Here is a 1,153,433-nt window from a genome sequence, read left to right as displayed (position 1 = left end):
TAAATACAGAGGTATTCATGTCGGGGTATGTAGATATATTGAGAAAGTGCATCACTTCATTGGGGAAATATCTTGCCTGATGACAAACCCCATTATCTACATATTACAAATTTTCCGGTATCCCCTCCCCATTTCCATCCTGTAGGCATATTTACTACTGCTCGCAACACAGATAAAAAATAACATTTCCAACTTTACCCAATGTTATAATGCACTTTATAAATGTTTGGGACCCTACAGGGTGTTTGCTCAAAGTATCCCCAAACTGGAACACCCACTATACTGTATATCCCTTCGAGAAAATGTACTTAAATGGTTAGTTGTCAGCATGTAGACTCATTGTGAAGCTCGAAATTTAATCGGGTGATCCCAATCAGATGAATGGAGAATGACCTGGGTTTTGGAAAGTGGCATCGGTTTTTAAAAAGGTTTCTATGGGAAATTTTGTGTGTGGGTGAATAGGAATTAAATGAGGGCGACACCCAGTGCTTAATTAGTGCCTGTGTTTGCCGATGCTCAGCACCAGCACCTAATCCTTAACACCGGCACTTGTTTATGACAGTCCAACACATGCTGGCAATGTCTGACTATTTTTTAACACATGGCATGAGCACAGCCTTTATAAAATTAATATTTTTGCTGCCTTAGGCGACCTATAATCGTCCAAATGGTAACGTGTGAAGTGTGATGATATTTGGCTGCGCTGACAGGGACATTGATAGTGCAATCTGCAGTGGCCTTCTGTAAAACACCCTGGGCCATGGCATTTATTTTTCTACAAATCAAGCACTGGTGAAACAAGACAAATGCAGGCGAGTTGACACGTATGTATATGTAAAGATACAGCATACTGATGTAAGCTTACATAGGAGTAAATTCATTTCCAAATGTGAATTTGCGCTTTTTGTACCCTAAAGCTGATTTTATACAACAGTGTACGAATATCATTGAGAATCGTGCCCATTTAATAGGGAAATGTGGGACCAAAATTGCACCAACACCAGCTGTCTTAGTTCGCATATTATAATTAATTAAATAATGATTTTTTTCTCCAGATGGTGTCTATCGTGGTACCATGTTCCCTTTAACCCAGAAACCAAATAAATAATTTGACTGCGAGTTTTAATGCATCCACAAAGTTGAGTAGCTAATATGTGTGGCCCTATTAAGCCGCAATCCATTCCCAGTTTCAATGTGTGCTTTTTCCTTAATATAAAGTGGTTGGTTGCGTGAGAAGCATGGGCTCATTAAACATGATGTCAGTCTAAGTAACAATCAAACGACAAAGAATTTTACCTCCAGGTCACATTTAAGGAAGAGTGAATCAGATAAAATGTTGAGGTTCTAACATCTAAAGCAAATGTTTTTTTTGGACAATGCTTGACACACAATTGAAACAAATCCATTGATAGAAACGCCAGAATTTGACGAATTAGATATGCATTTTTTCCAACTTGTGATAAAACATTATACTCAGATCGTCATTACCATCAAACCTATTGATTACACTGATTTAAAAACAAAATTAACGTTCCATAATAAGACAGCGCTCACTGTGTGTCAACAGCACTGAAATTAATTTGATTTTAACACATCTGCAAACACGAAAAATGCCATAAAGAAGCTTTCTAAGTCGACGGAGGTTCTGTGCATTTGAGCAGCTTCGATGTACATTTTAGGTTAATGTAACAAGCTGTGTTTGCTTGTTAAATCAAGCTTGTTAAAAGCTTGCTCACCAGTTGGACTCCTAAGTAAAAGTCAATATAATTGGAATTGTGTTTCACCACAAAGATATGTTAATTGTGAAAGTAACAGATGAAAATATTCATGTAGGAAAGTACCATCTTGCCTGGCATGTTACCCACATGTTTTACTTGTATGTATATTTGTTTTGGCCAGTGTCACTGGGATCCTGCTAGCCAGGACCCCAGTGCTCATAAAGTGTGCCTTGTATGTGTTCCCTGTGTGGTGCCTAACTGTATCACTGAGGCTCTGCTAACCAGAACCTCAGTGTTTATGCTCTCTCTGCTTTTAAAATTGTCACTGCAGGCTAGTGACTAATTTTACCAATTCTGATTGGCACACTGGAACATCCTTATAATTCCCTAGTATATGGTACCTAGGTACCCAGGATATTGGGGTTCCAGGAGCTCCCTATGGGCTGCAGCATTTCTTTTGCCACCCATAGGGAGCGCAGACAATTCTTACACAAGACTGCCACTGAAGCCTGAGTGAAATAACGCCCATGTTATTTCACAGCCATTTTACACTGCACTTAAGTAACTTATAAGTCGCCTATATGTCTAATCCTCACTTAATGAAGGTTAGGTGCAAAGTTACTAAGTGTGAGGGCACCCTGGCACTAGCCAAGGTGCCCCCACATTGTTCAGGGCAATTTCCCCGGACTTTGTGAGTGAGGAGACACCATTACACGAGTGAACTACATATAGGTCAATACCTATGTGTAGCTTCACAATGGTAACTCTGAACATGGCCATGTAACATGTCTAAGATCATGGAATTGTCCCCCCAATACCATTCTGGTATTGGGGTGCCAATCCCATGCATCCCCGGGGCACCAGCATGGACCCCGGGTAATGCCAAACTAGATCTCTGGGGTTTTCTCAGCAGCTACCGCTGCTGCCAACCCTCAGACAGGTTTCTGCCCTCCTGGGGTCTGGGCAGCCCAGTCCCAGGAAGGCAGAACAAAGGATTTCCTCTGAGAGAGGGTGTTACACCCTCTCCCTATGGAAATAGGTCTTAAGGGCTGGGGAGGAGTAGCCTCCCCCAGCCTCTGGAAATGCTTTGAAGGGCATAGATGGTGCCCTCCTTGCATAAGCCAGTCTACACCGGTTTAGGGATCCCTCAGCCCTGCTCTGGTGGGAAACTGGACAAAGGAAAGGGGAGTGACCACTCCCCTGACCTGCACCTCCCAGGGGAGGTGCCCAGAGCTCCCCAAGTGGGCCCCAGACCTCTGCCATCTTGGAAACAGAGGTGTTGCTGGCACACTGGACTGCTCTGAGTGTCCAGTGCCATCAGGTGACGTCAGAGACTCCTTCTGATAGGCTCTTACCTTTCTTACTAGCCTATCCTCCTTCCTAGGTAGCCAAACCTCCTTTTCTGGCTATTTAGGGTCTCTGCTTTGGGGAATTCTTCAGATACCGAATGCAAGAGCTCACCAGAGTTCCTCTGCATCTCCCTCTTCACCTTCTGCCAAAGGATCGACCGCTGACTGCTCAGGACGCCTACAAAACCGCAACAAAGTAGCAAAGACAACTACTGCAACCTTGTATCGCTTCATCCTGCCGGCTTTCTCGCCTGTTTCCTGGCGGTGGATGCTCTGGGGGTAGCCTGACTCCTCTCTGCACCAGGAGCTCTGAAGAAATCTCCTGTGGGTCGACGGAATCTTCCCCCTGCAACCGCAGGCAACAAGAGACTGCATCACCAGTCCTCTGGGTCCCCTCTCAGCACGACAAGCATGGTCCCTGGAACTCAGCAACTCTGTCCAAGTGATTCCCACAGTCCAGTGACTCTTCAGTCCAAGTTTGGTGGAGGTAAGTCCTTGCCTCCCCACGCTAGACTGCATTGCTGGGTACCGCGTGATTTGCAGCTGGTCCGGCTCCTTTGCACTCTTCCAGGATTTCCTTCATGCACAGCCAAGCCTGGGTCCCCGAACCTTCTGAGTTGTCCTCCAGCATCGTCGGACTCCCTTTTGTGACTTCGGGTGGACTCCGGTTCACTCCTCTTCTAAGTGCCTGTTCCGGTACTTCTGTGGGTGCTGCCTGCTTCTGAGGGCTCCCTGACTTGCTGGGCGCCCCCTCTGTCTCCTCATCCAAGTGGCGACATCCTGGTCCCTCCTGGGCTACAGCAGCATCCAAAAACCCTAACCTTAACCCTTGCAGCTAGCAAGGCTTGTTTGCGGTCTTTCTGCGTGGGAACACCTCTGCAAGCTTCTTCACAACGTTGGGACATCCATCCTCCAAAGTTGAAGTTACTAGTCCTCTCCGTTCTTGCAAAACACCAAGCTTCTTCCATCCGGTGGCAGCTTCCTTGCACCCTCAGCTGGCATTTCCTGGGCTCCTGCCCACTCTTGACACTGTTGCGACTCTTGGACTTGGTCCCCTTGTCTTACAGGTACTCAGGTCCGGAAATCCACTGTTGTTGCTTTGCTGGTGTTGGTTTTCCTTGCAGAATCCCCCTATCACGACTTCTGTGCTCTCTGGGGGTTGTAGGTGCACTTTACACCTACCTTACAGGGTCTTGGGGTGGGCTATTTTTCTAACCCTCACTGTTTTCTTACAGTCCCAGCGACCCTCTACAAGCTCACATAGGTTTGGGGTCCTTTCGTGGTTCGCATTCCACTTTTGGAGTATATGGTTTGTGATGCCCCTATACCTATGTGCGCCTATTGCAATCTATTGTAAATTTACACTGCTTGCATTACTTCCTTTTGCTATTACTGCATATTTTTGGTATTGTGTAGAGATATCTTGTGCATATTTGGCATCCTCATACTGAGGGTACTCACTGAGATACTTTTGGCATATTGTCATAAAAATAAAGTACCTTTATTTTTAGTATATCTGTGTATTGTGTTTTCTTATGATATTGTGCATATGACACCAGTCGTATAGTAGGAGCTTTGCATGTCTCCTAGTTCAGCCTAAGCTGCTCCGCTATAGCTACCTTCTATCAGCCTAAGCTGCTAGAAACACCTCTTCTACACTAATAAGGGATAACTGGACCTGGGACAAGGTGTAAGTACCTCTGGTACCCACTACAAGCCAGGCCAGCCTCCTACAATAGGGATCTCCTGGAACCCCAATACCCTGGGTACCTAAGTACCATGTACGAGGGAATTATATGGGTGTACCAGTGTGCCAATGAGAATTGGTAAATTTAGTCACAAGCATGCAGTGACAAATTTAGAAAGCAGAGAGAGCATAAACACTGAGGTTCTGGTTAGCAGAGCCTCAGTGATACAGTTAGGCACCACACAGGGAACACATACAGGGCACATATTATGAGCACTGGGGTCCTGCCTAGCAGGATCCCAGTGACACAGGGGCTAAAACATACATACATACAGTGAAAATGGGGGTAACATGCCAGGCAAGATGGTACTTTCCTACACAACCCCCCACCCCCCCAAACGAAGGAAAGTAAGACTAGCCTTGTCCAGATGAGTCTTCATTGTCTAAGTGGAAATATCTGGAGAGTCCATCTGCATTGGAGTCAGTACTCCCAGGTCTATGTTCCACTGTATAGTCCATTCCCTGTAGAGATATGGACCACCTCAACAATTTAGGGTTTTTACTTTTCATTTGTTTTAGCCAAAGTAGAGGTTTGTTGTCTGCCTGAACAATAAAGTGAGTACAAAACAGGTATGGTCTCAACTTTTTCAGTGCCCAGACCACAGCAAAGGCCTCCCTCTCTATGGCAGACCAACGCTTTTCTCTAAGGGTTAACCTTCTGCTGATAAAAGCAACTGGTTGATCCTGGCCCTCAGAATTCAGTTGTGATAGTACTGTCCCTACCCCTAATTCAGATGCATCAGTTTGAACAATGAATTTCTTGGAGTAACATGGGCTTTTTAGGACAGGTGCAGAGCACATGGCCTGTTTGAGCTCCTCAAAAGCTTTCTGACCGCTAGCTGTCCATAACACCTTCTTAGGCATTTTCTTGCTTGTGAGATCATTAAGAGGGGCTGCTATGGAGCAACAATTATTAATTAATCTCCTGTAGTACCCTGTGACGCCTAAAAAGGCTGGGTCTGAGTTGTAGGGGGAACCCAAATCATGATTGTTTGGATTTTCTACTGTAGTGGTGCAATCTGTTCTCCACGAACCAGGTGGCCCAGATAAACCACTTTCCCCTGCCCTATCTGGCACTTTGAGGCCTTGATAGTGAGGCCTGCCTTTTGCAGGGCCACCAAAACTTTCCAAAGGTGGACCAGGTGATCATCCCAGGTTGACCTAAGGACAGCAATATCATCTAGATATGCTGCACTGAAAGCTTACAACTCTTGCAGGACTGTGTTCACCAACCTCTGAAAAGCGTCAGGTGCATTTTTCAAACCAAAGGGCATTACTGTGAATTGGTAGTGCCCTCCTATGGTAGAAAATGCAGTCTTTGGTTTAGCATCTTCTGCCAATCTAATCTGCCAATAACCTGCAGTTAGATCAAAAGTGCTAAGATACTAGGCAGAAGCCAGTGTATCAATGAGCTCATCTGCCCTGGGTATAGGGTGAGCATCAGTTTTGGTTATCTGATTGAGCCCTCTGTAATCTACACAAAACGTCATCTCTCTCTTTCCATCTTTGGTGTGAGGTTTTGGTACAAGCACCACTGGGCTAGCCCATGGGCTTTCACAAGGTTCAATCACCCCTAAATCCAACATTTTCTGCACCTCTTGTTTGATGTAGTCTCTGACATGGTCAGGCTGCCTTTAAATTGTACTTTTGACAGGCAGGTTGTCTCCCGTGTCAATTGTGTGTTCACACCAGGATGTTGTACCTGGTACAAGTGAAAAGAGGTCTGACAATTGGCTTAGGAGATTGATGCAGTTGTCTTTCTGTTCTGCAGTCAGACAATCTGCTAAGACTACTCCCTCCACTAAGGCATCTCCTTCAGTGGTGGAAAAGAGATCAGGGAGAGGGTCACTCTCTTCTTCATGTCCTTCATCTGTTGCCATAAGCAGGGTGAGATCAGCCCTGTCATAGTAGGGTTTCAGGTGGTTGACATGAATAACCCTAAGGGGACTCCTGGCAGTGCCTAGGTCTACCAAATAGATAACCTCACCCTTCTTCTCAACAATTAGATGGGGTCCACTCCATTTGTCTTGGAGTGCTCTTGGGGCCACAGGCTCTAATACCCACACCTTCTGTCCTGGTTGGTACTGAATCAGGACAGCCTTCTGATCATGCCATTGCTTCTGTAGCTCTTGGCTGGTCTGAAGGTTTTTACTGACCTTTTTCATGTACTCAGCCATTCTGGATCTTAGGCCAAGTACATAGTCTACTAGGTCCTGTTTGGGAGCTTTTAAAGGTTGTTCCCAACCCTCCTTTACAAGAGTAAGTGGACCTCTTACAGGGTGTCCAATGTGGAGTTCAAAGGGGCTGAAGCCCACTCCTTTATGGGGTACCTCCCTGTAAGCAAAAAAGAGGCAAGGTAACAGGACATCCCATCTCCTCCTGAGTTTTTCAGAGAATCCCATTATCATACCTTTGAGAGTTTTATTAAACCTCTCAACCAGACCATTTGTTTGTGGATGGTAAGGAGTGGTGAACTTATAGGTAACACCATACTCCTTCCACATTGCTTTTAGGTATGCAGACATGAAGTTGCTACCTCTGTCTGACACCACCTCTTTTTGAAAACCCACCCTGGAAAAGATTCCCAGGAGGGCTTTTGCCACTGCAGGAGCTGTAGTGGTCCTTAGAGGTATGGCTTCAGGATATCTTGTGGCATGGTCCACTACCACTAAGATAAATCTATTGCCTGAATCAGAAGGAGGGTCAAGGGGGCCAACTTTGTCAACCCCTACCATTTTAAAGGGCACCCCAACCACTGGAAGTGGAATTAGAGGGGCCTTTGGAGTGCCGCCAGTCTTGCCACTAGCTTGGCAGGTCACACAGGACTTACAAAAGTCTTTGGTGTCCTCTGACATATGAGGCCAGTGAAACAAGGGGACAAGTGTTTCCCAAGTTTTCGTCTGGCCCAAATGCCCAGCCAAAGGAATGTCATGTGCTAGAGTGAGAAGAAACTCTCTGTACTGCAGGGGAATGACCAATCTCCTGGCTGCTCCAGGTTTTGGGTCCCTTGATTCTGTGTACAAGAGGTTGTCTTCCCAGTATACTCTATGACTGTCACTGACATCCCCATTTTGCTGTTTGACAGCTTGCTATCTGAGACCCTCTAATGTGGGACAGGTTTGCAGTGCCACACTCAGCTCTTCACTGGCAGTCCCCCCTCCACCCAAAAGCTCAGCAGTGTCTGATGCCAGATCCTCTGGTATAGGTTCTGCACAGGGAGGAAATTCCTCTTCTTCAGAAGGGGAATCATCTGTAGAGGGAGGGATAATGGGTAGGGATTTACCCCTTTTACCCCTAGCTTTAGGGAGCACTTGGTCCATTGTTCCAGGATCCAAGTTACCCTGTCCTTTTTGCTTTTTGGCCTGAGCCCTAGTTAAAGCACAAATATGCCCAGGAATGCCCAGCATTGCTGCATGGGCTTCCAACTCCACTTCTGCCCAAGCTGATGTCTCCAAATAATTTCCTAGTAGACAGTCTACAGGTAATTCTGTGGCTGACACAACTTCCTTTGGACCAGTAACACCCCCCAGTTGAGATTCACAACAGCCATAGGGTTGCTAAGAGTGTTGTTATGAGCATCTATCACTTGGTACTGCTGACCAAGTAGGTGTTGATCAGGCTGGACCAGTTTTTCTATCACCATAGTTACACTGGCTCCTGTGTCCCTGTAGGCCTCAACCTCAACACCATTGATTAGGGGAAGTTGCTTGTACTTACCCATATTAAGGGGGCAAGCAACCATAGTGGCAACATCAATGCCACCATCAGAGACTAAAACAGTCACTGTAGTCTCCCTAACAAGACCAACCCCAACTACATTGCCAATAGTGAGCCCAGCTACACCCTTGGATTGGCTATTAGTAGTAGATTTCCCACCACCCCTGCTGTTACTAGGGGCACTAGAATTTGAAGCAGGGGTTGTGGTGGTGGGAGGTTTGGTGTTTTTCTTTGGACAAGTGGAATCACTTGCCCAATGGCCTTTGACTTTACACAAATAACACCAAGGCTTTTTAGGTTGAATATTAGAAGAGGATTTGGACCCACCACCCCCAGAGGAGTTTGGTGGGCCTGATGAATACTCAGAAAGTTTACTTTTGTCCCCACCCTTCTCAGAAGACTTACCATCCTTCTTCTTGCCATCCTTGTCATCCCCTGTATGAACTTTTCTGTTCACCCTTGTTCTGACCCATTTGTCTGCCTTCTTTTCCAATTCTTGGGGAGAGGTCATATCAGAGTCCACTAGGTATTGGTGCAACAAGTCAGACACACAGTTGTTAAGAATATGCTCGCTCAGTATACGATTGTACAGGCTTTCATAGTCAGAAAATTTACTGCCATGCAATCACCCTTCCAAGGTCTTCACTGAACAGTCCAGAAAATCTGTCCAGTCTTGAGAAGACTCTTTTCTGGTGTCTCTGAACTTAATTCTGTATTGTTCAGTGGTTAAGCCAAATACATCCAAAAGTGCATCCTTCAAAACTTTGTAGTTACTGGCTTCACTTTCTCTAACAGTAAGGAGCCTATCCCTACCCTTTCCAGTGAACGATAGCCACAAAATAGCAGCCCACTGCCTTTGAGGCACCAACTGTACCATACAGGCCCTCTCAAGTGCAGCAAACCACTTGTTAATGTCATCCCCCTCCTTGTAAGGGGGGACTATCTTGTGCAGATTCCTGGAATCTTGATATTTTACAGGATTGCTATCAGAAATACTGCTGCTGCCACCATGGGGGAACTAACCCCAACCTCTGTCTTTCCCTCTCTATGTCTAGGGATTCCCTATCTAAGGCCAGCTGCTGCTGTTTAAGCGTCAGTCTGGTCTCTTCAACCCTCAACTTTTTGAGTTCCCTTTCTAACATGTTATCCTCAGGGTGGGTGGGTTTGGAATGCTTTGACACAGAGGAAATGTGGGAATTTTCAGAGGGGGACCTGTCCCTAACTGTCTGGACTCTAGTAACCTGGCCTCTAGGGATAAAAGATGCCCTACTGTTGTGGGAGCCTCTATCACTACCAGCTTCACTAGGTGTCCTGCTAGGGGGCAGGCCCTTGTGAGAACCCTCCCCAGCTTCTCCAGGGAACTTCTCCGAATCTGACTGGGAAGGATCTCCTTTTTCTAACCTCTCATGTGATGGTCCAGACTGGTACTTGTCATCTACAACAAGCATGTTAAAGAGAAACTCTTTTGTAGGGTTCTTTCCTATACTCAAACCTCTATCCAGGCAGAGACCCTTAAGCTTTTGTAGTTTAAACTCTCATATGTTGTATTAACAGTTTTGGAAGTGGGCTCTACAACAGACATGATAGTATAGGTTTAAGGATAGTGAGAAAGAAAAAGTTTTAGAACTTTAGAAAGCACAGAAAAAAACTTTTTCAAACTTTGCAAAACTTTTTAGAAGTTTTAAGAAACTTTTCAGAACTTTTTAAAACGTTTTAGAATAGAAAAGTAAACTTTTTTGGTGAAGTGTACATATACTGAACTGTTTGGCATATGATTCTCTTATGAAAAGTACAAGATGACAAAGTGGTAAAGTGGTAAAGCAGTTGCAAGTGCTTATCCCACCGCTGCACCACCAATGTAGGAGGCTGGCCTTGCTTATAGTGGGTACCTTGTGGTACTTACACCCTCTGCCGGGTCCAGTTATCCCTTATTAGTAGAATAGAGGTGTTTCTAGCAGTTTAGGCTGATAGAAGGTAGCTATGGCAAAGCTTAGGCTGAACTAGGAGACATGCAAAGCTCCTACTATACCACTTATATCATATGCACAATATCTTAAGAAAACACAATACTCAGAGTTACTAAAAATAAAGGTACTTTATTTTTATGACAATATGCCACAAGTATCTCATTGAGTACCCTCAGTAAGAAGGTAAGTAATATACACAAGTTATATGTACACAAACCCAAAACAGGTAATTAAGAGTTAGAAAAGTAATGCAAACAGTGTAGAATTACAATAGGATGCAATAGGCAAACATGGGTCATGGGGCAACACAAACCATATACTCCAAAAGTGGAATGCGAATCACGAATGGACCCCAGACCTATGGGAGCTTGTAGAGGGTAGCAGGGACTGTAAGAAAACAGTCAGGGTGTCCAAGATACCCCACACCAAGACCCTGAAAAGTAGGAGTAAAGTACACCTCCTACCCCAAAAAGACACAATAGTCGCGATAGGGGCATTCTGCGAAAACCACAAACACCAGCAAAGCACTGAAGGCGGATTCCTGGACCTGAGGACCTGCAAGGCAAGGGGAGCAAGTCCAAGAGTCGTGATAGTGTCCGGGGGGCAGGAGCCAAGGAAACCCCGGAAGAAGGTGCAAGGAAGCTGCCTCCAGATGGAAGAAGCTTAGAATTCTGCAACAACGAAGAGAGCTAGGAACTTCTCCTTCGGATGGAAGATGTCCCACGGCATGCTGAAGGTTGCAGATGTGCTCACACGCAGAAATACCACAAACAAGCATTTCTAGCTGCAACAGGCGCGGTAGAGGTTTTTGTGTGCTGCTGGGGACCAGGAAGGACCAGGATGTCGCCCTTTGGAGGAGGTGACAGAGGGGGTGCTCAGCAACTCAAAGAGCCCCCACAGAAGCAGGCAGCACCCACAGAAGTACCAGAGCAGGCACTTAGAAGATTTGTGACTCAGAGCTGGCTCACAGTCACAAAGGAGGGTCCCAGGGCGTTGGAGTCCAACTCAGAGGGTTGAGCACTGCAGGGCGGAGTGCTAGGGACCCAGGCTAGGCTGTGCATGAAGGAAATCTTGGAGGAGTGCACAGGTAATTAAGAGTTAGAAAAGTAATGCAAACAGTGTAGAATTACAATAGGATGCAATAGGCAAACATGGGTCTAGAGGCAACACAAACCATATACTCCAAAAGTGGAATGCGAATCACGAATGGACCCCAGACCTATGGGAGCTTGTAGAGGGTAGCAGGGACTGTAAGAAAACAGTCAGGGTGTCCAAGATACCCCACACCAAGACCCTGAAAAGTAGGAGTAAAGTACACCTCCTACCCCAAAAAGACACAATAGTCGCGATAGGGGCATTCTGCAAGAACCACAAACACCAGCAAAGCACTGAAGGCGGATTCCTGGACCTGAGGACCTGCAAGGCAAGGGGAGCAAGTCCAAGAGTCGTGATAGTGTCCGGGGGGCAGGAGCCAAGGAAACCCCGGAAGAAGGTGCAAGGAAGCTGCCTCCAGATGGAAGAAGCTTAGAATTCTGCAACAACGAAGAGAGCTAGGAACTTCTCCTTCGGATGGAAGATGTCCCACGGCATGCTGAAGGTTGCAGATGTGCTCGCACGCAGAAATACCACAAACAAGCATTTCTAGCTGCAACAGGCGCGATAGAGGTTTTTGTGTGCTGCTGGGGACCAGGAAGGACCAGGATGTCGCCCCTTGGAGGAGGTGACAGAGGGGGTGCTCAGCAACTCAGAGAGCCCCCAAAGAAGCAGGCAGCACCCACAGAAGTACCAGAGCAGGCACTTAGAAGATTTGTGAACCGGAGCTGGCTCACAGTCACAAAGGAGGGTCCCAGGGCGTTGGAGTCCAACTCAGAGGGTTGAGCACTGCAGGGCGGAGTGCTGGGGACCCAGGCTAGGCTGTGCATGAAGGAAATCTTGGAGGAGTGCACAGGAGCCGGAGCAGCTGCAAATCACGCAGTACACCGGTTTGCAGTCTAGCGTGGGGAGGCAAGGACTTACCTCCACCAAACCTGCACTGAATGATCACGGGACTGTGAGAGTCACTTGGATAGAGTTTCTGTGTTCCAGGGACCATGCTCGTCAGGATGAGAGGGGACCCAGAAGCATGGTGATGCAGTCTTTTGGTGCCTTCGTTAGCAGGGGGAAGATTCCGTCGACCCACAGGAGATTTCTTCTTGGCTTCCAGTGTAGGGTGAAGGCAGATGACCCCCAGAGCCTGCACCACCAGGAAACAGCCGAGACAGCCAGCAGTATGAGGCGCTACAATGTTGCTGGTAGTCATCTTGCTACTTTGTTGCGGTTTTGCAGGTGTCCTGGAGCAGTCAGCGGTCGATCCTTGGCAGAAGTCGAAGAGGGAAGTGCAGAGGAACTCCGGTGAGCTCTTGCATTCATTATCTAAAGAATTCCCCAGAGGAGAGCCCCTAAATAGCCAGAAAAGGAGGTTTGGCTACCAAGAAAGGAGGATTGGCTACCAAGAGAGGTAAGAGCCTTTCAGAGGGTGTCTCTGACGTCACCTGCTGGCACTGGCCACTCAGAGCAGTCCAGTGTGCCCCCAACACCTCTGTTTCCAAGATGGCAGAGGTCTGGGACACACTGGAGGAGCTCTGGGCACCTCCCGTGGGAGGTACTGGTCAGAGGAGAGGTCACTCCCCTTTCCTTTGTCCAGTTTCGCGCCAGAGCAGGGCTGGGGGATCCCTGACCCGGTGTAGACTGGCTTATGCAGAGATGGGCTCCATCTGTGCCCATCAAAGCATTTCCAGAGGCTGGGGGAGGCTACTCCTCCCAGCCCTTCACACCTATTTCCAAAGGGAGAGGGTGTAACACCCTCTCTCAAAGGAAATCCTTTGTTCTGCCTTCCTGGGCTGGGGCTGCCCAGACCCCAGGAGGGCAGAACCCTGTCTGAGGGGTTGGCAGCAGCTGCAGTGGAAACCCCGGAACGGCAGTTTGGCAGTACCCGGGTTCTAAGCTAGAGACCCAGGGGATCATGGAATTGTCTCTCCAATACCAGTATGGTATTAGGGTGACAATTCCATGATCTTAGACATGTTTCATGGCCATGTTCGGAGTTACCATTGTGACGCTATACATAGGTAGTGACCTATGTATAGTGCACGTGTGTAATGTGTCCCCGCACTCACAAAGTCTGGGATATTGCCCTGAACAATGTGGGGGCACCTTGGCTAGTGCCAGGGTGCCCACACACTAAGTAACTTGGCACCCAACCTTCACCAGGTGGAAGTTAGATATATAGGTGACTTATAAGTTACTTATGTGCAGTGAAAAATGGCTGTGAAATAACGTGGACATTATTTCACTCAGGCTGCACTGGCAGGCCTGTGTAAGAATTGTCTGAGCTCCCTATGGGTGGCAAAAGACATGCTGCAGCCCATAGGGATCTCCTGTAAGCCCAATACCCTAGATACCTAAGTACCATGTACGAGAGAATTATATGGGTGTACCAGTGTGCCAATGAGAATTGGTAAATTTAGTCACTAGCCTGTTAGTGACAAATTTAGAAAGCAGAGAGAGCATAAACACTGAGGTTCTGGTTAGCAGAGCCTCAGTGATACAGTTAGGCACCACAGAGGGAGCACATACAGGGCACATATTATGAGCACTGGGGTCCTGCCTAGCAGGATCCCAGTGACACAGGGGCTAAAACATACATACATACATATAGTGAAAATGGGGATAACAAGCCAGGCAAGATGGTACTTACCTACAAGTGACAAACTGCCAAAAGTATCTCAGAGGATATACTCCCTTAAGAGGTAAGTAACATACACAAATTATGTGCACACAAACCAAAATCAGGTAAGTAACAAGCCTTGCTAGGTGCAAGAGTTACGATTGAGGATTTTGGGTGCTGCTGGGGCCCAGGAAGGACCAGGAGGTCGCCCCTTGGAGGAGGAGACAGAGGGGGTGCTCAGTAACTGAGAGAGCCCACGCAGAAGCAGGCAGCACCCGCAGAAGCACCTGAACAGGCACTTAGAAGATCTGCAGACAGCGGTCGACTCAGAGTCACAAAGGAGGGTCCCGCGACATCGGAGTTCAACTCAGCGAGTTGGGCAATGCAGGACGGAGTGCTGGGGACCCGGGCTAGGCTGTGCATGAAGAAAGTCTTGCAAAAGTGCACAGAAGCCCGAGCAGCTGCAGTTCACGCAGTATACAAGATTACTGTCTGGTGTGGGAAGGCAAGGAATTACCTCCACCAAATTTGGACAGAAGGGCCACTGGACTGTCGAAGATACTTGGACCCAGCTCCTGTGTTCCAGGGATCACGCTCGTCAGGATGAGAGGGGACCCAGAGGACCGGTGATGCAGACGTTTGGTGCCTGCGTTGGCAGGGGAAAGATTCCGTCGGCCCACAGGAGATTTCTTCTTGGCTTCCAGTGCGGGGCGAAGGCAGACAGCCCTCAGAGCATGCACCACCAGGAAACAGTCGAGAAAGCCGGAGGATGCTGCGCTACAATGTTACTGGTAGTCTTCTTGCTACTTTGTTTTGGTTATGCAGGCGTCCTGGAGCAGTCAGCGGTCGATTCTTGGCAGAAGTCGAAGAGGGAAGTGCAGAGGAACTCTGGTGAGCTCTAGCATTCGTTATCTGGTGAGATGCCAAACAGGAGAGACCCTAAATATCCCACAGAGGAGGATTGGCTACAGAGAAAGGTAAGCACCTATCAGGAGGGGTCTCTGACGTCACATGCTGGCACTGGCCACTCAGAGGTGTCCATTGTGCCCTCACACCTCTGCATCCAAGATGGCAGAGGTCTGGGACACAGTGGAGGAGCTCTGTGCACCTCCCCTAGGAGGTGCTGGTCAGGGGAGTGGTCAGTCCACCTTTCCTTTCTCCAGTTTCACACCAGAGCAGGGCTTGGGGGATCCCTGAACCAGTGTAGACTGGCTTATGCAAGGAGTGCACCATCTGTGCCCTTCAAATCATTTCTAGAGGCCAGGGGAGGCTACTCCTCCCAGGCCCTTCACACCTATTTCCAACGGGAAAGGGTGTAACACCCTCTCTCAGCGGAAATCCTTTGTTCTGCCTTCTTGGGACTGGGCTGCCCAGGCCCCAGGGGGGCAGAAACCTGTCTGAGGGGTTGGCAGCAACGGTAGCTGCAGAGGAGACCCCGGAAAGTTAGTTTGGCAGTACCCGGGCTGTATGCTGGAGACCTGGGGATGCATGGAATTGTCCCCCCAATACCAGAATGGTATTGGGGTGACAATTCCATGATCCTAGACATGTTACATGGCCATGTTCGGAGTTACCATGGTGACACTACATATAGGTGTTGACCTACATGTAGTGCACATGTGTAATGGTGTCCCCGCACTCACAAAGTTCAGTGAATTGGCTCTGAACAATGTGGGGGCACCTTGGCTAGTGCCAGGGTGCCCACACACTAAGTAACTTGGGACCTAACCTTCACTAAGTGAGGGTTGGGCATATAGGTGACTTTTAAGTTACTTAAGTGCAGTATAAAATGGTTGTGAAATAACGTGGACGTTATTTCACTCAGGCTGCAGTGGCAGCTCTGTGTAAGAATTGTCTGAGCTCCCTATGGGTGGCAAAAGAAATGCTGGGTATCTAGGCACCATATACAAGGGATTTATAAGAGTGTTCCAGTGTGCCAATCAGAATTGGTCAAATTAGTCACTAGCCTGCAGTGACAATTTTAAAAGCAGAGGTTCTGGTTAGCAGAGCCTCAGTGAGACAGTTAGGTACCACACAGGGAACACATATAGGCCACAAACTTAGGAGCACTGGGGTCCTGGCTAGCAGGATCCCAGTGACACATATCAAACACACTGACAACATAGGGTTTCCATTATGAGCACTGGGGCCTTGGCTAGCAGGATCCCAGTGAGACAGTAAAAACACCCTGACAAATACTCACAAACAGGCCAAAAGTGGGAGTAACAAGGCTAGAAAGAAACTACCTTCCTACAACCAGGAGACTGGTCATCCACCTTCAGTACAGAGAATTCCTCCTAGTTCTGGCTCATGACATCCCATTAGCTGGGCATTGAGGCCAGAGTAAAACATGGGACAGACTTGTTACACATTTTCAATGGCCCCATATGTCAGAAGACACAAAGGAGTTTTGTCACTCCTGTGTCACCTGCCAAACCAGTGGCAAGACTAGTGGCACCCCAAAGGCCCCTTAATACCACTACCAGTGGTTGGGGTGCCGTTTGAAAGGATAGGGGTTGATATTGTTGGTCCCCTGAACCCTCCAACAGCTTCTGGCAATAGGTTTATCCTTGTGGTGGTGGACCATGCCATAAGGTACCCAGAAGCTATCCCCTTAAGGACCACTACAGCTCCTGCAGTGGCAAAGGCCCTCCTGGGAATCTTTTCCAGAGTGGGCTTCCCTAAGGAAGTGGTGTCAGACAGAGGTAGTAACTTCATGTCGGCATACCTAAAAGCAATGTGGAAGGAGTGTGGTGTTACATACAAGTTCACCACCCCTTATCATCCACAAACTTATGGACTGGTTGAGAGGTTTAATAAAACTCTCAAAGGTATGATTATGGGACTCTCTGAAAAACTCAGAAGGAGATGGGATGTCCTATTACCATGCCTCATTTTCACCTACAGGTAGATACCCCAAAAAGGAGTGGGGTACAGCCACTTTGAATTCCCCTTTGGTCACCCAGTGAGGGGTCCACTTGCTCTTGTTAAGGAGGGTTGGGAACAACCCTTAAAAGCTACAAAACAGGACATAGTGGACTATGTACTTGGCCTGAGTAGTAGGAAGGCAGAGTACATGAAAAAGGCCAGCAAAAACCTTCAGGCCAGCCAAGAACTCCAAAAGCAATGGTTTGACCAGAAGGCTGTCCTGACAGAGTACCACACAGAACAGAAGGTGTGGGTATTGGAGCCTGTGGCCTCAAGAGCACTCCAGGAAAAATGGAGTGGACCCCATCTAACTGTAGAGAAAAAAGGTGAGGTCACCTACTTGGTGGACAGATGCACTGCCAGAAGCCCCCTTAGGGTCCTTCATGCCAATCGCCTAAAGCCTTACTATGACAGGGCTGACTTAACCCTGCTCATGGCTACAGATGAGGGACAGGAAGAAGAGAGTGACCCTCTCCCTGATCTCTTCTCCACCACTGAAACTGATGGTTTAGTGAAGGGAGTGGTTCTGGCAGATTGCCTTACTGCTGAGCAGAAGGAGGACTTTAAAAATCTCCTTGATCAGTTTTCTGAACTCTTCTCACTCACACCTGGTACAACTACTTGGTGTGAACATGCAATTGACACTGGAGACAGTTTACCTGTCAAAACTAACATTTACAGGCAAACTGACCATGTCAGAGATTGCATAAAAGCTGAAGTTCATAAAATGTTAGACCTTGGAGTTCTTGAGCCTTCTGATAGCCCCTGGGCTAGCCCAGTGGTGCTTGTCCCCAAACCTCAAAACAAAAAAGGAAAGAGAGAAATGTGGTTTTGTGTGGACTATAGGGGTCTCAATATAGTAACCAAAACAGATGCTCACCCTATGCCCAGGGCAGATGAGCTAAAAGGAACACTGGCATCTGCCAAGTATCTAAGCATTTTTGAGTTGACTGCAGGGTATTGGCAGATCAAAATGTCAGAAGATGCTAAAGCAAAAACTGCATTTTCTACCATAGGAGGGCATTATCACTTCACAGTGATGCCCTTTTGTTTGAAAAATTCACCTGCCACTTTTCAGAGGTTGGTGAATACAGTCCTCCAAGGATTGGAAGCTTTTATTGCAGCATATTTGGACAATATTACTGTCTTTAGCTCCACCTGGGAGGATCACCTGGTCCACCTCTGAAATGTTTTGGAGGCCCTGCAAAAGGCAGGCCTAACTATTGAGGCTTCAAAGTGCCAGATAGGGAAGGGGAAGTGGTTTGTCTGGGCCACCTGGTAGGTGGGGAACAGATTACACTACTTCAGGGGAAGATTCAGACCATTATGGACTGGGCTCCCCCTACAGCTCAGACCCAGGTCAGAGCCTTCTTAGGTCACATTGGGTATTATAGGAGGTTCATTAAGAACTATGGCTCCATTGCAGCATCTCTAAATGACCTCACCAGTAAGAAAATGCCTAAAAAGGTATTATGGACAGCAAGCTGTCAAAAAGCTTTTGAGGAGTTGAAGCAGGCAATGTGCTCTGCACCTGCCTTGAAGAGCCCAAACTACTCCCAAAAAATTGTTTTCCAAACAGATGCTTCTGAATTAGTGGTAGGTGCTGTACTATCACAACTTAACTCAGAGGGCTAGGATCAACCTGTTTCTTTTATTAGCAGGAGGTTGACCTCTAGAGCAAAGCGTTGGTCTGCCATAGAGAGGGAGGCCTTTCTGTGGTCTGGGCACTGAAAAACCTGAGCCCCTACTTGTTTGGGCCTCACTTTATTGTTCAGACAGACCACAAACCTCTATTATGGCTTAAACAAATGAAAGGTGAAAACCCTAAATTATTGAGGTGGTCCATCTCCCTACAGGGAAAGGACTATGCAGTGGAACATAGCCCTGGGAGTACCCACTTCAATGCAGATGGACTCTCCAGATATTTCCACTTAGACAATGAAGACTCATCTGGGCAAGGTTAGCCGTATTGTCCCTCGTTTGGGGGGGGGGGAGTTGTGTAGGAAAGTACCATCTTCCTTGGCATGTTACCCCCATTTTTCACATGTATGTCAGAATGTTTTTGCCTGTCTCACTGGCATCCTGCTGGTCAGGACCCCAGTGCTCATAGTTTGTGGCCTAATGTGTATGCCTATGTAGTGCCTAACTGTGTCACTGAGGCTCTGCTAACCAGAACCTCAGTGCTTATGCTCTCTCTGCTTTTTTATTTTTTCACTGTAGGCCAATGACTTCAGTGACCAATTTCAATTGGCATACTGGACCCCCCTTTTAAGTCCCTAGTATATGGTACCTAGGTACACAGGGGATTGGGATTCCAGGAGATCCATATGGGCTGCAGCATTTCTTTTGCCACCCATAGGGAGCTCAGACAAACCCTTACACAGGACTGCCACTGCAGCCTGCGTAAAATAGTGCACACACTATTTCACAGCCATTTTTACTGCACTTAAGTAACTTACACGTCCCCTATATGTCTAACCTTCAATTGCTGAAGGTTAGGTGCAAATTTACTAAGTGTGAGGGCACCCTTGCACCAGCAAACGTGCCCCCACATAGTCAGGGCCATGTCCCTGGACATTCTGAGTGCGGGGACGCCATTACACATGTTCAATACATATAGGTCAATACCTATATGTAGCTTCACAATGGTAACTCTGAATATGGCCATGTAACACGTCTAAGATCATGGAACTGTCCCCCCATTCCAAATCTGGTATTGGGTAGCCAATTCCATGCTTCCTGGGGGCTCCACCATGGACCCTCAGTACTGCCAAACCAGCTCTCTGAGGCTTGCACTGCAGCTACAGCTGTTGTCACATCACAGACAGGGTTCTGCCCTCCTGGGGTCTGGGCAGCTCAGTCCCATGAAGGCAGAACAAAGCATTTCCTCTGAGAGGACGGTGTTACACCCTCTCCCTTTGGAAATAGGTGTTACAGGCTGGGGAGAGGTAGCCTCCCCCAGCCTCTGGAAATGATATGAAGGGCACAGATGGTGCCCTCCTTGCTTAAGCCATCTTGCTTTGCAAGGTGTGGGGGTACTCTGGAGGGCTCTGAGTGTCCTGTGCCAGCAGGTGATGTCAGACACCCCTCCTGATAGGTCCATACCTGATAAGGTAGCCAATTCCCTTTTCAGGGCTATTTAGGGTCTCTCCTGTGGGTTCTGTTCAGATTCTGCTTTCAAGTTTCCTTCAGGAATCCTCTGCAGCAACTTCAGCATCCTTTGACCTCGGATCAACAGCAGCCTGCTCCAAGAAATGCTGTAACTGCAACAAAGTGTCTATAGGAGAACAGGAGCTCCTGCTAACCCGGATGAAGGTGCAAAAGAAGAACCACAGGTGAAGAACAGCAGTCATGACTGCAACCAAGAAGACAGATGCGGGTTCCTGGTTAGTGCAGATGATGTCCCACACCGGATTGATGATTGCAGTTTGGTTTTGCGTCACTGGATTCCTCCAACAAGCCTTGGCATAAGCAAAGCTTGCGGTTAGCAGAAAATGGTGCTCCCAGGACCAGTAGGGACCTGGTGGACTCTATCCAGGAGGAGAGTTAGAGGGGGCTCTCAGCAACTTTGAGAGCCCTCAGAAGACAAGGTAATGTGCACAGGACGCCCACAGCATGGGGACAAAGATGGTGCAAGAGGAGGCCCACGCAGCACTGCAACAAAGGTCCCACGCCGCTAGAGAACCACTCAGGAAGCTGTGCATCTCCGGATAGAGTGCTGGGGGCCAGAGCTGCAAGGTGCTATGGTAGGCCCTCTCAGACCAAAGTGCAGGGTACAGGTACCTGTGTGTGAGGGCACCCCTGCACTAGCAGAGGTGCCCCACAAACTCCAGATCCACGTTCCTGGACTTTGTGAGTGCGGGGATGCCATTTTACACATGTACTGGACATAAGTTACTACCTATGTCCAGCTACATAATGGTAACTCCGAATCTGGCCATGTTTGGTACCAAACATGTCAGAATCATACCCCAATACTGCTGCAAGTATTGGAAGTATGATTCCATGTACTCTGGTAGCATTGCTACCACCAATCTTAAAGGGTTTTCTGGGCAGCCCAGCTGCTGCCACCCCTCAGACAGGTTTCTGCCCTTGTGCTGCTTGATCTGATCAAGCCCAAGAAGGCAGAACAAAGGATTTCCTACGGGAGACGGAGGTAACACCCTCTCCCTTTGGAAATAGGTGTGACTGGCTTTGGAAGGGTAGTCTTCCCAAGCCACTGGTTTGCTTTGAGAGGCACAGATGGTGCCCTCCGTGCATCAACTAGTCCACACAGGTTCAGGGACCCCCAGTACCCTGCTCTGGTATGAAACTGGGCAATGGAAAGGGGAGTGACTACTCCCCTGTCCATCACCACCCCAGGGGTGGTGCCCAGAGCTCCTCCAGAGGGTCCCTGAGTTCTGCCATCTTGTTTCCAAGGTTGGCAGGGAACTCTGGTAGCATCTGAGTGGCCGGGTGTCAAATCACAATTTGCCAGAAAGAGAAATAACAGTCACACAGTCATGGTGATGAAGAGAAGCAAACGTTTATTTGCTTAAACCCAAGGCCCACTGTGGAGTACTTCAAGCTTATCAAGTTGGGAGGAACCTTTAATAGGTTTCAACATGCATTGGTCTGCATTAGAAGCACTATTTCATCATCTATGAGCATCTGCAAGGCCTATCATTGACAGAAAAATAATTACATTTTAAAGAAAATACAAGCATATCAGTAGCATAAATTAGGACAGTGACATCTTATCTCAATTTCAAGGCGCCTGTTTGGGACAAATTGCATTTCATATGTATCAACCCAGCCTCCCTAAAGGTCATATTCCGGTTACATGGTGTACAAAGCTGTAATTTTGGAACACGTCACTTTTATCCTAGCTAAAAAATGTTTTTCTCACAAGTGAGTGCTCTTGCATGATGTTAATTGCAAATGACCCAATTATTTTCTCAGGTTTCACAGAGTTCATGGTTGCAAAGCATACACAGAGTTGAGATAAGATGCCCTTGTGTGCCTACACTCTTGTAGCTGCATTTTATAAATAATTCAGAAAGACTAAAGCTTTGCATCTTATCTTATGAGGTCATGTTTACAGAAATATGAGTATGTCTTTGAAAACTATTCTAAAAGCACAAATTAAAGTTGAGAATCTATTGCTAATGTTTGAATAATGGTTGAAATCTATAGGTCTATATTTTTTCTTCTTTCACACAGGCCAGGCAGGTGACGTCAGAGCCCCCTCCTGATAGGTGCTTACCTGCTTAGGTGACTAGTCCCCCTTTCAGGGCTATTTAGGGTCTCTCTCTTGGGGCGGAGGGCTCAGATTTGGCTTGCAAGATTCCAGCAGGACTCCTCTGCAACCTCTGTTTAGACTTCTGTTCGGTTACTGGAACTGCGACTAGACCGTTCAGGAACCAAAAAACGCTGCTACAATGAAGAAGACTGTTTAGAAACTTTGTTTCCATGTCTCCTGAAGCTATGCAACATTTCCCCAGCCGTGCATCCTCAGAAGACTGCAACTCTTTAGCCTGCACAAGAGGAAGAAGGAATCTCCCTTGGAGTGAAGGAATCACTTCCCTACAATCGCAGGTACCTACAGCAATCGACGACTGGCTGGGCAGACCCCCTCTCCTGCTGAGCTGCGTGGATCATGCATCATGGGTCGTTGTCCGGAGTAGTCCTCTTGGTCTTCTCTGCCAGCTGTCCAACTTTGGTGAAGGTAAGCCCTTGCCTTTCCACGCTTGTTTGCATCTCCTCCAATGGATCTTCCGACGACATGTAGCTCCAGCTCCCAGCACTCCATCCTGCAAAGCACAGCCTTCTCCTGTAGTGTGGGATCCCTTTTTGTAGTGCTGCGGGAGCTTCTTCTGTGACTTCTGTGTCCCCCATCCTGTGGGACTCCTGTGGGTGCGTCCTCTGCTCTTGTGGACTCTCTGCTATGCTAAGGGTCCCCTGTGACTTCCCATTCTGGTTTGAGTCCTCCTGGACCTTGCTGGTCCCTGGCAGGACCTCTTTTCCACTAAACGCTTTTCCACTAACGGCTTGTTGGTGGAATTCATGTGCCGACACCCGTCTGCAATCTTCCTTCCAGTGTGGGGCTTTATCTGTATCCATCAGGAACTCTTCTCCGGCTCCAGGGGTGTAGTGCTGACCTGATCTTCATCACCGTTGACCAACTCCTGCATCCACAGCTGGGTGGGTAGTAGCTTCTACTTCTCCTGGACTCCACTGTGACTCTTGGACTTGGTCCCCTCTTTCCACAGGTCTTCTTTCTTCAGGAATTCACCACTGATTTTCTTGCAGTCTTGTCTGGGTGTCTTCTTTCTCTTCTTTTCCTCCTTTTGGGTGGTTTGGGGAAAATCCAGTGTTTTTCTCTTGCATTCCTGGTTGCTGGAAAGTACTGTGTTACTTACCTCTGTGGTTTTCTAGCACTCCGAGCTCCCCTCTTCACATTGTACTTACCTAGGTGTGGGTGCCTTATTCGCATTCCATTTTTTTAGTATATGGTTTGTGCTCCTCCTAGGGTCACTATTGGTTATTGCTATTTGCACTGTTTTCTAACCTTTTCTATACCTGTTTCTGATTACTAGTGTATATATTTAGGCCCTCATTCCGACCCTGGCGGTTTCAAACCGCCAGGGCCGGGTTACACGGAAGCACCGCCAACAGGCTGGCGGTGCTTCCTGGGCTATTCGGTCAGAAAAGGGGAACCGGCGATTTCCCGCCGGTTTTCCCCTGGCCCAGGGAATCCTCCATGGCGGCGCTGCTTGCAGCGCCGCCATGGGGATTCCGACCCCCTTCCCGCCAGCCTGTTCCTGGCGGTTTACACCGCCAGGAAGAGGCTGACGAGAACGGGTGTCATGGAGCCCCTGGGGGCCCCTGCACTGCCCATGCCACTGGCATGGGCAGTGCAGGGGCCCCCTAACAGGGCCCCACAAAGATTTTCACTGTCTGCTTAGCAGACAGTGAAAACCGCGACGGGTGCTACTGCACCCGTCGCACCCCTTCAAATCCGCCGGCTCCATACGGAGCCGGCTTCCTCTTTGCAGGGGCTTTCCCGCTGGGCCGGCGGGCGATCTTTTGGAGATCGCCCGCCGGCCCAGCGGGGAAGTTAAAATGACCCCCGGGGTCATTTGACCGCAGTGCGGTCTTTGGGCGGTTTCCGCCCGGCGGGCAGCGCCCGCCGGGGTCGGAATGACCCCCTTAGTGTATTACTTACCTAAGGGTGGGTTACCTTTCTAGTATTTTGTGGTGATTTGTTCCAAAAATAAAGTACCATTATTTTTGTACAAATGTGTGTTTTCTTTCATGTGTGTAAGTGCTGTATGACTACAGTGGTATTGCATGAGCTTTGCATGTCTCCTAGATAAGCCTTGGCTGCTCATCCACAGCTACCTCTAGAAAGACTGGCTTCTAGAAACTGCTTACACTTCACTAAGGGGGGATACCTGGACCTAGTATTAGGTGTAAGTACCTTAGGTACAAAGTACACACCAGGCCAGCTTCCTACAGGTTATAACCTTTATGTGGGTAATTTCTGTACAGTACTAGAGATGTTCAGTTAGCTCTACAATGCTGGCACTGTGGCCTGTGGTACAGTTTGTTGTCGCCGCAAAAGATTACCACAGGAGCTTATTTGCAAGAAGCTCCAGAAATCCCAGACCACTGCATTGCATTCCAACAAGCTGCTCACAGTCAAGTTCTCCAATAGGCGTGATGTGTATGTTCTCACTACAATTCATGATGAGAGCACTTCCCCTGTCACGGTTTGGGGTCAGATGGCACAAGTTCATAAGCCCACCTGTATACTTAATTACAACAAGTACATAGGCGGATTGGACAAGAACGGCCAGGTTCTTCTGCCATACAGTGTGAGTAGTGAAACTCGCACTTGGTACAAGAAACTATTTGCCCACCTGTAGGAAAGTGCCCCTCTTTGGGAATTGGTTACCCCCACAAACACACGTTTTGCCTGATATTGTTGCTGACTTGACTAAGAGTGTGCTGGGATCCTGCTAACCAGGCTCCAGCACCAGTGCTCTTTCCCAAAACGGTACCATTGTTCCCACAATTGTCACACCCTTGGCACACAGCTAAGTCCCTTGTAGAGGTACCCATGGTACCAAGGACCCTGTGGCCAGGGAAGTTCCCTAAGGGCTGCAGTGTTTATTATGCCTGAAGGAAATTACCATCTTTCTTGGCATATTACCCCCAAACTCTGCCTGTTTGTCAGTGTGTTTTGCCTGTCTCACTGCAATCCTTCTAGCCAGGACCCCCGTGCCCCAGTGGGCTATGTGTGTTGTCAGTATGCTCAACTGTGTCACTGAAGTTCTGCTAACCAAAACTCCAGTGCTTATGCTCTCTCTACTTACCACATTTGTCACTACACTTTAGTGACTCCATATTCCAATTCTGATTGGCACACTGGACCCCCTAATAAGTCCCTAGTATATGGTGCCTAGTATATATTGCCACCCACAAGGAGCTCATACAATCCTTTCATCAGGACTGCCACTGCAGCCTGAGTGAAATAGTGCACACACTATTTCACAACCATGTTCACTGCACTAAAGTAACTTATAAGTCACCTATATGTCTAACCTTCATTTACTAAAGGCTAGGTGCAAAGTTACTGTGTGTGAGGGCACCCTTGCACTAGCAAAGGTGCTCCCACGTTTTCCAGGGACAATTCCCCAGACTTCGTGAGTGCGGGGTTACCATAAAAGCGTGCACTACATATATGTCAATAAATATATGTAGTTTCACAATGGTAACTCTGAATATGGCTATATGAGGTGTCTAAGGTCATAGAATTGTCCCCCCAATCCAAATCTGTTATTGGGGGGCAAATCCAATGCACCCTGGGGGCTCCACTGTGAACCCCAGTACTGCCAAACCAGCTCTCTGAGGTTTCCACTGCAGCCCCAGCTTCTGCCACCTCACTGACAGGTTTCTGCCCTTCTGAGCACTGAGCAGCTCAATCCCAGGAAGGCAAAACAATGCATTTCCTTTAGGAGAAAGGTGCTACACTCCCTCCCATTGAAAATAGGTGTTCGAGGCATGGGAGGGGTAGCCTCCCAGAGCCTCTGGAAATGCTTTGAAGGGCACAAACAGTGCCCTCCTTGCATAATCCAGTCTACACCAGTTCAGGGACCCCCGGCTCCTGCTCTGGCGCGACACTGGACAAAGGAAAGGGGACTGACCACTCCCCTGTCCATCACCACCCCAGGGTGGTGCCCAGAGCTCCTCCAGAGTGGCCCTGGTGTTAGCTATCTTGGATTCCAAGGTGTGGGGACCTCTGGAGACCTCTGAGTGGCCAGTACCAACAGGTGACATCAGAGACCCCTCCTGATAGGTGCATACCTGGTTAGGTAGCTGTGAGAAAGTAGCCTCTTTCTAGCCTTGTTACCCCCACTTTTGGCCTGTTCGTGAGTATATGTCAGGGTGTTTTCACTGTCTCACTGGGATCGTGCTAGCCAGGGCCCAGTGCTCATAGTGAAAACCCTATGTTTTCAGTATGTTTGTTATGTGTCACTGGGACCCTGCTAGTCAGGACCCCAGTGCTCATAAGTTTGTGGCCTATATGTATGTGTTACCTGTGTGATGCCTAACTGTCTCACTGAGGCTCTGCTAACCAGAACCTCAGTGGTTATGCTCTCTCTTTACAAATTGTCACTAACAGGCTAGTGACCAATTTCACCAATTCACATTGGCATACTGGAACACCCTTATAATTCCCTAGTATATGGTACTGAGGTACCCAGGGTATTGGGGTTCCAGGAGATCCCTATGAGCTGCAGCATTTCTTTCGCCACCCATAGGGTGCTCTGACAATTCTTACACAGGCCTGCCACTGCAGCCTGAGTGAAATAATGCCCACATTATTTCACACCCATTTACCACTGCACTTAAGTAACTTATAAGTCACCTATATGTCTAACCTTCACCTAGTGAAGGTTGGGTGCTAAGTTACTTAGTGTGTGGGCACCCTGGCACTAGCCCAGGTGCCCCCACATCATTCAGGGCAAATTCCCCGGACTTTGTGAGTGCGGGGACACCATTTCACGCGTGCACTATACATAGGTCACTACCTATGTATAGCGTCACAATGGTAACTCTGAACATGGCCATGTAACATGTCTAAGATCATGGAATTGTCACCCCAATGCCATTCTGGCATTGGGGAGACAATTCCATGATCCCCTGAGTCTCTAGCACAGACCCGGGTACTGTCAAACTGCCTTTCCCGGAGTTTCACTGCAGCTGCTGCTGCTGCCAACCCATAAGACAGGTTTCTGCCCTGCTGGGGTCCAGCCAGGCCTGGCCAAAGGAAGGCAGAACAAAGGACTTCCTCAGAGAGAGGGTGTTACACCCTCTCCCTTTGGAAAAAGGTGTCAGGGCTGGGGAGGAGTAGCCTCCCCCAGCCTCTGGAAATGCTTTGATGGGCACAGATGGTGCCCATCTCTGCATAAGCCAGTCTACACCAGTTCAGGGATCCCCCAGCCCTGCTCTGGCACGAAACTGGACAAAGGAAAGGGGAGTGATGACTCCCCTGACCTGCACCTCCCAGGGGAGATGCCCAAAGCTCCTCCAGTGTGTCCCAGACCTCTGCCATCTTGGATTCAGAGGTGTTGGGGGCACACGGGACCGCTCTGAGTGGCCAGTGTCAGCAGGTGACGTCAGAGACCCCTCCTGATAGGTGCTTACCTCTTTCAGTAGCTAAGCCTCCTTTCTTAGTAGCCAAACCTCCTCTTCTGGCTATTTAGGGTCTCTCTTCTGGGCTATTCCTCAGATAACTAATGCAAAAGCTCACCAGAGTTCCTCTGCACTTCTCTCTTTGACTTCTGCCAAGGATCGACCGCTGACTGCTCCGGGATGCCTGCAAAATCGCAACAAAGTAGCAAGACGTCTACCAGCAACATTGTAGCGCCTCATCCTGCCGGCTTTCTCAACTGTTTCCTGGTGGTGCATGCTCTGAGGGCTGTCTGCCTTCATCCTGCACTGGAAGCCAAGAAGAAATCTCCTGTGGGTCGACGGAATCTTCCCCCTGCTAGCGCAGGCACCAAAAGACTGCATCACCAGTCCTCTGGGTCCGCTCTCATCCTGACGAGCGTGGTCCCTGGAACACAGGAGCTGGGTCCAAGTGTCTCCACAGTCCAGTGGCACTACTGTCCAAATTTGGTGGAGGTAAGTCCTTGCCTCCCCACTCCAGACAGCAAACCTGTGTACTTCGTGATTTGCAGCTGCTCCGTTTTCTGTGCACTTCTCCAAGAAATCCTTTGTGCTCAGCCTAGCCTGGGTCCCCAGCACTCCGTACTGCAGTGCTCAACCCGCTGAGTTGGACTGCGACGTCGTAGGACCCTCCTTTTGTGACTCCGGTTTCACAAATCATCTGAGTGCCTGCTTCGGTACTTCTGCGGGTGCTGCCTGCTTGTCTGGGGCTCTGTGAGTTGCTGAGCGCCCCCTTGGTCTCCTCCTCCAAGCGGCAACATCCTGGTCCTTCCTGGTCCCCAGCAGCACCCAAAAACCTCTACCGCAACCCTTACAGCTAGCAAGGCTTGTTTGCAGTATTTCTGCGTAGAAACACTTCTGCAACATCCAGCACGCCGTGGGACATTATCCATCCGAAGGAGAAGTTCCTAGCCCTTTTCGTTGTTGCAGAATCTTTTGCTTCTTCCACCCAGAGGCAGCCCTTTTGCACCTTCATCCGGGGTTTCCTGGGCTCCTGCCCCCCCCGGACACTATCGCAACTCTTGGACTAGGTCCCCTTCCTTTTCAGGTCCTCAGGTCCAGGAATCCGTCTTCTGTGTTTTGCTGGTGTTTGTGGTTCTTGCAGAATACCCCTATCACAACTATTGTGTCTTTCTTGGGTAGTAGGGTAACTTTACTCCTACTTTCTAGGGTCTTGGGGTGGGGTATTTTGGACACCCTTACTGTTTTCTCACAGTCCCTGTGACCCTCTACAATCTCCCATAGGTCTGGGGTCCAGTCGCGATTCGCATTCCACTTTTGGAGTATATGGTTTGTGTTGCCCCTTGACCTATGTTCACCTATTGCATCCTATTGTGATTCTACATTGTTTGCACTACTTTTCTTACTGTTACTTACCTGTTTTGGGTTTGTGTACATATAACTTGTGTATATTACTTACCTTCTAAGTGAGGGTATTCTCTGAGATACGTTTGGCATATTGTCATAAAAATAAAGTACCTTTATTTTTAGTAACTCTGAGTATTGTGTTTTCTTATGATATTGTGCTATGTGATATAAGTGGTATAGTAGGAGCTTTGCATGTCTCCTAGTTCAGCCTAAGCTGCTTTGCCATAGCTACCTTCTATCAGCCTAAGATGCTAGAAACACCTATATTCTACTAATAAGGGATAACTGGACCTGGCACAGAGTGTAAGTACCACAAGGTACCCACTATAAGCCAGGCCAGTCTCCTACAACCTGGCGGCCACGTGCTGCTGATGGTGGGTGTTTGGGGTTAACTTGAACCCCAACCTGTGGACATCCTAACCCCAAGAGACTGGAACTGTAAGTCTTGTACTTACCTCATGTAGGAAAGTACCTTCTTTCTTGGCATGGTGACCCCCATTTTCCACCTGTTGTCAGTGTGTTTGACTGTGTTTACTGGGATCCTGCTAACCAGGACCCCAGTAGTTTTGCTCTCTCCTGTAAATTGTACCCTTTTCTCCCCACAATTGGCACATTGGTCCCCCCATGCAAGTCCCTAGATTATGGTACCTAGGTACCCAGGGCATTGGGGTCCCAGGGGATCCTTATGGGCTGCAGCAGTTAATCTGCCACCCATAGGGAGCCCATGCAAAGAGTTCTGCAGGCCTGCCATTGCAGCCTACGTGAAACTGGTGCATGCAGAGTTCACCAGAGTTCCTCTGCACCTCCCTCTTCGACTTCTGCTAAGGATCGACCGCTTACTGCTGCAGGACGCCTGCAAAACTGCAACAAAGTAGCAAGAAGACTGCCAGCAACATTGTAGCGCCTAATCCTGCCGGCTTTCTCGACTGTTTCCTGGTGGTGCATGCTCTGAGGGCTGTCTGCCTTCACCCTGCACTGGAAGCCAAGAAGAAATCTCCTGTGTGTCGACTGAATCTTCCCCCTGCTACTGCAAGCACCAAACTTCTGTATCACCAGTCCTCTGGGTCCCCTCTCATCTTGACGAGTGTGGTCCCTGGAACACAGGAGCTGGATCCAAGTGACTCCGACAGTCCAGTGGTCCTTCTGTCCAAATATGGTGGAGGTAAGTCCTTGCCTCCCCAAGCCAGACAGTAATCTTGTGTACTGCGTGAACTGCAGCTGCTAGGGCTTCTGTCCACTTTTGCAAGGATTCCTTTGTGCACAGCCTATCCCAGGTCCCCAGCACTCCGCCCTGCATTGCTCAACTCGCTGAGTTGACCTCCGACTTCGTGGGACCCTCTTTTGTTGTGCTGAGATGACCGCCATGCTCAGATCTTCTGAATGCCTGTTCAGGTGCTTCTGCATGTGCTGCCTGCTTCTGCGTGGGTTCTCTATTTTGCTGAGTGCCCCCTCTGTCTCCTCCTCCAAAGGGCAACCTCCTGGTCCTTCCTGGGCCCTGGCAGCACCCAAAACTTTTAACCACAACTCTTGCAGCGAGCAAGCCTTGTTTGCGGTCTTTCTGCGTGGAAACAACTCTGCGTCCTCCAGCACGCCGTGGGACATCTCCAGACCAAAGGAGAAGTTCCTGGCACCTTCCGTTGTTGCAGAATCTTTGGCTTCTTCCACCCAGAGGCAGCCCTTTTGCACCTTCATCCGGGGATTAGTGGGCTCCTGTCCCCCCTGGACATTTGCGTGACTCTTGGACTTGGTCCCCTTCCTTTACTGGTCCTCAGGTCCAGGAATCGGGCGTCTTCATTGTTTTGCAGTCAGTTGTTGTCTTTGCAGAATCCCCTATCTCGACTTTACTGTCTTTCTTGGGTAGTAGGGTAAATTTACTCCTACTTTTCAGGGTCTTGAGGTGGGGTATCTTGGACACCCTTAGTATTTTCCTACACTCCCAGCGACCCTTTGCACACTACACTAGGCCTGGGGTCCATTCTTGGTTTGCATTCCACTTTTGGAGTATATGGTTTGTGTTGCCCCTAGGCCTATTTTCTCCTATTGCATTCTATTGTGTTCTACAGTGTTTGCACTACTTTTCTAAGTGTTTTACTTACCTGATTTTGGTTTGTGTGTATATTTTGTACACGACTCCTGCCAGCATTGCAACATTTTCCCAGCTGTGCATCGTTAGAAGACAGCAACTCTTCCCCCAGCACAAGAAGAAGAAGGAATCTCCTTTGGAGTGAAGGAGTCATTCCCATGCAACCGCAGGCATCTACAGCAAGCGACGACTGGCTGCGTGGATCTCCCCTCATCTTGACCTGTGTGGATCCTGCATCATGGGTGGTGGTCCAGAGTAGTACTCTTGGTCCTCTCTGCTAGGTGTCCAGCTTTGGTGAAGGTAAGACCTTGCCTTTCCATGTAGGACAGTACCCCGTGCACTGCATCTCATGCAGATGTCAAGGCTTGTTTGCATCCCCTCCAAGGGATCTTCAGGCGACGTGTAGCTCCAGCCCCCAGCTCTCCTTCCTGCAAAGCACAGCCTCCTGCGTGGTTCTCTGGAGGCGTGGGATCCTCTTCTGTAGTGCCGTGTGGGCTTCTTCTGTGACTCCTTTGTCCCCGTCCTGTGGGACTCCTGCGGGTGCAGCTTCTACTCCTGTGGACTCTCTGTGACACTGAGGGTCCCTTGTGACACCCCTTCCTGGGTTGAGTCCTCCTGGGCCTTGCTGGTCCCCTGCAGCACCGCTTTTCCACTAACCACAAGTTTGACTTCGCCAAGGCTTGTTAGTTGAATTCCTGCACCGCCCCCCTTCTGCAATCTTCAATTCAGCGTGGGACATAACCTGCATCCATCAGGACCTCTTCTCTGACTCCAAGGCTACAGTGCTGACCTGTTCTTCATCACCGTCGACCAACTCCTGCAAGTACAGCTGGGCGGGTAGTAGCTCCTACTCCTCCTGGACTCCACTATGACTCTTGGACTTGGTCCCCTCTGTACAAGTCTTCTTTCTTCAGGAATCCCAGCTGATTTCTTTGCAGTCTTGTCTGGGTGTCTTCTTTTTCTTCTTTTCCTCCTTTTGGGTGGTTTGGGGAAAATCCAGTGAATTACTCCTGCATTACTCGTCGTTGGGAGTACTGTGTTACTTACCTCTGTGGTTTTCTGGTACTCCCTGCTCCCCTCTACACAGTCTACCTACCTAGGTTGGGTTCCTGTGTTTGCATTCTATTTTTCAGTTTATGGTTTGTGCTCCCCCTAAGGTCCCTATTGGTTATTTCTATTTGCACTGTTTTCTAACCCTTTCTATATGTATTTCTGATTACTAGTGTATATATTTAGTGTATTACTTACCTCCTATTGGAGGGTTGACCTTCTAGTAATTTGTGGTATTGTGTTCCAAAAATAAAGTACCTTTTGTACAACCAAGTGTTTTGTTTCATGTGTGTAAGTGCTGTATGACTATAGTGGTATTGCATGAGCTTTGCTTTATCCTAGATAAGACTTGGCGGCTCATCCACAGCTACCTCTAGAGAGCCTGGATTCTAGACACTGCCTACACTTCACTAAGAGGGGATACCTGGACCTGGTATAAGTTGTAAGTACCTTGGATACCCACCACACACCAGGCCAGCTTCCTACACCTCAAAACTGTACTAACATTTCTTCCCACCTAGAACTGTTTGAAAATTGCAGTGTCAACTTTTAAAACAGATTATTGCTATTTATTTGAAAACTGTTTAACTTGCCTAATTGAAACAAAGCAGTGTTGATCAAAGGCTTGCTACTTACTTGAAAATGTACTTACATGCAATCAGAATCTTGTGGTTCTAGAAATATAGTAACAAAATATATTTTTGCTATATAAAAACAATTGGCCTGGAGTTAGTCATTTAATGGGTGCTTCAATTATTGCCAGTGTGTGTAGAACAAATGCTATGCACTACCCTCTGATAAGCCTACCTGCTCAACCACACTACCACAAAAGAGAGCATTAGTATTATCTACTTTAGTCTCTGTTACGCCTCTGAGAACACCTGGGACTCCGTATCCACTATGGCCCTCATTACAACCCTGGCGGTCGGTGTTAAAGCGGCAGTAAGACCGCCAACAGGCCGGTGGTAAAAAAAATGGAATCACGACCATGACGGAAACCACCAACATAGACAGCCACTTTAACACTCCGACCGCCACGGCGGTACAAACAAACAGCATGGCGGTCACTGCTAGCAGACAGGCGGAAGACAATGTACTGCCCACACTATTATGAGAGGCCAATCCGCCACCTTTTCCGGGGCGGATTCAACGCGAACAAAAACAAGGTGGAAATAGGACTTGGAAGGGGAAACACTCACCTCCACACAACCCACGAGGAACCAGGCTGCCATGGAGCCAGAACCCCAAATACTCCCTGTGATAGTCTTCCTGCTCCTCTACCAGGAGCACGGAAGACGCCGGCGACGACCACGGTGAGTACTGCACTTACAACACAGGGAAGGGGAGAGGGAAAAGACAGTGACACAAACACACGCTCAACACGCAACACCCCCACCCCCACCCACAACAACACACACACACCAATACATGCTGCAACATTACATTTACACCCCCCAACCCCCGCTGGAAGAACGCAATAACAAAAGGAAATGATTGTAACGATTGTAATCAATAAAAATCCATTAGTCAAAACTTTAAATACAGGATAAACAATTATGTACACCAACAATTCAAGTCCGGGTACTGCACCATTCATAGTCCGTGGATCACTGGGCCCAAAATGAATGGGCGAGGCCCACACTCCATATCCGACTCGAAACGGAGAGAACACTGCTGGGGCATCAGATCGAAATGAAACAGGCACCTCAGGGGGAAGGGAAGGGGGGGCACCTCAGCCGGATGAGTGCACGACGCCAGCTCCACGAGGGGGCTCCATGCCCATTGATGTATCCTGGGGAGTGCAAAGCCACAATCTCTCAAGTCTCTCCAGTGGGTGGTTTGCCTACTGCTTTATCCTGGGGAGTGCAAAACCACAGTCTCTCAAGTCTCTCCAGTGGGTGGTTTGCCCACTGCTGCAACCTGGGGAGTGCAAAGCCACAGTCTCCCAAGTCTCTCCAGTGGGTGGATTGCCCACTGCTTTATCCTGGGGGAGTGCAAAGCCACAGTCTCTCAAGTCTCTCCAGTGGGTGGTTTGCCCACTGCTTTATCCTGGGGAGTGCAAAGCCACATTCTCTCAAGTCTCTCCAGTGGGTGGTTTGCCCACTGCTTTATCCTGGGGAGTGCAAAGCCACAGTCTCTCAAGTGGATGCCTTTCTCCACTGGTTATGGAGGGGGCTTTGTACCCAGAGTGCTTCATCCTGGCAAGGACTGAGGTAGTGGATGGCTTTCTCCACTGGTTCTGGAGGGGGCTTGGTGCCCAGAGTGCTTCATCCTGCCAAGGACTGAGGTAGTGGATGGCTTTCTCCACTGGTTCTGGAGGGGGCTTGGTGCCCAGAGTACTTCATCCTACCAAGGACTGAGGTAGTGGATGCCTTTCTCCACTGGTTCTGGAGGGGGCTTGGTGCCCTGAGTGCTTCATCCTGCCAAGGACTGAGGTAGTGGATGCCTTTCTCCACTGGTTCTGGAGGGGGCTTGGTGCCCAGAGGGCTTCATCCTGCCAAGGACTGAGGTAGTGGATGGTTTTCTCCACTGGTTCTGGAGGGGGCTTTGTGCCCAGAGTGCTTCATCCTGCCAAGGACTGAGGTAGTGGATGCCTTTCTCGACTGGTTCTGGAAGGGGCTTGGTGCCCAGAGTGCTTCATCCTGCCAAGGACTGAGGTAGTGGATGGCTTTCTCCACTGGTTCTGGAGGGGGCTTGGTGCCCAGAGTACTTCATCCTACCAAGGACTGAGGTAGTGGATGGCTTTCTCCACTGGTTCTGGAGGGGGCTTGGTGCCCTGAGTGCTTCATCCTGCCAAGGACTGAGGTAGTGGATGCCTTTCTCCACTGGTTCTGGAGGGGGCTTGGTGCCCAGAGGGCTTCATCCTGCCAAGGACTGAGGTAGTGGATGGTTTTCTCCACTGGTTCTGGAGGGGGCTTTGTGCCCAGAGGGCTTCATCCTGCCAAGGACTGAGGTAGTGGATGCCTTTCTCGACTGGTTCTGGAAGGGGCTTGGTGCCCAGAGTGCTTCATCCTGCCAAGGACTGAGGTAGTGGATGGCTTTCTCCACTGGTTCTGGAGGGGGCTTGGTGCCCAGAGTACTTCATCCTACCAAGGACTGAGGTAGTGGATGGCTTTCTCCACTGGTTCTGGAGGGGGCTTGGTGCCCTGAGTGCTTCATCCTGCCAAGGACTGAGGTAGTGGATGCCTTTCTCCACTGGTTCTGGAGGGGGCTTGGTGCCCAGAGGGCTTCATCCTGCCAAGGACTGAGGTAGTGGATGGTTTTCTCCACTGGTTCTGGAGGGGGCTTTGTGCCCAGAGGGCTTCATCCTGCCAAGGACTGAGGTAGTGGATGCCTTTCTCGACTGGTTCTGGAAGGGGCTTGGTGCCCAGAGTGCTTCATCCTGCCAAGGACTGAGGTAGTGGATGTGACACTCCACTGACGGTGGTGCAACATGCAAGTTGACCAGGCTCCTGGAACTGACCACCAGCCTCGTACGACTGACCACTGGGGATGCCAGCCATGTCTGTGGTGGTGCCACTGGCTCAGGATGTCGCGGGGCCACTGACAGTGCTGGCGGCAGGGTCAGTAGCGGTGGTGCTTGCGGCGGACTCTGTGGCATCGGTGCTTGCAGCGGACTCTGTGGCATCGGTGCTGGCGCCGGCCTTTGTGGCGGCGGTGCTGGTGGCAGCCACACTGACTGCGGTGCTGGTGGTGGCCTCACTGACTGCGGTGCTGGTGGTGGTGGCCTCACTGACTGCAGTGCTGGTGGTGGCCTCACTGACTGTGGTCCTGGTGGTGGCTTTACTGACTGCAGTCCTGGCAGCAGTGTCAGTAGCGGCGGTGCTGCTGGTCGGCTCTCTGACTGCGGTGCTGGTGGCAGTGTCAGTAGCAGCGGTGCTGGTGGCAGGCTCACCGACTGCAGTGCTGGTGGTGATGTCAGTAGCGGCGGTGCTGGTGGCGGCCTCACTGACTGCGGTGCTGGTGAAGGGCACAGTGTCTGCGGTGCTGGCGGCGGTGTCTGTGGAGGCGGTGCAGGTGGCGGTCTTGTCCGCTGTGCAGGTTGGCATCGACGTGGACCTGCCTTTGTTTTTTTGGCCCTTCCCCACCTTGGATGGTGGCACAGATGTCTTGCCACTTTCAACTTTTGTTTTTCCTGAGCCCTTGGTGGCAGGTGTTTTCGCCTTCTCCCTCCGGGATGTGGGCAACTTTTTCAGTTTTGGAGGTGGGGGAATGTCCTTGCCCTCGCTCCTTGGGAAACTGGCAGCCCTGTTCCTTGGCGCACTCCAAAATCCTGCTATTGCTGGCACCACTGTGCCCAGTGATGTCGTGGCTGAGGTGCTGGGTTGGGACCTGGAAAGACGGGCCCTAGGGGACGGACGGGGGGGTGTAGGGAAGAGGTCAACGTTTGAAAGGAATAGCTTTTTAGACACACTGGGACGGGTAGATGGGGGGGATTTGGGAGTGGAGGAAGAGGTAGTGGATGTAGGAGGTGTAAGTTTGCTGACTTTGGGTGAAGGTGCATGGGCTGGAGGCTGTTGTGAGGTGGATGGCTGTTGGGTGGGTGTGTGACTGATTTGTGTACTTTGGGAGGAGGGCTCACAGACACACTGAGAGAGGACACTGGGGATGTGTGAATGGTAGTGGGGGTGGTGAGTGCACGTGAGCGGTGTGTGGTGATGGGTGTGCTGGTGATGGAGGTAGTGGCTGAAGATGTAGTACATGCAGGTGTGAGTGGAGACGAGACTGGGAGGGAGGAGGGAGACGTGGAGGAGGGGGACACAGTGGAGGCAGTGGATGTTGGTATGGCTGCATGGGTATGATGCTTGTGTGAGTGCCTGTGGGATGTGTGGTGCTTATTTGCCTGAGCCACCCTTGTGTGATGAGGTGTGTGCATGCTGGTCTGCTAGTGTGCTTGGGATAGGCTGAGGTACAGGGGACTGGGTCTGGGTGGAGGAGGTTGGAGGGGGAGGCTGGACACAGGAACAATGGCTGCCATCAGTGCTGAGGCCAGAGTCTGAAATGCTCGCTGTTGGGCTGCCTGGCCAGAATGAATGCCCTCCAGGTATGCATTTGTTTGTTGCAACTGCCTCTCTACACCCTGGATGGCATTCAGAATGGTAGACTGCCCAACAGTGAGGGATCTCAGGAGGTCAATAGCCTCCTCACTGAGGGCAGCAGGGCTTACTGGGGCAGGGCCTGAGGTGCCTGGGGTGAAGGAGATGCCCATCCTCCTGGGTGAGCGGCCACGGGACACATGCTGAGGGGCTGCTGGGAGGGCAGTGCTGGTGCGGAGGGTGGCGGCTGTACCTGTAGATGCGGTGGGCACAGAGGGGCCCGCCACCGCAAGGAAGCTCCCATCAGAGGAGGAATCAGTGTCGCTGGTCTCTGCTCCTGTCCCCGCCTTGGAGCTCCTCCCGCCCTCCGTCCCACTGGTGGCTTCAGACTCCGTTGCCTCATCCTCCAGGGCCATGTGGGATACAGCTCCCTCCTGCTCCGGTGGCACTGCTCCTCCACCTGATGATGCTAATGCACACAAGAACAGGGAGACCACTAAAAGGGGGGGGAAGAAGAAAGACATGTTTAGTGCATGCAATACCGTTACCGTTGGCGGACACAAGAGACACAGCAGCCCTCTGCACTACGCCATGCACTTAGAGTTCCCTAATTAATCACAGGGACATGGGGTACAAGGCCTATGCCCAATTGCTGCACACATGGAAGTCACAGGAGCCTAACTAGGTGTTGATAGCTCTTACCACTGGTGGGGTTGGGATGCCACATAGTCTGCCTCACAAAGGGTCCTTGCCTACAAAGCTCACCCTGGCCTAGGATAACCCACTGCCCACCTCCCCCACCCAGACACCTCCTAAGGCGGGCAGAGTCAGATGGATGTGACTGTACTCACCCCCTTGTCCAATGTTAGCCAATGCAGGATTGCGCCGCGGTCTTCGACCACCTACCGAGACGATAAAGAAAGCCAGCGCTGTTACCGCATATCCCCTTGTCCCACCTTACAGGTGAGGCAGCCACCATTTCAGGTGGCCACATGGCATTATTTGTAAATGCGTCACACATATCTAGGCCTTGCATACACACAGATATAGGCACATAGCGGATTGACAAATGTGTGCAATAAAATCTTATTTTACTACCTCAGTGTTGGCTGACTCTGTGCTCGCTGTTCTCGTCCATAGAGCACGTCCGCTGGGGCAGGTGAGGAGATGGCGGCATCCTCCGGTGTACAGACCGCTGGTGGACCTGTCGACAATGGAAGAGAGACATGTAATAATCACCTACTGGCTTGATAGTGCCACAATCCAGGAACTGTGTGCCCAGTGGGAGCCAGACCTGATTTCAGCTATCCGCCATCCCACAGGAATCCCCCCTCTAGTGCAGGTCCTGTCAGTACTCCATTTCCTGGCAAGTGGGTCTTTTCAAACAACAGTGGCCATTGCATCAGGGATGTCCCAGCCTACGTTCTCAAACGTGTTGTCCAGAGTGTTGTCTGCCCTGCTGAAACACATGCGCAGCTACCTCGTTTTCCCTCAGGTGGAGGATTTGCCCACAGTAAAAGGTGACTTCTATGCCCTGGGACATATCCCCAACATCATAGGTGCCATTGATGGGACACATGTGGCCTTGGTACCCCACCGCAGGAGTGAACAGGTGTACAGAAACCGGAAGAGCTACCATTCAATGAATGTGCAGATGGTGTGTTTGGCCGACCAGTACATCTCCTATGTGAACGCCAAGTTTCCTGGCTCAGTGCATGACGCTTACATTCTGAGGAATAGCAGCATCCCTTATGTGATGGAGCAACTCCAGAGGCACCATGTGTGGCTAATAGGTGAGGACAAGGACTCTTTACCGTGTGAATAGTTGTCTGGGTCTGGGGTTGTCTCTATGGGTTAGTGTGTGTCTAACAGTTGTCCCTCGACATTTGCAGGTGACTCTGGCTACCCCAACCTGTCATGGCTACTAACCCCAGTGAGAAATCCCAGGACAAGGGCAGAGGAACGGTACAATGAGGCACATGGGCGAACTAGGAGAGTGATAGAAAGGACCTTCAGTCTCCTGAAGGCCAGGTTCCGGTACCTCCATATGACAGGTGGTTCTCTCTACTACTCACCAAAGAAGGTGTGCCAGATCATCGTGGCCTGCTGTATGCTGCACAACCTGGTTTTGCAATGACAGGTGCCTTTTGTGCAGAAGGATGGTCCAGAAGGAGGTCTTGTGGCAGCTGTGGAGCCTGTGGACAGTGAAGAAGAGGAGGCAGAAGAAGAGGATATCGACAACAGAAATAACGTGATCCACCAATACTTTCAGTGAAACACAGGTAAGAAGACGTCACAGACTCCTACATCTCATGCAATTGTTTTACCTATCATATGTCTGTCACTTTCACCCAGTGTATGGACCCTGACCTGTCACTTTGCCTTTCCATTTCACAGATGTGGGTCCCACTGTGTGACCTCTGCTATGTCACCTCATGGACTAGAGCTGTGTGACATAGGTATGTTGACAATACAATGGACATTGCTATTTTCCTCAGTTATTGCAAATACACATTAGTGAAAGCACAGACTGACTCCAGATTGTTTTGTGATTCAAGGGTGTTTATTTAAGTGCAAATTAGTGGAGGGGGTTCTAAAATGGGCAGGGGTGATGGTGGAGGAATGTCCATGGCAGAGTCCAGTCTATTTGTCTCACAGGTGCATTGTCCAAAGGGGCATAGGATGTTGAGCTAGGGCAGTTTAACGATGGACAGGGTGACAAAGTGGGACAGAAGGATGACATTCGAGGGGGTCTCATTTCTTGGCGGGGGTCTTGACATTGTTCTCTGTCTTTGTCATGGATCTCAGGGACAGTTTGCGGGGTGGTTCTCCATCTGCAAGGGGTGGGGTGCTGGTGTCGGGGTCCTGTAGCAGTGCCTCCTGTCCACTAGCGCCGGTGGAGGTGGTGGGCTGTTCATCATCGAGGCCAGTGTCAGGGTCCCCTTGTTGTGCCACAGTGTCACTCCTGGTGTTCACAAGGTCCTTCAGCACCCCTACAAAGGTGACCAGAGTGGTGTTGATGGACTTGAGTTCCTCCATGATCCCTAAATACTGTTCCTCCTGCAGCCGCTGGGTCTCCTGAAAATTGGCCAGTACCGTTGCCATTGTCTCCTGGGAATGATGGTACGCTCCCATGATGTTGGAGAGGGCCTGGTGGAGAGTGGGTTCCCTGGGCCTGTCCTCCCCCTGTCACACAGCAGTCCTCCCAGTTCCCCTGTTTTCCTGTTCCTCTGTCCCCTGAACCGTGTGCCCACTGCCACTGACCCCAGGTCCCTGTTGTTCTTGGGTTTGTGGATTTGCCTGGGTTCCCTGTAGTTGTGGACACACTGCTGCTTGACGTGTCCTGGGGACAGAGGGATGGGCCCGCTGGGTGGGTGCTGTGCTGGTGTTTCCTGAGGGGGGAGGCTCTGTGGTGGCATGTGCCAGTGTGTGGGGAACCGATTGTCCGGGGGTCCCAGATGGGCCGGGCTGGTCATCTAGATCCAGTTGGACAGAGCTGCTGTCATCACTGTGGGCCTCTTCTGTGGGGGGGGGTGGACATGTCTGGGACCTCCTGTCTGGTGACGTTGGGTAGGGGTTCTGCAGGGGTGTAAAGGCATGATTATTGCATCTGTGTGTGCCATGGTGTGCAATGGGTGGGTGACTCTGTACCCCAGTGCTTACATTCTTGTCTAGGACCTTGTGTGATATTTGGTTTGGGGATCTGTGTGGGTATCTGTAGTGGACATGCTTTGGTGATGGGTGTCCATGCTTTGGTGTTGCATGCAGGGCTTGGTGTTGGGATGTGTGGTTTGTGATAGTGGGACATATGTGAGGTGTTGGAGTGATGGGGGTGAGGGTGGGGGTATGTGATAGCATGCAGGTAGGGTGAGGGATGTAATAGTTAAGAGTTGACTTACCAGAGTCCATTCCTCCTGCTACTCCTGCGAGGCCCTCAGGATGCAGTATAGCCAAGACCTGCTCCTCCCATGTTGTTAGTTGTGGGGGAGGAGGTGGGGGTCCGCCGCCAGTCCTCTGAACTGCAATCTGGTATCTTGAGACAACAGAATGCACCTTCCCCCGTAGGTCGTTCCACCTCTTCCTGATGTCATCCCTAGTTCTTGGATGCTGTCCCACTGCGTTGACCCTGTCGACGATTCTGCGCCATAGCTCCATCTTCCTAGCAATGGAGGTGTGCTGCACCTGTGAACCAAATAGCTGTGGCTCTACCCGGACGATTTCCTCCACCATGACCCTGAGCTCCTCCTCAGAGAACCTGGGGTGTCTTTGCGGTGCCATGGTGTGGTGTGGGTGATGTGTGAGGTGGTGTGTGTTGTGATGTGTGAGGGGATGTGTTTGTGTGTGTTGTGTGAGGTGCGTGGATGTTGTGTGAGTGATGGTATTGTGTGCCTGTGGATGTTAGTTTGTTGATGGTGGTGTCTCTCTCTGTGCTTCATTCTCAAATTTTGTCGTAGGGATTTTGTGGGTGATGTGGGTGTGTGTTATATATTGTATTGAGTGTGTGGGAGTAGTGTGTGTATGTGTATCAGATGTGTGTATTTTGAATTGTCCAATGTGGTGGTGTTTTGCAAATGTGTGTGTATTTTGAGCGTGGCGGTGTGTACCGCCAATGGAATACCGTGGTTGAAAGACCGCTGCGTGGATTCGTGGGTCGAGATAGTGTGGGCGTATTCCTGTTGGCATGACGGTGGAGGTTTTGTTATCGCCAGTTTATCACTTACCTTTGGTGTGGCGGACTTGTGTGGGTGTCTAGATTTTGGCAGATTCGGGCCTATGAGTCGTAATAGCTGTGGCGGATTTCCGCGGCCGCAGCGGTGTGTTGGCGGTCTTCTGCACGGCGGTAAGCGGGATTTACCACCAATGTTGTAATGAGGGCCTATATCTCATTTTGATATACTATATACAGCACCAGCTTCCTTCACCACCTGATCCAGATGGCAATATACAATGCATATGTCTTGCAGACTTTTACCTTTTACCTTTGTCATCAGACAAACACAGGAAGACTCATGCCTTTCACTGACTTTCAGTAGTCTGTGATTGAAAGCCTCACTGCTCGGGAAGCAACAGCCTCCACTCCATATCATCTAGAGGACAAGGTAAGGCTGCAGGAGCGATACTTTTTTGATCGCATTCCTAAAACACCCAAAAAGGATTGACCATGTCATTGCTGTAGAGTGTGCTTGAAGAAGGAGAGTTTTTTTACTGTCCCCAGGGCCATCTAAGCCACGCCTGTGTTTCCCTACTTGCTTTATGTTGTATCATACGCAAGCAAAATTCTGGGAAACTGACTGAGGTGGAACTGCCTTTAAGTAAACTTTTCAATGACTGTGCATGGATATCTACTGTCCATGGGCCACTACTTCGCTACACAAGCAGCCACAGAATTTCAGTTCCTCTACTTCAGGAAATCATGGACTTTCTTATGGCCCACTCTACACCTTCATCTACCGTCAAAATGTAGTAGGTGTTCTGGTAGGTGTTCTTTTCTGTGGTAGGTGTAGGTGTTCTAGTCCCCACACTGCATGTTAAATTTGGGGTCTCTAGTTGGCAGTCGGTTTGCACCCTGTCCAAGTATGGCCTCTCACTCTAGTCAGGATAAGGGAGATACTCAGCTCAGATAACCCCTGCACACACCCTTGGTAGCTTGGCATGAGTAGTAAGGCTTATGTCAGAAGTAATGTGTAACACATTTGCACATAACACACAGTAATACAGTGAAAACACTACAAAAGGACAGTACACCCTTTTCAGAAAAATAAGCAATATTTATCTGTGTAAAACAAGACCAAAACAAGAAAAATCCAACATACAGTAATAATATGACTTTTGCAAGAATTGACTAAAAAATACAGTTCTATGAAGTCCATAGCAACGTCAGGGTCTATCACGATGTTGTGAACAACAAATCCAACAGTTCAGGCCAGCCGCAGCGTTTCGGGACAGCTATAGTGTTGAGAAGACCTGCAAACAGAACCTTGGAAATGCAGCGTGTTGTGATCCTTGCAATGAGATCCAGAGTGCGGCTTCACTGGTGTCCCAGGCATCGGTTCCGGAGGTCGGTGCGGGGGTCGTCAGGCCCTTGAAGTCACACGTGTTGCAGATCGAACTCCGGGCTGTTGAGGAAGTCAGGAACACTGTCGTTGATGGTGGTGGGGCTGCGGTGCAAAGCTAGATGATGCGACATGTGATGCCCACAGGTCACAGTGCAGGCAGCGGCTTGGTGACACCATTTTACGGCATGAGACCAGGGCTGCGGTGTGCAGCAGGGGGTGGCGACATGAAGTGTCTCAACGTTGCGGTGCAGGCAGCTGCATCTTCGTTACTGAAGTGCTGTTGTTGGCAGGCCCAAGGCAGCTTATGATATGGGGCGGGCTCTGGGCAGTGCCCACAGGTCACGGTTCAGACAGGGGCGTCTGTTACCACACTGGAGTCAATGGCGCTGGTGTCAGTGGACCTAGGCTGCGGTGAGGGACGGGACCATGCTTTGTGTACCTCATGAGCGGTGACATCAGGCCACAGTGCAGGCAGCGGCATCGGTGTCAGCGTGGAGTGTCATCGTCGGGGATGCCAAGGCTTTGTGTGAGGAAGGCGGTGCAGAGTGCGTGGCCCACAGGTCACAGTGCAAGCAGTGGCTCAGTGACAACATCAGGTGGTGGCATCGTTGAGACCAGGGTTGGAGTGCGACATGGGACACAGCTCAGTGTGGCGTCATCATGTCACAGTGCAGGCAGTGGCACCGTTAATGGTGTTGTGGTGGTTTTTCTTCTGCTGCAGCAAAAACACACAGTTCCAGTGCTGTAGGTAGATGAAGCTGAAGTCGTTGATGTCCCTGACACTTCGACCAGGAGGCCAGCTCTACTCCAAGCCCTTGGAGAAACTTCACAAGCAGGATACACAGCAAAGTACTCCTCCTCCAGCTCTTTGGCTCTTCTCCTTGGCAGAGGTCCCTCTTGATCAATCAATCAATCAATCATGGATTTGTGAAGAGTGGCTAATCACCCCATAGGCTCTCAAGGCACTGAATGTAGGCGTGCTGCTCAGTCAAAGATCCAGGTCTTGAGGTTTTTCCTGAACTACTTCAGTGATGAGTTCTGCCTGAGGTTGAAGGGAAGTGTGTTTCATGTCCAGGCTGCTAGGTAGGAGAAGGATCTTCCTCCTGCTGTACTTTTTCGCATGTTGGGGACGCCTGCAAGGGTGAGCTTGGAGGAACTGAGACGTCTGTTGTGTACGTAGAAGGTGAGGCGGTGGTTGAGGTATGCTGGTCTTATGTTGTGCAGTGCCTTGACGGTGTGGATCAGGAGTTTGTATGTGATGAGCTTGTTGACTGGGAGCCAATGTAGGTATCTGAGATGGGAGGAGATTTGGCTGTGTCGGAGGATGTCCAGGATGAGTCTGGCTGCTGCATTCTGGACTCTTTGTAGTCTTGATTGAAGTTTCTTGGTAATGCCGGCATCGAGTGCATTGCCATAGTCCAGTTTGCTGGTGATGAGTGCGTGAATGACTGTCTTCCTCATGTCGGGGGGGAATCCATTAGAAAATCTTCTGCAGGAAACAGAGGGTGTGGAAGCTTGATGAGGAGGGGGCGTTAACTTGGCAGGTCATCGATACAGAGGAGTCCAGGATAATGCCAAGGTTGTGTGCATAGTCAGTGGGGGCGGGCGTTACCCAGAGCACTGGGCCACCAGGAGTCGTCCCAGGCAGGAGGAGAGAAGCCGATCACGAGGATCTCTGTCTTGTCCAAGTTGAGCTTGAGGCAGCTGGCCTCCATCCAGGTGGCGATGCTCTCATCCTGTTGTAGAAATTCCTCTTGGCTTGTGTAGTCCTCAGACAGGGAGAGGATCAGTTGTGGGTCATTGGCTTAGGAGAATATGTTTAGCTTGTGTTGTTTGGTGATCTTAGCGTGAGGGACCATGTAGATGTTGAAAAGCGTTGGGATGAGTGAGGATCCTTGGGGCACTCCATAGCAAGTGTCTTTAAGTTCTAATGTGAACGGTGGTAGTCTGACCCTCAGTGTTCTTCCAGTGATGAAGGACCTGATCCAGTTCAGGGCTTTGTCTCGGATGCCAGTGTAGTCAGTCTGTTGTAGAGGGTGAAGTGGGAGACTGTGCCAAATGCAGCAGAGAGGTCGAGGAGGATGATTGCAGCAGTGCCTCCCGGGTCTGGTATGATGCGTATGTCGTCAGTGGCTGCTGAGAGTGTGGTTTCGGTGCTGTGGTTGCTTCTGAATCCAGACTTGGAAGAGTCTAGGATACGGTGTCTCTTGAGGAACTCAGTGAGCTGTTGGCTGATATCTTTCTCCATTACCATGGCAGGGAAAGGGAGCAGAGGGGTGGGTCTGTAGTTCTTCAGCTCCCTAGGGTCGGCAGTAGGTTTACTTGAGTAGTGGGCTGATTTTGGTGTGTTTCCAGTCTGAGGGGAATGTGGCGGTCTTGAAGGATAGGCTGATGGTTCAGCAGAGCTCTGGTGCTATGGAGGCACTGGCCAAGTTGAGGATGTGAAGAGGGCATGGATCCAAGGATGCTCCAGAGTGGATGGAGTTCATCAGTCTTTGGGTGTTCTCTATGGTGATGGGGGTCCAGGAGTTCAGTATCTGGGGGGTGTTAGGTTCGTGGTGGTGAGGGGTACTGGCGGGCTTCAGTTCCTGAAGCCTTTGTAGATGTCCCGGACCTTATGGTGAAAGAAGGTGGCAAGGTTGTTGCAGAGATCTTGAGAGGGAGGGATGGATGAGCTGTCTGCCCCGGGGTTCACAAATTCTTTGATGATGGTGAAGAGCTCTTTGCTGTTGTGAGTGCTGGTGTTGAGGCATGCTTGAAAGGTGGCCTTTTTGGAGGCTCTAATGTTCTGGTGGTGCGTAGTGACTGCATTTTTGTAGGCTGTGCTGTCTTTGGTGGATTTGCTGAGCCTCCATTTACATTCCAGTCATCTGCAGGTGCACTTTGATTCCTGTAAGTCTGGCAAAAATCACTTGGGTGTTTCGCTCTGATGATTCCCTGCTGATTTCCTGTCGGCGCAGTCCGAGAGCCAGCGATGTAGGGTGCTTGCAGCTTCTTAGCACCCGTTGCGTTCGGTTGAAGGGAGTGGTTGAGAGTGTTAGTGAGCTGGTATTCTGTGACTTTGCCCCAGTGTCTGCCAGGGGGATAGGGGGTGTGGTGGCGTACAGTGTTTTCTGTGTAGGTAAAGTGGATGCACTTGTGGTCGGTCCAATAGTGTTGGGAGGTATAGGAGATGGTGATGTTGTCCAGTACTGAGAAGACGGGATTGAGAATGTGACCAGCTTTGCGGTGGGAAAGTTAACGAGTTGTTGGGGCCGAGAGTTGTGAGGTTGTCGAGGAGGATTGAGGTTTTGAGGTCATCAAGGGTATGAAGGTGGAAACTGAGGTTGCTAAGTATGATGTAGTTGAAGGATGTGAGCACTTTTAGGAGCGACGAGGTCGGCGATATCTTCGCAGAACTGGGGGCGAGGTCCGGGTTGCCTGTAGATGAGGATGCCATGCAGGGAGGTGTTTGCGTTGTTCTGGATCTGGAAGTGTAGGTGCTCATTGTGATGCTATTAATTGTGTTTGACCAATGCCTTTGTGTTTCACCACTGCGCATATTAGTTGCTCAATGTTCACCAGTAGCACATTATGGGGGTCATTACGACCCTGGCGGTCGGAGACTGCCAGGGGTATTGTAGCGTCCGTACCGCCAACAGGCTGGCGGTACGGAGGACCTTATTACGACCGCGGCGGTAGCGCCGCGGTCACACCGCCGGGGCCGGCGGTTTCCCACCGTTTTAGCCCCGGCGGTGATAATCCGCCAGGGCTGGGGATTATGACACCCCTACCGCCAGCCTGTTTCTGGCGGTTTGCACCACCAGGAAGAGGCTGGCGGTAAGGGGTGTCCTGGGGCCCCTGCACTGCCCATGCCTCTGGCGTGGGCAGTGCAGGGGCCCCCTAACAGGGCCCCGGCCAGCTTTTCACTGTCTGCATAGCAGGCAGTGAAAAGAGCGACGGGTGCTACTGCACCCGTCACACGGCCGCAACACCGCCGGCTCCATTAGGAGCTGGCTCCTATGTTGTGGCCTCATCCCCGCTGGCCCGGCAGGCGCAAACTAGGTTTGCACCCACCGGGCCAGCGGGGATTTCGTAATGGGGTCCGCGGGAGTGCGGCTGCATTGGCGGCCGCACAGCGGTTACCGTTTGGCGGGCGGCGTTAGCCGCCCGCCAAGGTCGTAATGACCCCCTATATGTTTTATTCAGTTTAGCCGCCTATTGGCTTTGACATGGCATTAGCCATTACATTCTGTATTCTGCCTGTGGGCTTTGACATGCTGTGTTCAGTTTAGCTGCCTATTGGCTTTGACATATTAGACATTACATTTTGTATTCAGTTCAGCTGCCTATTGGCTTTGACATGATATTAGACATTACATTTTGTATCCAGCTCAGCTGCCTATTGGCTTTGACATGGTATTAGACATTACATTTGATATTTAGGTTAGCTGCCTATTGGCTTTGACATGACATTAGACATTACATTTGATATTTAGGTTAGCTGCCTATTGGCTTTAACGTGGAGTTAGACATTGCAATTGAAAGATCGCAGATGTCTGTATTCTTCCAAGCTGTGTTTTTCCACAAGATGGACCAAGCTGTTTTCTTCACACCAGACTAGACCTGATAAGAGAGAGTACATTTGGTGTTTTCCTTTCTGCTCAGCCTTGGGAATAGGAGAAGTCTAGGAGATCTGGCCAGTCTCCAAAGGCTTGCGTAGTTTCTCCTGAAAGGAGGGGGCATGCTTTTGTAAGGATGACTCTGGCCTACAGTGAGTTAGATTAGAATCTGCTTGACTTCAGGCTGGAGCTAGACGTCAGTTGCCAGTCTCCCGTGTGGGTAGATAATCTCTTTCTCGCAGTTGACCGGAGTCATCAACTTGCAGACCCCAGAAAGATGAAGCTGAAGATAGGTCCTACTTGCTCATACGGTGATGAATTTAGATTTTTATGCTTTGCTACTGTAATCATATAATATATATCTGCTGTGTACATTGCAACTGAGAAGTACTGTGATATATTTTGTTTTCTTGCTGCGACTACTTTGTGCTTGAAATCTATTAATTTGTCTCTCAAGAACTTGTGGGTGAGGAGAATTAACAACAATAAAGGTCTTCTTTGAACTCAGAAGTGCATTTCAGAGAGGTTCTGTAAGCTCTGATATGAGATATGTAGGAAAGCAGAACATTTTGGCATAGCCGTCAGTCTTGAAAGTCGAATTATAGATTTCTACGTGCACAATTTAAAAGTGTAATTGTTTTTTGTTGTTTAGAGAATTACAGAAGCACGGCAGACCATGTTTGAAAATGCATGTGTAGTTAAGCTGCCTGATGGTGCTGTGAGAAACATGTTTTCTTGCTGTGAAAAAGCATATTTAGAAAATGTGCCTTTTGGAAGCAATGATGTTCCTTTTGTTTTTGACAGAAGGGTTTGGATACTTTTAGCTGCTCACAGAAAAATGCAGGAGAGATGTAGGCAGTTAGAAAATGAAAAAATAATTTACGTGAGCAAATTAGCCAGAACTCATTAATGCAAGATAATGCTGAAAGTTATAAAACTGCTGTTTTAGAAGAATCTGTCTTTTCCCATTCCACTAATGAGGGGGTTAAGACAGCTGTGAGCCAGTCTGAGCCTCCGTGTGAGCCAGGGTTTTTGGCAGTCGAAGTGCATTCCTTAACTGATAACACAGAGAACAGAGCTCAGAATGTGATTTACGAGGTACCGTCGCAAAATGTGCAAGTAAAACGAAACATTTTAGAGTTTCTTACTGTTTGCACTAAGCAAGAGACACCGAGTTTCATTAGCTTGTTTGATTTTTGGAAACAGAATAGCCCTCATCTGAGTGAAATCCTAACACTTTGGTATATAGTCCCTAGGAAAAAATATAAGCAGCTGCGCGCTTGTGATTTGGCAAATGAAATAATTCAGACTTTAGGTTTCTGCGCAGTGCAAGAGGAAAACACTGATTTACATGTAAATCAGGAACAGGGGAAGAATGAACAGGTGCCACAAGCCCCTTTTCAGGGCGTGGAGAGGGTGCTGGGAGTACCACAGGTAAAAGAGTCACCAGTGAAATTGAGTGCACCATTTGAATTCGTGTCCCCTGAGGATAAAAAGCATGTTTGCTTGACTAATGATTCATTGACTGAAATGTTGTTTTCTAGCACAGTAGAAGGAACAGTGCTGTACAATGTGTGTCAGACTTTAAAGCAAGAGCTGTGTGAGATGTGTAATTTTTACACTGATTCTTGGTTCACTGCCAGTGGTTTAGCAGTTTGGTTTTCCACATGGCTTGTACATAACTGGTTCAATTCCCTTGCAGATGTTAAAGAGAAAAATTCAGAGTCTGAAGTGTTCACCCAGAATTCTGACTTATTGGGGATGGCTAAGTGGGTGCACCAGAAATGTGAACAGCTGGGAGAAAAAGTCACTTACAGGTGGGCAGAGATGAGAGAGATGCACATTCCCATAGATTTGATAAACACTGTGCAGCACGCACAACAGCAATCTGTCCCACAAGCAGTCACAGAGCAGTTGGAGAGAGGAAAGTTACCAGGACAGATATGGCAAATTGATCAGGTTTTAGGGGGAGTGATTGCTGCAGATTACCAAGGAAAAATCAAAATTATGCTGGCAACTAGAAAAGAATCTGATTCATTCACACAAATTGGAGACAGAATAGCCCAACTTGTCAAAAGTGCAGTGAATGGAGGTTTGGTAAAGAAGGAGACTGCCCCAGCCCTTCTGACAGTGCAAGAAAAGGGAAGCTGTGGTGCAGCAGATAAAAACCTCAGTGCTGAGGTGTGGGTTGAAGCCCCAAGTGACCCTCCAGAACCTGCAAAAATCATAACAAAGGGCCCCAAAAACGTCCTGCTGATTATAAAACAGGGAAAAGAGGAAGGGTACATTTCAAATGACAAATGTTATTTGCAAGAAAAGTCATACTTTTTTTTTGTGCAGATCCTACCACGTTTCGCCACTGTCCCTGAGTGTGCTGTGTGGTCTCCCTTCGGGTGTGTGCGTGTGGGCTCGGGGAAGGGACCGAACCCCCAACCTGAACCTAACTGAGTAAAGTGCAAGCACCATGGATCCATTTTGCGCAACTGGCGCCTTCAGTTCAAGTTCAACTTGTTTGATTACATTCTTCCACTGGAACTAAGCATCCTTAACAGTTAACTGTCTGTGTTTCTTCGTGTGGAACTCTGACTTTCACTTACCTTCCAGCAAACCTTTCAGGTGGACCGTGCACCTTTACATGAGTAGTACTCATACTACATCAAATTGCTATTTTAGAGACACTATTATCTCAATCAGAGTATACAAGTTTCAGTCTTTTCTGTGTAGATGTATCTGATGTGAAAGGTTATGAGATCAATATGTTAATCCACTTTCATTGCTTTACAGTGATTGCTTTGATCATTCAAATCTGACTTGCTGATAATGTTTTTTTGTGTTGATGTTTTTTTTTTTTTTAAACAAGAGATATGTGAAACAAAAATTAATTGGTCATAGGGTGGAATATGATGCTATTAATTGTGTTTGACCAATGACTTTGTGTTTCACCACTGCGCATATTAGTTGCTCAATGTTCACCAGTAGCACATTATGGGGGTCATTCCAACCCTGGAGGTCGGTGTTAAAGCGGCGGCAAAACCGCCAACAGGCTGGTGGTAAAAAAAATGCAATTCCGACCCTGGCGGAAACCGCCAACAGAGACCGCCACTTTAACACACCGCCCGCCACGGCGGGACAAACAAACAGTGTGGCGGTCACCGCCAACAGACAGGCAGGAGACAATGTACCGCCCACCCTATCACAACCCACCAATCCGCCACCTTTTCCGGGGCGGTAGCCCCACCGATAAAAACACGGCGGAAACAGCCATTTCAAACAGAAAACGCTCACCTCCATACACCCCACGAGGAATCTGGACAGCATGGAACCCGAACTCCACATCCTACCAGCCATTGTCTTCCTGCTCCTCTACCAGGAGCACGAACGCCGGCGCAGAAGACAATGGTGAGTACTGCACCTACGACACAGGGGAGGGGGGAGGCAAAAAATTACGGGGACACACATATGCGACACACCCACCCTCACCCTCACCCACTACAACACACACATCAATGCATAGCAACACATCACAGTTACCCCCCCCAAACCTCCCGGAAGAATGCAAAGACAAAAGGAAATGATTATAAATTTAGAATTATATTGTAAGACTGAGTATAAAATATATCAAACATCTATAACTTTATATACATAAATTGTCCAGTCCGATATGTGTATCAGCCATTGTTCGTGGGCCACTGGGCCAAAACACATGGGCAAAGCCCACACAGGATACCTGCCTCCAATGGAGAGAACACTGCAGGGGCATCAGATAGGAAAACTACAGGCACCTCAGGGGGAAGGGAAGGGGGGGCACCTCAGCCAGATGAGTCCACGACGCCGGATCCACGAGGGGCCTCCATGGCCACGGTGCCATCCTGGGGAGTGCAAAGCCACAGTCTCTCAAGTCTCTACAGTGGGTGGGTTGCCCACTGTGCCATCCTGGGGAGTGCAAAGCCACAGTCTCTCAAGTCTCTACAGTGGGTGGGTTGCCCACTGTGCCATCCTGGGGAGTGCAAAGCCACAGTCTCTCAAGTCTCTACAGTGGGTGGGTTTCCCACTGTGCTATCCTGGGGAGTGCAAAGCCACAGTCTCACAAGTCTCTACAGTGGGTGGGTTGCCCACTGTTCAACCCCGGGGAGTGCAAAGCCACAGTCTCTCAAGTCTATACAGTGGGTGGGTTGCCCACTGTGCCATCCTGGGGAGTGCAAAGCCACAGTCTCTCAAGTGGATGACAGTCTCCACTGGTACTGGAGGGGGACTAGTGCCCAGAGTGCTTCGTGCAGCCCTGCCCGACGCAGATGCGGGCCTGCCCCTTCCGCCAATGGGCCAGCGGTTCTTGAGATGAAGGGCCCAGTTCAGCGGTGCTTGAGACGGCGGTGCCCAGCGGAGCGGTGCTTGAGATGAAGGGCCCAGTTCAGCGGTTCTTGAGACGGCGGTGCCCAGCGGAGCGGTGCTTGAGACGGCGGTGCCCAGCGGAGCGGTGCTTGAGATGAAGGGCCCAGCGGAGCAGTGCTTGAGATGAAGGGCCCAGCGGAGCGGTGCTTGAGACGGCGGTGCCCAGCGGAGCGGTGCTTGAGATGAAGGGCCCAGCGGAGCAGTGCTTGAGATGAAGGGCACAGCGGAGCAGTGCTTGAGATGAAGGGCCCAGCGGAGCAGTGCTTGAGATGAAGGGCCCAGTTCAGCGGTGCTTGAGACGGCGGTGCCCAGTTCAGCGGTGCTTGAGATGAAGGGCCCAGTTCAGCGGTGCTTGAGACGGCGGTGCCCAGTTCAGCGGTGCTTGAGACGGCGGTGCCCAGTTCAGCGGTGCTTGAGATGAAGGGCCCAGTTCAGCGGTGCTTGAGACGGCGGTGCCCAGTTCAGCGGTGCTTGAGACGGCGGTGCCCAGTTCAGCGGTGCTTGAGATGAAGGGCCCTGTTCAGCGGTGCTTGAGACGGCGGTGCCCAGTTCAGCGGTGCTTGAGACGGCGGTGCCCAGTTCAGCGGTGCTTGAGATGAAGGGCCCAGTTCAGCGGTGCTTGAGACGGCGGTGCCCAGTTCAGCGGTGCTTGAGACGGCGGTGCCCAGTTCAGCGCTGCTTGAGATGAAGGGCCCAGGTCAGCGGTGCTTGAGACGGCGGTGCCCAGTTCAGCGGTGCTTGAGATGAAGGGCCCTGTTCAGCGGTGCTTGAGATGGCGGTGCCCAGTTCAGCGGTGCTTGAGACGACGGTGCCCAGTTCAGCGGTGCTTGAGATGAAGGGCCCAGTTCAGCGGTGCTTGAGATGAAGGGCTCTGTTCAGCGGTGCTTGAGACGGCGGTGCCCTGTTCAGCGGTGCTTGAGATGAGTGTCCAGGTCAGCGGTGCTTGAGATGAGTGTCCAGGTCAGCGGATCTGGCCATGGCATGGATGTCACTCACCACCTGACATGTGGCTGGCGGGGCCTTCCTGCCCATCTGTCTGGTGGCTTGCGGGGCCCTCTTGGGCTGCAGTACCCAGCCTGTGGGTGTCCTCCTGCCCACCTGGGACGTGGCTTGCGGGCCCTCCTGGGCTGCAGTACCGGGCCTGTGGGTGTCCTCCTGCACACCTGGGATGGGGCTGGTGGGGCCCTCCTGGCCAGCTGGCCTGCTGCCGGACTTGTCGGGCGTGCTGCCCTTCCCACCCTTCCCTGTACGCCTGTGGCCCTTTCCCACCTTTGGCGGTGTGCCAGGTGGCACCCGACTTCCTACCGGAGCCAATGTAGGGATTTTGGTCCCTGGTGTCTTTGGTCTCTCATGCCGGGCACTGGCAATCTTCGGATGCTTTTCCGGGGGTGGGCTGGCCGTGCCTTGGCTCCTAGCTGAACTGGATGCCCTTGAGGGTGGGGGACTCCACAGTCCATGGCAAACAGTCTTTACAGGTCCCGGTTTTGTGGTGGCTGAGGTGCTGATTGGAGTCTTATGAGATGGACGGGGTGGGGGAGTTGTAGGAAAGAGGTTAAGTTTGGAAAGGAAAAGCAATTTCGAAAGAGAGGGACGGGTAGGTGTAGTGGGTATGGGAGTGGAGGAAGAGGATGTGGTTGTAGGAGTGTGAAGTCTGGTGTCTTTGGGTGCAGGTGCTTGGGCTGGAGGCTGTTGTGAGGTGGATGGCTGTTGGGTGGGTGGGTGGCTGTCTGTGTTTGTGTAGTTTGGAAGAGGGGGTGACAGACGCACTGGGAGAGGACACAGGGGACGTGTAAATGGTAGTGGGGGTGGTGACTGCACGTGTGCGGAGTGTTCTGGTGGGGGTGCTGGTGATGGACGTAGTGGCTGAAGATGTGCATGCAAGTGTGAGTGGAGACGTGACAGGGAGGGAGGAGGGAGACGAGGAGGAGGGGGACACAGTGGAGGCAGTGGGTGTTGGTATGTCTGCATGTGGATGTTACTTGTGTGAATGCTTGTGTGATGTGTGGTGCTTATGTCTGGATGAGCTTCCCTTGGGTGTTGAGGTGTGTGCAGGCTGGTCTGATGGTGTGTCTGGGATAGGCAGACGTACAGGTGATAGGGTCTGGGTGTAGGAAGTTGGAGGGGGGAGGCTAGAGACAGGGACATGGGCTGCCGTCAGTGCTGAGGCCAGAGCGTTGAACGATCGCTGATGGGCAGCCTGACCAGAATGAATGCCCTCCAGGTATGCATTACTCTGGTGCACCTCCCTTTCTACACCCTGGATGGCATTCAAAAGGGTAGACTGCCCAACAATGATGGTCCTCAGGAGGTCAATGACCTCCTCACTGAGGGCAGTAGGGGTGACAGGGGCAGGGCCTGAGGTGCCTGGGGCGAAGGAGATGCCCACCTTCCTGGGTGAGCAGGCACGGGGCAAACGCTGAGGGGCTGCTGGGAGGGCGGTGCTGGTGCGCTGGGTGGCGGCTGTACCTGTTGTTGCAGGGGGCACGGATGTTGCCGCCACCACAAGGGAGCTCCCTTCAGAGGTCGAGTCGCTGTCACTGACATCAGCACGAGTCCCCGCTGTGGACCTCCCCTCGCCCTCCGTCCCACTGGTGTATTCAGACTCTGTTGCATGGCCCTCCAGGGCCATGTGGGATGCAGCTCCCTCGTGCTCTGATGCCACTTCTCCTCCGCCTGATGATGCTAATGCACACATGAACAGGAAGACCACAAAAAAGGGGGGGAGAAATAAAGACATGTTGAGTGCATGCCGACACCGTTGGCGGAGAGGACAGACACAGAAGCCCCCTGCACTACGCCGCGCACTTGGGGTCCACTACGCAATCCGTGGGACATGGCCTACAAGCCTATGGACGACAACTGCACACATAGATGACACAGGGCCATGGATACCTGTACTTGGCACCCTACAGAGGTGGGGGGGCGGGGGCACAAGGCAATGCCATACGGAGGGGCCTAGCCTTCAGAAATCGCCCTGGCCTAGGGATACCCACAGCCCTCCTCCCCCACCCAGACACCTCGACTGCGCGCAAAGTCAGCATAATGTATTTGTACTCACCCCCTTGTGTCTGCTGTGATGTCCTCACGCGCCCATCCAAATCGGGGTAGGCCACCGCCAGGATCCGGGACATTAGGGGGGTCAAAGTACGACTGGCACCCCTCCTACGTTGGGAGGCCATCCCCAGCTGAGCCTCCGCCGTCTTCCTGCTCCAGCGTCGGATGTCCTCCCACCTCTTCCGGCAGTGGGTGCCCCGTCTGTTGTGGACCCCCAGGGTCCGGACGTCCTTGGCGATGGCATGCCAAATAGCAACTTTCTGGTAGGCGCTGACCTATGTGACATGTACAGGGAGAGAAAAATTGTCATCACCTTCTGCATGCTCGATGTGAGTGGCCCCCCATCCCCACCCTTGCCATGTGGCACATGCTCTCATCTGTCGTTTGATGCATGCCTCATTCGCTCCCCTCCCCACCATCTTTCATCCACCCCACTCAACCCAGGCATTGCCCACTAAGCATGGTCCCTGTGTACTTACCTGTTGGTCTGGAGGACCGTAGAGTAGCGCATACTGGGGGAGGACCCCATCCACGAGTTTCTCCAACTCTTCCGCAGTGAAGGCAGGGGCCCTTTCTCCAGTCGCATGAGCCATTGTCTCTTCCAGACCGAGGTAACAGCAGCACTTGCAGTGTAGGTCCTCTCCTGTGGAAGATCAGGTATCGAGTGATTAAGCAGATAGAAAATGGCGGTCACGCCCGCGGCGGTGCGTACCGCGACCGCCGGCGCACATCGTCATTGGCTCCTGAAACCCATAGGGTTCAATGTTAACCAATGCGGCTTTGCGCCGCGGTCTTCGACCGCCTACCGCCACGGTGTGCCACGCCAGCGCATTGACCTCACATCCCACTGTCGCACTTCACAGGTCAGGCAGCCGCCATTTCAAGGGCCCACATGGCTTAATTTCTACTGCGTCACACATACCTAGGCCTTGCATCAACACTCATACAAACCTTTCAATGCATTGGGAATCGTGTTATGTGCAAGCTGTGGTTACGTACCTGTGGGTAGATTGACTCTGTGCTCGCTGTTGTCCTTCATAGGCACCGTCCGCTGGGACATGCGAGGAGATGGAAGAATCTTCCTGTGTAGAGACCGCTGGTGGACCTGTCGACAATGGAGGAACGACATGTCATACTGACAAACATGCTTGACCGAGCCACTATACAGGAACTGTGTGCCCAGCTGGAGCCAGACCTGATGTCACCCATCCGCCAACCCACAGGGATCCCCCCTCTAGTGCAGGTGATGTCAGTACTCCATTTCTTAGCAAGTGAGTCATTTCAAACAGCAGTGGCCATATCATCAGGGATGTCCCAGCCCATGTTTTCCAAGGTGTTGTCCAGAGTGTTGTCTGCCCTGCTCAAACACATGCAGAGCTACATCATTTTCCCTGAGGTGGGGGATTTGGTTACAGTGAAAGGAGACTTCTATGCCCTTGGACATATTCCCAACATCATTGGTGCCATTGATGGGACACATGTTGCTTTGGTCCCCCCCAGCAGGAGTGAACAGGTGTACAGGAACCGGAAGAGTTATCATTCCATGAATGTACAGATGGTGTGTTTGGCTGACCAGTACATCTCCCATGTTAATGCCAAGTTCCCTGGCTCAGTGCATGACGCCTACATCCTGCGGAATAGCAGCATCCCGTATGTGATGGGTCAACTCCAGAGGCACCGGGTGTGGCTATTAGGGGACTCTGGTTACCCCAGCCTATCATGGCTACTGACCCCAGTGAGGAATCCCAGGACAAGGGCAGAGGAACGCTACAATGAGGCCCATGGGCGGACTAGGAGGGTGATCGAGCGAACCTTTGGCCTCCTGAAGGCCAGGTTCAGGTGCCTCCTTATGACAGGTGGATCCCTAATGTACTCACCAAAGAAGGTGTGCCAGATCATCGTGGCCTGCTGTATGCTTCACAACCTAGCTTTGCGACGCCAGGTGCCTTTTCTGCAGGAGGATGGTCCAGATGGTGGTGTTGTAGCAGCTGTGGAGCCTGTGGAGAGTGAAGAGGAGGAAGCCGAAGAGGACGACATAGAGAACAGGAACACAGTAATACAGCAGTATTTTCAATGACACACAGGTAAGAGTACACACCGGCATATTACATTTACTTAAAGACTCCTACCTCTCTACTGTCTGACTTTTTCCCCCAGTGTATGGTGACTGTGTTGTGACTTTCCCTTCCGTTTTCAGAGATGTGGGCCCCACTGCGTGACATCTGCTTTGTTTCCCCATGGACTACAGCTGTGTGACAGCGGTTTGTTGGCATCACAATGTGAATGAACATTTTGGCACGTTCATGTCTAATACATTTGTTCTAAATCACAGCCAGACTACAGATTGTTTTGTGCAATAAGTGTTTTTATTCAAGTGCTCTAAATTGGATGGGTGGTTGCAAATCGGTGAGGGGTGATGGTGGAGGATTGTCCATGGCAGAGTCCAGACTATCAGTATCACAGGTGCATTGTCCAAATGCCTGTGGGAAGTGGAGCATGGGCAGTTTAAGGTTGGACAGGGTGACAATGTGGGACAGTGGGATGACAATCAGGGCAGTATCCTTTGCTGGCAGGGGTCTTGACATCTTACTCTGTCTTCTTCCAGGATCTCAGGGCCCGCTTGCGGGGTGGTTCTCCTTCTGCAGGGGGTGGGGTTCTGGTGGCCTGTTGGTCTTATGTCGGGGCCTCCTGTCCACTAGCGCCGGCGGAGGTTGTAGGCAGTTCATGGTCCATGCTAGTGTCAGGGGCCCTTTGAGCTGCCACAGTGTCCCGCAATGTGGTGACTACTTCATTCAGGGCCACTGCGATGGTACCCATGGCGGAACTGATGTTTCTTAGTTCCTCCCTGAACCCCATATACTGTTGCTCCTGCAGAAGCTGGATCTCCTGAAACCTGGCCAGGACCGTCGCCATCGTCTCCTGGGAGTGGTGGTATGCTCCCATGATGGAGGAGAGGGCCTCGTGGAGAGTGGGTTCCCTGGGCCTGTCCCCCCCAGTCGCACAGCAGCCCTCCAAGTTCCCCTGTTTCCATGGGCCTCTGTCCCCTGGACCATGTGCCCACTACCACTGCCCCCAGGTCCCTGTTGTTGTTGGGGTGTTGGGTTAGCCTGGGTTCACTGTAGTGGTGGACACACCGCTGATTGACGTGTCCTGGGGACAGAGGTATGGGCCCGCTGGGTGGATGCTGTGCTGGTGTTCCCAGATGGGGGAAGGTCTGCTGTGGCCTGTGGCTGTCTGAGGGGAACCGACTGTCCCGAGGTCCCCGATGGACCGGGCTGGTCATCTAGATCCAGGGAGACAGAGCTGCTGTCCTCACTGTGGGCCTCTTCTGGGGGTGGAGTGGACATTTGTGGACCCTCCTGCGCGGTGACCTGGCGTTCGGGTCCTGCATGGGTATAAAAGTATGGTTATTGCATCTGTGTGTGCCATAGCGTGCAATGGGTGGGTGCCCGTTTACCCCAGTGCTGGCATTCCTTTGTGGGGGCTGTTGTGACGGTGGTTTGGGGGGGGGTTGTATGTGTATGTGCAGTGGGCCTGCTTTGGTGATGGGTGTCCATGCTTTGTGGACGCATGCAGGGCTAGGTGTTGGGATGGGTGGGTTGTGATGGTGAGACATTTTCAAGGAGTAGGTGTGATGGGAGTGGGGGTGAGGGTGGGGGTATGAGTTGGCATGCAGGTGGGGTGGGGGGGATGAAGTAGTGAAGATGAGACTTACCAGAGTCCATTCCTCCAGCTACTCCTGCGAGGCCCTCAGGATGCAGGACGTTCAAGACCTGCTCCTCCCATGTTGTAAATTCTGGGGGAGGAGGTGGGGGTCCGCCGCCAGTCCGCTGCACCGCGATGTTGTGCCTGGATACCATGGAACGCACCTTCCCCCGTAGGTCGTTCCACCCCTTCCTGATATCGTCCCTATTTCTTGGGTGCTGTCCCACAGCGTTGACCCTGTCCACTATTCTGCTCCATAGCTCCATCTTCCTGGCAATGGTGGTGTGCTGCACCTGTGTCCCGAACAGCTGTGGCTCTACTCGTACAATTTCCTCCACCATGACCCTGAGTTCATCATCAGAGAACCTAGGGTGTCTTTGCGGTGCCATGGGGTGGTGTGGGTGATGTGTAGGGTGGATTGTGTGGTGCTAAGTGTGGTGATGTGTATTGTTGTGTTGTGTGAAGTGCGTGCAAATATTGCTGGGTGACAGTGAATTGGGCGTCTGGGTGCTCAGATGTCTTTTCTCGGTGCGTGTTCACGAATCTCTAGGAGTGGAGGTTTGTGGGTGATGTGGGTGTGTGTTTTATATTGTATTGGGTGTGTGGGAGTGGTGTGTGTATGTGTATCAGGTGTGTGTATTTCGAATTGTCCAATGTGGTAGTGTTTTGTAAGAGTGTGTGTATTTCAAGCGCGGCGGTGTGTACCGCCAATGGAATACCGCGGTTGAAAGACCGCCGCGTGGATTCGTGTGTCGTGATAGTGTGGGCGTATTTCTGTTGGCGTGTCGGTGGAGGTTTGGTCATCGCCAGTTTCTCGCTGCCCTTTGGTGTGACGGACTTTTGTGGATGTCTGTATTTTGGCGGTTTGCCTGTTGTGGGTCAGAATGACTGTGGCGGTTTGCCGCAGCGGTGTTATGGCGGTCGTCTGAATGGCGGTAAGCGACTTTTACCGCCGAGGTTGGAATGACCACCTATATGTTTTATTCAGTTTAGCCTCCTATTGGCTTTGACATGGCATTAGCCATTACATTCTGTATTCTGCCTGTGGGCTTTGACATGCTGTATTCAGTTTAGCTGCCTATTGGCTTTGACATATTAGACATCACATTTTGTATTCAGTTCAGCTGCCTATTGGCTTTGACATGATATTAGACATTACATTTTGTATTCAGCTCAGCTGCCTATTGGCTTTGACATGATATTAGACATTACATTTGATATTTAGGTTAGCTGCCTATTGGCTTTGACATGACATTAGACATTACATTTGATATTTAGGTTAGCTGCCTATTGGCTTTAACCTGGAGTTAGACATTGCAGTTGTAACATCGCAGATGTCTGTATTCTTCCAAGCTGTGTTTTTCCACAAGATGGACCAAGCTGTTTTCTTCACACCAGACTAGACCTGATAAGAGAGAGTACATTTGGTGTTTTCCTTGCTGCTCAGCCTTGGGAATAGGAGAAGTCTAGGAGATCTGGCCAGTCTCCAAAGGCTTGCGTAGTTTTCCCGAGTCTGAGAGGAGGGGGCACGCTTTTATAAGTATGACTCTGGCCTACAGTGAGTTAGATTGGAATCTGCTTGACTTCAGGCTGGAGCTAGACGTCAGTTGCCAGTCTCCCGTGTGGGTAGATAATCTCTTTCTCGCAGTTGACCGGAGTCATCAACTTGCAGACCCCAGAAAGATGAAGCTGAAGATAGGTCCTACTTGCTCATATGGTGATGAATTTTGATTTGTATGCTTTGCTACTGTAATCATATAATATATATCTGCTGTGTACATTGCAACTGAGAAGTACTGTGATATATTTTGTTTTCTTGCTGCGACTACTTTGTGCTTGAAATCTATTAATTTGTCTCTCAAGAACTTGTGGGTGGGGAGAATTAACAACAATAAAGGTCTTCTTTGAACTCAGAAGTGCATTCCAGAGAGGTTCTGTAAGTTCTGATATGAGATATGTAGGAAAGCAGAACACTCATGCGTTGACTGAGACTGTGACTTAATGGTGGTAGTCAGGCGGAGATTGTTCTTGTAGATTATGGCAATGCCTCCTCCAGGCCGGTTGGCTCTGTCCTTGTGGATGATTTTATAGTTGTCCGGGATGGCCATGGCGATGTCTAGAGCAGCAGTGGGGGTAATCCAAATCTCTGTGAAGAAGGCGATGTCCGGAGCTGTTGAGTTGAGGAGGTCCCAGACTTCTACTGTGTGGTTGATGAGGGAGCCTATGTTAAGGAGTATGCACTTGAGGTGGCTGTCCGTGCTTGGTGCAGGATCATGGGGTAGTCTTTGGAGCATGCTGGAGTAGGAGCAGAAAGAAAAAGGTCCATGGGTTTTCCTGGGGTACGCTTGGTGGCAGGCTGATGATCTTCCCGGGTTGAGGGTGTTTAGAGCGCTGGTGTCGAACCGGCGGACGTGGCGAAAACCAGGGTCTGTGGTGCTGTGTGTGGTCCAGGCTTGGAGGGGCACAGACGGGCTTGCCTTTGCCGTACCTTTGGTGTGCCAGCAGCACACCCGCTGCGCGTGCCCATCATTAAGAAGGGGAGGGAGGTGGGGGGCCAGTTAGCTGAGCTGCGGGAGTGCGTGAAAAGCATTTCGCGGGGAAGAGAGGGAGACGGGGCAGCAGCGGCGCAGATAGAACAGGCAAGAGGGAAAAACGAAAAAGAGACAGAAAAATAAAAATAAAGTAAAAACAGATGAAAGGCAGTAATAATGAGAGACAGAAGATACTTACTTGCAGATGGCCATAGGCCACCAGGAATAAGGGAAGGCAGCAGCCTGCAGGTGGAGGAGGGCCTAGAACTGAGAGTCAGACAGGCTCTCAGTTCGTGCAAAGCAGAGCCGCAGCAGCAGCAGGAGGAGCTGCACTGGGGAAGACAACAGACGCTGACCAGGTCAGAGGAGTCGCCCTCTCACAGTGCTGCAGCTGCAATGAAGAAGGAGAACTAAGAGGGGGGTCCTGTCAGCTGGGAGGGCAGGAAAAGCGCTTCGCAAAGGGGAGGGGGCGGGGCTGCAGGGGCAGCAGTGGCATGGGGAGAACATGGGAGGGCCGTGAACTGAGAGTCAGGCAGGCTCTCAGTTCGTCCATGTAGGAGGCTGGCCTGGCTTATAGTGGGTACCGGATGGTACTTACACCATATGCCAGGTCCAGTTATCCCTTATTAGTAGTTCAGTAGTGATATAGCAGCTTAGGTTGATAGAGGTAGCTATAGCAGAGCAGCTTAGGCTGAACTAGGAGACATGCAAAGCTCCTTCTATACCACTTATATCATATAGGTACTATATCACAAGAAAGACAATACTCATAGTTACTAAAAATAAAGGTACTTTATTTTAGTGACAATGTGCCAAAAGTATCTCAGAGGATATACTCCCTTAGGAGATAAGTAAAATACACAGAACATACACACAAACCAAAATCAGGTAAGTAAACAGTTAGACAAGTAGTGCAAACACTGTAGAATACAATAGGAGGCAACAGGCCTAGGGGCAACACAAACCATATACTAATAAAGTGGAATGCGAACCACTTAGGGACCCCAGGCCTAGTGTAGTGTGAGGAGTGTCGCTGGGAGTGTAAGAAAACACTAAGGGTGTCCAAGATACCCCACCCCAAGACCCTTAAAAGTAGGAGTAAAGTGACCCTACTTCCCCAGAAACACACTAAAGTCGTGATAGGAGGTTCTGTAAAGACCACAACTGACTGCAAAGCACTGAAGACGGATTCCTTGACCTGAGAACCTGTAAAGGAAGGGACCAAGTCCAAGAGTCATGAAAGTGTCCAGGGGGGACAGGAGCCCACTAAACCCCTGATGAAGGTGCAAAGTAGATGCCTCCAGGTGGAAGAGGCTGAAGATTCTGCAACAACGGAAGGCGCCAGGAACTTCTCCTTTGCACAGAAGATGTTCCACGGTATGCTGGAGGATGCAGAGTTGTTTCTTTGGAGAAAGACCACAAACAAGCCTTGCTAGTTGCAAAGGTTGCGGTTGAAGAAAATGGGTGCTGCCCGGGCACAGGAGGTCGCCACTTGGAAGAGGAGACAGAGGGGGCCCTCATGCAGAAGAAGGCAACACCCGCAGAAGTACTTGAACACGGGTTCAAGAAAACTGAGCACGGCAGTCGTCTCAACACTACAAAAGAGGGTCCCACGAAGCCGGTGATCAACTCAGCGAGTTGAGCAAAGCAGGACGGAGTGCTGGGGACCTGGGCTGAGGTGTGCATGAAGGATTCCTTGCAAAAGTGCACAGAAGCCCAAGCAGATGCAGTTCACGCAGTACATATGATTACTGTCTGTCGAGGGCAGGCAAGGACTTACCTCTACCAAATTTGGACAGATGGACCACTGGACTGTCGGGGTAACTTGGATCCAGCACCTGTGTTCCAGGGACCATGCTCGTCATGATGAGAGGGGACCCAGAGGACCGGTGAAGCAGAAGTTTGGTGCCTGCGTTAGCAGGGGGAAGATTCAGTCGACCCACTGGAAATTTCTTCTTGGCTTCCAGTGCAGGGTGAAGGCAGACAGGCCCCAGAGCATGCACCACCAGGAAACAGCCGAGAAAGCCGGCAGGATTAGGCGCTACAATGTCGCTGGTAGTCTTCTTGCTTCTTTGTTGCAGTTTTGCAGGCTTCCTGGCAGATGTCGAAGAGGGAGATGCAGAGGAACTTTGGTTAGCTCTTGCATTTGTTATCAGAGGAAAAGCCCACAGGAGAGACCCTAAATAGCCCTCAGAGGAGGATTGGCCATCTAGTCAGGTAAGCACCTATCAGCAGGGGTCTCCAACGTCACCTGCTGGCACTGGCCACTCAGAGACCTACATTGTGCCCTCACACCTCTGGATTCAAGATGGCAGAGGTCTGGGACACACTGGAGGAGCTCTGGGCAACATCCCTTGGGTGGTGATGGACAGGGGAGTGGTCACTCCCCTTTCCTTTGTCCAGTTTCGCGCCAGAGGAGGGCTGGGGTTTCCCTGAACTGGTGTAGACTGGTTTTTGCAAGGACGGCACCATCTGTGCCCTTCCAAGCATTTCCAGAGGCCTGGAGAGGCTACTCCTCTCAGGCCCTTAACACTTATTTTCAAAGGGAGGGGGTGTAACACCGTCTCTCAGAGGTAATCCTTTCTTCTGCCTTCCTGGGACTGGCCTGCCCAGACCCCAGGAGGGCAGAAGCCTGTCTGTGGGTTGGCATCAGCGGTAGCTGCAGTGAAAACCCTAGAGAGCTGGTTTGGCTGTACCCGGGGTCCATGCTGGAACCCCGGGGATGCATGGGATTGGCACCCCAATACCAGATTTGGCATGGGGGGACAATTCCATGGTCTTAGACATGTTACATGGCTATATTTGGATGTTACCATTGTGAAGCTATATAGGTATTGACCTATATGTAGTGCACACGTGTAATGGTGTCCCCGCACTCACAAAGTCTGGGGAAATTGCCCTGAACTATGTGGGGAACCTTGGCTAGTGCCAGGGTGCCCTCACACTTAGGGGGTCATTCTGATCCCGGCGGGCGGCGGTCGCCGCCCGCCTGGCGGGAACCGCCATTTGTCCGCACCGCGGTCAAAAGACCGCTGATGCTATTCCTACTTTCCCGCTGGGCCGGCGGGCGCTACCTAAGGTAGCGCCCGCCGGCCCAGCGGGAAAGGGGCCTGCAACACAGAAGCCGGCTCTGAATGGAGCCGGCGGTGTTGCAGGTGTGCGACGGGTGCAGTTGCACCCGTCGCGCTTTTCACAGACAGTGAAAAGCAGGCTGGTGCCCTGTTAGGGGGGCCCTGCACTGCCCATGCCAGTGGCATGGGCAGTGCAGGGGCCCCCAGGGGCCCCAGGACACCCGTTCCCGCCATCCTGTTCCTGGCGGTAAAAACCGCCAGAAACAGGGTGGCGGGAAGGGGGTCAGAATCCCCATGGCAGCGCTGCTTGCAGCGCCGCCATGGCGGATTTGGGCAACCGGGGGAAATTCAACGGGAAACCGCCGGAACCGGTTTTCTGACCGCGGCTTTACCGCCGCGGTCAGAATGGCCCAGGAAGCACCGCCAGCCTGTTGGCAGTGCTTCTGTTGCCCGCGGTCCTGGCGGTCAAAGACCACCAGGGTCGGAATGAGGGCCTTAGTAACTTTGCACCTTACCTTCCCTAAGTGAGGGTTAGACATATAGGTGACTTATAAGTTACTTAAGTGCAGTGTAAAATGGCTGTGAAATAACGTGGATGTTATTTCACTCAGGCTGCAGTGGCAGTCCTGTGTAAGATTTGTCTGAGCTCCCTATGGGTGGCAAAAGAAATGCGGCAGCCCAAAGGGACCTCCTGGAAACCCAATACCTAGGTACCATATACTAGGGAATTATAAGGGTGTTCCAGTGTGCCAATTAGAATTGGTGAAAATGGTCACTAGCCTATAGTGACAATTTTAAAGGCAGAGAGAGCATAAGCACTGAGGTTCTGATTAGCAGAGCCTCAGTGACACAGTTAGTCACAACACAGGGAAACACATTCAGGCCACAAACTATGAGCACTGGGGTCCTGGCTAGCAGGATCCCAGTGAGACAGGCAAAAACAAACTGGCACACAAGTAAAAATGGGGGTAACATGCAGGCAAGATGGTACTTTCCTACAATCCAAAGCAGAGGCAGCAGCGGCAGCAGGAGGAGCTGCAGTGGGGAGGGCAGCAGACACTGACCAGGAGCTCAGAGGAGTCGCCCATCACAGTGCTGCGGCCGCCAGTAAGAAGGGGAGGGAGGCGGTGGGACAGGTCAGCTGGGAGGCAGAAGAGTGGGAAAAGTGCTTTACGAGGGGGGGTTGCAGGTTCGCAGGGGCAGCAGCAGCATGGGGAGAACCCGGAAGGAAGAAGAGGCAAGAGGGAAAAAAGAAAAAGAAAAATGAAGTAAAACAGAAAAAAGGCAGAAGTTAAAAGCAGGAGTAAAGAAGGACAGAGAGAGACATAAGATACTTACTTGTGCATGGACACTAGGCCACCATTGATGAGGTGCAGGAAGGAGCCTGCGGTTGGAGGAGGACCTCTGCGTGAGGGTCAGACAGGTTCCCAGTTTTCACAAAGCAGAGGCAGCAGCAGGACAAGCTGTACTGAGGAGGGCAACAGACGCTGGCCAGGAGGTCAGTGGAGTCACCCTCTCACAGCGCTGCAGCCACCATTAAGAAGGGGAGGGAGGCAGGGGGTCCGGTCAGCTGCGAGGCGGAAGGGTGGGAAAAGTGATTCACAGGGGGAGAGGGGCAAGGATGCAGGGGCAGCAGCAGTGCAGGGAGAACACAGGAGGGAGAAGAGGCAATAGGAAAAAAAAAGAAAGAGACAAAAATAAAAACAAAGTAAAAACAGGAGAAAGGAACAAGTAAAAGGCAGGAGTAAAGAGAGACAAAGAGAGACAGAAGGTACTTACTTACAGATGCCCACCAGCCCACCAGGGATGAGGCGCAGGCAGGAGCCTGCGGGTGGAGGAGGGCCTTGAACTGAGAGTCAGGTAGGCTCTCAGTTCGTCCAAAGCAGAGGCAGCACTATCAGCAGCAGGAGGAGCTGCACTGGGGAGGGCAACAGACGCTGACCAGGAGGTCAGAGGAGTCACCCTCTCACCGCACTGGGGTTGCCATTAAGAAGAGGAGGGAAGCAGGGGAACCGGTCAGCTGGCAGGATGGGAAAAGTGATTCATAGGGGAGAGGGAATGGGAGCCTCAGGGGCAACAGGGAGGATGTCTGAGGGAGAAGAGGCAAGAGGGAAAAAAAGAAAAAGAGGCAGAAAAATAAAAACAAATTAAAAACAGAAGAAAGGCAGAAATAAAAGATAGGAGTAAAGAGAGACAAAGAGAGACAGAAGGTACTTACTTGTAGATGGCCACTAGGCAACCAGAGGTGAGACGCAGGCAGGAACCTGCAGGTGGAGGAGGGCCTCAAACTGAGGGTCTGGAAGGCTCTCACTTTGCCCAAACCAGAAGCAGCAGCAGGAGGAGCTGCACTGGGGTGGCGGGGCAACAGACACTGACCAGGAAGTCAGAGGACTCACCCTCTCATAGCGCTGCGGCCACCATTAAGGAGGGGAGGGAGCCGGGGGGGGCACTGGTCAGCTGGGAGGTGGGAAGGCAGGAAAAGGGCTTCACAGGAGGAGAGGTTTCAGGGGCAGCAGCAGCACAGGGTGAACACTGGAGGTAGAAGAGGCAAGAGGAAAAAAAGGAAAACAGACAGAAAAATAAAAATGAGGTAGAAACAGAAGAAAGACAGGAGTAAAGAGAGACAGAGAGAGACAGAAGATACTTACTTGCAGATGACCACTAGTCCACCAGGGATGAGGTGAAGGCAGAAGACTGCAGGTTGAGGAAAGCCTTGAAATGAGAGTAAGATAGGCTCTCAGTTCAGCCAAAGAAGAGGCAGCAGTAGCAGCAGGAGGAGCTGCACTGGGGAGGGAAACAGACGCTGACCAGAAGGTCGGAGGAGTCCAGAAGTATTCTTAAAGTCTGAGGTTCTGGATCCACCACTTATTCTCTTTTCTGCCTTTGAAGAAGGCAAACTTCAAAGGAAAGTCCCTGTTTTTCACAAGATCCTGCCTTCTCCAGGCCTGACCCCAGTCACACTCCAGGGGGTCGGAGACTGCATTGTGTGAGGAAAGACGCAGCCCTTTCATGTATAAGTGTCAGCTCCTCCCTCCCGACTCTAGCCCAGGAGACTCATCAGGATATGCAGAATACACCCCAGCTCCCTTTGTGTCACTGTTTAGAGGGAATTCACAACAGCCCAACTGTCAGTCTGACCCAGATGAGGGATATACGAGCAGGCAGAGGCAGAGAATGGTTTAAGCAAGAAAATACCCTCTTTCTATAAGTGGCATTTTCAAACTGACAATCTAAAAACCAACTTTATCAAAAGGTGTATTTTTAAGTTGTGAATTCAGAGACTCCAAACTCCAATTCTTTATCTGCTCCCATTGGGAAACTGCAGTTAAAAGATATTTAAAAGCAGCCCCCAGGTTAACTAATGAGAGAGACAGGCCTTGCAACAGTGAAAAACAAATATGGCAGTATTTTACGGTCAGGACATGTAGAACACATCAGTACATGTCCTACCTTTAACATACACTGCACACTGCCCATGGGGCTACCTAAGGCCTACCGTAGGGTTGCCTTACATATAGTAAAAGGGAAGGTCTGGGCCTGGCAAGTGAGTACTCTTGCCAGGTCGAATTGGCAGTAAAAGCCTGCACAAACAGACACTGCAGTGGCAGGTCTGAGATATGTTTACAGTGCTACTCATGTAGGTGGCACAATCAGTGCTGCAGGCCCACTAGTAGCATTTGATTTACAGGCCCTGAGCACACACAGTGCATTTACAAGGGACGTATTAGTAAATTAAATATGCTAATCATGGATAAACAAATCACCAATACAGAGGGAGCACTTGCACTTTAGCACTGATCAGAAGTGGTAATGTGGCAGAGACATTGAACCAGCAAAAACAGAGCCCAGCATACCATAAAAACAGGAGGTCGGAAGGCAAAAGGACAGGGAAAACAACCCAAAAGATGCATGGTCTAACACATGTCCCCTCCAGCTGATATTAGGGAGAACTACCCAACCCTTTGGGAGTTCTCCTCACTAAGGCAGAAGAACTTGGACAGACCATCAGCGTTGGCGTGTTCTGTGCCAGGACGGTGTACAACCATAAAGTCCATCCGCTGTAGAGAAATGGACCACCTCAATAGTTTTGGGTTCTCATCCTTCATCTGTATTAACCATCTGAGGGGCTTGTGGTCATTCTGAACCCAGACGTGAGGCCCAAACAAGTAGGGTCTTAGCTTCTTCAGTGCCCAGACCACAGCAAAAGCTTCCCTTTCAACTGCACTCCACAACTGTTCCCTGGGGAGTACTCTCCTGCTAAGGAAGACTACAAGCTGGTCTAGGCCCTCTTCGTTTTGCGGTGAAAGTATCGCTCCCGCACTATGCTCTGAAGCATCTGTCTGTACCACAAACTCCTTGGAAAAGTCAGGGGCCAGCAGCATGGGTGCCGTGCACATGGCCTCCATGAGGATGTCGAACGCAGTTTGGCATGCCTCAGTTCAGATAACCTGTCTAGGCTGCTTCTTGGAAGTCAGCTCTGTCAAGGGGGCAACAACAGTGCCATACCCCTTGACAAATCTTCTGTAGTCCCCGGTGAGGCCTAAGCATCAATCTTGGGTTGTGGGGCGCCCCCTGGCTGCTTCCTACCTGGTGTCCCAAGTACACCACTGACCCCTGCCTTCTCTGCCACTTAGTGGCCTGGATAGTGAGGCCTGCGGCTTGCAGCACCTTCAACACTTCCCAGAGGCGTTGCAAGTGGTCCTCCCAACTGGAGCTGAAAACAGCAATGACGTCAAAGTAGGCGGCACTGAACTTTTGAAGCCCAGTCAGGACCTTATTGGGCAAGGCAGTAGGGGCGTTCTTCAACCCGAAGGGCCTGACCTGGAACTGGAAGTGCCCCTCTACCGTTGAGAACGCTGACCTCTCCTTGGCCCCATCAGTCAAGGCAATCTGCCAGTACCCAGATGTTAAATCAAAGGTGCTGAGGAACTTGGCAGCCCCCAACTGATCAATGAGCTCATCAGCTCTGGAGATGGGGGTAGTGTCTGTCTTGAGCCCACGGTAGTCCACACAGAACCAAAGTTCTGGTGTTACACCAGGTGCAATAACCATAGCTACCAAAATCACTGGGTTTGACCAAGGGTTGCTGGAGTTCTGAACCACCTCTAAAACCAAAATTTTGGATTCTTCATCCTTGATGCTGGCCTTCACTCTGGCAGATAACCTGTAAACTTTGTGTTTTACAGGCAGGCTGGCCCTAGTGTCCACATCAAGCGTGCATGGATGGGTGACACCTGGAGTGATTGAGAACAGAGTTGAAAATTGTCCGAGTAACTGGTGACAGTCCCTCTGCTGCTCTAGAGCTAGAGAAGGGAAGAGGACAACATCTTCTACTGACCCATCCTGCTCCCTGGTAGCCAGGAGGTCAGGCAGAGGTTTACTCTCCTCTTACACCCCATCATCTGTAGCTAGAAGCATGGTTAACTCAGACCTCTCAAAGTGGGCTTTGAGGGGGTTCACATGCAGGACCCGCAGGGGGTACCTTGGAGTCTGCAAGTCCACCAAGTAGGTGACACTACTCTGGGGCTCCTTTACCTCAAATGACCCTGTCAACTTTTCCTTTAGAGCTCGAGGCTCTACTGGGTCCATGGCCCACACTTTCTTGCTAGGCTGAAACTCACCCAGAGTGGTATTCTGGCATACCAGGGTTTTGTGTCCTCCTGGCTTGCCTCTAGGTTCTCTTGAGTGAGCTTCCTGAAGCAGACAGTCCGGTTTCTGAAGGCCAGCATGTAACTAAATGCATCCTGGGGGAAACTTCCTAGGAACTTGCTCCCAGCCCTCTTTCACCAGACTTAGAAGACCTCTGACCGGGTGCCCATACAACAGCTCAAAGGGGGTAAAGCCAACCCCCTTTTGTGGTACTTCCCGGTAGGTAAAAGGAGACATGGCAAGAGGACGTCCCACTTACACCTCATGGTGTCTGACAACTCCCAATCATGCCTTTCACGGTCCAGTTGAATCTCTCAACCAACCTGTTACTTTGGGGGTGGTAAGCATGTAGGAGGCTGGCCTAGCTTATAGTGGGTACCCTGTGGTACTTACACCCTGTGCCAGGTCCAGTTATCCCTTATTAGTAGAACAGAGGTGTTTCTAGCAGCTTGGGCTGATAGAAGGTAGCTGATCAGTAAAGGGAAAGGTGCAGAAGACATTGTGACGCGAAAGGTTAATTAGCTTGGGCAGTGCAGATGAGCGTGATGCCTGCTGAAACCCCCGAACAACGTGGAAAAGTTCATGATGTTATTTTCAAGCTTGTTTGTGTAGGAGACGGACTCCGTCTCAACCTTGAGAACGAGAGTACAGGGAGAAGATGGAATGAAAACAAAGGCTGGGGAAGGGCAGAGCAGCCAAGAGACAAGTGCTGATAACATAGCTAGAAAATGCCAGAAGGAGATAGAATCCAAGCTTCGAGTTATTTAAGCACTGAAGTGCGGGTGAGGGATTTGAAGCTCGCAGATGGGGTTGTGAAAGCTGCCATCTCCAGACCCAGTGCTGTCTCCCTGTTTGCTGTTCAGAGACCGTGATGCTTGAGAGGGGGAGAGGTCCAAGCTTGCGGTAGAGGGCTTCCCAGCATTTCGTGACCTAAGTTAAGTTCCACACAGGGATGAAAGGCCTTTGTTTCTCTGCTCTATTATTATGATTGATTATTATGCTTGCACTGGGTTTATAATCTGAAGTGTTCAGCTCATTTATATTTTTGCTTTCTGAACATCGTAGTGTGAGGTTGCTGCAGTAATTAAAACATACATTTTGGTATGCAGCTAATCAAAGCTAATCTGAAGTATTCAGCTTGTTTATATTTTGCTTTCTGAACATCGTAGTGTGAGCCTGCTGCAGTAATTGAAACATGCATTTTGATGTGCAGTAAATCAAAGCTTATCTGAAGTATTCAACTCATTTATATTTTGCTTCCTGAACATCATAGTGTGATGCATTTTGGTATACAGTTAATCAAAGCTTATATCTGTCAATGAACTCTTTGCTTATATCTATGCATAGATGCTCTTTGTAGTGTACATATATATAAATAGATGCTTTTCATTGCTATTCTTATTCCACTATTGTTGATGTGCTAAAATGCATACATTTACCTGAAATTCTAGTAAAGCTAAATTGTAGTCATAATTGGCGTGTGGTCCTTCATTGAGCGTCCTTATTGACTTATACCGAACAAGTGTCAACCAGTCACCTGGATAAGAAATTTTGGTACCAGAAGTGGGGTATAAGTCAATAATGCCTCTTTGGGGACATAAGAAAAATGGGGCAGAGAGCGGAAGGCAGCATGGGGCAGAAGCCAGATCCATTCCCGGGTGGTTAGCAACTGACCCGTTTTCTGGTGTGGCAGGACTCCTGAACCGGTGGGCAGCGCCGGTTTTATGAGAAGCACTAGATGAGAAAGTGACTCCTCTCTTAGTGGAAGATGCGGTCGAGAGTTTGAAACTAAGAGGGGCGAAGCTGGAGCTCAAAGCGGCAGGGCAAGTGGGATGGCTTTTCCTGTCTGCGCTCCGTATGGTATACAGGAAGACAAAACTGCGGGATGAGGTTGCAGCCTTGCAAGAAAGGCAGTTACTTATGAAAGAGACCATAGAAAGTGCAGTGACTCGGGGTGATCAAATGGAGGCAAGGTGCACCGCATTAGCAGTACGAGTAGCAAAACAGAAGAGTAAGCAGAAGCCTAAAATGCCCTCAACTGTGCAAGTGAGGGCACTGGCACGCAAACAGAAGAGTAGGCAGAAGCCTAAAATGCCCTCGGCTGTGCAAGTGAGGGCACTGGTACGCAAACAGAAGAGTAGGCAGAAGCCTAAAATACCCTCAACTGTGCATGTGAGGGCATTGGTACGCAAAGAAAATCGGGGTCCATATACTTGGGATGGAACAGTCTCAGATAATGATGACTGGAACTGGGAGGCTGAGGTGGAAGTACATGTAACAGAATTAGGTGGAGTTGAAAGTGGAGAAGGAAGTGTAGGTGAAGTGGAAGGTGGAAGAGGAAGTGTAATGGAGGTTCGCCCACTCATGCAAAACAAATCAAAGGGAGTGAATGGTGGGCAAATACAGAATTCTCGTTTGGTGAGAGATTATACGCAGAGTGAGTTGTTGGAGATAACCCGTATGTTTAGGCAGATGCCTGCAGAGCCTTTGTTTATATGGTTGGTGAGATTGTGGGACACTGGAGCAAAAGATGCATTACAGAATCCTTTTACGTTAGGTCCCATCACAGAAGGAGACCCGTTTGAGCTGTAAATGATAGTACAGGAGGGTGTATATGATGTAGTGATGTGGAGCCTATGGCAGAGGCAGGGAAAAAAGAGGGCCCCCTTACTAGGTTGGACAAGAGAAGGAGGGGTTGGCACTAAAGTAGGCAGAGTGCAGGAGTTCGCCATCGTGAAGTGGAAATGGTCTCTGCAGCAGAGGGCAAAACCGGGACCAGCAGGAGTGTCAAAGTTACAAGAAGATACGCTAGGGGCAGTGGACTTGCAGGCAATGGCCACTGCGCCAGAGCCCTCTGTAATGGAATCCTCACCATTTAAGACAGCCCCACCCTTTGAACGACTCACTGAAGAAGAACAGCAAAATGCATGGTTCACAGATGGTATCGCCCGGTACCATCAAGGAAAAAGACAATGGCAAACAGTCGCATTCCAGCCTGCTACAGAAACGATGTTGCTGCGAGGAGGGGATAATGAATCAAGCCAGGTTGCAGAAGTGCAGGGGGTAGCAGCAGTGATCGAACAAGCCCCCATCGGAGAGAAAACATTTGTGTACACTGACAGTTGGGCCACTTACCAAGGACTAGTAAGCTGGGCCCCAACTTGGCGCAAGGATGGATGAAAAATTAAAGGCACCCCCATTCCGCGAGGCGAGCAGCTATGGGAAGAGATGTGGGAGAAAGGACAAAAATGTCAAATCTATGCGGGACATGTGGATGCCCATTGCCCATCGGATACCTCACTTGCATCTCTTTTCAACAACACCGCAGATCAAATGGCCAAAACACGAACAGTGGTTATCAAGGAGGAAGCTGAAGCTGCTTTAGCAAACAGGGCCCATGCAACATCCGGACATCTAGGAGAGAATGGCACTTATGCATGGGCACAGAAACTACAAATTCCAGTTACTAAAGAACAAGTGCAACAAGCAGTAAAGGACCACATGCAACCAGATTAGACAAATGCCCCTGCAAAAGAAGTCTAGCGGCCATATCAGAAGAGGATCTGCAGCTGCTACGGTGTGGCAATTGGACTATATCAGGCCGCTACCAAAAGAAGGAGGAAAAAGCTACGTATTGACCATGGTGGACACATACTCTGGGCTTATGTTGGGTATGCCCTGTAAGTCTGCAGGTCAAAAGTCCACTTTGTGAGGGCTAAACTACCTGATAAAACATTATGGGGTACCTGATGAGATCCAAACAGATAGGGGCACACACTTTTCAGGGAAAACAGTGCAGGGCTGGACGCAGGAACAGGGAATTTGGTGGATTTTGCACCTTAGTTCTTATCCACAAGCTGCAGGTATGATTAAGAGATATAACGGATTGGTGAAAAAACAGCAAAAAAAGTTATCAGCACATGACAGACTTGCACAATTGATTTGTGAACAAGCGTACACCCCCCACATTGAAGAAAGATCTGCCCCCCCCGATAACACCCAGAGAGGTGAGGGAGGATTTGGAAGCACAGGAAGAAAAGTATGGGTGGACTATAAAGGGAAAAAGCCAGAGGCGGGAAAGATATTGGGGGTCATTCTGACCCCGGCGGGCGGCGGATGGAGTCGGCGGTGTTGCAGGTGTGCAACGGGTGCAGTTGCACCCGTCGCGCTTTTCACTGTCTGCATAGCAGACAGTGAAACGCAGGCTGGGGCCCTGTTAGGGGGCCCCTGCACTGCCCATGCCAGTGGCATGGGCAGTGCAGGGGCCCCCAGGGGCCCCAGGACACCCGTTCCCGCCATCCTGTTCCTGTCGGTAAAAACAGCGCCGCCATGGCGGATTTGGGCAACCGGGGGAAATCCGGCGGGAAACCGCCGGACCCGGTTTTCTGACCGCGGCTTTACCGCCGCGGTCAGAATGGCCCAGGAAGCACTGCCAGCCTGTTGGCGGTGCTTCCTTTGTCCCCGGCCCTGGCGGTCTTTGACCGCCAGGGTCGGAATGAAGGCCATTGAGTCAAGGGGTGGGGAGTACGTATATTGTACTTTTAAAGAACTCTAATGTACCTGTATTTGTACCTGCAGTGAGACTTACCCCACGGTCATAAACGATGACAACTGCGCGAATGACGTGGCTCCTGTTTGCGGTCATTGGGTCCGACCGAATGTAGCAGAGAATGTTGTTACGGACCTTCATGTCACTTGTGCACCTCAAGCCGCTAACGTAACTGATGACCATGGAAATGTTTCACTTTGCAACGTGAAGGTACCTGGAGGCAAGTGGATGGCTGGCAAAGCTGTGACCTGGAAGGTAACTGGACAGCAAATCCAACATGCCAACGGACTGAACGAGTTGCAGGGGACGCCAGCAACAGTACAGGCTTTGAGTTATATGCTAAACATGATATTTAAATAATGTGATACCATTGTACCTTTTACACCAGCACAGGCATACCCGTGTAAACCTTATGATTGCTCTGACAAACAAATTATTTTACCAGGACATATGGTGGTTGTTACAATGAACAATGGAACCAAAGGAGTTCGATACTCCAAACCACCAGCCTTCATGTTTTATGTAACCGAAAGACGCATGGTCAGCAACTTAGGCAACGTTTCCATAGTTCGATATAGAATAGGATGTAAGCAAGCTCTGCATGCAAGCATAATTAATCGTGTTGTGTTACAGATAAATATTGCCAAGGGGAATGTCTCAAAGTATGATCCATTATGTGCACCATAGACACCACAGTTATGGCCCTTGCCAAAGTTACACCTTAGAAGAGATCTAGGGTCCTTGATAGCTGTGGCCACCGGAATCGGGGTAGGGGCCCTGAATTCTTTTGATGTTGAAGTCATTTGGAATAAGCTATCTTCTACAGGATATAGTACAGGAGAGGCCATAAAAGTAATTTCTCAATGGGGGCCCACACACTCACAAGAAGTATGGAAAGTCCTGCGTGGGTTGTACCGCGATTGGCAATGGCATAATTTCACTTATGAACAATTCAGAAAAAGCTTTCAAAACACACAAACAGTGTCCAAAGGCATTCAGTGCATACTATGGCAAAGCACTGTTAATCAACAGTATGTAGACTTCAAAGCGGAATGGGGACAGCTTCAGGGTGAATATTGGAGACAACAATTGCATTTGCCTGAGGAAATATGGGTAAAGCCCATACAGTTTCATTGTGAGGGAGAAATGTGTTATGCTCATTTTGATATAGCTAGAAGTGATCTTCCTCCTGAAATATGTTGCCCCTTTATATTGCTCCCTGTAGTGATAGGTATACAATGGTGGATACCTCACATTGACAAAAAGTGGATTGATCAAACAAATCACACCGTAGATCCCACTAGATGTGCAGATTGGTCTAAGGGGTGGGTATGTACCCACACTGGACGGGTGCTAGATCCATGCTTTCACCCACTACCAGGAGAATGTGAATGGTTACCTTATCCTATTAATGGCACAGACTTATATCAGATAGGAACAGAGAGTATATGTTACGTTACTAATCATCCCTTACTTATTAACGGATTTGTACAAACCACCGGAGAGCCGGTAATGTGTATGTGCAATATTACCAGCATTATTGACATAAGCACTCACATCTTGTACCGATCGACTAAGTTCACCATAACCACATTACAGACGCAAATGCGAGCGCAGTTAGAGTGGAACATCTCGCTTGTTGTTAAGCTACCCAGATTAGAGTCAATCAGGCACTACGCACAAGTTACCTTTGCTAAATTTGATATGGCAGCTAAATACACCAAGGATACAGCCATACAGATGACCATAAACGCTAAACAGATTATGCACACTGCTTCACGCATCCAGCAAATAACTGAGCATCATTGGTATGACATCTTCTTGGGCTGGGCACTAGGAGCTATGAAGACGCTAAATATAGTGTTACATCCGCTAATTTTGTTATTGATTGTTTGTGTTACGCTAATGACTATACTATGTAGACTATATGTATGCACAAAACAGCTTTATACTAAGATGCAGGCGCTTAGAATAACGCGGACAAGTATTCGTAGCAACCTAGCTAGCAGAATGTTAAAGTAAATGATATCTGTTTTGCATGCATCGCGCTCATCTAAGGGGTGGAGTGATCAGTATAGGGAAAGGTGCGGAAGACATTGTGACGCAAAGGGTTAATTAGCTTGAGCAGTGTAGATGAGCGTGATGCCTGCTGAAACCCCTGAACAACGTGGAAAAGTTCATGATGTTATTTTAAGCTTGTTTGTGTAGGAGACGGACTCCGTCTCAACCTTGAGAACGAGAGAACAGGGAGAAGATGGAATGAAAACAAAGGCTGGGGAAGGGCAGAGCAGCCAAGAGACAAGTGCTGATAACATAGCTAGAAAATGTCAGAAAGAGATAGAATCCAAGCTTCGAGTTATTTAAGCACTGAAGTGCGGGTGAGGGATTAGAAGCTTGCAGATGGGGTTGAGAAAGCTGCCATCTCCAGACCCAGTGCTGCCTCCCTGTTTGCTGTTCAGAGACTGTGATGCTTGAGAGGGGTAGAGGTCCAAGCGGGTGGTAGAGGGCTTCCCAGCATTTCGTGAACTAAGTTAAGTTCCACACAGGGATGAAAGGCCTTTGTTTCTCAGCTCTATTATTATGAATGATTATTATGCGTGCACTGTGTTTATAATCTGAAGTGTTCAGCTCGTTTATATTTTTGCTTTCTGAACATCATAGTGTGAGCTTGCTGCAGTAATTCAAACATACATTTTGGTATGCAGTTAATCAAAGCTAATCTGAAGTATTCAGCTCGTTTATATTTTGCTTTCTGAACATCGTAGTGTGAGCCTGCTGCAGTAATTGAAACATGCATTTTGGTGTGCAGTAAATCAAAGCTTATCTGAAGTATTCAACACATTTATATTTTGCTTCCTGAACATCGTAGTGTAATGCATTTTGGTATACAGTTAATCAAAGCTTATATCTGTCAATGAACTCTTTGCTTATATATATGCAGAGATGCTCTTTGTAGTCTACTTATATATAAATAGATGCTTTTCATTGCTATTCTTATTCTACTATTGTTGATGTGCTAAAATGCATAAATTTACCTGAAATTCTAGTAAAGCTAATTTGTATTCATAATTGGCGTGTGGTCCTTCATTGAGCGTCCTTATTGACTTATACCAAACAGGTGTCAACCAGTCACCTGGATAAGACAGTAGCTATGGCAAAGCAGCTTAGGCTGAACTAGGAGACATGCAAAGCTCCAACTACACCACTTATATCATATGCACAATATCATAAGAAAAAACAATACTCAGAGTTACTAAAAATAAAGGTACTTTATTTTTATGGCAATATGCCACAAGTATCTCAGTGAGTACCCTCAGTAAGAAGGTAAGTCATATAAACAAGTTATATGTACACAAACCCAAAACAGGTAAGTAAGAGTCAGAAAAGTAATGCAAACAGTGGAGGATTACAATAGGTTGCAATAGGTGAACATAGGTCTAGGGGCAACACAAACCATATACTCCAAAAGTGGAATGCGAATCACGAATGGACCCCAGACCTATGGGAGCTTGTAGAGGGTCGCTGGGACTGTAAGAAAACAGTCATGGTGTCCAAGATACCTGTAGGAGGATGGCCTGGCTTGTAGTGGGTACCAAGGGGTACTTACACTTTGTACCAGGTCCAGTTATCCCTTATTAGTGTAGAAGAGGTGTTTCTAGTAGCTTAGGCTGATAGAAGGTAGCTATAGCAGAGCAGCTTAGGCTGAACTAGGAGACATGCAAAGCTCCTACTATACCACTGGTGTCATATGCACAATATCATAAGAAACCACAATACACAGATATACTAAAAATAAAGGTACTTTATTTTTATGACAATATGCCAAAAGTATCTCAGTGAGTACCCTCAGTATGAGGATGACAAATATACACAAGATATATGTACACAATACCAAAAATATGCAGTAATAGCAAAAGGAAGTAATGCAAGCAATGTAAAGTTACAGTAGATTGCAATAGGAGCACATAGGTATAGGGGCAACACAAAACATATACTCCAAAAGTGGAATGCGAACCACGAATGGACCCCAAACCTATGTGAGCTTGTAGAGGGTCGCTGGGACTGTACGAAAACAGTGAGGGTTAGAAAAATAGCCCACCCCAAGACCCTGAAAAGTAGGTGTAAAATGCACCTACATTCCCCAGAGAGCACAGAAGTCGTGATAGGGGAATTCTGCAAGGAAGACCAACACCAGCAAAGCAACCAAAGTGGATTTCCGGATGAGGGTACCTGTGGAACAAGGGGACCAAGTCTAAGAGTCACGACAAAGTCGAGAGTGGGCAGATGCCCAGAAAATGCCAGCTGAGGGTGCAAAGGAGCTGCCACCGGATGGTAGAAGCTGTGGATTCTGCAAGAACGAAGAGGGCTAGAAACTTCCCCTTTGGAGGATGGATGTCCCACGTCGTGTAGAAGCTTGCAGAGGTGTTCTCACGCAGAAAGACCGCAAACAAGCATTGCTAGCTGCAAGGGTTGCAGTTAGGGTTTTTGGGTGTTGCTGTGGCCCAGGAGGGACCAGGATGTCGCCACTTGGATGAGGAGACAGAGGGGGCGCCCAGCAAGTCAGGGAGCCCTCACAGAAGCAGGCAGCACCCACAGAAGTACCGGAACAGGCACTTGGAAGAGGAGTGAACTGGAGCTCACCCAAAGACACAAAAGGGAGTCCCACGACGCTGGAAGACAACTCAGAAGGCTGTGCACTGCAGGTTAGAGTGTCAGGGACCCAGGTTTGGCTGTGCACGAAGGAAATCCTGGAAGAGTGCACAGGAGCCGGAGCAGCTGTAAATCACGCGGTACCCGGCAATGCAGTCTAGCGTGGGGAGGCAAGGACTTACCTCCACCAAACTTGGACTGAGGAGTCACTGGACTGTGGGAGTCACTTGGACAGAGTTGCTGAGTTCCAGGGACCACGCTCGTCGTGCTGAGAGGGGACCCAGAGGACCGGTGATGCAGTCTTTTGTTGCCTGCGGTTGCAGGGGGAAGATTCCGTCGTCCCACAGGAGATTTCTTCAATGCTCCTGGTGCAAGAAGGAGGCAGGCTACCCCCAGAGCATGCACCACCAGGAAACAGGCGAGAAAGCGGCAGGATCAGCGATACAAGGTTGCAGTAGTCATCTTTGCTACTTTGTTGCGGTTTTGTAGGCGTCCTGAGCAGTCAGCGGTCGATCCTTTGGCAGAAGGTGAAGAGAGAGATGCAGAGGAACTCTGATGAGCACTTGCATTCGTTATCTGAAGAATTCCCCAAAGCAGAGACCCTAAATAGCCAGAAAAGGAGGTTTGGCTACCTAGGAAGGAGGATAGGCTAGTAACACAGGTAAGAGCCTATCAGAAGGAGTCTCTGACGTCACCTGCTGGCACTGGTCACTCAGAGCAGTCCAATGTGCCAGCAGCACCTCTGTTTCCAAGATGGCAGAGGTCTGGAGCACACTGGAGGAGCTCTTGGCACCACCCCTGGGGTGGTGATGGACAGGGGAGTGGTCACTCCCCTTTCCTTTGTCCAGTTTCACCCCAGAGCAGGTTCCCTAAACCGGTGTAGACTGGCTTATGCAAGGAGGGCACCATCTGTGCCCTTCATAGCATTTCCAGAAGCTGGGGAGGTTACCTCTTCCCAGCCTTTAAAACCTACTTCCAAAGGGAGAGGGTGTATCACCCTCTCTCAGAGGAAATGCTTTGTTCTGCCTTCCTGAGACTGGGCTGCCCAGACCCCAGAAGGGCAGAACCCTGTCTGTGGGGTGGCAGCAGCGGTAGCTGCAGAGGAAACCCCAGTGAGCTGGTTTGGCAGTACCATGGCTCCATAGTGGAGCCCCGGGGATGCATGGAATTGGCACCCCAATACCAGATTTGGAATGGGGGGACAATTCCATGATCTTATACATGTTACATGGCCATATTCGGAGTTACCATTGTGAAGCTACGTATAGGTATTGACCTATATGTAGTGCACGCGTGTAATGGTGTCCCCGCATTCACAAAGTCCTGGGAAATGGCCCTGAACTATGTGGGGGCACATCTGCTAGTGCAAGGGTGCCCTAACACTTAGTAACTTTGCACCAAACCTTCAGCAAGTGAAGATTAGACAAATAGGTGACTTATAAGTTACTTAAGTGCAGTGAAAATGGCTGTGAAATAACGTGGACATTATTTCACGCAGGCTGCAGTGGCAGGCCTGTGTAAGAATTGTCAGAGCTCCCTATGGGTGGCAAAATAAATGCTGCAGCCCATAGGGATCTCCTGGAACCCCAATGCCCTGGGTACCTAGGTACCATATACTAGGGAATTATAAGGGTGTTCCAATGTGCCAACTGAAATTGGTAAACGTGGTCACTAGCATATAGTGACAAATTTAAAGGCAGAGAGAGCATAAGCACTGAGGTTCTGGTTAGCAGATCCTCAGTGACACAGTTTTGTCCCTACATAGGTATACTCATTCAGGCCACAAGCTATGAGCACTGGGGTCCTGGCTAGCAAAATTCCAGTGAGACCAGCAAAAACAAACTGAAATACATGTAAAAATGGGGGTAACATGCAAGGCAAGATGGTACTTTCCTACAACCAGGTTACCCCTAAAATGCCCACTAAATTCAGTATTTAGTGGACACTCCTAGACCATGAAATCAGATTTGAAAGGACAAAGAAGAAGACAGTCCCAAAGAAGACCACAGCAAGAACTGAGGACCTGCTGCATCAGAAGAGGAGCCAAGACCCTGCCTGCTGCATCTGTGTCCCGAAAATCACTGCTGCCGTGGAACTGACCACTGGACTGACCTCAAAAGACCCCAGGGACCTCCAGGCTTCGCAAATAGCCCGAGATCTCCCTCCTGAGTGGAGGCACCACTCAAGAAAGCAGCAAGTACCAACTAGCCGGTGATAGTCACTTCACTAACCGGCTGATATCTCTGCAACAGGATGTGTCAGCCGGAGCCGACGACAACTCAGACGAGACCCGCAAGTGTGCCAAGTTTGGTGGCACTGCACCCTCCAGTGGCCGAGGTGTGCAAATACCCCAGGTACTGGTCAGTTGATGTCGGAAACCAAGTAAAACAGCTCCCCATGAGCTGCAAATGGACCAGGAGGAAGCCCTAGCCGAGGGGCTTCAGGAACAACCTGGGCCTCCTGCCAGAGGGCCACCGTTGTCTTGTGAGCCATCCTCAAAAAACCTTACCTCCAGCTCCAAAGGGCTCTATTGCGCACAGCTCCTGGATCACCAACTCCCCCAGCATCCGGCTGCCCTGCGCCTTGCAACGAGGAACCAGCTGTGTTCCACAGGTCCCTAAACACTTGCAACCTCGACAGCCCAAGGGGACCCCAAGGCACCACCTTTAAATCTGCAAAGCATCTAATTTTCCAGGTGACCTCTCCAAGTGACCCTGTGCCTGTGTCAAGAGACTTTCCAGCTCCGCTTCCGCCGGAACCAGGAGCCGCCTGAGGCTCTCCAGCTGGCATAGCGTGCCCACCGACTGCTTTAACCATCCTGCAAAAGAAGAGACTGGTAACCCAAATGTACGATTTTTAATACATTTTTAAAAGTGACTGCCTATTGATTGCTAAGAGGCGGAATTGTGCACAGAAAGACTACCTTTTTCAATTAACTTTAAAAAATCATAACGCAAAAGTACTTAACATACCTTTACCATCTTGGTATTAAAAATTATATAAAAATCTGAAGTATTTTTATAAAATTGGTCTTGAGTTATTCCTTTAGTGTTTGTGGTGCATGATTGATGCTGTGAGTACTACAAATGCTCAGCACTCCTACTAGATTGGCCTAACTGCTCGACCAAGCTACCTTAAAAATTTAAGCATTAGGTGATCTGATCTGCACACTGTAGGAAAGTACCATCTTGCCTGGCATGTTACCCCCATATTTCACTGTATATATGTTGTTTTAGTCGATGTGTCACTGGGACCCTGCCAGACAGGGCCCCAGTTCTCATAAGTATGTGCCCTGTATGTGTTCTCTGTATGAGGCCTAACTGTCTCACTGAGGCTCTGCTAACCAGAACCTCAGTGGTTATGCTCTCTCTGCTTTCCAAATTTGTCACTAACAGGCTAGTGACTAAATTAACCAATTCACATTGGCATACTGGTACACCCATATAATTCCCATGTATATGGTACTGAGGTACCCAGGGTATTGAGGTTCCAGGAGATGCCTATGGGCTGCAGCATGTCTTTTGCCACCCATAGGGAGCTCTGACAATTCTTACACAGGCCAGCCACTGCAGCCTTAGTGAAATAACGTCCACGTTATTTCACAGCCATTTACCACTGCACATAAGTAACCTATATGTCTAATCTTCACTGCCAAGTTACTTAGTGTGTGGGTACCCTGGCACTAGCCAAGGTGCCCCCACATCTTTCGGGGCAAATTCCCCGGACTTTGTGAGTGCGGGGACACCATTACACGCTTGCACTATACATAGGTCACTACCTATGTATAGCGTCACAATGGTAACTCCGAACATGGCCATGTAACATGTCTAAGATCATGGAATTGTCACCCCAATACCATTCTGGTATTGGGGGGACAATTCCATGATCCCCCGGGTCTCTAGCACAGAACCCGGGTACTGCCAAACTGCCTTTCCGTGGTTTCCACTGCAGCTGCTGCTGCTGCCAACCCCTCAGACAGGTTTCTGCCCGCCTGGGGTCCAGGCAGCCCTGGCCCAGGAAGGCAGAACAAAGGATTTCCTCTGAGAGAGGGTGTTACACCCTCTCCCTTTGGAAATAGGTGTGAAGGTCTGGGGAGGAGTAGCCGCCCCCAGCCTCTGGAAATGCTTTGATGGGCACAGATGGTGGCCATCTCTGCATAAGCCAGTCTACACCGGTCCAGGGATCCCCAGCCCCGTTCTGGCGTGAAACTGGACAAAGGAAAGGGGAGTGACCACTCCCTTGACCAGTACCTCCCAGAAGAGGTGCCCAGAGCTCCTCCAGTGTGTCCCAGACCTCTGCCATCTTGATAACAGAGGTGTTGGGGGCACACTGGACTGCTCTGAGTGGCCAGTGCCAGCAGGTGACGTCAGAGGCTCCTTCTGATAGGCTCTTACCTCTCTTGGTAGCCAATCCTCCTAACCTGGTAGCCAAACCTCCTTTTCTGGCTATTTAGGGTCTCTGCTTTAGGGAATTCTTCAGAGAACGAATGCAAGAGCTCACCAGAGTTCCTCTGCATCTCCCTCTTCACCTTCTACCAAGGATCGACTGCTGACTGCTCCAGGATGCCTGCAAAAACGCAAAAAAGTAGCAAGACGACTACCAGCAACATTGTAGCGCCTAATCCTGCCGGCTTTCTCGACTGTTTCCTGGTGGTGCATGCTCTGGGGTAGCCTGCCTTCACCCTGCACCAGAAGCTCCAAAGAAATCTCCTGTGGGACGATGGAATCTTCCCACTGCTAACGCAGGCACCAAAAGACTGCATCACTGGTCCTCTGGGTCCCCTCTTATCCTGACGAGCGTGGGCCCTGGAACACAGCAACTCTGTCTAAGTGACTCCCACAGTCCAGTGACTCTTCAGTCCAAGTTTGGCAGAGGTAAGTCCTTGCCTCCCCACACTAGACTGCAAAGCTGTGTACCGCGTGATTTGCAGCTGCTCCGGCTCCTGTGCACTCTTCCAGGATTTCCTTTGTGCACAGCCAAGCCTGGGTCCCCAGCACTCCGTCCTGCAGTGCACAACCTTCTAAGTTGACCTCCAGCGTCGTGGGACTCACTTTTGTAACCTCGTGTGGATTCCGGACAATGGGAAGGGGGGTGACCACTCCCCTGTCCATCACCACCCCAGGGGTGGTGCCCAGAGCTTCTCCAGTGGGTACCTGGGTTCTGCCATCTTGAATCCATGGTTAGCAGGGACCTCAGGGAGCATTTGAGTGGCCAGGCCGGGCAGGTTACATCAGCGCTGGCTAGGTGACCAAATCCCCTTACAGGGCTATTTAGGGTCTCCCTCTTGGGTGGGTCCTCAATTTCGGCTTGCAATATATCAGCAGGACTCCTCTGCAACCTTACTTCGACTGCTAGTCACTGGAACTGAGACTGGATCCTCCAGGAACCAACAATCTGCATCCACGATGAAGACTCTGCTTGCAATACTGCAACACAGCTCCAGCACTCCCTCCTGCAAAGCACATCCCTCTGTGAGCTTCTCCTGCGGCGTGGGACCCTTCTTCAGTCGTGGTGCGTGGGCTTCTTTATCACTCCTGGTTCCTCGTCCAGTGGGTCTCCTGTGGTGGTTGCCTCTCCTTCTGTGGACTCTCTGCCTTGCTGAGGGTCCCCCTAGGACTTCCCCCGTAGGTTGAGCCCTCCTTGCTGGTCCCTGCAGCTCCACTTTTGCTTCACCGCGACTTCTGCCCTTGCCAAGGCTTGTTCGTGGCTTTTCCAAACCTCTGACCGACCGCAATCTTCCATCTGGCGTGGGACTTCGGCTTCATCCTCTAGGAACTCTTCACCTGCTCCAGGGCTGCATTCCTGACCGTCTTCATCTCACCATTGACCAACTTCTGCATCCACAGTTGGATGGGTAGTAGATCCTTCTCCTAATGGACTCTTCTACAACTTCTGGACTTGGTCGCCTTCTTCCACAGGTCTTCCTCTTCAGTAATCCACCTCTGGTTTCTTGCAGTCTTGTCTGCGTGTTGCAATTTCTTATTTTCCTTCCTTTTGGGTGGTTTGGGGAAATCTAATCATTTACTCCTTTCCTCCTGGTAGCTAGGGGGCACTGTGGTACTTACCTTTGGGGTTTCTTAGTACCCCCAACCCCCTTTTGCACATTCCACTTACTTAGGTGGGGGTCCTGTGTTTACATCCATTTTTAGTATATGGTTTGGGCTCCCCCTAGGGCCACTATTGTCTAACTGCATTTGCACTGTTTTCTATTACTTCCTATGCCTATTGCTGATAACTAGTGTACATATTTAGTGTGTTACTTACCTCCTATTGGAAGGTTGCCTCTCTAGTACTTTTTAGCATTGTGTCACTGAAATAAAGTGCCCTTACTTTTGTTTTCCTTCATGTGTGTCAGTGCTGTGTGACTACAGTGTATTGCATGAGTTTGCATGACTCCTAGATAAGCCTTGGCTGCTCATCCACAGCTATCTCTAGAGAGTCTGGCTTCAAGACACTGCCTACACTACACTAATTGGGGATACCTGGACTTGATATAAGGTGTAAGTACCTTAGGTACCCGTAACACACCAGGTCAGCTTCCTACAAGACTCATCTGGGCTGCTCTTCTGTTGTTGCCCTGCTACCTGCTGCTGCTGGGTGGCATAAAGGACTCACTGGATTGGTTTTCTACTTGTTGCCCTGCTGCCAGCTGCTCCCTGACTTTGGCTTCACAACGCACAGGGGTATTCTCAGGAGAAACCACCCTTTGAGTTGCCTGCTTCATTAAGTCAAGTGTGCGAGCGCTCTGACGTGTTGCAATCTATCTGTGGGCTTTTAACCACACCCTCCGCACGCCCATCACTATCACTCGTTCATGGACTTGCATTTCAAAATTCCTTTACCATCACTGGTAAATGCTTTACGTTTGTCCCTCCTTTGGGCAGCTTTCTTACCGCTTTGGCCTTCCACTGTGTTACGTGGATAATTGCATGATTGCAAATACATTTGACTGCGCGCTAACTTCTTTTTCCTTTCATGTCTCTCCTTCGTGCTCATGGTGGCCAGAGCACTTTGAATTGGCTTGCTTATGTCAACTTTTTACTTTTCATTTTCAGGGCAAGAAAAGTCCAGTTAGAAATTTACAACACTAATAGCTCTAACTTGAGCAAACGTGAGACCCATTGCATTGCTAATGCTTGTTTTTTTCGTCCTGGCCTGGCTACCCAATGGTGCACTCGAGGGTTTTCCCAGCGGCTTAGCACGTTGGGAGCACTGTGTCAGTAAGCGTTGAAACCCATTCATGGCACGTGACACGTGTTACGCTCGTGTGTGGCATATGTCACAACTCATGTAACACGTGCCACAGCATGTCACAGATTTCTGACAAGCTGCTTTATGACTAACTGCAAATAGTGCTTTTGGGTGATGCAAATATTGCTTGGGGTGATTTCCAAAGGATACTCTTTCGTTTGGATAAAAGAAAAACAAAAGAAATAGAAAAACATTGCCAGTAAAAAACCTGGAAGGGGGGGGTTTGAACCTTTGCTATTGGAAAAAAAAGCATATAATGGCACTACCCTCTAGCCTAATCATTATGAGAAGAGTAAATGGTTTGCTAAAAGGCTTTTTATCATGGACACACCTGCTTTCCACACTTAAATAAATAAATAACCCTTCCTCTCTTTCACGCTGGCACTGACCCCATGCATTTATTTTTATTATACAAGCTTCCTCTTTCTCTCATTCCACAAATTAAGGGATTTCTTTCACTGGAACCCTTGCTCCACCTTCCACATGGCATGGCATGTCACTGCCACAAATTTCTAGCATGAACAGCCATGACTAAATAGGCCACAAATTGTCCAGACAGTGCCAAGGGGTAATTTACAATGGGACCTCATTTATTTGGCTAACATTAAAAAAAAAACAATTTTTCTCTAGGTGAGGTTTGAAGCCTGGTCAAAAGCAATGCTAATCCAAGCAGATATCCACTAAACCAAGGACTATTACAATAGCTGGATATGGCAGAAAGGTTTGTAATCAGAGAGACAGTGAGAACGTCTTTCTTTTATGTCCATAGCGATTTTTAGGTTACATGCCACAAATTCTCAGTTGCTTTTCACACTTAATAAACAAATACCCTTTACTTTCTTTCAGCTGGTACTGGACCCAGGCATTTATTTTTAGTATACAAATTTCCTCTATCTCTCATTCAACAGATTAAGGGATTTCTTTCATTGTAAACATTGCTCCCTCTTCCACATGCCACACCATGTCACAAATGTCTAGCATGCACTGCCATGACTAAATAGGCCACAAACCGTCCAGGCAGTGCCAGGGGGTAATTTGCAATGGGACCTCTTTCGTTTGGCTAACATTTAAGAAAAATGAAAAACAACTTCAAAAACGACATTCTTCCCTGGTGAGAACTGAACGCTGGTCAAGAGCAATACCCAAGCAGACAACCACTAAACCAAGAACTGCTACAATGATTAGAGCTGGCAAAATTCCTTGTAATCAGAGAGACAGTCCTTCTTTTATGTCTATGTCGATTTTTATGTTACACACCACAAATTCATAGTTGCTTTTCACACTTAAAGAACAAATAACCCGTACTCTCTTTCACCCTGGTACTGGCCCTATGCATTTATTTTTAGTATACAAGCTTCCTCTGTCTCTCATTCCACAAATTAAGGGATTTATTTCATTGTAAATCTTGTTCCTCCTTCCACATGCCACAGAATGTCACAAACGTCTAGCATGCACTGCCATGGCTAAATAGGCCACAAATCGTCCAGACAGTGCCAGGGTGTAATTTGCAACAGGACCTCTTTCGTTTGACTAACATTTTTAAAAAAACAATTTTTCTCCAGGTGAAGTTTGAACCCTGGTCAAAAATCAATGTTAAGCGAAGCAGCTAACCACTAAACAAAGCGCTGATATAATAATTCAAAATGGTGAATTTGAATTGGCAAAAGGCCTTGTAATCAGAGAGACAGTGATGAAGTCCTTCTGTTATTTCCATGGTGATTTTTAGGTGACATGCCACAAATTCACAGTTGCTTTTCACACTTAATAAACAAATAACCCTTCCTCTATTTCACCCAGGCACTGGCCCCATGCATTTCTTTTTATTATACAAGCCTCCTCTCTATCTCATTCCACAAACTAAAGGATTTTTTTCACAGTAAACTAGCCCCCCTTCCACATGCCACAGCATGTCACCAATTTATTGACATGCACTGCCATGAGTAAATAGGCCACAAATCTCTCAGACAGTGCTAGGGGTTGATTTACAATGGGACTTCTTTCATTTGGGCAAAATACAAAATAAAAGAAAGACAACATCAACATGAATTTCTCCAGGTGGGGTCTGAACTCTGGTCAAAGGGAATATGTACCCACATACTTAACCACTATACCAACAAAAGGATTGATAACATGTTGTGGCAAAATGCCTTGCAATCATAGAACAGGTATGGAGGTCCTTATTTAATGAACATTATGATTTTATGTTGGATGCCACAAATTGAGATTTTCCTAGCCAAGGAGTCTGAAAGGTTATATTTTATTAAAGACGCAGAGCTGCATATTGTGCTTTCTTTTCTTGCTTTAATAAACACGGGAGTCAAGAAAAAACTTCATTACCCAGAAAACACTGGGAAAGAACTACTAATTTGTTCCATGATCCCCTGGATCTCTACCACAGAACCTGGGTACTGCCAAACTGCCTTTCCGGGGTTTCCACTGCAGCTGCTGCTGCTGCCAACCCCTCAGACAGGATTCAGCCCTCCTGGGGTCTGGGCAGCCCCGGCCCAGGAAGGCAGAACAAAGGATTTCCTCTGAGAGAGGGTGTTACACCCTCTCCCTTTGGAAATAGGTGTGAAGGGCTGGGGAGGAGTAACCTCCCCCAGCCACTGGAAATGCTTTGATGGGCACAGATGGTTCCCATCTCTGCAGAAGCCAGTCTACACCGGTTCAGGGATCCCCCAGCCCTGCTCTGGGGCGAAACTGGACAAAGGAAAGGGAAGTGAGCACTCCCCTGACCAGTACCTCCCAGTGGAGTTGCTCAGAGCTCCCCCAGTGTGTCCCAGACCTCTGCAATCTTGGATTCAGAGGTGTTGGGGGCACACTGGACTGCTCTGAGTGGCCAGTGCCAGCAGGTGACGTCAGAGACCCCTTCTGATAGGCTCTTACCTCTCTTGGTATCCAAACCTCCTTTCTTGGTAGCCAAACCTCCTTTTCTGGCTATTTAGTGTCTCTCCTCTGTGGTGTTCTTCAGATAATGAATGCAAGAGCTCACCAGAGTTCCTCTGCACTTCCCTCTTCGACTTCTGCCAAGGATCAACCACTGACTGCTCAAGCACGCCTGCAAAACCGCAACAAAGTAGCAAGACGACTACCAGCAACATTGTAGTGCCTCATCCTGCCGGCTTTCTCAACTGTATCCTGGTGGTGCATGCTCTGAGGGCTGTCTGCCTTCACCCTGCACTGGAAGCCAAGAAGAAATCTCCCGTGGGTCGACTGAATCTTCCCCCTGCTAACGCAGGCACCAAAAGACGGCATCACCGGTCCTCTGGGTCCCCTCTCATCCTGACGAGCGTCGTCCCTGGAACACAAGAGCTGGGTCCAAGTGACTCCCACAGTCCAGTGGCCCTTCTGTCCAAATTTAGTGGGGGTAAGTCCTTGCCTCCCCAAGCCAGACAGCAAACTTGTGTACTGTGTGATTTGCAGCTGCTCCGGCCTCTGTGCACTTCTCCAAGGATTCCTTTGTGCACAGCCTAGCCTGGGTCCCCAGCACTCCATCCTGCAGTGCTCAACCCGCTGAGTTGGACTCTAACGTCGTGGGTCCCTCCTTTTGTGACTCTGAGTTCACATCACTTCCAAGTGCCTGCTCCGGTACTTCTGCGCAGTGCTGCCTGCTTGTGCGGGGGCTCTCTGAGTTGGTGAGTGCCCCTCTGTCGCCTCCTCCAAGGGGCGACATCCTGGTCCTTCCTGGTCCACAGCAGCACCCAAAAACCTCTACCGTGACCCTTGCAGCTAGCAAGGCTTGTTTGTGGTATTTCTGCGTGGAAACACTTCTGCAACATCCATCACGCTGTGGGACATCATCCATCCAAAGCAGAAGTTCCTAGCCTTTTTCGTTGCTGCAGAATCTTCAGCTTCTTCCAGCCGGAGGCAGCCCTTTTGCACCTTCATCCAGGGTTTCCTGGTCTCCTGCCCCCCCTGGACACTATCGCGACTCTTGGACTTGGTCCCCTTCCATTTCAGGTCCGTAGGTCCAGGAATCCATCTTCAGTGTTTTGCTGGTGCTTGTGGTTCTTGCAGAATCCCCCTATTACGACTATTGTGTCTTTCTGGGGTAGTAAGGTAAATTTGCTCCTACTTTCTAGGGTCTTGGGGTGGGGTATTTTGGACACACTTACGGTTTTCTCACAGTCCCAGCGACCCTCTACAATCTCCCATAGGTCTGGGGTCCATTCATGATTCGCATTCCACTTTTGGAGTATAAGGTTTGTGTTGCCCCTAGACCTATGTTCACCTATTGCATCCTATTGTGATTCTACATTGTTTGCACTACTTTTCTTACTGTTACTTACCTGTTTTGGGTTTGTGTGCATATAACTTGTGTATATTACTTACCTCCTAAGTGAGGGTATTCTCTGAGATACTTTTGGCATATTGTCACTAAAATAAAGTACCTTTATTTTTAGTAACTCTGAGTATTGTGTTTTCTTATGATATTGTGATCTATGATATAAGTGGTATAGTAGGAGCTTTGCATGTCTCCTAGTTCAGCCTAAGCTGCTTTGCCATAGCTACCTTCTATCAGCCTAAGCTGCTAGAAACACCTCTATTCTACTAATATGGGATAACTGGACCTGGCACAAGGTGTAAGTACCACAAGGTACCCACTACAAACCAGGCCAGACTCCTACAATGGCCAACAAAGACTTCACCTCTTCAAGAAACTCCTTGTTCGTCGAACAACTGATGCAATGTCTGCATTGCAGCTGAGAAATCGCTGTACAGCAAACCGGAACAATGCAGCACCGACTTCCCGACTTGAAATTTGATGTAGCGCCTGCCTTGCAATGGAAAATTTGACACATCACCTACTGGATCTACGCAGTGCCTGCTCATTCTTCCAGTGCATCAAGGATTTTCAACTCATCGTCTCTGGGTGTCAAAATATTCCCACTTCACAGTGAGGAACCAAGACTGCACACCGAAAAACTATGCAAGCTCTTTGCAGCGTGGAAAGAAATGATGCATTGTTTGTGCCACATCAGAAAATCTAATGCAACACCTTATTTTTCCACGCTTCTCCTCCTCACTGTGCGTCGTTATTTTTCACACATTCCAGGCACTGTGTATAACATCAAAAGAACTGCTTATTTCTAAAGATTGAGACTTTTTTAAACCTTTTGAAAGTGATATTTCAACTTGTGCTTGTTGGATTTTTGTTGTTTTTACCTTCTTTTATTCAGAAAAATATTATCTATTTTTCTAAACATGTGTGGTATATTTTGTGGTGTTTTTACTGTGTTACTGTATGATTTATTGCACAAATATTTTACACATTGCCTTCTAGGTTAAGCCTGACTGCTCAGTGCCAAGCTACCAGAGGGTGGGTACAGGATAATTTGAATTTTGTTGGGCCTTACCCAGACTAAGATTGTGGTCCCTACTTGGACTTGGGTGTATACTTCTGCCAACTAGAGACTCAATTTTTAACAATAGTGAATTTAGCCGATAAATGCTTGAGAGATAAGGCAACATTGTCTGAACATGAAATAAAGAAATGTAGTACCAAGTTAACATTCCACATAGCAGTACACTTGGTAACAGGATGTTTAGCAAAACATACTCCCTTTAACATGTGACAAACCAGCAGGTATTCACAGATAGGTTTTCCATCCACTCTGATATGTTCTGCAGATATTGTTGATCTGTAAATGTTAATGGTCTGCTATACTTTCCCTGGAAATGCCAGGGAAGCTAGAAAATTCACTCTCAGGGTTACATGTGCTGAAATGAGATCTGAATCCCTGTCCAAACACCAGCTACATCAGAGCAACCTGGCTGAACTGCAAACTTTTGCTGTGCCTGGGGCCCAGGATTGTTGCTAAATTGAACCGCCTCCTCCGAATATCCTGTGGTTCTCCAGGATGCCTCAAAATACTCCATGCTATGAGGTAAAAGGAGCCCTGTAGAATGAAATTGGGATGAAGACCCTAAGGATTGAGGAGCAAGTTGGGAAATGGAGGAATTTACAATGGATGGTCTGGTGATAGTTCCAATAATGTAAGGTACCATGGTTGGGATTGCCAATATGGGGTTATTAGAACAAGAGATGATTGTGGTCTGTAGGCTTGAGAAAGGACTCAGGCAATGAAAAGGGACAGAGGGGAGGCATAAAGGTGGTACTGATGCCAAGACTGAAGGGACGCATCTGTAGCAAAAGCTAGAGGATCTGGTCTACAATGGAAAAACAGAAGGGAGTTGAGAATTGGTATGGGAATCGAAGAGGTCTATTTACATGGCTCCAAAGATCAAAGAAAGATGATTGAATACTGAAGGATGAAGCCTCCAGTTGCTTAAATTGCAAAGATGTCTGGAATACCAGTCAGCCACCGTGTTCAATTTGCCTGGAAGATACTCTGCTTTGACGGAGATGCTCCCTTAAAGGCAAAATTCCCAAAGACTCTTGCCGAGGATTGCCCGAGGTTTGTACCTTGTACCTTCAAGACTGTTTATGTACCTGACCACTGACAGATTGTCCATGTGTAAGCGGACTGTGCATTTTACTATGTCTTTTATAAACGACTAGATGGCAGAGTAACCTGCAAGCATTTCTAAACAATTGATGTGCAATGAATACTCCTGAAGAGACCAGGTACCTCCAGTCGAGAGTTTACCATATCTTGCGCCCCAACCTGTCCGACTTGCATCTGACTCTAACACAAGTTCTGGTGTGGCAGAGAAAATTGTTCTCCCATTCCAAGTGTCTAAACACTCAGCCACCAGAGGAGGTCTTCCCTGGATTTTGAATCCAAACTTACCGGATCCAAATAGGGCAAACTTTTGAGCAGATGTCTAATCTTCAATCTTTACAGGACTCTGTAATGAAGAGGGCTTGGATAAAGGGCTTGAATTAAGGAAGTCAGAAGAAAAGGCGTGTCACATCTCCTTCTTTATTAAATACACCTTTTTTTTTAGAACACTGTAGCATTGACCAAGAAGTGTCTATGATGACACCTTAAAATTCCAGATATTGGGATAGGATCAGAGAAGACCTTTGAACATTTATTAGGAATCCTAATCTTAATTAAAGATCTTGACATAGATTTAGATTGGCTAGAAGGCAAGGCTGGTCCTGGGCCATGCTTAAGAAATTGTCTACGTAGACAATGAGTCTTACACCTTGACTTCTGAGGAAGGATACCACGAGTTTCAGAATCTTGGTGAAACACCAAGGGGTTGAAGAGAGATCGAAAGGAAGAGTTCTGAAATTGAAAAAGGATTGACCCCACTGAAATTAAAGACATTTCTTGTAGGAAGTATGAACAAGAACTGTCAAGTAAGCGTCTTGAAGATCCAGACGTACCAACCAAGCATCCTGAAACAGAAGGTCTTTGAGATGAAGAATGGCTTCCATTTTGAATGATGGTAAACCACAAAGTTGTGGAACAGTTTTAAGTTGTTGAGTGGACAATGCTTCTTATTCTTTTTGAGAACTAGAAAAATGGTGCTGATGAAACCAGATGGGTCAAAAGGAGTCTGTTCTATAACATGTTTTGAAAGAAGACATTGCACTTCCTTTTGAAAAAGGCGGAACTGTTCCTGTGAGAACTGTAGAGTTTGGGGTAGACGACTCTGGTATTGGAATCTGGTATAGCTCTATCCAATAACCCTGAATATTCTGAATCACCCAAGGATCTGACATTAGAGACAACCAAGCATCCATACAATACGCCAAACTGCCTCCTATAGGAGGAAGGCCAAAATTTGAAGTTCTTACCTGAGGATTGGTCGCCTTTGGCAATGTATCCCCTGTTCTAGAATCCACAGGGTTTATACTCTTGATAATAGTCTTGTTGGAGCCTTGATTGTAGAAGTCCCTGAGGGGATGACCCCTTGAGGAATAACAGCCAGCAAAGTGACCATTTCCTTTGCCAGTCCTGCCAAAATTTGAGAAGAGAAAATCTTTTTCATGCAAAATTGGTCTTTGTATATGGTTGCAAATGTGAAGACATATTTGTCCATTTCTTTTATAAAAGAAACTTCAGACAAGAGCCCATTAGCCTGAGGTCCCTCCTCCTTAGTTGCCATTCTACTGAGCTTCCTGTCTATTTTTAATAAAAGGCTCTTACGACTTTCTCACGAAATGTAGGCATTTTTTTCCTCAACATACAAATCGCATGTTGTGTCCAATTAGAACGGGTTTCAAGGTCTACTTGTTCCACTTCCATCTTTGCCTCCTCTGCCAGATCTATTATCTTGGTCAGTGGACCCAACACGTTCAAAATTCTATCCTGGCAGTTAGACCAGGCTCTATCTACTCCTTTTTTGGGGTCCTTCCAAAATTTTGCAGAAAACAGTTACATGTTTGGAACAAATCAAATCAAAATCAGCTTTATTCAATTTTATGTTAAATCATAAAAGCGCATGATAAAGGACTGTAATAAATAGTTTTTTTTAAACGTCTTTATTTATTCTTTTCAACACAAGTTAATACAGAAAGCAATTACACCATCGTGCAACATAATATCCGCATAGCCCACGCAGTCGAATATTGTATTCCATAGCCTTCACTTATTTTCGCACTAAATACAACACATGGCAGTCCCATTCAACTTGGACCCTCTCCCGTCTCTCCCCCCACACCTTCCCACCTGGGCAAATAATATGTTGCAGCTTCCTACGGTCCCCCAGGAACCAGAAAACTGTAACAGCATGTATTTAGGGGTTATTGTTCATCCCATCTTCAAGCCCCTCTCTCTCCGGCTCACCCGTTTCTTTGCCAATCAGGTATTTTTTATAAACTTCCCAATATTGTGCAGGCCTGTTGGTTGGGGAGCTCTTAACTCTTAAACTTTACTTTATTTCGGCTGGAAGCCATAAAAGTAGACAATACAAAAACATAACAAGATTGTACAACATGTCAGTTATAAGAAAGAGGAAAATGACAAATAGATGACACAATTTACTTTGGGAGTCCTGAATAATTCACGGTTGTGGAAAATGGAGCAAGGCTAGCATTATTCTTAAAATCTTGACATCCCAGAAAGTATAAAAGAGCTAATTCGTTATAGGCGTCAGTTTGTGTGTTGCAATACACCATATCCTTGTGCCACTCCTCTATTGTTGGCACCGGACCCCGATCCCAGCGCATTGCTTTGTGACCCTTTGCAAGCAGCAGCCCAATAGCTATCAAACACCGACCGACTTCTCTACTCCCCTGTCCCAGCCAAGCAGCGCCACAAGTGGCTTGCGTTCCAGCTGATGCCCTCCTATGCCTTCGAGTACTGCCAATACTTTTCCCCAGACCAGCTGAATGTCTAGACAGGACCATGACATATGGAAAAAACCCACCTGATCTTCCCCACATCTTAGACAAGTGGTCTCTGTACTCAACCCATATCTACAGAGTTTGGGGGTGTATAATATACACTATTTATGTATTTAAAGTGTATCAAGCGCTGTCTGCCATTCAAAGAGACTGCACAGGTTATCGAACAGCAGTATTGCCACTGTTCATCCGTTAACTGCAACTCCAAATCTCTCTGCCATTCAACTCTGGCCTTTATCAGCTCATGTACACACGCCTTCTGTACCTGTACATAGAGTTTAGACACCAAACGCCAGGGTTGCGCAACTGTAATAATCATAGAGAGGGACTGAATGTCCAGTGGTTCCTGCAACTCCTCACTCAGAAGGACACCCATTGAATGCCTGGCTCTATAAAACAGATATTGCAGAAGCATAGTGTAGGAGGCTGGCCTGGTTTGTAGTGGGTATCTTGGGTACTTACACCTTATACGAGGTCCAGTTATCCCTTATTAGTGAAATGTAGTAGTGTTCTAGCAGCTTAGGCTGATAGAGGTAGCTTAGGCTGAACTAGGAGACATGCAAAGCTCATGCAATACCACTTATAGTTACACAGTACTTATACACAAGTAAAGACAATGCTCAGGGTTCCCAAAAATAAAAGTTTTTATTTGCAGAAATGCACCCTAGGAAGATGTCAGTGGGTTCCTGCATGATGCAAAAGATGTCCCACGGCATGAAGATTGTTGCAGACGAGATTTCGTGTTGGAAGGTGCCAACAAGCCTTGGCTACAACAAAAGTGTGTTTTTCATCAAAATGGCGCTGGATGGACCCAGGAGGGACCTGGGGCCTCAACTCTGTGTGAGGAGGACTATAGAAAGCCCTCAGGATTCCAAAAAGCGGCCACAGAAGTCACAGGATCTGGGTTCAAAGGAGGTGCAAAACACAGTTGATGCAGCACAACAGAAGTAGGTCCCACGTCGCCAGAGAACAACTCAGCGAGTTGAACGTCGCAGGGTGAAGTGCTGGGGACCTGGGCCAGGCTGTGCACAAAGGAATTTTGCAAAGAGTGCACAGAAGCCTCAAAAGGTGAAGATCACGCAATACACAGGGGTACCATTATTCTAGGGGAAGGCAAGGTCTTACCTCCTCCAAATTGCATCAGCAGGACCTCAAGACAGTCTATTTTGACGATGTCCACCCTCTGTGTCCTAAGGAGCATGCTCAGCACCGTTAAAGGAGTCCAAGAGAACCAGTCGTCGCCTTGGAAGGTGCCTGCTTGGAGCAGGGGAGCGACTCCGTCACTCCACGGGAGATTTCTTCGGTCCTTCTGGTGCAGAATGACGATAGGGAGTCCCCAGAACATGCACACCATGGAAACTGTTGCAGTTGCTGACTTGGAGCTGAGGTTGCTGAAGAAAAGTGTCTCTTGTAGAGGCTTTGTTGCAGTTACAGCGTTTCTTGGAGCAGGCTGTGGTTGATCTGAGGTCAGGAGAGTCTGAAGTTGTTGCAGAGGATTCCTGAAGGAAACTTGCAAGCAGAATCTGAAGAGAACCCACAGGAGAGGCCTTAAATAGCCCTGAGAGGGGAATTGGCTACCTTATCAGGTATGGACCTATCAGGAGGGGTCTCTGACGTCACCTGTTGGCACTGGCCACTCAGAGCCCTCCAGAGTGCCCCCACACCAGGCAAAAGATGGCTGAAGTCTGGGACACACTGGAGGAGCTCTGTGCACCACCTCTGGGTGGTGATGGACAGGGGAGTGGTCACTCCCCTTTCCTTTATCCAGTTTCGCACCAGATCAGGGGAGAAAGGGTCCCTGAACCAGTGTAGACTGGCCTATGCAAGGAGGGCACTATCTGTGCCCTTCAAACCATTTCCAAAGGCTGGGGGAAGCTACCCCTCCCCAGCCTGTAACACCTATTTCCAAAGGGAGAGGGTGTAACACCCTGCTATCAGAGGAAATGCTTTGTTCTGCCTTCCTGGGACTGGGCTGCCCAGACTCCAGGAGGACAGAACCTTGCCTGTGAGGTGGTAGCAGCTGTAGCTGCAGTGCAAGCCTCAGAGAGCTGGTTTGGCAGTACTGTGGGACCATGGAGGAACCCCCAGGATGCATGGAATTGGCTCCCTAATACCAGATTTGGAATGGGGGGACAATTCCATGATCTTAGACATGTTACGTGGCCATATTCGGAGTTACCATTGTGAAGTTACATATAGGTATTGACCTCTATGTAGTGCACACGTGTAATGGCGTCCCCGCACTCACAAAGTCCCGGGAAATGGCTCTGAACCATGTGGGGGCACCTTTGCTAGTGCAAGGGTGCCCTCACACTTAGTAACTTTGTACCTAACCTTCAGCAAGTGAAGGTTAGACATATAGGTGACTTATAAGTTACTTAAGTGCAGTGCAAATGGCTGTGAAATAGTGTGTGCACTATTTCACACAGGCTGCAATGGCAGTCCTGTCTAAGGGTTTGTCTGAACTCTTATGGGTGGCAAAAGAAATGCTGCAGCCCATAATGATCTCCTGGAACCCCAATGCTCTGGGTACCTAGGTACAAAATACTAGGGACTTATAAGGGGGGTCCAGTATGCCAATTGAAGTTGGTAAATGAAGTCCCTGGCCTACAGTGACAAATTTACAAGCAGAGAGAGTAAAAGCACTGAGGTTCTGATTAGCAGAGCCTCAGTGACAGAGTTAGGCACTACACAGGCATACACATTAGGCCACAAACTATGACCACTGGGGTCATGGCTAGCAGGATCCCAGTGAGACAGGCAGAACACACTGACATACAGGTTTTTATCTATGAGCACTGGGGTTCTGGCTAGCAGGATCTCAATGACACAGTAAAAACACACTGACACACACTGACAAACAGGCCAAAAGTGGGGGTAACCATGCTAGAAAGAGGCTACTTTCTCACACAACCCCCACCCCAAACGAAGGACAATAAGGCTAACCTTGGCCAGTTGAGACTTTATTGTCTAAGTGGAGAATAGATATGCAGTAGAGTGGTTACTCCCTTTATCCTCCACTATATAGTTACTTCCCTGTGGGGATGTAAACCGCTCTGTTTGGAGAATTTAACCTAACCAACAGTGTGAGTGTAAATTCTCAGAGTTCCTATGAGTATGTTTTAAAGTTGGGCAGTGGGATTGGTCCACTGGGCCTATGTCAAATGCAGTAATGCTAGACAGGGAGGCTGTCTCAATTAAGCCATAGCTGGGCAAAAACTTTGCCCATACGGCTGTGAGAGAGAACAGAGTTGCTGTTTCTCTTGAGTTGGAGCAGGACAGGGCTGCTTGTCCTATAAGCTCCACACCAGGACAGGGCTGATGTCCTAAGTGTTTAGAGGCAGTGCACGGTTGCTGCACTAAAGTTTCTCTAGGAGGGCTGGAGGGATGCTACATAGTTACTAAAATGGTGCAGTTTTGTACACCTGGATTTTTAGTTCTACAGAAAGGTACTTTTACCTCTGGGAGTTCAGCTGTGGTAGCTGTTGGCTCCTTTGGTACAGTTTCCACCCCAGGAGAGGTTCCTCCCACCACAGGAATGGTATCCTTAGTGGCAGGGTGGGGAAGGGATACTTTGATACTCTTCTTACCTGTTGGTGGAGAGGGATCCTAAGATTTCAGGCCTTTTTCTCTCCTTTGATTTTTCATTTCACCAGAAATTAGAGGAAGCAATTACTCAGGGATACCCAGCATGGATGCATGGGTATTAAACTCTACCTCAACCCAACCTGAGGCCTCTAGGTCATTCCCTAAGAGACAATCTACAGGTAAGCTAGGTGATACCATTACCTGCTTAGGGCCAGTAACTCCACCCCAACTAAGTTGAACGAGAGCTAAGGGGAGAGACTGAGTGGAGTTACTGACATCAGTAACTTGGTACTTCTGTCCAAGAAGGTGTTGTGCAGTTGACACTAGGTTTTCAGTCACCAAAGTGATACTGGCACCTGTGTCCCTATAGGCCTGGGCCTCAACACCATTTATTAAGATTGACTGCCTGTACTTATCCATGTTAAGGGGACAGGCAGCCATGGTGGCAAGGCCAATGCCACCAGGTGTGTCTTGGGACTGTCTACCCTAGTTTCTATTATGGTCCCAAAAGTGAACCCAACTACACCTTTAGTTTGACTATTGCCAGTAGTCCCACCAGTATTACCACTACTGCTAGGGGCACTAGAGTCTGATGTATTAGTGGTGGTAGGCTCAGGGGCTTTACTTGTGCAGGACTCATCCCCTGGTCAATGGCCTTTATTTCTACACACATAACACCAAGACATTTTCTGATTGTGTGAAGAGTTTGAAGAACATGAAGAGGTTTTATCCCCACCCCCAGAGGAGTGTTTTTGACCTGAAGAAGGATCTTTGTGTTTACTTTTCTCCCCATGCTTGTCCTGAGATTTTTCACCATCTTTCTTCTTGCCATCCTTGTCACCCCCTGTATGAGCTTTTCTACTCAGCCCTGTTCTGACCCATTTGTCTGCCTTCTTTCCCAATTCTTGGGGAGAGGTCAGATCTGAGTCCACAAGATACTAATGTAACAAGTCAGACACACAATTATTTAAGATATGCTCTCTCAGAATCAAGTTATATAGGCTTTCACAATCAGTCACATTACTGCCATGTAACCAACCTTCTAGGACCTTCACAGAACAGTCCACAAAGTCTGTCCAGTCCTGTGATGACTCCTTTCTGGTCTCTCTTAACTTAAGTCTGTACTGTTCAGTGGTTAAGCCCAGACCATCCAATAGTGCATTTTTAAGAATCTGGTTATCATCTCAATCATCTTCTCTGACAATAAGAAGTCTGTCTCTACCTTTGCCAGAGAAGGATAACCAAAGGATAGCAGCCCACTGTACATGAGGGACCATCTGAACCTTACAGGCCCTCTCAAGTGCAGCAAACCACTTGTTGATGTTATCACCATCCTTGTAAGGAGGGACAACTTTGTGCAGATTTCTAGAACCAAATGAAGGTTCCCTAGCATTTGTTTTCCTAAAACTGCTGCTGCCACCATGGGGAACTAAGCCCAAACCCTGTCTCTCTTTCTCCACAGCCAGGGATTCCCTTTCTAAGGCCAACTGCTGCTGCATTAGCTTCAGTCTGGCCTCCTCTAACCTCAGCTCTCTGAGTTCCTGATCTAGGGACTGGTCCTCAGGGTTAGAATTATGTGAAGCCTCTGAAACAGAGGTCACATGAGAGTTTGCAGAGGCAGACCTATCTCTAAAAAGCGCCACTCTAGTTACCTGGCCTCTAGGGGTGAAGGGACCCCTACTTGTGTGTGAACCCTTCCCACTACCAGTTATACTAGGGGGCTTGTTGACAGATAAGTCTGTGGAAAGACCCTCCCCAGGATTGTCATTCTGCTCCTCTGAGATTTTCTGGTTGGAGTTATCCTCTACCTCTTCCTCAGTGCTGATTCCCTGGTCATCCTGGAGGAGATTTAAGAGGTTCTTCTTATTGGGGTTCTTCCCAATTCCTATATTTCTTTCAATGCAGAGCCTCTTCAGCTTTTATAGTTTAAATTGTCATAGGTAGTCTTGACAGCTCTAGAGGTGGCTTTTACAGAAGACATTTTGAAAGATAAAAGTTTGGGAAAGTGAGTAAAACAATAGTAGAATAACAGAGCTAACTTTTTAGAGAAAAGAAGAAAACTTTGCAGAACTTTGTAAAAATGTTTGCAAAGTTAAAAGAACTTTAAAGAAAGTTAGAAAATAGTTTCTAGGTATATATTATATATGCTCTAAGCATTGGAGCAAGCTTTTCTTGTGAAAAGCACAGGTAACAAAGTGGTAAAGCAATTGCAAGTACTTATCCCACCACTGCACCACCAATGTAGGAGGCTGGCCTGGTTTGTAGGGGGTACCTTGGGTACTTACATCTTATACCAGGTCCAGTTATCCCTTATTAGTGAAATGTAGTACTGTTATAGCAACTTTGGCTAATAGAGATAGCTATAGCAGAGCAGCTTAGGCTGAACTAGGAGACATGCAAAGCTCATGCAATACCACTTATAGTTACACAGTACTTATACACAAGTAAAGACAATACTCAGTGTTACCAAAAATAAAGTTATTTATTTGGGTGACACAGTACCAAAAATATCTTAGAGACAATACTTCTTCTGGAGGTAAATATTATACACAATATATACACTAGACACCAAAATTAGACAAGTAAATAGTCATAGAACCATGCAAACAGTAGGAAATCCTATAGAATGCAATGGGAGAAAATAGGTCTAGGGGCAACACAAACCATATGCTAAAAAAGTGGAATGTGAATCACGAATTCCCCCCTAGACAAGTGTAGTGTGTGCAGAATCGCTGGCAGAGTAAGAATATAGTAAAGGTAAGTAAATTGCCCCACCCCAGAGCCCAGAAACGCATGAGTAAAGTACTGCAAGTTTCCTTAGGACACACTACACCTCGTTTTTGGGATTTTGCAGCAGCCAACCAAGTCTGCAAAGAACAACTGCTGGATTATTGGACCTGATGACCTGCAAAGGAAGGGGACCAAATCCAGCAGTCAAAAGACGTTCCAGGAAGGACAGGAGCCCCTGCCAACCCAGAAGAGGGTGCAAAAGAAGAGTCTCCGGTTAGTAGAAGACTATAGAAATGCACCCTAGGAAGATCCCAGCGGGTTCCTGCATGATGCAAAAGATGTCCCACGGCATGAAGATTTTTGCAGCCGAGATTTTGTGTTGGAAGGCGCCAACAAGCCTTGGCCATGACAAAAGTGTGTTCTTCATCAAAATGGCGCTGGATGGACCCAGGAGGGACCTGGGGGCCTCAACTCTGTGTGAGGAGGAAGAGGGAGATCTCAGCACTATAGAAAGCCCTCAGGATCCCTAACCCTGAGTGCCAGTCCCTAGATCAGGAACGCAGTCAGCAGCCCCAGAAGTCGCAGGATCTGGGTTCAAAGGAGGTGCAAAACACAGTTGATGCAGCATTACAAAAGAAGGTCCCACATGCTGGAGAACAACTCCACGAGTTGTGCGTTGCAGGGTGAAGTGCTGGGGACCTGGGCCAGGCTGTGTACAAAGGAATTTTGCAAAGAGTGCACAGAGGCCTCAGGAGGCAAAGAAGACACAATACACAGGGGTACTGTTGTTCTCAGGGAAGGCAAGGTCTTACCTCCTCCAAATTGCGTCATGTCCACCCTCTGCGTCCTTAAGAGCATGCTTGTTGCCGTGAGAGGAGTCCCAGAGTACCAGTCATCCCCTTGGAAGGTGCCTGCTTGGAGCAGGGGAGTGACTCCGTCACTGCACAGGAGATTTCTTTGGTCCGTCTGGTGCAGGATGAAGACAGGGAGTCCCCAGAGCATGCACACCATGGAAACTGTTGAAGTTGCTGACTTGGAGCTGAAGTTGCTGAAGAAAAGTGTCTCTTGTAAACACTTTGTTGCAGTTACAGCATTTCTTGGAGCAGGCTGTGGTTGATCCAAGGTCAGAAGAGTCTGAAGTTGTTGCAGAGGATTCTTGAAGGAAACCTGCAAGCAGAATCTGAAGAGAACCCACAGGAGAGACACTAAATAGCCCTGAGAGGGGGATTGGCTACCTTATCAGGTAAGGACCTAACGGAACTGAGACAAAGCTTGACTCACATAGACAGTAAAATAGACTCCCTCTCCTTCAGAATGGACAGAATGATGGAGCAGATTGATATGCACTCGGAACGGCTAGACCAGTCGGAGAGGCATATTTCAGAGGTGGTGGACAGCCAGTCAACTATGTCCTCCGGACAGGCTAAGGTGAGCAAAGAGCGGGTGGCCCTGCACGTGAAAGTGGATGACTTGGAGGCCAGATCCCACAGGAATAACCTACGTGCAGTGGATGCAGCTGAATCTACTGCTCTGGATAACATGGAGGGTGACATAGAACGCCTGCTCATCCAGCTGCTGGGTTGCAACACGTTTTCCAGTCTTTGTGATCGAGAGAGCGCATTGCTCGCTGGGGGCACAGCCCCCTCCGGGTGCCCCGCCACGCCCCATTATTGCCAGATTACTAAACTATAGAGACTGTGATGCTGCCCTGCAATGAGCTAGAGAACTCAAAACCCTTCAGCATGAGGGAATGATGATTTTGCTTTACCCAGATTTCAGACAACAAGTGCAAAAGGCTAAACAGCAATTTATTGCAGGGAAACAGCAGTTGCGGGATCTACGTTTGGAATACCGCATGTTATAGGCTGCGAGTGATGGTGGATGGCAATCCGCTCCTCTTTCCAGACCGTAAAAACCTTGCCCTATTCCTGAAGCGAAGGATGGCTGAGGGGAGAGGACGCAAAACGGTGGAAACCCTCTCACGAGATGGCTGTGACTAGAATTTGTGTAACCACAGGTGCCAGTAGGAGAGCTGTCCTGTGGACGCTGGACAAGGGTGATACAGGGCTGGAGACAAGGCATCAGAGATGGATACCGTCGGGGAGTGGAATGTTTTTAGTGGGGCACTGGCTGTCGGCAGTGGCGCTGCATAGTATGCTACAAAACAGATGGCCAGGGTTCTTATCTTGTAAGATTCAAGTACTTAGCTAATTGACCACTACAACACAGCCGGTGGCCAGCACAAGAGGGATGATGAGCATAGCTGGGCAACATCCACCAAGCGTGTAGAACACTTGTTGGCTTCAGAGAGGGTCACTTTGGTCCATGGAAGGGTGGGGGGGTGGGATGTATACCTGCAGACAGGCGGGTTGGGGAAATGCCTGTTATGGGTGTGGGGGTGGATTCCCAGGGAGTTATATGTTCCAACGTTCTTCTTTAGCAAAGCGATTGCAGACTTACATGCGCTGCTTGGCTGTCACAGGGTTCTACACATTTTGTGGCTAATGGTAAATAGCAATGCAGCAACAAATACCAATAAGGGTCTGAATACGATACACATGGTCACGTGGAATGTGCGAGGTTTAAATGATGCCAGAAAGGTGTGTAAGGTATTGGCCTATTGTGAGAAAGTAGCCTCTTTCTAGCCTTGTTACCCCCACTTTTGGCCTGTTTGTGAGTATATGTCAGGGTGTTTTCACTGTCTCACTGGGATACTGCTATCCAGGACCCAGTGCTCATAGTGAAAACCCTATGTTTACAGTATGTTTGTTATGTGTCACTGGGACCCTGCTAGCCAGGACCCCAGTGCTCATAAGTTTGTGCCCTATATGTATGTGTTCCCTGTCTGATGCCTAACTGTCTCACTGAGGCTCTGCTAACCAGAACCTCAGAGGTTATACTCTCTCTGCTTTCCAAATTGTCACTAACAGGCTAGTGACCAATTTCACCAATTCACATTGGCATATTGGAACCCCCTTATAATTCCCTAGTATATGGTACAGAGGTACCCAGGGTATTGGGGTTCCAGGAGATCCCTATGGGCTGCAGCATTTCTTTTGCCATCCATAGGGAGCTCTGACAATTCTTACACAGGCCTGCCACTGCAGCCTGAGTGAAATAACATCCACGTTATTTCACAGCCATTTACCACTGCACTTAAGTAACTTATAAGTCACCTATATGTCTAACCTTCACCTGGTGAAGGTTGGGTGCTAAGTTATTTAGTGTGTGGGCACCCTGGCACTAGCCAAGGTGCCCCCACATCGTTCAGGGCAAATTCCCCAGACTTTGTGAGTGCGGGGACACCATTTCACGCGTGCACTATACATAGGTCACTACCTATGTATAGCGTCACAATGGTAACTCCGAACATGGCCATGTAACATGTCTAAGATCATGGAATTGTCACCCCAATGCCATTCTGGCATTGGGGAGACAATTCCATGATCCCCTGAGTCTCTAGCACAGACCCGGGTACTGCCAAACTACCTTTCCCGGGGTTTCACTGCAGCTGCTGCCAAGCTCTCAGACAGGTTTCTGCCCTCCTGGGGTCCAGCCAGGCTTGGCCCAGGAAGGCAGAACAAAGGACTTCCTCAGGGACAGGGTGTTACACCCTCTCCCTTTGGAAAAAGGTGTCAGGGCTGGGGAGGAGTAGCCTCCCCCAGCCTCTGGAAATGCTTTGATGGGCACTGATGGTGCCCATCTCTGCATAAGCCAGTCTACACCAGTTCAGGGATCCCCCAGCCCTGCTCTGGCGCGAAACTGGACAAAGAAAAGGGGAGTGACCACTCCCCTGACCTGCACCTGCCAGGGGAGGTGCCCAGAGCTCCTCCAGCGTGACCAAGACCTCTGCCATCTTGGATTCAGAGGTGTGCTGGCACACTGGACTGCTCTGAGTGACCAAGGCCAGCAGGTGACGTCAGAGACTCCTTCTGATAGGCTCTTACCTGTGTTACTAGCCTATCCTCCTTCCTAGGTAGCCAAACCTCCTTTTCTGGCTATTTAGGGTCTCTGCTTTGGGGAATTCTTCAGATACCGAAGGCAAGAGCTCACCAGAGTTCCTCTGCACTTCTCTCTTCACCTTCTGCCAAAGGATTGACCGCTGACTGCTCAGGACACCTGCAAAACCACAAAAAAGTAGCAAAGACGACTACTGCAACCTTGTATCGCTTCATCCTGCTGGCTTACTCGCCTGTTTCCAGGTGGTGCATGCTCTGGGGGTAGCCTGCCTCCTTCTTGCACCAGGAGCTCTGAAGAAATCTCCAGTGGCTCGACGGAATCTTCCCCCTGCAACCGCAGGCAACAAAAGACTGCATCACCGGTCCTCTGGGTCCCCTCTCAGCACGACGAGCGTGGTCCCTGGAACTCAGCAACTCTGTCCAAGTGACTCCCACAGTCCAGTGACTCTTCAGTCCAAGTTTGGTGGAGGTAAGTCCTTGCCTCCCCATGCTAGACTGCATTGCTGGGTACCGCGTGATTTACAGCTGCTCCGGCTCCTGTGCACTCTTTCAGGATTTCCTTCATGCACAGCCAAGCCTGGGTCCCTGACACTCTAACCTGCAGTGCACAACCTTCTGGGTTGTCCTCCGGTGTCGTGGGACTCCCTTTTGTGACTTTGGGTGGACTCCGGTTCACTCCTCTTCTAAGTGCCTGTTCTGGTACTTCTGCGGGTGCTGCCTGCTTAAGTGAGGGCTCCCTGACTTGCTGGGTGCCCCCTCTGTCTCCTCATCCAAGTGGCGAAATCCTGGTCCCTCCTGGGCCACAGCAGCATCCAAAAACCCTAACCGTGACCCTTGCAGCTAGCAAGGCTTGTTTGCAGTCTTTCTGCGTGGGAACACCTCTACAATCTTCTTCACGACGTGGGATATCCATCCCCCAAAGGGGAAGTTCCTATTTTTCTTCATTCTTGCAGAAACCAATGCTTCTTTCATCCGGTGGCAGCTTCTTTGCACCCTCAGCTAACATTTCCTGGGCATCTGCCCACTCTCGACATTGTCGCGACTCTTGGACTTGGTCCCCTTGTTTCACAGGTACTCAGGTCTGGAAATCCACTGTTGTTGCATTGCTGGTGTTGGTCTTCTTGCAGAAACCCCCTATCACGACTTCTGTGCTCTCTGGGGGTTATAGGCGCACTTTACACCTACTTTTCAGGGTCTTGGGGAGGGCTATTTTTCTAACCCTCACTGTTTTCTTACAGTCCCAGCAACCCTCTACAAGCTCACATAGGTTTGGGGTCCATTCGTGGTTCGCATTCCACTTTTGGAGTATATGGTTTGTGTTACCCCTATACCTATGTGCTCCTATTGCAATCTACTATAACTTTACATTGCTTGCATTACTTCCTTTTGCTATTATTGCATATTTTTGGTATTGTGTACATATATCTTGTGTATATTTGTCATCCTCATACTGAGGGTACTCACTGAGATACTTTTGGCATATTGTCATAAAAATAAAGTACCTTTATTTTTAGTATATCTGTGTATTGTGTTTTCTTATGATATTGTGCATATGACACCAGTGGTATAGTAGGAGCTTTACATGTCTCCTAGTTCAGCCTAAGCTGCTTTGCCATAGCTACCTTCTATCAGCCTAAGCTGCTAGAAACACCTCTTCTACACTAATAAGGGATACCTGGACCTGGCACAAGGTGTAAGTACCTCTGGTACCCACTACAATCCAGGCCAGCCTCCTACAAAGACACCATTTTGGTGGTGCAGGCCGAGGATGGCAGTGATATCACAGATCCAGAACACATAGCAAATAGGTTCCACAAGTATTATGGGGCACTCTACACCTCCAAGATTACCTGCTACATACAGAATTGCCATGGCTGACAGCAGCAGACAGAGAGTCCCTTATGGAGCCTTTGTCCCTAGAAGAGATGAGCAGGGCCCTGTGGGTGGAGTATGTCTGAGAGAAAGGCCTCAGGCCTGACTGGATGACAGTAAAGTTCTAAAAGGCTTTTAAGGACATATTATTCCCACTTCTGAGGGTAGTCTACGCAGAGATGGCAGAGGCTGTGTTATGCTGCCCTCCATGTGATACGAGAGGCGATGTTGATTGCGCTTCTGAAGCCTGGCAAACTTCCAACGCAGTGCTCGTTCTACCGCCCGTTGTCATTAATAAATGTTGACACCAAAATCTATGCTAAGATCCTGGCAGACCGACTTGCCATACTCCTACCAAAACTGATTAAGCCGGAGCAATCAGGGCTTAGGGCTATACAGAATATGAATCCAAAGACAAAAGCTGTGGCTGTTTTCTTGGATGCGGAGAAGGCCTTTGATTCGGTGGAGTGGAATTTTATGACGTCAGTTCTGCGGTGGTTGGGAGTGGGGGATGTCTTTCTACAACTAGTGACAACATTGTACTAGAAGCCTTTGGCCAGACTCAGAGTTAATTGGATGGTTTCAGACGATTATTGTGGAGCCGCTGGCATGTGCGTTGCGAGAATATCATAGTCATCGGGGTCTCCCTTTCCAGAACTATAATTGGTGATCTCTGCATCTGCGGACGACACCTTGCTATATATCTGAGACCCACACCGTAACATAGCACCAATATTAAGAGAGATTATACAATAAGGCGCCCTTTCAGGCATAAGGATTAACTGGGATAAGTCCATAATGTTCCCCCTGACGCCGGCCACGACTCCAGTGGATGTGGATTTCCCCCTTAAGTGGAAAACGGGATTGGGTCGGTATCTAGGCATCCGAGTCCATACAGACCCTAAGATAGTAATGGCGGATAACTATGAGGTCGCGATTAAAGCACTGGCAAGAGATGTGGAGAGATGAGTCAGGCTGCCGCTCTTGCTGGTGGGTAGAAAGGCCCTCTTGAAAATGGTGGTGCTTCCGAGATTTTTGTTCTTTTTTCAGAATCTCCCTATGTCTTTACCTAGGGCATTTTTTGCGACCTTGAGGGCTCTGCTTGTTAAGCTAGCCTGGGCAGGAAAGTAGCTGAGAGTCAAATGGCAGGCCCTGACCCTTCCGTACGAGGTGGGTGGGCTTAACGCGCCTGATCTGGAGCTGTATTACAGAGCCGCCCATGCAATGTTTGGCCACACCTGGACACATGGCTCTCAAGACTTGCCATTTCTAAAAATAGAACGTGACCTGGCAGCCCCAGATCTGTTGCCGAGTAGGGCCTTTCATTCCCCGTCTCGAAGATATGGGGAATTCGCTCCTTGAACACTACCACACAGGTCTGGCATAGGCTGATGGGGCGGCAGTGGTATGCGTGGTACGCGTAGTGGCGAGATAAAAGTGCGGTGGAGGCCATGCATAAGCTAAATATTACGCGACTGGGGGATTTTTTCCAAGATGGTAGCATGTGTACATGGGACATGGCAATGGAGCGGGTGAGTGAGACGACTAAGTGTGAGAAAGTAGCCTCTTTCTAGCATGGTTACCACCACTTTTGGCCTGTTTGTGAGCGTGTGTTAGTGTGTTTTTACTGTGTCACTGAGATCCTGCTAGCTAGAACCCCTGTGCTCAAAGATAAAAAACCTAGATGTCAGTGTGTTTTGCCTGTCTCACTGGAATCCTGCTAGCCAGGACCCGAGTGCTCATAGTTTGTGGCCTAATGTGTATGCATGTGTAGTGCCTAACTGTGTCACTGAGGCTCTGCTATTCAGACCCTCTGTGCTTATGCTCTCTCTGCTTGTAAATTTGTCACTGTAGGCCAGTGACTTCATATACCAACTTCAATTGGCATACTGGACCCCCCTTATAAGTCTCTAGTATAGGGTACCTAGGTACCCAGGGCATTGGGGTTCCAGGAGATCCATATGGGCTGCAGCATTTCTTTTGCCACCCATGAGGAGCTCAGACAAACCTTTACACAGGACTGCCATTGCAGCCTGCGTGAAATAGTGCACACACTACTTCACAGCCATTTTCACTGCACTTAAGTAACTTATAAGTCACCTATATGTCTAACCTTCACTTGCTGAAGGTTAGGTGCAAAGTTACTAAGTGTGAGGGCACCCTTGCACTAGCAAAGGTGCCCCCACATAGTACAGGGCCATTTCCCGGTACTTTGTGAGTGTGGGGACGCCATTACAGGAGTGCACTTCATATAGGTAAATACCTATATGTAACTTCACAATGGTAACACCAAATATGGCCATGTAACATGACTAAGATCATAGAATTGTCCCCCCATTCCAAATCTGGTATTGGGGAGCCAATTCCATGCATCCTGGGGGCTCCACCATGGACTCCCAGAACTGCCAAACCAGCTCTCTGAGGCTTGCACTGCAGCTACAGCTTCTGCCACCTCACAGACAGAGTTCTGCCCTCCTGGGGTGGTCAGCCCAGTCGCAAGAAGGCAGAACAAAGCATTTCCTTTGAGAGCAGGGTGCTACACCCTCTCCCTTTGGAAATAGGTATGCAGGCTGGAGAGGGGTAGTCTCCCCCAGCCTCTGGAAATGCTTTGAAGGGCACAGATGGTGCCCTCCTTGCATAATCCAGTCTACAGCAGTTCAGGAGCCCCCAGTCCCTGCTTTGGTACGAAACTGGACAAAGGAAAGGGGAGTGACCACTCCTCTGTCCATCACCACCCCAGGGTTGGTGCTCAGAGCTCCTTTAGAAGGTCCCTGGGTTCAGCCATCTTGCTTTGCAAGGTATGGGGGAGCTCTGGGAGCACCTGAGTGGCCAGTGCCAGCAGGTGACTACAGAGCCCTCCCCTGATAGGTGCTTATCTGTGTAGCTGACCAGTCCCCCTTTCAGGGCCATTTAGGGTCTTGCTCTTGTGTGGTTCTTCAGATTCGGATTGCAAGACTCCAGCAAGAATCTTCTGCATCCTTTACTTCACCTTCTTAAAGAAGAAACTGCATCTGGGCCCTCCAGGAACTCTACAACTGCAACGGGAAGCAAAGACAACTTCTGCAACATTGTATCTTTAGCTCCTGCCAGCAACTGCAACTGTTTCCCAGTAGTGCATCCTCAGAGGACAGCCAGTCTTCAGCCTGCACCAGAAGAATGAAGGAATCTCCCTTGAAGTGAAGGAGTCACTTCCCTGCTTCAGCAGGCACCCCTCTGCAGCGACAACCAGTGGTTTGAGACCCCTCTCCTGACGAAGTGCGTGCATCCAGCATCGCTGGTGGTAGACTGAAGTGGTCCCAATGGTTCTGATGTCCAACTGTCCAACTTTGGTGGAGGTAAGAACTTGCCTCCCCACACAAGACAGTACCTCCTTGCACCACATGTTTTTCAGTTGCCAAGGCTTTTTGGCATCTTTCCACAAACCTCTTTGTGGACTGTGTAGCTCCAGACCTCAGCACTCCTTCCTGCAACGCACAGCTTCCTGCGTGGTTCTCTGGCGGCGTGGGATCCCTTTGTGTAGTGCTGCATAGGCCTCCTTTTGCACCTTCTTTGTCCCCGTGCTGTGGGACTCCTGTGCATGTTGCCTGTTCTGTGGGCTCTCTGAGTTGATGAGAGCCCCCTCTGACTTCCCCTCCTGGGTAGAGTCCACCAGGTCCCTCCTTGTCCCGGGCAGCGCCATTTTCCGCTAACCGCAAGCTTTGCTTGTGCCGAGGCTTGTTGGCATAATCCAGCGACGCAAACCAGACTGCAATCATCGATCCGGAGTGGGACATCTTCTGTACCAACCAGGAACCCGCTGTCTTCTTGGGTGCAATACTGACTTGTTCTTCACAGGTGGTTCTCCTTTGGCACCTTCATCTGGGTTAGCAGGGTCTCCAGTTCTCCCTGGACTCTTCAGTGCTACTTGGACTTGGTCCCCATCTTCTACAGGTCTTCAGGCCCAGGAATCCATCACTGGTGTCTTGCAGTCTCTTCTTCTTCTTGCATAATCGTCTTTCTCGTGTTCTTGTGTGTTTTAGGAAAATTACTGTGATTTGCTCCTGCTATCCTGGACTCTGAGGTGGGTTCTATTACTTACCTTCAGTGTTTTCCAATACTCCCAGCGCCCCTCTACACACTACACTTGCCTAGGTGGGAATCCAACTTTTGCATTCCATTTTCTTAATATATGGTTTGTGTTCCCCCAGACCCATTTCTAGCCATTGTGATTTCCACTATTTCCACTGTTTTCTAACTGTTTTTACAGCTTTTTTGCATACTAGTGTATATATCTTGTGTATTACTTACTTCCTAAGGGAGTATAGTCTCTATGGTATTTTTTGCATTTGTGGCACCAAAACAAAGTACCTTTATTTTTGTAACACTGAGTATTTTCTTTCATGTGTGTGAGTACTGTATGACTACAGTGGTATTGCATGAGCTTTGCATGTCTCCTAGTTAGGACTTGGCAGCTCATCCACACTACCCCTAGAGAGCCTGGCTTCTAGACACTGTCTACATTTCAGTAATAAGGGATAACTGGCCCCGGTATAAGGTGTAAGTCGCTTAGGTACCCACTACAAACCAGACCAGCCTCCTAAATGAAGATATCTCTAAAAAATAAAATGTGTGATTTAACTTCAAGAAATATTTTTTTTTTGCTTTATTTAAACCCTGATTCTTGCCATATCTGTTTTTACTGGCTGTAGAAGTCTGCATATGTTACAGGCGGTAGATAGTGGTGCAGTGCCTGTGTTCCTCCTTTAAAAATGATGAAATTTCTATACTCCTAGGTGGCATGTTTAACCTTACCTCTAAGCCGCTAGTATATAAACCCAGGACATGCAAGTAAAATTTCACTATTGGTCTGTAATCCACTAAACTAATGATGTAAAACATGAATTCAGACTAACCATTAAACCGTGTAGCAGTTTAAATATTGAAATTCAGACTATCAAATTAACCCATTTTCACTGTCATAGCTTTCCTTTAAAATATTAACATGTCACCACTATGTAGGACTTTCGGACTTTCTGCCCATAGAGCATGATGCATGTATTTAAATGAAGAACATGTCAAAATATAGGGGCAGAATTTAAAAAGGGACACACAACATATTACAGCAAGACAAATTGCAGTGATATGTGAATGAAAGAGAGCACAACAGTGCCATATTACAAACACATAGCACAGTTCAGTTCTCTACCTACTTTTGTGCACTTGTGGCTGGTTTGCTTGCTCAAGAGAGGGTAAACCAGCAACACTAGCAGAACTAGCAAGATCAGAAATTTCAGCAGAACATCTTTTGTTATACTGACTGTTAAAGGGAGTAAAAATGTTCTAATCCTCCTTTCCCGAAATACATATAGTAATATGTGCAATGTTAATTTTATTCTCAATTTGTTTTTGAGTTGGGCAGAAAATACCGCATCTCTCTCATCATTTCTGCAAAACTGACTGCTAGTCTTTGTCTGGTCTTGTTGAAATATCTTTGTTATGTTAAAGCTTTGGATGTCTTTACTTTTCAGTATAGCCCATCTGTGATTTGTTTTCAATTTTGCTGAAGAACTAAAGCAAATTTGCCTATTTTCTATCCATATTTCACTGTTCAGCCTAAACTTTGTGTGGGTAATTGTCTAAGAGAGAAAATATAGCAAACATCAAATATTTGAGAATGTCCTCCTCTTCTCAACTCCTCAGATCGTCTAGGTTCCCTCACAAGGCAGCGTCTTCTTCTACCCTAGCAGGTTGTATCAGATAGGCAAAGCATTTGACAGGTATCCACTCCTCTGTCTGTCAAATATGGGCTATACAGACTGTGCAATATCATTCATATGCTGCAGCATTTCTAGCTATTGGTCACTGTATAAACTAGATAGTTAATCATGATTTAACTATTTACTACCAACTATCGTGAAGATTTCTTGTGGACTATATAGTTTAACCAATACTTGCAGTAAACGAAAAAAATCTCTCTTTTCTATTTGACTTACTTTGAAAACAGGACACCTTACCAGTCAGTTAAAGCCCTGAAGAAGTGTTTGTGACTCAAAAGATGTGTTGGCTTTGGCTGTTATATTTTGTTGGTAGCTCTGCCATAATAAGAAAAGTAATTCCTGATAGGATAGAAAATAAAAGAATTGGGAAATTTTTGACTTTTTCAGTAGTGATGTTCACAGATCAATTGAATTGATATTCTATATGAATTTGTGACATGTAAAATAAAATCACCATGGGAAGGAAAGCAAGAACACATCATCATGTCTCTGATTCTAAGGCATTTAGCAACGACAAATTGTCAATAGTAGGCTTGGCAAAGTAGTTAATTGCATGGGTAGTATTGTCTCTGACCAGGATTCAAACCCCACCTGGTGAAGTTTTTTTTAATGTTGTTTTTCACTTTTTTTTATTTTACCCAAATGAAAGAGGTCCCTTTGTAAATCACCCCCAGCACTGTCTGGGAGATTTGTGGCCTATTTAGTCATGGCAGTGCATGTCAGAAATTCATGACATGCTGGAGCATGTAGAAGGAGGGACATGGTTTGCAGTGACAGAAATCCCTTAATTTGTGGAATGAGAGAAACAGGAGGCTTTTATAAGATAAGGGCGTGCATGGGGCCACTGCCAGGATAAAAGAGAGAAAGGGCTATTTGTTTATAAAGCATGAAAAGCAACTGTGAATTTTATTACAAGACTCAGAGGCTCATATTTTGCTTTCCGTTCTTGCTTTAATAAACACAGCAGCCAAGAAAAAACTTAATTACCCAGAAAACCCTGGGAAAGAACTACTGCGTTGCATCACAATAGAACAACCAATTGTATATCGAGTACAACAATAACTATCTTGACTGAGAGCAACAAGCCCTCTTTTCTTGCTGCTCACAGTCAAGATAAATATAATGCTTGCAAAATTATTTCTGTCTTATAAAAGTGAACTTTTATTTACTATAGTAAAATCATATTGTCCATTTGTCATTGTTAAAAACATTCTGTTGTAGCTCGAGCATGATCGGCACTCATTTGGAATGTTGGTTTCATGTTCTTTTCCCCAAAGACACATAAGTGCTTCTTTCATTACTGCTCTTTTATCACATAGTGTTTGCCGTTGGGAGCGCAGACGTTTTGGAGATAGTCTCTGCTTCATCACTTCTGTCAGAACGCTTTCCTCAAGCTGATAAGCTTGGAACATTTGCTCTGTGCTACTTCATGTCTCTGCATTAGTGAGGCTTCCAATTCAGACTGCCCATTGACACACCTATTCCCCTTTAGGCCCTCCTGTGTAATCTTGAAGTTAATTTGTAACCCTTCATTTGTTATTTTAGTTTTCAAATGCCTGAAGCTTCGTTTTCAATAGGGTACCTCTTAGTTTTTGCTTAGTGCTGTATCCAATTTTGTATAAATGTTTATAAATGTAAATTTTCTTGGGTTTCTGTTACTACTCATATATTTATATAATAATGTCTGAGGACGAAGAAGCTCAAGCCATGCAGGAAAATTTGAAATTCTTCCTTAAGGATTCTGATCAGCATGTGGTGTCTGTGTCCATTTTAGACACTTAAAAAAATTGAGAGGCTTCTATTTCAAAAATGTTACAAGCCCTTAATAAAATTCCTTCAAAAAAAGAAAAGAAATGTACGGCATCTCATGGCATGCTTTCAAAAGGTGTTTTCATCAAAATTTGTCCTCCCACCCAAGATGTTGGATTGTCGGGTCACCCTTCCTCACCCCTCAACATTACTAACATACAGGACACTCACTGTGATAGTGACAGTGGTGAACACTTGTCAATGAAGGTGGTGGGGGGTATTTTAAAAAAAACGGAAAAAAAACGTACTTTATGTTGGGAGAGACGGTTCCGTCTCTCCTTCCTCCTCAGACTCTGGGAAGCATAAGGCTTCCAGACTCCCCTCCAATCACAACGCTGCTGTTAACAGCATGACAGCAGCATCATGATGGGTCTGAGTGCCCTGCTTCGGCGCTCAGACAGGGAGCAGGGCCCTGTGCATTTTCTCCTACCATATGTTCAACACAGCAGGGTGGAGAAATGCAAAGGGTGCATGACTGTTTGGCCGGCCAAACACCGCTGGCCAAAGCGTCATGCGCACTTATGTGCACTCACCACTCTGCCTGAAGCCCACCTTCTCCTCCAGCCCAGCCCAGCCCCACCCCGTCCTAACCTGGCTCCCCTAGAAAAAATGAAATGATAATAACATCACGTTAGTATCATTTAATTTTTCCCTTTCGTCGACTGCATAAAGCAGTGTGGCGACGCTCTTCCATCTTAGCAGAGGAGCAGCCAGTGGATAATGATGGCATTGTGAATTATGACATGGCTAATTGTAATGTCAACAATGATACCTCTAATAATGGGCCTCTGGAAAAAAGGCGCAAAATTTCTCCTTCAGATTCAGTGTCCTATGATTTTGTAGATCATTTAGGGGAACCCATGTTTGACCCCATGTTAATCCATCATTCACATTCTTCCGAATAGCTCCCTTCTGATCATGTGTCATATTATGTTTCATTTTATTTAAGACACTCACTCCCTAGTCCTCCAGAAATAAATTAAAATCAGAGTGTCCTTGTCTGTCCCTTCATACTAGGGTGGCTGATACCCCCATGATTGATCCAAACATTAACTTGTATAAGACACAAAGAAAGACACTGCTGCTAGCATTGTTGAGATCCATGGATTTTGTACAATGTCGCCCAGCCTATGTGTTTTTATAATCTTTGCCAACTAGTTTGTAATGTTATGTCTAAGTTTGTATGGGCTATTTGAAGGCATAGAAAGATGATACGTTTTTAGGAGAGAGAGAGTTAGCTTATATTCTAGTTGCAAATGAATTGTTGTTTTTTTTTCTTAACTATTTATTACAGTCAGGGGCGGAGCTTGCCCGGCTGCAAGATGGCTGCGCCTTAGTGGAGCTCTGCCGGCCACCTTCTGATCCGTGCTTCAATCCTGTGGGCATACTGAATTACAACCCCCAATAATCCAAGCCGCTAACGGTTGATATGTCCCGGAACCAGTAATTTCTATCAGCTGGTGCTGTGTAGGTGATCGGGAGATACGGGCCTGGTGTGAGTCTGGAGCAGCCCGGAAATCAACGCAGCATGGGAGGTGGCCGGTGCCAGTAGTGGCACCGGCCGGGGGACCACAGAGAGATTGTGGCGATGGAGAGGCTTCACCTTAGCTGGCGAGACTAGAAGGGAGGACCAATGGGTGAAGTTGACCGGAGAGGTCCGGAAGTGAGCAGGCCCTGGAGGGAGGGCTGCAGCGGCCTGCGAAGTGCACAGCGCAGAGTGAGAACAAAAAGGGCGCGACGCTGGTGCTAAGCACTGTGGCTGAATAGGGCTATCCTGCAATGTGCAGCGCCACAGCTGGCGAGAGATGGAGGATGGGCCTGGAGGCTTATTGAAGTGGCCGGGCTGGTGAGAGCAGGGTGAGGCTCGCGTGACTTGGGGTTGGAGGCGAAGTGAGACCGCCCCTGGCTGTGGGACAAAGGCCTGAGCACATGTGACTGTGCACGCTCCTCGCTAAGGTGAGGTGGGAGCCATCGTGGTCCAGTGCTGGCTGAGGAGGGCCTCTAGGTACTGAAAAGGTGGAATGATTGGCCCTGGAACCTGGTCAAGTTGTGGAGCGTCTTGGGGTGTCCCAGCAGGCATCGGTGGGGACAGGAGGAGAACTACAGACAGTGTCAGCAGGACAGTGAGCTGCACGGAACGGGGTCTATCCCGGGTGGTGAGTTGCAGTGATGGTGGCTACGAATACGGCTGTTTGTTGATGGCGGGAGCCCTGTCCCAGGGTAGTGGTGCAGAGGCCTTGGCATGCAACCTGATATATATTGGAACAAAGGAGGCATTCTGAAGTGGTGCCTCTTGGGAGAGTATAACCTGTGCACTAACTGACGGCTTGAAACATGGGCAAGATGGACAAAAACCAAACCAAACTACAGTTTGACCAGCGCAAATCAGACCTCCACAGGGGACCATGCGGTGGCTCCTCCTCCACCAGCTTCTGGAGAAGGTGATATGCTATCGGGGGAGGAACCGGAACCACAATCTGTGACCTTCAAAGCATTTCCAGAGGCTCTGGGAGGCTACCTCTCCCATGCCTGTAACACCTATTTCCCTCTCCCAAAGGAAATCCTTTGTTCTGCCTTCAAGGGTTTGAGCTGCTCAAGCAACAGGAGGACAGAAACCTGTCTGTGAGGTGGCAGCAGGTGGGGCTGCCTGGAAAACCTCAGAAGGCTGTAATGACGCTACTGGGGGTCCTCTAAGGAGCCCCAGAGTCTCAGATTGCATGGAATCATACAACCAATGCTCACAAAAGCCTTGGGGTTTGATTCCAACATGTTTCATACAACAGATGGCCATATTTGATATTCCAACATGTTTCATACAACAGATGGCCATATTTGAAGTTACCATTGTGAAGCTGTACATAGGTGGTGACCTATGTCCAGTGTACTTGTAAAATGGCGTCCCTGCATTCACAACGTCTGGGAAATTGGTCCTGGAGGTCATGGGGGACCTCTGTTAGTGCAGGGTGCCCTCACACACAGGTACTCTGCACCCAGCCTTCAGGGTTGGAAGGCCTGCAATATGAGTGACTTATAAGTGACCTGGTGCAGTGTAAATGGCAGTGAAAGTGTGCATGCACCCATTTCACACAGGCTGCAATAGCAGTCCTGTAGAAGCCTTTGCACTGGCTCCCTATGGGTGGTAAAAGCAATGCTTCAGCCCATAGGGATCCCCTAGAACCCCAATGGCCTGGGTACCTAGGTACCACATACTAGGGACTTATAAGGGGGGACCAGTGTGCCAATTTTGGGTGAAATACTGGGTTACCAGTATGCAGTGACAAATCTAGAGGAGAGAGAACATAATCACTGGGGTCTTGGTTAGCAGGATCCCAGTGAACACAGACAAACACACTGATATCAGGCAGAAATTGGGGGTAACATGCCACAAAAGGGTACTTTCCTACACTTCAATTTTACTCACTTAAATTTTTCTGATCATTTACGAATACACAGCAATTAAGTGCTATTAGAAATTGCTTTACTGGTTGACTGGGGTCTCAGCCCTAGTCAAGTAGCATCTACAATCCTTGTCAGGGTAAGGCACAAGCAAACTCCAAATTAATCTGTGCTCAAACCCCTACTAGCCTGGCACAGAGCACTGAGACTTAATTTTGAGGCAATCTGTAAAGTATCCGTGCAACACTTTAAACAGTAAAAACACCACAAACGAGTTCCAGGTTAGAAAAATAGAGCTAAATGTAATAAATATAACTAGATCAAGATGACAGAAATCCAATCAGTAGAACCAGAGTTATGAATTTGTAAAAAATAAACTGCAATTTAGCGCCTAAAAGCATAGAACGCAATATGCGGCCATCTGGTCACGCTTGATCGGGTCAAAGTCAAAATTTCAAGCCAACTGTGATAGAGCAAGGGTCAAATACAGCCCCAAATTAGTTTCTCAGAAGTTTCACCCTCTAAAGTTTGATAGCAAGTGTTCTGTTTCGCGAGGAAGATGTTCTTCAGGAGCAAGGAAAGCATCACTGCTGATGGTCGACAGGGCATGAAGAGCAGGCTAGGCGTTGCAGATGGATGGGCTGGATCCTCACTCACTATGGCAATCTACACAGCCAGACAATGCTTGCTATGTGAAGAGAGGAACTGGAGGTGCCTCCTGCTGATTTATTTGTGCGTGGCATGGTTCCTGTGCAAATTTGCCAGTTTGCAGTTGTGAAAAGCCCAAATGCTTGACTTTATAAGCCCAAGAACCACACCAAGGGCCCAGGATCGGAGATGCTCCACCTTAGAGATCAGAAACTTGTTTAAGATGGGTCGTGGAACGGTGAGGAGCCTGTTATGTCCCTGAGGCTCAGATCACAATGCCAGCTTACTAGCCCTTTGAGTCTGGGTCCTGGGTTTCTACTGGGTTCCAGGTCTAGTTATTCCTCCCCAGGCAAGAGGGCAGCAGGCAAACCCATCAAGGCAGCAGCTCCTTCTTAGTGGCAGTGCAGCAGAATAGCAGTCCTTTCAGCAGCACAGCAATCCTTCCTGGCAGAACATCCATAGGTCCACAAGTTTACTGAAGCATTGGTGTCTGAGGTGCTGTCTTTGCAGTGGGGAACACTTGTGAAAACCTGCCTTAAAAGTGCACAGATGTCCTACCTTCCCTGCCTCCAGACTAAATACAAGGGGTATGCAGCCCATTGCGTAGAGACAGGACATAACCTATTCTGGAACAAGTGAGGCTGTGCTCAGCTCTTCCTCTTGCTAGTGATGGCCCACATTGACACACCTAAGCTCCCATTGTGTGTTGCTGTCTATGAGGAATACACAAATCTCAGTCCTAACTACACCCAGTCAGGTGATCAGACGCAGCTGCAGGCACCAAATTGCTAACACAAAAAATGCAAACTTGCTAAAAGTGTCATTTTCAGGTTTGCAATTTAACATCCAACTTCACCATAAGTTTGAGTTTTAAATTGTGATTCCACAAACACCAGACTTGAAGGTATTATCTCTTCTTAATCGGAAATTACACTTTAAATGTAATGAAGCAACTCCAATATTATCCTATGGGAGAGATGGCCCTACAGTAGTAAAAACACCTTTAAGAGATTTTCACTACCAGTAGATGTAAAACTTAAAAGCAAATGCCCAACATTTTACATACAGTGCATCCTGCCTTTGGTCTGTCCAGGGCCTACCCTAGGGGTCACGTATCTGTAGTTTTGGCCTGTTAAAAGCTTTACTTTGCCATGTCAACATGGCAGTTTAAAATTACATATACACGGGCTGCAATGGCAGGCATGTGGCATGTTTAAAGTTCTACTTCAGTGGGTGGAACAATCATTGCAATCAGTGCTGCAAGCCACTAGTCCCATTTTCATTAATAGGCCTAAGTCACATGTAGTGCACCTTGCTTGGGGCTTATAAGCAAATTAAATATGCCAGCTGTAGCCATGCCAATCTCACCCTGTTTTAAGCAGGAAGAACAAGCACTTTAGCGCTGGTCAGCAGTGTAAAGCGCACAGAGTCCTAAAGCCAACAAAAACGTATTCAGCAAAAATGTAGGAGTGAACTTAAAAAGTTTAGGGATGACCCTGCAGAGAGGGCCATTTCCAACAAGTGCCTTCTATATTAACACAGTTTCAGTTAGTAATAACATGAAAGCCTAGTTGATTTAGCACCCCATCTTAACTTAAATATTGCACTATATGGTAATCATTTTGATATTTAAGTACCCCAAACCAATAAGTGATGTACAATATCATTGTGATTGCTTTTGACAAGATATTCTTTTGTTTGGAAAAGATTAGATATGAAGGAGAATCAATAAAGGCATGAAAAACAACATATTTGTGGTACATTCTTCCCATTTACTAGTACAACTACCACCATTTGTTTGGTTTTATAATTTAAAAAAAACACAAAAACATTTATTCATATTTCCTTTTAGCCAAAAATAGTTTATTAACAGTTTTTTACTTAAATCACGTGTAACACTTTACAAGAGTTGACTAAATGTACTAAATAATAGTTCAATGTACTGAACAAGGCAAAACAGAAGTCCTATTTTAGAGCATCTCTTTTGACTTTTTTCATTGTTTGAACTTCATCAAGTTCATCCTCATCAGAGGGCAGAAGGTATCCTCTCATTAGCACTAGTTCTGCTTTATATGTATTTAGGCCTTCTATTTTTAGGAGAAGTTTGATTGTTATCAGCAATAGAAAAACAAAAAAACATAAAAAATCTCCATACTTTTTACTTTTAGCATTAAAGGTTACATAGAAAGTAAAGATACTATTTGACATGCCTAATATATATATAAGCAACAATGTTTACTATGCATTTTTCCCCAAGCTTGTCATGGACTGAGAAGGTCAAGGTGCTTTACAGTACCTGTAGAATCCATCTTCTAAACATATTTTCAGCACACTGGATCTTATCAGCCCTCATGTATCCCTATACATCACAGCCACATAGAACCTTGGAGATACACTTGGCCTGATATAGCTCAACTAAAATGCTTGGACACCAAGAGCTTGGTTAAACTGGCTACTGCTCGTGTGGCCTTCTCAAGCTTGCATCTCCTTTCTTCAGTCTGGAGCTTCCAATTGTTATTCCCATCAAATAGCACCCTAGGTAAGAAAAAGCCAATACTTTGGCCAATGTGTGATTGCCCACCTAAAAGTTTTGAAACTGGTGTATCAGGGACCTGACATATGATTTTGTGAAGTTTACCTCAAGGTCAAAGCTGTCCATAAATGCAACAAACGTGTGCAGTAGTGACTTCAAGCCCACCATAGTTCATGCCATGAGGCATACAATAAAACAGGTAGCGGTCTAGTATCAACCCTTGGGCAGTCAGCCAGCACTGAGAGGAGAGCCTGTTCAAGTCCATAAATGTAAAGGGTGAGCAAGAAAGGGGAGGAAATACATCTCTGGTGGACATCCCCACTGGTGCCAAAGTGCTGGGTGAAATCCGCATACCGCACCAAAGCTGAGGTGTTGGTATACAGGTTTGATATAAGATGCACAATGGGGGTCATTCTGACCCCGGCGGTCTAAGACCGCCGGGGCCAGGGTCGGCGGGAGCACCGCCGACAGGCCGGCGGTGCCCCGCAGGGCATTCTGACCGCGGCGGTTCGGCCGCGGTCAGAAGAGGCAAACCGGCGGTCTCCCGCCGGTTTACCGCTGCCCTTAGAATCCCCCATGGCGGCGCAGCATGGGGGATTCTGACACCCCCTACCGCCATCCTGTTCCTGGCGGTTCGCCCGCCAGGAACAGGATGGCGGTAGGGGGTGCCGCGGGGCCCCTGGGGGCCCCTGCCGTGCCCATGCCACTGGCATGGGCACGGCAGGGGCCCCCGTAAGAGGGCCCCACAAAGTATTTCAGTTTCTGCCTAGCAGACACTGAAATACGCGACGGGTGCAACTGCACCCGTCGCACCTTCCCACTCCGCCGGCTCAATTCAGAGCCGGCATCCTAGTGGGAAGGTTGATTTGCCCTGGGCTGGCGGGCGGCCTTTTGGCGGCCGCCCGCCAGCCCAGGGCAAATCTCAGAATCACCGCCGCGGTCTTTCGACCGCGGTGCGGTGTTCTGACGGCGGAACCTTGGCGGACGGCCTCCGCCGTCCGCCAAGGTTAGAATCAGCCCCAATGTCTGGATCCATCCACATCACAAGAAGTAGGCCCCACAGTTTCCTGAGGTTGACCCTGTCAAAGGTGGACATGAGGTCCATAAATACCAGGTGAAGTGATCCAGGCCGGGAAACGGTATACTTACTTATGATTAAATATAAATGTAAGTATTGATCCATTGTTTATTTGCCTGGCTGAAAGCCAGATTGGACCTAAAAAAAATATTATTTGTGTCTGCTTTCAACATCAGTCTATTTAAGAGTTCCCTCCCAAGGACCTTCACTTCTGAGTCAATTAGTGATATCGGCTGATTGCAATGTGAGCTGTTTGTGTCCCATACTTAAATATCAGTACAATTACAGCAATAGACCATGAGTCCGGCCACCCTCCCTCACTGCGGCATTCAGAGCCATTGTCAAGCCTGGCCACCAGATCAATGTTGTCCACAAACAAGTCAGAGGGTATACCATTCGGTCGTGGGGCCTTATTGTGAGATAACACCTGAATAATCTGAGAAACTTTATCTAAAGTAAAGAAAATATTAGCTCTGCCCACCAGTAAACCACCCTGGCCCTCCGCACCTTTACTGAGGCCAAAGCTGTTAAGCCCTTTTAAAATGTTCCACTCATTGTTGCTCCAAAATGTGGTGACATAAAAAAGTATAGTTACGTTGGCAAAACAAGGCCTATTTATTGTCCACCAAACCAGAGAGCTCTTTCTAGTTTCACAGGCCAGAGCTAAATCCCCCCTTGGGGTGTCACTGAAGATTAACTTGCAGTTTGCTAAGGCCTTATCATATTTCTTCCAACATGTATGTACCTTGACAATATATATATATATATATATATATATATATATATATTTATATATGTATATGTATATATATATATATATATATATATATATATATATATATATATATATATTGGGTTTTTTTCAAGGTACATGGATGTGGAGTTAACAATAGTAAATCTATACATACCTATTTGCACTTACCGTCTCAATATTTTGCTCTCCAAAATATTTGACTTAACATTCTGTCAACACAATATTTTCCACTTTGATATTCTACCAGATACTGTTTATATTTCTCTCATACACTTTGATACACTATGACTTGACTTAGTATACTATGTATAAAAGCAGGCTGAGACATTGTCTTTTATGGAGGGACATGTCACCAACCACAAAAACTATACATACTTAAAATCACGGATATGTGCACGTATGTACAGAAAAACACACAGACATACACCACTGTTATAGTTGATAACAAACAAGGCCAGTACCTGTCTCCACTCTCAATCTAGTCTCTCCTGTTGTTGGCGAGACGGCTATTAATGCCTGGTCATCACATACTTTCACTCTAGTCCCATAGTGTAGTTACTTGATTCTGGTTATTGATGACATTGCTCTTCTGGCTCAATTTTCACAGGTAGTGTATGATCAATAGAGTAGTCTTTGCAAACTGACTCACTTCTATGTCACTTTTCTAAATTGCGAGAGGAGACAGGTGGTCATTTTGCATGTAAAATTGTTTATCACATTGTGTGTTTGTGTGTCAGTGTGTGGCCCTGCTGTTTTTTTGACTCACATAAATTCCAAAGCTACGGAGATGTGTAACACTGCTATCTTTAAAATTGCTAGACCCTCTGAATTCTATACTATGCTGGACTACACTTCAGAGAGATACTTCCATGGTACCGAATAGCTACAGGCACGTCTTGGGCTACTTGTTGGAGAGCTTTTAATCACTAAGGGGGTCATTCTGACTTTGGCGGTCCATGACCGCCATGGCGGAGGGCAGCGGAAGCACCGCCAACAGGCTGGCGGTGCTTCCTGGGCGATTCTGACCGCGGCGGTAAAGCCGCGGTCAAAAAAGGGGAGCCGGCGGTTTCCCGCCGGTTTCCCGCTGGCCCAGGGAATCCGCCATGGCGGCGCTGCTTGCAGCACCGCCATGGGGATTCCGAGCACCTTCCCGCCAGCCTGTTTCTGGCGGTGTCCACCGCCGGAACCAGGATGGCGGGAACGGCTGCTGTGGGGCCCCTGGGGGCCCCTGCACTGCCCATGCCACTGGCATGGGCAGTGCAGGGGCCCCCTAACAGGGCCCCACAAAGATTTTCACTGTGTGCTGTGCAGACAGTGAAAATAGCGACGGGTGCCACTGCACCCGTCGCACCCCTTCAACTCCGCCGGCTCCATTCCGAGCCGGCTTCATTGTTGAAGGGGCTGTCCCGCTGGGCCGGCCGGCGGTCTTCTGGCGGTCGCCCGCAGGCCCAGCGGGAAAGCCGGAATGGCCGGAGCGGTCTTTCGGCGGGAACCGCTTGGCGGGCGCCGACCGCCGCGGTCAGAATGACAGCGTAAGTAGTTACGAGCCTCATAAAAAGAGCCAGGGTGTGGGGCTTCCATTATGTTACCCAATATGAGCAGTACTCTACATAACGTTAATTCTGGAAGGGGTGCTGATTTAATGGAAATTGTTTGTTGAACCCTGGCAATCTCTTGTTTAAAGAGGATTTACTAGGTAATATGCCATTATGGATTTGATTATTCACTTAATTCCTCATTTCCCCAGCAGTTTTTGTGCATATTATATCCCCTTTTAGCATCCAAAATCTTGTGCTGAAAGTAAACAGACACTCAGGGCCTCATTTACAAGAAAGTGGGGCATCAGCTCTGATGCACCACTTTTCTTGTGTCGCCCTGTCCCCCCCTAATGTCACCATGTTAGCGCTGTACTTATTATACAGTGCACCATGGCACAGGTTAGCACAATAGCGCCAACATTTATGACGCGATTGTGGCGCATTGCTGGAATGGCACCATAAATTATGGTGCTAGTCCACCAAAGTACAGGGGGGCCCATTAGATACAATGGGGACGTCAGTTTAACACGTGCCCTAAAATACCCTTGAAATGCGTTACAAATGATGGGAAAATGAGTGCTGTGAAATCTTGTAGATTTCACTGCACCTTTTTTCTGGGCCTTCCTGTTCGGGAATGCCCCCTTGCATAAATTATACCTGGCACAGGTATAATGTGGAGCAAGAGGTTACAAAGTGACACAATGCAACCATTGCTTCATTTTGTAAATATGGCAGCCTCCTTAAAGCCGCCTTAACGTAAAAAGGAATTATGCTAGGGTTCCGCAAGAAGGCACAAGGGGCTTGTAAGTGAGCCCCTCAATGTTTCCAAGTAGCTCATAATTCAAATTGGACCTATAAATGGTGTTACTAGCCACATTTGAATTAGAAGCTATAGTTTTTTCTAGGAGAGTCCTCAGGGCTCTGTATGAACCATGCTGTGACATGCTAACATGTGTGAAAGGGCTAGGCTGTTAAAGTAATCTATGCTCAGACTAATATGTCTCATATATATGGTGATGCCAAACTTTAGCTGATGTCTAACTGGTCAGTTTAGTTCAGGTTTTGTACGACTTTATGTCAGACACACTGCCTTTATTCCATCAGCTACATTTAGAGATGTTCAGACGCCCCAAAACATTTCTATAGATTGGCACGAACGGCTGTCATGGTGATTCCTATTAATGTAGGGAAGGTTTGAAGGATGGCTCTCTTGAACAAGGGCCATTTGTCAAAATCTCACAAAGTGTTGTCATTTTCATAATAACATTCTCAAAGAGGCTGTTTGTTTTTGAAAAATAAAATGACGTAATGATCCCCGTAGTGTGGGAGTCATTTTTTTACTGCCCCACACCAGCAAGATATACCTGATGGTGACAAAAGCCTTGCAACCACCTGCTCAAATTTGGGCCATTGGTCCGTTGGAGACAGGTTTACACCAATGGAGTTAATTTTCATTTTTCACTGTAAAGCTGCCATTCCATTCACATGCAAAATGGGCAAGTGGACCAAAAGCTTGGAGGAGAGGTTACTCTGTAGCTATTGCATCAGAATACCTTCTGTGCCTAAACCTAAATCAGCTCCTCTAAATCAAGCAATGCAGCATGCTGTATGTAGGTATGTTTCACTAAAGTGGTATTGGTGTGAGTCAGGTCCATTTTAAGCTGTTGGTTTTGGGAAGAAAGGCTCAGAGCGGGAAAGTTCAAATTGCCCGCCCACAGAAGTCATCATGTTGGCCACCTGCGTTTGGCATCGTACCCTGGTCCTAAATTCTATGGTGGGACGTATGGCCTAATTTAGAGTTATGTGGAAGGGTACACCATCCAAAACAAGCTGCTTATTCCTTCCACCCTCTTACAAGTTTATAATATCCTAATCCACGTTTAAAAAGGTGGACAGGGTATTTGTTGCATTTGTAACAAAGTACCAGTCAGTCAAAGTCTAAATTAGGCACTTGCTCAATTTTTAGGAGCTTGGATTCCTCTAGCGGGGAAAGGTGGCAGGTTACATGTGAATAGCACTACAGGAGACAAGATACCTTTTCTCCAAAGTTCTGCTGAAACAGATTTATTGCTCTAAAGAAGTTCCAAGGAGGACAAGCCTGTTTCTGGAGACCAAGAAGGTTGCTCATCCACTAGATTAACTCTGGTGGTAGGTCTCAGTCTTTTGGAGCTCTGGCAATCCAAAAATATTATTTTTTTCAGAGTTAATTCCTTCTCTTTCACCCTCACCTAAGTCTTCCAGATATTAAAGGAAGGTTTTTGTAATTTTAGAGCTTGATCCTGTCAAGGCTGTCCAGGAACAAAGGCAGGTAAATTTTCTGATTTGTTGTGTCACTGTAGATTCACAAGAGGACAGTCCAATGATCCTTGGAGTCCACTTCTTGTTGCTGAGTCCACTTCTTGTTGCTGAGTCCAAGATTGAGCAGGTATCAGATCACAGAAAGCAATGTTTAAGTCCTAACATGTTCTGATCTGTTCTACCACAAGTCCGGAAAGTGAGTTAAAAGAGTAGGTTGTGGGTACAAGACCTGTGGATACCAGCTAGTAAGTGAAATCAATACATGGCTCCTCCCTAACAGATGTAGTTAAAGTTTCAATGGCAATGGCAATGGAGTACAAAAGTGGGGCAATGGCAATGGGGTACAAAAGTGGGAAACTGAATATTTAGGCAATGGATCACTAAAGTTGGAAACGGAATATACAAGTTGGACAGACCCAAAGTCAGAGCACGATACTCGGACCATTTTGAAAGATCAGACAGCTTTTTGTTGAAGTGCTGTCCTCATGAACCAAAAATGATTGGATTGTGAAAGATCCTTACAATAAGTCTTGTATGGAGGGCTTGTGATATATATTGACCTTGGTGGCTAACAGATGCAAAATTGCCATACATAAAGTGAAACATTTTGAGGAAGAATTACCTCTTTTTGTGATGTATTTGATCATACTGATTAGTTTATTCTATATAATGCATTATAGGTTTGATTGATTGTTGTTAGTACCAGTCTGTGTTGTGTTTATGTTATTTGTTTGTTTGTGGTATGTTTATTTGTCACGTTATATGTATGATTAGATGGTTAGGTTTTTGATTTTTAGAATGGTAATTATTTTATATGTAATTTGTTACTTTGTAATAAACAAAGAATGTTTTTTTTGTTTTTTGATAAATCAGAAAGGAGAGTATTTTTCCTTGCTGTTTTTGGTAAAGTTTAATGGGACAACCTTATACATTTTTGCACCAGTTTCTTTTTGCCCAATTGAAAACAATCTCACTGTGTATTTTATCCCCAAAATTCAAGATGGAGAATCCATCCTCCCTTGTGCAGATATTGTCTGCCCACACCGGTCGGTGGTCAAGGAAATGATCAGTCCTCTTTGGGGTCAATCAGAACTAGTCCTGGGGTAGATTCCCTCCCACTGGGGTTGGTGCAAACCTGGCTTTTAGCCAGCTTACTTCTCGAGGCCTCACTGTACATTTACTTGTTCTTAGTTCAACCCTGCTAGTCTTCCTGTAAGGGTAAAAAAAAACACACACACATACCAAGGACATTCCACTTGCTCTGGAGGCAATGTTCATGCTTCTTTAAGGCCAATAATTCTCTGTGCATCTGCTATACAGTTCATGCAAATTAGCATACAGGAGTTTCAGCCAGGCAACAGATAACTTTGTAAAAAAATGCTTTTAATAAATATGTTTTAAAAATCTATCCTTATCAATGTATTGGAATTTTAATAAATGCAAAAATGTCTTTAAATGAATTGTGTAGATATTAACTGTCAATAGTTACAGATTAAATTTTATATAATGTAGTTTGATATTTTCTATGATTTCACTAGAGACGCGTTAGTTGAAATAACAGTTGCGGTCCACTGATGATGATCATGATAAATATTTATAAAGCACAACAAATACCCAGAAAAGACTATCCTGGCACTAGAGACACACCTAATTGTTTTAACAGACTTAAAAAACGTAATGTGATTGGGCTCGGCCGGCAGCTGTAAGGCTATTCTAAAACTTATAGTTGAGAAATTAAAAAGATCTTCTCCACTTACAAGCATCATTATGTTGAGGAATGTAAAGTAGAATGGCATCAGCAGATCATAAAAGTTTGGAATGTATCTATGAAGCTGAGAGTAAATAATCACCAGGCAGGGCCGACAGAAGGCGCTGTGGGCATTGCTTATGAATTTAAACATTACTCTCTTATTTACTTAAAGCCATTGTAAACTATGGAATATGTGTCTGTGTGACTGAGTTGTTGTAATTCATGGATGTCAGAATTGTTATGCCTGTTTCTGAACAGAATGTAAGTGGGTCAAGGTTTTAGAAGGAAGGACAAAATATTGTGCATTGCAGTATTCCAGTCGGGAGACATTGACAGGACTACATTTTACACTTAGATTGACAAGAGAGGGAGCCGTTTATAGGGCATTCAAAGGGCACTGAATATGCATTAACATGCACCACCATGTGTGCGCTAGCACAGAGTAGAGGGCAATAGTATCAAAAGTTTTGATGGTATTGATGTACTGTTAAGGTTTAGTGCCAAAATTTTGAAAAAAGTGAAAGGTGCGGCAGCATTGTTGCTGGCTCATAATAGACCCATGGACAATGCTGCTGCTCTCAGACAGTGCACATTTTGAGGGTGCTGAGCAGGGGGACCCCTGCACTTGTTTTCTGCCAGCCTTTTCATGGTGAGGAAAGCACCATGAAAAGGGTGCCGGAAAACAAGGTTGTATTCAGCACAGTAGTGCTGAGTTGAGCGCTCCCATGGGTGAGTACAACCAAGACATCCGTCAGCCCATTGGGAACCATTTTCCTGGCAGGGCTAGCAGTCCTGTGGCTGCTCCGGCTGCCACTGTCATAATGTGGCAGTTGGACCTCTACCTTGAGTCTGGAGGTTCGAGGACCGCTAGAGTTATAATGATGCCCTGAGTCTGGAGTGATGCAAGAATACTCCACACATACCCATAGCATAGCTTTTGAGTATATTGGAAACTATGAAAATATGTGACTATTCCAATTGTTGACGTGTACTTTTCAGTTATGTATGATCCCCTGTTAGATTTTTAGATGAAAGTTGTTAAAACTCACATAAGATTATACATGCTCTTCTAAACTTTGCTGGACAATTAGCAGTGCCTTTGCACCAAGCACCTTGATACTAATCCTACCCTAATAATTATGGCATCTATTGACATTCTGCTGGGTATGTTACTTTATTAATATTTTTGTAATTTACATAAATCTTTCACTAATATCCCAAAGTACTTTATATTTATTCTGTATGACATATGATGTGCTCTACAATTTATAGAGTACTACATGGTGAATGTCATAAAAAGCAATAGTCCTACAAAAGTTTAAGCTGGGACACTATTAATTTTCTGACCTTCATGACTTTGTGTTTAATACATCCAATTTCTGTGCTGTAAGTATTTTATTATACAGCAGATAACTGAATTTTCTTTTACTATACAACAATGATGAAAATCATAATCAGCTTACTATACAAATGCCACAGATGTATCTGGTATAAAAATAGGATCCAAATCAACAAATTAAAACTTTACTTTTCAAGGAGCATTATACACTAAAGATTTAATGATACTAGCTATCCATCACCTATCCATCCTAATAATATGCTTTTTGGGTGCACCTGCTCAGTTCAATGATTCTCTTCCCTAATGTACATTTTTTACTACTTTCTCCCCTGCTATTGCTTTCTAAACGTATGCAGACATTGCCCCTTTCACCTCTAGTCTCAGGTTGAATTACTGATTCACCCTATTTCATGTGTCATGCCTTCATATTCAATTCCTATACTTGTAGGTTTACTGCTCTTTGTAATCGGCCCTCTCCTGGTATTCACTGCCAGTACTGCCTTGCCAGTGTGATCTTACTATTATTTTTATTCAAAATGCTACATAGCTAGGCCCATATTTTAGATCCTTGTGGTGCAGCGCAGCAGTTCACCTTCCTGCACCACCCTGTGTCACTGGCAAAATGCTGAAATACACAGGATTTATCCACTACGGCACACTCCTGTCCTTCTCCTGAGCTGGTGCTCTTGTGGCATCCTAGCGCTAAGGCAGGCAGCCTTGCACCATGGTGCAAGAGTGCCTCTGTTGCAGGTAGGATTGTTTTTGTGCAGGAAGGTATACCTTTCTGCCCAAAAATAATCTTGAGAGACATTTCACTCTTCTTTGTGTCCTGCAGAGTGCAACATCCAGAGAGAGGAAAATCAAGGAGAAATAAACACATTTCTTCTCTTTGCACCTCTCCTGGGTAGTCATAAGATTTTGGTGCATTCCCCAATTTACAAGTCGTTGTAAATATGGTAATGTGTCAAAATCCATGGGAGTTGCGTGGGAACACCCACAACACTGTATAGGGAACTCCTACGCAGGGAAGAGTAAGACATCTCAACGATTTGCACTGCATTGCCTTACTCTATATCTCTGAAGCCATTCAAAGCCATGCAACGTGGCTTTGCATGGGTTCAAAAACATGACTTAGTGGTTTGTGCCATACATGTACCACATTACGTGTTGTAAGCATGGCAAAACCCACTCGTAAAAATGCCCAGTAGCGCCATGTTACGGCCATGTTACGGTCATATATTTGCTTCATTCTCATAGATTCTTACCCTGACAGGTTTTAATCTCTCTCATTTTCATACTTAGGGTAATTATGGTGCCGGCTCTCCTATCTGCTCTGTTTACAACTTCACCTGATGAGGACCATTCAGACCTTCCTTCCGCCATGGTCTCTAAACTTCCAAATCTGCCTATTAAGTTCTTATAAGCCACCGCTATTTTGCTTCTATTCTCACTGTATCTGCCTCTCTCATCTTGTTTGAAAAACTTTGAACTTCATCTAAGTCTGTAGTAGGGCTGCTAGTTTAATTGTTACTCTTTCTGTCTAGGCTGACCCTTGCACATGTCCTTGCCCTACCATCTTTTATTTTTGAACCCTTATTTCTCTCACACTCGCTCTGAAGACCCAATTCTAACATTTCTTGCATATTTGCACCTCAAAGTGGCTATACCAACTATATTCCCTTTCCTACAGCCTATAAAAACATTTTTGTAACACACCTACTGAATGATGGCCATGTGTTATTTTTCTCACCTCGTGTAATGGCTTTCTTTAAAAAGGGGCCTCTTGACAATGACCTCTTCTTTGCCTTTAGGTAAAGGTAAGCCAGCTTTCCACACATGACTCCACCCACAAAGTAATCCAGCATTATACAATGCTATGTAATAAAAAAAAAATCTGTTTGCAATAGGCATATCTTATCAATGCCTCTGGTATGTGTGGTTCCCTTCACTCATGAAAAAAGAAAGAGAAAGAGATTGACAATCTGTTTCAATAGCTTAAAATCCTCCCACTGATGATCCTGGCAGTTAAAGAGCAGCAGAGCATAGCAGAATCACATACTTTGTATGTGTTTGACTTCAATGCTACCACAATATTGCATGCTCTTTATCTATTTGCACAAGGCACCAGTGAAGACTGGATGGTGATGCTGATAAGGAATATTGGGCCATATGTATGAAAGCTTTTTCCCATAGACACAGAATGGGTAAAATCCTTTCGTACATCTGGCCCATTGTACCATAACTCACTCTAATGACAGATATGTGCTTAGTTGAGTCCTCCAGTTCTATTCTCCTGTTATTTGCGGGCTTTTAGAGGCAAGCGCAAAAAGCTCCGTCCCCTGTAGTAATCTCTCTTTGAGCTTCCAACCACACCCATGCCACGTCAGTCACTTTCATTGGTTCGTGGGCTTGCCTTTTAAAATCCGCTTTCTTTCATTTGCGAACGGCATGCATACGTCATGCCTTTTCCTGCGTTTAGCCCACCTACATAGCACCGGTAAACTACTGAAAACATATGAGGCTCGATGTTTTCAGCATGGTTTCCGGAGTACTTTATCTGTTTATTTTCCACGCAGTGCGATCGCGCTGGGGTTTACATAGCGCAATGGTGCTCGGTTTTTCCGTTTTCAATTTCAGCACAATCGTGCTGCATTTTACATAGTACGATCGTGCTGTGGTTTTTTTCTTTTAATTTGTGTGGCAAGAAAAGTTTGGTTATGAGTTTACAATATTAATAGCTCTAACTTGAGCAAATGCGAGACCCATTGCATTGAAAATGCTTGTTTTATACTGTCAGAACCAGGATTGCAGTGACGTTGTCTGTGAAGGTATCCAAAACACAAAGTCAATAGTCTATCGAGATCCCTCAATCCTAAAGTGCATGAGCTAAACAGGGATTATGTCAGAGACTTTTAGAGACAGTTTTTTTACAATATATTAGAGGTACTCTGATTTCCACACACGCTTGGAGTTGCTATACTTGGGTATTTTTTAATTACTTAATTTGAGTGCCAAAGTAGAATAGATTTGGAATTTCTAGGTTTTGATAAATTGCCACAGAGCCGATTTTACATATAAGCAAGAAACATGTTCATCACATTCTTAGAAAGAAGGAAATTTAATTTCCTTCATGCTCCACTTTGTTTTTATTTCTTTCACAAGGATCACAACAATAATAAACAAGTGAGGTGGGAGTACCTTGTTAATTTTAAACACTCACAAACGTACACCATTAGAAATAACTTTCATCCTCATTAGACACCCTTGAGGGACCTGATGGGCATTGCAGTGCTGGCCCAATGAGGAACTGTCCAATGATGAAGCATGCTACTAATCTCAGTGGATGAGGGATTTTTGTCCAAAATACAAACATTTCCCCCAATCTTAACTCTCTGGAGGATTAACAGGACCAGTATACTTATTATTTCACCAGTTAACAGGGAGTGTTTATGCTGGACCTTTATTACTCCCCATCCCTCTAACTGTTCATGATTATCTTTAAATTGTCAGCCAGTGACTTGAGCATCTGGGAGGGCAAAGTTCGGGGGTCCTACTGATGTCTGTTTATTCCTACTGATGTCTGCGTACTCCTGTACTCACTACTGCCAGAATCCTTCCTCTATAATCACAAGTTTAGATGTCTTTTGATATTTCAGGGGCCCAGTCTCAGTCCATGGCTCTCCAATTCCAAGTCACCACAACTCTGGCACCTCCTTGAGCTTCACTTGACTCACTGTTCATTGTCCATGTTCATCTTCAGTAGGGCTTAGGAGATAGAGACCTGCAGTTCTTTTGAGCCCTTCTGCAGATAAGCACAATGTGGTTGATCTCTCAAGTCTCACAGCATTCTGATCTAGTCACATGTTGCCTTTGCAGCATGCAACAGGGGATGTCCGAAGGTTGAAACTGTACAGAAGGAAGGAAAAGTAGAACCACTCTCAGGAAGCCAGAGCTTACTACTTTTGCACAGGAGGTAGTATTACACGGCTGAGGTAGAGCCTCACATTTCTACATGTATCTGCACCTGTAATAAGTGCAAGTCAGCATGTATGTTATTGAGTGTGTCCTTTTAATTTGTTTGTCTGCTTGTTCATATATGTGCCGCAGCCTATGGCCCTCATTATGACATTGGCGGTAAATCCCACTTACCGCCATGCTGACTGCCGCCAACATACCAGCCCTGCGGCAGATGTCCGTTCACCATATTATGACACACACACACCAATCCATCACTATTCAGCTACACACACAAGTCCGCCACACCAAAGGTCAGTGAAAACTGGTGGTATCCAAACCCACACCGTCACGCCAACAGAACAACGCCCACAACATTATGACCCACGAATCACCATGGTAGACATTCAATGGCAGTAAACCATTGGCGGTACATACCGCTGCGCTCAAACTACACACACACATACAAAACACCACCACATTGGACAATTCAAACAACACACACCTGACACCCATACACACACCACGCCTATACCACTATAAAACACACACCCACATTACCCACAACCCTTTACGAATACAAACCATTACCAACAGATAGAGACAGCAAGAGCACTCAAACAACCAGAGCCACATACCACCATCACCTATACACCACCCACGTACCTTACATCACACACCCTAACACATCACCCTACACACCCTCACCCACACCACTCACACTACACCCATGGCACCACAACGACACCCCAGATTCTCTGTGGAGGAGCTAAGGGTCATGGTGAAAGAAATCATCCGGGTAGAGCCACAGCTATTTGGATCACAGGTGCAGCAGATATCCATTGCTAGGAAGATGGAGCTGTGGCGGAAGATCGTGGACAGGGTCAATGCCGTGGGACAGCACCCCAGAACAAGGGATGACTGGGGGAAGGTGCGTTCCATTGCAGCACGACACCAGCTCGCAGTATAGAGGACTGGAACCCCACCTCCTCCCCCACAACTAACAACATGGGAGGAGCAAGTCTTGGCAATCATGCATCCTGAGGGCCTGGCAGAAATAGGAGGAGGACTGGACTCTGGTAGGTCAACTCTTTACTACTTTCACCCCCCTACCTGCATGCCATCACATACCCCGACCCCACCCTCACTCCCTTCACTCCACTACCTCCCACACACCCCACCATCACAACCCACTCATCCAAATGCCAAGCCCAGTATACACCACCAATGCATGGAGACCACTCACAGCCCTGCATGGACACCTACCACTAAGCATGCACAATAGAGGATCACCTAGCCCACCACATAACAACTCACACAAGTAAAAGCTGCCAGGGCAATAACAACCATAGAGGGCAACCCACCCATGCACAATATGTCACACACAGAAATAATAACACTGCATATACATCCCTACAGGTATCCCAGCCAATGTCACCAAAGAAGAGGTGCCCGCAACATCCAGTCCTCCCACAGAAGAGGCCCACTGTGATGACAGTGACTCTGCTCGCCTGAATCTGGGTGACCAACCTGGCCCATCAGGGACCGCTGAACAGCCGGTTACCCAGGCACAGTCCCACACCGCCACAGAGTCTCCCCCTCAGGAAACACCACCACAGCACCCACCCTGCGTGCCCATACCTCTGTCCCCAGGACACGTAAATCAGAAGTGTGTCCACCACTACAGGGACCCACGGGCACACTACAAACCCAAGACAATCAGGGACCTGGGGTCAGTGGCAGTGGGCACACAGTTCAGGTGTCAGAGGCACAAGACAACAAGACAACAGGGAAGCTGGGAGGACTGCTGTGTGCCAGGGGGAGGACAGGCCCAGGGAACCGACTCTCCAGGAGGCACTCACCGCGATCCTGGGAGCATACCACCATTCCCAGGACACGCTGGGCCAGATCCTGGACAAGTTGATGGAGAACATGCGGCAGTAGGAGGGACAGTACCTGGGGATCAGGGAGGACTTGAAGTCCATTAACACCACTCTGGTCTCCATTGCAGGGGTGCTGGCAGACATGGCCAACATTATGATGGAGACAGTGTCACACCAGCGGGCCCCTGCCACTTCCCAGACTACTCAACAGCCCTCCACCTCCGCTGCCGCTAGTGGACAGGAGGCACTGCCACAGGCCTAAAAGGCCACCAGCACTCCTCCCCCTGCAGAAGGAGAACCGCCCCGCAAATGTTCCCTGCGATCCAGGTAGAAGCCAGAGACTATTGACAAACCCCCCTCCAGGAAATAAGACTCTCCTTATTTTCACCTTTGTGTCCCACTCTGTCACCTTGTTCACCGAGCACTGCCATTGCTCCCCTTCCCATGCCCCCTTGGACAATGCACCTGTGCTACAAATAGACTAGCCTCTATCCTGGACTTTCCTCCATCATCACCCCGACCCATTGCACTTCCCACTTTTCTTCAGAGCACTGCAATAAACACACTTTGAAAAAATGGAGTATGTCAAATGATTTAAGTATGTATTCGTTTAACAAGGTTTAAACATTGCAATTCAACTGTACAGTAATGTATACATAGGAAAGACCTGTAGTTGGCTGCAGTGAACACTCCAGGAGCGATAGTGGGGCACCAACATCTGCAAAAAGAGTTGCCAAAGGGTACAGTGAGTGGGCATAGAAGTGGGAATTCACAGCCTGCCAGTGACAATGTCAAACACAAAACTGTCAATGAAATGTGAAGTTACACTGTCCTACCTGTGTGTCATTGGAAGTATTGACGTATCACTGCAGTTCTGTTGTCCTCATCCTCTGCCTCCTCATCTTCACTGTCCACAGGGTCCACAGCTGTCACACGGCCATCTCCAGCCTCTTCCTCCTGCAGAAAAAGCACCTGGCATCTCAAGGCAAGGTTGTGCAACATGCAGCATGCCACGATTATCTGGCTGACCTTCTTGGGTGAGTAGCACAGGGATCCACCTGTTAGATGGAGGCACCGAAACCTGGCCTTCAGGAGGCCGAAGGTACATTCTATTCTACTTCTTGTTCACCCATGTGGCTCATTGTAACATTCCTCTGCCCTTATCCTGGCATTCCTCAAAGGGGTCAATAGCCATGAGAGGTTGGGGTAACCAGAGTCACCTGCAAATATCAAGGGACAACTGTTAGCCACACAGTGTGCCATATGGCCCCTACCATACCCATACACCAACATCCACTGTGTGGGAACCAGGGCTCACCTATTAACCACACCCTGTGCCTCTGTAGTTGGGCCATCACATTTGAGATGCTGCTATTCCTCAGGATAAAAGCATCATGCACCGACCCAGGATACTTAGCATTGACATGGGAGATGTACTGGTCCGCCAAACACACCATCTGCACATTCATCGAGTGAAAACTTTTTCGATTTCTGAAGACCTGTTCATTTTGCCCGGGGGGGACAAATGCAATATGTGTTCCATTGGTCACCCCAATGATGTTGGGGATATGTCCCATTGCATAGAAGTCAGCCTTCACTGTGGCGAAATCCTCCACTTGGGGGAAAACAATGTAGCTGCACATGTGTTTAATCAGGGCAGACAACACTCTGGTCAGCACTATTGAGAACATTGGCTGTGACATTCCTGCTGCCAAGCCAACTGTCACTTGGAAAGAACCAGTTGCCAGGAAATGGAGCACTGATAGCACTTATACAAGAGGGGGGATCCCTGTGGGGTGACAGACAGCAGATGTCATGTCAGGCTCCAGTTGGGCACACAGCTCTGTGATTGTGGCCCTGTCAAGTCTGTAGGTGAGGATAATGTACCTGTCCTCCATTGTTGCCAAATCCACAAGGGATCTGTACACGGGGGGATATCTCCATCTCCTATTCATCCTCAGCGGTTCTGTGATGCAGTTATGATCCATGGTCTACCCCCTCCTGAAATGGCGTCCGCCTGTCCTGTATGTGGGGACAGGTTGAAGTGAGGTAAGTCCGCTGACGTTGTGCGCCGTTGCGGGAGGCAGTCAGGAACCGCAGTGCAACTCCTCATTGGTTATTATTGGGCCCTATTGGGTACAGTGGCCAATGGTGATGTATGCCAGTGATGACAGTATGCACCGTCGCAGACATCACCGCCATTTTCAATCTTTTCACTCACTTGCTACCCAACCTTCAACAGGAGAGGACCTACACTGCATGTGCTGCTGTGACCTGTATCTGGAACCTGACCCGTGTGACTAGGGAAAGGGCCCTGCCTTCACCTCAGTGGAGTTGGAGAGACTAGTGGATGGGGTTCTACCCCAGTACGGACTGCTGTATGGGCCTCCAGACCAACAGGTGAGTACACTGTGAGCACGATGCATGGGGCATGAATGGATGGAGTGGTGTGTGTGATGGCCTCGTGTAGGGGGGGTTGATGGATGGGCCCTGGGCAGCGTGCAGCATGTATGCTGGGCCATGTCTGAGTGTAAGGGAATGGGAGGGCTATGGTGGGTCATGAGTGTAACAGGCAGGACGGTCTAAATAATACCTTTCCCTGTGTATATTTCCTCTGCAGGTCAGCACCCATCAAAAGAAGGGTATACGGCGTGCCATCCCAAGGACGTGCGGACCCTGGGGGTCTACGGCAGGCAGAGCACCCACTGTCTAAACAGTGGGAGGACCTGAGACGCTGGGCACAGAAGATGGCAGAGGCCCAGCTGGGGATGGTCTTCCAACGAGGAAGGGGTGCCTGTTGAACCCTGACCCCCCTGATGGCAGACATACAGGCGGTGGCCTATCTGGAGCTGGATGGGTACTTGGGGGCATCACAGCAGCAACAAGGGTGAGAGTACAGTGCCCATTCATTACTACTTACGCCTACTGGGGTGGTATCCGGGTGGGGGGAGTGTGCCTGTGGGTGCCCCTAGGCCAGGGCTGACATTGCAGTGTAGGTCCCATGTTGGGCAGGGTTCTGATGTGATATTCCTCCAACCTAGCTAGTAGGCATCCACTACTGGGCAGGGGTGTGTGGGTCCCAGGAATGCTGCAGTGGGCGGTATGTGTCCCTCCCCTTGCCTTGGTGACTAACATTGTTACCGGTAGTGCATTACATAGTACGTAGGGCTGTTCCCTGTGTGTGAGGGTGCTGTGTACGCCAACGGTGGTGTTGGTGCAGCCATTGACCAAGTGTATCCTTTGTCTATTCCCCCATTTTTGTTTTGTCATCCTGTCCTTATGTGCATTAGCATCATCTGGCGGAGGACCAGAGGCACCGGAGATGGAGGGAGCTGCATCTCACAGGACCCAGGAGGCAGAGTCCACCAATGCTGAGGGCACCAGTGGGACAGAGGGTGAGGGGAGCACCACTGCGGAGACTCGAGGGGACAGTTCGGACATGGATACCTTGTCTGATGGAAGCTCCCTGGTGGTGGTGGACGCCTCTTTACCCATCCCGGCTACAGGTACAACCGCCACCCACCCGTACCAGCACCGCCCTCCCAGCAGCCCCTCAGCAAGTTGCCCGTGCATGATCACCCAGGAGGGTGGGCAACCCCTTTGCCCCAGGCACCTCAGGCCTGCCCCAGTTAGCCCTGCTGCCCTGAGTGAGGAGGCTATTGACCTCCTGCGATTCATTTCTGTTGGGCAGTCAGCCATAGTGAATGCCATCCAGGGGCTGGAAGCTCAAATGCAACAGTCCAATGCATTTCTGGAGGGCATTCACACTGGCTTGGCAGCCCAACAGAGATCAATCCGGGCTCTGGCCTCCTCTCTGATGGCAGCCATTGGCCCTGTTTCCACCCACCCCCTCCAACCTCCTCTAATCAATCCCATTCTCTTCAACCCCTGTAGGAAAGTACCATCTTGCCTGTCATGTTACCCCCATATTTCACTGTATATATGTTGTTTTAGTCTGTGTGTCACTGGGACCCTGCCAGGCAGGGCCCCAGTGCTCATACGTATGTGCCCTGTATGTGTTCCCTATGGGATGCCTAACTGTCTCACTGAGGCTCTGCTAACCAGAACTTCAGTGGTTATGCTCTCTCTGCTTTCCAAATTTGTCACTAACAGGCTAGTGACTAAATTTACCAATTCACATTGTCATACTGGTACACCCATATAATTCCCTAGTATATTGTACTGAGGTACCCAGGGTATTGGGGTTCCAGGAGATCCCTATGGGCTGCAGCATTTCTTTTGCCACCCATAGGGAGCTCTGGCAATTCTTACTCAGGCCTGCCACTGCAGCCTGAGTGAAATAACGTCCACGTTATTTCACAGCCATTTACTACTGCACATAAGTAACTTAAAAGTCACCTATATGTCTAACCTTCACTTAGTGAAGGTTGGGTGCAAAGTTACTTAGTGTGTGGGCACCCTGGCACTAGCCAAGGTGCCCCCACATCGTTCAGGGCAAATTCCCTGGACTTTGTGAGTGCGGGGACACCATTACATGCGTGCACTATACATAGGTCACTACCTATGTATAGCGTCACAATGGTAACTCCGAACATGGCCATGTAACATGTCTAAGATCATGGAATTTTCACCCCAATACCATTCTGGTATTTGGGGGAGAATTCCATGATCCTCCGGGTCTCTAGCACAGAACCCGGGTACTGCCAAACTGCCTTTCCGGGGTCTCCACAGCAGCTGCTGCTGCTGCCAACCTCTCAGACAGGTTTCTGCCCTCCTGGGGTCCAGGCAGCCCTGGCCCAGGAAGGCAGAACAAAGGATTTCCTCTGAGAAAGGGTGTTACACCCTCTCCCTTTGGAAATAGGTGTGAAGGGCTGGGGAGGAGTAGCCTCCCCCAGCCTCTGGAAATGCTTTGATGGGCACAGATGGTGGCCATCTCTGCATAAGCCAGTCTACACCAGTTCAGGGATCCCCCAGCCCTGCTCTGGCGTGAAACTGGACAAAGGAAATGGGAGTGACCACTCCCCTGACCTCCACCTCCCGGGGAGGTGCCTAGAGATCCTCCAGTTTGTCCCAGACCTCTGCCATCTTGGAAACAGAGGTGCTGGGGCACACTGGACTGCTCTGAGTGGCCAGTGCCAGCAGGTGACGCCAGAGGCTCCTTCTGATAGGCTCTTACCTCTCTTGGTAGCCAATCCTCCTTTGTTGGTAGCCAAACCTCCTTTTCTGGCTATTTAGGGTCTCTGCTTTGGGGAATTCTTCAGATAACGAATGCAAGAGCTCACCAGAGTTCCTCTGCATCTCCCTCTTCACCTTCTACCAATGATCGACCGCTGACTGCTCCAGGACGCCTGCAAAACCGCAACAAAGTAGCAAGACGACTACCAGCAACATTGTAGCGCCAAATCCTGCCGGCTTTCTCAACTGTTTCCAGGTGGTGCATGCTCTGGGGGTAGCCTGCCTTCACCCTGCACCAAAAGCTCCGAAGATTTCTCCCGTGGGTCGACGGAATCTTCCCCCTGCTAACGCAGGCACCAAAAGACTACATCACTGGTCCTCTCGGTCCCCTCTCATCCTGACGAGCATGGTCCCTGGAACAAAGCAACTCTGTCCAAGTGACTCCCACAGTCCAGTGACTCTTTAGTCCAAGTTTGGTGGAGATAGGTCCTTGCCTCCCCACGCTAGACTGCAAAGCTGTGTACCGCATGATTTGCACCTGCTCCGGCTCCTGTGCACTCTTCCAGGATTTCCTTTGTGAACATCCAAGCCTGGGTCCCCAGCACGCCATCCTGCAGTGCACAACCTTCTGAGTTGTCCGCCGGCATCGTGGGACTCCCTTTTGTAACTTTACGTGGACTCCAGTTAACTCTTCTTCCAAGTGCCTGTTGGGGTACTCCTGCGGGTGCTGCCTGCTTCTGTGAGGGCTCTCTGAGTTGCAGAGCACCCCCTCTGTCTCCTCCTGCAAAAGGCGACATCCTGGTCCTTCCTGGTACTCAGCAGAATCCAAAAACCTTCACCGCAACCTTGCAGCTAGCAAGGCTTGTTTGCGGTCTTTCTGCGTGGGAACAATTGTGCAAGCTTCATCGCGACATGGGACATCTGTCTTCTAAAGGAGAAGTTCCTAGTCCTCCTCTTTCTTGCAGAACTCTAAGCTTCTTCCAACTGGTGGCAGTTTCCTTGCACCTTCAGCTGGCATTTCCTGGGCTCCTGCCCCCCCTCAACACTGTCGCGACTATTGGACTTGGTCCCCTTGTCTTTCAGGTACTCAGGTCCGGAAATCCATTGTCAGTGCACTGCTGGTGTTTGTTCTTCCTGCAGAATCCCCCATCACGACTTCTGTGCTCTCTGGGGGTAGTAGGTGTACTTTACTCATACTTTTCAGGGTCTTGGTGTGGGGTATTTTTCTAATCCTCACTGTTTTCTTACAGTCCCAGCGACCCTCTACAAGCTCACATAGGTCTGGGGTCCATTCGTGGTTCACATTCCACTTTTGGAGTATATGGTTTGTGTTGCCCCATTCCTATGTGCTCCTATTGCAACCTATTGTAATTCTACACTATTTGCATTACTTTTCTTGCTCTTACTTACCTAATTTTGGTTTGTGTACATATAATTTGTGTATAGTGCTTACCTTCTTACTGAGGGTACTCACTAAGATACTTTTGGCATATTGTCATAAAATTAAAGTACCTTTATTTTTAGTAACTCTGTTTATTGTGTTTTCTTATGATTTTGTGCATATGATATAAGTGGTATAGAAGGAACTTTGCATGTCTCCTAGTTCAGCCTAAGCTGCTTTGCCATAGCTACCTTCTATCAGTCTAAGCTGCTAGAAACACTTCTTCTACACTAATAAGGGATAACTGGACCTGGCACAAGGTTTAAGTACCTCTGGTACCCACTACAAGCCAGGCCAGCCTCCTACATTGGGTGTGCAGCGGTGGGATGAGTACTTGTAACTACTTACCACTTTGTCATTGTGTACTTTTCATAAGAGAATCAAATACAAAACAGTTCAGTGTATGTACACTTAACCAAAAAGTTTTGCTTTTCTCCTCTAAAACTTTTTACAAAGTTCTGAAAAGTTTCCTAAAACTTCTAAAGGTTTTCTAAAAGTTAGAAAAAACTTTTTCTCTGTTCTTTAAAAAGTTCTGAAACTGTTTCTTCCTTCTCACTATCTCTAAACCTTTTGCTATCATGTCTGTGGTAGATTCAGCTCTTAAAACTGTCAATACAACTTATGACAATATGAATTACAAGAGCCGAAGGAGTCTCTGCTTAGAGAGAGGTTTAGTTATAGGAAAGAACCCTACAAAAGAGTTTCTGTTTAACATGCTTATTGTAAATGATGAGTCACAAGCAGGCCCATCAGATGAGGGGTTAATAGAGGGTTCCCAATCTGACTCAGAGGAACACCTTGAGGAGGGTGGGGAGGGTTCTGAACAGGGTGGCCCTTAGCAGGACACCCAGTAATGTTGGTAGTAATGGAGGTTCCCATCACAGTAGGGCAGCCTTTATTCCTAGAGGCCAAGTTTATACGGTCCAGTCAGTTAGGGACAGATCCCCCTCTGTAATTTCCAACTTGTCTTCTGTGTCAAAGCATTCCCAACCCACCCACCCTGAGGATAACTTGTTAGAAAGGGAACTCAAAACGTTGAGGGTTGTTGAGGGTTGAAGAGACCAGACTGAAGCTTCAACAGCAACAGCTGGCCTTAGATAGGGAATCCCTAGACATTGAGAAGGAAAGACAGAGGTTGGGGTTAGGACCCCATGGGGGCAGCAGCAGTATTCCTGAAAGTAATCCTGTTAGAGAGCATGATTCCAGGAATCTGCACCAGATAGCCCCCTTACAAGGAGGGGGATGACATCAACAAGTGGTTTGCTGCACTTGAGAGGGCCTGTATGGTACAGGGGTCCCTCAAAGGCAGTGGGCTGCTGTTTTGTGGCTATCTTTCACTGGAAAGGGTAGGGATAGGCTCCTTACTGTGAAAGAAAGTGATGCCAATAATTTTACAGTTCTTAAGAATGCACTCCTGGATGATTATGGCTTAACCACTGAACAGTACAGGATAAAGTTCAGAGAGACCAAAAAGGAGTCTTCACAAGACTGGGTTGATTTCATTGACCATTCAGTGAAGGCCTTGGAGGGGTGGTTACATGGCAGTAAAGTTACTGATTATGACAGCCTGTATAACTTGATCCTGGGAGAGCATATTCTTAATAATTGTGTGTCTGATTTGTTGCACCAGTACTTGGTGGACTCTGATCTGACCTCTCCCCAAGAATTGGGAAAGAAGGCAGACAAATGGGTCAGAACAAGGGTGAACAGAAAGGTTCATACAGGGGGTGACATAGATGGCAACAAGAAGAAGGATGGTAAGTCTTCTGACAAGGGTGGGGACAAATCTAAAAATGAGTCTTCATCAGGCCCCAAAAACACTCTGGTGGGGGTGGTGGGCCCAAATCCTCTTCTAATCAAAACAAAGAAAAGAAACCATGGTGCTATTTATGTAAAATAAAAGGCCATTGGACAACAGATCCCAGTTGTCCAAAGAAAAGCACCAAGCCTCCTACCACTACAACCCCTACTGCTACACCTAGTGTCCCTACTAATAGCAGTGGTGGTGGGAGCAAACCTACTAATAGCCAATCCAAGGGAGTAGCTGGGCTCACTTTTGGTAACTTAGTTGGGGTTGGTCTGATTAAGGAGACCACAGAGGCTGTGTTAGTCTCTGAGGGGGCTATTGATTTAGCCACCTTGGTTGCTTGTCCCCTTAACATGGATAAGTACAAGAAACTACCCCTAATAAATGGTGTTGAGGTTCAGGCCTACAGGGACACTGCTGCCAGTGTGACTATGGTTATTGAGAAACTGGTCCACCCTGAACAACACCTACTTGGTCACCAGTACCAAGTAACCGATGCTCACAACAACACACTTAGCCACCCCATGGCTGTTGTAAATCTCAACTGGGGGGGGGGGTTACTGGTCCAAAGAAAGTTGTGGTAGCCTCAGATTTACCTGTAGACTGTCTACTAGGAAATGATTTGGAGACATCAGCTTGGTCAGATGTGGAGTTGGAGGCGCATGCAGCAATGCTGGGCATCCCAGGGCATATTTTTGCTTTAACAAGGGCTCAGGCCAAAAAGCAAAAAGGACAGGGTGACTTGGATCCTGGAACAATGGACCAAGCGCTCCCTAAAGCAAGGGCTAGTAGAAGTAAAGCACTTCCTACTATCCCTCCCTCTACAGTGGATTCTACTTCTGAGGAAGAAGAATTTCCACCCTGTGCAGAACCTACACCAGAGGAGCTGGAAGCAGACACTGCTGAGCTTTTGGGTGAAGGGGGGCCTGCCAGGGAGGAGCTGAGTGTGGCACAGCAGACCTGTCCCACACTAGAGGGTCTAAGACAGCAAGCTGTCAAACAAGCTAATGGGGATGTCAGTGACTCTCACAGAGTTTACTGGGAGGACAACCTCTTGTACACTGAAGCAAGGGATCCTAAACCTGGAACTGCCAGGAGGTTAGTGATTCCTCAGGAGTACAGAAAGTTCCTCCTAACTCTAGCACACGACATTCCCCTAGCTGGACATCTGGGACAAATGAAAACTTGGGACAGGCTTGTTCCCTTGTTTCATTGGCCTAGAATGTCTGAGGACACAAAATAATTTTGTAAGTCCTGTGAAACCTGTCAAGCCAGTGGCAAGACAGGTGGCACCCCAAAGGCACCCCTTATTCCACTGCCTGTGGTTGGGGTTCCCTTTGAAAGGGTAGGGGTTGACATAGTTGGCCCCCTTGACCCTCCTACTGCTTCAGGCAATAGGTTTATCTTGGTGGTAGTGGACCATGCCACAAGATATCCTGAAGCAATTCCTTTAAGGACCACTACAGCACCTGAAGTGGCAAAGGCCCTCCTGGGAATATTTTCTAGGGTGGGCTTCCCAAAGGAAGTAGTATCAGACAGGGGAAGCAATTTCATGTCTGCTTACTTAAAGGCCATGTGGAAGGAGTGTGGTGTGACTTACAAGTTCACTACACCCTATCATCCACAAACAAATGGACTGGTGGAGAGATTTAACAAAACTCTCAAAGGCATGATTATGGGACTCCCTGAAAAACTCTGCAGGAGATGGGATATCCTTTTACCATGCCTCCTTTTTGCCTACAGGGAGGTACCCCAGAAAGGAGTGGGCTTCAGCCCCTTTGAACTCCTCTTTGGACACCCTGTTAGGGGTCCACTAACACTTGTCAAGGAGGGTTGGGAACAACCTTTAAAAGCTCCAAAGCAAGATATTGTGGATTATGTACTTGGCCTCAGATCAAGGATGGCTGAGTATATGAAAAAGGCCAGTAAACACCTTCAGGCCAGCCAAGAGCTCCAGAAGCAATGGCATGATCAGAAGGCTGTTTTGGTTCAGTACCAACCAGGGCAGAAAGTGTGGGTCTTGGAGCCTGTGGCCCCAAGAGCACTCCAAGATAAATGAAGTGGACCCCACATAATTGTTGAAAAGAAGGGTGAAGTCACCTACTTAGTTGACTTAGGCACTGCCAGGAGTCCCCTTAGGGTGCTCCATGTCAATCACCTGAAACCCTACTATGACAGGGCTGATCTCACCCTGCTCATGGCAACTGATGAGGGACAGGAAGAAGACAGTGATCCTCTACCTGATCTCTTCTCTTCCACAGAACAAGATGCTCTAGTGGGAGGTGTAGTTTTGGCAGATTGTCTTACTGCTGAGCAGAAAGACCATTGCATAAATCTCCTGGGTCAGTTTTCTGAACTCTTCTCTACTGTGCCAGGTACCACTTCTTGGTGTGAGCACACTATAGATACTGGAGACAGCTTGCCTGTCAAAAGTAAGATCTATAGGCAGGCTGACCATGTCAGAGACTGAATAAAGCAAGAGGTGCAGAAAATGTTAGAACTGGGAGTGGTTGAACACTCTGAAAGTCCATGGGCTTCTCCTGTGGTGCTTGTACCAAAACCTCATTCCAAGGATGGAAAGAAGGAAATGCGGTTTTGTGTAGATTACAGAGGTCTCAACCAGGTAACCAAAACTGATGCTCACCCTATACCCAGGGCAGATGAGCTCATAGATACACTGGCATCTGCCAAGTATCTAAGCACTTTTGATTTGACTGCAGGGTATTGGCAGATCAAATTATCAGAAGATGCTAAACCTAAAACTGCATTTTCAACCATTGGAGGCCATTACCAATTCACAGTAATGCCTTTTGGATTGAACAATGCACCTGCCACTTTTCAGAGGTTGGTGAACACAGTCCTGCAAGGGCTGGAAGCTTTTAGTGCAGCATATCTGGACGATATAGCTGTCTTTAGCTCCAGTTGGGATGATCACCTGGTCCACCTATGGAAAGTTTTAGAAGCCCTGCAAAAGGCAGGCCTCACTATCAAGGCTTCAAAATGCCAGATAGGGAAGGGTAAGGTGGTTTATCTGGGACATCTTGTTGGTGGGGAACAGATTGCACCACTTCAGGGGAAAATCCAAACTATTATAGATTGGGTTCCCCCCTACTACTCAGACTCAGGTGAGAGCCTTCCTAGGCCTCACTGGGTATTACAGGAGGTTCATTAAGAACTATGGCTCCATTGCAGCCCCTCTTAATGACCTCACATCCAAGAAAATGCCTAAAAAGGTATTGTGGACAGCTAGCTGTCAGAAAGCTTTTGAGGAGCTGAAGCAGGCCATGTGCTCTGCACCTGTCCTGAAAAGCCCTTGTTACTCTAAAAAATTCTATGTCCAAACTGATGCATCTGAATTAGGAGTAGGGGCAGTCCTATCACAACTTAATTCTGAGGGCCAGGATCAACCTGTTGCTTTTATTAGTAGGAAGTTGACCCCTAGAGAAAAGCGTTGGTCTGCCATTGAGAGGGAGGCCTTTGCTGTGGTCTGGGCACTGAAGAAGTTGAGGCCATACTTGTTTGGCACTCACTTCATTGTTCAGACAGACCACAAACCTCTACTTTGGCTAAAACAAATGAAAGGTGAAAATCCTAAATTAATGAGGTCGTCCATATCCCTACAGGGAATGGACTATACAGTGGAACATAGACCTGGGAGTAGCCACTCCAATGCAGATGGACTCTCCAGATATTTCCACTTAGACAATGAAGACTCATCAGGTCATGGCTAGTCTTATTGTCCTTCGTTTGGGGGGGGGTTGTGTAGGAAAGTACCATCTTGCCTGGCATGTTACCCCCCATTTTTCACTGCATATATGTTGTTTTAGTTGTATGTGTCACTGGGACCCTGCTAGTCAGGGCCCCAGTGCTCATAAGTGTGCCTGAATGTGTTACCTGTGTTATGACTTACTGTCTCACTGAGGCTCTGCTAATCAGAACCTCAGTGGTTATGCTCTCTCATTTCTTTCAAATTGTCACTAACAGGCTAGTGACCAATTTTACCAATTTACATTGGCTTACTGGAACACCCTTATAATTCCCTAGTATATGGTACTGAGGTACCCAGGGTATTGGGGTTCCAGGAGATCCCTATGGGCTGCAGCATTTCTTTTGCCACCCATAGGGAGCTCTGACAATTCTTACACAGGCCTGCCACTGCAGCCTGAGTGAAATAACGTCCACGTTATTTCACAGCCATTTTACACTGCACTTAAGTAACTTATAAGTCACCTACATGTCTAACCTTTACCTGGTAAAGGTTGGGTGCTAAGTTACTTAGTATGAGGGCACCCTGGCACTAGCCAAGGTGCCCCCACATTGTTCAGGGCCAATTCCCCGGACTTTGTGAGTGCGGGGACACCATTACACGTGTGCACTACATATAGGTCACTACCTATATGTGGCTTCACAATGGTAACTCCGAATATGGCCATGTAATATGTCTATGATCATGGAAGTGCCCCCTCTATGCCATCCTGGCATAGTTGGCACAATCCCATGATCCCAGTGGTGGTGTAGCACAGACCCTGGTACTGCCAAACTGCCTTTCCCGGGGTTTCACTGCAGCTGCTGCCAACCCCTCAGACAGGCTTCTGCCCTCTTGGGGTCCAGCCAGGCCTGGTCCAAGATGGCAGAACAAAGGACTTCCTCTGAGAGAGGGTGTTACACCCTCTCCCTTTGGAAAATGGTGTGAAGGCAGGGGAGGAGTAGCCTCCCCCAGCCTCTGGAAATGCTTTCATGGGCACACATGGTACCCATTTCTGCATAAGCCAGTCTACACCGGTTCAGGGACCCCTTAGCCCTGCTCTGGCGCGAAACTGGAATAAGGAAAGGGGAGTGACCACTCCCCTGACCTGTACCTCCCCTGGGAGGTGCCCAGAGCTCCTCCAGTGTGCTCCAGACCTCTGCCATCTTGGAAACAGAGGTGCTGCTGGCACACTGGACTGCTCTGAGTGGCCAGTGCCACCAGGTGACGTCAGAGACTCCTTCTGATAGGCTCCTTCAGGTGTTGCTAGCCTATCTTCTCTCCTAAGTAGCCAAACCCTCTTTGGGGATTCTTTAGATAACGAATGCAAGAGCTCATCCGAGTTCCTCTGCATCTCTCTCTTCACCTTCTGCCAAGGAATCGACTGCTGACCGCGCTGGAAGCCTGCAAAACTGCAACATAGTAGCGAAGACGACTACTGCAACTCTGTAACGCTGACCCTGCCGCCTTCTCGACTGTTTTCCTGGTGGTGCATGCTGTGGGGGTAGTCTGCCTCCTCTCTGCACTAGAAGCTCCGAAGAAATCTCCCGTGGGTCGACGGAATCGTCCCCCTGCAACCGCAGGCACCAAAGAACTGCATCACCGGTACCCTGGGTCTCCTCTCAGCACGACGAGCGAGGTCCCTTGAATCCAGCAACTCTGTCCAAGTGACTCCCACAGTCCAGTGACTCTTCAGTCCAAGTTTGGTGGAGGTAAGTCCTTGCCTCCCCATGCCAGACTGCATTGCTGGGAACCGCGACTTTTGCAGCTACTCCGGCCTCCGTGCACTTCCGGCGGAAATCCTTTGTGCACAGTCCAGCCTGGGTCCACGGCACTCTAACCTGCATTGCACGACCTCCTAAGTTGTTCTCTGGCGACGTGGGACTCCTTTGTGCGACTTCGGGTGAGCACCGTTTCACGCATCCTCGTAGTGCCTGTTTCTGGCACTTCTGCGGGTGCTGCCTGCTTCTGAGAGGGCTCCTTGTCTTGCTCGACGCCCCCTCTGTAGGAGGTTGGACTGGCTTGTAGTGAGTACCTAGGGGTACTTGCACCTTGCACCAGGCCCAGTTATCCCTTATTAGTGTATAGGGTGTCTAGCAGCTTAGGCTGATAGATAATGGTAGCTTAGCAGAGCAGCTTAGGCTGAACTAGGAGACGTGTGAAGCTACTACAGTACCACTTAGTGTCATATGCACAATATCATAAGAAAACACAATACACAGTTATACTAAAAATAAAGGTACTTTATTTTTATGACAATATGCCAAAGTATCTCAGAGTGTACCCTCAGTGAGAGGATAAGAAATATACACAAGATATATATACACAATAGCAAAAATATGCAGTATAGTCTTAGAAAACAGTGCAAACAATGTATAGTTACATTAGGATGCAATGGGGACACATAGGGATAGGGGCAACACAAACCATATACTCCAAAAGTGGAATGCGAACCACGAATGGACCCCAAACCTATGTGACCTTGTAGAGGGTCGCTGGGACTATTAGAAAATAGTGAGGGTTAGAAAAATAGCCCACCCCAAGACCCTGAAAAGTGAGTGCAAAGTGCACTAAAGTTCCCCAAAGGACAAAGAAGTCGTGATAGGGGAATAAGGCAGGAAAGACACAAACCAACAATGCAACAACACTGGATTTCCAATCTGGGGTACCTGTGGAACAAGGGGACCAAGTCCAAAAGTCACAAGCAAGTCGGAGATGGGCAGATGCCCAGGAAATGCCAGCTGCGGGTGCAAAGAAGCTTCTACTGGACAGAAGAAGCTGCGGTTTCTGCAGGAACGCAAAGGGCTAGAGACTTCCCCTTTGGAGGACAGATCCCTCTCGCCTTGGAAAGTCGTGCACAAGTGTTTTCCCGCCGAAAGAACGCCAACAAGCCTTGCTAGCTGCAAATCGTGCGGTTAGCGTTTTTGGATGCTGCTGTGGCCCAGGAGGGACCAGGAGGTCGCAAATTGGACCAGGAGGTAGAGGGGACGTCGAGGAAGACAAGGAGCCCTCGTAGCAGCAGGTAGCACCCAGAGAAGTGCCAGAAACAGGCACTACGAGGATGCGTGAAACAGTGCTCACGTGAAGTTACACAAAGGAGTCCCACGTCGCCGGAGACCAACTTAGAAAGTCGTGCAATGCAGGTTAGAGTGCCGTGGACCCAGGCTTGGCTGTGCACGAAGGATTTCCACCGGAAGTGCACAGGGGCCGGGGTAGTTGCAAAAGTCGCGGTTCCCAGCAATGCAGTCTAGCGAGGTGAGGCAAGGACTTACCTCCACCAAACTTGCACTGAAGAGTCACTGGACTGTGGGAGTCACTTGGACAGAGTTGCTGGATTCGAGGGACCTCACTCGTCATGCTGAGAGGAGACCCAAGGGACCGGTAATGCAGCTTTTTGGTGCCTGCGGTTGCAGGGGGACGATTCCGTCGACCCACGGGAGATTTCTTCGGAGCTTCTAGTGCAGAGAGGAGGCAGACTACCCCCACAGCATGCACCACCAGGAAAACAGTCGAGAAGGCGGCAGGATCAGCGTTACAGAGTTGCAGTAGTCGTCTTAGCTACTATGTTGCAGTTTTGCAGGCTTCCAGCGCGGTCAGCAGTCGATTCCTTGGCAGAAGGTGAAGAGAGAGATGCAGAGGAACTCGGATGAGCTCTTGCATTCGTTATCTAAGGAATCCCAAGAGACAGAGACCCTAAATAGCCAGAAAAGAGGGTTTGGCTACTTAGGAGAGAGGATAGGCTAGCTACACCTGAAGGAGCCTATCACAAGGAGTCTCTGACGTCACCTGTTGGCACTGGCCACTCAGAGCAGTCCAGTGTGCCAGCAGCACCTCTGTTTCCAAGATGGCAGAGGTCTGGAGCACACTGGAGGAGCTCTGGACACCTCCCAGGGGAGGTACAGGTCAGGGGAGTGGTCACTCCCCTTTCCTTTGTCCAGTTTCGCGCCAGAGCAGGGCTAAGGGGTCCCCTGAACCGGTGTATACTGGCTTATGCAGAATTGGGCACATCTGTGCCCAAGAAAGCATTTCCAGAGGCTGGGGGAGGCTACTCCTCCCCTGCCTTCACACCATTTTCCAAAGGGAGAGGGTGTCACACCCTCTCTCAGAGGAAGTCCTTTGTTCTGCCATCCTGGGCCAGGCCTGGCTGGACCCCAGGAGGGCAGATGCCTGTCTGAGGGGTTGGCAGCAGCAGCAGCTGCAGTGAAACCCCGGGAAAGGCAGTTTGGCAGTACCAGGGTCTGTGCTACAGACCACTGGGATCATGGGATTGTGCCAACTATGCCAGGATGGTATAGAGGGGGCAATTCCATGATCATAGACATATTACATGGCCATATTCGGAGTTACCATTGTGAAGCTACATATAGGTAGTGACCTATATGTAGTGCACGCGTGTAATGGTGTCCCCGCACTCACAAAGTCCGGGGATTTGGCCCTGAACAATGTGGGGGCACCTTGGCTAGTGCCAGGGTGCCCTCACACTAAGTAACTTTGCACCTAACCTTTACCAGGTAAAGGTTAGACATATAGGTGACTTATAAGTTACTTAAGTGCAGTGTAAAATGGCTGTGAAATAACGTGGACGTTATTTCACTCAGGCTGCAGTGGCAGGCCTGTGTAAGGATTGTCAGAGCTCCCTATGGGTGGCAAAAGAAATGCTGCAGCCCATAGGGATCTCCTGGAACCCCAATACCCAGGGTACCTCAGTACCATATACAGTTCTAAGTTCCTGTTCTGGTACTTCTGCGGGTGCTGCCTGCTTCTGTGTGGGCTCTCTGAGTTGCTGAGCACCCTCTCTGTCTCCTCCTCCAAGGGGCGATATCCTGGTCCTTCCTGTTCCCCAGAAGCACCCAAAATCCTCAAACATGACTCTTGCAGCTAGCAAGGCTTGTTTGCGGTATTTCTGTGTGAAAACACTTCTGCACCCTCTAGCATGCTGTGGGACATTTTCTGACCAAAGGAGAAGTTCCTGGCACCTTCCGTTGTTGCAGAATCTTTGGCTTCTTCCACCCAGAGGCAGCCCTTTTGCACCTTCATCCGGGGTTTGGGGGGCTCCTGCCCCCCCTGGACACTTGCGTGACTCTTGGACTTGGTCCCCTCCCTTTACAGGTCCTCAGGTCCAGGAATCCGTCTTCAGTGTTTTGCTGATGCTTGTGGTTCTTGCAGAATCCCCTATCACAACTATTCTGTCTGTCTGGAGTAGTAGGGTAACTTTACTCCTACTTTATAGGGTCTTGGGGTGGGGTATCTTGGACACCCTTATTCTTTTCTTACAGTCAGAGCGACCCTCTACAACCTCCCATAGGTCTGGGGTCCATTTGTGATTCGCATTCCACTTTTGGAGTATATGATTTGTGTTGCCCCTAGACCTATGTCTACCTATTGCATCCTATTGTGATTCTACATTGTTTGCACTACTTTTCTCACTGTTACTTAACTGTTTTGGGTTTGTGTACATATAATTTGTGTATATTACTTACCTCCTAAGTGAGAGTATCCTCTGAGATACTTTTGGGTGTATTTTCTAACGTTTAGTGTATGTTGCCATACCTCTTACATTCCAGGTCAGGACTCTGTACTGTGGAGCCTGGGACGACAGTGGTGCGTGAGACATCATTCCTTAACGTTGAAGCAAGGTACAACAGACAATACAGCACAACGGTGTATTATGCTTTCGGAGACGTGCACATGCAAGGACGGCTGAGGCAATATGACCCAGTATTTCAAACATCAATGGTATTCAAAGCTGCATATTAAGAAGCATGGTGAATCATATAAAAAATCAATAAGAAAAAACCCCAACAGTAAAAACAGTCCATCCCGTGCCGCAACTGTATATTGTGCCGCCCAATATACACTAACCGATAACAAATAACAGGTATCTCTATGTCTCAATGAACAACGCGTCCAAAGGTACATCTTGGTGGGGTAGTGACGAGGTGTAGTGGAAGTATACCCCGCTACGGGGCCCCTGATTATTGATGCAGCAAAGGAGAAAATAACAAATTAGATGACGTTTGCAAGGATATCCTGGTATTCTGTAGTGAAATATATATATATATGGCGGTAAAGTACCATGTCCGCATATCCTGCTATGAACTGTCAAATAATGTCATCCACCGAGCCGGGGGTAATGTGTGGGGCTTTATTGCTGCCAGTCTCTGAGATCTCAGAAGCAGTGTCAGATCCTGACCTTTGTATGTGCTCTGAGCGAAGTGTGTTAAAGGAATTCTTACAGCAGCGTGTAGCTGCCGCTACTGCTCAGTCTCTTTCTACTGCTGCTTGTTCCTGGTATTTGGCGGGTGCGAGCTGGCCCTCCGCGACGGCGTCTCGACTTCGGGGTGATCCACATGTCCACCTCCTTCTCGTCCTCTGTTACCACAGCCAGACCCTTGTCATGGAGCCAAGTCCATACATCCTCTGGTGATTGGAAAATATGTGTTGTCTCTTGGTCTATGATCTTAAGTTTTGCTGGATAAAGAAGGGCATATTTGATTTGTAGAGCACGAAGGCGTTGTTTAACAGTCATGAATGACCCCCTTTTCCGTTGCACCTGCATTGTGTAATCTGGATATGTTGCTATTTAAGTGTCTTCAAGCGCCAAGGACCTTTGGTGAGGAACAATTGCAGAATCAAGTCACGGTCACGAAAATTCAGGTGGCGAGCTATGAGAGGGCGTGGAGGGGCACCAGCTTTGGAAGGTCGCCCGGTATTCGATGGGCCAAGGTTGGGGCGCCGTTGTGGAACACCGTGGATCTGAGACATTTTTCCAGAAACAATTCTGCGTGAGGTAGTTCAGAGCGCTCAGGAAATCCAATAAACCGGATGTTGTTTTGTCTCGAGCGGCCATCTGCGTCTTCAGCTCTACGGTGGAGGGCATTGAGTTCCTTTTGCATGGATGCTATTTGTGTTTGAAGTGATTGAAAGGTTGGTGGTAAAGTCTGTGTGATTGCTTCTGCCTGAGTAACACGCTCTGCGAGTTTACGATGATCCGCCCTCAACAGGTTTACTTCCAATGAGACCGTGTCTATCTTGGTTTCCAGTGAAGTTTTGGTGTCTAATATTGCATGCAATATTTTTTCAAACTTTGCAGAGTTACTTCGCAGAGTGGTTTCCAATCGACGGAACTGTTCAGTTTGTGATAGTGGATCCAAGGAATCATTGTCAGTTGTGGCCATAGTATCACTTGTTGATTTATTGGGCCGCGGTTGCCCCATAATGACAGAGGGCAGGTAGACTATGTCAACGAGCTGTAACCCCGGTTATTAATTCACTATATATGGTAGTCCCAGTACAGCACTAAATCATATGTGGTGCAATGAGTAACACTTTTCGAGACAAAGCAGCCGTGTCACAGACTCCGTGGGTGCGGTGTCGTATGGATTGGAGCACACAGCAGCTCACGCATGAGGGAACATCCGAATGTTGCGTACTGACAGTGCCAAGTTTGAGGTAATGCTGGAGGTATATGTCAACGTGACTTGTGTGGAGGCATGAGAGCACAGGTCCCTGTGTTTATAGTGTATCTATAAGGGGGTCCGTTAGTGTGGCTATAGCGCTACATTTGCTTGTTTGCCCCTTGCCTTGCGGTTCTCGGTTGTCCTGGGCAGCAGCTCGGCTTGTCCCCCTCTCTCAGGCTCGGTAGATCAATGGGCATGCACTCGGCACTCATGTGTACAACCGGTTGAAAGGAGAAAAGAACAGCGAGCAAACTGTCCATATGGTGATTATGCTGAGCGGAGGTGCCCTGCGGTATGCGCACCTCCATTCCCGCAGTCGCAGTGCACTTACCGCCTTATTGCTGTCTCGGTCTTCACAGCGGTGTGTGCTCCCTTCGACAACCTGAAAGCATCAAGCGCCGCCGACCGATGCCGTCTCGGCCAGTCTCATCGCCCTCCGGCGTCCTTCCGGGCTGCTACAGTCCATCCTCTCAGTCGAAACGGGCTGCTGTGATGTTGTCAAAAGCCCAGCCGCAGGCTTGGCGCATGAAGATCAGCAGCCCCGTGAATCAGGCAGCCATTTTCACCCTCTCAGTATCCGGCCTCATTCGACGTGCGAGAACCACCACGTCGTGTCACGCCACCACAGGAACCGCCGGTTCTCACCACTGCACATAACAGGGCCACAGGGTCTATTCTGCGTGTATAAGGCTCCCATGGTAGTTGTTTATGCAGGATAGTTATCGGATCCCGCGCGGAGCTCGTTGAATAGCGTCCTATACGGCCGCCATCTTGGCCACGCCCCATGTTTGATATCTATTTAACGTCTTTCAGATGTTAGAGCTTTGGATATTTCCTGCAGACAATTTACACCATCATGGACGTACTAAAACAAATATTTCCACTGTGTTCTATCACTACTTTCACAATCAGCTCAAGCTTTGTGTAGGTCAATCGCTTAAAAGTTTAAGAACAAAGGACTGATGATCTAAGCACTTTCCCAACTACACAACTTTTGATCTCATTCAGAAAACCATAGAAACCTGTTTCCTACCTTAACCTGGCGCGTTGGGTTAAAATGATTATGCCCTTAGCTGGAATAGATACTTCCGTCTATGGAGCTCATTCCTCCAGAGTGTGCCATGTCTTCTAAGGCCCTTTGGGCGGGTTCACGTCTTGAGGACATTCTAAGATCAGCAGATTGGTCAAACAATGTGTTTAAAGTGTTTTATTGCAAATCTGTACTTAATGTTTCTTCTACTGTTATTAATTAGCTTTGAACAAGCATAATAGGAGCCTCTGCTCTTGTCATAAAATGTAGATTTTCCTAGTAAATTATGAAGGAAAGTGTTAATTTTATGAAAGACACGGAGGTCAGTATTATCCTACCTCCACATTTATTAATTTCATATTTTTTCTCCCTTCCTTTCAAGCAACTTCTACGTCTACATCTTTCTCCACCTATTTTGTCATCACATGCTTCGTTTTCCTGGACGGCTACTACACAGTCTATGGATCACAAGGACATTCCAGGCTATACAATTTCTCTACATCCCATTGGTTCTACATTTATGAACTTTTGCAAGAACTTTTGTCTTTTGTTATGGCTCTTGCAATAATTTTTTACAATGTTTCCGCTGTTCGATTCTGTTTGACACCTCGCACAAGAAAAAAGGGCTGTTCTCAGTCAAGTTAAGATATTATTAGGGGTGTATAGTCGTGAATGGTTATCATATGTTCTGAGACTACCCTTTCAATCCCATTTGCTGCTGTTCTCCCACTCATGGGGTATTTAGTTTTTTCTTTGTTTAAACTTGACTGCTAAAATTCAAATTTGCAAGATTTGAGAAAGCATACTACTCGCCTCCATGTCTTTAATAAAATTAAGACTTTCCTTTATAACTTACTAGGAAAATCTACATTTTCAACAGGGGCAGCCGGTCAGTTGATTCCCTTGTGTTCTACTGCAGCCTCCTAAAGAATAGCTAGAGCACTAAGGGCCATATGTACAAACACTTTTTCCCATAGACACAGAATGGGTAAAAACCTTTGCTACATCTGGCCCTAAAAGTCTTAATTATGACAAAATTGTGGCACGCCTCAAACCATCTTGATTGAATCCAACAGATCACACAGATTGAAACAGGGGGTTCATTCTGGCATGGAAATTATGGTTAGTGCTGTAGAAGTTAAAATTAGGACATGTTTTAAGTGAGTTCTCAAATGTCTTCTTCTTCTATTTCATTTAAACATTCAGACATTCAGACTGAAACATGCACTTTCATCATCAGCTGCAGACTGCCAGGTAACTCCCTGGTGATCAGCAGCTTTACTGGAGTGTTCTAATGAGCAACCTGAGTGCTAAATTTCTGAAATTATGCCAAAAGAGTGTAACATCTGAACGCCATCTTGAGGGAATCTAAATGGAAAACTAAAAGCATTTTCTATTGATGATACTGCCCTAATTGACGAAATTAGAGAGCTACATAACAAACATGTCTCCCAAGATGACCACCAGAAAATAAAGAGCCCAAATGTAGCAGAAATGTCATCTATATGTAGCACAAGTAGAGGCAAATGACAAAAGTGTGCAAAATAGTTTTTTAAAATTTTTGGGCAGTTTTAAAAAGCGCAAACCTGACCTGGCAGTGCTGGAGTGCTTTACAGAAGCATCAGTTACATTACACACAGATACATTCATTTTGGTTTTAGGCATGGGGAGATTAAAGCCCATATTTATACTTTTTAATGCAAAACTGCGCAAACAGAGTTTTGCGGCAAAAAGTATAGCATCAGCTTGCATCATTCCAAAGAGCCAGCCGGGCGCCAAATTTATGGAAGGCCGCAAGACAGTGCTCAGGTTGGGATACCGTCAGAAAAAATGACGTTAGCCGGGTGGGGCTGGCAGTACGGATGAAGGGGGTTTTGCCTCAAAAATTAATGCTAGGCTGGTTAGAGGAAAGAAAAATGCAATTAACCAGCCTAGTGTCATTTCATGACACAAAGCCATCCATACCACATGACTCCTGTCTTATAAAAGACAGGAGACATGCCCACCACCATTCACAGCACAGCAGGGTCCCCTGGGCATGGCCATTGCACCCAGTGCCATGCAGGGGGGGCCATGTCAGGGTCCTCAATGGCACTTAATTTTTTTTAAATACTTACATATACTTACTCTACTTACCTGAGATGTGGTCCCCCATCTTCTGGTGTCCGTCTGGTGAGGGTGTTCCTGAGGCTTGTGGTGGGCACCTGTGGGCCTATTCAATGGTGTTTCACCATGGAAATGGGTCCCCAGGTCCCCTAACGTCTGGTCTAACATAGGCATAAAATAATGTTGCAAAGCAAGCATAGCACCATTATTTAGCCCATCCTCCCACCCGTGTGTCATTTTAGCATGGGGGATATATTTGGGGCTGTGGGGATAGCACCATTTTTTAGATAGAAATGCCCACCTTGCATCTCATTGACACAAGGTAGGTGCACGCATCCAAAAAATGGTGCAAACCCCAATATTTTGACGTTAGAAGTGACTAGCATCAAATATAAATATGGAGTTAAGCTTGCGCTGAATTTGCATTAAAAAAAAATGATGCAAATTCGGCGCAAACATAGTATAAATATGCTCCTCAGTGATGTGTCCATAATCACAGGATGTTGACCTGACAACAAAACTCTGACCTGGTTCCCTACTTGTAAAGACTGCAGCTTAGGACAGAACACCATATCCTACACCATAAAATAAAACATATAATCAGTGATCAACTGGATAAAAAATATAAAGATAGCAAAAAATTTAAAAGTGTTTTCTCTCGATTTGAGAACTCCAAAAATAAGCCCTCATTTAAGTTTTTTAGAGCATTAACCATAATTTCTATGTGAATACAATCCTCTCAGTTTTAGATTTTTGAAAGGAAGTGCTTTAGGTATTACAGTTTTGATTACATCAAGGTGAAATCCGGTGCGCCACACTTTTGTAACTAATGTAGAATGTTAGCAATCTAGTTGTTCATTGGAATACTGTGGGGAGGCAGAGGTCAAGGGCACAGACTCGGATAATTGAGGGCATGGAGGAGGGTGCAGAGGCAACAAGTTGACCACGCTGGGCTGACGGGAGGGGCAGTGACAGCACAACAGATCATGGAGGGCAGGTGAAAAGGGGGCAGGGGCATTTAACAAACCATGCAAGACATGCAAGAGAGGCTGTGGCAATACAACCGACCATTGAGGCCAGAAGGAAGAAGCAGTGGCAATACAACCATACATGCCGACAGACCTGATTCAGGCAGAAGACTCACAATATTTTAAAGGCAACAAAGGGCTTTATTTTATCTGTCTCCTGCCTCAAATCTCCTCTTTTTCAAGCTAAATCAATGGGGAAAATTAATTTCCCTTTTTTTTTCAAAATCGCCCTCTTACAAACTTCAAAATGTTGGCAAGAATGGTACATTGGATCACAGAGGGCAGGAGGAATGGAGTAGGGACATGGATTTGGATAACAGAGGGTAGTAGGGAGATGGTTAGGGGTACCAAACTAATAGGGCAGGTGTCAGTGGTTGCAGCAGTACAATACACCACACAGGGCAAACGGGACAGCAGTGCACTACAACGGACCATGGAAAGCACTAGGGAGGGGGCAGGGCAATGCACATAGACAATAGAGAACTAGGGGAAAGAGGCAAGGGCAGCAAGCTGGCTATACTGGAGAGACAGGAGGGACAATTACAGCACAACGCCCCATGTGGGGCAGGAGTGAGGGTGCAGGGACATGACAACGGACCACGCAAGACAGGATGAAAGGGAGAGGGGCATCCACATTCAAAATGGAAGGCAGGGGGCAAGGGAGCAGGGCAGGAGCAGCAACGTGACCATGGAGGGCAGGTAGGATGGGCACTGAAAGCACAACACACCATGGAGGCTACAATGGTATACACACAGGCAATAGAGGGATGATCGGAGGGGTCAGGAGCAGCAAGCTGACCACACAGGGCAGGTGTGAGGGGATGTGGCAGCCATGGTGTGCAGGAGGGAGCGGGCAGGAGCATGCACAAAGGACCATGGAGGACAGAAGGGATGGGTAGGATCTAGACACAGACATGAGAGGGCACTGGGAAAAAGCTTCACAACAGACCATAAAGGGTAGACAGGGCAATATAAAATTGTAAAGACTATAAAGATTGAAGGCAAAATTTTGCCAAAAAGGCCACAGCACTAATGGTAGCCTATGACTGCAATAGACTGGGAACCAGTTGCGATTTCAGGTGGGCCACAATGGAGCACACATCGGAAATGCCAACCAGGATTCACCTGGGTAGAGGTTTGGGCATGAAAAGCTCCAAGTGGTCAAATTAAATACACCCACTAAAGTTCTTTTGTTGGCAGATTATTTGGCAACTTTACCCTGTCATTATTTCTACCTTTTTGACTTAAGGTCTGATTAAGAGTTTGGCAGATATGTTACTCTATCACAAATTTCACGGATATCCTGTCTGCCATATTATATCCAATGGTACTTGTAATAGGGCGTATGGGATATTAGTTACGTTTGTGATAGGGTAATCCATCCGGCTAACTCCAATGCAGTCCCATAATCCCTTTCTCAGAGCTCAGACTCCTTCATCGGAGCAAGACATCATATTTGAACTGATGATGCATTCCACAAGGATAGATACCTTCTCGCTGAGGGCCCAATAAATTGTATTTGTAGCTGCGGAGACGTTCAGAGTGGGAGAAATCTGACTCTTTTGCCTAGCATGGTTGTGCTGTGTGCTGATAGGCTTGGGTGGTTTTGTCCCAGTCCTCCGGCAGTTTTGAAGTCCAAAAGATTTCTAAGCCACAATTTTAGGTGTGGTAGGAGAAGGTCAGTTTAATGCAGAAAAGGGTCCAATGACCTTAGGAAGAGCACTTGGAGGTCAAGACTCACTCAAGCAGAGGCCACAGGCAGGGTCCATGTCAGGTGATGCTGCTACTGGTCATCTAGACATTTCATAGAAAAGGGCACTTGCAGCTTGTGTCCCTGTAGTCACACAGGAGGTCAGTCAACTGACTTTGTGGACTCCACTTCTTTGTCCTGGGTGCAGGAGGAAACCTGATCTAGTCAATCAGTTCTCCTCATGTCACAAACAGCAGGCCCAGTCTTCTTTTTCTTGCCTTTCAGCAGACTTTACAAGGTGGTGACCGACAGTGAAAACTTGGCCTTTTGCTGCCCACTTTAAGTCAGACAGATGGATAAATGGCAACATTTCCAATGTCCATGTTAGGCTATCAGATGTGTATGTCAGCATCGGAGACGAGTAGTCCTGGCATCAACATACTAAGGTTTTGCCTGAACATAAGGAAATGGGCAGAAGTAGAGCTCAAAGTCTCCCAGGACTGTAGCGTTTTCACTCAGAGCAACTTACCTCTCAGGGCTCAGTGGCCTAGCACTCAGTTTTACCTACTTTTGCTGTAGTTGGGTTTCGCCAGGTCTGGGCATGTATCAGTGGCCCGGTCATGAGCAGAAGTCTGGGTGCTGCAAGCCAGGTAGCAGATGTCAAGGATGCTCCTTCCATCATGTGGCAAGTCTCCTTGAGTCTGGTGAGCATTATTAAATCATGTTGGGCAGCACCGCAATTGTAGGGTCATTCCAAGTATGGTAATTGTTAAGCATGTAGGTTCGCAATGAACATAAAATCATTTGAGACCACTTTCAAACAATTTCTTTTTGGGTCGTTCTCCAATGATAGTACAAAGAATGGAAGATATGTAATTTATTATCCTTTCTGTATGTTAGATATTGGACAAAGTCCACAGATGGTAGGGTAATGAAATAGTCAACACTGCAGCATGATCAAGTGCAAAGTTGATGGTGCCCCGCAGGTGAGACACTGAATCTTAGGGCTGTCAGAGATTGACTTTGGCCAAGAAAATGTTGGTGTGTCATTACACCCTGCATGTAGGTTCACATGAACGCGACTATCCCCTTGCTTGGATTTTAGCTCTATTGAATGATGTGGAGAGTTTTATAAGGACGGAGCATGACAGATAAGAACACCCTAATGACAGACCATTTCTTTTCTTCAGAGTGTTTTTCATTTATTAACAACAGTATTTTGTTGGCCCAGGATTCTCTGTTGAAAGTGATAGATTATTTACCCACATCCTGGTGCAAGACGGTACAGGCTGCCCGATTTATAAGTGCCTATAGCTTTTGGAGCTACATATATATTATCCTGTCCCTGGACCTTGCTGGTAGCTGCTGATGGACTGAATCTTGACCCCAAGTGATTTTCCTGAGGTCCTGGAAACCTTGTCTGTGTCTCACTGAACGTCTCCTACCAGCACTGAAAACCTGGGACTTAGAAACCTTTTGAACTTGTAGAGCTCTGGAGGACTGGGACAAACCTGCCAAGCCGCTTCATCAAAGGTAGGCTGCTGTTGTGTTGAAGAAACAGATTTCTCTTATTCAGAGTTTTTCCCCAGCATTAAATGTGATTCAGAGTGATCTTGTGGAGAACTGCTCTGTGGAGCTGTTGTCAGATAGAGTCCACAGCCTTACTCCACTGAAATATTCTAAACTCTGAAAATATGACTGAGTATGAATGCAGAAATTTTGAATTTGAGAAGGCATCAACCAATTTTACAATCAGAGTACTTCTCCAGTTGCAATTTTTTTTTCTACTCTGAGCCTTACCTGCCTAAACCAATGGCTTCATGAGGACCCCCTCTAAAGTATATCCAACCTGGTGGAAACCTCTTCAGCTATAGCCTGCTGTCTTGCCCCACTGAATTATTTTGACTTATACGTTTGAGACTAGGTCCCAAGATTACAATTTGTTACTGGTCGCACCTGGTTTCTACATTCAACTACCCACCATCTTTGACATGCTTAGGTGCCAGTCTACCACTACCAGTTGTTCCATATTGGTGCTTAGTGCTTGTTGGATATATTTTAGTCCTATAAATTAAAAAATTCATTTCTAAAGGTCCACTCATTGAATTGTTGTAATTTATTCAAGTAATTTTATTAATCAGAATTTACTCTATTTTTCTGATTCAGATATTTATTGTGATTTATTTTAACTTCATTACTCTTTTTGTGATGATAGATGCTTTACACATTGATCCAAGTTAAGTCTGCCAGCTCTGTGTCATAAGAACCAATGGATTCAGCTCTAATTACTTTAGGTAACGGTAAAGTTCTACCCTAACAAGTGTTTTAATTTTTACAAAGGGTGGCAAGTCATCCACCTCAACTAATTATCACTTTTCCTACAGACGTATTCCCAAACAAATGTTGTCTTATTATATCAGAAAACGTGTTTTTTAGCAAAGCATATTTCCTGACTCAGTCAATGTTAGTAAATCATACCTGCCACACAGTATCAAACATCATGAATTGAAAATACTACTTTTGCATTTCTATTCACCTCAGAGCTTGAAATGATTGGAAAAAGAAAACCTGTGACTCACATTCTCTTTTAATGTTTCTTTGTGTGTTAGCTCTTGCTTAGCTTCAGTTTTAATGCACTCCTTGGATTTTCTTCTTTGTTTCTCCTTTACACCTGCCAAGTAAAAGTCGTTTATATCATTGTATGTTACAGAGTGCTGCAGTTAAATTATCATCTTCTCAAGTCAATGAAAAGTAGTTGTATGAATTGATAATTGCATTAATGAGTGTTGTAATGTTGACCTGTACAATTATAGTTCATATTTTATTTGTTGGAAATAGTTTTAAATATAAATCATGTTTAAAAATTGAATGTTTATAAAATTCTGTTACCTGCGCCTTCAAGTGCAATCCTTCCATCAGCAAGTAAAGTAAAATTGGCTGATGTAATGTTTTTAATTTGCTTTTCAAATGTTCTATACATTTTTTCATTGTTTAAATGAAATAGAAGACAAACTGAAAATAAGAAATGCAAATCTTTCATATCGCAAACAAAGTAACAGTTTGATGCAAGAGCATGATTCACTTGCTCAGCCTCAGCAATGTTTATGTATCCAAGCAAGTCTGGAGTTAAAGCCATGCGTTTTAATTTCTCTTCTGCTCTTTTCTGGTTCTTTTCATGAAATCAATCATACAAAGACAATCGTTCGTGTGTGCCAGATATGGGATGCTTTTTCCTTGTCAGACATTTAATGTATTCCATCGGATCATTAGAAATTATGGCCCTCATTACAACCCTGGCGGTCAAAGACCGCCAGGGTTGAAGTGGCGATCGTACCTTCAACAGGCTGGCAGTACAACTCTCCATATTTTGACCGCGTCGGTAGCGTTGCGGTCACACTGCTGGGACTGGCGGTTTTCCGCCATGGTTGTCCTGTCGGTTATAATCCGCCGCCCTGGGGATTATGACTCCCCTTCCCGCCAGCCTGTCGATGGCAGTAGAGACCACCATGGAAAGGCTGGCGGGAAGGGGAGTCGGGGGCCCCAGGGGGCCCCTTCACTGCCCATGCAATTAGCATGGCAGTGCAGGGGCCCCCAGGCACATCCCCGTCGCGATTTTCACTGTCTGCCTGGCAGACAGTGAAGAGCGCGACAAGTGCTGCTGCACCCGCCAAACCGTCACATTGCCGCCGGATCCATTTGGAGCCGGCTGCAATGTTACGGCCCACATCCCCGCCGGCCCAGCAGGGATGTCCAAATGCGGCCGGCGGGTTTCGGCCGCATGGGCAGCTGTCTGGTGGTACAACCTTGGTGGTCGGACTCGTCCGACCGCCAAGGTTGTAATGAGGGCATATATTTTTCAGCCAAGGAATTTTAATCCTCAGAGTCTTCTCTGTGGCTTTCTGTATATGTTCCTCAGTTGCTGCACATAGTCGCCCTTCAATGGGTTGGAAGAACTGTTTGTGTGTTCGATTGTTGGTGTGTCTAGCAACCTGACTAGCAATATCAGATATATAGCTAGAAGGTGGGTATAAAAAACTTAGCAACCCATCTGCATGATCACTTGCTGATTCTTGCCACCACAGTGGTGAGCTGTAATAAATGACTGAATGAGTGCAGCTCATGTGTAGAACACCTCCTGCAAAATATGAATCATATTTTAAAATCTGTATTTATTCATGACTCTATCAACATTAAGAAAACACAATATATTTGAGGGCTGCTCTAAAAATGTAATTATAAAATGATAATTTAATATGTAAGTCAATTATTGATTCTATAAATTACTATTTTAAAACTTTTATAATGGAGATTTGTATTAAACCAATCAGCCATGGATTGTAAATGTTTATTTCAAAATAACATATTTTAATTATTTCTGTCCAATTAAATACAACATGTTTTTTATGGTGTTGGATTAACTTAAAAAGTTTATACCTGCATCACATAATCCAGAGTAAGATAGTTCCCGCAAATGTGGAGTTACATTGTGTATTCTATTAGTTGCCTGCGCCCTACAGCCTGATTTACAATCTCATTTATCATAAAAGTCCTTGCTTGAGTTTGAGAAAACGTATTTATTTACACACGTAGAATAATTATTGGTGTTCAGAAAATATGATTAAACACTAACACATTAATTTACGCATACAGAAAATGTCATCATTGTGGTTTCTGAAACTATGGGGGTCAGTACAACCCTGGCGGTCTTTGACCGCCAGGGTTGTTTTGATGGATTTCACCACCAACAGGCTGGCGGTGAAATCCTGGGGATTACGACCGCGACGGAAGCGCCGCGGTAGCACTGCCGGGACCGGCGGTTTCCCACCACTTTTGTCCCAGCAGGAGTAATCCTCCAGGGCAGCGCTGCCCAGGGGATTACGAGTCCCCCTCCTGCCAGCCTTTTCATGGAGGTTTGCACCGCCATGAAAAGGCTGGCGGAAAGGGGAGTCACGGGGCTCCTGGGGGCCCCTGCATTGCCGTGCAGCTTTTCACTGTCTGCTATGCAGACAGTGAAAAGCACGACGGGTGCAGCTGCACTCGTCGCACAGCCGCAACACCGCCTGCTCCATTTGGATCCGGCTCCTGTGTTGCGGCCGAGATCCCCGCTGGGCCGGCAGGGATCTCATAATGGCCGTGGCACGAGTGCGGCCGCATTGGCGGCCGCCCCGCCAAGGTTGTAATGACCCCCTATGTTTTGAAAAATGTCCTCATTGGGGAAGGTAGGGGACTCTCCAGTGTGAGAACACTTTGTAATTAAGTTTTGTTGCTTGAGGTGCAGGAGTAAATTCATATTATAGCAACAGTGGGCAAACACCCCAAAAATTAAATGTGGAACAAAAGAAGGTTTTTCTCCTTAGGGAAAAACAATTTCTATTGGTAGAAAAAACACAAAGTGCAATTATATTTTTGTAAGTATTAATGCAGAAGTAGATGTAGATTTACAACATGTACTGTGTCTAAATGAGTTCTCCAAATCCTTACTCGGAGACAAAGGGTAAAAGTAGATCTATCTATCTATCTATCTATCTATCTATCTATCTATCTATCTATCTATCTATCTCTCTCTCTATATATATATATTTATATATATGTATGCAAATAAAAGCAGACGTATGCCACTTTGTTGTTGAATCAGACCTTGTGTTACTAATGTTTAAAGAAGAAAAATGTGTATTGCATATCCTCTCAAATTTGCCAGATGCCAAATCATGGCTGGTGTTTACAAACAGAATGTGCATTACGGCCACACCACACTGTAGCCATATGAGACTCAATGAAATATTGATGTTTTATCACTCATTCATATTGTAGAACCTATGCTGGATGGGCGAATACTATTTGTTCTGAGAGTTTGAATTTGTGAAGTTTTGGCTTATCAAAATATAAGTGGTTTCTCATTTGTATGAGTGTAAAAATACTTCTGCAAGTCATATCTATTATATGTGTACGGTTAAGCTTTTCCCTTTTTCATACTTTTAGTTACCAAAATCAAAGAGTTGTAAGTGCTTATAATTAGTAAGAATAATAGTTTTTTCTTTAAACAGGAAGCTTAGACACTCCTGAAATTGAAAGAAGGCATTAGAAAACAAGATGAATTTAACAATCATGATTGCATTGTTTAAAATAGTACATAATAAACATACAAAGCAATTGCACTCATTGAAAGTGTAAAAGTGAAAAATGCTGATATTGGCACAGGTTGACAATATTTCCAGAAACTCACCAATACAATGCTTACTAGAATATTGTATAATTTTATGCGCTCAAAATAAAATTCCCAGAACTCTCATATTGTATACTATTCATTTGTTTTCTAATATTTATGGTATATCACACAATTACAATATAGATATTATATCCAGGTATCATACCTCCAGTTCTCTGTTGTTTTGAAAACATCTTAGGGTAAATTTCTTTGTAGAGGACAAGCTCTTGTAGCTGGTTTATAAGGTCTGATTGTGATCCAGTGCCAGAAACACCCAAAGTTTGGCATGCCTTAATCAACTCATCATTTGTGGCCTCTAAAAATATTTTGTGTTAAGACTGTTTAGCATAATTAAAGTCCATTCCATCTACAATAATATAACATCTGATTTTAGGTAAAATATGTTTAGGACTCATGTGGTTGTTGGTTTTTTAGCATGTCACATTCACATATTACATATAATATATTTTACTTATATTTATCCTCTTCAGCTATTAATTTATTTGTGCAGATAAGATGCATTGTTCCAAAATGCAAAAAAAGAGAAAGAATCATTATTTGAACAAAGATTTATGTCCTTGTGAGAAAGTAGCCTCTTTCTAGCCTTGTTACCCCCACTTTTGGCCTGTTTGTGAGTGTATGTCAGGGTGTTTTCACTGTCTCACTGGGATCCTGCTAGCCAGGGCCCAGTGCTCATAGTGAAAACCCTATGTTTTCAGTATGTTTGTTATGTGTCACTGGGACCCTGCTAGTCAGGACCACAGTGCTCATAAGTTTGTGGCCTATATGTATGTGTTCCCTGTGTGGTGCCTAACTGTCTCACTGAGGCTCTGCTAACCAGAACCTCAGTGGTTATGCTCTCTCAATTCTTTCAAATTGTCACTAACAGGCTAGTGACCAATTTTACCAATTTACATTGGCTTACTGGAACACCCTTATAATTCCCTAGTATATGGTACTGAGGTACCCAGGGTATTGGGGTTCCAGGAGATCCCTATGGGCTGCAGCATTTCTTTTGCCACCCATAGGGAGCTCTCACAATTCTTACACAGGCCTGCCACTGCAGCCTGAGTGAAATAACGTCCACGTTATTTCACAGCCATTTTACACTGCACTTAAGTAACTTATAAGTCACCTATATGTCTAACCTTTACCTGGTAAAGGTTAGGTGCAAAGTTATTTAGTGTGAGGGCACCCTGGCACTAGCCAAGGTGCCCCCACATTGTTCAGAGCCAATTCCCTGAACTTTGTGAGTGCGGGGACACCATTACACGCGTGCACTACATATAGGTCACTACCTATATGTAGCTTCACAATGGTAACTCCGAATATGGCCATGTAACATGTCTATGATCATGGAATTGCCCCCTCTATGCCATCCTGGCATAGTTGGCACAATCCCATGATCCCAGTGGTCTGTAGCACAGACCCTGGTACTGCCAAACTGCCCTTCCTGGGGTTTCACTGCAGCTGCTGCTGCTGCCAACCCCTCAGACAGGCATCTGCCCTCCTGGGGTCCAGCCAGGCCTGGCCCAGGATGGCAGAACAAAGAACTTCCTCTGAGAGAGGGTGTGACACCCTCTCCCTTTGGAAAATGGTGTGAAGGCAGGGGAGGAGTAGCCTCCCCCAGCCTCTGGAAATGCTTTGTTGGGCACAGAGGTGCCCAATTCTGCATAAGCCAGTCTACACCGGTTCAGGGGACCCCTTAGCCCTGCTCTGGCGCTAAACTGGACAAAGGAAAGGGGAGTGACCACTCCCCTGACCTGCACCTCCCCTGGGAGGTGTCCAGAGCTCCTCCAGTGTGCTCCAGACCTCTGCCATCTTGGAAACAGAGGTGCTGCTGGCACACTGGACTGCTCTGAGTGGCCAGTGCCACCAGGTGACGTCAGAGACTCCTTGTGATAGGCTCCTTCAGGTGTTGCTAGCCTATCCTCTCTCCTAAGTAGCCAAACCCTCTTTTCTGGCTATTTAGGGTCTCTGTCTCTGGGGAAACTTGAGATAACGAATGCAAGAGCTCATCCGAGTTCCTCTGCATCTCTCTCTTCACCTTCTGCCAAGGAATCGACTGCTGACCGCGCTGGAAGCCTGCAAAACTGCAACAAAGTAGCTAAGACGACTACTGCAACTCTGTAACGCTGATCCTGCCGCCTTCTCGACTGTTTTCCTGTTTGTGCATGCTGTGGGGGTAGTCTGCCTCCTCTCTGCACCAGAAGCTCCGAAGAAATCTCCCGTGGGTCGACGGAATCTTCCCCCTGCAACCGCAGGCACCAAAAAGCTGCATTACCGGTCCCTTGGGTCTCCTCTCAGCACGACGAGCGAGGTCCCTCGAATCCAGCGACTCTGTCCAAGTGACCCCCACAGTCCAGTGACTCTTCAGTCCAAGTTTGGTGGAGGTAAATCCTTGCCTCACCTCGCTGGGCTGCATTGCTGGGAACCGCGACTTTTGCAGGTACTCCGGCCCCTGTGCACTTCCGGCGGAAATCCTTTGTGCACAGCCAAGCCTGGGTCCACGGCACTCTAACCTGCATTGCACGACGTTCTAAGTTGGTCTCCGGCGACGTGGGACTCCTTTGTGCGACTTTGGGTGAGCACCGTTTCACGCATCCTCGTAGTGCCTGTTTCTGGCACTTCTCCGGGTGCTACCTGCTGCTGAGAGGGCTCCTTGTCTTGCTCGACGTCCCCTCTCTCTCCTGGTCCAATTTGCGACCTCCTTGTCCCTCCAGGGCCACAGCAGCGTCCAAAAACGCTAACCGCACGATTTGCAGCTAGCAAGGCTTGTTGGCGTTCTTTCTACGGGAAAACACTTCTGCACGACTCTCCACGGCGAGAGGGATATGTCCACCAAAGGAGAAGTCTCTAGCCCTTTTCGTTCCTGCAGAAACCACAGCTTCTTCTGTCCAGTAGAAGCTTCTTTGCACCCGCAGCTGGCATTTCCTGGGCATCTGCCCATCTCCGACTTGCTTGTGACTTTTGGACTTGGTCCCCTTGTTCCACAGGTACCCTAGATTGGAAATCCACAGTTGTTGCATTGTTGGTTTGTGTCTTTCCTGCATTATTCCTCTAACACGACTTCTTTGTCCTTAGGGGAACTTTGGTGCACTTTGCACTCACTTTTCAGGGTCTTGGGGAGGGTTATTTTTCTAACTCTCACTATTTTCTAATAGTCCCAGCGACCCTCTACAAGGTCACATAGGTTTGGGGTCCATTCGTGGTTCGCATTCCACTTTTGGAGTATATGGTTTGTGTTGCCCCTATCCCTATGTTTCCCCATTGCATCCTCTTGTAACTATACATTGTTTGCACTGTTTTCTAAGACTATACTGCATATTTTTGCTATTGTGTATATATATCTTGTGTATATTTCCTATCCTCTCACTGAGGGTACACTCTAAGATACTTTGGCATATTGTCATAAAAATAAAGTACCTTTATTTTTAGTATAACTGTGTATTGTGTTTTCTTATGATATTGTGCATATGACACTAAGTGGTACTGTAGTAGCTTCACACATCTCCTAGTTCAGCCTAAGCTGCTCTGCTAAGCTACCATTATCTATCAGCCTAAGCTGCTAGACACCCTATACACTAATAAGGGATAACTGGGCCTGGTGCAAGGTGCGAGTACCCCTTGGTACTCACTACAAGCCAGTCCAGCCTCCTACATTGGTTGTGCAGCGGTGGGACAAGTGATTTGAGACTACTTACCACTCTTGTCATTGTACTTTTCATAAGAGAAAAATATACAAAACAAGGTCAGTGTATGTACACATAGCCAAAAAGTTTTGCATTTCCTCTTTTCACTCTTTTCTAAGTGCTGAAAAGTACTTCTAAACTTTCAAAAAGTTCTAAAAAGTTTTTAAAGTTTTTTTCTCTGTCTTTCTAAAAGCTCTGACAAACTTTTTTCACTTTTTCTATCACTTTAACACTCTCTAAAAATGTCTGGCACAGGCCAAAATGTTGACCTGTCTAAGATTGCATATGACCACCTTAGCTGGAAAGGAGCAAGGAGTCTCTGTATAGAGAGAGGTTTGAGTGTAGGGAAGAATCCTTCCTTGGAATTGTTACTTAACATGCTTAGAGAACAAGATAAGGCAAGAAGTGCCCCATCTGTTGAAAAAGTAGCTAATGGTTCTCAATCTGATCCAGGGACTCCCCCAGGTAAAGGTTCAGGAAAGAAACTTCCTAGCCTGCCCATTACAAGACAGTCTAGCATAGTTGGTAATGATGAAGAGCCACACCATACAAATAGTGTTGTCTCACATCATAGCAAAAGCATTTACTCACACCACAGTGGTACTGATGTTTCTGTTAGCCAAGCTGTTAGGGTGCCCTCTGTAAGGGACAGGTCTCCTTCTGTTCATTCCCATCATACCTCTATATCTAGAAATGTCCCTCCCACCCACCCTGATGACAGATTGTTAGAAAGGGAGCTCAATAGATTGAGATTGGAACAAACCAGACTGAAGCTTAAAAAGCAACAGCTGGATTTGGATAGACAGTCTTTAGAATTAGAGAAGGAAAGACAGAAGTTGGGTTTAGAAACCCATGGTGGCAGCAGCAGTATTCCCCATAGTCATCCTGCAAAAGAGCATGATTCAAGGAATCTGCACAAGATAGTTCCCCCTTATAAGGAGGGGGATGACATTAACAAGTGGTTTGCTGCACTTGAGAGGGCCTGTGTTGTACAGGATGTCCCTCCAAGGCAGTGGGCTGCTATCCTATGGCTATCATTTAGTGGAAAAGGTAGGGATAGGCTCCTTACTGTGAAAGAAAGTGATGCCAATAATGTTACAGTACTTAAGAATGCACTCCTGGATCGTTATGGCTTAACCACTGAACAATACAGGATAAAGTTCAGAGAGACCAAAAAAGAGTCTTCACAAGACTGGGTTGATTTCATTGACCATTCAGTGAAGGCCTTGGAGGGGTGGTTACATGGCAGTAAAGTTACTGATTATGACAGCCTGTATAACACAATCCTGAGAGAGCATATACTTAATAATTGTGTGTCTGATTTGTTGCACCAGTACCTGGTAGACTCTGATCTGACCTCTCCCCAAGAATTGGGAAAGAAGGCAGACAAATGGGTCAGAACAAGGGTGAACAGAAAAGTTCATACAGGGGGTGACAAAGATGGCAATAAGAAGAAAGATGGTGAAAAATCTCAAGATAAGCAAGGGGATAAGGGTAAAACCAAAGATCCCACTTCAAATCTTAAACACTCTTCAGAGGGTGGGGATAAAACTAATTCTTCCTCTTCTTCTCAACCTGCACACATTAAAAAGCCTTGGTGCTTTGTGTGTAAAAACAGAGGCCATAGGCCATGGGATAAGTTCTGTCCAGGTAAACCCCCTGAGCCTACCACCACTAATACATCAAGCTCTAGTGCCCCTAGCAGTAGTGGTACTAGTGGTGGGACTGCTGGCAACAGTCAAGCAAAGGGTGTAGTTGGGTTCACTTATGGGTCCATCATAGAAACTGGGGTAGTCAGTCCCAAGACAGTTTCTGTCACACCTAGTGGCATTGGCCTTGCCACACTGGCTGCTTGTCCCCTTACAATGGATAAGTACAGGCAGACAGTTTCAATAAATGGTGTTGAGGCCTTGGCCTACAGGGACACAGGTGCCAGTATCACTTTGGTGACTGAAAACCTAGTGGCTCCTGAACAACACATCATTGGACAACAGTATAAAATTATTGATGTCCATAACTCCACTAAGTTTCTTCCCTTAGCTATAATTCAGTTTAGTTGGGGTGGAGTTACTGGCCCTAAGGCAGGTGGTGGTATCACCTAGCTTACCTGTAGACTGTCTCTTAGGTAATGACCTAGAGGCCTCAGGTTGGGCTGATGTAGAGTTTTATGCCCATGCAGCATGCTGGGCATCCCTGAGGAATTGTTCCCTCTCATTTCTACTGAAATGAAAAAGCAAAGGAGAGAAGGCCTGAAAACTCAGGATCCCTCTCCATCAACAGGTAAAAAGGGTATCACAGTATCCCCTAACCACCCTGCCATTCAGGATACCATTCCTGTGGTGGGAGAAACCTCTCCTGGGGTGGCACCTGTTCCAAGGGAATCATCAGCTGGCAAAGTGTACTCCCTGAGGTAGAAGTACCTCTCTGTGGGATAACTAACATTGGTGACAAAAAGAGCACCATTTTAGTTAACATGGAGCATCCCTCCAACCCTCCCAGAGAAACTTTAGTGCAGAAACCCTGCACTGCCTCACAACACTTAGGACAGTGTCCCTGCCCTAGTGTGGAGCTCATAGGACAGCATCCCTGCCCTGCTCCAACTCAAGAGAAACAGCATCCCTGTTCTCTCTTCCAGCCATATGGACAAAGTTTTTGCCCAGCCATGGCTTTTCTGAGACAGCATCCCTGTCTGGCATTTCCATCACTACAAATAGGTTCAGTGTACTATTCCCACTGCGCTAAACTAAAACTTACTGATAGAAACTCTGAAAATACATCTTCACATTGTTGCTTAGCTAAAAAACTTCAAACAGGGTGGTTTACATCCCCACAGGGAAGTAACCATATAGTGGATGATAAAGGGAGTAACCAGTCTATTGCAGAGCTACTCTCTACTTATCACCACTTAGACAATAAAGTCTCAACTGGCCAAGGTTAGCCTTATTGTCCTTCGTTTGGGGGGGGTTGTGTGAGAAAGTAGCCTCTTTCTAGCCTTGTTACCCCCACTTTTGGCCTGTTTGTGAGTGTATGTCAGGGTGTTTTCACTGTCTCACTGGGATCCTGCTAGCCAGGGCCCAGTGCTCATAGTGAAAACCCTATGTTTTCAGTATGTTTGTTATGTGTCACTGGGACCCTGCTAGTCAGGACCCCAGTGCTCATAAGTTTGTGGCCTATATGTATGTGTTCCCTGTGTGGTGCCTAACTGTCTCACTGAGGCTCTGCTAACCAGAACCTCAGTGTTTATGCTCTCTCATTTCTTTCAAATTGTCACTAACAGGCTAGTGACCAATTTTACCAATTTACATTGGCTTACTGGAACACCCTTATAATTCCCTAGTATATGGTACTGAGGTACCCAGGGTATTGGGGTTCCAGGAGATCCCTATGGGCTGCAGCATTTCTTTTGCCACCCAGAGGGAGCTCTCACAATTCTTACACAGGCCTGCCACTGCAGCCTGAGTGAAATAACGTCCACGATATTTCACAGCCATTTTACACTGCACTTAAGTAACTTATAAGTCACCTATATGTCTAACCTTTACCTGGTAAAGGTTAGGTGCAAAGTTACTTAGTGTGAGGGCACCCTGGCACTAGCCAAGGTGCCCCCACATTGTTCAGAGCCAATTCCCTGAACTTTGTGAGTGCGGGGACACCATTACAAGCGTGCACTACATATAGGTCACTACCTATATGTAGCTTCACAATGGTAACTCCGAATATGGCCATGTAACATGTCTATGATCATGGAATTGCCCCCTCTATGCCATCCTGGCATAGTTGGCACAATCCCATGATCCCAGTGGTCTGTAGCACAGACCCTGGTACTGCCAAACTGCCCTTCCTGGGGTTTCACTGCAGCTGCTGCTGCTGCCAACCCCTCAGACAGGCATCTGCCCTCCTGGGGTCCAGCCAGGCCTGGCCCAGGATGGCAGAACAAAGAACTTCCTCTGAGAGAGAGTGTGACACCCTCTCCCTTTGGAAAATGGTGTGAAGGCAGGGGAGGAGTAGCCTCCCCCAGCCTCTGGAAATGCTTTGTTGGGCACAGAGGTGCCCAATTCTGCATAAGCCAGTCTACACCGGTTCAGGGGACCCCTTAGCCCTGCTCTGGCGCGAAACTGGACAAAGGAAAGGGGAGTGACCACTCCCCTGACCTGCACCTCCCCTGGGAGGTGCCCAGAGCTCCTCCAGTGTGCTCCAGACCTCTGCCATCATGGAAACAGAGGTGCTGCTGGCACACTGGACTGCTCTGAGTGGCCAGTGCCACCAGGTGACGTCAGAGACTCCTTGTGATAGGCTCCTTCAGGTGTTGCTAGCCTATCCTCTCTCCTAAGTAGCCAAACCCTCTTTTCTGGCTATTTAGGGTCTCTGTCTCTGGGGAAACTTGAGATAACGAATGCAAGAGCTCACCCGAGTTCCTCTGCATCTCTCTCTTCACCTTCTGCCAAGGAATCGACTGCTGACCGCGCTGGAAGCCTGCAAAACTGCAACAAAGTAGCTAAGACGACTACTGCAACTCTGTAACGCTGATCCTGCCGCCTTCTCGACTGTTTTCCTGTTTGTGCATGCTGTGGGGGTAGTCTGCCTCCTCTCTGCACCAGAAGCTCCGAAGAAATCTCCCGTGGGTCGACGGAATCTTCCCCCTGCAACCGCAGGCACCAAAAAGCTGCATTACTGGTCCCTTGGGTCTCCTCTCAGCACGACGAGCGAGGTCCCTCGAATCCAGCGACTCTGTCCAAGTGACCCCCACAGTCCAGTGACTCTTCAGTCCAAGTTTGGTGGAGGTAAGTCCTTGCCTCACCTCGCTGGGCTGCATTGCTGGGAACCGTGACTTTTGCAGCTACTCCGGCCCCTGTGCACTTCCGGCGGAAATCCTTTGTGCACAGCCAAGCCTGGGTCCACGGCACTCTAACCTGCATTGCACGACTTTCTAAGTTGGTCTCCGGCGACGTGGGACTCCTTTGTGCGACTTCGGGTGAGCACCGTTTCACTCATCCTCGTAGTGCCTGTTTCTGGCACTTCTCCGGGTGCTACTTGCTGCTGAGAGGGCTCCTTGTCTTGCTCGACGTCCCCTCTCTATCCTGGTCCAATTTGCGACCTCCTTGTCCCTCCAGGGCCACAGCAGTGTCCAAAAACGCTAACCGCACGATTTGCAGCTAGCAAGGCTTGTTGGCGTTCTTTCTGCGGGAAAACACTTTTGCACGACTCTCCACGGCGAGAAAAATCCGTCCACGAAAGGGGAAGTCTCTAGCCCTTTTCGTTCCTGCAGAAACCACAGCTTCTTCTGTCCAGTAGAAGCTTCTTTGCACCCGCAGCTGGCATTTCCTGGGCATCTGCCCATCTCCGACTTGCTTGTGACTTTTGGACTTGGTCCCCTTGTTCCACAGGTACCCTAGATTGGAAATCCACAGTTGTTGCATTGTTGGTTTGTGTCTTTCCTGCATTATTCCTCTAACACGACTTCTTTGTCCTCAGGGGAACTTTGGTGCACTTTGCACTCACTTTTCAGGGTCTTGGGGAGGGTTATTTTTCTAACTCTCACTATTTTCTAATAGTCCCAGCGACCCTCTACAAGGTCACATAGGTTTGGGGTCCATTCGTGGTTCGCATTCCACTTTTGGAGTATATGGTTTGTGTTGCCCCTATCCCTATGTTTCCCCATTGCATCCTATTGTAACTATACATTGTTTGCACTGTTTTCTAAGACTATACTGCATATTTTTGCTATTGTGTATATATATCTTGTGTATATTTCCTATCCTCTCACTGAGGGTACACTCTAAGATACTTTGGCATATTGTCATAAAAATAAAGTACCTTTATTTTTAGTATAACTGTGTATTGTGTTTTCTTATGATATTGTGCATATGACACTAAGTGGTACTGTAGTAGCTTCACACATCTCCTAGTTCAGCCTAAGCTGCTCTGCTAAGCTACCATTATCTATCAGCCTAAGCTGCTAGACACCCTATACACTAATAAGGGATAACTGGGCCTGGTGCAAGGTGCAAGTACCCCTTGGTACTCACTACAAGCCAGTCCAGCCTCCTACAGTCCTGAAATGCAAAATTCTTTTTCAAGTATTGCATGCATGCATACATGCAGTTTGGAGATAAACACATTTAGCTTAAAAGATAATTCATGTACAGAACTGTCAATGCACCAAGGTTAGCATATAATCATATAAGTACTGTGCAAGCCACATCTCCTTGTGAATTGGACCTTTACAGTGGGATGCACATATAGTTCTAGTCTTTCATATAGCTTCCATTTATATTACACATTTGTAACCTGTCTCACAACATATGGCAAGGGCACAATACAGAACGCAGATGATGAACAAAACTATTTCAAATTAGTCTACATAATTAAATTGTTGGAAAATGGATTATTGGTAAGGGCAGGTGAGTACCTACACTTAGCAATTGGCCTCTAACGTCCACTTAGGTCCAGTTAGGTCTCAATAAATTAAACCCAGCTGAACAACTTGGTAGCTTGGTAGCTTGGCAACGAGCGACAAGGCTTAACTTAGGAGACAAATGTTTAAAGCATTTAAAAATCACAAAACAGCAAATAAGTAAAACACAAAACACAAAACACAATACAAATCCAACACCAATTTATAAAAATAGATTACATTTATATCTTTAACATGACACCAAAACAATTAAAATCGGATAAGGGGACACTGGGAAGACTGCTGTGTGCCAGGGGGAGGACAGAAGCAGGGAACGGACTCTCCAGGAGGCACTCTCTGAGATCCTGGGACTCTACCAACATTTCCATGACACGATGGGCCAGATCCTAGATAACGTGCAGGAGAACAGGCGGGTGCAGGAGGGACAATATCAGGTGATCAGGGAGGACATGCAGGCAATCAACAACACCCTGATTGTAGGAGGCTGGCATGGCTTATAGTGGGTACCTAATGGTACTTACACCTGCCAGGTCCAGTTATCCCTTATTAGTAGCGTTCTAGCAGCTTAGTCTGATAGAGGTAGCTATAGCAGAGCAGCTTAGGCTGAACTAGGAGACATGCAAAGCTCCTACTATACCACTTATATCATATAGCACTATATCATAAGAAAACACAATACTCAGAGTTACTAAAAATAAAGGTACTTTATTTTAGTGACAATATGCCAAAAGTATCTCAGAGGATATACTCCCTTAGGAGGTAAGTAATATACACAAAATATACACACAAACCAAAATCAGGTAAGTAAAAAAGGTACAGTAAAAGTAGTGCAAACACTGTAGGACACAACAGAATACAATAGGAGAAAATAGGCCTAGGGGCAACACAAACCATAAACTCCAAAAGTGGAATGCGAACCACGAATGGACCCCAGGCCTAGTGTAGTGTGTAGACGGCCGCTGGGAGTGTAAGAAAACACTAAGGGTGTCCAAGACACCCCACCCCAAGACCCTGAAAAGTAGGAGTAAAGTTACCCTACTCCCCAGAAAGACATTAAAGTCAAGATAGTGGATTCTGCAAAGACAACAACTGACTGCAAAGCACTGAAGATGGATTCCTGGACCTGAGGACCTGCAAAGGAAGGGGACCAAGTCCAAGAGTCACGCAAGTGTTCAGGGGGGGCAGGAGCCCACTAAACCCCGGATAAAGGTGCAAAAGGGCTGCCTCTGGGTGGAAGAAGGCGAAGATTCTGCAACAATGAAAGATGCCAGGAACTTCTTCTTTGGTCAGATGTCCCACGGTGTGCTGGAGGATGCAGAGTTGTTTCCATGCAGAAAGACCGCAAACAAGCCTTGCTAGCTGCAAGAGTCGCGGTTGAGGAGTTTGGGTGCTGCCAGGGCCCAGGAAGGACTAGGAGGTCACCCCTCGGAGGAGGAGACAGAGGGGGCGCTCAGCAACACACAGAGCCCACACAGAAGCAGGCAGCAACCGCAGAAGCACCTGAGCAGGCGTTCAGAAGATCTGAGCATGGCAGTCGTCTCAGCACAACAAAAGAAGTCGGAGGTCAACTCAGCGAGTTGGGCAATGCAGGACGGAGTGCTGGGGACCTGGGCTGTGCATGAAGGAAGTCTTGCAAAAGTGCATAGGAGCCCTAGCAGCTACAGTTCACGCAGTACACAGGATTACTGTCTGGCATGGGGAGGCAAGGACTTACCTCCACCAAATATGTACAGATGGACCACTGGACTGTCGGGGTCATTTGGATCCAGTTCCTGTGTTCCAGAGACCACGCTCGTCAAGATGAGAGGGGACCCAGAGGACCGGTGATGCAGATGTTTGGTGCCTGCATTGGCAGGGGAAAGATTCCATTGACACACTGGAGATTTCTTCTTGACTTCCAGTGCAGGGTGAAGGCAGACAACCCACAGAGCATGCACCACCAGTAAACAGTCGAGAAAGCCGGCAGGATGAGGCGCTACAATGTTGCTGGTCGCCTTCTTGCTACTTTGTTGCAGTTTTGCAGGCGTCCTAGGGCAATCAGCGGTCGATCCTTGGCAGACATCGAAGAGAGAAGTGCAGACAAACTCTGGTGAGCTCTTGCATTGTTATCTGAAGAGAAACACACAGGAGAGACCCTAAATAGCCCTCGGAGGAGGATTGGCAGCAGTGGGAGCCTCGGGGAAGCATGGAATTGTCCCCTGAATACCAGAATGGTATTGGGGGACAATTCCATGATCCTAGACATGTTATGGGCCATGTTCGGCGTTACCATTGTGAAGCTACATATAGGTATTGACCTATATGTAGTTCACAAGTGTAATGGTGTCCCCGCACTCACAAAGTCCGGGGAATTTGCCCTGAACAATGTGGGGGCACCTTGGCTAGTGCCAGGGTGCCCTCACACTAAGTACCTTTGCATATAACCTTCACTAAGTGAGGGTTAGACATATAAGTGACTTATAATTTACTTAAGTGCAGTGTAAAATGGCTGTGAAATAACATGGACGTTATTTCCCTCAGGCTGCAGTGGCAGTCCTGTGTAAGAATTGTCTGAGCTCCCTATGGGTGGCAAAAGAAATGCTGCAGCCCATAGGGATCTCCTGAACCCCGATACACTGGGTACCTAGGTACCATATACTAGGTAATTATAAGGGTGTTCCATTGTGCCAACCAGAATTGGTAAAATTGGTCACTAGCCTGCAGTGACAATTTTAAAAGCAGGGAGAGCATAAATACTGAGGTTCTGGTAAGCAGAGTCTCAGTGATACAGTTAGGCACCACACAGGGAACACATACAGGGCATACTTTATGAGCACTGGGGTCCTGGCCAGCAGGATCCCAGTGACACAGGCAAAAACAAACATACATACAAATGAAAATGGGGGTAACATGCCAGGCAATATGGTACTTTCCTACACAACCCCCCCCCAAACGAGGGGCAATAAGGGTAACTTGCCCAGATGAGTCTTCATTGTCTAAGTGGAAATATCTGGAGAGTCCATCTGCATTGGGGTGGGTACTCCCAGGTCTATGTTCCACTGTATAATCCATTCCCTGTAGGGATATGGACCACCTCAACAATTTAGGGTTTTCACATTTCATTTGTTTTAGCCAAAGTAGAGGTTTGTGGTCTGTCTGAAAAATAAAGTGAGTACCAAACAGGTATGGTCTCAACATTTTCAGTGCCCAGACCACAGCAAAGGCCTCCCTCTCTATAGCAGACCAATGCTTTTCTCTAGGGGTCAACCTCCTGTTGATGAAAGCAACAGGTTGATCCTGGCCCTCAGTATTAAGCTGTGATAGCACAGCCCCAAACCCAAATTCAGAAGCATCAGTATGGACTATGAACTTTTTGGAGTAGCAAGGGCTTTTTAGGACAGGTGCAGAGCACATGGCCTGTTTGAGCTCATCATAAGCTTTTTGACAGCTAGCTGTCCACAATACCCTTTTAGGCATCTTTTTACCAGTGAGGTAATTAAGAGGAGCTGCAATGGAGCCATAATTCTTAATAAGCCTCCTATAGTACACTGTGAGTTCTAAAAAGGCTCTCACCTGGGTTTGGTTTGTGGATGGAGCCCATTCCATAATGGTCTGGATCTTCCCCTGCAATGGTGCAATCTGTTCCCCACCCACCTGGTAGCCCAGATAAACCACTTTTCCCTGCCTTATCTGGCACTTTGAGGCCTTGATAGTGAGGCCTGCCTTTTGCAGGGCCTCCAAAACTTTCCACAGACAGCTATATCATCCAGATATGCTGCACCAAAAGCTTCCAACCCTTGCAGGACTGTGTTCACCAACCTTTGAAAAATGGCAGGTGCATTGTTCAGACCAAAGGGCATCACAGAGAATTGATAGTGCCCTCCAATGGTTGAAAATGCAGTTTTGGGTTTAGCATCTTCTGATAGTTTAATCTGCCAATACCCAGCAGTTAAATCAAAAGTGCTTAGATACTTGGCAGAAGCTAGTGTATCTATCAGCTCATCTGCTCTGGGTATAGGGTTAGCATCTATCTTGGTTACTTGGTTGAGGCCTCTATAGTCAACACAAAACCTCATCTCTCTTTTTCCATCCTTACTGTGAGGTTTTGGAACCAGCACCACTGGGCTAGCCCATGGGCTTTCCGAAGGCTCAATCACTCCTAAGTCTAACATTTTCTGACTGTCTTGTTTAATGCAGTCCCTGACATGGTCAGGCTGCCTATAAATCTTACTTTTGGCAGGTAAACTGTCTCCCGTATTGATTTTATGATCACACCAAGTAGTGGTTCCTGGTATCAGTGAGAAGAGTTCAGAAAACTGACTAAAAAGATTTACACAGTTATCTTTCTGCTCAGGAGTAAGAGAATCTGCCAGTGCTACCTCTCCACTACGCCATCAGCTTCTGTGGTGGAGAAGAAATCAGGGAGAGGGTCACTCTCTTCTTCCTGTCCCTCATCAGTTGCCATGAGCAGGGTGAGATCAGCCCTGTCATCGAAGGGTTTTAGGCGGTTGACATGGAGCACCCTAAGGGGACTCCTGGCAGTGCCCAGGTCTACCAAGTAGGTAACCTCACCATTTTTCTCTACAACTAGATGGAGTCCACTCCATTTGTCCTGGAGTGCTCTTGGGGCCACAGGCTCCAATACCCACACCTTTTGTCCTGGGTGGCACTGGGTCAGGACAGCCTTCTGCTCATGCCATTGCTTTTGAAGCTCCTGGCTGGCCTGAAGGTTTTTACTGGCCTTTTTCATGTACTCAGCCTTTCTTGATCTTAGGCCAAGCCCATAGTCCACAATGTCCTGTTTAGGAGCTTTTGAAGGTTGTTCCCAACCCTCCTTAACAAGTGCAAGGGGACCTCTCACAGGGTGTCCAAAGAGGAGTTTGAAGTGGCTAAAGCCCACTCCTTTTTGGGATACCTCCCTGTAAGCAAAAAGGAGGCAAGACAACAGGACATCCCATCTCCTTCTGAGTTTTTTAGGGAGTCCCATTATCATACCTTTGAGAGTTTTATTAAACCTCTCAACCAGACCATTTGTTTGTGGATGATAAGGAGTAGTGAACTTGTATGTTACACCACACTCCTTCCACATTGCCTTGAGGTATGGAGACATGAAGTTACTACCTCTGTCTGACACCACTTCCTTAGGGAAGCCCACTCTGGAAAAGATTCCCAGGAGGGCCTTTGCCACTGCAGGAGCGGTAGTGGTCCTTAAGGGATTTGCTTCAGGGTACCTAGTGGCATGGTCCACTATCACCAGGATAAACCTATTGCCTGAAGCTGTTGGAGGGTCAAGGGGGCCAACTATGTCAACCCCTACCCTTTCAAAGGGTACCCCAACCACAGGAAGTGGAATTAAGGGGGCCTTTGGAGTGCCACCAGCCCTGCCACTGGCTTGGCAGGTCACACAAGAGCGACAAAACTCTTTGGTGTCCTCTGACATATGAGGCCATTGAAACAGGGGAACACGCCTGTCCCAAGTTTTACTTTGGCCCAAATGCCAAGCCAAAGGAATGTCATGTGCCAAGGTAAGAAGAAACTCTCTGTATTGTAAAGAGATAACCAATCTCCTGGAAGCTCCAGGTTTTAAGGTCCCTTGATTCAGTATACAGGAGGTTGTCTTCCCAATACACCTTATGGCTATCACTGACATCCCCATTCTGCTGTTTGACAGCTTGCTGTCTCAAACCCTCTAGTGTGGGACAGGTCTGCTGTGCCACACTCAGCTCTTCCCTAGCAGGCCCCCCTGCACCCAAAAGCTCAGCAGTGTCTGCTGGCAGCTCATCTGGTATAGGTTCTGCACAGGAAGAGGATTCCTCCTCCTCAAAAGGGGAATCTTCTGGTTCGGGAGAGATAGTGGGCAAGGATTTACCCTACCTACCCCTCGCTTTTGGGAGCACTTGGTCCATTGTTCCAGGATCCAAGTTTCCCTGTCCTTTTTGCTTCTTGGCCTGAGCCCTTGTCAAAGCAAAAATATGCACAGGAATGCCCAGCATTGCTGCATGAGCCTCCAACTCCACTTCAGCCCAAGCTGATGTCTCCAAATCATTGCCTAGTAAGCAATCTACAGGTAATTCAGTGGCTACCACAACTTTCTTTGGACCAGTACCTCCCCCGCGTTGAGATTCACAATAGCCATGGGGTGGCTAAGTGTGTCATTGTGAGTATCAGTCACTTAGTACTGCTGACCAAGTAGGTGTTGATCAGGGTGAACCAGTTTCTCTATAACCATAGTTACACTGGCTCCTGTGTCCCTGTAGGGCTCAACCTCAACACAATTGATTAGGGGTAGTTGCTTGTACTTACCCATATTAAGGGGACAAGCAACCAAGGTGGCAAAGTCAATGCCACCATCAGCGATTAAAACAGCCTCTGTGGTCTCCCTAACAAGACCAACCCCAACTACACTGCCAATAGTGAGCCCAGCTACACCCTTGGATGGCTATTTGTAGTAGACTTCCCACCACCACAGCTATTACTAGCGGCACTAGAGGTTGCAGTTGGGGTTGTGGTAGTAGGAGCCTTAGTGTTTTTCTTTGGACAAGTGGCATCACTTGCCCAATGGCCTTTTACTTTACATAAATAACACCATGGCTTTTTCTGATTGTGAAAAGAGGATTTGGACCCACCACCCCCAGAGGATTTTTGTGGGCCTGATGAAGACTCAGAATGTTTTTTATCTTTGTCCCCACCCTTGTCAGAAGACCTACCATCCTTCTTCTTACCATCCTTGTCACCCCATGTATAAACTTTTCTGTTCACTCTTGTTCTGACCCATTTGGCTGCCTTCTTTCCCAATTCTTGGGAGAGGTCAGATCTGAGTCTACCAAGTACCGGTGCAACAAATCAGACACACAATTGTTCAAAATATGCTCTCTCAGGATTAGATTATACAGGCTTTCATAGTCAGTCACCTTACTGCCATGTAACCAACCCTCCAAGGCCTTCACTGAACACTCTACAAAGTCTGTCCAGTCTTGAGAGGACTCTTTTCTGGTGTCTCTGAACTTAATCCTGTATTGTTCAGTGGTTAAGCCAAATCAACCCAAGAATGCATCCTTCAAAACTTTGTAATTGTTAGCAACACTTTCTCTGACAGTAAGGAGCCTATCCCTACCCTTACCAGTGAAGGATAGCCACAGGATAGCAGCCCACTGCCTCTGAGGGACCAACTCTACCATACAGGCCCTCTCAAGTGCAGCAAACCACTTGTAAATGTCATCCCCCTCCTTTTAAGGGGGGACTATCTTATGCAGGTTTCTGGAATCTTGCTCTCTAACAGGATTGCTATAAAAAAACACTGCTGCAGCCACCATGGGGAACTAACCCAACCTCTGCCTTTCCCTTTCCACATCCAGAGATTCCCTGTCTAAGGCCAGCTGCTGCTGTTTAAGCTTCAGCCTGGCCTCCTCCAACCTCAGCTTTCTGAGTTCCCTTTCCATTAAGTTATCCTCAGGGTGGGAGGCTTTGGAATTGTGAGACACAGAAGAAATGTGGGAATTGACAGAGTTGGACCTGCCCCTAACTGGCTGGACCCTAGTAACCTTGCCTTTAGGAGTGAAAGGTTGTAGGAAAGTACCAAGTTGCCTGGCATGTTACCCCCATTGTTTACCTGTATGTATGTTGTTTTTGCCTGTGTCACTGGGATCCTGCTAGCCAGGACCCCAGTGCTCATAAAGTGTGCCCTGTATGTGTTCCATATGTGTTGCCTAACAGTATCACTGAGGCTCTGCTAATCAGAACCTCAGTGTTTATGCTCTCTCTGCTTTTAAAAATGTCACTGCAGGCTAGTGACTAAATTTACCAATTCTGATTGGCACACTGAAATACCCTTATAATTCCATAGTATATGGTACGTACGTACCCAGGGTATTGGGGTTCCAGGAGATCCCTATGGGCTGCAACATTTCTTTTGCCACCCATAGGGAGCTCAGACAATTCTTTCACAGGACTGCCACTGCAGCCTGAGTGAAATAACGTCCACGTTCTTTCACAGCCATTTTACACTGCACTTAAGTAACTCATAAGTCACCTTTATGTCTAACCCTCACTTAGTGAAGGTTAGGTGCAAAGGTACTTAGTGTGAGGGCACCCTGGCACTAGACAAGGTGCCCCCACATTGTTCAGGGCAAATTCCCCGGGCTTTGTGAGTGCGGGGACAGCATTACACGCATGCACTACATATAGGTCAATACCTATATGTAGCGTCACAGTGGTAATTCCGAACATGGCCATGTAACATCTCTAGGAACATGGAATTGTCACCCTAATACCATTCTGGTATTGGGGGGACAATTCCATGCATCCCCGGGGCTCCCGCTGGTGCCAACCCTCAGAAAGGTTTCTGTCCCACTGGGGCCTAGGCAGCCCAGTCCCAGGAAGGCAGAACAAAGGATTTCTTCAGAGAGAGGGTGTTACACCCTCTCCCTTTGGAAATAGGTGTGAAGTGTAGGAGGCTAGCCTGGCTTGTAGTGGGTACCAGAGATACTTACACCTTGTGCCAGGTCCAGTTATCCCTTATTAGTGTAGAAGAGGTGTTTCTACCAGCTTAGGCTGATAGAAGATAGCTATGGCAAAGCAGCTTAGGCTGAACTAGGAGACATGTAAAGCTCCTACTATACCACTTGTATCATATGCACAATATAATAAGAGAACACAATACACAGAGTTACTAAAAATAAAGGTACTTTATTTTTATGACAATGGGGGTCATTACAACATTGGCGGTAAAAGACGCTTACCGCCGTGCAGAACACCGCCAACACACCGCCGCAGCTGCGGAATTCCGCCACAGCTATTATGACCCACATCTCGAAATCCGACAAAATTCAGACACTCACACAAGTCCGCCACATGAAAGGTCAGTGATAAACTGGTGAAAACAAAACCTCCACCATCACGCCAACAGGAATACGCCCACGCTATCACGACCCACGAATCCACGCGGCGGTCTTTCAACTGCAGTATTCCATTGGCAGTACACACCGCCGTGCTCAAAATACACACACATATACAAAACACAGCCACATTGGACAATTCGAAATACATACACCTGATACACATACCCACACCACTCCCACACACCCATTACAATATAAAACACACACCCACATCACCCACAAAACCCTACTACCAACAATTCCGAAAGAAGGACAGAGAGAGACACCACCATCCACAAACTAGCAGCTACAGGCACTCAACACCATCACCCACACAACTTCCATGCACAAAACACCACACACCACTACATATCACCACACTTATCACCACACACACCACCCCACACATCACCCACACCACCCCATGGCACGGCAAAGACACCCCAGGTTCTCTGAGGAGGAGCTCAGGGTCATGGTGGAGGAAATCGTCCGGGTAGAGCCACAGCTATTTGGATCCCAGGTGCAGCACACCTCCATAGCTAGGAAGATGGAGCTATGGCAAAGAATAGTCGACAGGTTTAACGCAGTGGGACAGCACCCAAGAAATCGGGACGACATCAGGAAGAGGTGGAACGACCTACGGGGGAAGGTGCGTTCCGTGGTCTCAAGACACCACATCGCGGTACAGCGGACTGGCGGCGGACCCCCACCTCCTCACCCACAACTAACAACATGGGAGGAGTAGGTCTTGGCGATTCTGCATCCTGAGGGCCTCGCAGGAGTCGGTCGAGGAATGGACTCGGGTAAGTCAAACCTTTAACTATCATATCCCCCACCCTACCTGCATGCTATCACAGACCCCCACTGTCGCCCCTCCCCTATCACTCCAACTCCTCATAAATGTACTAATAATACAAACCACACATCCCAACACCAAGCCCTGCATGACACAACAAAGCATGGACACCCATCAATAAAGCATGCCCACTGCACATACCCATAACACCACCCTCAACCATCATCACCCAAGCCCCCACACAGGAATGCTAGCACTGGGGTACACGGTCACCCACCCATTGCACACCATGACACACACAGATGCAGTAATCATGCTTTTACACACCTGCAGGACCACTACCCAACGTCACCACACAGGAGGGTCCAGACATCTCCACCCCACCAACAGAAGAGGCCCACAGTGATGACAGCAGCTCTGTCCAACTGGATCTAGATGACCAGCCCGGACCATCTGGGACCTCGGGACAGTCGGTTCCCCTCACACAGGCACAGCCCACCACAGACCTTCCACCCTCTGGTAACACCAGCACAGCACCCACCCAGCGGGCCCATACCTCCGTCCCCAAGACACGTCAAACAGCTGTGTGTCCACCACTACAGGGAACCCAGGATAACCCACCATCCTAACAACAACAGGGACCTGGGGGCAGTGGCAGTGGGCACACGGTCCAGGGGACGGAGGCACAGGAACACAGGGGAACTGGGAGGGCTGCCGTGCGACAGGGGGCGGACAGGCCAAGGGAACTCACTCTCCACAAGGCCCTCTCCTCCATCATGGGAGCATACCACCACTCCCAGGAGACGATGGCAACGGTCCTGGCCAAGTTTCAAGAGACCCAGCGCTAGCAGGAGGAACAGTATTTGGGGTTCAGGGAGGAACTCAGAACCATCAGCTCCGCCCTGGGCACCATCGTAGGGGTGCTGAAGGAAATACTTAACATCAGGAGGGACACTGTGGCACTACAAGGGGCCCCTGACACTAGCATGGACGATGAACTACCCACCACCTCCGCCGGCGCTAGTGGACAGGAGGCACCGCCACAGGACCAGCACACCAGCACCCCACCCCCTGCAGACGGAGAACCACCCCGCAAGCGGTCCCTGAGATCCAGGAACAAGACAGAGCACAATGCCAAGACCCCCGCCAAGAAATTAGACCACCCTGATTGTCAAACCACTGTACCACTTTGTAACCCTGTCTATACTGCAACTGCCCCAGCTCCACTTCCTATGCCCATATGGGCAATGCACCTGTGAGGCTAATAGACTGGACTCTGCCATGGACATTCCTCCACCATCCCCCCTCACCATTTTACTACCCCCTCCAATTTTGAGCACTTCAATAAACACCCTTGAAGCACAAAACAATCTGGAGTCAGTCTGTGATTTCGAAATTGTGTATTAGCAATGACAGTGACAAAATGCTTTTTCAAATGTAATGTCAACATACCTATGTCACACATCTCAAGTCCATGAGGAATCTAAGCAGATGACACACATTGGAAACCACACCTGTGAAACCGTAAGGGAAAATGAAAACTCAGTAACCATACTCTGGTTGAAATCGACAGACAGGATAGAGGTAGAAGTGTAAAAGTACTTGTAGTAGGCAGGAATGTTTTCTCACCTGTGTGTCACTGGAAATATTGCTGGGTGACTGAGTCCCTGTTGTCAATGTCTTCTTCCTCTGCTTCCTCCTCATCACTGTCCACAGGCTCCACAGCTGCCACAACACCGCCATCTGGACCATCCTCCTGCAGCAAGGGCACCTGTCGTCGCAAAGCCAAGTTGTGAAGCATACAGCAGGCCACGATGATCTGGCACACCTTCTTTGGTGAGTAGAATAGGGATCCACCTGTCATATGGAGGCACCTGAACCTGGCCTTCAGGAGGCCGAAGGTGCGTTCGATCACCCTCCTAGTCCGCCCATGGGCCTCATTGTAGCGTTCCTCTGCCCTGGTACTGGGATTCCTCACTGGGGTCAGTAGCCATGACAGGTTGGGGTAACCAGAGTCCCCCAATAGCCACACCTGCTGCCTCTGGAGTTGACCCATCACATAAGGGATTCTGCTATTCCGCAGGATGTAGGCGTCATGCACTGAGCCAGGGAACATAGCATTTACCTGGGAGATGTCCTGGTCTGCCAAACATACCATCTGTACATTCATGGAATGATAACTCTTCCGGTTCCTGTACACCTGTTCACTCCTGTGGGGGGGGGGACCAAAGCTACATGGGTCCCATCAATGGCACCTATGATGTTGGGGATATGTCCAAGGGCATAGAAGTCACCTTTCACTGTAGGCAAGTTCTCCACCTGAGGGAAAACGATATAGCTCTGCATGTGTTTCAGATGGGCAGACAACACTCTGGACAACACGTTGGAAAACATAGGCTGGTACATCCCTGATGCCATGGCCACTGTTGTTTGAAATGACCCACTTGCAAAGAAATGGAGCACTGATAACACCTGCACTTGAGGGGGGATTCCTGTGGGATGGCGGATTGCTGACATCAGGTCAGGCTCCAACTGGGTACACAGTTCCTGGATTGTGGCACGGTCAAACCTGTAGGTGATGATCAAACTTCTTTCCTCCATTGTCGACAGGTCCACCAGCGGTCGGTACACCGGAGGATGCCGCCATCTCCTCACATGTCCCGGCGGACGGTGCCTATGAAGGACATCAGCGACCACAAACAACTCAGAGGTATGTACCCACAGTCTACCCAGAACACCATTCATACACAAAATGTGGCCTGTATTTGTGTTGTGAGACAAGGCCTAGGTATGTGTGACGCAGTTGGTAATTAGGCCATGTGGGCTTCTGAAATGGCGGCTGCCTGACCTCTAAAGCGGGACAATGGGATGTGAGGTAACTGTGCTGGCGTTGTACACCGCCGCGGTAGGCGGTCGAAAACCGCGGCGCAATGCTGCATTGGTTAACATTGGATTCTATGGGTCCCAGGAGCCAATGACGATGTACGCCGGCGCTGATTGTACGCACTGCTGCGGACGTGACCGCCGCGGACGTGACCGCCATTTTCTAGCTGTTGAATCACTCGATACCTGATCTTCGACAGGAGAGGACCTACACTGCAAGTGCTGCTGTGACCTCGGTCTGGAAGAGACAATGGCTTGTGCGTCTGGGGAAAGGGCCCCTGCCTTCACTGCAGAGGAGTTGGAGAAGCTCGTCAACGGGGTACTCCCCCAGTACACGCTACTCTACGGTCCTCCAGACCCACAGGTAAGTACACAGGGAGCGTGTTGTATGGGCTATGCCTGTGTGGAGAGGGCTTGTTGTAAGAAGGAAGGGGGCATAGTTCTGTGTGCATGAAGGACTGTGAATGCATGTGCCACATGGCAAGGGTAGGGATGTGGGCCACTCACTTTGACGGTGCAGTTGGTAATGACTTCTCTTCTTCCCCTGTACATGTCATGTAGGTCAGCGCCTGTAGGAGGCTGGACTGGCTTGTAGTGAGTACCAAGGGGTACTTACACCTTGCACCAGGCCCAGGTATCCCTTATTAGTGTATAGGGTGTCTAGCAGCTTAGGCTGATAGATAATGGTAGCTTAGCAGAGCAGCTTAGGCTGAACTAGGAGACGAGTGAAGCTCCTACAGTACCACTAATGTCATATGCACAATATCATAAGAAAACACAATACACAGATATACTAAAAATAAAGGTACTTTATTTTTATGACAATATGCCAAAAGTATCTCAGTGAGTACCCTCAGTATGAGGATAGCAAATATACACAAGATATATGTACACAATACCAAAAATATGCAGTATAGCAATAGAAAACAGTGCAAACAATGTATAGTTACAATAGGATGCAATGGGAGCACATAGGGATAGGGGCAACACAAACCATATACTCCAAAAGTGGAATGCGAACCACGAATGGACCCCAAACCTATGTGACCTTGTAGAAGGTCGCTGGGACTGTAAGAAAACAGTGAGGGTTAGAAAAATAGCCCACCCCAAGACCCTGAAAAGTGAGTGCAAAGTGCACTAAAGTTCCCCAAAGAGCACAGAAGTCGTGATAGGGGAATTCTGCAGGAAAGACCAACACCAGCAATGCAACAATGATGGATTTCCAGACGAGAGTACCTGTGGAACAAGGGGACCAAGTCCAAAAGTCACGATCAAGTCGAGAGTGGGCAGATGCCCAGGAAATGCCAGCTGTGGGTGCAAAGAAGCTGCTACTAGGAAGGAGAAGCTGAGGATTCTGCAGGAACGACAAGGGCTAGAAACTTCCCCTTTGGACAATGGATGTCCCACGTCGTGAAGAGTCGTGCAGAAGTGTTTTCCTGAAGAAAGACCGCAAACAAGCCTTGCTAGCTGCAAGTTGTGCGGTTAGGGTTTTTGGATGCTGCTGTGGCCCAGGAGGGACCAGGATGTCGCCAATTGCGTCAGGGGACAGAGGGATTGTCCAGCAAGACAAGGAGCCCTCTCAGAAGCAAGCAGCACCTGCAGAAGTGCCAGAACAGGCACTACGAAGTGGAGTGAAACGGTGCTCACCCGAAGTTGCACAAGAGAGTCCCACGTCGCCGGAGGACAACTCAGGAGGTCGTGCAATGCAGGTTAGGGTGCCGTGGACCCAGGCTTGGCTGTGCACAAAGGATTCCCTCGGAAAGTGCACAGGAGCCGGAGTAGCTGCAAAAGACGCTGTTCCCAGCAATGCAGTCTGGCGTGGGGAGGCAAGGACTTACCTCCACCAAACTTGGACTGAAGAGTCACTGGACTGTGGGAGTCACTTGGACAGAGTTGCTGGATTCAAGGGACCACGCTTGTTGTGCTGAGAGGAGACCCAGGGGACCGGTGATGCAGTTCTTTGGTGCCTGCGGTTGCAGGGGTACGATTCCGTCGACCCACGGGAGATTTCTTCAGAGTTTCTGGTGCAGGGTGAAGGCAGGCTACCCCCAGAGCATGCACCACCTGGAAACAGTTGAGAAAGCCGGCAGGATTTGGCGCTACAATGTTGCTGGTAGTCGTCTTGCTACTTTGTTGCGGTTTTGCAGGCGTCCTGAGCAGTCAGCATTCGATCCTTTGGGAGGTACTGGTGAGGGGAGTGGTCACTCCCCTTTCCTTTGTACAGTTTCGCGCCAGAGCAGGGCTGGGGGATCCCTGAACCTGTGTAGACTGGCTTATGCAGAGAGGGGCACCATCTGTGCCCATCAAAGCATTTCCAGAGGCTGTGGGAGGCTACTCCTCCCCAGCCCTTCACACCTATTTCCAAAGGGAGAGGGTGTAACACCCTCTCTCAGAGGAAATCCTTTGTTCTGCCTTCCTGGGTCAGGGCTGCCTGGACCCCAGGAGGGCAGAAACCTGTCTGAGGGGTTGGCAGCATTAGCAGCTGCAGTGCAGACCCCAGAAAAGCAGTTTGGCAGTACAGGGGTTCTGTGCTACAGACCCGGGGGATCATGGAATTGTCCCCCCAGTACCAGAATGGTATTGGGGAGACAATCCCATGATCTTAGATATGTTACATGGCCATGTTCGGAGTTACAATTGTGACGCTATATATAGGTAGTGACCTGTGTATAGTGCACGCGTGTAATGGTGTCCCCGCACTCACAAAGTCCAGGGAATTTGCCCTGAACAATGATGGGGCACCTTGGCTAGTCCCAGGGTGCCCACACACTAAGTAACTTTGCATCCAACCTTCACCAGGTGAAGGTTAGACATGTAGGTGACTTATAAGTTACTTATGTGCAGTGGTAAATGGCTGTGAAATAACGTGGGCGTTATTTCACGCAGGCTGCAGTGGCAGGCATGTGTAAGAATTGTCAGAGCTCCCTATTGGTGGCAAAAGAAATGCTGCAGCCCATAGGGATCTCCTGGAACCCCAATACCCGGGGTACCTCAATACCATATACAAGGGAATTATACAGGTGTAGCAGTATGCCAATGTGAATTGGTAAATTTAGTCACTAGCTTGTAGTGACAAATTTGGAAAGCAGAGAGAGCATAACCACTGAGGTTCTGGTTAGCAGAGCCTCAGTGAGACAGTTAGGCATCACACAGGGAACACATATAGGCCACAAAATTATGAGCACTGGGGTCCTGGCTAGCAGGATCCCAGTGACACATAACAAACATACTGACAACATAGGGTTTTCACTATGAGCACTGCGCCCTGGCTAGCAGGATCCCAGTGAGACAGTGAAAACACCCTGACATATACTCACAAACAGGCCAAAAGTGGGGGTACCAAGGCTAGAAAGAGGCTACTTTCCTATATGAACGGCCTGAGAGGAGTAGCCTCTCCTGGCCTCTGGAAATGCTTTGAAGGGCACAGATGGTGCCCACCTTGCATAAGCCAGTCTACACCGGTTCAGGGATCCCCCCAGCCCTGCTCTGATGCAAAACTGGACAAAGGAAAGGGGAGTGACCACTCCCCTGACCAGCACCTCCACAGGGGAGGTGCCGAGAGCTCCTCCAGTGTGTCCCAGACCTCTGCCATCTTGAATGCAGAGGTGTGAGGGCACAATGGAGACCTCTGAGTGGCCAGTGCCAGCAGGTGCCGTCAGAGACCCCTCCTGATAGGTGCTTACCTCTCTCTGTAGCCAATCCTCCTCTGAGTGCTATTTAGGGTCTCTCCTGTGGGTTTCTCATCAGATAACGAATGCAAGAGCTCACCAGAGTTCCTCTGCACTTTTCTCTTCGAATTCTGCCAAGGATCGACTGCTGACTGCTCCAGGACGCCTGCAAAACCGCAACAAAGTAGCAGGAAGACTACCAGAAACATTGTAGTGTCTAAAACTGTTTCCTGGTGGTGCATGCTCTGAGGGTTGTCTGCTTTCACCCTGCACTGGAAGCCAAGAAGGAATCTCCTGTAGGTCGACGGAATCTTCCCTTTGCTTACGCAGGCACCAAACTTCTGCATCACCGGTCCTCTGGGTCCCCTCTCATCTTGACGAGCATGGTCCCTGAAACACAGGAGCTGATCCAAGTGTCCCCGCCAGTTCAGTCGCCCTTCTGTCCGAATTTGGTGGAGGTAAGTCCTTGCCTCCCCACGCCAGACAGTAATCCTGTGTACTGCATGAATTGCAGCTGCTAGGGTTTCTGTGCACTTGTGCAAGACTTCCTTTGTGCACAGTATGGCCCAGGTCCCTAGCACTCTGTCCTGCATTGCTCAACTCGCTGAGTTGAACTCCGACTTTATGGGACCCTCTTTTGTTGTGCTGAGACGGCCCCCGTGCTCAGATCTTCTGAACACCTGTTCAGGTGCTTCTGCGGGTGGTGCCTGCTTCTGCGTGGGTTCTCTCTGTTTCTGACCGCCCCCTCTGTCTCCTCCTCCAAGGGGCAACTTCCTGGTCCTTCCTGGGCCCTGGCAGCATCCAAAACCTTCAACCGCGACTCTTGCAGCCAGCAAGGCTTGTTTGTTGTCTTTCTGCGTGGAAACAACTCTGCATCCTGCAGCCCTCCGTGGGACATCTTCTGACCAAAGGAGAAGTTCCTGGCACCTTCCGTTGTTGCAGAATCTTTGGCTTCTTCCACCCGGAGGCAGCCCTTTTGCACCTTTTTCTGGGGTTTAGTGGGCTCCTGCCCCCCAGACACTTGCGTGACTCTTGGACTTGGTCCCCTTCCTTTGCAGGTCCTCAGGTCCAGGAATCCATCTTCAGTGCTTTGCAGTCAGTTGTTGTCTTTGCAGAATCCCCTATCTCGACTTTACTGTCCTTCTGGGGTAGTAGGGTAACCTTACTCCTACTTTTCAGGGTCTTGGGGTGGGGTATCTTGGACACCCTTAGGCCTTCATTACAACCCTGGCGGTCGGTGTTAAAGCGGCGGTAATACCGCAAACATACCAGCAGAAAAAAAAATGGGATTATGACCCTGGCGGTAGAAACAAACAGCGCAGCGGTCACTGCCAACAGACAGACGGGAGACAAAGTACCGCCCACCCTATTACAAGAGGCCTATCCACCACCTTTTCCCGGGCAGAACCAACACTATCAAAAGCACTGCGGAAACAGTACACCGAAGGGAAAACACTCACCTCTCAACACCCAACGAGGAACCAGGACGCCATGGAGCCCGAACTGCACGTACTGCCCATGTTGGTTTACCTCCTCTTCTACCTGGAGTACGAACGGCGGCGGCGGCGGCGGCAACCACGGTGAGTACTGCACCTACAACACAGGGGAGGAGGGAGGAAAGAGAGTGACACACACACGCAACACGCAACACCCCCAACCTCACCCTCACACTCAACAACATACACACAAATACATGCAGCAACATTACATATACACCCCACCACCCCCTAGAAGAACGCAAGGACAAAAGGAAATGATTGTAACCATTGTAATCATGAAAAATCCATTAGTCAAAACTCCAAATTCAGTATATACAAATATGTACACCAACTACACAAGTCCGGATAATGTTCCAATCAATGTCCGTGGACCACTGGGCCGGAAATGCACGGGCGAAGCCCACAAATGATACCTGACTGGAAACGGAGAGAACACTGCAGGGCCAATAGTTCGAAAATATACAGGCACCTCAGGGGGAAGGGGAGGGGGCAACTTAGCATGATGAACGCACAATGCCACTGCTGCATGAGGGGGTTCCATGCCCATTGATGTATCCTGTGGAGTGCAAAACCACAGTCTCTCAAGTCTCTCCAGTGTGTGCTTTGCCCACTGCTTTATCATGGGGAGTGCAAAGCCACAGTCTCTCAAGTGGGTGGTTTTCCCACTGCTTTTATCCTGGGGAGTGCAAAGCCACAGTCTCTCAAGTCTGTCCAGTGAGTGGTTTGCCCACTGCTTTATCCTGGGGAGTGCAAAGCCACAGTCTCTCAAGTCTCTCCAGTGGGTGGTTTGCCCACTGCTTTATCCTGGGAGTGTAAAGCCACAGTCTCTCAAGTCTCTCAAGTGGGTGGTTTGCCCACTGCTTTATCCTGGGGAGTGCAAAGCCACAGTCTCTCAAGTGGATAACAGTCTCCACTGGTTCCTGAGGGGGCCTTGTGCCCAGAGTGCTTCATCCTGCCAAGGACTGAGGTAGTGGATGTATCTCTCCCTGGCTCTGGAGGGGGCCTTGTGCCCAGAGTGCTTCATCCTGCCAAGGACTGAGGTAGTGGATGTATCTCCCCACTGGTTCTGGAGGGGGCCTTGTGCCCAGAGTGCTTCATCCTGCCAAGGACTAAGGTAGTGAATGTCATTCTCCACTGGTTCTGGAGGGGCCCTTGTGCCTAGAGTGCTTCATCCTGCCAAGGACTGTGGTAGTGGATGTAATTTTCCACTGGTTCTGGAGGGGGCCTTGTGCCCAGAGTGCTTCATCCTGCCAAGGACTGAGGTAGTGGATGTCATTCTCCACTGGTTCTGGAGGGGGCATGGTGCCCAGAGTACTTCATCCTGCCAAGGACTAAGGTAGTGGATGTATCTCTCCACTGGTTCTGGAGGGGGCATGGTGCCCAGAGTGCTCCACGTGCAGTCAGGCCGGTACAATTCCCTCACCTGGGTGTGCGTGCCACAAGATTGGTGAGGTTCAGGTAGCATGATACGCCATGGAGGCAGCAACATACCCCACACTGCTGCGGCTGCGCCTTCCACCTGCAGCTGTAAACAGTGATGGAAGAAATGCCTCATGGAAGCTGCCCAGGGTCCAGGAACTCTCCTCCAGCCTCAGACGACTGACCACTGGGGATGGTAGCCATGTCATCGGTGGTGCCAGTATCGGAGGACGCCGCGGGGCCGGTGGCGGTGCTTGCGGCGGTGTGGGTCTGCACCTGCAGAGGGACACAGCAGGACGTTTCCTGCAGCCTTGGATGGCTGCCCACTGGGGAAGAGGCTGGGGACTTTCGCTGAGGCTGTAGACGTGCCGGGGGCGGTGCAGTGGCAGTGCTTGCGGCGGTGTCTGTCGTGGCGGTGCTTGCAGCGGTGTCTGTTGCAGCGGTACTTTCGGCAGTGCTGGTGATGGTGCATGGGTCAGCAACTGCAGAGGGACACAGCAGGACGTTTCCTGCAGCCTCGGACGGCTGCCCAATGGGGAAGAGGCTGGGGACTGTTGCTGAGGCTGTAGACGTGCCAGGGGCGGTACAGGTGGCAGTGCAGGTGGCGGTTGTGGTGGCGGGGCAGCCAACGGTGTTCGCCGCCATACAGGTTGGGTGGTCGTGGACAGAAAGTGTGACACTGGTCCCTCAGTCGGTGCCACCATGCTCTCTCCTGACCTGCTCTTCAGCTTTTGGCCCTTCCCCAGCTTTGATGGTGCCGCAGTTGTCTTGCCACTATCCCCTTTGGTTTGTGCTGAGCCCTTGGTGGCAGGTACTTTCACTTTCTCCCTCCGGGATGTGGGCACCTTTTTCACCTTGGCAGGTGGCGGAATGTCCTTGCCCTCTCTACGTGGCACACTGGCAGCCCTGATGTGTGGCACACTCGATGACCCCGCAGTTGCTGGCACCACTGTGCCTGGGGATTTGGTGGCTGAGGTGGTGGGCTGGGACCTGGAAAGCCTGGCCCTATGCGAAGGACGGGGGGGAGGTGAAGGGAAAAGGTCAAGGTTTGCCAGGAACAATTTTTTAGACACACTGGGACGGGAAGATGGAGGGGGTTTGGGAGTGGAGGTAGAGGTAGTGGTTGTAAGAGGTGTACGTCTGCTGAATTTGGGTGAAGGTGCATAGGCCGGAGGCTGTTGTGAGGTGGATGGCTGTTGGGTGGGTGTATGCCTGCGTTTGTGTACTTTGGGAGGAGGGCTCACTGACACACTGGTAGGGGACACAGGGGATGTGTGAATGGTAGTGGGGGTGGTGAGTGCACGTGAGAGGTGTGTGGTGATGGGTGTGCTGGTGATGAGGCAGTCACTGAGGATGTAGTGCATGCAGGTGTGAGCGGAGACGAGACAGGGAGGGAGGAGGAGGACGTGGAGGAGAGGAACACAGTGGAGGAAGTGGATGTTGCTGTGTTTGCACGGGGATGGTGCTTGTGTGAGTGTCTGTGGGATGTGTGGTTCTTATGTTTGCCTGAGCCACTCTTGTGTGTTGATGAGTGTGCATGCTGGTCTGATGGTGTGTTTGGGATAGGCTGAGGTACAGGGGATTGGGTCTGGGTGGAGAAACTTGGAGGGGGGAGGCTGGACACAGGGACAATGGCTGCCATCAGTGCTGAGGCCAGAGCCTGAAATGCTCTCAGTTGGGCTGCCTGCCCAGAATGAATGCCCTCCAGGTATGCATTTGTTTGTTGCAAATGCCTCTCTACACCCTAGATGGCATTCACAATGGTAGATTGCCCAACAGTGAGGGATCTCAGGAGGTTAATAGCCTCCTCACTGAGGGCAGCAGGGCTGACTGGGGTAGGGCCTGAGGTGCCTGGGGTGAAGGAGATGCCCACCCTCCTGGGTGAGCGGGCACGGGACACACACTGAGGGGCTGCTGGGAGGGCGGTGCTGGTAGGGGGGACAGTGGCTGTACCTGGTGATGCGGTGGGCACAGAGGTGCCCGCAACAGCAAGTGAGCTCTCATCAGAGGAGGAATCGCTGTCACTGCTGTCTGCTCCTGTCCCTGCGGTGGAGCTCCCCTCGCCCTCCGTCCCTCTGGTGGCTTCAGACTCCGTTGTTTCACCCTCCAGGGCCAAGTGGGTTGCAGCTCCCTCGTGCTCCGGTGCCAGTGCTCCTCCGCCTGATGATGCTATTGCACACAAGAACAGGGAGACCACAAAAAGGGGGGAAAGACAGAAGAAAGACATGTTCAGTGCATGCAACACCACTACCGTTGGCGGACACAACACACAGGGAGCAGCCCTCTGCACTACGCCATGCACTGACAGTTTCTAGAAATTTCAGCTGACCATGGGGTACGAGGCCTAAGGCCAATTGCTGCACACCTGGAAGTCACTAGGTGTTGATGGCTATTACCACTGGTGGGTTTCGGGTGCTACAGGCCTGCCTCACAAGGGGCCTTGCCTACCAAGTTGGCCCTGGCCTAGGGGAACCCACTCCCCACCTCCCCCACCCAGACACCTCGTAATGCGCGCAGACTCAGCTGAATGAGAGTGTACTCTCCCCCTTGTGGCTGCTGTGATGCCCTCAAGCGCCCATCCAACTCCAGATACGCCACCACCAGGATCCGGAACATCAGGGGGGTATGGTGCGATGGGCGCCCCTCCCACGTTGGGAGGCCATCCCCAGCTGGGCCTCTGCCGTCTTCTTGCTCCAGCGGTGCAGGTCCTCCCATCTTTTGAGGCAGTGGGTGCTCCGTCTGTAGTAGACCCGCAGGGTCCGAACGTCCTTGGCGATGGCACGCCAAATACCCTTTTTCTGGTGGGCGCTGACCTAGAGGAATGGTACAGGGGGAAAGGAAATTACTTACCCGTCCGGACCGTCATACTCATTGCCGCCCAGTTCCCACCCTTGCCCTGACGCACATACACTCCCCATCCGCACATGCAGGCCTCAGCACCCCGCCCATGTATCTTCCATCCACACCACTCCACACAGGCATTGCCCATGCAGCATGCTCAAGTGTACTCACCTGTTTGTGGAGGACCGTACAATTGCGTGTACTAGGGGAGGACCCCATCGACTAGTTTCTCCAACTCCTCCGAAGTGAAGGCAGGGGCCCTTTCCCCAGACACATGAGCCATCGTTGCTTCCAGACACAGGTCACAGCAGCACTTACAGTGTAGGTCCTTGTAGGAGGCTGGCCAGGCTTATAGGGGGTACCTTGTGGTACTTACACCCTGTGCCAGGTCCAGTTATCCCTTATTAATTGATAAGAGGTGTTTCTAGCAGCTTAGGCTGATGGAAGGTAGCTATGGCAAACCTTAGGATGAACTAGGAGACATGCAAAGCTCCTACTATACCACTTATATCACATGCACAATATCATAAGAAAGCACAATACTCAGAGTTACTACAAATAAAGGTACTTTATTTTTATGACAATATGCTACAAGTATCTCAGTGAGTACCCTCAGTAAGAAGGTAAGTAATATACACAAGTTACATGTACACAAACCCAAAACAGGTAAGTAAGAGTAAGAAAAGTAATGCAAACAGTGTAGAATTACAATAGGTTGCAATAGGCAAACATAGGTCTAGGGGCAACACAAACCATATACTCCAAAAGTGGAATGCGAATCACGAATGGACCCCAGACCTATGGGAGCTTGTAGGGGGTCGCTGGGACTGTAAGAAAACAGTCAGGGTGTCCAAGATACCCCACCCCAAGACCCTGAAAAGTAGGAGTAAAGTACACCTACTACCCCAAAAGGACACAATAGTCGTGATAGGGGGATTCTGCAAGAACCACAAACACCAGTAAAGCACTAAAGACGGATTCCTGGAACTGAGGACCTGGAAGGCAAAGGGACCAAGTCCAAGAGTCGTGATAGTGTCCAGGAGCCCAGGAAACCCTGGATGAAGGTGCAAGGAAGCTGCCTCTGGATGGAAGAAGCTTGGAATTTTGCAACAACGAAGAGGACTAGGAACTTCTCCTTTGGATGGAAGATGTCCCACGTCGTGATGAAGGTTGCAGATGTGCTCCCACGCAGAAATACCACAAACAAGCCTTGCTAGCTGCAAGGGTCGCGGTAGAGGTTTTTGGGTGCTGCTGGGGACCAGGAAGGACCAGGATGTAGCCCCTTGGAGGAGGAGGGGGTGCTCAGCAACTCAGAGAGCCCCCACAGAAGCAGGCAGCAACCGCAGAAGTACCCGAACAGGCACTTAGAAGATTTGTGAACCGGAGCTGGCTCAGAGTCACAAAGGAGGGTCCCACGATGCCAGAGGCCAACTCAGAGGGTTGAGCACTGCAGGACAGAGTGCTGGGGACCCAGGCTAGGCTGTGCACAAAGGAAATCCTGTTAGAGTTCACAGGAGCCGGAGCAGCTGCAAATCACGTCGTACAGAGGTTTGCAGTCTAGCATGGGGAGGCAAGGACTTACCTAAACCAAACTTGGCCTGAAGGATCACTGGACTGTGGGAGTCACTTGGATAGAGTTCCTGTGTTCCAAGGACCACGCTAGTCAGGATGAGAGGGGACCCAGAGGACCGGTGATGCAGTCTTTTGGTGCCTGTGTTAGCAGGGGGAAGATTCCGTCAACCCACAGGAGACTTCTTCTTGGCTTCCAGTGCAGGGTGAAGGCAGATGACCCCCAGAGCATGCACCACCAGGAAACAGTTGAGAAAGCCGGCAGGATTAGGTGCTACAATGTTTCTGGTAGTCGTCTTGCTACTTTGTTGTGGTTTTGCAGGCGTCTTGGAGCAGTCAGTGGTCGATCCTTGGCAGAAGTCGAAGAGGGAAGTGCAGAGGAACTCTGGTGAGCTCTTGCATTCGTTATCTGAAGAATTCCCCAAGGCAGAGACCCTAAATAGCCAGAAAAGGAGGTTTGGCTACCAAGAAAGGAGGATTGGCTACCAAGCAAGGTAAGACCCTATCAGATGGGGTCTCTCACGTCACCTGCTGGCACTGGCCACTCCGAGCAGTCCAGTGTGCCCCCAACACCTCTGTTTCAAAGATGGCAGAGGTCTGGGACACACTGGAGGAGTACCCCTGGGAGGTACTGGTCAGAGGAGTGGTCACTCCCCTTTCCTTAGTCCAGTTTCGCGCCAGAGCAGGGCTGGGGGATCCCTGAACCGGTGTAGACTGGCTTATGCAGAGATGGGCACCATCTGTGCCCATCAAAGCATTTCCAGAGGCTGGGGGAGACTACTCCTCCCCAGCCCTTCACACCTATTTCCAAAGGGAGAGGGTGTAACACCCTCTCTCAGAGGAAATCCTTTGTTCTGCCTTCCTGGGCCAGGGCTGCCTGGACACCAGGAGGGCAGAATCCTGTCTGAGGGGTTGGCAGCAGCTGCAGTGGAAACCCCGTAAAGGCAGTTTGGCAGTACCCAGGTTCTGTGCTAGAGACCCAGGGGATCATGGAATTGTCCCCCCAATACCATTCTGGTATTGGGGGGACAATTCCATGATCTTAGACATGTTACATGGCCATGTTCGGAGTTACCATTGTAACGCTATACATAGGTAATGACCTATGTATAGTGCACGCGTGTAATGGTGTCCCCGCACTCACAAAGTCCGGGGAATTTGCCCTAGTTTTGGCTAGTGCCAGGGCTAGTGCCAGGGTGCCCACAAACTAAGTAACTTGGCACCCAACCTTCACCAAGTGAGGGTTAGACATATAGGTGACTTATAAGTTACTTATGTGCAGTGAAAAACGGCTGTGAAATAACGTGGACGTTATTTCACGCAGGCTGCACTGGCAGGCCTGTGTAAGAATTGTCTGAGCTCCCTATGGGTGGCAAAATAAATGCTGCAGCCCATAGGGATCTCCTGGAACCCCAATACCCTGGGTACCTAGGTACCATTTACAAGGGAATTATGTGGGTGTACCAGTGTGCCAATGAGAATTGGTAAATTTGGTCACTAGCCTGCAGTGACAAATTTAGAAAGCAGAGAGAGCATAAACACTGAGGTACTGGTTAGCAGAGCCTCAGTGATACAGTTAGGCACCACACAGGGAACACATATAGGCCACAAACATATGAGCACTGGGGTTCTGGCTAGCAGGATCCCAGTGATACATATCAAACACACTGACAACATAGGGTTTTCACTATGAGCACTGGGCCCTGGCTAGCAGGATCCCAGTGAGACAGTAAAAACACCCTGCCGTATATTCACGAACAGGCCAAAAGTGGGGGTAACAAGGCTAGAAAGAGGCTACCTTCCTACAGTCCTCTCCTGTTGAAAGTCAGGTATCAAAGTGAGTGAAGAGACAGAAAATTATGGTCACGTCCTCGGTGGTGCGTACCGTCACCGCCGGCGTACATCGTCATTGGCTCCTGCCACCCATAGGGCCCAATGTTAACCAATGCAGAATTGTGCTGCGGTCTTCGACCGCCCACCGCGACGGTGTACAACGCCAGCGCAGTCACCTCATATCCCCTTGTCCCACATTACAGGTCAGGCAGCCGCCATTTCAGGAGGCCACATGGGATGGATGCTAACTGCGTCACACCTATCTAGGCCGGGAATATAGACAGATACTGGCGCATTGCAGATTAATAACGTTTCTGAAAATAGGAAATTGTGATACCTCAGTGTTGGATGACTCTCTGCTCGCTGTTCTCCTCCATAGGGCACGTCCGCTGCGGCAGGTGATGAGATGGCGGCATCCTCTGGGGTAGAGACCCCTGGTGGACCTGTCGACAATGGAAGAGAGACACATCCTAGTCACATACAGACTTGATTGTGCAACAATCCAGGAACTGTATGCCCAGTTGGAGCCGGACCTGATGTCAGCTGTCCGCCACCCCACAGGAATCCCCCCTCTGGTGCAGGTCTTGTCTGTACTCCATTTCCTGGCAAGTGGGTCTTTTCAAACAACAGTGGCCATGGCATCAGGGATGTCCCAGCCAATGTTCTCTAACGTGTTGTCCAGAGTGTTGTCTGCCCTGCTGAAACACATGCGCAGCTACATCGTTTTCCATCAGGTGGAGGATTTGCCCACAGTGAAAGGTGACTTCTATGCCCTGGCACATACCCCCAACATAATTGGTGCCATTGATGGTACACATGTGGTATTTGTATCCCCCCGCAGAAATGAACTGGTGTACAGAAACCGGAAGAGCTACCATTCTATGAATGTGCAGATGGTGTGTTTGGCAGACCAGTGCATCTCCCATGTAAATGCCAAGTATCCTGGCTCTGTGCATGAATCTTACATTTTGAGGAATAGCAGCATACCTTATGTGATGAGCCAACTCCAGAGGCACTGTGTGTGGCTAACAGGTGAGGCCAAGGTCCCAATACAGTTGACATAGGTGTCTGAGTATGGGGCTGTCCCTAAGGGTTAGTGTGTGTCTAACAGTTGTCCCTCGATATTTGCAGGTTACCCCAACCTGTCATGGCTACTGACCCCAGTGAGGAATCCCAGGACAAAGGCAGAGGAACGCTACAATGAGGCACATGGGCGAACTAGGATGGTGATCGAACGCACCTTTGGCCTCCTGAAGGCCAGATTCCGGTGCCTCCATCTGACAGGTGGTTCCCTATACTACTCACCGAAGAAGGTGCACCAGATAATCGTGGCCTGCTGTATGCCGAACAACCTGGCTTTGCGACGCCAGGTGCCTTTTCTGCAGGAGGATGGGCCAGATGGTGGTCTTGTGGCAGCTGTGGAGCCTGTGGACAGTGAAGAAGAGGGGGCAGAAGAAGAGGATATCGACAACCGATCAACATCATCATGCTAAACTTCCACTAAGAGACAGGTAAGAAGATGCCACTGCTTCCCACATCTCATTCTATTGCTAGAACTAGCATAAGTGTGTCATTTTCATTTAGTTTATGGGCCCTGACTTGTCACTTTGACTTTCCATTTCACAGATCTGGGTCCCACTTTGTGCCATCTGCTATGTTTACTGCTGGCCTACAGCTGTGTTACATTGGTATGTGAACAAGTAAATTGACATTGCTATATTCCATAGTTATTGCAATTACACATTTGTGAAAGCACAGACTGACTCCAGATTGTTTTGTGATTGAAGTGTGTTTATTTCTGTGCTAATTAGTGGAGGGGGTTATAAAATGGACTGGGGTGATGGTGGAGGAATATCCATGGCAGAGTCCAGTCTATTTGTTTCACATGTGCATTGTCCAAAGGGGCATAGGAAGTGGAGCAATGGCAGTTTAAAGATGGACAGGGTGACATAGTGGGACAGAAGGGTGCATTCAGGGAGGTCTCATTTCCTGGCGGGGGTCTTGGCAATGTTCTCTATCTTGTTCCTGGATCTCAGGGACCGTTTGCGGGGGAGGTTCTCCCTCTGCAGGGGGTGGGGTGCTGGTGCCCTGTTGTTCCAGTGGTGGTGCCTCCTGTCCACTAGCGCCGGCGGAAGTGGAGGGCTGTTCATCATCCAGGCTAGTGTCAGGGGCCCCTTGTTGTGCCACTGTGTCCCTCCTGGTGTTGACAAGGTCTGCCAGCACCCCTGCAATGGTGACCTGGGTGGTGTTGATGGACTTCAAGTCCTCCCTGATCCCAAGGTAGTGTTACTCCTGCAGCCGCTGGGTCTCCTGAAACTTGGCCAGTACCATTGCCATCGTCTCCTGGGAATGATGGCAAGCTCCCATGATGTTGGAGAGTGCCTCGTGGAGAGTGGGTTCCCTGGGCCTGTCCTCCCCCGTCGCACAGCAGTCCTCCCAGTTTCCCTGTTAACCTGTGCCTCTGTCCCCTGAACCGTGTGCCCACTGCCACTGCCCCCAGGTCCATGATTTTCTTGGGTTGGTGGGTTTGCCTGGGTTCCCTGTAGTGGTGGACACACTGCTGATTGACGTGTCCTGGGGACAGAGGGATGGGCCCGCTGGGTGGGTGCTGTGCTGGTGTTTCCTGAGGGGGGAGGCTCTGTGGTGGCTTGTGACAGTGTCAGGGGAACTGACTGTCCCGAGGTCCCAGATGGGCCGGGCTGGTCATCTTGATCCAGTTGTGCAGAGCTGCTGTCATCACTGTGGGCCTCTTCTGTGGGGGGACTGGATATGTCTGGCACCTCCTGTCCGGTGAGGTTTGATAGGGGTCCTGTTGGGGTGTAAACTCAAAATTATTGTATCTGTGTGTGACATTGTGTGCAATGGGTGGTTGACTCTCTACTCCAGTGCTTGCATTATTGGCTTGGTCCTTGTGTGATTGGTGATTTTGGGGCAAGAGTGAGTCTCTGTACTGGACATGCTTTGGTGATGGGTGTCCATGCATTGGTGTTACATGCAGGGCTTGGTTTTAGAATGTGTGGGTTGTGTTAGAGGGGTATCTGTGGGTTGTTGGGTTGATGGGGTGAAGGTGAGGGTGGAAGTATGTGATGGCATGCAGGTGGGGTGGGGGGGATAAGGTAGTAAAGATTTGCCTTACCAGAGTCCAGTTCTCCTGTTACTCCTGCGAGTCCCTCAGGATGCAGTATTGCTGAGTCCTGCTCCTCCCATGTTGTTAGTTGAGGGGGAGGAGGTGGGGGTGTCTTGAGACCACGGAACGCACCTTCCTCCGTAGGTTGTTCTACCTCTTCCTGATGTCATCCATAGTTCTTGGATGCTGTCCCACTGCGTTGACCCTGTCGACAATTCTGCACCATAGCTCCATCTTCCTTGCAATGGATGTCTGCTGCACCTGTGATCCAAATAGCTGTGGCTCTACCCGGATGATTTCCCCCACCATGACCCTGAGCTCCTCCTCAGAAAACCTAGGGTGTCGTTGAGGTGCCATGATGTGGTGAGGGTGATGTGTGAGGTGGTGTCTGTTGTGATGTGTGAGAGGGTGTGTTGGTGTGTGTTGTTTGAGGTGAGTGGATGTTGTGTGAGTGATGGTGTTGTGTGTCTGTGGATGCTGGTGTTGTTTTAGGTGGTGGCTCTCTCTGGCGTGCTTTCACAATTCTGGTAGTAAGGGTTTGTGGGTGATGTGGGTGTGTGCTTTATATTGGATTGGGTGTGTGGGTGTGGTGTGTGTATGTGTATCAAGTGTGTGTATTTCGAATTGTCCAATGTGGTTGTGTTTTGTAAGTGTGTGGGTATTTTGAGCGCAGCGGTATGTACCGCCAATGGATTACCGCGGTTGAAAGACTGATGCGTTGATTCGTGGGTCGTGATAGTGTGGGCGTATTCCTGTTGGTGTGACGGTGTCAGTTTTGTTATTGCCAGTTTATCACTGACCTTTGGTGTGGCAGACTTGTGTGGGTGTCTGTATTGTGGCGGATTCTGGGCTGTGGTTCGTAATACCTGTAGCGGAATTCCGCGGCAGCAGCGGTATGTTGGCAGTCTTCTGCACAGCGGTAAGCGGGATTTACAGTCAGGGTTGTAATGAGGGCCTTAGTGTTTTCTTACACTCCCAGCAACCCTCTACACACTACACTAGGCCTGGGGTCCATTTGTGGTTCGCATTCCAATTTTGGAGTATATGGTTTGTGTTGCCCCTAGGCCTATTGCCTCCTATTGCATTCTATTGTGTTCTACAGTGTTTGCACTAATTTTCTAACTATTTACTTACCTGATTTTTGGTTTGTGTGTATATTTTGTGTATTTTACTTACCTCCTAAGGGAGTATATCCTCTGAGATGCTTTTGGCATATTGTCACTAAATTAAAGTACCTTTATTATTAGTAACTCTGAGTATTGTGTTTCTTATGTTATAGTGCTATATGATATAAGTGGTATAGAAGGAGCTTTGCATGTCTCCTAGTTCAGCCTAAACTGCTCTGCTATAGCTACCTCTATCAGCCTAAGCTGCTAGAACACTGCTAATCTACTAATAAGGGATAACTGGACCTGGCACAAGGTGTAAGTACCATTAGGTACCCACTATATATGGCCATGTTTGGAGTTACCATTGTGACGCTACATATAGGTATTGACCTATATGTAGTACACACGTGTGATGGTGTTTCCGCGCTCACAAAGGCCTGGGAATTTGCCCTGAACAATGTGGGGGCACCTTGGCTAGTGCCAGGGTGCCCTTACACTAAGTAACCTTGCACCTAACCTTCACTAAGTGAGGGTTAGACATATAGGTGACTTATAAGTCTTTCAAAAGTGCACAGGAGCCCTAGCAGCTGCAGTGCACGCAGTACACAGGATTACTGTCTGGCGTGGGGAGGCAAGGACTTACCTCCACCAAATTTGTACAGAAGGACCACTGGACTGTCGGGGTCACTTGGATCCAGTTCCTGTGTTCCAGGGACCACGCTCGTCAAGATGAGAGGGGACCCAGAGGACCGGTAATGCAGATGTTTGGTGCCTGCGTTGTCAGGGGGAAGATTCTGACGACCCACGGGAGATTTCTTCTTGGCTTCCACTGCAGGGTGAAGGCAGACAGCCCTAAGAGCATGCACCACCAGGAAACAGTCGAGAAAGCCGGCAGGATGAGGCGCTACAATGTTGCTGGTAACCTTTTCGCTACTTTGTTGCGGTTTTGCAGGCGGCCTGGGGCATTCAGCGGTCAATCCTTGGCAGAAGTCGAAGAGAGAAGTGCAGAGGAACTCTGGTGAGCTTTTGCATTCGTTATCTGAAGAGAAACCCACAGGAGAGACCCTAAATTGCCTTCAGAGGAGGATTGGCTACCTACCCAGTTAAGAGCCTATCAGGAGGGGTATTTGACGTCACCTGCTGGCACTGGCCACTCAGAGGTCTCCATTGTGCCCTCACACCTCTGCATTCAAGATGGCAGAGGTCTGGGACACACTGGAGGAGCTCTGGGCACCACCCCTGGGGTGGTGATGGACAGGGGAGTTCTGGTTAGCAGAGCCTCAGTGATACAGTTAGGCACCACACAGGGAAAACATATAGGCTACAGACTATGAGCCCTGGGGTCCTGGCTAGCAGGGTCCCAGTGACACATATCAAACACACTGACAAATAGGGTTTCCACTAGGAGCACTGGGGCCCTGGCTAGCAAGATCCCAATGAGACAGTAAAAACACCCTGACATATACTCACAAACAGGCCAAAAGTGGGGGTAACAAGGCTAGAAAGAGGCTACCTTCCTACAACCCCCCCAAACGAAGTACAATAAGGCTAACTTTGACCAGTTGAGTCATTATTGTCTAAGTGGTGATAAGTGGAGAGTAGCTCTGCAATAGATTGGTTACTCCCTTTATCATCCACTATACGGTTACTTTCCTGTGGGGATGTGAACCACCCTGTTTGAAGTTTTTTAGCTAGCCAACAATGTAAAGTTAAATTCTCAGAGTTCCTATTAGTATGTTTTAGTTTAGAGCAGTGGGAATTGTCCATTGGACCTATATCAAGTGATGAGAAAGCCAGACAGGGATGCTGTCTCAGTAAAGCCATAGCTGGGCAAAAACTTTGTCCATATGGCTGTAAGAGAGAACAGGGTTGCTGTATCTCTTGAGTTGGAGCAGGGCAGGGATGCTGTCCTATAAGCTCCACATTAGGGCAGGGTTGCTGTCCTAAGTGTTGTGAGGCAGTGCAGGGTTGCTGCATTAAAGTTTCTCTGTGAGGGTTGGAAGGATGCTCCTTGTTAACTAAAGTGGTGCACTTTTTCTCACCAATATTAGTTATCCCACAGAGAGGTACTTCCACCTCAGGGAGTACAGCTGTGCTAGCTGGTGGTTCCCTTGGTAAAGGTGCCACCCTAGGAGAGGTTTCTCCTACCACAGAAATGTTATCCTGAATGGCAGGGTGGGTAGGGGATACTTTGATGCCCTTTTCACCTGTTGTTGAAGGATCCTGAGTTTTCAGGCCTTCTTCCCTCCTTTGCTTTTTCATTTCAGCTGAAAGGAGAGGAAGCAATTCCTCAGGGATACCCAGCATGGCTGCATGGGTATTAAACTCTACCTCAGCCCAACCTGAGGTCTCTAGGTCATTACCTAAGAGACAGTCTACAGGTAAGCTAGGTGATACTACCACCTGCTTAGGGCCAGTAACCCCAATTAAACTGAATTATAGCTAAGGGGAGGAACTTAGTGGAGTTATGGACATCAATAATCTTGTACTGTTGTCCAATGATGTGTTGCGCAGGAGACACTAGGTTTTCAGTCACCAAAGTGATACTGGCACCTGTGTCCCTATAGGCCTGAGCCTCAACACCATTTATGGAAACTGTCTGCCTGTTCTTATTCATTGTAAGGGGACAAGCAGCCAGTGTGGCAAGGCCAATGCCACAGGTGTGACAGAAACTGTCTTGGGACTGACTACCCCAGTTTCTATTATGGTCCCAAAAGTAAATCCAACTACACCCTTATTTTGACTGTTGCCAGCAGTCCCACCACTATTATTAGTACTGTTAGGGGCACTAGAGTTTGATGTATTAGTGGTGGTAGGCTCAGGGGGTTTACCTGGGTAGGACTTATCCCCTGGTCTATGGCCTTTATTTTTACACACATAGCACCAAGGCTTTTTAATGTGTGTGGGTTGTGAAGAAGAGGAAGAAGATGATTTATCACCACCCCCTGAAGAGTGTTTAGGATTTGAAGAAGGATCTTTAGTTTTACCTTTATCCCCATGCTTATCCTGAGATTTCTCACCATCTTTCTTCTTGCCATCCTTGTCACCCCCGTATGAACCTTTCTGTTCACTCTTGTTCTGACCCATTTGTCTGCCTTCTTTCCCAATTATTGGGGAGAGGTCAGATCTGAGTCTACCAAGTACTGGTGCAACAAATCAGACACACAGTTGTTCAAAATATGTTCTCTCAGGATTAGATTATACAGGCTTTCATAGTCAGTCACCTTACTGCCATGTAACCAACCCTCGAAGACCTTCACTGGACAGTCTACAAAGTCTGTCCAGTCTTGAGAGGACTCTTTTCTGGTGTCTCTGAACTTAATCCTGTATTGTTCAGTGGTTAAGCCAAATCCATCCAAGAGTGCATATTTCAAAACTTTATAGTTATTAGCATCACTTTCTCTGACAGTAAGGAGCCTATCCCTACCCTTACCAGTGAAAGATAGCCACAAGATAGCGGCCCACTGCCTTTGAGGGACCAACTGTACCATACAAGCCCTCTCAAGTGCAGCAAACCACTTGTTAATGTCATCCCCCTCCTTGTAAGGGGGACTATCTTATGCAGGTTTCTGGAATTTTGCTCTCTAACAGGATTTCTATCAAAAACACTGCTGCTACCACCATGGGGAACTAACCCCAACCTCTTCCTTTCCCTTTCCACATCCAGAGATTCCCTGTCTAAGGCCAGCTGCTGTTTAAGCTTCAGCCTGGCCTCTTCCAACCTCAGCTTTCTGAGTTCCCTTTCTATTACGTTATTCTCAGGGTGGGAGGCTTGGGAATTGTGAGACACAGAAGAAATGTGGGAATTGGCAGAGTTAGACCCGTCCCTAACTGGCTGGACCCTAGTAACCTGGCCTTTAGGAGTGAAAGGTGTCCTACTAGTGTGTGACCCCCTCTCTCTACCAGTGTCACAAGGTGGCCTGTTAGCTGACAGGTCCTTGGAAGAACCCTCCTCAGCATCCTCAGGGGACTCCTCTGAGTCTTGCTGGGTACCCTCCTCCCCTATCTCCTGATCCTGGGATGGGCCAGACTGGTTCTGGTCACTTTCTAGGAGAAGGCTAAGGAAAAGATCTTTGGTAGGGTTCTTACCAATTGCTAAACCTCTTTCAATGCAGAGACCCCTCAAACTTTTAAAGTCTAGATTCCCATATATTGCCTGGACAACTGTGGGAGTAAGTTCTACTGCAGACATGATAGAAAGAGTTTAGGACAGAGAGAGAGAAAAAAAGTTTTGGAACTTTTTAAAGAAATGAGAAAACTTTTTCAAAATTTTGAAAACTTTAAAAACTTTTCAGAAACTTTTTAGAAAGTTTTAGAGAAGGAAAGTTAAAAACCGTTTAGGTTACTGTGTCTATTCTGAAGTATTTGGTATATGTTTTTCTTATGAAAAGCACCAATGACAAAGTGGTAAAGCAGTTACAAGTACTTATCCCACTGCTGCACCACAAATGTAGGAGGCAGGCCTGGCTTATAGTGGGTACCTAGTGGTACTTACACCTTGTGCCCGGTCCAGTTATTCCTTATTAGTAGATTAGTATTGTTCGAGCACCTTAGGCTGATAGAGGTAGCTATAGCAGAGCAGCTTAGGATGAACTAGGAGACATGCAAAGCTCCTACTATACCACTTACATCATATAGCACTATATCATAAGAAAACACAATCCTCAAAGTTCCTAAAAATAAAGGTACTTTATTTTAGTGACAATATTCCAAAAGTATCTCAGAGGATATACTGCCTTAGGAGGTAAGTAATATACACAAAATGTACACACAAACCAAAATTAGGTAAGTAAACAGTAAGGAAAATAGTACAAACACTATAGTACACAATAGGATGCAATAGGATTAGTGGCAACACAAACCATACACTCCAAAAGTGGAATGCGAACCACGGATGGACCCCAGGCCTAGTGTAGTGTGTAGAGGGTCGGTGGGAGTATAAGAAAACACTAAGGGTGTCCAAGATACTCCACACCAAGACCCTGAAAAGTAGGAGTAAAGTTGCCCTACTACCCCAAAAAGACAATAAATTCGAGATAGGGGATTCTGCAAAGGCAACAACTGACTGCAAAGCACTGAAGATGGATTCCTGGACCTGAGGACCTGTAAAGGAAGGGGACTAAGTCCAAGAGTCACGCAAGTGTCCGGGGGGGGCAGAAGCCTACTAAACCCCGGATGAAGGTGCAAAAGGGCTGCCTCCAGGTGGAAGAAGCTGAAGATTCTGCAACAACGGAAGGCGCCAGGAACTTCTCCTTTGGTCAGAAGATGCCCCACAGCGTGCTGGAGGGTGCAGAATTGTTTCCACGCAGAAAGACTGCCAACAAGCCTTGCTAGCTGCAAGAGTCGTAGTTGAAAATAATGGGTGCTGCCAGGGCCCAGGAAGGACCAGGAGGTCGCCCCTTGGAGGAGGAGACAGAGGGGGCGCTCAGCAACAGAGAGAGCCCACGCAGAAGCAGGCAGCACCCGCAGAAGCACTTGAACAGGCGTTCAAGAAATGTGAGCACGGCGGTCGTCTCAGCACAACAAAAGAGGGTCCCACAAAGCTGGTGGTCAACTCAGCGGGTTGAGCAATGTAGGATGGAGTGCTGGGGACCTGGGCTGTGCACAAAGGAATCATTGCAAAAGTGCACAGAAGCCCTAGCAGCTGCAGTTCATGCAGTACACAGGATTACTGTCTGGCATGGGGAGGCAAGGACTTACCTCCACGAAATTTGGACAGAAGGACCACTGGACTGTCGGGGTCACTTGGATCCAGCTCCTAGCAGGATCCCAGTGAGACAGTAAAAACACACTGACTTATACTCACAAACAGGCCAAAAGTGGGGGGTAACAAGGCTAGAAAGAGGCTACCTTCCTACACACAGGCAAACACAAGTACCACATCTCATCCCACACTTCATCCCACAGGCATTCACACAAACACCATTCAGTTGCAGACACGACTTCATCCACTGTCTCCACTGTCTCCCCCTCCCCCTTCTCCTCCTCTTCCTCCTCCACATCCCACCCAATTACATCCACACTCACACCTGCATGCATTACATCAATATCCACTACCAGCATCATTGCCACACCAAGCGGAACACACACCTCACTGGCAGACACCTCCACAACATCCATGCACCCGTCCTCTCCCAATGTGTCTGTCCACCCCCCTCCTAAAGGACACAAACGTAAGCACTCAGACACCCAACAGCCATCCACCTCACAACAGCATACAGCCCATGTACCTGCACCCAAATCCAGCAGACATACACCTCTGACAACCACTCCCTCATCCTCCACTCCCATTACTCCTCCCTTCTCCGGCCCTAACGTCCCTAAAAAGCTTTTCCTTTCCTAGATTAAACTATTCTCTACCCCTCCCCCTGTCCTGCACGTATGGGCAGGGTAGCAAGGACACAGCCCAGCACCTCAGCCAAACAGTCCACGGGGCCAGTGGTAGCACCACCTATTAGTGGTGGTAGAGATACCAGAACAACAACACTGAAGGGGAAGGAGGCAGCACAACCTGGAATGAAAGGGAAGAGTCCAGCACCAGCTGTGAGGAAGGGGAAGGAGCCTGCACCAGTTGTGAAAAAGGGGAAGGAGCCTGCACCAGCTGGGAAGAAGGGGAAGGAGCCTGCACCAGCTGGAAAGAAGGGGAAGGAGCCTGTACCAGCAGGCAGAAAGGGGAAGAGTCCATCCACCCCTGCCAGGAAGGTTAAGGGATCCCCAACCCATGACCAGGAGGAGAAAAGGAACTCTACGCCAGTGGAAGCTGTCAGGCAAACACCAACACCACCTGCAGCTGTCACAGAACCCCCACCTCCAGCCTTGGATGTGCTGCCATCAGTGAGTGCAGGGGCTGCCCAGGAGCCTCCCCCAACTACCACCAGCATGCAGCCATCACAGAGTGCAGGGGCTGCCCAGGAGCCTCCCCCAACCACCACCACCATGCAGCCATCACTGCCGGTGAACACCATTTAGTCCACACTCCAGGGGCTACTGTGCGGGCTGCCCCCCTCCAGAAGCAGTGGGCAAGTCACTCACTCAAGAGGCTTGGCCTTGCACTCCCCAAGACAAAGCAATGGGCATGTTGCCCCCCCCAGAACCAGTGGGCAAGTCACCCACTTGAGAGACTGTGGCCTTGCACTCCCCAGGAAAAAGCAATGGGCATGTTGCCACATACAGAAGCAGTGGTCTTGTTCCCACATCTGGCTAAGGTGCCCCCACTGAGGTGCCTGCCTACTTGCAAACTGATGCCCCTGCAGTGTTCTATCCAGATGTGGTCAGGTTTCGAGTCGGCCCTTTGACTGTGCCTTGGGTCCATGTGGGCCATTTAAAATTTGGACTGGACAGTGTCTATTTTCTATACAAGTGTACATATCTGTTTCATGGCCAAATCAGATTGTTAATTTTGATGTTGAAATGATTACAATCACGTTCGTCAAGTCCTGTTGTCCTTGCTTTATTCAGCTGACTTTTTAGGTCAAGTTGTTTTTGTATTGCAGCTGGTTGTGTGTATGGTGTGTGAGTGTCAGGGGAGTGTTGTGCGTGTGTGTCACTGACTTTTTTTTCTCCCACCCTCCCTTGTGTGCTAGGCGGATGTACTCACCGTCGTCGTCTTCATTGGTGTTCCAGGTGGAGCATGACGTTGAAGATCATAGGGAAGACTTGCAGTTCGGGTTCCATGGCGCGTGGTTCTTCCCTGTGTCTCCAATGGTAAGTCCTTTCACTTCTGAGCTCTGTTTCTTCCAGGCTTTTGATGACATTGGTACCGCCCCGGAAAAGGTGGCAGTTTGCAGGGTCTTAATATGTTGGGCGGAACTTTGGCTTCCGCCGTACTACAGAGAATTCTCGTTCCTGATTGGTTCCCTTCTGGACCAAGCAGGGGGGTATTTTATCACTCCAAAATGATTGACTTTTATATCACCAAGCGCATTTGGTAATGCGCTTCTACTGCGGACCAGAAGGAGACCCCTGTCCGTTATGTTTAGTTCAATTACATTAAGATCAGGATATGCGCGATTTTGTACGCGTTATTACTGCGGACCAAATAGAGAACATGTCCCTCTCCACTACCAGCGCCGCACCACAGAGAATTCTCGCCCCTGAGTGGTTCCCTTCAGTGGGGCGTTTTATCGCTCCAAAATGGTTGACTTTTATTTAAGCCGATTCGACAGCCAGACGTGCGGCTTACAATAAACGAAGACCCCCGGTCACACGAGTCAACGTGCGTCGCCAGTAGAAAGGCTCTGGCGACTTTACTATATTCCTTAAATTGAACTCACGAGTAAGTGCTGCTTTAAACAATTGCTTATGCTGCTCCATTCCTTACACCCATGTTTAGGACTTTGCTCACCATTCTTATAATTCTAATTTTAGATATCGTGAGCCCCTGCCCACATTATTGAAGGGCTCCCAGTGATTGTACTGTCTTGAATACATCACACAGTACACTGCATCAATAGGATTGACACCCTTAGACCATAGTTCAATACCTCATCGAACTACTCGACATGTAAGTAGTCACTGGTTACCCTTTGACCATGTTTTCTACCCTATATTTTCTACATTGAGTACTACATTGGATGTCATTTTCCCGACAGGAAGATGCATCAGACTTCAAGATCCCAATTTAAAATCTGGAATCCTTAGGTGAGTGCTCGCGCCCCACCCTTTTAAAGAAACCATTGACATTGAATAAGGCCTTTATTAATTTGGATATTTTACACTACCCCTAGGTGCTATGTACCAGACTTGACTCCCAGTCCTGATGATGACCCACCTCTAATTTATCTCTGTATTTTGGGTTGAAACGTCGACATAATTTTTGAATGTGGAATACAAATTGTAAAGAAATTGTATGTAACTTCAGGGCCTCCTGGATTGACGGAGCCGATAGAAGTCCATATTGTTCTTAAACCACCTTCTGTATTTATTGTATATATCACCTTCACTTCCCTGCACAATATTCCCTTTCACTGTGTTTTGAATTAGGAGCACCTACCAGAATATGTTTAACTTCTTCCTGTGATAATATGTTAAGAAGAAGCACAATAATGTAATAAATCACTATTGATGCTACATGAATTGTATATTCATAATTATTTTAGTTACTAGAACACAGTGGACGTTTAGGTGTACTTCCCCCTTGCTTTGACCATTAATTTATTTTCATCCACCTGGCTGTAGGCGGCTACCGCCGTGGTGGCTGTTTGTAGGAGGCTGGCCTGGTTTGTAGGGGGTACCTTGGGTCCTTACACCTTATACCAGGTCCAGTTATCCCTTATTAGTGAAGCAGTAGTGTTCTAGCAGCTTAGGCTGATAGAGGGAACTATAGCAGAGCAGCTTAGGCTGAACTAGGAGACATGCAAAGCTCATGCAATACCACTTATAGGTACACAGTACAAATATACAAGTCAAGACAATACTCAGTATTACCAAAAATAAAGTTAGTTTATTTGGGTGACACAGTACCAAAAATATCTAAGAGGCAATACTCCTTCTGGAGGTAAGTATTATACACAATATATACACTAGACACCAAAATAAGGTAAGCAATTAGACACAGGATAGTGCAAACAGTAGGAAATGCTATAGAATGCAATGGGAGAAAATAGGACTAGGGGCAACACAAACCATATACTAACAAAGTGAAATGCGAATCACAAATTCCTCCCTAGACAAGTGTAGTGTGTGCAGAATTGCTGGAAGAGTAAGAATACAGTAAAAACCAAATTACCCCACCCAAGAGCTCAGAAAAGCAGGAGTAAGGTACAGCAAGTTTCCTTAGGACACACTACACCTATTACAATAACCAACCAAGTCTGCAAACAACAACTGCTGGATTCCTGGACCTGAAGACCTGCAAAAGAAGGGGACTGAGTCCAGAAGTCGAAAGAAGTTCCAGGAAGGGCAGGAGCCCCTGCCAACCCAGAAGAGGGTGCAAATGAAGAGTCCTTGGTTGGACGAAGACTGCAGGAATGCACCTTAGGAAGATGCCAGCGGGTTACTGCATGATGCAGAAGATGTCCCACAACGTGAAGATGGATGCAGATATGATTTTGTGTTGGAAGTCGCCAACAAGCCTTGGTTACGACAAATATGCATTTTGCATCCAAATGGCGCTGGCGGACCCAGGAGGGACCTGGGGGCCTCCACTCTGTTTGAGGAGCAAGAGGGGGCTCTCAGCACCTTAGAGAGCCCTCAGGATGCCAGCCAGCACCCACGGAGGTCCCAGGACACGGGGACAAAGGAGGTGCAAAACGCGGCTGATGAAGCACAACAAAGGAAGGTCCCACGCCACCGGAGAACAACTCAGCGAGTTGAACACCGCAGGATGGATTGCTGGGGGCCTGGGCCAGGCAGTGCACAAAGGAATTTTGCAAATAGTGCTCAGAGGCCTCAGGAGGTGAAGAAGACGCAGTACACAGGGGTACCTTCGCTCTCAGGGAAGGCAAGGTCTTACCTCCTTCAAATTGCGTCAGCAGGACCTCAGGACAGTCTATGTCGATGGGGTCCACCCTCTGTGTCCTTAGGAGCACGCTTGTCGCTGTGAGAGGAGTCCAAGGGTACCGGTCGTTGTCTTAGAAGGTGCCTGCGTGAGCAGGGGAGTGACTCCGTCACCCCACAGGAGATTTCTTCGGTCCTTCTGGTGCAGGATGAAGACAGGGAGTCCCCAGAGCTTACACACCGTGGAAACTGTTGCAGTTGCTGGCTGGAGCTGAAGTTGCAGAAGAAAAGTATCCCTTGTGGATACTTTGTTGCTGTTACAGCGGTTCCTGGAGCAGGCTGCGATTGATCCGAGGTCAGAGGATGAAGTAATAGTTGCAGAGGATTCCTGAAGGAAACTTGCAAGCAGAATCTGAAGAGAACCCACAGGAGCGACTCTAAATAGCCATGAGAGGGGGACTGGCTACCTTATCAGGTAAGGACCTATCAGGAGAGGTCTCTGACATCACCTGCTGGCACTGGCCACTCAGAGTCCTCCAGAGGGCCCCCACACCTTGCAAAGCAAGATGGCTGAAGTCTGGGACACACTGGAGGAGCTCTGGGCACCACCCCTAGGATAGTGATTGATAGGGGAGTGGTCACTCCCCTTTCCTTTGTCCACTTTCGCGCCAGAGCAGGGGACAAGGGGTCCCTGAACCGGTGTAGACTGGCTTATGCAAGGAGGGCACCATCTGTGCCCTTCAAAGCATTTCCAAAGGCTGGGAGAGGCTACCCCTCCCCAGCCTGTAACACCTATTTCCAAAGGGAGAGGGTGTAACACCCTGCACTCAGAGGAAATGCTTTGTTCTGGCTTCCTGGGACTGAGCTGCTCAGACCCCAGGAAGGCAGAACCCTGTCTGTGATGTGGCAGCAGCTGTAGCTGCAGTGCAAGCCTCAGAGATCTGGTTTGGCAGTACTGGGGGTCCATAGTGGAGCCCCCAGGATGCATGGAATTGGCTCCCCGATACCAGATTTGGAATGGGGGGACAATTCCATAATCCTAGACATGTTACATGGCCATATTCGGAGTCACCATTGTGAAGCTACATATGGGCATTGACCTATATGTAGTGCACACGTGTAATGGTGACCCCCACACTCACAAAGTCCAGGGAAATGGCCCTGAACTATGTGGGGGCACCATTGCTAGTGCAAGGGTGCCCTCACACTTAGTAACTTTGCACCTAACCTTCAGGAAGGGAAGGTTAGACATGTAGGTGACTTATAAGTTACTTAAGTGCAGTGAAAATGGCTGTGAAATAACATGTGCGTTATTTCACAGAGGCTGCAATGCAAGACCTGTGGAAGGGTTTGTCTGAGCTCCCTATGGGTGGCAAAAGAAATGCTGCAGCCCTTCTGGATCTCCTGGAACCCCAATGCCCTGGGTACCTAGGTACCATATACTAGGGACTTATAAGGTGGGGTCTAGTGTGCCAATTGAAATTGGTGAATGAAGTCGCTAGCCTACAGTGACAAATGTAAAAGCAGAGAGAGCATAAGCACTGAGGTTCTGATTAGCAGAGCCTCAGTGACACAGTCAAGCATTACTGACAACAAACACATTAGGCCACAAACTATGAGCAGTAGGGGCCTGGCTAGCAGGATCCCAGTGAGACAGGCAAAACACACTGACATATAGGTTTTTATCTATGAGCACTGGGGTCCTGGCTAGCAGGATCCCAGTGACACAGTAGAACGCACTGACACACACTCACAAACAGGCCAAAAGTGGGGGTAACCATGCTAGAAAGAGGCTACTTTCTCACACTGTTGTTTCCGCCCTGGCGGTTGGTGTGGTACATTGGCTGTCTATTGGAGATATGACCTCCAAGGTCATAATTTGGTGGTACTTACCGCCAGCCTGTTGGCGGTGTTACCGCCACTTTATCACCCACCGTCAGGGTCGTAATGAGGGCCAATGTCTCCCCTATTTTTCCAAATAGCAGATGGTAGTCATGTTGTCTGTGTGGTTCAAGACAACTTTGCCGATTAGGTGATGAGTTAATGCTTTCAACGCTAGGTGAACAGCTAGAAGCTCCAGGTAGTTGATGTGGAGACCCTGGTGTTTAGTATCCCAGAGACCCTGGACTGTGAAATCCTGAAGGTGAGCACCCCAGCCGGTCTGTGATGCTTCTGTTGTCCGTATGGTTTGAGGAGTATGGTTGAGGAAAGACCGCCCCTTTAACAAGTTATTTTTATCCCACCACTGCAGAAAGCGATAAGTGTGGCTATCTACGAACACCAGATCCTCCATCTGACCCTCTGACTGAGACCATGGTTGTGTCAAGAATTACTGTAATGGACATGTGTAGACATGCATTCGGCGATGCACAAAGTCATCGTACTCAGAAGTCTCATGATTGTTCTGACTGTGACTTCTTGATTGGCCTGGAAGCTTGATATTTGGGTTTCAAAGTTGTGTAATAATGCTTTATTGGGATTAGCTAATCCCAACTGTGTGTTTAGAACAGCTCCTAGATATGGTTGAGTCTGTGGAAGCTGAAGGTGAGATTTTTGAAAACTGATGTTGAAGTCCAGTTGATCTAGCAAGTCTATGGTAGGTTTGGTGTGATGGAGACAGAGTGCTAGATTTGATGAGCCAGTCATCCAGATGTGGAAAGACTTGGATGTTTTGACTGCGTAAATGTGCTGCTACTACCACCACGCACTTTGTGAATACTTAAGGTGCAGTAGTAACCCCAAATGGAAAGACTTTGAACTGGTAATGGTTGCCTGCTATCACAAATTTGAGATATTTGCAATGTGCAGGGTTTATGGAAATGTGAAATTAGGTGTCCTTTAAGTCTTGTGCTAAGAGGAAATCGTCTTGTTGGAGAAGTGGAATCGTATGTAAAAGCTATGATAGGATGTAACGATTAAATGGCCACAGATCTAAGACTGGCCATAGGGAACCAACCTTTTGGGGGATTATGAAGTACAGGCAGTATACTCCTGACCCTTGATGTTGTGTAGGAATGGGTTCTATAGCTTTTTCGATAACACAGCCTGAACCTCCTGCATCAGCAGTGTTATGTATTCCAGAGAAAGTCTGTGAGTGCGAGGTAGAAGGTTTAGAGGGGTGGAAATGAGCACCAGTCAGTAACTGCATTGGATAGTATCCAACACCCACTAACCCAATGTTATGGACTGCCAACTGGGGAGGAACTGTTGCAGTAATGACCTAACAGGTGTGGAATGATCGGGGGAAGAAGGGAGTCATTGCTTTGTGGCAGGTGTAGCATCACGTGGGGAAGCACTCTTGCCTCTTCCATTTGTGTTATTGCCTCTGTATGTGCTCCCCTAGTAGCCTCGGGGAAAGGATTGATGACTGTCCGTGGTATGAAGACGAGGCATCTGAAGAGGTTGTTTTGGAGCCTGGTTTACAGGGTGGGTGATGAAAAAAGCTATGGGGGCTTGGTGTTTAAAGTGAACCCATGGACTTTGCAATCTCTGTATCCTTTTTAGTTTTCTCCAGGGCTTGGTCAACCTTGGGGGACATTTAAAAGGCTGTGTTATACCTCTGGCTTAAAGCCTGATATGCGCAGCAAGTAAAAAAAAAATAAAAAAAAATTAAAAAGAACAGATGACGGACGGAATGCCGAACAATGCAAATATTCACCCCCAGTCACAAAGATCTGTGTTTAATCCATCATTTTTTTGCCCACCATGCCACCCTAGTTTGGACCCAGTCATATGCAAATCAGTCTTGACCCTGCTCCCCATGGGAACAGTCCAGTCTGAACTTCCAAGCCAGGCCCTCCCTGGACCAGAAACAAGCATCCTTGGACTGGTTTTGGTGTATCACCCCTCATCAGCCAGGATAGCTTGAATTCAGTTGCGCAGCATGCATGGGGCTCGCGTCTGGGCATACCGTTGCCACTTGTGATGGTGCTATGTGTGCCCTAAGTACCCACTAAATCACATGCTAGTACAGGTACCCACATATTCAGAGATGTACATATAACCACTTCTCCTAAGTTCCACATATTGTGCCCATTCCAGAAATGCATAGTTTTTTTCCTTTTCACTCATTTCTTACTCTACATATTTTACCATATGAATTGGTCTGTACTTGGGACACAATAAAAAAACATTGTAGAGTGCAGCTCAATTGGTGGCTCTGGGTACCTTGGGGTCTTGGAGAGCCCACAAGCCCCATATCCCCACAACCAAAAGGCTCTAGAGGACGTGATAGTATAATGGCTTTGTAAATCTGTTGCTGTAACAAAAAGTTACAGATAAAAACTTTCTCATAAATGGGTGTTTTTTACTACTCATTTCAGAATTTCTTTATTTTAACAGTTTTTTTTGGGGGGGGGACCCTTGAGGGATCTACATGTATGAACTCTTGCAAAATTTGGAATTTAGTCTACTAGCTTTCCTGGATCACCCATGGTTTTCACACTGGTTTCCACCAGAAACTGGAAGTAGCTCGAGAGCACAAAACAAATAGGAAAAACGGGATACCTCTTTGAATAATGCCAAAACTGCTGTACAAAATTTGTTTTTGGGGTTTGGCTCAGCTTGTTCCTGAAAGCTGGGAAGATTGTGAGTTTAGAACTGCACACCATTTGTGGATGCCATTTTAGGGAGAAAAGCAGGCAATTTTACCCAGGACGTTATCCCAAATCTCTAAATTTAGCTATATTTTGCTTGTTTTCTCAGTGTTATCCAGGGGTATCCACAAACCCTGGGTACCTTTAGAATTCCCAGGATGTTGGAATTAAAGCATGCAAACTTGGCGTAGATACCTTATGTAGAAAGTAAGTTATGCAGACCTAAGCAGGAACTACCTAAATAGCCAAAAAAGGGCTTAACACTGGGGAGGGATTTGGAAAGGCCCAGCGCTTGAGGGTTTAAAAACAGGCAAACAACACAGGCGATGCTTGATTTATGACCAGTTTTTATTTATTTATACACCTTAACCTAATGGTTTAATATGCAGTAACAGCTTGTTATGTCAAATTCAAGAAAATCCACGGTTGTTCCGGTTCATAATCATGGATATGTTCTCTAGATGGACGATTATTAAAATTGTGGAGAAGGTGGACACAAATGAGATCTTATTATTCTTAGACCAGAAGTTTCAGCGGGAAGGCATACCTGCATGCTTGTTGAGTGACAATGGGGTACAATTCACGTCACGCAAAGCCAATGAGTATTTTGAAAGATTAGGAGTCACGCATAGAACTACTGCATTGTAGAATCCCAATAGCAATGGTACGATTGAACGCTTTAACCGTGTCATAAAGAATACTATACACAGGGCCGTTCGTAACTTACGAGAATTGGGAAGTACAATTAGAAAAAATGGTGTGGGCATATAGAGTTACAAAATGTGAGGCAACTGGGCATTCTCCTTTTGTTTTAATGAGAGGTAGAAATCATAGAACCAAATTAACAACAGGTTGGTTTTTCAAATCTGGCATTGTGGAATGGTCAAAGAGTTCTGTAAAAGAGAAACTTGAATCTATGCAACATAAAGGAAAAAACAGGTATGATAGTAAATATGCTACTAGGAAATGTGTTAGTACAGTCAGACAGTGTGTGAGAGTAAAGAAGCCATTCAAAGTACCCAAAGGAGAGAGCAAATGTTATGAACCTTTGGAGGTAATTGAGATAATGAAAAATGCAGTAAGGCTGGATTCCTTTATTTCATGTACATCCTTAGATTTCACTTCATAAGTATCCTCAACAACATCACCTGCTTGTAAATCCATGTTATCAACTTATACAGTATCTCTCATCTCCGCGCCATTAGTTTGAAAATGATTTTGTGCATTGACCATGATTTCATCATCAGACAGGTACGGCGCGAATGGCGTCTTCTCCCCCTTTCTCCTCAAGCTGTTACCCTTAGCATTCTACATGCTACCTGTAGGAAAGTACCATCTTGCCTGGCATGTTACCCCCATTTTTCACTGTATATATGTTGTTTTAGTTGTATGTGTCACTGGGACCCTGGTAACCCAGGGCCCCAGTGCTCATAAGTGTGCCTGAATGTGTTACCTGTGTAGTGACTAACTGTCTCACTGAGGCTCTGCTAATCAGAACCTCAGTGGTTATGCTCTCTCATTTCTTTCCAAATTGTCACTGACAGGCTAGTGACCATTTTTACCAATTTACATTGGCTTACTGGAACACCCTTATAATTCCCTAGTATATGGTACTGAGGTACCCAGGGTATTGGGGTTCCAGGAGATCCCTATGGGCTGCAGCATTTCTTTTGCCACCCATAGGGAGCTCTGACAATTCTTACACAGGCCTGCCACTGCAGCCTGAGTGAAATAACGTCCACGTTATTTCACAGCCATTTTACACTGCACTTAAGTAACTTATAAGTCACCTATATGTCTAACCTTTACCTGGTAAAGGTTAGGTGCAAAGTTACTTAGTGTGAGGGCACCCTGGCACTAGCCAAGGTGCCCCCACATTGTTCAGAGCCAATTCCCTGAACTTTGTGAGTGCGGGGACACCATTACACGCGTGCACTACATATAGGTCACTACCTATATGTAGCTTCACCATGGTAACTCCGAATATGGCCATGTAACATGTCTATGATCATGGAATTGCCCCCTCTATGCCATCCTGGCATAGTTGGCACAATCCCATGATCCCAGTGGTCTGTAGCACAGACCCTGGTACTGCCAAACTGCCCTTCCTGGGGTTTCACTGCAGCTGCTGCTGCTGCCAACCCCTCAGACAGGCAGCTGCCCTCCTGGGGTCCAGCCAGGCCTGGCCCAGGATGGCAGAACAAAGAACTTCCTCTGAGAGAGGGTGTGACACCCTCTCCCTTTGGAAAATGGTGTGAAGGCAGGGGAGGAGTAGCCTCCCCCAGCCTCTGGAAATGCTTTGTTGGGCACAGAGGTGCCCAATTCTGCATAAGCCAGTCTACACCGGTTCAGGGACCCCTTAGCCCCTGCTCTGGCGCGAAACTGGACAAAGGAAAGGGGAGTGACCACTCCCCTGACCTGCACCTCCCCTGGGAGGTGTCCAGAGCTCCTCCAGTGTGCTCCAGACCTCTGCCATCTTGGAAACAGAGGGGCTGCTGGCACACTGGACTGCTCTGAGTGGCCAGTGCCACCAGGTGACGTCAGAGACTCCTGCTGATAGGCTCCTTCAGGTGTTAGTAGCCTATCCTCTCTCCTAAGTAGCCAAACCCTCTTTTCTGGCTATTTAGGGTCTCTGTCTCTGGGGAAACTTTAGATAACGAATGCAAGAGCTCATCCGAGTTCCTCTGCATCTCTCACTTCACCTTCTGATAAGGAAACGACCGCTGACCGCGCTGGAAGCCTGCAAACCTGCAACATAGTAGCAAAGACGACTACTGCAACTCTGTAACGCTGATCCTGCCGCCTTCTCGACTGTTTTCCTGCTTGTGCATGCTGTGGGGGTAGCCTGCCTCCTCTCTGCACCAGAAGCTCCGAAGAAATCTCCCGTGGGTCGACGGAATCTTCCCCCTGCAACCGCAGGCACCAAAAAGCTGCATCACCGGTCCCTTGGGTCTCCTCTCAGCACGACGAGCGAGGTCCCTCGAATCCAGCGACTCTGTCCAAGTGACCCCCACAGTCCAGTGACTCTTCAGCCCAAGTTTGGTGGAGGAAAGTCCTTGCCTCACCTCGCTGGGCTGCATTGCTGGGAACCACGACTTTGCAGCTACTCCGGCCCCTGTGCACTTCCGGCGGAAATCCTTTGTGCACAGCCAAGCCTGGGTCCACGGCACTCTAACCTGCATTGCACGACTTTCTAAGTTGGTCTCCGGCGACGTGGGACTCCTTTGTGCAACTTCGGCGAGCACCGTTTCATGCATCCTTGTAGTGCCTGTTTCTGGCACTTTTCCGGGTGCTACCTGCTTCAGTGAGGGCTCTTTGTCTTGCTCGACGTCCCCTCTCTCTTCAGGTCCAATTTGCGACCTCCTGGTCCCTCCTGGGCCCCAGCAGCGTCCAAAAACGCCAAACGCACGGTTTGCGCCTAGCAAGGCTTGTTGGCGTCCTTTCGGCGGGAAAACACTTCTGCACGACTCTCCAAGGCGAGAGGGATCCGTCCACCAAAGGGGAAGTCTCTAGCCCTTTTCGTTCCTGCAGAAACCTCAGCTTCTTCTGTCCAGTCGAAGCTTCTTTGCACCCGCAGCTGGCATTTCCTGGGCATCTGCCCATCTCCGACTTGCTTGTGACTTTTGGACTTGGTCCCCTTGTTCCACAGGTACCCTAGATTGGAAATCCACAGTTGTTGCATTGCTGGTTTGTGTCTTTCCTGCATTATTCCTCTAACACGACTATTTTGTCCTTAGGGGAACTTTAGTGCACTTTGCACTCACTTTTCAGGGTCTTGGGGAGGGTTATTTTTCTAACTTTCACTATTTTCTAATAGTCCCAGCGACCCTCTACAAGGTCACATAGGTTTGGGGTCCATTTGTGGTTCGCATTCCACTTTTGGAGTATATGGTTTGTGTTGCCCCTATCCCTATGTTTCCCCATTGCATCCTATTGTAACTATACATTGTTTGCACTGTTTTCTAAGACTATACTGCATATTTTTGCTATTGTGTATATATATCTTGTGTATATTTCCTATCCTCTCACTGAGGGTACACTCTAAGATACTTTGGCATATTGTCATAAAAATAAAGTACCTTTATTTTTAGTATAACTGTGTATTGTGTTTTCTTATGATATTGTGCATATGACACTAAGTGGTACTGTAGTAGCTTCACACGTCTCCTAGTTCAGCCTAAGCTGCTCTGCTAAGCTACCATTATCTATAAGCCTAAGCTGCTAGACACCCTATACACTAATAAGGGATAAATGGGCCTGGTGCAAGGTGCAAGTACCCCTTGGTACTCACTACAAGCCAGTCCAGCCTCCTACATTGGTTGTGCAGTGGTGGGATAAGTGCTTGAGACTACTTACCACTCTTGTCATTGTACTTTTCATAAGAGAAAAATATACAAAACAAGGTCAGTGTATATACACATAGCCAAAAAGTTTTGCATTTCCTCTTTTCACTCTTTTCTAAGTGCTGAAAAGTACTTCTAAACTTTCAAAAAGTTCTTAAAAGTTTAAAAAGTTTTTTTCTGTCTTTCCAAAAAAGTTCTGAAAACTTTTTTCTCTTTTTCTATCACTTTAACTCTCTCTAAAAAATGTCTGGCACAGGCCAAAGTGTGGATCTGTCCAAACTTGCATATGACAACCTTAGCTGGAAAAGAGCAAGGAGTCTCTGTATAGAGAGAGGTTTGAGTGTAGGGAAGAATCCTTCCTTGGAACTGTTACTTAACATGCTTAGAGAACAGGATAAGGCCATAGGTGCCCCATCTGTTGAAAAAGTACCTAATAGTTCCCAATCTGATTCGGGGACTCCCCCAGGAAAAGATTCAGGAAAGAAACTTCCTAGCCTGCCCATTACTAGACAATCTAGCATAGATGGTAATGATGATGAGCCACACCAAATAAATAGTGTTGTCTCACATCATAGCAAAAGCATATATTCTCACCATACTGGTAGTAATGTTTCTGTAAACCAAGCTGTTAGGGTGCCTTCTGTAAGGGACAGGTCTCCTTCTGTTCATTCCCATCATAGCTCTGTTTCTAGAAATGTCCCTCCCACCAACCCTGATGACAGAATGTTAGAGAGGGAACTCAATAAGTTGAGGGTGGAACAAACCAGACTGAAGCTTAAAAAGCAACAGCTGGATTTGGATAGACAGTCTTTTGAATTAGAGAAGGAAAGACAGAAGTTGGGTTTAGAAACCCATGGTGGCAGCAGCAGTATTCCCCATAGTCATCCTGCAAAAGAGCATGATTCCAGGAATCTGCACAAGATAGTTCCCCCTTATAAGGAGGGGGATGACATTAACAAGTGGTTTGCTGCACTTGAGAGGGCCTGTGTTGTACAGGATGTCCCTCAAAGGCAGTGGGCTGCTATCCTATGGCTATCATTTAGTGGAAAAGGTAGGGATAGGCTCCTTACTGTGAAAGAAAATGATGCTAATAATTTCCAAGTTCTTAAGAATGCACTCCTGGATGGTTATGGCTTAACCACTGAACAGTACAGGATAAAGTTCAGAGAGACCAAAAAGGAGTCTTCACAAGACTGGGTTGATTTCATTGACCATTCAGTGAAGGCCTTGGAGGGGTGGTTACATGGCAGTAAAGTTACTGATTATGACAGCCTGTATAACTTGATCCTGAGAGAGCATATTCTTAATAATTGTGTGTCTAATTTGTTGCACCAGTACTTGGTGGACTCTGATCTGACCTCTCCCCAAGAATTGGGAAAGAAGGCAGACAAATGGGTCAGAACAAGAGTGAACAGAAAAGTTCATACAGGGGGTGACAAAGATGGCAACAAAAAGAAGGATGGTAAGTCTTCTGACAAGGGTGGGGACAAATCTAAAAATGAGTCTTCATCAGGCCCACAAAAACACTCTGGTGGGGGTGGTGGGTCCAAATCCTCCTTTAATCAGAACAAGGAAAAGAAACCATGGTGCTATTTATGTAAAATAGAAGGCCATTGGACAACAGATCCCAGTTGTCCAAAGAAAGGCACCACAGCTCCTACCACTACAACCCCTACTGCTACACCTAGTGTCCCTACTAATAGCAGTGGTGGTGGGAGCAAACCTACTAATAGCCAATCCAAGGGAGTAGCTGGGCTCACTTTTGGTAATTTAGTTGGGGTTGGTCTGATTAGGGAGACCACAGAGGCTACTTTAGTCTCTGAAGGGGCTATTGATTTAGCCACTTTGGTTGCTTGCCCCCATAACTTGGAGAAGTACAAGCAACTAACCCTAATAAATGGTGTTGAGGTCCAGGCCTACAGGGACACAGGTGCCAGTGTCACAATGGTGATTGAGAAACTGGTGCACCCTGAACAACACATACTTGGACACCAGTACCAAGTAACCGATGCTCACAACATAACACAAAGCCACCCCATGGCTGTTGTAAATCTCAACTGGGGGGGGTAACTGGTCCAAAGAAAGTGGTGGTAGCTTCAGATTTACCTGTAGACTGTCTATTAGGGAATGATTTGGAGACATCAGCTTGGTCAGATGTGGAGTTGGAGGCCCATGCAGCAATGCTGGGCATCCCAGGGCATATTTTTGCTTTGACAAGGGCTCAGGCCAAAAAGCAAAAAGGACAGGGAAGCTTGGATCCTGGAACAATGGACCAAGTGCTCCCTAAAGCTAGGGCTAGTAGAAGCAAACCACTTCCTACTATCCCTCCCTCTACAGTGGATTCTAATTCTGAGGAAGAAGAATTCCCTCCCTGTGCAGAACCTACACCAGAGGAGCTGGAAGCAGACACTGCTGAGCTTTTGGGTGAAGGGGGGCCTGCCAGAGAGGAGCTGAGTGTGGCACAGCAAACCTGTCCCACATTAGAGGGTCTCAGACAGCAAGCTGTCAAACAGGCTAATGGGGATGTTAGTGACTCTCACAGAGTTTACTGGGAGGACAACCTCTTGTACACTGAGCATAGGGATCCTAAACCTGGAGCTGCCAGGAGATTAGTGATTCCTCAGGAGTACAGAAAGTTCCTCCTAACACTGGCACATGACATTCCCTTAGCTGGGCATCGAGGACAAATGAAAACTTGGGACAGGCTTGTGCCCCTGTTTCATTGGCCTAGGATGTCTGAGGACACAAATAAATTTTGTAAGTCCTGTGAAACCTGTCAAGCCAGTGGCAAGACAGATGGCACCCCAAAGGCACCCCTTATCCCACTGCCTGTGGTTGGGGTTCCCTTTGAAAGGGTAGGGGTTGACATAGTTGGCCCCCTTGACCCTCCTACTGCTTCAGGCAATAGGTTTATCTTAGTGGTAGTGGACCATGCCACAAGATATCCTGAAGCTATTCCTTTAAGGACCACTACAGCACCTGCAGTGGCAAAGGCCCTCCTGGGAATATTTTCCAGGGTGGGCTTCCCAAAGGAAGTAGTATCAGACAGAGGAAGCAATTTCATGTCTGCATACTTAAAGGCCATGTGGAAGGAGTGTGGTGTAACGTACAAGTTCACAACACCCTATCATCCACAAACAAATGGACTGGTGGAGAGATTTAATAAAACTCTCAAAGGCATGATTATGGGTCTCCCTGAAAAACTCCGCAGGAGATGGGATATCCTTCTACCATGCCTCCTTTTTGCCTACAGGGAGGTACCCCAGAAAGGAGTGGGCTTCAGCCCCTTTGAACTTCTTTTTGGACATCCTGTTAGGGGTCCACTCACACTTGTAAAGGAGGGTTGGGAACAACCTTTAAAAGCTCCTAAGCAGGATATTGTGGATTATGTACTTGGCCTCAGATCAAGGATGGCTGAGTACATGAAAAAGGCCAGTAAAAACCTTCAGGCCAGCCAAGAGCTCCAGAAGCAATGGCATGATCAGAAGGCTGTTTTGGTTCAGTACCAACCAGGGCAGAAAGTGTGGGTCTTGGAGCCTGTGGCCCCAAGAGCACTCCAAGATAAATGGAGTGGACCCCACACAATTGTTGAAAAGAAGGGTGAAGTCACCTACTTGGTTGACTTAGGCACTGCCAGGAGTCCCCTTAGGGTGCTCCAAGTCAACCGCCTGAAACCCTACTATGACAGGGCTGATCTCACCCTGCTCATGGCAACAGATGAGGGACAGGAAGAAGATAGTGATCCTCTACCTGATCTCTTCTCTTCCACAGATCAAGATGCTCTTGTGGAAGGTGTAGTTTTGGCTGATTGTCTTACTGCTGAGCAGAAAGACAATTGCATAAATCTCCTAGGACAATTTTCAGAACTCTTCTCTACTGTGCCAGGCACCACTTCTTGGTGTGAGCACACTATAGATACTGGAGACAGTTTACCTGTCAAAAGTAAGATCTATAGGCAGCCTGACCATGTCAGGGACTGCATAAAACAAGAAGTTCAGAAAATGTTGGAACTAGGAGTGGTTGAGCACTCTGACAGTCCATGGGCTTCTCCTGTGGTACTGGTACCAAAACCCAATTCTAAAGATGGAAAGAAAGAAATGCGGTTTTGTGTAGACTATAGAGGTCTCAACTTGGTAACCAAAACTGATGCTCACCCTATACCCAGGGCAGATGAGCTTATAGATACACTGGCATCTGCCAAATATCTAAGCACTTTTGATTTGACTGCAGGGTATTGGCAGATCAAATTAGCAGAAGATGCTAAACCTAAGACTGCATTTTCTCCCATTGGAGGACATTACCAGTTTACTGTAATGCCTTTTGGTTTGAAAAATGCACCTGCCACTTTTCAGAGGTTGGTGAACACAGTCCTGCAAGGGCTGGAAGCTTTCAGTGCAGCATATTTGGACGATATAGCTGTCTTTAGCTCCAGCTGGGATGATCACCTGGTCCACCTATGGAAAGTTTTGGAGGCCCTGCAAAAGGCAGGCCTCACTATCAAGGCTTCAAAGTGCCAGATAGGGCAGGGTAAGGTGGTTTATCTGGGACACCTTGTTGGTGGGGAACAGATTGCACCACTTCAGGGGAAAATCCAAACTATTATTGATTGGGTTCCCCCTACCACTCAGACTCAGGTGAGAGCCTTCCTAGGCCTCACTGGGTATTACAGGAGGTTCATTAAGAACTATGGCTCCATTGCAGCCCCTCTTAATGACCTCACATCCAAGAAAATGCCTAAAAAGGTATTATGGACAGCAAACTGTCAGAAAGCTGTTGAGGAGCTGAAGCAGGCCATGTGCTCTGCACCTGTCCTGAAAAGCCCTTGTTACTCTAAAAAATTATATGTCCAAACTGATGCATCTGAATTAGGAGTAGGGGCAGTCCTATCACAACTTAATTCTGAGGGCCAGGATCAACCTGTTGCTTTTATTAGTAGGAGGTTGACCCCTAGAGAAAAGCGTTGGTCTGCCATTGAGAGGGAGGCCTTTGCTGTGGTCTGGGCTCTGAAGAAGTTGAGGCCATACCTGTTTGGCACTCACTTCATTGTTCAGACAGACCACAAACCTCTACTTTGGCTAAAACAAATGAAAGGTGAAAATCCTAAATTGTTGAGGTGGTCCATATCCCTACAGGGAATGGACTATACAGTGGAACATAGACCTGGGAGTAGCCACTCCAATGCAGATGGACTCTCCAGATATTTCCACTTAGACAATGAAGACTCATCAGGTCATGGCTAGTCTTATTGTCCTTCGTTTGGGGGGGGGTTGTGTAGGAAAGTACCATCTTGCCTGGCATGTTACCCCCATTTTTCACTGTATATATGTTGTTTTAGTTGTATGTGTCACTGGGACCCTGGTAACCCAGGGCCCCAGTGCTCATAAGTGTGCCTGAATGTGTTACCTGTGTAGTGACTAACTGTCTCACTGAGGCTCTGCTAATCAGAACCTCAGTGGTTATGCTCTCTCATTTCTTTCCAAATTGTCACTGACAGGCTAGTGACCATTTTTACCAATTTACATTGGCTTACTGGAACACCCTTATAATTCCCTAGTATATGGTACTGAGGTACCCAGGGTATTGGGGTTCCAGGAGATCCCTATGGGCTGCAGCATTTCTTTTGCCACCCATAGGGAGCTCTGACAATTCTTACACAGGCCTGCCACTGCAGCCTGAGTGAAATAACGTCCACGTTATTTCACAGCCATTTTACACTGCACTTAAGTAACTTATAAGTCACCTATATGTCTAACCTTTACCTGGTAAAGGTTAGGTGCAAAGTTACTTAGTGTGAGGGCACCCTGGCACTAGCCAAGGTGCCCACACATTGTTCAGAGCCAATTCCCTGAACTTTGTGAGTGCGGGGACACCATTACACGCGTGCACTACATATAGGTCACTACCTATATGTAGCTTCACCATGGTAACTCCGAATATGGCCATGTAACATGTCTATGATCATGGAATTGCCCCCTCTATGCCATCCTGGCATAGTTGGCACAATCCCATGATCCCAGTGGTCTGTAGCACAGACCCTGGTACTGCCAAACTGCCCTTCCTGGGGTTTCACTGCAGCTGCTGCTGCTGCCAACCCCTCAGACAGGCAGCTGCCCTCCTGGGGTCCAGCCAGGCCTGGCCCAGGATGGCAGAACAAAGAACTTCCTCTGAGAGAGGGTGTGACACCCTCTCCCTTTGGAAAATGGTGTGAAGGCAGGGGAGGAGTAGCCTCCCCCAGCCTCTGGAAATGCTTTGTTGGGCACAGAGGTGCCCAATTCTGCATAAGCCAGTCTACACCGGTTCAGGGACCCCTTAGCCCCTGCTCTGGCGCGAAACTGGACAAAGGAAAGGGGAGTGACCACTCCCCTGACCTGCACCTCCCCTGGGAGGTGTCCAGAGCTCCTCCAGTGTGCTCCAGACCTCTGCCATCTTGGAAACAGAGGGGCTGCTGGCACACTGGACTGCTCTGAGTGGCCAGTGCCACCAGGTGACGTCAGAGACTCCTGCTGATAGGCTCCTTCAGGTGTTAGTAGCCTATCCTCTCTCCTAAGTAGCCAAACCCTCTTTTCTGGCTATTTAGGGTCTCTGTCTCTGGGGAAACTTTAGATAACGAATGCAAGAGCTCATCCGAGTTCCTCTGCATCTCTCACTTCACCTTCTGATAAGGAAACGACCGCTGACCGCGCTGGAAGCCTGCAAACCTGCAACATAGTAGCAAAGACGACTACTGCAACTCTGTAACGCTGATCCTGCCGCCTTCTCGACTGTTTTCCTGCTTGTGCATGCTGTGGGGGTAGCCTGCCTCCTCTCTGCACCAGAAGCTCCGAAGAAATCTCCCGTGGGTCGACGGAATCTTCCCCCTGCAACCGCAGGCACCAAAAAGCTGCATCACCGGTCCCTTGGGTCTCCTCTCAGCACGACGAGCGAGGTCCCTCGAATCCAGCGACTCTGTCCAAGTGACCCCCACAGTCCAGTGACTCTTCAGCCCAAGTTTGATGGAGGTAAGTCCTTGCCTCACCTCGCTGGGCTGCATTGCTGGGAACCACGACTTTGCAGCTACTCCGGCCCCTGTGCACTTCCGGCGGAAATCCTTTGTGCACAGCCAAGCCTGGGTCCACGGCACTCTAACCTGCATTGCACGACTTTCTAAGTTGGTCTCCGGCGACGTGGGACTCCTTTGTGCAACTTCGGCGAGCACCGTTTCACGCATCCTCGTAGTGCCTGTTTCTAGCACTTCTCCGGGTGCTACCTGCTTCAGTGAAGGCTCTTTGTCTTGCTCGACGTCCCCTCTCTCTTCAGGTCCAATTTGCGACCTCCTGGTCCCTCCTGGGCCCCAGCAGCGTCCAAAAACGCCAAACGCACGGTTTGCGCCTAGCAAGGCTTGTTGGCGTCCTTTCGGCGGGAAAACACTTCTGCACGACTCTCCAAGGCGAGAGGGATCCGTCCACCAAAGGGGAAGTCTCTAGCCCTTTTCGTTCCTGCAGAAACCTCAGCTTCTTCTGTCCAGTCGAAGCTTCTTTGCACCCGCAGCTGGCATTTCCTGGGCATCTGCCCATCTCCGACTTGCTTGTGACTTTTGGACTTGGTCCCCTTGTTCCACAGGTACCCTAGATTGGAAATCCACAGTTGTTGCATTGCTGGTTTGTGTCTTTCCTGCATTATTCCTCTAACACGACTATTTTGTCCTTAGGGGAACTTTAGTGCACTTTGCACTCACTTTTCAGGGTCTTGGGGAGGGTTATTTTTCTAACTCTCACTATTTTCTAATAGTCCCAGCGACCCTCTACAAGGTCACATAGGTTTGGGGTCCATTCGTGGTTCGCATTCCACTTTTGGAGTATATGGTTTGTGTTGCCCCTATCCCTATGTTTCCCCATTGCATCCTATTGTAACTATACATTGTTTGCACTGTTTTCTAAGACTATACTGCATATTTTTGCTATTATGTATATATATCTTGTGTATATTTCCTATCCTCTCACTGAGGGTACACTCTAAGATACTTTGGCATATTGTCATAAAAATAAAGTACCTTTATTTTTAGTATAACTGTGTATTGTGTTTTCTTATGATATTGTGCATATGACACTAAGTGGTACTGTAGTAGCTTCACACGTCTCCTAGTTCAGCCTAAGCTGCTCTGCTAAGATACCATTATCTATCAGCCTAAGCTGCTAGACACCCTATACACTAATAAGGGATAACTGGGCCTGGTGCAAGGTGCAAGTACCCCTTGGTACTCACTACAAGCCAGTCCAGCCTCCTACACTACCTAACAACTTGTAACAACTAAACAACATGTGTTCTACAATAACACAGCTGTAAGTAACTACTCTTCTGCCTAAACGGACTCAGATTATTCGGTATATACTCCTCACTTAATCTACAACACTTTGGTGCCACAGAGATCCCGAAGAGGCGGATAAAACACGCGACACGAAGTAAACCCAAGGGGCATTTTTTCAGTCGAAGAAAGTGTGAACAAACGTTACGTTTTTGAGAAAAATATGCAACCTTGAACACAGGGTGTGCCTCTCTCTGTAACATTTGACGCTCTCTAATCTTTCTGCCTGATCAAAAATAATGGAAGCAGAAAGTGTATAAAAACACATATACTGCGCACTGTAGCCCTAGCAAAATACAATTAATATAAAGTCATATTGTAGAAACCCTACGAATAACCCAATCAAAATTATCAACTGCTCCCCAGCGTAATAGGTTTAGTTTACACAGGAAAGAAACAGTCCGTGACGGTGTCAGCATATCCGGAAGTGATTGCGTACTAAACACCACCGGGTCAGAAGCAAACGTCACCGGCTGCCACTAGAAGCCATTTTGCGTGACCGGCAGCTGCTTGGAGTGCTGCGAAGGGTAGGGCTTTGGAGATTTTGACCATTTTTTGAGGTGTTAAGTAGTCTGTTACAGAGATGTTTTCCTTCTGCGCCACGGTTCAACCACAGGTAAGTGATCTTCCCTCTTTACACTTTTATAATACTGTCTCTTACAAAACTGATGGAAATACTTAGAAGCCGGAACGATCTTGTTGTATATCTCATGGCATAGTCGTGGTTGTTGAATCTTTAGTATGACGTCACAGTGCTCGCCCTTTACATTTCTGACTTTTCTCAGGTCCTTGGAGCTCGTAAACACTAGTCTTTGGCGGTTTAATACGGGTTTAAGTGTCGAGCAGCGGTGGACACATTAAGGGTATTCAAATACATCTGTGTTATTTTGCTGAAGGGGCGTTGCTTGCCCCCGCCCCATCAACCTCCATCGTTTATGGCATTGGATGGTTTACGCATGTGTTATACCTTCGCTGGTGCTCATTACAACTCTCAGAATGCACTCATAAATTAAAAACTCGGACCTGGAGAAGTTGTGTATCCGTCACTGGCACCCTCAACAGTCTGAACAGGTGCAGCACAAAGGCTGGGAGTGCACACCGCCTAATTCACGCGCATTCAACATCTTTTCGAGTTTGACATCTGTGTGCCAGACTATATAGCACAACTACTGATTACGTTAAAAAATAATGCACTACAAGTTTACTGGAATTTCTTTATAGATGGAAAGACAAATAATTAATAAACCCAGCAGCCCTGCAAAGTACCACGCATCAGACAATAGACACGCATTTCAATGTTATGCTCTGCATCACCGCATTAAAATGCATTAAGCATTTTTACTGCCTTGACCACTTGCGCTCTGTGAGGGGTGAAACGGGTGGCAGCGACCGTCGGAGCTGATTTTAATTTCAGCAGCGTTGCCTTGGTGTGGTGAATGATGGGCAGCTGTGCCTGGATGGGCTGTCCTGCGGCAGGGACCCTCGCAAGGGATGCGGAGCATAGTGAGACCCGGGCATGCCCGCCGGACTCGCAAAGGGCGCTTCCAGCTTTTAACCCACTGCCGCAAATATAGGGATTATAATTAGGATTTCCGGTTTTATGGTATTTTTTTTTTTTTTTACCATTCCCGTATGTGTGTGTGTATGTATATATATATATATATATATATATATATATATATATTTTTATTTTTTGTCTTTTTATCTGTATAATCCACATTTATTTTTGTTGCGAGCAAAGGACGACGCTGCAGCTAGTATTTTTTTGCATTTAATTAAACATGCAGTGCACACTTGCAGTTGTTTGTTATAGGTTTAGATATATCTATGTATACGGCAAATTAAGTAAACACAATGCATTAATCTGTGTTTTTTGTCCATCTTTGATTATCGTAATTTTGCTAAAAAGGGTCTTTTTGGGTAGAAATAAATAGTTATTAGTAAAGTCAAGAATCCTTGGTTTTTGTTTCCCAGACCAAGAACTCTTAAAAAATGCCTACCAGTGTGGATGACGTGAATCCTGCATCTGCACCCTTTGTCTTCTATAACACTGATTTAAACATGTGTGATTTATTGTCTCTGTATGTGAAGTGCTCCAACACCCTATGCTGGTAAGAGAGGCGCTATAAAACAAATGATGTACATGCGAGAGAGAGGCTATGGAGAGATTTTAAAGACTGCACACACTTAAAAAGTTACCAAACAAAACTGAAAACTCAGAAAGACTGAAGGTTCTATTTTAAACAAAAAGTGTGTAATTATTGTACAGACATGGCTGGGCACAGTGAGCATGTTACATTAAGCAGCACGTTCTAGGAGGGGTTGATGGGGGATGCAGCCCCTCTTTTAGCTATGTCAGTAGTTTCCCCGTTTCTATTTTATAAATACAGACAAAGGAAAAATAGTTTTCTGTGGGTATTTATATATAAAAATCAGTTTAAATGGAAAACCGGGAGCCTTTATAATAATAAAGAGGAGCTGAGGGGGCCCGGAGACCTGATATTTCAAGATGGCACGCATCCACTCCACGACCGGCTTCCACAGCATTGCACTTACACCTTGCCACTCTGTCTCCTCCGCTACTGCTTGTGTCTGGCTCACTGCAGAGACGGTGCACTGCTGCAAGACAACTAGTGAACACGAGTCAGGTCTGCACTTAATACTGTATTTAATAACTAATGTAAATACTGTCACTCAGGCTGACACATAATGATGTACGCACATTAATAATATAATTTAATTTTAGCAGTCTGCAATTGCTCACACCGGCGTTGTCCTCTGACTTGTGCCACTGAGGGCTGGACTGAGCTGACTGCATAGCAACTGACATGTGTCAGCAACTGACACCTGCCTCAGTCTATTACGTGGCCCGAGGTTCCCTGATAATGCTGCTGTAGAAGGATGAATGGCACGGGTACTGGCATTCACACATTCTGTCTTCCGCCTCCAGCACCAGAATGAAGCCACTGATGTCTCTGAGGCTCTCGGGTCAGGTCCTACGTGGACTGTCAGACAAGACTCTGTCTTACTTAATTTATATTCATGACGACAGGGAAGCTTCGTATGGCGCAGGCTGTGACAGGATTGTTTTAAATCGCAAATTCCTGCCCACCCTGCTGGGCCCCCAGGAACTGCTGCTGCCTGCCATATTTAATTAATTACAGGATAAGAGGAGGGTGTTCGACCTCCTGATTTTGATACATGCTGCTGCGCAGCCCCGTGACGTAGGGGACCCCAGGAGTTGTATCTGGTAACAGGCAGGTGTGAGACTTAGAGCAGGTGCTGACTATCTTTAAAAGGCATAGGCACAAACTTGCCAGGCCCAAACCTCAAGCAAAAGTGGTGCCACCCAGGAGTGTGGAATTTATTAAAAGATTTACTTGTCCATGGGACAGGTTGCTTCTTAAATCTACTTGTCCTGTTAAAAAAAAAAAAAATCTTTGTCCCTTTGGTGCCATGTATTGCGGCGACAAATTATGACGGCAATCTCTTTATGTAAGGGCTCTGATAATAGCCTTTCTCATTATGCCAGGGCAACTACTATTGTAGGGATTGAATGCTTGCAATTTCAATCCCTACTATAGCAATTTTCTTATTTTGCCACCTTTGCGCATATCTACATTATGGGGCTGGAGGAAGCAGTAAGCAATAGTTCCAAGGCTGGAATGCCTTTAAGTCCGCAAACCTACTAACTTGGATGTTTTAAGGATTTTCACCAGCTCTTCTCTAATCTTTTCCCATAATGAGAACGGTTGGAAATTTACTCTTGACAATGGCAGAAGTAGAAGTTCTCACAGGGTTGGGGAAAAACATGGTTGGAGGGAAAGTGAACTTGTAAGCTCAATAGATTTTTACATGAGCAGATTGACACATGGATATTTGCTGGTGCTAAAATACAGTTAACAAATATTTTCTAGGGGTCCGATTTCCTGGTCTCCTTCTGTAATTTCTTGTGAATTCATGAAAGCCACTAATTCAAAGACATATATCATAGGTGCACTTTTGTGACTTTCTGTCAGAATTGGGTCCCTAATTAGGTCAGGGGTTAACAAAGACATTTTTTTTTACTAAACTTCTGTTTATCTATTATCTGGCTTTACTGTCAGTGATCACATTCGCTCTTCCACAAGGAGCAAATACACCCACACAAATTAGTTTTTTTCAGTGCCAGAAACTACTGTGGCAATCAGTGGCGTAATGTAACTGCAGTGGGCCCTCTGCAAAGAACATGGAGCCACCCCACCAGACTCACTCAGGGTATGTGCTGTGCTGAGGGGGTCCCTTTGAGGGGAGCTGCGGGGCCTTTGTTACACCACTGGTGACAATGTGTGCTTTGCTTTTTGAGACCAAAAACTTTTTATTTTTGCCACTGTTTTACAATGGTGAGGACCTGGCAGCTCCCTCAACAATAAAGTGTTACGAAAGCTGTGTCAAAACAAGACACGCATTGACAAAACCAAAAGACTCACAAAAAATGTTGGATCAGCTGATTTTGCCAGTGCTTGGTTATTCTCATTTCTTCCATAATCTTGTTGAAAATAGTTACACTGATTTTTTCCATTGGGAATATTTTGGGGAAATGCTAGCATGGATCAACACATTTTACAAAGTGATGCTTCAAAGAAATAGCACCTAACATTTCCCACTTGCATTTATTTCTGAACATTTAATTTTGAAAGCAAAGAATCATAACTCTTGCTTACAAGCTTCTGCAAACATATGCATCTAATCAGAGAGCATCCTGGGAACATTATACTTAGTCTCATATTGTTTAACTTTTCAAACGTTTTTTTTTTTTTTTTCTTTATTGGAATCACTGCCAGTAGCTCTCACCCTAATTATGAAGGCTTTTCATTAATGAACCATAAGTACAAGTTTGAAAAGCATTAACAAATGGACACGCACATTACCTCAACTGCAGACAGTTCCCTTCTCTGTAAACCGACGGCCAAAGCGTTTCTGCTGCAGGGGGTTGGGCCTACTTGCCCCAAGAACAAAAACATGAAAACTTGTTGCCCTTGATCCCAAACAACATGCCCTGGGCGTCAGGCGATAGGAATTCCACATCCCTGTGCCACCCCACATAAGTTCCTATCACTGTCTGCACTACTCAAACTGGTGAGCATTTCCACCACCTGTCTGCAGCCGTGGAGCGTGACCGACTTAGATAGACACTTCAGCGACCCATTGGCAGCAGGTTGGTTTTAATTTCCCAGCTGCACCCACTGACTCTGACACAGACGTGGTATGTGTCAGCCAGACCCTACTGATTATAAATGTTCCCGTTAAGGTTGGATTTTTGTCTCCTAGCAATTTTGACTCACTGTGATTTACTACCACAAGGGTTAATGTAGTGTCACTCTAAGTGGCACACATTTGGTCGTTGATGTCACTTATAACTACACTAAAACTGTGAAAATGTCACACATAGCAATCTGAAACCTTGGCAACTAAGACCAGTGGCATAACAAAAGTCCAGTGGTTGGTAGGGGTGCTGCACGCTCAAGGGGTGCCCCTTGCATAGTACACTCAATGATTGGGTCTAGGAACAGTTAGCTTTATAGTTGGCTTGCGCACACACATGCAGGCACGGCTGCACGTTCACATGGTGCATGCTGCGCAACTGTGATATTCTGTGTTATGTATCAGTATTTAGTTGATGTATTGAATGTCGTGTTGTTGGTCTTGTTTGCCGACATTGCTTTGAGGAAGTCGGTTTAGGATGGTATGGCTATTTAAGGGACTCAGTTCAAATTGCAAGTGCAGTAGCGATAGTTTTAAAGGGAAATGATTACCAACATTGCTTTAATGGAGTTGGGTAAAGTAATTTTAATAAAGTTGGTGAACCACAGATGTAGGGGCTGCTGGCTCCCACAATTTCTACAAATCAAACTGTTTACCTTTGAGGACGTGCGGAGTGCCATCATTTCACACGCATTCTCTTGCTCATCTTTCGTTATGTAAGTGTCCTTCAGTAAAGTCCTTCAGAAGGGAGGTGAGTCCAGTGCGTCAGCATAAACCTAAAACAGGAAGCACTTCTTGTTTCAGAAGAGCTGCCACATTGAATTGGGATGGGTTTTAGTTTCCAGCAATGAACTCCAGTGATGCGCGCACCATTTATCCAAAAGAAGCATGTTACTTATAGTATGTGTCTTTAATGGTGATACACATCTGGAACTTATTGAAGCGTGTTTCTGGATTCTGATTCATTCATTGTACAATTTTTATGAAATTGTTGAAGCGTGTTACTTCATTCTTGTGCGTTCTCACCGGTGACTTAAATATAATTTTTTGAGGTGATTTGTTTAAAGAAATATACAAACTCTTTTTCTGATTTTTTTTTTTTTTTTTTTTTTTTGTCTTTCCCTTCTTTGTTTTCTTTCGTTTTGTTACATAGGCTTGTTCTCAGCATGCCTTGTGGTGACTCATTCAATTTGATATAACATTATAGTGGACAGACATAAACAGTAAAGGTTAGGAGGTCATAGCCTCACAACAGTTCATAGGTCATCCTCAACCATTTCAACAGTGTTAAGGTGAGCCTGTGGTTAAATGGTTAACTTTAGCCACTGATGCCAGAAATTTTCATCTGGAGGGGTAAAAATACAATTATATTGAGTTCTTTAGGTGCCGCTGCTCAAATTATTTTTTTCATAAATTACCAGTGGTCAGCTGGCTTTACTGTGACTGGTGGCACACTCCTCTTCCAATAGGAGTATATTGGTACACAAAATAGTTTTGTTCAGTGCCAGGAAGTACTTTGGTATTGTGTGCTTTTTGAGATCAAATTATTATTATTTTTGAGTGCTTTTTGCCAGTGTTTGTTACAATGGCGAGGGTCTGGCAACTCTCTCAGCAGTAAATTGTTACAAAAGCCATGTCAAAACAAGACACGCATTGACAAAACCAAATGACTGACGCCCGATGTCGGATCGGTTGTCTTTGCCAGTGCTTATTTTCACGTTTCCGATAATCTTGTTGAATATGTTTATACTGGTTTTCCACAGTTAATATTTTTGGAAAATACTAGCATGCATCAACACGTTTTACAAAATGAATTGTTCAAGGAATAGTATATAAAATTTCAAAGTAATTTAGCAAATTGTTATTTTTTTTCCTACTTGCATTTGTTTCTGAACATTTTATTTTGAACTCAAAGAATCATCAGTCTTGCTTACATGCTTCTGCAAACAGTGGCTTCTAAACAGAAAGCATTCTGGGAGCATTATACATAGCCTCAGATTGTTAAACTTCAGAATCGTGAAGGAAGGAGGACGTTGCTGAAGAAAGGCGTGAGTTTTTGCCAATCTCCCAATAAGTACAGACTCTAAAAATATTTTTCTGGTTTTACAAAGTTGAAAAAAAGTAATAATATCAAAGATGTCATACAAGATCTCATCAATGATATGAGTATTCTTTGTTGGTGCGTGAATGATAGTCGTGGAGCTTTCAACCAGAGAGAATGTAGAGACACAGGAGGGCAGAGCCTGTGGCAGCAGCAGAAGCAGCGAACACTGAGCCGCGGGGAGAGGAGAGGGCCCAGCGTTGTTTCTCCTGAGCCGCCCCACCCCCTGATGATCAGGGAAGAGGGCGGGGGGATCTGGCTGGTCAGACATTGGAGCCAGCTGAGCCGTGGCCCGGGAGAGAGTTCTGCAAACTCCATGTGACCAGGATCGTGGAAGATTGTCGGTGAGTCATTCCGGAGATTGGTGCACGCCCGGCTCTGCTTGAAAGTTGCCTTATTGAATGCAGAATGTGCTGAAACTGCGCCTGGGTGATTCCTACCGATTTCTCCTCCCTCCCCCCTTGAAGCCCACCGAAAACCCCACAAAACCTGGCACACCTACTGGGTCTGTCGATCTGCTACTGTGCCTTGTGGCACATAAGATTAGAAGGAGTGCCAAAGAGGGGCCTGGTGGCGAAATAGTGGAACGCCGTGATCAGACTTAGCTGTACACTCCCTGCAGCTTGTTAGTCACACAATAGATTTAAACTGCAATCATAAGAGTCCTAAGCCAAACTATATATGCAGTTTACAAGAGCCACAAGCTAAAGAGCCAAGAGCTAAAAAACTACTGGAGCTATAAGAGGGCTCTCAAAGCACTCCTCAGAGCTGCAACACTGTATGGTACTGCAAGCAGTCAATTGCGACTGCAGCTGAACTCTGAGCGTTCCTTTGAGCGTGCTCGTGCCCCCCTCCCCTGCGGTGTTCAAATGAAACTGAGGGGCAGAGGGGCAGGGGGTGAGGCTGGCGCTCAACTGTGCTGAGGCAAGTGGCTAACTCAAATTGACCAGCATTTTCTTTATTTCTTTTCTATATTGTGAAAACTACGCAACCGCTCAAGAAAGCAAGTAAGCAATTATCTAAACAAATATTCAACGTGTTACTGAAAGACAATCAACAATAATAGTTCACCTTCGACACACTATCCCACCGCTCAGGACGCCCAGGGTCACCAGCCACCACACCGGACAAACAACTTGAGTGAATCCTGTGCTAAGCTGGCCTAGGCCTCCCCTAGAAGGGGGGGCAGGACCAGGAGCAGGTGCTGGAGCCAAGTAAACAACTACCTACTCACCAGAACCAACACTAAATTTGCTTGGAATCTCAAATCCTCTGAGGATGGCACCTAGGGCACAGAAAGACTGGAAAGAAGATAGAGCTCTCAAAATATTTGTGGGTTGTTGGAAACCGGCTCATAGGATCTTTTCCATTCGTAGGGCTCGTGGCAAGTTGAGGAGACAACCCAAAACAGCACAATAGCCTCACACCGGGTACACAGGACTGGGGCCGTCCGACCACTCGAATGGGAGCAGAGGAAGAAGATGAAGGAGGGTGCCCTACTTGCCCCGTAAGCCCTACAAACTCTATGAGGACTACTGTAATCGTTATAGAACCTATAGACATGAATTGTCATGATGGAGATGACAATGAACCGGACGCCTAGGTAGGTAATTGCCGGCAGACAGGCCTAAAGCCCAGAAGGATCACAAGACAGGTCTTAAGCAAAATGTTCCAAATACTGGGAAACATACATACATAACTACTTCACAAGAGCGAGGAGTGGAGTAGGAGAACCCACCAAACTTATGGATAACCAAGTCACACAGACTTCAACTGTTCCTCCTACTCTGATATTGGAGATTGATCCTTTACTTAGGCCCACACAAACTGAGCAAGCACAAGGTAGCTGTGCTACAAGCTTCAGCCTGGATGCTTCAATAATTGGAGAATTGCTAGAACTGGCAGATATTGCATTGGGAGAAAGCAGGAACAGTCATAATAACAATGATAGAACAACTATCATAATTTGCCCAGTGGGCCTTGACTGCGGACCCGAGGTAACTAGAATAGCTCCAATGGTAGTGACATCCAGCCAGCCGAAAAAGGGGCAGGCTGTATCTCCAATCAACAACAAACGGCAAACAGTGGCAGAGATTCATCAGTCAGCACATCACGTGAAATCTCCAGCAGCAGCCGATCCTGCTCTACCACCCTGCAAGGCAAAAAGGAAGTTCCCCAGGCGTTGCTCACTGTAACAGGACAGGATGCCTGGACATTGCAAGAAACTAGTGCGGAAGCACCAGGCCACGAAAATTAGATTGGGGGGATGTATGAGGGGGTCATGGGAAAGGAAAACTCGCCCAACGAGGAACCAGGAGAAGTGAACAGATCAGACTATATTATAAATACCATTAATGCCTCTCTCCTAGCTGCAGTTAAAGCACTTATTTGGCAGTCATACAAGTTGGAGATCCATCTAGAACTAACCCACATGCAGGCTCAAAGTGTACTTACGCTAGATAATAAATTGAACTCATTAAATGGAAAGCTAGATAAGTGGCGTAACAGAAAGATGACAATACGGTGGAAGGGACCACAACAATGAAATTAAATAAACTATCGACCCTGCCAGACCGGCTAACAAGCCTCATCCCTCATGTAAAGCAGCCAATGAATATAATAACTCCTTAAACGACTGCAACGTATACAAAACGCCTCTGCACGCCTGATCCTTGACGTACCCCTCCACAGCCACATCACTCCTCACCTGAGAGACCTACACTGGCTCCCCGTCAACAAAAGGATAACCTTCAAGCTCCTCACCCACGCACACAAGGCACTCCACAACACCGGTCCAGCCTACCTCAACAGATGACTCACCTTTTACACCCCAAGCCGCCAGCTCCGCTCAGCCGACCTCACCCTCACCACTGTCCCTTGCATCCGAAGAGCGACCACCGGAGGCAGATCCTTCTCCCGCTTCACCAACCAAGACCTGGAACACCCTCCAATTGCTCCTACGACAGACCAAAGACCTGCTGACATTCAGGAGGCTTCTCAAAACTTGGCTGTTCGAGCAGTAGCAACACCCCCTCCTCTCAGCTCCTTGAGACCCTCACGCATGTGTAGCGATCTCTACAAGTGTACTGATTGATTGAATATTAATATAATATTTAAAAAATGAACAGCGGGGCGCCAGTGGAAAAGCAGCAGGGCACACTGCCTAACAAAATAACCCGTAAAGGGGGGTTTTCCGCATCCATAGAAGGTGAGGAAGGAAGTAGGGAGATGAAATCAAGCAATAGGCAATCAGTTATGGCACACTCAACGCTGTTGGCCTCTCCAGATACTAATGCAGCTGAAAATAGCACAGAAGAGCAATTCCCGGAAGTAACTTCCAAGTCACCGCTTAAGTTTGTTACCAGGAATAATCAACAATTACAACTAACAAGACAGAAGAAGAAGTTAAAAAAAAAAAAAAAAAACACTCAAAGCCACAAAAAAACTAATAGACTGAACTGCATTGGAAAAGCATCAGGGAATATGCCAGTACAGCTCGAGACCTACCCAATTTTCCAGCATACGCCGCTACCTATTTTGGCACCTGAAATCTACTTCCACGCGCACCTCACCCCAGTAACTGGGCAAGACTCGGGCGGAAAAGGAAAATATAATTCTCAAACGGTCAAAAATTTGGAAGGCAGTCATATCACTCGGTTGGCAGGGTCCACAGCAAACTTCGACCAGGCGCACCCCAAAGGTAAAGTTTGCAAAAAGGAAATAGATGACTCCATTTCAACACAAAAAAAACAAGCATCCTCGCAGACTGGCTAAACAGTATCTGCGAAGATCTGGAGAAACTCCTCGTGGTTTAGGGGAATATGACCGTACGCGAGGGGCTATCCCCAAGAAGAAACCCTCGACTTATCAGCTAGATCAGGAGGGGAAGGAGGAGCTCCAAAGGGGCCAAGGTAGCAGGGACACCCCTAGACACAAATAATGGAGATCCAAATCTAAAAAAAAGTATGCAACAGAGAGGTTATGATGATCCCTGCAACCTGACAACAACCTCAGGAAGAATCCACACAAGGATCCAATAATCGACTAATCAGAACAGGATGTGGGAACCAAGTCCCCCAGTATCAAGACAGGCGAAATAGAAATGTGACTATCTGGATCACAAACCCACGCAAGAAATAATCCCACTCACAGAGGCAACATAGATGGCTCAGGAGCATGCCTCGAGTAGAGAACGAAGCCACTGATCACCTGTTCATACAACTACTCAAGAATATTCCATTGTACATAGATCAGAGAATGAGCAGGAGTACAATGGGGCATTTAATACAAACACTGCAAACTTGCATTAAACCAATGAACAGCTTACCATAATATTTACCCCTTTATATACATCACCGAGACCTTGGGATTTAATAGGTCAAATATCCTGCGGCTGTTTTATCACATACCATCCCTTGGGAATCTCACAACAGGAGACCTCTCAACAGTAAACTTTAACACATATGCATGGATCAGTAAAAGAGAATCTACATTAACGAGATAGGCTGACCAAGGCACGGTTGAGAGAATATTTGAATATGAGAGATGGGTGGAAAATTGGGGCATAAAAATCAGCAAACCAGAGAAAGAACGCTACCCTGGAGTGTTGTCAGAGGAAAATCAATCAACATCGATGGAAAATCAATCAACATGCCCAACTAAAAAAACATTCAGTGCCTTGGGTGGGAATCACAGTGTAAAACCGCTGATGGTAATAAGAGGTATTATGATAACAACCAATCTTGCGTCTTAAATACTAATTTACATTTAGATTAGCAGAGATGAAAGTCAATTGCTATTTTGATTGATTCTACTCGGGCATTCATTTTGCTGATAGGCTGAATAGTAATGATATGAGCCAGGTGTATTGTGCTGCCACATCTGATTTGCAAAATAATTCTTGTGATCAGTCAGTTCCTACTGACTCTTTTCAGAAGTGTGGCAATAAACAAATAGTGATGAACATATCAGCTGATACTGTGCTGAAAGGTCAAGTTGATGAAAAACTTTCTATTGAACAAAAACAAGGATAGAAGGAATGGGGGTATCCTTGTCAGATCTGGTAGGAAAAGTTTGATACTAAAAAAGTTTAAATAATGTGTAATGGAATTACTCGTGTTTTAATTGTTGTGGGTATAGGGGGTATTGTATTCTGTTATTTATCAGTATTTAGTTGATGTGTTGTTTATAATGTTGTTGGTCTTTGCCAGTTTGCATTACTGCATCAGTCTGTCTCGGGAAGTCCTGTGGTTTGGAATGTGTAGAGGGAATGGTGCGAGGATTCTACAAGAGATGGTTTACAAGCAGACTGCGCCGCGGATGCAGCGTTGGTATTGGGCCTCTTCATATGAAATAAACGTCACAAGCTTAAATGATAGGATTGTGTCTGGTGTTGTGCCGCTGTGTGGCAGTCTTCATGGAGGTGCATAGAGTATGCCAGTATTGTGTCATGCGCAGTGTAAACTGCCCGTGCGTAGTGAGGGACATAATTTTCCAGCTGTCTGCACCTGCCACCGAAGCTGCAGGTAACAGAACCAGACGAGTGCAACTGACAAGCAGTCGCTATGTCACAATCACATGTTTTGCGGTGGAGGCTTCTGTATTCAGTGACCCTGGGGTTGCGAGACTTGAGTCATTACGATATTGCGACTGCAAGCCTGCGGCCCCAAGATCGCCTTATTGTTAATGCCCGCGCTTGTCGGTATGGACGGCTCTCTGCAGACTCCGCTACTGGTGTCCACTTTAAAATCTTGTCTACTACCGGTAAAAGAACACGTTAAAAGTCGCACCATAGCAGCAACCCCTGCTCGTGTTTAGCACCAATTACTCTGCCGAGTTTCGGGTGTTTACTTTAACTTCCAAAGGAGGTGTGGAAACCCACCCTGTAAATCGGTCTCCGGGCGAACAAAGGGTGTTTTTTCTGTTGTAAAGGGAAATCTCAGTTCTGTTTAATGTTTCCTAAAGCGTTTCAGAACTTGCATAAGATAACCTTGGCTCGCAAGACCGAGCGAATGAAAAACGTGTATTTTGAAAGAAAGTGTTTTGTGTGAAAATAAATATCTGCAAGTGGAACACATTCGTCTAAGTTTTTCCATGAGCTTAATGGCGCTGCAAAATTTCTAAGTTTTTTTTTTTTTTTTTTTTTTTTTTTTTAAAGTGGAATTGTTTATCATCTTGCCTTATTAAAATAAAATAATGAATGTTTGTTTCCTTTTGCTTCTGTTTATGTAATCTCCCCCGATTTCCTGTGCCTTTGTTGATCTGAATTATTTCCCTGGCAATAATAATGTCAATGGAAACTGATCTGTATGAGTTTGAAGGTGTATAAATGATCGCTACGATCAGTGCGACGATAAGATAGATTGATCCTGTCCTTTTAAGAATCACTGGTAGCTAAGAGTTTTTATCAGCCCCCTCCTCCTTTGCCCTTTGTTTTGACTTGCCTATTTTCCATCCCTCTAATACCATGGCTGAAAAAAATTGTATTTAGAGCAATTGTACTAATAAACATACTTTCATGCATATTAGTACTGTGCAAATCAAGTTCGAGTCGCTTACCACAGAACAGCGAAAGTAGCATGAGAACCAGTTTTTTCTTCCTCGCAGATCGCATGCAGCATTAACTTTACACATGGAAATAACTCCTAACCGTCTCAATAGTGCATGAGTGTGATTTTACCCTGCTACGCAAATTTAACCCCCTGACATCCGGATTTTGGTTTAATATATTTAAAGAGATGCAGGCATGAAAAAGGTCATACCATAAACCATATATGTGGACTATCAGAGTATAATATGCTATTTATTATTGTTGTTGAGGGAGGAGACAGGCATCATGGCGCTCAGGATGCGCCTCTCATGAGTCATGGACCCCACCCTTCTATTCATCTGCATATAATACACATATAAGCACAAGCTTGGGGTGGGTTAATTTGGGAATCTAATGAATATGCTACCAATTATAATTTCTTTTAGCTATGTGTTTTAGTAAGCAAGAAAAGGGTATACAATTTTTTTATTTTTTTAAAAACAGGGAAATGTTTACCGACGAGTTAGTTGAATTAGGCTGTATAGTAACTTGTTGTCTTTACTAAAAATAATTGAAAAATAATGTTCATTCATATTAGGCAGTAGGTGGGTTTCTGGTGTAAACATTTTTTAACAGTTTCATAGGTACACAAAGTCTTAAGTACAAATAATTGAAATAAGGACGTATTTAATTATTCACTGTTACTTTCAAGTCAACAGAGTAAGAATGTAATGAGCGTTGCAGGGTGGTCGTGTGTGTGAGGGAGCATTGTTACTGGAAAATTCATTGTACATGAAAATGTTAACAATGTGTGACAAATGAAAATGATAAACTGGACACTGGGGTGATATAAGACAAAACACATAAATGCATTAGCCCCTTCGCTGCCAGGCCTTTTCCCCCTCAGGTGCCAAGCCTTTTTTTGGCTATTTGGGGCAGTTCACGCTTAGGCCCTCAACTTTTTGTTCACATAAGCTACCCACGCCAAATTTGCGCAACATTTCTGAAAAGTAGACAAAATTCTGAATTCAGCAAGGGGTAATTTGTGTAGGTCCTACAAGGGTTTCCTACAGAAAATAACAACTGAAAAAATAAAATATTGAGGTGAAAAATCTGCAATTTTTCTCTACGTTTTACTCTGTAACTTTTTCCTGCAATGTCCGATTTTTGAAAGCAATATACTGGACTCTTCTAGTTGCGGGGATATATAGGGCTTGTAGGTTCATCAAGAACCCTAGGTACCCTGAGCCAATAAATGAGCTGCACCCTGCAGTGCGTTTTCATTCTAGACTGGGTATACAGAAATTCATTTGCTGAAATATAAAGAGTGAAAAATAGCTATCAAGAAAACCTTTGTATTTCCAAAAAGGGCACAAGATAAGGTGTTGAGGTGCAGTGGTTATTTGCACATCTCTGAATTCCGGGGTGACCATACTAGCATGTGAATTACAGGGCATTTCTCAAATAGATGTCTTTTTTACACACTCTCTTATATTTGGAAGGAAAAAATGTAGAGAAAGACAAGGGGCAATAACACTTGTTTTGCTAATCTATGTTCCCCCAAGTCTCCCGATAAAAATGATACCTCACTTGTGTGGGTAGGCCTAGCGCCCGCGACAGGAAACGCCCCAAAACGCAACGTGGACACATCACATTTTTTGAAAGAAAGCAGAGGTGTTTTTTGCAAAGTGCATGCCTGTAGATTTTGGCCTCTAGCTCATCCGCCACCTAGGGAAACCTACCAAACCTGTGCATTTTTTAAAACTAGAGACCTAGGGGAATCCAAGATGGGGTGACTTGTGGGGCTCTGACCAGGTTCTATTACCCAGAATCCTTTGCAAACCTCTAAATTTGGCTAAAAAAACCCACATTTTCCTCATATTTTGGTGACAGAAAGTTCTGGAATCTGAGAGGAGCCACAAATTTCCTTCCACCCAGCGTTCCCCCAAGTCTCCCGATAAAAATGATACCTCACTTGTGTGGATAGGCTTAGCGCCCGCGACAGGAAATGGCCCAAAACACAATGTGGACACATCACATTTTTTCATAGAAAACAGTGCCTACCTGTGGATTTTGGCCTCTAGCTCAGCCGGCCCGGGGGGGGGGGGGGCAGAAATGGCCTAAAATAAATTTGTCCCCAATCCCCCCCCCTCCCCCCCTGGGAGCGACCCTTGCCTACGGGGTCGCTCCCCCTTCGTGACATTGGCGCCAACAAAAAAAATCCCCGGACCTAAAATCGGCCGATCTGCCCCCAAAGCAGGCAGAAATGGTCTAAATACAATTTGCCTCTCCAGGGGAGCGACCCTTGCCTAAGGGGTCGCTCCCCACACCTAAAACACAAAACGAAAAACAAACAAAAAAAAAAAGTATCCCTGGTGTCTAGAGGGGGGCAGAAAAGGCCTTAAAAAAGAAATGCCCCCCTGGGAGCGACCCTTGCCCAAGGGGTCGCTCCCTTATGTCACTTTAAAAAAAAACAAAAAACATCCCTGGTGTCTAGTGGGGTTTCAAAGGGAAGGAAATACATTTCCTTCCCTTTGAAGCCTCTCCTTGCCTCCCCCCACGTGATCGAAAGAGAAATGCTGAGCATGGGGGAGGCTCAGTGATTGTCAGCGCGCGCTGACGTCACGGGGGGGGGTCGGGGGTTGAAGGGGAAGGGATTCCCCTTTCAGCCCTGACCTGGGGGGGTGGCCCTCGGGGGGAGTGCTAGCGCTTCCCCCGAGGCCGGTAGCAGGACGTAATGGTTACGTCCATGGCGTCACATGGGCGCTGCCGGTTACGTCCATGGCGGGGAAGGGGTTAAAAGTGAACAATTCTATTAGTGAAGTGCAGGAGCCAAAACATGACAAAGTAAAAAAAAATATGCAAGGTTATGCAGAAAACGATGTGCATTGGCCAACGCTGAGCACTAGGCAGAGATGGCCAAAATGCACCATTTTTAAAACCATCAATAAAAAGTACAAGCCATTACTAACGATGGGGGCAATAGAGGTATTTGAGCCATTAGACGGCTTCTCAATAGATTCTGTGAAATTGCAGGTTTAGGTTTGTCTTTCAAAGTTTTCGGTTATTTACCATCAGTGTAAATTCTTATTCAGACCCTACATAGCTATTCTTTGGTTGATGGGCAGTTCCTGAGACTATAGGACCACTCCCTGGCATTGTTCTGATTGCTGTCTTTTGAATACACTGCTCTTGAAAATAATATTACAAACAGTGTAGTTTATATGTTGAGTGTTTCTCACTTCCGTATTAGAACTTTGAGCATTTCATTTAATGTTGGAGGTTTCAATCCAAAATTCCTGATATTTGGGCGGTGGAGTAAATTTGTGGGGTGAGGGCCTCCATGTACTTTGCAGGGGGCCCCATCAAGTTTCGTTAAGCCACTGAATAGAAGATGTTAGAGTGACAGTAGCAGGATATTGCGTGGTGCCGACGTGAAATATCACCTAAGTGAGAAAGGTGTCAGAAATTGATTATTCACCTACTCGTCCACTTATACCATAGGTCTTCAAACTTTTTTTGCTTTGAGCTCCCTTAAGGAAAATGTTTTGAAGCCTGGCCCCTCTCCAAAATATTATGGCAGGACTTGGAAGAAGTAGAGTGGTAAGGCTGAGCACAGGGAGCTGGGAGTATGGATAATTTCATGGGTATCTTTCTGTACCTCAAATTCTGCACTAAATCTGAGCATTATAACATAGCAAATATGTCTCCCAGAACCAAAAATTGACCTCAATTCTCTACCCCACATAATTGGGGTGTTGTGAAGCCGCCGGCACTCCTGGGCCTCAGTGCTGCTGCACCTGCTGCCCGAATCATAGCAGTAGCCTTGAGTAGCAGGCTGCTTCTCTGCCTTTCCTGGTCATCGCTCCAGTCCTGAAACAGACTCCCTGTCCCTTTCAGAGACAAATTAACTCCCACATGTTGCCTCCACTTTGCAACAACGGTTTCCTCAGCTGTAATGCTAGCAAGGCCCATTCCTCGTTAAGAAAGCTAGGCAGTCATGATTCTGATGTAGTGGGCAGCTAAACTCCCTGGGATTCAGCACCACTTTGCCTGCTTCACTAATGATAGCTACTGCCTTTGCTAAAAACATGGGTCACGGTCTTGCGACATAGCACTTCTTTCATCTCTTTGAGCCCAAGTTAAGCTGTCTCCTCCGCTTCAAAGTTCACCCTATCTGGCCATTGGTATAAGGCCTAATGCAACACTAATACAGGGCAGGGGTGTGTTGGGGGCCCTAATACAAACAAGGAAGGATAGTAAAAAAATCACATTTGTGGTTTAGTTGGCCCCTCACACCACTGGGCCTCAGTGCCACTACACCTGCAGTACCCATGATACCTACAGCCCTATGAAACAGGCTTCGTCCTCTGGCCACTATATAGAGCTATAACTCCTAGGCCTCAGGTTCAAAGTAGGCTGTCTGCCTTTTTGCGTAATATTTTTTTTTAAAAAAGGTCAAAGCTCCCATCTCGTCCCACGCCCCCAACCCCATTCTTGGGCCCTGTTCCCTCTGCAGCAAGGGTGACCTTGGCCCTAATAGTAGCAAGGAAAATGGGCCTCTACTCCACTTTGTGCTAGTACAACAGACATAATTGGGGAACAGTGGCACCCTTACATCCTTGGTCCCAGTGTCACTACATCTGCTACTTTAATGGTAGCACTGGCCCTATATGTTGCCACATTCCTCAGGTCATCTCTCTAAGAAAGAGGTGTGCCTGTCAGTTTGTATGTGGAAAAAATAGCTCCCAGATAGCACTACTCCTTTTGGCCATGTCTTTGATATTATCCATGGATCTTGCTGTTTTCCTCTGATCAAGGCCCTGTTTCTGATTGTGACCCTGCTGGGTGCCCTTCAAAGTACCTGAAAGGATATCTACATGTCAAAGTGGATAGGATCTGTGGGGACTGATGCACTTGTTTTTTTTTCTTTTGAAGTTCACAAAACCAGTTCTCATACTTTTTGTTAAACAAAAAAGAAACAACCATCCCTGAATAGTTCATGTGGGCTTTGTGATATCTCTCACCTAGGTAGCTGCTACCCAAAAGACATGTAAATGGTTCAGTTGGTTAATGTAAGGGCTGCTTGGGGCCCAGTATAAGCCTTACTTGATGGACTCACTTGAAGTTTCATGATGACAACTTTCATGAGGTTAAGTGTCCTTCTGATGGATACTTAAAAAATGCTTGCATAAGGTACAATCTGGTTACCTATAATTAAATATATGCTTTGAAAGCACTGGCTTCATATTAAACACTGAACCCATAGCTACTGGAATTATGCAATTATGTAGATTTTTTCGGTTTATTATAGATCTGTCACATGATCCATAATCTGGTGCATACACTGCAGCAAAAAAAAATGTTTCTAGCTCAAAAGGATCAACAGTTACAAAAACGTGTTCCCACACAGAAGAAAGCCTTTTACAAAGGTTAACTGGGTACATTTCATTTGCTTATTTGTGTATATGGTTGTCAAACTGGTCTAATGAGGTGAAATCCTTGTCCAAAACGTTCCACTCCACATAAGAAAAAACAATCCACATTCCCAATGAGTGTTTTAATGCCCAATTTGAGTAAGAGGTTGAACCCTTACAAAATATGTGAGCAGAGTTTACTTTTTGTTTTACATGCGAGACAAGTATTTATTTATTTTTAAATGAAGAAGGCGACTTTCTAAAATTTTAAGATAGCTGACAAGTGGCTCCATGTCACGTATAACACCTTCAACTAATTTTGGTATTTTAGCCCACAGTACTTTGCATGCTGGGGTTTTGATCTGATAATGAAACTGTTAAAACAAACTTGGACCCTCAGTACCCAAATAACTACAGATGGTTTACAAATGGACTTCCCCCAGCAAACTAATAGAAAGAGCAGCATTCACCGCAATCTCTCAGTTTATTGAGAATTACTCAGACTTTTCGATTTCCAAAAAGGATTCAGTCCAGGAAGAGGCACAGAATCTGCCCTAATTGCCAATTGGGATGAACTGAACAGCAGAGAAGACCACAAGGGGTTGCTGTGCCACTTCTCTTGGACCTTTCAGCTGCCTTTGACACAGTTGATCATGCCACTCTAATCCAAAGACTCCTCAAAGCTGACATAGCAGGGACTGCTCTCGACTGGATCGCATCCTATTTTCAAAACAGAACAGATGTCATCTATAGTACTCCTTTCGCAACCAAATCCTACATCATAAAAGCAGGGGTCCCACAAGGCTCTATCATCTCACACATGCTTTTGTACTTCGACATGAAGTCATTACCGGCAATAATGAATGAATTTCTGCTCACATGGTATAACTGTGCAGATGACTCAAAAATACTTCTTAAACGGAAAAGCCCCAAGGCTTTGGAAACTCAAAATTCTATATTTGCCTCTGAGCTGTTGATCAGAGGATGGCATGGAGTCATCTCAAATTAAGTGTGTCCAGAACTGAAATACTCACCTGTGGTAATTGGGAAAATTATGACCCTGTCTCTCTGCCTGGTCTGACAGTCTGGGACCAGATCCTAAAGTATCCAGGGAAGTAGGAAACCTCAGTATTACCATGAAATCAAAGCTATCAATGAATGCTCAAGTGGATAAGTTAGCAAGATCAAACTTCATTACTATGAAAACTCTGCAACAGATTTTCCTCACACAGGGTTTCCACACAAGGTCCAAGCTAATAGCTCTCCGTTATGCCTGTACTCTCTGAACTTGATTATGCCAATGGCCTCCACCATGGATCACCTCTATCAACTATAAAAAAAATCAAAATTCAGCTGCCAGACTACTCCTACATATAAAGCCACAAGCCCACATCTCCTCCGCCTTAAAGGCCCTACATTAGAGGACCCACTTTCAAGCTGCTTTGTATGTCCCACAAAGGAATACATGTAACAGGACCTCTTTTTATCAGGAAGAAAATCATAAAAAACATACAAAAACAAAAACTTCTGCTCCAGATTGGAGCCCTGCTGCAAAATTCCACACAAGGTAAAACCGTGGGTGGAACACCCTGTCTCTGTTCAAGCAGCCAAACTGTGAAATTACTTTCCTCCAAACTAAGGATCCCCGGATAACCATCTTATCTTCAGAAAGTTACTCAGGAGCTAGCTTTTCCCTACATGACTACCATATTCAAAATACAAATGTACAGCAATAGTAAGCACAAGACACCAATGGTGCATATACATGTTTATAAACATGTATACTTTGATTATTTGTGTTTATTCAGATGTGTGCATTTCTTTTTACAAATGCATATATTACTTATGATTAAAATATAAATACTTATATTTATACTTAACAAATGTGTATACATCACTTGTGATTAAAATATATACATTCTTACTTATATTTTTTCTTAACCCCTTCGCTGCCAGGCAATTGCCCCCTCCAGTGCCAGCACTTTATAACCTTTTGTCCACATAAGCTACCCACACTAAATTTGCGTCCTTTTTTTTCCCCAACAACCTAGGGATTTTAGAGGTTCCCAGAGTTTGTGGGTTCCCCTGAAGGAGACCAAGAAATTAGCCAAAATACAGTAATTTTTTTTTTTTTTTTTTAAATGGGGGGGAAAAAGGGCTGCAGAAGAAGGCTTGTGGGTTTTCCCCCCCTGAAAATGGCATCAACAAAGGGTTTGAGTTACTAAAATCACCATCTTCTCAGCTTTCAGGAACAGGCAGACTTGAATCAGAAAACCACATTTTGCAACACAATTTTGGCATTTTACTGGGACATGCCCCATTTTTACATTTTTTTGTGTGTGCTTTTAGCGTCCTTCCAGTTAGTGGCAGAAATGGGTGTAATGCCAATGCTGGATCCTGGGCAGCTAAACATTTCTGAAAAGTAGACAGAATTCTTAATTCAGCAAGGGATCATTTGTGTAGATCTTACAAAGTTTTCCTACAGATAATAACAGCTGAAATAAAAAAATATTTGAAATTGATGTGAAAAAAACAGCCATTTTACTCCACATTTTACTCTGTAACTTTTTCCTGCGATGTCAGATTTTCAAAAGCAATATACCGTTATGTCTGCTGAACCCTTCTGCTTGCGGGGACATATAGGGCTCTTAGGTTCATCAAGAACCTTAAGTACACAGAGCCAATTTATTTGGTGAAATATAAAGAGTGACAAATAGGTATCAAGGAAACCTTTTGTATTTCCAAAATTGGCACAAGATAAGGTGTTGAGAAGCAGTGGTTATTTACACATCTCTCAATTCTGGGGTCCCCATTCTAGCTTGTGAATTACAGGGCATTTCACAAATAGACGTGTTTTTTACACACTGTGTTACATTTGAAAGGAAAAAATGTAGAGAAAGACAAGGGGCAATAACTCTTCTTCTGATAAAAATGGTACCTCACTTGTGTGGTAGGCCTAGTGCCCGCAGCAGGAAATGTCCCAAAACACAATGTGGACACATCAAAATTATCAAATACAAAACTACCTGTTTTTGCAGGGGTGGGAGCACCTGGGTTTTTGGTCCTGGGCTCAGCAGCCATCTAGAGAAGTTTTATAGGTATAGGTATAGGTACGACAATGCTGGGTGGTAGGAATTTTGTGGATTCTTGCAAATTCTGGAAGGTTCCATTCTAAAATTTGGGAAAAATGTTTGATTTCAAGCAAAGTTGGAGGTTTGCATGGCATTGTGGAAAAGAAAACGGTGCAGGGTGTATGTGAAGCACACCACCCTGGACTCACCCAGATGTTTAGTTTTCAGATATGTCTAGGTTTTGTAGATTTTTCTAGATGACAGGGTCCCAAAGTCCATAAAGTGTAGCCTTCCCCATTCCAAGTGGGAAGTTAGACAAGCTTTCATGGCCTAAATGTAAAACCAGAACCCAAAATAATCAAATGTCCTCTTGCTTGCCGTGGGATAAGATGTTTTAGTGTGCAGGGGGAGAGCTGAAAGACTGTCGCCCCTTAAGTTGGGGTGGGAGCATAACCATGTGCATACTGGTTGGTAGCCACCACCCCACTATTTTTTTATTTTAATTCCCTGGTATCTAGTAGGCTTTCTGCTTCCTATGCGGGGTAGATCAGGGGTAATAGCCCCATCTGCCCACTGGTGGGTATCGGTTGTGGAAGGGAAAGTGATTCCCCTTCCATCCCTGATGCTTCCCCGAGGGCCGGGTACAGGACCAGCAGGTCTCGTTCTCGGCATATGGGAACCATTGCAGAAGACAAGACCAGCTCATACTAGAGTTGAATGTCCTGCACCTTTTTAACAAAGAAAAGGGCCATATTTACACACTGACGCTGGGACAATATAGGGGAGGGTGCAAATTATTAGAGTCTGAGAGTTCTTGCACCACCCTAAAAAGTGTCTTGGGACATTTTTCAGCTGAGGTGATTTAGTTATAGTAAAAGGTGGCTCGAGTGGCTCTGCAGAGCCCATGGTAATTTTACAATGCTCTTTTCTATGTGTTTAGTGTCTTCTTCATACGTGAGCTTCCAGGCTCTCTCTAGAGCAGAGGTCTTCAAACTTTTTGATGCCGGGACCCTCTCTGAAATATTTTTAGGTCTAAGGACCCCCTCCTGACAAACATTTCTAGAACCTGGTACTCCTCATCATCGTCAATAATAAATGTCCCCATTTCCCACAGCAAATCATTTTTACGGTGAGGAAATAATATTAATATTAAACAGTGTTTAGCAGACCAAAGGTCAGTGAGTGTGGGTGCGTGTCCAAAGGTGTAGCTAAAAACAAAGGTCCTCATTTATGAGGATTTGGTGTAGGACAGTGACAGGTCTTCTTGCTACACTGCCCTACACCAATACAAAAGGGCAGGAATGGACCGTATTTATGAAATTCAGTGCATTACTGTCCTTTCCTTCTGCGCTGGCGCACACATTGCTGCCTAGCACCAACGTAGCCAGGATTGTTTTTGTGCAGGAAGGGGCACCTTGCTGCACAAAAACAATCCATAGAGGCAGTGTACCTCTTTCTATATGTGCGGCAGATAGCAACCCACATGGAAATAGGTAAAACAAGGAGAAATTAAAACATGTCTCCTCATTATGCCTGCTCGGGGAAGGCCTAAGGTTTTGGCACTGCTCCAGTTTACATGATTTTGTAAATCTGGGGCAGTGTCAAAATCCATGGATGTTGCGTGGGAACACCCACCACGAAGCCCACGGAACCTCTCCTTGACGCAAAGTAAGGCAATGCAGTGGCTTGCACTGCCTTGCCTTACTCCATATCTATGAGGCCATTCAAAGCCACTTAGGGTGGCTTTGTGTCACCTCATACGTATGATTGAAAGGCTTGTGCCGCAGGAACGTAAAAAAAGTGATGCTCAAGCCTCTCGTAAATAAACCACAAAATATTCTAAGTTGTTTTTAAGTCTTTCACCGTCAGGTAGCTACATATAGTATAACAGCCAGCTTTAATGAAAAATAAACAAAAGAAAGTTGTTACTTATTGAAAAATGCACTGTAGTGCATTAGGAAACTTCTATTAGTTAATGCACACGCCGTATAAGATAGGCCAATACAAAGAGGTTTAAGATAAAACTGTGCTTCCAAAATGTAGATTTAAGTAATACCAGAGCATATGCAAAACCTTTTTATTTTTAATAGCTGTCCCTTCAACACCTCCAGGTGAAGTAATTGCTGTGTAACTACAATTAAAAGCACACACACTTCTTAACTCTTTGCACTACCCCTAAAAAAAGAATAAATGTTTGTCATCACAAAGCTGTGAGTGATTTGATCAGCTCGCTCGCCAGCATCCTTTACAGTTGCAGATTACCCTTTAAGTTTTCAGATCAGCTCGTTGAGCACATTTGCATTTAATTCAGGAAGCAGGCGCACTGGTGTTAAGGCCTCCTTAGCTGTCTGTGGCTTTCACAGCACAGGAGACTCAATACATCAAAGTTCACCTCAGGCATTTTAACAATCAGTTGGGGGAATGCGGGACCCCCTTTCCAGGACTCCATGGCCCCCCTGGGGGTCGTGACCCCCAGATTGAAGATCTCTGCTCTAGAGCCTTTATCTGAATTTCTCAGCATGAAGAGCTTCAGTGAACCACGGGACAGGAGAATGAGTCCTAGCTGGGTGGGTAAGTTCAGAAAGCAGTACAATGTTCAGTGAGTCCTACAGCTAGGCATCGATCCTAGGCTGATAAAGCTCGGCCATCTGAGCTAAGATGAGCATCGTATTCCCCAGTTGGTGGTTGAGAGCTGAAGTATCCAGCCTCTACCGGGCCCTAGTCTTGAGCTATGGTCTTACCTTCTCTCTATATGGCGCCAGACTGGTCATAACAGAGAAAGGCAGAGCATGGTGATCCGATTACAGTAGTGGCACTTTGGGAGCAGAAGCAAGATTTTTTAAATTCGAAAAGATCAGATCCAGGGGTTGGCCTGCTTTATGGATTGGAGCGAAGTTAATAAGATTCAGGTTCAGGGCTCTAAGGTCCTCAGTCAAGGACTCGCTGTGCTTGCAAAGACTGTTCTCTAGATAGATATTAAAATCTCCTAAAAGAGTAAAATGAGTAGATTTAAGAATAAGGGGAGCCAGTAAATCTCATTGCAGCATACACCAATTACGTGCATATCACAGAGCATGGTATATTAAGGCTCCAGATATAGTGAGTTTGGAAGTAAGTTCCATTGAAAAGGAGACTGCTTCACAGGCTTGTATAGATAGTTCCTGGATTTTGCATTTGTAAATGTTTTTAAACATAATAGCGTAAATCTTGTCCGTACCTTATCACATTTGCTGGGCATTAAAAGACTGAAGTCAAATGTCAAGCTGTCTCTTTAAGGGAGCCTCATCCTTTTTTTTAGACATACCTTCTGAGATGGCTATCTCATTCTTCAGCTGCGCAAAACGTTTGCCTTTAATTTATCGGGCATGAAGTTCACAATTGACATTGTCAGGGTAGGTGGGAGCATGATACTAATACTACTAAGATGAAACAGTTTCGCACAATACTTTCTTTTTCATATTTAGCATGTTTTTTGCAAAATGCATATACAAATAAAGGTTTCCCCGAAAGTTAAGTGTGCAGGACACCCTTGTTACTTGCTTCCTTTCACATCGATTAACTTGTTGTAATGCTATCTGTATTTAATCACTGATTCTATCTTGGCTACTGACTCCATTTTGTGTTTAGCTTTGTGGCAAATGCCGTCACATTGGTGGCACATGTTTTTTTTCCATGCACAGCTGGTTAACGTGTTTTCGATGTTTTGGCCATCTCTTTGCGTGTTTTTCAACACTGACCCAGTACAGCCAGCGCTTGAATTTCACAATTTACCCGAAGGGAGTGGGTTACTAGAACCTTCCTCTTAAGTTTGTTTAAAGTATATAAAGTGGGGAAACTTGGCCCCATGGCAGAAGGAACTCAGTTGTGCGGGTGGGCGCATTGCTCAGAACAATCCCATTGGTGAAATTCCTCCTATCTCTGCTGCTTCCACAGCTTGACGTTGGCAGGCAAGGATGATGTTGAATTTGATTCCCATGGTGATGCATTTTTAACTCTTAATATCTATCTTTACTGTATGCATGCATAAAAATACATATTCACAGTGTGTGGATATATATATACATATATTCATTGATGTATTGCATTTTCTCTGATTATTATCCAACTGTAGTAATTAGTTTTGTAGCTGCACGTGTGTTGCTGCATTAAATTAAGTACTCGTTATTATTTTCGTACATTTGTGTTTGAGATCTGGGAAGTGCCCGAATAAATTCATTTCTCAGACTAAGAGCGCTGTATTCTTTAGCTTCATTTCCTCTGAGTCTGAAGCAAAGCAGAACCCTTGCAAATAAATGCTTGCACATTTTCAGCGAGGGGCTGCATGCAAAGTTCAGTAGGGCATTTGCGTACTATACTGATTTATTCTGATGTACTAGAACTACTAAGATGAAACAGTTCTGCATGTGAATGAGATACATTTTTGGAAGTTTTGCTGAGACTTTTTCACATTTAACATGTTTTTGCAAAATTCCTCCTGTTTGGTGAGTCCATTTTAATTTGTGAAACTGCATTTTTAGGAACCAGGTACAGAACCGCAATTTAGTCTCCGCCCCAGCCTAATGTGGTCACTTGGGCACTTTACACTGTTTATGGCCCATTCACTCTCTAGCACAGGATAAGATCCTTTTATAGGAAAGAGCCAGCCACATTGTAACACAATTTAACAATGCTTGGTTTTCACTTTGATTTGTAAAGAATATGCTTTATTTATAACATCTGTGGCAGTTCGTTTTAGAGCATTGGATACGTTTAAAGGCGCTTTTTTTCCGTCTGCAACTGTGCCTTTTTCGGAACACATATTACTGGTTAGAAATTATTTCCTAATTTGTCCTTGCAGGCACTAGGACCACCAGTAGTTCAGCAGGTGTAGTAGCACAGGGCCAAAAGGTCTAGGAAACCCACTGAACACCAATTATTGCTATATTTTACTACTAAACAAGCAATTACAAGTGCAGTCCCCTTGCAGGCGCTAGGTTCATAATTTGAAAGATGCAGCTGGTGCAGTGGCACAAGGGCCAAAAGCTCTAAGAAACCCACTGAACACAAATGATTGCTATATTTTACTACTAAACAAGCAGTCACAAGTGCAATTACCTTACAGGCACTAGGGTCATGATTGAATGGTGCATCAGGTGAAGTGGCACAGGGGCCAAATGGTCTAGGAAACCCATTTAACACAGATTATTGCTATATTTTACTAATACTACTTGCAACTCACAACCATCTATGGACCATATGCCCCTATACCCCGTCTACCATCTGCTGTCCCAGTGCTCCCTGTGGTGCAGTGTGTGCGCTTCCGCCTCCACTACTGTGCTTCCTGACCCTCCCTCTCTTTCCTCACAGTCTTCCTCCCTTGCAGGCTTCCTTTTCTGACCTAGGATACTGGCAGACCTTAAAAGTGTATGGATCACCTATTTTTGACAGTATGGGCAGCTTTTATAAATAGTACTTAAAATTTCTATAAAGTATTTCAGCGTTTTATAAGAGCATCAGTTATATTGCACAAAAACAATTTTTGTGGCACTGGGGAGATTACGTGGTGTGGCCAGGATCACAGGATGTTGAGTCGATGCGGAGGCGCAAACCTGGTTCCCCAAGTCAGCAGCTCTTTCTGTTACTTCACATCTTTATTATAGTCATCTGCAACATACAATCATTTGCATATGTGAAACCTATTGGCTTTGCCAATGCTTGTTTGTTATATTACATATAATACCATCTTGAAATGCATGCTTTGAGGATGTGCGCTGTACGAAAACCTCCAGCATTTGATTTACTTCACATCTTTATTATAGTCATCTGCAACATGCAATCATTGACAAAGACAATAGATTTCGCATAGGCGAAACCTATTGGCTTTGCCAATGCTTGTTCGTTATTATTACATCTTATACAATCTTGAAATGCATGTTTTCAGGGTGTGCACAGTATGAAAACCTCTCCAACGTTTGATTTTACTAAAATGTCCATGTAGAATAGCAACTCAAGCCATCTAAAGGGTGGTCATAACCAACTTGTCTCTTAGTTCACTGTTGGCATTGTACGGGTGGGTGAAAGCTTGAACGTTTCAAAATTCATGTTTAAAAACTATTCCTTAAAAAAATACTTGCACTGATTTCGTCTGATATACTACTATGATGGAACAGTTTTACATGTGAATAAAATACATTTTGGCATTGTTGAAGATACTTTTTCATATTTTATTTATTTGTTGCAGAATGTCTTTAAATATCAAGGTGGGCCAAAAGTTAACTGTGCAGGACACCCTAGTTACTTAATTTCCTTCACTTTGATTAACTTGTAAATAAATGCAAAGGTCTGGAGTGTGCTTGTGGTCTCAGACTATAGTTCCACGAGGATGATATTATATAGCTTATACAGCTTCACTATTTTCAGTGCGGCATAGCTGCAAATACAAAAAACCTCTAGAATGCAGTCAACACTGGCTGTGTCAAAATCGGTTTATCTTTACTTTCAGCCATTTTCAACATGGCTAAGAAACATTGGCAAAGCCAATAGATCTCTGATAGGCACGGCCTATTGGCTTTGCCAGTGCTTATTTCTGGTAGTGAACCCTGCTTTTTGGAAGTCCCCTTGATATGCTCCTTGTTTTTAGCTTTGTTTACCAGAAGAGGATTTGCCAGAAATGAATCCCCTCACCCACCGTCGAAGGAAGCTTTTAATCCCCCCACAGAGATCGTATTAACTCATGATTTTGCTTTTTTGCCCCGTTTAGCTTTCCCATCGTAATTGTTAAGCATTGCTATTGGCACCTGTCGATATCACCGTTTTATTTGTTCAGAGGGCAGCAGGCAAGAAAGGCTATAATATTACATATCTCCTCTGCTGTTAACAATTACATGTTCACCACAATCAGCTGCTGTTTTCTGTTTTTTTTTGTTTTTGTTTGGTACAACGCCTTGATGATGCTTTTGAATTCTTCCACCTGTATTAAAAAAAAAAAAAATACAGCGTGAAGTTAAAATTCAATTTGAAGTAACTCACATTACACTTATAAGTTCAGTTTATTTCAGACACAGGAACATAAAACATTGTTTCTGTTATATATGTTTTAATCTGTTTTATGGAGAACTGGTATGGTATACAGAAGTGAGTCATGCTCCAATAGACTAGGGTAACTAACCCTTTCCCTTTTAAAGGTATTACTGTGCAACACTCAATAGAACTACAATTTAACACTTATTTGCGATTGAGAAAGAAAGTTTGAATTCTCTTGAGGCGAGTATTATGCTTCTCTTTTATTTTATTCACTCAGCAGCCTTTTACAACTACACTTAAATTCGAAGACTACATACCCATGAGTCTTTGCTGTAAACTCAGTACAATAACCATAGAGTAAGTTACATATATGAAACATTAAAGGAAGCACTTCCACTTTCTTTTTGTGAAACATCCTTATCCAAATGTTTCTTTCAGAATTCTTGCTTTTGTTCTAAGCCTAAGGAAAAATAGGACAAGGAGTAATCATCAATCAAAGTATCCATCACTGTTACAGGCCTCGAGAAGTCTATACGCCTTCTCGCTAGGGCGAGTCAGATGTTATTTTTAGGGACTAGTAGCTCAGTTTGGCAAGAGACTCCACCTGACAAAGAACAGGTTTTCTCATAATTAAGAGAGTGAAAGAACAATAAATATACCTTTAAATCTTATTATAATTGATGTGCTTTCGAAGAAAGGTCGATGTGAGTTTATATCTTTTTATATATTGCCCCTTATTTATCCTTGTGATCATCTTTACAAAATCTACTAACTTTGAAGTCGGAGAAAGAAAAGAAAAATGAACTGCCTGACAGTGTTGCTGTGTGCAATGAAAGGCGATAGGATGTACATTTTGTTTCAAAAACATTTAAATACCATGTACATGAACTGCCCAAATATTTCAGAACATATTACAGTAGTTGGGAAAGCACGTTTCTAATTCTGATGTGTGATGGAAACAAATATTTGAATAGGGTCAAAACAAATCAGAACACTTCACTTGTTGATGTGCAAATGATAATTATTTGCTAAAACCTATTTTCCACATTATTGCTTGTAAGCTATATAGTTTTATCAGTAAAACTGCATGCCAGTGGGAATGCTAATGGTCATTTCAGTGCAAATGTGCTGTTTTTTTTAAATGACAGCGCAGTACCACATCATGTGTTAGTCATAGGTCTATTAAAAGTGTGAGTTTTTAAGTGTGAACTTAGAAACGTTCCTGCCTCCTCCCTGATGGCAATGCTATTGTCGAACCAAAAGGCAAGTGAAGAGTCATGTGTACCTTTTATGCAGGCTAGATGTTTATTATACACGGTGCAAGTATTTAGTCTATTGAATCAAACATGGGAGTTTTGTATAGCAGACACACTGAACTCACATATTTGAAAGTGCACTCATATTTAATAATCATGAAGAAGAAAAAGGCGACTCAATGAAATTAAATATTTGCATTGGATCACATAATGTGGACCAGTTTATGGGTGAAGTGTATTACAGTTAGGTCGTGTGGAGTATTCAAGTCACTAGGCCTGCAGGTCTAGTAACATTTTTATGATTTTTCGAGGCCTGTGTTAATAATTCATTGCAAGAAATCAAAGTATCCATCAATATTCTCAATACATTGCAATAGAATTATGAACCTTTTAAAATCACTGTATCATCGGTAAATATACTTATCCACAATGCCGTAGGCATCATAGAATTAAAGGAGGGTGATAATACGAAGCAAACCAGGAGGGGTAATCCTCTCCTCTCTCCTTAGTAGACTTTAAACTTTCTTTCACAATACAGGGAGTGCAGAATTATTAGGCAAGTTGTATTTTTGAGGATTAATTTTATTATTGAACAACAACCATGTTCTCAATGAACCCAAAAAACTCATTAATATCAAAGCTGAATATTTTTGGAAGTAGTTTTTAGTTTGTTTTTAGTTTTAGCTATGTTAGGGGGATATCTGTGTGTGCAGGTGACTATTACTGTGCATAATTATTAGGCAACTCAACAAAAAAAAATATATACCCATTTCAATTATTTATTATTACCAGTGAAACCAATATAACATCTCAACATTCACAAATATACATTTCTGACATTCAAAAACAAAACAAAAAAAAATCAGTGACCAATATAGCCACCTTTCTTTGCAAGGACACTCAAAAGCCTGCCATCCATGGATTCTGTCAGTGTTTTGATCTGTTCACCATCAACATTGCGTGCAGCAGCAACCACAGCCTCCCAGACACTGTTCAGAGAGGTGTACTGTTTTCCCTCCTTGTAAATCTCACATTTGATGATGGACCACAGGTTCTCAATGGGGTTCAGATCAGGTGAACAAGGAGGCCATGTCATTAGATTTCCTTCTTTTATACCCTTTCTTGCCAGCCACTCTGTGGAGTACTTGGACGCGTGTGATGGAGCATTGTCCTGCATGAAAATCATGTTTTTCTTGAAGGATGCAGACTTCTTCCTGTACCACTGCTTGAAGAAGGTGTCTTCCAGGAACTGGCAGTAGGACTGGGAGTTGAGCTTGACTCCATCCTCAACCCGAAAAGGCCCCACAAGCTCATCTTTGATGATACCAGCCCAAACCAGTACTCCACCTCCAGCTTGCTGGCGTCTGAGTCGGACTGGAGCTCTCTGCCCTTTACCAATCCAGCCACGGGCCCATCCATCTGGCCCATCAAGACTCACTCTCATTTCATCAGTCCATAAAACCTTAGAAAAATCAGTCTTGAGATATTTCTTGGCCCAGTCTTGACGTTTCAGCTTGTGTGTCTTGTTCAGTGGTGGTCATCTTTCAGCCTTTCTTACCTTGGCCATGTCTCTGAGTATTGCACACCTTGTGCTTTTGGGCACTCCAGTGATGTTGCAGCTCTGAAATATGGCCAAACTGGTGGCAAGTGGCATCGTGGCAGCTGCACGCTTGACTTTTCTCAGTTCATGGGCAGTTATTTTGCGCCTTGGTTTTTCCACACGCTTCTTGCGACCCTGTTGACTATTTTGAATGAAACTCTTGATTGTTCGATGATCACGCTTCAGAAGCTTTGCAATTTTAAGAGTGCTGCATCCCTCTGCAAGATATCTCACTATTTTTGACTTTTCTGAGCCTGTCAAGTCCTTCTTTTGACCCATTTTGCCAAAGGAAAGGAAGTTGCCTAATAATTATGCACACCTGATATAGGGTGTTGATGTCATTAGACCACACCCCTTCTCATTACAGAGATGAACATCACCTAATATGCTTAATTGGTAGTAGGCTTTCGAGCCTATACAGCTTGGAGTAAGACAACATGCATAAAGAGGATGATGTGGTCAAAATACTCATTTGCCTAATAATTCTGCACTCCCTGTAGGAAGGAAAATGTATAGTTCGATGGCATCTGTCGCTGTAGATACGCATGTTTTGCAATAGCTCGCCATCTGGTGTTGGGCCGGAGTGTTACAAGTTGTTTTTCTTCGAAGAAGTCTTTCGAGTCACGGGACCAAGTGACTCCTCCTTTTGTCTCCATTGCGCATGGGCGTCGCCTCCATCTTCGATTGTTTTTTTTCCGCCATCGGGTTCGGACGTGTTCCTGTCGCTCCGAGTTTCGGAACGGAATGATAGCTAATTTCGGAAGATTTTCGTCGGTATTGTTGCGTTCGGGATCGGCGTAGTTAGATTCAACACCGCATCGAAGATCGAAGAGCTCCGGTGCCCTTCGGGGTAGTTTTTCGATCCCCCGTCGGGGCCTGGTCGGCCCGACCGCGTGCTGAAGAACGCCGATGGAACGGACCCCGTTCCGTTTCTGCCCCAAATGCCACAATAAATACCCCTATACAGACCAACACTTGGTCTGTAACCTGTGCCTGTCACCTGAGCACAGTGAAGACACCTGTGAGGCCTGTCGTGCGTTCCGGTCCCGAAAAACACTCCGAGACCGTCGAGCCAGAAGACTTCAGATGGCGTCCGCGCCGACAGCCCACCGAGAGTTCGAGGAACAAGAAGAGGAAGGTACCTTCTCGATCCAAGACTCAGATTCCGAAGGATTCGACGATACACAAACCGTGAGTAAGACGTCGAAAACCACACAGAGGAAGATTTACAAGGCCCAGGGGACGCCACTGCCATCAGGCCATGGCTCCACCCATAAATTCGGTGATCGACCGTCGGCACCGAAAAAGGACCAAACATTGCCGAGATCGTCCGACTCCGGTCGAGACACCGGCACGCAGCCTTCTCGGGACCGAGAAAGTGCTGGAGACAAGCCTCGACACAGAGATGCCGGTGTGGACACGGCTCGACGCCGAGACAGCGGCACTGAAGAAGATCGACGCCGAGAGGTTTCGGCCCCGAAAAAGAAAAAAGTCACCTCGGAGCCGAAAAAACACGCAGACAGGGTTTCGGTGCCGAAACAAACTGCAAGCCACCCAGCTTCAGGCTCTTATACAGAAGAGCACTCGCTAACCTCCCAAATGCAAAAGCATAGGTTTGAGGAAGAGCTACAATCAACTGATGTGGACCATACGCAAAAGCGTATTTTCATACAGCAGGGGACAGGAAAAATAAGCACCCTTCCCCCCCATTAGAAGAAAGAGAAGGTTGGAGTTCCAAACTGAACAGACACCACAACCAAAAGTGGTGAAAAGAGTTACCCCACCACCCTCTCCTCCGCCCGTGATTAACGTCTCACCAGCACAAACTCCATCACACTCCCCAGCTCACACCACCATAAGCCAGGGTGACCAAGATCAAGACGCATGGGACCTATACGACGCCCCAGTGTCGGATAACAGTCCGGAGGCATACCCTACGAAGCCATCTCCACCAGAGGACAGCACCGCGTATTCTCAAGTGGTGGCTAGAGCAGCACAATTTCACAACGTAAGCCTCCACTCAGAACAGGTCGAGGATGATTTTTTATTCAACAAACTCTCCTCCACCCACAGCTCATACCAAAGCCTGCCTATGCTCCCTGGTATGCTCCGGCACGCAAAAGAAATCTTTAAGGAGCCGGTCAAAAGTAGGGCAATCACACCAAGGGTGGAAAAAAAGTATAAGGCGCCTCCTACAGACCCGGTTTTCATCACTACACAGCTGCCACCAGACTCTGTCGTTGTAGGAGCAGCTAGGAAAAGGGCCAACTCCCACACATCTGGAGATGCACCACCCCCAGATAAAGAAAGCCGCAAGTTCGATGCAGCTGGTAAGAGAGTCGCAGCACAAGCTGCAAACCAGTGGCGCATCGCGAACTCCCAGGCACTACTTGCGCGCTATGACAGAGCCCACTGGGACGAGATGCAACATCTCATTGAACATCTGCCCAAGGACTTACAAAATAGGGCAAAACAAGTGGTTGAGGAGGGACAGACCATTTCCAACAACCAGATCCGCTCCTCCATGGACACTGCAGATACAGCTGCACGGACAATTCATACATCTGTAACTATCAGACGGCATGCATGGCTCCGAACGTCTGGATTTAAACCAGAGATTCAACAAGCAGTTCTCAATATGCCTTTTAACGAAAAAGAACTGTTCGGTCCAGAAGTGGACACAGCGATTGAGAAACTCAAAAAAGATACGGACACTGCCAAAGCCATGGGCGCACTCTACTCCCCGCAGAGCAGAGGGAATTACAGCACATTCCGTAAAACACCCTTTCGAGGGGGGTTTCGGGGTCAGAGCACACAAGCCAGCACCTCACAAGCAACACCGTCCAGTTACCAGGGACAGTATAGAGGAGGTTTTCGGGGACAATATAGAGCAGGGCAATTCCCTAGGAATAGAGGAAGATTTCAGAGCCCCAAAACCCCTACTACTAAACAGTGACTCACATGTCACTTACCCCCTCCACACAACACCAGTGGGGGGAAGAATAAGTCATTATTACAAAGCATGGGAGGAAATCACTACAGACACTTGGGTTCTAGCAATTATCCAACATGGTTATTGCATAGAATTTCTACAATTCCCTCCAAACATACCACCAAAAGCACAAAATTTGACAACACACCATTCCAATCTCCTGGAGATAGAAGTGCAGGCACTATTGCAAAAGAATGCAATCGAATTAGTGCCAAACACACAAATAAACACAGGAGTTTACTCACTGTACTTTCTGATACCAAAGAAGGACAAAACGCTGAGACCAATCCTAGACCTCAGGGTAGTGAACACTTTCATCAAATCAGACCACTTTCACATGGTCACACTACAAGAAGTATTGCCATTGCTAAAACTACACGACTACATGGCAACTTTAGACCTCAAGGATGCTTATTTCCATATACCAATACACCCATCGCACAGGAAATACCTAAGGTTTGTATTCAAGGGAATACATTACCAATTCAAGGTACTGCCTTTCGGATTAACAACCGCACCAAGAGTCTTTACCAAATGTCTAGCGGTAGTCGCTGCACACATAAGAAGGCAGCAAATACATGTGTTCCCATATCTAGACGACTGGCTAATCAAGGCCCATTCGTTAATAGAGTGCTCAAATCACACAAATCATATCATACAAACCCTCTTCAAACTAGGGTTCACAGTCAATTTCACAAAATCCAAAATTCTGCCGCGCAAGGTACAACAATACCTGGGAGCCATAATGGACACATCAAGAGGAGTAGCCACTCCAAGTCCACAAAGAATTCAAAATTTCAACACCATCATACAACGCATGTATCCAACACAAAGAATACAAGCAAGGATGATATTACAACTCCTAGGCATGATGTCTTCATGCATAGCCATTGTCCCAAACGCAAGACTGCACATGAGGCCCTTACAACAGTGCCTAGCATCACAATGGTCACAAGCACAGGGTCACCTTCTAGATCTGGTTTTAATAGACCGCCAAACTTACCTCTCGCTTCTGTGGTGGAACAACATAAATTTAAACAAAGGGCGGCCTTTCCAAGACCCAGTGCCACAATACGTAATAACAGATGCTTCCATGTCAGGGTGGGGAGCACACCTCGATCAACACAGCATACAAGGACAATGGAACGTTCATCAAACAAAACTGCATATAAATCACCTAGAACTTCTAGCAGTTTTTCAAGCACTAAAAGCTTTCCAACCAATAATAGTTCACAAATACATTCTCGTCAAAACAGACAACATGACAACAATGTATTATCTAAACAAGCAAGGGGGGACGCACTCCACGCAGTTAAGCCTGCTAGCACAAAAGATTTGGCGTTGGGCAATTCACAACCAAATTTGCCTAATAGCACAATTTATACCAGGGATCCAAAATCAACTCGCAGACAATCTCTCTCGATATCACCAACAGGTCCACGAATGGAAAATTCACCCCCAAATTCTGAACACTTATTTCAAACTCTGGGGAACACCTCAGATAGACTTGTTTGCGACAAAGGAGAACGCAAAATGCCAAAACTTCGCATCCAGATACCCACACAAACAGTCCCAAGGCAATGCCCTATGGATGAACTGGTCAGGGATATTTGCTTACGCTTTTCCTCCTCTCCCTCTCCTTCCTTACCTGGTAAACAAACTCAGTCAACACAAACTCAAACTCAAACTCATATTAATAGCACCAACTTGGGCAAGGCAACCCTGGTACACAACGCTGCTAGACCTATCAGTAGTACCCTGCATCAAATTGCCCAACAGGCCAGATCTGTTGACACAGCACAACCAAAAGATCAGACACCCAGATCCAGCATCGCTGAATCTAGCAATCTGGCTCCTGAAATCCTAGAATTCGGGCACTTACAACTTACCCAAGAATGTATGGAAGTCATAAAACAAGCCAGAAGGCCATCCACCAGGCACTGCTATGCAAGTAAATGGAAGAGGTTTGTTTGCTACTGCCATATTAATCAAATACAACCATTACACACAACTCCAGAACATGTAGTGGGTTACTTGCTTCACTTACAAAAATCTAACCTGGCTTTCTCTTCCATTAAAATAGACCTTGCAGCAATATCTGCATACCTGCAGACTACCTATTCAACTTCCCTATATAAGATACCAGTCATTAAAGCATTCATGGAGGGCCTTAGGAGAATTATACCACCAAGAACACTACCTGTTCCTTCATGGAACCTAAATGTTGTCCTAACTAGACTTATGGGTCCACCTTTTGAACCTATGCACTCCTGCGAAATACAGTTCCTAACCTGGAAGGTGGCATTTCTCATCGCCATTACTTCCCTAAGAAGAGTAAGCGAGATTCAGGCGTTTACAATACAGGAACCTTTTATACAACTACACAAGAATAAGGTCGTCCTAAGGACCAATCCTAAATTTTTGCCAAAGGTTATTTCACCGTTCCATCTAAATCAAACAGTGGAACTTCCAGTGTTCTTTCCACAGCCAGATACCGTAGCTGAAAGGGCACTACATACATTAGATGTCAAAAGAGCATTGATGTATTACATTAACAGAACAAAAAACATCAGAAAGACTAAACAACTATTTATTGCATTTCAAAAACCTCATGCAGGGAACCCAATATCAAAACAAGGTATAGCCAGATGGATAGTTAAATGCATCCAAATCTGCTACCTTAAAGCTAAACGACAGCTGCCCATTACACCAAGGGCACACTCAACCAGAAAGAAAGGTGCTACCATGGCCTTTCTAGGAAACATCCCAATGCAAGAAATATGTAAGGCAGCCACATGGTCTACGCCTCACACATTCACCAAGCACTACTGTGTAGACGTGTTATCCGCACAACAAGCCACAGTAGGTCAAGCCGTATTAAGAACATTATTTCAGACTACTTCCACTCCTACAGGCTGATCCACCGCTTTTGGGGAGATAACTGCTTACTAGTCTATGCAAAACATGCGTATCTACAGCGACAGATGCCATCGAACTGAAAATGTCACTTACCCAGTGTACATCTGTTCGTGGCATCAGTCGCAGTAGATTCGCATGTGCCCACCCGCCTCCCCGGGAGCCTGTAGCAGTTTGGAAGTTACCTTCAACTATTTATATATGTATCATCTCAACCTTAAATAGGTGCATACTTAGTCACTCCATTGCATGGGCACTATTACTACAATTCAACTCCTACCTCACCCTCTGCGGGGAAAAACAATCGAAGATGGAGTCGACGCCCATGCGCAATGGAGACAAAAGGAGGAGTCACTCGGTCCCGTGACTCGAAAGACTTCTTCGAAGAAAAACAACTTGTAACACTCCGGCCCAACACCAGATGGCGAGCTATTGCAAAACATGCGAATCTACTGCGACTGATGCCACGAACAGATGTACACTGGGTAAGTGACATTTTCATTCTGTGGCAGGACTGGAGGCTTAGATTATGTTAGTTTGAAGCTGGTTGACAACCAGTGATGCCATGCCTGTGATAGCTTAAAGTAAAAGGTCTTAAACATAGAGTCCGAAGACCAATCCTATGCCCTAAGAATAGCACCCCCACCCTCCTGGAGAAGGCCTTCAAAGCCATAGCTCCCCTTGTGGAGTGTGCCCCAAAGGCAGATATGTCAACACCCGCTTCTTGTAGAACCCTTCTCACCCAATGGGCGGTAGTGATTGCCGAAACTAGTTTGAAAGGTTTCTTAGGGATGTAAATGGTTGGGGCCGTCCCAGGAGGACTATACTCTTCAGCCATGACTTTGTATGCTCGCAAGCAGCATACCACATTCAATTTGGGGTTGCAAGGAAAAGCAGGATAAGGAACTACCCTGATATTGAGCTTAGCGCGTCTAGAAATTGTGAATGATACCCATCCAGGGTAGACAGACACGCTGTAATATCCAGTGCCCTAACCTCAGACACCCTCTTACAAGAAATAACTTAACATGACCGACAATTCACCTGTAAGTACTTTACGTGACAAGTATTGGTTATCTCGCCAGGATCAAAGAATTCACAGCACTACACTGATGTTCCAGAGAGAGGAATACCCCAGTTCAGGTGAAAAAGATAATAGGATACCCCTCAAGAGTTGACAGACTAGAGGATGTTCTCATACCCGTATGTCATAAAAAGACATGTGGCCCTCTGAAATTGCTGATCTACATGCATTAATTGTGCGCTACCCCAGCCTCTTGTCAGCTAGTTCATACAAGACATTTACAGTATGCACTACATCTGTCCCTGGGTAATCAAGGTCCCTTTGCAGACACCAGCACGGCCATCAACTCAAGGCCGAGCCATATCTCTTGACTGTAGAGTCTGCCCGCGCTCTTCTGATGAGAGGCAGTCTGTGTTGACAGGCCTGGGATTTCCCAATGTTTCCTGTGATCTTGCAAACCATCAGAGCAGAATAGTTCTGCCCTCAAACAACTGGTGTAAGTTGCCATGAGGATCCCTTAGCAGATGAGAAGTCTGGGAAAGTGGAATTGGAAAATCCATTGAAAGTTCCAGAAGAACTGGGTACCAAACTTGGGATTTCCATAGCGGTGTCACCAGGATCACCTCTGCCTTCTGGTATCTTACCAGCGCCGTGAGTCTTGATGCGAAGAGATCCACTTGACATGGACCCCACTGATCCATAGCCCTCTGAAATGAAGGAATCTAGTTTCCATGCCCTGTTATCTCTCAGATGTCTGGATTGCCACTTCGCTGCCTGGTGGAGCTTACCTGGTAGATATTCCACTGTCACTGACAACTTGTGCTGCAGGCAGTGATTCCAAAAATCTCTGGCCTAATCCGCCTGTAGCTTGGACTTGGTGCCCACCAAGCGGTTTATATACTGCACAGCTGAGATGTTGTCCGTCTTTAAGAGAATGGAGCAGGACAGTTTGTTGGACACTTAACTCTGCACCATGAAATATCCTGCAAGGAGTTCCAGACAATTGATATATAGAGCCTCCTCGTGTTATGACCACTGTCCTCCTGTGGTAACATTCTCACAATGGGCTCCCCCTTCTTTGCAATTAACATCTGATTCGATAACCAGATCCGGGGCTGACCCGAAGATAGCCTTGCCATTCCATGCCTGCTTATAGTTGAGCCACCAACGAAGTTCTGTCCTGACCTCTGGTGAGAGACAGATCTCATGGGCGTATGTCAGACCGTCTTGAGATGATGTATTTTCAACTGTTGAAGCGCTAGGTAGTGCAGTACGCCTGGGAAAATCACCTGGATGGATGAAGACAGCAGTCCTTCAGTCCTGGACAGATGTCTGAGTGAGAACTTCCCCCAGCGTTTTGTGCAACTCCCTACCTATGCGAAGCATCTTCTTCTGGGGTAGTCTGAGTGACTGTCACAAAATATGCATATTTTAAGCCCAAGAAAGGCATTTGTTGGGCCGGGACAAATTCTGATTTTTGAACTTTCACATTGAACCACAGATCCTGAAGAAAGGATCTTGTCATTTGGAGTTAGGTGACTGAAGTCGATCTGCCCTGATGCATCAAGATGATGTCATCCAGGAAACACCACCACCACCCTCACCGTGCACATAACCATGGCAGAATATAGGACCCTGGTGAAACACGAGTGAATTTGAGGACCTGCCCGCCCCATTCGAACTCAGAAATTGTCTGTGAGGATAAATAATCGGGGCAATGAGGTATGCATCCTTCAGATCAAGCTTTATCAACCAAATGTTGGACAACAGAATATCTCTGAGGAGGTTGATGCCCTCCATTTTGAAATGGCGAAACACAACTCATCTGTTGAAGTCTTTCATATTTATTACTGGCCATTAACCCTCCCTTTTTTTTTTTTTTTTTTTTTCCTACCTGGAAGATATTACTTGGGGCCCTCCTAGGGTGAAGAATGGAATGGGTAATTGCTTCTTTCTGCAGAGTCTCCGACACCTCTTGGTCTGCCACCTGCAACCCACCCTGAGAGGGTCTGGGATGGGAGTGCTGGCGGAGAGTACCTTAAAACTCCTTTGTGGAATCCCTTCACTGTTTGGAGCACCTGTGCGTCCCCTGTTATGGATGCCCATTTGCGACTGAACCACTGCAACTAGCCCCCTCCACCTTCTGTGGAAAAAGGGATATTGCTGAGCAGTGGTGCCACCTGGCCCATTGCTGCTCCTCTGAAGGCTCCTTTGCCTCCCCAAGCTCTGCGCTGACCACAGGAAGGGTAATCCTTCCCCACTCCCCAACAAACTCTCTCTGGTCGCGCCTTTGCATGTATGGGGTGCCTGGTTCGAGGCTTGTGGGGGCTGGAATAGTGTGCCCAGCAGGAGGTGTGCCCCCTACCTCTTCTGCCCGCTCCAAAAATCTTCTGGCTGAAGACTTTGCAAATGGATTGCTGCGCCTTGTCAAGTGATAAGAATGTGTTGACAAACCGTGAAAGCTCTGTAATGAAAGATTCTCTGAAGGGACCCCCCCATTTGACACCGGATCAGCCGGCGTGGTGGCCAGCTCACCCAACCTGGGCTTGATCTTGATTAGGAGTGAGCAGCTACGCTTGGTTGATAAGACACAAGTGGTGTTGCCTAATAAACACAGGGCCCATTGAGCCCAACCTGATAGAAAAGTCAGATCAGTTGTGTGGCCCGACTCTTTGGCGTCCTAGACTATATAATTTTTTTTTTTTTTTGTAAGAGGCCTCAATGTCTTTAACTTGTCAGGACCACCAAGAAAGGGCAAGGCCCTCTTTGGGTCCTTTAACAAATTTGGTGATGAACGTCGCTATCTTAGTATTAATTTTAGGGGTACAAGCCACCTTATTGGCATAAGTTGGTCTAGGACACTCAGCCCTCAGACGACCCCTTACCTCCTGGTCCTTGAGTTTCCTAATGTGGCTTGCCACATTTAGCACCATATTAGAGGCGGGGACCCAGTCAGCGGAATGAGGGTGATTAAATACCTTCCTGATTAAGCACTCTCTGTATTCCCACAGAGTCCTGATCATCCTTATCTTCCAACTGTTTTTTTTGTTTTTTTTTGCTGCTCTCCTGTCGCTAGTCTGCTCGGGCCTGACTCATCACCTGAATTTCCAACAGAGGTCTCTGAATCCTCCCTGGCATGGTCATCTGTCACCAGGTGGAAACAGGAATGATCATTGGGTAGGGGGGTGCATACCCGTGTTGGGAGTCATTCTGTACATCCAGGGCGTCAAGATGCCTTTTTAGGAAAGCCTGGCATAGCCTTTCAAAGATGTCGGGGAGGGTGTAGGGGGTAGACCGCCCTAACTATGGTTTTGCCGTTAGGTGCACCCAAGTGTCAATAGGAGGCGCAAGCCTCAGTCCTTCCCCATCCGGGGATAAGATACTGAGACTTTCCATTGTAACTGTCACATGGGAGGGTTGTGGTATTGTATTGGGCAGAAAACGTCATTTGAGCTTCCACTTTAGATGTGATAGCTCTTTATCAGTTGAAATTACTTAGTAACCCCAGAAGAAGTATCTCCCAGTAGCTATTCTTAGTTCCTGCAGTACAAAATGCATTTTTAAACCCTGCTCCTTATTCCAGGCTATGGGTGACAGGACGCTTGAAGGCAGCTGAATAGAGTGCCGGGGCCATAGTCTTTTTCTCTTTGGTGGTAGACAAAGGCTACCGGTATTCCTCTAGTAAAATTTCTTCATCTCCTCATAAGTGGTGTCCTTGCTTGCACAACTGCGTGCATTGGGTACTCTGCGTGACATGTTACATAAGTTGTGTGGCCGTTATAGCAGGCATAGCCTGAATGAAGTCCTACGAATAACACAGCAAGACCTTGAAAATGTATTGGTTCACCTTTTGTTTTGTGTAAATAGATTCTGCCTCAAAACAGGATCCAGGCTACCGTTTCCTTCCCATTTATCTGGCAGAACATCGCTGCACAACTAGAAGTACATGGCCATTGGAGTTTTGTAGCATTTGATTTTTTTTTTCTTTTTCTTTCATTGACCATTTGATGCCAGCCACTTGTCACAGGTCTGCAAAAGCTTTGGAGGACGGAGGACAGAAGACAGCCTGACAATATGCATTGTGTCCTGACTACAAGTGTTTATAATTTTATGTAAGATTGAGATCATGGCTTCCCAACAGTGTTCCCGGCCCCTAACAGAAGTACTATTTGCTTCATCTTTTCAGCAGAGAGTGATTCTACATCTGGACGTTCGGCAGACACTCAGTGCACTAGTTTACCAGGCACTCTCCTCTTCCTCAAGTTCCGAAGCTGTTCTGGAAGCTTGAGAAGCAGAACTGTTTACCTCCTGCCTAATAAAAAGGATAGCGGTGCTTTACACAATTTTAGAAGTAACCAGTGGGAAGCTTCCAGATATCATAAACCGCATTCCACTTCTTCCACCTGCTGGGACTGCTTCCTTTAGACTTGCCTCCTGTTGCCATCTGTCTTCACCCCACTCTAGAGGCCTTCAAGACTTCTCTAAAACCCTGTTTCCTGTCAGCGAAATCAACAAGTGTTGACAGAACTTGGTTTTCAACCACAAAGTGTAAACATGTAAATATATTCCTAACCATGTGTATAAATGCAGTCTGTGCAGTATCTTTGTTCTCTCATTTGTTGTTCATTTGTGCTGTTAATGACACAAGTGCCACACTGCTCATATCTACATTGGTTTATGTAAACTCTAAATCCATATTTACTGAAAGAATAGCCTCTTCTGCAACATTTGGTATCAGTTTTTTTCTTCTTCTGCTATAAATAAATAACTAAATGTTGCCCTCAATGGGCAACTTACCGCTCTTGACACAACTTGTGATTGTTTACCAACTCTGTGTTACTCCTTTTCTCCACCACTTTACGATGAAAGGCTTAGTGGACTTGCTGAGATTTTAATGTGTGGAGTTGAGGTCAAACTCAGATTTCTGTACTGGATGCTTCTGTCTGCTGAGTCCGGCTCCCACAACCCCGCCGGACCGGTTGACTGCAAAAATAGGGTATTTCACTCCCAGGGTGAGCTCTCCTCCCTTCTGTAGTCACCTATGGCCACTGTAGGAAGTTGTCTCTGTATATATTATCTCAAAGTGAGAGATAGTGTGCAGAGTCCAAGTGTTCCCCTTAGAGGTTGATAGTGTAAAATTTGATTATACTAATGCTCTATTTTGTGATAATGCGGTCGAGCAGTAGGCTTATCAGATGTTAGTGTTAAGCATTTGTTGTACATACACAGGCAAGAAATGAGGAACACACACTTAAAGACTTAAATCCAGGCCAATAGTTTTTATATAGAAAAATATATTTTTTTAATCTATGTTAGTACCACAAGATTTGAGGTAAGTACATAAAATGCAAGGTACTTCACACAGGTAAGTATGGAACTTTGAATTAAAGCAGTAGTACACACACTTTAGGTTAAAAGGGAAATAAGCTATTTTAAGAGTGGACACAGTGCAAAAATCAACAGTTCCTGGGGAGGTAAATATTGTTTGCTTTCTCAAGTAAGTAAAGCACTTACACAGTCACTCTCCTGGGCATAGGCAGCCCACCTTTGGGGGTTCAAGGGAACCCCAAATCCACAGCACCAGCAGCACAGGGCCGGTCAGTTGCAGAGGTCAAAGGAGGGCCCAAAACACCCTCTTTGTGCCTCCTCCCTGAGGGGAGGGGGGCACAGCCCTAATCCTATTGGGGGAATCCTCCATCTGCAAGTCTAAAAGTCAGAGTCACCTCAGCTCAGGACACCTTAGGGGCTGTCCTGACTGGCCAGTGACTCCTCCTTGTTTTTCTCATTATCTTCTCCGGCCTTGCCGCCAAAAGTGGGGCCGTGGCCAGAGGGGGCGGGCAACTCCACTAGCTGGAGTGCCCTGGGGTGCTGTAACAAAGGGAGTGAGCCTTTGAGGCTCACCGCCAGGTGTTAAACTGCCTGCAGGGGGAGGTCATAAGCACCTCCACCCAGTACAGGCTTTGTTACTAGCCACAGAGTGACAAAGGCACTCTCCCCATGTGGCTAGCAACATGTCTGGTGTGTGGCAGGCTGCTAAAACTAGTCAGCCCACACTGGAAGTAGTGTATGGTTTCAGGGGGCATCCCTGAGATGCCCTCTGGGGTGAATTTCACAATAAAATGTACACTGGCATCAGTGTGCATTTATTTTGCTGAGAAGTTTGATACCAAACTTCCCAGTTTTCAGTGTAGCCATTATGGTGCTGTGGAGTTCGTGTATGACAGACTCCCAGACCATATACTCTTATGGCTACCCTGCACTTACAATGTCTAAGGTTTTGCTTAGACACTGTAGGGGCATAGTGCTCATTCACTTATGCCCTCACCTATGGTATAGTGCACCCTGCCTTAGTTTGCTAGAGGGGTGACTTATGCCATAGGCAGTGTGAGGTTGGCATGGCACCCTGAGGGGAGTGCCATGTCGACTTCGTCATTTTCTCCCCACCAGCACACACAAGCTGGCAAGCAGTGTGTCTGTGCTGAGTGAGGGGTCCCCAGGGTGGCATAAGACAGGTTGCAGCCCTTAGAGACCTTCCCTGGCATCAGGGCCCTTGGTACCAGGGGTACCAGTTACAAGGGACTTAACCGGGTGCCAGGGTGTGCCAATTGTGGAAACAAAGGTACAGGTTTAGGGAAAGAACACTGGTGCTGGGGCCTGGTTAGCAGGCCTCAGCACACTTTCAAATCATAACTTGGCATCAGCAAAGGCAAAATGTCAGGGGGTAACCATGCCAAGGAGGCATTTCCTTACACCTGTGGTATAGTGCACCCTGCCATAGTGTGCAGGAGCCCATCTTCCCAATAGACCCTATGTGTTCCAGTTTTCTTGCCATTGGACTCTTCAGCAGCTTGCTGACAAAGGCCTTCAAGAGAGGGACAGGTTTCTTGCCCCTTACACAACTGCTCCCTTGAGGGTCCCCCTGGGCCTAAGAGCTCAACCTGATAAGGTTCTAACTCCATGGGCTCAGTTCCCTCAGAGGGCAGAACTTCTTCCTGGGAAGAGAGGTTCTCTTTCTCTTGTTGTGTTGAAGCTGGTTCCCCAGTCTTCTTTCCTTTTCTCTTGTAGGGTTGGGCCCTTTTTCCAGGCTCCAACACCACTTTTTCACCCTGAGCCTTGCACTGTGCCCTTGTCTTGACACACACCAGTTCAGGGATACCCAGCATGGCTGCATGGGTTTTGAGTTCTGCCTCAGCCCATGCTGAGGACTCCAGGTCATTTCCAAGCAAACCGTCTACAGGGATATTTGAGGAGACCACCACCTGTTTCAGGCCATTGACCCCTCCCCACTCTAAAGTTATCATAGCCATGGGATGTACTTTAGTCTGATTGTCAGCGTTGGTGACTGGATAAGTTTGTCCAGCCAGGTATTGACCAGGGGAAACCAGTTTCTCTGTCACCATGGTGACACTGGCACCTGTATCCCTCAGGCCTTCTACACTTGTCCCATTAATTAAGAGTTGCTGCCTGTATTTTTGCATAGTAGGGGGCCAGGCAGCCAGTGTGGCTAAATCCACCCCACCCTCAGAGACTAATGTAGCTTCAGTGTTGACCCTGATTTGCTCTGGGCACACTGTTGATCCCACTTGGAGACTGGCCATTCCAGTTTTAGCTGGATGGGAGTTAGAAGTGGTATCTTTCTTGGGACAGGCCTTGTCTCCAGTTTGGTGTCCAGACTGACTACAGCTACGACACCAGGCCTTTTTGGGATCCAAGTTTTTACCCTTGTACCCAGAATTGGATTGTGAAGAGGCTCTGGACCCTCCCTCCTGAGCAGGTTTTTGGGGCCCTATAGAAGACTCTTTACTTTTCCCTTTGGATGTCTCAACACTCTTCCCCTGGGGAGTCTTTGTGACCCCTTTCTTTTGGTCACCCCTGTGGAAGTCTTGGCCACCCTAGTCTTGACCCAATGGTCTGCCTTCTTTCCCAATTCTTGTGGAGAAATTGGTCATAGGTCTACCAGATGCTGATGCAGTTTATCATTTGAAACAATTACTTAACAGGTGTTCTTTCACAAATAAATTGTACAGCCCATCATAATCATTTACACCACTGCCATGAATCCAACCATCCAGTGTTTTAACTGAGTAGTCAACAAAATCAACCCATGTCTGTCTCGAGGATTTTTGAGCCCCCCTGAACCTAATCCTGTACTCAGTTGAGAATCCAAAGCCCACAATCAGGGTAGCCTTCATGAGGTCATAGGATTCTGCATCTTTTCCAGAGAGTGTGAGGAGTCTATCCCTACACTTTCCAGTGAACATTTCCCAAAGGAGAGCACCCCAGTGAGATCTGTTTACTTTTCTGGTTGCACAAGCCCTCTCAAAAGCTGTGAACCATTTGGTGATGTCATCACCATCTTCATATTTAGGTACAATCCCTTTTGGGATTTTCAACATGTCTGGAGAATCTCTGACCCTATTTATGTTGCTGCCACCATTGATGGGATCTAGGCCCATCTCTTGTCTTTCCCTTTCTATGGCTAGGAGCTGTCTCTCTAAAGCCAATCTTTTGACCATCCTGGCTAACTGGAGGTCATCTTCATTGAGGCTGCCCTCAATGCTTCCAGAGTTGCTGGACCCTCCTGTGAGAGAAGCAGCATCTCTGACTATCACTTGTGGAGACAGGGTTTGAGAGACCCTGGGCTCCCTATCTAGGACTGGAGGTGGGAAATCCTCCACATCACTAGGGTCACCCTCTGTGAGGGCATCATCAGAGGGGTTGTTTTTAGCAAACTCTGCCAAAAGCTCCTAGAGCTGTACTTTGGTAGGGTTTGAACCAGTTTTAATCTTTTTGATTTTGCAGAGAGACCTTAACTCAGACATCCTAAGATGCAGGTAAGGGGTGAGGTTGAGTTCCATCACAATCTCTTCTGCAGCAGACATTATGTTTCTAAAAGTTGGAATACTTTTTAAGAATCTAAAACTATCTCTAAAACTTAATTAAAACTTTTACAGAACTTTTAAACTCTAAAAGAAATGCTAACAGGGACTAACACAAGGCCCTAGCAGGACTTTTTAAAAATTTAGAAAAATAGCTCAAATTTCCAAAATCAGTTTCTAATGACAATTTTTGGAATTTATTAGTGTGATCAGGTATTGGCCGAGTAGTCCAGCAAACGCAAAGTCTTGTACTCCACCGCCGATCCACCAATGTAGGAAGTTTGCTCTGTATGTACTATTTCAAAGTAATAAATAGCATGCACAGAGTCCAAGGGTTCTCCTTAGAGGTAAGATAGTGGCAAAAAGAGATAATTCTAATGCTCTATTTTGTGGTAGTGTGGTCGAGCAGTAGGCTTATCAGAGGGTAGTGTTAAACATTTGTTGTACACACACAGGCAATAAATGAGGAACACACACTCAATGACAATTCCAGGCCAATAGGTTTTTGTATAGAAAAATATATTTTCTTAGTTTATTTTAAGAACCACAGGTTCAAGATTTACAAGTAATACTTCAAATGAAAGGTATTTCATTTAGGAAATTTAAGAACTTTGAATTAGCAAAATAGCATGTACAGTTTTCGCAAAAATGGCAATAAGCTATTTTTAAACTAGACAGTGCAATTTTCAACAGTTCCTGGGGGAGGTAAGTGTTTGTTAGTTTTGCAGGTAAGTAAAGCACCTACAGGGTTCAAAGTTGGGTCCAAGGTAGCCCACTGTCGGGGGTTCAGGGCAACCCTAAAGTTACCACACCAGCAGCTCAGGGCCGGTCAGGTGCAGAGGTCAAAGTGGTGCCCACAACACATAGGCTTCAATGGAGAAGGGGGTGCCCCGGTTCCAGTCTGCCAGCAGGTAAGTACCCGCGTCTTCGGAGGGCAGACCAGGGGGGTTTTGTAGGGCACCGGGGGGTACACAAGTCAGCACAAAAAGTACACCCTCAGCGGCACGGCGGCCGCCGGGTGCAGTGTGCAAACAGGCATCGGGTTTGCAATAGGTTTCAATGGGAGACCCAGGGGTCTCTTCAGCGAAGCAGGCAGGCAAGTGGGGGGGGGGGGGGGGGGGCTCCTCGGGGTAGCCACCACCTGGGCAAGGGAGAGGCCCACCTGGGGGTTGCTTCTGCACTGAGGTCGGATCCTTCAGGTCCTGGGGGCTGCGGGTGCAGTGTCTTTACCAGGCGTCGGGTTCTTAGAAACAGGCAGTCGCGGTCAGGGGGAGCCTCTGGATTCCCTCTGCAGGCGTCGGTGTGGGGGCTCAGGGGGGTCAACTCTGGCTACTCACGGGCTTGCAGTCGCCGGGGAGTCCTCCCTGTAGTGTTGTTTCTCCGCAGGCCGAGCCGGGGGCGTTGGATGCAGAGTGCAAAGTCTCACGCTTCCGGCGGGAAACGTGTTGTCTTTAAAAGTTGCTTCTTTGTTGCAAAGATGTTTCTTCTTTGGAGGAGAGCCGCTGTCCTCTGGAGTTCTTGGTCCTTTTAGATGCAGGGTAGTCCTCTGAGGCTTCAGAGGTCGCTGGACCCTGTGGAACGCATCGCTGTTGCAGTTTTTGAAGTGGGGAGACAGGCCGGTAGAGCTGGGGCCAAAGCAGTTGGTGTCTCCGTCTTCTCTGCAGGGCTTTCAGGTCAGCAGTCCTTCTTCGTCTTAGGTTGCAGGAATCTATCTTGCTAGGTTCTGGTAGCCCCTAAATACTCAATGTAGGGGTGTGTTTAGGTCTGGGGGGTTAGTAGCCAATGGCTACTAGCCCTGAGGGTGGCTACACCCTCTTTGTGCCTCCTCCCTGTGGGGAGGGGGGCACATCCCTAATCCTATTGGGGGAATCCTCCATCTGCAAGATGGAGGATTTCTAAAAGTCCGTCACCTCAGCTCAGGACACCTTAGGGGCTGTCCTGACTGGCCAGTGACGACTCCTTGTTTTTCTCATTATCTCCTCTGGCCTTGCCGCCAAAAGTGGGGCCGTGGCCAGAGGGGGCGGGCAACTCCACTAGCTGGAGTGCTGTAACAAAGGGGGTGAGCATTTGAGGCTCACCGCCAGGTGTTACAGTGCCTGCAGGGGGAGGTGAGAAGCACCTCCACCCAGTACAGGCTTTGTTACTAGCCACAGAGTGACGAAGGCACTCTCCCCATGTGGCCAGCAACATGTCTGGTGTGTGGCAGGCTGCTAAAACCAGTCAGCCCACACTGGAAGTCAGGTATGGTTTCAGGGGGCATCTCTAAGATGCCCTCTGAGGTGTATTTCACAATAAAATGTACACTGGCATCAGTGTGCATTTATTGTGCTGAGAAGTTTGATACCAAACTTCCCAGTTTTCAGTTTAGCCATTAGGGTGCTGTGGAGTTCGTGTTTGACAGACTCCCAGACCATATACTCTTATGGCTACCCTGCACTTACAATGTCAAAGGTTTTGCTTAGACACTGTAGGGGCATAGTGCTCATGCACATATGCCCTCACCTATGGTATAGTGCACCCTGCCTTAGGGCTGTAAGGCCTGCTAGAGGGGTGACTTATCTATGACATAGGCAGTGTGAGGTTGGCATGGCACCCTGAGGGGAGTGCCTTATCGACTGAGTCATTTTCTCCCCACCAGCACACACAAGCTGGCAAGCAGTGTGTCTGTGCTGAGTGAGGGGTCCCCAGGGTGGCATAAGACATGCTGCAGCCCTTAGAGACCTTCCCTGGCATCAGGGCCCTTGGTACCAGGGGTACCAGTTACAAGGGACTTACCTGGGTGCCAGGGTGTGCCAATTGTGGAAACAAAGGTACAGGTTTAGGGAAAGAACACTGGTGCTGGGGCCTGGTTAGCAGGCCTCAGCACACTTTCAAATCATAACTTGGCATCAGCAAAGGCAAAATGTCAGGGGGTAACCATGCCAAGGAGGCATTTCCTTACACCTGTGGTATAGTGCACCCTGCCTTAGGGCTGTAAGGCCTGCTAGAGGGGTGACTTACCTATGCCATAGGCAGTGAGAGGTGGGTATGGCACTTTGAGGGGAGTGCCATGTCGACTGAGTCATTTTCTCCCCACCAGCACACACAAGCTGTGAGGCAGTGTGCATGTGCTAAGTGAGGGGTCCCCATGGTGGCATAAGACATGCTGCAGCCCTTAGAAACCTTCCCTGGCAACAGGGCCCTTGGTACCAGGGGTACCATTTACAAGGGACTTATCTGTGTGCCAGGGCTGTGCCAATTGTGTGTACAGAGGTACAGTTTACGGAATGAACACTGGTGCTGGGGCCTGGTTAGCAGGGTCCCAGCACACTTTCAGTCATAACTGGCATCAACAAAAGGCAAAAACTTAGGGGTTAACCATGTCAAAAAAGGCATTTCCTTATTGTACGAAAGTACCATCTTGCCTGGCATGTTACCACCATTTTTCACTGTATATATGTTGTTTTAGTTGTATGTGTCACTGGGACCCTGCTAGTCAGGGCCCCAGTGCTCATAAGTGTGCCTGAATGTGTTACCTGTGTTATGACTGTCTCACTGAGGCTCTGCTATCCAGAACCTCAGTGGTTATGCTCTCTCATTTCTTTCAAATTGTCACTAATAGGCTAGTGACCAATTTTACCAATTTACATTGGCTTACTGGAACACCCTTATAATTCCCTAGTATATGGTACTGAGGTACCCAGGGTATTGGGGTTCCAGGAGATCCCTATGGGCTGCAGCATTTCTTTTGCCACCCATAGGGAGCTCTGACAATTCTTACACAGGCCTGCCACTGCAGCCTGAGTGAAATAACGTCCACGTTATTTCACAGCCATTTTACACTGCACTTAAGTAACTTATAAGTCACCTATATGTTTAACCTTTACCTGGTAAAGGTTGGGTGCTAAGTTACTTAGTGTGTGGGCACCCTGGCACTAGCCAAGGTGCCCCCACATTGTTCAGGGCCAATTCCCCAGACTTTGTGAGTGCAGGGACACCATTACACGCGGTCACTACATATAGGTCACTACCTATGTGGAGCTTCACAATGGTAACTCCGAATATGGCCATGTAACATGTCTAAGATCATGGAATTGCCCCCTCTGTGCCATCCTGGCATTGTTGGTGCAATCCCATGATCCCACGGGTCTCTAGCACAGACCCTGGCACTGCCAAACTGCCTTTCCAGGGGTTTCACTGCAGCTGCTGCTGCTGCCAACCCCTCAGACAGGTTTCTGCCCTCCTGGGGTCCAGCCAGGCTTGGCCCAGGATGGCAGAACAAAGGACTTCCTCTGAGAGAGGGTGTTACACCCTCTCCCTTTGGAAAATGGTGTGAAGGCAGGGGAGGAGTAGCCTCCCCCAGCCTCTGGAAATGCTTTCATGGGCACACATGGTGCCCATTTCTGCATAAGCCAGTCTACACCGGTTCAGGGACCCCTCAGCCCTGCTCTGGCGCGAAACTGGACAAAGGGAAGGGGAGTGACTACTCCCCTGACCTGCACCTCTCCTGGGAGGTGCCCAGAGCTCCTCCAGTGTGCTCCAGACCTCTGCCATCTTGGAAACAGAGGTGCTGCTGGCACACTGGACTGCTCTGAGTGGCCAGGGCCAGCAGGTGATGTCAGAGACTCCTTCTGATAGGCTAGCAACACCTGGAGGAGCCTATCTTCTCTCCTAAGTAGCCAAACCCTCTTTTCTGGCTGTTTAGGGTCTCTGTTTTGGGTATTTCCTTAGATAACGAATGCAAGAGCTCATCTGAGTTCCTCTGCATCTCTCTCTTCACCTTCTGCCAAGGAATCGACTGCTGACCGCGCTGGAAGCCTGCAAAACTGCAACAAAGTAGCAAAGACGACTACTGCAACTCTGTAACGCTGATCCTGCCACCTTCTCAACTGCTTTCCTGGTGGTGCATGCTGTGGGGGTAGTCTGCCTCCTCTCTGCACTAGAAGCTCAGAAGAAATCTCCCGTGGGTCGACGGAATCGTCCCCTTGCTACCGCAGGCACCAAAGAACTGCATCACCGGTACCCTGGGTCTCCTCTCAGCACGACGAGCGAGGTCCCTTGAATCCAGCAACTCTGTCCAAGTGACTCCCACAGTCCAGTGACTCTTCAGTCCAAGTTTGGTGGAGGTAAGTCCTTGCCTCCCCACGCCAGACTGCATTGCTGGGAACAGCGACTTTTGCAGCTACTCCGGCCTCTGTGCACTTCCGGCGGAAATCCTTTGTGCACAGCCAAGCCTGGGTCCACGGCACTCTAACCTGCATTGCGCGACTTTCTAAGTTGTCCTCCGGCGACGTGGGACTCCTTTGTGCGACTTCGGGTGAGCACCGTTTCACTCCTCTTCGTAGTGCCTGTTCCGGCACTTCTGCGGGTGCTGCCTGCTTCTGAGAGGGCTCCTTCTCTTGCTCGACACCCCCTCTGTCCCCAGACGCATTTGGCGACATCCTGGTCCCTCCTGGGCCACAGCAGCATCCAAAAACGCTAACTGCACGATTTGCAGCTAGCAAGGCTTGTTGGCGGTCTTTCTTCAGGAAAACACTTCTGCACGACTCTCCACGACGTGAGGGATCCGTCCTCCAAAGGGCAAGTTCCTAGCCCTTGTCTTTCTTGCAGAAACCTCAGCTTCTACTGTCCAGTAGCAGCTTCTTTGCACCCACAGCTGGCATTTCCTGGGCATCTGCCCGTCTCCGACTTGCTTGTGACTTTTGGACTTGGTCCCCTTGTTCCACAGGTACCCTCGGCTGGAAATCCATTGTTGTTGCATTGCTGGTTTGTGTCTTTCCTGCAGAATTCCCCTATCACGACTTCTATGTCCTTTGGGGAACTTTAGTGCACTTTTCTCCTACTTTTCAGGGTCTTGGGGTGGGCTATTTTTCTAACCCTCACTGTTTTCTTACAGTCCCAGCGACCCTCTACAAGGTCACATAGGTTTGGGGTCCATTCGTGGTTCGCATTCCACTTTTGGAGTAAATGGTTTGTGTTGCCCCTATCCCTATGTGTCCCCATTGCATCCTATTGTAACTATACATTGTTTGCACTGTTTTCTAATACTATACTGCATATTTTTGGTATTGTGTACATATATCTTGTGTATATTTGCTATCCTCATACTGAGGGTACTCACTGAGATACTTTTGGCATATTGTCATAAAAATAAAGTACCTTTATTTTTAGTATATCTGTGTATTGTGTTTTCTTATGATATTGTGCATATGACACTAGTGGTACTGTATGAGCTTCACACGTCTCCTAGTTCAGCCTAAGCTGCTCTGCTAAGCTACCATTATCTATCAGCCTAAGCTGCTAGACACCCTATACACTAATAAGGGATAACTGGGCCTGGTGCAAGGTGTAAGTACCCCTAGGTACTCACTACAAGCCAGTCCAGCCTCCTACACTTATAGCCACCATGCCCCCAGAACAGATTTTATTATTTCTGCTTTGTTTGCAAACCAGCCAGGGGGCTTTGATGTAACAAAATGACGACTGAGGCAAAATGTTCAACTCTGAATCGCTAAACAGATTCCAGGTTCAGATTTGAAATTTGAAAGTCCCTGGATCTCATGAAGTTTCCCAGCTGCTGTATGAAATGGCTGTACTGACCCACTTCCACTGAAACCATGGTGGACTCGAGCTCAGGGGAGCGCGAGGGATGTAGTTGACATGGGTCCACGTCAACTCGGGCTGGCGGCAAATGGTGCAGTGGTTGCTTTGGGTATCTGGTTCGTTAACTGTAGTAGCTGCAATTGAGAGGGGCCTGCAAGCTGAGGCTGCAGGTAGACTTCAGGGAGCCCAGGAGGGGTGAAACCATGATGGATTAAGACTCTGGACATGTGGGGGACCTTGCTGGCACTAGAGGTCCACTCCCACTCGGGTTGGTGCTGGCAGGTGCAGTGGTAACTTGAGGTGTTGGCTCCTTGCTGTTCCGGAGGCTGCAGAGTCTTTTCTTTGGAGTTGGTTAGAGAGCAGGTTCTTGTTTGAAAGAAGGCAGTCCTCCCAGGTTTCTGGAGTTACAGCTGCAGGACGAGGCATCTTTTGGTGCTGAGTCAGGAGTGTAGACAGACCAATGGGGATGGTATTGAGTCAGCTACTCTTCTCTTTTGCTGGTGCGTCTCTTCTTTGTCCTTTTCTTCTTAGGTCATCAGGACCTGCGTTTTAGGTTTCAGCAGTGCCACTTAAATTCTCAATTTAGGGGTGTTACAGGGACTGCCAGGTGGTAGCCAATGGGCTGATCCCATTTAGAGGCGACTACACTCTTTCTATGACCACTTCCGATGGGAAGTGGGCATAACCCTAATCCTAGTGGCCTAATTCCTTCCAAACAAATATGGAGGAATTTAAAAAGTGGTGTCCACTTCACTTCAGCTTGTCCACTTTAGGGGTGGGACTGGCATGAAGTGGGCACTCCTCCAAATCTGCCTAATTTTCACACCTGTTCTTCCACCATAAGTGGAGTCAGGACAGGGTGTCGATTGTTTCCGCCATCTGGAGAGACCTGGGTCGCATTACAAAGGCAGCTAGGCTTTTGAAGCTTCCTGTCCTGGAATGTCCATCCTTCCTGGGTGAGGTGCTAACACCTCCACCCAGTGCAGACTTTTGTCTCTGGCCCTCAAGAGCACTGTCTCTCATCTTGTGGGGTCAAAAACATGGCTGAGGTGGCTGAACTGTATAGGATCAGTGAGTCAGCACACTAGTAGCTGGTAGGTTTTCAGGGGGGGACTTCTAAGGTGCCCTTTGGATTAATTTCTTATTAAATACCTCACTGGAATCATTGAGGGTTTATTAATCTGAGATGTTTGGTACCAACCATCCCTGGGTTCAGAGAAGCCATCATGTAGGTGGGAAACTCGTAGTGACCAGTGTCCAGCATATGTACCTAAAATGGCTTCCCTGTTCACTTATGTCTGTTGACGGAGACATAGCAGGGGCATATCTGCTCATGAATATATCCTCTCACATGTGTCCTGATGCACCCTGCTTTAGGGGGTGACTTCAACCTGTCCGTTGCAGTAGTAGGGGACCTGAAACACAAGGATGTGTGACAGGTCGTGTTTTTAATTTTACCTGCACCAACACATGCATCCTCAGTTGCTGCATTATGTGAGTTTCGTGAGAGTTACATGGGTGTGGCACAAGTAGTGCTGCAGCCCTCAGGGGCCTGCCTTAGAACTCTAGGCACCAGGGTACCATTTATTAGGGACTTACAGAGGGTGCTAAAGAGTGTGCCTGCTGTGGAGAACAACTGTGCAGTTTTGGGAAGAGCTCTGGCACTGGGGTCCTACTTAGCTGGGACCCAGTGCACTTTGTCTAAATCACATCAGGTACCAGGCAAAAAGTGGGGGCTAACCATGCCAAAAATGGTGCTTTTCTACAGCGGGGGAAAGAAACACATGAGGCAGGGAGCTGTAAAACATGCATTCTTGTAGAGTGCATAACCAACAAAACAAAAACAAAAAACTAGTTCCCAATGGATGGATAAGAGCCAGCTAATCAGAGATAGCAAACAGGCCATGCAGCTGGGTGTAACAAACACAAGATCAACATACTGGGACAAAGGAAGTTATTGAATAAGAGGCGAGCAAAGGAATGACTATGAAGGCAACAAATGCTAATGATGCGCCCCCCCAAAAAAAGTGTTTTTTTTTTAGAACCCATAATAGGTTTTTTACAGCCAAACAGCTTGCACTCTCTGGTAGGCTCAGCCTAATGTTACTCTACAAAGACTGTTTCATTGCTCCTTTGACATGAAGTTGAAGTAAACAAAAAAATAAAAAAACAAAATGGTCAAATATCTTTTAACTAGCTAATATGAGGGATTTAATAAGAACCTCCAAGATGAATGTGTTAAAAGCAGATGGTAGCAGTTAGTGTGCTTATTTGTGTGTGCAAATAAATTGCTCTTTTGTTCCTTCCTTAACTGCTGTGAATAAGCCTGTTTCTGGCAATGCTAGTGCACACCTAGTACCGTAGGACAAATTAAAGACATGCTTAGATTACATATCATTGTATTTATTGCCTTTGTAGAGGTCTCAAGAATGACAGTGGGAAGGTACTGCATTTGCCATTGGGGACATATTACGTCTTAAAGATGTACTGCAATCATCAAAGCACAAACAGTTGTGTTCAGTTCTGTGACCTTCTTGTAATGGTTTGTATTTCTTTTTCATTGATATTCTTACTCTTTCTTTTCTCTCGGAGTTTAATTTGTGTCTTAAAAGCATTATTATTCTTACATTAATTTTAATTTTGTTGCAGGTAACTGTCCCCCTAAGTCATCTCATCAATGCCTTCCACTCTTTAAAGAGCTCTGCTACTTCGGTCAGTACAGCTTCTCTTTCAAGCTTACAAAGAGATGTGTCTGAGATCGAAGCTCCAAGCAGTGAGGTTAGTTAAAGCTCCTCTGTTTTGTAAATCAGAACCACTTTCTTGATTATGATTACTGATAATACATTTTTGTGTAAAAATTTTACCCATGTTTATTTTCAGCCTGTACTTAATCTTAGAGACCTGGGGTTGTTGGAGTTGAAAACTGACCAGCTAAATGACCTCGTTGACAGACTGCTTCCTGGCATTTGTACAAAGACTAAAGAGAGCTCTTCCCGGTGGCACACATCTCACAGCTCTGCAGAGTCCTTCTTCGAAAATAAGCATGGTATGTAAGATATGCAGGTCTCGGCCTAGCATAGAAAGACCGAAAGCAGTATTGCGGGACCATCTATTGGTAACACATGCTAGAATTGCACGGCACACATCATGAACATTCTGCACATGCTACTGGAATGTTTTGATGCAGTGGCCACAAAGCGAGCATAGGAACCTGTAAAGGGTCAGACTCACCTTGGGAAAACATGCATTACTGCAGAGGACTCTCACTGCTACCCACCAAATCATATGGGTTTGTTTGCATTTGGTCTTTGTGTTGTACCACTGCCCCAGCACACACAAATGTGCAGATCAATGGCATTTCAATATGTACATAATTGCTAGTCTTCTTTTCTGTCTGAGGATGTCAGAGTCCCTTGCTATATACAAAAAGCTACAATGTGGCAGTGGAACTGGACATAATTGGTAGGGGGAGCGGGTAGGGCCCCTCTTTCATTTAACTAGGCTTATTCTCCCTGTGCTTGAGATATTTTATTCTTTATTTGTTGAGGTTCATCACACTTTCCGTCTTCAGTTTAAGTCAAATTTAAATGCCTTTAAGTGAGCTCTTAAGACTGAAACCCAAATATCTTGTAGATTCCACAATCAACTGAAGCAGAGTACGCAATTTCAGATTTTCAGTTTGGGCATGATAATCATGTATTTTTAAGATGTTAGACCTGCTGAGATTTCTTTGAAAACCCAGTGCCAGCTCTAAGTTTCTGAGTTCACTTATTGGGGATCTGAGTGAATCTTCACCTGTGTTAAGAGAACCTTATCTGCTAAGCGGCACATCTGTTGAGCCGTTTCTTCCGATGTTGTGCCATGTATGCATCAAGTTTGCCCAGATGTTTGCAGCTAGTAGTTCTGTAAGCAGGGCAAAACATGTGACGGTAAATTAATAGGCGCATGACCTAATCCAAACTATGGGAGAGCACCTTGCTGAATAGCTCAGCATCTGTCTTTAATAAAGTTATGGGTCTATGTGGTTTACAATTATTTTGGCTTTTTCCTGGGTTTTGGATTAACTACCTCTGTCACTATATTAGTTGTGCCCTTCTCACTTGTAAAGGAGTTAAGCCCTTCAGAACTTAAAAAATTGTGGCTCCAGCACATGCACAATTTGTCTCGCCACAGGTTGCTGTGAACACCACATAAAATGCACAAGTTTTGCTTACTTCCGACATCATCATGCTGACATCATCGAGCAGAATGGAAAATTTCCTAGCTATCACAACAGAAAGTTTCAATTCTATTAAGGACGCAGAGGAGATTAGTCAGATCTTTCTTCACTTTATTTTCAACCTTTAGCCATTAAACTTTGTAAATTGAATTAGTATTTAACTACATTTCCCAATCTGGGTATCCTTTATGAAACAGGAAGCCATCAATAAGTGATTATATACATGTAACGTATTAACCGTGTATTACTAAGCTTATTATATATCTTCTGCAGCAAGGGTAAGCATAAAGATACAATGCTGAAGGGTGTGACTTATCCTTGGCTTTGTGTCCTTAATAGGATTAAAACCTTCTGTTACGATACCTAGGACATTTTTTTTTTTGTGTCGGGACCAAAGGTGAGGATTAGGCTAGTTTAACGCTACTCCACCACAAATGATGCTGAATTAGGGATTGGTTTAAAGTAGAAACTCTTAAAGGTAGAATCCAAGGACCAGTCTGCTGTATTAAAAATGTTCTCTAAGCGGGTTCTCAAAGAAAAAGCCTTGGAGGCCATAACTCCTCTAACGTAGTGTGCCCTGAAACAGGAAGTTTCAATATTCGCTTCTTTCATGATCCATCTGACCTCCCTGGCAATGGGCAGCTCTATGAGATTTGGTGAGGGTGATGAGCTATTGCTTTTCACCCTGAAGACGGAGCTCCACCGTCATGGATTCGTAAGCATTAAATGCTCTTACCGCACACAATTTTAGAACATGTGGAAACAAAGAACAGGATACTAGTCTGGAATTATATTTCGTTTTTGGAAATATGAAAGGTCGCCCTCTCTGGAGTGAATACTCTACCTGTTATGTGCTGGGTTCTCACATCTGAGACTCTGCAGCAAGACACTACAAACAACAGTGTAGCTAATTTCTCTGACATTTGCTTTCCTGACAGGTACTTTTTTTTCGAAGCCCATGATTTGAATAGGTGTAAAACTTTATGGAATGTCAATAAAGTAGAGTATCTAGGTTCCAGAGGAAAAGACAGTCTAATGCCTCTCAGCTTGCTAACGAGAATATTTCCCTATCAGATGCCCATCAATTGGAGAGAGACCTGCTGAAATAGCCAACCTAAATTTGTTAATGGATCTGTACACCAAGCTGCTTGACACTAAAGAAGCAAGAAAATGTAGGATGTGGACAACAACCGCCCCCACAGGATCCAGCTGCCATTGAAGAACCCAACCATCGGGACCAGGCCGAGCGGTATCTCTTCTTCGTGCTGTCCACCCATGCTATGGCGAGCAATGAAAAAGCTTCCTGTGAAATGCCCAGGCCTTTTCAACATTCCAGGTAATCCTCCATCCCATGAGATGAAGGGACCCTGCTTGAACCAGGTGATGAGGATTCCACTGGGGATCTCAGAGAAGATCTGGATATAGGGGTAGAGGGATTGGAAGATCCCAAAAAAGTTTCAAATCTGGGTGGTCACTACTAGGTCTGTTGGCTGTCTCCTACCCAGGGTGGATCTTCACCAGGGTAGGAAACGCATACCCCTTCTCCCTGCTTCAGTCCTGGGGGAATACATTGGTTGCCACTGCATTGTGATCTGGCCTCTAACTGCAGTATCTGTCCAGTTCATGATCCAACTTAGAGGCAAAGAGATCCATTGAGAAAGGACCCCATTTGGAATATATATCCTGAAACACCTGTGGGTGTTACTGACAGACTGGCATCCTGCAAATTTTGGAAGTACCAGACCGCTACCAGATTGGATTCCACCCCGAAGATGTTCAGCTGATACCAGACTCTGGTTGGCTAGGCAAGGAATACTATACTCCACTTTGACAGCTTTCACCCAAGATGCCAAGGCATCCAGTTTAGCCAGTTTTTACATATACGGATACATTTATACCAATCTACAGGAATTCAATAAGAATGCAGAAGTCCTACAACAGAAACTACTGGCATGGGGATACCCGAGACGCCTCATAAGGGGCTCTTATAAACGAGCCAAATATTATAATAGAGAGAGAGTGTATTTGAGGTTCAGAGGAGAGGTTGAAAAACTTGTTTGTGCGGTCCAGCACTCAAATTTAAAGCACAAAATCCGGTAGATAGTGAAGGCAAATTGGCATATCCTTAATACGGATAATGATATGCCACAGTTGGAAAATCCATGTTTGCCTTCAAGCAGAACCAAAATCTACGGAGTCTCCTAGTGAAATCGGCTGTATCAAATAGAAATAAATTTAGTAAAAGATCCCTCACTGGACAGAATCTGAAATGGGGCAATCACAAATGTGGGTCTTGTCAGCCCTGTTCTGGAGCAATTGTGTCAAGCATGCTGCAGTGGAGGAAAAGGAGTATTGTGCTGTCAGACATGACCAATTGTACGACAGCGAATGTAGTGTACCTGATCTGTGGCCCATGTAGATTGTGTTGTGTAGAAGATATAGGCCGTGAATTTAGAATACGATTCGGGGAACATAAATCAGCTATTTCTAACAACAGAGTGCGAGCACCATTGGTTGAACATTGGAAACTTAAGGAGCATACAGGTCTGACTTGGGCCATTCTGGGTGTTTATCTTGGACACAGGCAGACATGGGCTGAATAAGGTTATCTCTTGGGAAAATGATATTATTTGAATTGGGATGCAGGACGGATCTCGTGTGGTATTTAGTGAGGTTCCATCCTGCCTTGTCTCTCTCTTTCCTTCCACTTGTTTATTCTTTCGAATAGCAGTAACTCTGGGCCATTGACTCTTTTCTTCAAATTGTTTATTCTTGACCGTAAAAGTTCCTGTGATCCGCCACCGATTGCTAGTGAGTTATTTTGTGTAAGGGATTAGAGTTTGAGAATACTACCGATAAAATGCCTAGATTATTATAGTATTCTTTGGCATCAGTGTAGTACAGCCCTTGATTGGTATTGTCCAGAAAGACCGAAGATATGAGTCTCCCCATAGTTCTGTTTACCTGTGTGTTTTAGCTTCTTGTCAGGCAGCCAAAGTCAGTATTAGGATAATTTTTTGCCTTGCCTCCTTTTGGGTAACTAACTCTTCCTTAGGGGGAATTAGCCCTTTTTTACTGTTGCATGTATTAGCAGATTAGCAGTTATCCTCTAACTTTCCATTGTTGGATTGGTGGCCTGGTCTCCGCAGTAGTTTGAGTTTGATTGTTTTGGGAATTTCAAGACTGGTAGTAATATTGCAATTCCAGTTCTGTGATCCCTTCCAGCGCATCACATGTTAGGAGGATTTGGTTAGGCATTGATATCCCGTAAGTCCAAATAGGCAGGATGTTCGCTTCTTGGGGCATTGCATTCCAGATGGATAGTTAGGACAAATTCCCTCTAAAGGTGAAAAGCAATCAGGGTGCTTTCCATATCGCCATCTATATTTTGTTCTGGTTGTTTTCGATGTGTTTTTTTTTTTTTTTTTTTTTATGTACCTATTCCAAGATGGCGCCTATGGTTTGGCTTATTATTGTTTTGTATTTCGTGTAACTGAAGGACACGTCCCTTCAGGCCTCATTCTGGGGTCGGATTTATATTTATTGGCGGGTTCTCGCAGGCGTTTTATCTTTCATACCTCTTGTCTGTGGGATGTTCACTTTTGAGAAAGCAGAGATCTGGACCCTTCTATCCTATCATCCGGTAAGGTATCGGGAGGTAGGGTGTATCTTAGGGGGAGCCATGCCCTATCAACTTGGTGGTCTTAGCCTCTATCTAAGTGGAGGTCGGGTGGCAGCCCTGTGAGCTGGGCATATAGCAAAAGCGGGAGAGCTTCATTCCAGATGATTAGATTTCCATCTTCTTTTTAAGGCACATTTAAAGACTTTTTTGTACACATTTTCTTCTCTAGGATCTGGCCTTGTAGAAGTATGGCAGGATTTGGTATGAGCGCCATATGTGAGTTGGAGGATGTGATCATTTTATATTACTGACAGCCTTGTGACTACATACGTGTTTTGAAATTCATGCTAGATAGTGCCCTTTGTGTGCCTGTACGGTGGGCGTATTATTTCTTCCCCCTGGTTGTGTAGAATGGTGGCGGTGTTTGTTACCATTTATTCAATGTAAGTTTGTGTTGGAGGATGTGATTATCCTGCCTCATGCTGACAGTTTTTTCACTATAATTTACCAGACATCTGCATCAGACAGTCCCTCATATGTGCCAATGTGATGGGCTTAACTTTTCTCCCTTCAGCTCTTCTTTTGTAGGTTTCTATATAGTGGGATCGTTCCTGTATGTGGGCAATATAAAAGTGAGATCTCTTTGTTAATATCGCCTCCTCTGCTGTAACAAGGACTCATGGAGGGATTTGGAAGTAAGTATTTGAGGAGTATATTAAGGGGAGACATTCATTAGCCCATGGATGGACGATGTTTGATCAGTCTATGTATTCCTGTTTTTGAATGATTGTAGGGGAGGACCTATATATACTGGACCTTCATACTTTGGACAGAGCCTGAAAGGATCCGTTACTTGGAGTGTGTGTGCTCCGTCATCGCTTTAACATCTGAACCACATACATCTTTTGAGTATATTATCAGTGCCTAGGATCAGCAAGTACTCCTTTTATGGTGCTTCAGAGATGCCCATCTCTACCCATGGTTTTGGAGATGGCTGATCAGTTTTTGTTTTGTTTCTCTCTTACTTTCTTACAGGAGGATCAGTAGTTATTGGGCCACTTTGGAAAGTAATTGTTACTTTGGTCCCTGGGTCTCAACAACATCTCATTCACGGTTCACCCTGACAGTTGAAAGTATTTACTAAAATGGAAATTGAAGATATTTGGTTTAGCTTGCAGTCTTGTAGATAGGCCAGCTATCTACTTGCAACTTACTGTGGGTTGAATTAGGCATATTAAGCATCCTCTTATTATCATCACTTTAATATATTTCTTTTTACCAGAGTTGGATGGGTGAATTTGTCTATGTGGCGACTTTGGTGGTAACTTTTGTGGTGATACTAGGTATCATTATTTTTTCAGTCTTCTTTCTTTAACATCTGTCGCACACAATTTATTGGTGCATGCTCACATTTTTCGGTAATGGTGGTTGTTGGAATAATCTACTTGCAAAACCTATGGCTTTTTACATAAAAAATACAGCTTTTCTAATCTGAGCCCTGTTTTTATACTTATTAGAACAGAAGTATCTGAGGTGCAATAACCTGACCCTGGCAAATATGTTGTAACCATAATGATTGTATTTAAAGTGATTCAACAGGTGGGAATGCTGTACCTATAGATTGCTAAAATATTTTACCTATTTTGTGCTATTGTGGGGGATCAGCCTGAAGCAGTGAGAGTTGTGTGTTTGATTCAGTATGAGTATGGCTGAAGGGGCACAAGCGGTAGTTGAGTGAAATGGAGGATATGAATGTTGATCGGTTGTATTAGGGGGCTTAAATGGTCTTTGTTATAATTTAATTATTTTGCTTTAGTGTAAGTATATCGTTTGATATTCAAAAATAAATGTTGTGTAATTGTACAGATATTTGGATGCAAATCAATATATAATAAAGATATGTAATTGATCTTATTAGTGGGCTCTAAATGCATTCTGTGTAAATACTGTACTGTTTAGTTATTAGTGTGGTGGCCTTGTGTATTGATATTGTTGTTCTCTTAGATAGGGTTGCCCAATCCTCTTCCAGGGGCCCTCTTCTGTACTCTGGCTAGGCAGTAGGTACAAAAACTCAGAGCTAAATCAGAGAGCTTCGATTTGGTTGCCACCCGGTTGATTGATATAGCAGATCGCGGTTATATTGTACATTTTGAGAAGAACACCGCATTGAGCTATGTCTTTGGTTCAGCATTTCACTGCTAAGGAACCTGCCATCAACTCTAGACCATTTTTGTGCATGGTTTCCTCTGCGGAAGGCAAGACAGTTTTCTCTTGTGGAGAACTCCCCACAGCGAGCGCCCCAATCTGAGACGCTGGCACCCGAACCCACCACTAGATCTGGAAAGGAGCTGAAAATGACACTCCCGTTCCAGGCCTCCCTATTGGGCGATCCACCATTGTAGCTCCTGTTTGGCCTCTTCTAAGAGGACATGGACAGGGAATAAGTGAGACCTCTCTGAAGGTAAATGTTTTTGAGGCGTTGCAAAACATGATATAATGCAGGGGGCCGGGAAATGTGGCATGAATAGAAGTTGACAAAAGACCCATGATACAGGCCAGTTTTTGTGGGAAGTGGATGATTTGGACAAGGTTCTCCTGAGCTCACGTTTTATTTTGGTAAGCTTCTGAGATGGAAGGCTGTGGGTGGCTTTGACTGAGTCCACCACAAATCCCAGGAACTGCAAGGTTTGGTCGGAATTAGGGCAAACTTCTTCTCGTTTATCACAAACCTGAGACTCCAGATGTTCGATAGACAACTGCAGATGGTTTGATACCCGCTGTGGACACTGGTCCATGGTAAGAATATTGTGCAGATAGATGATTTGTCTGCTACCTCGTGCTCTCAAGTGTTTCACCACCGGTTTCAAGACCTTGGTGAAGCTCCAAGGAGCGGACGATAGTCCGAAAGGGAGGAAAGTGAACTCGAAGATCTGATACTTCCATTGACATTGCAGGAAGTGTCTGTGAGGGGGAAAAATCGGAATGGCGAGATAGGTGTCCTTCAAGTCCAGATGCACCATCCATTCGTCCTTTTGAAGCAAGTCCCCGAGGAGATAGATGCCCTCCAACTTCTACCATCCCTCTTTTCCACCAGGAAGAGATTGCTGAGAGAGCGATAGTGGTGTAAATGGGTTGGAACAATTGAGCCCTTCTCCAAGAGTTCAGACATCTGAGTATACTAGGACTGATTGGGCTACGAGAATGATAGAGGTCTTGGTCTGGATGTTTGGAATGGAGAACTATAGAACTCTGTTTGAAAACCTCTCCCGATCTGAAGGTCCGAGGCATTTGATGTAAGGGCCTTCCACTTGTGAAAAAAATCTGGCAATCTTTCTCCGAGTCTGATCCCATCGGAGACTTGTGCATTCACCTGGGGAGGTATTATAGGAGCTGTTTACTCTGGAACCTCCTCTCGAACTGCGTTGTTGGGAGTAACCTCTAGTTGGGTATAAGGCGCCAAACTGGGATGCGTCCCGCCATTGTTCTTGTTGATTGCTAGAACCTCTGGCCAGGGCTTGGTGGGCTTGATGGACGATGCGGCCGGTTGAGCACCCCCTTCCACGACCAGGGCTGGTAAAAACACAAAGGGTGAAGATTCTCTTAATACAGACGTGAGCCTTATCTAAGGAGTTAAAGGTATTAACAAACATGCCCAGTTCTCGAATAAAGGGATCCTCTAAAAGCCCCCCGCCCCCCTTTCCACCCCTCAACTTGTGCTATGGGACCAGCCTCTGAGGTGGCAAGTTCACTCCCTTTTGGGTCAATTTTAATTAGAAGGGATCTGAGCCTTTGTGTGGAAGTGACACAGTTGGCATGTCCCAGGAAAATGATGGCCCCTTGGGCCCAACCCGATAAAGCTTCTGGGGAAATGAGGGTGTCAGATGCTTTAACATCTTTGGGCATGTCTAAGATTTTGGAGAGAGGCACTGCTGCATCCAATAGCTTATCCTTACATGACCGCCAGGATCAATTTATACCCTTATTAGGATCCCTTAGAAATGTTTCCAGAAAGATAGCCACCCTGGCATCAATTTCAGGTGTTACTCCACTCTAAAGCTGTTAGTACTTCCTTGTCTAGTGGCTTTGGTAAACTGCCTGACACTTAAAAAGCCAATTTTGGTGCTGGAGACCACTCAGTGAAACACGTATGTAAAAAGTCATCCGGGTCCAACATGCCAGCATCCAGGGTCTGTGACGGGTTGACTGGTTCGAATCAGTCCCCTGGGAGGGAGGGATTGCCAGAAGGGCACCAGGGCTGAGGTAGTTCGACGTCCCCATCAGAGATATTAGGGGAGTTGTCCCCAGTTAATGGGTCGGGGAAGTGCTGGGCTGGAAGGAGGAGGCTCCCAGAAGTGCTGGGGATTGGGTCTGTTTGGGTGCGGGGCGGGCTGGGAATTCATCAGTGCCTTGTTAAGACGGGCAAATGCATCCAGATTGAACCCCCCCCCCCCCCCCCCCCCATCCCTCCCACCCCCCAGGTTCATCTGTGCATTTGTGTTTCGTATCTTGTACTACCCTGGAGGTGAGAGGGGGCCAGAGGCCCAGGTGAGTCTGTGAAAGGGGTTTTTGGCACTGCGATTCCATCTGGAGAATCTTCTTCTACAAGGGCGCCACAGCCTGGAATACGGCTTTGAAAATGGACACCCCTTTTATATGGTAGAAATGTTCATCTACAGGGAGGTAGGTAACATTCTCCTTCTCCATATACTCTTTGGAGTGTTCCATAGTTAGAAATGGAGGACAATATATGAATCCTGTAAGAAAAGAGTGCAACAGAAGTACTGTGCAGGCCCAGAGATTATTAAAGTACCAAGGGTACCACAGTAAACTGGTGTAGAAGTGACCTCTGGACACCACACTCCACTGGATATTGCAGGATTGGAAACACTGCCTGGGTCATTCCCCAATTATACTGCCTTAATAAAGGCTCACCTTACCCCTAAGGGTGTTCAGGCAGGGGTTCATTTTTTAATAATCTGTGTTTTTATGCTCAAAACAGGTGAAATACCCAGTGCCGTAAGGTAGGAAAGCCCCTGGCGGCAGGATGGATTTCACTAGTTCAGAATACTTCAGACAGCAACGGTGAAATTGATGTGCTGGCTGCTGTGGGGGTTGAACGTGCAGTGCGTGATCTAGTTAAAGCACGGGCCCTCTAGTGGCCGGCTGACAGTGGCGCACATTAGAGCATGAAATGACAGAAGTGGCCGCGGAAGAGCCAGAACATTCTCCCGGCCGCTCTGTAAGAACAAGCATTTGCAATGCAATGGGTCTCGCGTTTGCTCGAGTTAAAGCTATTAGCGTTTTAAACTCCTAACTGGACTTTTCTTGCCACAAACTGAAAAGGAAAACAGTTTCACATAAGTGAGCCGACTGCCGCCATGAGTGCAAAGCAGACACACAAAAAGAAACAGACGTTCGCTTGCAGTGAAACGTATCGCCAAAAGTGCAATTATCCATGTAACTGGCAAAAGTGCAATTATCCATGTAACAGGGTCGATGTCATGCAAAGCGCTCGATTACTGCCCAGCAAGATCGCGCTGGCTACGAAATACAAATAAAAAGTAGTCCAGAAACCATATGGAAAACATTGAGGCTCGTATGTTTTCAGTAGCTGGCCGGTGTGCTCAAAGAGGGCTAAACACTGGAAAAGGCATGACGTGTGCATGCCTTTCACTAATAAAATCAAGCCAATTTTAAATGGCAAGCCCACGAACCAACCAAACTGAAGTGGTTAAAAGCCCATAGAGAGATTACACCAGGGACAGAGCGCTTTACACGCTCGACCCTAACAATTGAACTCTTTCTGTCCCCTTCCTCTTTGGAGGGGGAGGGGGGGGTCAAAAAGCTTACTAGGGAAAACATTTTTTAGAAAAAGAAAGGGATGGAGCTGGCTATCCTGGCATCGGATTGTGCCCCCCGTCCCTGAAACACCAAACCAGGGACCACGGTTTTTGTCTGTTCTTTCCATTGGTGATAGTCCTAGGCACATGTGGGGTACCGTTTTCATCTAGAAAAGTGTGGGATCGCTGAGTGGTAGGAATTTTGTGGAACCCCACAGGTTCTGGAACTTTCCCTCACAGATGTGAGAGAAAAATACATGGTTGCACTAGTCGAGGCACGTCACAAACCAGGGATCATTTTGGAGTAGTGATAATATTTTTCAGAGTATGGAAACTTGGAATTTGATACCCTTCACTATTTCATCAAATTCTGACACAAATATTCAGATTCAAAAGGTATCCCCCAGCTTATTAACTTTAGGGACTTTCGAGAGGTTTCAGGCTGAGCTGTTGAAAGGTAAGGACTGGACTCGGGCATAGTTGCTCCCATAACCATAAACTCAGATTTGGCTCAATTCTTACAGAGAAAGCTCTGCTTCATCCAAAAAAGCATGGGCTCCAAGCAGGAGGTAATGTTTATTTAGCTGTAAGATCAGCTGTCTAGCAAAAAGTGATTTTTGTGCCCCATGTGCACATTTGGAGGTTCACATGACCAGTGGTGTAACAATAGCCCCTGCATCCCCTGCAGTGTGGGGAGGGGGCCCCAAGGTCGGGGGGGGGGGCAGGCACTGTGCACGGGCCCCAGGACTGAGAGCTCCTGACTGGGTCTGAGCATGGGGGCATGACTGGCTTTAGGGCAGTACAACCAATGCACGGAGTTTGGTGTGGGCGCTGTGTTTAAAAAATTACTTATGGGCTTAGAAGCACTGAACTTGCGTCTGCATCCAGCAGTTTTCAGGTAACCATAAAAATGTCACAAAAACTCTGGTGATTAATGTTACTACTAGTGAAAGATCCGAATTTTGTCTAGTGGCAGTTTTTACACATCATAAAGTAGCACAGAGGGATAATGTGCCTGCTGCAAAGAACGTGTACCATGCAGATCACAAAACTGACACATTATGAGTGGTGCTTCAAAAAATAAATGTATGTCAGATACAGGCTATGGAGAGGTGAGGAGCACTGTTGGAGAGTGGTAGTGAGGAAATTAGTAGAGAAGCAGGTCGGGTGCCAAAAAGACCATCGCGCCAGGTGCCACCAGTGCTAAAGCTGGCCCTGCGTGGGAGGCCCACCCTTCATGTATTTTGCAGGGGGACACCCTCAGTTTTGTAGTTACGCCTCTACCTATGCCATGGGGTATACATACACATTAAACAGAACCTGTGAGTAGAAACGGGGTATTTAGGCAAATCAGCAAATTCAATGCAGATTTTATGACTACAGCTAGTTTAGAAACAGCAATATCCATCAGAAAGGGGATCCGGAAATGCCCGACCACTGTTCCAGGGTTTCCGACGATATTGTGTGGTCAGCTGCATCATAAGCTGTGGATTGGTCAGTGTGTAAAAGTGGTGGTTAAAAATTTGCTTGTAGATTACTAGTAATTTCATATAAATAGGTGATGTTTTAGCGAACACTGAATCAACTCCAGAATGAAGGGGTAGTTTGTGTTTTTGTTTAAGACGTGGTAAAGAGAAGGCGTTGTTTAAAGCGAGTGTCCATCATTGCTTTCCATTGCTTTCATCTTGTTTGCCTCGGCAGCTTGTTGGTCTCCTCAAGTATGACTGAGGTGAAAACAGAGTATCGCAGAAGTGGCAGAGTGGGAGAGTATATAGAATGATCCTGGAAGTTGAAGATAGGGTTGTGGATTTCAGGAATTTTAAAAGTTATAGCACATATTCTGAAGTTCTGGCCATTACATTGATCACTGCAGCCTGTTGGTACTTAAACCTGTGACTGTCCTGTACTTGTGTTACATGCATTTCTTCTCCGACTCTCCTAAATGTTTTGTCTTTTTAATAATCTCTGTTGTTTAATCCTTGCAAGTATATTCTTTGTAAACACAGGTACATGCTCTTTTCTCTTGTCCTTTCCTGCTGTGTGATATGTCCTCGAGACCATGAAGCAGAAGTTTGAAATAAAAGCATTCAGAAGTTCCAAGTCCGGAGCATTCTGCTTAGTTCAACCTGTCAGCATAGGACATATATTGATTGTAAGCTGACAGTTGAACGAGTATACTGATGGACTCTAGCCGTTGGCATGTCGCTTTAACAACATTCATCTGCAAATTTTGCATCAGATCCTTTTGCATAGTTCTGCAAAATTTCTGAAATATTTTGCAAGATTTTGCAAAATTATGTGAAATGGAAGTACAGCATTTTGGCTATATTTTATGGTGAAGTGCGTCCACGTGAGGATAATAGAACAAAGAACAGAGGTGCAGTGAACAAAAGCCGCTCACATTACGGTTGTACGCATTGCTCCTGTGCTCCAGCGATAGAATTTTCCCTCAAACTGTCTTTAATTATGTGACCAGGCATAATGGCGACATTTTGGGAATTTCCCGTAAGAAGTAAAATGAGAAATTCCTGAAATTACTGTGGCATAATGAAAAATTTCACCTGGACCTCCTTTTTATTTACTGGTTTATGTGCCATAATGGGAACTTAACTCACTTAAATCAAATGTGCATCTGAACTGTATGTCATACCTACAAAGGTGACTAATATGGGTGACTAAAAAGAGTAATAATCAGAAGAAGTAATGGTCAAGTTTAAATAATGTCCAAGGATAAGTAATGCATAGATAAACTAAAAGGTAAAAATGAAGTAATGGTCAGATAGAAGTAATTATCAGCTTTAAATAGTGGACAGGCGAAGAACAGTAGAAAGTAGTGGTCAAGCTGACGCAACTGTGAGTGAAAATAGTGCAGCTTGATGTACTGACATACATTTGTAGTAAGAATACATCTCATTTGAGCAGGTAAGCATGTGCAGGGGCGTTTGCTCCTGCCTCCTATGTATGTTATGATAAGTTTAAAATGCCATTCAACTCCGGCACTGGGCACAGTGTGCTACAAATACAATGGATTATGTTTGCGCTAATAAAAAGTTGCTGTTATGGCAACATGAGGCCAAGTAAAAGTATTTTGCATTCTGTAGTCCTTGTGCGCTGTAAATACGTACATTAAAAGAAAAGTAAATCCGTAAGTTTGTAGACTGTCTCACTTTAGGTCCATGTCTCCGTCTATCCAGTACGCCAGTATGTTAGAGCCGGTTCCTCCTGGGCAGCACCCCATGATCAGCACGACAACAGCTTGGATGGGGTGAATGTTGAAGATGAGCGAGAGCACAAAGCCAGTCAAGGGCATTATTCAAAACTGGCAGAGGAAGCCCACGATGATACCCCAGGGTCGTTTGATGTGCCCCCAAAACTTCTTGACATTCACAGTGCAGCCCATGGAAAACATAACCTGGGCCAGCATGACCGTGAGCACGGCGCTCAGAACTGTGTTCAAAATGAGGTTAAAATTGTCAGGTGGCAGCAGGCAGGAGGTGCCCTCGCAAATTGTAGCGTTGGACGAGCAGTTTGGAGAATCCATTATTGCTGCAAACTTCTTGATTTTTGGGATGCAGAAAATGAAAATGCTTTTTTTTTTCTAACGGGAAATGTGGTGACCACCTTTTGAGTGTTTTGGCAAAAATCAAAAAAGAGGCTGACGTTCGGAGGAAGATTCACATTCCCAGAGAAAGACCTGTTTTCGCATCTCTCCTTTTAAACTGTATAGAGGCAATAAAAAGTAATCATTAGTGAAGGTTTTTTTATGAGTTCAGTTGTCAGACGTATATTTTGGTTATGCATTCCCGCTCCGGAGAGAGCTGATTTTGTAAAGTAAACACAGTTTATTGCAGCTGTCAGCGTGGCCTTCAATAACCAAGAGAGACACTGAGGTAGAGGGACTGTTCTGAGTAAATGCATACCTCCGGGCTTGTACTCTAAGCTCAAAGTGTCAGACAAGCGGTCACCAGAGAGAGAACAAGCATTTGGAATGCAATAATCTTGTGTTTGCTCGAGTTAGAGCTCATAGCGTTGTAAATTACTGACTGGACTTTTATTGCCACACAAAGTGAAAAGAACGAGGAAGAGAGCGAGCTGGCCCTGGAAAAGCCCCCCTCTGATGTTTGTTTATGTTTACAGAGGGAGCTGGTGGGGAGGAGGGACTGAACACACACCCACAGTGCAAGGCAAACAGTCCAATACTGAAAGAAAAAGTCCCCTTCAGAAGAGATAAACAGGACAAAGCATAATTACAAAGTACTTTGTGCTGCTCCCAAAGTGAAAAAGGCAGGACAAAGAGACAGAACTGACCACTAGCAAGCAAGGATTTTTGAAGGACACTGCAACTAACAAATCAAAACACTGGAACTCACTCTATCGTAGCAGGCCGAACGCTAACGTTTGACCTAAAAAGCAATTAGTGACAATATAACAACAATTATGGCTCTCATGAGGCTGTGTATATACATTTCTGTGCCAAAACAGCCCAGGAAAGTGTCACAAATAAGGTAATACCAGTAAATAATCTGAGCGACAAAAGGCACTTAACTGAGGCTGTTGGAACAGCGAAGGAAGAGGAGGCTAGAGGGCCTGTGGAGAGTCTTCAAAGCTGTTGCTGCATTTGGATTGGATGAACTGTTTTCTTTCTTAGCAGTGTTGCTTGGCAAATGTAGTTTAACACTGATTCAATTTACAAAGTTTAATGGGTACTGGTTAAAAATAAAGTGAAGAAAGATCAGACTAATCCTTGCCTCCGGTCCTGACATAGAATTCAGTGATCTTGTACATATGTCGTATAATTGTAGCCTTGTCCATTCTTATTCAAGGAAAATGTAGAATATTGTTTTATGTTCTCATCACACCTTGCCCTACCTAGATAAACGGTTTACATGCAGTTATTCCCCTTAAGTGGAATACCTTACTTTTGGACCTGCTCCTAACTATAGCTGAGAAAAACATTCTAAGCACATAAACTCTTACGGAAGTCTTTATGGATTTTGCTAGTAAACAATGTTGCAAGGGGCAACTAGGATCTAATACCTAACTCAAAGCCTGTAGCCTCTCTGGAATAGATAGTGTCTGCAGTAAGTCCATTCACCATAAATGGATCATTCTTTCAGACTACTAAATTAGAAACGTCTTGTTTTGCTCTGAAACTGAGTGCCAGAGCCTGTAGGCCATATTCCCTTAGAAGGTTTACATTCAGTAAAGTCAGCTTTAGTAGTTTGATATGATACACTATGCAGCTTGCCAGCAGATTCAGTGGTTCTGGGTTTTCTCCTGATAGCTTATTTTAAATGAATTCCATTGACAAAGTCCTGGGAGCAGGCTCATCCCACTCATCTTTCAGGACTACACCTACTGTTTAATCTGTTGAAGTACGGTGCCACATCTGGCACTTGGGTTACCAGTCCTTCATTTCTGGGTGCATCTTGGGTGACTGTCAGCGCTCACTTAGCGATCTGGGGGAATCATTACAGTAGTGGTCCAAGTGGGTCTTATCTTGTTAGTGTTCACCTGTCCAGTTTCAGTGTGATCAGTGTGGGTCAGTCTTCTTCTATCTCAGTGGTTGATGAACTCTTAGGTTTGGTGCTTGAAATATTTCAGGGGTGGAAAGGCGGTGAAGCGTGCAAGGGAATGCAGATATTGTGAATAGAAGTGATCCAAGAAAAGTTCCTATACATTTCCAGATCCTGACCATGGTTCACAGCTGTGTAGAAGGAAAAGCCTAAGAAGAATTATAGGAACTCTGTTTTTTTTGGCCTGCTAAATCAAACCCACCAGCCAGTCATTCACGATAGTCCACTTATGTCATTCTCTGATTCCATCCCACATCCTGGGCTCAGAATTGCGTAGCCCACCTTTCTCCTCATGTGATCCCAGAAGTTGAAGACATTGTGTTGGGTTTGGCTCCTGGCTCTTTGGGATAGATGCTCTCCATAACCAGAAACGTCATTTGACTGGCCATGCAGAGTACTGTCCAGAGTAGGGGCTAATCCATACACACCTTGTCAAGTCAAACCAGACAAAGACTTCATCAAAAATATTATCTTACTTTTTGGTCATGGCATCCCTGTTCGACACTGTGAACAGCTCCAAATGAAAGTGTCAGGCTCTCCTTTAGTCAGAAGAACAGTCGGAAAGGAACTGAACATATTGTGCAGCAGTACACATGGTGCACCCGGGGGAAGGGGTAGGCACCACCAACAATCAATCAATCTCTCTTGCTCTTTCTCTTTCTCTCTGTCACTTTCTCTCTCCTGCTCATATTCTCTCATTCTCTCTCTCCCTCCTAGGTGGCAGATCTTTGGCTGTGAGGAGTTAATACAAGTTTATTTTCGGCCACCACAGCATCTCAGAACTTAATATTAATGAGTTCTGTGTTTTTTTTCCCCACAGGTTTTCCAGACTTTTATAATATTTTGCGGTCTACTTCCTTGTGCAGACAACACCCTAGTCCCCTTCGGAGTATGTGCACAGATCTTCAATACTGGCCAGGTATGGTATTTACATTGGAAACAATTGCTTTCACTTAAATTTGTGGTGTTTTTATGGTTACATTTACATAGATTTTGTAAAGTTATTTTTTATATATGTTTTCATATAGCTTTCAAGAACAAGAATCACATGGAACAATATTTTTCTCAGCCAGCGTACATATATTGTGCAATTATTACTTGTGATTAATTTTGGTTTCGTCAGTGCTAAGGACTCCTGTTAAAGACTCCAGGCACACTGGAATTCACCTTCCTTTCTCTTTCTGAAGTATGCTGTAGTGCAACAATTGCTGTTCAGCAGCATTCCATCTCCTGATTTAGACTGGACTCCTCAGAATAGCCCTGTAGGTTGTCATGTGGACAAACTGTAAGCATGTAATGCTGCCAAATTCTTCCTGGACCAAGCTTTTTTTTTCCCCCCCTTTCACCATCTTAGGCCGTTGCACATCCCTTTTGTCCTCCGGGTCCGTATGAGGTAGGTTGGGAGTGTGGTGTAGAATTGCTGTGGAAAAAAGGGTGTCTTACTTTGCTCTCTCTCGCCCCCTCCTCCTTTGACCACCTGCAGTCTTTAGTTATCACACAAACTTCCCCTACTTTAAAGACTCACCCCTTCCCTACTGGGTGTATGGAGAGCAGTGCATTCCACTGCTTACTTTTATTGGGCCTTTTTATTCCTTTGCAGCATCTGCGCCACCTAGTTTGGGCTGTAGATACTCGCAAAAAACAACGGCATACACAGGTAGTCTGCATCTCACCTCACCTCAAGTACATCAGTGGTGCCTGCAGCCACTTCTGGTTCAAGATGTCAGTCTTCGATGTGTACTCTGTACTGTGCTTTGCTGGACTATCTTCCATGCTCACAGATGCCACACCCACCATCTTGTAAGGTGTCTCAAAGAAGGGCTGTTGCTTTGGGGATGTGCAGCACCATAGAGTCCTGGAAGCAATTTGCCTTTGAGTATATTTTCACATCACATGTAGACAGATTTGTACTTGCTGAAATAACTTTTGTTATGTTACTCTTTACTGTTGATGTAAATATTGCCATTCAGAGCACTTTTTTTTTATAAAGAATAATGTTCGATCAATGGCCTGCAGGAAGAACATAGTAAAATATGAAGCATTGGTAAGATTAATTACATGGAACTATAAATGTCCAATTCATCAGTTTAGAAGTAGTTGCACTTCACATAATTGGTTTTAATTAAAGACTGTGTTCACCAAAAGATTAAAGAAAATCCACCTCTCAAGTACCTGTAGAAAACGAAACAGTCTGTCGGAACATTATGCAGTCAGACAAATTCGATGGCATGCCAAAAAATGTACCTGCACGGGATACACCCGTTTGCAGTGCACCCCTTCAACACACTGAAAAACTTGCATCTTCCCTGTGTGTTTTAACCAAGAAGTAGTGTTGCAGATATGTGAAACGAAAGGTGAATCCATTCATAATGTCAGGTCTTACCTGCAATTGTTGGGCTGTATTGCCTCCGCTCAAGGTTGACACTGGAGTAGCCCTTTCGATTGTTGATACTTACTTTTCCATATTCAGGTGATACAACAGACTGACTAGTGAGCAACTAGTTAGTTTATTGATAACCATTTAAATATTTGGTTTCATTGAGTCCGTAATCATGTAGATTTGAAACAGATAATGTTTGGTGTATGTTTTTTAAATCTGATAGAGACTTCTAGCAGCAGATTCCTTAGCTTAAAATTATCCCTAGGCTTCAGACTGGATCTGGAACTTTCTTGTGAGCAGTACCCATCCGTGCCGGTTGGGGGCTCCTTAGGGGACCCCCAACATTGCTCTCACCAGTCTTTTGGGTTTTTCTGGGAAGCCCGCGCTTCTGCCACCCCCTCAGACAGGTTCCTGCCCTCCTGCTGCTTGACCAGCTGAGGCAGAGGAAGGCGGAACAAATTTCCTCTGGTAGAGGGAGGTAACACCCTCTCACTTGGAAATAGGTGTTACACGGCTTGGAAGGGGTAGCCTTCCCAAGCCACCAGTTTGCTTTGAAGGGAACATTTGGTGCCCTCCTTGCATAAACAGATTTCACCAGTCCAGGGATCTCTCGGTCCCTGCTCTGGCGTGAAACCGGACAAAGGGGAGTGACCATTCCCCTGTCCATTACCACCCCAGGGGTGGTGCCCAGGGCTCTTTCAGGTGGGCACTTGATTCTGCCATCTTGTTTCCAAGATGTGCAGAGGCCCCTGGGAGCATCTGGGTAGCCAGGTCAGGCAGGTGACGTCACTGACCCCTCCTGATAAATAGTCACCTTGCAGGTGACCGAAACCCATTTTAGGGCTATTTAGGGTCTCCCTCTTGGGTGGGTCCTCAGATTCGATGTGCAAGATTCCACCCGGACCCCTCTGCATCGTTCAATTAATCTTCTGGCCACTGGAACTGCAACTGGACTCTTCAGGAAACAACAATCTGCAACTCCAGGGACGATTCCGCTTTGTAACCGTGTTTCTCCTGCTCCTTCCAGCAACTGAAGCATTTCCCCAGCTGTGCATCCTCTGAGGTCGATGAGACTGCAGCCTGCACCAAGAAGTAAGAAGGAATCTCCCTTGGAGTGAGGGAGTCACTCCCCTGCATCTGCAGGCACCAACTGCATCAACGACTGGCTGCGTGGATCTGCTCGCCTCAGGAACTGCATGGATCCTGCATCACAGGTGGTGGTCTGGAGCGGTCGTCTTGGTCCTCTCTGCCATCTGTCCAACTTGAGAGCTGGTAAACCCTTGCCTTTCCTTGCAGTACCTCTTTGAACTGTGACTCCTGCAACCACCAAGGCTTCTTTGCTCCCTCTCCAAGGGATCTTCACCCTGGACTCCCCTCCTTGGGTCGAGTCCCCTGGCCTTTGCTTGTTGGTGGTCTTCCGGCACCACTGACATACTGCAACGTGACAGCCGGCATGGGACACCATCTGTATCACTTCAGGGACTGCTCTTCATCTCCTGCACTGCACATCTGGTCATCTTCTTCCCCTGTTGACCTGGTTCTGCATCCACAGAAGGGTGGGTAGTGGCTCCTGCCACGAACCAGACATGCCATCATGAACTGGACTTGGTTCCCTTCTTTTGCAGGTCCTCTTCTGCCAGAATCCATCCTTTGGGTTCTTCCAATCTGATCTTGGTCTTGCACAATCCTTTTCCTAAGTCCTCCTGTTTGTTTTGGGGAAAACCAGATACTTACCTCTGCACTCCTGGTTGCTGGGGGCCATTCTGGTACTCGCCTCTCGCGGTTCCTAGTTTCACCAGCTCCCCTCTAACAATTCCAAGTTCTTGAGTAGGGGACTGTATCTCGCATTCCACTTTCTTACTATATGGTTTGTTCCTCCCCTACGGCCCTCTCCATTTCCTAATACATTTGCCAAAGCTTGTTGTTTTTATGCTCCTCACTGATTGCTATTGTGTATATAATTAGTGTGTTCACTTCAGTTAAGGGGACTGCCTACTAGTATTCTAATATTTGTGTTACCATAGTAATGTACCTTTATGTTCGATGGCATCTGTCGCTGTAGATACGCATGTTCTGCAATAGCTCGCCATCTGGTGTTGGGCCGGAGTGTTACAAGTTGTTTTTCTTCGAAGAAGTCTTTCGAGTCACGGGACCGAGTGACTCCTCCTTTTGTCTCCATTGCGCATGGGCGTCGACTCCATCCTCGATTGTTTTTTTTCCGCCATCGGGTTCGGACGTGTTCCTGTCGCTCCGAGTTTCGGAACAGAAAAAATAGTTAATTTCGGAAGATTTTCGTCGGTATTGTTGCGTACGGGATCGGCATACCTACATTCAACACCGCATCGAAGATCGAAGAGCTCCGGTGCCCTTCGGGGTAATTTTTCGATCCTCCGTCGGGGCCTGGTCGGCCCGACCGCGTGCTGAAGAACGCCGATGGAACGGACCCCGTTCCGTTTCTGCCCCAAATGCCACAATAAATACCCCTACACAGACCAACACTTGGTCTGCAACCTGTGCCTGTCACCTGAGCACAGCGAAGACACCTGCGAGGCCTGTCGTGCGTTCCGGTCCAGAAAAACACTCCGAGACCGTCGAGCCAGAAGACTTCAAATGGCGTCCGCACCGACAGCCCGACGGGAGTTCGAGGAACAGGAAGAGGAAGGTACCTTCTCGATCCAAGACTCAGACTCCGAAGGATTCGACGATACACAAACCGTGAGTAAGACGTCGAAAACCACACAAAGAAACATTTACAAGGCCCAGGGGACGCCACTGCCATCAGGCCATGGCTCAACCCATAAAATCGGTGACCGACCGTCAGCACCGAAAAAGGCCCAAACAGTGCCGAGATCGTCCGACTCCGGTCGAGACACCGGCACGCAGCCTTCTCGGGACCGAGAAAGTGCTGGAGACAAGCCTCGACACCGAGATGCCGGTGTGGACACGGCTCGACGCCGAGACAGCGGCACCGAAACAGATCGACGCCGAGAGGTTTCGGCCCCGAAAAGGAAAAAAGTCACCTCGGAGCCGAAAAAACACGCAGACACAGTTTCGACGCCGAAACAAACTGCAAGCGACCCAGCTTCAGGCTCTTATACAGAAGAGCACTCGCTAACCTCCCAAATGCAGAAGCATAGGTTTGAGGAAGAGCTACAAGCAACGGATGCGGATCATACGCAAAAGCGTATCTTCATTCAGCAGGGGACAGGAAAAATAAGCACCCTTCCCCCCATTAGGAGAAAGAGAAGGTTGGAGTTCCAGACGGAACAAGCACCACAACCAAAAGTGGTGAAAAGAGTTACACCACCACCCTCTCCTCCGCCCGTGATTAACGTTTCACCAGCACAAACGCCATCACACTCCCCAGCTCACACCACCATGAGCCAGGGTGACCAAGACCAGGACGCATGGGACCTATACGACGCCCCAGTGTCAGATAACAGCCCAGAGGCATACCCTACAAAACCATCTCCACCAGAAGACAGCACCGCGTACTCTCAGGTGGTGGCTAGAGCAGCACAATTTCACAACGTAAGCCTCCACTCAGAACAGGTCGAGGATGATTTCCTGTTCAACACACTCTCCTCCACCCACAGCTCCTACCAAAGCCTGCCTATGCTCCCTGGTATGCTCCGGCACGCAAAAGACATATTTAAGGACCCGGTCAAAAGTAGGGCAATCACACCAAGGGTGGAAAAAAAGTATAAGCCGCCTCCTACAGACCCGGCTTTCATCACAACACAGCTGCCACCAGACTCTGTTGTTGTAGGAGCAGCTAGGAAAAGGGCCAACTCTCACACATCTGGAGATGCACCACCCCCAGATAAAGAAAGCCGCAAGTTTGATGCAGCTGGTAAAAGAGTCGCAGCACAAGCTGCAAACCAGTGGCGCATCGCGAACTCCCAGGCACTACTTGCGCGCTATGACAGAGCCCACTGGGACGAGATGCAACATCTCATTGAACATCTGCCCAAAGACTTCCAAAATAGGGCAAAACAAGTGGTTGAGGAGGGACAGGCCATCTCCAACAACCAGATCCGCTCCTCCATGGACGCTGCAGATACAGCTGCACGGACAATTAATACATCTGTAACTATCAGAAGGCATGCATGGCTCCGAACGTCTGGATTTAAACCAGAGATTCAACAAGCAGTTCTCAATATGCCTTTTAATGAAAAAGAACTGTTCGGTCCAGAAGTGGACACAGCGATTGAGAAACTCAAAAAAGATACGGACACTGCCAAAGCCATGGGCGCACTCTACTCCCCGCAGAGCAGAGGGAATTACAGCTCATTCCGTAAACCGCCCTTTCGAGGGGGGTTTCGGGGTCAAAGCACACAAGCCAGCACCTCACAAGCCACACCGTCCAGTTACCAAGGACAGTATAGAGGAGGTTTTCGGGGACAATATAGAGGAGGGCAATTCCCTCGAAATAGAGGAAGATTCCAAAGCCCCAAAACCCCTACTACTAAACAGTGACTCACATGTCACTCACCCCCTCCACACAACACCAGTGGGGGGACGAATAGGTCATTATTACAGAGCATGGGAGAAAATCACTACAGACACTTGGGTTCTAGCAATTATCCAACATGGTTACTGCATAGAATTTCTACAGTTCCCTCCAAACATACCACCAAAAGCACAAAATTTAACAACACACCATTCCAATCTCCTAGAGATAGAAGTGCAGGCACTATTGCAAAAGAATGCAATCGAATTAGTGCCAAACACACAAATAAACACAGGAGTTTACTCACTGTACTTTCTGATACCAAAGAAGGACAAAACACTGAGACCAATCCTAGACCTCAGAGTAGTCAACACTTTCATCAAATCAGACCACTTCCACATGGTCACACTACAAGAAGTATTGCCATTGCTAAAGCTGCACGACTACATGGCAACTTTAGACCTCAAGGATGCTTATTTCCATATACCAATTCACCCATCGCACAGGAAATACCTAAGGTTTGTATTCAAAGGAATACATTACCAATTCAAGGTACTGCCTTTCGGATTAACAACCGCACCAAGAGTCTTTACCAAATGTCTAGCGGTAGTCGCTGCACACATCAGAAGGCAGCAAATACATGTGTTCCCATATCTAGACGACTGGCTAATCAAGGCCCATTCGTTAATAGAGTGCTCAAATCACACAAATCATATCATACAAACCCTCTTCAAACTAGGGTTCACCGTCAATTTCACAAAATCCAAGATTCGGCCACGCAAGGTACAACAATACCTGGGAGCCATAATAGACACATCAAAGGGAGTAGCCACTCCAAGTCCACAAAGAATTCAAAATTTCAACACCATCATACAACGCATGTATCCAACACAAAAGATACAAGCAAAGATGGTATTACAACTCCTAGGCATGATGTCATCATGCATAGCCATTGTCCCAAACGCAAGACTGCACATGAGGCCCTTACAACAATGCCTAGCATCACAGTGGTCTCAAGCACAGGGTCACCTTCTAGATCTGGTGTTAATAGACCGCCAAACTTACCTCTCGCTTCTGTGGTGGAACAACATAAATTTAAACAAGGGGCGGCCTTTTCAAGACCCAGTGCCACAATACGTAATAACAACAGATGCTTCCATGACAGGGTGGGGAGCACACCTCGATCAACACAGCATACAAGGACAATGGAACGTACATCAAACAAAACTGCATATCAATCACCTAGAACTTCTTGCAGTTTTTCAAGCACTAAAAGCTTTCCAACCAATAATAGTTCACAAATACATTCTCGTCAAAACAGACAACATGACAACAATGTATTATCTAAACAAGCAGGGAGGGACGCACTCCACGCAGTTAAGCATGTTAGCACAAAAAATTTGGCATTGGGCAATTCACAACCAAATTCGCCTAATTGCACAGTTTATACCAGGGATACAAAATCAACTCGCAGACAATCTCTCTCGAGATCACCAACAGGTCCACGAATGGGAAATTCACCCCCAAATACTGAACACTTATTTCAAACTCTGGGGATCACCTCAGATAGACTTGTTTGCGACAAGGGAGAACGCAAAATGCCAAAACTTCGCATCCAGATACCCACACAAACAATCCCAAGGCAATGCCCTATGGATGAACTGGTCAGGGATATTTGCTTACGCTTTTCCTCCTCTCCCTCTCCTTCCTTACCTGGTAAACAAACTCAGTCAAAGCAAACTCAAACTCATATTGATAGCACCAACTTGGGCAAGGCAACCCTGGTACACAACGCTGCTAGACCTATCAGTGGTACCCTGCATCAAATTGCCCAACAGGCCAGATCTGTTGACACAGCACAACCAAAAGATCAGACACCCAGATCCAGCATCGCTGAATCTAGCAATCTGGCTCCTGAAATCCTAGAATTCGGGCACTTACAACTTACCCAAGAATGTATGGAAGTCATAAAACAAGCAAGAAGGCCATCCACCAGGCACTGCTATGCAAGTAAATGGAAGAGGTTTGTTTGCTACTGCCATATTAATCAAATACAACCATTACACACAACTCCAGAACATGTAGTGGGTTACTTGCTTCACTTACAAAAATCTAACCTAGCTTTCTCTTCCATTAAGATTCACCTTGCAGCAATATCTGCATACCTGCAGACTACCTATTCAACTTCCCTATATAAAATACCAGTAATGAAGCATTCATGGAGGGCCTTAGGAGAATTATACCACCAAGAACACTACCTGTTCCTTCATGGAACCTAAATGTTGTCCTAACTAGACTTATGGGTCCACCTTTTGAACCCATGCACTCCTGCGACATACAGTTCCTAACCTGGAAGGTGGCATTTCTCATCGCCATTACTTCCCTGAGAAGAGTAAGCGAGATTCAGGCGTTTACTATACAGGAACCTTTTATACAACTACACAAAAATAAAGTCGTCCTAAGGACCAATCCTAAATTTTTGCCAAAGGTTATTTCACCGTTCCATCTAAATCAAACAGTGGAACTTCCGGTGTTCTTTCCACAGCCAGATACCGTAGCTGAAAGGGCACTACATACATTAGATGTCAAAAGAGCATTAATGTATTACATTGACAGAACAAAGAACATCAGAAAGACTAAACAACTCTTTATTGCATTTCAAAAACCTCATGCAGGAAACCCAATTTCAAAACAAGGTATAGCCAGATGGATAGTTAAATGCATCCAAATCTGCTACCTTAAAGCTAAACGACAGCTGCCCATTACACCAAGGGCACACTCAACCAGAAAAAAAGGTGCTACCATGGCCTTTCTAGGAAACATCCCAATGCAAGAAATATGTAAGGCAGCCACATGGTCTACGCCTCACACATTCACCAAGCACTACTGTGTAGACGTGTTATCCGCACAACAAGCCACAGTAGGTCAAGCTGTATTAAGGACATTATTTCAGACTACTTCCACTCCTACAGGCTGATCCACCGCTTTTGGGGAAATAACTGCTTACTAGTCTATTGCAGAACATGCGTATCTACAGCGACAGATGCCATCGAACTGAAAATGTCACTTACCCAGTGTACATCTGTTCGTGGCATCAGTCGCAGTAGATTCGCATGTGCCCACCCGCCTCCCCGGGAGCCTGTAGCAGTTTGGAAGTTACCTTCAATTATTTATATATGTATCATCTCAACCTTAAATAAGTGCATACTTAGTCACTCCATTGCATGGGCACTATTACTACAATTCAACTCCTACCTCACCCTCTGCGGGGAAAAACAATCGAGGATGGAGTCGACGCCCATGCGCAATGGAGACAAAAGGAGGAGTCACTCGGTCCCGTGACTCGAAAGACTTCTTCGAAGAAAAACAACTTGTAACACTCCGGCCCAACACCAGATGGCGAGCTATTGCAGAACATGCGAATCTACTGCGACTGATGCCACGAACAGATGTACACTGGGTAAGTGACATTTTCATTTTGTAACGTTGTGTGGTTCTTTCATATGTGCTAGTACTGTGTGAATTTAGTGGTATAGCATAAGCTTTGCATGTCTCTTACATAAGTCTTGGCTGCTTATCCACAGCTATCTCTAGAGAGCCTTGACTTCCTAGACACTGTCCACACTTCACTAATGGGGGGATACCTGGACATGGTATAAGGTGATAACACCATAGGTTCTCCCCACACACCAGGCCAGCTTCCTACAGATGGGGTACCTACAAACCCCGTGGGTTAGGCAGCGAAAGGGTGAGCCAGCAAACCACTCCCTCAGCAGTTTCCAAGCCTTTATAGTCTGCTCTTACTGTCCTGGGCACCCAGTGGAGGGGAGGATTCGCCATCACCTGCCCCACTGGCAGTCTATAACATTAGAGCCGGTGGGTTTTGCAGATTGTCCGTAGTGGCTCTGCAACACTATTCTCTCCTCTATGCTGCTGTATGACACTACACTCTCCGATGCTCTACCCAACTCCCTCTATGCCACCTCATGCCACTTCACTCCAGTCTATTTTACAGACCATTACTCCACTCTGCACTACTTCTCTGCTCACCGCCAGGTGTTACAGTTCCTGCAGGATGAGGTGAGAAACACCTCCAGCCAGTACAGGCTTTGTTCCTGGCCACAGAGTGACAGACAATCTCCCCGTGTGGCCAGCAACTCGTCTGGTTGTGGCAGGCTGGCACCCCCTGACTTTTTGCTTTTGCTGATGCTATGTTTTGAATTGAAAGTGTGCTGAGACCTGCTAACCAGGCTCCAGCACCAGTGTTCTTTCCCTAACCTGTACTTTTGTGTTCACAATTGGCACACCCTGGCATTCAGGTAAGTCCCTTGTAACTGGTACCCCTGGTACCAAGGGCCCTGATGCCAGGGAAGGTCTCTAAAGGCTGCAGCATGTCTTATGCCACCCTGGGGACCCCTCACTCAGCACAGACACACTGCTTGCCAGCTTGTGTGTGCTGGTGAGGACAAAACGAGTAAGTCGACATGGCACTCCCCTCAGGGTGCCATGCCAACCTCACACTGCCTATGCAGTATAGATAAGTCACCCCTCTAGTAGGCCTTACAGCCCTAAGGCAGGGTGCACTATACCATAGGTGAGGGCACCAGTGCATGAGCACTGTGCCCCTACAGTGTCTAAGCCAAACCTTAGACATTGTAAGTGCAGGGTAGCCATAAGAGTATATGGTCTGGGAGTCTGTCAAACACGGACTCCACAGCACCATAATGGCTACACTGAAAACTGGGAAGTTTGGTATCAAACTTCTCAGCACAATAAATGCACACTGATGCCAGTGTACATTTTATTGTAAAATACACCCCAGAGGGCACCTTAGAGGTGCCCCCTGAAACCTAATCCAACTACCCGTGTAGGCTGACTGGTTCTAGCAGCCTGCCACAGTCGAGACATGTTGCTGGCCACATGGGGAGAGTGCCTTTGTCACTCTGTGGCCTGTAACAAAGCCTGCACTGGGTGGAGATGCTATCACCTCCCCCAGGCAGGAGCTGTAACACCTGGCGGTGAGCCTCAAAGGCTTACCCCCTTTGTTCCAGCACCGCAGGGCACTCCAGCTAGTAGTTGCCCGCCCCCTCCGGCCACGGCCCCACTTTTGGCGGCAAGGCCGGAGGAGATAATGAGAATAACAAGGAGGAGTCACTGGCCAGTCAGGACAGCCCCTAAGGTGTCCTGAGCTGAAGTGACTCTAACTTTTAGAAATCCTCCATCTTGCAGATGGAGGATTCCCCCAATAGGGATAGGAATGTGCCCCCCTTCCCTTGGGAGGAGGCACAAAGAGGGTGTACCCACCCTCGGGGCTAGTAGCCATTGGTTACTAACCCCCCAGACCTAAACAAGCCCTTAAATTTAGTATTTAAAGGCTCCCCTGAACCTAAGAATTTAGATTCCTGCAACTTACAGAAGAAGAAGACTGCTGAGCTGAAAACCCCTGCAGAAGAAGAAAGAAGACACCAACTGCTTTGGCCCCAGTCCTACCGGCCTGTCTCCTGCCTTCTAAAGAAACCTGCTCCAGCGACGCTTTCTCCAGGACCAGCGACCCCCTGAATCCTCAGAGGACTGCCCTGCTTCCAAGAGACCAAGAAACTCCTGAGAACAGCGGCCCTGTTCAACAAAGACTGCAACTTTGTATCCAGAGGAGCAGATTTAAAGACCACTGCAATCCCCGCAAGAAGCGTGAGACTTGCAACACTGCACCCGGCGACCCCGACTCGACTGGTGGAGAAACAACACCTCAGGGAGGACCCTCCGGCGACTCCGAGACTGTGAGTAACCAAAGTTGCCCCCCCTGAACCCCCACAGCGACGCCTGCAGAGGGAATCCCAAGGCTCCCCCTGACCGCGACTGCCTGACTCTAAAATCCCGACGGCTGGAAAAGACCCTGCCCCCGCAGCCCCCAGCACCTGAAGGATCGGAACTTCAGTGCAGGAGTGACCCCCAGAAGGCCCTCTCCCTTGCCCAGGTGGTGGCTACCCCGAGGAACCCCCCCCTTGCCTGCCTGCACCGCTGAAGAGACCCCTTGGTCTCCCATTGATTTACATTGCGAACCCGACGCTTGTTTGCACACTGCACCCGGCCGCCCCGTGCTGCTGAGGGTGTACTTTTTGTGTGGACTTGTGTCCCCCCCGGTGCCCTACAAAACCCCCCTGGTCTGCCCTCCGAAGACGCGGGTACTTACCTGCTGGCAGACTGGAACCGGGGCACCCCCTTCTCTCCATTGAAGCCTATGTGTTTTGGGCACCACTTTGAACTCTGCACCTGACCGGCCCTGAGCTGCTTGGGTGGTGACTTTGGGGTTGCTCTGAACCCCCAACGGTGGGCTACCTTGGACCCCAATTTGAACCCCGTAGGTGGTTTACTTACCTGCAAGAACTAACAATACTTTACCTCCCCCAGGAACTGTGAAAATTGTACTGTGTCCACTTTTAAAACAGCTTATTGTGTTTTATGTAAAAAGTATATATGCTATTGTAATTATTCAAAGTTCCTAGAGTACTTACCTGCAATACCTTTCAAATGAGATATTACATGTAGAATTTGAAACTGTGGTTCTTAAAATAAACTAAGAAAATATATTTTTCTATAACAAAACCTATTGGCCTGGATTTGTCTCTGAGTGTGTGTTCCTCATTTATTGCCTGTGTGTATGTACAGCAAATGCTTAACACTACTCCTTTGATAAGCCTACTGCTCGACCACACTACCACAAAATAGAGCATTAGTATTATCTCTTTTTGCCACTATCTTACCTCTAAGGGGAACCCTTGGACTCTGTGCATGCTATTCCTTACTTTGAAATAGTGCATACAGAGCCAACTTCCTACATTGGTGGATCAGCGGTGGGGTACAAGACTTTGCATTTGCTGGACTACTCAGCCAATACCTGATCACACGACAAATTCCAAAAACTTTCAATAGAAATTGATTTTTGCAATTTGAGCTATTTTTCTAAATTCTTAAAAGACCTGCTAGGGCCTTGTGTTAGTTCCTGTTTAGCATTTCTTTTAGAGTTTAAAAGTTTGTGAAAGTTTGAATTAGAACCTAGAACTAGTTTTAGATTCTTAAAAAGTATTCCAACTTTTAGAAGCATAATGTCTAGTACAGATGTGAATGTGATAGAACTAGACATCACCCCTTACCTCCATCTTAAGATGAGGGAGCTAAGGTCACTCTGTAAAATAAAGAAAATAACAATGGGCCCCAGACCTTCCAAAATACAGCTCCAGGAGCTTTTGGCAGAGTTTGAAAGAGCCAATCCCTCTGAGGATGGCAACACAGAAGATGAAGATAGTGACTTGGAGGAAAATTCCCCCCTACCAGTCCTAACTAGGGAGAACAGGGCCTCTCAAGCCCTGTCTCCAAATATACTAGTCAGAGATGCTGTTTCCCTCACAGGAGGGACCAGCACCTCTGAAATCACTGAGGATAACTCCAGTGAAGAGGACATCCAGTTAGCCAGGATGGCCAAAAGATTGGCTTTGGAAAGACAGATCCTAGCCATAGAAAGGGAAAGACAAGAGATGGGCCTAGGTCCCATCAATGGTGGCAGCAACATAACTAGGGTCAGAGATTCTCCTGACATGTTGAAAATCCCTAAAGGGATTGTAACTAAATATGAAGATGGTGATGACATCACCAAATGGTTCATAGCTTTTGAGAGGGCTTGTGTAACCAGAAAAGTGAACAAATCTCACTGGGGTGCTCTCCTTTGGGAAATGTTCACTGGAAAGTGTAGGGATAGACTCCTCACACTCTCTGGAAAAGATGCAGAATCTTATGACCTCGTGAAGGGAACCCTGATTGAGGGCTTTGGATTCTCCACTGAGGAGTATAGGATTAGATTCAGGGGGGCTAAAAAATCCTTGAGCCAGACCTGGGTTGATTTTGTAGACTACTCCGTGAAAACACTGGATGGTTGGATTCAAGGCAGTGGTGTAAATAATTATGATGGGCTGTACAATTTATTTGTGAAAGAACACCTGTTAAGTAATTGTTTCAATGACAAACTGCATCAGCATCTGGTATACCTAGGACCAATTTCTCCCCAAGAATTGGGAAAGAAGGCGGACCATTGGGTCAAGACTAGGGTGACCAAGACTTCCACAGGGGGTGACCAAAAGAAAGGGGTCACAAAGTCTCCCCAGGGTAAGGGTGTTGAGACATCCAAAAACAAAAATAGTACAGAGTCTTCTACAGGCCCCCAAAAACCTGCACAGGAGGGTGGGCCCAGAGCCTCTTCACAAACCAATTTTGGGTACAATGGTAAAAACTTTGATCCCAAAAAGGCCTGGTGTCGTAGCTGTAATCAGCCTGGACACCAAACTGGAGACAAGGCCTGTCCCAAGAAAAGTACCACTTCTAACTCCACTCCAGCTAGAACTGGAATGGCCAGTCTCCAAGTGGGATCAACAGTGTGCCCCGAGCAAATCAGGTGTCACACTGAAGCTACATTAGTCTCTGAGGGTGGGGTGGATTTAGCCACACTGGCTGCCTGGCCTCCTAACATGCAAAAATACAGGCAGCAGCTCTTAATTAATGGGACAAGTGTAGAAGGCCTGAGGGATACAGGTGCCAGTGTCACCATGGTGACAGAGAAACTGGTTTCCCCTGGTCAATACCTGGCTGGACAAACTTATCCAGTCACCAACGCTGACAATCAGACTAAAGTACATCCCATGGCTATGGTAACTTTAGAGTGGGGAGGGGTCAATGGCCTGAAACAGGTGGTGGTGGTCTCCTCCAATATCCCAGTAGACTGTTTGCTTGGAAATGACCTGGAGTCCTCAGCATGGGCTGAGGTAGAACTGAAAACCCATGCAGCCATGCTGGGTATCCCTGAACTGGTGTGTGTCAAGACAAGGGCACAGTGCAAGGCTCAGGGTGAAAAAGTAGAGCTGGAGTCTGGAAAAAGGGCCCAGCCTACCAAGAGAAAAGGAAAGTCAGCTGGGAAACAAGCTGCAACACAACAACAAAAAGAGAACTTCTCTTCTCTGGAAGAAGTTCTGCCCTCTGAGGGAACTGAGCCTATGGAGTTAGAACCTTATCAGGTTGAGCTCTTAGGCCCAGGGGGACCCTCAAGGGAGCAGTTGTGTAAGGGGCAAGAAACCTGTCCCTCTCTTGAAGGCCTTTGGCAGCAAGCTGCTGAAGAGTCCAATGGCAAGAAAACTGGAACACATAGGGTCTATTGGGAAGATGGGCTCCTGCACACTGAGGCAAGATATCCCAAACCTGGTGCCACTAGGAGAGTGGTAGTGCCTCAGGAGTTCAGAGAGTTCATTCTGACCTTAGCCCATGATATTCCCCTTGCTGGTCATTTGGGACAAACCAAGACGTGGGAGAGACTAGTCAACCACTTCTACTGGCCGAACATGTCCCAGAAAGTTAAGGAGTTTTGTGTCTCCTGTACCACCTGTCAAGCCAGTGGCAAGACAGGTGGACATCCAAAGGCCCCCCCTCATTCCACTTTCAGTGGTGGGGGTCCCCTTTGAAAGAGTGGGTGTGGACATAGTGGGTCCACTTGAACCTCCCGCAGCCTCAGGAAATATGTACATCCTAGTAGTAGTGGCTCATGCTACTAGGTATCCTGAAGCTATTCCCCTTAGGTCGACTACTGCCCCTGCAGTAGCCAAGGCCCTCATTGGTATCTTTACCAGAGTGGGCTTCCCTAAGGAGGTGGTGTCTGACAGAGGTACCAACTTCATGTCGGCATACCTGAAACACATGTGGAATGAGTGTGGAGTGACTTATAAATTCACTACACCCTATCATCCACAAACTAATGGCCTTGTTGAGAGATTCAACAAGACATTAAAGGGCATGATCATGGGGCTCCCAGAAAAACTCAAAAGGAGATGGGATGTCCTCTTGCCATGTCTGCTCTTCACTTACAGAGAGGTGCCTCAGAAGGGAGTAGGATTTTCACCCTTTGAACTTCTGTTTGGCCACCCTGTAAGGGGACCACTAGCTCTTGTGGAAGAAGGCTGGGAGAGACCTCTTCATGAGCCTAAACAAGACCTAGTGGACTATGTACTTGGCCTTCGCTCAAGGATGGCAGAGTACATGGAAAAGGCAAGTAAAAACTTTGAGGCCAGCCAACAGCTCCAGAAGTTTTGGTATGACCAAAAGGCTGCACTGGTTGAATTTCAACCAGGGCAGAAAGTCTGGGTTTTGGAGCCTGTGGCTCCCAGGGCACTTTAGGACAAATGGAGTGGCCCTTACCCAGTGCTAGAGAGGAAGAGTCAGGTCACCTACCTGGTGGACCTAGGCACAAGCAGGAGCCCCAAGAGGGTGATCCATGTGAACCGCCTTAAGCTCTTCCATGACAGGGCTGATGTGAATCTGTTAATGGTAACAGATAAGGATCAGGAAGCTGAGAGTGAGCCTCTCCCTGATCTTCTATCATCAAACCCTAATGATGGCTCAGTAGATGGAGTGATCTATTCAGACACCCTCTCTAGCCAACAGCAATCTGACTGTAGGAAGGTCCTGCAACAGTTTGCTGAGCTCTTTTCCCTAACCCCTGGTCAGACACACCTGTGTACCCATGATGTGGACACGGGAGACAGCATGCCTGTCGAAAACAAAATCTTCAGACAGTCTGATCAAGTTAAGGAAAGCATCAAGGTGGAAGTCCACAAGATGCTGGAATTGGGAGTCAATGAGCACTCTGACAGCCCCTGGGCTAGCCCAGTGGTCTTAGTCCCCAAACCTCACACCAAAGATGGAAAGAGAGAGATGAGGTTTTGTGTGGACTACAGAGGACTTAATTCTGTCACCAAGACAGATGCCCATCCCATTCCTAGAGCTGATGAACTGATAGACAAATTAGGTGCTGCCAAATTCTTAAGTACCTTTGACTTAACAGCAGGGTACTGGCAAATCAAAATGGCACCTGGAGCAAAAGAAAAGACAGCATTCTCCACACCTGATGAGCATTATCAGTTCACTGTTATGTCCTTTGGTTTAAAGAATGCCCCTGCCACCTTCCAAAGGTTGGTGAATCAAGTCCTTGCTGGCTTGGAGTCCTTTAGTGCAGTTTATCTTGATGATATTGCTGTCTTTAGCTCCAACTGGCAGGATCACCTGGTCCACCTGAAGAAGGTTTTGAAGGCTCTGCAATCTGCAGGCCTCTCTATCAAGGCATCCAAATGCCAGATAGGGCAGGGAACTGTGGTTTACTTGGGACACCTTGTAGGTGGAGGCCAAGTTCAGCCACTCCAGCCTAAGATCCAGACTATTCTGGACTGGGCAGCTCCAAAAACCCAGACTCAAGTCAGGGCATTCCTTGGCTTGACTGGGTATTACAGGAGGTTTGTGAAGGGATATGGATCCATTGTGACAGCCCTCACAGAACTCACCTCCAAGAAAATGCCCAAGAAGGTAAACTGGACTGTAGAATGCCAACAGGCCTTTGAAACCCTGAAACAAGCAATGTGCACAGCACCAGTTCTAAAAGCTCCAGATTACTCCAAGCAGTTCATTGTGCAGACAGATGCCTCTGAACATCGGATAGGGGCAGTTTTGTCCCAAACAAATGATGATGGCCTTGACCAGCCTGATGCTTTCATTAGCAGGAGGTTACTCCCCAGGGAGCAGCGTTGGAGTGCCATTGAGAGGGAGGCCTTTGCTGTGGTTTGGTCCCTGAAGAAGCTGAGACCATACCTCTTTGGTACTCACCTTGTAGTTCAAACTGACCACAGACCTCTCAGATGGCTGATGCAAATGAAAGGTGAAAATCCAAAACTGTTGAGGTGGTCCATCTCCCTACAGGGAATGGACTTTAAAGTGGAACACAGACCTGTGACTGCCCATGCCAATGCCGATGGCCTTTCCAGGTTCTTCCACTTAGAAAAAGAAGACTGTCTTGGGAAAGGTTAGTCTCATCCTCTTTCGTTTGGGGGGGGGGGGGGGGGGGTTGTGTAAGGAAATGCCTCCTTGGCATGGTTACCCCCTGACTTTTTGCCTTTGCTGATGCTGTGTTTTGAATTGAAAGTGTGCTGAGGCCTGCTAACCAGGCCCCAGCACCAGTGTTCTTTCCCTAACCTGTACTTTTGATTCCACAATTGGCACACCCTGGCATCCAGGTAAGTCCCTTGTAACTGGTACCCCTGGTACCAAGGGCCCTGATGCCAGGGAAGGTCTCTAAGGGCTGCAGCATATCTTATGCCACCCTGGGGACCCCTCACTCAGCACAGACACACTGCTTGCCAGCTTGTGTGTGCTGGTGAGAACAAAACGAGTAAGTCGACATGGCACTCCCCTCAGGGTGCCATGCCAACCTCACACTGCCTATGCAGTATAGATAAGTCACTCCTCTAGTAGGCCTTACAGCCCTAAGGCAGGGTGCACTATACCATAGGTGAGGGCACCAGTGCATGAGCACTGTGCCCCTACAGTGTCTAAGCCAAACCTTAGACATTGTAAGTGCAGGGTAGCCATAAGAGTATATGGTCTGGGAGTCTGTCAAACACGGACTCCACAGCACCATAATGGCTACACTGAAAACTGGGAAGTTTGGTATCAAACTTCTCAGCACAATAAATGCACACTGATGCCAGTGTACATTTTATTGTAAAATACACCCCAGAGGGCACCTTAGAGGTGCCCCCTGAAACCTAATCCAACTACCCGTGTAGGCTGACTGGTTCTAGCAGCCTGCCACACTCGAGACATGTTGCTGGCCACATGGGGAGAGTGCCTTTGTCACTCTGTGGCCAGTAACAAAGCCTGCACTGGGTGGAGATGCTATCACCTCCCCCAAGCAGGAGCTGTAACACCTGGCGGTGAGCCTCAAAGGCTTACCCCCTTTGTTCCAGCACCGCAGGGCACTCCAGCTAGTAGAGTTGCCCGCCCCCTCTGGCCACGGCCCCACTTTTGGCGGCAAGGCCGGAGGAGATAATGAGAATAACAAGGAGGAGTCACTGGCCAGTCAGGACAGCCCCTAAGGTGTCCTGAGCTGAAGTGACTCTAACTTTTAGAAATCCTCCATCTTGCAGATGGAGGATTCCCCCAATAGGGATAGGAATGTGCCCCCCTCCCCTTGGGAGGAGGCTCAAAGAGGGTGTACCCACCCTCAGGGCTAGTAGCCATTGGCTACTAACCCCCCAGACCTAAACACGCCCTTAAATTTAGTATTTAAGGGCTCCCCTGAACCTAAGAATTTAGATTCCTGCAACTTACCGAAGAAGAAGACTGCTGAGCTGAAAACCCCTGCAGAAGAAGAAAGAAGACACCAACTGCTTTGGCCCCAGTCCTACCGGCCTGTCTCCTGCCTTCTAAAGAAACCTGCTCCAGCTACGCTTTCTCCAGGACCAGCGACCCCTGAATCCTCAGAGGACTGCCCTGCTTCAAGAGACCAAGAAACTCCTGAGAACAGCGGCCCTGTTCAACAAAGACTGCAACTTTGTATCCAGAGGAGCAGATTTAAAGACCCCTGCAATCCCCGCAAGAAGCATGAGACTTGCAACACTGCACCCGGCGACCCCGACTCGACTGGTGGAGAAACAACACCTCAGGGAGGACCCTCCGGCGACTCCGAGAATGTGAGTAACCAAAGTTCCCCCCCCCCCCGAGCCCCCACAGCAACGCCTGCTGAGGGAATCCCAAGGCTCCCCCTAACCGCGACTGCCTGACTCTAAAATCCCGACGGCTGGAAAAGACCCTGCACCCGCAGCCCCCAGCACCTGAAGGATCGGAACTTCAGTGCAGGAGGTGGCTACCCCGAGGAGCCCCCCCCTTGCCTGCCTGAACCGCTGAAGAGACCCCTTGGTCTCCCATTGATTTACATTGCGAACCCGACGCTTGTTTGCACACTGCACCCGGCCGCCCCCGCGCTGCTGAGGGTGTACTTTTTGTGTGGACTTGTGTGTCCCCCGGTGCCCTACAAAACCCCCCTGGTCTGCCCTCCGAAGACACGGGTACTTACCTGCTGGCAGACTGGAACCGGGGCACCCCCTTCTCTCCATTGAAGCCTATGTGTTTTGGGCACCACTTTGAACTCTGCACCTGACCGGCCCTGAGCTGCTGGGGTGGTGACTTTGGGGTTGCTCTGAACCCCCAACGGTGGGCTACCTTGGACCCCAATTTGAACCCCGTAGGTGGTTTACTTACCTGCAAGAACTAATAATACTTTACCTCCCCCAGGAACTGTGAACATTGCACTGTGTCCACTTTTAAAACAGCTTATTGTGTTTTTTATGTAAAAAGTATATATGCTATTGTAATTATTCAAAGTTCCTAGAGTACTTACCTGCAATACCTTTCAAATGAGATATTACATGTAGAATTTGAAGCTGTGGTTCTTAAAATAAACTAAGAAAATATATTTTTCTATAACAAAACCTATTGGCCTGGATTTGTCTCTGAGTGTGTGTTCCTCATTTATTGCCTGTGTGTATGTACAACAAATGCTTAACACTACTCCTTTGATAAGCCTACTGCTCGACCACACTACCACAAAATAGAGCATTAGTATTATCTCTTTTTGCCACTATCTTACCTCTAAGGGGAACCCTTGGACTCTGTGCATACTATTCCTTACTTTGAAATAGTGCATACAGAGCCAACATCCTACACAGGGGCATTCTTTAAACCAAAGGGCATAACAGTGAACTGATAATGCCCATCAGGTGTGGAGAATGCTGTCTTTTCTTTTGCTCCAGGTGCCATTTTGATTTGCCAGTACTCTGCTGTTAAGTCAAAGGTACTTAAGAATTTGGCAGCACCTAATTTGTCAATCAGTTCATCAGCCCTAGGAATGGGATGGGCATCTGTCTTGGTGACAGAATTAAGTCCTCTGTAGTCCACACAAAACCTTATCTCTCTCTTTCCATCTTTGGTGTGAGGTTTGGGGACTAAGACCACTGGGCTAGCCCAGGGGCTGTCAGAGTGCTCAATTACTCCCAATTCCAGCATCTTGTGGACTTCCACCTTGATGCTTTCCTTAACTTGGTCAGACTGTCTGAAGATTTTGTTTTTGACAGGCATGCTGTCTCCTGTGTCCACATCATGGGTACACAGGTGTGTCTGACCAGGGGTTAGGGAAAAGAGCTCAGCAAACTGTTGCAGGACCTTCCTACAATAAGATTGCTGTTGACCAGAGAGGGTGTCTGAATAGATCTCTCCATCAACTGAGCCATCCTTAGGGTTTGATGAGAGGAGATCGGGGAGAGGTTCACTCTCAGCTTCCTGGTCCTCATCTGTTACCATCAACAGATTCACATCAGCCCTATCATGGAAGAGCTTTAGGCGGTTCACATGGATCACCCTCTTGGGGCTCCTGCTAGTGCCTAGGTCCACCAGGTAGGTGACCTGACTCTTCTTCTCTAGCACTGGGTAAGGGCCACTCCATCTGTCCTGAAGTGCCCTGGGAGCCACAGGCTCCAAAACCCAGACTTTCTGCCCTGGTTGAAATTCAACCATTGCAGCCTTTTGGTCATACCAAAACTTCTGGAGCTGTTGGATGGCCTCAAGGTTTTTACTTGCCTTTTCCATGTACTCTGCCATCCTTGAACAAAGGCCAAGTACATAGTCCACTATGTCTTGTTTAGGCTCATGAAGAGGTCTCTCCCAGCCTTCTTTCACAAGAGCTAGTGGTCCCCTTACAGGGTGGCCAAACAGAAGTTCAAAGGGTGAGAACCCTACTCCCTTCTGAGGTACCTCTCTGTAAGCGAAGAGCAGACATGGCAAGAGGACATCCCATCTCCTTTTGAGTTTTTCTGGGAGCCCCATGATCATGCCCTTTAATGTCTTGTTGAATCTCTCAACAAGGCCATTAGTTTGTGGATGATAGGGTGTAGTGAATTTATAAGTCACTCCACACTCATTCCACATGTGTTTCAGGTATGCTGACATGAAGTTGGTACCTCTGTCAGACACCACCTCCTTAGGGAAGCCCACTCTGGTAAAGATACCAATGAGGGCCTTGGCTATTGCAGGGGCAGTAGTCGACCTAAGGGGAATAGCTTCAGGATACCTAGTAGCATGATCCACTACTACTAGGATGTACATATTTCCTGAGGCTGTGGGAGGTTCGAGTGGACCCACTATGTCCACACCCACTCTTTCAAAGGGGACCCCCACCACTGGAAGTGAAATGAGGGGGGCCTTTGGGTGTCCATCTGTCTTACCACTGGCTTGACAGGTGGTACAGGAGACACAAAACTCCTTAACTTTCTGGGACATGTTGGGCCAGTAGAAGTGGTTGACTAGTCTCTCCCACATCTTGGTTTGTCCCAAATGCCCAGCAAGGGGAATATCATGGGCTAAGGTCAGTATGAACTCTCTGAACTCCTGAGGCACTACCACTCTCCTAGTGGCACCAGGTTTGGGATCTCTTGCCTCAGTGTACAGGAGTCCATCTTCCCAATAGACCCTATGTGTTCCAGTTTTCTTGCCATTGGACTCTTCAGCAGCTTGCTGCCTAAGGCCTTCAAGAGAGGGACAGGTTTCTTGCCCCTTACACAACTGCTCCCTTGAGGGTCCCCCTGGGCCTAAGAGCTCAACCTGATAAGGTTCCAACTCCATAGGCTCAGTTCCCTCAGAGGGCAGAACTTCTTCCAGAGAAGAGAGGTTCTCTTTTTGTTGTTGTGTTGCAGCTAGTTTCCCAGTTGTCTTTCCTTTTCTCTTGGTAGGCTGGGCCCTTTTTCCAGACTCCAGCCCTACTTTTTCACCCTGACCCTTGCACTGTGCCCTTGTCTTGACACACACTAGTTCAGGGATACCCAGCATGGCTGCATGGGTTTTCAGTTCTACCTCAGCCCATGCTGAGGACTCCAGGTCATTTCCAAGCAAACAGTCTACTGGGATATTTGAGGAGACCACCACCTGTTTCAGGCCATTGACCCCTCCCCACTCTACAGTTACCATAGCCATGGGATGTACTTTAGTTTGATTGTCAGCATTGGTGACTGGATAAGTTTGTCCAGCCAGGTATTGACCAGGGGAAACCAGTTTCTCTGTCACCATGGTGACACTGGCACCTGTATCCCTCAGGCCTTCTACACTTGTCCCATTAATTAAGAGCTGCTGCCTGTATTTTTGAATGTTAGGAGGCCAGGTAGCCAGTGTGGCTAAATCCACCCCACCCTCCGAGACTAATGTAGCTTCAGTGTGACACCTGATTTGCTCTGGGCATACTGTTGATCCCACTTGGAGACTAGCCATTCCAGTGTTAGCTGGAGTGGAGTTAGAAGTGGTACTTTTCTTGGGACAGGCCTTGTCTCCAGTTTGGTGTCCAGGCTGATTACAGCTACGACACCAGGCCTTTTTGGGATCAAAGTTTTTACCCTTGTACCCAAAATTGTTTTGTGAAGAGGCTCTGGGCCCACCCTCCTGTGCAGGTTTTCGGGGGCCTGTAGAAGACTTTTTACTATTTTTGTTTTTGGATGTCTCAACACCTTTCCCCTGGGGAGTCTTTGTGACCCCTTTCTTTTGGTCACCCCCTGTGGAAGTCTTGGTCACCCTAGTCTTGACCCAATGGTCCGCATTCTTTCCCAATTCTTGGGGAGAAATTGGTCCTAGGTCTACCAGATGCTGATGCAGTTTATCATTGAAACAATTACTTAACAGGTGTTCTTTCACAAATAAATTGTACAGCCCATCATAATTATTTACACCACTGCCTTGAATCCAACCATCCAGTGTTTTCACGGAGTAGTCTACAAAATCAACCCAGGTCTGGCTCGAGGATTTTTGAGCCCCCCTGAATCTAATCCTATACTCCTCAGTGGAGAATCCAAAGCCCTCAATCAGGGTTCCCTTCACGAGGTCATAAGATTCTGCATCTTTTCCAGAGAGTGTGAGGAGTCTATCCCTACACTTTCCATTGAACATTTCCCAAAGGACAGCACCCCAGTGAGATTTGCTTACTTTTTTGGTTACACAAGCCCTCTCAATAGCTGTGAACCATTTGGTGATGTCATCACCATCTTCATATTTAGTTACAATCCCTTTGGGGATTTTTAACATGTCAGGAGAATCTCTGACCCTAGTTATGTTGCTGCCACCATTGATGGGACCTAGGCCCATCTCTTGTCTTTCCCTTTCTATGGCTAGGATCTGTCTTTCCAAAGCCAATCTTTTGGCCATCCTGGCTAACTGGATGTCCTCTTCACTGGAGTTATCCTCAGTGATTTCAGAGGTGCTGGTCCCTCCTGTGAGGGAAACAGCATCTCTGACTAGTATATTTGCAGACAGGGCTTGAGTGGCCCTGTTCTCCCTAAGTAGGACTGGAGGGGGGGAATTCTCCTCCAAGTCACTATCTTCATCCTCTGTGTTGCCATCTTCAGAGGGGTTGGCTTTTTCAAACTCTGCCAAAAGCTCCTGGAGCTGTTGTTTGGAGGGTCTTGAGCCAATTGTGATTTTCTTTATTTTGCAGAGTGACCTTAGCTCCCTCATGTTAAGATGGAGGTAAGGTGTGAGGTCGAGTTCCTCCACATTCATCTCTGCACTAGACATTATGTTTCTAAAAGTTGGAATACTTTTTAAGAATCTAAACTAGTTCTAAAGTCTAATTCAAACTTTTACAGAACTTTTAAACTCTAAAAGAAATGCTAACAGGGACTAACACAAGGCCCTAGCAGGACTTTTAAGAATTTAGAAAAATAGTTCAAATTGCAAAAATCAATTTCTAATGACAATTTATGAAATTTGTCGTGTGATCAGGTATTGGCTGAGTAGTCCAGCAAATGCAAAGTCTTGTACCCCACCACTGATCCACCAATGTAGGAAGTTGGCTCTGTATGCACTATTTCAAAGTAAGGAATAGTATGCACAGAGTCCAAGGGTTCCCCTTAGAGGCAAGATAGTGGCAAAAAGAGATAATACTAATGCTCTATTTTGTGGTAGGGTGGTCGAGCAGTAGGCTTATCAAAGGAGTAGTGTTAAGCATTTGTTGTACATACACACAGGCAATAAATGAGGAACACACACTCAGAGACAATTCCAGGCCAATAGGTTTTTGTTTAGAAAAATATATTTTCTTAGTTTATTTTAAGAACCACAGGTTCAAATTCTACATGTAATACTGTGCATGAAAGGTATTGCAGGTAAGTACTTTAGGAACTTTGAATAATCACAATAGCATATATACTTTTCAAATAAAACACATATAGCTATTTTAAAACTAGACAGTGCAATTTTCACAGTTCCTGGGGGAGATAAGTATTGTTAGTTCTTGCAGGTAAGTAAACCACCTACGGGGTTCAGATTGGGGTCCAAGGTAGCCCACCGTTGGGGGTTCAGAGCAACCCCAAAGTTAACACACCAGCAGCTCAGGGCCGGTCAGGTGCAGAGTTCAAAGTGGTGCCCAAAACGCATAGGCTTCAATGGAGAAGGGGGTGCCCCGGTTCCAGTCTGCCAGCAGGTAAGTACCCGCGTCTTCAGAGGGCAGACCAGGGGGGTTTTGTAGGGCACCGGGGGGGGACACAAGTCCACACAGAAAGTACACCCTCAGCAGCGCGGGGCCGGCCGGGTGCAGTGTGCAAACAAGCGTCGGGTTTGTAATAGGAATCAGTGGGAGACCAAGGGGTCTCTTCAGCGATGGAGGCAGGCAAGGGGGGGGCTCCTCGGGGTAGCCACCACCTGGGCAAGGAAGAGGGCCTCCTGGGGGTCACTCCTGCACTGGAGTTCCGATCCTTCAGGTCCTGGGGGCTGCGGGGGCAGGGTCTTTTCCAGGCGTCGGGATCTGGGAGTCAGACCGTCGCGGTCAGGGGGAGCCTCGGGATTCCCTCTGCAGGCGTCGCTGTGGGGACTCAGGGGGGACAACTTTGGTTACTCACAGTCTCGGAGTCGCCGGGGAGTCCTCCCTGTAGCGTTGTTTCTCCACCAGTCGAGTCGGGGTCGCCGGGTGCAGGGTTGCAAGTCTCACGCTTCTGGCGGGAAACGCAGTCGTTTTAAAGTTGCTCCTTTGGAAACAAAGTTGCAGTCTTGGGTGAACAGGGCCGCTGTTCTCGGGAGTTTGTTGGTCCTTTTAGAGCAGGGCAGTCCTCTGAGGATTCAGAGGTCGCTGGTCCTGGGGAAAGCGTCGCTGGAGCAGTTTTCTTCCGAAGGGGGGAGACAGGCCGGTAGGGCTGGGGCCAAAGCAGTTGGTGTCTCCGTCTTCTCTGCATGGTTTTTCAGCCAGCAGTCCTCTTCTTCTTAGGTTGCAGGAATCTGAGTTCCTAGGTTCTGGGGAGCCCCTAAATACAGAATTTAGGGGTGTGTTTAGGTCAGGGAGGGCAGTAGCCAATGGCTACTAGCCCTGAGGGTGGCTACACCCTCTTTGTGCCTCCTCCCAAGGGGATGGGGTCACATTCCTATCCCTATTGGGGGGATCCCCCATCTGCAAGATGGAGGATTCCTAAAAGTCAGAGTCTCTTCAGCTCAGGTTGCCTTAGGGGTGTCCTGACTGGTCAGTGACTCCTCCTTGTTTTTCTCATTATCTCCTCCGGCCTTGCCGCCAAAAGTGGAGCCGTGGCCGGAGGGGGCGGGCAACTCCACTAGCTGAAATGCCCTGTGGTGCTGGAAAAAAGGGGGTGAGCCTTTGAGGCTCACCGCCAGGTGTTACAGCTCCTGCCTGGGGGAGGTGATAGCATCTCCACCCAGTGCAGGCTTTGTTACTAGCCACAGAGTGACAAAGGCACTCTCCCCATGTGGCCAGCAACATGTCTCAAGTGTGGCAGGCTGCTAAAACCAGTCAGCCTACACAGGTAGTTGGTTAAGGTTTCAGAGGGCACCTCTAAGGTGCCCTCTGGGGTGGATTTTACAATAAAATGTACACTGGCATCAGTGTGCATTTATTTTGCTGAGAAGTTTGATACCAAACTTCCCAGTTTTCAGTGTAGCCATTATGGTGCTGTGGAGTTCGTGTTTGACAGACTCCCAGACCATATACTCTTATGGCTACCCTGCACTTACAATGTCTAAGGTTTGGCTTAGACACTGTAGGGGCACAGTGCTCATGCACTGGTGCCCTCACCCATGGTATAGTGCACCCTGCCTTAGGGCTGTAAGGCCTGCTAGAGGGGTGACTTATCTATACTGCATAGGCAGTGTGAGGTTGGCATGGCACCCTGAGGGGAGTGCCATGTCGACTTACTCGTTTTGTCCTCACCAGCACACACAAGCTGGCAAGCAGTGTGTCTGTGCTGAGTGAGGGGTCCCCATGGTGGCATAAGATATGCTGCAGCCCTTAGAGACCTTCCCTGGCATCAGGGCCCTTGGTACCAGGGGCACCAGTTACAAGGGACTTACCTGAATGCCAGGGTGTGCCAATTGTGAACACAAAAGTACAGGTTAGGGAAAGAACACTGGTGCTGGGGAATGTTTAGCAGGTCTCAGCACACTTTCAATTCAAAACATAGCATCAGCAAAGGCAAAAAGTCGGAGGGTAACCATGCCAAGGAGGCATTTCCTTACAGTAGCCACTATGGAACTGTGGAGTTCGTGTTTGACAAACTCCTAGACCATATACTCTTATGGCTACCCTGCACTTACAATGTCTAAGGTTTTGCTTAGACGCCGTAGGGGCATAGTGCACATATGTCCTCACCTCTTGTATAGTGCACCCTGCCTTAGGGCTGTAAGGCCGGCTAGAGTGGTGACTTAACTATGCCAGAGACAGTGTGAAGTTGGCATGCCACTCTGAGGGGAGTGCCATGTCGACTTAGTCATTTTCTCCCCACCAGCACACACAAGCTGTGAGGCAGTGTGCGTGTGCTGAGTGAGGGGCCCCCAGGGTGGTGTAAGGCATGCTGCAGCCCTTGGAGACCTTCCCTGGCAACTGGGCCCTTGGTACCATTGGTATCATTCACAAGGGACTTATCTGTGTGCCAGGGCTGTGCCAATTGTGGAAGCAAAGGTACAGTTTAGGGAAAGAACACTGGTGCTGGGGCCTGGTTAGCAGGGTCCCAGCACACTTTCAATCATAACTTGGCATCAGCAAAAGGCAAAAAGTCAGGGGGTAACCATGCTAAGGAGGCTTTTCCTTATGAGCAGCCAAGCAGGTGTACAGCGTATCTAAAACACATCGGCAAAGGCAATAGTTTTTGCATAGGTAAGATCTATTGGCTTTGTAAATGCTTGTTTAAAACTATAACTTTTAAATAAGTACTTCTTAGTGTGAGAATGTGACATTACTGTCAAAGCTTCCATATGTTAAAGAAATGCACTGATTTCAATTTAAAAGGGACGTTACTACATTTTACGTCATGCTTGTTGTGCGATTTACCTGGCAAACATTTCCAGGAGTTGGCTTGTGCATGGGCTTTAAAAGCCATGCCAAACCTCTTGGCTCGGCTCGTGCTGTTAGTTGGTTGGCTCGTCCATCTCTACAGCAAACCAGAGAACACCACCAACTTGCAATTGTTTTCACCTGAGAAATTACTTCCACTGATACATGACCCCGTGGGGAGATGTTGATGGACTAGGTTCATGCTAAAGAATGCAGAGTACATTGAGGAGCTCTTTCAGCTTGGGCCTACCCCATTTAACTTCTAAGACACGCCCTTCCGATTTTGATAGAGTTGAACAATCTGTATTAGATGAGAAGAGCTAAAATTGATGGAATGTAGTGAATTAAGATTTACAGATTAAGTACCAGTTGTTGTTCAAATTGATTTCAATATTTCCACTCTTCACATTTGTGATGTTTCTATAAAAAGCTGCAGCACATTAAATATGTATTCCTTTGGAATTTCTGTGATGCTCAAAATGTAAATGTCAGTTTCCAAACTATTGCAATCACATGTAAGGTTTAGATTTGTACTGTAACGCATTTTATGAATAAACCAAATCACCTCTCAATAACTTTGTGAAACCTCCCGTTTTTCAGTGGAGGAACATCCCCTGATCTCTCAAGATTGTGTGCTACCCTAACAACACTCCTTGCAAATTTGCATAATTTTTTTGTGGTTTGGAGTAATTTTTCCGACCACAATTGTTCCATAGATACATAACATCAAATTTTCCTCTGTGCTTTGCAAGATTCACCTTTCGTTACCAGCCATCATTGATTGTTCCCCAGATAGATATGTTTCTTGTATGAAATAGATAATTTATTTATCTTTTCTTTTTTACTGCAAGTCCTTCATAGAGATGCTAGTTATGAAATTTTAAGGAGCGGTACATCTTAATTCTTATTGAAATGAAACCAGTGTTTTTATATATACTCTCTTGATTGTATTGTTAACTTTAGGATACAAATGATTTGTACATTTATTCCAACTATAATGTAGTGTACGTACAGACCCGGGGCTTTAAAACGTTGAAATCAAGAACTAGGCGTTTGCAGTCTACCTCTGAGAGAACTAAAGAGACCGAATATGTCGCCCCTTCTTTTATGAAGGTAAGTTCAGCAACCATTTTTCCCATAATGCTTTGCTTTCTTATGTGTAACATTGTTCTGTGTACATCTGCTTTTGGCATGGGTATAAGGTGGCAGTGGTCGTCGAAGTTTAGTAGATATAATTCATTATATAATAAATGTACACTTTACAAAGTGTATTCTATATTTTGCAAGGAACAAACCACTATTAATTTTTAGTGTGTAGTGCTTTGTTTTCAATCTTGCAATACTTTATTCATGAACTCTGATCCTTGAAATAGATCAGGAAACATATTTCTGGTGATAAATACTGTAAGGAAACATGTTTTTTGCAAGTTTACCCCGACTTTTCGCTCCCATTGTGACTGCTAGGTACTTGTGTAACTGCTCTTAAATGCTGCGAGCTCTGGTAAACAGGACTTGGTGATGTGCTCGGACCCTTAAATTGGCGCATGTTTGATTGGCTTGTCCCAAATTGGTATAGCCTAACTTACTTATAAGTCCCTGGTTTTTGGTACTAGGGGTACCCAGGGTCTGTAAGTTAGAGGGTCCCCCAGGGACTGCAGGACTTGTTGTGCCATCTTTAGCAGGAGAAGGTAGAACGTGGCTCCCAGTCTGCCACTGTAGACTGGAACGATGGTTGAAAACTGCAAACTTAGCTTTGCCATTTAAAGTCATTACAAAGTGTGAGAAAGTAGCCTCTTTCTAGCGTGGTTAATAGTTTACAGAGTTACCTTTTTCTTAATTCTCACATATGATTGCACCTTCAAATATGTGAGCTCAGTTTCTCCAGTATTGGATCTTTCATGGATTCACATGCTTGAATCATCCCCGTTGTCGAGGTGGGAGTCTCATGGTAACTTCAAATACATATAGCAGTAAGTGCAACACAGTAGGCCTTAATGGCCCAAATAGGCACTTTTATAGCCTATCCATGTTCTTTTATCAAAAGGAACCAAACTTGAGCTACAGCCAATCAGGCGTCAACACCCTCTAGAATACTCCTAACAGAGGCTGTTTCCCTCAGATTTTCTACCGCACATGGTGTGAAGGGAGTCTCCCTGAGCTCTGCTCAGTTTATTCTTCTGACAGGATTATTTTCTCTCAGAGAAACCCAGCTTTGGACAATATATCCGAACAGACTAAGTAAGGACTTTTCAGAAACTGTGGCAGTTGTGGGAAGAAAAGACTGCCTATTGATGATCCCCCACAAGAAATGCATCTACTGCCTGCATCCAGATCACAAGGTGAGAGACTGTAAGATCTGTTGCACCTTCAGCCACAAAACCCTCAAGGGCCGTGAGGGTAGGCTTTTGTTGTGGCTCCAAAAGCAGAAGGCCATGAAAAATCCGTCTTCAGATGAGAGTGAAACCTCATCTCACACTTCTCACTCTTTAAAAAGACCTGGAGAGAAGGGAAAACTGCTTACAGAGCCTCCATGAAAGGTGGCGAAAGACAAAATATATTTCTGTGGAGAAACATAAGCGCCAGGAGAATGCTACCTTTGGATCAGAGACCCACTAAAGACTCTCCAAAAAGGTTCACTCAGAGCCTACGACACAAGGGGGGAAAAAAGGCACCCCGAAGAAGTGCCTCTGTCCCTGTCGATGGAAAATGACCTGGTAAGATTCCCCTCAGATGCTGCCAAAAAAGGCCCGTCAACGACGGGAGGAGGCCACACTGTACTTACAATGTCTAAGAATAGACTTAGGCACTGTAGAGGCATATTGCTCATGCCGCTATGCCCTCACCTGGGGTCCAGTGCACCCTGCCTTAGGGCTGTAAGGCCTACTAGAGGGGTGACTTACCTATGCCACAGGCAGTATTTTGTGGGCATGGCATCTTGAGGGGGATGCCATGTCGACTTTTCCTTTTTCTCCCCACCAACACACACAATCTGCAATGGCAGTGTGCATGTGTTAGGTGAGTGGTCCCTTAGGGTGGCACGACATATGCTGCAGCCCTTGGGGACCTTTCCTGGTCACAGGGCCCTTGGTACCACTGGTACCTCTTACAAGGGACTTATCTGTGTGCCAGGGGTGTGCCAGTTGTGGAACAATGGTATATTTTAGGTGAAAGAACACTGGTGCTGGGGCCTGGTTAGCAGGGTCCCAGCACACTTCTCAGTCAAGTCAACATCAGTATCAGGCAAAAAGTGGGGGGTAATTGCAACAGGGAGCCATTTCCTTACAACTGTCGACTAGGAAATCAGAGGTTTTGTCGGCGCAACCGTCAACGATGGTTCCATCATCAGGAGATTTTATGGTGCAACAGGACTCGGCAAGATTCCTCCCTCTTTCTTTCATCACCATGGGGGGAAAAAACATCTCCCAATTCTTCCGAGGCATACCTCCCCAAGCAAGGTGTTGCCGTACCCTCCTCAGCATCTCCTAGATGATGACAATGACATTTATTCCCAGGAGAGAATGTTTGGTGCAGCCAGTAGTCCGTCGCATGTAAAATTCCAAGACCTGGATGAGGAGGATGAAGGGCAGGAACAGCCCACCTATTCGTCGGCTGTACTCCAACAGGATCCATCATACCCCGCATTTGGGATGGAGGCTTCCTTTCCCATGCCTAGATTGTTCATGTCAGACCGCCAGGGTATGTTGAAAGATTATTATCGAAGGTTTCCACCATCGATACCGGCAGCTCCATCCAGGCCCTACAACCTGCAGATACCTCTGTACACCCCTGTTACCAGTCACCTGGCAACGCCACACAGAAGCATCCCGTTTGTTCATCAACCACAGGATGATCATATTTGTACAGATGAGAGGGAAGAAGGTGAGATACCGGAGACCGCTCCTAGTGAGTGGAATGAATACCTCATTCCTACACCATCACCACCACCAGCAGGGCCAGTTGATTCACCCCCGTAGGACATAGGGGGCTTCCATAATTTGATGGAAAGGGTGGCCAAAAGATTTGACTTACCCATTATCTCCTAGGAAACTGACTGTTTCTTATGTGACTTTAAAGAGCCTTCAAAGAGGTCGGTTAGGGCTATTCCTATAGTAGATTTTTTTATGGCAGGAGGGGTTGAAGGCAATGAAGAATCTGGCAACAATACCGTCCCAGATGCCGCAACTGGAAAAGAAGTATAAAGCCCCTGATAACACTCCGGCCTGTTTAGTGTCCCAACCGAAACCGGATTCTGTCATATCTCAGGCGGCAGAACGTCGCTAAAAGAATCCTTCAGCACCAATCACATCACCTCCAGACAGGGATGGACAGCGTTTGGACAATATTGGGAAGAAATTTTCCTCAGTGGTGGCGATTACAGTGAAGGTGGCTAACTAGCTAACTCGTTAGCCATCTTGGGCAGGTATGAGCGCCAAATGTGGGAAGACATGTCTGCTTATTTAGACCTCTTACCTGAGGATGCCAAGTTGGAGGCAAAGAAGGTGTTACAGGAGGGTGAGCGGACTGCAGCTGAGATCGATTGCGCAATTGACATTTCACTGCCAGGTTTCCGGCAGCTAGCAGGTGCAGCGGTCTTGCGTAGACAGGGGTGGCTGTCCGCGCGGAGGTTCAGAGTAGAATCCTGGAGCAAGTACTTCCTTATTTGTTACACTTTGCAAATTCTGGACTGTCGTACTCCTCCATCCGAGTGCACGTGGCGGCAATTTCAAGGTACCGCTGATCTCAAAACACTGCCTTGTTATATTCTACCAGGATTGTGAAACAGTTTCTTAGGGGTCCTTTTTGAGCTTTTCCACCGGTGTGTAACCCTCCACAGTTATGGTCCCTAAACGTGGTATTGGGACAACTCATGAAACCCCCTTTTGAGCCAGTCCACAGGCCAGAGCTGAAATTCATCTAATGGAAAACGGCGTTGTTGCCGGCTCTTACTTCAGCCAAATGACTAAGTGACATACAGGCCTTCACCATCAAAGAGCCTTTTCTTCAATTCACCACTACTGGCGTAATTCTTAGGACAAATCCTAAATATATTCTGTAGGTATCCTCAAGTTTCCATTTGAATGAACCAGTCATTTTGAAAACCTTTTTTCCTAACCCACAGACAGCAGCAGAAAAAACATTGCACTCGTTGGATATAAAGAGTTGTTTGAAATTTTACCTTCAAAGAACGTGGAACATACGCAAGTCAGACCAGTTATTTATGGCCTTTGGGGATGCGAGAAAGGGCTCCCCAGTGTCTAAACAGACTATTGCAAGGTGGATCAGCCTTGCAATCCAATCCAATCCTGTCATGCTCAAGCCAGTAAATCGCTCCACAGCAAGGTTAGTGTCCACTCTACAAGGGCGGTAGCCACGTCGGCAGCGCTCTTCAAGGGAGTGCCCTTGCAGCACATTTGTAGAGCGGCCACATGGTCCAGCCAACATACTTTCACAAGACACTACTGTCTCGAAGAGACAAATAACATGGACACTGGTGGGGCAAGAAGTGCTGAGGCATCTATTCCCTTAAGGTGAGCCTCTCTGGTCATCCCACCTTCCACGAAAAGGGAATGTGAACTAAGTTTCCTTAATCTGGTCAAGGTTAATTTTTCCGCTTATAATGATTATTGTGGTTATTATTGTTGTAATTAGCTTGATAGTTATCGTGATGTTTATGATTATTGCACTTATTGTTATCTTCCTGTGAAGATTGGCATATTGCTATTGAATAGTGGCTAGGAGTAGAATTACTCCTATTATTGTTTATTATTATTATTATTATGATAATACAACTAGTACCTAGTTAGGCAATATTACTGCCCTCTACTCTAATTCAAACATGTGAATCTATGAAATATCCAATACTGTAGAAGAAAATTAGTTACTTACCTGTAAATGTGGTTCTCCAGTATTGGTATCTTTCATAGATTCACATGCGACCCACCCTCCTCCCCTCAGAGGCTCCCCTTATAGATGAACTTTCTGTTTCACACTTGTACCAGAAAATCCAAGGGAAACAGCCTCTGTTGGGAGTATTCTAGAGGGTGTTGAGGCCTGATCGGCTGTAGTTCACGTTTAGTTCCTTTTTATAAAAGAACATGGATAGTCTAAAAAAGTGTCTATTTGGGCCATTAAGGCCTAGTGTGTTGCACTTACTTCTATATGTATTTGAAGTTACTGTAAGACTCCCACCTCAACGACGGGGATGATTCAAGCATGTGAATCTATGAAAGATACCAATGCTGTAGAACCACAGTTACAGGTAAGTAACTAATTTTCTTTTTGGCCATCCAGAACGACTCCTGTGACCTGCAACTTCAGCTCCAGCCAGCATTTGCAACAGTTTCCAAGGTGTGCACGCTCTGAGGACTGCCTGTTTTCATCCTGCACCAGAAGAACTGATGGAATCACTTCCCTGCTTCTGCAGGCACCCTTCTGCGACAACAACTGGTACTCTGGGACTCCTCTCCTGACGACGAGCATGCTCCCTGGAACACAGGTGGTGGACTGACGTGACCCAGACTGTCCTAAGGTCCAGCTGTCCTATTTTGGTGGAGGTAAGAGCTTGCCTCCCTGTGCTGTGACAGTACCACGTGTCTTTTCCAGCTCCTTGGGCTTCGTGCACAGTGTACCCCAGGTCCCCAGCACTCCATCCTGTGACGCACAACTTGCTGAGTTCTCCAGCGGCATGGAACCTTCCTTTGTAGTGCTGCGACAACCGCACTTTGCATCTTCTTTGTCCCTGTGTTCTGTGACTCCCGTGGATGCTGCTTGGTCTTCTGTGGGCTCTCTGAAGTGCTAAGAGCCCTCTCTGTTTCCTCAGTCCAAGTTGAGACCCCTCAGGTCCCTCCTGGGTCCAAGCAGCTCCTTTTTGATGCAACCTGTGTACTTACTTGAACCAAGACTTGTTGGCGGAATCCAGCGACGCAAACAGCCTTCATCCAAGAACTCGACGTGGGACATCACCTGCACCAAGCAGGAACCCACAGTGAGCTTCTTTGGTGCTCTTCTGTACTTTTCTTCTTACCGGAGAATCCACTTTTGCACCATCTTCTAGGTTAGCAGGGGCTCCTGTCCTTCCTGGACTCTTCTTCGATTTCTGGACTTGGTCTCTTCTCTCCACAGGTCTTCAGGTCCAGGAATCCATTGTTTGTTGCTTGCAGTTTTGCTTGGTTCTTGCAAAATTTCTTATCTCGACTTGTAGTTTTGTCCTTAGGAAACTTGCAGTGTTTTACTTCTGCTTTCCTGGGCTCTGGGGTAGAGTAATTTACTTACCTTTGGTGTTTTCCTACACTCTCAGCACCCTCTACACACTACACATGCTTAGGGGGTAATTCCTGAGTCGCATTCCACTATTTTAGTATATGGTTTGTGTTGCCCATAGCCCTATTCCCTTCTATTGTATTTTCTACTGTTTGCACTACTCTGTGGCTGTTTACCTACCTTATTTTGGTCTCTAGTGTATATATTGTGTATAATACTTACCTCCAGAAGGAGTATTGCCTCTAAGAGACAACACATGCTGCAGCCCTTAGGGACCAATTATGGAAACAATGTTACGTTTTTAGTGAAAGAACACTGGTGTTGGGGCCTGGTTAGCAGGGTCCCAGCACACATCTTAGTCAATTCAGCATCAATATCCGGCAAAAAGTGGGGGATAACTGCAACAGGGAGCCATTTTCCAACACCAGTGCAGGTTGGTTTGGCTGTAGGTTGTCATTTGAGACACCATCAGTGATTACATCAGTGATGTCTTTTAACCTGTTAGGAGTGATGTAATAAGAGAGGTTATAAGCAGTACATAATGGGGCGCAAAGTTAAAGTTAGTTAATTAAAAGCCCGGAGTGTTACAAGTTGTTTTTCTTCGAAGAAATCTTTTTTCGAGTCACGGGATTGAGTGACTCCTCCTCTCGGTAATAGCGCGCATGGGCATTGTAAGAAAATGCCTCCTTGGCATGGTTACCCCCTAACTTTTTGCCTTTGCTGATGCCAAGTTATGATTTGAAAGTGTGCTGGGACCCTGCTAACCAGGCCCCAGCACCAGTGTTCTTTCCCTAAACTGTACCTTTGTCTCCACAATTGTCACAACCCTGACACTCAGGTAAGTCCCTTGTAACTGGTACCCCTGGTACCAAGGGCCCTGATGCCAGGGAAGGCCTCTAAGGGCTGCAGCATGTCTTATGCCACTCTAGAGACCCCTCACTCAGCACATGCACACTGCTTCACAGCTGGTGTGTACTTGTGGGGAGAAAATGACTACGTCGACATGGCACTCCCCTCAGAGTGCCATGCCAACCTCACACTGCCTGTGGCATAGGTAAGTCACCCCTCTAGCAGGCCTTACAGCCCTAAGGCAGGCTGCACTATACCATAGGTGAGGGCATATGTGCATGAGCACTATGCCCCTACAGTGTCTAAGCAAAACCTTAGACATTGTAAGTGCAGGGTAGCCATAAGTGTATATGGTCTGGGGGTTTGTCAAACACAAACTCCACAATTCCATAATGGCTACACTGAAAACGGGGAAGTTTGGTATCAAACGTCTCAGCACAATAAATGCACACTGATGCCAGTGTGCAATTTATTGTAAAATACACCCAGAGGGCATCTTAGAGATGCCCCCTTAATACCTACCCGACTTCTAGTGTAGGCTGACCAGTTCCTGCCACACGAAAATAGTAATAAGGGGATTCCCTGAACTAATAATCGTAGCTCTAGCAGGGAAATAATCAATATAGAGAAAAACTACTAATAGAGCTACTCAAATAAGCATGAAGATACAATCATCTTCACGTACCAACACTATGGGTTGGAATGATACTAACTATATATTACTGACCAGTTATATGCTCATTATAACAGGCTACTATACTTAGGTGCTTGGTCACAGATAAAGTAATCCTACTACATAATTGATGTAAACTCATTTTATAAATACAAATACTTTATTGTTCAATAATAACACAATCATGAAAAATATATATTAAATCAAGAAAAATAGAAAAAATATACAAAGCGCCTAAATCAAACATACCACATGCACACTGGACTAAACAGATAAATAAACATGTCTCATTTACAAGTGAAACAACACATCAAAAAGCTAATCAGAATGACATAATAAAGCTAAAACAATTTAAATAATAAAAAGAATGTAGAAATATAAATTGTTTTGATGTATTAACATTGATAGTCTGATACACAAAAAGGAAACAATGTTGATATAGTTCTATCCAAATGGTACCGTAGGGACCGAAGGCCTACGCGCGTTTCGGTGTTTTAGAATATTATGGACAACCTTCCTCAGGGCCGTTCCCAGTGGTACTATTCAGTGATGCTCTAGTCTAAGCAGCCAAATCTTCTGGTCAGATTGGTTATAGGTTTGTAATGTTCTTTTTGATGTAGTAGTCAAAAAATCTTGCTTGAAGAGTCTTGTCTAACGTTTTTATAGGGCAATAATTTTTCCAGCCATTTCTGCTTCACTGCAGAACATGTTGATATCCATTATTATGTATAAGGATGAGCTATGTATTAGCTGAGGTCAGCTGTTGAATTTATGTCCACATAATCCGTTTTTTATATATATATATACATCCACAAAGTTTTGCCGTCTCACACGGTAAGTCCGGGATATAGGTACCTAGATATAATGGTTTGGGCGATCGCGGCGTTTGCTCTTCATGCGTCTGCTGACTAGACTAAGTATAGTAGCCTGATATCATGAGCATATAACTGGTCAGTAATATATAGACAGTTCCTGCCACACATCAGACATGTTGCTGGCTACATGGGGAGAGTGCCTTTGTCACTCTGTGGCCAGGAACAAAGCCTGTACTGGGTGGAGGTGCTTCTCACCTCCCCCTGCAGGAACTGTAACACCTGGCGGTGAGCCTCAAAGGCTCACCCCTTTTGTTACAGCGCCCCAGGGCATCCCAGCTAGTGGAGATGCCTGCCCCTCCGGCCACTGCCCCCACTTTTGGTGGCAAGGCTGGAGGAGATAATGAGAAAAACAAGGAGGAGTCACCCACCAGTCAGGACAGCTCCTAAGGTGTCCTGAGCTGAGGTGACCCCTGCCTTGAGAAATCCTCCATCTTGAGTTTGGAGGATTCCCGCGATAGGATTAGGGTTGTGCACCCCCCACCCCACAGGGACGAGGCACAAAGAGGGTGTATCCTCTCTCAAGGACAGAAGCCATTGGCAACTGCCCTCTCAGACCTAAACACCCCCCTAAATTCAGTATTTAGGGGCTCCCCAGATCCCAGGAAACCGAGACCAGCGACCTCTGAAGCCTCAGAAGACTGCCCTGGACTACAGGACCAAGAAACTCCTGTGAACAGCAGCCCTGTTCAAATCAGCTACTTCTTTGCAACAAAGAAGCAACTTCCAAGGACTTCGCGTTTCCCGCTGGAAGCGTGAGAGACTACAACACCTCAGGGAGGACTCCCCGCCGACTGAGAGCCCGTGAGTAACCAGAGACGACCCCCCTGAGCCCTCAGAATGACGCCTGCAGAGAGAATCCAGAGGCTCCCCCTGACCGCGACTACCTGTAACAAGGGACCCGACGCCTGGAACCAACACTGCACCCGGCTCGACCTGCAGAAAACCAACACCTCAGGGAGGACTCCCCGCCGACTGCAAGCCCGTGAGTAACCAGAGACGACCCCCCCTGAGCCCCCACAGCGACGCCTGCAGAGAGAATACAGAGGCCCCCCTGACCGCGACTGCCTGTAACAAGGGACCCGATGCCTGGAACCAACACTGCACCCGCAGCCCCCAGAACCTGAAGGAACCAAACTTCGACGCAGGAGTGACCCCTAGGCGACCCTCTGCCTTGCCCAGGTGGTGGCTGTCCCGAGAAGCCCCCCCTGTGCCTGCCTGCACCGCTAGAGTGACCCCCGGGTCCCTCCATTGAAGCCTATACAAAACCCAACGCCTGCTTTGCACACTGCACCCAGCCGCCCCTGTGCCGCTGAGGGTGTGTTTTGTGTGCCTACTTGTGTCTCCCCCCCCCCCCCCCCCCCCAGTGCTCTACAAAACCCCCCTGTCTGCCCCCGAGGACGCAGATACTTACCTGCTGGCAGACTGGAACCGGAGCACCCCTGTTCTCCATAGGCGCCTATGTGTTTTGGGCACCTCTTTGAGCTCTGCACCTGACCGGCCCTGAGCTGTTGGTGTGGTAACTTTGGTGTTGCCTTGAACCCCCAACGGTGGGCTGCCTATGTCCCAGGACTGAGACTTGTAAGTGGTTTACTTACCTCCTAATCTAACCTTTACTTACCTCCCCCAGGAACTGTTGATTTTTGCAGTGTCCACTTTGAAAATAGCTTATTGAAATTTTTACAAAGACTGTACATGCTATTGTTTTCATTCAAAGTTCCTAAAGTATCTAAGTGAAGTACCTTACATGTAAAGTATTAACTGTAAATCTTGAACCTGTGGTTCTTAAAATAAACTAAGAAAATATTTTTTTCAATATAAAAAACCTATTGGCCTGGAGTAAGTCTTTGAGTGTGTGTTCTTCATTTATTGCCTGTGTGTGTACAACAAATGCTTAACACTACCCTCTGATAAGCCTACTGCTCGACCACACTACCACAAAATAGAGCATTAGAATTATCTAATTTTGCCACTATCTTACCTCTAAGGGGAACCCTTGGACACTATGCACACTATTTCTTACTTTGAAATAGTATATACAGAGCCAACTTCCTACAGGCATCGACTCCTTTGTTATATTGTTTTCTTTCCGCTGTCTGGTTTGGATGTGTTTCCTCTCGCTCCAAGACTTTCAATTTGGAAACTTTATATTAACTTTATTCTACCGTCTGTATTGTTTCGATCGCATTTCCATCTGTTTTCGAGCAGCTAGTACCATCGGAAACAAGAAAATGCCCTTTCGAGCGCTTGTACCCTACTTGGGCCTGTTCAGGCCTACCACGCCATACCCTGATGGATCGGACTCCATTCTGATTCTGTCCTCGATGTCACGCAAAATTCCCTTACACCGATCAACACGTGGTATGTAAACTTTGCCTTTCTCCTGAACATCGAGAGGAAGATTGTTCAGTTCCGGTCAAAAAAGACACTGCGGGACTGGAGAGCAAGGAGACTTGAGATGGCGTTGAAGCATACAGAGTCTACCGACACCTTAGAGGAAGAGCAGGCACAGACGGCTGTTTCAATTCAGAAATCCGATGGAGATTCAGATGAAGAGCGCCAACGGATCACTACTGCTCAGCATGTGAGTACACCTGCCCCTATGCCCACTACCAAAAGACCTCTTAAGGCCTTTGGTGCACCACTGCCAGGAAGCCATGGTTCCACCCCGAAAGAAAATTGTCGGCAACCGACCTTCAGGTTTGGGGCTGAAAAAGGCAAAATCACCACAGCAACAGGCCACACCTGTTTCGATGCCGGAGTCGAGCAAACACATTAAAAGCTCCACATCCGAGCTGACGTCCACCCTTTTCGTAGTCGAAAATTCAACATCCGGCTTCGGAGCAGAAATCACAGGCTGTATCTTTGGGACCGAAAACATAAGGTACCATTTCGGAGCGAAAAAATCCCTCTATAAAGACTTTTGAGCCAATTTAAAACACTGTTCAAAGACAATTACTGAACAATCCTCTAAAGGAGTTAAAACATCTGAATATCATTCTGAGGACTCTGATATCCAGCCAATCCTGGAGATTATGGACAGTAAACAAAGAAGGATACATATCCATAAGGAGACGGGGAAATTTATTGCTTCACCTCCTCCTGAAACCAAGAGAAAGCTGGCGTTTCAAGAGACTCTTGATGCTGCTCCACCACTAGTAAAGATATTTAAAAGAAAGGAGAAACAATCACCTTTACAGCTTTCTCCACCACATTCGCCACAGCTTTCTTTCTCTCCACCACCTACTACCCTACCACCATTGCCCTCACTAACACATTCTCATACATATTCACATGGAGATACAGTAGACTCCTGGGACTATATAACCCAGATCCTATACCCCTAAATAACCCAGATCTCTATCCATCCAAACCTTCACCATTAGAGGTAGTGCGGCTTACACTATGCTCATTTCTAGAGCAGCAGCATGCCATGGAGTTCAGATGCATGCTGAGCCTTTGAAGGAGGATTTTCTTTTTAACACACTGTCCTCCACTCACTCACTCTGCCAGTGTTTACCAATGCTGCCTGGTATGCTTAGACATGCTGATGACATATTTAAGGAATCTGTCAAGGCTAGGGTATTAACCCCAAGAATAGATAAGAAATACAAGCCAGTTCTCAGGACCTCTTTTGGCACCGTTGGTCCACTTCGACTCGGGCTGGGGGGCTCGGGTGCAGTGGTACTTTTTGGTGTCGGCCTTTCGCTTTCCGGGGCTCTCATGGTTTTTCTTGGGTGCCTACAGGGTGCAGGGGAGTAACACCACTACTCCATGGGAGATGCTAATTGTTTCTTGTAGTGCTGGCAGACTTCCTAGGCTTTTGGAGGTAGAGCAGCTGCAGGACGAGTCAACTTTGGCACAGTTGTCGAGGACAGCAGGCTGGTCAGCAGGGTAGGGTCTAAGTCAGATGCTGCTCTTCAGTTCTTGCTTTTTGCGGCTGTTCAGTGTCCTCCTTCTCAGATTGGTAGATTGTGCTTTCCTGGTGCCAGGGACTCCCCTAAATACTAGATTTAGGGGGTTACGGGGAGTGAAGGGCAATAGCCAATGGACTGCTTACCATTGGGGTCACTACACCCCTTATATGACCACTTCCTGTAGGGAATGGCCATAACCCTGTCCACAACTCCTAATTCTGCCATCACTAAGATGGTGGAATTTTCCTGGAGTGGGGCACATCAGGCAGCTCACCTTAGGGGTGTGTCTGGCCTGGGTGTAGTCCACACCTCCTGGCATAACTAATTGTTCGATGGCATCTGTCGCTGTAGATATGCATGTTTTGCATAGCTCGCCATCTGGTGTTGGGCCGGAGTGTTACAAGTTGTTTTTCTTCGAAGAAGTCTTTCGAGTCACGGGACCGAGTGACTCCTCCTTTTGTCTCCATTGCGCATGGGCGTCGACTCCATCTTCGATTGTTTTTTTTCCGCCATCGGGTTCGGACGTGTTCCTGTCGCTCCGAGTTTCGGACTGGAAAGATAGCTAATTTCGGAAGATTTTCGTCGGTATTGTTGCGTTCGGGATCGGCGTAGTTAGATTCAACACCGCGTCTAAGATCGAAGAGCTCCGGTGCCCTTCGGGGTAATTTTTTCGATCCCCCGTCGGGGCCTGGTCGGCCCGACCGCGTGCAGAAGAACGCCGATGGAACGGACCCCGTTCCGTTTCTGTCCCAAATGCCACAATAAATACCCCTATACAGACCAACACTTGGTCTGCAACCTGTGCCTGTCACCTGAGCACAGTGAAGACACCTGCGAGGCCTGTCGTGCGTTCCGGTCCCGAAAAACACTCCGAGACCGTCGAGCCAGAAGACTTCAGATGGCGTCCGCGCCGACAGCCCACCGGGAGTTCGAGGAACAAGAAGAGGAGGGAAACTTTTCGATCCAAGAATCGGACTCCGAAGGATTCGACGATACACAAACCGTGAGTAAGACGTCGAAAACCACTCAGAAGAAGATTTACAAGGCCCAGGGGACGCCACTGCCACCAGGCCATGGCTCGACCCATAAATTCGGTGACCGACCGTCGGCACCGAAAAAGGCCCAAACAGTGGCGAGATCGTCCGACTCCGGTCGAGACACCGGCACGCAGCCTTCTCGGGACCGAGAAAGTGCTGGAGACAAGCATCGACACCGAGATGCCGGTGTAGACACGGCTCGACGCCGAGACAGCGGCACCGAAGAAGATCGACGCCGAGAGGTTTCGGCCCCGAAAAAGAAAAAAGTCACCTCGGAGCCGAAAAAAGATGCAGACAGGGTTTCGGTGCCAAAACAAACTGCAACCGACCCAGTTTCAGGCTCTTATACAGAAGAGCACTCGCTAACCTCCCAAATGCAAAAGCATAGGTTTGAGGAAGAGCTACACTCAACTGATGTAGACCATACGCAAAAGCGTATTTTCATACAGCAGGGGACAGGAAAAATAAGCACCCTTCCCCCTATTAGAAGAAAGAGAAGATTGGAGTTCCAAACTGAACAAACACCACAAACAAAAGTGGTGAAAAAAGTTACCCCACCACCCTCTCCTCCACCTGTGATTAACGTCTCACCAGCACAAACTCCATCACATTCCCCAGCTCACACCACCATGAGCCAGGGTGACCAAGATCAAGACGCATGGGACTTATACGACGCCCCAGTGTCAGATAACAGTCCGGAGGCATACCCTACGAAGCCATCTCCACCAGAGGACAGCACTGCGTATTCTCAAGTGGTGGCTAGAGCAGCACAATTTCACAATGTAAGCCTCCACTCAGAACAGGTCGAGGATGACTTTTTATTCAACACACTCTCCTCCACCCACAGCTCCTACCAAAGCCTGCCTATGCTCCCTGGTATGCTCCGGCACGCAAAAGAAATCTTTAAGGAGCCGGTCAAAAGTAGGGCAATCACACCAAGAGTGGAAAAAAAGTATAAGGCGCCTCCTACAGACCCGGTTTTCATCACTACACAGCTGCCACCAGACTCTGTCGTTGTAGGAGCAGCTAGGAAAAGGGCCAACTCTCACACATCTGGAGATGCACCACCCCCAGATAAAGAAAGCCGCAAGTTCGATGCAGCTGGTAAGAGAGTCGCAGCACAAGCTGCAAACCAGTGGCGCATCGCTAACTCCCAGGCACTACTTGCGCACTATGACAGAGCCCATTGGGATGAGATGCAACATCTCATTGACCATCTGCCCAAGGACCTACAAAATAGGGCAAAACAAGTGGTTGAGGAGGGACAGACCATTTCCAACAACCAAATCCGCTCCTCCATGGACGCTGCAGATACAGCTGCACGGACAATTAATACATCTGTAACTATCAGAAGGCATGCATGGCTCCGAACGTCTGGATTTAAACCGGAGATTCAGCAAGCAGTTCTCAATATGCCTTTTAACGAAAAAGAACTGTTCGGTCCAGAAGTGGACACAGCGATTGAGAAACTCAAAAAAGACACGGACACTGCTAAAGCCATGGGCGCACTCTACTCCCGCAGAGCAGAGGGAATTACAGCACATTCCGTAAAACACCCTTTAGAGGGGGGTTTCGGGGTCAGAGCACACAAGCCAGCACCTCACAGGCAACACCGTCCAGTTACCAGGGACAGTACAGAGGAGGTTTTCGGGGACAATATAGAGGAGGGCAATTCCCTAGGAATAGAGGAAAATATCAAAGCCCCAAAACCCCTACTACTAAGCAGTGACTCACATGTCACTCACCCCCTCCACACAACACCAGTGGGGGGAAGAATAAGTCATTATTACAAAGCATGGGAGGAAATCACTACAGACACTTGGGTTCTAGCAATTATCCAACATGGTTATTGCATAGAATTTCTACAATTCACTCCAAACATACCACCAAAAGCACAAAATTTGACAAAACATTATTCCAATCTCCTGGAGATAGAAGTGCAGGCACTATTGCAAAAGAATGCAATCGAATTAGTGCCAAACACACAAATAAACACAGGAGTTTACTCACTGTACTTTCTGATACCAAAGAAGGACAAAACGCTGAGACCAATCCTAGACCTCAGAATAGTGAACACATTCATCAAATCAGACCACTTTCACATGGTCACACTACAAGAAGTATTACCATTGCTAAAACTACACGACTACATGACAACTTTAGACCTCAAGGACGCGTATTTCCATATACCAATACACCCATCGCGCAGGAAATACCTAAGGTTTGTATTCAAAGGAATACATTACCAATTCAAGGTACTGCCTTTCGGATTAACAACCGCACCAAGAGTCTTTACCAAATGTCTAGCAGTAGTCGCTGCACACATCAGAAGGCAGCAAATACATGTGTTCCCATATCTAGACGACTGGCTAATCAAGGCCCATTCGTTAATAGAGTACTCAAATCACACAAATCAGATCATACAAACCCTCTTCAAACTAGGGTTCACCGTCAACTTCACGAAATCCAACATTCTGCCGTGCAAGGTACAACAATACCTAGGAGCCATAATAGACACAACAAAAGGAGTAGCCACTCCAAGTCCCCAAAGAATTCAAAATTTCAACACCATCATACAACGCATGTATCCAACACAAAAGATACAAGCAAAGATGATATTACAACTCCTAGGCATGATGTCTTCATGCATAGCCATTGTCCCAAACGCAAGACTGCACATGAGGCCCTTACAACAGTGCTTAGCATCACAGTGGTCTCAAGCACAGGGTCATCTTCTAGATCTGGTGTTAATAGACCGCCAAACTTACCTCTCGCTTCTGTGGTGGAACAACATAAATTTAAACAAAGGGCGGCCTTTCCAAGACCCAGTGCCACAATACGTAATAACAACAGATGCTTCCATGACAGGGTGGGGAGCACACCTCGATCAACACAGCATACAAGGACAATGGAACGTACATCAAACAAAACTGCATATAAATCACCTAGAACTTCTAGCAGTTTTTCAAGCACTAAAAGCTTTCCAACCAATAATAGTTCACAAATACATTCTCGTCAAGACAGACAACATGACAACAATGTATTATCTAAACAAGCAAGGGGGGGGACGCACTCCACGCAGTTAAGCCTGCTAGCACAAAAAATTTGGCGTTGGGCAATTCACAACCAAATTCGCCTAATAGCACAATTTATACCAGGGATCCAAAATCAACTCGCAGACAATCTCTCTCGAGATCACCAACAGGTCCACGAATGGGAAATTCACCCCCAAATTCTGAACACCTATTTCAAACTCTGGGGAACACCTCAAATAGACTTGTTTGCGACGAAGGAGAACGCAAAATGCCAAAACTTCGCATCCAGATACCCACACAAACAGTCCCAAGGCAATGCCCTATGGATGAACTGGTCAGGGATATTTGCTTACGCTTTTCCTCCTCTCCCTCTCCTTCCTTACCTGGTAAACAAACTCAGTCAAAACAAACTCAAACTCATATTAATAGCACCAACTTGGGCAAGGCAACCCTGGTACACAATGCTGCTAGACCCATCAGTAGTACCCTACATCAAATTGCCCAACAGGCCAGATCTGTTGACACAACACAACCAAAAGATCAGACACCCAGATCCAGCATCGCTGAATCTAGCAATCTGGCTCCTGAAATCCTAGAATTCGGGCACTTACAACTTACCCAAGAATGTATGGAAGTCATAAAGCAAGCCAGAAGGCCATCCACCAGGCACTGCTATGCAAGTAAATGGAAGAGGTTTGTTTGCTACTGCCATATTAATCAAATACAACCATTACACACAACTCCAGAACATGTAGTGGGTTACTTGCTTCACTTACAAAAATCTAACCTGGCTTTCTCTTCCATTAAAATACACCTTGCAGCAATATCTGCATACCTGCAGACTACCTATTCAACTTCCCTATATAAGATACCAGTCATTAAAGCATTCATGGAGGGCCTTAGGAGAATTATACCACCAAGAACACCACCTGTTCCTTCATGGAACCTAAATGTTGTCCTAACTAGACTTATGGGTCCACCTTTTGAACCCATGCACTCCAGCGAAATACAGTTCCTAACCTGGAAGGTTGCATTTCTCATCGCCATTACTTCCCTAAGAAGAGTAAGCGAGATTCAGGCGTTTACAATACAAGAACCTTTTATACAACTACACAAGAATAAGGTCATCCTAAGGACTAATCCTAAATTTTTGCCAAAGGTTATTTCACCGTTCCATCTAAATCAAACAGTGGAACTTCCAGTGTTCTTTCCACAGCCAGATACCGTAGCTGAAAGGGCACTACATACATTAGATGTCAAAAGAGCATTAATGTATTACATTGACAGAACAAAGAACATCAGAAAGACTAAACAACTATTTATTGCATTTCAAAAACCTCATGCAGGAAACCCAATATCAAAACAAGGTATAGCCAGATGGATAGTTAAATGCATCCAAATCTGCTACCTTAAAGCTAAACGACAGCTGCCCATTACACCAAGGGCACACTCAACCAGAAAGAAAGGTGCTACCATGGCCTTTCTAGGAAACATCCCAATGCAAGAAATATGTAAGGCAGCCACATGGTCTACGCCTCACACATTCACCAAGCACTACTGTGTAGACGTGTTATCCGCACAACAAGCCACAGTAGGTCAAGCCGTATTAAGAACATTATTTCAAACTACTTCCACTCCTACAGGCTGAGCCACCGCTTTTGGGGAGATAACTGCTTACTAGTCTATGCAAAACATGCGTATCTACAGCGACAGATGCCATCGAACTGAAAATGTCACTTACCCAGTGTACATCTGTTCGTGGCATCAGTCGCTGTAGATTCGCATGTGCCCACCCGCCTCCCCGGGAGCCTGTAGCAGTTTGGAAGTTACCTTCAACTATTTGTATATGTATCATCTCAACCTTAAATAGGTACATACTTAGTCACTCCATTGCATGGGCACTATTACTACAATTCAACTCCTACCTCACTCTCTGTGGGGGAAAAACAATCGAAGATGGAGTCGACGCCCATGCGCAATGGAGACAAAAGGAGGAGTCACTCGGTCCCGTGACTCGAAAGACTTCTTCGAAGAAAAACAACTTGTAACACTCCGGCCCAACACCAGATGGCGAGCTATGCAAAACATGCGAATCTACAGCGACTGATGCCACGAACAGATGTACACTGGGTAAGTGACATTTTCATTTTACCTGTCCTGGTGCCAAATGGCACACAGATAAGTCCCTTGTAAATGGTACCCCTGGTACCAAGGGCCCTGTTGCCAAGGAAGGTCTCTAAGGGCTGCAGCATGTCTTATGCCACCCTGGAGACCCCTCACTCAGCACATGCACACTGCCTCACAGCTTGTGTGTGCTGGTGGGGAGAAAAGTCGACATGCCACTCCCCTCAGAGTGCCATGCCCACCTCACACTGCCTGTGTCATAGGAAAGTCACCCCTCTAGCAGGCCTTACAGCCCTGAGGCAGGGTGCACTATGCCCCTACAGTGTCTATGCTAAACCTTAGACATTGTAAGTGCAGGGTAGCCATAAAGAGTATATGGTCTGGGAGTTTGTCAAACACCAGCTCCACAGTTCCTTAATGGCTACACTGAAATCTGGGAAGTTTGATATCAAACTTCTCAGCACAATAAATGCACACTGATGCCAGTGTGGGATTTATTGTAAAATACACCCAGAGGGCATTTAGAGATGCCCCCTGAATACCAGTCTGACTCCCAGTGCTAGGCTGACCAGTTTCTGCCAGCCTGCCACAACCAGATGAGTTTCTGGCCACATGGGGAAGAGTGCCTTTGTCACTCTGTGGCCAGGAACAAAGCCTGTACTGGATGGAGGTGCTTCTCACCTTCCCCTGCAGGAAAAGTAACACCTGGCGGTGAACTTCAAAGGCTTATGCCTTTTGTTACAGCACCCAGGGCATCCCAACTAATGGAGATGCCCGCCCCTCTAGCCACTGCCCCCACGTTTGGCGGTAAGGCAGGAGAGGATAATGAAAAAAACAAGGAGTCACCACCCACCAGTCAGGACAGCCCCTAAGGTGTCCTTAACTGAGATGACCCCTTCCTTTAGAAATCCTCCATCTTGAGATTGGAGGATTCCCCCAATAGGATTAGGGATGTGCCCTTCTCCCCTCAGGGAGGAGGCACAAAGAGGGTGGAGCCACCCTCCAGGACAGAAGCCATTCGCTACTGCCCTCCTGACCTAAACACACCCCTAAATTCAGTATTTAGGGGCGACCCAGAACCCAGGAAATCAGATTCCTGCAACATACACAAAGAAGGACTGCCGACCTGAAAGCCCCGCAGATACGACGGAGACGACAACTGACTTGTCCCGAGCCCTACCGGCCTGTCACCAGACTCAAAGAACCTGCACAGCGATGCATCCCACAGGGACCAGCGACCTCTGAGGCCTCAGAGGACTGCCCTGAACCGAAGGACCAAGAAACTCCAGAGAACAGCAGCACTGTTCAGCAACATTTTTTGCAACTTTGAAACAACTTTTAAGAACTCACTGTTCCCGCTGGAAGCGTGAGACTTCACATTCTGCACCGACGCCCCCAGCTCAAGCTCCAGAGAACCAACACTACAGAGAGGACTCCCAGACGACTGCGACTTTGTGAGTAACCGGAGACGACCCTCCTGCACTCCCACAGCAACGCCTGAAGAGAGGATCCAGAGGCTCCCCCTAACCACGACTGCCTGGTAACAAGGAACCCGACGCCTGGACCCAGCACTGCAATCGCAGCCCCAGGACCGAGAGGAACCAAACTCCAGTGCAGGAGTGACCATCAGGCGGCCCTCTACCTAGCCCAGTCCGGCTGGCCCGAGAAGCCCCCGTGCCCTGCCTGCATCGCCTAAGTGACCCCCGGGTCCCTCCATTGCTTTCTATAGCAAACCCGACGCCAACTTTGCACACTACACCCGGCTGTCCCTGTGCCGCTGAGGGTGTGTTTTGTGTGCCTGTTTGTGTCCACCCCAGTGCTCTACAAAACCCCCCTGGTCTACTCCCTGAGGATGCTGGTACTTAACCTGCCAGCAGACCGGAACCGGCGCAACCCTGTTCTCCATAGGCACCTATGTGTTTTGGGCCCTCCTTTGACCTCTGCACCTGACTGGCCCTGTGCTGCTGGTGTGGTGACTTTGGGGTTGCTTTGAACCCCCAACGGTGGGCTGCCTATGCCAGGAGACTGAACTTGTAAGTGATTTACTTACCTCAGAAACTTAACCATTCTTGCGTCCCCCAGGAATGGTTGATTTTTGCACTGTGTCCACTTTTAAAATAGCTAATTGCCATTTTATCCTATATATACATATATATGTATGTACTACTGCTTTTATTCAAAGTTCCTAACGTATCTAAGTGAAGTACCTTGCATTTAAAGTGTTTACTGCAAATCTTGAACCTGTGGTTCTTAAAATAAACTAAGAAAATATATTTTTCAATATAAAAACCTGGAGTAAGTCTTTGAGTGTGTGTTCCTCATTTATTGCCTGTGTATGTTCAACAAATGCTTAAAAATACCATCTGATAAGCCTACTGCTCGACCACACTACCACAAAATAGAGCGTTAGAATTCTCTAATTTTGTCACTATCAACCTCTAAGGGGAACCCTTGGACTCTGTGCACACTATCTCTCACTTTGAGATAGTATATACAGAGCCAACGTCCTGCAACTACCCTCTCAGAGGGAACCCCAAACACTGGAAGTGGAATTAAAGGACCCTTGGGTGGTTAGGATAAGTTACTTACCTTTAAATCCTAGTTCTCTTCCAGGGGTATCCTCATCAAAGTCATAAACATTGAATATTCCCGCCCTTGTGCGGGGACCCCGGAGCATATAAAAAATACACACATATAAAGTATGAAATATGCACGAAAAATATATATATAGCATCTTTAGTAGACATATCTTTCATACTAAACTCATATATACATGTGTAAAACAGCAATGCAGGCTATAATCATAAACCGGCTAAAATGCTTTATTTCTATGAAGTTTTTTTAATTTTTTTTTAATCATTATAAAATTACAATAGAAAATAAATGTCTACCCAAGCCCCCAAAACTGGGCTTAGGGAAATAAGCAATAGTAATCACTAGAGAAAAAAGAGAAAAACTACATTGAAAAACAATGGAGCATTCTTAGCCAATAGGCTGCATGCAGGTTAACACAGGAGAACCATAAAAACTTTGGCACTGTGCCTTTAAGACCCTGAGCACCTCCAGTATCCCACCATGCCTCAGGGGTGAAGGAGAGGTGACAGTTGGTTCACAGTTAGGTCAGTACTTTTTTACGGTGACAATCTGTGTAACCGATTCGGAGGACAGTCTGTCCTGCACTTCTAGGAGACGCGCGTCCGGGGAGGAGGTTGGGTTGTTTATGACTTTGATGAGGATACCCCTGGATGAGAGCTAGGATTTACAGGTAAGTAACTTATCCTTCTCTTCCAGGGGATCCTCATCAATAGTCATAAACATTGAATAGATTAGCAAGCCCATCCCTAAACTCTGCGGACTGTCTAATAGAAGTGCAGGAATAGATATGTATCATGCAAACAAATTTCTCAGAGAGGCCTGCCCCTCTTGGGCATCTGCTCTTGCATCGGAGTCCAAACAGTAATGTCTAGTAAATGTATGTACAGACTTCCATGTAGCAGCCTTACAAATCTCAGATATTGGAACGTTGTTAAGGAGGGCAGCAGTAGCTGCTTTTCCCCTTGTGGAATGCGCTTTAGGTCTAGCTAGTAGTCGTTTGTTAGCCAACTGGTAAGCATTAACAATACAAGAAACTATCCATCTTGATATTGTTCGTTTAGATGCTGCCTCTCCTGTCCTCAAATGACCATAATTTACAAACAAGTGGTTGGAATGTCTAATCAATTTTGTTTTATCCAAATAAAATTTCAGCACTCTTTTCAAATCTAGGGAGTGCAACGCTTTCTCCGCCGGAGTCTCCGGATTGGGGAAGAAAGTCGGTAAAGAGATAGTCTGATTGATGTGGAATTCTGACACGGCCTTCGGTAGGAATGATGGGTGAGTTCGCAGAACCACTCTGTTGTCGTGAAAAACTTTGTACGGTTCTTTGGAAGACAAAGCCTGAATTTCACTGACCCTCTTCGCGGAAGTAATGGCTACCAAAAAAGCCGTCTTCCATGTAAGGTGTTGCAAAGAGGCTTTGTGTATAGGTTCGAAAGGAGGGCCCATAAGTTTTGACAATACTATGTTCAGTTCCCATGGAGGAGAGGGTCTCCGAATGGGCGGAAAAACTTTTTTCAAACCTTCTAAGAAATCCTTGACTACTGGTTTCGTAAAGAAGGATTCCTGAGAAGGTGACTTACGATAGGCTGTAATGGCAGACAAATGTACCTTAATAGATGATACCTGCAGACCGGACTTTGCCAGATGGAGTAAGTAAGACAATATGACATCCTCCTGAGCCCGTATGGGATTCTGACCTTGTTGACAGCACCATATGTAGAACCTCTTCCACTTAAACGCGTAAGAACGCCGCGTGGAAGGTCGTCTGGACTCTTTCAAGATGTTCATGCACTCCTGCGAGAGCCCTAGGTGCCCATACTGCAGGAATTCAGGAGCCCTGCTGTCAAGCTCAGAGAGGGTAGGTTGGGATGCAGAACCCTGCCCTCCATCCTGCTCAGAAGATCCGGTCTGCACGGCAGCCTCCTGTGAGGTTGTTCCGATAGGTTGAGGAGATCTGTGTACCAGAATTGATGGGGCCATTGCGGCGCTCTGAGAATCATTCTGGTGCTGGATCTGTAAAGTTTGTTGATCACTACCGGTCTGAGGGGAATTGGTGGAAAAGCGTAGAGAAATATCCCTGACCAGTCGATCAACAGGGCATTCCCTCAAGATCCCGGACGATAGAACCTGGATGCGAAGTCTGGGCATTTCTTGTTTACTTCGTCTGCGAAGAGATCCAATTGAGGCCGACCCCATAGAGCGAAGATGTCTTCGACAACTTCGCTGTGTAGGACCCAATCGTGGGCGTCCTCTAGGTGTCTGCTCAGGAAATCTGCTTCCACGTTTTGTTGACCTGGCAGGTGAACCGCTGTAAGTGACATTCCTCTGGCCAGGAGCCAATGCCATATTGTTTGGGACTCTCGAGATAGGGGTAGGGATCTCGTTCCCCCCGTCTGTTCAAATAATACATTGTGGTTGTATTGTCCGTTTGTATTAGGAGAGATTTCCCCTGAATCGATGGAGCAAAAGACTTGAGAGCCAGATGGACCGCTCTGAGCTCCAGCAGATTGATGTGGTACTTCTTTTCGTTGTCGGACCACAGGCCCTGAGCTTGAAGGGGACCCAGATGAGCCCCCCATCCCTGAAGAGACGCATCCGTTACCAGAATGTCGGATGGAATTACCTGGTGAAACTGAGCCCCTACTGACAGGTGAGGTCTGTGCATCCACCATTGCAATGACTGACGTGCTGCTATCGGTAGCCGCACTCTGTCCTCCCAGCGACCTGTCCTTTGGCTCCAGTTGTTCTCCAACGCCTCTTGGAGGGGCCTCATGTGCAGCCTGGCATTTGGGACAACGAAAATGCATGATGCCATGGGACCCAGCAGAGATGTTACCTGACGGGCTGTAGGTGCGTCGGATTTTAAGAGGTCTTGACACTTCCTCTTTATTGATAATAGTCGTTCCTCCGAAGGATACACTCTTTGGAGCTCTGTGTTTAGAATAGTTCCCAGGTAGTGGAGGTTCTGTGTTGGAATCAAGGTGGACTTTTGGTAGTTGACTTGAAGACCTAGAGACTCGAAAACCTTGAGCACAATGTCCCGATGGCTTCTTGCCTGATCCGGAGAGGAAGGTTTCAGTAGCCAGTCGTCTAGGTATGGGTAGATGAAGATTTTTTGTTTTCGAAGATGTGCCGCTACCACTGCCACACATTTCGAGAAGACGCGGGGAGCTGATTTCAGGCCGAATGGCAGCACTCTGAACTTATAGTGCTGTGAGGCTATCTGGAAGCGCAAGAATTTCCGATGTTTGGGAGCTATCAGGATGTGAAAATATGCATCCTGCAGGTCGATGGAGCACATCCAGTCTCCCTGATGTAGTTGAGGGAAAATCTGGTGAAGAGCCAGCATCCTGAACTTCTGTTTTTTTATGTACTTGTTCAGCAGCCGTAAGTCCAGAATCGGTCTCAAAACGCCCTCTCGGCCTTTATTCGCCACCAGAAAATAACGGGAGTAAACCCCCTTTCCTCTGTGCGCAAGTGGAACCTTTTCTATTGCCTTCTTTCGTAAGAGGGCGAGAGCCTCTTTGCGCAGTAGGCTGAGATGAGATGGATTGCATTTGGCTGGTGGCAAGTGCGGTGGAGGTTGTCTGAAAAGAAGAGAGTAGCCATTTTCGACAATGTTGAGCACCCATTTGTCTTTTGTGATAGAGTGCCACTCGTGAAGAAAATCTGTGATACTTCCCCCCACCGGAGTGGTGTACAGTGCCGAGGGAAGCGAGATCTCATTGCTTGGCCGGCGCTTTCAGTGTGGACTGTTGAGGTCTACTTGACCCTCGTTCCCTTGTGACCTTACGAGCCTGAAAAAGAGGGCGTCCCTGCCTTTGCTGTGGCCTCTGGGACCAGTGAGGGGTTTGAACCCTCTGCTGGAAAGGGCGCCTGTCATAAGGCCTATACCTCCGCCTGAAGTCCTTCTTCCTTTCCAGGCCTACTGCCCTCATGGTGTCCACTTCGGTCTTCATGCGTGCCATTTCTTCATCCGTATGGGTACCAAACAGCGAGTTCCCGTTGAATGGGAGATTTAGTATGCGCTGTTGTGCTTCCTGTTTTAAACCAGTCAGTCTCAGCCAGGAAGACCTTCTTGCACAGATTCCATGTGCGTACCCATGTGCAGCTAAGTCTGCCCCATCTGCCGCTGCGCTGATGACTTGGTTGGATACCAGACATCCCTCTTGCAGGATCTCTTGGAAGTCCTGTCTGTCCTCCCTGGGTAACTTTTCTGTGAATCTGTTGAGGGAGTCCCACAGAGAACGGTCATACCTGCCCAGGAGTGCAGACGCGCTGGAGACCTTCATTATAGATGCCGCCGTGCCGCACATTTTTCTCCCCAGAGAGTCTAGATGCCTGCTCTCTTTGTCCGGTGGGTTCGTGGAGGATGATGCCACCGAGTGAGTTTTTCGGGCTGCGGCCAATATTACTGAGTCCGGTGGCGGATCCGTTCTTAAGAATAAAGGGTCCTGTTCAGGCGCTTTATATTTTTTCAAAATCCTAGCCGGAGCAGATTTGAGGGTGGCTGGCGCCAAAAAAGTGTCCATGGTTGGCTGCAACAGACCAGGCACTAGCAGCAGTAGCTTCTTTGAAACTGCTCTATGTTGCAGAGTCTCAAAAATGACTGACGAGGAGGTAGATGGTTCTGGAACCTCTATATTTAACATCTGCGCTCCCCTTAAAAGTACCTCATTAAAAGTAGTGATGTCATCCACCGGTGAGACTCTAGCTGGTGGAGAATCTGTTAAGGTGGTGGAGTAACGTCCGACGGATGATCCTGACGATGACCAAGAGGGCGATCTTCTGTGTCGTGATCGTGACCTAGATCGTCGCTGGGAACGTGACCTGCTGCGAGATGCTGTAACAGAGCGCCCAGGCCTCGTGGTCGGTTGGCGAGGAGCAGAACGAGCCCGTCCTGCCCGCGCTGTCGGTGATGGTGTTCTCGGGAGAGAAGCAGTAGGAGAGTACATTCGTGAATACTGCGAATCCGGGGAGGCCGCTGGTCTATTAAGGCTCTCCAACCATCTTGGTGACAAATTGATGGGTGAAACATGCCCCCTTGATGCCGCTCTCGAACGAGATGAATCGCTCCGTATGGAGACCACTGGAGATGGAGCGGCCTTATCTGCTGGAGGAAGGCGATGTTCTACTCCCTGCGAGACAGGTAAATCCTGTGTCGACATCGACGGCGGTGCCGACGTCGAAGGGCGCACTGCCGGTTGTTCTTGCCTCGATGTTGAGTGCCTCGACGATGAGTGTCTTGACGTCGAACGGCGATCTCTGGACCTCAACCTACTCGCCGTCGTGTGCCTCGACGTGGAGCGGTGGGCGGCCGACGGCGGATGTTGCTCTTGCCGCCGTGGCGATTTCGACGTCGTGTCTCTTGACGTCGGGGGGGCGTGAGGTCTTCAGCGGCGAACGAGCACGCCTGTGATGGCTCGACGTCGATCGGCGGGCTGCCGTCGACGGAGATAAGCCCCTGCGATGGCCATGTTCTCTCGACGCCGTCTCCTTCGACGTCGGGCGGGTCGCCGTCGACGGCGATCTATGGCGGTGAGATGGTGGCAGCGACGATGTCGACGGGGAACAAACAGGCACTTTCCTACCTGCTGACGTCGACCTATCCATTCTCTCTTGAGAGTGGCTTGTTGGCTGCCTGGGAAGCGAAGAGGATGATGTTTTCTGCCTCTCGTGAAGCCCATGAAGCCTGATCTTTTCTCTGTCCTTCAGAGTCCTCTTTGACATGTTCTTGCAGTGTTTGCAAGTGTCAGGGCAGTGACTCTGAGGCAGGCACACAATACAAAGAGAGTGTGGATCTGACTGGGCCTTCTTCTTCCCACAAGAAGGGCATTTGACAAAAAGGGAAGGCATTTTTCTGTCAGGAAAAAACTGCCAAACTCAGACAATTATGTTAGATGTCGAGTAAAACAGGAAAAAACGCTGTTTTAAAGTATTTTTCTGAGAAAAACTCAGAAAAAATGAGAGCTCAATGCTCCAGGATCCTCTCAGAAGAAGCCGGAAAAAAGAACTAACTGTGAACCAACTGTCACCTCTCCTTCACCCCTGAGGCATGGTGGGATACTGGAGGTGCTCAGGGTCTTAAAGGCACAGTGCCAAAGTTTTTATGGTTCTCCTGTGTTAACCTGCATGCAGAAAATACAGACGTACACTGTTCCAAAAGGAAGAAAGAGAAATAGGGGGAACCGTTATCTACAGGAGTAAGAGCCCTCAAGCATCACATTGGATGTCTGGTTTCATCATCGGGAATCGCTCCTCGTTAGGCCGGTATTGCAATGCCTAACGGGCTCCCCAAAGGGAGCTCTTAACCATATTGCAGATGGAATTAAGTTGAAGTACTCACGCAATAATGGAGAGAGAAATAGTAAAATTTGTTATCCATCTAATTGTTATAATCATGAATTTTAATCAGTTGTGATAAGATGGAGACCAAGGTTGAAAACAGGGAGAGAGACAAAGAGTGAGTGATGATGCTCACGTGCTCTCAACATATAAACATGAGGAACTAACTATTTGTTAACCTACTTGATGTGAGGTCTACATGTTTCACGTCTATTGGCCCAAAAGGGTCCGCTGACGCTTCATCAGGACCAAAGATAACAAGAACTTCTCCAACAAAAATTAATAATTATTATACCCTACTCGGGAAAAGGATGATAGAACAGTCACTTACATTGATGCGTCTGTTATGTCAAAAAGGTCGCCCTATAATTAATCATGGAAAGTACAAGAATAAATGAAAATTGTACAACCAACATAGTGAACAAAGTGATATAGTGCACCACTCGTGTAAAAATATTAAAAGAATTCGGCTTACCATCCCCGGTTTTAGGAGAGAGCTCCTTGGGATCGCTAATCAGAATCTGGAACTGACGTTCTGAGTATTGGTAGTCATAAACAATCAAAGTTAAGGCACAGTGGCTAAACATAGGTTAAATGAACATCTTGATGAGGGGTTCAGCTTTAAACATCAAATATATCCATCAAAAATTAAATTCACCATTAGACAGACATTGTCTGTTGTGTTATCAATGTTAAGTATCACAAACTCAAAAAACACAACAATAAATGTACGTGGCTGAGTATCTGAGGTAAAAATAATTGGTTATCATTACATCTAAATCATAGAAAAACAATTAGAGTGCCCTGAATTATCAAGGTAATAATAGATGTCTGGTGAGGTGGTAATCGACACTTCTAAACGTCTTGCAGACTCAACTCAGCGAGCGTTTAGCAGGTTCGATGTGAGAACACTTTCTTTTTATAGTTCGTAAGAGACCAATAGGGGATATGAGCTGCCGTGCTCAACTGTCACCGCTATATAATCAAAAAAGCACAGCGGTCACTTATTATTTAAATGTAGGCGTCAACGTCTACTATAGAAAAAGGAGAGACAAACGTTCAGCGTGGAGCCTACTCGCATTAGTGCGTCTTTCGTAGGTTATTAGACCTACCCTACCGACCGCATCCCGGAAAACCGCGGATGCCGTCCAGGCAGTGTTTTTAAAGCATCGTAGGACGGCGTGCGTCTGTGGCGGATAAACATAGAGAACAGACTCGTATGTGTTGATGGTATAGATACTAAGGACGGACTCAATTCCGCTATTCTGAGGGGATTGAGTCGTCCAGACAAGGAAGTTTCAAAGTCTATATTGAATTTGTATGGGGGATCTCATGTGAACCGCTAATCTGGTAAATTCATTGAATTTACTAAAGTAGTCTGCAACAAGGGTCAAATCAAACAGTTAGGCCTGTAGTATGGATACTAATGGGCCTGACAGGCTATCAGAAACCCACATATTGTTTGTTGAGACTAAAAGAAGTGTTGTAACTAATTCTTAACACTATTAATTACAGTGAGAGTGCAGTCCAAGGGATGTCATCGTTCAATCCCCGTACCGATGTACCTAATTTAAAGATCCAGCGTTGTTCCAGTCTGAAGAGAGATTTAGCATTGTTTGATCTGACTGTGGGGGCTTCCAATATCACCCACCATAATTCATCCGAAGTATGGGGAGCGTCTATAAAATGTGTGGAGAGTTTTGTGGTTAACCTACGACATCTGATATTGCTCCTGTGTTCATTAATTCTGATTTTTACCGGGCGTATTGTCATCCCAACATAACGCAGTCCACAAGGACATGTAATCATGTATATACAGTTCTTAGAGTTACAATTCGTATGTTTTTTTAGATGCCAAATCCCTATAGGGTCTAGGTCCAATGATTTTATTTGTCTAGTTAATATGCACACATTGCAATTTCCGCAAGGGTAATGTCCTTCAATTGGAGGGAGATCCCACAGTGTTCTTTGTGTATGATTTTCATGTGCGCCTCGGGCGTGTATGTACCACTATGTCTTTGATATTGGGAGTACTCTTGAAGGCAAAGAGTGGTTTTGGTATAGTAATTCCTCCGCTCTCCAATATCGACCATCGTTTGTTAATCAACTTTTTTATATCTTTGGATAGAGGGGTGAAGGTGGAAACACATGTGATCCGAGACTGGGGAGTTTTATCTTTTGTAGACAGGAGCCATTCTCTCTGATTATTTTTTAGCTCTTTTGCGAGCTAAATTCACAATTTTTGATGGATAGTGACGTTCACAGAGTTTTGCTTGTAGAGTGCTTTCTTGTTGATCGAAGTCTAGAAGGGTGCTACAGTTTCTTCTTAAGCGTAGAAACTGGCCCACACAGGTAGGTTATCTCTAAGAGCCTTCGGATGGTGGCTTTCATACAGTAACAAGCTGTTCCGATCAGTGGGTTTATGATACGTACTAGTCACTAATAGGCCATTTTCATTGATTGAAATCATCAAGTCCAAGAAGGGTAAATGGGTCGATGATGCAGTGGATGTAAATTTCAAAAAGGGATCTAAAGAATTTACCCAATTCGTAAATTGGTCTACTGCCGTTAAAGGACCTTGCCATATGACCAAAATGTCATCTATATAGCGTTTCCATAGTTTAATTTCATTATGAAAATGGTTGGAATGGGGCAAAATGTATTTTTTCTCAAAATCAAACATATATAAGCACGCTAAGCTAGGCGCAAATGTACTTCCCATCGATGTAGGCATTATTACCTTAGATGTGGAAGCATTGTACACAAATATTCCTCAAGAGGCTACCTTACAGGTGGTGGAATTGGCTCTTTTAAATGATTCCACACCCACAACTACACCTATATCTTTCATTATGCAATGCGCCACGTTAGCCTTGACTGAAAACTATTTCCAATTTGAAGAACTATTTTTCCATCAAATACGAGGTACATCGATGGGAAGTACATTTGCGCCTAGCTTAGCGTGCTTAAATATGTTTGATTTTGAGAAAAAATAAATGTTTCCCCATTCCAACCCTTTTCATAATGAAATTAAACTATGGAAACGCTATATAGATGACATTTTGGTCATATGGCAAGGTCCTTTAACGGCAGTAGACCAATTTACGAATTGGGTAAATTCTTTAGATCCCTTTTTGAAATTTACATCCACTGCATCATCGACCCATTTACCCTTCTTGGACTTGATGATTTCAATCAATGAAAATGGCCTATTAGTGACTAGTACGTATCATAAACCCACTGATCGGAACAGCTTTTTACTGTATGAAAGCCACCATCCGAAGGCTCTTAGAGAGAACCTACCTGTGGGCCAGTTTCTACGCTTAAGAAGAAACTGTAGCACCCTTCTAGACTTCCATCAACAAGCAAGCACTCTACAAGCAAAACTCTGTGAACGTCACTATCCATCAAAAATTGTGAATTTAGCTCGCAAAAGAGCTAAAAATAATCAGAGAGAATGGCTCCTGTCTACAAAAGATAAAATTCCCCAGTCTCGGATCACGTTTCCACCTTCACCCCTCTATCCAACGATATAAAAAAGTTGATTAACAAACGATGGTCGATATTGGAGAGCGGAGGAATTACTATACCAAAACCACTCTTTGCCTTCAAGCGTACTCCCAATATCAAAGACATAGTGGTACATACACGCCCCCGAGGCGCACATGAAAATCATACACAAAGAACACTGTGGGATCTCCCTCCAATTGAAGGACATTACCCTTGCGGAAATTGCAATGTGTGCATATTAACTAGACGAATAAAATCATTGGACCTAGACCCTCTAGGGATTTGGCATCTAAAAAAACATACGAATTGTAACTCTAAGAACTGTATATACATGATTACATGTCCTTGTGGACTGCGTTATGTTGGGATGACAACACGCCCGGTAAAAATCAGAATTAATGAACACAGGAGCAATATCAAATGTCGTAGGTTAACCACAAAACTCTCCACACATTTTATAGACGCTCCCCATACTTCGGATGAACTATGGTGGGTGATATTGGAAGCCCCCACAGTCAGATCAAACAATGCTAAATGTCTCTTCAGACTGGAACAACGCTGGATCTTTAAATTAGGTACATCGGTACGGGGATTGAACGATGACATCCCTTGGACTGCACTCTCACTGTAATTAATAGTGTTAAGAATTAGTTACAACACTTCTTTTAGTCTCAACAAACAATATGTGGGTTTCTGATAGCCTGTCAGGCCCATTAGTATCCATACTACAGGCCTAACTATTTGATTTGACCCTTGTTGCAGACTACTTTAGTAAATTCAATGAATTTACCAGATTAGCGGTTCACATGAGATCCCCCATACAAATTCAATATAGACTTTGAAACTTCCTTGTCTGGACGACTCAATCCCCTCAGAATAGCGGAATTGAGTCCGTCCTTAGTGTCTATACCATCAACACATACGAGTCTGTTCTCTATGTTTATCCGCCACAGACGCACGCCGTCCTACGATGCTTTAAAAACACTGCCTGGACGGCATCCGCGGTTTTCCGGGACGCAGTCGGCAGGGTAGGTCTAATAACCTACGAACGACGCACTAATGTGAGTAGGCTCCACGCTGAACGTTTGTCTCTCCTTTTTCTATAGTAGACCTTGACGCCTACATTTAAATAATAAGTGACCGCTGTGCTTTTTTGATTATATAGCGGTGACAGTTGAGCACGGCAGCTCATATCCCCTATTGGTCTCTTACGAACTATAAAAAGAAAGTGTTCTCACATTGAACCTGCTAAACGCTCGCTGAGTTGAGTCTGCGAGACGTTTAGAAGTGTCAACTACTATCTCACTAAACATTTATTACCTTGAAATTCAGGGAACTCTAATTGTTTTCTCATGACCGCTGCGCCTTGGCTGGGTTATATAGCGGCAACAGTTGAGCACGGCAGCTTATACCTCTAATTGACTTTTCACGAACTGTTTAAAGAAAGTGTTCTCACATCGAACCTTCTGATGCTCGCTGAGTTGGGTCTATGAGACGTTTAGAAGTGTCGATTACCACCTCACCAGACATCTATTATTACCTTGATAATTCAGGGCACTCTAATTGTTTTTCTATGATTTAGATGTAATGATAACCAATTATTTTTACCTCCGATACTCAGCCACGTACATTTATTGCTGTGTTTTTTGAGTTTGTGATACTTAAAATTGATAACACAACAGACAGTGTCTGTCTAATGATGAATTTAATTTTTGATGGATATATTTGATGTTTAAAGCTGAACCCCTCATCAAGATGTTCATTTAACCTATGTTTAGCCACTGTGCCTTAACTTTGATTGTTTATGACTACCAATACTCAGAACGTCAGTTCCAGTTTCTGATTAGCGATCCCAAGGAGCTCTCTCCTAAAACCGGGGATGGTAAGCCGAACTCTTTTAATATTTTTACACGAGTGGTGCACTATATCACTTTGTTCACTATGTTGGTTGTACAATTTTCATTTATTCTTGTACTTTCCATGATTAATTATAGGGCGACCTTTTTGACATAACAGATGCATCAATGTAAGTGACTGTTCTATCATCCTTTTCCCGAGTAGGGTATAATAATTATTCATTTTTGTTGGAGAAGTTCTTGTTATCTTTGGTCCTGATGAAGCGTCAGCGGACCCTTTTGGGCCAATAGACGCGAAACATGTAGACCTCACATCAAGTAGGATAACAAATAGTTAGTTTCTCTTGTTTATATGTTGAGAGCACGTGAGCATCATCACTCACTCTTTGTCTCTCTCCCTGTTTTTAACCTTGGTCTCCATCTTATCACAACTGATTAAAATTCATGATTATAACAATTAGATGGATAACCAATTTTACTATTTCTCTCTCCATTATTGCGTGAGTACTTCAACTTAATTCCATCTGCAATACGGTTAAGAGCTCCCTTTGGGGAGCCCGTTAGGCATTGCAATAACGGCCTAACGAGGAGCGATTCCCGATGATGAAACCAGACATCCAATGTGATGCTTGAGGGCTCTTACTCCTGTAGATAACGGTTCCCCCTATTTCTCTTTCTTCCTTTTGGAACAGTGTACGTCTGTATTTTCTGCATGCAGGTTAACACAGGAGAACCATAAAAACTTTGGCACTGTGCCTTTAAGACCCTGAGCACCTCCAGTTCCCCCTATTTCTCTTTCTTCCTTTTGGAACAGTGTACTTCTGTATTTGCTATATGTCATTTGGGAGACTGTACACTGGACCACTAATCTCCCGGTCCCTCTTCTGTGATTTTCGTTAACCTGCATGCAGCCTATTGGCTAAGAATGCTCCATTGTTTTTCAATGTAGTTTTTCTCTTTTTTCTCTGGTGATTACTACTGCTTATTTCCCTAAGCCCAGTTTTGGGGGCTTGGGTAGATATTTATTCTCTATTGTAATTTTATAATGATAAAAAAATTAAATAAAAAAAAATTCATAGAAATAAAGCATTTTAGCCTGTTTGATTATAGCCTGCATTGCTGTTTTACACATGTATATATGAGTTTAGTATGAAAGATATGTCTACTAAAAATGCTACATATATATTTTTCGTGCATATTTCATACTTTATATGTGTGTATTTTTTATATGCTCCGGGGTCCCCGCACAAGGGCGGGAATATTCAATGTTTATGACTATTGCTGAGGATCCCCTGGGAGAGAACCTGTTTTACCACTGGCTTGAGAGGTAACACTGGAGTTTCAAAACTTCTTCTCATTCTGGGACATACCTGGCCAGTAGAAGTGGGTGACTAACCTACTTCATGTTTTTGTCTGGCCAAGATGCCCAGCTACAGCTAAGGGGATGTCATGAGCTAGAGAGAGCAGAAATCCTTTGTACTGCTGAGGCACTACCACTCTCCTAGTGACAATAGGTTTGGGGTCTCTGGCCTCAGTATACAGGAGGCACTTCTCCCAGTAGGTTCTGAGGGAGCCACTAACATCTCCCTTTTTCTGGTCATTAGCTTTCTGTTTAAGGCTCTCAAGAGTGGGACAGGTCCTCTGTCCCTGGCACAGCTCTTCCCTAGAGAGTCTCATGGGGCCTAGGAACTTTGCTGTGTAAGGCCCAAGATCCGGGTACTCAGTTCCCTCTGGGGCTGACTGGTCTTATCCCTGAGGAGAGGGGACTTGAGCTTGTGGCTGTTCAGGAGCTGGTTCTCCAAACTTCTTAGCCTTTCTTGGAGGGTTGGGTCATTATTATAGGCTCCAGCTCCTCTTTTGCCCCCTGGACTTTGCTTTGTGCTCTGGTTTTTACGCACACCCGCTAAAAAATTCCCAGCATGGCTACATGAGATTTGAGCTCTACCTCAGTCCATGCTGAGGACTCCAGATCATTCCTTAACAGACATTCAATAGGAATTGCTGAGGACACGACCACCTTCTTTTGGCCAGTAACCCCTCCCCATTCTAAGAGCACCATAGCCATGGGATCAACCTTAGTTTGGTTGTCAGCATTGATGACTGGAAAGGTTTCTCCAGTCAAATACTGCTCTGGGAATATCAGTTTGAGTCATCATAGTGACACTTGCACCTGTATCCCTCAGTGCTTCCACTCTTAACGCCATTATTATGTGGCTGTTGTCTGTATTTTTCCAAGTTATTGGGCCGGACAGCCAGGGCAGCTATATTCACCCCAACCTGTAAGACCAAAGTGGCTTTTGTGTGCTCTCTGACCTGGTCCGGGCACACCAAGGATCCCATCTGGAGACTCGCCGCCCCAGGGGTAACTGGGGTGCAATAGAGGAAGCAATTTTGGGACCGGTAGAGTCCCCAGCTTAGTGTTCATTAGTTTTGCAATTAAAACACCAAACCTTTTTGGGATCCCATTTCTTACCTTGGCACTCACCTTTGGATTGTGAAGTGTCTGGGGGCCCACCCTCCTGAACAGATGTTTGGGTGCCTTTAGAAGACTTTTTACCTTTATCTTTAGAACGTCCTGCATCTTTCTCCTGGGGGTATTAGCAACCCCTTTCTTTTGGTCACCCCTTCCATGAGACGCTTTGACACCCTAACCTTTTTCTTTTCTTTTTTTCTTTTTTTTATTTGTTAGCATTTTTAATTTTTGCATACTTAACAACATGCCCTAGTGGGCCAGACCGTAACATTAACAACAGAATGGAATTTTGTTGCTCTTCAGATCTTCGCGATACAGCAATGAAAGTAGAGATGTGAACGGAGCCTTTTGCCCCTGAGGAGGCCCTTACTTTGGAGTCATGTCTGTGGCAGTCTTGCGCCCCCCTCCCCCTTCTGAGATGTCATAATACTCTCTCCATGGTCCCCAAATCTTTAGGAACTTCCTCTGGCTTTGTACATTATTTTTCAGCCATCATGTAAAGGTCCACCCCTGTCCTCCACTCCCTCATTATGGGTATCTCTTGTGCCTTCCAAATGTCTTGCCATGCCCCTCTTGGTACCGCCAACCCCATGTTGATAAAATGGAGCTTAGGGCGCAGTATATCTATATCAGTAGGGATTCCTAAAAGCACGTATTTGGAGTCTGCTGGAATCTCCACCTATGTTTTCCCCAGTTCCCCCATGATTTTAGACCAAAATGTCTGGATATGAGGACAGTCCCGGAGCATGTTTAGAAGTGTCCTCCACCTCGGAGCCCTCCCTCAGCTGAGAAGTTGTGTCCTATCATAATAAATCCCATGCATGATTGTAATTGTATTAGTCTTGGGTGTATTTTAATTGCCACTTCCCGCGGGTGCATTAGGGCTGCCTCCCAGTCTGTCTCGCCCATAACCCCCTACTCCTGTTCCCATTTCTCTCTCAGGCCTCCCAGCATGTCTGGTATATTACTGTTGATTGTTTTGTACGTCCTTGAAATTGCTTTCTGTTCCGGTTGACCCAGCAGTAATCTCCCCTTCAGTGGGGGATAATCAGGAAGTTCTGTCAGGTCAAGGTTCTCTGCGTGCCATGCATGTGCAAGTTGCAAGTATTTGTAACGTTGTGGTGGAGCCATTTGGTATTCAATTTGCAAGTTGTCAAATGGCTTAAGTCCCCGTCTTCAATCAGGTCTTCCAGACGGGAGATCTTGATCCTGTCCCAGGGCTGAAATCTTGTAATTTCCCTATCTCCCTCAGTTGGGTGCCCTCCCACAAGAGGGTTTCGCGTGCGAGTTTCACGTGCCAACCCATTTTTTCCCCCTCCCTCGTCCATGCCTCTGTCACCAATTGTGTAGGCATCAGGATCCTTTTAGCCAACACCCCCTAAGACTAGCTTATCTCCAGCAAATAGGTGGGGTGATCATTAGGTGCATACATCCAGTCGTTAATAACTATGAGGTGCACTACCCAGTAATAGGCCCTTAAGTCTGGGAGAGCGATCCACCCGTTACATGGGTTTCGTTGGAGCATCTGCAGGGATACCTGAGGGTGTTTCCCATTCCAGAGTAGCGTTCCGACATCTCCCTCGATTCTGTGATCATTTTCTCTGGGATCCTAACACAAGCATTTTGAGGAGTGTAGAGTATTTTTGGCAGTGCGATAACCTTATACAGTGCCGCCCTGCAGAACATCAACTGTAGGTTACCACATCCCTCATGTCATTATGGCGGTCCGACACGCACTCTCTCTTGGTCCTTTGTCACATAAACCCCCAAATGCTTGAATCGCTCCTCCTCTACCTTTAAGGTACTTGGTAGGTCCAGCTGTCCCAAGTGTCCTCCCTCCAGATAGAGACATGATTTGGACCAGTTGATCCTATAGCCAGAATGAGTACTGAAGACTTTGAAAGTTCTCAGTAACATATAGCAATATTCCGCCTCTCTACTATATGGAAACCTGAGACGCCTGAGTGTGAACGGACCATGCACGCCAGGGGTTCTAGTGTGAGAACAAACAGCAATGCTGAGAGGGGACAACCCTGTCTTGTCCCCCTCTCTATTGGAAACTCAGCAGACGTAGCCCCGTTTACACAAACCATCGCTACTGAGTTTGTATACAGTAAGATTATCCATTCCAAAGCTCAAATCTCTCCAGTGTTTGTGTCCTGAATGGCCAGTGGGCCGTATCAAACGCCTTTTTGGCACCCAAGGACCGCAGTATATGGGGTTCTTTTCTTAATCGCACTGCGGCCAGCCATTTATGGGGTCTGCGGATGGTTGAGCTTCATTGGCCTCTTGGGCATGAAGCCCGATTGGTATTCGTGTATCAGGGGCCCTATGTCTGCTATCAATCTCGCCGCCAGTATTGTTGCTAATATCTTCATCTCGATGTTAAGGAGGGAAATCTGATAGTAGGAGCTACATTCTGTGGAAGGTTTCCTGACCTTCGGGATTGCAACTAGCACTGCCTTCCGTAAGTCCCACAGGAGGGTGCCCTGTTCTCTGGCCTCATTAAACAAGTTGAGGAGATAGGGACAAAGGATGTCAGCATTTTTTTGAGGAGCTCCATGGGAAGACTGTAAGATCTGGGAGTTTTCCCTGTCCTCAGTCTTCCCATAGCCTCTCTGATCTGTCCAACTCTCTTACCAGGGAGTTGCGGTCTTCTGGGGACAAGTGTGAGCTAAGCACTCCCTCTAAGTAGTCCCTTATTTGGGATGCTTCTGCAAGCTTGCACTCTTGATATAAATCCCTCTAGAACCTTGCGAACGCGCCAGCTGTTCCTTGTTCGGTAGTATAGCTTTTACCAGAGCAGGCCTTCAGCAGGAAGGAAAGCCAGCTGGAGTCAGAGGAGCCCCCAAGAGTGACCCACTGGCAGCAGATACAGGGAGATACAGAGACGTCCCAGCAGTACGACAAAACAGGAGTCCCACGTCGCAGGAGCTGCAAAGTGGAAGCTGATCTTGGTGTTGCAGAGTGCTGGAGGCTGGACCTTGGACTTCATCTGCAGCATCTTTTGTGGCCCGAGGTCCCCATATAGGAAAGCACTGGGAGCCCGATACTGTGTTTGCACCCTGAACCCGGCTGCCCCCGTGCAACTGAGGGTGTGTGTTTAGTACTGACCTGTGGCTCCCACGGTGGTCCTCTAAGCCCCCCCCCCCCACACCCCCTCAGTCTGCCTTACAAAGACACGGGTACCTACCTGCAAGCAGACCTGATTCCGAGAGCCTCAGTCTCCATAGGAGCCCATGTTAAACCGACCTCAACTTTGACCTCTGCACCTGGCTGGCTTCGTGCTACTGGTGGTGGGTGTTTGGGGTTAACTTGAACCCCAACCTGTGGACATCCTAACCCCACGAGACTGGAACTGTAAGTTTTATACTTACCTTCAAATCATACTAACTTTTTTTCCCCCTCTAGAACTGTTCTGAAAATTGCACAGTCAACTTTTAAAACAGATTATTGCTATTTACTTGAAAACTATTTAAATTGCCAAATTGAAACAAAGTGGTATTGATACATATATTAGATACTTAGTTGCAAATATACTTACCTGGAACTTGAATCTTGTGGTTCTAAAAATAAAGTAAGTTTGCTATATAAAACCATTGGCTTGGAGTTAGTCATTGAGTGTGTGCTTCACATTATTGGCTGTGTGTGTACAACAAATGCTTTGCACTACCCTCTGATAAGCCTAACTGCTTGACCACACTGACACAAAAGAGAACATTAGTTTAATCTACTTTAGCCTCTGTTAAGCCTTTGGGGAGCCCCTGGAATCTGTGCACATATATCTCATTTTGATATAGTATATACAGAGCCAGACAGCTTCCTACATCCTGCTTGCCTTAGGCTGATCAGGAGGGCAGAACAGTGTCTGGGGGTCGGCAGCAGCGTGGGCTGGCAGGAAGACCTTGTAAGGCTGCACAGACCAAACTGGGGCATCCTCTAAGGAACCCCAAGTGTACATGGGATCATGCAACTAGCACTGGAACCGGTGTAGTTGCATTCCTATAGCTGACATCTGCAAGGCCGCTACAAGGTCTACTCCACACACATTTACAAAACATTACTTTGTGGCTGTGTTAGCTCGCCAACAATCTAACATTGGTCATACTGTTCTTTCCAGTCCTCTGCAACATCCTCCTGCTAGCCACCACTTCAGGGAACTATCTTACAGTCTGTGCACTGCATGTGTATCTGCAGCTATACATGCTGCAAAAGGAAAATGTTACTTTACCTTGTAAGTACGTTCATTCCATGTAGTGCTGTAGATTCACTTGCACCCCTCCACCTCCCTGTGTGCCTCTAGATGTTTCAGACTCTTAACTTTCATTCCTGCTCTGTATTCAAATGACCTTCTATTATCCCTATGCTCCATCTACATCCTCACCCTTAGTGCGGAAAAAACATTAACAATGACCCGAATGCCCATGTGAAGTACCAGTAATAGACTGAGTTACTAGACCTCAGGAATGGATAATGCTGCTTTAAGGAAAAGAAACGTGTTCAACTTCGAGCCCAACATGAGATGGCAGGAGAATGCACAGCATGTGAATGTATTGTACTACATGTCACAAATGGGTGGTTATATGGTAAATAACATTTTCCTTTTCCATTGTTGTAATCTTTCATTGATTCCTATGCAACCTTTCCCCCCCACTTTACTCTCTTGCTCAACTATTGACTAACTTCTTCCTCCGCACTATGAAATCCAGCCTCTGGGGAAAGGAGGCCAGTGATGTTCATTGTGCTTTCGCCAGATTGGTTGCAGTTTAGGCAAGAAAGTGGTATTTAAAGCTTGGACAAGAGAGTGAAGAATTGCACAGAATTTGAAGAGAGCAATAGGCAGGGACTCCTCTAAAAATAGAATAGAGCAACTGTATGGAGGAAGGCAGTGATCACAACAAGATTTTGTACTCCTCTCCAGTTCAGCCAGGGGAAGGGATGACTGGAGTTCTAGGGGCAAGCGACAAATAGAGGCAAGTTAGTTCTGTGCATGGAGTGGTGAAATGTGAGGAACTCATCAGATAAATATGATTACTTAATTGACTGGTATTTGTATGTCTTTTAGGGGCTTCTTCTGCGAGACCGAGGTACAGACGTGGAAAGCCTAGACAAAATTGTAAAAGCAAAAAACATACCAGAAGGACAGCATGACACGTTTAAAACCGGTTTTGCAGAGGGATTCCTGAAAGCACAGGCACTCACACAGAAGACAAATGGTAAGTAGCTGGTGTCTAAGTAAATGTTTCATTTTATATTACATGCCACATCAGACATTATTTTATAATACCTGCTCTTTGTTTTCACAGATTCGTTAAGAAGAACACGCCTCTTTCTCCTTGTTATCCTACTGCTTGGTATCTATGGCCTGTCTAAAACACCATTTTTATCTGGTATTTACATTTGTTTTGTTTTTAGGAAATCTGGTAAATGTTGTTGATGTACTCTTTATTCCATTGTTCGCAGGCATGTGAAAAGGTTCATATTCTTTTATATGTTGAACGACTTGAAAATATTGCATTATTGCATTGAGAATCATCTCCATTTCATGACTCCTGTAGGAATCTGCTATTGTGTGGTGCAAAAGGCTAAATGGATGGGCTTCATCTGTGGCATCTTGCTTACCATATATAAAATGTTGTCATGGTGGCCCAATATCAGTTGAGAATAAGAAAAATTAAACCATCCATCCTCGGGGAAGGCTTAAACTTAGTTGTTTAAGCCTTGGTCCTCAACAAGATTGATTAGATTAATGTTCTCCTAATTCGTCTACCTATATCCAGATTTGTAGTGTTCCATGCTACTGCTCATCTTGTGGCTCCCAGAGATTGCTGAGATCACGTCACACTTGGTGTTAAATTACTTCAGTTGTTCCTACTGGAATCAAGATGCAAATGCAAACTTGTTAGTGTATCATAAAAGAAAGTCAAATTGAACATGCCCAGGTATTTAACAAGAAAGATCCGTGGTCTCTGGAGGTGCCTGTGCTACCAAAATCAAGAAGGGCTAACAAATGAAAATGTCTAAACTACAGGAACACCCCCCCACCCCCAACCAATTACAATCTGACTATGGAGTTGCCCAAACCTTTAGATCTTTGCTACTCTCTATTGAGAAAGACTGCTCTATCTACAGTTTTAAAGCCAAACTCAAAACTTTCTTAATTAAGAGTATCCCACGCAAATGTCTTTACAGTGCTCAAACAAACAAGGCACTGTCTGTAATAAAAAATTTACACAAGTGCTATGTCGTTGGAATTTTGCTAAGGGCGAGCCCTTTCAAATAAATGGATCCATCCAAGATGGCTAGCAAGAAAAAAATCAATTGCCTTGTGGTCGATCATTTTCAACCTGAACTTTCCCAATAAATATTCTTAAGAGTGATATACCTCAGAGGAACTATAGTGTTTCAGGACTTGTGTCCAGAGAAAGAAAGACTTCATCAAATAGGTATAGTGTAGCCCCTGTAGGAAAGTGCCCCTTTCTGACATAGTCACCCCCACTTTCTGCCTGGTATTTGATGCAGTTTTGACAGAAGTGCCCTGGGTTTCTGCTAACCAGGTCCCCAGTGCCAGATCTCTTTCCCTAAAACTGCAACTGTACCCCAGTTGGCAATACCTTTAGGGCCCCTCGAGGTCCCTAGTAAATGGTACCCCTGATATCTAGGGCATGGGTACTAAGGAGGGCCCCTGAGGGGTGCAGCTTGTTTTGTGCCAACCTATGGGACCATTCACCACACCCATGCATACTGCCATTGCAGGCTGCATGACATGGTGCAGACAAAAGTGAAAACAAGACATGGCACACATCATGTGTGCCTTGCCTGCAGACAGTACATGCAAAATAAATGTCACCCCTACAGCAGGCCTTACAGCCCTAAGGCAAGGCGCATTATTCTACATGTGTGGGTTTATTTGCAGGAGCAGATATGCCCCTGTGATGTATAAATCAATTCTACATTACAAGTGACAGAGAAGCCATCTTAAGGCATGTTCTGGGCACTGGTTAGAACAAGATTCCCTGCTGCATAATGGCTTCACTGAAACCTATGGATTTGGGTATCAAACTCCTCATATTAATAAACCCACACTGATTTGAGTGATATTAATACATGCACCCAGAGGGCACCTTAGAGGTACCCCTTGAAACATACTAGTCCTCTAGTGTGCTGACTGGCAGGTAAAGTCCAGCCTGCCACTGTAAGAAAGTACCATCTTGCCTGGCATGTTACCCCCATATTTCACTGTATATATGTTGTTTTAGTTGTATGTGTCACTGGGACCCTGCCAGCCAGGGCCCCAGTGCTCATAAGTCTGCCCTGTATGTGTTCCCTGTGTGATGACTAACTGTCTCACTGAGGCTCTGCTAACCAGAACCTCAGTGGTTATGCTCTCTTTGCTTTCCAAATTGTCACTAACAGGCTAGTGACCAATTTCACCAATTCACGTTGGCATACTGGAACACCCTTATAATTCCCTAGTATATGGTACTGAGGTACTCAGGGTATTGGGGTTCCAGGAGATCCCTATGGGCTGCAGCATTTCTTTTGCCACCCATAGGGAGATCTGACAATTCTTACACAGGCCTGCCACTGCAGCCGGAGTGAAATAACGTCCACGTTATTTCACAGCCATTTACCACTGCACTTAAGTAACTTATAAGTCACCTATATGTCTAACCTTTACCTGGTAAAGGTTGGGTGCTAAGTTACTTAATGTGTGGGCACCCTGGCACTAGCCAAGGTGCCCCCACATCGTTCAGGGCAAATTCCCCGGACTTTGTGAATGCGGGGACACCATTACACGCGTGCATTATACATAGGTCACTACCTATGTATAGCGTCACAATGGTAACTCCGAACATGGCCATGTAACATGTCTAAGATCATGGAATTGTCACCCCAATGCCATTCTGGCATTGGGGAGACAATTCCATGATCCCCCGAGTCTCTAGCATAGACCCGGGTACTGCCAAACTGGCTTTCCCGGGGTTTCACTGCAGCTGCTGCTGCTGCCAACCCCTCAGACAGGTTTCTGCCCTCCTGGGGTCCAGCCAGGCTTGGCCCAGGAAGGCAGAACAAAGGACTTCCTCAGAGAGTAGCCTCCCCCAGCCTCTGGAAATGCTTTGATGGGCACAGATGGTGCCCATCTCTGCATAAGCCAGTCTACACCGGTTCAGGGATCCCCCAGCCCTGCTCTGGCACGAAACTGGACAAAGGAAAGGGGAGTGACCATTCCCCTGACCTGCACCACCCAGGGGAGGTGCCCAGAGTTCCTCCGGTGTGCTCCAGACCTCTGCCATCTTGGAAACAGAGGTGCTGCTGGCACACTGGACTGCTCTGAGTGGCCAGTGCCAGAAGGTGACGTCAGAGACTCCTTCTGATAGGCTCTTACCTGTGTTGCTAGCCTATCCTCCTTCCTAGGTAGCCAAACCTCCTTTTCTGGCTACTTAGGGTCTCTGCTTTGGGGAATTCTTGAGACAATGAATGCAAGAGCTCATCAGAGTTCCTCTGCATCTCTCTCTTCACCTTCTGCCAAGGAATCGACCGCTGACTGCTCAGGAAGCCTGCAAAACCGCAACAAAGTAGCAAAGACGACTACTGCAACCTTGTATCGCTGATCCTGCCGCCTTCTCGGCTGTTTTCCTGGTGGTGCATGCTGTGGGGGTAGTCTGCCTCCTCTCTGCACTAGAAGCTCAGAAGAAATCTCCCGTGGGACGACGGAATCCTCCCCCTGCAACCGCAGGCACCAAAAGAACTGCATCACCGGCCCTCTGGGTCCCCTCTCAGCACGACGAGCGTGGTCCCTGGAACTCAGCAACTCTGTCCAAGTGACTCCCACAGTCCAAGTTTGGTGGAGGTAAGTCCTTGCCTCCCCACGCTAGACTGCATTTCTGGGTACCGCGTGATTTGCAGCTGCTCCGGCTCCTGTGCACTCTTCCAGGATTTCCTTTGTGCACAGCCAAGCCTCGGTCCCCGACACTCTAACCTGCAGTGCACAACCTCCTGAGTTGTCCTCCAGAGTCGTGGGATCTCCTTTTGTGACTTCTGGTGAGCTCCGGTTCACTCTTCTTTGTAGTGCCTGTTCCGGCACTTCTGCGGGTGCTGCCTGCGTCTCTGAGGGCTCCCTATCTTGCTGGGCGCCCCCTCTGTCTCCTCACGCAAGTGGCGACATCCTGGTCCCTCCTGGGCCACAGCAGCATCCAAAAACCCTAACCGCGACCCTTGCAGCTAGCAAGGCTTGTTTGCGGTCTTTCTGCGTGGGAACACCTCTGCAAGCTTCTTCACGACGTGGGACATCCATCCTCCAAAGGGGAAGATCCTAGTCCTCTTCGTTCTTGCAGAATCCACAGCTTCTACCATCCGGTGGCAGCTTCTTTGCACCCTCAGCTGGCATTTCCTGGGCATCTGCCCAATCTCGACTTTGTCACGACTCTTGGACTTGGTCCCCTTGTTCCACAGGTACTCTCGTCCGGAAATCCATCGTTGTTGCATTGCTGGTGTTGGTCTTCCTTGCAGAATTCCCCTATCACGACTTCTGTGCTCTTTGGGGAACTTAGGTGCACTTTACACCTACTTTTCAGGGTCTTGGGGTGGGCTTTTTTTTCTAACCCTCACTGTTTTCTTACAGTCCCAGCGACCCTCTACAAGCTCACATAGGTTTGGGGTCCATTCGTGGTTCGCATTCCACTTCTAGAGTATATGGTTTGTGCTGCCCCTATACCTATGTGCTCTCATTGCAATCTATTGTGACTGTACATTGCTTTCTATTGCTATTACTGCATATTTTTGGTATTGTGTACATATATCTTGTGTTTATTTGGCATCCTCATACAGAGGGTACTCACTGAGATACTTTTGGCATATTGCCATAAAAATAAAGTACCTTTATTTTTAGTACTTCTCTGTATTGTGTTTTCTTATGATATTGTGCATATGACACCAGTGGTATAGTAGGAGCTTTGCATGTCTCCTAGTTCAGCCTAAGCTGCTCTGCTAAGCTACCCTTTTCTATCAGTCAAAGCTGCTAGACACCTCTTCTACACTAATAAGGGATAACTGGACCTGCTGCAGAGTGTAAGTACCCCTTGGTACTCACTACAAACCAGGCCAGCCTCCTACAGTCACCACAGACTGGTTTCTGACATCTGCAGGTGAGAGCCCTCGCTCTTAGAGGCCAGAAACAACGCTGCTCCAGAGGAAGGTGTTCACACCACCTCCAGCAGGATGGCAAGTGATTTAGCATACCAGGACCAGGGACTTCAAAGACCCTGCCATCTTTGATAAGTGACCCTGACATCCCCCAGAGTTACAGAATGCCACCGCCTGCCCGAAAGCTCAATTAGCATGTGAGAAGCTGGCCTTGTTTGTGGTGGGTACCAGAGCTACTTACACCTTATACCAGGTCCAGTGAACCACCTTAGTAAAATGTAGGCAGTGTCTAGCAACTTATGTTGTCTAGGGGTGGCTGTAGCAGAGCAGCTAAGGCTGATGAACTAGGGGATATGCAAAGCTCTTGCAATACCACTATAGTCACACGCTACTTACACAAGAAAGACAATACTCTGTGTTACCAAAAATAAAGGTACTTTATTTTAGTAACACAAGGCCAAAAAACTCTTATAGGCAATACTCCTACTGGAGGTAAGTATTATACACAATATATACACTAGTAACCAAAATCGGGCAAGTACACAGTCGGAAAATAGTGCAAGCAGTGAAAAACACAATAGATTGCAATGGGCCTAGGGGCAACACAAACCATATACTAAAATAGTGGAATGCGAATGTTGGTTTCCTCCCTACGCAAGTGTGTAGAGGGGTGCTGGGAGTGTAGGAAAACACCAAGGGTAAGTAAATTACCCCACCTCAGAGTCCAGGAAAGCAGGAGTAAAGTATAGCAAGTTTCCTCAGAACACACTAGGAGTCATAGTAAAGGATTATGCAAAAACCAAGCAAGACTGCAAGAAACCGGCGATGGATTCCGGGGCCTGAAGACCTGCGGAGAGAGGAGACCGAGTCCAGAAGTCTATGAAGAGTCCAGGAAGAACAGGAGGCCATGCTAACCTGGATGCAGGTGCAAAAGTGGATTCTCCGGTTGGATGAAGAAGTCAGAAATGCACCAGAGAAGACAGCTGGTGGTTCCTGCTTGGTGCAAGAGATGTCCCACGTCGAGTCGTTGGATGCAGGCTGGTTTTCGTTGTTGGATTCTGCCAACAAGCCTTGGCTCACGCGAATGTTGCGGTTGGCGGGAAAAAGCGCTACCTGGGCCCAGGAGGGACCTGGGTGCCTCAGCTCGGACTGAGGAGGCAGAGGGAGCATTCAGCACTTCAGAGATACCTCAGAAGACCAGGCAGCACCCACAGGAGTCCCAAAACACGGGGACAAAGGAGTTGCAGAATGTGGTTGTTGGAGCACTACACAAAAGGATCCTACGCCGCTGGAGAACAACTCAGGGAGCAGAGCGTCGCAGGATAGAGTGCTGGGGACCTAGGCTATGCTGTGCACGAAGGCCTTTTGGAAGAAGTGCACAGAAGCCCAAGGAGCTGCAAAACACGCAGTGCACAGGGGTACTGTCTGGCACGGGGAGGCAAGCCTTACCTCCACCAAATTTGGACAGCAGGACCTTTGGACAGTCAGGATCACTTTGGTCCACCACCTGTGTTCCAGGGATCACACTCGTCTACAGGAGGGGAGCCCCAGAGTACCGGTTGTCATTGCAGAGAGGTGCCTGCTGAAGCAGGAAAGTGACTCCATCACTCCTCTTCCTTTGCAGGTCCTCATTTGCCAGAATCCACCTCTGGGTTCTTCCAGCCTTGTTTAGATCTTGCACAATCCTTTTCCTAAGTCCTCCTGTTTGTTTTGGGAAAAACCAGGTACTTAACTCTGCTCTCCTGGTGGCTGGAGTCACTATGGTACTCACCTCTTGAGGTTCCTAGTTCCACCAGCTCCCCTCTAACGATTCCACATCCTTGGGTGGGGGACTGTATCTCGCATTCCACTTTCTTACTGCATGGTTTGGCCCTCCCATGGGGATCTCACTGTTTGGTAATACTTTTGCCAATGCTTGTTGCTTTTTGTGGCCTTTGCTGATTGCTAATGTGTATAAAATTGTGTGTTTACTTACCTCTAGTTGGGGGACTGCCTATACGTATTCTACTATTTGTGTTACCATAATGAAGTTCCTTTCTTTTTGTAACACTGTGTTCGTTCATGTGTGAGGGTACTGTGTGGCTATAGTGGTATTGCATAAGCTTTGAATATCTCATGGATAAGTCTTGGCTGCTTATCCACAGCTACCTCTAGAAAGCCCTGTATTCCTAGACACTGCCTACATTTCACTAGTAGGGGATACCTGGACCTGGAATAAGGTGAGAACACCATAGGTGCTCACCACACACCATGCCATCTTCCTACAGTGAACTCCCAAATCAATGGGGAAAGATTTTTGGTCGGTTCATGGAGATATAATGTGATGTCCTCTGCATAGCTATAGAATTAGGCAATACTGTTTCGGGGATAAAAGGCAAGCCCCCCTGTCCATGGAGCTGGTGAATTGTGCATGCCAGGGGTTCAGAGTCTAATGCATACAGTATGGGTGTTAATGGGCAGTAGTGCCAAGTTCCTCCTTGAATGGCAAATGGTTCAGAAAACAGTTCTTTGAGACGTACTCTGGTTGTGGAGCAGAACTCTCTACCAATCTTTTGCATCTCAAAAGTACTTTTTCTTTTGCTCACTTTTTATGTTTATCCTTTACTTTATAAATCTTCCTATTGACATAATTTACTCACCTCTCTGTCTCGGTTTCCCTTGCTATGCATGATAGTCCATCTCCCAAACCCCTGTCATTGTATTCCCTAATAATATTGTTTCAGTGGGATCCAGTTCCCCTACTGATGGGGCTAGAGTGGCAGCCCCTTTTTAAACTGCTTAAGTGTGTAATTTGGGGAAGGGGGGGCAGGGTTGGGGGGTTGAGGGGATGTCTAGACCATTATTCTCCACACCAGACATTTTGACAGTTTACGGAGAAGCTGAAATCTTGGTCAGCTTCGTAGTCTCCGAATTGGACACTTTACATTCACCTATCCTCTGTGAAAGCTTTTCATGGCAGTCACTCTTCCTTGCCCCTATTCTCTGTCTTATTCTCTTTTCCAATGTTGACAGACATAAGACACCAGGTATGGCAGAATAGTCTGAACTGCAGCAGTCCTTCACCTATAAAGGGTGCACATAAGGAGGCATGTATTCCTGAACTAGAATTGCTTCCACTGTCAGCAGTTTCCTGGGATGAGTCAGTAGTCGCCTTCATTCAGGTTCAAGATTCTCTTTAGGCGACTCCCTGTTGACAGAGCCTAGCTCAGCTGACACACAGCACAGTAAAAACTTGGAGTACCTCCAGTAGAATTGTGGATTGTTGAGCGCACAAGACAAAAAAATAAACAGGTGAGGGCTGTATAGTTTTTCCAAGCTATACCGAGGACTTTCTTCCCAGCAGTGGGTGGTACACTGTGGGTGCCTGTTTGGTGCGTAGTTTATCTTTATCCGCCTTTGCAGCATGCTCAATTAATTGAGATCTGTTTTGGCCCATAGATTTAATAAACTCGCACTACTCCTCTCCATTTTAATCAATTTCCATTCTTTGTGAACAGATAGATGGATGTAGAAGTAAGTTTTCTTGTTGACTCAAGAACATTAAACTATATTTAGAGTTTGGTGGACTCTTCTTCTGCAAACTAAGAAACTTTGCATAGGTTTTCACTATATTGTTGCTGTAAGTAGGAGATGGGGGCTAGCTGCTTGTATAGATGCTCTTGAGCATGACAGGCTGTTGTTGTCAACCCTTTTGAGTAGTAGTCAACAGTCTTTTCATACGGCAGAAACAGTTCTGCCAATTGCGATTGGGGGTAGCTAAAGGACATATAATGGCAAAAACCACCATAAAGTACATTTTTCTTACATTCCCTTTTACTTTTTTTTCTTTGTTTTTTTTTAACAGTTCGTTTCCGGACAACAACTGGACTTGATGCTGCAGTTGATCCAATTCACATGAAAAATGTTACATTTGACCATGTCAAAGGGGTGAGGTTTCACATGTTATGATGGCTATCATATCTGAATTGTGTTTTTATTTATGATTGCCTCACTTAGTATGGCCGCTTGATTGCAATTCTTTTTTTTTGTAAAATAGTTTTATTCATTTTTCATCTTGAAGCAAACAGTACAGCCAAACACCAACTTGTGCCCAGAACGTACACAATGAAACGCGTGCAAGAGCATAATAAATGTAATCAGTTGTAAATTACAAACATCATAACATCTGTCATATAGCACAACACTGCCTACTTTAAAAGCTGTTCTCACCTCAGGTGCCTTCATTGTAATTCTTCATGGAGTATGTGCTTGAACTAAAGATGTTTTCTGATTGCTGTTTTAGGACTAAGAGCCCATCACTTAAAGGAGTTAAACCTTAGTTTATATTTTAAAGAAAGTCTAATTTGCTGCTTTATTGACTTATTGCATCTAGTAATATGAGCTCCCCACAATCATACCTTCATTGAGGGACATAAACATTGTACATCCCTGACCATGTGCTGAATCCAAAAACACCTTTTACCTGACTGTTGAACAGTATTCATAAGTGTCTTTAGGTATTTTTAATTTCCTTTTTCTAAAACAAAAAACAATTAGAATTGGGAAAGAAGCTCAAGAATTGTGGTAAAATGGGGCTGAAATGATTGAGCTGAAAATCTACCAGTTCCTTACTGCCTAAAAAGGCTCAGCAGTGGTAGTTGAAAAACAAGAATTCTTCTTTTTCCTGTGATTTACACGCATTAGAAATGTCTCTCCTTAAAGCTTTCCTGACCTTGTTGTCCACATTTTTGGGTTTTACACACCCTCTTTTGGTATCTGTCCTTCAGAAAAAACTATTCATTTGACTTTTATACCAGTTTTCAGACCCCACACCCCCTATCCTCTTTGCATTGCATGCCTTCTGGTTTCGCACATTGTCCTTCCTATGAAACATTGAGGACATTAAAAGATTGGCAGGGCATCGTATTACCCTTTGGAGGCTGGCTCAGGATCTCAGTCTCCATCACTGTTTAGAGAAGCTCCACCTTTTTACAGCTTTCTTTGGGTAAACCGTGTGGGACACTGGACTTCTTAGCAGATTCTCTCCCCCCCCCCCCCCCCCCCTTTAGAACTTCTAGATCTTCTAGATGTTGGTTTTCAACTCTGCCAGGGCACAGAGGGCTGTTAATCACACATTAGTGCCGGTGTGCTTTCCTTAAAACGATGTGATGTCTAATTGTAACTCAGTTGTCATTGAGGTAGTACTCCTGTAAGTCCCTAGTAAACTGTAACCTTGGTACCTAGGGCATGGGTATTAAAGGGTCCCCAACATATCCTATGCCAATCTAAAGGACCCACACACACTGCCATTGAAGACTGTGTGACATTGTGCAAACTATGGTTTAAAACACAACATAGCATGCTCCTGTGTTCCATGCAAAGGACACTGCATGGGCTATGTGTAAGTCACCCATACAGCTGGCCTTGGAGCCCTCAAGCAGGGTGCATTATAGCACGTGTGGACATATCTGCATGACCAGATTTACTCCTGTAATGTCTAGTTCCATTACTAGATATTTCAAGTGAGCAGGGAAGCCACCTTAAGTAGGGTATGTACTGTCACTGGTCCAAATGAGTTTCTCATCTGCATAATGGCTTCACTGAAACCTATGATATTTGGTATCAAACACCTTGTGTAAGGAAATGCCTCCTTGGCATGGTTGCCCCCTGACGTTTTGCCTTTGCTGATGCTATGTTTACAATTGAAAGTGTGCTGAGGCCTGCTAACCAGGCCCCAGCACCAGTGTTCTTTCCCTAACCTGTACTTTTGTATCCACAATTGGCAGACCCTGGCATCCAGATAAGTCCCTTGTAACTGGTACTTCTAGTACCAAGGGCTCTGATGCCAAGGAAGGTCTCTAAGGGCTGCAGCATGTCTTATGCCACCCTGGAGACCTCTCACTCAGCACAGACACACTGCTTGCCAGCTTGTGTGTGCTAGTGAGGACAAAACGAGTAAGTCGACATGGCACTCCCCTCAGGGTGCCATGCCAGCCTCTCACTGCCTATGCAGTATAGGTAAGACACCCCTCTAGCAGGCCTTACAGCCCTAAGGCAGGGTGCACTATACCATAGGTGAGGGTACCAGTGCATGAGCACTGTACCCCTACAGTGTCTAAGCAAAACCTTAGACATTGTAAGTGCAGGGTAGCCATAAGAGTATATGGTCTGGGAGTCGGTTTTACACGAACTCCACAGCACCATAATGGCTACACTGAAAACTGGGAAGTTTGGTATCAAACTTCTCAGCACAATAAATGCACACTGATGCCAGTGTACATTTTATTGCAAAATACACCCCAGAGGGCACCTTAGAGGTGCCCCCTGAAACTTAACCGACCATCTGTGTAGGCTGACTAGTTCCAGCAGCCTGCCACACTAGAGACATGTTGCTGGCCCCATGGGTAGAGTGCCTTTGTCACTCTGAGGCCAGTAACAAAGCCTGCACTGGGTGGAGATGCTAACACCTCCCCCAGGCAGGAGCTGTAACACCTGGCGGTGAGCCTCAAAGGCTCACCCCTTTGTCACAGCACCGCAGGACACTCCAGCTAGTGGAGTTGCCCGCCCCCTCCGGCCCCGGCCCCCACTTTTGGCGGCAAGGCCGGAGAAAATAATGAGAATAACAAGGAGGAGTCACTGGCCAGTCAGGACAGCCCCTAAGGTGTCCTGAGCTGAGGTGACTCTAACTTTTAGAAATCCTCCATCTTGCAGATGGAGGATTCCCCCAATAGGGTTAGGATTGTGACCCCCTCCCCTTGGGAGGAGGCACAAAGAGGGTGTACCCACCCTCAGGGCTAGTAGCCATTGGCTACTAACCCCCCAGACCTAAACACGCCCTTAAATTTAGTATTTAAGGGCTACCCTGAACCCTAGAAAATTAGATTCCTGCAACAACAAGAAGAAGGACTGCCTAGCTGAAAACCCCTGCAGAGGAAGACCAGAAGACAACAACTGCCTTGGCTCCAGAAACTCACCGGCCTGTCTCCTGCCTTCCAAAGAACTCTGCTCCAGCGACGCCTTCCAAAGGGACCAGCGACCTCTGAATCCTCTGAGGACTGCCCTGCTTCGACGACGACAAGAAACTCCCGAGGACAGCGGACCTGCTCCAAAAAGACTGCAACTTTATCCAAAGAAGCAGCTTTAAAGAACCCTGCAATCTCCCCGCAAGAAGCGTGAGATTTGCAACACTGCACCCGGCGACCCCGACTCGGCTGGTGGAGATCCAACACCTCAGGGAGGACCCCCGGACTACTCTACGACTGTGAGTACCAAAACCTGTCCCCCCTGAGCCCCCACAGCGCCGCCTGCAGAGGGAATCCCGAGGCTTCCCCTGACCGCGACTCTCTGAAACCTAAGTCCCGACGCCTGGAAAAGACCCTGCACCCGCAGCCCCCAGGACCTGAAGGACCGGACTTTCACTGCAGAAGTGACCCCCAGGAGTCCCTCTCCCTTGCCCAAGTGGAGGTTTCCCCGAGGAAGCCCCCCCCTTGCCTGCCTGCAGCGCTGAAGAGATCCCTTGATCTCTCATTGACTTCCATTGCGAACCCGACGCTTGTTCTAACACTGCACCCGGCCGCCCCCGCGCCGCTGAGGGTGAAATTTCTGTGTGGGCTTGTGTCCCCCCCGGTGCCCTACAAAACCCCCCTGGTCTGCCCTCCGAAGACGCGGGTACTTACCTGCTGGCAGACTGGAACCGGGGCACCCCCTTCTCTCCATTGAAGCCTATGCGTTTTGGGCACCACTTTGAACTCTGCACCTGACCGGCCCTGAGCTGCTGGTGTGGTAACTTTGGGGTTGCTCTGAACCCCCAACGGTGGGCTACCTTGGACCAAGAACTGAACCCTGTAAGTGTCGTACTTACCTGGTAAAACTAACAAAAACTTACCTCCCCCAGGAACTGTGAAAATTGCACTAAGTGTCCACTTTTAAAATAGCTATTTGTGAATAACTTGAAAAGTATACATGCAATTGAAATGATTCAAAGTTCCTAATGTACTTACCTGCAATACCTTTCAAACAAGATATTACATGTTAAATTTGAACCTGTGGTTCTTAAAATAAACTAAGAAAAGATATTTTTCTATAACAAAACCTATTGACTGGATTTGTCTCTGAGTGTGTGTACCTCATTTATTGTCTATGTGTATGTACAACAAATGCTTAACACTACTCCTTGGATAAGCCTACTGCTCGACCACACTACCACAAAATAGAGCATTCGTATTATCTATTTTTACCACTATTTTACCTCTAAGGGGAACCCTTGGACTCTGTGCATGCTATTCCTTACTTTGAAGTAGCACATACAGAGCCAACTTCCTACACCTTGTATTAATAAACCCACACTGATTCCAGTGTTTGTATTAATACCTGCAGCCAGAGTGCTACCTTAGAGGTACCCCCTGACCCATAGGATGCCACCTTGTGTTCTCAGGCCAATTTGTGTTTGGTGGAATTACGGACTCTTGAGACAGGGTGATGCCCACTCCACACAGTAAGTGGTCAACTAGGCATCTAGGGGATGTAGTGGCCCCAGGGCTAAGTAGCCCATTGGCTGCTACCCCTTAGTCCTCTAAATTCAGTATTTAGGTGGCCCAGACCCCAGAAACTCAGATTTGACTGACTACCAAAAAAGAAAGACAAAGAAGAGCCGAAGAAGCAAGAACAGAGGACCTGTGACTGACTCAGTGCCAACCCTACCAGCCTTTCTTCTGCTTCCGACAATTGCAATTACTCGTCCTGCTGCTGTGCAACCTTCAAAAGCCTGGGAGGACGGCCAGCCCTTTGCAAAACCGCCAGGATCTCCTGTGTAGTAGCAGAGCTATTTCCCTGCATCTTGCAGGCACCAAAAACTGCGTGCCCTCGACTGCAGCGACCTGTCGGACCAAAGACCAAGTGCAGAAGAATTAACATTCTCCCTAGCACCAAGTTACCCTCCAGAGCTGAGGACTCCCTTGGGGTTTAGCTGAACTGGCACCCCATTCCCCGCCTGCAGCCTCTGTCTGTAGGAAAAGCAGGAACAGTGAGAGCCTCTTTGCTGCCGAGACCTGGTGCCTAAAAGCATCACTGCAACCAAGTCCCACAGCCCAAGGCGCAGTGGACCAACGGTGCCCATGGGGTCCTGAGACCCTCCAAAGCTGAGCCCTTTTGGGTTTGACCGGCCTGGCCCCCCAGTCCATGCCTGCAGCCTGTTTTCACAGGCAACTACAAAACCATGATTCTTCAGCAGCGTGACCCCTGCTGAACAAAGCACCACTGCACACAAGCGTCCCACCCCCAGCTAGAGTTCAAGTGGATCGACAGCATCTCTTCAGTCCCAAGACCCTCAAGACCAGAGACCCTCACCCCCATGGGTTTACCTGGACTGGTCACCAGACCCTGTTTGCAGCGTCTTTCTAACCGGACCGTTCACCGTTGACTTTAAGAGGACACCAGGTATGGAAAATCACCTCTCCACCTGGACGACACAGTGCTTGCTGAGGTGACCTGTTGGAGCTGCCTTGGACATTGCGTCATACTTACCTTAACTCCAGAAGAACCGTCCTGTAAGTCGTTTCCCAGTACCAGTATGCAATTTATGCTTCTTTTCCTGTAGGATAACATTACTGCGTTAAAGTCGAAGCAAGTTAATTCACTGTATACTTTAAAATTGTTGACTTAAAAAGCACTTACCCAAAAGTGAAGATCTTGGTGTTAAAAAAAATTAATAATTAAATATATATATATATATATATATGTTCGATGGCATGTGTAGCTGCAGATACACATGCTGTGCACATCCCGCCATCTGGTGTTGGGCTCGGAGTGTTATCAGTCGAAGAAAAACAACTTGTAACACTCCGAGCCCAACACCAGACGGCGGACTATGCACAGCATGTGAATCTGCAGCGACTAATGCCACGAACAGATGTACACTGGGTAAGTGACATTTCCCATTCAGAGCCAACTTCCTACAATGTGTGTGTATATATATGTTCGATGGCATGTGTAGCTGCAGATACACATGCTGTGCACATCCCGCCATCTGGTGTTGGGCTCGGAGTGTTACAAGTTGTTTTTCTTCGAAGAAGTCTTTTCGAGTCACGAGACCCAGGGACTCCTCCCATTTCGACTCCATTGCGCATGGGCGTCGACTCCATCTTGGATTGTTTTTTTTCCGCCATCAGGTTCGGACGTGTTCCTTTTCGCTCCGTGTTTCGGGTCGGAAAGTTAGTTAGAATGTCGGAAAAAAACGTTGGTATTGTTTGCGTTCGGTATCGGGTTAGTTACAACAGATCGACACCGAATTTAGAAGAGTTCCGTTGGCCCTTCGGGGTTTTTTCGATCCCCCGTCGGGGCCTGGTCGGCCCGGCCACGTGTGAATTCAAGGCTGATGGAACGGACCCCATTCCGCTTCTGTCCAAAATGCCATAACAAGTATCCGTATACGGATCAGCATCTGGTCTGTAACTTGTGCTTGTCCCCAGAGCACAAGGAAGATACTTGTGAGGCCTGTCGAGCGTTTCGGTCCAGAAAGACATTAAGAGACCGAAGAGCCAGAAGTCTGCAGATGGCGTCGACGCCGACAGAACAAGAGCGTTTCGAGGAAGCTTTCTCTATCCAAGAGTCGGACTCGGAAGAGCTCGAGGCCGAAGAAACGCCGAAAACCGTGAGTAAGACGTCGAAACATAAGACTCACGAGAAGTCAACAAAAGCCCAGGCGACGCCACAGCCAACAGGCCATGGCTTAACCCAAACAAGCGGTGACCGAGCCAAGGCACCGAAAAAGGGCACGCTGGTGTCGAAGTCATCTGACTCCGGTCGAGATACCGCCACACAGCAATCTCGGACCCGAGACATCGGCTCTGAGAAATTTCGGCACAGAACAAATTCGGCATTGAGACACCACCACGCCGAAAATTACAAAGGTTTCTTCGGAGCCTAAAAAGACCTCTGAAAAAGTTTCGGTTCCGAAACATCCAGCCTCTGAGCCGAAAACAGGTTCCTATACAGAGGAACAAGGATTGGCCTCCCAAATGAAAAAACATAGATTTGGAGAGGAACTTCAAGCTGTAGAGCCCGACTATACTCAAAGGAGGCTCCACATTTATCAAGACACAGGGAAGATAACCACTCTTCCTCCAATTAAAATAAAAATAAAACTTGCCTTTCACGAAAAGTACAAGGAGCCACAAGCAAAGGTGGCAAAGAAAACAACTCCACCACCTTCTCCACCACCATCAGTGCACACATCACCAGTAGCAACTCCTCCACATATGAACTCCCCGACTCATACTGCCATGAGTCAAGATGATCCCGATGCATGGGACCTTTACGATGCTCCAGTATCGGACAACAGCCCAGACTCGTACCCTACCAGGCCGTCCCCTCCTGAGGACAGTACATCTTTCACACAGGTGATCGCAAGGGCAGCTGTTTTCCATAACGTCACCTTGCATTCCGAACCAATTGAGGATGACTTCTTGTTTAACACGCTAACCTCCACTCATAGCCAGTACCAAAGACTACCTATGCTCCCAGGAATGCTAAAACATTCAAAACAAATCTTTCAAGATCCTGTTAAAGGCCAAGCCATAACTCCAAGAGTGGAGAAAAAATACAAGCCACCGCCAACAGATCCTGTTTATATTACAACGCAGTTAACTCCAGACTCAGTAGTTGTCGGGGCAGCTCGTAAGAGAGCAAACTCTCATACCTCGGGAGACGCACCCCCTCCAGACAAAGAGAGTCGCAAATTTGATGCTGCGGGCAAAAGGGTTGCAGCACAAGCGCAAACCAATGGCGCATTGCCAATTCACAAGCGCTTTTGGCAAGATACGACAGAGCTCACTGGGATGAGATGCAACATTTGATAGAACACTTACCCAAGGAGTTCCAAAAAAGAGCACAACAAGTGGTGGAAGAAGGAAAAAGTATCTCTAATAATCAGATATGGTCTTCAATGGATGCAGCAGATACGGCTGCAAGGACAGTAAATACTGCAATAACAATAAGAAGGCACGCATGGCTCCGCACGTCAGGTTTCAAGCCAGAAATTCAACAAGCTGTGCTAAATATGCCATTTAATGAACAGCAGTTGTTTGGGCCGCAAGTCGACACTGCTATTGAGAAACTCAAGAAGGACACTGATACAGCAAAAGCCATGGGCGCACTCTACTCCCCGCAGAGCAGAGGCACCTTTCGCAAAACACCTTTTAGGAGAGGGTTTCGAGGACAACCTACAGAAACCACAACATCACAAACAAGGCCCACTTACCAAAGCCAATATCAGCGGGGAAGTTTTCGGGGGGCAATATAGAGGGGGACAATTCCAAAGAGGTAGAGGAAAATTCCAAAGCCCCAAAAGTCCTCAAAATAAGCAGTGACTCACAAGTCACACATCCCCATCACATAACACCTGTGGGGGGAAGATTAAGCCAATTTTACAAACATTGGGAGGAGATAACAACAGATACTTGGGTACTAGCAATTATCCAGTATGGTTATTGCATAGAATTTCGAGAATTCCCTCCAACAGTCCCACCGAAAACACACAGTATGTTGAAACAACATATAAATCTTCTAGGATTAGAAGTTCAAGCATTGCTCCAAAAAGAGGCAATAGAATTAGTACCAAAACCAGAACTAAACACAGGAGTTTACTCACTGTACTTTCTAATACCCAAAAAAGACAAAACTCTAAGACCTATACTAGATCTCTGAATATTAAATACATACATCAAATCAGACCACTTTCACATGGTTACATTACAAGAAGTAATCCCACTGCTCAAACAACAAGACTACATGACAACACTGGATCTAAAGGATGCATATTTCCATATACCAATACATCCTTCACACAGAAGGTACCTAAGGTTTGTATTCCAAGGGATACATTACCAATTCAAAGTGTTGCCATTCGGAATAACAACTGCGCCAAGAGTTTTTACAAAATGTCTAGCAGTAGTAGCTGCACATATCAGAAGGCAGCAAATACATGTGTTCCCGTACCTAGACGATTGGTTAATCAAAACCAACATGCAAAAACTGTGTTCACGACACACAAATTACATCATAGAAACCCTACACAAACTAGGTTTCTCAATCAATTACTCAAAGTCGCACCTTCTGCCGTGTCAAACACAGCAATACCTAGGAGCAACAATCAACACAGTAAAAGGGATTGCCACTCCAAGTCTACAAAGAGTCCAAACATTCCAAAATGTAATACAAGCCATTTATCCAAACCAGAAGATACAGGTCAAATTAGTAATGAAACTCCTAGGCATGATGTCCTCATGCATAGCCATTGTCCCAAACGCAAGGTTGCACATGCAGCCCTTACAACAGTGCCTAGCATCACAGTGGTCACAAGCACAGGGTCAACTTCTAGATCTGGTGTTGATAGAGCGCCAAACATACATCTCGCTTCAATGGTGGAACAGTATAAATTTAAACCAAGGGCGGCCTTTTCAAGACCCAGTGCCACAATGCGTAATAACGACAGATGCATCCATGACAGGGTGGGGAGCACACCTCAATCAGCACAGCATCCAAGGACAATGGGAAATTCAGCAAAAACAGTTTCATATAAACCACTTAGAACTGTTAGCGGTGTTTCTAGCTCTGAAAGCATTTCAACCCATAATAACCCACAAATACACTCTTGTCAAAACAGACAACATGACAACAATGTATTACCTAAACAAACAGGGAGGAACACACTCGACACAGTTGTGTCTCCTAACACAAAAAATATGGCATTGGGCGATTCACAACCACATTCGCCTAATAGCACAATTTATTCCAGGGATTGAGAATCAGTTAGCAGACAATCTCTCTCGGGATCACCAACAGATCCACGAATGGGAAATTCACCCCCAAATACTGAACACTTACTTCAAAATGTGGGGAACGCCACAAATAGATCTATTTGCAACAAAAGAAAACTCAAAATGCCAAAACTTCGCATCCAGGTACCCACAACATCAGTCTCAGGGCAATGCACTATGGATGAACTGGTCAGGGATATTTTCGTACGCTTTTCCCCCTCTCCCACTTCTTCCATATCTAGTAAACAAGTTGAGTCAAAACAAACTCAAACTCATACTAATAGCACCAACATGGGCAAGGCAACCTTGGTACACAACACTACTAGACCTTTCAGTAGTACCTCATATCAAACTGCCAAACAGACCAGATCTGTTAACACAACACAAACAACAGATCAGACATCCAAACCCTGCATCGCTGAATCTAGCAATTTGGCTCCTGAAATCCTAGAATTCGGGCACTTAGGCCTCACTCAAGAGTGTATGGAGGTCATTAAACAAGCTAGAAAACCTTCCACTAGACACTGCTATGCAAGTAAATGGAAAAGATTTGTTTGTTACTGTCATAATAATCAAATTCAACCATTGCATGCATCTCCGAAAGATGTAGTAGGATATTTACTACATTTACAAAAATCAAATCTAGCTTTCTCTTCTATAAAAATACATCTCGCAGCAATATCTGCTTACCTGCAGATTACTCATTCAACTTCCCTATTTAGGATACCTGTCATAAAAGCGTTTATGGAGGGCCTAAAGAGAATTATACCACCAAGGACACCACCAGTTCCTTCATGGAACCTCAACATTGTCTTAACAAGGCTCATGGGTCCACCTTTCGAACCCATGCATTCTTGTGAAATGCAATACTTAACGTGGAAAGTTGCATTTCTCATTGCCATTACATCTCTAAGAAGAGTAAGTGAAATACAGGCGTTTACCATACAAGAACCATTTATTCAAATACACAAAAATAAGGTCGTTCTAAGAGCAAATCCAAAATTCTTACCAAAGGTTATCTCACCGTTCCACTTAAACCAAACAGTGGAATTACCAGTGTTCTTCCCACAGCCAGATTCAATAGCTGAAAGAGCACTACATACATTAGACATCAAGAGAGCGCTAATGTACTACATTGACAGGACAAAAAAAATTAGGAAGACAAAACAACTATTTATTGCCTTCCATAAACCTCATACAGGAAATCCAATTTCAAAACAAGGTATTGCCAGATGGATAGTAAGGTGCATCCAAACCTGCTATCTTAAAGCAAAGAGAGAACTGCATATTACACCAAAGGCACACTCAACCAGTAAGAAAGGTGCTACTATGGCCTTTCTAGGAAATATTCCAATGAACGAAATATGTAAGGCAGCAACATGGTCTACGCCTCATACATTTACTAAACACTACTGTGTAGATGTGTTATCTGCACAACAGGCCACAGTAGGTCAAGCCGTACTAAGAACTTTATTTCAAACTACTTCCACTCCTACAGGCTGAACCACCGCTTTTGGGGAGATAACTGCTTACTAGTCTATGCACAGCATGTGTATCTGCAGCTACACATGCCTCCGAACGGAAAATGTCACTTACCCAGTGTACATCTGTTCGTGGCATTAGTCGCTGCAGATTCACATACGCCCACCCTCCTCCCCGGGAGCCTGTAGCCGTTTAGAAGTAGATCTTGAACATTTGTAAATATATTACTTTAAACTTCAATTTGTACATACGTATTTATTCCATTGCATGGGCACTATTATTAGCATACACAACTCCTACCTCACCCTCTGCGGGGGAAAACAATCGAAGATGGAGTCGACGCCCATGCGCAATGGAACCGAAGTGGGAGGAGTCCCTCGGTCTCGTGACTCGAAAAGACTTCTTCGAAGAAAAACAACTTGTAACACTCCGAGCCCAACACCAGACGGCGGACTATGCACAGCATGTGAATCTGCAGCGACTAATGCCACGAACAGATGTACACTGGGTAAGTGACATTTCCCATACAGAGCCAACTTCCTACAATGTGTGTGTATATATATGTTCGATGGCATGTGTAGCTGCAGATACACATGCTGTGCACATCCCGCCATCTGGTGTTGGGCTCGGAGTGTTACAAGTTGTTTTTCTTCGAAGAAGTCTTTTCGAGTCACGAGATCGAGGGACTCCTCCCATTTCGACTCCATTGCGCATGGGCGTCGACTCCATCTTAGATTGTTTTTTTTCCGCCATCGGGTTCGGACGTGTTCCTTTTCGCTCCGTGTTTCGGGTCGGAAAGTTAGTTAGAATCTCGGAAAAATCGTCGGTATTGTTTGCGTTTGGTATCGGGTTAGTTACAACAGATCGACACCGACTTTTGAAGAGCTCCGGCGGCCCTTCGGTTTTTTTTTCGATCCCCCGTCGGGGCCTGGTCGGGCCCGGCCACGTGTCTCTTCAAGGCTGATGGAACGGACCCCATTCCGCTTCTGCCCAAAATGCCATAAGTATCCATCAGCATCTGGTCTGTAACTTGTGTTTGTCACCAGAACACAAGGAAGATACTTGTGAAGCCTGTCGAGCGTTTCGGTCCAGGAAGACACTAAGAGACCGAAGAGCAAGGAGACTGCAAATGGCGTCGGCGCCAACAGGACAAGAGCGTTTCGAGGAGGAGGAAGAAACCTTCTCCATCCAGGAATCTGACTCGGATGAGATCGATCCCGAAGAAACGCCGAAAACCGTGAGTAAGACGTCGAAACACAAAATTCACGAAAAATCCACTAAAGCCCAGGGGACGCCACCGCCAACAGGCCATGGCTTAACCCGAAAAATAGGTGACCGATCATCGGCACCGAAAAAGGGCACGCTGGTGGCGAAGTCATCCGACTCCGGTCGAGATACCGTCACACAGCAATCTCGGGCTCGAGATAGTGGCTCCGAGCAGGTTCGGCACCGAGATAGCAGCACCGAAATGGGGCGGCACCGAGAGACCGCGAGGCCGAAAGTAAAGAAGGTTTCGTCGGAACCGAAAAGAGCAGCCGAAAAGGTTTCGATACCGAAACATCCGGCCTCGCAACCGAAAACAAGTTCCTACACTGAGGAACAAGGACTGTCCACACAAATGAAGACACATAGATTTGGACAGGAATTAGAAACAATAGAGCCAGACTATACACAAAGAAGGCTCCATATCCAAAAAGAGACAGGGAAGATCAGTACTCTCCCTCCGATTAAAATGAAACGCAAACTTGCCTTTCAGGAAAAATACAAGCAGGCACAGGCAAAGGTGGCTAAACAAGTAACCCCGCCACCATCTCCACAATGATCTCCGCAACCATCACCGGTGGCCACTCCACCATTGATGCAATCACCAACTCATACAGGAATGAGTCAAGATGACCCTGACGCATGGGACCTCTATGACGCACCAGCGTCAGATCATAGTCCTGAATGTTATCCAGCAAGACCGTCGCCACCAGAGGATAGTACAGCCTACGCACAGGTGGTGTCGAGAGCAGCGGCATTTCATAATGTCAGCCTGCATGCTGAGCCCTTTGAAGACGACTTTCTTTTTAACACACTGTCATCCACACACAGCCACTATCAAAGTCTTCCTATGCTACCCAGAATGCTAAAACACTCCAAACAAGTGTTTGAAGAGCCTCTAAAAGGAATGGCCATTACTCCAAGAGTGGAGAAAAAATATAAACCGCCACCAACAGACCCTGTGTACATCACACAACAGCTAACACCGGACTCAGTTGTAGTAGGGGCAGCGTGCAAAAGAGCGAACTCACATACTTCAGGAGATGCTCCACCTCCAGATAAAGAAAGTAGAAAATTCGACGCAGCAGGCAAGAGAGTGGCGGCACAGGCAGCAAACCAGTGGCGTATTGCCAATTCACAGGCTTTGTTGGCCAGATACGATAGGGCCCATTGGGACGAAATGCAAAACTTTATAGAACATTTGCCCAAGGAGTTCCAAAAGAGAGCGCAGCAGGTAGTAGAAGAAGGACAAAGTATCTCCAACAATCAGATACGGTCAGCAATGGATGCTGCAGACACAGCTGCTAGAACTGTCAACACAGCAGTAACAATAAGGAGACATGCATAGCTGCGTACATCAGGATTTAAACCAGAAATACAGCAGGCTGTGCTGAATATGCCATTCAACGGACAGCAGTTGTTTGGGCCGGAGGTGGACACTGCGATCGAAAAACTTAAAAAAGACACTGACACAGCCAAAGCCATGGGCGCACTCTACTCCCCACAGAGCAGAGGCACATTTCGAAAGACACAATTTCGAGGGGGGTTTCGAGGGCAAACCACAGAAGCCACAACCTCACAAACAAAGCCCACTTACCAGAGCCAGTATCAGCGGGGAGGTTTTCGGGGACAATATAGAGGGGGACAATTTCAAAGGAATAGAGGAAAATTCCAAAGTCCCAAAACTCCTCCAAACAAGCAGTGACTTCAAGGTCACAAATCCCCAACACATAACACCTGTGGGGGGGAGACTAACCAAGTTTTACAAACATTGGGAGGAAATAACAACAGACACCTGGGTCTTCGCAATTGTCCAGCATGGTTATTGCATAGAATTTCTCAAAATCCCTCCAAACGTCCCACCGAAAACACACAATATGTCAAAACAACATATAGATCTTCTAGGACTAGAAGTTCAGGCATTGCTACAGAAAGAAGCAATAGAATTAGTACCAAAACAACAAATAAACACAGGAGTTTACTCCCTGTACTTTCTGATACCCAAAAAAGACAAGAGTCTGAGACCTATACTAGATCTCAGAACATTAAATACCTACATCAAATCAGATCACTTTCACATGGTTACATTACAAGATGTAATCCCACTGCTCAAACAACAAGACTTCATGACAACACTAGACCTAAAGGATGCATATTTTCATATGCCAATACATCCTTCACACAGAAAGTACCTAAGGTTTGTATTCCAAGGGATACATTACCAATTCAAAGTGTTGCCATTCGGAATAACAACTGCACCAAGAGTTTTTACCAAATGCCTAGCAGTAGTAGCTGCACATATCAGAAGGCAGCAAATACATGTGTTCCCGTACCTAGACGATTGGTTAATCAAAACCAACACGCTAAGACGGTGTTCAAAACACACAAAATATGTCATAGAAATCCTCCACAAACTAGGTTTCTCAATCAACTACACAAAGTCACACCTTCTGCCGTCTCAAACACAGCAATACTTAGGAGCGGCAATCAACACAGCAAAAGGGATTGCCACTCCAAGTCCACAAAGAGTTCACACATTTCACAATGTAATACAGACCATGTATCCAAAACAAAAGATACAAGTCAAACTGGTGATGAAACTACTAGGCATGATGTCTTCATGCATAGCCATTGTCCCAAACGCAAGGTTGCACATGCGGCCCTTACAACAGTGCCTAGCATCGCAATGGTCACAAGCACAGGGTCAGCTTCTAGATCTGGTGTTGATAGACAGCCAAACATACATCTCGCTTCTATGGTGGAACAGTATAAATTTAAACCAAGGGCGGCCTTTCAAGACCCAGTGCCACAATACGTAATAACAACAGATGCTTCCATGATAGGGTGGGGAGCACACCTCAATCAACACAGCATCTGTAGGAAGTTGGCTCTGTATGTGCTATTTCAAAGTAAGGAATAGCATGCACAGAGTCCAAGGGTTCCCCTTAGAGGTAAAATAGTGGTAAAAATAGATAATACTAATGCTCTATTTTGTGGTAGTGTGGTCGAGCAGTAGGCTTATCCAAGGAGTAGTGTTAAGCATTTGTTGTACATACACATAGACAATAAATGAGGTACACACACTCAGAGACAAATCCAGCCAATAGGTTTTGTTATAGAAAAATATATTTTCTTAGTTTATTTTAAGAACCACAGGTTCAAATTTAACATGTAATATCTTGTTTGAAAGGTATTGCAGGTAAGTACATTAGGAACTTTGAATCATTTCAATTGCATGTATACTTTTCAAGTTATTCACAAATAGCTACTTTAAAAGTGGACACAGTGCAATTTTCACAGTTCCTGGGGGAGGTAAGTTTTTGTTAGTTTTACCAGGTAAGTAAGACACTTACAGGGTTCAGTTCTTGGTCCAAGGTAGCCCACCGTTGGGGGTTCAGAGCAACCCCAAAGTCACCACACCAGCAGCTCAGGGCCGGTCAGGTGCAGAGTTCAAAGTGGTGCCCAAAACGCATAGGCTAGAATGGAGAGAAGGGGGTGCCCCGGTTCCGTTCTGCTTGCAGGTAAGTACCCGCGTCTTCGGAGGGCAGACCAGGGGGGTTTTGTAGGGCACCGGGGGGGACACAAGCCCACACAGAAATTTCACCCTCAGCAGCGCGGGGGCGGCCGGGTGCAGTGTAGAAACAAGCGTCGGGTTTGCAATGTTAGTCTATGAGAGATCAACGGATCTCTTCAGCGCTGCAGGCAGGCAAGGGGGGGCTTCCTCGGGGAAACCTCCACTTGGACAAGGGAGAGGGACTCCTGGGGGTCACTTCTGCAGTGAAAGTCCGGTCCTTCAGGTCCTGGGGGCTGCGGGTGCAGGGTCTTTTCCAGGCGTCGGGACTGAGGTTTCAGAGAGTCGCGGTCAGGGGAAGCCTCGGGATTCCCTCTGCAGGCGGCGCTGTGGGGGCTCAGGGGGGACAGGTTTTGGTACTCACAGTCGGAGAGTAGTCCGGGGGTCCTCCCTGAGGTGTTGGTTCTCCACCAGCCGAGTCGGGGTCGCCGGGTGCAGTGTTGCAAGTCTCACGCTTCTTGCGGGGAGATTGCAGGGTCTTTAAAGCTGCTCCTTGAAACAAAGTTGCAGTCTTTTTGGAGCAGGTCCGCTGTCCTCGGGAGTTTCTTGTCTTTTTCGAAGCAGGGCAGTCCTCAGAGGATTCAGAGGTCGCTGGTCCCTTGGAAGGCGTCGCTGGAGCAGAGTTCTTTGGAAGGCAGGAGACAGGCCGGTGAGTTTCTGGAGCCAAGGCAGTTGTCGTCTTCTGGTCTTCCTCTGCAGGGGTTTTCAGCTAGGCAGTCCTTCTTCTTGTAGTTTGCAGGAATCTAATTTTCTAGGGTTCAGGGTAGCCCTTAAATACTAAATTTAAGGGCGTGTTTAGGTCTGGGGGGTTAGTAGCCAATGGCTACTAGCCCTGAGGGTGGGTACACCCTCTTTGTGCCTCCTCCCAAGGGGAGGGGGTCACAATCCTAACCCTATTGGGGGAATCCTCCATCTGCAAGATGGAGGATTTCTAAAAGTTAGAGTCACCTCAGCTCAGGACACCTTAGGGGCTGTCCTGACTGGCCAGTGACTCCTCCTTGTTGCTTTCTTTGTTCCCTCCAGCCTTGCCGCCAAAAGTGGGGGCCGTGGCCGGAGGGGGCAGGCAACTCCACTAAGCTGGAGTGCCCTGCTGGGCTGTGACAAAGGGGTGAGCCTTTGAGGCTCACCGCCAGGTGTCACAGCTCCTGCCTGGGGGAGGTGTTAGCATCTCCACCCAGTGCAGGCTTTGTTACTGGCCTCAGAGTGACAAAGGCACTCTCCCCATGGGGCCAGCAACATGTCTCTAGTGTGGCAGGCTGCTGGGACTAGTCAGCCTACACAGACAGTCGGTTAAGTTTCAGGGGGCACCTCTAAGGTGCCCTCTGGGGTGTATTTTGCAATAAAATGTACACTGGCATCAGTGTGCATTTATTGTGCTGAGAAGTTTGATACCAAACTTCCCAGTTTTCAGTGTAGCCATTATGGTGCTGTGGAGTTCGTGTAAAACAGACTCCCAGACCATATACTCTTATGGCTACCCTGCACTTACAATGTCTAAGGTTTTGTTTAGACACTGTAGGGGTACCATGATCATGCACTGGTACCCTCACCTATGGTATAGTGCACCCTGCCTTAGGGCTGTAAGGCCTGCTAGAGGGGTGTCTTACCTATACTGCATAGGCAGTGAGAGGCTGGCATGGCACCCTGAGGGGAGTGCCATGTCGACTTACTCGTTTTGTTCTCACTAGCACACACAAGCTGGCAAGCAGTGTGTCTGTGCTGAGTGAGAGGTCTCCAGGGTGGCATAAGACATGCTGCAGCCCTTAGAGACCTTCCTTGGCATCAGGGCCCTTGGTACTAGAAGTACCAGTTACAAGGGACTTATCTGGATGCCAGGGTCTGCCAATTGTGGATACAAAAGTACAGGTTAGGGAAAGAACACTGGTGCTGGGGCCTGGTTAGCAGGCCTCAGCACACTTTCAATTGTAAACATAGCATCAGCAAAGGCAAAAAGTCAGGGGGCAACCATGCCAAGGAGGCATTTCCTTACACAACCCCCCCCCCCCAAACGAAAGAGGATGAGACTAACCTTTCCCAAGAGAGTCTTCATTTTCTAAGTGGAAGAACCTGGAAAGGCCATCTGCATTGGCATGGGCAGTCCCAGGTCTGTGTTCCACTATAAAGTCCATTCCCTGTAGGGAGATGGACCACCTCAACAGTTTAGGATTTTCACCTTTCATTTGCATCAGCCATTTGAGAGGTCTGTGGTCAGTTTGAACTAAGAAGTGAGTCCCAAAGAGGTATGGTCTCAGCTTCTTCAGGGACCAAACCACAGCAAAGGCCTCCCTCTCAATGGCACTCCAACGCTGCTCCCTGGGGAGTAACCTCTTGCTAATGAAAGCAACAGGCTGGTCAAGGCCATCATCATTTGTTTGGGACAAAACTGCCCCTATCCCATGTTCAGAGGCATCTGTCTGCACAATGAACTGCTTAGAATAATCTGGAGCTTTTAGAACTGGTGCTGAGCACATTGCTTGTTTCAGGGTGTCAAAGGCCTGTTGGCATTCCACAGTCCAGTTCACTTTCTTGGGCATTTTCTTGGAGGTGAGTTCTGTTTTTGCTGTCACAATGGATCCATATCCCTTCACAAACCTCCTGTAATACCCAGTCAAGCCAAGGAATGCCCTGACTTGAGTCTGGGTTTTTGGAGCTACCCAGTCCAGAATAGTCTGGATCTTGGGTTGGAGTGGCTGAACTTGGCCTCCACCTACAAGATGGCCCAAGTAAACCACAGTTCCCTGCCCTATCTGGCATTTGGATGCCTTGATAGAGAGGCCTGCAGATTGCAGAGCCTTCAAAACCTTCTTCAGGTGGACCAGGTGATCCTGCCAGGTGGAGCTAAAGACAGCAATATCATCAAGATAAGCTGTGCTAAAGGACTCCAAGCCAGCAAGGACTTGATTCACCAACCTTTGGAAGGTGGCAGGGGCATTCTTTAAACCAAAGGGCATAACAGTAAACTGATAATGCCCATCAGGTGTGGAGAATGCTGTTTTCTCTTTTGCTCCAGGTGCCATTTTTATTTGCCAGTACCCTGCTGTCAAGTCAAAGGTACTTAAGAATTTGGCAGCACCTAATTTATCTATGAGCTCATCAGCTCTAGGAATTGGATGAGCATCTGTCTTGGTGACAGAATTGAGCCCTCTGTAGTCCACACAAAACCTCATCTCTTTCTTTCCATCTTTGTTGTGAGGTTTGGGGACTAAGACCACTGGGCTAGCCCAGGGGCTGTCAGAGCGCTCAATTACTCCCAATTCCAGCATCTTGTGGACTTCCACCTTGATGCTTTCCTTAACATGGTCAGACTGTCTAAAGATTTTGTTTTTGACAGGCATGCTGTCTCCTGTGTCCACATCATGGGTACACAGGTGTGTCTGACCAGGGGTTAAGGAGAAGAGTTCAGGAAACTGTTGTAGGACTCTCCTACAATCAGCTTGCTGTTGGCCAGAGAGGGTGTCTGAGTAGATCACTCCATCTACTGAGCCATCTTTTGGGTCTGATGACAGAAGATCAGGGAGAGGTTCACGCTCTGCCTCCTGATCCTCATCTGTTACCATCAACAGATTCACATCAGCCCTGTCATGGAAGAGCTTAAGGCGGTTCACATGGATCACCCTCTTGGGGCTCCTGCTTGTGCCCAGGTCCACCAGGTAGGTGACCTGACTCTTCCTTTCTAGCACTGGGTAAGGGCCACTCCATTTGTCCTGGAGTGCCCTGGGAGCCACAGGCTCCAGAACCCAGACTTTCTGCCCTGGTTGGAACTCAACCAGTGCAGCCTTTTGGTCATACCAAAACTTCTGGAGCTGTTGGCTGGCCTCAAGGTTTTTGGTTGCCTTTTCCATGTACTCTGCCATTCTAGAGCGAAGGCCAAGTACATAGTCCACTATGTCTTGTTTAGGCTCATGAAGAGGTCTCTCCCAGCCTTCTTTAACAAGAGCAAGTGGTCCCCTTACAGGGTGACCAAACAGAAGTTCAAAGGGGTGAGAATCCTACTCCCTTCTGTGGCACCTCTCTGTAAGCGAAAAGCAGACATGGCAAGAGGACATCCCATCTCCTTTTGAGTTTTTCTGGGAGCCCCATGATCATGCCTTTTAATGTCTTGTTGAATCTCTCAACTAAGCCATTAGTTTGTGGATGGTATGGTGTAGTGAATTTGTAAGTCACTCCACACTCATTCCACATGTGCTTTAGGTATGCTGACATGAAGTTGGTACCTCTGTCAGACACCACCTCCTTAGGGAAACCCACTCTGGTAAAGATACCAATGAGGGCCTTGGCTACTGCAGGGGCAGTAGTCGACCTAAGGGGAATAGCTTCAGGATACCTAGTAGCATGATCCACTACTACTAGGATGTACATATTTCCTGAGGCTGTGGGAGGTTCTAGTGGACCAACTATGTCCACACCCACTCTTTCAAAGGGGACCCCCACCACTGGAAGTGGAATGAGGGGGGCCTTTGGGTGCCCACCTGTCTTACCACTGGATTGACAGGTGGGGCAGGAGAGGCAAAACTCCTTAACCTTCTGGGACATATTGGGCCAGTAGAAGTGGTTGACTAACCTCTCCCACGTCTTGGTTTGTCCCAAATGCCCAGCAAGGGGAATATCATGGGCCAAGGTCAGAATAAACTCTCTGAACGACTGAGGCACTACCACTCTCCTAGTGGCACCAGGTTTGGGGTCTCTGGCCTCAGTGTACAGGAGTCCATCTTCCCAATAGACCCTATGTGTTCCATTTTTCTTGCCCTTGGACTCTTCAGCAGCTTGCTGCCTAAGGCCTTCATGAGAGGGACAGGTTTCTTGCCCCTTACACAGCTCCTCCCTTGCGGGTCCCCCTGGGCCTAAGAGCTCAACCTGATAAGGTTCAAGCTCCAAAGGCTCAGTTCCCTCAGAGGGCAGAACTTCTTCCTGAGAAGAGAGGTTCTCTTTTTCTGACTGTGTTGCAGTTGGTTTCCCAACTGACTTTCCTTTTCTCTTGGTAGGCTGGGCCATTTTTCCAGACTCCAGCTCTACTTTTTCACCCTGTGCCTTGCATTGTGCTCTTGTTTTTACACACACCAGTTCAGGGATACCCAGCATGGCTGCATGGGTTTTTAGTTCTACCTCAGCCCATGCTGAGGACTCCAGGTCATTTCCAAGCAGACAGTCTACTGGGATGTTTGAGGAGACCACCACCTGTTTCAGGCCATTGACCCCTCCCCATTCTAAAGTTACCATTGCCATGGGATGTGCTTTAGTTTGATTGTCAGCATTGGTGACTGTATAAGTTTTTCCAGTCAGGTATTGGCCAGGGGAAACCAGTTTCTCTGTCACCATGGTGACACTGGCACCTGTATCCCTCAGGCCCTCTACACTTGTCCCATTAATAAAGAGCTGCTGCCTGTATTTTTGCATGTTAGGAGGCCAGGCAGCTAGTGTGGCTAAATCCACCCCACCCTCAGAGACTAGAGTAGCTTCAGTGTGGACCCTGATTTGCTCTGGGCACACTGTTGATCCCACTTGGAGACTAGCCATTCCAGTGTTACCTGGATTGGAGTTTGGAGTGGAACTTTTCTTGGGACAGGCCTTGTCTCCAGTTTGGTGTCCAGACTGACTACAGTTTCGACACCAGGCCTTTTTGGGATCAAAGTTTTTACCCTTGTACCCAGGATTGTTTTGTGAAGAGGCTCTGGGCCCACCCTCCTGTGCAGGTTTTTGGGGGCCTTTAGAAGACTCTTGACTATTTTTATTTTTGGTTGTCTCACCACCTTTCCCCTGGGGAGGTTTTGTGACCCCTTTCTTTTGGTCACCCCCTGTGGAAGTTTTGGACACCCTTGTCTTGACCCAATGGTCCGCCTTCTTTCCCAATTCTTGGGGAGAAATTGGTCCTAGGTCTACCAGATGCTGATGCAGTTTATCATTGAAACAATTACTTAACAGGTGTTCTTTCACAAATAAATTGTACAGCCCATCATAATTACTTACACCACTGCCTTGAATCCAACCATCTAGTGTTTTTACTGAGTAGTCTACAAAGTCAACCCAGGTCTGGCTCGAGGATTTTTGAGCCCCCCTGAATCTAATCCTATACTCCTCAGTGGAGAATCCAAAGCCCTCAATCAGGGTACCCTTCATGAGGTCATAGGATTCTGCATCTTGTCCAGAGAGTGTGAGGAGTCTATCCCTACACTTTCCTGTGAACATTTCCCAAAGGAGAGCACCCCAGTGAGATCTGTTCACTTTTCTGGTTACACAAGCCCTCTCAAAAGCTGTGAACCATTTGGTGATGTCATCACCATCTTCATATTTAGTTACAATCCCTTTAGGGATTTTCAACATGTCAGGAGAATCTCTGACCCTATTTATGTTGCTGCCACCATTGATGGGTCCTAGGCCCATCTCTTGTCTTTCCCTCTCTATGGCTAGGATCTGTCTTTCCAAAGCCAATCTTTTGGCCATCCTGGCTAACTGGATGTCCTCTTCACTGGAGTTATCCTCAGTGATTTCAGAGGTGTTGGTCTCTCCTGTGAGGGAACCAGCATCTCTGACTATTATTTTTGGAGTCAGGGTTTGAGAGACCCTGTTCTCCCTAGATAGGACTGGTAGGGGGGAATTTTCCTCCAAGTCACTATCCTCTTCCTCTGAGTTGCCACCCTCAGAGGGGTTGGCCTTTTCAAACTCTGCCAAAAGCTCCTGGAGCTGTATTTTGGTAGGTTTGGGGCCCATTGTTATTTTCTTTATTTTACAGAGTGACCTTAGCTCCCTCATCTTAAGATGGAGGTAAGGTGTGGTGTCGAGTTCCACCACAGTCACATCTGTGCTAGACATTTTGCTTCTAAAAGTTGGAATACTTTTTAAGAATCTACAACTGGTTCTAGAATCTAATTCAAACTTTTACAAACTTTTAAACTCTAAAAGAAATGCTAAACAGGATCTAACACAAGGCCCTAGCAGGTCTTTTAAGAATTTAGAAAACTTTTCAAATTGCAAAAATCAATTTCTAATGACAATTTTGGAATTTGTCGTGTGATCAGGTATTGGCTGAGTAGTCCAGCAAATGCAAAGTCTTGTACCCCACCGCTGATCCACCAATGTAGGAAGTTGGCTCTGTATGTGCTATTTCAAAGTAAGGAATAGCATGCACAGAGTCCAAGGGTTCCCCTTAGAGGTAAAATAGTGGTAAAAATAGATAATACTAATGCTCTATTTTGTGGTAGTGTGGTCGAGCAGTAGGCTTATCCAAGGAGTAGTGTTAAGCATTTGTTGTACATACACATAGACAATAAATGAGGTACACACACTCAGAGACAAATCCAGCCAATAGGTTTTGTTATAGAAAAATATATTTTCTTAGTTTATTTTAAGAACCACAGGTTCAAATTTAACATGTAATATCTTGTTTGAAAGGTATTGCAGGTAAGTACATTAGGAACTTTGAATCATTTCAATTGCATGTATACTTTTCAAGTTATTCACAAATAGCTACTTTAAAAGTGGACACTTAGTGCAATTTTCACAGTTCCTGGGGGAGGTAAGTTTTTGTTAGTTTTAGCAGGTAAGTAAGACACTTACAGGGTTCAGTTCTTGGTCCAAGGTAGCCCACCGTTGGGGGTTCAGAGCAACCCCAAAGTCACCACACCAGCAGCTCAGGGCCGGTCAGGTGCAGAGTTCAAAGTGGTGCCCAAAACGCATAGGCTAGAATGGAGAGAAGGGGGTGCCCCGGTTCCGGTCTGCTTGCAGGTAAGTACCCGCGTCTTCGGAGGGCAGACCAGGGGGGTTTTGTAGGGCACCGGGGGGGACACAAGCCCACACAGAAATTTCACCCTCAGCAGCGCGGGGGCGGCCGGGTGCAGTGTAGAAACAAGCGTCGGGTTCGCAATGTTAGTCTATGAGAGATCAACGGATCTCTTCAGCGCTGCAGGCAGGCAAGGGGGGGCTTCCTCGAGGAAACCTCCACTTGGACAAGGGAGAGGGACTCCTGGGGGTCACTTCTGCAGTGAAAGTCCGGTCCTTCAGGTCCTGGGGGCTGCGGGTGCAGGGTCTTTTCCAGGCGTCGGGACTGAGGTTTCAGAGAGTCGCGGTCAGGGGAAGCCTCGGGATTCCCTCTGCAGGCGGCGCTGTGGGGGCTCAGGGGGAACAGGTTTTGGTACTCACAGTCGGAGAGTAGTCCGGGGGTCCTCCCTGAGGTGTTGGTTCTCCACCAGCCGAGTCGGGGTCGCCGGGTGCAGTGTTGCAAGTCTCACGCTTCTTGCGGGGAGATTGCAGGGTCTTTAAAGCTGCTCCTTGAAACAAAGTTGCAGTCTTTTTGGAGCAGGTCCGCTGTCCTCGGGAGTTTTTTGTCTTTTTCGAAGCAGGGCAGTCCTCAGAGGATTCAGAGGTCGCTGGTCCCTTGGAAGGCGTCGCTGGAGCAGAGTTCTTTGGAAGGCAGGAGACAGGCCGGTGAGTTTCTGGAGCCAAGGCAGTTGTCGTCTTCTGGTCTTCCTCTGCAGGGGTTTTCAGCTAAGTCCTTCTTCTTGTAGTTTGCAGGAATCTAATTTTCTAGGGTTCAGGGTAGCCCTTAAATACTAAATTTAAGGGTGTGTTTAGGTCTGGGGGGTTAGTAGCCAATGGCTACTAGCCCTGAGGGTGGGTACACCCTCTTTGTGCCTCCTCCCAAGGGGAGGGGGTCACAATCCTAACCCTATTGGGGGAATCCTCCATCTGCAAGATGGAGGATTTCTAAAAGTTAGAGTCACCTCAGCTCAGGACACCTTAGGGGCTGTCCTGACTGGCCAGTGACTCCTCCTTGTTGCTTTCTTTGTTCCCTCCAGCCTTGCCGCCAAAAGTGGGGGCCGTGGCCGGAGGGGGCGGGCAACTCCACTAAGCTGGAGTGCCCTGCTGGGCTGTGACAAAGGGGTGAGCCTTTGAGGCTCACCGCCAGGTGTCACAGCTCCTGCCTGGGGGAGGTGTTAGCATCTCCACCCAGTGCAGGCTTTGTTACTGGCCTCAGAGTGACAAAGGCACTCTCCCCATGGGGCCAGCAACATGTCTCTAGTGTGGCAGGCTGCTGGGACTAGTCAGCCTACACAGACAGTCGGTTAAGTTTCAGGGGGCACCTCTAAGGTGCCCTCTGGGGTGTATTTTGCAATAAAATGTACACTGGCATCAGTGTGCATTTATTGTGCTGAGAAGTTTGATACCAAACTTCCCAGTTTTCAGTGTAGCCATTATGGTGCTGTGGAGTTCGTGTAAAACAGACTCCCAGACCATATACTCTTATGGCTACCCTGCACTTACAATGTCTAAGGTTTTGTTTAGACACTGTAGGGGTACCATGCTCATGCACTGGTACCCTCACCTATGGTATAGTGCACCCTGCCTTAGGGCTGTAAGGCCTGCTAGAGGGGTGTCTTACCTATACTGCATAGGCAGTGAGAGGCTGGCATGGCACCCTGAGGGGAGTGCCATGTCGACTTACTCGTTTTGTTCTCACTAGCACACACAAGCTGGCAAGCAGTGTGTCTGTGCTGAGTGAGAGGTCTCCAGGGTGGCATAAGACATGCTGCAGCCCTTAGAGACCTTCCTTGGCATCAGGGCCCTTGGTACTAGAAGTACCAGTTACAAGGGACTTATCTGGATGCCAGGGTCTGCCAATTGTGGATACAAAAGTACAGGTTAGGGAACGAACACTGGTGCTGGGGCCTGGTTAGCAGGCCTCAGCACACTTTCAATTGTAAACATAGCATCAGCAAAGGCAAAAAGTCAGGGGGCAACCATGCCAAGGAGGCATTTCCTTACAGCATCCAAGGACAATGGGACATACAGCAAAAACAGTTTCACATAAATCACTTAGAACTGTTAGCGGTATTTCTAGCGCTCAAAGCATTTCAACCCATAATAAGCCACAAACACATTCTTGTCAAAACAGACAACATGACAACAATGTATTACCTAAACAAACAGGGAGGGACACACTCAACACAGTTGTGTCTCCTAACACAGAAAATATGGCATTGGGCGATTCACAACCACATTCGCCTAATAGCACAATTTATTCCAGGAATTCAGAACCAGTTAGCAGACAATCTCTCTCGGGATCACCAACAGATCCACGAATGGGAGATTCACCCCCAAATACTAAACACTTACTTCCAAATTTGGGGAACACCACAAATAGATCTATTTGCAACAAAGGAAAACTCAAAATGCCAAAACTTCGCATCCAGGTACCCACAAGATCAGTCTCAGGGCAATGCGTTATGGATGAGCTGGTCAGGGATATTTGCTTACGCTTTTCCCTCTCTCCCACTCCTTCCATATCTAGTAAACAAATTGAGTCAAAACAAACTCAAACTCATAATAATAGCACCAACATGGGCAAGACAACCTTGGTACACAACACTACTAGACCTCTCAGTAGTACCTCATGTCAAACTTACAAACAGACCAGATCTGTTAACACAACACAAACAACAGATCAGACATCCAAATCCAGCATCGCTGAATCTAGCAATTTGGCTCCTGAAATCCTAGAATTCGGACACTTAGACCTCACACAAGAATGTATGGAGGTCATAAGACAAGCTAGGAAACCTACCACTAGACACTGCTATGCAAATAAGTGGAAAAGATTTGTTTATTACTGCCATAATAATCAAATTCAACCCTTACACGCATCTGCCAAAGATATAGTAGGATACTTAATACAATTGCAAAAGTCAAAGCTAGCTTTCTCTTCAATAAAGATACATCTTACCGCAATTTCAGCTTACCTGCAAATTACGCACTCAACTTCATTATTTAGGATACCAGTCATAAAAGCATTTATGGAAGGCCTAAAGAGGATTATACCACCAAGAACACCACCAGTTCCTTCATGGAACCTCAACATTGTCTTAACACGACTCATGGGTCCACCTTTTGAGCCCATGCACTCTTGTGAAATGCAATACTTAACATGGAAAGTTGCATTTTTGATTGCCATCACATCTCTAAGAAGAGTGAGTGAAATTCAAGCATTTACCATACAAGAACCATTTATTCAAATACACAAGCATAAAGTAGTTCTACGGACAAATCCAAAATTTTTACCAAAAGTGATCTCACCGTTCCACTTGAATCAAACGGTGGAATTACCAGTGTTCTTCCCACAGCCAGATTCTGTAGCTGAAAGAGCACTGCATACATTAGACATCAAAAGAGCGCTAATGTACTACATTGACAGAACAAAACTAATTCGAAAAACAAAACAACTATTTATTGCTTTCCAAAAACCTCATACAGGGAATCCAATTTCTAAACAAGGCATTGCTAGATGGATAGTTAAGTGTATTCAAACCTGCTATCTTAAAGCAAAGAGAGAGCTGCCTATTACACCAAAGGCACACTCAACCAGAAAGAAAGGTGCTACCATGGCCTTTCTAGGAAATATTCCAATGAACGAAATATGTAAGGCAGCAACATGGTCTACGCCTCATACATTTACCAAACACTACTGTGTAGATGTGTTAACTGCACAACAGGCCACAGTAGGTCAAGCTGTACTATGAACATTATTTCAAACAACTTCAACTCCTACAGGCTAAACCACCGCTTTTGGGGAGATAACTGCTTACTAGTCTATGCACAGCATGTGTATCTGCAGCTACACATGCCATCGAACGGAAAATGTCACTTACCCAGTGTACATCTGTTCGTGGCATTAGTCGCTGCAGATTCACATGCGCCCACCCGCCTCCCCGGGAGCCTGTAGCCGTTTAGAAGTTGATCTTGAACATTTGTAAATTTGTAAATATATTACTTTAAACTTCATTATGTACATATATATTCACTCCATTGCATGGGCACTATTACTAGCACACACAACTCCTACCTCACCCTCTGCGGGGAAAACAATCTAAGATGGAGTCGACGCCCATGCGCAATGGAGTCGAAATGGGAGGAGTCCCTCGGTCTCGTGCCTCGAAAAGACTTCTTCGAAGAAAAACAACTTGTAACACTCCGAGCCCAACACCAGATGGCGGGATGTGCACAGCATGTGAATCTGCAGCGACTAATGCCACGAACAGATGTACACTGGGTAAGTGACATTTTCCATATATATATATATATATATATATATATATATATATATATATATATATATATATATATATATATATATATATATATATATATATATATATATATATATATATATATATATATATAGCTTTCTGTGCCACTGCTGTTGCTGTGGTAGCCACCCATGAATTACCAAGTGTACATGGCAGTCATTCATGCACTTTGTGCAGTAAGTGGGGGTCTGCTCTGTGACTGAATGGCCCTGGCTTTACTGAGATCCTTGCTTTGCTAATGATTAGCACCAGTTAAATCAGCAACAACACTGAACTGACAGGGTTTTCCTCTACACATACTCCACCTGCAAGGTCATCTTAACCCCATTTTCACTAGCAAGGCAAACTCATCATTCATGGCAAGCCCTTATCACATCCTGCAGAAAGCTTCTGACTTCTCAGTGGGTGTCTCCTCACCTGACTGGACAGCTGGTTGACAAAGAAAACCAGCTTTTCAGGTTTTGAGACGATTCTTCAACTCCATACATGATGTTGCCTATTATGATCACCGAAATGTGTCTGGTGTTTCAGTCCCCTTTTTATTATAAGATATCAGTGTGTGTGTTCCCTTGGCACAAATACTAGAGTGATATGAAATGTTTTTCACATTTGTGTACTAATCTCCACATTGGTCACCCACCGTCTTTGTCTTCAAGTGACAGCAGGAAAGAGGGATGAAGTTGTGAATCTCTTACTGGGAGAGGCCCAAAACATGGGCACAAAAGGAGAGAAGCTTTCACACCTCACACTTAGCCTTTTGGGAGCAGCACCTCCCGGGGAACAAAATGAATTCTGTAATTCTAAAATATCTGTCTCCTGTCCTTCCACACTGCATGTTAACTTTGTGGTGAAATACGTAGGATAAAAAGGGTAAAACTTTAAAGGTTGTCCCCATACTTCTAAAGAACATGATGTCTCCAGGTATCCCACACCTCTGGCAAGCTTTAGTAATGTCCGCGTTAAACATTGCTCATCTGACAGGCTACCTCCAACCTCTATTGTTTTACATTTTGATGAACGTGTAGATCCAATATGTGTCCACAGTCATTCTTGACATGCAGAACAAACCCCTGACCCATTGTATTTCACCTATATAGCGCACCTATATACATAGCCATGTGTTATAAATGAGTAAAGGACCAAATTGCAGAAGACTGGACAGGACATTTTAGCAGGTGAGGCCTGTAGGCCAACCACCCCATGCAGGGAACAGGTAAAACATCTGCCTTGCTTGTTAATTTAACTCACTGTCACCTCTGTCCATCTCTAGGGCAATCATTTCAGGCTTATAGTAGTCAAGCTCACTATGGACGAGACCAACTCTGCGTCTCTCCTTACTATGTAGTGCTCAACATACGTGCAGGATTGCTGTATGTGAAGAACTCAAAAGAAAAAACAAAAGATAAAATTGCCAGAGACTCACTTCATGGATTTCTCAGGACAGGAGGGCAAGCTCAAATGTATACAAGGGGATATTCTCAACCCAACAACCAATATTAAAGGCGTCCTGTCGGTCCTTTGTCACCTGCGAATACTTCAGTGTGTCAGATCATTTACTGAATCGCAAGCCTTCCACTTCACGTATTCTGTTAGAGTTGGAGTACAAACTTTTGAAAACTGCTTGAACATTGGAGCACAGGGACTAGCTGCCTAGTTGATGCAGATGTGGTTTAAATTACATATAATCTACTTGGATTTGCTCCCCTGTGTTGCAGCTTGAGAGGCTAAACCACCATTTAGCCTTTTCCAACGTGGCATATTCCTTTAGGTTTGGAGAATCATGAATGGAAAACCACCCCTAAGAATACTTTTTACTGTTGCTGAGGGACCACCAGAGAAAAGGGAAATGTCTTCACAGCATCTTCACACAAGGTGAGATCGAACATCATTGAAGGAGAATCATACCACTCCTAGGAGTCCTGATACCACAGACAAATACTTTCTGAGACCTGCCGTCATTTTTTTTCAGTTAGTTTTAAAATAACATCACTTAATTTCATGAGATGCTAGCTAGGGGTGCAGCAAAGCTGTGCCTCCCAAATTTCTGCATTTTAATCCAGATTGTTAGTTTTTGTCTAAATGTTTCAAAACTGAGCTCGACAAAAAGAATAAATGAAGAGTTAGTAATCTTATTAACTGTTTTGGAAACTATCCTTAAGTCGTTATTCTCATTTTTCTTTTTATAAGGCAAGTAAGAAGATTAATAAACTGGACTAAAAAATCTGTTGTACTTTGCTTCTACTTCTGTTGTAAAAGCTCCAAGTTTCTGCGCACTCTTGGCAGGTATGGCTAGACCCTGTGGCAGTGTAGCAAAGGATTGCCAAGGACATTCCCAGGGATTAAGTCTGGATTCACAAGCGGTACTAAATGAAGGTTTGCCAGTCTCAAAAAAGTGTTCAATGTGGGGGCTGGTTTCTTCAATTGCTGACCTCATGGTTTTGCGGTGATCTAGCCATATATCCTTGAGGAGAATGAACTTGTAAGGCAAAGGACTCCTTCCGTTTCTGCCCTAAATGCATTGCGAAGTTCCCGTGGACCGACCAGCATCATCCCTGCAACCTCTGTTTGTCTCCAGACCACAGAGGAGGACTGCGAGACATGCAAATCTTTTCAATCTAAAAAGACTCTGAGATATCGGAAGGCCTGTCTTCATGAAATGCAGCAACCGGAGATCGAAGAGACTCCAGAAATCTGTGGGCTACAAGATGTCATGTCAAAACTAGAGCAGGAGCTACACGAGGCCTTGTAAGCTAAGGAGGAGGTCTCATCAGTCGATGAGTCCAACTCTGAAGTGGACACAGTTCTTTAAATGCAAGACCTTCCACCAGCTCAACCATCTGAGAGTACAAGCTCCCCTGCTCAGCCCAAAAACACCTCTTCAGTGAAGCAAAGGCTATGGCCAGCACCGAAAGACTAATTCGGAAGCCCTGCCATCCATCTCGGCTCTGAAAAGCAAGCCTAAGCATATCATCTTTGTACCGAGCTGAACACCACCAGCTTTGCTCAGAAAGCTTTGGCCTCCCACTTTGCAGTGACCACCCCGGCACAGGAAAGACCGCTGCATGCCTTTGCACCAACAGTTCGGGATCAAAACACAAGACTCCTTTGGCGCTGAAGAAATGGAAAGTTACCAGGCCTTCAGAGCCGAGTACTTCAGCTGAGCCTATCCACCACAGAATGAAGCAGCAACTGGATACTGAATAAAGGCAGCTTCATAGCCAACCTCAGACTAGACATGTTCTGGTTGAAGATGTCGTTTACACGCCTTCGTAGAGGCAGCTTACTTTTGAAGAGGCCACTGACATTCCTATACCTTCTGCTAAACACAAGAGGATGGATAGAGACTCTGGTGACATACACCCTCCTGTGCAGCCTTCACCACCACCACTTACACCACCACCCACCCTTTCACCACCTCATTCCCAGGGTGACCCCATTGATATCACACCTTAGGGCTCTCCCCACTCTTTCTATGATGTTCAGGGAGCAGGGAACGATACAGTGACTTTTCCACAAGACACAGACCCGTGGTTACAATATAATGTTGGCACTTAAACCAGTACTGACACAGAGGTCTATCCAGCCAGACCTTCCCCACCTGATACTACTTCCTCTCAGGAGTTCATTAGGACGGCTGCCACTTACCAGGTGCCCCTAGGCAAAGAGCTGTTGAGGATGATTTCTTCTTTGAAACCTTCACTACATCACACAGGTCCATACAACACCTTCCCATGTCTAAGGGAAAGATGAAACACGCAAAGGATATTTTTTTAAGATCCTGCCAGGACATATATCATCACCATACGTGATAAAAATACAAAGCCTTTCCCTCAGACCCCATCTGTATTAGAGGTCAAATTCCTTCTGGAAAGCTGATTGCTGCTCAAGCCGCCAACCATTGGCGCATAGTTAACACTCAAGTCCTGCTTGCTAGATGTGAACCTACCCACTGGGACAAGGTGGAGGAGCTCCTCCAATATCTCACAGAGGAGCACAGAAAGAGGGGTCAAGAAATTGTCAGCAAAGGCCAGCTTATCTCTAATAATTGTATTCGCTGCGCCTTGGACTCTGCTGACACAGCTGCATGCAGTACTAACACCAATGTCCTCTTGTGCTGCCATGTATGGCTACGCATTTCTGGTTTGAAACCTGAGTTACAGCAAACGATCCTCAATGTACCTTTTGACAAAGCGCACCTTTTCTGCCCGCAGGTCGATCAGGCACTCAAAAACATTTATCACAGGGCTTTTTTGTAGGCAATTACATAAAACAGCCTCCAAAACAACAACCAGAGACACTTTTTGTCCTCTTACCAAAAAAAGCAAACGCCATTAATCCTCCCTGCGTCCAAACAGTGAACCCCCCTGATCCCCTTCCACCCCCACCCTCTGAGTGCTTAACACCTGTTGACAGATCGGCGAGTGCTGGATATTATCCAGCATGGTTACTATCTGGAGCTCGTTTCTACACCCCCAAACATTCCCCCTCGTGCTCCCAAACTTTTACCAGAACATATCATTCTGCTCAAACAGGAAGTGCAGGCTCTACGAAGCAAAGAAGATATAGAACCTGTCAGTCAACAGGGGCATACTCTTTCTATTTTCTCATCCTCAGAAAGAAAGGGCTGTTCAGGCCCATTCTAGAGCTCAGGCTCATTACAAATAGCTCATCATAGCCAGCGATGTCTACATTACATTCAAGTCACCATAGACTTGCTTCATCAACTAGGCTCCACTATCAGTTTCCAAAAATCTCACTTGCGTCCTATTCAGATCCAACCCTTTCTCGGGCTGTTCTGAACACGCAACTGGGATTAGCTCATCCCAACGCAACAAGGATCCAAAACTTTCAAACACATCTTTTGCATTTCCACCCCAGTCACCAAATCACAGTAACATGTATCATGAGGTGTTTAGACATGATGGCTTCCTGCATTGCCATAGTGCCACATTCTCGTCTCCGCATGCGCCTGTTGCACAAATGTCTAGCATGCCAATGGCCTCAGGCACAGGGTGGTCTAGAGGATCTAGTGTTGGTAGACAGCTGCACCCATTGCTTTCTACAGTGGTGGATTAAATCCAACCATTTAAAGGGGTGGCCTTTTCTAGACCCTATTACACAGATCATTCTAACAATGGATGCCTGTCAGACAGGGTGTGGCTGTCACCTTCAGGATCTCATAGTCCAAGGTCTCTGGTCTCCCACACATAGCACTATGCACATCAATTACCTAGAGCTTCTAGTTGTTCACCTAGTGTTCAAAGCGTTAATGGTTCCCCTCATCAACAAAGTAGTCTTAATACGAAAGACAGCATGATAACCATGTACTATGTGCAGAAACAGGGGACACACACACAATCTACAACTGTCTCGCCTATGGCATAAAATCTGCCATTGGGCCATTCGTCATAACATTCACCTGCTAGCACAACATCTCCCAGGGACACATAGCAACTTTGCTGACCTTAGCAGGATGCGGCAACAGATCCAAGAGTGGGAGCTCCACCCTTGAGTCCTGCTTCCCTACTTCCAAAAGTGGGGGTTCCCAGACATATTCACAACAAAAGAAAATGCAAAATGTCCACACTTCACCTCCAGGTTCCTGCATCCTTAGTTTAAAGGCAATGCTCTGTGGATGAACCGGTCAGTGATTTTTGGCTACGCTTTTCCACCTCTCCCTTTTCTTCTGTTTCTGGTCAGGAGGCTCAGGAAACATCCCTCATGTTGATGCGGGTGGCCCCCACTGTGGTTCACAACTCTTCTAGAACTGTCAATGGTTCTTCATGAAAAGCTTTTCTTCAACCCGGACCTTCTCACTCAGAACCATGATTAAATCAGGCACCCAAATCCCAAGCAATTTAATTGTGTGATATGGCTCCTGAAGTCAGAGTTTGGATACATTAAACTACCTAATTAATGCATGGATATTCCTAAAGAGGCCCGTACACCCACTATTAGAACAATTTAAGCAGCAAAATGGAAACGTTTTGGGGGTTATTACAACTTTGGAGGAGGAGTTAATCCGTCCCAAAAGTGACTGTAAAGTGACGGATATACCACCAGCCGTATTTACGAGTTCCATAGGATATTATGGACTCGTAATACGGCTGGTGGTATATCCGTCACTTTACCATCAATTAACACGGATTAACACTTCCTCCAAAGTTGTAATAACCCCCTTTGTCTGCTTCGGTCTATCCAAACAATGGGACCCGTTCAAAGCATCATTGCAGTGTGTTCTTGTATACCTTCTTCATTTGCGGAAAGCAAACTTAACGCACACTTCCATAAGGTTACATATAGCAGCTATAGCTGCTTACATCTAGAATAGACTGCATTCCTCTCTTTTCAAAATTCCTGTCATTAAAGGTTTTATGGACGACTTAAGAGAGTGATTCTGCTATGTCTTCATCCAGTGCCTTCTTGCAATCTTTACGTTGTGCTCACTAGACTCATAGGTCCCCCATTTGAACCTCTACATTCACGTTTCTTTCAGTTTCTGTCATGGAAGGTGGCATTCTTAGTTGCTATCCTTCGCTTAGGCGTGTAAGTGAGGTCCATCCTTAACCTTGCAAGAAGTCTTTTTCCAAATACACAAGGACAAAGTAATTCTTTGCTCCAATCCAAATTTTTAACCAAAAGTGGCATCTCAATTTAATCTAAATCAAACTATTGAATTGCCATTCTGCTTTCCGCACCCAGATTCTGTTGCTGAAATAGCTCTCCACACATGGATGTAAAGAGAGTGCTTATGTTCTACATTGATAGAAGTAGAACATTTAGGAAACCAAACAACTTTTTCTGCCTTCTCACTACTACACAAGGGCAATCCTATATCTAAATCCGGCATAGCTATGTGGATTGTTAAATGTATTCAGACCTGCTATGTTCAGGCCATTACCTGTTCCTCCTAGAGCACACTCCACTCACAAAAAAGGAGCAACTATGGCCTTTTTAGGTAACATTCCCATAGCTGACATGTGTAAGGCAACTACATGGTCTACCCCACACACCTTCACTAAACATTATTGTGTGGATGTCTAGGTCAAGCAGTGCTATGTGCACTATTCCAGACCACTGCAACACCCACAGTTTAGACACCGCTTTGGAGAGTAACTGCTTTAAAGTCTGTGCAGAGCATATGTATTTACAGCCACACATGCCATCTAATGGAAAATGTTACCTAGTAAGCATCGGTTTGTTGCATGTAGTGCTGTAGATTCACATGCACCCACCCATCTCCCCAGACACCTGTGGCTGTTGTAGTTTTTCCTTTCTAAAAATTCATACATTCATTTGCATGGTTGTCTCATTTCTTACTCTTACACTACACTCCATTCTCACCCGCCTGCAGGAAAGCAACCTAACATGTGCATTACCAGCAAGAGGAGGAGTCACTACACCTCGTGACTTGAAAGGCTTTTCGAAGAAAAACAACTTGCAACCTTCCACACCCATCACTTTATGGCAGAAGTATGCAGATCATATGAGACTACAGTTTTACATGCCACAAACCGTTGCTTACTAGATAAGTAACATTTTCCCCTTTCTCCTTGTTTCAGTCCAAAAAATGTGTTAGCACTTGCCTGCAGAAAATCTTCTGCAAGGTCTCTATTAGACTAATCTGGTAGTTGCTTGAGGTGTGCTGTGTTGACCTTTCTTATAAATCGATATAATCTCTGCCGTGAGCCAGGATGGGGTGTTGGGGGGAGGGGTCTTCATATCCTCTGAATATGAATTTAAGAAATAATTCATGTAGGTACCCCAGATGTCCAGTGGGCTTTAAAGAGCTCCTGTCCGGGCTTGGCGCTTTATCGCAAAAAGTTGACCTAATGGCCTCAGACGTTTCCCTGACCTCAAATTTCAAGGAGCTATGATTTAAAATTGTTGCTGCCAGTGCTCGATCACTGCCCACAGAAGCCGGATCTGTACTGTAAGAGTACAAATTACTAAGGAACAATACCCAATCTGGAATTGTACAAAGCATTCCACTGGCTTCCTCCCGTCATTTCCTCTCAATGCCAAAGTATTCCAAAACCACCTGTAATCCTTCAACGGTATGGCAAAGGTTAACTCTTCCGATAGTGCATCTTCTGAGTCCCTCTTGGCCTTGGCCACTTATCTTTTATAAGTCGTCCTACATACACAAGTTTGGATTTATTTTTAGATTTAGCAGCTAACAGAAGCTCTGTCCTGGCCACTCTACAGGATTTATTAAACCACGGGGCTTCCTTCTGGGGTTTGGGAGTACACTTATTCCCCTGCTTCAATGTTTCTCTTATATTTGTGAATAGTGTTTCACAGGTCTTTTCAAGGTACGGCCTCTCTCCATTGGGAGAAGTCCATCCAATATCACTAGCTGTTCTTTGGCCATGTTTACTACCTTCTCCAATGCACCTGGTTGTTTTTCAACCCATTCTCACCTAGAAACGTTTCCTTTATTGGAAAGCACAACACCCCCTACTTGTGCGTTGCCTTTGGTACATGGGGCTTGAGCTAGCGAACCCAACATTGAGAGAATAAGGGCATTAGCTATCTATCTGTTCGACTACTATCTTATCGTGCACAAATGGCCATTCAGTCAGATTAATTAAGAACTACTCAATCCATCTACAGTGGCCAGGTCGGTTGTAGGTGTCACTGCCCTCACCATCTGACCTAGACCTACCGTTTATAGCCCTTAGTTTATTTTTTGAGAGAGTTCTAGCAGCTGTGCAGCTCTACGGGTCCATTTCGCTATAGAAAGATCTATGGGAGGGATTTTCCATCTGGCATCCAGGTCTGGTGTCAGATTGAAATTCAGAGGCAAAAGTGGCTCAAAGGTGGAATTAAAATCATCCACTGTCAACACCATCCCTTTACGCTTAGGCTCCGAAAGAAAATCATCTAGTATACTTATGGCTTTGGTTTCTTTGTTTCTTTCATCTTCCCGGTTGTACACATTAAACAGTAATGAAATGCCACCATGAAAGTTCATCATTAGTCCCGAAACCTGCCACATTCCAAGAAAGGAATTGTCAAGTTGCAAGTGGTAGTTGTGGAAACTTCCCAAAGTGCTAGTTATCTCTTGCATGGAATCTCTAAGCAACCCATCAGTTGTCATGTGAAAACATGCCTCCACTCTCTCTGTAAGTTGGCCAGACACACTTATAGTGGTTACATTACAGTTTCCTTCAACTGTGAACACTATGCCCATTTCCCCTCGATTTCAAGTGAACAGGTGATGTGTGCTAGACCTTATCAAAGCATACTTTCTCAGAACTTCAGCATGTTAACATTGGAAGTTCTTGACGTTGCTAATAGAAAAGGACCATTAACCATGCAAAGCTCTGCCCAAATCCTGAAATCGCCCCCACATGTTATTGACACAGGTAGTGTAGCAGCTGTAGGAAAGTACAGTCTTTTTGGCATGGGTAGTCCCACTTTTTGCCAGCTGGTAGCGTGTTTTGACTGTTCACTGGGATCCTGTTAACCAGGACCCCAGTGACTGTGCTCTCTCCCTCTAAATGTGGTTGCTTAGGACTTAGCACACCCTACAATTGGCATACTGGTACCTCCATATACGTCCCTAGTATATGGTTCTTAGGTACCCAGGGCACTGGGGCACAAGGGGTTCTCCATGGGTTGCAGCATGTTTTGTGCCACTCATGGAGCCCATGCAAAATGTGTCTGCAGGCCTGCCATTGCAGCCTGCGTAAAAAAAGTTCATGCACCCTTTCACTGTAAGTCACCTCTATGGTGGGCCCTCCTAGCCCAGAGGGCAGGGTGCTGGTACCTGTGTGTCAGGGCACCCCTGCATGAGCAGAGGTGCCTCTATGAACTTCAGCTCCATTACGCTGGCCTTCGTAAGTGCAAGGAAGCCATTTTACCTGTGTACTGGGCACAGGTCACCACCTGTGTCCAGCTACATAATGATAACTCCGAACCTGAGCATGTTTGGTATCAAACATGCCAGAATCATACCACCAATACTATTGCCAGTATTGGTTGTATGATTCCATGCACTCTGGGAGCTCCTTAGATGACCCCCAGCATTGCTCCTACTAGTCTTTTGGGGGTTTCTGGGCAGCCCGCGCTGCTGCCACCCCTCAGACAGGTTTCTGCCGTCCTGCTGCTTGACCAGCTCAGGCAAAGGAAAGAAGAACAAAGGATTTCCTATGGGAGCTACTCCAGCGATGACTCCACTCTACAACATTTTCTCCAGCTCCTTCCAGCAACTGCAACATTTCCCTGGCTGTGCATTCTCTGAGAGTGATGAGTCTACAGCCTGCGCAAGAAGTAAGAAGGAATCTCCCTTGAAGTGAAGGAGTCACTCCCCTGCATACGCAGGCACCAACTGAAACAACTGTTGCGTGAATCCTCTCTCCTCCGGAACTGCTTGGATCCTGCATCACAGGGGGTGGTCTGGAGTGGTCCCCTTGGCCCTGTCAACCAGCTGTCCAACTTGGGAGACAGTAAGCCCTTGCCTCTCCTTGCAGGACAGTACCCTTGTTCACCGCCACGCTTGCAGCTGCCAAGGCTAGTTTGTCCTCCTCCTAGGGATCTGTGTAGCCCCGGCCACCAGCAATCCTTCCTGCAAAGCACAGTCTTGTGCCTGCTGCTCCAGCAACGTGAGACTCCTCTCCAGGTGTGCTGGAGGGCCTCACTGTGACTCCTGTGCCTGCTGCCCATGGCTCGCTTGTAGGGGCTGCCTCCTCTTCTTGTGACTCTCCTTTCTCAGCTGCTGAAGGTCACCCTGGACTCCCCTCCTTGGGTCGAGTCCCCTGGGCCTCGCTGGCCCTCTTCAGCCTTGGAAAACCTTCTCTCAGACCATTTGCCAAGGCTTGTTGGTGGCTTTCCAGCACCACTGACTGACTGCACCACGACTGCCGACTTAAGTCATCACTTCTGAAACACATCTTCTGCTCCTGTGCTGCACTGCTGACTTTCTTCATCCACCGTTGACCTGGCCCTGCATCCACAGAAGGGTGGGTAGTGGCTCCTGCCACAACTGGACATTCTAACTCGAACTGGACATTGTAACTCGAACTGGACTTGGTCCTCTTCCTTTGTAGGTCCTCTTCTGTCAGGATCCACCTTTGGCTTCTTGCAGTCTTGTCTGGGTTGTGCACAGTCCTTTTCCAAAGTCCTTCTGTTGGTTTTGGGGAAAACCAGGTACTTACCTCTTCTCTCCTGGTTGCTGGGGGTCACCCTCCTACTTACCTCTTGCGATTCCTAGTTCCTCCAGCTCCCCTCTACTGATTCCACTTCCTTGGAGGAGAGGGGGGCCTGCGGGGGGACTGCCTTTCACATTCCACTTTTTTAGTATATGATTTGGCCCTCCCCTAGACCCCTCACTATTTGCTATTGCTTTAATCAATGTCTGTTGCTTTCTATGCTATTTCTTGATTCCTAATGTGTACATAATAGTGTGTTTACTGACCTCCAGTTGGGGTATTGCCTATACAGTATTTTAGTATTTGTGTTACAGTAACAAAGTACCTTTATTTTTGTAACACTGTGTGGTTCTTTCATGTGTGTGTAAGTTCTGGGAGACTATAGCTGTATTGCATAAGCTAAGCTTTGCATGTCTCCTAGATAAGTATTGGCGGCCCATGCACAGCTACCTCTAGAGAGCCATGGCTTCCTAGACACTGCCTACACTTCACTAATAGGGGATACCTAGACCTGTTACAAGAAAGGGGTGTTATGTTAGGGTTAAGTGGGCGCTCGGGATCCTCTATCGAGTCAGTTAGTGTTCAAAGATGAAAGGTGCCAACACAAGGGAAACACCCAATCCCTTAAGGTCAAGAACCAAGCACACAGAGAAAACACAATGCGTGGCAACTCTCTCATCAAAGAAAATTATTTACAAATGTTAAACAATACATGATCCAAATTACAATAGGATTTGATGCATATTAGACATTTATCCAACTGTAGTGTTGCCAAATGGCTTCATAATTTAATTATGAAAAAACTAAAGTTGAACAACAATTTAAAAATACAACAAAATGAAAATCTTTTTGTGGTGTAGAATTTATATTTAGATACAATTGTTGCAAATTGATGATGTAAACGCGTACTCGCGTCGTGGCTGCTCCATGTACTGACAACGCCATTCACGCCAATACGGCATGATCTTTACTTAAGACCTGAATCTAACAGACGGGTTTACATTTCTCCTTACTGATTTTGGACGAAGATCGCATTAACCATGACCGTTGTTTCAATAACAGTCGGCTAACATGAAATTTCAGAGAATGGTCTAATTAAAAGCCCTGAAGAAGTCGTTCGGGATTTTAAAAGGAGATTTCCCTAGACGAAACACGTGTTGGCAGAGAATTTGTCACCAATTTTCAATAATTGTATCAAAATATAAATTCATGCAGAGAATTTGTCATCAATTTGCAACAATTGTATCTAAATATAAATTCTACACCACGAAAAGATTTTCATTATGTTGTATTTTTCAATTGTTGTTCAACTTCAGTTTTTTCATAATTAAATTATGAAGCCATTTGGCAACACTACAGTTGGATAAATGTCTAATATGCTGTATCAAAACCTATTGTAATTTGGATCATGTATTGTTTAACATTTGTAAATAATTTTCTTTGATGAGAGAGTTGCCACGCATTGTGTTTTCTCTGGATACCTAGACCTGGTAGAAAGTGATAACACCATAGGTGCTCACAACACACCATGCCAGCTTCCTACAGCAGCTGGGTCAGGTCAGAAGAAGAAAACTATTTACCTACCTCTGAATAGAAGATTGACTCAATAAACCAAGCTCTTTTAGCCTTTACTTCAGCATCCACGTGAGGTGAACTCTAAATTTCTAGATAGATCTTATTAAGGAGGACTTCGACCTCTCTGTGAGGTAATTTAGTGTTTCTCCCCCTTTTCTAGTACCATTTCCAAATGAATACCTGGAAGATCAATGGAGTCGGTGCTCTTTGGATTAGAACAAGGTAGCCCTCAAGGTCTTCTTTGTTGGTGTGGGGTACAGTTGCATGAATAGCTACCATTACAGATAAAAGGCATGGGTACCATGTTGTTCCTCAGAAGCAGTCCCCTAGAACTCAGTCCATCTTATGCTGAAGTTTTTCAATTCTATCCTGTTGATTCTCCAAGACAGCAAAACAAAAATGTAACTTGAACAGACGAGGATAGATTTATTAAGTGCCACATGAAAAAAGCCAGACCATCTGGTACTGCCCGTTTTTCATGCAATTCTAAATCTCAGCTGCCCATGGATTAGGTGTCCAGTATGTAAAGGCAGATGTCTGAGCAGAGTGTTCCAAGGATGTAGTGAATGGATTTTATATGGGAATTAATTAAACTTTATTTCCATTTGCTCTCCTAACAAATCTTAATGGTCCTGGTTTACAACACCGGTTTAAAAGCTGGTTAAGGATGTTTCTCAGTGCTTTTCCTCTCATACTGCTAATCTGAGAGATCACCTGAATCAGTAGCAGCCAGGGGGCCTGCATGATTCGAATTCCTCCAAAATGGCATTATCATTAGTGCTTGAAGGATTGCCTTGATTTGTTGCTGTTGCTTTACCAAATGTTTGTCACTTTCTCTCCATTATACCCAAGGGTAGCCATTCAGTGTGTAAAGAAGTGGAGCTTGAGGTGTGATTGTGCCAACTGCCACAGATTTAATATTTACTGTGTGGGCTTTCTTTCAGTTCCTAGCCCTGCAGTGCTATATGGGTCTGTCAAAGTTGGATATGAGGTATCAGTTCAGTTTTCACTACAATAATTTGTGGTTACTACTCTGCAATCAAGTGGCTATACGGGAACTATCCATTATCACATTCCCTCATTCATTCTTAATTTTATTACTATAGACATAGCATCCAAAAATAATTTTCTTTAAATAAATCCTGGCCTTTATTTATTTATTATTATTATTATTATTATTTTTTATTTTTATTTTTTTGCTATGCAGGCGGAAGAAGCAAAGCAAGAGTTGCAAGAAGTTGTGGAGTTCCTGAAAAATCCTCAGAAGTTTACTGTTTTAGGCGGTAAACTCCCAAAAGGTATGCAAATATATTTGGACTCTATAAGTCATAATTAGTAAGAACTGTGTCCATGTTCTTTCCATGTTGGACATGCTAGATAGTATGTACAGCATTTTGTTATGTTCAGTTGCATAATTTGCCTACTTATGCTATATCTACGCCACTTGATAGTTTTCATTTTAGATTTCAAATGGGATATTCCTTACATATTTTCAGGACTGATAACCCAGTAAGCCTAATCTCTCTGCTTCCAGATTTTTTTCCATAAATTTCCATGAGTATTCCATAATATTCATATTTTTCATTTTCAATGTTGCTTTTACCTTTTTGTCAGTTGTCATTAATTGTATTTGTTTTTAATGTATCTTTATGACAGGACAATAAAATCAAAAAGCTACAGTACTAGCAAATCCTTTCTAGAAATGTTCTACATTAATGTGAACATGTAAGCCAGTGGGATAATTTAGTTAGTCTTCCTATCCTAACAGTGTGACAACTCGTGCTAAGTTTCAGTCTATCTGAGAGTGGTACTTTTCTTCCATTACTTACTTTTCTTATGTAAGCCCTGTTACACTTACAGCGCACCTTAAGTCTGCAATGGTTAGGCATGCTTGTACCATTAAAAATATTCACCTACAGTAATTGGATTTGAAGCACAAGGGCATCATTTTTGTAACTATCCGTGTCACATCGTCCATATATCTATATATATATATATATATATATCTCTCTTTCTCTCTCTCTCTCTCTCTCTCTCTCTCTCTCTCTCTCTCTCTCTCTCTCTCTCTCTCTCTCTCTCTCTCTCTCTCTCTTTCTCTCTCTCAATAGAGTAGTGTATGTTAAATATGTAAATGTTGCTCTTTGCCACAAATACATTGTATAGTGATACAGCATTCATGTATCACTTCATACTCCTTATGCTGTCACAATACATTCAGATTTGCCTCTAGTTCTTGGTAATCTTTGTAAGTTCATGTGTGACAAGTGTGTTGATTTCTGTTGACATCTCTCTGAATTGTTGGGTGAGGTGCATGAGTTTTGAAGACTTTTCCTAAACGTGGTGCTTTGGCATTGAATTGCTTAAACATGGAAAGTAATGGAGGGTGCAGGGGTAGAGGCAGTGGCTCAAGAAGATGATCTTAGGGTGGTCTCTGTCATCAAGTAGAAGCCACGATTACCTGCATCGGAGGGTGTACAAATAATATATGGATCTACTCAGGGGTGTGGAATTCCTGTTGCCCAATGCCCAAGAACAATTGTGGTCAAGTTTTCATTTTTATTTTGTATGTTTTGTGGAATGGGTAGTCTCGTCCCACCCTGGAAAACATTTTACTATTTTCCCTTGTAAGGAGCAAATGTTCATCCTTTTCCTGGATGGAATGGGCTGGAGAGGACATGGTGAATGCTGTTAAACATGTAAATCTGTAGGGGTGGCCCATTCCACCTCTTTCCAGTCACTGTGAGTAGATTTGCTAACTCAAAAATCTCCATGCAAGTGAGTGCAAAGCATTTTTTTTCCACACGTGCAAAAATGCTCCTCTATGGTTTCCAAGGAGGTAGAATAATAGACGTTCGCCCCTAATTGGGCACGTGGAGCACGCAAACAAGACTTCATATACTATGCCAAACTGTAGTTCAAATTACCTCCGCTATCGCACAAACAAGACTGTGGTCTCTGCAAAATGCCTTTTGGATACCAGTGATACTACACAAGCTAGGACTCTTGAACTCCAGCCTTTTTTGGAATTGCCAATTAGACTTTGGTAAGACACCACACATGTTCAAATGTAAACATGTCTTTCCCTAATAGTGCCAAATAGAAGAATAAATACTTAAGGTTTTCAGAATTCTCCTTTGAGCCATTAGTTGTTCTATTAAGCATCTTCTTGACACCAAGCATTTCTCCTCTGATTCGTTCTTGCCTTTTACTCATTGATCTCATGCTGGGTTTTGGCATAGAGCTGATCATATCAGAGTGAAAAAGTTCCCCAAACATATCTTTCCGTACCTTGTGGTCATGACTTTGGTTCCCCAGAAACAATGACAACCTTTGCTTCCACTAAGCTCACATCCTTGCCTCCTCCAGGATATTGGGGGACCCAATCATAGTATACCTACAGGAAAACAAACCCCCATGACCAATACAACAGATTTTTACAAACCTGACCTACACATCGTCTTCTTATTCAGAAGGTCCCTCTATATGCACCTACTTTTGCCTCCGCTCAACCCTTGAAGGCCACCCGTATCACTTCCAACCCTCTCCCACTCTTCTCTTTTTGTTCTTTTTCATGTGCTTTCTAAGTCTACTCTCCCTTTTCTCTTTTTAAATTAATATATTCATTATTTGTCTATATCATGTCGTGCACTTCAGACACATCTGTATACCCTAACTTTCTGCTTATTCACCATCTAAGCAGTTCTTGTCTCGTAACAATGTTTACATATGAGCTCACATTGTCACATACTTTGGTGTGTTCTCTCGTATTTCCTAAAACCTGATTGTACATAAAATATACAGGATGAATGATCTTTGTCTTTTCTACCAATATTACCAAGTCCTATTCAATAAAAAGACACACTCATATACACACACACACACGGTTTGCAGTTCCCAGTAAAATACTTGCATTTTCATGGTGAAGACATACTTGGTAAAGGCATATATGTGATAAAAAAATATTATAGGTAAGTATCCAAACACACAGCTCCTTAAGCAGGACTAGGCACCCGTGGGGCAGGGGAATGGGGGCGTAGGGCGTGCCGGCCATAATTGACAAAGAACTGCAACAAAAGATGTTCACTCTGGAAAGTAGGTGAAAGAAATGTTTTAATCCATACGGACGCTTTTCAGCCGTCAAGGCCTGAGTGAGCGTCTTTTGTTGTGATTCTTTGTCTTTATATATATATATATATATATATATATATATATATATATATGTTCAGATACACATGCTGTGCACATCCCGCCATCTGGTGTTGGGCTCAGAGTGTTACAAGTTGTTTTTCTTCGAAGAAGTCTTTTCGAGTCACGAGATCGAGGGACTCCTCCCATTTCGACTCCATTGCGTATGGGCGTCGACTCCATCTTAGATTGTTTTTTTTCCGCCATCGGGTTCGGACGTGTTCCTTTTCGCTCCGTGTTTCGGGTCGGAAAGTTAGTTAGAATTTTGGAAAAATCATCAGTATTGTTTGCGTTCGGTATCGGGTTAGTTATAACAGATCGACACCGATTTTTGAAGAGCTTCGGTGGCCCTTAGGGGTTTTTTCGATCCCCCCGTCGGGGCCTGGTCAGCCCGGCCACGTGTCTCTTCAAGGCTGATGGAACGGACCCCATTCCGCTTCTGCCCAAAATGCCATAACAAGTATCTTTATACAGATCAGCATCTGGTCTGTAACTTGTGTCTGTCTCCAGAGCACAAGGAGGATACCTGTGAAGCCTGTCGAGCGTTTCGGTCGAGGAAGACATTAAGAGACCGAAGAGCAAGAAGACTGCAGATGGCGTCGGCGCCGACAGGACAAGGGCGTTTCGAGGAGGAAGAAGAAAGCTTCTCCATCCATGACTCGGACGAGCTCGATCCCGAAGAAACGCCGAAAACCGTGAGTAAGACATTGAAACATAAAACTCACGAGAAGACAACAAAAGCCCAGGGGACGCCACCGCCAACAGGCCATGGCTTAACCCGAAAGATAGGTGAGCGATCATCGGCACCGAAAAAGGGCATGCATGTGGCGAAGTCATCCGACTCCGGTTGAGATACCGCCACACAGCAATCTCGGGCCCAAGACACCAGCACTGAACAGATTCGGCACCGAGACAGTGGCACCGAAATGGTTCGGCACCGAGAAACCACGACGCCGAAAATAAAAAAGGTTGCCTCGGAGCCCAAAAAGGCGACCGAAAAGATTTTGATTCTGAAACATCCAGCATCGGAACCGAAAACAGGTTCCTACACAGAGGAACAGGGATTGTCCTCCCAGATGCAAGGACATACGTTCGGAGAGGAACTTCAATCTGTTGAGCCAGTCTACACTCAAAGAAGGCTCCACATTCAAAAAGACACAGGGAAGATAAGCACTCTTCCCCCAATTAAGATGAAAAGAAGACTTGCCTTTCAAGAAAAGGACAAGCAGCCATAGGCAAAGGTGGCAAGACAAACAACTCCACCACCATCAATGCATACATCACCGGTAGCCACTCCACCACTGATGCAATCTCCGACTCATACTGCAATGAGTCAAGATGATCCTGATGCATGGGACCTTTATGATGCTCCTGTATCAGATAACAGCCCAGACTGTTACCCTACAGGGCCGTCGCCACCTGAAGACAGTACATCCTACACGCAGGTGGTCTCAAGGGCAGCTGCGTTTCATAACGTCACCTTGCATTCAGAACCAATTGAGGATGACTTTTTATTTAATACACTCTCCTCCACTCATAGCCAATACCAAAGCTTACCTATGCTCCCAGGAATGCTAAAACATTCTAAACAAATATTTCAGGAGCCTGTTAAAAGCAGAGCCATAACTCCAAGGGTGGAAAAAAAGTATAAGCCACCACCAACAGACCCTGTTTATATTACGCAGCAATTAACACCAGATTCTGTGGTTGTTGGGGCAGCTCGCAAGAGAGCAAACTCTCATACCTCGGGAGATGCACCACCTCCAGACAAGGAGAGTCGCAAATTCGATGCTGCGGGTAAAAGAGTTGCAGCACAAGCAGCAAACCAATGGCGTATTGCCAATTCACAAGCACTTTTGGCAAGATACGATAGAGCTCATTGGGACGAAATGCAGCATTTCATAGAACACTTACCCAAAGAGTTCCAGAAAAGGGCACAACAAGTGGTAGAAGAAGGACAAAGTATCTCCAATAATCAGATACGGTCATCAATGGACGCAGCAGATACAGCTGCAAGGACAGTAAATACTGCAATAACAATAAGGAGACACGCATGGTTGCGTACGTCAGGATTCAAGCCGGAAATACAACAAGCCGTGCTGAATATGCCCTTTAATGAACAGCAGTTGTTTGGGCCGGAAGTCGACACTGCTATTGAAAAACTCAAAAAAGATACTGATACCGCAAAAGCCATGGGCGCGCACTCTACTCCCCACAAAGCAGAGGCACATTTCGCAAAACACCATTTAGGGGTGTGTAGGAAGTTGGCTCTGTATGTGCTATTTCAAAGTAAGGAATAGCATGCACAGAGTCCAAGGGTTCCCCTTAGAGGTAAAATAGTGGTAAAAATAGATAATACTAATGCTCTATTTTGTGGTAGTGTGGTCGAGCAGTAGGCTTATCCAAGGAGTAGTGTTAAGCATTTGTTGTACATACACATAGACAATAAATGAGGTACACACACTCAGAGACAAATCCAGTCAAAAGGTTTTTATATAGAAAAATATCTTTTCTTAGTTTATTTTAAGAACCACAGGTTCAAATTCTACATGTAATATCTCATTCGAAAGGTATTGCAGGTAAGTACTTTAGGAACTTCAAATCATCAAAATTGCATGTATACTTTTCAAGTTATTGACAAATAGCTGTTTTAAAAGTGGACACTTAGTGCAATTTTCACAGTTCCTAGGGGAGGTAAGTATTTGTTAGGTTAACCAGGTAAGTAAGACACTTACAGGGCTTAGTTCTTGGTCCAAGGTAGCCCACCGTTGGGGGTTCAGAGCCACCCCAAAGTCACCACACCAGCAGCTCAGGGCCGGTCAGGTGCAGAGTTCAAAGTGGTGCCCAAAACACATAGGCTAGAATGGAGAGAAGGGGGTGCCCCGGTTCCGGTCTGCTTGCAGGTAAGTACCCGCGTCTTCGGAGGGCAGACCAGAGGGGTTTTGTAGGGCACCGGGGGGGACACAAGCCCACACAGAAATCTCACCCTCAGCAGCACGGGGGCGGCCGGGTGCAGTGTAGAAACAAGCGTCGGGTTCGCAATGTTAGTCTATGAGAGATCTCGGGATCTCTTCAGCGCTGCAGGCAGGCAAGGGGGGGATTCCTCGGGGAAACCTCCACTTGGGCAAGGGAGAGGGACTCCTGGGGGTCACTTCTCCAGTGAAAGTCCGGTCCTTCAGGTCCTGGGGGCTGCGGGTGCAGGGTCTCTCCCAGGCGTCGGGACTTTGGATTCAAAGAGTCGCGGTCAGGGGAAGCCTCGGGATTCCCTCTGCAGGCGGCGCTGTGGGGGCTCAGGGGGGACAGGTTTTGGTACTCACAGTATCAGAGTAGTCCTGGGGTCCCTCCTGAGGTGTTGGATCTCCACCAGCCGAGTCGGGGTCGCCGGGTGCAGTGTTGCAAGTCTCACGCTTCTTGCGGGGAGCTTGCAGGGTTCTTTAAAGCTGCTGGAAACAAAGTTGCAGCTTTTCTTGGAGCAGGTCCGCTGTCCTCGGGAGTTTCTTGTCTTTTCGAAGCCGGGGCAGTCCTCAGAGGATGTCGAGGTCGCTGGTCCCTTTGGAAGGCGTCGCTGGAGCAGGATCTTTGGAAGGCAGGAGACAGGCCGGTGAGTTTCTGGAGCCAAGGCAGTTGTCGTCTTCTGGTCTTCCTCTGCAGGGGTTTTCAGCTAGGCAGTCCTTCTTCTTGTAGTTGCAGGAATCTAATTTTCTAGGGTTCAGGGTAGCCCTTAAATACTAAATTTAAGGGCGTTTTTAGGTCTGGGGGGTTAGTAGCCAATGGCTACTAGCCCTGAGGGTGGGTACACCCTCTTTGTGCCTCCTCCCAAGGGGAGGGGGTCACAATCCTAACCCTATTGGGGGAATCCTCCATCTGCAAGATGGAGGATTTTTAAAAGTTAGAGTTACCTCAGCTCAGGACACCTTAGGGGCTGTCCTGACTGGCCAGTGACTCCTCCTTGTTGCTTTCTTTGTTCCCTCCAGCCTTGCCGCCAAAAGTGGGGGCCGTGGCCGGAGGGGGCGGGCAACTCCACTAAGCTGGAGTGCCCTGCTGGGCTGGGACAAAGGGGTGGGCCTTTGAGGCTCACCGCCAGGTGTCACAGCTCCTGCCTGGGGGAGGTGTTAGCATCTCCACCCAGTGCAGGCTTTGTTACTGGCCTCAGAGTGACAAAGGCACTCTCCCCATGGGGCCAGCAACATGTCTCTGGTGTGGCAGGCTGCTGGAACTAGTCAGCCTACACAGACAGTCGGTTAAGTTTCAGGGGGCACCTCTAAGGTGCCCTCTGGGGTGTGTTTTGCAATAAAATGTACACTGGCATCAGTGTGCATTTATTGTGCTGAGAAGTTTGATACCAAACTTCCCAGTTTTCAGTGTAGCCATTATGGTGCTGTGGAGTTCGTGTAAAACAGACTCCCAGACCATATACTCTTATGGCTACCCTGCACTTACAATGTCTAAGGTTTTGTTTAGACACTGTAGGGGCACAGTGCTCATGCACTGGTACCCTCACCTATGGTATAGTGCACCCTGCCTTAGGGCTGTAAGGCCTGCTAGAGGGGTGTCTTACCTATACTGCATAGGCAGTGAGAGGCTGGCATGGCACCCTGAGGGGAGTGCCATGTCGACTTACTCATTTTGTTCTCACTAGCACACACAGGCTTGTAAGCAGTGTGTCTGTGCTGAGTGAGGGGTCTCTAGGGTGGCATAAGACATGCTGCAGCCCTTAGAGACCTTCCTTGGCATCAGGGCCCTTGGTACTAGAAGTACCAGTTACAAGGGACTTATCTGAATGCCAGGGTGTGCCAATTGTGGATACAATGGTACATTTTAGGTGAAGGAACACTGGTGCTGGGGCCTGGTTAGCAGGGTCCCAGCACTCTTCTCAGTCAAGTCAGCATCAGTATCAGGCAAAAAGTGGGGGGTAACTGCAACAGGGAGCCATTTCTTTACACAAGCCCCCCCCAGCCCACAGGCCAGGAGACTCAGCCCAAGCTGGGAGAGTCTTCCTAGTCTGTCAGGCGAGGAAGAGTAGGAGAAATAGGCTGGTTAGTTGCAGGGCCTACTCTGCCTTACATCCTTCTGTTCAGGTCATTCCCTTTGGGGAACTGACCTACTTCCACAGTGATAGGACCTAGTCTGAATTGCCTCTTGTCTGCCTCTTCAATGTCTCCACCCATTCTTTCTATTTTGGTTTTAGAGGTATCCACCTCTGCTAACCTTATCTTGGCCAGGGTTACCCCTAGCTTACCCAGAGAGGTTACCCAGAGCTGGAGTAACCCCACCATGACCAATAGGGTCAGGGGGCCTAACTTGCTATTTGGCATGGGGTCAGACCACCATGCTAAGGATAGTGCAGCCATAAAGGCTAACACCCAGCAGAGGCCACTGACAGCTGTCAGTGCCCAGAACCACACCTTTAGCTCTTCACCTAAAAGGGAAGGGGCTAAGTTACAGGCCTCTTTGGGTTCAGGTTGCCTGTCTGCTGTATTAGAGTGGGGGGTTACCACATCTTGTAGTAAACACCCTTCTTCCACTCTTTCTTCTGTTAGCTGAGGAGCCACCCACTCAGGTTTAACAGTTGCCTGACTAGCCAGGACTTCTTGTGGGTCAGGTTGGACTTTATCAGGGCCATTTTTGGAGTTCTCCCCTACTGGAGCAGAATCTCCTTGGCTTGCTGTAACCTTGGCTAAAGGTTGTCCACCCTTCCTACTCTGTTTTCTTTTCTTCTTCTTCTGGGGCCTGCTTGCATTTACTGCAGAGGCAGGACTTCCAGAATCCTTGGGAGAGGACTGGCACTGGACCAGTTCCTCTCTTGGGCTCTGACTAACCTCTGGGTAGTCATTTCCAAGGAGACAATCAAGGGGGAGGTCTGTACTGACTACTACCCTTCTCCAGCTAAGAGTGCCACCCACTTCTATGGGTACTAAAGCCACAGGCCTCTTAGTGACCTTGTCTAGGCTAACTCTTACCCTGGCAGTCTCACCTGGGATGTACTGGTTTGAGAGTACCAGCCTGTCATGCACAATAGTGTGACTGGCACAAGTGTCTCTCAGGGCAGTGGTTGGGATTCCATTCACCAGTAGGTGGTGGAAGTGTCTACTTCCCTCTGGAATCTCCAACTCACCTGTTGGGCCCTGTTTCCAGTTGAAGGCTATGAAGACCTCCTCATCTGAGGAGTCATCTCCCATGGCTACACTGGTTACCCCTGGAATTTTGTTCTGGGGTTTGTTTTTGGGACAAGAAGTGTCCTTGGTGTGGTGCCCAGACTGTTTACAGTTGTGGCACCATGCCTTAGTGGCATCCCAGTTCTTACCCTGGTACCCACCTTTGTTTTGGGTTGTGTCTTGGGGCCCACCCACCTGTTCTGGTTTTTGGGGGCCTACAGAGGACTCTTTTTCTTTGTTTCTAGTGTCACCCACTTTCTCCTGGGGAGTTTTTGTAACCCCTTTCTTTTGGTCACCCCCAGTGGAAGGTTTGGTTACCCTAGTCTTGACCCAGTGGTCTGCCTTCTTTCCCAATTCTTGGGGAGAAATTGGACCTAGGTCTACCAGATACTGATGCAACTTTTCATTGAAGCAGTTACTTAAAATGTGTTCTTTCATAAACAAATTATAAAGCCCAACATAGTCACACACTTCATTTCCAGTTAACCAACCATCTAGTGTTTTTACTGAGTAGTCTACAAAATCAACCCAGGTCTGGCTCGAGGATTTTTGAGCCCCCCTGAATCTAATTCTATACTCCTCAGTGGAGAATCCAAAGCCCTCAATCAGGGTACCCTTCATGAGGTCATAAGATTCTGCATCTTTTCCAGAGAGTGTGAGGAGTCTATCCCTACACTTTCCAGTGAACATTTCCCAAAGGAGAGCACCCCAGTGAGATCTGTTCACTTTTCTGGTTACACAAGCCCTCTCAAAAGCTGTGAACCATTTGGTGATGTCATCACCATCTTCATATTTTGTTACAATCCCTTTGGGGATTTTTAGGATGTCAGGAGAATCTCTGACCCTATTTAAGTTGCTGCCACCATTGATGGGACCTAGGCCCATCTCTTTTCTTTCCCTTTCTATGGCTAGGAGCTGCTTTTCCAAAGCCAATCTTTTAACCATCCTGGCTAACAGGGGGTCATCTTCACTGGAGTTATCCTCAGTGATTTCAGAGGTGTTGGTCTCTCCTGTGAGGGAACCAGCATCTCTGACTATTATTTTTGGAGTCAGGGTTTGAGGGACCCTGTTCTCCCTAGATAGGATTGGTAGGGGGGAACTTTCCTCCAAGTCACTATCCTCTTCCTCTGAGTTGCCACCCTCAGAGGGGTTGGCCTTTTCAAACTCTGCCAAAAGCTCCTGGAGCTGTATTTTGGTAGGTTTGGGGCCCATTGTTATTTTCTTTATTTTACAGAGTGACCTTAGCTCCCTCATCTTAAGATGGAGGTAAGGTGTGGTGTCGAGTTCCACCACAGTCACATCTGTGCTAGACATTTTGCTTCTAAAAGTTGGAATACTTTTTAAGAATCTACAACTGGTTCTAGAATCTAATTCAAACTTTTACAAACTTTTAAACTCTAAAAGAAATGCTAAACAGGATCTAACACAAGGCCCTAGCAGGTCTTTTAAGAATTTAGAAAACTTTTCAAATTGCAAAAAATCAATTTCTAATGACAATTTTGGAATTTGTCGTGTGATCAGGTATTGGCTGAGTAGTCCAGCAAATGCAAAGTCTTGTACCCCACCGCTGATCCACCAATGTAGGAAGTTGGCTCTGTATGTGCTATTTCAAAGTAAGGAATAGCATGCACAGAGTCCAAGGGTTCCCCTTAGAGGTAAAATAGTGGTAAAAATAGATAATACTAATGCTCTATTTTGTGGTAGTGTGGTCGAGCAGTAGGCTTATCCAAGGAGTAGTGTTAAGCATTTGTTGTACATACACATAGACAATAAATGAGGTACACACACTCAGAGACAAATCCAGCCAAAAGGTTTTTATATAGAAAAATATCTTTTCTTAGTTTATTTTAAGAACCACAGGTTCAAATTCTACATGTAATATCTCATTCGAAAGGTATTGCAGGTAAGTACTTTAGGAACTTCAAATCATCAAAATTGCATGTATACTTTTCAAGTTATTGACAAATAGCTGTTTTAAAAGTGGACACTTAGTGCAATTTTCACAGTTCCTAGGGGAGGTAAGTATTTGTTAGGTTAACCAGGTAAGTAAGACACTTACAGGGCTTAGTTCTTGGTCCAAGGTAGCCCACCGTTGGGGGTTCAGAGCCACCCCAAAGTCACCACACCAGCAGCTCAGGGCCGGTCAGGTGCAGAGTTCAAAGTGGTGCCCAAAACACATAGGCTAGAATGGAGAGAAGGGGGTGCCCCGGTTCCGGTCTGCTTGCAGGTAAGTCTTCGGAGGGCAGACCAGAGGGGTTTTGTAGGGCACCGGGGGGGACACAAGCCCACACAGAAATCTCACCCTCAGCAGCACGGGGGCGGCCGGGTGCAGTGTAGAAACAAGCGTCGGGTTCGCAATGTTAGTCTATGAGAGATCTCGGGATCTCTTCAGCGCTGCAGGCAGGCAAGGGGGGGGATTCCTCGGGGAAACCTCCACTTGGGCAAGGGAGAGGGACTCCTGGGGGTCACTTCTCCAGTGAAAGTCCGGTCCTTCAGGTCCTGGGGGCTGCGGGTGCAGGGTCTCTCCCAGGCGTCGGGACTTTGGATTCAAAGAGTCGCGGTCAGGGGAAGCCTCGGGATTCCCTCTGCAGGCGGCGCTGTGGGGGCTCAGGGGGGACAGGTTTTGGTACTCACAGTATCAGAGTAGTCCTGGGGTCCCTCCTGAGGTGTTGGATCTCCACCAGCCGAGTCGGGGTCGCCGGGTGCAGTGTTGCAAGTCTCACGCTTCTTGCGGGGAGCTTGCAGGGTTCTTTAAAGCTGCTGGAAACAAAGTTGCAGCTTTTCTTGGAGCAGGTCCGCTGTCCTCGGGAGTTTCTTGTCTTTTCGAAGCCGGGGCAGTCCTCAGAGGATGTCGAGGTCGCTGGTCCCTTTGGAAGGCGTCGCTGGAGCAGGATCTTTGGAAGGCAGGAGACAGGCCGGTGAGTTTCTGGAGCCAAGGCAGTTGTCGTCTTCTGGTCTTCCTCTGCAGGGGTTTTCAGCTAGGCAGTCCTTCTTCTTGTAGTTGCAGGAATCTAATTTTCTAGGGTTCAGGGTAGCCCTTAAATACTAAATCTAAGGGCGTGTTTAGGTCTGGGGGGTTAGTAGCCAATGGCTACTAGCCCTGAGGGTGGGTACACCCTCTTTGTGCCTCCTCCCAAGGGGAGGGGGTCACAATCCTAACCCTATTGGGGGAATCCTCCATCTGCAAGATGGAGGATTTCTAAAAGTTAGAGTTACCTCAGCTCAGGACACCTTAGGGGCTGTCCTGACTGGCCAGTGACTCCTCCTTGTTGCTTTCTTTGTTCCCTCCAGCCTTGCCGCCAAAAGTGGGGGCCGTGGCCGGAGGGGGCGGGCAACTCCACTAAGCTGGAGTGCCCTGCTGGGCTGGGACAAAGGGGTGGGCCTTTGAGGCTCACCGCCAGGTGTCACAGCTCCTGCCTGGGGGAGGTGTTAGCATCTCCACCCAGTGCAGGCTTTGTTACTGGCCTCAGAGTGACAAAGGCACTCTCCCCATGGGGCCAGCAACATGTCTCTGGTGTGGCAGGCTGCTGGAACTAGTCAGCCTACACAGACAGTCGGTTAAGTTTCAGGGGGCACCTCTAAGGTGCCCTCTGGGGTGTGTTTTGCAATAAAATGTACACTGGCATCAGTGTGCATTTATTGTGCTGAGAAGTTTGATACCAAACTTCCCAGTTTTCAGTGTAGCCATTATGGTGCTGTGGAGTTCGTGTAAAACAGACTCCCAGACCATATACTCTTATGGCTACCCTGCACTTACAATGTCTAAGGTTTTGTTTAGACACTGTAGGGGCACAGTGCTCATGCACTGGTACCCTCACCTATGGTATAGTGCACCCTGCCTTAGGGCTGTAAGGCCTGCTAGAGGGGTGTCTTACCTATACTGCATAGGCAGTGAGAGGCTGGCATGGCACCCTGAGGGGAGTGCCATGTCGACTTACTCATTTTGTTCTCACTAGCACACACAGGCTTGTAAGCAGTGTGTCTGTGCTGAGTGAGGGGTCTCTAGGGTGGCATAAGACATGCTGCAGCCCTTAGAGACCTTCCTTGGCATCAGGGCCCTTGGTACTAGAAGTACCAGTTACAAGGGACTTATCTGAATGCCAGGGTGTGCCAATTGTGGATACAATGGTACATTTTAGGTGAAGGAACACTGGTGCTGGGGCCTGGTTAGCAGGGTCCCAGCTCTCTTCTCAGTCAAGTCAGCATCAGTATCAGGCAAAAAGTGGGGGGTAACTGCAACAGGGAGCCATTTCTTTACAGGGTGGGTTTCGAGGTCAACCTACAGAGGCCACAACCTCACAAGCAAGGCCCACTTATCAAAGCCAATACCAGCGGGGAAGTTTTCGGGGGCAATATAGAGGGGCACAATTCCCAAAAAATAGAGGGAAGTTCCAAAGCCCCAAAACCCCTCAAAACAAACAGTGACTTCCAAGTCACACATCCCCAACACATAACACCTGTGGGGGGGAGACTAACACAATTTTACAAACATTGGGAGGAGATAACAACAGACACTTGGGTACTGGCAATTATCCAGCATGGATATTGCATAGAATTTCTCAAATTCCCTCCAAACGTGCCACCGAAAACACACAATATGTCAAAACAACATATAGATCTTCTAGGACTAGAAGTTCAGGCATTACTACTAAAAGAAGCAATAGAATTAGTACCAGAACACCAGAAAGGAACAGGAGTTTACTCTCTGTACTTTCTCATACCCAAAAAAGACAAGACTCTGAGACCTATATTAGATCTCCGAACATTAAATACCTACATCAAATCAGATCACTTTCACATGGTAACATTACAAGACGTAATCCCACTACTCAAACAACAAAACTACATGACAACACTAGACCTAAAGGATGCATATTTCCATATACCGATACATCCTTCACACAGAAAGTACTTAAGGTTTGTGTTCCAAGGAACACATTACCAATTCAAGGTGTTGCCATTCGGAATAACAACTGCGCCAAGAGTTTTTACAAAGTGCCTAGCAGTCGTAGCTGCACATATCAGAAGGCAGCAAATACATGTGTTCCCGTACCTAGACGATTGGTTAATCAAAACCAACACTCTAGAAAGGTGTTCACAACACACAAAGTATGTCATAGAAACCCTACACAAACTAGGTTTCTCAATCAACTACACAAAGTCACACCTTCTGCCGTGTCAAACACAGCAATACTTAGGGGTGACAATCAACACAGCAAAAGGGATTGCCACTCCAAGTCCACAAAGGGTTCAAGCATTTCACAATGTAATACAGGCCATGTATCCAAATCAAAAAATACAAGTAAAAAATGTGATGAAACTCCTAGGCATGATGTCCTCATGCATAGCTATTGTCCCAAATGCAAGGTTGCACATGCGGCCCTTACAACAGTGCCTAGCATCACAGTGGTCACAGGCACAGGGTCAAATTCTAGATCTGGTGTTGGTAGACCGCCAAACATACACCTCGCTTCAATGGTGGAACAGTATAAATTTAAACCAAGGGCGGCCTTTCCAAGACACAGTGCCACAATACGTAATAGCAACAGATGCCTCCATGATAGGGTGGGGAGCACACCTCAATCAATACAGCATCCAAGGACAATGGGACACTCACCAAAAACAGTTTCACATAAATCACTTAGAACTATTGGCAGTATTTCTAGCGCTGAAAGCATTTCCACCCATAATAAGCCACAAACACATTCTTGTCAAAACAGACAACATGACAACGATGTATTACCTAAACAAACAGGGAGGCACACACTCAACACAGTTGTGTCTCCTGGCACAGAAAATATGGCATTGGGCGATTCACAACCACATTCGCCTAATAGCACAATTTATTCCAGGAATTCAGAACCAGCTAGCGGACAATCTTTCTCGGGATCACCAACAGATCCACAAATGGGAGATTCACCCCCAAATACTGAATACTTACTTCCAGAGTTGGGGAACGCCACAAATAGATCTATTTGCAACAAAGGAAAACGCAAAATGCCAAAACTTCGCATCCAGGTACCCACAAGATCAGTCTCAGGGCAATGCGTTATGGATGAGTTGGTCAGGGATATTTGCTTACGCTTTTCCCCCTCTCCCACTCCTTCCATATCTAGTAAACAAGCTGAGTCAAAACAAACTCAAACTCATACTAATAGCACCGACATGGGCAAGGCAACCTTGGTACACAACATTACTAGACCTCTCAGTAGTGCCTCATGTCAAACTACCAAACATACCAGATCTGTTAACGCAACACAAACAACAGATCAGACACCCAAATCCAGCATCGCTGAATCTAGCAATCTGGCTCCTGAAGTCCTAGAGTTCGGACATTTAGACCTTACACAGGAATGTATGGAGGTCATAAAACAAGCTAGGAAACCTACCACTAGACATTGCTATGCAAATAAGTGGAAAAGATTTGTCTATTACTGTCACAATAATCAAATTCAACCCTTACACGCATCTGCCAAAGACATCGTAGGATACTTACTACATTTGCAAAAATCAAAGCTAGCTTTTTCTTCCATTAAAATACATCTTACAGCAATTTCAGCTTACCTGCAAATTACGCACTCAACTTCTCTATTTAGAATACCAGTCATAAAAGCATTTATGGAAGGTCTAAAGAGAATTATACCACCAAGAACACCACCAGTTCCTTCGTGGAACCTCAACATTGTCTTAACACGACTCATGGGTCCACCTTTTGAGCCCATGCACTCTTGTGAAATGCAATACTTAACATGGAAAGTTGCATTTTTAATTGCTATCACATCTTTAAGAAGAGTGAGATTCAAGCATTTGTCATACAAGAACTATTTATTCAGATACACAAGCATAAGGTAGTTCTACGAACAAATCCTAAATTTTTACCAAAAGTCATATCACCGTTACACTTAAATCAAACAGTAGAATTACCAGTGTTCTTCCCACAGCCAGACTCTGTAGCTGAAAGAGCACTACATACATTGGACATCAAAAGAGCGTTAATGTACTACATTGACAGAACAAAACAATTATTTATTGCTTTCCAAAAACCTCATACAGGAAATCCAATTTCTAAGCAAGGCATTGCTAGATGGATAGTTAAGTGCATTCAAACCTGTTATCTTAAAGTTAAAAGAGAACTGCCTATTACACCAAAGGCACACTCAACTAGAAAGAAAGGTGCTACCATGGCCTTTCTAGGAAATATTCCAATGACAGAAATATGTAATGCAGCTACATGGTCTACGCCTCATACATTTACCAAACACTACTGTGTAGACGTGCTAACAACACAGCAAGCCACAGTAGGCCAAGCAGTACTACGAACACTGTTTCAGACAACTTCAACTCCTACAGGCTGAACCACCGCTTTTTGGGAGATAACTGCTTACTAGTCTATGCACAGCATGTGTATCTGCAGCTACACATGCCACCGAACGGAAAATGTCACTTACCCAGTATACATCTGTTCGTGGCATTAGTCGCTGCAGATTCACATGCGCCCACCTGCCTCCCCGGGAGCCTGTAGCCGTTTAGAAGTTGATCTTGAACATCTGTATATTTGTAAATATATATATTACTTTAAACTACATTATGTACATACGTATTCACTCCATTGCATGGGCACTATTACTAGCATACACAACTCCTACCTCACCCTCTGCAGGGGAAAACAAGTCGGCATCGAGAGATCAGTACGCCGAACAGCAAAAAAGTGTTGTTGGAACCGAAAAAAGCAGCCGGAAAGGTTTCAGTACCGAAACATCCGGCCTCGGAACCAAAAACAAGTTCCTACACAGAGGAACAAGGCTTGTCCTCACAAATGCAAACACATAGATTTGGACAGGAGCTAGAGACAATGGAGCCAGATTACACCCAAATAAGGCTCCACATTCAAAAGGAGACAGGGAAGATCAGTACTCTCCCTCCGATACGAATGAAACGGAAGCTTGCCTTCCAAGAGAAAGACAAGCAGCCACAGGCAAAGGTGGCAAGACAAGTAACCCCGCCACCATCTACACAACGCTCTCCACAACCGTCACCGGTAGCCACTCCACCAATGATGCAGTCCCCAACTCATACAGGGATGAGTCAGGTTGATCCAGACGCGTGGGATCTTTATGATGCACCAGTGTCAGATAACAGTCCCGACTGTTATCCAGCTAGACCGTCACCACCTGAGGACAGTACCACCTACACACAGGTGGTGTCAAGAGCAGCGGCGTTTCATAATGTCACCCTGCATGCAGAGCCAATTGAAGACGACTTTCTATTTAACACACTGTCGCCCACACATAGCCAGTACCAGAGCCTCCCCATGCTACCTGGAATGCTGAAACACTCCAAACAAGTGTTTGAGGATCCTGTGAAAGGAAGGGCCATTACTCCAAGGGTGGAGAAAAAATATAAACCGCCACCAACAGACCCTGTGTACATCACACAACAGTTAACACCAGACTCAGTGGTAGTAGGGGCAGCTCGCAGGAGGGCAAACTCACACACCTCAGGAGATGCACCACCTTCAGACAAAGAGAGTCGTAAGTTCGACGCAGCGGGAAAAAGAGTGGCGGCACAAGCAGCCAACCAATGGCGCATTGCCAACTCACAGGCCTTGTTGGCGAGATATGATAGGGCTCATTGGGACGAAATGCAACATTTTATAGAACATTTGCCCAAGGAGTTCCAAAAGAGAGCACAACAAGTGGTGGAGGAAGGACAGAGTAGCTCGAACAATCAGATACGGTCAGCAATGGATGCAGCAGACACAGCTGCTAGGACTGTAAATACATCAGTGACAATACGGAGACATGCATGGCTGCGTACATCAGGATTCAAGCCGGAAATACAACAAGCCGTGCTGAATATGCCATTTAACAGACAGCAGTTGTTTGGGCCAGAGGTGGACACTGCTATCGAAAAACTTAAAAAGGACACGGATACGGCCAAAGCCATGGGCGCACTCTACTCCCCACAGAGCAGAGGCACATTTCGGAAATCACAGTTTCGAGGGGGGTTTCGAGGACAAAGCACAGAACCCACAACCTCACAAACAAGGCCCACTTATCAGAGCCAATACCAGCGGGGAAGTTTTCGGGGACAATATAGAGGGGGACAGTTGCCAAAGAGTAGAGGGAAGTTCCAAAGTCCCAAAACTCCACAAAATAAACAGTGACTTCGGCGTCACAAATCCCCAACACATAACACCAGTGGGGGGAGGGAGGGAGACTAACCAAGTTCTACAAAAACTGGGGGGAAATAACAACAAACACGTCGGTCCTAGCCATTATCCAGCATGGTTATTGCATAGAATTTCTAGAATTCCCTCCAAATGTCCCACAGAAAACACACTATGTCAAAACAACACTTGGATATTCTGCAACTGGAGGTCCAAGCGTTGTTGCAAAAAGATGCAATAGAGTTGGTACCAATTCATCAGAGAGGAACAGGAGTTTACTCACTGTACTTTCTCATACCCAAAAAAGACAAAACTCTAATGTAGGAAGTTGGCTCTGTATGCACTATTTCAAAGTAAGGAATAGTATGCACAGGGTCTAAGGGTTCCCCTTAGAGGTAAGATAGTGGCAAAAAGAGATAATACTAATGCTCTATTTTGTGGTAGTGTGGTCGAGCAGTAGGCTTATCAAAGGAGTAGTGTTAAGCATTTGTTGTACATACACACAGGCAATAAATGAGGAACACACACTCAGAGACAAATCCAGCCAATAGGTTTTGTTATAGAAAAATATATTTTCTTAGTTTATTTTAAGAACCACAGGTTCAAATTCTACATGTAATATCTCATTTGAAAGGTATTGCAGGTAAGTACTTTAGGAACTTTGAATAATCACAGTAGCATATATACTTTTTACATAAAACACAATAAGCTGTTTTAAAAGTGGACACTTAGTGCAATTTTCACAGTTCCTGGGGGAGGTAAGTTTTGTTAGTTTTGTCAGGTAAGTAAATCACTTACAAGTCTCAGGTTTGGGTCCAAGGTAGCCCACCGTTGGGGGTTCAGAGCAACCCCAAAGTTACCACACCAGCAGCTCAGGGCCGGTCAGGTGCAGAGGTCAAAGAGGTGCCCAAAACACACAGGCTTCAATGGAGAGAAGGGGGTGCCCCGGTTCCGCTCTGCCAGCAGGTAAGTACCCGCGTCTTCGGAGGGCAGACCAGGGGGTTTTTGTAGGGCACCGGGGGGGGGATACAAGTCAGCACAAAAAGTACACCCTCAGCAGCGCGGGGGCGGCCGGGTGCAGTGTGCAAGCACGCGTCGGGTTTTCAATGGTTTTCAATGAGAGACCAAGGGATCTCTTCAGCGGTGCAGGCAGGCAAGGGGGGGGGGGGGCTCCTCGGGGTAGCCACCACCTGGGCAAGGGAGAGGGCCTCCTGGGGGTCACTCCTGCACAGAAGTTCTGTTCCTTCAGGTGCTGGGGGCTGCGGGTGCAGGGTCTTTTCCAGCCGTCAGGACTTTAGGTTCAGGCAGTCGCGGTCAGGGGGAGCCTCGGGATTCCCTCTGCAGGCGTCGCTGTGGGGGCTCAGGGGGGACAACTTTGGTTACTCACAGTCTTGGAGTCGCCAGAGGGTCCTCCCTGAGGTGTTGGTTCTCCACCAGTCGAGTCGGGGTCGCCGGGTGCAGTGTTGCAAGTCTCACGCTTCTTGTGGGGAGTTGCAGGGGTCTTTAAATCTGCTCCTTTGAAACAAAGTTGCAGTCTTTTGGAGCAGGGCCGCTGTCCTCGGGAGTTCCTTGTTTTTCTTGAAGCAGGGCAGTCCTCTGAGGATTCAGAGGTCGCTGGTCCTTTGGAAAGCGTCGCTGGAGCAGGTTTCTTTGGAAGGCAGGAGACAGGCCGGTAGGACTGGGGCCAAAGCAGTTGGTGTCTTCTGTTCTTCCTCTGCAGGGGTTTTTCAGCTCAGCAGTCTTCTTCTTCTTGTAAGTTGCAGGAATCTAAATTCTTAGGTTCAGGGGAGCCCTTAAATACTAAATTTAAGGGCGTGTTTAGGTCTGGGGGGTTAGTAGCCAATGGCTACTAGCCCTGAGGGTGGGTACACCCTCTTTGTGCCTCCTCCCAAGGGGAGGGGGTCACATTCCTATCCCTATTGGGGGAATCCTCCTTCTACAAGATGGAGGATTTCTTAAAGTCAGAGTCACCTCAGCTAAGGACACCTTAGGGGCTGTCCTGACTGGCCAGTGACTCCTCCTTTTATTTTCTCATTATCTCTCCTGGACTTGCCGCCAAAAGTGGGGGCTGTATCCAGGGGGCGGGCATCTCCACTAGCTGGAGTGCCCTGGGGCATTGTAACACGAAGCTTGAGCCTTTGAAGCTCACTGCTGGGTGTTACAGTTCCTGCAGGGGGGAGGTGTATAGCACCTCCACCCAGAGCAGGCTTTGTTTCTGTCCTCAGAGAGCACAAAGGCTCTCACCGCATGAGGTCAGAAACTCGTCTCTCAGCAGCAGGCTGGCACAGACCAGTCAGTCCTGCACTGAACAATTGGGTAAAATACAGGGGGCATCTCTAAGATGCTCTCTGTGTGCATTTTTTAATAAATCCAACACTGGCATCAGTGTGGGTTTATTATTCTGAGAAGTTTGATACTAAACTTCCCAGTATTCAGTGTAGCCATTATGGAGCTGTGGAGTTCGTTTTTGACAGACTCCCAGACCATATACTCTTATGGCTACCCTGCACTTACAATGTCTAAGGTTTTGCTTAGACACTGTAGGGGCATAGTGCTCATGCACTGGTGCCCTCACCTATGGTATAGTGCACCCTGCCTTAGGGCTGTAAGGCCTACTAGAGGGGTGACTTATCTATACTGCATAGGCAGTGTGAGGTTGGCATGACACCCTGAGGGGAGTGCCATGTCGACTTACTCGTTTTGTTCTCATCAGCACACACAAGCTGGCAAGCAGTGTGTCTGTGCTGAGTGAGGGGTCCCCAGGGTGGCATAAGATATGCTGCAGCCCTTCAAGACCTTCCCTGGCATCAGGGCCCTTGGTACCAGGGGTACCAGTTACAAGGGACTTACCTGGATTCCAGGGTGTGCCAATTGTGGAATCAAAAGTACATTTTAGGTGAAAGAACACTGGTGCTGGGGCCTGGTTAGCAGGGTCCCAGCACACTTCTCAGTCAAGTCAGCATCAGTATCAGGCAAAAAGTGGGGGGTAACTGCAACAGGGAGCCATTTCTTTACACCTAAGACCTATGTTAGATCTCATAACATTAAATATCTACATCAAATCAGATCACTTTCACATGGTGACACTGCAGGACGTAATCCCATTGCTCAAACAACAAGACTACATGACAACACTAGACCTAAAGGATGCATACTTCCATATACCGATACATCCTTCACACAGAAAGTACTTAAGGTTTGTATTCCAAGGGGTACATTACCAATTCAAAGTGTTGCCATTCGGGATAACAACTGCGCCAAGAGTTTTTACAAAATACCTGGCAGTAGTGGCTGCTCATATCAGAAGACAACAAATACATGTGTTCCCGTATGTAGGAAGTTGGCTCTGTATGTGCTATTTCAAAGTGAGGAATAGCATGCACAGAGTCCAAGGGTTCCCCTTAGAGGTAAAATAGTGGTAAAAAGAGATAATACTAATGCTCTATTTTGTGGTAGTGTGGTCGAGCAGTAGGCTTATCCAAGGAGTAGTGTTAAGCATTTGTTGTACATACACATAGACAATAAATGAGGTACACACACTCAGAGACAAATCCAGCCAATAGGTTTTGTTATAGAAAAATATCTTTTCTTAGTTTATTTTAAGAACCACAGGTTCAAATCTAACATGTAATATCTTGTTTGAAAGGTATTGCAGGTAAGTACATTAGGAACTTTGAATCATTTCAATTGCATGTATACTCTTCAAGTTATTCACAAATAGCTATTTTAAAAGTGGACACAGTGCAATTTTCACAGTTCCTGGGGGAGGTAAGTTTTTGTTAGTTTTACCAGGTAAGTAAGACACTTACAGGGTTCAGTTCTTGGTCCAAGGTAGCCCACCGTTGGGGGTTCAGAGCAACCCCAAAGTTACCACACCAGCAGCTCAGGGCCGGTCAGGTGCAGAGTTCAAAGTGGTGCCCAAAACGCATAGGCTTCAATGGAGAGAAGGGGGTGCCCCGGTGTAGGAGGCTGGACTGGCTTGTAGTGAGTACCAAGGGGTACTTGCACCTTGCACCAGGCCCAGTTATCCCTTATTAGTGTATAGGGTGTCTAGCAGCTTAGGCTGATAGATAATGGTAGCTTAGCAGAGCAGCTTAGGCTGAACTAGGAGACGGGTGAAGCTACTACAGTACCACTTAGTGTCATATGCACAATATCATAAGAAAACACAATACACAGTTATACTAAAAATAAAGGTACTTTATTTTTATGACAATATGCCAAAGTATCTTAGTGTACCCTCAGTGAGAGGATAGGAAATATACACAAGATATATATACACAATAGCAAAAATATGCAGTATAGTCTTAGAAAACAGTGCAAACAATGTATAGTTACAATAGGATGCAATGGGGAAACATAGGGATAGGGGCAACACAAACCATATACTCCAAAAGTGGAATGCGAACCACGAATGGACCCCAAACCTATGTGACCTTGTAGATGGTCGCTGGGACTATTAGAAAATAGTGAGAGTTAGAAAAATAACCCTCCCCAAGACCCTGAAAAGTGAGTGCAAAATGCACTAAAGTTCCCCTAAGGACAAAAGAGTCGTGTTAGAGGAATAATGCAGGAAAGACACAAACCAGCAATGCAACAACTGTGGATTTCCAATCTAGGGTACCTGTGGAACAAGGGGACCAAGTCCAAAAGTCACAAGCAAGTCGGAGATGGGCAGATGCCCAGGAAATGCCAGCTGCGGGTGCAAAGAAGCTTCGACTGGACAGAAGAAGCTGAGGTTTCTGCAGGAACGAAAAGGGCTAGAGACTTCCCCTTTGGTGGACGGATCCCTCTCGCCTTGGAGAGTCGTGCAGAAGTGTTTTCCCGCCGGAAGGACGCCAACAAGCCTTGCTACACGCAAATCGTGCGTTTGGCGTTTTTGGACGCTGCTGGGGCCCAGGAGGGACCAGGAGGTCGCAAAATGGACCTGAAGAGAGAGGGGACGTCGAGCAAGACAAAGAGCCCTCACTGAAGCAGGTAGCACCCGGAGAAGTGCCAGAAACAGGCACTACGAGGATGCGTGAAACGGTGCTCGCCGAAGTTGCACAAAGGAGTCCCACGTCGCCGGAGACCAACTTAGAAAGTCGTGCAATGCAGGTTAGAGTGCCGTGGACCCAGGCTTGGCTGTGCACAAAGGATTTCCGCCGGAAGTGCACAGGGGCCGGAGTAGCTGCAAAGTCGCGGTTCCCAGCAATGCAGCCCAGCGAGGTGAGGCAAGGACTTACCTCCACCAAACTTGGGCTGAAGAGTCACTGGACTGTGGGGGTCACTTGGACAGCGTCGCTGGATTCGAGGGACCTCGCTCGTCGTGCTGAGAGGAGACCCAAGGGACCGGTAATGCAGCTTTTTGGTGCCTGCGGTTGCAGGGGGAAGATTCCGTCGACCCACGGGAGATTTCTTCGGAGCTTCTGGTGCAGAGAGGAGGCAGACTACCCCCACAGCATGCACAAGCAGGAAAACAGTCGAGAAGGCGGCAGGATCAGCGTTACAGAGTTGCAGTAGTCGTCTTTGCTACTATGTTGCAGGTTTGCAGGCTTCCAGCGCGGTCAGCGGTCGATTCCTTATCAGAAGGTGAAGAGAGAGATGCAGAGGAACTCGGCTGAGCTCATGCATTCGTTATCTAAAGTTTCCCCAGAGACAGAGACCCTAAATAGCCAGAAAAGAGGGTTTGGCTACCTATGAGAGAGGAAAGGCTACTAACACCTGAAGGAGCCTATCAGCAGGAGTCTCTGACGTCACCTGGTGGCACTGGCCACTCAGAGCAGTCCAGTGTGCCAGCAGCACCTCTGTTTCCAAGATGGCAGAGGTCTGGAGCACACTGGAGGAGCTCTGGACACCTCCCAGGGGAGGTGCAGGTCAGGGGAGTGGTCACTCCCCTTTCCTTTGTCCAGTTTCGCGCCAGAGCAGGGGCTAAGGGGTCCCTGAACCGGTGTAGACTGGCTTATGCAGAATTGGGCACATCTGTGCCCAACAAAGCATTTCCAGAGGCTGGGGGAGGCTACTCCTCCCCTGCCTTCACACCATTTTCCAAAGGGAGAGGGTGTCACACCCTCTCTCAGAGGAAGTTCTTTGTTCTGCCATCCTGGGCCAGGCCTGGCTGGACCCCAGGAGGGCAGCTGCCTGTCTGAGGGGTTGGCAGCAGCAGCAGCTGCAGTGAAACCCCAGGAAGGGCAGTCTGGCAGTACCAGGGTCTGTGCTACAGACCACTGGGATCATGGAATTGTACCAACAATGCCAGGATGGCATAGAGGGGGCAATTCCATGATCATAGACATGTTACATGGCCATATTCGGAGTTACCATGGTGAAGCTACATATAGGTAGTGACCTATATGTAGTGCACGCGTGTAATGGTGTCCCCGCACTCACAAAGTTCAGTGAATTGGCTCTGAACAATGTGGGGGCACCTTGGCTAGTGCCAGGGTGCCCACACACTAAGTAACTTTGCACCTAACCTTTACCAGGTAAAGGTTAGACATATAGGTGACTTATAAGTTACTTAAGTGCAGTGTAAAATGGCTGTGAAATAACGTGGACGTTATTTCACTCAGGCTGCAGTGGCAGGCCTGTGTAAGAATTGTCAGAGCTCCCTATGGGTGGCAAAAGAAATGCTGCAGCCCATAGGGATCTCCTGGAACCCCAATACCCTGGGTACCTCAGTACCATATACTAGGGAATTATAAGGGTGTTCCAGTAAGCCAATGTAAATTGGTAAAATTGGTCACTAGCCTGTTAGTGACAATTTGAAAGTAATGAGAGAGCATAACCACTGAGGTTCTGGTTAGCAGAGCCTCAGTGAGACAGTTAGGCACCACACAGGGAACATATACATGCACACCTATGAGCACTGGGGTCCTGACCAGCAGGATCCCAGTGACACATAACAAACATACTGAAAACATAGTGTTTTCACTATGAGCCTTGAGGCCTGGTTATCAGGATCCCAGTGAGACAGTGAAAACAGTGACAAACACCCTGACATACACTCACAAACAGGCCAAAAGTGGGGGTAACAAGGCTAGAAAGAGGCTACTTTCTCACACCCGGTTCCGGTCTGCTTGCAGGTAAGTACCCGCGTCTTCGGAGGGCAGACCAGGGGGGTTTTGTAGGGCACCGGGGGGGACACAAGCCCACACAGAAATTTCACCCTCAGCGGCGCGGGGGCGGCCGGGTGCAGTGTTAGAACAAGCGTCGGGTTCGCAATGGAAGTCAATGAGAGATCAAGGGATCTCTTCAGCGCTGCAGGCAGGCAAGGGGGGGCTTCTTCGGGGAAACCTCCACTTGGGCAAGGGAGAGGGACTCCTGGGGGTCACTTCTGCAGTGAAAGTCCGGTCCTTCAGGTCCTGGGGGCTGCGGGTGCAGGGTCCTTTCCAGGCGTCGGGACTTAGGTTTCAGAGAGTCGCGGTCAGGGGAAGCCTCTGGATTCCCTCTGCAGGCGGCGCTGTGGGGACTCAGGGGGGACAGGTTTTGGTACTCACAGTCGTAGAGTAGTCCGGGGGTCCTCCCTGAGGTGTTGGTTCTCCACCAGCCGAGTCTGGGTCGCCGGGTGCAGTGTTGCAAGTCTCACGCTTCTTGCGGGGAGATTGCAGGGTTCTTTAAAGCTGCTCCTTTGGATAAAGTTGCAGTCTTTTTGGAGCAGGTCCGCTGTCCTCGGGAGTTTCTTGTCGTCGTCGAAGCAGGGCAGTCCTCAGAGGATTCAGAGGTCGCTGGTCCCTTTGGAAGGCGTCGCTGGAGCAGAGTTCTTTGGAAGGCAGGAGACAGGCCGGTGAGTTTCTGGAGCCCAGGCAGTGGTTGTCTTCTGGGCTTCCTCTGCAGGGGTTTTCAGCTAGGCAGTCCTTCTTCTTGTTGTTGCAGGAATCTAGTTTCTAGGTTCAGGGAGAGCCCTTAAATACTAAATTTAAGGGCGTGTTTAGGTCTGGGGGGTTAGTAGCCAATGGCTACTAGCCCTGAGGGTGAGTACACCCTCTTTGTGCCTCCTCCCAAGGGGAGGGGGTCACATCCCTAATCCTATTGGGGGAATCCTCCATCTGCAAGATGGAGGATTTCTAAAAGTTAGTCACCTCAGCTCAGGACACCTTAGGGGCTGTCCTGACTGGCCAGTGACTCCTCCTTGTTATTCTTATTATTTTCTCCGGCCTTGCCGCCAAAAGTGGGGGCCGGGGCCGGAGGGGGCGGGCAACTCCACTAGCTGGAGTGTCCTGCGGTGCTGTGACAAAGGGGTGAGCCTTTGAGGCTCACCGCCAGGTGTTACAGCTCCTGCCTGGGGGAGGTGTTAGCATCTCCACCCAGTGCAGGCTTTGTTACTGGCCTCAGAGTGACAAAGGCACTCTCCCCATGGGGCCAGCAACATGTCTCTAGTGTGGCAGGCTGCTGGAACCAGTCAGCCTACACAGATAGTCGGTTAAGTTTCAGGGGGCACCTCTAAGGTGCCCTCTGTGGTGTATTTTACAATAAAATGTACACTGGCATCAGTGTGCATTTATTGTGCTGAGAAGTTTGATACCAAACTTCCCAGTTTTCAGTGTAGCCATTATGGTGCTGTGGAGTTCGTGTAAAACGGACTCCCAGACCATATACTCTTATGGCTACCCTGCACTTACAATGTCTAAGGTTTTGCTTAGACACTGTAGGGGCACAGTGCTCATGCACTGGTACCCTCACCCATGGTATAGTGCACCCTGCCTTAGGGCTGTAAGGCCTGCTAGAGGGGCGTCTTACCTATACTGCATAGGCAGTGAGAGGCTGGCATGGCACCCTGAGGGGAGTGCCATGTCGACTTACTCATTTTGTTCTCACTAGCACACACAAGCGGGTAAGCAGTGTGTCTGTGCTGGGTGAGGGGTCTCTAGGGTGGCATAATACATGCTGCAGCCCTTAGAGACCTTCCCTGGCATCAGGGCCCTTGGTACCAGAGGTACCAGTTACAAGGGACTTATCTGGGTGCCAGGGTGTGCCAATTGTGGAATCAAAAGTACAGGTTAGGGAAAGAACACTGGTGCTGGGGCCTGGTTAGCAGGCCTCAGCACACTTTCAATTCAAAACATAGCATCAGCAAAGGCAAAAAGTCAGGGGGTGACCATGCCAAGGAGGCATTTCCTTACACTGTACCTAGACGATTGGTTAATCAAAACCAACATGCAGGAACGGTGTTCACAACACACAAAGTATGTCATAGAAACCCTTCACAAACTAGGTTTCTCACTCAACTACAACAAGTCACACCTTCAGCCGTGTCAAATACAACAATACTTAGGAGCGACAATCAACACAACAAAAGGGATTGCCACTCCAAGTCCACAAAGGGTACAGGCATTTCACAATGTAATACAGGCCATGCACCCAAAACAACAGATACAAGTCAAGATGGTGATGAAACTACTAGGCATGATGTCCTCATGCATAGCCATTGTCCCAAACGCAAGATTGTACATGCGGCCCTTACAACAGTGCCTACCATCACAATGGTCACAGGCACAGGGTCAACTTCAAGATCTAGTGTTAGTAGACGCCAAACATACACCTCGCTTCAATGGTGGAACACTATAAATTTAAACAAAGGGCAGCCTTTTCAAGACCCAGTGCCTCAATACGTAATAACAACGGATGCCTCCATGATAGGGTGGGGAGCACACCTCAACCAACACAGCATCCGAGGACAATGGGAAACTCAGCAGAGACAGTTTCACATAAATCACTTGGAACTACTTGCAGTATTTCTAGCGCTGAAAGCATTTCAACCTATAATAATCCACAAACACATTCTTGTCAAAACAGACAACATGACAACGATGTATTATCTGAACAAACAGGGAGGAACACACTCAACACAGTTGTGTCCCCTGGCACAAAAAATATGGCATTGGGCGATTCACAACCACATTCGCCTAATAGCGCAGTTCATTCCAGGAATTCAGAACCAGTTAGCAGACAATCTCTCTCGGGATCACCAACAGATCCACGAATGGGAGATTCAGCCCCAAATACTAAACACTTACTTCGAAAGATGGGGAACACCACAAATAGACCTATTTGCAACAAAAGAAAACGCAAAATGCCAAAACCTCGCATCCAGGTACCCACAGGATCAGTCTCAGGGCAATGCGTTATGGATGAGTTGGTCAGGGATATCTGCATACGCTTTTCCCCCTCTCCCACTCCTTCCATATCTAGTAAACAAATTGAGTCAAAACAAACTCAAACTCATACTAATAGCACCAACTTGGGCAAGACAACCTTGGTACACAACACTACTAGACCTCTCAGTAGTGCCTCATGTCAAACTACCAAACAGACCAGATCTGTTAACTCAACACAAACAACAGATCAGACACCCAAATCCAGCATCGCTGAATCTAGCAATTTGGCTCCTGAAGTCTTAGAATTCGGACATCTAGAGCTTACACAGGAATGTATGGAGGTCATAAAACAAGCTAGAAAACCAACCACAAGACATTGCTATGCAAATAAGTGGAAAAGATTTGTTTATTACTGCCATAATAAACAAATTAAACCCTTACACGCATCTGCTAAAGACATCGTCAGCTACCTACTGCACTTACAAAAGTCAAAGCTAGCTTTTTCATCCATTAAAATACATCTCACCGCAATTTCAGCTTCTCTGCAAATTACGCACTCAACTTCACTATTTAGGATCCCAGTCATAAAGGCTTTTATGGAGGGCCTGAAAAGAATTATCCCACCAAGAACACCACCAGTTCCTTCGCGGAACCTCAACATTGTCTTAACACGGCTCATGGGTCCACCGTTTGAACCCATACACTCATGTGAGATACAATACTTAACATGGAAAGTAGCATTTCTAATTGCCATCACATCTCTAAGAAGAGTAAGTGAAATACAAACATTTACCATACAAGAACCCTTTATTCAGATACACAAGCATAAAGTAGTTTTACGAACAAATCCTAAGTTCTTACCAAAAGTCATATCACTGTTCCACTTAAATCAAACAGTAGAACTACCAGTGTTCTTTCCAGAACCAGATTCTGTAGCTGAAAGAGCACTACATACATTAGACATTAAAAGAGCATTAATGTACTACATTGACAGAACAAAACAAATTCGAAAAACAAAACAATTGTTCGTTGCTTTCCAAAAACCTCATACAGGGAATCCAATATCCAAACAAGGCATTGCCAGATGGATAGTTAAATGCATTCAAACCTGTTATCTGAAAGCAAAAAGAGAACTGCCTATAACACCAAAGGCACACTCAACTAGAAAGAAAGGTGCTACCATGGCCTTTCTAGGAAACATTCCAATGACTGAAATATGTAAGGCAGCCACATGGTCTAATCCTCATACGTTTACCAAGCATTACTGCGTGGATGTGTTAACAACACAGCAAGCCACAGTAGGACAAGCAGTACTACAAACTTTATTTCAAACAACTTCAACTCCTACAGGCTGAGCCAACGCTTTTGGGGAGATAACTGCTTACTAGTCTATGCAAAGCATGTGTATCTGCAGCTACACATGCCATCGAACGGAAAATGTCACTTACCCAGTGTACATCTGTTCGTGGCATGAGACGCTGCAGATTCACATGCGCCCGTCCGCCTCCCCGGGAGCCTGTAGCCGTTTGGAAGTTGATCTTGAACATTTGTAAATTTGTAAATATATCGCTTTAAACCACATTATATACATACATATTTACTCCATTGCATGGACACTATTACTATAATACACAACTCCTACCTCACCCTCTGCGGGGAAAACAATCTAAGATGGAGTCGACGCCCATGCGCAATGGAGCCGAAAGGGGAGGAGTCCCTCGATCTTGTGACTCGAAAAGACTTCTTTGAAGAAAAACAACTTGTAAAACTCTGACCCCAACACTAGATGGTGGGATGTGCAAAGCATGTGAATCTGCAGCGTCTCATGCCTCGAACAGATGTACACTGGGTAAGTGACATTTTCCATATATGTATATATATGTTCGATGGCATGTGTAGCTGCAGATACATATGCTATGCATAGGTCCTGCCATCTTTTGTTGGGCTCGGAGTATTACAAGTTGTTTTTCTTCGAAGAAGTCTTTTTGAGTGACGGGATCGAGTGACTCCTCTTTGGCTCCATTGCGCATTGGCATCAACTCCATCTTAGATTGTTTTCTTTCCGCCATCGGGTTCGGACGTGTTTCTTTTCGCTCTAGTAGTTCGAGTCAGAAAAGTCCTAAAAACTCTCTAATTCGTCGGTATTGTTTTGATCGCGTATCATCTCTCATCGACACTTCGGTACCGGCGGATACAACTTCTTTACTCGCCCTTCAGGGCACCTGCGCCCAATTCGGGCCTGGTCAGGCTGACCGCGTGGAAGCCTCATGGACCGGACCATATTTTCGCTTTTGTCCTCTGTGCCACGCCAAGTTTCCATATACAGACCAACATCTCATCTATAACCTTTGTCTATCTCCAGACCATCGAGAGGATACTTGCGAGGCCTGCAGATCCTTACGCTCGAAGAAGACTCTATGAGACAGAAGAGCGTGAAGGCTGGAAATGGCGTTGAGAAGCACCGAAGGTCTCGACGTGGAGGAAGAGGAGATTAAGCACACCGCAATCTCCGTCCAAGGGTCCGATTCCGAGCAGGAGTCCGAGGAGGACAGACCGGTCACGGCAGGACAGCACATGAGTACGCCTGCCCCTGTCCAATCCAAGCCCAAACACAAGGCCTCGGGAACGCCACTGCCAGAAGGCCATGGCTCCACCCGCAAAAAGACTTCTGGTGACCAAGCAACAACTTCGGCACCCAGAAAGGCCACACCACCGAAGCCTTCGGACTCGAGCCGAAGCACAGGCTCCGAAACAGGCAAACACCGGCCCATCGGGTCGAAGGATTGAAAATCCCTTTCGGAGCTGAGGCCAACATCCACTCCCGGCCTTTCGATCCCGACAAAACCTGCTTCGGAGCCGAAAAGACCCATCTACACAGAGGAGCATGGACTTAAAGAAAGCCATAGATTTTCGGAGGAACTCACACAAATGGAGGAAATTGATGAAAGGCAGGCCAGAATTCATATTCATAAAGACACTGGCAAGATTCTAACTGCACTTCCTCTGAAGACTAAGAGGAAGCTAGCCTTTCAAGGACAATTGGACACTGATCAGCCACCAGCTAAAGTGCCAAGGCCTAAGAAAAAACTCCACCTCCACAATTTTCACCTCATCAGTCTCCTCCTCATTCTCCTCACCTGACTGTCTCTCCACCTACTACTCCTACACCTGCACAGTCTCCAGTACACTCTGCAGGTTCACAACACGACAATGTCTACTCATGGGATCTCTATGATTCAGATCCCATTTCCGATAATAGCCCAGACTGCTATCCTTCCAAACCATCACCACCAGAGAGTAGCACTGCATACACTCAGGTTCTAGCTAGGGCGGCATCATACCACAACGTAGCCATGCACACTGAGCCTTTTGAGGATGATTTTCTCTTTAATACATTATCCCTCCACTCACACTACTTATCAGTCCCTTCCCATGCTTCCAGGCATGTTGAAATACGCACATCAAATTTTTCAAGAGCCTTTCAAAGCCAGGGTCATCACACCCAGGGTGGAGAAAAAATACAAACCACCTCCCTCTGACCCAACATTCATTACCCAACAACTACCTCCTGATTCTGTAGTTGTCAGTGCGGCAAGGGAAAGGCACAACTCTCAGTCATCTGGTGATGCACCACCACCAGACAAGGAGAGCAGGAAATTCGATGTTGCTGGCAAAAGAGTAGCATCCCAAGCAGCTAATCAATGGAGAATAGCCAACTCCCAAGCACTACTGGCTAGGTATGATAGGGCCCACTGGGACGAGATGAAAGATATCATCCAGCATCTCCCCAAAGATCAACAAAAGAGGGCACAGCAAATAGTCGAGGAAGGGCAGGCAATTACTAACAACCAGATTAGGTCAGCTCTAGACTCAGCAGCTAGGACAGTCAATACTGCTGTTACCATTCGGAGACACGCATGGCTTCGGTCGTCAGGGTTTAAACCAGAAATCCAGCAGGTTGTTCTTAACATGCCATTTAATGAGAAACCGCTTTTTGGCTCTCAAGTTGATACGCCCATTGAAAAAAATGAAGAAAGACTCGGACACCGCTAAAGCCATGGGTGCTCTGTATACTACACAATACAGAGGTTCATTTTGAAAGCCTCAGTACAGGGGTGGTTTTAGAGCACAAACATCTGAGGCATCCACCTCACAATCCAAACCATCTTACCAGCCTCAGTACCATCAAGGTGGGTTTAGAGGAACTTATAAAGGCCAATTCCCCAGAGGTAGGGCAAAATATCAGCCAACAAAACAAACCTCACACACAAAACAGTGACTCGCTCCACATCTTCCCTCATCACACTTCACCTGTGGGACGAAGACTGCAAATGTTCCACAAAAACTGGTTACCCATTACAACAGACAGTTGGTTATTATCCATTATCCGTAATGGTTACTGCATAGAATTGGCACAAATTCCTCCATATATACCTCCAAAACCACACAAAGTTTCCTCCCAACACATCTCCATGTAGCAAGAAGAAGTACAGTCACTATTACTCAAACAAGCCCTAGAGCTTGTACCTCAACATCAAATAGGAACAGGGGTTTACTCCCTGTACTTCCTTAATCCCCAAAAAGATGGAACCTTAAGACCAATACTAGATCTCGGAACTCTCAATCTTTACATCCTATCAGAACACTTTCGCATGGTAACACTACAGGATGTAGTCCCACTGCTACAACAACAAGATTTCATGGCAAAAATAGACCTCAAGGATGCGTACTTTCACTTACCAATCCATCCAGCGCACAGAAAAATCTCAGGTTTGTAATACAAGGAAAACATTACCAGTTCAAAGTGTTACCCTTCGGGATAACAACAGCTCCCAGAGTATTTACAAAATGCCTTGAGGTAGTTGCAGCCTTCCTAAGAAGGCAACACATCCATGTCTTTCCATAGCTCGACGACTGGCTAATAAAATCCAATCATACACAGTGTCAAAACCATACACATTATGTAATACAAATCCTCTATAAACTACAAAAAATCCCACTTGCAACTGGCGCAAATTCAACAGTATTTAGTAGCCACACCAAATACACAAACAGCACTTGCAAGCCCAAGGCCACAAAAGATACAAACATTCCACAATATATTGGCACAAATTCAGTCAAACCAACAGTACACATTCAAATTTGTCATGAAACTGTTGGGCATGATGGCATCATGCATCACCATTGTCCCAAATGCAAGATTAAACATGCGGCCCTTACAACAGTGCCTTGCAAAACAATGGTCACAAGAACACGGTCAACTTCAAGATCTAATGTTGATAGACCGCCAAACACACATATCGCTTCAGTGGTGGAATTCCATAAATTTAAACAAAGGGCGGCCGTTTCAAGACCCGGTACCTCAAACCACACTTACAACAGATGCATCAATGATTGGATGGTGAGCACACCTCAACATTCACAACATTCAAGGACAATGGGACAACAAACACAAACAACTTCACATAAATCACCTAGAATTGCTAGCCGTTTTCCTAGCACTCAGCCTTTCAACTCTTCTTGTTTACAAACACATTCTGATCAAAACAGACAACTTGACTACAATGTATTACCTAAATAAACAAGGAGGGACCCACTAATTGTAACTGTCCCTTCTAGCACAAAAGATTAGCCATTGGGCAATACACAACAACATTCACCTTGTAGCACAATACATTCCAGGGATACACAACCAATTAGCAGATGTTCTCAGCCGAGATCATCCACAAACACACGAGTGGGAGATTCATCCCCAAGTACTTCAAACATACTTTCATCACTGGGGAACACCAGACATAGACCTATTTGCCACCAGCGAAAACGCAAAATGCTAAAACTTCACATCCAGGTTCCCACACCCTCTATCCAAGGGCAATGCTCTATGGATTAACTGGTCAGGGATATTTGCTTAACCTTTTCCCCCTCTCCCGCTCATTCCATTTCTAGTCAACAAACTGCGTCAAAACAGACTCAAACTCCTACTTATAGCACCAACATGGGCACGTCAACCATGGTACACAACACTGTTAGATCTGTCAGTAGTACCACACATCAAACTGCCCAACAGACCAGATCTATTAACACAAAACAAACAACTGATCAGGCATCCAGATCCAGCAATACTCAATCTAGCGGTGTGGCTCCTGAAGTCATAGCCTTCATGGAAGGACTAAAACGTATCATACCACCAAGAACACCTCCGGTGCCTTTATGGAATCTAAATATTGTACTCACACGACTCATGGGTCCACCATTTGAACCTATGCATTCATGTCAGATTCAATACCTAACATGGAAAGCAGAATTCCTGGTTGCAATTACTTCATTAAGGAGAGTTAGTGAAATACAAGCTTTCACTATTGATCAACCCTTCATACAAGTACAGAAACATAAAGTAGTACTTCAGACAAACCCAAAATATCTACCTAAGGTGATTTCACCGTTTCATATCAATCAAACAGTGGAACTCCCAGACTTCTTCCCACAGCCAGACTCGGTAGCAGAAAGAGCGCTGCACACATTAGATATTATAAGAGCTATATTGTATTACATTGATAGAACTAAATCATTTAGGAAAACCAAACAGTTATTTGTGGTGTTCCAAAAACAACATACTGGTAATCCAATCTCAAAATAAGGACTAGCTAGATGGATAGTAAAATGCATCCAAACGTGTTACCTAAAAGCCAAAAGGCAGCTTTTAGTAACAACAAAAGCACATTCCACCAGGTAAAAAGGAGCAACAGTGTCTTTTTTAGGAAATATACCAATGACAGAAATCTGTAAAGCAGCCACTTGGTCAACACCCCATACATTTACCAAGCATTACTGTGTAGATATGTTAGCAACACAACAAGCCACAGTATAACTGGCTGTACTAAGAACACTATTTCAAACAATTTCAAATCCTACAGGCTTACCACCGCTTATGGGAGGAAATCTGCTTAGTAGTCTATGCATGGCATGTGTATCTGCAGCTACACATGCCATCAAACGGAAAATGTCACTTACCCAGTGTACATCTGTTCGTGGCATGTTCCGCTGCAGATTCACATGTGCCCTCCCGCATCCCCGGGAGCCTGTAGCCGTTTAAGTTAAAACATTCATTTGTACATATGTATATATATCTCTCTTCCATTTGCATGGACATCTCTTTTCTTTATACTCTATCACTCCTACCTTACCCTCTGCTGGAAAACAATCTAAGATGGAGTCGATGCCCATGCACAATGGAGCCAAAGAGGAGTCACTCGATCCCGTGACTCGAAAAGACTTCTTCGAAGAAAAACAACTTGTAACACTCCGAGCCCAACACTAGATGGCAGGACCAATGCATAGCATGTGAATCTGCAGCAGAACATGCCACAAACAGATGTACACTGGTTAAGTGACATTTTCCACAGGGACGTTATATTTAGGAAATAGAATAAAAAAATAAAACATAGGAATTCGCTTAAAAAAAAAAAAAATTATAGGGATGTTATAGTTAGGCTCACATTTTAAATGTACCAAACCTTAGAAATTCATCAGTTTGAGTTATCTCAAGTAACGATAACTCGTGCCCAAGGTAACTATAAACTCGCGCCCCTGCCATGCACAGTTCAAACATTTTACATGATGTTGAGTGCTGTAAATTGTGAGGTAATTAGCACTCTAACTGGTGAATTTCCATGATTTTGTATGTCAAAAATGTGAACCTTAGTAGAACGTCCCTGTAACCTTTTGTTTTTAAGTGAATTTCGATGGTTGAGGACCGCTGGTGTCCCTACGTCCCCGAGCATTGCAAGACCTGAGCCCATTCGGAGGCTCACCCAAACAAGACGCCCAGTCCTAGCCTGCAGCCTCTTTTCACAGTGACTGATCTCCGTAGGAACACATTGGACACCCGATGCCATTCCTGCACTCTGCACCCGGCTGCCCATGTGCCACTGAGGGTGTACTGTGGGTGCTGTCTTGGACCTTGCCCACATCTCACCTTAACCACGGGGATTGGTTTTGTATGTCGCTGTACTCTACCTGTTTGCAGGACTTGTTTTTCCTCCCATAGGATAACATTGCAGAACTCAGAAATTGTCCTCTTTTAAAAGTGAAAATAATTCCTATTTAAAAACGGATTTACCTGAATGGTTTTTCTCTGATGCTTAAACATATATAAAGATACCTGCTATTTTTATAAATTGATGTTGATCTCCTTTTTGAGTAGTGTCTTATTTATTGACGTGTGTGCATTTGTAGAAGTCTTGCACTAATCTGTGTTAAGCCTAAGGCTGTTCAACTAGACTATCCCTAAATAGAGCACCTTGGGTTTGCATAGTAAGCCCTGTCCACTCACTGAGGAACCCCTGGACCCTTTACACGGTATTCACGTACCACATAAAGGGCCAGCTTGCTACATTGGTGGTGCAGCGGTTGGGATACAAGACATCACATCTGCTGACCCACTTGGATGATAAGTAATTCCACAGACCAATCCCAAAAATGGTCTCTAGTTAAGTACTTTTTCCAATATTCGATTTTTTTCTGAATAGATTAAAATAACTGTAAGGCCCCAGTTAAGTTACTTTTGCTAAACCCTTTAGAACTGGCTATCAGCAGCTTTAGGTACACCAAATTAAGGAGCTATGTAAAGCATGGAAACTTTCCATGGGTTCTAAACCCACAAAAGCCCACCAGTGGCAATTGCTAGAGGAAATGCTAGGGCCATGGCAGAAAAAGAAGCCCCCCACTGGGGAAGAAGAGGAGGTTGAGAAGGATGGTGATTTCCTCAGCACTCCCTCTAATAGTAATACCACTGGAGGCACTTCTGATAGTACCTTAGGTAGAATTAGAAGCTAAACTCAAAGAAAGACTTAAGATGGGTTTAGGGCCTATCTCTGGTGGCAGCAAAATCATAACTAGGGAAAAAACCTGTGACCCTGAAATCCCCAAAGGGATTGTCCCAAAATACTCCTAAGGTGATGATTTCTCCAAATGGTTCACAGCATTTTAGATAGGCTGTAGAGCCAGGAATGTCAGCTAGAAGTATTTGGCCTCTCCTTTGGGAGCCGTTCTCAGGCAAGTGAAGCGATAGACACCTGACACTTAGAGAGGCAGATGTCCTATGACCTCATGAAGGATGCCCTGATTAAGTGGTTTGGACTCACCATTGATGAATATAGAATCAGTTTCATGGAGACTCAGAGAACCCAGAGCCAGCCCTGGGTAGATTTTGTAGTTATATTTTAGTAATACCACTAGGTGGTTGGTTGAAAAGAAGTAAGGTGCATGATTATGATGTGCTTTAATTTTGTTATGAAGGAACATCTATTAAGTAACTAAACTTCTGAAAAGTTGCATCAGTTCCTGGTGGATTTGGGGCCAGTCTCTCCCCAAGAGTTGGGGGGGAAAAAAACCAGTGTCTCCAAAACCGGACATGGTGGGAGTGACCAAAAGAAAGAGCTCAAAAAGCCATCCCAAGAGAAACAGGTGGACCACTCTGGAGTTAAAGACAGAAGTAAGGAGTCCTCTGTAGGCCCCCAAAAATCTGTCCAAGAGGGTGGGCCCAAAGACACCTAACAAAACAAAAGTGGTACCAGGATAAAAATTGGGATGCCTCAAAGGCTTGGTGCTTTGACTGTAAATGGACAGGGCACCAAACCAAGGACACTTTCTCTCCTAAAACCAAACCCAATAATGTGCCCCTAGTGTTTGCCAGTGTAGCCTTAAAGAATGACTCCTCAGATATGAGGAGGTCCTCATTGCCTTTAACTTGAAAGTGGACCCTACATGTGAGTTGGATATTCCAGAGGGGAGTAAACACTTCCACCACCAGCTGGTGAATGGAATCCCAGCCACTGCCCTGAGAGATACCTTTGCCAGTCACACCATTGTGCATGATAGACTGGTACTATCTGTAGGAAGTTGGTTCTGTATATACTATTTCAAAGTAAGAAATAGTGTGCACAGAGTCCATGGGTTCCCCTTAGAGGTAAGATAGTGGCAAAAGTAGATAATTCTAATGCTCTATTTTGTGGTAGTGTGGTCGAGCAGTAGGCTTATCAGAGGGTAGTGTTAATCATTTGTTGTACACACACAGGCAATAAATGAGGAACACACACTCAAAGACTTATTCCAGGCCAATAGGTTTTTACATTGAAAAATATATTTTTTTAGTTTATTTTAAGAACCACAGGTTCAAGATTTACAGTTTATGCTTTAAATGTAAGGTACTTCACTTAGATACTTTAGGAACTTTGAATGAAAGCAATATCACATACAGTCTTTGTAAAAATGGCAATAAGCTATTTTTAAAGTGTACACTGTGCAAAAATCAACAGTTCCTGGGTGAGGTAAGTAAAGGTTAGTTTTGGAGGTAAGTAAAACACTTACAAATCTCAAGTTTGGGGCATAGGCAGCCCACCGTTGGGGGTTCAAGGCAACCCCAAAGTTACCACGCCAGCAGCTCAGGGCCGGTCAGGTGCAGAGGTCAGAGGTGCCCAAAACACATAGGCGCCTATGGGGAACAGGGGTGCTCTGGTTCCAGTCTGCCAGCAGGTAAGTACCTGCGTTCTCGGAGGGCAGACCAGGAGGGTTTTGTAGAGCACCGGGGGGGACACGAGAAGGCACACAAAGTACACCCTCAGCTGCACAGGGGCGGCCGGGTGCAGTGAGCAAAGCAGGCATCTGGTTTTAGATTGAAAACAATGGAGGGACCCGAGGGTCACTCTAGCATTGCAGGCAGACACAGGGAGGGCTTCTCGGGACAGCCATTACCTGGGCTAGGCAGAGGGTCGCCTGGGGGTCGCTCTTGCACTGAAGTTCGGTTCCTTCAGGTCCTGGGGGCTGCGGGTGCAGTGTTGGTTCCAGGCATCGGGTCCCTTGTTACAGGCAGTCGCGGTCAGGGGGGCCTCTGTATTCTCTCTGCAGGCGTCGCTGTGGGGGCTCAGGGGGGTAGTCTCTGGTTACTCACGGGCTCGCAGGCAGCGGGGAGTCTTCCCTGTGGTGTTGGTTTTCTGCAGGTCGAGCCGGGGGCGTCGGGTGCAGAGTGTAGTCTTTGAAAGTTGCTTCTTTGTTGCAAAGAAGTTTCAGGTTTTGAACAGGGCCGCTGTTCACGGGAGTTTCTTGGTCCTGTAGTCCAGGGCAGTCCTCTGAGGCTTTAGAGGTCGCTGGTCCATGTCTGATGCGTCGCTGGAGCAGGTTTTCGAAGTTGGAGACAGGCCGGTAGGGATGGTGCCAAATCAGTTGTCATCTTCCTCCTTCTCTGCGGCTTGTAGGTCAGCAGTCTTTCTTGCAGGAATCTAGTTTCCTAGGTTCTGGGGAGCCTCTAAATACTGAATTTAGGGGGGTGTTTAGGTCTGGGAGGGCAGTAGCCAATGGCTACTGTCCTTGAGGTTGGCTACACCCTCTTTGTGCCTCCTCCCTGTGGGGAGGGGGGCACATCCCTAATCCTGTTGGCAGAATCTCCCAAATCAAGATGGAGAATTTCTAAAGGCAGGGGTCGCCTCAGCTAAGGACACCTTAGGGCCTGTCCTGACTGGTGGGTTACTCCTCCTTGTTTTTCTCATTATCTCCCCTGAACTTGCCACCAGAACTGGGGGCTGTGTCCAGTGGGCGGGCATCTCCACTAGCTGGAGTGCCCTGGGGCATTGTAACACGAAGCTTGGGCCTTTGAGGCTCACTGCTAGGTGTTACAGTTCCTGCAGGGGCGAGGTGTTAAGCATCTCCACCCAGTGCAGGCTTTGTTTCTGGCCTCAGAGAGCACAAAGGCTCTCACCACAGGGGGTCAGAAACTCGTCTCTGAGCAGCAGGCTGGCACAGACCAGTCAGTCCTGCACTGAAGGATTGGGTAAAATACAGGGGGCTTCTCTAAGATGCCCTCTGTGTGCATTTTTTAATAAATCCAACACTGGCATCAGTGTGGGTTTATTATTCTGAGAAGTTTGATACCCAACTTCCCAGTATTCAGTGTAGCCATTATGGAGCTGTGGAGTTAGTTTTTGACAAACTCCCAGACCATATACTTAATATGGCCACACTGTACTTACAATGTCTAAGAATGGACTTAGACACTGTGTGGGCATATTGCTCATGCAGCTACGCCTTCACCTGTGGTATAGTGCACCCTGCCTTAGGGCTGTAAGGCCTGCTAGAGGGGTGACTTACCTATGCCCCATGCAGTATTTTGTGGGCATGGCATCCTGAGGGGGATGCCATGTCGACTTTGCCTTTTTCTCCCCACCAACACACACAATCTACAATGGCAGTGTGCATGTGTTAGGTGAGGGGTCCCTTAGGGTGGCACAACATATGCTGCATCCCTTAGGGACCTTCCCTGGTCAGAGGGCCCTTGGTACCACTGGTACCTTTTACAAGGGACTTATCTGTGTGCCAGGGGTATGCCAATTGTGGAAACAATGGTACATTTTAGGTGAAAGAACACTGGTGCTGGGGCCTGGTTAGCAGGGTCCCAGCACACTTCTCAGTCAAGTCAGCAACAGTATCAGGCAAAAAGTGGGGGGTAACTGCAACAGGGAGCCATTTTCTTCCACTATCTATATACTAACCAGTGTATTCCAGGTGAGACTGCCAGAGTACGGGCTAGCCAAGGGGAGGTTACTTTTAGGCCTGTGGCTTTAGTACCCCTAGAAGTAGCTGGGTCTTTTAGTTGAAGGGTGGTAGGATGTACAGACCTCCCCCATGACTGTCTTTTTGGAAATGACCACTCAGAGGTTGGTCTGAGCTGAAGGGAGACGCTGGTCAGTGCCAGTCCTCGCCCAAGGATTCTGGAAGTGCTACCCCTGCTGTTAATGCATGTAAGCCGAAGAAGAAGAAGAAGAAGAAGAACAAGACAGCTTAGGATAGGTGGGCAACTTTTGCGCATGGTTCCAGTAAGTGAAGGAGATTCTGCTCCAGTAGGGAAGATCTCCAGTTGGCACTAGTGAAGCCATATCTGGCCGACAAGAAGCCCTAACTAGTCAGGCAACTGTTTAGCATGCGATGGTGGCTCCTCAGCTTACAGCAGAGAGAGTGGAAAGAGGGCACTGGCTACAGGATGTTTTAAGCCCCCACTCTAAAACAGCAGACAGGCAACCTGAACCCAAAGAAGCCTGTATGATAGCACCTTCACTTGTCAGTGAAGAGCTAATGGTGTGGTACTAGGCACTGACAACTATCAGTGGCCTCTGCTGGGTGTTAACTTTTATGGCTGCACTGGCATGGTGGTTCGACCCTGTGTCAAATAGCAAGCTAGGCCCCCTGACCCTGTTGGTCATGGTGGGGGTTACTCATGGTGCGGGTAACCTCTCTGGGTAAGCTGTGGTTTGCCCCAGTTAAGATAGGGCTAGCAGAGGTGGACGCCTCTGATCCCAAGAAAAAAAAAGAATGGGCGAAGATATTAAAGAAACGGGCTAAGGGCATTATGAATCCGGTCCTATCACTGTTGAGGCAGGTCAGTTTCCCAGAGGGCATGACCTAGACAGGAGGATGTAATGCAACGTAGGCCCTGCCACAGTCCAGCCTTTTCCCTTACTCTTCCTCACCTGACAGACTAGGAAGACTTGGTGTAAGGAAATGCCTCCTTGGCATGGTTGCCCCCTGACTTTTTGCCTTTGCTGATGCTATGTTTACAATTGAAAGTGTGCTGAGGCCTGCTAACCAGGCCCCAGCACCAGTGTTCTTTCCCTAACCTGTACTTTTGTATCCACAATTGGCAGACCCTGGCATCCAGATAAGTCCCTTGTAACTGGTACTTCTAGTACCAAGGGCCCTGATGCCAAGGAAGGTCTCTAAGGGCTGCAGCATGTCTTATGCCACCCTGGAGACCTCTCACTCAGCACAGACACACTGCTTGCCAGCTTGTGTGTGCTAGTGAGGACAAAACGAGTAAGTCGACATGGCACTCCCTTCAGGGTGCCATGCCAGCCTCTCACTGCCTATGCAGTATAGGTAAGACACCCCTCTAGCAGGCCTTACAGCCCTAAGGCAGGGTGCACTATACCATAGGTGAGGGTACCAGTGCATGAGCATGGTACCCCTACAGTGTCTAAACAAAACCTTAGACATTGTAAGTGCAGGGTAGCCATAAGAGTATATGGTCTGGGAGTCTGTCAAACACGAACTCCACAGCACCATAATGGCTACACTGAAAACTGGGAAGTTTGGTATCAAACTTCTCAGCACAATAAATGCACACTGATGCCAGTGTACATTTTATTGCAAAATACACCCCAGAGGGCACCTTAGAGGTGCCCCCTGAAACTTAACCGACTGTCTGTGTAGGCTGACTAGTCCCAGCAGCCTGCCACACTAGAGACATGTTGCTGGCCCCATGGGGAGAGTGCCTTTGTCACTCTGAGGCCAGTAACAAAGCCTGCACTGGGTGGAGATGCTAACACCTCCCCCAGGCAGGAGCTGTAACACCTGGCGGTGAGCCTCAAAGGCTCACCCCTTTGTCACAGCCCAGCAGGGCACTCCAGCTTAGTGGAGTTGCCCGCCCCCTCCGGCCACGGCCCCCAATTTTGGCGGCAAGGCTGGAGGGAACAAAGAAAGCAACAAGGAGGAGTCACTGGCCAGTCAGGACAGCCCCTAAGGTGTCCTGAGCTGAAGTGACTCTAACTTTTAGAAATCCTCCATCTTGCAGATGGAGGATTCCCCCAATAGGGTTAGGATTGTGACCCCCTCCCCTTGGGAGGAGGCACAAAGAGGGTGTACCCACCCTCAGGGCTAGTAGCCATTGGCTACTAACCCCCCAGACCTAAACACGCCCTTAAATTTAGTATTTAAGGGCTACCCTGAACCCTAGAAGATTAGATTCCTGCACCAACAAGAAGAAGGACGGCCCAGCTGAAAACCCCTGCAGCGGAAGACCAGAAGACAACAACTGCCTTGGCTCCAGAAACTCACCGGCCTGTCTCCTGCCTTCCAAAGAACTCTGCTCCAGCGACGCCTTCCAAAGGGACCAGCGACCTCTGAATCCTCTGAGGACTGCCCTGCTTCGACGACGACAAGAAACTCCCGAGGACAGCGGACCTGCTCCAAAAAGACTGCAACTTTGTTTCCAGAAGCAGCTTTAAAGAACCCTGCAACTCCCCGCAAGAAGCGTGAGACTTGCAACACTGCACCCGGTGACCCCGACTCGGCTGGTGGAGAACCAACACCTCAGGGAGGACCCCCGGACTACTCTACGACTGTGAGTACCAAAACCTGTCCCCCCTGAGCCCCCACAGCGCCGCCTGCAGAGGGAATCCCGAGGCTTCCCCTGACCGCGACTCTCTGAAACCTAAGTCCCGACGCCTGGAAAAGACCCTGCACCCGCAGCCCCCAGGACCTGACGGACCGGACTTTCACTGGAGAAGTGACCCCCAGGAGTCCCTCTCCCTTGCCCAAGTGGAGGTTTCCCCGAGGAAGCCCCCCCTTGCCTGCCTGCAGCGCTGAAGAGATCCGTTGATCTCTCATAGACTAACATTGAAAACCCGACGCTTGTTTCTACACTGCACCCGGCCGCCCCCGCGCTGCTGAGGGTGAAATTTCTGTGTGGGCTTGTGTCCCCCCCGGTGCCCTACAAAACCCCCCTGGTCTGCCCTCCGAAGACGCGGGTACTTACCTGCAAGCAGACCGGAACCGGGGCACCCCCTTCTCTCCATTCTAGCCTATGCGTTTTGGGCACCACTTGGAACTCTGCACCTGACCGGCCCTGAGCTGCTGGTGTGGTAACTTTGGGGTTACTCTGAACCCCCAACGGTGGGCTACTTTGGACCAAGAACTGAACCCTGTAAGTGTCTTACTTACCTGGTAAAACTAACCAAAACTTACCTCCCCCAGGAACTGTGAAAATTGCACTAAGTGTCCACTTTTGAAATAGCTATTTGTCAATAACTTGAAAAGTATACATGCAATTGAAATGACTCAAAGTTCCTAATGTACTTACCTGCAATACCTTTCAAACAAGATATTACATGTTAAATTTGAACCTGTGGTTCTTAAAATAAACTAAGAAAAGATATTTTTCTATAACAAAACCTATTGGCTGGATTTGTCTCTGTGTACCTCATTTATTGTCTATGTGTATGTACAACAAATGCTTAACACTACTCCTTGGATAAGCCTACTGCTCGACCACACTACCACAAAATAGAGCATTAGTATTATCTATTTTTACCACTATTTTACCTCTAAGGGGAACCCTTGGACTCTGTGCATGCTATTCCTTACTTTGAAATAGCACATACAGAGCCAACTTCCTACACTTGGTTTGGCTGAGTTGCCTAGCCCCCCCCCCCCACACACACACACACTCTCTTTTTTTCTTTTTTTCTTTTTTTCTCCTACCCCCCCCCCCCCCCCCCCCCCTTGGGCCTGGGGTACTAAAAGAGGTCCCTAAGGGCTACAGAATGAATTGTGCCACCCTAAGGGACCCCTCACAAATCACATGCAGGCTGCGTGTCTTGGTGCAGCTGAAAGTGAAATATATGTAAGTCACCCCTACAGCAGGCCTTCAAGCCCTAAGGCAGGGTGCATTATATTACTTGTGTGGACCTGTCTGCAAGATCAGAAATGCCCCTGATGTGTCTTTGTCGATTCTTAGACATAGTAGGTGATCAGGGAAGCCATTCTATGTGTATGTGCTGCACACTGTTCCATAGGAGTTCCCTAGCTACATGATGGCTTCACTGAAAATAGGGATGTTTGCTATCAAACATCTCATATTAATAAACCCTCACTGATGCCAGTGATGGATTTATTAATACGTGCACCCAGAGGGCACTTTAGAGGTGCCTCTGAAAAACCTTCTAGATACAATTAGGAGTCGGGGACGTGTATCCACCCCTCAGGCCAGTCCCACCCCTAAGGTGAGCTGCCTGATGTGGACAAAACATCTTGGTGTTGGCAGACTTAGGAACTCTGGGACAGGGTTAGGCCCACTTCCCGCTGGGACTGGTCATGTAGGGGGTGTAGTGACCCCAGGGGTAAATAGCCCATTGGCTATTACCCTACACTCTCCTAAATGCCCCCAAATTCAATATATGGGGGAGTTCCTGGCACCAGGAAATTAGACTCATGCTGAGCTACGAAAAAGAATAGCCAAGAGCTGCAAAAACTGAGGAAGAAGCATCTGAATTGGCCTCAGCCCTGCCATCCTGTCTGCTTTTCCCACCAATTTGTGCCAAATTGACTCGTCCAGCAAGCTGCTGTGCTGCCAAAAGCCTGGGAGGACTGCATGGTCACAACAAAGACCCGGGAGCTCCTGTGGAGCAGCAAAGCGGCTTCCCTGCATCTTGCAGGCACCCTGCGAGACCTGAGAGGACTCCGGACTGCAAAAACCCAACACGGAAAGCATCACTGGATCCATGCCGCCTAGTACTGAAGTGGGCCAACTGTGCCAAGGTTGCCCCCATGCCCTCCAGAGATATCCAACTGTGGAGGTGGATTTGCCCACTGAGGACTTTCCTGACACCACCTGCAGCCTCTACCTGGCAGACCCCCTCCACCACAAGTGTTCCCGGTGGAGAAAACCTGATGCATCAGGACACTGCTGCACCCATCGCCTCTGGCCCTTAGAGAAGAGTACCTAAGATGTCCCCACGTCCCTTAGCATCTCAAGACATGAACCCACCTGTTTGTTCTCCTTGACTGTACTCCTTGGCCAAACCTGCAACCTCTTTTTAACTTGACCAATCCCCATTGTCTAACTTTGGGGACCCAACATCGTACTACACCTTTGCACCCGGCCGCCCCAGTGATGTCTGTGTGACCTGTTGGTGTGGTCCTGACACTTGCCCAATACTTACCTTAAGTCTAGGAGATTGATGCCATAAGTTGCTGTACTGTACCCATTTTCTGTATTTGTTTTTCCTCCATAGGATAACACTGCAGCGTCTAAACATTGTACTGTTGACTTTTCAAAACTGTAAAGATTTTTCTTGCAAAACGTACTTACTTGATCGTATTGATTCTGGTGCCTAAATATACTTGTTTTTTTTGTAAATTGGTGTGCGTCTCAGGTATTGACTGTGTGGATTTGCAGATGTCTAACACTCCTCTCTGATAAGCCTAAGGCTGCTTGACCACACTATTCCCTGAAAGAGTACATTGGGATCGCTAGAGCAAGCCCCTGTCCACTGGTAAGGGAACTCCTGGACACTTTGCATAAGTGTATCTCATTTTGATGTATCATCTACTGGCAGACCTAAGACATGTAAAGGGCTATGTAAGTGGGTGGCACACTAAGTGTTGCAGACCCACTTGTAGCATTAGATTTACAGGCCCTGGGTACATATAGTACCAATTTACTAGGGACTTAAAAGTAAATTAAATAGCCCAATTGAGTGTTAACCAATTCTACTATGTTAAGAGGTGAGAAGATAAACACTTGGTGCACTGTACCTTTGCTAACCAGTGCTAGAGTCCTAAGGTCAACAAAAACGAATGCAGCAATGAAGTGGAGGGTAAAGCCAGTGACCCTGCAGAAAGGGCCAAGTACAACACCAGTTGACACGCATTTTACAAAATGGTCTAATGTGCCATGTTTGGTTTAATGTGCTCCGAACATGTCTCCAACAGTTATTTTTTGTTTCTGTATTATTTTCCGTATGTTAACGTATATATCTAAAAAGTATATTAGGAAAGCTCTCATCTGCACAGAAACACTACTGTTTATAAATTCAGAGAAAATATAATATTCATGATAAAAACTACCAGCTTGTGTGTTACTTCCCTTACACCTCCCGGCTTTATGCTTGATTTTTTTTTTTCCTCCTGCCTCTCACTGTTTTTCCTTTTTTAAAGGTTTTTTTTTCTTGCCTCTTTTTTTTTTTTATTGTATTTTTTTTTTTTTACCTCTCATGCGTCTCCATTTTCACCTGCCATCGCCCGCAACACTTTATTCCCGACATTGTAACAGTAAGTTTTTAAAAAAAGGGGGGGGGGGCTGACACCATGACACTTGCACACGTGTATGTCTTAATAAACTAGTGTCATTTTTCCCCTTTTAATTTTGACTATGTTAAAGAATATCAGCAAAACATATTGGCAAAGCCAGCAGGTTGGCATTGACAGCCAAAGGCAATTCTAACATTAAGTATAGGGGCCTCATTACTAATGCCCTGCTAATCATGATGTGTGCTGTAATGGGAGTTAACAGCCCCATCAGAATAAAAAGTAGAAGTAAATTACATGGGATTTAGTCTGAAGAAAAAAGCTGACATCTCTGTGAGACTCGTACGTGCAGGAATACTTTTTGCATGATAAGCATGCATAATTCCTGTTAGTTGTTTGTCCCTAGAATTACCGGGACCCCCGATAATGATAATTCCGAGGGAAGTTAAATAGGCTTTATTCTGGGACACTCATATGAAGCCATTGCCGAAGAAGGGAAATTTGTAGATCTAGATACCATGTTTTGTTGTAGGCCCTACTTGCAAATGTAATTGTGAATAAATGAGCTAATCCCTTTACCCTTTTAAAATGCCCAAATGCACATTGCTACAATACTGGCATCTTACAGCTACAGTTAAAATAAAAAACACAATCTCTTTTACTCCCATATCCATTGTTAAAAGTATGTGCCTTGCACTTTAAACAGGACCTAATGTCTTTTTTTTTTTTTTGCATTTTTTTTTTTTGTTATCCATTCTCTGTCATTGTACAGGTATACTTTTGATTGGACCACCTGGTACAGGAAAAACCCTTCTTGCTCGTGCTGTAGCTGGGGAAGCGGACGTCCCATTTTACTATGCCTCTGGATCTGAGTTTGATGAAATGTTTGTGGGAGTTGGAGCCAGCCGTATACGAAATCTTTTCAGTATGTAGCCTTTTTTAAATAAATGTAACAATATTTTACAATGTTTGACTATGTTTTGCAGTTTAATTTGTTGCCATTCGAAATTGACAGTCAGTAATTGAAAGTGATTAATACTGAGATACTTAGCACAAGAAAAAGGCTGTGTAAGGTCCTGGGTGTTTTGCCCCCTCACAGAAAATGTATTTTCTGTATATTTCAGATATAGATTTTATCTATGTATATTTTTTCATGAAAGTAAAAGTTTTTTAATTTTTTTTTTTTTTTTTTTTTTAACTCGCATCAGTTCTTCAGGTAACCTGCATTGATAATCAGAAGAAATGAATAGTCCTTTTCACGCTCAGCTACTTTTAATAACAAAAAAATAAAAATAAATCTCCAGGAAATCTCATTTTTAAGAGGGAGGAAGAGGAAGCCAGCAGTAGTTTAAACATTCTACTATGTTAAAAATGACAAGAAATTGTCTTTCCCCAACGATTTGTAAAGGAAAATTGAGAGAGAGAAATTACTTCTTTGCTACAAAGACTCAAGCCTCGAGAGGTTCAAAAACTGACACTCCATCCGTAAGTAACCCCATCATGCCCCCTCTGTGGCAGATGCTCAAGTTTGTTTTGTACAGAGACATAGGATCCTGCCCAGAATACAATCACTGTTATGATATCAATTAAGATTCCCCTGGAGGGGATCTAGGAATAGAGGTAAGTAACTTTCTTCTTCTGGGTTTCTCCGTTGATGATCACAGGCACTAATTAAAACACTTTGCCCATCCCTTGAAAATGCAGTGGAAGAAATGAGAACTGTAGGAAGTTGGCAGTGTGTCTGTGCTGAGTGAGAGGTCTCCAGGGTGGCATAAGACATGCTGCAGCCCTTAGAGACCTTCCTTGGCATCAGGGCCCTTGGTACTAGAAGTACCAGTTACAAGGGACTTATCTGGATGCCAGGGTCTGCCAATTGTGGATACAAAAGTACAGGTTAGGGAAAGAACACTGGTGCTGGGGCCTGGTTAGCAGGCCTCAGCACACTTTCAATTGTAAACATAGCATCAGCAAAGGCAAAAAGTCAGGGGGCAACCATGCCAAGGAGGCATTTCCTTACAAGAACCGATCATATTCTGTCCAAAGCGATTCTTCCTAATAGACCTGGCCCACTCAGTTGTCAACTATAGAGACTGACTCAAGACTTTGGTGTCTTTGGAAGGTCTGGATTGATCTCCAAGTAGCTGTATTACAGTTCTTTGCTTTGAGTAGGTTTATTTTTATAAAGCTGTAGTTTTAGTTTTACCATTTGTAAAGAGAACTTTGATCCATCTATAAATAGATTTTCAGGTGGGGAAACCTGCACCATTCAGCCAGTAATGACAAAATTAAAGCACAGTTTTTCAAACGTCTGTGTTGAGGTAAAATTTAAGAACTCATCTAACAGTTGCTGTGTGCCAAAGCCTTTCTGCTTCAGAAAAGGGATTTGAAAAAATGCCTCACGTGATTACACAGGTTATAAAGAAAGTCCTATTTTATCTTGGGAAGGAGAACTACTTTAATTTCTAAAATACTTTGAGGGGGTCATGGAAGTGTAGGGCTTGGATTTCACCCTACTGTGATTTGATCACCATCTGAAAAGCAGCCAAGTATGTGATAAGTTTCTAAGAGATCTTGTGGATCAGTTTGAAGGAAGGCCCAATGATTTTTTTACATGATTTTTGACAGAATTACCTAGAGTTCATGTGGAGGAGATGGCCTCATGTTTAGTGGCAAAAAAATTTCAATTGTCTCTTGGTTTTCCTTAATGACTGGAGATCTGAAAAATGGAATCGCTTTTGCCGATACATATGCGTAGGAACAGAAGTCCGTTCCCTTCTTTGAAAGTTGTCCCTCTGTCTGTTTTTGTTTTTCTGGTATACTTGTTTGCTTTTTCCTGAGCAAACTCAACAACTTTGAATTTGGCGATGGTGCACAACCCTATTGATTTGCTCCATCTTCAGAGCACTAGTTTGTGTTTGAAAGGGATTTGTCGAAGAAGAATATAATGCTAAATCCCTCCCCAATACATGAGTTTTTATATACTTTTCAGTACAAGCACCAACTTAACACACCTAATAGAAACCATTTAGATAGATCATTGCATGTGGGCGGCATTCTCAGGAGAAAGACACCTTGGACTTTCAGAAAAGATTAAAGAAATTTAACTTTTAGTCTCAACACTGAGTTGACTACTTGTGAATCCTGGGTTGGAGCTACAAAGCATGAGTGAGGCTAAATACGTCTGAAGCGACACCACTTGCATGACAATGGATACCATGGGCTAATAAAATGGATTTGGCTAGCATGGCTATAATGAAAGTACATGCAAACGGGTTCTCAGTGTATGCCAAAGTGTACCCCACCTACACTGGAGGATGGCTAGTCATTCTTCATCAGACGTAAGAAAGACTGATGAAGCCTTATTGTATTTTTTGCATGCGCAGATCTTTTGTCTAGTATACCCGGGACAGGATCTATGGAACTTCCTTGGTGAAAATCTGTTCAGTTGGATCCATCTGCCTTTACCACTCATTTCCTTTAAGAACAGGTTCTGTTAGAGATGGTGGTGTAGGTCTTAGAATCAGTAATTGTTTATGGTATGGCACCTGGGTGGCTAGTAGCAATTATTTTGCAAAACTCCAGAGTGGGCCCATCTATGGGATTACATAATTAGCCCTTTGGAACTATGGTTCAGCATCGTAGGATCTTCATTGATTGTCAAAAACGCTAGGGTAAATTCCCCACTGCTTGCTTGGACCTCAGAGCACTTTTCATAGATGTATAATCCATTGAAGCATCACTCAGGATGTTTGATGTCCATCGGTCTTTATGGCGAGCAGTACCCTGCAGTAACCTACTGGGTCAAAATATCTTCCTGAAAATCCACTGATGAACCCTAATGAGCAGTTCCAAGCATGCATTGCTGCATCTGTTGTGCAAGAAATGTGTAAAACATATGATAAAGAAGGAAAGAAAATGCAGCCTGATAGGTTTACATTGAAAGATGAGGAAAAACACCCATTCTCTTTGTGTCCAAGAATTTCCCTACCCCTAATGTACTGTATTGACAGTTGCCTGGCGGAATCATTTATTTTTCAGTTCCTGTGAGTAGGATCTCAGAGTACATATGAGGCACCACACCTGTTATTTTTTTTTATTTTTTTTTTTTACAAAAAATTGATAACAAAACTTATTCTGATTCACTCAACGTCTTTAACATCATTCTTTCAAGCAAAGTTACTTTTTAAAAATGTTTTGTGACAGATTTTCACCTCAGAAACGTCTTCTCTTTTTGGTAAATGTCCCTCCTGTAGGAAGAAAAAGGATGCCTCTGATCTCTGCCAGATCTGTGTGGTCGGTCTGTCTGCCTGACTGTGACATCTGCAAAGATATGTCCAAAAGAATTTTAAAAGACAGAAAAGGGCATCAGATATGGAGGATTGAGGCACGGCATTTAAGTGGAAGATGTTGCAGTAGGAAGGAAAGGAAGAAGGAAAGGCTGGAGAAGTCATCCTCATGCTTTTTCTGAAAGACTGCCTGCTTCCACCATCTCTCCATCTAAGGATTGATAGCTTATATTATAGTTGGAATGATTTCATAGCCCATAGCATCATTTTTGCACTACCTTATGCTACACATCACCCATCTGATGCATTAAATAGAGGCTGTAGAAAGGCGCCGCCTGCCCCATTATAACAATCTTGGGCAATGTGTAGTGTGTACACATGGATGTGAAGTTGGACTTCTCCCAGTTAATATCTTCATCATCCAGTGAACTGAATGTTTTTGCTGTGCACTGCATAGTATAAAAATGGATCAGGCAATCCTAATCACTCCCCCTTCACTAAACCACAGAAGCTCCCAGTCCACACATCTAATTTTCTAGCTTGCGACATGTAATAAGTGAGATAGAACATAAGTTGTTCTTCAGCAGATAAGGGCAGTGTGGCAGAAGTACCATCTTTAGGTATGTGACCCATTATGGACAGGAGTAAGTTCTTTCAAAAGTCCCTAGAGTGATGTAAGCCTTCCACCACCTAGCCATATTCTGGACTTTTGGGTCGCAGGGTCAGTAGTGACCCAGATGCCCAAGTATCTAAAACGCCTCTTTTCCAGTCTAGTCCTTGGTCCGGGAAGGAGGCACCCCAGTCTGCTGCTCTCCCATCCAGGCAAATAGCCTAGATTTACACTTTCATTTGTTTTCAAACCTGACAGTGCACCAAATTTCTCTAGATCCACCAGTCAGTGGGTGTAGAAACCTGGCATTGCCTGTTTATTTGATGCAACTTTGACTGAAGTGCACTGGGTTCCTACTAACCAGGTCCCCAGTGCCAGTGGTCCTTCCTCTAAAACAAGACCCCTGTTCACTTTATCCCTAGGTGGCCATCCTTTGGCACCTCTGTAAGCCCCTAATAAATGGTACCTCTAGAACAGAGGTCTTCAAACTGGGGGGCGGGCCCCCCTATGGGGGCCTGAAGTGATCCCAGGGGGGGCCCCAGATTCTGGCCAAAATAAATATTATACAGATAACAGGCCTTTATTTTAAGCAGGAGGATGTTATTGCAGTTTTAAAAAGGTAACAGTACCTAACTGCAATGTTTAAATAGGTTTAGACATATTTAAACATTGCCATGTTTATAAAATAATTGTGAAAAATTCTGAGGGGGGCCCAATGATTTTTATTTTTCAACTGGGGGGGCGCGGCATTAAATAGTTTGGAGACCTCTGCTCTAGAACCTAGGGCATAGGTACTAAAGAGCATCCCTAAGAGCTGCATCATAACATAACTGTAAGGCACCCAGCAGAAACTCATACAGACTACCACAGCAGGCTGTGTGACAAGGTGCTCCAAAAAGTGAAAACGCGACATAGCACACACTTGTGTGTGCCATGTCTCCTAACTCTGCCTGTAATAATTGTGAGTCCCCCTCTACATCAGGCATTACAGCCCTAAGGCAAGGTACATTATATTACAGGTGAGGGCATATCTGCATGAGCAGATATGCCCCTGCTATGCCTTTGTCAATTATTAGACATAGTAAGTGTAAGGAAATGCCTCCTTGGCATGGTTACCCCCTGACTTTTAGCCTTTGCTGATGCCAAGTTATGATTTGAAAGTGTGCTGGGACCCTGCTAACCAGGCCCCAGCACCAGTGTTCTTTCCCTAAACTGTACCTTTGTCTCCACAATTGGCGCAACCATGGCACCCAGGTAAGTCCCTTGTAACTGGTACCTCTGGTACCAAGGGCCCTGATGCCAGGGAAGGTCTCTAAGGGCTGCAGAATGTCTTATGCCACCCTGCGGACCCCTCACTCAGCACAGACACACTGCTTGCCAGCTTGTGTGTGCTGGTGGGGAGAAAATGACTAAGTCGACATGGCACTCCCCTCAGAGTGCCATGCCAACCTCACACTGCCTGTGGCATAGGTAAGTCACCCCTCTAGCAGGCCTTACAGCCCTAAGGCAGGGTGCACTATACCACAGGTGAGGGCATATGTGGATGAGCACTATGCCCCTACAGTGTCTGAACAAAACCTTAGAAATTGTAAGTGCAGGGTAGCCATAAGAGTATATGGTCTGGGAGTCTGTCAAACACAAACTCCACAGCACCATAATGGCTACACTGAAAACTGGGAAGTTTGGTATCAAATATCTCAGCACAATAAATGCACACTGATGCCAGTGTACACTTTATTGTGAAATACACCCAGAGGGCATCTTAGAGATGCCCCCTGAAAACCTACCCGACTTACAGTGGGCTGACTAGTTTTTGCAAGCCTGCCACACACCAGACATGTTGCTGGCCACATGGGGAGAGTGCCTTTGTCACACTGTGGCCAGTAACAAAGCCTGTACTGGGTGGAGGTGCTTCACACCTCCCCCTGCAGGAACTGTAACACCTGGCGGTGAGCCTCAAAGGCTCACCCCCTTTGGTACAGCGCCACAGGGCATCCCAGCTAGTGGAGATGCCCGCCCCTCTGGCCACTGCCCCCACTTTTGGCGGCAAGGCTGGAGGAAATAATGAGGAAAACAAGGAGGAGCCACTCCCCAGTCAGGAGAGCCCCTAAGGTGTCCTGAGCTGAGGGGACTCTGACTTTTAGAAATCCTCCATCTTGCAGATGGAGGATTCTCCCAATAGGATTAGGGATGTGCTCCCCCCTCCCCACAGGGAGGAGGCTCAAAGAGGGTGTAGCCACCCTCAGGGCCAGTAGCCATTGGCTACTGCCCTCCCAGACCTAAACACCCCCCTAAATTGAGTATTTAGGTGCTCCCAGAACCGAGGAAGATAGATTCCTGCAACCTAAAGAAGAAGAAGGACTGCAGACCTGAAGCCCTGAAGTGAAGACGGAGAGGACAACTGATTTGGCCCCAGCCCCACCGGCCTGTCTCCCTTCTTCGAGGAAATCTGCACCAGCGACGCATCCAACAGGGTCCAGCGACCGCTGAAGCCTCAGAGGACTACCCTGCATCTAAAGGACCAAGAAGCTCCCGAGAACAGCGGCCCTGTTCAAGAAATTGCAACTTTCTGCAACAAAGAAGCAACTTTTAAAGACCACACGTTTCCTGCCGGAAGCGTAAGACTTTCTACTCTGCACCCAACGCCCCCGGCTCGACCAGTGGAAAACTAACACTACAGGGAGGACTCCCCGGCGACCGTGAGCCTGTGAGTAGCCAGAGTTGACCCCCCTGAGCCCCCACAGCGACGCCTGCAGAGGAAATCCAGAGGCTCCCCCTGACAGCGACTGCCTGCTTCAAGGAACCCGACGCCTGGAAAGCACACTGCACCCGCAACCCCCAGGACCTGAAGGAACCGAACTCCAGTGCAGGAGCGACCCTCTGTCTAGCCCAGGTGGTGGCTACCCCAAGAAGCCCCCCGTGCCTGCCTGCATCGTTGAAGAGACCCCCGGGTCTCCCCATTGATTCCTATTGAAAACCCAATGCCTGTTTGCACTCTGCACCCGGCCGCCCCTGTGCAGCTGAGGATGTACTTTCTGTGCTTGCTTGTCCTCCCCAACCCCCCCGTGCCATACAAAACCACCCTGGTTTGCCATCCGAAGTCGCGGGTACTTACCTGCTGGCAGACTGGAATAGGGGCACCCCTATTTCCATTGAAGCCTATGTGTTTTGGGCACCACTTTGACCTCTGCACCTGACCGGCCCTGAGCTGCTGGTGTGGTAACTTTGGGGTTTTCTTGAACCCCCAACGTGGTTCACCCGAGGTGGAATGAAAGGCAGCGTCTTAGTGACTGGACCAATCCCCATTTACTTACACATTTTACCTGATGCTGAACTACACCCGGCCGCCTCAAGTGACCTGTTGGTGTGGCCTAGGACTCAGCCCTGTACTCACCAGTACGGTGCAGGGTCCAGAAGATTGTTCCTGTAGGTTGCTGTGAAGAATCTGTTTGCCATGTATGTTTTCTTTCCCATAGAGTAACATTGCAGCTTCAGAAACAGGCACTGTCAACTGTAAAGATTCATTACTCGAAAAGTACTCACCTGATTCTGTAAAAGTACATGTTATTTTTTTTAATTGGTGTCTGATTTTTTTGAGTGTGATATCTCACCACCTAGGTGTGTGCTTTACATGCTTAGCACTACCCTCTGATATGCCTAACTGCTCCCTCACACTACCACAAAAGAGAGCATTCGGGATGTCATTTGCCTGTGTGGCACGTCGCCTACCACTGCACGTGCAAGGTGTAAATCACCCCTAGGGCAGGATGCATAAGGACACACGTGAGGGCATTTATGCATGAGCAGATATGCCCCTGCTATGTCTCTGTCAATTCTTAGATATAGTACAGGGAAGCCATTTTTCAATACATGTGCTGAACAATGGTCACTACGAGTTTCCCAGCTGCATGGTGGCTTCTCTGAACCCAGGGATGTTTGGCATCAAACATCTCAGATAAATTAACCCTCACGGATTACAGTGAGGGATTTATTAATAAATGCACCCCGAGGGCACCTTACAAGTGCCCCCTGAAAACCTACCAGCTAGTAGTGTGTTAACTGACTGGTCCTGGGTGCTTCTGCAGGCTTTCCGTTTTCCATTTGTTGGTATTCGGTTTAGAACAAGGGCAGCCAGAGAGCCAGCGTGTTTAATCCCGGGACTGAAGCCGTAGCAGCAGGGATAAATCTGAGCTTGCGCCGTTAACTACCCTTTACAAAACGCTTTGCGAGGGTCGATAAAGAGTATGAATGCGAGCAAAACAAGGCTTTTGCAAGTATTGTGTGTAGGAAGTTGGCTCTGTATGTGCTATTTCAAAGTAAGGAATAGCATGCACAGAGTCAAGGGTTCCCCTTAGAGGTAAAATAGTGGTAAAAAGAGATAATACTAATGCTCTATTTTGTGGTAGTGTGGTCGAGCAGTAGGCTTATCCAAGGAGTAGTGTTAAGCATTTGTTGTACATACACATAGACAATAAATGAGGTACACACACTCAGAGACAAATCCAGCCAATAGGTTTTGTATAGAAAAATATCTTTTCTTAGTTTATTTTAAGAACCACAGGTTCAAATTTAACATGTAATATCTTGTTTGAAAGGTATTGCAGGTAAGTACATTAGGAACTTTGAATTATTTCAATTGCATGTATACTTTTCAAGTTATTCACAAATAGCTATTTTAAAAGTGGACACAGTGCAATTTTCACAGTTCCTGGGGGAGGTAAGTATTTGTTAGTTTTACCAGGTAAGTAAGACACTTACAGGGTTCAGTTCTTGGTCCAAGATAGCCCACCGTTGGGGGTTCAGAGCAACCCCAAAGTTACCACACCAGCAGCTCAGGGCCGGTCAGGTGCAGAGTTCAAAGTGGTGCCCAAAACGCATAGGCTCCAATGGAGAGAAGGGGGTGCCCCGGTTCCAGTCTGCCAGCAGGTAAGTACCCGCGTCTTCGGAGGGCAGACCAGGGGGGTTTTGTAGGGCACCGGGGGACACACAAGCCCACACAGAAATTTCACCCTCAGCGGCGCGGGGGCGGCCGGGTGCAGTGTTAGAACAAGCGTCGGGTTCGCAATGGAAGTCAATGAGAGATCAAGGGATCTCTTCAGTGCTGCAGGCAGGCAAGGGGGGCTTCCTCGGGGAAACCTCCACTTGGGCAAGGGAGAGGGACTCCTGGGGGTCACTTCTGCAGTGAAAGTCCGGTCCTTCAGGTCCTGGGGGCTGCGGGTGCAGGGTCTTTTCCAGGCGTCGGGACTTAGGTTTCAGAGAGTCGCGGTCAGGGGAAGCCTCGGGATTCCCTCTGCAGGCGGCGCTGTGTGGGCTCAGGGGGGACAGGTTTTGGTACTCACAGTCGTAGAGTAGTCCGGGGGTCCTCCCTGAGGTGTTGGTTCTCCACCAGCCGAGTCGGGGTCGCCGGGTGCAGTGTTGCAAGTCTCACGCTTCTTGCGGGGAGTTGCAGGGTTCTTTAAAGCTGCTTCTGGAAACAAAGTTGCAGTCTTTTTGGAGCAGGTCCGCTGTCCTCGGGAGTTTCTTGTCGTCGTCGGAGCAGGGCAGTCCTCAGAGGATTCAGAGGTCGCTGGTCCCTTTGGAAGGCGTCGCTGGAGCAGAGTTCTTTGGAAGGCAGGAGACAGGCCGGTGAGTTTCTGGAGCCAAGGCAGTTGTTGTCTTCTGGTCTTCCTCTGCAGGGGTTTTCAGCTAGGCAGTCCTTCTTGTTGTTGTTGCAGGAATCTAATTTCTAGGTTCAGGGAGAGCCCTTAAATACTAAATTTAAGGGCGTGTTTAGGTCTGGGGGGTTAGTAGCCAATGGCTACTAGCCCTGAGGGTGAGTACACCCTCTTTGTGCCTCCTCCCAAGGGGAGGGGGTCACATCCCTAATCCTATTGGGGGAATCCTCCATCTGCAAGATGGAGGATTTCTAAAAGTTAGAGTCACTTCAGCTCAGGACACCTTAGGGGCTGTCCTGACTGGCCAGTGGTGACTCCTTGTTTTTCTCATTATCTCTCCTGGACTTGCCGCCAAAAGTGGGGGCTGGGTCCAGGAGGCGGGTATCTCCACTAGCTGGAGTGCCCTGGGGCATTGTAACACGAAGCTTGAGCCTTTGAAGCTCACTGCTAGGTGTTACAGTTCCTGCAGGGGGGAGGTGTGAAGCACCTCCGCCCAGAGCAGGCTTTGTTTCTGTCCTCAGAGAGCACAAAGGCTCTCACCGCATGAGGTCAGACACTCGTCTCTCAGCAGCAGGCTGGCACAGACCAGTCAGTCCTGCACTGAACAATTGGGTAAAATACAGGGGGTATCTCTAAGATGCCCTCTGTGTGCATTTTTTAATAAATCCAACACTGGCATCAGTGTGGGTTTATTATTCTGAGAAGTTTGATACTAAACTTCCCAGTATTCAGTGTAGCAATTATGGAGCTGTGGAGTTCGTTTTTGACAGACTCCCAGCCCATATACTCTTATGGCTACCCTGCACTTACAATGTCTAAGGTTTTGCTTAGACACTGTAGGGGCATAGTGCTCATGCACATATGCCCTCACCTGTGGTATAGTGCACCCTGCCTTAGGGCTGTAAGGCCTACTAGAGGGGTGACTTACCTATGCCACAGGCAGTGGGAGGTTGGCATGGCACCCTGAGGGGAGTGCCATGTCGACTTAGTCATTTTCTCCCCATCAGCACACACAAGCTGGCAAGCAGTGTGTCTGTGCTGAGTGAGGGGTCCCTAGGGTGGCATAAGACATGCTGCAGCCCTTAGAGACCTTCCCTGGCATCAGGGCCCTTGGTACCAGGGGTACCAGTTACAAGGGACTTACCTAGGTGCCAGGGTTGTGCCAATTGTGGAAACAATGGTACATTTTAGGTGAAAGAACACTGGTGCTGGGGCCTGGTTAGCAGGGTCCCAGCACACTTCTCAGTCAAGTCAGCATCAGTATCAGGCAAAAAGTGGGGGGTAACTGCAACAGGGAGCCATTTCTTTACAAATGCCCCCCCCCAGCCCACAGGCCAGGAGACTCAGCCAAAGCTGGGAGAGTCTTCCTAGTCTGTCAGGCGAGGAAGAGTAGAGGAAATAGGCTGGTTTGTTGCAGGGCCTACTCTGCCTTACATCCTCCTGTTCAGGTCATTCCCTCTGGGGAACTGACCCACTTCCACAGTGATAGGACCTAGTCTGAACTGCCTCTTGTCTGTGCTTTTTATGTCTTCACCCATTCTCTCTATTTTGGGGTTAGAGGTATCCACCTCTGCTAATCTTATCTTAGCCAGGGTCACCCCTAGCTTACCCAAAGAGGTTACCCAGAGCTGGAGTAACCCCACCATGACCAACAGGTTCAGGGGGCCTAACTTGCTATTTGGCATGGGGTCAGACCACCATGCCAAGGGTAGTGCAGCCATAAAGGCTAACACCCAGCAGAGGCCACTGACAGCTATCAGGGCCCAGAACCACACCTTTAGCTCTTCACCTACAAGGGAAGGGGCTAAGTTACATGCTTCTTTGGGTTCAGGGTGCCTGTCTGCTGTATTAGAGTGGGGGGTTACCACATCTTGTAGTAAACACCCTTCTTCCACTCTTTCTTCTGTTAGCTGAGGAGCCACCCACTCAGGCTTAACAGTTGCCTGACTAGCCAGGACTTCTTGTGGGTCAGGTTGGACTTTATCAGAGCCACTTTTGGAGTTCTCCCCTACTGGAGCAGAATCTCCTTGGCTTGCTGGAACCTTGGCTAAAGGTTGTCCACCTTTCCTACTCTGTTTCCTTTTCTTTTTCTTCTGGGGCCTACTTGCATTTACTGCAGAGGCAGGCACTCCAGAATCCTTGGGAGAGGACTGGCACTGGACCAGTTCCTCTCTTGGGCTCTGACTAACCTCTGGGTAGTCATTTCCAAGGAGACAATCAAGGGGGAGGTCTGTACTGACTACCACCCTTCTCCAGCTAAAAGTCCCACCCACGTCTATGGGCACAAAAGCCACAGGCCTATCAGTGACCCTGTCTGGGCTAACTCTTACTCTGGCCATCTCACCTGGGATGTACTGGTTTGAGAACACCAGCCTGTCATGCACAATAGTGTGACTGGCACAAGTGTCTCTCAGGGCAGTGGCTGGGATTCCATTCACCAGTAGGTGGTGGAAGTGTCTACTTCCCTCTGGAATCTCCAACTCACCTGTTGGGCCCTTTTTCCAGTTGAAGGCTATGAAGACCTCCTCATCTGAGGAGTCATCTCCAATGGCTACACTGGTTACCCCTGGGATTTTGCTAGGGGGTTTGTTTTTGGGAAAAGAAGTGTCCTTGGTGTGGTGCCCTGTCTGTTTACAGTTATGGCACCATGCCTTAGTGGCATCCCAGCTCTTACCCTGGTACCCACCTTTGTTTTGGGTTGTGTCTCTGGGCCCACCCACCTGGTCTGGCTTTTGGGGGCCTACAGGGGACTCTTTTTCTTTGTTTCTAGTGTCACCCACTTTCTCCTGGGGAGGCTTTGTAACCCCTTTCTTTTGGTCACCCCCAGTGGAAGTTTTGGTTACCCTAGTCTTGACCCAGTGGTCTGCCTTCTTTCCCAATTCTTGGGGAGAAATTGGACCTAGGTCTACCAGATACTGATGCAACTTTTCATTGAAGCAGTTACTTAAAATGTGTTCTTTCATAAACAAATTATAAAGCCCAACATAGTCATGCACTTCATTTCCAGTTACCCAACCATCCAGTGTTTTCACTGAGTAGTCAACATAATCAACCCAGGTCTGGCTCGAGGATTTTTGAGCCCCCCTGAATCTAATCCTATACTCCTCAGTGGAGAATCCAAATCCCTCAATCAGGGTACCCTTCATGAGGTCATAAGATTCTGCATCTTTTTTAGAGAGTGTGAGGAGTCTATCCCTACACTTTCCTGTGAACATTTCCCAAAGGAGAGCACCCCAGTGAGATTTGTTCACTTTTCTGGTTTCACAAGCCCTCTCAAAAGCTGTGAACCATTTGGTGATGTCATCACCATCTTCATATTTTGTTACAATCCCTTTGGGGATTTTCAACATGTCAGGAGAATCTCTGACCCTATTTATGTTGCTGCCACCATTGATGGGTCCTAGGCCCATCTCTTGTCTTTCCCTTTCTATGGCTAGGATCTGTATTTCCAAAGCCAATCTTTTGGCCATCCTGGCTAACTGGATGTCCTCTTCACTGGAGTTATCCTCAGTGATTTCAGAGTTGTTGGTCCCTCCTGTGAGGGAACCAGCATCTCTGACTATTATTTGTGGAGTCAGGGCTTGAGAAGCCCTGTTCTCCCTAGATAGGACTGGTGGGGGGGAATCACCCTCCAAGTCACTATCATCATCCTCTGTGTTGCCATCCTCAGAGGGGTTGGCTCTTTCAAACTCTGCCAACAGCTCCTGGAGCTGTAGTTTGGAAGGTCTGGAGCCCATTGCTATTTTCTTTAGTTTACAGAGTGACCTTAGCTCTCTCATCTGTAGATGGAGGTAAGGTGTGGTGTCGAGTTCCACCACATTCACATCTGTATTAGACATTATGCTTCTAAAAGTTGGAATACTTTTTAAGAAACTAAAACTAGTTCTAGACTCTAATTCAAACTTTTACCAAACTTTTAAACTCTAAAAGAAAATGCTAACAGGGACTAACACAAGGCCCTAGCAGGACTTTTAAGAATTTAGAAAACTTTTCAAATTGCAAAAATCAATTTCTAATGACAATTTTGGAATTTGTCGTGTGATCAGGTATTGGCTGAGTAGTCCAGCAAATGCAAAGTCTTGTACCCCACCGCTGATCCACCAATGTAGGAAGTTGGCTCTGTATGTGCTATTTCAAAGTAAGGAATAGCATGCACAGAGTCCAAGGGTTCCCCTTAGAGGTAAAATAGTGGTAAAAAGAGATAATACTAATGCTCTATTTTGTGGTAGTGTGGTCGAGCAGTAGGCTTATCCAAGGAGTAGTGTTAAGCATTTGTTGTACATACACATAGACAATAAATGAGGTACACACACTCAGAGACAAATCCAGCCAATAGGTTTTGTATAGAAAAATATCTTTTCTTAGTTTATTTTAAGAACCACAGGTTCAAATTTAACATGTAATATCTTGTTTGAAAGGTATTGCAGGTAAGTACATTAGGAACTTTGAATTATTTCAATTGCATGTATACTTTTCAAGTTATTCACAAATAGCTATTTTAAAAGTGGACACTTAGTGCAATTTTCACAGTTCCTGGGGGAGGTAAGTATTTGTTAGTTTTACCAGGTGTAAGGAAATGCCTCCTTGGCATGGTTACCCCCTGACTTTTTGCCTTTGCTGATGCTATGTTTTGAATTGAAAGTGTGCTGAGGCCTGCTAACCAGGCCCCAGCACCAGTGTTCTTTCCCTAACCTGTACTTTTGATTCCACAATTGGCACACCCTGGCACCCAGATAAGTCCCTTGTAACTGGTACCTCTGGTACCAAGGGCCCTGATGCCAGGGAAGGTCTCTAAGGGCTGCAGCATGTATTATGCCACCCTAGAGACCCCTCACCCAGCCCAGACACACTGCTTACCAGCTTGTGTGTGCTAGTGAGAACAAAATGAGTAAGTCGACATGGCACTCCCCTCAGGGTGCCATGCCAGCCTCTCACTGCCTATGCAGTATAGGTAAGACACCCCTCTAGCAGGCCTTCCAGCCCTAAGGCAGGGTGCACTATACCATGGGTGAGGGTACCAGTGCATGAGCACTGTGCCCCTACAGTGTCTAAGCAAAACCTTAGACATTGTAAGTGCAGGGTAGCCATAAGAGTATATGGTCTGGGAGTCTGTTTTACACGAACTCCACAGCACCATAATGGCTACACTGAAAACTGGGAAGTTTGGTATCAAACTTCTCAGCACAATAAATGCACACTGATGCCAGTGTACATTTTATTGTAAAATACACCACAGAGGGCACCTTAGAGGTGCCCCCTGAAACTTAACCGACTATCTGTGTAGGCTGACTGGTTCCAGCAGCCTGCCACACTAGAGACATGTTGCTGGCCTCATGGGGAGAGTGCCTTTGTCACTCTGAGGCCAGTAACAAAGCCTGCACTGGGTGGAGATGCTAACACCTCCCCCAGGCAGGAGCTGTAACACCTGGCGGTGAGCCTCAAAGGCTCACCCCTTTGTCACAGCACCGCAGGACACTCCAGCTAGTGGAGTTGCCCGCCCCCTCCGGCCCCGGTCCCCACTTTTGGCGGCAAGGCCGGAGAAAATGATGAGAATAACAAGGAGGAGTCACTGGCCAGTCAGGACAGCCCCTAAGGTGTCCTGAGCTGAGGTGACTCTAACTTTTAGAAATCCTCCATCTTGCAGATGGAGGATTCCCCCAATAGGATTAGGGATGTGACCCCCTCCCCTTGGGAGGAGGCACAAAGAGGGTGTACTCACCCTCAGGGCTAGTAGCCATTGGCTACTAACCCCCCAGACCTAAACACGCCCTTAAATTTAGTATTTAAGGGCTCTCCCTGAACCTAGAAACTAGATTCCTGCAACTACAAGAAGGACTGCCTAGCTGAAAACCCCTGCAGAGGAAGACCAGAAGACAACAACTGCCTTGGCTCCAGAAACTCACCGGCCTGTCTCCTGCCTTCCAAAGAACTCTGCTCCAGCGACGCCTTCCAAAGGGACCAGCGACCTCTGAATCCTCTGAGGACTGCCCTGCTTCGACGACGACAAGAAACTCCCGAGGACAGCGGACCTGCTCCAAAAAGACTGCAACTTTATCCAAAGGAGCAGCTTTAAAGACCCCTGCAATCTCCCCGCAAGAAGCGTGAGACTTGCAACACTGCACCCGGCGACCCCGACTCGGCTGGTGGAGAACCAACACCTCAGGGAGGACCCCCGGACTACTCTACGACTGTGAGTACCAAAACCTGTCCCCCCTGAGCCCCCACAGCGCCGCCTGCAGAGGGAATCCCGAGGCTTCCCCTGACCGCGACTCTCTGAGTCTCCGAGGAAGCCCCCCCCTTTCCTGCCTGCAGCGCTGAAGAGATCCCTTGATCTCTCATTGACTTCCATTGCGAACCCGACGCTTGTTCTAACACTGCACCCGGCCGCCCCCACTTACAGGGTTCAGTTCTTGGTCCAAGGTAGCCCACCGTTGGGGGTTCAGAGCAACCCCAAAGTTACCACACCAGCAGCTCAGGGCCGGTCAGGTGCAGAGTTCAAAGTGGTGCCCAAAACGCATAGGCTCCAATGGAGAGAAGGGGGTGCCCCGGTTCCAGTCTGCCAGCAGGTAAGTACCCGCGTCTTCGGAGGGCAGACCAGGGGGGTTTTGTAGGGCACCGGGGGGGACACAAGCCCACACAGAAATTTCACCCTCAGCGGCGCGGGGGCGGCCGGGTGCAGTGTTAGAACAAGCGTCGGGTTCGCAATGGAAGTCAATGAGAGATCAAGGGATCTCTTCAGCGCTGCAGGCAGGCAAGGGGGGACTTCCTCGGGGAAACCTCCACTTGGGCAAGGGAGAGGGACTCCTGGGGGTCACTTCTGCAGTGAAAGTCCGGTCCTTCAGGTCCTGGGGGCTGCGGGTGCAGGGTCTTTTCCAGGCGTCGGGACTTAGGATTCAGAGAGTCGCGGTCAGGGGAAGCCTCGGGATTCCCTCTGCAGGCGGCGCTGTGGGGGCTCAGGGGGGACAGGTTTTGGTACTCACAGTCGGAGAGTAGTCCGGGGGTCCTCCCTGAGGTGTTGGTTCTCCACCAGCCGAGTCGGGGTCGCCGGGTGCAGTGTTGCAAGTCTCACGCTTCTTGCGGGGAGATTGCAGGGTTCTTTAAAGCTGCTCCTTTGGATAAAGTTGCAGTCTTTTTGGAGCAGGTCCGCTGTCCTCGGGAGTTTCTTGTCGTCGTCGGAGCAGGGCAGTCCTCAGAGGATTCAGAGGTCGCTGGTCCCTTTGGAAGGCGTCGCTGGAGCAGAGTTCTTTGGAAGGCAGGAGACAGGCCGGTGAGTTTCTGGAGCCAAGGCAGTTGTTGTCTTCTGGTCTTCCTCTGCAGGGGTTTTCAGCTAGGCAGTCCTTCTTCTTGTTGTTGCAGGAATCTAATTTCTAGGTTCAGGGAGAGCCCTTAAATACTAAATTTAAGGGCGTGTTTAGGTCTGGGGGGTTAGTAGCCAATGGCTACTAGCCCGGAGGGTGAGTACACCCTCTTTGTGCCTCCTCCCAAGGGGAGGGGGTCACATCCCTAATCCTATTGGGGGAATCCTCCATCTGCAAGATGGAGGATTTCTAAAAGTTAGAGTCACTTCAGCTCAGGACACCTTAGGGGCTGTCCTGACTGGCCAGTGACTCCTCCTTGTTTTTCTCATTATCTCTCCTTGACTTGCCGCCAAAAGTGGGGGCTGGGTCCAGGAGGCGGGCATCTCCACTAGCTGGAGTGCCCTGGGGCATTGTAACACGAAGCTTGAGCCTTTGAAGCTCACTGCTAGGTGTTACAGTTCCTGCAGGGGGGAGGTGTGAAGCACCTCCACCCAGAGCAGGCTTTGTTTCTGTCCTCAGAGAGCACAAAGGCTCTCACCGCATGAGGTCAGACACTCGTCTCTCAGCAGCAGGCTGGCACAGACCAGTCAGTCCTGCACTGAACAATTGGGTAAAATACAGGGGGTATCTCTAAGATGCCCTCTGTGTGCATTTTTTAATAAATCCAACACTGGCATCAGTGTGGGTTTATTATTCTGAGACGTTTGATACTAAACTTCCCAGTATTCAGTGTAGCCATTATAGAGCTGTGGAGTTCGTTTTTGACAGACTCCCAGCCCATATACTCTTTTGGCTACCCTGCACTTACAATGTCTAAGGTTTTGCTTAGACACTGTAGGGGCATAGTGCTCATGCACATATGCCCTCACCTGTGGTATAGTGCACCCTGCCTTAGGGCTGTAAGGCCTACTAGAGGGGTGACTTACCTATGCCACAGGCAGTGGGAGGTTGGCATGGCACCCTGAGGGGAGTGCCATGTCGACTTAGTCATTTTCTCCCCATCAGCACACACAAGCTGGCAAGCAGTGTGTCTGTGCTGAGTGAGGGGTCCCTAGGGTGGCATAAGACATGCTGCAGCCCTTAGAGACCTTCCCTGGCATCAGGGCCCTTGGTACCAGGGGTACCAGTTACAAGGGACTTACCTAGGTGCCAGGGTTGTGCCAATTGTGGAAACAATGGTACATTTTAGGTGAAAGAACACTGGTGATGGGGCCTGGTTAGCAGGGTCCCAGCACACTTCTCAGTCAAGTCAGCATCAGTATCAGGCAAAAAGTGGGGGGTAACTGCAACAGGGAGCCATTTCTTTACATTGTGTATAGAAAGCTGGCTTTGTATATACTCTATCAAAATGAGATATAGGCCCTCAACATGACCCTGGCGGTCTCACAGCCGATGGGCTGGCGGTGAAGACCGCCATAATGAGTGTGCCGGGTTGGTCTCTGCCAACCTACCACAACCTCGTTCAGACCGCCAGGGCGGTTGGACCCGTCAGGCCCGAGAGAAGTATCCCCGACTCAGCAGTCCAATGAAGACCGCCATTGGTACTTTGAGCCAGCTTTCCACCGGGGATTCCGCTGCGGGAGCACCGCCACAAAATCCCTGGTGGAAAAGCTACTGGTGACAGGGAATTTCTTCCCAGTCACTGGCAGGTGACTACAATCCCCGCTCTCCCCTGCAAGCACAATACCCTGACCCCACTCCCCCTCTTGCATACCAGAACCCCCCTCTCTTCTTCAGTTACAGCGCCCCCTCGCATACACGTACACAGACACCCACACACACCTTGCATACTCATTCACGCACCTCGCATACACTCATACACTGACATACATACATGCATACACTCACAAGCATTCATACATGCACTCACAAGCATTCATACATGCACTCACTTCAACATACACACGCATACACACATACATTCACACATACATTCACACATACATTCACACATAAATACACACATTCACACACGCATACATGCACCCACGCGGACAACACCCACTCACACATGCACACACAACACTTCCTAATCTCCCCGCCTCCATCGGACACCTGGCGTGTCATGTCCAGCAAGGTGGTTGTCCAGAAGGGAACGGGAACAGGGGCTTCCACTGCCGGCAGGGCCGTCCCATCAGGACAACGCCAGGTCGTATTACTGCTCGTAATACTGCTGGTAGACTCCTTTTGGCAGGGCAGAGCCAGTGGTGGAACCGCCCATGCGCCTCCGCCTGCCAGCACGACTACGCCAGGATTTCTACCCAAAATGTGCCAGAAATTCTGCAGTACTTGTAACATGGTGGGCGGAAAACTTTGGCGGTCTTTCAAAAATACTGCAAGAATCAAAATGAGGGCCATAGTGTGCACAGAGTCCAGCAGACCTCCTGGAGGCTTAACCGAGGTTAAAGTAGATAATACTAATGTTCCCTTTTGTGGTAGTGTGGTCGAGCAGTTAGGCTTATCCAAGGGTAGTGCATAGCATTTGTTGTATTCACAGAGGCAATAAATGAAGCACACAAACAGTGACTAACTCCAGGCTAGTGGTTTACATATAGCAAAAAATATATTTTGTTACTTTTTTTCTAGATAGCAGGTAAATACATTTGCAAGTAAGCATATGTATTAACACCACTTGGTTTCAATTTGGCAAGTTAAACGGTTTTCAAGTAAATACCAGTAATCTGTTTTAAAAGCTGACACACTGCAATTTTGAAACACAGTTATAGGGGGTAAGAAAAGTTAGTACAATTTCCACCAAACACCCTCAGTGATGCAGGGACGGCAGGGTGCAAACTCAGCCTCAGGCTCCCAACATCATTGGCAGTCCATAACATCAGTCAAATCGGTCTTGCAGATCATACAGAAGGGATATTCCCTCCCATCCAGTCTTTCCCTCCGTTTATACCCTTGTTAAACGAACGGCTGATGGAGAATCACAGTCTAGCTCTGCAAGTAAGTTATGTCTCTCTTGGCCAAGGGAGCCATAGAAAAGGTCCCAATATCGGAAGTAGGCAGTGGTTGTTACTCCCGCTACTTTCTGTTACTCAAAAGGAACAAGAGTCTTTGACCAATTCTAGATTTGTGGGCCGTCAATCTCTTCCTCAAAAAGGAGAAATTCAAATGTTCATTTTGGCTCAGGTCTTGTCTGCCCTAGACCAAGGAGGCTGGATGGTAGCGTTGGACTTGCAGGATGCGTATTTTCACATCCCCATCCTGCGTCGCCACAGGCGTTACTTGTGTTTCAAGGTGGGCCATGAGCACTTTGTTTACTGTGCTCCACTTCGGTCTTACCAGTGCCTCTCGGGTGTTCACCAAAGTTATGGCGGTGGTAGCAGCTCATCTGAGCAGGTTAGGGGTTTTAGTCCACCCCCAACTGCGACAACTGGCTATGGAAGGCTCCTTCGCCCCAGGCTGTTGACACCCAACTTCAGACTAAGGTGAAACTCCTGTATTCGCTTGGGTTCTCTACACACGTGCTGAGGTTACACCTGACTCCCTCTCAGAAGCTCCTCTTCATTGGATCTGTTCTGGACACACTGCAGTTTCAGGTTTATCCTCCTGATCAGCGAGTCCAGGATATTCACGTTATGGTTCCCATGTTTCAGCCTCTATCCTGGATTTCGGTGAGACAGACTGAGGCTGTTGGGCCTCATGGCCTCCTGCATCCTGTTAGTCAAATATGCCAGATGGTATGAGGGCTCTGCAGTGGGACCTGAAGTTCCAATGGGCACAGCATCAGGGGAATCTCACCGACACAGAACCTGCAAAAGATCTAAAGTGGTGAATAGTGAACTGCTATTGGGTTAGAGGCAGGCTCCTCTCCCTTCCCCTACCAGATTTTACAGTAGTGACAGATGTCTGACTTCTGGGATGGGGCGGCCATCTGGGAGAGTTGGAGATCAGAGGCCTCTAGTTGCACGTGGAGTCCAGACTCCATATCAACTTACTGGAGCTCCTGCGATTCAACTAGCACTGAAAGCATTTCTTCCTCTTGTAAAAGGGAAGATGGTACAGGTGTTCACGGATAACACCACCACAATGTAGTACTGCAACAAGCAGGGTGGTATGGGTTTGCGGATGCTTTGTCAAGAGACCCTGCTTATCTGGACATGGCTGGAACAGCAGCACATAACCCTGGTGGTTCAACACCTAGCAGGTTCTCTGATTGCCAGGGCAGACGGACTCCGCTGTCGATGCCTAGCGGATAACAAGTGGTGTCTCCACCTGGAGGTGGCACAAGGACTCTTTCAGCAGTTGGGAGAGCCTTGGTTAGATCTTTTCACCTCCTCAGATAATGCGCAATGTCTGCAGTATTGCGGTCGGCAGTATTGCGCGTTGGAGATTTTAAGGCAGCACTCGCACAGTGACTCATCGCAAGTGGAGTTCAGGGCTCCTGTATGCCTTTCCGCCCGTACCACTTCTGCCCAGAGTTCTCAAGAAAATCAAGAACTACCGGGCCCAAGTAATCCTTGTGGCTCCAAACTGGGCACGGAGAGTCTGGTAACCCCAGCTTCTGAAAATGAGCATCGATCCTCCGATCAGACTGCCCCTTCGAGAAGATCTTCTGTCACAGTAGCAGGGGGAAGGTTCTCCATCTGAACCTGTCAACGCTGCACCTTCATGCGTGGAGATTGAGCAGGGGACACTTGACAGCCTTCAAACTTTCTCCCGAAGTCTGTAAATTAATTCTGACAGGCTGGTGTACCTCCACTAAGATGGGATACGCCTGCCATTGGAAACACTTTGTAAATTATTGTACAGAAAGATCTATTGATCCTCTTTCTGCTTCTCTCTCTGACTTTCTCCTCTTTATCTTATCCCTTGACCAGCAGGGTTCTACCTTGGGCACTCTCAAAGGTTATTTTTCCGCCTCATCGGCGTTCTTTTGGCTGCCTGATCAGCCTTCATTATGCAAATCACATATTGTACATAGATTTCTCAAAGGGCTTGTACATACATTTCTCCCTACGCCCTTTGTTATGCCTCAGTGGGACTTAAATCTAGTTCACATTTCTCATGTGTGCTCCCTTTGAGCCATTACATAACTGTCCTCTCCAGCTGCTCACCATCAAGACAGCCTTCTTAATGGCAATAACATCTGCCAGGAGGATGAGTGAGATGCAGGCTTTCTCATCTAAGCCGCCATATCTCACCGTGTTCCTGGACAAGTTGGTTCTTGGAACTCGTGCCAAGGTGGTGACCCCATTTCACCTGGGTCAAAATATGACCCTGACCACCTTCTTTGCTCCCCCTCATTCCTCTAAAGAAGAGCAGCGACTCCACCTGCTGGACCCAAAAAGAATGTTGCAGTTCTACCTTGACAGTACAAAAGAGTTCTGGGTGGATGACCAACTCTCTGTTGGGTACGTGGGAGCAAAGAAGGGCCGGGCAATGCAGATACTAACCATTTCACGCTGGTTCGTTTTCTGCATTAAGATCTGCAACGCACTGGTCAAAAAGTAGCCTCCTGAGGGCTTGAGGGCTCATTCCGCCAGGGGCAAGGCTGCTACCACTGCGCTAGCATGAGATGTTCCAGTCCTGGATATCTGTCAGGCAGCAACATGGGCATTATTGCACATGTTTGCAGGACACTACTGCTTGGACAGTCAGGTTCGCCAACACTGACAATTTGCCTCTTCGGTCTTGTAGGACTTTTTAGTGTGAAGATCTGTCCACAGCCCACCGCCAGGATGTTATGGCCTGGGTACCTGTTCTAAGGTAAGGAATTTTCAGCTAGAAGTCTCTGTCAGATGAACAAGTTACTTACCTTTAGTAATGCAATGTCTGGTAGAGACTCTAGCTGCAGATTCCTTACACCCACCCATGCCTCCCCCTTTTGCGGACACATCAGAGATTGTCCCTTTCAGGGCCCTAGTTTTTGCACAGACAAACTGTTAGTAATTTCCATGGCTCTGTGCTTCTGGTGTGGAATTTAATAGAAAAGGAACTGATGTATGTGTGCCTGGGTGGCGCCTTTATAGGCGAGAGTGACTTCATAGATGGCTCAAACGATGCCATGTGGATCCGAGCACCGCCACCCAACGGCACGCACAAGGTTTTTGCCAAGCTGACGCCAGGAAATTCCATGCCAAGGAATAGTTAGATAGTCTCACCAGATAATGCGTTACCGAAGGTAAGTAACTTGTTCGTGATGCACTATACTCATTAGGCAGTCAGTGTGCTATAGAGAAGAATCAGTCCATCACAGGGCTGACTTCTTCTGCTTTCTCCTTAAAGTCTTACCACTGGTAGAGCAGATCATGTAGATTTCCAGTCGAGGGTGTGCAGCAGGAGCCCCTCCTCCATAGGCTGATTAGCTGGAGTATCGTGGGACAGAGTCCCCTTACAAGCCCCCTGCTAACCTGGGCTCTGCAAAGCAACATAGCACAAAAAGCGTCCATATAATTGGTAACGGATACTGTATTTCAACAGCCTCATGTTGATGAATCAACTCAAGCAGTCACTCGCATAGTTTCCCATCCAAACCCACCTTAAGTGCAGACACATCACTACACCAATGTGTGCAGTCCCAAGTGGATGAACAAGAACTTCTATTTGAAATGCTTTTGAAAAAAATGCAAATTTATGATTTTAAGGCAGAGTTCAATATGGTAGAGTGATCAGCAAAAAATTGCGTCTTGTAATATGTCTGTTATAAGACGTATCAGGGCTATAATAGAGTTTGTGTTACAGGAATTGTGCTCAAATTATAGACTCCATTTATTATATACGTCACTCCAAAGAAAAAACCAGGGAAGTGTGTATGAAATCTGGAGCGCACATTTTTACAGTAAATTCACCTGAAATCTTGATAAAAGCCTCATGATCTCTCTATGCTACTGAACTAATTATTAGTATTTTTGAAACCTTGTTTGTGGTTTTATTTGTATGCAATAATGAAATCTCATAAAGTCATCTATTCTGCTTTAATTTTTTTCAGTAAGATAATGTAAATATATAATAATAAACAAAGTCTGTTTAACAATTAAATGCATCTGTCATAAAATGCGTTTTTTTGTCAATCTCTGTATGGGGTCATTATTTTCTTTGTTAGGGGAAGCAAAAGCTAACGCACCGTGTGTTATATTCATTGACGAATTGGATTCTGTCGGTGGAAAGCGAATCGAATCTCCAATGCATCCTTATTCAAGACAGACCATAAACCAACTGCTTGCTGAAATGGATGGGTAAATAACATTAGTTTTTTTTATTTTTATCTATGAATATTTACCATGCTTAATTTAGAGCAGAACTGGAATTGAATGATGTTTGTTTTTTAGAAAATAGACTTCTCATGTTGTTTAAATGTTAACTTTCTCAAAGCAGATATTCTAGAGGAGAAGCCCAAACAATCCAAGACAAAAGGAATTTTATTACCACCTATATAATCAAAATAATCCAAATATCCATATTGATTACTTTTCAATTCAACACCTAATTTCACTAGAATGGTTACCTTTACATCCTAAATTCCAGGGTATCGATAACAAAAGAACAGATTCCACTCAATTGATCATGTACGAGCAACCTAGTTTATTTCAATAATCATTTTGAGGGGAATAGGCTAGAGCCCTATTTTTGCATGCCCATTTAAATTCCACACATACCAGAATTCTGAGTACTGAGGTAAAAACAAACTCCCAAAATCTTCTCCAGGTAAATTTCAAAGGTCAAACCTATTGAAATTTACTGGGGAAAAATGTCCAGTCAGCACTAGCACATGCAGATTTGCTGCACTAAACAACCAAACCTGCATGTAATGCTCCGTTTTGGTGGGCAAAACTCAGAATCGATGATAACTAGTACACCGATTACATTTTTCACATCTCAATGTCCGATTTTGTAGGGTGTGACAATTATTGCACCTGACACCAGGAGACTCCTAATATTGGCCTAGATCTTATTGTTTCGGACCCTGCTACAAATGGGGTCTGTAGTTGGTAGTCAGTTTACACCCTGTCCAAGAGGGGACCCTGACTCTAGTCAGGCTAAGGGAGTCACACACCTAAAATATCCTTTCCTCACCCCCTTGGTAGCTTGGTGCGAGCAGTAAGGCTTATGTCAGAGGCAATGTGTAAAATATATATATATAGACATACATGCATACATCCCTGTCCACCCACGCCCCCCACCCACCTCTTTCGTAAATTCATAAAAATGTTACTAGACATGCAGGTCTAGTAACTTAAATATTCTACTCGACCTAACTGTAATGTACTTGACACATAAACGGGTCTCAGATTGTGTGATCTAGGCAAATAGTTTACAGAGTCGCCTTTTTCTTAATTCTCACATATGATTGCACCTTCAAATATGTGAGCTCAGTTTCTCCAGTATTGGATCTTTCATAGATTCACATGCTTGAATCATCCCCGTCGTCGAGGTGGGAGTCTCACGTTAACTTCAAATACATATAGCGTTAAGTGCAACACACTGGGCCTTTATGGCCCAAATAGGCACTTTTATAGCCTATCCATGTTATTTTATCAAAAGGAACCAAACTTGAGCTACAGCCACTCAGGTGTCAAGAGCCTCTAGAATACTCCCAACAGAGGCTGTTTCCCTCAGATTTTCGACTGCACTTCGTGTGAAGGGAGTCTCCCTAAGCTCTGCTCAGTTTAGTCATCTGACAGGATTATTTTCTCTCAGAGAACCCAGCTTTGCAGTGGACAATATGTCCCAACAGACTAAGTAAGACTTTTCAGAGACTGTGGCATTTGTGGGAAGAAAAGACTGCATATTGATAATCCCCACAAGAAATGCATCTACTGCCTGCATCCAGATCACACGGTAAGAGACTGTAAGATCTGTCGCACCTTCAGTCACAAAACAATCAAGGACCGTGAGGGTAGGCTTTTGTTGTGGCTCCAAAAGCAGAAGGCCATGGAAAATCCCTTTGGATGAGAGTGAAGCCTCATCTCACACTTCTCACTCTTTGAAAGACCTGGAGAGAAGGCAAAACTGCCTACAGAGCCTCCAAGAAAGGTGACTATAAAGACAAAATATATTTCTGTGGAGAAACATAAGTGCCAGGAGAGTGCTACCTCGGGATCAGAGACCCGCTAAAGACTCTGAAAGTTTCACTCAGAGCCTACACCTTTGGGGAAAAAAGGCACCCTGAAGAAGTGCCTCTCTGTCCCTCTCACCGGAAAAGGACCTGGTAAGATTCTTCTCAGATGGTGCCAAAAAAAGGCCTGTCGATGACGACCGTGTCTATGGTCACTGCGACGACCGTAACGTCAACGTTTACTACAGCGGTGTCCCCAGTGATCGTTACGTTGTCACCACGTTCAACGACAATCATTAACGCCAAGATCTATAAGAAGGCATCGACGACGACGGCGTAGTCGGCGACAGAAGCCTCGTTGTTCCATCCGTCGACTACGGCACCGTCGAGGACATTGTCGTCGGGAGATTTTATGGTGCAACAGGACTCTGCAAGATTCCACCCTCTTTCTTTCATCACCATGGGGGAAAAAACATCTCCAATTCTTCCGAGGCATACCTCCCCGAGCAAGGTGTTGCCGTACCCTCCTCAGCATCTCCTGGATGATGATGATGACATTTATTCTCAGGAGGAGAGAATGTTTGGTGCAGCCAATAGTCCGTCGCAACTACATGTAAAATGTCAGGACCTGGATGAGGAGGATGAAGGGCAGGAACAGCCCACCCATTCGTCTGCTGTACTCCAACAGGATCCATCATACCCTGCATTTGAGACGAAGGCTTCCTTTCCCATGCCTAGATAGTTAGTGTCAGACCTCCAGGGTATGTTGAAAGATTATTAGCGAAGGTTTACACCATCGATGCTGATGACTCCATCCAGGCCCTACAACCCTCCGATACCTCTGCAAACCCCTGTTACCAGTCACCTGGGCACGCCACACAGAAGCATCCAGTTTGTCATCAACCACAGGATGATCATATCTCTACAGATGAGGAGAGAGAAGAAGGGGTTGTATATGTTTCAATGAAGGGACCCGGAGGTCACTCTAGCGGTGCAGGCAGGCACAGGGGGGGCTTCTCAGGACAGCTACCACCTGGACTAGGCAGAGGGTTGCCTGGGGTTCACTCCTGCGCTAAAGTTCGGTTCCTGGGGGCTACGGGTGCAGTGCTGGTTCCAGGCGTCGGGTCCCTTGTTACAGGCAGTCACGGTCAGGTGGAGCCTCTGGATTCTCTCTGCAGGCGTTGCTGTGGGGACTCGTGGGGGGGGGGGGGGTCGTCTCTGGTTACACACGGGCTCTTTGCTTGTGTATGTTGGATTTTGTCGTTTTGGTCTTGTTTTAGTCAGATAAATATTGGCTATGTTTCTAAACTGGTATAGAGTCCTTTTTTCGTGTCTTCACTGTGTTACTATGTGTGTGCAGGGCATGAAAAATCCAGTTGACCACTCGCATTGGCGAGTCTTATTTGATCAGGTAAAGCTATTGTTAATACTTACTCGTCCCTTTTGGCGAGTTGACACTAAACCAGGTGTTCTGTTCAGTTAAAAAGTGGAGGGGCAATAAAAGATGCCTTTAAATCTTTTTCTTATGTCACATTTGCTCTGTGTTCACCGACAGAGGTCAAACGTCTGTTTTTCTTACAATTAATTTTCCTTCTGACTGCAGAGTTCCAGTCCTTTGCAAGGTGAACTGTGACCTGTTGCTTACAATGTAAAATAAAAGGATAAACAGTGTCCGGTTGTCCTAACATACATTTACATGACTAAGTCAACCAAGCAGACATTTCAAAACGTATTTCAGTAGTTGTGAAAGCACTTTTGTATATTTCTGTGTGATTAAAACATATTTTAATAGGATGAAAAGAAATCAGAATACTTTACATGTTGATGTGCAAAGGATCTATGTTTTCTGAAACCAAATTTTCACAGATTGTTAATACACTATATAGTTGTAAGGAAATGCCTCCTTGGCATGGTTACCCCCTAACTTTTTGCCTTTGCTGATGCTAAGTTTCAAGTGAAAGTGTGCTGGGACCCTGCTAACCAGGCCCCAGCACCAGTGTTCTTTCCCTAACCTGTACATTTGTCTCCACAATTGGCAAACCCTGGCATCCAGGTAAGTCCCTTGTAACTGGTACCCCTTACAGCCCTAAGGCAGGGTGCACTATACCATAGGTGCGGGCATAGGTGCATGAGCACTATGTCCCTACAGTGTCTAAGCAAAACCTTAGACATTGTAAGTGCAGAGTAGCCATAAGAGTATATGGTCTGGGAGTCTGTCTAACACAAACTCCACAGTTCCTTAATGGCTACACTGAAAACTGGGAAGTTTGGTATCAATAAATGCACACTGATGCCAGTGTACATTTTATTGTGAAATACACCCAGAGGGCATCTTAGAGATGCCCCCTGAAAACATACCCGACTTCCAGTGTGGGCTGACTAGTTTTGCCAGCCTGCCACATACCAGACATGTTGCTGGCCACATGGGGAGAGTGCCTTTGTCACTCTGTGGCTAGTAACAAAGCCTGTACTGGGTCGAGGTGGTTCTCACCTCCCCCTCCAGGAACTGTAACACCTGGTGGTGAGCCTCAAAGGCTCACCCCCTTTGTTACATCGCCACACGGCATCCCAGTTAGTGGAGATGCCTGCCCCCTCCGGCCACGGCCCCACTTTTGGCAGCAAGGCCAGAGGAGATAATGAGAAAAACGAGGAGTCACTGGCCAGTCAGGACAACCCCTAAGGTGTCCGGAGCTGAGGCGACTCTGACTTTTAGAAATCCTCCATCTTGCAGATGGAGGATTCCCCCAATAGGATTAGGGATGTGCCCCCCTCCCCTCAGGGAGGAGGCACAAAGAGGGTGTAGCCACCCTCAGAGCTAGTAGCCATTGGCTACTAACCCCCCAGACCTAAACACACCCCTACTGCGACCCTGTGAGTAGTCAGAGTTGACCCCCCTAAGCCCCCCCCAGCTACGCCTACAGAGGGAATCCAGAGGCTCCCCCTGACCGTGACTGCCTGCTTCAAAGAACCCGACGCCTGGTAAAGACACTGCACCCGCAGCCCCCAGGACCTGAAGGATCCGACCTCCAGTGCAGAAGCGACCCCCAGGTGGCCCTCTCCCTTGCCCAGGTGGTGGCTACCCCGAGGAGCCCCCCACTTGCCTGCCTGCTTCGCTGAAGAGACCCCTGGGTCTCCCATTGAAACCTATTGCAAACCCGACGCCTGTTTGCACTCTGCACCCGGCCGCACCTGTGCCGCTGAGGGTGTACTTTTTGTGCTGACTTGTCTCCCCCCCACCCCCCCCCCCCCCCCCCCCCCCCCAAACCCCCCTGGTCTGCACACCGAAGTCGCGGGTTCTTACCTGCTGGCAGGCTTGAACCGGGGCATCCTCTTCCCCATTGAAGTCTATGCGTTTTGGGCACCACTTTGACCTCTGCACCTGACCGGCCCTGAGCTGCTGGTGTGGTAACTTTGGGGTTGCCCTGAACCCCCAACGGTGGGCTACCTTGGACCCAACTTTGAACCCTGTAGGTGCTTTACTTACCTGCAAATCTAACCAATACTTACCTCCCCCAGGAACTGTTGGAAATTGCACTGTCTAGTTTTAAAATAGCTTATTGCCATTTTTGTCAAAACTGTACATGCTATTGTGTTGATTCAAAGTTCCTAAGATACCTGAGTGAAATACCTTTTATTTAAAGTATTGTTTGTAAATCTTGAACCTGTGGTTCTTAAAATAAACTAAGAAAATATATTTTTCTATATAAGAACCTATTGGCCTGGAATTGTCTTTGAGTGTGTGTTCCTCATTTATTGCCTGTGTGTGTACAACAAATGCTTAACACTACCCTCTGATAAGCCTACTGCTCGACCACACTACCACAAAATAGAGCATTAGAATTATCTCTTTTTGCCACTTTCTTATCTCTAAGGGGAACCCTTGGACTCTGTGCATGCTATTTCTTACTTTGAAATAGTACACACAGAGCCAACTTCCTACATTGGTGGATCAGCGGTGGGGTACAAGACTTTGCATTTGCTGGACTACTCAGCCAATACCTGATCACACGACTAAATTCCAAAAATTGTCATTAGAAACAGATTTTTGAAATTTGAGCTATTTTTCTAAATTTTTAAAAGTCCTGCTAGGGCATTGTGTTAGTCCCTGTTAGCATTTCTTTTAGAGTTTAAAAGTTTTGTAAAAGTGTGAATTAAGTTCTAGAGATAGTTTTAGATTCTTAAAAAGTATTCCAACTTTTAGGAACAAAATGTCTACTACAGAAGAAATAGTGATGGAACTCAACCTCACCCCTTACCTGTATCTTAGGAAGTCAGAGTTAAGGTCTCTCTGTAAAATCAAAAAGATAAAACGGCTTCTCCTCCCCAGCCTTGACACCTTTTTCCAAAGGGAGAGGGTGTAACACCCTCTCTCTGAGGAAGTCCTTTGTTCTGCCTTCCTGGCCAAGGCCTGGCTGGACCCCAGGAGGGCAGAAACCTGTCTGAGGGGTTGGCAGCAGCAGCAGCTGCAGTGAAACCCCGGGAAAGGTAGTTTGGCAGTACCCGGGTCTGTGCTAGAGACTCTGGGGATCATGGAATTGTCTCCCCAATGCCAGAATGGCATTGGGGTGACAATTCCATGATCTTAGATATGTTACATGGCCATGTTCGGAGTTACCATTGTGACGCTGTACATAGGTAGTGACTTATGTACAGTGCACGCGTGTAATGGTGTCCCGCACTCACAAAGTCTGGGGAATTTGCCCTGAACGATTTGGGGGCACCTTGGCTAGTTCCAGGGTGCCCACACACTAAGTAACTTAGCACCCAAACTTTACCAGGTAAATGTTAGACATATAGGTGACTTATAAGTTACTTAAGTGCAGTGGTAAATGTCTGTGAAATAACGTGGACGTTATTTCACTCAGGCTGCAGTGGCAGGCCTGTGTAAGAATTGTCAGAGCTCCCTATGGGTGGCAAAAGAAATGCTGCAGCCCATAGGGATCTCCTGGAACCCCAATACCTTGGAAAGCAGAGAGAGCATAACCACTGAGGTTCTGGTTAGCAGAGCCTCAGTTAGACAGTTAGTCATCACACAGGGAACACATACAGGGCACACTTATGAGCACTGGGGCCCTGGCTGGCAGGGTCACAGTGACACATACCCCCATATTTCACTGTATATATGTTGTTTTAGTGTAACATGCCAGGCAAGATGGTACTTTCCTACACCTATGTTATCCTATGGACACTAACCTGGGGTTACAACTCTGTAGGAAGTTCGCTCTGTATATACTATCTCAAAGTAAGAGAGAGTGTGCACAGAGTCCAAGGGTTCCTCTTAGAGGTAAGATAGTGGCAAAATTAAAAAATTCTAATGCTCTATTTTGTGGTAGTGTGGTCGAGCAGTAGGCTTATCAGAGGGTAGTGTTAAGCATCTGTTGTACGCACACAGGCAATAAATGAGGCACGCACACTCAAAGGCTAACTCCAGGCCAATAGGTTTTTATATAGAAAAATATATTTTCTTAATTTATTTTTTAGAACCACAAGTTCAAGATTTTAAGTAAATACATAAAATGCAAGGTACTCCACACAGGTAAGTTAGGAACTTTGAATTAGAGCAATAACATATACAGTTTTTGTTAAAATGGCAATAAGCTATTTTAAAAGTGGACACACTGCACAAATCAATAGTTCCTGTGGGAGGTAAGTAATGGTTAGATTGTGAGGTAAGTAAGACACTTATAAGTCTCAGTTCCAGGGCATAGCCAGCCCACCGTTGTGGGTTCAAGGCAACCGCAAAGTTACCACACCTGCAGCTCAGGGCTGTTCAGGTGCAGAGGTCAAAGAGGTGCCCAAAACACATAGGTGCCTATGGAGAACAGGGGTGCTCCGGTTCCAGTCTGCCAGCAGGTAAGTACCCACGTTCTTAGGGGGCAGACCAGGGGGGTTTTGTAGAGCACTCGGGGGGGGGGGGGGCACAAGTAGGCACACAAAACACACCCTCAGCTGCACAGGGGTGGCAGGGTGCAGTGTGCAAAGCATGCGTCGGGTTTTGTATTGGTTTCAATGGAGGGACCCGGGGGGTCACTCTAGTGGTGCAGGCAGGGCACAGGTGGGCTTCTCAGGCCAGGCAACACCTGGGCTAGGCAGAAGGTTCCTTCTGGTCCTGGGGACTGCGGGTGCAGTGCTTGGTCCAGGCGTCGGCTCCTTTGTTACAGGCAGTCGCGGTCAGGGAGAGCCACTGGATTCTCTCTGCAGGCATCTCTGTGGGGGTCCAGGGGGGTCGTCTCGGGCTACTCAAGGGGTCGCACCTGTGGTGTTAGTTCTCTGGATCTTGAGTCGGGGGCGTCGGGTGCAGAGGTTGAAGTCTTACGCTTCTGGTGGGAAGAGTGAAATCTTTGAAAGTTGCAAGATTGTTTCTGTTTCTTGAGCAGAGCCGCTGCTCACAGGAGTTTCTTGGTCTTGGGGTTCAGAGCAGTCCTCTGAGGCTTCAGAGGTCGCTGGTCCCTGTTGGATGCATCGCTGGTTGCAGGTTTTTGAATCAGGAGACCGGACGGTAAGGCTGGGGCCAAAGCAGTTGTCGTCAACCGTCGTTGTCTGCAGGCTTGTAGGTCAGCAGTCCTTCTTCTTTGGTTCAGGTTGCAGGAATCTGATTTCCTGGGTTCTGGGGTGCCCCTAAATACTAGATTTATGGGTGTGTTTAGGTCGGCGAGAGCAGTAGCCAATGGCTACTGTCCTCGAGGGTGACTACACCCTCTTTGTGCCTCCTCCCTGTGGGGAGGGGGGCACATCCCTAATCCTGCAGGGGGAATCCTCCAAAACAACGATGGAGGATTTCTAAAGGCATGGGTCACCCCACCTCAGGACACCTTAGGGGCTGTCCTGACTGGTGGGTGACTCCTCCTTGTTTTTCTCATTATCTCCTCCAGCCTTGCCGCCAAAAGTGGGGGCAGTGGCCGGAGAGGCGGGCATCTCCACTAGCTGGGATTCCCTTGGGTGCTGTAACAAAAGGGGTGAGCCTTTAAGGCTCACCGCCAAGTGTTACAGTTCCTGCGGGGGGAGGTGAGAAGCACCTTTACCCAGTACAGGCTTTGTTCCTGGCCACAGAGTGACAAAGGCACTCTCCCCATGTGGCCAGCAACTCGTCTGGTTGTGGCAGGCTGGCAGAAACTAGTCCGCCTAACACTAGAAGTCAGATTGGTATTCCTGGGGCATCTCTAAGATGCCTTCTGGTTGTATGTTAAATACATTTCTCACTGGCATCAGTGTGCATTTATTGTGCTGAGAAGTTTGATTTCAAACTTCCCACATTTCAGTGTAGCCATTATGGAACTGTGGAGTTCGTGTTTGACAAACTCCCAGACCTTATACTCTTATGGCTACCCTGCACTTACAATGTCTAAGGTTTTGCTTAGACACTGTAGGGGCATGTTCTCATGCACATATGCCCTCACCATTGGTATAGTGCACTCTGCCTTAGGGCTGTAAGGCCTGCTAGAGGGGTGACTTACCTATGCCACAGGCAGTGTGAGGTTGGCATGGCACTCTGAGGGGTGTGCCATGTCGACTTAGTCATTTTCTCCCCACCAGCACGCACAAACTGTGAGGCAGTGTGCATGTGCTGAGCGAGGGGTCCCCAGGGTGGCATAAGACATGCTGCAGCCCTTAGATACCTTCCCTGGCATCAGGGCCCTTGGTACCAGGGGTACCAGTTATAAGGGACTTATCTGAGTGCCAGGGTTGTGCCAATTGTGGAAACACAGGTACAGTTTAGGGAAAAAACACTGGTGCTGGGGCCTGATGAGCAGGGACCCAGCACACTTTCAATCAAAACTTGGCATCAGCAAAGGCAAAAAGTCAGGGGGGGTAACCATGCCAAGGAAGCATTTCCTTACACTATATACCTACCTTTGGTGTTTTAGTACTTCCCAAATCCTAAGGGTCCTTGGGTGGTAGTGATTTTCGCATTCCATTTTATTTTAGTATATGGATTGCATAGGGCATGGACTCCGGTTAGGAGATATGACAAAGTTAGTTTAGTGTGTGTTTTATAATAAATAATAAAAAAGAATTCAAGCACTGGTGTGGTTCTTTCCTATGTGCACATCACTGACTGAGCTATGTGGTATTTGCAGCTGCGTTACACCCCCCTGGTTACGCCTTAGCTGCTCTCCACAGCTACCCTTTGAGAGCTCTGGTTATCTAGAACCTCTTACACAATCACTAAGGGTTGCCTGCACTCAGTACAGGGTGCCTTACCTTTAGGTGTACACCATATTCTGAGCCAGCCTCCTACAAACATATCTTACCGGTCTCTTCTAGCATGAAGATAAAATGTTGCTGAAAGAAGCGAACAACCAAATGACCAATTGGGCTGAATACACCACTACATTGTTAGAACTAGTTCAATCCAATACATTAAAAAAAATAAAGTTACTGTTTTGGAATGCCCAACATATTACAACCCCTTAATCAGGAAGGAAAAGTTATGCTTTTTTATTTTGACTTGACGCTTTTCTAAACCTGAACAACATATCAAATTAACACATTTGCATGAATGACTGTAATTGTTTAATAATGCTCTATAAGTGAGCAGTTCCCTGTTGAATAGTGATGATTGCCACATTAGGTCCAGTGCTAGTTTTCAGCAATCTTTTACTATAATACCACCTGTCCATTCTCTTCATGGGTAAATATTACTTCATATAATTGGCAATACGATGTGTGAGACTAGGGTGTCAGGCTATCTCATACAGCCATATTTGGTTATGTGGGGCATTGCTGTTCAATAAAACCAGCCAGGTTAGTTTACCCACCAATACAACCCATGGCTTAATGCAGCAAATATCTAAAACCAAGTAGTGAGATCCCAACTCCAAATAAAGTATTTTCTTCTTCTACTCAGTTTCAGTTTTCCTACGGAGCCGGAAAGTGACCCTTCTCTTGTAGGGGATTTCCATGTATAGTCATAAGCACTGAATAGTTCCGCGTGCCTGCGGGGACCCCGGAGCACTGATGTGAAGTATATTCTTAAGTGCAAATACCAGCCCTTTGAAAAAAGGTCTGTCAAAAAACACTTAAGAATAACACTGTGCAGCCTATGCGAACAGCTACAAAGGCCAAATTGTTGAAAAGAAAACAGTTGTAGTGTAAATTCACGTTCAAACACCTATTTATTCTAGAAATGTAATCACAAATACATTCTCATACTTTATTTACACTTCTCATGAGAATAAAACAATGCAGGGCAGTGTAGCCCATAGGCTGCCATTATACAGAATGTAAATAGAGCTGTGCCTTTAAGAAAGTAAAGTCTTCCTGTATCCCACCATGCACAGCAAAAGGCAGTTGCCTCAGTTCTTTTTTCCGGCTCCTTTCTGACAGGACCCTGAAGCATTGAGCTCTACCTCACAAAGCCTTTTTTTGACAGAAATTCATTCAAAATCTTTTGAATTTCAATTTCACTCGACGTTTTTAATATTGAGTGATCATTTGCTACTTTTTTCTGTTAAATTCTGACAGAAATTTGAGGTTTTTCTAGTTTAGAAATGCCTTCACTTTTTGATAAATGCCCTTCTTGTGGCAGAAAAAAGGCTAAAACAGACCCACATCGAGTCTGTATAATTTGCCTTCCATCCAGCCACAAACCTGAATCGTGTGACATCTGTAAAACTTTCTCCAGAAGAACTCTTCGTGATAGGGAGAAAATCCGACTTCAGGCAAGAGAGGACAGGAGAAAAAGTGGTCATTCTGCCACAGAGCGAGGAGAAGGTCAGTCTTCTACCAGGGCTCACCCTGTTTCTTCTGCAACTCCTACCAGACCTGCTCAAAAACGGCACAGGTCTCAGACGACGTCGAGGGCTTCGACGTCGAGACCGGGAACGGCGCCAACATGCTTGCCGTCGAGGACTGGTTCACCGGCGAGGAAGAAGCATCGCCGTCGAGAGGATCTGGGTCGCCGTCGACGCGGCGAGGACGATCCACGTCGAGGAGATCTGAGTCCGGTTCGCCGTCGACACGGCGAGGGCGGTCGCCGTCAAGAGAGAGTGCTCGCCGTCGGAGACGTTCGCCGTCACCACATCGACGTTGAGGGTCGTCGTCGAGAGGTTCTCAACGGCGAGAGGAATCGACGTCAAGAGGCACCCGCCGTCACCGCACTTCGACGTCGAGGAGTGTGTCGATGTCGAGGCGACAATCAAAGAGACCTAGAAGGGTTTATACCACTTCAGAATCCTCGGCCTCACTCATCCTGCTTCCAGCGTCTCCACAGCTCTCTCCTCAACAGTCGCCATTGCCGCAGACACCAGTAACACCTACGGCTCCTCTTCCGGCTCCTCCTTCAGTGTCTGTTCTGAGGACTCCAACGCGATCCATAAGGCATTCTAGACATTCCTCTAGACGTTCGTCTTCCTCTCGGCACCATCGTCATGAGTCACGGCAGAGATCTCCGCATTCACGTCATAGACATTCTTGTTCGTCTACACGGGACTACTCTCCAACCCTATCGGACTCACCGTCCCCAAGAGTGTCCCCCATAGACGACGTGAATACATTCCAGGAGATCTTAGTGCGAGGAGCGACCAAACTGAATATCCCGCTGGCGGTACCTGCTCCATCGACATCAGTAATCTTCGAGACGTTGCACCAGAGGACATCTTCGAGACCTTTGCTTCCACTGGTTCCGGGTCTTATTGAACCGGCAATGGGTATTTTTCTGACACCGGCCACAACGAAATCTGCTCCTTCCAGACTTATTAAGAAGTATCGTCCACCGGAACAAGATCCTCTATTCTTGAGGTCGGACCCAGTGCTGGACTCGGTGGTTATAGTAGCGGCAAAGAAGTTGCACTCTACATCACCGTCTTCCTCCTCACCTCCGGATAAAGAGAGCAGAAAGATCGATGCTGAAGGCCGAAAAGTATGCTCTACTGCAGCCATCACAATGAAAGCAGCCAGCGCCACTGCTTTATTAGGGAGATACGATCGGGCCCTCTGGGACTCTATACTGCAGTTTGCGGAGCATCTTCCTAAGGACAAAAGGGAAGATTTCCTGGAGGTCGTGGGTGAGGGAGCCATGGTTTCTAACCAGGTAATAAGCGCTGCTGCTGATTCTTCGGTGCTGTCTGCACATAACTACGCTCACGGAATAGCGCTAAGAAGACATGCATGGTTGCGATTAACATCTCTCAAACCAGAAGCTCAGCAGAGAATACAGAATTTACCTTTCTCAGGCTCCACTTTGTTTGGCTGTCATGCCGATGACGAGATGGCCAGGATGAAGTCTGAGCTAGACACTCTAAAAGCGGTAGGCATGGAACGCCTGAAAGAACAACGAAAAGTATTCCGTCCATATCAGCGAAGACTTTTCACCCACAGGTATCAGACACCACACTGGATGTCTTCACGCCCCCAGCAGCCGCAGCAGCATCAAAGGGCCTTCTCCACACAACGAAAGTCGACAAGGGGTCGTTCAACACCACAAACTCAGGCAACTCGACAGGCTCCCGCGTCTAAGCCCTGAATCTTCGCTTCCCCCCTCCTCCGTTATCCACTCCGGTAATCATCTGGACGAGTGGCTACACATCACATCAGACGCCTGGGTATTGAATATTGTGCGATATGGTTACGCTCTCAGATTCACCAGTCCTCCACCATCTGTTCCACCCAAACCAGCCAACCACCACCTCGAAGCTCTTCAGTTAGAAGTCACTATTCTATTACAAAAAAGAGCTATAGAACCTGTCCCGATCAGCCAGCAAGGGAAAGGGGTTTATTTGAGGTATTTTCTTGTGCCAAAAAAGGACAAGCAACAGTTTCGTCCCATTCTAGATCTAAGGAGAGCAAACAAGTGGATTCGCAAAGAGAAATTCAGAATGCTATCCTTGCACCAAATTTACCCACATCTTCGTCAGGGCGACTGGCTCTGTGCGATAGACCTTTGCGACGCTTATTTTCATATTCCGGTGACCAAGAAACATCAAAAATTCCTAAGGTTCACGGTCGGAAAACGTCATTACCAATTTGCGGTTCTACCATTCGGCCTCAAATCAGCGCCGAGAACTTTTTCCAAATGCATGGCGGTGGTAGCCGCCCACTTGAGGAAACATCGAATATTTGTCTACCCCTATCTAGACGATTGGCTCATAAAGGCCTCCAGTTATCTAGAGGCGCAACAACATTTCAAATGGGCTCTACAGCTGTTCTCAGTCTTCAAGTCAATCTCCTGAAGTCCACAGCAACGCCTGTTCAGAGGTTGCATTACTTAGGGGCCATTATAGATACCAATCTAGGAAAGGTGTTTCCTTCGGAGGAACGACGATTATCGATTCTCCAAAAGTGCAAACAACTACAGGGAACTCCACAGACCACTGCAAGAGTAATAGCTTCTCTACTGGGCTCGATGGCGTCTTGTATCCATCTCGTTCCCAATGCTCGCCTCCATATGAGACCCTTACAGGAAGACCTGGAGGATCAATGGTGTCAACTGATGGACGATTGGGAGAGCAAAGTCCTCCTTTCTCCCCACGCCCTACAGTCCCTCAAGTGGTGGTGTTCACCCAACAGTCTCTTGGTGGGGATTCCTTTCCAACAACAGCCTCCAGCTCAAACCATCGTAACAGACGCGTCACTGCTCGGATGGGGAGCGCACATGGATCATCTTCGAGTCCAAGGCAAATTGTCACACAGAGAGAGTCTCTATCATATCAACCTGCTGGAGCTTCGCGCAGGCCACCTTGCGCTCAAAGCCTTCCTTCCCTCTCTGAAAGCGGAAACTCTCCTTCTCCAGACGGACAACGTGGCCACTATGTATTACGTAAACAAACAAGGAGGCACCAGGTCCAGGATTTTATCCAGAGAGGCTCAGACAATCTGGCATTGGCTTCTAGCCAGGAACCTGTCGCTAGTGGCAACTCACCTGCCTGGCATCCAGAATGTTCAAGCGGATGCTCTCAGCCGCGTAATGGACGAGAACCACGAATGGGTGTTACACGACGACGTCGTTCGTTCCATTTTCACACTATGGGGTACCCCCTCTATAGACCTATTCGCAACCCCAGAAAACAAAAAAATGCCAAAACTTCGCCTCCAGATATTACCATCCAGGGACACTGGGGAATGCCCTGTGGATAAGCTGGTCAGGAGCATTTCTTTACGCCTTTCCACTGCTTCCCCTGATTCCGGCGGTCCTCCAGAAGTTATCTAATGCTCAGTCCAAAATGATCCTAATTGCTCCGGAATGGCCACGCCAATGGTGGTTTCCAGACCTTCTTCACCGGTCACTCAAACCACACATCAGGCTGCCTTATCGTCCGGACCTGCTCCCGAAGTTCAGAGGGCAGATATCTCATCCCAACCTCTCATTGTTTAGTTTGGCAGCAAAGCTCCTGAGCTAGTGCAATATGGACACTTGAACCTACCTCAGGACTGTATGGAAATCCTGAAAGAAGCAAAGCGCCCTTCCACACGATCGGCTTATGCAAGCAAGTGGAAGAGATTCTGTGTGTGGTGTTTAGACAACAACATTGACCCGGTATCCTGTGGAGAGGAATCTATCCTGCCATACTTGCTAAGTTTGGCAAAATCGGGCTTACAGTTGTCATCAATAAAGGTACACTTGGCGGCTGTAACGGCATACAGAAAGAGCCCCTCACAAACTTCCTTTTTTCGGATTCCAATTATTAAGGACTTCCTGGAAGGTTTAAAAAAGGTCTTTCCTCCCATTAGAAGGCCATCTCCTCCATGGGAACTGAATGTTGTCCTATCGCGTCTGATGCTACCTCCATTCGAGCCAATACATAAGGCATCACTTCAACATCTCACATGGAAGACTGCTTTTCTGGTGGCAATCATTTCAGCGCGTAGGGTCAGCGAAATCCAGGCCCTTTGCGCTCAAGAACCCTACACGGTTTTTCATTCTGCGAAAGTGGTAATGAGGACTCATCCAAAATTTTTACCAAAAGGCGTCTCCGACTTTCATGTGAACCAAACCATTTCATTACCAACTTTCTTTCAAAATCCAACTACTCCTGCTGAGAGAACTCTGCCCTCTCTGGATGTAAAGAGGGTTTTGAAATTTTACTTGGACAGGACAAAATGCTTACGTAAATCACAACAGCTCTTTGTTAACTATGGCCCAGTTAGAACAGGGTTGGGCACGTCTAAGCAATCAGTATCCAGGTGGATTGTTTCATGTATAATGTTATCAGTTAGCGAACAAATCTCTTGGTGGTAGGCCAAAAGCCCACTCTACTAGGGGGAAGGCAGCTACTGCAGCCTTGATGAGAAATATCCCTTTGGCAGAAATATGCAAGGCTGCCACTTGGAAGTCGGTCCATACCTTTACTCAGCATTAGTGCCTTGATACAGACGCTAGGGCAGATGCGCAGGTTGGACAGGCCTTGCTTAAGAATTTATTTGCATGACTCATGTTTTTTGTCAGTATTCTTCTGTCTACTCCACCGCGGTTATGGGGATGGGCTTGCTAGTCTATTCAGTGCTTATGACTATACATGGAAATCCCCTACGAGAGAAGGAATGGTTTCTTACCTGTAACTCCAGTTCTCTCGTAGGGGTATTTCCATGATAGTCATAAGCAAACCTCCCTCCTCCCCGGTGGAATTGACATAGAAAAGGTTGCCATAAATATTATCGATGTTGGTACTCCAACAAATGTTTTGTTCCTTCATGTCAGGTTAAAAGCCTTCAAAAAGAACTAAGGCAACTGCCTTTTGCTGTGCATGATGGGATACAGGAAGACTTTACTTTCTTAAAGGCACAGCTCTATTTACATTCTGTATAATGGCAGCCTATGGGCTACACTGCCCTGCATTGTTTTATTCTCATGAGAAGTGTAGGAAGTTGGCTCTGTATGTGCTATTTCAAAGTAAGGAATAGCATGCACAGAGTCCAAGGGTTCCCCTTAGAGGTAAAATAGTGGTAAAAATAGATAATACTAATGCTCTATTTTGTGGTAGTGTGGTCGAGCAGTAGGCTTATCCAAGGAGTAGTGTTAAGCATTTGTTGTACATACACATAGACAATAAATGAGGTACACACACTCAGAGACAAATCCAGCCAATAGGTTTTGTTATAGAAAAATATCTTTTCTTAGTTTATTTTAAAAACCACAGGTTCAAATTTAACATGTAATATCTTGTTTGAAAGGTATTGCAGGTAAGTACATTAGGAACTTTGAATCATTTCAATTGCATGTATACTTTTCAAGTTATTCACAAATAGCTATTTCAAAAGTGGACACAGTGCAATTTTCACGGTTCCTGGGGGAGGTAAGTTTTTGTTAGTTTTACCAGGTAAGTAAGACACTTACAGGGTTCAGTTCTTGGTCCAAGGTAGCCCACCGTTGGGGGTTCAGAGCAACCCCAAAGTTACCACACCAGCAGCTCAGGGCCGGTCAGGTGCAGAGTTCAAAGTGGTGCCCAAAACGCATAGGCTATAATGGAGAGAAGGGGGTGCCCCGGTTCCGGTCTGCTTGCAGGTAAGTACCCGCGTCTTCGGAGGGCAGACCAGGGGGGTTTTGTAGGGCACCGGGGGGGACACAAGCCCACACAGAAATTTCACCCTCAGCGGCGCGGGGGCGGCCGGGTGCAGTGTTAGAACAAGCATCGGGTTCGCAATATAAGTCAATGAGAGATCAAGGGATCTCTTCAGCGCTGCAGGCAGGCAAGGGGGGGCTTCCTCGGGGAAACCTCCACTTGGGCAAGGGAGAGGGACTCCTGGGGGTCACTTCTGCAGTGAAAGTCCGGTCCTTCAGGTCCTGGGGGCTGCGGGTGCAGGGTCTTTTCCAGGCGTCGGGACTTAGGTTTCAGAGAGTCGCGGTCAGGGGAAGCCTCGGGATTCCCTCTGCAGGCGGCGCTGTGGGGGCTCAGGGGGGACAGGTTTTGGTACTCACAGTCGTAGAGTAGTCCGGGGGTCCTCCCTGAGGTGTTGGTTCTCCACCAGCCGAGTCGGGTCGCCGGGTGCAGTGTTGCAAGTCTCACGCTTCTTGCGGGGAGTTGCAGGGTTCTTTAAAGCTGCTTCTGGAAACAAAGTTGCAGTCTTTTTGGAGCAGGTCCGCTGTCCTCGGGAGTTTCTTGTCGTCGTCGAAGTAGGGCAGTCCTCAGAGGATGCAGAGGTCGCTGGTCCCTTTGGAAGGCGTCGCTGGAGCAGAGTTCTTTGGAAGGCAGGAGACAGGCCGGTGAGTTTCTGGAGCCAAGGCAGTTGTTGTCTTCTGGTCTTCCTCTGCAGGGGTTTTCAGCTAGGCAGTCCTTCTTCTTGTTGTTGCAGGAATCTAATTTTCTAGGGTTCAGGGTAGCCCTTAAATACTAAATTTAAGGGCGTGTTTAGGTCTGGGGGGTTAGTAGCCAATGGCTACTAGCCCTGAGGGTGGGTACACCCTCTTTGTGCCTCCTCCCAAGGGGAGGGGGTCACAATCCTAACCCTATTGGGGGAATCCTCTATCTGCAAGATGGAGGATTTCTAAAAGTTAGAGTCACCTCAGCTCAGGACACCTTAGGGGCTGTCCTGACTGGCCAGTGACTCCTCTTTGTTGCTTTCTTTGTTCCCTCCAGCCTTGCCGCCAAAAGTGGGGGCCGTGGCCGGAGGGGGCGGGCAACTCCACTAAGCTGGAGTGCCCTGCTGGGCTGTGACAAAGGGGTGAGCCTTTGAGGCTCACCGCCAGGTGTCACAGCTCCTGCCTGGGGGAGGTGTTAGCATCTCCACCCAGTGCAGGCTTTGTTACTGGCCTCAGAGTGACAAAGGCACTCTCCCCATGGGGCCAGCAACATGTCTCTAGTGTGGCAGGCTGCTGGAACTAGTCAGCCTACACAGACAGTCGGTTAAGTTTCAGGGGGCACCTCTAAGGTGCCCTCTGGGGTGTATTTTGCAATATAATGTACACTGGCATCAGTGTGCATTTATTGTGCTGAGAAGTTTGATACCAAACTTCCCAGTTTTCAGTGTAGCCATTATGGTGCTGTGGAGTTCGTGTTTGACAAACTCCCAGACCATATACTCTTATGGCTACCCTGCAGTTACAATGTCTAAGGTTTTGTTTAGACACTGTAGGGGTACCATGCTCATGCATTGGTACCCTCACCTATGGTATAGTGCACCCTGCCTTAGGGCTGTAAGGCCTGCTAGAGGGGTGACTGACCTATACTTGCATAGGCAGTGAGAGGCTGGCATGGCACCCTGAGGGGAGTGCCATGTCGACTTACTCGTTTTGTTCTCACTAGCACACACAAGCTGGCAAGCAGTGTGTCTGTGCTGAGTGAGAGGTCTCCAGGGTGGCATAAGACATGCTGCAGCCCTTAGAGACCTTCCTTGGCATCAGGGCCCTTGGTACTAGGAGTACCAGTTACAAGGGACTTATCTGGATGCCAGGGTCTGCCAATTGTGGATACAAAAGTACAGGTTAGGGAAAGAACACTGGTGCTGGGGCCTGGTTAGCAGGCCTCAACACACTTTCAATTGTAAACATAGCATCAGCAAAGGCAAAAAGTCAGGGGGCAACCATGCCAAGGAGGCATTTCCTTACAAGAAGTGTAAATAAAGTATGAGAATGTATTTGTGATTACATTTCTAGAATAAATAGGTGTTTGAACGTGAATTTACACTACAACTGTTTTCTTTTCAACAATTTGGCCTGTGTAGCTGTTCGCATAGGCTGCACAGTGTTATTCTTAAGTGTTTTTTGACAGACCTTTTTTCAAAGGGCTGGTATTTGCACTTAAGAATATACTTCACATCAGTGCTCCGGGGTCCCTGCAGGCGCGCTGAACTATTCAGTGCTTATGACTATCATGGAAATACCCCTACGAGAGAACTGGAGTTACAGGTAAGAAACCATTCCTTCACTGTTTAGATGATCAGAGGCCTCAAGCTGGGAAAAGAGATTGTGCATGCCTTTACTGCAGTTGCATTACATGTCTGCATTTGAACCCTTGATGATTCTGTTTTTGCTACCCCTCTCCCTTCCAAGTAATCATCTTGCTCTTGTTTTGTGCTCCATGGAAGAATGAGATTTTTCTGTGATCCCGGGAGGGAAGATGCTTGTTTTCTGTTTACGTATTCTGGAAACACTGTGATCAGAAACTGTACTCTTTGGTGGAGATGTCAAAATATACATTTGACAATGCTGTGTCCAGTTGCAGCTTCAGATGTAAGATATCCACTTAAGGGAAGCATTTTTGCTATTATTCATGGATAATTCTGAGATGCAGTAATGCATGGTTCATCAAACAACCTTGATTAAAACGCATAACATTGGAGTGTCACCACAAAGTTATATGTCCTGTCCTGTCCTGCAGAACACGCAGAGGTGAACCGCAAATTTTTTACTTTAGCTAATAATTATATCATTGACACTATGATTATAGTGCGTATGTGTTTTTTTAGAAATGCAGCGCCACAGATGATCTTTACAAGTAGCTAGTAATCTCCTGTCAGGAGAGACCCAAAACAAAATACAAAGGAAAAGGAGGCTGCCACACTTAAATACCTGTTAACCTATCGGGGTTGTTGAGGGGGTGAGGTTGCTCTTCCAGTGAACAATAAGCTAGGAAAGTGCAAGTGAAACTCCGTCAGCTTCCCAAAAGTCTTACCCACCACAACCAAACTCTAGAATGTGTTGGAATTCATATGTTGTTTCTGGGTTCCTCAAAGCTCTCAGCCATAATTACCAGGTGGACTTAGCAAACACAAAATGGATTTAAGTGTGGCTTTGCCCACTTGTCACACATGCTACATAACCTAATCTTCTTCATAAGCAGGCAGATACACTCATGCAAAATCTGTGTCCCACTAAGATGGGGCAGGATCAGGTTGCAGAAGAATGGCAGACCACTTTAAAAAGGTGCAGAGGTTCATAGGTAACTCACTCTGGAAGGGTCAGGGAAAATAGTCTGTTTTGCCTCTGTAGCTTGTATTGCTGGCAAGGCTGTCAGTCCTCTATGGCCTAGGCAGTTGTAAGTAGTCATGGTTGGTGTGAAGGGTGCAAATGGTGAGCTCCTCCGGGGCACTGAGTCCCCCTCTGGATCTTTATCGAAGTCTCAAAAAATACCTCCAGTTCTGCAGTATTGAATCTTTTATAGATTCACATGCTTGAATCATTCACAGTCGTCAAAGTGGGAGTCCCTGGTATCATAATAAGTAGTGTACATTATAATAGGTTTTAAAAGAAAAGCAAAGCTCAATTTAACAGCCTATCTATGTCCTTTCTTAAAAATAGGACCAAAGCTATACATTGACTAATCAGGCGACAGCACCCTATAGAACCCTCACCACAGAGGCTCCAGTTCCTCAGATTTTCTACCCACGTCAGGTGATAGGAGTCTCCCTTAGCTCTGCTCACTTTTTCTCTTCAGAGGTTACTTCAACTGAATACTTCTCAGGCCAGCTTTAAAAATTATATTTTTTTACAGCTTGGGACATTTCCACCATGTCAGGATCTCCAAGGAAAGTAATTTTTAAGCCATGTAACACCTGTGGCAAAAGAGACTTTGCTCAGAAGACCCTCACAGTGAGTGTATTTATTGTCTCTATCCAGAGCATACGGTTGTGGTTTGCAAAATCTGTAGAACTTTCTCACAGAAAACCCTAAAAGATAGAGAAGGAAGACTCCACTTGTGGTTGCAAAAATGTAAATCAAAAGAACATACATTCTCTGGGAGAAGAGAGTGTTGACTGTGCAAACTGGGAAATCCCACAAGAGAGAAAGATCTTTGGAAGCGGAGCCTCCTGGGCCCCACAAAAAAGTACTTCAAGAAATTTATGGAAAAGAGATGTTGCCACATAAGAAATCTTCCTCAAGAGTCTCTTCTGAGCCTTCAACACCGGCTAATAGAGAGAGATTGATCAGAAAAATGTCGAAATGGCTTCCTTGTACAACAAAAATAATTCCTGATAAAAAAATAAAAATTTCAAAAATTCCTTCACCGTCGACGACATCGTTACGACATATACAACCATAACACCAACTTTCACAACGGTGACATTGCCTATGAGAATGTCCTCATCTCCATTGTTGTCGACAACCATTGTATCCTGCAGAATACGACTAAAAAGAGTAAAATGCTACAGTCGACGAGAGCTACAACTACGGTGACTTCCTTGCTGTCGACGACACCACAGTCGACAAGGGTTACCAAAAGATCATCTTCGCTGACGACGCTACTGTCTGACCTCCTCGTTGACGACACCATGGTCGACAATACTATTATTGTCACAGTTGAAGAAGTTACCTCCAACAACCACGTTGCTTTCAACAAACTTCATGCCTGGAACTGGTCTGTCCCTTGCAGACCAACTGTTACATCAGGAGCACACCTCCCCAAGTAAAGTCACTCCATTTCCACAGCATCATTTATTAGACGATGAGTCAGAGGATGAAGGACCTTTTGGAGTAGTGCACAGCCCATCCGAATTGCAGGTTAAGTACCAGGATGATGACCAGTGCTATCATTCCAGCGTTTACATCACTGAGAATGTACAACAGACCTACCAGCCTAGCACACCATTACAAGATCAAACAGTCCAGATGCCACAATACCTGATTTTTAACCTGCAAGCAAAGCTGCAGGATTACTACAAATACTTTCTCGAACCTGCACAATCTGCATCTCCATCGCAGCTTCAAACACCGTCAACATCACCTCTACAAATGCCACCTACTCGCTCTTCTTCGCTATCCTTTTCAGGGACGATCAACATGCATCGCAGGACGAACAGGAAGAAGGCGAAATAAGGGATTAAGCCTCCATGTCTTCAAAATGGGACAACTACGTCATACAGCCACCATATCCACCACAGCCGCCTCCTGTCGACTCTCCACCAGACAACATTGGTGGTTTTTATAGTATAATGCATTGTGCAGCGAAAAGGTTTCAGTTACCTCTAACCTCTAAACAAACCGAGTGTTTCTTGTTTGATTTTAAGGAACCGAGAGTGAAGTCAGTGAAAGCAATACCCACAATAGATTTGATCTGGCAAGAGGGTATTCATACTATGAATAATCCAGCCACCATTGCAGCAGCCATGCCAAGACTGGAGAAGAAATATAAAGTTCCAGACAATGCACCAGCTTGTTTATTAGGACATCCAAAGCCAAACTCTGTGATAAGTCAAGGTTGCCGAAGGCGTTCCAAAAACTTATCGGGACCCATTACAACACCACTGATAAAGATGGGCGGCAACTCGATTTTATTGAAAAACTATTCTCGAGTATGGCAGGGCAGACAGTTCGTGCAGCAAATTCTCTTGCGATTCTGGCAAGGTTCGATACAAATGTGGTTGGATATGTCACAATACATATATCCCCATCTGGAGGAGCCAGGAGAAGAAGCCAGAAAAATTCCTCTGAGGGTCAGAAGGCATCTGCAGAGATTATAGACTGCGCATTTGAGATCTCCGCAACAGGTTTTTGGCAACTAGCAGGAGCAGCTGTGCTCAGAAGAGAAGCCTGGCTAAGTGCCACATCCTTTAGGCCTGAAGCACAGAGTCACATTTCGGACATGCCTTATGGTGGCTAATCACTATTCGGAAAACACATAGACGACGCATTACAGGCTATTAAGACTGATAGTGACACTGCCAGATCATTGGGCGCATTGCAATCAAAAAAGGTAACCCTTTCGAAGAGGCAGGAGTACTTTTTCCTTTTGTGGAGGTTTTTAACCTTACTGACAGCAGTATCAACCCTGCCAAGGTCAGTACCATTCTTAATACGCTCAGCAGTATAGACAACCGACAACTGAAGCCTTCAAGCAGCCAGCTAGAGGAAAACAACCCATCGACGGTCGAGACTCATCAAGGAAGCAGTGACCGAACACCAGCGCAATCTACCCTACATTCCCAGTTACTACACAAATTAGGAGGTCACGTCTCCCAGTTTTTACACCAATGGGCTACTATAACAACGGACAAATGGGTCCCACAGGTCATAAATCGATTGCACAAGGGTCCACCCCCTCCACATCTAAAGCAGGTACTAAAGGAAATTTCCCTGATGATATGAAGAGGAGCAATAGAAAGAGTACCATCTATTCAAAAGGGAAGGGGGTTTTATTCTTGTTTCTTTCTCATTAAGAAAAAATCAGGAGATTGGCTACGATATTAGACCTTTGCAAACTAAACAAATACCTCAAAAAACAATCCTTTTGTACGGTCATCTTACAGGACATTCTACAACTTCTAAACCACGGCAACTTTGACATCTATAGACCTCAAAGATGCGTATTTCCACATACCCATTCATCCAAATCATCGAAAATACCTACGGATCCAGGTAGCCTGCGATCATTTTCATTTCAAAGTGCTCCCCTTCGGTTTAAAATAAATGAGCCCCTCAAATATTTACAAAAGTGCTCGCCCCTATAGCAGCACATCTGAGGCAAAAAGGAGTTCAAGTATTCTCATACTTGGATGATTGGTTGATCAAAGCTCATTCACTGCAAACAAACACAGACCACACAAACGTGTCTCGAGCTGTTCGAAACCTTGCGTCTCACAGCAAATCTTCAGAAGTGCTCTCTCACTCCAAAAACAAAAATAGCCTTCCTAGGTGCAATTATCAACACCAACACAGACAAAGCAATGGCCTCTTTGGACAGACAGATAAGAATACAACAATTAGCTCGCAACCTATTCAAAAGAAGGTCCGTTTCAGTTCCAATATACAAATTGTCTCTAGGAATGCTATCTTCTTGCATTCCTTTAACTCCGAACTGCAGACTTCAAATGATGCCACTGCAAGAGGAGCTAGGTAAGCAGTGGAAGCAGTGTCATGGAGATGACACCGCACAAATAACCCACGTAATTAGATCCTCCATGCAGTGGTGGACGCAGAATGAGAATTTGGCAGAAGGACTAACTTTTCTGTCCCCAGTTACAGATCACATAATGACAGATGCGTCACTACAAGGCTGGGGCACCTCCTGCAAGATCTTCCATCCGTGGGAAATGGACCAATCCCGACAAGAAAATGCACATCAACTATCTCAAACTCAAAGCCATAGCTCTTGCGCTCCATTCATTACTTCCCAGAATCGAAAAATCATCCACGCTCATCATAATGGACAGCACCACATGCATGCACTATCTAAACAAGCAGGGGGGGGGAAACAAGATCAGAAGCCTTGTTGCATCAAGCACAGGAAATCTGGAACTGGGCGATACAGAACACAATATCTCTGAGAGCGGAACATTTACCAGGAGCATCAAATGTGCTGGCAGGCACTCTGAGCAGATCAACTTCAACCTTCCACAAATGGGAATTAGACCAGCAAACATTGCAGTACATATCCATCCGACGGGCATGCCAAAACTAGACCTCTTCGCCACCAGGAACAACAGGAAATGCCAGTACTGCACAAGTTGGCATCACCAAAAAGGATCATGGGGAAAGGCATTTTCAATAAGATGATCAAAAATATTTGCCTATGCATTTCTCCCCATTCCTCTAATCCCACGGATACTTCGCAAATTGAAGAGAGAACCATGAAGGATCATCCTCATAGTTCCCAAATGGCCCAGGCAGTTCTGGTACACAGAACTTCTACTGTTGTCGGAAAAGCTGCACATACAGTTACTGCCCAGTCGGGCACTGCTAACAATGAATAAAGGCTAGTTCTTGCATCCCAATCTGAAGCATCTACATTTAACAGCTTGGCGCCTGAACACCATGAATTTAAAGACCTAGACATTCCACCTGATTGTAGAGAGATTCTAGCCAAGGCTAGAGCAGAGTCTACCAATAAATCATATCGGCTAAAATGGAAACGTTTTGGTATTTGGCGCTACCAAAGAAACTTGCACCCATTTTCTTCCAATCCTAAACACATGTTACCATATCTTTTGCAACTAGCGAAATCAGGACTTGCACACCCATCCATAAGAGTTCACTTGGCAACATTATCTCGATTTAGATGAAAGGACAAAACACCCTTCCTATGGTCATCAAGAGTTATGAAGCAACTTATGAAAGGGCTGTTCAGAGTTTTTCCCCCAGTAAGACAACCACCTCCTACGTGGCATTGTAATATTGTCTTAAACCAGCTATTGAGGTCCCCATTCGAGCCTATACACAAGGCAGACCTAAAATATCTTATGGGGAAAACTGCATTGTTATTAGCACCCACATCTGCTAGAAGACTGGGTGAGATACAAGCCTTTACCAATAAAGAGCCATTCATGCAGTTCGAGGAGGACATTATACTTCTTAGAATGAACCCTAAATTCATACCTAAGATTCTATCGGATTTCCATCTGAATGAACCCATCAGTCTAAGAATTTTTTTTCCAAATCCCTAGTCGACTGCTGAACAGATGGTTCACTATCGATGTTAGAAGGTACATTAGATTCTATTTACATAGAACACAACAATTTTGCAAATCAAGCCAGTTATTTGTCTCGTATGGAAACTTCAAGAAAGGCTTTCCAGCAACCAAAGCCACATTCGGAAGATGGATTACTGAAACCATACAGTTCTGCCATGCAAAGGTGGGGAAACCATTGACCCGTAGGGTGAAACGTAACTCTGAGAGCTATATCTACATCAACATCTCTATTTGCGGGTGTGTCTATCCAGCAGCTCTGCAGAGCAGTGACATGGTCTAACAGACACACCTTCATGCAACATTATTGTTTGGAAGAGGCTGATAAATCAGATGCAGCAGTGGGGCAAGCAGTTTTACGCCATCCATTCCAATAAGGTGAGCCATAATGTATTTATCTACCCGCCGTCCGCTTGCTTTGTATATCCATTTGAATAGAAGTTATGGACTGCTGACTATTCTGATTCAAGCATGTGAATCTATGAAAGATTCAATACTGGAGAAGAAAATGAGTTACTTACCTGTAACTGCAGGTTCGATGGCATCTGTCGCTGTAGATACGCATGTTCTGCAATAGCTCGCCATCTGGTGTTGGGCCGGAGTGTTACAAGTTGTTTTTCTTCGAAGAAGTCTTTCGAGTCACGGGACCGAGTGACTCCTCCTTTTGTCTCCATTGCGCATGGGCGTCGACTCCATCCTCGATTGTTTTTTTTCCGCCATCGGGTTCGGACGTGTTCCTGTCGCTCCGAGTTTCGGAACAGAAAAAATAGTTAATTTCGGAAGATTTTCGTCGGTATTGTTGCGTTCGGGATCGGCATACTTACATTCAACACCGCATCGAAGATCGAAGAGCTCCGGTGCCCTTCGGGGTAATTTTTCGATCCTCCGTCGGGGCCTGGTCGGCCCGACCGCGTGCTGAAGAACGCCGATGGAACGGACCCCGTTCCGTTTCTGCCCCAAATGCCACAATAAATACCCCTACACAGACCAACACTTGGTCTGCAACCTGTGCCTGTCACCTGAGCACAGCGAAGACACCTGCGAGGCCTGTCGTGCGTTCCGGTCCAGAAAAACACTCCGAGACCGTCGAGCCAGAAGACTTCAAATGGCGTCCGCACCGACAGCCCGACGGGAGTTCGAGGAACAGGAAGAGGAAGGTACCTTCTCGATCCAAGACTCAGACTCCGAAGGATTCGACGATACACAAACCGTGAGTAAGACGTCGAAAACCACACAAAGAAACATTTACAAGGCCCAGGGGACGCCACTGCCATCAGGCCATGGCTCAACCCATAAAATCGGTGACCGACCGTCAGCACCGAAAAAGGCCCAAACAGTGCCGAGATCGTCCGACTCCGGTCGAGACACCGGCACGCAGCCTTCTCGGGACCGAGAAAGTGCTGGAGACAAGCCTCGACACCGAGATGCCGGTGTGGACACGGCTCGACGCCGAGACAGCGGCACCGAAACAGATCGACGCCGAGAGGTTTCGGCCCCGAAAAGGAAAAAAGTCACCTCGGAGCCGAAAAAACACGCAGACACAGTTTCGACGCCGAAACAAACTGCAAGCGACCCAGCTTCAGGCTCTTATACAGAAGAGCACTCGCTAACCTCCCAAATGCAGAAGCATAGGTTTGAGGAAGAGCTACAAGCAACGGATGCGGACCATACGCAAAAGCGTATCTTCATTCAGCAGGGGACAGGAAAAATAAGCACCCTTCCCCCCATTAGGAGAAAGAGAAGGTTGGAGTTCCAGACGGAACAAGCACCACAACCAAAAGTGGTGAAAAGAGTTACACCACCACCCTCTCCTCCGCCCGTGATTAACGTTTCACCAGCACAAACGCCATCACACTCCCCAGCTCACACCACCATGAGCCAGGGTGACCAAGACCAGGACGCATGGGACCTATACGACGCCCCAGTGTCAGATAACAGCCCAGAGGCATACCCTACAAAACCATCTCCACCAGAAGACAGCACCGCGTACTCTCAGGTGGTGGCTAGAGCAGCACAATTTCACAACGTAAGCCTCCACTCAGAACAGGTCGAGGATGATTTCCTGTTCAACACACTCTCCTCCACCCACAGCTCCTACCAAAGCCTGCCTATGCTCCCTGGTATGCTCCGGCACGCAAAAGACATATTTAAGGACCCGGTCAAAAGTAGGGCAATCACACCAAGGGTGGAAAAAAAGTATAAGCCGCCTCCTACAGACCCGGCTTTCATCACAACACAGCTGCCACCAGACTCTGTTGTTGTAGGAGCAGCTAGGAAAAGGGCCAACTCTCACACATCTGGAGATGCACCACCCCCAGATAAAGAAAGCCGCAAGTTTGATGCAGCTGGTAAAAGAGTCGCAGCACAAGCTGCAAACCAGTGGCGCATCGCGAACTCCCAGGCACTACTTGCGCGCTATGACAGAGCCCACTGGGACGAGATGCAACATCTCATTGAACATCTGCCCAAAGACTTCCAAAATAGGGCAAAACAAGTGGTTGAGGAGGGACAGGCCATCTCCAACAACCAGATCCGCTCCTCCATGGACGCTGCAGATACAGCTGCACGGACAATTAATACATCTGTAACTATCAGAAGGCATGCATGGCTCCGAACGTCTGGATTTAAACCAGAGATTCAACAAGCAGTTCTCAATATGCCTTTTAATGAAAAAGAACTGTTCGGTCCAGAAGTGGACACAGCGATTGAGAAACTCAAAAAAGATACGGACACTGCCAAAGCCATGGGCGCACTCTACTCCCCGCAGAGCAGAGGGAATTACAGCTCATTCCGTAAACCGCCCTTTCGAGGGGGGTTTCGGGGTCAAAGCACACAAGCCAGCACCTCACAAGCCACACCGTCCAGTTACCAAGGACAGTATAGAGGAGGTTTTCGGGGACAATATAGAGGAGGGCAATTCCCTAGAAATAGAGGAAGATTCCAAAGCCCCAAAACCCCTACTACTAAACAGTGACTCACATGTCACTCACCCCCTCCACACAACACCAGTGGGGGGACGAATAGGTCATTATTACAGAGCATGGGAGAAAATCACTACAGACACTTGGGTTCTAGCAATTATCCAACATGGTTACTGCATAGAATTTCTACAGTTCCCTCCAAACATACCACCAAAAGCACAAAATTTAACAACACACCATTCCAATCTCCTAGAGATAGAAGTGCAGGCACTATTGCAAAAGAATGCAATCGAATTAGTGCCAAACACACAAATAAACACAGGAGTTTACTCACTGTACTTTCTGATACCAAAGAAGGACAAAACACTGAGACCAATCCTAGACCTCAGAGTAGTCAACACTTTCATCAAATCAGACCACTTCCACATGGTCACACTACAAGAAGTATTGCCATTGCTAAAGCTGCACGACTACATGGCAACTTTAGACCTCAAGGATGCTTATTTCCATATACCAATTCACCCATCGCACAGGAAATACCTAAGGTTTGTATTCAAAGGAATACATTACCAATTCAAGGTACTGCCTTTCGGATTAACAACCGCACCAAGAGTCTTTACCAAATGTCTAGCGGTAGTCGCTGCACACATCAGAAGGCAGCAAATACATGTGTTCCCATATCTAGACGACTGGCTAATCAAGGCCCATTCGTTAATAGAGTGCTCAAATCACACAAATCATATCATACAAACCCTCTTCAAACTAGGGTTCACCGTCAATTTCACAAAATCCAAGATTCGGCCACGCAAGGTACAACAATACCTGGGAGCCATAATAGACACATCAAAGGGAGTAGCCACTCCAAGTCCACAAAGAATTCAAAATTTCAACACCATCATACAACGCATGTATCCAACACAAAAGATACAAGCAAAGATGGTATTACAACTCCTAGGCATGATGTCATCATGCATAGCCATTGTCCCAAACGCAAGACTGCACATGAGGCCCTTACAACAATGCCTAGCATCACAGTGGTCTCAAGCACAGGGTCACCTTCTAGATCTGGTGTTAATAGACCGCCAAACTTACCTCTCGCTTCTGTGGTGGAACAACATAAATTTAAACAAGGGGCGGCCTTTTCAAGACCCAGTGCCACAATACGTAATAACAACAGATGCTTCCATGACAGGGTGGGGAGCACACCTCGATCAACACAGCATACAAGGACAATGGAACGTACATCAAACAAAACTGCATATCAATCACCTAGAACTTCTTGCAGTTTTTCAAGCACTAAAAGCTTTCCAACCAATAATAGTTCACAAATACATTCTCGTCAAAACAGACAACATGACAACAATGTATTATCTAAACAAGCAGGGAGGGACGCACTCCACGCAGTTAAGCATGTTAGCACAAAAAATTTGGCATTGGGCAATTCACAACCAAATTCGCCTAATTGCACAGTTTATACCAGGGATACAAAATCAACTCGCAGACAATCTCTCTCGAGATCACCAACAGGTCCACGAATGGGAAATTCACCCCCAAATACTGAACACTTATTTCAAACTCTGGGGAACACCTCAGATAGACTTGTTTGCGACAAGGGAGAACGCAAAATGCCAAAACTTCGCATCCAGATACCCACACAAACAATCCCAAGGCAATGCCCTATGGATGAACTGGTCAGGGATATTTGCTTACGCTTTTCCTCCTCTCCCTCTCCTTCCTTACCTGGTAAACAAACTCAGTCAAAGCAAACTCAAACTCATATTGATAGCACCAACTTGGGCAAGGCAACCCTGGTACACAACGCTGCTAGACCTATCAGTGGTACCCTGCATCAAATTGCCCAACAGGCCAGATCTGTTGACACAGCACAACCAAAAGATCAGACACCCAGATCCAGCATCGCTGAATCTAGCAATCTGGCTCCTGAAATCCTAGAATTCGGGCACTTACAACTTACCCAAGAATGTATGGAAGTCATAAAACAAGCAAGAAGGCCATCCACCAGGCACTGCTATGCAAGTAAATGGAAGAGGTTTGTTTGCTACTGCCATATTAATCAAATACAACCATTACACACAACTCCAGAACATGTAGTGGGTTACTTGCTTCACTTACAAAAATCTAACCTAGCTTTCTCTTCCATTAAGATTCACCTTGCAGCAATATCTGCATACCTGCAGACTACCTATTCAACTTCCCTATATAAAATACCAGTCATTAAAGCATTCATGGAGGGCCTTAGGAGAATTATACCACCAAGAACACTACCTGTTCCTTCATGGAACCTAAATGTTGTCCTAACTAGACTTATGGGTCCACCTTTTGAACCCATGCACTCCTGCGACATACAGTTCCTAACCTGGAAGGTGGCATTTCTCATCGCCATTACTTCCCTGAGAAGAGTAAGCGAGATTCAGGCGTTTACTATACAGGAACCTTTTATACAACTACACAAAAATAAAGTCGTCCTAAGGACCAATCCTAAATTTTTGCCAAAGGTTATTTCACCGTTCCATCTAAATCAAACAGTGGAACTTCCGGTGTTCTTTCCACAGCCAGATACCGTAGCTGAAAGGGCACTACATACATTAGATGTCAAAAGAGCATTAATGTATTACATTGACAGAACAAAGAACATCAGAAAGACTAAACAACTCTTTATTGCATTTCAAAAACCTCATGCAGGAAACCCAATTTCAAAACAAGGTATAGCCAGATGGATAGTTAAATGCATCCAAATCTGCTACCTTAAAGCTAAACGACAGCTGCCCATTACACCAAGGGCACACTCAACCAGAAAAAAAGGTGCTACCATGGCCTTTCTAGGAAACATCCCAATGCAAGAAATATGTAAGGCAGCCACATGGTCTACGCCTCACACATTCACCAAGCACTACTGTGTAGACGTGTTATCCGCACAACAAGCCACAGTAGGTCAAGCTGTATTAAGGACATTATTTCAGACTACTTCCACTCCTACAGGCTGATCCACCGCTTTTGGGGAAATAACTGCTTACTAGTCTATTGCAGAACATGCGTATCTACAGCGACAGATGCCATCGAACTGAAAATGTCACTTACCCAGTGTACATCTGTTCGTGGCATCAGTCGCAGTAGATTCGCATGTGCCCACCCGCCTCCCCGGGAGCCTGTAGCAGTTTGGAAGTTACCTTCAATTATTTATATATGTATCATCTCAACCTTAAATAAGTGCATACTTAGTCACTCCATTGCATGGGCACTATTACTACAATTCAACTCCTACCTCACCCTCTGCGGGGAAAAACAATCGAGGATGGAGTCGACGCCCATGCGCAATGGAGACAAAAGGAGGAGTCACTCGGTCCCGTGACTCGAAAGACTTCTTCGAAGAAAAACAACTTGTAACACTCCGGCCCAACACCAGATGGCGAGCTATTGCAGAACATGCGAATCTACTGCGACTGATGCCACGAACAGATGTACACTGGGTAAGTGACATTTTCATTCTCCAGTATTATAGTCTTTCATAGATTCACATGCAACCCACCCTCCTCCCCATAGAGGCTCACCTTTTATTATTAGGCCTTCAGTACTAATTCACGTTTGTGCTTAAAAATCTGAGGAACTGGAGTCTCTTTGCTGAGGGTTCTAGAAGGTGCTGTCGTCTGATTGGTCGATCAGTCAATCAGGAATTTGTAAAGCGCACTGTAAAGAAATGGCTCCCTGTTGCAGTTACCCCCCACTTTTTGCCTGATACTGATGCTGACTTGCCTGAGAAGAGTGCTGGGACCCTGCTAACCAGGCCCCAGCACCAGTGTTCCTTCACCTAAAATGTACCATTGTATCCACAATTGGCACACCCTGGCATTCAGATAAGTCCCTTGTAACTGGTACTTCTAGTACCAAGGGCCCTGATGCCAAGGAAGGTCTCTAAGGGCTGCAGCATGTCTTATGCCACCCTAGAGACCCCTCACTCAGCACAGACACACTGCTTACAAGCCTGTGTGTGCTAGTGAGAACAAAATGAGTAAGTCGACATGGCACTCCCCTCAGGGTGCCATGCCAGCCTCTCACTGCCTATACAGTATAGGTAAGACACCCCTCTAGCAGGCCTTACAGCCCTAAGGCAGGGTGCACTATACCATAGGTGAGGGTACCAGTGCATGAGCATGGTACCCCTACAGTGTCTAAACAAAACCTTAGACATTGTAAGTGCAGGGTAGCCATAAGAGTATATGGTCTGGGAGCCTGTCAAACACGAACTCCACAGCACCATAATGGCTACACTGAAAACTGGGAAGTTTGGTATCAAACTTCTCAGCACAATAAATGCACACTGATGCCAGTGTACATTTTATTGTAAAATACACCCCAGAGGGCACCTTAGAGGTGCCCCCTGAAACTTAACCGACTATCTGTGTAGGCTGACTAGTTTTAGCAGCCTGCCACAAACCGAGACATGTTGCTGGCCCCATGGGGAGAGTGCCTTTGTCACTCTGAGGCCAGTAACAAAGCCTGCACTGGGTGGAGATGCTAACACCTCTCCCAGGCAGGAATTGTCACACCTGGCGGTGAGCCTCAAAGGCTCACCTCCTTTGTGACAACCCAGCAGGACACTCCAGCTAGTGGAGTTGCCCGCCCCCTCCGGCCAGGCCCCACTTTTTGGCGGCAAGGCCGGAGAAAATAATGAGAATAACAAGGAGGAGTCACTGGCCAGTCAGGACAGCCCCTAAGGTGTCCTGAGCTGAGGTGACTCTAACTTTTAGAAATCCTCCATCTTGCAGATGGAGGATTCCCCCAATAGGGTTAGGATTGTGACCCCCTCCCCTTGGGAGGAGGCACAAAGAGGGTGTACCCACCCTCAGGGCTAGTAGCCATTGGCTACTAACCCCCCAGACCTAAACACGCCCTTAAATTTAGTATTTAAGGGCTACCCTGAACCCTAGAAGATTAGATTCCTGCAACAAGAAGAAGGACTGCCCAGCTGAAAACCCCTGCAGCGGAAGACCAGAAGACGACAACTGCCTTGGCTCCAGAAACTCACCGGCCTGTCTCCTGCCTTCCAAAGATCCTGCTCCAGCGACGCCTTCCGAAGGGACCAGCGACCTCGACATCCTCTGAGGACTGCCCCTGCTTCGAAAAGATAAGAAACTCCCGAGGACAGCGGACCTGCTCCAAGAAAAGCTGCAACTTTGTTTCCAGCAGCTTTAAAGAACCCTGCAAGCTCCCCGCAAGAAGCGTGAGACTTGCAACACTGCACCCGGCGACCCCGACTCGGCTGGTGGAGACCCGACACCTCAGGAGGGACCCCAGGACTACTCGGATACTGTGAGTACCAAAACCTGTCCCCCCTGAGCCCCCACAGCGCCGCCTGCAGAGGGAATCCCGAGGCTTCCCCTGACCGCGACTCTTTGAACCTAAAGTCCCGACGCCTGGGAGAGACCCTGCACCCGCAGCCCCCAGGACCTGAAGGACCGGACTTTCACTGGAGAAGTGACCCCCAGGAGTCCCTCTCCCTTGCCCAAGTGGAGGTTTCCCCGAGGAACCCCCCCCTTGCCTGCCTGCAGCGCTGAAGCGATCCCGAGATCTCTCATAGACTAACATTGCGAACCCGACGCTTGTTTCTACACTGCACCCGGCCGCCCCCGCGCCGCTGAGGGTGAAATTTCTGTGTGGACCTGTGTCCCCCCCGGTGCCCTACAAAACCCCCCTGGTCTGCCCTCCGAAGACGCGGGTACTTACCTGCAAGCAGACCGGAACCGGGGCACCCCCTTCTCTCCATTCTAGCCTATGTGTTTTGGGCACCACTTGGAACTCTGCACCTGACCGGCCCTGAGCTGCTGGTGTGGTGACTTTGGGGTTGCTCTGAACCCCCAACGGTGGGCTACCTTGGACCAAGAACTGAACCCTGTAAGTGTCCTACTTACCTGGTAAAACTAACAAAAACTTACCTCCCCCAGGAACTGTGAAAATTGCACTAAGTGTCCACTTTTAAAACAGCTATTTGTCAATAACTTGAAAAGTATACATGCAATTTTTATGATTTGAAGTTCCTAAAGTACTTACCTGCAATACCTTTCGAATGAGATATTACATGTAGAATTTGAACCTGTGGTTCTTAAAATAAACTAAGGAAAGATATTTTTCTATATAAAAACCTATTGGCTGGATTTGTCTCTGAGTGTGTGTACCTCATTTATTGTCTATGTGTATGTACAACAAATGCTTAACACTACTCCTTGGATAAGCCTACTGCTCGACCACACTACCACAAAATAGAGCATTAGTATTATCTATTTTTACCACTATTTTACCTCTAAGGGGAACCCTTGGACTCTGTGCATGCTATTCCTTACTTTGAAATAGCACATACAGAGCCAACTTCCTACATTGGTGGATCAGCGGTGGGGTACAAGACTTTGCATTTGCTGGACTACTCAGCCAATACCTGATCACACGACAAATTCCAAAATTGTCATTAGAAATTGATTTTTGCAATTTGAAAAGTTTTCTAAATTCTTAAAAGACCTGCTAGGGCCTTGTGTTAGATCCTGTTTAGCATTTCTTTTAGAGTTTAAAAGTTTGTTAAAAGTTTGAATTAGATTCTAGAACCAGTTGTAGATTCTTAAAAAGTATTCCAACTTTTAGAAGCAAAATGTCTAGCACAGATGTGACTGTGGTGGAACTCGACACCACACCTTACCTCCATCTTAAGATGAGGGAGCTAAGGTCACTCTGTAAAATAAAGAAAATAACAATGGGCCCCAAACCTACCAAAATACAGCTCCAGGAGCTTTTGGCAGAGTTTGAAAAGGCCAACCCCTCTGAGGGTGGCAACTCAGAGGAAGAGGATAGTGACTTGGAGGACAATTCCCCCCTACCAGTCCTACCTAGGGAGAACAGGGTCCCTCAAACCCTGACTCCAAAAATAATAGTCAGAGATGCTGGTTCCCTCACAGGAGAGACCAACACCTCTGAAATCACTGAGGATAACTCCAGTGAAGATGACCCCCTGTTAGCCAGGATGGTCAAAAGATTGGCTTTGGAAAAGCAGCTCCTAGCCATAGAAAGGGAAAGAAAAGAGATGGGCCTAGGTCCCATCGATGGTGGCAGCAACTTAAATAGGGTCAGAGATTCTCCTGACATCCTAAAAATCCCCAAAGGGATTGTAACAAAATATGAAGATGGTGATGACATCACCAAATGGTTCACAGCTTTTGAGAGGGCTTGTGTAACCAGAAAAGTAAACAGATCTCACTGGGGTGCTCTCCTTTGGGAAATGTTCACTGGAAAGTGTAGAGATAGACTCCTCACACTCTCTGGAAAAGATGCAGAATCTTATGACCTCATGAAGGGTACCCTGATTGAGGGCTTTGGATTCTCCACTGAGGAGTATAGAATTAGATTCAGGGGGGCTCAAAAATCCTCGAGCCAGACCTGGGTTGATTTTGTAGACTACTCAGTAAAAACACTAGATGGTTGGTTAACTGGAAATGAAGTGTGTGACTATGTTGGGCTTTATAATTTGTTTATGAAAGAACACATTTTAAGTAACTGCTTCAATGAAAAGTTGCATCAGTATCTGGTAGACCTAGGTCCAATTTCTCCCCAAGAATTGGGAAAGAAGGCAGACCACTGGGTCAAGACTAGGGTAACCAAAACTTCCACTGGGGGTGACCAAAAGAAAGGGGTTACAAAAACTCCCCAGGAGAAAGTGGGTGACACTAGAAACAAAGAAAAAGAGTCCTCTGTAGGCCCCCAAAAACCAGAACAGGTGGGTGGGCCCCAAGACACAACCCAAAACAAAGGTGGGTACCAGGGTAAGAATTGGGATGCCACTAAGGCATGGTGCCACAACTGTAAACAGTCTGGGCACCACACCAAGGACACTTCTTGTCCCAAAAACAAACCCCAGAACAAAATTCCAGGGGTAACCAGTGTAGCCATGGGAGATGACTCCTCAGATGAGGAGGTCTTCCTAGCCTTCAACTGGAAACAGAGCCCAACAGGTGAGTTGGAGATTCCAGAGGGAAGTAGACACTTCCACCACCTACTGGTGAATGGAATCCCAACCACTGCCCTGAGAGACACTTGTGCCAGTCACACTATTGTGCATGACAGGCTGGTGCTCTCAAACCAGTACATCCCAGGTGAGACTGCCAGGGTAAGAGTTAGCCTAGACAGGGTCACTAAGAGGCCTGTGGCTTTAGTGCCCATAGAAGTGGGTGGCACTCTTAGCTGGAGAAGGGTAGTAGTCAGTACAGACCTCCCCCTTGATTGTCTCCTTGGAAATGACTACCCAGAGGTTAGTCAGAGCTCAAGAGAGGAACTGGTCCAGTGCCAGTCCTCTCCCAAGGATTCTGGAAGTCCTACCTCTGCAGTAAATGCAAGCAGGCCCCAGAAGAAGAAGAAAAGAAAACAGAGTAGGAAGGGTGGACAACCTTTAGCCAAGGTTACAGCAAGCCAAGGAGATTCTGCTCCAGTAGGGGAGAACTCCAAAAATGGCCCTGATAAAGTCCAACCTGACCCACAAGAAGTCCTGGCTAGTCAGGCAACTGTTAAACCTGAGTGGGTGGCTCCTCAGCTAACAGAAGAAAGAGTGGAAGAAGGGTGTTTACTACAAGATGTGGTAACCCCCCACTCCAATACAGCAGACAGGCAACCTGAACCCAAAGAAGCCTGTAACTTAGCCCCTTCCCTTTTAGGTGAAGAGCTAAAGGTGTGGTTCTGGGCACTGACAGCTGTCAGTGGCCTCTGCTGGGTGTTAGCCTTTATGGCTGCACTATCCTTAGCATGGTGGTCTGACCCCATGCCAAATAGCAAGTTAGGCCCCCTGACCCTATTGGTCATGGTGGGGTTACTCAAGCTCTGGGTAACCTCTCTGGGTAAGCTAGGGGTAACCCTGGCCAAGATAAGGTTAGCAGAGGTGGATACCTCTAAGACCAAGATAGAAAGAATGGGTGGAGACATTGAAGAGGCAGACAAGAGGCAATTCAGACTAGGTCCTATCACTGTGGAAGTAGGTCAGTTCCCCAAAGGGAATGACCTGAACAGAAGGATGTAAGGCAGAGTAGGCCCTGCAACTAACCAGCCTATTTCTCCTACTCTTCCTCGCCTGACAGACTAGGAAGACTCTCCCAGCTTGGGCTGAGTCTCCTGGCCTGTGGGCTGGGGGGGGCTTGTGTAAAGAAATGGCTCCCTGTTGCAGTTACCCCCCACTTTTTGCCTGATACTGATGCTGACTTGCCTGAGAAGAGTGCTGGGACCCTGCTAACCAGGCCCCAGCACCAGTGTTCCTTCACCTAAAATGTACCATTGTATCCACAATTGGCACACCCTGGCATTCAGATAAGTCCCTTGTAACTGGTACTTCTAGTACCAAGGGCCCTGATGCCAAGGAAGGTCTCTAAGGGCTGCAGCATGTCTTATGCCACCCTAGAGACCCCTCACTCAGCACAGACACACTGCTTACAAGCCTGTGTGTGCTAGTGAGAACAAAATGAGTAAGTCGACATGGCACTCCCCTCAGGGTGCCATGCCAGCCTCTCACTGCCTATACAGTATAGGTAAGACACCCCTCTAGCAGGCCTTACAGCCCTAAGGCAGGGTGCACTATACCATAGGTGAGGGTACCAGTGCATGAGCATGGTACCCCTACAGTGTCTAAACAAAACCTTAGACATTGTAAGTGCAGGGTAGCCATAAGAGTATATGGTCTGGGAGCCTGTCAAACACGAACTCCACAGCACCATAATGGCTACACTGAAAACTGGGAAGTTTGGTATCAAACTTCTCAGCACAATAAATGCACACTGATGCCAGTGTACATTTTATTGTAAAATACACCCCAGAGGGCACCTTAGAGGTGCCCCCTGAAACTTAACCGACTATCTGTGTAGGCTGACTAGTTTTAGCAGCCTGCCACAAACCGAGACATGTTGCTGGCCCCATGGGGAGAGTGCCTTTGTCACTCTGAGGCCAGTAACAAAGCCTGCACTGGGTGGAGATGCTAACACCTCTCCCAGGCAGGAATTGTCACACCTGGCGGTGAGCCTCAAAGGCTCACCTCCTTTGTGACAACCCAGCAGGACACTCCAGCTAGTGGAGTTGCCCGCCCCCTCCGGCCAGGCCCCACTTTTTGGCGGCAAGGCCGGAGAAAATAATGAGAATAACAAGGAGGAGTCACTGGCCAGTCAGGACAGCCCCTAAGGTGTCCTGAGCTGAGGTGACTCTAACTTTTAGAAATCCTCCATCTTGCAGATGGAGGATTCCCCCAATAGGGTTAGGATTGTGACCCCCTCCCCTTGGGAGGAGGCACAAAGAGGGTGTACCCACCCTCAGGGCTAGTAGCCATTGGCTACTAACCCCCCAGACCTAAACACGCCCTTAAATTTAGTATTTAAGGGCTACCCTGAACCCTAGAAGATTAGATTCCTGCAACAAGAAGAAGGACTGCCCAGCTGAAAACCCCTGCAGCGGAAGACCAGAAGACGACAACTGCCTTGGCTCCAGAAACTCACCGGCCTGTCTCCTGCCTTCCAAAGATCCTGCTCCAGCGACGCCTTCCGAAGGGACCAGCGACCTCGACATCCTCTGAGGACTGCCCCTGCTTCGAAAAGATAAGAAACTCCCGAGGACAGCGGACCTGCTCCAAGAAAAGCTGCAACTTTGTTTCCAGCAGCTTTAAAGAACCCTGCAAGCTCCCCGCAAGAAGCGTGAGACTTGCAACACTGCACCCGGCGACCCCGACTCGGCTGGTGGAGACCCGACACCTCAGGAGGGACCCCAGGACTACTCGGATACTGTGAGTACCAAAACCTGTCCCCCCTGAGCCCCCACAGCGCCGCCTGCAGAGGGAATCCCGAGGCTTCCCCTGACCGCGACTCTTTGAACCTAAAGTCCCGACGCCTGGGAGAGACCCTGCACCCGCAGCCCCCAGGACCTGAAGGACCGGACTTTCACTGGAGAAGTGACCCCCAGGAGTCCCTCTCCCTTGCCCAAGTGGAGGTTTCCCCGAGGAACCCCCCCCTTGCCTGCCTGCAGCGCTGAAGCGATCCCGAGATCTCTCATAGACTAACATTGCGAACCCGACGCTTGTTTCTACACTGCACCCGGCCGCCCCCGCGCCGCTGAGGGTGAAATTTCTGTGTGGACCTGTGTCCCCCCCGGTGCCCTACAAAACCCCCCTGGTCTGCCCTCCGAAGACGCGGGTACTTACCTGCAAGCAGACCGGAACCGGGGCACCCCCTTCTCTCCATTCTAGCCTATGTGTTTTGGGCACCACTTGGAACTCTGCACCTGACCGGCCCTGAGCTGCTGGTGTGGTGACTTTGGGGTTGCTCTGAACCCCCAACGGTGGGCTACCTTGGACCAAGAACTGAACCCTGTAAGTGTCCTACTTACCTGGTAAAACTAACAAAAACTTACCTCCCCCAGGAACTGTGAAAATTGCACTAAGTGTCCACTTTTAAAACAGCTATTTGTCAATAACTTGAAAAGTATACATGCAATTTTTATGATTTGAAGTTCCTAAAGTACTTACCTGCAATACCTTTCGAATGAGATATTACATGTAGAATTTGAACCTGTGGTTCTTAAAATAAACTAAGGAAAGATATTTTTCTATATAAAAACCTATTGGCTGGATTTGTCTCTGAGTGTGTGTACCTCATTTATTGTCTATGTGTATGTACAACAAATGCTTAACACTACTCCTTGGATAAGCCTACTGCTCGACCACACTACCACAAAATAGAGCATTAGTATTATCTATTTTTACCACTATTTTACCTCTAAGGGGAACCCTTGGACTCTGTGCATGCTATTCCTTACTTTGAAATAGCACATACAGAGCCAACTTCCTACACGCACTACTCACCGTGAGGGTCTCAAGGTGCTGACGATGGGGGGAGGACAAGGGGGAGGAGGTGCTGCTACTGCTCGAACAGCCAGGTCTTGAAAAATTTCCTGAAGGTAAGGAGGTCTTTTGTCTGGCACAGGTGGGTGGGAAGAGTGTTCCACCTCTGGTGCGAGATTGATCTATCGCCGGTTGTAGTTCTGCGGCACTTGGGACGTTTGCGAGAGTGGGAGTTGGAGAGGCTCTGAGAGTGGCAGGCCACCATGCGGAGGGGGTGGTGCTGAAGATGAGGACATCCGTCTTGTCGGAATGGAGTTTGAGGCAGCTGCTCTTCATCCTTTCGGCGATGACCTTCATTCCTTCGTGGAGGTTGTTCTTAGCGGAGTCCTTGGTGAGGGCAAGTATCAGATGATGATGAGGTTGTGGGATCTGGCGATGTTAGCAAGCGGGGCCATGTGGACGTTGAAGAGGGTCAGGCTGAGGGACAAACCCTGGGGTACGCTGCAGATGATTTCGGTAGCCTCGGAGCGAAATGGGGGGAGGCGGACTCTCTGGGTTCTGCCAGTGAGAAAGGAGGTGACCAGTCGGGATTCCTGCATTGCTGAGGTGTGCGCGTAGGGTGTGGTGGCAGACGCTGTAGAACACAGGCGAGATATCCAGGAGGATGATGGCTGCGGTTTCGCCGTTATCCAGTATGGTTCCGATGTCGCCTGTGGCGGCGATGAGGGCGGTTTTGGTACTGTGGTGCTGCGGAATCTGGATTGGGAAGGGTCCAGGGTGCAGTTCTCGAGGAAGCGGGTTAGTTGTCTGTTGACAGCCTTCTCAATGACTTTTGTCGGGAAGGGGAGCAGGGAGATAGGCGAGAAGTTGTTGAGGTCCTTTGGGTCCGCCTTGGTTTTTCTTTTTTATCTCAGCGATTTTCCAGCTCTCTGGGAAGGTGGCAGACTTGAAGGAGCTGATGATGATCTTCCATAGTTTGGGTGCGATGATGGAGCTTGCTTTGTTGAGGAGGTGGTGAGGGCAGGGGTAAGATGGAGAGCCGCAGTGAATGGTGCTCATGATTTCGATGATGTCATTGATGGGGGGGGTCCAGGAGAGCAGGAGGTTGGTTGGAGGTGAATCTGTGGTGTTGGTGGATGCTGGGGGGGGTCTGGGTGCTGAAGCTGTCATAGATGTCTGCAATCTTGCAGTGGAAGTAAGAGGCTAGGGAATCGCAGAGGTCTTAGGATGGCGGGATGTCGTTGGTGTTGGAGCTGGGGTTGGAGAGTTCCTTCACTATGTTGAAGAGCTCCCTGTCGCTGTGTGTGTTGTTGTTGGTTTGGTCTTTGAAGGCGGTTCTCTTGGCAGCTCGGATGAGTTGGTGGTGTCTGCTGATGGCGTTTTTGAAGGCTGTGTGGTTGTCCAGAGTCTGATCTTGGTGTCACTTTGTTTTGAGTCTTCGGCAGGTTTGCTTAGATTCGTGGAGGTCAGCGGTAAACCAGAAGACTTTTCTGTCAGTGCGTCTGTTGGAGGGATTCTTGATTGGGACGAGAGTATTGGCACAGCTATTGACCAATTGCCTGAAGTTGCGGGCAGCTGCATCAGTGTCGGTGGTGTCGATGGGCGGGTTCCGGGAGAGTGTCGCGATAAGTTGGTCTTCGGTGACCTTGCTCCAACTGTGGGTGGTGGTAGGTGGGGATTTCTTGAAGGAGAAGTGTATAGCTTTGGTCCATTTTTTAAGAAAGGACATAGGCTGTTAAATTGAACTTTGCTTTCCTTTTAAAGCCTATTATTATAATGTACATTACTACTTATGATACCGGGGACTCCCACTTCGAGGACGGGGAATAATTCAAGCATGTGAATCTATGAAAGATTATAATATTGGAGAACTGCAGTTACAGGTATAAAACTCGTTTTCTTCCACATGCATGATTGTTGCATTTGCAGAAGCAGTGGTCAAAAATATACAGTTTGCTATTGTAAGGAAATGCCTCCTTGGCATGGTTACCCCCTGACTTTTTGCCTTTGCTGATGCTATGTTTTGAATTGAAAGTGTGCTGAGGCCTGCTAACCAGGCCCCAGCACCAGTGTTCTTTCCCTAACCTGTACTTTTGATTCCACAATTGGCACACCCTGGCATCCAGATAAGTCCCTTGTAACTGGTACCTCTGGTACCAAGGGCCCTGATGCCAGGGAAGGTCTCTAAGGGCTGCAGCATGTATTATGCCACCCTAAGAGACCCCTCACTCAGCACAGACACACTGCTTACCAGCTTGTGTGTGCTAGTGAGAACAAAATGAGTAAGTCGACATGGCACTCCCCTCAGGGTGCCATGCCAGCCTCTCACTGCCTATGCAGTATAGGTAAGACACCCCTCTAGCAGGCCTTACAGCCCTAAGGCAGGGTGCACTATACCATAGGTGAGGGTACCAGTGCATGAGCACTGTGCCCCTACAGTGTCTAAGCAAAACCTTAGACATTGTAAGTGCAGGGTAGCCATAAGAGTATATGGTCTGGGAGTCTGTTTTACACGAACTCCACAGCACCATAATGGCTACACTGAAAACTGGGAAGTTTGGTATCAAACTTCTCAGCACAATAAATGCACACTGATGCCAGTGTACATTTTATTGTAAAATACACCACAGAGGGCACCTTAGAGGTGCCCCCTGAAACTTAACCAACTATCTGTGTAGGCTGACTGGTTCCAGCAGCCTGCCACACTAGAGACATGTTGCTGGCCCCATGGGGAGAGTGCCTTTGTCACTCTGAGGCCACTAACAAAGCCTGCACTGGGTGGAGATGCTAACACCTCCCCCAGGCAGGAGCTGTAACACCTGGCGGTGAGCCTCAAAGGCTCACCCCTTTGTCACAGCCCCGCAGGACACTCGAGCTAGTGGAGTTGCCCGCCCCCTCCGGCCCCCACTTTTGGCGGCAAGGCCGGAGAAAATAATGAGAATAACAAGGAGGAGTCACTGGCCAGTCAGGACAGCCCCTAAGGTGTCCTGAGCTGAGGTGACTCTAACTTTTAGAAATCCTCCATCTTGCAGATGGAGGATTCCCCCAATAGGATTAGGGATGTGACCCCCTCCCCTTGGGAGGAGGCACAAAGAGGGTGTACCCACCCTCGGGGCTAGTAGCCTTTGGCTACTAACCCCCCAGACCTAAACACACCCTTAAATTTAGTATTTAAGGGCTTCCCTGAACCTAAAGATTTAGATTCCTGCAACTACAAGAAGGACTGCCGAGCTGAAAGACCCCTGCAGAGGAAGACCAGAAGACACCAACTGCCTTGGCCCCAGACTTACCGGCCTGTCTCCTGCCTTCCAAAGAACCTGCTCCAGCGACGCTTTCCAAGGGACCAGCGACCTCTGAATCCTCTGAGGACTGCCCTGCTTCGAAAAAGACAAGAAACTCCCGAGGACAGCGGCACTGCTCCAAAAGAACTGCAACTTTGTTACAAGGAGCAGATTTAAAGACCCCTGCAATTCCCCGCAAGAAGCGTGAGACTTGCAACACTGCACCCGGCGACCCCGACTCGACTGGTGGCGAACAACCAACTCAGGGAGGACCCTCCGGCGACTCTACGACTGTGAGTAACCAAAGTTGTCCCCCCTGAGCCTCCACAGCGACGCCTGCAGAGGGGATCCCCAGGCTCCCCCTGACCGCAACTGTCTGAACTCCATTTCCCGACGGCTGGAAAAGGCCCTGCACCCGCAGCCCCCAGCCCCTAAAGAAACGTAACTTCTGTGCAGGAGTGACCCCCAGGAGGCCCTCTCCCTTGCCCAGGTGGTGGCTACTCCGAGGAGCCCCCCCCTTGCCTGCCTGCATCGCTGAAGAGACCCCTTGGTCTCCCATTGAAACCTGAAGGAAACCCGACGCGTGTTTGCACACTGCACCCGGCCGCCCCCGCGCTGCTGAGGGTGTACTTTCTGTGCTACTTTGTGTCCCCCCCGGTGCCCTACAAAACCCCCCTGGTCTGCCCTCCGAAGACGCGGGTACTTACCTGCTGGCAGACTGGAACCGGGGCACCCCCTTCTCTCCATTATAGCCTGTGTGTTTTGGGCACCTCTTTGACCTTTGCACCTGACCGGCCCTGAGCTGCTGGTGTGATAACTTTGGGGTTGCTCTGAACCCCCAACGGTGGGCTACCTTGGACCAAAAACTGAGAACTGTAAGTGACTTACTTACCTGTGAAAACTAACAATAACTTACCTCCCCCAGGAACTGTGAAAATTGCACTGTGTCCACTTTTAAAACAGCTTATTGTGTTTTATGACAAAAGTATTCATGCTAATGTAATGATTCAAAGTTCCTAGAGTACTTACCTGCAATACCTTCCAAACAAGCTATTACATGTGAAATTTGAGCCTGTGGTTCTTAAAATAAACTAAGAAAATATATTTTTCTATAACAAAACCTATTGGCTGGATTTGTCTCTGAGTGTGTGTACCTCATTTATTGTCTATGTGTATGTACAACAAATGCTTAACACTACTCCTTGGATAAGCCTACTGCTCGACCACACTACCACAAAATAGAGCATTAGTATTATCTCTTTTTACCACTATTTTACCTCTAAGGGGAACCCTTGGACTCTGTGTATGCTATTCCTTACTTTGAAATAGCACATACAGAGCCAACTTCCTACAGCTATGAACTTGAGGCAGAAACCTACACGTTCCAGGGCTATGTAGGGGATCTTTCTCAATCTCGGCAAGCATAATTTTACGTTTCAAATAAATGATATTTTACTCTGCAGGCATAAAAATTCTATTGGTGTATAAACACTAGCCCTTCTAGCATATTGTTTTTGGTGATTTTATCTAGTCTTCTGAAACACTAGCTTGCTGGTCGCCAGCACATTGACCAATATATTTATTAAGTTCAGGACTATGATAGATTTGACCCTTGTTAGTTATATTAAAACGTTCTAATATGTTGTAGAATACACAAGGTCACTTAGGTATTGCAGTCCACTTCAACACTGTGCCGGCTGTATTTTATGTCTGGCTTGACAGCACAGCACTTAAGGATCACTACCTAGACAGCATCACTGCACTCATGTACTGTCAGTTCAGCCACCAAAGCAGTGTTAATTAATAATCTACAAATATGATTCAGTGTGTTTAAAGAAAATAAGTACATAGGATATTATTATTTTTTTTATAAAAAATGAGATATTTGAACCTGTTTCGCACCGAGTTATGCGAACTTATGCATGGGGTGGTGGGGAAGAACAAGTATTGAATCATCCCCCCCCAGACCAGTGGAACCAACATATTGTACTGTGGTTAAGATACATAGACGATATTTTTATCATCTGGAAAGGTGACATGACCAGTGCATTACAATTCTCACAAGAAGTGAATAAAAACAACTGTAATTTGAAATTCACAAGTAAAATACATGCAAGTGAAATCGAGTTTCTGGATGTAAAAGTGATGGTAGAAAACAACAGGGTAGAAACCACAGTATTTAGAAAGCAAACCGCTGACAACAGCATCTTACATGCCTCTAGTTATCATCCACAACCTTTAAAAGAAAGTATTCCATTTGGTGAGATGCTGAGAGCTAAAAGAATATGCAGTACCGAGACCAAGTTCAAAGAAGTTCAGTTAGACATGGGGAGGAGACTGCAGAATAGAGGTTATACTGATAGGACACTCCAAAGACACTCCAAAGAGCCAGTAATAAAGTAAAATCTAGAGTTAGAGAAGATCTGCTGTTCTCGTCACAAGAGAGAAAGAATAAGAGAAATAGTGGTGAAGGTGCAGAAAAAATTGTGAGATTCATTACAACATTCAATGTGGCACATGAACAAGTACGCAACTTATTAAAAAACATTGGCACGTAGTGAGGAGTGATCCTGTAATAGGACAGAGATTAACGAGGAGACCACAGATTACCTATAGAAGAGGGAAATCTATGAAAGACGTTTTAGTCAAAAGTGACATCAGACAGTTGAGCAAACAGTCTACATGGCTCAACACACAGGATGGTTTCTACAAGTGTATGAAATGCAAAGCATGTAAGAATGGAGAAAATATTAAAAATCTAACCATCAGCAATAGGATAGTACACACTATAAAAAGAAGATATACATGCAAAAGCGACCATGTAATTTATATCCTCAAATGCACTTGCCCCAAATTGTATGTGGGAAGTACAAAACTGCAGGCAGACAAAAGAATCTTGCAACACTTAAGAGCAATTACTAATAAGGACATCAGATATCCAGTAGCTAGACACATTCATGAGATACATGGAGGGAAAATAGAGGAGCTACGTTACAGTGTAATTGATGGAATAGCCAGAGACAGCAGAGGGGGAGATCGAGAGAAAAACCTGCGCAAACTAGAGTCGAGGTACATATTAACACTCAACACCAAGGAACCAAATGGGTTGAACATCAGTGAGGAGTTATACATTCATCTATACTAAAGAATCAACAGAAATATTATTACACAACACCTGAGAAGGTAGAAGTTGTCTTTACACATCAGATATCTACAACAGAAAGTTGAAAATGCTTCCAAGTTATACGGAAGAGTTCCCCTATTCAAGTTCCCACAATACCTAGTTGGGAAGGCTAAAATTGTGAGCCGGATACTATTGCAACATTAAGAAGAAAATATAACAAGATGAGATCAATAATGATTTATGATTGATATAGGGATACATTGAAGATACAAGATATATGATAATGTTAATTTGCTGTGGACCATCTGAAATCGAGTCCACTAATGGATGGGGGAACCCATTATTAACAGCGCAACCACCCAGTGTATTATGATTGGGAAGGAAGTTTTTTATGGAACATTTTTAACATTAAATACATACTGAGGCAATGCGCTTTTATATCTATTCACATCGTTATATCCATTTAGGTCATTAAGGTTTATGTTTTACAAATGGTTAATTCGTATCAAAGCAAGATTTGTGCAATTATCCACAGGGTAACCGGCATAAATTATAGAGAGTGTTATGATGGAGAGTCCAATTGTAAAAGAAATTGTTGGTAATGGTGATTGGGATTTAACATAGCGATCATGTGTTATATATATGAGGGAGGACAAAATGGCGAATAAGAAGTTGACGAAGGCGGCAACGCCGAAACGCGTTCTTTCCTTTTGTGCCAATAAACCCGGATGAATTAAGATGCCCGCGGAGTGCTGTCTTTCTCTTTACCAATGGAATCAAGTGTGGAATTAGAAGCGAGCTAGCGCTCGCTAGCAGACGTGCACCGCTGACGTTTTGGAGCAGGATCGGCACGCCATCAGGAAATGTTTAGGATATTATTGTTGTATCCATTTTTAAATCTCAGCGTAATTGTTAGTTCTGATATTTATTGGAACACATAAGTGGCTTGACCTTTGGGACTGGGCCAGAAACTCAATGTAGAGCTTCAAATTACGATCCAAGAACATTTCAGTGGTCAGTGCCTGATTATTAAAAATATTTTTATATATATATATATATATATATATATATGTTCGATGGCATGTGTAGCTACAGATACACATGCTGTGCATATCCCGCCATCTAGTGTTGGGCTCGGAGTGTTACAAGTTGTTTTTCTTCGAAGAAGTCTTTTCGAGTCACAAGATCGAGGGACTCCTCCCATTTCGGCTCCATTGCGCATGGGCGTCGACTCCATCTTAGATTGTTTTTTTTCCGCCATCAGGTTCGGACGTGTTCCTTTTCGCTCCGTGTTTCGGGTCGGAAAGTTAGTTAGAATCTCGGAAAAAACGTCGGTATTGTTTCCGTTCGGTATCGGGTTAGTTACAACAGATCGACACCGAATTTTGAAGAGCTCCGGTGGCCCTTCAGGGTTTTTTCGAACCCCCGTCGGGGCCTGGTCGGCCACGTGTGACTTCAAGGCTGATGGAACGGACCCCATTCCGCTTCTGTCCAAAATGCCATAACAAGTATCCGTATACGTATCAGCATCTGGTCTGTAACTTGTGCTTGTCCCCAGAGCACAAGGAAGATACTTGTGAGGCCTGTCGAGCGTTTCGGTCCAGAAAGACACTCAGGGACCGAAGAGCAAGAAGACTGCAAATGGCATCGGCGCCGACAGGACAAGGGCGTTTTGAGGAGGAGGAAGAAACATTCTCCACCCAGGAGTCGAGGTGGAAGAGGAAGCTTTCTCTATCCAAGAGTCGGGCTCGGAAGAGCTCGAGGCCGAAGAAATGCCGAAAACCGTGAGTAAGACGTCGAAACATAAGACTCACGAGAAGTCAACAAAAGCCCAGGGGACGCCACCGCCAACAGGCCATGGCTTAACCCCAAAAATAGGTGACCGATCCAAGGCACCGAAAAAGGGCACGCTGGTGTCAAAGTCATCCGACTCCGGTCGAGATACCGCCACACAGCAATCTCGGACCCGAGACATCGGCTCAGAGAAATTTCGGCACCGTGACAGCGGCACCGAACAAATTCGGCACCGAAACACCACCACGCCGACAATTACAAAGGTTTCTTCGGAGCCTAAAAAGACATCCGAAAAAGTTTTGGTTCCGAAACATCCAGCCTCGGAGCCGAAAACAGGTTCCTATACAGAGGAACAAGGATTGTCCTCCCAAATGCAAAAACATAGATTCGGAGAGGAACTTCAAGCAGTAGAGCCAGACTATACTCAAAGGAGGCTCCACATTCAACAAGACACAGGGAAGATAACCACTCTTCCCCCAGTTAAAATAAAAAGAAAACTTGCCTTTCAAGAAAAGGACAAGGAGCCACAGGCAAAGGTGGCAAAGAAAACAACTCCACCACCGTCTCCACCACCATCCGTGCACACATCACCAGTAGCAACTCCTCCACTGATGCACTCCCCGACTCATGCTACCATGAGTCAAGATGATCCCGATGCATGGGACCTTTACGATGCTCCAGTATCGGACAACAGCCCAGACTCGTACCCTGCCAGGCCGTCCCCACCTGAGGACAGTACATCTTACACACAGGTGATTGCAAGGGCAGCTGCTTTCCATAACGTCACCTTGCATTCCGAACCAATTGAGGATGACTCTTTGTTTAACACGCTATCCTCCACTCATAGCCAATACCAAAGACTACCTATGCTCCCAGGAATGCTAAAACATTCAAAAAAATCTTTCAGGATCCTGTTAAAGGCCGAGCCATAACTCCAAGGGTGGAGAAAAAGTACAAGCCACCGCCAACAGATCCAGTTTATATTACAACGCAGTTAACCCCAGACTCAGTAGTTGTCGGGGCAGCTCGTAAGAGAGCAAACTCTCATACCTCGGGGGACGCACCACCTCCAGACAAAGAGAGTCGCAAATTTGATGCTGCGGGCAAAAGGGTTGCAGCACAAGCAGCAAACCAATGGCGCATTGCCAATTCACAAGCACTTTTGGCAAGATATGATAGAGCTCACTGGGATGAGATGCAACATTTGAAAGAACACTTACCCAAGGAGTTCCAAAAAAGAGCACAACAAGTGGTGGAAGAAGGACAAAGTATCTCTAATAATCAGATACGGTCTTCAATGGATGCAGCAGATACGGCTGCAAGGACAGTAAATACTGCAATAACAATAAGAAGGCACGCATGGCTGCGCACGTCAGGTTTCAAGCTGGAAATTCAACAAGCCGTGCTAAATATGCCATTTAATGAACAGCAGTTGTTTGGGCCGGAAGTCGACACTGCTATTGATAAACTCAAGAAAGACACTGATACAGCAAAAGCCATGGGCGCACTCTACTCCCCACAGAGCAGAGGCACATTTCGCAAAACACCTTTTAGGGGAGGGTTTCGAGGACAACCTACAGAAACCACAACATCACAAACAAGGCCCACTTACCAAAGCCAATATCAGCGGGGAAGTTTTCGGGGGCAATATAGAGGGGGATAATTCCAAAAAAATAGAGAAAAATTCCAAAGCCCCAAAAGTCCTCAAAATAAGCAGTGACTTACAAGTCACACATCCCCATCACATAACACCTGTGGGGGGAAGACTAAACCAATTTTACAAACATTGGGAGGAGATAACAACAGATACTTGGGTACTAGCAATTATCCAGCATGGTTATTGCATAGAATTTCTCGAATTCCCTCCAACAGTCCCACCGAAAACACACAGTATGTCAATCCAACATATAAATCTTCTAGGATTAGAAGTTCAAGCATTGCTCCAAAAAGAGGCAATAGAATTAGTACCAAAACAAGAACTAAACACAGGAGTTTACTCACTGTACTTTCTGATACCCAAAAAAGACAAAACTCTAAGACCTATACTAGATCTCAGAATATTAAATACATACATCAAATCAGACCACTTTCACATGGTTACATTACAAGAAGTAATCCCACTGCTCAAACAACAAGACTACATGACAACACTGGATCTAAAGGATGCATATTTCCATATACCAATACATCCTTCACACAGAAAGTACCTAAGGTTTGTATTCCATGGGATACATTACCAATTCAAAGTGTTGCCATTCGGAATAACAACTGCGCCAAGAGTTTTTACAAAATGTCTAGCAGTAGTAGCTGCACATATCAGAAGGCAGCAAATACATGTGTTCCCGTACCTAGACGATTGGTTAATCAAGACCAACACGCAAATACAGTGTTCACAACACACAAATTATGTCATAGAAACCCTACACAAACTAGGTTTCTCAATCAATTACTCAAAGTCACATCTTCTGCCGTGTCAAACACAGCAATACCTAGGAGCAACAATCAACACAGTAAAAGGAATTGCCACTCCAAGTCCACAAAGAGTCCAAACATTTCACAATGTAATACAAGCCATGTATCCAAACCACAAGATACAGGTCAAATTAGTAATGAAACTCCTAGGCATGATGTCCTCATGCATAGCCATTGTCCCAAACGCAAGGTTGCACATGCGGCCCTTACAGCAGTGCCTAGCATCACAGTGGTCACAGGCACAGGGTCAACTTCTAGATCTGGTGTTGATAGACAGCCAAACATACATCTCGCTTCAATGGTGGAACAGTATAAATTTAAACCAAGGGCGGCCTTTTCAAGACCCAGTGCCACAATACGTAATAACGACAGATGCATCCATGACAGGGTGGGGAGCACACCTCAATCAGCTCAGCATCCAAGGACAATGGGACATTCAGCAAAGACAGTTTCATATAAACCACTTAGAACTGTTAGCGGTGTTTCTAGCGCTGAAAGCATTTCAACCCATAATAACCCACAAATACACTCTTGTCAAGACAGACAACATGACAACAATGTATTACCTAAACAAACAGGGAGGAACACACTGGACACAGTTGTGTCTCCTGACACAAAAAATATGGCATTGGGCGATTCACAACCACATTCGCCTAATAGCACAATTTATTCCAGGGATTCAGAATCAGTTAGCAGACAATCTCTCTCGGGATCACCAACAGATCCACGAATGGGAAATTCACCCCCAAATACTGAACACTTACTTCAGAATGTGGGGAACGCCACAAATAGATCTATTTGCAACAAAAGAAAACTCAAAATGCCAAAACTTTGCATCCAGGTACCCACAACATCAGTCTCAGGGCAATGCACTATGGATGAACTGGTCAGGAATATTTGCGTACGCTTTTCCCCCTCTCCCACTTCTTCCATATCTAGTAAACAAGTTGAGTCAAAACAAACTCAAACTAATAGCACCAACATGGGCAAGGCAACCTTGGTACACAACACTACTAGACCTTTCAGTAGTACCTCATGTCAAACTGCCAAACAGACCAGATCTGTTAACACAACACAAACAACAGATCAGACATCCAAATCCAGCATCGCTGAATCTAGCAATTTGGCTCCTGAAATCCTAGAATTCGGGCACTTAGACCTCACACAGGAATGTATGGAGGTCATAAAACAAGCTAGAAAACCTACCACTAGACACTGCTATGCAAATAAGTGGAAAAGATTTGTTTATTACTGCCATAATAATCAAATTCAACCTTTACACGCATCTGCAAAAGATATAGTAGGATACTTACTACATTTGCAAAAATCTAAACTAGCTTTCTCTTCCATTAAAATACATCTTACAGCAATTTCAGCTTACCTGCAAATTACGCACTCAACTTCATTATTTAGGATACCAGTCTTAAAAGCGTTTATGGAAGGCCTAAAGAGAATTATACCACCAAGAACACCACCAGTTCCTTCATGGAACCTCAACATTGTCTTAACACGACTCATGGGTCCACCTTTTGAGCCCATGCACTCTTGTGAAATGCAATACTTAACGTGGAAAGTCGCATTTTTAATTGCCATCACATCTCTAAGAAGAGTGAGTGAAATTCAAGCATTTACCATTCAAGAACCATTTATTCAAATACACAAAAATAAAGTTGTTCTACGGACAAATCCTAAATTTTTACCAAAAGTAATCTCACCGTTCCACTTGAATCAAACGGTAGAATTACCAGTGTTCTTCCCACAGCCAGATTCTGTAGCTGAAAGAGCACTACATACATTAGACATCAAAAGAGCACTAATGTACTACATTGACAGAACAAAACTTATTCGAAAGACAAAACAACTATTTATCGCCTTTCAAAAACCTCATACAGGAAATCCAATTTCAAAACAAGGCATTGCTAGATGGATAGTTAAGTGCATTCAAACCTGCTATCTTAAAGCTAAAAGAGAACTGCCTATTACACCAAAGGCACACTCAACCAGAAAGAAAGGTGCTACCATGGCCTTTCTAGGAAATATTCCAATGAACGAAATATGTAAGGCAGCAACATGGTCTACGCCTCATACATTTACCAAGCACTACTGTGTAGATGTGTTAACTGCACAACAGGCAACAGTAGGTCAAGCTGTACTAAGAACATTATTTCAAACTACTTCAACTCCTACAGGCTAAACCACCGCTTTTGGGGAGATAACTGCTTACTAGTCTATGCACAGCATGTGTATCTGCAGCTACACATGCCATTCAACTGAAAATGTCACTTACCCAGTGTACATCTGTTTGTGGCATTAGTCGCTGCAGATTCACATGCGCCCACCCGCCTCCCCGGGAGCCTGTAGCCGTTTAGAAGTAGATCTTAAACATTTGTACATTTGTAAATATATTACTTTAAACTTCATTATGTACATACGCATTCACTCCATTGCATGGGCACTATTACTAGCATTCACAACTCCTACCTCACCCTCTGCGGGGAAAACAATCTAAGATGGAGTCGACACCCATGCGCAATGGAGTCGAAATGGGAAGAGTCCCTCGGTCTCGTGACTCGAAAAGACTTCTTCGAAGAAAAACAACTTGTAACACTCCGAGCCCAACACCAGATGGCGGGATGTGCACAGCATGTGAATCTGCAGCGACTAATGCCACGAACAGATGTACACTGGGTAAGTGAAATTTCCATAGATATATATATATTTTTTTTTAACTCAAGATACCTGGTTTTAAAATTCTAAAATTACTAAATAGTGTATTTACTTGTTACATTTCTTGGGTGTAGCTTAATTAAAGACAAGGTGAGCATATGAGCAAGTCAGTGTACCTCCATGTAGACTTTAGAACAGTTTCTGTAAGTCTGTAAAATAGACCCCATGTTGCAAGGCATTTTAGCTCTAAGATTATATAGCTTCGTTGGTTTTATATCCTTGAAATCCAAGTTTTAAGATGAAATTAATTTTGTCTTCTTTAAAGTTTCAAGCCAAACGAAGGAGTGATCATCATTGGAGCAACAAATTTTCCAGAAGCTTTAGATAAGTAAGTACCAAAATGAACTTGATAATTTTGAAATGTCAGTAGTTTAATTAAAAGGTCTTTATGCATATTTCTTTTGTGATATTATTTACTTATTTTATTAAGCCTTTTAATGAAATATTGCTAATGTACATCATAAAAGTTCAATAATTGCAATTTTCTTGTTTAAACTACCTTTACAATTGAACACATTTTAATATTATTGATCTCCTTTTCTTTCCTTTGAATTATAGTTCATTTAAAAATAATTTTTTAGGAGTTAGAGGTATTATGTTGATTACCTTTAATTTTAAAATACAATTTAATGTTCAAATTATTTTGTTGTCTATGACTACCATTTTGCTTTTTTAAAAAAAATGTTTTACCCCCACTATTTCTAGGGCATCAATTGATTGTACACTTTGCCTTTGGGACATCTAAATGTAAAGGCATTTTTTAATGGATACTTCTTCTGAAGATCCCTTATTCGAAAAGATCTCTGGTGGAATACTAGAATCTGAGAATTAAAGTGCCACAGAAAACAACCAAATAGGAAATCTGTTCAGTTACAATTGAGAAACAACAGTATTGCCTAAGAATCTATACGTTAGATGCCATTTGTAGCTGCAGATACACATGCTATGCATAGCTTCCGCCATCTAGTGTTTGGCTCAGAGTGTTACAGGTTGTTTTTTCTTTGAAGAAGTCTTTTTTTCGAATCACGGGATCAAGTGACTCCTCCTCTCGCTCATAGTGCGCATGGGATTAGACTCCTTTGTTAGATTGTTTTCTTTCAGCTGTCGGGTTCGGACGTATTTCCTCTTGCTCTGAGATTTTCAATTGGAAGAAGAGCCAACAAGCCTTAGTAGCTGCAAGAGTCACAGTGTACAGGGGTACTGTCCTGCAAGGAGAGGCAAAGACTCACCACCCCCAAAGTTAGACAGCTGGTAGAGGGGACCACTCAAGACCACCACCTATGTTGGTTGTTGTTGCAGTTGGTGCCTGCAGATGTAGGGGAGTGACTCCTTCTCTCCAAGGGAGATTACTTCTTGGTGCAGACTGAAGACTTTCCGCCCTCAGAGGATGCACAGCAGGGGAAATGTTGCAGTTGCTGAAGGAGCCGGAGAAAAAAATGTTTCAGAGCAGAGTCGTCGCTGGAGCTGCAGATTGTAGGTTTCTATGAAGTCCAGTTGTGGTTCCAGTAGCCAGAAGTCGAATTAAACGTTGTAGAGGAGTCCTTCTGGAATCTTGCATGTCGAATCTGAGGACCCACCCAAGAGGGAGACTCTATATAGCTCTAAAAGGGGGATTAGTCACCTAACAGGGTGAACACCTATCAGAAGTGGGCTGTGACGTCACTTGCCTGACCTTGCGACTCAGATGATTCCAGAGGCCTCTGCCCAACTTGGATTCAAGATGACAGAATCAGGTTGTCAGTTGGAGAGCTCTGGGCACCACCCCTGGGGTGGTGATGGACAGGTGAGTGGTTACTCCCCTTTCCATTGTCCAGTTTTGCGCCAGAGCAGGGACTGGAGGTTCCTGAACCAGTGCAGACCGGTTTATGCAAGGATGGCACCGAATGTGCCCTTCAGAGCATACCAGTGGCTTTGGGGAGGCTAACCCTCCAAAGCCATGTAACACCTTTTACCAAAGGGAGAGGGTGTTGCCTCCCTCTCCCAAAGGAAATCCTTTGTTCTGCCTTCTCAGGCTTGAGCTGTTCAAGTAGCAGGAGGGCAGAAACCAGTCTGTAGGATGACAGCAGCGTGGGCTGCCTGGTAAAACCCTGAAAACTGGTAGGAGCAAAGCTGGGGGGAGGGTCATCAAGAAGTGCCCCAGAGTGCATGGAATTGTACAGTCAAAACTGGCAAAAGTATTGGGGTATGATTCGGACATGTTTGATACCAAATATGCCTAAGTTCGGAGTTACCATTATGTAGCTGAACATAGGTAGTGACCTATGTCCAGTACACAGCTAAAATGGCTTTCTCGCACTCATGAAGTCCAGAAAAATGGAGCTGGAGTTCGTGGGGGACCTATGCTCATGCAGCTCATGAAGCCCTCACACACATGTACTTATGCAGCCTGCCCTCTGGGCTAGGAAGACCTGCCATAGGGTTGACTTACAGTGACCTGTAGTGAAAGGGTCCTTGCTAGCCTGCCAACACATTTTACATGAGTTTCCATGGGTGGCATAATACATGCTGGAGCCCATGGGGAACCCCTGGTGCCCCAATGTCCTGGGTTTTATATATCAGGGACTTACAGGGGGGCACCAGTATCCCAATTGTGGGGTGTGTGAAGTCCCACGCAATGAAATTTAGAGGGAGAGAGCACAGTCACTGGGGTCCTGGTTAGCGGGATCCCAGTGAAAACAGTCAAAACACACTGGAAGTAGGCAAAAAGTGTGGGTAAACATGCTAAAAAGAGGGTACTTTCCTACACCGGACCGATCCCGATAGACTTCCAAGGGCACCTGATGCTGAACTGCAACTGGCCACCCCAGTGGCACCCGAGGTGACCTATTGGTGTGGCCTAAGAGTCTGCCTTATACTCGCCTTTATACCAGAAGATTGGCCTGAAAGTTGCTGTGAAGTACCTGTTTGCTGTGTTTTCTCTCCCATAGAGTAACATTGCCGCTTCAGAAAAATGCATTGTCGACTTTTGAAAACTGCAAAAATTAATAATTTGAAAAGTACTCACCTGTTTCAAATGGTTTTGGTATCTAAATTGATATAAAACTATGTGTTATTTTTATAAACTAGTGTCAGATTTCTTTGAGTGTGAGTCTCATTTACTGGATATGTGTGGGTTTTATATGCTTAGCACTACCCTCTGACATTCCTAACTGCTCGCCAACACACTACCACAAAAGAGCATTTGGGGTGTCCTTTGTGCGCCTGTAATTCCTGTGGAGTTTGCGTGGGCTCTTTGCACAGTGTACCTCTTTTTGGTTCACTATTAAAAAAAAAAACAACAAAAAAAACAGCTTCCTACAGTGGATAAATATATTTAGGGTTTAGTGATATGTAGTGGTATAGGATGGTAAGGGTATTTTTGCAGCATGAATCTTTTCTGGATTTACATGAAGTGCATTGTTCTGCCATCTACTGGTTGGGTCTGGAATTTTCTTCTATTACACCAAGTTTTTTAATCCCTCATCCTTTTCTACCTTTGCTGGTAGTCGCAAACAGAAGCATCATATGGTGTCCCCTTGTGACAGCATGGTATACTGCCTCTGGGTGTTCCCACCTTAGTTGCCCATCTTCTTTTCTGGCTTTGGGTCTGGATGTTTTTGTGGAGATGTGTCCAACTCAAGGAAGAACTTGGAAGAATTTTCTAAAAAACTTTGTGAAAACTTTGGAAATGAGAACTCTAAATCTTTGGGGAGCAGACGAAAACGAGGAAAGAGCGAGCATGTATTTATTGTTCTCTACTTCGGAGGATTGCCAGGAATGCACCCGAACATGAACTCCCCTGCGTGGCGTGATGGGGAAACGCTGTTCCAGTGCTGCAAGAACTGCCATCACAAATATGGACAGAAGGACATGTGCCCAGAGTGTAATCCTTGTCTTCCTGTCTACCACCAGAGTGAAGATTGTAACGCCTGCTCTGTGTTTGTGCCAAAGATGCTGAGGGTGAGAGAGAGTCAAAGAATGGCTTACCATGCTTTGCAGGGCCAAAAATCAACACCATCCCTTCCAGATCTGCGACTTTCTAGTAACGAGGAGGAAGATGTGGCTGAGAGAGCTAAAGGGGAAATTTGGGATGGTGATCTGGAGGTCATCAGGGTTGAAGAAGAGGTGCCAAAGAAGAGCCAAAATAAAGTGAGAGAATCCCTAACCTCCGCTAACACACCAGAGTCGAAAACATCTGACTTGCAGGTACAAAAGGGAGCCTCTGTATCAAAATGCTCCCTTTCGAATTCCATTTTTTTTTATTTCTACTTTTTTCGGCTCCGAAGTGTGTTTTTCCGATCACAAAAAGGTAGAGGATGGTCTCGGCTCTGAAGCTGACTGCCGAATTTTCAACTCCGAAGAATGGACTTTTTTTTACTGGCGTCCGAAAGGGTGCCTTTGACAGATTTACTCAACTCCAAAGTAGACTGAGAAGTGGCCTTTTTCGGCACAGACCCCGAAGGATGGTCGCCAGCATTCTTTTTTCGGGCCAAACCATGGCCTTTCGGCAGTGGTGTACCCAAGTCCTTTAAATGTTTTTTGTGCAGGTGTGTAGGGGCAGACATACTCACATACTGTTCACCTGTGATGGGTCTGTCGTCTTCAGACTCGTTAGGAATCTGTGTCTGGGATGGAGACGGCTGTCTGCATCTGCTCTTCTTCAGCAGCTTCGAGAGGTTCACTGCTTTTCGACGCCATTTTGAGTCTTCTGGCTCTGCGATATCGGAGAGTTTTCTCTGATCAAAATGATCGGCAGTGTAAGGAAATGCCTCCTTGGCATGGTTACCCCCTGCCTTTTTGCCTTTGCTGATGCCAAGTTATGATTTGAAAGTGTGCTGGGACCCTGCTAACCAGGCCCCAGCACCAGTGTTCTTTCCCTAACCTGTACCTTTGGCTCCACAATTGGCACAACCCTGGCACCCAGATAAGTCCCTTGTAACTGGTCCCCCTGGTACCAAGGGCCCTGATGCCAGGGAAGGTCTCTTAAGGGATGCAGCATGTCTTATGTCACCCTAGGGCCCCTCACTCAGCACATACACACTGCTTGCCAGCTTGTGTGTGCTGGTGGGGAGAAAATGACTAAGTCGACATAGCACTCCCCTCAGGGTGCCATGCCAACCTCACACTGCCTGTGGCATAGCTAAGTCACCCCTCTAGCAGGCCTTACAGCCCTAAGGCAGGGTGCACTATACCACAGGTGAGGGCATAGGTGCATGAGCACTATGCTCCTACAGTGTCTAAGCAAAACCTTAGACATTGTAAGTGCAGGGTAGCCATAAGAGTATATGGTCTGGGAGTCTGTAAAACAGGAACTCCACAGCACCATAATGGCTACACTGAAAACTGTGAAGTTTGGTATCAAACTTCTCAGCACAATAAATGCACACTGATGCCAGTGTGCACTTTATTGTAAAAATACACCCAGAGGGCATCTTAGAGATGCCCCCTGAAAACATACCCGACTTCCAGTGTGGGCTGACTAGTTTTTGCCATCCTGCCACACACCAGACATGTTGCTGGCCACATGTGGAGTGTGCCTTTGTCACTCTGTGGCCAGGAACAAAGCCTGTACTGGGTGGAGGTGCTTCACACCTCCCCCTGCAGGAACTGTAACACCTGGGGGCGAGCCTCAAAGGCTCACCCCCTTTGTTACCGCGCCCCAGGGCACTCCAGCTAGTGGAGATGCCCGCCCCCTCCGGCCACGGCCCCACTTTTGGCAGCAAGGCCGGAGGAGATAATGAGAAAAACGAGGAGTCACTGGCCAGTCAGGACAACCCCTAAGGCAGTGGTATTCAAACTTTTTAATGCCGTGCCCCCCAAGTTGAAAAATAAAAATCTTTTAGCCCCCTCTCAGAATTTTTCACAATTAATTTAGAAAGATGGCAATGTTTAAATATGTCTAAACCTATTTAAACATTGCAGTTAGGAACTGTTACCTTTTAAAAACTGCAATAACATGCTTCTGCTTAAAACAAAGGCATGTTATCTGCATAATATTTCTTTTGGCCAGAGTTTGGCGCCCCCCCTGGGATCACTTGAGGCCCCCCTAGGGGGTCCCGCCCCCCAGTTTGAAGACCTCTGCCCTAAGGTGTCCTGAGATGACTCTGACTTTTAGAAATCCTCCATCTTGCAGAGGGAGGATTCCCCCAATAGGATTAGGGATGTGCCCCCCTCCCCTCAGGTAGGAGGCACAAAGAGGGTGTAGCCACCCTCAGGGCTAGTAGCCATTGGCTACTAACCCCCCAGACCTAAACACACCCCTAAATTGAGTATTTAGGGGCTCCCAGAACCGAGCAAGATAGATTCCTGCAACCTGAAGACGAAGAAGGACTGCTGACCTGAAAGCCCTGCAGAGAAGACGGAGACACCAACTGCTTTGGACCCAGCCCTACCGGCCTGTCTCCCCACTTCAAGAAAAACTGCAACAGCTACGCGTTCCACAGGGTCCAGCGACCTCTGAAGCCTCTGAGGACTACCCTGCATCTAAAAGGACCAAGAACTCCAGAGGACAGCGGCTCTGCTCCAAAGAAGAAACAACTTTGCACCAAAGAAACAACTTTTAAAGGACTGCACGTTTCCCGCCGGAAGCGTGAGACTTTCCACTCTGCACCTGATGCCCCCGGCTCGACCTGCGGAGAAACAACACTACAGGGAGGACTCCCTCGGCGACTGCGACCCTGTGAGTAGCCAGAGTTGACCCCCCTCAGCCCCCCCCCCCCCCAGCGACGCCTGCAGAGGGAATCCAGAGGCTCCCCCTGACCGCAGCTGCCTGCTTCTAAGAACCCAACGCCTGGTAAGGACACTGCACCCGCAGCCCCCAGGACCTGAAGGATCCGACCTCCAGTGCAGAAGCGACCCCCAGGTGGCCCTCTCCCTTGCCCAGGTGGTGGCTACCCTGAGGAGCCCCCCCCTTGCCTGCCTGCTTCGTTGAAGAGATCCCTGGTTCTTTGAACTCCATTGCAAACCAGACACCTGTTTGCACTCTGCACCCGGCCGCCCCCGTGCTGCTGAGGGTGTACTTTTTGTGCTGACTTGTGTCCCCCCCCCCCCCCGGTGCCCTACAAAACCCCCTGGTCTGCCCTCCGAAGACGCGGGTACTTACCTGCTGGCAGACTGGATCTGGGGCACCCCCTTCTCCATTGAAGACTATGGGGGTTATTACAACTTTGGAGGAGGTGTTAATCTGTCCCAAAAGTGACGGATATACCACCAGCCGTATTACGAGTCCATTATATCCTATGGAACTCGTAATACGGCTGGTGGTATATCCGTCACATTTGGGACGGATTAACACCTCCTCCAAAGTTGTAATAACCCCCTATGTGTTTTGGGCACCACTTTGACCTCTGCACCTGACCGACCCTGAGCTGCTGGTGTGGTAACTTTAGGGTTGCCCTGAACCCCCAACGGTGGGCTACCTTGGAACCAACTTTGAACCCTGTAGGTGGTTTACTTACCTGCAAAACTAACAAACACTTACCTCCCACAGGAACTGTTGAAAATTGCACTTTCTAGTTTTAAAATAGCTTATTGCCATTTTTGTGAAAACTGTACATGCTATTTTGCTGATTCAAAGTTCCTAAGTTACCTAAGTGAAATACATTTAATTTGAAGTATTACTTGTAAATCTTGAACCTGTGGTTCTTAAAAATAAACTAAGAAAATAGATTTGTCTATACAAAAACCTATTGGCCTGGAATTGTCTTTGAGTGTGTGTTCCTCATTTATTGCCTGTGTGTGTACAACAAATGCTTAACACTACCCTCTGATAAGCCTACTGCTTGACCACACTACCACAAAATAGAGCATTAGAATGATCTCTTTTTGCCACTATCTTACCTCTAAGGGGAACCTTTGGACTCCGTGCACGCTATTTCTTACTTTGAAATAGTACATACATAGCCAACTTCCTACAAAGCGAAAACGCAAAATGCCAAAACTTTACATCCAAGCACCTACATCTCCTATCCAAGGGCAATGCTCTATGGATCAATTGGTCAGGGATATTTGCTTACGCTTTTCCCCTTCTCCCACTCCTTCCCTTTTTAGTCAACAAATAACTTCAAACATCACTCAACATGATACTTATAGCACCAACAAGGGCACGCCAGCCTTGGTACACAATACTACTTGACTTATCTGTAGTACCACACTCCAAACTCCCAAACAGACCAGATTTGTTAACGCACAACAAAGGGCAAATCAGGCATCAAATCCCCAATGCTCTCAAACTAGCGATTTGGCTCCTGGGGTCATAGAATTTGGTTATTTAAATCTTCCATCAGAATGTGTGGAAGTAATTAAACGGGCACGTAAACCTACTACTAGACAGTGCTATGCAAACAAGTGGAAACGATTTGTCTACTATTGCCAATCTAAGAGCATTGATCTACTTACAGCATCTATACAAGATATTGTATGCTATTTACTTCATTTGCAGAAATCAAATTTGGTTTTCTCATCTATAAAGATAGACCTTATTGCAATATCTACATACTTACAGACTATTCAATATACTTCTCTATTTAGAGTTCTTGTTATCAGAACCTTCATGGAAAGATTAGAACGCATTATTCCACCCAGAACACCACCAGTTCCCTTGTGGAACTTAAATATTGTACTTATCAGACTCATGGGACCACCTTTTGAACCCATGCATTCTTAAAATAGAAGGTCGCCTTCCTTGTAGCTATTACTTCTTTAAGAAGAGTTATTGAAATACAAGCATTCACTCTTGAAGAACTTTTTTCCAAGTGCACAAACATAAAGTTGTACTAAGAACAAATCCAAAATTTCTACTAAAGGTAGTATCTCCATTTCACATCAGTCAAACAGTGGAATTGCCAGTCTTCTTTCCACAGCCAGATTCTGTGGCAGAAAGAGCTCTTCATACTCTATAGCTCAAAAGAGCTCTTATGTACTACATAGACAGAACTAAAGTTTTTAGAAAAAACAAAGCAACTTTTTGTTGCTGTCCAACAACCACATGCAGGCAATCCTATATCAAAACAAGGTTTAGCAAGATGGATTGTTAGATGTATACAAACATGTTATATCAAAGCAAAAATACAACTTTTGATCACACCTAAAGCTCATACTACAAGAAAGAAAGGTGCGTCAATGGCTTTTGTAGGAAACATACCAGTGGTTGATATATGTAAAGGAGGTACATGGTCAACCCCTCATACATTTACAAAACACTACTGTGTTGATGTATTCTCACAGCAACAAGCCGCTGTAGGCCAAGCTGTCTTAAAAACGTTATTTCAAACAATTTCAACTCCTACAGGCTAGCCACTCCTTTTGGGAGGACTAACTGCTTTGTAGTCTATGCATAACATGTGTATCTGCAGGTACACATACCATCGAACGGAAAATTTCACTTATCCAGTGTACATCTGTTCGTGGCATGTGGTACTGCAGATTCACATGCACCCTCCCTCCTCCCCGGAAGCCTGTAGTCGTTTAAGTTTTTAACATTTGTACATATGTATATACATTTACATTTGCATGAACATCTCTTTGAATTTCTATACTCTATCACTCCTTCCTTCACCCTCTGCGGGAAAACAATTTAACAATGGAGTTGATGCCTATGCGCAATGGAACCAAAAGGAGGAGTCACTCGATCCTGTGACTCCAAAAAGAGTTCTTCGAAGAAAAACAACTTTTAACAGTCCCAGCCCAACACTAGATGTCGGAAGAACTATGCATAGCATGTGAATCTGCAGCACCACATGCCACGAACAGATGTACACTGGGTAAGTGACATTTTCCATATATATGTATATATGTGTTAGGTGGCATGTGTAGCTGCAGATACACGTTATGCACAGTTCCTGCCATCTAGTGTTGGGCTCGGAGTGTTACAATTTTTTTTTTTTAAGAAGTCTTTTTGAGTCATGGGACGAAGTGACTCCTCCTTTTCGGCTCCATTACTCATTGGCATCGACTCCATCTTAGATTGTTTTCTTTCCACCATCGGGTTCGGACGTGTTCCTCTTCACTCCGGCTGTCTGATTTCGGAAAACTTATAAAATCACCGAAAATAGTCTGTATTGTTCTCGATCGCGCCCCATCTTGCATCAACCCCTCGGTACTGGCGGACACACACCTTTGGTTGCCCTTCGGGGCACCGGCGCCCAACCTGGGCCTGGTCGGCCCGACCGCAAGAAGCATCGAAGCCTCATGGACCGGACCCCGTTCCGATTCTGCCCTTGGTGTCACGCCAAGTATCCCTACACAGATCAACATCGGGTCTGTAATCAGTGTTTGTCACCAGATCACCGAAAGGATACTTGTGAGGCCTGCAGATCCTTCCGTTCCAAGAAGACCTTGAGAGACCGAAGGGCGAGAAGGCTACAAATGGCGTCCAAGAGCACCTAACACCTCGACGCGGAAGAAGAGGAGATGATCCACACTGCCATCTCCGTTCAAGGATCCATTTACGAATCTGACGTCATCTGAACACCGACAGCGGACCAGCATGTGAATACGCTTGCCCCGACCCAGACCAAGACCAAACAAAAGGCCTCAGGGACGCCACTGCCGGAAGGCCATGGCTCCACCCGGAAAAAAATCAAGCAGTGACCAAGTAACACCTTCTGCATAAAAAAGGCCTCACCCGCATCAAAGAGCTTCAACAAATGGAGGAATTTGATGACAGACAAGCCTGGATACAGATCCACAAGGATACTGGCAAGATCCTCACAGCACCTCCCCTCAAATTTAAAAGAAAGCTGGCATTCCATGGACGTATGGACACTGATCAGCCAAAGGCTAAAGTGCCAAGAGAGCAATCTCCGCCACGCCAGTTTTCTCCAGCCCAGTCTCCTCCTCATTCTCCTCAACGAACTGTCTCTCCACCTGCTACACCTACTGCACAGTCTCCCACACACACTATGCAGTCACATCAGGACACAGATCCGTGGGGTCTTTATGATGACCCTGTGTCAGACAACAGCCCAGAGTGCTATCCGTCTAAGCCCTCTCCACCTGAAGATAGCACCTCCTACACACAGGTTTTGGCGCGGGCTGCAGCTTTCCACAATGTAAGTATGCACACTGAACCACTCGAGGACGACTTTCTTTTCAATACATTGTCCTCAACGCACACAACATTCCAAAGTCTACCCATGCTCCCGGGTATGCTCAAGCATGCCCAACAGATATTCCAGGAGCCGGTTTGAAGGAAGGGCCATAACCCCAAGGGTAGAAAAGAAGTATAAACCACCACCTTCTGACCCAGTATTTATCACGCAACAGCTGCCCCCAGATCCAGTAGTGGTCAGCGCAGCGAGGAAAAGAGCTAACTCGCAGTCCTCTGCAGATGCACCCCCTCCAGATAAGGAAAGTAAAAAGTTTGATGCAGCAGGAACGAGGGTAGCGTCACAAGCAGCCAATCAGTGGCGCATAGCGAACTCACAGGCCCTCCTCGCAAGATACGACAGGGCTCATTGGGATGAGATGAAAGACATTATTCAATATCTCCCCAAAGAACACCAAAAGAGAGCTCAGCAGGTAGTAGAGGAGGGACAGGCAATAACAAATAACCAGATAAGGTCAGCGTTAGACTCAGCTGATACAGCCGCAAGAACCATAAATACGGCAGTTACCATTAGGTGCCATGCATGGCTCAGATCATCAGGTTTTAAACCTGAGATCCAACAAGCTGTCCTCGACAATGCCCTTCAGCTAACAGTAGTTATTCGTCACACAGGTGGACACAGCCATAGAGAAAATGAAATAGGATTCCGACACAGCCAAATTGATGGGAGCGCTTTATTCATTCCAATAGAGAGGGTAATTTCAGAAGCTGCAGTATAGTGGGGGGTTTCAGGCCACAGCCCTCAGAGTCATCCACCTCACAAACAAAGCCCTCATACCAAACACAGTATCAAAGAGGGGGATTTCGAGGGTCCTTCAGAGGGCAATTTCCCAAATCCAGGGGAAAACTCCAATCTACAAAGCAAGCCACTAACAACAAGCAGTGACTTTGCCATCACCTTCCCCCAACACACATCCCCTGTGGGAGGAAGATTGAAAATGTTCCACAATCAATGGTCAAACATCACAACAGATACATGGGTACTATCAATTATCCAACATGGTTACTGCATAGAATTCACACATTTTCCTCCAGATATTCCCCCAAAAGTGCACAAACTATCGTCGCAACATCTAGCAATGTTACAAACAGAGGTGCAGGCACTATTAACCAAACAAGCCATAGAACTAGTGCCTCATCATCAAAAAGGAACAGGGGTCTATTCCCTGTACTTCCTCATTCCTAAAAAAAAGACAAAACGCTAAGGCCAATATTAGATCTCAGGACTTTCAACCTCTACATTCAATCAGAACACTTCCACATGGTGACCTTACAAGAAGTAGTCCCATTACTGCAACAGGGAGAATACATGTCAACACTGGATTTAAAAGATGCGTATTTTCACATACCCATCCGTCCAGCTCACAGAAAATACCTCAGGTTTGTTATACAAGGGAAACATTACCAATTCAAGGTATTACCCTTCGGGATAACAACAGCCCCCGAGTATTTACAAAATGCCTTGCCGTAGTAGCAGCATACATAAGGAGACAACACATGCATGTATTCCCATATCTCGACGATTGGCTAATAAAGGCCAACACTCAAAAACAGTATCAACATCACACACGTTACGTAATAGATACCCTACACACATTAGGGTTTTTGATAAATTATCAAAAATCACACCTGCAACCAGCCCAAATTCAGCAGTATTTGGGAGCTACACTCAACACTCAAAAGACGCTTGCAAGTCCAAGCCCACAAAGGGTGCAATCATTCCACACCATGTTGCCAAAAATACAGCCAAATCATCACTACACAGTCCGATTTGTGATGAAACTCCTAGTCATGATGGCATCATGCATCGCAATTGTCCCAAACGCACGGCTACACATGTGGCCCTTACAACAGTGCCTTGCAAAACAATGGTCGCAGGCAAAGGGTCATCTCCAAGATCTAGTGTTTATAGACCACCAAACACACTACTTGCTTCAGTGGTGGAATCCCCCAAATTTAAACAAAGGGCGTCCTTCGGCCTTTTCAAGACCCTGTGCCTCACGCCATTCTCACAACAGATGCATCAATGATTGGGTGGGGAGCACACCTCAACAATCACAGTATACCCGGACAGTGGGACAGCAAGCAAAAGCAGCTACACATAAATCACTTAGAGCTGCTAGCAGTCTTTCTAGCACTAAGAGCCTTTCAACCTCTTCTGGCTCACAAACAATTTTTTTTTTTTTTTCCTCATTCACTTGTCCAGCCTCTCGATGAGGGAGATCAGTTCAAATAACCAATAATCTCCTCCTAGAGACTCTTGTCCAGGACAACCCGCGTCTCTGATTAGCAGAGCCTCACCGGCCCGCCTTCAAAGCTGCCGGGAACCCGCCTTGACATAATCACAGGACAATACCTCGTTCTTACGATTCCAACCAACTTTTCAGTGGGTCCCAAAATTTGTACTTCTTATTTGATTCTTTATCCCTTACATCCAGAGTTAAATTATATATTAGCGAATCTTTCCACTCTATCGCCGTCGGGGGAGAAGCACTTATCCATTTCTTACATATCTCCCGCCTTGCTAACAACATCATATAGAAAAGTAATTTAGCATTGTTTTTTGTTTCATTCCTGGAGTCCAATTGACAACCAAAAATAACTAAGGAGGGGCTTACCTGGTACTCTAAGGGTATAATTCTTTTCACTATCTCACCAACCTCTTTCCAGAAAAAACTGAGCTGGGGACACTCCCAAAACATGTGGATATCGCTTGCTCGATCCTTGCCGCACTTTTTGCAGCTAACCGGGGTGCCTTCCGTCAATTTAGACAGTTTCTCTGGGGACCAGAAGGCCCTGTGAATGGAGAACAAATGGTTTCGTCTTAGACAGGCAGATTTGACTGTGGCATACAATAAAGTAATAGATACTTGCCATAAATCTCTTATCTGTACTCCAGGCAAGCATCCTCCCCAGATTTCTTCAGGCAAGTGAAATTCTCCATCCACCGTTTCCATCAATGTCCAATACCATTTTGCTACTTCTTTCTTTCCCACAGGGTCTTGAAAGAAATAGTCGTTCTTCCAATTCATTGGAGCCGCCCACCTTTTCCTTGACACTCTTCAGCCAACTCCATATTTGCAAGTATTTAAATTTGGAAAGAAGTCCATCTACCTTTATATTAAGATCCTCATAGGGGAGTAGCTCCCCATCAATACAAAACTGTCCCCATTGCACCAGCCCAGCCTCCTTCAGAGGTTCAGCCAAAGTGTCTCTTGTCCATTCTGGTGAGCCCGGAGCATCCCAGAGAGGCGCATATTTACTAAAAAACGGTAGCTTGGTAGCCCTCCTTAGATCATACCAGATATTAGCAGAGTCTTGCCATATTTTAAACCTCACCTTTTAAAAATATTTTGGATCCCCAAATTTATAAAGGAACCCTGACTGTGTATCATAATTGGATTCCATCATAACTTTAAGGACCTGCCCCAGATCTGAAATCTTTGACACATTCAATGCCCCCCTGTAGGAAGTTGGCTCTGTATGCACTATTTCAAAGTAAGGAATAGTATGCACAGGGTCCAAGGGTTCCCCTTAGAGGTAAGATAGTGGCAAAAAGAGATAATACTAATGCTCTATTTTGTGGTAGTGTGGTCGAGCAGTAGGCTTATCAAAGGAGTAGTGTTAAGCATTTGTTGTACATACACACAGGCAATAAATGAGGAACACACACTCAGAGACAAATCCAGGCCAATAGGTTTTGTTATAGAAAAATATATTTTCTTAGTTTATTTTAAGAACCACAGGTTCAAATTCTACATGTAATATCTCATTTGAAAGGTATTGCAGGTAAGTACTTTGAATAATCACAATAGCATATATACTTTTTACATAAAACACAATAAGCTGTTTTAAAAGTGGACACAGTGCCATTTTCACAGTTCCTGGGGGAGGTAAAGTATTGTTAGTTCTTGCAGGTAAGTAAACCACCTACGGGGTTCTAATTGGGGTCCAAGGTAGCCCACCGTTGGGGGTTCAGAGCAACCCCAAAGTCACCACACCAGCAGCTCAGGGCCGGTCAGGTGCAGAGTTCAAAGTGGTGCCCAAAACACATAGGCTTCAATGGAAAGAAGGGGGTGCCCCGGTTCCAGTCTGCCAGCAGGTAAGTACCCGCGTCTTCGGAGGGCAGACCAGGGGGGTTTTGTAGGGCACCAGGGGGGACACAAGTCCACACAAAAAGTACACCCTCAGCAGCGCGGGGGCGGCCGGGTGCAGTGTGCAAACAAGCGTCGGGTTCGCAATAGGATTCAATGGGAGACCAAGGGGTCTCTTCAGTGGTGCAGGCAGGCAAGGGGGGGGCTCCTCGGGGTAGCCACCACCTGGGCAAGGGAAAGGGCCTCCTGGGGGTCACTCCTGCACTGAAGTTCCGATCCTTCAGGTGCTGGGGGCTGCGGGTGCAGGGTCTTTTCCAGCCGTCGGGATTTTAGAGTCAGGCAGTCACGGTCAGAGGGAGCCTCAGGATTCCCTCTGCATGCGTCGCTGTGGGGGCTCAGGGGGGACAACTTTGGTTACTCACAGTCTCGGAGTCGCCGGAGGGTCCTCCCTGAAGTGTTGTTTCTCCACCAGTCGAGTCGGGGTCGCCGGGTGCAATGTTGCAAGTCTCACGCTTCTTGCGGAGATTGCAGGGGTCTTTAAATCTGCTCCTCTGGATACAAAGTTGCAGTCTTTGTTGAACAGGGCCGCTGTTCTCTGGAGTTTCTTGGTCTCTTGGAAGCAGGGCAGTCCTCTGAGGATTCAGAGGTCGCTGGTCCTGGAGAAAGCGTCGCTGGAGCAGTTTTCTTTAGAAGGCAGGAGACAGGCCGGTAGGACTGGGGCCAAAGCAGTTGGTGTCTTCTTTCTTTTTCTGCAGGGGTTTTCAGCTCAGCAGTCTTCTTCTTCGGTAAGTTGCAGGAATCTAAATTCTTAGGTTCAGGGAAGCCCTTAAATACTAAATTTAAGGGCGTGTTTAGGTCTGGGGGGTTAGTAGCCAATGGCTACTAGCCCTGAGGGTGGGTACACCCTCTTTGTGCCTCCTCCCAAGGGGAGGGGGGCACATTCCTATCCCTATTGGGGGAATACTCCATCTGCAAGATGGAGGATTTCTAAAAGTTAGAGTCACTTCAGCTCAGGACACCTTAGGGGCTGTCCTGACTGGCCAGTGACGACTCCTTGTTATTCTCATTATCTCCTCCGGCCTTGCCGCCAAAAGTGGGGCCGTGACCGGAGGGGGCGGGCAACTCCACTAGCTGGAGTGCCCTGTGGTGCTGGAACAAAGGGGGTAAGCCTTTGAGGCTCACCGCCAGGTGTTACAGCTCCTGCCTGGGGGAGGTGATAGCATCTCCACCCAGTGCAGGCTTTGTTACAGGCCACAGAGTGACAAAGGCACTCTCCCCATGTGGCCAGCAACATGTCTCGGGTGTGGCAGGCTGCTAGAACCAGTCAGCCTACACGGGTAGTTGGATTAGATTTCAGGGGGCACCTCTAAGGTGCCCTCTGGGGTGTATTTTACAATAAAATGTACACTGGCATCAGTGTGCATTTATTGTGCTGAGAAGTTTGATACCAAACTTCCCAGTTTTCAGTGTAGCCATTATGGTGCTGTGGAGTCCGTGTTTGACAGACTCCCAGACCATATACTCTTATGGCTACCCTGCACTTACAATGTCTAAGGTTTGGCTTAGACACTGTAAGGGCACAGTGCTCATGCACTGGTGCCCTCACCTATGGTATAGTGCACCCTGCCTTAGGGCTGTAAGGCCTACTAGAGGGGTGACTTATCTATACTGCATAGGCAGTGTGAGGTTGGCATGGCACCCTGAGGGGAGTGCCATGTCGACTTACTCGTTTTGTTCTCACCAGCACACACAAGCTGGCAAGCAGTGTGTCTGTGCTGAGTGAGGGGTCCCCAGGGTGGCATAAGATATGCTACAGCCCTTAGAGACCTTCCCTGGCATCAGGGCCCTTGGTACCAGGGGTACCAGTTACAAGGGACTTACCTGGATGCCAGGGTGTGCCAATTGTGGAATCAAAAGTACAGGTTAGGGAAAGAACACTGGTGCTGGGGCCTGGTTAGCAGGCCTCAGCACACTTTCAATTCAAAACATAGCATCAGCAAAGGCAAAAAGTCAGGGGGTAACCATGCCAAGGAGGCATTTCCTTACACCCCCTCATGTTCTTAATGAAGACAGCCCAGGCATAATATTGAAGATCAGGCAGAGCTAACCCTCCCTTCTCCTTCCTCCGTCTCAATTTCTTCCATGCAATTCGTGCACCTTTGGAGGCCCAAATAAAACTACTAATTCTACCTTGTAATTTACCCAACCATTCTTTCTTATATTTCAATGGGACCGCATTGAAAATAAATAATAACTTTGGTAATATCGTCATCTTTACTAGGTTAACCCTCCCATAACTAGTAAGAGGTAGACTACCCCAACTCTTCATTAATTTGCTGACATCTGACAAAACTCTTAAAAAATTAACCTCTGCTATTTTGTCTATATCTCGTGTGATCACGATGCCCAAATATTTCAATTGCTTCTTAATTAAAACACTCTCCTCTCGCATATTCCAAGTCATAATTTCAGTCTTTTCCTTATTAACCGTGTATCCAGAAATTTCCCCAAATTCCCTTGTCAGTTCTTCCAAAACCGGTAGGGTTTGCTGCAGGTTCGCTGTATACACCATCAGGTCATCTACATACAAAGCAATTTTCCTACTCCAAGCCCCACCCCGAAACGGGATTATCCTCTGTTCTCTTCTAATCTTGCAAGCCAAGGGTTCAATATATATGTTAAATAGCAGTGTTGATAATGGACAACCCTGTCTAGTTCCCCTCCCAATTTTAAAGGGGTGTGTTAAAGTACCGTTGACCAGGATTTTTGCCTCCGCATTCTGATATATTATCTGCAATGTCCTAGTAAATTTCTCTCCCAAATTGAGAGCCTCACAGAGGACACCCAAATAGACCCAGTTAACTCTATCAAACGCTTTTGTAGCATCAATCATTACTAAGGCCAAAGGCTCCTTGTATACTTTAGCAAAGTCTATGAAGCCTATCAGGCACTGAGTCAACTCTTGCATATATCTCCCCTTAATGAAACCTTTCTGATCTTCCTGAATCAATTTACCTAAGGCTCCCCCCAATCTCCTTGCCAGAACTTTTGTAAATATTTTGTAATAATCACAATTTAGTAGGGAGATCGGCCTGTATGAATCACAACTTTTTGGGTCCTTTCCTGGTTTTAAAATCAGGGTAATAATGGCCTCCTTCCAAGAAGCTGGACATGTACCCCCCTCCAACAAGATATTATTACATAGCTCAGTTAGGAATGTTATTATACTACCTCCTAGATCTCTATAAACCTCAAAAGGCAATCCATCTGGCCCAGGGGCTTTCGCTGACTTCCCTGCCTTTATACACTGCTCCACTTCTCCTTGCCCAATAGGATCATTCAAAACTTTATTATCCTCCTCCTCCAGGGCCACTAAGTCTAAATCCCTCTACCATTCTTTAACTTTCTCTGGAGACCCTTCTAAGTCTTCTGTATACAGCTCCTTAAAGTGGTTTCGAAAGATCTCCCGGATCTCGTTGTTACTATTAGAAACGAGGCCTGACTCTTCATCCAGAATCCTAACTACATTATTCCTACCTAGATTTGACCTTATTTTCCAGGCCAACAATTTACCACAATTCCCACCATACTCAAAGTGGGCAGATCTATTTGCCTCACACCTTGCCTTAATCCTTTTGTCCAGCACTGCTAGGATTTCATACCTTAACTTTTGATGTAATTTAGCAAGTTTCCCAATTTTTTCCTCTTCTTCAGGAGCTAGATCTATCAGCTCCCGCTCCACTTGTTGTATGCACCTTTCCAGCCGACTGATTTCCTCCTTATACTCTTTCATTTTAACCCAGGCCACTCTTATCAATCTACCTCTTAGGAAAGCCTTAAAAGTATCCCACACCATAGCAAGTGACGAGAACCCCACATTAAACTTAAAAAACTCCTCTGCATCTGCTATTAATCCTGCAACTATGCCATTGTCTAATAATAGAGTTCTATCTAACGTCCACCTATCCTGGGCAACCCTACCTTTTAACCGAACGCTCAAACTGACTGCAGAGTGGTCCGATAGGTGAACTCCAACATGAGCTATTTCCCCTGCGCAGTCTCTTATCCTCCCATCTACCAAAGCATAATCTATTCTTGATTGATGCCTATATTTATTATTGTTGTATGTGTATCCTCGTTTTAATACCATCCTGTCCCTCCATACATCGTGTAAGCCCAACTGCGACATCATAGTTAGTAGCCGGGAGCGCATCTTTTGATTAAATATCGATCTACTACCAGAGGATCTATCAAGTTGATAACTCAGCATAACATTAAAATCGCCCATCCATATTACTGGGTCTGGAAATTGAATCAGCTGCCAAAATAGATCCTCCAAAGGTGCAGGGTCATCTTTATTAGGCCCATAGTAAGCCACCAGAGTAAACGTTGAATCGAACGCTACCAATTTCCGATAACCCACCTACCCGCCTTGTCGACTGGTCCACACTGAAAGGAAATCCTAGGGTGTTTTTTAATTATAATAGCCACCCCTTTACTTCCGCCGGCCTGAGTAGTACTCGAAATCTTCTGCACCCAGCTACATGGTCTAAACACCTTAATGCATTCTTCATCAGACAGATGTGTTTCCTGCAAAACCAACACGTTAAATTGTGCATCCCTGAAATATTGCAGCAATCTTTTTTGCCTCTTTACTACCCGAAGACCATTAATATTCCAGGACAAAAGTCTCAGCTCATTCTTACCCATCATCCGAACCACGAAAGAGTCTACTGAATGAGGACATATTTTTTTTATTTTCTTCCCCCATGCTCCCCACCCTGTGATTACCCCCACCTTCCCCCTCCACCCCTGATCTAACCTCTAGCTCCATCCCCTCCCCCTACACCCTAGGAGAACCCACCCTATTCCTAATCTAGGCGAAAACGCCTCAGGAGGACTCCCCGGACCCGTACCTTTAATTGGGAAAAGAAAACTCACATCCCCTACCTTAGTCTCTTTTTTCCAAAGTTTTGATCAGCTCATCTACCTCTTTACTGTCTCTAAAATTATACATTTTGTTACTCGCCATTACCTTCAAAGTGGCTGGGAATTTTAATTGGGCGGTGGCGCCAAGCCCCTTTAAAACCTCAATTCTTCTCCCCAGCTCCCATTGCTTATTTAAAGTCACACTTGATAAGTCTGACCTGATCTCAAAATTCGTACCTTCCACAGTTAACAATCTCGTTTTTAGTGCGGCAGACAGAATACGCTCCTTAATCGCATACGTCTGAAAGCAAACCAGGATTCTCGTGGGCTTATCTTTATTGGGCAATTTCTGAAACGGGTCCCTGTGCACCCTTTGAATATCTCTCACAATGGCATCTTCCGTATCTTCAACCTGTACTTCTTTTTGATCAAACGAACTATGAACCCTTTCAGGTCCCCCCTCCATACCTTCTGGTACCTTTAAGAATCTCAGATTATTCCTTCTCTGATTATTCTCTAGAGATTCCAGTTTCAACAAAACACTTTCTTCTCCTGCTCTTAAACTCTGTATTTCCACCTTGCTTCTTTCCACCGCCGTCCTTAAATCTCCAACTTCTTCCTCCAGGGCGGCCGTCCTACCTGCCAATTTGTCTATCTTTTCCCCAAGGGTCTCACACAGATCTCTTATCTCCTTCTGGTTAGCATTCAAAGTCTCAAAACCACCCCTGACCTCCAGGGAGAGTGCTATCAGCATTCCTGTTATAGATTGTTCCAAGGGCTCCTCTGCCTATACCCGCTCATGCCCTTGTGTACCCCGGGGAGGAATTCTCAGGGGGGCCTCACGTCTCTGATCCACCAGCTGGTGCCCCAAAACCAAACCGAGCTGCTGATTACCCCCTCTAGGCCCTGGTACATCATATGTGTCAGATTCCTGCAATCCACCATTATGCACACCATTAGTGCAATGGACTACCGCTCCTTGTCCTGGGGGGCCAGGGACATCCAACTCACCCCCATGCGCTTCTTCCAGCGCTCGAAACCTGTTCGGGCTACACTGAGTTTGCCCAATTTGGGTTGCCCCATCTTCCAAAACTGCCCCTTGTCCAGGTTCACTCCCCTCCATACTTAGGGTACTGGGTAAGACTCTGAAATAAGTTTTTAAAGAGGGAGTAATTATGCGCTCTTTATTCAATAAGTTCCCTCCTTTTAAACTCGGGAGGACCTTTCCACTCCTTCTGTCGTTGCGCCTGATGGGACTCTCTTGTTCCGAAAAACTTCCCCCAGTATTCAGGTCTTCCCCCCTTGGACCTCAAAATCCTCTTGCCGCTCCTAAGAGAGTATACTATGCCAGGTTTACTTACTCCTGTCGCCCCTCCCGCTATATTTCCTGTCTTTTTACTCGCCCCCCCCCTAGGGCCATGCATACCGATTGTAATGAGATTTTTTAAACTCTATTCCTTCATGTATGACCCCAAGAGGGGCAGTCCTACAATTGGGGGGGGGGGGGGGGGGGGAAGGTCTACAGGTCCACAGAAACCTAACGCGTTTTCCTGCGCATTAGTTGTCCTTATTTCCCCTAGCAATATAATAAATCAGGGTCGGGCCCTGAGATCCTCCCGCGGCCCGCGCGCTAGCCGGCCGCCATGTTCTCCATTCCCCCAAACACATTCTTGTCAGAACAAGCAATATGACAACAATGTACTACTTAAACAAACAGGGGGGAACACACTAATTGCAACTTTGCCTCCTAGCACAAAAAAATTGGCATTGGGCAATTCACAACATTAACCTAATAGCTCAATACATTCCAGGGATTCACAATCAATTAGCAGACAGCCTCAGTCGGGATCACCAGCAAACTCACGAGTGGGGAAATACATCTCCAGGTACTACACAAACACTTTAGTCAGTGGGGGACACCAGATGTAGATCTGTTCGCCACAAATGAAAATGCAAAATGCCAAAACTTTGCGTCCAGGTACCCACACCCTCAGTCCAAAGGCAGTGCTCTATGGATCAACTGGTCAGGGATATTTACGCTTTTCCCCCTCTCCCACTCATTCCATCTCTAGTCAACAAACTGCGTCAAAAATAACTCAAACTAATACTTATAGCACCAACGTGGGCGCGCCAACCATGGTACACCACAGTGTTGGACCTCTCAATAGTACCTCACGTCAAGCGTCCAAACAGACCAGATCTGTTAACGCAACACAAACAGCAGATCAGACACCCCAATCCAGCGATGCTCAATTTAGCAATCTGGCTCCTGAAATCTTAGAATTTGGCTATCTAAACCTGCCAAATGAGTGTATGGAAGTCATTAAACAAGCAAGAAAACCTACCACTAGGCAATGTTATGCGAACAAATGGAAAATATTTGTTTTCTATTGCCAAGCAAAACACATAACTCCGTTGGATGTGTCCATACAAGACATCATAGGATATTTACACCACCTACAAAAAGCAAATCTAGCTTTTTCATCCATCAAAATACATCTCACTGCAATTTCTGCTTATTTGCAAAATAAACAGACAAAATCCCTATTTAGGATACCAGTCATTAAAGCATTCATGGAAGGTCTAAGAGGAATCATACCTCCAAGAACTCCACCAGTACCCTCATGGAATCTTAATATTGTACTTAAATGACTTATGGGCCCACCATTTGAACCCATGCACTCTTGTCAGATCCAATTCTTAACTTGGAAAGTAGCATTTCTAGTGGCAATCACTTCATTACGAAGAGTTAGTGAAATACAAGCTTTCACGATTCAAGAACCATTTATACAAGTACACAAACATAAAGTTGTACTACGCACAAATCCCAAATTTCTACCAAAAGTCATCTCACCGTTTCATTAAAACCAAACAGTGGAACTCCCAGTCTTCTTCCCACAGCCAGACTCACTGGCAGAAAGAGCACTGCATTCATTAGATATAAAAGGAGCTCTAATGTATTACATCGAAAAGAACAGTAGCATTCCGTCAAACCAAACAGTTGTTCGTCGCATTCCAAAAAAAACATACTGGTAACCCTATAGCCAAACAAAGCATAGCCAGATGGATAGTGAAGTGTATACAAACTTGTTTCCGAAAGCTAAAAGACAACTACTCATTACACTAAAGGCACACTCCACTAGGAAGAAAGGAGCAACAATGGCCTTTCTGGGAAACATACCAATGACCGAGATCTGTAAGGCAGCCACTTGGTCCACACCTCATACTTTTACCAAGCATTACTGTGTAGATGTGTTAGCAACACAACAAGCCACAGTAGGATAGGCTGTACTAAGAACACTATTTCAAACAACTTCAACTCATACAGGCTGACCACCGCTTTGGGGAGGATTACTGCTTTGTAGTCTGTGCATAGCATAAATGGCAGGAACTGTGCATAGCATGTGAATCTGCAGCGGAACATGCCACGAACAGATGTACACTGGGTAAGTGACATTTTCCATATATATATATGTTCGATGGCATGTGTAGCTGCAGATACACATGCTGTGCACATCCCGCCATCTGGTGTTGGGCTCGGAGTGTTACAAGTTGTTTTTCTTCAAAGAAGTCTTTTCGAGTCACGAGACCGAGGGACTCCTCCCATTTTGACTCCATTGCGCATGGGCGTCGACTCCATCTTAGATTGTTTTTTGTCCGCCATCGGGTTCGGACGTGTTCCTTTTCGATCCGTGTTTCGGGTCGGAAAGTTAGTTAGAATCTCAGAAAAATCGTCGGTATTGTTTGCGTTCGGTATCGGGTTAGTTACAACAGATCGACACCGAATTAAGAAGAGCTCCGGTGGCCCTTTGGGGTTTTCTTCCATCCCCGTCGGGGCCTGGTCGGCCCGGCCACGTGTCTCTTCAAGGCTGATGGAACGGACCCCATTCCGCTTCTGTCCAAAATGCCATAACAAGTATCCATATACAGATCAACATCTGGTCTGTAACTTGTGTTTGTCACCAGAACACAAGGAGGATACTTGTGAGGCCTGTCGAGTGTTTCGGTCCAGGAAGACAATCAGGGACCAAAGAGCAAGAAGACTGCAAATGGCATTGGCGCCGACAGGACAAGGGCGTTTTGAGGAGGAGGAAGAAACATTCTCCACCCAGGAGTCGGACTCTGAGGAGATCGATCCCGAAGAAACGCCGAAAACCGTGAGTAAGACGTCGAAAACAAAAACTCACGAGAAAAGCGCTAAAGCCCAGGGGACGCCACCACCAACAGGCCATGGCTTAACCCGAAAAGTAGGTGACCGTTCATCGGCACCGAAAAAGGGCGAGCTGGTGTCGAAGTCATCCGACTCCGGTCGAGATACCGGCACACAGCAATCTCGGGCCCGAGATAGTGGCTCAGAGAAGATTCGGCACCGAGACACCGGCACCGAAACGGGTCGGCACCGAGAGAGCACGACGCCGAAAGTAAAAAAGGTTTTGTCGGAGCCGAAAAAAGCAGCCGAAAAGGTTTCGGTACTGAAATATCCGGCCTCGGAACCGAAAACAAGTTCCTACACTGAGGAACAAGGACTGTCCACACAAATGAAGACACATAGATTTGGACAGGAATTACAGGCAATAGAGCCAGATCACACACAAAGACTGCTCTTTATTCAAAAAGATACAGGGAAGATCAGCACTCTTCCTCCAGTCAAAATGAAACGCAAGCTTGCCTTCCAAGACAAAGACAAACAGCCACACGCAAAGGTGGCTAAACAAGTAACACCACCACCATCCCCACATCACTCTCCGCAACCATCACCGGTAGCCACTCCACCAATGATGCAATCCCCAACTCATACAGGAATGAGTCAAGATGGCCCTGACGCATGGGACCTTTATGACGCACCAGTGTCAGACAATAGTCCAGAATGCTATCCAGCTAAACCATCGCCACCAGAGGATAGTACAGGCTACGCACAAGTGGTGTCAAGAGCAGCTGCATTTCATAATGTCAGCCTTCATTCAGAGCCCATTGAAGACGACTTTCTTTTTAATACACTGTCATCCACACACAGCCAATATCAGAGTCTTCCTATGCTACCCGTAATGCTAAAACGCTCCAAACAAGTGTTTGAGGAGCCTGTTTAAGGGAGAGCCATTACTCCAAGAGTAGATAAAAAATATAAACCGCCACCAACCGACCCAGTGTACATTACACAACAGCTAACACAAGACTCTGTTGTTTTGGGAGCAGCGCGCAAAAGAGCCAACTATCATACTTCAGGAGATGCACCACCTCCAGATAAAGAAAGTCGAAAATTCGATGCTGCAGGCAAAAGGGTGGCGGCACAGGCAGCAAACCAGTGGCGTATTGGAAATTCGCAAGCTTTGCTAGCCAGATATGATAGGGCCCATTGGGATGAGATGCAACACCTTATTGAACATTTACCCATGGAGTTCCAAAAGAGAGCGCAGCAAGTAGTAGAAGAAGGACAGGGTATCTCAAATAATCAGATACGGTCAGCAATGGATGCTGCAGACACAGCTGCTAGAACTGTCAACACAGCTGTAACAATAAGGAGACATGCATGGCTGCGTACATCAGGATTTAAACCAGAGATACAGCAAGCTGTGCTGAATATGCCATTCAACGGACAGCAGTTGTTTGGGCCGGAGGTGGACACTGCGATCGAAAAACTTAAAAAAGACACTGACACAGCCAAAGCCATGGGCGCACTCTACTCCCCACAGAGCAGAGGCACATTTCGAAAAACACAATTTTGAGGGGGGTTTCGAGGGCAAACCACAGAAGCCACAGCCTCACAAACAAAGCCCACTTACCAGAGCCAGTATCAGCGGGGAGGTTTTCGGGGACAATATAGAGGGGGACAATTTCAAAGGAACAGAGGAAAGTTCCAAAGTCCCAAAACTCCTCCAAACAAACAGTGACTTCAAGGTCACAAATCCCCAACACATAACACCTGTGGGGGGGAGACTAACCAAGTTTTACAAACATTGGGAGGAAATAACAGACACTTGGGTCTTAGCAATTATCCAGCATGGTTATTGCATAGAATTTATCAAATTCCCTCCAAACATTCCACCGAAAACACACAATATGTCTAAACAACATATAAATCTTCTAGGACTAGAAGTTCAAGCATTGCTCCAAAAAGAAGCAATAGATTTAGTTCCAAAACAAGAACTAAACACAGGAGTTTACTCACTGTACTTTCTGATACCCAAAAAAGACAAAACTCTAAGACCCATACTAGATCTCAGAATAGTAAATACATACATCAAACCAGACCATTTTCACATGGTTACATTACAAGAAGTAATCCCACTGCTCAAACAACAGACTACATGACAACACTGGATCTAAAGGATGCATATTTCCATATACCAATACATCCTTCACACAAGAAGTACCTAAGGTTTGTATTCCAAGGGATACATTACCAATTCAAAGTGTTGCCATTCGGAATAACAACTGCGCCAAGAGTTTTTACAAAATGTCTAGCAGTAGTAGCTGCACATATCAGAAGGCAGCAAATACATGTGTTCCCGTACCTAGACGATTGGTTAATCAAAACCAACACGCAAAAACAGTGTTCACAACACACAAATTACGTCATACAAACCCTACACAAACTAGGTTTCTCAATCAATTACTCAAAGTCACACCTTCTGCCGTGTCAAACACAGCAATACCTAGGAGCAACAATCAACACAGTAAAAGGAATTGCCACTCCAAGTCCACAGAGTCCAAACATTCCAAAATGTCATACAAGCCATGTATCCAAACCAAAAGATACAGGTCAAATTAGTAATAAAACTCCTAGGCATGATGTCCTCATGCATAGCCATTGTACCAAACGCAAGGTTGCACATGCGGCCCTTACAACAGTGCCTAGCATCACAGTGGTCACAGGCACAGGGTCAACTTCTAGATCTGTTGTTGATAGACCGCCAAACATACATCTCGCTTCAATGGTGGAACAGTATAAATTTAAACCAAGGGCGGCCTTTTCAAGACCCAGTGCCACAATGCGTAATAACAACAGATGCATCCATGACAGGGTGGGGAGCACACCTCAATCAGCACAGCATCCAAGGACAATGGGACATTCACCAAAAACAGTTTCATATAAACCACTTAGAACTGTTAGTGGTATTTCTAGCTCTAAAAGCATTTCAACCCATAATAACCCACAAATACACTCTTGTCAAAACAGACAACATGACAACAATGTATTACCTAAACAAACAGGGAGGAACACACTCGACACAGTTGTGTCTCCTAACACAAAAAATATGGCATTGGGCGATTCACAACCACATTCGCCTAATAGCACAATTTATTCCAGGGATTGAGAATCAGTTAGCAGACAATCTCTCTCGGGATCACCAACAGATCCACGAATGGGAAATTCACCCCCAAATACTGAACACTTACTTCAGAATGTGGGGAACGGCACAAATAGATCTATTTGCAACAAAAGAAAACTCAAAATGCAAAAAACATTCGCATCCAGGTACCCACAACATCAGTCTCAGGGCAATGCACTATGGATGAACTGGTCAGGGATATTTGCGTACGCTTTTCCCCCTCTCCCACTTCTTCCATATCTAGTAAACAAGTTGAGTCAAAACAAACTCAAACTCATACTAATAGCACCAACATGGGCAAGGCAACCTTGGTATACAACACTACTAGACCTTTCAGTAGTACCTCATATCAAACTGCCAAACAGACCAGATCTGTTAACACAACACAAACAACAGATCAGACATCCAAATCCAGCATCGCTGAATCTAGCAATTTGGCTCCTGAAATCCTACAATTCGGGCACTTAGACCTCACACAGGAATGTATGGAGGTCATAAAACAGGCTAGAAAACCTACCACTAGACACTGTTACGCAAATAAGTGGAAAAGATTTGTTTATTACTGCCATAATAATCAAATTCAACCTTTACACGCATCTGCAAAAGAAATAGTAGGATACTTACTACATTTGCAAAAATCTAACCTAGCTTTCTCTTCCATTAAAATACATCTTACGGCAATTTCTGCTTACCTACAAATTACGCACTCAATTTCATTGTTTAGGATACCAGTCATAAAGGCGTTTATGGAAGGCCTAAAGAGAATTATACCACCACGAACACCACCAGTTCCTTCATGGAACCTCAACATTGTCCTAACACGACTCATGGGTCCACCTTTTGAGCCCATGCACTCTTGTGAAATGCAATACTTAACGTGGAAAGTTGCATTTTTAATTGCCATCACATCTCTAAGAAGAGTGAGTGAAATTCAAGCATTTACCATTCAAGAACCATTTATTCAAATACACAAAAATAAAGTTGTTCTACGGACCAATCCTAAATTTTTACCAAAAGTAATCTCACCGTTCCACTTAAATCAAACGGTAGAATTACCAGTGTTCTTCCCACAGCCAGATTCTGTAGCTGAAAGAGCACTACATACATTAGACATCAAAAGAGCACTAATGTACTACATCGACAGAACAAAACTAATTCGAAAGACAAAACAACTATTTATCGCCTTTCAAAAACCTCATACAGGAAATCCAATTTCAAAACAAGGCATTGCTAGATGGATAGTTAAGTGCATTCAAACCTGCTATCTTAAAGCTAAAAGAGAACTGCCTATTACACCAAAGGCACACTCAACCAGAAAGAAAAGTGCTACCATGGCCTTTCTAGGAAATATTCCAATGAACGAAATATGTAAGGCAGCAACATGGTCTACGCCTCATACATTTACCAAGCACTACTGCGTAGATGTGCTAACTGCACAACAAGCAACAGTAGGTCAAGCTGTATTAAGAACATTATTTCAAACTACTTCAACTCCTACAGGCTGAACCACCGCTTTTGGGGAGATAACTGCTTACTAGTCTATGCACAGCATGTGTATCTGCAGCTACACATGCCATCAAACGGAAAATGTCACTTACCCAGTGTACATCTGTTCGTGGCATTAGTCGCTGCAGATTCACATGCGCCCACCCGCCTCCCCGGGAGCCTGTAGCCGTTTAGAAGTAGATCTTAAACATTTGTACATTTGTAAATATATTACTTAAAACTTTATTATGGACATACGCATTCACTCTATTGCATGTGCAATATTACTAACATAAACAACTCCTACCTCACCCTCTGCGGGCAAAACAATCTAAGATGGAGTCGACGCCCATGCGCAATGGAGTCGAAATGGGAGGGATAGCATCGACATCGCATCGATACAATAACATCTCTGTTGCCCTTCGGGGTAGTTTTCGATCCCCCGTCGGGGCCTGGTCGGCCCGACCGCGTGTGACATTGACGCTGATGGAACGGACCCCGTACCGGTTCTGTCCTAAATGCCACAACAAATACCCATATACAGACCAACATTCGGTCTGTAACCTGTGCCTGTCGCCCGAGCACAGGGAAGAAACTTGTGAGGCCTGTCGTGCGTTCCGGTCCCGAAAAACGCTCCGTGACCGCCGAGCCAGAAGACTGCAAATGGCGTCCACGCCGACAGGACACCGAGATTTCGAGGAACAAGAAGAAGTAGAAGCCTTCTCGGTCCATGAATCGGACTCGGATGAATTCGACGACCATGAAACAGTGAGTAAGACGTCGAAGATAGCACATAAGAAAACTGACAAGGCGCAGGGGACGCCACTGCCATCAGGCCATGGCTCAACCCATAAACTCGGTGACCGACCATCGGCACCGAAGAAGGCCGAAATAGTGCCGAGATCGTCCGACTCGGGTCGAGACACAGGCACCCAGCCATCTCGGGACCGAGATAGTGCTGCCGGCAAAGATCGACGCCGAGATAGCGGAGCCGAAGCTGCTCGACGCAGAGACAGCGGCACCGAGGAGAATCGACGCCAAGAGGGGTCGACTCCGAAAAAGAGGAAAGTCGCCTCGGAGCCGAAAAAGAGCGTGGACATGGTTTCGGTGCCAAAACGACCCGCAACCGAGCCAACTACCGGTTCCTATTCAGAGGAACAATCACTGTCCTCTCAAATGCGAAAGCATAGTTTCGAAGAGGAATTACAATCCACCGAGGTGGACCACACTCAAAAAAGGATTTTTATACAGAGTGGAACAGGGAAAATAAGCACCCTTCCCCCTATTAGGAGGAAGAGGAGACTGGAATTCCAACAAGAACAAACACCACAAACAAAACTGGTGAAGAAGGTAACTCCGCCACCCTCTCCTCCACCTGTGGCTCCCATTTCACTGGCACAGACTCCGTCACAATCACCGGCTCACACCACCTTAAGCCAAGGTGACCAGGACCAAGATGCTTGGGACTTATACGACGCCCCAGTGTCGGACAACAGTCCTGAGGCGTATCCTACTAAGCCCTCACCACCAGAAGACAGCACAGCATATTCACAAGTGGTGGCTAGAGCAGCAGAGTTCCACAACGTGTCTCTACACCCGGAGCCTGTCGAAGATGACTTCCTCTTCAACACCCTCTCTTCCACACATAGCACCTACCAAAGCCTGCCTATGTTCCCAGGAATGCTAAGGCACGCAAAGGACATATTAAAAGAGCCTGTCAAAAGTAGGGCAATAACTCCGAGGGTGGAAAAAAAAATATAAAGCACCTCCCACAGACCCAGCTTTCATCACCTCACAACTGCCACCAGATTCGGTTGTGGTAGGGGCGGCTCGCAAGAGAGCAAACTCCCACACATCGGGCGATGCACCACCCCCAGATAAGGAGAGCCGAAAGTTCGATGCAGCCGGTAAAAGGGTCGCAGTACAGGCTGCAAACCAGTGGCGCATCGCAAACTCTCAAGCGCTCCTAGCGCGATATGACAGAGCCCACTGGGATGAGATGCACCACCTCATTGAGCATCTACCCACAGAACTACAAAAGAGGGCGAAACAAGTGGTTGAGGAGGGCCAAAACATCTCCAATAACCAGATACGCTCCTCTATGGACGCAGCGGACACAGCAGCAAGAACGGTTAACACGGCAGTAACCATCCGAAGGCACGCGTGGCTACGAACATCTGGTTTTAAACCAGAGATACAGCAGGCGGTGCTCAATATGCCATTCAATGAGCAACAATTGTTCGGACCTGAAGTGGACACGGCAATTGAGAAGCTAAAAAAGGACACTGACACTGCAAAAGCCATGGGCGCGCTCTACTCCCCGCAGAGCAGAGGCACTTTCAACACCTTCCGCAAGACAACCTTTAGAGGGGGGTTTCGGGGTCAATCCACACAACCCAGTACCTCACAGTCAACACCGTCCACCTACCAGGGACAGTACCAAAGGGGAGGCTTTCGGGGCCAATACAGAGGGGAAAATTTCAAGGCCCCAAAACACCTACAAACAAACAGTGACTCACACGTCACTCATCCCCTCCACACAACACCAGTGGGGGGAAGAATAAGTCAGTATTACCAAGAGTGGGAGAACATAACAACAGACACTTGGGTCTTAGCAATTATCCAACATGGTTATTGCATAGAATTTCTACAAATCCCTCCAAACATACCACCAAAAACACAAAATATATCAAAACAACATTCGGACCTCCTAGAAATAGAAGTTCAAGCATTACTGCAAAAGAACGCAATAGAACTGGTACCAGATACACAAACAAATACAGGGGTTTACTAACTGTACTTTCTAATACCAAAGAAGGACAAAACACTGAGACCAATCCTAGACCTCAGAACACTAAACACATACATCAAATCAGAACACTTTCACATGGTCACGCTACAGGAAGTGTTACCATTGCTAAAGCAACAAGATTACATGACAACCTTAGATCTCAAAGACGCGTATTTCCACATACCAATACATCCGTCGCACAGGAAATACCGAAGGTTCGTATTCAAAGGAATACATTACCAATTCAAAGTATTGCCGTTCGGTTTAACAACTGCACCAAGAGTCTTCACAAAGTGCCTAGCAGTAGTGGCTGCACACATCAGAAGGCAGCAAATACACGTATTCCCGTATCTAGACGACTGGCTAATCAAGACCGACTCACTGACAAGGTGCTCACACCACACAGATCAGGTCATACAAACCCTCTACAAACTCGGTTTCACCATCAACTATGCGAAATCTCACATTCTGCCGTGCAAGGTACAACAATACCTAGGAGCGACAATAGATACAACAAGGGGAATAGCCACTCCAAGTCCACAAAGGGTTCAAAATTTCCAAAAGATTATACAACGCATGTATCCAACACAAAGAATACAGGCGAGGATGATATTACAACTCCTAGGCATGATGTCCTCATGCATAGCCATTGTCCCAAACGCAAGGTTGCACATGCGGCCCTTACAACAGTGCCTAGCATCACAATGGTCACAAGCACAGGGTCAGCTTCTAGATCTGGTGTTGATAGACCGCCTAACATACCTCTCGCTTCTATGGTGGAACAATATAAATTTAAACAAAGGGCGGCCTTTCCAAGACCCAGTGCCCCAATACGTGATAACAACAGATGCTTCCATGACAGGGTGGGGAGCACACCTCAATCAACACAGCATACAAGGACAATGGGACGTACATCAAAGAAAGCTGCATATAAATCACCTCGAACTACTAGCAGTTTTCCAAGCATTAAAAGCATTTCAACCAATCATAACTCACAAATACATTCTTGTCAAAACGGACAACATGACAACAATGTATTATCTAAACAAACAGGGGGGGGACACACTCGACACAGCTGTGCCTTCTGGCACAAAAAATATGGCAATGGGCAATTCACAACCACATTCGCCTAATAGCACAGTTTATTCCAGGGATCCAGAATCAACTTGCAGACAATCTCTCTCGAGATCACCAACAGGTCCACGAGTGGGGAAATTCACCCCCAAATTCTAAACACTTACTTCAAACGTTGGGGAACACCTCAAATAGACTTATTTGCAACAAAGGAGAACGCAAAATGCCAAAACTTTGCATCCAGATACCCACACAGGCAGTCTCAAGGCAATGCCCTATGGATGAACTGGTCAGGGATATTTGCGTACGCGTTTCCCCCTCTCCTTCCATATCTAGTAAACAAATTGAGTCAAAACAAACTCAAACTCATACTGATAGCACCAACATGGGCAAGGCAACCATGGTACACAACACTGCTAGACCTATCAGTAGTACCCCACGTCAAGTTGCCCAACAGGCCAGATCTGTTAACACAACACAAACAACAGATCAGGCATCCAAACCCAGCATCGCTGAATCTAGCAATCTGGCTCCTGAAATCCTAGAATTCGGACACTTAAACCTCACACAAGAATGTATGGAAGTCATAAGGCAAGCTAGAAGACCATCCACTAGACACTGCTATGCAAGCAAATGGAAAAGGTTTGTTTGCTACTGCCATCATAATCAAATTCAACCATTACACGCATCTCGAAAAGATGTAGTGGGTTACTTACTACACTTACAAAAATCGAACCTGGCCTTCTCTTCCATTAAAATACACCTAGCAGCAATATCTGCATACCTGCAGATTACCCATTCAAATTCACTATTTAGGATACCTGTCATTAAAGCGTTTATGGAAGGCCTCAAAAGAATTATACCACCAAGGACACCACCCGTTCCTTCATGGAACCTCAACATCGTCTTAACAAGACTCATGGGTCCACCCTTTGAACCTATGCACTCTTGCGAAATACAATTCCTAACCTGGAAAGTTGCATTTCTCATCGCCATCACATCTCTAAGAAGAGTAAGTGAAATTCAGGCGTTTACAATACAAGAACCTTTTATCCAACTACACAAAAATAAAGTAGTCCTAAGGACCAATCCTAAATTTTTGCCAAAGGTTATTTCACCGTTCCACCTAAATCAAACGGTAGAGCTACCAGTGTTCTTCCCACAGCCAGATTCCATAGCTGAAAGGGCACTACATACATTAGACGTCAAAAGAGCACTAATGTACTACATCGACAGAACTAAACACATCAGAAAAACTAAACAACTGTTTATTGCATTTCAAAAACCTCACGCAGGAAACCCAATATCGAAACAGGGTATAGCCAGATGGATAGTTAAGTGCATCCAAATCTGCTACCTTAAAGCAAAAAGACAACTGCCCATTACACCAAGGGCACACTCAACCAGAAAGAAAGGCGCTACCATGGCCTTCCTAGGGAATATTCCAATGCACGAAATATGTAAGGCAGCCACATGGTCTACGCCTCACACATTTACCAAGCACTACTGTGTAGACGTGCTATCAGCACAACAAGCCACAGTAGGTCAAGCCGTACTAAGAACCTTATTTCAGACTACTTCCACTCCTACAGGCTGAGCCACCGCTTTTGGGGAGATAACTGCTTACTAGTCTATGCACAACATGTGTATCTACAGCGACAGATGCCATCGAACTGAAAATGTCACTTACCCAGTGTACATCTGTTCGTGGCATCAGTCGCTGAAGATTCACATGTGCCCACCCACCTCCCCGGGAGCCTGTAGCCTTTTGGAAGTTAGCTTCAACTTTGTACATTTGTAAATATATTAAATCTTAAATAGGTACATACTTATTCACTCCATTGCATGGGCACTATTACTAACAAACAACTCCTACCTCACCCTCTGCGGGGGAAAAACAATCGAAGATGGAGTCGACGCCCATGCGCAATGGAGACAAAGAGGAGGAGTCCCTCGGTCCTGTGACTCGAAAGACTTCTTCGAAGAAAAACAACTTGTAACACTCCGACCCAACACCAGATGGCGGGCTATGCACAACATGTGAATCTTCAGCGACTGATGCCACGAACAGATGTACACTGGGTAAGTGACATTTTCATTCTCAATCAACTACACGAAGTCACACTTTGTGCCGTGTCAAACACAGCAATACTTAGGGGCGACAATCAACACAGTAAAAGGGATTGCCACTCCAAGTTCACAAAGGGTTCAGGCATTTCACAACGTAATACAAGCCATGTATCCAAAACAAAAAATACAAGTCAAAATGGTGATGAAACTACTAGGCATGATGTCTTCATGCATAGCCATTGTCCCAAACACAAGGTTGCACATGCGGCCCTTACAACAGTGCCTGGCATCACAGTGGTCACAGGCACAGGGTCAACTTTTAGATCTGGTGTTGATAGACCGCCAAACATACATCTCGCTTCAATGGTGGAACAGTATAAATTTAAACCAGGGCCGGCCTTTCCAAGACCCAGTGCCACAATATGTAATAACAACAGATGCCTCCATGATAGTGTCGCGTGGGCTCTCATTATTCTAAATGAGACTACTGGATTTCTAGGCAGCAGGATCTATAACGGTGTGGGGGACTGAGTCTGACCCACGTGTAAAGAACTCTGTCACCCTAAATCCGGTTTTTGCTCAGGCTAACTAGCAGTGCCTCATTTCTCCCATGTGGGAGGAATGATTCGGCAGCCTAGCGCATGACATCTTTGGAACTTCTCAGGGAAGTCGTGGTTACTCAGATCCAAACCAACTCTCTTATTTCCAATATGATCTCATATACAAATGACAAAGACAGTATAAGTTTTATATATGTTTTAATAAAACTACTGTATTTTAGATATTAAGGCGTGAGCCGCAATAACCAGAACGATACAACACACTAGGATTGAAATAGTCACCAGGAGAGTAAAACATAAGAACAAAGCTATCATATTGTCTAACAGTTTCTACTCTCCCTCTGCTTGTTCTATTTAGAGCACAGCATGTTAAGCTTCTAGCTTGCCTATTAGAATCACTGTGGAGACATCAGCCCTCATACCTGAGCAAAGACCTGTGATCTTGGTTCAGCATCTGCAACGAGGCAGTCAGCGTCTAGTTGTGGTTCCCTGGTCGGAATCTCCCTCTTGCGTGTATTGGGACAAGGAAGTGATTTTATAACTAACATGTCATCGTGATCACAAAATGTCCCTACGCAGGAATGCCAAGTCTAAACTCCTACCACGTCTATCAGCAATGTACCAGACTGTATCCTTGACTGAAGTACAGAGTAAATATGTTATGGAGAACTCCACTGCTGAAGTAGGCAAAACAGTGTGATATGAATAAAAAACAACACCGTAGAACTGGCTATTTGAAAAATAACAGTACGAAGCCTAATAAAAAGCATGTAGAGCAAAGTGCACAGAGGCTCTAAGCTGTCAGCAAATGAATAAAAGATATTCAGGGCAAAGTGCACAAAGGCCTAAAGCCTGAAGCTAAAGCGCAATGAATACGTAAAACTAACCACACTACACCCTCCCCTTGTCGGTAGCAAGTGGTTCCAATAATATAAAAGGATGCCCCAAATATAAACAATATCTAAAACAATTATTTCGAAGACAACAAAGTCATAAATTTAGGTAAAATGTGATCATAAAGCCAAATTCAATATAGTGTCAATTTCGTAAAAAATCCAATCGTCAGACGGAAGCAATAGAACGCAGGAGTTCCTCCACTTCGATATATGTCAATATCGGAAGATCCACGCCACAAAGTACCATGGAGCAGGTGTGATCCAAAGCCCCAAAACCATTCAGGGCGGGACCCCGTGCATGGCCTATGAAAGAGACAATACCATCTTCCTCCAGGAAGGGAATCTCATAAACCGCCTCACGAAGCAAGCGCAACCGTAGTGCACAAGTCTGGGAATGAGCCCTAATCGGGAACATCAACAGATCAGTATCGACCATTGGAGGGCTCTGCAGTGAGAGACAGAGAGCCAGTGCATGTTCAAAGGAGCACCAAAGGCATCGAAACACGGGTTGCACACAATCCAAAACCGGTCTGAATGACAGAGACCAGTCACACTCCAAATGTCCCAGGAGTGTTGCTCCAAAATGCTGCATCATGCGTTCACGACACAGCTGCGCTGACGGGAGCAGCAACACAGGATCTCGCCGTGATGGGACAGCCATTGCGAAAAAATAGCAACAACAGCAAGACTCCAGCCAATAAAGCCAAAGTAATCGGGGAAACCCCCAAAAATGCTTCCGAAAATAGAATGTATAGCCGAAGGTATCAAACCGAATATGGAAGAGAAGGTATGAGCAAAACCAACACCAACGGCTTTGAAAAAATGTGCAATACCAGCAGTGCTGGATGCATTAAATATACGTCCCACAAGTTCACCGAAGTGATTTGGAAAGTTAGTATTCAAAAGGGACTGTATCTCCGCCGATGACCTTGCCACCTGAAGTGCGTAGGTCTCGCTAGCAGATGTAAGGGCCACATGCTTTTGAAACAATAAAGCTTTTAGCCGACTCAACTTGTCGAAATCAACCTTGGAAGTAGCAATATGAGGCCAGATGTCCGCTACCTCCCTAAATTGAGTGGGGGGGAAACAACACATTCCCGCAGCACGTAACAGCCTTGTTGACAACGACGATGTAAACTATTCCGGCACGCATGCCACAGCAGCGTTTGCTGTTAAGAACAATGTAACTGCCGTTAGAAAGCACCTGGAAAGTATTTTTAATAACCGGGACTGGAACTCCCTTCAGATAACAAGCTAAGTTAGCAATCGAAGCGTTACACGCCCCGTTCAAGGACAGCTGTTTACAAACCATTGAATGGCTGACAGAAGCTTCGCATTCGCTGCCACTAAGAAAAACCTCCTTCAAACCATTAACACATCTGTACTGAAAGGGAAGCTCCCACACCTCGTGTATGTAACTGTCTCCCAATAGTTCATATCTACCCACCGGAATGTGCTTCAAACAAGAAGTAAATTGCAAAGTGGAGATAGGCAAATTAATAACCCCATGAATCAACCACTCAGCTGACGGAATCTCAACTACCGTGAAAGGCAGTTTCTCTAATTTCTCAATATTTAACATAACATATGTCGCTTCCTTTTTTGCCATCAGTTGTTGTTGACGAGTCAAATTAAAGGAGATAAAGATCTCTCTGGCACGAACGTGCTGCCATGGAACGCGACCCGCCTTCAAGGTCTGAAGAGTCCAACCCAGCTGCATGATGGACCGCGTCTGACTCTGCCCATGATATAAAGAAGACATGTCCGATTTAATAATGTCAATGGCAGAGGAAACAATGCTGTCAATCGTGTAAACACGGTCAGAAAAGGTATGCATGCCATTATCAACAACAGACAAAGTCTGCATCAGATTTTCCTGATCAATCTGCCTCATCCGGGCTGCAGCCTCTTGTTGGGAAAGCTTCCAAATCTCATTATAAACTTCGTATAAGAATCTTTTCTTCCGTGGTACCTTGGGACCTGACAAAAAATCTTTCAAATCAGTATCATTAGACAGTAACTTGAGATGTGACTTAACTGCATCCAGCATGGATGACTTCAACCATTGCTGACAAAGCTTCCCCACACTGTATGTAGTTATAATATCAGCATGTTCTGGTGATACGTAACGAGAGTCTGCCCTACTAGTCCTGAACCCCCCTGAAGAGGTGACAAAACGTTGATGACACACATTAGTGTCTACAGGCCATAATAACCACCCGCCTGGATGTAACGATGAAGTGTTAAGCGTACCATTCTGGACCCTATGTGTAAAGTCACTAAAATTAGCATTCACATAGTGCTGCCAATTTTTCAATTTAGAAGGGACAGGTATACTAGGCAAAGTCAACTCCCTAATTGTCGCTAAGCCCAAACAGCTAGTCTGTTGTACTGTGTCATTGAGGAAAATCATCTGCACGGGGATAATACATGCTCTAAATAACGTGTCCCTGCCTTGCATTTGCCAATTTTTCGAACCCCAAACACTTTTCAAGTCAACAGTTTTAAACCAGTATTCATACCCCTCGACCGAAAGTTTAGATACAAACAAATTTGAATACAGTAATTTAGTATTGGTCAATAACATTTGCTTATTAGAATACGGCGCAACTTTAAAATAGTAGGACTTAGCATTTCGTTGATCATGCCCAGAAAAATATGCAAATTTATCATAATACGTTTTCGAACTCCCTTGTGGAGGAGTCGAGCAATGTTCCCATTGCACATAATTAAACATGGACTTAGGGCTACTAGCTTTATGAATAAAGTGGTGTCCATAATAGTTGTAGCAAAACATGTCACCATGATTATCTCTAAACTGGTAAGCATCTTCATCGTCATAGACAGTATAATATTGCAAATCCGTTAGCATAGAATCTACTGTCTTCACATCCCAATCATCAGATACAATGCCAGGTATAACAATATCATTCATTGATAACTTGAGGACATACGGTATTTGAATCAATTCAGTGGGACCATATATATCGAACATTACTTTACTTTATCCCACACAATCCCATCCGCAATTGGTATTGCAGAAATGTTTACAGTGGACAAGTCTCTTCGAACCACATGAGACGAAAAATGCGGTTTTAACACAGTCTCCACGTGCTCAATGACAGATCGATCAGGAAGAAAATGACCATGTATTATCAGAAAAAAAGTAACCACAAATCCTAACCATAATAAGAGTCATCACGGCCAAAAACAGCCAAAAATAGTTCCAAGGAAAAACAAAATATGTGCGTTTAAGCCAACCCAGCAGCCGTCGTGGACCGTGGACAGAAGACATCGAGGACGAGGAGCCGGACACATCATTATCAATGTCGTTGAAGCAGCCAGAAGCAGTTCTAGCAAAAGGTGCAACCGTGAACAAAGAAGCAGATGGAGGCTCTCGCCATGGCACGCTATAAACCACATGTTCAGAAACATCAGTAGAACGTACAGCAAGTTGATCAAAAGATTCCATATTAATCGCCGTCGGTGGAACAATCGCAAGATCATCATCCACCCTCCCCAAGCTCTGAGATGAAACAGTGTCGGTGAAAATCACCTGCAGCGGGACTTCTTCCCCAGTAGTGAGAGGGATTCCGGAACTACTGGGTGTCCCTCTTGGTCTGCTGTGCAGAATCGGCCACATTTTGTAACTTGACATTATCAATGGAAACAAAGCGATTTCCTTTGGCCCCTCGCAGCGGCGGTAAAATCACAGTTCTCGTGACGCTCAACCCCAACACAGGGACAGGTTCTCGATAAAAAGGACCAAATTCTTTTTTAACTGCGACCTTTTCACGCACAAGATCCCCAATCCTGGGTATCCAACCAGTAGGTGTTACTGGCTCATCCTTAATTCCTGAGGAGGCAGCACTGGCAGAAGAGTTATCTTCACGGAATTGTTGTAAATCCTGCAAAACAGTCACACGATCATTAATGTCAAAGGGCGTATCTGCCGCCTCCACACCAGGACCATCTAGATCAGGAACATACATTTGTGTTCCAAACAGGCACTCATATGAAGTACGACCCCCCAGTGACCTTCTAGGCAAGTTATTAAGTGCTCTCTGTACTCCATATAGGTGGGCTAGCCAACCACGACCCGTACCTATAACCCTGGCCGTTAAGGATAGCTTTAAATCACGATTTAAACGCTCCACGACAGAATTTCCCTCAGGATGAAATGGAGACGAGAATTGGAGTTGGACCCCCAACGAAGCCATGGTGCCCCTGAATGCCTTAGAGGCAAAAGCAGGGCCCTGGTCCGAATGAAAAGCCGCAACTGCAAATGCATCGACAAAGATGCGCAAATCTTTAATAACAGTTCGAGCGTCAGCCGAGCGTTGTGGCCATACCCACACAAATCTGGAGCACGAATCTACAGCAACCAATATATATTTGTATGCACTATCTGGTGTCAGTGGACCACAATGATCCAAGTAAACACATTGTAATGGTTTATTTGAAATCAGAAGGGGCGTCTGCTGCGGGCGTCTAGCCGCCGACGCTTTAATTTGTTGACAAACGTCACAACAAAGGACATATTGCTTCGTCTCTTTATAGAGACCAGGCCACCAGTAACGAGCCTGTAAAAGTGAAATCGTGGCAGCCACACCAGCATGTGCAGAAGCCACCCCCTCATGTGCTGCAGAAATTAATCGAGGTCTCTCAATTTTATTGGGAATTTCACGTACACCAATGCCTGGAATTGTAACAGTAGCATTCAGCGCACCATTCAAGCAGTAACTATATTTTGAAGGAAATCCTTTAGGAAAGGGCGTGCCGTCAGCCGTTGCCTTTATGGCAGCCGAAATTTCTGTGTCTGGTTTGGAACTCGAACGAGTCACTGCGGCCACAGTGGCGACAGCCATTGCCGATTTCGCGGCTTCATCAGCCAAAGTATTCCCAGCAACGTGTATTCCAACGCGCTGGTGCCCAAGTGTATGCACAACATGGACGTTAGGAAGCGTTTCCTTCAGATCCGCAACCTTACCCCACAACATTTGATGTTTAATGGTGTTGCCTTTAGAATCTCTGAACCCATTCATCTTCCAATAGTATAGATATTCATTGAAAGACTGAACACAGTAGTAGGAGTCACAGACCAGCAAGGTTAAAGTCACCGGATCCGCGTGCTCAAATGCTAACAATAGAGCTTTGAGCTCAGCCAGCTGTGCCGTGCAATCTCCCAAGGTTTTAGTATAAGTATGTCGGGGGCAGAACACTTCCCCCTCCATAGTGCCGCTCACCACCGCACATGCAGCAGAATACTGTTGTTTAGTCCCAACCGCTGGTTGCGCAGAGCCATCGGTATACATGACCACTTGATATTGGTCAATAGGCAACGTACCAGCAGGAACAGGGTATTCCATCTCATATTGAAGAAACTCTTGAGTCTGCAGTTTAGGGTCAAATACGTAATCTACATCAGTGGCTGTTAAAGACGTAGCCCATTGTATCCATCGTGGGTGCAAAGCTTTCGAATTTGGAACACTCGCTTTTGTAACTGCCTCCAAGGCCGGAATTGGGGAAACGACAATGATGCGTTGACCCTGGGCTAGCGGTCTGTCTTTAATAACAGCCATCTGCACTGCAGTGAGAATTTTCTCAGTCTGTGCAAAACGTTGTTCTGCAGCAGAATACAAGTGAGACTTGTATGCAATCGGGACTGTCTCCCCTTCATTAAAGGTGACATAAGTAAACCCAACAGCCCCAGGTATCACCCTGATGACTAAATCTGTCTTATTGTCCCGTGTGTGTAAGTGTTTAACTGCTAAGAGATCACTCTGTAACTCTCGTAGTATGTGTGTATGTTCAATCGTCCAAAATCTACTCAAAAAATCCGGGCGAATCAACTCGTATAAGGGTTTGATACGCGTCGCATAATCAGGAATGTAAGTTCTGCCAAAATTCAGAAACCCCAACAATGACTGGAGCTTCCGAACCGTATTAGGAGGCTGCAATAAAGCACATTTCTCCAAAAAATGTGGCGCTAAGCTCTTGCCCTCACTCGACAACTCATATCCCAGGAAAATGAGGAAGGCAATCTTTGATTTTTTTTAAATTAAACTTATAGCCAATATCAGCAAATCCCACAACAATGCACGATACACGCCTCAGATGTTGCAGAATCTCATCGTCTGTCAGATATGTCATCAACATATGATAACGCTTCAGGGTCGAACTCATGCAGCATTTCAGTTACACGAGCCGAAAACAGTCCTGGGCTATTCTTATACCCCTGAGGCAAACGACAAAAAAAATTCTGAGAGCCAGTCGCACTGAAACAGGTATAGTCCCGACTCTCGGGCGCTATATTCTGGCAGAAAAATCCATTCGAGATATCTAATGTTGTCTTGTACTTCTTACGTACTATATTATTCATAAGCGCTGCGCTATGTGAATTCTGTATTGCATATGTGCGTGTATGACTATTCAAATGTCGGTATTCCACCACTATCCTATATGAATGGTCCGGTTTAACAACCAGAAACAAGGGATTATTCATCGGCGAGACACAGGCCTCAATTACACCCTGATACTCCAATTGTATAAGAATTTTCCTAACCGATGCCCTTGCTTCAAATTTAATAGGATACTGCGGTTGTGGCTGAGGTTCGCCCTTTATCGGAATTACATGATAAGGTGATTGTCTATCCCACCCCACGTTATTTCTATACAGGGCGGGAGCCTGTGCTAGAGCCCATGATTTACTATAGGACTCCGCTAGTTCTCTCGGAACAAGTGGTGAGAAGGAAGGTGTAATAACCTCCTCCCAACCGGACAGTCGCGAACAAAGTCAGGTGGCCAATCTTGTTCGGCCAACAGAACATCATATGATTTTACCACATGGTCCCAAAAAATGGCGTTTATAACACGGTCAATGTCCCCTTCCAGTCGCAGAGTCACTTCATATACTCTATCAGGATCAGAGACTCGCATGTCCGCCGTCTCGACTTGTATGAAGTCATCAGTTGTTTTCACCTCCAGATGCTCTAGAAGACTCCGGCGAACTATTGTGACCTCTGCCGCGCTGTCTAACCGTGCTAATGCCCACGTCTTGTTCGTCAAGAGAACTCTCTTCTTGAGCGGCATGTCTAACTGAGACTGCTGCCACTTTCTTCTTTTTAAATTGCTGTTTTTGTTGCAGCGGTTTCTCTTCTTGTTTAATAGAAACCTCCGCTGAGCGTTGTGAATCCTGTCTCGGTTTCACGTACTCCGTCCTCCGCTCTGACCGCCCACCTCTCTCACTTCTCTTTTCCGAGGAGTCCTGAAAGGAACGAGATTGGCGTGTATCAGTATATTGATATCTATCAGGCGTCTTCAAAGTATCCCTATTCCTGAGATTATACTTATTCTGTGGGGTCTCCGGTTGTGGAGACTGCCCACCATCTTTCTTAGGTGTTTGCTGTTTCTTTTCCCAGCGCTTTTTCGAACCCTCAGGTTGTTTGCTGTTTAGCATTATCTTTATTATTTTTACCCTGTAACTGGGGTTTTTGAGGTCTAGCCCCTAGGTTATCACGACCAATACTAGAATATGTTTCCGCTATTATTCTCGGAAGCTCCCGCTCCTGATTAAGCAGCGGAACATCCCAAAGACGCATTCGCACTGCTAGTGCTACTGCCTCTCCTTTGAGATTACTCAAAATAATAGAAGAAACTGTGGCAAAATTGCCCAGCAACTGCATGCCCAAATCTAAGGCAGGGGCAGATCCATATTCATCCTGAATCTGTTTAAGCACGTCCGGTAAATTAGCTAATGTCGGTGTACCGTGTGCCGTAGTGTAGAGCGCGGCAAACACCATGCCCCAGGTATTACAAAGGTCCACCGGAGGAACCATCCCATACGGCAAACACATCGTCAAAATTCTATGTTTATCCTGAGGTCCCGTATGGGGAAATACTGCTTCCAGCGTGTTAATTTTTTGCGCCAGCCAAAATGGAGTCTCCTCACGCTTAGCCTGTACTTTACCCATAACTGAATGTACAGTGGCCGGATTAATACCCGGAACCACAGCCTGTGGGTGCGCTGGAGCAGCACGCGCTGCATTTGTATTTAGTGTCTGCATGACAAACTGAACTAATCGTCTATATGTAGCCGTTAAGTCTGTATATAAACGACGAACTTCAACCACTGCCAATTGAGCAACCGCAGGATGAGGTGTATATGTAGCCAATAAAGGCCAGGTAGGACCATCATTACTCAGCGGACCTAACCTAACTTGTGCTACTGTGTGTGGGAGGGCGCCATCAAGCCAATTATGGTGTTCTTGATAAGATAGAGGTATTTCTAAATAAGCGTAAGCCCTGTATTGTCCAGGGACATTCGCAACAGTGTATTCGTGAAAAGTATTTGTTCCCCCATCCACTGCTGGAAATACGACCCAAGAATAAAAAAGTTCAGTTCTATAGGCTGCATGGGCGTCCACCACAAAAGTGACTGGACCCCCCTGGACCGTCAGTCCATGTGCCAACAGATGTCCTGTGAGCGGGTGACTCATATTAATTGCAATATTCACTACATTAGGATTCGCCATTTATAAAAAATAGCTCCAGGTCAGAGAAGGCACACCAATAAATCGGGGTTTTCCTTTCAAAGTTCAAGCTTGAACAACCAACCACTAAGCAATAGGAAGCACCTATGCCGTGGCAGCGGAAACCCTCAGCCCCACGGACGTCTCCGTATACGGAACCGAGGAGTCAAAATATATATGAGACCAAGAGAGTCAGTCGGACCTAATCATTAGAGCCAGACCAAACGTTGGCGGCGCCATGTCGCGTGGGCTCTCATTATTCTAAATGAGACTACTGGATTTCTAGGCAGCAGGATCTATAACGGTGTGGGGGACTGAGTCTGACCCACGTGTAAAGAACTCTGTCACCCTAAATCCGGTTTTTGCTCCGGCTAACTAGCATTGCCTCATTTCTCCCATGTGGGAGGAATGATTCGGCAGCCGAGAGCATGACATCTTTGGAACTTCTCAGGGAAGTCCTGGTTACTCAGATCCAAACCAACTCTCTTATTTCCAATATGATCTCATATACAAATGACAAAGACAGTATAAGTTTTATATAATGTTTTAATAAAACGACTGTATTTTAGATATTAAGGCGTGAGCCGCAATAACCAGAACGACACAACACAGTAGGATTGAAATAGTCACCAGGAGAGTAAAACATAAGAACAAAGCTATCATATTGTCTAACAGTTTCTACTCTCCCTCTGCTTGTTCTATTTAGAGCACAGCATGTTAAGCTTTTAGCTTGCCTATTAGAATCACTGTGGAGACATCAGCCCTCATACCTGAGCAAAGACCTGTGATCTTGGTTCAGCATCTGCAACGAGGCAGTCAGCGTCTAGTTGTGGTTCCCTGGTCGGAATCTCCCTCTTGCGTGTATTGGGACAAGGAAGTGATTTTATAACTAACATGTCATCGTGATCACAAAATGTCCCTACGCAGGAATGCCAAGTCTAAACTCCTAACACGTCTATCGGCAATGTACCAGACTGTATCCTTGACTGAAGTACAGAGTAAATATGTTATGGAGAACTCCAGTGCTGAAGTAGGCAAAACAGTGTGATATGAATAAAAAACAACACCGTAGAACTGGCTATTTGAAAAATAACAGTACGAAGCCTAATAAAAAGCATGTAGAGCAAAGTGCACAGAGGCTCTAAGCTGTCAGTAAATGAATAAAAGATATTCAGGGCAAAGTGCACAAAGGCCTAAAGCCTGAAGCTAAAGCGCAATGAATACGTAAAACTAACCACACTACAATAGGGTGGGGAGCACACCTCAATCAATACAGCATCCAAGGACAATGGGACACTCACCAAAAACAGTTTCACATAAATCATTTAGAACTATTGGCAGTGTTTCTAGCGCTGAAAGCATTTCAACCCATAATAAGCCACAAACACATTCTTGTCAAAACAGACAACATGACAACTATGTATTACCTAAACAAACAGGGAGGCACACACTCAACACAGTTGTGTCTCCTGGCACAGAGAATATGGCATTGGGCGATTCACAACCACATTCGTCTAATAGCACAATTTATTCCAGGAATTCAGAATCAGTTAGCAGACAATCTCTCTCGGGATCACCAACAGATCCACGAATGGGAGATTCACCCCCAAATACTAAATACTTACTTCCACAGTTGGGGAACACCACAAATAGATCTATTTGCAACAAAGGAAAACGCAAAATGCCAAAACTTCGCATCCAGGTACCCACAAGATCAGTCTCAGGGCAATGCGTTATGGATGAGCTGGTCAGGGATATTTGCTTACGCTTTTGCCTCATGTCAAACTACCAAACATACCAGATCTGTTAACGCAACACAAACAACAGATCAGACACCCAAATCCAGCATCGCTGAATCTAGCAATCTGGCTCCTGAAGTCCTAGAGTTCGGACACTTAGACCTTACACAAGAATGTATGGAGGTCATAAAACAAGCTAGAAAACCTACCACTAGACATTGCTATGCAAATAAGTGGAAAAGATTTGTTTATTATTGCAATAATAATCAAATTCAACCCTTACACGCATCTGCCAAAGACATTGTAGGATACTTACTACATTTGCAAAAGTCAAAGCTAGCTTTTTCTTCCATTAAGATACATCTTACAGCAATTTCAGCTTACCTGCAAATTACGCACTCAACTTCTCTATTTAGGATACCAGTCATAAAAGCATTTATGGAAGGCCTAAAGAGAATTATACCACCGAGAATACCACCAGTTCCTTCATGGAACCTCAACATTGTCTTAACACGACTCATGGGTCCACCTTTTGAGCCCATGCACTCCTGTGAAATGCAATACTTAACATGGAAAGTTGCATTTTTAATTGCCATCACATCTCTAAGAAGAGTAAGTGAGATTCAAGCATTTACCATACAAGAACCATTTATTCAAATACACAAGCATAAAGTAGTTCTACGGACAAATCCTAAATTTTTACCAAAAGTCATATCACCGTTCCACTTAAATCAAACAGTAGAATTACCAGTGTTCTTCCCACAGCCAGACTCTGTAGCCGAAAGAGCACTATATACATTAGACATCAAAAGAGCGTTAATGTACTACATTGACAGAATAAAACTAATTCGGAAAACAAAACAATTATTTATTGCTTTCCAAAAACCTCATACAGGAAATCCAATTTCAAAACAAGGCATTGCTAGATGCATAGTTAAGTGCATTCAAACCTGTTATCTTAAAGCAAAAAGGGAACTGCCTATTACACCAAAGGCACACTCAACTAGAAAGAAAGGTGCTACCATGGCCTTTCTAGGAAATATTCCAATGACCGAAATATGTAAGGCAGCTACATGGTCTACGCCTCATACATTTACCAAACACTACTGTGTAGATGTGCTAACGGCACAACAAGCCACAGGAGGCCAAGCAGTACTACGAACCTTGTTTCAAACAACTTCAACTCCTACAGGCTGAACCACCGCTTTTGGGGAGATGACTGCTTACTAGTCTATGCACAGCATGTGTATCTGCAGCTACACATGCCATCGAACGGAAAATGTCACTTACCCAGTGTACATCTGTTCATGGCATTAGTCGCTGCAGATTCACATGCGCCCACCCGCCTCCCCGGGAGCCTGTAGCCGTTTAGAAGTTGATCTTGAACATTTGTAAATTTGTAAATATATTACTTTAAACTACATTATGTACATACGTATTCACTTCATTGCATGGGCACTATTACTAGCATACACAACTCCTACCTCACCCTCTGCGGGGGGAAAACAATCTAAGATGGAGTCGACGCCCATGCGCAATGGAGTCGAAATGGGAGGAGTCCCTCGATCTTGTGACTCGAAAAGACTTCTTCGAAGAAAAACAACTTGTAACACTCCGAGCCCAACACCAGATGGCGGGATGTGCACAGCATGTGAATCTGCAGCGACTAATGCCACGAACAGATGTACACTGGGTAAGTGACATTTTCCATATATATATATATATGTGTAAGTTCGATGGCATGTGTAGCTGAAGATACACATGCTGTGCATACGTCTGACATCTAGTGTTGGTCTCGGAGTGTTACAAGTTGTTTTTCTTCTAAGAAGTCTTTTCGAGTCACGGGATCGAGTGACTCTTCCTCTTCGGCTCCATTGCGCATGGGCATCAACTCCATGTTAGATTGTTTTCTTTCCACCATCGGGTTCGGATGTGTTCCCTTTCGATACGATAGTTTGAGTCGGAAAAGTTTCAAAACTCTCTATTTCTCGTCGGTATTGTTTTGATCGTGTTCCATCTTCTATCAACACTTTTGGTACCGTCGGATCAAACATCTTTACTCGCCCTTCGGGGCGCCCATGCCCAACTCGGGCCGACCACGTGGAAGACTCATGGACCGTACTCCTTTCCGCTTTTGTCCTTGGTGCCATGCTAGATTCCCTCACACAGACCAACATCTCATCTGTAATCTCTGCCTTTCCCCAGACCATCGGGAAGAAAATTGCAAGGCCTGCAGATCCTTCCGTTCGAAGAAAACGCTCCGAGACAGAAGAGCACGGAGACTCGAGATGGCATCCCAAAGCACCGACCGTCTCGACGTCGAAGAGGAGGAGATCATGCAGACTGCTGTCTCCGTTCGAGGATCCGACTCCGAGCAGGAGTCTGAGGAGGACAGATTGGTCACGTCAGGGACAGCACATGAGTACGCCTGCCCAGGTCCCAGCCAAGCCCAAACATAAGGCCTTGGGGACGCCACTGCCGGAAGGCCATGGCTCGACCTGAAAAAAGGGCTTCGGTGACCAACCCACTACTTCGACACCGAAAAAGGCCACTCCCCCCAAGCCATGGGACTCGAGCCGAAGCTCTGTCTCCGACCCCAGCAAACATCGCTTTTTCAAATCCAAATCTCGAAAATCGTTTTCAGAGCTGAGACCATCCTCAACCCCTACTTTTTCGATACCGGAAAAAAACAGCTTCGGAGACGAAAAAGCCTATTTACACAGAGGAGCATGGACTTTCAGGCACTTAAAGAAAGCCATAAAGCCACTGAGGAAGACTCACAAATGGAGGCAATGGATGAAAGGCAAGCCAGGATTCACATCCATAAAGAGACTGGCAGAATTTTAACAGCACCTCCTCCAAAACCAAAGAGGAAATTAGCCTTTCAAGAGGAATTGGACACCGCACAGCCTCCAGCTAAAGTGGCAAGAACAAAAGAGAAACCTCCACCTCCTCAGTTTTCTCCTCCTCAGTCTCCTCCTCTCTCTTCACATTTACATATCTCTACCCCCCCCCCCCCCCACTAGTCCTACACCTATGCAGTCACCAGCACACATTTGATTCGCAGCAGGACAATGTGGATCCATGCGATCTTTATGATCCAGACCCTATTCCTGAAAACTACCCAGATTGCTATCCCTCTAAGCCTTCACCACCAGAGGATAGTACAGGCTGCACTCAAGTCATAGCTAGGGTGGCATCCTAATACAATGTCGCCATGCATACTGAACCATTAGTGGATGATTTCCTTTTTAATACACTCTCCTCTACACATGCAGCTTATCAGTCTCTTCCCATGCTCCCCGGCATGTTAAAACATGCTGACCAAATATTCAAGGAGCCAGTAAAAGCAAGAATAATTACTCCTAGGGTGGAGAGAAAATATAAGCCACCTTCTTCTGATCCTGTCTTTATCACCCAACAGTTACCTCCAGACTCCTAGTCGTAAGTGCAGCCAGAAAAAGAGCAAGTTCGCAGTCATCAGGTGATGCACCCACACCAGACAAGGAGAGTAGGAAGTTTGATGCTGCGGGTAAAGGGTGGCATTTCAGGTAGTCAACCAGTGGAGGATAGCCAGCTCTCAGGCACTGTTGGCTAGCTACGACAGGGCCTACTGGGATGAGATGAAAGACATAATTCAACATCTCCCCAAGGACCAGCAAAAGAGGGCACAACAAATAGTAGAGGAAGGGCTAACCATCACCAATAATCAGATCAGGTCAGCCCTAGGCTCTGCAGATACAGCAGCCACAACCATCAACACTGCTGTAACCATAAGAAGACACGCATGGCTTAGGTCTTCAGGATTCAAGCCTGAAATACAACAGGCAGTCCTCAATATGCCGTTGAACCAAAAACAACTTTTTGGCCCAGAGGTGGACACAGCAATTGAAAAAAATGAAAAAAGATTCAGACACAGCAAAGGCCATGGGTGCTCTGTATACCACGCAATACAGGGGATCCTTTCGTAAGCCCCAATATAGAGGTGGATTTAGAGCCCAAACTGCTGAGGCACCCACCTCACAGCCAAAGTCGGCGTACCAACATCAATATCAACGAGGTAGTTTCAAAGGTACTTATAGAGGGCAGTACCCCAGAGTTAGGGGAAAATATCAAACCGCAAAGCAAGCCTCACAACAAACTAAGCAGTGACTTGTGCCATCCCTTACCAATTCACACCTCTCACCTGTGTGGGGAAGACTGCAAAGGTTCCACAACAATTGGCTACCCTTTACCACAGACAGCTGGGTATGATCAATTATCCGCAATGGCTATTGCATAGAATTGACACAAACTCCACCAAATATTCCACCAAACCCACACAAGCTGTCTACAAACCATATTGCTCTGTTGCAAGAAGTAAAATCTCTATTACTCAAACAAGCGATAGAAGCTGTGCCACAAAATCAAATAGGGACAGGAGTTTACTCACAGTATTTCCTCATTCCCAAAAAGGACGGGACCTTAAGGCCAATATTAGATCTCAGAACCCTCAATCTTTACAACCTGTCAGAACACTTTCACATGGTAACACTACAGGATGTTATCCCACTACTTCAACAAGAAGATTTCATGGCAACATTAGACCTCAAGGATGCGTATTTCCACATACCCATCCATCCAGCGCACAGAAAATATCTCAGGTTTGTCATTCAAAGAAAGCATTATCAGTTCAAAGTGTTACCCTTCGGAATAACAACAGCTCCCAGGGTATTCACAAAATGCCAGGCGGTAGTCGCAGCCTACCTAAGTAGGCAACACATTCATGTCTTTCCACATCTGGGCGATTGGCTAATAAAATCAAACAATCATACACAGTGTCAAAACCATGCGCATTATGTAATACAAACCCTCCACACCCTAGGGTTCTCCATAAACTACAAAAAGTCACAACTACAACCTGCGCAAATTCAACAATATTTAGGGGCCACACTAAAGACTCAAAGAGAGCTGGCAAGCCCAAATCCGCAAAGAATACAAGCATTTCACAATATATTAGCACAAATACAGACAGGCCAACAGTACACTGTTGAATTCGCCATGAAAGTATTGGGCATGATGGCATCCTGTATTGCGATTGTTCCACATGCAAGATTACACATGCGGCCCTTGCAACAGTGCCTTGCACAGCAATGGTCAAAGGCACAGGGTCAACTTCAAGATCTAGTGTTGATGACCGCCAAACATACATGTCCCTTCAGTGCTGTAATTCCACAAACCTAAACAAAGGGCGGGCATTTCAAGACCCCGTGCCTCAGACCATACTTACAACAGATGCATCAATGATTGGCTGGGGAGCTCACCTCAACAATCACAACATTCAAGGACGATGGGAGACCAAACACAAACAGTTACACATAAATCACTTGGAGTTCTTAGCTGTATTCCTAGCACTCAAAGCTTTTCAGCCTCTTCTAATTCACAAGAATATCCTTATCAAAACAGACAACATGACCACAGTGTATTACCTAAACAAACAAGGAGGGACACATTCATCCCAACTCTCCCTCTTAGCCCAAAAAAATTGGCAATGGGCAATCCACAAGATTCACCTGGTAGCACAATACATTCCAGGGATACACAACCAATTGGCAGATGTTCTCAGCAGAAATCATCAACAAACACACGAGTGGGAGATTCAGCCTCAAGTACTTCAACAATACTTTCAACAGTAAGGAACATCCAAACATAGATCTGTTCGCCACCAGCGAAACCGCAAAAGGCCAAAACTTTGCATCCAGGTACCCACATCCCCTATCCAAGGGCAGTGCTCTATGGATCAATTGGTCAGGGATATTTGCTTACGCTTTTCTCCCCTCTCCTACTCATTCCATTTCTAGTCAACAAACTGCGTCAAAACATGCTCAAACTGATACTCATAGCACCAACGTGGGCACGTCAACTGTGGTACACAACACTATTAAACCTGTCAGTAGTACCACATATCAAACTCCCAAACATACCAGATCTATTGACACAAAACAAAGGGCAGATCAGGCATCGAAATCCCAACACACTCAATCTAGCTATTTGGCTCCTGAGGTCGTAGAATTTGTGTATCTACAACTACCAACTGAATGTATGGAAGTAATTAAGCAAGCAAGAAAACCCACTACCAGGCAGTGCTACGCCAACAAATGGAAAAGATTTGTGTATTACTGTCAATCTAAACAAATTACCCTTCTTTCAGCATCAATACAAGATATTGTATGCTGTTTGCGTCATTTGCAAAAATCTAATTTTCTTCCATAAAAATACATCTCACTGCAGTTTCCGCATATTTGCAAAAATATACAGCACAGCTCTTTATTTAGAGTTCCTGTTATCAAAGCCGTCATGGAAGGGTTAAAACGCATCATCCCACCGAGAACGCCTCCAGTGCTTTCGTGGAATCTAAACATAGTGCTCATGCGACTTATGAGCCCACCATTTGAACCTATGCACTCATGTCAAATACAATTCTTAACATGGAAAGTAGCCTTCCTTGTCGCAATTACTTTATTGCGAAGAGTTAGTGAAATTCAAGCTTTCACAATTCAAGAACCGTTCATACAAGTACATAAACATAAAGTCGTACTACGAACTAACCCTAAATTTCTTCCAAAAGTGGTATCACCTTTTCATATCAAACACTGGAACTACCAGTCTTCTTCCCACAGCCAGATTCTGTGGCAGAGAGAGCCCTGCATACATTAGATATTAAAAGAGCCCTAATGTATTACATAGATAGAACAAAATCATTCAGAAAATCTAAACAGTTATTTGTGGCCTTCCAGAAACCTCATTCAGGTAACCCCATTTGAAAACAAGGTTTAGCAAGATGGATAGTAAAATGCGTCCAAATATGTTACCTTAAAGCTAAAAGACAACTTTTATTTGCACCTAAAGCACATTCCACAAGGAAAAAAGGGGCTACAATGGCCTTCTTCGGAAATATACCAATGGCTGAAATATGTAAAGCAGCTCCTTGGTCAACACCATACATTTACTAAACATTATTGTGTAGATGTGTTAGCAGTGCAGCAAGCCACAGTAGGTCAAGCTGTACTAAGAACATTATTTTAAACAACTTCAACTCCTGCTTTTTAGTCTATGCCCAGCATGTGTATCTGCAGGTACACATGCCATCGAACGAAAAATCTCACTTACCCAGTGTACATCTGTTCGTGGCATGTTCCGCTGCAGATTCACATGCACCCTCCCCGGAAGCCTGTAACCATTTAAGTTAAACAATCTCTTGTACATATGTATATGTGTGTGTGTATGTATGTATGTATGTATGTATGTATATATATATATATATATATATATATATATATATATATATATATATATATATTCCATTTGCATGGGCATCTCTTTTCTTTATACTCTATCACTCCTACCTTACCCTCTGCGGGAAAATCTAACATGGAGTTGATGCCCATGCACAATGGCCAAAGAGGAGGAGTCACTCGATCCCGTGACTCGAAAAAAACACTAGATGGCAGACGTATGCACAGCATGTGAATCTGCAGCGGAATATGGCACAAACAGATGTACACTGGGTAAGTGACAATATATATATATATACACACACACACACAATAAATACACACACACACACAATAAATACTTAAGTCCTTAAATAGACTCTCAATCTGTTGTAAAAGCAAGTGTGGTTTTTCCACTCTTTGTGATATGCAACCATTCCAAATACTTTTGAGCACATTTTCTTATACTTGAATTGTTGAACAGTTCTTGCAGTTTCTTAAATTGTGTATGTACCATTGTTTTGTGAGCTGAATTGAAATTTTCCCTAATGAGTGGTTTACACAAATGACTTTCCTTACAGAAGGCTACTCTGACTTGCACATTGGGGAAAGGATACACACAAAAATAAGACTTACGCTTATAGACCAGCAGAAGCAGAAATCTTTCCTGAAAGTATAACTCATAAACGTATATGCATATGTAGGCTCACAATAAAAAGCCCACTCAACATATTCTCACAGTTTTTGTGGAAGGTGCAAAGACATGGACCTTTCCACATGGGGCATTTGCTACCCAAGAAAAACTCATAAGCACACATCAAGCAGTCTGTACATAACCTTACCCATCAGCTTTCAGGTCCCATGAAAGCACCAGACAAAATCTACAGAAGAAGAACACCTAAAGAGTATAGGGTAATCTAACAATTGAAACGTTCCTATGGGGAAGAGTTTGTTGATTTACTTTTGCAGCATCTGGATTACTTTTCTGGATACATATGCTGTGCCTTATTGTGCCATCTAGTGGTTGGGTTCAGAAATACTCCAGTCATTTTTTTCTTTTGGGTGACGTAATGACACTGTCATTGAACAACATTTGGTGTTAAGTCCCTCCTCTGTGACGTCAAACAGTGTCTGGAAGCACAATGGAGGAGCTCTGAAGAATTCTTAAGAGAAGATTTTCAGAATTGTTTTGAGGTTGGAGAAAAGTCAAAGATGTCGTTGATAAAGGCAAAACAGACTACATAGGAGAAAGGGATTGTTCATGGCCTGACTGGGACCCCACCAGTAAGAGCACCATTGCCAGAGAATGTAGAGAGAAGGGACAGACAAGGGTCATGGGGAGAAAAACCCTTTTAAATTCTGTCCCAGTTGCCTTTAGAAGTATGCCAAGAGAGACCCCCACGAGGTCTTCAATCGTTCCCTGCTGACGGACCACAAGGACGAAGACTGAGGCCTCATGGAATTCTTACCAAAAACATTTAAGGTATGACATTTTACAGAGCAATACACCATGTCGAGCACAGATGCAGGAATCACTCAGACACCGCGGCCTCTCAAGCAACGAGGAGGAGAAGGTCGAGGAGGCTGAAACAGCACGAGGACCAGATTCACGTGTCAAAATCTTTGAGACTGACCCCAAAAAGACGCGGGCAGCGAAAAAGATGACGATGGACACCAGCAGAAAAGGACTAAAGGTAAAACTACTGAAATGTGAAAGGCAAGGACACTTAAGTACTCAGATCCTAAGCCTGAGAAAGCAGCAAAAGCCAAGAGAACCATACGGACCCCGAAGAAGGGATACTGAAGAGCCGAAGGACTAGTTGAAGACCTTGATGCAAACTTCCTCGCAAGAGAGAAGGCAGGAGCATCAGAGCAGGGGGGGGGGGGGCCGTCGACACCGAAAAGAAAGCAGACGCCAGATAAAAGGTGTACGAGGTCAAGAAGAAGAGGTGGCGGCTCTGGGTCGAAATGGCTGACCTCATACAGAGGAAAAAGGAGTTCAACTGCTTGGGGGAATTTCACATTACTTTGCCGCACTTGATGACTAATGAGGCCGAAGATGGCCAATCAGCCCTAGAGACACTGGCAACCCGGGAACTCCATGACGAGGACCAGGAGGAGTTCTTGAACTAGAGGAGGTCGAGTATGCACCGGCCTTCGTCAATTCAGGTCATTTCAAAGACAAATGGCAGGACTTCGCAGGATCGCCCGAAGAGGGTGTAGACAATTACCCTTCAACACCACCACCGACAGATGACCTATCTCTTTACAACAACCTTGTAAAAAGAGAGACAGAGACCTATGGGGTCTAACTAGACGGAAAGGAGGGAGTGTGCTTCTTCCTAGAGACCTTGATGCCAGCCCAGAAGGGAATATGTACCTGCCCCTGCTGCCTAGCATCCCGAACTAGGAAAAGGAGGCCTTCTGAGAACCGGCCACTGCAAGGGCGGTCGCACCTAGAGTGGAGAAGAAATACAAACATTCCACTCAGGATCCGAAATACATCAAGGGAAATGTTCTTGCAGACTATTATTGAGTGACTGCGAGTAAAAGAAACCACACCCCCTCTTCCACTGTGCCACTGCCTGACAAAGCAAGAGGGTTAACTTGGTGGGCAGGAAGATGGGGAGGGAGGCTGCTACCCAATGCAGGATAGCCATTTCCAGCACTCTCATGAATCGTTGTGGGCACCAACAATGGGAGTAGATAGAAAGTCGCATACAGCACCTACCTGACGAATGCCACGAAATAGCCAACCAAGGCAGTCATCCAGGAGGGAAAGAACATTGCCAGTATCTGCCTTGAGTCTGTACTGAATGCTGCAGATAGAGCCAGCAGACAGATGTGTGCAGGAACAACCCTAGAGAAGCAAACCTGGCTCAGCATATCAGGGTTCAAAGTGGAGATACAGGCGTCCATAATAAACATGCCCTGTAGGAAGAAAGTTGGCTCTTTCTATAGTGGACCAAAACAAGCTACACTGTGTAGAGAGTCCAGGCAAACCCCTATTGGTTCACAGAGAATTATGGTTTAAGGTTTAATTCTTTTTTAAATAGTGATTGTTGCAGGTAAGTAAAACGTTCACTCAAATGCTTTCCTATGGGAAAAAGACATGTTGCATACGGTTATTTACGGTTGGTTTCTGGATGTCTCAAGCGACGAGGAGGGGAATGTCGAGGAGGCTGGAGCAGCACGAGGAGCAGATTCAGGTGTTAAAATCTTTGAGGCTGACCCCAAAAAGACGAGGGCAGCGAAAAAGATGACAATGAACACCAGTAGAAAAGGACTAAAGGTAAAACCACTGAAATGTGAAAGGCAGGGACACTTAAGCACTCAGATCCTAAGCCTGACAAAGCAGCCTCGGTGCCAAAACATTCATAAACCAAAGGTCAGCTAAAGCCAAGAGAACCACACGGCCCCCGAAGAAGGGATACTGAAGAGCCAAAGGAATAGTTGAAGACCTTGATGCAAACTTCCTCGCAAGAGAGAAGGCAGTAGCATCAGAGCAGGGGGGGAAACCGTCAACACCGAAAAGAAAGCAGACTCCAGACAAAAGGTGTATGAGGTTGAGAAGAAGAGGTGGCGGCTCTGGGTCGAAATGGCTGCCCTCCTACAGATACATACTAATTTTCTCACCTGTCCTGGTGCCAAATGGGACTCGGGCCGAGGAGATGGCATTTCCACTGACTGGGAAAGCCGGGGTTGCATAACAAGAGGTGGCAGAGGCCTTTGAAACCTCCTCTCTAGATATGCTAAGTAGCCATCCTGCTTGGAGGAGATGATAGCACCTCTTTCAAGAGCATGATTTGTTTCCGACCCCAGAGAACGTGGGCTGTCACCTCCAGGGGGTCAGAAATTCATCTGTGCTGACAGGCTGGTCAAGACCAGGCAGTGAGTGAACTAGTAGTTGGTAGGTTTTTCAGGGGGCACCTCTATGGTGCCCTCTGGGTGCATATTTTAAAAAATCCATCACTGGAACAATGTGGGCCTATTAAGACTAGATGTTTGATACCAAACCTGTTAGGTTTCAGGGAAACTATCATGTGGCTGAGGAACTCGTAATTACCAGTGCAAGCACATGTCATAAAATGGCTTCCTGGTTCACTTATATCTAAGTATTGACTTAGACATCACAGGGGCATACTTACTCATTCAGATATGTCCACACATTTAGTATAGTGCACCCTTTCTTAGGGCTATAAGGCCTGCTGTAGGGGTGATTTTCATACATTGCATGCAGTGTCTGCAGGCATGGCAAACAGGATGCATGCATGTTGTGTTTTCACATTTGTCTGCACTATGTCACGCAGTCTGCAGTGGTAGTGTGCATGAGTGGGCTGAGGCGTCCCTTAAGGTGGCACAATACGTGCTACAGCCCTTAGAGATTTTCTTTAGTACCCATGCCGTAGGTACCAAGGGTACCATTTACTAGGGACCTACAGGGGTGATAAATGTATTGCAATTTGAGGAATAGTTGTGCAGTTTTAGGGAAAGAGATCTGGAACAGGGGACATGCTTAGCAGGAACCAGTGCACTTTTGGTAAAAATTGCATGAAATACCAGGCAGAAAGTGGGAGTGACCAAGTCAAAAAGGGGCATTTTCCTACATGCCCTGCACAGGGGGGATGCACTACTCAGACAAGTAGTGTGCGACATCCATCAACAAATAAAGAAGAACAATGAGACAGCAAGGGCAATGGGAGCTTACCGGTTCTGCAGCACACTCAGGTGGGGAATTCTAGGCAGAAAGCCCACAGGCAGGGCACCATTCATGACAGAGCAACAACAGCAGCAAGGTAACTGACATCAGGGCATTCAGCCGTCAACATACCAGCAGTGGCAACAGCCAGGGAGGCAGCACTTTCAAGGAAAAGCAAGAGGAAGAGACCAGCTCCCTTAAGCAGTTAAAACCCATGCAACAAGAACGCCCTACTCATAGCACCAGTAGGGGTCAAAATAAAAGGATTTCTCCAGAACTGGAGGAAAATAACATCATACACGTGGCTCTTCAAAATAACATGTCACCGATATTGCATAGAGTTAGACAAACAACATCCCCACTCCAAAATGTTTTCCAAAGCTGGAAAACACTTACCTGTGCACCCCAGAGCGCACTCAACCAGAAAAATGGACTCAACACTGACATTCCTAGGAAGCATGCCCATTGTCGAAATCTTTGCAGCAACAACATGGGCATCGCCACAACCCTTCACTAAACCCTGCTGAGTGGATATTCAGATGAAAAAGGAAGCACAGGTGGGCATAAGGTCTTAGACAGCTATTTGCTCATTGAACCGCATTTCATCCCGACCAAACCAAGGAAGGGGATGCTGCGGTATAATCTAATGCAGAGCATGTGAAGCCAGAAAAGGAATCATGCTGCAAAACGAAATGGTTACTTACCAATAGGAGTAATTTGCAGCTTGAAGAGTTTTCTGGCTTTACATGGGACCCACCCTACTCCCTAGAAATGGGACAGAAAGCAAACAGTTGGGAGAAGGGAAAAGAAAGAAAACAGGAGGAAAGAGGAAGAAGGAAGGAAAAGGAAAGAGATCAAAAAAGAAAAAAGATTCTGAAGGTGGCGACCACTTGCAGGAGTTTCCAGGGGGTCGACGATGCCCAGAAGGAAAAACAATTGAACGTTTCCAGACCCAACCACTAGATGGCGGAATAATGCCCAGCATGTGAATCCAGAAAACTCTTCAAGCTGCAAAACTACTCCTATTGGTAAGTAACCATTTTGTTCTTTAATATCTATCTATTTTAAAATGTCTTGTCTATTAATACACCAAACGGGGACCTTCCTCCAGTTCTCACCCCATATGTGCATGCCCGTGAAGGTCTTAGTTCAGTACTACCATGTCAAATGCCTGCATTCTGGTTCTTTTTGTAAAATAAAAAATGTCTTACATGCTACATAGGTAATTAACGAAGTAACCGATAACACATTGGTAAAATGGTTTTGTAACTTTTTTTTCCCCTAAAGTGCTCTAATACGTCCTGGTCGTTTTGATATGCAAGTTACAGTTCCCAGACCAGATGTGAAAGGTCGAACAGAGATTTTGCAGTGGTACCTGAATAAAATAAAGTGTGATGAGAGTAAGTGGAGTTTTCTTGTGAATGGAGCTGTTATGTTTTCTATTGTCATATCAGTTTTCACTGGAGATGGCAACATATCTCAAAGGTATGCACTTTCTACTGAGCTTTATGGGCAAAGTACAGTCCACTAGTCCTGATCTTGTGACTTCTGAATCAGCTTTTCATCTTCTAAGGGAGAGAAGATACAAAGATTCACACTGGATTGAGTACTACGAAAGTTAGAACCGTATATGTTCATCCTTGAGTTGGTAGCGAGGATTGAGACTAGTAAGTAAGTTTGATAGTCACCAGTGTAGGCATAAATGTGTGTCATTCTAAAGATTGAAGTATTCTGTTTGCTCTTCTCCTTGCAAGCTCTAACCCCAGCCAAGGTATGATTACATGCATTAAAAGTGGCAGAAGAAAACCCTTGTGGGGAGAGGTGGGGAGGGATACATTATTCTCTTTTCCTCTTACCTCCTGTCTCTCCATTTCTTTGTTCTCTCTCTCTCTCTCTCTCTCTCTCTCTCTCTCTCTCTCTCTCTCTCTCTCTCTCTCTCTCTCTCTCTCTCTCTCTCTCTCCTGTCTCCTTGCCTCCTGCCTTAAAAAAATAGTTGCCTTTCTTTAATATGATTTGTAATTGGTGAAATAATTGCTATACAGTTGGCAGCTAATATATTTTTTTTTTTCACACAGCTGTTGATCCGGAAATAATAGCGAGAGGCACAGTTGGCTTTTCTGGAGCAGAACTAGAAAACCTTGTGAATCAGTCTGCATTAAAAGCAGCTGTTGATGGAAAGGAGATGGTCAGCATGAAGGAGTTAGAATTTGCAAAAGACAAGATTCTCATGGGTACAGTTCTGTATTTTCTCTCTAAACCACTGTATGTTGTAAAGTCAAACCTAACAAAATTATTTGTTCAAAAACATTTTCTGTTTGTTTCTTTTCCATAAAAAGTAAAATAACTATTTGTGGATTTGTATGTGCATATATACTGTTTGAACAGCATTGAATCTGGCATGGTGTGTGGTGGCTATCCAAGGTACTTACACCTTATACCAGGTCCAGGTATCTCCTCTTAGTGAAGTGTAGGCAGTGTCTAGAAGCCAGGCTCTCTAGAGGTAGCTGTGGATGAGCAGCCAAGGCTTATCTAGGAGATGTGCAAAGCTCATACAATACCACTGTAGTCACACAGCACTTACACACATGAAAGAAAACACTCAGTTTTACAAAAATAAAGGTATCTTGTTCTTGGAACACAATACCACAAAATACTAGAAGGACAACCCTCCCAGAGGAGATAAGTAATACACTAAATATATACACTAGCAATCAGAAATAGGCATAGAAAAGGTTAGAAAACAGTGCAAATAGCAATAACCAATAATAACCCTAGGGGTAGCACAAACCATATACTAAAAAAATGGAATGCGAACACTGGACCCTTCTAGGTAAGTGGAATGTGTAGAGGGGAGCATGGGGTACTAGAAAACCACAGAGGTAAGTAACAGCATCCCCCGCGACCAAGAAAGCAGGAGTAAAACACTGAATTTTCTCCAAACCACCCAAAAGGAGGAAAAGAAGAAAGATACCTAGAGAGGACTGCAAGAAAACCAGTGGTGGAATCCTGAAGAAAGAAGACCTGTGGTGAGAGGGGACCAAGTCCAAGAGTCCTGGAGTCCAGGAGAAGTAGGAGCTACTACCCACTCAGCTGTACTTGCAGGAGTTGGTCGAAAGTGATGATGAACAGGTCAGCACAGCAGCCCTGGAGCCAGAGAAGAGTTCATTGTGGCTGCAGAAGATGTCCCACGCTGGAGTGAAGATTGCAGACGGGTGTCGGGGCAGGAATTTCACCAACAAGCCTGGGCAAAGGCAAATTTGTGGTTAGTGGAAAATTGGTGCTGCTGGAGACCAGCAAGGCCAAGGACGACTCAGCCCAGGAGGGGGGAGTCACAGAGCACCCTCAGCATTGCAAAGAGTCCACAGGCTCAGAGGCAGCACCCATAGGAGTCCCACAGGACAGCGACACAGGAGTTGCACAAGGAGCCCATGCAGCACTACAAAAGAGTATCACACGCCTCTGGCGAACTACACAGGAGGCTGTGCATTGCAGGAAGGAATGCTTGGGGCTGGAGCTGCATGTGGCCTGAAGATCCCTTGGAGGAGATGCCAACAAGCCTTGGAAGCTGCAAAAGACAGGCTGCACAGGGATACTGTCCTGTGTGGGAAGGCAAAAGCTTACCTTCACCAAAGTTTGACAGCTGGCAGAGAAGACCAAGAGGACCAATCCGGACCACCACCAGTGATGCAGGATCCACACAGCTCAAGATGAGGGGAGAACGACGCAGCTGGTCGTTGTTTGCTGTAGGTGCCGTGGCTTGCAGGGGAGTGACTCCTTCACTCCAAGGGAGATTCCTTCTTCTTGTGCAGGCTGAAGAGTTGCAGTCTTCTGAGGATGCACGGATGGGGAAATGTTGCAAAGCTGGCAGGAGTCATGGAAACAAAGTTGCAGAAGAGTCTTCTTTGTTGCCTGCAGCGTTGTCGGTTCATGGAGGGTTCAGTCACAGTTTGAGTGGCCAGAAGTCAAAGTGAACGTTGCAGAGGAATCCTGCTGGAGTCTTGCAAGCTGAACCTGAGGACCCACCCAAGAGAGAGACCCTAAATAACCCTGAAAGAGGAATTGGTCACCTAACCAGGTAAGCACCTATCATGAGGGGGCTTGAGGTCACCTTCCTAGACTGACTACTCAGATGCTCCCAGACTTCCCTGCCAACCTTGAAAACAAGATGGCAGGACCCAAGGACTCTCTGGAGGAGCTTTGAGCACCACCCCTTGGGTGGTGATGGATAGGGAAGTGGTCACTCCCCTTTCCATTGTCCAGTTTCGTGCCAGAGCAGGGACGGGGGTCCCTGAACCAGTATAGACTGGTTTATTCATGGAGGGCACCAAATGTGCCCTTCAAAGCATACCAGTGGCCTGGGGAGGCTAACCCCTCCCAACCCAGTCACACCCATTTCCAAAGGGAGAGAATGTTACCTCCCTCTACCAAGGAAATCCTTTGCTCTGCCTTCCTGGGCTTGATCAGATCAAGCAGCAGGAGGGCAGAAACCCGTCTGAGGTGTGTCAGCAGCGTGGGCTGCCCGAAAACCCCTGTAAAACTGGTGGTAGCAATGCTGGGGGTCCTCTGAAGTGCCCCCATAGTGCATGGAATCATACTTCCAATACTTGCACCAGTATTGGGATATGATTCCAACATGTTTGATCCCAAACATGCCCAGGTTCGGAGTTACCATTATGTAGCTGGACATAGGTAGTGACCTATGTCCATTAAGTCCAGAAAAATGGATCTGTAGTTTGTGGGGGCATCTCTGCTAGTGCAGGAGTGCCCTCACACACAGGTACCTGACCCCTGCACTCTGGGCTGAGAGGGCCTAACATAGGGGTGATGTAGTGACCTGGTGCAGTGACCTGTAGTGAAAACGGGTGCATGGCCCCGTTTCTCGCAGACTGCAATGGCAGGCCTGCAGAACCCTTTGCATGGACTCCCTATAGGTGGCAGAATAACTGCCGCAGACCATAGGGATCCCCTAGAACCCGAATGCCCTGGTTACCTAAGTACTGTTTACTAGGGACTTACATGGGGGGACCAGTATGCCAATTGTGGGAAGAAAAAGGTACAGTTTACTGGACAGAGCATAACTACTGGGGTCCTGGTTAGCAGGATCCCAGTAGATACAGTCAAACACACTGACAACAGGTAGAAAATAGGGGTTACCATGCCAAGAAAGAAGGAAATTTCCTACAGACTCTAAAATCAGTATATTCTAGATTGGGCTTGAGGGGCTTCACAGATCTGGTTAATCCCAGTCTCTTTTGACATTTTCTTTCAAACTATTTACTCGCTATTGTGTCCATCCTCCCCTGTTGAAGAGCTCCTCTTTCGTGGTCGTAGTCTGTAGAGCTGCAGAGGTGCTAGAGTTGCAGTTCCCTCAGTGGAGAATAAGGCTAATTTTCTCATTGACATTTTGTAGCCAGGTCCTTCAACTTCTGAACGGTTTCTGTCCTTCAATAAGACCCTGCGGGTGGCTTAGTTCCGAATGTGCTCCATACCATCAGAGAGTTGTCCTATTGCTTGGTGTCCTATGTAGGAGGCCGCCTCAGTACATGGTGTACACCTAGGTGTGGCACCCTGTACTAAGTCCATGCAACCCTTGGCGATAGTGGTAGTGGTTCCAAATAACCAAAGCTCTCATAGGGTAGCTGTGGAGAGTAGATAAGGCATATCGGAGAAGGTGTAAAGCAGTTGCAAATACCACATTACTCAGTGATGTTATCACCAGAAAGAACCGCGCCAGTGTTAGAAAAATAAGGTATTCTTTATTAAAACACAGACACTAAACTAACTTTGGTATATCTCCTAACCAGAGATATAGACACACAAAAATATACTTAGAAACAGGTAAGAATGAACATAAAATAACATGGGTTCATGTTGGGGGGGAGGGGGCCACACCATATACTAAAAAACAAAAAAGTGGGATAAGAAAGTCACAACTAACCAAGACTGACACCCAAGGATCTTCAGGAATGGGGAAGTACTAAAATACCAAAGGTAAATAAATAGGTTCCCCCAGGTGCCCGTTTGCAGAGGATAACATGAGAAAGCTGCAGTTAAAGTTTGTTTTTCAGAAACCTTCCCAGAGGACCCCGAGGAAACCCGTTGGGACAAGGCAGGTCCATTGGATACCCAGAGAAGTGGAGTACCTACACCTGGGAGCTCAGGTGCATAGGGTTGTAGTTGTCAGGACCTCCCATTGAAGTCAATGGTTACTTCGGCTGTCCAGCTGCTACAGTGTCCCGTGGACCAGATCGTTGGAGCCCAGGTGTGGATTCCAGAGGAGGAGTACCGGTGGAGAGAGGGGACAGAGTCCAAGCCACCTGGAGTTGCCCAGGGGGTGCAGGACAATGCCCAACCTTCTTGTGGATGCTTCACTGCAGGACATAGGCCATGAAGATGCATCTGTGGAGTCCATGCAATGCTGAGGAATCCCAGGGGACGTCATTGAGTTTTCCCATGCAGGTTGTCAAATTGCAGGAGGGTCAGTGGCCAGCAGGACCGCCAACAATCCTTGGCAAATGCAAAAGATGTGATGCAAGAAGAGCTGCAGGAGTGGGTACCAGCATTGTCCAAGGGATTCAACCTTTACAGTAAGTCCTGGTCAGCCCTCAGGAAGAAAGAGAGCCAGCAAGAATCAATGGAGATCCCAGGGTAGGGGGGAGGGGTGGGAGGGCTCTGTCACCAAACACAAGGAGGCACGAGGAGGCCTCAGCAGCACTAAGATGTGTGCCCATGTTGAAGGAGTTGCAGGGAGAATGTCGGTCTTAGAGCTGTGTGATGCTTGAGGCTGGGGCTTCTTGGACTAGGAGGTCTTCGGACTGAAGAACCAACAAGCCTTTGTAACGACAAACAGATGCTGTGCACAGGGGTTCCGTCCAAGCAGTTCCAACGAGGGACTACAGTCTTCCGAGTTGCAAAGAAGACAGGTCAGACCTCTGGGGAACCACCAAGCCACCATCTGTGTTGCAGAGCCTTAGAGTCCGTGGGACAGAAGGATCCACAAACTGGCCATCGTTGTTGAGTGGCATGCGGATGCAGGGGAGTGACTCCTTCACTCCAAGGGAGGTTCCTTCTTGCGGTCCTTAATGCAGGCAGAGTCTTTGTAACTCTGAGTGGTGCACGGCCATGGAAGTTTCAGAGTCCTTGCACTACCTGGGGACAAAGTTGCAGTAGGATTCCTCCTACGAGAAGAAATCTTTTCTTGGATCCCGGTGAATTCCTGCAGCAGAAGTGTCTTGAAGAAGAATCTTGCAGTCAATTCTGCGGTCCCACCCTCAGGGGAGCCTTTAGGTAACCCAGGAAGGGAGTTGGGCATCTTCTGCAGTGACCCACCTATCAAGGAGGTGAGGTCAGGGATGCTAATCTTGTGGACTGACCAGTCAGATGCTCCCAGGCGCCTCTGCTCATCTTATTTCTAAGATGGCAGAATCAAGTGGCCACCTGGCAGAGCTCTAGGCACCTCCTTGGGGGAGTAGCTGGACATGGGGTGGTAACTCCCCTGTCTTTTGTGTGGTTTCGCACAAGAGTGGGAGCTGGGGGCTCCTGCTCTGGACTAAACTGGCTTGTGCAAAAAGAGCACCGAATGTGCCTTTCTAAGCTGTCTGGTGGCACTCGGGAACACCCCCACCCCAGCCTCGAGACACCTATTTCTGAAGGAAAGGTCATAACTCCTCCCTGTGCAGTAAATCCTTTTGTTCTGCCTTCCCCTGCCCTAGTTAGGCTAAGCAGCAGGAGGGCAGAACAGTGTCTGGGGTCGGCGGCAGCACGCCTGCTTGTAGACTCTGCAAGGCTGTACAGACAGACATGGGGGAGGATCCTCTAAGGAACCCCCACAGTACATGGTATCATGCAACTAACACTGGAATTGCTGTAGTTGCATGATTCCAACATGTTTGATACCAAACATGACTAGGTTTGGTGAAGCCATTATGTAGTTGCCCATCTTGTGATGACCAGTGTCTACTTCATACCTTAAAATTGCTTCCCTGCACTTACAAAGCCCAGAAATTGGGGTCTGGGGTTTGTAGGGGTACCTCTGCTCATGTACGGGGTACCCCCACACTTAGAACCATGCACCCTGCCCTGGGCAGAAGCACCTACCTTAGTGGTGACTTAAAAGGGCAGAGTGCTGTGACCGGGATATAAGGTAAACCTTATATCCAGGGTAAAAGGTGCATGCACCATTTCACACTGGCTGCAGAGGCAGGCCTATAGACACAGTTTTCATGTGCTCCCATAGGTGGCATAATACATGCTGTAGCCCATGGGTTCCTAAGTACCATATACTAGGAAGTTACAGGAGTACACCAGTATGCCAATTGTGGGGTGTAAGAAGTACTTACTAACAAATTTGGGGGGTGAGAACACTGACACAGGGGTCCTGGGTAGCAGGATCCCAATGTACTGCAGTCAAAACACACAGACACCATGCAAAAAGTGGGGGCAACCATGTCAGAAAACCCCCTACTTTCCTACATCAAAGGTCTGTCCTGGTTGAGCCAGTCTTTCCGCCGCAACATCTGACACCACCAAGGCTAGTTGCATAGACATCAACATATAACGCCATCCATTCCTCTCTGCTGGATAGGGAATCAAGTTGCACTGAGAAAGAGCATAATCTGATAAAGACTTCTAGCTGCAGATTCTTTACTTTAAAATTACCTCCAGGTGTTGGATTGGATCCGGAAACTTTTCATGAGCAGTACCCCTGCATGCCAGTAGGTGCCATCATTGGGCTCTACATGGCTTCCTGTGTGCTGAAAGTGAGGTGAACAGTGCCTGTAGGGGCACCATCCCAGCGCCCTGACAGCAGTTCTTTTCTTTCTTCACCAGTCACCGCAAATCCAGAGAAGAGCATACCGCTTAGACACTTTTGACTGTCTTTTGTCAATGTTTTGAATAAGGCTTTTTGAGGATTTCCTCCTGATGTGGGAGGGATGTCCTCTCGGAAAGACCAGCTTCAAGCCCTGCAGCGCCCGTCACCGCTCGATGTCGATGACGGACCCGCATATTACCTTTGGTGCCTCGAGTGCAACCACGATTGTAAGATCTGCTTTGATTATCTGGGTGTACTCAAGCTCAGGGGGAGCCGGGGAGGTGTTCGGCACCAGTGACCCACCTCAGATTGTGTTGTGGGCAACAGGTGCAGTGGTTGCTGGTGATGTCGGGTTTTCCCTCACCACAAGGTCGCAGGGGTCGGAGGAGCCTGTGTGCAGAGCTCCAGGCAACTTGGGGGAGTCCAAAGGGGAGAACCCAAAATGGACTTGGACTCTGGACAGCTGGGGAACCTTGCAGGCATTGGTGGTTTGCTCCACCTCAGGTTGTGGACTTCGGGTGCAGTGGTCACTTCGGGTGTTTGGTCTTTGCTGTTCCGAAGGCTGCAGCGTCCTGTCTTGAGACTTTGATGCAGAGCAAATCCTCTGCTCACAGGAGTCTGAGTCTTTGTGTAAGTCAGGCAGTACACCTGGTTTCTGGCGGCTTAGCTGCAGGATGAGTCGTCTTTTTGGGCGGCATCTGTCGTGATCAGCAGGTAGGCCGGTGGTACTTGTACCAGGTCAGCAGCGTCTTCTTTTCCTCTTCTGCAGGTGCAACTCCTCTGTGTCCCTTATTTCGTATGTCATCAGGATCTGAGTTCTAGGGTTTAGGAGTGCCACCTACATACTTATTTTCAGGGTGTTACATGGAGTGTCAGGTGGTACCCAATAGGTTGACCACTTTTAGGGTGACTACACCCTTTTTATGGCCACTTACACTAGAAAGTGGGCAAAACCGGACTGTCATGAATTAGGCACACATCCTAATCTGCCGCCAAAAGTGGGGTCAGGACAGGGGGATTGGTCATCTCCGCTAACACCCCCACCAAGTGCAGGCTTTTGTCTCTGGCCCTCGAGCACTGATTCTCAACACACTAGTAGCTGATAGGTTTTCTGGGGCACCTCTAAGGTGCCTTCTGGGTGTATTTATTAATAAATCCCTCACTGGAATCAGTGAGGGTCTATTAATCTGAGATGTTTGATGCCAAACATCCCAGGGTTCAGAGAAGCTACCATGTAGCTGGGAAACTTGAAGTGACCAGTGTCCAGCACATGTATTGAAAAATGGCTTTCTTGTACTATGTCTAAGAAGTGACAGATAGCAGGGGCATATCTACTTATGTACACATGCCCTCACGTGTGTCCTGATGCATCCTGCCCTAGGGGTGACTTACACCTGGCACATGCAGTGGTAGGGTACGTGCCACACAGGGGTGTGTGACAGGTCGTGTTTTCAATTTTTCCTGAACCAACACATGCAGTCTGCAATGGCAGCACTATGTGGGTTTGCTGAGGAGTCCCTAGGGGTGGCACAACTGGTGCTGCAGGCCTCGGGGACCTTCCTTAGTACCCTAGGCACCAGGGGTACTATCTACTAGGGACTTAGAGGGTGCTAAAAAGGGTGCCAATTGTGGAGAACAACTGTGCAATTTTGAGAAAGAGCTCTGACACTGGGGACCTGGTTAGCAGAGACCCAGTGCACTTTCAGTCGAAATCACATCAGATACCAAGCAAAAAGTAGGGGCTAACCATGCCAAAAATGGTGCTTTCACACCTCTGATATGCCTAACTGCTCATCCACCCTACCACAAAAGAGAGCTTTTTGGGTGTCATTTGTGCCTCTTTGGTTCCTTTGGGGTGTGCCTGGACACTTTGCACAGTGTAACTCATTTTTGTCTGCTATATAAAGAGCCATCTTTGCCATGGGAAAAGCTGTGGCCCACACTGAAGGAGATAGGGATGCCATTAGAAATGTTATCTTTGCTAATACAATTACATAGCAGGGATTAGGCACAAGTAAGATGGGGCAAGGAGAGTAAGCTAACAGATCATACTGAAAGGAGTGACACTGGGGTGAGTTATAGATCCAGCATTGTTCACACTTTACCTAAATGGTTTAATCAACACCTTATATGATTGCAGAGGAGATTGACTGACGTTAGTCAATGAGCGGATTCCAGCTCTCCTTTTCGCTGATGATTCTTTGTTAATCTCTAAAACACCTATTGTATTACAGAATATTTTAGATCAATTTTCAGATGCATGCACCAGGTTTGGTCTGGAAATTGTTTCTAAACCCAATTAGTGGTATTCTGGCTGCATAAGACGTTTAGGGGGAAGGTAAGGCTGGGATCTGTCAATTTGGAACAGGTCAAAGAATTTGACTACCTTGGTATGAGATTGTCAAGTAATCTATTGTGGGCCACCCAAATACTTGAAAGTCAGATCTCCTTACAGCATGTTGAGGCTGCAATTAGTAAAATATTGCACAAGTTTAATTTGCCCTCACGTGTGCCAGGAGGCACCCTGCCTTTAAGGATGGACTTACACCTGCCACATGCAGTGATTAGGGGACCTGGCACACAGGAATGTGTGGCAGATCGTGTGTACAATTTTGACCTGCACCAACACACACGGTCTGCAATGGAAGCACTGTGTGGGTTTGGTGTTGGGTCCCTGGGGATGGCACAACTGGTGCTGCAGGCCTTGGGGACCTTCCTTTGTATCCCAAGCCCTAGGTACGAAGCAAAAAGTAGGGAGCTAACCATGTCATAAAGGTTGCTTTCCTAAAGGCACGTTAGCCATGGTTCACCACACTTCTGGACCTCTCTGTAGTTCCTCGCGAGAAGCTCCCCAACAGGCCGGACCTTCTCACTCAAAATCAAGGACAGATCAGACATTCAGACCCCAAGTCACTCAACCTTGCGTTACGGCTCCTCAAGACAGAGTTTGGTAACTGAGGATTGCCTGCGGAACGAATGGACATTTTCAGGGAACATCATAGACTCAAAACTAGAGATTGATATGCTGCAAAATGGAAACCGTTTGCTTGCTACTGCCAACCCAAACATATTAATCTATTTAAAGCTACTGTCCAAGACCGCATTTAATTATTCCACTTACGAAAAGCAAATTTAGCTTACACTTCCATTTGCTTATATCTGCAGAACAGACAACCTACTTCCTTATTCAGAATCCCAGCTATCAAAGCTTTGATGGAAGGCCTTTGTAGGATAATTGCCCCACCACCACCTTTTGCTTGATATTGATGCGGAGAGTGTGCTGGGGCCCTGCTAACTAGGCCCCAGCACCAGTGTTGGCTCACTAAAAATGTACCATTGTTTCCACAATTGGCACACCCCTGGCACATGGATAAGTCCCTTGTAAAAGGTAAGGGCTGCAGCATGTGTTGTGCCACCCTAAGGGACCCCTCACCTAACACATGCACACTGCCATTGCAGATTGTGTGTGTTGGTGGGGAGAAAAAGGCAAAGTCGACATGGCATCCCTCTCAGGGTGCCATGAACACAAAATACTGCCTGTGGCATAGGTAAGTCACCCCTCTAGCAGGCCTTAAAGCCCTAAGGCAGGGTGCACTATACCACAGGTGAGGGTATAGCAGCATGAGCAGTATGCCCCTATAGTGTCCATGTCCATTCTTAGACATTGTAAATACAGTGTGGCCATAATAAGTATATGGTCTGGGAGTTTGACAAAACGAACTGACTACACTGAATACCGGGAAGTTTGGTATAAAAAATGCACACAGAGGGCATCTTAGAGATGCCCCCTGTATTTTACCCAATTCCTCAGTGCAGGACTGACTGGTCTGTGCCAGCCTGCCACTGAATGATAGGTTTCTGACCTCCTGGGGTGAGAGCCTTTGTGCTTTTGAGACCAGAAACAAAGCCTGCACTGGGCGGAAGTGCTTCAAACTTCCCCCTGCAGGAACTGTAACACCTAGCAGTGAGTCTCAAAGGCTCAGGCTTCGTGTTACAATGCCCTAGGGCACTCCAGCTAGTGGAGATGCCCACCCTCTGGACAAAGCCCCCACGTTTGGCATCAAGTCCAGCCGGATAATTAGGAAAAATTAGTCCCTACCTCAGCCAGGACCACCCCTAAGGTGTCCAGAGCAGGAGTGACCCCCTCCTTGCAGAATCCTCCATCTTGGTTTGGAGGACAGGGACCAATAGGGACAGGTATGTGCTCCCCTCCCCAAAGGTAGTGAGCACAAAGAGGATGTAGCCACTCTCAGGGACAGTAGCCATTGGCTACTGCCCTCTAACCCCTAAAAAGGCCCTAAATCTTATATTTAAGGGCTCCCAGAACCAAGCAAGTCAGATTCCTGATGGCCTCACAAAAAGGAGGAGGACTGCTTGGCTGTAATCCCAGCAGAGAAGGAAAGGAGACAACAACTGACTGGGCCCCAGCCCTACCAGCCTGTTTCCTGCTTCAAAGAAGCTGCAGAAGAAAGGCTATGCGTCCTACAGGTCCAGCGACCACTGAAAAACCTCCAGAGGACTGCCGGCATCACAGAGGATCAAGAGCTCTGGCGGACAGCGGTCCTGTCCACAGAGGAAAATAAGAAACCTCTTCTAAAGGACTCCCACCTCACTCCAGAAGCCTGAGTCCTAACCACTCTGCACCCAACGCCCACTGCCCGAGTCTAGGTGGCTCAACCGACCAGAGAGGACCCCCTCAAACAATTTCATTGGAAAGCCGACGCCCTGTTTGCACCCTGCACCTGGCTGCCCCAGTGCCGCTGAGAGTGTTCAATTGGTGCCTACTTGAGGCCCCTCCAGTGCTTTGCTAGTACCCCCTGGTCAGCCCTCCGAGCCGCGGGTACTTACCTGCTGGTATACCAAATTCTGAGTACCCCCTGTCTTCATAGGAGCCCACATTAAAATTGCTTAACTTTGACCTCTGCACCCAACCGGCCCCGTGTTGCTGGTGGTGGGTGTTTGGGGTTAACTTGAACCCCCAACGACGGACTACCTAAAACCCAGACCCTAGAACTGTAAGTCGTGTGCTTGCCTCTAAAACTGTACTTAATTTTCTTCTCCCGTGAACTGTTCTGAAAATGCAGTGTCCACTTTTAAAATAGATATTCTGTGTTTTATTAAAAACTGTTTACTTGACTAAAGTGAAACAAAGTTACATTGATGTCTATGCTAAGTACTTACCTGCAACAGTATTTACTTCTGAACTGAGTCTTGTGGTTCAAGTAATAAAGAAACAAAAATATATTTTTCCATTTAAAATCCTATTGGTCTGGAGTTGAGTAATTGTGTGTGTGTGTTCCTTCTATTGCTTGTGTGTGTACAACAAATGCTTAACACTACCCTCTGATAAGCCTAACTTCTCGACCACACTACCACAAATAAGAGCATTAGTATTATCTATTACTGCCTCTGTCAAGCCTCTTGGGGAACCCCTGGACTCTGTGCACATTACATCTGATTTTGATAAGGTATATACAGAGCCAGCTTCCTACAGCCTTAAAAGGGTTATTCCACCCAGAGTGCCTCCTGTACCACCCTGGAGCCTAACTATTGGGTTTACCAGGCTCATGTGCCATCCTTTTGAAACACTTCAGTCATGCCTTTGTCTGTATCTTTCTTTGAAACCGACATTGTTAGTCGATATCACATCACTCAGATATGTTAGTGAGCTTCATAGAGACCTTCATAGAGATAAGGTTGTCCTTCGCACAAACCCGAAGTTACTTCCTAAAGTGGTTTCCCAATTCCATATCAACAAATCCTTTGAACCAACAGTCCTTTTTCCGCAGCCTGACTCAGTCGCTGAAAGAGCTCTCCACACTTTAGATGTTAAATATGCATTGATGTTTTACATTGACAGAACTAAAGACTTCAGGAAAACTAAACAGTTCTTTGTAGCTTTTTCATTACCTCACACAGGGATTTTCAATATCCAAAAGCAGTATAGCTCAATGGATAGTAAAATGTATACAAACTTGTTATGCCAAAGCAAAAAAACAACTTACTGTTGCTCCTAGTGGACACTCTACTAGGAAGAAGGAGGCCGCTATAGCTTTCCATTGAATCATACCCGTAGCTGACATTTGTAAGGCAGGTACATGGTCTACACCACTTATACTTATAAAACATTATTGTATGGACGTACTTGCACTCCAGCAAGCCAATATAGGTCAAGTAGTAGTAAGAACACTTTTTCAGTCAGGTGCAACTCCCACAGGCTAGGTACCACTTTCATGGAGGGACTGCTTTACGGTCTATGCAGGGCATGTGTGTCTACAGCCACGCATGCCATTGAACCAGAAATGTTACTTACTCAGTAAGCATCTGTTTGTGGCATGTACTGCTGTAGATTCACATGCGTCCTCCCTGGGCACCTCTGGCCGTATCAGTTACTTTTATACTTGTATATAGTTGTACATATATAATTACATTTGCAGGAACATTTCTTTCCCTATACTTCCTCTACACTCCTTTTCTCACCCGCCTGCAGGAAAACAATCTAACAAAAGGGGTCAAAACCAATGTGCATTATTACCGAGGAGGAGTCATTTGACCCTGTGATTCAAATACCTCTTCGAAGAAAAACAACTTGCAACACTCTGTGCCCAACACTAGATGGCAGGAGTATGGAGAGCATGTGAATCTACAGCACTACATGCCTCCAACAGATACTTACTGAGTAAGTAACATCTTCCTTCCAAAGTGAGTCTTCATCTTCTAAATGGAAGAACCTGAAATGGCCATCAGCATTGGCATAGCCAATCCCAGGTCTGTGTTCCATGTAAAGTCCATTCCATTAGGGAGATGGACCACCTTAACAGTTTGGGATTTTCACGTTTTATTTGCATTAGCCATTTGAGAGACCTGTGGTCAGTTTGAACAAGGAAGTGAGAGCCAAACAAGTATGCCTTCAGCTGCTCCAGGGACCAAACCACAGCAAAGGCTTCCCTCTCTGTGGCAGTCCAACACTGCCTTCTGGCGAGTAACCTCCTGCTAATAAAAGCAACAGGTTGGTCATGACCATCATCACTGATATGGTATAAGACTGCTCCTATCCCATATCCAGAGGCATCAGTCTGTACAATGAACTGCTTGGTGTAATCTGCATCTTTTTGAACAGGTGCAGAGCACATTGCTTCTTTCAGTGTTTGAAAGGCCTTCTGACAGCTCAGTGTCCTTTAGTCATCTTTTGGAGGTCATTTCTGTGAGAGGTGCCACAGTGGTGCAGTATCCTTTCACAAACCTCCTGTAATACCCAGTCAAGCCAAGGGATGCCCTGACTTGGCTGGTTAGAACTACCCAGTCCAGAATTGTCTGGATCTTGTGTTTTAGTGGTTGAACTTGGCCTCCACCTACAAGGCGACCCAAGTATACAACCTGACCCTACCCTTTCTGGCACTTGTTTGCCTTGATAGTGAGGCCTGCACTTTTCAGAGCCTCTAGGACCTTGCCATGGTGGATCAGGTGATCCTGCCAGGTAGAGCTAAAGACACCATTGTCACTATGATATGCTGCATTAAATTCTTCTAATTCAGTCAGAACTTTATTTGCCAACTTTTGGAAGGTGGCAAGGGCTTTCTTTAGTCCAAAGGGCATAACAGTAAACTGAATGCCCATCAGGAGTGGAGAATGCTAATTTCTCTTTTGCTCCAGTAGTCAGACCTATCTGACAGTGCCCTGATGTGAGATCAAAAGTACCGAGAGATGTGGCTGCCCCTAACCTGTCAATAAGTTCATCAGCCCTAGGAATTGGGTTGGCATTTGTTTTGATCACTGTATTTAGGGCCCTATAGTCCACACAAAACCTAGTTTCTTTCTTTCCACCCTGGAAATGAGGCTTGAGGACTAAGACAAATGGGCTGGCCCAGAGTCTCCGAGTACTCAATGACTCCCAGTTCCTGCATTTTGCTTACTTCAGCTTTGATGCTCTTTTTGATGTGGTCAGATTGTCTGTAGATTATATTTGTGACCGGTAAGCTGTCCCCAGTATAGTCTGACTAGGGATCAAAGAGAAGAGCTTAGCATACTGATGCAAGACTTGCTTGTAGTCCGCCTGCTGTCGGTAAGTGAGGGTGTCCGAATAGCCCACTTCTTCACTTCAACTGATCTAAGGGGTTGCTGGAGAGGGGATGAGGAAAGAGGTTCCTTCTCAGCTTCCTGTCCCTCATCACTCACCATGAGTATGGTCATCTCAGCTCCGTCAAGATAGGGTTTGAGGCGATTGACATGGACAACCCTTTTGGTGTCCCTGCAAGAACCAAAGTCCAAGAGGTAGGTGGCTTCCCCTTGTCTTTCTAGGATAGGATAGTGTTCACTTCACTTGTCTTGGAGGGCCCTAGGAGCCCCAGGCTCCAACATGCCATTTGTTCATAGCAGAGCTTCTGGAGCTCTTGGCTGGCTTGAAGGTTTTTAAATGCTTTTTCCATGTTGTAGGAAACTGGCCTGGTGTGTGGTGGGTACCTATGGTACTTACACCTTACACCATAAACCAGGTCAGGGTTCCCCTATTAGTGAAGTGTAGGCAGTGTCTAGAAGTCAGGCTCTCTAGAGGTAGCTGTGGATGAGCAGCCAAGGCTCATCTAGGAGACATGCAAAGCTCATGCAGTACCACTGTAGTCACACATACTTACACACATGAAAGAAAACACTAAATGTTACAAAAATAAAGGGTATTTATTATAGTAACACAATACCAAAAATACTAAATAGGCAATACCCCAACAGGAGGTAAGTAAACATTAAATATGTACACTAGTGGCATGAATATCAATAGAAAACAGTGCAATAGCAATAGGCAATAGTGACCCTAGAGGGAGCCCAAACCATACACTGAAAAAATGGAAGGCGAATGCCGGACCCCAACCCAGGTAAGTGGAATCTGTAGAGGGAAGCTGGAGGAACTAGGTACCCCAAATGGTAAGTACTGCAGTTCCCCCCCAGCGACCAGGAAGAAAGGAGTAAGTTATAAGTTACTGTTTTTTCCCCAAACCACCAAAAGGACTGAAAAGAAGAATAATGCACCACCCAGACAAGAATGCAAGAAACCAGTGGTGGATCCTGAAGGAGGAAAACCTGAAAAAGAAGAGGACCAAGTCCAGAACTCATAGGAGTGTCCTGTGGTGGCAGGAGCCACTACCCACCCATATGTGGTTTCAGGAGTTGGTCGACGGTAGGATGAAGACGGTCAGCAATGCAGCCCTGGAGTCGGTAAAGCGTTCCTGGAGGATGTAGTTGACGTCCCACGCTGGATGTAAGAGTGCAGTGTCTGTGGCGTGGAAATGCCACCACATGACTTGGCAAAGGGAAGAGTCTGGGTAGACGAAAAGTGGAGCAGCTGGGGCCCAGCAAGGTTCAGGGAGACTCATCCCACGAAGGGGAGTCCCACAGGACCCTCAGCAATGCAGAGAGTCCACAGAAGTGGCAGCCCCCACAGAAGACCCAGTGAAAGAGGATCCAGGAGTCGCAGAGGAGCCTACACAGCACAACTGAAGAAGAGTCCACCGCCGCAGGAGAAGCACGCAGGGGGCTCTGCATCGCTGGGAAGAGTGCGGGGGGCTGGGGATACACGGAGCCTGAGGATCCTTTAGAGGAAATGCCAACAAGCCTTGGTAGCTGCAAGAGACGGAGTGCAAGAAGGTACTGTCCTGCGTGAGAAGGCAAGGGCTTACCTTCACCAAAGTTGGACAGCTGACAGAGGACCAAGGGGACCACTCCTGACCAACACCTGTGATGCAGGATCCACGCAGCTCAGGATGAAAGTAGATCCACGCAGCCGGTCGTCGTTGCAGTTGGTACTTGCAGATGCAGGGAGGTGACTCCTTCACTCCAAGGGAGATTCCTTCTTTCTTTTCATGCAGACTGAAGACTTGCTGCCCTCAGAGGATGCACAGCTGGGGAAATGTTGCTGTTACTGGAAGGAGCCGGAGGAACAATGTTGCAGGGCAAAGTCATTGCTGGAGCTACATAGTGTATGTTTCTGTGGAGCCCAGTTGCGATTCCAGTGGCCAAGAGTCGAGGTAGATGTTGCAGAGGAGTCCTGCTGGAATCTTGCAAGTCGAATCTGAGGACCCACTTAAGAGAGAGACCCTAAATAGCCCTGAAAGAGTGATTGGTCACCTAGCCAGGGGACCACTTATCAGAAGGGGGCTCTGATGTCACCTGCCTGACCTGGCCACTCAGATGGTCCCAGAGGCCTCTGCCCACCTTGGATTCAAGATGGCAGAATCAAGGGGCCCATCTGGAGGAGCTCTGGGCACCACTCCTTGGGTGGTGATGGACAGGGACTCTGGTCGTCCCTTAACCAGTGCAGACTGGATTATGCAAGGAAGGGACAAATGTGCCCTTCAAAGCATGCCAGTGGGTTGGGGAGGCCACCCCTCCCAAACCACGTAACACCTGTTTCGAAAGGGAGAGGGTGTTACTCCCCTCTCCCAAAGGAAATCCTTTGTTCTGCCTTTCTGGGTTTGAGCTGAGCAAGAAGCAGGAGGGCCGAAACCTGTCTTGAGAGGTGGCAGCAGCGTGGGCTGTCAGGAAAACCCCAGAAAGCTGTTAGGAGCAATGCTGGGAATCCTCTAAGGAGCCCTTAAAGTGCATGGAATCATACAACCAATACTGGCAACAGTATTGGGGTATGATTCCGATATGTTTGATACCAAACATGCCTAGGTTGGGAGTTACCATTATGTAGCTGGAAATAGATTGGGACTTATGTCCAGTACACGTGTAAAAAGGCATACCCGCACTCACGAAGTCCAGGAAAATGTAGCTGGAGTTCGTGGAGGGACCTCTGCTCATGCAGGGGTGCCCTTACACACAGGTACCTGCACCATGCCCTCTGGGCTAGGAGGTCCTACCATAGGGAAGCTTTACAGTGACCTGGTGCAGTGACCTGTAGTAAAAGGGGTGCATGCACGCTTTCACGAAGGCTTCAATAGCAGGCCTGCAGATCCAGTTTGCTGGGCTTCCCATGGGTGGCATAATGCACGCTGCAGCCCTTGGGGGGGACCCCTAGTGTTCCAGTGCCCTGGATACCATATACTAGAGACTTATATGGGGGCATCAGTATGCCAAATGTGGGGTGTGTGGGGTCCAAGATACCAAATTTAAAGGGAGAGAGCACAGTCACTGGGGTCCTGGTTAGCAGGATCCCAGTGAACACAATCAAAACATACTGACAACAGGCAAAAAGTGGGGGTAAACGTGCCAGAAAGAAGTTACTTTTCTACACATGTATTCAGTCATTCAAGAGTGAAGGCCAAGCACGTGGTCCACAGTATCCTGTATAGGTTCTTTGAGAGGTTTCTCCCACCTCTCCTTCACAAGACAAAGTGGTACCCTTACAGGATGCCCAAACAGAAGTTCAAAGGGGAAAAAGCCTACTCCCTTCTGTGGCAGTTCCCTGTAGGTGAAAGCAAGGCATGGAAGTAAGACATCCCATCTCCTTCGGAGTTTTTCAGGGAGTCCACTAATCATACCTTTCAATGTCTTGAATTTTTCAACAAGGCCATTGGTTTGTGGGTGATATGGAGGTAGTGATCTTATATAACATATCACATTCAGTCCAGATGTGTTTCAGGTAGTCAGACATGAAGTTTGTACCTCTGCCTGACGCCAACTTCTTTGGAAAGTCCACTCTTGTAAAGAAACCAATGAGGGCCCTAGCTACTGCAGGGGCGGTAGTAGTCCTCATGGGGATTGCCTCAGGATACTTGGTTGCATGATCCACTCCAACCAGTATAAATCTGTTTCCTAATGATGTTAGAGGGTCTAGGTGACCAACAATGCCAATCCCTACCCTTTCAAGGGGAGATGGAATTAAGGGGGGCTCTGGATGGCCACCTGTCTTGCCACTGGCTTGACAGGTGGCACAGGAGTTACAAAACTACTTCACCTTCTGATGGATACAACTACCTGTGGATTCCTCACCTAATGAATACTCCCATGGCGCCAGCATTCGACGGAAATCTTCTTCCTAGTCTCTGCACGTCGACGAGGACGTCATTCCAGCCACGCGACGCCGTCTGACGTCATACAGGCAATAAGAGGTCCTCGACGACGTGCTGACGTCAGTTCCCTTTTTTCCGTGCATTCGAAACGGTTATCTTCGAGGGAGCAACTGTTACTTTCGTGGTTACAGTGTATTTTTGCTGCGTAGTCTTTCGCTGCAGTAATAATGTCGCAGAGAAAGTCGGGTTTTAAGCCTTGTCGTGAGTGTGGGGGCAAGATGTCAGTTACGGACCCTCACTCCGACTGCCTTTGGTGTTTGAGCTCCGACCACGACGTCGCGACTTGCGATTCATGCCAGCACATGAATCCAAAGGCCCTCAAGGAACGTGAGGCGAAGTTGTTTATGGCGAAGTCAAAGAAAGAAAAACATCATAAGAAGTCTTCTTCGCCAAGGCATCGGCGTCATCGAGACTCCCGGCGCCGTAGAGAATCACGGCGCCATTCAAGCAAGGAGACTCGTTCCAGGTCTTCGGATCGGCGCCGGAGGACTTGGGAGGTCAGTCCCACGGTCACGCCGCATCCATCGACGCCGTTGCCCTCTCCGGCGTCACCGACTTCACCTGGACAGGCGTCGGTGATTGAAGTGGGGCAACCTCTGGTGTTGTCTCCGGCGTCGCAGACGTCGAGGCCGGCGTCTGGGTCGCCTTCGATACAGGCACCCCAGTACCCGGCTTTTCCCACCCCTGGAGCCGATAGTACCGCATTCCTAAATGCGATGTATACCATCTTCCAACAGATGGCTCCAGGGGGTACTCCGGCTGGCCCTTTGGCCTTTTCATTGGGTGATCCTGCGCCTCTACTGCCGGCACCCTTTATGCCCTTTCTCCCTTTTGGGAACGTGGGCTCGGCGCCGGTGTCGGCGCCGGTGGCCGCTCCGGTGACTTCGGAGGGATTGGCTCCGGAGATTTCCATCCCGTCGACGGGATTTCGGCCTGTGACTCCGGTGGGTCCATCCGCTCCGAGTGCTCTTTCATCGGCTTCGGCGGAGGCATTGTCGACTCCGCGTATCGAGCAGAGGCTTCATTCGAGGAGACGTGCTCTCCGTTTATTAGAGGAGCAGGAGTACCAAAGAGTCCTGGAAGAAGGAGAACTAGAGGACTCGGGTGATGGACTGCATGGTCTAGAGACGGCCAGTGGGCTGGACACTTCCCCTGAGTGGGATCTTTCGTCTCCAGGGGAATACACGGAGGAGGCGGCTTCCTTTCACACAGTGGTACGGAAGGCGGCTAGTTTTCTGGACCTGCCTTTGCCGGTGGTAGAGGCAAAACAGAACATTTTGACAGAGGTGCTACATCCGGCCTCAGCTGCGGCGGAACCACTCTTGCCGTTTAATGACGCTTTGCTGGATCCGGTGCTAGAGGTGTGGAAGAGACTAGTATCTTCCCCAGCGGTTCACAGAGCCGTAGCCAGGAGGTATCGAGCTGCACCAACTGACCCTGGCTTTCTTTCTAGGCACCCTACACCGGAGAGCTTGGTGGTGCAGGCCTCCTGTTCATCCAAATCAGCGCCTGGTTCGTTCCCGACGGTGCCTGGAGACAGGGACTCGAAGAAACTGGATGCGCAGTCCAAGAAGATTTTTTCGTCCTGCAGTCTGGCGTTGAAGGCCACCAATGCAACTTGTATCCTGGGGAGATATATTCATGCTCTTATGGATGACATTTCCTCATCATTTACGGAGCTTCCCCAGGGTCTTTTGGATGTTGTTTCAGATGCCCAGGCTGCCGCGACCCAGATTATTCAGACTGGGTTAGACACAACCGACTCGGTGGCCAGAGCAATGGGCACAACTGTGGTGGCAAGGAGGCAGGCCTGGCTCCGTAACTCGGGGTTTTCTGCGGATGTGCAGTCAACCTTATTGGATCTCCCTTTTGATGGGGACAAGCTGTTTGGGGCCAAGGCAGATTCGGCCTTGGAACGTTTTAAGGAGAGCAGGGCCACAGCTAAATCATTAGGGCTCCAAGCTCCTTCTTCTTCTGCCTCTTCCAGATTTTTCAGGAGGTTTCGTGGATTTGGGCGTGGCTCTTCCTCCTCTTCCTTTCGGGGGAGATACCAGCAACCTGCTTCTTCCCATCCCTATAGATCTTTTAGAGGGAGAGGTAGGGTCCGCACCAGAGGAGCCTCTCAGCAGCACTCTGCCTCTTCCTCATCCTCTGGAGGGGTGCAGCAGGGGAAGCAGCCTTAGGCTTCCACCATTTCCCACTCACTCCTCTCCTGTAGGGGGAAGATTACAGCATTTTCTCTGCAAATGGAAGACTGTTACAACGGACACTTGGGTTCTCAGTATTGTGGGAAAAGGCTACACCCTTCCCTTTCGGGAGTTCCCGCCCCTCATCCCGCCCCGCCCATCTTATTGTTCAGAAGAACACCTCCTGTTGCTAGAACAGGAGGTTCAAGTCCTCCTTTCAAAGGGCGCGGTGGAGTTGGTCCCAGAGCAGGAAAGGGGTCGAGGTTGTTACTCAAGGTATTTCCTGATTCCCAAGAAGGATGGTCGGTTGAGACCAATCCTGGACCTGAGGATCTTGAATTGGTTCCTCAAACAGGAAAAGTTCAAGATGCTGACCCTAGCTCAGGTGCTTTTGGCGTTGAACAAGGAAGATTGGATGGTGTCTGTCGACTTGCAGGATGCTTACTTTCACATCCCGATACTCAAGTCGCACAGGAAGTATCTCCGGTTTGTGGTAGGGTCGCAACACTATCAGTTTGCGGTCCTCCCGTTTGGTCTTACTTCAGCTCCTCGAGTCTTCACGAAGGTGATGTCAGTGGTTGCGGCAGAGCTCAGAAGGAAGGGGATAGCATTATTCCCTTACTTGGACGACTGGTTGATCAAAGCCAAGTCTCCGGAGCTTGTGTCGCATCATCTGCAGTCAACAACCCAGCTGTTGTTCGACCTGGGTTTTTCGGTGAACGAGCCCAAATCTCACCTGGAGCCCTCTCAGCGCCTCCTGTTCATAGGGGCAGTACTGGATACGACATTGGGTCGAGCCTTTCCTCCGCCTCAGCGGATCCAAGATATTCAGGAATGTTTCGAAATGGAGCGGTAGTTCCAGTCCTCAAGGTCCTTCGTCTGCTCGGTCTGTTTGCCTCCTGCATTCTGTTGGTCACGCATGCTCGCTGGCACATGAGGGCTCTTCAGGGGTGCCTCTGAAGGCAGTGGTCTCAACACAAAGGGGATCTAGAAGGTGCTGTCAAGATCTCCAGAGATGCTGCTGTGGAATTGAGGTGGTGGATTGCGGGCAACAATCTTTCACAAGGAAAGCCGTTCGCGCAGTCGCCACCAGTGGCCACGGTCATAACGGATGCTTCCGCTCTAGGGTGGGGAGCTCATCTGGGGGATCTGGAGATCAAAGGCCTTTGGTCTCCAGAGGAACAGATGTTTCATATCAATCTGTTAGAGTTACGGGCTGTACGTCTGGCTCTCAAGGCCTTCCTCCCTTCCCTTCGTGGTCAGTCGGTACAGGTCCTAACGGACAATACTACCACAATGTGGTACATAAACAAACAGGGAGGAGTAGGGTCGTACCTTCTCTGCAGAGAAGCTCTTCGACTATGGTCCTGGGCAGAGGACCATCAGATTTGTTTGGTAGCAAATCATCTGGCCGGGGTCTTGAAGGTACGTGCGGACAGTCTCAGTCGCCAATTCTCGGCAGACCACGAGTGGCGTCTCCATCCAGATCAAGTCCGTTTAATCTTCCAGAGTTGGGGGTTTCCTCGGGTAGATCTGTTTGCCACTCTGGAGAACGTGCATTGTCCGTTATTCTGCAGCCTCCAGTATCCGATGCAGGGAGCGCTGGGGGACGCGTTTCAAATACCTGGTGCGGCCAGTTGTTTTACGCATTTCCTCCCATACCCTTGATTCCTCGAGTATTGAGGAAGATTCGCCAAGACCGGGCCCAGGTCATCTTAATAGCTCCGGATTGGCCAAGGAGGGTGTGGTACTCCGACCTTCTCCAACTCTCAATGTGCCCTCCGCTCCGTCTCCCTCTCAGGGCAGACCTCCTCTCGCAGTCGCAGGGGCAGGTTTTACACCCCAACCTCCAGAGTCTGCACCTACATGCCTGGAGATTGAACGGGGCAACCTGAGTTCCTTCTCTCTCCCGCCTGATGTAGTGGATGTTATATTAGCGGCCAGGCGACACTCCACTAAATCTATCTACACTAATAGGTGGTCTAAATTTGTGACGTGGTGTGGAGAGAGGCAGATTAATCCTTTGCAAGCTCATCTATCGGACGTTTTGTCTTTTGCTCTGTTTCTAGCGCAGAAAGGCTGTGCAGTGGCTACCATTAAGGGTTATTTATCGGCCTTGTCAGCCTTCATATGTCTTCCAGATCAACCATCGTTATTTAAATCCCCTATTGTTATCAGGTTCTTGAAAGGTCTTCTAAATAAATATCCTCCAAAACCATTCGTTATGCCGCAATGGGATTTGTCCCTGGTCCTGTCTTTCCTTATGGGGGCCCCTTTTGAACCTATGCATTCCTGCCCCTTAAGGTATCTGGTTATGAAAACAGTCTTCCTGGTAGCTATAACATCTGCAAGGAGAGTGAGTGAGTTGCAGGCCTTGTCGGTAAAGCCCCCTTATACAACTTTTTATGGGGATAGGTGGTGTTGAGGACCAAGGCTGCTTTCCTCCCGAAGGTTGTTTCACCTTTCCATTTGGCTCAGACAATTACTTTGTCCACGTTCTATCCTCCGCCTCATCCTTCCAAAGAGGAAGAAAGACTGCACCGGCTGGACCCAAAGAGGGCGTTGAGCTTTTTTATTGATAGAACAAAGGATTTCAGGCTGGAGGATCAGCTGTTTATTGGATACGTGGGCAAGAGGAGAGGAAAGGCAGTCCACAAGAGAACACTATCCAGGTGGGTTGTTCTTTGCATTAAAATCTGTTACTCTTTGGCAAAGAAGGATCCTCCTGAGGGCATTAGAGCTCATTCCACCAGAGCTAAGTCGGCCACTTCGGCCTTGGCCAGAGGTGTTCCTGTGGTCGACATCTGCAAGGCCGCAACTTGGTCGTCCCTTCACACTTTGGCGAAACATTACTGTTTGGATTCTGAGGTTAGAAGGGACGGCCATTTTGCACGGTCAGTGCTGCAGGATTTCTTGGTTTGACCATTTAGGCACCCGCCACCGGGCGTGGTACTGCTTTGGGACTCTATTCATTAGGTGAGGAATCCACAGGTAGTAGTATCCATCAGAAGAACGAGTTACTTACCTTCGGTAACGACTTTTCTGGTGGATACATTAGCTACCTGTGGATTCCTCACGGTCCCACCCGCCTCCCCATTGCCTTTCTGGTCTTACCAAGTAATCCTTGAGTGCGCTCCTCTTGGTCTTCAAGGTTGCAATAGATGTTGTATATATGGATATTTGTGTATATTTATCTGTATATATATATATATATCTTTGTGTATATACATGATTTGCATATATTTGTTGTTTAAAAAAAAAAAAAAAAAAAAGAGTTATATTAAATGTACAGCTATTCATTGCAATGTTGTGTGTTTTACAATGTTATGGGATGTTACCTTGCTCTTTCGTTGCATTGGGTTGTTGTTCTCATGCACGTAAAAAATGTTGGTACTGACGTCGGCACGTCGTCGAGGACCTCTTATTGCCTGTATGACGTCAGACGGCGTCGCGTGGCTGGAATGACGTCCTCGTCGACGTGCAGAGACTAGGAAGAAGATTTCCGTCGAATGCTGGCGCCATGGGAGTATTCATTAGGTGAGGAATCCACAGGTAGCTAATGTATCCACCAGAAAAGTCGTTACCGAAGGTAAGTAACTCGTTCTTCTTGGACATACCTAGCTGGTAGAAGTGGTTCACCAACCTACTCCAAGTTTTAGCCTGGTCAAGATGCCCAGCTAGGGGGTTGTCATGGGCCAGTGAGAGGAAAAATTATCTGAACTGCTGAGGCACAACCACTCTCCTAGTGGCACCAGGTTTGGGGTCTCTGGCCTCAGTGTAAAGGAGTCCCTACTCCCAATAGGTCCTGTGGGAGCTACCGATTTCTCCCTTTTCCTGATCGGTAGCTTGCTGTCTTAGGCCTTCAAAAGTGGGACAGGTCCTCTGCCCTTGGCACAGATCCTCCCTAGAGGGTCCCCCCTGGCCCAAGAGCTCTGCCGTGTAAGGCCCAAGTTCCTGAGGCTCAGTTCCCTCTGGGTCTGACAGGTCTTCTATCTGAGGAGAGGGGACCTGGTCTGCTACCTTTTTAGAAGCTGATTTCCCAGACTTCTTTCCTTTTTTTCTGGTAGGTTGGGCCATTATTCCAGACTCCACTGTGCTCTTGTTTTTACACACACCTCTTCAGGTATACCCAGCATAGCTGCATGGGGTCTTTCTTTCGACCTCAGCCCATGCTGGGGACTCCAGATAATTGCCTAGCAGGCAATGTACAGGGATTGCAGGAGATACCAGCACCACCTTTTGGCCAGTAACCCCTCCCCATTCTAAGGATTCCATTGTCATTGGCTGTACCTTAGCCTGATTATCAGCATTGAGGATTGTATGTGTCTCTCCAGTCAGGTATTGGTCTGAAGACACCAGTTCCTCAGTCGCTATGGTGAGACTGGCACCAGTGTCTCTCAGGGTTTCAACTCTAGCCCCGTTGATATATGGCTTGCCTAGAATCCCATCTGGAGACTTACTACTGCATTTACTGCAGGTGCACTAGTGGCATTCTTTTTGTGGGAACGGGTACGGTCTCCACTTCGGTGTCCAAGAGCCTTAGCCATGACACCAAGCCTTTTTGAAATTCCAGTTTTTACCTTTGTACCCACCCATGGATTGGGAAGTGTCTTGGACCCACCCTCCAGAGACTATATTAGGGGGCCTTTAGAAGACTGTTTGCTTTTATCCTTTGTTGTAGTATGAAAGTGCCCCTATGACATGGTCACCTCCTCTTGTTTGCCTGGTTTCTGGTGTAATTTTGACTGAATGTGCACAGGGTCCCTGCTAAACAGGTCCCGCATGCCAGATCTTCCTTAAAATGGCAGTATTTCTTTCCAATTAGCAAACCTTTAGTTGCCACTATAAGCCCCTAGTAAATGGTACCCCTGGTGTACCTAGGGTATGGGGTACTAATGTAAGACCCCTGAGGGCTGTAGCACAGGTTAGGTTGTGCCACCCTCGGGGACCCTCTCACCTAAGTACACACAGTACTGCCTTTGCAGACTGCGTGACTTGGTGCAGACCCAAAATTAAAACACAACATGGCACACAACCTGTATGCCCTGTCCCCTAACACTGCATGCAATATATGTAAGTCACCCCCCCTGGCAGGCCTTCCAGCCCTAAAGGCAGGGTGCACTATATTACATGAGGGCATGACTGCATGAGCAGGTATGCCCTGCTATATCTGTGTCGATTCTCAGACATAGTAACTGAACAGTGAAGCCATTTTAAGTACATGTGCTATACACTGGTCATTACGAGTTCCCCAGCTACCTGCTGGCTTCACTAAAGATAGGGATGTTTGGTATCAAACATCTCGTATTAATAAAACCTCACTAAATCCAGTGATCGATATATCAATACAGGCACTCAGAGGGCATCTTAGAAATGCCCCTGCCAAACCGGCTAATTCCTAGTGTGAGCACGGATGGTCAAATGCAGTACAGCCACCTTAGACAAAGTTCTGGCCCCCTGAGGTAAGAGCCAGTGCATTTGAGTGCTCTGAACAAACACCTGCTCTGGACAGAGGTGTGACCTCTCCCTGGCAGCATGGACATTCCATGGTGGAGATCTTCAAAGGCCTTGCCGCCTTTGAAATGCGACTCAGGCCTCTCCAAATGATGGAGGAGACGACCCCCAGTTCCAGACCATAATTTTGGTAGCAGAACTGGCGGGAAAGTTAAGTAAATTAGTAGGAGTGCCCACTTAATGCCAGTCCCATCCCCAAGGTGGACGAGTTGAAGTGGACATTACTTTTTGAATTGCTCCATCGTGCATGGAAGGTGGGTAGCCCATTAGCTATCACCTGACACTCTCTGTAACACCCCTAAATTCAGTGTTTAGGTGAAACCTGGAATCAGATTCCTGCAACCTAAGAAGAACCGGACCTATCACTAGCAGAGAAGACTGACTTGGCACCAGCCCGACCGGCCTGTCTGCAGCCTTCAAAGAAGCCTGCAGTCAAAAGATGGCAGTCCTGCAGCCCAGCGACCTCCAAATCCTTGGGAGAACTGCCTGCTTTTGAAAAATACCAGGAACTCCCATGGACAGCGGTCCAGTCCAGAAGAAACCATCTTTTAGGAAGAGGAAGCCTGCCTGGGAAAACGTGAAACCCGACACCAGAAGTGCCCACTGCACCTGATGCCCTTGGCCCGAGTTCAAGTGGCTCAACCATCCAGTGAAGGTTTACTGACACTTCTGACCAGGAGTCCACTGTGGACCGACCGCTGCTGGACTTCCCATTGACGTCTGCATTCTAAATCTGAGTAATTGTCCCCGACCTGCCTGGTGAGCTGACTCTGATGTCTAAAGGCACCCCTGGACCTTGGGGAGCTGAACCAACGGTGACCCTATGACTCCCGGCATCTCAACCTACCTGGGCAGCTGTGGTTTGACCCCTCCCGCCCCCCTGGCTTAGCCTACAGCCCATTTCTGGAAGCCATCTCCTCCATTGAAATACATTGGGCACCTGATGCTGTGTTGACACTGTGCACCAGGCCAGCCCCGAGCCGATGAGGGTGTAAGTTTAGTGCTGGCTCTGCAAGCCCCCCCCCCCCCTTTAACCTCAGCTCCAGGAGGTCCACCTCTGACCCTGCTTTACTCACCAGTGAGCAGGGCTGCAGCAGATATTCCCTGTCTCCATTGGATAGAATTGCCCGCCTGACCGTGTTGACACTCAGTGCCCCTGTGCTGCTGAGGGTGTAAGTGTGGTGCTGACTTATGCCCCCCCCCCCCCCTTTAAAAAACAGGTCATCACCTCAACCCCCAAAGACCAACCTCTACCACCGCCAGTACTTACCTGTGAGCAGCATGTCAACTTCACCCCCCAGCCTAACTTTAACCTCTGCACCCTGCCACCCCCGTGCTGCTGTGGGTGCACTTTGGATACCAATCTGAACCATGCCCAGTGCTAGCCGGAAGCCCTGAAGACTAGAACCGTAAGTCTTGCACTTACCTGTGAAACTGCATCTTTGATTCCCTCGATAGGTTAACATTGAAGACTGTGAAAATTGCATTGTTCATTTTACAAACGGCAAAGTATTTTTAATTTGAAAACTGCTTACCTAACAAAGTTCTTTGGTTCAAAGCATATATAAAAGTAAGTGTTATTTTTCTAAATTAGTCTTGGATTTATTATTTGTGTGTTTCATTTATTACCTCTGTGTCCAGCAAATGCTTCACTCGACTTCTTGAAAAGCCTAGCTGCTCGCCCACACTACCACAGATCTATCTATTTCTGCCTCTGTGCATCTTTGGGGATCCACTGGACTCTGCACAGTGTACTTCATTTTAATACACTATACAGAGAGCCGGCATCCTACATTTGGTCACCATCTTTCCTTTGGGAGGGCTTTTTGGCCTCTTTCTTATGTTCATGACCCCCAGTGGTAGTTTTGATGTCCCTTGTTTCGACCCAGTGGTCTGCCGTCTTCCCCATCTCTTGAGGTTAAAGTTGACCTTGGTTTACGAAGTACTGATGTAACTTCTCTGGGACCTAGTTATTTAACAGATGCTTTTTCATAATTACATGACAAAGCCCTTCATAATCATGCACATTGTTACCTTTTAGCCAGCCACCTAATGTTTTCACTGAAAAGTCTACAAAATGTACCCAGGTCTGAGTCTCCCTGATCCTTTACTCCTCAGTGGTGAGTCCAAAGACCTCAGTGTATCCTTCATGAGGTCATAGGGCTCAGCATAAGCCTCATTCAGTGTCAGGAGTCTGCCCCTCCAATTACCAGACAGCAGTTCCCAAAGGAGAGAGCCCCAATACGTCTGGCTGACCTTCCTGGCCCTACTGGCTCTCTCAAAAGCTGTGAACCATTTGGTGATATCATCACCTGGGTATTTTGCAACAATCCCTTTGGGGATTTTAGGGTCACAAGTGTCCTCCCTAGTTGTAAGTTTGTTGCCACCAGAGATAGGTCCTAGGCCCATCTCAACTCTCTCTTTTTCTGTTTAGGCCCTCACGTTATCCTCTTGGCTAGCTTATGAAGATCTGCATCGTCCGTATCCATGTCTTCTGAGACACTACTCAGTGGAGGTATTGACGGAGGGGATTGAGATGGAGTTATTGTCGACCTCTGTATTTTCTTCCTCTTCTGAAGTGGGGGATTTTTACTTGCCAAGGCCTAATTCTCTGCCACCAACTGCTGCCAATGGGCTTTTGTGAGTTTAGAACCCATGGCAAGTTTCCATGCTTTACAGAACTCCTTAAGTTGTGGTACCTTAAGGTGCTGATAGGGTTGAGATCCTGTGAAGGCCCTTGCTCAGACGGGGTGTTTTAAGTAGTTGGGAACTTTAAGAACATAGAAAACATTGCTAAGTACTTTTCTAGAGAACCTAACTTACTTTTCCATTTTAAATTATAAAGAGTTTGCAAAAAGAGGTTAACCAAGGCCCTACAGCTATTTTGAACAATTTAGAACAAATCGAAAATTGAAATAAAGTTTACCTAAAGGCAATTTTTGGATCTCTCTCTGGAATCACTTATCAACCAAGTGGTACAGTAGATGCCAAGTATCCCAACCACCGCGCCACCAATGTAGGAAGCTGGCCCTTTGTGTGGTATGTGAATACCGTGCAAAGGGCCCAGGGGTTCCCCTGTGAGTGGACAGTGCTTGCTATGCAATCCCAGAGAGCTCTATTTTTCCAGGAAAGAAGATTCTGGAATAACTATTCAATTTCTACCAGTTGGATTCTCTACAACTACCCTTGAGACTGATGTCTGTTAGGCTTCCATCCAAAGCAGATGCCAAGTGGATGCCATTAACTAAGTAAGGAAGAGGCTAAGATCTAAAGGTGTCAACCTGATTAACAAAGCATGGAAAGAGCCTTTCTCCCTCTGACAGTAATACTCATTTGCAGCGGTCTGAGAAAAATTAGTAACCTGCACCAGAATTGTTCTGTAGCTGAAAAACCACTCCCTGAAGCTCACTTCAATACAAAGAATGATGTAGTATTAGAAATCACTAGGTTGTTTTGTCAGCAGGACCGTGGTGATGGTTGAAACGTGTAGAGTTTTTTTTTTCCACTATTAAAGCATTGCATCAAGGCTCTTCTTTTTTTATGTCAAATTTGTGTTTGTGTGTGTGTGTGTGTATATATATATATATATATATATATATATATATATATATATATGTTTGATGGCATGTGTAGCTGCAGATACACATGCTGTGCACATCCCGCCGTCTGGTGTTGGGCTCGGAGTGTTACAAGTTGTTTTTCTTAGAAGAAGTCTTTCCGAGTCACGAGACCGAGGGACTCCTCCCATTTCGACTCCATTGCGCATGGGCGTCGACTCCATCTTAGATTGTTTTTTTTCCGCCATCGGGTTCGGACGTGTTCCTTTTCGCTCCATGTTTCGGGTCGGAAAGTTAGTTAGAATCTCGGAAAAAACATCGGTATTGTTTGCGTTCGGTATCGGGTTAGTTACAACAGATCGACACCAAATTTAGAAGAGCTCCGGTGGCCCTTCGGGGTTTTTTCGATCCCCCGTCGGGGCCTGGTCGGCCTGGCCACGTGTGAATTCAAGGCTGATGGAACGGACCCCATTCCGTTTCTGTCCAAAATGCCATGACAAGTATCCGTATACGGATCAGCATCTGGTCTGTAACTTGTGCTTGTCCCCAGAGCACAAGGAAGATACTTGTGAGGCCTGTCGAGCGTTTCGGTCCAGAAAGACGTTAAGAGACCGAAGAGCCAGAAGACTGCAGATGGCGTCGACGCTGACAGAACAAGAGCGTTTCGAGGAGGAAGAGGAAGCTTTCTCTATCCACGAATCGGACTCGGAAGAGCTCGAGGCCGAAGAAACGCCGAAAACCGTGAGTAAGACGTCGAAACATAAGACTCACGAGAAGTCAACAAAAGCCCAGGGGACGCCACCGCCAACAGGCCATGGCTTAACCCCAAAAAGCGGTGACCGAGCCAAGGCACCAAAAAAGGGCACGCTGGTGTCGAAGTCATCCGACTCCGGTCGAGATACCGCCACACAGCAATCTCGGACCCAAGACATCGGCTCAGAGAAATTTCGGCACCGTGAGAGCGGCACCGAACAAATTCGGCACCGAGACAACACCACCACGAAAATTACAAAGGTTTCTTCGGAGCCTAAAAAGACGTCCGAAAAAGTTTCGGTTCCGAAACATCCAGCCTCGGAGCCGAAAACAGGTTCCTATACAGAGGAACAAGGATTGGCCTCCCTAATGCAAAAACATAGATTTGGAGAGGAACTTCAAGCTGTAGAGCCAGACTATACTCAAAGGAGGCTCCACATTCATCAAGACACAGGGAAGATAACCACTCTTCCTTCAATTAAAATAAAAAGAAAACTTGCCTTTCAAGAAAAGGACAAGGAGCCACAGGCAAAGGTGGCAAAGAAAGCAACTCCACCACCTTCTCCACCACCATCAGTGCACACATCACCAGTAGCAACTCCTCCACTGATGCACTCCCCGACTCATACTGCCATGAGTCAAGATGATCCCGATGCATGGGACCTTTACGATGCTCCAGTATCGGACAACAGCCCAGACTCGTACCCTGCCAGGCCGTCCCCTCCTGAGGACAGTACATCTTACACACAGGTGATCGCAAGGGCAGCTGCTTTCCATAACGTCACCTTGCATTCCGAACCAATTGAGGATGACTTTTTGTTTAACACGCTAACGTCCACTCATAGCCAATACCAAAGACTACCTATGCTCCCAGGAATGCTAAAACATTCAAAACAAATCTTTCAGGATCCTGTTAAAGGCCGAGCCATAACTCCAAGGGTGGAGAAAAAGTACAAGCCACCTCCAACAGATCCTGTTTATATTACAACGCAGTTAACTCCAGACTCAGTAGTTGTCGGGGCAGCTCGTAAGAGAGCAAACTCTCATACCTCAGGGGATGCACCACCTCCAGACAAAGAGAGTCGCAAATTTGATGCTGCGGGCAAAAGGGTTGCAGCACAAGCAGCAAACCAATGGCGCATTGCCAATTCACAAGCACTTTTGGCAAGATATGACAGAGTTTACTGGGATGAGATGCAACATTTGATAGAACACTTACCCAAGGAGTTCCAAAAAAGAGCACAACAAGTGGTGGAAGAAGGACAAAGTATCTCTAATAATCAGATACGGTCTTCAATAGACGCAGCAGATACGGCTGCAAGGACAGTAAATACTGCAATAACAATAAGAAGGCACGCATGGCTCCGCACGTCAGGTTTCAAGCCGGAAATTCAACAAGCTGTGCTAAATATGCCATTTAATGAACAGCAGTTGTTTGGGCCGGAAGTCGACACTGCTATTGAGAAACTCAAGAAAGACACTGATACGGCAAAAGCCATGGGTGCACTCTACTCCCCGCAGAGCAGAGGCACATTTCGCAAAACACCTTTTAGGGGAGGGTTTCGAGGACAACCTACAGAAACCACAACATCACAAACAAGGCCCACTTACCAAAGCCAATATCAGCAGGGAAGTTTTCGGGGGCAATATAGAGGGGGACAATTCCAAAGAAGTAGAGGAAAATTCCAAAGCCCCAAAAGTCCTCAAAATAAGCAGTGACTCGCAAGTCACACATCCCCATCACATAACACCTGTGGGGGGAAGATTAAGCCAATTTTACAAACATTGGGAGGCGATAACAACAGATACTTGGGTACTAGCAATTATCCAGCATGGTTATTGCATAGAATTTCGCGAATTCCCTCCAACAGTCCCACCGAAAACACACAGTATGTCGAAACAACATATAAATCTTCTAGGATTAGAAGTTCAAGCATTGCTCCAAAAAGAGGCAATAGAATTAGTACCAAGACAAGAACTAAACACAGGAGTTTACTCACTGTACTTTCTGATACCCAAAAAAGACAAAACTCTAAGACCTATACTAGATCTCAGAATATTAAATACATACATCAAATCAGACCACTTTCACATGGTTACATTACAAGAAGTAATCCCACTGCTCAAACAACAAGACTACATGACAACACTGGATCTAAAGGATGCATATTTCCATATACCAATACATCCTTCACACAGAAAGTACCTAAGGTTTGTATTCCAAGGGATACATTACCAATTCAAAGTGTTGCCATTCGGAATAACAACTGCGCCAAGAGTTTTTACAAAATGTCTAGCAGTAGTAGCTGCACATATCAGAAGGCAGCAAATACATGTGTTCCCGTACCTAGACGATTGGTTAATCAAAACCAACACGCAAATAGTGTTCACAACACCCAAATTACGTCATAGAAACCCTACACAAACTAGGTTTCTCAATCAATTACTCAAAGTCACACCTTCTGCCGTGTCAAACACAGCAATACCTAGGAGCAACAATCAACACAGTAAAAGGAATTGCCACTCCAAGTCCACAAAGAGTCCAAACATTCCACAATGTAATACAAGCCATGTATCCAAACCAAAAGATACAGGTCAAATTAGTAATGAAACTCCTAGGCATGATGTCCTCATGCATAGCCATTATCCCAAACGCAAGGTTGCACATGCGGCCCTTACAACAGTGCCTAGCATCACAGTGGTCACAGGCACAGGGTCAACTTCTAGATCTGTTGTTGATAGACCGCCAAACATACATCTCACTTCAATGGTGGAACAGTATAAATTTAAACCAAGGGCGGCCTTTTCAAGACCCAGTGCCACAATACGTAATAACGACAGATGCATCCATGACAGGGTGGGGAGCACACCTCAATCAGCACAGCATCCAAGGACAATGGGACATTCAGCAAAAACAGTTTCATATAAACCACTTAGAACTGTTAGCGGTGTTTCTAGCTCTGAAAGCATTTCAACCCATAATAACCCACAAATACACTCTTGTCAAAACAGACAACATGACAACAATGTATTACCTAAACAAACAGGGAGGAACACACTCAACACAGTTGTGTCTCCTAACACAAAAAATATGGCATTGGGCGATTCACAACCACATTCGCCTAATAGCACAATTTATTCCAGGGATTGAGAATCAGTTAGCAGACAATCTCTCTCGGGATCACCAACAGATCCACGAATGGGAAATTCACCCCCAAATACTGAACACTTACTTCAGAATGTGGGGAACGCCACAAATAGATCTATTTGCAACAAAAGAAAACTCAAAATGCAAAAAAAATTCGCATCCAGGTACCCACAACATCAGTCTCAGGGCAATGCACTATGGATGAACTGGTCAGGAATATTTGCGTACGCTTTTCCCCCTCTCCCACTTCTTCCATATCTAGTAAACAAGTTGAGTCAAAACAAACTCAAACTAATAGCACCAACATGGGCAAGGCAACCTTGGTACACAACACTACTAGACCTTTCAGTAGTACCTCATATCAAACTGCCAAACAGACCAGATCTGTTAACACAACACAAACAACAGATCAGACATCCAAATCCAGCATCGCTGAATCTAGCAATTTGGCTCCTGAAATCCTAGAATTCGGGCACTTAGACCTCACACAGGAATGTATGGAGGTCATAAAACAGGCTAGAAAACCTACCACTAGACACTGTTATGCAAATAAGTGGAAAAGATTGGTTTATTACTGCCATAATAATCAAATTCAACCTTTTCACGCATCTGCAAAAGAGATAGTAGGATACTTACTACATTTGCAGAAATCTAAACTAGCTTTCTCTTCCATTAAAATGCATCTTACGGCAATTTCAGCTTACCTGCAAATTACGCATTCAACTTCATTATTTAGGATACCAGTCATAAAAGCGTTTATGGAAGGCCTAAAGAGAATTATACCACCACGAACACCACCAGTTCCTTCATGGAACCTCAACATTGTCTTAACACGACTCATGGGTCCACCTTTTGAGCCCATGCACTCTTGTGAAATGCAATACTTAACGTGGAAAGTTGCATTTTTAATTGCCATCACATCTCTAAGAAGAGTGAGTGAAATTCAAGCATTTACCATTCAAGAACCATTTATTCAAATACACAAAAATAAAGTTGTTCTACGGACCAATCCTAAATTTTTACCAAAAGTAATCTCACCGTTCCACTTGAATCAAACGGTAGAATTACCAGTGTTCTTCCCACAGCCAGATTCTGTAGCTGCAAGAGCACTACATACATTAGACATCAAAAGAGCACTAATGTACTACATTGACAGAACAAAACTAATTCGAAAGACAAAACAACTATTTATCGCCTTTCAAAAACCTCATACAAGAAATCCAATTTCAAAACAAGGCATTGCTAGATGGATAGTTAAGTGCATTCAAACCTGCTATCTTAAAGCTAAAAGAGAACTGCCTATTACACCAAAGGCACACTCAACCAGAAAGAAAGGTGTTACCATGGCCTTTCTAGGAAATATTCCAATGAACTAAATATGTAAGGCAGCAACATGGTCTACGCCTCATACATTTACCAAGCACTACTGTGTAGATGTGTTAACTGCACAACAGGCAACAGTAGGTCAAGCTGTACTAAGAACATTATTTCAAACTACTTCAACTCCTACAGGCTGAACCACCGCTTTTGGGGAGATAACTGCTTACTAGAGTATGCACAGCATGTGTATCTGCAGCTACACATGCCATCGAACGGAAAATGTCACTTACCCAGTGTACATCTGTTCGTGGCATTAGTCGCTGCAGATTCACATGCGCCCACCCGCCTCCCCGGGAGCCTGTAGCCGTTTAGAAGTAGATCTTAAACATTTGTACATTTGTAAATATATTACTTTAAACTTCATTATGTACAGACTCATTCACTCCATTGCATGGGCACTATTACTAGCATACACAACTCCTACCTCACCCTCTGCGGGGAAAACAATCTAAGATGGAGTCGGCGCCCATGCTCAATGGAGTCGAAATGGGAGGAGTCCCTCGGTCTCGTGACTCGGAAAGACTTCTTCGAAGAAAAACAACTTGTAACACTCCGAGCCCAACACCAGATGGCGGGATGTGCACAGCATGTGAATCTGCAGCGACTAATGCCACGAACAGATGCACACTGGGTAAGTGACATTTTCCATATATATGTATGTATGTATGTTTGATGGCATGTGTAGCTGCAGATACACATGCTGTGCATTATTCTGCCATCTAGTGTTGGGCTCGGAGTGTTACAAGTTGTTTTTCTTTGAAGAAGTGTTTTCGAGTCACAAGATTGAGTGACTCCTCCTCTTCGGTTCCATTGCGCATGAGCATCGACTCCATTGTTAGATTGTTTTCTTTCCGCCGTCAGGTTCGGACATGTTTCCTCTCGCTCCGAGATTTCGATACGGAAAACTTTGAAAAACTCTCTTTTCGTCTGTACTGTATTGATCAGGTTTATATCTTCCATCAACACAGCGGTACCATCGGAGAAAACAACTTTACTCGCCCTTCGGGGTACGCGCACCCAACTCTAGCCTATTGGGGCCAACCATGTGGAAGCCTCATGGATCAGACTCCATTCCGGTTCTGTCCTCGGTGCCATGCGAAATACCTGTATACAGACCAGCATCTGGTTTGCCATCTTTGACTTTCCCCGGATCATGAGGAAGAAAATTGTGAGGCCTGTCGATCCTTCCGAATGAAAAAGACTCTTTGCGACAAGAGGCCCCGAAGACTCGAAATGGCGTCCAGAAGCAGCGAACATCTCAATGTGGAGGAGGAAGAAATGATGCAAACAGCGGTCTTGGTTCGGGATTCCGAACAGGAATAAGAAGACAGACTGGTCACAGCAGGACAACATGTGAGTACGCCTGCCCCTGTACCCTCACAAAAGCAAAAACATAAGGCCTTGGGTACGCCACTGCTGGAAGGCCATGGCTCAGCCTGAAAAAAGACTACCGGTGACCAACTTACCAGTTCGGCACCGAAAAAGGCCAATCCTCCCAAAATATCGGAGGTAACAAAGAGCTCTGTGACCAACTCCAGCAAACATCATTTTTCGGAGTTGAAAATCATAAAATCACTTTCGAAGCCGAGAGCATCAGCAGCATAATCTTTTTCGATCCCGAAAAAAGCCTGCTTCAGAGCCGAAAGGCCAGCATACACAGAGGACATGGACTTTCAAAAAGACTTAAAGAAAGCCACAAAACCTCTGAAGAGGAGTATCAAGTACAACCAATACTTAAGGTTACGGATGAAAAGCAGTCCATAAGGAAACAGGCAGAATTCAGGCAGCACCAAAAAGAAAGCTAGCCTTTCAGGGGGAATTGGACACTATGCAGCCTCCAGCAAAAGTGCCAAAGGAGAAACCACCACCTCCTCAATCTTCTCCTCCTCATTCTCCTCCTCACTCTCCACACCTACCTACGTCTCCTCCTACTAGTCCTACACCAGTGTAGTCCCCCCCCTCAATCTTTTGACTCACAACAGGACAATGTGGATCCATGGACCTTTATGATCCAGATCCCATTCCTAGTAATGACCCAGATAGCTATACCCCTAAACCTTCCCCACCTGAGGATAGCACTGTATCCAATCAAGTTATAGCTAGGGCTGCAGCATACCATGGGGTCACCATGCATACAGAACCCCTAGAAGAGGATTTCTTGTTTATCACCCTATCCTCAACACACTCGAAATATCAATGCCTTCCCATGTTCCCAGGCATGTTAAAACACGCAGATCAGATACTTAGTGAACCTGTTAAGGCACGTATAATAACACCCAGGATAGAGAAAAAATATAAACCTCCACCCTCTGATCCTGATTACATCACCCATCAGGTACCTCCACATTCAGTGGTCGTTAGCGCTGCTAGAAAAAGAGCAAACAGTCATCAGGAGATGCGCCCCCACCTGATAAGGAGAGCAGGAAATTTGATGCTGCAGGGCAACGAGCTGCATCCCAGGCAGCAAATCAGTGGAGGATAGCCAACTCACAAGCACTGTTAGCTCGCTATCACCGAGCCCATTGGGACGAGAGAGAGATTAGGATCACCAGCAAACTCACGAGTGGGAAATACATCCCCAGATTCTACAGGATTACTTCCACCGCTGGGGAACACCAGACATAGATATGATTGCAACAAAACAAAACGCAAAATGCCAAAACTTCGCATCCAGATACCCACACCCTCAGTCCAAGGGCAATGCTCTATGGATCAATTGGTCAGGGATATTTGCTTACGCTTTTCCCCCCTCTCCCACTCATTCCTTTTCTAGTCAACAAACTGAGTCAAAACAAACTCAAACTAATACTCATAGCACCAACGTGGGCTCGCCAACCGTGGTACACCACACTGTTGGACTTCTCAGTAGTACCTCACATCAAACTCCCAAACAGACCAGATCTGTTAAAACAACACAAACAACAGATAAGACACCCCAATCCGGCATCGCTCAACCTAGCAATCTAGCTCCTGAGGTCTTAAAATATAAACCTTTCAAATGAGTGTATGGAAGTCATTAAACAGGCAAGAAAACAGACAACAAGGCATTGTTATGCTAATAAATGGAAAAGGTTTGTTTTCTACTGCCAAGCAAATCAAATCATACCGTTAGATGCTTCCATACAAAACATTGTGTGTTACTTACTACACCTACAAGAAGCAAATCTAGCTTTTTTTTCCATCAAAATTCATCTCACCGCAATCTCTGCTTATCTGCAGATTAAACATAGAAAGTCACTTTTTAGAATCCCAGTTATTAAAGCCTTTATGGAAGAAATAAAAAGGATCATACCTCCAAGAACCCCACCTGTATCCTCGTGGAATCTTAATATTGTACTTACATGACTCATGGGCCCACCTTTTGAATCCATGCATTCTTGCCAGATCCAATTCTTGACTTGGAAGGTAGCTTTTCTAATAGCCATCACTTCACTACGAAGAGTTAGCGAAATACAGGCGTTCACTATCGAAGAACCATTTATACAAGTACACAAACATAAAGTGGTTTTCCGCACAAATCCAAAATTTCTACCAAAAGTCGTTTCACCGTTTTATCTAAACCAAACCGTAGAGCTCCCAGTCTTCTTCCCACAGCCAGACTCTGTAGCAGAAAGAGCACTGCATACATTAGACATAAAAAGAGCGCTAATGTATTACATAGACAGAACAAAATAATTTTGTAAAACTAAGTAATTGTTTGTTGCTTTCCAAAAACTCCATGCTGGTAACCCTATATCCAAACAGGGCATAGCCAGATGGATAGTCAAATGCATACAGACCGGTTACCTCAAAGCTAAAAGAGTTACCCATTACACCATTACTCCACTAGAAAGAAAGGAGCAACAATGGCCTTTCTAGGTAACATACCAATGACAGAGATTTGTAAGGCAGCCACTTGGTCTACACTGCATACGTTTACCAAACATTACTGTGTAGATGTGTTAGCAACACAACAAGCCACAGTAGGACAGGCTGTACTAAGAACATTATTCAACTCCTACAGGCTGACCACCGCTTTGGGGAGGATTACTGCTTTGTAGTCTATGCACAGCATGTGTATCTGCAGCTACACATGCCATCGAACTGAAAATGTCACTTACCCAGTGTACATCTGTTCGTGGCATGTTGCGCTGCAGATTCACATGCGCCCTCCCACCTCCCCGGGAGCCTGTAGCCGTTTAAGTTGCATTAAAATTGTATATACATAAATAAATATTCCTTTACCACAAACTATGTACATACATATCTATTCCATTGCATGGACATATTTAGTATTCTACCACTCCTACCTCACCCTATGCGGGAAAACAATCTAGGATGGAGTCGATGTCCATGCGCAATGGAGCTGAAAGGGAGGAGTCACTCGGTCCTGTGACTCGAAAAGACTTCTTTGAAGAAAAACAACTTGTAACACTCTGAGCCCAACACTAGATGGCAGGAACAGTGCACAGCATGTGAATCTGCATCGCAACATGCCACAAACAGATCTACACTGGGTAAGTGACATTTTCCATATATTTGCATTAGCAAGGACCTCTCTTATCTTTTACCTATATACTCGATTACTCTTTCCTTACCCTCTGCGGGAAAACAATCTAACAATGGAGTCGATGCCCCTGCGCAGTGGAACCGAAGAGGAGGAGTCACTCGATCTTGTGACTCGAAAACACTTCTTTGAAGAAAAACAACTTGTAACACTCTGAGCCCAACACTAAATGGTAGAATAATGTACAAAATGTGAATCTGCAGCGGAACATGCCACGAACAGATGTACACTGGATAAGTGACATTTTCCATATATTAACTTGAAAAAACAAAAGTTACAGGGTCGTTATAGTCAGGCTCCCATTTTAAACGTACAAAACCATAGACATTCACCTGTTCTAATTAGTTATCTGAAGTAACTGTAACTCGTACCCTAAGATAACTATAACTCACGCCCTCGCCATGCACGGCTTGTCTGTCAAACAATTTACCGCAAATATTACATTGAAGTTATCAATGATGTTATCAAAGGTCATGAATGCCATAGTTTGTGGGGTAATTAGCAGTGCATGACGAAGGTGCGAGTTATAGTTACCTGTTGAGCAGTTTTTTGGTGATTTTGGGTACAGAAGTAACAATTTATTTTTATGTGACTTAAGAGGGACCCATTGGGGTCTCTCCTCAACTGCCCAGGGGACCAGGATGTGGAAATATAACCGGCAACTTACGATATCTAAAACCAGAAAACACACACTCTCCAAGAGTATGAATTCAATACGAGTTCTTTATTTGCAGGGGTTGTGGCCAACCGTGATGGCCGTGTGGATGTGGCTTCTGCAAGCCTGTTGATTATTGGCCTTCTAGCCCACTCAACTCATCAGACATGCTGTAGGATGGGCCGGGTGACACCCAGAGGATGCTGGAGTTATGAGAATCGGCTTTTAAAAGACAGCACAACATCAAGCTTTCCCCAAGACCACTACGGCATGGCAGCGTTCGGAGCCCGTTAACGGCTACAACTAAAAGGAGCACATCATTAGAGACATCCAGAACGTGGGGAGCCCTCTCAAGATCGAGGGAAACTACAAGCAGTTACCAAGGAGGCTGTGCGGTGACCTCTGAGAATCACTGGGTGGCCAGATCGGACCTCTGCTGACTTCAACATGGCAGCTGGTGCACATCTGTTCCCGCACACACGGCAGCTGAGGCCTACAAATGTAGACAATTTTCCAAGTGTGCAACGAGGTGAGATACCACTTTCATCCAATTTACTCTAGCGCTCTACTTGCCGGACTGCTACACTTCTCCTGCAGTTGACCACTCCTTTTTCCATCGCATCATTGCACTACACGCTCCTCCATAACGGACTATGAGACTGGGCCTGGCAAACACTACTTGACTCCAGCCGCTCTCCTGCGATGGCCTGATCACAGCACCCCCATCCAGCAACAGCCTATAGGAGCAATAATTCAGGGCAGTTGACCATTTCCAGAGTGATCTCTGCGACATACCGGGTGGGGCGGTTCCCAGGAATCTACAGGAGGGACAAACCATATCTCACCTCTCCTTGAGAGTAATCCCCGTAATGGGATCACAGCGCCATGTGCATTAACCACACAGTTTGGCATCAAGAAACTCCACGAGCTCCTGGTCATTCTAAGGTGGGACTGAATCCCCCTCCTGATTGCCATAGTACTATCATCTCTTTATGGGGGACTGCAGATTCTTGAAATTTTTGAATTGTAGCTCACCCAGCCGGCTCATAACAAACCATTCAATTGCCTAGCCCCGACTACTATATCGGACCCCAAAGGCCTCAGCCACTTGCACGAGGGAAGTTGTTTTACCATATCCGACCTCTTTAATGGGTGGGAAATCCTTATGTTTGACAACTCCCAACACAACTTTAACCTACCGGCCACAGGGCTTTACCACTACACCCAACTAAAACACTGGGGAACGCAGCCTGACGTGCGGCAAGCATCCATCAGGGATCTGCTTCCCATAGAGAAATTTGGGCTCCGACCTGGGGGTCCCCGTGGTTGTATTTCCTTCCTCTACTCGCTCCCAACCTCCACTGCCAGCACTACTGCTCCTAGACTCATGACTGACTAAGACCATATTTTAGGGATGTCAGTTATCCTGGACCAGTGGTGACAACTCTGGAGTGATATCCCCAGGTTCAGTCGATTGATGGGTCTTAGAGACGCACATTATAAAGTACTTTATGATTGGTACTTACATCCTGCAAAAATTAATAAAATATACCCAGGGACATTGGACAATTGTTGGAGGGGGTGTGGAATTTTCAGGGATTTTCGTCACATCTGGTACGATTGCCCTGCAATACGACCTTATTGGACAGAGATCTTGGCACAGATGAGGGAGATTTTAGGCTACCCTCTGTCCCACATGCCGGAGTTTGTCCTCGTGGGGCTGCGTGACATCTCCCTTAAACATCAAACAGCGGGAGACCGATCCACCTTGTGGCTGGGCTTAGAAGCGGCCACGATGGCTGTAGCGGCAGCCTGAAAGAAACCTGAAGTCCCCTTACTGTCGCAATGACACACCCGCATCTGCAAGGCCTCACCATGAAACTCTTGACAGATCATCTTAGAGACTGTTGAAAAAGCTTCAACTCCATATGCGGTCCATTGGTGAGGTTTTTGTCCATCAACTTCCTCTCTTTTCCTACCCCACGCGTACGATAGCGCTCCACCTCTTTTAGATTTAAACATCCACACTCTCTTAGGCGGCCCTAATCCTGGCCCCTACTAGTTCTTCAACGACTCTCCTGATGCACTCACTTCCACTTGTCACAAGTTAGCCTCAATTACAACTACTCCGCACATGCACGTAGTTTTTTTCAATTGTTTGCTTCATTTTAGAATGTTTAGTGACATTGATGTAAGCAGGCATCTCATTAATCTATTTGTATATTGGCAAACCTCTGTGTTTGACACGGTACTGGACTTTGACATTAATGCTGCAAATGTGGTCTTATGCCCTGTCATCTTGTGATTCATATTTCTGTGCCCGGAAAATCAATAAAGTTTGAGGAAAAAAAATACTTTTTTTGTGGCAATCAACAATTAAACCCATTTTGTCAGCAACCCATCTTGGTCATGAGAGGAATCAGACAGTGAAAACATTTTTAAGTGCTCAAATGAACAAGCAAAAGACTGACTGGAGCATGAAATGGTTACAAAAATCAATCAATCATAGCATTTGTAAAGTGCAGCACTATCACCCCTAAAGGTTTGTCGTGCTGAGGGTGCTGTGTGTAGGAAAGTAGCCTCTTTTTAGCATGGTTACACTCACTTTTGCCTGTTTGTCAGTGTGTTTGATTGTGTTCACTGGGATCCTGCTAACCAGGACCCAAGTGATTATGCTCTCTCCCTTTAAATTTTGTTGCTTGGACCACATTCGCCCCACATTTGGTATACTGGTGCCTCCATGTAAGTCCCTAGTATATGGTACCCAGGGCATTGGTGTTCCACGGGATTCCCAGGTGCTGCAGCATGTATTATGCCACCCCATGCAAAGTGTTCTGCAGGCCTGCGATTGCAGCCTGCTTGAAAGGGTGCATGCACCCCTTTTCACTATAGGACACTGCGCCAGGTCAATGTAAGTAACCCCTGTGGCAGGTCCTTCTAGCCCAGAGAGCAGGTGTAAGTACTGAGGAAAACCCTGCACTAGCAGAGGTTGCCCCATGAACTCCAGCTCCATTTTCCTGGACTTTGTGAGTGTGGCGATGCCATTTTACGAGTGTACTGGACCTAGGTCATTACCTATGTCCAGCTACTTAACCCCTTAAGTGCGGGCATCGGCCACTGGCCGACGCCCGCACTACCTCCCTGGTGCGGGTCACGAGCCGAGGATTTTTATTTTTTTAATCCCCGGGAGACACAGAAAAGCATCTGTGTCTCTCCCCGCCCCTTTGTGACATCAGCGCACAGCGAGGCGCGCTGACGTCACACTGTTGTTTTCCCCATCGGAGCAGGAAGCGGCCGTAGGGCCGCTTCCTGCTCCGATAGGGGAAAACGGCCTTCAGCACGTTTGGGAAGGCCTCGTATGAAAGGGGATACTCTCCCCTTTCATACGAGGCCTTCCTGAACGCGTTTCCTGGCCCCTGATCGCAGCACAGGCAGGCGACCCCCTGTGGGGGCAATTGTTTTTTTTTTTAGTAGTTGTAGGGTTTCCCTGGGGGCCGTTTTGACCCCAAGGAAACCCTACAACTACCACAAAAAAAATACAGATATATAGATATAGATATATATATATAGATATATCAATCCATGTAGATAGATGGGTCTATCTACATGGATATATCGATATATATATATATATATATATATATATATATATATATATATATATATATATATATATATATCCATGTAGAGATATATATATATATCACTTTTGTCAGTGCATGTGTGGTTTCCCTGGGGGCTGCAATCGGCCCCCAGGAAAACCAGACCCACATATAAAAGTGATCTATATATATATATATCATATATATATTTGCCACCAATTGTCTTGCAGTTGCAGCTTGCGTCTTCAAAGCAGTGCACATACTTCAAGTGACGCATTTCAACTGTAGCTTTTAGGCAGCAATAAAGAAGTCAAGTAAGTCTTGTGATTATGTTTCTGCTACAAAAGGATCAGACTTTTGTCTCGTGGCAGTTTTAGTGCCATAAAGAAGCGCAGAAGGTTTATATGACTACTGCAAAGAGCAAATCTGTATTTTAATTAAATAGCTGAGTACGTTAGTAAATTCAGCCACTACGTGCGCTATAATACAAATGAAATGTATGTGCGGGGTGGGGCGTGGCTATGGAGAGATGAAGAGCACGTTTGCTGGGTGGTAATGAGGGAATCCGAGGAGGAGGACATGGGAGTGGGAGCACCAATAAATATTGTTGGACTGGGCGCAGGAGGTGCTAAAGACTGTGACGAATGGTATGTGACAAGGTGTTTGAGTGTCTTGAAAGAACGTGCTGATTGAGGGAAGAAGCGCGGGTAAGGTGGCCTCTATTGTTGCACGTATCACACACACACACCAGCAATTTTGTGACTGTCTATGTAGGCTAGTGTTTTAAAGCAACAGCTTAGCCAATAGCAGAGATGGCATCTTGATGGATGACTGCTGCTGACGTCACTCTGGTTACAGAGGACAGCTCTGACATAGGATCAGAGACTGAGACAGCAGATACTGAGACAGCATTTGAGGGATAGGACAATGGCGCAGACTCTGGGAGGGATTTTTTTAGTTGGAGGAGTCCCATTGGATAACTCCTTCCAGTAAATTGTGAGGTAGGTGATGAGGGCAGTCCTGTTGTCCCTTCGCAAGCACAGTCTGTGCAACAGGGCAATAGTGGGTTAGTCCAACCCAGAAAGCAGGTTAATGCAGGGGCAAGCACACAGAGGGTGCTCTCTTGGGAGCGCCCCAATTTAGTTCAGCCCCGAATTCCACTGCCCAAATTGTATTGTGGAGACATCAAAATTATCTATCACAAAACAAACTGGTTTTGTAAGGCAGGCACCTGTGTTTTTGGTCCTGGGTTCGGCGGCTATATAGGGAAACATACTAAACCCAAACATTTCTGGAAACTAGACATCCGGGGGAGTCCACAGAGGTGTGACTTGTGTGGATTCCCCAAGGTTTTCTTACCCAGAATACCCTGCAAAGCTGAAATGTTGAATAAAAACTCTATTTTTCTTGCATTTCTGTCACGCAAACTACAGGAATATGCTGTGATCCACAAAATTCCTACCACCCAGTGATTCCTCACCTGTCCTGAAAAAAACACTACCCCACTTGAGTGCCTATACCTAGTGCCTGCGTAAGGAATGGATCACCCCAGGGTCAACAGTTGCCTCATGTAAGTACCAACATTGACCGTTGTGTGATCTATTCCTGTTGCGGGCACTAGGCCTACCCCACAAGTGAGGTATCATTTTTATCGGGAGACTTGGGGGAACGCGGGGTGGAAGGAAATTTGTGGCTTCTCTCAGATTCCAGAACTTTCTGTCACCGAAATGTGAGGAAAAAGTGTTTTTTTGGCCACATTTTGAGGCTTGCAAAGGATTCTGGGTAACAGAACCTGATCAGAGCCCCACAATTCACCCCATCTTGGATTCCCCTAGGTGTCTAGTTTTCAGAACTGTGCAGGTTTGCTAGGTTTCCCTATGTGCCTGCTGAGCTAGAGGCCAAAATCCACAGCTAGGCACTTTGCAAAAAAACAGCTCTGTTTTCTTTGTCAAAATGTGATGTGTCCATGTTGGCTTTCCTGTCGCGTGCATTAGGCCTACCTATGCAAGTGAGGTACAGTTGTTATCGGGAGACTTGGGGGAACACAGAATAGCACAACAAGTTTTATTGCCCCTTGCCTTTCTCTAAATTTTTTCCTTCCAAATGGAAGACAGTGTGTAAAAAAGACGTCTATTTGAGAAATGGCCTGTAATTCACATGCTAGTATGGGCACTCCGGAATTCAGAGATGGGCAAATAACCACTGCTTGTCAATACCTTATCTTATGCCCATTTTGGAAAGGTTTTCTTGATACCTATTTTTAACTCTTTATATTTCAGCAAAAGAATTGCTGTATACCCGGTATAGAATGAAAACCCATTGCAAGGTGCAGCTCATTTATTGGCTCTGGGTACCTAGGGATCTTGATGAACCTACAAGCCATATATATCCCTGCAACCAGAAGAGTCCAGCACATGTAACGGTATATTGCTTTAAAAAATCTGACATTGCTGGAAAAAGTTAGAGTAAAACGCTGAGAGAAATGGCTGTTTTTTTAGCTCAATTTCAAATTTTTTTTCCAGCTGTTATTTTCTGTATGAGCTACACAAATGACCCCTTGCTGAGTTCAGAATTTTGTCTACTTTTCAGAAATGCTTAACTTTCCGGGATCCAGTATTGGTTTCACACCCATTCATGTCACTAACTGAAAGCACCAAAAATAGTAAAGATGGGGTATGTCCCAGTAAAATGCCAAAATTGTGTTGAGAAATGTGGTTTTCTGAGTCAAGTCTGCCTGTTCCTGAAAGCTGGGAAGATGGTGATTTTTGCACCACAAACCTTTTGTTGATGCCATTTTCAGGGAAAAAACCACAAGCCTTCTTCAACAGCCCTTTTTTCCCATTGTTTTGAAAAAAACAAAATTGTATGTGTATTTTGGCTAATTTCTTGGTCTCCTCCAGGGAAACCCAGAAACTCTGGGTACCTTTAGAATCCCTAGGATGTTGGGGAAAAAAGGACGCAAATTTGGTGTGGATAGCTTATGTGGACAAAAAGTTATGAAGGCCTAAGCGCAAACTACCCCAAATAGCCAATAAAGGGCTCAGCACTGGGGGGGGGGGAAAGGCCCATCAGCTAAGAGGTTAATGGTAACTCCGAACCTAGGCATGTTTGGTATCAAACATGTTGGAATCATACCCCAATACTTTTGCCAGTATTGGCTATATGATTCCATGCACTCTGGGGGGCTCGTTAGATGAATCCCAGCATTGATCTTACCAAACCAATCCCCCTTTCAGGGCTTTTTAGGTTCTCTCTCTTGGGTGAGTCCTCCAATTCGGCTTGCAAGATTCCAGCAGGACTCCTTTACAAACTCTACTTCAACTTCTAGCCACTGAAAGTGCGACTGGACACTCCAAGAACCAACAGTCTGCATCCACGACGAAGGCTCTGCTTGCAACATTGTTTCCACAGCTCCTTCCAGCTTCCGCAACATTTCCCCAGCCGTGCATCCTCTAAGGCAGTGGTTCCCAACCTTTTGATTTCTGTGGACCCCCACTTTAACATTAATGGAACCCAGGGACCCCCACTGAATCATCATGGGAATCCGAGGACCCCCGCCTGAGTCATTACTGGAAGCTGGGGACCTAATTTGTCAATATTTGTTAATATATTTTAATTTTCTAGGCTCTCGCGGACCCCCTGAGAAGGCTTTGCGGACCCCCAGGGGTCCCCGGACCACAGGTTGGGAACCACTGCTCTAAGGGCAGCAAGTCTGCACAAAAAGGAAGAAGGAATCTCGCTTGGAGTGAAGGAGTCACTCCCCATGCATCCGCAGGCACCAACTGCAAGGATGACCGGCTGCGTGGATGATCTCATCCTGAGCTGCGTGTGTAAGGAAATGCCTCCTTGGCATGGTTACCCCCTGACTTTTTGCCTTTGCTGGTGCCAAGTTATGATTTGAAAGTGAGCTGGGACCCTGCTAACCATGCCCCAGCACCAGCGTTCTTTCCCCAAACTGTACCTTTGTCTCCACAATTGGCACAACCCTGGCACCCAGGTAAGTCCCTTGTAACTGGTATCCCTGGTACCAAGGGCCCTGATGCCAGGGAAGGTCTCTAAGGGCTGCAGCTTGTCTTATACCACCCTGGGGACCCCTCACTCAGCACATACACACTGCTTGCCAGCTGGTGTGTGCTGGTGAGGACAAAACGAGTAAGTCGACATGGCACTCCCCTCAGGGTGCCATGCCAACCTCACACTGCCTGTGGCATACATAAGTCACCCCTCTAGCAGGCCTTACAGCCCTAAGGCAGGGTGCACTATACCACATGTGAGGGCATAGGTGCATGAGCACTATACCCCTACAGTGTCTAAAGCAAAACCTTAGACATTGTAAGTGCAGGGTAGCCATAAGAGTATATGGTCTGGGAGTCTGTCAAACACGAACTCCACACATCCATAATGGCTACACTGAAAACTGGGAAGTTTGGTATCAAACTTCTCAGCACAATAAATGCACACTGATGCCAGTGTGCACTTTATTGTAAAAATACACCCAGAGGGCATCTTAGAGAGGCCCCCTGAAAACATACCCGACTTCCAGTGTGGGCTGACTAGTTTTTGCCAGCCTGCCACACACCAGACATGATGCTGGCCACATGGGGAGAGTGCCTTTGTCACTCTGTGGCCAGAAACAAACCCTGTACTGGGTGGAGATGCTTCTCACCTCCCCCTGCAGGAACTGTAACACCTGGCAGCGAGCCTCAAAGGCTCACCCCCTTTTGTTACAGCGCCACAGGGCATCCCAGCTAGTGGAGATGCCCGCCCCTCCGGCCACTGCCCCCACTTTTGGCAGCAAGGCTGGAGGAGATAATGAGGAAAACAAGGAGGAGTCACTCCCCAGTCAGGACAGCCCCTAAGGTGTCCTGAGCTGAGGTGACTGACTTTTAGAAATCCTCCATCTTGCAGATGGAGGATTCCCCCAATAGGATTAGGGATGTGCCCCCCTCCCCACAGCCATTGGGTACTGCCCTCCCAGACCTAAACACACCCTTAAATTGGGTATTTAGGGGCTCCCAGAACCGAGGAAGATAGATTCCTGCAGCCTAAAGAAGAAGGACTGCTGACCTGAAGACCTGCAGTGAAGACGGAGACGACAACTGATGTGGCCCCAGCCCCACCAGCCTGTCTCCCTACTTCGAAGAAAACTGCAACAGCGACGCATCCAACAGGGTCCAGCGACCTCTGAAGTCTGAGGTCTACCCTTCATCTAAAGGACCAAGAAGCTCCCGAGAACAGCGGCCCTGTTCAAGAAACTGCTTTTAAAGACCACACGTTTCCCGCCGGAAGCGTGAGACTTTCCACCCTGCACCCGACTCCCCCAGCTCAACCTGTGGAAAACCAACACTACAGGGAGGACTCCCCGGCGACTGTGAGTCCGTGAGTAGCCAGAGTTGACCCCCCTGAGCCCTGACAGCAACGCCTGCAGAGGAAATCCAGAGGCTCCCCCTGACCGCAACTGCCTTCTTCAAGGAACCAGACGCCTGGAAACCACACTGCACCGGCAGCCCCCAGGACCTGAAGGAACCGAACTCCAGTGCAGGAGCGACCCTCTGCCTAGCCCAGGTGGTGGCTACCCCGAGGAGCCCCCCCCTGTGCCTACCTGCACCGTTGAAGAGACCCCCAGGTCTCCCCATTGATTCTTATTGAAAACCCAATGCCTGTTTGCACTCTGCACCCGGCCGCTCCTGTGCCGCTGAGGGTGTACTTTCTGTGCCTGCTTGTGAAAGATATTTTTCTATATAAAAACCTATTGGCCTGGAATTGTCTTTGAGTGTGTGTTCCTCATTTATTGCATTTGTGTGTACAACAAATGCTTAACACTACCCTCTGATAAGCCTACTGCTCGACCACACTACCACAAAATAGAGCATTAGAATTCTCTTTTTACCACTATATTACCTCTAAGGGGAACCCTTGGACTCTGTGCACCCTATTTCTTACTTTGAAATAGTATATACAGAGCTAACTTCCTACAGCGTGGATCATGCATCACGAATGGTGGTCCAGACTAGACCTCCTGGTCCTCTCTGCCAGCTGTCCAGCTTTGGTGGAGGTATGCCCTTTCCTTCCCACGCAGGACAGTACCCCCGTGCACTACGTCTCTTGCAGCTGCCAAAGCTTGTTTGCATCTCTTCCAAGGGATCTTCAGGCTCCATGTAGCCTCAGCCCCCAGCACTCATTCCTGAGAACGCACACGCCTCTGCGTGCTTCCCCTGTGACATGAGACCCTTCTTCAGTAGTGCTGCGTGGGTTCCTCTGTGACTGTTTCTCGCCCAGTGGGTCTCCTGTGGGGGCTGCCTCTTCTTCTGTGGACTCTCTGCCTTGTTGAGGGTCCCCCTTTGATTTCCCCCCCATGGGTTGAGTCCTCCTGGACCTTCCTGGTCCCCTGCAGCTTTCATTTTTTGCTTTACCATGACTTCTGCCTTTGCCAAGGCTTGTTGGTGGCTTTTTCACACCACTGACCGACTGCAATCTTCTATCCAGCATGGGACGTTGATTGCATCCTCCAGGAACTCTTCACCTTCTCCAGAGCTGCGGTTTCTGACCGTCGTCTTCTCACCATCGACCAGCTCCTACATCTATAGCTGGGTGGGTAGTAGCTCATACTGCTCCTGGACTCTTCTGTGACTTCTGGGCTTGGTCCCCTTCTTCCACAGGTGGTCTTGTTCAGGAATCCACCGCTGGTTTCTTGTAGTCTTGTCTGGGTGTTGCATTTTCTTCTTTTCGTTCCTTTTGGGTGGTTTGGGGAAAATCTAGTAACCTGCTCCTTTCCTCCTGGTCACTAGGGGGCACTGTGGTACTTACCTTTGGGGTTCCCTTGTACCCACAGCTTCCCTCTACACATTCCACTTACCTAGGTGGGGGTCCTGTGTTCGCATTCAATTTTTTCAGTATTTGGTTTGGGCTCCCCCTAGGGTCACTATTGTCTATTTGCCTTTGCACAGTTTTTTTAACACTTCTATGCCTATTGCTGATACCTATAGTACATATTTAGTGTGCTACTTACCTCCTATTGGAAGGTTGCATTTCCAGTACTTTTTCGGTATTGTCACTAAAAAAAAAGTACCTTTAATTTTGTAACACTGAGTGTTTCCTTTCATATGTGTAAGTGCTGTGTGACTACAGGGGTATTGAATGAGCTTTGCATGTCTCCTCGATATACATTGGCTGCTCATCCACAGCTACCTCTAGAGAGCCTGGCTTCTAGACACTGCCTACACTACACTAATAGGGGATAACTGGAATAAAGTGTAAGTACCTTAGGTACCCACCACACACCAGGCCAGCTTCCTACGTCATGTCTCTGTCAAAAAGCCACGTCTCTAGTCTCCTTCTGAAGTCCTCCAGGGAGGGAGCTATTTGGCGATGTAGGGGCATGCTGTTCCAGGACTTGGTTGCTGTGTAGGAGAAGGAGCTGCCTTCTCTGCGGCTGCAATTGATGCAGGGTCTGTACGCGAGGTTTAGTAAGGTGAAGCATAGTTGTCTTGCTGGTAAATAGAAGCTCAGTCAATGGTTGATGTAGGACGACCCTAGGTTGTGGAAAGCCTTATATGCGAATATGAGGATTTTGAATTTGCATCTCCTCTGGATGAGGAGCCAGAGGAGGTTCCTGAGGTGTGGGGTGATGCTTCAGCGCTTGGGAAGATTGTGAATGAATCTGACTGCGGTGTTCTGTAGAGTCTGGAGTCTTTTGAGTAGCTGGGAGGACACTCTGGCATACACAACATTGACCCTTTAGGAGACAAGGACAGACTTGACAACAAAAACACCCCTTATTTCTTTCATGCCGCATAGATCCATAATCATTTAGGAAAACATCCTTTGTTATATATAAAAAATATATTCTCTAATCATACACAGAAAATTCATAAAAAGAATCCCCCATCATATCACCAGAAAAGGACAGAAAAAAGTGCGAAAAGATCAAGTGCTTGTGATTAGAAAAAAGAAGAGATAATCGATCTCCCACTTAACCATTCAAAAAAATATAAACTTAAAAAGCCAGCCTGTTGGTTAACCCTTTTTCCGCATTGAACCAATGTTCGTTTTTATCAGAATTCAATTCCCACTTAAGTCCATCATTAAATATTCGGATCGTTTCGCACTTTGTTCTGTTTTATGATGGGGGATTCTTTTTATGAATTTTTGTGTATGTGTAGAGAATATATATTTTTATATATAATAAAGGATGTTTTCCTAAATGATTATGGATCTATGCTGCATGAAAGTAATAAGGGGTGTTTTTGTTGTCAAGTCTGTCTTTGTCTCCTAAGGGGTCAATGTTGTGTTGTTAAAAAAAAAAAAAAAAAAAACTTTTACCCAGACCCTTTGGGTTTTAAATGGGTTACCCTCTTTGGTTTATAATACACCTACATCATCTAAACAGTCCTTCAAGATGGTGCCTGTCAAGCCGATGACTACATCGACGAGAACCGTCTGCACGGCATCGTCAACGACACCTACTACCACAACAGTTTACACTGTGTGCTCCGTCTCCAGTGTCTTGATGTCTACAACGCAGTCAACGGCCTCCTCTGTCAGGTCATCAACGCTGAAATTGATGGTGGCCTCACCTCTGTCGATGATTCCAACGTCGAGAACATCGTCGACGATGGCATCCTTGTCGACGCCTCCGACGGGATTCATTCACTCGTCATCACCGCCGACGACAATGCCGTCGATGGTGGATATTCCAGTGAAACCAAAAACGTTGAAGTCCCTGACACCGTAGCGCACATCACCCAGTAAGGTTTCACCTCTGATTCCTTCTCATCTTTTAGAGGGTGATGAAATGGATGAGGAAGGGCCATTTAGGGCGGACCATAGTCTTTCTGAGCTACATATAATGTGTCAGGATCTGGGAGATGATAACCAGTACGACCCGCCGAAATCAATTCTTCCCGATACGAATAGTGATCATCATGAGAATAAAAGGACTATGCCAGGATCTCTTATTTCAGACCTCCAGCTGATGTTAGCGGACTATAGAAAAAGATTTCCACCCGTTGAATCTGAAGTCCAGCAGACAATTATGCCTTCACCGGTACTTCCTCCTTCTACGCCCGTCAGATCACAGGTGTTACCTTAGGATGTGCCACCACACACGCCTCATTCGGCCCCACCACAGGACCCGTTGACATCCGACGATGACAGGGAGGAAGGGGAATTGACAGATCATATTTCGGAATGGGATGACTATCAGATACCTTCACCATCTTCACCCTCTCCAGTCTCTGCAGACTTTCCACCAGGGGGCATTGGTGGATTTCACAGTTTGTTGGAACGGGCAGCAAAAAGGTTTGCTCTACCTATGCCGACAAAGCAGATGGACTGTTTTCTCTAGGACTTTAAGGAGCCCTTTCAGAAAAGCGTAAAATCAATGCCCATTGTAGACTACATATGGAGCGAGGGTATTAAGGTCATGAAGAATCCCGCCACTGTTACTGTGGTCTTGTCCCGCTTGGACAAGAAATAGAGGGCGCCAGATGACGCCCCAGCGTGCCTGACTGGTCATTCCAAACCAGATTCCGTTATTACTCAAGCAGCGCAGTCTCTAAATCCTTCAGCTCCAATCTCTGCTCCACCTGATAAAAAGGGAGAAGGCTTGATAATATTGGGAAGGGTTTATCCTTGATGTCATCCCTCACAGTGAGAATGTCAAACTCATTAGCTGTTCTAGGAAGATATGACAGGCAGCTCTGGGCTGACATATAGCGCCTTACATAGACTATCTTATAGAGGAATCAAAAGCTGAAGTGCTGAAGATACTACAGGAGGGGGAAAAGGCTTCAGCGGAAGTCATCAATTGTGCAATGGATATTGCTACTATGGCTTTTCAGCAGCTGGAAGGTGCAGCTGTTTTAAGGAGGCAGGACTGGCTTCGCGCAACATCTTTTAGACCGGAGGTCCACAGCAAAATTCTTGACTTGCCTTTCGATGGGAAAGCTCTTTTCAGGAAGCATGTTGATGAAGCTCTGCAAGCTATTAAAACAGATAAGGACACGGCAAAGTCCCTTGGTACTCTGCAGTTCAGAAAGCAGCCCTTTTGGGGTGCTAGCGGAAGTTGATATCCATCCTACAGAGGGGGGTTCCAGCACTATAAATGTCCTGCTTACGGCTCAAATATACAATCCTTTCAAGCCCAGTATCAGCAGCGGCAACCTCTGCAGGCAGCATATGCTAGAACTGCGCATAGAGCAAGAGCAGGACGACAGTCGGGAGAATCAGGTTGCAGGCAATGATTTTTTTTCCTTACCCCGGCTACTTATCCTTCTTCAAGTCTCATTGTAGGAGGAAGTATTTCCCAATATCTGCAAAATTGGCATGTGATCACCTCCGGCCGTTGGGTGTTGAACTTTATTCAATTTGGCCATGTACTAGAGTTCATGCAAATCCCACCACCCAGACCCCCTCCTCCATGCACACCATCCATCCAGTCGATGCTCAAGAAAGGAGCTATAGAAAGGGTCCCAGCTCAGGACAGAAACAAGGGGTTTTATTCTTGTTTTTCTTATTCAGAAGAAGCGGAAAAATTGGTGTCCACTCCTTGATCTCAGAGACCTGAATACTTACCTCAAAAGGCAGTCATTCCGCATGATTACGCTGCAGGATATCATTTCACTTCTCAATCCAGGAGGTTATATGTCAACCTTAGATCTTCAGGACGCAAACTTCCATATCCCTATTCATCAGTCTCGCTGAAAATTCCTCAGATTTGTGGTAGCCGGGGACCCTTTCCAGTTTAAGGTACTTCCTTTCAGCTTCAAATTGGCCCCCAGAATTTTCACCAAGCGCCTGGCTCCAGTAGCGGCTCAGAAGGCACAAATTTCAGGTCTTTCCATATCTGGACGACTGGCTCATCAAGGCAAAATCTACCTCGCAGACTCGGAAAGCGACAGAGGCTTGCATAGGCCTATTTGTCAAGCTAGGCCTAACTATCAATCACAACAAGTCAGCTCTCCAACCCCTGAAAGTAAGGACTTTTCTGGGAGCAGTTCTAGACACATCCAGTTCCAAAGGGGCTCCCACAAAAGAGCAACAAAGGAAACTGATCTCTTTAGCCAGTCACATTAAAAAAGGTCTGTTTCAGTCACAAGATGACACTGATCCATGGGACCTCTGTGATGATCCAGTTTCAGATAATAGTCCAGAGTGCTATCCATCAAAGCCATCACCCCCAGAGGATAGCACCTCATATACACAGGTTCTAGCCAGGGCAGCGGCATTTCACAACGTAGCCATGCACACAGAACCTCTTGAGTATGACTTCTTTTTTAACACATTGTCCTCAACTCACGCCATCTACCAGAGTCTACCCATGCTTCCTGGCATGTGAAAACATGCACATCAAATCTTCCAGGAACCAGTTAAACCAAGGGCTATTACTCCAAGGGTAGAAAAGAAATATAAGCCACCACACTCAGACCCAATTTTTATTACCCAACAGCTACCCCTAGATTCCGTAGTGGTCAGCTCAGCAAGGAAGAGGGCTAACTCAGAGTCCTCTGGGGACGCACCCCCTCCAGATAAAGAAAGTAAGAAATTTGATGCTGCAGATAAAAGGTTGGCATCACAGGTAGCTAATCAATGGGGTACAGCCAATTCACAGGCCCTAATGGCCAGAAATGACAGGGCTCACTGGGATGAGATGAAAGACATTAGCCAGCATCTTCCCAAGGACCAACAGAAGAGAGCCCAGCAGATAGTAGAAGAGGGACAGGCAATCACAAACAACCAGATCAGGTCAGCGTTAGACTCCGCAGACACAGCTGCAAGAGCTATTAATACGGCTGTCACCATTAGGCGACACTCATGGCTTAGGTCGTCAGGAATTAAACCTGAAATTTAGCAGGCTGTCCTCAACATGCCTTTTAACGAGCAAGAACTATTCAGCACACAGGTTGATACAGCCATTAACAAAATGAAAAAAGACGCCGACACTGCCAAAGCTATGGGGGCGCTTTATTCAACCCAATACAGAGGCTCATTTCGAAAGCCTCAATATAGGGGAGGCTTTAGACACCAACCATCTGAGCCATCTACCTCCCAAGCCAAACCCTCTTACCAGACGCAATACCAGAGAGAAGGGTTTCGGGGAACCTACAGGGGACAATTTCCCAGATCTAGAGGATAATACCAGCCCTCAAAGCAACCCACTCATACCAAACAGTGACTTTACCAACATCTTCCCTCACCACACTTCCCCTGTGGGAGGAAGACTACAAAAGTTCCACACCCACTGGTTACCCATCACAACAGACAATTGGGTGTTATCCATTATCCAACATGGTTACTACATAGAGTTCACACAAACTCCTCCAGATATTCCCCCAAAAACGCACAAACTTCCATATCAACACATTTCAATGTTGCAAACAGAGGTACAGGCACTGTTACTCAAACAAGCCATAGAACTTGTGCCACATCACCAGAAAGGAACAGGGGTTTACTCCCTGTATTTCCTCATTCCAAAAAAGGACAAAACATTAAGACCAATACTAGATCTCAGGACTCTCAATCTCTACATCCGATCAGAACACTTTCACATGGTAACACTACAGGATGTAGTCCCACTGCTACAACAGCAAGATTTTATGGCAACACTGTATCTAAAAGATGCGTATTTTCACATACCCATCCATCCAGCTCACAGAAAATATCTCAGGTTTGTAATACAAGGAAAACTTTACCAGTTCAAAGTGTTACCTTTCGGGATAACAACAACTCCCAGAGTATTTACAAAATGCTTTGCCGTAGTCGCAGCATACATACGGAGACAACATATACATGTCTTTCCATATTTAGACGACTGGCTAATAAAATCCAACACTCACAGTGCCAACATCATACACGTTATGTAATAAATACTCTACACACACTAGGGTTCTCAAACTACCCAAAAATCACACCTACAACCAGCGCAAATACAGCAGTATTTAGGAGCCACATTAAACACCCAAAGAGCACTTGCAAGCCCAACTCCACAAAGGGTACAATCGTTCCACAGCATATGGCCAAAAATCCAGCCAAACAAACAGTACACAGTCAAATTTGTCATGAAACTGTCCCAAACGCAAGATTAAACATGCAGCCGTTACAACAGTGCCTTGCAAAACAATGGTCGCAGGCACATGCTCATCTTCAAGATCTAGTGTTGATAGACCACCAAACACACACATCGCTTCAGTGGTGGAATTCCACAAATTTAAACAAAGGGCGGTCATTTCAAGACCCTGTGCCTCACACCATTCTTACAACAGATGCATCAGTGATTGGATGGGGAGCACATCTCAACAATCACAACATTCAGGAACAATGGGACACCAAACAAAAACAACTTTACATAAATCACTTAGAACTGCTAGCAGTGTCCCTAGCACTAAGAGCTTTCCAACCTCTTCTTGTTCAAAAACACATTCTCATCAAAACAGACAATATGACAACAATGTGCTACTTAAACAAGGAGGAACCCACTCATCACAACTTTGCCTTCTAGCACAAACAAATTTGGAACTGGGCAATTCACAACATTCACCTGGTAGCTCAATATATTCCAGGGATTCACAATCAATTAGCAGACGGCCTCAGCCTAGATCATTAGCAAACACACGAGTGGGAAATTCACCCCCAAGTGCTTCACAAATACTTTCGCCAGTGTGGAACACCAGACATAGACCTGTTCGCCACCAACCACAATGCAAAATGCCCAAACTTTGCGTCCAGGTACCCACACCCTCGATCCAAGGGCAATGCTCTATGGATGAGATGCTCAGGGATATTTGCTTATGCTTTCCCCCTCTCCCGCTCATTCCATTTCTGGTCAACAAGCTGTGTCAAAACAAACTCAAACTCATACTTATAGCACCAACGCGGGCACGTCAACCATGGTACACAACATTGTTAGACCTGTCACTAGTACCACACAACTTCCAGCCCAACACTAGATGGCAGGACCTGTGCATAGCATGTGAATCTGCAGCGGAACATGCGACGAACAGATGTACACTGGGTAAGTGACATTTTCCATATATATATATATATATATATATATATGTTCGATGGCATGTGTAGCTGCAGATACACATGCTGTGCGTATCCTTACACAGACCAGCATTTGGTCTGTAATTTGTGTTTGTCACCCGAACACAAAGAGGATACCTGTGAGGCCTGTCGGGCATTTCGGTCGAAAAAGACGCTCGCTACGGGACCGGAGAGCTCGAAGGCTTCAAATGGCGTCGACGCCGTCAGGATACCAAGATGTCAAAGAAGAGGAGACTTTCTCCATTCCAGACTCGGACGAGGGCAAAAGGGAGCAGCCGGCGAAAACCGTGAGTAAAACTGCCCCGGCCAAGACTCACACCAAAATAATGAAAGCCCAGGGGACGCCACCGCCCGCAGGCCATGGCTTAACCCGTAAACACGGTGACCAACCATCGGCAACGAAAAAGGGCACACACGTGTCGAAGACATCCGACTCCGGTCGAGATACCGGCACAGACCATACTCGGCACCGAGATTCTGGCTCCGACCAAACTCGACACCGAGATACCGGCTCCGACCAAAGTCGGCACCGAAAGATTGGCACTCCGAAACCGAAAAAGGTGGCTTCGGAGCCGAAAAAGACTGCGGAAAATGTTTCAGTGCTGAAACACCCAGCATCGGAGCCAAAACAGAGCTCCTACTCCGAAGAACAAGGCCTTCCATCACAACTTCAAGGCCATAAATTTGGACAAGAATTAGAGCTGGGAGAGCCGGACTATACGCAAAGAAGGCTCCATATTCAGAAAGACACAGGGAAAATAAGAACTCTTCCCCCTATTAAAATGAAAAGGAAACTTGCTTTCCAAGAAACAGATAAACAGCCAAAAGCAAAAGTGGCTAAAGAAAAAACTCCACCACGTTTTTCGCCACAACCATCGCCACAGCACTCACCGCAACTGTCACCAATTGCAACACCCCCAATGATGCAATATCCGACGCACACAGGGATGAGCCAGGATGACCCAGATGCATGGGATCTATACGATGCACCAGTATCTGACAATAGTCCAGATTGCTACCCGGCAAGACCGTCACCACCAGAAGACAGTACTGCTTGCATGCAGGTGGTGTCCAGAGCAGCTACTTTTCACAATGTAGCACTGCATGCTGAACCTATTGAGGATGGCTTTTTATTCAATACTTTGTCATCAACACACAGCCAGTACCAGTCTGCAGATGTTACCAGGGATGTCAAAACACACAAAACACGTGTTTCAAGACCCCGTCAAATGCAGAGCCATTACACCTAGGGCGGAAAAGAAGTACAAGCCTCCCCCTACGGACCCAGTGTACACCACGCAACAACTAACACCTGACTCAGTGGTAGTAGACGCAGCCCGCAAAATGGCAAACTCAGACTTCTGGGGATGCACCACCACCCGACAAAGAAAGTCGAAAGTTTGATGCAGCGGGGAAAAGGGTTGCAGCACAGGCAGCCAATCAGTGGCGCATTGCCAATTCACAGGTTTTATTGGCAAGATAGGACAGGGCTCATTGGGATGAAATGCAGCATTTTATTGAACATCTTCCCAAGGAGTTTCAAAAGCGTGCACAACAAGTGGTGGAGGAGGGCCAAAGTATCTCCAACAACCAGATACGATCAGCTGTGGACGCAGCGGACACAGCCGCCAGAACTGTAAACACAGCGGTCACTATTCAGAGACACGCATGGCTACGCACCTCCGGATTTAAGCCAGAGATCCAGCAGGCTGTGCTTAATATGCCCTTTAATGGACAACAGTTGTTTGGGCCGGAGGTGGATACAGCTATAGAGAAGCTAAAGGAGGACACTGACACGGCCAAAGCCATGGGCGCGCTCTACTCCCCACAGAGCAGAGGCACCTTTAGGAAGCCACACTTTAGAGGGGGGTTTCGAGCCCAAAGCACAGAACCCTCAACCTCACAGGCCAGACCCACATACCAGGGCCAGTATCAAAGAGGAGGCTTTCGGGGACAATATAGAGGTGGACAGTTCCCTAAAACCAGAGGGAAATTCCAAAGACCCCACAAAATAAACAGTGACTTCAATGTCACAAATCCCCAACACATAACACCAGTGGGGGAGAGACTCACAGATTATTACAAAAATTCGGAAGAAATAACTACGGACTCGTGGGTCCTAGCCATTATCCAACATGGTTATTGCATAGAATTCCTACAATTGCTACCAAATGTGCCTCCAAGAACACACAACATGTCCAAACAGCACTTGGATCTGTTACAACTAGAAGTCCAAGCGTTGTTACAAAAAGAGGCAATAGAACTAGTACCCGACCATCAGAAAGGAACAGGTGTTTATTCCCTGTATTTTCTAATACCAAAAAAGGACAAAACTCTTAGACCCATCTTAGATCTCAGAACACTGAATCTCTTCATCCAATCAGATCATTTCCACATGGTAACACAACAGGACGTAGTCCCCTTACTAAAACAAGGGGAATACACGGCAACACTGGATCTAAAAGATGCATATTTTCACATACCCATCCATCCATCTCACAGGAAATACCTCAGGTTTGTAATACAAGGCAAACATTACCAATTCAAAGTGTTGGCATTCAGAATAACAACGGCCCCCAGGGTATTTACAAAACCTCTAGCTGTAGTAGCAGCTCATATAAGGAGACATCCCATGCACGTATTCCTGTATCTAGACGATTGGCTAATAAAAGCCAACACTCAACAACAATGTCAAATTCACACCCAATATGTAATAGATACTCTACACAAACTAGGGTTTTCTATAAATTACCAGAAATCACATTTACAACCATCCCAAATACAGCAATACTTGGGAGCAGCACTCAACACACAAAGAGCAATTGCCACTCCAAGTCCACAAAGAGTTCAGTCGTTTCAAAATATAAAATCAAGCATGCAGCCAAACCAACAATACACGGCCAGGTTTGTGATGAAACTACCAGGCATGATGTCATCATGCATAGCTATTGTCCCAAACGCAAGGCTACACATGCGGCCCTTACAACAGTGCCTAGCAAGACAATGGACACAGGCACATGGTCAACTCCAAGATCTAGTGTTGATAGACCGCCAAACACACACTTTGCTTCAATGGTGGAACCCTGTAAATTTAAACAAAGGGCGGCCTTTTTAAGACCCAGTGCCTCACGCCATTATCACAACAGACGCCTCCATGATTGGGTGGGGAGCACACCTCAACAATCACAGCATACAAGGTCAATGGGACAGTCAATAAAAACAACTTCACATAAATCAATTAGAACTGCTAGCAGTCTTTCTAGCACTAAAGGCCTTTCAGCCCCTTCTAGCCCACAAACACATTCTTGTCAAGACAGACAATTTGACAACAATGTATTATCTAAACAAACGGGGGGACACACACTCGTCACTGCAATGTCTCCTAGCACAAAAAATTTGGCATTGGGCAATTCACAACAACATTCGCCTGATAGCACAATATATACCAGGCATTCACAATCAGTTAGCCGTCAATCTCAGTCGAGATCACCAGCAAACTCACGAGTGGGAAATACATCCCCAGATTCTACAAGATCACTTATACCGCTGGGGGACACCAAACATAGATCTGTTTGCAACAAAAGAAAACGCAAAATGCCAAAACTTCGCGTCCAGATACCCACACCCTCAGTACAAGGGCAATGCTCTATGGATCAGCTGGTCAGGGATATTTGCTTACGCTTTTCCCCCTCTCCGGCTCATTCCTTTTCTGGTCAACAAACTGTGTCAAAACAAACTCAGTCTATTACTCATAGCACGAACGTGGGCTCGCCAACCGTGGTACACCACACTGTTGGACTTCTCAGTAGTACCGCACATCAAACTACCAAACAGACCAGATCTGTTAACACAACACAAACAACAGATCAGACACCTGAATCCAGTATCGCTCAACCTAGCAATTTGGCTCCTGAATCTTAGAATTTGGATATCTAAACCTTTCAAAAGAGTGTATGGAGGTAATTAAACAAGCAAGAAAATCCACAACAAGATTGTTATGCTAATAAATGGAAAAGCTTTGTTTACTGCTGCCAGGCTAATCAAATTACGCCACTAAACATTAATTAAGAACATTATTTCAAACAACTTCAATTCCTACAGGCTGACCACCGCTTTTGGGAGGATTACTGCTTTGTAGTCTATGCACAGCATGTGTATCTGCAGCTACACATGCCATTGAAAGGAAAATGTCACTTACCCAGTGTACATCTGTTCGTGGCATGTTGCGCTGTAGATTCACATGCGCCCTCCCACCTTCCCGGGAGCCTGTGGACGTTTTAGTTGTATGTAAATTGTAAATATGTAAATAAATATTCCTTTACTGCACACTATGTACATACATGTTCGATGGCATGTGTAGCTGCAGATACACATGCTGTGCACATCCCGCCATCTGGTGTTGGGCTCGGAGTGTTACAAGTTGTTTTTCTTCGAAGAAGTCTTTCCAAGTCACGAGACCGAGGGACTCCTCCCATTTCGACTCCATTGCGCATGGGCGTCGACTCCATCTTAGATTGTTTTTTTTCCGCCATCGGGTTCAGACGTGTTCCTTTTCGCTCCGTGTTTCGGGTCGGAAAGTTAGTTAGAATCTCGGAAAAAACGTCGGTATTGTTTGCGTTCGGTAACGGGTTAGTTACAACAGATCAACACCGAATTTAGAAGAGTTCCGGTGGCCCTTCGGGTTTTTTTCGATCCCCCGTCGGGGCCTGGTCGGCCCGGCCACGTGTGAATTCAAGGCTGATGGAACGGACCCCATTCCGCTTCTGTCCAAAATGCCATAACAAGTATCCGTATACGGATCAGCATCTCGTCTGTAACTTGTGCTTGTCCCCAGAGCACAAGGAAGATACTTGTGAGGCCTGTCGAGCGTTTCGGTCCAGAAAGACGTTAAGGGACCGAAGAGCCAGAAGACTGCAGATGGCGTCGACGCCGACAGAACAAGAACATTTCGAGGAAGAAGAAGAGGAAGCTTTCTCTATCCACGAATCGGACTCTGAAGAGCTCGAGGCCGAAGAAACGCCGAAAACCGTGAGTAAGACGTCGAAACATAAGACTCACGAGAAGTCAACAAAAGCCCAGGGGACGCCACCGCCAACAGGCCATGGCTTAACCCCAAAAAGCGGTGACCGAGCCAAGTCACCGACAAAGGGCACGCTGGTGTCGAAGTCATCCGACTCCGGTCGAGATACCGCCACACAGCAATCTCGGACCCGAGACATCGGCTCAGAGAAATTTCGGCACCGTGACAGCGGCACCGAACAAATTCGGTACCGAGACACCACCACGCCGAAAATTACAAAGGTTTCTTCGGAGCCTAAAAAGACCTCCGAAAAAGTTTCGGTTCCGAAACATCCAGCCTCTGAGCCGAAAACAGGTTCCTATACAGAGGAACAAGGATTGGCCTCCCAAATGAAAAAACATAGATTTGGAGAGGAACTTCAAGCTGTAGAGCCAGACTATACTCAAAGGAGGCTCCACATTCATCAAGACACAGGGAAGATAACCACGCTTCCTCCAATTAAAAGAAAAAGAAAACTTGCCTTTCAAGAAAAGGACAAGGAGCCACAGGCAAAGGTGGCAAAGAAAACAACTCCACCACCTTCTCCACCACCATCAGTGCACACATCACCAGTAGCAACTCCTCCACTGATGCACTCCCGACTCATACTGCCATGAGTCAAGATGATCCCGATGCATGGGACCTTTACGATGCTACAGTATCGGACAACAGCCCAGACTCGTACCCTACCAGGCCGTCCCCTCCTGAGGACAGTACATCTTACACACAGGTGATCGCAAGGGCAGCTGCTTTCCATAACGTCACCTTGCATTCAGAACCAATTGAGGATGACTTCTTGTTTAACACGCTAACCTCCACTCATAGCCAGTCCCAAAGACTACCTATGCTCCCAGGAATGCTAAAACATTCAAAACAAATCTTTCAGGATCCTGTTAAAGGCCGAGCCATAACTCCAAGGGTGGAGAAAAAGTACAAGCCACCGCCAACAGATCCTGTTTATATTACAACGCAGTTAACTCCAGACTCAGTAGTTGTCGGGGCAGCTCGTAAGAGAGCAAACTCTCATACCTCGGGGGACGCACCACCTCCAGACAAAGAGAGTCGCAAATTTGATGCTGCGGGCAAAAGGGTTGCAGCAAAAGCAGCAAACCAATGGTGAATTGCCAATTCACAAGCGCTTTTGGCAATATATGACAGAGCTCACTGGGATGAGATGCAACATTTGATAGAACACTTAACCAAGGAGTTCCAAAAAAGAGCACAACAAGTGGTGGAAGAAGGACAAAGTATCTCTAATAATCAGATACGGTCTTTTATGGATGCAGCAGATACGGCTGCAAGGACAGTAAATACTGCAATAACAATAAGAAGGCACGCATGGGTCCGCACGTCAGGTTTCAAGCCGGAAATCCAACAAGCCGTGCTAAATATGCCATTTAATGAACAGCAGTTGTTTGGGCCGGAAGTCGACACTGCTATTGAGAAACTCAAGAAAGACACTGATACGGCAAAAGCCATGGGCGCACTCTACTCCCCGCAGAGCAGAGGCACATTTCGCAAAACACCTTTTAGGGGAGGGTTTCGAGGACAACCTACAGAAACCACAACATCGCAAACAAGGCCCACTTACCAAAGCCAATATCAGCGGGGAAGTTTTCGGGGGCAATATAGAGGGGGACAATTCCAAAGAAGTAGAGGAAAATTCCAAAGCCCCAAAAGTCCTCAAAATAAGCAGTGACTCACAAGTCACACATCCCCATCACATAACACCTGTGGGGGGAAGATTAAGCCAATTTTACAAACATTGGGAGGAGATAATAACAGATACTTGGGTACTAGCAATTATCCAGCATGGTTATTGCATAGAATTTCGCGAATTCCCTCCAACAGTCCCACCGAAAACACACAGTATGTCGAAACAACATATAAATCTTCTAGGATTAGAAGTTCAAGCATTGCTCCAAAAAGAGGCAATAGAATTAGTACCAAAACAAGAACTAAACACAGGAGTTTACTCACTGTACTTTCTGATACCCAAAAAAGACAAAACTCTTAAGACCTATACTAGATCTCAGAATATTAAATACATACATCAAATCAGACCACTTTCACATGGTTGCATTACAAGAAGTAATCCCACTGCTCAAACAAAAAGACTACATGACAACACTGGATCTAAAGGATGCATATTTCCATATACCAATACATCCTTCACACAGAAAGTACCTAAGGTTTGTATTCCAAGGGATACATTACCAATTCAAAGTGTTGCCATTCGGAATAACAACTGCGCCAAGAGTTTTTACAAAATGTCTAGCAGTAGTAGCTGCACATATCAGAAGGCAGCAAATACATGTGTTCCCGTACCTAGACGATTGGTTAATCAAAACCAACACGCAAATACAGTGTTCACAACACACGAATTACGTCATAGAAACCCTACACAAACTAGGTTTCTCAATCAATTACTCAAAGTCACACCTTCTGCCGTGTCAAACACAGCAATACCTAGGAGCAACAATCAACACAGTAAAAGGAATTGCCACTCCAAGTCCACAAAGAGTCCAAACATTCCACAATGTAATACAAGCCATGTATCCAAACCAAAAGATACAGGTCAAATTAGTAATGAAACTCCTAGGCATGATGTCCTCATGCATAGCCATTGTCCCAAACGCAAGGTTGCACATGCGGCCCTTACAACAGTGCCTAGCATCACAGTGGTCACAGGCACAGGGTCAACTTCTAGATCTGTTGTTGATAGACCGCCAAACATACATCTCGCTTCAATGGTGGAACACTATAAATTTAAACCAAGGGCGGCCTTTTCAAGACCCAGTGCCACAATACGTAATAACGACAGATGCATCCATGACAGGGTGGGGAGCGCACCTCAATCAGCACAGCATCCAAGGACAATGGGACATTCAGCAAAAACAGTTTCATATAAACCACTTAGAACTGTTAGCGGTGTTTCTAGCTCTGAAAGCATTTCAACCCATAATAACCCACAAATACACTCTTGTCAAAACAGACAACATGACAACAATGTATTACCTAAACAAACAGGGAGGAACACACTCGACACAGTTGTGTCTCCTAACACAAAAAATATGGCATTGGGCGATTCACAACCACATTCGCCTAATAGCACAATTTATTCCAGGGATTCAGAATCAGTTAGCAGCCAATCTCTCTCGGGATCACCAACAGATCCACAAATGGGAAATTCACCCCCAAATACTGAACACTTACTTGAGAATGTGGGGAACGCCACAAATAGATCTATTTGCAACAAAAGAAAACTCAAAATGCCAAAACTTCGCATCCAGGTACCCACAACATCAGTCTCAGGGCAATGCACTATGGATGAACTGGTCAGGGATATTTGCGTACGCTTTTCCCCCTCTCCCACTTCTTCCATATCTAGTAAACCAGTTGAGTCAAAACAAACTCACTCATACTAATAGCACCAACATGGGCAAGGCAACCTTGGTACACAACACTACTAGACCTTTCAGTAGTACCTCATATCAAACTGCCAAACAGACCAGATCTGTTAACACAACACAAACAACAGATCAGACATCCAAATCCAGCATCGCTGAATCTAGCAATTTGGCTCCTGAAATCCTAGAATTCGGGCACTTAGACCTCACACAGGAATGTATGGAGGTCATAAAACAGGCTAGAAAACCTACCACTAGACACTGTTATGCAAATAAGCGGAAAAGATTTGTTTATTAATGCCATAATAATCAAATTCAACCTTTACACGCATCTGCAAAAGAGATAGTAGGATACTTACTACATTTGCAGAAATCTAAACTAGCTTTCTCTTCCATTAAAATACATCTTACGGCAATTTCAGCTTACCTGCAAATTACGCACTTAACTTCATTATTTAGGATACCAGTCATAAAAGCGTTTATGGAAGGCCTAAAGAGAATTATACCACCAAGAACACCACCAGTTCCGTCATGGAACCTTAACATTGTCTTAACACGACTCATGGGTCCACCTTTTGAGCCCATGCACTCTTGTGAAATGCAATACTTAACGTGGAAAGTTGCATTTTTTATTGCCATCACATCTCTAAGAAGAGTGAGTGAAATTCAAGCATTTACTATTCAAGAACCATTTATTCAAATACACAAAAATAAAGTTGTTCTACGGACCAATCCTAAATTTTTACCAAAAGTAATCTCACCGTTCCACTTGAATCAAACGGTAGAATTACCAGTGTTCTTCCCACAGCCAGATTCTGTAGCTGAAAGAGCACTACATACATTAGACATCAAAAGAGCACTAATGTACTACATTGACAGAACAAAACTAATTCGAAAGACAAAACAACTATTTATCGCGTTTCAAAAACCTCATACAGGAAATCCAGTTTCAAAACAAGGCATTGCTAGATGGATAGTTAAGTGCATTCAAACCTGCTATCTTAAAGCTAAAAGAGAACTGCCTATTACACCAAAGGCACACTCAACCAGAAAGAAAGGTGCTACCATGGCCTTTCTAGGAAATATTCCAATGAACGAAATATGTAAGGCAGCAACATGGTCTACGCCTCATACATTTACCAAGCACTACTGTGTAGATGTGTTAACTGCACAACAGGCAACAGTAGGTCAAGCTGTACTAAGAACATTATTTCAAACTACTTCAACTCCTACAGGCTGAACCACTGCTTTTGGGGAGATAACTGCTTATTAGTCTATGCACAGCATGTGTATCTGCAGCTACACATGCCATTGAACGGAAAATGTCACTTACCCAGTGTACATCTGTTCGTGGCATTAGTCGCTGCAGATTCACATGCGCCCACCCGCCTCCCCGGGAGCCTGTAGCCGTTCAGAAGTAGATCTTAAACATTTGTAAATATATTACTTTAAACTTCATTATGTACAGACGCATTCACTCCATTGCATGGGCACTATTACTAGCATACACAACTCCTACCTCACCCTCTGCGGGGAAAACAATCTAAGATGGAGTCGATGCCCATGCGCAATGGAGTCAAAATGGGAGGAGTCCCTCGGTCTCGTGACTCGAAAAGACTTCTTCCAAGAAAAACAACTTGTAACACTCCGAGCCCAACACTAGATGGCGGGATGTGCACAGCATGTGAATCTGCAGCGACTAATGCCACGAACAGATGTACACTGGGTAAGTGACATTTTCCATCTACTCCATTGCATGGGTACCTCTAGTATCCTTACTTTACCAACTCCTACCTCACCCTATGAGGGGAAAACAATCTAAGATAGAGTTGAGGCCCATGCGCAATGGAGCCGAAAGGGAGGAGTCACTCAGTGCCTATTCACACTATCACAGAGAAGAGGTGTCACTTGATCCTTTGACTCAAAAAGATTCTTAGAAGAAAAACAACTTGTAACACTCTGCCCAGCACTAGATAGCGGACGTATACAAAGCATGTGAATCTGCAGCCTTATATGCCACAAACTGATGTATACTGTGTAAGTAACATTTTCTATATATATATATATATATATATATATATATGTTCGATGGAATGTGTAGCTGCAGATACACATGCTGTGCACATCCCGCCAACTAGTGTTGGGCTCAGAGTGTTACAAGTTGTTTTTCTTCGAAGAAGTCTTTTCGAGTCACGAGATCGAGGGACTCCTCCCCTTTCGGCTCCATTGCGCATGGGCGTCGACTCCATCTTAGATTGTTTTCTTTCCGCCATCTGGTTCGGACGTGTTCCTCTTTGCTCCGTGTTTTGGTTCGGAAAGTTAGTTAAATTCGGAAAATTCGACAGTATTATTTGCGTTCGGTATCGGGTTAGATAAAGCAGATCGACACCGAATTTTGAAGATCTCCGGTGGCCCTTTGGGGTTTCGATTCCCCGGCGGGGCCTGGTCGGCCCGACCACGTGCGTCTTCAAGGCTAATGGAACGGACCCCATTCCGCTTCTGCCCCAAATGCCACAAGTATCCTTACACAGATCAGCATTTGGTCTGTAATTTGTGTTTGTCTCCTGAACACAAAGAGGATACCTGCGAGGCCTGTCGAGTGTTTCGGTCGAGGAAAACGCTAAGGGACCGGAGAGCAAGAAGACTTCAAATGGCATCGGCGCCGTCAGGACACCAAGACTTGGAGGAAGAAGAAACCTTCTCCATTGCTGACTCGGACGAGGCCAAAACCGAACAGACGCCGAAAACCGTGAGTAAAACACCCCTGGCCAAGACTCACGGAAAATACATTAAAGCCCAGGGGACGCCACCGCCGACAGGCCACGGCTTAACCCGAAAATTAGGTGACCGTCCATCGGCACCGAAAAAGGGCACACATGTGTCGAAGTCATCCGACTCCGGTCGAGATATCGGCACAGAACAGACTCGACACCGGGTCAGAGCAATCTCGACATCGAGATACTGGCACCGAGATATCGGAACACCGAAAGCCAAAAAAGTGTCTTCAGGACCAAAAAAGATGGTTGAAAAGGTTTCGATACCGAAACATCCGGCTTCGGAGCTGAAACCAAGTTCCTACACTGAGGAACAAGGCCTGTCCTCACAAATGCAAGGACACAAATTCGGACAGGAGCTAGAAGCAGGGGAGCCAGATTACACACAGAGAAGGCTCCACATTCAAAAGGAGACAGGAAAAATCAGAACTCTCCCTCCAATCCGAATGAAAAGGAAACTTGCTTTCCAAGAAAAAGACAAGCAACCACAGGCAAAGGTGGCAAAACAAGTAACTCCGCCACCATCACCACATCCATCACCAATGGCTACCCCACTGATGATGCAGTCTCCAACGCACACAGGGATGAGCCAAGATGATCCTGATGCATGGGATCTTTATGATGTGCCTGTATCAGACAACAGTCCCGACAGTTATCCAGCAAGACCATCACCACCTGAAGACAGTACTGCTTACACACAGGTGGTGTCCATAGCAGCCGCATTTCACAATGTCACCCTGCACGCAGAACCAATTGAAGATGACTTTTTGTTTAATACTCTGTCGTCCACACATAGTCGGTACCAGAGTCTTCCTATGTTACCAGGAATGTTGAAACATGCAAAGCAAGTATTTCAAGAGCCTGTGAAAGGCAGGGCCATCATTCCTAGGGTGGAGAAAAAGTACAAACCTCCCCCAACAGACCCTGTGTACATCACGCAGCAATTGACACCGGACTCTGTGATAGTAGGTGCAGCTCGCAAAAGGGCGAACTCACACACCTCGGGAGATGCACCACCACCCGACAAGGAAAGTCGCAAGTTCGACGCAGCAGGGAAAAGAGTCGCGGCACAAGCAGCGAACCAATGACGCATTGCCAATTCACAGGCCTTGCTATCGAGATATGATAGAGCTCATTGGGACGAAATGCAACACTTCATAGAACATCTACCCAAAGAGTTCCAAAAGCGTGCACAACAGGTGGTGGAAGAGGGCCAAAGTATCTCTAATAACCAGATACGGTCAGCAATGGATGCAGCAGACACAGCTGCAAGGACTGTAAATACGGCGGTCACCATACGGAGACACGCATGGCTACGCACCTCAGGATTCAAGCCAGAAATTCAACAGCCAGTGCTTAATATGCCTTTTAACGGACAGCAGTTGTTTGGGCCGGAGGTGGACACTGCTTTCGAGAAACTTAAAAAGGACACAGATACGGCCAAGGCCATGGTCACATTCTACTCACCACAGGGCAGAGGCACATTTCGGAAAACACCATTTAGAGGGGGGTTTCGGGGACAAAGCACAGAACCCTCAACCTCCCAAACCAGACACACATACCAGAGCCAGTATCAGAGAGGAAGTTTTCGGGGACATTACAGAGGTGGACAGTTCCCTAAAACTAGCGGAAAGTTCCAAAGTCTCAAGACCAATCAAAATAAACAGTGACTTCAGTGTCACAAATCCCCAACACATGACATCAGTGGGGTGGAGACTAACGGAGTTTTACCAAAACTGGGAAGAAATACCAAAAGACACGTGGGTTCTAGCCATTATCCAACATGGTTATTGCATAGAATTCCTACGATTTCCACCAAATGTGCCACCCAAAACACACAACATGTCCAAACAACACATGGATCTATTACAGCTGGAGGTCCAAGCGTTGTTGCAAAACGATGCAATAGAACTAGTACCCAATCATCAGAAAGGAACGGGTGTTTACTCCCTGTACTTTCTCATACCCAAAAAAGACAAAACTCTAAGACCCATCTTAGATCTCAGAACACTAAATCTTTACATCAAATCAGATCACTTTCACATGGTGACACTTCAAGACGTAATCCCCTTGCTCAAACAACAAGACTACATGACAACATTAGACCTCAAGGATGCGTATTTCCATATACCCATACATCCTTCCCACAGAAAATACTTAAGGTTTGTAATCCAAGGGGTACATTACCAGTTCAAAGTGTTGCCATTCGGGATAACAACAGCGCCAAGAGTCTTTACAAAATGCCTTACCGTAGTGGCAGCCCATATCAGAAGACAGCAAATACATGTGTTCCTGTATCTGGACGATTGGTTAATCAAAACCAATACGCAAGAACAGTGTTCTCAACACACAAAATACGTTATAGAAACCCTTCACAAGCTAGGGTTCTCACTCGACTACCAAAAATCACACCTACAGCCGTGTCAAATACAACAGTACTTAGGAGCAACAATCAACACAAAAAAAGGGATTGCCACTCCAAGTCCACAAAGGGTACAGGCATTCCAAAACGTAATACAGGCCATGCACCCAAACCAAAGGTTCTAGGTAAAATTAGTGATGAAACTACTAGGCATGATGTCCTCATGCATAGCCATTGTCCAAAACGCAAGATTACACATGCGGCCCTTACAACAGTGCCTAGCATCACAATGGTCACAAGCACAGGGTCAACTTCAAGATCTAGTGTTGATAGACCGCCAAACATACACCTCGCTTCAATGGTGGAATACTATAAATTTAAACCAAGGGCGGCCTTTCCAAGACCCAGTGCCTCAATACGTGATCAAAACAGATGCTTCCATGGTAGGGTGGGGAGCACACCTCAACCAACACAGCATCCAGGGACAATGGGACACTCAACAGAAACAACTTCATATAAATCACTTAAAACTACTAGCAGTATTTCTAGCATTGAAAGCATTTCAACCACTAATAACCCACAAACGCATTCTTGTCAAAACAGACAACATGACAACAATGTATTATCTGAACAAACAGGGAGGGACACACTCGACACAATTGTGTCTCTTAGCTCAAAAGATATGGCATTGGGCGATTCACACCCACATTCGCCTAATAGCGCAATTCATACCAAGAATTCAAAACCAGTTAGCCGACAATCTCTCTCGGAATCACCAACAGATCCATGAATGGGAAATTCATCCCCAGATACTACAAACGTACTTCCAAAGATGGGGAACACCGCAAATAGACCTATTCGCAACAAAAGAAAACGCAAAATGCCAAAACTTCGCATCCAGGTACCCACAGCCTCACTCTCAAGGCAATGCGTTATGGATGAGTTGGTCAGGGATATTTGCATACGCTTTTCCCCCTCTCCCACTCTTTCCGTATCTAGTAAACAAATTGAGTCAAAACAAACTCAAACTAATACTGATAGCACCAACTTTGGCATGACAATCTTGGTACACAACACTACTAGACCTGTCAGTAGTGCCTCATATCAAACTGCCAAACAGACCAGATCTGTTAACTCAACACAAACAACAGATCAGACACCCGAATCCAGCATCACTAAATCTAGCGATTTGGCTCCTGAAATCTTAGAATTAGGACATCTAGTCCTTACACAAGAATGCATGGAGGTCATAAAACAGGCTAGGAAACCAACCACAAGACATTGCTACGCAAATAAGTAGAAAAGGTTTATTACTGCCATAATAATCCAATCCAATCATTACATGCATCTGCAAAAAACATCGTAAGCTACCTACTACACTTACAAAAGTCCAAGTTAGCTTTTTCATCCATTAAAATACATCTCACAGCTATTTTGGCGTATCTGCAAATTACGCATTCAACTTCATTATTCAGAATCCTAGTCATAAAAGCATTTATGGAGGGTCTGAAAAGGATTATCCCACCAAGAACACCACCAGTTCCTTCGTGGAACCTCAACATCGTATTAACACGACTCATGGGTCCACCATTTGAACCCATGCACTCATGTGAGATACAGTACTTAACATGGAAAGTAGCCTTTCTAATAGCTATCACATCTCTCAGAAGAGTAAGTGAAATACAAGCCTTTACCATACAAGAACCCTTTATACAGATACACAAACATAAAGTAGTTCTACGCACAAATCCTAAATTCTTACCTAAAGTCATATCACCGTTCCACTTAAATCAAACAGTGGAACTCCCAGTGTTCTTTCCAGAACCAGATTCTGTAGCTGAGAGAGCATTACATACATTAGACATCAAAAGGGCACTAATGTACTACATTGATAGAACCAAACAAATTTGCAAAACAAAACAATTGTTTGTTGCTTTCCAAAAACCTCATACAGGGAATCCAATATCCAAAAAAGGCATTGCCAGATGGATAGTTAAATGTATTCAAACCTGTTATATAAAAGCAAAAAGAGAACTGCCTATTACATCAAAGGCACACTCCACTAGAAAGAAGGGTGCCACCATGGCCTTTCTAGGAAACATACCAATGACTGAAATCTGTAAGGCAGCCACATGGTCTATGCCTCATACATTTACCAAGCATTACTGCGTGGATGTGTTAACAACACAGCAAGCCACAGTAGGACAAGCAGTATTAAGGACATTATTTCAAACAACTTCAACTCCTACAGGCTAAACCACCGCTTTTGGGGAGATAACTGCTTACTAGTCTATGCACAGCATGTGTATCTGCAGCTAGACATGCCATCGAACGGAAAATGTCACTTACCCAGTGTACATCTGTTCATGGCATGAGACACTGCAGATTCACATGCGTCCTCCCACCTCCCCGGGAGTCTGTAGCCGTTTTAAGTTGACAAAAAATTAAACTTGTACATTTGTAAATTTATAAATATATCACTTTTAGTCACATTATGTACATACGTACTTACTCCATTGCATGGGCACTATTACTATATACACAACTCCTACCTCACCCTCTGCGGGGAAAACAATCTAAGATGGAGTCGACGCCCATGCGCAATGGAGCCGAAAGGGGAGGAGTTCCTCGATTTCGTGACTCGAAAAGACTTCTTCGAAGAAAAACAACTTGTAACACTCCGAGCCCAACACTAGATGGCGGGATGTGCACAGCATGTGAATCTGCAGCGTCTCATGCCACGAACAGATGTACACTGGGTAAGTGACATTTTCCATATATATAATATGTATATGTGTGTGTGTATAAAATTTTAAATAATTGTATATATTCAGCCTTCTGCACAATTAGTTGAAGGATTCAAAACTTTGTATCCAGTGTGTCTACCCATGCACCCATATTGTATTATAGGTTAATGTTCAAGTTTTTTTATCAGAACTTAATGGTGTTCACTGATTAATTTGAAATCCATATGTGAGGGATGATGTTTACATTCTAAGCTATTTACCAATGGTAAATAAAAACCAAATGTGTCCCTACCAGATTTTAAGTGAGCATTTTCTTTCTTACTAACTTGAATAGCGTTGCAGCACTTCCACTTTGAACACTAATATTGCTAGGAGTACAACCAGTCTACATTTCTAAAAAGTGATAGTAACAATTTGCGGAACAGAAAGGAGTAAGTAAAAGTCTGCAAACTCCCCTTGACCATTTATGTACTCACTTCAGTTCATTATTTCTGTTCTGTTGTGTTTTAATATAAAAAATAATCTTTTCCTAATATATTGACACTATTGTGCACATTAATCGCTGCAGAGAGCTGCTTTTAAATACAGTAGAGAAAACTGTTTTATGAGTGGTCAAAACACTAGCCAGGCTTCCATCGTTATTTGTTGAACTGCGAGTTGAACGTTTGTAACACTAAACATCATATTTGTAGTATTATTCTGCTCTTAAAATAGAATTTGTATCTTCCGATATGTATCTTGTGTGATATAAAGTGTTGCATAGCACTAAAGTTGTTTTTTCTTTCAGGTCCTGAGCGAAGGAGTGTTGTAATTGACAATAGGAATAAAAAAATCACTGCATATCATGAATCTGGGCATGCCATAATAGCATATTATACCAAAGATGCTATGCCAATCAACAAAGCTACAATTATGCCTCGTGGGCCTACATTGGGACATGTAAGTTTCCGTGATGGAGATAGAACATGTTAGACAAAAATACATTTAAAGTATGCCATTACAAGCTAATTGATAAACTCAATTTTAAGCCCCAAAGTAACAATTATGTTTGTTTTACTTTCACGTAATACTTATCAGATGTTTGTGGACTGACAGGTTACAGTGGATGACATGAGTGTGCTCTGCTCCAGAAGGAATAGAACAAATATTAATTTATGTTGGCTTAGAAGCGCAAACTGTTCATAGAGAGTTTTTGGATCTACTCTTTTTAGTTCTATTCCACTGGTCAGGTTTAGTGAACAAACCTCCCAATAACAATAAAAGACCCCTTTAGAAATTATAGGTTTTTGATTCAGAATCCCTCCCTGGGATCAAATAGTTGACTTTGACTGAATCTTTATAATTCATAGCTTGTTTATTTAAAAAATCACAACTGATGCTAGTGTTAGATTTATTGCAGAATGCACACAGAGGGCATGTTAGAGATGCACCCTGTAATTCACCTAACCCTTTAGTGTGAGGCCGACCAGTCTTTGCCAGCCTGCCACTAACAGACAAGTTTCTTACCTCATGGGGTGAGAGCCTTTGTGCTATCGGAGGTCAGGAACAAAGCCTGCAGTGGGTGGAGATGCTTCACACCTCCCCCATGAAAGAACTGCAACACTTGGTGGTGAGCCTCAAAGGCTCAGACCTCCTGTTACAGTGGAGATGCCTTCCCCCTGGACCAAGCTCCACTTTTGGCAGCAGGTCCAGCGGGAAAATTAGGTAAAGCAAAGTGACCACTGCACCTAGGACTTACCCCTAAGGCGTGCAGAGCAGAAGTGACTCCCTCCTTACAAAATCCTCCTTCTTGCTTTGGATGTGAGTAGCCAATAGGGATAGGAATGTGCCCACCTCGTCAACGGAAGTGGGCACAGGAAGTGTGTAGCCACGCTCAGGGACAGTAGCCATTGGCTACTATCCTCTGACCCCTGTATTACCCCCAAATCTAGTATTTAGGGGCACCTCTGAACCTTGCTCTTCAGATTCCTGGCGACTCCACAAGAAACATCCCAGAAGGACCCCACAACCGCCCCAGATCCGCAAGCCCAGCCCACTCTGCACCCGATGCCCACGATCTGAGTCCAGGTGGCCCACCAGTCCAGAGAAGGTCCCCAGGCAATTCCGACCTTGAGTCCATCATGGATTGACCTCTTGTGGCCAACACGACGATGCCTGCAGCCTAAATCCGGATGACCCCACTGACCGGATTAGACGAAGATTCCTGACACTCAAAGGAACCCCTGCATCCTCTGCACCAGTCCCCCTCTCCTGCAGCCTTGTGATTAGCGGAAACCCAACACCTCCAGCAACGACTGCACCTGACTCAAGTACATCCTGGGCCTCCGCTGGACTCCTAGATGACACTTGCAGCATCAGCACACAGGACTCCCTTACCACAAGTGCTCCCAAGTGAAGGAACCCGACGTCTAAGGGCACCCCTGCATTCATCACCCTGAGAAAAGGACCTAAGGTGCACCTACGTCCCTGAGCACCCCAAGTCTACTACCTACCTGTCGTCGTTAACCGTGTGTTTGCTGAATACTGTTTTCCTCCACCGGATGTCATTGAGATAACTGTGAAAAGTGGTGATTTCTGAAACCGCAAAGTATTTATGCTTAAAATTCTACTTACCTGATTAAGAAGTTCTTGGGTTTGAAACATTTATAAAAATAATTATTTTTCTAAATTGCTCTCGGATTTATTCTTTAAGTGTATCTCATTTATTGCGTCTGTGAGTACAACAAATGCTTAGCACTGCTCTCTGATAAGCCTACCTGTCCTCCCACACTACCACAGAATAGAGCATTAGTCCTATCTACTTTAGCCTCTGCAAAACCATTTTGGGGATACACTGGACTCTCTGCACAGTGTACTTCAGTTTAGTGCACTGTATAGAGAGCCAGCTTCCAACATTATGTTTTATCAATTTCAAAGCTGTATTTGACTGTGAACCACTTTGTCTAACTGGGGCTTTCCACTACATCGTCTACGAGCGATACAACTGTTACATACAAACTCCTGGCTGAGAATTAAGATGGTAAGAAAAATCACTCTCCCGAATCCTAAGAAAATCAGCTCAGTCCATATGGACACGAAACTGTAATACCACAATCCAAATGTATTCACAATATTCATAAAAATCTGAAATTATACATCTAATGATAGCATTGTTCAACATAACACCCCCCTATAATTTTTATCAAAAAACATTAATCAAAGACAGACAAGACATACAACAAACACATTCACACAAATCACGTACACATATCACATTCCATTACACTTCAAACATAGAAACATGATTATCTACAACTCATATCACAAAACATTTAAACTATTGTGCAAATCAAGATAACGGTCTCAAAAACTGCAAATAAGAATAAACAACATATATACAAGTGCTGATGATAGTCCTTCGAAAGTTACTTAATTCGCTGATGATAGTCCTTCGAAAGGTCACTTACTTTATTCAGTCCGCTGCATCTTGAGAGTGAAAACACTTTCAAACTCCAACTTTCAAATCTACAAAATTAACATCCAAATGGCTTCTAGAATATCGTTCGTTCACATGTGCAGCATCCAATTCAATAGTAAGCCATCCAACTTGCCAACGCGCGTTTCGGTGGACTTGCGCAGAGAAATTGTACCACTTATTTGCCGCCACCTTCTTCAGGGCATTTAATTCTGAATAGAGCATGGAATCTTCTCTGCCGTTCTGTGTCTAATCAAAATCAATATGCATAAATCAATCACAGATACCCATAATGCCAAACATCTAAGTATACTGCGTCTGTTCACACCCACTGCCACATCCAAATTGGTGTCAGAAAGAAACCTCAAACCACATGCAGTAATCACCAAAAATCAAGACCCCACTCGTCAAAAGATGCGAGCCACCTTGTGAAGGAGAAAGCAATAAAGATTACCCGATGGCATGATGTCAAATAATACTGCTTACCAGGACCAACAGAAAGAACAAAGGTTTGTCAATTCATCATCCGATGAAATTGCTGTTTGATACTGAAAGAGGAAATAACGAAGTTTCTAAAGCGTCCAAAGCCAACTTAACTGGAGCATATACCTAACTCGCACAACTCTTCTACAATGTGCCTATAGACGCCTCTTACCTCTAATTCGTAGAAACGGGGGTCGCCCACATATAGAAACGAACTTGAATCGAATTAAACAGGACCTCCGCGTAGCTCAGTTACTTCAAGCTGCTGTGAACGTGCGGCAACCCAAGATGTTATAAACATAGAGAACGGATGTTCGCTGTCCATTCACTCTTTGCCCTAATGCGGCGGCCTTCTTAACGAGGCCAAAAATACATTAGGATAGATGCAAGAACTGGTAACCACAACAATCGCCCGGGCGGTGCCACAGTCTGCTTACTAATAACTCAGACTGAAAAATTAAAATAAAAATGCTCGAGGCATGAGCGCCAAAGGGACAATAAAATACTTAAAGCCACAATATTCTACAGGGGCCTAAATTAACCCTAACTAATCAATATATACGACAATTTCCTCCATCACACTCAAAACGAGGGGCAGCCAACACATATAATTATGAAAACTGACAACCTAACATCAAAATTACAAACCAATAATGACTATCCACATATAAATCACCATAGGACATTGTGAATTAAAAAAAAATAAACTAAGAACCCAAGATAATCAGCTACGCAGTGTCAAACACTATAGTACCATACCGACAATCACATCTAAAAACTCTCACATGGCATTGTGCCAAGGGATGTCATCATTGAGTCCTCACTTATATGTGTCTAACAAAAAAATCCAAAATACTTCTTTCTTTTTCCTTAGTTGTTCGGAACCAGACTCCTTCTTTGCAATTACTTTTTCTAAAATCACCCATCTCAATTCGTCCTCATGATGGTTCTCGGTAACCCAATGCATCACTAATGGGGCATTTGGTTTCCGAGTTCTAATCGACGATTTGTGTTCCGACAATCAAAATCTGATCTCTCTAGAGGTCTCACCCACATATCCCAGATTACATGGGCATAAAATGAGATAGATCACGTTTTTCGATCTACAATTAGTCATCCCAGTGGGAAGAATTTTCTTCCCATTGTGTGTAATCTCCTGGGTGACCAAGGCTGTTTCGCAGGCATGACAATTGCCACATTTGAAATTGCCCTTTATCTTGTCTGCTCCAGTGATAGAGCTTTTGGGCCTGTACAGGAGGACACCTAACCGCAGATTTAACCAAGATGTTTCGCAAGTTCTTATTTCTTTTAAAGGCAAATAAGGGTTTCTCTAAATATATGGCATCCGCGCTGGTGTTTAAAATATGCCACTCACAGTTGATCTTTCTAATCCTGTCATTCAGTGACGAATGATGACTACAAATGCTAGCCTCTAGCCACTATTGCATTCTTTAGCCTGAAAAAGCCAATTGCGATTGTAGTACTTCGCTCTTTTCAACGAGTTGCTGATCACTTTCTTCGGATAACCTCTTTGTTTTCATTTATCCAAAAGAACGTCTGCATGTTTCAAGCACTCTTTCATTTCGGTACACTTTCTTCTTAGTCGTAAAAACTGTGAGAAAGGAATCGCCTGTTTTTGACTGCTAGGGTGCAAACTGTCAAAATGCAGAAGAGGATTCCTAGCTGTAGATTTAGTGAACAAAGTCATTGCAAGATATCCATAAAGATGTTTAACATACACGTCTAATAATTCCACCAATTCATGATTGTACTTGATGGTGAACTTCAAATTGCTGTCACAAAGGTTCCACCATAAAAAGAACTCAAGCAACTCATGTTCTTCTCCTTTCCAAATGAAAAAAACGTCATCTATGTATCTACACCATAGATGTAAGTTCTCAAAAAAAGGAGCAATTTCATTATAAATATGTTTCTCCTCAAACACTCCAACATACAAATTGTCTACGCTCGGAGCACATGCCGCTCCCATGCTGACACCCTAAATTTGTTGATAAATTTCTCCATCAAAGTCAAAATAATTATTAAACAAAATCATCTCAAGACATTTCAAGATGAATGCATGATGGGGTTCTTCACCCAACCCATTCAAATAAGCTTCAACGCAATCTAATGCCTGTTGCTGTGGTATATTTGTATACAAAGCCTCAATGTCCATTGTGACAAGTATTTCTCATTCTGGATTATATCGCCTGTGACACGAACATACGATGGAAGTTGTGAAACTAAAGGTTTCAAGAATGTATTGACATATTTGGACAGTGGCTCTATATATGGACCGTAAGGGAGGGTCCCTAACATCTTTATGGACTTTAGGAAGTCCATATATAATAGGAAACCTAGTCTGTGTAGGTGTCAAAAGTTTGTATTCATATCCTTAATGCATCTCTTGATCTTAACCTCCGGGTTCCCTGATATTGTTCTATAAAATTCAGGGCATTGGAGCATAGTTACCATTTTTTTCTTTATATACTCTGGTGTCCAATATAACAATCCCACCATCTTTATCACAAGGTTTCACAGTAACCATCTTGTTGTCTCTTAAATTGTGCAAAGCCATAATCTCATCTCTATCTAAATTATATTTAGATTTAGGAATATGTTTAAGCATATTGTCAATCTTTTGTGCTACCGTTTTCTCAAAGATGGCCACTTCCGGTCCCACAGATTAATCTTTGTGGCCAAAAGATGGTTGATACATTCTTGAAGCCTTTAGTTTCACAACGTCCATCGTATGTCCGCGGCACGGGCGATTTTATTTCTAAACTAGAAAGGCCTACAATATAATCCAGAACGAGAAATACTAGCCACAATGGACATTGAGGCTTTGTATACAAATATACAGCAGTTTGAAGTTCACCGTCAAGTACAATCATGAATTGGTGGAATTCTTAGACGTGTATCTTAAACATCTTGATGGATATCTTGCAATGACTTTGTTCACTAAATCTACAGCTAGGAATACTCTTCTGCATTTTGACAGTTTCCACCCTAGCAGTCAAAAACAGACGATTCCTTTCTCGCAGTTTTTACGACTAAGAAGAAAGTGTACCGAAATGAAAGAGTGCTTGAAACATGCAGACGTTCTTTTGGATAAATGAAAACAAAGAGGTTATCCGAAGAAAGTGATCAGCAACTCGTTGAAAAGAGCAAAGTACTACAATCGCGATTCGCTTTTTCAGGCTAAAGAACGCAATAGTGGCTAGAGGCTAGCATTTGTAGTACATCATACGTCACTGAATGACAGGATTAGAAAGATCCCCAACTGTGAGTGGCATATTTTAAACACCAGCGCTGATGCAATGTGTTTAGAGAAACCCTTATTTGCCTTTAAAAGAAATAAGAACTTGCGAAACATCTTGGTTAAATCTGCGGTTAGGTTTCCTCCTGTACAGGCCCAAAGCTCTATCACTGGAGCAGACAAAATAAAGGGCAATTTCATATGCGGCAATTGTCATGCCTGCAAAAAAGCCTTGGTCACTCAGGAGATCACACACAATGGGAAGAAAATTCTTCTCACTGGAATGACTAATTGTAGATCGAAAAACGTGATCTCTCTCATTTTATGCCCATGTAATCTGGGATATGTGGGTTTTTCTAGAGAGTTCAGAATTCGATTGTCGGAACACAAATCGTCGATTAGAACTCGGAAACCCAATGCCCCATTAGTGATGCATTGGGTTACCGAGAACCATCATGAGGACGAATTGAGATGGGTAATTTTAGAAAAAGTAATTGCAAAGAATGAGTCTGGTTCCGAACAACTTAGGAAAAAGAAAGAAGTATTTTGGATTTTTTTGTTAGACACGTAAGAGAGGACTCAATGATGACATCCCTTGGCACAATGCCATGTGAGAGTTTTTAGATGTGATTGTCGGTATGGTACTACAGTGTTTCTGACACTACCTAGCTGATTATCTTGGGTTCTTAGTTTATTTTTTTGAATTCACAATATCTTATGGTGATTTATATGTAGATAGTCATTATTGGTTTGTAATTTTGATGTTAGGTTGTCAGTTTTCCTAATTATATGTGTTGGCTGCCCCTCGTTTTGAGTGTGATGGAGGAAATTGTCGTATATATTGATGAGTTAGGGTTAATTTAGGCTCTTGTAGAACATTTTGGCTTTAAGTATACTACTGTTCCTTTGGCGCTCATGCCTCAAGCGTTTTTATTTTTATTTTTCAGTCTGATTTATTAGTTAGCAGACTGTGGCACCGCCCGGGCGATTGTTGTGGTTACCAGTTCTTGCATTTATCCTAATGTATTTTTGGCCTCGTTAAGATGGCTGCCGCATTAGGGCAAATAGTGAATGGGTGGTGAACATCTGTTCACTATGTTTATAACATCTTGGTTTGCCGCACGTTCACGGCAGATTGAAATAACTGAGCTACACAGAGGTCCTGTTTAATTTGATTCAAGTTTGTTTCTATATGTGGTCGACCCCCGTTTCTACGAATGAGGTAAGAGGCATCTATAGGCACATTGTAGAAGAGTTGTGCGAGTTAGGTATATGCTCCAGTTAAGTTGGCTTTGGGCGCTTTAAAGACTTCGTTATTTCCTCTTTCAGTATCAAACGGCAATTTCATCGGATGATGAATTGACAAACCTTTGTTCTTTTTGTTGGTCCTGGTAAGCAGTATTATTTGACATCATGCCTTCGGGTAGTCTTTATTGCTTTCTCCTTCACAAGGTGGCTCGCATCTTTTGACGAGTTGGGGTCTTGATTTTTGGTGATTGCTGCATGTGGTTTGAAGTTTCTTTCTGACACTGATTCGGATGTGGCAGTGGGTGTGAACAGACGCAGTATACTTAGATGTTTGGCATTATGGGTATCTGTGATTGATTTATGTATATTGGTTTTGATTAGACACAGAACGGCAGAGAAGATTCCATGCTCTATTAAGAATTAAATGCCCTGAAGAAGGTGGCGGCAAATAAGTGGTACAATTTCTTTGCGCAAATCCACTGAAATGCGCGTCGGCGAGTTGGATGGCTTACTATTGAATTGGATGGTGCACATGGGAACGAACGATATTCTAGAAGCCATTTGGATGTTAATTTTGTTGAATTGAAAGTGGGAGTTTGAAAGTGTTTTCACTCTCAAGATGCAGCGGACTGAATAAAGTTAGTGAACTTTCGAAGGACTACCATCAGCACTTGTATATAAGATGTTTATTCTTATTTGCAATTCTTGAGACCGTTATCTTGATTTGCACAATAGTTTAAATGTTTTGTGATATGAGTTGTAGATAATCATGTTTCTATGTTTGAAGTGTAATGTAATGTGATATGTGTACGTGATTTGTGTGAATGTGTTTGTCGTATGGTCTTGTCTGTCTTTGATTAATGTTTTTTGATAAAAATTATAGGGGGGTGGTATGTTGAACAATGATATCATTAGATGTATAATTTCAGATTTTTATAAATATTGTGAATAAATTTGGATTGTGATATTAGTTTCGTGTCCATATGGACTGAGCTGATTTTCTTAGGATTCAGGAGAGTGATTTTTCTTACCTTTGGTATTGTTCCCTAGATTTCTCTCCTTATTGAGTTAGGGACCCTGTGTATTACTTGTTGAGAATTAAGATGGGCAATGACTCTCGCCTTGCCAGGATTGCCACACATCTGGGTCTAAAGGAGAATTCTGTTCTTGCACCCTACCTATTCATTCTTTTTCTAGCCCATATGACCGCTGTCTTGGTTTGAGTTAACTAGCCTTCATCCAAGATCAGAGACCTTCAACTCTCAAACCTACTATATGTTGATGGTGAAATCCTCGTAAGCCATACCAAAATTGGCCTTCCCTATCTGCTCAACACACTAAATCGATATTCCTAAAAATATAAGGTCATGGTGTTCAGGAAGAACATTGGAGGGAACCACAAGTGGTATTTGCAAGGCCAACCTTTTGGGTATTGTTGATATGTACAAATATCTTGATATACTTTTTGACGTCAAAGTTTCCTTTCAGCCCCAAAGATGACAAATCTCTTGAAAAAGTAATGAGTTGATACTGTTTTTCTGCACCTTATATAGCATGTTGAAAGGTCAGAGCCTTGCCCCGTCCTTAAAGATTGTTTCAGCTAAACTCTTACCAACTTTGACTTACAGCAGCGAGGCACTAAGAGGCCACAATTCAGCACTGCTAAACACAAAAATCTCAAGTGTATGGAATCTTTTTAACTACCTAAAAATGGACCAGCTGCACAGATATGCCTCAAATGTGTGATAATCAAACAATCCATTGCAAGACAGGGTGTCAGTATCAAATGCTGCTATAAGACCAAATCTACAGTTGACAAATCCTCAACATGGTGTTATTGACAGCGATAGCCAAGTGTCCAGTCATGCCAGAAAGGATACACCCGGACAGAATCTTAGAAGCCCTTGTAATAAAATCATTTTGGGATCTTAACACATATGCTGTGTTTTAAAAAACAAATTAATTGATTGTTCTGTGAAGAAGCTCTTGGCTTCTTGGAAAAAGCAGCACTATTAAAAAGATTGCACATTTGGGGACTTCTATATAATTATAAGATTTTTGAAATCACAAGCCTATATTTAGGAGAGGCATCTAGCTGCAGAAGATTTTTACATCAACAGTACCCCTGCATGCGGTCAGGTGACTTTATTTGGGGCCGTGTGTCAGCGACATTGTCAGAAGAGAAACCCTTCTGTCTCTTTTTGACAGGTTTTTCTGACATTTTGTCGGATCATTTTTGAAGTGTGTTGAAGGATGTAATCCAGGAAGGTAGAGTTTAAGCCGTGTGGCGCCTGTCACCACGCCATGTCAGTTATGGACTTGCATCTAGTGGGCTTATGGTGTCTCGAGTGCGACCACAACTCAGTTGTGTTCGGACTACTGGGCCATGGCGCCAAAAAGCTTTGAGGGCATGGTCCCTACAGCTGCGTGCAGTTCGGCAATCAACGCCACTCAGAGCGATCCCTTGGAGGTCTCAGTCCTGTGCAAGAAGAAGGTCCCAGGACCACTCCAGGAGCCCCAAGTCCTCTTTATCTCACTACTAGTCCTTGGGACATTCGGGGAAGATGCACAAGAGACTAAAGAAGTCCAAGAGATTGAGGACTTCTCCTCGTCCGTCGGCTGATGCAACGAGTTGGGAAAATTTTTGTTCCAGGCACGGTTCCGAGGAGTCATTGGCAGGTCCAGCTATGCGTCTCCCTTCATTTCCGGGAGCCGGAGCGACCCCGCTTAAATGTAAGACTTCTACAAGACCATGTGCCGTGTATATGAGCGGGTTGATCCCTCCGAGTGCCTTTGGGCCCCGTGGGGTCAGAGGTGGTCCAATCAGGATCTGCGCTGGTGGCTTCGGCCTTGGCTCCAATGGTGTCTCGTGGATCTGATCATAGATCCGGACCTGCAGCGGTCGTACCAATGTGACTTTCTGAAGGGCTGGCCCTGAAGCTTCTGGTGCACACTTGCGACGCCAGCCCTATTCTCGTTCCCAGACGACAGAGATCGACGCTAACTCGGTGCCAACAGGGCCCTTTGGTCTTAGGGCCCATTGACTGAGCATTTTATGCAGCAGCCAGGCATGAGGGAAGAATGGGAGGGATCACTGGACCCAATAAAGTACCAGTTAGACACCCCAACATCTGTGGACTGGTATGAGGACTCATCTGCAGATACTGGTTTGCTCTCTCCCTCCACCGTGGCTACTGAGAAGGGAGCATCATATGTAGTGGTTGTGAAGAAGGGCAGCAGAGGTCCTCAACCTCAAACTTACCTTTGTAGCAGTCACAGCTGACCTCATGAAGGAAGTGCTCCAGCCTGGGTCTTCCTCATCTAATCCCCTGTTGTCCTTCAACAAAGCACTGACTGATGTTCTGCTGGGAACTTGGTCCAAGCTCAGCACAGGGGCTCCTCTGAACGGGACAATTGCCCGCCGTCATCGCCCTGCTCTGGGTGATCCTAGTTTCCTTACTGTAGGAAGTTGGCTCTGTATATACTATATCAAAGTGAGAGATAGTGTGCACAGAGTCCAAGGGTTCCCCTTAGAGGTTGATAATGGCAATAATAGATAATACCAATGCTCTGTTTGTGGTAGTGTAGTTGAGCAGTAGACTTATCAGAGGGTAGTGTTAAGCATTTGTTGTACACACATAGGCAATAAATGAGAACACACACTCAAAGACTTAACTCCAGGCCAATAGGTTTTTGTATAGAAAAATAGTATTTTCTTAATTTATTTTAGAACCACAAGATTCAGAATTCAAGTAAGTACATAAATTGTGAGATACTTGACATAGGTAAATATAGAACTTTGAAGTAAAACAGTAATGTACACAGTTTGGCATAAAATGGCAATAAGCTATTTTAAAAGTGGACACTGCAAAATTCAACAGTTCATGGGGGAGTTTAGTAAAGTTTAGTTTGTCAGGTAAATAAAGTGCTTACAAGTTCAGCCTCCGGGGCATTGGCAGTCCACCGTTGGGGGTTCAAGTCAACCGCAAACACCAGCAACACAGGGCCGGTCAGGTGCAGAGGTCAAAGAGGGGCCCAAATAACATGGGCGCCTAAGGAGACTAGGGGTGCTCTGGTTCTAGTCCGCTAGCAGGTAAGTACTGTGGGGAGCAGACGAGAGGGGTTTTGTAGAGCACAGGGGGGTGAGGGGGGTGGGGGGGGAGAAACAGGCACACAAAATACACCCTCAGCAGCACAGGGGTGGCCGGGTGCAGTGTGCAAAGAAGGTGTTGGGTTTTTCGTTGAAATCAATGGAGGGAACCGGGCGTCACTCTGGCGATGCAGGCAGAGCACAGGGGGGCTTCTCAGGCCAGCAACCAACTGGGCAAAGATGAGGGCCGCCTGCTGGTCACTCCTGCACCGGTAGTTGGTTCCTCTCGGGCCTGCGGGCTGCGGGTGCAGTGTTTCTTCCAGGCGTCTGCTTCTTTGTTACCGGGCAGTCGCGGTCAGGGGGATCCTCTGGATTCTCTCTGCAGGGGTCACTGTGGGGATGCAGGGAGGTCGTTTCAGGGTGGACATGCCGTCGGAGTCACCTGGGTGTCCTTGCTGCAGTGTTGGTTTCTCTGGACACGGGCCGGGGGCGTTTGGTGCAGAGTGTTGGGGACTCACACTTCAGGAGTGAGGTGGGGGTCCCTTTACAGATGGTTTCTTTATTGTTGTTTTTGACAGAGCTGCTGTCCACAGGAGTTTCTTGGTCCTTTGGTTGTAGGGCAGTCTTCTGAGTCAGCAGAGGTCGCTGGGCCCGCTGGATGCATAGCTGTTGCAGGTTCTTTGAATCTGGAGACAGGCTAGTAGGGCAAAGCAGTTGTCATCTCCTCCTCCTCTGCAGGATTTTCAGGTCAGCAGTCCTTCTTAGGTCGTCAGGAATCTGAAATCCTGGGTTCAGGGTCGCCCCTAAATACTGCATTTAGGGGTGTGTTAGGGCTGGAGGGCAGTAGCCAATGGCTACTGTCCCTGAGGGTGGCTACACCCTACTTGTGCCCCCTCCCTTTGGGGAGGGGGGCACATTCCTATTCCTATTGTGCTAAATCCTCCAAAACAAGATGGAGGATTTTCCAAGGCGGGGGTCACTTCAGCTCTGGTCACCTTAGGGGTTGACCTAGCTGAGGGGGTGACTCCTCCTTGTTTTTCTCATTATCTCCCTGGACTTGCTGCCAAAAGTAGGGGCTGTCTGGGAGGGATGGGGGGGCATCTCCAGTAGCTGGACTTCCCCGGGGCATTGTAACACAAAGCCTGAGCCTTTGAGGCTCACTGCTAGGTATTACAGTTCCTGCAGGAGGGAGATGTGAAGCACCTCCACCCAGTGCAGGCTTTGTTTCTGGCCTCAGAGAGCCCAAAGTCTCTCACCCTAGGAGGTCCGAAACCCGTCCCTCAGTGGCAGGCTGGCACAGACCCGTTAGTCCTGCACTGAAAGATTGGGTAAAATACAGGGGGCATCTCTAAGATGTCCTCTGTGTGCATTTTGTAATAAATCCAGCACTGGCATCAGTGTGGGTTTATTATTCTGAGAAGTTTGATACCAAACTTCCCAGTATTCAGTGTAGCCATTATGGAGATGCGGAGTTAGTTTTTGACAAACTCCCAGACCATATACTTAATATGGCCACATTGTACTTACAATGTTTAAGAATGGACTTAGACACTGTAGGGGCAAATTGTTCATGCAGCTGTGCCCTCACCTGTGGCATAGTGCACCCTGCATTAGGGCTTTAAGGCTTGCTAGAGGGATGACTTACCTATGCCACAGGCAGTATTTTGTGTGCATGGCATCCTGAGGGGATGCCATGTCGACTTTGCCTTTTTCTCCCCACCAACACACACAATCTGCAATGGCAGTGTGCATGTGTTAGGTGAGGGGTCCCTTAGGGTGGCACAACACATGCTGCAGCCCCAGGGGACCTTCCAGGGGTCACAGGGCCCTTGGTACCACTGGTACCTTTTACATTGGACTTATCTGTGTGCCAGAGGTGTGCCAATTGTGGAAACAAAGGTACATTTTTAGTGAAAGAACACTGGTGCTGGGGGCCTGGTTAGCCGGGTCCCAGCACACTTCTCAGTCAAGTCAGCATCAATATCAGGCAGAAAGTGGGGGGGTAACTGCAACAAAGAGCCATTTTCCTACACTTACCCAACACCCCACCCCTGAGAGCCTGGGAGTCCAGGCCTCAACTTCCCATGGTGCATTCCCATGGTGCATTCCCTGTTACCCCAAGTCCCTAGTCTGCCTTTCGCTAGCCTATCCCAGCCACTTTGCTGTGCACGCTTTTCAAGTTTTACGTGGACGGGGTACATTCTGACCCCATGGGTCAGGTAGTCGGAAGTCATCTACTACCATTCCCCCAGCAGCTGCAGCCTCTAAGCCCTCCTAGTCTCCTGAACAGGGATCATGCCTGTCCAGTTGGATGGAGAATTTATCGTCATCTCCCCCAATGGCAGACATTCACTTCAGACAGGTGTGTCCTGCAGATCATTCAGAGGGGCTTTTCCCTCCCCTTCGAATCTTCCCCTCCCTCTTATTCTTCCAACACAAGATCGGCTAACAGAGGACCATCTATCTTTGCTCCATGGGGAAGTTACAACTCTCTTGGCCAAGGGATCCATAGAAAGGAGTCCAGTATCAGAAGTAGGATGTGGCTGCTCTTCCCCAAGAAGAATGAGGGTCTTCAGCCTATCCTAGATCTCAGAACTGACCATCTCTTCCTCAAAAAGGAGAAATTCAAGATGCTCACTTTGGCTCAGGACAGGCACTAGATAAAGGAGACTGGTTGGTGGAGTTGGATTTGCAAGGTGCATATTTCCACATCTCGGTCCTGCCTGCCCACTGGTGTTACCTGCTGTTCAAGGTAGGCCACAAGCATTTTCAGTTCACTGTGCTTCCTTCTGGCTGTACCAGCGGCCCGCAAATAATCACTAAGGTGATGGCGATAGTATCATCTAATCTCTGGAGATTAGTTGTGTCAGTCTTCCCTTACTGCGACAACTGGTTGTTGAAGGCGTGCTTGCTCCAAGCTTTCATCGCCCACCTTCAGCCTACGGCAGGCCTCCTGCATTCCCTCGGGTTCACTATCAATGTGCCAGAGTCACATCTGACTCCTTCTTAGACTCTCCCTTTCATCAGAGCTGTTCTTGACACAGTGCAGTTTTGGGAGTATTCTCCCGAGCAGCGAATCTAGGATATTTGGGGTGTGAAACCAATGTATCAGCCTCTATCCTGGAGTTCAGTGAGATTAACTTTGAGGCTGTTGGTCCTCATGTCCTCCTGTAATCCTGCTAGTGAATCATGCCAGATGGCATGTGCGGGCTCTGCAGTGGGACCTTAAGTTCCAGTGGATGCACTCTTCAACATGGTCCGGATTTCAGAGGGAACCTCAAAAGACCTGCAGTGGTAGCTGAGGAACCACAGTTGGGTCAGAGGCAGACTCCTCTCAGTCCCCCAACCAGAATTCACATTGGTGGCAGATGTCACTCCTGGGATGGGGTGGCCATCTGGGAGAGGTGGAGATCAGAGGACTCTGGACTCTGGCAGAATCCGTACTCCACATCAGCTTCCTGGAGCTCCGAGCGATGTGGCTAGCATTGAAAGCATTTCTGCCCTTTGTCAAGGGAAAGATAGTGCAGGTGTTCACAGACAACACAACTGCCATGTGGTACTGCAACAAGCAGTGCGGGCTGGAGTCATGGACCCTTTAAGAAGCCAGCCTGTGTCTCTGGATATGGCTGGAACAGCAGGGCATATTCTTGGTGGTGCAAAACCTGGCAGGTTCTCAGAATGCCATGGCGGGCAAACTCAGCCGTTGATGCCTAGCGGATCACGAGTGGCATCTCCATTCGGAGGTGGGGCAAGGACTCTTTTTCAGCAGTGGGGATAACATTGGTTAGACCTGTTTGCCTCCGAAGAGAATGCGCACTGTCAAAAGTTTTGTGCATTGGAGTTTTCAAGGGGGCTATCGCTCGGAGATGTTTTTGTCATGTGTGGAGTTCAGGCCTCCTCTACGCCTTTTTGCCCATACCACTTGTGCCCAGAGTTCTCAAAAAGATCAAGAATGACCAGGCCCAAGTAATCCCTGTGGCTCTAAACTGGGCACGTAGTCTGGTATCCCGAGCTTCTTAGAATGAGCATCTGGCCTCTCATCAGGCTGTCACATAGGGAGGATCTTCTGTTGCAGCAGCAGGAGAGGGTTCACCACCCGAAGCTGTCAACTATCAGCAGGGAATCAACAGAGCAAAACACCCAAGTGGTTTACACCAGACCTACAGGAATCTAAGCGCACCTACAGACAATGAAATGTAAATGGAGGCTCATCAAATTCACCAAATACCTCACAGCCTACAAAATAGCAGTCACCACGCACCAGCAGAACATCAGAACTGCCAAAAAAGCTGCCTTTCAAGCACACCGCAACACCAGCACGCACAACAGCAAAGAGCTCTTCATCATCGTCAAAGAGTTCATGAACCCCGAGGCAGACACCTCATCCATCCCTCCCTCCTAAGACCTCTGCTACGACCTTGCCACCTTCTTTCACCGTAAGATCCAGGACATCTATTAAGGCTTCAGGAACCAAAGCCCGCCAGCACTGCTGACCACCATGGACCTTGCACCCGACTGGATACTGAACTCCTGGACCCCCATCACCATAGAGGACACCCAAAGACTGATGAACTCCATCCACTCTGGAGCACCCTCTGATCCATGCCCTCGTCACATCCTCAATTTGGCCAGTGCCCCCATAGCACCGGAGCGCTGCCGAACCATCAACCTATACTACAAAGCTACCTCATTCCTCTCACCCTGGAAACATGCTTAAATCATCCCACTACGCAAGAAACCCACTGTCGACCTTAGGGAGCTGCAGAACTACAGACCCATCTCTCAGCTCCCTTTCCCAGTCCGGTTTCAGAAGCAACCACAGCACTGAAACCGCACTCTTAGCAGCCACTGATGACATACTCATCATACTGGACCACGGAGGCACTGCAGCACTCATCCTCCTCGACCTCTCCACTGCATTTGACACCGTCTCCCACTCCACCCTCTGTGACAGACTGCATAATGCCAGCATCCGAGACAAAGCCCTGAACTGGATCAGGTCCTTCCTTACGAGAAGAACACAGATGGTCAGACTACCACCGTTCACATCAGAACCTAAAGACACTTGCTGCAGAGTGCCCCAAGCATTCTCACTCAGCCCAGCGCTTTTCAACATCTATATGACCCCGCTCGCTAAGATCACCAAGCAACACGAGCTAACCATAGTCTCCTACGCCGACAACAACCAACTGATCCTCTTCCTGTCCGAGGACACTGTGCAAGCCAAGAGGAATTTCCACAACGGGATGAGAGCAGTTGTTGTCTGGATGGAGACCAGCTGCCTAAAGCTTAGCTTGGAAAAGACAGAGATCCTCATGATCGGCTCTACCCCTTCTCCCTGGAATGACTACTGGTGGCCCCCACTCTGGGCAATGCCACTACCCCCACGGACCATGCACACATCCTGGGCATCATCCTAGACTCCACTCTATCGATGACCTGCCAAGTTAACACCATCTCCTCATCAAGCTTCCACACCCTCTGTCACCTGCTGGAATATTTTCAAATGGATTCCCCCTGACATGAGGAAGACAGTCTCCCACGCAGTCATCACCAGCAAACTGCACTACACCAACTCATTCGATGCCTGCATTACCAAGAAACTTTAATGAAGACTACAACGAGTCCAGAATGCAGCAGCCAGACTCATCCTAGACATCCATGGATACAACCGAATCTCCTCCCACCTCAGAGACCTACACTGGCTTCCAGTCAACAAGCGCATCACATACAAACTCCTGGTTCACACCTTCAAACCACTGCACAACATAGGACCAGCATACTTCAACCACAGCCTCACCTCCTACCTACCCAACAGATGTCTCCATTCCTCCCAGCTTGCCCTTGCAGCCGCCCCCAAGATACGGAAAAGTACAGCAGGGGGAAGATCCTTCTCCTACCTAGCAGGCCGGACATGGAACACACTTTCCCTCAAGCTCAGGCAGACTACATCACTGAAGCAGTTCAGGAAGGACCTCAAGACCTGGCTCTTCAACTGAGCAGCACGTCTACATTCAGCACCTTGAGACACTATGGGTGATTACCCGCTCTTTACAAATCCTTGATTCATTGGTTGGTTGGTTTAAATCTCAACCTTTTTGCAGGGATATTGAGCGGTGACAGTTGATATCCTTTGATCTTTCTCCTGAAGTCTGTAATGTTATTTTGGCAGTCAGGCTTCCCTTTACCAAGACTGTGTACACCTGCTGATGGCAGAAATTTGTAAATTATTGTACAGGAAAGTTTATCGACCCTCTTTCTGCCTCCGTCTCAAATATCTTCTATTCATTCTTATTCTTGTCCGGCTGGGCTCTGCTCTGGGTACTCTTAAGGGCTGGCTAGCTCTCTGCTCTGTCTGCCTTCCTGCGGCTGCCTGACCAACCCTCTTTATTTAGGTCCCTTATTGTAATTAGGTTTCTCAAAGGCTTTGTACATATGTTTCCCCCTTCGCTCTTTATCATGTCTCCGTGGGACCTTAATAGAGTTCTCCAACTGCTTACCATCAATACCACCTTTCTGGTGGCAGTAACATCTGCCAGGAGGGTGAGTGAGCTGCATTCTTTGTCATCCAAGCTACCCTATCTGACTGTTTCCAGACAAAATGGTGCTTCGCACCAGGGCCTCTTTTCTTCTGAAAGTGGTGACCCTATTTCATTTGGGACAATCTGTAACCATGACCACCTTTTATGCTGCTCCACATCCCACTAAAGAAGAGGAACAACTCCACTGTGTAGACCCAAAAAGAAAGTTGTTGTTCTTTTATAGCACAAAAGATTTCTGGGTGGTCGACCAACTCTTTGTTGGGCATGTGGGAGCAAGAAAGGTCAGACAGTACAGAAGCGAATCATTTTGCGCTAGTTCAGTTTCTATATTAAATTCTACTGTGCCCTGGCCAAGAAAACCCCCTTCTCAGGGCATAAGGGCCCATTCTACCAGGGGAAAGGCTGCAACCACATCGTTGGTGCGTGGAGTCCCAGTCCTGGACATCTACCAGGCAGCAACATGTACCTCTCTGCACACGTCTGCAGAACACTACTGCCTGAACAGTCAGGTACGAAGAACTTTAGTATACTAAGTTTGTCCACAGTCGGGATGGTATTGCTTGGGTATCTATTCAAATGTAAGGAATTTGCAGCATGTATGTCTGTCAGATGAACAAGTTATTTACCTCCTGTAACACATTATCTGGTAGAGACATCATCTAGCTGCAGACTCCTTAGAGACATGTCCATGACTCCCCGCTCTGCGGGGAGATTACTAGGGTAAGAGATGATCCCTTTCAGGGCCCTAGTTTGGACATGCATTCCTCAGTTCTCTTCATGGCTCTGTGTTCCTGGCGTGGAAAGTCATGAAACGTAACTGACATCTGCATGCCTGGGTGGCACCTACATAGGTGACCGCAACGTCACTTGCAGCGCCAACAAAGCCGAGCGGAACTGCATGAAGCCGCTCGATGGTGCACGGGGTACAGTTCATGCAAAAATCTTCTGGATCCAGTCTGACACCTGGGAAAGGAATCTGCAGCTAGATATTGTCTGTACCAGATAATGTACTACCGAAGGTAAGTAACTTGTTCGAAACTGGTACCTCCGTGTTTATAAAATGCAAGTGCATGACCTTTCAGTGTTGGCGCTTACCCATGCTCCAGCACAGCCCACCATAACAACCGAACAGTGACTCAACTATTTGCAGCTTATGTGGGGCCAGTAAAGAGGACCTGGTCCATTTATTATGTATCTCAACATCACTTCTGCAGGACAGGAGGGAGCTTTTGAGGGTGGGTCTCAATCAACATGCTATCTGTTCCAGTCGGCAAGCAATCCTTGCATGTTTTAACCCAATTATCCTGAACTCTTAAATCACTAAATATTTCTAAAGGGTTGGGCACAAACTGAAGTGTCTTCACAGTGCACAGTTTAAGGAGCTAATTTGTGTCTCCGTGTACAACAGTTCTGTTTTGCATGTTAATCCTGTTCTTGTATGCAGTCATTTAAATTAATTTTGCATAATAAATTCATTTCGAAGAACTTCAAATTGTTTGAGTAAAGTGTTAAATATATTTTTAGCAGTGACAATGGGCTGTCTGAAAATATAAAAACAGATCCTTTAGAGGGTAGTTGAACGTACATGAACGCCAACAGCTTGACAAACCTCTGAGCTGCCATAGCCTTGTTTCCTGTGTCATTAGATCCCCTTGATGACTTTTCAGGAACATATCCAAAGTTCAATTACACGTGCCAGACTGACAGTTTTTTATAGGTTTCTTGTGATAAATTAAAGGCCACTAGAGGGGCTTTGTTTATATGAACCTATCCATCTGTTGGGGCTAGAATTGTCCATAGTTTCAGGATAATTTAAACATTTTCATTATCTTGAGTTCTGTTGCAAAATAGACATGTCTTTCATGGTAAATGACAAACATGTTTTTATAAGACGTTGGCACTTCTTTCTCGTCAGGTTTAGCCTTTACTAGAGAAATGCTAACTCATGTGTGCCTTAGTCATTGAGGTTAACAAATTCTGCCATGAAGAAGGAAGGGGGCTTTGGATATTTCTTTCAGATGGGTTTCTTGTGAAGGGCCTTTATTTTTCTAGATAATGTGTTGACCTTCATACAGTTTCCTCTTTGGCTGACAGACAGTTGAAGTGATTTGCCTCAACTGATACAGTCCAAGACCAAGTGAGATTTGTTCTGGGACCCTCTTTCAGATGGTTGTACACTGAAGGACTCTGAACCCACTGGGTTAAAAACTGTAAAGGCCGGAGTGCCAGCAAATTTGCAACTAGAGTATTACTTGTAAATCTTGAACCTGTGGTTCTTAAAATAAACTAAGAAAATATATTTTTCTATATAAAAACCTATTGGCCTGGAGTAAGTCTTTGATTGGGTGTTCCTCATTTATTGCCTGTGTGTGTGTACAACAAGTGCTTAACACTACCCACTGATAAGCCTACTGCTCGACCACACTACCACAAAATAAAGCATTAGAATTATCTCTTTTTGCCACTATCTTACCTCTAAGGGGAACCCCTGGACTATGTGCACGCTATTTCTTACTTTGAAATAGTATATACAGAGCCAACTTCCTATACGTGGTTTCCTCAATAGATGTATTTTTCAGTTCCTTAAACTGAAAAGGCAGATTTCTGCTGTAATCCTTGAAGCTTGGAGGGGAAAAGGCTGTAAAGTTATTGATTTGAAGATCACCCAAGCAGTTTATTTAGATGGTCTCTCTTTCAAAGCTTTTGCTGGTGATGATGCACTACAAGATGGGTTAACTGGAGAGGTCAGCTCAGCTGCAGATTTTTTGAGACATGGGTGCTTTGGAATGTGCTTTTGTAGGATGTTTTTTAAAAGTATCCCCAAGGTCCGACAGAGAAAGGTATTACATTTGGTATTTACAAAGGGGTCCCACTCCCTTGCCTGCTTAAGAAGGGGTGTATGTAACAATTTTGAGAACTGACAAATATACAAAAGCCACAGTAGTGACTACCACTTTATAATCTAGCTATGTTTATATACATTTCCTATTCTAACTCCAAATCTTTTTACCTTTACCATATAGTGCACATTGATATTGTGGAGTCAGTATTTGTGCAGGTTGACTTTAAAAACAAATTGTGATTCACCACTGTAAGGAAGCAGTAGTTGACCTTTTTGTACTGGAATTGCTAAAGGTGGCCACCTCAAACCTTTTTTAAGAATTAATTTGTTTGTAATTTCATAGTTTGAGCTTGTATTAAACCTTTTGCAGATTTGTTTTTCTAGACTTTGTATGCATACTTTTATAGCAGTATTTAGAAGAATACTATCAGCTACACCGACTGAAGTTCAGCTGGAGTGACTGAAGTTTGTTTGAGAGAGTAAGGCTGCTGACTGATAAAGATACCAGACTCTTGCTGGAATTCCTGAGAACAGGAATACCTACCATGAACCCAGGAGGCAGAGAGGTTAAACATACCCCAAGGAATCCCCTCACCCAATGTAGAGGTGTCCAAAAAGGAACCCAACAGCGATACTTTAGGAAAATGCCTCTGATGGCATGGTTACCCCATAGCATTTTGCCTTTTGTTGATGCTAGGTAAGATTGAAAGGGTGCTGGGACCCTGCTAACCAGGCCCCAGCTCCAGTGTTCTTTCCCTAAACAGTACATTTGTCTCCACAACTGGCACAGCCCTGTCACACAGATAAGTCCCTTGTGTGAGAAGGTAGCCTCTTTCTAGCATTGTTACCCCCTCATTTGGCCTGTTTGTGAGTATATGCCAGTGTGTTTTTACTGTCTCACTGGGATCCTGCTAGCCAGGACCCCAGTGCTCATAGTGGAAACCCTATTTGTCAGTGTGTTTTAACTCTCTCACTGGGTGTAGGAAGTTGGCTCTGTATGTGCTATTTCAAAGTAAGGAATAGCATGCACAGAGTCCAAGGGTTCCCCTTAGAGGTAAAATAGTGGTAAAAATAGATAATACTAATGCTCTATTTTGTGGTAGTGTGGTCGAGCAGTAGGCTTATCCAAGGAGTAGTGTTAAGCATTTGTTGTACATACACATAGACAATAAATGAGGTACACACACTCAGAGACAAATCCAGCCAATAGGTTTTGTTATAGAAAAATATATTTTCTTAGTTTATTTTAAGAACCACAGGTTCAAATTTAACATGTAATATCTTGTTTGAAAGGTATTGCAGGTAAGTACATTAGGAACTTTGAATCATTTCAATTGCATGTATACTTTTCAAGTTATTCACAAATAGCTGTTTTAAAAGTGGACACAGTGCAATTTTCACAGTTCCTGGGGGAGGTAAGTTTTTGTTAGTTTTACCAGGTAAGTAAGACACTTACAGGGTTCAGTTCTTGGTCCAAGGTAGCCCACCGTTGGGGGTTCAGAGCAACCCCAAAGTCACCACACCAGCAGCTCAGGGCCGGTCAGGTGCAGAGTTCAAAGTGGTGCCCAAAACGCATAGGCTAGAATGGAGAGAAGGGGGTGCCCCGGTTCCGGTCTGCTTGCAGGTAAGTACCCGCGTCTTCGGAGGGCAGACCAGGGGGGTTTTGTAGGGCACCGGGGGGGACACAAGCCCACACAGAAATTTCACCCTCAGCAGCGCGGGGGCGGCCGGGTGCAGTGTAGTAACAAGCGTCGGGTTTGCAATGTTAGTCTATGAGAGATCAACGGATCTCTTCAGCGCTGCAGGCAGGCAAGGGGGGGCTTCCTCGGGGAAACCTCCACTTGGGCAAGGGAGAGGGACTCCTGGGGGTCACTTCTCCAGTGAAAGTCCGGTCCTTCAGGTCCTGGGGGCTGCGGGTGCAGGGTCTTTTCCAGGCGTCGGGACTTAGGTTTCAGAGAGTCGCGGTCAGGGGAAGCCTCGGGATTCCCTCTGCAGGCGGCGCTGTGGGGGCTCAGGGGGGACAGGTTTTGGTACTCACAGTCGGAGAGTAGTCCGGGGGTCCTCCCTGAGGTGTTGGTTCTCCACCAGCCGAGTCGGGGTCGCCGGGTGCAGTGTTGCAAGTCTCACGCTTCTTGCGGGGAGTTGCAGGGGTCTTTAAAGCTGCTCCTCGAAACAAAGTTGCAGTCTTTTTGGAGCAGGTCCGCTGTCCTCGGGAGTTTCTTGTCTTTTTCGAAGCAGGGCAGTCCTCAGAGGATTCAGAGGTCGCTGGTCCCTTGGAAGGCGTCGCTGGAGCAGAGTTCTTTGGAAGGTAGGAGACAGGCCGGTGAGTTTCTGGAGCCAAGGCAGTTGTTGTCTTCTGGTCTTCCTCTGCAGGGGTTTTCAGCTGGGCAGTCCTTCTTCTTGTTGTCGCAGGAATCTAATTTTCTAGGGTTCAGGGTAGCCCTTAAATACTAAATTTAAGGGCGTGTTTAGGTCTGGGGGGTTACTAGCCAATGGCTACTAGCCCTGAGGGTGGGTACACCCTCTTTGTGCCTCCTCCCAAGGGGAGGGGGTCACAATCCTAACCCTATTGGGGGAATCCTCCATCTGCAAGATGGAGGTTTTCTAAAAGTTAGTCACCTCAGCTCAGGACACCTTAGGGGCTGTCCTGACTGGCCAGTGACTCCTCCTTGTTGCTTTCTTTGTTCCCTCCAGCCTTGCCGCCAAAAGTGGGGGCCGTGGCCGGAGGGGGCGGGCAACTCCACTAAGCTGGAGTGCCCTGCTGGGCTGTGACAAAGGGGTGAGCCTTTGAGGCTCACCACCAGGTGTCACAGCTCCTGCCTGGGGGAGGTGTTAGCATCTCCACCCAGTGCAGGCTTTGTTACTGGCCTCAGAGTGACAAAGGCACTCTCCCCATGGGGCCAGCAACATGTCTCTAGTGTGGCAGGCTGCTGGAACTAGTCAGCCTACACAGACAGTCGGTTAAGTTTCAGGGGGCACCTCTAAGGTGCCCTCTGGGGTGTATTTTGCAATAAAATGTACACTGGCATCAGTGTGCATTTATTGTGCTGAGAAGTTTGATACCAAACTTCCCAGTTTTCAGTGTAGCCATTATGGTGCTGTGGAGTTCGTGTTTGACAGACTCCCAGACCATATACTCTTATGGCTACCCTGCACTTACAATGTCTAAGGTTTTGTTTAGACACTGTAGGGGTACCATGCTCATGCACTGGTACCCTCACCTATGGTATAGTGCACCCTGCCTTAGGGCTGTAAGGCCTGCTAGAGGGGTGTCTTACCTATACTGCATAGGCAGTGAGAGGCTGGCATGGCACCCTGAGGGGAGTGCCATGTCGACTTACTCGTTTTGTCCTCACTAGCACACACAAGCTGGCAAGCAGTGTGTCTGTGCTGAGTGAGAGGTCTCCAGGGTGGCATAAGACATGCTGCAGCCCTTAGAGACCTTCCTTGGCATCAGGGCCCTTGGTACTAGAAGTACCAGTTACAAGGGACTTATCTGGATGCCAGGGTCTGCCAATTGTGGATACAAAAGTACAGGTTAGGGAAAGAACACTGGTGCTGGGGCCTGGTTAGCAGGCCTCAGCACACTTTCAATTGTAAACATAGCATCAGCAAAGGCAAAAAGTCAGGGGGCAACCATGCCAAGGAGGCATTTCCTTACACTGGGACCCTGCTAGCCAGGACCCCAGCGCTCATAGTTGGTGGCCCTAATGTGTATACCTGTGTAGTGCCTAACTGTGTCACTGAGGCTCTGCTAATCAGAACCTCAGTGCTCATGCTCTCTCTGCCTTTAGAATTTGTCACTATAGGCTAGTGACCACTTTTACCACTTTCAATTGGCACACTGGAACACCCTTATAATTCCCTAGTATATGGTACCTAGGTACCCAGGGTATTGGGGTTCCAGCAGATCCCTATGGGCTGCTTTTGTTACCCATAGGGAGCTCAGACAAACCTTTACACAGGACTGCCACTGCAGCCTGAGTGAAATAACGCACACATTATTTCACAGCCATTTTCACTGCACTTAAGTAACTTATAAGTTACCTATATGTCTAACCTTCACTTGCTGAAGGTTAGGTGCAAAGTTACTAAGTGTGAGGGCACCCTTGCACCAGCAAAGGTGCCCCCACATAGTTCAGGGCCATTTCCCCGGACTTTGTGAGTGCGGGGACACCATTACACGTGTGCACTACATTTAGGTCAATACCTATATGTAGCTTCACAATGGTAACTCCGAACATGACCATGTAACATGTATAAGATCATGGAATAGTCCCCTCATTCCAAATCTGGTATTGGGGAGCCAATTCCACGCATCCCCTGGGCTCCACCATGGACCCCCAGTACTGCCAAACCAGCTCTCTGGGGTTTTCTCTGCAGCTACCGCTGCTGCACCCCACAGACAGGGTTCTGCCCTCCTGGGGTCTGGGAAGCACAGTCCTAGGAAGGCAGAACAAAGGATTTCCTCTGAGAGAGGGCGTTACACCATCTCCCTTTGGAAAATAGGTGTTAAAGGCTGGGGAGAGGTAGCCTCTCCCAGCCTCTGGAAATGCTTTGAAGGGCACAGATGGTGCCCTCCTTGCATAAGCCAGTCTACACTGGTTCAAGGATCCCCCAGTCCCTGCTCTGGTGTGAAACTGGACAAAGGAAAGGGGAGTGACCACTCCCCTGTCCATCACCACACCAGGGGTGGTGCCCAGAGCTCCTCCAGTGTGTCTCAGACCTCTGCCATCTTGAATCCAGAGGTGTGAGGGCACTCTGGAGGCCTCTGAGTGGCCAGTGCCAGCAGGTGATGTCAGAGACCCCTCCTGATAGGTTCTTACCTGACTAGGTGGCCAATCCTCCTCTGAGGGCTATTTAGGGTCTCTAGTGGGCTTTTCCTAAGATAACGACTTGCAAGAATTCACCAGAGTTCCTGTGCACCTCTCTCTTCGACTTCTGCCAAGGACTAACCGCTGACTGCTCCAGGACGCCTGCAAAACCGCAACAAAGTAGCAAGAAGACTACCAGCGACATTGAAGCGCCTAATTCTGCCGGCTTTCTCGTCTGTTTCCAGGTGGTGCATGCTTTGGGGGCTGCCTGCCTTCATCCTGCACTGGAAGCCACGAAGACATTTCCAGTGGGTCAACAGAATCTTCCCCCTGCTTCAGCAGGCACCAACCTTCAGTGTCACTGGTACTCTGGGACCCCTCTCATCCAGACGAGCGTGGCCCCTGGTACACAGGGGGTGGACCCAAGTGACCCAGACTGTCCAGTGGTCCAACTGTCCAAATTTGGAGGAGGTAAGTCCTTGCCTCCCCTCTCCAAACAGTAATCCTGTGCACCACATGAACTGTAGCTACAAGGGCTTCTGTGCACATTTCCACAAAATCCTGCATGCACAGCCAAGCCTAGGTCCCCAGCACGCTGTCCTGTGATGCTCAGCTCCCTGAGTTGAGCTCCGATGTTGTGGAACCCTCTTTTGCAGTGCTGAGACGACCAACATGTTTAGAATTCTTGAACCTGTGTTCAAGGACTTCTGCGGGTGCTACCTTCTTCTGCGTGGGCTCTCTACACTGCTGAGTGCCCCCTCTGTCTCCTCTCCCATGTGGCGACATCCTGGTCCTTCTTGTGCCCGGGCAGCAGCACCCTTTATCTTCAACCGCGACTCTTGCAGCTAGCAAGGCTTGCTTGCGGTATTTTGCCAAGAAAACAACTCTGCATCCTCCAGCACTCTGTGGGACATCTTCTGCACGAAGGAGAAGTTCCTAGCACCTTTCGTTGTTGCAGAATCTTCAGCTCCTTCTATCGGGAGAGCAGCCATTTTTGCACCTTCATCCAGGGGTTTAGTGGGCTCCTGCCTCCCTGGACACTTTCACGACTCTAGGACTTGGTCCCCTTCCTTTGCAGGTCCTCAGGTCCAGGAATCTGTCTTCAGTGCTTTGCAGTCTGTTGTGGTCTTTGCAAAATCCTCTATCACGACTTTAGTGTGTTTCTGGGGAAATAGTAGTACTTTACTCCTACTTTCCAGGGTCTTTGGGTGGGGTATCTTGGACCGCCTTAGTGTTTTCTTACACTCCCAGTGACCCTCTACACACTACACTAGCCTAGGGGTCCCTGAGTGGTTCACATTCTACTTTCTTAGTGTATGGTTTGTGTTGCCCTTAGGCCTATTGCATCCTATTGTATTCTGCAGTGTTTGCACTACTTTGTTAACTGTTTACTTACCTGATTTTGGTTTGTATGTATATTTTGTGCATATTACTTACCTCCTAAGGGAGTATATCCTCTGAGATATTTTTGGCACATAGGCCCTCATTAATCCTGGCGGTCGGTGTTAAAGCGGCGGTAATACCGCACACAGGCCGGCGGTAAAAGAAAAGGAATCATGACCATGGCGGAAACCGCCAACATAGATAGCCACTTTAACACTTCGACTGCCACGGCGGTAGAAACAAACACTGCAGCGGTAACCGCCAACAGACAGGTGGAAGACAATGTACCGCCCACCCTATCACAAGATGCCTATCCACCACCTTTTCCAGGGCGGAACCAACGCTAACAAAAACACAGAAGGGTAAACACTCACCTCCCCACACCCCACGCGGAACCAGGACGCCATGGAGCCCGAATTGCAGATACCGCTGATGCTGGTCTTCCTTCTCTTCTATCAGGAGCACCAAAGACTGCGGAGGCGACCATGGTAAGTACTGCACCTACACCACAGGAGAGGGGGGGAGGGAAAAGAGAGTGACACACACGCAAAACACCCCCCACCCTCACCCACAACACCATACACACAAATACATGCAGCAACAGTACACATACACCCAACCTCCCCAACCCCCCTGGAAGAACGCAAGCACAAAAGGAAATGATTTGAACGAATGTAATCATGTGAAATCTCATTATCAAAGTTCAAAATCCAGTAAATACACTTATGTACACCAACTACACAAGTCCGGATAGTGCACCAGTCATTGTCCGTGGACCACTGGGCCCAAAATGCATGGGCGAAGCCCACACTAGATACCTGACTGGAAACGGAGAGAACACTGGAGGGGCATCAGATCAAAATGAAACAGGCACCTGAGGGGGAGAGGGAGGAGGGCACCTCAGCCAGATGAACACACAACGCCACTGCTGCACGAGGGGGGTTCCATGCCCATTGCTGTATCCTGGGGAGTGCAAAGCCACAGTCTCTCAAGTCTCTCCAGTGGGTGGTTTGCCCACTGCTTTATCCTGGGGAGTGCAAAGCCAGTCTCTCAAGTGAATGTCATTCTCCACTGGTTCTGGAGGGGGCCTGGTGCCCAGAGTTCTTCATCCTGCCAAGGACTGAGGTAGTGGATGTCATTCTCCACTGGTTCTGGAGGTGGCCTGGTGCCCAGAGTGCTCCATGTGCAGTGTGGCCGGTACAATACACTCACCTGGGTGTGCGTGGCACGACATTGGCGAGGTACAGGTAGCATGATACGCCATGGAGGCAGCGACATACCCCACACTGCTGCGGCTTCGCATTCCACCTGCAGGTGCCAACAGTGATGACTGTAATGCCTCATGGAAGCTGCCCAGGGTCCTGGAACTCACCACCAGCCTCGGACGACTGACCACTGGGGATGGTAGGCATGTCAGTGGTGGTGCCACTGTCCGAAGACGTCGCGAGCCGCTGGCGGCGGTGTCTGTGGTGGCTGTGCTGGGGGCGGGGCCTGTGGCGGCAGGGCATGTGTCAGCACCTGCTGAAGGAGAAAGCAGGATGTCTCCTGCAGCCTCGGACGGCTGCCCACCGGAGAAGAGGTTGGGGACTGTCGCAACAGCTGTAGACGTGCCGGAAGCGGTGCAGGTGGTGGTGTTCGCTGCCGTACAGGTTGGCGTGGACGTGGATAGAAGGTGCGACACTGGTCCCTCAGTCTGTGCCACCATGCCCTCTCCTGACCTGCACTGTTTTTGGCCCTTCTCCACCTTTGATGGTGGCGCAGTTGTCTTGCCACTATCCCCTTTCGTTTTCGCTGACCCCTTGGTGGCTGGTGGTTTTGGCTTCTCCCTCCGGGATGTGGGCACTATTTACACCTTGGCAGGTGGCAGATTGTCCTGGCCCTCGCTACGTGGCACACTGGCAGCCCTGATGGTTGGCGCACTCCATGACCCGCAGTTGCTGGCACCACTGTGCCTGGGGATGTGGTGGCTGAGGTGTTGGGCTGGGACCAGGAAAGCCTGGCCCTAGGGGAAGGACGGGGGGGGTGGGAGTGGTCAATGTAAGCCAGGAAAACATTTTGAGACACACTAAGATGGGTAGATGGACGGGGTTTGGGAGTGGAGTAAGAGGTAGTGGTTGTAGGAAGTGTACGTCTGCTGAATTTGGGTGAAGGTGCATGGCCTGGAGGCTGTTGTGAGGTGGATGGCTGTTGGGTGGGTGTGTGCCTGCGTTTGTGTACTTTGGGAGGAGGGCTCACAGACACACTGGGAGAGGACACGGGATGTGTGAATGGTAGTGGGGGTGGTGATTGCACGTGAGCGGTGTGTGGTGATGGGAGTGCTGGTGATGGAGGTAGTGGCTGAGGATGTAGTGCATGCAGGTGTGAGTGGAGACGAGACTGGGAGGGAGGAGGGAGACGTGGAGGAGGGGGACACAGTGGAGGAAGTGGATGTTGGTAAGTGTGCATGGGTATGTTGCTTGTGTAAGTGCCTGTGGGATGTGCGGTGCTTATGTTTGCCTGAGCCACTCTTGTGTCTTGATGTGTGTGCATGCTGGTCTGATGGTGTGCTTGGGATAGGCTGAGGTACAGGGGATTGGGTCTTGGTGGAGGAGGTTGGAGGGGGAGGCTGGGCACAGGGACAATGGCTGCCATCAGTGCTGAGGCCAGAGCCTGAAATGCTCTCTGTTGGGCTGCCTGGCCAGAATGAATGCCCTCCTGGTATGCATTTGTTTGTTGCAAATGCCTCCCAACACCCTGGATGTCATTCAGAATGGTAGACTGCCCAACAGTGAGGGATCTCAGGAGGTCAATAGCCTCCTCACTGAGGGCAGCAGGGCTGACTGGGGCAGGGCCTGAGGTGCCTGGGGCGAAGGAGGTGCCCACCCTCCTGGGTGAACGGGCACGGGACACACGCTGAGGGGCTGCTGGGAGGGCGGTGCTGGTAGGGGGGTGGCGGCTGTACCTGTTAATGCGGTGGGCACAGAGGGGCCCGCCGCCGCAAGGGAGCTCCCATCAGAGGAGGAATCGCTGTCGCTGGTCTCTGCTCCTGTCCCCGCTGTGGAGCTCCCCTCACCCTCTGTCCCACTGGTGGCTTCAGACTCTGTAGCTTCACCCTCCAGGGCCAAGTGGGATGCAGCTCCCTCCTGCTCCGGTGCCAATGCTCCTCTGCCTGATGATGCTATTGCACACAAGAACAGGGAGACCACAAAAAGGGGGGAGGGGACAGCAGAAAGACATGTTCAGTGCATGCAACACCACTACTGTAGGCGGACACAACAGACAGTGAGCAGCCCTCTGCAATACGCCATGCACTTATAGTTCCTATATTTTTCACATGCCCATGGGGTACGAGGCTTAGGCCCAATTGCTGCACACCTGGAAGTCACAGGAGCCTGACTAGGTGTAGATGGCTATTACCACTAGTGGGGTTGGTGTGCCAAATAGCCTGCCTCACAAGGGACCTTGCCTACCAAGATCGCCATGGCCTAGGGGAACCCACTGCCCACCTCGTAATGTGCGCAGACTCAGCAGAATGAGAGTGTACTCACCCTCTTGTGGCTGCTGTGATGCCCTCAAGCGCCCATCCAACTCCGGATAGGCCACCGCCAGGATCCGGAACATCATGGGGGTGATGGTGCGATGGGCACCCCTCCCACGTTGGGAGGCCATCCCCAGCTGGGCCTCCGCCGTCTTCTTGCTCCAGCGGCACAGGTCCTCCCATCTTTTACGACAGTGGGTGCTCAGTCTGTGGTAGACCCGCATGGTCCGCACGTCCTTGGTGATGGCACGCCAAATAGCCGCCTTCTGGTGGGCGCTGACCTAGAGGAATGGTACAGGGGGAAAGGACATTACTCACCCGTCCGGACCGTCATACTCATTGCTCACCAGTTCCCACCCATGCCATGACGCACATACACTCAACATCTGCACATGTAGGCCTCAGCCCCCGATTCCCCCACCCTCCCTTCTATCTTCCAGCCACACCACTCAAAGCAGGCATTGCCCATTCAGCATGCTTACAGTGTACTCACCTGTTTGTCTGGAGGACCGTACAGTTGCATGTACTGAGGGAGGACCCAATCCACTAGTTTCTCCGACTCCTCCGAAGTGAAGGCAGGGGTCCTTTCCCCAGACACATGAGCCATCATCGCTTCCAGACACAGGTCACAGCAGCCCTTGAAGTGTAGGTCCTCTCCTGTTGAAGGTCAGGTATCAAGTGAGTGACCAGACAGAAAATGGCGGTCACGTCCGCGGCGGTGTGTACCATCACCGCCGGCGTACATAGTCATTGGCTCCTCGGACCCATAGGGCCCAATGTTAACCAATGCTGAATTACGCCGCGGTCTTCGACCGCGACGGTGTACAACGCCAGCGCAGTTACCTCATGTCCCCTTGTCCCACCTTACAGTTCTGGCAGCCGCCATTTCAGGGGGCCACATGGCATTAATAATAACTGCGTCACACCTATCTAGGCCTGGAATACACACAGTTACAGGCAAATTGTGGATTAATACATTTCTGCAAATGACATTTTGTGATACCTCAGTGTTGGCTGACTCTCTGCTCGTTTTTCACCTCCATAGGGCACTTCTGCTGGGGCAGGTGATGAGATGGCAGCATCCTCCGGTGTACAGACCCCTGGTGGACCTGTCAACAATGTAAGAGAGGCACATCATAGTCACATACAGACTTGATCGTGCAACAATCCAGGAACTGTGTGCCCAGTTGGAGCCGGACCTGATGTCCGCTATCCGCCATCCCACAGGAATCCCCCCTCTAGTGCAGGTTCTGTCAGTACTCCATTTCCTGGCCAGTGGGTCCTTTCAAACAACAGTGGCCATTGCATCAGGGATGTCTCAGCCAATGTTCTCTAAAGTGTTCTCCATAGTGTTGTCTGCCCTGCTGAAACACATGTGCAGCTACATCGTTTTCCCTCAGGTGGAGGATTTGCCCACAGTGAAAGGTGACTTCTATGCCCTGGGACATATCCCCAACATCATTGGTGCCATTGATGGGACACATGCGGCATTAGTACCCCCACGCAGGAGTGAACAGGTGTACAGAAACCGGAAGAGCTACCATTCGTTGAATGTGCAGATGGTGTGTTTGGCAGACCAGTACTTCTCCCATGTGAATGCGAGGTTTCCTGGCTCAGTAGATGACGCTTACATTTTGAGGAATAGCAGCATTCCTTATGTGATGGAGCAACTCCAGAGGCACCATGTGTGGCTAATAGGTGAGGCCAAGGACCTAATACAGTGTGAATAGGTGCCTGGGTATGGGGTTGTCCCTAAGTGTTAGTGTGTGTCTAACAGCTGTCCCTCGATATTTGCAGGTGACTCTGGTTACTCCAATCTGTCATGGCTACTGACCCCAGTGAGGAATCTCAGGACATGGGCAGAGGAACGCTACAATGAGGCACATGGGTGAACTAGGAGGGTGATCGAGCGCACCTTTGACCTCTTGTAGGCCAAATTCCTGTGCCTCCATATGACAGGTGCTTCCCTCTACTACTCACCAAAGAAGGTGTGCCAGATCATCGTGGCCTGCTGTATGCTGCACAACCTGGCTTTGCGACTGCAGGTGCCTTTTCTGCAGGAGGATGGGCCAGCTGGTGGTCTTGTGGCAGCTGTGGAGCCTGTGGACAGTGAAGAAAAGGAGGCAGAAGAAGATGATATTGACAACCGAAACAACATAATCATGCAATACTTCCAGTGAGACACAGGTAAGAAGATGTCACTGCCTCCCACATCTCATACAATTGTTGGAGCTAGCATAAGTCTGTCATTTTCACTCAGTGTATGGACCCTAACTTGTCACTTTGCCTTTCCATTTCATAGATGTGGGTTTCACTTTGTACCCTCTGCTATATTTCCTCCTGGCCTACAGCTGTGTTAAATTGGTATGTGCACAACTAAATTGGCATTGCTATATTCCATGGTTATTGCAATTACACATTTGTGAAAGCACAGACTGACTCCAGATTGTTTTTTGACTGAAGTGTGTTTATTTCTGTGCTAATAAGTGGAGGGGGTTGTAAAATGGACTGGGATGATGGTGGAGGAATGTCCATGGCAGAGTCCAGTCTATTTGGTTCACAGGTGCATTGTCCAAAGGGGCTTAGGGAGTGGAGCAATGGCAGTTTGAGGATGAACAGGGTGACAAAGTGGGACAGAAGGGTGACATCCAGGCGGGTCTCATTTCCTAGCGGGGGCTTGGCAATGTTCTCGGTCTTGTTCCTGGATCTCAGGGACCGCTTGCGGGGTGGTTCTTCATCTGCAGGGGGTGGTGTGCTGGTGTCGTGGTCCTGTGGTGCGGTGCCTCCTGTCCACTAGCGCCGGCGGAGGTGGAGGGCTGTTCATCATCCAGGCTAGTGTCATGGGCCCCTTGTTGTGCCACTGTGTCCCTCCTGGTGTTGACAAGGTCTTGCAGCACCCCTGCATTGGTGACCAGGGTGTTGTTAATGGACTTCAAGTCCTCCCTGATCCCAAGGTAGTGTTCCTCCTGCAGCCGCCGGGTCTCCTGAAACTTGCCCAGAACCGTTGCCATCGTTTCCTGGGAATGATGGTAAGCTCCCATGCTGTTGAAGAGTGCCTTGTGGAGAGTGGATTCCCTGGGCCTGTCCTCCCCCTTTCGCACAGCAGTCCTCCCAGCTTCCCTGTTGTCCTGTTCCTCTGTCCCCTGAACCGTGTACTCACTGCCACTGCCCCCAGGTCCCTGATCGTCCGGTGTTAGTGGGGTTGCCTGGGTCACTGTAGTGGTGGACACACCCGGGTGGGTGCTGTGCTGGTGTTTCCTGAGGGGGGAGGCTCTGTGGTGGCTTGTGACTGTGTCAGGGGAACCGACTGTCCCGAGGTCCCTGATGGGCTGGGTTGGTCATCTTGATCCAGTTGTGCAGATCTGCTGTCATCATTGTGGTTCTCTTCTGTGGGGGGACTGGATATGTCTGGCACCTCCTGTCCGGTGACGTTGGGTAGGGGTGTAAAAGCATTATTATTGCATCTGTGTGTGTCATCGTATGCAATGGGTGAGTGACCCTCTACTGCAGTGCTTGCATTCTTGGTTTGGTCCTTGTGTGATAGTTGGTTTGGGGTCTGTGTGGGTATCTGTACTGGACATGCTTTGGTGATGGGTGTCCATGCATTGGTGTTACATGCAGGGCTTGGTTTTGGGATGTGTGGGTTGTGTTGGTGGGGTATCTGTGGGTTGTTGGGGTGATGGGTGTGAGGGTAAAGGCGGGGTATGTGATGGCATGCAGGTAGGGTGGGGGATAAAGTAGTAAAGATTTGCCTTACCAGAGTCCAGCCCTCCTGCGAGGCCCTCAGATTGCAGTATTGCCAAGACTTGCTCCTCCCATGTTGGTTGTGGGGGAGGAGGTGGAGGTCCACCGCCAGTCCTCTGTACTGCAATCTGGTGTCTGTAGACCACGGAACGCACCTTCCCAGGTAGGTCATTCCACCTCTTCCTGATGTCATCCGGTGTTCTTGGATGCTGTCCAACTGCGTTGACCCTGTCGACGATTCTCCGCCATAGCCCCATCTTCCTAGCAATGGGGGTGTGCTGTGTAGGAGGCTGGCTTGGCTTATAGTGAGTACCTTGTGGTACTTACACCCTGTGCCAGGTCCAGTTATCCCTTATTAGTAGAACAGAGGTGTTTCTAGCAGCTTAGGCTGATAGAAGGTAGCTATAGCAAAGCAGCTTAGGCTGAACTAGGAGACATGCAAAGCTCCCACTGTACCACTTATATCATATAGCACAATATCATAAGAAAACACAATACTCAGAGTTACTAAAAATGAAGGTACTTTATTTTTATGACAATATGCCACAAGTATCTCAGTGAGTGCCCTCAGTAAGAAGGTAAGTAATATACACAAGTTATATGTAGAAAGAGGTAGAATTACAATAGGATGCAATAGGCAAACATAGGTCTAGGGGCAACACAAACCATATACTCCAAAAGTGGAATGCGAATCACGAATGGACCCCAGACCTGTGGGAGCTTGTAGAGGGTCGCTGGGACTGTACGAAAACAGTCAGGGTGTCCAAGATACCCCACCCCAAGACCCTGAAAAGTAGGAGTAAAGTACACCTTTTACCCCTAAAGAACACAATAGTCGTGATAGGGGGATTCTGCAAGAACCACAAACACCAGCAAAGCACTGAAGATGGATTCCTGGACATGAGGACCTGCAAGGCAAGGGGACCAAGTCCAAGAGTCGCAATAGTGTCCGGGGGGCAGGAGCCCAGGAAACCCCGGAGTAAGGTGCAAGGAAACTGCCTCCGGATGTAAGAAGCTTAGGATTCTGCAACAACGAAGAGAGCTAGGAACTTCTCCTTTGTATGGAAGATGTCCGACGGCGTGCTGAAGGTTGCAGAAGTGTTCCCGTGCAGAAATACCGCAAACAAGCCTTGCTAGCTGCAAGGGTCGCAGTAGAGGTTTTTAGGTGCTGCTGGGGACCAGTAAGGACCAGGATGTCGCCTCTTGGAGGAGAAGACAGAGGGGGCACTCAGCAACTCAGAGAGCCCCCACAGAAGCAGGCAGCACCTGCACAAGTACCAGAACAGGCACTTAGAAGATTTGTGCACAGAAGCCGGAGCAGCTGCAAATCACGCAGTACACAGGTTTGCAGTCTAGCGTGGGGAGGCAAGGACTTACCTCCACCAAACTTGGACTGAAGGATCACTGGACTGTGGGAGTCACTTGGATAGAGTTCCTGTGTTCCAGGGACCACGCTCGTCAGGATGAGAGGGGACCCAGAGGACCGGTGATGCAGTCTTTTGGTGCCTGCGTTAGCAGGGGGAAGATTCCGTCGACCCACAGGAGATTTCTTCTTGGCTTCCAGTGCAAGGTGAAGGCAGATGACCCCCAGAGCATACACCACCAGGAAACAGTCAAGAACGCCGGCAGGATGAGGCGCTACAATGTTGCTGGTAGTCGTCTTGCTATTTTTTTTGCGGTTTTGCAGGTGTCCTGGAGCAGTCAGCAGTCGATCCTTGGCAGACGTTGAAGAGGGAAGTGCAGAGGAACTCTGGTGAGCTCTTGCATTCGTTATCTGAAGAATTCCCCAGAGGAGAGACCCTAAATAGCCAGAAAAGGAGGTTTGGCTACCAAGAAAGGAGGATTCGTACCAAGAGAGGTGAGAGCCTATCAGAGGGGGTTTCTGACGTCACCTGCTGGCACTGGCCACTCAGAGCAGTCCAGTGTGCCCCCAACACCTGTTTCCAAGATGGCAGAGGGCTGGGACACACTGAAGGAGCTCTGGGCACCTCCCCTGGGAGGTACTGGTCAGGGGAGTGGTCACTCCCCTTTCCTTTGTCCAGTTTTGCGCCAGAGCAGGGCTGGGGGATCCCTGAACCGATGTAGACTGGCTTATGCAGAGATGGGCACCATCTGTGCCCATCAAAGCATTTCCAGAGGTTGGGGGAGGCTACTCCTCCCCAGCCCTTCACACCTATTTCCAAGGGAGAGTGTGTAACACCCACTCTCAGAGAAAATCCTTTTTTTTTTACCTTCTTGGGCTGGGGCTGCCCAGACCCCTGGAGGGCAGAATCCTCTCTGAGGGGTTGGCAGCAGCAGCAGCTTCAGTGGAAACCCCGGAAAGGCAGTTTGGCAGTACCCGGGTTCTGTGCTAGAGTCATGGAATTGTCTGGGGTGACAATTCCATGATCTTAGACATGTTACATGGCCATGTTCGGAGTTACCATTGTGACGCTATACATAGGTAGTGACCTATGTATAGTGCACAAGTGTAATAGTGTCCCCGCACTCACAAAGTTTGGGGAAGTTGCCCTGAATGATGTGGGGGCACCTTGGCTAGTGCCAGGGTGCGCACATACTAAGTAACGTGACACCCAACCTTCACCAGGTGAAGGTTAGACATGTAGGTGACTTATAAGTTACTTATGTGCAGTGAAAAATGGCTGTGAAATAACGTGGGCATTATTTCACTCAGGCTGCAGTGGCAGGCCTGTGTAAGAATTGTCTGAGCTCCCTATGGGTGGCAAAAGAAATGCTGCAGCTCATAGGGATCTCCTGGAACCCCAATACCCTGGGTACCTAAGTACCATATACAAGGGAAATATATGGGTGTACCAGTGTGCCAATGAGAATTCCCCCTTAGGTCGTTCCATCTCTTCCTGATGTTATCCCTAGTTCTTGGATGCTGTCCCACTGCGTTGACCCTGTCGACAATTCTGCGCCATAGCTCCATCTTCCTTGCAATGGATGTCTGCTGCACCTGTGATCCGAATAGCTGTGGCTCTACCCGGACGATTTCCTCCACCATGACTCCTCAGAGAAACTGTTGTTGAGGTGCCATAATGTGGTGTGGGTAATGTGTGAGGGGATGTGTTGTTGTGTGTTGTTTGAGGTGCGTGGATGTTGTGTAAGTGATGGTGTTGTGTGTCTGTGGATACTGGTGTTGTTTAAGGTAGTGTCTCTCTCTGGGCTCCTTTCAAATTTCTGGTAGTAAGGGTTTATATTGGATTGGGTGTGTGGGTGTGGTGTGTGTGTATGTGTATCAGGTGTGTGTATTTCGAATTGTCCAATGTGGTTGTGTTTTGTATATGTGTGTGTATTTTGAGCGCGGCGGTGTGTACTGCCAATGGCTTACAGTGGTTGAAAGTCCGCCGGGTTGATTCGTGGGTCATGATAGTGTGGGCGTATTCTTGTTGGTGTGACAGTGTGGGGTTTGTTATCGCCAGTTTATCACTGACCTTTGGTGTGGCGGACTTGTGTGGGTGTCTGTATTGTGGCGGATTCCAAGCTGCAGGTCGTGATACCTGTAGCGGAATTCCACTGCCGCAGCGGTATGTTGGTGGTCTTCTGCACGGCGGTAAGCGCGAGTTACCGCCAGGGTTGTAATGAGGGCCATAGTCACTAAAATGAAGTACCTTTATTTTTAGTAACTCTGAGTATTGTCTTTCTTATGATATAGTACCTATGTGATATATAAGTGGTATAGTAGGAGCTTTGCATGTCTTCTAGTTCAGCCTAAGCTGCTCTGCTATAGCTACCTCTATCAGCCTAAGCTGCTAGGACCCTACTAATAAGGGATAACTGGACCTGGCACAAGGTATAAGTACCATTGGTACCCACTATAAGCCAGGCCAGCATCCTACTCCTCGTAAATGGTACCAAGGGCCCTGTGGCCAGGGAAGGTCTCTAAGGGCTGCAGCATGTATTATGCCACCCTGGGGACCCCTCACTCAGCACATGCACACTGCCTCACAGCTTGTGTGTGCTGGTGGGGAGAAAATGGCGAAGTCGAAATGGCACTCCTCTCAGAGTGCCATGTCCACAACCCACTGCCTGTGGCATAGGTAAGTCACCCCTCTAGCAGGCCTTCAGCCCTAAAGCAGGGTGCACTATACCACAAGTGAGGGCATAGTTGCATGAGCACTATGCCCCTACAGCGTCTCCCAAATTCTTAGACATTGTAAGTGCAGGGTAGCCATAAAGAGTATATGGTCTGGGAGTTTGTCAAACACGAACTCCACAGTTCCATAATGGCCACACTGAATACTGGGAAGTTTGGTATCAAACTTCTCAACAATAAATCCACCCTGATGCCAGTGTGGGATTTATCAAAAAATGCACACAGAGGGCATCTTAGAGATGCCCCCTGTATACCAGTCAAACTCCTAGTGTTAGGCCGACCAGTTTCTGCCATCCTGCCACATCCAGACGGGTTTCTGGCCACATGGGGCGAGTGCCTTTGTCACTCTGTGGCCAGGAAAAAAAAGGCTGTCCTTGGTGGAGGTGCTTCACACCTCCCCCTGCAGGAGCTGTAACACCTGGCGGTGAGCCTCAAAGGCTCAAGCCTGGTGTTACAGCGCCCCAAGGAAATCCAGCTAGTGGAGATGACCACCCTTCCGGACACAGCCCCCACTTTTGGCTACAAGTCCAGAGGAGATAATGAGAAAAACAAGGAGGAGTCACCCATCAGGCAGGACAGCCCTTAAGGTGTCCTGAGCTGAGGTGACCCCTGCCTTAAATTCTTCTTCTTGTTTTGGAGGATTCCCCCAATAGGGTTAGAGATGTGCCCCCTTCCCCTCAGGGAGGAGGCACAAAGAGGGTGTAGCCACCCTCAAGGACAGTAGCCATTGGCTACTGCCCCTAGACCTAAACACACCCCTAAATTGAGTATTTAGGGGCGACCCTGAACCCATTAAATCAGATTCCTGCAACCTGAAGTAAGAGGAAGGACTGCTGACCTGAAAGCCACGCAGGAGACTGAGACGACAACTGACTTGGCCCCAGCCCTACCGGTCTGTCTCCAGACTCAGAGAACCTGCACAGCGACGCATCCAGCTGGACCAGCGACCTCTGAAGACTCAGAGGACTGACCTGCCCTTAAAGGACCAAGAAACTCCAGAGGACAGCGGTTGTGTCCAAAACTGCAACAAAGAAACCATCTTTAAAGATACTCCAGCCTCACTCCAGAAGCGTGAGTCTTCACACTCTGCACCCGACGCCCCTGTGTCCAGAAGAACCAACACCACAGAGAGGACCCCCAGGCGACTCCAACAACGTGGACACCTTAACTTGACCTCCCTGCACCCCCCACAGCGACAACTGCAGAAAGGATCCAGAGGAGCCCCCTGACTGCGACTGCCCGGTAAGAAAGGAACCTGACGCCTGGAAGAAGCACTGCACCCGCAGCCTCCAGGACCGAGAGGAACCAACTACCAGTGCAGGAGTGACCAGCAGGCGGCCCTCATCCTAGCCTAGTCAGTGGCTGGCCTGAGAAGACCCTCCTGTGCCCTGCCTGCATCGCCAGAGTGACCTCCAGGTCTCTTCATTGATTCCTATCTACAACCCGACACCTACTTTGCACACTGCACCCAGCTGCCCCTGTGCCACTGAGGGCGTATTTTGTGGGCCTGTTTGGGGACCCCCCCCAGTGCTCTACAAACCCCCCCCCCCCCCCCCCCCCCCCCGTCTGCTCCCCAAGGACGCAGGTACTTACCTGATAGCAGACTGGAACCGGAGCACCCCTTTTCTCCCTAGGTGCCCATGTTATTTGGGCCCTATTTTGACCTCTGCACCTGACCGGCCCTGTGTTGCTGGTGCTGTGGGTGTTTGGGGATAATGTGAGGTGGGCTGCCTATGCCCAGGAGACTGAAATTGAAAGTGCTTTACTTACCTGAGAAACTGACTATTACTTACCTCCCCCAGGAACTGTTGATTTTTGCAGTGTCCACTTTTAAAATAGCTTATTGCCATTTTTACCAAAACTGTGTTTACTACTGTTTTAATTCAAAGTTCCAAACTTAACTGTATGTAGTTCTGATTCTTGTGGTTCTAAAATAAATTGCGAAAAGAATATGTTTCTATATAAAAACCTATTGCCCTGGAGTTAAGTGTGTCCTCATTTATTGCCTGTGTGCGTACAAGAAATGCTTAACACTACCCTTTGATAAACCTACTGCTCAACCACACTATCACAAAATAGAGCATTAGTATTATCTAATGGTGCCACTATCAACCTCTAAGGGGAACCCTTGGACTCTGTGCACACTATCTCTCACTTTGAGATAGTACATACAGAGCCAACTTCCTACAGACAGGGATAGGCTACTAAGGTGGGAGGCCATTAGGCCTTTTTCCTTTTTCCACTATAGTTACTACTACATTGCTATTATGATATACTGGGTGCTCCCATTGGTGCTTCCATTGGGGAATGATTCCAGCTGGATAAATACAGTTACAGGTAACTAATATATATATATATATATGTTCGATGGCATGTGTAGCTGCAGATACACATGCTGTGCACAGTCCGCCGTCTGGTGTTGGGCTCGGAGTGTTACAAGTTGTTTTTCTTCGAAGAAGTCTTTTCGAGTCACGAGACCGAGGGACTCCTCCTACTTCGATTCCATTGCGCATGGGCGTCGACTCCATCTTAGATTGTTTTTTTTCCGCCATCGGGTTCGGACGTGTTCCTTTTCGCTCCGTGTTTCGGGTCGGAAAGTTAGTTAGAATCTCGGAAAAAACCGTTGGTATTGTTTGCGTTCGGTATCGGGTTAGTTAGAACAAATCGACACCGAATTTTGAAGAGCTCCGGTGGCCCTTCGGGTTTTTTCGATCCCCCGTCGGGGCCTGGTCGGCCCGGCCACGTGCGACTTCAAGGCTCATGGAACGGACCCCATTCCGTTTCTGCCCAAAATGCCATCACAAGTATCCGTATACGGATCACCATCTGGTCTGTAACTTGTGCTTGTCCCCCGAGCACAAGGAGGATACTTGTGAAGCCTGTCGAGCGTTTCGGTCGAGGAAGACGCTGAGAGACCAAAGAGCCAGGAGACTACAAATGGCGTCCACGCCGACAGGTCAAGATCGTTTCGAGGAGGAAGAAGAAGCTTTCTCCGTCCGCGAGTCGGATTCGGAAGAACTCGACGCCGAAGAAACAACCAAAACAGTGAGTAAGACGTCGAAAATCAAGACTCACGAGAAGTCTACAAAAGCCCAGGGGACGCCACCGCCAACAGGCCATGGCTTAACCCGAAAAATAGGTGACCCATCCAAGGCACCGAAAAAGGGCATGCTCGTGTCGAAGTCATCCGACTCCAGTCGAGATACCGCCACACAGCAACCTCGGAGCCGAGACGGCGGCTCCGAGAAACTTCGGCACAGAGACCGCAGCACCGAAGAATTTCGGCACCGAGACACGCCGAAAACAAAGAAGGTTTCTTCGGAGCCTAAAAAGACTTCCGGAAAGGTTTCGGTTCCGAAACAGCCAGCCTCGGAGCCGAAAACTAGTTCCTATGCAGAGGAACAAGGACTAACCTCCCAATTACATCGATTTGGAGAGGAGCTTCAATCTGCAGAGCCTGACTACACACAAAGAAGGCTTAATATTCATGAGGACACAGGGAAGATAACCACTCTTCCCCCAATCAAAATAAAAAGGAAACTTGCCTTTCCACAAAAGGACAAGCAACCACAGGCAAAGGTGGCAAAGAAAACAACCCCACCACCGTCTCCACCACCATCAATACATGCATCACCAGCAACTACTCCACCACTGATGCACTCACCAGCTCATACCACAATGAGTCAGGATGATGCCGATACATGGGACCTCTACGATGCTCCAGTGTCTGACAATAGCCCAGACTCTTATCCTACAAAACCGTCACCACCTGAGGACAGTACATCCTATACACAGGTGGTCGCAAGGGCAGCCGAGTTTCACAATGTGTCCTTACATTCGGAACCAATTGAGGATGACTTTCTCTTTAACACCCTATCCTCCACCCATAGCCAATATCAAAGCCTTCCCATCCTCCCAGGAATGCTAAGACATTTCCAAACAAATATTTCAGGATCCAGTTAAAGGCAGAGCCGTAACTCCAAGGGTGGAGAAAAAATATAAGCCACCGCCCACTGATCCAATATATATTACAACTAACACTGGACTCAGTAGTTGTGGGGGCAGCTCGTAAGAGAGCCAACTCTCATACATCAGGAGACGCACCACCTCCAGACAAGGAGAGCCGCAAATTTGATGCTGCGGGAAAAAGGGTTGCAGCACAAGCAGCAAATCAGTGGCGTATTGCCAATTCACAAGCACTTTTGGCAAGATACGACAGGGCTCATTGGGATGAAATGCAACATTTCATCGAACACTTACCCAAGGAGTTCCAAAAAAGAGCGCAACAGGTGGTGGAAGAGGGACAAAGTATCTCAAATAATCAGATACGGTCTTCCATGGATGCAGCAGATACAGCTGCAAGGACAATAAACACTGCAGTCACAATACGAAGGCACGCATGGCTGCGCACTTCTGGGTTCAAACCGGAAATCCAGCAGGCTATGCTCAATATGCCGTTTAATGAACAGCAATTGTTTGGGCCGGAGGTAGACACTGCCATCGAAAAACTCAAGAAGGACACCGATACAGCCAAAGCCATGGGCGCACTCCACTCCCCGCAGAGCAGAGGCACATTTCGGAAAACACCTTTTAGGGGAGGGTTTAGAGGTCAACCCACAGAAACCACAACCTCACAAACAAGGCCTACCTACCAGGGTCAATATCAGAGGGGAGGTTTTCGGGGTCAATTTAGAGGGGGCCAATTCCCAAAAAATCGAGAAAAATTCCAAGGCCCCAAAACCCCTCAAGATAAGCAGTGACTCACAAGTCACACACCCCCACCACATAACACCTGTGGGGGGAAGACTAAGCCAATTTTACAAAATTTGGGAGGAAATAACAACAGACACTTGGGTCTTAGCAATTATCCAGCATGGTTATTGCATAGAATTTCGCCAATTCCCTCCAAACGTCCCACCGAAAACACACAATATGTCAAAACAACATATAGATCTTCTAGGACTAGAAGTTCAAGCATTGCTACAAAATGACGCAATAGAATTAGTACCAACTCAACAAAAAAACACAGGAGTTTACTCACTGTACTTTCTAATACCCAAAAAGGACAAAACTCTGAGACCAATACTAGATCTCAGAACACTAAACACCTACATAAAATCAGACCACTTTCACATGGTCACGTTACAAGACGTAATACCACTGCTCAAACAGCAAGACTACATGACCACATTAGATCTAAAAGATGCGTATTTCCATATACCAATACATCCCTCACACAGGAAATACCTAAGGTTCGTATTCCAAGGAATACATTACCAATTCAAAGTGTTGCCATTCGGAATAACAACTGCGCCAAGAGTTTTTACAAAATGCCTGTTACATATCAGAAGGCAGCAAATACATGTGTTCCCGTACTTAGACGACTGGCTAATAAAAACCAACACGCTAAAACAGTGTTCACAGCACACAAAATATGTCATACAAACCCTTCACAGGCTAGGTTTCTCCATCAACTACGCGAAGTCACACCTTCTGCCGTGTCAAACGCAGCAATACTTAGGAGCGACAATCAACACAGCAAAAGGGATTGCCACTCCAAGTCCACAACGGGTTCAAACATTTCACAAAGTAATACAGGCCATGTATCCAACACAAAAGATACAAGTCAGAATGGTGATGAAACTACTAGGCATGATGTCTTCATGCATAGCCATTGTCCCAAACGCAAGATTGCACATGCGGCCCTTACAACAGTGCCTAGCATCACAATGGTCACAAGCACAGGGTCAACTTCTAGATCTGGTGTTGATAGACCGCCAAACATACATCTCGCTTCTATGGTGGAACAGTACAAATTTAAACCGAGGGCGGCCTTTCCAAGACCCAGTGCCACCATAAGTCATAACAACAGATGCTTCCATGACAGGGTGGGGAGCACACCTCAATCAACACAGCATCCATGGACAATGGGACATACATCAGAGACAGTTTCACATAAATCACTTGGAAAATGTTAGCAGTATTTCTAGCACTGAAAGCATTTCAACCCATAATAACCCAAAAATACATTCTTGTCAAAACAGACAACATGACAACAATGTATTATCTGAACAAACAAGGAGGGACACACTCGACACAGTTGTGCCTCCTAACACAGAAAATATGGCATTGGGCGATTCACAACCACATTCGCCTAATAGCACAATTTATTCCAGGGATTCAGAACCAGTTGGCAGACAATCTCTCTCGAGATCACCAACAAACCCACGAATGGGAAATTCACCCCCAAATACTAAACAACTACTTTCAAATTTGGGGAACACCTCAAATAGATCTATTTGCAACAAAGGAAAACTCAAAATGCCAAAACTTCGCATCCAGATACCCACAAGATCAATCCCAAGGCAATGCTCTATGGATGAACTGGTCAGGCATCTTTGCATACGCTTTTCCCCCTCTCCCTCTTCTTCCATATGTAGTAAACAAGCTGAGTCAAAACAAACTCAAACTCATACTAACCAACCTGGGCAAGGCAACCTTGGTACACGACACTACTAGACCTGTCAGTAGTACCGCATGTCAAACTACCGAACAAACCAGATCTGTTAACACAACACAAACAACAGATCAGACATCCAAATCCAGCATCTTTGAATCTAGCAATTTGGCTCCTGAAATCCTAGAATTCGGACACTTGCACCTCACACACGAATGTATGGAGGTCATAAAACAAGCTAAGAAACCTACCGCTAGACACTGCTACGCAAACAAGTGGAAAAGATTTGTGTATTACTGCCAGAATAATCAAATTCAGCCATTAACCGCATCTCCAAAAGATATAGTTGGATACTTACTACATTTGCAAAAATCAAATCTAACTTTCTCTTCCATAAAAAATACATCTCACCGCAATATCAGCTTACCTACAAATTACTCATTCAACTTCACTATTTAGAATACCAGTCATTAAAGCGTTTATGGAAGGCTTAAAAAGAATCATACCACCAAGGACACCACCTGTTCCTTCATGGAACCTCAACATTGTCTTAACAAGACTCATGGGTCCACCTTTCGAGCCCATGCATTCTTGTAAAATGCAATACTTAACGTGGAAAGTTGCATTTTTGATTGCCATTACATCTCTAAGAAGAGTGAGCGAGATTCAAGCATTTGCCATACAAGAACCATTTATTCAGATACATAAAAATAAAGTAGTTCTGAGAACAAATCCAAAATTTTTACCAAAGGTTATCTCACCGTTCCACTTAAATCAAACAGTAGAATTACCAGTGTTCTTCCCACAACCAGATTCTGTAGCGGAAAGAGCACTACATACATTAGACATCAAAAGAGCACTAATGTACTACATTGACAGAACAAAACTAATTAGAAAAACAAAACAACTATTTATTGCCTTTCAAAAACCTCATACAGGAAATCCAATTTCAAAACAAGGCATTGCTAGGTGGATAGTTAAGTGTATTCAAACCTGCTATCTTAAAGCAAAAAGAGAGCTGCCTATTACACCAAAGGCACACTCAACCAGAAAGAAAGGGGCTACCATGGCCTTTCTAGGAAATATTCCAATTAACGAAATATGTAAGGCAGCAACATGGTCTACGCCTCATACATTTACCAAGCACTACTGTGTAGATGTGTTAACTGCACAACAAGCCACAGTAGGTCAGGCTGTACTAAGAACATTATTTCAAACTACTTCAACTCCTACAGGCTGAACCACCACTTTTGGGGAGATAACTGCTTACTAGTCGGTGCACAGCATGTGTATCTGCAGCTACACATGCCATCGAACGGAAAATGTCACTTACCCAGTGTACATCTGTTCGTGGCATGAGTCGCTGCAGATTCACATGCGCCCACCCGCCTCCCCGGGAGCCTGTAGCCGTTTAGAAGTAGATCTTGAACATTTGTACATTTGTAAATATATTACTTTAACCTTTATTATGTACATACGTGTTCATTCCGTTGCATGGGCACTATTACTAATATACACAACTCCTACCTCACCCTCTGCGGGAAAAACAATCTAAGATGGAGTCGACGCCCATGCGCAATGGAATCGAAGTAGGAGGAGTCCCTCGGTCTCGTGACTCGAAAAGACTTCTTCGAAGAAAAACAACTTGTAACACTCCGAGCCCAACACCAGACGGCGGACTGTGCACAGCATGTGAATCTGCAGCGACTCATGCCACGAACAGATGTACAACTGGGTAAGTGACATTTTCCATATATATATATATATGTTTGATGGCATGTGTAGCTGCAGATACTCATGCTGTGAATATCCCGCCATCTAGTGTTGGGCTCGGAGTGTTACAAGTTGTTTTTCTTCGAAGAAGTCTTTTCGAGTCACGAGATTGAGGGACTCCTCCCCTTTCGGCTCCATTGCGCATGGGCGTCGACTCCATCTTAGATTGTTTTCTTTCCGCCATTGGGTTCGGATGTGTTCCTCTTCGCTCCGTGTTTCGGTTCGGAAAGTTAGTTAAATCTCGGAAAATTCGACGGTATTGTTTGCGTTCGGTATCGGGTTAGTTATAGCAGATCGACACCGAATAAAAGAAGAGCTCCGGCAGCCCTTCGGGGCTTCTATCCCACGACGGGGCTTGGTCGGCCCGACCGCGCGCGTCTTCAAGGCTCATGGAACGGACCCCATTGCGCTTCTGCCCCGAATGCCACAATAAGTATCCTTACACAGATCAGCATTTGGTCTGTAATTTGTGTTTGTCCCCCGAACACCAAGAGGATACTTGCGAGGCCTGTCGGGCATTTTGGTCGAAGAAGACGCTACGGGACCGGAGAGCTCGAAGGCTTCAAATGGCATCGGCGCCGTCAGGACACCACGACGTCGAGGAAGAGGAGACTTTCTCCATTGCCGACTTGGACTCGGACGAGGCCGAAAGTGAGCAGCCGATGAAAACCGTGAGTAAGACTGCCCCGACCAAAACTCACGCCAAAATAATGAAGGCCCAGGGGACGCCACCGCCGGCAGGCCATGGCTTAACCCATAAACACGGTGACCAACCATCAGCACTGAAAAAGGGCACACACGTGTCAGTCATCCGACTCCAGGCGAGATACCGGCACCGAGATACTGGGTCCGACCAAACTCAACATCGAGATACCGGCTCCGAGCAAAGTCGGCACCGAGAGATCGGCACCCCGAAACCGAAAAAAAGTGGCTTCGGAGCCGAAAAAGACTGCAGAAAAAGTTTTGGTGCCGAAACACCCAGCATCGGAGCCGAAAACAAGCTCTTATCCCGAAGAACAAGGCCTTTTAGCTCAACTACAAGGCCATAAATTTGGACAAGAGTTACAGATGGGGGAGCCAGACTATACGCAAAGAAGGCTCCATATTCAAAAAGATACAGGGAAAATAAGAACTCTTCCCCCTATTAAAATTAAAAGCAAACTTGCTTTCCAAGACACAGATAAACAGCCAAAAGCAAAGGTGGCCAAAGAAAAAACTCCCCCACGTTTTTCGCCACCACCATCGCCACAACGCTCACCGCAACTGTCACCAATTGCAACATCCCCAATGATGCAATCTCCGACTCACACAGGGATGAGCCACGACGACCCAGATGCATGGGATCTATACGATGCACCAGTATCTGACAATAGTCCTGATTGCTACCCGGCAAGACCGTCACCCCCAGAAGACAGTACTGCTTACATGCAGGTGGTGTCCAGAGCAGCTGCATTTCACAATGTAGCACTGCATGCTGAACCTATTGAGGATGACTTTTTATTTAATACTTTGTCATCAACACACAGCCAGTACCAGAGTCTGCCAATGCTACCAGGGATGTTAAAACACGCAAAACAAGTGTTTCAAGACCCAGTCATATGCAGAGCCATTACATCTAGGATCGAAAAAAAGTACAAGCCTCCCCTAACAGACCCTGTGTACATCACGCAACAACTAACACCTGACTCAGTGGTAGTAGGTGCAGCACGCAAACGGGCTAACTCACAGACCCCTGGAGATGCACCACCACCCGACAAAGAAAGTCGAAAGTTTGATGCAGCGGGGAAAAGAGTTGCAGCACAGGCAGCCAATCAATGCCGTATTGCCAATTCACAGGCTTTATTGGCAAGATATGACAGGGCTCATTGGGATGAAATGCAGCATTTTATCGAACATCTTCCCAAGGAGTTTCAAAAGCGTGCACAACAAGTGGTGGAGGAGGGCCAAAGTATCTCCAACAACCAGATACGATCGGCTATGGACGCAGCAGACACAGCCGCCAGAACTGTAAACACAGCGGTCACTCTTCGGAGACACGCATGGCTATGCACCTCCGGATTTAAGCCAGAGATCCAGCAGACTCTGCTTAATATGCCATTTAATGGACAACAGTTGTTTGGGCCGAAAGTGGATAAAGCTATAGAGAAGCTACAGAAAGACACTGACACGGCCAAAGCCATGGGCGCGGTATACTCCCCACAGAGCAGAGGCACATTTATGAAACCACACTTTAGAGGGGGGTTTCGAGCCCAAAGCACAGAACCCTCAACCTCACAGGCCAGACCCACATACCAGGGCCAGTATCAAAGAGGAGGTTTTCGGGGACAATATAGAGGTGGACAGTTCCCTAAAACCAGAGGGAAATTCCAAAGCCCAAAGACCCCACAAACTAAACAGTGACTTCAATGTCACAAATCCCCAACACATAACATCAGTGGCGGGGAGACTCACAGATTATTACAAACATTGGGAAGAAATAACTACAGACTCGTGGGTCCTAGCCATTATCCAACATGGTTATTGCATAGAATTCCTACAATTACCACCAAATGTGCCTCCAAAAACACACAACATGTCCAAACAGCACTTAGATCTGTTACGAATAGAAGTCCAAGCGTTGTTACAAAAAGAGGCAATAGAACTGGTACCCAACAATCAGAAAGGAACAGGGGTTTATTCCCTGTATTTTTTAATACCAAAAAAGGACAAAACTCTGAGACCCATCTTAGATCTCAGAACACTAAATCTTTACATCAAATCAGATCACTTTCACATGGTAACACTTCAAGACGTGATCCCCTTGCTCAAACAACAAGACTACATGTCAACATTAGATCTCAAGGATGCTTACTTCCAATACCCATACATCCTTCTCACAGGAAATACTTAAGGTTTGTAATCCAAGGAGTGCATTACCAATTCAAAGTGTTACCATTTGGGATAACAACAGCACCAAGGGTATTTACAAAATGCCTTGCAGTAGTAGCTGCACATATCAGAAGACAGCACATACACGTATTCCCGTATCTAGACGACTGGTTAATAAAAACCAGCACTCAGCAACAGTGTCTTCAACACACAAAATACGTCATAGAAACCCTTCACAAACTAGGGTTCTCAATAAACTACCTAAAATCACACTTACAACCGTGTCAAATACAACAATACTTAGGAACAACAATCAACACAAAAAAAGGGATTGTCACTCGGAGTCCACAAAGGGTACATGCATTCCAAAACGTAATACAAAGCATGCACCCAAACCAAAAATATCAAGTAAAATTAGTGATGAAACTACTAGGCATGATGTCTTCATGCATAGCCATTGTCCCAAACGCAAGATTACACATGCAGCCCTTACAACAGTGCCTAGCGACACAATGGACACAAGCACTGGGTCAACTTCAAGATCTAGTGTTGATAGACCGCCAAACACACACCTCGCTTCAATGGTGGAATCCTATAAATTTAAACCAAGGGCGGCCTTTCCAAGACCCAGTGCCTCAATACGTGATCACAACAGATGCTTCCATGGTAGGGTGGGGAGGACACCTTAACCAACACAGCATCCAGGGACAATGGGACACTCAGCAAGAACAACTTCATATAAATCAACTAGAACTACTAGCAGTGTTTCTAGCATTGAAAGCATTTCAACCACTAATAGCCCACAAACACATCCTTGTCAAAACAGACAACATGACAACAATGTATTACTTAAACAGGGAGGGACACACTCATCACAACTGTGTCTCTTAGCACAAAAGATTTGGCACTGGGCGATTCACAATCACATTCGCCTAATAGCGCAATACATCCCAGGAATACAAAATCAGTTGGCCGACAATCTCAGTCGAGATCACCAACAAATCCACGAATGGGAAATTCATCCCCAGATACTACAAACCTACTTCCAAAACTGGGGAACACCGCAAATAGACCTATTCGCAACAAAAGAAAACGCAAAAGGCCAAAACTTCGCATCCAGGTACCCACAGCCTCACTCCAAGGGCAATGCGTTATGGATGAGTTGGTCAGGGATATGTGCTTACGCTTTTCCCCCTCTCCCACTCCTTCCGTATCTAGTAAACAAATTGAATCAAAACAAACTCAAACTAATACTAGTAGCACCAACTTGGGCACGACAACCATGGTACACAACACTACTAGACCTGTCAGTAGTTCCTCATATCAAGCTATCGAACAGACCAGATCTGTTAACTCAACACAAACAACAGATCAGACACCCAAATCCAGCACCGCTCAATCTAGCAATCTGGCTCCTGAAGTCTTAGAATTTGGACATCTAAACCTTACACAAGAATGTATGGAGGTCATCAAACAGGCTAGAAAACCTACTACAAGACATTGCTACGCAAATAAATGGAAACAATTTGTTTATTACTGTCATAATAATCCAATTCTACCATTACACGCGTCCACTAAAAACATTGTAAGCTACTTACTACACTTAAAAAAGTTTAAGTTAGCCTTTTCATCCTTTAAAATACATCTCATAGCAATTTCTGCCTATCTGCAAGTTACACATTCAACTTCACTATTTAGAATCCCAGTCATAAAAACATTTATGGAGGGTCTAAAAAGGATCATTCCCCCAAGAACACCACCAGTTCCTTTGTGGAACCTTAATATTGTATTAACACGACTCATGGGTCCACCATTTGAACCCATGCACTCTTGTGAGATGCAATACTTAACCTTCAAAGTAGCCTTCCTAATAGCTATCACATCTCTCAGAAGAGTAAGTGAAATACAAGCCTTTACCATACAGGAACCCTTCATTCAAATACACAAACATAAAGTGGTTCTACGCACAAATCCCACATTTTTGCCAAAAGTTATATCACCGTTTCACTTAAATCAATCAGTGGAACTCAGTGTTTTTTCCACAACCAGACTCTGTAGCTGAAAGAACATTACATACATTAGACATAAAAAGGGCACTAATGTATTACATTGATAGAACCAAACAATTTCGCAAGACAAAACAATTGTTTGTAGCCTTCCAGAAACCTCAACAGGAAATCCAATATCCAAACAAGGCATTGCCAGATGGATAGTTAAGTGTATTCATACCTGTTATGTTAAAGCAAAGAGAGAACTGCCTATTACACAAAAGGCACACTCCACTAGAAAGAAAGGCGCCACCATGGCCTTTCTAGGGAATATACCAATGACCGAAATCTGTAAGGCAGCCACATGGTCTACGCCTCATACATTCACTAAACATTACTGTGTGGATGTGTTAACAACACAAGAAGCCACAGTAGGACAGGCAGTATTACGAACATTATTTCAAACAACTTCAAACCCTACAGGCTAAACCACCGCTTTTGGGGAGATAACTGCTTACTAGTCTATGCACAGCATGTGTATATGCAGCTACACATGCCATCGAACGGAAAATGTCACTTACCCAGTGTACATCTGTTCATGGCATGAGATGCTGCAGATTCACATGCGCCCTCCCACCTCCCCGGGAGCCTGTAGCCGTTATAAGTTGATAAAAATAACTTGTACATTTGTAAATTTGAAAACATATCACTTTTAGTCACATTATGTACATACATACTTACTCCATTGCATGGGCACTATTACTATATACACAACTCCTACCTCACCCTCTGCGGGGAAAACAATCTAAGATGGAGTCGATGCCCATGCGCAATGGAGCCGAAAGGGGAGGAGTCCCTCGATCTCGTGACTCGAAAAGACTTCTTCGAAGAAAAACAACTTGTAACACTCCGAGCCCAACACTAGATGGTGGGATATGCACAGCATGTGAATCTGCAGCGTCTCATGCCACGAACAGATGTACAATATATATATATATATATATATATATATATATATATATATATATTAGATGGCATGTGTAGTTACAAGTTGATTTCCTTCGAAGAAGTATTTTCGGAGTCATGGGATTGAGTGACTCCTCCTCTCGGTTCCATTGCCCATGGGCATCGACTCCATTGTTAGATTGTTTTCTTTCTGCCGTCTGGATCGGATGTGTTTCCTCTCGTTCCGAGATTTCGATTCTGAAAACTTTCGAAAACCTTCCTTTTCGTCAGTATTGTTTCGATCGCGTTCTCCATCTAGCATCGAACTGGTAGTAACGTCGGAAATGTACTTTTGTTTGCCCTTCGGGGAGCACGCGCCCAACTCTGGCCCAGGCAGGCCTACTGCACTGAAAGCCTGATGGATCGGACTCCATTTCGATTTTGCCCTGGGTGGTACGCAAAGTACCCCTATAAAGACCAGTACTTGATTTGTAACTTGTGCCTTTCTCCAGACCATCGGGAGGAAAACTGTGAGGCCTGTCAATCGTTCTGTTAAAAAAAGACTCTTAGAGATCGCAGAGCCTGAAGACTTGAAATGGCGTTGAAAAGCAGTGAACATCTCGATGTCACTGAAGAAGAGCAGACGCAGACAGCAGTCTCCATCCGAGACTCAGACTCCAAACAGGAATCCGAGGACGACAGACCCATCACAGCTGGCCAGCATGTGAGCACGTCTGCCCCTGCACCCCTACACAAAAAATATCCTAAGGCCTTGGGTATACCACTGCCGAAGGCCATGGTTCGGGCTGGAAAAGGACTGTCGGCGACCGACCATCGGGATCGGCGCTGAAAAAGACCACTCCTCCGTCCACTTCGCAGTCAAGTAAAACTATAAAGGGCTCCATTTCGGACTCCAGCAAGAAAACCCAAGTTTCAGAGTCAAAAATTCTAAAGTCTGCTTCGGAGCCGAGACCTTCCACAACATTTTTGTACCGAAAAAATAACAAACTACGGAACCCAAGAAGACATCATATACAGAGGAGCACGGACTTTACAACAAATTAAGAGAAAGCCCTGAAACCTCTGAGGAAGAGTCGGACATTGTGCCCATTCTATAAATTATGGATGAGAGACAATCTAGAATACACATCCATAAAGAGACAGGAAGGACTGTTAGTGCTCCTCCTTTAAAAACAAAAAGAAAGCTGGCTTCCCAAGACGAACTGGACACTGTACAACCACCAGCAAAGGTACAAAAGCAAAAGGAGAGGCCAATACCTCCTCATACTTCTCCTCCTAATTCTCCACAACTATCTGCCTCCCTCTGCACCAGCCCTCCACCAATGCCTTCTCCAACACACTCTTTTCATTCACAAGAAGACATAGTAGACCCATGGGATCTTTATGACCCTGATCCCATCCCAGATAATGACCCAGATACTTACCCATCCAAACCATCTCCACCTGAGGATACCACAGTATGCAACCAGGTCATAACCAGGACTGCAGCTTATCACGTGGTGTAGGAAGTTGGCTCTGTATGTACTATTTCAGAGTAAGAAATAGTGTGCACAGAGTCCATGGGTTCCCCTTAGAGGTAACATAGTGGCAAAAGTAGATAATTCTAATGCTCTATTTTGTGGTAGTGTGGTCGAGCAGTAGGCTTATCAGAGGGTAGTGTTAAGCATTTGTTGTACACACAAACGCAATAAATGAGGAACACACACTCAAAGACTTACTCCAGGCCAATAGGTTTTTATATTGAAAAATATATTTTCTTAGTTTATTTTAAGAACCAGAGGTTCAAGATTTACAGTAAACCCTTTAAATGCAAAGTACTTCACTTAGATACTTTAGGAATTTTGAATAAAAGCAAAATCATATACAGTCTTTGTAAAAATGGCAATAAGCTATTTTCAAAGTGTACACAGTGCAAAAATCAACAGTTCTTGGGGGAGGTAAGTAAAGGTTAGATTAGGAGGTAAGTAAAACACTTACAAGTCTCAGTTCTGGGCCATAGGCAGCCCACCGTTGGGGGTTCAAGGCAACCCCAAAGTTACCATACCAGCAGCTCAGGGCCGGTCAGGTGCAGAGGTCAAAGAGGTACCCAAAACACATAGGTGCCTATAGAGAACAGGGGCGCTCTGGTTCCAGTCTGCCAGCAGGTAGGTACCTGCGTCCTCGGGGAGCAGACCAGGGGGGGGTTGTAGAGCACTGGGGGGAGGGGGAGGGGGACATAAGTAGGCACACAAAACACACCCTCAGTGGCACAGGGGCGGCCGGGTGCAGTGTGCAAAGCAGGCGTCGGGTTGCAGATACAAAACAATGGAGGGACCCGGGGTCACTCTAGCGGTGCAGGCAGGCACAGGGTGGGGCTTCTCGGGGCAGCCACCAACTGGGCAAGGCAGAGGGTCACTCCTGCGTTGAAGTTCGGTTCATTCAGGTCCTGGGGGCTGCGGGTGCAGTGTTGGTTCCAGGCGTTGGGTCCCTTGTTACAGGCAGTTGCGGTCAGGGGGAGCCTCTGGATTCTCTCTACAGGTTTTGCTGTGGGGGCTCAGGGGGGTTGTCTCTGGTTACTCACGGGCTCGCAGTCGCCGGGGAGTCCTCCCTGATGTGTTGGTTCTCTGAATCCTGAGCCGGGGGCGTCCGGTGCAGAGTGAGAAGTCTCACGCTTCCAGCGGGAAACGTGCAGTCTTTGGAAGGTGCTTCACGTCAGCCTTAGTACACTACACTACCAGACCTATCTGTAGGACATCACTCCAATCTCCCAAACAGACGAGATTTGTTAACACAAAACAAAGGTCAAATCAGGCATCCAAACCCCAATGCTTTCAATCTAGCGATTTGGCTCCTGAAGTCATAGAATTTGGATATTTAAAACTGCTATCAGAACGTATGGAAGTCATTAAACAAGCACAAAAACTCACTACTAGACAGTGCTACGCAAACAAGTGAAAAAGATTTAAAACTGCTATCAGAACGTATGGAAGTCATTAAACAAGCACAAAAACTCACTACTAGACAGTGCTACGCAAACAAGTGAAAAAGATTTAAAACTGCTATCAGAACGTATGGAAGTCATTAAACAAGCACAAAAACTCACTACTAGACAGTGCTACGCAAACAAGTGAAAAAGATTTATCAATCGAAAACCATTGATCCTCTTACAGCATCAATACAAGACATTGTATGTTACTTACTTCATTTACAAAAATCAGATTTAGCTTTTTCCTCCATAAAATGTACCTTACTGCAATATCTGCATATTTACAAACTATTCAACATAGTTCTTTATTTAGAATTCCTGTTAATAAAGCTTTCATGGAAGGGCTAAAACACATCATTCCACCAAGACCACCACCAGTACCATCTTGTAATTTAAATATGGTGCTTACCAGGCTTATGGGATCACCCTTTTGAACCCATGTACTCTTGCCAAATTCAGTTTCTAACATCGAAGGTTGCCTTCCTTGTGGCAATTACTTCTTTAAGAAGAGTAAGTGAAATAAAAGCTTTTACTCTTGAAGAACCTTTTTTCCAAGTACACAAACACAAAGTTGTACTAAGAACAAATCCAAAATTCCTACCAAAAGTAGTCTCACCATTTCACATCAATCAAACAGTGGAACTGCCAGTCTTCTTTCCACAGCCAGATTCTGTGGCAGAAAGAGCTCTGCATACACTAGATCTCAAAAGAGCTCTAATGTACTACATAGACAGAACTAAACAGCTTAGGAAAACAAAACAACTTTTTTGTAGCTTTCCAACCACCATGTACAGGAAATCCTATATCAAAACAAGGTTTAGCAAAATGGATTGTTAGATGTATACAAACATGTTATGTCAAAGCAAAAAGACAACTTTTAATCCCTCCTAAGGCACATTCTACAAGAAAGGAGGGTCGAACAATAGCTTTTTTAGGAAACATTCCAATTGTTGATCTATGTGAAGCAGCTACATGGTCAACCCCTCATACATTTACTAAACACTACTGTGTTGATGTTTTTTCACAACAAGAAGCCACTGTAGGACAAGCTGTCCTAAGAACAACTTCAACTCCTACAGGCTAGCCACCGCTATTTTTTGGAGGACTAACTGCTTTGTAGTCTATGCATAGCATGTGTATCTGCAGCTACACATGCCATCGAATGGAAAATGTCACTTACCCCCAGTGTACATCTGTTTGTGGTATGTTGTGCTGCAGATTCACATGCACCCTCCCTCCTCCCCGGAAGCCTGTAGTCGTTTAAGTTAACACATTTGTACATATGTATATACATTTACATTTGCATGGACCTCTCTTTTTCTCTTATATACTTTATCACTCCTTGTAGGAAAGTACCATCTTGCCTGGCATGTTACCCCCATATTTCACGGTATATATGTTGTTTTAGTCTATGTGTCTCTGGGACCCTGCCAAACAGGGCCCCAGTGCTCATAAGTATGTGCCCTGTATGTGTTCCCTGTGTGATGCCTAACTGTCTCACTGAGGCTCTGCTAACCAGAACCTCAGTGGTTATGCTCTCTCTGCTTTCCAAATTTGTCACTAACAGGCTAGTGACTAAATTTACCAATTCACATTGGCATACTGGTACACCCATATAATTCCCTAGTATATGGTACTGAGGTACCCAGGGTATTGGGGCTCCAGGAGATCCCTATGGGCTGCAGCATTTCTTTTGCCGCCCATAGGGAGCTCTGACAATTCTTACACGTCCACGTTATTTCACAGCCATTTACCACTGCACTTAAGTAACTTATAAGTCACCTATATGTCTAACCTTCACCTGGTGAAGGTTGGTGCAAAGTTACTTAGTGTGTGGGCACCCTGGCACTAGCCAAGGTGCCCCCACATCGTTCAGAGCAAATTCCCCGGACTTTGTGAGTGCGGGGACACCATTACACGTGTACATGTGCATGTAGTGTGCGTGTCACTACCTATGTACAGCGTCACAATGGTAACTCCGAACATGGCCATGTAACATGTCTAAGATCATGGAATTGTCACCCGAATGCCATTCTGGCATTGGGGGGACAATTCCATGATCCCCCGGGTCTCTAGCACAGAACCCGTGTACTGCCAAAGTGCCTTTCCGGGGTCTCCACTGCAGCTGCTGCCAACCCCTCAGGCAGGTTTCTGCCCTCCTGGGGTCCAGGCAGTCCTGACCCAGGAAGGCAGAACAAAGGACTTCCTCTGAGAGAGGGTGTAACACCCTCTCCCTTTGGAAATAGGTGTGAAGGCTGGGGAGGAGTAGCCTCCCCCAGCCTCTGGAAATGCTTTGATGGGCACAGATGGTGCCCATCTCTGCATAAGCCAGTCTACACCGGTTCAGGGATCCCCCAGCCCGGCTCTGGCGCGAAACTGGACAAAGGAAAGGGGAGTGACCACTCCCCTGACCTGCACCTCCTAGGGGAGGGGACCAGAGCTCGTCCAGTGTGTCCCAGACCTCTGCCATCTTGGAAACAGAGGTGTTTGTGGCACACTGGACTGCTCTGAGTGGCCAGTGCCAGCAGGTGATGTCAGAGGCTCCTTCTGATAGGCTCTTACCTCTCTTGGTAGCCAATCCTCCTTCCTAGGTAGCCAATCCTCCTTTTATGGCTATTTAGGGTCTCTGCTTTGAGGATCTCACCAGATAACGAATGCAAGAGCTCACCAGAGTTCCTCTGCATCTCCCTCTTCACCTTCTGCCAAAGGATCGCCCGCTGACTGCTCAGGACGCCTGCAAAACCGCAACGAAGTAGCAAGACGACTACTAGCAACCTTGTATCGCTTCATCCTGCCGGCTTTCTCAACTGTTTCCAGGTGGTGCATGCTCTGGGGGTAGCCTGCCTCCTCTCTGCAACAGGAGCTCTGAAGAAATCTCCCGTGGGTCGACGGAATCTTCCCCCTGCAACCGCAGGCAACAAAAGACTGCATCACCGGTCCTCTGGGTCCCCTCTCCGCACGACAAGCGTGGTCCCTGGAACTCAGCAACTCTATCCAAGTGACTCCCACAGTCCAGTGACTCTTCAGTCCAAGTTTGGTGGAGGTAAGTCCTTGCCTCCCCACGCTAGACTGCATTTCTGGGTACCGCGTGATTTGCAGCTGCTCCGGCTCCTGTGCACTCTTCCAGGATTTCCTTCGTGCACAGCCAAGCCTGGGTCCCCGACACTCTAACCTGCAGTGCACAACCTTCTGAGTTGTCCTCCAGCGTCGTGGGACTCCCTTTTGTGACTTCAGGTGGACTCCGGTTCACTTTTCTTCTAAGTGCCTGTTCAGGTACTTCTGCGGGTGCTGCCTGTGTCTGTGAGGTCTCCCTACGTTGCTGGGCGCCCCTCTGTCTCCTCATCCAAGTGTCGACATCCTGGTCCCTCCTGGGCCACAGCAGCATCCAAAAACCCTAACCGCGAACCTTGCACCTAGCAAGGCTTGTTTGCGGTCTTTCTGCGTGGGAACACCTCTGCAAGCTTCTTCACGACGTGGGACATCCATCCTCCAAAGGGGAAGTTCCTAGTCCTCTTCGTTCTTGCAGAACACCAAGCGTCTTCCAACAGGTGGCAGCTTCCTTGCACCCTCAGCTGGCATTTCTTGGGCTCCTGCCCACTCTTGACACTGTCGCGACTCTTGGACTTGGTCCCCTTGTCTTACAGGTACTCAGGTCCGGAAATCCACTGTTGCATTGCTGGTGCTTGTTCTTCCTGCAGAATCCCCCTATCACGACTTCTGTGCTCTCTGGGGGTAGTAGGTGCACTTTACACCTACCTTTCAGGGTCTTGGGGTGGGTTATTTTTCTAACCCCCACTGTTTTCTTACAGTCCCAGCAACCCTCTACAAGCTCACATAGGTTTGGGGTCCATTTGTGGTTCGCATTCCACTTTTGGAGTATATGGTTTGTTTTGCCCCTATACCTATGTGCTCCTATTGCAATCTACTGTAACTTTACATTGCTTGCATTACTTCCTTTTGCTATTATCTGCATAATTTTGGTTTTTGTACATATATCTTGTGTATATATCTTATCCTCATACTGAGGGTACTCACTGAGATACTTTTGGCATATTGTCTTAAAAATAAAGTACCTTTATTTTTTGTATATCTGTGTATTGTGTTTTCTTATGATATTATGCATATGACACCAGTGGTATAGTAGGAGCTTTACATGTCTCCTAGTTCAGCCTCTTCTACGCTAATAAGGGATAACTGGACCTGGCACAAGGTGTAAGTACCTCTGGTACCCACTACAAGCCAGGCCAGCCTCCTACACTCCTTTCTTCACCCTCTGCGGGGAAAACAATCTTAACAATGGAGTCGTTTATTTAAAATCGTGGTAGCCCTCACCCACTTAGAGTTGAAGGTTTACCATTGTGCTTATTATCCACCAAGCCTCTCTGTTTATGTTTCTGGCCTGTTTACTAAAGTGCAATAAAGCTTTTTTAAGGTTATTTCTTTTTAGTATTGGACAAGCCAAGGCTTTATTCTGTTAATCAAATTGTTTCCGTCTCCATGCAGTTACCTCTGATGCAGACGTACTGAGTTTTTTTTCCAGTTGATTTAACAACATGCATACCTGTATTTGTGTAGGGTGCCCTTATGCATTTTAGAGCATGTGTAAAAATAGCAGACTGTTTCTCTGCCTCTATAAATTCACCTTCCCACTTGTGACAGCCAACCAGCACCTATTCTTTCAGAAACCACAATACTAAGTTCATTGTTAATCTTATTGGTGGGGTCCCTTGGCAGTTTGCTTAAAGGTTCTCTTTACTCAAGAGGTACAGACATTAAATCCTATAGTATGCTGCATTTGAAGGACTGTTGCATCACATTTGTCACTGTGCTTAATTACCAGGTCTGATTTATCCTTAGGTTGTTCAGTGCCAGTCTTTCACCCTTAGAAATGCTGTTGTAAATGTGATCCCTGTTCCTCGCTGTAGGAGAGTGCCCCTTTTTGACATGGTTACCAACCAACTCTTTTTGCCTGGTATCTGATGCAGTTTTGACAGAAGTGCACTGGGTTCCTGCTACCCAGGTCTCCATTGCCAGGTCTCTTTACCTAAAACAGTACAGTTGTTCCCCACTTGGCAACACATTAGCACCTTTGTAAGTCCTCAGGAAATGGTACCCCTAGTACTTAGGACATATGTACTGAAGTGGGTCCCCAAGGGTGGCAGCATGTATGTATTGTGCCACCCTAAAAGATCCCTTACGCCATTTCAAGCAGCGTGAAATGGTGCAGACAAAAGTGAAAACACGACATGGCACACCCCGTGTCCCATGCCTGCAGACACTGCATGCAATATATGTATGTCACCTCTACAGCAGGCCTTACAGCCCTTAGGTAGGGTACATTACATGTGTGGACATATCTGCATGCACCCCGGTGGTGTCAGAGTTGATTCTTAGATATTGCAAGTTAATAGCGAAGCCATCTTAAGTATATGTACTGGGTGTAGGAGGCTGGCTCTGTTTGTGGTGTACACCTATGGTATGGCACCCTATAATGAGTTCAGGCAACCCTTAGTGATAATGAATAGGTGTAGGAAAATGGTCCTTGTTGCAGTACTCCCATCACCACCACCCCCCCCGCCACACCCCCTACACACACACACTTTTCACCTGACATTGGTGGTAACTTGACTGAATGTGTGCTGGGACCCTGCCAACCAGGTCCCAGCACCAGTGTTCTTTCACTAAAAATGTACCATTGTTTCCACAATTGACACACCCCTAGCACATAGATAAGTCCCTTGTATAAGGTACCAGTGGTACCAAAGGCCCTGTGACCAGGGAAGTTCTCCAAGGGCTGCAGCATGTGTCGTGCCACCCTAAGGGACTCTACACCTAACACATGCACACTGCCATTTCAGATTATGTGTGTTGGTGGGGAAAAAAAGGCAAAGTGGACATGGCATCCCCCCAAGGTACCATGGGTACCATGCACACAAAACACTTCTTGTGGCATAGATAAGTCATCCCTCTAGCAGGCCTTAAAGCCCTATGGCAGGGTGCACAATACCGCAGGTGAGGACATAGCTGCATGAGCAATATACCCTTACAGTATCTAAGTCCAGTCTTACATATTGTAGGTACAGTGTAGCCATATTAAGTATATGGTCTGGTAGTTTGTCAAAACAACGTTCACAGTTCCATAATGGCTCACAGTTCCATAATGGCTACACTAAACTTCTCAGAATAATAAACCCACTCTGATGCCAGTGTTGGGTTTATTAACAAATGCACACAGAGGGCATCTTAGAAGATGCCCCCCTTTATTTTACCCAATCCTTCAGTGCAGGACTGACTGGTCTGTGCCAGCCTGCCACTGAGAGACGGGTTTCTGGCCCCTTTGGGTGAGAGCCTTTGTGCTCTCTGGGGCCAGAAACAAAGCCTGCACTGGGTGGAGGTGTGTCCCAACTCCCCCTGCAGGAACTGTAACACCTAGAAGTGAGCCTCAAAGGGCCAGGCTTTGTTTTACAATATCCCAGGGCACTCCAGCTAGTGGAGATGCCCAGCCCCCGGACAAAGCTCCTCTTTCGGCAGCAAGTCCAGAGGGATAATTAGGAAAAATTAGGAGTCACCACCTCAGCCAGGACCACCCCTAAGGTGTCCTGATCTGAAGTGACCCCCTCCTTGCGGAATCCTCTATCTTGGTTTGGAGGATCAGGATCAATAGGGATAGGAATGTGCTCCCCTCCCAAAGTGAATGAGCACAAGGAGGGTGTAGCCACTCTCAGGGACAATAGTTATTGACTTCTGCCCTCTGACCCCTACAGTGCCACTAAATCTTGCATTTAAGGGCTCCCTGAACCAAGCTAGTCAGATTCCTGCCCTCAAGAAGGAAGAAGGACTGCTGAGCTGAAAACCCTGCAGAGAAGAGAAGGAGACACCAACTGACTCAGCCCCCAGCCCTACCTGCCCATCTCCTACTTCAAAAAGCTGCAAGAAAAGAAGCAACGCGTTCTGCAGGACTAGCGACCCCCTGAAAAGCCTCAAGGGAACTGCCTGCATCAGCAAGGACCAAGAAACTCCTGTGGACAGCGGACTTGTCCAAAAAGATCAAGGAACCAACTTTAAAGGGACTTTCACCTCACTCCAGAAGTGTGAATTCAACTACTCTGAATCTGACGTCCCCGACCCATGTCCAGAGAAACCAACTATCCAGAGAGGACCCCCACACGACGTGTCCTCCCTGGACTGACCTCTCTGCACCCCCACGACGACGCCTGCTGAGGGAATCCCGTGGACCCCCCTGACCGCGACTGCCCGGGACGAAGATATCCGACGGCGGGAGAAGCACTGCACCCGCAGCCCCCAGGCTCGAGAGAAACCGACCACCGGTTGAGGAAACTCCAGAGTGGATGCTGTTCATGATGTTGACTGTTTCGTCTGTGGTGAGCGTGGACCAGTCGTGGATGGTCTGGGCGGGTTCTGGGGAGGGGGGGGTCGGTCGCAGGTGTTCAGATGCCAGGTTTGGGGTCTCTAGCCTCCGAGTAAAAACTTTGCACTTCTATAGCGCACTACTCACCCCTTAGGGTCTCAAGGCGCTGTATGCATACCGCTATGGAACCCCTCCTGGCTTTTCCCTGCGAGGTGCCCCTCCTGGGCACCCCCAGGGTGAAGCCAGGCATCCAAGCGCTGTGGAGGCCGTTGTGGAGAGTAAGCAAGCTATTGCCCAGATTTACAGAGTGGGACCCATTAATTAGATTAGGCACTGAGGCGAGAATTATCCGGTCCAAGGGAATTGAGCCCAAGACCTGCCGAGGCGGGACTTGAACCCTGGTCCCGGGCCAGATCTCTGCATCAGGGTCTGCCGCTCTAACCATTGTGCCACACTTCTCCACTAGAGTACAGAAGCCCAATTTCCCAATAGACCCAGTGGGGTCCACTGACAGCCCTGGCCTCTTCTGGAGCAGCTTGCTGTTGGAGTTCTTTAAAAGAGGGCAGGATTTCTGCTTCAAACTCAACTCTTCCTTGGAGGGCCCCCCTGCACCCAAGAGCCCTGCTTTGTGACCTCACCTCTTCCTCATAAGGGGAAGATCATATCCCTAAGCTGACTGGTCCATACTTTACCCCCACTTTTTGCTTAGGCTGCTAACCAGGACCCCGGTGATTGTGCTCTCTCCCTCGTAATCTGGTTGCCTAGGACTTTGCACACCCCACAGTTGGCATACTGGTGCCACCTTATAAATCCCTAGTATATGGTCCTTAGGTACCCAGGGCATTTGACACCAGGGGTTCCCTATGGGCTGCAGCATGTATTGGGCCACCCATGAGAGCTCATGCAAAATGTGTCTGCAGGTCTGTCATTGCAGCTTGTGTGAAAAGGTGCTTGCACCCTTTTACCCGAAGGTCACTGCACCAGGTCACTGTAAGTTACCCCTATGGTAGGCCCTCCTAGCCCAGAGGGCAGGATACAGGTCCCTGTGTTTGAGGGCACCCCCTGCATTAGCGTACTTGCCCCTACGAACTCCAGTTCCTTTGCACTGGACTTTGAAAGTGTGGGTAAGCCATTTTACCTGTGTACTGGACACAGGTCACTCGCTACCTGTGTCCAGCTACATAATCGTAACTCTGAACCTGGGCATGTTTGGTATCAAAACATGTGAGAATCATATCCCAATATTGTTGCCAGTATTTGTTGTATTATTCCAGGCTCTCTGGGGGCTCCTTAGAGGCCCCTTAGTATTGCTCCTACCAGTCTGCTGGAGTTTTCCGGGCAGCCCGTGCTGCTGCCACCCATCAGACAGGTTTCTGCCCTCCTATTACTTGACCAGCTCAGGCAGGGGAAGACAGAACAAAGAATTTCCTGTGGGAGAGGGAGGTAATACCCTCTCCCTTGGACATAGGTGTTACAAGGCTTGGGAATGGCAGCCTCCTCAAGCCACAGGTTTTCTTTGACAGGCGTATTTGGTGCCTTCCTTGCATAAACCGGTTTGCACCAGCCCAGGGACCCGCAGTCCCTGCTCTGGCACAAAACTGAACAAATGAAAGGGAATGACCACTCCCCTGTCCATCACTGCATGAAGCTGGCTCTGTATATACTATGTCAAAATGAGATATAGTGTGCACAGAGTCCAGGGGTTTCCCAGAGGTTTAACAGAGGCTAAAGTAGGTAATACTAATGCTCTCTTTTGTGGTGGTGTATTCGAGCAGTTAGGCATTTCAGAGGGTAGTGTAAAGCATGTGTTGTACACATACAGGCAGTAAATGAAGCACACACTCAACGACAAACTCCAGACCAATTGTTTTTTTATAGCAAAAATATCTTTTGTTACTTTATTTCTAAAACCACAAGATTGCTTGCAGGTAGTATATTTGCAAGTAAATAGCAAGCATATTTATAAACACCACTTAGTTTCAGTTTGGCAAGTAAAACGGTTTTCAATAAACTAGCAAATATCTATTTTAAAAGTTGACACTGTGCAATTTTTAAAGTCTGTTCCAGCGGGGAAGAAAAGTTAGTACAGTTCCAAGATAGCTACAAGACTTACAGTTCCATTCTCAGGGGGTTAGGATGTCCACTTGTTGGGGTTCAATTTAACCCCCAAACACCCACAACCAGCAACACTGGAACAAACGGGTGCAGAGGTCAAAGATGTTGCAAGATTTAAAATGGGTTCCTATGGTGACTGGGGGGCACTAGGAATCGGGCCTGCTTGCATGTAAGTACCCGCGTCTTCGGAGGGCAGACCTGTGGTGTTTAGGAGAGCACCAGAGGGGCACAGATCAGCACCAAACACACACCCTCAGCAGCAAAGCAGGGGGCCGGGCGCAGGTTGCAAACTTATCATCGGGCTCCCAATGCTTTCAATAGGAGTGACCGGGGGTCACAAGAAGGCTGCAGTTTGGGTCCAGAGGATCGCTATGGAGAAACCACAGGCTGGACAAGGAGGAGGATCGCCTGCTGCACGTTGCTGTACCGGATTTTGCATTCCCCAAGGCCAGGGGCTGCGGGTGCAGGGTACCTTTTGGCTTCGGGTATCTTCATCCGGATCCTTCACAGGCAAGGGGGGGGTCCTCTGGTTTTAATTTTCAGGCTTCCGTTGTGGTGGAAAGGAGGGGTCAACCCAGGGTGGACACTAGGTCAGAATCGCCTGGGGACCAGCTTTATTCCGTTGGGCCACCTGGACACAGGCCATGGGCATCGGGTGCAGAGTGGGCAGGGCTCACGAATTCGGGGTGGTTCGGGAGTCCTTTGTTGGAGTTTCTTTTTGGACAGGGCCGCTGTCCACAGGAGATCTTAGTCCTCTGCTGTGCGAGCAGTCCTCCTGAGGCTTTTAAGAGATCGCTGGTCCTGCAGGATGTTTCTCTTTTTGTAGCAGGGTCTTCAGAACCAGGAGACAGGCCAGTAGGGTTGGGGCCAAAGCAGTTGGTGTCTTCAGTCTTCTCTGCTGGGGGTGAGCTTAGCAGTTATTCTTTCTTCTGGTTGTCGTCTTAGGGTCGCCAGGAATCTGCTGAGTTAGGTTCAGCAATGCCCCTAAATACTAGATTTAGGGGGTGTTGGAAGGGGTCAGAGGGCAGTAGCCAATGCCTACTGTCCTTGAGGGTGGCTACACCCTTCCTGTGCCCCACTCCCTTTGTGCAGGGGTGCACACTTGTAATCCTATTGGTACCACCTGTCCTCCAAACCAAGATGGAGAATTCTGCAGGGAGGGGGGTCACTACAGCTCTGGGCACCTTATGGGGGTGGTCCCATCTGAACTTGTAACTACTCCTTGTTTTTCCTAATTTTCCCATCGGACTTGCTGCCAAAAGTGGGGTTTTGTCTTAGGTGGAGCAGGCATCTCCACTAGCTGGAGTGCCCTGGGACACTGTAAAAAGAGTCCTGAGCGTTTGAGGCTCACCGCCAGGTGTAAGTTTTTGCAGGGGAGAGGTGTGAAGAACCTCCACCTAGTGCAGGATTTGTATCTGGCCACAGAGAGCACAAAGGCTCTCACCCTTTGTGGTCAGAGTCTTGTCTGAAAGTGGTAGGCTGGCACAGACCGGTCAGTCCAGCACCAGAAGTTGGATAAGATACAGGGGGCATCTCAAGATGCCCTCTGGGTGCATTGTTCAATAAATCCAACACTGGCATCAGTGTGGGTTTATTGTGCTGAGACGTTTGATACCAAACTTCCCAGACTTCAGTGAAGCCATGGAGCTGTGAAGTTCGTAATGGCAAACTCCCAGCCCACGTACTTTATATGGCCACACTGCACTTACAATCTCTAAAAAATAAACGTAGACACTGTAGTATATATATATTACACCCCACACCCCTAAAGGGCTGTAAGGCCTGCTAGAGGTGTGACTTACCCATGCCACAGGCAGTGGTTTGTGGGCATGGCACCCTGAGAGGAGTGTCATGTTGGCTCTTTTTCTCCCCACCAGAACACACAAGCTGCAATGGCAGTGTGCATGTGATTGGTGAGGGGTCCCCTACGGTGGCTAATACATGCTGCAGCCCTTGAGGATCTTCCCTGGCCAAAGGGCCTCTGGTGCCACGGATACCTTTTACAAGAGACTTTGCTGTTTACCTGTGGGGTGCCAATTGTGGGAGCAATAGTATGTTTCAGGCACTAACAATGGAGGTAGGGGGCATTTAGGGTGGTGGTGGCAAGGAACCATGCTAAAAGAGGCGCTTTACTACACATCACCCCTCCCAAACGAAAGATGATGAAACTAACCTTTCCCAAGAGAGTATTCATTGTCTGAGCGGAAGAACCTGGAAAGGCCATCAGCTTTGGCATGGGCAGTCCCAAGTCTGTGTTCCACTGTAAACTCCATTCCCTGTAGGGAGATGGACCATATCAAAAGTTTAGGGTTCTCACCTTTTGTAGGAAGCTAGCTCTGTATATACTGTATCAAAATATCAAAATGAAATATAATGTGCACAGAGTCCATTGGTTCCCCAAGAGGCTTGACAGAGGCAATAATAGATAATACCAATGCTCTATTTGTGATAGTGTGGTTGAACAGTTAGGCTTATCAGAGGGTAGTGTTAAGCATTTGTTGTACACACACTAGCAATAAGTGAAAACACACACTCAATGGCTTAACTCTAGGCCAATAGGTTTTTATATAGAATTTTTTTTTTTTTTTTTAGAACCACAAGATTCATTTAGCAGATAAGTACATTAAACAAAAGGTACGTTGCATTGTAATAGTTGAGACTTAGAATAGATTGAATATTGTACGTAGTTTTCATTAAAATGGCAAAAGGCTATTTTAAAAGTGGACACTGCAATTTTCAACAGTTCCTGGGGTGGTAAATACAGTATAGTTTCAGAGGTAAGTACTAAACTTACGGGTTCAATCTCTGGGGCATAGGTAGCCCACTGCTGAGGGTTCAAGGCAACCCCCAGCACCAGCAACACAGGGCCGATCAATTGTAGAGGTCAAACAGGAGCCAAAATAACATGGGCTCCTATGGAGATGTGGTACTCCTGTTCCACTCTGCTTGCAGGTAAGTACCCGTGTTGTCGAAGGGCACACAAGGGGGGTTAGGAGGAGTACTGGAGGGGCCCCAAGTAGGAACAAAAACCACACCCTCAGCCGCCGGGTGCAGTGTGCAAACAGGGCAACGGGTTCTCAATGGAGGGACCCGGGGATCACTTACGTGCTGCAGGCAGGGCACAGATGGCCTCTCGTGCAAGCCACCGACTGGGCAAGGGTGAGGACCGCCTGCTGGTCGTTACTGCACCGGTAGTCGGTTTCTCACAGGCCTGGGGACTGTGGGTGCAGTGCTTCTCCAGGCATTGGATATCTTTGTCCCGGGCAGTCGCGGTCAGGAGGTCCTCTAGATTCCTTGTGCAGGGGTCGTCGCGGGGGTGCAGGGAGGTCAGCCCAGGGTGGACACGTAGTCAGTCGCTTGGGGGTCCTCTCTGGATAGCTGGTTTTCTGGACACGGGCCGGGGGCGTCGGGTGCAGAGTAGTTGGATTCAAGCTTCTGGTGTGAGGTGAGAGTCCCTTTAAAGTTTGTTTCTTAGTCTTTTCGTGGGCAGGTCCGATGTCCAATGAAGTTTCTTGGTCCTCCGTGATGCAGGTAGTCCTCTGGAGGCTTTTCATGGGTTGCTGGTCCTGCAGAACGCGTTGCTTCTTTTCCTGCAGCTTTTTGAAGCACGAGACAGTCCAGTAAGGCTGGGGCCGAGTCATTTGGTGTCTCCTTCTCTTCTCTGTGGGGTTTTCAGCTCAACAGTCCTTCTTTCTTGAGGTTGTCAGGAATCTGATGATCTGGGTTCAGGGTCGCCCCTAAATACTAAATTTAGGGGTGTGTTTGGTTCAGGGGGCAGTAGCCAATGTCTACTGTTCCTGAGGGTGGCTACACCCTCCTTGTTCCCACTCCCTCTGGAGGGAGGAGGGGGTTTGGGGGGGGGCACATCCCCATCCCTATCCCTATCCCTATCGGTCCTAATCCTCCAAAGCAAGATGGAGGATTTCTGAAGGAGGGATCACGTCAGTTCTGGACACTTTAGGGGTGGTCTTTGGTGAGGGGGTGACTCCTCCTTATGTTTCTCATTATTCCTCGGCTCTTGCCGCCAACAGTGGGGGCTCATCCAGGGGGAAGGCATCTCCACTGGCTGGAGTGCCCTGGGGGCATTGTAACTTGAGGCCTGAGCCTTTGAGACTCACCGCCAGGTGTTACAATTTCTGCCGGGAGAGGTGCTTCACACCTCCACCCAGTGCAGCCTTTGTTTCTGGCCCCAAAGAACACAAAGGCTCTCACCCCAGGGGGTCAGAAACTCGTGTCTCAGTGGCAGGCCGGCACAGACCAGTCAGTCCTACACTGAAGGACTGGGTAAACTACAGGGGGCATCTCTAAGATGCCCACTGTGTGCATTTTTTAATAAATCCAACACTGCAATCAGTGTGGGTTTATTATTCTAAGAAGTTTGATACCAAACTTCCCAGTATTCAGTGTAGCCATTATGGAACTGTGGAGTTTGTTCTGACAAATTCCCAGACCATATACTTAATATGGCCACACTGTACTTACAATGTCTAAGAATGGACTTAGACACTGCAGGGGTATATTGCTCATTCAGCTATGCCCTCACCTGTGGTATAGTGCACCCTGTCTTAGGGCTTTAAGGCCTGCTAGAGGGGGTGACTTACCTATGCTACAGGCAGTGTGTTGTGTGCATTGCACCCTGAGGAGGATGCCATCTCGACTTTGCCTTTTTCTTCCCACCAACACACACAATCTGCAATGGCAGTGTGCATGTGTTAGGTGAGGGGTGAGGTGGCACAACACATGCTGCAGCCCTTGGGGACCTTCCCTAGTCACAGGGCTCTTGGTACCACTGGTACCTTTTACAAGGGACTTATCTGTGTGCCAGGGGTTTGCCAATTGTGGAAACAATGGTACATTTTTAGTGAAAGAATACTGGTGCTGGGGCCTGGTTAGCAGGATCCCAGCACACTCTATCAAGTCAGCATCAATGTCAGGCAAAAAGTGGAGGGGTAACTGCAACACGTGTCAGTTTCCTACAATCAGCAACTAGAATGCCTCTATCAGATAAATCGTTACTGAAGGTAAGTAATTTGTTCATTAATACATGCACCCAGAGGGTACCCTAGAGATACCTCCTGAAACGTACTAGTCATCTAGTGTGCTGGCTGACTTGTACAGTCCCCCCCCCCCCCCCCCCCCCGCCACCACAGATGCGCTGCTGACCCACAGGAGGTGAGAGACCTGCTCTCAGAGGTCAGAAACAATACCTTCTCTGGCAGGATGGGTAGCAAATCTGCATGCCAAGGCCAGGGACTTAAAAGTCCCTGCCACCTTTGATATATATGACCCTCACTTCCCCCAGACCTGAGATGCCACCCCTTGCCCTGAGACCCATTTGGCACCAGGACAGGTGGAAAATTAGTTATGCAGGGTTCATGTTGCGCCTGCAGGTCAGCCACACCCCTAAGGTGGACAGCCTGATGTGCTTCACAAAAGAAGTGTTCCACCATCTTCTTTTTGGTGGCATTAGAAACTCTAGGACAGGGTTATGCCCACTCCCCACAGGAACTGATCACATAGTGGATGTAGTGACCCTATGGGATAACAGCCCATTGGTTACTAACCTTTACTTCCCCAAGACCCCTAAATTCTGTATTTAGGTGATTCCCTACTCCCAAAACTTAGACTCATCTGCCTGAGGAAGGAAGGAGGACAAAGAGCCCACGACCCAGCTGAGGACTTCACCACCACTTGGTGCAAAGTCCTGCTTGCGGCTGGACCTCAACAATTGCATGGTCCCTGCTCGTCCAGAAAGCAATGTCACCTCCCAAAGCTGTGGAGGAGCAACCCACAACTTCACCTTGCTAGCAACTTCTCCATTGGAGCAGAGGAGCTGTTTCCCTGAGTTCTCCAGGCACCAAAAAGACCGGCAAGAGCCTCAGCCAGTGCGACCCTGCAAGACAAAGCATCACTGCACACGAGCGCCCCCCTCCAACAGCCTGAGTATCAACGTGCCTCTGAGACACAGAGATCCTCAAGAGCTGAGCCTGCTTTGGGTTTTGTTTTGTTTTCTTGAGGCCGATATCCAAATGATTTGCCTCATTAAGTGGTTGCTTGTCAGAAAAGGGTTTCAGCTTAAAACATTAGTTAATAACTCGAAAGTATTGTGTCTTTACTTAGTATCCAAACCCAGTTCTTTATTGAGAACTTTGAGGTTCAAGTCTGTAATTGAAAGTTTGGTCTGACAACCTCTGGAACATTCTGGAAAATTCAGCAGCTTTCATTGAACTTTTTCCTTCCAAACATGTAGCAAATTAAGCGAGACGAGCTGGAACTCCTCACACCCTTACATCTGTGGCCCTCTTCAACTTATTCAGCATTTCGATAGGCACATCATAATCTACTACCTCATCAGTGACATATTGTACAAAGGAGGCCATCTCCCTCTTTTTCAGCCTCTTCTTTTATGTGTGTATTCTGTGTATGGTTGCTAATTGTCCATTGGTCCTTCAAGGGTGCAGCTGAAGATAAGAACTGATATGAACTCTTGGGGATGAGCATGCACAGCCAGTACAGAGCTGTTGCATAAAGGAATAGAGAGTATAAAGTTGTCGCGTGGGCTCTCATTATCCTAAATGAGACTACTGGATTTCTAGGCAGCAGGATCGATAACGGTGTCGGGGACTGAGTCTGACCCACGTGTAAAGAACTCGGTCACCCTAAATCCGTTTTTTGCTCCGGCTAACTAGCAGTGCCTCATTTCTCCCATGAGGAAGAAATGATTCGGCAGCCGAGCGCATGACATCTTTGGAACTTCTCAGGGAAGTCGTGGTCACTCAGATCCAAACCAACTCTCTTATTCCCAATATGATCTCATATACAAATGACAAAGACAGTATAAGTTTTATATAATGTTTTAATAAAACGACTGTATTTTAGATATTAAGGCGTGAGCCGCAATAACCATAACAATACAACACAGTAGGATTGAAATAGTCACCAGGAGAGTAAAACATAAGAACAAAGCTATCATATTGTCTAACAGTTTCTACTCTCCCTCTGTTTGTTCTATTTAGAGCACAGCATGTTAAGCTTCTAGCTTGCCTGTCAGAATCACTGTAGAGACATCAGCCCTCATACCTGAGCAAAGACCTGTGATCTTGGTTCAGCATCTGCAACGAGGCAGTCAGCGTCTAGTTGTGGTTCCCTGGTCGGAATCTCCCTCTTGCGTGTATTGGGACAAGGAAGTGATTTTATAACTAACATGTCATCGTGATCACAAAATGTCCCTACGCAGGAATGCCAAATCTAAACTCCTACCACGTCTATCGGCAATGTACCAGACTGTATCCTTGACTGAAGCACAGAGTAAATATGTTATGGAGAACTCCAGTGCTGAAGTAGGCAAAACAGTGTGATATGAATAAAAAAACAACACCGTAGAACTGGCTATTTGAAAAATAACAGTACGAAGCCTAATAAAAAGCATGTAGAGCAAAGTGCACAGAGGCTCTAAGCTGTCAGCAAATGAATAAAATATATTCAGGGCAAAGTGCACAAAGGCCTAAAGCCTGAAGCTAATGCGCAAAGAATACGTAAAACTAACCACACTACAAAGTCAGCATGTTCACCTCTGTTAATTTATTTAATGAGTTCCCATCTAAAATTGATGGAAACTCAAAATGCTCATGCTTGACCACGGGACATAGCCTCCTAACATTGTGTGGTAAGATTATTTCCTCATTGTATTAGTTTAAAATGCAAAACGTTAGATCTTGTTGGTATTGGTACTGAGGGTGAAGATCCAGGGCACATTATTTCATGAAATATTGTCCATGTCAATAAACTTGACAAAAATGCTCCTACTTAATCTTATGTTTGCCTGCCTCTTCTTCTCCTTGATAGTGGCCTTTAGTGGAAATGCAGGAGTAAGTATGTGCATATTCATCCACAGTCACTATGCATGCCATTTTAAAATGATTGCATATGTTGTTTGCGTCTTCTGTATGGAAAGTTGTAGCAGATCCATATCCAGTGTCAGATCTCCATACTGGAGCTCATTTACAAATAGATTTGCTAAATGTCTGCATGCTTATGTTTCATTTTTCTAGGTCTCCCTACTTCCTGAAAATGACAGGTGGAGTGAAACCAGAGCCCAGTTGCTGGCACAGATGGATGTGAGCATGGGTGGGAGAGTAGCTGAAGAAATTATATTCGGGAGTGAAAACATCACCACAGGTTTGGTTAATCTGTTTTATTGTCTATTATTCTTCCTTAATTTAACTTAATTTTCCAGAATCGTTATATGCAACTTTTAAAAAAAAAACTTGTCAATGTTTAATACCTAGGTGCTTCTAGTGACTTTGACAGTGCTACTAAAATTGCTAGAATGATGGTTACCAAATTTGGAATGAGTGAGAAGGTAAGACCATGTATTTACATTCTTCTGTTTCTTCTTTGGCTTCCCTTCATTCTCATCCATCCATTTCCTTTGCCATTTCCCTTCTTCCCCATTCACCTTAACAGATCTTTTTCCAAACCCTTTGCCCTATTAATGACTGTAAAATATATGTATCATTTTATAGTGTAACTTGTCATACTTGTGTATTATTTGTTTTCGAATATTTACCTTCTCAACATTTTGTGAAGGGCTTCTTTGCATTTAAATATGAAATAATAAAATAATCCAAAGTCAAGTGCTTCTATGCACTCTTAAATGAGTGACTAATACTGTAAAACAACTATTGAAGATATCTGTTTATCCAGAGAGCATACAGTCATGGAAATAAAACATTAAGCATATTTTATGAACTGTTCCATCCTACAATGAACTATATAACAATAAACAGTAACTGTGTGACCGTTGAGGATCGTGAGATTAAGTCTTTTCGTGGCAACGGGCAACTTTTAATTCTCATCCATTTGAAAATGAACCTCTGTTAATTGATGGGAAATCATTGAAGGCAAAGGTCACACTGGCCAGTGAAATCGGAGCCTTTAATGCCATGAACTTGATATGACACCCTCACACCAATATTTTAAGTTAAAAAGATCACGCAAAGACCCATTCAGTTTATAAACCTATTTAGCCATGGAATTTAAAATGTTAGTCCCATTTCACTCTTTCCATTCCCAATAATTCCCTAACCGTGAAAGACATTCTGCGGCTTTACTTAACACCTGCTACCTAATGGCACACACTACAAACCATTTTGATACATCTCTGCATGACACTTAGTTTAGCTTCTCTAATCAAGAGAGAACTAGAGCAAGTTTTGAGTCTAGTTATTTATCTGCTATCTGTCACCTGTTCTATATTTCTGTTCAGTAAACAGATTGGAGTCAGAAGGTGAGGCTATTAGGAAATGTTTAAACACTCACTCGAGTTCATGTAATCCTCATGTCTTCTTTTGTGTCTTTGTGGAAACGCCCTCTTTTTTTCCTGGCGTCAGTGTGCTTAGACTGTTTTCACTGAGGATCCTGCTAACTAGGATCCCAGTGAGTGTGCGCTCTTCTCTAAATGTGGTTGTCTTGGTACTCTTTACACCCCACAATTGGCATACCGCTGTAACCTGTAAGTCCCTAGTATATGGTACTAAGGTACCATATAGAGAAGACCCCAGTGATTGTGCGCTCTTATCTAAATGTGGTTGTCTTGGTGCTCTTTGCACCCCACAATTGGCATAAGGCCCTAGTATGTGGTACTTAGGTACCCAGGGGAGTGGTACCCCCATGGGATGCAGCATGCATTATGCCACCCATGGGAGCCCATGTAAACTGAGTCTTCAGGCCTGCCATTTGCAGCCTACCTGAAAAGGAGCATGCTCCCCTTCACTTTTGGTCACTACACCAGGTCACTGTAAGTCACCTCTATGGTAGGCCCTTCCAGCCCTAAAGGCAGAGTGCAGGTCCCTATGTGTGTAGGCACCCCTGCAAGAGCAAGAGGTAGCTGTGGATGAGCAGCCAAGTTTTATCTAGGAGACATGCAAAGCTTATGCAATACCACTATAGTCACACAGCACTATTACACATGAAAGAACCACACAGTGTTACAAGAAAGAGGTTCTTTATTATAGTAACACAAATACTAGAATAGGCAACCCCCCCAACAGGAGGTAAGTAAACTCACTATTATATACACATTATCAATCAGCAAAGAGCATAGAAAGCAATAAGCATTGGCAAACGTATAGGTAAACAGTCAGGGCCCTAAGGGAGGGCCAAACCATATACTAAAAAAGTGGAATGTTAAAGGCAGTCCCCAATTCATGGAAGTGGAATCAGTAGAGGGGAGCTGGAGGAACTAGGAACCCCAAAAGGTGAGTACCAGTGACCCCAGCAACCAGGAGAGCAGAGGTAAGTACCTGGTTTTCCCCAAACCCAACAGGACAACTTTGGGAAAGGAGTATGCAAGACCCAACAAAGACTGGAAGAACCCAAGAGTGTATCCTGACAGAAGAGGACCTGCAAAGGAAGGGGACCAAGTCCAGTTCGTGTTGGAGTGTCCGGTTGTGGCAGGAGCCACTACCCACCCTTCTATGGATGGAGGAGCAGGTCGACAGTGGATGAAGAAGGTCAGCAGTGCAACACAGCAGATGAAGAGAAGTCTTAGAAGTGATGCAAGTGATGTCCCACTTTGGCGGTCGAGATGCAGTCGGTTAGTGGTGTTGGAAAACCACCAACAAGCCTTGGCAAATGCAAGAGACATTGAAGAGGGTTTGCAAGGCTGAAGAGGACCAACAAGGTCCAGGGGACTCGACCCAGGGAGGGGAGTCCAGGGTGAGCCTCAGGATCTGGGAGAGATACAAGAAGAGTAGGCAATCCCCACAGGCAGCAGACACAGGAGTCACAGTGAGGCCCACTTAGCACACCTAAAGAGGAGTCCCACGTCGCTGGAGCAGCAGGTAGGAGATTGTGCTTTGCGGGCTACACAGAGCCTGAAGATCCCTTGAAGGAGGAGCAAACAAGCCTTGGTAGCTGCAAGAGTTGTGGTGCACAGGGGTACTGTCCTGCAAGGAGAGGCAAGGGCTTACCGTCTCCCAAGTTGGACAACTGATAGAGAGGACCACTACAGACCTCCACCTGTGATGTAGCTGCTCTCTTGGCCAATGGACCCAAAGAGAGGGTCCCTGAGCCAGAAGTAGGTTGTGGTTGTTATTCCTGCTACTTTCTGGTGTCCAAAAAGGACAAGGGCTTACGTCCTATCCTAGACCTTCGTCTCTCAATCTCTTCCTCAAAAATGAGAAGTTCAAAATGCCTCACCCAGGCTCAGGTCCTTACGTGCCTTGGACCCAGGAGACTGGATGGTTGCGTTGGACTTCCAGGATGCTTATTTCCATATCCCCGTCTTGCCTGCCCACAGACGTTACTTACGATTCGTGGTAGGTCACAGGCACTTTCAATCTACTGTGCTTCCCTTTGGCCTTACCAGCGCCCCTCGGATGTTCACAAGTGATGGCGGTGGTTGCAGCTCATCTACACAATTTGGGGGTTTCTGTCTTCCCCTACTTGGACGACAGGCTGCTGAAGGGGAAGACACCCCAGAAAGTCATCTCCCACCTTCAGACTACAGCAACTTCCTGCACACTCTGGGGTTCACTATAATCATGCCAAAGTAACACCTAACTCTCTCTCAGATGCTCCCTTTCATCAGAGCTTTTCTGGAAACAGTGGAGTTTTGGGCCTGTCCTAAAAAGCGAGTCCAGAATATTCAGGCTATGATTCCAATATTTCCTGCTCTATCCTGGGTTTCGGTGAGAATGACTCTGAGGCTGCTGGGCCTCATGGCCTTCTGCATCCTGCTAATGACACATGCCAGGTGGCATATGGGGACTCTGGAGGGGGACTTGAAGTTCCAGTGGGCGCAGCATCAGGGGAATCTCTCCGACATTGTCCAGATCTCGGAGGGGACTGCAAAAGACCTGCAGTGGTGGCTTTCTAATCAGGATTGTGTCAACGGCCGATCCCTCTCTCTTCCCCAACTAGATCTGACAGTAGTGACAGACGCGTCACTCCTGGTTTGGTGGGGCGGCCACATGGAGAGGCAGAGATAAGATGTCTGGTCTCCGGCAGAGTCTGGACTCCACATCAATCTTTTGAAGCTCCTGGCGATCAGGCTTGCATAAAAAGCATTCCTTCCCTCTCTCAAAGGGAAAGTGCTGCAAGTGTTTATGGATAACACTACCACCATGTGATACTGCAACAAACGGGGCGGAGTGTGGTCCTTGACCCTTTGTCAGGAGGCTCTGTGCCTCTGGACATGGCTGGCACATCAGGGCATTAACCTGATGGTTCAACATCTGGCGGGCTCTGGGAACATCAGAGCAGACAACTCACCCGTCTATGCTGAACCGATCATGAATGGTGTCTCCATCTTGAGGTGGCGCAAGGGCTTTCAGCAGTGGGGAGAGCCTTGGTTAGATCTGTTCGCCTCTGCAGAGAATGCTCAATGTCAGCTGTTTTGCGTGATCAAATTTCCAAGACGGCACTCGCTTGGCGACAAATTTAATCTCAAGTGGAACTCAGGCCTTCTTTTCCACCTATACCGCTTCTATCCAGATTTCTAAAGAAGTTCAAGAACGACTGGGACCAAGTAATCCTGGTGGCTCCCGAATGGGCATGGAGAGTATGGTATCCAGAGCTACTGAGCATGGCCACAGATCCTCCAGTCCGACATGCCCCTTCGGGAGGATCCTCTACTGCAGCAGCAGGGGACGGTTCTCCACCCGAACCTGTCCATTCTTTGCCTTCATGCGTGGAGATTGAGTGGCGGCAGTTGACGGCATTTGACCTTCCACCCAAAGTCTGTGATGTTACTTTGGCAGCCAGGCATCCCTCCACCACAAAGGTATACGCCTCTCATCATAAATTTGTAGCATGTTGTACCAATAAGTCTGTTGATCCCCTCTCCTCTAGCCCTGAAAGGGGGATTGGTCACCTAACCAGGTAAGCACCTATCAGGAGGGGTCTCAGACGCCACCTGCCTGGAGTATCCTCTCAGATACTTCCAGAGTTCTCTGCCATCCTTAGAATTAAGATGGCGGATCCCAGGGACCCTCTGGAGGAGCTCTGGGTGGTGGTGATAGACAAGGGAGTGGTCACTCCCCTTTCCATTGTCCAGTTTCGCACCAGAGCATGGACTGCGGGTTCCTGAACTGGTGTGGACTGGTTTATGCACAGAGGGCAGCAAACCAGTGACTTGGGGAGGCTACCCCTCCCAAGCCAATCACACCTATTTACAAAGGGAGAGGGTGTTACCTCCCTCTGCCAAAGGAAATCCTTTGTTCTGCCTTCCTGGGCTTGATCAGATCAAGCAGCAGGAGGGCAGAAACCTGTCTGAGGGGGACAGCAGCTGAGCTGCCTCGAAAACCCTGTAAGACTGGTGGTAGCAATACTGGGGGTCCTTTAAGGAGCCCCAGAGTGCATGGAATCATACTTCCAATACTTGCAACAGTATTGGAGTATGATTCCGACATGTTTGATACCAAACATGCCCAGGTTCAGAGTTACCCTCATGTAGCTGGACATAGGTAGTGACCTATGTCCAGCACATATATAAAATGGCATTCCTGCACTCATGAAGTCAAGTAAAACAGGGCTGGAGTTGATAGGTGCACCCTGCCCTCACGCTGAGCGGGCCTACCATAGGGGTGACTTACAGTGACCTGATGCAGTGACCTGTAGTGAAAACGGATCCAGTTTGACGCCTGGGGTAAAATTCTAAGGTAAGGAATCTGCAACTAGAATGTCTCTACCAGATATCGTTACCAAAGATAAGTAACTTTTACAGTGGGCTACCGCAACATTTTCCATTCTACTATAAGTAAGCAGATCGGCCATCTTATGACATTTTCCCCACATCGTATTCCTACCGCATTACAACTCTAATTGATGTTCAAACTCCCACCAAACTCTAATCAATTACACTTTTACATTGATAATGACAATGTTCTTAATCTTCATATTTTAAATTTTTATGTTTTCCAATTGTTTTTAATTAATCTCCCTGAATGTGAACTAGAAAAGCGAGAGCTAGTGTATTCTTTTTGTATATGTCCAATATGGCTGTATTACAGTGTCAGTAATTAAAAAACAATAATAAGTATTTGGCTATACTGATTAAGGCGAAATGGCAATATTGATTTAATAGAATGGCCACTTGTTGGCCCACATGTATATGACATTAATAATTTAGGTCTAGTTATTATTGTACCTACAGTAATTTTGACATTCAGCCCACTGGGGCAAAACTGTAGTAACGTATTCAAGTATGGGTAAATGGGGGTTAATTGGATGACAGGAAATTTTAAAATATCTAAAATACTAGGATTGAGATAATTGTCATTATCAATGTAAAAGTGCAATTAATTAAAATTTGGTGGGAGTTTGAACATCATTTAGAGTTGTAATGCAGTAGGAATACAATGTGGGGAAGATGTTACAAGGTGGTCGATCTGTTTACTTATAGTAGAATGGAAAATGTTGCTGTAGTCCATTATGTTTACAATATCCTAGGCACTAGTGTATAAAAAATGGAGGATGTATTTACGTGTCTTACCCGTGATCAAGGAAATGTAATTTTCCAAAACGCATTAGGTGTTGCCGGTTGTGGTTCATTAAATCGCTAACTGGATTATTGAAGTGGCCGTGGCTGTTCATTTAATGCAGACTGCTGACTAGAGGAGGAGTCAGTTAAATGTAACTTTTGAATGGAGTTAAGTTTTCGCTACCCTGCCAGGGCTTGCCGCAGAAGGACGGGGGAGAAGCGGGTTTGGAAATCAAATATATATATTGCATCCACGTTCAGGTGAGCTCCCTCTACCTCAGTGCCAAGTTTCCCTACCTTATAGTCCTTAAACTCAAGAGGAAGATTCTAGCTATCTCACCATCCTTTGATGAAATTCAAGCGCTGGCTTTACTCAGTCTGCGTCAAAAACACGCAAAGGAACAGGCCCTGCCCCAATGCGCATTCCAGAGATAGAGGAGCTGTACTTTTCCTTGATGAAAACATTCCCAGGCTGAGGCTCTCAAATCACGTCTGCCGTCGACATCCCCCATGTTATGTTCCAACACAGTGTAACCCTATGCTGGTGAGAAAAGGGAAAACATGTTCTATGTGGAAAAGAAGCTCGGTGTGGAAAAACCCTGCGCTGCCTCTGTGACGGCACCTGAAGCTAAACACAAAATGGAGTCCATGGTCAAGATGGAGTCTGTGGTCAGATATGCAGAGCATTACAAGGGGCCACTCCCCTGCATCTGCAGGCACCTAAGGCATTGATGTCCGGTTGCTGGGATCTGCTGTCCTCTGGACCTGCCAAGATTCTCCAACACAGGTGGTTGTTCTGAGGGGTCCTCTGGTTCCTCTCTGCCTTCTCTCCAACTTGGGAGACAGTGAGTTCTTTCATCTTCCTCCAAGACAGAACCCCTGTGCACCTCAACTGTTGTAGCAACCAAGGCTTGTTGACTCCTGCTCTAAGGGATCTTCAGGCTCCAAGTAGCCCCGGATCCTAGCACTCGACCTCTGCAAGGACAGTCTCCTCCCTGCTGCTCCAGCTACGTGGGACTCCTCTTCAGGCGTGCTGCCTGGGCCTCACTGCGATTTACTGTGCCTGCTGCCAGTGGGTTGCTCGTGGGTCTCCGACTGCTTCTCCCAGCTCACCGGTCTTCTTAGGGTCAGCCCGGACTCCCCTCCAAGGGTCGGGTCCCCAGGGCCTTGCTGGTCCTCTTCAGCACTGCAAATTTCCAACAGCTCCAGTTGGATTTGCTTGTGCTTGTTGGTGGTCCTTCTAACCAGTGACCCTTCTGCGATCCGGCGACCATCGATGGACAGCTCCTAGGTGACTTCAGGGACTCCTCTGCAGCTCCTGGGCTCCGCAGCTGGACTTCATCCACCACTGTCGATCCAGAACTTCACCCACAGAAGGGTGGACATTGCTTCCTGCCCCACCTGGACACTCCTACATGGACTGGACTCTGTCCTCTTCTTTTGCAGGTCCTCTTCATCCAGAATCCACTATTGGGTTCCACCTGTCCCGGTCCTGTTCTTGCAATATTCCATTCATGAGTCCATATATTAGCCTATGGGACGACCAGGTAACTTAACTCTGCTCTCCTGGCCGGCAGCGGTCTTCTAGATACTTAACTCTTGGGGTTCCACTCTCTCCCAGCCATTACCTAACTTCTCCATATCCTCTGGTGGGGGAGCCATCCTCGCATTCTACTATTTTAGTATAAGGTTTGGCCCCCACTAAAGGGCCTTGCTATTTTGTGCTGCTTCCTAATACTTACGTGTGTCTATTTTGTGTGTACTTGCACACAAAGGGGTTCTGCTTATAGTAATCTAGTTTGGTGTTCCTTTAATGAAGTACATTTATTTTTGCGTGTGTAAGTTACTGTATGACTTCTGTGGTATTGCAAGTGCTTCACACTCCTAGATAAGTCTTGGTTGCTCACCACAACTATGACTAGGGAGCCCTAGCTACCTAGACACTGTAACACTATCTAATAAGAGTTGCCTGGACCCAGTATTAAGTGTAACACCATATCTGTCCACCACACACTGGGCCAGCCTTGTACAGCCTTCCACTTCTTTATGCTTGTGATAGGCTGCCAGCCTTCAATCTATCCTGTTATTTGAGGGAAAAAAGTTTCAAATACTGTGCAATCCTCTGGGCGAGCATAATATCTGTCAGGAGATATTTTATTTATCTGATAAAACCCTCTAGTTGCAGATTCTTTACCGTAGAATTTCCCCCACGCCTCCGTCTGGAATCAGAGATTTTTCAGAGCAGTGCCTCTTTGTGCAGTTAGGTGGTGTCAGTTGGCTCCACGTCTGTTGTCAGTGTTGTCTTTGCTGGATATGATGTTGCGGGTCATATATAGGAGCCACCCTGGTGCGCTGCTGTCAGTTATTTTCTTTCCGCGCCAGCCTAGCGCTGATCTGAAGAGCTACCAATCAGTGGTTTTGTAAAACTTTTTTTTCAACTTTGTGTTGAAGGTTTTTGAGTGTAGACACTCCTGGTGCGTCGAGGAAGTCATAGTGTAAGAAAGGGTTCAAGCCCTGCGGATCCTGCTATCGGGCAGTGTCCATAGCAGATCTGCACCTTGTGTGTCTGTGGTGTCTGGAGGGCGACCACAATCCGAAATCGTGCTTTGAGTGTCGGACCATGAATCCAAAAGCTTTATGCGGCCCGGCAATCTGCTTCGCGTCCGTCCTGATCTCTGTGGAGAGGAAGGTCCTGAGAACAGCTGCAGAGCCCACCCTCGGTCCCGAGAACAGCTGCAAAGCCCACCCTCTTCTTCGTCGTCCCACTCCAAGTCCTCAGGTGATCAGATAAGTCGAGGCACAAGAAGTCATCAAAGAAGAACGAGTGTTCTTTCACTTCACCTTGGCCGGCGGTCGAGAAGGCGAGTGCATTGTCATTCTAGGCCTCTCCACTGAGCCTTCATCTTGGTTGGCTCCGCGCCGCCATGAGTTTCCGGGAGCTGGAGTGACCCCTGCCCAATTCGGAGACTTTAAAGGCCATGCGCCTTATCTTTGGGCAGTCTGACACTGCTGGAGCGCCTTTGTTCCCTATGGGGTCTGAAAGGGTCCCATTGATCCATACCTGTATCTGAACTGGCATTGGTCATAACACCTCAATCTTCCCGTTGCTGGTTCCGATGTTGACTTTCCTTATTCCCCCCATTCTCATTGGTAGCGCCGACCCCATCCTCATTGTCGATTCTCACACTAAGCCAGACTGGCATCTCGCAACTCCAACCTCTATAGGGGTCTTAGGCCCTATGTGTGATCCTGACCCTTATTCTTATCGATTGGGGTACGATGAGGAATGGGAGGGGTCACTGGGACCTTTAGAATACCATCTACAAGACTTTTGGATTGGTATACGGACCTGTGTGAAGCCAGTGGTCTGGAAACTTCCCCAGGCGCTGGCATGCTTTCTCCTCCTACTGTGACTACGGAGAAGGGAACCTCCTACTCAGTGGTGGTCAGCAGGGCGGCAGAGGTCCTTGGCCTCGAACTGTCCTTTGTAGTGATCAGGACTAACTTCCTGACAGAGGTGCTTCAACCTGGGGCTTAAACTTCAGAGCCTCTACTCCCATTCACTGAAGCCCTCACTGATGTCCTTTTGGGTACTTGGTCCAGACTCCGCACAAGGGCTTCTGTGAACAGGACAATCGCCCGCCACCATCGGCCCACGCTCAAACGATCCTAAATTCCTGTCCCCACTCCGGAAGGCTTTGTGATTCAGTCCTCCTCTTCTTCTGGCACGTTCCCTTCCGCTCCCCCGGATCAGGAATCAAAGAGACTGGACTAACTTGGGAAGAGGTTTTCTTCCTCCAGTCTGGCATTGTGGTCAGTGAATAATGTAGGAAGCTGGCCCGGTGTGTGGTGAGCACCATTGGTGTTATCACCTTATATCAGGTGTAGGTATCCTCTATTAGTGAGGTTTAAACAGTGTCTAGGAAGCCAGGGCTCTCTAGAGGCAGCTGTGGATGAGGAGCAAAGACTTACCTAGGAGACATGCAACGCTTATGCAATACCACAAGTCACACAGCTCTTACACACATGAAAGAACTACACAGTATTATAAAAAATAAAGGTACTTTATTATGGTAACACAAATACAATACAATACTGTATAGTCAATACTCCACTGGGAGGTGAGTAATCCCACTAATATATACACATTAGAAGTTAGTGATTAGCATAGAAAGCAATAGCAAACAGTAAAACAATAGAAAATAATGAAGGCCCTAGGGGGAGACCAAACCATATACTAAGTAAGTGAAATGTGAAAGGCAGTTCCCCACCTAAAGAAGTGGAATCTGTAGAGGAGAGCTGGAGGAACTAGAGACCCAAAAAGGTAAGTGTTGGGTGCCCCCCAGCGACGAGGAGAGAAGAGGTAAGTGCCTGGTTTGTCCCCAAACCCAATGGATATCTTTGGAAAAGGCCTGTGCAAAATCCAGACAAGACTAAAAGAAACCAAAGATAGGTCCTGACATAAGAGGACCTGCAAAAGAAGGGGTCCAACTCCAGTTCAAGTTGGAGTGTCCGGTTGTGGCAGGAGCCACTACCCACCCTTCTGTGGCTGCAGGACCAGGTCGACAGTGGATGAAGAAAGTCAGCAGTGCAACACGGGAGCAGAAAGGAGTTCCAGGAGTGATGCAAGTGATGTCCCACGTCCGCGGTTGTGATGCAGACAGTCAGTGGTGCTGGAGAACAACCAACAAACCTTGGCAAATGCAAGAGTCGGTGAAGAAGGTTTTGCAAGGCTGAAGAGGACCAGCAAGCCCAAGGGGTCTCAGCCCAAGGAGGGGAGTCCGAGGTGACCGTCAGCAGCTGGGAGAGTCGCAAGAAGAGGAGGCAGCACCCGCAGGCACAGGAGTCTCAGTAAGGCCCACTCACCATACCTGCAGAGGAGTCCCACATCGCTGGAGCAGCAGGGAGGAGACTGTGATTTGCAGGGAAGAGTCCTGGAGGCCGGAGCTACAAGGAGACTGAAGATCCCACGGAGGTGGAACAAACAAGCCTTGGTAGCTGCAGGAGTCGCAGTGCACATGGGTACTGTCCTGCAAGGAGAGGCAAGGGCTTACTGTCTCCCAAGTTGGACAGCTGGTAGAGAGGACCAAGGGGACCACTCCAGACCACCACCTGTGATGCAGGATCCACACAGTTGTGGAGGAGAGAGGATCCACTCAGCCGGTCGTTTTTGCAGTTGGTGCCTGCAGATGGAGGGGAGTGACTCCTTCATTCCAAGGGAGATTATTTCTTGCTTCTTGTGCAGGCAGAAGCTTGTTGCCCTCAGAGGATGAACAGCCGTTCAAGATGGCAGAATCAAGTGACCCCCTGCAGGAGCTCTGGGCACCACCTCTAGGGTGGTGATGGACAAGTTAGTGGTTACTCCCCCTTTCCATTGTCCAGTTTCGTACCAGAGCAAGGACTGGGGGTCCCTGGACTGGTGCAAACCGGTTTTTGCAAGAAGGGGGCACCAAATGTGCCCTGTAAAGCATACCGGTGGCTTTGGAAAGCTACCCCTCCCAAGTCATGTAACACCTATTTCTAAATGTAAATCCTTTGTTCTGACTTCCTCTGCCTGAGTTGGTCATGCAGCAGGAAGGCAGAATCCACTCTGAGAGGTGGCAGCAGCGAAGGCTGCCCGGAAACCCCATAAGACTGGTTGGAGCATGCTATGGCGTCCTCTAAGGAGTCCCCAGAGTGCAAGGAATCATACAACCTATAGTAGCAGTAGTATTGGGGTATGATTCCGACATGTATGATACCAAACCTGCCCAGGTTCAAAGTTACCATTATGTAGCTGGACACATGTAGTGACCTGTGTCCAGTATACAGGTAAAATGGCTTCCCCGCACTTATGAAGTCCAGGAAAATAGAGCTGGAGTTCATAGGGGCACCTCTGCTCATGCAGGGGTGCACTCACACACAGGTACTTGCACCCTGCCCTCTGGGCTAGGAGGGCCTGCCATAGGGGTGACTTACAGTGACCGCATGTAATGAAAGGGTGCATACACCTTTTCACACAGGCTGCAATGGCAGGCCTGCAGGCACATTTTGCTTGGGCTCCCGTGAGTGGCACAGTGCGCTGGGTACCATACACTAATGACCTGTATGGTGGCACTAGTATGCCAATTGCGGGGTTTGCAAAGTCCTAAGCAACCAAATTTAGAGGGAGAGAGCACAGTCACTGGGGTCCTGGTTAATAGGATCCCAGTGAATACAGTCAAAACACACTGACAGCAGGCAAAAAGTGGGGAAACCATGCCAGAAAGAGGCTACTTTCGCACAAACAGTGCTTGCCTTTTGGGCCACTGTACCCATTCATTGTGGGATACGGTTGCGCAAGTCTTGCCGCAGTTCCCGGATTAGGCCTGGGCTATCATCTCTTAAGCTGTTGCTAATGGGAGAGATGCGGTTAAGTTCACTATTCCATGTGTGCTGGATACAGCCGACTCTCTGGGTAGATCGGGTGCATCGACAAGGCCTTGAGGTGCCATGCCTGGATGAAGACATCATCTTTTTCAGGGGATGTCCAACAAACCCTTATGGACATGCCCTTGATGGCACCCATCTCTTCAGAGACAAGGCAGACTCGTAGCTTTAGAGGTTCAAGGAGTCCCAGGCTACGTTTTGGTCCCTTGGCCTTTTGACTGCCCCTCGTCCACAACAGTCCGGCATTCGCCCCTTTCGTGGCCACCGAAGGGGCTCCATGTCCCCTTTCCCAGCCACTATGCCACCCATGCTACTTAGCCCCTGCGTGACGGGGACGTGGAATCTCAAGGGCTCGTGGGACAGGGAACCAGAGGTCTGCCCAATCGGCACTATGCCCGTGCAGCAGCCTTCAAGCCTTCCCCCCCCCATCTCAGACCAGTAAGAGACATGACTCGTCATCACCTGCCTCACTGGGAATCCATCACGACAGACAAGTGGGTTTTGCAGATCGTCCAAAGGGGCTGCTCCCTCCCCTTCAAGACTGCCCCTCCGGCCATGCCTCCATCCTACGGCCGCTTGCCAGGGGATCATCTGACACTTCTCCGCGAGGAAGTCACAGCTGTCTTGGCCAAGGGCACCATAGAGAGGGTCCCTGCGCCAGCAGTAGGTTGTGGTTGTTATTCTTGATACTTTCTGGTGCCCAAAACCGGCAAGGGCATACATCCTTTCAAACACCTTCGGGCCCTCAGTCTTTTCCTCAAGGAGAAGTTCAAAAGGCTCACTCTGGCTCAGGTCCTGTCTGCCTTGCACCCAGGAGACTGGATGGTAGTGTTGGACTTGCAGGAAGCTTACTTACATATACCCGTTGTAGGAAGTTGGCTCTGTATATACAATTTCAAAGTAAGAAATAGTGAGCACAGAGTCCAAGGGTGCCCCTTAGAGGGAAGACAGTGGCAAAATTAGATAATTCTAATGCTCTATTTTGTGGTAGTGTGGTCGAGCAGTAGGCTTATCAGAGGGTAGTGTTAAGCATTTCTTGTACACACACAGGCAATAAATGAGGAACACACACACACAGACTTACTCCAGGCCAATAGGTTTTTATATAGACAAATATATTTTCTTAGTTTATTTTAAGAACCCCAGGTTCAAGATTTGAAGTAAACACATAAAATGCAAGGTACTTCACACAGGTAACTTAGGAACTTTGAATAAAAACAATACCTTATACAGTCTTTGTTAAAATGGCAATAAGCTATTTTAAAAGTGGGCACAGTGCAAAAATCAACAGTTCCTGGGGGAGGTAAGTAAAGGTTAGATTGTGAGGTAAGTAAAACACTTACAAGTCTCAGTTCTGGGGCATAGGTAGACCACAGTTGGGGGTTCAAGGCAACCCCAAAGTTACCACACCAACAGCTCAGGGCCGGTCAGGTGCAGAGGTCAGAGGTGCCCAAAACACACAGGGGCCTATGGAGAAAAGGGGTGCTCCGGTTCCAGTCTGCCTGCAGGTAAGTACCTGCGTCCTCTAGGGGCAGACCAGCGGGGTTTTACAGAGCACTGGAGGTGGGGGGAGGCACAAGTAGGCACACAAAACACACCCTCAGCGGCATGGGGTGGCCGGGTACAGTTTGCAAAGCAGGCATCGGGTTTCAGGTAGGAAACAATGGAGGGACCCGGGGGTCACGCTAGCAGTGCAGGCATGCACGGGGGGGCTTCTCTGGACAGCCACAACCTGGGAAAGGTTGTAAGGAAATATCACTAACTCTTTTTAAACTACTGCTCTTCACAGCAAGATTTAGCTGCTTTGAAGGAAACCATTGCAAGAAGACCATCCGCTCCAAGAAGACTCTGCGGGATTGAAGAGTGCATCGACTAGAGATGGCATCAAAGTCGACCGAACAAATGCCAGACAGTTTCATGTATTTATTTAGGCTTCCATATTGTCAACAGACTTCTCCCAGGTAAACCTTTGGCTCACTTAACAAAAGGGAAAGCAGCAACCACAGCATAGTTCATGGATGTTCTGATTCAAGATATCTCTTAAGGCAGCCATTTGGTGGTCAGTGCATACATTTACAAAATGCTGTTGTCTAGACAAGGACATTCAAGCTGAAGCAAGCTTTGCCCAAGAAACACTTAGGATCATGTTTACATGATTGAAAGATTTTTCGGTCGGTGTCGTTTCTCAAACACGTTTTCCTAACTACAGTCAATCAGATTGTAGCATCGGGATCAATTAAATGACCTTTCAGGCGCCCACGCCCTTCTCGGGCCTTCTGCGTCACAGACTCATGGATTAGACTCCTTTTCGATTCTGCCTTCTGTGCTACGCCAAGTTCCCCTACACCGACCAACACTCGGTGTGTAACCTCTGCCTCTCTTCAGATCATAAAGAAGGTGTGCTGATCCTTCCGCTCCAAGAAGACTCTGGGGGATCGAAGAGCGCGTCAACTAGAGATGGCATCGAAGTCGACCAAACAAACGCCTGACATTTTCAGTGAAGAACAGGCGCAGATTGCAGTTTCCATCACAGACTCTGATTCCAACCATGACTCAGATGGGGACAGCCAAGTTATTTCTGATGTGCAGTACGTGATTACACCAGCCCCTTCCCATCACCAAAATCATCTTAAAAAGACAGCACAGATGTCTTGGGTCCACCACTGCTTGCAGCCATGGTTGGACCCAAAAATTACATCTGGGCGACCGGCCTTCGGGTTTGGTATCAAAGAAGGCCAAAATGAGTTTGACCGAACAGACTGCGACGCCTGTTTCAGGATTGAGTCGCAAGGTGGAAGCTTCCACTTCAGAAACTGAAACGTGTGCATACCACCTCAGAGCCGAAACATCCAAGCTCCTCTTCAGAGCCGAAGCATGCAAAGTCCTCTTCACAGCCGAAAATATTTCCATCTGCTTCAGAAACCAAATTTTCGGACCGATTAAAGCAGTCCATCACCAAGCTTTCGGAGCATACTTTTGTGGGAAGTGAAACTGTTCCATCTGCAGATGAGCAGCAGAAATTAGGCCTGCTCTGGAAGTGATGGACCACAAACAGAGGAAAATATTAATCCAAAAGGATACAGGGAAAATGATTGCCTCAACTCCTATAACCAAGAGGAAACTGTCATTTCAGGAAAGTCTGGAAGCTGGGCCTGCACCTGCAAAAATATTTAAACACAAGGAGAAGACACAGACAGTACATCAGCCTACTCCACCACATTCTCCTTTCCTTCCTACTTCACCACCACCTCATACTCCACTACCTTCACCCACAGTTTTCTATACAATCTCCTGCCTTTATATGGGTGACAATCCTTATAATGTAGAGCCACAGGATATGTATGATCCAGACCCTATTCCATCTAATGACCCTGATCTATATCCCACAAGGCCATCTACACCTGAAGACACCACAGCCTATAATCAGGTGGCTAGAGCAGCCACACACCACAATGTGACACTGCAGTCTAAACCTATAGAGGATGATTTCCTATTCAAAACCCTCTCCTCTACACATAAACAGTACCAATGTTTGCCAGTGCTACCAGGCATGCTAAAACCTGCTGATGACATTTTAAAGAACCAGCAAACGCTAGGGTACTAACGCCAAGGGTGGAAAAATAAAATATAAAGCTGCACTGTCAGATCCTATTTTTATAACACAAAAATTGCCCCCTGATTCCATTGTGGTCAGTGCAGTTAGGAAAAGGGTAAATAGTCAGTCCACAGTAGATGCCCCTTCCCCTGATAAGGAAAGCCGCAACTTTGATGCTGCAGGCAAAAGAGTGGCAACTCATTCTGCAAATCAGTGGAGAATTGCCAACTCCCAAGCTCTTCTAGCCAGGTATGACAGGGCCCATTGGGACGAGATGCAGGAATTCCTCCAATATCTCCCCACGGAACACCAAAAGAGGGCACAGCAGGTAGTGGCAGAGGGACAAGCTATTGCCAACAATCAAATTAGATCCGCCCTAGATGCAGCTGACAGCGCAGCTAGGAAATAAATACTAGTGTTATGATCAGAAGGCATACTTGGTTGCGGTCCTCAGGATTCAAACCTCAAATACAGCAAGCAGTCCTTAAAATGCTGTTTAACAAGCAGCAGTTATTTGGACCAGAGGTGGATACCACAATTGGAAAAATTAAAAAAGGACTCAGATAAAGGAAAGGCCATGAGTGGCCTTTACACAACACCTTTTCGGGGTACTTTTCGAAGCCCCAATGCAGAGGGGGTTTTAAATCCCAAGTATCGGAGGCCTCTATGTCCCAACAAAAACAGGGATAACAGTATTATTCTAGGCGATCTTCCAGAGGATCCTATAGAGGACATAGCTTCAGAAGTAGGGGCAAATCCACTTCAGCAAGAGGTGCCTCCACTTCATCAAAGCAGTGACTTTCTCTGCGTCCCCACACAGCACACATCTCCTGTGGGATGAAGACTGCAACATTTCTACCATCAATGGCACAAAATTACATCAGATCAATGAGTACTGTCAATTATCCACAATGGTTATTGCCTAGAATTCATCTCCACTCTGCAAAATATTCCCCCTCGCGCACACAGGTTTTCTCAGGAACATATTCTGCTAAAACAGGAGGTCAATCTCTTCTACTCAAAGGTGCAATAGAGGTAGTACCCATCACTCACCAAGGAACAGGAGTATATTCTCTATACTTCCTCATACCAAAAAAGAATGGTACACTCGGACCAATGCTGGATCTCAGACCCCTCAATCAGTACATCCTGTCAGAGGATTTCCACGTGGTCACGCTTAAGGACGTCATTCCCTTGCTGCAAAAAAAATCTAAAAGATGTGTACTTCCACATTCCCATACATTCAGCACATCGCAAATTTCTAAGATTTGTGATAGCATGCAAGCACTACCAGTTCAAAGTACTACCCTTTGGTGTAACAATAGCACCAAGGGTATTCACTAAATGACTCTCAGTGGTTGCAGCATACCTCAGAAGGCAACATATACATGTCTTTCCTTATGTGGACGACTAGCTCATGAAAGCCGGCACCATTCAAACCTGTCAACAGCACACACACTACACAGTGGATATCCTACACAATCTAGGGTTCACAATCAGTTACCAGAAATCTCACCTGCAACCAGCGCAAATACAACTTTATCTGGGAGCAATTCTGAACTCACAATCTGCATTAGCGTACCCAAACTCACTCAGACTTCAAGCTTTTCACAATCTCATATCGCAACTACAATACAGTCACACTTACACAGTAAGGTTTATCATGAAACTTTTTGGAATGATGGCATTGTGCATAGCAATATTGTGAAATGCACGTCTAAACATGAGACCCCTACAACAGTGTCTCACAACAGTGGTCTCGGGCACAGGGTCAACTTCACGATCTAGTGTTTGTTGGACCGCCAAACGTACTACTCTCTGCAATGGTGGAAACACACCAACTTATCAAAAGGGCGACCATTTCAAAACCCTTTGCCACAGATCATAATCACAACCGAAGCATCAATGATAGGTTGGGGAGCCCATCTCAACAACCTTACCATACAACGGGAATTGGACTTAGTTCAACAAACTTATCACATAAACCATTTGGAATTGCTAGCACTGTTCCTAGCACTGAAAACTTTCCAACCAAAGATCATGCACAAAACAGTGTTGATAAGGACAGACAACATGACTACAATGTATTATCTGCGAAAACAGAAGGGAGCACACTCATCTCAATTGTCTCTTCTAGCACAGACAATTTGGAATTGGGCAATTCACAATCACATTCAACTACTAGCAGAGTATATCCCAGGGATACCCAACCAACTAGCAGACCTCTTAAGCAGGATGTAGAGACAAATAGACGAATGGGAGGTTCACCCACAAGTGACTCAACAATACTTCCACATGTGGGGAACCCCACACGTAGACCTCTTCACAACAATCAAACACAAAATGCTAAACCTTCGCATCCAGGTACCCACATCCTCTATCCAAGGGCAATGCTCTATGGAGGAATTGGTCAGGGATATTTGTTTACGCTTTTCCCCCTCTCCCGCTCGTTACATTTCTAGTCAACAAACTGCTTCAAAACAAACTCAAACTCATATTTATTGCACCAATGTGGGCACGTCAACCCTGGTACACGTCACTGGTATATCTGTCAGTGGTACCACATTTCAAACTCCCCAACATACCAGATCTGTTGACGGAAAACAAACAACTGATCAGGCATGCAGATCCCAAAATACTCAATCAAGCAATTTGGCTCCTGAAGTCATAGAGTTTGGATATCTACAACTACCAACTGAATGTGTGGAAGTAATAAAACAGGCAAGAAAACCCACTACCAGGCAGTGTTATGCAAACAAATAGAAAATGTTTGTGTATTACTGTCAATCTAAACAAATTGCCCCTCTTTCAGCATCAAAACAAGACATTGTAATTAATTTGCTTTATTTACAAAAAGCAAATTTAGCCTTTTCGTCCATTAAAATACATTTCACTGCAATTTCTGCATATTTGCAAAATATACAACACAGCTCTTTATTTAGAGTCCCTGTTATCAAAGCCTTCATGGAAGGATTAAAAAGCATCATTCCACCCAGAACACCTCCAGTGCCTTTGTGGAATCTAAACATAGTACTCACACGACTCATGGGTCCACCATTTGAACCCATGCATTCATGTCAGATTCAATACCTAACATGGAAAGTTGCCTTCCTAGTTGCAATTACTTCATTAAGAAGAGTTAGTGAAATCCAAGCTTTCACTATTCAAGAACCGTTCATACAAGTACACAAACATAAAGTTGTACTTCGAACAAACCCAAAATTTCTCCCAAAGGTTATATCACCGTTTCATATCAATCAAACAGTGGAACTACCAGTCTTCTTCCCACAGCCAAACTCTGTAGCAGAAAGAGTCCTGTATACATTAGACATTAAAAGAGCTCTAATGTATTACATAGATAGAACTAAATCATTTAGGAAAACCAATAATAATTTCTGGCATTCCAAAAACCACATACTGGTAACCCTGTTTCAAAGCAAGGGCTAGATAGATGGATAGTAAAATGCATCCAAACATGTTACCTAAAAGCTAAAAGGCAGCTATTAGTTACACCTAAAGCACATTCCACCCGGAAAAAAAGGGGCTACAATGGCTTTCTTAGGAAACATACCAATTGCTGAAATCTGTAAAGCAGCCACTTGGTCAACACCGCATACATTTACCAAGCATTACTGTGTAGATGTGTTAGCAACACAACAGGCCACAGTAGGACAGGCTGGACTAAGAACACTATTTCAAACAACTTCAACTCCTACAGACTGACCACCGCTTATGGGAGGTAAAACTGCTTTGTAATCTATGCATAGCATGTGTATCTGCAGCTACACATGCCATCGAATGGGAAATGTCACTTACCCAGTGTACATCTGTTTGTGACATGTTCCGCTGCAGATTCACATACACCCTCCCACCTCCCCGGGAGCCTGTAGCCATTCAAGTTCAACATTCACTTGTATATATATATGTGTGTGTGTGTGTGTGTGTGTGTGTGTGTGTGTGTGTGTGTGTGTGTGTGTGTGTGTGTGTGTGTGTGTGTGTGTGTGTGTGTGTGTGTGTGTGTGTGTGTGTGTGTGTGTGTGTGTGTGTGTGTGTGTGTGTGTGTGTGTGTGTGTGTGTGTGTGTGTATATATATATATATCGATCAACAAAAGTGTCCTCAGTGAAAGCGCACTCTCAGCAGTTTAACATAGGGAAATACGAAGTTGTCAGTTCACAGAGAATTCCTTTAAAATCTTGTCATTATAACGGGCCAAATGTCAATAAAATATCTCTGGACACGTGTTTCAGGGATTGTTCCCCTCATCAGCAGAGAAAAACAAAAATTATTCACACCATCGTAGGTGCAGCCATTGCTGTTCCAGACTCATTCCTTTTAACAGCCACGTACCTGGCTCATTCAGCTAATTGAAATTGCAGGCACCTGATCAATCTGTTTTATGCCAGACCAGGTGCATGCTGGTTTTCATAGTCATATATATAGCCCCTCAGTGGGTTGCTGGAGCCAGGCAAAATAATGAAAGAAAATCACGACCACAGTGGGTGAATTCAAAAGTGAAATATTAAAATTGACTTACAGTCCCAACTTGCTGTTCAATGTGTGACGATCCATGTTAGTCACACTAGACCTGCTCATAGCGCAGTGGTGCTGCCTTCCCGGCTGGACAGGCCGGTAATTATCGATCAACAAAAGTGTCCTCAGTGAAAGCGCACTCTCAGCAGTTTAACATAGGGAAATACGAAGTTGTCAGTTCACAGAGAATTCCTTTAAAATCTTGTCATTATAACGGGCCAAATGTCAATAAAATATCTCTGGACACGTGTTTCAGGGATTGTTCCCCTCATCAGCAGAGAAAAACAAAAATTATTCACACCATCGTAGGTGCAGCCATTGCTGTTCCAGACTCATTCCTTTTAACAGCCACGTACCTGGCTCATTCAGCTAATTGAAATTGCAGGCACCTGATCAATCTGTTTTATGCCAGACCAGGTGCATGCTGGTTTTCATAGTCATATATATAGCCCCTCAGTGGGTTGCTGGAGCCAGGCAAAATAATGAAAGAAAATCACGACCACAGTGGGTGAATTCAAAAGTGAAATATTAAAATTGACTTACAGTCCCAACTTGCTGTTCAAGGTGTGACGATCCATGTTAGTCACACTAGACCTGCTCATAGCGCAGTGGTGCTGCCTTCCCGGCTGGACAGGCCGGTAATTATCGATCAACAAAAGTGTCCTCAGTGAAAGCGCACTCTCAGCAGTTTAACATAGGGAAATACGAAGTTGTCAGTTCACAGAGAATTCCTTTAAAATCTTGTCATTATAACGGGCCAAATGTCAATAAAATATCTCTGGACACGTGTTTCAGGGATTGTTCCCCTCATCAGCAGAGAAAAACAAAAATTATTCACACCATCGTAGGTGCAGCCATTGCTGTTCCAGACTCATTCCTTTTAACAGCCACGTACCTGGCTCATTCAGCTAATTGAAATTGCAGGCACCTGATCAATCTGTTTTATGCCAGACCAGGTGCATGCTGGTTTTCATAGTCATATATATAGCCCCTCAGTGGGTTGCTGGAGCCAGGCAAAATAATGAAAGAAAATCACGACCACAGTGGGCGAATTCAAAAGTGAAATATTCAAATTGACTTACAGTCCCAACTTGCTGTTCAATGTGTGACGATCCATGTTAGTCTCACTAGACCTGCTCATAGCGCAGTGGTGCTGCCTTCCCGGCTGGACAGGCCGGTAATTATCGATCAACAAAAGTGTCCTCAGTGAAAGCGCACTCTCAGCAGTTTAACCCCTTCGCTGCCAGGCCCTTTCCCCCTCCTGTGCCAGGCCTTTTTTTGCCTATTTGGGGCAGTTCGCGCTTAGGCCCTCATAACTTTGTCCACATAAGCTAACCAAGCCAAATTTGCGTCCTTTTTTTCCAACATCCTAGGGATTCTAGAGGTACCCAGACTTTGTGGGTTCCCTTGAAGGAGGCCAAGAAATTGGCCAAAATACAGTGAAAATTTAGTTTTTTTCAAAAAAATTGGAAAAAGTGGCTGCAGAAGAAGGCTTGTGGATTTCCCCCTGAAAATGGCATCAACAAAGGGTTTGCAGTGCTAAACTCAGCAGCTTCCTAGCTTTCAGGAACAGGCAGACTTGAATCAGAAAACCCAATTTTTCAACACAATTTTGGCATTTTACTGGGGCATACCCCATTTTTGCAATTTTTTGTGCTTTCAGCCTCCTTCCAGTCAGTGACAGGAATGGGCATGAAACCAATGCTGGATCCCAGAAACCTAACCATTTCTGAAAAGTAGACAAAATTCTGAATTCAGCAAGGGGTCATTTGTGTAGATCCTACAAGGGTTTCCTACAGAAAATAACAGCTGAAAAAGAAGAATATTGAAATTGAGGTGAAAAAGCCATCAATTTTTCTCTACGTTTTACTCTGTAATTTTTCCCTGCAATGTCAGATTATGGAAAGCAATATACCGTTACGTCTGCTGGACTCCTCTGGTTGCGGGGATATATAGGGCTTGTAGGTTCATCAAGAACCCGAGGAACCCAGAGCCAATAAATGAGCTGCACCCTGCAGTGCGTTTTCATTCTATACCGGGTATACAGCAATTCATTTGCTGAAATATAAAGAGTAAAAAATTGCTATCAAGAAAACCTTTGCATTTCCAAAAAGGGCACAAGATAAGGTGCTGAGGAGCAGTGGTTATTTGCACATCTCTGAATTCCGGGGTGACCATACTAGCATGTGAATTATAGGGAATTTCTCAAATAGATGTCTTTTTTACACACTCTCCTATATTTGGAAGGAAAAAATGTAGAGAAAGACAAGGGGCAATAGCACTTGTTTTGCTAATCTATGTTCCCCCAAGTCTCCCGATAAAAATGATACCTCACTTGTGTGGGTAGGCCTAGCGCCCGCGACAGGAAACGCCCCAAAACGCAACGTGGACACATCCCATTTTTTTGAAAGAAAACAGAGGTGTTTTTTGCGAAGTGCCTACTTGTAGATTTTGGCCTCTAGCTCAGCCGGCACCTAGGGAAACCTACCAAACCTGTGCATTTCTGAAAACTAGAGACCTACGGGAATCCAAGATGGGGTGACTTGCGGGGCTCGGACCAGGTTCTGTTACCCAGAATCCTTTGCAAACCTCAAATTTTGGCTAAAAACACACATGTTCCTCACATTTCTGTGGCAGAAAGTTCTGGAATCTGAGAGGAGCCACATATTTCCTTCCACCCAGCGTTCCCCCAAGTCTCCCGATAAAAATGATACCTCACTTGCGTGGGTAGGCCTAGCGCCCGCGACAGGAAACACCCCAAAGCGCAACGTGGACACATCCAAAATTTTGGAAGAAAACAGAGGTGTTTTTTGCGAAGTGCCTACCTGTAGATTTTGGCCTCTAGCTCAGCCGGCACCTAGGGAAACCTACCAAACCTGTGCATTTCTGAAAACTAGAGACCTAGGGGAATCCAAGGAGGGGTGACTTGCGGGGCTCGGACCAGGTTCTGTTACCCAGAATCCTTTGCAAACCTCAAAATTTGGCTAAAAAAAACACATGTTCCTCACATTTCTGTGGCAGAAAGTTCTGGCATCTGAGAGGAGCCACAAATTTCCTTCCACCCAGCGTTCCCCCAAGTCTCCCGATAAAAATGATACCTCACTTGCGTGGTTAGGCCTAGCGCCGGCGACAGGAAACACCCCAAAGCGCAACGTGGACACATCCAAAATTTTGGAAGAAAACAGAGGTGTTTTTTGCGAAGTGCCTACCTGTAGATTTTGGCCTCTAGCTCAGCCGGCACCTAGGGAAACCTACCAAACCTGTGCATTTCTGAAAACTAGAGACCTAGGGGAATCCAAGATGGGGTGACTTGCGGGGCTCGGACCAGGTTCTGTTACCCAGAATCCTTTGCATACCTCAAAATTTGGCTAAAAAAACTCACGTTCCTCACATTTCTGTGGGAGAAAGTTCTGGAATCTGAGAGGAGCCGCAAATTTCGTGCTGGAGCAGTGATCCTACTAAGAAAAATCAGGAAAATATGCTTTTTTATGCAAATTTTGAGGTTTACAGAGGAGTCTGGGTAAGAAAATGTTAGGGGAGCCACGCAAGCCACACCTCCCTGGACTCCTTGGGGTGCCTAGTTTAAAAAAGTTTCTGGGTTTTGTAGGTTTCCCTACATGAAGGCCGCACCCAGGACCAAAAACATAGGTGGGCCCTCACCCCCCCCCCCCCAAACAGGTATTTTTGGAATGTATATCACTTTGATGTGTGCACATACATCCGTGATGTGCCAAACACTAAAATTGTGAAAAGAAACACACTTAGGTTATGTGAAGAAGACCCCTCACTCACCAACCAAGTTGGTGGCATGCTTCATCATCGGGGTCCCACCCGAGGCACCTAGCGTGTCACAGGTGTGCTGCGACGCCTGATTACAGCGGAGCAGGTTTCGTCATTTTTTACAACACATACTGGTTGGATTTGGCACGAGGGTGAGTGATGGTTCAGTGGATCAAATTTTATTAACAAGAGATTTCACAAAAATGAAATGCACTGCTAATAAGTGAAAGGCAAAAAAGTGAACCAATGACTCACAGCTCGTGAGCTGTAAAGCCGCGACAAGGCACCAACCGCTTTACAGTCCATTCACACACCTTTCATACATGACACGCACAAGACAATTCACACCGCCTTCCACGGGCCCAGCACATTACAACACTCACATCGACAGACCGCGCCACTCAAGGGCCCATCACTTACATACGCCCACATGCCTGATACAAGAATCACACCAGCTGATGGGAGTGTGGACTGCCGTTTGGTTGGCACCGCCAGCCAAGCGCCACCCCACGCACACCGCCAGCCAAGCGCCACCCCACGCACACCGCCAGCCAAGCGCCACCCCACGCACACCGCCAGCCAAGCGCCACCCCACGGACACCGCAATCACTTTTTTTTTATTTATAAACAACAAAGAAACTACTAATTATAAAATAAGCACAAAACTACAAACACAAAAGCTCTAACTAAATACACAACAGATGCCAACCGTGAAACATATGAAAATATAAAACAGACAGCTTACGCTCACGGTATTTCCCAAAAGTTTTTCCTTGTGTGGTAACTTCTAAAACAGCTGGGCACACACAGCCCAGGCTTTGAAGGGCATTCGGGGCAGTACATCCGGCTCTCCCTCCGGATTGATCTCCGGGCACATACTCTACATTTCTTTGTGGGCATGTCTTTTTTGGGAGTGGGAGGAATGTGATCTGGAAAGTGCCGATCTTTCAATCTAGCCACATCCTCCACCACTTCTACTCTAGGAACTCTTGCCGGTTCCACCACAATAAGGCTTTCTATCACAGACTCCTGAAATTTAACAAATGTCATCCTTGACTCGGGTGAACAATCCTTGTATACAATAAAGGCATTAAAAGTTGCCAAATGAAATAAATGTAGGGCCAACTTTTTATACCACACATATGACTTACGAAGAGCAGTTTAAGGTTCTAACCTCTGATCTACTCTATCAACACCACCCATGTGCCTATTGTAGTCCAAAATGCACGCAGGTTTGCGCACTTCCGCAACCTGACCCCAAACAGCCACAGGGGAAGTACTCTCATCATGGATGGTCGATAGCATGTACACATCCCTCCTGTCTGAAAATTTCAGAGCTAGCAGCTCATTATTCCGCAAGGCACTGCACTGTCCCCTCTCAAGTTTTTTACAGACAAGCTCCCTTGGATAGCCTTTCCTGTTAGAACGGATTGTGCCACAAGCAACAGTGTCCACCCTAAACAACTCCTTGAACAACTGCACTCCAGTGTAGAAATTATCTACATACAAATGGTGACCTTTGTTAAACAGCCGTCTAGCAAGTTCCCACACAATTTTTTCGCTAACTCCAAAAGTGGCCGGACAACCAGGAGGGTCAATACTGGAATCCCTACCAGTGTAGACCCGGAAATTATACACATATCCTGTACTGCTTTCTGACAGCAGATACAATTTAATCCCATACCGTGCCCTCTTACTAGGAATGTACTGCTTAAAAACTAAACGCCCCTTGAAAAGGACCAAAGACTCGTCCACACTTATCTCTTTGCCTGGGACATAGACCTCTGAAAACCGATCCACAAAAAGATCAAGGACAGGCCTAATCTTAAAAAGGCGGTCACAATCAGGGTGATCTCGTGGCAAGGCTAAAGCATTGTCTACAAAATGCAGCATACGAAGAAGAAGCAAATACCGATTACGTGTCATAGTTGCAGGAAATATAGCAGTTGCCATCAAGGGACTAGTAGACCAATAAGAAGCCAGTGACGGCTTCCTGATCAACCCCATCAAAAAAGACAAACCTAAAAACCTTTTCATCTCTTCCAGATATGTGGGAACCCAATGAGTAGCTCTAGACTGAGGCTTAAGTCTGGCAGCGTTGTCCCGCAAATATTGCTCTGCATACACATTTGTCTGCTCCACAATCACTCCAAAAATACATCGTCCATAAACAAGTGAAAGAAATGGACAGGCAGAAAGTTTTCCGTATTAACTCTACACCCTAGGAGACCAGTAAATGCAGGTAACTGTGGCTGCTCCATGTTTGGGGCAATCCAGGTGTCAGGTCTTCCAATGGGAAACCCTGCAGCCCCAGGCTGCTGCACTCTTGGCACATCAATGTCCTCCTCTAACACAGGCCCTTCATCTGCACTGAGAGTAGCTTCCTCATCAGAAGAATACTCTCCGACAGAAAACTCACTTCCAGAATCTCCTGCTTCCTCCTCTGCCTCAGATGCAGAGTCAGTGTCGTAATCATGGTCTGAAGACGACTCAAAGAGCATGCGAACAACCTGCTGAGCGGTCACTTTGCGGCTAGCCATGATCCTAACAACAAATGGATTGCCAACAACAACTAGCACTAAAATAAGTAATAAACAAAGTGTAGCTTTATCACAAAGAGTTATGTACTACAAAAAACTATACCACACAGTTGCCTGAAATAGCTACTCACCAAGCAACTACTCTGCACAGACAGCAATCACCAATGATATCCCACTAAAAAGAAAAAAGCATTTTAGACATATGACAACACAAACACCACTGTGCTCAAATCTAAGGACAATGTCAAACACACAATACTGCATTTAGTACACCACCTACAAACATGTCAACAATACTCCTTTGGAGTAAATTGCGTTCACTTACCTAAAACATGCAACTATGCAAACCACAGGACAACTACTGCCAAAACCGCAGAGATCCACAGCAAAGGAAGCAAAAGCGTTGAACTAGAAGAAAAAGAAGAAATAAATTGTTATAATCACAAATACAAATACTTTGCCAGTTGACAAACACCCCACCACCAAGAACTTAGAAGTTGTCCCTGGTACCTAAGTGGATCCTGCCCCCCTCGGGGGTAGATGGGCGTAAAAGAATTGGCCAATCTGACCCCAAGGGGGGCAGAAATGGGCAACACCTCTGTGCCCCCTTTCAGGGGGCGACCCTTCCCAAAGGGGGCACCCCCAGCACAACACAAAACAAAAAAAATCCCTGCCGTATTGGTGGTCTCTGCCCTCCTTGGGGGCAGATGGCCCTACAAAATTACGGTCAGAGATGGGCAATACAAATTTTCCCCACCTTAGGGGGGCGACCGTTGCCCAAGGGGTGCCCCCAAACACACACCAAACACAATCCCTGGCACCTAGTGTGCTTCCACCCCACCCCACCCCCCACCCCACCCCCCCCCCCCCCCCCCCCCCAGGCCAGATCGTCCAAAAAATGGCTGGTCTGCCATCGGGGGGGCCGAAACTGAAAAAAAGAGCGACTCTTGCCCAAGGAGTTGCCCCCAAAATAAACAATAAGAACAAAATCCCTGGTGTCTGGTGGTTTGCGCCCCCCCCCACCCCCCGGGGGCAGATCAGCCCAAAAATCGGCTGATCTGCCCCCGGGGGGGGGGGCAAAATACAAATAAAAATTGCCCCCAAAAACACACATAAACAAAGATATCCCTGGTGTCTAGTGGTTTTCGCCCCCCCCCCCCCCTGGGGGCAGATCCGCCGAAAAAACAAACAAATAAAAATTGCCCCGGGGGGGGGCGACCCTTGCCCAAGGGGTCGCCCCCAAATTTAGCCAAAAAGAAAATCCCTGGTGGCTAGTGGAGATTCCTGCTCCAGGAATCTTGAGAAAACAGACACAGGGGGAAAGGAAAAACCCTTTCCTTTCCCACTGTGTCGGTTTTCTCAACCCCCCCGCCCCCCAAAAACGGAGAGGACTCACCTTAGAGCTCCTGCTCCGAAGATGCGCTGGAAGCAAATGGCTTCCAGCGCGCCGGCAACACTAGATGACGTCAGCGCGCTGTGCGCGCGCTGACGTCATCGGATTGCCGTGGGGGGGGGGGGGGCGGGGGTGGAAGGGGAAGGTCTTCCCCTTCCATCCCCGCCTGGGGGGGGAAAGGGGGGTGCACGCGGGGGCGCGCTACGCGCCCCCAAGTTCCCCTGTGCCTAGGACGAGATGATCTCGTCCAAGGCACAGGGGATCTGATCATCTGAACTGACAACTTCGTATTTCCCTATGTTAAACTGCTGAGAGTGCGCTTTCACTGAGGACACTTTTGTTGATCGATAATTACCGGCCTGTCCAGCCGGGAAGGCAGCACCACTGCGCTATGAGCAGGTCTAGTGTGACTAACATGGATCGTCACACATTGAACAGCAAGTTGGGACTTTAAGTCAATTTGAATATTTCACTTTTGAATACGCCCACTGTGGTCGTGATTTTCTTTAATTATTTTGCCTGGCTCCAGCAACCCACTGAGGGGCTATATATATGACTATGAAAACCAGCTATGGTCTGGCATAAAACAGATTGATCAGGTGCCTGCAATTTCAATTAGCTGAATGAGCCAGGTACGTGGCTGTTAAAAGGAATGAGTCTGGAACAGCAATGGCTGCACCTACGATGGTGTGAATAATTTTTGTTTTTCTCTGCTGATGAGGGGAACAATCCCTGAAACACGTGTCCAGAGATATTTTATTGACATTTGGCCCGTTATAATGACAAGATTTTAAAGGAATTCTCTGTGAACTGACAACTTCGTATTTCCCTATGTTAAACTGCTGAGAGTGCGCTTTCACTGAGGACACTTTTGTTGATCGATATATATATATATATGTTCGATGGCATGTGTAGCTGCAGATACACATGCTGTGCATTATCCTGCCATCTAGTGTTGGGCTCGGAGTGTTACAAGTTGTTTTTCTTCGAAGAAGTCTTTTCGAGTCACAAGACCGAGGGACTCCTCCCTTTCGGCACCATTGCGCATGGACGTCGACTCCATCTTAGATTGTTTTTTTTCCGCCATCAGGTTCGGACGTGTTCCTCTTCGCTCCGTATTTCGAATCGGGAAAGTTAGCTAGTTATCTAAAAATTCAACGGTACTGTTCGCGCTCGGTACCGGTTTAGTGTTAGTACATCGACACCGATAGAAGAAGCCCTCCGGCAGCCCTTCAGGGCTTCCACTCTTCAGCGGGGCCTGGTCGGCCCGACCGCGTCCATCATCGAAACTCATTGACCGGACCCCCTTCCGCTTCTGCCCGAAATGCCACGCCAAGTATCCTTATACAGACCAACACTTGGTCTGTAATCTGTGTCTATCACCGGAACACAGGGAGCATACTTGCGAGGTCTGTCGGGCATTTCGATCGAAAAAGACCCTACGCGATCGAAGAGCCAGAACACTGCAGATGGCGTCGGCACCGGGCGAACAGATCGAGGAGGAGGAAAGAATCTCCATTCAAGAATCTGACTCTGACAACTCCGAAAGTGAGCTACCGACGGCACAGCAAAAAACTATGAGTAAAACTGCCCCGGCCAAGACTCACTCCAAAATTATAAAGGCCAAGGTGATGCCACCGCCAACAGGCCATGGCTTAACCCGAAAACATGGTGACCAAACATCGCCACCGAAAAAGGCCTCCCAACAGCCGAAGACATCCGACTCCGGTCAAGATACCGGCTTCGAACCATCTCAGCACTGAGAGTTCGACACGCCCAAGGTAAAAAAAAGGTTTCCTCGGAGCCGAAAAAGACTGTTCCGAAACCTTCGGTGTCAAAAAAGGCAGCCTCGGAGCTGAAAATAGGCTCCTACACAGAAGAGCACGGACTTTCCAGCCAAATGCAAGAGCACAGATTTGAGCAGGAATTAAGTATGGGAGAGCCAGACCATACTCAAAGGAGGCTGCACATCCAGAAAGAGACTGGTAAAATTCAAACTCTTCCTCCAATAAAAATAAAAAAAAAAGCTAGCATTTCAGGAGTCGGAAATGCAGCCAAAGGCAAAGGTGGCAAGAGACAAAACACCACCACCAAGGTTTTCGCCACAGCCTTCTCCACTGCACTCACCACAGCTGTCCCCGGTAGCAACACCCCCAATGCTGTCACCAACACACACGGGGATGACACAGGATGACCCGGATGCATGGGACTTATATGGTGCACCGGTCTCCGACAACAGTCCTGATTGTTACCCGGCAAGGCCGTCAGCACCAGAGGACAGCACTGCATATATGCAGGTGTTATCAAGGGCAGCTACTTTCCACAATGTGGCATGCATGCGGAGCCAATAGAAGATGACTTCTTATTTAACACCTTGGCATCCACTCACAGCTCTTTTCAAAGTTTGCCAATGCTCCCAGGCATGCTAAAGCACGCCAGACAGGTGTTCTAGGACCCAGTGAAAGGCAGAGCTATCACACCTAGGGTGGAGAAGAAATATAAACCTCCCCCAACGGACCCTGTGTTTATAACACAGCAACTGACACCAGATTCGGTAGTCCTGGGAGCAGCCAGAAAGAGGGCAAACTCCCAATCATCAGGGGACGCACCACCGCCCGACAAGGAAAGTCGGAAGTTCGATGCTGCGGGCAAAAGGGTGGCAGCACAGGCAGCCAATCAATGGCGGATTGCCAATTCACAGGCTCTACTGGCTCGCTACTATAGGGCACACTGGGACAAGATGCAACATATAATACAGCACTTGCCCAAGGAACACCAGAAACGTGCCCAACAGGTTGTTGAGGAAGGACAAGTGATTTCCAACAACCAGATAAGGTCTGCACTGGACTCAGCAGACACAGCAGCACGGACAGTGAACACTGCGGTAAACATTCGCAGGCATGCATGGTTACGGAGCTCAGGTTTTAAACAGGAAATCCAGCAAGCTGTGCTCAATATGCCGGATACTGTGCTCAATATACCAGGAACAATTGTTTGGGCGGGAGGTGGACACGGCAATCGAAAAACTGAAAAAGGACACAGACACGGTCAAAGCCATGGGAGCGCCCTACTCCCCACAAAGCAGAGGCACATTTAGAAGACCACAGTTTAGAGGGGGGGTTTGTTCCCAAACCGCAGAGCCTTCCACCTCACAAGCCAAACCCACCTATCAAGGGTTTCGAGGATCATACAGGGGTTGACAATTCCCAAAAACAAGGGAAAAATTCCAAAGCACCTCAAGCCAAGCAGTGACTTCAGTGTCACAAACCCCCAACACTCGACACCAGTGGAGGGGGGGGGGGGGGGGGGGGGGGGACTTACCGCATACTACCAAAACTGGACAAACATAACTACGGACGCATGGGTCCTAGCCATTATCCAACATGGTTATTGCATAGAATTCATAAATTTCCCACCAGATGTGCCCCCGAGAGCACACAATATGTCCAAACAACACTTAGACCTGTTACAGCTGTAAGTCCAAGCATTGTTACAAAAACAAGCAATAGCAATAGAACTAGTACCCAACCATCAAAAAGGAACAGGTGTCTACTCCCTCTATTTCCTAATTCCAAAGAAAGACAAAACGTTGAGTCTCATATTAGACCTCAGAACACTGAATCTCTACATCAAATCAGATCACTTCCACATGGTAACACTTCAAGACGTGATTCCCTTGCTCAGAAAACAGGACTACATGTCAACGTTAGATCTGAAGGATGCATATTTCCACATACCCATACATCCTTCTCACAGGAAATACTTAAGGTTTGTAATTCAGGGTGTGCATTACCAATTCAAAGTGTTACCATTCGGGATAACAACAGCCCCAAGGGTATTCACAAAATGCCTTGCAGTAGTAGCCGCTCATATAAGGAGACAGTACATGCACGTATTCCCATACTTAGACGATTGGTTAATAAAAACCAGCACTCAGCAACAGTGTCTTCAACACACACAATACGTTATTGAAACTCTACACAAACTAGGGTTCTCTATAAATTACCAAAAATCACATCTACAACCATCCCAAATACAACAATACTTGGGAGCAACACTCGACACACAAAAAGCGATTGCCACTCCCAAGTCCACAGAGGGTACAAGCGTTCCAGAATATAATATTAAACATGCAGCCAAACCAACACTACCAGGTGAGGTTTGTAATGAAACTTCTAGGCATGATGTCTTCATGCATAGCCATTGTCCCAAACGCAAGACTACACAGGCGGCCCTTACAACAGTGCCTAGCAAGCCAATGTACACAAGCACAGGATCAACTCCAAGATCTAGTGTTGTTAGACCGCCAGACACACTTCTCGCTTCAATGGTGGAACCCTATAAATTTAAACCAAGGGCGGCCATTCCTAGACCCAGTGCCTCAATACGTGATCACAACATATGCTTCCATGATTGGGTGGGGAGCACACCTCAACCAGCACAGCATACAAGGACAATGGAACATTCAACAAAAACAACTGCACATAAATCAGTTAGAACTGTTGGCAGTGTTCCTAGTATGGAAAGCATTTCAACCACTGATAGCCCACAAACACATTCTTGTCAAAACAGACAACACAACGACAATGTATTACCTCAACAAGCAAGGAGGGACACACTCGTCACAACTGTGTCTCTTAGCACAGAAAATTTGGCATTGGGCAATTCACAATCACATTCGCCTAATAGCACAATACATCCCAGGTATTCAAAACCAGTTAGCCTACAATCTCAGTCGAGATCACCGACAAACACACAAATGGGAAATCCATCCCCAGATCCTACAAGATTACTTTCTACGCTGGGGAACACCAAAAATAGACCTATTCGCAACCAAGGAAAACGCAAAATGCCAAAACTTCGCGTCTAGGTACCCACACCCTATGTCCAAGGGCAATGCGCTATGGATGAGTTGGTCAGGGATATTTGCTTACGCTTTTCCCCCTCTCCCACTCATTCCTTATCTGGTAAACAAACTGAGTCAAAACAGACTCAAACTAATTCTCATAGCACCAACCGTGGTACACAACACTGCTGGACCTATCAGTAGTATCTCATGTCAAATTACCAAACAGACCATATCTGTTAACTCAACACAAACAACAGATCAGACACCCGAATCCAGCATCGCTCAATCTAGCAATCTGGCTCCTGAAGTCTTAGAATTTGGACACTTAGACCTTACACAAGAATCTATGAAGGTCATTAAACAAGCTAGGAAACCTACTACAAGACATTGTTATGCAAACAAATGGAAAATATTTGTTTACTACTGCCACAATAATCAAATTCAACCACTACATGCTTCCGCAAAAAACACTGTAAGTTACTTATTACACTCACAAAAATCTAAACTAGCATTCTCTTCTATTAAAATACATCTCATAGCAATATCTGCCTATCTGCAGATTAGACATTCAACATCGATTTTTAGAATCCCAGTCATCAAAGCATTTATGGAAGGATTAAAAAGAATCATACCCCCGAGAACCCCACCAGTCCCCTGGTGGAACCTCAATATTGTATTAACACGACTCATGAGTCCACCATTTGAACCCATGCAGTCTTGTGAAATGCAATACTTAACCTGGAAGGTAGCCTTCCTGATAGCGATCACACCTCTTAGAAGAGTAAGTGAAATACAAGCATTTACTATACAAGAACCCTTTATACAAATACACAAACATAAAGTGGTTCTCCGTACAAATCCCAAATTCTTACCAAAAGTAATATCACCGTTCCACCTAAACCAAACAGTGGAACTCTGTCTTTTTTTCACAACCAGACTCAGTAGCCGAAAGAGCCTTACATACGTTAGACATTAAAAGAGCACTAATGTATTACATTGATAGAACAAAACAGTTTCGTAAAACAAAACAATTGTTTGTAGACTTCCAAAAACCTCATGCAGGAAATCCAATATCCAAACAAGGCATTGCCAGATGGATAGTGAAATGTATTCAGACCTGCTATATCAAAGCCAAAAGAGATTTACCTATTACCCAAAGGCGCACTACACTAGGAAGAAAGGCGCCACAATGGCTTTTCTAGGAAATATACCTATGACAGAAATCTGTAAGGCAGCCACATGGTCTACGCCTCATACATTCACAAAACATTACTGTGTAGATGTGTTAACAGCACAACAAGCCACAGTAGGACAGGCTGTACTACAAACATTATTTCAAACAACTTCAACTCCTACAGGCTAAGCCACCGCTTTTGGGGAGATAACTGCTTACTAGTCTATTCACAGCATGTGTATCTGCAGCTACACATGCCATCGAACGGAAAACGTCACTTACCCAGTGTACGTCTGTTCGTGGCATGAGACGCTGCAGATTCACATGCTCCCTCCCGCCTCCCCCGGAGCCTGTAGCCGTTTTAAGTTGAATGAAACCTGTAAATTTGTAAATTTTGTATATACTTACTATTTTTATACACATTATGTACATGCATACTTACTCCATTGCATGGGCACCTTTACTATATACACAACTCCTACCTCACCCTCTGCGGGGAAAACAATCTAAGATGGAGTCGATGCCCATGCGCAATGGAGCCGAAAGGGAGGAGTCCCTCGGTCTTGTGACTCGAAAAGACTTCTTCAAAGAAAAACAACTTGTAACACTCCAAGCCCAACACTAGATGACAGGATAATGCACAGCATGTGAATCTGCAGCGTCTCATGCCACGAACAGATGTACACTGGGTAAGTGACATTTTCCATATATATATGTATGTATGTATGTGTGTATATATGTATATATATATATGTATGTGTGTATATATGTATATATATATATATATATATGTATATGTATATATATATATATATATATATATATATATATGTTTTTTTGACTTTGATGAAGATACCTATGATGCAGAACTTGGACTACAGGTATGTAACATTTCCCTATTCTAGAACCAATCCAAATGGCATTCCATTTTCAGTAAAAGAAAAAAAACCTGAGTTATAGGCCATCCAAATCTGAAGACATAATCATGCTAAAAGGGTTTTTCTCAATTGCTTTTCTTGCTGAAATGAACATAATACTTTGAAATGTGGAAGTTTTCAATTTGTTTCAATGTTTCTTCTCGTCATGCCAGATAAAACAGCAAACACCTTTTCTTCATTGAAACTCGATGAATTGCTAATGTGCACACTAACATAATTTTGTAAAATCTGAATGTGTTTTTTTATAATTATGCCATGATATTAGATAGTTGAAGATTTCTTCCACAAAACCATTTTTGAAATGTAATTATTCTCTCTTTGTGTAGCTTGGCGTGATGACTTACTCTGATTCAGCAAAATTAAGCCCAGAAACACAAGCTGCCATTGAACATGAAATAAGGGGCCTTTTAAAGGTAAGTCAGCACATAATGAAGAATTTGCAATAATGTTTGAAAAAAAAATAACTTACCAGCACTATTTAAAAGACAGATTCTGCTTGTTTCAAATTTTCCTCAAATCCTGAAGTTGGGTTCTGAATTGGGGGCAACACCCTTAATGCTGTGTGAAGTGTGTGAAGTATTGGTTGCTTCATCTCTGTTAATTAGTCATTGCATTGCTGACCATTATTTTTTCTGAAACATTGACAGGGTATTCCATGTGATTTTGTTCAAACAAATATTTTTCACAACCATTTTCTGTATCATTTAACTTACACTGTCATTTCAAACCTTGTGAATGGTGAATTGTATTGCTGTAGGAGGCAGTTGGTTCAACCCTGCCCTTTCACTTCAAACTCAAGTTTGTGCCCTGTGGTGTACCTCATGGTTCGCCCTGCCCAACCCCACAACTTTTCCCTCCTCCGTTATTCAATGTGTATCTGAAACCACTAGTTATTTCTGTGGCCTAGAGTTGATTTGTTTCCCTTATGTTTGCTGATAATGCTCCGATATTGTTGGGTATTCAGGGCACTGGGAATTTGGACATGGGATCTTCCTGACACATGGTATGAGATTAGTAACTGCATATCAACTCCCTAATGTTAAGCCCCTCTAGAACTGAAGTTCTGATAATTTGCAATTCTCTGGATGACTAATCGTAGCTCCCCTCAATGGGTGAATATCTTTTGCGTACTGAAAAGATCTGCAGTGTAAGCTTAGAACCTTCACACCTCTACTGTGTTAGGTAGTTGTTTTGCTCTACTGCGCTCTCTTCAGAGCATTTTTCAATTCTTTACTTTGGCTGCTAAAATAAATCATTGTAATTAATATTGGGGGACGCGGGTTGCGCTGTTGGTTTGTTCTGGCTCTCCTCGCCTGGGGGCTGGCATCGGAGCGCCGGAGCTGAAGGGCAGGAGCCCTTTGGGTTCTTCCTTTGCGCTCCCGCTCGCGGGGACACGGGTTGCGCTGTTGGTTTGTTCTGACTCTCCTCGCCTGGGGGCTGACATCGGAGCACCGGAGCTAAAGGGCAGGAGCCCTTTAAATTCTTCCTTTGCGCTCCCGCTCGCGGGGACGCGGGTTGCGCTGTTGGTTTGTTCTGACTCTCCTCACCTGGGGGCTGACATCGGAGCACCGGAGCTAAAGGGCAGGAGCCCTTTAAATTCTTCCTTTGCGCTCCCGCTCGCGGGGACGCGGGTTGCGCTGTTGGTTTGTTCTGACTCTCCTCACCTGGGGGCTGACATCGGAGCACCGGAGCTAAAGGGCAGGAGCCCTTTAAATTCTTCCTTTGCGCTCGCGGGGACGCGGGTTACGCTGTTGGTTTGTTCTGACTCTCCTCACCTGGGGGCTGACATCGGAGCACCGGAGCTAAAGGGCAGGAGCCCTTTAAATTCTTCCTTTGCGCTCCCGCTCGCGGGGACGCGGGTTGCGCTGTTGGTTTGTTCTGACTCTCCTCACCTGGGGGCTGACATCGGAGCACCGGAGCTAAAGGGCAGGAGCCCTTTAAATTCTTCCTTTGCGCTCCCGCTCGCGGGGACGCGGGTTGCGCTGTTGGTTTGTTCTGACTCTCCTCACCTGGGGGCTGACATCGGAGCACCGGAGCTAAAGGGCAGGAGCCCTTTAAATTCTTCCTTTGCGCTCCCGCTCGCGGGACGCGCCCGGGCAAAGCCCGGGCCAAGGGCGGGCCCGTCCGAGGCCGAAGGAGGCCGGGCTGGGCCACCCCTCTTGGTCCTAAGGCACGGCAATTGCCCCTTCTGCATAGGGAAGTACCCCAATCTCTCCTCTATATTGTGACATAGTACCATTCGCCAATGGGGAAGCGTAAGGCCAAAGACAGCCCGACTTTAGGCTCTGGCAAATCCAAAATACTCAAAATCAATAAGACTATGTTACCCCACACTAGCCATGTTGCCAAGGAAATAGACGATTTAATAGAAGAGGTAGAACAGATTCTAAACAACAAGGAGAAGCCTAGTCAAAAGGGCTCAAAATCTGGCACGCTTATTCCATTTCTAACATCTAGTTCACACACTGTTGTTAACTCACATTCTGTCGCCTCATCTCACCAACCACTCCAACAGTCGTTGCCTTGTCAAGACCCCATTGCCCTCCCTACACCCTATTCTGAATTAGATGCTCCTAGAGCTTGCACACCTCACCCTTCAATTTTATGCTCTAATCGTTTTTCTCCGCTGGCATCCATTGATTCGGACAATCAGCAACCAGCCGTCTCAACTCTGCCATGTACAGTGAGTCCTCCTCTACAAAATGATCTGTTCACATTGGTGTGTAGCCTTAAGACTGAAGTTGGCGAGTTGAGAGCATTATTGCTTGAAATCATCACCCTTCTTAAAAACAAATATTCTTCCCCTATTAGCGAGCCTAACTCAAACCTTTTGCCTACCAAGCATCCACCTGCAAAAGGCGTCTTATCAAACGGGCCTCTTCTGCCACTAGCTTGTGCTGCAGGTCCCATAGACGATCAGTGTCCTGCAAAACAGCTTACGCCCTCTTTTGGAAGAACTACTCCTCTCCTTCTTAATGCTCCCTTCAAATGGGATATTACCAAAGCTTCATACCACAATCATAAATCAATTAGCAACAACTACATATACATGTGCAATGTTCCACCTTTGCCTCCAAACGTGAGAGAAGACAAAGCCTCACTAACAAACAAGGTCTTGCACTGGGTGAGACATACCAGGGGTTGTGGTTCAATCATCCATGATGACATTGTATCTGTCGAACGATCTAATGGTTCCCCTGGTCTCTCTGGTCCTAGTGACTTTATAACACTTAGTCTTAAAAGCCCACATTTGGTAGCAGGCCTCATGGAAATGGAAGCACGGTCTATAATCAGGAAGTCCCCAGCAATTACTCTTTCAGCTAGCTGTCCTATTGCTAGCTACATGTGTGTGAATCCTTCCACTAGATCAGCCAATTTGGTCCCGAACTATTCTACAACTACTCAAAATACAAGACCAACAGGCCATCAGGTCCAGAGAGATCCACTCCCTGATCTGGCCCCTAAGTCCTGTTTTGGCCCTGTTTCAAGGGCCCAACTAACCCATGATCCTGGGGCTACCTCGGATATTGACTGACTATGTCTCACCAACCTTTGCACAGCTACAGCAGCCATGAACTTTCCATCTAATTCACCTTGCCCAGGCTCTCTTCTTTTATCGGACCCACAACCTGGAACTATTAATGATACCACAAGTTCATTTAAGGCGAACCCCGTTGCCAGTTAGGTCCAAGTTGATACTACCACGAACTCAAACATCTCTTGTGCCCAGCACACAGCAAAACTTTTGTCCTGGAATGTGGCTGGCATTAACAGCAAACTTGTTGACACTGAGTGGGGGGCATTCGTCGGAAATTTTTACGTCTGCATGTTCCAGGAAACATGGGCAACGCATTGTACATACAAACAAGGGTATAGCTCTTTTTTCAAGCCTGCTAAGCCATCTTTAGCTGGCAGGGCGGCAGGGGGTTTAATCACATGGGTAAAATCTACAGAGGGGAGTGGTACAAAGGAGATATATGTGGATTCCCATGATATTTTGGCCGTTGCTATCTACCCAGCCTCAGGCTCTCCTGTCCTTTGTCTAAATATTTATAGCAGACCGGGACCCTCAAATCACCGATCTCCCACTATCGAGCTATTGAATATCTTAATCTCAGACCTTTGCCTCAAATATCATATCATAATAGCTGGTGACTTTAACGTTCTACTTGAACTTAATGCAGATCACATAGAGGTCATGCAGTCTGAAGATAGTGTATGGAATATCCCTCCTCCTGTGACTTCTCATTCTACTCAGCAAAATTCATATAAACCATGCGTTAGGGCCTCACAGATAGTGGATCTCATGATATCCCATGGCCTTCGTTTGGGTAATGGCCGCTTTCCAGCGGACATTCCGGCCAGACCAACCTTCTTCAGGGGCTCATATAGCAACAAATTGGATTATATCCTCTTTGACTTAAGACTATGGCACCATATTCTAGACCTAGAGGTGGGCTTTCCCCATACTAGTGATCATGCTCCCCTCCAGATCACATACAAGAGACCTCTCCTAGTAGGGGTCGCATTTCCCCCTGTCTCCTCTACTGCTATGGAGCTGTCTAGTAATAGGCGTACAGTCAGGTGGGACTCCTTTGTGCAATCAAACAAGCTTCAAGGAAATTTGCGTGCCCTAACCTCTTCTCATCAGTTATTTGATACCAACCTTATTCTGGCTCCATTAGAAATATTGCCTCTCCATCTGGACCTTTTTGCCACTTTGAAAGAGCTGTTTACTAAACGTCCTAGGCCACTGACTATCTCCTGTATTCGACCACATACTAAATGGTTCAACAAGAGGTGTAGGGAGGCCAAAAATACTTTGGCCATCGCGCTAAGGACCAAGGACAGATCAGGCATCATCAATGCTAGACGCCATTATGCTTCTACTTGTAATAAAAGTAAACTCGAGTACGAAGAGGGGCTATGGAGCAATCTACTTGAGGCAGCTACCGTCCATGATTCCAAACGGTTCTGGCTCCTAGTTTCCTGTGGTGATCAGAACCGCGCATCTCACCTGGAGTCTTATATCCCTCCTGACATCTGGCTCTCCTACTTTAAGGAATTGTATGGACCATTGCTGGCAAGTCATATTCCTGACATAATTTCGGAGGAGCTAACAACTTTTGACGAGCCCATGTCTTTCTTGCCCCCTTCTACACTGAACGAAACTGTGTCGGCCATTGCAGCCCAGAAAGCAGCAAAAGCCCCCGGGATGGACGGGATCCCCTCTGATATGTTTAAAGTGGACCAGAATACCTGGGGCCCATATATTAACAGACTTTCTAATGCCATCTTGATTAGCAGAATTTATCCTGACTCATGGAAAGAGGTGATCATAGTGCCCATCCATAAGAAAGGAGAGAGGAACAACCCGGGTAATTATAGACCTATCAGCCTCCTCGACAACCTTCAAAAAAAATTCTGTTATCAGTTGTTGAGCAGGCTGAACAAGTGGCTAGTTGAAAATCAAATCTTAAATCATCTACAAGCGGGCTTCAGAGAAAAAATTAGCACATTAGATCAGATATTTCGTTTTACTTCTATTAAATGGAAAGTTGTCGATGTTGACTTAGGCCACCTATATGTAGCATTTGTAGACCTAAAATCGGCCTTTGATCTAGTACCCCGCCACAAACTGTGGGAAGTTCTGTCTAAAATAGGAGTCCCGTGCTCTATTTTAAATATTATCAGGGATCTTTACACTGGCAACTATGGTAGAATTAGATGGGGCCCACAAGGTGAATTAACAGAAAAATTCCTTACTGCCCGAGGTGTAAGACAAGGTTGTGTTCTTGCCCCTACCTTATTCCTTCTCTTCATAAACGCATGCATCCCTTATCTTATGGAGTGCTCTAACGACTCGCCTAAAATAGGAGGGCAGAAGATCCCCTGCCTTCTTTTTGCCGATGACACCCTGCTGGTATCTCAAACAGCCACAGGCCTTTCAACCCTGCTTTCAAGATTCATTGACTATTGCAATGATTATGGGCTTGAAATTAACCGATTAAAAACCAAGTGCATGGTGTTTGGCGATAGGAAAGGCAGAATGAGACGACCTATTTATTTAGAGGGTGCCGCGCTGGAAAGAGTCAGTGACTTTGATTATTTAGGCCTGAAATTAGAAGACTCGCACAAGTGGCAGCGCCACATCCAGAAGGCAACTTTACGATTGCAACAGCGAGCGAGTGGCATTGCAAGATTTGCAGCTAGATCTCCTAGCTTTGCCATGACGCCCGCAGTAGAAATTTATAAACTACAAGCAAGAGGGGGAGCAATTTATGGAGCTGAACTGTGGGGCCACTGTTGCCTAGATGATTTGATAAAAGTGGAGAACTCTTTTTTAAGGTCACTGCTAAGAGTTCCTCCCAGCTCCCCACTGCTCCCAATACGCATGGACCTAAATCTCCCTTCTATCAGCCAGATTGTTGCACTCAAGCCCCTGTTGTACTGGATTCGCTTATGGTCAACAGATTCTCTCGTCCATTATAGATGTGCGCTAGTTAACTTGATGGCCAACAACACTAGCTCCAAAATCAAGTGGTGTGCATATGTAGAAAGGACCCTCTCGCTTCTTGGTTTGGGGTCCTATTGGAAGGAACCATTATCTATCCCTAAGAACGCAACCCAGACACTAAAGAATGCTTTCTGGCTCCACGCTCAACTTTCCCAATTGTCCGTTGTCTCGCCATCATCCATGACGGGAAACTTTCTATATTTTAAATGCCATTATGAATTTGCCCAATATATGGATATAGTATCTTCTCCGTTTGCTCGTTCATTATACATCAGATTCAGGGTGGGCTCCCTTCCTTTGCGTTCCCTCACATATAAATGGTCTAATTTTAGTTGTTCTTCTAAGATGTGTCCGATGGGCTGTGCCAGAGAAGAATCAGTAACTCATATTCTCTTCCAATGCCCCGCATACTCCAAACAAAGAGCCCGTTGGATTATTCCTCTGTGCAGAAGTAAGGGTTTTAAAAACTGCTCGCTAGCTTTGAGAATTTTTAAATCTGATTCATCGGTTTTAGTGGTTTGTTGTTTGTCAAAATATTTAGATTCAATCTGGCGTATCAGACTGAACACGCTTAAAAAAGCAGAGGGAAATTTAACAATGAATGTGGCAAGCAACAATTGATGGACTTATCATTGTATGCACATATTACTTTTATTGGTTCAGACGTATTCCCTACCTGCTGTTTTTATCTCGTTTTGTTCTTAGATATTTTTAAAATAGAAACGTCCTTTTTATCTGATATGGTTTGCCAGGCTTGTATTTTATTCTTTTACCCACAATGTGTTTTTACGTATAACTATAAGGTGCGATTTTCCAGTAGGGAACTGCTTATGTGTAAATATTTCTCTCTTCTTTTTTCTCTCTTTTTTAATCTTTTATGACTTCAATTGTTTATCATGTAGCTTGCCGTTCCTTTTTTATGTGATGTGCTTTTATGGTATTTATATTTACCGAAATAAAGCTAATGATGATAATTAATATCTTTATTCTTTCCAGAGTTGACTACTGCAATGCAGTTTTTCTGAGCCTCACTATGTAAAATCTATACAAACTTCAGCTCATACAAAATGCCACAGTGAGGTCAATAGTTAATGTTCTTAATGTCATATCTCTCTAGTAAGGTTAAACATGTATTGACCTACTGTCAAAAAGAGAGCTGCATTTGAGGCTCTTTGTTTTTTGCGTAGAATCTATCCATCACCCACCACAATAATGTTCTTGGCACAGATTCTTAATAGGTACTTCCTCAGTCACACACTTGGATCTGCAGCAGCTAAACTAATCACCATCCCTAACTTCAAACTCACCAATTCCTTTTAGAGTCTTTTGTGCTATACTATGGAATAGCCTCCCTGGGTGTCTTTAAAGTGAATCTCCTTGCGATAATTTCAGAAAATCACTGATAACCTGGCAGTTAGACTATGAAGTCTTGTATTTTCCAATGTCTATCAGTTGCTCAGTCTAATTCTTAGTGCCAAGAAATCTGTTTTGAGGTGTACGATGAGTTAGTGTAATGCAAACAAAGGAATTTGACTTAAAAAAAAATTGTAGATTGATTTTGACTAAAACGTTTTTTTAGTTTCTGTGAATATAGCACTACCAAAAACTGCTTTTCTGTTTTACAGAGGTGGCTCCTTCACTATGGCAAAAGAGTGTTTCCCCACTGACTAAGCCAGCAGCAGACAAAAATAAATCCCATAGTCCTTTTATCTTTCTGCTGTTGGCTCAGCCAGCAGTGCAGGGAAGGACGGGGCTGGGCCACGGAAAGGGGGAGGAGGAGAGAGTGCATCTAAGTGCGCATGTGTGTTTGGCCAGCTGTCTCAGGCTGGCCAAACACACATGTGCACTTAGGTTGTTCCAGCCTGGCCTTGCTTAACAGCCAGGCTGGAGAAACTGCACAGACCCCAGGGCTGTGTCTGAGCAGCTCGTACCAGTCCTGGCACTGCTTTCATGGTAGGGTTCGCTAACCCGCTGCCGACAACCCCTTCTATCTCTCTTATCCTCCCCCCTCCCCCCAACACGCTTCGCTCCCCTTTAGCTTTGGGGCTACTGCCGCTGGACCAAAACTTTGCCAAAGGCAAATTGTTTTCTTTATTTAATCTTTAATCATAATATCCACATATGACACCAGCCAAGTCCTTTCCCCCTGGGAAGATAACCCCTCAGACCTAAGTTGGTTTCTTCACACTTCTGATATACAAGAGTACTTGCACCTTTCTTTTCTTTACAGGCCTTCCTAGGGAAATTACCACAACCAGTCCACACACTTCTTCCCTTTCTTTCACAGTATTTCCTGATTTCTTTTGCTTCCACCCAACCTATGTTATTTCCTGGGTGCAGGATCCTGGAAAAAAGAATGTGGTGGGTTGGTAGAGGTCCTGACAGCCTGTGCCAATTCTGAATGTGGAAATCCCTCCTTTTAACCTTTCAACATTCTTCCTGCTCCATGTATGCTGATCGACAAGATTGGTGTTTGCCCCACCCCGGTTTCTCCCTGTAGGAAGCTGGCTCTGTATGTACTATTCCAAAATGAGGTATAGTGTGCACAGAGTCCAGGAGTTTCCCAAAGGCTTAACAGAGGCTAAAGTAGATAATACTAATTCTCTCTTTTGTGGTATTGTGGTCGAGCAGTTAGACTTATCAGAGGGTGGTGCAAAGCATTCGTTGTACACACGCAGTCAAGAAGTCAGGCATACACTCAATGGCTAACTACAGGCCAATGTTTTCATATAGCAAAAGTATATTTGTTACTTTATTACTAGAACCAAAAGGTCATTGTTGCTGGTAAGTACAGTTGTCAGTAGTTATCAAGCATATGTATCAAATATGCTTTAAGTTTTCCAGATAAAGCAGTTTACAAGTAACACTTTTCAATTTTAAAAGTTGACAGTGCAGTTTCTCATAGGAACAAATGAAGTCCTAGGGGAGGAAAAGTGTTAGCACAGTTAACACGTAAGTACTCGACTTTTAATCCCAGTCTTCAAGGGTTAGGATGTCAGCAGGTCAGAAAGTTCTGGCTGACCCCAAAAGTGCACCTCCAGCAGCAACGGGGCCAGCTGGGTGCAGAGGTCAAAGTTGGCATTGGGTTTTCAATGGACTCCTATGAGGACTAGGGTTTCTCTGTAGAAAACAGATTGCAGGTAAGTACCTGGGTTTTCAGGACACAGGCCTGGGGTGTTTAGGTCAGCATAGTAGGGTCCCCAAGTCAACACCAAACACACACTCACAACGGCACAGGGAGAGCCGGGTGCAGGGTGCAAACACAGCATCTGGCGGCCAATGCTTTTTAATAGAGACATCTCAGGGGTCACAATGATGCTGCAGGCTGGATCCAGGGGGTTGGTTTCGGAAAACTAAAGGCTGAACAAGTAGGAGAGGCGCCTGCTGGACATTGCTGGACTGTTGGTCGGATTTCCCAAGGCCACAGACGTCAGGAATATTTGTCAAATCCGGTTGAGGTCAAAGAGGTCCTCCAGGTTCAGGCTGCAGGCATTGTCATGTTGGCCTGGAGGGGGAAACCCAGGGTGGACTCAAGGTCAGACTCTACTCTGGCCAGTGCATGAGCAGAGGTGCCCCTAAGAACTCTAGCTCCATTTTTCTGGACTTTGTGAGTGCTGGACGCCATTTTACATCTGTACTGGACACAGGTCACTTCCTATGTCCAGCTGCATAATGGTAACTCCGAACCTGGGCATGTTTGGTATCAAACATGTTGGAATCATACCCAAATACTATTGCCATTATCGGTTGTATGATTCCATGCACTCTGGGGGCTCCTTAGAGGACTCCCAGCATTGCTCCTACCCGTCTTCTGGGGTTTTCAGGGTAGCCTGCTCTGCTGTCTCCCCTCCGACAGGTTTGTGCCATCCTCCTGCTTGACCAGCTCAGACAGAGGAAGGGAGAACAAAGGATTTCCTATGGGAGAGAGAGGTAACACCCTCTCCCTTGGAAATAGGTGTTGCGTAGCTTGGGAGGTGTAGCCTCCCCAAGCCACCGGTATGCTTTGAAGGGCATATTTGGTGCCCTCCTTGCATAAACAGGTGTAGGAAAGTAACCTGTTTTTGGCATGGTTACCCCCACTTTTTGCCTACTGCCAGTGTGTTTTGACTATGTTCACTGGGATCCTGCTAACTAGGACCCCAGTGACTGTGCTCTCTCCCTCTTTATTTAGCTACTTGGGACTTCACACCCCCCACATTTGGCATACTGGTGCCCCCCACACCCTCTCTGTAAGTCCCTAGTATATAGTATCCAGGGTATTGGGGCGCCAGGGGTTCCCAGTGGGCTGCAGCATTTATTATGCCACCCATGGGAACCCATGTAAAATGTGTTTGCAGGCCTGCCTTTGCAGCCTGCGTGAAAAGTTGCATGCAACCTTTCAATACAGGTCACTGCACCAAGTCACTGTAAGTCACCCCTGTGGCAGGCCCTCCTAGCCCAGAGGGCATTATAAAAGGTACCTGTATGTGAGGACACCCCTGCATGAGCATAGGTGCCCACACAAATTCCTGCTCCATTTTCCTGGACTTAGAGAGATCGGAGAAGCCATTTTAGCCGTGTACTGGACATAGGTTACTGCCTATGCCCAGCTACATAATGGTAACTCCGAACCTAGGCATGTTTGGTGTTAAACATGTCGGAGTCATACCCCAATACTGTTGCCAGTACTGGTTGTATTCCATGCACTCAGTGGGCTCCTCAGAGGACCACCAGCTTTGCTCCTACCAGTTTGCAGGGTGTTCCCTGGCAGCCCGCACTGCTGCCATCATACAGACAGCTTTCTGCCATCCTACGGCTTGAGCAGCTCAAGCCCAGGAAGACAGAACAAAGGATTTCCTTTGGGAGAGGGAGGCAACACCCTCTCCCTTTGGCAGTAGGTGTTACATGGCTTGGAAGTGGTAGCCTCCCCTAGCCACTGGTATGCTTTGAAGGGAACATTTGGTGCCCTCTTTGCATAAACCAGTCTGTACAGGTTCAGGGACCCCTGGTCCCTGCTCTGGTGCGAAACTGGACAAAGGAAAGGGGAGTGACCACTCCCCTGTCCATTAACAATCCAGGGGTTGTGCTCAGAGCTCCTCCAGGTGGCCACTTGATTCTGCCATCTTGAATCTAAGGTGAGCAGAGACCCCTGGGAGCATCTGAAAGGCCAGGTCAGGTTGGTGATGCCACAGACCCGCCTCATAGGTAGTCATCCTGCTATGTGACCAATTCCCCCTTTCTGGGCTATTTAGGGCCTCCCTTTTGGGCGGGTCTTCAGATTTGATGTGCAACTTTCCAACAGGACTTCTCTGCATTGTTTACTTCATCTTCTGGCCACTGGGACTGCAACTGGACCCTCCAGGAACCGACAATCTGCAACTTTAGCAACTGCTCCACTCTGCAACATTGTTTTTCTGGTTCTTTCCAGCAACTGCAACATTTCCCCAGCTGTGCATCCTCTCAGGGCGAGTCTTCAGCCTGCACGAGAAGTAAGAAGGAATCTCCCTTGAAGTTAAGGAGTCAATCCCATGCATCCGCAGGGACCAACTGCAATGATGACTGGCTGCGTGGATCTTCTCTCCTCTTGAGCTGCATGGATCTTGCATCACAGTTGGTGGTCTGGAGTGGTCCCCTTGGTCCTCTCTACCAGCTGTCCAACTTGGGAGACGGTAAGCCCTTGCCTCTCCTTGCTGGACAAGTACCCCTGTGCACTGCGACTCTTGCAGCTACCAAGGCTTGTTTGTTCGTCATCCAAGGTATCTTCAGGCTTCGGGTAGCCCGGGCCCCCAAACACTAATTCCTGCAAGTCTATTGCCTGCTGTTCCAGCGATGTCGGACACTCCTCTGGGTGTGCTAAGTGGGCCTCGCTGTGACTGCTGTGAGTGGGTTGCTTATGGGTGCTGCCTCCTCTTCTTGTGACCCTCTCCAGTTGCTGATGGTCCAGACTCCCCTCTTTGGGTCGAGCCCCCTGGACCTTACTGATTCTCTTCAGCCTTGCAAACCTTTTTTTCTGTCTCTTGCATTTGGCAAGGCTTGTTGGTGGTTTTCCAGCACCACTGACCGACTGCATTTGGACTGCCGACGTGGGACATCACTTGCATCACTTCTTGGAGTCCTCTCCGACTCCTGTGCTGCCCTGCCGACCTTCTTCGTCCACTGGCGACTTGGTCCTGCGTCCACAGAAGGGTGGGTAGTGGTTCCTGGCACAACCGCACGCTCCACCTCAAACTGGACTTGGTCCCCTTCCTTTACAGGTCCTCTTCACTTAGGATCCACTTTGGGGTTTTTCCAGTCTTGGTTGGGTCTTGCACCATCCTTTTCCAATGTTTTTCTGTTGGTTTTGGTGGGAAAATCAGGTACTTACCTCTGCTCTCCTGGTCACTGGGAGTCACTCTGGTTTTCACCTCGTGGGGTTCCCAGTTCCTCCAGCTCCCTTCTACTGATTCCACTTTCTTGGGTTGGGGGGGACTGCCTTTCACATTCTACTTTTTAGTGTGTGATTTGGCCCTCTTCTAGGGCCCTCACTATTTGCTATTGTTTTTACCAATGCCTATTGCTTGCTGTGCTATTTACTGATTATTTGTGTGTATATAATTGTGTGTTTACTTACCTCCAGTTGGGGGATTGCCTATTCAGTATTCTAGTTTTTCTGTTACTATAATAAAGTACCTTTATTTTTGTAACACTGTGGGGGTTCTTTCATGACCCCGGTAAAGGGCCTTGGCTAGTTCATGTGGACCCACAATGTCCATACCAACCCTTTCAAAGGGAACCCCCCACCACAGGTAGTGGAATGAGGGGGCCCTTTGGGTGGCCACCTGCCTTACCACTGGCTTGGCAGGTGACACAGTAGTTACAAAACTCCTTCACCTTTTGGGACATATTGGGCCAGTAAAAATGGCTGACAAGCCTATTCCACGTTTTTGTCTGTCCCAGAAGCCCAGCTAGGGAGATGTCATGGGCCAAGGTGAGGATGAATTCCCTAAACTGCTCAGGCACTACCACTTTCGTGGTTGCACCAGGTTTGGGATCTCTGGCTTCAGTGTTTAGGAGCCCATCTTCCTAGTAGACCCTGTGGGAGTCTCTGACATTTCCCTTCTTCTGTGCAGCTCCTTGCTGCCTCAGGCCTTCAAGAGTGGACAGGGTTTCTGTCCCTGGCACAGCTAGTCCCTTGAGGGTCCTGAGCCCAACAGCTCTACCTGATAAGGATCCAGGTCCATTGACTCAGTTGCACCAGAAGATAAGACTTCTTCCTGAGAAGAGATGTCTTTGTTTTGTTGCTTTGTAGAAGCTGGTCCCCCAGTCTTCCTGCCCTTGCTTTTGTAAGGTTGGGCCATTATTCCAGGCTCCAACACTTCTTCTACAACCTGTACTCAACTTTGTGCTCTAGTTTTCACACACATACCAGTTGAGGGATTCCCAGCATGACTGCGTGGGTTTTGAGTTCTACCTCAGCCCAAGCTGAGTACTCAAGATCATTCACTAGCAAGCATTCCACCAGGATTGCAGAAAAGACCACTACCTGTTTCATGCCAGTAAGCCCTCCCCATCCTAAGGTCACCATAGCCATGGGATGAACCTTGTTACATTGTCAGCATTGATGACTGGATGTTTGTCCAGCCAGATATTGTCCTGGGAAACCAGTTTTTGTATCACCATGGTGACACTGGCACCTGTATCCCTCAGGGCTTATACTTTTGTCTCATTAACCAAGTGATGATGTCTGTCTTTGTTCATATTAGGGGGCGGCCAAGACAGCAAGTGTCAACATCTATCCCACCCTCAGAGACTAAAGTAGCTTAATTGTGAACCCTGATTTGTTCTGGGCACACTCTTGATCCCACCTGGAGACTGGCTATACCAGTGCTAACTGGAGCAGTGCTAGGGGAATTCTTTTTGGGACAGGCCAAGTCTCCAGTTTGGTGTCCATTCTGTTTACAGTTGTCTCACCAGGACTTTTTGGATCAATGTTTTTACCCTTGCACCCAGTTGGAGATTGTGAAGAGGTTCGGGCCCACCCTCCTGAGAAGGTTTTTGAGGCCCTTGAGAAGACTCTTTACTTTTATCCTTAGGTGTCTCACCACGCTTCCACTGGGAAGACTTTGGAACCCCTTTCTTTTGGTCACTCCCAGTGAAAGTCTTGGTCACCCTAGTCTTGACCCATTGGTCTGCCTTCTTTCCCAATTCTTGGGGAGAAATTAGACCTAAATCTACCAGATATTGATGCAACTTGTCATTGAAGCAGTTACTTAAAAGATGTTCTTTCATAAACAAATTATAAAGCCCATCACAGTCATGCACTTCACTGCCAGTAATCCAACCATCTAGTGTTTTCACTGAGTGTAGGAAGTTGGCTCTGTATGTGCTATTTCAAAGTAAGGAATAGCATGCACAGAGTCCAAGGGTTCCCCTTAGAGGTAAAATAGTGGTAAAAATAGATAATACTAATGCTCTATTTTGTGGTAGTGTGGTCGAGCAGTAGGCTTATCCAAGGAGTAGTGTTAAGCATTTGTTGTACATACACATAGACAATAAATGAGGTACACACACTCAGAGACAAATCCAGCCAATAGGTTTTTATATAGAAAAATATCTTTTCTTAGTTTATTTTAAGAACCACAGGTTCAAATTCTACATGTAATATCTCATTCGAAAGGTATTGCAGGTAAGTACTTTAGGAACTTCAAATCATCAAAATTGCATGTATACTTTTCAAGTTATTCACAAATAGCTGTTTTAAAAGTGGACACAGTGCAATTTTCACAGTTCCTAGGGGAGGTAAGTATTTGTTAGGTTAACCAGGTAAGTAAGACACTTACAGGGCTTAGTTCTTGGTCCAAGGTAGCCCACCGTTGGGGGTTCAGAGCAACCCCAAAGTCACCACACCAGCAGCTCAGGGCCGGTCAGGTGCAGAGTTCAAAGTGGTGCCCAAAACGCATAGGCTAGAATGGAGAGAAGGGGGTGCCCCGGTTCCGGTCTGCTTGCAGGTAAGTACCCGCGTCTTCGGAGGGCAGACCAGGGGGGTTTTGTAGGGCACCGGGGGGGACACAAGCCCACACAGAAATTTCACCCTCAGCGGCGCGGGGGCGGCCGGGTGCAGTGTAGACACAAGCGTCGGGTTTGCAATGTTAGTCTATGAGAGATCTCGGGATCTCTTCAGCGCTGCAGGCAGGCAAGGGGGGGATTCCTCGGGGAAACCTCCACTTGGGCAGGGGAGAGGGACTCCTGGGGGTCACTTCTCCAGTGAAAGTCCGGTCCTTCAGGTCCTGGGGGCTGCGGGTGCAGGGTCTCTCCCAGGCGTCGGGACTTTAGGTTCAAAGAGTCGCGGTCAGGGGAAGCCTCGGGATTCCCTCTGCAGGCGGCGCTGTGGGGGCTCAGGGGGGACAGGTTTTTGTACTCACAGTCTTAGAGTAGTCCTGGGGTCCCTCCTGAGGTGTTGGATCGCCACCAGCCGAGTCGGGGTCGCCGGGTGCAGTGTTGCAAGTCTCACGCTTCTTGCGGGGAGCTTGCAGGGTTCTTTAAAGCTGCTGGAAACAAAGTTGCAGCTTTTCTTGGAGCAGGTCCGCTGTCCTCGGGAGTTTCTTGTCTTTTCGAAGCAGGGGCAGTCCTCAGAGGATGTCGAGGTCGCTGGTCCCTTCGGAAGGCGTCGCTGGAGCAGGATCTTTGGAAGGCAGGAGACAGGCCGGTGAGTTTCTGGGGCCAAGGCAGTTGTCGTCTTCTGGTCTTCCTCTGCAGGGGTTTTTCAGCTAGGCAGTCCTTCTTCTTGTAGTTGCAGGAATCTAATTTTCTAGGGTTCAGGGTAGCCCTTAAATACTAAATTTAAGGGCGTGTTTAGGTCTGGGGGGTTAGTAGCCAATGGCTACTAGCCCTGAGGGTGGGTACACCCTCTTTGTGCCTCCTCCCAAGGGGAGGGGGTCACAATCCTAACCCTATTGGGGGAATCCTCCATCTGCAAGATGGAGGATTTCTAAAAGTTAGAGTCACTTCAGCTCAGGACACCTTAGGGGCTGTCCTGACTGGCCAGTGACTCCTCCTTGTTGCTTTCTTTGTTCCCTCCAGCCTTGCCGCCAAAAGTGGGGGCCGTGGCCGGAGGGGGCGGGCAACTCCACTAAGCTGGAGTGCCCTGCTGGGCTGTGACAAAGGGGTGAGCCTTTGAGGCTCACCGCCAGGTGTCACAGCTCCTGCCTGGGGGAGGCGTTAGCATCTCCACCCAGTGCAGGCTTTGTTACTGGCCTCAGAGTGACAAAGGCACTTTCCCCATGGGGCCAGCAACATGTCTCTAGTGTGGCAGGCTGCTGGAACCAGTCAGCCTACACAGCTAGTTGGTTAAGTTTCAGGGGGCACCTCTAAGGTGCCCTCTGTGGTGTATTTTACACTAAAATGTACACTGGCATCAGTGTGCATTTATTGTGCTGAGAAGTTTGATACCAAACTTCCCAGTTTTCAGTGTAGCCATTATGGTGCTGTGGAGTTCGTGTAAAACAGACTCCCAGACCATATACTCTTATGGCTACCCTGCACTTACAATGTCTAAGGTTTTGTTTAGACACTGTAGGGGCACAGTGCTCATGCACTGGTACCCTCACCTATGGTATAGTGCACCCTGCCTTAGGGCTGTAAGGCCTGCTAGAGGGGTGTCTTACCTATACTGCATAGGCAGTGAGAGGCTGGCATGGCACCCTGAGGGGAGTGCCATGTCGACTTACTCATTTTGTTCTCACTAGCACACACAGGCTTGTAAGCAGTGTGTCTGTGCTGAGTGAGGGGTCTCTAGGGTGGCATAAGACATGCTGCAGCCCTTAGAGACCTTCCTTGGCATCAGGGCCCTTGGTACTAGAAGTACCAGTTACAAGGGACTTATCTGAATGCCAGGGTGTGCCAATTGTGGATACAATGGTACATTTTAGGTGAAGGAACACTGGTGCTGGGGCCTGGTTAGCAGGGTCCCAGCACACTTCTCAGTCAAGTCAGCATCAGTATCAGGCAAAAAGTGGGGGGTAACTGCAACAGGGAGCCATTTCTTTACACTGAGTAGTCTACAAAATCAACCCAGGACTCGCTCAAGGTTTTGTGGGCCCCCTGAACCTAATTCTATATTCCTCAGTGGTAAATCCAAAGTCCTCAATTAGGATAGCCTTCATGTGGTCTTAGGATTCAGCATCTGCAGCAGTGAGTGAACAGTTCCCAAGGTAGAGCTCCCTAATGAGACTTTTACAATCTTCTGGTTCCACATGCCCTCTCAAAGTATGTGAACCACTTGGTGATGTCATTGCCTTCCTCATTCTTAGGGACAATCCCTTTGGTGATTTTAGGGGTATCAGAATGCTCTCTCTCCCTAACTGTTGTATTGCTGCCAGCATTAATGGGCCCTAACCCCATTTCTGCTCTCTTTGTATAGCCAGGAGCTGTCTCTCCAAGGCTAATCTTTTGGCCATCCTTGCTAAAGCTGTTTGGCTATCCTTGCTAAAATCCTCTTCATTGAGGCTGCCCTCAATGGTCCCAGAGGAACTGGACTCCCTTGTAGGAGACCCAGATCCAGTAAGCACTATCCTTGGAGACCGGGACCTTGGGCCCTTGCCTTCCCTTGTTTCGTTAGGATGGTGGGAGTTCATCCTCCTAATCCCTAATTTCTTCCCCATCTGAGGGGAAGTCTTCCTCCTCAGCAGAATGTTCCCTGGTATCCTCCGCCAGGAGCTCCTGGAAGCTCATCTTGGTAGGGTTGAACCAGTTTTTCAGTCTGCAGAGAGATCTTAACTCCCTCATCCCAAGATGGAGATAAGGGGTGAGGTTGATCTCCACAACCATGTCCTGTGAGCTGCTCATTTTGTTGCACAGTTTGGGGGTTATGTTTAGGAACTAAACACTACTTCTAGCTACTAACCCCTAACTATAGTCAATTTAAAATCTAAAACAGAATAGCAAAAGGGAGCTTACCCAAGGCCCTATCAGGACTTTTAAAAATGTAGAAAAAAATCTCAATTAAAAAATCTATGGAATCTAAAGGCAATTTTGGAATCGGGTATTAGCTGAGTGGTCAATCAAATGCAAAATCATAGATCCCACCGCTAATCCACCAATGGTCTGCCTTCTTTCCCTTTTTCCGCTTTTAGGAAGCTGGCTCTGTGTATATACTATATCAAAATGAGATATAGGTGGTCATTACAACCTCAGCGGTCTTTTTACATGACCGCCGAGGGACTACCGTGCGGAAGACCGCCAGTAGTGGCGGTTTGCCGCTCGATGTATTACGACTGTTGGCTGCTCTCCGTCCTTTTTCCGACGGAGAGCCGCCAACAGCCATAGAAGCGGGGAAATGGAGGTTGCTCCACCTTCACCACACCGCCAACAGAACACCGCCCACCGAATCACGTCCTGTGATTCAGCATGGCGGTGTTCTGTTGGCGGTGTGGTGTCGGCGGAGCAGCCCCCATGGCTCCCATCCCCTCCCGGAGGATCGACAGAACAGGTAAGTCGATCGTCCGTTAGAGGAGGGGGGTGGGGGGTGTTGTGTGGGTGCATGGGGGTGTGCGTCTGTGTATGTAGAGGGGGTGTGTGAGTGCGTGTATGCTTGCGGGGGTGTTGCATGTTTTGGTAATGAGTGCGTGTATGTCTGTGGGTATGTCTGTATGGATGTGTGCGTGTTTGACTGTGTGTGTGGATGTAGGCATGTATGTAGGTGTGAGTGTGTGTGTGTTGGTGGTGCGTGCGTGTCGTGTGTGTGTGTTCTGTGATGTTGGGGGTCGTGGCAGGGGTGGTGGGGGGTGTAGGGGAGGGAGTCGGGGTGGGGGAGACCCCTATCAGTGCCAGGGAAGGAATTCCTTGGCACTGATAGTGCTTACCGCCATGGATTTCATGGTGGTTCCAACCGAAGGAAATCCACAGCGGTAAGCCGGGTCAAAACCGGCGGATGACCATGGTGGTAACCGCCGTGGTCATAATGCAAAAAAAAAAGACCGCCAGCCTGTTGGCGGTCTTACCGCCGCTTCTCTGAGTTCCGCCAGGGTCATAATGACCCCCATAGTGTGCACAAAGTCCAGGGTTTTTACAGAGGCTAAAGTAGGTGATACTAATGCTCTCTTTTGTGGTAGTTTGGTTGAGCATTTAAACATATCAGAGGGTAGTGCAAAGCATTTGTTGTACGCACACAGTCAATAAATGAGGCACACACTCAATGACTATATTAGAAAAAAAGAATTTTGTTTCTGGAGCCAATAGGATCTTGTTGCAGTTAAGGACATTTGCACGTTAGTATTGAACATGTGTATCAATAGCACTTTGTTTAGATTTGGCAAAGAAAACGGTTTACAGGCAAGTAACACTTTTCACTTCCAAAAGTTGACAGTGCAATATTCAGAACAGCCCGGGGTGGGGGGGGGGGGTGTGAGTGTTAGTGCTGTTTTGAGGTAAGTACTCGACTTACAGTTCCAGTCTCCGGGAGTTAGGATGTCCACAGGTCGGAGTTCAGGATAACCCCAAACTGAGTGACCTTGGGCTACTCGAATAAGGATTATATTTAGAAGAGGGCGTCCTACCCATGACGTTTGACATAATGTTATAAAGAAGAAAAGTTGTGGCTTGCACCTACTCTTATGCTACATGCTTTAATGTAGAACTTCTTGAGTGCTATAACTTGTTTCCATCTGCAAATATTATCCGATATGGGGGAGGTTGGCCCACAGTCTCCCTGTAGTATGTTTTTTTAAATAAAGTACTGTGCAGTGGACGTTTGCCCTGAGAAAGGTGGGTGACCGTAGGGTCACATGGCACCAAAACACGCGTCAGCACGACATTTGGACTGGTCAAGATCTTTTCTCACTTTCTCTTTTTTGAATTTTGGACATCATGAGTTGAAATGTTTAATTTTTGTAATTGATGAATTTGTTCATCGGGCTATATAAAGGTGTACTTAGCAGATTATAAACATTTTTCTGCAACTGGAATAATATTGCAATATTGTACAATAGGAATAGTAAAATTGTGTAATCTTTTGGATATACAATATTTATTTGTCTCTTGGTGGGCAGGGATGTGTACATCTATAAGGTCTGATTGTATTTTAGATATTGTAAGGTGTGTGAATGGTATGTTTTGATTAGTTCTTTTTAGGGAGCTCTTTGTTAAGGTCTTACAATTGTATATCACACTATGAATTATGTTTAATTGAGAATATATATTAATAAAATAATTGGTTTTGTGATTATGAATATTGCTTTTTTGACCTCTCTTTTCTTATAATTTTTGAGGGATTCCTTTTCAGGAACCAGCTCAGGAGTTGGGTTGTTCCTTGGTTTTTTCTTCTTATTTTCCCTGTCCCACTCCTTTATCCATTATTTCAGGTCAGCACCAAACACACACACCCTCAGCGGCACAGGGGCAGGCAAGTGCAGGGCGCAAACCCAGCGTCATTCTCCAAATACTTTTCAATAGTGGGGCCCCGGGGGTCATGAAGATGCTGCAGTCTGTGACCAGGGAGTCTGTTCTGGGACATCACAGGCTGGACAAGGAGAAGGACTGTCTGCTAAACTATGCTGGGCCGGTGGTCAGATTCCCCAAGGCCAGGGGGCTACAGGTGTACCTTTTGACATCCAGAATCTTCATCTGGTTCTCTGGCGGTCAGGGAGGGTCCTCTGGATTCAGGCTGCAAGCGTTATGTTGGCGAGTAGGGGTGTACCCAGGTTGGACACAAAGTCTGAATCGCCTGGGCCCTGCTCTGGACCAGTGGGCCACCTGGACTCGGGCCGTAGGCGTCCGGTGCAGAGTGGGCAGATTCAGGGATCCAGGGTTGTTCTGGAATCCAGAAGAAACCACCCAAAAGGACAGGGCCACTGTCCTCTGGAGTTCTTGGTCCTCTGGTGGGCAGGCAGTCCTCTAGGGGTTTGGAGAGGTCGCTGGTCCTGCAGGATGCATCACCTTTTGGTAGAGTCCTTGAAGCTGCAGACAGGCCGGTAGGGCTGGGGCCAAGTCAGTTGTTGTCTGCAGTCTTCACTGCTGGAGGGTTGGCTCAGCAGTCCTCCTTCCTTCTTTTTTTTCTTCTTGTTGAGGTCACCAGGAAACTGGTGAGCTAGTTTGAGGGGAGTACTTAAATCCTAGATTTAGGGGCGTTACAGGGGTCAGAGGGCAGTAACCAATGGCTCCTGGCCCTGAGGGTGGCTACGCCCTTCCTGTACCCACTCCCTTTAGGGAGGGGGACACATTCCTAGCCCTATTGGTCCCTGTCCTCCAAACCAAGATGGTGGATTCTGTAGGGGGGTCACTTCAACTCTGGACACCTTAGGGATGGTCCTAGCTGGAGTGGCCTCACCTCCCTGTTTTACCTAATTTTCCCACTGGCTTGCCGCCAAAAGTGGGGCTTTATCTAGGGGGTGGCGGGCATCTCCACTAGTTGGAGTGCCCTGGGACACTGTAACAGAAGACCCTGAGCCTTTGAGGCTCACCGCCAACTGTTACAGTTCCTGCAGGGGGAGGTGTGAACCACCTCCACCCAGAGCAGGCTTTTATTTCTGGCCCCAGAGAGCACAAAGGCTCTTACCCCATGAGGTCAGAAACATCTCTTTTAGTGGCAGGCTGGCACAGACTGGTCAGCTTTACACTAAAGGGTTGGATAAAATACAAGGGACATCTATAAGATGCTCTCTGCGTGCATTTTACAATGCATCCAACACTGGCCTTGGAGTGGGTTTAGTGTGCTGAGAAGTTTGATTGCAAACTTCCCAGCCTTCAGTGAAGCCATCAAGGAGCTGTGGAGTTTGTGATGGCAAACTCCCAGCCCCTGTATTTAATATGGCCACACTACACCTATAATGCTTAAGAATGGACTTAGATACTGTAGGGGCATATTGCTCATGTAGCTGTGCCCTCACCTGTGGTATAGTGCACCCTGCCTTACGGCTGTAAGGCCTGATAGAGGGGTGACTTTCCTGTGCACAGGCAGTGGTTGGTGGGCATGGCATCCTGAGAGGGATGCCATGTTGACTGTATCTTTATCTCCACACCAGCACACACAAGCTGCATTGGCAGTGTGCATGTGGTTGGTGAGGAGTCCCATAGGGTGGTAGAATACATGCTGCAGTCCTTAGGAACCCTCCCTGGTCACAGAACTCTTGGTACCACTGGTACCTTTTACAAGGATCTTATCTGTGTGCCAGGGGTGTGCCAACTGTTAAAACAATGGTACAGTTTTAGAGAAAGAACACTGGTGCTGGGTCCTGGTTAGCAGGATCACAGCACACTGTCAAGTCGGCATCAATAACAGGCCAAATGTGTAGGGTGGTACCAATGCCAAAAAGGGCAATTTCCTACACTTAGTATAGAGCTGCATGATATTGCTTGAGAGTCTATTCTAAGGTATGGAATCTGCAGCTAGAAGTCTCTAGCAGATGAAGTTCCTTACCTTCCGTAACGCATTATTTGATAGAGACTATATCTAGCTGCAGATTCCTTACAGACCCACCCATTCCTCCCCGCTCTGAGGACAGATTTCTAGGGTTAGGGATGGCCCCTTTAGGCTCTGGTTTAGACACACAAATGTCAGAGCATTTCATGGCTCTACTCTCCTGGCATGGAAAGTCTTGAAAAGTAACTGACGTCCGCGCGCTGAGGTGGTGCTTAAATAGGTGACCGCGCCGTCACACCCGGCGCTGAGGACGACATGCGGAACCGACCGAAGCCACCTGACAGCACGCCGGGGTACTTCTCATGAAAAATCTTCTAGCTCCAGTCTGACGCCTAGGAAATTCAAAGGTGAAGAATCTGCAGCTAGCTAAATTCTCCACCAGGTAATGCGTTACCGAAGAAAAGTAACTTCTTTGCTAACAACAGATGTCATTGGGCAACACAGTCCTTAAACAAGTTTATGTAGTCTAGTTACCTTGCATGGGGTCTTCCCTTCTCGGAACACCAGGAGATAAAGGGTGTTTAAGTTTGCCTCTCTGTATTATAATGTTCGATGGCATCTGTCGCTGTAGATACGCATGTTCTGCAATAGCTCGCCATCTGGTGTTGGGCCGGAGTGTTACAAGTTGTTTTTCTTCGAAGAAGTCTTTCGAGTCACGGGACCGAGTGACTCCTCCTTTTGTCTCCATTGCGCATGGGCGTCGACTCCATCCTCGATTGTTTTTTTTCCGCCATCGGGTTCGGACGTGTTCCTGTCGCTCCGAGTTTCGGAACAGAAAAAATAGTTAATTTCGGAAGATTTTCGTCGGTATTGTTGCGTTCGGGATCGGCATACTTACATTCAACACCGCATCGAAGATCGAAGAGCTCCGGTGCCCTTCGGGGTAATTTTTCGATCCTCCGTCGGGGCCTGGTCGGCCCGACCGCGTGCTGAAGAACGCCGATGGAACGGACCCCGTTCCGTTTCTGCCCCAAATGCCACAATAAATACCCCTACACAGACCAACACTTGGTCTGCAACCTGTGCCTGTCACCTGAGCACAGCGAAGACACCTGCGAGGCCTGTCGTGCGTTCCGGTCCCGAAAAACACTCCGAGACCGTCGAGCCAGAAGACTTCAAATGGCGTCCGCACCGACAGCCCGACGGGAGTTCGAGGAACAGGAAGAGGAAGGTACCTTCTCGATCCAAGACTCAGACTCCGAAGGATTCGACGATACACAAACCGTGAGTAAGACGTCGAAAACCACACAAAGAAACATTTACAAGGCCCAGGGGACGCCACTGCCACCAGGCCATGGCTCAACCCATAAAATCGGTGACCGACCGTCGGCACCGAAAAAGGCCCAAACAGTGCCGAGATCGTCCGACTCCGGTCGAGACACCGGCACGCAGCCTTCTCGGGACCGAGAAAGTGCTGGAGACAAGCCTCGACACCGAGATGCCGGTGTGGACACGGCTCGACGCCGAGACAGCGGCACCGAAACAGATCGACGCCGAGAGGTTTCGGCCCCGAAAAGGAAAAAAGTCACCTCGGAGCCGAAAAAACACGCAGACACAGTTTCGACGCCGAAACAAACTGCAAGCGACCCAGCATCAGGCTCTTATACAGAAGAGCACTCGCTAACCTCCCAAATGCAGAAGCATAGGTTTGAGGAAGAGCTACAAGCAACTGATGCGGACCATACGCAAAAGCGTATCTTCATTCAGCAGGGGACAGGAAAAATAAGCACCCTTCCCCCCATTAGGAGAAAGAGAAGGTTGGAGTTCCAGACGGAACAAGCACCACAACCAAAAGTGGTGAAAAGAGTTACACCACCACCCTCTCCTCCGCCCGTGATTAACGTTTCACCAGCACAAACGCCATCACACTCCCCAGCTCACACCACCATGAGCCAGGGTGACCAAGACCAGGACGCATGGGACCTATACGACGCCCCAGTGTCAGATAACAGCCCAGAGGCATACCCTACAAAACCATCTCCACCAGAAGACAGCACCGCGTACTCTCAGGTGGTGGCTAGAGCAGCACAATTTCACAACGTAAGCCTCCACTCAGAACAGGTCGAGGATGATTTCCTGTTCAACACACTCTCCTCCACCCACAGCTCCTACCAAAGCCTGCCTATGCTCCCTGGTATGCTCCGGCACGCAAAAGACATATTTAAGGACCCGGTCAAAAGTAGGGCAATCACACCAAGGGTGGAAAAAAAGTATAAGCCGCCTCCTACAGACCCGGCTTTCATCACAACACAGCTGCCACCAGACTCTGTTGTTGTAGGAGCAGCTAGGAAAAGGGCCAACTCTCACACATCTGGAGATGCACCACCCCCAGATAAAGAAAGCCGCAAGTTTGATGCAGCTGGTAAAAGAGTCGCAGCACAAGCTGCAAACCAGTGGCGCATCGCGAACTCCCAGGCACTACTTGCGCGCTATGACAGAGCCCACTGGGACGAGATGCAACATCTCATTGAACATCTGCCCAAAGACTTCCAAAATAGGGCAAAACAAGTGGTTGAGGAGGGACAGGCCATCTCCAACAACCAGATCCGCTCCTCCATGGACGCTGCAGATACAGCTGCACGGACAATTAATACATCTGTAACTATCAGAAGGCATGCATGGCTCCGAACGTCTGGATTTAAACCAGAGATTCAACAAGCAGTTCTCAATATGCCTTTTAATGAAAAAGAACTGTTCGGTCCAGAAGTGGACACAGCGATTGAGAAACTCAAAAAAGATACGGACACTGCCAAAGCCATGGGCGCACTCTACTCCCCGCAGAGCAGAGGGAATTACAGCTCATTCCGTAAAACGCCCTTTCGAGGGGGGTTTCGGGGTCAAAGCACACAAGCCAGCACCTCACAAGCCACACCGTCCAGTTACCAAGGACAGTATAGAGGAGGTTTTCGGGGACAATATAGAGGAGGGCAATTCCCTAGAAATAGAGGAAGATTCCAAAGCCCCAAAACCCCTACTACTAAACAGTGACTCACATGTCACTCACCCCCTCCACACAACACCAGTGGGGGGACGAATAGGTCATTATTACAGAGCATGGGAGAAAATCACTACAGACACTTGGGTTCTAGCAATTATCCAACATGGTTACTGCATAGAATTTCTACAGTTCCCTCCAAACATACCACCAAAAGCACAAAATTTAACAACACACCATTCCAATCTCCTAGAGATAGAAGTGCAGGCACTATTGCAAAAGAATGCAATCGAATTAGTGCCAAACACACAAATAAACACAGGAGTTTACTCACTGTACTTTCTGATACCAAAGAAGGACAAAACACTGAGACCAATCCTAGACCTCAGAGTAGTCAACACTTTCATCAAATCAGACCACTTCCACATGGTCACACTACAAGAAGTATTGCCATTGCTAAAGCTGCACGACTACATGGCAACTTTAGACCTCAAGGATGCTTATTTCCATATACCAATTCACCCATCGCACAGGAAATACCTAAGGTTTGTATTCAAAGGAATACATTACCAATTCAAGGTACTGCCTTTCGGATTAACAACCGCACCAAGAGTCTTTACCAAATGTCTAGCGGTAGTCGCTGCACACATCAGAAGGCAGCAAATACATGTGTTCCCATATCTAGACGACTGGCTAATCAAGGCCCAGTCGTTAATAGAGTGCTCAAATCACACAAATCATATCATACAAACCCTCTTCAAACTAGGGTTCACCGTCAATTTCACAAAATCCAAGATTCGGCCACGCAAGGTACAACAATACCTGGGAGCCATAATAGACACATCAAAAGGAGTAGCCACTCCAAGTCCACAAAGAATTCAAAATTTCAACACCATCATACAACGCATGTATCCAACACAAAGGATACAAGCAAAGATGGTATTACAACTCCTAGGCATGATGTCATCATGCATAGCCATTGTCCCAAACGCAAGACTGCACATGAGGCCCTTACAACAATGCCTAGCATCACAGTGGTCTCAAGCACAGGGTCACCTTCTAGATCTGGTGTTAATAGACCGCCAAACTTACCTCTCGCTTCTGTGGTGGAACAACATAAATTTAAACAAGGGGCGGCCTTTTCAAGACCCAGTGCCACAATACGTAATAACAACAGATGCTTCCATGACAGGGTGGGGAGCACACCTCGATCAACACAGCATACAGGGACAATGGAACGTACATCAAACAAAACTGCATATCAATCACCTAGAACTTCTTGCAGTTTTTCAAGCACTAAAAGCTTTCCAACCAATAATAGTTCACAAATACATTCTCGTCAAAACAGACAACATGACAACAATGTATTATCTAAACAAGCAGGGAGGGACGCACTCCACGCAGTTAAGCATGTTAGCACAAAAAATTTGGCATTGGGCAATTCACAACCAAATTCGCCTAATTGCACAGTTTATACCAGGGATACAAAATCAACTCGCAGACAATCTCTCTCGAGATCACCAACAGGTCCACGAATGGGAAATTCACCCCCAAATACTGAACACTTATTTCAAACTCTGGGGAACACCTCAGATAGACTTGTTTGCGACAAGGGAGAACGCAAAATGCCAAAACTTCGCATCCAGATACCCACACAAACAATCCCAAGGCAATGCCCTATGGATGAACTGGTCAGGGATATTTGCTTACGCTTTTCCTCCTCTCCCTCTCCTTCCTTACCTGGTAAACAAACTCAGTCAAAGCAAACTCAAACTCATATTGATAGCACCAACTTGGGCAAGGCAACCCTGGTACACAACGCTGCTAGACCTATCAGTGGTACCCTGCATCAAATTGCCCAACAGGCCAGATCTGTTGACACAGCACAACCAAAAGATCAGACACCCAGATCCAGCATCGCTGAATCTAGCAATCTGGCTCCTGAAATCCTAGAATTCGGGCACTTACAACTTACCCAAGAATGTATGGAAGTCATAAAACAAGCAAGAAGGCCATCCACCAGGCACTGCTATGCAAGTAAATGGAAGAGGTTTGTTTGCTACTGCCATATTAATCAAATACAACCATTACACACAACTCCAGAACATGTAGTGGGTTACTTGCTTCACTTACAAAAATCTAACCTAGCTTTCTCTTCCATTAAGATTCACCTTGCAGCAATATCTGCATACCTGCAGACTACCTATTCAACTTCCCTATATAAAATACCAGTCATTAAAGCATTCATGGAGGGCCTTAGGAGAATTATACCACCAAGAACACTACCTGTTCCTTCATGGAACCTAAATGTTGTCCTAACTAGACTTATGGGTCCACCTTTTGAACCCATGCACTCCTGCGACATACAGTTCCTAACCTGGAAGGTGGCATTTCTCATCGCCATTACTTCCCTGAGAAGAGTAAGCGAGATTCAGGCGTTTACTATACAGGAACCTTTTATACAACTACACAAAAATAAAGTCGTCCTAAGGACCAATCCTAAATTTTTGCCAAAGGTTATTTCACCGTTCCATCTAAATCAAACAGTGGAACTTCCGGTGTTCTTTCCACAGCCAGATACCGTAGCTGAAAGGGCACTACATACATTAGATGTCAAAAGAGCATTAATGTATTACATTGACAGAACAAAGAACATCAGAAAGACTAAACAACTCTTTATTGCATTTCAAAAACCTCATGCAGGAAACCCAATTTCAAAACAAGGTATAGCCAGATGGATAGTTAAATGCATCCAAATCTGCTACCTTAAAGCTAAACGACAGCTGCCCATTACACCAAGGGCACACTCAACCAGAAAGAAAGGTGCTACCATGGCCTTTCTAGGAAACATCCCAATGCAAGAAATATGTAAGGCAGCCACATGGTCTACGCCTCACACATTCACCAAGCACTACTGTGTAGACGTGTTATCCGCACAACAAGCCACAGTAGGTCAAGCTGTATTAAGGACATTATTTCAGACTACTTCCACTCCTACAGGCTGATCCACCGCTTTTGGGGAAATAACTGCTTACTAGTCTATTGCAGAACATGCGTATCTACAGCGACAGATGCCATCGAACTGAAAATGTCACTTACCCAGTGTACATCTGTTCGTGGCATCAGTCGCAGTAGATTCGCATGTGCCCACCCGCCTCCCCGGGAGCCTGTAGCAGTTTGGAAGTTACCTTCAATTATTTATATATGTATCATCTCAACCTTAAATAAGTGCATACTTAGTCACTCCATTGCATGGGCACTATTACTACAATTCAACTCCTACCTCACCCTCTGCGGGGAAAAACAATCGAGGATGGAGTCGACGCCCATGCGCAATGGAGACAAAAGGAGGAGTCACTCGGTCCCGTGACTCGAAAGACTTCTTCGAAGAAAAACAACTTGTAACACTCCGGCCCAACACCAGATGGCGAGCTATTGCAGAACATGCAAATCTACTGCGACTGATGCCACGAACAGATGTACACTGGGTAAGTGACATTTTCATATTGAATCATATTACGTAGATCTACCACATTAGAATATTACTTAAACTGGATTTAGGTTGATTTCACTTGCAAAGTGCTTTACATTTCAAGAGGCACAGTGAAACTGTTTACAGAGCATTTTCATTCAGGTATAGTTGCATGTTTTACTGGTCCATCCCGCTCCTTCATATTTCCAGATTGGGAACTTCTGTTATCTGACATTCACATGAGCTTAACAGTGTGAGCCAGAGTAGCCGCACATAACCTGCAGATCACTGCCTTTCATGGTGGCCTCACTTCCTTTTCCTTTTCGCTACTACTGATTTAAAAAAATAAAAATAAACTTAGAACCAGTCCTGGGGTCTGTTTTGTTTCACCAATTTAGCATTTCCTCATGTACTGGATTGATAGTTTGCTCAGTTATTTTGCTAGATAGCAGCCCTATGGTTTCAAGGAATGCATAGTGGCTTATAAATTACTTCTTCTACAGCCCCTCACAGGACCTGTCTTTTTTTGTAGGGAATGTGTTTGTGGCCATTCATTTTACTTTCCAGTTTGAAATCCACATGGTACTATTGTCTCTGTTCTTATGGATGCTTCTAACCTCCGTGTAGGAAGTTGGCTCTGTATGCACTATTTCAAAGTAAGGAATAGTATGCACAGAGTCCAAGGGTTCCCCTTAGAGGTAAGATAGTGGCAAAAAGAGATAATTCTAATGCTCTATTTTGTGGTAGTGTGGTCGAGCAGTAGGCTTATCAGAGGAGTAGTGTTAAGCATTTGTTGTACACACACGGGCAATAAATGAGGAACACACACTCAGAGACAATTCCAGGCCAATAGGTTTTTGTATAGAAAAATATATTTTCTTAGTTTATTTTAAGAACCAACGGTTCAAGATTTACAAGTAATACTTCAAATGAAAGGTATTTCATGTAGGAACTTTGAATTAGCAAAATAGCATATACAGTTTTCACATAAATGACATATAGCTATTTTAAAACTAGACACAGTGCAATTTTCAACAGTTCCTGGGGGAGGTAAGTGTTTGTTAGTTTTTGCAGGTAAGTAAACCACCTACGGGGTTCAAGTTTGGATCCAAGGTAGCCCACTGTTGGGGGTTCAGAGCAACCCCAAAGTTACCACACCAGCAGCCCAGGGCCGGTCAGGTGCAGAGGTCAAAGTGGTGCCCAAAACACACAGGCTTCAATGGAGAAGGGGTACCCCGGTTCCAGTCTGCCAGCAGGTAAGTACCCGCGTCTTCGGAGGGCAGACCAGGGGGGTTTTGTAGGGCACCGGGGGGAGACACAAGTAAACACAAAAAGTACACCCTCAGCGGCACGGGGGCGGCCGGATGCAGTGTGCCAACAGGATTCGGGTTCGCAATAGGTTTCAGTGGGAGACCAAGGGGTCTCTTCAGCAATGCAGGCAAGGGGGGGGCTCCTCGGGGTAGCCACCACCTGGGCAAGGGAGAGTGCCACCTGGGGGTCGCTCCTGCACTGGAGGTCGGATCCTTCAGGTCCTGGGGGCTGCGGGTGCAGAGTCTTTACCAGGCGTCGGGTCTTTGAAGCAGGCAGTCGCGGTCAGGGGGAGCCTCGGGATTCCCTCTGCAGGCGTCGCTGTGGGGGCTCAGGGGGGTCAACTCTGGCTACTCACGGTCTCGTAGTCGCCGGGGAGTCCTCTCTGTGGTGTTTGTTCTCCACAAGTGGAGCCAGGGGCGTCTGGTGCAGAGTGCAAAGTCTCACGCTTCCGGCGGAAAACGTGTGTTGTTTCAAAGTTGCTTCTTTGTTGCAAAGTTGCAGTCTTTGTGGAACAGAGCCGCTGTCCTCTGGAGTTCTTGGTCCTTCTAGATGCAGAATAGTCCTCTGAGGCTTCAGAGGTCGCTGGACCCTGTGGAACGCATCGCTGGAGCAGTGTCTTTAGAAGTGGGGAGACAGGCCGGTAGAGTTGGAGCCAAAGCAGTTGGTGTCTCCGTCTTCTCTGCAGGTTTTCAGCTTAGCAGTCCATCTTCTTAGGTTGCAGGAATCTGAGTTCCTAGGTTCTGGGGAGCCCCTAAATACAGAATTTAGGGGTGTGTTTAGGTCGGGGGGTTAGTAGCCAATGGCTACTAGCCCTGAGGGTGGCTACACCCTCTTTGTGCCTCCTCCCTGAGGGGAGGGAGGCACATTCCAAACCTATTGGGGGAATCCTCCATCTGCAAGATGGAGGATTTCTAAAAGTCAGAGTCACCTCAGCTCAGGACACCTTAGGGGCTGTCCTTACTGGCCAGTGACTCCTCCTTGTTTTTCTCATTATCTCCTCCGGCCTTGCCGCCAGAAAGTGGGGCCGTAGCCGGAGGGGGCGGGCAACTCCACTAGCTGGAGTGCCCTCGGGTGCTGTAACAAAGGGGGTGAGCCTTTGAGGCTCACCGCCAGGTGTTACAGTTCCTGCAGGGGGAGGTGAGAAGCACCTCCACCCAGTACAGGCTTTGTTACTAGCCACAGAGTGACAAAGGCACTCTCCCCAATGTGGCCAGCAACATGTCTGGTGTGTGACAGGCTGCTAAAACCAGTCAGCCTACACGGTTAGTCGGTTAAGGTTTCAGGGGGCACCTCTAAGGTGCCCTCTGGGGTGTATGTTACAATAAAATGTACACTGGCATCAGTGTGCATTTATTGTGCTGAGAAGTTTGATACCAAACTTCACAGTTTTCAGTGTAGCCATTATGGTGCTGTGGAGTTCGTGCATGACAGACTCCCAGACCATATACTCTTATGGCTACCCTGCACTTACAATGTCCAAGGTTTTGCTTTAGACACTGTAGGGGCATAGTGCTCATGCACTTATGCCCTCACCTATGGTATAGTGCACCCTGCCTTAGGGCTGTAAGGCCTGCTAGAGGAGTGACTTACCTATACCTATAGGCAGTGTGAGGTTGGCATGGCACCCAGAGGGGAGTGCCATGTCGACTTAGTCATTTTATCCCCACTAGCACACACAAGCTGGCAAGCAGGGTGTCTGTGCTGAGTGAGGGGTCCCCAGGGTGGCATAAGACATGCTGCAGCCCTTAGAGACCTTCCCTGGCATCAGGGCCCAGGGGTACCAGTTACAAGGGACTTATCTGGATGCCAGGGTGTGCCAATTGTGGAAACAAAAGTACAGGTTAGGGAAAGAACACTGGTGCTGGGGCCTGATTAGCAGGCCTCAGCACACTTTCAATTCTTAACTTGGCATCAGCAAAGGCACAAAGTCATGGGGGTAACCATTGCCAAGGATGCATTTCCTTCCGCAACCCCCCCCAAAAAACGAAAGAGGATGAGACTAACCTTTCCCAAGAGAGTCTTCATTTTCTAAGTGGAAGAACCTGGAAAGGCCATCTGCATTGGCATGGGCAGTCCCAGGTCTGTGTTCCACTATAAAGTCCATTCCCTGTAGGGAGATGGACCACCTCAACAGTTTTGGATTTTCACCTTTCATTTGCATTGGCCATCTGAGAAGTCTGTGGTCAGTTTGAACTACAAAGTGAGTACCAAAGAGTTACGGTCTCAGCTTCTTCAGGGACCAAACCACAGCAAAGGCCTCCCTCTCAATGGCACTCCAACGCTGCTCCTTGGGGAGTAACCTCCTGCTAATGAAAGCAACAGGCTGGCCAAGGCCATCATCATTTGTTTGGGACAAAACTGCCCGTATCCCATGTTTAGAGGCATCAGTCTGCACAATGAACTGCTTGGAGTAATCTGGAGCTTTGAGAACTGGTGTTGTGCACATTGCTGGTTTTTAGGGTGTCAAAGGCCTGTTGGCATTCTACAGTCCAGTTTACCTTCTTGGGCATTTCCTTGGAGGTAAGTTCTGTGAGGGCTGTCACTATAGATCCATATCCCTTCACAAACCTCCTATAGTACCCAGTCAAGCCAAGGAATGCCCTGACTTGAGTCTGGGTTTTTGGCGCTGCCCAGTCCAGAATAGTCTGGATCTTAGGCTGGAGTGGCTGAACTTGGCCTCCACCTACAAGGTGACCCAAGTAAACCACAGTTCCCTGCCCTATCTGGCATTTGGATGCCTTGATAGAGAGGCCTGCTGCTTGCAGAGCCTTCAAAACCTTCTTCAGGTGGACCAGGTGATCCTGCCAGCTGGAGCTAAAGACAGCAATATCGTCAAGATAAGCTGCACTAAAGGATTCCAAGCCAGCAAGGACTTGATTCACCAACCTTTGGAAGGTGGCAGGGGCATTCTTTAAACCAAAGGGCATAACAGTAAACTGATAATGCCCATCAGTTGTGGAGAATGCTGTCTTTTCTTTTGCTCCTGGTGCCATTTTGATTTGCCAGTACCCTGCTGTCAAGTCAAAGGTACTTAAGTATTTGGCAGCCCCTAGTTTGTCAATCAGTTCATCTGCCCTTGGAATGGGATGACCATCTGTCTTGGGGACATAATGAAGTCCTCTGTAGTCCACACAAAACCTCATCTCTCTTTCCATCTTTGGTGTGAGGTTTGGGGACTAAGACCATTGGGCTAGCCCCGGGGCTGTCAGAGTGCTCATTGACTCCCAATTCCAGCATCTTGTGGTGTTCTACTTTGATGCTCTCCTTAACTTGGTCAGACTGTCTGAATATTTTGTTTTTGACAGGCATGCTGTCTCCTGTGTCCACATCATGGGTACACAGGTGTGTCTGACCAGGGGTTAGGGAAAAGAGCTCAGCAAACTGTTGCAGGACCTTCCTACAGTCAGATTGCTGTTGGCCAGAGAGGGTGTCTGAATAGATCACTCCATCAACTGAGCCATCTTTAGGGTCTGTGGAGAGGAAATCAGGGAGAAGTTCACTCTCAGCTTCCTGGTCCTCATCTGTTACCATCAACAGATTCACATCTGCCCTGTCATGGAAGAGCTTGAGGCGGTTCACATGGATCACCCTTTTGGGGGTCCTGCTAGTGCCTAGGTCTACCAGTTAGGTGACCTGACTCTTCTTTTCTAGCACTGGGTAAGGGCCACTCCATCTGTCCTGAAGTGCCCTGGGAGCCACAGGCTCCAGAACCCAGACTTTCTGCCCTGGTTGAAATTCAACCATAGCAGCCTTTTGGTCATACCAAAACTTCTGGAGCTGTTGGCTGGCCTCAAGGTTTTTACTTGCCTTTTACATATACTCTGCCATCCTTGAACGTAGGCCTAGTACATAGTCCACTATATCTTGCTTAGGCTCATGAAGAGGTCTCGCCCAGCCTTCTTTCACAAGAGCTAGTGGTCCCCTTACAGGATGGCCAAACAGAAGTTCAAAGGGGGAAAACCCTACTCCCTTCTGAGGCACCTCTCTGTAGGCGAAAAGCAGACATGGCAAGAGGACATCCCATCTCCTTTTGAGTTTTTCAGGGAGCCCCATGGTCATGCCTTTCAATGTCTTGTTAAAACTTTCAACAAAACCATTGGTTTGTGGATGGTATGGTGTGGTGAATTTGTAAGTCACCCCACACTCATTCCACATATGTTTCAGGTATGCTGACATAAAGTTGGTACCTCTGTCAGACACCACCTCCTTAGGAAATCCCACTCTGGTAAAAATACCAATGAGTGCTTTGGCTACTGCAGGGGCAGTAGTCGACCTAAGGGGAATTGCTTCAGGGTATCTAGTAGCATGATCCACTACTACTAGTATGTATTGGTTCCCTGAGGCTGTGGGAGGTTCAAGTGGACCCACTATGTCCACACCCACTCTTTCAAAGGGGACCCCCCACCACTGGAAGTGGGATGAGGGGGGCCTTTGGGTGTCCACCTGTCTTACCACTGGCTTGACAGGTGGCACAGGAGACACAAAACTCCTTGACCTTCTGGGACATGTTGGGCCAGTAGAAGTGGTTGACTAGTCTCTCCTACGTCTTGGTCTGTCCCAAATGCCCAGCAAGAGAAATATCATGAGCTAAGGTTAGAATGAACTCCCTAAACTCCTGAGGCACTACCACTCTCCTAGTGGCACCAGGTTTGGGATCTCTTGCCTCAGTGTAAAGGAGTCCATCTTCCCAATAGACTCTATGTGTTCCTGTTACTTTTCCATTGGAATCTTCAGCAGCTTGCTGCCTAAGGTCTTCATGAGAGGGACAGGTTTCTTGCCCCTTACACAACTGTTCCCTTGAGGGTCCCCTTGGGCCTAGGAGCTCAACCTGATAAGGTTCTAGCTCCAGAGGCTCAGTTCCCTCAGAGGGCAGAACTTCTTCCTGGGAAGAGAGGTTCTCTTTTTCTTGTTGTGTGGAAGCTGGTTCCCCAGTCTTCTTTCCTTTTCTCTTGGAGGGTTGGGCCCTTTTTCAAGGCTCCAACACTACTTTTTCACCCTGAGCCTTGCACTGTGCCCTTGTCTTGACACACACCAGTTCAGGGATACCAGCATGGCTGCATGGGTTTTGAGTTCTACCTCAGCCCATGCTGGACTCCAGGTCATTTCCATGCAAACAGTCTACAGGGATATTTGAGGAGACCACCACCTGTTTCAGGCCATTGACCCCTCCCCACTCTAAAGTTACCATAGCCATGGGATGTACTTTAGTCTGATTGTCAGCGTTGGTGACTGGATACGTTTGTCCAGCCAGGTATTGACCAGGGGAAACCAGTTTCTCTGTTACCATGGTGACACTGGCACCTGTATCCCTCAGGCCTTCTACACTTTGCCCATTAATTAAGAGTTGCTACGTGTATTTTTGCATATTAGGGGACCAGGCAGCCAGTGTGGCTAAATCCACCCCACCCTCAGAGACTAGTGTAGCTTCAGTGTGAACCCTGATTTGCTCTGGGCACACTGTTGATCCCACTTGGAGACTGGCCATTCCACTGTTAGCTGGAGTAGAGTTAGAAGTGGAACCTTTCTTGGGACAGGCCTTGTCTCCAGTTTGGTGTCCAGGCTGATTACAGCTACGACACCAGGCCTTTTTGGGATCAAAGATTTTACCCTTGTACCCAAAATTGGATTGTGAAGAGGCTCTGGGCCCACCCTCCTGAGCAGGTTTTTGGGGCCCTGTAGCAGACTCTTTACTATTTGTCCCTTTGGATGTCTCACACTCTTCCCCTGGGGAGTCTTTGTGACCCCTTTCTTTTGGTCACCCCCTGTGGAAGTCTTGATCACCCTAGTCTTGATCCAATGGTCCGCCTTCTTTCCCAATTCTTGGGGAGAAATTGGTCCTAGGTCTCCCAGATGCTGATGCAGTTTAGCATTGAAACAATTACTTAACAGGTGTTCTTTCACCAATAAATTGTACAGCCCATCATGATCATTTACACCACTGCCTTGAATCCAACCATCCAGTGTTTTCACTCAGTAGTCAACAAAATCAGCCCACATCTGGCACGAGGATTTTTGAGCTTCCCTGAACCTAATTCTATACTCCTCAGAGGAGAATCCAAAGCCCTCAATCATGGTAGCCTTCATGAGGTCATAGGATTCTGCATCTTTTCCAGAGAGTGTGAGGAGTCTATCCCTACACTTTCCAGTGAACATTTCCCAAAGGAGAGCACCCCAGTGAGATCTGTTTACTTTTCTGGTTGCACAAGCCCTCTCAAAAGCTGTGAACCATTTGGTGATGTCATCACCATCTTCATATTTAGTTACAATCCCTTTTGGGATTTTCAACATGTCAGGAGAATCTCTGACCCTATTTATGTTGCTGCCACCATGGGTGGGACCAAAACCCATCTCTTGTCTTTCCCTTTCTATGGCTAGGAGCTGTCTCTCTAAAGCCAATCTTTTGGCCATCCTGGCTAGCAGGAGGTCATCTTCACTGAGGCTATCCTCAGTGATTACAGAGGTGCTGGACCCTCCTGTGAGGGAAGCAGTATCTCCGACTATCACATTTGGGACCAGGGTTTGAGGAGCCCTGGTCTCCCCAACTAGGACTGGAGGTGGGACTTCCTCCACATCACTAGTTTCCTCCTCTGTGAGGTCATCCTCAGAGGGGTTGTTCTTGGCAAACTCTGCCAAAAGCTCCTGGAGCTGTAATTTGGCAGGGTTTGAACCAGTTCTAATCTTTTTTTATTTTGCAGAGAGACCTTAACTCTTTCATCCTAAGATTCAGGTAAGGGGTGTTGTCGAGTTCCATCACATTCTCATCTGCATTAGACATTATGTTTCTAAAAGTTGGAATACTTTTTAAGAATCTAAAACTATTTCTAGAACTTAATTCAAACTTTTACAAAACTTTTAAACTCTAAAAGAAGTGCTAACAGGGACTAACACAAGGCCCTAGCAGGACTTTTTAAAATTTAGAAAAATAGCTAAAATTTCCAAAATCAGTTTCTAATGACAATTTTTGGAATTTAGTCGTGTGATCAGGTATTGGCTGAGTAGTCCAGCAAATGCAAAGTCTTGTACCCCACCGCTGATCCACCAATGTAGGAAGTTGGCTCTGTATGCACTATTTCAAAGTAAGGAATAGTATGCGCAGAGTCCAAGTGTTTACCTTGGAGGTAAGATAGTGGCAAAAAGAGATAATTCTAATGCTCTATTTTGTGGTAGTGTGGTCGAGCAGTAGGCTTATCAGAGGAGTAGTGTTAAGCATTTGTTGTACACACACGGGCAATAAATGAGGAACGCACACTCAGAGACAATTCCAGGCCAATAGGTTTTTGTATAGAAAAATATATGTTCGATGGCATCTGTCGCTGTAGATACGCATGTTATGCAATAGCTCGCCATCTGGTGTTGGGCCGGAGTGTTACAAGTTGTTTTTCTTCGAAGAAGTCTTTCGAGTCACGGGACCGAGTGACTCCTCCTTCTGTCTCCATTGCGCATGGGCGTCGACTCCATCTTCGATTGTTTTTTTTCCGCCATCGGGTTCGGACGTGTTTCTGTCGCTCCGAGTTTCGGAACGGAAAAATAGCTAAATTTCGGAAGATTTTCGTCGGTATTGTTGCGTTCGGGTTCGGCGTAGTTAGATTCAACACCGCGTCGAAGGATCGAAGAGCTCCGGTGCCCTTCGGGGTAGTTTTTTCGATCCCCCGTCGGGGCCTGGTCGGCCCGACCGCGTGCTGAAGAACGCCGATGGAACGGACCCCGTTCCGTTTCTGCCCCAAATGCCACAATAAATACCCCTACACAGACCAACACTTGGTCTGCAACCTGTGCCTGTCACCTGAGCACAGCGAAGACACCTGCGAGGCCTGTCGTGCGTTCCGGTCCCGAAAAACACTCCGAGACCGTCGAGCCAGAAGACTTCAGATGGCGTCCACGCCGACAGCCCAACGGGAGTTCGAGGAACAAGAAGAGGAAGGTACCTTCTCGATTCAAGACTCGGACTCCGAAGGATTCGACGATACACAAACCGTGAGTAAGACGTCGAAATCCACTCAGAGGAACATTTACAAGGCCCAGGGGACGCCACTGCCACCAGGCCATGGCTCGACCCATAAATTCGGTGACCGACCGTCGGCACCGAAAAAGGCCCAAACAGTGCCGAGATCGTCCGACTCCGGTCGAGACACCGGCACACAGCCTTCTCGGGACCGAGAAAGTGCTGGAGACAAGCGTCGACACCGAGATGCCGGTGCTGACACGGCTCGACGCCGAGACAGCGGGCCCGACGAAGATCGGCGCCGAGAGGTTTCGGCCCCGAAAAAGAAAAAAGTCGCCTCGGAGCCGAAAAAGGACGCTGACAGGGTTTCGGTACCGAAACAAGCTGCAACCGACCCAGCTTCAGGCTCTTATACAGAAGAGCACTCGCTAACCTCACAAATGCAAAAGCATAGGTTTGAGGAAGAGCTACAATCAACGGATGTGGACCATACGCAAAAGCGTATTTTCATACAGCAGGGGACAGGAAAGATAAGCACCCTTCCCCCTATTAGAAGAAAGAGAAGGTTGGAGTTCCAGACTGAACAGACACCACAACCAAAAGTGGTGAAAAGAGTTACTCCACCACCCTCTCCACCGCCCGTGATTAACGTCTCACCAGCACAAACTCCATCACACTCCCCAGCTCACACCACCATGAGCCAGGGTGACCAAGATCAGGACGCATGGGACCTATACGACGCACCAGTGTCAGATAACAGTCCGGAGGCATACCCTACCAAGCCATCTCCACCAGAGGACAGCACTGCGTACTCTCAAGTGGTGGCCAGAGCAGCACAATTTCACAACGTAAGCCTCCACTCAGAACAGGTCGAGGATGATTTTTTATTCAACACACTCTCCTCCACCCACAGCTCATACCAAAGCCTGCCTATGCTCCCTGGTATGCTCCGGCACGCAAAAGAAATCTTTAAGGAGCCGGTCAAAAGTAGGGCAATCACACCAAGGGTGGAAAAAAAGTATAAAGCGCCTCCTACGGACCCGGTTTTCATCACTACACAGCTGCCACCAGACTCTGTCGTTGTAGGAGCAGCTAGAAAAAGAGCCAACTCCCACACATCTGGAGATGCACCACCCCCAGATAAAGAAAGCCGCAAGTTCGATGCAGCTGGTAAGAGAGTCGCAGCACAAGCTGCAAACCAGTGGCGCATCGCGAACTCCCAGGCCCTACTTGCGCGCTATGACAGAGCCCATTGGGATGAGATGCAACATCTCATTGAACATCTGCCCAAGGATCTACAAAATAGGGCAAAACAGGTGGTTGAAGAGGGACAGACCATTTCTAACAACCAGATCCGCTCCTCCATGGACGCTGCAGATACAGCTGCACGGACAATTAATACATCTGTAACTATCAGAAGGCATGCATGGCTCAGAACGTCTGGCTTTAAACCAGAGATTCAGCAAGCAGTTCTCAATATGCCTTTTAACGAAAAGGAACTGTTCGGCCCAGAAGTGGACACAGCGATTGAGAAACTCAAAAAAGACACAGACACTGCCAAAGCCATGGGCGCACTCTACTCCCCGCAGAGCAGAGGAAATTACAGCACGTTTCGTAAAACACCCTTTAGAGGGGGGTTTCGGGGTCAGAGCACACAAGCCAGCACCTCACAGGCAACACCGTCCAGTTACCAGGGACAGTATAGAGGAGGTTTTCGGGGACAATATAGAGGAGGGCAATTCCCTAGAAATAGAGGAAGATTTCAGAGCCCCAAAACCCCTACTACTAAACAGTGACTCACATGTCACTCACCCCCTCCACACAACACCAGTGGGGGGAAGAATAAGTCAGTACTACAAAGCATGGGAGGAAATCACTACAGACACTTGGGTTCTAGCAATTATCCAACATGGTTATTGCATAGAATTTCTACAATTCCCTCCAAACATACCACCAAAAGCACAGAATTTGACAAAACATCATTCCAATTGCCTGGAGATAGAAGTGCAGGCACTATTGCAAAAGAACGCAATCGAACTAGTGCCAAACACACAAATAAACTAAGGAGTTTACTCACTGTACTTTCTGATACCAAAGAAAGACAAAACACTGAGACCAATCCTAGACCTCAGAGTAGTGAATACTTTCATCAAATCAGACCACTTTCACATGGTCACACTACAGGAAGTATTACCATTGCTAAAACTGCACGACTACATGGCAACTTTAGACCTCAAGGATGCTTATTTCCATATACCAATACACCCATCGCACAGGAAATACCTAAGGTTTGTATTCAAAGGAATACATTATCAATTCAAGGTACTGCCTTTCGGATTAACAACCGCACCAAGAGTCTTTACCAAATGTCTAGCGGTAGTCGCTGCACACATAAGAAGGCAGCAAATACATGTGTTCCCATATTTGGACGACTGGCTAATCAAGGCCCATTCGTTCATAGAGTGCTCAAATCACACAAATCAGATCATACAAACCCTCTTCAAACTCGGGTTCACCGTCAACTTCACAAAATCCAACATTCTGACGCGCAAGGTACAACAATACCTAGGAGCCATAATAGACACATCAAAGGGAGTAGCCACTCCAAGTCCACAAAGAATTCTAAATTTCAACACCATCATACAACGCATGTATCCAACACAAAGGATACAAGCAAGGATGGTGTTACAACTCCTAGGCATGATGTCTTCATGCATAGCCATTGTCCCAAACGCAAGACTGCACATGAGGCCCTTACAACAGTGCCTAGCATCACAGTGGTCTCAAGCACAGGGTCACCTTCTAGATCTGGTGTTAATAGACCGCCAAACTTACCTCTCGCTTCTGTGGTGGAACAACATAAATTTAAACAAAGGGCGGCCTTTCCAAGACCCAGTGCCACAATACGTAATAACAACAGATGCTTCCATGACAGGGTGGGGAGCACACCTCGATCAACACAGCATACAAGGACAATGGAACGTACATCAAACAAAACTGCATATCAATCACCTAGAACTTCTAGCAGTTTTTCAAGCACTAAAAGCTTTCCAACCAATAATAGTTCACAAATACATTCTCGTCAAAACAGACAACATGACAACAATGTATTATTTAAACAAACAAGGGGGGACGCACTCCACGCAGTTAAGCCTGCTAGCACAAACAATTTGGCGTTGGGCAATTCACAACCAAATTCGCCTAATAGCACAATTTATACCAGGGATCCAAAATCAACTCGCAGACAATCTCTCTCGAGATCACCAACAGGTCCACGAATGGGAAATTCACCCCCAAATTCTGAACACTTATTTCAAACTCTGGGGAACACCTCAGATAGACTTGTTTGCGACGAAGGAGAACGCAAAATGCCAAAACTTCGCATCCAGATACCCACACAAACAGTCCCAAGGCAATGCCCTATGGATGAACTGGTCAGGGATATTTGCTTACGCTTTTCCTCCTCTCCCTCTCCTTCCTTACCTGGTAAACAAACTCAGTCAAAACAAACTCAAACTCATATTAATAGCACCAACTTGGGCAAGGCAACCCTGGTACACAACGCTGCTAGACCTATCAGTAGTACCCTGCATCAAATTGCCCAACAGGCCAGATCTGTTGACACAACACAACCAAAAGATCAGACACCCAGATCCAGCATCGCTGAATCTAGCAATCTGGCTCCTGAAATCCTAGAATTCGGGCACTTACAACTTACCCAAGAATGTATGGAAGTCATAAAGCAAGCCAGAAGGCCATCCACCAGGCACTGCTATGCAAGTAAATGGAAGAGGTTTGTTTGCTACTGCCATATTAATCAAATACAACCATTACACACAACTCCAGAACATGTAGTGGGTTACTTGCTTCACTTACAGAAATCTAACCTGGCTTTCTCTTCCATTAAAATACACCTTGCAGCAATATCTGCATACCTGCAGACTACCTATTCAACTTCCCTATATAAGATACCAGTCATTAAAGCATTCATGGAGGGACTTAGGAGAATTATACCACCAAGAACACCACCTGTTCCTTCATGGAACCTAAATGTGGTCCTAACTAGACTTATGGCTCCACCTTTTGAACCCATGCACTCCTGCGAAATACAGTTCCTAACCTGGAAGGTGGCATTTCTCATCGCCATTACTTCCCTAAGAAGAGTAAGCGAGATTCAGGCGTTTACTATACAAGAACCTTTTATACAACTTCACAAAAATAAGGTCGTCCTAAGGACCAATCCTAAATTTTTGCCAAAGGTTATTTCACCGTTCCATCTAAATCAAACAGTGGAACTTCCAGTGTTCTTTCCACAGCCAGATACCGTAGCTGAAAGGGCACTACATACGTTAGATGTCAAAAGAGCATTGATGTATTACATTGACAGAACAAAGAACATCAGAAAGACTAAACAACTATTTATTGCATTTCAAAAACCTCATGCAGGAAACCCAATATCAAAACAAGGAATAGCCAGATGGATAGTTAAATGCATCCAGATCTGCTACCTAAAAGCCAAACGACAGCTGCCCATTACACCAAGGGCACACTCAACCAGGAAAAAAGGTGCTACCATGGCCTTTCTAGGAAACATCCCAATGCAAGAAATATGTAAGGCAGCCACATGGTCTACGCATCACACATTCACCAAGCACTACTGTGTAGACGTGTTATCCGCACAACAAGCCACAGTAGGTCAAGCCGTATTAAGAACATTATTTCAAACTACTTCCACTCCTACAGGCTGATCCACCGCTTTTGGGGAGATAACTGCTTACTAGTCTATGCATAACATGCGTATCTACAGCGACAGATGCCATCGAACTGAAAATGTCACTTACCCAGTGTACATCTGTTTGTGGCATCAGTCGCAGTAGATTCGCATGTGCCCACCCGCCTCCCCGGGAGCCTGTAGCAGTTTGGAAGTTACCTTCAACTATTTGTATATGTATCATCTCAACCTTAAGTAGGTACATACTTAGTCACTCCATTGCATGGGCACTTTTACTACAATTCAACTCCTACCTCACCCTCTGCGGGGAAAAACAATCGAAGATGGAGTCGACGCCCATGCGCAATGGAGACAGAAGGAGGAGTCACTCGGTCCCGTGACTCGAAAGACTTCTTCGAAGAAAAACAACTTGTAACACTCCGGCCCAACACCAGATGGCGAGCTATTGCATAACATGCGAATCTACTGCGACTGATGCCACGAACAGATGTACACTGGGTAAGTGACATTTTCATTTCTTAGTTTATTTTAAGAACCACAGGTTCAAGATTTACAAGTAATACTTCAAATGAAAGGTATTGCATGTAGGAACTTTAGGAACTTTGAATTAGCAAAATAGCATATACAGTTTTCACATAAATGACATATAGCTATTTTAAAACTAGACACAGTGCAATTTTCAACAGTTCCTGGGGGAGGTAAGTGTTTGTTAGTTTTTGCAGGTAAGTAAACCACCTACGGGGTTCAAGTTTGGATCCAAGGTAGCCCACCGTTGGGGATTCAGAGCAACCCCAAAGTTACCACACCAGCAGCTCAGGGCCAGTCAGGTGCAGAGGTCAAAGTGGTGCCTAAAACACATAGGCTTCAATGGAGAAGGGGGTGCCCCGGTTCCAGTCTGCCAGCAGGTAAGTACCCGCATCTTCGGAGGGCAGACCAGGGGGGTTTTGTAGGGCACCGGGGGGGGACACAAGTCAACACAAAAAGTACACCCTCAGCGGCACGGGGGTGGCCGGGTGCAGTGTGCCAACAGGTGTCTGGTTCGCAATAGGTTTCAATGGGAGACCAAGGGGTCTCTTCAGCGATGCAGGCAAGGGGGGGCTCCTCGGGGTAGCCACCCCCTGGGCAAAGGAGAGGGACACCTGGGGGTCGCTCCTGCACTGGAGGTCGGATCCTTCAGGTCCTGGGGGCTGCGGGTGCAGAGTCTTTACCAGGCGTCGGGTCTTTGAAGCAGGCAGTCGCGGTCAGGGGGAGCCTCGGGATTCCCTCTGCAGGCGTCGCTGTGGGGGCTCAGGAGGGTCAACTCTGGCTACTCACGGTCTCGTAGTCGCCGGGGAGTCCTCTCTGTGGTGTTTGTTCTCCACAAGTCGAGCCGGGGGCGTCGAGTGCAAAGTCTCACGCTTCCGGCGGGAAACGTGTGTTGTTTCAAAGTTGCTTCTTTGTTGCAAAGTTGCAGTCTTTGTGGAACAGAGCCGCTGTCCTTGTGAGTTCTTGATCCTTCTAGATGCAGGGTAGTCCTCTGTGGCTTCAGAGGTCGCTGGACCCTGTGGAACGCGTCGCTGGAGCAGTGTCTTTAGAAGTGGGGAGACAGGCCGGTAGAGCTGGGGCCAAAGCAGTTGGTGTCTCCGTCTTCTCTGCAGGTTTTCAGCTTAGCAGTCCTTCTTCTTCTTAGGTTGCAGGAATCTGAGTTCCTAGGTTCTGGGGAGCCCCTAAATACTGAATTTAGGGGTGTTTTTAGGTCTGGGGGGTTAGTAGCCAATGGCTACTAGCCCTGAGGGTGGCTACACCCTCTTTGTGCCTCCTCCCTGAGGGGAGGGGGGCACATTCCTATCCTTATTGGGGGAATCCTCCATCTGCAAGATGGAGGATTTCTAAAAGTCAGAGTCACCTCAGCTCAGGACACCTTAGGGGCTGTCCTTACTGGCCAATGACTCCTCCTTGTTTTTCTCATTATCTCCTCTGGCCTTGCCGCCAGAAAGTGGGGCCATGGCCGGAGGGGGCGGGCAACTCCACTAGCTGGAGTGCCCTGGGGTGCTGTAATAAAGGGAGTGAGCCTTTGAGGCTCACCGCCAGGTGTTACAGTTCCTGCAGGGGGAGGTGAGAAGCACCTCCACCCAGTACAGGATTTGTTACTAGCCACAGAGTGACAAAGGCACTCTCCCCATGTGGCCAGCAACATGTCTGGTGTGTGGCAGGCTGCTAAAACCAGTCAGCCTACACGGTTAGTCGGTTAAGGTTTCAGGGGGCACCTCTAAGGTGCCCTCTGGGGTGTATGTTACAATAAAATGTACACTGGCATCAGTGTGCATTTATTGTGCTGAGAAGTTTGATACCAAACTTCACAGTTTTCAGTGTAGCCATTATGGTGCTGTGGAGTTTGTGCATGACAGACTCCCAGACCATATACTCTTATGGCTACCCTGCACTTGCAATGTCTAAGGTTTTGCTTTAGACACTGTAGGGGCATAGTGCTCATGCACTTATGCCCTCACCTGTGGTATAGTGCACCCTGCCTTAGGGCTGTAAGGCCTGCTAGAGGGGTGACTTACCTATACCTATAGGCAGTGTGAGGTTGGCATGGCACCTTGAGGGGAGTGCCATGTCGACTTAGTCATTTTATCCCCACTAGCACACACAAGCTGGCAAGCAGGGTTTCTGTGCTGAGTGAGGGGTCCCCAGGGTGGCATAAGACATGTTGCAGCCCTTAGAGACCTTCCCTGGCATCAGGGCCCTTGGTACCAGGGGTACCAGTTACAAGGGACTTATCTGGATGCCAGGGTGTGCCATTTTTGGAAACAAAAGTACAGGTTAGGGAAAGAACACTGGTGCTGGGGCCTGATTAGCAGGCCTCAGCACACTTTCAAATCATAACTTGGCATCAGCAAAGGCAAAAAGTCAGGGGACAGGAGGCATTTCCTTACACTCCGGTTCCTCACCTTAGAATATTTCCCAGGTACCAGTCTGGATCTGAAGATTTTTCATTGTAATTTCCTGCGCACAACTGTGTGGTGTGGTGCTACTCTGTGTTGACTCTATACAGCCCTGTAAGTGACTGAGCGGAGCCTCAAATAAATGCCACCCCTGCATGCTGGCCTCATGTTCTTTCTTTGTGCTTTCTCATGTGGATACGATGCCCCACCGAAAACGACCGGATTCAAGCCATGCGCCACCTGCAGAGCACAGATGTTGGTCACAGATCAACTGTGAAGTGCATCTTTGCTGCCTGGCCTCGGGACACTACTTTTAGGTGGTGTGGCAAATGCTTCATGATCTTTTTTTTGGTTCCGTCTTGGACACTGTGCCAGAGCAGTGGGTACCAATGGATGTTGATGGTGTGGGGGATGGTTTGCAACTCCTTCATTGTACTGATGATGCCTTACATATTGATTTACAGAGCACCAGTGTGTTTAACACCTTTCCTGAGACAGAACTTCTCTCGCTACATGGGCCCCAAACAGAAGAGAGTGCCTCATCTGCACTGGTGATTCTAAGAGCAGCCAAAGTGCTAGAGTTACAGCTGCCCTCTTTTTAGAGTAAAATATATATTTTGACAGAAATTCTGCAGCCGGGGCCAACAACATCTGAGCCTTTACTTGTGTTTAATGATGGCTTCACAGATATTTGATGGCTAACTAGTTGAAACTGTTTTTGCCCGTTTGTGAACAGTTAGGTTGCCCGATGTCTGGGGCCTGGTGACCTGGATTTTCTCACCAATCACCCCACTCCAGATAGCCTTATTTTGAAGGCCTTGAACAGCAAAGTAAACTCTTAATTCTTTTCCCACCACTCCTCCAGATCGCAAAATGTTAAAGGATTGATGCCCTTGACACACAAATATTTCCTGCCAGTCTGGCATTGTAGTCTTTAAATGCAGTTTGTCTCTTAGACTGATACACCAGTGCTCTTTCGAACATAGCCAGGCATGTCTTGCTGGCAGTCTTGGAAGATCTCTGGGCTTCTTTGGTGCAGACAGTACCTGATGAGCAAGATGCAATAAAATCTGTTGTCTGCACAAGCTTCAATACTATGAATTGCTTTGGCAGCGCAGTTGGTACCTGTGTGAATCTTTGACATGCTTAGATAAGGACCACTGGATTCTCTGACGATGTGCCAGCTTCTCTGATTGACATCCCATTTGTTAGGTCCCGCTTGTTCAGTAAGAAGGTGGACTTCATTTTGGAATCCTTTACAGACAGAGCTACAAGCGTGGTCCTTGGGGTAGCTGGTCCCTGCCAAACGGTTCCTGCATGAGTCTTGGAAATCTAGGAGCTGCTGAAGAGGGCTGGCATGTAGACAGATACATCCAGCCATCCAGCTCAGTCTGTTCTGCAGGCACGTGTGGGCCACCAGGGGCACTAATATACCAACTCTTCCTATCCTGCTCCAACGGCCAGCAAACCAATGAAGTTTTCCCTTAGTTGCCCATGTCCATTCAAAAAGAATGGGGCCTCAGTCCTACGGAAGACATCTGTCCACTTCAACGCCTTCCTTCGGATGGGTGGTTTCAAAATGCTCACATTGGCCCTGATCGTATATGCTCTGGACCTTGGCTACTGGGTTGTGTCCTTGGACTTTTAGACATTCATTTTCACATGGTTGTCCTGTAGTCCTACCAGGCACCACTTGAATCTCTGGGTGGGCCACTGGCATTTTCAGTTTGCTGTACTCCCCATTGGCGTCACCAGAATCGCTCAAGTTTTCACAAAGGTGATGACGGTGGTTGCTGCCCATCATCAGATGTCGGGACTTGCTGTATTCCTGTACCTCGACAACTGACTGCTGATAGCGTGCTCACCACAGTCAGTCATGAACAGCAGTTGGGTTTCACCATACAAGAGCCAAAGTGACCATCTGAATCGCTCTCAAAGGCTTCTGTTTATTGGGGCAATCCTGGCTATGGTGGAGTTCAGGGCTTTACTTCTGTAGCAGCAAGTCAAGGACATATGGGCTATGATCCCGATGTTTCAGACTTGCTCTTGGATCCAGATGAGGATGCGCTGAGGCTTTGTTGGCATCTGGTTTTTCCTTATCAGCCACGTTAGTTGGCACTTGGGAGCCCTACAGTGGAATGGGAAGTCCAGTTGGCTCAACTCCATGGCTGCCTTTCCAAAGCTATCCAGATCTCGGAGGAAGCAGGGTAAGATCTGTGGTAGCTGACAGACCACTGTATGTCCTGCAGTAAGCCTGTCGCGTAGGCTCTCATTATTCTAATGAGATTACTGGATTTTGAGTGGCAGAATCGCCCACGGTGTGGGAGACTTAGTCTAACCCACTGCTGGTGACACCGATCGCTCCAATCCGGGTTTTGCTCTGGCTAACTAGCAGCGCCTCATCTTCACCCAAGGATAGGGATGACTTGGCAGCCGAGCGCATGACATATTTAGCTTCTCAGGGAAGTTGTGGTCACTCCGGTCACATCCGGTTCTCTCACTTACAATTCAGTCTCATATATAAATAACAGAAGCTGTATATGTTCCAATAATGAGTTTTAATAAAATGACTGCATCTTAGATATCAAGGCGTGAGCTGCAATAACCAGGACGACACAGCATGACAGTATTTAAATTTTAACAAGTAGAGTGAAGCATAAGAACAACGCCATCATGTTGTCACTATTGTCAATGGACTAATCCCTACCTAGGCTAAGATAGAGCACAGCATGTTAAGCTCTAAGTCTGCCCTTCAGGTCCCCTTGGGAAGACATCAACCCCCATCCCTGAGCAAAGGCCTGCAGTCTGCGTTAGCATCTGTAGCGAAGCATTCGGCAATCAGCATACGGTCGTGGTTCCCTGGCTGGAATCTGCCTCTAACATGTAAGGGACAAGGAAGTGTTTTTATAATAACACAGCTGATATTCTGAGAAAGCGTCCCTACATAAAGATGTGTATTTTCTACGAATGTTGGAGACTAAACTCCTACCACGTTCACCGGCAATGTACTGTGCTGTAGCCTTGGAAAAAGCACAGAGTGATAAAAAATGTCCTGTTCGAGAACAGAGTGCAGGCCTAGGCAAAAACAGTTAGATAGACGGAAATAAAACAAGACCGTAAAAATGGTTATTGTAACAATAATAAGACGAAGCTGAATAAAATATATCTAGGTTAAAGTGCACAGCGCCTAGTGTGTTAAAATAATGTGCATGGAGGTATAACTAAAATGGCTACCCAACAAGCCACTCCCTTCCCCACCCAGAGCTAATAGTAGTGATGGCCACATCACTGCTGCATTGTTGGGTGACCCGGTGGAGATGGAAATGACAGCTTTTGCTTTCAATGGAGTGCAAACTCCTCATCAATCTACTAGAGCTGTGGAACATTCATCTGGCCCTGAAGGCCTTCCTGCTCTCTATCAGGGGAAGTCTGATGCAAGTTCTTATACACAAGACCACCACAATGTAGTACAGCAATAGGCAGGGCCTAGTGGGATCTTGTGCCAGGAGACTTTGCACTTCTGCATGTGGCAACTACCTGGTGTGGTCACTGAATGCCAGAGTAGGAAAACTGAGCAGGCATGGTCTGGTGGATCAGAACTGCTGCTTATATACAAAGGTGGCACGGGGTGTTTTCTGCCAGTGGAGAGAACCCTGGCTAGGGTTTTTGCCAGTCGAGAATGTGCTGTGCCAAAATGTTTGCTTGTTAGTTTCCACAAAAACACCTATTAGCAACTGCAGTCTGGCTGGACTCGAACAAGGGACTCTTGTTATGCTTTTATGCCACTTCCTCTCCTGCTCCCGTGTTCTGAGCAATATTAAGAACGACTGGACCCAAGCAATGGTAATGGCCCCTCTTTGGGCCAGGAGAATGTGGTACCTGGAACTCCTGGTTGTGAGCATCTGTCCCATGATCAGGGTGCTACTTTGAGAAGACCTCTTGTCTTAGCCAAAGGGCAAAGTCTACCACGTGAACCTACTCAACTTACACCTCCATGCACACAGATCGAGCTATAGCAATTGACTTTGTTTGATTTGCCAACTGAGATGATTGATGCCATCCTCACCAGCAGGCACCCTTCCCCTAAATCCATTCCGGCCGGACGCTGGGACAAATTTGTGACCTATTACGGTATCCACAATACAGATCCATTACCAGTCAAGTGTCTGTCCTTTTACTGGTTTTGTCATTAGCCTAGCAAGGTCATGCGATAGGCACTGTAGGAAAGTACCATCTTTCTTGGCATGTTACCCCCAATTTCTGCATGTTTATCAGTGTGTTTTACCTGTCTCACTGGGATCCTGCTAGCCAGGTCCCAAGGGCTCATATTTTGTGGCCTATATGTGTTGTCCGTATGCTTGACTGTCACTGAAGTTCTGCTAACCAGAACTCCAGTGCTTATGCTCTCTGTACCTAACAAATTTGTCACTACACTTTAGTGACCCCTGTAGGAGGCTGGCCTGACTTATAGTGGGTACCTTGTGGTACTTACACCTTGTGCCAGGTCCAGTTATCCCTTATTAGTAGAATAGGTGTTTCTAGCAGCTTAGGCTGTTAGAGGTAGCTATAGCTGAGCAGCTTAGGCTGAACTAGGAGACATGCAAATCTCCTACTATACCACTTATATCATAAAGCACTATATCACAAGAAAACACAATACGCAGTTACTAAAAATAAAGGTACTTTATTTTAGTGACAATATGCCAAAAGTATCTCAGAGGATACCCTCACTTAGGAGGTAAGTAATATACACAAATTATATGTACACAAACCAAAATCAGGTAAGTAACAGTAAGAAAAGTAGTGCAAACAATGTAGAATCACAATAGGATGCAATAGTTAGAAATAGGCCTAGTGGGCAACACAAACCCCAGGCCTATGGTAGGTTGTAGAGGGTCTCTGGGACTGTGAGAAAACAGTAAGGGTGTCCAAAATACCCCACCCCAAGACCCTGAAAATTAGGAGTAAAGTTACCCTACTACCCCAGAAAGACAGTATAGGCGAGATAGGGGATTCTGCAAGAACCACATCTGCTACCAAAGCACTGAAGTCGGATTCCTGGACCTTGGGACCTGTAAAGGAAGGGGACCAAGTCCAAGAGTCACACAAGTGTTCAGGGGGGGCAGGAGCCCACTAAACCCAGATGAAGGTGCAAAAGGGCTGCCTCCGGGTGGAAGAAGCCGAAGATTCTGCAACAACGGAAGGTGCCAGGAACTTCTCCTGTGGTCAGAAGATGTCCCACGGCGTGCTGGAGGATGCAGGAGTGTTTCCACGCAGAAATACCACAAACAAGCCTTGCTAGCTGCAAGAGTCGCGGTTGAGGATTTTGGGTGCTGCTGGGGCCCAAGAGGGACCAGGATGTCGCCCCTTGGAGGAGGAGACAGAGGGGGCGCTCAGCAACTCAGAGAGCCCCCACAAAAGCAGGCAGCACCCGCAGAAGTACCGGAACAGGCACTTAGAAGACCTGAGGACAGCAGTCGACTCAGAGTCACAAAGGAGGGTCCCACGATGTTGGAGTCAAACTCAGCGAGTTGGGCAATGCAGGACAGAGTGCTGGGGACCCAGGCTAGACTGTGCACAAAGGAAGTCTTGGAAAAGTGCACAGAAGCCCGAGCAGCTGCAGATCACGCAGTACACAGGATTACTGTCTGGCATGGGGAGGCAAGGACTTACCTCCACCAAATTTGGACAGAAGGGCCACTGGACTGTGGGAGACACTTGGACCCAGCTCCTGTGTCCCAGGGACCACGCTCGTCAGGATGAGAGGGGACCCAGACGACCGGTGATGCAGAAGTTTGGTGCTTGCGTTAGCAGGGGGAAGATTCCATAGACCCACTGGAGATTTCTTCTTGGCTTCCAGTGCAGGGGGAAGGCAGACAGCCCTCAGAGCATGCACCACAAGGAAACAGTTGAGAAAGCCAGCAGGATGAGGCACTACAATGTTGCTGGTAGTCGTCTTGCTACTTTGTTGCGGTTTTGCAGGCGTCCTAGAGCAGTCAGCAGTCGATCCTTGGCAGAAGTCGAAGAGGGAAGTGCAGAGGAACTCTGGTGAGCTCTTGCTTTTGTTATCTGAGGAATAGCCCAGAGGAGAGACCCTAAATAGCCCATAAAGGAGGATTGGCTACTGAGAAATGTAAGCACCTATCAAGGTCTCTGACGTCACCTGCTGGCCACTCAGAGCTGTCCATTGTGCCCCAACACCTCTGTATCCAAGATGGCAGAGGTCTGGGACACACTGGAAGAGCTCTGGGCACCTCCTATGGGAGGTGCTGGTCAGGGGGGTGGTCACTCCCCTTTCCTTTGTCCGGTTTTGCGCCAGAGCAGGGCTGGGGGATCCCTGAACTGGTGTAGACTGGCTTATGCAGAGAGGGCACCATCTGTGCCCATCAAAGCATTTCCAGAGGCTGGGGGAGGCTACTCCTCCCCAGCCCTTCACACCTATTTCCAAAGGGAGAGGGTGTAACACCCTCTCTCAGAGGAAATTATTTGTTCTGCCTTCCTGGGACCAGGCTGCCCAGGCCCCAGGGGGCAGAAACCTGTCTGAGGGGTTGGCAGCAGCAGTTGCAGTGGAGACCCCGGAAAGCAAGTTTGGCAGTACCCGGGTTCTGTGCTAGAGACCCGGTAATGCATGGAATTGTCACCCCAGAACCCCAGAATGGTATTGGGGAGACAATTCCATGATCCTAGACATGTTACATGGCCATGTTCGGAGTTACTGTGGTGACGCTGCATATAGGTATTGACCTGTATGTAGTGCATGCGTGTAATGGTGTCCCCGCACTCACAAAGTCTGGGGAATTTGCCCTAAACAATGTGGGGGCACCTTGGCTAGTGCCAGGGTGCCCACACACTAACTTGGCACCCAACCTTCACCAAGTGAGGGTTAGACATATAGGTGACTTATAAGTTACTTATGTGCAGTGAAAATGGCTGTGAAATAACGTGGATGTTATTTCACTCAGGCTGCAGTGGCAGTCCTGTGTAAGAATTGTCTGAGCTCCCTATGGGTGGCAAAAGAAATGCTGCAGCCCATAGGGATCTCCTGGAACCCCAATACCCTGGGTACCTAGGTACCATACACAAGGGACTTATAAGGGGGGGGGTCTTAGCTCCAGGCCAGTAGGCTTTTATTTAGAAAAATATTGTTTTCTTAATTTATTTTAGAACCACAGTATTCCAAATTCAGGTAAGTATATACATTGTTAGGTGCTTGGCATAAGTAAATATGGAACTTTGAATTAAAACAGTAATGTACACAGTATTGACAAAAATGGCAATAAGCTATTTTAAAAGTGGACAAAGCAGATCAGGGGGGTTTTGTAGAGCACTGGGGGGTCACAAACAAGCAGACAAAATACACCCTCAGTGGCACAGGGGCGGTTGGTTGCAGTGTGTGAAGTAGGTGTCGGAATTCAGATAGGAATCAATGAAGAGACCCGGGGTTCACTCTGGCAATGCAGGCAGGCCACAGGGGGGTTTCTCGGGCCAGCCACTGACTGGGCACGGATGAGGGCTGCCTGCTGGTCACTCCAGCACCGGTAGTTGTTTTCTCTCGGGCCTGGGGGCTGTGGGTGCTGTGCTTCTTCCAGGCGTTGGGTTCCTTTGTTTTCGGGCAGTCGCGGTCGGGGGGAGCCTCTGGATCCTCTTTGCAGGCGTTGCTGTGGGGGTACAGGGAGGCCATCTCAGGGTGTCCATGTCGTGGGAGTGACCTGGGAGTCTTCTGCAGTGTTGGTTCTTCTGGAGAAAAGCCGGGGGCGTCGGGTGCAGAGTTTTGGGGACTCATGTTCAGGAGTGAGGCTGGAGTCCCTTTGAAGATGGTTTCTTGGTTGTTGTTTGGACAGAGCCACTGTCCATGGGAGTTGCTTGGTCCTTTGGGTGCAGGTCAGTCCTCTGAGTCCTCAGAGGTCGCTGGTCCCGCTGGATGCGTCGCTGTGCAGGTTCTTTGAGTCTGGTGACAGGCCGTTAGGGCTGATGCCAAGTCAGTTGTCATCTCCGTCGTCTCTGCGGTCCTTTCAGGTCAGCAGTCCTTCTTGTTTCAGGTTGCAGGAATCTGATTTCCTGGGTTCAGGGTAACCCCTAAATACTCAATTTAGGGGGTGTTTTGGTCTGGGGGGCAGTAGCCAATGGCTTCTCTCCTTGAGGATGGCTACACCCTCTTTGTGCCTCCTCCCTGTGGGGAGGGGGGCATATCCCTAATCCTATTGGGGGGAATCCTCCAAAACAAGATGGAGGATTTCCTAAGGCAGGAGTCACCTCAGCTAAGGACACCTTAGGGGCTGTCCTGACTGGTGGGTGACTCCTCCTTGTTTTACTCATTATCTCCTCCGGACTTGCCGCCAAAAGTGGGGTTTGTGTCTGGAGGGGTGGGCATCTCCACTAGCTGGAGTGCCCTGGGGTGCTGTAACACCGGGCTTGAGCCTTTGAGGCTCACCGCCAGGTGTTACAGTTCCTGCAGGGGGAGGTGTGAAGCACCTCCACCCAGTACAGGCTTTGTTCCTGGACACAGAGTGACAAGGGCACTCACCCCATGTGGCCAGAAACCTGTCTGTGATGTGGCAGGCTGGCAGAAACTGATCAGCCTAGCACTAGCAGTTGGGCTGGTATGTAGGGGGCATCTCTAAGATGCACTCTGTGTGCATTTCTCAATCCCCCACGGACATCAGTGTGGATTTATTGTGCTGAGAATTTTGATACCAAACTTCCCAGTATTTAGTGTAGCCATTATGGAACTGTGGAGTTCATGTTTGACAAACTCTCAGACCATATACTCTTTATGACTACCCTGCACTTACAATGTCTAAGAATTTGCTTAGGCACTGTAGGGGCATAGTGCTAATGCAGCTATGCCCTCGCCTGTGGTATATAGTGCACCCTGCCTTAGGGCTGTAAGGCCTGTTAGAGGGGTGACTTACCCATGCCACAGGCAGTGGGTTGTGGACATGGCACTCTGAGGGGAGTGGCATGTCGACTTAGTCCTTTTCTTCCCACCAGCACACACAAGCTGTGAGGCAGTGTGCATGTGCTAAGTGAGGGGTCTCCAGGGTGGCATAATACATGCTGCAGCCCTTAGAGACCTTCCCTGATCACAGGGCCCTTGGTACCAGGGGTACCATTTACAAGGGACTTATCTGTGTGCCAGAGCTGTGCCAGTTGTGGAGACAAAGGTACAGTTTAGGGAAAGAACAGTGGTGCTGGGATGTGGTTAGCAGAGTCCCAGCACACTTTCAATCATATCTAACATCAACAAAAGGCAAAAAGTTAGGGGGTAACCATGCTGATAGAAATGGGGTTTCTGATTGGCTAGGGTATGCACCTCAGCCAGGCAGAACTTACCCACTCTAGTCAGGGCAAGGGAGTTACACGTCCAAGATAACCCCTGCTCACCCCCTTGGTAGCTTGGCACCAGCAGTCAGGCTTAACCCGGAGGCAATGTGTAATGCGTTTGCACAACACACACACACGTGACGCAATATCCCACCACAAAGGAAACACAACACCAGATTATATGAAAATACACTGTATTGTACACAACGCAATTATCAGACCAAACATCACATATCAGTACTATCCTGCTACCTTAGCAGTTGTCAGAACGTTACACATTAGTTACTCTGCAAATTAGCAGTAGTCACACATAACACACAGGTTACTCAGTATTCTGCAACATAAGCAGTTATCAGGAAACACGTTATCACATTAGAACACTTGTCATAAGAATATCATAAAACGCCCATAGTAGGAACATTAGAGAATCTATGGCAAGTTAGGGAAACATATTAGCAAGTCATGCCCATAAAAGGAACATTTGCACATATATGTAAAAACATCAAACGCAGGTAGGTAACATATGAATCAAACAAAAGTCTGTAGAAAGAACTTTGGATTGCAACTATATTGGTCCTTTAAACAGTACCTGGTTGGATGAAGGCACCTCCAGTGCCTAGAAGGCGAACAATGGGGCCCCCGGCGCGCCTATGCTCAAAACGGGGGCCTCCCTTATACTCTGGGGTCAGAGGAGGGTGACATGCACTGCCTCTCTTATATAGACAGGCCCCTCCGGGGACCGTGATTACTGGGGGCCCCCCAGTGCATCAACCGGCCCTCACGAGGGAGGCCAAAGCCAGCAAAAACAACTTAGGGCAGGAGGGAGGCACCTCGCACCCTCTCCGGTTTAATGACAGGCCCCTCCCAGGACCCGTGATCTCTGGGGGGGCCCCCGGGCCTCCACTGGCCCTTCCACCAAGCTGGGGGGGGGGCACAATAATGCCCGTTTGACCTAACAGCAGAAAAGGAGCGTCCTGCTCCTAACGCAGAGGCCAGGGGGAAGGGGGCACTCCCCGCACCTTCCCCTGGTCCTGCCGTGAAGCCACAAGAAGATCAGACCCCTCCTGGGGACCGAGCAGACACTCGCCTGCACCCGATGCAGTGCGCGAGTGTTCTTCCAGCTTCCCGGGCTGCTGCGGTGATCTTATTTAAAGGTGCACAATGCAGCAAGGAGCCTACGAGCTCCCAGGGCTCCATAAGCACGCTGCAATCAGCACTATGGCAGCCGCAACCACGGAGAAGCACCCCTCGTGAAGAAATGGATGCAGGGGCCACAGCACCCTGCCCCTGGGGAGCAGAATCTTAAGACAAGGTCATCAGGTGGAGGGCCCAGCTACAGGCCAGCACAAGGGAAAGCCAGCAAGTGGCAAGTCCTTCACAGTGACCAGGCAGGTCACAGGTCAGCACAGCAGCAGCAGTAGCAGTCCATGGCTGTTCCTGGTGAGTCCTTTCAGCCTTTGGTGTCCAGTTCCAAGATGATTCCAAGAGTCTCCAAATTGTGGGGAAAATTCCCCTGTACTTATAGTCAGTTCTTACAGTGTTTTACAATGGTAGGGAAGGAGGTTCCAGCCAGTTACAACTGGTTCTGGGAGTGCCCACTCTCTCCTTTCAGCACAGGCTCCAAATATCAGTGGGGGGGGTTAACGACCCTATTGTGTGAGGCCAGGGCACAGTCTTTACAAATGCAGGTGTGCCCCGCCTCTCCCTTCTCTCAGCCCTGGAAGACTATTCAGTATGCAGATGCACCTCTGTGACACCTCCAGACTCCCTGTGTACAGGCTGTCTGAAAAGTATGCACAAAGCCCCAACTGTCACTCTGCCCAGACGTGGATTGGAGTCAAGCTGCAAAACACCAGAATCATAAGCACAGATAAATGTGCACTTTCTAGAAGTGGCATTTCTGTGACAGTAATAAAAAATACTCCCACACCAGTAAGCAGCATTTATTATCACCATCACAACCATACCAAACACGCCTACGCTACCCCTCATAAATCAGACAATACCCCTTACATATAAGGCAGGGCATTTCTAATGCATTTCTATGAGAAGGCAGTACTCACAGCAGTGAGACACCAAGTTAGGCTGTTTGTCACTACTAGGACAGGCCATGCAATATGGCACATGTCCTGCCTTTCTACATACATGGCACCCTGCCCATAGGGCTAGCTACGGCGTACCTTAGGGGTGACTTACATGTAGTAAAAGGGGAGTTCTGGGCCTGGAAAGTAAATTTAGATGCCAGGTCCCTGTGGCAGAAAACTGCGCACACAGGCCCTGCGCTAGCAGGCCTGAGACAGGTTTGAAAGTCTACTTCAGTGGGTGGCGCAAGCAGCGCTGCAAGCCCACTAGTAGTATTTAATTTACAGGCCCTGGGTATAGAGATACCACTGTACAAGGGACTTATTGGTAAATTAAATATTCCAATTAGGTATAAGTCAATCATACCAACTTTAGATGGGAGAGCACCTGCACTTTAGCACTGGTCAGCAGTGATAAAGTGCTCAGAGTCCTAGAGCCAACAGCGAGAGGTCAGAAAAACCAGGAGGAAGGAGGTAAAAAGACTGGGGATGACCCTGTGTAAGGCAAAAAGTCCAACACATTCCATCAGAGGCATTTTCCTACACAACACCCCCTGCCCTCCCCCTTACCCCCCTCCAAACGAAAGAGGATGAGACTAACCTTTCCCAAGGTAGTCTTCATTTTCTAAGTGGAAGAAGCTGGAAAAGCCATCGGCATTTGCCTGGGCCGTACCAGGTCTGTGTTCCACTACAAGGTCCATTCCGTGTAGGGATATGGATTAGGCTCAACAGTTTAGGATTCTCTCCTTTCATTTGCATAAGCTATCTGAGAGGTCTGTGGTAATTTTGAACTGTGAAGTGTGTACCAAACAGGTATGGTCTCAACTTCTTCAGGGTCCAAACCACAGCGAAGGCCTCCCTCTCATTGGCACTTCAGCGCTGCTCCTGGGGAGTAACCTCCTGCTAATTAAAGCAACAAGCCGGTCAAGACCATCATTGGTTTGGGATAGGACTGCTCCTACCCCATGCTCAGAGGCATCAGTCTGCACAATGAACTGCTTAGAATAGTCTAGAGCCTTTAAACTGGTGCTGAGCACATAACGTCTTTCAGGGTGTCACAGGCCTTTTGACAGTCCAAGGTCCAGTTAACTTTCCTGGGCATTTTCTTGGAGGTAAGTTCTGTGAGGGGTGTCAATATGGATCCATATCCCTGCACAAACCTCCTGTAGTAGCCAGTCAAACCAAGGAATGCCCTGACTTGAGTCTGGGTTTTTGGAACTTCCCAGTCCAGAATAGTCTGGATCTTGGGTTGGAGTGGTTGAACTTGGCCTCCACCTACAAGGTGTTTCAAGTAAACCACAGTACCCTGCCCTATATGACATTCAGATGCCTTGATAGAGAGGCCTGCTGCTTGCAAGGCATGCAAAACCACCTTCCGGTGGACCAGGCAATCCTGCCAGTTGTAGCTAAAGACAGCATTATCATCTAAATATGCTGCACTAAAGGACTCCAAGCCAGCAAGGACTTGATTCACCAACCTTTGGAAGGTGGCAGGGGCATTCTTTAAGCCAAAGGGCATAACAGTAAACTGATAATGCCCATCAGGTGTAGAGAATGCTGTCTTTTCTTTTGCTCCAGGTGCCATTTTGATTTCCCAGTACCCTGCTGTCAAGTCAAAGGTAATTAAGAATTTGGCTGCACCTACTTTATCAATCAATTAATCTGCCTTGGTATGGGGTGAGCATCTGTCTTGGTGACAGAATGAGCCCTATGTGGTCCACATAAAACCTCATCTCTCTATTTCCATCCTTGGTGTTAGGTTTGGGGACCAAGACCACTGGGCTAGCCCAGGGACTGTCCGAGTGCTCTATCACTCCCAATTCCGGCATCTTGTGGACTTCCACTTTGATGCTTTCTTTGACTTGGTCAGACTGCCTAAATATTTTATTCTTGACAGGTAAACTGTCTCCTGTGTCCACATCATGGGTACACAGGTGTGTCTGTCCAGGAACCACAGAAAAGAGCTCAGCAAACTGGAGGAGGACTTGCCTGCCGTCAGCTTGCTGTTGGCTAGAGAGAGTGTCTGAGTAGACAACTCCATCTACTGAGCCATCTTTAGGGTCAGTTGAGAGGAGGCCAGGGAGAGGGTCACTCTCTGCTTCCTGATCCTCCTCAGTAACCATCAGCATGGTTCCCTCTGCCCTATCATTATAGAGCGTAAGGCGGTTAACATGGATCACCCTCTTGGGTGTCCTGCTAGTGCCCAAGTCCACTAAGTAAGTGACCTGGCTCTTTATCCTCTAGCACTGGGTGAGGGCCACTCCATCTGTCCTGAAGTGCCCTGGGAGCCACAGGCTCCAGAACCCAGACTTTCCGCCCTGGCTGAAACTCAACCATAGCAGCCTTTTGGTCTTACCACAACTTTTGGAGTTGTTGGCTGGCCTCAAGGTTTTTGCTTGCCTTTTGCATGTACTTTGCCATCCTTGAGTGGAGGCCTAGTACATAGTTCACTACATCTTGCTTAGGCTCATGGAGAGGTCTCTCCCAGCCTTCTTTCACAAGTGCCAGTGGTCCCCTTACAGGATGGCCAAACAGAAGCTCAAAGGGGGAAAACCCTACTCCCTTCTGTGGCACCTCTCTGTAGGCGGAAAGCAGGCATGGCAAGAGGACATCCCATCTCCTTTTGAGTTTTTCAGAGAGCCCCATGATCATGCCGTTCAATGTTTTGTTAAATCTCTCCCCAAGACCATTGGTTTGTGGATGGTATGGTGTGGTAAACTTGTAAGCCCCCCCCCCCCATTCCACATATGCTTTAGGTAAGCTGACATGAACTTGGTACCTCTGTCAGAAACCACCTCCTTAGGAAATCCCACTCTGGTAAAAATACCCATGAGCGCTTTGGCTACTTCAGGGGCAGTCGTGGACCTAAGGGGAATTGCCTCATGGTACCTGGTAGCATGATACACTACTACCAGGTTATATTGGTTCCCTGATGCTGTGGGAGGTTCAACTGGACCCACTATGTCCACTCCCACTTTCTCAAAGGGGACCCCCACCATTGGAAGTGGAATGAGGGGGGGCTTTGAATGGCCACCTGACTTGCCACTGGCTTGACAGTTGACACAGTAGCTGCAAAACTCCTTTACCTTCTGGGACATATTGGGCCAATAGAAATGGTTGACTAATCTCTCCCAAGTCTTGGTTTGTCCCAAATGCCCAGCAAGGGGAATGTCATGGGCTAAGGTCAGAATGAACTCCCTAAACTCCTGAGGCACTACCACTCTCCTAGTAGCACCAGGTTTGGGATCTCTTACCTCAGTGTAAAGGAGTCCATCTTCCCAATAGACCCTGTGAGTTCCACTGAAATAATATTTTTCTTGCTCAGCTGATTGCTGTCTTAGGCCTTCAAGAGTGGGACAAGTCTTTTGTCCTTGACGCAGCTGTTCCCTTGAGGGTCCCCCTGGGCCCAAGAACTCTACCTGATAATTCTCCAGCTCCATGAACTCAGGTCCCTCAGGGGATAGAACACCTTCCTGAGAAGAGAGGTTCTGTTTCTTGTGCTCTGCAAAAGCTGGTCCCCCAGTCTTCTTTCCTTTCCTCTTGGAAGATTGGGTCATTATTCCAGACTCCAACACTTCTTTTTCACCCTGTGCTTGCATTGTGCTCTAGTCTTGACACACACCAGTTCAGGGATGCCTAGCATGGCTGCTTGGGTCTTGAGCTCTACCTCAGCCCATGCTGAGGACTCCAGATAATTCCCTAGCAGACGCTCTACTGGAATTGCGGAGGAGACTACCACCTGTTTCAGGCCAGTGACCCCTCCCGATTCTAAAGTTACCATTGCCATGGGATGGACTTTAGTTTCATTGTCAGCATTTGTGACTGGATAAGTCTGTACTGTCCTGGGGAAACCAGTTTGTCTGTCACCATGGTGACACTGACACTGGCACCTGTATCCCTCAGGGCTTATACTCTGTTCCCATTTATCAAGAGCTGCTGCCTTTATTTTTGCATGTTAGGCGGCCAGGCAGCAGGTGTGGCTAAATCCACCCACCCTCTGAGACTAAAGTAGCTTCATTGTGGACCCTGATTTGCTCTGGGCACACTGTTGATCTCACCTGGAGACTGGCTATTCCAGTACTAACTGTAGTAGTAGATGTGGGACGTTTCTTTGGACAGGCCTTGTCTCCAGTTTGGTGTCCATGCTGTCTACAGTTGTGACACCAGGCCTTCTTGGGTTTAAAGTTTTTACCCTTATACCTATTTGTGGACTCTGAAGAGGCTCGGGCCCACTCTCCTGAGCAGGTTTTTGGGGCCCTGTAGAAGACTTTGTTTTTGTCTTTGGATGTCTCACCACCCTTCCCCTGGGGAGGCGTTGTGACCCCTTTCTTTTGGTCACCCCCTGTGGAAGTCTTAGTCACCCGTGTCTTGACCCAGTCGTCTTCCTTCTTTCGCAATTCTTGGTGAGAAATTGGATCTAGGTCTACCAAATGTTGAGGCAGTTAGTCATTGAAACAATTACTTAACAGATGCTCTTTCATAGATAAATTATACAGCTGTCATAATCACTTACACCACTGCCAGTTATCCAACTATATAGTGTTTTGACTGAGAAGTCAACAAGATCAACCCAGGTCTGGCTCGAGGATTTGTGAGCCCCCCTGAACCTAATCCTGTACTCCTCAGTTGAGAATCCAAAGCCCTCAATCAGGGTAGCCTTCATGAGGTCATAAGATTCTGCATCTTTACCAGAGAGCGTGAGGAGTCTGTCCCTACACTTTCCAGTGAACATTTCCCAAAGGAGAGTTCCCCAGTGTGATCTGCTTTTCTGGTTGCACAAGCCCTCTCAAAAGCTGTGAACCACTTGGTGATGTCATCACCTTCTTCATATTTAGTTACAATCCCTTTAGGGATTTTTAGAACGTCTGTATTCTCTCTGACCCTATTTAGGTTGCCATCATTTATGGGAGTTAAACCCGTTTCTTTCCTTTCCCTTTCTTATGGCTAGGAGCTGCTTCTCCAAAGCCAATCTCGAGGCTATCCTTGCTAAAAGGATGTGCTCTTCATTGAGGCTGCCTTCAGTGCTTACAGAGGTACTGGTCTCCCCTGTGGAAGAACCAGGCTCTCTGACTATAATTTGTGGGGACAAGGTTCTAGGAACCCTGTCCTCCCTATTTAAGACAGGAGGGGGAGTTCATCCTCCTGTTCACTAATTTCCCCATCTGAGGGAGGCTCTTCCACATCAGAGGGGTGGTCCCTTGTAAACTCTGCCAACTGCTCCTGGAGCTTTGCCTTGGTAGGGCTGGACCCAGTTTTTATCTTAACTCTGACATCCCTAGAGGCAGGTAAGGGATGAGGTTGAGTTCCATCACCACCTCATCTGATTGACTCATTATGACTCTAAATGTTGGGATTACTTTTTAAGAATCTAAAAGCTAGAACTTAAATTCTAACTTTTACCAACTTTTAAACTTAAAAAGAAATAACAGGGACTTACACAAGGCCCTAGCAGGACTTTAAACATTTTTAGAAAAATAGTCAACAAATGCAAAAATGAGTTTGTAATGATAATTTTTTGAATTTTTTCATGTGATCAGGTATTGGCTGAGTAGTCCAGCAAATGCAAAGTCTTAGACCCCGCCGCTGATCCACCAGTGAAGGAAGTTGGCTCTGTATATACTGTCTTAAAGTGAGAGATAGTGTGCACAGAGTCTAGGGGTTTCCCCTTAGAAGTTGATAGTGGCACAATTAGATACTAATGCTCTATTTTGTGGTAGTGTGGTCGAGCAGTAAGGGTATCAGAGGGTAGTGTTAAGCATTTGTTGTACACAAACAGGCAATAAATGAGAACACCCACCCGAAGACTTAACTCCAGGCCAATAGGTTTTTATATAGAAAAATATCTTAATTTATTTTAGAACCACAAGATTCAAAATTCAGGTAAGTATATAAATTGTAAGGTACTTGGCCTAGGTAAATATGAACTTTGAATTAAAACAGTAATGTACACAGTTTTGACAAAAATGGCAATAATGTATTTTAGAAGTGGACACAGTGCAAAAATCAACAGTTCCTGGGTGAGGTAAGTATTGGTTAGTTTTTCAGGTAAGTAAAGCACTTACAAGTTTAGTCAAGTTAACCCCAAACACCCAGCACCACACGGCCGGTCAGGTGCAGAGGTCAAAGTAGGGCCCAAATAGTATAGGTGCCTATGGAGAATAAGGGTGCTCCGTTTCCAGTCTGCTAGCGGGTAAGTATCTGCATCCTCGGGGAGCAGACCAGGGGGGTTTTGTAGAGTACGGGGGGGGGGTGTCACAAACAGGCACACAAAATACACCCTCAGCAGCACAGGGGCGGCCGGGTGCAGTGTGTGAAGTAGGTGTCAGGATTCAAATAGGAATCAATGGAGAGACCCAGGGGTCACTCTTGCGATGCAGGTAGGGCATAGAGGGGCTTCTCGGGCCAGCCACCGACTGGGCACGGTTTAGGGCCACCTGCTGGTCAGTCCTGCACCGGTAGTTAGTTTCTCTCGGGCCTGGGGGCTGCGGGTGCAGTGCTTCTTCCAGGCATCGGGTTCCTTTGTTACCGGGCAGTCGCGGTCCGGGGGAGCCTCTGGATCCTCTCTGCATGCATTGCTGTGGGGGTGCAGGGAGGTCGTCTCAGGGTGTCCATTTCATTGGAGTCACCTGGGGGTACTCTCTGCAGTGTTGGTTCTTTTGGACACGAGCCAGGGACATCGGGTGCAGAGTGTTTGGGGACTCGTGCTTCCGGAGTGAGGCTGGAGTGCCTTTAAAAATGGTTTCTTGGTTGTTGTTGTTTGGCCAGAGCCGCTGTCCACGGGAGTTTCTTGGTACCTTGGGTGGAGGTCAGTCCTCTGAGTTCTCAGATGTCGCTGGTGTCGCTGGTCCCGCCTGATGCGTCGCTGTGCAGGTTCTTTGAGTCTAGAGACAGGCCGGTAGGGCTGGGGCAAAGTCAGATGTGGTCTCCATCATCTTTGCAGGGCTTTCAGGTCAACAGTCCTTCTTGTTTCAGGTTGCAGAAATCTGATTTCCTGGCTTCAGGGTCGCCCCTAAATACTCAATTTAGGGGTGTGTTTAGGTCTGGGGGGCAGTGGCCAATGTCTACTGTCCTTGAGGGTGGCTACACCCTCTTTGTGCCTCCTCCCTGTGGAGAGGGGGGCACATCCCTAATCCTATTGGGCGGAATCCTCCAAAACAAGATGGAGGATTTCCTAAGGCAGGGGTCACCTCAGCCCAGGACACCTTAGGGGCTGTCCTGACTGGTGGATGTACCTCCTTGTTTTTCTCATTATCTCCACTGAACTCACTGCCAAAATTGGGGGCTGTGTCCGGGGGGTGGGCATCTCCACTAGCTGGAGTGCCCTGGGGCGCGGTAACACCAGGCTTGAGCCTTTGAGGCTCACCGCCAGGTGTTGCAGTTTCTGCAGGGCGAGGTGTGAAGCACCTCCACCCAGTACAGGCTTTGTTCCTGACCACAGAGTGACAAAGACACTCACCCCATGTGGCCAGAAACCCGTCTAGATGTGGCAGGCTGGCAGAAACTGGTCAGCCTAGCACTAGTAGTTGGGCTGGTATACAGTGGGCATCTCTAAGATGCCCCCAGTGTGAATTTATTGTGCTGAGAAGTTTGATACCAAACTTCCCAGTATTCAGTGTAGCCATTATGGAACTGCTTTGGTATCTATTTTAAGGTGAAGAATCTGCGGTTAGAAGTGTCCATCAGTGGAACAAATTACTTACTTTTGGTAACACTATTTGTAGGAAGCTGACTCTGTATACACTATATCAAAGTGAGATATAGTGTGCATAGAGTCCAGGGGTTCCCCCGAGGCTTGATAGAGGCAATAATAGATAATACTAATGCTTTATTTGTGGTAGTGTGGTCGAGCAGTTAGGCTTGTCAGGGTAGTGTTAAGCGTTTGCTGTACACACACAAGCAATAGAAGAAACACACTCAATGACTTAACTCCAGACAAATAGGATTTTATATAGAAATTTTTGTTGGTGTTACTTTATTAGTAAAACCACAAGATTCAATTCAGAAGTAAATACTGTTGCAGTTAGGTACTTAGCATAGACATCAGTGTAACTTTCTTTCACTTTAGTCAAGTAAACAGTTCTTAAGAAATCAGAGAATAACTGGTTTTAAAGTGGACACAGTGCATTTTCTGAACAGTTCCTGGGGGAAGAAAGTAAAGTACAGTTTTAGAGGTAAGTAAATGACTTACAGTTCAGGTCTCCGGGTTTTCGCTAGTCCGTTGTTGGGGGTTCAAGTCAACCCCAAACACCCACCAACAGCAACACGGGCCGGCCGGGTGCAGAGGTCAAAGTTGAGCGATTTTTAACGTGGGCTCCTATGGAGTCGGGGTACTTGGAATTCAGTCTACCAGCAGGTAAGTACTCGCTACTAGGAGGGCACATCAGGGGGGTTCAAGAGAGCACTGCAGGGTCCCCAAGTAGGCATCAGTCCCACACCCTCAGCAGCGCTGAGGCAGCCGGGTGCAGGGTGCAAATAGGGCAACTGGTTTCCAATTAAACTGTGAGTGGACCCGGGGGGTCACTTAGGCGCTGCAGGCGAGGTCGGCACGGGGGGTCTCGGGCACACAACTGGTCGGACAGTGAAGAGGGCCGCCTGTTGATCGTTGCTGCATCAAGTGTCGATTTCTCCAAGGCCCGGGGGCTGCAGGTGCAGTGGGTCCATTGGCGTTGGTTCTCTTTTGTCCAGGGCAGTCGAGTTCAGGGGGGTACTCAGGATTCCCTCTGCAGGTGTCATTGTTGAGGGGTAGAGAGGTCAACCCAGGGTGGGCACTTGGTCGCTGTTGCCTCCAGTGCTCTTCTAATCCCCCCCTGGTCTGCCTTCCGAGCTACGTGTACTTACCTGCAGATAGGCCTGATTCCAAGTACCCCTTGTCTCCATACGAGACATCGTTAAATATGCTCAACTCTGATCTCTGCACCCGGCCAGCTCCGTGTTGCTGGTGGTGGGTGTTAAGGGGTTAACTTGGATCCCAACCGGTGGACTTCCTAAAACCCGGAGACTGAAACTGTAAGTGTTGTACTTACCTGTAAAACGATCTAACATTTCTTCCCCCAAGGAACTGTTTCTGAAAATTGTACTGTGTCCATTTTTAAAACAGATTATTGCCAATAGTTAAAAAACTGTAATATTTATCTATTTTAAAAAAAGGACTGTTGATACCTGTGTGAAATACGAAACTTTAAGGTACTTACCTGCAACTTGAATCTTGTGGTTCTAAAAATAAATTAAGAAAATATATTTTGGCTGTATAAAAGCCATTGGTCTGGAGTTATGTCATTGAGTGTTTGCTTCAACTGCTTTCTGTGAGTGTGTATAACAAATGCTTTGTACCTCCCTCTGATAAGCCTAGCTGCTTGACCACACGACCATAAAAGAGAGCATTAGTATTATCTACATCCGATAGAGACTTCTAGTTGCAAATTCCTTACCTTTGAATTTCCCCAGGTGTCAGACTGGATCCGGAGATTGTTTCTTCAAGCAGTACCCCTGCGCGCCGTTAGGTGACGTCTGTCGTACATAGGTGCCACCCTGGCGCGTTGACGTCAGTTCTTTTCTTTCCGCACCAGGCTATGCGCAGATCCGGAGAAGAGCTACCCCAGTCATTTTTTGACTAACTGCAACATTTTTTCGAATTAGTTTTTGACCAGTTTTTGTTTGCGTCGAGGGATGTCCCGTAAGACCAGATTTAAGCCCTGCGACTCCTGTCACCGCATGATGTCGGTGTGGGATCAGCATCTTGTGTGCCTCTGGTGTTTGGAGCGCGACCATGACCCAAAGTCGTGCTCCGAGTGTCGGCCCATGAACCCGAAAGCTTTGAGGGAGTGGTCCCTGAAGCTCATGGCGGCCTGACACTCTACCCCTAGGATGGCATAATACATGCTGCAGCCCTTAGACACCTTCCCTTGCCACAGGGCTCTTGGTACCACAGGTTCCTTTTACACAGGACTTAACTGTGTGCCAGTGCTGTGCCAATTGTGGAAACAAAGGTACAGTTTTAGAGAAATAACACTGATGCTGGTGCCTGGTTAGCAGGGTCCCAGCACACTTTCAATCAAAGTTGGCATCAACACTAGGCAAAGAGCGTGTGTGTTATAACCATGCCAACAGTGGCACTTTCCTACATTCTCCAAGAACCTGAGGTACACAGAGCCAAAAAATGAGCTGAACCTTACAATGTTTTATTTTAATTGTATACCAATTACAGACAAATTCATATGCTGTGATATCTAGAGTAAAAAAATGTGTATCAAGGAAACTTATATAGTACTGAAATGTGCTAAAGATATGGAGTTTAGAAGCAGTTGTTGTTTGTACATCTCTGAATTTGTGGGCACCCGGACTAGTGTATGATTTACTGGGTATTTTTCAACATGTCTTATTTTTTATACACTGGCTTACATTTGAAAGGTACAAATGTAGCAAAATCCAATTGGTACTAACAAATATTCTACTATTCTACTATTCTATCCTTCCACAAGCCTTCCGATAAAAAATATTTCCCCACTTGTGTGGAAAGATCCTAGTGCCTGCGACAGAAAACTGGCCAAAACACAACATGGACACACCACATTTTCCACTGAAAACGAATACTTTTTTCCAATGTATCTGTAGATTTTGGACCCTAGTTCAGCCTGCACCTAGGTAAACCTAGCAAACCTGCACTTTTTGTGCAAACTAGACACCCAGGGGAATCCAGGGTGGGGGTGACTTGTGTGGCTCTCACCAGGTATTTCATTACCCAGAATCCCTAGCTAAACTCACACTTTGACCAAAAAAAACAAATCCTCTTATTTCTGTGATGGAAAGTTCTGGAATATGCAGGAAGCCGCAAACTTCCATCCACCCGACATTCCCCCAAGTCTCCATATACAAATGCTACCTTACTTGTGTAGGTAGGCCTAGTGCTTGTGACAGGAAACGGTCCAAATCGCAACATGGACTCGTCACACTTTTCCACCAAAAACTGACCCTTTTCTTGCAAAGTGGGTAGCTGTTGATTTTGGGACCCAGCTCAGCTGGCACCTAGGGGAACCTAGCAAACTTGCACACTAGACAAGCAGGGGAGTTCAGCAGTGCATGACTTGTGCAGTTCTCACTAGTTAATTTTACCCAGAAGGTCTTGCAAAGGAGAAACTCTGGTAAGAAACACACATTTTCCTGGCATTTCTGTGAAGGAAAGTTCTGGAATCTTCGGGGAGCCCCAGGATTAATTATGATACAAGTTACTTTCAAAGCAAATACAAGTGTTGGTAAATGAGTCCCATGGGACACTTATTTGACTTACTACACTTACCCTGGTTATTGTGGGCAATCAGGTTGGTCCTTGTGGCAGTATTCCTGCCTCCCTGGATCCGCCATACAACTTAACCAGCACAGGGGCCATAAGCCTTATAAAATTCTGCTGGGAAGCCATCCAGGCTAGGGTCCTTTCCAGACTTATTGCATGATCGCCTCCCTAATTTCATCTTCACTCAGATCAGCAGCCAGAAAGTCTTGCTGGGCATCACTTAACCAGCCCAGCACTACCTCATCCAGCCACCTGCCTAATTCTGCCCGTTGACGCCTGCGCGAGCCATATAGGTCATCATAGTAACCTGTAAAAGTGTGCCGTATGTTAGGGGTGTTGTGATGTATATGTCCCTCTTGCGCCTTTACCGCTAAAATAGTGAGAGGCATAGATGGTTGGCATGTCATAGTAGCTAGCATTCGCCCTGGTCTCTCACCCTCACCATATGCAGGAGCCCTTCCAGTGTTACCCCTGTATAGCCGCTCTCTCGACGCCACCTCTTTGTGATCAGATAGTCTCTCATGTGGCGGTTAACGCATCAGTATGGACCATGGTCGCCAGCTGCGTCTCAAGCCTAGTTAGCTTAGACTCCATTTTCTGAAAGTCTGCACAGAGTGCTTGCAGTACTCCACCACCTTTTAACATACACACTCCTCCCACAGTGACCTTGAAGGCCTCCCATACTACACCAATAGAGGAAACGGAGCCAGTGTTTCTGCTAAAGAAATCCTCAATTTCCTGCTTCATTTCCACACGAAATAGTGCATCTAGTAAAACTTCAGAATCCAGCCTCCAAGAGGTCCTACAGCCAGCACCTGCAGACCAATTCAAGACAAACGTTACTGGAGAGTGATCAGAGTATGTTCTTGCAAGATGTTGTGCCGCTTTCACCCAGAGGCCCATCTTCTTGGATACAAGCCAGTATTTGGGGAACCAACTATTGTGTATCCCGAAATAGAAAGTGCCCTCTCAAGCTTTATGGTTGAGCATCCCCCATGGGTCAATTAGGGAGTGTTTGTCATTATGTCTATGTGGTGTATGGCAGGAGTACTGTGTGTAGTGGGGGGAGAACCTGATCCATCCTGCGCAGCATTTAAGGTCACATTAAAGTCTCCAACCCAGAGCACTAGGCATGGTCCAGTGTCCGCTATGAGACACCAAACTTTGTCAAAAAAGGCATGATCGTCTATATTGGGCCCATAACAATTGGCTATAGTTACAGGATAGGATCTGAGATTAACCCAAATTATAGTGTAGCGGCTGTGTTCTTCGTTAATAGAACCTTGAGGTTTAAAAGGGAACCCCCCTGCATAGAACTATGATGGTGTCCCGAGCGTAAGACGAATAAGCGGAGTACTGCCCATATATAGCCCACTTCATTGCAAACGTCTCAGAGATGGCAAGAAATGTCTCTTGCAAGAGTGCTATGTGTATATTATGTCCTTCTAGGTATGCTAAATATGCCTGTGTTTTCTTGTCTCCCAGGCCTTGTATATTTCGCATCCGGCATCTCAGTGCCTCGCGGAGAGGGGAGGAATTATTTGTGTCGTCTGTGTGTCGGTTATTCACGTGTGCCATGGAGTGAATAGCATACTTTATGACAAATTGTTCTACCCTTGTGTCCATGCATGTTGTCCAGTCGTGCTGCTTGCGGATCTAAGATAAAACCTAGAACTTCAGAAGCTTCCCCTAGTCCCACCCACCTCCCACTCTGATGGCCCAATCCCGCCATGTACATTTGATCCGTCTCATCAACTTTCCCTGTCAACTTAGCACAGTGAGTTTAAGGAATCTAACACAAGAGGGGTAACCCGTGGGGGTTTCCAAATGCCAGACCGAGACACCCTCCTTTACATAAGCGGTACCTGAGTTAAATTGGTAGCGTGGGCAGATTGCCTGTAACAGAACATTGTGCAAGTCTGTTCCAGACTCTTGTGCCTTGCAACACAGCAGAGCTCAAGTGTTCATGTGAGACTCCTCAGAGTGAACATAACACCTGCCATCAGTCTGTCTGAGGTAGGAGACCCCGGACTAGATCGCGCTTCTTTGGAGCCTTTTTTTCAAGTGTCTATATCAGTGCTGCACAAGTATTCTTGAGCCTTCTGAGAGTTTTTGAATATTTAATCTTTCCCTTGTTGGGAGACTCTCAAGCGGGCAGGGTATAGCATTGCATATTGGGCCTGGCAAATTCTCTGCTTTACAACCACAAATTTTCTTCTGGCTTCCTTTATCATAGGAGTGAAGTCCGGTTAGGTAGATATTGCATTGACCTCAGAATTCAGCGTGAGATTGCCATGTGAGTCGAAGTTCTGTATCTCTGTCCTTGTAATTCAGGATTGCGCTTTGCTTGGATGTGCGGTGGGGGGGTTTGCTTCACAAACGATCTGTGCGCCCTTTCTACCACAAATACTTTAGAGAAGAATCCAGCGTCGAAGAGCAGGAGCTTCTCCACGTAGTCCTCTAGTCGTCATGTATTTGTTGACTTGGGTCCTCCCATGATGGCCAAGTTATTGCACCTTGAGCGCGCTTCCAAATCTTCATTTGTTGCAGCTGTGAGCTTCAGTATTTGTCCATATTTGAGAGCTGTTCTTTGTGTGAGGTTCTGTTATCTTCAACCTGCAATATTATCTGCTCTGCTTCTTGCAGCCGCCCATCATGTTTCTCAAGTTTTTGCACCATTGCATCCAGCCTACAACACATACTATCCATTTTGGATTCAATCGAAGTGACGCTACCCTTCATCATCGTAAACAGCAGCACTTTCATGTCTATCTCTTCCTGAGGGCATTCTAAGGCCTGACCATTACTGTCCAGTGCGTTTGTAACATCCGATGTGTGTCTTACTGTCTTGCGCTGCTCAAATTGCAACTGAGCTTGCTTACCCTCTGCTTTTCTAATGATTTCGATGTTTTGTTTTACACCTTCAGTAATGCTTTTTCCCACGTCGTCCACACATTGTGAGGGCTCGCCTGCACTTGGGTATAATGGGTCCTCAGCTGGAGAGGACAGGTGGGTTTTATTCTCTTATAGCTCTCTTGGGTAGTGCAAATTCCAGGCCGCACCTTTGCCGACAGCAGTGATGGCGCCACTGCCTGCCCACTTTTTCTCGCAGGCAAATCAGAGTAGGCACAATGCTGGTACTATTCTGTGGAGTCCATGCCTCCCAGAAGCTAATTAAAGATCATGCTGGCGTTCGGCTTCTATTTGCGTACAGTGTATAGTGCTGTGTTCTTGTGGGTGAGCAACTGCGCAGAGGGGGTCACCACCCGCTTCTCTACAGCAAGAAATTCAAGGATGTGTTATGTTTAGGTCACCTCCTCTGCACTACTCACTCACATGTACTCACCCGATTTGGTTGTTGCTGTTTTGCCTTTGCCTCTCTTTGGGACCGTTTTAGAGGTAGCCCCAAGTGGTCAGACAGTGCAAATCTCGGCCTACACTGCGTCACTCCAACTCCGGAGGTATTTCTACCTTATTAATTTTCTTTGACGTTTTTCTTTTTCTCCCCGGTTCCTTCCCATTGTCGCCTCATCAATGCTTTGCTATCATGAGCCGGGTGGGACTGTAGAAATCGTCCCCACTCCGATCCCGCCACGTCAGCAAGTGCCCATCAGCTTCAGCAGCAGTCCACACTCCTCGCGTCTGCCAGCTAAGGGGCCCAGGGATGTCGCCCCTCTCTTTGCTGTTTCAGCAGGACAGCAGAGTTCCGCTCATCGCCACCGATTGTGGGATCTCAGCAGGTCATGCTGCGCCGCTCTGCAATTAAATTGAGTGCAAAATGCTGCGGATTATTACATATTTTGCCCCAAGGTCACGAGAACCTTACAAGTATGTGACCATCTTGCACGCCGGCACTCTGGCGCCCCCAGATGATTTATTTATTTCTTCTCCTTGATAAATGTCATTAAGAAGTTAAGACCATAGGCACTTTATTAGTACAGCTGTTCATTATTTTAACGTGTCAATAAGAAGGAATATTATTTTTATATTGTTATAATGGATTTAACTTAAGTAATGATGTTTGTCTAAATTGTTATGGTTAAAATAACTACAACAATAAATGTGATGATGACTGGATTTATTACTTTTTGTCGAAGTTTTTTGGACTTTTTTGGTGCATCGAGGATGTCCAAGAAGACCGGTTTCAAGCCCTGCGACTCCTGCCACGCATGATGTCTGTGGCGGAGCTGCACCTAGTGTGTTTGGGGTGCATGGAGTCATGACCCAAAGTCATGCTCTGACTGCTGGGCCATGAACCCAAAGGCTTTGAGGGGTTATCCTAGAAGCTGCTCGCTGTCCTGCGTCTGGCTCCCTTTAGCTCCCGGTCAAGAGGAAGGTCCCGAGATCGCTTGCGGAGCCACAAGCAGCACTCCTCTTCATCCCACAATCTTCAGGACATTCAGTTAAGAAGTCGAAGAAGCACGAGTGCTCTTCAAATTCATCCCGTTGGACGAAGGATGCGACGCGTGACAAGGAGCATCCTGTTTCTAGGCCTCTGTCTTCGGAGCATACTTCTGGAGCGCCGCACCACCCTGACTTTCGGTGAGAGAGTCATCCCTGCCTACACAGAGTTTTACGAGTCCAAGCACCTCATTTTTGGGCAGGCCAACCCTGTTGGGGACCCCTTCGGGTTCTGCACCAGTGGCTTCGGCCTCGGCTACTATGGGCACCCAAGGATCCACTTCTGGATCCAAACCAGCATCAGTCGTACCTCGACCTTCCCTGATGTCAGTGTAGGAAGCTGACCTGGTGTGTGGTGAGCACCTATGGTGTTCTCTTATACCAGTTCCAGGTGTCCCTTATTAGTGAGGTGTAGACAGTCTCTAGGAAGACAGGGGCTCTCTAGAGTTATCTGTGGATGAGCAGCCTAGACTTATCTAGGAGACACGCAAAGCTTATGCAATACCACTGTAGTCACACAGCACTTACATACATGAAAGAACCAAACAGTGTTACAATTTTTTTTTACTTTATTATGGTATCACAAATACTAAAATACTGTATAGGCAATACTGCACTAGAAGGTGAGTAAACACACTATTATATACACATTAGAAGTCAGAAATTGGCATAGAAAACAATAGAAAACATTGAAATAGCAGAATAAAATGGAGACCCTAGGGGGAGACCAAACCATATACTAAGTGGAATGCAAGAGTCAGTCCCCCACTCAAGGAAGTGGAATCTATACAGGGGAGCTAGAGGAACCAGAAGCCCCAAAAGGTAAGTATCAGGGTGCCCCCAGCAACCAGGAGAGGAGGTAAGTACCTTGTTTTTCCCCAAACTCACTGGTAAACTTTGGAAAAGGGCTGTGCAAAACCCAAGCAAGACTGCAATAAACCGAAGGTGGATCCTGACAGAAGAGGATCCGCAAATGAAGGGGACCAAGTCCAGTCAGAGTTGGAGTGTCCTCTTGAGGCAGGAGCCACTGACCACCCTTCTGGAGTTGCAGGACCAGGTGGACAGTGAAGAATAAGTCAGCTGTGCAGCACTGGAGCCAGAGAGGAGTCCCAGAGGTGATGCAGGCAGTGTCCCATGACGGAAGAAGAGTTGCAGTCGGTCAGTGGTGTGGAAAAGCCACCAACAAGCTTTGGCAAAGGCAAAAGTTGCAGAGCTGCAGGCGACCAGGTATTTCCAGGGGGACACAGCCGAAGGAGGGGGGTCCCAGGTGACCACCAGCAGTGAGGAGAGTCGGAGGACGAGATTGCAGCCCCCACAGGCAACTCACAGGCAGCAGGCACATTAGCCCTAGTGAAGGCCCACTGAAGCACACCTGTAGAGGAGTCCCACGTTGCTGGAACAGCAGGCAGGAGACTGTGCTTTGCATGGAAGAGTGCTGGAGGTTGGGGCTACACGGAGCCTGAAGATACCTTGGAAGAAGAGCAGACAAACCTTGGTAACTGTAGGAGTTGCAGTGCACAGGGGTACTGTCTTACAAGGAAAGGCAAGGACTTACTGTCTCCTAAGTTGGACAGCTGGTAGAGAGGACCGAGGGAACCACTCCAGTCCACCACCCTTGTTGCAGGATTCACGCAGTTCCGGAGGAGAGAGGATCTACACAGCCTGTCATTGTTGCAGTTGGTGCCTGAGGATGCAGGAGAGTGACTCATTCACCCTAAGGGAAATTCCTTCTTACTTCTTGTGCAGGCTGAAGACTCCTTACCCTCAGAGGATGCACAGACAGGAAAATGTTGCAGTTGCTGGAAGGAGCTGGAAAAACAATGCTGCAAAGCGGAGTCATCGCTGGAGTTGCAGACTGTTGGTTCCTGAAAGGTCCAGTTGGAGTCCCGGTGGCCAGAAGATGAAGTAAACGATGCAGAGGAGTCCTGGTGGAATCTTGCATGTTGAATCTGAAGACCCACCCTGGAGGGAGACCCTAAATAGCCTAGGAAGGGGGATTGTTCACCTAGCAGGGTGACCACTTATAAGGAGGGTGCTGTGACGTCACCTGCCTGACCTGGCCACTCAGATGCTCCCAGGGGCTTCTGCCCACCTTGGATTCAAGATGGCAGAATCAAGTGGCCACCTGGAGGAGCTCTGGGCACCACCCCTGGGGTGGTGATGGACAGGGGAGTGGTCACTCCCCTTTCCATTGTCCGGTTTTGCGCCTGAGCGGGGACGGGGGTCTCTGGACTGGACTGGTGCAAACCGGTTTATGAAGGAGAGCACCAAATGTGCCCTTCAAAGCATACCGGTAGCTTGGGGAGGCTACCCCTCCCAAGCCATGTAACACCTATTTCCAAAGGGAGAGGGTGTTGCCTCCCGCTCCCAAAGGAAATCCTTTGTTCTGCCTTCTTGGGCTTGAGCTGATCAAGCAGCAGGAGGGCATAGAACTGTCTGTAGGATGGCATGTAAGAAACTGGCACTTGTTGCAGTTACCCCCTTCCTCCCTCACCCAACACACTTTTAGCCTGATACTGATGCTAACTTGACTGAGAGTATGCCGGGATCCTGCTAACCAAGCCCCAGCATCAGTGTTCTTTCCCTAAAAATGTACCATTGTTTCCACAATTGGCACACCTCTGGCACACAGATAAGTCACTGATAACAGGTACCAGTGGTACCAAGGGTCCTGTGACCAGGGAGGGTCCCTAAGGGCTGCAGCATGTGTTCTGCCACCCTAAGGGACCCTTCACCAAACACATGCACACTGCCATTGCCGATTTTGTGTGTGTTGGTGGGGAGAAAAAGGCAAACTCGACATGGCATCCCCCTCAGGGTGCCATGCCCACAAAACACTGCCTGTGGCATAGGTAAGTCACCCCTCTAGCAGGCCTTACAGCCCTAAGGCAGGGTGCACTATACCACAGGTGAGGGCATAGCTGCATGAGTAAGTGCAGTGTGGCAATATTAAGTATATGGCCTGGGAGTTTGATATTTCCAGCTCCACAGCTCAATAATGGCTCCACTGAATACTGGGAAGTTTGGTATCAAACGTCTCAGCACAATAAACCCGCACTGATGCCAGTATGGGATTTATAAAAGAAATACACACAGAGGGCATCTTAGAGATGCCCCCTGTATTTTACCCAATCCCGTAGTGTAGGACTGACTGGTCTGTGCCTGCCTGCCACTAGCAGACAAGTTTCTGACCACATGGGGTGAGGACCTTTGTGCTCCTTGAGGCCAGAAACAAAGCCTGCTCTAGATGGAGGTGCTTCACACCTCCCCGCAGGAACCTTAACACCTGGCAGTGAGCTTTAAAGGCTCAGGTCTCGAATTAAAGTGCCCCAGGGCACTCCAGCTAGTGAAGATGCCCGCCCCCCGGACAAAGCCCCCACTTTTGGCTGCCAGTTTGGCGGGAAACTTAAGAAAAACAATGAGGAGTAGCCACTTCAGCTGGGACCACCCCTAAGGTGCCCAGTGCCGAGGTGGCCCTCTCCCTCCATCTTGGTTTGGAGGACTGGGACCAATAGGGATAGGAATGTGCCCCCTCCCCCCCCCCCCCCCCCCACACCCCAAAAGGAGTGGACCCAAGTAGGGTGTAGCCACCCTCAGAGGACAGTAGCCATTGGCTACTGACCTCTAACACATCCCTAAATCTTGTATTTAAGGGCTTCTCTGAACCCAGCTCACCACATTCCTGGCGACTTACAAGAAGGACTGCTAAGCTGAAATCCCCAGCACAAAAGAAGGAAGACGACAACTGCTTTAGCCCCAGCCCTACCGGCCTGTCTCCTGCAAAAAGACCTGCGGCGCGTCCAGCGAGCTCAGCAACCTCTGCCAACTCCAGAGGACTGCCCTGCACCCAAAAGGACCAATTACTCCCAAGGACAGTGGCTCAGTCTGAAAACACTTAAAACCAAGGATTTGCACCTCACTCCAGATGCGTGAGTCCTGACCCCTGTGCGCCCAACTCCCACGGCCTGTGTCCAGGTGGTCCACCCAGCAAGAAAAAGTCCCCAGGCGATTGTGAGCAAGAGCCCACCCTAGGTTGTCCCCTCCATGACGACGCCTGCAGACAGAATCTCGAGGAGACCCCTGACCGCGAGCTCCGGATGAAGTTATCCGATGCCTAAAGGACACAGTGCACCTGCCGCCCCAGACCTTGGAGAAACTGACCCCCGGTGCAGCATCGACCGGCATGTGGCCCTCCTCCCTGTCCAGCTGGTGGTTTGCCCGAGAAGCCCCCCTGGACCTCGTCTGCAGCCTCCGAGTGACCTCTTGGGTCCCCTCATGGAGTTGCATTGAAAACTCAACACCCTGTTTGCACCAGGCACCCGGCCGCCTTAGTGCTGCTGAGGGTGTGTGTTTGGTGCCTACTTGGGGCCCCTCCAGTCTCTCTTGACCCCCTCCTCCCCCCCCAGTCTGCCCTCCGAAACTGTGGGTACTTACCTGCCAGCAGACCAAGTTCTGAGTGCCCTCTGTCTCCACATTAATTTAGTTCCTCTTTGGCCTCTGCACCGGAATAGCCGCTTGTTGCTGGTAGTGGGTGTTTGGGGTTAACTTGAACCTCCAACAACGGACTACCTACACCCCGAAGATCAGAACTGTAAGTTGAATACTTACTTGCAAAACTGGACTATATTTTCTTCCACCAGAAACTGTTGAAAATCGCACTGTGTCCACTTTTAAAATAGGTTTTTGCCATTTTAAGAAAAACTGTATTCATTGTTGATTCTATGCAATGTCCTGATCATATATATGCAAAGTACCTTTTATTTTATATACTTACCTGCAAACTGAATGTTGGTTCTTGAAATAAAGTAACAAAACATATTTTTCTATATAAAGTCCTTTTGGTCTGGAGTTAAGTCATTGAGTGTGTGTTTCTTCTATTGCTTGTGTGTACAACAAATGCTGAACACTACCCTCTGATAAGCCTAACTGCTCGGCCACACTACCACAAATAGAGCATTAGTATTATTTATTTCAGCCTCTGTCAAGCCTCTGGGGAACCCCTGGACTTTGTACACACTATGGGGGTCATTATGACCCCGCGGGTGAGTGTTAATGTGGCAGTAGTACCGCCAACAGTCTAGCACGACATAACGCCACATTATGAGAATGGTGGGTTGGCTGCAGCCAACCCGCCACTTCCCCACACATACCGACATGGTGGTATCAGCTGCTGGGCCGGAGATTTCAATCTCCAGCTGGTGGCCAGCACAGTACCGCCGGCGGCATTATGAGCCAGCTTCCACCATGGTTTTTGTGGTGTTAGCAATGCCAAGAAAACCATGGCAGTAGGCCCTACCAGTGACAGGGAATTCCTTCCCTGTCTTCGGTAGACAGCTCCTCCCCCAACACACACCTGACACCCCGCCCCCCTTCATCCAAATCCCTCCCACCCCCATACACACACACACACTTCTCCACCCCTGACATTCAAATACATCCCCACCACCCCTGATCCAAACACATACATCACACACACCCATACATGCACACACCCGCAGACACGCACCACACATACACCCAATCACTCACACTGGCATACACGCATACTTCAGACATGCTCGTACACATTCAAACACACAATCGCGCAAGACATGCACTCACTTGACCATTCTTACATGCATACACCCACGCACACAACACACACAGACACATACACACACACTCACTCAGACATTCATGCACACACACACAACACCCCCCACCCTTTCGCCCCCCTCCCCTGTTGGAAGCCCGACTCACCTTTGTCGAGCAGGTATTCCAGCAGGAAACGGGAAGGGGCACTGCTACCGCCAGCAGCGCCCCGACAGCAGAATACCACAAGGCCGTATTACTTGTCATAATACGGCTGGCAGCATTCTACTGGCGTGGCAGTGCTGGTGGTAGCAGTGCTACCTTACCACCGTCCGCCACCATGAACTCTGACGGATTTCCACCCTTCTTGTGGCAGACGCCCGGCAGTGCTCATAATATGGTGGACTGATGGTAGCCACGGTAACGGTATGTTGGCGGCTATCACCACGGCAGTAGGCGGTTTTTACCGCTGATGTCAAAATGACCACCTATATCTCATTTTGATATAGTATATAGAGTCAGCTTCCTACATGGCAGCAACGCGGGCTGCCTGGAAAAACCCTTCAAACTGGTAGGTTCTCTAAGGATCCCCCAGAGTGCATGGAATCATACAACCAATACTGGCAGCAGTATTGGGATATGATTCCGACATGTTTGATGCCAAACGTGCCCAAATTAGGAGTTACCATTATGTAGCTGGACACAGGTGAACTGTGTCCGGTACACGGGTAAAATGGCTTCCCCACACTTAAAAAGTCCATGAAAATGGAGCTGAAGATTGTAGGGACACCTCTGCTCATGCAGGGGTTCCCTCACACACAGGTACTGCACCCTACCCTCTGGGCTAGGAGGGCCTGCAATAGGAGTGACTTACAGTGACCTGCAGTGAAAGGGTGCATGCACCTTTTCACGCCGGCTGCATGCCAAGCCTGCAGACACATTTTGCCTGGACTCCCATGGGTGGCATAATACATGCTGCAGCCCATGGGGATCCTCTGGTGCCCCAATGCCCTGGGTACCTGTAGCAAAGTACCATCTTGCCTGGCATGTTACCCCCATATTTCACTGTATGTATGTTGTTTTAGTCCTTGTGTCACTGGGACCCTGCCAGGCAGGGCCCCAGTGCTCATAGTATGTGCCCTGTGTGTGTTCCCTGTGTGATGCCTAACTGTCTCACTGAGGCTCTGCTAACCAGAACCTCAGTGGTTATGCTCTCTCCGCTTTCCAGATTTGTCACTAACAGGCTAGTGACTAAATTTACCAATTCACATTGGCATACTGGTACACCCATATAATTCCCTTGTATATGGTACTGAGGTAGCCAGGGTATTGGGGTTCCAGGAGATCCCTATGGGCTGCAGCACTTCTTTTGCCTCCCATAGGGAGCTCTGACAATTCTTACACAGGCCTGCCACTGCAGCCTGCGTGAAATGACATCCAAGTTATTTCACAGCCATTTACCACTGCACATAAGTAACTTATAAGTCACCTATATGTTTAACCTTCACTTAGTAAAGGTTGGGTGCCAAGTTACTTAGTGTGTGGGCACCCTGGCACTAGCCAAGGGGACCCCACATCATTCAGGGCAAATTCCCCGGACTTTGTGAGTGCGTGGACACCATTACACGCGTGCACTATACATAGGTCACTACCTATGTATAGCGTCACAATGGTAACTCCGAACATGGCTATGTAACATGTCTAAGATCATGGAATTGTCACCCCAATACCATTCTGGTATTGGGGGACAATTCCGTGATCTTCCGGGTCACAGGTACAGAACCCAGGTACTGCCAAACTACCTTTCCGGGGTCTCCACTGCAGCTGCTGTTGCTGCCAACCCCTCAGACAGGTTTCTGCCCTCCTGGGGTCCAGGCAGCCCTGGCCCAGGAAGGCAGAACAAAGGATTTCCTCTGAAAGAGGGTGTTACACCCTCTCCCTTTGGAAATAGGTGTGAAGGGCTGGGGAGGAGTGGCCTCCCCAGCCTCTGGAAATGCTTTGATGGGCACAGATGTTGCCCATCTCTGCATAAGCCAGTCTACACCGGTTCAGGGATCCCCCAGCCCTGCTCTGGTGTGAAACTGGACAAAGGAAAGGGGAGTGACCGCTCCCCTGACTAGTACCTCCCAGGGGAGGAGCCCAGAGCTCCTCCAGTGTGTCCCAGACCTCTGCCATTTTGGAAACAGAGGTGTTGGGGGCACACTGGACTGCTCTGAGTGGCCAGTGCCAGCAGGTGACGTCAGAGGCTCCTTCTGATAGGCTCTTACCTCTCTTGGTAACCTATCCTCCTTCCTTAGTAGCCAAACCTCCTTTTCTGGCTATTTAGGGTCTCTGATTTGGGGAATTCTTCAGATAACGGATGCAAGAGCTCACCAGAATTCCTCTGCATCTCCCTCTTCACCTTCTACCAAGGATCGACCGCTGACTGCTCCAGGACATCTGCAAAACTGCAACAAAGTAGCAAGACGACTACCAGCAACATTGTAGTGCCTAATCCTGCCGGCTTTCTTAACTGTTTCCAGGTGGTGCATGCTCTGGGGGTAGCCTGCCTACACCCTGCACCAGAAGCTCCGAAGAAATCTCCCGTGGGTCGACGGAATCTTCCCCCTGCTAACGCAGGCACCAAATGACTGCATCACCGGTCCTCTGGGTCCCCTCTCATCCTGACGAGCGTGGTCCCTGGAACACAGCAACTCTGTCCAAGTGGCGCCCACAGTCCAGTGACTCTTCAGTCCAAGTTTGGTGGAGGTAAGTCCTCGCCTCCCCACGCCAGACTGCAAGGCTGTGTACTGCGTGATTTGCAGCTGGTCCGGCTCCTGTGCACTCTTCCAGGATTTCCTTCGTGCACAGCCTAGCCTGGGTCCCCAGCACTCTGTCCTGCAGTGCACAACCTTCTGAGTTGTCCTCTGACGTCGTGGGACCCCCTTTTGTAACTTCGCGTGGACTCCGGTTCACTCTTCTTCTAAGTGCCTTTTGGGGTACTTATGCGGGTGCTGCCTGCTTCTGTGAGGGCTCTCTGAGTTGCTGAGCGCCCCCTCTGTCTCCTCCTCCAAAAGGCGACATCCTGGTCCTTCCTGGTCCTCAGCAGCACCCAAAAACCTCTACCGCAACCCTTGGAGCTAGCAAGGCTTGTTTGCGGTATTTCTGCAAGCTTCATCGCGACGTGGGACATCTGTCTTCCAAAGGAGAAGTCTCTAGTCCTCTTCTTTCTTGCAGAACTCCAAGCTTCTTCCATCCGGAGGCAGCTTCTCCTTGCACCTTCATCCGGGATTTCCTGGGCTCCTGCCACCCCTGGACACTGTTGCGACTATTGGACTTGGTTCCCTTGCCTTGCAGGTCCTCAGGTCCGGAAATCCGTTGTCAGTGCACTGATAGTGTTTGTTCTTCTTGCAGAATCCCCCTATCACAACTATTGTGCTCTCTGGGGGTAGTAGGTGCACTTTACTCCTACTTTTCAGGGTCTAGGGGTAGGGTATCTTGGACACCCTGACTGTTTTCTTACAGTCCCAGCGACCCTCTACAAGCTCCCATAGGTCTGGGGTCCAATCGTGATTTGCATTCCACTTTTGGAGTATATGGTTTCTGTTGCCCCTATACCTATGCTTGCCTATTGCAACCTATTGTAATTCTACACTGTTTGCATTACTTTTCCTGCTCTTACTTACCTAATTTTGGTTCGTGTAACTTGTGTATAGTACTTATCTTCTTACTGAGGGTACTCACTGAGATATTTTTGGCATATTGTCATAAAAATAAAGTACCTTTATTTTTAGTAACTCTGTGTATTGTGTTTTCTTATGATATTGTGCATATGATATAAGTGGTATAGTAGAAGCTTTGCATGTCTCCTACTTCAGCCTAAGCTGCTTTGGCATAGCTACCTTCTATCAGCCTAAGCTGCTAGAAACACCTCTTCTCTACTAATAAGGGATAACTGGACCTGGCACAAGGTGTAAGTACCTTTGGTACCCACCACAAGACAGGCCTGCCTCCTACAGTACCTAGGTACCATATACTAGGTACTTAGACGGGGCACCAGTACGCCAATTATGGGGTGTACTAAGTCAGGAACAACCAAATTTAGAGGGAGAGAGCACAGTCACTGGGTTCCTGGTTAGCAAGGTCCCAGTGAACACAGTCAAAACACACTGACAGGAGGCAAAAAAGTGGGGGTAACCATGCCAAAAAGAGGGTACTTTCCTACAGTCCGTTCAGACATCAACGCTACCAAACAACCCGGGCCCATGGGTGGTGTCAATCCTATACTGACCTCCGATTCCCTCTACGGCAGGGCCCTTGGTCCCTCGATTGGGTTTAGACCCTTATTCTTCAGTGTCTGAATTCAGCGGGGGTATAGAGGAGTAGCCTAGCCCTTTAGAATATCAGCTGGAAGATCCTATGGACTGGGCTCAGGAATTGGGCAAAGCCAGTGGGTTGGATACCTCACCTAATGCTTTCTCCCTTTATCGTGGATACGGAGGAGGGAGCTTCTTACTCCATGGTGGAGAGAAGAGCAGCAGAGATCTTGGGCCTTGAGCTGACAGGATTACCCTCCTGACTGAAGTGCTTCAACCTGGGGCTTCCACATCAGAACCCCTTTTGCCCTTTAATGAAGCCCTCACTGATGTCCTGCTGGGAACATAGCCCAGTACAGTGGCCCTGTTAATAGGTCACTCGTCAGGCGCCATAGGCCTGCACCAAACGACCCGGCTTTCCTGCCCCAACACCCTACCCCCAAGAGCTTGGTCATCCATGCCCCAACATCCCATGGTGCATTCCCTTCCGCTCCCCCAGATAGGCAATCGAAGAGGCTGGACCATCTTGGGAAGAAGTTATTTTCTTCCTCCATCCTGGCATTGTGGTCGATGGACACTGCATGCCTTTAGGGCTGTTACACCCATAATTTATGCAACATGGTCGCCAAGTGCTTCCACACCAGGCCATTCTCTCCCAAGCTGTTGCTGATGGGAAAGACACAGCAAAGTTTACCACAAGATGTGGGTGGATACGACCAACTCTATAGGCACATGGGCTGCTTCAACGGTGGCTTTGAGACGCCACACCTGGTTACGTACATCCGACTTTTCAGGGGATGTCCAATCTACTCTGCTGGACATGCCCTTTGATGGCACACGTCTCTTGAGGGACAAAGCAGACTCTGTACTCTAGCACTTTAGGGAGTCTCAGGCTATGGTTCTGTCTCTTGGCCTTGCGGCTGCCCCTCACCCCCTTCAATCTGCTTTTTGCCCCTTTCGTGGCTACAGAAGGGGCACCCAACCATGTCCGCTCCCTGCCAGCCACTATGCTGTACATGCTGCACAGCCTTTAAGTGGCCGAGGACATGGGATCCAGCGTTTGCGTGGATCTGGGAGCCAGCAGTCTAGCCAGCCCACCTCTCCTCCCCTGCTGCAGTCTCCAAGTTTTTCTGATCTTGTGCTTTCCCACCACGGACCAGTTGGCGGCAGGATTTGCCATTACCTGCCCCACATGACCATCACGTCAGACATGTGGGTTTTGCAAATAGTCTGAAGGGGCTACTCCCTCCCCTTCGAAACTAACCTTCCTGCCATGCCACCATTCTATGATCGCATGACTGAGGATCACTTGGCATTTCTCCGCGAGGAGGTTACAGCTGTCTTGGCCAAGGGAGCCACAGAGATGGTCCCTGTGCCAGAAGTAGGTCAGGGTTGGTATTCCCTCTACTTTCTGGTGCCCAAAAGGACAAGGGCCTCTGTTCTAGCTAAGACTTCTGGTTCCTCAATCTCTTCCTCAGGAAGGAGAAGTTCATAATGCTCATTCTGGCTCAGGCCCTACCCACCCTGGACCCTGGAGACTGGATGGTAGTGTTAGACTTGCAGGACGCTTACTTCCATGTTCCCGTCCTACCTGCCCACAGACGTTACTTGCAGTTAGTGGTAGGTCACAAGCATTTTCAATTCACTGTGCTCCCCTTTGGCCTTAGCAGCGCCCCTCTGGTGTTCACCAAAGTGATGGCTAAGGTTGCAGCTCATCTGCGCAGGTTGAGGATTTCAGTCTTCCCCTACCTCGAAAACTGGCTGTTAAAGGCGAGCTTGTCCCAGGCTGTCTTCTCCCAGGCTGTCTTCTCCCACCTCCAGACTACGTCAGACCTCCTGCATTCACTAGGGTTCACTATAAACGTGCTGAAGTCACACTTAACTCCCTCTCAGGTGCTCCCTTTCATCAGAGCTGTTCTGGACACAGTGCAGTTTCAGGGCTACCCTCCAGAGCGGTAAGTCCAGGATATTCATGCTATGATATTGATGTTTCAGCCTTTATCCTGGATTTCGGTGAGAATGACTGAGGCTGCTGGGCCTCGTGGCCTCCTGCATCCTGCTGGTGACTCATGCCAGATGACATTTGCAGGCTCTGCAGTGGGATCTGATGGTACAGTGGACACAGCATCAGAGAAATCTCTCCGTCATGGTCCAGATCTCGGAGGGGACTGCACAAGAACTGCAGTTAGTGGCTTTTGAACCGCCATTGGGTCAGAGACAGAGCTCCTTCCCCAACCAGATGCGACTGAAGTGACAGATGGCGTCACTCCTGGGATGGGGTGGCCATATGGGAGAGGTGGAGTTCAGAGGCGTCTGTTATCTGGCAGAGTCCAAGCTCCATATCCACCTTTTGGAGTTCAGGGCTATCAGACTAGCATTGAAAGCATTCCTTCCCTCTCTCAACAGGAAAGTGATGCTAGTGTTCACGAGCAACACCACTGCAGTGTGGTACTGCAACAAACAGAGTGGAGTTGTGGACCCTTTGTCAGGAGGCTCTTTGCCTCTGGACATGGCTGGAACATCAGGGTATATCCCTGGTGGTTCAACATCTGGCGGTCTTTCTGAACATCAGAGCAGACATACTCGGCCATGAGTGCCTGGTTGATCACGAATGGCATCTCCATCCAAAGGTGGCACAAGGCTTCTTTCAACAGTGTGAAGAGCCTTGGTTAGATCTGTTTACTTCAGCAGAGAACACACAATGTCAGCTGTTTTGGGTGTTGGAGTTTCCAAGGTGGCACTCGCTCGACAATGCTTTTTGTCTCGAGTGGAACCTCCACCAAAATGGTATATACCTGTCGATGGAATACATTTGTGGCATGGTGCACAGACAAGCCTATTGATCCCATCTCTGCTGCTCTTTTTTGGGGTTCTTTTGTTTGTTCTTTCTCTAGCCCATCAAGGCTCTGCTCTGGGCACCCTCAAGGGTTATTTCTTGCCTGACCAACCCTCCTGTTTTAATCTCCCATTGTGTGACAATTTATCAAGGGTCTTACCCATCTCTTTCCTCTTTCTTTGTTCATAATGTCCCAGTTGGATTTGAATTTAGTTCTCACTTATCTGATGTGCGCTCCCTTTGAGCCACTTCACTATTGTCCACCACCTCTGCTCGCAGAGTGAGTGAGTTGCAGGGTATTTCTTCTAAGTCTCCTTTCCTTTCCATCCACCCTGACAAGGTGGTGCTTCATACTAGGGCTTCTTTTCTTCCTAAAGTGGTCACGCCCTTTCATGTAAGGCAATCCATCACCTTCCCTACTTTTTACATGCCCCTACATCCCTCTAAAGAAGAGGAGAGACTCCACCGCCTGGACCCAAAAAGAGCGCTGTCATTCTACCTCAATCGTACTCAAGAGTTCCAGGTAGATGATCAACTCTTTGTGGGCTATGTGGGCACAAAGAAACATCAGGCAGTGCAGAAAAGAGCCTTCTCAAGATGAATTGTTCTCTGCTTTAAAATATGCTACACTTTGGCTAAGATGGAACAACCTTAGGGTTTGCTTGCTCACTATACCAGGGCAAGAGCTGCCACCACTGCATTAGCACATGAAGTTCCAGTCCTGGATATCTGCTAGACAGCAACATGGGTGCCCTTGCTTATGTTCACTTAACACTACTGCCTGGACAGTGTGGTCTGCAGGGACGGCTACTCTGGCCGTTTGGTCCCGTAGGAATTCCTAGTATGGTCTTAGTTCACAGACCCACTGTAATAGGGTTGCGGTAACCCTGTCACCGAATGAGGAAACAGGCCGATATTGTACCCCAGGGGTGCTGGCGAGAGGAAAGAGGGCCAGACTCTTTTCAAAAACTCTGATTTCTGGGTTAAGGGAGGTGCGACGGAGAAGGAGAACACGGAAGTGCAGGGAGGCGTGGCGGAGAAGGAGAACGCCGGAGTGCCGGGAGAGGCAAAGAAGCAGAAGGACGCTGTGCAGAGTGAGGAACAAGGTAAAGGACCGAACAGCGGGGACGACAAGGCGACTGGGACCGAGACGACCGTCATGAGCGAGAACAAAGGAGCAACCGACGCGTGTCGCGAAGACACCAGCGCGGGACAAGACGAAAAACCCAGTCACATCCCTGGAGGGACGTGGCTCAGGCAGGTACGTGCATGTATACAGAACCCCACAGGGTATTGGTGAAAGTGGGGAGGCGGGAAGGACAACTTGGGAGATGAGAACGAGCAGATTTAGAGAGGGAAAGGGATCCCTGTACACCTGGGCTTGCCCTACAGCACTACTATGCCTTAAAAGGTTATTATGTTGACGCTCACCACAATGTGATTACATTGTACTTTGCCATTTTACCACACTGTACTTCTTACTAACACTATTTGCCCGCTCCTGCCTACCTATTTTTTTTTATATAACGAGAAGGTAAGAGAAAGGGATCCACTTACCTCTTTATCCTGGTTCTGTTTTCCCGCATGGTTCTGCCACCGTTGGAGGTGACTCAAGAGGAGAAAAACCTAAAAGAAGAAAAGGAAACAAAGGGACATCAGACACAACAAACTGAGAAAACCCAAGTCCAAATAAGACAAGAGGAAAAAGGACTATAAAAAGAGATAAAGAAAAAAAAGTAGATTAAGACCAATTACCTGTACATACAGAACTTCAAATAAATTCATCCAGTATAAGAACCGGTTGTATCTTTTCTTTTGTTTTCCACAAATATCCCCAAAATAACCCATCACACCCACTTCCGGGGGTGGTGTTGCTTTGGTATCTATTCTAAGTTAAGGAATCTGCAACTAAAAGTTTTTATCAGATGAACACGTTACTTACCTTGGGTAACGATTTATCTGGTAGAGACATATTCTTGCTGCAGATTCCTTATCGACCCATCCTCCCTGCTCGGCAAACGGATTTCTAGGGACAGGGACTTACCTTTGAGGGCCCTCGTTCTGGCGCATCAATATCGGTGTTCTTCATGGCTCAGCACTTCTGGCGTGGAAAGTCCTAAAAAGAAACGGATATCCGCGTGCCGGCACTTACGTACAACCCGCAACGACCTATCCGGTGACCACGACGCCAACAACAGACAGTTGACCCACCCCACCTGATGGTGCACTAGGGTTCTGCTTGAAGAAAAATCTCCTGATCCAGGCTGACACCTGGGGGAAATTCTAAGAGGAATCTGCAACTAGAATATGTCTCTACCAGATAAATAGTTACTGTATGAAAGTCCCACTGTTGCCATGGTTACCCTCCCACTTTTTGCCTAGTGTTGATGCCAACTTTGAAAGTGTGCTGGGACCCTGCTACCAGGCTACAGCACCAGTTTTCTGTCCCTAAAACTGTACCTTTGTTTCCACAATTTTAACAACCCTGACACACAGTTAAGTCCCTTGTAAAAGTACCAAGAGGCCTGTGACCAGGAAAGGTCTCTAAAGGCTGCAGCATGTTTTTGCCACCCTGGGAGTCACCTCACTCAGTGCATGCACAGTGACTTGCAGCTTTTGTGTGCTGGTGGGGAGAAAGACAGTCGACATGGCACCCCTCTCAGGTTGCCATGCCCACAAACCACTGCCTGTGGCGTAGGTAAGTCAGCCCTCTAGCAGGCCTTACAGCCCTAAAGCAGGGTGCACTATACCACAGGTGAGGGCATAGCTGCATGAGCAATATGCCCCTACAGTGTCCAAGTCCATTCTTAGACATTGTAAGAGCAGGGTAGCCATATTAAGTATATGGTCTGGGCGTTTGTCATTACGAACTCCACAGCACCATAATGGCTTCACTGAATACTGGGAAGTTTGGTATTGAGCTTCTCAGCACAATAAACCCACGCTGATGCCAGTGTGGGATTTATTGAAAAATGGACACAGAGGGCATTTTAGAGATGCCCCCTGTATGTCAGCCCAACTGCTAGTGTAGCACTGACCGGTCTTTGCCAGCCTGCCACTTTCAGACGAGTGTCTGACCACATGGGGTGAGTGCCTTTGTGCACTCTGTGACCAGAAACAACACCTGTCCTGCGTGGAGGTGCTTTACACCTCCCCCTGCAGGAACTGTAACACTTGGTGGTGAGCCTCAAAGTCTCAAGCTTCGGGTTACAGTGCCCCAAGGCACTCCAGCTAGTGGAGATGCTCGCCCCCTGGACAAAGCCCCACTTTTGGCAGCAAGTCCGGTGGGAAAATTAGGGAAAACAGGGAGGAGTGACCACCCCAGCCAGGACCACTCCTAAGTAGCCAGAGCTGAGGTGACCCCCCCCCCCCCCCTGCAGAATCCTCCATCTTGGTTTGGAGGACAGGGACCCATAGGGAGAGGAATGTGCCCCCCTCCCCAAAGGGAGTGGGCACAGAAAGGGTGTAGCCACCCTCAGGGACAGTAGCCATTGGCTACTGTCCTCTGACCCCTAACATGCCCCTAAATCTAGGATTTAAGGGCCTTCCTGAACCCAGCTGACTAGATTCCTGGTGACCTACGAGAAGAAACACTGCTAAGCTGAAACCCCCAGCAGAGAAGAAGGAAAATGACAACTGCTTTGGCCCCAGCCCTACAGGCCTGTTTCCCCTTCAAAGAACCTGGAAAAAAGACCAGCAACGTGTCCATCTGGCCAAGCGACCTCTGCCAACTCCAGAGAACTGCCCTGCAATTAAAAGGACCAACAAACTCCTGAGGACAGCGGCTCTGTCTAAAAGAAACCTACAACTAAGGACTCCCACTTTACTCTGGATGCGCAAGTCCTGACCCCTGTCAACCCGCGGCCTGTGTCCAGATGGTCCACCCAGCAAGAAGAGGTCCCTAGGCGATTGTGAGCAAGAGCCCACCCTGGGTTGACCCTTCCAAACCTCCACGATGACGTCTGCAGAGGGAGTCCAGAGGACCCTCTCCGACCGCACAGGCCGGATGAAGATAACCAACACCTGAAGAACCACTGCACCCGCAGCCCCCAGGCCTTAGAGACACTGACCCTTGGTGCAGCATCGACCAGTAGGCGGTCCTCCTCCCTGCCCAGCCGGTGGTGTGCCCGAGAAGCCCCCTGGACCTTGTCTACAGCCTCAGAGTGACCCCCGGGGTCCCCTCATAGAGTTGCATTGAAAACCCGGAGCCCTGTTTGCATCCTGCACCCGACCACCCTAGTACCGCTGTGGGTGCATGTTTGGTGCCTATTTTGGGTCCCTCCAGTGCTCTCTTGAACCCCCCGGTCTGCCCACTGAAACAGCGGGTACTTACCCGCCAGCAGACCAAGTTCTAAGTGCCCCCTATCTCCATAGGAGCCCACGTTAATTTGGTGCCTCTTTGACCTCTGCACCCGACCGGCCCCGTGTTGGTGGTGGTGGATGTTTGAGATTAACTTGAACCCCCAACGATGGACTACCTAAACCCTGGAGATAGGAACTGTAAGTTGTATACTTACCTGCAAAACTGTACTATATTTTCTTCACCCAGGAACTGTTGAAAAATGCACTGTCCACTTTTAAGATAGCTTTTTTCCATTAGAAGAAAAACTGTATACATTGTGGATTCTATTCAAAGTCCTGATCATATAGAAGCAAAGTACCTTTTATTTTATGTACTTACCTGCAAACTGAATCCTGTGGTTCTAGAAATAAAGTAACAAAACATATTTTTCTATATAAAATCCTACTGATCTGGAGTTAAGTGATTGAGTGTGTGTTTACAACAAATGCTTAACACTACCCTCTGATGAGCCTAACTGCTGGACCACACTACCACAAATAGAGCATTAATATTATCTATTTCAACCTCTGGGGAACCCCTGGGCTCTGTGCACACTATAGCTTATTTTGATATAGTATATACAGAGCTAGCTTCCTACAGTTACCAAAGGTAAGTAAGTTGTTCTTTATTCCTCGCATTGTGTGGCGAAGGAACCTGGTCATTCTTATCCACTCTGCCCATATACTTATGGTAATCAAGCATACTGGTGGACTTGTGAACTTCGGCCATCTGCCCCCAAACCGTGACGGGGGAAGTGCTCCCATCATGAATTATAATGAGCATTTACCCATCACGCCCATCAGAAAATGTGACTGCAAGCAGATCGTTGGAACGCAGTGCAGTGCTGTGGGATTTCTGGAGCTTCTTACAAAGAACTTCCTGCTGAAATCCTTTGTGGCGCCAATGAACCGTATTGCATACCGCAGCTTTGTGCATCTCTGAACAGTTCTACACCCATACAGAAGCTGTCTACATAAAACTTAAACCTGTTTTGAAGGAGTGGCAGGACAAACTCCCATGCAATCTTTCCTGTGAGTCCTTGCATTAGAGGGCAACTTAAAGTTTAGAGTGGAGTCCTTACCTGAATACCCTCTCAAGCTGTACACATAGCTAGAAGAGGGCTCACACAGCATGTACAGCAGCCGTTCTTTGTACAGGATCAAGGACTTATCAATCTCTATATTCTTTCCAGGAGTATAGCTCTCTGGAAACCTAGCAGACAAATGTTCCACGACAGGCCAAATTTTGAATTACCTGTCATGGTCTGGATCGTCCCAGGGCAGTACAGGAGAGTTGTCATTGACATGCAGCATATGCTGCAGTAGCAAAAAATGATCTCTGCTTATGTTCGGTGTGAAGATGGGAGTTACCCAAACACTGTGAGAAGACCAGTAGGACTGCAAGCCTGGATTGTGCGTGTTAGAAATGGAGTCTCTAGTTGGCAGAAATATACAACCTTGTCCAAGTCGGGACCACAATCCTAGTCAGGGTAAGTCACACACAATCCAAATTATCCTGTGCCCACCATCTGGTAGCTTGGCACTGAGCAGTCAGGCTTAACTTAGAAGGCAATGTGTAAAATATGTGCGCAATAAATCATGCAATAACAAAGTGAGACTACCACAAAAATACACCACACAGGTTTAGAAAAATATAGGATATTTATCTGATTAAATTAAGGTCAAAACAATTTGATAATCGCAAGTTGAAATATCACTTTTGTAATAAGAAGAGTCTTTACTTCTTAAAAGTAACAATTGTCTCTTGCAAGCACAAACTACCTGGTTTGCATCAAAATTACACGCACGAGGACTGCAGAGGAAGAGATGCATGGAAAAAGGTAAGTGTGAGTCAGATTTCTGGGCGCACACAGATGATGCGTTGATTCTTTTCCATGCGGCAAGGGCTTTGCATCGAAATCCGGAGCCCAGACTTGAATCCTCTTCGCGATGCGGGGTCTTTTGACACCCAGGGATGATGCATGGAAATCCTGGGCGTGCAGGGCAAAGTCACAGGTGCCGCGTCAATCTGGTGGGCGATGCGTCAAAATTTATATCACACAGCAGGCGCTGTGTTGATTCTTCTCGCAGGAAGTTGGGCTGCGTCGTTCTGGCTCAGCGATGCGTTGATCCAGTGGGCTGTGCATCAAAGTTCCGGTCGCACCACTGGCACTGCGTCAATCTCCACTCGGGGACCCAGGCTGCATAGTTCCAGTTCAGCGATGTGTGATTATTTCACCGCTAGTCAGGCTGTGCGTCGATTCCAGCAGGGTGTGCGTCGATTTTTGCTGCACAAGAAGTTATTTGCAGAGATTAACACTCTTTGGCCTTGGGACTTCAGGAAACGGGAGGCTAGCTCAACCCAAGCCCTTGAAGAGCAGTTCTCAGCAGAGCCAGAGGCCAGCAAGGCAGCAGAGCAACAGCAGGGCAGCAGTCCTTTGCAGCAAAGCAGTCCAGGTGAGTCTTTTGGGCAGCTAGGCAGCTTCTCTTGGCAGGTTGCAGGTTCTGGTGCAGTGTGTCTGTCCCAGGAAGTGTCTAAATTGGTAGTGTCAGGGACCCGGTTTATGGACCCAAAAATGCCTTTGAAGTGGGGGAGACTTCAAAGAGTGGTTTTGAAGTGCACAAGGTCCCCTTTCAATACAATCCTGTCTGCCAGGATCCCAGAAGAGGGTTTGGTAGTCCATTGTGTGACGGCAGGCCACTTTACTTTGAAATGTAAGTGTCGGGCCCTCCACCCTTCCAGCCCAGGAAGATCCATTCAGTGTGCAGATGTGTGCAGGTGTGACTGAGCATCCTGTTTTTGTGATTGTCTGGGTGAAATGCACAAGGGAGCTGTCAACCAGCCCAGCTAAGACGTGGATTGGAGACAGGCTGTAAGGCACAGAAGGATTTTAAGTGCAGAGAAATGCTCCCTTTCTAAAAATGGCATTTCTAAAATAGTAATGTAAACTTCAACCTCACCAGTCAGCAGGATTTTGTATTACCATACTAAATATGACCTGTCTACTTTCTGATCAGAATCCACCACTCAAACGATATATGAGGGTAGCCCTAATGTTAGCCTATAAAAGGAGCAGGCCTCACAGCAGTGGAAAACGAATTTAGGAGTTTTCCACTACCAGGACATATAAAACACCCAGGTATATGTTCTACCTTTTACCTACACAGCACCATCACCTATGGGTTACCTAGGGCCTGCCTTAGGGGTGAGATATGTGTGGAAAAAGGGTAGTTTAAGGCTTGGCAACTACTTTTAAGTCGAAGTGGCAGTGAAACTGCACACACAGACCTTGCATTGGCAGGCCTGAGACATGGTTAAGGGGCTAATTTTTAAGGGTGGCACAGTAAGTGCTGCTGGCCCACTAGTAGCATTTAATTTACAGGCCCTTGGCACATGCAGTGTACTTTACTATGGACTTACAAGTAAATTAAATATGTCAGTTGGGTAGGAGCCAATGTCACCATGTTTTTAAAGGGAGAGAGCATATGCACTTTAGCACTGGTTAGCAGTGGTAAAGAGTGCAGAGTTCTAACACTAGCAAAAACCGTGTCAAAACGTGGAGGGAGGCAGGCAAAATGTTGGGGTGACCACCCTAAGGCTGTCAGGTCTGACAGTGCTCTAACCCCAGTTTGAGCGCAAGGCCCAAAACTCCTCAAGTAAAGTGGGAATCAGCTGGTATCCCGTAGAATGACGCCTTAGAGTACCTCCATGCTCCCTCAAATTGTTTGGCATGCAGATTTGTTTGCTGCACAATTTGCTCAAGGAAGTCATCATCCAAAAAGAGATGGAAGTAGTCAGTTGTTAAAAATTCATATCAACTTTGCATCCAGTGTTGCTGGTGAAAAGCGGAATTTGGGGGCTGAACTCAATTGGGTGCTGCCAAAGGAGCAGTTTGTCTGTGCTTACCACTGCACGTGCCTGCTCTCTGGGTTGGTTTAATCTGCTATGGTCGCTCCGCTGCACAGACTGTGCTTGCAAAGAAACAGCACGACTGTCCTCATGTCCCTCCAAATCGCTGGGAGATGAGTTGCCGTTTGGAACTCCACTGACTAAAAAATCATTTCCAGATTCTGCTCCATTTTCCTCTCCCTCAGATGTTTTTTTTTTTTTTTTTTAATATATATATATGTGTGCTTTTCACAGGGCGGGTGCAGCTCTCCTGGGAGGGTGGGGGGGTTGTTTCCCTTGGAGGTATTTTCAGCTACCTCCCAAGGGACAAAACACATTCCCAGATAAAAATGAGGACCGATTAGGGCCGACACCAATCAGGAGGGCCAAACAATTTCACTTTCGTATATTTTTTTTTTTTTGTCTTACTTTTTACTTCACCCCCTTGGAAATACGCACATTCTTTATTAATATTGCCTCCCCTCCTCACCCGTCTTCCCCCCCCCTTCCTCTCCTTCCCCCTCCCCCCCCAAAAGAAAACACTGGTACCTGGTGGCATAGTTGGGTTACCTTTCTGTGGATCTCAGTGCAGTCTCAATCCATAGCCAGGAAACAGTTTCAGGGAGGCCTCATTGGAAAGGCGAGAAAATCCTGTCTCTCGTGAGGCCTCTATGAAACCTGTGGAGCCCTTTTTAGGCATTTTTCCCAACAGGAATAGAGTGCATACCTGCTCCTTTTCACCGCTCTGGTGGAGGATCTGCCTGACAACCACATCTAATGGATCAACAGGGTTAGTACGGTTTGTGTCATAGCCTTTTCATAAAGGCTGTTTGATTGCTAGGAGCTTCAGATTTACCTGTTCCACTGTGACATTGCAAAAAATTGTGTCTTTTGTATTGATTTGCCAGGAAGCCCCCTATTAGCACCTCAAATATATCAAGACTTTCCTTATACTTCCATTTACTTATTAGTGCCTTCTTTTGTTTGCTTCTCAAATGAGATCCCTCAAAATACTGAGATTTCATTGTAGCTTTATAGTGAATTACTCCCCCTAACATTTCATTTATATTTTTTCTCTTTTCAGGATTCCTATGAAAGAGCTCAAGCAATCTTGAAAACGCATGCCAAGGAGCACAAGAACTTGGCTGAAGCACTGCTAACCTATGAGACTTTAGATGCCAAAGAAATCCAGATGATCCTTGAGGGGAAAAAACTGGAACTACGATGATACATGACCGTATGGTGTTTGAGGTCCATAGAACTGTCACTCTTGCAGTGCTCTGTAATGCAGCATACTTTTGTTATTTCTGCAATGTATGTTCATTCCCCTTCTATCCAAGTACACCCGAATGCTACACACAAAATAGTTGTTACAATTACTTAGTTTCCATTTATTTAAAAAAAAAAAAAAGTCAGTAAGAGTGTCCAGACGAAAACAAATGTACACACAGGAAATTCTCAGGACTTTGCCCGTCACGTTATGTTGACCTCAATAGCATCTTACATTTCTCTGTAATTAGAAGAACTTTTTGTCATGGCCTTGGCTCAGGTGCTTCTGTTTTGAAGAATTTTGCCAACTTGTCTGACCAGCAGTTATTTTCTTAAGACATAAAGCCCCTCTCTACGAGTTATCGTCACATTAGATATTCAAGGCTCCTGGGTGTCTACAGAAGCAAAGAGCTACTCTTTGTAGATCTAGTTAGACCTGCCGATACCCAGAAAATGTCGTTTGACTGCGGTGACTATGCGTAAATTGTGCAGAGGAGACCCTACTTAACAGACACAGCTGCTATCCCATCCGCTCTGACTCACTTCAAAATATTGTTTCTTCTAACTCTTGAACCCGGACAGTTTTGAAAACGAATTATGAGGTGTGGGGTATGGTGATGTTGACTGTATGCTTTACAATTAAGTTCGGCTTTAATTTTAGAAAACAATCACATTTTTAGATGAAGCACTCTGGGCAAAAAAATATTGCTGTATAGAACAACTATCTCAGTGCAAGATCGCCTGTCAGCAAAGAACCCTATGAAAATGTGTCGACTTTTTACTCATTGTTTATATTTCTTGGTGGCTTCGGGCATCCTGGCATGATCATGCAATGGTGGTGTTAAATGCAAGAAGTTAAGCAGCCTGTGAATATTTTGTGTAGGTGTGTGCGCGCCCCTTATTCTTTTTGTCTGTATCCAGCTGTCTATATCTATCAATACTTAGGGTTCTGCATAGACCATTGCCACAGGACTTATATAATTTCGCTCTACTCTGTTGCTTTGATGTAAAGGATTGAAGATGTGTGGGAACCGACTTTACCGCTGGAAATAAAACCGGGTTTATTTTGCAAGAGATCTTGATGCGTCACAAACCCCATAAATAGAAAATCATTTTTCTTCTCTTTCATTTTTCACAAACATTTTAAAGAGCTGGTTAGTGATTTGAACAGTGTATCTTCTTTTCCTCCCCACAATGTTAACCAAATGAGTACTACTGCATGCTTGAAGATGAAGAAAAAAAAACCTGCTGCCTTTAATCCATGTTCATGCTCTGTCCTACATCAGCCTGTAAATCCTTTGTTAAAAGGCCACATTTTATATACATATGATTTAATTTCTGCTGGTTTCGTAGGTCTTCTGAACCCACTCACCTGCTAAGCTTGTTTTGGAAGTGGCTGCAGAGATTGGCAAACCTCTTTCGGTGCCCGACTGAGGCTTTCTCCCTCGTGTAATTCACCATGCGCAAGTGAAGTGAATTTATCGTTTTCGATTGAGTTTTGAGCCTTGCCATACGCTTTTGATGTTTTGCAGACTTAAGCTGATATTTCGTCTCTCTTGAAACAGAAAGGTCTAAAGTAGCGGTGTGTGACTAGATCTTCTTAGGGCATGCCTCACCGTCGTAGTCACTTATCGTTAGAGTGCAGTCTGAAGACAGCTTTCCTCATCCTGAGGTCGCATTCACCTTATGGCTGTGCCTGGTGGCCATACGAATTCTCATCTAGTTCTGCTCCAGTGAAAAGTTATATCCGTATAGTTTCCCTCCTTTGCCATCAAGCCAGTTTCCGTCTTGGACGTGTGGTTTCCCACTTCCATGCAGACATCTCGTGCGATCAGGGCCATTTACACCATCCCCTCCCACAGACACTTGAGGGTCGAGCCCCAGACCAGACCCTTGCTTTTGCAGCAAACATATTTGCTTGCCATAATCTACTTGAGGGAAAGTGGTCTAACAAAGAAAAAATCTGTCTCGAGGAAACAATATCAACCAGGCATAAGGACTCATCTGTTGCTGTGTCGAAGGTGTTTTCTTCGCCCTTTGGGTTTAAAAAGAAAAGGCACTCCTTTAAACTCTGGATAATATTCCAGATCCTCACTGGACTCATAAGTACATTACAGTCAGCACGGACAATGCCTCCGGAAGGTTATTCCCTTTTTATGTTACCACCTGCTTAGAATAAAGCTTCAAAAGGGAGACTCCTACCTTTTGTAGGTGGAACCTCGGATTCAAACGAGCCAGCAGAGACTGGAATGAGAATTATTTTTAGTTGCAGGACCTCTTCAGTGCCGTTCCAGAGTCACCGCGGACACCGGATTACAGCTTCAAAATATTATGAAAAAGTTGATGTCTTTGGTTTGGTGGAGGGTCTGTTTAATTGTTGGAGTTTGGTTGTCTTCAGGTTGAACTGTGTTTATGATGCTAGTTTTCCCCATGATTACTGCAAGTAATATATTGCTGCCTCATTTGCTACCACTTCTTGCTGCTCTGATGTGGACATATTTTTAGATGGAGTTGTGGAAAAACGTGCTTTATTTCTAGAGTGCGAGCTTCCTCAGTGCGTAAGTCTTTTGGCCTTTTCAAAAGGCTACTATAATTATTCTAACTGCGAAGACTCTTCAGATGTTGGTGTGGATGAGAGAATTTCTAGGCATAAACTGATATTTCATAGGGCATCTTGCCTTTGCCAGCGTGAAATGATACTGACGTTTTTAATTCATCAAATCAGATTTTAATATCTACTGGTGACTCATTGATTACTGAAAACCGCTGGCAGATTTGCAGTCCCATAAAATAATCTTATTCTTTTTAGTCGCACCACTAATAAACACACTTTATCAGCCGCCGTTTTGGAATGAGAGCCATTTCATTCAAATCTAGAAACGATCTGCACTACCCATGTATTGCCTTTCAGGTGAAAAATAATTGTGCCTCAACCAGTGAATTCAGCAAATTACAGGATCTAAACGTGATTGGAATCCAATTGCAAATAAAACATTTAATTGTGTTTTTGCAGTCCACCTTCCCTAGCCATTTATATTTAATACTTGGCAATGCTATGGTGTCGAGCTGTGATGATGGAATATGTTATCAGTGGGTTTGTGGAGGAGGTTAATAAACGAAGCTGAGTTATTGGAAGTTGCATCGTTTTTAATTTAGAACATTTTCTCTATTCTCTTCAGTAATGAAGGGTTCATTTTCAAATATTGTGTGCATTGCCTTGTCTTTTTTTTTTTTTTTTTCTGGTTTGGTAATTTCCATATCCTGCTGTAAATTGAGGTGTAAAAACATATTTAATGCTGTAAATAAATTTAAACATGAAGGCTCGCTTGTATTTTTATATGGCCTTTTAAGATGTTTTGCTTTACCTACAGATATGTAATATTTTATTGATTTCCTAATTTGGCATTGGAAGTATTTGTAAAAACTAGTGTGGAATGAAGGTTATGAGCGGTGAAAATAAAACATCCCGCAAACCACGGAAAGGAAAAATGCAACATGTTTGAAATAATAAAACTTATATTCTAAATATTTATTTTGTGGTAGTTTATGTTTTAATAAAGAAGAGATATTACGATTAATACGCTGGTGGAATACAGTTCTCCGATTTTTCCACAAGCAAATACAGTTTTTACTTCAGACCAGATCATCAATACATTTTGGTTAATGGCCCAACAATTGGTACTTAAATGGTCAGCGGTGCCTGGTGGTCATCTAGGTATTCTAGAAGCATTAGTTCTCAGTTTTAAGTTACCAGATGAGCTTCACACCAGGTATGAAGTGCATAAGCAGAGCTGTGTGAGTGTTTCTGTGCTGGAACAGATTAGTGATACATCACACAACAGGTGTATGAGCAGAGCGGTGTGAGTCTCAGGACTGGAACAGATGTGCTGCACATCAAACTTGAGGTGCATTGGTGGAACTCTGCCTCAAAGCTGGAACAAAAAATATGCAGCACACCACATATGAGGTGCATTGGAAGAGCTATGCAAGAGCCTTAGTCCTGTGACAGAAGATGAGCTCAGCTTCACACTTGAGGTGCATCTGTGGAGCTGTGTGAAAGTCTCAGTGCTGGAACAGTTGTGCTGCACATCACGCACGAGGAGCATCGGCGGAGCTGTTTGTGAGTCAGTGATGAAACAGAAGATAAACAGTACAGCACACATGAGGTGCATCTGCAGAGCTATGTGTGTCTCAGTGCTGGAACAGATGTGCTGCACACCACCGAGGTGCATAGGCAGAGCTGTTTGTCAGTCAGTGCTGGAACAGAAGATAAGCAGTACATCACACATGAGGTGCATTGGCAGAGCTGTGTCTCAGTGCTGGAATAGATGTGCTGCACATTACACGTGGTGTCTATTGGAAGAGCTGCGTGAGTCAGCGCTGGAGCAGGAGATAACACTGCACATGACCCTTAGGCAGACCTATGTGAAAGTCTTAATGATAGTTACCCTTTTTGAAATCAGAGGCCACCCGCTCCTTATCCACTGGCAAAACCTGCGCCCGGGTGGCATACCTTCCGAATTCAATAAGGCATATGTCCCACTACTAGTCCCCCATTTATTGACCATCTGTGATGACGCACTGACCTGAAGCATCACTTATCCCTCTTGTCAAACTAGATAGGGATCCTACTGCTCTAGGCTCCTTCAGGCCATTAGCCTTCCTAAACACTGACAACAAGATCCTGGCCATTGTGCTAGATGATCGACTGCCACCATTAGTACCCATATTGGTACACCCGGATCAGAACGGGTTTGAACCTGCTCATAAAACTTTGCTGAATCTGCAGAGATTCTTCAGGATCCTGGAGTATGCCCCGGGCCCCATGGGGCTGGACCTGGTAAAGGTCTTTGATTCCTTAGAATGGCCCTTTCTCTTTGATGTTTTGTGGCACTATGGCTTTGGGTATCCATTTATTTGCCTGGTTAAGCTCCTTTGCTCTAATCTCTGAACCCAAGGCTGTCCCCTCTCCCTCCTATTTTCACTAGCCCCTGAACCATTCACTCTCTACTGATGGCCACAACTGAAGATTCACACTGGGAGATGCACTACACTCAGTATCCTGATGATCTGCTATATGTCAGAGCCGTCACAGTGATACCGGAAGTCGTAGCCTCCATTTTTGATACATTGGCTGCTTTATCAGGTTTGAGGGTCAACTGGGCCAAATCCTGCCCCATTCCTATTCCATCCCCCAGTAGCGGACCCATCATCCCCACTAAACAGTATTTGATTGCCTTGGCAACACCACACATTCTGATATTTGGGCATCCAAATCTATCATTTGGCCACCGATCTCTACTATGGTAACCTCACCAGGACACTGACATCAGTGCACTCCCAGGTGGGATTTTTGCATTCCCATCCACTCTCGGTGGCAGGCCACAATGCCCTTATCATGATCATGTTACCCAGGTTCCCTATATTATTTCACTAACCTTCTCTGCATTTCAAAGTCCTTTTTTAGTTTTCCTCAATTGAGGGGTTGATGTGCACTTTGATCTGGCACAATTCCCATTGCCGGATGGCGGTACAGAAACTTTATCTTCCCATTGATAAAGGGGAGGGGGAGTTAGCTGTCTCAAACTTGGAATAATATTATTTGGCCTTTCAACTTCAATAAGTAGCCCAGTGGTTAGCAGGCTCATCGCTTACCGATTAACGTAAAAAGAACCACAGCACTCTGGTACTAATGTGAAGACCAATAGTCACACAGTAGTATTTCTTCAAGGTGATGATTTATTATTTATTAAGAACCGTAATAACTAATAGGCAACCACTTGTCTTGTTAGTGTTAGTAAGACTAGTGGTACTCTTTTGGTTATTACTGTCCTTGATATGTTTGTATTTCTCTCCAGCAATTGATGTTCGGACGCGTGGGTTTAATTTTACTTTTGCCACATCTTTAAAGTTCACAAGTATTTTCAGGAACATTACTGAAGTGTGGCACATTCATTAGTGCTTTCATGCTGCACACCCTGTCCTGGGGAGTTACCCAATTCGCACTGGGTTTGGATGCCCTCTTCCTGATATCAGATCTTCACATGCCTCTTTTTCACAGTAATTTGAGGCTTTGCATGAATAATGGTAGCATGTTTCTTGGTTTGTCCTTCATTCCCTGGTTTTCATTATGGCTCTGTAGCTATTTATGGTGGCTTCTATTGTTACAAACCTCTTGTAACAGGTTTATTGAGCATTTTGGTCACATATACAACTTGAACTAATATTCTTTAATAACTATTCAGATTTTCTCTTACCTTTTTATTATTGTCTCTATCACTTCAACATTAATGTAGTGATATTGTTTTTTGTGTATATATATATATATGTTCGATGGCATGTGTAGCTGCAGATACACATGCTGTGCACATCCCGCCATCTAGTGTTGGGCTCGGAGTGTTACAAGTTGTTTTTCTTCGAAGAAGTCTTTTCGAGTCACGAGATCGAGGGACTCCTCCCCTTTCGGCTCCATTGCGCATGGGCGTCGACTCCATCTTAGATTGTTTTCTTTCCGCCATCGGGTTCGGACGTGTTCCTCTTCGCTCCGTGTTTCGGTTCGGAAAGTTAGTTAAAACTCGGAAAATTCTACGGTATTGTTTGCGTTCGGTATTGGGTTAGATAACGCAGATCAACACCGAATTTTGAAGAGCTCCGGTGGCCCTTTGGGGTTTCGATTCCCCGGCGGGGCCTGGTCAGCCCGACCACGTGCATCTTCAAGGCTAATGGAACAGACCCCATTCCGCTTCTGCCCCGAATGCCACAACAAGTATCCTTACACAGATCAGCATTTGGTCTGTAATTTGTGTTTGTCTCCCGAACACAAAGAGGATACCTGCGAGGCCTGTCGAGCGTTTCGGTCAAGGAAAACGCTAAGGGACCGGAGAGCAAGAAGACCTCAAATGGCGTAGGCGCCGTCAGGACACCAAGACTTGGAGGAAGAAGAAACCTTCTCCATTGCTGACTCGGACGAGGCCGAAACCGAACAGACGCCGAAAACCGTGAGTAAAACACCCCTGGCCAAGACTCACGGAAAATACATTAAAGCCCAGGGGACGCCACCGCCGACAGGCCATTGCTTAAACCGAAAATTAGGTGACCGTCCATCAGCACCAAAAAAGGGCACACATGTGTAGAAGTCATCCGACTCCGGTCGAGATACCGGCACAGAACAGACTCAACACCGGGTCAGAGCAATCTCGACATCGAGATACCGGCACCGAGATATCGGAACACCGAAAGCCAAAAAAGTGTCTTCGGAGCCGAAAAAGACGGTTGAAAAGGTTTCGATACCGAAACATCCGGCTTCAGGGCCGAAACCAAGTTCCTACACTGAGGAACAAGGCCTGTCCTCACAAATGCAAGGACACAAATTCGGACAGGAGCTAGAAGCAGGGGAGCCAGATTACACACAGAGAAGGCTCCACATTCAAAAGGAGACAGGAAAAATCAGAACTCTCCCTCCAATCCGAATGAAAAGGAAACTTGCTTTCTAAGAAAAAGACAAACAACCACAGGCAAAGGTGGCAAAACAAGTAACTCCGCCACCATCACCACATCGCTCACCACAAACATCACCAATGGCTACCCCACCGATGATGCAGTCTCCAACGCACACAGGGATGAGCCAAGATGATCCTGATGCATGGGATCTTTATGATGTGCCTGTATCAGACAACAGTCCCGACAGTTATCCAGCAAGACCATCACCACCTGAAGACAGTACTGCTTACACACAGGTGGTGTCCAGAGCAGCCGCATTTCACAATGTCACCCTGCACGCAGAACCAATTGAAGAGGACTTTTTGTTTAATACTCTGTCGTCCACACATAGTCAGTACCAGAGTCTTCCTATGTTACCAGGAATGTTGAAACACGCAAAGCAAGTATTTCAAGAGCCTGTGAAAGGCAGGTCCATCACTCCTAGGGTGGAGAAAAAGTACAACCTCCCCCAACAGACCCTGTGTACATCATGCAGCAATTGACACCGGACTCAGTGGTAGTAGGTGCAGCTCGCAAAAGGGCAAACTCACACACCTGGGGAGATGCACCACCACCCGACAAGGAAAGTCACAAGTTCGATGCAGCAGGGAAAAGAGTCGCGGCACAAGCAGCCAACCAATGGCGCATTGCCAATTCACAGGCCTATGATATGATATGATATAATAGAGCTCATTGGGACGAAATGCAACACTTCATAGAACATCTACCCAAAGAGTTCCAAAAGCGTGCACAACAGGTGGTGGAAGAGGGCCAAAGTATCTCTAATAACCAGATACGGTCGGCAATGGATGCAACAGACACAGCTGCAAGGACTGTAAATACGGCGGTCACCATACGGAGACACGCATGGCTACGCACCTCAGGATTCAAGCCCGAAATTCAACAGGCGGTGCTAAATATGCCTTTTAACGGACAGCAGTTGTTTGGACCGGAGGGGGACACTGCTATCGAGAAACTTAAAAAGGACACAGATACGGCCAAGGCCATGAGCGCGCTCTACTCCCCACAGGGCAGTGGCACATTTCAGAAAACACCATTTAGAGTAGGGTTTCGGGGACAAAGCACAGAACCCTCAACCTCACAAACCAGAGCCAGTATCAGAGAGGAAGTTTTCGGGGACAATACAGAGGTGGACAGTTCCCTAAAACTAGGGGAAAGTTCCAAAGTCCCAAAGTCCCAAGACCAATCAAAATAAACAGTGACTTCAGTGTCACAAATCCCCAACACATGACATCAGTGGGGGGGAGACTAACAGAGTTTTACCAAAACTGGGAAGAAATAACAACAGACACGTGGGTTCTAGCCATTATCCAACATGGTTATTGCATAGAATTCCTACAATTTCCACCAAATGTGCCACCCAAAACACACAACATGTCCAAACAACACATGGATCTATTACAGCTGGAGGTCCAAGCGTTGTTGCAAAAAGATGCAATAGAACTAGTACCCAATCATCAGAAAGGAACGGGTGTTTACTCCCTGTACTTTCTCATACCCAAAAAAGACAAAACTCTAAGACCCATCTTAGATCTCCGAACACTAAATCTTTACATCAAATCAGATCACTTTCACATGGTGACACTTCAAGACGTAATCCCCTTGCTCAAACAACAAGACTACCTGACAACATTAGACCTCAAGGATGCGTATTTCCATATACCCATATATCCTTCCCACAGAAAATACTTAAGGTTTGTAATCCAAGGGGTACATTACCAGTTCAAAGTGTTGCCATTCGGGATAACAGCGCCAAGAGTCTTTTCAAAATGCCTTGCCGTAGTGGCAGCCCATATCAGAAGACAGCAAATACATGTGTTCCCGTATCTGGACGATTGGTTAATCAAAACCAATACGCAAGAACGGTGTCCTCAACACACAAAATACGTTATAGAAACCCTTCACAAGCTAGGGTTCTCACTCAACTACCAAAAATCACACCTACAGCCGTGTCAAATACAACAGTACTTAGGAGCAACAATCAACACAAAAAAAGGGATTGCCACTCCAAGTCCACAAAGGGTACAGGCATTCCAAAACGTAATACAGTCCATGCACCCAAACCAAAGGTTCCAGGTAAAATTAGTGATGAAACTACTAGGCATGATGTCCTCACGCATAGCCATTGTCCCAAACGCAAGATTACACATGCGGCCCTTACAACGGTGCCTAGCATCACAATGGTCACAAGCACAGGGTCAACTTCAAGATCTAGTGTTGATAGACCGCCAAACATACACCTCGCTTCAATGGTGGAATACTATAAATTTAAACCATGGGTGGCCTTTCCATGACCCAGTGCCTCAATACGTGATCACAACAGATGCTTCCATGGTAGGGTGGGGAGCACACCTCAACCAACACAGCATCCAGGGACAATGGGACACTCAACAGAAACAACTTCATATAAATCACTTAGAACTACTAGCAGTATTTCTAGCATTGAAAGCATTTCAACCACTAATAACCCACAAACACATTCTTGTTAAAAACAGACAACATGACAACAATGTATTATCTGCATTATGGATGAGTTGGTCAGGGATATTTGCATACGCTTTTCCCCCTCTCCCACTCCTTCCGTATCTAGTAAACAAATTGAGTCAAAACAAACTCAAACTAATACTGATAGCACCAACTTGGGCATGACAACCTTGGTACCCAACACTACTAGACCTGTCAGTATTGCCTCATATCAAACTGCCAAACAGACCAGATCTGTTAACTCAATACAAACAACAGATCAGACACCCGAATCCAGCATCATTAAATCTAGCGATTTGGCTCCTGAAATCTTATAATTCGGACATCTAGACCTTACACAAGAATGCATGGAGGTCATAAAACAGGCTAGGAAACCAACCATAAGACATTGCTACGCAAATAAGTGGAAAAGGTTTGTTTATTACTGCCATAATAATCAAATCCAACCATTACACGCATCTGCAAAAAACATCGTAATCTACCTACTACACTTACAAAAGTCCAAGTTAGCTTTTTCATCCATTAAAATAAATCTCACAGCAATTTCGGCTTATCTGCAAATTACGCATTCAACTTCATTATTCAGAATCCCAGTCATAAAAGCATTTATGGAGGGTCTGAAAAGGATTATCCCACCAAGAACACCACCAGTTCCTTCGTGGAACCTCAGCATCGTATTAACACGACTCATGAGTCCACCATTTGAACCCATGCACTCATGTGAGATACAGTACTTAACATGGAAAGTAGAATTTCTAATAGCTATCACATCTCTCAGAAGAGTAAGTGAAATACAAGCCTTTACCATACAAGAACCCTTTATACAGATACACAAACATGAAGTAGTTCTACGCACAAATCCTAAATTCTTACCTAAAGTCATATCACTGTTCCACTTAAATCAAACAGTGGAACTCCCAGTGTTCTTCCCAGAACCAGAGTCTGTAGCTGAGAGAGCATTACATACATTAGACATCAAAAGGGAACTAATGTACTACATTGATAGAACCAAACAAATTTGCAAAACAAAACAATTGTTTGTTGCTTTCCAAAAACCTCATACAGGGAATCCAATATCCAAACAAGGCATTGCCAGATGGATAGTTAAATGAATTCAAACCTGTTATATAAAAGCAAAAAGAGAACTGCCTATTACACCAAAGGCACACTCCACTAGAAAGAAGGGTGCCACCATGGCCCTTCTAGGAAACATACCAATGACTGAAATCTGTAAGGCAGCCACATGGTCCACGCCTCATACATTTACCAAGCATTACTGCGTGGATGTGTTAACAATACAGCAAGCCACAGTAGGACAAGCAGTATTAAGGACATTATTTCAAACAACTTCAACTCCTACAGGCTAAACCACCGCTTTTGGGGAGATAACTTCTTACTAGTCTATGCACAGCATGTGTATCTGCAGCTACACATGCCATCGAACGAAAAATGTCACTTACCCAGTGTACATCTGTTCGTGGCATGAGACGCTGCAAATTCACATGCGCCCTCCCACCTCCCCGGGAGCCTGTAGCCGTTTTAAGTTGACAAAAAATGTAACTTGTACATTTGTAAATTTATAAATATATCACTTTTAGTCACATTATGTACATACATACTTACTCTATTGCATGGGCACTATTACTATATACACAACTCCTACATCACCCTCTGCGGGGAAAACAATCTAAGATGGAGTCGACGCCCATGCGCAATGGAGCCGAAAGGGGAGGAGTCCCTCGATCTCGTGACTCGAAAAGACTTCTTCGAAGAAAAACAACTTGTAACGCTCCGAGCCCAACACTAGATGGCGGGATGTGCACAGCATGTGAATCTGCAGCGTCTCATGCCAGGAACAGATGTACGTATGGGTAAGTGACATTTTCCATATATATATTGTTTGCAGCCTTGAGAAAGTCCAAAGGACAAGACATGTGTCGACTGCTTTTTGCTGAGGATACTGTCGCATGTTCATGAATTCTTCTGGAAATTAGGAAAATAAATCATCACCTTGAAGAAATACTAAAGTGTTACTGTTGTACTTAACATTATTATCAGAGTGCTGTGGTACATTTTACATTAATCTTCCACTCTGGAGTCTGTTTGGGGCGGGCATCTTTCACTCGTGGTGACCGGGTGATTTGCACTATTCAAGCACCTGTCTAAACTTGTCTGTAGACGTCACAGGAGTCCCTTTTTGATTATACTACCCCCTTCACTTACTTGGATGTGCGGACACAACAGCATCACCACTTTCTCTGCTTTTAGTTTGTTTCTCATTCCTCACTGATACTGCCACTACTTCTCCAGCGTGGGACTTGTCAATACTACTTCATTTATTCCACCCCTGCACACAGGCCTGGATGCCTTACCCCAATGCTTCTGAAGGTTGCTTACCACTATTACAGGTGTTTTCTTTTTATCACCATATACGTTCACCCATATGCGCTAGTGCTTTCATTACTAGGGACACCACGTTGAGGGCTGATTACATCACAAGCTGAACTGACCACTTGGTATGCTGTAGGGCTCAACACCCTTTGGATGCCAAGATGGTGCCCTCACAACACTGGAGTCTCTGATAGTGGATGGGGACTGCAGGTAGGTGTGCTAGGAAACAACTGGGGGGAGGGGCATTCTGTAGGAAGCTCGCCTGGTGTGTGGTAAGCCTATGGTGTTATCACCTTATATCTGATAGAGGCATTCTAGTTGCAGATTGCTTACCTTTTGAATTCCCCCAGGCGTCAGACTGGATCCGGAGACTTTTTCTTCGAGCAGTACCTCTGCACGCCGTCAGGTGGCGTCGGTCGACTCCACGGACGTCGGTCGCGTCTTTTTCGCCGTGATGATGTTGCGGTCTTCTATAGGCGCCACCCTGGTGTGCTGACGTCAGTTCTTTTCTTTCTGCGCCAGCCTATGCGCCGATCCGGAGAGGAGCTACCTCAGTCACCTTTTGGCTAAGAAGACATTGTTGTCGAACGATTTTGACAAGGTCGTGGATGCATCGAGGGATGTCACACAAGACCGGTTTTAAGCCCTACAACTCCTGTCACTGAATGATGTCGGTGACGGATCTGCACCTCGTGTGTCTTTAGTGCCTGGAGCGCGATCACGACCCGAAGTTGTGCTCCCAGTGTCGGGCCATGAACCCAAAAGCTTTGAGGGAGCGGTCCCTAAAGCTAATGGCGGTCCGACACTCGACTCTGCGGCGCTCACGGTCTTGTTCGAGAGGAAGGTCTCGAGACCAGCCGCGGAGTCACCACCACTCTTTGTCCTCAAAGTCATTGGGACATTCGGGTTATAAGAAAAAGAAGTAGAAGAACAACAAACATTCTTCGACTTCACCCCATTACTTGGACGATGCAGCAAGGGAAGAGCGTAGACGCTCCAGGCCTCTGTCCACGGAGCATCCATCTGAGTCCGCCCCACGCTTCCCCGACTTCCCGGGAGCCGGAGCCACCCCGACCAGCTAAAAGTTTTATGCGGCAATGCGCCTCATTTTTTGGCAGACCAACCCGCCTTCGTCACCCTTGGGCACAGGTGAGTCGGTGAGGGCCCCCTCAGGTTCAAAGTTGTTGACTTTGGCCACGGCCCCTGAGGACTCCTCTGGATCCAATCTTGGATCCGCCCGATGTCGGTCCTGCCACAGCAACCTTCCCCAGCATAGTCAGACGTCGATGCTCCCGTTGTCGCTTGGGCCCTCAGTCAACATTGATCCTATTTTCATACCTGACAACCTGGAGCAGGAACGACGTCACTCGACACTGATTCCGTTCTCTATTGGCTCTTCTGGGCCCAGGGTTGATCCAGACCCTTATACTTACGGTATTGCTACGGGGAGAGTTAAGAGGGGCAGCTGGCCCCTTTATAATACTAGCTTGACCCCCAAATGGACTGGGTGCATGATCTGGGTGATGGCAGTGATCTAGACATCTCCCCTGACACTGCTATACTCTCTCACTCCCTACCGTGGCTACGGAGAAGGGCGCCACATACTCCATGGTGGTGAGAAGGGCGGCTGAGGTCTTGGACCTTGAGCTACCTTCTGTGGAGGTTAGGCCTAATATCACAACCAGTGTGCTTCAGCCCGGGTCTTCCACATTAGAATCCCTTCCCCCCTTTAATGAGGCACGGACCGACTTCCTTTTGGGTACTTGGTCCAGACCCAGCACAGGGGCTTCTAGGAATAGGACCATTGCCCGCCGTTATCAGTCTGCTCCAACAGACCCGAAATTCCTCACCCAACACCCCACACCTGAGAGCCTTGTGATCCAGGATTCCTCATCTTCTTCCTCTGGCACATTCCCTACCGCCCCCGTTGATAGGGAATCAAAAAGACTGGATAATTTGGGGAAGAATTTATTTTCTTCTGCCAGTCTAGCGCTGCGATCGGTGAACACTGCATGCCTTTTGGGCCGCTATTCCCACACTCTCTGGGATATGGCCACGCAGGTGCTGCCTACAGTTCCAGAGGAGACCTGGACTGTCCTCTCTAAAGCGCTCACAGATGGGAGAGATGTAGCCAAGTTCATCATCCGCTGTGGACTGGATAAGACCGGCTCTCTAGGCAGATCGGTTGCATCAACGGTGGCACGAAGACGTCACGCCTGGCTGAGAACATCTGGCTTCTAGGGGGATGTCCAGCAAATGTTGATGAACATGCCCTTTGATGGCACCGGTCTCTTTGAAGAGAAGGCGGACTCGGCGCTTGAGCGATTTAAGGATTCCCGAGCCACGGCCCAGTCCCTTGGCCTCACACCTGCTCCTAGACCCCACCAGTCTACCTCTCGCCCCTTTCATAGCTTTGGAAGGGGCACCCAACCGCATCCTTTTCAACCAAGCCATCAATCCACGCATGCCGTACAGCCCCTGGTGGTCCCGTACATGCTTTACAGCCAGCGAGTCGCCCAGTCCTCCACCCTCAGTCTTCCTCCAGCCGTGCCACCTTCATTCAACCACATATCGGACGATCACATGGCACTTCTCTGCGAGGAAGTCAAAGCACGTTTGGCCAAAGGAGATATAGAGAGGGTCCCTGCGTCAGAAGAAGGTTGTGGTTGTTATTCCCGCTACTTTCTGATGCCAAAGAAGGACAAGGGCCTTCATCCTATCTTAGATCTTCAGTCTCTCAATTTCTTCCTCAAAAAGGAGAAGTTCAAAATGCTGACATTGTCTCAGGTCTTGTCTGCCCTGGACCCGGGAGACTGGATGGCATCATTGGACTTGCAGAATGCATACTTCCACATACCCGTCTTGCCGGCCCACAGACGTTACTTAAGGTTCATGGCAGGCCACAAGCACTTTCAGTTCACCATGCTCCCCTTTGACCTTACCAGTGCCCCTCAGGAGTTCACGAAGGTGATAGTAGTGATTGCAGCTCATCTGCGCGGGTTAGGGGTCCCAGTCTTCCCCTTCTACGACTGGCTGTTGAAGGCGGATACACCCCAGAAAGTCGTCTCCCACCTTCAGACTACGGCAAACGTCTTGCATTTGCTGGAGTTCACTATAAACATGCCAAACTCACACCTGACTTCTTCTCAGACGCTCCCTGTAGGAAGTTGGCTCTGTATATACTATCTCATAGTGAGAGATAGTGTGCACAGAGTCTAAGGGTTCCCATTAGAGGTTGATAGTGGCAAAATTAGATAATACTAATGCTCTATTTTGTGTTAGTGTGGTCGAGCAGTAGGCTTATCAGAGAGTAGTGTTAAGCATTTTGTTGTACACACACAGGCAATAAATGAGGAACACACACACAAAAACGTAACTCCAGGCCGATAGGTTTTATATAGAAAATATATTGTCTTAATTGATTTTAGAGCCACAAGATTCAAGATTTGAGAAGTACATAAAATGCAAGGTACTTCACACAGGTAAGTTTAGAACTTTAATTTAAAACAGTAGTACACACAGTTTTGGTTAAAATGGCAATACACTATTTTAAAGTGGACACTATGCAAAAATCAACAGTTCCTGGGGGAGCTAAGTTTGGTTAGTTTTTGCAGGTAAGTAAAGTACTTACACAGTCCGTCTCCTGGGCATAGGCAGCCCACTGTTGGGGGTTCAAGGCAACCCCAAAGCCACAGCAACACAGGGCCGGTCAGGTACAGAGGTCAAAGGAGGCCCCAAAACACATAGGCGCATATGAAGAACAGGGGTGCTGCGGTCCTAGTCTGCTTACAGGTAAGTACCTGCGTCCTCGGGGGGTAGACCAGGGGGGTTTTGTAGAGCACTGGGGGGTGGGGCACAGGCACACAAAACACACCCTCAGCGGCACAGGGATGGCCAGGTGCAGTGTGCAAAGTAGGTGTCTGGTTTGCTATAGAAAGCAATGGAGGGACCCGGGGGTCACTTAGGCGATGCAGTCAGGGCACAGGGGGGCTGCTCGGGCCAGCCACTGACTGGGCTAGGATGAGAGCCACCTGCTGGTCACTCCTGCACTGATAGGTGGTTCCTCTTGGTCCTGGGGGCTGCGGGTGCAGTGCTTGGTCCAGGCATCAGGTTCCTTTGTTACCATTTGTAGCGGTCAGGGGGAGCCTCTGGATACTCTAGGCAGGTGTCGCTGTGGGGGTGCCAGGAGGTCGACTCAGGGTGTCCACGTAGTCGGAGTCGCCTGGGAGTCTTCTCTGTGGTGTTGGTTGTCCTGGACTCGAGCCAGGGGCGTCTAGTGCAGTGTTTTGAGAGACACACTTCTGGCGGGAAGGGAGAGTCTCTTTGCAACTTTGAAACATCTTTTAAAGTTGTTGCAGTTTCTGAACAGTGCCGCTGTTCTCGGGAGGTTCTTGCTCCTTTAGGTGCAGGGCAGTCCTCAGAGGTCGCTGGTCACGCTGGATGCGACGCTGTGCAGGTTCTTTGAGTCTGGAGACAGGCCTGTAGGGCTGGGGCCAAGTCATTTGTCGTCTCCGTCATCTCTGCGGGGCTTTCAGGTCAGCAGTCCTTCTTTCTTCAGGTTGCAGGAATCTGATTTCCTGGGTTCAGGGTCGCCCCTAAATACTAATTTTAGGGGTGTGTTTAGGTCAGGGGGCAGTAGCCAATGCCCACACACTCCTTGTGTCTCCTCCCTGAGGGGAGGGGGGGCACATCCCTATTCCTATTGGGTGAATCCTCCAAAACCAAGATAGAGGATTTCTAAAAGCAGTTGTCACCTCAGCTCAGGGCACCATAGGGGCTGTCCTGACTTGTAGGTGACCCCTCCTTGTTTTTCTCATTATCTCCTCTGGACTTGCCGCCAGAAGTGGGGGCTGTGTCCGGAAGGGCGGGCATCTCCACTAGCTGGGATGTCCTGGGGTGCTGTAACAGGCCTTTGAGGCTCACCGCCAGGTGTTACAGTTCCTGCAGGGAGAGGTGAGAAGCACCTCCACCTAGTTCAGGCTTTGTTCCTGGCCACAAAGTGGCAAAGGCACTCACCCCATGTGGCCAGAAACTCATCTGGCTGTGGCAGGCTGGCAGAAACTGGTCAGCCTAGCACTAGGAGTCGGACTGGTATTCAGGGGGCACCTCTAAGATGCCCTCGGGGTGTATGTAGGAAGTTGGCTCTGTATGTACTATTTCAAAGTAAGGAATAGTATGCACAGAGTCCAAGGGTTCCCCTTAGAGGTAAGATAGTGGCAAAAAGAGATAATACTAATGCTCTATTTTGTGGTAGTGTGGTCGAGCAGTAGGCTTATCAAATGAGTAGTGTTAAGCATTTGTAGTACATACACAAGCAATAAATGAGGAACACACACTCAGAGACAATTCCAGGCCAATAGGTTTTTGTATAGAAAAATATATTTTCTTAGTTTATTTTAAGAACCACAGGTTCAATTTTTACATGTAATACTTCAAATGAAAGGTATTGCAGGTAGGTACTTTAGGAACTTTGAATAATCAAAATAGCATATACACTTTTCAAATAAATCACATATAGCTATTTTAAAACTAGACACAGTGCAATTTTCACAGTTCCTAGGGGGAGTCAGAGTTTGTTAGTTCTTGCAGGTAAGTAAACCACCTACGGGGTTCAAGTTTGGGTCCAAGGTAGCCCACCGTTGGGGGTTCAGAGCAACCCCAAAGTTACCACACCAGCAGCTCAGGGCCGGTCAGGTGCAGAGTTCAAAGTGGTGCCCAAAACACATAGGCTTCAATGGAGAAGGGGGTGCCCCGGTTCCAGTCTGCCAGCAGGTAAGTACCCGCGTCTTCGGAGGGCAGACCAGGGGGGTTTTGTAGGGCACCGGGGGGGACACAAGTTAGCACAGGAAGTACACCCTCAGCAGCACGGGGGCGGCCGGGTGCAGTGTGCAAACACACATCGGGTTTTCAATTGCAATCAATGGGAGACCAAGGGGTCTCTTCAGCGATGCAGGCAAGGGGGGGGGGGCTCCTCGGGGTAGCCACCACCTGGGCAAGGGAGAGGGCCTCCTGGGGGTCACTCCTGCACTGGAGTTCCGATCTCTCAGGTCCTGGGGGCTGCGGGTGCAGAGTCCTTTCCAGGCGTCGGGATCTGGGAGTCAGGCAGTCGCGGTCAGGGGGAGCCTCGGGATTCCCTCTGCAGGCGTCGCTGTGGGGGTTCAGGGGGGGCAACTCTGGCTACTCACAGTCTCGTAGTCGCCGGGGAGTCCTCCCTGAAGTGTTGTTTCTCCACAAGTCGAGCCAGGGGCGTCTGGTGCAGAGTAGCAAGTCTCACGCTTCCGGCGGGAAACGCAGTTGTCTTGAAGTTGCTTCTTTGGAAACAAAGTTGCAGTCTTGGGTGAACAGGGCCGCTGTTTTCAGGAGTTTCTTCGTCCTTCTAGAGCAGGGCAGTCCTCTGAGGATTCAGAGGTCGCTGGTCCCTGGGGAAAGCGTCGCTGGAGCAGTGTCTTTAGAAGGGAGGGAGACAGGCCGGTAGAGCTGGGGCCAAAGCAGTTGGTGTCTCCGTCTTCTCTGCAGGGTTTTTCAGCTTAGCAGTCCTCTTCTTCTTAGGTTGCAGGAATCTGAGTTCCTAGGTTCAGGGGAGCCCCTAAATACAGAATTTAGGGGTGTGTTTAGGTCAGGGAGGGCAGTAGCCAATGGCTACTAGCCCTGAGGGTGGCTACACCCTCTTTGTGCCTCCTCCCAAGGGGAGGGGGTCACATTCCTATCCCTATTGGGGGGATCCTCCATCTGCAAGATGGAGGATTCCTAAAAGTCAGTCACTTCAGCTCAGGTTGCCTTAGGGGCTGTCCTGACTGGTAAGTGACTCCTCCTTGTTTTTCTCATTATCTCCTCCGGCCTTGCCGCTAAAAGTGGGGCCGTGGCCAGAGGAGGCGGGCAACTCCACTAGCTGGAATGCCCTGTGGTGCTGTAACAAAGGGGGTGAGCCTTTGAGGCTCACCGCCAGGTGTTACAGCTCCTGCAAGGGGGAGGTGATAAGCATCTCCACCCAGTGTAGGCTTTGTTACTAGCCACAGAGCGACAAAGGCACTCTCCCCATGTGGCCAGCAACATGTCTCGAGTGTGGCAGACTGCTAAAACCAGTCAGCCTACACGGGTAGTTGGTTAAGGTTTCAGGGGGCACCTCTAAGGTGCCCTCTGGGGTGTATGTTACAATAAAAAGTACACTGGCATCAGTGTGCATTTATTGTGCTGAGAAGTTTGATACCAAACTTCCCAGTTTTCAGTGTAGCCATTATGGTGCTGTGGAGTTCGTGTTTGAGAGACTCCCAGACCATATACTCTTATGGCTACCCTGCACTTACAATGTCTAAGGTTTTGCTTAGACACTGTAGGGGCACAGTGCTCATGCACTGCTGCCCTCACCTATGGTATAGTGCACCCTGCCTTAGGGCTGTAAGGCCTGCTAGAGGGGTGACTTATCTATACTGCATAGGGAGTGTGAGGTTGGTATGGCACCCTGAGGGGAGTGCCACGTCGACTTACTCGTTTTGTCCTCACTAGCACACACAAGCTGGCAAGCAGTGTGTCTGTGCTGAGTGAGGGGTCCCCAGGGTGGCATAAGATATGCTGCAGCCCTTAGAGACCTTCCCTGGCATCAGGGCCCTTGGTACCAGGGGTACCAGTTACAAGGGACTTACCCAGATGCCAGGGTGTGCCAATTGTGTAAACAAAAGTACAGGTTAGGGAAAGAACACTGGTGCTGGGGCCTGGTTAGCAGGCCTCAGCACACTTTCAAATCAAAACATAGCATCTGCAAAGGCAAAAAGTCAGGGGGTAACCATGCCAAGGAGGCATTTCCTTACAGTGTATTTTCCAATAAATCCCACACTGGCATCAGTGAGTATTTATTGTGCTGAGAAGTTTGATACCAAACTTCCCAGATTTCATTGTAGCCATTGTGGAACTGTGGAGTTTGTAATCGACAAACTCCCAGACCATATACTCTTTATGGCTACCCTGCACTTACAATGTCTAAGGTTTGGCTTAGACACTGTAGGGGCATAGTGCTCATACAACTATGCCTTCACCTGTGGTATAGTGCAGCCTGCCTTAGGGCTGTAAGGCCTGCTACAGGGGTGACTTACCTATGCCACAGGCAGTGGGTTGAGGGCATGGCACCCTAAGAGGAGTGCCATGTCGACTTAGTCATTTTCTCCCCACCAGCACACACAAGCTGTTAGGCAGTGTGCATGTGCTGAGTGAGGGGTCCCCAGGGTGGCATAATACATGCTGCAGCCCCTAGAGACACCCCTAGTTACAAGGGACTTAACTGTGTGCCATGGCTGTGCCAATTGTGGGAACAAAGGTACAGTTTAGGGAAAGAACACTGGTTCTGGGGCCTGGCTAGCAGGGTCCCAGCACACTTTTAATCATAACTGACATCAACAAAAGGCAAAAGGTTAGGGGTTAACCATGCCCAGGGAGGCATTTCCCTACACTCACTTTCATAGGAGCTGTTCTGGACACAGTGCAGTTTCGGGCTTTTCCTCCCGAAAAGAGAGTCCAGGATATGTGGGCTATCATACCGATGTTTCAGCCTCTGTCCTGGATTTCGGTAAGAGTGACTCTGAGGCTGCTGGGCCTCATGGCCTCCTGCATCCTGCTGGTTCAAAAGGCCAGATGGCATATGTGGGTTCTGCAGTGGGACCTGAAGATCCATTGGGCGCAGCGTCAGGGGAGACTCTCCGACATAGTCCAGATCTTTGAAGGAACTGCGAAAGATGGTGGCTAATGAATCGAGATTGGTTTAAGGGAAGATCCCTCTCCTTTCCCCAACCAGACCTCACAGTAGCAACAGATGCGTCACTCCTGGGATGGAGTGGCCACATGGGAGAGGCAGAGATCAGAGGCCTCTGGCGGAATCCAGGCTTCTTATCAATCTACTGGAGCTCTCTGCGATTTGACTAGCTTTGAAAGCTTTTCTTCCCTCTCACAAAGGGAAAGCAGTGCAAGTGTTCATGGACAACACCACCGCCATGTGGTACTGCAACAAACAAGGGAGAGTGGGGTCGTGGACTCTTTGTCAAGAGGCCCTTCATCTCTAGACTTGGCTGGAACATCAGGACATTTCCCTGGTGTTTCAACATCTGGCAGGTTCCTTGAACATCAGAGCAGACAAACTCGGCAGACGATGCATAGTAAATCACGGATGGTGTCTCCATCCGGAGGTGACGCAAGGTCTCTTTAAGCAGTGGGGCAAGCCTTTGTTAGATCTCTTCACCTCCGCAGAGAATGCGCAATGTCAGCTGTTTTGTGCTTTGGAGTTTCCAAGGCAGCACTCACTCGGCGACTCCTTTCATCTCGAGTGGAGCTCAGGCCTCCCGTACCACTTCTGCCGAGAGTTCTGAAAAAGATAAGGCAAGACAAGGCCCAAGTTATTCTGGTGGCCATAGCTCCTCCGATCAGACTGCCTATTCGGGAGGATCTTCTGTCGCAGCAGCAGGGGAGGGTCAGCCACCCGCACCTGTCCACTCTCCATCTTCTTGCGTGGAGATTGAGCAGCGACAGTTGATGGCTTTTGACCTTCCACCCGAAGTCTGTAACATCATCTTGGCAGCCAGGCGTCCCTCCTCCAAAATGGTATACGCCTGTTGTTGGAAATAAATTCTGGCATGGTGTATCGATAAATCTGTCGATCCTCGCTCTGCACCTCTTTCTGAAGTTCTGCTCTTTGTTCTTTTTCTTGCCCAACAGGGCTCTGCCTTGGGTACCCTTAAGAGTTATCTTTCTGATATCTCTGCCTTACTGAGACTACCTAACCAACCTTCTTTATTCAAATCTTCCATTGTAGGGAGGTTTCTCAAAGGCCTCACACATCTCTTCCCACCTATCCCATTTATCATGCCCCAATGGGATTTAAATGTAATCCTTGCATATCTGATGTGCACTCCATTCAAGCCGCTTCATAGCTGCCCTTTATGGCTCCTAACCATCAAGCCTGCCTTCTTGGTTGCCATTACCTCTGCTTGCAGGGTAAGTGAGCTCCAAGCTCTGTCATCTAAACCACCTTTTCTGGCAGTAAATCCTGACAAAGTGGTACTCCACACTAGGGCTTCTTTTCTTCCTAAAGTGGTAACACCTTTCCAAGTAGGTCAATCTATCACCTTGCCTACTTTTTACCCACCTCCACATCCCTCACATGAAGGAGGAAAGACTCCCCTGCCTGGACCCAAAAATAGCATTGGCATTCGACATTGATCGTACTAAAGACTTCCGGGTGGATGATCAACTTTTTGTGGAATATGTGGGGTAAAGAAAGGGAAGGCGATGCAAAAGAGAACCATTTCACGATGGGTCCTTCTATGCATCAAAATGTGCTACGCTTTGACAAAGAAGCAACCCGCTGAGGGTTTGTGAGCTCACTCAACTAGAGCAACTGCAGCTACCACAGCGTTAGCACGAAGTGTTCCAGTCCTGGATATCTGTCAGGCAGTCACGTGGGCATCTCTGCACACATTCACCAAACACTACTGCCTAGACAGTCGGGCCCATAGGGACAGCTACTTTGGTCGTTCGGTCCTACAGAACTTCCTGGTGTGATCTTGGTTCGCAGCCCACCTCCGGGGATGGTATTGCTTGGGTATCTATTCAAAAGGTAAGGAATCTGCAGCTAGAAGTGGCTATCAGATGTTACTTACCTTCTGTAACAATATATCTGGTAGAGACATATTCTAGTTGCAGATTCCTTACCGAGCCACCCATCCTCCCCGCTCTGCAAACTGATTTCCTGGGGCAGAAACTTACCTTAAAGGGCTCTAGCTTTGGTGCACCACTATCAGTGTTCTTCATTGCTCTGAGCTTCTGACATGGAAAGTCATGAAAAGAAACTGATGTCAGTGCACTGGGGTGGCGCCTATATATGACCGCGATGTCATCAGGCGAACACAACGCCACTGAAGCCCGTGGAGTCGACTGATGCCACCTGACGGCGCGCTGTGGTACTGCTCGAAGAAAAAGTCTCTTGATCCAGTCTGACGCCTGGGGGAATTCAAAAGGTAGGGAATCGGCAATTAGAATATGTCTCTACCAGATATATTGTTACTGTAGTAAGTAATTTGTACACAGGTCCAGGTATCCCCTATTAATGCGGTGTAGGCTGTATCTAGGAAGCCAGGGCTCTCTAATGTAGCTGTGGATGAGCAGCCAAGACTTATCTAGGAAACATGCAAAGCTTATGCAATACCACTGTAGTCACACAGCACTTACACACATGAAAGAAAACACTCAGCTGTACAAAAATAAAGGTACTTTATTTTTGGAACAAATCACCACAAAATACTAGACAGGTAACCCAACCTAGGAGGTAAGTAATACACTAAATATATACACTAGTAATCAGAAACAGGCCTAGAAAAGGTTAGAAAACAGTGTCAATAGCAATAACCAATAGTGACCCTAGTGGGAGCACAAACCGTATATGACACAGTGTTACAAAAATAAAAAAAGAAGGTATGGTAACACAATTAGTAAAATAATGTATAGGCAATCCCGCACTAGCAGGTGAGTAAACACAGTGTTATATACACATTAGAAGTCAGGGATTGGCATAGCAAGCAATAGATAACAGTGAATTAACAGATAATAATGGAAACCCTAGAGGGAGACGAAACAATATACTAAGTAAGTGGAATGTGAAAGTCAGTCAAGGAAGTGAAATCTGTAGAGGGGAGCTGGAGGAACTAGGAACCCAAAAAGGTAAGTCCCAGGGTGCCCTTCACTGACCAGGAGAGAAAAGGTAAGTACCTGTTTTTTCCCCAAACCCACAAGTAAACGTTTGAAAAAGGACTGTGCAAGACTGGAACAAACCCAAAGGTGGAAGCCAATTCCCACCCTTCTGGATATGCAGGACCAGGTTGATAGTGAAGACAAGGAGTCAGCTATGCAGCTCAGGAGAAGAGTTCCAGAAGAGATGCAGACAATGTCCCATGTCGGAAGAAGAGTTGCAGTCAGTCAGCGGTGTGGAAAAACCACCAACAAGCCTTGGCAAAGGCAAGAGTCGCAGATAAAGAGTTGCAGAGCTGTCTGGGACCAGAAAGATCCAGGGGTACCCAAACCAAGGATGGGAATCCCAGGTGACCCTCAGCAGTCAAGAGACTTGGAAGATGAGGATGCAGCCCCCACAGGCAACTCACAGGCACAGGAGTCGCAGTGAGGCCCACTCAGCATGCCGGAAGAGGCATCATATGTCGCTGGAGCAGCAGGTTGGAGACTGTGCTTTGCAGGGAAGAGTGCTGGAGGTCAGGGCTGCGCGGAGCCTGAAGTTCCCTTGGAAGAAGAACCAACAAGCCTTGGTAGCTGCAAGTATCACGGGGTGCAGGGGTACTGGCCTGCAAGGAGAGGCAAGGGCTTACCGTCTCCCAAGTTGGACAGCTGGTAGAGAGGACCACTCCAACCACCACCTGTTTTGCTGGATCCACGCAGTTTTGCAGGAGAGAATATCCACGCAGCCGGAGTGACTTCTTCATTCCAAGCAAGATTCCTTCTTGCTTCTTGTGCAGGATGAAGACTTGTCACCCTCAAGAGGATGCACAGCCAGGGAAATGGTGAGGTTGCTGGAAGGAGCAGGAGAAACAATGTTGCAAAGCGGAGTAATCGCAGGAGTTGAAGATTGTCAGTTACTGGAGGGTCCAGTTGCAGTCTCTGTGGCCAGAAGATGAAGTAAACAATGCAGAGGAGTCCTTGAATCTTGCACGTCGAATCTGAAGACTCGCCCAGGAGGGAGACCCTAAACAGCCCATGAAGGGGGATTGCTCACCTAGCAGGGTGACTACCTATCAGGAGGGAGACTGTGACGTCACCTGCCTGACCTGGCCACTCAGATGCTCCCAGGGGCTCTGCCCACCTTGGATTCAAAATGGCAGAATCAAGTGGCAACCTGGAGGAGCTCTCGGCAACAACCTTTGAGTGTTGGTGGACAGGGGAGTGGTCACTCCCCTTTCCATTGTTCAGTTTTGCGCCAGGGCAGGGAACAAGGGTCCCTGGACTGGTGCAAACCGGTTTATGCAAGAAGGGCACCAAATGTGCCCTTCAAAGTATCCTGGAGGCTACAGCTCCCAAGCCATATGGCACCTATTTCCAAAGGGAGAGGGTGTTGCCTCCCTCTCCCAAAGGAAATCCTTTGTTCTGCCTTCTCTGTTTCAACAAGCTAAACAGCAGGAGGACAGAAACCTGTCTGTGGGGTGGCAGCCGCAGAGGCTGCTCGGAAAACCCCAGAAAACTGGTAGGAGCAATGCTTTTGGTCCTTTAAGGAGCCCCCAGAGTGCATGGAATCATGCAACTAATACTGGGAACAGTATTGGGGTATGATTCCTACATAGTTGATACCAAACATGCCCAGATTCGGAGTTACCATTATGTAGCTGGACATAGGTAGTGACTGTAGGGGCACCTCTGCTCATGGAGGGGTGCCCTCACACACAGGTACTAGCACCCAGCCCTCTGGGCTAGGAAGCCTACCATGGGGGGGGGGGGGGAGGCTTACAGTGACATCAAGTGAAAGGATGCATGCACCTTTTCACGCAGACGGCAAAGGCAGGCCTGCAGATACAATTTACATGGGCTCCCCTGGGTGGGATAATACATGCTACAACCCATGGGGATCCCCTGGTGCCCCGATGCCCTGGGTACCTAGGTACCATATACTAGGGGACACCAGTATGCCAATTGTGGGGTGTACTAAGTCCGGAACAACCAGATTTAGAGGGAGAGAACAGTCACTGGGGTCCTGGTTAGCAGGATCCCAGTGAACACAGTCAAAGGACACTGACAGCAGGCAAAAAGTGGGGGTAACCATGCCAAAAAGAGGATATTTTCCTACGCATACACCAGGCACTCCCCATGTATCTCACCATACGTCTCACCATAAACAATATTTGCACATCATAGGTGCGTGTTCACACTTGACTCACTGGCTCGCTGATTCCCTATGAATGCACACATCTCTATCACTTCACCCCTTGCACCGCCACTGGGCCGCCTGTGTACGGACAAGAAATGGGACATTGTTCTAAAGAGCCCCACTTGCATGCCACACAATGCACGTTTCAGTCTCTTACAACTTTATATTCTTCACACAGCTTATCTCACCCCACACAAGATCAATAGGCATTCTCAATGCACCGAACCAGCCAGCCCCCGATGCAGCCTCATCGATGCGGACATATTACACATGGTGTGGGCTTGCCATTCCTTACTCTTTTATTGGCACATGGTCGCATCCCATCTGCCAGTGTGGGATTTATTTTAAAAAAATGCACACAGAGGGCTTCTTAGTAATGCCTCCTGTGTTTTACCCAATCCTTCAGTGCAGGACTGACTGGTCAGTGCCAGCTTGCCACCAAGAGACGAGTTTCTGACCCCCCTGGGGTGAGAGCCTTTGTGCTCTCTGGGGCCGGAAACAAAGCCTGCACTAGGTGGAGGTGCAGGAACTGTAACACCTGGTGGTGAGCCTCAAAGGCTCAGGCCTTGTGTTATAGTGCCCCCAGGGCACCCCAGTCGGTGGAGAGGCCCGCCCCCGGACGAGCCGCCACTTTTGGTGGTAAGTCCAGAGGGATAATGAGAAAAACAAGGAGTCACCACCCCTCCAGCCAGGTTCACCCTAAGGTGACCAGAGCTGAAGTGACCCCCTCCTTGAGAAATCCTCCATCTTGCTTTGGAGGAATAGGACCAATATGGATAGGGATGTGCCCCCCTCCACAGAGGAAGTGGGCACAAGGAAGATGTAGCTACCCTCCGGGTCAGTAGCCAATGGCTACTGCCCCTGACCCTAACACACCCCTAAATTTAGTATTTAGGGGCAACCCTGAACGCAGATCATCAGATTTCTGATTACCTCAAGAAGGAAGGACTGCTGACCTGAAAACCCCGCAGAGAAGAGGAGGAGACACCAACTGACTCTGCCCCAGCCCTACTGGCCCGTCTCCTGCTTCAAAAAGCTGCAAAAAAACGAAGCAACATGTTCTGCAGGTCCAGCAACCCCTGAAAAGCCTCCAGGGGACTGCCTGCATCACTGAGGACCTAGAAACTCAAGACCAAGAAACTAACTTTAAAGGGACTCTCACCTCAGTCCAGAAGCAGGAGTCCAACTACTCTACACCCGATGCCTCCGGCCTATGTCCAGAGATACCAACTATCCAGAGAGGACCTCCAGACGACTCCAACGATGTGTTCACCCTGGGCTGACCTCTCTGCACCCCCATGATGACGCCTGCAGATGAAATCCCGAGGACCCCCCTGACCGTAAGTGCCCGGGATAAAGATATCCATTACCTGCAGAAGCACTGAACCCTCAGCCCCCAAGGCCCGAGAGAAACCCACCACTAGTGCAGCAATGACCTGCAGGCAGCCCTCACCCTTGCCCCTCGGTGGCTTGCCCGAGAGGCCCCCCTGTGCCCTACCTGGAGCGCCGAAGTGACCCCCGGGTCCCTCCATAAAGTTCTATTAAGAACCTGAAGCCCTGTTTGCACACTGCACTCGGCCGCCCACGTGCGGCTGAGGGTGTGGTTTTTGTGCCTACTTGGGACCCCTCCAGTACTCCAAACCCCCCTGGTTTCCCCTCCAACAATACGGGTACTTACCTGCAAGCAGACTGGAACCGGAGTACCTCCTGTCTCCATAGGGGACCACGTTATTTTGGCACCTGTTTGACCTCTGCACCTGACAGGCTCTGTGTTGCTGGTGCTGGATGTTTGGTGTTATCTTGAACCCCCAACGGTGGGCTACCTATACTCTGGAGACTTAACCTGTAAATGTGGTACTTACCTCAGAAACTGTACTTTACTTACCTCCCCCAGGAACTGTTGAAAATTGCAGTGTCCACTTTCAAAATAGTTTTTTGCCATTTTAAAGAAAACTGTGTACAATATTGATTCTATTCAAAGTCCTAAGAATTACTATGCAAAGTACCATTTGATGTACTTAACTGCTAAATGAATCTTGTGGTTCAAAAAATAAATGAACAAAAGAAAATTTTTCTATATAAAAACCCAGTGGCCTAGAGTTGTCATTGAGTGTGTGTTTTCACTTATTGCTAGTGTGCGTACAACAAATGCTCAACACTATCCTCTGATAAGCCTAACTGCTCGACCACACTACCACAAATAGAGCATTAGTATTAGCTATTATTGCCTCTGTCAAGCCTCTTGGGAAACCCCTGGACTCTGTGCTCACTATGGCCCTCATTACAACCCTGGCGGTCGGTGTTAAAGTGGCCGTTAGACCGCCAACAAGCCGGCAAAAAAAAAATGGAATCACGACCGTGGCGGAAACCGCCAACATAAACAGCCATTTTAACACTCTGACCGCCATGGCGGTCACCCCCTACAGACAGACGGAAGACAATGTACCGCCCACTGTATTACAGCGCACCAATCCACCACCTTTTCCGGGCCGGATTCAACGCAAACTAAAACACGGCAGAAACAGGACTTGGAAGGGAAAACGCTCACCTCTACATACCCCACAAGGAACCAGGACGCCATGGAGCCGGAACTCTAGATACTCCCTGCAATTGTCTTCCTGCTCTTCTACCAGGAGCACGACCGGCGGCGACGACCACGGTGAGTACTGCACCTACGACACGGGAGGGGGGAGGGAAAAGAGAATAACACACACAAGCAACACCCCCACCACCACCCTCACCCACAACAACACACACACACTAATACATGCTGAAGCATTACATTTACATCCCCTGGAAGAACGCAAGGACAAAAGGTAATGAGTTGAACGATTGTAATCAAGAAAAATCCATTACTCAAAAAAAAATATATACACTGTAAACAAATATGTACACCAAGATTTCAAGTCCATGTACTGCACCATATAGTCCGTGGACCACTGGGCCCAAAAAGCATGGGCGAGGCCCACACAAGATACCCAATCCAAATGGAGAGAACACTGCAGGGGCATCAGATCGAAATAAAACAGGCACCTCAGGGGGAATGGAAGGGAGGGCACCTCAGCCGGATGAGTGCATGACGCCAGCTCTACGAGGGGGCTCCATGCCCATTGATGTATCCTGGGGAGTGCAAAGCCACAGTCTCACAAGTCTTTACAGGGGGTGGTTTGCCCACTGCTTCATCCTGGGGAGTGCAAAGCCACAGTCTCAAGTGGATAACAGTCTCCACTGGTTCTGGAGGGGGCTTTGTCTCCAAAGTGCTTCATCCTGCCAAGGACTGAGGTAGTGGATGTGATTCTCCACTGGTTCTGGAGGGGGCTTGGTGCCCAGAGTGCTTCATCCTGCCAAGGACAGAGGTAGTGGATGTAATTCTCCACTGGTTCTGGAGGGGCTTTGTGCCCAGAGTGCTTCATCCTGCCAAGGCCAGAGGTAGTGGATGTCATTCTCCAGTGGTTCTGGAGGGGGCTTGGTGCCCAGAGTGCTTCATCCTGCCAAGGACTGAGGTAGTGGATGTGATTCTCCACTGATTCTGGAGGGGGCTTTGTGCCCATAGTACTTCATCCTGCCAAGGACAGAGGTAGTGGATGTCATTCTACACTGGTTCTGGAGGGGACTTGGTGCCCAGAGTGCTTCATCCTGCCAAGGACAGAGGTAGTGGATGTGACACTCCACTGACAGTGGTGCTACATGCAAGCTGGCCAGGCCCCTGGCACTGACCACCAGCCTCGTACGAATGACCACTGGGGATGGCAGCCATGTCTGCGGTGGTGCCACTGGTTCAGGAGGTGGCGTGGCCGCTGGCTGTGCTGGCGGCGGGCTCAGTAGCGGCGACGCTTGCGGCGCTCATTCGGCAGCGGTGCTGGTGGGGGGCTCACTGACCTCGGTGCTGGTGACTGTGTCCTGAGCGGCAGGGCTGGTGGCGGCCTGACTGAGGTTGTTACTGGCGGCGGGGCTGGTGGCGGTCTTGTCCGCCGTGCAGCTTGGCGGCGACTTGCCTTTGCTTCACAGGCCCTTCCCCACCTTGGATGGTGGCGCAGCTGTCTTGCCACCCCCAACTGTTGTGTTTGCTGAGCCCTTGGTGGCAGGTGTTTTGGCCTTCTCCCTCCGGGATGTGGGCAACTTCTTCTGCTTGGGAGGTGGGGGTATGTCCTTGGCCTCCACCCTTGGGACACTGGCAGCCCTGCTGCTTGGCGCACTCTAGAAGTCGGTTACTGCTGGCACCACTGTGGCCGGAGATGTGGTGGCTGAGGTGCTGGGTTGGGACCTGGAAAGGCGGGCCCTAGGGGACCGAAGGGGTGGGAGAGGTGAAGGGAAGAGGTCAAGGTTTGACAGGAAAAGTTTTTTCGACACACTGGGACGGGTAGATGGAGGGGGTTTGGGAGTGGAGGAAGAGGTAGTGGTTGTAGGAGGTGTTCCTTTGCTAACTTTGGGTGAAGGTGCATGGGCCGGAGGCTGTCATGGATGGCTGTTGGGTGGGTGTGTGGCTGCGTTTGTGTAGTTTGGGAGGAGGGCTCACAGACACACTGGGAGAAGACACGGGATGTGTGAATGGTAGTGGGGGTGGTGAGTGCACGTGAGCGGTGTGTGGTGATGGGCGTGCTGGTGATGGAGGTAGTGGCTGAGGATGTAGTGCATGCAGGTGTGAGTGGAGACGTGACGGGGAGGAGGGAGACGTGGAGGAGGGGGACACAGTGGAGGCAGTGGATGTTGGTATGTATGCATGGGTATGATGCTTGTGTGAGTGCCTGTGGGATGTGTGGTGCTTGTTTGCCAGAGCTACCCTGGTGTGTTGAGGTGTGTGCATGCTGGTCTGATGGTGTGCTTGGGATAGGCTGAGGTACAGGGGATTGGGTCTGGGTGGATGGGAGGTTGGACACAGGGACAATGGCTGCCATCAGTGCTGAGGCCAGAGTTTGAAAAGCTCGCTGTTGGGCTGCCTGGCCAGAATGAATGCCCTCCAGGTATGCATTGGTCTGGTGCAACTGCCTCTCTACACCCTGGATGGCATTCAGAATGGTAGACTGCCCAACAGTGAGGGATCTGAGGAGGTCAATGGCCTCACTGAGGGCAGCAGGGCTGACTAGGGCAGGGGCTGAGGTGCCTGGGGCGAAGGAGATGCCCACCCTCCTTGGTGAGCGGCCACGGGGCAGACGCTGAGGGGCTGCTGGGAGGGCGGTGCTGGTAGGGGGGGTGGCGGCTGTACCTGTAGATGCTGGGGGCACAGAGGGGCCCGCCACCGCAAGGGAGCTCCCATCAGAGGAGGAGTCAGTGTCGCTGGTCTCTGCTGCAGTCCCTGCTGTGGAGCTCCCCTCGCCCTCCGTCCCACTGGTGAATTCTGAGTCCGTAGTCTCACCCTCCAGGGCCATGTGGGATGCAGCTCCCTCCTGCTCCACTGGCACTGCTCCTCCACTTGATGATGCTAATGCACACAAGAACAGGGAGACCACAAAAGGGAGGGAAAGAAAGAAGAAAAACATGTTCAGTGCATGCACTACTGCTACCATTGGCGGACACTGCAGACACAGCAGCCCTCTGCACTACACCATTGTAGGAGGCTGGCCTGGCTTATAGTGGGTACCTTGTGGTACTTACACCCTGTGCCAGGTCCAGTTTATCCCTTATTAGTAGAATAGAGGTGTTTCTAGCAGCTTAGGCTGATAGAAGGTAGCTATGGCAAAGCAGCTTAGGCTGAACTAGGAGACATGCAAAGCTCCTACTATACCACTTATATAGCACAATATCATAAGAAAACACAATACTCAGTTACTAAAAATAAAGGTACTTTATTTTTATGGCAATATGCCAAAAGTATCTCAGAGAATACCCTCACTTAGAAGGTAAGTAATATACACAAGTTATCTGTACACAAACCCAAAACAGGTAAGTAACAGTAAGAAAAGTAGTGCAAACAATGTAGAATCACAATAGGATGCAATAGGCAAACATAGGTCTAGGGGCAACACAAACCATATACTCCAAAAGTGGAATGCGAATCACGAATGGACCCCAGACCTATGGGAGCTTGTAGAGGGTCGCTGGGACTGTAAGAAAACAGGGTGTCCAAGATACTCCACCCCAAGACCTTGAAAAGTAGGAGTAAAGTTACCCTAGTGCCCCAAAAAGACACAATAGTCGTGATAGGGGGATTCTGCAAGAACCACAAGCACCAGCAAAACATTGAAGACGGATTCCTGGACGTGAGGACCTGCAAGGCAAGGGGACCAAATCCAAGAGTTAAGATAGTGTCCAGGGGGGGGAGGAGCCCAGGAAACCCAGGATGAAGGTGCAAAAAGGCTGCCTCAGGGAGGAAGAAGCCAAAGATTCTGCAACAACGAAAAGGGCTAGGAACTTCTCCTTTGGATGGAAGATGTCCCACGGCGTGCTGGATGTTGCAGAAGTGTTTCCACGCAGAAATACAGCAAACAAGCAGGACGGAGTGCTGGAGACCCAGGCTAGGCTGTGTACAAAGGAATCCTTGGAGAAGTGCACAGAAGTCGGAGCAGCTGCAAATCACACAGTACACAGGTTTGCAGTCTAGCGTGGGGAGGCAAGGACTTACCTCCACCAAACTTGGACTGAAGGATCACTGGACTGTGGGAGTCACTTGGATCTAGCTCCTGTGTTCCAGGGACCACGCTCGTCCGGATGAGAGGGGACCCAGAGGACCGGTAATGCATTCTTTTGGTGCCTGCGTTAGCAGGGCGAAGATTCCGTCGACCCACAGGATATTTCTTCTTGACTTCCAGTGCAGGGTGAAGGCAGACAGCCCTCAAAGCAGGCACCACCAGGAAACAGTCGAGAAAGCCGGCAGGATGAGGCGCTACAATGTTGCTGGTAGTTGTCTTGCTACTTTGTTGCGGTTTTGCAGGCGTCCTGGAGCAGTCATCGGTCGATCCTTGGCAGAAGTCGAAAAGGTAAGTGCAGAGGAACTCTGGTGAGCTCTTGCATTCGTTATCTGACGAATACCCCAGAGGAGAGACCCTAAATAGCCAGAAAAGGAGGTTTGGCTACCAAGAAGGGAGGTTTGGCTACCAAGAGAGGTAAGAGCTTATCAGAGGGGGTCTCTGACATCACCTGCTGGCTCTGGCCACTCAGAACAGTCCAGTGTGCCCCTAACACCTCTGATTCCAAGATGGCAGAGGTCTGGAACACACTGGAGGAGCTCTGGGCACCTCCCCTTGGAGGTACTGGTCAGGGGAGTGGTCACTCCCCTTTCCTTTTTCCAGTTTCGCGGCAGAGCAGGGCTGGCGGATCCCTGAACTGGTATAGCCTGGCTTATGCAGAGATGGGCACCATCTGTGCCCATCAAAGCATTTCCAGAGGCTGGGGAAGGCTACTCCTCCCCAGCCCTTCACACCTATTTCCATAGGGAGAGGGTGTAACACCCTCTCTCAGAGGAAATCCTTTGTTCTGCCTTCCTGTGCCGGGGCTGCCCAGACCCCAGGAGGGCAGAATCCTGTCTGAGGGGTTGGCAGCAGCTGCAGTGGAAACCCCGGAAAGGCAGTTTGGCAGTCCCCGGGTTCTGTGCTAGAGACCCGGGGGATCATGGAATTGCCCCCCCAATACCAGAATGGTACTGGGGTGACAATTCCATGACCTTTGACATGTTACATGGCCATGTTCGGAGTTACCATTGTGACGCTACACATAGGTAGTGACCTATGTGCAGTGTATGCATGTAATGGTGTCCCGCACTCACAAAGTTCGGGGAATTTGCCCTGAACGATGTGGGAGCACCTTGGCTAGTGTCAGGGTGCCCACACACTAAGGGGGTCATTCTGACTTTGGCGGGCGGCGGAGGCCGCCCTCCAAAGTTCTGCCGTCAGAATACCGCTGCGGGGTCAGAAGACCGCCGCAGTAATTCTGAGTTTCCCGCTGGGCTGGCGGGCGACCGCCAGAAGGCCGCCCGCCAGCCCAGCGGGAAACCCCCTTCCATGAGGATGCCGGCTCCGAATGGAGCCGGCGGAGTGGAAGGGGTGCGACGGGTGCAGTTGCTTGGCAGACACTGAAAATCTTGGTGGGGCCCTGTTAGGGGGCCCCTGCAGTGCCCATGCCAGTGGCATGGGCACTGCAGGGGCCCCCAGGGGCCCCGCGACACCCGTTACCGCCAGCAAGGTTCTGGCGGTCAAAACCGCCAGAGCCAGGCTGGCGGTAAGGGGGTCGAAATCCCCATGGCGGCGCTGCCTGCAGCGCCGCCATGCACGATTCCCCAGGGCAGCGGGAAACCGGCGGGACACCGCCGGTTTTCCGTTTCTGACGCCGCGGTCAGAATGCCCATGAATGCACCGCCAGCCTGTTGGCGGTGCATCCGCGGTCGTTGGCCTGGCGGTAGTCTACCGCCAGGGTCAGAATGACCCCCTAAGTAACTTGGCACCTAACCTTCACCAAGTGAGGGTTAGACATATAGGTGACTTATAAGTTACTTATGTGCAGTGAAAAATGGCTGTGAAATAACATGGACGTTATTTCACTCAGGCTGCAGTGGCAGTTCTGTGTAAGAATTGCCTGAGCTCCCTATGGGTGGCAAAAGAAATGCTGCAGCCCATAGGGATCTCCTGGAACCCCAATACCCTGGGTACCTAATACCCCGTACAAGGGAATTATATGGGTGTACCAGTGCCAATGAGAATTGGTCAAATTAGTCACTAGCCTGCAGTGACAATTTTAGAAAGCAGAGAGAGCATAAACACTGAGGTTCTGGTTAGCAGAGCCTCAGTGATACAGTTAGGCACCAGACAGGGAACACGTACAGAGTATACACTATGAGCACTGGGGTCCTGCCTAGCAGGATCCCAGTGACATAAGGGCAAAAACAAACATACATACATTGAAAATGGAGGTAACATGCCAGGCAAGATGGTACTTTCCTACAGCCATGCACTTAGAGTTCCCTAATTGATCACAGGGACATGGGGTACATGGCCTATGCCCGATTGCTGCACACATGGAAGTCACAGGAGCCTGACTGGGTGTAGATGGCTCTTACTGAAGGTGGGGTTGGGGTGCCACTTGGCCTGCCTCACAAAGGGTCCTTGCCTACAAGGCTCACCCTAGCCTAGGGGAACCCAAACCCACATCCCCCACCCAGGCACCTCCAAGCGCGCAGTCACATGGATGTGACTGTACTCACCCCCATGTGGCTGCTGTGATGCCCTCAAGCACCCAGCCAACTCCGGATACGCCGCCGCTAGGATCTGGAACATCAGGGGGGGTGATGGTGCGATGGGCACCCCTCCCACGTTAGGAGGCCATCCCCAGCTGGGCCTCCCCGTCTTCTTGCTCCAGTGGCGAATGTCCTCCCATCTTTTTCGGCAGTGGGTGCCCCGTCTATGGTGGACCCCCAGGACCCAGACGTCCTTGGTGATGGCACGCCAAATATCCTACTTTTGGTGGGCTCTGACCTAGATTAATAGTACAGGGGAAAAGGGAAAACATTAACCGTCCGGCCCATCACAGTCATTGGCCCCCCTTCCCACCCTTGCCCTGACGCACATACACTCACCGTCGTATCATGCACGCCTCATCCACCCCCACCCTATCTCCCATCCACACCACTCCATACAGACATTGCCCATACAGCATGCTCACAGTGTACTCACCTGTTTGTCTGGGGGACCGTAGAGTAGTGTGTACTGGGGGAGGACCCCATCCACAAGTATCTCCAACTCTTCTGAAGTGAAGGCAGGGGCCCTTTCCCCAGACACTTGAGCCATCGTCGCTTCCAGACTGAGGTCACAGCAGCACTTGAAATGTAGGTCACTCTCCTGTCGAAGACCAGGTATCAAGTGAGTGAACAGACAGAAAATGGCGGTCACGTCCGCAGCAGTTCGTACCGTCACCGCCGGCGTACATTGTCATTGGCTCCTCAGACCCATAGGGTCCAATGTTAACCAATGCAGGATTGCGCCACGGTCTGCGACTGCCTACTGCGACGGTATTCAACGCCAGTGCAGTTACCTCATATCCCCTTGCCCCACTTTACAGGTCAGGCAGCCGCCATTTCAGGGGGACACATGGCATTAATTTCAACTGCGTCACACATATCTAGGCCTTGTATACACACTGAGACCAGCACATAGCGGATTGACTAATGTGCGCAAGACAGTTGCTATTTTCGTTCCTCAGTGTTGGCTGACCCTCTGATGGCTGTTCTCATCCATAGAGCACGTCCACTGGGGCAGGTGAGGACATAGCGGCATCCTCCGGTGTACAGACCGGTGGTGGACCTGTCGACAATGGAAGAGCGACGTGTAATTGTCACCTACAGACTTGATCGTGCCACAATCCAGGAACTGTGTGCCAAGTTGGAGCCAGACCTGATGCCAGCAATCCGCCATCCCACAGGAATACCCCCTCTAGTGCAGGTGCTGTCAGTACTCCATTTCCTGGCAAGTGGGTATTTTCAAACTACAGTGGCCATAGCATCAGGGATGTCCCAGCCTATGTTCTCAAACGTGTTGTCTAGAGTGTTGTCTGCCCTGCTGAAACACATGCGCAGCTACATCGTTTTCCCTGAGGTGGAGGATTTGCCCACAGTGAAAGGTGACTTCTATGCCCTGGGACATATCCCCAACATCATAGGTGCCATTGATGGGACACATGTGGCCTTGGTACCCCCCCACTGCAGGAGTGAACAGGTGTACAGAAACCGGAAGAGCTACCATTCTATGAACGTGCAGATGGTGTGTTTGGCAGACCAGTACATCTCCCATGTGAATGCCAAGTTTCCTGGCTCAGTGCCTGACGCTTACATTCTGAGGAATAGCTGCATCCCTTATGTGATTGGGCAACTCCAGAGGCACCGTGTGTGGCTATTAGGTGAGGACTTGGACCCTATACAGTGTGAATAGTTGTCTGGGTCTGGGGTTGTGCCTAAGGGTTAGTGTGTGTCTAACAGTTGTCCCTCGCCATTTGCAGGTGACTCTGGGTACCCCAACCTGTCATGGCTACTGACCCCTGTGAGGAATCCCAGGACAAGGGCAGAGGAACGCTACAATGAGGCACATGGGCGAACTAGGAGGGTTATAGAGAGAACCTTCTGCCTCCTGAAGGCCAGGTTCCGGTGCCGCCATATGACAGGTGGTTCCCTATACTACTCACCAAAGAAGGTGTGCCAGATCATCGTGGTCTGCTGTATGCTGCACAACTTGGCTTTGCGATGACAGGTGCCTTTTCTGCAGGAGGATGGTCCGGAAGGAGGTCTTGTGGCAGCTGTGGAGCCTGTGGACAGTGAAGAAGAGGAGGCAGAAGAAGAGGACATAGACAGCAGAAACACCGTGATCCAGCAATACTTCCAGTGACACACAGGTAAGAAGACATCACAGCCTCCTACATCTGATATAATTGTTCTACCTCTCATCTGTCTGTCACTTTCACCCAGTGTATGTACCCTGATTTGTCACTTTGCCTTTCGATTTCACTGATGTGGGTCCCACTGTGTGACCTCTGCTATGTTACCTTATGGACTAGAACTGTGTGACATAGGTATGTTGACAATACCATGGACATTGCTATTCCCCTTAATTATTGCAAATACACATTAGTGAAAGCACAGACTGACTCCAGATTGTTTTGTGATTTAAGGTGTTTATTTAAGTGCAAAATAGTGGAGGGGTTTGTAAAATGGTCAGGGGTGATGGTGAAGGAATGTCCATGGCAGAGTCCAGTCTATTTGTCTCACAGGTGCATTGTCCAAAGGGGCATAGGAAGTGGAGCTAGGGCAGTTTAAGGATGGACAGGGTGACAAAGTGGGACAGTAGAATGACATTCAGGGTGGTCTCATTTCTTGGTGGGGGTCTTGGCATTGTTCTCTGTCTGTGTCCTGGATCTCAGGGACTGTTTACGGGGTGGTTCTCCATCTCCATCTGCAGGGGCTGGGGTGCTGGTGTCATGGTCCTGTGGTGGTGCCTTCTGTCCACTAGTGCCGGCGGAGGTGGTGGGCAGTTCATCGACCAGGCTAGTGTCAGGGGCCCCTTGATGTGCCACAGTGTCCCTCCTGGTGTTCATGACGTCCTTCAGCACCCCTACAATGGTGCCCAGGGTGGTGTTGATGGATTTGAGTTCCTCCCTGAACCCCAAATACTGTTCCTCCTGCAGCCGCTGGATCTCCTGAAACTTGCCCATTACCGTTGCCATTGTCTCCTGGGAATGATGGTACGCTTTCATGATGTTGGAGAGGGCCTCACCCCATCAAGCCCATAACCAGTCTCTGAACATAAAGTGCCACCCAAAAATATGTGCTGAAATGTGGGGTGAGGGATGTAAGGAGGGGGGACACCCAGTAGGATTGGGCGGGGAGGTCACACAGCCTCCCCGCTTGCAGTGGTCCAAAGGCAGCTGCCCACAAAGGTGCGGCACAGCTGCTGGAGACCACCAAACAGTGTCCCTGGTAATCGCTGGCTTTGTCCCTATTAATAGAAAACTGTGGTCACTCGCTTAGGCAGCACTGGTCGGTCATATTACTCCCCCAGGGCCCTACTTGTCACTGCGCTCTGTGGGGCAATGGACCCCTGCTTCAGGGACAGCTCCTGCGGTCCAGTGGCCTGTTCATGGGTCTCTGAGAATCTACTCATTCTCCAAGTCAGTGAAGGCAATATTAGTGCTGATCTTCTCCCCCCAATGCTGCAGCCCCTTCCGGCAGTGGGACCACACGTGAAGGAGCACAGGGTGGTATTGCTTCATAGGGTACTTGCTCCGACACGTTTCCCTGGTATGGTGCCTCTTTTTTAGCACTTCAATCCCCAGCAGCCAAGGGTCTCCTCATGGTTCAGACGGACCTGCTGTGGGGTTTCCTGCAGGTCTGTGCAAGTCACTTTCAGAGGCAGGCTGGTCCCAGGGGCAGTGTAACATGCTCACTAAATGCTTAATTGAAATGCTTAAGTGAAGCACATAACAAGCTCGCACTGCGCTAGCAGTGGAATGCATGTGGTCCTTTGAGGTAACTACACTCAGCTTACCTTGTCCCAAGAGCAGCCAAACAGAACTCCCCACACCCTGGGATCAAAGAAGCAGGCAAGGAGCTGAGGACAGTGCCCCTCATTCTGAACCGCCAGAAATACAGAACTGACAATGACATCTGACACTGATGTAAGTGTACCAGTGAAGTTACCATATGCAGTGCTCCTCGTGCGCTAAGGGAGAACTTTTTCCCACACAAAAAAGAAGAGGAGCAACCACGAGACCCTGGAAGAACACTTAGACGGGTGCACTAGAGATGCAGCAGGCAGGCCAGCACAACATGGAGCAAGTAAGTCAAGTGGCGGTTCCTCCTGGCAATACTGCAGGGCCTTGTGAATCCCAAAGACAGGGAGCAACTGGCAACGTAGCAACAAACAGAAAAGCAAACCAGTGAATCCCTTATGCCACCCAGCAGACAGCAGAGCAACAACAGAGAAGCAGTCCAGATGAGACCTTTTGTGCAGCACAGTAGCCCTTTTGACAGAGGTTCAGTCCCAGTTCCAAAAGTGCTCTAAAATCATTGGGTCAGAGCACTGTAGGAGGCTGGCCTGGCTTATAGTGGGTACCTTGTGGTACTTACACCTTGTGCCAGGTCCAGTTATCCCTTATTAGTAGAATAGAGGTGTTTCTAGCAGCTTAGGCTGTTAGAGGTAGCTATGGCAAAGCTGCTTATGCTGAACTAGGAGACATGCAAAGCTCCTACTATACCACTTATTTCATATAGCACAATATTATAAGAAAACAAAATACTCAGGGTTACTAAAAATAAAGGTACTTTATTTTAGTGACAATATACCAAAAGTATCTCAGAGGAAACCCTCACTTAGGAAGTAAGTAATATACACAAATTATATGTACACAAACCCAAAACAGGTAAGTAACAGTAAGAAAAGTAGTGCAAACAATGTAGAATCACAATAGGATGCAGTAGGTAGACATAGGCCTAGGGGGCAACACAAACCATATACTCTAAAAGTGGAATGCGAATCACGAATGGACCCCAGGCCTATGGGAGATTGTAGAGTGTCGCTGGGACTGTGAGAAAACAGTAAAGGTGTCCAGAATACCCCACCCCAAGACCCTGAAAAGTAGGAGTAAAGTTACCCTACTACCCCAGAAAGACAGTATAGTCGAGATAGGGGATTCTGCAAGAACCACAAGCACCAGCAAAACACTGAAGACGGATTCCTGGACCTGAGGACCTGTAAAGGAAGGGGACCAAGTCCAAGAGTCACGCAAGTGTCCAGCGGGGGGAAGGAGCCCACCAAACCCCGGATGAAGGTGCAAAAGGGCTGCCTCCGGGTGGAAGAAGCCGAAGATTCTGCAACAATGGAAGGTGCCAGGAACTTCTCCTTTGGAAAGAAGATGTCCCACGGCGTGCTGGAGGATGCAGAAGTGTTCCCACGCAGAAAGACCCCAAACAAGGCTTGCTAGCTGCAAGAGTCGCAGTTGACGATTTTAGGTGCTGCTGGGGACCAGGAAGGACCAGAATGTCGCCCCTTGGAGGAGGAGACAGAGGGGGCACTCATCAACTCAGAGAGCCCCCGCAGTAGCAGGCAGCACCTGCAGAAGTACCGGAACAGGCACTCAGAAGATCTGAGGACAGCGGTCGACTCAGAGTCACAAAAGAGGGTCCCACGACATCGGAGTCCAACTCAGCGAGTTGGGCAATGAAGGACGGAGTGCTGGGGACTCAGGCTAGGCTGTGCACAAAGGAATTGTGCAGGCGTCCTGGAGCAGTCAGCGGTCGATCCTTGGCAGAAGTCGAGCTCTGGTGAGCTCTTGCATTCATTATCTGAGGAATAGCCCTGAGGAGAGACCCTAAATAGCCAGAAAAGGAGGTTTGGCTACTGAAAGAGGTAAGCACCTATCAGGAGGGGTCTCTGACGTCTCCTGCTGGCACTGGCCACTCAGAGCAGTCCATTGTGCCCCAACACCTCTGAATCCAAGATGGCAGAGGTCTGGGACACACTGGAGGATCTCTGGGCACCTCCCCTGGGAGGTTCTGGTCAGGGGAGTGGTCACTCCCCTTTCCTTTGTCCAGTTTTGCGCCAGAGCAGGGCTGGGGGATCCCTGAACCGGTGTAGACTGGCTTATGCAGAGATGGGCACCATCTGTGCCCATCAAAGCATTTCCAGAGGCTGGGGGAGGCTACTCCTCCCCAGCCCTTCACACCTATTTCCAAAGGAAGAGGGTGTAACACCCTCTCTCACAGGAAATCCTTTGTTCTGCCTTCCTGGAACTGGGCTGCCCAGACCCCAGGGGGGCAGAAACCTGTCTGAGGGGTTGTCAGTAGCTGCAGTAGAAACCCCGGAAAGGCAGTTTGGCAGGACCTCAGGTTCTGTGCTAGAGACCTGAGGATGCATAGAATTGTCCCCCCAATACCAGAATGGTATTGGGGTGACAATTCCATGATCCTAGACATGTTACACGTCCATGTTCGGAGTTACCATTGTGATGCTACATATAGGTAGTGACCTATATGTAGTGCACGCATGTAATGGTGTCCCCGCACTTACAAAGTCCGGGGAATTTGCCCTGAACAATGTGGGGGCACGTTGGCTAGTGCCAGGGTGCCCACACACTAAGTAACTTGGCACCTAACCTTCACCAAGTGAGGGTTAGACATATAGGTGACTTATAGTTACTTATGTGCAGTGAAAATGGCTGTGAAATAAAGTGGATGTTATTTCACTCAGGCTGCAGTGGCAGTCCTGTGTAAGAATTGTGTGAGCTCCCTATGGGTGGCAAAAGAAATGCTGCAGCCCATAGGTATCTCCCGGAACCCCAATACCCTGGGTACCTAAGTACCATATACAAGGGAATTATAAGGGTGTTCCAATGTGCCAATGAGAATTGGTAAAATTAGTCACTAGCCTGCAGTGACAATTTTAGAAAGCAGAGAGAGCATAAACTCTGAGGTTGTGGTTAGCAGAGCTTCAGTGATACAGTTAGGCACCACACAGGGAACACATACAGGGCATACATTATGAGCACTGGGGTCCTGCCTAGCAGGATCCCAGTGACACATGGACAAAAGCAAACATACATACAGTGAAAATGGGGGTACCATGTCAGGCAAGATGGTACTTTCCAACAAGCACCGGTACTTCTAATCAAAAATACCTTTGTTTGGGGGTGACGTCAAAGGAAACATAGCCCCTTTTTAACTCAGTCCTGTCTCCAATCATCAGTAGGCGGTAATCAGCCCATTGTGTGAGGGCAGGACACAGCCTATTGACATGTAAGGTATAAACAACCCTCTCTCTCCCCAGCCCAGGATGACTATCAGTATGTAGATGCCTCTTCTGTTACACCCAGCCCCTCCTGTTTTACAGCTATCTGGAAAGTATGTACAAAGTGTAGCTGTCACTTGGCCTTAGATGTGGATTTGATTCAGCCTGAAAAGTACAAGAGTTATAAGCACAGAGAAATGCCCACTTTCTAAGAGTGGCATTTCTAAAATAGTAACGTAAAATCCCAAAACACTAGTCAGCAGTATTCCTTACTGCCATTCCAAACATACTAAACATGCCCACGCTAATCCTCACAGATCAGAAATTTCTACCTAACCATATACAAGGGAATCCCCAATGCAAACCTATGAGAGGGGCAGGACTCGGAGTAGTGAAAAACTAAATAGGCTGTTTGTTACTACTAGGATATTTAACACATAAAAGTATACCTTTTGCATACACATCACCCTGTCCTTACATCTATCTAGCATCTAACTTAGGGGTGACCTAAGAATAGTAAAAAAATTAAGGAGTTTAGGCCTTGGTAAGTAGGTTGACTTGCCTAGTCAGTGTGGCAGTAAACTGTGAGTGCAGACCTGCAGTGACAAGCCTGAGACAAGTTTGAAAGGCTACTGTTGTGGGGGCACAATCTGAGCTGCTGGCCCACTGGTAGCATTTAATTTACAGGCCCCGGGTATATAGTATACACTTTACAGGAGACTTGCAGGTAAATTAAACAAGCCAAACAGGAGTAATCCAAATATACCAGGTTTTAGGGGAGAGGGCACATGCTCTTTAACACTGATTAGCAGTGGTAAATTTCCCAGAGTCCTAAAGCCAACAAAATTAGGGTCGGAAAAATAGGAGGAGAAAGGTAAAACGTTTGGGGTTAACATTGCAGAAAGGGCCATATCAAACATTGGTGCTGTGTGTAGAAAAGTACCATCTTTCTTGGCATGTTACCCCCAATTTTGCATGTATGTCAGTATGTTTTTGCCTGTCTCACTGGTATCCTGCTAGCCAGGACCCCAGTGCTCATAGTTTGTGGCCTAAATGTGTATGCCTGTGTAGTGCCTAACTGTGTCACTGAGGCTCTGCTAATCAGAACCTCAGTGCTCATGCTCTCTTTGCCTTTAAATTTGTCACTATAGGATAGTGACTACATTTACCAATTCTAATTGGCATACTGGAGCCCCCCCCTTATAAGTCCCTAGTATATGGTACCTAGGTACCCAGTGTATTGGGGTTCCAGGAGATCCATATGGGCTGCAGCATTTCTTTCGCCACCCATAGAGGGCTCAGACAAACCCTTACACAGGACTGCCATTGCAGCTTGCGTGAAATAACGCACACGTTATTTCACAGCCATTTTTACTACAGTTAAGTAACCTATAAGTCACCTATAGGTCTAACCTTCACTTGCTGAAGGTTAGGTGCACAGTTAGTAAGTGTAAGGGCACCCTTGCAGTAGCGAAGGTGCCCCCACATAGTTCAGGGCCATTTCCCCGGACTTTGTGAGTGTGGGGACACCATTACACGTGTGCACTACATAGAGGTCAATCTCTATATGTAGCTTCACAATGGTAACTCCGAATATGGCCATGTTACATGTCTAAGATTATGCAGTTGCCCCCACCTTCCAAATCTGGTATTGGGGAGCCAATTCAATGCATCCTGGGGGCTCCACCAGGGACCCTCAGTACTGCCAAACCAGCTCTTTGAGGCTTGCACTGCAGGTGCAGCTGCTGCCACCTCACAGACAGGGTTCTGCCCTCCTGGGGTCTGGGCAGCCCAGTCCCAGGAAGGCAGAACAAAGCATTTCCTCTGAGAGAAGGGTGTTATACCCTCTCCCTTTGGAAATAGGTGTTACAGGCTGGGGAGGGGTAGCCTCCCCCAGCCTCTGGAAATGCTTTGAAGGGCACAGATGGTGCCCTCCTTGCATAAGCCAGTCTACACCAGTTTAGGGAACCCCAGTCCCTGCTCTAGCGCGAAACTGGACAAAGGAAAAGGGAGTGACCATTCCCCTGTCCATCACCACCCCAGGGATGGTGCCCAGAGCTCCTCCAGTGTGTCTCAGACCTCTGTCAACTTGTTTTCAGAGGTGTGAGGACACTCTGGAGGCCTCTGAGTGGCCAGTGCCAACAGGTGACGTCAGAAACCCCTCCAGGTAGGTGCATACCTGGGTAGGTAGCCAATCTTCCTCTCATGGCTATTTAGGGTCTCTCCTGTGGGCTTCTCATCAGATTACGACTTGCAAGAATCCACCAGGACTCCTCTGCACTTCTCTCTTCGACGTCTGCCAAGGATCGACCGCTGACTGCTCCAGGACACCTGCAAAACTGCAACAAAGTAACCAGCAGACTACCAGCGACATTGTAGCGATTAATCCTGCCGGCTTTCTCGACTGTTTCCTGGTGGTGCATGCTCTGGGGGCTGCCTGCCTTCACCCTGCACTGGAAGCCATGAAGAAATCTCCAGTGGGTCGACGGAATCTTCCCCCTGCTCCAGCAGGCACCAAACTACAGCCTCACTGGTACTATGGGTCCCCTCTCATCCTGACAAGCCTGGCCCCTGGAACACAGGTGGTGGGCCCAAGTGACCCCGACTGCCCAGTGGTCCAACTGTCCAAATTTGAAGGCGGTAAGTCCTTGCCTCCCCTCTCCAGACAGTAATCCTGTGCACCGTGTGATCTGCAGCTACAAGGGCTTCTGTGCACATTTCCAAGAAATCCTGCATGCACAGCTGAGCCTAGGTCCCCAGCACTGCGTCCTGCGATGCTCAGCTCCCTGAGTTGACCTCCGGTGTCGTGGGACCTCTTTTTGCAGTGTTGAGACGACTGTTGTGTTCAGTCTTCTTGAACCCATGTTCAAGGACTCCTGCGGTTGCTTCCCTCCTTCCAGTGGGCTCTCTTTGTTGCTGAAGGCCCCTTATGTCTCTTTGCCTGAGTGGCGACATCCTGGTCCTTCCTGGGCCCGGGCAGCACCCTTTTTCTTCAACTGCGACTCATGCAGGTAGCAAGGCTTGCTTGCGATATTTTGCCGAGGAAACCACCCTGCATCTACCACCACGCTGTGGGACATATTCTGCACGAAGCAGAACCTCCTACCTCATTTTGTTAGTGCAAAACCAGCATCTTCTACCAACCGGAGGCAGTCATTTTGCACCTTCTTCCGGGGTTTAGTGGGCTCCTGCCCCCTGCCCCCCCAGACACTTTAGCAACTCTTGGACTTGGTCCGTTTCTTTTACAGGTCTTCATATCCAGGAATCCGTCTTCAGTGCTTTGCAGTCTGTTGTGGTCCTTGCAAAATCCTTTATCACGACCAATGTTCCCTGTAAGGCGCGCGCACCTTTCCTTCCCCCATCGCGCAGGCCCCTTTGGCAAGCGTGCACGTTGCAACGTTCTTGCAACGTTGCTCCCTGCATCGTGCGGCAGAGAGGACGTCAGCGCTGCGTCTACAAAACAGACACAGCGCAAGGACAGGGTCACTCTTTGCCGCCGAGCAGGAAGGACATCTTCAGGACGCAGGTTTGCTTCAGAACAGTAGAAAAGCGTTTTAGAGCGATAGTCCTGCTCTCCTATTGCAGAAAATGCTCATATTTGAATCTGGATTGAAGTCAATGAAAACAGCGTTTAAAAGCCGCGGGGAGTGTTTTAAACATCATTTGGCGTACTTTAGCATACAAGCGAGCAAGTGATATTTATGTTGAAAATTAATGGTTAATGAGCTAGGAAATGCTTCAGAACAGTAGAAAATGTGCCGTTATCAACTTTTCCATCATTGTCATACTTCATAGTTGTTTATATGCATTATCACTTTCTCAGCTCAAATAAGCCTTTTAGAGCGATAGTCGTGCTCTCCTATTGCAGAAAATGCTCATATTTGAATCTGGATTGAAGTCAATGAAAACAGCGTTTAAAGGCCGCGGGGAGTGTTTAAACATCATTTGGCGTACTTTAGCATACAAGCGAGCAAGTGATATTTATGTTGAAAATTAATGGTTAATGAGCTAGGAAATGCTTCAGAACAGTAGAAAATGTGCTGTTTTCAACTTTTCCATCATTGTCATACTTCATAGTTGTTTATATGCATTATCACTTTCTCAGCTCAAATAAGCCTTTTAGAGCGATAGTCGTGCTCTCCTATTGCAGAAAATGCTCATATTTGGATCTGGATTGAAGTCAATGAAAACAGCGTTTAAAGGCCGCGGGGAATGTTTTAAACATCATTTGGCGTACTTTAGCATACAAGCGAGCAAGTGATATTTGTCTTGGAAATTAATGGTTAATGAGCTAGGAAATGCTTCAGAACAGTAGAAAATGTGTTGTTATCAACTTTTCCATCATTGTCATACTTCATAGTTGTTTATATGCATTATCACTTTTTCAGCTCAAATAAGCCTTTTAGAGCGATAGTCGTGCTCTCCTATTGCAGAAAATGCTCATATTTGAATCTGGATTGAAGTCAATGAAAACAGCGTTTAAAGGCCGCGGGGAGTGTTTTAAACATCATTTGGAGTACTTTAGCATACAAGCGAGCAAGTGATATTTGTCTTGGAAATTAATGGTTAATGAGCTAGGAAATGCTTCAGAACAGTAGAAAATGTGCTGTTATCAACTTTTCCATCATTGTCATACTTCATAGTTGTTTATATGCATTATCACTTTCTCAGCTCAAATAAGCCTTTTAGAGCGATAGTCGTGCTCTCCTATTGCAGAAAATGCTTATATTTGAATCTGGATTGAAGTCAATGAAAACAGCGTTTAAAGCCGCGGGCAATGTTCCCTGTAAGGCGCGCGCGCACCTTTCCTTCCCCCATCGCGCAGGCCCCTTTGGCAAGCGCGCACGTTGCAACGTTCTTGCAACGTCGCTCCCTGCATCATGCACAGCAAATGTGACAAGACAACAACAAGACGTAAAGGCACCTTTATTGATCATTCACCGTCTGAATGGACAGAACACTTTTTTTTGTTCGCTTGCCAGAACGACCCAGTAGGCCTAAAAATGGCTCACCCTTATAAATCCGATTAGTCATAGCGAGTGGCTGAGCAGATAACTTGAGGCCTGTAAAGGCCGCATCATCGAAGGGCTAACGCATGATGTAGGTTTCCAAACAGACGATAATATGGGACCAGAGTTCATCTAAACTGAAAGCCCAGGTAACTACTCAATTGCTCTGGAACTGTCATGCATAATGTTTTTGTAACTCCTATAGCCTAAGCTAAATATCTTCTTTCCAATTACAGCCAGTCACCATTTGCATTTGAACAGGCAGGCGTGAGTACCAAGGAAGACCAGGTAAATCTGTAGTCGTTCCAGGTGGGATTAAGGGTCTCTACATAAATCCTGTTCATGATCCACACCTTTTGCTTCTATTACAGGTTTGTCGGACTGAGCAAGTTAAAGATTTGAATGGACCGACATGTGTAGAAGCATAAGGACCAGGTAATTATTTGGTAGGTACCCCATCTGGGTCACCTGGCACATTATAATATGACAACATGATGTAACCAACTGTTAACCATCTTTTCTTTTGCTGCAGGCATCTCAGACAGTACTGGTCATTATTTGGTAGATTTCACTTGTGATGCACCTAGTACATTATAAAATGAAAACATTCTTAAACCCTTTTTTTTGTTCTTTTGCAGGCTTCTTAGACAGTTCTAACATTGGTTAGAAAAGGCAGACGTGACTACAAGCAGAAAGACCAGGTAAATATTTAGTCGTTTTTCTTTGCAGTACATCTTGAACACAAGCATGTGCTGTAACCATGTTTTTTCTACTATTGCAGACAGTGTTACATCTACAGGCTGGTGTGAGATCAAACAGAAAGGCCCAGGTAATTGCTTGCTACATTTTCCAAGAGATAGCTCAGTCTTGTCTGGTAGATTGCATTCAATAGCATAAAAACCAACTTTAAATAATGTTCCTCACTTTAATTAATGTCCTTTTTTTTTTTTGCAGGATTTGTGGCACAGTAGGCTCAGACTGATTGCCACCAAAATGTTCAAGCGCAAAGCTGTGACTTCATCAGAGAGCAGTGCTTCACCATAAAGGAAGAAATGCTGTCTTGTGTTCAAAGAAGAATGGCTGAAAGAAATTGTGGAGACTGAGACACAGAAGTCCAGGAGCAAGGTTTGCGTACAACTGGGAGAGCTATTTCTATACAATCCAGAAGTAGGCCTGATTTGCAAAGTATGTGCAGAAGCAAAGATCGTAGGGGGACTTTTCTACTGGGAAGAAATGGAGTGATGGCTGGAAGCTGGACTACTTGAAACGCCATTTATGTAGCAGAGTTCATGAATCTGCTTTGGTGACACTGAGAAATAAAAGTGCTGCTGCCAGGCTGGGTTTTGGAGTGCGCACCATGCTAACGGAAACCGCCAGTGACAGAGCAAACAGACTAGAAGTAGTTGAACTGCAAAGATCCCTGCCGGAAGAGATAAAGATTCTCATAAAAAATGTGTTGCTAGCAGTCAAAATGAACACATCAATGTTATCTGTTCAAGACATCCATGACCACGTCGCATTGTATGTGAAGATACCAGACAGCTGGAGGAGCAAGAACTATGCCTTTGAGTTTTTGGAGGCCATCAACAGGGTAATACGCTCTGACTTCATGGCAGAACTTCGCAGTGCTCGGTATCACACATTGATAATTGATGAGAGCACAGATATTTCAGTTACAAAAATGCTCATCCTCTACTTCAAGTTCCGATCTGTAACATCAACAGAGCACAAAACAGTGTTTGGGGGCATTGTAACTCTGAGTGCATGCAATGCGGAGGCTATCACTACAGCTGTAAAAGAGTTCTACACTGCCAATAAGCTGGACCTTATGAAAATGGTCATGTTTACATCAGATGGTGCATCAGTGATGCTGGGAAAGAACAATGGTGTTGCTACCCGCCTCAAACAATCCATTCCTCATCTAGTTGAGCAGCACTGTGTTGCGCACAGAGAAGATTTGGGAGTTGATGATGCCTGGAAAAAAGTGCAGATGATCAGGGAAATGGAAACATTACTGAGGACTGTCTACACTGTGTTCTCCCGCTCACCTTTAAGAAAGTCCAAGCTGGACGAAATTGCTTTGGTCACTGAATGTGAAGCGGTCTCCTTTCGGCCACTCGATGAGGTGCGGTGACTTTCAAGGCATTTTGCTGTTGGTGCACTCTTGCGTAATTATGAGGTTGCTCTCAAATACTTTGATCATGAAAGAGTTGAGGAGAATGACCCAATTGCTAAATATTGCTACAAAAAACTATCGGATTCAAACTACCATATTTCCTTTGCAGCACTAAATGACATTCTGGGTGAACTTGCATCTTTGTGCAAGTTGTTTCAGAAAAGCTCTTTGACCACCGTTGAAGCTGTACAGTATGCAAGAGCAAAAATTACCCAAATAAAGGAACAGTACTTGGGCGACACTGTCTTTTGGAGCGACACAGTAAGAGATCTGATGGCTTTGTGCAGAGAGGACCGAGAGTATGATAGTGAGCCGATGTTATCTTTCATTAAACTTCTTTGTGAGCACATGGAAAGAAGGTTCCCAGCAGATGAATTGAAGGAATGGACAAGCTTTGATTTCCATACAGTAACAACACAATCACAGTTTGATTTTGGGACTGAGAATGTACAAAGACTTGTTGAGAAGTATAAGAAGGTCTTGGTCCTGGGTAATTGTGACACCCCTGGTGATGTTGTTCGGCAGTACAGAGATTATAAATATGTGGTGGCAGCGCATATAAAAAACGGATTGTTTAGGACCTTTCAAGACATGGTGAATTTCACTCTGCGGAATGCTGCACAGTATAGTGTTGTATCTCAGCTTGTTGATATCTGTGCAACTTTCCAGGCTTCAAGTGCAGACTGCGAACGAGGATTCAGCCTCATGAACTCAATCAAGTCCAAATTAAGAAACAGACTAGAGGAGAGTCACCTAGATATGCTGATGAGGACAAAGGCTTACCTCTCAAATGGAAAAGTTGATTTAGACCGAGTTTATCAGTACTGGAAAAATGGCAAGGACCGGCGAGAAAAACAAACATGTCACACATCTAACGTTGGCACCTGACTTGTCTAAACTCTGATGCGGCTTCTCCTACAGTCCGTGTGTGGGTGTGGTAGGAACATTTCTCAGCCTGTATCTTGGCAGGGGCATCATGGCATTCATCAGCAGTGTGTTCATCAAACTGTAAATGTTAATCAATTGTACAACTGGCTGTATTTGATGTGCGGGGTCCTCTGCAGCACTCTGAGAGTATTCATTAAAGTTTCATAATGGTTCAACCTCCTGATTTCTGTTTTCTCTAACTGGGGTGTAGGTGGCACTTAACAGGTCATGTCCTTGGGGTGTGCAACCAGGTCACAAAACTGCCTTGATGCCCTATTGCATGGAGCAATGATATCCCTTTTTTGCTTTAGTGGTATGGAGAGGCTAATGCCAAAGATCTTGGCTAGTTATGCGCTGCGCGCACGTGAATGGTCAATTTCTTGGCGCACGTATCCTTGGCTGCAGCGCACAGAGACAGCACACTGCCGCACACAGTGGAAAAAAATTAGAGGGACCATTGATCACGACTTTAGTGTGTTTTGTAGTACTTTGCTCCTGCTTTCCTGGGTCCTGGGGTGGGGTCTCCTTTACACCCTTGGTGTTTTCTTACACTCACAGCGACCCTCTACACACTACACTTGCCTAGGGGTGCATTCGTGGTTCGCATGCCACTTACTTAGTATATGGTTTGTGTTGCCCCTAGGCCTACTGCATCCTGTTGTGTTCTACAGTGTTTGCACTACTTTCTGACTGTTTTACTTACCTGATTTGGTTATTTGTGTATATTTTGTGTATGTTACTTACCTCCTAAGGGAGTATATCCTCTGAGATATTTTTGGCACATTGTCACTAAAATAAAGTACCTTTATTTTTAGTAACTAGGTGTATCGTCTTTTTTGTGATATAGTACCTATATGATGTAAGTGGTATTGCATAAGCTTTGCATGTCTCCTAGTTCAGCCTTGGCTGCTCTGCTATAGCTACCTCTATCAGCCTAAGCTGCTAGAACACTACTCTATTAATAAGGGATAACTGGACCTGGTCTAAGGTGTAAGTACCATTACAAGCCAGGCCAGCTTCCTACACTGTGTGAACATCTTAGCATTGGAACAGAAGCTGTTCTGCACAGCAGAAATGAGGTGCATTGGCAGAGCTGTGTAAGAGTCTTAACACTGGAACAGAAGATGAGCTGGACATCACTGTGAGGAAGTAGCCTCTTTCTAGCATGGTTACCCCCATTCTTGGCCTGTTTGTGAGTGTGTGTCAGTGTGTTTTGCCTGTCTCACTGCTAGCCAGGACCCCAGTGCTCAGAGTTGGTGGCCTATGTGTGTGTTGTCAGTATGCTTAACTGTGTCACTGAAGTTCTGCTAACCAGAACTCCAGTGCTTATGCTCTCTCTACTTACCAAATGATTACTATAGTATAGTGACTCCATATTCCAATTCCAGTTGGCACACTGGATCCCCCCTTATACGTCCCTAGTATATGGTACCTCGGTACCCAGGGCATTAGGGTTCCAGGAGATCCTTATGGGCTGCAGCATTTCTTTTGCCACCCATAGGGAGCTCAGACAAATCCTTGCGTAGGCCTGCCATTGCAGCCTGCGTGAAATAACACAAGTTATTTCACAGCCATTTTCACTGCACTTAAGTAACTTATAAGTCACCTATATATCTAAACTTACTTTACTCAAGGCTAGGCGCAGAGTTACTAAGGGCCATATGTATGAAGAGTTACTAAGGGCCATATGTATGAAAACATGAGCTTGCGCATCGCAAATAGCGATTTTTAAGAAATCGAAATTTCCGATTCGCAATTGGACATGCAACAAAATTGCGATTCGGAATTAGCGATTTCTTAAAAATCGCTGTTTGTGGTTTGCGAGGCCCATTTACCGAATTGCAATTTGCATTCTCACAAATTGCGATTTTTTTGCGATTTGGTAAAAAATCGCAAAATGCGAGAAAGTTCGAGATTGCACACCTGGAGGAGCCTGATGACATCACCAGCAGGAAATGAGTCATCCCAAGCAGTTTCAGGTGCCACACCCAAACCAGCATCCTGAGAAGAGAGCAGCCCAGCCACACAGAGCAGCACTCAGAAGGAGCCAGCGCACCTGAGCCAGGATGGAGACCCCAGGCCAAGGACAGGAGAAGGCTGAAAGGAAGCGCAAATTTAAATTCAGTGAACAGGAGCTTGAGGTCCTGACTGAGGAGGTGGTGAGAAGCCATGACCGCCTGTTCAGAAAAAGCTCACTTCCAGGTGCCTGAGAGTGAAAAGAGGAGATTATGGCTGGACATACAATCCAAAATGTGCGCCATTGGAGTGGCACAGCGCTCCATCGAAGGAATAAAAAAAAAAGGTGGTACGACCTGCGCTCCTGTGCAAAGGAGAGGGTGGCAAGGAGACTTGCGGAGGCCAGGGGTACAGGTGGCGGACCACCAACAGAAGCACCATCAACACCATTGGAGGACCTGGTGGAATCCACACTCCTCCCTGAAGCTGTGACTGGGGTCACAGACATCGACACCTCTGGCACACCGAGTACCAGCCACGGTAAGTGCAATGATGTTTAGGAACCCTATATGTGTATGCACAAAAGCCCCTTAGGAATTAGCATGTAATATGAAGCAGTGTGTGAAGTAGTCCAGTCCACATCTTAGAAGCAGCACAACAATGCATTATGGGAGTGGCAGTCCACAAACTAGTACAGACAGTAGCATAACAATGTAATGAAGTATAGTGACACCCAAGGTAACACAACACCGTGTAGAGCAGTACCTGTACCTTTATTGCCATTTTCTGACAGATAATGTAACATACAGAACTGACATGCTGCATATTGTTGTTGCAGGTGGGCCAGGCCCAGCAGCCACACCAAGTACATGTGTAGGAGAGATGAACACCCATCAGCCCTCGGATACAAACAACGGGTGGGTCCCTCCACATGTCCACTGTCCGATGCAGGCCCAGGGCACTGCCACTGCCAGAGTTCAGCGGCGACTCTGATGAGCACTTGGAAGGGCAAGCACACCGTCAGCACCAGACAGGCGCAGCCAGAGTCTGGAGGGCAGGGGTCAGCCAACGACAGCACCACGCAGGATTGCGACAGAGTCCCGGGCACAACATCATGAGGCAGGTGAGGGTCCGTCCTTATTCGGGGGCCTTGAAGCTGCTATGTTGCAGCAGCAGCGTCTGCAAAATAAGCGGATCCCCAGTTTAGACAGAAACCTGCGAGTACACAACCGCAACATGATGGGCCTGCATCGCCAACTGGACGCACTCAATGGCAATATTTTACAGCTGCGTGAGGGACAGGTGCAGGCTTCAGAGGACACCAGGGACCTCACAAGTGCTGTCCGTGACCTCTGCCAGGAGCTGCGCCATGAGAGGATTAGCCGGCGCAGACAGGAGCACAGATTCCGGACAATGTTTGGCAGCTACTGCAGGTCCTCCAACAGGATGGCTACTTCCACTGCATTGATCGCCCGTCGCGCAGTGGCGGCGCAAGTGGTGGCTGCACATAGCAGCAGGGACGTTATCCAGGGACTAGTTCAAATCACAAATGTGATAGAACACATAATGGGACAAAGATCTGCCACTCCAAGTGAGGTAGCCTTGGGGGACACTGAGGACAGTTCAAGCCTCAGCAGTGTTGCCGTACCAGCAGCAGACACCAGACGGCGCAGTGCCAGGCACAGCACTGCCACTGAAGGTGACAATAGAGGTGTCAGTGACTTAACTGGGCACCCGAGTGGTGTGCATGGGAGAAAAAAGTGACTCTTGACGCCATTACACTGCTGTTGCCACTATGAGGGAATAGTGCATGACTCTTGTCATTATTTTTTTTCCGTTTGTGACATCACCCGTTTCATTTATTTCTCAATCATACATTACCTGACGTAAGGTAATACATTTATATCACTACAGGTACAATTGTCAGGGGATTTGTGTCATTCATACTCACGTCTGAAATGGTTGTGTGTGATGTTGGCACGCCTTTGCCTTCCCTCTGCTGCACTGGTCCTTTCTGCTGGCTGTAGAGGTGGTATGGGATCGTCATCCTCATCTGATTCAGTGTCACTGATTTCTATAGGTATGCCCCTGGTTGTAGCTATATTGTGCAAGATTGCATAAGTAGCCACTATTCTACATGTGGTCTCTGGACTGTACTGTAGTGCCCCTCCACTTTTGTGGAGGCAACGGAAGCAACGCTTCAGCAGGCCAAATGTACGCTCCACCACGTTGCAGGTTGCCCTGTGTGCTGCATTGTATTTCCGTTCTGCTGGTGTTGTGGGATTGAGGTAGGGCGTCATCATGTAGGTGCCCAATGCATAGGCACTGTCTCCTGGAAGGAACAGAGGGTGCAATGAGTAAGTGATCCATCAGACGTCACTACTGCATAAATGCACCAGTGCACAGAAGGAAAATACCTAGTAGATATCCTTCACCAAACTCCCCAGCTAGCAGTCTTGTGTGAATGCGCTTTGGAGAAAGATGTACGAATCATGTGTGCTCCCTGGGTACCTGGCCACGAGATCAGTTATGATATAGGAGGCATTGCATATCACCTGAATATTCATGGAATGTTGGTATTTATGGTTTCTGATGGATACAACTACCTGTGGATTCCTCACCTAATGAATACCCCCATTGCGCCAGCATTCAATGGAAATCTTCTTCCTAGCTTCTGCACGTCGACGAGGACGTCACAGTTGCCCACGCGACGCCGTCTGACGTCATACAGGCAATAAGAGATCCTCGCCGACGTGCCAACGTCAGTTCTCTTTTTTCTGTGCCATTCGAAACGGTTATCTTCGAGGGAGCTACTGTTGCTGTTCGACAGTTACAGTGTGTTTTTGGATATATTTTTTCTTTGGGATATTACAATGTCGCAAAGAAAGTCGGGATTCAAGCCCTGCTGTGAGTGTGGGGGCAAAATGTCGGTAACGGACCCACATTCTGACTGCTTGTGGTGTCTTAGTTCCGACCATGATGTTGATAAGTGCGATTCTTGTCAACATATGAATCCTAAGGCCCTGAAAGAGCGTGAGGCCAAGCTTTTTCTGGCGAAGTCGAAAAAGAAGAAGAGACATCACCGAAAGTCCTCGTCACCGAAGTCTCATCGGCGTCATCGGGACTCCCAGCGTCGTCGAGAATCACGCGCCGGTCGAGTAGGGAGAGGTCTCGGTCGAGGTCACCATCATCTCGACGTCTGAAGACTTGGGAAGTCAGTCCCACTGTCACTCCCCAGCCGTCAACGCCGTTGCCTTCTCCAGCTTCAACGACTTCGCCCGTGTCATCGGGCCAACCACCTTCAGTGTTTGAGGTTCCGAAGCCTCAGATGTTTTCTCCGTCTTTGCAGATGTCGAGACCGGCGTCGGTGTCTCCTTCGAACCAGGCACCCCAGTACCCGGCTTTCCCGGCCCCTGGAGCTGATAGTACCGCATTCTTAAATGCAATGTTTTCCATCTTCCAACAGATGGCTCCAGGTGGTGGACCGGCTGGTCCTTCGGCCCTTTGGCTTTCAACATGGGTGCTCCGGCTCCGCTTCGACCAGCACCCTTTAAGCCCTTTCTCCCCCTGGGGAATGTGGGTTCGGCGCCGGTATCGGCTCCGGTGGCTTCGGCTCCGACAGCTTCGGCTCCGGCGGCTTCGATGTTTTAGCCAGTGACGCCGTCTCGACCTCCTACGACTCCGAGGCAGTCTTCACTCCATCCGGTTCCTCGATCGGCGCCGAAGAGGCCTTTGGCGCCTGTAGACCCGGCGTCGGACGGGTCCGAGGATCGGCGTCATTCTTCGATGTCCGCTGACGCCATGTCGACGCCGAGAATAGAGGAGAGTCTGCACTCGAGGAGGCTTGCTCTCCGCCTCCTTGAAGAGCAGGAGTACCAGAGACAAAACCTGGAGGAAGGAGAGATTGAGGACTCTCGTGAGGGTCTCCATGGACTGGACACTGCTAGGCTTCCTGCTCGGCAAGGTCTGCTCCTGGGTCTTTTCCAGCTCTACCCTCGGATAGAGACTCCAAGAAGATGGACATGGCATCCAAAAAGGTGTTCTCATCATGTAGCATGGCATTGAAGTCCACCAATGCTACATGTATTTTAGGAAGGTACATTTATGCCCTGATGGATGAGATTACATCAACGCATACAGAGGTTCCTCAGGGACTATTAAGCCTGGTATCGGATGCTCAGGCAGCTGCAACTCAGGTTATCCAATCTGGGTTGGATACAACTGACTCGGTTGCTAGGGCAATGGGCACTGCTGTAGTTACGAGGAGGCAGGCTTGGCTTCCTAACTCAGGATTTTCCTCTGATGTGCAGTCGACCCTACTGGACCTTCCTTTTGATGGGGACAAGCTCTTTGGTGCCAAGGCGGATTCGGCCTTAGAAAGGTTCAAAGAGAGCAGGGCCACGGCCAAGTCGCTGTGCTTGCAAGCCACTTCTACTTCCTCCAGATTTTTTAGGAGATTTCGAGGATTTGGTCGTGGTTCCTCCTCCTCCTCCTTTCGAGGGAAATTCCAGCAACCCACCTCTGCTCTCTCCTATAGATCTTTCAGAGGGAGGGGTAGGGTCCGTACCAGGGAAGCCACTCAGCAGCACTCTGCCCCTTCCTCTTCCTCTGGAGGGGTGCAGCAGGGGAAGCAGCCTTAGGCTTCCACCAATTCCCACTCACTCCACTCCTGTAGGGGGGGAGGTTACTGAATTTTCTCCACAAGTGGGAGGTCATCACATCAGACTCCTGGATTACCAGCATTGTGAGAAAAGGCTACACCCTTCCCTTTCGGGAGTTTCCGCACCCCATCTCGCCCCGCCCATCTTATTGTTCAGAAGAACACCTCCTGTTGTTAGAACAGGAGGTTCAAGTCCTCCTTTCAAAGGGCGCGGTGGAGTTGGTTCCAGAGCAGGAAAGGGGTCAAGGTTGTTACTCGAGGTACTTCCTGATTCCCAAGAAGGATGGTCAGTTGAGACCAATCCTGGACCTAAGGATCTTGAATTGGTTCCTCAAACAGGAAAAGTTCAAGATTCTGACCCTAGCTCAGGTGCTTTTGGCGTTGAACAATGGAGATTGGATGGTGTCTGTCGACTTGCAGGATGCTTACTTTCATATCCCGATACTCAAGTCGCACAGAAAGTATCTCCAGTTTGTGGTGGGGTCGCAGCACTATCAATTTGCGGTCCTTCAGTTTGGTCTTACTTCAGCACCTCGAGTCTTCACGAAGGTGATGTCGGTGGTTGCGGCAGAGCTCATAAGGAAGGGGATAGCAGTATTTCCTTATCTAGACGACTGGTTGATCAAAGCCAGGTCTTCGGAGCTCGTGTTGCATCACCTGCAGTCGACAACCCAGTTGTTGTTCGACCTTGGCTTTTCGGTGAACGTGCCCAAATCTCACCTAGAGCCCTCTCAGCGCCTCCTGTTCATAGGGGCAGTACTGGATACAACATTGAATCAAGCCTTTTCTCTGCTTTAGCGGATTCAGGACATTCAGGCGTTGGTTCCAATGTTTCAAAGTGGAGCGGTCATTCCAGTCCTCAAGGTCCTACGTCTGCTCGGTCTGTTTGCCTGCCTCCTGCATACTGTTGGTCACGCATGCTCGCTGGCACATGAGGGCTCTTCAGTGGTGTCTCCGAAGGCAGTGGTCTCAACACAAAGGAGATCTCGAAGGATCGGTAAAGATCTCCAGAGATGCTGCCACGGATTTGAAGTGGTGGATTGCGGGCGACAATCTTTCCCGAGGAAGGCCGTTCTCGCAACCTCAACCAGTGACCACAGTAATAACGGATGCTTCCACTCTAGGGTGGGGAGCTCATCTGGGGGACCTGGAGATCAAAGGGCTTTGGTCTCCAGTGGAACAGATGTTTCATATCAATCTGTTGGAGTTACGGGCTGTACATCTGGCTCTCAAGGCCTTCCTCCCATCCCTTCGCGGTCAGTCGGTTCAGGTCCTGACGGACAATACTACAGCGATGTGGTATATAAACAAACAGGGAGGGGTAGGGTCGTACCTTCTCTGCAGAGAAGCTCTTCAGCTATGGTCCTGGGCAAAGGACCATCAGATTTGCTTGGTAGCAAATCATCTGGCCGGAGTCTTGAACGTACGTGCGGACAGTCTCAGTCGCCATTTCTCGGCCGACCACAAGTGGCGTCTCCATCCAGATCAAGTCCGTCTAATCTTCCAGATCTGGGGGTTTCCTCGGATAGATCTGTTTGCCACCCGGGAGAACTTGCACTGCCCGTTATTCGGCAGTATCCGGTACAAGGAGCGTTGGGGGACGCGTTTCAGATGACCTGGTGCGACCAGTTGCTTTATGCGTTTCCCCCCATACCCTTGATTCCTCGAGTATTGAGGAAAATACGCCAAGACCGGGCCCAAGTCATCTTAATAGCTCCGGATTGGCCAAGGAGGGTATGGTACACGGACCTTCTCCAACTCTCAATGTGCCCTCCGCTCCGTCTCCCTCTCAGGGCAGACCTCCTCTCGCAGTCGCAGGGGCAGGTTTTACAGCCCCACCTCCAGAGCCTGCACCTTCATGCCTGGAGATTGAACGGGGCAACCTGAGTTCCTTTTCTCTCCCGCCTGATGTAGTGGATGTTATCTTAGCGGCCAGGCGACACTCCACTAAATCTATCTACGCTAATAGGTGGTCTAAATTTGTGGTTTGGTGTGGAGAGAGGCAGATTGATCCCTTACAAGCTCATTTGTCAGATGTTTTATCTTTTGCTTTGTCTTTAGCACAGAGGGGTTGTGCAGTAGCTACTGTTAAGGGTTACTTGTCTGCCCTGTCAGCCTTTCTTTGTCTTCCAGACCAGCCTTCTTTGTTTAAATCCCCAATAGTACTTAGATTCTTGAAGGGCCTTATGAATAAATTCCCTCCAACTCCTTTCGTTATGCCTCAATGGGATTTGACCTTGGTTCTAACTTTCCTTATGGGGTCCCCTTTTGAGCCTATGCATTCTTGCCCCATAAGATTATTGGTTCTTAAAATGGTTTTCCTGGTTGCAATTACCTCTGCAAGGAGAGTGAGTGAGTTGCAAGCTCTATCTGTAAAACCCCCTTATACATCTTTTTATGGGGATAAGGTGGTGTTGAGGACCAAGGCTGCTTTCCTTCCGAAGGTTGTTTCACCCTTTCATTTGGCCCAGACAATTACTCTATCCACGTTTTATCCTCCGCCTCATCCTTCAAAGGATGAAGAGAGACTCCACCGCTTAGACCCAAGGAGGGCGCTAAGCTTTTATATAGACAGAACAAAGGATTTCAGGCTGGAGGATCAGCTCTTCATCGGATACGTGGGAAAGAGGAGAGGAAAGGCAGTCCACAAGAGAACACTCTCCAGGTGGGTTGTTCTTTGCATTAAAATGTGTTACTCTTTAGCAAAGAAAGAACCCCCTGATGGTATAAGAGCTCATTCCACCAGAGCTAAGTCGGCCTCGGCTAGGGGTGTTCCTGTGGTTGACATCTGCAAGGCCGCAACTTGATCATCCCTTCACACTTTTGCGAAGCATTACTGCTTGGACTCTGAGGTCAGAAGGGATGGCCATTTTGCACGGTCGGTGCTGCAGGATTTCTTGGTTTGACCATTCAGGCACCCTCCACCGAGTGCGGTACTGCTTTGGGACTCTATTCATTAGGTGAGGAATCCACAGGTAGTTGTATCCATCAGAAGAACGAGTTACTTACCTTCGGTAACGACTTTTCTGGTGGATACATTAGCTACCTGTGGATTCCTCACGGTCCCACCCGCCTCCCCGTTGCCTGTCTGGTCTAGCCAAGTAATTCTTGGGTGTGCTCCTCTTGGTTTTGGGGACTTGTACATATTCTGTACATATGTTCATATTTATATATATATTGTTCATATAATTATATATTTGTTTAAAAAAAAAAAAAGGATTGAATTCTCAGAATGATGTGTTTGTTAGGAATATCATTAAATATTTCTATTGTTCTTTCATCTCAATGACCTATTATTCTCAGGTCCGTAAAAAATGTTGGTACTGACGTCGGCACGTCGGCGAGGACCTCTTATTGCCTGTATGACGTCAGACGGCGTCGCGTGGGCAACTGTGACGTCCTCGTCAACGTGCAGAAGCTAGGAAGAAGATTTCCGTTGAATGCTGACGCAATGGGGGTATTCATTAGGTGAGGAATCCACAGGTAGCTAATGTATCCACCAGAAAAGTCGTTACCGAAGGTAAGTAACTCGTTCTTCGGTACACATACTCTGTGGCTGATGGTGGACAGATTGCCACATGTGTGCCATCTATGGCACCTAGGACATGGGGGAACTGTGCTATCTGGTAAAACTCTATTTTTGTCTGCTGTATTTCCTGTGGGGTGTGGGGGAATCTGATGTACTGTTGGAGTTTGCTTAGCATGGCGTTGATAACTGCATTGAAAAATCTGGAGAGGGTTCTCTGTGAAACCCCTGCAGCTGCTGCTATGACCCCTTGATAGCTCCCTGAGGCGAATAGGTGTAGGGAGCATAATACCGGCACATGGGTGGGTATGCTGTGAGTCCTTAGAGTTCTGCGCTGCAGTATGGGTTGTAGCTCAGCTATCCGATCAAGTATCATGGCTGAGTTCAACCTATACCTCTCATATACTTCCTCCTCTGTCAGGTCAAAAAGTGTAATGCGCACTCTGAAAATGCGCTCCTGTCTCCTCCTCCCTCTCCTCAAACCTGCCAAGATCATTATCCTCCTCGCCATGACGTAGAGTGCAGCCATTGTGGAAAAGTGTCTGAGGCATTCTGGGCCTCTTTATATAGGTTGCACCTGGTTACCACCTGGTTTCACTTAGTGGTATTTTGCACGTGCAAAATGGCATTCTGCGAAAAATCGCAATTTGCGATTTTTTGATGCATCTATTTGCGACTTGGATTTTGCAAATCTCATTTTGTGCCTCGCAATTTCCTACTGGAAATACTGAATCGCAAAATGCGACTCGCAAAACCAGGTTGCAACGCAAATAATCGCAATTTTTGCGATTTCTTATTTTTGGTCTGCGAATGCCTTTCATGCATCACAGACCACGTTTTTGCACTCTCAAACGGCCGATTTTTGCGATTCGCACCGTTTGCGAATGCAAACACTTTTGATACATCTGGCCCCAAGTGTGAGGGCACCCTTCCACTAGCAAAGGTTCCTCCACACTGTCCAGGGCCACTTCCCCGGACTTCGTGAGTGCAGGGATACCATTACACATGTGCACTACATATATGTCAATACATATATGTAGCTTCACAATGGTCAATCCGCATATGGCCATGTGAGGTGTCTATGATCATGCAATTGTCCCCCCATTACAAATCTGGTATTGGGGGCCAATCCCATGCATCATGGGGGCTCCACCAATGGACCCCCAGTAGTGCCATGCCAGCTCTCTGGGTTTCCCACTACAGCCCCAGCTGCTGCCACCTCACAGACAGGTTTCTGCCCTCCTGGGGACTGAGCAGCTCAGTCCCAGGAAGGCAGAACAAAGTATTTCCTTTGGGGGGATGGTGTTACACCCTCTCCCTTTGGAAATAGGTGTTACAAGCTTGGGAGGGGTAGCCTCCCAGAGCCTCTGGAAATGTTTTGAAGGGCACAGATGGTGGTTCAGGGACCCCCAGTCCCTGCTCTGACGCCAACCTAGACAAAGGAAAGGAGAGTGACCACTCCCCTGTCCATCACCACCCCAGGGGTGGTGCCCAGAGCTCCTCCAGTGTAAACCTGGCGTTAGCCATCTTGGATCCGAAGGTGTGGGGACACTCTGAAGACCTCTGAGTGGCCAGTGCCAGCAGGTGAAGTTAGAGACCCCTCCTGATAGGTGCATACCTGGTTAGGTAGCCGATCCCCCTCTCAGGGCTTATTAGGGTCTCTCCTCTGAGTGTTTCCTCAGATTCCTCTTGCAAGACTCCTCCAGGAATCCTCTTCATCCTCTGCTTCAGCTTCTGACCGTTGGATGAACCGCAGACTGCTCCAGGAACTGCTGTAACTGCAACAAAATATCCAGGACAACTCCTGTGACCTACAACTTCAGCTCCAGCCAGCATTTACTACAGTTTCCAAGGTGTGCACACTCTGAGGACTGCCTGTCTTCATCCTGCACCAGAAGAACCAAAGGAATCTCCCGTGGAGTGACAGAGTCACTTCCATGCTTCTGCAGGCACCCTTCTGCCACAACGACCGGTGCTCCAGGACTCCTCTCCTGACGACAACCATGCTCCCTGGAACACAGGTGGTGGACCAATGTGACCCAGACTCTTCTAAGGTCCAGCTGTCCAAATTTAGTAGAGGTAAAAGCTTGTCTTCCTGTGCTGTGTCAGTACCCCTGTGCACTGCGTCATCTCCAGCTCCTTGGGCTTCTGTGCACTTCTTCCAAGAATCCTTTGTGCACAGTGTAGCCCAGGTCCCAGCACTCCATCCTGCGATGCACAACTCGATGAGTTCTTCTCCGGCAGCGTGGGACCTTCCTTTGTTGTGCTGAAACGACCACACTTTGCATCTTCTTTGTCTCTCTGTCCTGGGACTCCAGGGGTGCTGCCTGGTCTTCTTTGGGCTCTCAGAAGTGCTAAGAGCCCCTTCTGTCTCCTCATTACGAGTTGAGACCCCCAGGTCCCTCCTGGGTCCAGGCAGTTCCATTTTTATGCAAACGGCATACTTGCATGAACCAAGACTTGTCGGAGGAATCCAGCAACACAAACAGCCTGCATCCAACAACTCGACATGGGACATCTCCTGCACCACGCAGGAACCTGCAGCCATCTTCTTTGGTGCTCTTCTGTTCCCTTCTTCTTACCGGAGAATTCACTTTTGCACCACCTTCTAGGTTGGCAGGGACTCCTGTCCTTCCTGGAATCTTCTGCGATTTCTGGACTTGGTCTCCTCTCTTCACAGGTCTTCAGGTCCAGGAATCCACCGTTTGTTGATTGCAGTCTTGCTTGGTTCTTGCAAAATCTCTTATCACGACTTGTAGTGTGTCCTAGGCAAACTTGCAGTACTTTACTCCTACTTTCCTGGTCTCTGGGGTGGGATACATTATTTACCTTTGGTGTTTTCTAACATTCCCAGCGCCCCTCTACACACTACACCTGTGTAGGAAAATGACTCCCTGTTGCAGTTACCCCCTACTTTTTGCCTGATATTGATGCTGACTTGACTAAGAAGTGTGCTGGGACCCTGCTAACCAGGCCCTAGCACCAGTGTTCTTTCACTAAAAATGTAGAATTGTTTCCACATTTGACAAACCCCTGGCACACAGATAAGACCCTTATAAAAGGTACAAGTGGTCCAAGGGGGCTGTGACCAGGGAAGGTCCCTAAGGGCTGCAGCATGTGTTGTGCCACCCTAAGGGACCCCTCGCCTAACACATGCACACTGCCATTGCAGATTGTGTGTGTTGGTGGGGTGGAAATGGCAAGGTTGACATGGCATCCCCCTCAGGATGCCATGCACACAAAATACTGCCTGTGGCATAGGTAAGTCACCCCTCTAGCAGGCCTTACAGCCCTAAAGCAGGGTGCACTCTACCACAGGTGAGGGCATAGCTGCATGAGCAATATGCCCCTACAGTGTCTAAGTCTGTTCTTAGACAGTGTAAGTACAATGTGGCCATATTGAGTATATGGTCTGGGAGTTTGTAAAAAACGAACTCCACAGTTCCATAATGGCTACACTGAATACTGGGAAGTTTAGTGTCAAACTTCTCAGAATAATAAACCCACACTGATGCCAGTGATGGATTTATTAACAAATGCACACAGAGGGAATCTTAGAAGATGCCCCCCTGTATTTTACCCAATCCTTCATTGCACAACTGACTGGTCTGTGCCAGCCTGCTGCTGAGGCGAGTTTCTGACCCCCTTTGTGCTCTCTGAGGCCAGAAAGAAAGTCTGCACTGGGTGGAGATGCTTAACACCTCCCCCCTGCAGGAACCGTAACACCTAGCAGTGAGCCTCAAAGGCTCAGGCTTCGTGTTAAAGTGCCCCAGGGCACTCCAGTTAGTAGAGATGCCCACATGTAGGAAAGTACCATCTTGCCTGGCATGTTACCCCCATCTTTCCTGTATGTATGTTTGTTTTTGCCTGTGTCACTGGGATCCTGCTAACCAGGACCCCAGTGCTCATAAAGTATGCCAGTATGTGTTCCCTGTGTGGTGCCTAACTGTATCACTGAGGCTCTGCTAACCAGAACCTCAGTGTTTATGCTCTCTCTGTTTTTAAAATTGTCACTGCAGGCTAGTGACCAATTTTAACAATTCTGATTGGCACACTGGAACACCCTTATAATTCCCTAGTATGTGGTACCTAGGTACCCAGGTTATTGGGGTTCCAGAAGATCCCTTTGGGCTGCAGCATTTCTTTTGTCACCCATAGGGAGCTCAGATAATTCTTACACAGGACTGCCACTGCAGCCTGAGTGAAATAACGTCCACGTTATTTCACAGCCATATTACACTGCACTTAAGAAACTTATAAGTCACCTATATGTCTAACCCTCACTAAGGGAAGGTTAGGTGCAAAGTTACTTAGTGTGTGGGCACCCTGGCACTAGCCAAGGTGCCCCCACATTGTTCAGGGCAATTTCCCCGGACTTTGTGAGTGCAGGGACACCATTACACATGTGCACTACATATAGGTCAATACCTATATGTAGCATCACATTGGTAACTCCGAACATGGCCATGTAACATGTCTAAGATCATGGAATTGTCACCCCAATACCATTCTGGTATTGGGGGGACAATTCCATGCATCCCCGGGTCTCCAGCATAGAGCCCAGGTACTGCCAAATTAACTTTCCGGGGTTTTCACAGCAGCTACCACTGCTGCCAACCCTCTGACAGGTTTCTGCCCCCTGGCGCCTAGGCAGCCCAGTCCTAGCAAGGCAGAACAAAGGATTTCCTCTGAGAGAGGGTGTTACACTCTCTCCCTTTGGAAATAGGTGTGAAGGGCCTGGGAGGAGTAGCCTCTCCTGGCCTCTGGAAATGCTTTGAAGGGCACAGATGGTGCCCTCCTTGCATAAGCCAGTCTACACCGGTTCAGGGATCCCCCCCCAGCCCTGCTCTGACGCGAAACTGGACAAAGGAAAGGGGAGTGACCAGTCCCCTGACCAACACCTCCCAGGGGAGGTGCCCAGAGCTCCTCCAGTGTGTACCAGACCTCTGCCATCTTGGATGTAGAGGTGTGAGGGCACAATGGACAGCTCTGAGTGGCCAGTGCCAGCAGGTCACGTCAGAGACCCCTCCTGATAGGTGCATACCTTTCTCTGTAGCCAATCCTCCTCTGAGGGCTATTTAGGGTCTCTCCTGTGGGTTTCTCATCAGATAACGAATGCAAGAGCTCACCAGAGTTCCTCTGCACTTCTCTCTTCGACTTCTGCCAAGGATTGACCACTGACTGCTCCAGGATGCCTGCAAAACCGCAACAAAGTAGCAAGAAGACTACCAGCAACATTGTAGCGCCTCATCCTGCTGGCTTTCTCGTCTGTTTCCTGGTGGTGTATGCTCTGAGGGCTGTCTGCCTTCACCCTGCACTGGAAGCCAAGAAATAAATCTCCAGTGGGTCGACAGAATCTTCCCCCTGCCAACTCAGGCACCAAACGTCTGCATCACCGGTCCTCTGGGTCCCCTCTCATCCTGACGAGCATGGTCCCTGGAACACAGGAGCTGGGTACAAGTGTCCCCGACAGTCCAGTGGCCCTTCTGTCCAAATTTGGTGGAGGTAAGTCCCCACTCCAGACAGTAATACTGTGTACTGCGTGAACTGCAGCTGCTAGGGCTTCTGTGCACTCTTGCAAGACTTCCTTTGTGCACAGCCTAGCCCAGGTCCCCAGCACTCCGTCCTGCATTGCCCAACACGCTGAGTTGGACTCTGACTTCGTGGGACTCCCTTTTGTTGTGCTGAGTTGACCGCCTTCCTCAGATCTTTTAAGCGCCTGTTCAGGTGCTTCTGTGGGTGCTGCCTGCTTCTGCGTGGGCTCTCCGCGTTGCTGAGTGCTCCCTCTGTCTCCTCCTCCATGGGGCGACCTCCTGGTCCTTCCTTGGCCCTGGCAGCACTCAAAACCTCCACACGCGACTCTTGCAGCTAGCATGGCTTGTTTGTAGTATTTCTGTGTGGAAACAACTCTGCATCCTCCAGCACTCCGTGGGACATCTTCTGACCAAAGGAGAAGTTCCTGGCACCTTCCATTGTTGCAGAATCTTCGGCTTCTTCCACCCGGAGGCAGCCCTTTTGCACCTTCATCTGGGGTTTAGTGGGCTCCTGCCCCCCCTGGACACTTGTGTGACTTTTGGACTTGGTCCCCTTCCTTTACAGGTCCTCAGGTCCAGGAATCCGTCTTCAGTGCTCTGCAGTCAGCTGTTGTCTTTGCAGAATCCCCTATCTCAACTTTACTATCTTTCTGGGTAAGTAGGGTAACTTTACTCCTACTTTTCAGGGTCTCTGGGTGGGGTATCTTGGACACCCTTAGGGCCAGATGTAGCAAAGGTTTTTCCCCATTCTGTGTTTATGGGAAAAAGTGTTTGTACATATGGCCCTTAGTGTTTTCTTACACTCCCCGCGACCATCTACACACTGCACTAGGCCTGGGGTCCATTTGTGGTTTGCATTCTACTTTTGGAGTATATGGTCTGTGTTGCCCCTAGGCCTATTTACTCCTATTGCATTCTATTGTGTTCTACAGTGTTTGCACTACTTTTCTGTTTACTTACCTGATTTGGTTTGTGTGTGTATATTTTGTGTATATTACTTACCTCCTAAGGGAGTATATCCTCTGAGATACTTTTGGCATATTGTCACTAAAATAAAGTACCTTTATTTTTAGTAACTCTGAGTATTGTGTTTTGTTATGATATAGTGCTAAGTGATATAAGTGGTATAGTAGGAGCTTTGCATGTCTCCTAAATCAGCCTAAGCTGCTCTGCTATAGATACCTCTATCAGCCTAAGCTGCTAGAACACCTTTAATCTACTAATAAGGGATAACTGGACCTGGCACAAGGTGTAAGTACCCCAAGGTACCCACTATAAGCCAGGCCAGCCTCCTACAGGTGGGTACCAGGGTAAGAACTTGGATGCCACTAAGGCATGGTGCCAAAACTGTAGACAGACAGGGTACCACACCAAGGACACTTCTTATCTCAAAAACAAACCCCCTAGCAAAAACTCAGGGGTGATCAGTATAGCCATTGGGGATGACTCCTCAGATGAGGTCTTCATAGCCTTCAACTGGAAAAAGGGCCCACCAGGTGAGTTGGAGATTCCCGAGGGAAGTAGGCACTTCCACCACCTACTGGTGAATGGAATCCCAGCCACTGCCCTGAGAGACACTTGTGCCAGTCACACCATTGTGCATGACAGGCTAGTGTTCTCAAACCAGTACATCCCAGGTGAGACTGCCAGAGTAAGAGCCCAGACAAGGTCACTGAAAGGCCTGTGGGTTTTGTGCCCCTAGAAGTGGGTGGGATTTTAGCTGGAGAAGGGTGGTAGTCAGTACAGACCTCCCCCTTGATTGTCTCCTTGGAAATGACTACCCAGAGGATAGTCAGAACCCAAGAGTGGAACTGGTCCAGTGCAAGTCCTCTCCCAAGGATTCTGGAGGTGCTGCCCCTGCAGTGACTGCAAGTACGCCCCAGAAGAAAAAGAAAAGAAAACAGTGCAGGGAGAGTGGACAACCTTTAGCCAAGGTTCCAACAAGCCAATGAGATTCTGTAGGAAAATGACTTTGTGTTGCAGTTACCCCCCACTTTTTGCCTGATATTGATGCTGACTTGACTAAAAAGTGTGTTGGGACCCTGCTAACCAGGACCCAGCACCAGTGTTCTTTCACTAAAAATGTACCATTGTTTCCACAATTGGCTCACCCCTGGCACACAGATAGGTCCCTTGTAAAAGGTACCAGTAGTCTAAGGGGGCTGGGACCAGGGAAGGTCTCTAAGGGCAGCAGAATTTTGTAGTGAAAATAATGATGTTTGACCACTGACTTAGTGTTTCACCACTGCGCATATTAGTTGTTCAATGTTCACCAGTAGCACATTACATTCTGTATTCGGTTTAGTTGCCTATTGGCTTTAACGTGGCATTAGACATTACATTCTGTATTCAGTTTAGCCTCCTATTGGCTTTAACGTGGCATTAGACATTCAGTTTAGCTGCCTATTGGCTTTATCGTGGTATTAGACATTGCAGAGGAGCTGTGTTTTTCCACATGGTAAAGTAAGCTTGTGTTTTTCTCCCACCGAACACTATCATGATAAGGAAGCGCATATTTTGTGTTTTTCTTCAGTCAGCTTTGGGAGAGACAGGCTTGAAAGCCTGGGTAACTTTTGACGCTTGTTTCTTCCAACTCTGACCTACAGGAGCCAGCATTTTTTTATAATTCTCCTCTAAGGGGGTGGGCTTTCTAGAAAGTTCTCTCATAATTATTCAAAGATATAAAAAAGATGACTATGTTCAGTAGCGGGGAATTCCGAGACTTCAGTCAGGAGCAGGCGCCAGCTGCCTGCCGTGTCCCATGGGGGTGGAAAATCTCTTTCTCGCAGTTGAACAGGAGTCGTTCTTCTTGCTAGCATGAGAAAGATGAAGCATTTGGTGGGTCCTACTAGGGTGATGAATTTTGACTTTTATTCTTTGCTTTGAAGTTATGCTATAATATAATTACATATATTTGCTGTGTACATTGCAATTGAGAATCACTTTGATATATTTTTCTTTCATTGCTGTGACTATTTTTAATCGTGTGCCTCCAACCTACTAATCTCCTCTCTCAGGAACCTGGTGGTGAATTACTAATAAATGTCTTCTTTAATCTAAGAAGTGCATTCCAGAAATTGTTTTCAGCTCGGTCATTAGTGAAAGCAAAACATTTTGTCGAGTCGGCAGTCTGGGAGTGGAATTGGAGATTGGAAGTGCACAATTTAAAAGTGTAATTTTTTTTTTTGTTTAGAGAATTAAAGGAAGCACGGCAGACCATGTTTGAAAATGCATGTGAAGTTAAACTGCCTTATGGTGCTGTCAGAAACATGTTTTCTTGTTTATCAGGACTTTCTGAGTTTTGGGATGAGTGCTTGGATGAAACAAAAGTGTTTTCATATTTAGAAAATGTGCTTTTTGAAAGAAATGATGTCCCTTTTGTTCTTGACAAAAGGGTTTGGATACTTTTGTCTGCTTACAGAAAAATGCATGAGAGCTGTAAGCAGTTAAAACATGAAAATAAGAATTTACATGAGCAAATTAGCCAGAACAAATTATTGCAAGATAAAACTGAAATCTACAAAGTTGTTGCAGGAAAATCTGGCTTTTCACATTCCAGTAATGAGGAGGTTAAAAAAGGTGGGGGCCAGTGTGGATCTCATGAGCAGAGCTTAGATCTCCGTGTGCAGAGCAGCCCACAGTTTTTGGCAGGAGTTGAAGTGCATTCTTTAAAAGATTACACTGAGCACGAATTTGACGATGTTATACTCAGACCAGTTTTGCAAAGTATGATGTGTAAAATTAATTGAGACAAGGCAGGGGTACTTGTCGCAAAATGTGCAGTTTCTGGGACTTCAGTGGAAATCAGAAAATAGACAGATGTTGTCACAGGTAAAACAAAAGATTTTAGAGTTTCTTACTATTTGCAATAAGCAAGAGACACCGAGTTTCATGAGCTTGTTTGATTTTTGGAAACAGTATAGCCGTCATCTGAGTAAAATCTTAACACTTTGGTACAAAGTAACTAGGAAAAAACATGAGTTTGAATGGAGTGAGAAGCAGCTGCGTGCTTTTGATTTGGCAACTGAAATAATTCAACAGACTTTAGATTTTTGCGCAGTGCAAGAGGGAAACACTGATGTAAACTTGAGTACGTGGCAGAAACAGGGGAGGACAAGTGTGCCCCTGGGGCTTTGGATTAGAAAACTATCTGACTTTGTGGAACACTTTACTCCTTTTGAAAAACAGTTTTTGACTTGTTATTGGGCTCTAGTGACTACTGAGCAAATGACATTAAATTGTAATGTAATTCTGAAACCTGAACTACCAGTCATGCAGTGGGTGATGAGTTCACCTAAATCTCACAGTACAGGACAGGCACAAGAGGCTAGTATCATACTATGGATCTGGTACATACAAAACAGGGCTCAAGTAGGACTTACAGGCACTGCAACCCCACATGAACATGTGTCACAAGCCCCTTTACAGGATGAGGATAGGGTGCAGGGGGTACCACAGGCAAAAGAGTCACTAGTGAAATTGAGTGCACCATTTGAATTCTTGTCCCCTGAGGATAGAAAGCGTGTTTGTTTGACTAATGATTCATTGAAATGAATGGATACTAAAAGACAATGGAAAGCATTGTTATAAAATCCAGTTACTGAAAAGTTGTCTACCACAGGAGAAGGAAAAAGTAACCAATATGCAGAGTTGTACAATGTGTGTCAGACTTTAAAGCAAGAGTTGCTTGAGACGTGTCATTTTTACACTGATTCTTGGTTCACTGTTAATGGATTAGCCGTTTGGTTTTCCACATGGCTTGCACATGACCGGTTCATTAATTTAAAGGAGATGAGGAGCAAAGAGTTGTGGCAGGAAATTTGGGAAATGTTAAAGCAGAGCATAGTCATAGATGCTCATTGTCCCATTGACTCAATGGAACGCTGGTTCAATTCCCTTGCACGTGTTAAAGAGAAAAGTTCAGAGACAGAAGTTTCGACCCAGAATTCTGACTTGGTGGGGATGGCTAAGTGGGCGTATGTAGGAAAGTACCATCTTGCATGGCATGTTACCCCCATATTTCACAGTATATATGTTGTTTTAGTCTATGTGTCACTGGGACCCTACCAGACAGGGCCCCAGTCCTCATAAGTGTGCCCTGTATGTGTTCCCTGTGTGATGACTAACTGTCTCACTGAGGCTCTGCTAACCAGAACCTCAGTGGTTATGCTCTCTCTGCTTTCCAAATTGTCACTAACAGGCTAGTGACCAATTTCACCAATTCACATTGGCATACTGGAACACCCTTATAATTCCCTAGTATATGGTACTGAGGTACCCAGGGTATTGGGGTTCCAGGAGATCCCTATGGGCTGCAGCATTTCTTTTGCCACCAATAGCGAGATCTGACAAATCTTACACAGGCCTGCCAGGGCAGCCTGAGTGAAATAACGTCCATGTTATTTCACAGCCATTTACCACTGCACTTAAGTAACTTATAAGTCACATATATGTCTAACCTTCACCTGGTGAAGGTTGGGTGCAAAGTTACTTAGTGTGTGGGCACCCTGGCACTAGCCAAGGTGCCCCCACATCGTTCAGGGCAAATTCCCCGGACTTTGTGAGTGCGGGGACACCATTATACGCGTGCACTATATATAGGTCACTACCTATGTATAGCGTCACAATAGTAACTCCGAACATGGCCATGTAACATGTCTAAGATCATGGAATTGTCACCCCAATGCCATTCTGGCATTGGGGAGACAATTCCATGATCCCCCGGGTCTCTAGCACAGTACTGCCAAACTGCCTTTCCGGGGTCTCCACTGCTGCTGCTGCTGCCAACTCCTCAGACAGGTTTCTGCCCTCCTGGGGTCCAGGCAGCCCTGGCCCAGGAAGGCAGAACAAAGGATTTCCTCTGAGAGAGGGTGTGACACCCTCTCCCTTTGGAAATAGGTGTGATGGCTGGGGAGGAGTAGCCTCCCCCAGCCTCTGGAAATGCTTTGATGGGCACAGATGCTGCCCATCTCTGCATAAGCCAGTCTACACCGGTTTAGGGATCCCCCAGCCCTGCTCTGGCGCGAAACTGGACAAAGGAAAGGGGAGTGACCACTCCCCTGACCTGCACCTCCCTGGGGAGGTGCCCAGAGCTCCTCCAGAGTGCCCCAGACCTCTGCCATCTTGGAAACAGAGGTGTTGCTGGCACACTGGACTGCTCTGAGTGGCCAGTGCCATCAGGTGTCGTCAGAGACTCCTTCTGATAGGCTCTTACCTTTCTTACTAGCCTTATCCTCCTTCCTAGGTAGCCAAACCTCCTTTTCTGGCTATTTAGGGTCTCTGCTTTGAGGAATTCTTCAGATACCGAATGCAAGAGCTCACCAGAGTTCCTCTGCATCTCCCTCTTCACCTTCTGCCAAAGGATCGACCGCTGACTGCTCAGGACGCCTGCAAAACCGCAACAAAGTAGCAAAGACGACTACTGCAACCTTGTATCGCTTCATCCTGCCGGCTTTCTCGCCTGTTTCCTGGTGGTGCATGCTCTGGGGGTAGCCTGCCTCCTTCTTGCACCAGGAGCTCTGAAGAAATCTCCCTTGGGTCGACGGAATCTTCCCCCTGCAACCGCAGACAACAAAAGACTGCATCACTGGTCCTCTGGGTCCCCTCTCAGCACGACGAGCGTGGTCCCTGGAACTCAGCAACTCTGTCCAAGTGACTCCCACAGTCCAGTGACTCTTCAGTCCAAGTTTGATGGAGGTAAGTCCTTGCCTCCCCACGCTAGACTGCATTGCTGGGTACCGCGTGATTTGCAGCTGCTCCGGCTCCTGTGCACTCTTCCAGGATTTCCTTCATGCACAGCCAAGCCTGGGTCCCTGACACTCTAAACTGCAGTGCACAACCTTCTGAGTTGTCCTCCGGCGTCTTGGGACTCCTTTTTGTGACTTCGGGTGGACTCTGGTTCACTCCTCTTCTAAGTGCCTGCTCCGGTACTTCTGCGGGTGCTGCCTGCTTCTGTGAGGGCTCCCTGACTTGCTGGGTGCCCCCATCTGTCTCCTCATCCAAGTGGCAACATCCTGGTCCCTCCTGGGCCACAGCAGCATCCAAAAACCCTAACCGCGACCCTTGCAGCTAGCAAGGCTTGTTTGCGGTCTTCCTGCGTGGGAACACCTCTGAAAGCTTCTTCAGGACGTGGGACATCCGTCCTCCAAAGGGGAAGTTCCTAGTCCTCTTCGTTCTTGCAAAACACCAAGCCTCTTCCATCCGGTGGCAGCTTCCTTGCACCCACAGCTGGCATTTCCTGGGCTCCTGCCCACTCGCGACACTGTCGCAACTCTTGGACTTGGTCCCCTTGTCTTACAGGTACTCAGGTCCGGAAATCCACTGTTGTTGCATTGCTGGTGTTGGTTTTCCTTGCAGAATCCCCCTATCACAACTTCTGTGCTCTCTGGGGGTTGTAGGTGCACTTTACACCTACCTTACAGGGTCTAGGGGTGGGCTATTTTTCTAACCCTCGCTGTTTTCTTACAGTCCCAGGTACCCTCTACAAGCTCACATAGGTTTGAGGTCCATTCGTGGTTCGCATTCCACTTTTGGGGTATATGGTTTGTGTTGCCCCTATACCTATGTGCTCCTATTGCAATCTATTGTAACTTTACACTGCTTGCATTAATTCCTTTTGCTATTACTGCATATTTTTGGTATTGTTTACATATATCTTGTGTATATTTGGCATCCTCATACTGAGGGTACTCACTGAGATATTTTTGGCATATTGTCATAAAAATAAAGTACCTTTATTTTTAGTATATCTGTGTGTTGTGTTTTCTTATGATATTGTGCATATGACACCAGTGGTATAGTAGGAGCTTTGCATGTCTCCTAGTTCAGCCTAAGCTGCTTTGCTATAGCTATCCTCTATCAGCCTAAGCTGCTAGAAACACCTCTTCTACACTAATAAGGGATAACTGGACCTGGCACAAGGTGTAAGTACCTCTGGTACCCACTACAAGCCAGGCCAGCCTCCTACAGCGTACCAGAAATGTGGACATCTGGGAGAAAAAGCCACTCACGGGTGGGCAGAGATTAGAGGGATGCACATTCCCCTAGATTTGATAAAAACTGTAATTTTGCAATGTCCTAATTGTCAGCCCACAAAACAGGGATCTGTCCCATAAACAGTTAAAGGTCTGTTGGAGAGAGGAAAGTTACCAGGACAGATATGGCAAATTTATTGCATTGGACCACTACCGATTAGTCGCAGGTGTCAATACGCCTGCACTGTAGTGGACACTTATTCTGGATACTTGATTGCTGTCCCTTGCAAACGTGCTAGTCAGCACAATACTATCAGAACTCTGGAATTGTTAATGTTATACTATGGAGTACCACTCCAGATCCAAAGTGACAATGGATCACACTTCAAAGGCAAATTGGTACAAGATTACTGTTCTCAGCACAATATTGAGTGGCTATATCATATTGCTTATTATCCACAGGCCTCAGGACTAATTGAGAGAATGAATGACTTACTGAAAACTCAATCGCGAAAATGATCTGATGGAACTTTGAAAAACTGGAGAGAGCATTTAAATGAAGCCCTCCAGATTCTGAACAATAAACCATTAACAAATGCTAAAACACCTTTGATGTGAATGTTAACTCCAGCTTTGCAAATACCCCCACATGTGGCCACCAATACCATTACATACTGGGAAATAAAACCCAGAGCATTAGCCCCTTAAAGAGCCACACCCGAAGCTGCAGGTCTTGACTTACATGCTTTACAAGCTTACAGACTAAAACCCAGAGACGCAGCTTTGTGTGAAACAGGTGTTGGAATACAGATTCCCCCAGAGCATTTTGGGTTGATTACTCCCAGATCTGGATTGGCCCTCAAAGCTATTCAGGTTTTAGGGGGAGTGATTGATGCAGATTACCAAAGGTAAATCAAAGTTATTCTGATAAATAGTGCAGGATCTGATTTATTCATACAGATTGCATACAGAATTGCCCAACTTGTCATAAGTGCAGTGAATGGAGGTTTGGTAAGGAAGGAGTCTGCCCCAGCCCTTCTAACAGTGCAAGGGAAGGGAAGCTGTGGTGTAGCAGATAAAAACCTCAGTGCTAAGGTGTGGGTTGAATCCCCAAATGACCCTCCAGAACCTGCAGAAATTATAGCAAAGGGCCCCAACAATGTTCTGTTGATCATGAAACCAGGACAGGAAAAATGGGGAACATATTCCAGCTGATAAATGTTATTTGCGAGAATTATCATACTTGTTTCTTTTACAGGTCATACTACAGCTTGTTTGTGCCGCAAGTGTTCCGTGTGGTCTCCTTTTGTGCGTGTGGGGTCGGGAGGGACCCAACACCCCCAATCTCAACTTGATTGATCGACCACGTCGTGCAACACCTTTACTGCATCTGAATGACAACATTTGACTTCATTTGGCGCAGACCGTGCTCAACAGATCTGATTTTTGCATGGGTGCCATGTGAAGCACTGTGGATGTTTTGTCAACATGTTTAGTCGCCATACCAACGGTAACAAACATATTAGAAATTTTCAATGCTACTAATCGTGACAAAGACGTGCAAGAACATCATATTGAAACTCACTTCAGTCCATATGAGTATTGCAGGGACTGCCAGGAAATAACCAATGAAAAGTGAGATAATCTCACTCATATAATCACCTACAACATCACTCCCGGTGACATGTGTTACTACATGTCTTGTAATTCTCGGGACATCGGAAAATGCATTCAATTGCGCTTAGAAAAGAAAACATCAACTTCTCAAAATTCACTGTGGGAACACAGAGTTTTGTGCTTTTACCGAACGGACAGACATTGCAAAAATATGTCAAATCAAATGGTTTGTCGTCATCTAGTGACTGCTGCCAGTCACATTAAACATGTCAAGTTGCCAGTTGGCTGGCTGTTTTCGTGTGGAAACTTAACCTTCACTTACATTCCAGCAAACCTTTCAGGTGGACTGTGTACCTTTACATGAGTAGAACTCATGCTACATCAACTTGCTATTTTAGAGACACTATTCAATCAGTTATTATCCCAATCAGAGTATATAAGATTCAGTCTTTTAATTGTAGGTGTATCTGATTTGAAAGGTTATGAGATCAATACGTTAATCCACTTCCATTGCTTTACAGTGATTGCTTTTATCATTCAAATCTGATTTGCTTATAATGTTTTAGTTTTTTTTCTTTTTTCTTTGGAATATGAGAAAAGTAAACAAAAGTAATTGGTCAGAGAGTGGAGATGTAGTGAAAATAATGATGTTTGACCACTGACTTTGTATTTCACCACTACGCATATTAGTTGTTCAATGTTCACCAGTAGCACATTACATTCTGTATTAGGTTTAGTTGCCTATTGGCTTTAACGTGGCATTAGACATTACATTCTGCATTCAGTTTAGCTGCCTATTGGCTTTAACGTGGCATTAGACATTCAGTTTAGCTCCTATTGGCTTTAACGTGGCGTTAGACATTGCAGTTGAGCTGTGCTTTTCCACATGGTAAGCTAAGCTTGTATTTTTCTCCCACTGAACACTATCATGATAAGGAAGCGCATATTTTGAGTTTTTCTTCAGTCAGTCTTGGGAGAGACAGCCTTGAAAGCCTGGCCAACGTTTGATGCTTGTTTCTGCCAACTCTGACCTACAGTAGCCAGCATTTTTTTATAATTCTCCTCTAAGGGGAGGGCTTTCCAGAAAGTTCTCTCGTCATTATTCAAAGATATAAAAAAGATGACTCTGTTCAGTAGCAGGGAATTCAAAGACTTCAGTCAGGAGCACGCGCCAGCTGCCTGTCGTGTCCCGTGGGGGTGGAAAATCTCTTTCTCACAGTTGAACAGGAGTCGTTCTTCTTGCTGGCATGAGCAAGATGAAGCATTTGGTGGGCCCTACTACGGTGATAAATTTAGGCTTTTATTCTTTGCTTTGAAGGTATGCTATGCTATAATCACATATATTTGCTGTGTACATTGCAATTGAGAATCACTTTGATATATTTTCCTTTCATTGCTGTGACTATTTTTAATTGTGTGCCTCCAACCTACTAATTTCCTCTCTCAGGGACCTTGTGGTGATGTACTAATAAATGTCTTCTTTAAACTAAGAAGTGCATTCCAGAGATTGTTTTCAGCTTGGTCATTAGTGAAAGCAAAACCCATGTGTTGTGCCACCCTAAGGGACCCCTCACCTAACACCTTCACCCTGCCATTGCACACTGCCATTGCCATTGCAGAAAAAGGCAAAGTCGACATGGCATCCCCCTCAGGATGCCATGCACACAAAATACTGCCTGTGGCATAGCTATGTCACCCGTCTAGCAGGCCTTACAGTCCTAAGGCAGGGCAATATGCCCTCATGGTGTCTAAGTCTATCCTTAGACATTGTAAGTACAGTGTGGCCATATTAAGTATATGGTCTGGGAGTTTATCAAAAACGAACTCCACAATTCCATAATGGCTACACTGAATACTGGGAAGTTTGGTATCAAACTCCTCAGAATAATAAACTGTGAAACAGAAAATGTGCGCCATATCGCACATAAGGTGCATCGACAGCTATGTGAGTCTCAGCACTGAAAGAGAAAATGTGTGGTACATCACAAAGGAAGTGCATGAGCAGAGCTTTGTGAGATTCAGTGCTGGAACTAAAGATGTGCTGCACATCACACATGCAGTGCATCTGAAGAATTGTGTGAGAAACAGCACTGGAACAGAAGATGGGCAGCACATTAAAAAGGTACATTGGCAGAGATGTATGAGAGTCACCGTTGGAAAAGAAAATGAGTGTTAAATCACAAAAGAGGTACACCAATAGAGCTGTTCGAGTGTCTCATCACTGGAGCAGAAGATGAGCAGCACATCAGTCATGAGGTACATTGCCAGAGTTGTGTGAGAGTCTCCGTTCTGGAACTGAAAATGTGCGGTACATAACACGAGGTGCATCGACAGGGCTGTGTGAGAGTTTGTCTGGAACAGAAGATGAGCATCACATCACCCTTCGGAAGAGCTGTATGAGAGTCTCAGTGCTGGAACAGAAGAAGAGCTGCACAGCACACATGAAGTGCATCGGAGGAGCTGTGTGAGAATCTTAGCACTGTAATGGGCAGCATATCACATGTGGTGCATCAGCAGAGCTATGTGATAGTTTCTGCTGAAACAGATGAGTGGCACATTTCACATGAGATAAATCAACGGAGCTGTGTGCGAGTCTCACCCCAGAACGAAAGATGAACAGCATATCACACATGAGGTGCAGTAACTGAGCTATATGAGATTGTGAGCACTGGAATAAGAGATGACTGACATCACACATGAGGTGCATTAACATGGCTGTTTGAAAGTCTCAGCACTAGAACAGATGTACATCACATAAGGTACACTGATAGAGTTGCGTGAGACTCTCGTCATTCAAACAGAAGACGAGCAGCATATCACCCAGTAGGTGCATTTTAGAGCTGTGTGAGGGTTTTCGCTGTGGAACAGAAAATGTGCGCCATATCGCACATAAGGTGCATCGACAGCTATGTGAGACTCTTAGCGCTGAACAGATGAGTGTGACATCACCCATCAGCAGAGCTGCGTGAGTCTCAGCGCTGTAACAGATGTGCCATACATTACACCTTAGGTGTATCGACAGAGGTGTGTGAGTCTCAGCAGTGGAATAGACGATAAGGTGCACCGATGTAAATGTATGAGACTCATCGCCCAAACATGATAAGCGGCTATCACTCATGAGGTCCAATGTAGCTGTGTGAGAAACACCGCTCAAACAGAAGATAAGCAGCATGTCACTCACGAGGTCCATTGGAAGAGCTATGCGAGAGTCTGAGCACTGCAACAGAAGGTGAGCTGCACAGTACGCATGAGGGGCAGCAGCGGAGCTACCTGAGGATCTGGTTGATGGACCAGGAAATATTCTGCAAATCAAACATCAGGTGCATTGGTGAAGCTGGGTAGGTCTTAGCATTGGAACAAACGGTGAGCTTCACATCACGCATGATGTACGTGAGTGGAGTTGTGTGAGAGCCTGAGTGATGGACCAGAAGATGAGTGGCTCAGCACATTTGCGGTGCATCAGCGGAGCAGTGTAGGAGCCTTAGCGCCGGAACAGATAATGAATGGAACATCGCACATGAGGTGCATTGGTGGAGCTGTATGAGTCTCGGGGCTGGAACTAAAGATGTGCTGGACATGACACACGAGGTGCATCGGGGGAGATGCATGAGAGCCTCAGTGCTGGGACAGAAGGTGAGCAGCACATCCAAAAATGAGATACATTGGCAGACTTGTCTGAGGTTCTCGAAACAGGTGAGCAGCACATCAGTCATGAGGTGCATCAGCAGACCTGTTTGAGTCTGCTTGATGGAACTGAAAATGTATAGCTCATTATGAATGAGGTGCATCGGCAGAGGTATGTTAGAAGTCAACACTATAGCAGAAGACTAGCAGAACAATCCCTATCCGCAGAGATGTGTGAGTCTCAACGCTCTATAAGAAGCTGAGCTACACATCATTTGTGAGGTGCATTGGTGGAGCTGTGTGAAGGTCTCGTGACTGGAACAGAAGATGTTCTACACTTCAGATATGTACATTAGCAGAGCTGGGTAAGTCTTAACACTGGAACAGAAGTTGAGCTCCACATTACCCAATGGCAGAGCTGTGTGACATAGTATCTCATCGCTGGACCAGAAGATAAGCAGCACATCATTCATTCGGTGGATCGCCCGATCTGTGTAAGAGCTTCCGGTCTGGATCAGAAAATATGTGGCACATGAGGTGCATCGACAGAGTTATGATTTAGAGTCTTGTGAATGTTTTATTTATTCTGAATTCTGTCTACTTAGTCTCAGCCCTGTAATAGATGATGTGTGGCACATTAGGTGCATTGGCGGAGCTGTGTGAGAGTCGCAGTACTTGAACAGGAGATGTGCTGCACATCACAAATGTGGTTTATCAGCAGAGCCCTGCGAGTCTCCACTGAAACAGGTGTGCTGCGGATCTCACGTGGTGCATAAGCAGAGGTAAGAGTCTCAGTGGTGGAACAGAACAAGAGCAGCACATCACACATAAGGTGCATCAGTGCAGCTGTGTAAGAGTCATCGCCTGAAAGGAAGATGAGCAGCACATCACTCATGAGGTGCATCCGCGGAGCTTTCTGACAGTCTCCACACTGGAACAGAGGATGTTCTGTAAATTACACGAGGTGCATTGGCGGAGTGGTATGAGTCTCAGCGCCAAAATGTCCATCAAATCACACATATGGTGTAGTGGCAGAGCTGTGTGTCACAGCGCTGGAACAGAGCATGCGCGGCACATCACACATGAGGTGCATCGGCAGAGCGGTGTGAGTCTCCGTTGAAGCAGATGATTATCCACACATTGCACATTATTCTGCGCTCGCACATTGAACTGCAGCAGCCGCCTAGTTCAGAGGAAAGCTCTGGGCACCGGCACGTTTTTATTTAAAAATTAAGGACTGACTAAATATCAGAACCTCCAAAGTTGCGGTGGGGAAATATATAGAAGGGGTAACAGGCCAAATGACAGGAAGATTTACAGAATACATGAAAGTAGTGGTATTCGTGCTGAATGGAGCGGCTAAACAGCACTAGCACTAATCTCTGCCATTTGGCTGTGCTCCCAAAGGCTCCCCATATACTTTTGATGACGGCTGCTCTAGGTATTTGCACGGTCAGGATCCGATGTATTTTGAGGGTGGAGGTTTAACAGCACATGCACTTTAAATGAATGGTAGGCCATGCTGAGTCTGAATGACCGGATACCAAGCCGCCAATATAATTTGCTTCGATATATTTGGTTTAAATTTGCATGTCTGGTGTTCTCGGAAGATTTTTACACATGAAATGCAATGGGGAGGCTGCATGATAGGACGGCAAGTCTCCATGTGAGATTGATTTTATATAGATTATCTTTACTTCTCAAATGAGTCCCAGGACAAGTGAATCGACATCCATTAGCATGTTCTCAAGTATCCAGAGACTTACTTTTTGACATATATGACATTGGTTTTATGGCACTCTGCGTTTATATATGCCCTCTGTTATGTTTATCGATTATACTATGATGAATTGCGATGATTTTAATGACTCGAGCACATACACAACGAACATGAAGAACCTCAAAAGAAAAAACTTAAGGGGGAAAAATGTTATGGATTTCCAAGTGCAAACTACCCCTAATAGACAAAAAAGAGCTCAACATCAAGGGGGAAAAGCCTGAGCAGTTAAGGGGTTACAAATAGTTTCTTTACTAGCTGTTGATACTGCTCCAAAGATGTAGTCCTGTAAACCTGCTCCTGTAACATAGTATTCCAGGTCCTTGAATCACACCAAAAACTAAAGCAATTTGTTATATATCCTCTTCAGCTATACTTTCAAATCTTTTAATATATTTGAAAGATCCCTCATGAATGCCCTGACTCTCTTAGTTTCCTCAACATATATTTCGGACTTTTTATAAGTCAGGAAAAACCACGAACTCTGCTTAATTACCGCACATATGTGGCCTCGCTCCTTGATACCACTTAACGTTGGACTCCTCACGTGTCTAATACACGCAGACACAGATTTCTCAGTTTTCAAAAAATCCCCTGAGGGTCGTTTGTTCTCAATATTCTATGTTCGCCTTCTGAGATAATGCACCTTGCAACATCTTCTACTCTCTTTAACGTAATATAATTATTTGCATTTGAGCATATTTGTTTTTGGAAATACATAATCCTTTATTTTTGAATAGGCAATTTCTCTAGGACCTACCTGTAAATTACATGCTAAGGTTAATTGATCACTATGATAACCACATGGTATAAAAAAATAACGGAAATCAATGGCCTGGCATTTATCAAGTAATCTAAAACGTTGTTGTGCCCACGTGATTCAATATGAATAGGTGATTCATTTAGAAAACTTCCATAAGTACTTCTTCTCTCACGATGCCCATCCATATTTTCATTTTTAGATTGAGAGTATTTAAACCTATTGATATTATTGTATGTGAATTTATGCTACCTTTCAAATTGATGTATTTATAACTATTGTGGATTAACAATACTAGTGCCACTCATAAAAAGCGCTAAGCAAATTACTCCAAGGAAACCACTGTTCACAATACCAATTTGATATCTATGCTCTTTTAGAATACTAGGTAAACCCCACCCTTTTTCATTTTGACTCTCTTCAACTCTGTCAAAAACTGTCAGAATGTGCACCGGTGCTCATGACAGTGCTTGTTCTGTAATCAAATGCAGTCTCCTGGTCTGCTATGGGTGCGCCTATTTAAGGATGCAAAATCACACACAGTGCCTCCGACGTAATTAACCTAGGATTACAAAAAGGGGGTGGGGACCGGTTCCTCTTGGCATCGGGCACACCGCCTACTCCTAGAGCCCAGATAGTGTAGGTATTCCAGTGGTAAGCAAGATTAAACTTGGGATCCTTTTGGCCTTAGTGTCATGATATGATCTGGTAGTCAGGGGATTATCGCTCCCTTTCTGCCAACCCGGGTGGCACAAATACTAATCAGTGACCAGGTAGGACTTGCGCAAATCTCCAAATAAATCAAAATGTCAGCAGAATTTGGGCTCTGGGTTATCTGACTCTCTGGAAACCTTCGTATCCTTGGACATTTTTGAACCCTAGAAATGCACAGGAATCCAGTGTGATGTGGCATGTATGGATCACAGACCTGTTTGCTACCAAGAATGCCTGACAAATATAAAAGCATGTGTCCAAATAGTATGTTTTTGTTAGACCTGCCATCCTCTAGGGTGGAGGAGCATGCCCCCCAGCAGCAGCTGCCAAACTTCCACAATAAAACGATAACTACCAACTACCAAGTTTAAGTTTATTGACACGGTTAATTAAAACCATCGCAATTCAAACATGCATATTTATATAAATACTTAGCATACTCACTGTATTAAATAAAGACTCATAAAACAAGGAGTGCTTGTTTAAACTAAAACTTATCATTACAATAAATTTGTACATGGCTAAAAAGTTCTCCACTGATTCCAACCTTACTCTTAGTCTTGAATTTGGTGCTTTCTTATGCCCATACAGAATTATGATTGTAGACGAGTGACGCTCAGGGAATATTAAAAGTTATTAATGCTAAGTTATGCCTGAAACTTTTTTCTGGCTGAGGTTAACCTATTAAGAGATTTACTAACATAAAATGATAGCCCATGCGCGCTTCGCTAGACTTTATTCTCTAGTTCTTACTGGGCCTGTACCATAAATTTGGTCCCTTGACAAGAAAACGGGATTGAGAGACCGCTGAGCCAACTGATGATGGCCAGCCTGCATGAGTGTATGTTCAATATCCTAAAAGTGTTTTTCAGATACAATGTCCTGTAACCTAGAAACGCCAGGCATACACAAAAAATGTGTTCTAGTGACTCCTGTCTGTGCCCACACAGTCAACAGGAATGTGTCGAGTCTTGTCGTCTCGATGAAGGGACCATGTCTTTTGTTTCCATCAACCCAAATCGAAAGAGCATGAATTGGTGTTTTAGCAACTGGCTGAAGGATGCTGCTAGGTATTCCTGTGCCGTAAGGTTTTGTATGATGTTATTACAATCCAGGCATGCTGTCTTTTTGCCAATTTTTGTTTGTCAGAATATAAAGACTGCCTTGGTGACAGCATTTGCCTTCTGCTAAAAGTCCTTTTTGCCCAGGTTCGGCTCCCAGGCTTCTGGCAGACCTAGCACTTTAATACAAATGTATGACAGAACAATGCATGCTGGAACAACGCATGCCTGAATAACGAGGTCGGAACAACAACCGCGTTGTTACCACTAATGCCTTTACCACAAATGCCTTAACAACAATTTTACGTTGTAAAGGCATTAGTGATAGGCATGCATGGTTCCAGCATGCTTCCCCCTGGCCCCCCACCCCTAAAAATGACTGCCACCTCCCTCCCCTAAAACCCCACCAACCCCCCCACCCTTGCCCCTAAAACTACCCCAACCCCCCACCTCGTCCCTAAAATTACAGTGACCCCCACCCTGCCCCTAAAACCTAAAACAACCCCAACCCCCACCCCATCCCTTAAACCTAAAGTACCCCAACCCCACCCCTAAAACCTAAAACCACCCGCCCCTAAAACTACCCGAGCCCCCACCCGCCCCTAAAACCTAACTCCCCCAACCGCCCCACCCGCCCCTAAAACTACCCGAGCCCCCACCCGCCCCTAAAACCTAACTCCCCCAACCGCCCCACCCGCCCCTAAAATTACCCGACCCCCTAACCCACCCCTAAAACCACCCCAACCCCATCCCTAAAACAACTCCAACCCCCACACCATCCCTAAAACCTAAACTACCCCAACCCCACCCCTAAAACCTAAAACCACCCAACACCCTGCCTCTAAAACTACCCGAGCCCCCACCCCGCCCCTAAAACCCCCGAACCCTCCCACTCGCCCCTAAAATTACCCGACCCCCCAACCCACCCCTAAAACCACCCCCACCCCTAAAATTACTGCAACCGCGCCCCTAAAACCTAAAACCACTCCAACCCCCACCCCTAAAACCTAAACCACCCCAATACCCCACCCCACCCCTAAAAACCTAAACCACCCTGACCCTCCACCCCCAAATACTAAAAATACCGACCCCCCACCCTCCCCTAAAAACTAAAAATACCCCTCCCCAAAACTAAGCCGCCCGACCCCCCACTCCTAAAAATAAAAATGCCCGACCCCCCCACCCTCGCCCCTAAAACTAAAAATACCCCTCCCCAAACCTAAACCGCCCAACCCCCCACCCCTAAAACTAAAAATACCTCGACTCCCCCACCCCGCCCCTAAAACTAAAAATACTCCTCCCCTTCGTCCTCGCCCCTAAACCGCCCCCCAAAATGAAAAAATCCCCCGACCAATTGCCCTCACCCCTAAAACTAAAAATACCCCTCCCCTAACCTAAACCGCCCGACCCCCCACCCCTAAAACAAAAAATACCTTGACACCCCCACCCCGCCCCTAAAACTAAAAATACCTCTCCCCTCCCTCCCCCGTCCCTAAACCTAAACATCCCTGACGCCCCTCCCCTAAAACTAAAAATACCTCGACCCCCCACCCCAAAACTAAACATACCCCTCCCCCACCCCTAAACCGCCCGACGCCCCCTCCCCTAAAACTAAAAATACGTCGACCCCCCCACCCTGCCCCTAAAACAAAAAATCCCCGACCCCCCTTCCCCTGCCCCTGAACCTAAACCGCCCCTAAAACAAAAAATAACCCGACCCCCTCCCTAAATCACCCTGACCCCCCAAAACTAAAAATACCCCAATCCCCCACCCCGCCCCTGAAACTAAAACCCCAACAAACCAACCACCCACCCGCCCCTAAAACAAAAAATACCCCAACCCCCTAGCCCCTAAAACAGCCCCACTTACCTGACTCACCGCGTCGTCATCCTCAGCCCGACCCCCCCAAAACTTAAAATACCCCAACCCCTCACCCCCGCCCCTGAAACTAAAACCCCAACCCGCCACCTCGCCCCTAAAACTAAAAATACCCCGACCCCCAACCCCTAAAAGAGCCCCACTTACCTGACTCACGGCGTCGTCCTCCTCAGCCGACTCCCTTCTTCTGTGCCTTAACCACACATGTACGTGGTTCAGCACATGCGTGGTAAAGGCACAAAACAACGAAGTTGTGGTTAACGAAAGAGTTGTTCCACTTTTGTTGTCCACGACTTCGTTGTTACGGAGTCGTGGTTCAGGGAGTTTCCTCTTTAATACAGTTGTTTAAATGCTGGCCCCAGGTGCCTTTATCGCTGTTGCTCCTCGATTTCCATCCAACATAAGTTATTTAAGGTACCAATCTCTGCTGCGCGCATCCTCCAGCATAATTTGATGAATGCGCATTTACTCTGAAATTCGTAGTTTTTCAGACCCAATTCTAGGTGGACCTGGGCTGGAGATGCTGGTTGTGGTATGCGAAAAAACTTTTGTAGGCCTTTGTCTGGACTTGATTGAATAAGGCTGCCTCCTTCCCCATCATGATTTTGGCACCATAAGTGACGGTGGGCATTAGCCGTGCTGCCATGACTGTGAGCAGGTGAGAGTATGACGGGCAGCTCAAATTTTGGTTTTAGTAGTTTGAAGCCATAGGTCAATGAAAGGGCTTTAGCTTGAGCAACAGCAAGCTGTGGCTTGAAAGTGAAGAGGCGATCCATGGTGAATCCCATATATTTGTATGAGGGGCAACCTCCACCCAGGTTCCATTTATGAACCATGAAGCAGATTTATACTTCATGTCTACTAAGTGGACAACCTTGGTTTTACTCAAATTCAATTCTAGACCTTGCATTGTTATGTATGTATGAAATGCATTGATGCTGTGCTGTAGGCCGGCTGGTGTTTGGCTGAGTAAAACCATGTCGTCTGCATACTGTAGCCATGCTATTCCTTTCTTGGCCAGTACTGGCGAATTGCTGTTTACAGGTGCTAGAGCCTCAGCTAGGTCAGCAAGATATAAGTTGAACAGCGTAGGAGCTAATACACACCCTTGTTTTAGTCCTTTTGCTGTTCATATTATGTTGGTGAGGTGACCACCTTCTCCGACTTTTACTTGCGCCCAAGTGCCTGTGTTCAAGTCCATCATTGCATTGAGGAGGCTGCAGGGTAAGCCCCAACCTTTCAGTTTCTCCCATTGACGGGTTCTTGGGACACAATCAAAAGCTGCCTTTAGATCAATAAAGCACACAAATAGCCTTTTCTTCTTAAGCGTGGCTTTGTTTCCAAGCAGAGCCAGGGTAGTCAGGTTAGTGGAGGCTCCCATACCAGCTCTGAAACCTGTTTGGCATTGTGGAATCAGATGTTTATCATGAATCCATTCTGCTAGTTGTTGCACTAAACAGGCTGCATAGAGTTTTGCTTCCATGTCTATTAATGCTATTAGCCTGTAGTTTGAAGGGCTTGCGGGGTTGCCTGCTTTGTATATTGGATGAATAATACTACCTTTCCATGCATCTGGTAGACCCCTGGTGCCCTGGAGGTCATTAAAAAGCAGCGTCATATAGTGTGCCCAGAATGAAGGGTCTCCACTAAACAAAGCATCCTGAATTCCGTTCTGGCCAGCTGCCCCTTCCAGTTTTAAATTCTTGATAAGGGTTGTCAGCTTTTCGATGTCGATACTCGTTAGTGTGTGCTTTTGTTCATTTTCGTTTGGCGGTGAATCAGTTTGCGTTGTCACTCTGAAAGCAAAGTTAATCTTACTTGAGTCAATGGTTGCCTGAGTGGCCTCCTCCTTCTTATGATGCTCTGGGAGTGAGAATATTGTTTGTACGTGGGCTTCCCATGTGGCCGCGTCAATACCTTCATTCGTGTGTCGATGTTTTCCCTGATTTAGTCCATTTATCAGTTCCCAGAACTTTTTATTATTTTTCTGTTTATTGGACATGAGCAGCTTGGTCCATAAATCCTCATGATACCTCCGTTTTGCCATCCAGCAATTTTTCTTGTATTTGGCTCTTAGCTCAGAGAGCCTTGTGTTGTCAGATTTCCTTCCACAGCGTGTGACCCTTAGGGCTTTTTTTAATTCTCTAGAGACTTGATTTTTTTTTAATTACGCAGTGTTTTGTTAAACGATGGCTTTTCTGCTCTGCCGCGCTTAACTTTGTTTTTTCTCTCTATAACCGAGATTGGGAGACGTTTTTTGATGGAAAATTTATTCATTAAGGAATCACACAAGTGCGTCCAAGCGGTCACTCGTTCTCCTGGAGGATGATCTTCTTGTTCTTGCATTCTTAGTGTTTCTTTAAGCTCATTAATCGTGCCGGCACTGCGGTACACTTCTTCCATTACTGTTTCAAGGCCCGGCCCCCGCCATATCAATTTTTTTGGTATCATAAGTCACTGGGGCTGAAATTATGATATTAGCGGAGGGTAGCCAGCTCCAATTATTCCGGATCTTGATGAGTTGTGGGAAGTGGTCGCTCTCAGTGCATTCTTGGATCCTATATGATGAAACTAATGGCAGTGCGGTTTCATTGATAAATGTGAAGTCTATGTTAGATTTTTTTTGTGCCACTTAAGAAGGTTACTTGTGCAAATGAAGCATCCTCGGGAAGAGGCATCAGGAGACGCAATCCCAGGATTTCAAGCTTTGTGTTCGTGCTTGTTCCGTTAATAGGTTCTGTGCTGCCCTTTCTCAAATGGAGGTTGAAATCGCCAGACAGAATGAGGATTGCGTCCTTATTTTGCTTCTGCAGCATTTTCACAATGCTGATCAATGTTTCCATATTTTCTATGTATTGCGTTTTATTAGGGTGAATATATACATTGATCAGTAGTAAGGTTCTATTGTTGCCTAATGGAGCCCGGTGTTCCATCATAACCGGTAGCAGCCAGTCAATTCCCAGGTCGATCTGTTTGGTCACCCAGTTGATTTTCGTGGAGTAGTACGTTGTGAGGCCCCCCTTGGGGTGTCCATGTCTTTGAGGTTGTTTTGCAGAGACGTCTATCCCAGAATATCCAGAAATTTGTATTGGCTCTGTGCACCATGTTTCCTGCAACATGATGATTTCAAACTCCTGTAGGAAACTGAAGGCCACCTTGTCGGTAACCAGGTTTTTTAGACCATGGGTGCTCCAGGAGCATATATGGATATTATCTGGGTTTCCGTCAGGACCAATTATAATTATTGTCGTTTAAAGTTTGCCTTCCAGCCTGTTTGGCTGCTGAGGGCATGCCAATGAAGATCTGTTGGTGCATGCCATGGTGAAGCAAGCTTTGATGTTTTTGTTAAGTGTTCCCGATTACTTGGGGAGGTTTCTACTCGCACGGCCCCTTTTAAAATTGAACTGCCTTTCTTTTGTTGCGGTATCAGAAGATTAGGGTATCTGGGCAGATATCATTTTTGCAGAGCGATGCCCCATGCGCTGAACATGTCTTGATATGTTAAAATTCGGTCAATTGTGGCAGACGTGGCCCAGGATGTCAGTGTTGCCTCTTTGTCTTTGTTATTTGAGTGTGGAATGAACTCAACACTCAACAGCTCTATTGTTGAGATGTGAGCCAGGGGCTGAATCGCATTTATTAACTTCAGTATGGTGCCTCTATTTAGTATGTCAAAAGCCCCCCTTCGAATCATAACAAGGGATTAAGAGTAATTTAATAAAACAATAATTAAATGCGTTTATTACCGTTTTATTGTAGAAGGGGTGGGTCCACTGTGGCTGTGACGATCACAGAGGGGAAGTGCTCAGCCCTCCCACTCAGTGAGCAAGTATGTTTGGCTGGCTGTCTCGGGACGGCCAAACATACATGCGCTAAGCTCTATCCAACCTGGCACTGCGTTGCTAGGTTGAAGAGAGCAGACAGACGCTCCCAGTCTGCCTTAGAGTGACCTGGCTGGGCGCTCTGACCAATCGGAATGCTGCTGTCATGCTGCCAGCAGCATGACAGCAGCGTTCAGATTGGCTGCAGGGCAGGCTGGCAGCCACTGCCTGCGGCGAAGGAAGGCGGAGCGGCGCAGTGGTAGCAGCAGCAATTCAGGTAAGTTTTGTTTTTTTTCATTAATTTTTCTCCCCAATCCTCCCCCCATGCTACTTTTCCCCCGCCATGCGCCGCAAGCCGCTTCTGACACTGGTTGTGGCACCCAAATGAGTAGCCCTGTAAGCATTGCTCAGACCTGCCACTGCAGTGTCTGTCTGTGCAGTTTTAAACTGCCACTTCAACCTGGCAAGTGTACCCACCTACAGGCTCAAACCTTCCCTTTTTATACATGTAAGGCAGGCCCCACATAGCATCATGGGCAAGGTGCAGTATATGTTAAAGGTGGGACATGTACTGATGTGTTTTACATGTCCTAACAGTGAAATGCTGCCAAATTCATTTTTCATTGTTGCAAGGCCTATCTCTCCCATAGGTTAACCTTTATATAGCTTTCAAGTGCAGTTTCCCTTTGGGAGCAGATGGAGATTTGGAGTTTGGGGTCTCTGAACTCACAATTTAAAAATACAAATTTTAGTAAAGTTGTTCTTGAGATTGTCAGTTTGAAAATGCCACTTCTAGAAAGTGGGCATTTTCTTGCTTAAACCATTCTGTGACTTTACTTGCTTTTGTATTCCCTGTCTGGGCCACACTAGCAGTTGGGCTGATTGTGAATCTCCTCTAGAAATCGAACAAACGGAGTTGAGGTGTAGCCTACATATCCTGATAGGCCATCTGGGCTAGAGTGTAGGGAGGAGTGGTCACTTACACCCGAATGGGCTGTGCCTGCCCTCACACAATGCAATCTCCAATCCCCGGTGTGAATCTGGAGCCAGGTCTGGGCAAGGCAGGATCTTGTGAACAACGGAGACTTTCCTTTGAAGTTTGCCTACTTCAAAGGCAGAAAGGGGTATAAGTAGGGGACCCAAAACCCCAGATTTTCAGGTTACTTCTGGAACCAAGAGGAACCTCTGCCAAGGAGAAGAGCTGGAGGAGGAGTACTGGCCCTTTACCTGTGCTTTGCTTTGCTGGTTTGGCTTGCAGTTGCTGCTTCTGCCTGAAAGACGACAAAGACTGGACTTTATGGTAAATTTCTTCTTGTGAAGAATCTCCAAGGGCTTGGATTGAGCTGGTCTCCTGTTTTGAAGTCTCAGGGCCATCAAAGACTTCCTCTGCCAGCATCTAGACTCTGCTGAGACTCCTGCCCTGCCAAGTGGTGCCCTATCCAGTCCCTGGGCCCCTTAAAGGTGAAGCTGGTAGAACAAAGAGTGAAATCCATGCACAGGAAACAGTGCGAGGAAAATGTTGACACAACACCCACTTGCTGCTGTTAAAATCGACACGAACCCCACGCAGCGCCGTTTTCCATCACTGTGCGGCCGGATTTCTCACGCATCATCGCTGGGCATCAAAATTTTCCTAAACCTGCACGGATCCGAGGTGCCCTGTCCAGAAATCAACGCATCACTCTCTTGTGGGAGAAAAAACGACGTATCGTCTACCTGACCAGAGAAGAAACAACGCAGGGCCTCACTTGCGAGTAAGGTATCGACGCATCCCTGACTTCCAATGCACGCTCACACGTGCTTTTTTTTTTACACAAACCAGGTACTTTGTGTAACAACAACATTTCTGTTGTTTAATATGGAATAAGACTCCTTTTACTTTAAAAAATCATAATCTGACTTTTTTATGTTGGATTTTTTTCGATTTGGTCTTGTTTGATTCAGATACATATTGCCTATTTTTCTAAACCTGTGTGGTGTCCATTTTGTAGTGTTTTCACTGTATTACTGTGTGTGTTGGTTCAAATACTTTACACATTACTTTTGAGATAAGCCTGACTGCTTGTGCCAAGCTACTAATGGGGTGAGCAGGGGTTATCTTAAGTGTGTATCTCCATTGCCCTGGACAGAGTGCAAACTGACTTCCAACCTCAGAACCTGTTGGAAAATGGCTCCTTGTTTGTAGTACCACCCCCCCACACATTTTGCCTGATATTGATGCTTACTTGACTAAGGGTGTGCTGGTATCCTGCTAACCAGGCCCCAGCTCCAGTGTTCTTTCCCTAGAAATATACCATTGTTTCTACAATTGGCACACCTCTGGCATACAGATAAGTCCATTGTAAAAGGTACCAGTGGTACCAAGGGCCCAGTGACCAGGGAAGGTCCCTAATGGCTGCAGCATGTGTTGTGCCACCTCAGGGACCCCACAGATGCACACTGTCATTGCAGATTGTATGTGTTGATGGGGAGAAAAAGGCAAAGTCGACATGGTATCCCCCTCAGGGTCCCATACACACAAAATACTGCCTGTGGCACAGGTAAGCCACCCCTCTAGCAGGCTTTACAGCCCTAAGGCAAGGTGAACTATACCACAGGTGAGGGCATAGCTGCATGAGCAATATGTCTCTACAGTGTCTAAGTCCATTCATAGACATTGTAAGTGCAATGTGGACATATTAATTATATGGCCTGGGAGTTTGTCAAAACAAACTCCACAGTTCTATAATGGCCACTCTTAATACTGGGAAGTTTGGTATCAAACTTTTCAGCACAATAACCCCCACTGATGCCAGTGTGGGATTTATTAAAAAATGCATACAGAGGGATTCTTAGAGATGCCCCCTGTAATTCGTCTGTGCCAGCCTGCCACTGAGAGAAGAGTTTCTGACCCCATGGGATGAGAGCCTTTGTGCACTCTGAGGCCTGAAACAAAACCTGCACGGGGTGGAGGTGTTTCACACCTCCCCCCTGCAGGAACTGTACACCTAGCGGTGAGCCTCAAAGGCTCAGGCTTTGTGTGCAATGCCCCAGGGCACTCCAGCTAGTACAGATGCCCAGCCCCCGGACAAAGCCCCACTTTCGGCAGCAAGTTCAGCAGGAAAATTAGGGAAAGCAGGAAGGAGTGACACCCCCCAGCTAGGACCGCCACTAAGGTGTCCAGAGCTGAGGTGACCCCCCTCCCTGCAGAATCCTCCATCTTGGTTTGGAAGACAGGGACTAATAGGGTTAGGTCTGTGCCCCCCTCCCCAAAGGGAGTGGGCACAGAAAGGGTGTAGCCACCCTCAGGGACAGTAGTCATTGACTACTGCCCTCCGACCCCTAAAAACACCCCCTAAATCTTGTTTTTAAGGGCTTCCCTGAACCCAGCTCGCCAGATTCCTGACAACCTCACAATAAGTAGAAGGACTGCTTAGCTGAAACCCCAGCAGAGAAGGAAAGGAGGCAACAACTGACTTCGCTACAGCCCTACAGGCCTGTCTCCTGCTTCAAAGAACCTGCAAAAGAAAAGCAACACACCCTGCAGGTCCAGCGACCCCTGAAAAACCTCCAGAGGACTTCCTGCATCACAGAGGATCAAGAAACCCATGTGGTCAGCGGCCCTGTCTAAAAGAACAGAAGAAAAACCTGCTTCTAAAGGACTCCCACCTCACTCCAGAAGTGTGAGTCCTAACTACTCTGCACCCAAAGCCCACAGCCTGAGTTTAGGTGGCCCAACCAACCAGAGAGGACCCCCAGGCGACGGCGACCAAGTGCCCACCCTGAGTTGACCTCTCCAACCCTCGACGATGACGCCTGCAGAGGGAATCCCGAGGACCCCCCTGACTGCGACTGCCCTGGACGAAGATAATCGACGCCAAAGGACCCAATGCACCTGCAGCCCCAAGGCCTCAAAGTAATCGACACCCAGTGCAGCAACGATCAACAGGCGGCCCTCTTCCCTGTCCGACCAGTGGTGTGCCCAAGATACCCTCCTGGACCTCACCTGCAGCGCCTGAGTGACCCCCAGGCTCCCCTCTTAATGTTTCATTGGAAACCTGATGCCCTGTTTGCACCCTGCACCTGGCCACCTCAGTGCCGTTGAGGATGTGGGATTGGTTCCTACTTGGGGCCCCTCCAGTGCTCTATTAAACCCCCCTGGTCTGCCCTCGAAGTCGCGGGTACTTACCTGCTGGTAGACCGAATTCTGAGTACCCCCTGTCTTCTCAACTTTGACCTCTGCACCCGTCCGGCCCCGTGTTACTTGTGGTGGGTGTTTGAGGTTAACTTGAAACCCCAACGACGGACTCCCTAAAACCCAGGGACTGGTAAGTCGTGTATATACCTCTAAAACTGTACTTTATTTTCTTCCCCCAGGAACTGTTCAGAAAATGCAGTGTCCACTTTTAAAATAGATATTTTCTGTTTTCTTAAAAACTGTTTACTTGACTAAAGTGAAACAAAGTTACAATGATGTCTATGTTAAGTACTTACCTGCAACATTATTTACTTCTGATCTGAATCTTGTGGTTCTAGTAATAAAGTAACAAAAACGTATTTTTCTACATAAAATCCTATTGGTCTGGAGTTAAGTCACTGAGTGTGTGTTTTCTCTGTTGCTTGTGTGTGTACAACAAATGCTTGACACTACCCTCTGATAAGCCAAACTGCTCAACCACACTACCACAAATGGAGCATTAGTATTATCTATTTTTGCCTCTGTCAAGCCTCTTGGGAACCCCTGGACTCTATGCACACTATGTCTCATTTTGATATAGTATATACAGAGCCAACTTCCTACAGACCCCATTTCTAACATTGGTGATTGGTGGTGATATTAGACCTTGTATTTGTACTTGACATACAGTGATTAAATGTAAACTACTGTTTTTAGTGCAGACCATTATGCAACCACATACTACTTGTTTTTGCTTTTTCTCTTTTTGGACTTTTCCTGCTTCAATATTTTTGGTGATTTTTAAACTTCCCTTGGGAACTCTCTGTTCTTTTTGGAACTTTGCATTTTTGAGTAAATCTTACTAACACGTCTCAATCTGAAGATGCACCAGCTGTGGCTCCAAAGGCTGTTTTTGAGTTGGAGGAACTGGAGTAGTACACAGTGCCTCAACTGAAGCAGGTTTATAAGGATCTTGACTGCCCAATCAAGAGCTCTGCCAGGAAGGACGAGCTGCAAAAGGCATTGAGGGCCTGGGTGGCAGCAAATGAGGCTGAGGGACACACAGAGGAGGAGGGTGAGGATGTGGCAAGTGTTCATAATGTAGTAGATGTATCTATTATGCCTGGCCAGTGTATCTCTTGGGGAGGAGTTGGTTCCAGGTGGGTGGGAGCCAGCTGAGATGACCCTTGTCTCACCAGGGGACAGTGAGATAGTCCAGAGGACCCTAGTGCCTGAGAACACTAAGAAGTACAGACAGTGGGTGGCCATCAATGGACAGAGGGTGGAGGCTCTGACAGACACAGGACCCAATGTGACTACTGTGAGAAGTCACCTGGTGTCTGAAGAGCAGGTAGTTCCCAATGCACTTCACGAAGTTGTTGCGGTAGACAACTCAGAGCGCCTGTGCAGAGTGGCGCAGGTTCCCTTTGAGTGGTGGGGAGGTCTCAGGTTCCTTGAGAGTAGCTGTGAGTCCAATCATGCCTGTAGATTATTTACTCGGCAATGACCTGGAGGATTCCCCTTGGAAGGAGGTGGAACATAGGACTCACTTGGAGATGTTGGGTCTGCCTGGGTGGGTGTGTGGGTGGGTGTGTCCACCTGGTCAATAGCAGCCCGTCAGGGTAATCAGGAGACCCTGGAGCCTGAAAGAATAGCCCAGGTGTCTGCTAGAAGGAGGAAGGGCAAGGGGCATGGGAAACCTGCCCCAGAAGTTCCCACAGTCCAAGAGGAGGCTGAACCTGAAGGGAATGACCCAGAGCCTACAGGGGAACAGGTGGCTTAACAGGGGGATGGCCCTTAGCTGACTCAGTGGCAGCAGGAAGGAGGACCCAACAGGGAAGTCTTCTGTAAGGCACAGAAAACATGCCCTACTCTAGAGGGTTTGCAGCAGCAGGCTGCAGACCAGGCGTCTCGCAAGGAGTCTGGTTCACACTTGATTTATTGGGAGGATAGCCTAATATATAGCGATCGTAAGATTGCTGAACCTGGGGCAGCCCGTGTGCTGGTGGCACCCCTGTGCTTCAGAGCCTTCCTACTGGGTTTGGCTCATGATGAGCCTTTAGCTGGACATTTAGGACAGGACAAGACCTTTGAGATGCTTGTCACCCACCTTTACTGGCCCCAAATTACGCAGACACTCAGATGCGCACTGTAGGTCGTGCCAAACTTATCAGTGGCAAGAGTGGGGGGAAATATAAGGCTCCCCTCCAACCTTTTCCTGTCATCAGCACTCCCTTTGAAAGGGTTGGTATTGACATTGTGGGGCTTCTGGATCCCAAGACAGTCATGGGCAATAGGTTTATTCTGGTCTTGGTGGACCATGCCACCAGGTACCCAGAAGCCATTCCCTTGAGATTAATCACTGCCCCTGTGGTGGGACCTGCATTGATGGGGGATTTTACCTGCATGGGGTTCCTGAAAGAGCTGGTATATGATAGAGATACCAACTTCATATCCACATATATGAAGTCTCTGTGGAAGGAGTGTGGGGTAACCTACAAGTTTACAACTCCTTACTATCCCCAAAGAAAACGGTCAGGTTGAGCGATTCGACTGCACCTGGAAGGGCATGATTATGGGCCTGTTGGAGCCCTTGAGGCGTAAGTGGGACGTCCTCTTGCCATGCCTTTTGTTCACCTACAGGGAGCTGCCACAAAAGGGTCTTGGATTTAGCCCTTTTGAGTTGTTGTATGGCCACACTGTGAGGGAGACCTTTGAGTATGGTTACGGAAGGCCTACAGTAAGACCCTACCAGATGTATTCAGTTGCATGCTGGCTTTTAAGAACCAGACCGCCCGCTTCAGGAAACTCGCTCAAAAGAACCTGGAAGCAAGCCAGAAGATATGAAACAGTGATATGCACAGCATGCTACTCTGGTTGAGTTTCATCCTGGACAAAAAGTGCGGGTGATAGCCCCATTGGAGCCTCGAAGATAAGTGGACTGGGCCTTTTGAAGTGGTGGAGCGCAAGAGTGATGTCACCTATCTGGTGAACTTGCAGACTCCTAGGAACCCTTTGAGGGTCCTACATGTGAACCGCCTCAAGCCTCACTTTGAGAAGACAGAGGTGACTATGCTCTTGGCAATAGATGATGGGGTGGAGGAAAATAGTGAGCCTCTTCCTGACCTCCTGTCTGCCAAAGAGAAAGATGGTTCAGTGAAGAGTGTTAACCTCTCCCCCTCATTGACCCTAAAAAAACAGAGGGACTGTCACACAAGTATTGGGAAAGTTTGCCCTTCTCTTTTCTTTCACCCCAGGGGTCACTTGTCAGTGTACACATGATGTGGACACTGGTGAAAGGCCATCTGTGAAACATAAGGTTTGGAGGGTGACTGACAAGGTTAGAGCCAACATTAAGGATGAGGTATTCTAGTAGCCCTTCGGCCAGTCCTGTGGTCTTGGTCCCAAAAGCTGCTGCTCCTGGTGCCACTCCAGAACTCAGGTTCTGTATGGATTAGAGGGAATTCAGTGTCGTCACAAAGACTGACACGCACCCCATCCCCCAAGCTGATGAGCTCATTGATCGCTTAGGGGCTGCCAAATATCTGAGTACTTTTGATTTGACCTCTGGATATTGGCAGATTGCTCTGACTGAGGAGGCTAAGGAGAGGTTTGCATTTTTTTTTACCCCAGATGGCCACTACCAGTTTAGGGTGATGCCCTTCGGGATGAAAAATGCCCCTGCCACCTTTCAGAGGCTAGTTGGAAGATTTCAGTGCAGCCTACCTGGATGACATTTGCTGTGTTCAGCTCCAGCTGGGAGGAACACCTGCAGCACCTCTACAAAGTGTTGGAGGCTCTTCAGAAGGCAGGCCTCGCTATTAGATCTAGCAAGTGCCAAATAGGGCAGAGTTCTGTAGTGTACTTGGGCCACCAGGTGGGGAGTGGCCAGGCGGCACCCCTGCAACCCAAGATTGACACTATTCTGACTTGGGAGCCTCTCAAAACCCAGACTGCTGTGAGGGCTTTTTTAGGTCTCACAGGTTACTATAGGAGGTTTGTTAACCCCTCGGGTGCCCGGGACGTAACGATTCCGTCCTTGTTTGCACCGCTCGGGTGCTGAGGACATAACCGTTACATCCTGGTATGGGCCCTCGTGGAAAGCACTAACACTCTTCTCGAGGGCCTTGCACCCCCCTCCCATAGGCAGGGATGAAAGGGGAATCGCTTCACCTTTCACCCCTGCCTCACCCCCCTGGCACCCACCTGTGGCATCTGATGACGTCAGCGCTCAATCGCTCGCTGACCTCATCAGAGGTTGCCCACTCCGCGCTGGAAGCTCTGCTTCCAGCACAGAGCGGAGGACAAATGCTTTAGTATTTCTCCTCCAATCACGTGGAGGGGGCGAGAGAGGCAACAAAGGAAAGGCCTTTCCTTTGATGTCTCTCTCAGCAGAAATGCCTACTAGAAACCCGGGATTCTTTTTGTTTTTGTATTTACACATAAGGGGAGCAGCCCCTTGGGCAAGGGCTGTTCCCCAGGGGGCAATCTATTTTAAGGCCATTTCTTCCCACCCCCGGGGACAGATCGTCCTATTTCTTATTAGGCCAATATGCCCCCAAGGGGGGCAGAAACCACTAGACACCAGGGATTTTTTTGGGGTCAGTTTCACGCAAGGGGAACAACCCCTTAGACTAGGGTCGCTCCCCTGGGGGGACAAATTTGTTTAAGTCCATTGCTGCCCCCCCTGGGGTGCACATCAGCCTATTGTAATTAGGCCGATCTGCGCCCGGGTGGGAGGGCAGAATCCTTTAAGCACCAGGCATCTTTTTTGTTTTATGTTTTTAGACCCGGGGAGTGACCCCTTAGGCAAGGGTCGCTCCCCTGGGGGGGAGAAAGTTATTTTAGGCCTTTTCTGCCCCCCCTTGGGGGAAGATCAGCCTATTTCTGTTAGGCCGATCTGCCCTCAGGGGGAGCAGAAACCACTTAGGCACCAGGGATTGGTGTTTGTGTATGTGTGTGTTTTGTTTGGGGGGGCAGCCCAGTGGCCAAGGGTCGCTCTCCATGGGGGCACAATACTGTTGGCCATATCTGCAGATCAGCCTATTTTGGGAATGCCCATGTGCCCCCCAAGGGGGTCAGAAAGCCCACCAGAGAACATTTAAAAAAAAAATAATAATAAACAAATGAATGGGGCCAAAGTTGTTCTGCCCACCGGTGGGTTGATGGGGCAATTACCCCCGATCCACTCCCTGGGGGAGAGGAAGGGGGCAGAAAGTCTACTAGATGCCAGGGATTTAAAAAAAAATAGTGGGGTGGTGGCTACCAACCAGTATGGGCATGGTTATGCCCACACCCCAACTGAATGGGGTAACAGTCTTTCAGCTCTTCCCTGCACACTAAAACATCTTATCCCACGGCAAGCAAGAGAACATTTGGTTACTTTGGGTTTTGGTTTTACATTTGGCCCATGAGAGCTTGTCTAACTTTCAAAATCGTCCCACTTGGAATGGTGAGGGCTGCACTTTTTGGACTTTGGGACGCTACTATGTAGAAAAATCCACAAGACCTAGACACATCTGAAAACTAAACATCTGGGTGAGTCCAGGGTGGTGTGCTTCACTTGCACCCGCACCATTTTCCTACCCACAATGTCCTGCAAACCTCCAACTTTGCTGGAAATCACTAATTTTTCCCACATTCTTGTGATGGAACATTCTGGAATCTGCAGGAATCCACAAAATTCCTACCACCAAGCACTGTCACATCTATACCGATAAAAACCTTGCCCCACTTGTCAGCCTAAAAACGTTTTTTTCCAAACTGCCCTTTTGGACCCGCTTTGGTTCCCCCTCATTTTTGACATGTTTTTGGCTCTTCCCTGTCACAGGCACTTGGCCCACCTACACAATTGAGGTATCATTTTTACAGGGAGACTGAGGGGAACGTTGAGTGGTAGGAAAATTGTGTTGGTGCAGTGATCCCACACAGAAATGTGGGAAAAATGTCATTTTTTAGCTAAATTTGAGGTTTGCTGGGGATTTTGGGTAACAAAACACTAGGGGATCCACACAAGTCACACCTTGCTGGATTCTCTGGGTTGTCTAGTTTTCAGAAATGTTTAGTAGGTTTTCCTAGATGGCTTCTGAGCCCAGGACCAAAAACGCAAGTGCCCCCGCAAAAACAGGTAGTTTTGGATTTGATAATTTTTATGTGTCAACATAGTGTTTTGGGACATTTCCTGTCGCGGGCACTAGGCCTACCCACACAAGTGAGGTACCATTTTTATCGTGAGACTTGGGGTAACGCTGGATGGAGGAAATTTGTGGCTCCTCTCAGATTCCAGAATTTTTTGTCACCGAAATGTGAGGAAAAAGTGTTTGTTTGGCCTAATTTTGAGGTTTGCAAATGATTCTAGGTAACAGAACCTGGTGGGAGCCCTATAAGTCACCCCATCATGGATTTCCCTAGGCGTCTAGTTTTCAAAAATGCAAAGGTTTGGCAGGTTTCCCTAGGTGCCGGCTGAGCTACGGGCCAAAATCCACTGCTAGGCACTTTGTAAAAAACAGGTCTGTTTTCTTTGGGAAAATGTGATGTGTCCATGTATTGTTTTGGGGCATTTCCTGTCGCAGGCATTAGGCCTACCCACACAAGTGAGTTACTATTTTTATCGGGCGACGTGGGGGAATGCTGGGTGGGAGGAAATGTGTGGCTCCGCTCAGTTTCTAGAACTTTCTGTCACCGAAATGTGAGGAAAAAGTGTTTCTTCTGGCCAAATTTTGAGGTTTGCAAAGGATTCTGGGTAACAGAACCTTGTGAGAGCCCCAAAGTCACCCCATCCTGGATTCCCCTAGGTGTCTAGCATAAAAAAATGCACAGGTTTGGTAGGTTTCCCTAGGTGCCTGCTGAGCTAGAGGCCAAAATCAACAGCTAGGCAGATTTCAATGTGAAAATGTGATGTGTCCATGTTGCATTTCCTGTTGCTAGGCCTACCCACACAAGTGAGGTACCATTTTTATTGGGAGACTTGGGGAAAAACAGAATAGAAGAACAAGTGTTATTGCCCCTTGTCTTTCTCCACATTTTTTCCTTCCAAATTTAAGACAGTGTTTAAAAAAGATGTCTATTTGAGAAATGCCTTGTAATTCACATGCTAATATGGGGACCCCGGAATTCAGAGATGTGCAAATAACCACTGCTTCGCAACACCTTATCTTGGGCCCATTATGGAAATACAAAGCTTTTCTTGATACCTATCTTTCACTCTTTATATTCCAGCAAATGAATTGCTGTATACCCAGTATAGAATGAAAACCCAATGCAAGGTGCAGCTCATTTATTGGCTCTGGGTACCTAGGGTTCTTGATGAACCTACAAGTCCTATATATTCCCACAACCAGAAGAGTCCAGCAGACGTAACGCTATATTGCTTTAAAGAATCTGACATCGCAAGAAAAAGTTACAGAGTAAAACGTGGAGAAAAATGGCTGTTTATTTCACCTCAATTTCATATTTTTTTATTGCAGCTGTTATTTTTTGTAGGAAAACCTTGTAGGATCTACACAAATGACCCCTTGGTGAATTCAGAATTTTGTCTACTTTTGAGAACTGTTTAGCTTACTGGGGTCCAGCATTGGTTTCACGCCCATTGCTGTCACTAACTAGTAGGAGGCTAGAAGCACAAAAATATAGTAAAAATGGGGTATGTCCCAGTAAAATGCAAAATTGTGTTGGAAAATGTGGTTATCTGATTCAAGTCTGCCTGTTCATGAAAGCTGGGAAGATGGTGATTTTAACACCGAAACCCTTTGTTGATGCCATTTTCAGGGAAAAAAAACACAAGCCTTCTTCTGCAGCCCTTTTTTACAATTTAAAAAAACAAAACAACATTTTCGCTGTATTTTGGCTAATTTCTTAGTCTCCTTCAGAGGAATCCACAAACTCTGGGTACCTCTAGAATCCCTAGGATTCTGGCCAGGAGTCCACTTGGCTCCACCAGCCTGCCTCCGTGCCGCTGACCCCGCCGTCAGCCGCCAGGAAGAGTTTGAGGCCCTCCACCACCCGCAGGCACCTGCCTGCGCCTCATCCCTGGTGCCTAGTGGTAGGCATATCAAGTTGTGCTCTGCTTTTTGTATTGCGTGTATTTCGTTATTTGTAAATTGTATTTTTTTTCGTTTTCTGCAGTGTTTTAAATAGCTCCTGTGCCCTTTTTGCATTCCTTTTCGTTTTCCCCTCGTTGCTTTCACTGTCCGTTTCCCAGCCGGCTCTTGCCGGTCTCCCGATCCCTGCCGCTGCGGCCCCACCCCCCTTGTGTCCCCATTGGCCCTTCCCTCCCGCCTCCCAGCTGCTCCACCCTCCTACTTCCCCTTCTTAATGGCGGCCACGCGCAGCGGGTGAGCCGCTGGCGCACCAGAGGCAAGCCCGTCTCCGCCCATCCGTGCCTGGACCATGCCTAGCGCCAGTCCCCCTGGCCCTCGCTGCTCCGACCACACGAGGCAGCATTACTCCTCCACCAAACTCCACGCTTTCAACCCAGGACAGCACCCTGCCTGCGCCCAGGCCAACTCCAAGCACACACATGGACCATTCACATGCCACTCATACCGTTTTTCCTGCACTCACACAAACTCCAACAACACCAACGCGCACCACAACAACACCAACACACACCAGAACAACAGCAACCCCTGCAACCACCTTAACTGCATACTCCTAAACACCTGCTCCGTCCACAAGCACGCCATCGAGCTCTGGGACCTGTCCATAACATACTCCCCTGACATCGCCTTCCTCACGGAAACATGGATGAACTCCTCATCAGAACCCGCCATAGCCATCCCAGAAGGCTACAAAATCTCCCGTAGAGACCGCATAAAGGAGGAGGTATCGCCATCATACACAAAAACACCATCAAAATCTCCACCAACACCAACAACACCCTAGAAAGCGCAGAACACCTACACATTTTTTAATTCACATCAACGCCAACCCCACCCTTAGAGGAGCCCTCATTTACAGACCACCATGACCCCGCCTCCCATTTTGCAACACCATCGCTGATACTATCAGCTCCCACGCCCTCACCTCCACCGACTACATACTCCTTGGTGACCTCAACTTTCACCTGGAAAACACCCACAACCGCAACTCCACAACCCTGCTAGACAACCTCACGAACCTTGGACTCAAGCAACTGGTCACCTCACCCACTCACACAGCAGGCCACACGCTTGACGCAATTTTCACCTCCAGCAACCACGTCACCTTTACCCACACCACTGAACTCCACTGGACTGACCCCCACTGTGTCTACTTCTCTTTCATGAAACCCTCCACCCACCACCAACAGCACACTGCACCCTACCGAAAGTGGGACAAGGTCTCCAAAGAACACCTGAGTGCCAAACTCACACAAGCTCCACCCCCCATCACCAACGACCCCAACATTGCAACTCACAACTTCACACAATGGTTAACAACTTGTGCAGACTCCCTCACCACACTGAAAAGAAACAACAACACCTGCACTATCAAGACCGCCCCCTGGTTCACCACAGAACTCCAAGCCTCCAAATGTGAATGCCGCAAAATTGAGAAAACATGGCGCCAAGAACTCTCAATGAGCAATTTCTCTGCCCTCAAAACAACCATATGCATACACCAACAACTCATCCGGACCACCAAATGGTCATTCTACAAAGAACGAATAGATAATAACTCACACAACAGCAAGGAACTCTTTACCATCGTCAAAGAGCTCACCAAACCCAAATCCAGCACCATCGACCCCCCTCACACCCAAACCCTTTGCAACTCCCTCTCCAACTACTTTCACCTCAAAATCATAGACATACAGAACAGTTTCACAGCATCAGCACCCACTGTCACCACCACCGACACGACCGACAGCACAACGCCCCCCCACACCAGCCAACTGCACACCTGGACCCCAACCAACCATGAAGAAACCAAAAAAAACATGAACTCCATCCACTCAGGCTCCCCCACAGACCCCTGCCCCCGCCATATATTCAACAAGGCCAGCTATATCATCGCTCCCCAGCTCCGCACCGTAATCAACTGCTCCTTCGACACCGCAACCTTCCCACACATCTGGAAGTACGCCAAAGTCAAGGCGCTCCTCAAAAAACCCAAAGCAGACCCGGAAGACCTCACAAACTACCGTCCCATCTCTCTTCTCCCCTTCCCTGCCAAGGTCGCTGAGAAAATAGTGAACGCCCAACTGTCTCACTTCCTAGAGGAAACAACGCACTCGACGCCTCCCAGTCTGGATTCCGCAAGAAGCACAGCACTGAAACCACCCTCATAGCCTGCACAGACGACATCAGAACCAAGGTGGACAGGGGCGAGACCGTCGCTCTCATCCTTCTGGACCTCTCTGCAGCATTCAACATTGTATGCTACCAAATCCTCTGCGCACACCTTTTTGACGCAGGAATCCGACGTAAGGCTTTAGACTGGCTCACCTCCTTCCTTGCCGAAAGAACCCAAAGAGTTTGCCTCCCTCCCTTCCGGTCCCCAGTCACCAAGATCATCTGCGGGGTCCCCCAAGGATCCTCCCTCAGCCCCACCCTCTTCAACATATACATGGCCCCCCTCGCCAACATCCTCCGCCCCCACAGAATCACCATCATCTCTTACGCAGAGGGAACCCAGCTCATCATCTCCCTCACCAGGAACCCTTCCACCGCCAAGACAACCCTGCACGCCGGACTCCTCGACATCTCCAAATGGATGACAGCAAGCCACCTCAAATTTAACTCCAACAAAACAGAAATCATCATCTTCAGCCCTAACCCACGCACGCAACCTCAGCATCGTCTTAGACTCATCTCTCTCCATGGCCCAGCAAATCAACACCATATCGTCGTCCTGCTTCAACACCCTTCGCATTCTACGGAAGACTTTCAAATGGATTCTCTTAGAAACAAGAAAAGCGGTCAACCATGCCCTCATCAGCAGCAGACTGGACTACAGCAATGCCCTCTACGCTGGTACCACAGCCAAGCTTCAGCAATAACTCCAGCGAATCCAGAACGCAGCCGCACGTCTCATCCTCAACCTCCCCCGCCACAAACACATCTCCACTCACCTCAGATCCCTACACTGGCTGCCCATCAGCAAAAGGATCATCTTCAAAGTCCTTATCCATGCTCACAAATCCCTCCACGACACTGGACCAGCCTACCCTAACGAACGAGTAAACTTCCACACATCTACTCAACTTCTCCGCTCCGCTGACCTCGCCCTCGCCACAGTCCCCGGCATCCAACGCACCAACCCTGCTGCAGATCCTTCTCCCACCTCGCCGCCAGGACCTGGAACTCCCTCCCCACCAACCTATGCAAGACCCAGAACCTCCTAACTTTCAGAAAGCACCTCAAAACATGGCTTTTTTAGCAGTAAACGTCAACCCTTCCCCCCCCCAGCCCCTTGACACCCTAACGGGTTAGTAGTGCGCTTCATAGATTTTTTGATTGATTGATAGGATGTTGGGAAAAAAGGACACAAATTTGGCATGGGTAGCTTACGTGGACAACAAGTTATGAGGGCCTAAGCGCGGACTACCCAAATAGCCAAAAAAAAGGCCTGGCACCTGAGAGAGAAAAGGCCTGGCAGCGAAGGGGTTAAGGGGTATGTGTTCAACATCAGGGCAGTGCGCGCTCTACGGGCGACTAGAATGCAAAAACCTAGCAATTTCAAGCTAACATAATTTATGCATTGTGCTGATATGATGTTGTTTAACCTTTTGCATTGCAGAGTTTAATCTTGAAGACTTATGTTCAGCATGCATATATATACTGTTCACATGTGATGTACTGCTGCAGGCTTTCAGACTGTGTCAGGGTGTGGTCCCCTTCCAGGGCCTTCTAGAAGTTTTCCCTGCAGCATGCCTGGGTGTGGTTTGTGGGCTGGGCCAAGACTCTATATATGGGAGCCAGCCCAGCTCCACGTGCTCACTATTCAGAGGTCCCGGTGCAGAGCAGCAGCAACTTCCTGAGCTCGGTGGCCTTCTTTGATCTTTCAGGCCTCTGCCCTTCATTTACATTGGTGATCCTTGATGAGGGTGGTAAGACGGAGGTCGGGCTGGGCCCCCGACCCTGTTATCAAGGACACTCGAGTTCTTGGGCCTAATCTTTGTATGATAAACAATTCTACTCTTGTGCGTGTGAATGTGCGCTTGGTCGTTTGTGGCATTTGCATGCGGATATTCGAATCGGCAAGACGTGCTATTCTTTTCTCGTGCTTAATTCATGTTATTCATTGTGCGCTACCATTCCTTGGCAGTTACATGGTGGCATTCGAATTGGCAAGACGCGCGATTCGTTTTGTTGTGCTTTAACCCTTGATATTCATTGCGCTACCATTCCTTGGCAGTTACATGGTGGCATTCGAATCGGCAAGACACACGATTCTTTTCTCGTGCTTAATTCATGTTATTCATTGTGAGCAACCATTCCTTGGCAGTTTCATGGTGGTACTCGAATCGGCAAGACGCGCAATTCATTTTCTGTGTTTGAAAATACGGTGTTCATTATGCGCTACCATTCTAAGGCATTTACTTGGTGGCTTTCGAGTTGACAAGTCGTGTGATTTATTTCTCACAGGTATCCAGTCACCTTGAAGCCTAGTCATCTTAAGTCTATTTCTTAGGTTTTCCATGTTTTTTCAGAATGACAATGCTTCAGGTCATAGCCTAGTATAGATTCTTATGATATAATCTTGATATTGTGTGCTTTAACCTTTTGCTTCCTACAGGTCTCCTTCCCAGCTGTTCCCTTCCTAATTCCCCTTTTCCCCACTTGGACTCTCTTAGACTCTGTGACAGTTCTAATCAGAGTATTGGAGCTGTCTTGTAGTGGAAGTGTTGGGAGCGTGCACAGACCCCGAGGATCTGGTGACTCTGACAGTATGGCACCATTGTTGCTCCCTTAAAAGAGTTAACTTCCAAGAAGAAACCAAACAAAGGGATCTGGACTGAGTCTAGCCAGACAGCTTTTGATGCCTTGAAGGCAGCTATGTGCATGGCACCGGTGCTGAAGGCACCGGACTTCTCTAAATAATTTGTCATGCAGACTGATGCTTCAGAGCATGGTGTGAGAGCAGTACTTTCACAGCTAAATGAAGAGGATCTAGAACAGCCTGTAGCCTTCATAAGTAGGAAGTTACTTCCCTGTGAACGTAGGTGGAGTGCAATTGCGTGTGAAGCTTTTGCTGTGGTCTGGGCACTGAAGAAGCTAAGATCCTACTTGTTTGGGGCTCACTTCCTGGTTCAGACAGACCACAGGCCCCTCAGATGGCTAATGCAGATGTGGGGTGAGAAACTAAAACTGTTGAGGTGGTCTATCTCCCTACAGGGAATGGACTTTGTGGTGGAATACCGCGTGGAACAGAACACGCCAATGCTGAATGCTGATGGTCTGTCCAGATTCTTCCGCCTTAGTGATGAGAACTTTCATGAGGTTGGGTAATTCTCCCCACTTTCAGCTGGGGGGGACATGTATTAGACCTGGCATCCTTGGCTTGGTCTCCCCTGTCTTTTTGCCCCTGCTTCCTATGTTTTGACTTTGTGCTGGGCTTTGTTTTTGCTGTTTTTGGTACTTTGGACACTTTACCACTGCTGAGCAGTGCTAAAGTGCAAGTGCCAGGTGCTAAAATGCAAGTGGTCCCTGTGTAAATTGTAGTTGTAATTGCCGTTTCTATTACTATCATATTTGATTTACTAGTAAGTCCCTAGTAATGTGCACTAGAGGTGGTCAAGCCCTGTAAATCAAATGCTACTAGTGGGCCTGAAGCACTGGTTGTGCCACCCACATGAGTAGCCCTATAAACATGGCTCAGACCTGCCACTGCACTATGTGTGTAGTTTTAAACTGCCACTTCGACCTGGCAAATGTACCCACCTGCCAGGCTCAAACCTTCCATTTTTTTTTTTTTTTACATGTAAGGCACCCCTAAGGTAGGCCCTAGGTAGCCCCATGGGCAGGGTGCAGTGTATGTTAAAAGGGGAGACATGTACTAATGTGTTTTACATGTCCTAACAGTGAAATACTGACAGTGAAATACTGCCAAATTCGTTTTTAAGTGTTGCAAGGCCTATCTCTTTCACAGGTGAACATGGGGGCGGCCTTTAAATAACATTTAAGTGCAATTTCCCTTTGGGAGCAGATAGAGATTTGGAATTTGGGGTCTCTGAACTCACAATTTAAAAATACATGGTAAAGTTGTTTTTTAGATAGTCAGTTTGAAAATGCCATTTCTAGAAAGTGGGCATTTTCTTGCTTAACCCATTCTGTGACTCTGCCTGCTTGTGTATTCCCAGTCTGGGTCACTATCACAGTTGGGCTGTTTGTGAATCCCATCTAGACAGTGACACAAGGGAAGCTGGGTGTAGCCTGCATATTCTGATCGGCCATCTGGGCTAGAGTGGAGGGAGGAGTGGTCACTTACACCTGAATGGGCTGTGCCTGCCCTCACACAATGCAGTCTCCAACTCCTGGTGTGAGTCTGGAGCCAGGCCTGGGCAAGGCAGGACCTTGTGAAAAACAGAGACTTTCCTTTGAAGGTTTCCTTCTTCAAAGGTAGAAAGGGGTATAAGTAGTGGACCCAAAACCACAGATTTTCAGATTACTTCTGGAACCAAGAGGAGCCTCTGCTAAGGAGAAGAGCTGGAGGAAGAGTACTGCCACTTTGCCTGTGCCTGTGCCTGTGCTTTGCTGGGTTGGCCTGTAGTTGCTGCTTCTGCCTGAAAGAGGACAAAGACTGGACTTTGTGGTATATTCCTGCTTGTGAAGAATCTCCAAGGGCTTGGATTGAGCTTGCCTCCTGGTTTGAAGTCTCAGGGCTATCAAAGACTTCCTCTGCAGGCATCTGGACTCTCAGCTGAGACTTCTGCCCTGCCTAGTGGTGACCTATCCAGTCCCTGTGCCCTTGAAAGGTGAAGCTAGTAGAACAAGGACTGAAATCTATGCACAGGCAGACGTGCACGGAAATTTTTGACACAACACCTACTTGCAGCTGTTAAAATCGACGCAAACTCCATGCAACGTGGTTTTCCATCACTCTCCAGCCGTGTATATCATGCATCGTTGCTGGGCGTCAAAATCATCGTGAACCTGCGCGGATCGAGGGGCCTTGTCCTGAAATTGACGCATCACTTTCTTGCGGGAGAGAAAAACAACGCATCGCATACCTGACTGGAGAAGAAACGACACACGGCCTCATTTGCGAGTAAGGAATAGATGTATCGCTGACTTTTTCAAAGCGCGCTCCCACGTGCGGCTTTATTTTTGACGCAAACCAGGTACTTTGTGTAACAACAACGATTCCATTGTTTTCCATGGAGTAAGACTCTTTTTACTTTAAAAATTCATAACTTGACTTGATTTAGATAAATATTGCCTATTTTTCTAAACTGGTGTGGTGTCCATTTTGTAGTGTGTTCACTGCATTACTGTGTGTGTTAGTACAACTACTTTACACATTACCTTTGAGATAAACCTGACTGCTTGTGCCAAGCTACCAAGGGGTTGAGCAGGGGTTATCCTAAGTGTGTATCTCCATTGCCCTGACTAAAGTGAGGGTCCCTGCTTGGACAGACTGCAAACTGACTGCCAACAAGAGAAACCATTTCTAACAGTTTGCATATTTTTGACAGAAATCTTTTGGCATTTCCAGCTAATGACCAAAAGATAACCACCTTGCAATGCCACACATTTCCACATAATTCATAGGAATGGATCAAAACTGTAACCATGAGAATGCCACTTGACACTATATTGCCTTCACACAGTCAAACGTTTGACTGGTCTCTGTTGCATCGTGCCCACCCCCAGTTTTTACTGGGAGAAATACAGGAGTGCTGGGCGGTTGGACTTTTATCAATTCCTGCAACTTCCAGAGCTTTCCTTCTCAGAAACATGAGCAGAATCTGTGATTTTGGCAAAAGTTTGACTTTTACAAGCCATTCTCGATACAAAAAGTAGTAGTATACATAGAAACCACACCACCCTGAACCTATTTTCAGAAATGTCCGTGATTGTCAGGTTACCCTGCGTGTCAGCTAATCCCTGTTTGAAATATTGCAACATCTCCAGAAAGACTGAAATTCAATTAAACATCTTAAGTCTTTTAACTTTATTTTAGATCTGTTCCTGGCGCAGGTGATTGGCTGCCTACAAAAGTGGAGATTCCGTTTTTAGTGTAAGAAGGGTTTGAATACAGAATATTAAAACATTTATTAAATTTCTCTGCATTTGTGACTCCCAAATGTAATTCTATGTCAGGACTGGAGGCAAGACTTATAGATATCTTTCTTCACTATTTATTATAACTTCAAGTTCAACAATAAAAAAACATCAACACTACATATCCCATGGCTCCAACACATCTCCATGGTAACCAGTGTCCAATCCTTTGACTTTCTGACTGTCCATATGTATCCTCCGTTGCCATAGTCCTTCCTCTTTCTTCACTGTTCGAGCATCAGTTAAGTTAGATTTTCCCTTACTGCCTCGTACAGCTACTTTGCAGAGTTGTAATCGCATTGTGTGTGCTTTTTTCCTGACTATATTCTTTTTTCTTAGCATCTGGTGACCTGATGATCGCGCAAGGCAATTCAGCCCGAGCGCAGATTTGTCACTTGGTGACACATCGGGTCCACCAGAGGGTGCTCTTTCACACTGCTGCGGCGATCCGCAACGCATCTGAGGAATAGATCAAGTCTCCGGGAAGGCGCCTGATCGTTTACCAGTAGCGTTGAAGAAGATCGAGCCTGTGGCTCGGTTTTGACCCCTCCGACTCCCGCAGAACACCGCGTTGTGGTAAATCGAAGCCCTTCACGGGATTAGGACACAAGCGTAGAAGCGCGCACAGAGGCTGACTGCCTCAAAAATCAGACAGAAGAAGTGCGGGGGGTGCTGCCATTCATATCCTCAGGGTGTGTCTTCTGTCAATTTTCATTAACCCCTATGTACCCCCTCTGGTGATGATGCAGTCCCTTCAGGACCACAATTTTTTCCCCAGCCTTTCCTCACGGGAGTGCCCCTCTCAGCATCACCTCCAGCCCAAGGTGGAGCAGCTCCCAAGAAATCGCGTATGCGTGACGGGGGTGCCTGGAGGGCTTAAAACACCTCACTGAAGCCTTCCATAAGACTGAGCGCACGCTAAAGCCAGCACCCTTACGGGAGGAGGTATGACCAGGAGAGATTGGTGAAGAGGTTCACCCATATGGGCAGAGGGCAACACAGAGGGTGATACATCCTTTGAGGAGGAGCAAAACTCCAGTCAACTGTGGTGCCCATCTATGGCTATGCCAGATCCAGAGGAGGAGGACAAGTCCACTTTGGACATGTTTGACCCTGACGCTATATACCACCCCAGGTCCTCAGAGCGGCGACCAGAGCAGAAAGTAGCTGACTACGTAACCAGCAAAATTAGACAACCCCTTGATAAGGAGGTTTGGGCCAGATTGAGGGCCGAATGCCCTCGCCTTACTCTTCTGGGCAAAGTGGTGGCGACGCCAGACATTGACCCAAAACTGTGTACTTTCTTCGGAAAGTACACCAAAGATCAAAAAAAGGGCATTGATCGTTCCTGGAGGGGATGCCAGGACAAACTACTGGACGTGTTGGGACCACTGACACAAATTATTCAGCTGGCCGAGCAGGTAAAGAATATTGACAGACCCCTGCATACGGACATCGTGGCAGGCTGGGCCCAGAGGACAGTTTGTCTTCTGGGGAATGCCAACTGCGCCATCTCGGCGGAGAGGCGCCGTTCCCAAGTTGGGGGAGCTCTCAGGATCAGAGGCAGGGGTGGTCGCCCAGGGCCACCTGTTTGGCAATCCATTTGTTAAAGAGCTGGGAAAATTCATAGCTATGTTTTCGGTGCTAGATAAAGCACAAACCTCCATCAAGAATATTTTCTCAGGGAAGGTTTTTGGCAGACCGGAAGAGGCAGGGGTCGCTCCTCCGGCAACTTTAACCAACAAGGCCCCGGTGCCACTTACGTCAAAAGAAACAATGGATGGCAAGATGGCCAATAAGGCACGTTATTCCCCAACTGGGAAAGAGGGATGCACAGACCAGGGAGAGGTGCCTGTGGTGGAGCAAATGCCCCAGGAGGATCTAACGGTAAGCATTAACCCTTCTTACCCTCGCGCTCTCGGGGGGAGGCTGTGGAGGTTTGCATACAGGTGGGCAGACATAACTTCAGATGCTTGGGTCTTGCAGACAGTGGTTGGTTTCCACATGGAAATCTGGGGAAACCCAGTCCAGGAGTCACTCCTGAACCCTCTATTTTTCTCAGACGCAGACGTGGTGCTGATAGACTTAGAGGTTCAAGATCTCTGGATGAAGGAGGCTATACACAGATCAGTTCTCCATCCCAGGGGTTTCCTGAGTGATATATTCCTGATAGAAAAGAAAGACAAAGGTTTCCACCCGGTTATCAATCTCCGGGCCTTTAACGAATGGGTGATATACAGACATTTCAAGATGGAGGGTATCCACATGCTCAGGGACCTCCTCTTGCAAGGGGACTGGATGATCCGGCTGGATCTCAAGGACGCCTACCTAACGGTCCTGATTTTCCTCCACATTGCAGGTTTCTACAATTCCTGTAGAGGGAACAACTGTAAAAATTAAAGTCTCTCCCATTCGGACTGTCATCGGCACTGTGGTGTTTCACAAAACTGCTCAAACCAGCGGTGGAACACCTCAGGACTCGGGGGTACACCTGATAATTTATCTGGACGATATCCTCCTGATGGATCAGTCCTGCTCCCAACTTCTTTTCAACCCGAACATGACTATTGTTCTGCTCCAAGAGTTGGGGTTCATAATAAATCAGCAGAAATCAGAGCTCTGGCCCTCACAGTCTATGACCTTTTTGGGGTTTCACATAGATTCCAAAACAGGTTCTCTCAGCCTTCCAGCCCTGAAGGTAACCAAGATCAAGAAGGAGCTGTGGAAGGTCATGAGAAGGGACAGGATTTCTCTCAGGCAGTTGGCCAGAATTGTAGGACTCCTTTCGTCCTCAATCCAGACCATCTTCCCAGGTCTCCTACATTACAGGTCAATAGCGCATGAAAGCACAGCATCTAGGACGCGCTGTGACATATATTTAGAATTGATATCCCTCTGTCAGGAGGCAAGGATGGAACTCCAGTGGTGGCTGGATCACATAGAGGATTGGAACGGCAGAGCAATCTTTGGGTCCTCGCCGGATCTGATCATCAAATTGGATGCCAGCCATGAGGGCTGGGGAGCTAGATGTGGGGAGATCTCGATGGGAGGATGTTGGACTCCACATGAGCTCAATCTCCATATCGATTGCTTGTAGCTCCTTGCAGGATCTTTCGCGATCAGGTCTCTGACACAGGACAAGGTCTCTCATTGCGTCCTTCTGAGAATGGACAATATGTCCACAGTCCAATACATAAATCGCCTGGGCGGCACTCATTCGAGAGCCCTAGCGAACTAGTGATTGCCTCCAACATCAAATCTCTGTGACGGCAGAATACCGCCCAGGCTCCCAGAATGTTCTAGCGGACTGGAACTCCAGATTTTTGGAGGATACCAGCGACTGGACAGAAGTGTCTTCTTGGCGCTGGTGGATCGCTGGTGACCGTGTTCAGTGGATCTCTTTGCATCCAAACTGAACGCCCAACTGCTGAGATACTTCAGCTGGCGACCAGATCCAGGGGCTTCGGCAGTGGATGCGTTCCTGCAGAATTGGGGGAAGGATCAGGTCTACGCTTCACCCCCCTTCCTGTTGATTTCGAGAGTGGCGGCTTAAGTGTGTCATCAGAGGGCATCGGTGGTGGTGGTGGTCATCCCATTGTGGAGGTCACAAGCGTGGTTTCCAACTCTGCTGGAACTCTCTCACGATTTCCTGCTCTTTATCCCGACTTTCCAGTGGATACTCTTGGATCCTCGGGGTCAACCTCACCCTATGGTTCTACAGGGCCATCTCAGTGGCGTGGACGATTTCAGGAGTCGCTGGGAAGACAACAGACTTTCAAGAGAGGCTGAAAGACTCATCCGCCAGGCCTGGGCACCTGGCACATGTAATAGATATAGGTCAGTTTGGAACCGGTGGGTTTGTTGGTGTGTGGAGTGACATCTCAATTCCGTGGGGGCCCAAATTACAGACATCATAAATTTTTTGGTGAGCTGGCGGAGTTTGGACTATCTTACTACTCAATCAACTCTTTTAGATCAGCAATGTCGGTGGGGCACCCCCCACTGCACAATGTCCCAGTGGGGGAACACCCCTGGGTTTGCAAGCTACTCAAGGGCATAAGGGTATTGAGACCCCCGGAACCAAAATATTTGGAGCTGTGGGATGTCAATGAGGTATTACGCCTCCTGTCTTCTTGGCAGTATAATCAGTACCTTTCCAGGAAAGAATTGTCAACGAAGTTAGCTATGTTGCTTTGCCTCATATCTTGTAAAAGAGTATTAGATGTGAGAGCTCTGGACATATCGGCTCAGACTTTCTCACCCAAGGGGGTATCCTTCATTATATCTCGAAGGACAAAATGCAGTACCAGGTTGGTAACTTACCCGGCTTTTGAGCATGCTCCCAAACTGTGTGTTGTCAGATGCCTAAAGGCATAAAAGGATATGACGGCTGAACATCGTCCCCCAGGGGAGAGGCAATTGTTGATTACTATAAAGAAACCCTTTAAGGCAGTATCTTCCCCATCTACAACAAGGTGGGTGAATTGGATTATAATGAAAGCTGGTGAGAGCATTTAGGGCACATTCCTTTAGGGCTGCCATGGCCTCCAAGGCCATACAGGTAGGTGGTAGATTGGAAGACATCATGAATGAGGTTGATTGGTTGTCAGAGTCCATTTTCAAGAAGTTCTATTTTAAACCCGATTCACGAGGCGGCATCGTTGGGGGTGAGTAAGCTTGCATAATTCTTGCCTCCGGTCCTGACATAGAATGAGAAATTTCCTAGCTATTGAGAAGGAAAGTTTCAATTCTATTAAGAACACAGAGGCGAGGATTATCCCTCCCAACACAGTAATTGTGTCTCCTGCCAGACTGGTTATCGGAAACAGGATCATTACTGAGGTGGTATCTGAGTTTAAGCTTGCTGTGGAAATGTTAAGTGCATTAGGTATATATATTGTACGCTTTACTAATGTTTGATTGCTTCATTACTGGAAGGTGTTTTACCAGACTAGGGCACGTGATGTTTAAAGATTGATCTTTATTCTGGTTGACGGGGGACAACAGTTTATTTTGTCATATATGTTGCTTTATTCTCTTAGGAACTGATACATCGACAACTTGAGGATGTCTTAACTTCCGATCTCAATGAAGTCGAGGAAGGACTATGGCAACAGAGGATATATATGGACAGTCGGAAAGTGGAAGGATTGGACACTGGTTACCATAGAGATGTGTTAATCTCATGGGATATGTAGTGTTTATGTTTTTCATTGTTGAACTTTGAACTGGCTGTTATAATAAGTAGTGAAGAAAGATATGCATAATCCTCGCCTTTGTGTCCTTAATAGAATTTAAACTTTCCTTCTCGATAGCTAGGATATTTTTCAGTCATTGGGCAAGAAGGAATGCACTTTGCAGACTACACTGTAAATCACAATATGAGTAATCTCATACTCTTACCAAATTCATACCTAAAGTGAATATACCTTATTCTTGGATACAATTCATATATGACTAGCTTTCCTCATGCCCATTTTTAAATATAATTTTACTTCATGAAATAAAGCATGGAGGGAAAACAATGCAAAATTATTATAAGTTGAACTTTGCTTGATGTCTCTGGGTATTGTGTGTTTTTAGGCAACCAACAAACACTTTACACCCTATTGTTTTTCCTATATATTTTAATTAGCTTTTGATTCCAACAGTTATTTTATTTGGGAAAATAATGAGCTATGTACACCAATGACCCTTCACTGAATTTAGCACTTTGGGCCTCGTTACAAGGCTGGGAATCTTGAGACTGTCAGCCTCCAGTTTGGCGGTCGGACCACCAAATTAAGGGGGTCATTACGATTTTGGCGGTCTCAGGACCGCCATGTTGACAATGGCGGTTATACCGCCAAAAGGCTGGTGGAGAAGACTGCCAAATTATGACTATGGCGATATTCCCTACAGAATACAGCCAAAGCACCGCCGGCACAGCCACTGTGGTCAGACCACCACAGACAACTGAAGGGCAGAGACCATGTTTCTGTTGGTCAGATTACGAGGCTGCACACTGCCAAGATTTCCTCTGTGGTCGCACCACCATGGAAACCTAGGCAAAAACGAACTCTATAAAAGGAGACCGTCATCTTCAGGAAGCCATACTTGTCTGGAGCCGCCATGGAACCAGAACTACACGTCATCCCGCTGCTTTTGCTCGCCCAAAGACTTTGAAATCTTCACTGATGATGACAACAGCAACCAGAAGTACACACACCTACCTGTTACTGTTGTATATATTTAATTTTTGTACACTTACAAAACATACCATCGGGAAGGGGTTGCAAGGGTGACACTCACACATAACTGTACACTGACACACACTCACATACAGCCATACATACAACTACACATACACAGTACACATACTTCAGCCACCGCGCACACACACACACATACATCACAAACGCACATGCATGGAAACACGGCAGAGGCCCAGTCTCAGACAATGCCACAACATCACAACACGTCCCAACAACACCACAACCGCACCATCGTCAATACATTGGCAAGCACTCACAATACACACTATACAATACACATACACATCACACATACAATACAATGTACAACCAACAGGGAATAAACCTACACAATCACACAATCATACAAATTACCACTCCACAACACATCAGACACAGCACATTGTATCTTTCATATGATGCACAAAGCACGCATGCTCACACAGTGAAAGCACACAAAGCCACACACCACAATAACAAACACATGTCAACACAAACACTACTCAATACCATGACAACAACATGTTTCCTACATACACATGCTCATCACATAATACACACTCTATCCCTGGGGGACAAAAGCACTGCACACACCCTCACATACTGCCCAAACAATACAAGAAGCACAAGCAGCACACACACACACAGCCCAATACTGACACACAACCTTTGTCAGCAAGGAACAACTCTAACCTAGGAAAATAAATGCAGGACAGAGATGTAACCAGGAAGCCAAAAACTGGTTGGTTTGAAAATATATTGTAAAAAAGAATGTAAAAGTCAAAGGCCATAGGCCAGTCCATACAGTGTGGTTTGTATACCAAAGGCACATATTTTTTGCCCCAAACTTGACTCCTGACTGCCATGTATCCTCCACAGATAGAGGCATCAAAGGGGCAGGCAGGCACCTCAGGGATTATCTAAGGAAGATGGTGTTGGGGGGGTTGGGCTTAGGCTTGGGAGGGTTGGGATTTAGCTTGGGGGGGGGTTTAGGTTTAGGCTTGGGGGAGGGTTGACTGTTCTTGGGAGGTGTAGACTTCTTTGTTGGGAGGGGCATGGATACATGCAGTGGGGGTAGCGAAAGCCTTGGAAGTGGAAGGGGTTTCACAGGGGAGAGAGGAGTAGGGAAAAGGGCAAATTCTGAAAGGAAAGATTTCTTACACACATGGGGACGGTCATAGCAAAAGTGTTTGGGTGTGGAGGGAGAGGGAGTGGCTGTTTGAGGTATTGGTGTGGATGTCTTAGGTGCATGTTTGTGGGAGGTATGCTTGTGGGTGGTGGGTGTCTGTTGGGTGGGTGAGTGAGGGCATTTATGTGTTTTGGGTGGGGACGTGGAGGTGTTGTGGGATACCGTGGTGGGTGGGTGACTGTCTGTTGGGGTGGTGACTGCAGACATGGTGGATGTGGTGCATGTAGGAGTGTCAGTGGTTGTGGTGTCTGTGGGTGTGGTAACTGGGGTGGATGTGTAAGGGTCTTCTGGGGTGGTATCTGTGGTTAGGATAGGTGTAGTGGCTGGATCTGCGAATGTTGATGTGGTGTCTGCAGGTGTGTCAGGTGTGCTGTCTGTGATGCTAGGGGCGGTGGGGGAGTCCGGGCCGGTTGTGACTGTTGCTGTGTGTGCATCTGAATGTTGCTTGTATGCATGCTGGTGGTGTGTCTTGTGGTGCTTATGTTTGTCTGAGCTACCCTTAGATGTTGAGGTGGAAGCATGCCTGTCTGTGTGCTTTGGCTTGGTCTAGGAAAAGGGGTTTGGGATTGGGAAGAGGAAGGTGGAGGGAGAATGGTAGACAAAGGGTAACTGGCTGCCATCAGTGTGCAGGCCACAGCCTGAAAGGATCTCTGTAGGCCAGTCAGTGCACCGTTAATGCCCTCCAGGAATGCATTACTCTGTTAGATTTGAGTTGTTAGTCTCTGGATGGCATTCACAATGATCTACTGACGCAACGAGATGGACCTCAGGATGTCAATAGCCTCCTCACTGAGAGCAGCAGGGCTAACAGGGGCTGGGGCAGAGGGTCCTGCGGCAAAGGAGACTCCCACCCTCTTGGGTCAGTGGGCCCGGCAAACTGGGTGGGAGGCTATGGAGGGCAGTGGTAAAAAGGGGGGTTGCGGACAGAGATGGTGCTGGGGTAGTCCCAGATGGGTCGGCCACCGCCAGGGAGTGTCCACTCGAGGAGGATTCTGAAGATGATGAGGTGGATCCTGTGTCCCCCGTGGCACTCCCCTCACCCTCCGGGCCACTGGGTCCCTCGGTGTCAGTGGTATCAGGACTTGGGGTCCCGTCGCCAGCAGCTGTGCCCTGTCTCCACCTGGCGGTGCTTATGCTGGAAAACAGAGAGAGGTAGGATCATCACATTCTTTTCATACACTAACATCACACTGTACACATCATAAACCTTACATCTATGTGTACTACACCCCCAGGTAGAACCTGTTTTGTGCCAACATCATATCACAACAACATAAAATCCACACCCTTATATAACAACGTCACACACCACATACGCCACAGTACAGCTATCACACTAACCATTCCATCACAAGCTGACTTGGCAACATGAATTTGGGTCCCTATCCACAGCAACATTGTCAACAAACAACCAAGCTATGGAAAATAATGGTAACATTAATTTCCACAGATCACATACACCAAATCTACATATACTTACAACAGTACCTGATGTGATGGATCAGGAAAGTAACTTTATCATATGCTAAACACAAGACAGCATGTTGCATACAAGCCAACAACATTTCATATCACAGGGTTCACAACCTTCACAATTGAAAATTGTAAATATGTAACTACTCTATTTGGCGTATCCAAATTGGGAGTATGATAAGAGTCTAAACTCATATCACCAACACATGTACCAATAGTGTTGTAGAAAAGAATGATACAGACTTTGTGGACTTACTCATCTTAGTCATTCTCAACCTGTAAACAAGGTCTTGTACACTTATAGGGGCCTACTTAGCTGACAGACTGTAGGAAAGTACCATCTTGCCTGGCATGTTACCCCCATTTTTCACTGTATGTATGTTTGTTTTTGCCCATGTGTCACTGGGATCCTGCTAGGCAGGACCCCAGTGCTCATAGTGTGTGCCCTGTATGTGTTCCCTGTGTGGTGCCTAACTGTATCACTGAGACTCTGCTAACCAGAACCTCAGTGTTTATGGTCTCTCTGCTTTCTAAAATTGTCACTGCAGGCTAGTGACTAATTTTACCAATTCTCATTGGCACACTGGTACACCCATATAATTCCCTTGTATATGGTACTTAGGTACCCAGGGTATTGGGGTTCCAGGAGCGCCCTATGGGCATCAGCATTTCTTTTGCCACCCATAGGGAGCTCACACAATTCTTACACAGGACTGCCACTGCAGCCTGAGTGAAATAACGTCCACGTTATTTCACCGCCAATTTTCACTGCACATAAGTAACTTATAAGTCACCTATATGTCTAACCCTCACTTGGTGAAGGTTAGGTGCCAAGTTACTTAGTGTGTGGGCACCCTGGCACTAGCCAAGGTGCCCCCACATCGTTCAGGGCAAATTCCCCGAACTTTGTGAGGGCGGGGACACCATTACACGTGTGCACTGCACATAGGTCATTACCTATGTGTAGCGTCACAATGGTAACTCCGAACATGGCCATGTAACATGTCTAAGATCATGGAATTGTCACCCCAATACCATTCTGGTATTGGGGGCACAATTCCATGATCCCCCGGGTCTCTAGCACAGAACCTGGGTACTGCCAAACTGCCTTTCCGGGGTTTCCACTGCAGCTGCTGCCAACCCCTCAGACAGGATTCTGCCCTCCTGAAGTCTGGGCAGCCCCGGCCCAGGAAGGCAGAACAAAGGATTTCCTCTGAGAGAGGGTGTTACACCCTCTCCCTTTGTAAATAGGTGTGAAGGGCTGGGAAGGAGTAGCCTCTCCCAGCCTCTGGAAATGCTTTGATGGGCACAGATGATGCCCATCTCTGCATAAGCCAGTCTACACCGGTTCAGGGATCCCCCAGCCCTGCTCTGGTGTGAAACTGGACAAAGGAAAGGGGAGTGACCACTCCCCTGACCAGTACCTCCCAGGGGAGGTGCCCGGAGCTCCTCCAGTGTGTCCCAGACCTCTGCCATCTTGGAAACAGAGGTGTCTGTGGCACACTGGACTGCTCTGAGTGGCCAGTGCCAGCAGGTGACGTCAGAGGCTCCTTCTGCCTCTCCTGGTAGCCAAACCTCCTTTCTTGGTAGCCAAACCTCCTTTTCTGGCTATTTAGGATCTCTGCTTTGGGGATCTCAGCAGATAACGAATGCAAGAGCTCATCAGAGTTCCTCTGCATCTCCCTCTTCACCATCTGCCAGAGGATTGACCGCTGACTGCTCAGGATGCCTGCAAAACCGCAACAAAGTAGCAAGACGACTACTAGCAACCTTGTATTGCTTCATCCTGCCGGCTTTCTCAACTGTTTTTCAGGTGGTGCATGCTCTGGGGGTAGCCTGCCTCCTCTCTGCACCAGGAGCTCTGAAGAAATCTCCCGTGGGTCGACGGAATCTTCCCCCTGCAACCACAGGCAACAAAAGACTGCATCACCGGTCCTCTGGGTCCCCTCTCAGCACGACGAGCGTGGTCCCTGGAACTGAGCAACTCTGTCCAAGTGACTCCCACAGTCCAGTGACTCTCCGTCCAAGTTTGGTGGAGGTAAGTCCTTGCCTCCCCACGCTAGACTGCATTGCAGGATACCGCGTGATTTGCAGCTGCTCCGGCTCCTGTGCAGTCTTCCAGAATTTCCTTTGTGCACAGCCAAGCCTGGGTCCCCGACACTCTAACCTGCAGTGCACAACCTTCTGATTTGTCCTCCGCCGTCATGGAACTCCCTTTTGTGACTTTGGGTGGACTCCGGTTCACTTTTCTCCTAAGTGCCTGTTCAGGTACTTCTGCAGGTGCTGCCTGCTTCTGTGAGGGCTCCCTGACTTGCTGGGTGCCCCCTCTGTCTCCTCATCCAAGTGGCGACATCCTGGTCCCTCCTGGGCCACAGCAGCATCCACAAACCCTAACCGCGACCCTTGCAGCTAGCAAGGCTTGTTTGTGGTCTTTCTGCAAGGGAACACCTCTGCCAGCTTCATCGCGACGTGGGACATCCATCCTCCAAAGGGGAAGTTCCTAGTCCTCTTCTTTCTTGCAGAACTCCACGATTCTTCCAACAGGTGGCAGCTTCCTTGCACCCTCAGCTGGAATTTCCTGGGCTCCTGCCCACTCTCGACATTGTCGCGACTCTTGGACTTGCTCCCCTTGTCTAACAGGTACTCAGGTCCGGAAATCCACTGTTGTTGCATTGCTGGTGTTAGTTCTTCCTGCAGAATCCCCCTATCACGACTTCTGTGCTCTTTGGGGGTAGTAGGTGCACTTTACACCTACCTTTCAGGGTCTTGGGGTGGGCTATTTTTCTAACCCTCACTGTTTTCTTACAGTCACAGCGACCCTCTACAAGCTCACATAGGTTTGGCGTCCATTCGTGGAACCCCAATACCCTGCGTACCTCAGTACCATATACTAGGGAATTATATGGGTGTACCAGTATGCCAATGTGAATTGGTAAATTTAGTCACTAGCCTGTTAGTGACAAATTTGGAAAGCAGAGAGAGCATAACCACTGAGGTTCTGGTTAGCAGAGCCTCAGTGAGACAGATACTTATGAGCACTGGGCCCTGGCTGGCAGGGTCCCAGTGACACATAGACTAAAACAACATATATACAGTGAAATATGGGGGTAACATGCCAGGCAAGATGGCACTTTCCTACACCATTCATATGAGATGAGGAGGAGCAAGCAGATCCTGTGTGTGGGAATGCAGATTTACCAAGTGAGGATGAGCATGATTAGGATGAAGCTGGAGACATCAGGACTGATCTCATCAATCAGAACTTCACCTGACTCAAGGTATGTGATATGTTACAAACGAGATTCTGTGGGGTATTGGTGAGGTTATGCATGTCATATAATGTACTTTTTACCCCCCATCAGAGAGGTCAGAAGTGGTTCCAAAGCCAATGATTCATATATGCATGCATATTGTTCCGTAGAGTTGTGTACAGAACTGTTATGTACATAGTCTATTTCAAAATGCACAATCAAAGTCACATGTTCATATGAATTGGCAGTGTAATGTATGCGTATCATTGTGGCCTATATCTTATGCTTCTCAATTACAGATTGCAGATTGACTGATTGGCTCATCCTCATCTGGCAACATCAGACAGTGTCAGAGGCAGATGGGATTTGCAGACTGACATGTGAAGTGTACATGGATTAAACAAGGTACTGTTTGGCATGAGATGTGTGGTGTGTGAGTTTTATGCCCAGACTGTCAAGACAGTTGGATGGTAGTGTCTTTTTCCACAATAAAGACCTGTTTTTTTTATTGTAGGTTGTGCCTATGGTACCATGTGTGTGTGCATTTGTTTCTGACACGTCATTATGTGGTAGCCAGACCCTCTAACATCATGATGGTTTTGTATGAATCAATATGTACATAGTTGTCACTGTGTTTCCACTTTGCAAACCAATGTGCATAGGTGAGTGGCAATACTACAGATACCCGACCATGGTAAGTGGCAGGTTCCATGACTAGAGACATTAGTACTGACCTCTGTCTGTTTCATGGGGTATTGTCCCTTGGGGTCTATGATATGGGTATGTGATAAGGCTCTAGCTGATGATAAACTGCACCAATATGTTTTCCTCCTGCGATGGTGAAAGTCTGACATGTCCCTAACTTCAGTAGTGTGTGGGTGGTAGTGAATAACACCTATCATGAAACACTGAAGTACACAGTAGTACTTCACTATGTGGTTATTGGTATTCTCCAAATAAATACGTGGGGATGTACAAAATAAGTGAATTGTGTCATGTACATATTACATTCACAATGCAATATGTATCCTGGTTATACAGTACGTGTGATGACCATGACAAAGGTTTTACCTTAGAGAGGAACATTTTGCTACAAGAGTAGTAATACATGACAGTTGTATATGGTTGATATGTCACACTTACACAAGATCAATGGTTAAGTGGTGTTTATTGGGGAGTGCACACCAAAATGAGTGAAATAAAACACAAATAACACAAAGTAGACAGTAAAAAGTTCAGTCATGGTGGATGAAATCACTATGGTAGTTGCTAATCATTTGGAAACACAAGTCTAAGTCTAGTGTCTGTGCAACATAGGAAAATGGAGTTAGGTTTCAGAACAGTCAACAGGTTTTATCTGTGGCACACAAGGGGAACCTATCACTAGAGATTCGCTTCCTGTCAGTGGGTTTGGTCTTGGCATCTGCTTCTCCTGGATGGACGTCCACGTTTGCGGGGGGTTCTTCTGCTATAGAAGGTGGGGTGTCTAAGGCACTCTCTTCCTCTGGCAGGGCCTCAATTCCACTACCAGCCACAGATGTAGAAGGGCCTGACATTTCATTGCTAGTGGAAGAGGCCTAATGATGGGTACAAAACCTACTCAGGGTGGTATTCATGTCCCTCAGCACCCCAGCAATGAAAGGCAGGATGGCATTTTGGGCCTGCCACTGCTGCATTGCTTCCTGGTGGGTGCCCCTCTGCAGCTGTTGGATCTCCCCCATCATAGTGAGTACCTGGTCCATCATGCTTTGTGAATGCTGGTAGGCTCCCAGGACTTGGGATATTGAGTCCTGGTCAGTTGTGTCCCTTGGAGCCCCCATCCTCTGGCCCACACCATCCCTTCCACGCACCCTACCTCCACGCACCTGTTTCTCTGGCACAGTGTTCCCACTCCCACTGGTGGCAGGACCATCATTTTCAGGGGTGACAACAGGAGACTCGGGAACCTGTACTGGTGGGCACACTATGGAAGAAACTGTCCTTGGAACACAGGTTTGGGGGCAAATGGCTGCCTCTGATGTGGATGCAACAGGGCTGGTAGGAGGTGATCAGGTGTCCCCAATGGGCCAGCTTTGTCCTCAGTGTCCATACTTACAGGGATGTTTTCCTCACTTGGGCCTTCATCCAGATGGGTAGTGGCAGTCTCTGGTGTACCCTCCATGTTGAGAACAGCAAGGTTACCTGTAGGTGAAGTGGAACACACAGTTGCTGTAAGTGATTCAACAAGTGATGTTTAACTTTGACAACTAAACATGATATATGAGATGCACACACTGCCTTTACATAATCCCCTTATGTGACAATGACAGCTGCTTCCAAATCTAGGTTAGAGCTACGAGGGACACAGAGATCTGCAATTGGATACACCATGCTCCACGAACTTGGAGTATATTGGTGTTCAAATGACTGCCATTTCGTTTCCCCCCCAGTATATGGATTGTTAGAAAGGTTTACTCAAAGGCCATTTCGGTAGGAGACACAGCTATAGCTGTGCTTTTCTTATAATGGATATGGTAGTGGGCCATAGTATTGCTGTCATTGTCATGGACTGTTAAAAAGGGGTGCATTCAGTATGGGTTACTTTGATTGTTAGTTTTACATGCAATACATTTTAATTTAGTACACTCTTCTGGTTTTCTTACAGGTGGAGTAGTGCCTTCTGGGAGTTGTGCTGTCTGTTCCCAGTACTTCACATGCCATACACATACACTGTAGCTCCAGCTCAGTTTACTTGACCTGAGGCATGCCAGAGGGGTATTTGGACATTTGAACACCGGGGTGGCAGTGGTTTAGTCATTAAGGTGGGGAAAGGTGATCAGTGAGCATGCATGTAGGAAAGTACCATCTTGCCTGACATGTTACCCCCATTTGTACATGTATTTAAGTTTTTTTTTGCCTGTCTCACTGGGATCCTGCTAGCCAGGACCCCAGTGCTCATAGTTTGTGGCCTGAATGTGTATACCTGTGTAGTGACTAACAATGACACTGAGGCTCTCCTAACCAGAACCTCAGTGCTTATGCTCTCTCTGCCTTTAAATTTGTCACTATAGGCTAGTGACCACTTTTACCAATTTCAATTGGCACACTGGAACACCCTTATAATTGCCTAGTATATGGTACCTAGGTACCCAGGGTATTGGGGTTCCAGGAGATCCATATGGGCTGTAGCATTTCTTTTGCCACCCATAGGGAGCTCAGACAGACCTTTACACAGGACTGCCACTGCAGCCTGAGTGAAATAATGCACACGTTATTTCACAGCCATTTTCACTGCACTTAAGTAACTTATAAGTCACTGATATGTCTAACCTTCACTTGCTGAAGGTTAGGTGCAAAGTTCCTAAGTGTGAGGGCACCCTTGCACTAGCAAAGTTGCCCCCACATAGTTCAGGGCCATTTCCCCAGACTTTGTGAGTGCGGAGAGGCCATTACACAGGTGCACTACCTATAGGTCAATACCTATATGTAGCTTCACAATGGTAACTCTGAATATGGCCTGTAACGTGTCTAAGATCATAGAATTGTCCCCCCATTACAAATCTGGTATTGGGGAGCCAATTCCATGCATCCCCGGGACTCCACTATGGACCCCGGGTACTGCCAAACTAGCACTCTGGGGTTTTCTCTGCAGGTACCGCTGCTGCCATCCCACAGACAGGGTTCTGCCCTCCTGGGGTCTGGGCAGCCCAGTCCCAAGAAGGCAGAACAAAGAATTTCCTCTGAGAGAGGTTGTTACACCCTCTCCCTTTGGAAAAAGGTGTTGAAGGCTGGGGAGGGGTAGCCTCCCACAGCCTCTGGAAATGCTTTGAAGGGCACAGATGGTGCCCTCCTTGCATAATCCAGTCTACACCTGTTTAGGGAACCCCCAGTCCCTGCTCTGGCATGAAACTGGACAAAGGAAAGGGGAGTGACCCCTCCCCTGTTCATCACCACCCAAGGGGTGGTGCCCAGAGCTCCTCCAGTGTGTCCCAGACCTCTGCCATCTTGGATCCAGAGGTGTGAGGGCACTCTGGAGGCCTCTGAGTGGTCAGTGCCAGCAGGTGACGTCAGAGACCCCTCCTGATAGGTGCTTACCTGACTAGATGGCCAATCCTCCTCTGAGGGCTATTTAGGGTCTCTCCAGTGGACTTTTCCTCAGATAACGACTTGCAAGAATTCACCAGAGTTCCTCTGCACCTCTCTCTTTGACTTCTGCCAAGAATTAACCGCTGACTGCTCCAGGACACCTGCAAAACTGCAACAAAGTAGCAAGAAGACTACCAGCAACATCATAGTGCCTAATCCTGATGGCTTTCTCAACTGTTTCCTGGTGGTGCATACTTTGGGGGCTGCCTGCCTTCATCCTGCACTGGAAGCCAAAAAGAAATCTCCTGTGGGTCGACGGAATCTTCCCCCTGCTCCAGCAGGCACAAAACTTCAGCATCACCGGTACTCTGGGACCCCTCTCATCCTGACGAGCGTGGCCCCTGGAACACAGGCGGTGGACCAAAATGTCCCAGATTGTCCAGCAGTCCAACTGTCCAAATTTGGAGGAGGTAAGTCCTTGCCTCCCCTCTCCAGACAGTAATCCTGTGCACCGCGTGAACTTCAGCTACAAGGGCTTCTGTGCACATTGTCACAAAATCCTGCATGCACAGCCAAGCCTAGGTCCCCAGGACTCTGTCCTCCGATGCTCAGTTCCCTGAGTTGATCTCCGGTGTCGTGAGACCCTCTTTTGCAGTGTTGACACAACCGCTGTGTTCAGACTTCTTGAACCTGTGTTCAAGGATTTCTGCGGGTGCTACCTTCTTGTGCATGGGCTCTTCATGTTGCAGAGGGCCCCCTCTGTCTTCTCTCCCAAGTGGCGAGATCCTGGTCCTTCCTGGGCCCAGGCAGCACCCTTTTTCTTTAACCGTGATTCTTGCAGCTAGCAAGGCTTGTTTGCAGTATTTTGCCAAGGAAACAACTCTGCATCCTTAAGCACTCCGTGGAACATCTTCTGCACAAAGGAGACATTCCTAGCACCTTTCGTTGTTGTAGAATCTTCAGCTTCTTCCATCCAGAGGCAGCCATTTTGCACCGTCATCCGGGGTTTAGTGGGCTTGTGCCCCCTCGGACACTTTTGTGACTCTTGGACTTGGTCCCCTTCCTTTGCAGGTCCTCAGGTCCAGGAATCCATCTTCAGTGCTTTGCAATATGTTGTGGTCTTTGCAAAATCCTCTATCATGACTTTAGTGTGTTTCTGGGGAAATAGTAGTACTTTACTCCTACTTTCCAGGGTCTTGGGATGGGGGAACTTGGACACCCTTAGTGCTTTCTTACACTCTCAGCGACCCTCTACACACTACACTAGCCTAGGGGTCCATTCGTGGTTCACATTCCACTTTCTTAGTATATGGTTTGAGTTGCCCCTAGACCTATTGCATCCTATTGTATTCTACAGTGTTTGCACTATTTTCTGACTGTGTTACTTACCTGATTTTGGTTTGTGTGTATATTTTGTGTATTTTACTTACCTCCTAAGGGACTATATCCTCTGAAATATTTTTGGCACATTGTCACTAAAATAAAGTAACTTTATTTTTAGTAACTCTTCGTATTGTCTTTCTTATGATATAGGGGGTCATTACAACATTGGCGGTAAAAGCCGCTTACCGCCGTGCTGAAGACCACCAACACACCGCCACGGCCGCAGAATTCCATCACGGTCATTATGACCCAAAGGCCGGAATCCGCCAAAATCCAGACACCCACACAAGTCCGCCACACCAAAGGTCAGTGACAAACTGGCGATAACAAGTCCTCCACCGTCACGCCAACAGGAATACGCCCACACTATCACAACCCACAAATCCACGCAGTGGTCTTTCAACCGCAGTATTCCATTGGCGGTACACACACACTTACAAAACACATCCACATTGGACAATTCGAAATACACACACCTGATACACATAAATACACCACTCCCACACACTCAATACAATATAAAACACACACCCACATCACCCACAACCCCCTATGACAACAATTGCGACTGAAGGCCACAGAGAGACACTACCATCTACAAACGAACATCCACAGGCACTCAACACCATCACCCACATAACATCCACGCACCTCACACAACACACCACTAAATATCGCCCCACACATCACAACACACACCACCCCACACATCACCCACACCACCCCATGGCACGGCGAAGACACGGAGCACCAACTGCCGGAAAAGATGGGAGGCCATTCATCGCTGGAGCAAGAAGACGGCAGAGGCCCAGCTGGGGATGGCCTCCCAACGTGGGGGGGTGCCCGTCACACCATGACCCCCCTGATGTTCAGGATCCTGGCGGTGGCGTACCCGGAGTTGGATGGGCGCTTTAGGGCATCACAGCAGAAACAAGGGGGTGAGTACACTCTCATTCTGCTGATTCAGCGCGCATTGTAGGTGTCTGGGTGGGGGAGGTGTGCTATGGGTTCCCCTAGGCCAGGGCGAGTTTGCTAGTTAAGTTCCCTTCTTCAGGCAGGCCCTGTGGCACCCCACCCCACCTGTGTACAGTGCCAACTACACCTAGTCAGGCTCCTGTGACATCCATGTGTGCAGAAATCGGCCATAGCCTTGTAAGCCATGTCCCAGGGATTGAATAGTGGACCCCAAGTGCGAGGCGTAGTGCAGGGGGCTTCTGTGTCTGTCGTGTCCACCAACGGTAGCGGTATTGCATGCACTGAACATGTCTTTCTTCTGTCTCCCCCCTTTTTGTCATCTCCCTGTACTTGTGTGCATTAGCATCATTAGGCGGAGGAGCAGTGGCACCGGAGCAGGAGGGAGCTGCATCCCACATAGCCCTGGAGGGCGACACTACGGACTCCGAATTCACCAGTGGGACAGAGGACGAGGGGAGCTCCATGGCGGGGACAGGAGCTGACACCAGCGAGACGGACTCCTCCTCTGATGGAAGCTCCCTTGCGGTGGCGGCCCCATCTGTACCCCCGCATCTACAGGTACAGCCGCCACCCCCCCCTACCTGCACCGCCCTCCCAGCAGCCCCTCAGCCTTTGCCCCATGCCCGCATACCCAGGGGGGTGGGCATCACCCATCGCCCCAGGCACCTCAGCCCCTGCCCCTGTTACCCCTGCTGCCCTCAGTGAGGAGGCTATTGACCTCCTCATGTCCCTCAGTGTTGGGCAGTCTACCATTTTGAGTGCCATCCAGGGTGTAGAGAGGCAGTTGCAACAAACCAATGCATACCTGGAGGGCATTCACTCTGGTCAGGTAGCCCTTCAGCAAGCTTTTCAGACTCTGGCCTCAGCACTGATGGCAGCCATTATCCCTGTCTCTAGCCTCCCCCCTACAACTTCCTCCACCCAGATCCACACCCCTGTACCTTAGCCTATCTCAAGCACACACCTCAACACACAAGGGAAGCTCTGGCAAACATAAGCACCACACGTCCCACAGGCACTCACGCAAGCATCAGATACATGCAGACACACCAACATCCACTGCCTCCACTATGTCCCCCTCCTCCTCGTCTCCCTCCTCCCTCCCTCTCTCGTCTCCACTTACACCTGCATGCACTACATCCTCAGCCACTACGTCCATCACCAGCACACACACACCACCACACCCTGCTCACGTGCAGTCACCACCCCCACTACCATTCACACATCCCCTGTGTCCTCTCCCAGTGTGTCTGTGAGGCCACCTCCCAAGGTAGACAAACGCAGCCAAACACACACCCAACAGCCATCCACCTCATGACAGCCTCCAGCCCATGCACCTTCACCCAAAGTCACCAAACGTACACCTCCTACGACCACAACCTCTTCCTCCACTCCCAAACCCCCTCCAGCTACCCGTCCCAGTGTTCCTAAGAAACTTTTCCTGGCCAGCCTTGACCTCTTTACCTCACCTCCCCCACCCCTTCAGTCTCTTAGGGCCCGGCTCTCCAGTTCCCAACCTAGCACCTCAGCCACAACATCGGCAGGACCAGTGGTGCCAGTAGTCACCGGATTATGGAGTGCACCAGGCAGCAGGGCAGGCAGTGTAGCAAGGAGCCACATCATGGACAGTCTCCCACCTGTCAAGCATAAAAAGTTGGCCAGTGCCCGGCGGGAGAGAGGAAAGAAACCAGCCACCAAAGCCGCTCCCAGGGGTACAGTTGGGAGTGTGGAAACAGCTGCGACACTATCCAAGGTGGGGAAGGGGCACAGTAAAACCGGCAATTCTGGGAAGATCAGCACAGCGGACAAGACCGCCAGCAGCCACACTGCCCAGGAGAAGACCGCCAGCAGCCCCGCTGCCAAAGACAGGACCGCCAGCAGCCACACTGCCCAGGAGAAGACTGCCAGCAGCAGCCCTGCTGCCACAGACAGGACCGCCAGTATCAGCCCCGCTGACCAGGAAGCGACCACCACCAGCCACACTGCCCAGGAGAAGACCGCCAGCAGCAGCCCGCTGCGCAGGAGCTGACCGCCAGCAGCCACACTGCCCAAGAAAAGACTGCCAGCAGCAGCCCCGCTGCCCAGGAGGCGACCACCAGTAGCCCCGCTGCCACAGACAGGACCGCCAGCAGCAGCCCCGCTGCCCAGGAGGTGACCGCCAGCAGCCACACTGCCCAAGAAAAGACTGCCAGCAGCAGCCCCGCTGCCCAAGAGGCGACCGCCAGCAGCCACACTGCCCAGGAGAAGACGGCCAGCAGCAGCCCCGCTGCCCAGGGGGTGACCGCCAGCAGCCCCGCTGCCACAGACAGGACCGCCAGCAGCAGCCCGCTGCCCAGGAGGCAACCACCAGCAGCCACACTGCCCAGGAGAAGACCGCCAGCAGCAGCCCCGCTGCCCAGAAGGCAACCGCCAGCAACCCCGCTGCCACAGACACCACCAGCAGCTGATCTGCTGCCCAGGAGGCGACTGCCAGCAGTCCCAAAGGCCAGGACAAGACCGCCACCAGCTGATCCGCTGCCCAGGACACCGCCGCCAGCAGCCCCGCAGGCCAGGACAAGACCGCCACCAGCTGAACCGCTGCCAAGGACACCGCCACCACCAGCTGAACCGCTGCCAAGGACACCGCCGCCACAAGCACCGCTGCCAAGGACACCGCCGCCACAAGCACCACTGAACAGGACAAGACCGCCACCAGCACCGCTGAACAGGATACCGCTGCCACAAGCACCGCTCAACAGGACAGTGCCGCCACCAGCACCGCAGGCCAATGAGTGCCAAAAGCTCTTACGCTACTGAGGCCGCCACGAGCACGATGAAGCACTCTGGGCACAAAGCCCCCTCCAGAACCAGCGGAGAGATACATCCACTACCTCAGTCCTTGGCAGGATGAAGCTCTCTGGGCACAATGCCCCCTCCAGAACCAGTGGAGAAAGGCATCCACTACCTCAGTCCTTGGCAGGATGTAGCACTTTGGGCACCAAGACCCCTCCAGAACCAGTGGAGAAAGACATCCACTACCTCACTCCTTGGCAGGATGAAGCACTCTGGGCACGAAGCCCCCTCCAGAACTAGTGGAGAGATACATCCACTACCTCAGTCTTTGGCAGGATGAAGCACTCTGGGCACAAAGCCCCCTCCAGAACCAGTGGAGAGATACATCCACTACTTCAGTCCTTGGCAGGATGAAGCACTCTGGGCACAATGCCCCCTCCAGAACCAGTGGAGAAAGGCATCCACTACCTCAGTCCTTGGCAGGATGTAGCACTCTAGGCCCCAAGCACCCTCCAGAACCAGTGGAGAAAGGCATCCACTACCTCAGTCCTTGGCAGGATGAAGCACTCTGGGCACAAGCCCTCCTCCAGAACCAGTGGAGAGATACATCCACTACCTCAGCCCTTGGCAGGATGAAGCACTCTGGGCACAATGCCCCCTCCAGAACCAGTGGAGAAAGGCATCCACTACCTTAGTCCTTGGCAGGATGAAGCACTCTGGGCACAAGGCCCCTCCAGAACCAGTGGAGAGATACATTCACTACCTCGGTCCTTGGCAGGATGAAGCACTCTGGGCATAATGCCCCCTCCAGAAGCAGTGGAGAAAGGCATGCATTAACTCAGTCCTTGGCAGGATGAAGCACTCTGGGCACAATGTCCCCTCCAGAACCAGTGGGGAAAGGCATCCACTACCTCAGTCCTTGGCAGGATGTAGCACTCTGGGCACCAAGCCCCCTACAGAACCAGTGGAGAAAGGCATCCACTACCTAAGTCCTTGGCAGGATGAAGCACTCTGGGCACAAGGCCCCCTCCAGAACCAGTGGAGAAAGGCATCGCCTACCTCAGCCCTTGGCAGGATGAAGCACTCTGGGCACCAAGCCCCCTCCAGAACCAGTGGAGAAAGACATCCACTACCTCAGTCCCTGGCAGGATGTAGCACTCTGGGCACCAAGCCACCTCCAGAACCAGTGGAGAAAGGCATCCACTACCTCAGTCCTTGGCAGGATGTAGCACTCTGGGCACCAAGCCCCCTCCAGAACCAGTGGAGAAAGACATCCACTACCTCAGTCCTTGGCAGGATGAAGCACTCTGGGCACAAGGCCCCCTCCAGAACCAGTGGAGAGATACATCCACTACCTCAGTCCTTGGCAGGATGAAGCACTCTGGGCACAATGCCCCCTCCAGAACCAGTGGAGAAAGGCGTCCACTACCTCAGTCCTTCGTAGGATCAAGCACTCTGGGCACAATGCCCCCTCCAGAACCAGTGGAGATAGGCATCCACTACCTCTGTCCTTGGCAGGATGTAGCACTCTGGGCACCAAGCCCCCTACAGAACCAGTGGAGAAAGGCATCCACTACCTCAGTCCTTGGCAGGATGAAGCACTCTGGGCACAAGCCCCCCTCCAGAACCAGTAGAGAGATACATCTACTACCTCAGTCCTTGGCAGGATAAAGCACTCTGGGCACAAGGCCCCCTCCAGAAACAGTGGAGAAAGGCATCGCCTACCTCAGCCCTTGGCAGGAAGAAGCACTCTGGGCACCAAGCCCCCTCTAGAACCAGTGGAGAAAGACATCCACTACCTCAGTCATTGGCAGGATGAAGCATTCTGGGCACAATGCCCCCGTCCAGAACCAGTGGAGAATGGCATCCACTACCTCAGTCCTTGGCAGGATGTAGCACTCTGGGCACCAAGCCCCCTCCAGAACCAGTGGAGAAAGGCATCCACTACCTCAGTCCTTGGCAGGATGTAGCACTTTGGACACCAAGCCCCCTCCAGAACCAGTGGAGAAAGACATCCACTACCTCAGTCCTTGGCAGGATGAAGCACTCTGGGCACAAGGCCCCCTCCAGAACCAGTGGAGAGATACATCCACTACCTCAGTCCTTGGCAGGATGAAGCACTCTGGGCACAATGCCCCCTCCAGAACCAGTGGAGAAAGGCGTCCACTACCTCAGTCCTTCGTAGGATCAAGCACTCTGGGCACAATGCCCCCTCCAGAACCAGTGGAAATAGGCATCCACTACCTCAGTCCTTGGCAGGATGTAGCACTCTGGGCACCAAGCCCCCTCCAGAACCAGTGGAGAAAGGCATCCACTACCTCAGTCCTTGGCAGGATGAAGCACTCTGGGCACAAGCCCCCCTCCAGAACCAGTAGAGAGATACATCTACTACCTCAGTCCTTGGCAGGATAAAGCACTCTGGGCACAAAGCCCCCTCCAGAACCATTGGAGAATGTTATCCACTTGAGAGACTGTGGCTTTGCACTCCCCAGGAAGCAGCAGTGGGCAAACCACCCACTGTAGAGACTTGTTAGACTGTGGCTTTGCACTCCCAAGGATTGAACAGTGGGCAAACCACCCACTGTAGAGACTTGTGAGACTGTGGCTTTGCACTCCCCAGGATTGAATAGTGGGCAAACCACCCACTGTAGAGACTGTGGCTTTGCACTCCCCAGGATTGAACTGTGGGCATGGAGCCCCTTGTGGATCTGGCGTTGTGCACTCAACCGGCTGAGGTGCCCCCCCCCTTCCCTTCCCCCTGAGGTGCCTGTTTTATTTCTAACTGATGCCCCTGCAGTGTTCTCTCCGTCGTGTTCGGGTAATGAGTGTGGGCCTCGCCCATGCCTTTTGGGCCCAGTGATCCACGGACTATGATGGTGGAATCCCTTAGACTTGTGTATATAATTGTATATATTTGTAAATATTTTTGATGTATGTAATTGAATATATCACAATTATTCGACTCATTTCCTTTTGTCCTTGCATTCTTCAAGGGGGGTTTAGGGTGTGTAACTGTGATGTATCAATATGTATTAGCGTGTGTGTTGTAGTGGGTGAGGGTGGGGGTGGGGGTGGGGGTGTTGTGTGTGTGTGTCACTGTTTTTCCCCTCTCCCTCCCCTGTGTCGTAGATGCAGTACTCACCGTTGTCTTCGCCGTCGGCGTTCATGCTCCTGGTAGAGGAGCAGGAAGATAAAGGCTGGCAGAATCTGGAGCTCGGGTTCCATGGCGTCCTGGTTCCTCGTGGGGTTGTAGAGGTGAGCGTTTTCCCTTCGAAGTCCTGTTTCCGCCGTGTTTTTGTTCTCTGAGATATTTTTGGCACATTGTCACTAAAACAAAGTACCTTTATTTTTAGTAACCCTGAGTATTGTGTTTCTTATGATATAGTACCTATATGATATAAGTGGTATAGTAGGAGCTTTGCATGTCTCCTAGCTCAGCCTAAGTTGCTCTGCTATAGATACCTCTATCAGCCTAAGCCGCTAGAACACTACTAATCTACTAATAAGGGATAACTGGACCTGGCACAAGGTGTAAATACCATTGGTACCCACTATAAGCCAGGCCAACCTCCTACAATGCAAGACAAACTTTTTTGGTGACATGGTGTATTGATTTACCCCACTCCACTCCCCCAGGTATTCCTGTCAGGCAATCAGGATGAAGGATGTCCAAGACCTTCTCCTCTCAAGATATGAAAGTAGGGAGAGGAGGTGGGGGTCCATCACCAGTCTTGGTGACCGCCAGCTGGTGCCTGGCGGCATTGGAACAGACCTTCCCCCTGAGTTCGTTCCACCTCTTCCTGTTGTCATCCCTTGTGCGTGGGTAACTACCTGCAGAATTCACCCTGTCAACTATTGTAGGAGGCTGGCCTGGCTTGTAGTGGGTACCAAGGGGTACTTACACTCTGTACCAGGTCCAGTTATCCCTTATTAGTGTAGAAGAGGTGTTTCTAGCAGCTTAGGCTGATAGAAGGTAGCTATAGCAGAGCAGCTTAGGCTGAACTAGGAGACATGCAAACTCCTACTATACCACTGGTGTCATTTGCACAATATCATAAGAAAACACAATACACAGATATACTAAAAATAAAGATACTTTATTTTTATGACAATATGCCAAAAGTATCTCAGTGAGTACCCTCAGTATGAGGATGCCAAATATACACAAGATATATGTACACAATACCAAAAATATGCAGTAATAGCAAAAGGAAGTAATGCAAGCAATGTAAAGTTACAGTAGATTGCAATAGGAGCACATAGGTATAGGGGCAACACAAACCATATACTCCAAAAGTGGAATGCGTACCACGAATGGACCCCAAACCTATGTGAGCTTGTAGTGGGTCGCTGGGACTGTAAGGAAACAGTGAGGGTTAGAAAAATAGCCCACCCCAAGACCCTGAAAAGTAGGTGTAAAGTGCACCTATAACCCCCAGAGAGCACAGAAGTCGTGATAGGGGGTTTATGCAAGGAAGACCAACACGAGCAAAGCAACCAAAGTGAATTTCCAGACCTGAGTACCTGTGGAACAAGGGGACCAAGTCCAAGAGTCGCGACAATGTCGAGAGTGGGCAGATGCCCAGGAAATGCCAGCTGAGGGTGCAAAGAAGCTGCCATCGGATGGTAGAAGCTGTGGATTCTGCAAGAACGAAGAGGGCTAGAAACTTCTCCTTTGGAGGATGGATGTCCCACGTCGTGAAGAAGCTTGCAGAGGTATTCCCACGCAGAAAGACCGCAAACAAGCCTTGCTAGCTGCAAGGGTCACGGTTAGGGTTTTTGGATGCTGCTGTGGCCCAGGAGGGATCAGGATGTCGCCACTTCGATGAGGAGACAGTGGGGGCGCCCAGCAAGTCAGGGAGCCCTCACAGAAGCAGGCAGCACCCGCAGAAATACTGGAACAGGCACTTGGAAGAGGAGTGAACTGAAGTCCACCCGAAGTCAGAAAAGGGAGTCCCACGACGCCGGAGGACAACTCAGCAGGTTGTGCACTGCAGGTTCGAGTGTCAGGGACCCAGGCTTGGCTGTGCACGAAGGAAATCCTGGAAGAGTGCACAGGAGCCGGAGCAGCTGCAAATCATGCGGTACCCAGCAATGCAGTCTAGCATGGGGAGGCAAGGACTTACCTCCACCAAACTTGGACTGAAGAGTCACTGGACTGTGGGAGTCACTTGGACAGAGTTGCTGAGTTCCAGGGACCATGCTCGTTGTGCTGAGAGGGGACCCAGAGGACCGGTGATGCAGTCTTTTGTTGCCTGCGGTTGCAGGGGGAAGATTCCGTCGACCCACAGGAGATTTCTTCAGAGCTCCTGGTGCAAGAAGGAGGCAGGCTACACCCAGAGCATGCACCACCAGGAAACAGTCGAGAAGGTGGCAGGATCAGCGATACAAGGTTGCAGTAGTCGTCTTTGCTACTTTGTTGTGGTTTTGCAGACATCCTGAGCAGTCAGCGGTCGATCTTTTGGCAGAAGGTGAAGAGAGAGATGCAGAGGAACTCTGGTGAGCCTTGCATTCGGTATCTGAAGAATTCCCCAAAGCAGAGACCCTAAATAGCCAGAAAAGGAGGTTTGGCTACCTAGGAAGGAGGATAGGCTAGTAACACAGGTAAGAGCCTATCAGAAGGAGTCTCTGATGTCACCTGCTGGCCCTGGCCACTCAGAGCAGTCCAGTGTGCCAGCACACCTCTGAATCCAAGATGGCAGAGGTCTGGGGCACGCTGGAGGAGCTCTGGTCACCTCCCCTGGGAGGTGCAGGCCAGGGGAGTGGTCACTCTCCTTTCCTTTGTCCAGTTTCGCACCAGAGCAGGGCTGGGGGATCCCTGAACCGGTGTAGACTGGCTTATGCAGAGGTGGGCACCATCTGTGCCCATCAAAGCATTTCCAGAGGCTGGGGGAGGCTACTCTTCCCCAGCCCTGACACCTTAGTCCAAAGGGAGAGGGTGTAACACCCTCTCTCTGAGGAAGTCCTTTGTTCTGCCTTCCTGGGCCAGGCCTGGCTGGACCCCAGGAGGGCAGAAACCTGTCTGAGGGGTTGGCAGCAGCTGCAGTGAAACCCCGGTAAAGGCAGTTTGGCAGTACCCGGGTTTGTGCTAGAGACTCGGGGGATCATGGAATTGTCTCCCCAATGCCAGAATGGCATTGGGGTGACAATTCCATGATCTTAGACATGTTACATGGCCATGTTTGGAGTTACCATTGTGACGCTATACATAGGTAGTGACCTATGTATAGTGCACGCGTGTAATGGTGTCCCGGCACTCACAAAGTCCGGGGAATTTGCCCTGAACAATGTGGGGGCACCTTGGTTAGTGCCAGGGTGCCCACACACTAAGTAACTTAGCACCCAACCTTCACCAGGTGAAGGTTAGACATATAGGTGACTTATAAGTTACTTAAGTGCAGTGGTAAATGGCTGTGAAATAACGTGGATGTTATTTCACTCAGGCTGCAGTGGCAGGCCTGTGTAAGAATTGTCGGAGCTCCCTATGGGTGGCAAAAGAAATGCTGCAGCCCATAGGGATCTCCTGGAACCCCAATACCCTGGGTACCTCAGTACCATATACTAGGGAATTATAAGGGTCTTCCAGTATGCCAATGTGAATTGGTAAAATTGGTCACTAGCCTGTTAGTGACAATTTGTAAAGTAAAGAGAGAGCATAACCAATGAGGTTCTGGTTAGCAGAGCCTCAGTGAGACAGTTAGGCATCACACAGGGAACACATACATATAGGCCACAAACGTATGAGCACTGGGGTCGTGGCTAGCAGGATCCCAGTGACACATAACAAACATACTGAAAACATAGGGTTTTCACTATGAGCACTGGGCCCTTTGCTAGCAGGATCCCAGTGAGACAGTGAAAACACCCTGACATATACTCACAAACAGGCCAAAAGTGGGGGTAACAAGGCTAGAAAGAGGCTACTTTCTCACACAACCCCCCCCCCCCCCCAAACGAAGGACAATAAGGCTAACCTTGGCCAGTTGAGACTTTATTGTCTAAGTGGTTATAAGTGGAGAGTAGCTCTGCAATAGACTGGTTACTCCTTTTATCATCCACTATATGGTTACTTCCCTGTGGGGATGTAAACTACCCTGTTTGAAGTTTTTTAGCTAAGCAACAATGTGAAGATGTATTTTCAGAGTTTCTATCAGTAAGTTTTAGTTTAGAACAGTGGGAATTGTCCACTGGACCTATTTCTAGCGATGAGAATGCCAGACAGGGATGCTGTCTCAGTAAAGCCATAGCTGGGCAAAAACTTTGTCCATATGGCTGGAAGAGAGAACAGGGATGCTGTTTCTCTTGAGTTGGAGCAGGGCAGGGATGCTGTCCTATGAGCTCCACACTAGGGCAGGGCTGCTGTCCTAAGTGTTGTGAGGCAGTGTAGGGTTTATGCACTAAAGTTTCTCTGGGAGTGTTGGAGGGATGCTCCATGTTAACTAAAATGGTGCTCTTTTTCTCACCAATATTAGTTATCCCACAGAGAGGTACTTCCACCTCAGGGAGTACAGCTATGCCAGCTGATGATTCCCTTGGAACAGGTGCCACCCCAGGGGAGGTTTCTCCCACCACAGGTATGGTATCCTGAATGGCATGGTGGGTAGGGGATACTGTGATACCCTTTTTACCTCTTGTTGGAGAGGGATCCTGATTTTTCAGGCCTTTTTCTCTCCTTTGCATTTTCATTTCAGTATAAATGAGAGGGAACAATTCCTCAGGGATACCCAGCATGGCTGCATGGGTATAAAACTCTACCTCAGCCCAACCTGAGGTCTCTAGGTCATTACCTAAGAGACAGTCTACAGGTAAGCTAGGTGATACTACCACCTGCTTAGGGCCAGTAACTCCACCCCAACTAAGCTGAACTATAGCTAAGGGAAGAAACTTAGTGGAGTTATGGACATCAATAATCTTGTACTGCTGTCCAATGATGTGTTGTTCAGGAGGCACTAGGTTTTCAGTCACCAAAGTGATACTGGCACCTGTGTCCCTATAGGCCTGGGCCTCAACACCATTTATTGAAACTGTCTGCCTGTACTTATCCATTGTAAGGGGACAAGCAGCCAGTGTGGCAAGGCCAATGCCACTAGGTGTGACAGAAACTGTCTTGGGACTGACTACCCCAGTTTCTATGATGGACCCATAAGTGAACCCAACTACACCCTTAGTGTGACTGTTGCCAGCAGTCCCACCACTATTACCACTACTGCTAGGGGCACTAGAGTTTGATGCATTAGTGGTGGTTGGCTATGGGGGTTTACCTGGACAGGACTTATCCCCTTGCCAATGGCCTTTATTTTTACACACATAGCACCAAGGCTTTTAATGTGTGTATGTTGTGAAGAAGAGGAAGAATTTGATTTATCCCCACCCCCTGAAGAGTGTTTAGGATGTGAAGAAGGATATTTGGTTTTACCCTTATCCCCATGCTTATCCTGAGATTTCTCACCATCTTTCTTCTTGCCATCCCTGTCACCCCCTGTATGAACTTTTCTGTTCACTCTTGTTCTGACCCATTTGTCTGCCTTCTTTCCCAATTCTTGGGAAGAGGTCAGATCTGAGTCCACTAGATATTGGTGTAACAAATCAGACACACAGTTATTGTCTCTCTTTTTCTAAGTCTAGGGATTCCCTGTCTAGAGCCAGCTGTTGCTGTTTAAGCTTCAGCCTGGTCTCTTCCACTCTCAACTTATTGAGTTCCCTTTCTAACATCTTGTCATCAGGGTGGGTGGGTTGGGAATGTTTTGACACAGAAGAAAGATTTGAATGAGCAGAGGGAGAAATGTCTCTAACAGTTGGCACCCTAACAACCTGGCCTCCAGGAATAAAAACATCCCTACTATGATGGGAGCTTCTATTACTACCAGCATTGCTAGGTGGTCTGCTAAGGGGCAAATTAAGAAGAGAACCCTGCAACACTCCCACTGGGGGCTCCCCAGACTCAGAGTGTGAGCTGTCTATCAACTTTTCAGATGAGGTGCCACCCTTGGCTTTATCATTCTCTATAAGCATATTAGACAGTAACTCTCTAGAAGGGTTCTTACCTACCACTAAACCTCTATCAATGCAGAGACTCCTTAGGCTCTTAAAGTTAAGGTGGTCATAAGTTGTACTGACCAAATTAAGAGGAGTTCCTACACCAGACATGATAGAAAAAGGTTGAGACAGATAAAGGATAGAAAAGGTTTCAAGACTTTTTAAAAAACAGGAAAAAAAAACTTTTTCAAACTTTTTTGAAACTTTTTGAAAGTTTAGAGGTACTTTTCAGCACTTAGCAGATAGTGTAAGATTTGGAACAGAACCCTCCCCACCTCCCTCAAGGCGACCCCCTGAGTCAGAATGGGAGCCATCTATTAACTTCTCATTTGAAGTGCCTGCTTGGGACTCATCATTCACAATCAGCATGTTATATAGAAACTCTTTTGTGGGGTTCTTTCCTATCACTAAACCTCTATCTAAGCAGAGACTCCTTAGACTCTTGTAATTCAAATTGTCATAAGTAGTATTGGCCATTTTAAGAGCAGATTCTACATCAAACATGATACAAGAAGGTTTAGAGCCAGTGAGAAGAAACAAAAAGTTTCAGAACTTTTTAAAGAACAGAGAAAAAACTTTTTCTAACTTTTTGGAAACTTTGAGAAGTTTTAGAGTACTTTTCAGCACTTAGTAGAAAGTGTAAGAGGAGAAAAGCAAAACTTTTTGGTTAGGTGGACATACACTGAACTTGTTTTGTATATTATTCTCTTATGAAAAGTACCCAATGACAAAGTGGTAAGTAGTTGCAAGTACTTATCCCACCGCTGCACAACCAATGTAGGAGGCTGGCCTGGCTTGTAGTGGGTACCAAGGGGTACTTACACTCTGTACCAGGTCCAGGTACCCCTTATTAGTATAGAAGAGGTGTTTCTAGCAGCTTAGGCTGATAGAAGGTAGCTATAGCAGAGCAGCTTAGGCTGAACTAGGAGACATGCAAAGCTCCTACTATACCACTGGTGTCATATGCACAATATCATAAGAAAACACAATACACAGATATACTAAAAATAAAGGTACTTTATTTTTATGACAATATGCCAAAAGTATCTCAGTGAGTACCCTCAGTATGAGGATGCCAAATATACACAAGATATATGTACACAATACCAAAATATGCAGTAATAGCAAAAGGAAGTAATGCAAGCAATGTAAAGTTACAGTAGATTGCAATAGGAACACATAGGTATAGGGGCAACACAAACCATATACTCCAAAAGTGGAATGCGAACCACGAATGGACCCCAAACCTATGTGAGCTTGTAGAGGGTTGCTGGGACTGTAAGGAAACAGTGAGGGTTAGAAAAATAGCCCACCCCAAGACCCTGAAAAGTAGGTGTAAAGTGCACCTACAACCCCCAGAGAGCACAGAAGTCGTGATAGGGGGTTTCTGCAAGGAAGACCAACACCAGCAAAGCAACCAAACTGGATTTCCGGACCTGAGTACCTGTGGAATAAGGGGACCAAGTCCAAGAGTTGCGACAATGTCGAGAGTGGGCAGATGCCCAGGAAATGCCAGCTGAGGGTGCAAAGAAGCTGCCACTGGATGGTAGAAGCTGTGCATTCTGCAAGAACGAAGAAGGCTAGAAACTTCCCCTTTGGAGGATGGATGTCCCACGTCGTGAAGAAGCTTGCAGAGGTGTTCCCACGCAGAAAGACCGCAAACAAGCCTTGCTAGCTGCAAGGGTTACGGTTAGGGTTTTTGGATGCTGCTGTGGCCCAGGAGGGACCAGGATGTCGCCACTTGGATGAGGAGACAGAAGGGGCGCCCAGCAAGTCAGGGAGCCCTCACAGAAGCAGGCAGCACCCGCAGAAATTCCGGAACAGGCACTTGAAAGAGGAGTGAACCGAAGTCCACCCGAAGTCAGAAAAGGGAGTCCCACGACGCCGGAGGACAAATCAGCAGGTTGTGCACTGCAGGTTAGAGTGTCGGGGACCCAGGCTTGGCTGTGCACAAAGGAAATCCTGGAAGAGTGCACAGGAGCCGGAGCAGCTGCAAATCCTCCGGTACCCAGCAATGCAGTCTAGCGTGGGGAGACAAGGACTCACCTCCACCAAACTTGGACTGAAGAGTCACTGGACTGTGGGAGTCACTTGGACAGAGTTGCTGAGTTCCAGAGACCACGCTCGTCGTGCTGAGAGGGGACCCAGAGGACTGGTGATGCAGTCTTTTGTTGCCTGCGGTTGCAGGTGGAAGATTCCGTCGACCCACGGGAGATTTCTTCAGAGCTCCTGGTGCAAGAAGGAGGCAGGCTACCCCCAGAGCATGCACCACCAGGAAAAAGTCGAGAAGGCGGCAGGATCAGCGATACAAGGTTGCAGTAGTCGTCTTTGCTACTTTGTTGCGGTTTTGCAGGCGTCCTGAGCAGTCAGCGGTCGATCCTTTGGCAGAAGGTGAAGAGAGAGATGCAGAGGAACTCTGGTGAGCTCTTGCATTCGGGAACTGAAGAATTCCCCAAAGCAGAGACCCTAAATAGCCAGAAAAGGAGGTTTGGCTACCTAGGAAGGAGGATAGGCTAGTAACACAGGTAAAAGCCTATCAGAAGGAGTCTCTGACATCACCTGCTGGCCCTGGACACTCAGAGCAGTCCAGTGTGCCAGCACACCTCTGAATCCAAGATGGCAGAGGTCTGGGGCACGCTGGAGGAGCTCTGGGCACCTCCCCTGGGAGGTGTAGGTCATGGGAGTGGTCACTCCCCTTTCCTTTGTCCAGTTTCACGCCAGAGCAGGGCTGGGGGATCCCTGAACCGGTGTAGACTGGCTTATGCAGAGATGGGCACCATCTGTGCCCATCAAAGCATTTCCAGAGGCTGGGGGAGGCTACTCCTCCCCAGCCCTGACACCTTTTTCCAAAGGGAGAGGGTGTAACACCCTCTCTCTGAGGAAGTCCTTTGTTCTGACTTTATGGGCCAGGCCTGGCTGGCCCCTAGGAGGTGCAGAAACCTGTCTGAGGGGTTGGCAGCAGCTGCAGTGAAACCCCGGGAAAGGCAGTTTGGCAGTACCCAGGTCTGTGCTAGAGACTCGGGGGATCATGGAATTGTCTCCCCAATGCCAGAATGGCATTGGGGTGACAATTCCATGATCTTAGTTATGATACATGGCCATGTTCAGAGTTACCATTGTGACGCTATACATAGGTAGTGACCTATGTATAGTGCACGCACACGTATAGAGAGCATAAACACTGAGGTTCTGGTTAGCAGAGCCTCAGTGATACAGTTAGGAACCACACAAGGAACACATATAGGCCACAAACTTATGAGCACTGGGGTCCTGGCTAGCAGGATCCCAGTGACACATAACAAACACACTGACAATATAGGGTCTTCACTATGAGCACTGGGCCCTGGCTAGCAGGATCCCACTGAGACAGCGAAAACACCTATATTTGTTCCCTGTGTAAAGTCTAACTGTATCACTGAGGCTCTGCTAAACAGAACCTCAGTGTTTATGCTCTCTCTGCTTTCTAAATTTATCACTGCAGGCTAGTGACTAAATTTACCAATTCTTATTGGCACACTGGTACACTCATGTAATTCCCTTGTATATGGTACTTAGGTACCCAGGGTACTGGGGTTCCAGGCGATCCCTATGGGCTGCAGCATTTATTTTGCCATCCATAGGGAGCTCAGACAATTCTTACACAGGCCTGCCACTGCAGCCTGAGTGAAATAACGTCCACGTTATTTCACAGCCATTTTTCACTGCACATAAGTAACTTATAAGTCACCTATATGTCTAACCTTCACTTAGTGAAGGTTGGGTGCCAAGTTACTTAGTGTGTGGGCACCCTGGCACTAGCCAAGGTGCCCCCACATTGTTCAGGGCAAATTCCCCAAACTTTGTGAGTGCGGGGATACCAATACACATGTGCACTATATATAGGTCACTACCTATGTATAGCGTCACAATGGTAACTCCAAACATGGCCATGTAACATGTCTAAGATCATGGAATTGTCACCCCAATACCATTCTGGTATTGGGCGGACAATTCCATGATCCCCCGGGTATCTAGCACAGAACCCGGGTGCTGCCAAACTGCCTTTCCGGGGTTTCCACTGCAGCTGCTGCTGCTGCCAACCCCTCAGACAGGATTCTGCCCTCCTGGGGTCCAGGCAGCCCATACCCAGGAAGGCAGAACAAAGGAATTCTTCTGAGAGAGGGTGTTACACCCTCTCCCTTTGGAAATAGGTGTGAAGGGCTGGGGAGGAGTAGCCTCCCCCAGCCTCTGGAAATGCTTTGATGGGCACAGATGGTGCCTATCTCTGCTTAAGCCAGTCTACACCGGTTCAGGGATTCCCCAGCCCTTCTCTGGCACGAAACTGGACAAAGGAAAGGGGAGTGACCAGTCCCCTGACCAGTACCTCCCAGGGGAGGTGCCCAGAGCTCCTCCAGTGTGTCCCAGACCTCTGCCATCTTGGAAACAGAGGTGTTGGGGGCACACTGGACTGCTCTGAGTGGCCAGTGCCAGCAGGTGACGTCAGAGACCCCCTCTGATAGGCTCTTACCTTTCTTGGTAGCCAATCCTCCTTTCTTGGTAGCCAAACCTCCTTTTCTGGCTATTTAGGGTCTCTGCTCTGGGGAATTCTTCAGATAACGAACGCAAGAGCTCACCAGAGTTCGTCTGTATCTCCCTCTTTGACTTCTGCCAGGGATCGATCGCTGACTGCTCCAGGACGCCTGCAAAACCGCAACAAAGTAGCATGACGACTACCAGCAACATTGTAGCGCCTCATCCTGCCGGCTTTCTCGACTGTTTCCTGGTGCTGCATGCTCTGGGGGTCATCTGCCTTCACCCTGCACGGGAAGCCAAGAAGAAATCTCCCGTGGGTCGACGGAATCTTCCCCCTGCTAACGCAGGCACCAAAAGACTGCATCACCAGTGCTCTGGGTACCCTCTCATCCTGACGAGTGTGGTCCCTGGAACACAGGAACCCTATCCAAGTGACTCCCACAGTCCAGTGATCCTTCAGTTCAAGTTTGGTGGAGGTAAGTCCTTGCCTCCCCACGCTAGACTGCAAATCTGTGCACTGCATGATTTGCAGCTGCTCCGGCTCCTGTGCACTCTTCCAGGATTTCCTTCGTGCACAGCCTAGCCTGGGTCCCCAGCACTCCGTTCTACAGTGCTCAATGCTCTGAGTTGGCCTCCGACATCGTGGGACCCTCCTTTGTGACTCTGAGCCAGCTCCTGTTCACAAATCTTCTAAGTGCCTGCTCCGGTACTTCTGCGGGTGCTGCCTGCTTCTGTGGGGACTCTCTGAGTTGCTGAGCGCCCCCTCGGTCTCCTCCTCTAAGGGGCGACATCCTGGTCCTTCCTGGTCCCCAGCAGCACCCACAAACCTCTACCGGGGCCCTTGCAACTAGCAAGACTTGTTTCCGCTAATTGTGCATGGGAACACTTCTGCAACCTTCAGTACGACGTGGGACATCTTCCATCCAAAGGAGAAGTTCCTAGTCCTCTTCGTTGTTGCAGAATTCCAAGCTTCTTCCATTCCGGAGGCAGCTTCCTTGCACCTTCATCCAGGGTTTCCTGGGCTCCTGCCCCCCCCTGGGCACTATTGCGACTCTTGGACTTGGTCCCCTTGCCTTACAGGTCCTAAGGTCCAGGAATCTATCTTCAGTGCTTTGCTGGTGTTTGTTGTTCTTGCAGAATCCCCCTATCACGACTATTGTGTCCTTTTGGGGTAGTAGGTGTACTTTACTCCTACTTTTTCTTCAAGTCCCAGTGACCCTCTACAAGCTCCCATAGGTCTGGAGTCCATTCGTGATTCGCATTCCACTTTTGGAGTATATGGTTTGTGTTGCCCCTAGACCTATGTTCACCTATTGCATCCTATTGTAATTCTACACTGTTTGCATTACTTTTCTTACTCTTACTTACCTGTTTTGGGTTTGTGTACATATAACTTGTGTATATTACTTCCCTTCTTACTGAGGGTACTCACTGAGATACTTTTGGCATGTTGTCATAAAAATAAAGTACCTTTATTTTTAGTAACTCTGAGTATTGTGTTTTCTTATGATATTGTGCTATATGATATAAGTGGTATAGTAGGAGCTTTGCATGTCTCCTAGTTCAGCCTAAGCTGCTTTGCCATAGCTACCTTCTATCAGCCTAAGCTGCTAGAAACGCCTCTGTTCTACTAATAAGGGATACATGGACCGGGCACAGGGTGTAGGTACCCACTATAAGCCAGGCCAGCCTCCTACAGTTATCTGTCAGCATCCCCAGGGATTAGGTTTAAATCATATCTCTGTTCTTGGTTAAACCCAGTGGCGTAGCGTGGGGGGTGCAGGGGGGGGGGGGCGGCCGCACTGGGCGCAACATCTGGGGGGGGGGGACGCGCTCGCACTCGCGAATGCTAAAATCCATGGGTTAGGGGGCGCAAATTACTTGCCTTGCCCCGGGTGCTGACAACCCACGCTACGCCACTGGTTAAACCTTCATGTTTCTAAGTAAACATAATGTGCTGTGTTACACAATTGGTTTTACCAATGCTTGTTTGCTAATGTGAGCAGGTGTATGTAGGAAAGTACCATCTTGCCTGGCATGTTACCCCCATATTTCACTGTATATATGTTGTTTTAGTCTATGTGTCACTGGGACCCTGCCAGGCAGGGCCCCAGTGCTCATACGTATGTCCCCTGTATGTGTTCCCTGTGTGATGCCTAACTGTCTCAGTGAAGCTCTGCTAACCAGAACCTCAGTGTTTATGCTCTCTCTGCTTTCCAAATTTGTCACTAACAGGCTAGTGACTAATTTTACCAATTCACATTGGCATACTGGTACACCCATATAATTCCCTAGTATATGGTACTGAGGTACCCAGGGTATTGGGGTTCCAGGAGATCCCTATGGGCTGCAGCATTTCTTTTGCCACCCATAGGGAGCTCTGACAATTCTTACACGGGCCTGCCAGTGCAGCCTGAGTGAAATAACGTCCACGTTATTTCACAGCCATTTTCCACTGCACTTAAGTAACTTATAAGTCACCTATATATCTAACCTTCACCTGGTGATGGTTGGGTGCAAAGTTACTTAGTGTGTGGGCACCCTGGCACTAGCCAAGGTGCCCCCACATCATTCAGGGCAAATTCCCCGGACTTTGTGAGTGCCGGGACACCATTACACGCGTGCACTGTACATAGGTCACTACCTATGTACAGCATCACAATGGTAACTCCGAACATGGCCATGTAACATGTCTAAGATCATGGATCATGGATCATTCTGGCATTGGGGGGACAATTCCATTCTGGCATTGGGGGGACAATTCCATGATCCCCCGGGTCTCTAGCACAGAACCCGGGTACTGCCAAACTGCCTTTCCGGGGTCTCCACTGCAGCTGCTGCCAACCCGTCAGACAGGTTTCTGCCCTCCTGGGGTCCAGACATCCCTGGCCCAGGAAGGCAGAACAAAGGACTTCCTCTGAGAGAGGGTGTAACACACTCTCCCTTTGGAAATAGGTGTGAAGGCTGGGGAGGAGTAGCCTCCCCCAGCCTCTGGAAATGCTTTGATGGACACAGATGGTGTCCATCTCTGCATAAGCCAGTCTACACCGGTTCAGGGATCCCCCAGCCCTGCTCTGGCGCAAAACTGGACAAAGGAAAGGGGAGTGACCACTCCCCTGACCTACACCTCCAAGGGGAGGTGCCCAGAGCTCCTCCATTGTGTCCCAGACCTCTGCCATCTTGGAAACAGAGGTGTTTGTGGCACACTGGACTGCTCTGAGTGGCCAGGGCCAGCAGGTGACGTCAGAGGCTCCTTCTGATGGGCTCTTACCTCTCTTGGTAGCCAATCCTCCTTCTTAGGTAGCCAAACCTCCTTTTCTGGCTATTTAGGGTCTCTGCTTTGGGGATCTCACCAGATAACGAATTCAAGAGCTCACCAGAGTTCCTCTGCATCTCCCTCTTCACCTTCTGCCAAAGGATCGACCGCTGACTGCTCAGGACGCCTGCAAAACCGCAACAAAGTAGCAAGACGACTACTTGCAACCTTGTATCGCTTCATCCTGTCGGCTTTCTCAACTGTTTCCAGGTGGTGCATGCTCTGGGGGTAGCCTGCCTTCTCTCTGCACCAGGAGCTCTGAAGAAATCTCCCGTGGGACGACGGAATCTTCTCCCTGCAACAGCAGGCAACAAAAGACTGCATCACCAGTCCTCTGGGTCCCCTCTCTGCATGACGAGCGTGGTCCCTGGAACTCAGCAACTCTGTCCAAGTGACTCCCACAGTCCAGTGACTCTTCAGTCCAAGTTTGGTGGAGGTAAGTCCTTGCCTCCCTACGCTAGACTGCATTGCTGGGTACCGCGTGATTTGCAGCTGCTTCGGCTCCTGTGCACTGTTCCAGGATTTCCTTTGTGCACAGCCAAGCCTGGGTCCCCGACACTCTAACCTGCAGTGCACAACCTCCAGGGTTGTCCTCCGGCGTCGTGGGACTCCCTTTTGTGACTTCGGGTGAACTTAGGTTCACTTTTCTTCTAAGTGCCTGTTCAGGTACTTCTGCGGGTGCTGCCTGCTTTTGTGAGGGCTCCCTGACTTGATGGGCGCCCCCTCTGTCTCCTCATCCAAGTGGCGACATCCCGGTCCCTCCTGGGCCACAGCAGCATCCAAAAACCCTAACCGCGACCCTTGCAGCTAGCAAGGCTTGTTTGCGGATTTTCTGCGGGGGAACACCTCTGCAAACTTCTTCACGACGTGGGACATCCATCCTCCAAAGGGGAAGTTCCTAGTCCTCTTCGGTCTTGCAGAACACCAAGCTTCTTCCAACAGGTGGCAGCTTCCTTGCACCCTCAGCTGGCATTTCTTGGGCTCCTGCCCACTCTCGATACTGTCCTGTATGGTACAGGGGGTCCCTCAAAGGCAGTGGGCTGCTATATTGTGGCTATCTTTCAATGGAAAGGGTAGGGATAGGCTCCTTACTGTTAGTGAAAGTGATGCTAACAATTTTGCAGTTTTGAAGGATGCACTCTTGGATGGATTTGGCTTAACCACTGAACAATACAGGATTAAGATCAGAGACACCGGAAAAGTCCTCACAAGACTGGATAGACTTTGTTGACTATTCAGTGAAGGCCTTGGAGGGGTGGTTACATGGCAGTAAAGTTTCTGACTATGAAAGCCTGTATAATCTTATTCTGAGAGAGCATATTCTGTATAACTGTGTGTCTGACTTGTTACACCAATATCTACTGGACTCAGATCTGACCTCTCCCCAAGAATTGGGAAAGAAGGCAGACAAATGGGTCAGAACAAGAGTGAACAGAAAACTTCATACAGGGGGTGACAAGGATGGCAAGAAGAAGGATGGTAAGTCTTCTGACAAGGGTGGGGACAAAAGTAAAACTGAGTCTTCATCAGGCCCACAAAAATCCTCTGGTGGGGGTGGTAGGTCCAAATCCTCTTCAAATCAAGTTAAAAAGTCTTGGTGTTATTTGTGTAAAGTCAAAGGCCATTGGACAACTGATGCCAGTTGTCCAAAGAAAAACACCAAACCTCCCACTACCACAACCCGTCCTGCAAATTCTAGTGCCCCTAGTAATAGCAGTGGTGGTGAGAACAAACCTACTAATAGCCAATCCAAGGGAGTAGCTGGGCTCACTTTTGGTAATTTAGTTGGGGTTGGTCTTGTTAGGGAGACCACAGAGGCTGTGTTAGTCTCTGAAGGTGCCATTGATTTGGCCACCTTGGTTGCTTGTCCCCTTAATATGGATAAGTACAAGCAACTTCCCCTAATAAATGGTGTTGAGGATCAGGCCTACAGGGACACAGGTGCCAGTGTTACCATGGTGATAGAGAAACTGGTGCACCCTGAACACCACCTACTTGGTCAGCAGTACCAAGTGACAGACGCTCATAACAACACTCTTAGCCACCCCATGGCTGTTGTGAATCTCAACTGGGGGGGGGGGGGTTTACTGGTCCAAAGAAAGTTGTGGTTGCTTCAGATTTACCTGTAGACTGTCTACTAGGAAATGATTTAGAGACATCATCTTGGGCAGAAGTGGAGTTGGAGGCTCATGCAGCAATGCTGGGCATTCCTTGGCATATTTTTGCTTTGACAAGGGCTCAGGCCAAAAAGCAAAAAGGACAGGGTAACTTGGATCCTGGAACATTGGACCAAGTGCTCCCTAAAGCTAGGGGTAGCAAAGGTAAATCCCTACCCACTATCCCTCCCTCTACAGATAATTCTCCTTCTGAGGAAGAATAATTTCCTCCCTGTACAGAACCTTCACCAGATGAGCTGGCAGCAGACACTGCTGAGCTTTTGGGTAGAAGGGGGCCTGCCATGGAAGAGCTGAGTGTGGCACAGCAATCCTGTCCCACATTAGAGGGTCTCAGACAGCAAGCTGTCAAACAGCAAAATGGGGATGTCAGTGACTCACATAGAGTTTACTGGGAGGACAACCTCTTGTACACAGAGGCAAGGGACCCAAAACCTGGAGCAGCCAGGAGATTGGTCATTCCCCTGAAGTACAGAGAGTTCCTCCTAACTCTGGCACATGACATTTCTTTGGCTGGGGATTTGGGCCAGATCAAAACATGGAAAAGGCTTGTCCCCCTGTTTCACTGGCCTAGGATGTCAGAGGACACTAAAGATTTTTGAAAGTCTTGTGTGACCTGCCAAGCCAGTGGCAAGACTGGTGGCACACCAAAGGCTCCCCTGATTCCTCTACCTGTGGTTGGGGTACCCTTTGAATGGGTAGGGGTTGACATAGTTGGCCCCCTTGACCCTCCTACTGCTTCAGGCAATAGGTTTATCTTGGTGGTTGTGGACCATGCCACAAGATATCCTGAAGCAATTTCTCTAAGGACCACTACAGCTCCTGCAGTGGCAAAAGCCCTCCTGGGAATCTTTTCCAGGGTGGGTTTCCCAAAAGAGGTTGTATCAGACAGAGGTAGCAACTTTATGTCTGCATACTTGAAAGCTATGTGGAAGGAATGTGGTGTAACCTACAAATTCACTACACCTTATCATCCACAGACTAATGGACTGGTAGAGAGGTTTAATAAAACTCTCAAAGGTATGAAAATGGGACTCCCTGAAAAACTCAGGAGGAGATGGGATGTCCTGTTACCTTGCCTCCTTTTTGCTTACAGGGAGGTACCCCAGAAAGGAGTGGGCTTCAGCCCCTTTGAACTCCTCTTTGGACACCCTGTAAGAGGTCCACTAACACTTGTGAAGGAGGGTTGGGAGCAACCTTTAAAAGCTCCCAAACAGGACATAGTGGACTATGTACTTGGCCTAAGATCCAGAATGGCTGAGTACATGAAAAAGGCCAGTAAAAACCTTCAGGCCAGCCAAGCGCTCCAGAAGCAATGGCATGACCAGAAGGCTGCTCTGATCCAGTACCAACCAGGAAAGAAGGTATGGGTATTGGAGCCTGTGGCCCCAAGAGCACTCCAGGACAAATGGAGTAGACCCCATCTAATTGTTGAAAAAAAGGGCGAGGTCACCTACTTGGTTGACCTGGGCACTGCCAGGAGTCCCCTTAGGGTGATTCATGTCAACCGCCTAAAACCCTACTATGACAGGGCTGATCTCACCCTGCTCATGGCAACAGATGAGGGACAGGAAGAAGAGAGTGACCTTCTCCCTGATCTCTTCTCCTCCACTAAAGAGGATGCTCTAGTGGAGGGAGTAGTTTTAGCAGATTGTCTGACTGCAGAACAGAACGACAACTGCATAAATCTCTTTGGACAGTTTTCTGAACTCTTTTCAACTGTGCCTGGCACCACATCTTGGTGTGAACACACAATTGATACTGGAGACAGCTTGCCTGTCAAAAGTAAAATCTATAGGCAGCCTGACCATGTCAGGGACTGCATAAAACAAGAGGTTCAGAAAATGCTTGATCTAGGAGTGGTTGAACCTTCTGAAAGCCCATGGGAGAGTCCTGTGGTGCTTGTACCAAAGCCTCACTCAAAAGATGGAAAAAGGTAGATGAGGTTTTGTGTAGAATACAGAGGTCTCAATCAGGTAACAAAAACTGATGTTCACCCTATACCCAGGGCAGATGAGCTCATAGATACACTGGCATCTGCCAAGTATCTAAGCAGATCAAATTGGCTGAGGATGCTAAACCTAAAATTGCATTTTCAACTTTAGGAGGGCACTACACAGTGATGTCCTTTGGTTTGAAAAATGCACCTGCCATTTTTCAGAGGTTGGTGAACACAGTCTTGCAAGGGTTGGAGGCTTTTAGTGCAGCATATCTAGATGATATAGCTGTCTTTAGCTCCACCTGGGATGAACACCTGGTCCACCTTTGGAAAGTTTTGGAGGCCCTGCAAAAGGCAGGCCTCACTATCAAGGCCTCAAAGTGGTAGATAGGGCAGGGAAAGGTGGTTTATCTGGGACACCTGGTAGGTGGAGAACAGATTGCACCACTTCAGGGGAAAATCCAGACAATCATGGATTGGGTTCCCCCTTCAACTCAGACCCATGTTAGAGCCTTCCTAGGCCTCACTGGGTATTAGAGGAGATTCATTAAAAACTATGGCTCCATAGCCACCCCACTTAATGATCTCACCAGTAAAAAGATGCCTAAAAAGGTATTGTGGACAGCTAGCTGTCAGAAAGCTTTTGAGGAGCTCAAACAGGCCATGTGCACTGCACCTGTCCTAAAAAGCCCATGTTACTCCACGAAATTAATTGTTCAAACTGATGCATCTGAATTAGGGGTAGGGGCAGTCTTATCACAACTGAATTCTGAGGGCCAGGATCAACCAGTTGCTTTTATCAGCAGAAGGTTGACCCCTAGAGAAAAGCGTTGGTCTGCCAAAGAGAGGGAGGCCTTTGCTGTGGTTTGGGCACTGAAGAAGTTGAGGCCATACCTGTTTGGCACTCACTTCATTGTTCAGACAGACCACAAACCTCTACTTTGGCTAAAACAAATGAAAGGTGAAAATCCTAACTTTTTGAGGTGGTCCATATCTCTACAGGGAATGGACTACACAGTGGAACATAGACCTGGGAGTACCCACTCCAATGCAGATGGACTCTCCAGATATTTCCACTTAGACAATGAAGACTCATCAGGTCATCGCTAGTCTTATTGGCCTTCGTTTGGGGGGGGGGGGGGTTTGTAGGAAAGTACCATCTTGCCTGGCATGTTACCCCCATATTTCACTGTATATATGTTGTTTTAGTCTATATGTCACTGCCAGGCAGGGCCCCAGTGCTCATAAGTATGTGCCCTGTATGTGTTCCCTGTGTGATGCCTAACTGTCTCACTGAGGCTCTGCTAACCAAAACCTCAGTGGTTATGCTCTCTCTACTTTCCAAATTTGTCACTAACAGGCTAGTGACTAAATTTACCAATTCACATTGGCATACTGGTACACCCATATAATTCCCTAGTATATGGTACTGAGGTACCCAGGGTATTGGGGTTCCAGGAGATCCCTATGGGCTGCAGCATTTCTTTTGCCACCCATAGGGAGCTCTGACAATTCTTACACAGGCCTGCCAGTGCAGCCTGAGTGAAATAACGTCCACGTTATTTCACAGCCATTTTCCACTGCACTTAAGTAACTTATAAGTCACCTATATGTCTAACCTTCACCTGGTGAAGGTTGGGTGCAAAGTTACTTAGTGTGTGGGCACCCTGGCACTAGTCAAGGTGCCCCCACATCGTTCAGGGCAAATTCCCCGGACTTTGTGAGTGCGGGGACACCATTACACGTGTGCACTGTACATAGGTCACTACCTATGTACAGCGTCACAATGGTAACTACTGTAACTTTACATTGCTTGCATTACTTTTCTTGCTATTACCTGCATAATTTTGGTTTGTGTAAATATATCTTGTGTATATAACTTAGCCTCATACTGAGGGTCCTCACTGAGATACTTTTGGCATATTGTCATAAAAATAAAGTACCTTTATTTTTAGTACTTCTCTGTATTGTGTTTTCTTATGATATTGTGCACATGACACCAGTTGTTTAGTAGGAGCTTTACATGTCTCCTAGTTCAGCCTAAGCTGCTTTGCCATAGCTACCTTCTATCAGCCTAAGCTGCTAGAAACACCTCTTCTACACTAATAAGGGATAACTGGACCTGGCACAAGGTGTAAGTACCTCTGGTACCCACTACAAGCCAGGGCAGCCTCCTACAGTACAGACATGTGCTTCTAATTAGGTGTGGTGACTCATCCACATGTAGAAACTCAACTGCTTTCCTTATTGGCTATAAATAGCAGAGTGAAGCATGCCTCCCTGCTTGGCTTTATTTTGCTTCCTGATCTCAGCACCTGATTTGGCAGTCCAGCCCCTGCTGTCATCCTCGTATTCAGGACTTTTGAGGCAATTCTTTGCTTCGTTGCTGTACCAGCTGACAACAGGCATTCCTCCAGCACTCCGGAAAAGACTGCAGCTTAGTGACTAGTATTCTCCAGGTAGTTTGTTCTTTGAGCGCCACGCTTTCCTAGAACAGCTGGTGTATTTCAGACCTCATATTTTCGCAGAGTGCTTATCTTGAAGAGACAAATGCATTTCTGAACATTCTACATTATTATTGTAGTTACTTGCCTAAATGCGCTTCAGGAAATCTGCATGCGCTCAAGTACTACAAAAATTGACAGCGCAATTTTAAAAGAGCACTTACGTGACTTTTCTTTCTCTAATAGCATAACTCTTGGATTTGAATTGTGTCATTCGTGCCTGTGTTTCAGCTGTGAGGAATTTGCTTTTGAAGGGTTTTTCACACACACAGTAAAACCAAACCAAACTGTGCCACCCTAACTGTTTAAACCCAGAGTGGACATTTGTATTTCTTGGATTGTTTTTGTTCCTTCTAGTTTAACCCTATGCATGCAGGAAAGTTACATGTGATATAATGAATGCCCTTGTTTGTCTTTCTTGTGCATGATAAGTGCAACCACAGTTCTAATTGTAGTGTGAACAGTGAATCTCTGTGAAGCCAGCCCTGGTGTCCCAGTACTTATTGTTAGGGTACTCAGTTTGGGTTTTTGGTAATGCAGTGCTAATAATTGTGCCAACAGTTAGTTTTATCCAAGAAAAGTGCTGGAGCATCCCGGTGTTCTTCTACCTCTCCCGTGCCCATATCCGAAAGAGAGATTCAGTTTCAAGGAAGTTGAGTACTCTAACTCTACTATCACTCTGTCAACAACGACCTGCCCCCTCGAAGATACAGGGTGCCTGGCTGGACCGGCAAGATCTGGCAGTGTTTTTTCTCTTTCTCTTCCACTCCCCTTTTCCTTTTGGGACACCTGCAGGGGTTTCTGTGTCCACCAGGAAGTGCTGAGAGGTGTTCCAGGAGGTCAGGGGGCATACCACCGCCCCTGCAGACACCCTGCTTTGCAGGTGAGTGGCCCGTCTTGACATAAAGCCAAGCCACAACATACAGGGCTGCTTGGGCGATGGATTACTCAATGGGTACTTTCATAGGTTTAGGACAGTCTTTACCAGCTAATCAGGATGCTCCATCTTTATTAGATTTAACTAGGGCCCTAGTGGGATTACAGAAGGAAGTTCTTTCCTTAAAGCAAGGGAACCTGGAGTTGCACGCTGAACTACAGCAGTATAAACCACAAGACACCCCATGGGGAAGAGTCAAACTAAAACAAAGATCTTCAGTACTACAGGCCCCTCGGTTTGACCCATCTAATCATGTTCCTAGACCCGATTCAGGCCCAACGACTTCCACCACACAACCTATGCAGGTAATGGTCACAACACCAACCCCTGTGCCCTTAGCTCCTCCAGAAAGGTTTTTTGGAGATAGTGCCAAGTTCAACATTTTTCTTAACCAGTGCCAGCTACAGTTTTTGTGTCGGGCTGCTGCATTCCCCAACGATGCTGCAAAGGTAGCTTTTATTATCTCTTATTTGGGAGGCAATGCAGCTAATTGGTCTATTCCGCTGGTGGACCCTATACTATATGATTTCAACCGGTTCAAGGAAGCCTTGCGGAAACTGTTCGCCAAACATCTCTTCGTGCAAGCCAGTGACAATGAGTTGCTGAATTTGCACCAGGAAAACAAGAATCTACTGTCCTATATCACCTCTTTCAATCGGTTGCTGGCAGAGACTGAGCGGCCCGAGGAGAAGAGGACCTCCCTCTTCTATCATGGCCTTCAGGACGATCTCAAGGATGTACTAGCCCAAATTGTGCAACCTCCTACGAGTGTTCCGAGTTCATTCACCTGGTGGTACGATTGGATCACTGCTTGAGTGAACGTAAGGGAGAAAAATTCCGGGGTGACACATGCTTAGTGGTGCTCAAAACTGAGAAAAAGGAGTCCGCCATTCCCACTTATGATACACCTGAGCCAATGCAAATTTTCAGTGTGCGGAGCCCACTATCTAAGGAAGAGAAAGAACGTAGGAAAAAATTGAAACAGTGTTTACACTGCGGTAAGGCAGGGCATTTTGTTCGGGAATATCCCAACAAGCCTACTGCTCCAAAGAAAGCCATTGGAGCGGTAACAAGGCCTGAATTCTCTAATCCTGACCAGTCGGAAAAACTAACTGGCTCGATAACGTCTGAGACCATTTTATCTAGCACTTCTTTCAATATGGTCTCACATCTTCTGGCTAATACCACCAATCCAGTACCTTGATATCTAACTCTTATTGTGATGTTAGTGTTGTTCCTTCAGGTTCATAAGGTCATTCCCATATTGCTTGACTCTGGGGCTGCAAGAAACTTTTTAGACTTGGGTTTGGCTAAAACCCTAAATATTATGACTATCAGAAAAGGCGTCCCTGAACCAGTCAGAGCCGTGGATGGCTCAGAATTGTTCTCTGAGCTTATCGTTTATCAAACAACACCCTGGTCCATGCTTTGTGCAAACTACCATATAGAACAAATTCAGTTTGACCTCATAGATACCCCAGTATTTGGAGCCATTTTGGGGATACCCTGGCTTCAGTTACACAATCCCAAAATTTGCTGGGCAGCAAGGACATTGACATTAGACTCTCAACATTGCTGGCACTCCTGTTACCAAGACAAACCATTACTAGTGACACCCTTGCATTGTGGGTCCAAACATAGTAAGGCTATCAAGCCGGACGACACACTGGCCATTCCTGCACCGTATAAAGATTTCCATGATGTCTTTAGTGAACAGAAGGCCACCCAGCTGCCGTCACATAGGTCAGACGATAGTCGTATAGACTTGATTCCAGGGGCAATGCTACCATGTAGTAGGCTGTATGCTCTTTCTGACTGACAATTGATACCTGCAAGACTACCTGGATGATCTATTGGCTAAGGGTTTAATTCGTCATTCAAGGTCACCAGTATCATCGTCTTTGAACTTCGTGCCCAAGAAGAATCCCGAGCTGCGCGCCTGTATAGATTATCGCAAAGTGAACAAAGTGATCATAAAATAATTGTATCCTCTTCCGTTGATCCCGGTACTTTTAATTCAGGTACGTCAGTCGACCATTTATACTAAACTCGACCTCCGGGGTGCCTACCACTTGATCCGAGTGATGAAGGGAGATGAGTGGAAGACGGCGTTCCGAACTAAATTCGGATCCTTCGAGTACACAGTGATGCCCTTTGGGTTGTGTAACGCTCCTGCAGCGTTTCAATTTTTCATTAATGAAGTGCTGCAGGAGTTTCTGGATATCTGTGTAGTGGTATATATAGACGACATTTTGATCTATTCGTCTTCCACTGAGGAACATATAGGGCATGTAAGAGCGGTTTTACAACAGCTTCGTGAGCATCATCTCTTCGCTAAGCTGGAAAAATGTTTTTTTCACGCCTCAACTGTAGAATTCCTGGGATATGTGATCACTCCCGATGGAATTTCCATGGATAGGTACAAGGTACAGGCCATCCTGGATTGGGTAGACCCAAGATCCATCAAGGAAGTGCAACAGTTTTTGGGCTTTGCTAATTTTTATCAGAGATTTATACCCCACTTTTCTACCATGGTATCTCCTATAACTCATCTCCTACCAAAGGGGGTTAAGTTCATCTGGGATGCAGAAGCTGAAAAGCCTTCCAACATCTTAAAAACACATTCACTGAAGCACCCATTCTCCATCATCCTGACCGGGCTCAGCCATTTTTCGTGGAAGCAGACGCCTCCCAAATGGCAGTGGGTGGTGTCTTGTCCCAACGAGAGCCTGAGTCTGGGCAATTCCATCCAGTAGCTTACTTCTCAAAGAAATTCCTACCGCCAGAGCAAAATTACACTGTGGCAGAGCGGGAACTTCTGGCCATCAAGCTTGCCTTCCAGGAATGGCATCACCACCTACTAGGAGCTAGACACACCGTAACTATTTACACAGATCACTGTAATTTACAGTTTTTTCAAGCGACCAAGGCCCTGACACCTTGTCAATTACACTGGCTTCTATTCTTTAACAAGTTTGACTTCATAATCACCCATAGGCCTGGTACTACACAACAAAAAGCAGACACGTTGTCTAGGATGGGTTGCTCCTCTGATGTTGCGCTAGAACAGGTCAGAAGCCCCCACTTCCGAAGAGTTCCTTGAGAAAATACAGGTAGCCCAACACAAGGTTCCCTGTTCAACTGATGGGTATGGAAAAGAGGGTTAACTATACCATGCTGTTCAGTTGTTCTTCCCTACCAAAGAATTACGGGATACAGTGTTACATGGGGTCATGATTCTGTCCTCGCAGGTTACCCGGGTGAGAAAAAGATGTTAGATCTCTGTCAAAGATGGTTTTGGTGGCCCACACTTGTGCAGGATGTCAGAAGCTACGTCCAGACTTGTTCCACCTGTGTTCGGGCTAAAACCCCACATACTCCAGCCACAGGATTGTTACTTCCTGTAGGAGGCTGTACTTATATCACTTAGCACTATATCATAAGAAAACACAATACTCAGAGTTACCAGAAATAAAGGTACTTTATTTTAGTGACAATGTGCCAAAAGTATCTCAGAGGATATACTCCCTTAGGAGGTAAGTAATATACACAAAATATACACACACAACCAAAATCAGGTAAGTAAACAGTTAGAAAAGTAGTGCAAACACTCTAGAACACAATAGAATGCAATAGGAGAAAATAGGCCTAGGGGCAACACAAACCATATACTCCAAAAGTGGAATGCAAACCACAAATGGACCCCAGGCCTAGTGTAGTGTGTAGAGGTCGCTGGGAGTGTAAGAAAACACTAAGGGTGTCCAAGATACCCCACCCCAAGACCCTGAAAAGTAGGAGTAAAGATGCCCTACCACCCCAGAAAGACACTAAAGTCGAGATAGGGGATTCTGTAAAGACAACAACTGACTGCAAAGCACTGAAGACGGATTCCTGGACCTGAGGACCTGTAAAGGAAGGGGACCAAGTTCAAGAGTCACGCAAGTGTCCACGGGTGGACAGGAGCCCACTAAACTCCGGATGAAGGTGCAAAAGGGCTGCCTCTGGGTGGAAGAAGCCAAAGATTCTGCAACAACTGAAGGTGCCAGGAACTTCTCCTTTGGTCAGAAGATGTCCCACGGCGTGCTGGAGGATGCCAAGTTGTTTCCACGCAGAAAGACTGCAAACAAGCCTTCCTAGCTGCAAGAGTCGCAGTTGAAGGTTTTGGGTGCTGCCCGGGCCCAGGAAGGACCAGGAGGTCGCCCCTTGGAGGAGGAGACAGAGGGGCGCTCAGCAACACAGAGAGCCCATGCAGAAGCAGGCAGCACCCGCAGAAGCACCTGAACAAGCATTCAGAAGATCTGAGCACGACGGTCGACTCACCACAACAAAAGGGAGTCCCACAAAGTCGGAGTCCAACTCAGTGAGTTGGGCAATGCAGGACTGAGTGCTGGGGACCTGGGCTAGGCTGTGCACAAAGGAAGTCTTGCAAAAGTGCACAGAAGCCCGAGCAGCTGCAGTTCATGCAGTTCACAGGATTACTGTCTGGCGTGGGGAGGCAAGGACTTACCTCCACCAAATTCGGACAGAAGGGCCACTGGACTGTCAGGGACACTTGGATCCAGCTCCTGTGTTCCAGGGACCACGCTCGTCAAGATGAGAGGGGACCCAGAGGATTGGTGATGCAGAAGTTTGGTGCCTGCGTTGGCAGGGGGAAGATTCTGTCGACCCACAGGAGATTTCTTCTTGGCTTCCAGTGCAGGCTGATGGCAGACAGCCCTCAGAGCATGCACCACCAGGAAACAGTCGAGAAAGCTGGCAGGATGAGGCGCTACAGTGTTGCTGGTAGTCTTCTTGCTACTTTGTTGCAGTTTTGCAGGCATCCTGGAGCAGTCAGAAGTCAGCAGTCGATCCTTGGCAGAAGTCGAAGAGGGAAGTGTAGAGGAACTCTGGTAAGCTCTTGAATTCGTTATCTGGTGAGATACCCACAGGAGAGACCCTAAATAGCCCTCCGAGGAGTATTGGCTACAGAGAAAGGGAAGCACCTATCAGGAGGGGTCTCTGACGTCACCTGCTGGCACTGGCCACTCAGAGATGTCCATTGTGCCCTCACACCTCTGCATCCAAGATGGCAGTGGTCTGGGACACACTGGAGGAGCTCTGGGCACCTCCCCTGGGAGGTGCTGGTCAGGGGAGTGGTCACTCCCCTTTCCTTTGTCCAGTTTTGCCCCAGAGCAGGGCTGGGGGAACCCTGAACCGGTGTAGACTGGCTTATGCAAGGAGAGCACCATCTGTGCCCTTCAAAGTATTTCCAGAGGCCAGGAGAGGCTACTCACAAAGTCCGGGGAATTTGCCCTGAACGATGTGGGGGCACCTTGGCTAGTGCCAGGGTGCCTTCACACTAAGTAACTTTGCACCTAACCTTCACTAAGTGAGGGTTAGACATATAGGTGACTTATAAGTTACTTAAGTGCAGTGAAAAATGGCTGTGAAATAACATGGACGTTATTTCACTCAGGCTGCAGTGGCAGTCCTGTATAAGAATTGTCTGAGCTCCCTATGGGTGGCAAAAGAAATGCTGCAGGGTGGTCCAGTGTGCCAATCAGAATTGGTAAAATTAGTCACTAGCCTGCAGTGACAATTTTTAAAGCAGAGAGAGCATAAACACTGAGGTTCTGGTTAGCAGAGCCTCAGTGATACAGTTAGGTACCACACAGGGAACACATATAGGGCACAAACTTATGAGCACTGGGCCCTGGCTAGCAGGATCCCAGTGAGACAGTAAAAACACTCTGACATATACTCACAAACAGGCCAAAAGTGGGGGTAACAAGGCTAGAAAGAGGCCACCTTCCTAAATTTCCCATGTCAATTCCGGTGGCCCCATGGCATACCATAAGTATGGATTTTATTTCTGATCTCCCAGCTTCCAATGGACACACTGCCATATGGGTGGTTGTAGATTACCTAACTAAAATGGCTCATTTTGTTCCATTAAAATGCCTCCCTACGACTTCCAAGCCCACCATGATTGTTTCCGATAGTGGCACCCAATTTATATCATGGTTTTGGCGTATCTGTTCCTCTATCGGTATGGACGTCCGCTTGTCCTCTGCATATCATCCACAAACGGATGGGCAGACGGAACATGCGAACCAATCGCTGGAGCAAATCCTGAGATGTTACATTGACTTATGGTCTACTGAGTGGGATAAGGCTTAACCTCTTGTTGAATTTGTAATAACAACAGTGTCCACATGGCTACAGGAGTATTCCCATTTTGCTGTTTGTTTGGTCTGCACCCAAGAATGCTACCTATGACTGGGTCCCGAACATCCACAAGAGTCCAATCAGTACAGAAACACAATAAAGAGTTACAGGAGATTCAAAAACAAGTAGAACACTATTTAAAACTCTACCAAGCTCAAGTAAAAAAACAAGCAGATAAAAGAAGGAGGCCTGCTCCTTCTTATCAGATAGGAGATCAGGTGTGGCTCTCATCAAAAAATCTCCATCTTGCAGGATCCAGAAAATTAAAACCCCAATTTCTAGGCCCCTTTCTTATTGCCAAAATCATCAATCCTGTGGTAGTAGAACTGGCATTGCCACATGATTTCAAGGTACACCCTGTGTTTCATGTGTCGTTGCTCCGTCCTTATTACCCTGATACCCGCAATGCCCCACCACCTCCCCCAGTAAAAGTACACAGGCAATAGGAATTTGAAGTGGCCAAAACTCTTGACTCCAGGCCCATCCGTGGCGTTGTACACTATTTATTAGTTTGGAAAGGCTATAGGCCTGAGGACAATTCCTGGGAACCCGCGTCCACAGTTCATGCTCCACGTCTTACAAAAAAAATCCATCTCCTGCACCCTTCCAAGCCCCGCCCTTTGAGAGGGTCCTTGGTGGGGAGGACTGTCAGAAAACCCCAAGGTGCCTCCTGCGTTATCTGTCAGCATCCCCAGGGATTAGGGTTAAATCATATCTCTGTTCTTGGTTAAACCTTCATGTTTCTAAGTAAACATAATGTGCTGTATTACACAATTGGTTTTTACCAATGCTTGTTTGCTAATGGCCCACACACTAAGTAACTTGGCACCCAACCTTCACTAAGTGAAGGTTAGACATATAGGTGACTTATAAGTTACTTATGTGCAGTGGTAAATGGCTGTGAAATAACGTGGACATTATTTCACTCAGGTTGCAGTGTAAGAATTGTCAGAGCTCCCTATGGGTGGCAAAAGAAATGCTGCAGCCCATAGGGATCTCCTGGAACCCAATACCCTGGGTACCTCAGTACCATATACAAGGGAATTATATGGGTGTACCAGTATGCCAATGTGAATTGGTATATTTAGTCACTAGCCTGTTAGTGACAAATTTGGAAAGTAGAGAGAGCATAACCACTGAAGTTCTGGTTAGCAGAGCCTCAGTGAGACAGTTAGTCACCACACAGGGAACACATACAGGGCACATACTATGAGCACTGGGGCCCTGCCTGGCAGGGTCCCAGTGACACAAGGACTAACACAACATATATACAGTGAAATATGGGGGTAACATGCCAGGCAAGATGGTACTTTCCTACAGTAGGCATGCAAGTGGTATAGAATGACCTATTTTAGGAACGTACAGATAAGTATTCTCACACCCAAAATAAACATCACTGGCACAAAGACGCTTAAAGTTTGGGATCCCAAAACAAGTGCTCTCTTGAAATGGGGCCTACACAAAGTAATGGTATATATTGAATTTGGCCCGCAGAGGAACCTTTATGGAAATGTTATGGTCTGGCGTACATGAAAATCCTCAGAGTCCAGCTAAGGCTTATTTGAAAGTAGCAATAAGCAGACTTCATTTGCATGCTATCTGGGACGGCTCTCTTTCACTGGCTTAAAAAAAATAGTAAACACCCTGGTTAAAAAGATTTCTCTGCTGAAGACAAAGCCACGTTTTCATAGAGGTTGCATGTTTGGATGATTATCGGCAGCTATAGGATACTAAAGCGGCAACCCCTATCTTGGTCAAACCTAGGCACTTTAACTGAAGTTAAGACAGATGAGATATAGATTTGGGATCACATTGTAGAGATTAGCTCACAACCTTGGAATCGTCAGCGAAAGAGGGCATTATGCATTTCATCTGCATCTAACTGACATTAATGAAGGAAAGAAGAAGGCAATTGAGGATCCCCTTTCTCGAATGCAGACTGCGTACCTGCCGGAACGTTCTGATCCCCTGCTTCAGTCTCGATGATATTATTCTCATCTGCAACCTTGTGAAGTTTTTAATATCTGCTGAGTCCAGATTAAAAGCTTGGAACCCGCAGTCCAGAGCCAATGATGTTAGTCAAGATCTCGGTCCTGATTAGGATGATATCAACATCAAATCTTTCTAATTCTCAACAAAAGCTGTTTAGCTAGGCACCTGACAAACTCTTTGTCAATATGTCCCTTTCTCTTTTAATTGTCTTCCTTGAGTAATTATACGACATATCTTTTCTTAGCGAAGTCTATTACACTTTACCTATAATACAGGGTCGGTTTTTAGATGAGTTTTTTAGATTGCTTACTTTGGCACTTTATTATTTATATAGGAAGGACTTTTTGATATGCCTGTTGCACTTTAGTTTTTATATTGAATCTGTTTTTAGATAGGACTTATGTAAATTGTTCATTTTTGCATCTCAGTATTTATACATGATGTATTTTTAGAAGACAGCTACACTTTAGTTTTGACACTGGGATTGCATTTTACTATGTCTATGGCACAATTAGCCTTTCAGTGTTCTTTGCAGCACTCATATAATCTTTTTTCGTTATATTAGAAATATATAGCATAGGACATACACTGTTCCGCCCACTGACCCAGCAGGAAACTCCTAATTGGGCCCGCGGGAAGGGGACCTCACTGGCTGTTACATGACTGTGGGAGTTTGGCGGACGGCCTTTTCCGTCCGCCAAAGTCATAATGACTCTCTATATTCCTCTTTATCTAATTCTTGCAGATTCCTTTTCATCTCTGATTTTTCACTTTGTGACTGTTTTTCCATCTTTCTTTTCTTATTTCATCGTCTTCTTTATGTTTTTGGCCCTCATTACAACCCTGGTGGTCGGTGTTAAAGCGGCAGTAATACCGCCAACAGGCCGGCGTAAAAAAAATGGGATTACAACCATGGCGGAAATCGCCAACATAGACAGCCACTTTAACACTCCAACCGCCACGGCGGTAGAAACAAATTGCGCGGAGGACACCGCCAACAGACAGGTGGGAGACAAAGTACCGCCCACTGTATCACAAGAGGCCTATCCGCCACCTTTTCCGGGGAGGAACCAATGCTATCAAAAGCACGGCGGAAAGAGTACACAAAAGGGAAAACACTCACCTCTCAATACCCAACAAGGAACCAGGACACCATGGAGCCCGAACTACACGTACTGCCCATGTTAGTTTACCTCCTCTTCTACCCTACCAGGAGTGCAAGCGGCGGCGGCGGCGGCGACAGCAACCACGGTGAGTACTGCACCTACAACACAGGGGAGGGGGGAGGAAAGAGAATGACACACACACGCAACACCCCCACCCTCACACACAACAACATACACACAAATACATGCAGCAACATTACTTATACACTCCCCCACCCCCTGGAGGAACGCAAGGGGAAAAGGAAATGATTGTAACCATTGTAATCATTAAAAATCCATTAGTCAAAAGTCAAAACTCAGTATATTTAAATATGTACACCAACTACACAAGTCTGGATAGTGTACAACTCATTGTCCGTGGACCACTGGGCCCAAAATGCATGGGCGAGGCCCACACATGATACCTGACTAGAAACGGAGAGAACACTGCTGGGGCATCAGATCGAAAATATACAGGCACCTCAGGCGGAGGGGGAGGGTGGCACCTCAGCCTGATTAACGCACGACGCCACTGCAGCACGAGGGGGATCCATGCCCATTGATGTCTCCTGGGGAGTGCAAAGCCACAGTCTCTCAAGTCTCTCCAGTGGGTGGTTTGCCCACTGCTTTATCCTGGGGAGTGCAAAGCCACAGTCTCTCAAGTGGATAACAGTCTCCACTGGTTCTGGAGGGGGCTTTGTGCCCAGAGTGCTTCATCCTGCCAAGGACTAAGGTAGTGGATGCCTTTCTCCACTGGTTCTGGGGGGGGGGGGTGCTTTGTGCCCAGAGTGCTTCATCCTGCCAAGGACTGAGGTAGTGGATGTATCTCTCCACTGGTTCTGGAGGGGGCCTGGTGCCCAGAGTGCTTCATCTTGCCAAGGACTGAGGTAGTGGATGCCTTTCTCCACTGGTTCTGGAGGGGGCCTGTTGCCCAGAGTGCTCCACGTGCAGTGTGGCCAGTACAGTTCCCTCACCTGGGTGTGCGTGCCACGAGAGTTGCGTGGTTCAGGTAGCATGATAAGCCATGGAGGCAGCGAAATACCCCACACTAGTGCGGCTGCGCCTTCCACCTGCAGCTGTAAACAGTGATGAAAGAAATGCCTCATGGAAGCTGCCCAGGGACCAGGAACTCTCCTCCAGCCTCAAACGACTGACCACTGGGGATGGTAGCCATGTCAGCGGTGGTGCCTGTGTCTGAGGGCGCCACGGGGCCGGAGGCGGTGCTTGCGGCGGTGTCTATTGCGGCAGTGCTGGCGGCGATGCTAGCGGTGGTGCATGGCTCAGCACCTGTAGAGGGACACAGCAGGACGTTTCCTGCAGCCTTGGATGGCTACCCACTGGGGAAGAGGCTGGGGACTGTCACTGAGGCTGTAGACCTGCCAGGGGCAGTGCAGGTGGCGGTGGTTGCAGCAGTGCCTGTCGCAGCGGTGCTTGCGGAGGTGTCTGTTGCGCCGGTGCTGGCGACGGACATGGGTCAGCACCTGCTGAGGGACACAGCAGGACGTCTCCTGCAGCCTCGGACAGCTGCCCACTGGGTAAGAGGCTGGGGACTGTCGTTGAGGCTGTAGATGTGCCGGGGTTGGGGAAGGTGGCGGTTGTGGTGGCGGGGCAGCTAGCGGTGTTCGCCGCCATACAGGTTGGCGTGGTCATGGACAGAAAGTGTGACACTGGTCCCTCAGTCGGTGCCACCATGCCCTCTCCTGACCTGCTCTTCAGCTTTTGGCCCTTCCCCAGCTTTGATGGTGCCGCAGTTGTCTTGCCACTATCCCCTTTGGTTTTTGGTGAGCCCTTGGTGGCTGGTACTTTCGGCTTCTCCCTCCAGGAAGTGAGCACCTTTTTCACCTTGGCAGGTGGCGGAATGTCCTTGCCCTCGCTATGTGGTACACTGGCAGCCCTGATGTGTGGCGCACTTAATGACCCCGCAGTTTCTGGCACCACTGTGCCTGGGGATTTGGTGGCTGAGGTGCTGGGCTGGGACCTGGAAAGCCTGGCCCTAGGGGAAGAACGGAGGGGAGGTGAAGGGAAGAGGTCAAGGTTTGCCAGGAAAAGTTTTTTAGACACACTGGGACGGGAAGATGGAGGGGGTTTGGGAGTGGAGGTAGAGGTAGTGGTTGTAGGAGGTGTATGTCTGCTGAATTTGGGTGAAGGTGCATGGGCCAGAGGCTGTTGTGAGGTGGATCTCTGTTGGGTGGGTGTGTGCCTGCGTTTGTGTACTTTGGGAGGAGGGCTCACTGACACACTGGGAGAGGACACTGAGGATGTGTGAATGGTAGCGGGGGTGGGGGGTGGTGAGTGCACGTGAGTGGTGTGTGGTGATGGGCGTGCTGGTGATGGAGGCAGTGGCTGAAGATGTAGTGCATGCAGGTGTGAGTGGAGACGAGACAGGGAGGGAGGAGGAGGACGTGGGGGAGGGGGACACAGTGGAGGCAATGGATGTTGCTGTGTCTGCATGGGGATGGTGCTTGTGTGAGTGCCTGTGGGATGTGTGGTGCTTATGTTTGCCAGAGCTTCCCTTGTGTGTTGAGGTGTGTGCATGCTGGTCTGATGGTGTACTTGGGATAGGCTGAGGTACAGGGGTGTGGGTCTGGGTGGAGGAAGTTGGAGGGAGGAGGCTAGAGACAGGGACAATGGCTGCCATCAGTGCTGAGGCCAGAGTCTGAAAAGCTCACTGAAGGGCTGCCTGACCAGAGTGAATGACCTCCAGCTATGCATTGGTTTGTTGCAACTGCCTCACTACACCCTGGATGGCATTCAAAATGGTAGACTGCCCAACAGTGAGGGACCTGAGGAGGTCAATGACCTCCTCACTGAGGGCAGCAGGTGTTACAGGGGCCTGGGGTGAAGGAGATGTCCACCCTCCTGGGTGAGCGGGCACGGGGCACACGCTGAGGGGCTGCTGGGAGGGCGGTGCTGGTAGGGGGGTGGCGGCTGTACTTGTTGATGCGGTGGCCCGCCACCGCAAGGGAGCTCCCATCGGAGGAGGAGTCTGAACCAATGCTCCCCTTTGGTTTTTGGTGAGCCCTTGGTGGCTGGTACTTTCAGCTTCTCCCTCCGGGAAGTGAGCACCTTTTTCACCTTGGCAGGTGGCGGAATGTCCTTGCCCTCGCTATGTGGTACACTGGCAGCCCTGATGTGTGGCGCACTTAATGACCCCGCAGTTTCTGGCACCACTGTGCCTGGGGATTTGGTGGCTGAGGTGCTGGACTGGGACCTGGAAAGCCTGGCCCTAGGGGAAGGACGGGGGGGGGAGGTGAAGGGAAGAGGTCAAGGTTTGCCAGGAAAAGTTTTTTAGACACACTGGGACGGGAAGATGGAGGGGGTTTGGGTGTGGAGGTAGAGGTAGTGGTTGTAGGAGGTGTATGTCTGCTGAATTTGGGTGAAGGTGCATGGGCCAGAGGCTGTTGTGAGGTGGATCTCTGTTGGGTGGGTGTGTGCCTGCGTTTGTGTACTTTGGGAGGAGGGCTCACTGACACACTGGGAGAGGACACTGAGGATGTGTGAATGGTAGCGGGGTGGTGAGTGCACGTGAGTGGTGTGTGGTGATGGGCGTGATGGTGATGGAGGCATGGCTGAAGATGTAGTGCATGCAGGTGTGAGTGGAGATGAGACAGGGAGGGAGGAGGAGGACGTGGGGGAGGGGGACACAGTGGAGGCAATGGATGTTGCTGTGTCTGCATGGGGATGGTGCTTGTGTGAGTGCCTGTGGGATGTGTGGTGCTTGATGTTTGCCAGAGCTTCCCTTGTGTGTTGAGGTGTGTGCATGCTGGTCTGATGATGGTGTACTTGGGATAGGCTGAGGTACAGGGGTGTGGGTCTGAGTGGAGGAAGTTGGAGGGGGGAGGCTAGAGACAGGGACAATGGCTGCCATCAGTGCTGAGGCCAGAGTCTGAAAAGCTCGCTGAAGGGCTGCCTGACCAGAGTGAATGACCTCCAGCTATGCATTGGTTTGTTGCAACTGCCTCACTACACCCTGGATGGCATTCAAAATGGTAGACTGCCCAACAGTGAGGTACCTGAGGAGGTCAATGACCTCCTCACTGAGGGCAGCAGTTGTTACAGGGGCAGGGGCTGAGGTGCCTGGGGCGAAGGAGATGTCCACCCTCCTGGGTGAGCGGGCACGGGGCACACGCTGAGGGGCTGCTGGGAGGGTGGTGCTGGTAGGGGGGTGGCGGCTGTACCTGTTGATGCGGTGGCCCGCCACCGCAAGGGAGATCCCATCAGAGGAGGAGTCCGAACCAATGCTCCCCTTTGGTGAGCCCTTGGTGGCTGGTACTTTCGGCTTCTCCCTCCGGGAAGCTCCCTCCTGTTCCGGTGCCAGTGCTTCTCTGCCTGATGATGCTATTGCACACAAAAACAGGGAGACCACGAAAAGGGGGGGAGGGAGTCAGAAGAAAGACATGTTCAGTGCATGCAACACCACTACCGTTGGCGGACACAACACACAGGGAGCAGCCCTCTGCACTACGCCATGCACTAACAGCTCCTAGAAATTTCAGCTGACCATGGGGTACGAGGCCTAAGACCAATTGCTGGACTCCTGGAAGTCACAGGAGCCTGACTAGGTGTAGATGGCTCTTACCACTGGTGGGGGTGGGGTGCCACATAGCCTGCCTCACAAGGGACCTTGCCTACCAAGCTTGCCCTGGCCTAGGGAAACCCACTACCCACCTCCCCCACCCACACACCTCGTAATACGCGCAGAGTCAGCTGAATGAGAGTGTACTCACCCCCTTGTGGCTGCTGTGATGCCCTCAAGTGCCCATCCAACTCCGGATAGGCCACCGCCAGGATCCAGAACATCAGGGGGGTCATGGTGCGACGTGCACCCCTCCCACGTTGGGGGTCTACTACAGACAGAGCACCCACTGCCGGAAACGATGGGAGGACATTCGCCGCTGGAGCAAGAAGACGGCGGAGTCTCAGCTGGGGATGGCCTCCCAACGTGGGAGGGGTGTCTGTCGCACCATGGCCCCCCTGATGTTCAAGATCCTGGCGATGGCCTAACCGGAGTTGGATGGGAGCTTGAGGGCATCACAGCAGACGCAAGGGGGTGAGTACACTCTCATTCTGCTGACTTTGCGCGCAGTGGAGGTGTCTGGGTGGGGGAGGAGGGCTGTGGGTTTCCCTAGGCCAGGGCGAGTTCCGTAGGCAAGGCCCCTCCGTAAGGCAGGCCATGTGGCACCCCACCTCTGTAGAGTGCTAAGTACTGCTATTCCTGCCCCTGTGTCATCTATGTGTGCAGATGTCATCCATAGCCTTGTAGGCCATTTCCCAGGAATTGAACAGTGGAGCCCAAGAGCGTGGCGTAGTGCAGGGGCTTCTGTGTCTGTTGTGTCCGCCAACGGTAGCGGTAATCCATGCACTCAACATGTCTTTCTTCTGTCACCCCCCCACTTTTTGTGGTCTCCCTGTTCTGGTGTGCATTAGCATCATCAGGCGGAGGAGCAGTGGCACCGGAGCAGGAGGGAGCTGCATCCCACATGGCCCTGGAGGGCGAGACTACAGACTCGGAATTCACCAGTGGGACGGAGGGCGAGGGGTTCTCCACTGCGGGGACAGGAGCTGACACCAGCGACACGGACTCGACCTCTGATGGGAGCTCCCTTGTGGTGACGGCAACATCTGTGCCCCCCGCATCTACAGGTACAGCCGCCACCCCCCCTACCAGCACTGCCCTCCCAGCAGCCCCTCTGCCTTCGCCCCGTGCCTGCTCACCCAGGAGGGTGGGCATCACCTTCGCCCCAGGCACCTCAGGCCCTGCCCCAGTCACCCCTGCTGCCCTCAGTGAGGAGGCCATTGACCTCCTCAGGTCCCTCACTGTTGGGCAGTCTACCATTTTGAATGCCATCCAGGGTGTAGAAAGGCAGTTGCAACAAACTAATGCATTCCTGGAGGGCATTCATTCTGGTCAGCCGGCCCTTCACCGAGCTTTTCAAACTCTGGCCTCAGCACTGATGGCAGCCATTGTCCCCGTCTCTAGCCTCCCCCCTCCAACTTCCTCCACCCAGACCCAATCCCCTGTACCTCTGCCTATCCCAAGCACACCATCAGACCAGCCTGCACACACCTCAACACACAAGGGAAGCTCAGGCAAACATAAGCACCACACATCCCACAGGCACTCACGCAAGCAACACACACATGCAGACACACCAACATCCACTGCCTCCACTGTGTCCCCCTCCTCGTCGTCTCCCTCCTCCATCCCAGTCTCGTCTACACTCATACCTGCATGCACTACCTCTACAGCCACTATGTCCCTCTCCAGCACACCCACCACCACACCCCGCTCACGTGCAGTTACCACCCCCACTACCATTCACACGTCCCCTGTGTCCTCTCCCAGTGTGTCTGGGACGCCTCCTCCCATGATACAAAAACGCAGGCACACACCCACCCAACAGCCATCCACCTCACGACAGCTTCCAGCGCATGCACCTTCACCCAAAGTCAGAAAACAAACACCTCCTACAACCACCACCTCTTCCTCCACTCCCAAACCTCCTCCAGCTACCCGTCCCAGTGTGTCCCAAAAACTTTTCCTGTCCACCCTTGACCTTCTTCCCACACCTCCCCCACCCCGTCCATCTCATAGGTCCCGAAGTAGCACCTCAGCCAAAACATCTCCGGGACCAGTGGTGCCTGTAGTCACCGGTATGTGGAGTGCACCGGCCACCAGGACAGCCAGTGTGGCACGGAGCCACAACACAGACAGTCCCCCACCTGTGAAGCATCAGAAGTTGGCCAGTGACCGGCGGGAGAAGGGGGAAGACTCCAGCCACCAAAGCCGCTTCCAGGGGTCCCGGTGGGAGTGTGGAGTCAGCTCTGACACCTTCCAAGGTGGGGAAGGGCCACAAGAAACCCAGCAAGTCTGGGAAGAGCTACACGGCGGAGAAGACCGCCATCATCCCTGCTGGCCAGGAGGCCACCGTCAGCCCCAGCCCAGCTGCCCAGGAGGCCACCGCCAGCCCCAGCCCAGCTGCCCAGGAGGCCACTGCCAGCCCCAGCCCAGCTGCCCAGGAGGCCACCGCCAGCCCCAGCCCAGCTGCCCAGGAGGCCACCGCCAGCCCCAGCACAGCTGCCCAGGAGGCCACCGCCAGCCCCAGCACTGCTGTCCAGGAGGCCACCGCCAGCCCCAGCCCAGCTGCCCAGGAGGCCACCGCCAGCACCAGCCCAGCTGGGCCATGAAGGACCGCCAGCACCAGCCCCGCTGGGCCATGAAGGACCGCCAGCACCAGCAGCGCTGAACAGGGCACCGCCAACTCAAGCACCGCTGAACAGGGCACCGCCAACTCAAGCACCGCTGAACAGGGCACCGGCAACTCAAGCACCGCTGAACAAGGCACCGCCAACTCAAGCCCCGCTGAACAGGGCACTGCCAACTCAAGCACCGCTGGCCCATGAGCGGCAGGGGCACTGAAGCAACTGGGTCTGTCACGGGGTGATTGATGCACTCTGGACACCAGTCCCCCTCCAGAACCAGTGGAGACATCCATCCACTACCTCTGTCCTTCACAGGATGAAGCACTCTGGGCACCAGTCCCCCTCCAGAACCAGTGGAGACATCCATCCACTACCTCTGTCCTAAACAGGATGAAGCACTCTGGGCACCAGTCCCCCTCCAGAACCAGTGGAGAGATCCATCCACTACCTCTGTCCTTCACAGGATGAAGCACTCTAGGCACAAGTCCCCCTCCAGAACCAGTGGAGACATCCATCCACTACCTCTGTCCTAAACAGGATGAAGCACTCTGGGCACCATGCCCCCTCCAGAACCAGTGGAGACTGCTATCCACTTGAGAGACGGAGGCTTTGCACTCCACAGGATTGAACAGTGGGAAACCCACCCACTGTAGAGACTTGAGAGACTGTGGCTTTGCACTCCTCAGGATTGAACAGTGGGCAACTCACCCACTGTAGAGACTTGAGAGACTGTGGCTTTGCACTCCCCAGGATGGAACAGTGGGCATGTGGCCCCCTCGTGGATTTGGCGACGTGCACTCAATCGGCTGAGGTGCCCCCCTTTCCCCTCCCCCTGAGGTGCCTGTTTAGTTGCTGTCTGATGCCCCTGCAGTGTTCTCTCCATCATGGTCGGGGATCTTGTGTGGGCCTCGCCCATACTGTGTGGTCCCAGTGTTCCACGGACTTTCTTTGTGCAGTACCTGGACTACTATGCCTGGTATATATTTTGTACATGGTGTATATATATATATATATATATATATATATATATATATATATATATATTTCTGCCTACTTGATTGTAATATATTCTGATGGTTCCACTCATTTTCTTTGGTCTTTGCATTCTTCCAGGGGGGTTTGGGGGGTGTAAATGTGATTTATTGATATGCATTAGTGTATGTGTTGTAGTGGGTGTGGGTGGGGGTGAGGGTGGGGGTGTTGCATGTGTGTGTCCCTGTTTTTTCCCTCCGCCTCCCCTGTGTTGTAGGTGCAGTACTCACTGTGGTCTTCGCCACTGGCATTCTTCCTCCTGGTAGAGGAGCAGGAAGACTATCGCAGGTAGGATTTGGAGTTCCGGTTCCATGGTGTCCTCGTTCCTCGTGGAGTGTGTAGAGGTGAGCATTTTCCCTTCGAAATTCCTGTTTCCGCCGTGTTTTTATCCGCGGTGAATCCGCCCCGGAAAAGGTGGCGGATTGGCCTGTCATAATAGTGTGGGCAGTACTTTGGCCTCCGCCTGTCTGTTGGCGGTGTCCGCCGCGCTGTTTGTTTGTACCGCCGTGGCGGTCGGAGTGTTAAAGTGGCTGTCTTTGTTGGCGGTTTCCACCACAGTCGTAAATGCAATTTTGTTTACCGCCTGCCTGTTGGCGGTCTTACCGCTGCTTTAACACCGTCCACCAGGTTTGTAATGACCCTCTTAGTGTGTGGGCACCCTGGCACCACATCGTTCAGGGCAAGTTCCCCGGACTTTGTGAGTGAGGGAACACAATTACACGTGTGCACTATATATAGGTCACTACCTATGTATAGCGTCACAATGGTAACTCCGAACATGGCCACATAACATGTCTATGATCATGGAATTGTCCCCCCAATACGATTCTGGTATTGGGGGGACAATTCCATGATTCCCCGGGTCTCTAGCACAGAACCCAGGTGCTGCCAAACTGCCTTTCCGGGGTTTCCACTGCAGCTGCTGAAGCTACCAACCCCTCAGACAGGATTCTGCCCTCCTGGGGTCCAGGCAGCCCTGGCCCAGGAAGGCAGAACAAAGGATTTCCTCTGAGATAGGGTGTTACACCCTCTCCCTTTGGAAATAGATGTGAAGGGCTGGGGAGGAGTAGCCTCCCCTAGCCTCTGGAAATGCTTTGATGGGCACAGATGGTGCCCATCTCTGCATAAGCCAGTCTACACCAGTTCAGGGATCCCCCAGCTCTGCTCTGGCGTGAAACTGGACAAAGGAAAGGGGAGTGACCACTCCCCTGACCATTACCTCCCGGGGGAGGTGCCCAGATCTCCTTCAGTGTGTCCCAGACCTCTGCCATCTTGAAAACAGGGGTGTTGGGGACACACTGGGTTGCTCTGAGTGGCCAGTGCCAGCAGGTGATGTCAGAGACCCCCTCTGATAGGCTCTTACCTTTCTTGGTAGCCAAACCTCCTTTTCTGGCTATTTAGGGTCTCTCTTCTGGGGAATTCTTCAGATAACGAATGCAAGAGCTCACCATAGGTCCTCTGCATCTCGACTCTTCGACTTCTGCCAAGGATCGACCGCTGACTGCTCCAGGACGCCTGCAAAACTGCAACAAAGTAGCAAGACGACTACCAGCCACATTGTAGCGCCTCATCCTGCCGGCTTTCTCAACTGTTTCCTGGTGGTGCATGCTCTGGGGGTCACCTGCCTTCCCCCTACACTGGAAGCCAAGAAGAAATCTCCTGTGGGTCGATGGAATCTTCCCCCTGCTAACGCAGGCACCAAAAGACTGCATCACCAGTCCTCTGGGTCCCCTCTCATCCTGACGAGCGTGGTCCCTGGAACACGTCAACTCTATCCAAGTGACTCCCACAGTCCAGTGATCCTTCAGTCCAAGTTTGGTGGAGGTAAGTCCTTACCTCCCCACGCTAGACTGCAAACCTGTTTACTGTATGATTTGCAACTGCTCCAGCTTCCGTGCACTCCTCCAAGGATTCCTTTGTGCACAGCCTACCCTGGGTCCCCAGCATTCCGTCCTGCAGTGCTCAACCCTCTGAGTTGGCCTCCGACGTCGTGGGACCCTCCTTTGTGACTCTGAGCCAGCTCTGGTTCACAAATCTTCTAAGTGCCTGCTCCGGTACTTCTGCGGGTGCTGCCTAGTTCTGTGGGGGCTCTCTGAGTTGCTGAGCGCCCCCTCTGTCTTTTCCTCCAAGGGGCGACATCCTGGTCCTTCCTGGTCCCCAGCAGCACCCAAAAACCTCTACCGCGACCCTTGCAGCTAGCAAGACTTGTTCATGGTATTTCTGTGTGGGAACACTTCTGCAACCTTCAGCACACCGTGTCACATCTTCCATCCAAAGGAGAAGTTCCTAGCTCTCTTCGTTGTTGCAGAATCCTAAGCTTCTTCCATCCGGAGGCAGCTTCCTTGCACCTTTAGCTGGGGTTTCCTGGGCTCCTGCCCCCCCTGGACACTATTGCGACTCTTGGACTTGGTCCCCTTGCCTTGCAGGTCCTCAGGTCCAGGAATACGTCTTCAGTGCTTTGCTGGTGTTTGTGGTTCTTGCGGAATCCCCCTATCACGACTATTGTGTCCTTTTGGGGTAGTAGGTGTACTTTACTCCTACTTTTCAGGGACTTGGAGTGGGGTATCTTGGACACCCTGACTGTTTTCGTACAGTCCCAGCAACCCTCTACAAGCTCCCATAGGTCTGGGGTCCATTCGTGATTCGCATTCCACTTTTGGAGAATATGGTTTGTGTTTCCCCTAGACCTATGTTCACCTATTGCATCCTATTGTAATTCTACACTGTTTGCATTACTTTTCTTACTCTTACTTAACTGTTTTGGGTTTGTGTACATATAACCTGTGTATATTACTTACCTTCTTACTGAGGGTACTCACTGAGATCCTTGTGGCATATTGTCATGAAAATAAAGTACCTTTATGTTTAGAAACTCTGGTGGTCATTCTGACCCCCACGGGCGGCGGGAGCCGCCATATGGCCGCTCTGCGGTCGAAAGACCGCGGAGGCCATTCTGGCTTTCCCGCTGGGCAGGCGGGCGACCGCCAGAAGGCCGCCCGCCAGCCCAGCGGGAAACCCCTCCCCACGAGGAAGCCGGCTCCCAATGGAGCCGGCGGAGTGGGTATGTGCGACGGGTGCAGTGGCACCCGTCGCGTATTTCAGTGTCTGCAAAGCAGACACTGAAATACAAAGTGGGGCCCTCTTACGGGGGCCCCTGCATTGCCCATGACATTGGCATGGGCACTGCAGGGGCCCCCAGGGGCCCCACGACACCCCTCACCGCCATCCTGTTCCTGGCGGTCGGAGCCGCCAGGAACAGGATGGCGGTGAGGGGGTCGGAATCCCCCATGGCGGTGCAGCAAGCTGCGCCGCCATGGGGGATTCCCAGGGCAGCGGAAAACCGGCGGGAGACCGCCGGTTTTCCTGGTCTGACCGCGGCCAAACCGCCGCGGTCAGAATGCCCTGCGGGGCACAGCCAGCCTGTTGGCGGTGCTCCCGAATCCCCGGCCCGCCGGGGTCAGAATGACCCCCTCTGTGTATTGTGTTTTCTTTTGATATTTTGCTATATGATATAAGTGGTATAGTAGGAGCTTTGCATGTCTCCTAGTTCAGCCTAAGCTGCTTTGCCATAGCTGCCTTCTATCAGCCTAGGCTCCTGGAAACACCTCTATTCTACTAATAAGGGATAACTGGACCTGCCACAGGGTGTAAGTACCACAAGTTACCCACTATAAGCCAGGCCAGCTTCCTATAAATACTTCCAGTGAGACGCAGGTAAGAAGATGCCACTGCTTCCCACATCTCATTCTATTGTTGGAACTAGCATAAGTGTGTCATTTTCATTTAGTGTATGGACCCTGACTTGTCACTTTGACTTTCCATTTCACAGATCTGGGTCCCACTTTGTGCCCTCTGCTATGTTTACTGCTGGCCTTCAGCTGTGTTACATTGGTATGTGAACAAGTAAATTGACATTGCTTTATTCCATAGTTATTGCAATTAAACATTTGTGAAAGCACAGACTGACTCCAGATTGTTTTGTGATTGAAGTGTGTTTATTCCTGTGCTAATAAATGGAGGGGGTTGTAAAATGGGCTGGGGGATGATGGAGGAATGTCCACCGGCAGAGGTGGAGGGCTGTCCATCGTCCAGGCTAGTGTCAGGGGCCCCTTGTTGTGCCACTGTGTCCCTCCTGGTGTTGACAAGGTCTGCCAGCACCCCTACAATGGTGACAAGGGTGGTGTTACAGGACTTCAAGTCCTCCCTGATCCCAAGGTAGTGTTCCTCCTGCAGTCGCTGGGTCTCCTGAAACTTGGCCAGTAAGGTTGCCATTGTCTCTTGTGAATCATGGTAAGCTCCCATGATGTTAGAGAGTGCCTCGTGGACAGTGGGTTCCCAGGGCCTGTCCTCCTCTGTTGCACAGCAGTCCTCCCAGTTTCCCTGTTATCCTGTGCCTCTGTCCCCTGAACCGTGTGCCCACTGCCACTGCCCCCAGGTCCCTGATTTTCTTGGGTTGGTGAGTTTGCCTGGGTTCCCTGAGGTGGTGGACACACTGCTGATTGACGTGTCCTGGGAGAGAGGGATGGGCCCGCTGGGTGGGTGCTGTGCTGGTGTTTCATGAGGGGGGAGGCTCTGTAGTGGCTTGTGACAGTTTCAGGGGAACCGACTGTCCCGAGGTCCCAGATGGGCCAGGCTGGTCATCTTGATCCAGGCGTGCAGAGCTGCTGTCATCACTGTGGGCCTCTTCTGTGGGGGGACTGAATATGTCTGGCACCTCCTGTCCAGTGACATTGGGTAGGTGTCCTGTTGGGGTGTAAATGCATAATTATTGCATCTGTGTGTGCCATCGTGTGCAATGGGTGGTTGACCCTCTACTCCAGTGCTTGTGTTATTGGCTTGGTCCTTGTGTGATTGGTGATTTTGGGGCATGAGTGAGTCTCTGTAATGGACATGCTTGGGTGAAGGGTGTCCATGCATTGGTGTTACATGCAGGGCTTGGTTTTGGGATATGTGGGTTGTGTTGGTGGGGTATCTGTGGGTTGTTGGGGTGATGGGTGTGAGGGTAAGGGTGGGAGTATGTGATGGCATGCAGGTGGGGTGGGGGGATAAGGTAGTAAAGATTTGCCTTACCAGAGTCCAGTCCTCCTGCTACTCCTGCGAGTCCCTCAGGATGCAGTATTACCAAGACTAGCTCTTCCCATGTTGTTAATTGTGGGGGAGAAGGTGGGGGTCTACCGCCAGTGCTCTGTACAGCAATCTGATGTCTGGAGACCATGGAACGCACCTTCCCCCGTAGGTCGTTCCACCTCTTTCTGATGTCATCCCTAGTTCTTGAATGCTGTCCCACTGCGTTTACCCTGTCGACAATTCTGCACCATAGCTCCATCTTCCTTGCAATGGACATCTGCTGCACCTGTGATCCGAATAGCTGTGGCTCTACCCGGATGATTTTCTCCACCATGACCCTGAGCTCCTCCTGAGAAAACCTGGGGTTTTGTTGAGGTGCCATGATGTGGTGTGGGTGATGTGTGAGGTGGTGTCTGTTGTGATGTGTGAGGGTGTGTGTTGGTGTGTGTTGTTTGAGGTGCGTGGATGTTGTGTAAGTGATGGTGTTGTGTGTCTATGGATGCTGGTGTTGTTTTAGGTAGTGTCTCTCTCTGGTGTGCTTTCAAATTTCTGGTAGTAAGGGTTTGTGGGTGATGTGGGTGTGTGTTTTATATTGGATTGGGTGTGTGGGTGTGGTGTGTGTATGTGCATCAGGTGTGTGTATTTCGAATTGTCCAATGTGGTTGTGTTTTGTATATGTGTGTGTATTTTGAACGCAGCGGTGTGTACTGCCAATGGATTACCGCGTTTGAAAGACCGCCACGTTGATTCGTGGGTCGTGATACTGTGGGCATATTCCTATTGGCGTGACGGTGTAGGTTTTTGTTATCGCCAGTTTATCACTGACCTTTGGTGTGGCGGGCTTGTGTGGGTGTCTGTATTGTGGCGGATTCAAGGCTGTGGGTCGTAATACCTGTAGCGGAATTCCGCGGCAGCAGCGGTATGTTGGCAGTCTTCTGCACGGCCGTAAGCGGGATTTACCGCCAGGGTTGTAATGAGGGCGTTTATCTCTTTTGCTGCAGATCAAGGTCTTTTGAGGTAAAATAAGTGACAGTGCCCAAAAATTAGTACTGGTGGGCCCTGTATGTATTCACCAGCTCAAGTTAAGCAATGCATCACAGACATCATAATTGTAATATTAAACAGACCGAAAGTGTACAGGGTAGGTAATAATTCTAACAATAGTCCGAATTATAAAAGAAAGTTTATTTTTTTCTAAATACTCGAATTCTATAAACCCATAAATTAATCCCAATATAATCTGAATTATGATTATACGTAGGCCACACAAAACCTGCACCACATTTAAAAGAAAACATTATCAAACATTTAAGGGAATGTGTGTCTTTTTTGTTGATAAATTAGACTATGGATTTTAGTATAAGCACTACGCATTTTAGTTTTGATTTATTTTAGTAATTTAAGGAATGTGCATTCTTGTTAATAATTTGCAACTTCAATCTGATTGGGCCGAATGTAAATGAACTTGGAAATTGTAACTCCACTGCTAATCATTAGATTTTGGACATAAGTTCTAGGCACTTTGCATATTAGCTTTATTTTTCTTATGCACTAATACTGAATTCAGTCCAAAATGGCTAACTTCTGTACAATGCACTTTAGCTATTTCTGGGTGAAATCCGACTTTATACATGCTGCTTCATTTGTTGCTGTTAGCTAAAAATATTGTATTGTTTGATTTTTCTTAAAAAATATGTTTTATTATGTCTCTTTTTAATCAATGGGAAAGCATGACTATTGTCGTTGCTGTCATGTACTGTTATGGGTGTTATGACCACAATCAAGTACATTGATTGATTAACTGATAAGAATCCATGCATACCCAAAAAAGATTTATTTCAAGAAAGGATGATGTCTAGGAATTAAGACCGTGAAAGCTGTTATATTCTACAATATTGCAACAGTGATGAGCACAGGAAACTATTAACAAATTTGTAAATAGAATTTAAAGTTAGCTTTCCAAAAGATAAATATTTTGGTAGGCAACGCCTGGATCTGTAATTGCAATTTTCAACAGCCCTTTTGTATTGGGAAATCGATGAAGAATATCTTTCTGTTTCAATATTTTTCAAACAGCATTACACAACCATGGGACAGATATTGCTGCCTTCAATGGTAACTGACATCACTTTGGCACACCAAGTTCGACTATTTCTTCCCATGAACTTAATTACGCTGTCCTTCCTGCATCCTCTGTGCCCCTATGGTTACGGAAATACTTTGTTATCAAATAATAATGTCTATGCTTGTTCTCTGCGAGGCTATACCTTACTTCTTCACCTGTCTTCCTCATGTCTTGTCCCTAGTTGACATACTATATCTAAAAATGAGAACTCTTAGTCTCTTGGGCATGTTAGCTTCCTGTTGTCTTGTGCAAATTACGGTTGCTGCAGCACTACAATATAAGGTCCCACGCCGCCGGAGAACAACTCAGCGAGTTCAGCATCACAGGATGGAATGCTGGGGACCTGAGCCACACTGTGCACGAAGGATCCTTGCAAATAGTGCACAGAGGCCTCAGGAGATAGAGATGACGTGGTGCACAGAGGTACTGTTGGAAACGGAAGAGGCAAGCTCTTACCTCCACCACATTTCGACAGCTGGACCTTAGGACAGTCTGTGTCAAAGGGGTCCACCACCTATGTTCCAGGGAGCCCGCTCATCGCCAGGAGAGGAGTCCCAGAGAACTGGTTGTCGTCTTAGAAGGTGCCTGCTGGTGCAGGGAAGAGACTCCGTCACTCCACGGGAGATTTCTTCGGTCCTTCTGGTGCAGGGTGAAGACAGGGAGTCCTCAGAGTGTGCACACCTTGGAAACTGTTGCAGTTGCTGGCTGGAGGTGAAGTTGCAGAGTCACAGTAGCCTTCTTCGATACTTTGTTGCAGTTACAGCGGTTCCTGGAGCAGTCTGCGGTTGATCCGACAGACATAGGATGAAGCAGGAGTTGCAGAGGATTCCTGGTGGAAACTTGCAAGCTGAATCTGAAGAGGAACCCACAGGAGAGACCCTAAATAGCCCTGAGAAGGGGACTGGCTACCTAACCAGGTATGCACCTATCAGGAGGGGTCTCTGATGTCACCTGCTGTCACTGACCACTCAGAGATCTCCAGAGTGTCCCCACACCTTGGAAAACAAGATGGCTAATGCCAGGGACACACTGGAGGAGCTCTGGGCTCCATCCCTGGGGTGGTGATGGAAAAGGGAGTGGTCACTCCCCTTTCCTTTGTCCAGTTTCACGCCAGAGCAGGGAATGGAGGTCCCTGAACCAGTTTAGACTGGCTTATGCAAGGAGGGCACCATCTGTGCCCTTCAAAGCATTTCCAGAGGCTCTGGGAGGCTACCCCTCCAAAGCCTGTAACACCTATTTTCAAAGGGAGGGGCTGTAAAACCCTCCTCCCAAAGGAAATGCTTTGTTCTGCCTTCCTGGGACTGAGCTGCTCAGACCATAGGAGGGCAGAACCCTGTCTGTGAGGTGGCAGCAGCTGTAGCTGCAGTGGAAGCCTCAGAGAGCTGGTTTGGCAGTACTGGGGTTCCATGGTGGAGCCCCCAGGATGCATGGGATTGGCCCCCCAATACCAAATTTGTAATGGGGGGGACAATTCCATGATCTTAGACACCTTACATGGCCATATATTCGGAGTTACCATTGTGAAGCTACATATAGGTATTGACCTATATGTAGTACACACGTGTAATGGTATCCCCGCACTCACGAAGTCTGGGGAATTGGCCCTGGACTGCGTGGGGGCACCTTTGGTAGTGCAAAGGTGCCCTCACATGTAGTTAATTTGCACCTAGCCTTCAGTAAATGAAGGTTAGACATATAGGTGACTTAAAAGTTACTTAAGTGCAGTGAAAATGGCTGTGAAATAGTGTGTGCGCTATTTCACACAGGCTGCAGTGGCAGTCCTGTGAAAGGGTTTGTCTGAGCTCTTTATGGGTGGCAAAATTAGTGCTGTAGCCCATCAGGATCTCCTGGAACCCTAATACACTGGGTACCTAGGTACCATATACTAGGGACTTATAAGGGGGGGTCCAGTGTCCCAATTGAAATTGGAATATTAAGTCACTAAACTATAGTGACTAATTTGGAAGCAGAGAGAGCATAAGCACTGAAGTTCTGGTTAGCAGAACTTCAGTGACACAGTTAGGCACTACTGACAACACACACATTAGGCCACAAACAATGAGCACTGGGGTCCTGGCCAGCAGGATCCCAATGAGACAGGCAAAACATACTGACAAACAGGTAGAAATTGGGGGTACCATGCCAAGAGAGATTGTACTTTCCTACAGAGGTGTTGCAGCAACATCAGACCTGTAGCATCAATTGCAGTCGTTGAGCTCAGCTTGGACCCCAGCTCCGCTGCAGGCCACGGCGTGGAGTCGGACATCGGCACCAGTTCCGAAATCACTCTAGAGTCAATGTACATGATTTCTTCTTGGTTACACCAGAACTCACTCCCAAGGGCCCAAGAACTGGATTTGGCACCACTTGGCAAGGCTGGATTCTCAGCAAGAGAGCCCAGGTGCTGGCAGATGAAGTCTTTGATGTCCATGAGACTTCTAACAGAAGTCAAGCTCAGTCCAAGCCCTTGGAGAACCTTTAGAGGAAGGATGCAGAAAGCAGAGCCCAGTCCTTTCACTCCTAGGACAGAAGCAGCAAGCAACAGGCCAACACAGCAAAGCAATAGGCAAAGTGACAGTCCCTCCTACAGCATCTTGCTCTTCTTCCTCGCAGAATGTCCTCAGTCCAGGAGGAATATAAAGTTGTGGTCTTAGAGGTCCAATGCTTATACTAATTTCTGCCTTTGAAGTAGGCAAACTGCAAAGAAAAGTCTTTGTAGAGCACAAGAACCTGCCTTTGCTGCCCTGGCCCCAGACATATTCCAGGGGGTAGGAGACTGCTTTGTGTAAGGAAAGCCACAGCCCTATTCGGGTGCAAGTGTCAGCTCCCCCCACCACTGTAGCCCAGGAATACCCATCAGGATATGCGGGGCACACCTCAGTTCCCTTTCTGTGACTGTCTAGATTGCTTTCACAAACAGCCCAACTGTCATCCTGACACAGACAGGTATTCCACAACCAGGCAGAAGCACAGAATGGTTAAGCCAGTAAGGGCCAGATGTAGCAAACCATTTGCGAGTCGCAAACGGCGAAAATCGCCATTTGCGAGTCGCAAACATGTGTTTGCTATGCAGAAATGCATTTTGCGAGTCGGAACCGACTCGCAAAATGCATTTCAGAGTCGCAAATAGGAAGGGGTGTTCCCTTCCTATTTGCGAGTCGCAGTGGTATGCAACTCCATTTAGTTACCATCCACTTGAAGTGGATGGTAACCCACTCGCAAACGGGAAGGGGTCCCCATGGGACCCCTTCCCCTTTGTGACTGGACCCCAAATTATTTTTTCAGAGCAGGTAGTGGTACAAGGGACCACTACCTGCCCTGAAAAAATCCGAAACAAAAGGTTTATTTTTTTTTTTCTAAGTGCAGCTCGTTTTCCTTTAAGGAAAACGGGCTACACTTGGAAAAAAAAAACCTGCTTTATTTAAAAGCAGTCACGGACATGGAGGTCTGCTGACTACAGCAGGCCTCCATACCCGTGAGTGCCCATTGTCACTATGGGGCCGCAATTTGCGACCCACCTCATTAATATTAATGAGGTGGGTCTTTGCGACCCCATAGCGACTCGCAGACGGTGTCTGAGACACTGTTCTGCATAGCAAATTGCGACTTGCAATTTGAGAGTCGCACGGACTCGCAAATTGCAAGTCGCAATTTGCTATCTTGCTACATCTGGCCCTAAATGTCCACTTTCTAAAAGCGGCATTTTCAAACTTTCAGTTAAAAAATCAACAGCACTACAAGATGTATTTTTAAATTGTGGATTCAGAGACCCCAACCTCCACATCGCTATATGCTCCCAAGGGGAAATTACACTTAAAAGGAAGCTCTTTTCACCCTCCCGACACCCTGAACCACGACGGGACTCCGAGTCCTAGGAGGCCGCAGGTCAGTGGGTGGCCCCAGCACCATGCGGCCCGCTGGGAAATCACTTAAAAGTGTGTTGGGTCTCCAACGGCGTGGAATGCTGTTTTCACCCTGCCCCACCCTGAATGACGATGGGGACTCCAAGTCCCAGGACACTAGAGATGTGTGGGTGGCCCCTGCACCGGGAGGACACTCCAGGAGAGTGCTCTAAAGCGCGTTGGGTGCCCCTTGGCGCAGTACGCACCCGGGCAAAGCCCGGGCCAAGGGTGGGCACATCCATGTCTGTCAGTTGTGTGAGAGGCTGGGCTGGGCTCTCACCCTCGGCTTTAAGGTAGGGCTTGCACTCTTCTAATATATTGACTGTACTCTCGTCATATCCAGCTGACTCTGAAGGTGACTCTGAAAGTTGTGATACCTATAATCATAGATTAGAGGATGGGTAAGCGTAAAGCTCAAGGGAGCCCTGTGGTGGAAGCTGCCTTACGGAAAATTTCTAAGTCATCATCTAAATTCTCCACCAAATCATAAAATTGTGTCACTACTGAAATTGAAGAAGTAGAATCCATATTGAAAGGGAACGAGAGGCGAGTGCCAAAGAGGCCAAAAAGTGGCCTACTTTCACCCTTCTTTAAACCCAAATTGTCCAAAAAGGGACCAATAGCCTGTAACACAGATGCCCCCATTGCATCGCTAGTACATGGGAAGCATGAGGAGGCCAATGCTGAGGCAAGGGGACTAAGTCTTCCACAGAAAATAGATGTGAGCGCCCTTGGCAGAAGTATAGTTGTGCACGAAGTACCCTGTTCAAATCGCTTCTCCTTGTTAAACAACGGGGACCTCTCACCAGGAACTAGCAATACTGTCGCAAATTTCAAAACATCCAGCCTCCAGGTCTTAGACCATAGCTCTCAGAAAAAGGTGGTAAACCTCATTATTGGTCTGAAAAAAAGAGGTAAACAAACTTAAACTAATGCTGACAGAGGCACTCTCCCTACTTCGATCAACAGCAAAGGAAGGTGATGCAAAGAGCCCTCCTGAAAAAAACAAGAAGTTCACTGAGTGCAGGCCCTTTTCAGGCAGCTGACAGGGCAAGTGTACCCCCAGAAAGAGGCAAAAAGGGGCCAAGTGAAAAGAGACACAGTAGATCCACCATCCAGAGCTGCCTTCGTGTGGTAATGACAAATCCCATGGAAGGGCAGCCTCTTGCTTTAGACCAAAACGTTGGTTATCCAATATGTATGTGTAAGATGCCCACATTACCATCGAACGCTCAGGAGGATAGTATCACTGAAAAACAAAGTTATTATAGGAAAGTACCATCTTGCTTGCCATGTTACCCCCATTTTTACATGTATGTAAGTTTATTTTTACCTGTCTCACTGGGATCCTGCTAGCCAGGACCCCAGTGCTCGTAGTTTGTGGCCTGAATGTGTGTACCTGTGTAGTGACTAACTGTGGCACTGAGGCTCTGCTAACCAGAACCTCAGAGCTTATGCTCTCTCTGCCTTTAAAACTGTCACTATAGGCTACTGACCATTTTCACCAATTCTAATTGCCACACTGGAACACCCTTATAATTCCCTAGTATATGGTACCTAGGTACCCAGGGTATTGGGGTTCCAGGAGATCCCTAGGGGGTGCAGCATTTCTTCTGCTTCTTCCATCCGGAGGCAGCCATTTTGCACCTTCATCCGGAGTTTAGTGGGCTCCTGCCCCCCCTGGACACTTTCATGACTCTTAGACTTGGTCCCATTCCTTTGCAGGTCCTCAGGTCCAGGAATCCATCTTCAGTGCGTTGCAGTCTGCTGTGGTCTTTGCAAATTCCTCTATCACAAGTTTGGTGTGATTCTGGGGAAATAGTGGTACTTTACTCCTACTTTCCAGGGTCTTGGGGTGGGGTATCTTGGACACCCTTAGTGTTTTCTAACACTCCCAGCGACCCTCTACACATTACACCAGCCTAGGGGTCAATTTGTGGTTTGCATTCCACTTTCATAGTATATGGTTTGTGTTGCCCCTAGGCCTATTGCATCATATTGTATTCTACAGTGTTTACACTATTTTCTAACTGTTTTACCTACCTTTTTTTGGTTTGTATGTATATTTTGTGTATTTTACTTTCCTCCTAAGGGAGTATATTCTCTGATATATTTTTGGCACATTGTCACTAAAATAAAGTACCTTTATTTTTAGTAACCCTGAGTATTGTATTTCGTATGATATAGTACCTATATGATATAAGTGGTATAGTAGGAGCTTTGCATGTCTCCTAGTTCAGCCTAAGCTGCTCTGCTATAGCTACCTCTATCAGCCTAAGCTGCTAGAACACTACTAATCTACTAATAAGGGATAACTGGACCTGGCACAAGGTGTAAGTACCATCAGGTACCCACTATAAGCCAGGCCAGCCTCCTACATTGGTGGTGCAGCGGTGGGATACATAATTGTAACTGTTTTACCACTTTGTCATTGGTGCTTATCATAAGAAAACCATATTCAAAATACTTAGAAATATACACAGTTATCCTAAACAGTTTTACTTTCTCTCTAAAAACTTTCTAAAAAGTTTCAGAAAAGTTTGAAAAAGGTTTTCTCTTTTCTTTAAAAGTTTGCTAAACTTTTTTCTCTCTCCCCTAAACTCTTTCTTTCAACTATGTCTGTAGTAGAGCCCACTCCCAAAGTTGTGCAGACAACTTATGACAATTTAAGCTTTTACATTTTGAGGGGTCTCTGAATAGAAAGACGTTTATGGATTGGTAAGAACCCTACCAAAGATCTTCTCCTTAGACCTGTCCTTGAAAGTGTCCAGAACTAGTCTAGTCAAACCCAGGATCAGAAGGTAGAGGAGGAGGGTAACCAGGTAGAATCAGGGGAGGGCCCTGAGGATTCTGGGAAGGGTACTTCCAAGGACCTTCAACTAACAGGCCATCTTCTGAAGCTGGTAGTGGGAGGGGATCACACCCTAGTAGGGCACCTTTCACTCCAAAAGGCCAGATAACTAGAGTTCAGGTAGTTAGAGATAGGTCCACTTCTGCCCATTCCCACATCACCTCTGTGTCAGAGAATTCCCAAGTCTCTCACGCTGAGGATAACACCCTAGACAGTGAACTCAGAAAGCTGAGGTTGGAAGAGGCCAGACTGAAGCTGAGAAGCAGTTGACCTTAGACAGGGAGACTCTAGATGTAGAGAGTGAAAGACAGAAGTTGGGGTTAGTTCCCCATGGTGGCAGCAGCAGTATTCTTGATAGTCATCCTGTTAGAGAAACAGATTCAAGGAACCTGCATAAGATTGTCCCCCCTTACAGAGAGGGGGATGACATAAACAATTGGTGTGCTCCACTTGAGAGGGCCTGTAAGGGACAGTTGGTCCCTCAAAGGCAGTGGGCTGCTATCTTGTGGTTATCTTTCACTGGCAAAGATAGGGACAGACTCCATACTGTTAGGGAGAGTGATGCCAACAACTACAAAGTTTTGAAAGATGCACTCTTAGATGGATTTGGCTTACCACTGAACAATACAGGATAAAGTTCAGAGATACCAGAAAAGAGTCCTCTCAAGACTGGATAGACTATGTAGACTGTTCAGTGAAGGCCTTGGAGGGATGGTTACATGGCAGTAAGGTGACTGACCATGAAAGCCTATATAATCTTATTTTGAGAGAGCATATTTTGAATTATTGTGTGTCTGATTTGTTACATCAGTACTTGGTAGACTCAGATCTGACCTCTCACCAAGAACTGGGAAAGAAGGCAGACAAATTGGTCAGAACAAGAGTGAGAATAAAAGCTCATACAGGTGGTGACAAGGATGGCAAGAAGAAGGATGTTAAGTCTTCTGACAAGGGTGGGGACAAAGATAAAAATAATTCTGAGTCTTCATCAGGCCCACAAAATCCTCGGGGGAGGTGGGTCCAAATCCTCTTCAAACAATCAAAAGAAGCCATGGTGATATTTACGTAAAAGTAAAGGCCATTAGGCAAGTGATTCCACTTGTCCAAAGAAAAACACCAACGCTCCCTGTAGGAAGGTAGCCTCTTTCTAGCCTTGTTACCCCTACTTTTGGCCTGTTTGTGAGTATATGTCAGGGTGTTTTTAATGTCTCACTGGGATCCTCCTCGCCAGGACCCCAGTGCTCATAGTGGGACCCCTATGTTGTCAGTGTGTTTGATATGTGTCACTAGGATCCTGCTAGCCAGGACCCCAGTGCTCATAGGTTTGTGGCCTATATGTGTTCCCTGTGTGGTGCCCAACTCTATCACTGAGGCTCTGCTAACCAGAACCTCAGTGTTTGTGCTCTCTCTGCTTTTAAAATTGTCACTGCAGGCTAGTGACTAATTTTACCAATTCTGATTGGCACACTGGAACACCCTTATAATTCCCTAGTATATGGTACCTAGGTACCCAGGGTATTGGGGTTCCAGGAGATCCCTATGGGCTGCAGCATTTCTTTTGCCACCCATAGGGAGCTCAGACAAATCTTACATAGGACTGCCACTGCAGCCTGAGTGAAATAATGCACACGTTATTTCATAGCCATTTTCCCTTCACTTAAGTAACTTATAAGTCACCTATATGTCTAGCCTTCACTTGCTGAAGGTTAGGTGCAAAGTTACTAAGTGTGAGGGCACCCTTGCACTAGCAAAGGTGCCCCCACATAGTTCAGGGACATTTTCTCAGACTTTGTGAGTGCGGGGACACCATTAAAAGCATGCACTACATATAGGTCAATACCTTTATGTAGCTTCACAATGGTAACTTCGAATATAACCATGTAACATGTCTAAGATCATGGAATTGCCCCCCCATGCCAAATCTGGTATTGGGGTGCCAATCCCATGCATCCCTGGGCCTCCACTATGGACCCCGGGTGCTTCCAAACCATCTCTCTGGTTTTTTTTTTCTGAAGCTACCGCTGCTGCCACCCCACAGATAGGGTTCTGCCCTCCTGGGGTCTGGGCAGCCCAGTCCCAGGAAGGCAGAACAAAGAATTTCCTCTGAGAGAGGGTGTTACACCCTCTCTCTTTGGAAATAGCTGTTAAAGGCTGGGGAGGGGTAGCCTCTCCCAGCCTCTGGAAATGCTTTGAAGGGCACAGATGGTGCCCTCCTTGCATAAGCCAGTCTACACCAGTTTAGGGAAGCCCCAGTCCCTGCTCTGGCGGGAAACTGGACAAAAGAAAGGGGAGTGACCACTCCCCTGTCCATCACCAACCCATGGATGGTGCCCAGAGCTCCTCCAGAGTGTCCCAGACCTCTGCCATCTTGAATTCAAAGGTGTGAGGGCACTCTGGAGGCCTCTGAGTGGCCAGTGCCAGCAGGTGGCATCAGAGACCCCTCCTGATAGATGCTTACCTGACTAGGTGGCCAATCCTACTCTGAGGGCTATTTAGGGTCTCTCCTTTGGGCTTTTCCTCAGATAACGACTTGCAAGAATTCACCAGAGTTCCTCTGCACCTCTCTCTGCGATTCCTGCCATGGATCGACCACTGACTGCTTCAGGACACCTGCAAAACTGCAACAAAGTAGCAAGAAGACTACCAGCGACATTGTTGTGCCTAATCCTGCTGGCTTTCTTGACTGTTTCCGGGTGGTGCATGCTTTGGGGGCTGCCTGTCTTCATCCTGCACTGGAAGCCACAATGAAATCTCCTGTGGGTCGACTAAATCTTCCCCCTGCTCCAGCAGGCACCAAACTTCAGCGTCACCAGTACTCTGGGACCCCTCTCATCCTGATAAGCGTGGCCCCTGGAACACAGGTGGTGGACCCAAGTGACCCAGACTGTCCAGTGGTCCAACTGTCCAAATTTGGAGGAGGTAAGTCCTTGCCTCCCCTCTCCAGACAGTAATCCTGTGCACAACGTGAACTGCAGCTGCTAGGGCTTCTGTGCACATTTCCACAGAATCCTTCGTGCACAGCCAAGCCCAGGTCCCCAGCACTCTGTACTGCATTGCTCAACTCCCTGAGTTGACCTCCGACTTTGTGGGACCCTCTTTTGCAGTGCTGAGATGACCGCCATGTTCAGACTTCTTGAACCCTTGATGAAGGACTTCTGTGGGTGCTACCTTCTTGTTCTTGGGCTCTCTACGTTGCTGATGGCCCCTTCTGTCTCCTGTCCCAAGCGGCGATATCCTGGTCCTTCCTGGACCCAGGCAGTACCCTTTTTCTTCAACTGCAACACTTGCAGCTAGCAAGGCTTGTTTGCAGTCTTTTGCCAAAGAAACAACTCTGCATCCTCCAGCACTCTGTGCAACATCTTCTGTGTGAAGGAGAAGTTCCTAGCACCTTTCATTGTTGCAAAATCTTCAGCTTCTTCCATCCGGAGGCAGCCATTTTGCACCTTCATCCGGGTTTTGTTGGGCTCCTGCCCCCCTCGTACAGTTTCACGACTCTTCGACTTGGTCCCCTTCCTTTGAAGGGCCTCAGGTCCAGGAATTTGTCTTCAGTGCGTTGCAGTCTGTTGTGGTCTTTGCAAAATCCTCTATCATGAGTTTAGTGTGTTTCTGGGGAAGTAGTAGTACTTTACTCCTACTTTCCAGGGTCTTGGGGTGGGGTATCTTGGACACCCTTAATGTTTTCTAACACTCCCAGCGACCCTCTACACACTGCACCAGCCTAGGGGTCAATTTGTGGTTTTCATTCCACTTTCATAGTATATGGTTTGTGCTGCCCCTAGGCCTATTGCATCATATTGTATTCTACAGTGTTTGCACTATTTTCTGTTTTACTTACCTGATTTTGGTTTGTGTGTATATTTTGTGTATTTTACTTACCTCCTAAGGGAGTATATCCTCTGAGATATTTTAGGCACATTGTCACTAAAATAAAGTACCTTTATTTTTAGTAACCCTGAGTATTGTGTTTCTTATGATATAGTACCTATATGATGTAAGTGGTATAGTAGGAGCTTTGCATGTCTCCTAGTTCAGCCTAAGCTGCTCTGTTATAGCTACCTCTATCAGCCTAAGCTACTAGAACACTACTAATCTACTAATAAGGGATAACTGGACCTGGCACAAGGTGTAAGTACCATCAGGTACCCACTATAAGCCAGGCCCGCCTCCCACATTGGTGGTGCAGCGGTGGGATACATAATTGTAACTGCTTTACCACTTTGTCATTGGTGCTTTTCATAAGAAAACCATATTCTAAATACTTAGAAATATACACAGTTATCCTAAACAGTTTTACTTTCTCTCTAAAAACTTTCTAAAAAGTTTCAGAAAAGTTTTAAAACGTTTTTCTCTTTTCTTTAAAAGTTTGCTAAACTTTTTTCTCTCTCCCCTAAACTCTTTCTTTCAACTATGTCTGTAGTAGAGCCCACTCCCAAAGTTGTGCAGACAACTTATGACAATTTAAGCTTTAAAAATTTGAGGGGTCTCTGCATAGAAAGACGTTTATGGATTGGTAAGAACCCTGCCAAAGATCTTCTCCTTAGACCTGTCCTTGAAAGTGGCCAGAACCAGTCTAGTCAAACCCAGGATCAGGAGGTAGAGGAGGAGGGTACCCAGGTAGAATCAGGGGAGGGCCCTGAGGATTCTGGGAAGGGTACTTCCAAGGACCTTCAACTAACAGGCCATCTACTGAAGCTGGTAGTGGGAGGGGATCACACCCTAGTAGGACACCTTTCACTCCAAAAGGCCAGATAACTAGAGTTCAGGTAGTTAGAGATAGGTCCACTTCTGCCCATTCCCACATCACCTCTGTGTCAGAGAATTCCCAAGTCTCTCACGCTGAGGATAACACCCTAGACAGTGAACTCAGAAAGCTGAGGTTGGAAGAGGCCAGACTGAAGCTGAGACAACAGCAGTTGACCTTAGACAGGGAGACTCTAGATGTAGAGAGTGAAAGACAGAAGTTGGGGTTAGTTCCCCATGGTGGCAGCAGCAGTATTTTTGATAGTCATCCTGTTAGAGAAACAGATTCAAGGAACCTGCATAAGATTGTCCCCCCTTACAGAGAGGGGGATGACATAAACAATTGGTGTTCTGCACTTGAGAGGGCCTGTATGGTACAGTTGGTCCCTCAAAGGCAGTGGGCTGCTATCTTGTGGTTATCTTTCACTGGCAAAGATAGGGACAGACTCCATACTGTCAGGGAGAGTGAAGCCAACAACTACAAAGTTTTGAAAGATGCACTCTTAGATGGATTTGGCTTACCACTGAACAATACAGGATAAAGTTCAGAGATACCAGAAAAGAGTCCTCTCAAGACTGGATAGACTATGTAGACTGTTCAGTGAAGGCCTTGGAGGGATGGTTACATGGCAGTAAGGTGACTGACCATGAAAGCCTATATAATCTTATTTTGAGAGAGCATATTTTGAATTATTGTGTGTCTGATTTGTTACATCAGTACTCGATAGACTCAGATCTGACCTCTCACCAAGAACTGGGAAAGAAGGCAGACAAATTGGTCAGAACAAGAGTGAGCAAAAAAGCTCATTCAGGTGGTGACAAGGAAGACAAGAAGAAGGATTGTAAGTCGTCTGACAAGGGTGGGGACAAAGATAAAAAGAATTCTGAGTCTTCATCAGGCCCACAAAAATCCTCAGGGGAGGTGGGTCCAAATCCTCTTCAAACAATCAAAAGAAGCCATGGTGATATTTACGTGAAAGTAAAGGCCATTAGGCAAGTGATTCCACTTGTCCAAAGAAAAACACCAAGGCTCCCTGTAGGAAGGTAGCCTCTTTCTAACCTTGTTATCCCTACTTTTGGCCTGTTTGTGAGTATATGTCAGGGTGTTTTTACTGTCTCACTGGGATCCTGCTAGCAAGGACCCCAGTGCTCATAGTGGGAACCCTATGTTGTCAGTGTGTTTGGTATGTGTCACTGGGATCCTGCTAGCCAGGACCCCAGTGCTCATACGTTTGTGGCCTATATGTGTTCCCTGTGTGGTGCCCAACTGTATCACTGAGGCTCTGCTAACCAGAACCTCAGTGTTTATGCTCTCTCTGCTTTTAAAATTGTCACTGCAGGCTAGTGACTAATTTTACCAATTCTGATTGGCACACTGGAACACCCTTATAATTCCCTATTATATTGTACCTAGGTACCCAGGGTATTGGGGTTCCAGGAGATCCCTATGGGCTGCAGCATTTCTTTTGCCACCCATAGGGAGCTCAGACAATTCTTACACAGGACTGCCACTGCAGCCTGAGTGAAATAAGCTCCACGTTATTTCACAGCCATTTTACACTGCACTTAAGTAACATATAAGTCACCTATATGTCTAATCTTCACTTAGTGAAGGTTAGGTGCAAAGTTACTTAGTGTAAGGGCACCCTGGCACTAGCCAAGGTGCCCCCACATTGTTCAGGGCAAATTCCCTGGACTTTGTGAGTGCGGGGACACCATTACACGTGTGCACTACATATAGGTCAATACCTGTATGTAGCGTCACAATGGTAACTCCGAACATGGCCATGAAACATGTCTAGGATCATGGAATTGTCACCCCAATACCATTCTGGTGTTGGGGGGACAATTCTATACATCCCCGGGTCTCCAGCATAGCGCCCGGGTACTGCCAAACTAACTTTCTGGGGTTTTCTCTGCAGCTACCGCTGCTGCCAACCCTCAGACAGGTTTCTGCCCCCGGGGCCTGGGCAGCCCAGTCCCAGGAAGGCAGAACAAAGGATTTCCTCTAAGAGAGGGTGTTACACCCTCTCCCTTTGGGAATAGGTGTGAAGGGCCTGGGAGGAGTAGCCTCTCCTGGCCTCTGGAAATGCTTTGAAGGGCACAGATGGTGCCCTCCTTGCATAAGCCAGTCTACACCGGTTCAGGGATCCCCCCAGCCCTGCTCTGGCGTGAAAGTGGACAAAGGAAAGGGGAGTGAAAATTCCCTGACCAGCACCTCCCAGGGGAGGTGCCCAGAGCTCCTCCAATGTGTCCCAGACCTCTGCCATCTTGGATGCAGAGGTGTGAGGGCACAGTGAACACCTCTGAGTGGCCAGTGCCAGCAGGTGATGTCAGAGACCCCTCCTGATAGATGCTTACCTTTCTCTGTAGCCAATCCTCCTCTGTGGGCTATTTAGGGTCTCTCCTGTGGGTATCTCATCAGATAACGAATGCAAGAGCTCACCAGATTTCCTCTACACTTCCCTCTTCGACTTCTGCCAAGGATCGACCGCTGACTGCTCTAGGACGCCTGCAAAAATGCAACAAAGTAGCAAGAAGACTACCAGCAACATTGTAGCGCCTAATCCTGCCGGCTTTCTTGACTGTTTGCTGGTGGCGCATGCTCTGAGGGCTGTCTGCCTTCACCCTGCACTGGAAGCCAAGAAAAAATCTCCTGTGGGTCGATGGAATCTTCCCCCTGCCAACGCAGGCACCACACTTGCATCACCGGTCCTCTGGGTCCCCCCTCATCTTGACGAGCGTGGTCCCGGGAACACAGGAGCTGGATCCAAGTGTCCCCGACAGTCTAGTGGCCCTTCTGTCCACATTTGGTGGATGTAAGTCCTTGCCTCCCCACGCCAGAAAGTAATCCTGTGCACTGAATGAAATGCAGCTGCTTAGGCTTCTGTGCACTTTTGCAAGACTTCCTTCATGCACAGCCTAACCCAAGCCTAACCCAAGTCCCCAGCACTCTGTCCTGCATTGCCCAACTCGCTGAGTTGGACTCCGACTTCGTGGGACCCTCCTTTGTTGTGCTGAGTCGACCATCATGCTCAGATCTTCTGAAAGCCTGTTCAGGTGCTTCGGCTGAGCGCCCCCTCTGTCTTCTTCTCCAAGGGGCGACCTCCTGGTCCTTCCTGGGCCCTGGCAGCACCCAAAACCTTCAATCGTGACTCTTGCAGCTAGCAAGGCTTGTTTGCGGTCTTTTTGCAGGGAAACAACTCTGCATCCTCCAGCACGCCGTGGGACATCTTCTGACCAAAGTAGAAGTTCCTGGAACCTTCTGTTGTTGCTGAATCTTCGGCTTCTTCCACCCCGAAGCAGCCATTTTGCACCTTCATCCGGGGTTTAGTGGGCTCCTGCCCCCCCGGGACACTTGCGTGACTCTTGGACTTGGTCCCCTTCCTTTACAGGTCCTCAGGTCCAGGAATCCGTCTTCAGTGCTTTGCAGTCAGTTGTTGTCCTTGCAGAATCCCCTATCTCGACTTTACTGTGTTTCTGGGGTAGTAGGGTAACTTTACTCCTACTTTTCAGGGTCCTGGGGTGGGGTATCTGGGACACCCTTAGTGTTTTCTTACACTCCCAGCGACCCTCTACACACTACACTAGGCCTGGGGCCAATTCGTGGTTCGCATTCCACTTTTGGAGTATATGGTTTGTGTTGCCCCTAGGCCTATTGTCTCCTATTGCATTCTATTGTGTTCTACATTGTTTGCACTACTTTTTTGTTTACTTACCTGATTTTGGTTTGTGTGTATATTTTGTGTATATTACTTACCTCCTAAGGGAGTATATCCTCTGAGATACTTTTGGCATATTGTCACTAAAATAAAGTACCTTTATTTTTAGTAACTCTGAGTATTGTGTTTTCTTATGATATAGTACTAAGTGATTTAAGTGGATTAGTAGGAGCTTTGCATGTCTCCTAGTTCAGCCTAAGCTGCTCTGCTATAGCTACCTCTATCAGCCTAAGCTGCTAGAACACTTCTAATCTACTAATAAGGGATAACTGGACCTGGCACAAGGTATAAGTGCCACAAGGTAACCACTATAAGCCAGCCCAGCCTCCTACAGTCATTAGAACCTAATTCCCTTTTTTCAAAGCTAAAACAGAAAGAAGATGCTATAAGGGGCATTCCACCCCTCTCAGTGTCGAGGAAGCAGCATAAGACTAGCACTAGGGCATTGCAGATTATGGAATTAATGTTGACACATGGTGTACGACCAGGAAATGGGCGCTTTCCCTCAGATAGTCTAGCCAACCCCACCTTCTTTAGAGAGAACTACAGTAACATCATTGATATGTGCCCATAGATGTAAGGATATGGCAGGAGATCAAGGATCTCAGGGTGGGAAAGCAACAAAACACTTAAAAGATATTTCAAGGCAACCCCTATGATACCTATGAGAGAGATAGTCCTTGCAGTAGTGAAAACCAAATTTAGCAGTATTTCACTAACAGGGCAGGTAAAATGCACCATTACATGTCCTACCTTTTAAATACACTGCACCCTGCCCGTGGGTCTGCCTTGGACCTTCAGTAGGGGTGACTTACATGTAGTAAAAGGAAGGTTTGGGCCTGGCAAGTGGGTGCACTTGCCAGGTCTAAATAGCAGTTGAAAACTGAACACACAGACACTACAGTGGCAGGTCTGAGACGTGTTTACAGGGCTGCTCATGGGTGTGGCACAATCAGTGCTGCATGCCCACTAGTAGTGTTTGATTTACAGGCACTGGGTACATATAGTGCACTTTACTAGGGACTTACTGGTGCTGCATCAAATATGCCAGTCATGGATAAACCAATCCCAATTAGGCATGGAGCATTTGCACTATAGCACTGGTCACTTGTGGTAAAGTGCCCAGAGTCCCAAAACCAGCAAAACTGAATTTCAACACAGGATCAAAACAAGAGGTCAGAAGCAAAAAGACAGGGGAACCCTGCAGAAAAGGCCATTTTCAACAGTTTGTTAAAATGATTTTGCCTGCAAAGTGACCATGTCAATTGTTTCTTATTTACTAGTACATTAAATTCTTTCTCCAGCTGGTGTTGGTAAGATAGTTTGTTCTATGGCTAGGGATGTAAAGGAGAGTACAGAGAGACTGCTTGCATAGTAGATGTGTGGGCCTTTTTCACCTTTTAAAACATCTTTTTGGCCCTGTTCCACCCGTTTAGACTACTGGGTGTGGAAAGCCAATGTCTTATTTGTAGGTAATGAAATATCTTCTTTTCTGGCCATAGGAAGTCCTCTTGAACTTAGGCAAACAGATTCATAGCACTTTTGCAATGTACATCGAGCCCCCGAGGTTTATCTCCCTGCAATATCTCCGAGAGAATTCCAAAGGAGGCCACCAATAGAAGATCGATGCTTGCTTGCTGTTCCGAAGGACAGTCCTGCTGCTCTTCTCCTTTTGTTACCCCTGTGCTGGATGGACCTTTTGCCTCTGCTTTTCCTGGTGGCATTAGCAAATGGGTGCATCATGCTCACAGTGTATGCTTCATCTGAGGGTGCTAGTGGCCCAGAGATGGCTCCTCTCTATTATGCACAAGGAGCCACCCGGTGTTCATATTTGCTGAGGATAATCAAGAGGCCCTAGCTGAGTGGCACTGTACATATGTAGCTGACCCCTCATGTCTTTATTATTCCAACTAATCAGCCTCCCAGTATGTGAAATTAATTAAGAGGGATTCTTGATCACCTGAATTAGGGGACGAAGACCTCTACCTAGATGTGGAAAACACTTTAGTATTGCAGGGGCAGAATTCAAAACTCTGGCTCGTCCTGCAGGGCATCCTTCACCTACCCTGCAATACACATGCTACCTCTGAATAGTGCTGCTCCACAAGACGATTACAGAGAATAGTGTCAGGAGCTTTTACCTTCCCCCTGACCTCTGGTTACTGTGCAAATGATGAAATACAAAGGTAAAGCAACACAACAGCTCCTTTTCTCGGAAGCAGTGACTGGGAAATCAAGTTCCTGTAGAAGCAAAATGGTGGCATTTCTTTGAAAGCTTCGATGAGGGAACTTACGTCCATCAAAACTACGATGGATTCAGTCCATGAGGACACTAAATTGACCACCAGTGAGATGAAGTCCATGAGAGTGGACTTTACCATGTTTCAAATGCAACTGGCAGCAACAGGCCAAAAGGTGATGGCATTGGAAGATTCCATGACCACATGGTAGAGGGGAGCCAGATGTAGTTAAAAAACTTTGGTTGCTGCAGACACAACTGGTCAATGTTGAGGACTGCAGCAGGAGGAAAATGTACATTTCATGGAAGTACCAGAGGGTGCTGAGGCCGAGGATGTCAAAGGCTTTCCGATCAATTTCTAATTAATTTCTTACCACAGGCCTAGTGTTCTTGCCACCGCTGAAATGCCAGAGAAAGCCACCTCTCACAGTTGAGCACGTACCCGTGGAAAGTGGAACAGGGAGGCTCTGTGACCAATCTTTGTGTGCCTTTTACGTCACCACCAGACCCAACAGCTCATCTTAGTGACAGTAAAGAACTAAGGCCCATTTACTTAAAAGACTCTAAAGGGCATACATCTGTGAATTTCTCCTAGGACACAATACTCAGAAGGAAGAAATTCCTAGCCCTACAACACAGCTTCAGAAGCCTGACATTCTGTTTGGTTTCCTAGAGTGGGCCACAATGCTACTGACCATCAACAGTACTCCTAGAGAATTCACAGATCCAGATGACTTATGGCTATGGTTATAGCTATGGCTATGGATTTGTCAATGCCTGATGCATCTTCAAAACACTGACATCCTCTATATAGTCCAGGCCTGCTGTACCCCTGGATTCAATGGAAGGTCGAGATGATTCTACACTTGAAAGGAGGCGACTGGAGAATGTAATGAATATCTATGAAAGTAGAGGCCTAGTGTCTCCTTCATTAGCATCAAACGAGACACGGGCAAGGAAAAATCCTGCATGCTTCTGAGGCCCTGATAGGATTGGGTTCCGTACAAAACAGTGCAGTTTGGGAGGTTTGGAACAGGTGAGCAACAGCTGAACAATTAACCAGCCTACTAGTTCACAGTTTTCATCAGAATGAAGATGGGTAAGACCCATACAAGATTGTTGATCTGGGACATGGTAAGACAGGGGGTCGTGGGTGGAGATAATGTGGCACCACTTCACTCTGCTGGTAATAGGGGGGGATAAGCTCGCCTGATAAAAGTATAAGTACATATCTATTAGTTGGGCATCAACTCAGTAAGGGCCACATGTACAAAGCCCAGAAATTGTGATTCCTTATTTGCAAAAAAAAACTTGCAAAGAGGGAATCGCAATTAGGGATGTTTGTAGGACTGCAAGGTAAATTTGCGACTCACAAAGTATGCAAGTCGCAATATCAAGACTGCACTTTGCAATTAGCATTTTTGCGAATGCATTCACAAATTGAGAATGCAATTTAAAAAGTAGAAAAAACACTTTCTGGAACAAAAGTAACACCCAGGGCCCAAACAACTGGACAAGGAAGCACTCATCAGTGGCTGCCAGAGAGGGAGAAGGTGTGGCAGGCTGCTCTGCCTGCTTAAAACTGTGAGCCTATGACCACAACACCCCTAACTCAAACAACATAGCAAGACAAGAAGGAGAGAAGGAGACAGAGGGCAGGAAGAGAAAATATAAATTCACTGAGAAGGACATTAAAATCCTGAAGGATGAATGCTGCACCCACCGCAACTTTGTTTGGCAAGGCCTCCATAACCATCCTGAGGGCCAAAAAAGAAAATCTGCAGTGACATGCAGGAAAATATTTATGCTTTTGGGGTCACTCAGCGCTCTGTGGAGAAAATACACAGGAGGTGGTATGACCTCAGGTCAAAGACAAGGAAGATGGTTGCCAGACACCTTACAGATAGCTGGCCGACCGGTGGACCCTCCACAGTACCCCCATCAACAGCCTTAGAGACACTGGTGGAAGGCACCACTGAGCCCGAGGCAGTTGCTGGATTCAGACACCTGGACACCTCAACTACTGAACCCAACCCAAGTAAGTACTGCAAGTATATTGGACTGTTAATACAAATGGGCCATACACAGAGACATGTTAAGGTAACACTTACTGCTGCCATATAAATGCATCGTGGACATGTAGTATCAGACACACAGGGCCGTATTTATACTCCGTTTGCGCCGAATTTGCGTCGTTTTTTTCGACGCAAATTCGACGCTAAACTAACGCCAACTAATGCCATATTTATACTATGGCGTTAGAGGCGTATAGCGCCAAAGTTCCCGGAATGTGCGTCATTTTTTAGCGTGAACCCCTTCCTTGCGTTAATGATATGCAAGGGAGGCGTTCCCGTCTAAAAAATGACTCCCAGGCCTTTACGTGGTATTTATACTCCCGGGCAAAAGAGACGCCCGGGAGTGGGCGTGGCTAAAAACGGCGCATTTGCGCCGCTTTTTAACGCCTGGGTCAGGCATGGCGTTAAGGGACAAGTGGGCTCAAAATGAGCCCAGAGTGCCCTCCCCTGCCCCCAGGGACCCCCCCTGCCACCCTTGCCCACCCCAGGAGGACACCCAAGGCTGGAGGGACCCACCCCAGGGACATTCAGGTAAGTTCAGGTAAGTATTATTTTTTTTTTTTTTAATAATTTTTTTTGGCATAGGGGGGCCTGATTTGTGCCCCCCTACATGCCACTATGCCCAATGACCATGCCCAGGGGACAGAAGTCCCCTGGGCATGGCCATTGGGCAAGGGGGCATGACTCCTATCTTTACAATGATAGGAGTCATGTTGATGGGGGATGGGCGTCGTTAAAAAATGGCGCAAGTCGGGTTAAGACGATTTTTTTGCCTCAACCTGACTTGCCCCATTTTAAGACGCCCTAACGTCATTTTTGCCCAACGCCGGCGCTGCCTGGTCTACGTGGTTTTTTTCCACGCACACCAGGCAGCGCCGGTCTGCTTGCGCCGGCTAACGCCATTCCATAAATACGGCGCCCGCATGGCGCTTCAGAATGGCGTTAGACGGCGCAAATTTTTTTGACGCTAAACTGCGTTAGCGCAGTTTAATGTCAAAAAGTATAAATATGGGCCACAGTGAGCTTAAAGCTTATTGAAACTAAAACACAAAGGTATGAGTAGTAGGCCCACAAACAGATAAAACAGAAGTTAATTAGATTATTTTCTGCAACACAAGTGTATCAGGACAGCACACAGAAGGGGCAGAGTCTGAGACAGGTGAGCCACTTACATGGATGAGGAGGACGACAGCAATCAACCACAATGTGGCCCTTCCACATCACATCCCATCCTGCCAGTGCACACCAGCTTGCTTCACCAGAGGATTATGGCGCCATCCACATACCAGAAAGGCTAGGACTCCCATACTGAGACCACGCCAGCCGCTAATATTGGGACATGGTCAACAGCGACACAGAGCATGACCTGTGCTACAAATACTTCCACCAATCCCACAGGCATGCAATGACACAAGTGAATGGAGGGCTGGAAAAGTCAATGTTGAGTATTCAAAGCCTGCAGCAAATAATATAAGACTGGAGGAAGAAACTTGTTGTGATATAGTTTGCCATACTTAATCCACCATTTCCATAGAGTGTACAAAACATGTCAGCCATGGTACCATAAAAATCAGACAGTGCAATACCAGGTATCACAGTAGTCTACCATTCATTCCTCATCTGATAGAGAAGAGCGGGGGTAGAAGGTATAGCCAGTGTGTTCTAATTAGAGTCTTGAGATTCATGCTGCAATAAGTAGTTCCTGAGTGGGTCCCAGATATCTTTAGGTCTTGGTGTGGGAAGTAACATTGTGGCATATACTGCGCTATTGGTGTCACAGTGGGTGATGCTTTTAAGCCATGTTGGGGAGGTTCAAGCCCAAAAGCTGCCCCAGTGTAAGGCAATCTCCCACGTTGCTAGTTGCAGTGCAATAGATGTAGATCTTGGAACCCTGCAGCAGAACCCCACGTACCCCAACAAGGCAGTAAAAGGGTCAGGTTCCAGAGTAGTTCCTATCATGTAGAAGAGAAGAGAAAAAACTTCCCTCCAGAATCCTCTCGCATAGGTGCCATGTCCAAGTCAGGTGAGCAAAGTCAGCCTTCTCTCCACAGCACTTAGGGCAATGGGAAGTTATGGAGGAGTCAAGTCTAAACATTTAAAATGCATGAGTTTGTGTCTGTGGTTTGGGGATGTAAGCTTTGTTTGCTAGCAAAAATAATACCAGATTTTGTCTGTGAGCAGATGTTGCAACTCTTGTTCCCATGTTTTCCAGGAGCTTCCCATCTCGTGTTGGCAACATTGTCAAACTGACATGGTATAGCTTGGATATCATACGCCTACCATCCGGATCATTTGTCAGTGGTATGAACTCTTCGGAGGGCAGGGAATAAGTGGAGATCTGTAGGCGCAGGGAGCTGTGAAGGTGGCTTAGTACAAAGTGGTCCATGGGAGTGGCATTGACAAACCAAATGCCGTCATTGTGGGCTATGACGTGTTTACCAAAAAAAAGATCACAGAATGTGTGCTGTGCGGCGGGATAGCGAGCGCTTGACCAGCGATTCACTAGCAGGAGCTAACCATCAGTGGTCCTTGAGGGGCAAGGAGGGGTAACACATCTCTGCCAAGGAGCCAAAGTACTTTGCGCCAGCTGGCAGTGGAGAGGGTCTGGATATCAGCTAGGTCCATCAGCAGTCCTCATGGTAATATGGCATGAAGGGGCAATGCTCTTGACTGGTCCTGTTCGAGCTTGTCATATGGTAGCTGCACATCTCTTTGACACCAGTAATATTCAAATTGACATTGCATCACTACAAAAAACAGGTGGAAATGTGATGCACCAAAACCTCCTTCTTCGTATGGTAGCTCTAATGTGTCCCAGCCAATCTGGGGCCTGAGACCTGATCAAATCAGATAGAGGAGTAGGTATCTCAATGTCACAAAAATGAGTTAATAAGGAGTATTGGTATATTTAAAAAGAAACATAAAAAACTGGGGAAAACTACCACCATGATGATGGTGATCCAGCTGGCCACAGAAAGCGATAATCGGATCGACGACAGGGCTGTAGTTCACTCGGATGGTTTGTTCTTTCTTGCAGTGAATATGGACTCCCAGTTTTTTAACCAAGTCGGTGTGCTACTTTAGGGTGAATTCCCCCACTCACGGGGCAGTGGCATATGTAAGTGGAAATGCATTGGATTTGTTCCAATTGATGCTGAGGCCTGAGAACCCACCAAATCACACAATTCCATACACTATTGGGGACAAATTGTCCGCAGGGTGGTGCACAAATAGCAGAATGTCATATGCATAGAGGTATACTAGAAAAGGACTGTAGGAAAGTACCATCTTGCCTGGCCTATTACCCCCATATTTCACTGTATATATGTTGTTTTAGTGTATGTGTCACTGGGACTCTGCCAGCCAGGGCCCCAATGCTCATAAGTGTGCCCTGTATGTGTTCCCTGTGTGATGACTAACTGTCTCACTGAGGCTCTGCTAACCAGAACCTCAGTGGTTATGCTCTCTCTGTTTTCCAAATTGTCACTAACAGGCTAGTGACCAATTTCACCAATTCACATTGGCATACTGGAACACCCTTATAATTCCCTAGTATATGATACTGAGGTACCCAGGGTATTGGGGTTCCAGGAGATCCCTATGGGCTGCAGCATTTCTTTTGCCACCCATAGGGAGCTCTGACAATTCTTACACAGGCCTGTCACTGCAGCCTGAGTGAAATAACGTCCACGTTATTTCACAGCCATTTACCACTGCACTTACTTAACTTATAAGTCACCTATATGTCTAACCTTCACCTGGTGAAGGTTGGGTGCTAAGTTACTTACTGTGTGGGCACCCTGGCACTAGCCAAGGTGCCCCCACATCGTTCAGGGCAAATTCCCCGGACTTTGTGAGTGCGGGGACACCATTACACGCGTGCACTGTACATAGGTCACTACCTATGTATAGCGTCACAATGGTAACTCCGAACATGGCCATGTAACATGTCTAATATCATGGAATTGTCACCCCAATGCCATTCTGGCATTGGGGAGACAATTCCATGATCCCCTGAGTCTCTAGAACAGACCCTGGTACTGCCAAACTACCTTTCCCGGGGTTTCACTGCAGCTGCTGCCAACCCCTCAGAAAGGTTTCTGCCCTCCTGGGGTCCAGCCAGGCCTGGCCCAGGAAGGCAGAACAAAGGACTTCCTCAGAGAGAGGGTGTTACACCCTCTCCCTTTGGAAAAAGGTGTCAGGGCTGGGGAGGAGTAGCCTCCCCCAGCCTCTGGAAATGCTTTCATAGGCACAGATGGTGCCCATCTCTGCATAAGCCAGTCTACACCAGTTCAGGAATCCACCAGCCCTGCTCTGGCATGAAACTGGACAAAGGAAAGGGGAGTGACCACTCCCCTGACCTGCACCTCCCAGGGGAGGAGCCCAGAGCTCCTCCAGCGTGCCCCAGACCTCTGCCATCTTGGATTCAGAGGTGTGCTGGCACACTGGACTGCTCTGAGTGGCCAGGGCCAGCAGGTGACGTCAAAGACTCCTTCTGATAGGTTCTTACCTGTGTTACTAGCCTATCCTCCTTCCTAGGTAGCCAAACCTCCTTTTATGGCTATTTAAGGTCTCTGCTTTGGGGAATTCTTCAAATACCGAATGCAAGAGCTCACCAGAGTTCCTCTGCATCTCTCTCTTCACCTTCTGCCAAAGGATCGACCGCTGACTGCTCAGGACGCCTGCAAAACTGCAACAAAGTAGCAAAGATGACTACTGCAACCTTGTATCGCTTCTCCTGCCGCCTTCTCGACTGTTTCCTGGTGGTGCATGCTCTGGGGGTAGCCTGCCTCCTTCTTGCACCAGGAGCTCTGAAGAAATCTCCCGTGGGACAACGGAATCTTCCCCCTGCAACCGCAGGCAACAAAAGACTGCATCACCGGTCCTTTGGGTCCCCTCTCAGCACGACGAGCGTGGTCCCTGGAACTCAGCAACTCTGTCCAAGTGGCTCCCACAGTCCAGTGACTCTTCAGTCCAAGTTTGGTGGAGGTAAGTCCTTGCCTCCCCACGCTAGACTGCATTGCTGGGTACCGTGCGATTTGCAGCTGCTCCGGCTCCTGTGCACTCTTCCAGGATTTCCTTCGTGCACAGCCAAGCCTGGGTCCCCGACACTCTAACCTGCAGTGCACAACCTTCTGAGTTGTCCTCCGGCGTCGTGGGACTCCCTTTTCTGACTTCGGGTGGACTCTGGTTCACTCCTCTTCCATGTGCCTGATTCGGTACTTCTGCGGGTGCTGTCTGCTTCTGTGAGGGCTCCCTGACTTGCTGGGTGCCCCCTCTGTCTCCTCATCCAAGTGGCGACATCCTGGTCCCTCCTGGGCCACAGCAGCATCCAAAAACCCTAACTGCGACTCTTGCAGCTAGCAAGGATTGTTTGCAGATTTTCTGCATGGGAACACCTCTGCAAGCTTCTTCACGACGTGGGACATCCATCCTCCAAAGGGGAAGTTCCAAGTCCTCTTCGTTCTTGCAGAATCCACAGCTTCTACCATCCGGTGGCAGCTTCTTTGCACCCTCAGCTGGCATTTCCTGGGCATCTGCCCTCTCTCGACATTGTCGCAACTCTTGGACTTGGTCCCCTTGTTTCACAGGTACTCAGGTCCGGAAATCCACTGTTGTTGCATTGCTGGTGTTGGTCTTCCTTGCAGAAACCCCCTATCACGACTTCTGTGCTCTCTGGGGGTTATAGGTGCACTTTATGCCTACTTTTCAGGGTCTTGGGGTGGGCTATTTTTCTAACCCTCACTGTTTTCTTACAGTCCCAGCGACCCTCTACAAGCTCACATAGGTTTGGGGTCCATTCGTGGTTCGCATTCCACTTTTCGAGTATATGGTTTGTGTTGCCCCAATACCTATGTGCTCCTATTGCAATCTACTGGAACTTTACATTGCTTGCATTACTTCCTTTTGCTATTACTGCATATTGTTGGTATTGTGTACATATATCTTGTGTATATTTGGCATCCTCATACTGAGGGTACTCACTGAGATACTTTTGGCATATTGTCATAAAAATAAAGTACCTTTATTTTTAGTATATCTGTGTATTGTGTTTTCTTATGATATTGTGCATATGACACCAGTGGTATAGTAGGAGCTTTGCATGTCTCCTAGTTCAGCCTAAGCTGCTCTGCTATAGCTACTTTCTATCAGCCTAAGCTGCTAGAAACACCTCTTCTACACTGTTAAGGGATAACTGGACCTGGTACAGAGTGTAAGTACCCCTTGGTACCCACTACAAGCCAGGCCAGCCTCCTAAAAGGACTGGGCCTAAATTGTAGGCCACGGTGAAGGTGTTTCCCCTGCAGATGGCAGACAAGGGGGTCCATGGCTATAATAAAGAGTAACAGTGACAGGGGGCAGCCCTGCCTCATTCCTCTAGCAATGTTGAATGGAGTGGTGAGGGAAACATTAGCACATATTGGTGCAACTGGCTAGGAGTACAGTAGCATAATAAGGGAAATTAATACGTTAGGTAGCCCCAGTTTTTGGAGCGTGATGCATAGTAAAGGCCATTTCAGCGAGTCAAAGGCCTTCTCTGAATCTATTAACGCTGCTATCGTTGGAACCTTCAGGGAGACTCTGTGTAGCACTGAGAACAGTGCATGCCAATTGAGTTAGGTTGAGCAATGTGGAACAAACCCTGATTGCAAGGGCGAAATAATCATGTCAAGTAAGAGTGCCAGCCAAGTCGCAAGAATTTTGGCAAGAATTGTATTATCAAAATTAAGTAAAGGTAAGGGCCGGTAAGACGAACAGTGCAACAGATTTTTGCCTGGTTTACTCAAAAGGACCACCATTGCCTCTTGAAGGGTAGAGGAGAGGGAGACAGCCTCCAGGGATTCAGCATACAACACCATGAAGTGTGGCTTTAGGAGATGCTTGCAGTTTTTATAAAACACACCCATGAGGCCGTCCAGACCAGGAGCCTTCGAGCCATCCAGGGAATTGATTGCTTGCACCACCTCCTCAGTGGAGATGGGCTCGCTGAGTTATTGTCTCAGAGCATCTGAGATCCAGACCATGGCAATCTCTGAGAGGTAGTGTTTCATATCATTCCCTTGTCGATATGGGCAGTGGCACAGAGATGCCTATAATACTGCTGAAGTTCTGGCAAAATTACAGTGTTGTCGGTCACGTGGGAGCCATCACATAGGAGCAATTCCGGGATGTATCCATTGCCCCATGGGGGATGGAGCAGGCACGCCAGGCTACAACCCGGGTGGTCCCCCTACCCATACCACCTAGCATTGGTGTGTCTCTCCAAGTGGGCCACCTCTCAGACAGCTAGCGTGCAGAACGCTTCTTTGAGGACTGTGCAGCGTAGCAGCTGTTGTTCACTGCTATGTTAGGCATCTGTATTGTCCATGTCACGTAGTTCACTATTGATGTGCATGAGGGAGTTGCGTATATCTTGCAGAATACCCGAATGTAGGCCTTGAAGGCTTCCCAGAGAGTTGCCTATATGGAAATAGGACCTAAATTGATTTCAAAGTAGTCCACAATGGATGTGCGGAGCTCCTTTTGGAAAACCTTATCAAGTAAGGCATTGCACGGAAATCGCGTTTGGCATCCAGTACCCCCTCAAAGGGGTAGTGACAATACCATCTGGATTGGACGGCCATCGGACACTGTGCATGGGAGGTGAGACATACCACTCAGCCAGGGGATTTTCAGTGTTGAAAGTAACCATTAATCTATACAGGCCCACGGATTGTGTGGTGCAGTGTATCCGGGTGTGGTAGAGTGGATATGGCGCCCGGCATCTCTGAGGAGATATGTATGGCAAATGTCGCTGAGGACTCGTAACGAGCGTGGCTTGCCGCTAGGTGCTGAGCCAGCGGTATCTAAAAGGGGGTTCAGAATCATATTGAAGTCATTTCCCAGTATATTATGGTCAGCATCCACTCACCCCCCAATAGGGACAGTAGTTCCTGAAAACTTCCACTTTAGAGGCATAGACACTTAGGAGTAGTACACTGTAGGATGCTAGCCTGGTATGTGGTGGGTACCTTAGGTACTTACACCTTATACCAGGTCGAGGTATCCCCTATTAGTGTAGTGTAGGCAGTGTCTAGAAGTCAGGCTCTCTAGAGATAGCTGTGGATGAACAGCCAAGGCTTATCTAGGAGACATGTAAAGCTTATGCAATACCACTGTAGTCAAACAGCACTTACACACATGAAAGAAAACACTCAGTGTTACAAAAATAAAGGTACTTTATTTTAGTGACACAATTACCAAAAAGTACTAGAGAGGCAACCCTCCAATAGGAGGCAAGTAACACACTAGATATGTACACTAGTAATCAATAATAGACAGCAAAAGTGTTAGAAAACAGTGCAAATGAAAGGAGGCAATAGTGACCCTAGGGGGAGCCCAAACCACATACTAAAAAATGGAATGCGAATAAGGTAAGTAAGTAGAATGTGTAGAGGGGAGCTGGGGGTACTAGGAAACCCCAAAGGTAGGTACTAAAGTGCCCTCCAGCAACCAGGAAGGAAGGAGTAAGTTGCTGGATTTTCCCCAAACCACCCAAAAGGAAGGAAAGGAAGAAAATGCAGCACCCAGACAAGACTGCGAGACACCAGTAATGGATTCCTGAAGAGGAGGACCTGTGGAGGAAAGAGACCAAGTCCAGAAGTCACAGAAGAGTTCAGGGGGAGCAGGATCTTCTACCCACCCGGCTGTGGTTGCAGGAGTTGGTCAACTGTAGGATGAAGACGGTCAGGAATGCAGCTCTGGAGCAGGTGGAGAGTTCCTGGAAGATGCAGTTGATTTCCCACGCTGAAAGGATGCTTGCAGTCGGTCAGTGGCATGGAAAAGCCACCAACAAGCCTTGGCAAAAGCAGAAATAGCGGTGAAGCAAAGGTGGAGCTGCAGGGGACCAGCAAAGTCAAGGAGGGCTCAACCACAGGGGAGTCCTAGGGGGAGCCTCAATAAGGCAGAGAGTCCAACAAAGAAGAGGCTTCCCCATAGGAGACCCACTGGATGAGGAACCAGGAGTCGCAGAGGAGCTCACGTAGCACTACTGGAGAAGGGTCCCACACCGCAGAAGAACCCAGAGGGCTGTGCGTCGCAGGAAGGAGTGCTGGGGGCTGGGGCTACGTGGAGCCTGAAGATCCCTTGGAGGAGATGCAAAAAAGCCTTCGTAGCTGCAAGAGACACAGTGCATGTGGGTACTGCCTTGCATGGGAAGGCAAAGGCTTACCTCTACCAAAGTTAGACAGCTGGCAGAGAGACCCAAGAGGACTAATACAGACCACCACCCGTGATGCAGGATCCACACAGCTCAGGATGAGAGGAGATCCACGCAGCCATTCATTGTTATAGTTGGTGCATGCGGATGCAGGGGAGTGACTCCTTCACTCCAAAGGAGATTCCTTCTTCCTTCCCGTGCAGACTGAAGACTTGCCACCCACAGAGGATGCACAGCCGGGGAAATGTTGCAGAAGCTGGAAGGAGCCATGGAAACAATGTTGCAAGCACAGTCTTCGTTGTGGATGCAGATTTTTGGTTCCTGAAGGGTCCAGTCGTGGTTCCAGTGGCTAGCAGTCGAAGTAGAGGTTGCAGAGGAATCCTGTGGAATCTTGCAAGCCAAATCTGAGTAGCCACCCAAGAGAGAGACCCTAAATATCTCTGAAAGGGGATTGGTCACCTAGCCAGCTGACCACCTATCAGGGCTCTGACGTCACATGCCTGACCTGGCCACTCAGATGCTCCCAGAGGTCCCTGCCAACCTTGGATGCAAGATGGCAGAACCCAGGAACCCTCTGGAGGAGCTCTGGGTGGACATGTGAGTGGTCAGTCCCCTTTCCATTGTCCAGTTTCATGCCAGAGCAGGGACTGGGGGTCCCTGAATGGATGTAGACTGGTTTATGCATGGAGGGCACAAAATGTGCCCTTCATAGTATACCAGTGGCTTGTGAAGGCTACCCCTCCCAAGCCATGTAACACCTATTTCCAAAGGGAGAGGGTGTTACCCCACTCTCCCAAAGGAAATCCTTTCTTCTGCCTGCCTGGGCTTGAACTATTCAAGCAGCAGAAGGACAGAGGCCTGTCTGAGGGGTGGCAACAGCTTGGGCTTCCCGGAAAACCCCAGAAGGTGCGTAGGAGCAATGGTGGGGGTCCTCTAAGGAGCCCCCAGTGTATGGAATCACACTTCCCATACTGGCAACAGTATTGGAGTAGGATTCCAATGTGTTTGATACCAAACATGCCTAGGTTCGGAGTTACCATTATGTAGCTGGACATAGGTACTGACCTATGTCCAGTACATGCATAAAATTGCATCCCCACACTCACGAAGTGCAGGAAAATGGAACTGGATTTAGTGTGGGCACCTCTGTTAGTGCAGGGGTGCCTTCACATACAGGTACTTGCACCCTACCCTCTGTGTTAGGAGGGCCTGCCTTAGGGGTGACCTACAGTGACCTGTAGTGAAAAGGGTGCATGCGCCTTTTCACACAAGCTGCAATGCATGGCCTGCAGATACACTTTACATGGGCTCCCCATAGGTGGCATAATACATGCTGCAGCCCATGGGGATCCACTGGTACCCCAATACCATGGGTACCTAGGTACCGTATACTGGGGACTTACATGGGGGCACTAGTATGCCAAATGTGGGTGTAAGTGGTTCAAGTAACCCAGTTTGAAGGGAGAGAGAATAATCCCTGGGGTCTTGGTCAAACACACAGGCAAAACGTGGGGGTAACCATGCTAAAAGGAGGCTACTTTCCTACATGCACTATGACTTACTAGGAGGCCGACTACCGCAGCATACCATCCCCCTTTGTTGGTGAAGCTGGTCTTAGGGGCAAAAGGGATTGATCTGTGTATTAATGTGTACACCCCATGAGAATAGGTGCTGTAGTTGGAAAAACACTGTGTGGACCCCAGGAAGAGGGGTATGTAGGTGGGCACCCAGAGGGCAGGGATGTCACTTGTAAAAAGGCAACTTTGACACCATGGCAGGCGAAATATTGAAGCACCTGTTTGCTTTTATGGCGATTGCTGATACCCCTAATGTTCCAAGTTAGGAAGGAGAAGTTGAGTGATGCTTCCCCGTTAATGGGTAATATGGCAAATCAGAACAGTGAATGTTATGTGGAGAAGTGTGGAATGTGAATATGGTTTTTCCTATCAACAAAACAGATAAATACAGTCCAACTGTTATTGCACTTCTCCTCCCTCCTCCCACCCACACCAGGCCTACCCATGCCCAGCGAATCCCATTAAACTTAACCATCAAACAAACAACAATTACCCAACCAGTAAAAATATAGGTATACACCTCAGGGAGTGTGCAACAGGGGGCTGGCAGGTCCACAGATGCAAGTTGAATTTGCTATAATAGAAAATAGATTATGGCCTAGAATTAAGCAGGGCTGCAATGCCAGTTGTAAGAATGAAGGTTAATGTACTCAAAGCAGCAGGTGTGAACAGGGCAGTCTCAGGTGGCCCACACAGGTGCCTTTGTTGGCCCCCATGCCAATTTGGTGGAAAGGGGGCCCAGTAGCAGGATAGGTACAGCAACTTCAGTGGGCCCTGCAGGTGCAGCCAGCCAGGCACTTTATGATGTGTGAATTCTCAATCGCCGGGCCATGGCCACAGGATTTAGGGTGCTGGTCTCCAGAATGGGAGAGCCCTGTGCAGGACTTAAGGGTGTGCCACTCCCAAGGGGGGCACAGTCTATGTATGAGCCCTCCACATAGTGATTGTGCAGGGGGCTAGTCGTGCAGAGTCAATGGGCCCCCAGGGAGCAAGGCCAGTATGCAAATGTCATCAGAAGGGGACCAATCTGAAAAAATGGCCCTGTGGGTCTCGAGGTCACCATCAAGCTGCCATGTGTGGAGCTCCAGCAGGGCCCTGTGGCAGGGTCTTGAGCATGCAAGAGCACATGCACAATGGAAGCCAGTGGCAGTACTTCCCCCTCGGTCCCTATTAGATCCTGATACAGTCATGGGAACCCACTGGGTGAGAAACATGGAGCAGGCCGCCCAGGTGGCTCCAATGATGGAGGGCACATCCCTGCAGCGCACATGTCCTGAGAGGGGGGTAAGGCTGAAAAGGTGCTACGGCCTGACCTGTTCGCTGAGGCTATGGTGCTGTGCCCCGGCCCACCACGAGGAGCTAGAGGATTATGCAGCCCACTTAGGCAGCTGGAGGATCGTGTACATGGCGCGAGAGGCAGATGGAGTTGAGAGGGGTGCAGGCCGCCTGGGAGGGTTGGGTAGCCCGACATTCGAGGTTCACCCTCAGTCCCTATCACTGTGGGGCCCTCGGGATATGAGCCGGGACACCATCTGTATGCAGCCCCCTATAGTCTCCCCTGTAGCCGCTGTTCATAAAATTAGGCCTCCAGATTAGGAGTCATTGCGGCAGTTGGTAGCATGTCGGGGATGGTCCCGGATGGTGTTTTTTTCCCCCAAATCTGTCTTGAGTGGATATTTCCACCAGAGCTTTATCGCCGAGCAGTCATTATGAATGCTAGTATGGCCACCCCCCAATGCCTGCAACATAAACAGATGAAGTTAATGAAGAAGAAGTTGCGCAGCATGCATGACTGTATGCCAGTCGGGTTTCAAAGTGTTGCCAGACAAATGGAAGAGAACCAAGCCCACTTGGACATGAAAATAGACAGCATGACAGCTGCCCTAGAGAAGCTGTGTCTACAACTCTCCAATACTGACTCTGGCCAAACATGGAAGTATGGACACAGTACAGCCAAGATGGACACCTTAAGCCAGTCAATTAGGCGACTAGCAGATGGTACAACAACCCTGTGCAGGACTGTCAATATACAGGTAGAGCTGTGCCACTTTAGTGGTGATGTCACAAGATATCTGCAACAGATAGCATCTGCAGTTGAGGTTATGCAGACTGACTGCATTGCAGTGGTCACAGGCAGAGAAGAGGCTGATAGTGAGGAAAGATCTAGCATCAGCAGTGTCTCCAGCTCAGATGCCAGCACTCTGAGATGCAGCAGCTGATGAACACATGCCACAACACGACAAGGAGGTAGCTGTAGGAGGCTGGCCTGGCTTATAGTGGGTACCTTGTGGTACTTACACCCTGTGCCAGGTCCAGTTATCCCTTATTAGTAGAATAGAGGTGTTTCTAGCAGCTTAGGCTGATAGAAGGTAGCTATGGCAAAGCTCCTACTATACCACTTATATCATATAGCACAACATCATAAGAAAACACAATACACAGAGTCATTAAAAATAAAGGTACTTTATTTTTATGACAATATGCCAAAAGTATCTCAGTGAGTACCCTCAGTAAGAAGGTAAGTAATATACACAAGTTATATGTACACAAACACAAAACAGGTAAGTAAGAGTAAGAAAAGTAATGCAAACAGTGTAGAATTACAATAGGATGCAATAGGTGAACATAGGTCTAGGGGCAACAAAAACCATATACTCCAAAAGTGGAATGCGAATCACGAATGGACGCCAGACCTATGGGAGCTTGTAGAGGGTCGCTGGGACTGTAAGAAAACAGTCAGGGTGTCCAAGATACCCCACCCCAAGACCCAGAAAAGTAGGAGTAAAGTACACCTACTACCCCAAAAGGACACAATAGTCGTGATAGGAGGATTCTGCAAGAACCACAAACACCAGCAAAGCACTGAAGACGGATTCCTGGACCTGAGGACCTGCAAGGCAAGGGGACCAAGTCCAAGAGTCGTGATAGTGTCCAGGGGGGGCAGGAGCCCAGGAAACCCTAGATGAAGGTGAAAGGAAGCTGCCTCCGGATGGAAGAAGCTTAGGATTCTGCAACAACGAAGAGAGCTAGGAACTTCTTCTTTGGATGGAAGATGTACCACGGCGTGCTGAAGGCTGCAGAAGTGTTCCCAAGCAGAAATACCGCAAACAAGCCTTGCTAGTTGCAAGGGTCGCGGTATAGGTTTTTGGGTGCTGCTGGGGACCAGGAAGGACCAGGATGTCGCCCCTTGGAGGAGGAGACAGAGGGGGCGCTCAGCAACTCAGAGAGCCCTCACAGAAGCAGGCAGTACCCGCAGAAGTACCCGAACAGGTACTTAGAAGATTTGTGAACCGGAGCTGACTCAGAGTCACAAAGGAGGGTACCACGACATCAGAGGCCAATTCAGAGGGTTGAGCACTGCAGGACAGAGTGCTGGTGACCCAGGCTAGGCTGTGCACGAAGGAAATCCTGGAGGAGTGCACAGGAGCCGGAGCAGCTGCAAATCACACAGTACATAGGTTTGCAGTCTAGCATGGGGAGGCAAGGACTTACTTCCACCAAACTTGGACTGAAGGATCACTGGACTGTGGAAGTCACTTGGATAGAGTTCCTGTGTTCCAGGGACCACACTCGTCAGGATGAAAGGGGACCCAGAGGACGGAGATGCAGTCTTTTGGTGCCTGCGTTAGCAGGGGGAAGATTCCATCGACCCACGGGAGATTTCTTCTTGGCTTCAAGTGCAGGGTGAAGGCAGATGACCCCCAGAGCATACACCACCAGGAAACAGTCGAGAAAGCCGGCAGGATGAGGTGCTACAATGTTGCTGGTAGTCGTCTTGCTACTTTGTTGCGGTTTTGCTGGCGTCTTGGAGCAGCCAGCGGTCGATCCTTGGCAGAAGTCGAAGAGGGAAGTGCAGAGGAACTATGGTGAGCTCTTGCATTCGTTATCTGACGAATGCCCCAGAGGAGAGACCCTAAATAGCCAGAAAAAGAGGTTTGGCTACCAAGAAAGGAGGATTGGCTACCAAAAAAGGTAAGAGCCTATCAGAGGGGGTCTCTAATGTCACCTGCTGGCACTGGCCACTCAGAGCAGTCCAGTGTGCCCCCAACACCTCTGTTTCCAAGATGACAGAGGTCTGGGACACACTGGAGGAGCTCTGAGCACCCTGGGAGGTACTGGTCAGGGGAGTGGTCACTCCCCTTTCCTTTGTCCAGGTTCGTGCCAGATCAGGGCTGGGGGATCCCTGAACCGTGTAGACTGGCTTATGCAGAGATGGGCACCATCTGTGCCCATCAAAGCATTTCCAGAGGCTGGGGGAGGCTACTCCTCCCCAGCCCTTCACACCTATTTCCAAAGGGAGAGGGTGTAACACCCTCTCTCAGAGGAAATCCTTTGTTCTGCCTTCCTGGGCCAGGGCTGCCTGGACCCCAGGAGGGCAGAATCCTGTCTGAGGAGTTGGCAGCAGCAGCAGCTGCAGTGGAAACCCCGGAAAGGCAGTTTGGCAGCACCTGGGTTCTGTGCTAGAGACCCGAGGGATGAGGGAATTGTCCCCCTAATACCAGAATGGTATTGGGGTGACAATTCCATGATCTTAGACATGTTACATGGCCATGTTCGGAGTTACCATTGTGACGCTATACATAGGTAGTGACCTATGTATAGTGCACACGTGTAATGGTGTCCCTGCACTCACAAAGTCTGGGGAATTTGCCCTGAACGATGTGGGGGCACCTTGGCTAGTGCCAGGGTGTCCACACACTAAGTAACTTGGCACCCAACCTTCACTAGGTGAAGGTTAGACATATAGGTGACTTATAAGTTACTTATGTGCAGTGAAAAATGGCTGTGAAAAAACGTGGACGTTATTTCACTCAGGCTGCAGTGGCAGGCCTGTGTAAGGATTGTCTGAGCTCCCTATGGGTGGCAAAAGAAATGCTGCAGCCCATAGGGATCTCCTGGAACCCCAATACCCTGGGTACCTAAGTACACAAGGGAATTATATGGGTGTACGATGTGTGCCAATGAGAATTGGTAAATTTTGTCACTAGCCTGCAGTGACAAATTTAGAAAGCAGAGAGAGCATAAACACTGAGGTTCTGGTTAGCAGAGCCTCAGTAATACAGTTAGGCACCACACAGGGAACACATATAGACCACAAACATATGAGCACTGGGGTCCTGGCTAGCAGGATCCCGGTGACACATATCAAACACACTGACAACATAGGGTCTTCACTATGGGCACTGGGCCCTGGCTAGCAGGATCCCAGTGAGACAGTAAAAACACCCTGACATATACTCACAAACAGGCCAAAAGTGGGGGTAACAAGGATAGAAAGAGGCTACCTTCCTACAGTAGCCCATCAGGCCGTAGGGGCAAGAAACATTGAGCAGTCTATGCAGTTTTGTATGTCATACCTGAGTTCACTCCTGTCTGGTGAATTAACTAGCAGAATTGTATTTTGGTTTCCTAATGTGTGTTTAGTTTGACTACAGACTACATACCTGACAATAAAGGTGTGTTGGTCTACATGTATGAACAGCGTCTTGTGTGCCTTTCACATACACAATGCTTTAACACTGACGATGTACCCCCCAAAGTATTGTGTGGCAATGTGGGGCCAGATATACTAAGATTCCAGTTTGTGATTTCCTAATTATGAATTGCAAAGATTCACAATTAGGAAATTGCAAACTGCAATGTACAACAGTCTCAGACACTGTTTGCGATTCCCAAATGGGTCGCAAGGGACCTGCCTCATCAATATTCATGAGACAGGTCACAGTTTGCGACCTATTCGGAATGGTCGTAATCACAGGGATGGTGGCCTGCTGGGGTCAGCGGACCACCATGTCTGTGATTACTATTTAAATAAAGCATTTTTTTGTAACGCAGCCCATTTTCCTTAAAGGAAAACGGGTTGAATTGCAAACACATACAAAAAAAGTTTCATTTTAATTTTAAAGAGTAGGCAGTGGTCCATTGGACCACTGCCTGCTCTTAAAAAATGCTGGTGCCCACATTGACAAAGCGGAGGGGGCAGTCTGGTGACCCGGTCCAGTTTGCGAATGGGTTACCACCTCCTCTACAGAGTCGGTAAAGTATGAATGTTTTGTGACGACATTCCAGAGGCAAAACATTAATTCATACCAGTGTGATTCGGTATAAGGAAGAGACGCCATAACAAGCCCCTTCCTAATACCGAATAACAAAATGTGATTCAGTAACAAGTTACTGAGTTGCATTTTGCCTTTGGTACAAGGCAAAAATCATTTTTTCCATGCTTTGTACATCTGGCCCTTGGTTCCTGTGCCCTCTCCCATCCACTGCCCTGCTCCAATCTCTCGATTGCTGTACTGGTGGCTCAGGATCTTCATCCTCTGACTTTCACTCAGACATCTCAATGTGTATGCCTCTCCTGGTGGCAATATTGTGGAGGATGGCACACATTGCTACTACCTTGCATGCTATTTCTGGTGCACATTGTGACACATCCCCACTCTTGTGCAAGCACCTGAAACATGATTTCAGTAGGCCAAATATGCGCGCAATGACACTCCTGGTGCTACGATGTGCATTCTTATATTGGCACTCATTTGGGGAGGTGGGAGTAAGGTATGGTGGTAGGATCCATGGACACAGGGCATACGCATTGTCACCTGCAACACAGGCATAGTTGTGAGGCTACATGACATAATGAATAGTTGACTGCACACCTATATCTCTTATTAACTTTGTATTCTGTACCTAATAGATATCCATCATCAGATTCCCCTCTTTCCAGCCGTCCCTTTATTTTGCTGTGTCTAAACATGTAGCAGCCATAGTTGCTTCCTGGATATGGCAAACCAATGTTAGTTATAATACTTTGGGAATTACATACCACCTGCATGTTGAGGGAATGTGTACTTTTCCTGTTTCCGAAAATGTATTCCAAATGAGATGATGTACATATGGGCCTGTGTCTCATCTTTACACCCTATGACATGGGGAAAATTAGCAAGTATATAAAACTCTAATTTGGTATTATGCATTTCCTGGGCATTCCTAGGTAGGTATATATGTTGGTGAATGTAGATCAGCATGGCATCTTAGAATGCAAGGAAGAACTGTGAAAGCACACTTTGTGACACCCCTTCTGCTACAGCAACCACACCCTGATAACTGCCATACGCCAGTCAGTGCAATAAGCACAACAACTGTACATGAGTAGGGATGCGGTTGTAAGAGTGAAATAATCTCCAATATGACAGTGTTACTTAGCCTGCATTTCTCATATATTTCTTCCTCAATTTGTTAAATGATGATAAGCTCTTTTGTTTCCGCCTCCTCCTCTTCCTCTAAACTGCCAATATTCATCCTCCGTGAATAAGGTAAAGAGCAGCCATTGTGGTAATCCTTGACGCACACTGGGCCAGTTTCTATGCTCTCCACCCATTTGTTACCTGTTCCAAATGCATACTAAATTGCATGTAAAAAAGTTCTGTTTTGCAACCATTCATTATTTGTGAATGTATTGAACATACTGTTTGCGAGTCACAAATGGTGATTTCCTATTTGCAATTTGGTATTTGCATTCGCAAAATCTTGAGACTCGCAAAAGTCGTATCGCAATTTGCGGTTGGTGAATGGCTTCTGTTGCAAAGTTTTCGTTCATGTGGCCCCAAGTCCATGGAGTATGAATATTTTGCTTTCATTTTATTGTAATTATTCCTATTTTCTTGTATTGTATCGCTCTATATAGTATCATCCAGATACCATAAGGACAGTTATCACCTATAACATAATACAGGCTATTTATCCTGTACACCATACTTCACGTTCCCCACCTCTTGAGTCAGGTCAAATAACACTACTTAACTGCACTTACACCAGTATATTTGGTGTGTCCCATCGTCCACTACCAACTACACCATCACAGTGTTACAGGGCTAATTTATTTTCTTCCTTGTCCTGGTTTATAGCGGAATTTGGCCACACCAAATAGTTTTTGGTGGTGACTGGAGTCTCGCTATATGCCTCTACGTAGACCACACTGGAGGAATTGATCAACCAAACGCTAGTATTTGTGCGATCCTGGTTGACATCATGACAGATTACGGCTTAATAGACCCATGGTGACTGTTTCACCCTAGAGAAAGGAAATTCAACCATGTATCAAGTGCACATTGTTCATATTAAAGTTTTGACTATTTCCTTCACAACTCTACACTGGTTGTACTGGAAGACCGTAAGATGATTGAACTGGGGACTGACTGACAAAGCTCCAGAGTTCTTAGACCTAGATATGGGACATGTGACTAAACATTGGAGACTAAATACGTCACATTATAAAATACAATAGGCCAAATAGAAACTAGCAGGACACGTTCAGAAATACATGGCTGGAAATGAGGCATCTGTCACTCCAGCCCAGGCCCTCTGGGTGGCTGGAAAGGCAGTCCTGAAGGGAGTCCTTATGAGGGACTCAACCCTAAGTAAGCACTGGCATACCAGGAGAAGTTAGAACTTGAAATACAGAACTTCACAATAAGATACACAGCTTGCCCCTCTTCTCTGGTTCTGCATCAGCTTGAGAAAGCAAAACTTGAGTTAAACACGCTCTTTGCATTTAAGGTCGAATATGGCCTACTTCACATGAAACTTCAGCAATATGAGCAGGGGGAAAACGTGGTGTAGTGTCTTACATGATTTAGAACTGAACCTTCAACTGGAGATGGTGAAAGGAAGACTGATTCTGAAAACCCAAAGACTGCTGCTGATTCCTTGTAGGAAAGTACCATCTTTCTTGGCATGTTATCCCCATTTTTACCCGTATGTCAGTATGTTTTTGCCTGTCTCACTGGGATCCTGCTGGTCAGGACCCCAGTGCTCATAGTTTGTGGCCTAATGTGTGTGTTGTCAGAAGTGCTTAATTAACTGTGTAACTGAGCCTCTGCTAACCAGAACCTCAGTGCTTATGCTCTCTCTACTTCCAAATTTGTCACTACAGGCTAGTGACTTCATTTACCAATTCCAATTGGCACACTGGACTCCCCTTATAAGTCCTTAGTGTATGGTACCTAGGTACCAAGGGCATTGAGGTTCCAGGAGATCCTTATGGGCTACAGCATTTCTTTTGCCACCCATAAGGAGCTCAGACAAACACTTTCACAGGACTGCCACTGCAGCCTGCGTGAAATAGTGCACACACTATTTCACAGCCATTTTCACTGCACTTAAGTAACTTATAAGTCACCTATATGTCTAACCTTCATTTACTGAAGAGTAGGTGCAAAGTTACTAAGTGTGAGGGCATCCTTGCACTAGAAATGGTGCCCCCATGCTGTCCAGGGCCAAATCCCCGGACCTCGTGAGTGCGGGGACGCCATTACACGTGTGCATATGTAGCTTCACAATGGTAACTCCGAATATGGCCATATAAGGTGTCTAAAATCATGGAATTGTCCCCCATTCCAAATTTGGTATTGGGGAGCCAATTCCATGCATCCTGGGGGCTCCACCATGGACCCCCAGCTACAGCTGCTGCCACCTCACAGACAGGGTTCTGCCCTCCTGGAGTCTGAGCAGCTCAGTCCCAGGAATGCAGAACAAAGCATTTCCTTTGGGAGGAGGGTGTTACCCCCTCTCCCTCTGGAAATAGGTGTTAAAGGCTTGGGAGGGGTAGCCTCCCAGAGCCTCTGGAAATGCTTTGAAGGGCACAGATGGTGCCCTCCATTCATAAGCCAGTCTACACCGATTCAGAGACCCCCTGGTGGGAAACTGGACAAATGAAAGGGGAGTGACCACTCCCCTGTCCATCACCACCCCAGGGGTGGTGCCCAGAGCTCCTCCAGTGTGTCACAGACTTCAGCCATCTTGTTTTCCAAGGTGTGGGGACACTTTGGAGGCCTCCAAGTGGCCAGTGCCAGCAGGTGACATCAGAGACCCCTCCTGATAGGTGCATACCTGGTTAGGTAGCCAATCCCCCTCTCAGGGCTATTTAGGGTCTCTCCTGTGGGTTTCTCTTCAGATTCTCTGCCTGCAAGTTTCCATCAGGAATCCTCTGCAACTACTGGTTCATCCTCTCACATCGGATCAACCACAGACTGCTCCAGGAACCGCTGTAACTGCAACAAAGTATCCAGAAGGGCGACTTTGACTCTGCAATTTCAGCTCCAGCCAGCAACTGCAACAGTTTCCACAGAGTGCACGCTCTGGGGACCTCCTGTCTTCACCCTGCACCAGAAGGACCAAAGAAATTTCCTGCGGAGTGATGGAGTCACTTCCCTGCTCCAGCAGGCACCTTCTAAAACGATGATCAGTTCTCTTGGATTCCTTTCCTGGTGACAAGCATGCTCCTTTGAACAGAGGTGGTGGACCACTTCAACACAGACTGTCCTAAGGTCCTGCTGTCCAAATTTGGAGGAGGTAAGAGCTTGCCTTCTCCGTTTGCGACAGTACCCCTGTGCACTGCGTCATCTTCACCTCCTGAGACCTCTGTGCACTATTTGCAAGAATCCTTTGTGCACAGCCTGGCCCAGGTCCCCAGCACTCTAGCCTGTGATGCTCAACTCACTGAGTTGTTCTCTGGCGGTGTGGGAACTTCTTTTGCAGTGCTGCAACAACCGCAATTTGCACCTTCTTTGTCCCGATGTCCTGGGACCTCCGTGGGTGCTGCCTTGTCATCTGTGGGTCCCCTCCAGTGTTGGGAACCCCCTCTGCCTCCTCAGTCTGAGTTGAGGCCCCCAGGTCCCTCCTGGATCCAGGCAGTGCCATTTTGACGCAATCCGCGACATTGCTCTAACCAAGGCTTGTTGGATGAATCCAGCGCTGCAACTCGCCTGCATTCAGCATCTCCATGTGGGGACATCCTTTGCATCATGCAGGAACCCTCATACATCTTCTTTGGTGCTCTTCTGCAGACTTCTTCCAACCGTAGAATCCTCTTTTGCGCCATCTTCTAGGTTGGCAGGGGCTCCTGTCCTTCCTGGAATCTTCTGCGACTTCTGGACTTGGTCTCCTCTCTTTGAAAGTCTTCAGGTCAAGGAATCCACCATTTGTTCCTTGCAGTCTAGCTTGGTTCTTGCAAAAAGTCTAATCACGACTTGTAGTGTGTCCTAAGGAAACTTGCAGTACTTTACTCCTACTTTCCTGGGCTCTGGGGTGGGGTATTTTACTCACCTTTGTGATTTACTTACAGTCCCAACGATCCTCTACACACTACACTAGGGGGGAATTGTGATTCGCATTTCACTTTCTTAGTATATGGTTTGTGTTACCCCTAGACCTATTTCTTCCCATTGCATTCTATTGTATTTCCTATTGTTTGCACTATCCTATGACTATTTACTTACCTGAATTTGGTGTCTAGTGTATATATTGTGTATAATACTTACCTCCAAAACGAGTATTGCCTCTAATATACTTTTGGCCTTGTGTCACTAAAATAAAGTACTTTTATTTTTGGTAACACTGAGCATTGTCTTTTATTGTGTATAAGTACTGTGTAACTATAGTGGTATTGAAGGAGCTTTGCATGTCTCCTAGTTCAGCCTAAGGTGCTCTGCTACAGCTACCTCTATCAGCCTAAGCTGCTAGAACACTACTACATTTCACTAATAAGGGATAACTGGACCTGGTATAAGGTGTAAGGCCTGGGGCATGAATGGAAAAGATCCTGATATCCGGGAAGAGAAGTCGGGGAAAGCTCCGATTACGACGTCAGTAAGTTTCACACTGGTTTTCAATGCTATTGCCTTCCTCAAACCACCACCACCCATTGATACTTCCAAAAAGCAAAATATTGGCGATAGTTGGCTTGCAAGGACAGAGACATTTGAAGATTATATAGATGCACTTGAAGAGACTGATAACAGGAAGAATATCAAATATCTCATAAATCTCGCTAGTGATGGTGTGAAAGAAGTCATACAGAAAATGCAAGAACTGGCGAAGAAGTCGCATATAGTCAGATTAAGAATGCGTTGAATCTCAAATTTAATCCATTACCAAATGGGTAGGAGGCTGGCCTGGTTTGTAGTGGGTACCAAGGGTACTTACACATTATACCAGGTCCAGTTATCCCTTATAAGTGAAATGTAGTGAGTGTCTAGAAGCCAGGCTGTCTAGAGGTAGCTGTAGGCAGGCCAGCCAAGGCTGAACTAGAAGACATGCAAAGCTCTTGCAATACCACTGTAGTCACACAGTGCTCACACACATGAAAGACAATACTCTGGGGCATATTTATACTCCGTTTGCGCCAAAATTGTGTCGTTTTTTTTGACGCAATTTCGACGCAAAACTAACTCCATATTTATACTTTGGCGTTAGACACGTCTAGCGCCAAAGTCCATGGAGTTAGCGTCATTTTTTAGCGTGGACACCTACTTTGCGTTAATTATATGCAAGGTAGGCGTTCCCGTCTAAAAAATCGACTCCGAGGCATGTGCGTGGGATTTATACTCCCGGGCAAAAATCACGCCCGGGAGTGGGCGGGTCAAAAAAAATGACGTACGGCCGCTTTTGCGCCGTTTTTTAGCACCTGCAAAAGGCAGGCGTTAAGGGACCTCTTCAGAGCCCCCAGGTGCCCCCCCATGCCCCCAGGGACACCCCCTGTCACCCATGCCCACCCCAGGAGGACACCCAAGGCTGGAGGGACCCATCCCAGGGACATTAAGGTAAGTTCAGGTAAGTGTTTTTTTTGTATTTTATTTGTGGCATAGGGGGGCCTGATTTGTGCCCCCCTACATGCCACTATGCCCAATGACCATGCCCAGGGGACAGAAGTCCCCTGGGCATGGTCATTGGGCAAGGGGGCATGACTCCTGTCTTTGCTAAGACAGGAGTCATTTCTATGGGGGTTGGGAGTGAAAAAAAATGGCGCAAATCGGGTTGAGGCGCAAAAATTGACTCAACCTGACTTGCCCCATTTCTTGACGCCCAAGCTCCATATCCCCCTACGCCGGCGCTGCCTGGTGTACGTCGTTTTTTTGAACGCACACCAGATGGCGCCGGCGGCTAACGCCGGCTAACGTCATTCAATAAATACGGCGCCCGCATGGCGCTTCAGAATGGCGTTAGCCGGCGCTAATTTTTTTGACGCAAAACTGCGTTGGCGCAGTTTTGCGTCAAAAAGTATAAATATGGGCCTCAGTGTTAGCAAAAATAAAGGTAATTTATTTTAGTGGTACAAGGCCAGAAATACTTTGGAGACTATGGGGGTCATTCCAAGCTTGCCGCCCGCCAAGCGGGAACCGCCAGAAGACCGTACCGCGGTCAAAAGACCGCGGCCGTCATTCTGGGTTTCCCACTGGGCTGGCGGGCGACCGCCAAAAGGCCGCCCGCCAGCCCAGTGGGAAACACCCTTCTACGAGGAAGCCGGCTCCGAATGGAGCTGGCGGAGTGGAAGGTGTGCGACGGGTGCAGTAGCACCCGTCGCGAATTTCAGAGTCTGCTAAGCACCGCCGGTTTTCTGTTTCTGACCGCGGCCATACCGCCGCGGTCAGAATGCCCTTAGGAGCACCGCCAGCCTGTTGGCGGTGCTCCCGCCGACCCCGGCCCTGGCGGTCAAGGACCACCGGGGTCGGAATCACCCCCTATACCTCCTTAGGAGGTTAGTTAATTATACAATATATACACTAGCAACAGGTAAGTAAACAGTCAGAAAATAGTGCAAATAGTGAAAATCACAATAGGTTGCAATGGGTCTGGGGGAATACAAACCATATACTAAAATAGTGGAATGCGAAATTCGGTTTCCCACCTAGGCAAGTGTAGTGTGTAGAGGGGCACTGGGAGTGTAAGAAAACACCAAGGGTAAGTAAAATACCCCACCCTAGAGCCCAGGAAAGCAAGAGTAAAACACAGCAAGTTTCCTAAAACACAATAGAAGTTGTGATAGAAGACAGTGCAAGAACCAGAAGAGACTGCAAGACACCAGCAATGGATTCCTGGACCTGAAAACCTATGGAAGAGGGGGACCAAGTCCAAGAAGTACCACCAGTGAGAAGGCAAAGGGGGTGATTCCGACCCTGGCGGGCCGGGGTTGGAGGATGCACCGCCAACAGGCTGGCGGTGCATCAAGGGTAAAGCCGCGGTCAGAAAAGGGAAACCGGCGGTTTCCTGCCGGTTTTCCCCTGCCCCTGTGAATCCTCCACGGCGGCGCTGCAAGCAGCGCCGCCATGGGGATTCCGACCCCCTTCCCGCCAGCCTGGTTCTGGCGGTGAAAACAGGGCCCCACATTGATTTTCATTGTCTGCCTAGCAGACACTGAAAATCGCGACGGGTGCAACTGCACCCGTCGCACACCAGCAACTCCGCCGGCTCCATTCTGAGCCGGCTTCCTCGTTGCTGGTGCTTTCCCGCTGGGCGGGCGGGCGGCCTTTTGGTGGTCGCCCGCCCGCCCAGCGGGAAAGTCATTATTACCGCAGCGGTCATTTGACCGCGCTGCGGTATTCTGGCGGGGGGAGGCCGCCCGCCGAAGTTAGAATGACCCCCATAGTCAGTATTGCACCAAAGAAGATAGATGTGGGTTTCTGGTTGATGCAGAAGATGCCCCATGCTGGATGGATGAATGCAGTCTGGTTTTCGTCACTGGATTCCGCAAACAAGCCTTGGTAAATGCAAAACATGCTGTTTGCGGAAAACGGCACTGCCCGGGCCAAGGAAGGGCCCCAGGTCGACTCTACCCAGGAGAGGGAGACAGAGGGGGCTCTCAGCAACTCAGAGAGCCCTCAAAAGACCAGGCAGCGCACACAGGAGTCCCACAGCATGGGGACAAAGGAGTTGCAAATGGCGGTCATTGCAGCACGACACAAAGGGATCCCACGCTGCCGGGAAACAACTCAGGGAGCATCACATCACAGGATAGAGTGCTCGGGTCCTGGGCTAGGAAGTGCACAAAGGAATTCTTGGAAAAGCGCATAGAAGTCCTAGGAGCTGCAAAACATGCAGTGTACAGGGGTACTGTCTAGCACGTGGAGGAAAGCTCTTACCACCACCAAATTTGGACAGCTGGACCTTTGGACTTTAGCCCACCACCTGTCTTCCAGGATACACACTCATCATCAGAAGAAGGGACCCAGAGTACCGGTCATCGCTGTAGAGAGGTGCCGGCTGAAGCAGGGAAGTGACTCCATCACTCCACAGGAGATTCCTTCAGTTCTTCTGGTCAGGATGAAGACAGGCAGTCCTCGGGGCGTAACAACCCCGAAACTCTTGCAGTTGCTGGCAGGAGCTGAAGTTACAAGGCTGCAGAAATCGTCTTTGCTTCTTTGTTGCAGTTTTGTAGAGTTCCTGGAGCATCTGTTGGTAGAAGATAAAGTAAAGGATGCAGAGGATTCCTGCTTGAGTCTTGCAATCCAAATCTGAAGAAACACCCAGAGGAAAGACCCTAAGTATCCCTGAAAGGGGGATTGGTCACCTAACCAGGTAAGCACCTATCAGGAGGGTTCTCTGACGTCAGCTGCTGGCACAGGCCACTCAGATGCTCCCAGAGTTCCCTGACCATCCTGAAAACAAGATGGCAGAACCCAGGGACACTCTGGAGGAGCTCTGGGCACCACTCCTGGGGTGGTGATGGACAGGGGAGGGGTCACTCCCCTTTCCTTTGTCCAATTTCATGCCAGAGCAGGGACTGAATTATGCAAGGAGGGCACCATCTTTGCCCTTCAAAGCATTTTCAGATGGTCTGGGATGATATCCCTCCATGCCTGTAACTCCTATTTCCAAAGGGAGAGGGTGTAACATCCCTCTCCTAAAGGAAATGCATTGTTATGCCTTCCTGAAATTGAACTGTTCAAGCCCCAGGAGGGCAGAAGCCTGTCTGTGAGGTGGCAGCAGTTGGGGCTACCTGGAAAACCTCAGAAGGCTGGTCTGACAGTACTTGGGGTCCACAGTGGAGCCCCCAGTGAGCATGGAATTGTACAACCAATACTGGAATCAGTATTGGGGTACACGTCCCAGTTGTTAGACACCCTACGTAGCCATATTCAGAGTTACCATTGTGAAGCTGTACATAGGTATTGACCTATGTGCAGATCACATTTAAAATGGCGTCCCGCACTCACAAACTCTGGGAAAATGGGCATGGATGGTGTGGGGGCACCTCTTCTAGTGCAGGGGTGCCCTCACACACAGGTACTTTGCACCCAGCCTTCAGGGTCTGAAGGCCTGACATATAGGTGACTTATAGATGACCTGGTGCAGTGAAAATGGCTGTGAAATAGTACATGCACTATTTCTCACAGGCTGCAATGGCAGTCCTGTAGAAGCCTTTGTATGGGCTCCTTATGGGTGGCAAAAGAAATTCTGCAGCCCATAAAGATCCCCTGGAACCCCAATGTCCTGGGTACCTATGTACCATATACTAAGGACTTATAAGGGGGTCCAGTATGCCAATTTGGAGTGAAATACTGGGTTACCAGTATGTAAGGGCAAATTTGGAACCAGAGAGAGCATATGCACTGGAGTTCTGATTAGCAGGACTCCAGTGGCACAGTCAAGCATACTGACGAAAACAGTGAAACAGACTGACATTTAGAGCACAAACTATAAGCCCTGGGGTCCTGACTAGCAGGATCCCAGTGACACAGTCAAAACTCAATGACAAACAGGCCAAAAATGAGAGTAACCATGCTAGAAAGAGGCTACTTTCTCACAAAATGTCGACTACGAACAATTTATTTTCAGTCAAGAACGTCAAAGAGTTGTCGAAACACAAGGTTAATTATTGAAAAGACTTGACACACTCCTCAAACACTAAGTTCAATTAATTGAATTATGATAAAGCCATGAGGCTAAGGGTGATCGATGGAAGCTTATCTGATTCATTCAGATGACGAATGCTGAGAGAAACTCTTAGTCTTGATCTAATGTTGAGAGCTGCCAGAGCTGAGAAAAGTGGTGCGAAACAAGCTGCCAACACGGAGGCTGGAGGTTCCCAGAGAGAGTCAGTCATCAGAGTGAAAAGTAATTTGAAACAAAAAACTGAAGGACACAAAGTGATGGCTACATGCAAAAATAAGTTGTGTTTCAGGTATGGGCTTGCGTCTCCACTCGAAGGAAAGTGTCCCACCATTGGTCAGATATGAAAAGGCTGTTGTAAAGAGAACCATTTTGTGACAATGTGCAGATTGAAGGGAAAAGCAAGTGTGTCATGGAGCAAAGACAAAATGGCCGGCAGAACATTCCAGAAGCAACGTTGGACATGCGACCACAAGGCCAACCGACAACATCAGTTGAGGCAAATAGATACAAAAGTTGATCGTCATCTAAATCATTGTCAAACATTACTTCTGCCTTGATAATAAAAGAAAGTAAAGAAATGATTGTTCCAGGCAATGCTTACCTCAGAAAACCATGCACAGCTGACTGGTCGTCTATGGGGAGTTAAAGAAAAATACGAATGACATGATGCCCGCTCTGGTGACCTGCCTGCTGCGCTCCTCTGTCTCCCCCCGCTTCTCCCCCCCACTCTGGGCGTCTCTTCCCAGCTGGGATGACCCCACCCCCTCCGTGTGTGTTCTCTCACGAGCAATTCTCTTATTTCATTCCTGTATGTTTCTATATTTCTTTTTCTCTCCTTTTAGTTATGTGATTATGAATATTGGCTTATTACAGGCTGCTCTAATTTATGTTGGTACATTATGAGTGCAGTTATGTTGTACCTGGATGCATATCTGGACTGTTCTGTGATAAAAAGCAATAAACAGATTTTTTTTAAAATGAGGAGTTAAAGAAAAGTCAACATGTCAAAGCAACTAAATTATACAAACACTGTCCAAAGATTACATTGAAAAAAATTGATGTTCAATACCTTTCATCATCAATAGCGGTGCCTCCATAATTATAATGACTGAAAAAAGTACAATGAACTGTCTTCGTTACCGTGGCTTACGCTGTCAAAGACTAAAGTGTGCACTTGGGCTGTATCAATGCCTATGAAGAGTCAAGGTTCATTTATAGCAACAGTGAAACATAAGAAAACAAAAGTACAAGCACTGATTCATGTCCTTCAAGGTACAGCAACAAGTGCCTGCCTGCTCAGTTTCAACCCAGCTGGTGGCATGGGACTATTCATCACGAAATAGTAAGTCAATTCCCTTCATTGTTTTATAGTTCAGGAAAGTTACAGACTATGGTGGTCATTACAACCCTGACGGACGGTGTTAAAGCGGCGGTAAGACCGCCAACAGGCCGGCGGTAAAAATTTTTGAATTACGACCGTGGCGGAAACGCCAACAAAGACAGCCACTTTAACACTCCGACCGCCACGGCGGTACAGACAAACGGCTTGGCAGTCACCGCCAACAGGCAGGCGGGAGACAATGTACCGCCCACACTATTATGACAGGCCAATCCGCCACCTTTTCCGGGGAGGATTCACCGCGGATGAAAACACGGCGGAAACAGGCATTTCGAAGGGAAAACGCTCTCCTCTACACACTCCACGAGGAAGGAGGGCACCATGGAGCCGGAACTCCATATTCTTCCTGCGATAGTCTTCCTGGTCCCGTACCAGGAGCACCAACGCAGGCGGCGAAGACCACAGTGAGTACTGCACCTACGACATAGGGGAGGGGGGAGGCAAAAAACAGGGACACACACACACAACACCCCCACTTCCACCCTCACCCACTACAACACACACACCAATGCATATCCAAACATTACAGTAACACCCCCCAACTCCCCCGGAAGAATGCAAAGACAAAGGGAAATGAGTGTAACCATTGTATAATATCAAAATAGAGTAAGCAAAAATATACATATTTACACTATTAACAAAATATACACCACGAATAGTAGTCCAGGTAATACACCATTCATAGTCCGTGGACCACTGGGCCCAAAATGCATGGGCGAGGCCCACACAAGATACCCGAACATGACGGAGAGAACACTGCAGGGGCATCAGATAGAAATACAGGCACCTCAGGGGGAAGGGGAGGGGGGGCACCTCAGCCAGATGAGTGCACGACGCCAGATCCATGAGGGGGTTCCATGCCCATTGATGTATCCTGGGGAGTGCAAAGCCACAGGCTCTCAAGTCCCTCCAGTGGGTGATTTGCCCACTGTACCATCCTGGGGAGTGCAAAGCCACAGTCTCTCAAGTGTCTCCAGTGGGTGGTTTGCCCACTGCTTTATCCTGGGGAGTGCAAAGCCACAGTCTCTCAAGTCTCTCCAGTGGGTGGTTTGCCCACTGTACCATCTTGGGGAGTGCAAAGCCACAGTCTCTCAAGTCTCTCCAGTGGGTGGGTTGCCCACTGTACCATCCTGGGGAGTGCAAAGCCACAGTCTCTCAAGTCCCTCCAGTGGGTGGTTTGCCCACTGTACCATCCTGGGGAGTGCAAAGCCACAGTCTCTCAAGTCTCTCCAGTGGGTGGTTTGCCCACTGCTTTATCCTGGGGAGTGCAAAGCCACAGTCTCTCAAGTCTTTACAGTGGGTGGTTTGCCCACTGTACCATCCTGGGGAGTGCAAAGCCACAGTCTCTCAAGTGGATAACAGTCTCCACTGGTTCTGGAGGGGGACTGGTGCCCAGAGTGCTTCATCCTGTGCAGGACAGATGGAGTGGATGCATATCTCCACTGGTTCTGGAGGGGGACTGGTGCCCAGAGTGTTTCATCTGGTGCAGGACAGACGGAGTGGATGCATATTTCCACTGGTTCTGGAGGGGGACTGGTGCCCAGAGTGCTTCATCCTGTGCAGGACAGACGGAGTGGATGCATGTCTCCACTGGTTCTGGAGGGGGACTGGTGCCCAGAGTGCATCACTCACCTGTGACGGTCCCTGGTGCATCACTGACCCTGCCGCTCATGGGCTAGCGGTGCTTGAGTTGGCGGTCCTTGCCCTGTTCAGCAGTGCTTGCCCTGTTCAGCGGTGCTTGAGTTGGCGGTCCTTGCCCTGTTCAGCGGTGCTTGCCCTGTTCAGCAGTGCTTGACTAGGCGGTCCTTGCCCTGTTCAGCGGTGCTTGACTTGGCGGTCCTTGCCCTGTTCAGCGGTGCTTGAGTTGGCGGTCATTCATTGCCCAGCTGGGCTGGGGCTGGCGGTCCTTCATTGCCCAGCTGGGCTGTGGCTGGCGGGGTCCTCCTGGGCAGCTGGGCTGTGGCTGGCAGGGCCCTCCTGGGCAGCTGGGCTGTGGCTGGCGGGGTCCTCCTGGACAGCGACGAGGGGACTGGCGGTGGCCTCCTGGGCAGCGACGATGGGGCTGGCGGTGGCCTCCTGGCCAGCAGGGATGATGGCAGTCTTCTCTGCCGTGCTGCTCCTCCCAGACTTTGCCACTTTCTTCTGCCCCTTCCCCACCTTGGGAGGAGTCACAGCTGAGTCCACACTCCCCCCGGGACCCCTGTGAGCGGCTTGGGTGGCTGGAGTCTTCCCCCTCTCCCGCCGGGCACTGGCCAACTTCTGGTGCTTCACAGGGGGGGGACTGGCTGTGCTCTGGCTCCGTGATACACTGGCTGGCCTGGTGGCCGGTGCACTCCACATACCTGTCACAACAGGCACCACTGGTCCCGGTGATTTTGTGGCTGAGGTGCTAGTACGAGACCTATGAGTTGGACGGGGGAGTGGTAGGAAATAGGTTAAGGGTGGACATGAAAAGTTGTTTGGAGACACTGAGACAGGTAGCTGGAGGGGGTTTGGGAGTGGAGGAAGAGGTGGTGGTTGTAGGAGGTGTAAGTTTTGTGGATTTGGGTGCAGGTGCATGCACTGGAGGCTGTTGTGAGGTGGATGGCTGTTGGGTGGGTGTGTGGCTCAGTTTGTGTATCTTCGGAGGGGGCGTCACAGACACACTGGGAGAGTGCCCAGGGGACGTGTGAATGGTAGTGGGGGTGCTGAGTGCACGTGTGCGGGGTGTGGTGGTGGGTGTGCTGGTGAGGGACGTAGTGGCTGTAGTGGTAGTGCATGCAGGTGTGAGTGTAGACGAGACTGGGAGGGAGGAGGGAGACGACGAGGAGGGGGACACAGTGGAGGCAGTGGATGTTGGTGTGTCTGTATGTGTGTGATGCTTGCGAGAGTGCCTGTGGGATGTGTGGTGCTTATGTTTGCCTGAGCTTCCCTTGTGTGGTGAGGTGTGTGCAGGCTGGTCTGATGGTGTGCTTGGGATAGGCAGAGGTACAGGGGATTGGGTCTCGGTGGAGGAAGTTGGAGGGGGAGGCTAGACACAGGGACAATGGCTGCCATCAGTGCTGAGGCCAGAGTTTGAACGGTTCGATGAAGAGCAGCCTGACCAGAATGAATGCCCTCCAGGAATGCATTTGTGTGTTGCAACTCCCTTTCTACACCCTGGATGGCATTCAAAATGGTAGAATGCCTAACAGTGAGGGACCTGAGGAGGTCAATGGCCTCCTCACTGAGGGCAGCAGAGGTGACAGGGGCAGGGCCTGAGGTGCCTGGGGCGAAGGAGATGCCCACCCTCCTGGGTGAGCGGGCACTGGGCGAAGGCTGAGGGGCTGCTGGGAGGGCGGTGCTGATGGGGGGTGGCGGCTGTACCTATTGAAGTGGGGGGCACAGATGTTGCCGCCACCACAAGGGAGCTCCCATTGGAGGACGAGTCCGTTACGGCCGTGGTGCTCCCCTCGCCCTCCGTCCCACTGGTGTATTCTGAGTCTGTAGTGTGGGCCTCCATGCCCATGTGGGATGCAGCTCCCTCGTGCTCCGGTGCCACTGCTCCTCCGCCTGATGATGCTAATGCACACAAGAATAGGGAGACTGCAAAAAAAGGGGGGGAACAGAAGAAAGACAGTTGAGTGCATGGCTTACCGCTACCGTTGGCGGACAAGACAGACACAGCAGCCCCCTGCACTACGTCGCGCTGTTGGGCTCTACAGTGCAATTCCTGGGAACTGTCCTACAAGGCTATGGATGACATCTGCACACATAGATGACACAGGGGCATGAATAGCTGTACTTGGCACTCTATAGAGGTGGGGTGGGGGGCCACAGGGCCATGCCTTACGAAGGGGCCAGTCAGCTGAATGAGAGTGTACTCACCCCCTTGTGTCTGCTGTGATGCCCTCAAGTGCCCATCCAACTCAGGGTAGGCCACCGCCAGGATCCGGAACATCAGGGGGGTCATGGTTTGACGGGCACCCCTCCCACGTTGGGAGGCCATCCCCAGCTGAGCCTCTGCCATCTTCTTGCTCCATCGGCAAATGTCCTCCCATCTCTTCCGGCAGTGGGTGCTCCATCTGTGGTGGACCCCCAGGGTCCGGACGTCCTTGGCGATGGCACGCCAAATATCCTTCTTCTGGTGGGCGCTGACCTACATAAAATGTACAGGGGAAGAAGAGAAGTCATTACCAACTGCACCGTCAAAGTGAGTGGCCCCCATCCCTACCCTTGCCATGTGACACATGCACCCACCGTCTTTCATGCACGCAGGACTCTGCCCCCTTCCTTCTTACAATCAGCCCTCTCCACACAGGCATAGCCCATACAACATGCTCCCTGTGTACTTACCTGTTGGTCTGGAGGACCATAGAGTAGTGTGTACTGGGGGAGGACCCCGACGACTAGCTTCTCTGATGTGAAGGCAGGGGCCCTTTCCCCAGATGCACGAGCCGTTGTCTCTTCCAGACCGAGGTCACAGCAGCACTTGCAGTGTAGGTTCTCTCCTGTCGAAGATCAGGTATCGAGTGATTCAACAGATAGAAAATGTCGGTCACGTCCGCGGCAGTGCGTACCATCACCGCCGGTGTACATCATCATTGGCTCCTGGGACCCATAGGGTTCAATGTTAACCAATGCAGCATTGCGCCGCGGTCTTCGACCGCCTACCGCGACGGTGTACAACGCCAGCACAGTTACCTCCCATCCCATTGTCCCGCTTTAGAGGTCAGGCAGCCGCCATTTCCGTGGCCCACATGGCCTAATTACCAACTGCGTCACACATACCTAGGCCTACTCTCAACACACATACAGGCCAGATTTTGGGTATGAATCATGTTCTGTGTAGACTGTGGGTACATACCTCTGAGTTGTTTGACTTTGTGGTCGCTGTTGTCCTTCATAGGCACCGTCCGCTGGGACATGTGAGGAGATGGCGGAATCCTCCGGTGTACCGACCGCTGGTGGAACTGTCGACAATGGAGGAGCGACTTGTGATTATCACCTACAGGTTTGACCGTGCCACAATCCAGGAACTGTGTACCCAGTTGGAGCCAGACCTGATGTCAGCAATCTGCCATCCCACAGGAATCACCCCTCAAGTGCAGGTGCTGTCAGTGCTCCATTTCCTTGCAAGTGGGTCTTTTCAAACAACTGTGGCCATGGCATCAGGGATGTCCCAGCCGATGTTTTCCAACGTATTGTCCAGAGTGTTGTCTGCCCTGCTGAAACACATGCGCAGCTACATCGTGTTCCCTCAGGTAGAGGACTTGCCTACAATGAAAGGTGACTTCTATTCCCTTGGACATATCCCCAACATCATAGGTGCCATTGATGGGACCCATGTGGCTTTGGTCCCCCCCAACAGGAGTGAACAGGTGTACAGGAACCGGAAGAGTTATCATTCGATGAATGTACAGATGGTAAGTTTGGCCGACCAGTACATCTCCCATGTGAATGCCATGTTCCCTGGCTCAGTGCATGACGCCTACATCATGCGGAATAGCAGCATCCCTTATGTGATGGGTCAACTACAGAGGCACCGGGTGTGGTTATTAGGTGACTCTGGTTACCCCAACCTGTCATGGCTACTGACCCCAGTGAGGAATCCCAGGACCAGGGCAGAGGAACACTACAATGAGGCCCATGGGCGGACTAGGAGGGTGATCGAACGCACCTTCGACCTGAAGGCCAGGTTTAGGTGCCTCCATATGACAGGTGGATCCTATTCTACTCACCAAAGAAGGTGTGCCAGATCATCGTGGCCTGCTGTATGCTTCATAACTTGGCTTTGCGACGACAGGTGCCTTTTCTGCAGGAGGATGGTCCAGATGGTGGTGTTGTGGCAGCTGTGGAGCCTGTGGACAGTGATGAGGAGGAAGCAGAGGAAGAGGAAGAAGACATTGACAACAGGGACTCAGTCATCCAGCAATATTTCCAGTGAAACACAGGTGAGAATACATTCCTGCCTACTACAAGTACTTTTACACTTCTACCTCTATCCTGTCAGTCGATTTCACCCAGTGTATAGTCACTGAGTTGTCACTTTCCCTTACGGTTTCACAGGTGTGGGTCCCAACGTGTGTCATCTGCTTAGATTCCTCATGGACTAGAGCTGTGTGACATAGGTATGTTGACATTACTAATTCCTGGAAATTTTGTCACTGTCATTGCAAATACACTATTTCAAAATCACAGACAGACTCCAGATCTTTTGGTGCTTTAGTTGTGTTTATTTACATACAAAATATTGGAGGGGGAAGTTAAATGGTGAGGGGTGATGGCGGAGGAGTGTCCATGGCAGAGTCCAGTCTATTTGTCTCATAGGTGCATTGCCCATATGGGCATAGGAAGTGGAGCTGGGGCAGTTCCAATATGGACAGGGTGACAAAGTGGGACAGTGGGTTGACAATCAGGGTGGTCTCATTTCTTGGCGGGTATCTTGGCATCGTGCTCTGTCTTGTTCCTGGATCTTGTTCCTGGATCTCAGGGACCGCTTGCGGGTTGGTTCTCCATCTTTAGGGGGTGGGTTGCTGGTGTGGTGGTGCCTCCTGTCCACTAGTGCCGGCGGAGGTGGTGGGCAGTTCATCGTCCATGCTAGTGTCAGGGGTCCCTTGTAGTGCCACAGTGTCCCTACTGGTGTTGAGTATTTCCTTCAGCACCCCTACAATGGTGCCCAGGGCGGAGCTGATGGTTCTGAGTTCCTCCCTGAACCCCAAATACTGTTCCTCCTGCATGCGCTGGGTCTCCTGAAACTTGGCCAGGACCGTTGCCATCGTCTCCTGGGAGTGGTGGTATGCTCCCATGATGGAGGAGAGGGCATCGTGGAGAGTGGGTTCCCTTGGCCTGTCCGCCCCTGTCGCACACCAGCCCTCCCAGTTCCCCTGTGGTCCTGGGCCTCCATCCCCTGGACCGTGCGCCCACTACCACTGCCCCCAGGTCCCTGTTGTTGTTGGGGTGGTGGGTTATCCTGGGTTCCCTGTAGTGGTGGACACACAGCTGATTGACGTGTCCTGGGGACGGTGGTATGGGCCCACTGGGTGGGTGCTGTGCTGGTGTTACCAGAGGGGGGTAGGTCTGTGTTGGCCTGTGCCTGTGTGAGGGGAACCGACTGATCCAGTTGGACAGAGCTGCTGTCATCACTGTGGGCCTCTGCTGTGGGTGGGGTGGAGATGTCTGGACCCTCCTGTCTGGTGACGTTGGGTAGTGGACATGCAGGGGTGTAAAAGCATAATTATTGCATCTGTGTGTGTCATGGTGTGCAATGGGTGGGTGACTGTGTACCCCAGTGCTTGCATTCCTGTGTCAGACCTTGTGTGAGGATGGTTTAGGGGGTTGTATGGGTATGTGCAGTGGCCCTGCTTTAGTGATGGGTGTCCATGCTTTGTTGTTGCATGCAGGGCTTGGTGTTGGGATGGGTGGTTTGTGATATTGGGACATATGTGAGGAGTTGGGGTACTGGGGGTGAGGGTGGGGGTATGTGATAGCATGCAGGTAGGGTGGGGGTTGTAATAGTTAAGATTTGACTTACCAGAGTCCATTTCTCCACCTACTCCTGCAAGGCCCTCAGGATGCAGAATCGCCAAGACCTGCTCCTCCCATGTTGTTAGTTGTGGGTGAGGAGGTGGGGGTCCGCCGCCAGTCCGCTGAACCGCAAGGTGGTGTTTTGAGACCACGGAAAGCACCTTCCCCCGTAGGTCGTTCCACCTCTTCCTGATGTCATCCCTATTTCTTGTGTGCTGTCCCACTGCGTTGACCCTGTCCACTATTCTTCGCCATAGCTCCATCTTCCTAGCTATGGTGGTGTGCTGCACCTGTGCTCCGAATAGCTGTGGCTCTACCCGGACGATTTCCTCCACCATGACCCTGAGCTCCTCCTCCGAAAACCTGGGGTGTCTTTGCCGTGCCATGGGGTGGTGTAGGTGATGTGTGGGGTGGTGTGTGTGGTGATAAGTGTGGTGATATGTAGTGGTGTGTGGTGTTTTATGCGTGGAAGTTGTGTGGGTGATGGTGTTGAGTGCCTGCTAGTTTGTGGATGGTGGTGTCTCTCTCTGGCCTTCTCTCTGTAACAGTGGTCGTAGGGGTTTGTGGGTGATGTGGGTGTGTGTTTTATATTGTATTGGGTGTGTGGGAGTGGTGTGTGTATATGTATCAGGTGTGTGTATTTCGAACTGTCCACTGTGGCGGTGTTTTGTAGAAGTGTGTGTATTTTGAGCGCGGCGGTGTGTACCGCCAATGGAATACCGTGGTTGAAAGACTGTCACATGGATTCGTGGGTCGTGATAGCGTGGGTGTATTTCTGTTGGCGTGACGGTGGAGGATTTGTTTTCGCCAGTTAATCACTGACCTTTGGTGTGGCGGACTTGTGTGGGTGTCTGAATTTTGTCGGATTTCGAGATGTGGGTCATAATAGCTGTGGAGGAATTCCGCTGCGGTGTGTTAGCGGTCTTCTGCACGGCGGTAAGCGGCTTTTACCGCCAATGTTGTAATGACCCCCCTCTGAAAGTAAAGCTGCATATTAGTGAGGATTGCTCAGAGACATAAAGTTGCTTTTCATTTACAACAAGCTGTGTATCTTGAATCATTACTTAAGCATGACATTATAGAACTCTCCACTGGTCCAAAGCCATGGGTTTCTCTGATAGTTGTGGTGCCTAAAAAGGACCATGAAGGACTTGTGCGCCTATGCGTTGACAAGCACCAGCCGAACAAAGCCACTGAATGAGAACAAAGCACCAGGCAAACAAAGCAATTGAATGCGTCATCCAGGGCTGCATAATGCTGGCATGATCACACAATTGAATGGTGCCAAAGTCTTTTCTCAACTTGATTTGAATAAACGTTAACATCAGTTAGAGCTTGAAGAAAGCTGCAGATGTATTACAACCTTATCCATACCAGTTGGTTAGCTTAGATACAAGAGATTTAGGGCCTGATTTAGAGTTTGCCGGATGGGTTACTCCGTCAAACGTGGCAGTTATCCTGTCTGCCCTATTATGATCTCCATAGGCTATAATGGGACTGTAATACAGTGAATGTCATATCTGTCACATTTATGATGGAGTAACCCCCTCTGCCAAACTCTAAATAGGCCCTTAGTTTTGATGTATCATTGGCTGCATAACTTTTCCAAGACATCATACGATGCATCATACAACCTGTTTCGAATGCATTCACCTATAGCAATGACATATTGGTTTTTGGAGCTACACAGAAGGAGCACGATAGAGCCCTCACACAAGTATGTCAATTACTCAATGGTGCAGGTTTAACTTTAAATGCAGACAAAAGTGGGTTCAACAAAACAAAGCTAAAGTTCTTTGGCCATATCTTTTCGGATGGGGGCATTATGATTGATCCTGTAAAAGTACGTGCTGAATCCCCCACAAGATGTTTCAATGCTACGCTCTTTGCTTGTAATGGCAAGATACTGTTCGAGATATATAAAAGACTTTGCCACTTTTAGTGCTCTATTACGAGAATTAACAAAGAAAAATGTTTCTTCCAAATGGTCACAGAAATGTGAAAAAAGTTTTAAGGGAATCAAACATGCCATTGAAAATGCTACAGAAATGGCGTACTTCAATGCAAAGCATCATACATAGATTGTGGTTGGCAACAGCCCTGTTAGGTGCTTGCACAGCATAGTGAATGTGCAGATGTTAGAGAACATGTTTTTGCCTATGCTAGTAGAAGATTGTCTCAAACAGAACGTGCTTGCTTAGTGCCTGAGCAAGAACGTTTAGCTGTAGTATGGGCTTGTGAACATTTACATGTATTCCTGTATGGAAATTCTTTTTTCACTTGTGACTTATCATCAAGCTTTGCTGACCATCTTTGGCAATCCAAAAGCCAAGATGCCTTCTCGAATTGAACAATGGGGACTACTCTCAAACCAGTACAAATATACAATTGTGTATCGAACAAGAAAGGATCAAAATTCTGCTGACTACTTTTCGAGAGTGCCTAAACAAGGTCATGGTCCTCACTCCATGACAGCTGAAGCTCACATCATTTTTTCAAGTCAAGTACACAAGCTGCTGTGTTGTTATTCCAGATTATCACTGCTATGAGTCATGATAGTGACCTACTAAGATTAAAAGACATAATTACACATCAGTTGTGGAATAAACATGTATGACCTCTCAGAAATAATGGTGAAAGTCAAAAGTACAAAAATGTCAAAAATGAATTGTCCATTAACTCAGGAAGAAGTTATATTGCGAGGATCAAGGATCCTGATTCTGGAAACTCTGCGACAGAAGGTGATTGAAGTGGCTCACGACAGACATTGTGGTATTGTTGCAACAAAGAGAGATCTCCAAGACCGAGTTTGGTTTCCATATCTAGAAGAAAGAGTTGAAAAGCAACTTAAAGCCTGCCCCATAAGCGATTGCCTGTCAACCAAAGTCACTCAACACACGCTAAGCGTGACAGAACTCCCTACACATGCCTGGGAAAAAATAGCCATTTATTTATTTGTTCCACTTGACAACGGACATCATTTAATGGTAACTGTAGATGAATATTCATGTTTTCCATTGGTCGAAGAGCTTTCATCCATGACACATGAGCGAATAATCAAAAAACTTGATGGAATCTTTGCAACCTACGATATACCAGCCATTGTAAACTCTGACATTGGTTTACTCTTCAACAGCACGGAATGTAAATAATTTCTTGACCATCTGAACATAAAGCATCTAAAGTTCCTAGCCTTATGGCCACAGACCAATGGACTTGATGTGCGTTTTATGAGCACGCTAAAGACAGCAGTACAGAGTACAACACCTGAAAAGCTCGGTTTGAAAATAGTATTCAATTCTACTTTATAAACTTACTGTTCGATTCCCCACTTCACCACAGGTGAAACTCCTGCGACTGATGTTTGGGAGAGCAATGGCAACCACTTTACCTCAATGGACCTCAGAAAGAGATAGTAGTGAAAACAAGATTTGTATAAGGGACTTAGGGCCTTGCTTTAGTTCTTGGAGATTGGATCGCCAAGCCACGTTGGCAGTAGACCTGAGAAGACCGTCAAGTCAACGGTCTTCTGCCAGCTGTATGTAGATGTGTCCGTTTTGTAAGCGGATTGAATGGCGGTGGATTTCTGACGGAGGGAGACGGCAGCGGGACCCAATGGACTTTGTACAATGTCAGTGGCTATGGAATAGAGGTAAGTGACACACACACACTGTCCCTTGGCCATATGTGTGCTCCCGCACTACACACCACACAACAAATTCACACTATAGACCATTGTCTTTCTGACCTAACACAACCCGCACATGCCAAAAACACACATTGACATACATCCATGAAACAACATACACACACTTTTGACACTGCCCCCAAAAGACACCCAACAACAAACATTACAAACACACACTTGTCAGCTACACAAACACACTCACACAAGGCACAATTATGCACATCATGCCACCACCTGCCACACAACAACCACAATTACCTGAACGTGTCACACCGCAACACAACATACACAATCAACATTGGTCTCACATGCAAGCAACACACATACAGACACAACCACAACACCCACTCCAACTCCCTCCACCCCAACCAGCCAATCCACACACACAAGTATACACATACACACTCATATACACAACAGATACCACAAATCTACCCAAGGGGTCCCCTTGCAATGCACACACATGGACACCATTGTCTAGTATGAGAGTACTGTCATTGTGGTGTCAGCATTCATTTTGCTATGAATGACAACACCACAGTGACTATTGTGTATGTGTGCTATATGCGTGTTGTGCAAGTGACACCATCATGTACCCCAAATATGCGTGTCACAGTAATTCAAATTTTTTACTGTGACATGTATAGGCCTGCATTGGTCCCCACCTCCTGTGCAGTGCCCAACTAATGTACTCTGGCAATGCTGTGCCCCTACCGTCAGTGGGGGGGAGGAGTTGTGTTTTCTTCGTGGGTCACTGGCAGCAGTGATGACAGGTCTTGTCCAGTCAAAAACGGGGGTGGGAGGAAATAGAAATGAGAAATGGAAAAAAGGTGAGTTTTTACTCCTCCCTTCCCTAATCTGCCAATTTAGACATGGAGGTCAGATCACCACTTCTTCCTTGGTGATAAGGCAGATCCAAATCTGCTCTGCAGTAAGTGGAGCTGAGGTCCCGCCATCAGCCATTATTTCCAGTTGCGCCATAGACGTGAGTGAAGTTTCTTGGTGGAGTCGGTGGGACTCGGGCAGCCTTTGGCCTATGGGACCGCCAACATCTAAATAAGGAGACCATCATGGCGGCCGACAGGTTTTCAATCAAAAAGTCAACGGCGAGACCATTATCACCAAGATCTAAATCAGGCTGTTGGTTCTAAAACAGAAAATGAAGGTGTATGCAGACAAGAGGCAACATGCAGAAGACTTATCATTCCGTAAAGGAGATTTGGTTATTGCTCAACAGTTACGCAAAAGAAAATCTGATTCTCCTTACAATGCTGCATCTTTCCAAGCAGCGTCTACTGATTAACACATGGTGACTGCCCAACAACCTGGCAACTCCATTAACAGAGACTCTTCAGGGCTATATTTCATCGGTCTTCAACTTGAGATCATGAAAGAAAGACTGATTCTGAAAACTCAATCACTTGCTGATTCCTTACCATCATTGGCAATCTCCAAGATCGAAAGACAAACCCTTTACAGCTTCCCCTAACCAGATCGGTTGACAGATCAAACTACCAAGAAGATTAATTGAAGAGATTAGTTGTACATGTTTCAATCTACATATATCTATTTGTGTATGTTCAATGAATTTCTGAAAAAGTGTACAATTTTACATTTAACAGAGGGGGAGATGTTGTGTCTTGCATGATTTAGAACAGAACCTTTCTAATTTCCTTAGGACTCCATAGCAGGGTGACATAATCACTAGAATAGAATGTAATGATAACTTAGTTTAGAATGTTGGCGTTCACAAGTAATGCAGAGGAATACAAATGTGTGATTTACAGCTCTATGTGTGGTCTAGTCATTCAACGGGTACCAAGCTGGGGAAGACACTACACATGAGAAGTTTGCTTGTGGCGCAGCTTTGATAACGAGAAGCTCACCTTGCAATACTGCTAAAGACGAAAGTGACCATTTGATTACACACCTGGTACTGATGGTGGATACTTTGCACATTTCTTACGTGCTCCATACAGTGCTAAAGCCACTGACAACCTTTGAAGGAAAGCAGAATTCTTGACAGGTATTTGCCTCCTGACTATTTAAAAGGTAGGCAGGCAGGTAACTGTTGGAGGGGGTAAATCACAGAAGAGATTGCCACATACATTTCGGAAATGCCATATAAGAAGGTCACAGTGAATGATAGGTTTCCAATTTTTGAAGTTGAATACATTGGTATCACACATCATCCACAAGGTCTTTAAGAAGCCAAAAAACAGGTTGGCTTCATCTGAGTATAGTGAAGTTATAATAAGCCTTTTATTTTAGGTAGGGAAGGACCCTTTGCACTGTGTTAATTCCCACCTAGTCTTGTTCCTAAACACAGACATGGAAGCCCTAGCTAAGGTGTCTGTAACCTGGCTCAAGAAAGTACTCCTGAGTCTAATCCATCACTGTGACTAATTTGGTAGGGCAGGTACAAGATGACAGGGACTAAAAGGTCTTGCCGCTTGATACCGAAACGGCTTTCAACAGTTTGAACGAGGTTACATGTTTCGAAGGATGGAAAGAGCTGGGATAAGTCTGGACTTTCTGGCCAAGGTCCAGTGAATGTACTGTAGCCCCATTGCGCAAATTGACTGCAGGTGGATACCTGCTGAGCGTCTTTCCCATTCAAAGGAGTCACCAGGGATGTTTGTTATCCCGGCTTCACGTTCTCTTAGCACTAGAGTCGCTAGGCAACATGAAAGTGTCCTCCTAACCATTTCTGAACCAACAACTTCCATTCTCACCCTCATGTACTTAATAGATGCACTCTTCACCTTTTCCGGATACAGGATCAACTGGAAAAATTGTGAACCTCTTCCCATTACTAAGTGCCCAAATAGGCATGCCTAAATAGGCATGCGGAAAATGCCTTTGGCTACACCTGGAAAAATGCTAAACTAAAATATCTGGGGATTCTAGTTCATAGGAGATTAGACAGAAGAGTAACAGAGAGCCTGCAACCATTAATGTCAAAAACTGACAATGATTTTCCGAGATGGTCTTCCTTGCCACTGTCACGCTGGGGACAGGTTCAGTTGATAAAAAGGGCCAGGGTCCTTCGTTTCAACTACGTCTCTGGTATGTGGTCAATCACTATTCGTAAAGGACTCCTCCATGCGCTTAACAAATGTATAAAATATTTGTATGGGCAGGAAGGAAACCCCGTCTTAACCCTTCGACTTTGCACGCAGACTCAAGAGAAAGGGGGCCTTCTGTTACCTAATATGTACATGTACTATCAAGTGCATCACCTGTCACAGCTCGTATATCCTCATACTGTAGGATGGTACTGTTAGCGCGTCAGACCTTGTTAAGTAAACTTACAAGGGGATGCGAATAGGTCGATGAACCTTTTGACTAGCAATTAAGATGTTCCCAACATACCTCCACTACATGCAGATCAATAATCAATAATGAATCAATATCATCAACAATCAATGATAATCAAAAGCATTAATAATCAATAGAGTCAGTAATTGTCACACCCCATGACCTCTCACTCATGAATAACCACACCTTTAGTAAAAGTTAGAATGTTTATTCCCCTATATTAACAATGCTAATGTCATGTAAGGTAATCTCAAAATCAAATGATACACTTGCAGAAACAACACTGGCTGTCCACACCTGCGAAAGAAATGCAATCTAATCAACGCTTTAACCACTACACATTCTAAGGTTACAGTGCAAATTAATAATAAGAATAATTTGCCAAACTATATCACATACATTTAGATTCAGCAAAGAAATACATCAACGTTGTTCCCTATAGCCAATTCTCATTAGTGAGGATCCTTATCTAACACTCAATTAGCATCAGCATGTTGGGATTTGTGCAAAACAATTTAGCAAACACAAATTTGGAAAACGTCGAACTAGGGCTCTATCAAACAATGCGGTTTGTACCTAGAAAGAAAAGCAAATAGACATAACAAACACATGGGTACAAGAAAACCTCAATTGGATCGGCAAGCTAAGATAGTATTCATCATCAGGACATCGATTCGGTCAGCAAGGCATCAGGATTCATCATCAAAGTTCAGAAACGCAAAGTCTTTAAGCATTTACGGTTAAGCACGTCTATCTTAAAGACGCACAAGAAAATATTGACCTTTCGGCCAGAAAATAAATAGGCAATGAGCTGTCTTCTATTGGTGCAGTTCTGTTAAGTTAAAATGGCTAAAACTATTTCCCAAGTCCCTACTGGTCAAGGGAATATATGTTCACACTTTGTCCAATAAAACTAATTCTAATCTATGAATTCTACCACTACTCCGTTCACATGTCGCTGATTGGCTTCTCTTGTAATGTTCTCATCATCCGACTTGTCAAGTAACAATATTTTTGCAGCTTATACTCCAGTCAGTGTCTCTATTGTTCTCCTCCAGAGAAAGTCAGTCTTACACACATTACATTCATAATGTTACATTTAGCAAGAATGGCATCTTCTAGCAATCGATTCTCATGAGAAAGACTTTTAGCTACGAGCACATTTAGACAGTACAATGGAAAATCACAGTTTAATTCTCTGAATAGCCATTTTATTAATCGGTTTAGAAATACAGCTTGACATGAGGCCATGCAACTAGGCCAAGACCTCCGCTAAGTTAAGGCTCTCAATTAATAAAGCTAATACATAATGCCTAACCCTCAATATGACATATTACCGCATTAATCAAACATATGCTCCACATTTCATATTAATGAGACATTAATAAGTATACTTTGTGAACATTGACGGCCACTCATCGTGATAACATTTTCAAATGTGTGCATTATTTTTCTACGTTATTACGTTTTCTACACAAATTCATTAATCAGAATACATGAATACTCATTAATATTTTTATTAAACTCCTGCGCTAGCAGTACGTAACTGCCAGAATAGGTCTAGATAGAATGTTCATTTGTGAAAGTATCACCCTGGGGGTCTATTTACTGACCTCATATAAAAGCCCCCTAGTGGCACACTACATCACAGAAGCATCATTTTTTTAATGCTCTGGTAGCACAGTGTGCCGGCCCATATTTAAAAGGCCATTTAAAGCCACCTTGCATGGCTTTTCATGGCCTTGTAAATATGGTCCCCTTTAACCTATAACCCTGCGTGAAAGGAGCATTTCATGGGTGTTGCTGTGGGTGTTCCCATGCAACACTCATGGAATCTGATGCATTCCCAGGTTTACAAGAATGAGAATGTGTCAGATTCCTATGCCACCTCAAGGGTGGCGTTAAAGTGGGGCAACGGCGAGAAATAACATTATTTCTCCCTGTTTTTTTTTACTCTTTCTATGTGCTGCTTTCTAATATTAATGATTGTTTATGTGCAGGAAGGTGTCACTTCCTGCACATAAACAATTATCCCTGCAATTCAGATGCCCTTGCACCATGGCGCAAAGGTGCCTGTGTTGGTGCTAGATAGCATTTTGTGTGCCAGTGCAGAGGAAGGTACAAGCTTGCATCATATATCTGTAAATACTATTCGTCCAGGCACTTTCAAAATGACGCAGCTCGGCGAAGCAAGCTGGCTTGCAGCACCACACTGCATCATTTCTTTGTAAATGAGCTCCTACATTTTAAAGCTGTGTTTGCAACACAAAAGTGACGCAAAACAACACTAAGGGCCACATGTACGAACATTAGGTTTTGTAGCTCGCAAACTGCAAGTCTTAGCGACTCGCAATTTGCGAGTTGCAAAACCTGATGTACAACAGTGTCATTGACACTGTTTACGATTCCCAACAGGGTCTCAGATTACCTACCTCATAAATATTCATGAGGTTGGTCGCAATTTTGGACCCCATTGGGAATGGCTGTCCTCACAGGGATGGTGGGTGGGGCATGGGCATTCCCTTGCAATCATCCAACGTTTCTGATGCGAGGCCCTATTTACTGAAAAAGTAGACCAAGGATTAGCGTCGGAAAATAGTGTCCATTTCAGATAAGCGCTGTGAAGGAGAAATGCTTTTTTCCCCTTTATTTTCTGGCTTTGCATATATGCTGCACTGTACATCACTCATACAAAGTAGGAAAATGTTTAAAGTTAGTCTAAGCGGAGTGGACCTCATTTACAAGGCCCTAACTGCACACTGTGCCACTGGAGCATCATTTTTTTATGCTCCAGTGGCACAGTGTGCCAGTCCATATTTACAAGGCCACACAAAGCCACCTTGTGTGGCTTTTCATGGCCTTGTAAATATGGCCCCCTTTCACTCATAATTGCATGAAAGGAGGAATCCATGGGTGTTGCTGTGGGTGTTCCCACTCAACACCCATGGAACCTGACTGAATATGAAGCATTCCCGAATGTTCAAGGCTGGGAATGTGTCAGATTCCAACACAAGTATTTCCCAACCTGTTGTCCGGGGACCTCTGGGGGCCCCCAAAGTCTCCTCAGGGGATCCATGACACCTTAAAAAATGAACTTATATTAACAGGTTAAGAAAGTGTATATACATAAAGAGACTAAACGCCCAACTGAAAACTTTAAGATGTGTTCTAAATGTCAAGGAATTTGAAATTGGAGGCTAAAAATTTAATTAGTATCCTCATTTTGATTTGTGGGAGAAGTGCAGGTGCATCAAACAGAAAATAATGTGGATGATGTATGGCTTCAATTGAATTTGGAAAAGCTCCAACCTTTCTATTAAAATACATGTATTTTTTCACTTGTTTGAAAATTAAATAAAGTGTATTATTTGTGTATGTGTTTGATGAAATGCTTGTTTCTGTATTTTTTATCCATTCTTTTGTATTTCAAATCATTGACAATGTTTAGGCCTGGGTCCCCAACATCCAGTAATGACTCAGTGGGGGCCCCCGGATTCAAATAATGATTCAGTGGAGGTCCCTGGTTTCCAGTAATGATATAGTGGGGGTCCACAGAAGTCAAAAGGCTGGGAAAGACTGTTGTATGCCACCTCAGGGGTGGTGTTAAAGTGGCGCGACGGGAGAAATAATATAATTTCTCCCCATTTTCTCCTCTTTTAATGCATTCTGCAGCACACATAGAAAGAGGAAAACACCATTAATGACGTAAGGGAGGTAGAGTGCCCTTAAATTTGGCACTTTCCTGCACTCTCCTTTTCCGCAGTGCAGCATTTGCAGCTGCTGCACTGTGCTGCGTGACAAACTAGTAAATCTGGCCCACGGTGTATGCGGAGAAAGTCACGATGCAGGCATATGCTGCCACCGATGAAAGCTTTGTGTATGGCTTGGAGGGTCTTCCACGAGATACCTGGGACGAATGAGATTATGCACCAGGGGGCAGTAGGGATGGTTAAAAGTGGTAGAACAGATTGAAAGGCAGATGGTTAGATGGACTGTTTGGTAAGGTTGCAGGATAAGAACAGTGGGTACCTTTATGATTAGGGGACCTTTAAAACCTTTCTGGCATTGTGCAAGGAATACACTCTCCTCAACTCCAATATTTGGTGGTGTGGCCAAATTCGACACAGCATGATGAGAGCTTCGGTGGGACTGTGTCAGATACCAGTCCAGAACTCCACCGTTTAGAAATACCTGCTCACCTGGCCTAAGTCCAGGGGCACGGTCATCAATCTTTAGCATCCTAGTAGATACTGCATCCGCCATAGAGACAACAAACGCTACTGGGATGCATGGGCAGACGAGATTAAGGATACAAAATACAGATGAGGGCCGGAGAGGAGCTCATGGAAACCCCTGACCAAGCGCTGCAGGGGGCCAGATTGAAATATGCATACTATAAAGTGCTCCCTGACTGTTACTGAATGTTATTCCAGTTGAAGAGGGCCAGAAGTGCAGCAGGCGATCGGTGCAGGAGATGCGCACAGCCAGACTATGATCTGCGCCATACAGTGTGGTTCTGTCTGCGGCTACAAAGCTACTGGACGGACATATGGTGTACATCACTCAATCTTCATCCCCTTTCCTGAATCTGCAAGGTCAGCCATACTTCATGATACCTTGGACACCGACCATGCCACCTCTCCCTGGACAACGTAGTTGTCCGCAGCATTAATGGCAGCAAAGATATGCCCTTTCAGACACTCGTGTTCCCCGATTGTGCCCACCCATCTTGAATGGATGATGAAAATGTTCCGATTGCCCACTTAAGAAAAACGAATGTACAAGTTCAGGCATTTGAGAATGTCTGGGGACCGTTCATACACCTAACTGACCCTTAGAGCGCAGGGTACCCCCAACACCCATCCTAATGGATGAATATCCTGTTTGACTATTAATACAATGAAAGATGAGACCCGGACTTCGAGAGTACATAAGATGGCTAAGGATGATGCAGGGCCCTCACTCCCCTTTGGTTTCTAATCCTGGAGGGAGTACAGAGAAAGTCTGGCAGTTCAAATGTCTCTTTAATATAGGGTATATACGTATGGCAGACGCCGGGAAGGCAGAGATATGGGAGGGAGTGATGATTTTGGCTTTGGTTTTGACGCTTTATGGGCCATATTTATACTTTTTGACGCAAAACTGCGCCGACGCAGTTTTGTGTCAAAAATATTACCGACGGCTAACGCCATTTCTGTGTGCCGTGCGGGTGTCAAATTTATACTTTGACGCACGGCGGCGCAAACCACAGGTGTGAGTCATTTACTTTGACGCACACCGCAGCGTCACGTCGTAAAGGAAAACAACGTTAATGCAGCGGAAATGACTGTGAGACGATTTACGACACTGCAAACCGGATATGCAGCGTTTTTTGACGCAATAGCGTCAAAACTCGCCGCAAACACAGCCATTTCAGCAGAAGAGAGCCAAAACAGATCCCAGATGCCTGTACAGACCCCAGGAAGATGACAACAGACCAGTAACCAGCCAAGACCCACGACAGGGAGAAGAAGAAAAGAAAGTGTTGCTTCAGTGCAGAGGAGCAGGAAATTCTGGTTAAGGAGGTGACGGAACACCAGCACCAACTGTTTGTCACCTCAAAGTTGCCAATCAGTAGGAGAGAGGCAATATGGCAACAAATTGTTGACAAGATTAACAGTGTGGCAGAGGTACGCAGAACAGTCATCGAGTGCAAGAAACGCTGGCATGACTGCAAGCGCAGGACCAAGGAAAAGATGGCCAGGAACATGAAGGCCGCACTGCAGACTGGAGGTGGGAGTCCAGCACACCAGGAGGCCCTGGACCACATGGAGGAGATGGTCGCAGCCGTCATCCCTGAGGAGATCGTCACAGGGATTCAAGGACAGGACAGCACAGACTACCAGGAGACAACGCACATGCAGGGTAAGTTGCATGGAGAATTAAAATGCACTAATGTTAACTGCAACCAGGGGGGGAATACCTACTACATAATGCATGTAAGTCATCATATACATGGAGTGGCATGGGTAAAGGGGCACGGCACAGGGGCATGGCCGGTTCAGAGGAAACCTGGGGCACACCATTACACAACACCAACAACCTTTCCATGGGGGTATGCTGCCATGCCAACGATGTTCCAAAGGTAAAGCCATGCCAGGAGGGAAGGGCACAACGTCAAACTGACATCCCGTCACACGTCAGCCACTCTACTCCCTACATTAACTAGGGCCCAATTAACAACCTCTAGCCATACCGACAACTGGAATGTAACATTGAGAACGGTTGCCACTACCACCTCCGCTGTGTGTGCTGATCATACACACCCAAATTAGAGGGTTTAGGATGACAACGTTAACAATCCCCTGAAACAAGACACATGTTCCAGTCCTGTCAAATGTGAATGCCCATAGTTGCCGCAAACATCAGCCTATGTCATCAACATTAGGAGGTACACAGCACTAAGGTCACACCAATGCTGCATATGTCAGGGTCCATCCTGTGCCTGGGTCACAATGCAACATCCCAAATGTCATACTGCTCAGACAACAGCATTGAGGGGGAGGACACATGTAACTGGTCACTGAAATACACCTGCACAGTCAGAGGAGGAAATAGGACACTGCTCTGACTATCAGGACAATCCAATGTACTGCACATTCCCCAACATCAGCTGTACACATTACCAATGCTGACATCCATATCGTGCCATAACAATGCTATGCATAGTATATGCTACATTTCAACTACATATAGGTGGATGTGAAAATCAGAGACTGGGGCAGGTCCAGATTCTTAAGTGTGCTGCTAGTGCCATCAGAGCACCCACAGCCAGTAAAAGGTCTCACCATGAGAATGGAAGTAGGGGGAGGGTTGAGTAGGACAAGAAGGTGGCAATTCACTATTTGGCCAAAACCAACATCTAGAGGAGATGATGCTGACAAGTCCACTAAATGACCACAATACATGTGACATGCAGGTGGGCATAGGCCTGGGAGAATGCCCATCTGAAAGACAGGAACAATGAACAGGAACCAAGATCACAATGTGAAAATCATCACAAGGCAGGCATGTCACACCACAAATGCCACAACACAGACACACTAATTGTACCGTATTTCATTGCAGAGGACGATGGATCTCCTGTGGATATGCCTGTCCAGGACTACCCTGATGACATGGATGACGAGCTGAGAAACATCAGCCACCAGACCCTCAAAGAGGTCCTTGGAACTCTCCAGACCAATCCTGTCAACGCGTGCATGAATGCAACATTGAACCCCTCAGGGCCGACCTGGCTGCCTACCATCGTGATGTGGCTGCTATTTTGAAGAACCCGCAGATCCTCCTTGCAGCAGTACTGCCCTTAAGACCCCCACAGGTAGCAGCTACCAGGATGTCTGACTTTGCGTCTTCACACACTGAGGTGTATGTTGCCCCTTCACAACCACCACCAACAAGGGCAAAGGAGGCAACACACACATCAAAAGATGAAGACCAGGAACAGATCACAATCACACGTAAAAGTACCCGGAAGCACTAGTCTCTGCCACATGGCCACCTATTACCAAGGTCCTACGCTTTGTAACATGCCAGTCTTGCAACAACTGTACTCAAGCACTGTTCTGCAAATCACTGTCTATCTTGTCAGCCTGCCCAGTGATTGTCTCTCACTAACTAATTGGCAAGTCCTGTCCCTCTGCACTGACTGACACGTCACCCCAGCATGCCCAATGAAATGTCCTTTTGCACTTGTGTAGGATCACAATGGAAGATGTCACTATAATGGACTCACAATCATGGACAATGTACATATAGCACTACAGCACTTTTCAATAAATACCACTTACACAACCACTTAGGGCCTTATTTATACTTTTTGACGCAAAACTGCGCTAACGCAGTTTTGCGTAAAAAAAATTAGCGCCGGCTAACGCCATTCTGAAGCACCATGCGGGCGCCGTACTTATTCAATGACGTTAGCCGCCGTTAGCCGCCGGCGCTGCCTGGTGTGCGTGAAAAAAAATGACGTACACCAGGCAGCGCCGGCGTAGGGGAATATGGAGCTTGGGCGCCAAAAAATGGGGCAAGTCAGGCTGAGGCAAAATTATCGCCTCAACCCGATTTGCGCCATTTTTTTCGACTCCCAACCCCCATTGAAATGACTCCTGTCTTAGCAAAGACAGGAGTCATGCCCCCTTGCCCAATGGCCAGGCCCAGGGGACTTATGTCCCCTGGGCATGGTCATTGGGCATAGTGGCATGTAGGGGGGCACAAATCAGGCCCCCCTATGCCACAAAAAAAAAATGTATATATACTTACCTGAACTTACCTTAATGTCCCTGGGATGGGTCCCTCCAGCCTTGGGTGTCCTCCTGGGGTGGGCAAGGGTGGCAGGGGGTGTCCCTGGGGGCAGGGGAGGGCTCCTCTGGGATCCTTCCGAGCCCACAGGTCCCTTAACGCCTGCCCTGACCAGGCGCAAAAAAACGGCGCAAAAGCGGCTGGACGTCATTTTTTTTGACCCACCCACTCCCGGGCGTGAATTTTGCCCGGGAGTGTAAATACGGCTCACATGCCTCGGAGTCAATTTTTTCGACGGGAACGCCTACCTTGCATATCATTAACGCAAAGTAGGTGTCCACGCTAAAAAATGACGCAAAGTCCATGGACTTTGGCGCTAGACGCGTCTAACGCCAAAGTATAAATATGGAGTTAGTTTTGCGTCGGAATTGCGTAAAAAAAAACGACGCAATTCCGGCGCTTAGTCTCTGTGTAATGTGACACATCAGCCGTGCAGTAGATCACTGAATTTTGCCTCCTGTCAAATATCATAGCTTGTCAATACAACTGTCCTGAAAAAATGTGGGTTGATAACTATGCACAGTGGCCTGGATTCTACCATACTCTGCCCTTCCTGAGGGTAATATCTGAGAAAAAGAGAAACTATACACCATAATGCTGTGTTGGACAGATCAACGCTTCCGCAAGGGATATCTAAACCATAAAATAGTGCCTTCAAAATGTTGCTTCAATGCAAAACTAACATATGTAACATTGCCCACAAATATAAGCGAACAGTCTCCAAACTGCATGAATGGAGGTGTATGAGTTTACATCCAAATAAGTAATCATGCTGAACAGTGTAACAAATGATCTATGTGAGTTATGTACACTATACTACAAGAGAGCTTACTACCACTCACCTTATAAGGGTTGCCTTGGACACGAGACTGCAGTCAAACATAAAACAGTGTCCCCAATACTAAATCTGGAAGCACTGTATGTGACAATGAAAACATACATTATGAAAATAACACACTTTGGGATACATAGTAACTGTGATTGGTGGGTGCAATGAATGGCCAAATCTTTGCAAGGTAGCTTTGGAGTAGCTGCCAATGTTACAGCTCAGTTGTGATTTGTTAGCAGCACAGGACACAAAATGTAATACAAAATAAACACTGTACACTCATGCCAAGGCCCTGATCTACAAGCATGTCACAAATACTGTAAAGGGTTACCTACATATTTATTAAACAGTAAAAACAGAAGTGAAAACTCAGGGAAAAGCCTTACCTACCCTAATCTACTCTAACTACTCATTACCCATAACTGTCCCTAATTAACCTAAGTTAAACTTACTTATCACATTTAATGAAACGTTCTAAACATCAACCCCTCACCCCCCTTATGAGACGGGACACATGGAGGACAACAGATTCTAACCTAAACACATACTATCCTATACTAAACAAATATATATATATATATATATATATATATATATATATATATATATATATATATATAACACACACTTAAAAATAAACAGTAGAAATATTCAGGACCCCCCACCCACTAACACTAACTAAACTAACATCCTATACTAACCTAACACTAAGCCCCCTAAACCCACAAAGTATAAGAACCAGGAAAGAGGAGGGAAGGGAGGGAATCATGTCCGTATATTCATCTACAGGTTGGCCCTCCGGAGGGTCCTCTTGATTGAATGCACCCAACGGTTCACCTGTCGCACGTTCTGCCGCAGTCGACTCATCTTCCGAAGGAAATGGTCCAATTTTCGCTGCATTTGTCCAAAAGCAGCAGGGTCAATGGCTGCAGCTGGGGTGGTCTGGGTGCCAGCCGAGGAAGTATGGGGCCGTGTAGTGTTCATGGCTGTGGGCTGCCCTGCAGGTGGTGCTGTGCTTGGGCCTGGAGCAGTTGCTGTGGATGTTCCGGCAACGGTCACAGCTACTGGTGGTGCCACCTAGGTGGTAGTGGTGCTGGTGGTGGTTGTGGTGAGCAAAGAAGGTCCGCCTTGTGGAAATGCCCTCCAGGCTCCGGAGGCTCATTCATGCTGATATCTTCTGGCCATTTTTCAGTACCCAGACTCGACTTGAAGTATGTGTTGGTACCTCATTGCCCGACGTTGAAACTCCCCGACCTGAGTTGGTGTCATATTTGCAGCTGTGAAGACAAACAGAAAATCTAACATTAGGTACTGCATTGTGTGAAATGGCACAAGAAGAAAATCAGACAATACATCTATTGTACTTGTAACAGCTCATATCATCATACAGATCAATGATTGTCCCTGAGGAAGTACATGGCAAGCCAGCCTACAAAGGTCCTATCACACATAGTACATCCAAACCCTACAAGATGGGTAACAACAGCCATGATTTTGGCATCTATGTTCTGCCAGTTATCAGCTAACAATCATGCTGCACATCCTCCACCAGTGCCAGGGCTACAAAAGTCATTGTACGGGATCGTAATCTAGAGCCACATGATCTGCAAGTTGTAAATGGACATGCTAGTATAGTACTCATGTGCGAAACATGAGTGTGTATACTAGGTTCAGACAAAAGATTCACTGATTTACATGTATGTGTACCAAACTTGTCAGTCATCAGTCATCTAGGTACACTATTCACAAACCTATGCCTGTGTTTGAGGGTGGGGGGGTGGACTAACAACTAATAATTTCTAAAAACAAGGACACCCAGGAAGCTTAGGAAAGCTGGACATGTGTTTGGCTCAGCACACACACCACAGGTAAGGAGGATCTCCAAATAGGAGACAGCAAACTCTTTACCAATCCCAGGGTGTAGGAAAGTACCATCTTGCCTGGCATGTTACCCCCATATTTCACTGTATATATGTTGTTTTAGTGTATGTGTCACTGGGATCCTGCCAGCCAGGGCCCCAGTGCTCATAAGTGTGCCCTGTATGTGTTCCCTGTGTGATGACTAACTGTCTCACTGAGGCTCTGCTAACCAGAACCTCAGTGGTTATGCTCTCTCTGCTTTCTAAATTGTCACTAACAGGCTAGTGACCAATTTCACCAATTCACATTGGCATACTGGAGCACCCTTATAATTCCCTAGTATATGGTACTGAGGTACCCAGGGCATTGGGGTTCCAGGAGATCCCTATGGGCTGCAGCATTTCTTTTGCCACCCATAGGGAGCTCTGACAATTCTTACATAGGCCTGCCACTGCAGCTTGAGTGAAATAACGTCCACGTTATTTGACAGCCATTTGCCACTGCACTTAAG

General features: G+C 47.4%; 1 protein-coding gene across 1 annotated transcript; it reads left to right on the top strand.

Moving 5' to 3' along the window:
* Positions 1–236,582: 236,582 nt before the first annotated feature.
* On the top strand, positions 236,583–902,179 carry YME1L1 (YME1 like 1 ATPase). Its single transcript, XM_069211321.1, has 19 exons — positions 236,583–236,730; positions 293,377–293,505; positions 293,608–293,773; positions 310,805–310,903; positions 340,043–340,152; positions 380,654–380,804; positions 380,895–380,978; positions 389,579–389,661; positions 431,856–431,946; positions 479,858–480,010; positions 503,988–504,120; positions 558,655–558,717; positions 618,215–618,327; positions 619,003–619,158; positions 694,268–694,419; positions 767,508–767,634; positions 767,745–767,818; positions 803,476–803,562; positions 898,467–902,179. The coding sequence occupies exons 1-19, from the start codon at positions 236,698–236,700 to the stop codon at positions 898,608–898,610; spliced, it is 2,148 nt and encodes a 715-aa protein (XP_069067422.1). The 5' UTR covers positions 236,583–236,697; the 3' UTR covers positions 898,611–902,179.
* Positions 902,180–1,153,433: the final 251,254 nt, after the last annotated feature.

This window comes from Pleurodeles waltl, chromosome 10 (assembly GCF_031143425.1).
Source record: "Pleurodeles waltl isolate 20211129_DDA chromosome 10, aPleWal1.hap1.20221129, whole genome shotgun sequence".
Lineage (NCBI taxonomy): Eukaryota > Metazoa > Chordata > Amphibia > Caudata > Salamandridae > Pleurodeles > Pleurodeles waltl.
This window is presented reverse-complemented; position numbering and strand designations above follow the sequence as displayed.

What these genes read in the sequence shown, in the direction of transcription:
- YME1L1 (XM_069211321.1), top strand. Translation starts at nt 236,698, where the DNA reads ATGTTTTCCTTCTGCGCCACGGTTCAACCACAG. An exon ending in CATTTGACCATGTCAAAGGG is followed by an intron (nt 389,662 to 431,855) that starts GTGAGGTTTCAC and finishes TTTGCTATGCAG; the next exon opens with GCGGAAGAAGCAAAGCAAGA. An exon ending in TAAAATAAAGTGTGATGAGA is followed by an intron (nt 618,328 to 619,002) that starts GTAAGTGGAGTT and finishes TTTTTCACACAG; the next exon opens with CTGTTGATCCGGAAATAATA.